At 43.7% G+C, this 993,908-nt stretch overlaps 26 protein-coding genes, 4 long non-coding RNA genes and 1 other non-coding gene across 81 annotated transcripts; 16 read left to right on the forward strand and 15 right to left on the reverse strand.

Annotated features, from left to right (window-relative positions):
- Window positions 1-1,590: 1,590 nt before the first annotated feature.
- On the reverse strand, window positions 1,591-59,734 carry PPIL2 (peptidylprolyl isomerase like 2). The gene is made up of 20 exons (XM_010719965.4): window positions 59,347-59,734; window positions 59,219-59,268; window positions 59,059-59,104; window positions 58,363-58,425; window positions 58,162-58,213; window positions 49,971-50,022; window positions 47,720-47,811; window positions 47,158-47,247; window positions 39,876-39,951; window positions 38,447-38,607; window positions 36,917-36,992; window positions 35,629-35,735; window positions 25,314-25,403; window positions 23,408-23,441; window positions 16,240-16,357; window positions 13,793-13,849; window positions 5,279-5,351; window positions 5,062-5,124; window positions 4,425-4,564; window positions 1,591-2,851 (listed from the first exon to the last, which is right to left on the reverse strand). Exons 1-20 carry the CDS (start codon window positions 59,376-59,378, stop codon window positions 2,758-2,760), a joined length of 1,566 nt encoding a protein of 521 aa, XP_010718267.1. The 5' UTR covers window positions 59,379-59,734; the 3' UTR covers window positions 1,591-2,757.
- Window positions 59,735-60,119: 385 nt separating this feature from the next.
- HIRA (histone cell cycle regulator) lies at window positions 60,120-87,632 on the reverse strand. Its single transcript, XM_085238639.1, has 25 exons — window positions 87,215-87,632; window positions 83,506-83,568; window positions 82,687-82,797; window positions 81,841-81,931; window positions 81,230-81,324; window positions 80,811-80,906; window positions 79,700-79,860; window positions 78,669-78,836; window positions 78,030-78,143; window positions 76,246-76,316; window positions 73,826-73,931; window positions 73,032-73,259; window positions 72,613-72,698; window positions 72,049-72,243; window positions 70,489-70,659; window positions 69,150-69,354; window positions 68,340-68,444; window positions 67,393-67,541; window positions 66,043-66,204; window positions 65,246-65,304; window positions 64,439-64,544; window positions 63,402-63,524; window positions 62,749-62,912; window positions 61,640-61,728; window positions 60,120-61,076 (listed from the first exon to the last, which is right to left on the reverse strand). The coding sequence occupies exons 1-25, from the start codon at window positions 87,249-87,251 to the stop codon at window positions 60,960-60,962; spliced, it is 3,072 nt and encodes a 1,023-aa protein (XP_085094765.1). The 5' UTR covers window positions 87,252-87,632; the 3' UTR covers window positions 60,120-60,959.
- A 33-nt stretch (window positions 87,633-87,665) lies between these two features.
- On the forward strand, window positions 87,666-90,051 carry MRPL40 (mitochondrial ribosomal protein L40). 2 transcript variants are annotated; one of them, XM_085238644.1, is made up of 4 exons: window positions 87,666-87,825; window positions 88,086-88,169; window positions 89,068-89,223; window positions 89,558-90,051. In XM_085238644.1, exons 1-4 carry the CDS (start codon window positions 87,800-87,802, stop codon window positions 89,865-89,867), a joined length of 576 nt encoding a protein of 191 aa, XP_085094770.1. In that variant the 5' UTR covers window positions 87,666-87,799; the 3' UTR covers window positions 89,868-90,051. The 2 variants fall into 2 exon arrangements, with proteins under 2 accessions (XP_085094770.1, XP_085094771.1); XM_085238645.1 differs by lacking the exons at window positions 87,666-87,825; window positions 88,086-88,169 and adding an exon at window positions 88,230-88,529.
- Window positions 90,052-90,329: 278 nt separating this feature from the next.
- On the reverse strand, window positions 90,330-91,443 carry C17H22orf39 (chromosome 17 C22orf39 homolog). Its single transcript, XM_085238649.1, has 3 exons — window positions 91,249-91,443; window positions 91,001-91,168; window positions 90,330-90,876 (listed from the first exon to the last, which is right to left on the reverse strand). Exons 1-3 carry the CDS (start codon window positions 91,270-91,272, stop codon window positions 90,751-90,753), a joined length of 318 nt encoding a protein of 105 aa, XP_085094775.1. The 5' UTR covers window positions 91,273-91,443; the 3' UTR covers window positions 90,330-90,750.
- Window positions 91,444-91,520: 77 nt separating this feature from the next.
- Window positions 91,521-97,715, reverse strand: UFD1 (ubiquitin recognition factor in ER associated degradation 1). Its single transcript, XM_085238643.1, has 12 exons — window positions 97,432-97,715; window positions 97,174-97,306; window positions 96,790-96,822; window positions 95,817-95,938; window positions 95,356-95,486; window positions 94,881-94,953; window positions 94,129-94,197; window positions 93,520-93,585; window positions 93,184-93,231; window positions 92,746-92,834; window positions 92,577-92,658; window positions 91,521-92,169 (listed from the first exon to the last, which is right to left on the reverse strand). Exons 1-12 carry the CDS (start codon window positions 97,552-97,554, stop codon window positions 92,095-92,097), a joined length of 1,044 nt encoding a protein of 347 aa, XP_085094769.1. The 5' UTR covers window positions 97,555-97,715; the 3' UTR covers window positions 91,521-92,094.
- An 80-nt stretch (window positions 97,716-97,795) lies between these two features.
- On the forward strand, window positions 97,796-110,286 carry CDC45 (cell division cycle 45). Of its 3 annotated transcripts, none has more exons than XM_085238641.1 (19): window positions 97,796-98,032; window positions 98,990-99,049; window positions 99,323-99,415; window positions 99,846-99,983; window positions 100,500-100,643; window positions 101,800-101,855; window positions 102,323-102,371; window positions 103,078-103,139; window positions 103,458-103,508; window positions 104,280-104,399; window positions 104,777-104,908; window positions 105,308-105,406; window positions 105,666-105,827; window positions 106,022-106,160; window positions 106,544-106,627; window positions 106,822-106,940; window positions 107,232-107,308; window positions 108,079-108,145; window positions 109,300-110,286. In XM_085238641.1, exons 1-18 carry the CDS (start codon window positions 97,982-97,984, stop codon window positions 108,141-108,143), a joined length of 1,701 nt encoding a protein of 566 aa, XP_085094767.1. In that variant the 5' UTR covers window positions 97,796-97,981; the 3' UTR covers window positions 108,144-108,145; window positions 109,300-110,286. The 3 variants fall into 3 exon arrangements, with proteins under 3 accessions (XP_085094767.1, XP_085094766.1, XP_085094768.1); XM_085238640.1 differs by having other exon boundaries at window positions 109,266-110,285; XM_085238642.1 differs by lacking the exons at window positions 107,232-107,308; window positions 108,079-108,145; window positions 109,300-110,286 and having other exon boundaries at window positions 106,761-106,889.
- A 12,622-nt stretch (window positions 110,287-122,908) lies between these two features.
- CLDN5 (claudin 5) lies at window positions 122,909-126,447 on the reverse strand. The gene has a single exon (XM_010727908.4). It carries the CDS (start codon window positions 126,329-126,331, stop codon window positions 125,681-125,683), a length of 651 nt encoding a protein of 216 aa, XP_010726210.3. The 5' UTR covers window positions 126,332-126,447; the 3' UTR covers window positions 122,909-125,680.
- A 7,283-nt stretch (window positions 126,448-133,730) lies between these two features.
- LOC100544620 (septin-2) lies at window positions 133,731-165,823 on the forward strand. Of its 3 annotated transcripts, none has more exons than XM_085238491.1 (13): window positions 133,731-133,810; window positions 138,949-139,000; window positions 139,096-139,195; window positions 140,362-140,448; window positions 141,080-141,203; window positions 144,535-144,669; window positions 145,100-145,217; window positions 149,368-149,469; window positions 150,335-150,480; window positions 151,466-151,549; window positions 152,491-152,548; window positions 157,368-157,461; window positions 165,044-165,823. In XM_085238491.1, exons 2-12 carry the CDS (start codon window positions 138,974-138,976, stop codon window positions 157,434-157,436), a joined length of 1,050 nt encoding a protein of 349 aa, XP_085094617.1. In that variant the 5' UTR covers window positions 133,731-133,810; window positions 138,949-138,973; the 3' UTR covers window positions 157,437-157,461; window positions 165,044-165,823. The 3 variants fall into 3 exon arrangements, with proteins under 3 accessions (XP_085094617.1, XP_085094615.1, XP_085094616.1); XM_085238489.1 differs by lacking the exon at window positions 133,731-133,810 and adding an exon at window positions 134,290-134,445; XM_085238490.1 differs by lacking the exon at window positions 133,731-133,810 and adding an exon at window positions 134,290-134,445 and having other exon boundaries at window positions 165,047-165,823.
- SEPTIN5 (septin 5) lies at window positions 157,409-205,801 on the forward strand. 3 transcript variants are annotated; one of them, XM_085238487.1, is made up of 11 exons: window positions 157,409-157,461; window positions 195,734-195,830; window positions 196,174-196,260; window positions 196,822-196,945; window positions 197,097-197,231; window positions 197,896-198,013; window positions 198,343-198,444; window positions 198,940-199,036; window positions 200,301-200,436; window positions 201,872-201,974; window positions 202,122-205,801. In XM_085238487.1, the coding sequence occupies exons 1-11, from the start codon at window positions 157,429-157,431 to the stop codon at window positions 202,176-202,178; spliced, it is 1,089 nt and encodes a 362-aa protein (XP_085094613.1). In that variant the 5' UTR covers window positions 157,409-157,428; the 3' UTR covers window positions 202,179-205,801. The 3 variants fall into 3 exon arrangements, with proteins under 3 accessions (XP_085094613.1, XP_085094612.1, XP_085094614.1); XM_085238486.1 differs by lacking the exon at window positions 157,409-157,461 and adding an exon at window positions 166,519-166,575; XM_085238488.1 differs by lacking the exon at window positions 157,409-157,461 and adding an exon at window positions 191,922-192,248.
- Window positions 188,611-189,463, reverse strand: LOC146543159 (uncharacterized). Its single transcript, XR_014887006.1, has 2 exons — window positions 189,041-189,463; window positions 188,611-188,935 (listed from the first exon to the last, which is right to left on the reverse strand). It is a non-coding gene; the product is annotated as an uncharacterized LOC146543159 (long non-coding RNA).
- A 152-nt stretch (window positions 205,802-205,953) lies between the features above and the next one.
- Window positions 205,954-210,287, forward strand: GP1BB (glycoprotein Ib platelet subunit beta). The gene is made up of 2 exons (XM_010719975.4): window positions 205,954-208,223; window positions 208,864-210,287. Exon 2 carries the CDS (start codon window positions 208,933-208,935, stop codon window positions 209,533-209,535), a length of 603 nt encoding a protein of 200 aa, XP_010718277.1. The 5' UTR covers window positions 205,954-208,223; window positions 208,864-208,932; the 3' UTR covers window positions 209,536-210,287.
- Window positions 210,288-226,302: 16,015 nt separating this feature from the next.
- TBX1 (T-box transcription factor 1) lies at window positions 226,303-365,220 on the forward strand. Of its 7 annotated transcripts, XM_085238482.1 has the most exons (11): window positions 226,303-226,512; window positions 244,681-244,963; window positions 340,843-340,921; window positions 353,101-353,229; window positions 354,250-354,709; window positions 357,059-357,160; window positions 358,094-358,265; window positions 358,430-358,585; window positions 359,337-359,404; window positions 359,515-359,615; window positions 359,970-363,243. In XM_085238482.1, exons 3-11 carry the CDS (start codon window positions 340,906-340,908, stop codon window positions 360,386-360,388), a joined length of 1,623 nt encoding a protein of 540 aa, XP_085094608.1. In that variant the 5' UTR covers window positions 226,303-226,512; window positions 244,681-244,963; window positions 340,843-340,905; the 3' UTR covers window positions 360,389-363,243. The 7 variants fall into 7 exon arrangements, with proteins under 7 accessions (XP_085094608.1, XP_085094607.1, XP_085094605.1 ...); XM_085238481.1 differs by lacking the exons at window positions 226,303-226,512; window positions 244,681-244,963 and adding an exon at window positions 318,538-318,680; XM_085238479.1 differs by lacking the exons at window positions 226,303-226,512; window positions 244,681-244,963; window positions 340,843-340,921 and adding an exon at window positions 350,074-350,416 and having other exon boundaries at window positions 359,970-365,220.
- A 6,576-nt stretch (window positions 365,221-371,796) lies between these two features.
- GNB1L (G protein subunit beta 1 like) lies at window positions 371,797-407,234 on the reverse strand. Of its 10 annotated transcripts, XM_085238492.1 has the most exons (9): window positions 406,445-406,949; window positions 391,471-391,559; window positions 390,815-390,919; window positions 388,161-388,328; window positions 387,833-387,958; window positions 385,957-386,119; window positions 382,118-382,216; window positions 377,274-377,510; window positions 371,797-372,536 (listed from the first exon to the last, which is right to left on the reverse strand). In XM_085238492.1, the coding sequence occupies exons 4-9, from the start codon at window positions 388,274-388,276 to the stop codon at window positions 372,270-372,272; spliced, it is 1,008 nt and encodes a 335-aa protein (XP_085094618.1). In that variant the 5' UTR covers window positions 388,277-388,328; window positions 390,815-390,919; window positions 391,471-391,559; window positions 406,445-406,949; the 3' UTR covers window positions 371,797-372,269. The 10 variants fall into 10 exon arrangements, 9 of the variants coding, with proteins under 9 accessions (XP_085094618.1, XP_085094622.1, XP_085094620.1 ...); XM_085238496.1 differs by lacking the exons at window positions 390,815-390,919; window positions 391,471-391,559; window positions 406,445-406,949 and adding exons at window positions 397,353-397,422; window positions 407,068-407,174; XM_085238494.1 differs by lacking the exons at window positions 391,471-391,559; window positions 406,445-406,949 and adding an exon at window positions 407,068-407,171.
- A 724-nt stretch (window positions 407,235-407,958) lies between these two features.
- Window positions 407,959-427,090, reverse strand: LOC104913523 (uncharacterized). 7 transcript variants are annotated; one of them, XR_014887011.1, is made up of 6 exons: window positions 424,215-427,090; window positions 419,995-423,583; window positions 415,422-419,667; window positions 414,559-414,712; window positions 413,465-413,675; window positions 407,959-410,409 (listed from the first exon to the last, which is right to left on the reverse strand). It is a non-coding gene; the product is annotated as an uncharacterized LOC104913523 (long non-coding RNA). The 7 variants fall into 7 exon arrangements; XR_004161551.2 differs by having other exon boundaries at window positions 407,963-410,409; window positions 419,995-420,183; window positions 423,435-427,090; XR_014887010.1 differs by having other exon boundaries at window positions 407,963-410,409; window positions 419,995-420,183; window positions 420,933-427,090.
- Window positions 427,091-427,231: 141 nt separating this feature from the next.
- Window positions 427,232-460,043, reverse strand: TXNRD2 (thioredoxin reductase 2). Its single transcript, XM_085238134.1, has 17 exons — window positions 459,910-460,043; window positions 458,879-458,941; window positions 458,144-458,200; window positions 457,761-457,905; window positions 457,377-457,451; window positions 456,491-456,569; window positions 455,731-455,793; window positions 455,179-455,249; window positions 451,543-451,562; window positions 451,088-451,179; window positions 448,765-448,939; window positions 439,701-439,837; window positions 434,837-434,932; window positions 434,530-434,622; window positions 433,182-433,253; window positions 431,989-432,086; window positions 427,232-429,798 (listed from the first exon to the last, which is right to left on the reverse strand). The coding sequence occupies exons 1-17, from the start codon at window positions 459,983-459,985 to the stop codon at window positions 429,669-429,671; spliced, it is 1,542 nt and encodes a 513-aa protein (XP_085094260.1). The 5' UTR covers window positions 459,986-460,043; the 3' UTR covers window positions 427,232-429,668.
- Window positions 459,298-478,927, forward strand: COMT (catechol-O-methyltransferase). 6 transcript variants are annotated; one of them, XM_085238136.1, is made up of 5 exons: window positions 459,298-459,455; window positions 471,673-471,955; window positions 473,572-473,765; window positions 475,346-475,477; window positions 477,685-478,927. In XM_085238136.1, exons 2-5 carry the CDS (start codon window positions 471,673-471,675, stop codon window positions 477,862-477,864), a joined length of 789 nt encoding a protein of 262 aa, XP_085094262.1. In that variant the 5' UTR covers window positions 459,298-459,455; the 3' UTR covers window positions 477,865-478,927. The 6 variants fall into 6 exon arrangements, with proteins under 6 accessions (XP_085094262.1, XP_085094263.1, XP_010718287.2 ...); XM_085238137.1 differs by lacking the exon at window positions 459,298-459,455 and adding an exon at window positions 459,682-459,788; XM_010719985.4 differs by lacking the exon at window positions 459,298-459,455 and adding an exon at window positions 460,262-460,723.
- A 3,660-nt stretch (window positions 478,928-482,587) lies between these two features.
- ARVCF (ARVCF delta catenin family member) lies at window positions 482,588-623,192 on the reverse strand. Of its 6 annotated transcripts, XM_085238127.1 has the most exons (18): window positions 611,550-611,913; window positions 572,162-572,200; window positions 564,538-564,696; window positions 556,021-556,628; window positions 548,401-548,900; window positions 540,689-540,872; window positions 530,243-530,360; window positions 528,750-528,921; window positions 522,832-522,903; window positions 501,784-501,911; window positions 500,722-500,872; window positions 499,208-499,400; window positions 498,412-498,523; window positions 497,709-497,799; window positions 497,149-497,202; window positions 491,903-491,994; window positions 489,298-489,411; window positions 482,588-487,919 (listed from the first exon to the last, which is right to left on the reverse strand). In XM_085238127.1, exons 1-17 carry the CDS (start codon window positions 611,568-611,570, stop codon window positions 489,310-489,312), a joined length of 2,796 nt encoding a protein of 931 aa, XP_085094253.1. In that variant the 5' UTR covers window positions 611,571-611,913; the 3' UTR covers window positions 482,588-487,919; window positions 489,298-489,309. The 6 variants fall into 6 exon arrangements, with proteins under 6 accessions (XP_085094253.1, XP_031411783.1, XP_019476510.1 ...); XM_031555923.2 differs by lacking the exons at window positions 572,162-572,200; window positions 611,550-611,913 and adding an exon at window positions 622,962-623,192; XM_019620965.3 differs by lacking the exons at window positions 572,162-572,200; window positions 611,550-611,913 and adding an exon at window positions 612,102-612,253.
- A 2,471-nt stretch (window positions 623,193-625,663) lies between these two features.
- On the reverse strand, window positions 625,664-702,998 carry LOC146543160 (uncharacterized). 3 transcript variants are annotated; one of them, XR_014886903.1, is made up of 6 exons: window positions 701,954-702,998; window positions 701,599-701,664; window positions 662,020-662,133; window positions 636,895-636,960; window positions 627,758-627,859; window positions 625,664-625,945 (listed from the first exon to the last, which is right to left on the reverse strand). XR_014886903.1 is itself a non-coding variant. In XM_085238139.1 (5 exons), the coding sequence occupies exons 1-4, from the start codon at window positions 702,077-702,079 to the stop codon at window positions 636,925-636,927; spliced, it is 342 nt and encodes a 113-aa protein (XP_085094265.1). In that variant the 5' UTR covers window positions 702,080-702,998; the 3' UTR covers window positions 627,757-627,859; window positions 636,895-636,924. The 3 variants fall into 3 exon arrangements, 1 of the variants encoding a protein (XP_085094265.1); XM_085238139.1 differs by lacking the exon at window positions 625,664-625,945 and having other exon boundaries at window positions 627,757-627,859; XR_014886904.1 differs by lacking the exons at window positions 625,664-625,945; window positions 627,758-627,859; window positions 662,020-662,133; window positions 701,954-702,998 and having other exon boundaries at window positions 636,894-636,960; window positions 701,599-701,946.
- Window positions 702,999-703,550: 552 nt separating this feature from the next.
- Window positions 703,551-717,475, forward strand: TANGO2 (transport and golgi organization 2 homolog). Its single transcript, XM_003210880.5, has 9 exons — window positions 703,551-703,693; window positions 706,140-706,257; window positions 709,168-709,256; window positions 710,889-711,008; window positions 711,188-711,302; window positions 713,944-714,014; window positions 715,008-715,161; window positions 715,270-715,374; window positions 715,484-717,475. Exons 2-9 carry the CDS (start codon window positions 706,202-706,204, stop codon window positions 715,602-715,604), a joined length of 831 nt encoding a protein of 276 aa, XP_003210928.1. The 5' UTR covers window positions 703,551-703,693; window positions 706,140-706,201; the 3' UTR covers window positions 715,605-717,475.
- Window positions 717,476-719,859: 2,384 nt separating this feature from the next.
- DGCR8 (DGCR8 microprocessor complex subunit) lies at window positions 719,860-737,799 on the forward strand. Its single transcript, XM_085238132.1, has 14 exons — window positions 719,860-720,019; window positions 723,436-724,446; window positions 724,889-725,051; window positions 726,305-726,447; window positions 727,142-727,424; window positions 727,853-728,050; window positions 729,205-729,306; window positions 730,345-730,443; window positions 731,706-731,788; window positions 732,050-732,150; window positions 732,604-732,710; window positions 732,918-733,045; window positions 733,459-733,572; window positions 733,957-737,799. The coding sequence occupies exons 2-14, from the start codon at window positions 723,724-723,726 to the stop codon at window positions 734,038-734,040; spliced, it is 2,328 nt and encodes a 775-aa protein (XP_085094258.1). The 5' UTR covers window positions 719,860-720,019; window positions 723,436-723,723; the 3' UTR covers window positions 734,041-737,799.
- A 377-nt stretch (window positions 737,800-738,176) lies between these two features.
- TRMT2A (tRNA methyltransferase 2A) lies at window positions 738,177-745,018 on the reverse strand. Its single transcript, XM_085238133.1, has 11 exons — window positions 744,558-745,018; window positions 743,899-744,007; window positions 743,289-743,470; window positions 742,541-742,655; window positions 742,166-742,281; window positions 741,543-741,654; window positions 740,811-740,933; window positions 739,770-739,845; window positions 739,154-739,270; window positions 738,850-738,946; window positions 738,177-738,558 (listed from the first exon to the last, which is right to left on the reverse strand). Exons 1-11 carry the CDS (start codon window positions 745,016-745,018, stop codon window positions 738,270-738,272), a joined length of 1,797 nt encoding a protein of 598 aa, XP_085094259.1. The 3' UTR covers window positions 738,177-738,269.
- Window positions 745,019-745,356: 338 nt separating this feature from the next.
- Window positions 745,357-754,296, forward strand: RANBP1 (RAN binding protein 1). The gene is made up of 6 exons (XM_085238138.1): window positions 745,357-745,497; window positions 746,864-747,000; window positions 748,163-748,320; window positions 750,209-750,337; window positions 751,394-751,459; window positions 752,456-754,296. Exons 1-6 carry the CDS (start codon window positions 745,483-745,485, stop codon window positions 752,572-752,574), a joined length of 624 nt encoding a protein of 207 aa, XP_085094264.1. The 5' UTR covers window positions 745,357-745,482; the 3' UTR covers window positions 752,575-754,296.
- On the forward strand, window positions 751,534-751,665 carry LOC116217281 (small nucleolar RNA SNORA77). The gene has a single exon (XR_004161630.1). It is a non-coding gene; the product is annotated as a small nucleolar RNA SNORA77 (small nucleolar RNA).
- Window positions 754,297-755,499: 1,203 nt separating the features above from the next.
- On the forward strand, window positions 755,500-846,567 carry ZDHHC8 (zDHHC palmitoyltransferase 8). 4 transcript variants are annotated; one of them, XM_085238128.1, is made up of 12 exons: window positions 755,500-756,127; window positions 819,984-820,105; window positions 824,296-824,453; window positions 827,174-827,346; window positions 828,004-828,106; window positions 831,577-831,668; window positions 832,882-832,926; window positions 833,256-833,388; window positions 833,921-834,038; window positions 834,716-834,825; window positions 837,480-838,516; window positions 840,268-846,567. In XM_085238128.1, the coding sequence occupies exons 1-12, from the start codon at window positions 756,024-756,026 to the stop codon at window positions 840,437-840,439; spliced, it is 2,367 nt and encodes a 788-aa protein (XP_085094254.1). In that variant the 5' UTR covers window positions 755,500-756,023; the 3' UTR covers window positions 840,440-846,567. The 4 variants fall into 4 exon arrangements, with proteins under 4 accessions (XP_085094254.1, XP_085094255.1, XP_085094256.1 ...); XM_085238130.1 differs by lacking the exon at window positions 755,500-756,127 and adding an exon at window positions 819,638-819,711; XM_085238131.1 differs by lacking the exon at window positions 755,500-756,127 and adding an exon at window positions 819,729-819,753.
- Window positions 788,436-803,961, forward strand: LOC104913524 (uncharacterized). Its single transcript, XR_795438.4, has 3 exons — window positions 788,436-799,725; window positions 799,814-799,841; window positions 800,391-803,961. It is a non-coding gene; the product is annotated as an uncharacterized LOC104913524 (long non-coding RNA).
- Window positions 846,568-854,292: 7,725 nt separating the features above from the next.
- Window positions 854,293-860,978, forward strand: PGAM5 (PGAM family member 5, mitochondrial serine/threonine protein phosphatase). Of its 4 annotated transcripts, none has more exons than XM_003210870.5 (7): window positions 854,293-854,447; window positions 854,557-854,597; window positions 855,748-855,926; window positions 856,333-856,458; window positions 856,863-856,951; window positions 857,244-857,377; window positions 859,230-860,978. In XM_003210870.5, exons 1-7 carry the CDS (start codon window positions 854,367-854,369, stop codon window positions 859,378-859,380), a joined length of 801 nt encoding a protein of 266 aa, XP_003210918.3. In that variant the 5' UTR covers window positions 854,293-854,366; the 3' UTR covers window positions 859,381-860,978. The 4 variants fall into 4 exon arrangements, with proteins under 4 accessions (XP_003210918.3, XP_010718294.2, XP_085094940.1 ...); XM_010719992.4 differs by having other exon boundaries at window positions 854,560-854,597; XM_085238814.1 differs by lacking the exons at window positions 854,293-854,447; window positions 854,557-854,597 and adding an exon at window positions 854,854-855,184.
- An 856-nt stretch (window positions 860,979-861,834) lies between these two features.
- ANKLE2 (ankyrin repeat and LEM domain containing 2) lies at window positions 861,835-879,553 on the reverse strand. The gene is made up of 13 exons (XM_085238813.1): window positions 879,288-879,553; window positions 874,792-875,268; window positions 873,348-873,539; window positions 872,581-872,774; window positions 872,217-872,405; window positions 871,826-871,948; window positions 871,391-871,457; window positions 870,540-870,721; window positions 869,328-869,434; window positions 868,267-868,460; window positions 867,083-867,809; window positions 866,392-866,523; window positions 861,835-864,757 (listed from the first exon to the last, which is right to left on the reverse strand). Exons 1-13 carry the CDS (start codon window positions 879,532-879,534, stop codon window positions 864,520-864,522), a joined length of 3,069 nt encoding a protein of 1,022 aa, XP_085094939.1. The 5' UTR covers window positions 879,535-879,553; the 3' UTR covers window positions 861,835-864,519.
- LOC146543161 (uncharacterized) lies at window positions 878,705-898,105 on the forward strand. Its single transcript, XR_014887089.1, has 3 exons — window positions 878,705-878,921; window positions 890,372-890,472; window positions 897,970-898,105. It is a non-coding gene; the product is annotated as an uncharacterized LOC146543161 (long non-coding RNA).
- Window positions 880,338-907,980, reverse strand: GOLGA3 (golgin A3). Of its 4 annotated transcripts, XR_014887088.1 has the most exons (25): window positions 907,840-907,980; window positions 906,092-906,440; window positions 902,702-902,983; window positions 901,757-901,869; window positions 899,934-900,628; window positions 898,699-898,810; window positions 897,843-898,149; window positions 897,053-897,255; window positions 896,539-896,676; window positions 895,777-895,938; window positions 894,962-895,330; window positions 893,702-893,779; window positions 892,560-892,823; window positions 891,962-892,056; window positions 890,972-891,188; window positions 890,421-890,564; window positions 889,651-889,848; window positions 889,025-889,141; window positions 888,459-888,598; window positions 887,537-887,669; window positions 887,211-887,333; window positions 886,656-886,820; window positions 885,616-885,770; window positions 883,588-884,615; window positions 880,338-881,785 (listed from the first exon to the last, which is right to left on the reverse strand). XR_014887088.1 is itself a non-coding variant. In XM_085238811.1 (24 exons), exons 2-24 carry the CDS (start codon window positions 906,222-906,224, stop codon window positions 884,408-884,410), a joined length of 4,428 nt encoding a protein of 1,475 aa, XP_085094937.1. In that variant the 5' UTR covers window positions 906,225-906,440; window positions 907,840-907,980; the 3' UTR covers window positions 880,338-884,407. The 4 variants fall into 4 exon arrangements, 3 of the variants coding, with proteins under 3 accessions (XP_085094937.1, XP_085094936.1, XP_085094938.1); XM_085238811.1 differs by having other exon boundaries at window positions 880,338-884,615; window positions 902,825-902,983; XM_085238810.1 differs by having other exon boundaries at window positions 880,338-884,615.
- A 5,549-nt stretch (window positions 907,981-913,529) lies between these two features.
- On the forward strand, window positions 913,530-947,412 carry LOC104913525 (uncharacterized). The gene is made up of 7 exons (XM_085238225.1): window positions 913,530-914,185; window positions 930,439-931,433; window positions 936,509-936,560; window positions 936,661-936,763; window positions 937,973-938,136; window positions 941,822-942,067; window positions 942,557-947,412. The coding sequence occupies exons 1-7, from the start codon at window positions 913,571-913,573 to the stop codon at window positions 943,292-943,294; spliced, it is 2,913 nt and encodes a 970-aa protein (XP_085094351.1). The 5' UTR covers window positions 913,530-913,570; the 3' UTR covers window positions 943,295-947,412.
- Window positions 947,413-948,304: 892 nt separating this feature from the next.
- On the reverse strand, window positions 948,305-969,532 carry CHFR (checkpoint with forkhead and ring finger domains). 2 transcript variants are annotated; one of them, XM_085238226.1, is made up of 18 exons: window positions 969,380-969,532; window positions 968,731-968,878; window positions 967,761-967,860; window positions 961,814-961,923; window positions 960,117-960,176; window positions 959,748-959,966; window positions 959,187-959,402; window positions 958,411-958,567; window positions 957,928-958,082; window positions 957,472-957,634; window positions 956,498-956,640; window positions 955,936-956,055; window positions 955,558-955,641; window positions 954,817-954,887; window positions 954,014-954,101; window positions 953,711-953,818; window positions 953,084-953,156; window positions 948,305-951,088 (listed from the first exon to the last, which is right to left on the reverse strand). In XM_085238226.1, the coding sequence occupies exons 2-18, from the start codon at window positions 968,864-968,866 to the stop codon at window positions 951,046-951,048; spliced, it is 2,046 nt and encodes a 681-aa protein (XP_085094352.1). In that variant the 5' UTR covers window positions 968,867-968,878; window positions 969,380-969,532; the 3' UTR covers window positions 948,305-951,045. The 2 variants fall into 2 exon arrangements, with proteins under 2 accessions (XP_085094352.1, XP_085094353.1); XM_085238227.1 differs by lacking the exon at window positions 969,380-969,532 and adding an exon at window positions 969,235-969,372.
- Window positions 969,533-993,908: the final 24,376 nt, after the last annotated feature.

The raw sequence follows: 993,908 nt of genomic DNA on the forward strand, positions 1-993,908 counted from the left end.
ATCCCTCACTGCGATAAATCTGATTTACAAAGAAAGTAGAAACAAAAAATCCCAGCCATGCCACAAAGCTGAGGGGCTGGCAGCTGCCAGTCTCCTTCCTGTTCAGCCCATGGCTCTCGATATCTTTCTCCAAAGCAAACAGTGCTAAGAAGGTGGGGGGTGTTGACAAAAGCCATGCTAAAATCTCACTTTTTCTCTCTTCTAAGAGCACTGACTACACAAGCATCAAAAGCAAAGAGAGCAAAAAATCTGCGTGCAAACAGCACAGCAGCACCCAGCAGTGGAGTTCTGCACTAAGGCTGCCCAATTCCTGCCTGTCTCTTGGGGCACAGCAAGGACCGGCACAGGTGCCCCCTGCAGCACAGTCCTGGCTGCAGAACCCTGGGAGCTGCAGGGCAGGAAAGGCTCAGAGAAGCCTCTTCTCTGCTCTTTCTCAACTCAGGTAGTGGAAACTCTGCAAATGGCCCTGCAGCGAGCTGTGAGCACGAGGGCTACACTGCCCTGCCCTGCACACCACCTCGTGTCCTGCCTGTCCGGCCAAACATTCTGACTTGCACTTTCAAGAAGAGCTTTGTCTCCTTGTCCCTGCAGTTTTGCCAATCAGTAGAAAAGCTGAAGTAAAAAACAAAACTAAACACAACAAACTGACCAGCTATGCATACATCCATGTGACGGAGGGAGCAGAGAGGTGGGGGTCAGAACAGAGCCCCAGGGCTGCAGTGCCCCACACTGCCCCACACTGCAGCCTCAGGGGCGGGTAGAGTCAACAGCCAGCGAGGGCCGGAGCGGGGGCAGGAGCAGCTGGGAAAGCAAAGCCCTGAACCGGGGAGCTTCCACTGCTTAGAGCAGAGCTCCAAGGTTATTCTGCCTTCCTGGAATGCAGGAAGTGGTGGCTGCTCCTGCCTGTTGGCAGTGGTGCGAAACTGTAATGAAATGGGCAGTGCAAGGCCGGCAGCCTCACAGCGATCAGACTTCTGCCAGAAACCTCCAGCAGAACAGGAAAGCGAGCAGTTCTCTTTGCAGCCTGCTGCTGCAAAAGGAGCCTGTCTTTGTAGCACCTGCAGCACAGCCTCAGCAGGGCAGCAGTCCTCACCACACCACTTCCTTGCAATCAAAAACTCCTTTTTTCATAATAATCTCCATTCTAATCTATTATGGAAAACCATTTTACTCATACGGAGTTCATTAAACTGCAACAGCTCCAGCAACACTGTGAATTTTGCAACTTTAAAATGTACTGAAGCAGATGGTACATAAAAGGGATCGATACCCCTCTGTCAGGCAGAGGCCAGCCCAGAAGCAGCAGCAAGCTGCAGTCCGGCACCAGCAGCTCAGCTGCAGGAAAGCACCACACAGCTCCAGGAATTGCGTCTGGCTTTGTACCCTACAAAATGCTGCAGAAAACCCCTGCTATTCTTTAAATGAATTTCAACTTCCTATAGTTTAACAAGGATGGGATCATATCCGCAGAGATCCCCGAGTTCCTCACAAGCATCTTAAAACATAGGAATGAATCATTTCCTTGCACAACAATCGATGCCGTAATGCTGTGATCCTGGAAATCACAGCTGAGGGTAAAGCACAAGTATCCAAAGGAAAATAAAAGCATTTAATTGCAAAACTTGCTACCAAAAATTTTTTACAGCGATTTCCTATAAATGGAGACTTTAATCTTTTAAACCACTGATATCAATGTATTGGTTACAAAGATGACTACAAAACCACCTCCTCAGCCAGGCAGGGAGGGCACTGCTGTGCTCTGAAAACACTCGAGGTGAACTGAGAAGTCACGTTCAGGATCTACTGCACCACCTGTAAGTGACAGTAACACAGGTTACATTTCCCAGGCTGGCATTTCTGCACTCAGTAAGGCCTTTTGTAAGCATCCTAACAGTGTGGCTATGTAAGGAAATATTTGAGATGCCTATGCAAGGAGCAGCCCAAAGGGATGGCTGAAAAAATGCTGTGATGCTGTTTCTGTTCCCACTCAAATGCTCCAGGCTGTCAGTTCTGGACCAGCCCGGCCTCCCAGCTGCCCAGGGGCTCCAACGAGGCCAGCTGCCAGAGGAACGCGCAGCGCTGCTGCAGCAGGCACACTGCTCACTGCTCAGCCTTACTGCTTTCCAGGCTGCTAGAGATCACATGGGTGCAACACAGCTCATTTCAGAGCGAGCAAGGGCCTGTGGAGACTGACAGCAGTCAGTCCAGCCAGGAGGCAAGAGGAAAAGATGGAATTAATCCTTATTGAGAACAAGCAAAAGGCAGCTGGAAAGGAGAGGCAGGACAGGCTGCAGCCCTCTTCCCTCTGCAGAGCCTTCCAGCAGCTCGGGCACTTCCCCAGAACACCAATCCATCTGGCAGACCCAACTTGCCTGGAAATGATTACCTGTAAATGAAGCTCTTTCACAGTGTAGCTGTTATTGAGGCAGCATACTGCAAGGCTGGGCTCTGCCTGAGCTGCTGCTGGCTATGCAGAGAAAGGCTCCAGCTAATCCCCAGCAGAGCTGTGCTGCCCGCTCCCTGCTCAGCTGAAGAACAACAAAAAGGCCTTCGAGAAAGATGCAGCTGGAGAAATGCAGATCTCTAGAAAACAAAGCCACATTAACCAGCCTTAACAAAGCAACAGTTTTCTTCCACGGTGAATGCTGGTGCCTTCCCTCTCCCCAGGACAGATTGTCTTTTGGGCTCTTCAGGGACATGTGGGAGGCCTCCTCTTCTTTTTTGCTGTGCTGCTCCAGTGCTGGGCTCTGCACACTGCTACCAGGAGCTGAAGTCCCCAAAGCCTGCGCTCTTTTTCTCTTTCTTTGCAGCTGTGCTTGTTGAGGGCCCGTCATCTTCCATGCTGCGCTTCCTGAAGCCAAAATGAAAACACCTCTTAGGGACTATTTACTGCTTGGTGGGAGCAGGGCAGCTGGCTGCCTTGCCTCTCCCTGCAACAGCTACACTGGAGCCAGCTATGAATCAGAGAGGAGTGTGCGCCTTGGGCTGGCACAGCAGGGCTGGGGCTTCTGGCTGTCTGCAGGGAAGGCTCGTGTCAGGCTTTGAACACTTCCAGGAATGTGTTCAAAGCCTAGCAAGTTCTCCAGGTCAGAGCAGAAGATTTAACAGGGGCACTTTTTTAGCACTGAAAGTTTGAGCCATAAGAGCTCCCCCCACTTCTTACCCACGCTTGTGGTAGCAGAAGGATTTATGGGAAACGGGGTGTAAAGCAGCTGGCTGAGTCTGTTCCTTGTGCATGGCATGCTGCACTCACCACTGCTATTCCCAGCTCACCTTCAGCAGAGCTTATAGCCCCATGGAAATTCTACATGGCCAGGTCACGTTCTGTGGTTTAATTGTCAGATAGCAGCAGCCAGCAGGGAGAAGCTTGAGCCAAAGAGCTGCTGTGCCCTCCTGAAGGCAGGCTGCAATGAGTGAAGGACCAGGAAAGAAACGTCCCTTCTGTACAGCTGGTAACAGTGAATGACAGTTTTATGCTGAACATAATATTTTAAGGTCCAAGCAATATTTTGTAACCGAAATGTTTTACTGAGATGCACATGGAGCTGACCTACATGGACTGCCATATTTTCGTTCTTACAGTTATGCAAATGCCTGTAAGTCACACAGGCACAAAGAAGCTGACTAAGTTGCTGTCCAAATCTGTGTACACACAAATACATGTTTGCCTTTATGCAGCAGGCAGACAATAGTATTTTTGCAAATGCTGTTACAGAAGTCTGCTAAAAATCAAGCGGAAGGCATTCATTGTAATTTATCCAAAGCTGATGCTAGGCTGCAGCTGAGGCAGCATTCTGTGCTGTCTTTAGGTAAGCAGGAGATGCTGTCAACTCCAGTGAGTGTACAGAGGGTACCTGGGAGAGGGTGCTTTGGGACAAACCTGTACAACCTGCCAGGTACCCTGAAGCTCGCAGAGCAAGCCTGGGAACCTGTTGGCTGCACAGGGAATCAGATCAGAAGACTGATGCAGGTTTAAGGCAGCTTCTTTGTGCTCAAGAAAAGCTGCTAAAGGAAAAGATATCCATGGGACAGTGGCCTTAAGAAATAGCTGGAGAAGGGGAAGAGATCAGAATAAAAGATGGAGGAGGAAGTGACTGTACAATTCCTGCTTAAGGACTTCTGCATTGTGGACACATATCTACAATTGTGAAGTCTGCACACACTGCTGAGGACCGACTCAGCCATGTTCAAGTGCTGAAAAAAAAAAAAAGCTCACATAACTTTCAATTTTGAAAAATAACAGAACTAGAGGGATCTCCAACTCCTGCATGACAGTCTTTGCAAAGCTTGCTGGCACTAAGCAAACATCTGGCCTGTTCCAGAGCTCTAGCAGGTAGTGCTGAGAAAACAGCAATGGACAGGGTCAGCATCCAGCAGGAAAGGCAACTAAAACTGAACAGAGATCAGCTGGGCAGGGAACTTACGCTGCAGCCATGTTAATGTATTTTCCAATCCCCTGACGGTAAGTTTTAGGAGTCTGGACATCTTTCTTCAGTGGGACCACTTCAGCTTTTGTTTTGGCTGCTTCTTCTTCCAGCTGAACCTTCTCTCTTTCTGCAGCAACCTGTGGGAAGCAGAGAGCAATCTGTTACAACAGCTCGTCCAGAGAAAGGAGACCATGACTATAGTTCTTTGAAACTCTACAGCACTCTAAGACAGCAATCAGCACTGCTGTAATAACAGGGTTGGCTTTAGGAACCAACTGTTCCTGCTGTCTGCAGCCATTGCAACAAAACTTCTCTTTGTCACCTCGACCCATAGTGGGCATTTGGAAAGGAAGCTATTGCTAAGGGTGAGGGGGGGAGCCGTGCCAGACTGAGCTCCCAAGACCTCTCAGCTGAAACAGCAGCTGTGCTCTCTGTGCACAGTGCAATGTAAGGAGCAGCCGTTCCACCTTACCTCGTGCCTGTGTGGGCCAGGGGCTTCCACATGCAGGGGGAGGTGTAAAGAAGAGGCACGGGAGAAGCATATGGTCTCCACTAGGGATCAACTGGGGCAAAAACTGAAGTCACTGAGCTTCAAAGTTCTCCGGCCTATCAGACGAGAGAACGCCATCCTCACCTGTGCATCTGCCTCCTCATACGGGTCAACAAAAACGGTTGTTGCCTGGATTCGTATTTCCTCCTGTGAGCAGAAGAGGAGAACATTGACTCTCTGGCTGAACTGCAACGTCTGCCCCAGGTTCTGCTTCGGGGAAGCAGCAGCAGCAGGGTGACCACGCCATGCAGGGCCAGAGGTGCTCGCTATCCCCGCACAGCTCCTGTCACTTCCTGCCTACCTTGGGACGGTCTGTCTTCGGGTCACTTTCCACGTTCTCCATAGCAGTCAGAGTCTCAAAGCCACCGACCACTCTAAGAGAGAAAGACAACTTCCAGCTGTCACAACATCACTGAAATATTCCCACACTCTCACATCCAGTATCGTCACTGCCCACCCACTCTACCAGACTTTTATACCAACTGTGTTTAGGAGAAGGGCAATCAGCAACTGTAGTTGGAAGACTTATGATAACGTCATTCAGGGTGGAAGGTAAGATTTTTTTCCCCTCAAATCTGGGATTTGAGTTTAAGTTTAAACACAATAAGGAAAAGACAAATATTCAGAGAGAATGCAAAGACATATCTCCCTAAATGTGGCAGCCTTTTAGTGCACAGAAACCAGCCAGATGGAGAAGGAGCAACTGTGGACAGCTGCCTGTGCAAGAAAAAACAAATCCAATGCAAAACAGGTTCATTTGCTAGCGTTACATCCATAAATTTGTATCTCATTTGTTGCTACAATGAGTTTTGAAAACTAAATCAGACTGGGTCAAGAAAGCAAATGTTTCCATTAACTTCCCATTTTTTGCTTGCAGCAATGAACCTGGGGGAGGCTTTGGGAAAGCAGCAGAGCATCACATCGTGGACACCCCTCATCGTAGGTTGTATTTAAGAGGATCCTTGGCTGCTCATTTCTCAAGACAACGTATCCAAATATTTGCTTTGAAACATTAAAAAAAGGCTGAAGACTTATGGACAGTTGTTTTTTTCCTACCCCTCCTCACCCAAAAAAGAAGCATGGAACAATGGGAAAATTCCAGAAAAGGATATTTAGAAAGGATAAATGGGGTGATCCAGGTAATTATAAGCCTGTCTTCCTGGCATCTATCCCAGCAAAATAATGGAATAGTGGAGACAGGACATGATTAAGAAAGAAAGGAAATAAGTAACTGCAATCAACAAGGTTTTGTGGAAAACAGTCTGCCAGACAACCTTCTATCTCTGAGCCACCAGATGTGGTTAATAGGGATAACAGCGTCAGTGGAACAGACTTCTGGAAGGTGCTGATATTTTGATGGAGGAACCAGAACGATGCAAACACGGCACGCGTTAAATCAAAAATCCGGCTGACAGGTGTGAAAATCTACCTTCAAATAGGAACTACTGAGTCAGTTTGTTTCCAAGAGTCCTGCAGGGATCAGCTCTTGGTCCCAAGACATTTATTGGTTTTATCCATATCGCTGTTCCCAATCAAATGTGAAAATGGCTATACTTAGAACAGCAGTAAATAAAGCCCGCTGATGCCAGGGGATCTGAGCCTTTACAAATGCAGGCTGTAGCTGGACAACATCTGCATTAACACAGCCAGGCCACATGGCCAGGAGCCAAAGCCACAGCCCATGCGAACGTCTGTGGGACAACGAGGAGCAGCCCTAATTCTGAACAGCGCTGCTCCCGGAGCCAGAGGAGCTCAGGAGCTGCAGTGGGAGGGCAGGGCCTGCTGCACAGGGAGCTGCACCTCACTGCACCACCTGGGTAACACGGGCACTAAAGATGCCCAACATAAAGACCCAGCTGCAGAAAGCACTGCTGAGTTCCAGAGGCTGCTGCTAAGCACCTGCCTGAACAGAGGCGGTCGCTGCAATCACTCTGTTGTTGTTTGAGCGTTCCAAACTTCTGCCCATTCCCCAAGGGTGTGTCAATATTCTGTAATCAGGTCGTGACTTCTAAGAGCAATTAAAAAAACACGCATGCAGGCTGGAACAGATGCATTCATTTGCAGCTGGAGATATCGCATGGGGGAACTTTCTGAGAGCAGAGGGGGTCTGACAGCCCTGCATCGGCTCCAGCAACTTCGTAACAAAAACTCAATTTCAAAACCCTCCTCGGGCCAATATCAGATCCACTTTTAATACCAATGATTAACACACAGCCTAAGATACATTCACTGTATTTTAATTGCCCCTAAAGGAAACTTCTGATTTAATATTGGAGGATTTTCTAGCCAACAGCTCCATTCATTATCTGCCTGTGTGTCTCCATTTAATTAGGTTCTGATAATTTAAAATAGTCAGATCAGCTGTGCACTAGCAATTCAATCGAGTAATCCCTTAGCCCATAGCTAGACTTTCCACAATATTACCCCCAATGCATTTTGGCAACGCTCACCAATCTTCCCTCGCCGTGCTAATTAAACATTACTGGGAATTCTTTGTCACTTGTACATTTTACATCAGAGATGGATGTGGCATTCACAGGTCAGCAGTGAAAGAACGAGGTACCACCTGCTTGACATGATTAAAAAGTGTTAGGAGAGAAGACAAGGATATTATCCTTAGGATGGGTTGGTGGTCCACTGTTCAGCTATCAACAATAATCCACCAGAAATTGCTAGTTAGCACTTTTCATAGGACCTTTGTTGTTTTACTGCCTTCTATCACTTTTCCAGTTAGCAGTAAAGATTGCATTGAAATAAAACAATCTGTATGACGTTGCAAAGTTTAGACACCAAATCAACTGCACTCACAGCTGTGGATGTGTCCTGCAGGGAGGCAGCTGCCAGCACTTCCCTTCGTCTGCAGCACCAGCAGCCAGCTAAACATGCTGGCATTTGGTGCTCTGGTGTCGGTACCTCCAGTGACAGGTTGGTCCTTTTATGCCAACCCACGCAAAGAAAAGTCAGTCCTGGTTCCAGACAGCAGCTTCCCTTCATTTCATGTTTCACTTCTAGCAAGGGTGCTCCTCATTCACAAGCGGTGGCACAACGTTGTTCTCACCTTGCTCAGCTGTGGGGCTGCACAGCAGGTCGTTCTCTTTCCTCCTTCAGCTTCTTTTCCCCAAACTGGGAAAGAACTGTTTTCTTTTGCACTCCTGCCTCTAACCCTTTCCACAGGAAGTACATCCGTGCATGTTGCAGCGTCAGCACAGTGAGCTCTCAATATTGCTTTGTGTCTTTCCATGCTGTGATAAAACTGCTCATAGAAATTAATTTGAATACAAGCCAGGAGCTGAGAGAAGACAGCCCTGACCAGAAGAACTGGAAATAATTCCCAGGTTAGTTTTGGTCAGGGAACCCACGCCAAGGATCAAGCCAGCTGAGGTGCTTCCAGAAAGGACGAGATCTGATCACAGCGCACATCCACCGAAAACTGGGCTACGGATCCGTCAGGAAACGTGTGGCTAGATGCAAACAGTTCTGCAGAACTTTCTTTGATTTATCAAGAGGAACGCTGACACACACGTTGGCTCTCAAAATAAAACAAGTTGTTACAGTCAGACCTCACGCTGCATTGCTGAAATCAGAGCGGCAGAACGCAGTGTGTCTCAGGGAGCGCACCGGCACCACCGCAGCCATCACCCCACAGCCAACAGCCAAACCAGCACACCGAGGCACTTCTGGGGGTTCTCTGCCAGCCCCACAACACATGCCCTGGGCTTAAGAAGAAAGGACGTGGCCAAAAAAAAAAGGCCTACACAAGTTACATGTAGGAAAGACCATCAGATCAGTACATTAAAGCACTACAAAACCTTCGAACATGAGAGCAACTACTTAGCAGTACTCAAATAACCCACTAGCTTCGAAGAGATAAAACCTGCAGCATGAGTAACTGTGAGTCTCAGCATGAAGAGCCTGCAGACAACTTTCATTAAGACAGAAGGTAAGGGCCGTGGGCTCAGGCTGTACGCAGCACTCACGGAGCACTGAGAGCACCGCTGCCAGCCGGCGGGTCGGCACACGGGAGGCAGAAGGGCAGAAACGACTTTCCCTGCTGCACTGTGTGGGGCTGAGCTTCCCCTGCTGCACTGTTTGTGGCTCTGCTCCTCAGACAAGCTGCCATGCATGCTTTGTCCTAAACAGACCGTGCAAGTTTCTGTGAGGTTTAAACAGCAGTTCAGATGACAGCCCACAATGGAAAAGGTGACACCTTCAAGACACCATCTACATGAGAACAAGCAGTGAGACCGAGGTTTGCTGTCTGTCTCCAGCAGATGCTGAACAGAGAACTGATGATCTCAGCAGTACATTTAGCTCAGTGTCCCTGCGACAGCTCGCTGCGCTTTTAGAGGAGCTTGACAAATGCTGCATTGCATTCACATGCGGGGGATAAGGTAGGTGCATTTACATTCATTCTGTTAAAGAAGTAATGAAAAATATGGCCGTATCTGTGCAACACTGTTTTACTGAACACTAAGCTAAGCTAGCACTGGGAATCTTTGCATCTCAAATTTAGAGATGTTATTTAAAATCCCACTTCACGTTATGGCTGTTTTACTATGCAAACCAGTAACTGTCTGGCAGTCACTGCCAAAACCTCTGCATGAAGTGCAAGAGAAACGTGTGGAGAAAGCTCCATTCATTTGCAGTATGCCAAGGAACTCTCACAGCTACACCAGCGTTGTTCCTACAGAGCACTGCAGCTCCCGAGCAGCCCCACGGCCATTCACACATGGACTTGCTAGTTCTCAAACTCTTTAAGGCACAGGAACTGTGCCTTATGCAGTGCTGGGGTGGCAGTGCTCCAGGACCATGGGGTTTCCTGACCAGAGGACAAAACGAGAACAACGTCTGGGCTTTCTCAAAAAAATAAAACACCAAACCTTTAAACTAGGAACAGAAACCAGAAAGAAACTTTGTTTTGTAAATACATTCTGTACTCAAGCTTATTTTTATATTAAAACAAAAGAGTACATGCATTTATATACACAGAGAACAATATATACAGGCACAAGCACACACTCTCAGGACAAAATGTTTTCTATGTATACACCCAACCCAAAACGGAGTGAGCAATTCCAACCTGCCACAAGGGTGTAGTCAAAATACCTCAATCTCTCCTAAGGGCTTATGATGGGAAGTGGGACACAATAATGGAAAGCAACAAAACAGTAAAGCAACCTGGAGAAAAGCATTTGGAAACCAAACTCAGCAGATGAACCTGGTGCTTCCCAGCTCAGCGGCTGCAGGGTGCACTGATCCATAGCACACAGGGAACATTACACACAGAAACAAACACTGCACCACCGGATCATTCCTGGTACCTCAGTGCACTGTAGCAGCTTTACTTGGTTATCGCTTTCGAGGACAAGAGTACTAAGCAGGTTAGGGGATATTAACTGCAGTGATGCTTATCCAAGGGGAGTAAACTTTCTGCCACAAAAGCATCTGACAACGGAAGGAGGAAAGGAAGGCTGAGCTGACTGACAGGCGACACTTCCTCCTTTGCTCCCTCTTTTGGCCTTCTTTTAATCTCACTGCATACCTGCAGCCTGCTCTCACTGCCCCACTTGTCCTTCGCTTCATGCACAATTTGGACACCAAGCATTTCTCCCCTCCTGCTGATCACAACAGTTCAGTCACTTTTCACTATCATTCCAAACATGGACTTTCCCTTTGGTTTTGGAATGGGCTCCCCAGGTTACCACGAGGCACTTCATTTTCTTCAGGGCATTCTTCGTCCTTGGTTCAAAAGAAAGTGTGAACTGTTGGTGAAAGGTAAGCTGAAGGGGTTGTGCAGTAACATCCCTGCACCTGCGTGCACTCCTTTATCTACTCACACAGCCAGCTGTCTGGCACAGATCATGTTTCTATTCCTACTTACAAAGGTCAGATGAACTTGGTGTCTGATCCATGCGAATTATGAGCCACTGGAGTAACAGAAAATAAAAATAACACAGATATGATGTGCTCACATCTAGATTTATAAGGCACGTCAGACAGGAATGCAAGTCTATGCTGATGTTCCAGCAGTAGTGCATGCAGCTCATGCAGGTTGAACTCCTGACTGCAGCACGGGCTGGGGAGCTCCCTCACACAGCAGCACAGAAGTGCAGCAAAGAGGACCTTCCCTTTGCAGCAATCACCTGGAAATACTTACCGTCCTTTCTCTGGATGACACACAAGAGCAAACTCAAGACAGTTGCTCTACATTATCTGAGTTCCTAAACCTCTTACTATCCAGCTAGAAAACAACAAAAGCCACCAGTTAGATTTCAAGTTAATTACAGCATTCTCTAAAGTGGGAGAAATGGTAATTACTAGAAGTGATAATTACTAAGTTAATTGAGGCAGCTCTGCTGGAGCAGGAAGTCCACGCAGCCTGCAGCACACCTCCTAGGGAAGGCTTCCTTCTCTTACTCAGCATTTGGTTTTACTCCTCATCTACGCCAAATGATCTCCTTCAGTTTCAGTAACAACCGCCCTCATTGGTGCCACGGTAGGCAGCACTCGTATGACAAGATGCTCCCCATGTCCTCCAGCTCCAGCCTCCTCCCAAAACTGAACAACCCCTGTGCGTGAGGCCAGGCCATGCCTGCAGAACCACGGCACTACTTACAGAACCTGGCTGCCTGCAGCTGGCATGTTTGAGAAACACCCTGAACAGCCAAACATCCAACTCCTAACAGCTGCTGCTGTGCAAACACCGTGCTTCAAACCAGTGGGGGCATGAACAAAAGGCAGCTCTCAAGAGAAAGAACGTGTCAATGCTCCATCCCACATAGGAAAAAAAAAAAAAAAGTATGAAATTCCTGCTGGAAAGTTCTACACAAATTACAAACATGTCAAATTCTGCTCTCAGAGATTTGTATGTGACACTTATTAACATGAACCAAAGATGTACAGAAATGGTTGAGGTGACACCTGAGTTCTGGGTATTTAGGTTTTACATTAACTGAAATAAGTAATCCTCAAGTCTATGTGAAAGTCACAACGCACCAGTAAACAACCAGTTGAGACGGTCCAACGTAGCATTCATGGAAACAAAGACTTCTGATTTCATGGATTCTTTCTATTCTTAACCCTACATATCATTCCTAGATATGCTTTCCAGATACTATTGTACTCTACAGTCTAAGATCAGATACAGTCACCAAATCCTGGAAACGCCCAGGATCTAAAATAGCAAGTTCCACTACAGATACAATCTCTTCAGTCTTCTGGCTTTGATGGTTTTTCAAACAACAAACGAAGGTAAAAACAGCTGAAGGAATTTGATGACAGAATATAGACCTCAAGAGCTGCATACATTTGTTTGCTAATTCAATTGTTCAGGTGTTCAATCTGTAGGTAAATAAGAGGATATGGGAATGCATCTAACGTGGCATCCTTACCTTTGTCATTCTTCAAATTAATCATTTTTTAGATGAAAGAGAATCCAGAGTAAAATTCACCCACCCTGTGTTCAGATGGAAGTGCCACTCTTTTCTTAAGCGGGCAGAGAAATGATTCTAAATCAACATCAATGCAAAGATGTTTCATTTGTATTTCAGCTGAGAATATCTGCAGCACTCTCAAATGATGGTAAAACCAGAGCATGCAGAGGAGACACTGCCTGAGACACGAAGGGCACACGGGATGCTCAGGCTGCATCCCAGACCGAGCAACAGCCACGTTGTCAGCAGAGTTCTACTAACCCACACAGACCTGGGGAAGTGGTGAGCTCAGGTTAACAGCATTATCATATCAGATTGAAGGGGATTTCTGCAAGGAGGACTCATATTGTATGCATATACGTGTGCCAATTTTAAGACATAGGTAACACAACTCTACCAATAATCCACTTTCAGAATTAGAATTTGCTTTATTTATCAGCTTTCACCAAAGGAAAGCTTGTCTAGGACAGACTTGAGAAAGGAAAAAGAATATATTCCAAAGGGTGCAATTTCTGCAGAGTCCGTATCAGAACTAATGGCACTAACATAATTGTTTAAAATGAAGCCAGCTTCTGGCTAAAAAACTCCTGGCAGAGAAGATGGAGTCAACTTTTACTATAGAGCACTATTGTGTAATCCAACCGAAGCAAACTGTACATGCTCTGACTTTCAGTTGCTGCCTTTCACAAAGGTAAAACCAGGAAAAGAATACAATACTTAATTATAAAGAGACTATAAAATCCTTGAGAACTACCACCAGAGCAAACCTGCCATCTGTAGCAGGGCATTTGTTAGAATAGCTGCGGTGACTCTAAGTAGCATGTACCTGCAGCAGAGAAAGCAAGGAACAAGCAAACACACTTATCTCCTTGTAGAATGTAATATGTCCTATCACATATACCTGCACTTTTATCACGTGATGGCTCGAATGGAAAAGATTTCTGGAAAAGGCTTCTTCAAGAATGAAGTTCCCTTGCTATATTAGCATCACTAATATCTTAGCATCACTAATATCTTATTTGTCTATGTATACATATACACACACACACACACACAGATGTTATACCAATGATCACTGTCAGAAATAAAATAATTAGAGTGAAAATGTTACATGAAGGTGATTATTTTTTCTTGACTCCCTAGACAACTACCCACAGAAAGGAAATAAGGCAATATGTAGTGATGGAAGGAGGGAAAAAAAAACAGTCTGATGACTGGCACTGAATTGATGCTGGCCACCTAATCACAACCAAGGGAACTGAATTGTGAGCAAGGATTTTGCTACAGTTCAATTGCAAGAGTCAGCAGATTCCTCTCTCTAGATTTTGGACTCACTGGGAAATACATCTGTTACACTGCTTCTCATGGTATCTTCCACTTACCTTCCAAACACTGTATGCTTCTTGTCCAAATAAGCACAAGAGCGGAATGTGATAAAGCTGGAAATAAAAACAGAGGGGTTAGCATGTTATCTCACTGAGACTCAGCAACAGCCAGCTTAAAAACAGAAAGTGTACGGAAGTCCTCTGCAGAGAGAGAGGGATCTCGCTTGTTGGGAGCCCCACTGGCTAAACATCCCTTAATTCCTCCGTTCTGTGGGTTTTGTCTTGGATTTGTGAGTTTTTATATCTCACCAACATTCCCAAACAGTACTCCAAACACACTGGTTTGCACAGTGTCCAAAAATAATGTGAGCAACTGCCTCCCTGGCCAGGCAGGCTCTGGAACGTTCCCGGCAGGACAGTGACACATGGCTGCTGCTCACTGAGGATATTTCTTGTGCATAACTGGGAGTCTATACCAGCAAATTCAGTCATTTAACACAACAATCTTCTGCCAGTGTAAACTTTTACCTTTCTGAACATCGACTGTTTGCAATTTCTTTTCCATTGCATTGCCCTGTCTGTGACCCATTTCTCCTCTAGATGGAGCAGATTTGCGCTTCAGGTACAAACATGGCACTTAAAAGTGTCAAAAGTGAGGAAAACCTGTAAAACTTGGGGTTTTCATTTATTGGATTTTTTAACTGTGCGAAAAGGCATTTTTAAACATAAACTCAGTAATTGAAATACCAAATCCAAACCAATTCATACTACCAAAGCCTTTCTCTAAAGTTTGATGCTTTGTTAGAAGACTTAGACTACAAGTGTATAAGACAGAGGTTTCCACTTCATGGTCTGCAGACCATGATGGCCCATGCTGGCTGGGCATGCAGTGCTGGCTCTCCTTTCTGTCTCCATCCGTTACACTACATTAGAGACAGCTAAAAATACATAAACATTCCAAAAGCACTTTTCCATATAAGCGACTGCCTCAGGAAGTTATATGATTGCATATAGGAGGGGCTGCAATCTGCTAGACAATCTATTAAAACATAGCTTGCCCAAAGGAAAGGTTTCAGATGCTGTGCAAATGCAAACTCCCACACGGGGTGTATGTTACAACTTAGTTTTGTGCAAAGGTTCTTCAATATGTAGACCATCAGTTGGTCAGTTAGATGCACCACAGTAATAGAAATTGTAATAAAAAAAATTCCGAGCAGAAGTAAATATACAGAGAAAGCTTTTGAATGTCACTGCAGTTAAAATAAAATTAAGGACAATGGAATTAACACCAGGTGCCAGAAGTCTCTAAACACTGCTTAGGAAGCTTTAAAAATATGGGCAGCTAGAGTCTTGCAAGGACTTTGTATATATGGGAACTTAATATTTCATATGCAAATTTTATGGAAACACACAATCACACAATCACCTCTACAGCTGTGGATGATGTGACTCAATACAGCACATCATTCATGAGCGGTCTCTCTTGTTTCTTGATCCCCCGCCTCTCCTTCTTAATATTCTTTTAAAGCCTCTGCTCTTCCCTGATTTAGCACCTGAGTGCTGGCAGTAACATTCAAATCCAAAATAAGCTTCACAGCAACTGGACCCTGCACACATGCTCAGGCATAAGCACGTGAGTAAGCCTATTAAGGGCCTCGAGACAAGCACCTGTGTTTAGTTAAATTTAGCCACGCTGTTGCATGGCTTACCCAACCATACTCGTGGAGACCAACAGTAAGGCTCCCTTCCACCACCCCCCAGCCCCAATATGCAGAACTGCACACACACACTTTCCTCTGAGGTTCCCAACAGAGGTTCAACTTTTTTCTTAGAGAACGAGATGTAGTTGGCTCAAAGTGACATGGGACGTTTTCCAAAGACTGCAGGCAAACCTCTGTGCTTCTGTCACACTTAAAGTATGCTATTACCACTTCAGTGTTTTTAAATCTCATTTGTTGTTCTTTCTCCTTCTTTACTTCATTCATTTTGTCCCTCATTTTAGCCCTCCCTTTGTTTGGTACACTGAACACCAAGTCCTTTCCCCAGACTCTGTGCTCCACCATTTTGTATTCTCCACATAAGAGCAGTGTAGAAGTGCTCTTATTTAGAAACGGGCCAGCAAAAAAAGAAGGAATGTTTCTAAGGTGTGTTTGGTTCATTTCATTAAAGCCTTTCAAAGTTCAGTATGGGACTAAATTTAAATAGAGCAGAGAGGTACGGTGATTTCACAGCAATAAGAATGGGGCTGCATAAGAAAAAATGAAAACTGCAAATCATAAAACAGAGAAGGCAAATTGATGATGCCATGAGCCGACACGTTCACGCTGCTCTTAGACTGAGTAACAGCAGCTGCAGCCACCCTGACTGCAACATGCAACACCTGACAATATTTCACTTGACTGAACTTTAAGGGGCAGCCCAAAAATGTCATTTATTTTCTTCACAGCACAAGGCACAATGTCTGGAGGGAAACAATAAAATACAAAGTACAAGCGACAACTTACAACTGTGATTTGTTTGTGTTAGGTCCTGAATTGGCCATACTAAGAATACCACGCCCTGTATGGGACAAGTTGGGCTTGAATTCATCTTTAAATGGTTTTCCCCAATAAGATTCTCCTCCTGAAAAAAAAAAAAGATGGTAGATGAAATATTTGTTTTCATTAGCTTCCCAGTACATCTTACATCAGACACTAGCAGTAAATTCCAAGTTTCTGGGGCTTCTGATCGCTGTGTTTGTAACATAGTCCTACCTCATCCCTATGACTAGGCTAGTATCTGAGCACGCCCTTGAAATCAGATGTCTGTAACTGGCAATACAATTCTGTGCCTCCACACCACTATCATCTGCAACAGATGAGACTGTTTATCAGCAGCATTATATATCATGTGGCAAAGAACTGCTGAGGATTCATTTACTTTTACTGCTCATCCATCATAGTTTTTTTTTTTTTTGAGACATTAAATCTTCAAGTGTGGCTGACTGAAAAAACACAGGGAGCAAAAAAAACTACTAATATAACTGCACTCTGGATATAGCAATGTTTCCAAAAATATAACATCAGGGAGAGGAAATATGCTTACAGCATCAACTAAGAATAGGGATTGCAAGCTCAAAAGCTTAATTCCTGGATAAACAATGAAAAATGATGATATATATTCCTTCAAAATAAATAGGTATCTTGGTCTAGATACATGGATGATGTAAACACTTAAATACAATTAAGTCCACGGATGATAAAACTTTGCACCAACCACAGACCCAGCCCTCCAAGACTGATTTCTGGGTCTGTGATGGTCTCTCCTCCTGGCTGTCAGTTTTACATTATTTATGTCAGACCTGACATTTTCATTTGCGCTTTCCTTCAGGATCATTTTTAATAAGAAAAACGAAGGCTGAGATGAGTCACGGTTTTACAGTCAAATCCATAATCTTGTTTGACAAACCATGAAAAATATATCACCTTAGGACAGGATTAAAAATAAAACAAACAAAAGTACCCAGACAGGCAGCAAAGACTGGTCCATCTGCAGAACCACTCAGAGTCCTCCTGAGTAACTGTATCGCTTACAAAGCAGAGGTCAGTAAAAGTCCTGCAGCGTGCAATGGCTATTTGCACATGTAACACACAAAAGCTATTTGATGGCACAGCCGCACGGACAAGCAGCAAATTAAATGAGAGCGTAAAACAAATTCCTACCGAAAACCATATGTGAAAAATCACAAGTGTGCATCAAACAAGAGAGGAGATTCAGATGATACCATGAGAACAACGAATCACAGGTGGACAGCTGCAAGTGGAATTAACTAACCCAGCAATTTTGGAAGAAACGGACCCACTTAAAAACCCAATTAATCATGTTCAAAAGAACTATTAATGGAGTTGAGCGCTGCCCGCTCTGCAGTTTTACAAGAGGCAGCAAAAGGGGACAAACCCTGCAGGACTATCTGTAATCAGGAGAGAAGGAGCCATTCGTTCAGTTCAGCTTAATTACATCAGCTTGATTCCGTACGACAGCCTCCTCCCACAGCGGCTGGGAGGCAGGGTAACGCCGCAGCACGCTCTGCCGTCATGAAGATGGTTCCCAGCACCAGATCTTCTGGCCAAATTGTGTTCAACCTACTACAAAATGCCAACATTTCTCTTTGATAACCAATATCCCTGTGTGTTCCTATTAGCGTAATGCCCATTACCTGCCTCGCTCTGTAGTTGTACACAAGCAAGCAGGGATCAGAATGCAGCAAGCTTCACGTGCTGCCCGAAACCAGCAGCGTACTTGCATGCAGGCCCCGCCAGCTGCACTGAGCACTGTGCTCTGCATTCTGCTCCCACTTTCCCTTCCTCAGCTCCACCCGACCCACCGCAGCCATCCAGACACGGCCTGCAGCCCTGCAGCCCCACTCCTCAGCAGCTCTGCACACCTCACACACCTCCACCCCCGGCCACACTCATGTCTCCCTTCAAGAAATAGGTAACGTTGCTTCAAAGGATCTCTTGAAGGAACTCCTCATTATTTGCAAAGCAGATGCGCTATCAGTCCTAACCCAGAGGAGTGTTTGTTGCCTAGAAATTCTCAGCATACAAACATAAGCAGATGCAATGGAGATGGCATGTAGCAGCAAGTGGCCAAAGCCCTGAGCCTGCTGCGCCCCTAGCAGGCTTTCAGCAGACGCTGGAATGCCGGCCTCGTCAGGCTGTTGGAAGTGGGTGAATGGACCCTGCAGCCTCATTGTGAGAAAAATAATTCAGAAAGCACGAGAAAAACAGTGCATGACACAACAAACAACCAGAGTCCAGTGCTCACAGACAGGAGCAATGAACCATCCCCTGTTGGTTTTAGAATACTCATTTTTGCACGATTTGGTTTCAGATCACACTCTGAGGGTCAGAACTAACCTCGTGCGTACGATGGCTAACTTTGGTTCGCTCCAGTTCTCCGGAAACAAATGCTAATATCCCAGCAGACGGTTCCAGACCCAAGGCCTGCGTGCTCAGCAGCTGCAGGAAGAGCAGAGGACAGAAGCACAGGCACCCTGCAGGCCAGGGCTGTGTGCACAAGGCCTGGCAGCACGGGCTGGCACGGAGAGGTGGGGTGCAGCAAAGATGCTGAGACAACAATGGAATAGATGGAATTGGAATGACTTTATTTTATTCTTCAAACACAAAAAAACAAATGTTTTCCCTTTAAGTTAAAAATAGCCAATTAAAAATTACTGTTTGTCAAACTGTTCCCAACCTCTGGAATTGTTCCAAGCTTCAAGCATCTGCATGAAGAAGCAGACTAGAAGATGGTGAGTTAAAAGGACTATGTTTTTAATTACTGAAACCCAGAATCACTTTCTTTCTCTCTGAAGATTAAGCACAAATCCTTCATTAGCCTACTGGCACGGCAGCACAGTGCCTAATGCTCAGCCAGCACAGCCTGGAATAGGAATTTCAGACCTTTGCATTTTGCTTTATATAGAAGAGCTCAATGTAAGCTTGGGAAAACAGCTCACAAGCCGCAAGCCGACTACTAATAAAGATGAGGCATTCTGAAGTATCGAACAGATTTCACTGTGTTTATTCTCAGCACAGTTGGGAGGCGTGGATGTGCCACCTCCACTGCATCTGAAAGCAGAATGGCTGCAGCCAGAGCAGGAGGAGGTGGAACCATGTGGTCATTCCCCGCACACGCCATAAGGAGAGCAGGCTCCTCCTTTATTGCCCAGATTGTCCTCCGAGGGAGCACAGATCACCAATGACTATATATGGAATCACTATGATGCAAAATCCGAACCCAAAGGCAACGCAAAGCCTGTGGAAAACAAGAATCGTGTCTGGGTGCTCCATTCACAATGGGCAGTGCTGACTGGCACTTTTCACCCAGATAAGATACTCTTCTGTCAGAGTGGAATCGTGCGCCTACTGCACTTGAAAAGTTATTGAGCTGCTATCACAAGAAGTGCTGTAAAATATTTTGGGGACTTCTGTGCTAAAATCAAAGGGGTTCACAAGGGAGCAGACAGGGTCTCAGTCTGGCACTTTCTGGACTGGGAATGTGAAATGGAGCAGTGCTGATAACTCTGCAGATGTGGGTCCTTTGCACAAAGCTGGAAATGGGCTTGGGATCAGCTACCACAGGAGAATGGCCTTCCAACAGCAGCATGCAGCCGAGCTGTGTCTGTGCCCTGGAGCATGGTTAGTTATCCAGCCTCATTTCCGCATCTTGTGCTATAGGAAAGGTGAATAGATGTCATCTGACAACTGCAGCAATCACATGTTAGCAAGTACAAAGAAAGAAGTCATATTTTCAGATTGTATTTCAAACTAAAAACAGCTTTAGTAGTTTTTCTCCTTTCAAACAACTTCTTCAGTAATCACCTATTTCATTATTATTTTTAATGAATATACAGAAGTTGCATAACTTTTATGCAAAGAGCTGAGGGATGCACCTGAGGCTTCAGAAATGTAACATTCCAAAAGCCAGGTGTGGGCTGGGAATTGTCATTCATGAAAGCTGTGATTTTAAGTAAATCCTTCCTTTTTCTGGCATAAAAATTGCTAAGCAGTGATAAAGAAGTGGGAGGGCTCTGATTCACAAAAATGATGGCTTACTTTCTGTAATGTTCTTGTCATTTGGAACAGCGAGGTACACAATAACATCTGACACTTCCATAGAGCTTTCCAAGATATTCTTGAATCATTGTGCAAATACGAAAGCCTGAGTTCATCCAGTAAGTGCTTCTCTCCTTCCAGACAAGGAGACACAGTACTTTTAACCCACATATCTGGGGGGCTGCAATCTAAATGGAGCGTACTGCTCCAGTTAAGAAGGCCTCACTCTTGTCCATTTGCTAAACTTCAGGCATGCAAGAGAAGAGTTCTACAACTGGTGACATTTTAGTATCTTTCCCTGCTAGGAAACCACACCGCAGAACTGAACAAGATTGACCACAGTCTCTCTGCTACCGACAGTTCAGAGGAGGGGAAAAAAGTGCTTTGCTTTGTTCCACACAAACCAAAATGCACTACGAACCTCCTTTGTGCCTTCTTGGACAGAGGCAAACTCAACCCGATTCATTTCATCTTCCAACAGGATGTGAGTAGCTGAAAAATGCCTGTGCTGCTTTGAAAATGGAATGTCCTGGATACAGTTCTCCCCTTTTCATACAAGGGGTTTGGGATATTAAACCTGTTTTTCCTACGTGCAACTTTTCTTCTATTATTTGGAACACTGAAAATACAGAGCAGCTGTTCCATTTGCACTACTGCGAGCTAGACCGAATTATTCACTGAGTTCAACCATTTTGTTGTTAAGAACAGCAGGAAAAGACACATCACAAATGTAAAATTCGTTTTCAAATAATTAATCATTACACAGAATGACCATGACTCAGCTTACTGCTTTGAATACTGCCTTTATGGATTTTTATTTTATTATTTTTTTTGTTAAAGAAAGAAGCCACTGCAACACAACACAATTTCTCCCAGTAGTCTTATGAAACTTGAAGTTTATGGCTACAGAAAATTAGTTTGGTCCTCTAAATCAGTATCAAACTTACAGGACAGCGTATCTAACTCTTTGGCAATGCTGCTGAATAAGCTAAATTAAAATTCAATTCCTCACTGTTTCTAGCATGGTATGAGCTTGCAGATGCCACCATCTACACTTCTATCCTTCTTGCATCCCAAGGTTAACTACTGAGTACCGGTGATTGGCCACTCACATGCCAACCAAGTTGGGACCATTCTTTTGTGACAGTTGAATGAGAAATTCAAGGGCACGCCATGTGATGCACAAAAAAAACCCACGAAAGAGAGGTAAGGCTCAGTGCTGCTTCCAGCCTGGGGAGCTGTAGAGTCAGTCAGTGACAGCCCTTCTGCAGGGTGTTTTCCTAAACTAAAGCACACTTACCCAGGAGAGCCGAGCACAGTTTGTGCCTGTCTCAAGCCTTTCTATAAAAGGCTCTGATCGAAACAGTTCGGCAGTTTAAAATAAAATTTCAAGGATAACTTTTGAATAGTCTTCACTATTTCCAGTTGAATTACCTGAGAAGAAAGCCCTGTTCTACAAATATGCTTCCCTGACACCAGAGAAGTCAAATTATTTACTCTCTTTACTCTTGTTTACTTTAAGTGTTCACATTGTTTTAAGTCACCCATCCTAAGCAAAGCATTAATTTATAGAGGGGCACAGAGAATTGTAAGGGAGATACATTCTCTCCTTTTCTCCATTCTATAGTTAAAAATAAGTACTTCCTCTAATTTACAGGGTTTAAAGAATTGATACCAAATTACACGGCGAAGTTTCAGCACACAACTGGAGATGTTACAATAGATCCCAGCACAGAATACTGGCTGAATGAGGCACACACATCTCTACACGAAGTTACTGCTGGCTTGTAGACACCTCACAGTGTGCAAGGTAAGCCAGGTAATGGGGAGCAAAGCCTGACCGACTGCTGACACTGTGAGCTGCCCAAGCTGCTTCATGTAAGCACCAAGCACGCAGGCACAGGAGATCAAGAGCAGTCAGGTAGCTCACCAGACTGCCTGTTCAGTACATCTTCTTGCGATGCTACTGTTAGCACATTAGATAAAGGATTATTAAGGATATTTAAAGTGCAGTTATGTTCAAAACATCAAAACCATTTTGTGACCATAGTGTCAACAAATGTGCAACACTGTCATATTTATTTGAGTATAAACTGTTCGCTTTATTGGAACTTTAATAGCCTTGACAGTTGTTTGCAAGACTCCTTGTCTACAGTATATACCTGTTTAATACCATCTTTAATTAAGAATGACAAGGAGAAAAACAAGATGGAAAAGTCTAGAGGTCATTATACTCCTTTTTAAAAATAACTCACAGAGGAGTCGTTTCTCCTATGGTCTTTGTTTTTTTCCCTCCTTTGGTCTTACACTTCCTACTTCCTTTGCCAGTAGAGCTGAGCCTTGACCTTCAGAACAGCAGCCCTGCCAGCCTCCTGCCAACTACTACTTGTACTGCCTTACAGTACTTCTGCCATTTGCACATACAGCAACAAGAATGACACCAACAAGTTCATTTTTTCAAAGCAAGAGCTGAACCCATCCTACAAAAAGGCAAAAGCTGCCCGCATCAATCCATTACATTTCTCTGGTCTCCCGACATCTCTTTAATTTCTCGTTTAGAAGATGTTCCTAATTTCACCTTTTGGGATTTGAACTGAAACTTTCCCTCTAACAAAATCAAATCACAATTCTTTTGACAGTCCACGCAAATACAGCAACAAAGCGTGTTAACAGGCTTTTGCCATCAAGACTCAGAATACTTAATTCCTGTCTCAGAGCATGCAACTGTTGAGGATTATGTGTGGGGCAACTCACACTAACATTATTTACAAAGTAAGCAGTGGTAAAGAATTACAAAGACATCCTTTTTTCAGGTGGTCTGTGAACATACACAGAAGAACGCAGTGCTTGCATATACAAGTGACGTATGTGTGAACTAGAATAAAAATGTACAAAACTCCACAAGGGCGTACAAGGAGCTGTGGAGGCTGGTGACATCTACAAGCAAGTAGGTAAAATGTACAAGTGGATAATGAGTAAATGTGCAGCACTAATTAGAAGTACTAGATGACACCAATTAAACAACACAGTGCCTTAAGTGAGAACAGCTTACTTAACTCAAACACAGCCTTACCTGTTCCCGTTCCAGTTGGATCACCTCCTTGAATCTGCAGAATTACAATAAAACCAATAGGTTACATATATATCTGTGCAAAAGACATTAAACACAAGCTATAAAAGTCAATTCTGCTTCACTTTCTTCATCATGAACTAAGTAACGTTACAAGTTAGCATCAAGGAAACCATTACTACTTATTTGGAGCTTTTTTTTTTTTATCAGCTGGCTGTCACCTCCTGCATTACTTACCCAAGAGCAAAATGATAGTTTTATAAAAATAATAGGTCTCCTGAGTAAATAAGGAAAATAAACAGTCTCAAATGGGTTAACCAGATCATCCTTTCCACTTTGTACTAGAGAGTAACATGCTTTTTAACTGATGACGTATTTAGAACAACAAAAGGCTTTATATATTGCTACCAATCCAACACATGACGCAAAGGAAATAATTGAGATGCAGAACGTATTTGAATCCATATTTTATAGTATCCTTCTCACTACCTGAATGGGAAAATTCCCATGTGAAAACATTCACAATAATAAATTTAATCACTAATATATATATACATAATATTCTGTAGTCCAGTGCCAGTAAAGGCAGTGTGACACAACTAGCTATACAGTAATAGCACACAAGCACAATTTTAATGGTGGGTTTAACTACTAACCAAGATATATGGTCCCGCCAGAAGGAAAAAGCTTTTCTTTTTGTATGATGGCATGATGGAATACAACATTCAGTGATGTCCTCTGGAAGATGCACACTGCCTTCAGGATCAGGTTGCTAATTCTTTTGAAAGGAAGTTACAGAACAGCTACAGCACCCTAAGCTCCCTGGACTGAACCTATGTAAACAAAGGTCATATTTCCAGGCCTTCCAACGGACTGCTGTAGCAGTAAGATGTCTCAAGGACTCGTTGTCTTCTAAGATCTGGCAAATCTCAATGTAAAATTAAAAATGTAATGGAAAAACTATTAACTAGGCATGGTGAGTAACCAAATCCAAGTTTTAAATCTGAGAAGCAGACCTCTGAATGCAAAACATGCCTCTTCAGACTATCAAAATGAGTTATTAGTCTCGCCCTGAAAGACTCTAAATCATTTCTGTAGCATTACATCTTGATATCTTCATAATAGCTTGATAACTTTATTAAAGTATGGTATCTTTATTAAAGTCTTATGTATGCTCACAAAATGTGATTAACATATTGATAATTACTTAAACTCATAAAATATTGATTACAGTGGTCCAAATTCAGCCAACTGTGTGTGCTGGTTGTGCTACAGCTATATACCAAGTTAAGCATGATTAAAATGACCAGCAAGTCTGAATTCATACTGTTCACCACTGTATGATGGAGCTTCAACTGAACAAGATCTTTTGCTTCTTTCTACCAGCTGTGCTCAATAGCATACGAAGGGAATAGATTACAGTTATACAGAGCTTTCAAGTACAAGTTGAATGCTTAGTCCTTCATATCCTGGAGCACTCTTGGGAAAGGATGATGTGAGAGCATCGAGGCACCACAACCTGAATCAGAAATTCAGCTTTTTGATGCTTCATCTGAGTGAGATTTCAACAGGATGCAGAATTACATATGCAAATTAGCATCTCCCTCCCTTTCTGTTCATTAACCACTCACCTGCAGCTTGAGGAACATAGCAAGAGCCTTGGCAAGGCAATGACTCTCAAAGGCTTTGTCTGGATGCCAGTGATGTTCTCTGATAGTATTAGTCAGAAACAGTTGTTAGTAAGACCTGTTAGACTTGTAACTACAAATTTAGTAAGGTGGGACAATCCTAGTTCTGGAGATATATTTTAATATACTTCTAATGCAAAGAAGATACTAGAACTCAAGCTTAGTAAGTATTTTGAGAGCGCTGTATACTGTGTATTAAAAAGGATTTGGTCAGTACTCACCACAAAATTACGAATTGACCTGTGAAAAATTGTCCCATCGTAGTAGTTCTTTTTGCACAATTTGATAAAATTTTCACAGGTTCGAGGTGTCTGAAAGACAAACAGAAGTTTTAATTAAGCCACACCTTTAGACAATCAAACTGGTCATCACACTGATTATGAGTCACCCTCTTTCAAGCCTTACAAAGAAACATGCAGGACTCTTGAAGAATGAGTCTGTCTCTACAGAAAATGAATACAATATATTCTTTTCTTTTAAGGATAACAGGCACACAGTACTTAGAATAAATTAAACCCAGACTTTCCAACTCACACCAAGAATTGTTGAACACTAACTCAGATAACATGGACTCCCAGCAGACATCATGGCAGTGAAAGCAGGCACGCTCAGACTTCCAAGTAACTGAGTTCTATGATAATCCTGGTTCCATTGAGCACTAATCTCTCAAAGTAAGAAAGTACCTGGCTTCTCTACTTCGCTACTGCAAATGTGTGCATTAAAATTAACTGGAAGAGAAGTGTTTTGTGCTCTTCACAACTTAGGACTAAGAATGGGATGATCCCAAAAGACACCACTTTGAACACTGGTCTACCCGCAGGAAAAATAAAGACAAAAATCTTTGAAAATCTGGAAAAAAATGTTGAATACATTGCCCACTTTTAATTTCCTTTTACAGTGTAGATGAAAGCATCCAAACACACCTTCTGAAAAGCCCTCCTGTACAACAATTATCCTCCCTCTGTAACCTTACAGATGCTCTTCTCTGCAGGATTAACCTACCTTCACGCATACAAACAAGCGCAAACCACGCATATAGGAACAACCTGTTTCCTATACTTGGACATGTCTTTTCTTTTAGCTCCACAATGGATTACGTTCATAAACATGTTCCAGCTTCACCAAGTAAAGCCCAAACATCTAACTAATCTGAGTTGTTACAGATTTTGAAAATATACTTATTGTATGTGCTTGCAATAAAAGCCCCCACGAGTCATGACATCTGCAAACAAACACATTCAAGACTTGAAGTCTTGTTTTGAAATACACTGATTCATTTTGCATTGATATGAGACTACTCGACTACTCTTGGTCTTACCACTAGTCTGAAAGCTGCAAAAAGTCAGAGAGAGACTCAGACATACAATGTGAAGTGGCTTAAAAGCAAAAAAAGAAAGCCCAGGGATACATTTTTAAAATAAGGCAAGTCTAATCACGGTCTTTTAAGAGCAAAACAATCTCCATCTTTTAGAAGTAGATCCATATGTTTATTCATCCTGAACATCCATAACTTTCTCATCTACAGCACAGTCATTCTAACCCCTGTATACACAGAAACACCCCTTAATTATCCAAACTGCCTCTCACAGCATTAGGAATTCTTTAACAATTTCTTGTTAATTATTCTGCAAATAGGTGGGCAGTTCTCAGGTAACATAACTGGAAAAACAAACAAGTTCTGATCTTACAGCAACTATAATCTCAGATTTCTTATGTACTTCATTACTGGGTTGCAATGGCAATGTTTTATAGCAGAATGATACCCAGGCATGCGTTTTGGTAGTATCCCAACGGCAACTTCTAAGTAGAGATATTCCATTACAACTGTTTCAAATAACAGGATGTTTTCCCATAGTTGCAATGTTTATGCAGCAAAAGACTGAATTTAAAAGCTTTTATTTGAACTGGACACACACACACTGAAAAATCCTCTTTGTACGTAACCTTCCAAGTCACATTCAACCCTAGAAGAATCATTTCTGTTGCATTTGCTTCCCTTACAAGATAATATTGCAACAAGCTCGATCCTACAGCAGTGCTACTAGTTATCACTCATAAAAAAATGTCAGAAGGGATAAAAATAAGGCTAAAGCTGTCTTTTTGAATTAGAAATGGGAATCGGCAGCTTTTAGCCCAGGGCACTTTACCTCATGAGAGCAGAGTGCTCTTTGGAGAGAAAGACACAGTTAATAAGTTCTCTAGGGGGAATACAGCAACTTGTAATTAATTTTTTAAGAGAAATGAGATCAGGCATCAGACTAAGTCCCTTGCTGATCAGCATCAAACAGCTTTAAACGTGTACAAAGTTGATAACCTAAAACAGTACTGCTGTTTATTTTCAAGATGCGATCTGTAAAACATACATTAAAAAGCATTAACATGGTAACGTGTTTTTCAGGCAGTACCTGTGCTGACCCTTCTCTTTAAATTGCTTTCCAGTTACATCTTTTTCTCAGAAATAGGCTTTTCAAATGCAACTACAGAAATGCTTAGTGTACATGCAATGCAGGATCATTTCACTGCAAGGTTTTCTTTAAATAATTCCCAAATTGGTTCCCATGGTCACCACAGGCATCATACAGACACACTTGGCAGGTAAACAGCTCCTTAGCAACATCACCATTATCTTTTGTGCTGCTCTTTCGTAGAGGAGTGTATGTGCTCTCTGTTGGTTTTTTGTTAAGTATGTAAATAGACTGAAGCAAAACAAAAATTGCCTAAGGAGATCTATGTTAAAAAAAGAGAAAAACCTACACTTAATTTGAAGCCTTCAAAATTTCTGTCACTAGTTCATGCCTCTTAATAGCAGGATTCTGGCATTTGTATGATAAGATTTTAATTCACGAGGAATCGGCTTTCCATTATTTCAGATTATTTCTGCTTTGACACATAGGATTAATGGAAAAAGCTCTGTATTTTAGTGCAACTACAACAGTTCATCCAATTTAGAGAGACAAAAAGAAATAAAAGGGAAATGGCATTAGCGCAGGGAAATTATACAGATGTGCAAATGACAGCTTCTGAACGCTTAGTGTGAAATTTCTCCTCCAAGGTTCATGCAGATCCTCGAGGGATGAAGCAGTTTGAAATGATTAGCTCTTCACATAGCAAAGCCTTCTTCCTTGCAGCCATAGCAACAACTCAGTGGCTCCTCTTTTCCCCATCTCGTGTACCTTGGCAACAGGGATGTCGCAGGTCTTCAGTTTTCTGGTTGGCTCTCAGCTGTCCAATACCAACTGTGAGTTAAGCTGACTTTTACAAATGGAGTGACCCATTTAACTGATGAGAGAGGAGAACTGCAAAGTGAGAATCATTTCAGTATAAACATTCTTTTCCTTAGTGTTTGTCCCTTGGAGAGAGTAGAAGTGTCTTTAATTCGAAGGACATGATGCAGAGGCAGACTGGCTTTTGTTCTCCCGTTAGGACAAGAGGAAAGGAGGGTTTCCCAGCTCTGTCCTACCGCACTCTTTGGAGAGAAAAGCTTTCTGCAGTTTTTCAGTTTGGCTGGTTGAGAATATCATTATGGATTTACGAGAAACCACTGAAGGTTATGAAGAAAACATAACCTTTTTCCTGTTGTTGACTTTCAAATCAACGGGATTACAAAAGAAGGTGAGGTTTTGGCCATGACTTTCATACATGTACGTCTAGATCATAGCAGAATAAAATAATGTAATTAATAATGCAAAAAGACCAAAAAGGGAGATGTTAACTTTTGCTTTTGATAATTTGAGACGAGAATGGTCAGGAGTAAAAAGAGAGCCTGGAGTCCATTGTCAGTAATGAGCCAACAAGAAGGCAGCTGTGCCTGCAGAACTTTGCACGATTCCGAGTGCCATCCCTCTGCCTTCAGCAATGGGGTGAGGGATGCAGCAGGGAGGAGTTTCTGAACAGGTGGGCACACTGGTATCCCAAGACTGAGAGACTTACATTTTCCACAAGATCTCACACTCAGGTATCAAAGCTGGGTTTGTTTACACACATTTTTCATCAGTCTTTGTAGCTGGAACAAAGGCTTCAAAGTCCAGCTATGTTTGTGTGGTCGCTGCAGAATGCAACTTTGTTCTGCACAGTCCCACAAACCTTTTCTTCTCTTCTGGACAGGATTCTGCTTACAAGAGCTACTGAGATGCACTTGGCAGTGGGAGATTTGGCAAGAACATTGACTGCTTTGGATAAATTAGATAATCTGAGCCTGATATGAAGACAACTGCATGACTGAACCTGAGATTTATTACTGATTGAATGCAAAACTTTCTGCTTGTGCCTCTACGAAAAAGATAATGGTGATCCTGTGGTGACAGGTTATGCTAACAAACAACAACTGCCTGCTGTGGTTCAAGTCAGAGACGATGCAGTTTGTGTAAGGGAGACCAACTTCAATCTGGTCACACAGTCAGCAAAAGCATTTGGGTCACTTTGTGTTCTGTGATCAGAAGAGATCAGTTCCAATGAGGTAGGAAAGATAAAAGCATCAGGGCTCTGTGGAGTAAAACACTTGGCAAGACTCTCACTGATATTTAAGGAATCAGAACAAGCAAACTCGTCTCAGGTAAAAGACTGCTGACTTGATAGCAAACATTTACCTATTTTGCTACCTCAAAGCATCAAAGTTTTCTTAGAACAAACAGTAGAATGATAGCATTCTCATTACATTGAAACCCACGGCAATTTAACAAGCTATTGAGCAAAGGTTATAGCAGATCGCTAAATTTCACTTCTAAGAGGCACTTTTCAGTTCTGACATTAACAATGCTACTGAAAACTTTTTCAAAATCTGGTATGCTTAGCTTAGACAACTTGCCAATAAGAAATGACATGCTGTAGTTTCAGTTTTCACATTTTTGCAAGTACAGGGACAATCAATCAGTTTAGCTGAGAACAATTCAAGCTAAACAGGGTACCTAATTCACTCATCTAATTTGTCAATGTTAACTGCTAGCTCTCCAGAGGCAGAGCTGTCATTCCTAGCTGCAGTTATTACTTTTCCTCTAACTTTTATTTATTGTAGAAGAAAACAACCCTTCCCCCTTCCAATCCACAAGCCACAAGAGTGGAGGAGCTTGCCAGACAAAGCAGAAGCAGGCTGGGCGCCAGCAAATAAGACACAGAATCACTAGGTACAATTTCGATACAGATCCAATTTAAACTGCTTAAGTAACCTCCAGCAGCTGTAAAGTTTGGAGCATCACAAGTCCCACAGCAGCTCCCTGGCATTTCTTCAGTCTGCAAATAGCACAAAAATTCTGCTTTCTAAGAAAATGCACCCTGTAATCACTTCCATGCTACACAGTAAAGCTCTGGTAGCTGTCAGCCTCTCAAGGTCACCCTGATCTCATCAGTGCCAAGGTACAAACAAGAAACGTGTCAGAAAGAGATGAAGAGCAACAGCTGTGCAAACTGCCTGCCTCACCCTCAGGTTTGGGTTCACCAAGTGGCAGACACAGCTGGTATGGGATTCCTGCACTGTCAAATGTCCAAAAGCAGAAGGGAATCCAATAGCGATCAATTCCCTTTGCCAGATCCAACTTGCCGAGAGTGCTAGAGGGACAGAAAGGTCCAAATGTGAAAAATGTATTCCCAGTTATCTAAAGCCAGAGGATATCAGGAAACTGGGCATAAAACGCCAAGGGCAGCAAGGTCCACAGTGCAGGGATAGGCACACAGGAAGCTGGCTGAGCATCTCCTCACCCCCAGTTCTGCCACTGGAAAAGAATGGTTTGAATGATTTGTTTTTAGTTTCTGTTAACCAGAACTTTCAAAGCTAAAACTTGCAGGTCCTTCTGCAATTACATATTTTGATGAAAACATGCCAAGCTATTTACAACCACTATACTTCATCCCTACAACAACGTTACTGACAGTACAACTAAACTGGTAAAACAGCAGCCATACATTTGCCATACAGTTGGCAGAAAGTGAGTAGAACAGATGTTTAATTTGGAAAGAAAATGAGACATTCAGGAAGCCTGGAGGACCTCGTCATGCAAGGAGGTCAAAGGATTTTTTAAGCAACTCACTTCTTTCCCATTGGAAATGGATAAGAAGTTCATAAGCTTCTGATCTTTGGAACAGTCCTTTACACAAAAGGAAAGATGATTTCAAAGAATGGGGGCTAGATTACACAGTTATAGATCACAGGCATATTTAATAGGTCAGAGGGCCTTGAAAGATTAAAACATCACTGTCTGTAGAATAATGGCTTCTTCAGATAGTTATGCCAAGACATCATCATTAAGTAGAGTTTGTCAAGTCCTAAAACCTCAAAAAGCATTTGTGGAGTGCTGGATGGGGCTTTGAAATCCATCTCACATTCCTCTTTGTTACGCCAACTTGCCCTTAAACCTTAAGGTATTACATCAAAGAGACACAAGGGAATTAACAAAACCTGACATGGCAGCTACAGATTACTATTCAATTACTACTGTGAGCATGTGTTTAGCCACCAGCTCTCTAGTGACAACTTGCACAAAAGAGAAAAGGGAGACAGCACGCCAAACCACCTGCTCATCATTTTGACAGGACCTTCTGGAGTGCTTTTTAAAAAAATCTACATATATTTCCATGGTACAACGAAAATAAAAAAAAGTACAAGCCTCAAAGCAACCTGTAGGCAAAGACAGGTATCTGCATTCCCTTCCACAGGTGCAGAGACTAGGAGTCCAATATGATCTGTTCTCATGAAGGACTCCTGGTCTGAACTGGCAGACTGTCCATGTTGCTGCATAGTGCAATCAGGCATCTATGATTGTTTATTGTCTGGGAATTCTGAATAAGAAGACAGGGAAAAAAACAAACAGCAACAAAGAGCAACAGGCACACACCACAGTGCAAAGAGAAGGCAGAACAGTAGTGTACTTTTACTCATTTGAGGCACAAACTCAAATGGGTGAAAAAAGGTCCAATTTGTCTTCCAAAATCTCAATTGCTTTTTCTCAGGTCACTCATCATTGTTCCAGAACATAAGTGAAGGTTTCTGGTGCTTTGAACAGACACAGAAGGTACCTGGATTCCAGCTCTATTTCATGCTCTCTTTCTGTACCCTGTCACTAAGTAGCTGAAGATGACTTAAATCATACTGCAGAACTGACTTCCTGCCTTGGATCAGTACAAAACATTTCATGATTACGCTTTTGGAACTTGGAAGATTCTCATCACTACCAACCTTATTGACTGGCACCTTTAAGTACTACTGTATGAAGATGCCTCAATTTATTTTAAAGCAAAAGTTTCCACACATGTGTGAACTGAACTGCAAACAATCCATGCTGCCTGTTCACTCACAAAACCAGGGAAAACTCTTTCTCATCCAAAGAGAACTGGAATCACAAGAACTGAGGGCAGAGAGAAAGAATCCGAGGTTGGGGGGAGAGTGTTAAAAATAAAAATGATACCCCGTGGACTTGAGCAGCAATGCAGACTGCTCTGATCAGAGATGCAAGAATATATATTTTTTTAAATAGAGAGTCCGTAGCCATGAAAATGCAACCAAAGACTCCCAAGTAGAGACACACTCTGTGAGAGCAAGTATGTCATTTGTGGTTCTCTATTTTGGCAAAAAGACTTCACCTCAAAATGTATATTTAAGTCTTGCCCATAAGACTATTTCAAAAAGTAATTTGAATGTTCTAAGTTCTACCTCTAGACACAGGTACTCATTTATCATACTTATATAGCAACTTAAGACTCAAGCTTCCTAAAGCATTTCACAATCACATGCTTGCAGTACCCTACAATTTCAAGCACTGCTAGCATGTCTTCCATAATAATCTGAGCGCAGGATATCACTCAGCAGTTACAAAAAGGAACCTGTGGTCAGGTCAAGGGAACAACCAGTCAGATAATGCCCAGTTTTTTAAAAAAGAAGCTAAGCAGCACTGTAACATAGCTCATAAATCATATGTTTGTTCCCGCAGTTGCACCGCTTGAGAGAAAGAGCAGATAAATGGATTCCCCAAATTATACACATTTTGGCTGAATTCAAACAGCACTGACAGCCTAATACTGTTATCAACTCTCCCATTCACTCGGGTAGCACAGAACTGCGTGTTGAACCCAGAGGCCCCAAATCTGCTGGTGTTATCAGCGGGTATCAATACAGTGCTTTGAGTTGAAAACCGTTTATCACTCCATTTCTTTCTGAAAAGCTGTTGCTACCCACACCAGCTACAATGAAAGATCATGAAGGCTGAGAAGTCGACCACCAAAAAGCCCATGCAACATTAATTTGGGCAGGCATCCAACTCCCTCAGATTGCATTCAAGGGAGACAGCCACCGGGTCACAGAGTGCCTTACCCACATTCTACATGTCTGCAGAGAAACAAAAACCTGCATACAAACTGATTCGTTATACAGTTCTAGATACATCCCAGAACTGATTCAGCTCATGTACTGAATGATCCAGAAGAGAGAATTAACAAAAACATCATGGGATGAAATACTATTACTGTGCATATTCACCAGCAGAGTGAACGGAATGTTTGAAGGCCTTAATTTTGGCATTTCCCCATTTTCTGTATCTGCCTTTGCAATCTCAATAGATCCACTGTAGCTGATCCACATATATGTGTGCAATCTATTTATGTACTATGTGTCTGTAAGATATTTGCTCTACCCTGCACTGAGCTACCTTATGTGCCTAAGCTCAGAGCGCTTCAGGAAAATAGAAGGGCAAAAGCTGCTTATACAGTACAGGGAGAAAAATAAGCATCTCCAGGAGGAACTGATTGAATGGACCTTGGACAACGACCTAAAGTGAACGTTGTGAAAACCTCCCTACAGCAGTCAGTTCTTCTAACGATTCTAAATATACATATCTTCTTCCTCAATTAAGCCAAAGGTCTGCTTAATTCATACAGATACGTTTGACACAGAGAAATGAAAGAAACAGATGGCCAGTGTTCGTGCAGGTCTGCTTGTGCAAAACGGTACACAGTGTGTACATAATGAAGCAGTGTGTGAAAGGGAGACGAATAGGGATTCATCCATTAACAAAGGAAACACAATGGATATCATGCAGGAAGTTTATAATGGGTGATTGAGCCTGAGTCCTCAGGACTGAGTGATACTGGTCACACGTGCGGCCAAAGAAACCATGCTGACAAGAATAGCTGCAGTCAGTCTGCATTAGCCAGGAGCCAGTTTCAGAACATATGGCAAAACAAATGATTCAATGCAATCTGCTCATTCTGCTGCTTCCCCCAAATATTGCTGTAGTAACATCCTCTGCTTTTTGCCTTACTACATAATGTTACTATTTCAGAGCATGGAAAACACCTGCATGGATGACAGAGACTTACAGAATTACTAGCATCATCAGCTGTTGGGGAGATTCTCATATTCTTTGTATAGATTAGCTTGAAAAGTTTGCACATATCTTGCTCCTTGCTTGTGAGAAAAGAAGAGAAGGGAAAGCTGGCAGGACTGTCTTTCTCGTTCATTTTCCTATCTCCCAGCTGTTCACAAAGTTAGGCAAAAAAGCATGCATTCTCCCAGTGCATCTCTGGATTCTATACCAGGCACCCCAAATCGCAGCCAGCATCACTGTCTTTAGCTCTCTGAGCATCCTGACAAGAACATTTTACCATTTAAACCCCAAAAAATCTACTTTCAGACCTCTAATTTCCCAAACTAAAAATCTCAGCACGCAATGGATGGTTTGGGCTTTTTGTACTAGAAATATTTTCCTTATACAGATATGCCTGTACAAATGAAAAAACAAGCACACTGGCATCTGAGTGTCATCTGAGACACCAGTGTTGCCATCATTCATTTGTCTAGGATAAGTCTTACCACGTTTATTATTTTAAGAGCCACAGATTTCCTGCAGAACCAAGCTGCACTGGCTATAAAAAAACCTCCAGTCCACTCATTTTTAAATGAATGCCTGTCTACCTGTTTAGGTTTGTTCTGTAAAGCCCAGGATTTAGAAACAAATCTAACAGTTCCTGGGGAACTTAATCAGGCGTATTTAGATTGCTCTTTTTCATCAAGGTTCTTGTCCTGGTTCTTCTAGTTACCTCCTGAGCAATCTTGTCTCCCTTCTCTGTGCTTTTTTTTTAATCTCTGCCTTTCTTACCCAGTCACTACTTGGGTCACTGTACCCTCAATCCTTTGAAGCTCTAAACACATAGTTTGACATATTAGAAGTTGCCCCACCAAAATGTGTGACACTTCTCAAGAGCACATTGATACATACAGTAGTATAACATATAAAATAAAATACATAAATATCACAGTAGATCACCCTGTCTGGAACCATAATGAATACAACACAGCTATTACATGCAATTCATGTGTTTGAATACATCCTTTGACACTGAAAAAAACCTTCCCTGTGAATCTCCTTTAATATTTTGCTTGAAAGATGAAACTCCATGCAGGAGACACAACAAAATCACCAAGAGCTAATTACTTACCTGTTTCTATTACAACTATACACTACTCTTCATCTCTGGACACTTCCATTGCCAGCTCCTAATGTATTTGTTACCTAGAGATAAATTACAAGTTGCAGCCTACAGGGCATACAGTACCATGTCACAGTGCAGCTCCAAATTTAAGTCTCCTTTGTTAGTGTGAAGTCGTACATAGCCCTTTTTCTTCACATACTGGTATCTTACAACATCATCTTCAATAGCAGCTGTAACAAAGCAAAAAGGCAGTAAATAGATCTCTAGAATTTTATTCATTGACCAGCAAACAAATTACTAGATTCTGCTGTCTGGCTTGTTCCTCTGAGTACACCAGGTCTTCAGGGACTATACTTGGCAATTTATCTCTGATAATCTCACATTAATCTTCGTGCAAAACACTTTGAACTACAGAAAGCCAACTCCTTGAGAGCCAACAATATAATATAGATACTATATATCTATCTTTTTAAATCACAGAAACATTTAATGTTATATACTATAATTTTCAAGTAATGTCTACCAATCACAAACATTACTTTGAAATCAAATAATTTCTTGTTAAATTTGGAAGTTAAACAGGTTGTCATCAGCCAACCACAAACTGCTGACATCTGAGGATCTATCCAGTTCTGAAAACAAATGAAGCCAAATCGCTGGAAACATTACTGGAAAGTCAAACCAAGGGGTCAATCTAGAATATTTCCACTCCTGTTTTGTCAAAACATCCAATTAGTCAAACACTTCCAGTGCTCAAAGATTCATGTGTAAATCACTGTAATTCCGGAACAGAACCGAGTAACCACGTCGCTTCAGTGCTGCGTTCAATCTTTGTTCAGTACTTCTACATTTAAGAGCCAAAAGCCAGACATCTCTCCACACAGACATGCCAACTGCTCAGCTATTTAATCAACGTTCACATTTAGTAAGGCCTACAAATTTATACTGAGGCTAGAAAATGAAAATCTTCATATTATTGAAATGTACTTTTGGATAGAGTATAACTTTGAAAAGTAGTAAATCATAAGTTATCATCAAAAAAATTGCTGTTAATCTAACCAAACTAGGTTAGATCAAAAGGGTGGTAAAGATTTTCTTGCAATATGAGAAGAGATTTCACTTCACAGCTAACCTACGTAAGCACATACCCCATTTTGTGGGTCCCAGCCATAAGAATACAAACTGAAATTAATGATGTAAGTAACTGCCATTCAGAGATTAAGCTAATTCATAATTGCTCCATTATTTCCAGAATGAGATCACGGGAAAGCACATATATATCTGCTTTGCAAGGCATCATCACTGAACACTTAGCAGCCCATTCCTTATCCCTGTAGAAGTGTGTGTTCAAGGGAGCACACCTTAAAGCTGCAAGGTAAGCAAACAGCTTGAAAGTACATAGTTCTGGTACCTGCTTCATGGGTAGTTTCAGGTACCATTGCAGTGGAGGTGAAGGAAGCACTTACTGCTCCAGTAGAATAATGAGCCTGTTTGCAGAAGAAAAAGCAAGAGAAAAAGACATTAGATCTTAGAATCTATCTATTTTAAATGCCATATAAGTACTGTACAAGCAGTATAAACACACAAGTAGAATTTACATCATACTTGTGAAGACAGACTTCCTGCTCTAGCTCCTATAGAAAGGGACAGATATGTGATGCAGTGGTATTTCTCCATCTGTTCCCTATAACGTTCTCCTCCAGTTAAGGCTGCCCAGGCACTGAGCTGAAGGGGTTCCACAATAATTTAATACATTATTACACAAAGATTTTATTGTCAGAATTTACTTGTATGTCCACAGGTGGAGGTATGAAAGGAGTACTGCTGGCAAGACATCTGTAAAATTCTGCAACGCTGCTGAGTAAGTGGAAGGAAAATCCGGTGAACCACAGAGACAAACCAACCCCTCACATGCATAGGCCCTTCCTGTCCCGTGGCTCTGATTTCAGCTTCATCATTCTTTTGCACAATGAAATGTGAACATCACACAAGGATGTTACTGTAAATTAGAAAGACTAAGAAACAAAGAGATACTTTCAGCGATGCTGGGGCAACGCTCAGAGAATACAGGCCAATGCTCCGTCCATCAGATTGTGCTGCCCACTATGCAAGTTCATAATTAGCTCATTTACATGATGATCTGACTCTCCAAACATAGAGTTCATCATTATCTCTTACCTCTTTTTTCTTCTCTAAACCTTTAATTTTTCTATAATGCTATGACACTCTAAAAATGGGACACATATGATACATCATATATAATCATTAAGAAGCTACCCCCAAGCCTCCTCATAAAAGGCCATATGCTGCATTACTACTCCTTTTTGTCTAAGTATAGTCAAAGCATGAGGACACAGACATCCCAGAATTATAAAAGGAAAGAAAAATACTCTGCCTGGCTGGAGGAAATCTACATGCAGATGAATGTTTCTTTGGATAACCATGAACACACAGGAACATGCACCTGAAAGAACATCCTTTAAAATATTCCACAGAAAATCCTGCGTTACAGTGGAAAAAATGGGGAAGCAACGAAAGTTGATTTATGTATTTGCCCACACCAGAAATGACTCAGTTGTACTGCCCTTAAGGTGTGTTCCCTCTGCCAGTAACTGCAGGAAGCAATGATAAACAAATTCAAAGCAGGAGATTGCAAACTGGGAAAAAAAAGATTCTTCCAGCACATACATCATGGCCAAATAAGAAAGATTCCTCCTCCTTGCTCTATTTCTAAAGTGTTTAGGTTCATTCATAATGATTCAACAAAGAAATTCACTGACACACACAATGTATTCCTATGGAATCTAGGTATGATTTTCATATTCTCAACTATGATAAACATCCATGTAACTGAAAACACAAGGGATGGTATCTGTTTATCCTGCAATATTCTTTCTTCAAGAAGTATATTGGTGCCAAAGTGCAAACTGCATCAACTTACAGCATTCAGCTTATCCACTTTCTTCTTTTCAGGAGCCTTCATAGTAGCTGCTAGAATCTCATCACCTTTGAATTCTTTATAAAGCTCCAGTAAAGTCTCTCGGGTCTCTGTATTTGTATTTTTCAAGTAATAAGATGGATCCAATTTTGCTTTTTCTTCATCTAGATAAGAGAGAGTTAAATCATTCCAAATTAAAATAAAAACTATGTTGTTCTCATTCAGCTTACTACATTCCTTGTTACACGAATACCTTCCAGATATTTCTACTTTTTAAAAGAAGTCTAGTAACTATATCTATTCCTGCAGAAGCAATACAAGTAGCGATGCATAACACTGAAGACAAGGTAACCTAAAATACGACACAATTAATGCTGATATGAATGTGTATAAGAAAAATCAACTTCAAATCAGTTGCTGTAGAAATCTCTTTGAAACCACTACAAATGATCCAAGTTCATGCAAGTCTAATCAAGTTACTTCTACAGAACAATAAAGACAACGGCCTGTTGGGTACAATGTAAAATTCTGCCCCTTATGCACTGAACGACCAGGTCTGCAATGCAAAACTCCCAAGATCAGATCTCTACCGTGACACCAGGAGGAGGAAGCTGGTGGGGTAGACTGGATAAGTTCTTTTTTTAAAGCAAGTTTTATTCATCTTGGCAGCCTTCTATTTACTGAAAATTAAATATTCCATCCTTCAGATGTTACCCTCAAAAAAGAAGTGGGTAATAGCGAAAGATGCTTGCTTGAAGAGTTAGCCTTAAGGAGTTGAGCACAGTTAAGACTCAGAAAAACACACCATGCTCAGAATCAGCACACAGACCTCATTAGAAACAGTTCTAGAGGAAACCCCAAGGACACAGGAGAGACTTTTTTCCTCCAGTTATGTAATATTAGCAGATATATCAGTAAGCATTTACCTATCAAAGAAATAAATGAATAAATAAAACTGCAAAGCAAATTCCTCAGGTGTAATATCCACAAAGAAGAACAAAAAAAAAAAAAGGTATTTTATTTTTTAATGAAATAATTTTAGGAGTATTTTAGAAAAATGTATCAATCTTAGTTGGAAGGTATCTGCTGCCATCCAGACAGAAGGATGAACAACACACTGTCAATGCAGTTATGTGCAGGAGGGTGCCCAGCACACAGCAGGTGGGAGCTGCGACAGGACGTAGGTTTGCTGCTCTTAGCTCTGGTACGAGGCTACTGGCAAATTATTTTTCCTCCTCTTTTCAATTATCTCTCTCCACATACTTTTAAAGGACATGGAAAACTTTCAGTGTCTGCACAGCACTCAGAGACAGTTCACAATTTCTAAACAAACCACACCTTTGTTTCAAAATTTATCAACATCTTTGATGTGAAAGGGCCAGTTCCAAATTGAGGCTGCTGTTTTCTTAGCCTACCTTCAATTCAGCCTTACCTGGATCAACCACTTTTATGTTGTTCTTAACATGAAAGAAGTTAGAGACATTGAATTTATCCAGGTTTGTTGGATCCTGAAAATAATGATTAAGAAAAAATATCAGAGAGCTCCACAGGCACTCATTTCATGCAACAGATCAGTTGGAAGGGCAGGCACCCCAAACTAACATGAAAAGACAATAAATATGCTCTCCAGATCAGATTAATTGAAAAAAAAAAACAACAACAAAAAAACAACCAAGCACAATTTCTTAAATTAATCCAACCCAATAGGTAACAATCAGCCTGCTTAGTAGGCTCCTTGAGGAGCCTGGAATTCAGTCCCAAACGTAGCAGCACACACGTTTTGCCTACAGAAGCTGCTAGCAGACCTAAGCAGAGCCTACCTTATACAAGGGAGAAGGGTTGAGCAGCTGCAGCCCTATGATCCTTTCCCTTATCCCATGTTTGGTATGACACCTAAGCAAATCACACCAGCTCTCTCCCCCATTTGTAACACTGTGCTTTACATGTGTTCTGTGAACCTTTGTAACGTGTTTCAGAAACACAAATAAACTTCAGAGCAAGTTTTTGCAGTCAGAACTGTGCTGGTTTTCATAGTGAAATCTGTGCTTACCGAATGACTTCAAACATATATATATAAAATACTAAAACGGGCAATGTGAAGTGGCCTTATGAAAACTGTTCAAAGACCACTGAAGAAAAAAAGCAAAAATACACAGTCCATAACTGTACGTCTTTATGCCATCCCTAGGCAAGTTTCAGCATGACTCTGACCTTCTCTTGGAGAGAAGGACCAGGAATGCCCACTGGTGATCTGGGGTACCTCATTCTGTTACTAAACAGTCCTTAACCTTCCTCTTACAGCCATCTTAGGGTTTTCTCCTCAAGCTCCCCTACAACAAAGAAAGGTCAAACCATCAGCCCAGGACAGTCCAGGAATTTCTGGAAATTCCATCTTTCAGAAGATAATTTAAAATCCTTAATACCTTGTATACTACAGCTGTATGTTCAGAATGACAATACTGCAACTTGCTGAGCACAGGACCACTGACACAAACAGCATTATTCCAAATAAATTTAACGGAACCTCTCAATCCTGCTTTGTTGTTAAGAAATTCTGACAATTCCATTTTTGCTAAATGTAATGGTTAACACAAACAGAGTTGGTAGCTCCATCCCTTGCTAAATGATCCAATTATGCCTTTCATTTATAAAATCAAGCTATGCCAGTCTGCACCCTAACGATGCCCTCCTGGCTTTCCTGTGTTCCCTTCAGCAACCACAGTCATTTTCTATTGCCTGCTGCCTGCCCTGCTATACCAGCTCTGACAGATTTTCATCTGAAATGGACAGACAAAAAAATACATATTTTATCTTTAAGGTATTGCATTAGAAGCTGATCATCCTTAAATGAACCTCGTGAGGAACAGGAATTTAGGACTGCCCTTCGGTGCCCATCGCAGCACAAGCTGAGCTCAGCGATGGGGCTGTGAGCGCCGATGAGCTGCGGGTGTCCCGGTGTGCTGCAGGGGATTTGGACCAGGCAGCCTTCACAGCTCCCTTTCCAGCTCAAACGATTCCACGATTCTATGGTTCTTTATCCATTTTTGTATCCTCTGACTCCCACGCTCACGTATACTTTTTATTTTGTGTGAGTAAAAATATGATCACCCTCACATACATTTATTTCCATGTGTATACAGAGATAATTCCAGCCTCGCACTCCAACAGTCAGTGAGATACATGGAGAAAACCCAGACAAAGGGCTCAGCATGCTTCCAGAAGACACAGCTTGCCTGCTCCCTCCCAGACATTCTTCACTTATCACACGCTGCAGCTTTTCCTGACAGGAATCACTGCCTTGCATATCAATGTGCCACCACCAGGGTTGAGGTAAGGAAGACGGCTTATCCTTTCCAGGAAAGGAGAAAAATAATCTGCATATTAACATTAATGCAGACAAACAGATTTATGGCAATCCACATTTCTGCCATTGGTGGCAAAGCTGAAGGGTGAGACTGAATCCAAAACAGACTTCTCATGAGGTACAGACGGGAGGGGGGAGAGGTCAGGAGACAGCAGGGAAGATGAAGCAGATAACTTCACTGCGTTCTTCTAAATAAAGCTTCTAGATTTACTGATTTGTACATTGTTCAAAAGTAAGCAGCACCATATTGTAATCATCGCTGCCTTAAGAAACCCAGTGCATTGTGCTCAGGGTAGCGTGACTCAGATTAGCTCAAACTGTTCTGCAGCCACAATTCATTCAGATGTTCACCAGCTTAACTAGCCTAATCGCTGGCATTGAGCGACTCCACAAAACCGTTTGTACTCTGCCTCCACGCACAGCACTGGCAGGGGCATCAACCCACACACAGCTCACCCACTGCAGTACGAGGGGTGCTGGAGTGCACCCACAGCTTGCCAGCCAGCACAGCTCCTCGCCACCAGCACGGAACGAGGGCCACGCGCTGTGTTCTGCACTATGCTCAGCTGGGCTGCCCGATGAAAGGTTTGATGTGCAGTGTTTTCCTTTGTGCCCCCGATCCTGCTCATCAGGAGTCTCACCATACACTGTGAGGCAGAAAATCCACGTCTGCTCCAAAACCAGGAACTGAGTGCTGCTCAGAGACCAGAGCTGAGCTGAACCGAGACAAGGAGATCGGCCTACTTACATCCCAGTGTGTTCAGAAGTACCTCCTCCAACTGCCACGGGAGCAGTCTCTGGTCTCTTATTGAGGCTATGAACTGTGAACTGAAGTTCAGCACTTTACAGCCACGGGCTTCAAAGGGTTGCCAACTATAACGCCCATTTGATGTTTTCCTGAAAGCCAACCTCTGAAAACAACAAATCTCAAGTTTTATTCCTCTTTCTTTTAAATCCTACCCTTTTTCTGCTTCACCTGTTTTAGGGAAACAGCTTAAAGCACATCAGTGTGAAGCACCATCCGCACAGCCTCCCGAAGCCCTGGTTGAAGCAGCACTGCCCCAGGATGCTGACTGCTCAGACGCCCAGTGCCCCTCTGACAGTTCAGCTGTACACAACATTTACCCGCTTATCTCCAGGAACATTACCTTCAAATGACAAAATTTAGAAGCCCAGAACCCACATTACCTGCCTTGACAAAGCACGATTCCAAGCACGTTACACTTCATGGGAGCTTTCAGCATGTCTTAATGAAATGGCACAAATGCCTTCCAAACAATTCCCAGGCGTCATTTAAGCTCTGAAAATTATATTTATGGATAAGGGCATTCACCCCACAGCGGCAGCCTCTCAATAGCCACAAGAAGCCTCAGATGGGTGGATGATCTCCTCGAGGGCTGTGTGTGGACTGGAGAATGATGGCAGAACGACAGCATTAGCTTTCCTCCCCTCCATACTCGCCTTCCTATCCACTAAGCTGAGAACACGCAGTTTGCACAGGACAGACTGCTGTGCCACAATCCTCTCAGCCACTCTGCTAGTGCATTCATGCAGGATCTGCCCTCTAAGAGCCCTCAGCCATAACTGAGCGAAAGGCCGCTCTGCCTTTCTGCTACACAAAGAGCAAAGGAGAAAGAGATGAGGAGTATCAATGAGCAGTGTGCAGCTCAGCTGCCTCCAACTTAGTTGCTTAGTTCTGCCACAAATGCCAATGGTGTTTAACAGCTTGTCAAGAACTACATCTTGACCATGGCTGCTTAGGCTGTACAGAAACTGTAAAACTGACACAAAAAATAGCAATACCCCACATGAAAAAGATACAGACCTGAACAGTTGAGAGAAAAAAAAAATATCAGAAATACTGATATTAAAGAGAGAACTTGAGAAAAAAATAACACCTGCACTGTAGAAAAATGGAAAGTTTGAGTGCAGTTTGTGGCAAGATCACACCACTAAGAAAAGGCAAATACAGCTTGGAGGTAAAGAGCTGCAGTCTAAAATAAGCAGTAATGCTATGACTGACAGAGTACAGGAAGGGGTTCAAGCACCACGTGTTCTTCTGACATTGTCAGCAAGATACGGAACCAGAACAGGTGCCATCTTTTCCCTGAATAACTACATCAAAGTTTATGTCAGTGCCATGCTTGGTAATTATCTCGTACACCAGGACATGGTATTATACTTCACATCCTGCCCTGAGTGGCTGGAAAACATTGCACAGCTGATGAAAAGCTGCCGTGCGATGCCCCAGGACCTCTGCATTCAGCAGGGCGCAGGGCAAGTTCTGCCCACGCCAGTGCAGGAAGCACCGCAGACTTGCTCACAGTGAGAAGCGTGACATAGACCGAGGGCAGTGCTATTAACCATGAAAGAAGTGCTCTTGTTGCTTTGGGTTTTTTTAGTTCCAGATCCAAAATAAATCGTCATTTTAAAAAAGTACACTAAAAAGCAAAAGGACACAAATAACTGTCACTAAAAATGAGAGACCAGACGAGTGTCTCACCAAAAAAGGCAGCAGGGAAGGGCTGTGATTGCTGTTTGAACAGCAGTTAGCACTGAGAATGGAACAAAAAGAATTTTGTGCAATTATCTCTCTCCTGAAAACAACATTTTTTTTTTTTTTTTAATTACATACATTAGGAGACAGAGGTCAACTCTGAGGTCACACGCTATTCTAGCAGAACATCCCTAGCAGCTGTAGCTTTGTCCTTTCTGCACCAATAAGGAAAAATGTGATGGCACAATCTGTGATCATACATTACTCAAATTTTTCACCCATCATCTATTGCACTCCCTAGCACAGGTACCTCACCTGCTTCCTGGGACGTTCAGAGTCAGACTCTGGAAATATCATTTCCTATTGATAAAGAGAGCTACTACAGACATCCTATTATTCAGCTGTTGTTTGCAAAGCAAAAGATTCTTTTATAGCAACTTTCTTTATATTTATCTTTTGGACAAACTGTTGGGTCATTGCTACCCACTCACTCCAATCCCAGTACCCTCAGACACCACAGCAATCAACTAACAGGAGGCAATGGGAAAAAGAAATAACAATAAATTTCAAGGAATTTAAAGGTTGTTTTTTTGTTTGTTTGTTTGTATTTTTTTTTTTTTTTTTTTTAAGAGAAGCAGGATTTGGGACAGAGCTCTGGAGCTAAAACACAACAGATTGCAGTCACGAACTCTGGCCAAGAACCAAAGCCACAGGTGGCAGAGCTTGGCAGGGCAAAGACAACAAACTGCACACAGTGCTGACAGCAAGAGAATTTAGGGAGGAGACACTGGCTTGTCTTTTAACAATTCACATGAAGAAAATCACAACAGGATCTTACACCAAACACACAGCGACACTTTGAACACCCAGGCGCCATTCCATTTCAGGCTGTGCTCTGCCCCCAACTAATCAAGTTGGCTGTGGGTGGCATTTGAGTAGAATAAGAAAAATCTAGGTATGGCTGCAAGCTGGCAGCAGTTGTCATGCAGTATGCTCAATGGAAAATGGTCAAAATCCCTCCCAGTCCAATCTCAAAAGTGAGCACAGATTTGCTTTTTCCAATCTTCTTTGAGAAGCGTATGCTACAAGATTGTACACCACAGAAGCGTAGTTAACAGCAAACTGTAATGAGCAGCTGACCCAAGATGAACCAATCTTCTCATGCACTAAGAACATCGCCCTACATGAATGTGGGAGAAAGACAGGAACGTATGGCAGTGACCTCCATGAAGCTGGAAGCTGCTCATGGACTTGTTACTCCAAGCAAGAAAGAAATCCAACATGTTCAGAACAGAATGGAGATGAAAAATATTAATTAAAGATACACACAGACAACATAAAATTATTGCATTTTGAGATTTAGGAGACTACAGGATACGTGGCTTTTATGAAAAATCAAAGCTACGCACGTCATAGGACTCTTTGTTTCTATACACTTATATGTACACACTACGTATACATTCAATTCTGAACCTACAAAATGTATCAAAGCAATTTTAAATGACTGCATATTTCAATTATTTGCTCGAAGTCATTCAGTTTTCTATCCTGATGCAAAGAAATATTTTTATTCACACATGTTGTCATTTTTCACTGTTTCAAATCCATCAACCAGGCAGTTACATTCAAGTTGCATCCAACCTGCTGTTGGGAGCTCTCAATACCAAAACAGCTGTTTTTCGCATTCCTTGGGTTAAAAACATTTTACTTTGTTGCATTAGCCTGACCTCACTAGTCCCAAAAGAATAAAGAGAAAAATATTTATAAATATGGTAAATATAAACAGGGAAGAAGGGATATATTTCATTTACATTTATACATAAATGAAATACATTTTTCTATTGGAATTAGAATGCTTACTCTTTGTTAGTGGCTGACTCACTCCCATAGGAACAAGCCTTGAAATTTTTTGCCTTATCTTGAAATCTTGCAAGGTTAAAACAGCTGCTTTTAAATAAGCTTTAGATGCTCTTATACTGTATTTCCACTTGTAAATAAGTATTTCTAAAATTTGAAACACTTCTACATGTTTTTCCATTTACAATGCTGTTTTCATAAGGTTTTAATTTTGTTAAAAAGTAGTAGAAGAAAAACATAGGAATCCACTCAAAAAAACCAAGCATTCCAAAGGAAGCACTTAAAAATCTTATGGTTTGCTGCTTAATCTACTGCACATCTAGGAAACAGTCTGTAAGAAGTGCTCTCCCAAACCTCTGACTGTCTCAGGTACCTCCAGAAGAATAAGGACAACCAACTTCAACCTTAAAGTCTTACACACAACAACTTCCCAACATGGCGTTGGCTCTCTAATAGCTGGAGATGATTCTGGACATATCTCCCAATGAATCAGTGGTATCACAGCACTCTTTCAGGTACCATTTAGAGAAAAACAAAACAAAAAACTTGTGTGTAGGTGTGTAATTAAAACTTATTACAATTAATGTGTAATTAAAACAATTACACACATCTTGTATTCAGTGAAAAGCAAGCAACTGCAAATGCACTGTCAATATTCACATTTTTACATTGCACCACTGCATCCTTGACATTTTTTGTGCACCATCCTTTTTTTCTATTTTAATCTATTTATAAAGCTCAGCATTCTACCTGTCTACTAGGCACATAAAAAACACAGTAGAGGTGCATCAGCCTTTATGTTATACGGTATCTTTGTGGCTCATCTGGATAACAAAGACAACTGAGCAGTTCCCATTCTGCCCCTCTCTCCAAGACACAAATACAGAATGAAGCTTCTCTATTCATGTAGTGATACTGCACAAATACAGGATATACACAATGTTTCTTTCTGAGAAAAAACCAGCAACACCACCCCTATAATAAGACATAGCTCACCTGCAGCGTCACGATGTCTTGCCGGGTGAAGGGCTCATCTGTCAAGAGATCCTTGTAGCATTTTGGTTTTATGTTCAGCTGCTCAACTGCCTAACAGCCAGGTGAAAGACACAGGTATTAAAAAATGAATTATAATGTGTAAACATTACAAGTAAATACATGATACCACTCAGAAAGTGCAGGTGATAAAATAATTTTGCACTTCATTCTCAACTGGCAGCTACAATGTTTTCATTGTATGCATGAAGATGAAACGCCGCTTAATCCCTACAAAAGTCATCAGGTTTTTCTTGTGCTTTTAAAAATAATAATAATTTTAACCAAATTCACCACAGAAGGACCACAAAAAACAAAATCTCTGAATTTTCTAGAAGTATTTTACAGATGGTAGAAGACAGGCGGCTTTACACAGAGCTGACATCTACCTGCTGCTAGCTCAGGTCAGACAGCAGTTTGTGAAGCCAGTCCATCCCCTTGATCTTCATTTCCTTGGCTGTAAAACACAGCAGTGCCTACCTACCTTTCTAAAGTGTAAAACAACAAAGTGCAACACACAACATACCTCATAGGCAAAGACATTTCCCGTTGTCTTGATGGCCACAATATGGGAGTTATTGGTGAATACAGTAAACAGCACCGGGCAGTGGTATTTACCTGAGGCAAAGAGCATGGATTTAGCATGGAGTCCTTGCAACTAATTTGAAATAGCTGATTTCTGGTACTTCTGTGAAGGATATTCACATTTCTTTCTAATATGAATTGTAAATTCAGAGTGTACATAATTTCAGAGTAAATTCAGAGTGTTTAACTGTGCTTTGATTCTTCAGCACCAAAGAGGGAAAAAAAAAAGTGAAAAGTGACACCTCAGAGAATTATAAACCAAGCAATGAAAGTGCAGTTTTGAAATCTGCTGCCCTTAGGCTCCCAACACAGCTTTGTCCAACATGCATGGTATCAATGAAGTATCACACTATAACTGTTATTGCTGCAATTAAAGCTCTGCTGAGGGCACGGGCCTCTACCTTACCACACCCAAACTCTACTTTTGGTGTCGTTCCCAGAAACAAAGTTTAGCTCACACCCAGCGAAAGCTCATAGCGGCTGCTGCACTTTTCAGAGAGGAGAGTGTTTTGCATTCAAATGAGGCAAGCAGAATGCCATTAAGTCTGAGCACGTTATTTGATAAGGAACGCAGCTTCTGCTCTCACCAAGCTGTGAATTTCCCAGAGGGTCAGCATAAATATTAAGCATGTCAATAACAAGCACACTGATGGAAGCCAGCGTGTGAGGGAAAAGAAAAATGGGATGAGCTCCACAGAAGCAATTAGAGGAGGTTGTTAATACTTGATTATTTTGCTAGACCTGAGTGTTTGGGTGAGATTCTGAAATAGGTTGGGTCTGTTTGGTTCTTTTTGTCCTAATTACCATCTGAAAATCAAAACCAGCAGGGAGGCCGGAACAGAGATTGCTCACAGCACCTGCAGGGACAGGAAGGGAAGCACCTGCAGAGTGTTCACCGATTAACGGATTGGCCAGAGGAGGCACTGATCTCCAACGTGGAGAAGCAAGCAGCAGCTGAGGCCTATTTCTGTTGATGTCACTAAGCTGAAAATGAAAGATATATTAAAGAGAAAGTTTAAAAAGGACTTTCTAGCAGAGGCAGCCAGGTATGGCCCAGCTGATGGGAGCACAAACACACCAATGAAATGTGAGGCCTTGCTCTAGCTACATGCAAAAAGAACAAAACACCACGATGCCAATCCTAGCAAAAGCAGAGCCTGAGGCGATACTGAAAAAAGGTACTCCACTAAGGAGGGATCCTGAAGTGGAAGGGACTGCTATACCTGAAGATGTAGCAAGGATTCTACATGTTAAGACTTAAATAAAGGTTTGCTGACAGACAAAAACATAACTTTTTAGTCTTCCTATTTCATTGCTTTCTCCCTCAATTTGTTAATGATACAGCATTCACCTTTGTATGGAAAAGAACTCTAGGAGTGCATGGCTGCTGTCATTCCACCCCAGTATTATGAACTGCACTTCTTCAAGCAAAGCACAGTTTCACAATGTCTTTCAAGAAACTTGGCTACAGTTACTACTGATCATTTCCCCCCTGCTCTCGGGACAGAGGGAACACAAAACAGAGGAAATCCATCAGCCAGAGAACAGACCTTGTATTCTGTGGACCCTCGTAGGATAAGGAAACAGACACTCCTGAATTTTATTCCCACCTCATCTTTGCCAGTCTCATTTTGAAGAGGTCATTATCTGTCTTGCAAAAGAGAAATTCATCTCCACTTTTCTGCCTTGTTCCAAGAATCCTCACTTTGATGGCAGATTTTATACCTTTAATCCTGCAGAAATACAGCTGGAGGCTGCTTTCCCATGTGCGTCTAGTGACAAAATCCCCCACGTTCATTTAAAACCAATTCCTTTCGTAAACAAAAAGTTGCTCAAAACCAAGAGAACAGCAAATAATGGCGTATGTAAGGTAGGAAAAAGAAAAAGAGAAAATACAGAAAGAGCCATTTCAGAAAATTTCCTTAAAGTAAATGTTCCCTTACTCCAGGGGTAGCTGTATTACAAAGGAATTGCTGAATAATTCACAGCTCCCCAGAATAGAGAAAAACAGAAATGGGGCTTTAAAGGTGAACACACTAATTACAGAAAGCAGTTATTCTACTAAAAAAAAACATTAAAGCCAGGACAGAACACAAGCTATGTCACTTCGCCATGAGTGAGACAAACTGGGATTTATTAAAGCATTCATTAAGAAAGAAGCAAGCCAACAAGAACAGAAAGTTAGTACTTACCTTCACTGTTCTTAGCAAAATTCAGCTTTATAAGGGATTTGGCATCTAGTTTCTAAAGAAAATGAAGCACAAGGAAAATTAATGACAACAGAATCTAAACATGGAAATAACAGAAATGGCAACATGAGTGTCAGTATTTTAATAGAGCATCATATATTAACATTATGTTGCAAGTTGGATCAAAAAAACCAAGACCCTGGGAATGTAGGTTACAGCCACAAGAACAAGGCTCACAGCGCATGAGAACAGGGACACGGCCAATTTATTTATGGCATTGTGGTCTGACACAGCACGGGGCTGGGCAAAGCCAGGGGGCCAGAGAGATGACACAGCCCTGCCCTAGCACCAACTGACCAGGGCCACAAGAAGCAGAGGCAACCACTGCTGCTGCCCATCAGAAGCGATGATTCAGAAAGGACCTCTGAAGAGGGTCACACAGCAGTGAGTTATTTTGGCAATCAGGTTCACTACCTCTTCTAAGATAACTGTAATTTTCCTTTGCCTCACCCCTTCGGGGCGATGTGCCCCCAGCAGGGCAGCACCCAGCACAGCACCCAGCCCAGGGCCGGCCCTGCCAGCCTCCGCTCTGAGCCAGCACCTCAGTGGGAAGAGAGCCCTCCGATTGTATCAGCTATCAGAAACGGTTTTGCTGCCAAATCAAAGTTAAAAGTTAAAAGCACACAAAGCACAGGGCCTTTTCAAAGAAACAATGAGTTCTCCCAAAGCAGGCACCTGAGCAGCTCAGGGAGGTTTTTGTAACGCAGCCAGCTTTTATAAACAGATTTGAGCAGAGATCTGCCAGCTGTGGGGCTGGCTCTGCCAGTTCAGTTGTGATGGCAAACAGCGATAACCACACCAGAGAAACCCTGGCAGTGGGGCTTTCTGCCCATAGGAATTTCTACGTCTGGTTCAGGCAGTACACACCATGGCAGCTGGGTTCGTCTGTTTGCAGGAAGGCACTTCTCCAAGCAGTTTTGTCCTCTGGTAAGATGATGGGCTGCCAGAAAGGTAACCATCTCTCTAATGTATCAGCCAGAAGTGCAGCAAGAGCTAATAGAAACCAGATGGAGGAAGGAAGAGAGAAGCCAGGTTGGGTGATACGTGTTTTTCTCAAAACAAACCACCAACAAAATGAAAGCATCGTCTGCATGCTGCTGGGTTACAAAGAAAGGGCAAAGGCAACAGCAAGTCTGAAATGACTAACTGAATGCAGGACCTTATTCATTTACTCACTGATCTTTTTACTAGAACAAAACTGTCAGAGAAGCAGTAGGGAAACGGCAGAGCCACCAAAACAAGCGTATGAACCTCGACAGATCCATTCAACTTAAACAACTTAATAACAAAGCAACATCCAGCTGCTGCTGGGCAGTCCAGGAATTATGTTACCAAAAAAACTTCTTTAGAAATACCTCTGGGATCGTTTAAAGAAAGGCCTTTACAGTATCTCCCCTGCTCACTGGATCAGATCATCTTTAAACAAAAATGGAAACAGTTTCCTAAGAAACAGCATAATGTGGTTGAAGATTCAGATTTATATCTTGACAGAAATTTAGTGGAAAAGAGAGACTGAACTCCTGAACAGATCTTAAAGGCAATAAAAATTGTAATGCACTGTTTCACCTGCCAAAGTATGAAGTACTGTCAGAAGTGCAATAGGCCTTTGGGCCCTTACTAGATACCCAGGGGATCTGTGTGGTGTTTTGGGTCACATCTTCCCACACTATACAAAAGGTTCACTTCCAGCAGCAGTTACTCATGGTGCATCAGCTGCTCGTGCTGGCATCTCTCTTCACCAAGACCAGCCCTTACATGTCAGCAGTAAGTTAAGAGACAACACAACAGCGATGCTCGCGTAAGACGTGAAGCACACGTTCTGCCTGGAGCCTCTCCCAGGACGAGAGCGATGGCTGCGGTGCGCCAGCCCTGCCCTCCCAGCAGCCCCGCACCACAGGGAGCTTCTGCGTGCCGGCAGCGGGCCGGGCCGTGCCACCTGCTGCACAGAGCGGGCTGAGAGCTGCCCACGAGGAAACGTGTGGAAAACGCAGTCAGAGATACTGAGAGAAGTCGACGAGCACATCTAACGCACGGAAAGACAGGAGGGGGATATAGGCTTTTGTCAAAGGAAATCTCTGGAGTGCCAGGACAGCAAAGCCACGCTCCAATCCGCTACAAAAGATGGCCCTGGCCTACAAAGGCCCCAACCGTGGCATCGCACAGCTGCACGCAGTGTGCCCGGAGCAGAGCACAGCCTGCACACTGTGCTTCCAGCAGGGCTGCCATGGAAAACCCGTGCTGATCTTGCACGGAAACAGAGATATGTCTATGAAAGATGTTACACAGGATATATGAAAGAACATGATATAAAACCATATTTTATCCCCTCTGCCCCACCCCACGTTCTTCATTTCATTTGAAAACATGGTTATCTCGCATGTGGGTGAATCTGCTATTATTTGTTCTCCATCAAAAAAAAGGCAAAGCTTTCTAAGCACCGTCAGTTTGTTGCCATGACAATGTCCAGTATGCCACAAGCAGACACCGGCCTTCCCAGAGACAGCAGTGAGTGAGCCCTTACATGAGTTAAAGTGCTTATTTTCATTAATTTCTTACTAGCAGTAAAACACAAAGGAGCTCAAATACTGAATGTACAGCTCAGGTTCAAAACTGTTTCTGACCTGAGCTCCCCCCACACACTTATCACCCAGTTTCAGTCAGTCTCCAGTGAGGAAAGGAAAAAGCAATGTTAACAAAAACCACTTGATCTAATTAAAATTCTAAATTCATAACGAAGATGAAAGGCCACAAGCACACACCACTCCCCCTAAGCAGGGATCAAAGCTGTATATTCATGGCTAAAAGCATCTGAAGCAAGAACACGGGAGAGCAGGCGTTCTTAATGGCATGTGGTGCCAGATGCTCCACAGCAAGGAAGGGCTCAAAGCAGCCCCCAGGACAGGCAGGAGATTCTCTCCTCGCTGCCTCCTCTTGCAGGCGACTTTCAGCCACCAGGAGCCCCAGCACCCCATCTGTCGCTGACACCGAAGGGCGCTGCCTTTGTTGTGGCCACGCAGAGGTCGTTAGGGAGCACAGGTTAACGAGGCGCAGCGGCAGCTTGCAGATGGGGCACGGCGGCTGTTTCAAACCGAATCGTCCTTTGTCATCGCCGTGTCTCTCGTGAAGACACGACCTGCAATCCTCGTGCATCAGTCAGTTACACTCCGAGTCCCTCGTTCTGAGGCAGCATGTTCGTTTTGTTAATGAGGCTCTGACCCGCTGGATACAGACTGCAAAACAATGCCAACGGGCACATCTGACTCTCCAACCACACGAGGGCAGTTGGTGACACGCAGTGAGAGCTGACTCCTGTAAATCAGTGCATGAGAGGGTTCTCATCCCACCCAAACAAGCAGAGTTTCCCAAATACAGGTGAGAGGCAAACCAAACTGTAATACTGAACTACAGCACTGCCCACCAAGCACCAAATTTAACTTAACACTAGCAGATGAATTTTGCACTAAATTCTTTAGAGTCTACACTTGTGATTCATTGCGCACAACTTCCAATTTCAAGAAGCCCTCACACCATTTTTCGTACAAGAAATATTACAATGTTATTTGAATGCTAGAATATTATTTGAATAACTCCATGTATACCATCGCTTATTTTAGATGTTGTAAATGAATTTAATGATAACAGAGGGCATTGGAAATCCTCAGCAAGATTACACAGTATGGGAATGCAATGGGAAAGAGCAGTGCTAGTTTAATAAGATACGTTTCATTCATGCAGGTCAGTGTTTCATGGGAAAATCACGGTGAGAGGCCAAAAACAGGCAGAACGGCCTCCTGATTCAAGCTATGGTTTCTATGTTCGGTTCAACAGCATCAACATGAGATGTGTGTCATATGAACAACTACCAAGTGTGTGTGGCTTCCAGCCCCCTACTGAACTGGTGTGGAAATGGCACAAAAGGTTCCAAAATGTTTTATTACCCACCTCCTTTGTATTTCCACGTTTAAATCTTAATTAAACTGACACCATATGGTCACCAAAGCCTTGTCCACACAATCATAAAGGTATGCTTGCTAACACGCAGCTTGCAGATAGCAGTAGTGTTGCTGTACCGAAGAGCACATTAACATGAATTACCATGAGAAAAAGACATGCAGTTCCTTATGTAAGACTAAACCCTCACTCTTAATGCACTCAGAAGCCTATCACTCCAGAGATGCAAGGATCTGAAAAATAAACTCACCTTTCAAGATGGATAAAAGCCAGCCATTAGTGATGCTGCAGGCACTACTGCAAAGCACAGCTATGGTTTTGGAAGAGGAATGACCAACTATCCCTATGTTTACCAATAAGAAAAGAGAAAGTTTTGGAAAACACAGCAAAAAAAAGCAGTCCTTTTTCTGGTTATCAGCCTCAGTGTTACCCTGGGCCCTCCTGCTTTATATGACCATTTCCAGTTACAACACACAAATTCCCAACTGCTCCTCCGGGCAGGAATCACACCAAGACATGCTTCTATCCCAAGGCCTTGAAAATTCACGGTCACAAGTCAAATGTGAGCTCATTCAGACTGCTGACTAACAGCTGATGATCCCTGCGGCCAAGGCAGCACAGCACTGCACTGCACAGCACAGCACAGAGCTGCACTCAGGGCACCCCAACAGAGCTGTGCGGGGCAGCTGCTCCTACTCACAGATTCCAATGGGCCTCTGAAAACCAGCGAGAAAGAGAAGATCCTCACATTCCAACAGCACCTCTCACACCTCAGCACAAGCTCAGGAAATGTTTTCTGTCTTAAACCAACATCAGTAATAAATCAAAGTATTACCAAGTGAACTTCAGGAAGACACCAGACAGCACTCCCATCGCCTTAGCGGCAGCGACCGCATGTGATTATGATTATCCACATTCAAAGAGGATAAATTAAAATTAAACAGGTGCAGAAGATGACTGCAACCATATGAAGTACAGAGAACTTAAAGGCAAGAACACCTGGCAGGAAAGGACAAGTCTCAGCAAGGCAACGTCAAGGAAGCATTACATTCCACTGCCCTGGGTACACAACTGTAAACACAAAGAGGGAAAAGCAGAGTTCTGGCATAAATAAAAACCAGAATTAGCCGGTCAGACCCAGAAGTGAGAGAAGACCTCTCAGATGAAAAGCCATCAAAAGGATCCCTCGGCAGCAGGAAAGCAAACACCAGTCAAGGCAGAGCATGCTGCCTGCAGAGCAGATGCCAGAGAGCAGGAGACCTCAGACAGCCCTCCAGGATTACTGCTGATGGCTGCACCCTGAGCTCTGCAACACGACAGCGTCTGAATCACCGCAACAACAAAGCCTGCCTTGGTTTTACTGCTGTAAGCTTTGTTCTCTGCTCCTTATAAGCTGTTACTCACTAAGCTGTATTCCCACTCCAGACAGAAACTTTTACAGGTAAACAAGAAAAATGCCTCTTTCCTTCATTTCAAACATATGAGGAAAGTTTATGTAAATTGAAGTAAAAAAAAAAAAGGCAACTGGTGTTTGCACCCATGCAATGGGGATACGACTCAGATCATCAGAAAAACTAAGAAACAGACTTCAAATTTTGCAGCTGAAGAGCAAAAAAGCTACAATTCCCCTTTTTGTATCATTGCACTACAACCAAACGAGACCTGGAGTCACTGCTCCAACAACCACCCATTTCCAAATCCCCAGCAAGGCAATGTAAGACACTACTTTGATCTCAGGTGCTGTGCTCAGACCCTGCGAGGAAAAAAACCAACCAAACATATGGAAGGGTCATGTGCCATTCACCTGAAGTTTGCTGAGTCATGACAAATATCTCACCCAGCCAAGTCACCTCCCTCTCAGTTCAGCACTCTGACCATGGGATCCTGCCTTAGGGGCAGCTTGCTCTCTAGCACCACGCAGTACTTTCTTCCCAGCATTGTCCATCTACAGAAAGAACCAAAACACCCAGAAGGAGCACCACTCTGTCATGGGAAAAACCTTTTCAAGAAGAGAAGAGCTGAAGGAAGACCTGAGTCGTGCTGCAATACGCCACGCTCTAAAGGCCATCGCAGCCCTCAGACCGCGATGCTGCGGGCGGCAGCAGGTTGAGATGTGCTCTGGAAGCGCAGCGTACAGAACTCTGCCAACAGCAGCAATGTTTTCCTGACAGCTCCAGGAGCCACACCAGATCCTCTGCGCAGACATCCATCATCTGCTGTTCATTAACTAGAAACACACCTGGAATAACACGGCTAAAACCGCAATCTACAGTAAATAACCACATCTACCACGCGAGCTAGAGTTTAAAGCCACAATAACATTGATTCAGCCCATAGGGGTCACGTGAAACCTGAACTCACACATGCTCAGCTCAGGCCACAGTGCTTCCTATCCCCGCCAGCACAGCCCAATGCCTGCCCACAACACGTCGTGCTCAGCTCACTGCCCACACACACGGCCGTCCCACACAGCGGGCTCTGCAAGGTGGTAATGGCACACAGCGCTGAACTGCAGAGCCAGGTGGGAATTTAAGCTGTGCTTTAACACTGCAGCCTTCAATCCAGGCTGACATACTTCTTACGCCTCCAGTACAGTGCGGCTTCTCTATTCGTAATACTGTAAAACAAGCACAAATTCTCAAGCCCTCTTCCTCACTGTGTTCATTTCTGAAGTGAAGAAACAATAACCAGTGCTACCTGCCTCTGTATCTGTGCTTTCAAAACATGTACATGGTAGAAACACTTCTAGATTAAGGAAGTTTCAACTTTTCTTCACTTTCCACATCCTTTTGGGCAGGATTTCCCGTGGTTAGACAGCTAAGAGCTTTCTGAGTGCAGTGAGAAGCGTTCATTTTCAAACTGGGATGGACACAATTGGTGGTAATGGCAGCCTCCTCCTTCACCTGCCCAACAAGCCTCTGCCACCCCAAGACCGGCAGCGCATTTTCATGAGATTGACTGAGACTGAAAATACTTTTTTATGCCCTCACAATAAAGTTCAGTAACACCAGCCGCCAACACTTGGGAGAACAAGTAGCTACAAATGCTTAAAAAACATAATGGAAAATGACTTTTCCAAAGCTATAAAATAACAGACTTAGTTGCAATATTTTATTTTCAGGGTATAAAGCTATTGATTTTGAGAGTGGCTGTAAACATTCAGGCAAACATCACATTACCAACCCTCCCCACCCAAACGATTTGAGAAAACAGCAGTGCCTGCATTCAGACACAAGCAGTGCTGGGTGAGGACGCTCACCACGTGCTGCCAGGGCAGCTCAGCCAGGCTCTGCACAAGAGGTGGGCACCTGGCCGGCCCCCACTGCTGCCTCACATCATCACAAACCCACCCTACCATGCCCATCTCTAGGTTTCTCATCCAAGGGCACAAGCTAAGCCCAAGCTAAATTATCTTGCCTGAATACTGTTAAAGTCTCCTTGAATCCGTCGGCTGGGAACCTTTAATCGAACCCAAGATGTTTCAAAGGAAACCACAGCCCAAACCATAAACCAACCCCAAACCCCGTGCCACGGCTGCCGCCTCGCGGTCAGGAAAGGAACTGCACTCGCTCAAGGAAAGGACCACAGCCAGTGAGCAACAATGTCTGTTTAAAACCTACATCTTCAAAAAGAACTAACTTTCTTTTAACGTATCAGAAGACAGAATGATTTCAACAAGGAAACCTTTCCATTATTTCATATCTGTCTGGTCCTCTAGAGCTTCACACAGAAAGCAATCCCTTCATAACTACCATTAACATAGCAAAAGGGGGGGAACAACACTACAGCACTGGTCATAGTGTGAGAACTGGTCAGTTAACTATCATGGAGGAGGCAGGAAAGCTATCTGAGACACATTGTCAAGATAATTCCAACAATTCTGCAGATTGAACTACAACTTATCTGCACTAATATTCAGCTGCGAAAGTCTTTGCAAGTCTCAGCACAGATGAGCCAGGCAGCACCCTGCCTGCATGGACTAGAATTTGCTTATAACAAGGCAGCAGAAAAGCTCATCTTGTAAGCCTGTACTTTCATTTTAGCAAACTTGATGCCAAAAATTTCATATTTTCAATATCGTTCAACTTCTTTTACTCTCACTGAAGCACTTTTTTTCCACGTGTTAAATAGGAAAGTGAACATACAGAAAGCCAACATATCAGTGAATACAACCATCACTTACTTCTCCTGTGATTGGGTTGGTTCCATATTTCTTTATCCAAGGAACAATGCTTCTGAAAATAAAAGGAAGAAAATTATGAGATAAGCACCATTAGAAACCTCTATTATTTTAAACAGGCACAATAAATTTCTACCAACTTGCTTAGATCAATAGATGGTTACACAGCAACACAAGAAGAGCTAAGAACAGACAGGAACTTACAATATGTCAAAGACCATCCCATCCGGTGTACAAACTGGGTATTCAAATGGCTGCAGAGACAAACTAGGAAAAAAAAGACATTTTTTTAGCAAAATCAGCTGGAAATCATGACGACAACAGAAGTTAACAACATTTTGCTGATTCAGCTGCATGTTAAAGAAAGGCCAATACCAATGAAAACACTGAGCAGTTACCAGCACACACTGCCTGGTTCTATGTAAGTTCCACTAAAAACAAAGTTTCTGAAAGGCTTTCAGACGCAGCTGAGCACCCACAGCCACGGGCTGGATACTGCGACGCTCCCTGAGCACGGCAGGTTCCATCAGCACTTCAAGAAGTAAAGTCAGCAGAAAACAATAGTATAACTGTCCCTTCGATCTATCTAACGGCAGCCTCAGCTTGCTGGATAGCAACCCAGTCACGTCCTGACCAGGAAAGAAGAGACCCACGTTCTGATTGCACAGATGTGTGAGATGGGCACGCAGGCAATAACTGCTCTATTTTATCACTCGTGTGTTCTTTCAGCCACGGGATGCAGCCCAGCAGATGTAGGAAGCGCTGTTATCATTTCAGTCCTCATCTGCACGTTGCTCACGCAGGGCCGTCAGGGCACGGCCTGATGGGGGCACTGAGCTCCGGGCAACGCCGGGCCCAGACGTCGGTCATTTAATAACGATAATGCATTGCGTGCCTTACCTGCAGTGATCAAACGATATCCGCCTGAAATTAGTTCGGGGATGGTCTGTTCGTGAGAGAGAAAACACGGCATTAACGTGCGCTGTTCCGGGATCGGCCCGTGCCAAGACGGACGGACGGACGGACACACGGACGGACACACGGACGGACACGCACTCACCCGCCTTCTTGCCGCCGTAGAACTGCGTGTACTCGGCACACGTGATGTACCTGCGGGCACAGCGCTGTCAGCACACTGATCGCGCGGTCCCGCCGCTCCCCGCCCCGCTCGGCCCCCGCCCCGCTCACATTTTGTCCTTCTGGTGCTGCCGTTTCCCCATGGCCGCGTCCCGCCGTCCCGGAGCAGCTCGAGGTCCCCCGGCGCCGGCGCTCCTTCCGCCGTGTGTGGCACCGAACGGCTCCGCAGGAAACGCGGGCGGCGCGCGGCGTTCCGGGAGCAAAGCGAGCAGGAAGTCAGGGCTCTCGTAGCGCTTCGGACGGTTTAAGACTTAGCGACGGAGGGCTCGTCTTCCGCCAGCCGGCTGCCTTCGAAGCGGAACACCGAGGCGCCGTTAAACGGCACCGCCGGAGAGCGCGGCCAGCACGCGGCCCGGCGCCGCCTGGCGCGGGGCGCGGAGTGAGGGCGGGAACGGCGCGCGGCGCTGCGGGAAGTTCCGCTGTGGCGCGGGGCGGGGCGCGACTCGGCCGGCGGCCTCTGGGAGGAGCGGCCTGCTCGCTTCTTCTCAGCGGCGGGCGCGGCTCTCGGGGAGAAAAGGAGCTGAGCGACTTAGGCTGAGCGCCGTTCCGAAACCGCCCCAAAAGCCAAGTGCGGGCGCCGCGCGGCGCCGTGCCACCGGGATGGAAGCGCACGGAAGGAGCGCGGCTGGGTGAAGCTCAGCCCGAGCCGCGGCGCCGATTCCTTCGCGCGGCCCCCGCTCCCAAAGCCGGCCGAGCGCGCGCCTGGAACGGAGGGGGCCCCGAGAGTCGTCGCTGGACGCGATATCGCGATTTAGCGCGCGTTAGCGGCGCCAGAGATGCCCGCGCCCTTTGTGACGACAATTCAAGGCCACGTTCCTGCTTCGTTGTTTTTTAAACCAATGCAGTCTTCATTTATTTTTGTACTTACAAAAAGAGCCGTCCCGTCGTTCCCCCCGCCCCCCGATGCCGTTTACAAACATTGAAAAATTAAAAACCAGATGAGGACGTGTTAATTTGGTTGAATTATTTTGAAACGTAGCTTTTGTAATTAGAGTTAGATTTCCTACCAGATGACTTTGTAGAGACAGCCTGATTATTGGCCAAATAAAATTCCATATCACAAGTTAGCAAATTCTAGTACAAAAATAGTCCGTGTGTTAGAACAGCCTCTTATTATTATTACTATATTCACAGGAAAGTCTATCGGCTGCATAATACCGTCATATTTATGAAATTTATTTTTATGCGGCTCATTCATCTAATTCAATATAGTGTTGAGCCTCAATAAATCCTTAGGCAAAAAAAAACCCTACACAGGGTTAAATACGCTGTTCAGTGTACTCTGAAGTACTGTGCTTTTCACAGGACATCCAAGAAACCCCATAAACAGTTCTCCGCTAATTTCGATATTAAAATGAGATCAGATCCAAAAGGACCCCCCCGAAGTACATACGCACACCCTTCCGTAGAAACAGAGGCTGCAGCTTTGATGGTCACGTTTCACTTGGGAAACTGTGGACGCTCGTCCGCTCCTTTCCACAGATCCGCTCGTGAGCTTTGAAATCTAACGCAGGTCACCCGCAGCGCCCGGCACCTCACAGCACCGCCACCTCCGCAGAGTCCCACACTAACCGGGCTCCCTCTCCTCTCCTCTCCTCTCCCCGCGTTATGCTGTTCAGCAGTTTCTCTCGGACCAGGCCCCTCAGGGAAAAGCTGGGGAAATGCTACTTGTCTCTCAAGATGTCTAGCTGCTCTTGATATTCTGTGAAAAGCCTCTGGAAGCGGAGGTTCTGTCCAATAACAGGAAGAAGTTCTTTCAATAGTTCTCTCTTTCGTAAACCCTGAAAACAAACAAACAAACAAACAAAAAAAAACAAGCCACACAACACAAAAGTTTCCTTAGAATGCGTTGCTTTATACTGGGAGTGTAATCCATAGGATTGTTTAAGATTCATGCATTTCTTTTCCTGTCTGGGAAGAGCTACGTGTTTTAAGTTCTTACTCTGCTTGCGTGACTCAAAATAAAAGCTGACTTTACATTTCTATACTCGTGGAGCCCTGCGGCCTCTGAGAAGGGAAGGCGTTTCATTGGCACACCGCTATCTCAGAGTTGCTCTCTGAAGAATGCAGAGGCCTGCGCTTGCAGCTCTACTCCATCTGATCAGTGTTTAAGACCAGTGCAGAGACTGTGGAGCTGAGTATTCGTCTGTAGGTTCACGGAAATAAATACAAGTGCTATAGGAAGAAGCCTCCTTGTGGGATAGGGCTAGGGAGTGCAAAGGGTTCCAGGATTAGCAAAACCAAACATTTTAACCTATGATTATATTAAGTTTAACCACATTTTAAGTTACACTGTTTATCCACATTCTGTTATTTCCATGGGAAACTCTTCCTCCAGACTCACCATTACTGTTGATTCCCATTGACTTCCAGCTGAATAATGGACTGGACCCAGTAAATCCTTGCATAATTCTCGCAAACGATATTCAAACCCTGAATATTACCAGAAATAAGATCATAAAAATTTCACTATATAAAACCTCCACACAATTTAACTGACAACATTTTCAAGAAAAAGAGTTGCAAATATCTAGAGTAAGGTAAGGCCAACATGCAGGATTTCTGAAAACGTAGATGTTCTCAGTTAGTGAGGACATTCTCAAGTGTAACAGTTTTTAACATATGACCTGACCCTAGATGGACAGAGAGAATCAAATGCGACTCACCGGGCTCTTTTATTAAATGAAGCAGGGGTCAAGAATCAGAGTGCTTGTTTTTATTTCTGCCAACACAGCATGGGAGGCCTAACACCACTTCATTCCCCTCTGTGCAAAATGACTGCATGTGATCAGGAGTGGGGCTGAACAAATACAATGGGAACTACTGAATTTGGAACACAAACAAGCAGAGATGCAGAGAATCCCCAGAACCATAGCCAACTGGTCAACCTTGCTTAGTATAGCAGCATAAAGAGTACATTCAAATATGAAATGGGTTCAAGCAACCCTCCGTGTGGATTATTTTCCTCACGGAATTTAGTGCTGATGGAGCATTCAAACGCAAAGTGAAGAATAAAGTGCAAGTAACAGAATCAAACTCCACAGCTGTGTGTGCTCTGGTGTACGTATCAAAGACAGCAGTTCTCCTGCTCCTCAACACACATCTCACATTTTACGTGGTGCTGCTGCTGCTTCCGAGGCGCCTTTAGCTGCGGCCACGTGACACACACGATACACCCTAATCAACTCGCTGCACATTTTTTTGCCTATGCTCAAGGCCCCACAGATGGCACTGTTTCCCAGACCACAATCTGCTCCCAGCATGCGAGGGTTCCTGAGTACTGAAGCACTGTGGGAAACAAATGTGCTTCAGCTGGTCGGGCTGCCAGTGAGCACTGAGTCCAGGCACCAAGCGCTAAGCAAGTGAAGATGAAGTGCAATCTTACATACACTCAAAGTGAACACAGTTTCTTAAAAGCGAGTTGCAGAGGCAGCGTAGCACGCTGGGTCTCACCTTCATTAACGAGGTACCGTGCATAGATAAGGAGCCAGTGGCGATATTCGTGACTGGACTGTAACATAAGCGCTGCTGCTATCTGATTCTCCAGGTATGCAAGCGTTGTTTCTTGTTGCACTAAATGAGGCATGGAGAACAATCTGGCAGCTTGCCTTCCTGAACTACAAACCAAAGAAAATTTAACATGTCACCGTAATATCAGATGCTATTTTAAGACAAAATTATTCCTGTAACACACTGTTCTGCACTTAACTTCCAGGGGCACTTAGTGCTTTCAGGGATCCAGCCTGGAGTGACAAAGGCAGAGCTTCACTGCAAACTGCCTTACCCTCCACTGCTATAATTACAGCCATCACTAATTGCTAATTAAGATATTACACGCACAGAATCATCAAATACTTCACCCATTCAGTAAAGAGGAGACTCAAACAAAATTAATTTTGGAGTATGCTTTCCCGCCCCCCGAATAACCTCAGAGCAGCACTGCAGTACAGACTACAGGTGTGCAAAGAATACAAATGCTCCATGAGCTACTGATACATTTCAGTGCAATCAGCGTCTTGGGAACATCTCCCTGATTCAGGCACGTAATTAAGTAACAGGAAGAAAAAGACAAACATGCTGGTGAAATGAAGCAAAGAAAGGCTTACTTCGACGTTCGTCCCTGTATTACAGCTAAGGGCCCAGAACACAACATGGCTTCTTGGGATGGTAAACTACTCCTGAAGTCTGCGCATTGCGCCAAGGAGTCCTGTTTGTCAGAAACAAGATTCCTGGAAAAGAGCAAACAAGGCAGAGATAAGTTTGAAGAGAGCAAGCAGTGATATCAGCTGATGCAGCTTTGTTCTGCCTCACAGCCCGACTTGCAGGCTCACAGATTACCAGAAGTGTATCACAGAAATGCTCAGCAGTTGGACACTGAGTCGGAACAGCTGCGGTCTGTGCAAATTCCACTTGTCTTCTGATGGAAACGTCCCTCCCGCCCCCAGAGTTGACAGGATTGATCACGTATACAATGCAGCATTTATTTTGAAAAGCACAAGGAAATTCACTGTCTGGCATTTCGGAGCACACAAGATGGCATATCCATAATGAAGACTGGGGCAAACGCACGAAGTAACGACTTTCACACTGTGAATTTGGTTTGAGGAGGGCCAGGTCCCCCCACCCCCTGCACAGGTCATCACAGACCACGCATTTTGACACTCTTTAGACTTTAAGCTACTCCTTCTTACCCAGGGAGCTGACAGCTACAGCTGACATTTCCACACCTAATCAAGGATATCATTTTCTCTAAGTTTGAGATGCCAAGGGAATCAGTGACTCAAAACAGCACTAAGTTTAGACCTCCAGACAGCTCAGAGGTAAATGGCACAAATATTTAAAATAACCTTTGCTGCTTTATCACGTTTAAATTCGTACGATGACTAAAGGGATCACTCTTTTACATGTTTCCAAAGCTGTAGTACAAACAAACAAAGAGGCAGCGGGGTCAGAATTCTGCCTGGAAATCCATCCCCTGCTCCTTGGTGTCTGGGAAGTTCTCCACACAATTTGTCAGTTTATCTAAACAAGTAAAGCACACTTAAGCCCCAGGGCACTGCTTTAGCTTTCGAAATGTGGAGTGAAACAGTAAACCAGAATACATGCTTGGCTAGGTTGTAAAAAGCACACGTGTAAAACGTACCACGTAGAAAGAGAAGGATTAAAGCAGTACGCCTTCCCATCAGACATGCTCATGACAGGTATGCCGTGCTGAGTCAGCAAGATCTGAGACACGGTTGTATCACTTCCTACAGATCAAACGAAAGCAAGGTTTTACTTTGAGTCCTGCATACATTCATCATGCTAAGTAAAATATGCTACCCACTGCTAACTAGTAGTCTTAGCAACCAACAGAGAAAGGTGAAGTAATTGTTTTTCTCAAAGATTAATAGGAACATTAAAAAACGATGGTCAGCACCAGGCTCAGAGCAGTGGCATTAAGATTGTTCACCTGCAGTATCTACTGTCAATCTTGATGTTGTCATTTATCCACAACATTTGCTTAATTAGAAACATTTTTCATATCTGAGTGAAATTGTCAGCAAATCTACCCTGTCTTTTGTAATCCCCAAAGCCTTTACCTTTCTTCTTTCCATTAAGTCAAAATTCTAAAAGCCAGCATATCTGAAAAGGTGCACACGCCATCAACATTGAGTAAGTGAGATAGCTGGGGTCTTGCCTTTCCTGGAACATTTCTGTCCCAGGATTTGTACATGTAACTTCTAATGAAGACTTCTGCAAACTGCTGGAATAAATACTTGTCAACTTAGTTATGGTCCGTACTGAGAGGATTAAAGCTAAAATAGAAGACAGTATGCTCTGAAAAACTGCCTTTTTCTCCTCCCATTTTCTTCATCATTAAGATAATACACTTGCAGAGTGTGCACAGTCACGAATGTGACTAAATAGCATGGCTGGGCTTAGAGGTTGGCAAATGGCCCTTTATTACCTGATAATATTGTTTGCAAAGACTCGTCTCTAACAATGACTGTCTGCTTGTGAACATCCCTAAAAAAAGAAGCACAAAAGGAAAAATTTGCAGTTTACAAACAACAGAAAATTCCAAAATCATTTAACAAACATACATTTCAATTTCAATACTAGTCACTGGGGGGCTTCGTTTGCCGTTTTCCCCATTGCTTTAAGAAAATTCTTTTGGCAAACTCAGAGCGCTTGTATCAGGGCAGAAGTCAACAGCAGAGAACAAAAATTATGTCCCTTTCTATCAGGAATCCTCGTTACAGCTAAGCAAACTGAGGGCCCAAGCAATGCCTGTAGGAGTTCTGACTTGTCTAAAGTTGTATGAGATATTAGATTTAATTTCACAAGTACTGCAGTTTCTACCTTCATATCTTAAAAGGTGCCTTGAGTACTTTAACTCTAAATCCCATGCATTTCACTGACTAAGCATGACAGAAGACAGAAAAGGCCGTATTTCTCCCACCCCACACCCAATTCATTCCATACATTCCCTAGGGAATCTGTTTAGATTCACGGTCTGCATGAAGTTACTATGTATTACTATCTCACTCATAGGATCAAACCGAACGTTATGTTCCCTCCTAGAACAGAGATTCAGGACTCAAGTCCTGCCCAATTATACCTTCATCTTGTATTCAAAATGGGACTTATGTTTGGACCTGGCTTTAAGCCACAGTTTCAACAGGAAGGCATCAGCTCAACAATCGAACAGAGCGACCTCTACAAATCAGTCCAGCCGCCACTGCAAGCAGACACGGCACTTACCAAACAGAGAGCGTAGCAGCAGTGGTGAGAGTCATGATGTAAGAACCTGTGCAATGCAGGGTGGAAATGGGCGTGTTCAATATTATAGGGGGAAGAAGGCGACGACCACAAGCCGAAAACACCGACAGCGTTCGTTTCTCACAGGCTACACAGACAATCTCACTAAAAAAGAAAGCCCAAAATAAACTCTTACGTTTCAACACACGAGAGCTGCATAAAACCACGCTGCCCTTTTGGGTTGCCATGCCTTTCAGGGAACTAGCTCCAGGCGTAACTATTACAGCTTTTAACAAAATCCTAGGTACCAAAAGGAAAGGCCGACAGTGGTCAGATCATCTATTTTAGGTGCATTCCACATCTCCTTTGTTTATTTTAACCACAGTGATGGAAGGCAATAGGCAAGAGAATGTTTGCAGGTAGAGGTGCTATCTTTTATTAGATTTAGTGGTGTAGTTGGAAATACCAGTAAAACTCTGGGATATACACAAGGTCTTCTTCAGGCCTGAATTTGTATTTAACTTAGAAATCTTGCTGCTTTTTTTTCAGACCTCAAGAAAAGGTATTGTGTTTTGCAAGCTTGTTTAATTTTTTCAACTACATATGGCAGTGTCATAGGAGATGATGCTGCTAACTACAAATATCAGTAGTCTCAGGGTGCCATCAGAAAATCAGCATGAAGCTCAAGTTAAGAAAAATTTTACATTGTGCAGCATTTTGTCTCAAAGCTTTCATTCTTTAATTGCTCAGATGCTAACTACTATGTTATCATGATGTATTCAACATTAATGAAGAAAGTTAAAGAACTGTAAATACACAATATTTCTTATCAGCTCAGGGTTTATGATGCTTCAAGATTCTATAAACAAAACTAACATTTGGAGTGAAATTGGTCTCAAGATTGTAAGCAATAGGTATTTTTGTCCACAAAATATTTATTGTGAAACACTGCAAGGACTGCAATGGCTGAGGGAAAGGAGGAAGTGAGGATGGTTAAGACAGGAAACAGCAGTTGACAGTAGTTGACAGAATCCCCTCCAAAACTTCCACAGGATGAGAGATTAAGAGCATCACCGTATAAGAGCAGGTTAGGTGGAAGAGAAATAGGACATCCTGAGCCAAGCAAAAATCGTCACATAAATCCCTAACAGAAGTGATGCAGTTAATCAAAATTTCTGAACTAGTGGATAAAAATTCTTCTAGAGCCTCCACCTCCCTGTAAAATGCAAAAATTTATTTTATATGTAATTCACTTCTTCTCAAGTGTACTTTTGTACCTCCAAAACATTTTCTAGCCTTCAGGACTATTTATTCCCTTCAGGCTTTCACTTCCTCAAAAATAGGCTCTCTTACCAGCTTCCTGCTGCTGTGAGAATTCGACTGGTGAGGACTGTCTCCCATTCCTTTCCTTCTCGATTACACTTCAACCTGCTCAGCTTGGAACCTCCCACTGTGGTCATTTCATTCTCCACTTCAAGGTACATTGATGGATCTGAACTTACCTGAAAAAGAAAAAACAAAATACTTCTTGGGAGAGAAAAGCATCTCCCCAAAGAAAGCAACAAATGATGTTAGATTCAAACACCGAAGTTAAGAAAGTATCGAATACGGCATTCTGCTTAAAATCACTTCAAAATATACTGCTGTACTTTAAAAGAAGCAGACCTCTGAAAATCAGCCTTGGCTACAACACAAACACCCTCTTTGTACTCTGAGTGCCATGAACGAAGAAGGGCCGTGCCAGTCTGTGCTACCTGACCAAGGGCATCGGGTCACCTCTAGAAGTGCCAGGTCTCCCTGAGTTCTTGGGTTCAGCACCAGACTGCTGCAGCCTACACATGCAGAAAAACTGTTTCATAGGTACTATTTGCCAGTCTGTTTGAACGTGGAGCACCTCCAGAGATGTCTCAGAAAATACTTAGTTTCCTTTTCAGCCACGTACCACCAACACGAGCGGAACAACAACGCAGCAGTTATTGCACTTGGAGACTTACCTTTACGATACATTTTAATTAAGCAGGAGGGACTGATGAACCAGAGGCATTTCTCACTGCAGTTTAGCTACTTCAGAAGTACCTATTCTTAATCGATTTGATGTTGTCTTTTCCCCTAGTTATATTCTTAAAGGCTAAAGTATACATTCTTTTTGAACAGACATGAAGATGCTCATTCATCAAAAGATCTTAAATATATTAAGAATACTTTTGTAAAAAAAAAAAAATATATATATATATATATATATATATACACTATATATATATATATTAGTAGTAAGCTTCTTTTCCTTGTAGACAACTTACTTGCAAAGTAAATGATTTCTGTGGGATTGGGGTTGGCAGTTTAAGTGCTAATGCTGGTGCAGAGATGCATGCAGCATCTTTTTCAGAAGCCAGTGCAGCTGGGGACTGGAAAAAAATGCAGAGCGGTTATATTTTTCCATTAAAAAAAGGTTAAAAACAAAGATACGTTACAACATAAATGGATTTGAAAAATTTTTCAATGATCCCACATAACACTCACTGAAAATGTTCTTTGTCACATTTGTTACATAAATGTATTTTTAATATAGCTTCTGAGACTTGAGCGCAAACTAAAGTTACAATGTAGTTGGAACTAATTAATGGAAGTCCTGGTGTATTTCACAGAAGAGCCAAGCTCTGAAAATTTAAACTAGAAGGATACATATTTCCTAAGATGATGGAAACTCCCATGTAATTTGCTGCTTCACAATTCCTAGGGAAGTCATCACCACTGAAGTTACATCCACACCGAACTCTTGTGCTCAGGCCTCTCCCCATGGAAGAACACCAAGAACTCCAAGAACTAACGGAGTTTCTCTTGATTCCATACAGCAATTTGGCAGACTATCAGTACTTAGCACACTGGTTCCATTTAATGAGCATCTCTGCTTATCCTTATAAAGGATAGTATTTGCTATATCATATGAACCCGCTAGTTATCTTAAATCAGAACAAGGTTCAAAGCAAGGACGAGGGAGAGCTAAAAGCCTGAGGAATCCTATAGTAGTGCTATTTACTTGACTCGATGGAAGAAGTGACTTATTTTATCAAATGAACACTGGAAGTCATAATGAATCTCACTTATTTCACCTGAACAGTTAAAGTTACTGGTACAAGTCTGGAGTCTTTTCGAGGTCTTCCCTTTTTCTTCTTTTCTACTGTTTCCCCCTCAAGTTCCAGCTTTCGCTTGGGTGCACTGAGTGGTTTAGCAGCTGGAATCTTCTCTTCGCTGTCACTGCTACTCTCCAGGATATCCTTGGGCTTATTGTCTTTAATTAAATTCTGATCCTTCAGTCTGTGGAAGTAAACACATTTCATATAAGCCTGTTCCAAAGCTGTATTTTATTTTAGTGTTAAATTACAATTACAATCAGTCCTCTTCCCTGGGCCGATACAAATAATCCAGCACTTTAAAGTACAAGAGTTTCTCATCTTTTCGCCTCCAATGGACATTACACTTTCTGCTTACTCAAGCAGGACTTCATTTATCATTATGCTGTCTGTCCCCAGTTCAGTTCTGACTAATGTAAGCTGCATATCTACAAGCCATTTAAGTGCCTGCAGCACTCCATTCTGTATTTGAGGAATACAACAAAAGTAAAGGAGAGAGGTACAAATCCCTATGAACTCATTAGACATTATACCCTAGAAAAGATCCTTTAGCTGTTCTCTTCCCATTCCTCCCAATGGCCAGTTATTAACTCACAGCATTTCATTACTTATTCCACAATCACTCCTTAGGAATTCCTTGCATAAGTCAAACCTTTCTTCTTTGGCATTTGAATTCTGCCAAACAACTTCCATTTATCCATCATTTTACCAACGCACTGGAAACAAGTATGAGGGTAATCTAATACTTTTCTTTTTGAACACATGGCTAGATGCTGACTAAAACTGTTGAGGTATTTAATCAAAACACATTTATCAGTAATAAATCAGAGAAACAGATTACATTTCAAACCCTTTTTTTTTTTTTTAAATAAAGATCATGGGGATCCAGAGTCAGAAAAAAACATAAAATCAAAGAGTCTTCTCCACATGCCTTCAAAGCACAACAGGTCCTTTGCAGAGACATTTTGTCATTTATCTCAAAGTAAATCTCAACTCTTGTACATGGACACAGGGAAGCTATTTTTATCTTCCAAGGAGCACAGATGCACACATCCACACACGAAGGCACGAACATACACGCAGTCTCTTGTAATGGGAGCTTTAATACTGAGTATTTTGAAGAGTCTGCTCCATGTCATATGCCAGAGACATAAATGTACAAAAGGATAATGGTAGCAAAGAATTTACCCATTTCCACCTCTCTCTTTCTTTCCAGTTTTGGAAGAGACCCAAGAATTTCCAGAGCATTAGCACCGTAGACAATCAGCTTTTAAACTCTACATTACTGTCCTTTTTTGTCCTTTGGGCTATTTCTTACCTGTCCACAACAGTCTGATTTGTATTTGTTATGATAGCAGTCCCTGAGGTGGCTTTGGATCGTTCTGTAAATCTAGAATCAAATGCTTTCATAGGTTCAATCTTGGATGGAGTTGTCAACACAGAGGACGATGATGCAGGAGGAGCAGTTGAAACAGAGGTAGCATTTACACTGCCAATAAAAGGGATGTGAGAAAGAGGATTGAAAGAAATGTATTTGTAACCTACATTGTTCATAATAACCAGGAAGCATTCGTTATCTTGGCTAGAAATAACATTCAAAACTTTTCACTGGTATATATGAGAATTATAATACACTTCTTCACCTTTCACATGTCAATATATTCTAAGCTTTGTCTACTCTCAAAAACTGTTTACACATCTCTGAGCTAAATCTTGCTGTTTAAGCTAGATCTATCTAGATTAAGTGACTTTAATTAGCTCATTCTTTAAGTATTTTTAATCCAGGAACTAAATTTTTAGCTAATTCTTACATTCCTAAATGGAAAGGTTTGCTGTTTTAAATAATGACTGGAATTCCTGGTTTTATCCATTCTTCACGTTATCAAACACTTTCCTGTATAGGATTATATTCCAGTGTATGTCAATCAAAGAACTCGTGCTGAAACATTTCATGACAAGTTTTAATTTTGTTGTTGAAGAATCCAAACAATTTATTATGTCTTTTCCAAGCATGACTAAGACATAGGAATGTGTTTTCCCCACACTAAAGCATTCCAGGGATCTGTTATTTGAATAGCTGTTTACTTTAGAGATTTTTCAATCCATTCAGGGGAACAAAGGTCTCTGAGATAACTTGCACTAAAGAGCAGTTAGAAGCCCAATTTCTAAAGAAAAGGAGACTTAATAATTTTGTCTGTCAATCCTTCCTCACAGCCTACCACTCACTCTTTAATTTATGATTAATTTCAACTAAATTTAATGGAGTAGTAGAGATTTCAATGACATCATGCTATAATGACACAAATGCTATAAAAATATATATAGGAGGGGAGGGGAAGATCAGCATTAGCACTGAGGAAAAAGCAAGTAAAGTTTACTTGTTCTGTAATTAATCTGAAAGACACACTGTTGACTCAGTATAGGAGCACCGACAAAGCCAGTCACTGTGCTCTCTCTCATCTGAATGGAGTTGTTGATGTAGGGAAGAAATATTACTGTGCTTGAGGAGAGGAGATGTAGGGGACAGGACAGGACAGAACTCACTGGGAATCAGACTTCATTACTTTCATTGCTGGAAAACTTATTTACTAATAACAACTCAGTATTCTATTAGCAAGCCACTCTGTTAGTGCATTAGCACACAGTAACTGTATATTGTTGCAGTGAATTCATTTTCAGAACCATGCATGTGGATTTATTCATCACCGATTTATCGCCTGCTAAGTCACCAAACACTAATAGAACTCCTGCAGGAATGCTAGATTCCTGAAGTTTTGGGGTAAGGAAATCGTTGTAATGATTGATTGATGACACAGTCACAAACAAGAACTAAAACAAAACCATGTAAATGAAAAACAAAACTTCTGCAAATACTGACCCATCTTTATTGGCTGCATCATCTGTTGGTTTTATACTGGCTGCTGTTGGCTCTGCAGAAGGCTTTGAAGTATTAAGTGAATTTGCTGCATTAGAATCTAATGACATGAGCTGCTGGTTGTTTTGAGAAGACATTATTGAGCCAGCCAGTGTGCCAGATATTGGGATGCTATTGAAAAACGCTGTAGAAAAATCCCTATGTAAAAGACAAACAACAAATAGATTTCTTCAAAACATTTTGAAAATAATGGAAAGAAAACCATTTTAATTAAAACTCATCCCATTTCTCCCTCTGCTGTATGCAGAGATTTTCATTATACATTTTGTATATATACACAAAACATAGATACGAATGGACACACAGCCTAAATAAACCACCAACGACCAACTTCCCAGAGCCCTTTTCCACACACAAATGAAGATAAAGCTAGCATTAATGCAGGCAGGAACCCGCAACACTGTAGTAGTGCTCACTCATCTGCAAGGGCAGATAACGAGAGTTAGCCTTATCTATCAAGAAAATATTACACCTATAGTGGTCTTAGAAACTACTTCCAAACTGTACCCAGTGTCCAGCTGAGCTATGCAGAGAGGTGTGATCCTTCTCCGGCCATCTGCTGTCCGTGTTTCAACTTGCTTTTTTAAGAGATTCTGTTGGGAAATATATGTAATCATTATTTCTGATAAATAGGATGTTACTGCACACGTGGTGATAACCTGTAACATAACCTCTTTAAAAGAAAATATATCAAAAATCCTATTTAAGTTCCTATGTTACAAAATACAATGGATTCTAGTTCTGATTACAGCTTTCAGGTAATAACGTAGCATGATTTACTTTCCATTTTTAATTCAGGCACAGCCATTTCCAATTCCAGACCTATTCAACATGAACAAGGCTGCAGAAACTCCTTTTATCACAAACACCTGCTATGTACTGACTTCCCACTTGGTGCTATAAGGTAACTACCCAAGAGCACCTACCTTTCTAATGTCCTCTAAGCTCTCTCCATTGACCATGCTTGCCACTTTGGGAGCTGTGGTCGCAGCCCCAGATGCTTCCCTCACTGACGCGTTCTTCTGCTCCGCCTGCTGCTGCTGCTGCCTCTGTTGATACTTGAGCATCTCTGGATTCTCAATGATGGTTGTAGACAATTGAGCTTCAGTCATTATAGCTAGGCTTTTGCCATACGTGGACTGATGGATGTTGCTCTGCGAGTGTCAGAAGTGTACCACAGAGTGACTACAGCTGCCAACATGACACCACTAGCTATGATGTAAAGGAACCACACAAATCTAACAGTAAAAGATTCAAAATGTGTCCTCTATCATTTATAAACTAATAATTTTTTTTCCTTTCTTTACATTGTGAGCTAATAATAAATCAGTACATTAATTAGAATTCAAAGCTTTAGTTGCTAATAGCAATAAGAGTTAAAAACAGCCAACGGCAAATCAGCTTAAAAAGGTTTGCATATAAGCAAGTCAAAGAGTAATTTTAAAGTGTTCTGAAGCACCCACTCCTGGTTTCCTTGGTCAAATAATTACTTGAAACATATAATGATGCGTAAGCAAGCGGATGTTTTCCAGCTACTCTTTCTTTCCAGAGTAGAAGCTAACACCATCAATTCATTTCTTTGTACTGTTTTTAAACAACAACACATTTTTCTGCAATATGAAAATCGGTCACTGCATACTTCTATAAACATTCCAGTACTTTAACTGAATCAATACACCCCTTATACAAGATCACAGATTCTCGGGATTGCTTACTGTACCTTTTCCTCCTCACTGAGTGGATCTCCAAGTTCATCCTGGGAAAAGTCTAAAAACGCCACAGATCCATCCATGGAACACACCAAGATACCAAGTCCATTGAGGGTCCTGAGGGAAAAAAAAAGATTCATCCTGGTTTTTCCTTTTTTGTTGATATGATGGGGCCACACAGTAAATTTCAGAATAAAAAAAAAAAAACTTTAGCCTAAGGTATATTATCACAGGAAACACTGAGAAATGGCCCAGCCAGGAGAAAAGGTGTTGATGGACAGCAAGGGTCTGCGTGCTCATCCTTGAAAGAAGGCAAATCAGAGACTGAACATGGGAAGGTGGCTGTAGAACAACACACCCCATGGCACACGGAAAGCCTTCTGTAGGGGTCAAAGAATATCAGCTGAAGCACTCACTGCACAGAAAGAGAGAAAAATGTAGATTTATTTGCTTCAAAAGATGCACAGAGAATTTGTGTGCTAACGGAACTGGGTGAAGAAAAGGGACTGCAGCAGATAAGCTGATATTCTTTTTAGCAGAATTGCCACTTTGCTTCATCGTGCATGGGAAACAAATAACAATAGATTGTCTCTTCCCATAGAGAGCGTGCAGTCTAAATAAACAAGGTAGGAAGGAGAAGCTATCTATGTTGGCTTAGTACCTTTTCTCAGTCAGCCTTATCTGAAATGACAGCAATAAAAAGAAAGCAAGGTGTGTGTTTGAGCAGGCCTGAAGTCTCTGCACTAGGTAGGAGCCTATATTTGAGTTCATTGTTTGTTTCTCTGACCAATCTGCATATGTTCTCACACATGGGGAAGTGTTACACTGCTCTTCTGGAGGTCAAGAAGGTTTTCTTGGTGGAAGAGCAGAGAGGATATATTGTTCCCTTAATGGCATGACAGCCTTCCATTATTGCACATTTAGGAAAAAAATGAGTTTTAGATTACTAAGCCAGTAACATACATTCACTGGCTGTAAGGCAAAGTAAGATGGCCTTCCGTAGAGGGAAAACGGGAAGCAGGCAGAACTCTTTGGTCCTATCCAAATTAGTCCTGCAAGGTTTGAAAATTCTGCATGCATGACAGCTGCAGGTGTTTGAAAACGGCTTTTTTTGTGGTGGCTGTAGATTGCTAGCATCACGTTCAGAAGAGGCAGCATCAGCACCATGACTGGGTTAAACAACACAGTTTCCAAATTAGAAAAGCGATACAACTTTGTGGAGAGTTTTCTGCTCAATTATCAGATAAAATTGCTGAGCTCCTACTGACATCCAGACCCAGCAATTATTGTGTAACACCATCATGGCACTCAGATGTTGTAACAATGGATTCAAGTCCACAGCTCCAAGCCAGAAACCAGGCAGCTGTAACAGTGTAATAGCTTCAGATTCCTTCGAATTTCATCAGTCTGTTTTTAGAATTGGGCAAAAAACTGGAATGCATTTCTGGGAATATGCCACATTATTGGCATTTTAGCCATAAATTTGAATTTGTAAACAGGATATAAAATAATAAGCTTCCTGATGAAGCTTTGTTTACCTCATACATCCCACAAAACTACTTCCTTTTAGACAGCAAAACGTTAACCAGCTATTACTCCCAATGACTTCATGCCATTGAAAGTGTGCAATTTGCAGATGGAAAATTAAAAAACACTACAGGAGAACAAAGCTATTGGAAGCTATTGTCCTATAACAACAATAACAGCAGTTCTCAGGAAACATTCTATTTTTTGGCCTTTATTTATAAAAGCAAAATGTTTTGGATTTGAATTTTTCGTGTGTTTCTCCGAGTTTCAAGGCAAAATTCATACAGCACACAGAAAATAGGAACCCACCACAACTGTAAGCTTTCAAATTCACACTGTAAGAACACAGCATTACAGCTACAAAGGTAGAATTTCAAAAGCTAGGAGACGCTCAAATTAACACAACCTATGTAATCAGCTGTGTGCATACTATGGAAAAATTCTTTTTTTTTTTTTTTTAAGTAACATACAGAACCCCAAATTCTGTAAGGCACCTATTGCATAAGTGCAGCGCTGCTGGGTTTTTTTGTTCTTTATTTTTAATAGCACTTACAGAGAAGTGCCATGTTCATTACTTCTTATTTTTCAGGTCCCGCTGTGAATGAAGAACTGTTACCTTTTGCCTTCCTAGGACCTAGGCCTTTGATGCTGGTTGTCCCAACAGTGAGGCAGACCCACAGCCACCATTTCCTAAATAAAAGGTTTTGTTCAGTTCTGATGTCACGCGTGCTGAAGTGATCCCATGATAATAGCTAATGTCATGATACCAAAGACGTTGCAGCAGAACCAAAAACTTCAGAACTGTTATTCCAACAGATACAACCTGTACTACTTCAATGAATTTCCAGTTAATGTGCCTACCTAAAGCTGACAACATTCTGGCTTCTGTAAGAAATCAACTTACCAGGAGATATCCATGATAGACTTGTCGAACAGCTCATGTATGACAACTAAAGGTCTTTTCAGACACGTGAGCTTAAAACAGAAAAAACAACACTCAGAAATCCAGAAGTTCTGTGCTACCACAAATATTACCACATTAATACTTCCCCATAGTCTAACAGTATTCTCCAAACAAGACTAGGCCAAGAGACAGCTGCATCCTTGACAGTGTGATGAGATCCAAAGCTATCTCCTTACTAGCACAGAAAGCTCTGGAGAAGAAAGGTTGACATTCAATCTCCCCCTCCCTTCTGAAACACAAAATGTCTTCACCAACTTAGTCCTTCTTCTGCAGTCACAGAGCTTTCTACCACTCAAAAGGTAATTCCACACATGCTAAGACAGCTTTCTATTCTAAGCTTTATTGAGATAAGGATGTTGCAAACTGCCAGCACAAGACGAAGACAGATTAGGTTTCATGTCTTCACCCAGACCACCTGCCCAAGTAATTGATGCCTGCCAATAGCAGAGGGAAATTCACTCACAATTATTCATAAGGAGGATTTTTCTACACTTACAGATCAGCTTAGTAATAAAGAACTGAACATGAAAACTCCAGTACGCTGCTCTAAATCGGAAATTCTAACCTCCTTAATGTTAAGCCAATGAACTTGATGTTTACAGCACATAAAACAAGCAAAATGAAGCACGAGAAGACAAACTGATCTAGAAGGTTTCATGCTCATTGGTACACAGAGGTAGTGTGTCATCTTCAGCAGCTCCTTTTATGTCTCCCTCCTCAGTCTGTGTTGTATACATTCCTACAGCTCTCTGGGGGTAATGACTGCCTACAGCTGCATCTCTGCAATACCTAGTGAAACTTTAACAGACACCCTGCATGAAGTCACAGTATAAATATAGAATAAAACAAACCAGTAGTGATGCTCGGATATGGGTGTGCACTGGTAGCAAGGCGAGGAGGACATTTAGTGTTATGCATTTAATGACTGATGAATAGATACACTCTGGAATCTATAAAGAGTAGCTGTGTTCTGGTCCACAATCTCATTACAAAGCCTTACAGTTAAACTTATTCTCTACTCTTTGCAGTTACCAAACAACCCGCTTGCATTTGTAGATGTGAGAACAGTCATCCTCTCTCAGCCAGAATAACAATTTGAGTTTAGAATTTTGAAGTGAAACACAAACTAGAAATTGAAGACTTGAAAGTATGTTTAAAAAGCTCTTTTACTTTCACACTGATTTTCACAGCAAAGGCAGAAGCCAGGGATTGAAGCCAGAACAGAGCACAAAGACGAGAAATATACGCTCAGAAACAGCTGTGCTGTGCATGCTGAACTCTCCTTGCACGTATAAAAAGCAAGACTATCAAAACTAGACTCTATAACTGATTAAAAAAAACAGGTGGGCTAAATATGGAGTGATAGTACAGTCTTCTTCTTTAGGACTCACATGGAGAGCAAGTAAAGACACTGGAAGGAAATAGGGCTGAATTGCGTTTGTTAGCTGAAGTAAGGCGTTATTTCCCTTAACAGTTCCTCCCTGTACCACCACAACATACTCCGTCACTGGCTTCTAGTTGTTCTTGGCTCCAGAACACTGAATTCCTGAAATAAACTACTACCAATCCACTTCTTCTCTCCTATTTAATCCTCTCAGAACCAAGAATAAAAAAATCTGAATATGAATCTAAGTAAAAGACCTGATGCTGCACACGTGACCTCTGTGCTAAGCCCTCAAGCTATCCAAATGACCACGTTAATCACAGAAGGCAAACACACTTACCCAGACAGAAAGAGATCGATCCTTACTGCCAACAGCACAGCAGCAGTAGGGACAGCTTGATTTGGTAGAGCTCCCATTCTTTTGTTTCTTCTTGAAAATTTTTGGATTGAATTTCTGCACAAGTGAGAGGCCACAAATTTTATTACAGCAATCGTATTTTAGTAGATCTGCCTTAAAAACAAGCTTTCCAGTTACGAGTGAAAAAGAAAAACATTTCATGGGAATGAAGACCCTAGCCAGGCTTTGTCAGAGCACAGAAAGAGCCCCACACGCTTATTTAATGGACTGTCTGAACACCTTACCAGGTATGCCAAAGAACATTAGCTTTACTAGTGATCAGGAACCCAACAGAAACCTCAGTTGCTGAGCAGCTAACAAAGCTGGCCTTTGACACTTCTAACCTGCTCCTGTATTTCTCCCTTTCTTTCTCGGTCACCTGCATCCAGCTCTCGTATCACAAGAGCAGGCTGGTTGGTCCCAGCATTAAAGTTGAAATTTATTAAACACCACCACATTTTACTCACACACTTTACTAACCTTGCCATCCGTCTCCCTCTCTCGTCCCACTGGCGCATACATTCACCAAAAAGCACTTCTTACAAGTTTTATGTCAGGAATAAATTATTGTCATTCACTCACCACTACCGTAACTGCTTTCCGATGCCCCACAAAATCCATGTTGGTTTTCCATCCATCTCTCTCGATGATCTGAGCAGTGGGCCCAGAATTATTCATGGCGTGAGCAGAAACAAGATAGTGACCATCAGGTGACCAGCTAAGCCGCAACACGTGTGTTGTCCCTCCACACTAAGGAAATAAATTAAAAAAACGTACTAGAACTTAAAGTGCGTCTGGCAAAATATATTTATAGTATTACTTTTTAAAAACACAAACTATGTAAATTTTAGATTTAGGAAATATGGTCACAGAGTCTTTTGTGTCCATAAAAGAAAGACAATGCATACACTTCTCAGCACTTCAGCCATGCTTATGCAGCATGATATAGGAGGCTCTAACAAAAGGAGGAAAAGGTGTCCAGAGGACTAGTTTTAAAGGAAACAAAATACAAGTCTTCTTGCACACAGCACACTCAGTAATGGCACACTCAGTAAGGATCACAGTTCTGGTCAGTCACAGGGCTGCAGCACATCAGCGCTGTGTGCACCCAGACATTCACAATCCATAACTACGAGTAATGGCACTGCGACACCGCTGTGTCCCTGTGCAACACAGCCCCCTCACTAAGCATCAGTTTCTCCCCAGAAGTCTGACCTCCTGATCAAAGTCATCAGATAAGAGCCCCAGGGTGCCAGACCAAAGATCCCTCCCCAGAGTTTCTGTGAATGGCCAATAGAAGATGCATGGGGAAGAACGCAAAAGCAAATATTCGTACCAATTCTTCTCTGGAATAACCTCCATGTTTCCAGGCATCTACTTGCTTCCACGACCATATACATCTTTGGCATCAACGACATTCAGTGGCAAGAGTCTCAATTTAATGACATGTTGCATGAGAAAGTTTCCCTTCACGCCTCCTTCAGAATCTACCACCAGATATTTTAACAGCACTGACTGACACTACCTAGTGCTTCTTCAGAGCCAGAGTTATTCTAACAATTTTCATTCACTCTGCAGGAATTCACTTTGAATGGTCACACATTCTCAAGTACCTCATCAAAGGGTTTTGTGATGCTAGTTTCCAATTGCCAGTCCATCGTCCGCCACACTTTCAAACTCCGATCATCAGCCTGAGAGGCAATGTATTTTCCAACAGGATCCCAGGTCAGCCCTTTCACCAAGCCAGAATGTCCTTTCAAAGTGGCAAGAATTTCTGTTCCAACAACAAAAAAACCTCTTTAAAGCAGCAGTTTAACTGGAACTTTAGTTAAACATTCATCCTTTCTTCAGTACCCAAAGATTATCACAACAAATTTGGCTTTTTAATACCTGTGACTGAAAAAATACAGAAGTCTGCCTGAAAATAGGCTACAAGGTCTGCCAATCTCCTGCTTATCATCCTGTTAGAGGAGAGGCTGAGAGCACTGCAGAGGCTACAGATAGCCTGAAAGTGTAAAACCTCCAACATCAGCATTGGCAGCAGCCCTAAAATAAGAAGCGGTGCCCAGACAGCACACAATGGGAGTTTTGGCTCACACCAAGTCAGGTGAGGAGAAGCAGCCCAATACAGGCAGGTGCTCCCTGCGTGCTGCAGACCCTCCAGGTCTGCTGGAGCTGCCAGCGCTGCAGCAAAAGAACAAACATGGCCATCAATTGCAAGACTCGAGAGCTTTTGTGGCCGTGACAGAAGAGGGTGCAGATGGTCCCCTAGCCCTTCCTTCTTCCCCTTCATTACGAAACGGCAGGCCGGTTATTAAACAGCAACATTTAAAGTGGGACAAATCAGGTAGGGTGAAGGGATGGGAAGTCTTGAGGGTACAAAGGCAAGAAGGAAAAAACACAAACCTAAGTAGAAATACTTCTAATATCAAGCTGAAATTGTATGTAATTAGGAAATTGAAGAGAAGGTAAAGAGAATACATGTAATAATGACTGTCCCGTAAAATCAGGAGCATAACCTGAGCGTAACTTATCTCCAGCAGCATGGAATCCAGTGATCATCAATAACCACAGTTGAAAGCAGGAGCTCACCGTATTGCAAGTGTGCCACCTTGAAAGGCAGGGAACCCATTGCCACATGGGCACTGCCAGTGAAATACACCCACAGAGGAGCTTACTGCAAAGTATTACATACTTGCACATCTGAAACAAAAGATTTCTCACCTGGAAATTTGACAGCGTTCCAGATGACAACAGTGTTATCCACACTACAGGATGCCAGCCAAGCATCATGTGGAGACCACGCTACATCCATGACATCTGTTTAAAAAAAGTCTCTGTGTAAGGCACCTCCAGAGAATCCAAAAACTTTTCTAAAGGAACTTGTGGGGCAACATTTTTTCCGCCATGGAGAAATGACAAGAGTATCACCGGAGTGAGAGTTAGGACAGAACACAGCAAACTGAGACCGAGGCCAAAAAAGTCGAAAACAGAGAAATATTTAGTGCCTACAAAAGTAGTAATGCATGTACAGAGTACTTCGCCTTGCTCAGAACAGGGAAGTAAGAGCAGATATTGCAACACACTCACTTTGTGCCAAAGCACGCGTACAAATTATGTTCGTTCTGTGCCTGTTAACTTACCCCCTGAATGGCTTCTGAGAATTGATACACACCTCCACTGCTCAACGTTAGTTAGTTTGCTGCTAGAACCAAACACAGTGCTGGGTCCAATGTACCTAGTTAAAATAGAAAAAAAACAGTTCCCAACAGAACCACCTCACATTTTTCACACGCTTTCTAAGGAAAAACCAGCTGCACAGTACGCTTCTATTTCATGTTCAGGTATTTCTGCAACAAAAAGCTGAAACAAAAACATGTTTATAGAAAGTAATTCCAGTTATTAAAAAAACCTAGCTTCCATGCAAGTTATGCTGTCCAGCGATAGCAAAAACTAATAGCTGTAATAAAAAACTATTTAAATAACCCTTCAGAGCTCATCAGGAAGTTTTCTTCAAGGACAGACGCTGCCTTAACTCACAGCCAGGAGCACAACTGCCCAGGTAGAGCAGCTCCAGCCCAAGAGGTGGGATAAAGGACTACCAGTGATGGGATATCACAGCTTTCAGCTCCACACGCACCACAGGAAGCAGTGAGCTTACCAGATGCTTGCAGAGAGAAGCAACACTAATAGACCTGATATTGTCACTTACTTGGATCAAAACACAAAACCAAGAAGGAAGAAACTTGCTTACGCGGCTCGTTTCCACACCATGATCAGTTTGTCATCTCCTCCTGAAGCCAAGTAAACTCCATTGTTTGACCATCGTACACAGTTCACGCAAGCTGAAAATTAAGAAAAGAAAGCTTGTCAAATGAAGACTGAGAATAGATTCTCCTAGAATGGGAGCAGAATCGATAAGAGGTACAGCTTGCCAGAAGACCTTTAGGACTTCAGTCTGGTTTTTCCACTCAAGGCACTCTGTCTGCTTTAGATAAATGAACTGGGACTTACCTTTCTTTCAGTGGCAGTTGAGGAACTCCTCGTTTTTTAAAAACTATTCATTGTTTAAAAGAATCTTCACTAAATGCAACTTAAAAGGTGAAAGATGTATATTCACCTAACAAAGGAAACTGTCTGGGGAAAACTAAGGGGGAGTAAGAGGCAAAGAAAAAAACATACATCTTGACAAAAAGAGAAGGGATAGCTTGCTGAGGTAACCATACTTGTTCCAATTACAGTGTGCAATAAATGTAGGATAATCTGCAGCTATTACTGACACACTTTGTATTACGTTCTCTTTATACCTACCCCGCACCCCGTCCTTCAGAGCCCCCAGGTTCTCAGGTGTGTTACCCATCATGTCATGCACACAGCCAGATTTCCAGTCGTATTTGTATTTCTCTATGCATTTTGCCAAATCTTAACAATGTTTTCTACTAAAAATCTAAAAATGCATCCAGCCAAAACACGAGACCCCTCTGCTGGATTTAATGACTCTTTTCCACTGAACAAAACACGATTCTTGTAATCACAGACAGATGAAATGCTCTGGCAAATAAGAAACAGCCAGCACAAATAAATAAGGGCATCTATGTACCTAAGTGATTGTCCATCTGACAAAGCATCTTGGGAATATTTTCATTCTTTTCATCTTCCTCTTTCAGGACAGGAGCCATATTCCAGATCACAACTTTCCCAGAATCCTGACCTGCAGATGAACAAGAGGGCCTCCTTTTAAATACATGAGAAAGGCAAAACAGCTGAACTCAATACAGGCATGGAACAGAGAGGGGGATTTAGTCACTGCTGGGGTGGGAACTGGAAACCATTCAGCTATGGATGCCATTTTGATACAGTTACACAGAAGTACTGTACTGAAAATGAAGTTACAAAGTTGATAAAAAATAATCACTCGTGTAACAACATAACAACTTCAAGTAACAATGATAACTATAGGCACCAACCATTTATACAGTAAAATTGCATTTAACAAATAAAGACATACATTCCAAATCTAGAAGGCAATTATTACAGCCAACAAAATCGTTATTTGGATGACAACAGCAAATAATTCTGCACACATTTCTTGATCCGTTCCATTTATACACATCGATTTTCCTATCTAGCAGTTCAAACACTCAGGTCCCCTTCAGATGAAAAAGCAGTTTGGCCATTACAGCCACTTCTCATCTACTGCAGTACCGCCCCAACTGACATCCAAGAGGACACACAGATCAGGGAACATAGCTCTGCCTTCTGCATAATAGCAGCTTTTCTATACGTCCTAACGAGTGATGCCTCTGAGATACAGACAGTTCTGTGATGTGTTTGCAAATGGGTTGGGAAGACAGAAGTACTGTGAGGGCACGAGGTCACTGTGGCCCAGGGGCCCAACCTCCTCACGGTGTAAGCATACCTTGTCCTCCTGTTGCAAACTTGGTCCCATCTGGGTGAATGTCCACTGAAAATATGGGCTTTCCTGCAATCAGAGAACAAGAAACACACTGAATTGTTTCACAGTCAGCAGAAGGCAGCCATGCCAACAGATCCGTGACCCTTCAGGCTGGCAGTAATTATAAGAAATACAGCTGAGTAGGACAGTTGGAAGCAATCTGAAGAAAAGAACAACTATTAGTGTAGATGGAAGCTGCCGTGCCATAAACGAACCAGGGATGAACAGGGAGATGTAATCCTGCAGGATATGCCAAATGCCTCAAAGCAAAGTAACACCACAACAGTTGAACCAACGAGGTAAAAATCACACTTGGGTACGGAATTTCTTCCAGGTTTCTGTAGTTCATTAGCTGATGACCTGAAGCAAGGTTTTGGTTTCTGTCCTTTGTTGTTTTGTTGACAAATCCTGGAGAATTTAACTAGATTCTCCAACTATGGGTTTATGCTGCAAATATACCATCTGGCTTCCTTGACACTGAACTGAAAACAAAATCCTTGTCCCAGTACTTCTTACTGTTTGAGGGATGTGTGTTCTGCTTCACGTATTTTCTTCACGTTGACTTGTTTTGAGGTTTAGTTTGTTTGGATTTGTGTTGCAACGATGACACGTGATTCCCCTTAAGAGTTTTACAGGCAGCCAAGCAAAGACCTTCTCTAGATTAAGACAGCACTCCACCTGCACTCCTTCCCAGTCCCCTAAATCACATAAAGCACAAATTGAGATTTAGATGTGGCTTTTCTTCAGGTCCTGCTTGACTCCATTCTTCTTTCCCTACCATCTCGAATGCAACACAACAGCTGAGTGCTTGGAGAAGCACAGGCAGGAAGCAAACATTGATTTTGCCTTTCCCCAGGTGCAAAAGTTCCCTTACGTTAAACCAGCACATCGTTTAAACTAGTTTAAGCCACTGACACTTACAGGAACAGCTCCCTCTACAGATGTTACAAGTGGAAGAGATTACCTTTGCATCAATAACCTCACACCCGAAGTTACCACGTGTGCCGTGAGAGTACAGGAAGCCCTGTAGTCCTAAAGGCCTCTTTAGGTCCTCAGCCAGGTACCAACCTGCTCACCCTGCCTCTGCATCACTCACAAAACCAGGAACCCGATGATTCCCAGCGAGTCAGAAGGAACGAAGCCCTCAATAAGAGGGGAGCCACGGCCCCCAGAGCAGCACAGACAGCGCTTCAGAGCTCAGGTGGCTGCAGTTAAACAACACTGCAAAGAAGGAGACATTATTTATTAGCAACAGCCACCCTCCTCAGCTCCACGTCTGTATCTGATGGCGTTGCTGGTCACTGCTGAGACACCAAACAGCACCAGGTCCCTCTCCAAAGCATCCGAGTGCCTTGCCATGCCTGTCACTGGAGAAGTTCTCACTCATACCAGTCATCAAGCATCAAAATAAGATGCATGTGATGCTTAAACAGTAACACTGCAATTTAGGACATTTTTCCCCTCTTGTAATAATTTATAAACAATTTGTTGAAGCTATCGAAGCTCCCCACAACACAGCATAAGGCAGCAAACCAGATCCATTGAAACCAGAACACCTTCTGACAGACTATATAACATCATGTGGTTTGTTAATTTTATGCAATAATCACTAAAATAAAAAGACAATTTTATGCAAAGTTCCTCTTTGTGAGATTCTATTTATTTTCCTTGCATCCCATCCAAGGCACAACATCCTATGTGACTCACATATCCATTTAAATATTTACCTTCCACCATTACAGCTTGAAGAGATAATAAACTCTGTGCCTACGTTTCAACAAAGTGAGCTCCAATTCCTACAAGCTGTAACACACCAACAGCACCTCAGGGGTTGCAGAGGTTTCTCAGAATCACACAGGACTTCCTTCCCAAGAGGGCTCAGCATGTGCCACTGCTACAGACCAGGGTTCTCAACCAGCTGCGTGCCAAACATGCACATACAGCTGTGCTGTGTTCCTTCATACGGGTACTGAAAGGAAATGGGGGGAGAACCAAACCCCAGCTGAATATCTGCATAATATCTAATAAACTGGCATTAATAGTGCAAAAAGCTTACAGAAAATCTATTTGAAGAAGTATTTCCAATAAGCAAGGCAAAGCAACGTTAAGAACGCCAAGACAAAAACCCGTAGAGCTACACGTGCAAAGTGCTCTTACAGGGAACACACACAGTCTGGGCTGAGAAGCCCAGGTGCACTGAATGTAGTTGCTGCAACCCCAACTCCCTGTGGCTGTCATCTCACAGAGCTGCCATCCAAGCCCGCCAGCATCCTTCAGCTGCTTCCAGCCCATCCAGTAAAGCACAAGTCCCAAAACCGAGCAGGTAAAGAGGAAGGGAGGAATGACAGCAAGGAAAAAGCGCACAGAGGAGCCATCCTGGGATCCTGACTTTTTCTCATGCACCAACAACAGGGAAGCAAGCTCTTCTGGCAGCACTGAAAACAAAAGGAGCAAGAGCTATGGACAGTGAGCCCACAGCAGGAACCACCCCCACCTCTAGGGAGGTACCAGAGTAACGTGCAGCCTGTTAAAAGTGATGGAAATGGCTAATGTGAGGCAATGCCTGCGGGACCTGGAACCCAGGTACATTAGAATCACCTGCTTGATCTCACCTGATTGATCCTGCATTTCCTGCCCCAAGGAGGAGGGGGCGAGAATGTCAGACAGCTCTGTGTGCCACAGACCTTAAAGCGCCTCGCAGATGAAAGCAGTGATAAATGTCCAGCAGAGTTTCACCACTGGCAGAACAGACTGACTCGCACAAACTCATCCCTGCAGGACAGCAGCAAAAATGGAGACAAAACGCGGGGCTACCAAAGCCTTGTACTGCATCACCCGTGAGGTACAGCCTTCATAAACCTAGCAGCAGACTGCTGGGCAGAGGATGCTTTTCTACAGTCCACAAGTTAATGCCAAAAGTTACAACAGTTCCCAAACACACGCCCATAGCGAAGCAGTGCACCCATTAAAGAAACAGAGAACAGCCACGGGGCCATTGCTCTCTGCGACCTGCAGCGGTGCAGGCCAGAAGTTCGCTCCCAGCTGCTGACAGGTGGGCTCCCAGCAGCCATCCAGCGCCGGAGAGCCCACACGCGAGCGGCCGGAGACCGAGGCGCAAACGCTGCATCGGTTCAGATCAATCCAGCAGAGTAGTAACGACCTCAGCGAAGCACTTCCACTTTCTTTCCGATCGCCACGACCCCACGTCGCACGGCCCCCCGCGGAGAGCAGCGCAGCACGGCCGTTCCCGGCACCGCAGGACGATCCGAGGCCGAGCCGCGGGCACGGCCGCTCAGCCGGTCTCACCCGGCGCCGGGAGCGGGAGCCGAGCGCGGCCAGGAGGGCAACGCGGCCAGAGAGGAGCTCTCCGCGCGGCGCTCCGGACGCAGACGCCGCTCCGGAAACCGGCTTTAAGTCCCGCAGCCGCGTAACGCCGGGCTGCCCGGCGCGGGGAGGCGCAGCCGCTCGGTCCCAGCGGCTCGGAGCGCCCCGCGGCCGCCGGCGATCCCCGCGGCCATCTTCCCCGGCCCGGACGGACCCCGCTCCCATTTCGCCGCGCCTCGGCGCCGCCCGCGGGGCCCGGCCCGGAGGCGGCGTGCGCGGCGCTGCCCGGCGCTCCCCGGCACCCCCGCCCGCCCGGCCCCGCCCGGCCCGCGGCACCTGCCGCCCTCACCATTGTGGTTGACCCAGGTCGGCTTCAGGAGCTTCATTGTCTCCCGCCCGGGGTCCCCCGCCGGCCTCCGCCCTCGGGACCCCAGGGCGGCTCCGCCCGGGCTGCCTCCGCGCGGCCGAGCGACCGAGCGGCGGAGCTCAGCGGCCGCCGGGCAGCGCCGCGCCGCTCTGCCCGCCCCCCCCGCCGCCCGGAGCCGCCTCAGCGCCGCTCCATGTCCCGGCGCCGCCCGTGCCGCAGCCGCCGCCGCCCGGCCGCATCCCCCGCTCTCGGCTCCCGGCGGCTCCCGGCGAACGCCGGAACTCGGCGCCTGGCAACCGCCAAACCGGCCCGGCGGGAAACAGCCGCCCCCGAGCCCCGGCGTTCCCCCGCCTCGGCCGCCGGGGGGCGAGATCCCGCGAGGGCCGCCGCTCCGCCCCCGGGCCGGGCCGGGCGGGGCGCCCCCTGCCGGCCGGGAGGTACCGGCGGCGGCCGCGGGGCGGCCCCGGGAGGCGTTCGGGGCTGCGGAGGCGCGGCCCGCGCGCAGGGCGGGGCGTTTGCGGCCCGGAGCGGAGCCGTGGGAGCGCGGCCCGGCAGCTGCACGCAGCCATGCTGGCGGCCGCGCGGGGGCTCAGGTAGGACGCGGAGCGGCCCGGGGCGGCGGGGTGAGGCTCCGGGCTCAGCCCTTCCCGCTGAGCGGCGCGGGGCGGGGGGTCCCGTCCCGTCCCGTCCCCGTTTCGGCTTCTTTCCTCCGAACGGGCCGCGGCGAAAGGGCGGCTGCGCGAACTCCTCGGCCGCGGTTCCCAAACGCCGCCGTGATCCGTCACCGCGGCTCGGCACTGCTGGCTCCCGCGGCCGGCCCGGCCTCCCTCACGCTGTGCCTTTTCTCCCGCAGCTCCCGGCTGCCCCGCCTGGCCCCGTGCCGCGGCAGCCACTGGGACACGGCCGTACTGGCCGGGACGGCGTCGCTGCCCGCGAGGTGAGCGCGGCGCCCTGCTGGCGCCTTACGGACCCGTCGCCGAACGTCGCGTCTCGTTTTGTTTTGATGTAATTCGGCTTAAAGCATCCTGCCAGCCAGCAGCTGCCCTCGGAGAGGCCGCTTCGCATCGGGAAGGTTCTTTATGCACGTGTGCAGCCCTGTTGTGGTCACTGGAGCACCAAAGTGGGAACTGGGAGTGCTTTTGCTCCAGTATGAGTTTGTGGGTGGCCAGTAAATTACTGGCTGCTCTATGGACGCTCAGAGTTCCCATCTGCGTGGCAGAAAGGACAATCATAGAATCGTAGAAAGGTGTGGGTTGGAAGGGACCGCAAGGATCACGAAGCTCCAGCCCCCCTGCCGGTAACCTGTGGGCCCTCTGTGAGGGTTGGGTTCTCTGTCTTTGCGGAGCGTGGCACACGCTGTCTTGCATACAGCAGTTGGTGTGGTAGGCACAACAGCAGAGAAATACTTGCTCCCTGAATTTGCTTCCAAATGTGGAAGTGTTAGAAGGATGTGTAAAACCACCCTCTGACCTCCTGAATGTGAGGTGACAGGAATGCTTGTAGCTAAACACGTTACCTGCTCTGCTGCGAGCTGAGCTAGCAGGAGCCAATCCCAGTTCAATCTCAGTGGAATTTCCTCAAGTCGGAAATGCTGCGCTGTAGCACGGATCTTACGGTTGGGCTTCTCAGGCAGGTATGGCTCTGTCTGTAGAAAATCTCTCAGCCCCTGCTGCTGTCAACTACTTTGATTTACTTGAGTAAAGGTAATGGCTGGAACTTCTATTAAGGACCACGTTAAGCAATGGGAAATAACAGTTCTTAGGAACATTAAGTGGATGTTAGATTGGATTCAGTGAGAGTGATTATGTGATTCATGTAATTATTTATCTTGCTAGAGCACAACCAAAGAAAAAAAAGAAAGTGGATCCAAAGAGAGAGCAAGCACAGAAGGATCGTGTGAAAAAGAAGATTAAAAAGTTGGAAAAAGCTGCTCCAGAACTGATTCCCATTGAGGATTTTCAAACCCCACTGAAGTTTTCAGATAGCAACAGGTAAGTAAGACTGCCTGTCACCTTGAGCTTCCATTCGTGGTGCAAACACACTTCTACTTCTTTTTCCACCCTGTAGTGCAGTGCCAGCCTCTGTATGAGGTGCTGCTGAGAAAAATGTGGAAAGTAAATATAATTTGTTTCTGCTAAAAACCTGAAACACAGTCATGCGAATGTGCTGTTGGAATGCCTGTGGAAAGCCTCCAAGACAGGCACGGTGTGACAGAAATATATTCTGAGTTTTCTTAGATGTATGGTGAGTGGTGGTGGTTGGTTTTTTTTGCTTTTCGGGTTGCGGGCACTTTCCCTATTACAGTGTCACACTCCTCCCCATCAGGGTGCGAAGCCTTCCTCCTCTCTCATTTGAGGAAACCGAAAGAAGAATTTTACTTATGAAAAAGTGGTCTCTGTATAAGCAGCAACAAGACAAGGCCGAGAAGGAAGCAATTCGGAGCCTCGTAGAAGCTCAGCAAGAGGCACTAAAAGAACTGCGCCTGGAATCTGAGGAGCTGTACCAGGCAGCAGTCAGACGGGACGAGAAGCTGTTCCCCTTTGAGAGAGACGGACCTGATTATACGCCAGCACTTCCTGGTTATGATCCTCCTGAAGGAAAGTGCATCGATATCACCAAAGTGTACACGCAGTGATGCGGTTCGTTGTTCACCTGGCATAAGCTGCTCGGCCGACTGAAGAACGGAGTGAGAGCTACTGGTTCCTTTGCATGTTCAAACACAGTAGGTGTGTGACTGTAAAAACAAATGAGTAGAAAATCCTTTAAGTGTATTTGATTTTTTTAAAACTGACAGGCTATGTAATAAAACATCCAGCAGAGCTGTGTCTCATCTCTCCATGTGCTCCTGAGGAGTGTTGGTTTTGCTCTTAAAATGCGAGGGAGAAACGTTGCAGCCATCACATGAGACCAGCAGAGAGGCAGTAGCTGACTCATCACTGCCTTTCTTTGCTTCAGATTTCAGTGCTTTTTAATATAACAGAGGGAAAAGCGATGGAAAACTTTTCCCTTGACAAAGGGAAAAATAGCTTCTTTATTACCCGGTAAAGAACGCAGTAAACCTCTGGTAGCGTTTGCCCGAAGCAAAAACAGATCTCACTCCGGTCATTTAAACCTTTATTTTCGTAGTAAATAGTTAGAAGGAACGCACACTGCTTTGAAGAGCTGCTCTCCAGCAACGGCCGCACTCCAGTCCGCAGCGCCATCCCGGCGCCGAGGAGCTCTCACACGGCAGGGCCGAACCAGCGATGCTTTCCGAACGCACTGTGCCGGCCCCGTGCCGGCGGGATGCGGTCCCAGCCCGGTTCCACGTCCCCAGCCGGCGGTGCGCCGTGCAGTGCCGCGCCGTGCTGTACAGCGCCGTGCCGAACGCCCGCACGGACCCGAATCAAACTCAGCGCCTGACTTCGTACCACAGCGGGTGTTTGTTATTAAGTTTTCTGACCGGAACTGAAGTGCGCGCGGGCAGCGGCGCGGGGCGGAGCTGCGGCAGTGACGGCAGAGCCCCGCGGGCAGCGCCGCTACTTGGCCGCGCCGTGCTGCAGCGGGCGGTGCCAGTCGGGCGGCGGGCTGCTCCGCAGCGCCCACACCGCGCCGTGCTTCTTCCGCTCCAGGACCCGCGCTCGTTCGCTCTCACACAGCGCCTCCTGAAACACACGCGATCGCTGTGCCGACCCCGGCGCCGCAGGCAGCCCAGCCCAGCCCAGCCCCTCCCTTCCCGTCCCCTCCCCTCCCCTCTCCTCTCCTCCCCGCCCTCAGACCCGGCGGTACCCGCGCGGCGGCGGCGCGGTCCTTCTCCCAGGCGCGGCAGGCGGCGTAGTCGTCGCGCCACCGGCCGCAGGCGGGCAGCTCTCCGTGCGCGTAGTAGTGGTGGAAGGCGTGCCGCAGCCCTCGGCAGTGCTTCCACTCCCACCAGTAGTCCTCGCACGGCCGCGGAGGCTGCGGACAGAGGGGGCGCTGAGGGGAAAAGAGCCGCGAGGCCGAGGAGAGCCGCCCGCACCCACCGCCCCCCCGCTCACCCGCCAGCTCTCAGCGTCGGCCATGCCGTCCCCGCCACGCGTCCCTCTCGGGCCTCCGCCGCCAATCGCCGCCGCGCTTACAGGAGCGCCCCGCGCGCCCGGCCAATGGCACGGGACGGCACAAAGCCGCCGTCGCGTCGCCGCGCCCCTCGGTTAATGGCCGCCCTGGGGCTGCGTGCTGAGCACGTGACCCCGCCGCGGCCCCGCCCCCCTCAGCCCGACCGCTGCCCGTCCCCCCGTCCCCCCAGAAAGCAGCACTCCGGCACAGCACGTCGGTTAGTTAGCAACTTTTACTCCAGGTTTTAAGCCACGACTGAGGAAGGAGCGCAGCTTTGTTTATTACTGAGATCCCACCTCCCGTGCCTGAGATGAGGCGGCTGTCTCCCCCCAGATTGCTGCAAGAGGTTCTCTAGTTATTACGGAGGCATGTCACTAATTACAAAGAGCATCAGAACCTGAGTTCCTTGGGCTGCATCACATCCCAGCACCTGGAGCTAAGATCACCCCACACCCCACACGCAGGGCTGCACCACAGCACAAAGCTCACCTGCACGGTGCCTACACGGAGGGGAAAGTACCAAGCACAAAGCACCAGGAGAGAGGAGGGCAGGCCGTTTGCTAAGAGCTGCTTTTGCTTCTCACACTTACCCAGGACACATTTCCCCCCTTTGCAATGCATAGGACAAAAATCCCTAGAACTCAAAGAATTCTTACAACTTAGTTTTCAAGTGAAAATCAACTCCGTCTGACAGCGCAGCGTTCTTGTGTTGCAACTGCAATAACTAACATCCAATATGCTGCAATTCTTATTTTATTTTCCTCCTGGCAGAATGAGGGTCCCACACCTCAGGGCTTCCTTCCCTTCTTGCGCAGGGACTGGCCCTCCCCTGAGAAGGCAATGAACCGGCTTCCAGCTTCATCCTGGATGCAGAGGAAAAAAAGGCATCACCTCTCTGCTCACCGCTTGAGAAGGATGAAAGCTGAGCAATTATTATAAATACTCCATCAGAGTGGAAAAGACCATCCATCTTTCACATCCTTAATCTACATAATTATTGCTTGCTTTCCAACAATAAAACACTAGCACTTCTACGACGCACCATCTGCAACAAGTGTTCACTAGCTTATTCAACTTGCATCAGTGCAATCAATCTCATATCAGCAAGCAAGGACAGAGGAGGCTGACTTAATCTAAAGCAAACTCACTAATACATCTTCGTAACATAAGTGTTCTGGGAAGAATTGCGTATGGAGAGAGGAAACACACATGGACAACGGTTTGAACCTTCTAGTTCTGTGCACAAATGGCAGCACCCAACTTTACTGACCTCTTCCACTTTCTTAACCAGCGGACGCGAGTTTCTAATGAACGTGATTCTACCAATCTTGAAGTCATAGTTGGGTATTCCCCTGGAAAAGAGGCATAAATACATTAAAGAAGAAACACTGCTCTCAATCACCGATCCTTCACTTGCTGACAACCGAAAGAACACATACCTTCGAATGTCTCCTGGTTTAATTGGTGACGGGCTGGGCTCAACACCTTTCTTCTTGCCATCCAACCTGTTCCCAGAGCCAGAGAATGCCTGTGTATACAGATGTGAGCTTTAATTTAATAGTACCTTGTATTTGAAAGCACAGGGATATTGCCTTATGCTAAAAACAAACAAATAAACACTACCAAAAAGCCTTCTATAATCTTTTGTTTGATTCAGAATGTTTTTTTTTGTACATGTAGTAAGCTGATAAACCCTGGTTGTAGGGGTATGTTTCAGCTATTTGTTTTTAGACTAGCACATTAAGGACGAGTCATACTGTCACTGGTTGTAAACACCACAAAACATCTGCAAGCAGCTGCTGGTTAATGACAACCACACCCCAACCCTCTCTCACCATTTCACAACATTCAGAAAAGAGCAGAAAGAGAGGACTTACACGGAATCCTACGTCGCTCACATAACCACTGTGGTCTGCTTCAACATCCTGGCAGACAAAAAATGAGGTACTTCATGGTGTTCATGTTGTGATAAGCAAAATAAATGTAAACTGCTCCAAAAACTTCTGACCAAACAAAGCCTTAGAAAAATCCATTTCCAAAAGCTAACAGCTGTTAAACAACCATCTCCTGAGTAACTCAAGCAAAAGCATCAGGTCAGTAAGTTTTAGATTTAAGTTGTTTCAGGAAAAAAATATATATTGGTACACACTGCTCCCTCACAATGGAGGCAGATTACTAGGGAACGCATTTTGCAAAACAGAAGCTTAACTTACTGTGGTCTCTTCATGTTGAGCACTTCTTTCTGGTTCTTTGTACCCCAAAGGAGCATCAAAATCCACCTATTGACATAGGGTAAAGAAGCACAAGTATTTCTCTTTTAATCGTAAGCTTTATACTACTATTCCTCAGAACTCCACAAGCTACCGTTCCAACCTTAATCTAGAAATCACAAGGAAAAACCGAGGCTTTAATCTTAAATATATACATATACATATATACTTAACAAATAAAATTCAGAACAACAAAAAGACTAAGCCTCCCCAGGGATGAATCTTAGCACGTAACTGAAACAGATCAGTAAAACAGAACTCAGTGCCATTGGAGATTTAATCAAGATAAGGTTGTTAAATAGGACTCTTCAGATTATAAAACATGTTGAATCTAAATATAACATCCCATGCACCAAAGTCACCTGATGCCACATAAGTGTAGCACACGAGCAGAGATGTGGTTACAGAGGTACACAGGTGCTCTTCAAGGAGTCGCCCTCCCTATCCCGTCTGTTGCTACCTCTCCTAGTGCCCAGTGCTAGCCATATGAGATACCCTCTCCTTTTGCAAAGGCACAGTAAAACCAGACTTCCCACAGTAGTTGTAACTTACGTTCATATCACATTCTATGATGGACACAGCTTTATCTGGCTTGGTCTCCATTACCCGAAGCTCATAGATCTGAAACAGTTTTGAATATTTTAAGATTGCACATCTTACAGTGGATGCATTTTATCTTACGTGTAAGAAAACCATAGCTAAATCCTTCCCTTCAGAAGCCTTCAAACAAACTGAAATGCTGTCTAGGCTAAGGACTGGATACTTCAGAGTCTCTAAAAAACACAACAACAAAGATTTTTATTGAAGATGCTACATATATGCACTAGAGAACCTACCTAGACTCTATCGTGCTGCACTCTTACTGTACCTTCATCTGCACTTCTGAAATTAAATTCTGTATTCAGAATAATTTTTTCTCATGATTTGTAAGAACATCAACAGTATTCTTACCCCAACTCATGGGTGAAAAGATGACTGAACTGACCTCTTTCTTTCTCCAACAGCAAATGACTGCAAAATCTACCATTTGTGATTATTTGCCAATATTGTACAGCTCTATGCTGATTATTTAGGCATCAAGAATTGTGCTTAGTCTACAATCCCAAATGATCAATGTGTGTGCTACCAAAAGCTTCACCTACTAACTCAGATAGATATAGATATAGATATATCATAAGATGTAGTCAAAGTATTTATGCGGCCACAATACTAAGCTATGGAGTACTTTACATGGAACTGAATTTGTTTCACCAGATTGATGGTATATAAATGAAACCTACGTTGGATGGTGCTGCATACTGTACCTTTTCATTGTAGTTGATGGCAATAACATCTCCAGTAGTTAGACAAGCAAAGTTTCTCAATGCATTTTCTAATCTTTGGAGTATGTTAAGATTTATTTTTCCAGTGAAACATCAAAGCTTTACAGTTACTATGCTATGAAACTCTGATCTTTGTTCTCTCAAACAAAGTTTCAAAAGTTATCAGAAGACTGCCTTTTAATGAACATTAAAGTATACAAATCCTTCTGTAGATATTCTTCTGTAGGACACTTTTAAACTCAGGGAACTTTCAGCCAAGGCTCATGCTTATTTATACCTCAGGATGCATTTTGTGTCAACATTCTGCAACATAAGCTCTTTTTTCTTGTTTATTTTTCAGAAATGGCAGTAGTGCTACCTACTACCAGAAAAGCATGAGCTGTGCTCAAAAAGATAGCTCTGCATCATTACAATTTGGGAGTAAACTTTTCTTCCCTGCTCATCAATGAAAGGATACACAGCTTTGGGGTTGGTGATGTCGAGAAAATCTGGACTCTGTGGCTGAAATTTTGAGTAAGTGGCAACTTGAAGATTAACACTCTCCACTTGTACCAGGCCTCCCTCTTCCAGCAGCAAGTTTTGCATCATCTGTGAGAATGAAAACAAAGATACAAATCACTACATTAACACAGTCAAAGTTTTTAATTCTCTTCTGTTTGCCAAAGCCGCCTTCCCTGAAATGCATCAGACTCCTGCGTTTTAATTTCAGGAAGAAAACAGGTGCATCCTAAGAAACATCCTGCTTTGTTTTGGTTAAACTCATACTGAGAGAAACCTGAGCTGTGACTGAAAGCTGCTTTAGGATCACGACTAGCAAAGACAGGCAATTTCAGGAAACATTACATCTCTTTAATATTATCCTGGCAGCTCCTTAATCCTGCTCTTCGGGTTCTGACAGCTCAGCATAAGACAACTCACCCAGTGTGGTAGGTAACATATGCCCTCATCAGCCACGAATTCAAGCACTCCACAGTGCGTCATTCGGTCTGAATTTTTATTGGTCAGCTTAAACAGCATTGGATAAGTAATATTAAGTCGGCCTGGAGAGAGAGGAGAAAAAAAAAACAGCACAGTTCTGAAGCTTTCACAGATTGAACATTTGCAAAAACATGAGCCATGATATAGGAGAGGATTTCCCTCACATCATTATTTCAGCTTCTCAAAACAACAAATCAGGAGAGCATGGAGATACATGAGTGCTGTACTGCCATTGCACTTTGAGCTTAAATGCCTCAGTTTACACCAAGATCTGGGATTAGCAATTGCATCACCCCGAGCTCAGAGATGAGCAGGCACTGGGTATTATTTTAGTACAGGAATTTATTATTGTTACACCCTTCTGCTATTATCAGTTAGCTCCTACCTAATTAATATCATCACCTCTTGCCTGTTTTAAAGATAAATCTTGACATAATAATTTCTTTGAGAATAAGTAAAGACTACAATTCAGAGGGTGAAAAAAAGGCTTGAATTAAGGAGCCCAATAAGCAGCCTCAGCTCTTTCAATGTTCATTTTCACATTTTCTTTTTGAAGACAGAATTTCCTCAGACAACAGCACCCAGAACCAACAGGCAGAGATAAGAAATCGTTGGCTGACCATTCTAACAGAGTTACCAGCATATATACCATAAATACCAGCTCACATCTCGAGCAGCCCAACGCCTCAGCTGTGTGTTTGTACACAGCCACAGGCAGCCCGCTGCCAGCCTGGCTTCTCACCTGCACAAAACCTCACAGCTACACCTTCTAATGAACTTATCTCATGTTCTTTAGTTGATCAGGACTAAATAGACATCCAAGCTGCCATGCTATTTGGTAATGTATCTGCTCACGTATTTCTGCTCTTTTCCTTTCATAACGCTGTTAGTCCAGAACCAAACATTCACTTACTGAGTTGATCCAAAGCAGAAGGTGGCATAATTACTGCAGATACAAAAAAGAAAGCAAGATCAGGAAAATTATGACTGTACAAACAAAACAACGTAATTTCAACATCACCAGGGTTACATTTGTTCCGAAAACTCGCACAGATTCATTTCTGAGCAAGAAATCACGCAGGATCAGTCACGGGTCGCCGCGCCGTCACGGACGTGCCCGAACCCGGCGGCTCACGGCCCGGCCCGGCTCGGCTCGCGTTCCCCGCCCTCGTCCCGCAGCACGGACGGCTTTTTCCCAGCTGCTCCGCGCAGCCCCGGCCGTGACCGCGGCCCAGCGCCCGGCCCGCCCCGCCGCCCAACCCGGACGGGCTACGAGTCAAAGAAAACAGGCACATACTCTTCCCGCCTTTCTCCACATCTGACCTGTCATTAGGCCCGGCCAGCATGGACACCGAGAAGCAGCGGTACTGCGTGGAGAAGCGGTTCTGGAAGACGCGGGGGATGGGATGGTCGAACATGTTGAAGGAGAACTGCGGGAGAAAACAACCGCGTCAGTGGCGCCGCGGCCCGGGCAGCGTCACGGCCCCGAGCTCCGCCGCCCCCTGCGGCGCTCCCTCCGCAGTGCCCCGCCGCCCCCCGGGCCTCAGGGCCTCACCATGGCGGCGGCGCGACGCGGGGCGCGGTGTGGCTGCCGCTGCTGCTGCTGCTGAGGGCGGGCGCGGCCGCTCCGCCGCAGGACACCGCTCCACCGCCCCCGGCACCGCCCCCCGGCCGCCATCTTGGGTGAGGGCAGAAGCTCGGAGGTGACGCCGGCCGTTGAGGCCGTTGCGGTGGCGGTTTCTGACGGCTCAGCCCGTTCGTCGCCACCGAGCGCCGAGGTGGCCCGCTTCCCGTTCGTTCTCCGCGCGTTTTCGCGGCAAGTAAGCAAACCGCCCCCAACAAAGATGGCGACAACGGCAACGGAGCCTGGCACGGTGCTTCCGTCCGAGCCGGGCCCGCTGCGATTGGCCCGCCTTGCTATCGCGTCTCTCTTTTGCCAATCCCATCGGCGAACACCCGGATGACAGCTCACCCAATCCGCGCCCCGAAGTGATGACGGCTGCTTTTCCATCGGCCAATAGGAAGCGGCACCGCTTTGGCGCCCACTTTGAGCGAGGGCGGCCCGCGGCCGCCGCCGTTCCCTCAGCGCTCTCCTCGCCGCCGCCATGTTCGTCACCGACTGCCGCCGGGAGTTCTACGACGTGATCGTTAGCCAGGTGTGGGCGGCGCGGCGCGGCGTCGGGCGGAGCCGCGTCTCCCCGTGCCGCTGTCCGGGGCCGCCTCGCGGAATGCCCAGCTCGGTCGGCGGTAGGGCTGAGGCGGCCGCCCCGCTCGCCCCGAGGCCGCGGGGGGAATGGCGGGCTGCGCTCGGGAGACAGGCGGGCCGCGCTGAGGGTGTGGGTCCGCCGGGAGCGGTGTGCTGCAGCGTGCGCTTCGGGCGCGCTGCGCTCAGTGCAGTGCCGGTTTGCCGCGTTTCTGCTGGTCTTTTGTTTAACAGAGGCATCCCTACATTCTCTTTTTTTTTAATTATTATTATTTACCTTTTTAAAGTATCTTTTTAAGCACCGTAACTCTGCACGCCCGTTAACCCCCCGCCCCGCAGCGAGCCCTGCCGCCCGCTCTCCTCGAAGCTCGGTTTTGCTCTGCGGCCCGAAGCGGAAGGCTTTCCTCGGCCGCCCCGCCGCGTTCTGCCCGCGGAACTGTCACAGACTGTGCGATGGAAAGCGTTTGTCCCAGCTGCTCCGGCTTTGAGAAGAACCCTCGCACAAAAACAAAGCGGAAGATAAGCTGACCGGATGTGGGCTGCGTTCCTCGGCCCCGTTTTTGCCCCAGACTTTCTTTGTCGGATCCCGTTCCGGGTGCTGAGAGCTGTGGCCGCACACCGCCCGGCTCCGACCCAGGGGCTGCGCAGCTGCGGCTGCAACGGGCCAAGGCCGCTTTTGGCTGTGATCTCACCACGTGAAGTGGGGCTGCTCGTTGTTCGCGTTTACTGGGATCCAAATCGTTTCTTTTGTTGCAGTGCCTCTTTAGAATCCAGTCCTGTTCCGTGCTTATAGTGATTTCTGCCTAAATTTCTCCCTTTCTCATCCCACAGTCACACACTTCATATACCAGCTCACCGAATTTGTCCCCTTCCTTAACATATTAATGCTGTTGCTCTGTTATTTTTTCAGCGAGTTCTTCTTCTTGTGGCCTCAGACGTTGATGCATTATGTGCTTGTAAAATACTCCAAGTAAGTGTTTGTTCGTTACCTCTACAGGCTAACACAAGAAAATGTCACTGGGATTCTTAGAATGGGTTTGAACTCAGAAAAGGATAAAAGTTTAAACTGATTTTGTGAATCACAACATGGACACTCAGTAAGCCATACTCCCAGATTTGATGTCAAGTTGTCAGCTTGGATGTCTTCAAGACACAGATTTCTATGAAATAGAGTTATAGCACAATGCAGTAATGTAGAAGGGATGTTTCCCGCCGTAGCTGACAGCTGTTTGCTTCGTTTCAGGCTTTGTTTCAATGTGATCATGTGCAATATACGCTAGTGCCTGTGTCTGGATGGCAAGAACTTGAAACTGCCTTTCTTGAGCATAAAGATCAGGTAAAAAGAAAAGTTGCAGCTCTTTGTATATAGACACATATTTCTGTCCTTTCCCCAACTTAAAATGTCAGCTCTTAATGTAATTATATTATTTCTTATCTCAACACAGTAGTTAAGTTTTAATATACTGCTTCCAAACGTGTCAAGGTCTTCTTTATTATTATTTTGATATCAGTTCATTTCTGATTGATTCAACTTCAGCATGCACACACTTTAGGATGTGAAAGGTGGTGGTATTGGGTGTCCAATGTCCTAAGTAAGTAGGGTCTGCTGTTCTGCACATTTTTTCCTTCTTTGGGTCAGCTAATGCCAGGAAGTAAATGTTGGTTTGGCAGTGGTGAGAGCTTTGGGAGTTTTGTGTAGGTGTTTACAGTTTTTCACGTTTCCCACTAATTAAAATTAAACGTGTTTGTTTTGGTTTTGTTTGCAGTTCAAATATTTTGTTTTTATTAATTGTGGTGCCAATGTTGACCTGTTGGAGATCTTGCAGCCTGAAGAAGACACTTATTTTTTTGTGTGTGATAGCCACAGACCTATCAATATAGTCAATGTTTACAATGAGACACAGGTAAGCTGAGCTTTTCTTACAGCTTGTATTGTAACAAACTGTTTCTGTTCTGTGGGCTGGGAGGGTGCCTCAGTGCTTTTCTGTGTTTTGCAGAACTGCTAGCAGTCAGGAAATGAACATTACTGCTGCAGACATCCATTGATATTGTTAGATCAGAAAAAAAACTGTTTTGAGTTATAAAAACTTACACTGCTAGTGCTGTGATAGCTGTCAGTAGTAAGCACCTAGATCTATTTCTGCACCTCACACTGGTACAAATCAGAAGATAAGCATCCCACGGTGTGTAACAGCCACAAATAGTTCTTCCATGCAATGCTCTGACTATGATTTTATTGTTGAAGAAGAATGCAGTTTGTGTTGAATAAATAAGCACGATCTTCACAAAAACACAAGTACTGCTTTTTAATGCCAGGAATGGATAAAATGAGGTTTTTGTTTCACTTTTGAAGTATCTGAAGCTTTCTCATTTGTTGTTTGAAATGTTACCTTGCTGAAACATCTTTTTATTCTTGCTAGATTAAGCTGTTAGTTAAGCAAGATGATGATCTTGATGTTCCTGCTTATGATGATATCTTCAGAGATGAAGAGGATGAAGAAGAGGACTCAGAGAATGAAAGTGATGGCTCAGAACCTTCAGATAAGCGCAGACGTTTTGAAGAGGTTCATTTCTCATGCTTCATTTTCTAAAAAAAGGAAAATAAAGCAGTTATTCTAAGTCCTCAGAGCAGATAAGTGACGGCAATAACATATAAAAATTGGTATAAAATTAAGTGTACGAGTAAAAAATAATTACTACGACTAGAGTTTGGCTTGCACAGATTGTTTATTTGATCTGCACTGAAATATTTTTTGCTTATCAAAATGTGTTAAAACTGATTATGTATGTAACTGTCCTCATGTAATTGCTTAACCGAGGAGATTTCTCTTTGGTATGTGCTCTGGGTTTTTGAGTTCACCAAAACAACCAATTTAGATATAAACTATTTTTTATGTATTTTGAAATAATTGTTTGAGAAGATAGAAGCTCACAAACAGTTTAGAAATATATTTTGTCTGCCTTTGGGGCAGTAAGCTAACACAAGTATTTTCTGGTATAGGCATGAACAAGTCAATTTGGTGTGTTTTATTTGTAGCATGTTACATGTTTCTATCAAGCAGGGAGGCAAAGGCACAAAGCTAGCAGCATTGATCCTACTGGATGTAAAAACATTCTCAGACTTTGTATAGATGGTTGTTCTACTGGTTGGTTTTATTAACATCATACATTATACACTTCTTCCTACTAATACTTACTCAGGAAGAACCAATACTAGAAAATGAAAGACAAATTGCAACCAGCGTGTGCAAAAGCTACTTTTGAATCTGTGAAGTATTGCACAGATAATACACAAATATTATAGATATTAGATAGATAATGCACAAATAATATAGATCTTCTTGATCTAAGTTTTGAAGATGATGATGCTTTTTAGAGAGCGTAAATAGACACCAAGTTCCTCAGTTCCAAGCTTGATTAATGCTCTTTATTTTTCATCAGTGTCATTTTTATGCTATAAAATGGTAAGATGCAGTGTTGGTAGTATTGAAATTGCTTTTATCTATGTAGATTAGCTAAATCAGTGCCAGCATAGGAAGATGACATGACTTTAAGTATCTTCCTAGGAAAAAGTTTAGTGATAATTCTTTTTCCCATTAAATGTCATAAATAGAAATAATTCCTCTTTTGATGAAGATTTAGTCACTTAACTAACTGGGTAAGTGCTAATTATATTAGAGTGAGTTTTTTTAGCATTTTAATGTCCCAATTAATTTGCAGGAGGTAATAGAGAGAACAATGAAAAGGCGACAAAGGCGAGAGTGGGAGGCACGCAGGTGAGCCTCAGGTTTTCTCTGTGTTGTGTACATCCAACGTTTTCTTTGCACGTTTTGGTACTGCAGTACTTTGCAGTGTGCTTTAGCTTTAACTTCTACAGAAAATGGAGAGATGTATTTATATATGCAAAAAACTAAAAAGTTTATGTGGATGATAATTGGAAGTAATTGTTATAAATAAGAAGAGCAAAAGGTGCAGAGCTGCACTGTTAAGCAGCACTATTAGCTTGTCTATCTTAGAACAAAATTTGAAGCTCTTTCTTTGTAATCTCAGTATTTTTAAATGAAATGATCAGGAAAAGAAAGAAACAGAATTTGAGGAATCAAGAATCTAATATTTTTTTTTTCCAAATTTATATTTTTCTTATCACTAAAATGAAATGAAATTATTTCACAGCTCAGGTTTATATTTTGAATTGGATAAGTCTGGTTTTCCACTTAGTCAGAGTTATTTTTTCCTCTTTTAGACGTGAAATTCTTTTTGATTACGAGCAATATGAATACCACGGGACCTCAGTAAGTATCAGCTCATTCTCCACAAAATTACAAGGTGCCAGAGTAATTCTGATATTGGATATTACCCAATCACCTTAATATAATTTGTAAATGACTAATAATACTTCACATAATTGTCTTTATCCTATATGGTACGGCGAGTAACGGATAAACAAGTAGTGTGACTTAGTAGTTTAAAGTTTTGCGGCTGTGTACATCTGTTTTTCCTGTTAATGAATTAGAGATGTCCCAGAAACATCCCAGTAGCTGGGAAGGTAATGCCAGCTGTGTGGTAGTGTGTAATACAGTGTTAGCAGTGGGAGGAAAAAGTTGGAACAGAACTACTGACATTCTTGTTGCTTGATATCTTTAATGTCAGTACAGAAAAACTAACAGTGGATTTTTATTTTTATTTTTATTTTGGTAGAAGTGCCTCTATGCACAAGAATACTTCTGTGAAAAGACTTAAAGATGTGGGAAGCTTGTTTGCCTTTCTAAGTTTTGAACGTGTCAGAATATTTCAGATGTTCCAAATGGAATGCAGACGTGCAGAGCTTCATAAAATACTTTTCTGTTTACTTGATGTTTTAAAGTAAGATGCTGGCGGATTGTCACACACAAGCGTGACTTGTAGAGTGTTAAGGGGCAAATCTAAGTTTTCTGGTTGCATAGTAAAGTGAGAGCTTTCTGTTCATTTACCCCCTCTTTTTGCTTTCCTTTCTTGTAGTCTGCGATGGTGATGTTTGATCTGGCGTGGATAATGTCTAAAGATTTGAATGACATGTTGTGGTATGTTTCTGTTACCACTTCTTGTAAAGGCTGGAAAATAATTGCACAGTAAAAAGATGCAAGATTTTCCCAAGCTGTGATTTCAGCATGAGATACCAGCTTATTTCCTACGTGAACGTCTGTCTTGTCTTGGAGCACCCAGCTGCATAAACGGATTAGAAATAACAGCATATAACCTTGTTGCTGACTTCTATGCACAGCAGATGAATAGTGTTTCTGACTTGTTTGTTACATACTTAAATATTTAAATACAATACACCTTCCAGGACTTTTTTTTTTTATTTTTAACTTTTTGTTTGCTTGTTTTCCCAATTTCAGGTGGGCTATTGTTGGCCTAACAGATCAGTGGGTCCAAGATAAAATTACCCAGTAAGAAAGCTTTTTTCCTTTTTTTTTTTTTTGTTTTTGTTTTTGAGCAACTAATTTAAGCAATTAATATAAGATCATGAAATGTGGGAATTTAATGTTGCTTAACTATGAAAAATGGCATTAAATATCTTTATGATTAAAAGTAATGCCTTATAAAAACAGGAATATACTTCAGAGAAACTCTTTTCTACTATTTAGAATTTGTAAACTTATTTGGCTTCTATAACATTGTGAAAAATAAGATCTAATGAAGAAATAACTTTCTAATGAAGGAATGGCGTTCACTAGTAGCTTGTATCAGTGTGAGTGATGCAGTCTTTTCTTTGAAGGGGACAAATCTGTATGTTCTGTAGACTCCTGCTTCCTTTCCTATTTTACTTGACAAGTTCCAATTTTTCCTTTCTCAACCCACTCCTTTCCTACGAGATACCTTCAGGATTCCAGAAGTACACATACAAACCTTACATCTGATATTCTATTTTTACTAATACACTGTTCTCTGTACCAAGATGAATGTAATAAGGATTTGATTCATTGCTCTGTCTCTCTGAGTGGGTTTTATTTTAGCCTTAATTGCCTGGGTGTGTAGCTGAGTATTGAGAGACTATTACTTAGCAAGTCGTTTTTCTGAGATGTGCCTGTGGTTTTCTGTGCTGCTTTCTGATGAACGTGTGATCTTCAGGAAGCATTTTGTGTTCTGCTGTTTAAATATAATGATACAAAGGAAGACAGCCAAGTGACTCTTTTTTTTTATTTTTTTTTTTTTTTAAGAATGAAGTATGTGACTGATATTGGAATCCTGCAGCGCCACGTGTCTCGCCATAACCACCGCAATGAGGATGAGGAAAATTCCCTGTCCATTGACTGCATGCGAATAGCATTTGAATACGAGTATCCTTGCCTCAACTCTGGTGAAGTCAAACTCTGCCTACTTGATGCACCCCAGCTGAGTTTATATCAAGGGAAAAAAATCCCAAGCTGCTTTCCTGCTGAGAACAGAACTAGAGTAAAAAGAAAACGTGAACAGCCTGTTGAACATGAGTCTCTTTCAGTATCTCACACAGCTTCACTTCAGCCCTACCCTACAGATTTAGTTAGATGTCAGAGTTCCTTGTCTTGTGGTGTTACTTCTACCTACGTCCTTTCACAAAGGTTAGACACACAATGTATAAGGGCAATTGAGGCACCTGCTAGTTAGAGTTCTCTAACTGTCTGTAATTCCAAAGAACATATGTGCTTATAATTATTTTTCTATAATTCCTGTTCAGTCTGCGCCTGGCACTTTATCAGCACTGGTCTCTGTATGAAAGTCTCTGTAATACTTCATATACCTCTGCTAACCTTAAGCTCTGGTCAGTACAAGGACAGAAGCGGCTGCAGGAGTTTTTGGCTGACATGGGGTGAGTTTTTAAAATTTGGTTCTCAATTAAGGGATCATTTTTTCACTGGATTATATAAAATTATTCAGACCGAGTCAAGTTGTTTAAGCTTACAGGTAGTCAGTATGTTGTTTTCTAATTGTTGACTGTAGGGCTCTGAGTTGGTTGTAGAGTCTCTGAGTTGAGCTGTGCAACTGTGCCTTACTGTATGAAGAATAATTCAACTCTGTGCCTTTACTGAACAGTCGATTTGGAAGCGACTCGTGCATTCTTATGCCTGCTCTTCAGTGACTAGAGGAAAACAAGCTCAGTCAGACTTTGCTTGCTAAACTACCAGATCTTAATGCCTTATGAAAGCAAGGTAGAATATTTGTTTCTTTGGGGTTTTTATCTGTTGGTGATTTTTCCTTCTGTTTTCAGTTTGCCTCTGAAGCAAGTGAAGCAGAAATTTAATTCCATGGACATTTCTTTGAAAGAAAATCTTCGGGAAATGATTGAAGAATCTGCAAATAAGTTTGGGTAAATTGTTTTAAATATAAGTAATTTATCTGAAAATATTTTTCAATTAAATTCAGATGTTTTTATATGAAGTGGATGGAATGTCTCCTTCAAAAAAAAAAAAGAAGATACGGAATTTGTATTGATAAAGTAATATTAGACTCTTTGCAAACGTTAGAATGAAATTAATCTTCATGTTCTTAACGTTAACACACCAAGGAGATAATGTTATTGATGTTGATCAGCTGAAAACATTGACTATTTTTATCTCGTTTTACAGAATGAGGGATTTAAGAGTTCAGACCTTCAGCATTCACTTTGGCTTTAAGAACAAGTTCTTAGCAAGTGATATAGTTTATGCCACAGCCTCTCTCATGGAGAGCATAGAGAAAGAGGGGCCTGAAACAACTAATTTCATTAAAGCTTTGGACAGTCTCTCCAGGTACAAAAAATTCTCATTGTTCTTTTACAATTTTATTTAGGGAATGTGGGTTAAATATCTAAAAGATGCATTGATGCTTCATAAGAGATAAAAGAAAAATTGAAGAAAATATCCACAGGGATTTAGAAATGTCCCACTTATGCATGGAAAAGCTTTACGTTTTTACATAAAGGCATTTGTTTTGTCTTTTGCAGAGGTAACCTGGACAAACTGCACCAAGGGCTGGACCTAGCCAAAAAGCAGTTACGTGCCATTCAGCAGACAGTAGCCAGCTGCATTTGCACCAACCTTGTTATTTCCCAAGGGCCTTTTCTTTATTGCTCTCTCATGGAGGTCAGAATTCTGTTTTTCTATTTTTCATATTTCAGTGTCATATTTTGTCTTTCTCTGATTTGAATAACACTGTTTTCCTAACTGTTGGCTCAATAATAATGATGCCAACAGAAAGTCAGAAAGGCTCTGTCTATATTATACTGACCTCTCATGGGTCGGTATTGACATCTGCTCTGTAAATCACAAAGAAAGAATCAGATTTCTCAAAGGAGGGAGCTTGGTCACCAAGCAAAGTAGGAGATGGCAAATTCCTTTACCATCATGGTTCTTAGTGTACTTTGAACGATGCAAAGCTTTTAGCTGTGTCAGTAGATACCAAAATTTACATCAATGAATGGAACAATCATCTCGTGTTGTAATTGAAATAATTCTTGTTTTCCTAGGGTACGCCAGATGTGAAACTGTTTTCTAAACCAGTATCTCTGTGCCTGCTTAGTAAATACTTGCTCAAATCCTTTGTTTGCTCTGTAAGTAAATCAGATTTAATGTAACTTTTGGCCCACCTGGTGGTTATTGTTCTGCTGGATACTTACAGTTAACAACTAAAATGTTTTCATATCATCTTAAAAGTTTTTCTGTTGATTGTTTGGATAATTCTAGCACCTTTATGAATTCTGTTCCTGGGAAACTTCCTAGCACAAAGAACCTTTCTGATTTCCAGACAAAAAACAAGCGCTGCAAATTACTGCCACTGGTAATGGCTGCACCAATGGATGTTGAACAGGGAACTGTGATCATGGTGGGGATTCCTCCAGAAACAGAAAGCTCTGACAAAAAGAAGTAAGAATGTTGTTTGTAAGGCATCCATATGCTTTTCCTGTCTCTGAAACAACTACATCTTTCCTGTACCTACTTAACACTGTATGTATTAACTTGACCTGCATCCTTCTTAAAAGATGCTTTTGCTTATGGTATACATGAGGTACTTAAGAGGACATACGTGTTCCCCACCTTCCTTGCACATTTTTTTCCTCCATCTTAACTATTAATGTATTTATCTTAAAAGAAAGCCATGTCTCTTAGTGGATGATATCTTCTAATACGTGACTAACTTGGTATTTCATCTTGCAGCTTTTTTGGAAGAGCATTTGAGAAAGCTGCTGACAGCACCAATTCCAGGACTTTACACAACCATTTTGACATGTCCAGTGAGTAATGCCATCTTTCATTTCACATAATTCATTCACCTTTATTCCTTTAGGGGTCAGTGTTCACACAGACTCCATCAAGCACAGTGAGTGTAGACCATTTATTGACTCATTTCTGTATGTCTTAAATGCAAACATCGAGTGTGCATTTATGTTAACACTATTCCTGTGTCTAGTATAAATACAAACTGCATCTTAGTTTGCTGATCTTTTTTTCTTATCTGTTTTTTAAGTCTTGTCTGGTACAGAAGTTAAGCTATGTAGCAGGGGCTTGCTTATCATTTTGGGACAGTCTAAAGATTGCACAGCGTAACGATTTTCATATATATACTTCATATACCATCTATGAGGATATCTGTGAGAATTTTTGTATTTAGCAGCCAAGCCACGTATGGTATTGGTGTTACAAGCTTTATTCCATATTGACTCTTTAAAAAGCAAGATATTTATGCAGGAGATTTTCCCAGCTTTGTGTGCTTTTAAAGGAGGCGGTTTGTAACTCTACACACTTTGATTATGTTTGCACGTTGAACATAAAACAAACTCCTATGTTTAAAACTTAGTGGCTGTATCCTGTAGTGAGCGCCTAGAATTGTGAGTTTGCTGGAATAAACAATGCATGTTGCATTTTGCCCAAACAAATAGTTTCTCTTTTTCTTTCTTAAGGCTGGTTAGGAATATAAATAAGTATACTAGGAATGCATTCTTTGTATGACACCTGACATATCTTCAGTTATTTGCATCATATAATGAAGTATTTTGTATTTTAGTAATTGAATTGAAAACAGAAGACAGGAGCAAATTTCTGGATGCGCTCATATCTCTCTTGTCCTAATGGTAAGACAGTGCAAAAAGGATTAATTCAGAAATTTATTACAGTTCAAGTCAGTTACCAAATGACATTCATGTATTATCTGTAGAATGTTCCAACAAAATGCAGCAATTTCCAGTGAAAACATAAATAGTGAAGGTAAGGGTTTCTTACAGAGACGATTGTTTTTCTTGGAGAAGAGGCAGGCGATGCATGAAAAGATTTGTTTTTTTTCTTTTGAGACATTTAAATTTCATAATTTCTGAGGTTTTCATTATTCTAGCTGTTTGTGGCTTTTCAGTTTCATTTGTAGAAGGAGCAGCTTTTTATGTTATGAAAGGAAATGGAGGTGGTATTTTTACTACAATAATAATTGTGATTGGCAGTCCATTACTGACTTTTTTTCTACTTTCAGTTAGGATAGCTTGCTTGAGCTCAGGGCAGAATCTTGGTCATGGGAGTGCCATTCTTGGCTTTGAAGTTAAAGTGGTTTGTTATTTGTTTGGGGCTTGTTGGTTTTGTTTGTTTGCTTTTCTTTACTATGTTCGAGTTATACCTTACGTTAGTGTGTAGTTTTTATCTGGACTTAAGATTTTATTTGTAGTTGTGACTTTTTGCTTTGCACTTGTTCAAAGTCTGTCTTAAAGCTATTCTAGGACAAGACAAATTTTACTGCGTACTTGATGAGACTAGAATTTGTTGCAACTTTTCCAAATACTTAATGTTTTTCAGTTGTGAACCATTTTCATTGGTTTGTGCTGATTCCACAGGGATGGGCTTCTTAGACATTAAACTGTTTTGTGACATTTGCTCAGGACAGCCTGTAAGATTGCTAAAACTATCTAAAGTACCTCCTGATTCCTTCATATCTAGATAGAGGTTTGATCTTCAGAATTAACTGTGGGATTAATTCACACGTGATCTTTATGCTGCATGTATAAAAACAAGGGAGTAAGGTGAAGCCTTTGACAAGAGTGTGTGAGTGTACGTTCACAGGCCTAGCCAAATGGAAATTAGCCTATTGGATATTAAGACTGTAATTTCCTTCTGTTCACTCAGAAGTTAGAAACAGTCAATAACTGCAGTTGTTTGTGAGATAGCATTGCCATTTCTCCCCCTATTTGTTTCTCTATGCTTTGACTGCAGATTGTTTCAGATTGTCTTCTGCCCTGTTATGCAGTGGTGCTTTTTGGTTCCTTGAGCTGGAAGCTGAGGATCAGATGCTCTGAAGTTGTTTCAGATGTTCCAGACTTCACAGTGCTGCAATTATGTCATCTTGCTTCATCTGAAATGTTCCGATACAGGCCCGGACTTTTGGTTTTGTGCTAAGAGGCTGAAGGATCTCAAAGCTGAGCACGCAGATACTGGATACTGCTTCTTTGTAAGGACTCAGTCCTTGGAAAGGCAGAATGCCTCAAACAGCAGAATTTGTACATGGCACTTCTGTCAAACCTGCTTTTATGAGTAGATGTGCTCCTTTGGTATTGAGTGTGGGCTAACAACAAAAATAGGTTTTAACTAAGTTCCATATTTAAATGTTCTTTTAAAACTACCTTGAATGTTTTAAAATCATTTTTAAAATAACTTCTTGAAAACTTGTAATGAAAATCTTTTTAGGTGCTGTCAGGTTGAAGCCTTGTACTTTGGTTGAAATAGCTGTTTTGTGAGGCAAGTTTTAAGATTTTAGGGATTTAAAATCCATGTACTAAGAAACTGCCAGTTACCAGAGACAATCCATGGAATTTCAGTGCCAGCAGAGCGTTCTTAGTCATGCGTAGTGATGCTGTATTGTCACTTGTAGACTAGCTTTGGCAACGATTTTCCTGGGAAGAATCTAAAACAGTATGATAACTGTGTGGGCTGTAGTGTTGTAACTGTCAGCCTACATCTCTTCAGCTCCATAACAGAGGTCCCATTTCATTTTAGTTGCTGTACATTGGTGGATATGTATATGTTGGGAATTTTTCTTCCTGCAACGTTTGCTTGAATTCTGTATGACCTCAATATTTTCAATGTATTATAATGGATATGTATAGAGTATATATCATTACATTGTACTTGGTACAGACTTTTATTACAAGTTAATTTAATACCACCTGTGATCTAGATGTAGCCAGTGGAAAATGAATTAAACGACATATTTTTATCCAAACAGAAGTAGTTCTTTAATGCTGTCTTTTTACCTGAACAGTCAAACCTTTGTGCCAGCTTGTGATAATGGAAAGTTGTGCTTCGTAAGTTTTAGTGCTGTGCGTTTGATGCATGGCACAGTTCTGTGACTGATGGCCATCTTAGCAAATTATTACCACTGTTTTCTTATTTGAGGTTTTGTTATTGCTGATTTGTTTTCTCTACTATCATTACGAGTTGTGTGTGAATCCCTTCCTCTTACCTTACCAATTCTCATTTGCTGTTGCATTCCCCCCTCTCTCTCTTGGAGCTTTGTTATATTCTGCTTCATTCCCCTGTCAGGGCATGTTTGTTTCCTGCAGCATTTTCCTGCCATCTGATAATTAGGTGTTATCAGAATGAATAAAGAAAGAGGGTGTGTGTGTGTGTGTGTGTTGTGTGTGTGTGTTAGTAGGCAGCTGTTGTGCACTGAGAAATGCACAAGTGTTCAGGCAGACTGGCCCTTCAGTATAAGCACATTGTGTTGTGCTGGGAGGATGAGAAATGGGAGCTAGTTATAATGCTGAGACGTGTGGTTAAACTGGCAGGTTCTTTCACCTCCAGCCAGGGTAGTGTCCATACTTGAAGTTGTGGATGTATTAAATGGGGCAGAAGCTTCCCTTGTGCCTTCTTTATTGATTGTTGGGTTATTTCCTGCTTTTGGTTTTTAGGGTTCTAGCTTTCCTAAGGTTGTTTTAGAATTGATCAGCTGTTGAACTGATCCGGAGACCGTCAAATGTGGCCCAAAATTGGTCAGGAATACTGAATGCTATGTAAAAAGGAAATAGGTACATCTGTGTGGAAATCAGAATATGTCAATAGATAAAAAGTCTGCATGTTAGCATTTTGGAATACGTGTCAGACACTTCTTACATAGCTCATTCTGTGCTGTAGAATTTGTAAATGAACGTGTTAATGCTGTTTGCTTAGAGAATCACTGTACAGGAAGGTCCAACCTTCTGAAGCCCCCCTTGTGCCCACAGAAAAGCAGCCCCGTTCAGCAGCGAGGCGGAGCGAATGGCTCAGTGAAATGCTGCTGACTGGTTCAGTGGTCACTTCTAACAGCTAAGTGTTGGAAAGTTTCCATGCCAAGAATTCTTAACATCTCTTCATGGAGAGATTATTATGCATTTGATTTATTCGTCCAAATAGAAAATGTGGCTCTGACATGTCATTTTAAAAGAAATAGTTAAAGCACTAAGAAATCGGCTTACCCTCTTTAGATGTATGGTGGCATTCCATGTCTGAATGCAAACAGAAACATTCCCTAAGGATTATATTTGAGCTGCAGTAACTCTTTTTCCTCCAGTGTGTTTGCTGTAAAAAATCAATGCTTTAGATTATTTCTTTGGCTCCTGCTCTATTTTAGAGAACAACAAAGCTATCCTTTGAAAAGTTTGGTGTTTTAAGGGAATTAAACGTACCGAAGTGTCTGAACAAGCTGACTAAATTGTGCTGTTCTTGCCCACTGATTCATGACCACTTAGACATAATTGAGATTGCACAGTAAGGACCTCATTTGATTGGAATTGAAGCGTATCCCCTTCCCCAAGAGTCACAGGGACTTAGCAGTCTTGTACTTACCACTGCTAAGGTTGTGTAGTGGTGAAAATTAATTCTTACTTTCTGTACTGCTCTTAAGAAAAATAGGAAAAAGTACTGCAGCTTTGTTGTATGAACGAAGTACTAGGTTTGTACCACCTTAAACATAAATGTAGCCATGGGGGGACCAGAAGGACACTTAATCAGAATTTTGACCTGTCTAATATCAAAAGCAGATGCTAGGGAACAAAGAAATAGCATGATGCTTCCTTCCGGGTACAGACACAAGGACTCTCACAGCCCTCCTTCTCAAGGACATCCTGATCCAGATGTAGTTTCTGAGTATTTGGTACCTGTCAGTAGTTATCTGCAAACTGGGATGACTTCCTCCCTAATCCTTGTGAAGTTTTATCCTGTGTAATATTGTGTAGGGAGCAGACACGCAGTCTTGCCAATTGGTGGCTTTTTTGATGCTTTACTTTGCCTGTTTCCTCTGTGCAATCATCATTTCATAAACCTCTTCCGTGTTCCCCACAGTTATCTCTTCCCAGCCTTGAATCATGACAGCCTATTTTTTCCTTTTGCTGCAGCTGTTCTGGCGTCCTGATTACTGTTGCACCGCTTTAAGTAATTGTCAGTCAGACCAGAAGGAAAACTGCAGTATTTGAGATGCAGGTGCACAAGACTCATTAGGAGTGTAATGATGTCTGACCTAAATCTACCCTCTGAGCTGGAAACCATTTCCCCTGGCTCTATCACCACAGACCCTGCTCAAGAGTCTGTCCCCTTCTCTCCTGTAGCTCCCCTTTAGGTACTGACAGGCTGCTATCAGGTCACCTTGCAGCCTTCTTTTCTCCAGGCTTCACAGCCCCCGCTGTCTCAGCCTGTCCTCCTAGGAGAGGTGTTCCATCCCACGGATCACATCTGTGGCCCTCCTCTGGATGCACTCCAACAGGTCTGTGTCTCTCCTGCACTGTGGACTCCATATCTGGGCACAGTACTCCATGTGAGGCCTCAGAGCAAGGAGCAGAGGGGCAGGAGCACCTCCTTTGCCCCGCTGGCTGCACTGCTTTGGATGCAACCCAGGATATGGTTGGCTTTCTTTGCTGCGAGGGCACAGTGCTGGCTCATATCCAGCTTCCCAGTTCCATAGGTAAAGAAATCCCAGGAAGCCTGACAGAAAAGTCTGGTTTGTCGAAGGGAAAGAAAACAGTGAATTGTTTGTTTCTTTACATGGAAAAATTAAAGACTCTCTTGGCTCTCATGTACCATTGTTGGCTTCAAGGTGGTACTGAAAGTTCCCTTTGGATTGGATTCAAGGACTAAGGAAAAAATGCTGCCTAGGGTGGAGCTCTAAGTACAGTGCCACCTCTGTGCACAAGTGTCTGAGTTATAAACACTTTCTTAGCAGGAAATATTACAAAACACTCACTAGGGGAGGAGAATGATGTGAGCTTTAATTTCAAACTATTCTCATTCTCTTCAAGCATTTGACTTTAGTTTTTTTCCTTTTTATAGGTGGCAGAATTAGAGAAGCAAATCAAAGGTCAAGCACATTCAAAGTAGAGAAGAGATCTTTTACTCAATTACACAGCTTTATGACTGTCCTGGGAATGTAGGTTTCCCAATCACTGCTGTTATATGGAAAAAATAATTTCAGTTTTCTCAGTCATGCCTACTGTGTAGCTACTCTGACACCTGGTACTTTTTCTTTCTGTATGTTAATTCAGTGGTATTCTGGGACAATATATCTAGACCTTATGAGAGATGATGCTAAAGAAATCGAGTAATATGGTATCACAAGCATTTATCAGTCAGTGCTGCATGTAATGAACTAACTAAAGGCTCCACACAGAAATTTTTGAGCAAGCCTGAGCATACCTCATGTATTAACCAAGGTAAGATGTACATGCAAGTGAAGTCACAGCATAGCATGTTCACTTTCTGGATTCGGGTCTATTTTATTAAGTCTAGGTTTGCTTTTCTTTCCCTAACTCGACTACAGACATCTCCAAAGTCAAACAGCTTTGTGACTTAAGAACTGTAGGTGATTTCTCTGGATATTCCTTGATACCTTGATTCCTTAACTAGGTTATCTGTATTAGACAAGTACTATGATATTCTGAGTCTTCTGTTTTCTTTCCAAAAACAGTTTTAATTGAAATAATACCTTCCTGATCCTTGAAAAAAAGCTATGTTCCCTTACAGAAAGAGGTGCTGTCTTTTTAACTGCGTAGAGCACTCAGTTACCTCTTCTCATTGACACAGCACGTCAGTTTTTCAGTCCTCGTGGTGTTGGTGTCTCTTTCCACTGTTTGGCTCGGCGGAATTTACTTTCATTTAATCATTCATTTGTACCATGTCAGTGGAAAATCGGAGGCACCTGCATTGGATTGGAAAGAATTCACAGGGACATTCAGCTCTTTTGCTTTTATTTGCTGAAAGTCACCAAAGGGCTCCTTGAAATAAGTGTGCCATTAATGATTTTCCCTTGTGCGATCTGAAAATCTAGCTAGATTGCTAGCCTGTAAGGAACGGGCGAGTAAAATGGTGTTTTTAAATGCCATGGTGATCACCATTGTAATTCTGGATTTGAGTACCAGCATTGCAGAAACATTTGTCAGGTTATTTGTCGTATGGCAGTGATGTGCTGCCAGTAACTGCCCAAATTTAAAGCTGTGGTTCTTTAGAAGGGATTGTTGAATTTCACAATATTCACGTCGTGTGGTATGCATGGCAGAACTGGAAGGAACGGTTACTTCTGGGTCCAAGGAGATTCATTTTCAAATTGATACAGATTAGAACAAATGGAAATGGATAGGGGGCTACAGCTCCCTTTTGTGCCTTGGGAAAATCTCCTTCAGGCAAATGAAGCTGTTAAATATTTCAGGAAAGTGGGAAATAAGCAGGACTGACTTTACATTTTAATGGAACTGGTCAGATCTGTATTTTTAATGGAACTGGACTTGATCTGTATTTTTGAAATAGTGTCTTAGCTGGTTTAATGAACGCTGTTTTATTATTAGGAATTAGTGAGTTACCTTATGATGCTTACCTGCTTTGTGGATATTTCTAGTTCGTCTGCTTTGAAGGATGTCAGTGAGAAACTTAGTGCTTTTAAGATACTGCTGTTTTGTATCTGCTATTCCAATTGTCAGAAACAGGTCCCTGTGAAGAGGTCACAGCATGACAGCGGTATGTTGCAGGACAAAGCTCCAAAGGGATGGTAAAGAACGGAATTCTTGGTCCTTGGAAGGATGTGTACTATGCGTGCAAAGCATACCAACACCAGTGCGTGCTGCTGTTCACTGTGCCAAGGTCTGAGATGATCTTCGTGGAACCCCACTGTGTTCCTCTCCCCAGAATTATCAATAAGAAATTAGTTAGGGCTCAATTCTGATTTCCATTGCTGTCATGATGGCAAAATAGTGCAACTTCTCCACTTCTCTCTAGCCCTCAGTGAATCAATATTTTCTTCTACAACCACTATTGTAGAAACAAACACCACAAAACTATTTCCCTGCGGTCTTGTGATGCCAATCTGCTCTCCAGGCTATTCAGGGTGTCCTGTAAATCTTAGACTACTTTAAAAAGTTCATTGATTAATGGAAACAGGATCTTGACCTTAACTATTGCAGAACTTGTGCTGTAATATAATTCTGCAACTTGGCACTTCAAGTAGGAACTTTGGTATTTTATGGTGTGTAGTTTAGAATAATTGCCTCCTAAATGGATATGAATGTAATTCATTTATACATTTATGTCTGTGTTTGACTGCCCCACTTAGATGCTCCTTGCTTCTAGGTTAAATCAACATCCAGTTTTGATCTTGTGTGGAAGAGGGCTCAGGTAACTATCTATTGCTGGGCCAGCTCTCAGGACCTAATGCCAATAGCAGTGTCCTGCTTAGGGGGTTTAGGCCTTTAAAGGCAGCATCTGTCACTTCTCACTTTCATTTTTTCACTTGACATAAGACTTACTGGATTGTGTTATAAAAAGTAGAAAGTTCATCTTTGTTTACAGCAGTCAGTATTCATTTCCCTTTAGTTTTGATGGCACTCACAAGTGTGCTGTTTCTGCACAGCGCTAGCCTTGGGTTTTGAAAAACCAAGCACAGTGCTTTTAATACCTGTTTGGAATTTCCTAGATGTGTCATTCAAGGGAAGGAAATGTTCTCAAACTGAGACAGCTGAGAAAGAAAAAACCTAAATCAAATCATGCACTTTTCCTTGCCACCTGCTTGTTCTCTCCGCTCTCATGAGTTATTGCTTCTGTGTGTTACCTGTTTCTAATGTTAAGCTAAGCTGCCTCCCATTCTTCCTACTAGCAGTCTGAATCTCCCTCAAGGTAAGAGTTGATGTTTCTTTTCATTTTGCTGTTTATTCACACCCACAGAAGCAGTATTTGCTCATGCATAGGAGTAGGGATACGGTTACCTGCTTTGCAAAGCCAGCGTGTGCTGCTTCATGAACATGAAGATGGGGGGAGGGTTTTGTTTCAGCTGGTTCCACTTGCAGTGTAGCTATGTAAGTAGAATAGCTGATAGCAGTGTTAAGGATGGAGTAGTTAGAGCAACAACTTAATGAACATATCCTCTGTGAGAGATTTTCTCCTTGCTAAAGCTGCTGAATTTTGACTCAGTCCTGCTGGCCTCTATTGTAGAACGTCCCTTCAGTAAACTCTCTGGGCATAGCACACTGTCAAAGGGAAGCTTTCCAACTGTTGCGTACAGAACTGAGAAGAGAACCTGAAAAAAGACTGAAAATGACAGGGTGAAATACAAAAATAGAAAATAAAGGCTAACAGGAAAAGAGTGAGTAACAATAGAGGGTGAGCAGTAAATCCGGCTTGCCTTTCCAGCTCAGGAAGGTGTCTTGAAATCTGTGTTTCGGGGCACCCACTGGGTGGTCATCAGAGCTCTTTTGAGTGTGTGAAATGAAATGGAAAACAATAGCTCAGCAGCAATTGCCTTTTTTCTTCTGATGAGGTGTTCCCTGAATTACCAGCATGACTCCTTCTTGGTTTAGCAGTGAATACAGCCAGGCATTTCCTGAAACGACAGCACTACATGGTGCTATTAGAAATGCTAAGTGAAAGGTTCTGCTGTGAATAACGAAGGAAAGGAAATAGGATACAGGAGCACGTCCCACTGAACTGTCTCTGTAACAAAAGGGGAATGAAATGTAGCACAGCTGCACAAGGACCTTATAGCCAGCATTAGAGTCCTCACCTCTTCTTTGCATAAACGGATGATAGGAGGAAAAAGATCTGTTTGGAAGAGAAGTTTATTTTTGGAATCCTTAGAAGCTGATGCCAGCATTGTTTGTGTTCACCACTTGTCTTTTTTTCTCCTACTATCTGCTAAACTCTTTTAACTCAATCCTTCTCTATATGGACTTCTCACTGGTAAATCTAAATATTGTTCACGTTCTTGGCCAAAGTCCCATTCTGATTAGCCTCAGGGTATGCATCTCCAAATAACCAAAACCGTTTCTTTTTCGGAAAAGATTTCTCGTCCTAACCTTTCAAAGACAGCGATGTGGCTCCAAGAGCATTGCACCAACTTGCCAGAAATTACGTAAAAATTGCCGCACCTCCTCCCCTGATTACAGCCCTTAGGGAAAAAATGTGATGACCTCTCATTTTTTGTTATTCAGCACATTTTTGTTGTCTTTTCTTTCATTTAATTTTGAACTGTTTTCATTTCCTTCTCGCCTCACCTTCTCCCTTCAGCAGCGGAGATGTTAGAAAGAGTGCCTCTGATTCAAATGAAAAGGGAGATCCCAAAGGATATTAATGTTGCAGATCAATTAGTAATAACAAATTTTTTCGATGATTACGTTAGGTGAATAAGTAGGTAAGCAGTACCAGGTGTGTCAGTTGCAATCTACTTACAGCACCTTATGCTGTTTTTAATCCAGTGTCCTATCATTTATTAATTACATCCTTTTGTTTTTAGGACAAAAAACTTGTATGTTGCTGAGATGCATCTTAGCCCTCCAGCTGTCCAGAACACTGACAATGTCGTGTGTAGAATTATACGTGCTATTTTCTAGTCTGTTTGTTAAAAAATCTCCCTATTTTACCTTCTGTTTGAGGAATTTTTGGCTACTGAAACAGTCTGGTTTTTTAAGTCCTACATTTTAAGTTGAGCCCTAACTTTGTCTGCCCTGGATATGTTCATTTGTTTCCCTTCTTATTTCTGTTAACTAGTTACCAGTATGTGCTGTCTGTCTTCCCAGTAACACCTCCAGGAGAAGTTTCACTCACTTTGGTACTTACATGTGTGGTGGCATCTTACCCACCTTTGCTCATTGAAACACTTGCAATGTATTTCCTTTTTCTGTTAATTTGTCTGAGGTAAGACCCTTCTGTTTGATTCAAACTCATTTGCAAGATCAAAGGATGACGTTTGGTGGCAACTTAAATTCTCTGCAACGTGCCTGCTCGTGCCGCTGTGTGGTGCAGCAAGACAGTGGTTATGCAAAAAAAAAAACCACTGGTTGTTTTTCTCAACCAGCTCAGTCTGCTCCTCACCGTGAGCCCAGTGCACAGGTGAGGCTCAACCACTGCTGGGCAGTGACAATCTCACTGCAGCTCCCACTCAAACCTGCTGAAGTTAGAGAGTCGCATGCTCTGTTGGGTTGATGTCTGGTTGTTCTCACCTCGCTGCTTCACAACAATCTCTGCAATATGTTCCAGTGAGTTTTTCTGAGATGTGCTCTGGTTCTCTTTGGAGACTTCTCTGCAGCTTTGTCCATCTCAGTGTTTTTCAGATATTTCCAGGGTTGTTGAGGTGCCTGGAACGTACGTGTGTCTGATGTGCCAATCGCTACCTCTTGGTTACTGGAAAGACAAAACGTAATATCAGACAGTCCCTACAGACCTGGCCAGTCTAAGTAGTTTTGGGTCAGAAGGATTGCTGATTGTCCTTTTCCTTTGTACTGCCAAGTCCTGTGTAGCAACAGCTACTAAAACTGAAGTTCTCATTTCCACTTTGTAGCATTGCTCAGACTTGAGCGAGTATTCTGGGGGAAAAAACTCTGCTTTTTATCTCCTCTCATCCTGCCTCTGCTGAGGACTTGTTTTCTGTGCACCAGTGGAATCAGTGCTAGTGCTGTGAAGAGCCAAAGGGCAACTTCTGCAAGGCTGTGGATAGATTTTGAAGACAATAATCAAATAAAATCACTAATCTTGTGAGAAGAGCAGGTGACAAAGATATTGTTCCCACCACTAATCATAGTCTTTAGGTCAGAGCAGCTGTTTTAACAAAGCCTTTGCTGTTTCATTTCTTGCTGCACCACCCGATGGGACTAACACTGTCCCTAAAAGGGTGCTTGATCCACATTGGGGTAGCAGACCAAGATTGTCCTTTTGGAGAAACCATTTCCATATCTCTGAAATGCTCCTCTTATGTGAACTGTTGAAGTTCCTCTTCCAAATCATATACAAGAATATAAGGGAATTGAGAATAGATACAAAATCTTAGAACCTTCAGTCTTGCGTGTCAACCTGGTTAAAAGTCAACAGTGTAACAAAAATAAAGTAGATGTAAACCATTTCAGAAACAAACAGTGAAATGTATTATGTTGCCTGGATCTTGGCAGTCATCTCTAGTGAAATAATAGGAGGAAATGATAGAGAAAAAAATGGTGAAATCATACAGCAGTCATTGGGTATTCATGTGAGTCTTCTGTGTTGAGATAATACTTTGGTTTATTTGTGTTATAGAATGAAAGATTGCTGTTATAATTGGAAACTAGAAGGTTTTGTAGCTTAGGCTAAAGGTTATCCAGGCTGCTACAGCAGATATCCTAATTCTAACAAAAGATATGCAGTACAGACAGAACATTGCAACTGGAAGGGCAATCTAAAAATATACAAAGAACAAGAATTCTGCCGTGCTAGGCACTTGTTAGAGCTGATAAGAATTGTGATTGTTGATTTTCTGCTTGTTCCTTCAAACATGTGAAGCTGTACTGAAACCAAATCATGCTGCTTTGAGATTTCACACGTGCTCTTGTCCAAGAGGGGATATTTTTCTTTCCAGAGTGAACTCTTATGCCCATGTAGCAGTGTGGAACTGATTCTAGTTGGAGTCTTTGAGAGTGAGAACAAAGTTCACAGGTGCCTACGTGTAGTTTGATTAATTGCTGGAGTATCTGGAATGTGACAGATCAGTGACACTCAGACCTCCGTCAGCTTACCCGGTTGGCTAAAACTTCAGGAACAAAGCTGCTTTTGGTGATGCTCAGTGCCAGGATAAGAGGAAACAGCTGCAAACTAAAACATAGGGAGTTCCATCTGAATATGAGGAAAATCTTACTGTGAGGGTGACAGAGCACTGGCACAGGTTGCTGCAGAGGCTGTGGAGTCTCCTTCTCTGGAGGTATTCAAAACTCGCCAAGTTGTGATCCTGTGTGATCAGAATCGCTTTTGAGAGAGTTATCTGTTGTTTAAAATAGCTGGATTTTACAGGCAAACATTTACTTTTGTCCTCCACTGTAAATAAACACGCACTGGATTGACTCATCTGTTCTGTTTGTGGATACCAGAGCACTGCCCTGCACCTCGCAGGCAGCCTGGCTGGTACAGCCTGGAGAGCCCACCAGAAGAGATCCTCCCTGGACTTGGTGCCATAGGGAACAGATCCACCTCTACTGCTATCTGTAAGAGCACCAAGGCACCTCAAGCCTGTCTAAACCATACGTATCTTGTCCTAAAGAGACAGCGAGTGGTGTGAATACACCTCAGCTGGGCTTTGGGAATGGAGTATCTTGTGACTGCTGTGGACCTCTGGTCAATGAATGGCCTTTGCCATTTAAACTGCACTGAGGAGGATAGGAGTACGAGATGCAGATCTTTGTATTTAATTAGTTTCTGCCTGGTTTTCTAGCCAGTTAAAGACTTTTTGTGCCGTTCTCCCCTGGGTGTTGGAGGTCTTCTCTTGATTCACTTTCCTGTAGTAACATCATGAAATCACAGTTGCATGCTGACAACTCTGTTGGTCATGGATTAAAGTGCATTTCTGCCAGTTTCAGAAGCCATACCTCAGGACAGGGTCAGAGTGCCTGAGGTGCAGCTGGAATCAAATGTGATGAGAAGATTGGTGCAAGCCTTGGGCAGATGCTTCAGATGTAAACACGTGCTTCCCTGGGAAGCCATGCTACTTGTCACCTTTGTGTGCCACAGTTTGAGTTGAAGCTACGGGGTTAGCTCTGGAAGGAGGGGGAAGCCTGAAGTTGTAAACAAAATCTGAAAATGCCACAGACAAAAGACACTGTTAAAGTGATTCATGGCAGAATGTCTCAATTTGTGCTTAAGAAAAGAAAAGGTGAAGCAAGGCTTGTGTAACCAAGCAACTGCAGAGCCTTTCCTGTTGCCATGGGAGGTTTTATCGATGACGCAGTGGTTGAAACTGTCCTTTTCTTGAAACTGAAGTCTGTGGTACGAAAAAGAAGGGGTTTTCTAGACAGATTGCTCCTTCCTGCAAAGAATCAACAAGAAGCAGACTGGAGCAGAGTCACACACACAAATGTACGCACAGGTCTGATCACGATAAGAACAATAGAACATTGTTACTTCCAAAATAGAGCTATGAGACCTGCTTGAGGCTCTGCTTTGGGAACCATTTTTCTTCCACACTTAGTGTACAGGTAAACAAATACAATGTTTGACTTGAAAAGAGGATTCAGCTGCTGTCTTCTGACTGATCTAATGCAGCAGAAATATTTGCTGTATGTTACGAGGTGGACTCAAAAAAGCAAATCCTCAAGCACTTTGTTTTTTAGTACACAAAGCAACAATGAAAAGGATGCGTTGTGTGGGCATGTTGTGAATATGAATATTGCATGAATATTTTGCTGAATATGTGCAAAGATACTTTTTTGCACTTAGATGCAGCCTATGGCTTCTGATAGGCAGGAATCTCATCTAGCATTACAGACGTAGGGAGTGCTTCCAGTTTGAAGAAAGTTGGCTTAAGAGATTATTTATTTGCATTTGTGGTTTGAAAGATGGCCAAGGAAGAAGAGTAAATACCTCATACAGTATTTGACTGAGGAATAGGTTTACAAATGCGAATCTGGAGTTATGGTGGCTTCTCACTCAAGAGTAAAATGTTTCATTCCTGTTCCGAAGAGCAGATGCCCAACAAACATCTCTGTGCAGGAAAAGGAAACATTTCCTTAAACATCCTGCAGCAAACTTGACTGACGGAGCTTCCTTTTCCCTCTGCCTGGTGCATTTCCCCTCTTTACACAGACAGGATCTAACCAGATTTGCAGGCTCTGAAGTGAGGTTACTTTCAAATTCATAACTGTGAAATGTTCTGTTTAGCAGGACAAAGGCCAGGCCAGCAGACACCCTTCTTCCAGCCCAGCGTGTGCATAGCAGTAGGAGGGTGGTGAGGAGCTTTTGTTAATCTCAACCAAGCTGGCAAGAATGCTGCTAAATGAAGTCTTTGAAGATACTTTTTCTTCATTCTTAAAGCAATAGTTAGTTCAAAGAGCATAAAAGTCTTGCCAAAAATATCTATAAAATATTGAAAGACCTCCCTGGCAGTCATGTAACTTCAGCAAATTCCCCCACTAGTAATTAGCCTCTGCAGTTTCCTTTAACGGACATTTTTTCACAGGTTCTGCTCTGGTGCAACTGTGAAAATGCTTTTTCCCCAGCTTGAATGCACTTCTTGACAAAAATGGTTGGTGGAAAGGATTTAGGGTATCAGGTCAGGCTGGGCCCAATCCAAGGAGCATGGGTTTTTTTTCCCCTTCTATTTTAAACTTGTAGGAATTGAAAGCTTAAAGGGCTTCGTGCTTAAAGCTGCTCTCCAAGTAGTTGGGACTCGGTCCGCTTCCTAATGTGCTCACATCACAGGACCAGCCGCTGCCACTTGCTCTTTTGTCTGAGCTCCCGTGCAGGGCTGAGGGGCGCTGCAGCACAAGGGCAGCTCCCCCTTCCCCAAGGCTGAGCAGCTCTGCCCCCGCAGCCCAGGGGAAGGCAGCTCTGAGGACACCTCCCTGTTACTGAGCCCAAACCATCCCCTGCCTTTCATAAAGAGCGACTCCTCTGGGGGGTTGGTTTAGATGATTTTATTTTTATGTGAAATTATAAATACAAAATAAAAACAAGTGCTATGGATCTTTATTTCCACTGGGATGAGGTTCAGGCCTGCTCCCGAGTGCTTTCACTTCCTAAGCTTCAGGACCAGATCTTTGCTGTCAGAAAACAAAACAGTGCAAAAGGAGCCAATTTGTGCCCTGAAGCAGTCGTGTCAGTAGCAACGTTCACTGGGGCGGTGGTTCATTTTTTTCTCGTGAAGTGATGCAGTACACAGGCATACTGAAGGATGAGATAAAATACAATTATTCTTTTGAATAGATGTTGGACACTACCCTGTGACCTCTGTGAATTTTGACACATCAGCAAAGAGTTAGGTTTTGGACAAGATGAGGGGCTGTTTACTACAACAGACACAGTTAGCACTGGCTTCTTCCATGAGGTTCAGATTTGGCTATTGGTGGACCCAGCCCTGCCATGTCATGAAGCTATCGAGAATTTTGGCTTGCTAAAAAAGATTCCACGTGAAGGTGCATGCTTTTGTCCCTCCCCCCAGCATACCCTTCTGCTTGGTTGGTAGATCGCAGTGCTGTCCACTACGTGCCCGAATCCAGCAGCACTTCTGAAGGCTTGGAAGTAAAGCCCCATGCAGGCCTATCTGCCAGGGCGTGGCTTATTTGTAATTCTTCTATTTGAGACAAATCCCATTATTTTAGCAGATCCCATCAATTTTAAGTGAAGCCTGCAGGATTTGAGCTAATACCCATTGACTCTTCTTAGTCGACAGCAGAGAGCTGAGGTGGTGTAACATGGTGTAGGTAGGGGCTGGGTCACAGGAACAGTAGGACAGTAGCATTTAAAATACAAATAAAATAACTGTGAGGCAAATAAAGGCACCAAACCATTATAGCCAACTTTGGTAGGTTTCTTGCAGAATATATGCATTTAAATACATTTACAGTTTACAAGGTTATACTGTTTTAAAAAGTTGCACTGATGAAATATGAATATTTCATTCTTGTACCAAAAGTACATATCCCATCATAACAACATTTTAGGTTTTATTTAGTTGAAGACTGCATAAGAACTGCACCTCTCTGTAGAGCAAAGCTGATCCCGGACATACCGCGCTGCTTTCTGCTGTCTGAGTGGTGCAGACCCTGCAATGTGTTCAAAAACAAAAGCTAAAGTTATCTTTATAAGGGTAAATTTTGTGCTCAGCATTCAACATCAATGTTTGTGGGGGTTTTAGTCTCTCTTTCAGATCCATGTATGGACTGATACTGCTGGGGTTTTAAGTTTGCTAAGCAGAGCAAGAACAGTCAGTGTAAGTCTGTCACAGCCCCCAGGAACGGTCAGCCTGCAGTTCTGAGCATCATCAGGAGCTGTAAGCGTCAGTCGGAGCTGTGCTGCTGCGGGGAGCCCAGGGCTCAGCGCTGTGCTCTGAGGACTCACAGCACAATTCCTCTCCCACTGGTGGCCGTGGTGCTGCACAGCCTGCAGCGGCGCTCTGTCTTGATTTGATGCTACAAGGAAGGTGTTCTGCCTTCCTGACAATCTGCGTGAGAGCATCACGTCACCTCTCTGACACTTTTGTTGCTTTTGGTTGTTTTTGTGTGTGTTTCTAGTGGGAAAGGTACGTGTTAATATCCCAGGCTGTGGTGAGGTTTAACAGCTCAGCAAGTGAGTTACGTTGGCCAGAGCATCTTCCTCCCAGTCTGCAGCACTACCAGGAGGAGCTGTGAGGGCCATAGGAGCCATAACCTCCCACCTCCACAGCACTGCACGGTCTCAGTCAAGATATTTGGAGAAAGTCCTCTAGCATTTAATCTATTTGCCCGATCAATTAAATTAAGGCAAGTGCATGTTACCAAAGTTACAGTGGGGAGCCGAGCGTGTGTATGTCCAGCTGAGCACATGTGATTCAGAATTGGCAGCGAGCAGTGCTCAGCAAGAAGGCCACGAAGCCTCTCACAGCCTAAGCATCAGGAGGGAGGGAAAGGTTTATGTTTCCAGTCCCCTGTAGTACAGATGAGAGGCACGGAGGGACGCCCTGCTGGAGCCGGGGCACAAAGATCTCCCAGGTCTCTGCATTTAGTCCTCCAGTAACTGACGACGTGCAGAGTTCGTATTCAAGTACAAGAAGAACAGAAGCTGACGAAGAAGTGATGGAGAACCTGCAATAATGGGTTTTGTTCTCTGCTAAGCAACGGCAGCTATCTGAAATCACTTTCAAACGTCTCAAAGGCGCACAGAGCGGCGCGCTTCTTTGAGGGCCCAAAACAATGGTGCAAAATGATGTGCCTTTCTCCAACAGATTATTTGCCTGCACGATTAAGAACCAAGGTTAGAGGCGTCTTTCAGATAGGAACCCGAGTTTAGTCGCCCACAAAGAATGAAAGGAAAACCTTAACCAGTTAAAGCCATGGCAGAAGTCAGTCAGCTGCAGGTTTTCAGGAGATAGAACGAGGAAGGGAAGCGTCTCCTCCCCGACGGGACACGCGCGACGGCCCGGCAGCGCGCAGAGAGGCACCAGCGGCTCCGCACCGCTCCCGGCTCCGCTCCAGCAGCGCGGCGGTGCCGCCGGGCCGGGAGCAGAACCAGACGCGGCGCTCCGAGGAGAGCCGGGCCGGCAGGACGCCGCTCTGCCCGGGGCTGCCGCCGCCGTGGTGCCGCGGCCGGGCGGGTTCCGGATGGGCAGCGCCGCGGCGCCCGTCGGCCGAGCTCACCGCAGTCGCTCCCGGCCGGCGCCGTCCGCCCGCGTGCCCGCACGGCCGGGGCGGCCCCGCTCACACGTAGTTCTTCTTGTCGTACTCGCCGTTGGAAGTGGGCCGCCGCGGCGCCGAGTACTTGACGGGGAAGGAGGTCTCGTCGCGCTGCGAGCAGGAGCAGCAGCAGATGAGGCAGCCCCCGAACAGCAGCAGGGCCGTGGCCGCCCAGCCGATGTACAGCGCGGCCCCCATCTCCCGCTTCTGGGACGGCGGCACGGAGGGGTCGTAGAAGTCGCTGATGACGATGTTGGCGAACCAGCAGAGCGGGACGAGGACCAGGACCCCGCAGAGGATGTAGATGGTGCCTCCGGCGATCACGATGCGGGACTTCATCTTGCCGGGCCGGATGCAGTTGGTGCACTGCGCGCCCACCACGGTCACCATGAGCGCCACCAGCCCCAGCAGCGCCACGATGACCGTGAGCGCCCGGCCCGCCTGCACCTCGGGCCGCAGCGCCAGGATGGAATCGTACACCTTGCACTGCATCTGCCCCGTGCTCTGCACCACGCAGTTCATCCACAGCCCTTCCCAGATGGTCTGCGCCACCACGATGTTCACGTCGATGAAGGCTGACACCTGCCACATGGGCAGCCCGCAGGCCAGGATCACGCCCACCCAGCCCAGGATGCCCAGTCCCAGCCCCAAAATCTCCACCGCCGCCGAAGTCATGCCGCCGCCGCTCTTCGGAAGCCCGCGGGGAAAGGACGGCGCTCCGCACCTCCGGCCCCGGGCGCCACCTCCGAAGCGTTCCGAGCGCCGGCGGCCCGGGGCAGCGCTTTATGAGCGGCCGCGGGAGCCCTCCCAGCGCCCGCCCCGCTCGCGGCCCGGCCCTTCCCGGCGGAGGGGGGCTCTGCCCGGCCATTGGCGGACGCGGTTCCTCCGCCCGGGAAGCTGAGCTCCGCGCTGCCCGCGGCCGCCGCTCCGAGGGCTCCCGCCCCGGCCGGGGGAGCGCTGCTCGGCTCGCCCCGCACCCTGCCGCCCCCCCCGCTCCCGGCGGAGCTGGCAGGGAAAACCTGACGGATTTGGGCCGTTATTTCTATACTCCTTATTTACTGATAAAGCCCACCGCTAACACTTTGCAGGGTCTTATCAACAGCAGTGTGGGTGACCCAATTATCAGAGCCGAACTGATCCATTCGTAAAAGACTAACCGGCCGGCACACGTATCCACTGGGCATTGTGACAGGCAAAAGTGTAAGCCAGCACTGCCAGGAATCACCCAGGAATTGAAAGTATTTTGTGTAATCAAGTTTGTGCATCATCTGTCTGTACCAATATTCGTGCTTTCAGCAAGGATAATCGCTGTTAGTTGCATCGGTCAAGAAAGTGGTTTGGTAGTGAAGCCAAGAGCGAGGCATCCTACTTAGATGTGTTGCCATGAAGATTTCAAACTTCGCTTTACAGTTTAATTGCTCAAGTACATTTTGAATCTTCATGGCATGTCAACAAACTTAGCATCAAAAAGAGCATTTTTGCAAGAGGTTCCATCAGTAGGCCATGCATCAATACAGTTCATGGAGCACTGGCTTCTCACACTGTTCTTGCAGACACGCGGTTCGAAGCTTTGGGTCAGGCCAGCAGCCTGCCTGCTCAGCAGCTCACAGCCCCCCGGGCTGGTGAACGTCTGTGGCTGAGTGCTGCTGCTACAGCTGCAGGAGAAAAAGATCTCAGCTGCTGCCTCGCTGCGCTCACAGGGAGCTGCAGTCTGGCAGTGTTGCGAGGCACCCCGAGGGGGGCTAGGTTTGATATAAGCATGGACTGCTTTTGTTTCTCTTATAGAAGTTAAAATGTTGTAAACAAAATTGGAAGTTGTGTTCGCTGGGCGTTTAGAACTGATTTGGGTAGATTTGGTTTCATTTAGCCCAAAGCATCTTTCAGTACACAGGAGGTCACCGAGATGAAAACAAGGTACTCCTGCCCCTCCGTAATTGGTTTTCTGTGTTATGCAGTAATTTATGGCATGTATTATGACATGCAGAGGTCTGTGTTGAAAATGAACAAGTCTGAATGGAGAAGACCATGTGTGAAGCAGAGGAACGAGAAATGATAGGGCAGAAGTTAAAGGGATCGCATGCATCAACGCCTGAGGACATGAGCGATGAGTTGGCGCTGAGCAATGCCCTGCCTGCATCCTTCCGCAGTGCCCACGTGCTGGTAACAGGAGGGTGGCAGTAAGGGCACAGCTTGTGGGATGTGGCCTTTCAACTTACTGTTATCTCAACAGGAAGGTGAAATTTAGCCACAAGACACCCAAAAGAATGAATCAAATGATCGTCAGCTTCGTGGAGCGTCGTGATGTGGACATGGCAGTACGTGACAGCAGCAGCCTGTCATCGATTATCTCTGACTGAGGAGCTGTAAACATTTCTAGCATGGAAAATATGTTCCTAACAGAGGTTGCCTGGTAAACGGAGCTCAGAGGAGTTATCTCCTCTTCCAGCTGCATATGAAATACATACGGCTTACTTCAATTATGTAACACTGTGAATTCCAGTCTGCAAGTCCAGCAGGAGTGTGTGACTGGGGCTGTGCGTCTGTCAGGCTGAGGCTGCCTGCTGTAAGTCAGCAAGGTCCCTGCTGCCAGGGAGAGGCGACTGTGCGGAAGAACCGACCAGAGAGACAGAGATGTCTCAGAGCTGAATGGGAGGAAACCCGAAAGGCAGGCTGAAACGGAGTAACGTCTGTATTTACGATGATAATAATGATTATATAGAAACCTCAGAAGAACAATTAAAAAAGGGGGGAAGAAAAGGCAGTTATCTTAGCCTGTAAGCACAGGGAAGCCCCACCCTTGCCACTTGCCCAAGAGCACAGAAATGCAGTTTCCTCCGATACATGGCCTACGTGTGCTGCCCAGGCGGGAGGCACTTGTGGGGCCGTGCAGCTGCTGGTGCTGCGTGCTGGGAAGGCAAGCATTGCACGGCTTGTTTCACCCCTGCAGCCCTCAGCCCACCTTCCCGTGCTACCTGTTACCGAGCAACCGATTCCCCCAAGTCACTTAATCCAAGACATTTAAAATTACTCTGGGGCAACGCATGCTTAGCAATCACAGAGTAAACCAACATTTCTGCTTAAAGGAATTTCCATTCTTGACACTTCTGCTTCTTGTGTTTGTTCCCTTTCCTTACCCAGGTGCTGCCTTTTATCCTGGCCACACCATTTTTAGTTATTCCTCGATGCTGAAAACAAGATCTCATTGCACAGGCTCCCAGCACTCACTGTTCTGGTTACACTTGCAGGTGACTTTGTGGACACAGCTGTGGGGGCTCAGGACCCCCTCAGCATCAGCAACTGTGGCTTCTGATGGTGTTAATGTCACAGCATTGGGAATGAATCGAAGCTCCCAAAGTGAAAAGGCTCTGATTTCTTAAAAGTGAACACAAATCGGCACGATGTTTTGCTTGGGACATTAAGTACATAAATAATTACTTGTAACTGAAATCCGTGTTAGTAAAGTCTATATTCACCTCAATTCAAAGACATGATGTTCTTGAAGCAAAGTAAGTCGTTAACAAATTACCATTTATGTTATTACACCTATTACTGTTTCGGCTACGTATTTAGTAAATCATCCTGGGGAGATGCAGAGGGGGCTTTGCAGCCTGTGAAAATGGAAGGAAGTGGTATTCAAACTGAGAACAATTGCACAGAAACTATACTATAGCAAGAGGGGCTTTGGGATTAGAAGCAATTGTGTGTTCATGCTTTTCCTGACATGATCAGGACAAACACCGGGCACAGAGTAACTGGGAGGCTGTTAAGGGGGGTCCAGGCTCCAGGGTCCAGCACTGCTTGTCCTGAGGTATGAACTGTGGCCCATGGCACAGAAGAACTGTTGTGCCCAGCCCTCCTGTCTGGCCAGGGCTTTGCTCAGCCCCAAAGCATTCTGCTGGCAGTGTTCAGACAGATTTGCCTTTTGGGACCTGAAATGTATTCTGCTTCTGCTCCTTCTCACTCCTAAAATGTTAAGTGTCAGGAAGACAAGAAAATGTCATTTGGTGTCAAGCTTATGCCCAAACGTAGTATTGTTTGTTGAGTATGGCAGGCAATGAGTCAAAAGATGAATTCAAAGCTCAGTGATCTCAAGATGGCTTATCACAGCTTTTGGATCACGCAGAAGGAAAAGTGAAGAATCAGGAGTACTAGTACAGATAATTAAGTTAATTAAGTTATTCTTTATTAGTCAAGATTGCTCCTTTCTGAATTATCCTTTGAAATGAGACTGTTTCTCCCAGGAGAAGAGATTCAGTTGGAGCTTGAGTTCACGTTCTGTATTTTGCAGAGGAGTGGTCCTCCATGAAGTCCCTGCACAGCAACAGTGCCAGCACATCTTCAGGCCAGAGTGACACATCAGAAAGTTGATATGTAAGAATGAATCCTTGTCAAATGATGGGCTGATTACAGAATGAAAGCACACAGTTTCCCCATCAGATTTATCTCAGCTTCCTTTATTTGGAAAGCGGATGGAATTGCCACTCCCTTTGTTAGTTGACATTTTGAGCAAAGAAAAACAGTGATCTAAGCACAGCACCAGCATTTTGCAATAGGGACCATAAATACAGTATGACCAACACTAACAAAGTAGCATCCAACAACTTTTTTTAGTTTTAGCAGCACTTTTAGTGCTGCTGCTGCCCTTTGGGATGGAGAAATGGATGCCTCTTCACCCTCAGCGCTAATGTGAGACGATTCATATGGAAGAAGGGAAGGAAACAAATATATGTAGTTGCAAAGATGGATAAAAGATTACGGACCTGCTTCCAACCTTCATTTCCTTGCTGCTGTATTTTGCTTTCTAAACAAAGTCACCCTGGCCCCATACTAGTCCTTGTACTTTACAAGCATGCCCTGCCTGGGCATTCTCTTATGGATTGCCCACTGGCACTGTGAGGGAGCCAGGAGCAGGGAATTCTGGCTGGCCCACACACTGCATCAGGAGTCAAGCAGTGTTATGAGCCCTTTCTTGGAATAATGAGGAAATTAATTGTGCAAAACTGTCATTAGAATGGAGTTCCAAACCTCCCTGCTTGAATTTCCCTACACACAAACCTCTGGATCGGTATCTCGAAGTTCCTCTTGAACTGGTCTCCACGTCTCCATGAGTTAGTAAAGCAGCTCCCATTTACTGCCTTGCCCTGCAGAGCTGCTGTGTGCCTTGTGTTCTGAGTTTGACTTTCCAGAGAATGCTGAGGAGCCCATAGCTCTGGGCTTCAGGGTGGTTAATGCAATGAATGATGAAGACAACTTTCTCAAAGCTTAGAATGTCCCTCTGGTAGATCAGTATCTAAACATCAAGAGAACTGCATGTACGCCTCAGCCTTGTCAGTTCCAGTACTTCTCACTTGTGCTGTGGATGGCTCTTGAGAATGTATTAAAGCTTGGGCAGGCAGGGGGAAAAGAGCTATAGGAAATATACATTGTTTCACATTCAAGAATCCATTCTATGTCATGTTTCCTATCCGGAGAACTGTAGTTTAATTTTGTCCTCTCCCAAAGTTAGCCTCCTTCCACGGATTGTGGTGAACCAGGACTCTGGTAGGCCAATCTCTTTCCCACGTAATTGTTGGGAAATCACATCAGATGTCATTTGGTTAAGAACAGCGTCAGCAAGGACAAATGTCATTGTTTTAAATATACATTGCAGATGTTGAAAGTAATTAATAAAAAGGTGACCTTGGAGATAAATGAAAATTCTTCAGGGTCAGTGATGGGAAACATACTATATTTCACAAGTGTCCCAGGAAACCTGAGTTCCAGAGAACACGAGAGAGGTTTGGGGCACCTCCTCTGTCCATAAGAGATTAGTGCTGAGCAGTGCAGCTGTGTTCAAAGTACTTTTTTCCTGCTGACCCCTTAAAAGAGGACATCACGCACAGTGTGCGACTGCTGGCTATTTATTCCTGAAAGATTTGGTCCTGGAGCTCCAAACTGTGATTTAGCAAAGCACAATTATTCTGAGTCTTAAACACAGGCCGAAGTCTGATGGAAATGGAAAGGATCACACATTGTTTTAGGCTTAAATCCCAAATATTCAACTGTGTGAGGAACAGACACAACTGATGGAAAACAGAGCTAAAAGAGATCTTGTAACTGGAAAGAAACCATTTCATTTTGTCCAAGCAGTACATCTTCTGTTTTGTTTTAGTTTAATGGAAATTATACCAAGGAATATGGGGTTGTTTTATGTATGAAAACTCAATCTAGTCTTCAGGTCTTCAGTTATGTGGTCATATTTGTTTTATTATAATCAGTGTAAAACCATTTTCTCTGCTAATTAACAGAAGATGCCATGAAGTTTTGGGATTATTTCTTTCTTCCTTTTTTTTTCCTTTTTTTTTTTTTTTTCCCTGAGTGTGTGAGGTTTTTTAACTTGCTAAGACAACGCTCCACACAAAATCAAGATCTGAATTCAAGGAAGGACACTATGCTTTTGATAATGTAAGCTTAAATATAGCAGGAAATTTTATGAAAGACACTTGAGCTTCCAAGAACTAAAACAAAATTCATTCAGAAACTATCAGGATAAGTGATTGGCTCACGTTCAGACTGCCACTGACCGCATTAACATTTCTATTTAATCATTTGGGAGGAATAGGAGTCTTCAGTATGATTGTAACTTCTATCTCTTCTAATACCAGCAAGAGAAATAAGGATGCAAACGTGTTTTGTGGCCATGCATTCTGCAGGTTTCACAGTGTAGCATTTCCTAACTACATGCACCAAACAGTCCTGCTGCTCAGTGTTCCTGCAGTTTCGTAACAAGTCTCATAACGTCTTTCAAAAGTAACAAAGTACCTTCTCGTTAAGTGAGCAATTGCATTGTAGAACCCATTGTCACAGGATGCTCTTCATGCCAAAAGTTGAGATGGTTTCAAAAAGAAACAAAAAACATTCATGGAAGAGAAAACTCTCAAGATAAAAGTTCTGGTTCAGGAAGTCGCCGAGTTGCCGGAAGCCGGGAGGATACACAGCCACAGTGCTACTGTTATCTTTTCCCAAGCATCTGCTCCGGGGCACAGCTACCGCTGATCTTTGCTCCCACCCAAGGTGTCCCTCATGGTGCACTCTGGCACAGCCAGACAGTTTCTGGAGGACCGTGACTTCCCTGAGCCCTTTGTGTGTGAGTTGGTCAGCGTCTGCTTCACCCACGACATGGAGAAATTATTTGTGTGCCTCAGTTCTGAAGCGTTTTAAAGGCTTGAGAATTTTTCATCCCTCGCACTGAAGATGGCTAAATGAAAGGAGTAACAGGAATGATGGGAAAGCTCTAACTTCTAGATCTGCTATCCAGCACTGCCCATCCCAATCTCTTCATTTATTCGGGTGCTAACCATTTATTTGTAATACCAATGTGTATGAAATACTTTCTGCATCAGTGTTCAAATTTAGTGAAAGAAAATGGCCACGGTTGTTCCATTGGTGAGAGTGCAAAACACTTTCACAGATATCTGTGGAATAACCCAAAAGAAGACTTTGCTTACTTGAAAAGACTGAAATGCCATTTTAAGTTCCTTCAAGCGATGAATGGAACACTGCATTATAACAGTACGTGTTGTCCTGGGAAATGGAACCCAGCTGTTCTTTCTTTGGCTTTTGTCTTGCTCTTACTCAGATCCCATCAATGCTCAGCTGATGCTATGAGCACAATGTGAATTAGCAAATAATGCCGGTCTGCCTTCAGTAGCATTTCTTTCACTTCCACATTTTCCTGTTGAAAATTGTGCCCTCATTTGCGTAATGGATATAAACGCAGCCCAAACAGAAACGTGCTTCTTAATAATTGAAATGTGCGGGCCAAAGGTTTGCCTCACGTCTGGTAGCTCGCACATCCAAAATCTGCCCTCCATAAAACGTTTGGATGATTGCTGGGCACTTGTTTGAATCTGGCCGTCCCTTTGAATGACCCTTCCCTGCACTTTTGTTGTCACTGTTTTAATTCACCGGTCTTGCGCTGAAGCTCGAGACACGTAACACCGCTCCGCCACCAGGAAGTGAGCGGCTTCTGTAGTCTGCCTGCGGGCCTCCGTTGCACTCTGCGTTCACACGCACGGGAGCCCTCGATGGCTCCGAGAGCCCGCAGTGCCGCAGTGACAGCGAGCCGAGACGCCTCTCACTTCACCAGAGGAACTCAGAGAGCAAAGAGAAGCTGTCAGTAATAAAATAGCCATCGGTGTGGGTAAAACTGCACGTGTGTCGTGCAGTGTTTTGAGAAGAAACTTGCTTCGCACATAGAGCAGCTCTTGTAAATCAGGAGGTGTTTGCCGTGCGTTGCTTAGAGCTTGGAAAGGAGAACTCGGCGCTGTGCAGGAGGCTGCCCGGGGCTCCGAGCCGGTTGTGCGAACCGTCAGCCGGTAACCACGGCACGGGGCCGCTCTGGGGAAAAGGCCTGAGAGCGGCGAGGCGCGGAGCCGGGCTGGGCGTCAGGCGGCCACGGAAAGCAATTCCTTCCGACGGCCGCTTCGGAGCTAGGGGCCGTTGCGAGGACGAGTCCGGGAGACACAACCGACGGACGGCCGACGGCCCGGCGGGGCGAGGGGCGTCCGGGGCAGCAGCGCTGGCCGAGGAGAACCGCCGGACCGCCCAGGAGGGGCTGCGGACACTCGCGCGCTCCGGCCGGGCCGCCCCGCAGGCGAGGGGGGCGCTCTGCCCGCCCCGGGACCATAGAGCCGCGCGGAAGGCGGGGAGGCGCCCGGCCGCGGTGGCGTATGGGATGCGGGAGGCCCGCGCGGGTGGAGGCGGCGGAGCGAGGCCCGTCAGCGCGGCTTCGGCGCCCGCGGGCTGAGGTAAGCCGGCAGCCGGGCCGCGGCCGGGCGAGCCCCTCTGCCTCGGCCGGCGGCCGCCCACGTCCGCAGTCCGGAGCCGGTCCGGGGCCGGGCCCTACGGCCGTCGGCGGGACCGCACGGCGGGCCCGGCCTGGCCCCGAGCCGCTCGGAATTCGGGCCCCGCCGACAGCGCGCCCGGCCCTGGCCAGACTGCCGCTCGGCCCGGACCGGCTTAACCCTCTGGCCGCCGCGCTCCGCCTCCGTGCCGCTCTGTGCGCCGCCGGCCGCCCGCGGCGCTGTGCCATGAAGGAGGCCGGGCGGGCGGCCCCGCGTTTCTCGGGCGTCGCTCGGGCTTTGTAATCGCCGCCGCGGGCAGCGCAGCTGGGAGCCTGAACCGCCCGTATCTCCGCGGTGTGGGACCGCGGGACTTGGTGTGGAACGGCCCGGATAGCGGCACGGCCCTTCCTTGTGTGTTAACCAAAAGGCGGAGGGTTCATTTCTGATGTATTCCCACGGCTGTGCTTCTCGTAGGTGTGCAGCTATAGGTGAGCTTGGTGTGAGGCAGGGCTGCCTGTTTCCACATCGGTGTCGCGGTCGGTCACTGAGCTGACCGTTTAGGAAGCCTCTCGCGTGTGCAGGACTGATTTACGGTATTGTTCTTTGATGCAGTAACTTTGGGAAGTGCTGCCAATAGCTGCCTGTATAGGAAACGCGTGACTGCTGAAACAAGCCCTTAATGTGAGCAGCACTGCTGCCTCCTCTGTGCTTCCTGGGTGACGGCATTCACTGAATAGCAGTAAGAAAGCGAGGTGTCCGGAGCAGTGCGTTGCCATCGAACCGATCCCTGCACAGAGCATCTCGGATCAGAACTGTAGCCGTGTGCACTTCCTCAATCCAAATTCTCTTTAAGGACAGAGCTCATACACCATTCTTCCCTCTTACTCCTTGCACTCCTCTGCTGTGCTACATGCTGTTAAGTCACAGAAGTGTAACACGCTGCATTTTCAGTATGAATGTTGCTGTACTGCTTGTTTTATGATCAGGTGAGCTTTTAAGGACCTAGAAGTGTTATTGGCCTTGGTGAATAGTGTTGTCTTCCCAGTAGCAAAGACAAGTCTGTATTGTGTGTTGTTGGAAGAACGTATTATCAAAAATAAAAGTATGTGAAACTTCTGTGCACCAAATACCAATTCAGAGACAAAGCAGTGGCGTACACTTACAGCCCATCTACCTGCATGTCTGTCACTGTTGGGTGTTCTTTGGTTGTTCCTTTTGCTGTTAGATTCAGAATTGTGTTTGGTAGAAGCACAATGCAGAAAGTAGTTGTGTTGCTATTGTGAAAAAGGGGATTGACTGATCTGGTAACAGCTGTTTGTAATGAGGAAAATAGAACTGACTGAAGTAGAGGGAGTGTGTGCTGCCCACTGGGAGCTGCTGGGAGGGGGTTTCAGCCCCAGAGCTGAGGATGCAGACACAGCATGACGGTGAGCAGGCCCTGCAGGGCCCCCATGGTTGGACTGAATTGGGTGTTTCAAGCAACACTGGCAGCATGCTACAAAAAAAGTTAAAAAGTGTTCTGTATTTGAATATCCCTGTCTTCAGTTTAGGTTATGGTGAGATTTTGTGTTTTATTTCATTTTTTGCGTTGTTCTGTGGGCTCTTGCAATGAGTGAGGATCCAGCAGGTGACACTTCATGGAGCTGTTCTTGTTCTGTCTGCGTTATGTCTGAAAATCAGCCATCAGAATGCTGGTGGTGTCAAAGTCATTTTCGGCACCTGGACACCTACTTACACTGTTACTGCTTCCTGTGCTGTGCTTCATTGTAATGTATGCTTTTAGGAGAGAATCAAAGTTACGTGAACTCAGATGAAAAGAAAGGTGACTCATTGGGTGAATCGGAAGGGCTGTTCTGCAGAGATGGCAAAGATCACTGCAGAGTGCTTGTTTCAGAATGTGGTAAATAGCTGTTTATGGAAGGACTCCTTGTGTACTTTTTGTAGCGTTTTCTTTGTCTGCTTAAGATTAAGAAAGTCCCAGACTGCCTGTTCCTGAGAGCTGACTGCTCGCATCCTGACAGGAATGGAGGAAATGACCCACTTTCCTTCCCCTTCCTCTCCCTCACTGCAGTCCCGTTTCCTCGCACAGGGCAGCAGGCTGCCATGCCTGCAGGCGGCCCTGGCTGAGCGTGGTGCCACCAACCCTGCGGCTGCTGAGCAGCACGTTGTGTGGGAGGGGAATTAGCCGAGCTCCAAGTGAACTGCTGCTATCATGTCCACAGTTTAAGAGTTGAATTTGTTGGATATTCTCTAGCTTAGCTGTCTTTCTTTCTGCTAGCCGTGCTAAAATGGGGCTGCAGGCCTTTGCAAACAAAGTGATGCTGCTAATGCACTTGTTAATACAGCTCTGTACTCTTTGCCTTCCGTTTTGAAATATTTTGTACATGTTACGTTGTTCTTATAATGCTTGGGATGGTCCTTTGAATATCAAAAGAGAACAGAATGGCTGTGACTTCTGCTTTCCCACAGTTATAATATGCATGTAGCATGGAGAACTGGTGAAATATCAAGCATTATGATTTCCTGAATGTAGAACTCTCCAGAGTGCTGTCAGACACCTGAGGTCACGTTGCCGCTTGGCTCAGCAGAGTGCATGCAGGGTTCAGGCCTTCAGCCCTCATTGCTGCCCGGCGCAGCCTGGGCTGACAGCGGGTCTGTGTGAGAGCAGCTGTGAATGCTGCAGGGAGCTGTAACGTGCAGTACTGTGCCCATCCTAAGGCTTGCATTTGTGCGGGCTCTGCACAGCGTCAGAAAGGCCCCTCACGGCCCTCCAGGGAACTCGCTTGTTTGAGCCATTTTCTGGAAAACCTCGTGAGGGCAGCATCAGGGATTACACAGGAGCTGAAGCTAAGTGGTGATTCATTCGAACCGCAGTGCCTCATTAAAGCAGCGTGGCTTTTTTCCCTCTAAGAATGTTAGGTATGCATGACCGTTGAATTCTTGTTCGTCTTGGGCTGTCCTAGCCTGCTGCATGGAAACACTTGTGGATAGGAAGGTAGAAAGAATAAGAAAATGAGATTTCTCTCATCTTCTAATAAGCTCTGGAAGCCAATTCTGTCTCCAGAGAAACCACCTGACTTCTAGCTTTGTTGATTAATATTCAGTGCAAGCGTTGGTCACAACCAGGATCTTATGACCTAACTTCCTATTCAGGCAGCAGGTTATGATTTCCCAGAAGATTCTGGAGGTTCTTTAGAAATCCTTTGTTGGTAAGAAGCAGCGCCACAGGTGTCACACATTGTGCTTGTAGGGCAGTACTGAGCTGGAAATGCTCTGCAACTGCTGTGTGTGCCAGTGCAGCTGTAGGGCTGTGCCTCGCTGGCTGGTCAGAGGCCTGAATGGGCCTAAACGTGACGCTTAAAGGAAAATAAGCCATTCTGGTTTTTCGAGGGTATTCTTAAGGGTGATTCGGAGGCTGTTTTGAGGAATGCGTTGGTGACAGAAGATGATTAGGATTGCGGCCTCCTGTTTTTTCCCAGCAGGAAAACTAGGCTTTGTTAGCAAGCAAATGAATGGGAACATGGGGAAAGCAGTTGGAGGAGAAAAAATGTCCTTGGCGACATGGTGCCTGGTGTGTGCACAGCTGGGGGGATTCAAAGTGCCCGTTCCAGGGCGAGTTAACTGTGTGTAAGCTAAGACACGTTTCCTTTAAAAGTCAGGGTGCAATAATGCTAACTTGGGCTTTTCCTTCAGCCCAGAGCTTGCTGCTTCTCTGCCGGGGTTTGACTGTCAAACAGCCGCTGCCAGAAGCTGTGCCGCATCCTGCTGGGATGGCTGCTGCTGCCCGACAGGAAGGCAGTTGTGTGAGCACACAGGTGCTGCCTTGGTCACTTCCCGCTTCCCAGGCCAAGGGCTGTGCTGTCAGCAAAGCGAGCCGTGAAGTGTTCCTTCCATCTCACCTCCTGCCGGGGCTCTGTGGCAGCACTAATTGAAAGGGCCTCGCGTTGCTGTGATAACTGATCTGTAGTGCGGCTAATGGCCTTCAGGAAGAAGATAAAGGCTTTTCTGGATGCCAGAAACTGCAGTTACTTATGGGGGTCCCTCAGATCTGGTTGAGTTTTCATGCCCAGTGTGGATGAGCCAAACACTGTGGATCTGCAGTGTCCCATAATGTTCAGGGAACGTGCTTCAAAGTGTCTGAAAATAATGTTGTAGCCCTCACTTGGAGAGCCTGTAGGTGTCCTGATGTCTGGGGACTTTTATATGCTGTCATAATCCTCATCTGTCACCTTTAGGTGCCTTTTAGACAACAGATAAAATAGTGTTTGCTATTTGTAAGGTGGCTTTAAGAAAAAGATTGTAATTTATCTGTGGAAAGGGTAAAAACAGGATGAAAAACAATGCTGCTGTTCTACATTTCATTTTACTGGCACAAAAGCCGATATTTGTATGCAATCAGTCAGTTCAGAATTAAAATGAAAGTAATCACGAAATCAACTAACATGTACTCTGCATTTTATTTTTCAGTGTCTGACACTTGGAGAAGCTAAACATGTCTCAGTCAGGTGAAAAAGTGAAGGTAAAGAGATGGCTGCACAGCCAGAGTTCTGTGTTTTGAATCTGTTCAGCTTCTGAAAGCAGCTGTGGTTTTACTCAACCTTTCTTTCTTGTTAGTTTTCCGACTCAGCAGGCTATGTGGGATTTGCTAATCTGCCCAACCAGGTCCACCGGAAATCTGTGAAGAAGGGCTTTGAATTCACACTGATGGTGGTTGGTGAGTCACTTGTTTGGATTTTTTTCCCTGATTTTAACCGTAAAATATAAATAATTCTTTCACACAGACATCTGTGTCTTCCTAGGTAACAATTTATGGTAGGTAACATCCAGAAGAGAAAAGCACTGAACCGTTCTCTGTAGCTAAATCTCCATTTTGTCCTGTCTCACAGGAGGGCATATCTGTAGTGATTAGAGATGATAACTGTGCCAGCAGGACGTCCTTGTTGACCTGACTCATCATCAGATGTTAGGAACAGTTGCCTAATCTTTCTTATTGTCAGGTTTCCGCAGCTGAGCATGTGAATGCACACTGTAGATCTTTCTGTTGCAGTGGTGATATTGTTCTGCTTTCTGTTGTTCTGTGCTGACCCAATCTGACATCGTAAATAAACTTTTAATTTGCTTGTTCTGCGAGTGAGCAGCTGTAGGATGGGAAGACTTCTAGGCAGAAAGCAATTTTAAGTGATGTGCTGAGCTATACTGACATGGAATGAGTTTAGTGTTGTACAGGTGCAAGGAGAGAAGCTGCCTCCTCTGATGCCTTGGGTTAGGAAAAAAAAAAAAAAGATAACTTTGAAGTTCAGATTTAGCAATTGCATTTTACAGGTTTAACTTTACTACTTCAGTGTAGGACAACATTTGTATGCCTTGAAATTCTAGAATGATGGAACTTCTCACGGAATTTTGAATGATTTTCTTACGTTCTCTTCATTAGCATGTAGCCTAACTACAGGGATGCAGAGCTTGACAGCTAACGTGGTATTGCTTTATTCGTGTGCTGTCCAAACAACGTCCCAGCAGGGACAAAGCTCAAATAAACTTTCAGCAGGAGAGCTACAGCTCCTGATTTCATAAGTTTCCATGAAATAAGGCTACCTACCTCTGGTTCTATGTAGTTAAAGTGCTGTATGACCTCTCAGCTTTTATTATGAAGTCTAGAACAGTAAGCTTAGCATTTTCATGCAGTGTTTATGAAAACAGTAAAGGCTTGTTTTTCCTGTGTTTTAAAAACTGCTTGGCTGAACCTTTGATGTTTTTATCTCAAAAGCTTGAGTGGATCCTGACAGATCCTCTGTTATGTGGGCTTGGGGAAAGAGGAGGCGCTTAAAAAAGCCTGGAGTAAAAAGTGTATATGCTGAATAATGTGTATTATTTTGTTCGTAGGTGAGTCTGGCTTGGGAAAATCTACTCTAATTAACAGTCTGTTTCTGACTGATCTTTATCCAGAACGTTACATTCCTGGAGCTGCAGGTAAATGTGGTGTCTCTGTTCCTTCAGCACATACATCCCTAGAAATTTCACAGTTTTCATCCTGATGATAACTTCACCCTTGAGACCCTTTCTTCAAAGTCTTACTGTACTTTAATTCTCCCAGTGCTTGTCTTTAAGCTGTCATTTTTCTCATTTGCATTTCCTTTAAAAAAATTCAACTTCTGTTGTTTATTCATCATAGATAGTTAAAAAACTATCAACAAACAGCAACCCCACAGAGCAAAAACAAACGACAAACATTTCAGATGTTAGAATACCTAAATGTGGTTTTACTCAATTCCCCCTTTTCTCTACTTTTATCGCCTGTGAAGTCTAAAATTCTGATTAGAGTTGTAAATGCCTTTTGACAAAGAAGCTGGCATGCTTCCTAGTATTGTTTTATTTTTTGCATATTATCACCAACAGATCTGATTTTTTGAGTTCACTGTGGTTTTTTGTTTGCTTTTATGGAAAAAGTGTTGAATTTGGGCTCTTTTTTTCTTTAAAATATTCTGTCACGTAGGTTATAGTAAAAGCTTTGTGTTTTCTTCATTGCTTTCTCTTTCAGGAGTTTCTGCAGCATTGATAGGACTATAAGAATAATAACAGTCAAAATGTTCCTTTGTTTTAGAGAAAATAGAGAGAACGGTTCAAATTGAGGCTTCCACAGTAGAGATAGAGGAGCGGGGGGTGAAGCTGCGTTTAACGGTGGTGGACACACCGGGATATGGAGATGCCATTAACAGCCAGGACTGGTATGTGCATAAATACTGCCCTGCTTAGTAGCTTTGGATCTTCCACTTTTCCAGTGTTACTGAATTAAAAGTAATCTAACTCCTAGAGTACCAGTAGGACGCCCTTTGGACAGCAGCGTGGCCGTGCTTATTTCGTGCGCTGCTGAGCAGGGCTTCCTTCCGCTGGAGCGAGGAGCTCTGCAGCCCTTGCATTGTGTTACATTGAGCTCTTCCTGCTGATTGTGTTCTGATGCCCTTTGTTTATTCTGTTAAGATGTTTCTTAGAGACGTACGTGTTCAGATTTTTTCCCTTTTCTTTTTAGAGGCTTGCTAAATAGAAATCATTCCGTGATGATTCAGACTCAGTAGAATGACTTAGTGCTCTGTGCTTTGTTTTCTGTGACAGTTCTTAAACGTGAACATACATTATGGGAGCAAGTAGTACTTATGCTAATGCATAATGCATTTTGCTAATGCAAAATAAAAATATCAGTGAATTCTACATTTCTCTCTCTAAACATGCACTCATGTCATGCGTAACGACTTTGGCTGGGCTGTGGTGCGTGTCATTTTGGCACTCTGTTGTTCTCTGCAGGGTGTCACAGGAACACGGATGGGTAGACTTGTTTCAAACTATAGTTGGACTAGCTCTGTGTGACTACCTTCCTTCCTCGTTTCTTCAGAGGAAGCAGCAAATTTGTGTTCCAGAACTTCAGTTTGTGTTTAGGAGCATTTGCTGCAGTTACGGTTAACCAGTAGATGGTGCTGATCACAATTTGTATTTCATACAAACTTTTTTCCCAAAGCTGCAGTTTATGCAGACCACATGTTTTTCAGGGTGATTGATTTTCCTGAGGTTGATTTTTGAAGGGGTAAATAAAAAATCAAACTGGCATGAAGCTTCTGGGAGGCAGCAATCACTAACAGTGCTTCAAAGTGGCTTTCTCCTAACTATGTTTCCCAACAGAGTTTGACTTTCAAGGATGGGAGTTGTGATCAGTTTTCTTGTATTCCTTGTCACAGCAAAAATGCTGGTAGTAGTTAGGAAAGTATTGGCTGGATGGCCTGGATTGGAGGCGTTGCAGTTTTGGATTGGGAAATGCATTACTAGTGAATGTGCTGTAATAAATCTATGAAATGGGTTATTTTCTTTGATATTTGAACAGGCAATAAAAAAGGTGGATGCTGACTGTGGCTAACCATAACAGTAAATCTTTCATTAGGTTCTGTGTGGAGCTTTGTTTAAGTTTAGTGCTAGCTGGAGTTCTGTACTCTAGCATCAAACCAAACTAAACCTAGAAAAGCTCTTTTGGTACCACGTCAGGCATGTATTTGGAGAACAGCAAAGTTTCTAATGACGGGAGGATTGAAGTATAGAATGGGTCTTCCATGCATTCATACGCTGAGATCCTAACAGAGATGTCCTTGATGAATGGAGAGAAATTATTTAAGGCAGGAAGGGGGAAGCTTCAGACACAGATTTGGGATTAAATTGACCATCAAAATGTCACTAAAAAAAAAAAAAGCTTACAGCTGGACTTGTTAGATATTGGTGATGATGTGCCTTATTTCATCTTCGTTACAGCGTTCTGGGCTCTTTTTTGGTACTGCTTTCTGGCTGCTGCTAATTTGCTTATTTATTTTTATTTTGGATTATGTTAAGTCGTGTTTTGTGGGTTTTGGCAGCTTGGTAATATTGTTCATTTTCCCCCAGTGGGCTTCTTAAATGCAGTGGTTGTGTTATTGCTGTTACAATACAGGATGTGCTATCTCCCAAGTAATGATAGCACAGTGGTATAAGCCAGGTGTTTCCCGGAAGTCAGGAGGTACAGGACACTGACTCCACATTCATAGGGAAAATTATAGCTGTTATAACTAGAAATCTGCACGTAAACTGATTACATTGCCAGAGAAATGTGTGATAGTTGCTTTCCCATTGTTTGTGCTTAGTTTCTGTCCTAATATTTGTATGTCTTCAGCCTTGTTACCTTTCACCAGCTAAAAGGGTCTAAAGATCAACAGGAACATAAAACACATTGTGCTTTTTCAACACATTTAGATATGAAGATATTAAGTAGCACAAAGGTCAAAATCAGTAAATTCACATAGTGCTGTATTGTCTTCTGTGGTATGAATTAAAACAGTGCAAGTTTTGCAAAGAGAAATGTGTGTGTAACTCCATCGTAGAATGCATTCCTCCTAAATTCAAGAGCAAACACAGCAATGAAAAATCAAATTCTCCTCAGGCTCTCTTCCATCATTCTTGTTTATTTCATCTTTATCAGTGCAACTCACCCCAGCTTTGAACTTCTCTGCCTGCCACAGTATTTGCCAGCATGCTGTGTTTGTCTTCCTTGTTATTAATTCTTTTTCTGTGCTTTCTCATCTGTTTTCTTCTTAATTTCTCCATCCAAATTTTCAATTTCCCACAACTGAGATACTATTTTTCAAGGTAAGCTTTCTGCTCTTATTTTTTTGTCTCAAGTAGTTTAAGATATGTTCATGGCACAGACATTGGCTTAATCTTATCTGCATCAGTGTGTTCATTTCCCTTCTCCTGCGGTGCTTAATATAAAGTGTCCTTTCACATTAATGTTGTTTGCAGGTGTCTACATGCTCTGGAGTATCTTAAAACAATCCTCTTAGTAATGCATCGTGTTTGCTTTTCTTTAGCCACTGTTCTTTGTAACTGGTTAATCTCTATAACCATATTTTGTGTTTCTTTACCTCCGCAGGGCTTATTTTAATTTGCTTTGAACTAAGTAGGTATTATTTTTCTTTGCCAACAGAAAAGGATTCTGTAAAGTAACAAAAATAGCCAAAGTCATGTGATACTTTAGTGCATGACTTTCAAATGTGTTTGTATTTAATTCAAACGGACTAGAATACTAGGATTTCCATAGGTAACTATAGAAACCTAGCTCCAGGTCAGGGCTGCAAGAGGATATCCAGGATATATCATTAGTCAGCTGGTTTAAAAGCAAATCCTCAGCCCCTACTCCCAGGAAAAAAAAAGCAGGCAGGTCTCTGTTCCTGTCTCTGTTGCCTATGCTGTAGTTAGTGCTTTTTTCTGAACTTGCTCTTGAACTTACCCTGTCCAGGGGTCACAGTAACACCGAAAGTAGCTGTACACGTGAATGGGCACTTGGCTGCTCTGAAAATTCCTTTTTGTATTGTCTAAATACTTTTTATCAATAATAGCTGCAGTGCTGCAACACTGAATTTTTTAACAGTAAAGATCTTAGCAAAAACATGACTTTCTCCTATTGTTCTCACCTTTGCATTGTTCATTTTTTGTTACTTTAAAGCTAATTTGCAATGATTCTCTTCCTTCCTCCCTGCCATACAACAGCTTCAAAACGATTATCCAGTACATTGACAACCAGTTTGAGAGATACCTTCATGATGAGAGCGGGCTGAACAGGCGCCACATTATAGACAATAGAGTCCATTGCTGCTTTTACTTCATCTCTCCCTTTGGGCATGGGTAAGAAAAAGCTCTTGTATTTTAGGGTGTTACATTGTGTTTGTGAGTGTTCACTCCTTGAACTAGGAAAAAAAAACTTACTGTCAGTTAGCCAACGCAATTAAGCGGTCTTTGGAGACTAACGTTCTCCTCTGCTTTTGTTCCCTTTTGGTGATTAATATTGTTTTGAAGCAGTCAGTATTACATTGTTTATCACCTGGAAACTTAAGAGCTTACAATACTGTATATATCTCATAGTGACAGTTTTAATTGCAATTCAATCTTTAGACAACGGAGCTGATAAGCAGTGCTCTGACTTAGTTTATTCTGAACATACTGTTGATGTAGATACTTGAAAAAGATCATTTTTAATACATTACTTAGTTTGTATAAAGCTAGAACAAACACAGCTCACTGGAGTTTGTTTCATTTTTTTCCCATTTGTTGGCAGGTTGAAACCATTAGATGTAGAATTCATGAAGGCTCTTCATGGAAAAGTCAACATTGTCCCTGTGATTGCCAAGGCTGACACGCTGACACTGAAGGAGAGAGAGAGGCTGAAGAGAAGAGTAGGTCTAATGTTTGCTATGGGGAAATGACATGTGTTGTGGGTAAACTGAAAGAGCACCTTAGGGAAATAACATAGCAGTAATATGACTGCTTATGCTGCCTTTATTGCTTCTTTTTTTCAGTGGTTGTACTGACTTGGTGAAAGATTTTCTTCTGATGCTAATAGTGTTCATGGAGCTGTTGCTTATAGAGCTGTATCTGATCTTTCAGCAGTGTGTTTCAGGCTCAGTTTTCACAGGTACTTATTTTGTGGTTCAGCGTTTGGTAGCAGAATGATGCTGAAAGAATTGAAGCAAACATTTAAGTGGAGCATTAGAGGAATATTTGACAGCATCACTCACTCAGAACACTGAATGTTCAAATGCCTAAAATAACTGAGCATGAAATGGCTTCTAACTGCACTTATCTTCCACTAAAATAGTTCTTAGGTGAAATGAAGAGGAACATACTCTTATTAGGTTTCAGTGCAAGCTATCGTTATCTTGTCTTTCTTTTATGCTACTTTTATTTGCTGCTCATTGGTCTCTCTTAGAGTCCAGCACAGTGTAGTGCACGTATTGTTTAACGTTTGCTTTTTTGTTTTGTTAACCCAAGAATTTAGTTGCAAAGTGGCAGTAATGCAGGCAAATGTGCTACCTGATGAGAATTTGGAGTTAGTACAGTTCTGTGACTGATGTTAGAATGACGAAGAATTACGAAGTGTGTTTCTTGTGGAGTATGGAGGTGAATCCCAGTTTACGTGCTGTGATGAACAGGTTAGCTTAAAGGCAACCTCTCTTGACCGTACTCTGTGCTCTCCATGCCTACCTCCTCCCATTTCAGCGCAAAGTTAGTTTTAACTGATTAGTCTTTAAAACAGTCTCTGCTTACACAGAGAAAAATTCATGCCTGGGCTAACCAGCACGAAATAGCAGCACTTACACTGCAGTCTGAGGGAGTGGTTAGGAAAAAGGTAAGAAACAGTCTTCATTATTTTTATTCTGCTGGCAAAGGTCGCTCAGCAAACAGAGTTTATGTGAAGTCAAATGTATAATGTGGTTCCAAAGCTTTGAAAGTCTAGCTGCTGTATATTGTTCTAACTCAAAGCATCTTGGCTAACAGAATCTCTAATCAGGAGAAAGAATCAAAATCCTTTGCTGATGCAGCTTGAAGTCTTTTTTTTTTTCTTTTTTTTTTCAGATCTCAGCCGTTTGGCCGTCAATCTGAAGTAAACTGTTTTTGTTTTGCTGCTCAGTCCAAAGCAGCAGAACCAGTTTGTGGTGCTTGTGAAGGAAACACAGCTTAGAGTAATTCCTGTTTGGTCTTTCTGGAATTCAAAGTTATTTTCTGTCCCTCTTGAGTGGGAAGAAATGCAAGGCAGTTTCACAAGCTGTGCCATGCAGGGCTGCTAAGGAAACCTGCTCAAAAGAATGACTTCATGAGAGGGGAACTAATATTTTGACTTTTTTTTTGATTTCCCATGGGAAGGCTAATCTTTAAGAACACAGAATCCTCTGAGGCCAATAAAATGGAGATTTGAAAAAGCAAAATGCTGTTTCATTGTTAGGACCTTGAAATACAGTTTGTTTTTATTGCGATTCTTTTTCCTTTCAGGAAAGCACTAGGTTTAACAGCTGTAATATATTATTCTAGCACCCCTTGTTGTTGGCTTTCCCGTTATTGTTTCAGTTGTGTTTTATCTTTAAGATCTCAGTCACGTTAAATGTGTTTTCTTGCTTTATGCAGCTACTTAAAGGCATCGCACTGCACACTGCCCCACCTATCCCTGCTCTACATGTTTTCTTATCGTTTGGTGATAAATTAGTTATCTTCCATTTTGCGAAGCAAGATCAAATCTATTGATTTAATTGTAATGCAGTTAACACAACTTATTGGCAAGACTTATTCCTATTTTTTTCCTTTAAAAGATAGTACTCTTTGCTTAGGTGTGGGCTCCTGTTTTGTTCTGGGCGCGTGTGTGAGTGCGGGGGATGTTTATGTGCCTGCCAGAAAGCACTGTCATGGGAATAGCTGCAGTTCACTTCTCATCTGATGGTGTGAGGGATTGTTTCATTTCCAACAGCTGCTTAATAGTCAAGGTCCAGTTGGACAACTTCTATTTCTACTCTAGCGATTGGTTGCTACCACAACAGAAGATCAAGGAACCCAACACGAAGATTCATTAAGACCTCTCCCGTGCAGCTGGAATCTAGTTTTAATTGTGCTATCAAGTTAGCGTGCTTGTTTTAACACCTACAGACATATGATGGCACAAGTGCTTATATAGACATCTAGGCATGTTTTTGATGACCTCAAAAAAAAGAAGGAAAAAAGAAGCTGCAGGTTGGCTGTGGCAGTTCTGCTTGCTGCTCCGGTGCCGGCTGTGGGTCACAGCTCAGCCCTTTGGGGAGCACCCAGATAAGGACTTGGTGCAGCGTATCTTTTTTTCTGCTAAGATGTCCTCGACCGCTTCAAAGAGAGTTGTTGTATAGCATCAGCATTCATTCCTAATGTTCTCTTCAAACTACTTTTCTTCTTTTGTGAAAGAAAATGTTGACAGTGCTTTTCCCACACGAATATCCTTAACAGTATGACAACAGGAGAGTTTCCTTCAGTTTTAAAGGACTGAGCGGTGCCACTTGCCACATGCCTAGAATTAGCTAGCTGCTTACCCCTGCAGTGAGTTCCTTAGGGAAGGAATGCGTGAGGGAATACTTTGTTGTTTTTTTCTTAATCCAAGACATTAGTGACAATAAAAAGAACTGTTTATGGATTTTTACCTCTTAATGGACTTTGAATCACCTTCTGTAGTTGAAGTGGGTAATCAGCTTTCGTCTGCTTGATTTAAAAAACAGTAGACTGCCTTAATGTTTTTTTTTTTTTACAAATATTTTTGCATGGACTGCATTATTTTTGACGCTTAACTAATGCATCCTGTCTCCAAATACATTGGTTTTACTTCTTCATATTCTTCTTCCCAGCTGGCAGTGCTGTACCTGATGCACTTTGGGTGCAGCCAGAGACCCAGCATTCGACTTGCCATCCTCCAGAACTCGCGGAGCCTTGCTGTGGGGCTGCCCTGCCCCTGCAGGATCTGGCACTCACTGAACGTTGTGCACTGGATAACTGCCCAGGCCTCTAGTCTGTCAAGGTCTCTGCAAGGCCCCCCTGCTCTTGAGGCAATCGACAGCTCCTTCTAATTTAGTATCATTTGCAAACTTGTTTATTATGCTTTTGTGTTGTACATTCATTATAAAGCTGCTGAAGAGAACTGACCCTAAGATGGAGCCCTGGGGAATCCTTTGAGCCCGGCCACTTGTTTGTGCCCAGAAGGGTACTGAGAAAAAGGTAGCAAAAGCTGTGCTGAAATCCAAAAAGACTTTAGAATCTTTATCTCACTGAACAGAAATACACTGCTCAAATGAGGTCATATGCAGACAAACGTATATTAGAAATGCCACAAAATGTATTTTGTCAGTGAGTCTGTTTCTCTTTGGGTAGATGGGCAGGTGAGCTGTTGTTTGTGTTTTGTAATTTCTGACTTTGTATCACAGATTGGGGTTACAGTTTAATTCAGAGGTAATTCAGCCAATGCTTTGGCTTGTTACAGTGCCTGTTAATAAACTGCTTTTAAAGAAAACCTCTACTGTTGGCAAATCTCAGCAGTCTTTCTAGATCTGCTTTTTGTAGTAGCAGAATGAAATCCACATGTGTGGCATAGGCTTCCTTTGTTCCTTTTACAGTTGTGATTAATTTCCACTTTGGAATTGTTTCTTAAGTCTTTCAACACATACGTTACTGAAGGAGTGCTTCTGTACCTGAGCTGTCCTTCCTAGGGTACGTGCACACTTGAGGCTTAAGTCTGTCTGTTGAGTGAAGAAAGAATGGAAAATGCTGATATTTTCTGCATAGGCAGAGTGAAATTAGTGGGATGTAAGGTACTCTTATAGTACCTGATCTAATTTGGTACTTCATAATGTAAAGAACAAGTAGTAGTAATTCCTGTTAATTGGTTGGTTTTTAAAGCAGCATCAGACTGCTTAGAGCAGAAGAACATGCTTTGAGGCTTACAGATGTGACAGACCAGTTATGTTTTTCATGTATGTTTAACATAATGTAACTCTTCAATGGGATAAGAATTTATTTTCCTTCGTCTTTTGAACTCCTCAGGTTCTAGATGAGATTTCTGAACATGGCATTAGGATTTACCAGCTTCCTGATGCAGATTCTGATGAAGATGAGGAATTTAAAGAACAAACTAGAGTCTTAAAGGCAAGTTTCACTCTTAATTTACTGTTTTGCTGCAGTGTTCAGGCCTACTGTATGCTTGAAGATAATAATTCCTTTATAATGTGCATTGAAAATTCAAATTTTGTTCTTGGAAAAAATGATTCTAAATTATAATCCTTTTTAATCCATTCTTTGCTTCATCAGAGCTCCAAATGTAGTATTGTGACTTTCTTTTTTGAATGTAAGTAACTGTTCACCAAGAACTGTGGTTTGCTGTCTGTTGTCTTGACAGCCTGACAAGTCTTTTAATATGCAAACAAAAGGGAATATGCACATTACAGTTACTATACTAATTAACAACTTTCCTCTTGTTAGTGTAGATAACAAAGGTTTTAATTAAATCACTTCCTGTTAGTGCTCTGATACTCCCACAGATGCTTGGAGAACACATGTGAAATTCTGTCTGCAGCTACTTTAGTCTGTATCTGAAGCGTGTTTCTGTTGGCTGTTTTCCATGCATGATGTTATGTCAGATGACAAATTATGCCCAAATTGTGTTTCAACAACAGTCAAACGTTCCTAAAGCAAAGTGTCATTTCCTTTTGAGCTGCTCTAGGACAGACCAATCCTAACAAAACTATGGGTTTCAGCAAGAAGAGGTTGCACTGTTGAGCATAGAATTTGTTGGTTTTCTGGTGTAGAAGGGTTTTATTAAAGTACTTCTGTCAACGTTTCTTTTCCCCATCTCCCATCTGCTACTTATCATACCTTTATGCTTTCCTTAAAAGAAAAAAGCAAACAACTGAGTGCACCAAAAAAAAATCCTCCAACCTCCCCCAGAAAGAAACCAACCCACTCACCCAACCAAAAGCCAACGCAACAACTTGTTTTGCTCTGTCTCAATCAGGCTAGCATTCCCTTTGCTGTTATTGGATCCAATCAACTTATTGAGGTGAAAGGGAAGAAAATCCGAGGCCGTCTGTACCCTTGGGGGGTTGTTGAAGTCGAGAACCCGGAGCACAATGATTTCCTTAAACTGCGCACAATGCTGGTGTGAGTAATGCAAGCATCACTGCGTCCCCTGCTGATTAACGCTGCTAGAATGACTTGAGAATTACATGAACGGGAATTATTTAATGCAGTGGTAGCCCTGATGAAGTGTAGCTTGACTTTCTTTTTGCCTCCACTTTTATCCCTCAGCTTAATTTACTGCTGTGATCCTCTGGTCTGACTTCAGAAAATATTTTCTGTATTTTAAATTACCAGATACGTTACATTTATGTGAACTGTTTTTATGTCGCTGTGAATAAATTGAAGCTTTCTTACAGTGCAGTGGGTGAGGCAGAGAGGCCTTTAGATGCTAAAGTAATTGGTGAATCCATGAAGACAAGTATTCTAAAGGCAAAGCTCAGTTTTCTTATCAGTATAGGAAAGCCTGTGTTAAATAGCATACCCCCCCACCCCCAGTGTCTGTAGCTGATATGGACATTCTGCCAGTGGAGATGGCTCTAAGTAATTTCTTGTGCTATCTTGCTATTGTTGTAAGTTGAATTCTGTAGTGCGTTTTTGGTTTTAGTCCCTGCTGAGCAGGGATTGCCCTCTGCTGGCCATCATTTCCAGCAGCATTTCTTTCTCCAGACAATGGAAGGCTGCTAGGTGATGCCAGCTGTTACCTTAGCTCAGCTTTCAGTTCCAAATTGTAGTTAATGACCTTTAAGTGTCAAAAAATACTTTAGGAATTATCTTTTTGAATGAGTCTTCACAAGGTTCTAACGCTGCAGACTCATACAAACAACTGCTTTAAAGTAATGCATGAACAAGACAGCACACTGTATGTGTTTTAAGGATACTGGTGGGATAAATCAAAAGACTGGCAAGTATGAAAGTGTCCTGACGAGCTTTATGGCTGACTTGGTGTATAAAAATTATCCTTCTAGTGAATGCACCCATTATATAAAATAGCTTTTTTGTTTTTAGTTTTTATATTCCCTTTGACAAGAAGCATGAAGCACGCTCAGTATTGCTTTGTATGTTCTAGAACTCACATGCAGGACCTGCAGGAGGTGACCCAAGATTTGCACTATGAGAACTTCCGTTCAGAGAGGCTGAAGAGAACTGGCAAGTAAGTATTTGTGTGTCTTTGGGCTCTGCTTGTGAGTCTCTTCCTTTGTTCTGTGGCACCTGACACACTTCTCTTAAGTAATTCCTGGTCATTATTTCTTATCAAATGTCAATATATAGAGTAAGTGAAATTCATAAGATGTTTTTCTTGTAGTATTAAGCATGACTCTTGTGAAGTGCCATACAAACAGACAGCTGTTCTTGTCTGCGTATCCGTTCCCTCTTCTCTATGCTTTTAAGTGGAAGATACACAAAGAAGCAGGGTGTAGACATGATCAGATAAAACCAGATCAGATCTGGAAAAAACAAACTCAAATGGCCAATTTATATAGGTTATATAGATCACAGCCTATTAATCTGATGAGATTAAGACTGCCACGTGGGATTTTTTTCTGCTCCTTCATATACAGCTGCAGAGAGAAGTTTAGCCCAAGCAGTCTTTCTTTGTAATTTCTTTTTCTTTTTTCCTGTAATGTTTCTGTTCTTGGCAAATTTAAGTCCACAACTACTCTCACTGCATCTATCTTGATAGCAAAGTATTCTTCTCCCCATCTTGTTCTCTGAGTATTCATCCAAGTGTTCAGATCTTAAACAAGAGAAGAAATAGCTTAAGCAGCAATTCCACAATTGCTATCATGGGTGATTTTGTACCAAGGGTAGGTGGTAGAGGGAATCTTGCAGCAAAAAAAATCCCCTTAGCAATGAAGAAATTATACTTTAAGAAACAGAGGAAGAAAATTAGAGAGTGAGAATAACAGGAGCCTAGGAATAAGTGGAAGATGGCATTTTAATAAAGCAATACAAATGTGTTTAGAAAATGTCCCCATTTCCACTATGAGAAAGCATGCAGGCTTCTGCGTTGTTACAGTAGCTGAAATGTGAATCTCAGAGCTCTTCTTGGAGACTTTTTCTGTATCTTCAGTGCGTTTTGTTGTTCAACAGGCCTGTTGAAGAAGAAGTTGTAGACAAGGATAGAATCCTTCAGCAGAAGGAGGCTGAGGTAAGAGAGCTTCTACAACCATTGTTCTTTAAGCGTATCTGCCATGCTCCACTTCCAGTGTTCTGCCTCAACTACTGCATGCAGAGTGTAAGAGTAGACAGAAGACATAATCTGTTGTTTGCATGGTGACGTACAAGTTGCCCTGCAAGGTGTATTTATCTGTATGCTGTGGGTATTAGGTTGCACATGGGGTCTTTTGGTTCTGTAGGCAGAACATCTCTCATCTCCATAAACAGAATTTATTATTCTGTTAAGTACCGACGCCTCTCTGTGTCTGTTATCTACGTGTGCTGTTTTAAACATATGTTGGAGTAGACTGGGAGACCGATGTCATTTCAGATGGGCGTGCTTTAGCACAAACACGTTAGCAGTAAATTTGTCCTTGATTTGTGCCTAAAGAGTAGAAAAGGTTACAGAATCTTAAAAATCCTATGATATAATTTGTATGCATATCTCTTTATCTTGCTTCTGTCTTGCAGCAAAATCTATACATTTTCTTCAGTACCACTCAACTTTTCGATCTTTGTTTTCTTACTCTTCTTTCAAGTTATTGCTAAACCTTTCATTCTGATATTTTTATGTTAAAATTCTAAAGATTCAGAGATTGTCAGCCTATATTACAATGTAAGTGGTATGCTGCCAGTGCTTGTGACTTCTTGCATGGTGGAAGTGCTTTCTGCCAGTTGGAAGGTAGTAGATTTTTCTGTTTATCCTAATTTTATCCAATTCAGCTTTGATTCAAGTTCATAAATATAGGAATGCGTGTCTTAAAAGGTCACTATATATATAGATATAGATGCTGATAATTATGCTAGCGATTTGGAGTAAGATATTAAAGTAATAATAGTAAAAATACAACCAATTATGTGTATTTCTGAGATGAAAGATTCAGGCTCCAGTACCTGCAAGTTTATGAAATACAGTTACTTCAGTCTGTGCATTTCTTTTTTCCTTTATAGTATCCATGTTTAAAAATAGCTGACCTTGGCATTTTGACATAATCAGCTGCTTCTGTATTTCCTTTTAGGAATTTTTTTTTTTTTTGCTGTATACCACCATAGCTAGTAGCTAATAACATGAATTACCAGAGATGAAATGAGATAAATACACTTAGAAAGTCCTACAGTGATAAAGGTGCGGCTGTGTTGCTGAAGTGATGGCCATGCACTTAGGGCACTGGAACTTCTCCAAGCACTTTGTACACAGCTCGGCTGCCTCCCCTTTCCTGGTGTATGTGTGTAACAGCAGCAGGCTGTCAGTTGGCTGCCAGGAGTGCTGGGTGCTTTGGAAGTGTCAGAAGCATGGTTAGAGAAATACTTTTTATTTCTGCCCAGCGCTTCCACAATTCGTGTCATGCAGTTTGAGTTTAATCCTTTAATCCTATTTATCCTTATGTTATTTAAATGATGTAAATTGTATGTGCCTAATAGTTAAGGATAAATTTAGGTGTTCTTGTCTTCAGGTTTATACCGGAAAACATTCTGCTGGAAGTGTTTTTGTTGGAGGCTGTTGGTGCAGTAAGCTGCTCACAACAGACTGATCTATTCTGACTCTGTGCAGACCTGTGTGTAATGTTTACATATGTGTGTGTAACGTAGCTTTTATGTATTACGGTTAAATAGGTGAAGTCTGGAATTTCTTGACAGATGGTCTCTGAAAGTTCCCTCTGGGACTCATCATCTCTGAATAACTGCTGCCGAAGTTGCAGAGGATTAGGTTAGAACTTGAAAAAACAAACAGATTTTTATGTTCTGCGTTCTATTGTCCCTAAGAGATCAAGAAGCTTTGCTGAATCTTCTGTAGATAAGCTGGTATGAAATCCCTTCATCTCCGTATCATCCCTATGGTTCAGACTGGGAAAAATCTGGGGAGGAAAGAAGCACAGAGGAAATGGGCTTGCATTCCTCAGCCTTTGCAGAGAAAACAAATATCCATTTCCCCTCCTGCTTTGCATTCCCATCAGTAACGGTGCCTGTTCTATTTACAGCTCTGTAAGGTTTATGTAACCTTGGAAGGAACGAACACTTGGGTTAGTGCCAGGAGCATCGTTATCAGAGCATCGCTTCAAAGTGATTTTTCAGTATGCCAAAGGATGTGGTCCCTGGTTCACAGTTCGGAATTGCTAATTTGTCATTTGGAATGTGTTGCTTTTGGTAGTGCTTTTTGTTCATCTTCAATTGATGACCCGTTTTTCTGAGCTGGGAAGTGAAAATAAGAGTAAAGATAACCGCATTCCTTACTGTAAATGTGCTGTAGTTCAGATTGTTTTGACATTGTGGTGTAGATGGGCTCAAACTTAGGAAAGCTTGTAGTGTTGTGCAATACTTTTTTTTTTTTTTTTTTTTAAATCTGAAAAAATCTCATAGTAAAATCCTTTCAAAGTTTTAACATTTTCCTAGAAATATTCCCTCTTAAGTCTGTGTTTACATGAAAACAAATAAAGTTCCTCAGATTTAAATACATATTTATATTTAATATTACTTTTTATTGACTGCTGAGCACTTTGTTCATTCAGGAGAAGTACTTGTCTGTACTGTGGGCAAAGTGTTGGGATGAAGTCTTATAGGTAATGCAGAACTGTTTGTCTGTGGTTTCTGTCTGGGTCTGGGAGCTGTTGGAAGCTGTGATCCCCTCTGAGCTCTGGAACCACTCTGATTTTGAAGCCTGTTGTTTCCTTTATGTCGCTAAGTGTTGTATGTATTAAATACCTGGTGGTTACCTGGTAGTTTAAGCTACCCTTTAGTCCTGAGGTAAGAAGGAAAGTAGATGGAGCTTATGCCATGGTTAAATTTACTCTTATCTGGGAACTTGCAGGAAACTTTCTTTTGTTCACATTTCTAAATGTTGTTCCTAGCTTTCTGCTTGTCGTGTGGATCAACTCTTTGCTATCGTGTTTCTTTAGGGAATGCGTGCAGGTTCCCTGCAGAATGTATGAATTGTGCTCCTGCAGGTAAGGGCCTCCATTGCTGTGCAAGATCAAAGTGCTGTCGTGCCCTTGCCTTGTTCTGCTCCAGTGCAGGGGACAGACATTACTTTGAGTCTCGTGTGAAGCTTTAGATTCATCTTTGTTAAGATGAAAGACTGTTCTATGCTGTGCTTCCAGAAGGGTGAGACACAACTTACTTTGAACTTGTAACACGTGGACATGGTTCTTGTGTCCTCTCTTCACTTGCAGAGGAGCATTGGAAGAGACTGGCATGGTACCACGCTGAGTATAGTTTGGGTTGACTCCCTGGCTGGGCAGAAGGCAGGAATATTTATTTGTGAATTCTACACTTGAGCTGCCAGGATTTATACAGTGCAAATGACTTCCTTCTCGAGATATTTATGTGTTCTCCCTGAATTCAGTTTTGACTGCTGCTGGTGCTAGGCAGAGCCTGGCATTCCTCACAGGCTGTGTGCTGAGCATGCTGCTATGAGATGCGTGGCTGAGACCTCGAGCAGAGATGTTTAGAAGCAGTAGTTGTACAGCAAAAAGGAACCACTCTGGATTGTTTGCATATCAAATGCTCAACGAAAGCCAGAACAAAATGCAGTGAAAAACGACAGTTGCCTTCTGAAGATGATATGTGTTCATGTCGCTCTGCTTTCCTTGACTTTTTTTTGCCAACTTTCTTTTGTTAAAAAGAAACATCAGTGTCTTATTACATGCAAACAGCCATAGGATACAGCAGTGTGCCTGGTTTTCTGAAAGCCTTCCTGAATTCTGCCAAGATCTTCAGCAGCCTGCCACTGTTTGGCTAATGGCACAGACCAACTCGTCACAGAATTACATGTAAAAGGAAAACCTTACCATCTTAGTGTTAATTCTTTTGTCTCACCTTAAATTTGAGTCTCTGAGCATATTGATTCTTTCATGCTATGGGCATGTTCTTATCTATTAGGTTAAGAGGACGTAAGACTCAGAGATGTATTCAAGTCTTAACGTGTGATGTTGACTATTAGCAGAATGCTAATTTGAAAAAATCATCATAATACACGTGTAACAGCATCTTTCCCTGTGATTACTGAATGGTTTCTATTTTGGGAACACTTCAGGGCTCAATTTTAAGTGTTCTTGGGAAAGCTCAAATAGATAAGCTCCCAATAAAGCCAGTTTTCACTCTGGTGATAAATCTGCAGTAGGGTAGTTCAAAAGACCAGGTGTCCTACATCTGTACAGATGGATCTTTGAGCCAGTTTTCTTTTATTGTACCAAAGAATCAACACAGCTCTCATGTCTGAGTCTACCTACTTCTTTTGCTTTCCACCCTGCAGGACTGTGCCATCTCTCTGTCAGAGGCTTTCTGACTGTTTAGTGAAAAGATACAGATGGGTGTTTAACAGTTAGTGTAGCTTAGCATCCTGTGATCTCCTTTTGTCAGAGTGTATCTACATTGCAGTCATAGGAGCCTGAGTTGGCCTTTGCTGAACCCTGTTCTGCTGCAGCAAGAGATGTGTCCCAGTATATAAGGCAGCTGATTTTAGGCCAGCTCTGCTGCTCTGCAGCGTATGCACTTCTGTTTTACTCTCCCAAATCTGTATCTGAAGCTAGGCAAGGGAAAGTGACACAGGCACCTGTAGCTGCTCTTTGGCAGTTCGAGGTGGGGAGCAGCACATTTCTGTATGTCAGTGCAGTTACTTTGCAACGCTTTAAAGAATCTGGGTTTGGAAAAATGCAGCATTCAGTTCTGTGAATAAGTTACATATGTCTGGTTTATAAGGAGGCAAATCGGATCTGCTTTCTGCCATGGAAGAAAGCATTGTGAGTTTTTTGGATTTTGGACTTTCTGTGTTGAAGCTGAGAGATGATCCTAAACATGTGAGTGTTTTCTTACAGCTGCGCCGCATGCAGGAGATGATCGCACAGATGCAAGCCCAGATGAGGATGAAGCCTGGAGATGACTAAGATACTTAATAGCTGGATGCATCAGGTATGACTTTTCTGGCTGTTTACTCCTCTTACATAAGGCTCTCAAAGTGACTGATGCCAGTTCTGCACTGGGACATGCCTTCATGGTACTTCTAGTAAAACAGAGTGCTGTTCTGGTACGTTAAAAAAATTATGCAAACACTACTTTTCCATCTGTCTTTAAGATTTGCGAGTGCTTATCCTCAACGCCTTATTTTTGGATCACTTGACTTTGGTTTTGCAAGCAAAAAGCTGTTCAGAATATTAGTTTGTCTCTGTATAAACAAAAGTAGAGTATTTGGGGGTATGTAGACTTCTGAATTTAGACAAGCTGGTTAAGTGTACTGAATGCTTCATGTTAGATATGATATATTACATGAGATCAGAATGAGTGAAGGAAAAAAGGTTCTTGTAGCAAATATTCACTCTGTCTTCAGAAATACTCATTTATTTTTCCAGTTCTTTGGCATGTTTTATTTTTTTTTAATGCAAGATTAAAAACCAGAAGGATGTGAGGTGTCTTGTTGCTTAACACTGCAGTTTAATACTCCAGTTTTGATTGCTGGTCTTCTGGAATGTAAAGCTTGAATAAAATGGATTATGTTATCCCTCATGACCTTGTGGCAGCTGCCAACATTCCAAGCCTAAAATAAGGAGATTTTTGTTGCCTTTATTTGAACTTTCAGTCTTCCTGTTTATATATTTAAAAAAACAATCTCCTAAGAAATAAACTTACTCACTGGGCTCCTGTTTAAGCAGAAGTTGGTGGTTTTACTGTTATGTACACTGTAATCTTTGAGTAGAAGTAGTTAAGGGGAAGCAGCAGTTCAAGCTCAGGTTTCGTGCTGTTAAGATTCCAAGTCTTGCAGGTAAAGAAATCTTCACATTATGTCTTCCAATCTCCATAATGAGATATGTATTCCCTGAGCTGGAAATCTAAACACTGAGGTTAATTTGTGGCTAACCATGCAGCATATGTGATAGCAGGGCCTGGCAGAAAGCTCTCATTTCCTCAGGCAGGAGCTGGTAATTATTCAGCCTGTTAAATTCTTTAGCCTAAAGTAAAGGTCCCAAGATTTCATGCTGCCTTTATCACACGGCCAGACTCTGGCCTCTTGTGGAAATAGCTGTTTGACAGGGGAAACCTCGTATAGTATGAATTATTATTTCTTGTTGCAAACTAGCACAGTTCTTTCTGCAGCTTACAGATCATGCTTAATCACATGGTATCCCTTAAACTGATACTTGGTAAGTAAAAAAATCTCCCTAAATCTAATTGCTTTGTCCATAGTTGTCACTTGCAGAGTGCAGGATGTCTGTGCGGCCAGCATCTGGGCACTGATAGGGTGCAGCATTCATAGCACAGGTCGCCAGCAGTGCACCAGGTTCTGTGCATTTCACAGCTTCTGGCAGTTCTGAGTATGGCATTTATGGAAACAAACTGCAGCACGCCATGTCCCAAGCTCAGTTCGCAGCCATGGATTTGTATGTAAACAAAGCTGGGAGCATGCTTACATGCGTTCAAATGAAATGTTATTTTTTAGATAATTTACTAATCTGGAATACATCTTGGACCACTACGTCTATGAAGCAGGAAAGCTCTCGGGGTTTAACTGCATGATCTGGTAGTGATTAAGTTTGAACTACGTATTGTTTCCTTTTAGTATTTCAGTGATTGAAGTACCCAATGTGAATAAACTTAAGAAGCATTTGGATAAGATCTTCATATGCAGAGGTCCTGCTGCTTGGTTGGAATCTGCAAAGCCAGATTTCTGCAGCTGCTTGGGCACTCGTGTTGTTCAGCAGTTGTTTTCAGGACAGAACTTGGAAGTTTTTTTACCCCTCAGCTATCGATTTATAGACTCGTAGGTCTCGTGTAACTTCCATGATGCACAGTCAGAACCACCTTGGTAGTCCTTCTAAACAGGAGTGCAGCTGTTGTGGTGTGAAGCCTCAGCTAGAACTTGGCCCAAGGGAGGTTTTTCTCATGTGTGCTGTCTGCAGTTCAGGAGGAGTGATGATTTCAGCTTCCAGCATTCCCATCAGATTTATTTGCAGTATTTCTAATATTTCCAGAGGAAGCAGGAAACTTGTAATTAACAACAATTAACGCTGTGTGCCAGCACACTGAAGATTGGTATCAATCTTCTTGTTCTTGTGCAGCTTATCCTGAGCATCTCTTAGGCTCTAGTTTTACAGGAACATTTAAGGATCAGCTTATGACAGTGCTGCAACTGAAAGCATTGTCTCTCTCCTCCAGTTGCTCTTCAGCACTTTTACTTTCTTTTATGCTGAGAAATGTATATAACTTCATAGACAAGATGTAAAGTTACCATTTGCACTGCTCTTATTTTGGATAAGTACATATTTATATTTTCTTTAAAAAATCCGTTAAATATTTTTAATGCACGTGCAGAAATTTAAAGCACACATAAAGGCGTTTTCAGACATTTTGGGAAAAGAGCAGTGTGGTGTAAATGCCCACTGGTGAGATGCAGAGAGTGCAGGGCAGGATGGTTGCTCGTGGTGATGTCTAACCACAGAAATGCCCACTCCTGGGCCTCAGATGCACCTGGGAACGAGGTGCGGATGCTGAATGCTTTGGGATTATCTGGAAAGAATCTGGCGTTGCATAACGATTAAGATGTGCTGAAGTTAATTCCTCACCCAAAAGACAGAGTCTGTATGGTGTTTTTTGCTGTAAAGAAGGGATGGCTGGAAGTTCTGTTTTTTCTGGTCCTCTCTGAATTAGGGGCATCTTTAAAGTCTTATGGAAAGAGTGAAGGGAGAGTTTACTGCAAGCAGTTTCCTTTCCGTTAGCTTTTGAGGCTAACGAGAGGCAGGGGAGGGTGACATACGCAGATTTTTACAGAGATGATGTGCTTAAGTTCACAAGTAACGTGCAGACTGTGTGCATAGAGGTGTTTGCAGCAGGCAGTGAGGCACAGCGAGGCACCAGAGTAAGGTTAGAATAATTTTTGTTACACCAATCTTACAAGTCCGTGTGAAGCTTAGTAAAGACTTCAAAATGAGTTTAAGTTTCATTTATTGTTTCCTTTTTAATTCTCAGGATGCGAGATTGCTGTGAAGTGGTAGGGGCTTATTGCTTCTTATTGCTGACAGTTCAAATGAAGGCTCAGAGAAAGCAGGGGAGGAGTGGGGTCAAGTTACCAGAAACTAAAACTAATGTAGTATTATTTGTTGACTCCAGTATGAAATACTTATGGCCTGTTGGAATAAGCCTGTGGTAACTCTACCAGCATGTTTACTGGCTTCTGAAGCAATTACTTTTTCAAGTTTATTGGTAGGGCCGCCTTCTCTTTCCTTTTGTGCTTCTGAAAGTATAGCTCTTTGCAATCTGTTTGCCTCTTGTTCTTACAAATCTGAGCTGTCTGTCTTACACTGAGCTTCAGGGTCACACTGGGACACAGTAACAGCAGTCAGTCTGTGGAAAATAAACAGCCAACTGAGAACGTAGTTTTGGTTAGGGAAATGCATGTAGGGAAAAAAGGCATTTGAGGTATCTATAGCATATCAGTTCTTACAGTAAGCTCGTGATTTCTTTGAGTTAAAGCTTTCTGAGCTGACGCTGTTCTGATTTTTGATAAGGGCATAAAACAGGCTATTTCTTCTACAGTGAATTGACATCATTTAGCAGAAAAACACAAGGCATTGTCATAGCAACCAGTCTTCTAAAATGATGCTGCTGAATGCTGAATTGATCTGAAATGTCATTTGAGGAAGTACAGATCGTGTTGTAGTTTTTGGCAGCTGAAATTGAAAGCCTAGAGAATGTGATGCTTTGGCAAACTTGTAGTATTTGGAACAACTGCCTGGCAGTGCCAGTGGCTGTTTCTCTAGCTAGAAACTGGATTAGAAGAGTGCTGTCATTCTCCAGCTCTTTTCAGCTGTCTTGGTTTTGTTCAACAAACCGTGCATTGATGGGCTAGCACAAATTTTGGTTTCCCTCAGAGGGGAGACTTTGATATAACTATTTTTTCTTTGCTGCTGTACAGCTGAAGAGCTGAATCTGTGTGGCTCCATAGGACACTGAAGTTGTACAGAAAAATGTTGACCGGGTCCTTAGGAGCTGCCCGGTGACTGGCATCCTCCTGCTCACAGCTGGTGCCACCTGCCCTCAGCTGTGATGGGCAGAGATGGGACTCCGAGCAATCGTGTGACTTAATCCTCCACACAGAGAACAGCGAAGCTTTCATATGAATTGTCCATCTAAAAACAACTTCTAAAAATAGTGTCTCCCTGTTAGTCCATTTTGCTCTCAGTTGGTAAGAGCAGCCATCTCCCACTCACAGTCTGAGCACATGGGTGAGATATTGTGCTTGGATTGTGGCCCGCTGTCTGCGTGTCCCTGTTTGTGTCTTCCTGCAGGAAATCAGTTGTTCGATTCTTCCCAGTAGGAAAAACGTTGGGACTTAGAGTGGCAATCTTCAAGGCATTGCTCAGAAACAAAAATCTATCGCTGTTATGGTGCGTAAGTCTGAAGTGTTAGTCAGGTCTGCTGACCTGCTGCACCTACATACAATCTGCTTGAAGAATCCTGTATGGATTCTTTTTTTTCACTCCACAATTTCTGCGTGCAAAATCCCCAGGAATTTGTCCGGACCTGTTACAGTAAGGAGTAGAAATAGCAGGGTGTCATTCCTAACAACAGGAGAGAGGCATCTTCAAAACTACATTCCCATGGAAGGACTTAGGATGGCACTCTGCGTTTTGCAGCCTTAAAGGCTTTCCAAAGAATTTGCTTTTGCAAAACATAAAATGAAGATGGCTGAAACACCCAATAGTGAGCTTTCTGATAATTACACATAATTACACCAAGCTGTATCTCAGTATCACTGTTTTGTAAGTAAATGCATTAGTACAAATTTATTTGATTTTCATGGAATGATCCCTGATTAGAGAGACTGTCAGATTCGTGATGGATCCCTGCAGAAATCCTGTTTTGTGGGGAAATGTCAGTGTGAGTGGAAATGTATTTATTTGCTTTTCAGTAGCATGCAGATGCTGTGGGAAAGATGAAGTCTGCCCTGCAGTGGCAATGGGGACATGTTCAATTCCTGTGAATATGTACAGTGGCACCTTTCTGTTCCTGCCTCGTAGAGGCTTGATATCTGAGGAATGATACAATTGGAGTATTTCCACCTTTACACTGAGAAATGGAAACGCAGCAGCACCTGAGATGGCCATTAGATGGACTGGAGGCAGAAGGTGAAGGGAGGTGTTTACTGCCAGACTCCATAGGCATTAGGGGGGCATTCGACCTCTCAGGGCTGTGCCAAAGCCTGGTGTGTTATCGTGCTGGGCCCCTAAATGCTTCAGGCAGCTTTTTATGAATAAACATTTTTAGAGAAACATTTGTAATAGTTCTGGAGCTTGGAGCCTGGTATGTATCTGTGTATATATGATCCAATGGATATTAAGCCCATTAGCACATTTAATGAACTGGTAAGTGTTGGAAAGCAGTTCAAAAGCCAGTTTTGGAGCTGTGTGTAGTTGGCTGGTGACATTTATTATGGGAAAATATAAGGTGCTGCCACGGACCAGCAGGGGGGAATGGAACAAACCTGCAGCACAGAGTCAACAGAGAGTGACTGAAGTTCAGCTGTAACCCCAGATATTGGGGTTGTGAGCAACGACATGAGTCAAAGCTAGCTAACAACAGGGCATTGATGCTATCCAGTACTTACAGATTTGTTTTTCCAGGAGTCGTAACGAAGTTTGCAGATGTTTATCCTGGTAAGAAGCTCTGGGATTTAGCTATGAAGCAAAGCCTTGTGGGAAGACTCAGCTTCTCCAAGTTCTTGCTAACTGTTGTGAAGTGAAAGGGTTGTAGCTACATAAAACACAAAATGGGTGCTGTTTGAAGAAAGGCAATTTAGGTCAGTAAGAAAATGTAACTGCTACAAAATGCATTTCTCTCCTCGGGAATTCAGAACTGTAGAGGCAGATCTGTGCAATGCAGAGCACCTTGGTGTGTGTTCTTTGAAGCTGCTGAGGGAGGGGCAAGCTCATTCCTTCCTAAGCCTTTCCAATGCAGGATTCTTGGTGCTCTGAACGTGTGTGAGGTGTGTGTCTCTCGTTGGGGAACCCACTGAGCACAGCGCCGTGCTGGAACTGTGTTGTCTGTTAAATAATGGTGAGAATGGCTGCAGATAGGGGCATTTAATGAATGCACTCAGAAAGTATGGGGGAGTCTCACACATTAGTGTATAAAAACGGATATAAAAATCTGTGAAGAGCAGTAGTAACCTAATGTATCATAAAATACTGTCTCATCAGGAGATGGGGAAGAAAGCAGTGGAACAAATCCACGCTGGAAATGCCTGAAACGTACTGTGCTCAGTTGTGTTTTATGAACCTGAAAGGTGGACATGGTGTTGCCGATGTTGCTAACGTCAGTGCATGCTGGGGCTTGTGATCACAGCCTCGGTGTTTATTGGAAGCATTAGTCTGTCTGTGACAGACACTGGTTACCATTTCTTTTTGATGTGTTTTGTAACAGATCAGAGCTATGCAGGCGATGGCAGAAAATTAGTTTCTCTTCCATATTTGAAGTAACAGTGTAGCACAAGAAGTTAATTTTGCCTTTGAATATTAAAGGTGGTTAGCAGTGCGTGCTCTCCAGCTTTGATGCCCTAATGCTGGCTTGTTGGACTGGACTGTGTGAGGTGGAGGCCCTGCCCTCCTGACCATGTTGGGGAGCTGCTGTTCCCTAACAGTGTTCAGCACGTGAAGAGTGAAGGACCCCAGGGTCAGCTTTCCCTCAGCCTCATCCCAGCTGTATTCTGCAGCTGCAGTCTGCATAGGTGTTGTACCGACACTGCATATTTCTTTTTTGCCATCCAGCTGGTGCTTAGGCTGAGCTACTTTTCCCACTTGGGAAGGAGTACCTTTGGAGACTGGAGTGCTGGAGGTGCCTCTCAAGTTCCAAATCTGTCACAGCTTTTGTAAGCAGGACCTGATTTTCAGGGAAAGTGGAATTGTGCTTTCTTCAATTGGCAAGTAACTAACGAGACAAAACTGGGAGTCATTTTTGAAGTGATAGGTCAGTGTTCCTTCTTTCAGCCACGTGAGTACTGCTTTATGGATGCTTGGAAAAATCCGTTTGCTTTCCTTTTTTACCTAAGCAGTGTCATAAGAACATAATGTCGTGTTTGTGCATAACGTCCAGCTGGCTGCTTATTTTAGCCCTGTTTAGATGAAGTGATCTTAAATGCAGTTTTCAGTGTCAGAAGAAATGCTGCACACCACAGGCTGGCAGAGGTTGCTTTCCATGTGCAGCACTGTTTAGCTGAGCCGCAGCGCAGTTCTTGCAGACGAAAGGGAGTGTAGGTGCTTAAGGAAGTATGCACTCAAAAATAGATTCTCTTGCATGTGCTCTTGTCAGACGTTTGAGACAGACGTCTGTGGCCAAACTGCATGCAGCTCATCTAACTCAGCTGGTGTAGCTGTAGTGCAGGTCCCTGTGAGGTGCTCTGTTCCCTGGATTATGCTGCTTTGCTAGGAGGGGATGCCAGAAGCAAGCCAGTAGTGCTGAGAATTTGTCTTTTCTAATGCTGTTTGTTTTCCACTTTTGTTCGCAGCAGCGTTCAGTTCTCTAAGTGGACGGGTGCTCTGTTTTCTTTGGCCGAGTGGTAACGTCCACATGCAAAAGCCGGATTCTGCAGATCAAGACCTGCATTAAAACAAACACAGAGTCTGAAGATTGTGTTGTAAAACTGCTTGTTTTATATATTCAAAGTTAATCAAGTTATCCTGTATCTTTTTTGATTTTTTTTGTTAACACTGTCTTCATACTTATAATTGTGTTTATATTCTCCTTCCTATGCCTTTTGGTACAGAAATGGATAAGCATGCTGTTTGGACTAGGCCTTGTGCTGGGGCAAGGAGTTAATTGTGTATCTAGATTGTTCTGAACCGTTTTGTGATTAGTGCTAAAAGCCTCTGTGGCCGGTTGGCAGTAAATGTGCTCGCACAGTATCGTAACTTTCTATTGCTATTTTAAGCCATTCTGTATCGTGTCAGTTTTTCATAACTTTCTGTGCTTCGGTTCTTTTTCAAGCTTCATCTCTGGTGATTTGTATTTGTGTGATGTGTGAGAAAATACACAAACCACTGACGATTCACCGGTGATGTAAAGAAGCTGACTTTTCTAAATCATTGTGCCTTAAAATACCATGAACACTATGCATGCCAGAAACTTCCGTGGATGCCTCTGAGAGTTGTCTTCAGGTCTCAGTATTGCTTGCAGGTGTTCCTATCGCAGCATTCCCAGCTGAGTGGAGGCATGTACTGAACCTTTTATATACCGCAACACTAATTTTCATGGAGGTTTTGTAATAAATTGTATCAGTGTGGAAAAAGATGAATTCTGGGGTGATTTTTGTTCCCTGCCTTTCTCTCTCTATTTTATTTGTATTATTTTAATTCTTTTATGGTTTGGTGAATTGTTGCACTGGCGACATGCAGAGTGTCTTCAAAGGAGTCGTGGTGCTTGGCCTGAAGAATGGAAGGCTCTTCTAGAATTTACTGCTGTGATTTCATTTCAAAGCACCTTTCCAAACATTTTCACTGGAAGTTAGGCAGCACATCTTCACATCTGCTTTTGCTGTTGTTTCTGCAACTCAGCATGCATCTGCTGACGCTGGCTGTGTCTGTGAATACCTTGGAAAATCGGATCACACGCCTCAGTGTGTGAACTCGTGGCTGTTGCTGTTCCCTTTGTGCCGTTATGCGTGCATGGCTCTCATGCATGCTTATGTAGTCCTGTGTGTGTCATATGCATGTAAGTGTGAATTGTCTTGCAAATATGGGATTGAGATGCTTTGTATTCTGTGTTCTGTACTGCTGTGCAGTGTCTGTCGTGTTGCTGTTAGCCCTAATTGTGCTGTCTAGCAAAGAGTGTTTAATCAAGACAGACTTGACAAAAGGCTTGCATCACCAGGGTGTGTATTTGGCCTGTGGTCTTAAGCTGCATGAAGTGGACGTGTTGTTATCTTGGCTGCTCTGATGAAGTTGAAAGAAGAAGTGAAGTGACAGATTTGTTTTCAGTTGCAGAGCCACTTCAGGTTTTATGGAGATTTGGATGTTAAACATGTCTGTCAAGAGAGCCAAGGTGAGAGCTGTAGCTGCAAACATCCTGTTTCACATGGATTGCGTGCCCTTATGTGTGCCTTTGTGTTCCTTCCAGAATTTTGCAGCATGTTTTGCAACCTTCTCCAAATGATGCTCTGTGCCTTTGTGCATGTGAAAGAACAGCCACACCCTTCCCCAAAACCAAGGTGTTCTGTTGTGTACTGAGTTAGCTTTCTGAGCCAAGGTAACATGAAAGGTTCATCTTGCAAAAGAAATGAGGACAGTAGGGAAGCAGGCTTCTGAAAGTATCTCTTATTAAAAATAAATAAATAAATAAAAAATTAGGGCTTTTTTTCCCCCTCTTTCCAAGGCAGGGCATCGAAAGTCACTGTCACAATTCCCGGGTGGGACTGGGAGCAAATAGTGATTATTGATCTGGTCTTTGCCTCCTCCTGGCTTGTGAATTCCACCTGCAGCGCTTGGCCCAGTCCCTGGCACTCACTATTCTGTGTGCTTTCCTTTCAGAACAGGCTTAATCTGTACATCACTTCTTACTGATTGCTGTTAATCTTCAGCTGCTTTTGAACTCATTTTCTCACAGTACCTCACAGCTCAATGGGGGACGTGTATTCCTTAAGCCAAGCCGTGCTGTGAGGATCTCTGCAGAGCTTTCCTGTGTTGCCCCGCGGTGCCCAGGAGCCCTGCTCTGCCCGGCCATCTCCAGGCAGCTGCTGGCAGCAGTGGGACGAAGGGCTCACGCCAGCCTGTAAGGGCTGTTTGGCAGGATCAGGGAGCAGGTGCCCGAGGTCCTTCTGGTCTTCGTTAGATTTTAAGCACTGTGGCAGACTAATGGCAGCTTCTGAATTGCCGATGGGGTCATTGGTGCCTTTAATTGCGGCATGGAGTTTGATGGTCTGTGGTTGTCTGGTCTATAAAAATGAGGGAGTATGCTAACAATTGATGAAATACCGTCTCTGATGCTTTGAATCGATGGCTAAAAGCAATCTGGGAGCGAGTTAATGGGTTTTGAAATCTTACGTGCCTGGGACTGCCAGCTGCTGGTTTTGGAAGCGTCTCCTTGTTTGGGTACGAGGGATGTTTTCAGTGAGCAGGTGGAAGGAATGACGAGGAACGCCACGATGACCGCAAGGATCGGAGATGTCGGTATCAGCGTCAGTTTTGTTCCGTGGGGGGGGCTGTCCTCGCACTTGTGCGGCCAGCAGCGGGCCCGGCTGCTCCCGTTCTGCCCTCATTGCTTACGGCCCCGTCCCGGCAGGGGAGCAGCGTTCCTCCCTGCGGCCGCGGGCTCGGGGCTGCCGCACGGCTCCTATGGTGGGAGTTCAGCTGAGGTCCCTCGGCTGTTCTGCAGGCTCGCGCCTCCTTGGGAGCGTTCTAAATCCGTTGGAGCTCTCCTGCCCCCTCCTCCCGTTATTCCGGCAGCTTTACCTAGAATAACTCAGCGTTGCTCTTAAAATGGCTCGCTGGCAGAGGAGCCCGTTCCTGCTTCGCGGAGTAAGTTTGCAGCGTGATTCAGTGCCTCCCCCGGCATTTCGGGCTGCTAAATCTGGAAGCTCGTTCCCTCTTTATTCCCTTGGCTTTTGACGTTTTTAGCGGTCCGTTGTTCGAGCGCACAGCGCTTCTGCCGGCGGCTCCTGAGCCGCGGCGGCCCGGCGGGGCGGTGCTGCGGTGCGGTGCTGCGGTGCGGTGGCGTTGTGCTGCGGTGGTGCGGTGGTGCGGTAGTGGTGTGCTGCGGTGGTGCGGTAGTGCTGTGCTGCGGTGCGGTGTCCCCGGGCCGGGCTGCGGGCGGGGCGCGCGGCGGGATTGGCGGGCGGGGCGGAGCGGGGCGGGGCGGGGCGGGAGGCCGAGGCGGTCCCCGGGCGCACCCCGCGCTGCCGTCGGCGGGCGCCGCGCTCCCGGCCGGGCAGGGCCGGCACCATGAGCACCGGCACGCGCTACAAGAGCAAGCCGCTCAACCCAGGTGAGGCGGCGGTCCGGGACGTGGGGTATCCCCGCCCCGCGGCCCGCCGCGGCCCTCACGCCTCGTTCTCTTTTCTTTTTCTCTCCCCTCCGTCGGCTCCCGCCGCGGACATCCCGCCCTCGCCGCCCCGCTGCCGCCCGTCCGCCCCGCAGAGGAGAAGCAGGTAGGTGGGCTCCGCGCCGGCCGCGTGCGTCCGGGAAAGGCCGTCGCGCTCGCTCCGTCTCCCCGCGATTCGCTTTCTTTATTTCCCCGGTGCTCTGGATGTGTCGGGCGGAGGAAGGCGGCCCGGGGGCTGCAGGAGGCGTTTCGGCATCGGCCGCTGCCCGCGGCGGAGCCGCGCCGCCCCGAGCGCTGCGACGTGGGGTGATGCAATCGGGTGACATCGGCAGGTTTTTTGGCTCTCCGTTCGGTATTCGGAGGTGTTTTACGGGAAGGTGATTTTCTCTGCGGAGATCGAACGCCTATTAAGGGGGAAGCGGCGGAGCGCCGTGCGGTCCATCGCCGCGATGCGGGCTGCCCGCCGTCCCCGGCTCGGAGCTGCGGCCCCGCGGGGTGGGGTTGGAGGTGCGGCACGGAGGAACCGCCGCCCCGCCCCGCCCCGCCCCGCCCGGCTCGCACCCGCTGCGGGGTCCGCTTCCTCGCCGAGCAAACGCCTTCCCGAGCCGGGCGGTGCTACGGCGCAGCCTTCCCGAGCCGCAGCTGCAAATTCATTGTGCGGCAGCGGGGCGACCGCCCGGCCGTGCCGGGAATGGTGTTTCCCTACGGTGCGGGCGTGGACGCTGAGAAGGGAGCTGTGTGTTTTTGGGGACTGCTGACTGCAGTGAGAACGAAGTAAATCTGGTGGCAGTAGGGCGATGGGGACTTAGCAGGTGATTTTTTTTCCTAAGCTGCTGCATTTTTTGCTACTGTTATGCAGTTAGCTGTTAGTATATTGCTGTTATTTCAATTCTTATTGTGTTTCTGGGGGTAAATAAGCCAAGCTGTGTTCTGAAATTGCAGGAAAAAAGTCGATGTAAGCTGTGAACTGAAAGAGAGATCTGTGACCCAAAGCACCGTGCTGTTCTTTAGCTTGTTTTGACACAAAGAGCAAAGCAGGAGATGTGTACAGCTCCTTTCTGCTGCTCCCCAGGCTGGGAAGCAAGAAAGACAGAGCACTTTGCTCTAGATGCTATCGTAATTCCTGCAGGCCTTTGTCACATCTGGGTGACAGCCCTGCCCCACTGTGTGGCTGTGTGCACAACAGCTGAGTGCTGCTGGGGCCGGAGTGGCCTCTGCTCAGGTGTGCTGCTGTGTGTGTGTGTGTGTGTGTGTGTGTGTGTGTGTGTTGTCTGTGTGTGTGTGTGTGTGTGTGTGTGTGTGTGTGTGTGCGCGCACAAAGGTGCTGAGCACAGAGCGGGTCTTGCATGACAAAGGCAGCTGGGCTGTGTGTCTGTGCCGGCTCTGTTCCTTGTGGATGGTGGAGGGAAACCAAGCTGTGAATACAAAGCGATCTGCTGAAACGCCAGCAAATGTATGGAAGCACAAATGATATCCTTATTGTTTGAGAGCAGGGCTTCTCTTTCTGCGCTACCGGTGCCAATCTACATGCGTCTGGTAGCAGGTACCAATTTAAAAGGTTTACTGAAGCTGCAATTCTTGCCAGAAGCAGTAAAAAAAAAAATTAAATATTATATAAGAGCTAAGCAAGGGCAGAACAATAAATTGCATGTAAATAGTGTGGCTTTTGGTGACATCTTGATAATGTTAATGACTTGCTGAGTACACATAAAGGAACAGTGTGGTGTCAGAGAATCTGTGTTCATCTTCCTTACAGTATGATTGTGGCTGATGCGTTGTCTGGGGCCAGGGGACTCTATTTGTGGGTCTGACTCCCAAATGCTAGCTTTTACGAAGAGAAAACAGCAGGAGATTCTCCATTTCCCTGATTCCCAGTTTTTCCACACTCTCTGCTTCTGATGTCAGCTCTTGTTTGACACCGATCTCACTTGCCATTGAAGTCAGTGGAGTTTTGGTACTGGTCTCCATCCACCTTTCCAAGGGGAAGGGTTGTGCTTTAGGACCAGTTTCTGATCTGAAGCTGTACAGCAAGTTGCTTGGTGAGGCCAAGTCCTCACTTCAGCACTGCTGCAGTTGAGTTGGTCTCTCTCCTAGGAATTCAACTGGAGCCTCTTACGGGGGATTCTCCTGGTGGGGCGTGGGAGGCAGATGAGCAGCCACTAGCAGGGGCTTAGTGCCGAAGGACAGGCAATGGCCTGTTGGAAATGGAGCAATTTGTTCAAAGACTGTTTTGACTCAAGAACCTATAAGGGCAAGTGCAGCTGGTTGACACCACTGAAACCCAAGGTGTTGCTGTGGGAGTACAGGTGAAACCTTCTAAGTACGTCGTCAAACTGGAGTCTGCTAGCACGCTCCTGCAGAACATGCCTCCTGTTTCATGTTGTTGGTGTGTGTTTGTTTGGGGTGTGACCTTGTCACGGCGCTGGAACCGGCTCCTGCTCACTCAGGCCCATGTCTCTGATGTTCTCTGAAGTCTTTGTTCCTCATTAGGTCTGCAGGATGGGAACACCTTCCCAAGTTGATCTCTCCACCCCATCGAGTTGCAAAGCTGTTTGGGTGTGGGAGCAGAAGCGATCTGGTGGATCCAGTTCTTTTAGTGGGTTTGGAATTACAGGGCTGTGTCTCTTGTGTTCAGCTTGGTCCTTTTTTCTGCTTAAGCATATTTTGAAGTAGTCTGCTTCTCAGTTAAACATATGCATGGGGGTATTGTGTTTAAGAAAGATGCTGTGCAAACGGTTGTTTGGCTGTAAAAATGATGTTGCTGTAAACCCGAACACTGAGAACTCCTGAGTTTGTTGCTTTTTTTTGTTTGTTTGTTTTTGAAATTTGGGATTTTATGTATTCAAAATCTATAGCTTTTATTATTACTTAGGGAAAAACAGCGACAAAAAGCAGAGATCTCAGTTTGTGGTACAATAGATATTACGAAAGCAAAGATGTCTCCCATCTAAAATGGCAACTGTGCCAAAATAGAGCATCAATTTCAGGCCAGCCTTCACCCCAGACCTTCTGGTGGCCGTATCAGATAGCCTTGGTAGGTGGAAATCCCCTCCTTCCCCCTTAGTCTGTTCTGAGCCACAGCCTTCTCCTTTTATGGTGAGAAGAACCCAGAGGGGCTTGTAAGAACTGCGTGAGCTGCTCTGAAGGCTGTGCTCTGCGTGGTGCAGAGGTACCTGAGGTGTTCCTGGGTGCTGTGTGATGATCCTACAGGCAGGGGGTTGTGGCAAAGAGCAGAGTAGGAGGAGCAGTGATTCCCGTGTCCTGAGCTTGGTGAGGATGACCTTAATGTCACCCTTGATTTCTGTGTAGGTGTGTGTGTGATGAAAATTGATTAGCTGAGTTGTGAAATAGACGATAAGTGCTATTTGTGTGTTAGGTTCCGATGTTCAGCTTGCTGCTGGGCGGCTCCTGCTCCGTGTGGAATTGCAACCAAGCCTGTGCTGGAGCAGTGTGGAGGACTCCTGCCCGTGTTAGATGTCTGCAGCATTTTTATCTTCCATCTGTTTTCCTTAAAGGAGCTGCTCTTGTGATCTTGTGACCTGGGGAAGGTTCTGATTACTTGTGCTTGTACAGAACTGCATGGAACCTGGAAGGTAGAGTGCACTTTTTCTCAGGGTTAATGCTGTGATTTTATAGTCGTGACTCTTTGAGTCCCTGGGAGGGGCAGTAGGGATCTGTTCCTGTGCACAAGTCTGACAGTCTGTATCCATTCAAATGGAGTGGGTTGTGGTGAGGGTTTTTTTGCTAGCAGAAAGCAAGGTTTCATGTTTGCAGCTGGCGAGGGGGATATTTCAGCACAGCTGCGGGTTGCACTGGGTGAGGCTGCTTCACTTGGACTCTCTGTGTTGAAGTCTCTTCCAACCGATGTGTTTTCCAGCCCAGCCTCAGTCTTACATCCTGGCTCCTGAGAAATGCCTGCCAGAAGGGGAGCCGTGCATTAGTCACAGGCTCTAGAGGTGGATACTGGAAGCACTTAAAGCAGCACATCTCTGCTTGTTTTTCTGTTGTCCCAGTGTATCTTGGCCAGACATAGAGTTGGGGTGGGAGCTTTTACTTCTCTGTATAAAGCCTCGAGTGTCTTATTCTTTTTTTTTTTTTTTTAAAGCTAAATTCAAAAGGCAGTGTTGGTACCTTGCCTTCCAAACTGGGCCAAGGCTCAGTGCTCAGCACAGTGTGCCCAGAGCCGGTGGGACTGCAGCAGGTCCTGGCGTTCAGCCGTGCCCCTGTCTGAACAGTGTGTCTCACAGGTGGGTTATTCTGAGCTCAGGAGGTGAGCTCCATCCTTTGGCTTCTTTTAAATATTTTTTCCTTTTTTTTTCTGCTTGACTTCTTGGAAAAGGGCCGTAAAAGCAGGTCAGCGCATGGCTACGTAGTGACACAGAACTGCTGGGGAGCTGGGCACAGCCTGCCTCCTGCTCTTCAATTATTTATGCTCCAAATGGGCAAAATGGTCGTCAGCACAGGGCAGGGGAGAGGTTCAGCCTGCTCAGTGCTACTAACACTATGCAGTTTATGAAAAGGAGGTGTCCCCGCGTGGGGATCTTTATCCCTTGAATTTCCATGCTTTGCTACTTACATGCAAATCCAGAATTCTGCTGTTCTTGTGCAGAGCCCTTTCGGGCACGTTAGCCAATGTAAGTGGGCAGGTGCTGTGGCCTGATGTTAGCAAAGAGCAAACAACGGCGTCTAACCCTGAGGGACGCTTGTGACACTGCTGCTCAGCTGCTGGGTTGCAGCATGCTGGGACATTGCGAAAGCGGTTTGTATTGCAGAGGTGAAAGCGTTGTTGCCATCTAAATACGGAGAAACCCATTCCCTGGATACTTCCAGGCCTCCAGAGTCCAGGAGTCTCTTACAAGCTTCTGATGCTCTCAAAAATGATACTAGCTTCATTGGATACTGTTCTCTGCTTGGCTATTGTAGCAGGAAATAGATGTAATGTGTCATGCCAGTCCTGTCCCAGCCTTTGAGCCGGAGACAAGCTTTGAGTTCGGTGTCTTCTGGAGCACCCTCAGTTTGGGTCTAAGTTGCTGGTTGTTAAATACCCCCACAGTGGGCGTGCTGGGGGCTGTGTGTTCAGCCAGCTGGCTGCTCGCTGTGCTGTTCCAGGTTGGGTCCCTGCTGTGGTCTTTGGAGCTTTGCTAAATGAGTTATAAATAATAAATAAATATAAACCCAAGGGGCTCCCCTAGCAGCTTTGGGTCACCCCGCATTGCAGTGGTAGCTGCTGTAACTGTGCTGCTGCTGGCAGCTGTGTGCGCTGAATCCAAGCTTGGAGAGCTCTGCTCCATCTTTGATACTTCAAGCACTTCTTGCTGAGACAGCTGTTGACTCAGCCAAAAGGGTTTCTCTCGTTTCTCTTCCAGTTTAAATGATTCCTGGGGTATGTTTTTTTTCTGGGTAGCTGTGCATGAAGCGAAGGGCACCTTCCTTCCTTACCTTCACAGGTTCTTTCCTGACCAACAGTGGTCTTTGTCCCCTTCCTGCCCCAGACAGAGATTTCCTTGGGTAGTGACATCTCACAGAATAATCCTCCAGTTCTCAAGAATGAAATGTATGGCATCTCTGACAGATACATTATGTGACTTCAGAGTTCTGCCACGCTTAAGAAGTTATCTCATAACATGCTGAAATAACTCCATATGGGCTGGATTGTGTGTGTGTGTGTGTGTGTGTATGTCTGCGGTCAGCCTGGAAGCTCAGGAGGAGGTGTTATGTGTTCCTTTTGTCCCAGAGAATCGTTCCTGGAGCTGGGAAGAAGTTTGCAGTCAGTGTGTTCCCACAGTGATGTTCAGAAGCTGGATTTGTGTGTGGTGCATCAGAAGAGCAGGGATCAGATCCCAGAACATGTGCTTGTTGTCAGCACGTGTGCTGCTGTTCATCCACAACTCGGTATCCCACAAATACTGTTTAAAACGAGTGGTGGAAGGTGGTGCTGAGTGCTGGGAGGAAGGGTTTGTGTCTGCGGTGCTGCCCGGAGTGGCTGGACTGTGGAAAGCAAAGGAGGTCTTTTGTTACTCCCAACTAAAGTGAAGAGTCCTCTATATCTTGAGGGGCTGAATGGATTAGTACTCTTAATTTCCCCTCTTTTGTATGAATGCATTTCCAGTGTGTTAATTAAGATGTTGCAATTTGCTAACACTTAGCTTTAGGCTGCAGCACTGCTCTGGGCTGTCGTTCCCAGCCCTTACCTGTGGAGGAGAGCGTGCTCAGGGCTGCAGCAAAGCTTGGCTCAGTGTTGGCCAAGAGGAGTTGAAGAGGAAGTGAAACCCTGTACGAGCATCTGCAAGGCTGTAATGCCAAGAGGGGGAGGTGAATTGTTTAGCTTTAGTACAACTGTCTACTTCTGAAGTCCAAAAAAACATGTTTTTTAAAGAGAAGTCTGGAGCTCATTTTTGGAAGAAGATGTAGCTATAGTTCAGAGATGCTTGAGATGGGAGACACTGCTCGATGCAGCTGGGCAGCCCTCAGGTGCTGTGCCACGGCAGCACAGGCTGAGGGAGGTGAGCGTGGTGTGCTGGGGATCTCATACTGTGCTTCACACTCAGTGTGGGGTCTGCAAGGTGTGAGCTGGGTGTCAGAGGTGGGAAGCCCTTGATTAGAGTTGAGCTCACACTTGTTGGGCTGCTGCTCTGCACAGCCGCTCTCAGCCGGAGGTTAACTGCTGGTGGCTGGCCCATCCCTGTCCTCCAGTGCTGTACTGTGTCTGTTCAGAGCCCGACAGTTGAGCTCCTTTGCTTGCCAGCTTTGTTCGGCTCAGATCTTTGCTCTTCCTGGGAACTTTGGGAGTGCCCTGCTTGTTTTGAAGTTCGTTATCAAGAGTGTCCAGGGTGTGTGTGGGGCGCTGGGATGGCCCGCCTTGGCCTCACCCACCGGCAGCCGGTGCCGTTCTCCTGGAATGACTTCTGGCCCGGGAACCAGGAGCTGGGAATGCAGTCTTAACAAATAAACTGCAGGAGCATGAGGAGCTGGCTGCTGGAGCCAGGCCATGGGGAGCCAGCTCAGCCCGCTGACCTCTGGACATTCTTGGTGTAGAAACGAGGGAGAGGAAGAAAAGATCCACTCGGCTTGTGGGAAAAGAGGCTTCAAGAGCTTGACGTCTTCCTTCTGCTTTCTGTGAGGCAAAGCCCACAGATACAGCTGTGATCTGCGCTCCTGTGACTGCTCCGTTTTGCCTTGCAGACCCCTGAGCTGTGTGAGCACGCAAAGAAGAACAGGTCTTTCACTGCTTTAGTTTGCTTTCCTGTTATTTTTAAGATCACTTCCCAGACAAATCGCTTCACTTTCAGTAATTTGTAATGTCTCTTGGCTATTCTGTCAGCCTGGGAACTGTTTGAACCCTGCCTGCTGTGCTCAGCTCATTCTTGCTGTGACACACACACGTGGAGTCTGTTACATCTACTTTTAAAATAAATTACATACTACATAAATTACATATCCAGGTGAAACTTGAGTTACAAAGCTGAGCATCTGCTGACAGCCTGCCCTGCTCATGTTGTCCTGTTGGCTCTGCATATTTTAAAGCTCTTCTGAGTCTCTGCTTTGGGTGTTCAGTGCTGTGAATATACAATTGGAAATGCCGCTTTGGATCAAGAGTAATTTCCCTTTACCCAAGGCCTGCTGTAAAAAAGATGTTTATGGCCCTTAGGATGCTATAGAGTCTCTGAGCTGCTCAGAAGAGGTGGTCAGGCAGCAATGGAAGGAGCTTCACAGCCTCAGGTTGCTGGTATTTGCCCTGGTTCCTGGGGAATGGCTTGTAGCAAAATCCTGCTGCTGTGGTGGCACAGTACTGAGATAAGCAAGTGTGCACACAGCAGTGAGAGGGGGGATGCTGTCTGAGAGCATCTCTTTTCTCCCAGAGGCTGCGTGTGCATCCCTGCGTTGATGGCTCCTGTGCTGTGCCTGGAGCAGTGCTCCGGCTCCCTTAGCTGTCGTACACAGAAGGGAAGCTGCTCGTGCCTTGTTCGTGAGTTTCATACTTTGCTGTTTGTCTGCTTACTTTCCAGAACTCTCCTCCCCTTGAAAGGAACCCTTGGCAAAGTGTGTATTTATGAGGGAAGCAGGAATTAGAGCAGACAGTTATTTAGCAGGACTTGGTGCTTCTGGGCAGTTAATCCTGGCACGTGCTTGGGAAGGACTCCAGGTCCATGGAGCAGCGGAATGCTCTGCCTCTGCTCCAGGCTGTCAGAAACCCTGGGGCTCTCGCTTCAGAAGCTCAGACCAGCCTGTAGAGGTAAGAAAGCCAGAGGTACATTTTGTACATACACCTCAGTACTGTCACACTGTGACAGTGATCCTCTGAAGCATTACTGCTGTGGGCAGGATGTTTTTGGGGAGCAGGAGTGTGTCCTCTTGCCACTCAGATAAGTGTTGCCTGGCCCACCCCTCCACATCAGCTCACACCATTTCACTTCGTGGGAGTTTAAATAGAAGCCAAACCAACTGGATGGAGCTTGAGGTTCCTCCTCTTCTGTGCCTGCTCTATTTGTCCTGCTGGTCCTCATGCAGCAAGGCCATCTCATAGCTGTGTGGTGGCATTATTTTCAGCAGCCCTCATTAATGTCAGTGAAAGCTTTTCTGTTTGAGCTGTTAGGGTCACTCCACTGCAGCTGCTCCGAGGCTCCAGCCAGTGCCAGGCATTCCGCTGCCTGGTTTGAATGGCCAGTGTCATTTGAACGTCTCCCTGCTCCTCCTGTGATCGCAGTGTCATGGGCAGGTGTTGGTCAATAGTGGAATTGTTCTTTTGGTAAACAAGTGATGGTGTTACTGGAGTTGTCCTTCATGTAGCACAGTGCAGGGCGTGCGTGGGATTGCTAACGAGGGATATCACGGGACTTGCTGGTCTGAAAGCTTCATGAACCATCTTATTTTTCTCTGCAAAGTGTGTAGATGTTCATTCACATCTGCTGTTCCTCACCTGCATCCTCCTCTTGGTCACGTTTGGTACTGAAGTGTGTTACAGCACAGTGGTGGGCATTTCAAAGGGCTCTGTGACATTACCAGCAATGCATGTCCAGGAAATGCCTGGGTGAGGCTCTGCTCTTGCCTCATCAGACATCCTTTTTCACATACGCCCAACAGTTGAGATAATCTGTGGGGACCTGTGCGTATCTGGCACCCAGAGCTTGTTTCTTGGGCGTTTATGGCTTCCCTTAATGAAAAGTAACCTATTTTTCTTTCTTCATTATTTTTCAAAAAACTCGAGGCACCCACCTTTTGGCTACCATGCTGCACTGGTAGGCCAATGTGCCTTTCCTCCCGTGGAGAAGACAGATCTCACTTGGTATTCCTAAAGCAGTGGTTTATAAATGAGCCTGAAAAGAGAAATTGATTTCCTCGCATAGGGCAAAATTGCATCAGAGAAGAGTCCTATCAAAATTTCATAAACCTGGGCCATGAATTAAGCCTGACACCACCGATTTGACTGCGCACAGTGAATATCCCATTGATGAGATGTGCAGGTAAGGAAGTGTTACCTGTGTGCACTTAGCACCAGAGCCCCTCCATCCTCACCTGTCCCTCAGCAGTGCTGGTGTCAGCAGTCCTCACGTTACAGATTTTGTACCCCTTCTCATCTCGGGAGGCTGCGGGATTTGCTCACTCTGTGCAGCCTGAGGGCATGAGGCTGCAGGGGATGGAGCTGCGTCCCTGCCCATGTAGCTGCTTCCGTTTCTCTTGGATTGCTTCACAGCAAGGCGTAGTTTAGCAAATGCAATTTTTCTACCTCACTGCTTCTGAGTTCTTTGTAACGTTGAGTATTGCTGTGCTCTGTGTGTCCGACAAGCACAGCATTTACAGTCAAATGACACTGTCGTGTCTGATATCTCCATTAGTCTGGTTTCGTTTCTCTGACTTCCAGAAATCCAATATAATCACTTCAAAGGTGACATTTCCAGGAACTCTGCTCTTCCAATGCCTGCTCCATGAATATCCTATTTTATGCCTCCTTTACTTTACCATTCTTGTTGTTTTTGGGTGGAGCCAGAAAAAAAAAAGTGGATGAGTCAACAGTACCATCGAACAAAATGCACAGGAGTGAGGATCTGTTCCTTCAGGTCAGGACTGTGTTGGGAAGTCACTGCTAACAGTTTTGGTGCGGGGCAAGAGCAGTTATATTGATGGCTGTGATTGGATAAACGTTTCATTATAATGGAAATGAAGACTGAAATAGCACTAAGCACAGCGGTGCAGTAATGTTATCTGCAAAGAACAGATGTTATCAAGAGCCCAGCTTGTTCCGTGTGGCTGGGCCATGTTGCTAGTACAGTGACATAAGTTATTCAGCACGGAGCACTATCTTTTTGTGGCTGCTTTGTCACTCAGTTTTTGCAGAAGGAATCTTACCTTAAAGAGGAAAGGTTTATGGGTGTAATGGGGCAGTGTGTTTCAGAATGTGTTTCCTTAATCTCTGCAAGATTTAGGACTAAATTGGATTGCAGGAGACGGATAGCTCTGTGCTAAGATTTCTTCCTAAGGCTGTGATTTTTGATAATGAGAGGGGAAAGATGGTTCTCAAATCTGGTAGAAAGTACCATCCCTGAGATTTGGTTGGAACAGTTACAGTATTCCTGCTCAGACTGGGTTGTCATTGTTTTCTGCTGAGTTAGCACTGGTGCCATTTGCCAAAATGGCAGCATTGGGCTCTAAACCCATGCTTTCATGGGAGGAGCATAAGAGGAGCTCTGATGTTCTTGTTGCTAGGACTAAGCACAGCTTTCAGTCTGAATGGCTTTTACCTGTATTTTGGGTGAGTGTCCAGAAAACCCACTCAAATGAAGAGAAGGGATAGACATGAAATCTTTGCAGAGCGTTAGCGCGTGCAGTGTTATTCGTGTGCAGTGCTTTGAACATAAAATGGCTGCCTGTTCCTGCACACACAGAGCAGCTGAGTGCTGGAAAAGCGTGAAGGTTGCAGAAAGTGGGAGATCTACAAACAGTGCTGTGGGCTCTTTCTGGTACACAGCGTGGTTCAGTTCTTCAGGGTGTCTGGGTGCAGTGAAGAGCACAACCCTTCTGGAATGTCTCTGAGCATCCTCAAGGGCCCAGCGTGGTTGCTGGCCCAGCCGGGGTGGGCTTGGGTGTTAGCAGTGGGGAGAACTTCGCTATGGTTTTAGAGGTGACAGAAATGCAGCTCAGGACGTGGTAGCTCTGCATTTCTGTGTGGAGGCTGTGGTTTTTAGAGACGGGCAGCTTTGATGGAGGGGAGGCTCCACTCCTCTGTGGCAGTCAGCCACTCAGCAGCTGAAGCTTCCCAGAGGCATTTGAGCCTTAGGAACCTCCTTGACTTTGGGCCTGCTCCTCCATGCACTGGTGCTCCTCGGGGCAGTGCAGTGTGAAGCACACCCTGCTCAGCCCATCGCTGCTGGGAGCCAGCAGGTGCTGCCGGTGAGGTGGGCCGTGGCCCCTCGTCTCCTCAGCAGGGCAACCCGTCTCTTGGGTACCTGCTTCCCAGTCAGCTCCTTGCTGTGTCTGCTGGCTTCTGCTGGCATCTCACTGTGTTACGGGTGTGAGGCCGAACTAGCAGAGAGAAGCTGGTGGGAATGCCTTGCTGCTGCTTTTCAGGTGTCTGTCCCACGGTGTATTTTTTCCTAATCTGTGCTGCAGGTGACCCACCTGAACAGCCCAGGTCTCCGGTGCCAACTGCTTCTAGGACTGAAACCCACAGGGGAGAAAGCTCTTGCTTTCATTGTGTTCTTGGCTGGTTGATATCCCAAGTTGGCCCATGGAATGAGGCTGGGGAACAACTGGGGAACTCTCGAGGAGCAGCAGTCGTGCTGTTGAGCCCCAGGAGTGCTGTGTGATCTAGAGAAACTAGCATAGAATTGACAGTGCAGGTGGTCTGGAGTTTCAGTCTTTTATCTGCTTGCAGGAAATTCTAGAAATATGTGGCATGTGATCCACAGCTGTACACACAATAGACATCTCCATTGCTTCTCTATCCACTGCATTTAAGCGGGTCCCATTACTCCATGGTAAAAGGAAGTTACCACACTCAGGGTTGCTTTGGCCAGTCACTGCTGTGGCGCATGCTGAAGGCCAAGGCCACGTGCATTTCATGGGCTGGAGCTGGTCAGGGTCCAAACAGCACATGGGTTGCAGCAGTTGTATTTGCTCACAAAATGGCCCCGAGCACATTGTAAGGAGAGACAGGGAATTCTGGAAGGGGCTTGTAAAACCTCAGTGCTTCCCTCCGTTAGAACAAAATCTGGTGTGAAGGAACAAAATCACGGCCCTAGAGCAGGGAACAGTGTGACCATGATATATCTTGGCTGTTACCGCTTGAGGCCCTGTTGGGCACTGTGGTCAGTTCAGTGCTTCCAAGAATGAGATACTGATTCATCTGTGGTCAATGTGTTTCTTTGTTGTTGTTGTTGTTTTTTTTTTTAAATGATGCCACTTAACAATCGATCTGGTTGCTACTTGTCAAGCATGGCTGTTGCAAAGATCTTTTCCTGTGCTGCTGACCTGCATTTCCATCCTCCTTGCTCAGCCTGGTTCCTTGAAGTGTGGGTTAAGGACTACCTGATCTACATATGTTGTCACTGTGGCCAGTGTGGTGGCCTGGCTCACATCCAGCGCTGCCTGGATGGGATCAGTGACCAGTACAAATCACTGCAAACAGCACGTGCACAGGGAGAAAGAGATGGACTGCTGCAGCACAGGCGTCTGAGGGCCAGCAGCTGGAGCTGGGCACAAGGTGGAGCAGTATGGCCAAACTTACTGGGCAGCACTGAGCTGTGATTTCTCTCCAGTGCTCTGCTTGGCTTGGATTTGGGAAGCTAGGGGTCGAGCACTGTCCCATGCAGCATGTGCCACAGCCTGGTGTTCCTGCCAGGTTCCCTCCTGCAGGAGAAGGAGGGAGAGGAGGGTGGAGGGTTCTGGTGGCAGCTGACTGGGAGTCAGAGATTAATGAAGTGTTGAGCTCTTAATGGGGAATGTGCTCCACTGATTTGGGTTTCCCTCCACACCCATCCCACTCTTTCTGTTCTGTGGCACAGTCTAGAGAGCAGCTTGAGAACGGAAGTGATTTCAGACTGGCGGTGACCTCATCCATCTCCAGCTCTGAGGTGGAGCAGTGTTTGGAGCTGCGACCGCAACTTACGTTGCTGTTTCAACACTGCAGACAAGAGGCTGATGCTGTGGGGAGGGCCTGGTGCTTCCCAATCCCTTCGTGCTCTTGCCATGTGTGAGGTGGGATCTCCCAGCCCACAGTGCCCCTTCTCTCTCCTGAGGACATTTCCCTGCTAGCTCCTGACATCTTGCTAGGGTTTAGGGCTGTTGGCTGCCATTGCTGCTTGGGGAAGGGGTGCTGCTGGGCAGTGGCACAGGATGCCTGCTGCCTGCGGGATGTGTGTGTGGTGGGAGGTGGGGATGGCTGTGGAGTGTTTTCTTTCTGTTCTCATTTTCTAAATGCTGGTGGAAGGGGAGGAAGTAGGAAGGAAAACAAGACAGAACAGAGTCCAAAGAGCATAGCTGGGCAAGAGGCCTCACCGGAAGTACCAGGTATCAGAGCAGATCCCAGTGAGAAGTTCGGCCTTGTCTTGTAGGGTGCTGAGCTGTGCTGGGAGCTGAGGAGAGTGCATGCAGAAACTAGCAGAGAATTCCTCCTGCCATGGTAAAAGACCCTTCTTTCTGTTCCTCTTGAGGTCACTAAGGTTTTCTCTAGCACATCTGTAGTCCAGAGTTCTTGGACTGTGCTGATGCCCACTGAGCCCTGGACTTCGGTATACGACCAAACGCTGCAGCAGCACAGCCTGAGCGCTGCCTCGCAAGTCATGCAGGGGAGTCCAGCCACTTCTTCCCCTTAAGCCTGGATCTCTTCTGGCACAACCTCAGGCTGAAGAGATGCTGAGCTTCGGCAGGCTACGGCTGGGAAAATAAAAGCAGTCTTCTGTTTCATCTGTGACTGTAGAGGAACCTCCCTGACTCTGGGTAGTCAGTACTGAAGGGGGGTAAGAGAAATTTGCTTTTCTCTTGGCCTCGTCCCAGGTGGTATCAAGACTGCTGCCCAGGTATAAATTCCATCTCACCGTTGCTGAACAGAGAGAATTTAACTCTTCTTGGGATCGAACAAGAGACTTTCCCTGCCCTGCTGCCCCTCTTCCCTCTTGCACTGGAGGCAGATCCTGCCATTTGTGTCAGTTTACAGTCCCATTTTCCTCCTTCCTGTTGCAAAGCTGTCTTCTCACCTGTATAAGATGTAGTTATCTGTAAGTACATGAATAAACAGGAGGTTTGTGTTAAAATGTCACCTTTCTCTCCTCTCTGCTCAGCATCCCCTGGCTCTGCTGAGAGCAGTGGAGTGCAGAGGTGGGTAAGCGTGAGAAGGGCTCTGTGCCGTCGGAGCCCCGAGGAAGACACGCTGGTGATGGAGGACGCGCAGTGCCCGCGCTCGCTGCTTGGTGGGGCTCCGGCAGTGCGCGGCCATCCGCGCCTCCTGCGTGCCCTCCCCAAAGGGGCCATTGAGCCCCGAGCCGCGCCACTCGCCGGTGTCTGTGGGCACAATGACGCTGATGTGTTCGCGCGGCAGCGTGAAATGGGCTCGTGTACAGGAACAAAGGAGCCTTTGTAGCAGGCCCTGACGCCTGCGGGAGGTTCGTCAGCTCTGCGCTCGTGCGGCTCTCCGCGCCCAGCCGCGCTCCCCCGGCCCAGCGCTGAGCGGCAGCCCGGTGCCAGGGGCTCCAGCTCTCCCTTCGCTATGGGAGGTCTGCGCTCGGGTCGTGCGTGCCCGACACCGTCCTGCCCGGTGGCTGCGGGAGGCACTCCTGCACCTCCATCCTGCGCTCGCAGCCTGGCTGCGTGTGTGGCCCGGAGCTGCGAGGTGAGGCTGCGTGCGTTCCCTGCGCTGCGCCTCGTCTGGGAGCGGCACCGGGAGCACGGGGACAGGGCTGGAGCAGACCACGGTGACAACGATGCTCTACCTGCGGCTTTTAAGGGAGCTATTTCTTGCAGAGCTTGGCGGAGCAGGCTGAATGGGATTCTTAACGGTATGTGATAGGTTGGAGAAGAAGTGAGGGAAACTCCTTAGCTTGGGCTGCTGCACTACACACACTAATAAAAGATATGCTTTGAAGAACAACCGTCTTTTCCAGCTGATGCAGATGCATCTGGGGCTGTCACCTGGGCTCCTCTCTCCAGCTGCTGCCCCATCTCGCCTGCTGTGCTGGTGCTGCACTGCACAGCGCTCAGCAGAGCTGTGTCCTCAGGAGCTGCTGCCAGGGCACTGGGAGCCACCTCTGCAGCACAGTGCTGGTGGTGGCTGGGTGTGAGATCGAGGGTGGGCTGGGGAGCTGGCGATGGGTTGAAGCAGCAGGACAAGATCACAGTGGGAAGAATCCCCTCTGAGAAGCTGTGTTGGATGCTCAGTGATTTTGATTCTATGGCAGTTTTATCCAACTGGTGGCTGGTATCCCGGGGTTCTTCTGCTGCCACGTGGTGCTTATGTCGTGTCCTGGTATGTTGTCCCTTCTGGCCAAAGAGCACTGTTCTCCAGGAAAGCTCTGTTTCGTTGTCACCAGCAGAGCTGGACAATGAGGACTTTGGTGGGAGAGAAAGGAGAACTTAGCATGCGGTCTGCCATGATTGCCCATCCACCACTGACACCAACCCTTCCAGAGGAAAGGCAGCTGTAGAGCTTGAGAGGGCAGGCTGGGAGGAGCACAAGGTCTCTTCTGGCTCCAGAGAACACTGTGTGCCCAAAGAGGAAGCAGCAACCACAGGAAAAGGGTAGTTGCTGAACCCAATTTGCCAAGAATTAAGCAATATATTTCAAAGCATGAAATTGAGCAAGAGAACTCTTTCCCTCCTGAAGCAGGTGGAAAGGATGAGGCAGAGTCCTGCAGTCCAAGGGCCAGACAGTGCTAATGCTGCCCTTAGCCCCACACACACTGTCCTGCTTTGATCCCTTCCCTCCTGATGCTTTCAGGAGCAGCCTGAACATTCCTTCGCCACATGCTGCTGTTTTGCCCCTTTTTGGGATGGGTGCTCGTTTGCACCAGGAGAAATGAATACATTAAAAAGGCATCTAGATAAAGATTGATTTGCATGGTGTGAGTTCTGCAGGACCCTGATACAGAAAGAAAGAGGCTTTGGTAGCTGTTAATTTGGGATCTTGGTTCATCATCAGCAGATTATTTTTGTAGAGGACAGACCAAGAGATGTGGGTATGGCTCAGTCAATCCCTCGTCTGCTGTGGTGCCATGCAGAGCAGGGACAAATTCAGTGCAGTTGTGTGTCTGCTGGGAGCAGTTCTGTTCCTGCAGGGCTGTGGCCTGCGTCAGAGCCTAAGCAAAACCGCGCTGGGGGCTGCCTTGCCTTCCAGCTGTGTCTTTTGCATGGAAGGGAAGTACTACATTGCTCTGGGAAACAGAGTTCAGTCCCTGTCCACTCAGGAGAGCAATGTCTCTCTGGAGCCCTTTGCAGCTGCTCCTGTGAGCCAGCACATAAGTGGAAACAGATGGCGTCATCTCAGCGGTTGGTAGGAACCTCACTCTGCAGCTTTGCACAGAGCAGTGCGAGGGCTGAGCCACGCTCCCTGCCAGGAGAGCTGTGCTGCTTCCCGGAGCAGCCTCAGGCAGGGTCACTTCGGTACCACAGAGCCATCAGGGCCCTGCCAGCATTTTGGTAAATAGTCCACAGGGACATCTTCCTGTGAAGGGTCCGGGTGAAGGTGCACCTGTGTTATGGAATCAAAGGCAGTTCTCAGGTATCCAGCTGATCCAAGAAGGTATTTGCTCTGTTTTGCTGCAAACTCAGCCTCAATATTTGTATCTTTTCCATCCTGGTCAGCATCTCTGATGAGGAGAAGCAACACTCAGCAGTTTCTGACTACTACTCTTAAGGCTGATAGAAACATTGTTTAAATTCTCTTTGACAGACAGCACAGTTTGATTTAGATTTTCAGTGACCTGAAGTTTTCTCCCATCATCACAGCATTTAACAAAATGTAAATCTCCAGTCAGGCTGCAGGGCAAGCAGCAATTTGTGCAGCAGAGGTGTAACCAAGCTTAGTGTTTGCTGCAGCAAGGAGATGGGGGAGGAGACAGAGAAGCGTTGGACAGCATCTCCTGCTTCCCCAGGCGTGATGCGGAGCAGCTGGAAGTCTCTGTGGTGTCACCAGTGGGCTGTGAGACCTGCAGGGCTCTGCGTGGGCTCAGGGCATTGCCCTTAGAGAACACAGTGTGCTGCAGAGTGCGTGAGGCCAGAACCGACAGATCACCTCTGCAGAGCTCAGCCTGTACATGGCTGGTGAAGGGGGAGCAGTAAATCGCAGCAGGACAGCTCTCCATTGTCTTCTGCCAGGTGGAGATGTGTCTGTGCATCCCTGCAGGCCTTGGGGCTGTACAGCAAACATCAAGGCCTCCGGGACCAGCACTGCTTCCCAGGGAGCAGCTGCCTGATGGCAGGGCTGAAGGACTGACGTCCTAAACACTCAGGGCCTATGTAAGTTTCATCAGGGAGCTCTGGAAGAGAGCCCAGTGTTGGGTTACCCAAATTTCATGGTTGCTCCCTCTCTCCCTGGGGTTTTGTTTCCTGCAGGAGAAACGTGCTATGATCATTCCCTGAGAGCACCTCACCTCCTGCTGACAGCCACGTGTGCTTCTCCCAGCCCTGCCCCAACTGAATGCTTTGTGCTGCTGCTCATAAACTGCGCTGTGCTGCAGCCGTAGCGTCGCTGATTGCGTCTTCCTGCTGATTAGCTTATTGCTCCCAGTTGCCAACGCCATCACATTTATTTTAATCATGCTCATTTCCTGTGTCACTCAGGGAGAAGGAGCAGGGTGCAGGTGTGGGAGGAAAACTGTTTGCCAGGCTGAAAAGGACAAATGCTTCTGCAATGAAATACTCAAACTGTTGCGCAGTTCACTCTGGTGTTTATATTGAACTAAGAGAAACAACCAGGGGAGAAAGAGAGCAGAATTTCCCTCTGACTAATGCTGCTGGATTGTGCAGGGCTGCGGGGGAATTGCCAGGCAGAGAAACCATCAGGAGGAAAAGGAAATGGAAAAGGGAATCTAATTATCCATCTGCAAAGACAGACGTTACCCTGAGGCAGGGCCCAGCCCGGGGCAGGCTGAAGTTTGTACAGAACAGTCAGGGGGTGCTGGGAGTCTGGGGTCGTGGGGAGCCGGGCGAGACCCCGTGGGTCAGCAGAGGGAGGGTGGGAGAGCCTGGGGGTCTGAGGGCTGCAGGAGGCCCCTGCTTGGAGGGCTATGGCTCTCGGGGCCTGGGGCTGGCGTTCCTCTTGCTGGATGCCTCCCAAGATTGAAGTTTACTTTTGAGCTCTGCCTTTTTTCCCTTAATTAATGGAATTAAAAATGATTTGGTGAGCTAAGAGTGGGCTCATTCTCCTCTCTTGTGAGCATCTCCTACTACTCCTAAAGATACGTTAATTGTAGTTGGGAGATCCAGACAGAAGTTGGGAACTGTCCCAAGTTGGCTTGTTTTCTCCCAGTATTATTTTGGGAGCCCTCTGGGAGGTCAGCATGATTAAAACACCTCCTTGCAGGGCTGGGAACATCCGTGAGATGGGTGTATTGTGGATGAGCCAGCAGCATTCCTGCCTGATTCCCTATGATTTGCCCGCTGCCTGCTCTGCAGGGCCCCTGCTCGGTGTGCTCGGACTGCCTTCCCCAGCCCTGCCCTCAGACCAGCCCTACTGGTGAGTGTCTGATGATGTTTGGAGGCCGTGATGTCCTCTCTGGTTCAGGATTCAGTCTCTTTGGTAGACAGGCCTGATCCTGCATCCCTTACTCACATGAGTAGTCGTCTCTATTTCAATGGGACTACTCGGTGAGTAAGGATAGCAGGATTGGGACCACTACCTGTAACTCTGAAGTGGACCTTCTGTAGGATCCTGTCCTGAAATTTTTGCTGTCTGTGCATGTAAATGTGCATCGTGAGCTTTCAAAACTTCTGATGCTTTTGGCATTTGGATGGATAACTTGAGAGCTGGAGAAGTAGTGCGCTTCTGTTTCTGGGGATGTCACCACTAGTTTCCGTTCTCTCTCTCCAGAGGGCTCCCAGCCCAGCCATTCCTAGGCCATGGGACAAGATGTACCTGTTTTTCTCCCAAGTGTTCCTGTTCTGGCTTCCCTGGGGCAGGCGGGGCCCGGCACTGCCTCTGCTTTTCCCAGCTGCGGCTTTCAGATGAGAGGGAGGGAATCTATGTGAGCCTGATTCACGCGGCAGATTTGGTGGAAGCAAACGGAAAGAAAAACAGCAGCAGTGCTGAGGGAGTGCTGCAGCCCTTCTGTGCTGCCTCTTTTCTCCTCCTGTCTGAATGGGTCAAATTTGTCACCCCCATCCTCTGCTAAGGTCTTCGTTGTGTTTGCAATGGAAGGTGCTGGTGCCTGTGACCCTACGTGAAGCAGAACTAACTCCAAGCCTGATCCAAACATTGATACCGAGTTGGCCGTGGGCAGGGGCAGCAGCTGGTGGTGACCCCAGGCAGCCTCCGTGGGACCCCCTCTCTGCAGGCTTACTTCTCCCTGCCAGGAACGTGTACAGCAGCAGGGAGCTCTGCCTGCAAGCGGCTGCTTCTCCACCTCTGTCCAATTAGTTGTATTTCAGATGATCCTGAATGGTGATCAGAGGTGCTGGGTGTGACAAAAGCTGTGAACTTGCTCCGGAGGGAGTCAGAAGTTTAAACAAGTGGGAATTGTTGGACTGTGGTCCTGTTTTAGAGCTGGAAGCGGAGGTATCTGGGGAGTCACACAGTGCCTCCTGGGAAGCTTGGGGCAATTTGGGTGGAAGCAGGAGCACAAATACCTTTAAAATGCAATTTGATAGATTTCTGGAGGGGTTACATGACAAAACAGCTGCGATCCTTGAGTGAAAAGTGAAGCTTGACCTGAGAGGCTGGCAAAAGAAAGGAAATTTGATTGCTGTGCTGATTGTGCTCATGGCACTGTGTGCAGGAGATTAAGTCCGTGTGTTGGGAACTTTGCAGTGCTGGCCCGCTTTTTTCTGAGCATAAAACTATAAAGCCTGGCCAGAATTTCAGGGCTCTGATGCCCTCCATGACCACATACCTAGAGCTTTGCTTGCAAGTTCGAGGTTTAATCATCAGAGGTTAGATCGGCAAGGCATTTTCTGTTGGGTCAGGTGAGCGTGAGGGTGAGTGTGCTGCTGTGCAGGTGATGGAGCAGCAGTCTGAACCCCGTGAGATTGACCTGCCCACAGCCAGCACTCTCTTTCTGCACAGTGGGACAGGGGCACGAGGGGAGGCGGCAGGACCACAGCTGGACTCAGCCCTGCCTGCAGGGGTGGCATCTGCAGTTCCTCTGCCTCCATTGCAGCGATCGGAGTGGGGAGCGTCCTCCTGCCACGAACAAACAGCTTCTCTGGCACTGCCTGTCCTGTCCTGGTAGAAAGAAGCCAGGAACTGAATTTTCCTTCTGTGGGGAATTCTGCAAATAGCTTTGCTTCAAAGGAAGAACCATAAATGTCACGATGTGACCATGCTGACCTTGCGGAGGTGTGGATACGCAGAGCTTCACCAGTCCTCTGTGCAGCTCCGTGGGCTGAAGGTATCCGTTCCCCAACGCAATCGTGGCTGCTCACTGAGAGCAGAGCCGGAGCACAGCAGTCCCGAGGCCAACTCATTGGAAAAGTGCAGGCCTCCCTGCCCAGAGTGCAGGGCTATCGCTGTGGGTGGAGCCCGGCCAGCACCGCATGTATATTTAGTCAAGGACAGAATTTCCTCTCCCCGCCCCATCTCTGATCTGTGCTGTTCTCTCCTCGCCCATCATCGCGCTGTTTCTGCTCCTCGCTTGTCACGTTCGCAGCCGCCTGCACCCACAGCGCTGCGTGCCGCCCATCCCTGCCGTTGCCTCCTCTGGGCTGTGCTGCGTGTTTCCTGCAGCCGCCAGGAAACCTTCCTTTCGCTCCCAGCCCCGCTGACGGTGTGACAGCACAGCCCTGCGTCAGCCGTGGCTCAGCGCTGCTGGCGGAGCGCAGCTCCTTGTCCTCCTTTGTTCCCGGGGCTGACGATGGGCTGTGCCCCGCCGATGTGAGGCCGATGTGCTGCTCTCCAGGAGCATTTCTATGCTGCCCAGTGGTGAATTTTGCCTTCTGTGAGTTGACATCTAATGTTGTGAAGTAATGTATTTTCTCTCCTCTTCTCAGGGCCCATCTGCAGCCCTGCAGGCTAGAAATCCCCTGTAACAAAGGAGAATGTAGGACAGTGATGCTGGTGCCCAGCTACAGCTCTTCCCTCACCCCGTGTCCCCTGCCCAGAGGGGCTTTCACCAAGCTGGCTTCTAGGAGCCAAAGGAAGAAAGCACTTGGTTTTGCTCTAGATTCCCCGCAGAGCGTCTGGGTGGGGAGGTAGGGGTTATCAGAAGGGGCAGAGACAAAACAGGGCTTGGCTTGGCTGCCTTTGGGAGGTTTGCATGTGGATCAACCTGAGCCTGTGGCTGTGGGTGTGCCCTGCAGTACATCAGTGTGATAGAAATGTGTTCTTTCCTTGGCACTTCATCTCTCGGAAAGGTGGAGGAGGCCGAGTCAGACCAGACAGCCCTCCTTGAGCATTTTGAAAGCCCTCAGTAGCCAAGATCTACCTTCCTGGGTTCCTTTTCTCAGTGTGCTTTCTGCATTCCCAGGCTTGGCGTCCTCCCTGGAATTCCTCCCTGGCTGCCAGTCCTGAGAGCCGTGTGTGCTGTGGGAGACAGCAGCTCCTTGTTCCTGTCTGCACTGTCAGCATGGTTCCTAGGGCCATGTGGTTTTGTCTCAACCAAATCAATGTTGACTTCATCCATGATCCCACCATAGAAGAATGCTCCTGTTGGGTGCGGGAGGCTACGAGGACGCAGCGTTCTCCCTGTGCCCAGGCTGACAGATGCCTGTGGTTGGTGGCCGTGTGGCCTGCGGTCTTCAGGAAAGCATGTTTCAAAGTGTGAGAACTCATGGAGGTTGGAAAGAGTTTGGTTACAGCTATTGTGGCTTACAGTGTGGAAAGCTATGTGACACCTCTGTGTTGTCACAAGTGAGTTTGGACGGTCTCTGCTGTCCCTGAGCCATCACTCCTCCTGTTGGCACAGAGCATGGAATCTCTGCTGCTCCTCAGCTGTGCATGAGCAGCAGGCCATGGTGATGGAGTGCTCCAGGTAGGGAAGCGGGATCAGATGTTGGGAATCTAAGAGGGGAAAAAGGTGTCATGAGCATGGCCTGACCTACTGCTGAGCTGGGAGCAGTACAGCACTGCTTGCTGTAAGCGTTGTCTGCTCTCTAAAAACATCCCCACCTCACAGCAGGGAAGAGCTGTCGCGTGAGGTGGGTCAGAGATGCCTGTTCTGAGCAGTGGCACACAGATTTGCCTCACACAGATCTCCATCCAGGCTTCCTGAGTAGTGTTACTCTCAGAAATGACTGGGAACAAAATCCAGCAAGTGGAATTTAAGGATGCTGATGGCATTCTTTGATGTTTGGCATGTTTTTGTCTTACGTTTCCCAGCCTTTAGGACCTTTTACTGCAACTTCTGAGGTCACCTTTCCTCAGCTTGCAGAATAGCAGTGGAGGTAGCACACTGTTCTTCTTTGTCTATTTTCTTTTCTATCCATTTTCCCCCCTCCCTGTAAGACAGCATTGTAGAAGCCCAGGTTCTGAGACCTTCCTGCTCTTGCAGCAGCAGCTCCCAGGTACCTCCATACTTTGTGGCAGAACCTTGTGACAGCTGCATGGGGGGAGGGCCCTGGTGGATGCTGTGCTCTGGGCAGTGGCTGCCAGAAGGCCGTGGCTCTCAGTGAGGCAGCAGAGGCTGCGGGTAGGAGATGGGCAGTGGTGTAAAGCAGAGCCTTCGTTCTTCCCTGCTCACGGGCAGGAGCTGCTTAGGATCCCTTGTGTCAAGCTGCAGGTTCAACCAGCACCGCCGTCTTGTGTGACTTCATTCTATGTGCCAGCATGTTTACTGCCCGGTTCCTGGAGTCGTGTTGTTGTATGAGGTTATAAGCTTTTGTTTGTTTCAGATAAATTCATTTGCAGCTTCTGTGGCTGCACAGAAAAGCCGAATTGCCGATCTGATACTGCAGGTTCCCAGACTTGGGGGTGACACGATTTTTCTGTGCTGAGCCGTTGCTGGGTCCACGTGCTTATCGAACGCACGGGTATTTCTTGATACCAAAGAAGGGGTCGTTCGGAACCCGGCACTTCTGCACGCACGGCCAGTAGCAGCCAAGAGCGGGTTTCCGTGCGGCGATCCGCAGTCCGGGCCGCGGCGGGATATCGGAGGGCCGCTCCGGCCGGATGAGCGGAGCCGGGAGAGGGGCGGCAGCCGGCGTGCGCGGAACTGCGGGACGGGGACGGAGCGACAGCGGGCGGTGCGTGCAGTGCCGGCCCCGCAGGCGGGCACCTCCCGCGGCACGGCGGGGCGGGAAGTCCCGGGGCAGGAAATCCCGGGGCGGCAAATCCCGGGGCGCTGCCGTGGGAGCCCGCAAACGTCGCCGCTCCTCGCCGAGCCGCCCTGCGCGTGTGTGCGGCCGTGGGCGGGGGGCTGCCGCATGGGTTTAGCGAAGGCTGGGAGGGAACGCATGGGTTGGGTGTTTTTTCTCTTGGCCCGCGGTGGCTGGCTGTGCCGCCGGCCGCGGTTATGGATTCGCTCGTTATCCAGGAGCGGTTAGTGGAGAGGCTGCTTTCCCCGCGGACGCAGGCACAGCGAAGCCAGCCGGCCAAGCTGAAGGTACGGGGGTGTATTCATAGCGGCACACGGGCGGGGGGAGCGCGGTGCCCGAGCGGCCGGCCGCTGTGCGACGGGAGCCCGGTGAGGAGCGACGGAGCGGAAGGAAGGCGGCGAGGAGGAGATGGCCGGGGGCGGCGGAGGGAGGGGAGAGCAGAGCAGAGCCCTCGGGCAGGGCGGGCGGACAGCTGGGGATGCCGTGTTTCCGTGCCGTTATGTCGTGCGGCGATTCTCTCTTCGGAATGGCGTGCGCGTGCCTGGGCAGCTCGGGGCACAGGCGGGGTGCGTGGTTTGCGTGGTTTGCGTGGCCGCGTTCGGGCTGCGCTTTGCAAGCCCTTTTTCTGCGGCAAACGCTGGAGGGCGAGCGGCTCTGCTGATCTCCAGTACGTAGCAGCGGCCAGGGGGGCAGATGTACGCGGGGCGCGTCCCGGGGCTGCTGGGGCTGTGAATTTATCGGCTTTCTGGCAGTAAAAGGAAGCGAAGGGCGCTGTGCGCTGAGGGGACGGGCCGTGCTGGTGCGTGCAGATGCGGATGTGGTGGCCGTGCGGAGGAAGGACAGCCGGGAGGAACCGGGCGGCTTCTGCTTCCCCGCTTCTCTGAGCCGGGAGCCGCCGCCCTGCAGCTGGCAGCTCGGTGACGCGGTGCTGGGAGCGGGAGCAGGGCGTTCAGGGCCTGGCTGGGCCGGGGGCATCATCAGGATCCCAGCACAGCCTTCCTCATTTCCAGGCTTAGCTCCAGAAATAGAGTGGGGGCCATTCTTCAAATTTTCTGTGGTCCAGTGCTGTTTTATTTTAGCACTTTGGGATGCACTCAGCAGGCCTCATTTATCTCCAGGATAAATGGTAAAATTGCGTGATGTCTGCTTGCTCTGAATAGCACAGCCGTAAAGGAGATGAGGAAAGACTTATGAGAGAGGTCTCCATCACTCCTACCTGCCTCTCTCCGTGGCTGTAGGACAGCAAATACCTCGGTAAGGGGATCTCTGCCCTAGGCAGGATCAGGGCTCAAACCTGCCAGTTCCTTGACTTGAACCGACAGGGAGAGCGTGGTCTGCCAGGAGCTGAGCGCCTGCCTGGGTGATGGAGGATGCAGGGACGCAGTGTGTTGCTGCAATGTGCTGAAGGAGGGTGCAGACGTGTTTTGCTTGGCGTGGGAAGTTTCTGTTTACAGCAAGGTCCCAAACGTCAGCAGTATCTTTTGGTGGGCTCTGCTGTGCTGCATGCAGTGCGTCCCCAGGCACGGGAGAAAGGCAGCACAAGGAGGGCTGCCGGCAGCACAGCCCCACACACCAGAGTGCTGCCGGCCCTACCCAGAAAGCCAGCAACCCAGGAGGCCCCCTGCATTCTTCCACCGGCCCTCTCTGTGCTCCCATCGGTGCTCTCCATCCTGTGCAGGTGGCTCTGCAGACAGCATCCATGTTGTGTACTAACAAAGATTGAGCGATGTGGAGCTCTGAGCAAGGCAAGCACCAGGCTCAGGAGGTTACTGGGACTCCTTACGTGCCGCATTGATTTTGGCACGCCGAGATGCCTTGCAGTGGCCTGGATGGAGCATGCATTGTGTCTCAAAGCCGTCACAGATGCGTGAACCGTGGGATGCGCTGGCTGCGGTGCAGGGGCCGAGGTGTTCTTTCCCAGTGAAGGGCTGTTAAAAGAGTTGACCACTCAGCACTGTTTCTCCTGCATTTCTCACCCTTTGCTCTGTGCACATGATGGTCATTGGTTGGGTGGGGGAGACAGAGCTGGGGATGGATTTTCCCCCACAGCTCCAGCTGCCTCCTGCCGTGGGAAGGAAGCTCTACCCTTGAGCTTGTGCTCAGCGCTGCCCTGCTTTATTGCAGGGGAAATGGCCACCTGAGCCACAGGAAAAGGGCAGCATCCTGCGCCAACTGGGATTTGCATTTATCATGAAGAATTCTGATTCTACTCAGCTATGGGGAAGTACCAGCAGAACAGTAAATCCACCCTTTCTTGGTTGGGCTGAACAGAAACAAGAGATCAGGTTCAGCCAGTTACACCTGGCTGAAGTAAGCAGCGTTGCACCAGAGATCTCCGCTGTCAGCCTTTAGTCATCTAGTTGAAAAAAAAAAACAAAGAAAAGAACAGCAACACACCCCAAGCCTCCGCCGTGGTTTTATTGGTCTGTGCTCAGTGTGCTTCACGTGTAAAGTCTCTGGACAGAGCAGGCAGTTTTCCTTCCAAGGCTGCTAAAAATCAGCACGGGTCCATTCCCTGTGCCCGAACAAGAGCTTGGCTGTGTGAGAGCCATAAGGGGGAAGCAGGCGGGGTGCTTGTGCTGCTGAGCACTGCTGATCCTTGCACTGGGAGGTTGGGCTGTTACCTGTGTGCTTTGGTGGTGGCTGCGGTTATGTTTTGTTGGGCCACAAGGCAGTCAGAATGCAGCCCTGGTAGTGTTGGAAGCTGGGACAGAAGGGGGCTGTTGTACCTCAGTCTTGCTGTTACGCTTCTTCTCCTGCCCTGCTCAGCTCATGCTTGCCTTTCACTGAGCCTTTAGGGTGGCTGTGCAGTGTCTCCCAGGTGCCTGCCATCACTCATCCCAGGGTCTCACCACTGCTCACTGCTCTGGAGTGCCAACCCCTTAAAACTGTCAGCAGCTTCTATTTGTCCCCATTTCTCCCTAGGTTCATTTGCTCCATTCCTTCTGGCCTTTCTGGGCTGTGAGTCTGGCTTCAAAAATATGCAAGAAAGGAAGAGTTTGTCAGGGTCTGTGTTGCTCCTCGTGTGCCTTCAGTGCCCTTGTGCAAAGCACACTGTGTCTGTGGGGTGGCTGCAGCTTTTATGTGGTCAGGGAGCAGGGACTGCGGGGCAAGAACTCATCCTCTGGCAATACCATATGTAATACCCTCCCCAAAGGCACCTTGCCAGTGTACTGAATAATTTTGCATCACCTCACTTCCTGTGCTCCTTGAGCTTCCATCTCCTCAGGAATAACACTGGAGATTGTTCAGATTACCTCTTGCTCGGGCAGGAGTGGCTGTGACAGAGCAACAAATAAGCCCCTCTCAGCTCAAGCAGAAGCCAAACCACCATGCCTTCGGCTGCCCAGAAGCCCAGGGGCGCTAATCACAGAGTCCAGTGTGGGCTGCACAGCTCTCAGTGGGGAGAGATGCACAAATCATACAATCAGAGAATCTTTCAGGTTGGAAAAGACCTCAAGGATCATCAGGTCCAACTGACAACCCATCCCCACCATGCTTAATAAACTGTGTCCTTAAGTGCCACATCTCCGTGTTTCTTGAATGCCTCCAGGGACGGTGAGTCCACCGCTTCCCTGGGAGGTGGCCGTGACCTGGGAGAGGTCCTGAGTCTTGAGGATGTGTGTGCCATGCCTCACACCGCTGCCAAGGCAGGGACCCGCCTCTCCTCCTCCCCTTGGCTCTATCTCGGGGCTTTTCAGCTCTTCTGAATCCAACTTGAGAAGGAGTGGTGGCACACCCTGACCTGCTTCTGTCCGCCTCTGCCCTGCAGGACCATGAGAAGCAGTACGTGGGCTTTGCCACTCTGCCGAACCAGGTCCACCGGAAATCTGTGAAGAAGGGTTTCGACTTCACCCTGATGGTTGCAGGTGAGGCTGCCCATGGTGGGTGCACAGAGTGGGCGCTGAGCGTGGCTCCTCCCCCAGTGGGGTTGGTTTGGGTGGTGAAGGTAGGGCCAGATGGGGACTGAGGGAGAGAGAGGAAGAGAAGGGAGGATGGAGGAACTGTAAGAGCACATTTATACAAGGATTGAGACATCTTGCAGCAAAGTCCTCCCACTGCTGGAAAAATGTAATGCCCATAAACAGCTCTTGACAGCTCATATCTCTCACTTCCTCTGCCTCTGAGCCTTGCTCAGAATTTTATTTGTAAGTCAATTAGTGGGTCACGTTGCTTCCTTTTCCCTCCTTTCCTTTGCACTTTGTCAATTAGGAGAGTCGGGTCTGGGCAAATCCACGCTCGTGAATAGCCTGTTCCTGACAGATCTGTACAAAGACAGAAAGCTCCTCAATGCAGAGGGTAAGTCGGGGACAGAGGGGGGGAGGTAAACAGGTCCTTGTATCCACAGGTCTACCCTGTCCTTGGGCCTGGCTCCTTGCTTCAACAGCAGCTACAGGCATGGCCTGATCACAGCCCTGGCCGTGTTGCTGTGATCTCCTTTGCTGGCTGTCAAGGCACTACTAGTGTTTCAGCAAAAATGGTTTGGCTGTAGGGTTCTTCAATTCCATGAAGGCAAGATAAGGCTGCAGAGCAGTACTAGCCCTTTGGGATGAGATGCTGAGTTTTGTCTTTTGTTCTTGGGTTGGAGTGCAGCAGAGATTCCCTTTTCCAAGTGATTGGACAAAATGTTTGGAACAGCTGGGCTGCAAGCAATATGACAGTTTTTGTGTCTTGTCAGAGGTCTGCCTGCCGCCAGCCTCCCCTACTACACCTTCCCTGAGGCTCCTTGGAGTCTCAGGGTCTTTTTGAAACTCCTGTTACTCCCTGTGCTCAGTGATAAGGGGAGCCAGCCTGTTGTGGGTGTGAGTTGGGATCCCCACCGTTATTGCAGGGCTTTAACTCTTGTGTTCCTGTTCAAAGAGAGAATCAACCAGACAGTGGAGATTGTCAAACACACAGTGGACATTGAGGAGAAGGGTGTCAAGCTGAAGCTGACCATAGTGGACACACCAGGCTTTGGAGATGCCGTTAATAACACTGAATGGTGAGCAGGCTGCAACTTGACCGCATCTGTTTTCTGTGGATGCTTCACTGAAAGGGGCTCTGACAGTGGGGATGGGATGATGCATCATAGTCCCTAGGGACAGCATGCTGTTGCATACATGGTTTGGTTTTGATCGAATTGTCTTTCTCAGCTGGAAGCCCATCACTGACTACATCGACCAGCAGTTTGAGCAGTACTTCCGTGATGAGAGCGGCCTGAACCGAAAGAACATCCAGGACAACCGAGTGCATTGCTGTCTCTACTTCATCTCGCCCTTTGGCCACGGGTGAGAGCCTGCTCCAGGGATGGGGCATGATTCAGGCTGGAGGGAAGACCTTTGGACCCCTGGGTTGCCCTTCAGGTGCTCATTTGCTGTCTGGGTGTTGATGCAGATGGAGAACCACCCCGCTGCTGCCCCTTGACAAGCATAGCTTCCTTCCTCCTCTCTGACAGGACAGACTGCCCATAAGCAGGCAGAGCTGATCTCCCTCAGGTCTGCAGTCTGGTTTTGAAATCAGGAGAAATAATGCCACACAATATCTTTCTATCTACCTGAGCCTGAACAAGGGGTAGGAAAGAGAATTTTAAGTTGCCTTCAATTCCTGCCAGGCCTTGTTGGCTTGTGTGCCAGCCTAGTCCAGAACAGCTGCAGGGGACGTGCTGGCTGCCTTCGACAGAGGACAGCTGGTGGGAGGCCAGGGCTGTGACCTGGGCAATATTTAGTCTCTAAGGGGAATACTCAGCCTCTGTCTGCACGACAAGTGTCAGTATCTGAAGTCTGAGACAGCTTTCCTGCAAATGCAGCCCTAGCTGAGGGCTGCTCCACACTCTTGTGACAGTACGGTCCTTTTCCCCTCTTTTTGGGGATGGTGGGTGAAGTGGAAGAGGCTGGAGGGGGGAGCTGCTCATCGTGTCCTTGCCAATCATGTCCCTCCTCATCCCTGTTGCAGGCTGAGGCCTGTGGATGTCGAGTTCATGAAGGCTCTTCATGAGAAGGTTAACATTGTACCCCTGATTGCCAAAGCTGACTGCCTGATCCCCTCAGAGATCCGGAAGCTAAAAGAAAGGGTGAGACGCGCTTCTTCCACAGCGGTATATCTGATGTGGTGGCAGGGATGTGCTGAGGAAGGAGAGCAATAAATGTGTAAAGATAGATAGTGTGTGTGTGTGTGTGTGTGTGTGTGTGTGTGTACATATATATATATATTAAATATCTGCAGATCAAATTGCAGCATGTGAAACGTGAGAAGGGAAGTGGTGTCTCCAGAGAGCCCAGCTCTACAGAAAGCATCAAATCCCTTCCCCATCTGTAGGCAACAGCAAATCCATGATATTAAACCCATCATTTCTGTATTGTTCAGTGGGCATCTTTTTGTTCTTGTTTTGCATGGACTCAGATCCGGGAAGAGATTGACAAATTTGGCATTAAAGTGTACCAGTTTCCTGAGTGCGACTCTGATGAAGATGAGGAGTTCAAGCAGCAAGATAGAGAGTTGAAGGTAAGGAACCAGTTCAGTCAGAGACTGGGAAGTCTGGCTCTTGGGTATGCTGGTTGCTCTGGAAGGATCCAGAGCTGTCCTTTGTGTGCCAAAGTCCTGGGCGGTGATGCTGGTACCCCAGAGGCAGCCTGTATTGGTTCACATGGTAGATAGACTGGAGAAGGGAGCTGATGTCCTTGCTGGTGCCATGAAGTGTGGCATAAAGACACGGGACTTCAGGTGTCCCACGAGGTGGCATCAGTCTCTCCCTGGTGTTCCTTGGGTGTATATTTGAGAATAAGGTTGAGTTGTATGGCATGAGAAGGTCAGGCTGGGAATTGAGCCACCTGCAGATCCCAATGCCTGAGGCTTTTCACTGTCATTGTGTTGTGGTGTCCCATGCGTGTGTGGATGTCACTGTGTCTTTCCCTTCCTCCTCCTGTTCTCTGCCTGAGCTTGGCCCTTGGAGGAGGAATCTGTTGACAGCCACAAGCTCAGTGTCACCTCCCTTTCCAGGAGAGTGCTCCTTTTGCTGTCATTGGCAGCAACACAGTGGTGGAAGCTAAAGGCCAGCGAGTCCGTGGACGGCTGTACCCATGGGGCATTGTGGAAGGTAAGTGCAGTGCCTGGAAGCTGGCACTGTGACACTGGGGCAGGGAGGCATGGGGAAGGACACAGGTGGGCTTGTAGAGCAGAAACTGCAGTGAGGAATTCACTTCTGCTTGGCCTTGACTGACTGTACTGCCTCTGGCTCATAGGAGGGTACAAAGTAGGGTAGAGTAGGTGCTGTGACCTGCCTGGTGTGTTGAGCACACAGCAATCACCATGCCTCCAAAGCTGTGTGCACTGTTACAACACATGTCCTGGGAGGAGCCTGGCTGTGGTGCCTCTGATGGGGGGACTGGAGCACTGTGTGTAGGTCCTTTCAAGCAGCAGTGAGTCCCGGAGGGAGGACTGGAGGCTGTACTGCCACGTAATGCATTTGTCTCTGTCTCTAACTGTGTCCTCTTCCAAAGGGAGAAATTTCACAAAGTCCCTAATAACCTTGGAATGGCTTTTGCTGCTATTGCTGACACCCCTGTGCTGGCACATTGCTCCATGGTCTTGCATCTTTCAATCCCAAAATCCTGCGTGTTTGCTTGTGGGTTGGTGCCAGCTGCTTGGGATGCCCAGCTGCTGGCTCTTTTCTCTTTCTGGCTCTGGGGTGGTCTGTACCTGTCTGAATGCTGGTAATTGGCAGAGATGAGCTTTGTCAAAGCTTCCCCCAGCCCTTCAGAGAAGTAAACAGAGATTGCCAAATCAAGCACACAGCTACCAAGTGCAGCACTTCCCCCCAGAGTCCCCAGGGCTCCCTGGAGCCTGGCCATCCTTGGTAACAGCAATCTTTCAGCTCTCCAGACTATTGCCTGCTGGTAGCTTTGCTCCTTAGGGGCTGACTCAAGTTTCCTACTGGAAACCACCCTGCCTATAGTGGCCTTACAATCAATCTGAAATTCTGAGAGAATGACCAATCTGTCTCTAGCAGTTGCTGCCCTCACTGGGGTTGTAATAATGACATCCTATGTATCTGGGAGCAGCATCCTCTCTCAAGGCTCTACTATATGTGTTTAATTAATCCTCTTACCCAGAAAAAGTCCTGGGAACACAATGACCTCAGCAGCCTGGCCTCAAGGCTGACAGGCACAGAGCATCACCGAGGCCTGTGCCAAGGCTAGGGGAGAGTCTTTGGCACAGGGAGTGGGGGAGGGGGGCAGGATGGGGAAAGGGTCCTGGGTAAATTTTATTTCAGGCCTGGGTTCTGGGAGGTGAGAAGGGACTCCCTGAATGGAGCTGGTGAGGTGTGACGTCCAGGTGCTCACCTGTTCTTGCTTCTGTAGTGGAAAATCAGGCACACTGTGACTTTGTGAAGCTGCGGAATATGCTGATCCGGACACACATGCATGACCTGAAGGATGTCACTTGTGATGTCCACTATGAGAACTACCGAGCTCAGTGCATCCAGCAAATGACCAGGTGGGTCCCTACCACTTTGCTTAGGAGTGGCAGAGTTATCCTGCTCTCTGTGGAGCTGGGGCTACTCTCAGAGCTTGTATCGGAAATGGCACTGGAAAGTAAAATAGCAAATCCAAGCTTGTCTCCCACAGCCTGAAACTACAGCAGGGATGTTGCTGAGAATCCTTGTTCCTGTTCAGTGAGTTCTGCATGGGTGTTGGGAAATAGGCCTGGAGAAAAATGCTCTTTAGAAGAGTTGTTCCTATCGCTGGCTGAAATTCATCCAGCCTAATGAAACGTGGGCTAAACTGTCTCCCTGGTGGAGATGATAACTGTGTGTGCTGCCAAAGAGGAAGGTATTTTCCAACTGCGGTTCCATCCAGAAGACAGTGTGACCCTTGGGATGCTGCTGTTTCTCAGACAACAGAGCCCAAGCAATTAGCAAGTGCCTTACACATCTCCAAAGATTTCTTTGCTTTTGACTTGCTTTGCATTTCATTCTCTCTGATTTTAATCATGGAGATCAGAAAACACTCATGGGCTTTTCATTAGAAAGACTGAAATACTGGTGACAAGTTTTAAGTGGATTTGGGCTCTGTTGTAAATCATTCCTTTCACTTGCTGCCTGAAATGGCTGGGTGACTCTGTGCTGCATGGCAGAGTGGAATAGCTGCACCTCAGCAGGGAGCACCCCGTGTTTGTGCAGATGTGCAGTTGGCATGCTCTGTTCCCACACAGTGTGTCCCTGTGCTTTTGCATCACAGAGGAGCCTTTTTCAACAGCGATAATATGGAGTCCCAAAATAAGTATCTGAAATGCTAGAGGTCTGTGAGAAGTGTCTCAGTTGCTATTTAGACAGACTACGTATCTATTAAAAGAACAGTGTGATAAAAAAGCAGTAGCTTAGCTAAAGAGATGCTTGCAGTTTTGATGCTATTCTCACGCAGTGGCCGGTCCCTTACCAGTGAAGTCTTGGAAAAACACTGTGGCCATTTCTGTCCGTGGGATAAGGTTTCCTAAGGGAAACTTTGGAGGGGGATGTACCGAACTCCAGGGCTGGAATTGATTCAGTAAGGAGCAAACAGCGACTCCAAGCGGTGAAAGCCCGGAAGTGCTAATTTGAGCTTCCAGTTTTTCTGCAAAGGGCTCCTCTGACTTTCAGGAGTCATCTTCCTTTTTTTTCCCCTGTGTATGTGTTTTTCCTCAGTGTTAGCCTGGACTGAGTTTTCTCTGGCAGTTACCCACAAACTTCTATTTTGAGAACTTTTGTTGGCTGTACTCTCATTTTGCACCTGAATGCACCCTACCCATCTTTGCTGGATTCCCCCACAGGCTCTGTGCGTGGCTGGCTGCATGCTGCCACGTCAGCCTTCAGGAGTGACAGCCATCAGGTGCTGACATAAAGCCAGCCAGCCTGAGCCATAACTGACTGCATTTTGTCCCTCTCTGTCTCTAGCAAACTGACTCAGGACAATAGGATAGAAAGCCCCATTCCTATTCTGCCTCTCCCAACACCAGACACTGAGACGGAGAAACTGATCAAGATGAAGGATGAGGAGGTGAGAACCATTTCTGCCTGGGCCTCGTTAGTGCTGGAATCTAACATGTTTCTCCAGGATTGCCCCACAGAGGCTCTCCTGGGGCTTCCCACTCCTGCCTCCCACCACCATGGGCTCCTGGTTGACTCTCTTCTCTGTCTCATGCAGCTGCGGCGGATGCAAGAGATGCTGCAGAAGATGCAGCAGCAGATGCAGGATCAGTGAGATGCAGGTACTTGGAGGGCAAAGGGAACCCCCAGCGACCATCTGAGGCCTGCCAAGAGCTGTGGATGTTTGAAAAGAGGTTTCCCATTGTATAGAGACTTGTGGGCAAGAGCTGCATTCGCATCCTCTAATTTATTAGCAGCAAGGCTGGCTTTGCAGCCAGCTGGTTTGTGGAGAAGGCTGTTCACCTAACTGTTTACTGATGTGTATTTCTTTTTTTAATAATTCTCTTTCTTTTTTTTCCTCTTTTATTTTATTTTTTATTTTTTTTAAGGGAAAAATAGACAAGGGAGTCTATAAGGCATCCTAAAAAAGGAAAGAAAGAAAAAGAAGAAACAGATTTCCCTTTGCCATGTACTAACCTCTTGTTCGGGAATGCTTTAGTATTTAAAGTCCTGGTTTCTCTGGTGTACGAACTTGAAGAATATCTGTGTCAATGCACGTAAATGTTTACTCCTGACTGAGGTGCTGTGCTCCTTCCCCTGTTCCCCTTGTCTGGGGCCAGCACAGTTGTTGTCAAGGCAGCCATTCCCTCCTGGGAGTTCAAGCTGTGCTGCCCAGAGTGCAGGGCTGGGGGGTCCTGTGTGCACTGACCTGCTCAGGGGTCCTGCTGGTTGTCTGCCCAGGTTATCTTGTTTGGCTTTATTCCAATTGATTGATTAGATTTGTTATTCCTACCAAGAAACTCCAGATCTTTGCACTGAGTGGCAGGGAACCGAGTCTCTCAAGCTTTGTTAAAAAGAAACAGCTTCCACTGCCTTCAGTTGTGTCCTTCTGGCAGAGAGCATAAGCTGTTGAGGACTGCCTGTGAAAAGGAGAGATGATGGGAGTGAACACCTGCCCAGCCTGCCTGCCCTGCTCAGCCTACTGCAGGCTGGGGGGCTGAGAGGAGCACTGTAGCTGGAAGCACAGCGCCCTGCAGTAGCTGGGTGAGGGTTTCTCATGGCCTGGCTCTGATTGTCCAGCTGTTCAATCTCCAGTGCCTGCACTGAGGAGCACCGCAGCAGCTGCAGTTCCTGGCTGGGCTGCTTTGGAGAGAGAGAAACACTCAGGGCTGAAAGCCCAGTAGCAGCCCACATTTCTGTCTGAGCTTCTCCTAAGGAAAGGGGCAGTTTCTAATGCCTGTACCAGAGATCTGCCTGCCAGACAGGCTGCTGCAGAGAGCAGGAGGTGGCAGGGGGGCTGTGTAGGTCAGTGTGGCAGGTGACAGGAATGTTGCTGTACGTGGCTGAGTGCAGCCCAGCAGACTTGGCACTTCCCCTTCCCTTCCCCTGGGACACAACCTTTCTCCCTCTCCCCGGCTCTTTTCTGTCTCAGTGCTGGGAGAAGCAATGGATCTGCTGGGCAGAGATAAGAGCACTCTTTGGGCAGCAGCTTCTGTCCTATTTTTGTTTCTTGCAGCATTTTTAACTCTTAGCACAGCCAGAGGAGAGCTCCAGAGTGTGATGTGCCTAACAGGGCAGGACTGACCAGCAACACTGCCACGCTCACAGGGAATCAGGGGATGCTGGAGGGGGAGGCATTTGGCTCTTACCTCCAGTCTGGGGAGTGCTACCATGGGATGGGCCCTTCTGCTCCTTTGGCTGCCAGCCCAATTTCTTGTTCCCTTTCTCCCTTTGTGTCAGTTCCCACATCTCTGGTTCTTTACAGTAGATTTCCCTGTGCACAAAGCAACAATATTGGCCAGGAATACCCAAACCCTAAATTCTGTTTATTGGTGCTGCATTTCTCTGATTCTCCCTGTTGGGCTTTAGAGCTCTGATCAGGGCTTTTCCAGGAGATGCAGAGGCAGGTTCCAGTTATTCCCTGTATGGAGCCTCTGCTCAACCAGAGCATAGGCTGTAGAGGAAGGAAAGAGATCCTGACACTGGAAGAACAGAGCAGGAGTAGAAGCCCACTGGCAGGAACGTGCAAGCTGAGTAAGAGCAGTGTCCAAGGCAAGTCCCTCCTACGCAGCCTTCTGCTGCCTTGGGGGTCAGGAAGTGGGGATAAGCTCACAGGACCAGGGGTGCAGGCAGCTCTTCTGGCTCACTGTTTTTTTCTTTCCTTATCCTCTGTGTCAAGCTCGTAAGTGACAGTGGAAGTGCCAGCCTAGGAGAGGGAATGGGTTCAGCTTGTCTTCAGTAACATCCCCAGTACCAGATGCTTAAGGAGGAAATACAGGCTTTTTCCTGCAGTGTATTTGCCTGAGCAATGGAGTAGTCTGAGTACCTTTCTAGAGGAGCTTTCTAGAGGTTTTCTGGGGTTGGTTTGCTGCTGCTGGAAGCAGGGGGAATGCTGAGTTCTCAACTTTATCCATGCTAGTGTAACTGGAAACACTTTGCAGTACCTGTCCCCTCTCTTTTCTCACATGAATCTTGCCTGTTAGGAGGATGTTCTGTTACATATGAGCCCTGTTTAGCTAGAGATAGTGCTCTTTTAAGTAGATTAATTCCCAGGGAAAACAACAGCAACAAAACCCCAGACCTTTACTCTTTAGCATGCACATGCATTAGCGTGTGTGCTGGTGAGAGCACAGTGTACTCTGGTCACAGGCAGACAGGACTGCCTGAGTGTGCATCTGCCTTGTCCCTCTGGGTGAGGGAAGTCTCCATCAGCTCAGTGCACATGGCTCCTAGATCAAGTTAATAGTGTCAGCTGTGTTCTCTACAGCACTGAACTCTTCAGCTACCAGCTGGCAAAGGTGGTTTGAGCTGCTCTTATTCAAAACACATAGGAGTGAGGCACTACAGACACAGCTTCCACAGATGGGCAGAGGTACTGAAATCCATGTCCTGTATAGAAGGTTCCCTGCCCGGAGCATCAGAGTTGGGGGGCTGCCTGGAAGTGGATTAGATTGACTTTGGAGGGCATCAAGGTCCTGGACTGGCTTAGAAGGTGACACCCATTTATTAAATGAGGGCTGCTTTGTACTGTTGCGCTGAGCTACACAATAAGCTGAGAAGATAGACCAGAACAAGTGCAGCTCAGTCATTTGATTTTGGCAGTGAGAAGTGTGGGTAGGAAGGCAGTCTAACACCTCCCCTTGCAAACAGCTTCCATAGTCTCCAATGCAACCTCTGCACCCCCAGGTACGTTCTCACACTTCTGCCAAGCTTTGCCCAGCCAAGCTGGACACAGCAGGGGCCGAGTCCTGCTCAGCAGAGCTGTCTGTCCCAGGCTGCAGCTGGGCTGGTTGGTACACACCATCCAGCCCTTCTGCCTGACTGGGGAGGGAGCCGTGGCATGAACTCCTTGTGTGCTGCTGCTGTGCCGGTCCTGCCTGTGCGGTCCTTCCTGCTGCCTCCCCGCATGCCTCCTGCTAGAGAAGGAGGGGCTCTCACTTCTTGTGCTGTGCGATGGCATTCCCTGCTCCTTCTCACAAACCCAGCTGTGCTTGCTGTAACACTGGCTTGCTTCTACCATGTGACTTCCTCACCCTTCACTCCACTCCTAAGCTCTTTGTTTCCTGTCATGTTAGGTTATTATAATATATTTTTTGTAAATTTGTTTGAACATTTTGTCATTGTGGAAAGAAAAAAAAACCTTTTAAAACATATCCATTTTATTAAATGATTATTGTTATTATTAATAATGTTTACTACCTGAATTGATCAGTGAAATAAATACATTCAAAAAACCAACCTATTTTTGTTTGATTTTCAGTCTTCTTCAGCAGCATCGATGATACATTATGGACAGGAGAGACAAAAGGACTGTTTGTCCTTTTATTCCGTTCCATTGGAGCAGGCTCCAGGCAGGCACATGATTTCTGGACTGTGCTTATGTCAGAGGCTAGACAAGCTGATCCTCAAGTTCTCCTACCTTTAAGCTTCCCCTAAGAAGCTGTGTAAATTGGCAGTGTGTAGCTTGGTGGGACCCAATCCCAGCAAAGTAAGTAACCAAAGAAGTGCTGCTGTGTCCGTGCTGTGTGCATAGCCAGCCAGGCCAGGCTCTGGATTAGCTCCATGCCACACCTGGCCTGAGCAGCTGCTCGGGAGTAAAAGCAGCACCCAAGTGCATGAGGTGTGGACGTGGCTGAGCGAACTTTCTCTGTTGTAGTTGAGCTTCTACCAGGTAGAATGCAGGAAAAAGTGGGTTCATTTGTTAGCCCTGGATCCCTTTCCTACTCTGTCTGCCTGCCACAGTGAAACAACTGGAATGATCTGCTCCAACCTACTAGAAATGTCAAGGTTAATTATTTTGTTCAGAGCATCACAAATATAGTATGCCTTGGTTAGGACCAAATTCTACTTTTGTTTGCAGCCCAAACTGTCCTAATATCAGTGTTCATTCTGAGCGTTTCACATTCTGAAACTGAGCAGAAACAAGAAAGTAATTCTGGTGGTGTACAATTAATGAATATGCTGATGTTATGGTATGGCAGTGTACAATTAACAAACATACCGATGTTAAGGTATAACAGAGAGCTTGGCTGTGATGTTATTACACCAAAGCCGGAAACAGAAACGATAGGTACGCTCACCCGTAACCTGGGCTCGCAAGGGAAACTCTGGTGGAGCAGATCTCCAGAGAGATCCTTCCCCACTGGCAGCCAGCTCTTCAATGGCTCTAGGAGAGGTGCAGCCAGGCTCCAACCCCTTCCTGCAGCACAGGAGAACTGCCTTCACCTGTGCTCCCGTGGCTGACTCACTGCTCGCCTCAGGTGGTCAATCAGAGGTTCAGGCCGTGATTCAGCAGCCCCATACAGGTGGTCTTAGCCTCTAGCATAGCCAATGCTTAGAGTCTGGCCCATGGCAGAAAAATGTCTGTGAAAGTGTAAGAACCTTGACAAGACAAGATGCTGCTGAAATGTCCTGAGTATATTTTTGACGCTTGTACAAATAATTGTTCAAGTATTTATATAATGCAACTTCTGAATGAAGGATGTGGTCAGTTTTTCTCAGTAAAGCTTGCTGAGTGCTGACAGTCACTTAGCCTATCAAAAGAGCAGACCCTTGGAGCACTATCTTCCCCAGTCTGTCATCCTTCCTGTGGAGCCAGTCAGCTTTATTTTGGTGTAGACAGTGAAATGACAAGAGCTGTACGCTACCTCTAACAGTCAAGAGAGGATGGAAGCTCATGGAAGACTTTCTCCTTGGCTCAATTACCAACACCAGCAGGATCACTAGAGAACAGTTTCTTTCAGCTGATGTCCCACTGCTAATTAGGAGTAGATCTGTGTCACTGCTTGAAGAGAAACATCAGGGACAGCACACTGAGAAGTGCTAGGATCACCACTCTGCAAATATAGCCTTCATGATAAAATGGGAAACCAAAGACCATAGAGCTCAGGGACTGCACTACAATTTGGTAGCATCAGCTTCCAGGTTTAAGTGCATTTTGAATTACTACTTTTCACTTGAGACTTTGTGTTGTTTCTGTTGGAATGGTGTCCTCTTTTACCTCTTTGTTTGGTCTGCTTGGTTCTATTAGCTTGTTCCAAAGGGCCAGAGGATAAAGCAGGGCACTTGGGGGCACAGGATTCCTCAAAGGGTGCGTATGAATGCATTAGCTGACTGTTAACTGGGCACGTGCTAACAGCTGTGCTTTTTTTCTTTCATATTACCAAGAGCCAAGGGCTCCAAATTGAGGAAACATGGAGGAAGCCCTTCTCATCCACTTACAGTAGTGAGAGGCAGTCTTCACCCTGCAGATATTTTGTCTGTAGAATAAGGAAGCATCCAGGCGGTGTAGTTTGCTGCCATACTTGAATGCAGTGCACTGTTTGGCTACTTGTTACCCAGAGTGTGTGCACAGAATTGGAGTTATTGCTACTGTCAGCATCTCTGCCAGCAAAAGCATTTTTTGTGAGCCAGGCCAGCTCCTGCTTCTTGGAAGACTTGCCAAATGAAGACTCTGCTTCTGGTGGCATGCAGCAGACTTGCAGTAAGGCCTCTTGTGGGAGGTGTCCCTGGGATGAGCCCGACCTTATCTTGTGAGCCAGCTGTAAGGGGATGATCCGGGAGCTCATCTATGCAGCTACAAAAACTCCTGCACTGCCTTAAGACCTTTCTGTTGTATTTACTGTAAAGGCAGAAAGCAAGGAAGGATTGATCTACTTCGGTAAGTCAACGAAACTACCTTCTGCTCGTTATTCCTTCCCTCCTTTCATTCAGCTGACAGACTGCATGGAAAAAAAGTGCCTTGTTGCAGGCATGTGCAGTAGTCTTAAAGTTCTAGCAGTCTGTGTTCAGAGGTGGCAGGAAGCTGCAATACCTCTTTTGTATCACTGGCCCTCAGAAGGGACACAGCTCCAGGTTATGTGACTGCTGGAACAATGTCTAGTATAGAAAATTCTGGGGATTTCTTCCCTCAGAGCTCAGCACCCTGTGTTTGCTAAGGACTATTTTATCATGTCTGTTCAAAACTGGGAAGACTATTTTAAACTTGTGGTAATAGTACATTTATTTCTGAATCTTCTCTCGCAGTTTGCATGAACAAGGCTTTGCTTACAGATGTTAAGTTTCATATTCTAGTTTACTTCCTGTCATCAGTTTTCTTGGCTACCCTAGTGATGCTTCTGCAGTAATGCTGAAAATATCAGCAACTCTTAAATGCTTCTGAAGATGAGTGGAAATTGATTTGATGGCTGCAGCTAAATCCAGCATCAATCAGCTCATAACCCCCCCAGGGCTGGAAAGACAGGCTGGTAATGAGAGACCAAGAGTTTTCACAATGCCTTTTTTAACTCTGTTCTTTTCAGATCTCTATAGTCTTACAGATCGTGGTGTCTACTTGCCTGACCTCCACCTCACTGGGGGAGTGTTTGCAGATGAAGATGAACAGTGGGATTCTCTTCTTGTCCCTCCTTGGCTTCCTCCCAGTCGTGATACCTACGTGTCCTCCACCATGCAAGTGTGCCACCAGCATTATTGACTGTATGTCAAAAGGCCTAACGGTAACAAAACTGCCAGTGGCTTTCCGGCCGTCAGCTGAAATTATCAACCTCAGTTACAACAGGCTCACCTCTATTCCCAGCGGGCTCTTTGATAATCTGAAGAGCCTCCAAACAGTGCACTTGCAGGGCAACCCTTGGGAATGCAATTGTGACATCCTCTACTTGCGCTCCTGGCTGCAGTGGCAGCAGAACCGGACCTTTTACAGGGATGTGAGATGTGCCTCCCCAGCTCACCTTCAGGGCCGGGTCATCGCTTATCTGGCAGAAGATGAGATCATCTCCACATGCCAGTACTGGTACTGCACCCTGGCTCTCTTCTCTCAACTCGTTCTCATCATCTTCCTTTTACTCCAGGCTATCTTGGTCATATTCATCATTATCTACCTGCAGAGATTTCGGAGAACGGCTGCTGAAGCCCGGAGCACCACTCGGGATCTATATCAGCATGCAGATACCTGGTCCCTACAGGAGCAATAAGAGTTGTAAGAGTGAGGGTCCCCCGCGAGCCGGGTGTTGCTGTGCCGAAGTCGTGTGGTGTACGAGACCCAGAGGGGACTATTTAGTGCAGCGTCTGACCCTGACTGCAGCCTGCAGCAGGACCTGGAGCTGATCAGACTTGTTCTGTGTCCAGGGAGCAGATCTTATGCTTCTTAATGCTTTGAACACTTCAGCACAGTCTTCATTGCTTCACTTTTGCTGAATTGCTGAAAGCAGTTCTGTTTTTTTCAGCCTAAGGAAACCATAAACTGCAACAAGCAGAATGACCGCGGCAGCGCTGGAGCTGCAGTGCTCCATCCCTCCGTGCTGGGCTACTTCAGCCGTACTGTCCCTGCGCTCGTGGCTTTGTGTGAGGCCGGGGCAGAGGTGAGCAGTGAGCGGGATGATGGAGGAACGCATCCCGCGGTGCAGGACCGCCTCGCTAGCCCTGGCTGAGCGACAGCGGGTTTCCGCTGCCTCAGTCCTCCGTCAGCAGAGCAGAACAGAACGAGCGTTTCTTCCTGCCTGCGTATTTTGTAACCTTCTCCTAGGGCAACGTTTTTAGCCTCCTGTTGGTTTTAGTACTGACTTCAACGCGCCCCGCGTTCCTACGGAGCTCCCGGCGCCGAGCAGAGCGGGCTTGGAGCCTCCGCTGCGCTGCCCGTGCACCTGCCCGCCGCTGCTTACCGGCCTCCGATTCGTTTTTGTAGCGAAGCAAAATGGGAATAAAATAAAGGTGAATTATGCTGTAAGTGGCGTTTCTCGGCATCTCGTTTCCTCAGCTCCCTCCCGCTCGCGCCTCGCTCCAAGGCAGCTGCAGCTGGGCGGAGGCTCCGTGCCGGGCGCCGCTCCGGCTGCTGGCGCTGCCCGACGGGGCGCGAGGCGTCGGCGCGCGCCGAGCCCTAACGGCCGCTAACGGCTGCGCCGAGCGGGGCCGCCCGCAGCCTCTTCACGCCTTCGGGCCGCTGTAGGAGAACGGCCAGGCGGAGGAAAGGAGCCGGGCCGCCCGTTGCGATGCGCCCGAGGAGAGCTCCGGCTCCGCCGCGGCTGTCCCTGCCTGCCCCGCGGGACGGGCGCCGTGGAGCCCCGAGCGGGGAGCGGCCGGAGGAGGGAGAGGAGGAGAGGAGGAGAGGAGGAGAGGAGAGGAGGAGAGCTCGGTGTGAGGTGAGCGCCCCCGGAGGAGCTCGGCCGTGGCGGCTGTTGCCGGGCGCTGCGGTGACCGCGGAGAGGAGGTGCCCGGCACGGCTCCGCAAGGCCCTGTGACACCGTCAGATCTCTGGGTTTTAAGTACGCTCGCGTTATTTTTACAGTTATTACTTCTGAGGAATTAACTTTCCATAGGAACAAAAAGCCTGCGTTTGTGGCTGGTTCCTCCCAGGTGTCCTTTTCCATAATCAAGGCTCAGCCGTACAAAGAAATACCACAACCTTCCCTGGGTCAGCCGTACTGCTGCTGTAGCTGTCTTATCCTCCTTGTCGAAGTCCCGTGCAAAGTCTGTGACAAACCATCCGGTTTCCCAGTACCATCGCAGACTGTGCTCGCATGCCAGAATGAATCCCGGGTTTGCCTGCAGATTTTTAGCTGAATTCCCCCGGGTCAGAGGATGTCATTACCGGCACCTGGGCAGGCACTGGCAGCGCTGCTGGGCTGGGCTGGGAGCAGCTCCTGCCTGTCAGCGCTGCTGTGGGGCACTGGGGAGCCCTCAGGACTCGGTGTGCCCACAGAGGCAGAACAACTGCTGCATTCAGTTTTGCTTCCCAGTGTCCTGACTGTATATCATTAAATTCTGGCACAAGAAAGGTAAAAAGCCTTTTTGGCATCTTTTACACCTGCAAAGAATGCGACCGACCATAGCAATGTGATAATGAATTACACTGAGTGCAGAGTGATTTGTAGGCCGTGGCAGCACTTACAATCCATAAATCTGGAGGCTGCATGCCTTGGCTTCTCCTGGCTAGGAAAGCTGCACGTCACAGATGCTTTCCTGCCCTGCTGGCCTGAGGAGGATCTGCTGTGCTGCTGCTGAAGGGAGCTCTGGCTTGCTTTCCAAATGGAGGGGCTGTCCAAGGCTGCACAGTGATCTCTAAGAGAAACAGTGGTGAAATAGGGCAAAGATGGGTGGAGGCTATTTAAGCTTCTTTGCAAATCCCTTCATGGTATCAAGGCCAATCCAACACCTGAGCACGCTAACGGCTGCCAGGCCTGCTGGATGGGCTGCAGCACTGCCAGAGGATCAGGTGCTTCCAAGCAGCTTCTTTCTTTGAGAGACACTGACAGGAAGAAACAAAACAAGAACAAAACCCAGAAAACTAAACCAAAATGTATTTGCAGTCTGCATGATGCAGAGCTCCAAACCTGAGGTGTCTGAGGCAGGTTAGCACCAGCTGAGGGAAGGACCCAGCGGCTGGTAGGTGACACTGGGGAAGGCATGGTGGTTCTTCCCTGTTTCCAACATGCTGGGATTTAGGTGTCTGCATGGTGATTCATGCATATGTTGTAGAGCAACAAGTCATAAAAGCAGCAAGCTGATTTTTGAACCCCAATTCCCACAGAGAACCACTTCTTCAGTCCCTGCTCCTTGTGGTGATAATGGTTATGTTTTGCCTCGGGGTTGCTGCAGGTGTTTGCTCACAGTTTGATTGGGTTCACACGACATCTGCGACCTTATCCCTGTTGATTTAAACAGACTTTGATGTTTCACCCTCATCCGCAGGATAAAATACACACACAAAGAACAATTTGTTACCTTCCACTGCGTGGCTTGGTCACTGAAATAAATAGACCTGTTCTGTGCAGCAGTTGGAAACGAAGCAGTGCTTGGAGATCCTGTGGAATGGCGTGTTCCAGTCTGACATTGTCACAGGTGTGTGCGCTCTGTGTGCCCAACTGGAACACTCAGTAGTACCTTGATGGCAGCCTGGTCTGGGATTTGTTGCACTGCTTACGAATTACGAAAGACATTTTTCATGGTCAGTAATTTGGGGCTACCTGGTCTTCAAACTCCTGATTTCCCTTCAGTGTTTAAGTATGCAGGGCATCCCAGGGAGTGCCAAGAAAAGCAGTGCTGATTCAGCATCATGGAGCATCTTGCCTGTCCTGGGGTACGTGGGAGGAGAGCTATTTCAGAAGCGTTTGGAAATTATTTTTACTTTTATTGTATATTTGCATATGAAAACTGAGGTTCCCTCAGGCTCGCAGGTCTTTTTATTGCAAGTCTGTAGAGTAGAGCACAATGTCTAATTTAATAAGTTTCTATGAAAAATTAGTTATCTTGAATAAATGCTTTGAAAGCAGCAGATTGCAGTGTTAAGGTTTGTTTTGAAGGCAGATGTATATACGTATTGTATATCTGGATAAAGAGAAATATTCCTTGGAAGAACAGGACAAAGCTCTGCTGTAAGAGATTTGAGTGGTTTTAGTCCAAACAAATAAACAACAAAACAACCATGAAATCACTCTCTTTAAATCCAAGTCTTTTTTTTTTTTTTCCAACTTCTTTGCACGTCTCCTGGTTTACTCCTGTTCTGAAATGTTTGTGATGACAGGGAACAGAATATACTGGGATGAACTTCTTTTTCTTTCCACACAAAGGGATAAGCCTGAGAGTTACGAAACCCAGATGCCGAGAATGCCCTCTGCGGATAACACACGGCTCAGACCTCACGGCACTGATCTGCCGTCCCCGTCTGTCACAGCTGATGATTACTCCTAAGCTACCCCGTCACAGCTGCTTGATGCCGAACTCTGTCGCTTGTTTTGCAGGGAAAGAGAGCTCTCTCTACCTAAGCGATCGTTCTGGAGCCGTTTCCCATACTGACATGCAATTAACGTTTGCTCAGAAGAGGGCAGCAAATAGCTTTTAATCTCCTGTTTGCTCTTACTGGTGAAACCGATGTGGGGCCGGGGCTTGGGACCTCTCCCAGGCTCTGACGGTGCAGTGTCCAAGCAGCAAACACTGATTTTCAGCCTGTGGCGTTTAGTTTAAGTAGTCTCTTTCTTGTTGGCAGGGAAAAGTAGGCACTGTGTTGTGATGGCTGTGATGGAAATAGTCTCAGTTTGGAGGACTGAAACGGGAAATGGGGGAAAAAACCTGTTCATTGTCACTGAGCAGTGAGAGCAGGGAATTTGAGTTTTCCTCTGGCATGCCTGTTGGAGGTGGGAAGGTGTGCAGAGGATGAATGGAAGGCAGGAGCTGTGAGCGTACCCCTGGTCTTTGTAGGGCAGAAGTGCAGAACAATGCAAAGTTACTGGGGCTGAAGTTCCATTTAGTGCTGATGTTCCTGTTACAAACCATAGCCCGTGGTTTGGCTGTCTCTCTTGGGATAAGCTCTGCTGGAGCTTGGGGAGCTTTGTCCGCAGAGGCTTTTAACTCCATCACTCTCAAGCTCTCCAAGAGGTGGTGCAGGTGCCCACGCTTGCTCTGTGTCTCCATTACCTGATCTTTCAACACGGTGTCAGCAAACTAATTTTTTTCCTGGGATGAGACTTTAATTCCCTCCCATTGATCATGGCCAAAGTAGAGAGCTCAAATGGAGATTTTATTCCAGAAACAATGGCTCCCTTATATGCAGTGGTATGATCTCTGTGAATGAATCTGCTGGTGAAAAGAAGTCTTTTCCCCAGGCTGTTTTGTACCTTTCTCTGGTGAATCTTCATATTTGATCAGCGGCATGGATTCCTGCAGAGAGAGAGATAAAGCATGGAGTCTTTATATTCCAGGGAGCATGAGACAACGTGGCAGTCACTGAGACTTAGGCATCATATTTAGTTTCCATAAATCACCAAATGCTGCAGCAAGACCATCTGCACTAAAATCTCTGAAGTAGAGGGCAGTTTCCCTGTGCGGCTGTATGTGGTTTTCTGCCTTTTAAGTCCTCCCTTCAAGTTCACCCCAAAGCCTCCACCCTGTGCCAAGCTGCCATCCTTCTTGCCTCACCCTCAGCTCTGCTGTGAGCTGCTGCCTCTTTGGTCCATCCATACCTGCTCCCCTCACCCATCCAAGTGCTGCCAACATTTCTCTCATTTGCTACTTTCCTGTGTTTCGTTCTTTGCTGGCCAAACTGCACTGAACACATCAAATCAATTAATTTGATGATCCAGTGCAGAAGGCATTGAATGCAAGACACTGGTGAGCTTGTTCACTTCCTCTCTTCTCATCTGTTCTGCCACTGTCTGCCAAGAACGCCATTTTAATGGCTGGCTTGCTTCCTTTACTTTTTGCCTTAGACTTTCAAATGTAGTAGAAGCAATATTGTAATTTCTGTGTTCCCTACCCCTAAGTGAAGGGAAACTCCCTCCGAGTGCTGCATCTGAACTTCATGTGCAAACCCCCTGTGATGTCCAGCAGTGCTTCAGGTAGACTTTTTGTATTTATCTGTTATCTGTAACTTGAAAATAACATGAGTGTGGATCTGGCAGAAGGCTCTGCATTAAGTGCAGCACAGTTTGAAATTTGTAGTGACATTCACACTCTGGGATAACTGCAGCAATCCACAGGTCTTGGAAGGAGTCCCAGCACCCCTGGAGGTGCTGAGCTGCTGGTGTTGACACACTGAGAGTCCAGTTCCTGCTGCATTCCTCTCGTTTCAAAGGAAATATCAGTCAGGGAGGGAACGTCTCCCCTGTTGGGAAGCAGCTGGAGTACATATCAAACAGGAGCTTTGGATGGGGTAAGAGGGCAGGTCAGCAGGCAGCGTCTTGCACAGAAGGGAGGGGAGCAGGCCTGGTGCTGGTGGCTGGCACAGCCACAGGGGTGGCCTGGTGTGAGCACAGCCAGGGACCTGGAGCTCCCTCCCATCTGTGTGCGGCCCTAGGGCTGCTGGTGAAGGCTGCCCTGGCCGCAGAGCGGTGGCTGGCAGGAGAAGTGGGTGGGATGTGGTGCCGAACCTCAGGCATGAGCCATTTACCTGCTCCCTGCAGCCTGCTGCTCTGGCACCTGCAGGGCTTACGGTGACTTGGTGCTAATGAGGCTGCCTCGCAAATGCGAAGGACAAGAAGCATGGAAAGCTGAATTGTTGGGTGGGATTGCTCTCCTTGTTCTAAGAGCTAGCAGGAGCCTCGTCTGAACTGTGCTGTGTTCTTAATGACTAGAAGAGATTACTCTTACTAGAGTGCAGGGCACCATCCTGTATCCTTCTCTGTAGCACTACTTCTGAATCCTCAGGCCAAGACTGGGCTACCAGCGTTCGCTGCATGCAGTGGGACAGGCTGTACTCTGCCTGGCAGGGTGGGACTGAGGCTGCAGGGAGTCTGCCAGGGCTGCTGGAAGCATCATGGCTCAGCAGCAATGATGACAGGTGACCAGCACCAACCCATCCTCAGGCCCTGAGACTTCCCTAAGGGAGGAGGTCTAGAGAGCTTGTGAGTATGAAGAGGTTTCTGGCAGCAAGCGTGAGCATTCACTGCTGTCCATTTGCTGTGTGAGCTGCCTGCAGAAGGTCCCCTCATTCAGATGGGGAGCAAGAACCTCACTGGAGAGTCCAGCTTCAGAACTACCCATGCACACAGATGCTATTGGTAAACTACTAGAAGAGAGCAGGAAAAAAGGATGGTTTTCTGGCAATGAGGAGCTTTATCTGGGCTGATTAGTGAGTATTTATAAATGCTGAAGCAGCTTTTGCCTACTGAGTTGGCCTTGCTGTATCCTCAGCAGTTTCTACAGATGGAGAATGAGTGGCAAGAATAACAGAAGGGAGGATCTGGTTACATGCTTGCAGAGGAATGCCAGAATTTCTTTGCCTCTGGATGCTGGTTCACCTTTCTGGCTAATTCAGCCCTGGTTGAATCTAGCACAGAAGGAAAGGGAGGCTCTTCTGTTGGGGTTCATGTCAGTTAATGTCACTTTATGTCAAATTGTGCATAAAATAAAACATAAATATACTGGAGTTGCTGTATCTAAGCTTGCAATGGAGAGAAAAGCACTTGAACTTGTGGGCTGCCACGAGGTGTGCTACAGCTTCACGGCAAAGCAGTTTTTGTGGGGACTTTGTGAGCAAAATGAGAAAGCTGAATTCGGTTTTACTGAGTAGAGTTATCAAGAAAATCAATCTCATAAGTACGCTAAACTTTAACATCTGTAAGCGCTTTGAGATTGGTGAGTGAAAAACGCTGGGCAGAGGGAGAGGGTGTATCTGTGGTTCAAAGCAGGAACAAGGGTGTACCTCCTGTCTACAGCCTGGCTGTGCGGTAACTTCAGAAAAACTATTTCTTTGCTTTTAAAATACATCTGACTGTTCTAAGTGGCGTAGTGTTCTCAAAATGTTTTCCTTGGCTTGTCCAGCGTCTCCTGGCCTCTATTCCTTCTCTCTTCCTTCCCTTATTCTTTGCAAATAATTCAATTTGAACCTTACTTTACTTTGTTTAGGTTTAATATTTCCCTCAAATATTTAAGACTGATACTTATCTTGAGCAGCGAGCCAAGGAATCACAGAAATTCTGTTGATGTCTCACCCTTCTTTTGCTGCACAAAGGCTTCCCTAAGCAGATCTGTAAGCTCCCCAGCTGCTGCTTATTGCATCCTGACTCAGCATAAAGGACTTAGTCTGAGTTATCTTTTGGATGCTGGGACACTTCAAAATAGCACCAGCACTGTTCATCCGTTCATCCAGCTTGTGATGAACACAGTTTTGGGACTGTGGGGAACAAGCTTATTAAAATAAAAATAAAGATCCTTCTCATCAGCTGATCTCGGAGGACTTTGCCCAGTGGGACACCAGTCATTACAGCTGTTGCAAAGAAAAAGAAACTGAAGCAGCAGGAGTGAGGATGTGCCTGCCCTCACTGAGTGCCTCAGCAGCACAGCTGGGCTTGAACACCACAGCATCTCACCCTCACTTCCTGGGAAGTGGGAGGGAAGGATGTGCAGCCCTGGGTGGTTGCCCTGGGTGCTCTTCCTTAATTTCTTCTCAATATCTTGCACGCTGCAGAAGATCAACCACATCCCCCTGTTCTTTGGATAGGTTTTCTCTTCTCCAGACCTCAGCACCTGAGGTTAAGTCAGCTACCTCTAGGTTTCAGCACAACTTGAACTAAAAGAGCTGGTGCTACTGGCTACACCTGAGTCCTGGGGAGCACTGCCTGACCAAGCTCAGGGCTTGGATGAGTAGCAGCTGCCACCTCACAGAGGTTTCACAAAGTGCTGCCATGAGCCTTCTCAAAATATTCATACCCTGGATGTTTCAGGAACGATGGGGACAGAGGCAGTCTTTCAACATGCAGCGCAGCTGGGAGCTGCTGCACTGGGGTGAGATCTCTGTAACTTGGGTCTTGTTGAACGTGAAATGTATGCTGCGGTCTGGCAAGGTGCAGAACTAACAGTGGGAGCAGAGATGGGGCAGTGTCCTTTTTCAGTGTGCAAGGAAAGCCAAATTCTTTTCCCTGCACGTGTGTTTGGTCATGCATTTGTTTAATTTCTCTCTGCTGTGCTTCAACAATGCACCCAGCTCTACTACTAAACTACAAAACCTGCGAAGGGTGTCTTCAAGCCTCTGTGTTTGTGGCTCCTCTCAGCCATTTTTCCTAGAGGCTCGGATGCAAAGGCACTTGTGGTGCTCAGAGAAGGGGGGCAGAGTACACGCCTACCCCATAAAATAATGCTTCTCCACCTACGCCTGGCATAGCTGTGTTTTTCTAGCTCTTTTGTGGTTCTCTTGTCCTCCCCTTGCACCCCGCTATGGCCATATTGATTGGCTAAATCTTGCATTCCCCCACAGGACCCAGGCATGAACCCAGCCAAGCTTTTTGTACATGTCTGCAGATGGACTTTTGCCCCTATGGTTTGCATAGCCCCCTCTCCATCCATGGATAGGCACTCCAGTGCATGGAGGGAACGTTTTCCAGCCCTGAGCTGCCAGATTTAATTAATCTTCTGCTAAGGTCAGGCCAGTCTTTCTGGGAAACTAGATCCACTGGGCTGTGCATTCCACAAGCCTCTCTTTCCCCGGCATCTTGCATATCTGTACGGGAAAAGTCCATATACTTGTGTTTTGGGATTGGAGAGGGCAGACGCTTGGGGAAAAGAGAAGAGATCAAGTTCCCCAAGTCTCCCTCCTGTCAGCAGCTGCCAGGAGCTCACCATAGGCAAAAACCAACCACGTGCTGCTGGAGATGCCTTGGCTTATCCTGGGTGGGCACAGAGGCCTTGTCTGGGGATGCATGCACGCATGCAGTTTTCCCCACCTCCTCTGAGGAGGCAAGTCTTCCTTCCTTGCAGCAGAGCTGTCTTTGCTGCCATAGCTTCCCAGGACTGCTTGGCGTGGCTGACATAACACCGCTCTCCAGCTTATCCCTTGTCCCCTCTCTTCTAGCAGGCTTCCACTGCTTTCTGAGGGGGAAAAAGAAACAACGCAAGGTTTTCCTCTCGTCTCCATTTCTTTTATCTATTTAACCTCTGGATAGTAATGTTCTTAACATCATTGCCCTTCCAGGCCACAGAGCCCAATTCCCTCCTGTACCTTGAGATTTGTGAGGTCCTTGAGATAAAATATTCTGAATGGCGTGTGGGAGCAGGGGTCAGGAATTCACACTGAAATTTGCTGGGCTCCCGTTGCTGTGCTCTTAAGGCAGGCCCAGCCCAAGCTGTGGAGATGTGTTCAGCAGTTCCTTGGTAGACTTTTATCTTAAAACAAAATAGCTCTTTTCCACTGTGCCCGGCGCATTTGTGTGTTTTCAGGCTCACCTGCATTCCTGTGCTTTGTCTCACAGTGGGTTAGCACTGGGGCCAGAAGAAACAAGCACAAGATTGTTCTGTCTTCTGACACATGGGTGCCTGACTCCTGTTGGTATCATGCTGCATAAGGCCACTGATCCTTCCTCAGGGGGGCAAACTGCCCCCTTCCAAAAGACCCGAATCAAGCAGAATGCTGGCCAGACTCATTTCTGTTAGCCGAATCTATCTTTCCTTTTAAGAAAAAAAGTCTAATAGACTGTCTTCCAAAAATAATAATTAAAAAGCAAAAGCTTGCATGAAAGCGTATAGTGCTCTGGAGAAAGAAAGATAGGGACCTTTTTCACTTGTGATGGGGGCTGGATACAGAGCTATTTGCTTAATGTGGGGGGGGGAAAAACAGAATTTACCTGTAGTGTCTGTTCTTGTTTGATTAGAGGCTGTAAATCTCCCTTCCTCTCAGCTAGTACTCTTTTTTTTTTTTTTTTTTTGACAACCTTAGTTGTCCAGCCATTTTTTCCCCTTAGTGCTGCTTCACACTACTTCTGACTTTGATTAATAGGTCTCTGAATAACATGTTAATCTAACTAGGGGTCCTTGCCCCCCCACCCCTCGTCCTCCATGCCTTGCTCCAGAAATATCAGAGAAAACACACAGAGTTTTTGTCTCCCTGCAGAGCACTTGTAGCTTTTGATTAATGGGTGGAAGGGCCGAGCTCCAGGTTCGTGGCATCTCTCCCAACTGCAGAAAAATAAGCAAAAAGTCACCAAACATGACACAGAGGAGGAAAGCTCCAAGAGCTGCAACAAGAAGAAAGAGAGGAGGGAGAACAGCTTATAATTCAAGATGTACTCCAGTGCAAGCTTTGGTATTTGTGAGTCTGAGTTCAGACCCTCACCACCACGTTAACCTTTCTTTAAAATGAGCTCAGAACGTGTTGCTGGACTCAGCAATTCCCAAACTGGGGGTCTCTTAACTTCTAATATCTTTACTGTGAACCACTCTGCACATTGCCCTGGGCTGACACTTCAAGCACATGTGTTAAGAATGGCTAAAATGACTTAAAAAAACCCAGTCCTTACACTTCAAACAGGACATGTGTTTTCCTTCTTTGCCTTCGAAATCTTGCCCATTCTCTGAATCAAACTTCTTTTGGAGCTTCTGAAATGATCAGAAACATGTGTTTCGTTCCTGTTTTCTGGCCAGTACTGAGCTCAGAAAGGCTGTTCTTGTGTTACTTTCATGTGGAGGCCAGACCTGCTGGAAACTTGCTTTTTTTCCTTCAAGGTGGATGATTTGGTGTAACTATGCATATAAGAAGCTCATGTGAGGGCTTGTCTACACAGTGTGATTAGGCTTGAATGTTTTGGGAAGTTGAAATGACCCAGTTATGTTAGTGTGAAATAAGAACATCCAGCTGAAGGGTCTCATCACAAAAGCTGTTCCTGTGAAGGAAAGTGAAGACTGATGCAAGTACCACATTTTAGCTCCCTTCCACTGCGTGTCTTCTACTTGAGCGGACCACCTCACCACGTTCCTTCTTTTTGTCCTGAGCAAAGCTTACATTGCTTAGCTGCTGGTATAGAGCTCTAGGATCCAAACTAGGCTGTAAGGCCTATGGGGTTTCTTATATGTATACTTTAAGTCTAAGCAGGGAAAAGCTCACCCTATTGAGAAAAGAGGGGGGAAAATATTCCATTTAGTTCTTCCCTGAATATTTTGATCCTGGATTTTTGTTAGAATATGCAAAGGGCTTTGAAATAACCCCTTGTGCTAAGGAGAAGTCCTGCATCCTCAGCCGCTGGCCAAAACTTTCCGTTAAGAAAAATTGACCCTGGTCCCACAAGAGAGTTAGCTGCCTTCACCTGGGAGGAATCCGTGAAGCTGTCTGGCCTTTCCTGGCACCAGTGTGGAATCGCAAGTTGCTGTATGGCTTTTCTTCTTTGCTTGGAGTCTCCCTGGAGGCCTTGTCAGCCCTGTCATCCAACTCACTCAACAGCTGACATGCCTGGAGGATGCGTCTGTCCCTGCTGACAACACCTTTGTTTCCCATGTGATGGATGGCCCTGTGGCCCAAGCTTCACCATTGTCCACTCGCCTGTGGCCTTGCTTCAGTGATCCTTATCTCTGCCCTGGGTATCCACTCCCTGCAGAGAAGGTGAGCGCTTGCCAGTGTTGTGCCTTCTCCCTGGGTGCCTCCCCAGGATCGGGTTGGGTGGAAGGGCAATGAGCATCCCCTCAAGACTGAGTGAAGCCAAGCTGTGCTGTTTACCTGAGCCTGTGTGGCATTCAGCTCTTATCGTGGAGGGGAAGGCAGATAGGAAGGGTTCTTTTCATTAGTCAAACAGTCAAGTTGTATAGGCAGTGTGGAAGCACTTGCGTAATTATCATTCTCTGACTCTCACATCCCTATCTTGTAAATCACCAATCCATCACAGCCCTCTTCTTCGTATTGTTCCATAATTAACTGGACAAACTACAGGAGTATTGTCACAGCTCTGCATTCATAGAGAAGGGACAAAGACTTGAAGGAAGATTTCAGTCCCTTTCAGCTTTTTCCCTCCTCTCTTGAAATCTTTTTTTCTCTATCTTTTGATCCATCTCATGACTCCAAAGACGTCTCACCTGCATCTCTGAATGAGCACTTATTTGCAAACCTACAGTCAACAAGAAGGAGTAGCCACACAACAGGCACAAGGATTTTAACTCCTCTTGTTCTGCTACAGATGCGTGCACATGATCAACACGTTTCCCTGTGCTAGGAGCAGCTCATTTCAGAGACAGAGACTTCCACGGGTATGATAATGCAAGGACCGGGGGGGTTACTGATGCTTTGGTGTTATTGACCCAGGAAGGCAGATAATATGTTTCAAGGTTTCATGTGGCTCTCAAGGTTAGGAAAAGGTTGGATGTGGGCTTTGGAGCGAGGAGGGAGCTGACAGTGATTTGGGGTAGTGCAGCTTGGTTTTTTCTGTGAACCAGGTGAATGAGACTGCTGGGCATTGTGGTGAGTTGGTTGAGCTGTGCAGGAGATGAAAGCAAAAGGGTTAACCAAAACCTTCCCCAAATCAGGTCAACCTACTTAGGGCTCTCAGCCTATGGCAGAGGGTATCCTGTTCCATTGCCCAGTGAGAGAATAGAGGGACATGGGTCAGGAGAACTGTGTAGAAAGTCTGCTCATGCCGCCCTTTCTGTTTTTCCATTTTTCCCCTCAGGTCTGCATATGGGATTTCAGCTCCTCAGTGTTTCTCTCACTTTGGCTTACAGCACTTGGCATGCTGTGGCCCTGTATTTGAGCTGGAAGTTTTAGGCACTATAGCACTACAAATAATAATGGTTTATAAATCATTTTTTCTCTTCCTCGGCAAATTTTTAGAAAAGGTCACAGTTCTCATGGCTGCTGCTTTGACAGAATTTAGTCCTTTGTGTTGTTGATGTCATGCAGCCAACTTTGCTGACCCTGTGGGCATCCCTTGGAGCAGGTTTTGGCTCAGAGACTAAAAATCTACTTTTCTTCCTTATTTGAGGTGTCAGGTAAGTCTGTTAGATGCAATTTATGTCTTTACATTCTGCTAGGCCAAGCCTTATAATAAAAAACAACAGTGTTGCTTATTTAACCTCCATCTCTAAAAACCTCATTTCCAGCTCTTGTGAGCTGTAAATTAGACCTGTCCACCCCATGGAAACTCTGGAGGAGTGACCTGAAGCTGACCTCCAAGCCGTGGGGCACTTCTTAGTGCTACCTGCATCTCAGTGACCAGGTCACCTGTATTAATATCTGAGGACACTGGATTTCCTCTTGTGAAGCCAGTGAAACACAGGGTATCTACGCTCTGCTTGGAAAAAGCCTTTGCCACTTCAGTACATTTGAATGGAAAGAGGAAGACCTGTTCATGTTTATTTTACAGCCCCTTTTATTGACTTGATCTATAGCCCGAGGTTGTGAGTTAATTGAGGTATAGTCCAGGAGAGGGCACCTGGAAAGGGGAGGGTTGCTTGTGCCACCAAACATACAAGAAAGTGCTTTTATAAAGCACAATTTATTCTGAGCTGTGGCCCTTGCTCTGTGACAGCAAGCCATGCTTTTGCGACCAAACCTGGTTGTCTGGGCTTGGGGAACATTCCTAGTTCACTGTGGGTGGCAAGGACTGGGAGCAGAGGTTAACCAAAAGAAGATGATTTTCTTGGTGTGCCTTCATTAAAGCACCTTCTGCCTGCCTCTTACGGGTGAAACCTAGTCAGCTGTACAAGTGGGACTGTCATCGCCTTCTTTAATGGAGACTTGATAGAGTTGTTCCCATAGCCTGAAAACAGTTGCCTTTCAGTGCACAGCACCTGGGCCTGCAGAGCAGATGCCAAGGCCAGCTCTTGCCTTTTGCTGCATCTCACGCTTTAGGTGCAGATGATGTATATTCACATGCAAAGTGTGTGGTGAAGCAGGGCTTCTAGCCATGTCAGCTGGCTCCAAGACAGATCTGGAAAAGGGCTTTTTCTGCCCAGTGCCACCCTAACATGGCCTATTTCCACAGAGAGAATAACTGCTGTGGGTGGCCAACGTGTGCTAAGCCAGAAAATAACCGTAGAGGGACAACACCGTTCATTTTTTTCAGGAAACAGCATTGTAGCTGTGGGGTTTCACAGAACTACTTGTGGAGGTGCTCTGAATCAGCTCTAGCTGCTCCTGAGCACCTGGGTGTGAGGACAGGCTGGAGCTGAAGGGTTCCACATTCTGTTTGTCATCTAAACTGGTAGGGCCTGAAATCTGTGTTCTGTCCCCACTGAAGCTGTGCTTAAAAAGAATTACAGAACATCCTGAGTTTGAAGAGACCCACAGTTGTCATCAAGTCCAACTCCTGGCTTCACACAAGACTAAACAAAAAAATCAAACTATATTTCTGAGTGCACTGTCCAAATGCTTCTTGTACTCTGGCTTCTTGTATTCTTGTAGTCATGGCAGGCTTGGTGCCATGACTGCTGCCCTGGGGAGTTTGTTCTGTGCCTGACCACACCTCTTGTTATATTATTATTATATTAGCTTTTTTTCCCTAAAAGATGAGTGTTTCTATTCTGTAAAAAGCCCTGACAGACTAAGAAAATTCCAACTGCTTCTCTTGCTAGAGTGGCTCTGCCACAAATGTATATGCGCCTCTGTTTCCTGTCAGCTATTTGCAGCGTGCCTGTGTAACAAACAGCACTGTGCAGCCACTATTTCCTTCCTAAGGAGACCCTTTCTAGATCTAGATCTGGTTATGCCAGGGAGGGCAAAGGGAGGACATATAGATACTGCCAGATGAACAAGAAGGCTTTCTTCCCTTTCCAGGCTTGTGTGGACAGGTGCCATTGCTGCCCAGTCACTCCTTGGATGCCTTGTTCTGTAAATTCCAAGTGAATGAGATGGAGCAACTATATGCTGAAGCTACAGAAATCAAAAGAAGGTTAGCTTGTTGAGTGACGAATATTCCTGTGTCCTTGCATCCCAGTGCTACAAAAAAGGGATCAGCTAGCCCATCTCTCCTTCCACGTACTGCTATCTAAAAGCTTGGCAAGATAGGCAGAGTTTCTGGGGAGAGAGTCAGTATCCTTCTTCTGATGGACTGATACAGGCAGAAAAAGCAGGAAAGCTTTGAATGCATGAGCCCTTCTTAAAATCTGAATACAATCTCAGTAAGCTTTTCCGTCTGTAGGATGTGTGATCTCATTTCTGGGCCTTGGAGAAATAATTTGGGAATTGCTTTCTTTGTTCTGCACATATGAAATCCCCTTTGCTTCAAGAAGCCTTTCCTTCCCTGAAGGAGAATGCATCTCATGAGTGCCACGTGTTCTTTGGGCTGTGGTTGTATTTGCACTGCAGAGCTTAGATGATGTTGTGTCTTGTTTGTTTCTCTGCCTGTTTGTTTTAAACTCGTTTAGGTTGCTTTACCAATGAGTGCCCTTAGAAAGCAGTCTTGCTGGAAATGAGGATGGATTTTGTAACTTAGAATTTGTCTGAATGGTGGAAAGAAATGTCGAGATCAACCAGGTCAGCATGTGCAGAGCGTATCGATCTTGGCATATTGCTGCACTGGCCCTCTCCCTACCCCAGAGGAGAGGTCCTGAGCTCAAAGGTTAACACACCGTTAGCAAAGACCCTCTTCCTCTCTCCTCAACCCCTCCGTCAGTCCCTCAGGAGAAGGTGCCCTTCCAGGAGCAGCTGCTGTCCCCATGCACCTCCTGGCAGCTTCTCCCAGCTTGCAATGAAAAGCAGAGCTTACAGGCAGCTGCAGGAGGCTGCTGGTGGGCAAAGCAGCCGATGGGTCCCCGTGGAGCTGAACCTCCTAAATTCTCATTCAGTCGGCTCGCTGGAGCTCTGCGGCAGGGATCTGTGTTTCTAATTCATCACCAGCTGACATGAACAGGAAATAAAAAGAGCAATTTACCCTTCATTTCTCTTGTGCAATGAGCCTTTTTCTTTAAGCCATCAGCCCCTTTATCTTTGCCATCAGAACGGCCATAGTACAGCTTGTTTTCATCTATTTCTGGACGTAGCTTGAACTTTCAGGGCACTTGTTTAGCCCCAGTCACATAATCCCCTCTTTCACCCTGTACAAATAGATTGCTGCGGGGCCGCACTGCTCTTCCTTGTCCCATTGTAGTGCTGCCATAGAGAGGCTGGAGCACTTCAGTACGTGCTGAGGAACAAGTCTGTTCCTTGAAAGCAAACCCACAGGTGTCAGCGATTTGTGGAGTAACTTTGGCTCAGCCCTTCCCCTGCTGACTGGAGAGGGGCTGGGAGTAGCGGGGATGCTGAAGTTCAGGATGGCACTCCCAGTCATTTCTCAGGCATGATTTTGCAGCACGTGTTGTTGCTTTGCCACACGGGATACCTGGTCAAAGTTGGGAATGGGAGAAAGTTTCCTTTGCCGAGGGATGTGCTGGACACAGCAGCCTGGCAGAGACCTGGGGTCTCCCTGCTCATTACTGCTCCCCCGGCGCATCCTCCTCCTCCGATCGGCAGAGGGCACCCATAACCCGGACAGAGTCCCGGCTTGCGCTTGCTCTGCAGTTTCCACTAGCGAGCAGGGGAGGAAAACGGGCCGGAGCTCCTGCTTTGGGGTGAATTTCTCTGCCGTTTGGGAAGAATTCCCGGCTGGGAGTTGCTTTCTCCAGCCGGGCTGAGGGAATGGCTGTACGGGCTGTTCTGCAAAAAGAGCCACAGAATCCCACTGCCTGCCCAGCTGGCTCACACACACAGACGGGGCAGTCACGTCCTCTCTGCTGCCAGAAGGCGAAGCAAATGTTGTGGGCACGGTCAGCGGCTGAATCAGATGTAACAGGTGCGTGCAGAGAGGCGCCCCTTCCGCCCTTCCTTTGCTACACAACTCAGATCGTCGGAGAGGTTTTCCAGGGAATGCATCTCTGGACCTGTGTGTGGCTCTTCTGCATTTTATCCCACGTGAGCAAGAGAAAGGCAGTTTAAGTGTTGGCGCTGAATATTTTACAGTTTCTTGCTGAAACTTCCCTTGGCTTTTTCAAATGTGGCCATCACAAATTCGTTAGTTCCTGCTCTTTCCTACAAACACAGGTGAAAAAATACGTACTGTGCTGCAAGGGTGGCTTTGGAGCCAGGTGTGCTGCATTGACTGGCACTAATGGCATTCCTTCTGGCCTTTCTGCCCTGGTTTTAAAATCATATGGTATTTAGGAAAAAAAAATAAATTCTTTTTCCTTGGTTTTGTTACATCTCAAACTCTTATTTCCCCTATGGCCCAGTGAATGCCTCATTGTGAGGCTGTTATTAATGTAGGATCTGGCTACACATTACACATAAAAAAGCTTCTGCACAGACCCTTTCTCTTGGTCCCTCCTTTGCACTAAATGTAAACCACGTGTAATTGTGGGGGAAGTTGATAGCTAAAAAAAGAAATTATTATTTCTTTTTTTTCCTACCGATTTCTTCTCCGACAGACAAAGCTGGTAAAGCCAGATTCCCTTTTCATGGCATGTGTTTCCATATACCAGCTGCAATGGAACTAGAGATGATATTGCTTGCCTCCTGATTTATTGTCAGAATGGTCTCCTAATCTCAGGTTCATGTATGTGAATCTAGAAGACCAGCACTGTTTGTATCAGCCTTATTCCAGGTTTCTATGCAATAACTGAAGTTGAGGTCAGGCTGACTGATGTCTCAGCTTTTGTTCCTTTGTGCCTTTCTGTCCTATTTTAATTCCATTTATTGCCTTTCTTATTGTAGTTGATAAGGGATAAGCAATGAATCATGGAAAGCCTCTTGCTGTTTCTTATGCGCCTGTTCATGCATGACATCGAAATCCCAGATCAAATCTGTCAGGTGCTTGATTTCTTTTTCATTCATGTATGTGTTAAGTGGCATTTTCTAGCACGAACTAGAAAAGCAACAGAGGCTGGAAAACTACAATAAAGACATTCCTTGGAGGTTTCTTTTCCCACATGGAGATGTGGAAAATGATCTTCATTACAAGTTATTTCCTTGCAGTCTTCGGGAGAATTCTTCCTCAAGCAGTGCAAACACAATGTAACTGGCCGTGAGATTGAGTGGCTGAATAAAACAAGGAAAATCTGGCTCAGTGTTCCTAAAGGCAGATAATTTTGTAGCTGTATTTAATTGCTATTGACGCTGTCACGCTATTTAATTCGTATAATAAGGAATCTTTGTACCAGCCAGTATAGAGCTGCTGCTTATCCCAAGTTCACTGATTAGATACAAATGCTGGATATTTCCAGATGTGCTTTTCCAGAAGTGAATAAAAGATGCTTCTGTAAACTGCAGAAGACAACAGTGCTTCTGGAAAATGGTGGAGCCAGTGGACTGGGAGCAGAGAGCTTTGCAATGGGGTCAGTAGATATGTACTGGATGTAGATCTGACCAGGAACGTGTTTGTGGATGGCAGGATGGAACACAGAGAACAAATCACAGGTGGTTTTGGTTAAGGTAAGTTTCTCTGGCCATGATTTAATTTCATGTAAGTTCCTCAGAACAGCTTTGTTTGATCAGGTGAGAAGGCCTGACGTTCATATCTTCAGTACCACCCCAGTGAAATGTCTATACCTCTCTTCAACTCTTAACTTACCAGTTTTGTTTCTGGGATCAATTGTCTGAGGACAGCGTAAGTTCTTTCTTCATTACTGCCCTGATTTCTTTGATCTCCATGCAGTTGTTGCTGAATAGATCGCCTATATTATGGGAAGTTAAATAATCTAGCTTTATTCTTTGTCTTTGGCAGAAGCGTGTGAGCTCAGAGCTGATATTTTCTGTTGGCACCTGCTACTCATTCACTTCTGGCTATTGCTAAAACTGCCACAGGAAAGTGGTTTCAGTCTTCTGGATTGGAGTCAGTGTTTAGGCTTTACTATTTCTTCTTTGTGGAAAATCTTGGTGTAGGAAAAGATTTCCAGGAAACTGTATTTCTAGTGCAACCTGGAAAGAAATGGTAGCATGTTACCTTTGTGAAAGTGGTGCTTGCCTCCCAAGTGAGAGTCAGGCTCTACAGCATAAAGTGCCTTTTACAAGGTAAATGCTTTCCAGGACATGATAGTGTCAAAGCAGATTTGGTCCTTTGGATTCTTGCCGAGAAACATGCTTCCTGGATTTATTAATACAAGATTCTGTGCTCTGTACATCAGGATCCTTTGGGTGAAATTTTTTAATCACAGTTTAACTCAAGACCATGTTGAAAACTCAAAGGATTCTTTGGTTTAACCATCATCATTTTAAATACTGAAGGTTATCTTGATTTTATTACAGTTGCAGAAGTTTGGTTTAGGTGTTTTAATCTGGCAGTCTCGGCTGAGGTAGTGAAAACGCTCTCTTGATGTCTTTGTGCTGTGCTGTTTTCACAAGTGGCTCTGCAAGGGAATGGGTTTGTTATACAGGAGTGAGAACAAGAGGAGATATTATATGTTCAGCAGAAACAAGACATCAGAAAGGGTGAATTCTCATCTCCTTTGCACTTGGTAGAATTTCCTAGGAGTAATTCCAGTGTGTGTGGTCACTGCAATCCTACAGGTATTGCAAAAGAGGAGCTGAGACTATGTAAGGATTATGCTTTTTCTCCTGATTCTGTCTCTGACTCCCTGGAGTTGTGATCTGCCAGCCTCTACGGATTCAGGGCTTCAGAGATGTTTTGAATTGTGCTGAGAACCCCATGGCTTCCAAGAATGTATTTATGGAGAGAAAGGCCAGCTGAGAAGACCTAGGGTTGATGAATTTGGAGTTGTTTTATGCCTGAAGCAGAGAACTCTATGTTCAGTTTTACCCAGCTTAGAACAAGCCATGTTTGTTTAAAATGTTGCTGCTGATATAGCAGAGGGTAGGGAATACAAAACACCGGCCCAGAGAGAAGCCCTGTGATGAGGGCACTGCCCCAGAGAGACTGCAGAGTAAGGGCAGAGAGAGGGAAGGAAGCTGCCCGCTAATTGAAAGCGCATCTTCCCGTCAGTCATGGGGATTGCCCATCAATCATTCTGGCACCAACAGGATCTGACATCAGTGGGGAATTAAATAAACTCTTCTCTCTTTAGGGACCTGCTGATGGAAACCTGTAGGGGGGAAGTGAGCAGAGGAGAGCAGGAAGTGTGTGCATGGGGGAGGAACAGTCTCGGTGGTCCCCTGGGATGCTGCAAGACTGTGTTTTTTCTCTTTCTCACACCAAGCCAAAGAGATTTTTCAGTGATTCCGCAAAAAGGTGAATTTAAAACTGGTAACAGGCCGAGCTCACCTCTGTTTAAATAAATAAACTTCAATAACAGTATCCTATGGTGAGTGCTCTGAAAACTGAGCGATGCTCTGTGCAGCTGGAAAGCTGTTTTCAACCTTGGGTATTGTTGGACTGGAGTAACTGAGAGATGAACCTGGACCAGAGTGTTGAAGAACACTGGGGATAAAAGTGAATTAAAGCAAAGGGCTAGAAAGCAAGGCCCTGGATTCTGTTCCTGCTGTGGATCTGTGTCTACAGTAAATTAGGAGGTGATGGGATGAAATGGGACATGGCAGAGCAGATCTGACTGAACTCAGTGCAGGCACAGCAACTTGTTTCCCTGCTGGCCTGGCTATTGCCAGTGGGTCCGCTGAGTAGATGTGTCTCTGTGTGCACGTGTGCTTGTGTGGAGGGCTGCAGAGCAGCTGGAAACCATTCGGGCACTGACAAGTCCCCTGATGGACCTCCAATGACATGGAGCGGTTTTGGTTTCAGGAAATCCAAAGGGAACCTGTCACTAATTAGACACACAGCTAATTAACGAGAAGCAAACAAAGAGCAGCAGCTTGTGTTTTGGGAAAGCTCAGCCTTAGTAGCCAAGGATGTCTGTTCCTCCCTTTCAAACCATTTCAAAAACAAACAAAGCGAGGGAGACTTGCATTTCAAAGCAACGCAAACACAGCCAACCTCAGAAAGCCTTCCAGAAGGGTTGCCCGAGAGTGGGATTTAGCAGTGAAAGGAAAAAGGGCACTCCAGGTCTAAGGAGACCTTCTCTGTCTCTAGACTAGGGCCCTCTGAATCCCCAGTGTGCATCTCTTATCCATTAGCTTTTAATTTGTCTTTCTCCAAATAAATACTCCTGTTAAAATTTTGGGAGGTGGATGAGGAGGACAGGCAGGTGTGGGGACATGAGCTGCCATTTTGTGCTTTGCTGCTGCCCAACTCTTAGAGGTGTGTGCCATTTCAATTAAAAAAAATTTTGTACCATTTTTTAATTGCTCTTGCATGATGTTTTATTATGGGTTGGCTACAAGGATAGGCCAGTAACATAAATAAGTAAAAATTATCTAGGTCATGTAAACAGGTGCCCCAGAGTGGATCAGGCTCTGGCTGAGCGCTAATATCTTTAATGAGGGAAGTGTGCTTTCAGGACAGGAGGAATCCAAAGTTGTAATCCCAGTTATGAATCCTCCTCTGACCCTGACACAGCTTGCTTAGGGCCTGATCCTCCAGCGAGCCGTGTTTGTGTCCCAGGTCCTGCCCTGTGCAATCACTTTTGACTGCCTTCAAATACATCAGTGCTTGCAGGATTTGTTAACTGAGGTTTGCAAAGTGCTTTGGACATGAAACGTAGTAAGAATGCCAAGTAATGTGGTGTATTTCCTAAACCCATGCATGTAATTAAGGGAGAAAACCAGTTTTCAGAAATCAAGGCAGTTTCTAGCCTTTCTCATCTCAGGAAAAAAAAAAAATGTGGAAAGCAGAACTCAGGTCTCAGAAATCAAGAGGCAAATTTAAAGGAAAATAACAACTTGACAAATAATGCTATTTTAACACTAATGTCATGGTTTTGGGGGACTAAATAATGAAACTGAGTACTTGGGTTTGACACTATACGAATGCACTTTAAATATTTATTAAAAGAAAATGCATTTTTAAGCTTCCTGAACATTCAATATTCAAATTACTAGCTTTATCACCACTGCCTACTGAGGCAGTGTTTGTCCTTGGATCAGCCCATCAGCAAATATTTCTATTTTGTGCTTACAGTATTGGGAGGGCAGGCTGGGAGCAGTGAGTTCAGCCCCAGTGCTGTCAGGGGGTCCTGAGGTTGCTGAGGTCCTGCTGGGATCAGAGCTGCCAGGCTGCGCAGTGGAGCAAAAAGTCCCTCCCTGCTTCCATGGGATGCTGTGGTGTTTAGCTCATGAGTATTTTTGAAGCACTCAACTCCGGGACCAGCAGGAATGATCAGAGTGCCTGGCATTGCACTAAACAGTAGATCACCAAATGCACTCCAGTAGATTTTTTTTTTTTTTTCAACATTCATCTGGCTTTGCTCTTTTATGGCCTGACTTGAAACTGACTTATGCTCTGCTATCAGCATGAGTGTTTATTGCTGTCAGTGAGCCTGTTCAAAGAACCAGCAAAGCCGAAGGATTCCTTCTGATATTATTTTGGCTCAGATCTCAGATATATATCAGATTCAAAAAAAAAATCAAAAAAAATCAATGGCTTCAGGTTACAACAAGCGAGGAGCATAGCAACTTTTCCAGACACACACAGATTGTGCCGTGCCTCCTCCCTGTTACTATCCTGAGCTTCCGTGAAAGTTATAGGAGGCAAATACATGTACCACTTCATCAAGAAAACACTGTGTGACACTTCAGTTTCTCCTTCTGGGATGCTACTTAGCTCTTTTTTCTCAATTACTGAGACACTCCAACAACCCTTCAAGGTACAAAGCAAAATAAGAAGATAATGAGATTTTTCTACCCAGCCACTTCTTACTAGAAGAGGGCTGTTTCAGATGGCATCGTGTTTCTTTAGCCTGCTCAGGGCTTGAAAATATGCCCTTGATTTCAGCCCAGGAACGTGGGCTTGTGCTGCCTTATTGTCTAATGGATCTTTCACTTGATCTCCCCATGCAAACACACTGAGCATATGCTTGGCTCACTCAGAGAAAACTGAACCCCACTTATGTTCTTAGAGTGTAATCCCTTAGTACTGATTATTGTGCTGCACAGGAGCAACAGGTAACTAAATCCATGTGGGTTCAGACTGGCAGCTGATCGTCCCACACACCGTTCAGCTGGTGAGCTGCGTGCACGTAGGGCTGCTCTGCCTAATTGCTTACCGCTGATGTATGAAACGCATTAATATGCTGGAACAGAAACACCAGATTACAGCAGTTCATATTAAGTGAACAGATGCAATGGAAAATTGTGCTATGGAGTGCAAGCCTCTTTGGATTTATCTTGTAGGCAGCTCATGTTTATCATTTGCCAGCTCATGCTGGACCAGAATGAGGTAACCTTTCAGCCACGGCTTGAGGAAAGTATTTTGTGAAATAAAGGCAAGCAACTAATTATAAAACTTAAGGGGGCTGATCTAATTGTTTCTAAAAACAGATTTCCACTGACCAGAGAAACGCTTGGATTACATTTCATATGTGCTCAGGGCCATGTGTTCCATCTCCTGGCATTTCTCCTGACTCAGTGGAAGTCACATTCTTCTCTGTGACTTTTGATTGTGCAATATAAATTTGTAATTGAAGTGATTTGCAGGGAATACAGTATGTCCTTGGGCTGGAAGGCAGCTAGAAGTCTCAAGAACTGTTGTAGCTCGAGGCTGATTTCTAAATATAAAGTAGTCTGAGCTGATCTGTAATGTTTGAATGCCTCCTTGGTTCAGTTGAATTGAGTGCTCAAATGCTGGAGGTGTGAATCACAGGAAAATGGACCCTACAAATACTTGAGTCAGGATGAGTGACTGGGGTGGTCTAGTATTTGGAGATGCTGTCTATGGAGGGGTATCTTGCAGGTAGAAGAGGAGGAAATGCCAACTGGCTTTCTACTCTGCCTCCAATTACAGCAAGTGCAGATTTTGCACCCAGACAGATAGAGCTACACATACAATACTGCTCATGCAATCACCATGCACCAGAATATGAAGGTGCAATCCAGGATACTTATGGGAAATGTGTCCCTTAAGACCTCTGTGTCATGTTACTGCCAACAAAAAAAAAAAAAGAAAAAAAGAGAGAGAGATGCTCGCTGCTCAGGTTCATCTTACATGAAGCGCTTGCCAGTTCTCTACTGTTTGATAACCGACAGTATTTCTGTTACAAGAATCCCACATGCACCCTTTAAATGAGCTTTTCTAAAAGCTGTGTTTCTAGCAAAATAATGCAGGTGATTTTGGCACTTTCATTTCTCAGCTAGATATTATAGGACAGAACTTTTCACAGCATTTTTATCTGGAATTGTTCTGGCATGAATTTCACAACTGAATGTGTTGGTATCTGTAGGCTATCTCTAGGATCTGATCTAAGAGACATCTTCACACTTACCCTAAATGGCTGGACACTGTACGTGCTGTTAGCTCACTTAAGACCTACATGTTTCTAAAAGACTTGCACTTGCAGGTCACTAAGGATCCCTTACAAGCTAGAGAAAAAATGACCTTGGATGTAATGCCACATGCTGCTGAGAATTGCTATATCCATAAGGATATTCACGGCTTGCACTCTAAAACTGTGGATTCTGTTGGGAAAAGATCATTTCAGGGTCAACTCCATTCCAATGTGACAGTAAGTGAAGAAATCAAAATCTATTAGGCTGAAGGAGTTTTTATAAATGGCATTTAAAACTGGCATGTTGCTGGAAGATGGTACGCTGTTGCTTAGGATATGACAGATTCATTATTAATCATTAGTTCATTATTAGTTCTTCACTCAGCCGTTACATTACATTCACTATGTAATACTCAGATCTTCATACAGACTTAAGCTTTCCCTCTCTTCTCACTCCCTTCCCTCTGTTTTGGAGAGACTAATAGAGACAATGTTTGTTTATGGTTCACTTGTTAACCTGGAGATGTTTAAAAGCCCCTCTTGTCAAGATGCTTGGGGAGAGAAACAAGTCATCAGTCAGCTGGCCATCATGGCCTCCTGCAGCCTAAAAAAGGGCAATAAATTTCATCAATTGATTGTTGCGTCGATTCATCCCCTGCCTTTTAGCTGACCACTTACTATTAGAGACCAGCATTGAGACAGCAGGAATTTCTCCATTCTTCTGGGACAAAAGCCTTCTTTGCCTGGATTTACACAGAGAAATTGTTCCACTTTTGACTATTTCCCAAGCAGAGCAAATAGGGGCAAACATTGTGTGGATTGCTTCCCATTTGAGACATTTGCAAGGTAAATGTACACTGCCAGTTTTGCAAATGGAAAATTTGCATATCTCTTTCTCCCTGCCTCTTTCAAGCTCCAGCAGATGTGATCAGACCTGGAGATCTAGTGTCTAAGTAACCTGGTTTACATGGGAGCAGCTCCATCCCTGGACATTTGAAAACTTATTTCTCAAGCTGCAGTCATATTTAGAGGCTGCTTTTTACAGTCTGGCTCCACTGTCCCCAAATATCATTTTTCGTACTGTCTTCCAACAACTGTTGTTGGGGTCACAGATTACAGGGATTTAAGCTGCCATGTTATAAAATGTTAGAAGAATCCAGTGGGACATTTAGAACATGAATGAGTTGGAGCCAGATGGAAACAGAATACAGGAGGTGGATTTTCTCCTGAAGAGGTGCTAATAATTCTCAGTAAATATCAAAATGAAGAACAGTTAGGTTGGTTTTGGATGACAAATAGCTTTGTCTCCAGTCACAGGTTAACATTCAGGAGGTTTTTTTACTCTCTGTTGAAGGTCTGCTTTCCTGTTCTGTTTGCTGCTTGAGAAGGGTATTTGCAAATGTATGCTTTCCTAAGATATGGCTCCTGAACACAGAGTGAATTGCATGGGATTCCCAGAGACTACAGTTCAAATCCCAGGCAGGGCAACCAGAGTTCCCTGGCTGGCAGCACAGTATATGAACAGCCCTCCTGTGTGATGAGCTAAACCCCTTGCATTGAATCCTGCACTGCCTCCAAATCGCACTCCACTGCACCTTTGTGCCATGCCAGCTTGCCTGTGAGAGAACAAGACAGTCTCACCTGGATGTGAGCCCTGGATCAATTATTCCCTGCTGACATCACTTCTTGCTTTCTGAGCCCAGGGATCACAGCCCTGCTTCCAGGTGAGCAGCCCATCAGCACTTTCCTTCCCCTCTGCCTTGATGCTCAAGCTTTTAAAACATCTCCCGTTGGCTGTGACATCTCTTGCTACGTACATCTCATGCTGTGGCTTCAATACTGCTGAGTTTTATCCTTGAATGCTTATGTTATTCTTTCATGCTCATCAGTACTGTCCTGCCCTAGTGCCTGCTTTCAGTGTGCTGCCCAGCCCTAGGAGTTACCAGTAGATCAAAGCACAGCAGTCACCAAATTCTGAGACAGAAGGCTTTGTCTGTTGTTGCATCAAGACCTTCATTCAAAGCCTCACAGCTGAAAATCTTGATCCACCAGTCCAATCAGTTCAGCAGTGCATTTGGACCAGTACTTAGCTTTGACTTTGTCTTCAGAGGGCCTTCATTATATGTCAAAACAAATTTGTACGTCTATGCCTCAGGATGGCACAAATGACTGCACCACATGCACCAGTGCACTGGACAATTGGCTTTTCTATATGGGAAGGAATGGGAAAATTGTGAAGCTTTTAATAACTTTTAATCAGTAGCAGAATGGGGAAAGGAAGAACGCTTGAATGATTTTTACATTAGCTTAAGGAAAAACTTACAAATTGTTTAGATTCTTTGTAACAAGATGATAACTCAGCTTGTTGCTGGAACTCTGACATTTCCCAAGCAACCTCTGTGGCAGCAAATACAGCAGGACTGCGGTCAGGTGTGAGCATGCAGACTGTCTGGATGAGTTCAGGTATGCAGGATTTGCTGTGAAAGTGTTCACCATGAACAATGTCAAGCAGACTAGAACACTGAGGATTCTTCTGCTTTACTTGAACTGTTACAGAATCGTATAATCATAGAATGGTTTTGCTGGAAGGGACCTTTAAGATGATCTAGTTCCAACTCCCTGCTGTAGGCAGGGACACCTCCTTCAGCCCAGGTTGCTCACAGCCCCATCCAGCCTGGCTTTGAGCCTTCCAGGCAGGGCACATCCACAACCTCCCTGGGCAACCTGTTGCAGCGTCTCACCGCCCTCATAGTAAAGAATTTATTCCTAGTATCTAGTCTAAATCTCCCCTCTTCCAGCTTAAAGCCACTTCCCCTCATCTTGTTGCTACTTGCCCTTATAAAGTCCCTCCACTAAGACAGAGATCAGAAAAACCAAACACTGAAGTGGGTATTGCTGCCCACTGTGCTTTAAGTGCGGAGAACACCCCCAGCTGGAGCTTGTTTATTTTCCTGTCTGACTTTGTTGTTTTTTCTGCTGAAAAAATTAACCAAAGCTCACAGTGCTTGATAAGGGAGAAAGAGGCAGCATTTACCCTTGCATGAGGTGCAAAGATGAGGGAGCTTTTCCCCTACTACTACTACATTGCTTTCGATTCAATTATTTTTCTTCCCTATTTTGATTCCTAGCACATGGTGTACACATCTGCAGGACAGATTAACTACCTCCTCTCTGGCATGCAGAGTGCCTCCAACAGGCTGCAAGCCATGCAGATGCTTTTGCTGTGCTTTGGGTATAGCTCTCGAGTGCATGATGCAGGAGGAGTCATTTCACCATAGTTCTTTGTTTCTTCCTGCAGTGAGCCCAGACCACACCGGTGATGCCTGAGGATGGTGGTAACTTTGGGGTCTTTGTTTGAAACACTGAAATTCACTTTGGGGTGCTTTCCTCCTGCTGCTGTTGGCTCTGAGATAGCTGTAGTAGATGGTAGCCACAGAGATCTATCTAACATTGCAGGTCCTTTTACCCTGTGTAAGTCCGTAAGTACCCTGCATATTGCTAGACAGCTGCTACAGGCTTTCCCACTGAAAAATGGCCATATACAGAGGCCTTGCCAGAACTTGCATTTTGCCTTTGGAAGATGATGAATGTCAAGCTACTGTCTAGTGTTTTCATCCAGAATATCAGGGCACATGGAACGCAAGGGTTACGTTTCTTCTTCCTGAGTATCTGCTGTGTGGCAGATACTGCTCCAAGAGCTTCACAGAAGTAAGCCTCCTCTTTTCTTACAGTTCAGTCCCTTTTCTTCAGAGAAAGAAAAGCTGCAGCCAGACGTAATTCAGAGTATCTCCTCTTCTTGGTCAGCCCACTGGAGTTTTATCCAGGGATATCTAGGTGATCTGCTAGATTTGTTAACGTAGATTTGTTGAATGTTAACTGCTCCTGTGCTCACTGTGGTGTGAAATACACTGAGGTGTGTTTCTACATCTTCTAAATACCTGGTGATCCTTTGCGTTGTATTAGCAGCTAGGAGCCCAAAAATTTCACTGTCGTGCAGCTAAATGAACACAACACAACCTACATGCCAGGTACAGCGTGTGCTTCACTGTGCGTAGTGCAAGCAGTTATGGAAATCCTCTGTTTGCTCTTTACTCTGAGAGGATACTCAGAAGTTTTGTTCAGAGTTTTCCATTTCTAAACCCAAAGGCAGTTTGGTTGCTTGTCTTTCCCAGAAAAGCATCTCACTTTAAAGCTATATGTTTTTCTAAATCACCTACATCCTTATTAATTTTTCAAGGCAGTGTGATGATTATGTGACAAGGAAGATTTCAATTTCTGCTGCAGAAGGCTTTTTGCCAATTTTTTAAAGCCTTTAGAGAAATTTTTTTGCAGGGGCTTGGTAAGAAAATGTTCTTTATTGTTTCAACATGTCTTGGGACAAATAGAAACTGGTCCTGAGGCAAGATAGTATTCAGAATTAAATTAATTCTCTTAAATATGTTATTCCAAGATACTATTGATATAGATGTGTTTTCCAGAGCATGCATGGTAATACTTGCTGCATCTCCGTTTTAATTGATATTGCCTTACTCAATTGACTAAAAATGACAGTAGGCAATTTTTCCCTTGATTTTATTCCTTTCAGAGAGCAGTCTGGAACTAATTTATTCTATATACTCGGTATTGATTCTGCTGATATATTTTGTAAACTCGGAGTCACCGTGGCCCACACGGCAGCAGGTTGTTAGTTACTGAGGGCAGTGCATTATCCCAAGTGACGAGGCACAGTGGTGCTTGATTTTCCTGGCGTATGGGAAGAGATGAGTGACTTTCTGAACGCCCAGAGGTCAGTGGCAGAAGGAGATTGCAGGGCTCCCAGTTGGCTGCAAGCAGCCAGTTCCCTGCACTGCACACCCTCCAGTGAAGGTACAGAGAAGCACCTGGGGCTCAGCACCATTTGCCAGTTAATCTCTGTGCTGCGTGTGTGCAGCTGGGATTCCTCAAAAGCAAGAAGTGCTGAAGAACCCCAGGCTCTGCCAGTGTGAGAGAGAGAAAAACACAGTGATACTAGGGAAGAGAAAAGAGGTGTCTGGAAAAGCAAGAAGAAAGGCTGGGAAGTTTCCAGGAGGCAGCTCCAGGCTTGCTCACATGTATTCTCCACTGTGCTAAATAGCTCTGTAGAAGTCTGTGGTTGAAGCAAGGGCTGCTAACAGATATGGCTTGTGGCTCTATTCACCTGCGATGCACAAATGTGGTACGAGGTGCTGCTTTGTAAATTGAATTACAGGACTAGGAAGGTTTGTTTGTTGTGCACTGCCAAGTCACAGCTTTTCCCTTTCTTTGCCTAGAGCAGGGAACTGTTCTGTGGGGACAAAGCGAGTCATCTGCAGGGTGCTTGCCATTATAACGTGCTGAATCCTGACCAAACTGCAGGTGAAAATCTGTAGGATGAAGTGATGGGGAGGATAGGGTTAGTTGTGTGAGCTTAGTGAACCGTGTCTAGAGGGACACAGTTCTCTGGATGGGCATTTGCAGACTGATGGAGCTAGATAAGCATTGGTGAAGATGAGTAATGATGCCACACAAGGCGAAGGAAAAATGCTTCCAGAAAGATGAGCTGTAAAAAGAACACTGATAATAATGATAATAATGTCAGAAATACTGTCTTTTCCAGCCCTGTAGGTATCTGGCAATAAAAATGTATTGATTAGCTGACATTCTCGCTAACAGATGCTAACAAAGACAGCCTGTACTAGGCTGATTTTTATACTGAATCATGGCTTGTTCATTGGAAGCTACTCTCAAAGCCTCATATTCGTGTGGGCCCTGTTCATGTTTCTCTGGCAAACTTCTCTTACCTGAAAGGGCAAATGGGGAGGTCACATTTCCCTCTTTTGTCACTCTGAAATTGTGGTCTGTTCTTTTCTCAGCAAACTTCTGGGTCTGTACTTCCCATTCTAGTTCTTCTCTCTTTATTGGCCTTTGTGGAATATCAAAGGAGAGGTTTTTCTCATACTTCCTGTTTGAGCTGTTAATGCTCAGTTACACTCAGGAACAATAAACCACACTGAGCTAATACGTGGTCACATCACGTAGCAGAATGGAGAACAAGCACTGCGGGCAAGAAGCATGTGTAGGGTGTAGGCTGTCCTTGCTGTGCCCCACACATCCCTGCGCCTTGAGAAAAGCAGGCTGCTTCTCTGGCACAGCTGGGGCTGTAGGGAGGAATCTGAGAGGAAAAGTGAAGATGAGTATTGTAGGAGTCAGATTCTTTGAAAATGATTTATAGAAAATGAAGAACTTGCTATTTAGAAACATTTTTCTGGCCAAATTCTGAAGTCTGCAGCCAAATTCTGCAGCAGTTCTTCAAATTAAATCCCCAGTGAAGTCAACTAGTCTTTATTCTATCAAAGGGTGAAGAATTGGTTCACTCTGATTCATGGCAACAGAAGTTCTTAATCCCTGGCTGCTCAGCTGATATTAATGCTAGTCTTTCATTTGCATTCAATAACATTTTGACTTAAATTCCTCTGAGGGATCTGTCTCTTAGATGCCTGAAATAAAAGCCCAATCCCCATGTCATGTGGGCTCCTGGTGTTTTGTGGGCTTGATGAGGAAAGCAGTTCTTTATGGAGAGACAAATCAAAGCTGCTTTCTTGCCAGGTGTAGATGAATTGGATGGGTAGAGAAAAGTGGCTTTTTAATGCAGAGGTGTGTGTTAGCTTAAACAAACAAACAAGAAAAAGAACAACTAAATCTGGGCATGAATTATTACCTGCCTCAGATTTCAGTGTGTCACATTTTGAACTGAGCTGGAGTACTATGGCTTTTTAAAATTGCACTTGAACAAAAGTAAATACAAAAAGAAAGAAACCAGGACAGCAAAAGCCTGCAGGAAATTCCTCTACTGTAAACAAAGTCACGTTATGATTGATGTGAATGTACAGCCCCTTGTAAACATGTCTGTTTACTTGCAGGAAACCAGAAAGAACCCACATTGGGTGCTGCTGATTTTATCTAGCTTTACTTAAATGCTTTTGGCTTCCAGTAGTCACTCCAGAGAGAGCATGGGAGTGATGGCTGCACCCTGGAAAACTCCACTGTACTTTAAAATCTGTGCCAAACACTTCAGGTGGAGAGGGAAATATTGATCATAGCATTCTGGGGCAATCCTGAACCTCAGCGTGAAAGCTTTTTAATAGTGGCTGTGAAGCATTAATCCTTTGCAAAGGAGCTCCAGTTTTCAGTGTACCTCATGAGGGAATGTTACGCCTGTAAAAATGCAGTGGTAGCCCAGATCCTACACCACGAGGTTTCTCTAGGCTCCCACCAAAGATTCCTTGTTCTAATATTCTCAGCGCTCCTGAGGCACACACATTTGGTTTTGATGGAAATTGCTATAACTGTTTGCGGGACACTTTGTTTTTATTTAAAGATTTGGTCAAATCTGAGATTGAAGTCTGTGGGAAACTGCTCATAGCCTTCAGTGAGGCTCTAAGTCACGGTGAGCAAATCTCGACTTTATAATGGTTATTTCACAGAAATGATGAGGAGTTACGCATTGTTCTCATTGAAGAAGTGGCACGTGGCTATTACAGAGAAGCTCAGCATTACAGAAACAAAAGTAATTTACTTGGATGTTGTTTGGTTATGATTTAAAGAGTTTTTTTTTTACTGAAATGAAAATTGCAATTTTGAGATACTCTCAATTCTGCATACATTTACTTCTAGCAAAATGTATTAATATCTACAGACCTATTCCTGTGGGATTGTTCACAAAAATGTGTCTCAGTTTTGCAGAATGCTTTGCCATAGGGTGTTACGTAGAAGGAAAACAAGGAGGACAATATTTTTTCAATTTGTGCATATGGACAATTGTGGAATTTAAAAGAAGCTTTTCAGATATTGTAGGCTAAGAATTTTTTGTGCCATGAAGGATCTAGCAACACACTGGCCTAACAACACCTGTGCCTTTTGCATGAATCATTTTTCAATGAAAAGCATTTAGAGGGGTGGAAGTGTTCCCAGGCAGTGTTAGTCACCGAGCCATTACCACATTGTGCTGCTGCTCAAGAATCAGGGCATGAAATTGGGCTTCTGGGTTGTTCTTTTCTGAGCTGAGTAAAATTTCAAAGATGAAGTTGGCCAAGGGTGTTTGAGATAACAACAGAGCCTGAGCTTTGTCTGAGCCCCATACTTAAGCATATGTTCAATTTAAGATTAAGAATGGTCCGTCTAGCCTGGACAACCAGTAAATCATGTTTGCCGATTCATTACAGACCTCTACTGTATTCCTCCTTACTTGTCTCCTTTCCAACTGAAAAGTTCCATCTCTTTGGTTTCACCTTACATTCAAGCTATATTCTTTTCATACTTATTGCATTTGCTGTATGTTTCATGGATTACTTCTACTTTTTGGAGCACAGGAGGCAGCCACCAAGGCTCACAAAGTGCACAAGGAAGTTTTCTATTCTGTTCTCTGTTCATTTCCTCATGATTTCTACCATGATAGTTGTTCGGGGTTTTCTTGGTCAAGGACAAGGATACTGAATTGATGTTTTCAGCAGACTATCCACTTCGATTGGCCAGGTGAGAAAACAGTCCTAATAGATTCTATTTGGATATAAACATGTTTATAGACTGAGTTTAGACAGCGAACAAAACTGGCTTAAAGCTGCAGCTTTGTAGAGAAAGTCCAAAGCCTGAATACTGGCTCTTGAGATGTCTACCAGGCTCAAAAGCCACAACAACCATTCCTGGTTCCCTTCAGGGTAATGCCAGACATGAAATTCTGGCACTGCTGAAGTGGAAGATATCAGTAAGAGTAGTGATCTGAAAGTAAAAGGGGGATTTGAGCTAAATACAGGGAAAATTATTCACACTACAATTAATATAGACAGATGGACACAGAAGCTGATTAACTAGCTGTCTAGAGGCTCACAGAGATTTCCCTACTGAGAAGTCAGTCAAGCTAAAATCAAGGTCTGAAATGCAAGCTGAACTTGCTTTTAATGCTGAGACACCAGCATTAAAATCCAATCCAGGTCCTCTGAGCAGTAGCACTTCGGTTCTGTGGCATCCTCACTTAATTAGTCAGCAGTACTTTGTTTTCTGACTGCCAGAGTTGCCGACAAACCGTTTGCATATTTAATCACGTGCTTTTTGGTTTGTTAAGCTGTAGAGGGCAGAACAGCAGAGAATTTATGCCAGACTGAGAGCAAACATTGCCTCATGTGGGTGGTTTTATACCTTGGAGGCCAATCCTTCAACTTTCTGGCTTATTTTCCCCCTTTTTTATTTCTGATGAAACAACCCAGGAGGAGGTAAATCATGATACAGCTCCTCCTACCCCATATGAAAGTGAGAAACGGGAGCAAAAGGGGCTACCACGTGCACGCAAAGAGAGCAAAAAGGAGAGACAGCAGAGTGAATTTCTCCTTGAAAAATTTGACACGGAGACTGGGAACATGTTTATAAAGCCCTAACTGAGAGCAGAGGAGGGTTTGTGTCTTTGTTTTTTCAAAGTGCAAGATTGGGGATGGTTTATTGGACTCGTGGGATTGGACAGTGTGTGGAAGGCCACCCATCTGGAAACCAGCTGATCACTGCTGAAACTTTCTTCCCAGGCTCTGGCCCTTCTCTGACAGGGTGCTAGGGTTTTATGAGAGGCTGACAGCAAGCCTTTTACAGACCATAACTTCTTGTCTCAACAAAACTTTCTATAAATTAGTTGGAGAAAGGACCTGAGGGGATTGTCCCAATCTGGCTTGGGGTCTCAGCTCCAAAGTCAGCAATTTTAACAGAATAATCTGAGGTTTCAAATCAATTGTGTCTGGAAACAACCTTTATGGGAAATAAATGAGTGGGAGGCAGGAGGCAGTAAAAGGGAGGCAGGGAGTGAGAAGTTATTTCTGGATGGTGAGAATGTAGACCATACAAGTCTCTTTTCCCCAGAGACTTTCCAGGGTCTCTAGTCAGTCCATGGTTCCTCAGAACCAAGCCTAAGGCAGCTTCCATATAGAACTTAGGCTGCTCTCTGAGTCTGAGTGTTCAGAACCCTTTAAGCATTTAAAAACTGAAGTTTGAATGTGATCTTCATGGTATCTTCGTGATAATCTGAATCTAATACACCTTGAAACACTCCGTTCCCATCTGAAAGGTGTGGCCAAAACTCTTTCTTATCCAAGTAGCCTGTTTGATACCAGGCTTGTTTCCACGGTGCCTTCAAAGCAAATAGGTAGTTCTAGGATGGAAAGAGATTCTCTTGTGTTGTACATTGAACCCAGCTGAGAATTGTGTCTGGTCCTGTTGTCTCTGCATGTAGTATGGAATCAGTAGTGTGATATGACAAAAGACAAGGCAACAGAGGTTATGCTTTTCCAAATAAATAAAAGAAAGTTAAGAACAAGCTAAAACTTTAATAAATATTAAACATTTTGTTCAGGAATTTCAGTAAATATTTTGATGTAGACAAGTAGATGCTCTATCAAATGCCCAAGCAGTGTTTCCAGGTAAGTAGATGTGATACTTTGTAATTCTAACTGTATATACGTGTTTGTTTTGGAAATATCAATGAAATAGGAAAACAACAACAACAAAAACAGTATTGTGTCATTTTCTATTTAAAAAGGTTATGGAACAATTTGCTTGGATTGGAGGTAAGAATTACCATAGCAAATTTCTGTGGGGTTCATTTGTGTTTAACAGTAAACTGGATGTGGTTCACAAATCTCATGACCTTCATCTTTGCTTTCCAGGGTGGCTGACTGAGCCAAGTAGTTGAGGAAGAGGAAGGAAACCACTTGGATGACTTTTCCTGGAGGGAGAAGGACTTCTCTGATCTAATTGGGAAAATGTTACTTGCAATCATGGACAACTGCAGGAAGCACTTCTAAACTGGAGGACAGGAGAGGAATCAGCATCTTGCCTGGATATTAATAGCAGTTAATGGCTGTGTCTTGTCTGAAAGAGGGCGGATCACCAAAATGTGATGAGCAGGACAGCAGTTTCTCATCCTTCCATACCAGAAGACAACACCAGGTAGGCTTGAGAAGAGTTTTGGTGGGGACTCGGAGGGAATATGCCTTTTGGAGCTGTAGTTTGCTGAGTCTTTTCATATCGTGTATGGTTTAAAGCCTGGTTTATGGCATAGTGAGGCCATAAGCTGCCATAAGGTGCTTTTGTGACATCTGGATGTGCTAATGCTCAAGTTTGGTTTGCTATGGTTTTAAGTTGTTTCATTCCCCAGTCACAACAGTAATGTCTATCCTGCTCTTAGCTGGAATGAGTTTTACTTGAGGATCCAAATGCTGCTGGAACAGCAATAATTAGCTATTAGCAGGTTTAAAATAAAGTTTGGCTTACGTGAGAACATAGACAAAAACATATCTAAAGCATAAATGAGAAGGGCAGTATCTCTATTCGGTATTCTCCTCCTATGATCTGTTGGGCATTAGTAGGTGTATGTGTGCGTAAGGGCACAGGGCTGTGCGCCTCTGCTCACTCTTCCACAAGATGCAGCCAGGGAAAAGCCAGGATAGTACCTGAGTGCAGCCATTTCGAGATGCAGAAATGTGAACGTGGATTAAACTTTGAATGCTACCTGCAGGAACACTGGAGGACTTTCAAAATGTCAGAGAAAATACTCATTTGAAGTGTGTGAAATGCCTTGGCAGAACCGTTACCAACTTCCACCAGTAGGAGCTGTTACTGTAGCTGCCAGTTTGCCTTGGTTCAGAGATGACCTACTGCTGGTTGATCTGTAATGGTGCTGTGGTTGAAAGTTAGAGTAAAGGGGAACTCTTTATGGTCTCAAAATGTATTACATGTGAAAATACTGAAATATACTTTTAATTTAGAACAAAACTGTTGAGAATTGGTTCTTTTGCTGTTTGCTCGTATGCTGAGAACTCAGCTTTGTCCTGCTGTAACTTTGTCTGGCTGCGCCTGGTTCAACTCCTATTTAATCCAGTGGAAAACTGCTGGTTAGAGGTGGACTGCGCTCTGCGGTGCCCTGCAGAGATTTGTGGTGATACACCAAAGCAGAACAAAGGTAACAGTCTCGACTGGAAATTCGCTGGGGCAGGGACTCTGTTTGTATGCGTGGTGCAGTGTTGAAGACAATTGTCGACACTTCAGAAATAATGAATAATGCCTGTGAGGAGGAAATGTCTCCTCTCAGCTCTAGGTGTTTCTGCCCTAAGTGCTGACAGAGGAACACAGAGCCCTGAACTTTGAGGACTTGGCAGGTGAGGAGAAGGAAAAATCTTTTAACTTCTTGTTTAAATTTAAGTTTAATCTGCTTTCACTGGGTCTGGCTGAAATATTTGAGCATTTAATTTAATGTTGTTGGTTTTGGGAAAACTTCTTGGGCTGCATGGCATGAAAAATGTCTTAGATATGTGACAAGGTTTTGATTTCGTTTGTACTTTCATCTGTTTTCCATTACAAACCAGACTAATTGCAGTAAAATTCTCTGTGGCAAAAGAAAATACGAGAAGTGTGAATCTGGAAGTTTTCTCACTTTTACAATAACTGTAAAAACAGTCAGCAAACAGGTTTTTAAATGATGTATTGTGGGAAAGAGCAAAGATTGGTTGCCTTCACAGTAGCAGGATTTCACTGACACTATCAGGTTTTCAAAGCTGTCAAATTTAATCTATTCTTATACGCAGAAAAGCTACTTTGCACACTTGAATTGCATTTATTCCTATTTTAGAGACTTTAAGATTCTGGCACAAGTCGACATGCCTCTGATGTTGGCAGTGCCTGTGTAACCATCCACATTTTGTTCTTACACAGTGACTGACAGGTATGCTTGTGAAAGAAAACTGCTTTCTTAAAAAAAACACAGAGGAACGAAAGACATTTCCAGGGGATTTATGCAGGGCTTACGGAAGGGGAATGAGGAGTCCCTTGGCACGGCCCTCCTGCCTGCTGTGTCCAGGAGGGTTTCCCCAGCACGCTGCTGGCTGGGCTCCTTGCCTGGGCAATGCTGTAGAAGCTTGGTGCCACAGCGTGCACGTTCCCCCTAACCCTCTCTGATACCTGCTCGTGCTATAAACCTGGCTGTTGCATGATTCTGACTTTAAACCAACGCTCCTATCACAGTGCTCTGAGAACAGATGAGGCAGAGAAAAGCAAGGATATCTTCACTGCCACAAACAGCGTGCTGTGAGCTGATAGCCTTGCTAATGCTGGTCTTGGATACACAACTGTTGCCACTTTTACGCTATTTCAGGCAGTGTCTTAATGGGCAGCCCAGGGATTTTGAGCTGTCACGACATGAAACTGGCATTACATGTATCTAATTCAAAGACACTGGGTTTCTATTTGGGCCTTATTTTGCTATTTGTTTGAGGATTTTTCGTTTTGTTGTTGTTGTTGTTGTTGTTAGAGAAATATTTGAATCCATTTTTCCACTGATGAAGATAAGAAACTGAAAGATAAATAATCTCTTAAGAACATGATTCCTAATTCTGTAGGAAAAGTCTTCTAGAACTCAGATAAGCTGTCATCAAGCACAGGTTTGGTGGTGTATGCATACAGGTTTCTGGCTTGGGGCTTAAATGTCACATCGTTTTATGGATATTTAGTGATCTGGCCTGTGGTCCTGCTGCTTCCTTCAGACACAGCAGAAGGTAAACCCCCAGTGACTGTGTCAACAGTGCCACAGCCGTGATATAGATCAGTTATAGACCAGTTATCTCTTTTAGAAAAGCTGGGATCTGCCTGGCTTAGACTTCTGTTTTGCAAGGTCTGTCTGCATAACTTCAGGGCATTGATCAGCACAACATTCAGAACCTGTACCCCAAAATAACAGAATTCTGACTGCCTGTTTCCACTGGAATTATTTATTCTATGCATTTTTTAATGCATGCAAATCTGTGTTTGGGAATCACCATGTGGACACTGGTTCCTGTGCACTTCGTGCTTATCTGCTGATGATAGACTATTGTCTATCAACTATTGTTGTGCATGTGTTGACAATCATTTGTGAAGCTGTTGAGAGAAACAGGAAGGAAACTGCAACACCAAGTGAATTTCAAAGTCGTTATCACAGTGTGGAAGAGGGACAGTTGTCAAGTGAAATGTGACAGAAGTGGCAGGGCTGGATCTTGTGACTTGGTACTTTTGAAACACCAAGCAAGGAGCAAACAAGCACTTAAACAGAGATGCTGAGAAGTGGGCTGCCACATTTGCTCTGACCAGGCTGGCTTGGGATCCAGGCTTCCAGCCCCGCACTGATGCTGTTGTGTGTGTGCTTTATTGCTTGTCTACAGACATGCTGCTATTTCTGCTGTGTCTCAATTTCTGGGGTTGCTTGAGCCTCTAATCTGCATGTTAAAAATTACTGGTCCTTATGTAGATAAAACTTGGGCCAGAATTGTGAAGTTTGAATGCATCTGTAGACATTTCCAAGATTTGTCATTCTGCAATTATGAGGTTTCTGTCTGGGCCTGTCTCTGACTGGCTGAACAAATACTCCTCACTGAAGTGAAAGCATATAAAGCACAAAAAACGTCTCCAGGTTACCTGGCAAGTTGTTACCGGGATGTAATGCTTCACCATTGGCTCCGGGTCTTGCATGTCTTGGACTTCATCTCTGTTCAAAAAAGATACTGTTTCTGATACTAATTCCTGTATCCTCAAGGACAGAGCCTCGCCTATTGCTGGATGTTACATCCTTCTTCCCCTGGAGAGTTAGTCTTGATACATCAGAGAATAATACTAGGTTGGCCATTGACAAGATCAGCCAGATCAAGTTAAGTCCTTACTGCAGCCTGCTTGTGATACCACTGCGCTGGAATGTGCAGAGGGAGCCAAGAGACAGTTATGGGAGAGTAAAACTGCATTATTTGTTATGGAGCTGGGCAGAAGTAAAAAAAAAAACAAAAAAACCAACATATACAAAGTGACCATTTTATACATGTGTATGATAAATCAGAATATTTTTTAGGTACATGATGCATTTGATTACACTGAAAGTCCTTGTGCTCCTTTTTCTGCTCTGTGTTTTTTTTTGTGTGTGTGGGTTTTTTTTGTTTGTTTGTTTTTTGTTTGTTTGTTTTTGGTTGGATGTTGTTCTTCCTCCCAAGATGAGGGATATAGAAGGCGTGTTGTATTTTGAAGTCCTCTTCAGTGCTGATCAGGCTGATTGGCTGCTTTTTCATTTCCAGCTCCCCAAGAGCTGCTTGTTACTAGTTTTGAAATCCCCCACTGACTGCAGGTCCTGCAGAGAGGAGCTCTGCTCTGCAACATGCTCTTCCTGCTCCATACCCTCTCCTGGGCTCCGCTTGTCTGCAGAGAGGATGTGGTAAATTTTCTTTCCACGCTCCTGAGGAGAACCGCTTGTGGTTGAGACGATTTGCAACCGTGGTGTTTTGCGGTTACGTTATTGCTTCCTCCTATAATCCTACATGCTGTGGTGCACAAGGTATATAATGGCACCCTCAGTTTGACTCTGCTGCAACTAATTTCCTCTAGGACCGTGTAGACTTTTCGTATCCTTCTGGTAAGAAGAGTGGTAAGGATTGACTATAGACCTTAGTGCAGGCCTCTGAAATACAGACTTTGCTCCATGACAGAGCAGGTGTGTGAGACCAGACATCTTTCAGATAAAGGTATTATGCAGCTTGGCTATGCCAAGCAGTGGCCTGCATAGACATCTCCACATACCCTGGCTTGCAAAGACAGTCAGTCTCCACTTCTGGATTCTAACTTGCCATCAAGAATTTCCAAAGAGACCTTCTCTTTACGAAGGTGATCACACTGGCCATTCTCACCACTGCAGACTCCTCAGGTCCTCAGATGGCATCCCAAAAACCACTGGTGAGGCGGCCCAAACAAGCTAGTGTCCTTCATGCTGCGAGTTCAGTAACTTCTCTTCAGGCTGTTGCAGTGTGTCTGGCTCTAGTGACATTAGCAGTGACTCAAAGCAGATGAACACACACTGCTATCATTTCAGTAGTATTTGCTGTAGCCCATGTTGGTACCAGTCAGCTGCAGAAGTTAGCCTGCGTACACAGGACCCGCCGTATGAAGTGAGTTGTGCTTTCTCCTGCCTGCCTAGGTGGAAGGAGAACTGCAGCCAGGCTTACTGTCCTCCTGCTTCACTGCAACAGTCCCTCACTGACAAATACAAATACAAAGTTCACTTCTGACTGCAGAGTTTTTTGAGCAGCTGAGAACAGGTTCCCCATCAGCAGCCCAGCCAGAATCCTTCCTCTCCCACTGGCAAATAGAGACTTTTTTCCTCTGCATTGAAGTGCTGCTCTGATTTACTGCAGCTCTTCCTCAAGCACATCTGGAGGTCAGAAAGCTGCAGACATTAGCCTATAACGGAAGACCTTGAGGTCATTTGTAACCAATACGAACAAATCTGGGTACGGTGCAGTGCAGTTAGGAGTCCATAAACCTGTTCCCTGCCTTGCTTTATAAAACCTCACTAATGTGACACAGAGGAGGACAGAAGAAAATGGATGGTTCTCGTCAGAATAAATATAGCATCCAGTGACATGGGAAGCGTGTGTGTTTATCTGTTATTCTTGCGGGACGCTACTTGTCAGTGCAGCTGGGCTCTCTGGAGAGTTTCTGGTGGCTGCAGTGGAAAGTGAGGGCTGCATTGCTCATGCAATTTCCTCAGCCTACCTTGCTTCATTCTTGTTATTCACTGTTTATAATGGAAACTTAAAATAACTCAAATGACAAGATTACTTTCTAATTCAAAGAGCACTATAAAAATCCTGTACTATAGTGGTGTTGGTCTGTATTGGAGGATCTGTGGTCAATCCATAATCAGTACAAATTTAGCCAGGCTAGGTTACTTGTCATAAAATTGCTGATGGTCTTTGCTCCAATAGCATTTGGAAACCATCAGCTGCAGTGACTGTTGACTGAAGGAATTAAAACTGTGCACCTCCTGTGGACAGAAGTTCCTGGTGGTGATAACCGAAGGACAGAGCACCGTGCACAGTGAAGCACACACAGACAGTATGCCCTGCTCTAAGTGCAAACAAAGAGACTAATCCTAAAGGCAACGAAATTTTCTGCGTTTCAGTGCAGTAAATCCCACTAAAACCCATGGCAGGGCTCTCGGAGGCTGACTCTGCACTTGGCAGCTGCACGCTGTTAGCCCTGAGCATGGCCGAGCAGCTGTGGTCTAGGCTGGCCACAGGGCTGTGCATTTAACAGGTCTGAGAGCTCACCACTGTTGCACAAGAACCAAGAGCAGAAAGGGAGAAGTACCTAATGTAGAGAAAAGTTTGAATGTAGGTGGAGCTACCATTAGCAATACTGGTTAGAGATGGCACTGGAAAGCCTGCGCTTGGTGGTGCTGCTGTGTCCCTCTGTTAATTGTGCGATGGCATGTCCCGTGTGCCCCGTCTCTCCATGTGCTGAGCTCTACAGCTGAACTGCTGCAGCAGTCATAAAGCTGGCAGTGCATGTGAGCTGCTCAAGGTACAAAATTCAGTAACGAGGTGCCACAGTGAGCAGGGCAACTGCTATCCAGGGTGCATCTGCAAAGCCATTGCTAGCAGTGCTAAGTGTCACTGACATCTAGGAGACCTGGGAAATCCCACCTTTACTGATCTGTTCAGTGTTGGTTGAGCCATACTCCAAAGAGCTTGATAAAGACTGCAGTTGGTAAAGAGAAGGCCTTCTAAGCTAAGGCCTTCTCAGATGATGTTTTCACTCTACAGAATGACACTTTGTATTTTAGTTAATCTTCCTAAGGACACAGTGCTAAACAGTCCCATTTCCTTCCATGGTCTGCTTTCTTCCTCTCTGGTGCTTCTTTACAAATCTGGCATTACGTCTGCTCAATTATGCTTCCTTCTGCAGAAAATATACAGAACTGGGTTAGGTGGGATGCCATCTCCTGTTATGGAATCTCCAATGGGCTCTGTGTTATTGAGTGTAATTGAGATAGCAGTCCAAAAGTCCTGTGAAAATGTAGGTGGCTCAACTGGACATGTACATCTGAAAATGGATGTTCCAAAGATGGAAAATGGTCTTTTTGTGACTTCCACCTGAAAACAGTGGCCATGCTTAGTACCTCCATTGATCCAATAATACCATAACAGAACCTGTCATCACATGGTACTCAGAACTGCTCACGTCTATTCCAGCTTCATTACTGGAAATTAAGTCTGTTTATAATGCTTTGACTATTCCACACGATTCAAGTCCTGAGGAGAAAGACTAGCTTAACAGGCTGAGCGGTGTTTGTTTGCCTGCATTTATCACCATCAGCAAAGGAAGCAATTTTCATAAACGGGGGGAAGGAGGAGCTCCTGCCTACTGGCAGTGCTGGTGGCTGTGCCACGTGTGATCTGCAGACCGCTGCGCACTTGAGACCTGCCCTGCAGCACGGAGGTGATGACAATAGGCCTCACAGATAAACAGAATAACTGAATAAAACGTGATGAAAGCCAGCAGCAGGTGAACTGCTAAGAACAAACCCTGCATGCCCATCATGCCACCTGCGAGGCAGGCTGAGCTGTGGCTGGGCAAAGCTTATCAGTTAGGTTAACACATGGTCCTTTCTCCCTCTCCTGCTCCAACACCGTCCTTCCCAACTTTCAACAACTGTTTGATTACTTCTCTGATACAGCCAGAGAGAAAAAATGATCAGCTGCTCCCCTTCCTCTTTCACAACAAAGCAGAGGAAGCAGTACATGCAGGCTTTGCCCCACTGCCAGGTGCTGCAGGGTGGCTGGCCCTGCTCTCTTCAAGAAGGTAAATATTGGGTAGAGATTATTCAGAGCAGCCCACATGGGAACCCGGCACTCTAGCATGCATTTGCCTGTCTCCTGCTGAACCAGCCCTTCCCTATTGGTACATCTTCAGCAGGAATTGGCTCAAGTTGCAGGTAAACATTTGGCTCTGTTAGCTGGAAAGAATGTACAGAGGTACTCTTAGCAATGGATGATGTACTGTTTGTCTTCTGCTTCAGCCTGCTAAAGGCAGCTGCATTAGGAAGCAAGTAGAAAATCCAGCTGTGATGCTCTGTGTGCCAAAGTGTCACTGGAAAGGAGCTCACTCCAGCAGTGTCTGGAGTATATTTCCCTTCTGCCACATGCTGCCACTTGCTTTCTATGGAGATATTCAAGACCCAGCTGGACACCTATCTGTGCAACCTATATGTTCCTATATGTTCACCTATACGTTCCTGCTGTGGGAGCCTGCGTTAGCAGGAAGGTTGGACTCAATGATCTCTTGAGGTCCCTTCCCTTCCAATCCTGCAATTCTGAGATTTGTGATCTACAGCTTCTGCCAAATTGTGGAGAATTTTTAGATGCTTTATAATTATGCAGTTTTATCTAAGAACATAAATATGCCTTGTGGCTAACATACATAAAGATACAACATTAGATTGCTGCCTTTGAAAAGGTCTATTCAGTTGTTTCCTTCTACTAAAATCCATCCCGTCCTCCATGCCTTCTCACTGACATACCTAGGTAAATTTTGTTTGGTGATTCTCCCTGTGGATCAGGTTCTCACTGTAAAGGCTTTGTGTAGCTACGTTTTTCATCAGCTCTGGTGTTTGGAATAACCCTTTGCAAACTAGGTATTTCCCTCTGCCACAAAACTGCAGTGTTTGGAAGAGGGGATATCCTTCACAAAGGATGGGTGGGGATGGGATGGCACTGTGGGGGGTAAGGCTTCCCTCTCAACACACACACAAGGGATGCCTCCTTGCAATTAGTAGTGTCACCGATGCCCTCTCTCCTCGCTCAAGAAATGACATTCCAAGAGGTGCAATTGGCGTTTGAACTACCCTGTCTCCTGGACCCACGGGACAGGGGCCAGGCCAGCTCTGTGGGAGGCCGCAGTGTTGAATCCATTTGGCTGGGGTGCCCAGGGGGCCTTCCATCATCACCTGCCTCCATTGCAGCAAAGGCGACTCCATTCGCTGCGCCAGGTGGTACTCAGGAATTTTGTCTAGTGTGAGTTAGCCAGGGAAGAAACCCTTCCTTGTCTGTTTCTGCCTATGGTATTGGAGGGCTGACTCCATCCCCCCATTTGCTGAGGGAGCAGAAATTTGATAATGGCCATAATTATGTCTGAATGTTAAACAAGTGCTCTGGATCATCCTTGCTGTATCCACTTGTCCTTAATTACCAGCAATGGACATGGTGCCTTCAAAGGCCACCCAGTTATCATTTATGTTTACTATAAACACACCAGCTGTTTTGTGTTATGAGGGTGGCCGTTTTCCTGGAATTTGATGAGCCAGACCCTGAAACCCTCACCCAACATCAGCACCCTCCCTCCTTTGGGAAGAAAATTCAGTAAAGGAATGCTCTGTGTCACCCCAGGAGAGAGGACAGACAGGCTGTGCCCTGTACACCTCCAGGGGCTGCCGTTTCCCCAGGCTGCTTCTGAGCTCCAGGGAGGCTGGTCTGTTCTTATGAGACTGTTCCCTATATGCTAACGCTGTCTCACCGCGGCACTACTGGCATCTCGGGGGCCGCAGGAGTGCCAGATGGCAATGCCAGGAACAGCACAAAAGCTGAACAGCCTGCACTTATCAGCAAGGTCCTCTGCATATGCACAAGCAGGGTTGCTCTCACAGGGAGGGCAGAAGCTATGTGGAGTATTAACTTTGTGCAGCGTGCTGCAGAACTGAGAGATGCCTGGGGGTGATGGAGTGCTGGAGCTGCTGGCTACAGCTCCTGGAGCACAGCGCAACACCTCCTGTGGGAAGGGAGTGTGAGCGCTGTGTGGAGGCAGTGGGCTCAAGACCCCCCAGCAGTGGTAACTGAAGAATAAGCCCAGCAGCTGTTGCACTGCCTTTGAGGAGAGGATTCATTTATCCTCTCCTGGGCTCCACAGCCCTGCTCAGAGCACAGCCTATTTATCACACTCTGCACTAGGCCATGGTTTGGGACTGTGCCAAAGCCACCAAAGGGCAAATCCCTTCCTAATGTGCACGTATAGATATACAGGGCTGTGACACCCAGAGCAGAAAAGTGTGTAGCCTCCAAAAGTGAGAGTGGCCATGTGAAACCATGGCTCACTGGTCATGGGCCACACACTCCTGTGGGTTCTGGGTCCCTTGGGAATGACCCGGACAGGCTCAGGCTGTGCCTATGGAAGAAGTCTGGATAGATGTAGTGGCCAGGAAGGAAAAATGCAGAGGTAAATCATATGGAGGCAGGCAACAGGGAAGCACTGAAAGATCTTTTAATCACATTGAGAGTCAATTCATTACGTCTGTTAGTGAACATTTGCATGTATGAGGCTGTGAAAGCAGGTTGGAGAACAGTTGCTGAAATTCCTGTTTCAAGAACTCGGTCACCTAATACTCAAAAAAAGTTGAGGATTTGGATTTGGCCAACTTAAAATGATTTAATTACACATTAAAAACTTCTGTAAGCTAATTTGATTCATTTTGCAGAGCAGATGAAAAACCATGTTGCAGACGTAAGTACAGGTGTGTCCTATGGTGTGTAGACCACAAGCCTTGTGCTGCTGTGTGCAGTGGAGCCCTGGATTAGAGATAAGAGCATGGCTGGCACTGCTTTGGCCCCATGGAGACATGCGTTATTACCTGCATCACCAGGAATGGCATAACACGGAGTGCAGGGCATTCCAAAAAATGTTCTGTGTGATGTTAAAATGATCTGGAAAAAATAAAAGACAAAGCCTACTGCACAGCAAGGAAGAGAGAAGAAAGCTCAAATGAATACAAAGCTTTAAAGATTTTGAGAGCTTAGGACAGACTTGTGTTTCCCATGACTTTGACATAATCTGTGCAAAATTACAGGTTGGTAACTCATGCCTGTTGGCAGGAGCAGGTTATAATTTATGAGCTGCATCTTGCTGCTCTTCGTATTGGTGGGATGGAACTTCCAGTTGCACACCATCATTCGGCCAAAGACAGGATGGGCATTCTCCAAGTTCTTCTCATAGCTGACTGACTTCCATCTGGCACAGCCTTGCTTTTTCTTTTTTTTTTTTTTTTTTGGTACCTGAGTTCAGTGGTTCATTCTAAAGTTCAGTGATTACAGGCTGGACTGAACCATTTTGTTGCAGAAATAACTCGGTTTTTGGAAAGTGTTGTTGTAACATGGGAAAATATCATGAGTGTGAGGGAATGCCCCAGCACCAGCTCCAGGCCAAATGCAGGTTCCTCCTTTGGGAAGAGAGGGCACAACGCAGCCTCACTGTGCAAAGCCTCTGTCTTCAGAGAATGGAAATGCCACATTCAGCCTCACCCCACAGCTTTTCTGAAGCAGGAGCAGTCCAGCAGAAGGGCTAGCCCAGCAGCAGGGCATGTGGGCTGGGGAATGTGGCAGGTAGACCTGCAACCTGACACCAGGTAACCTGGGCTGCTATTCATCTTCACTGCAAACCGATGCTTCATCTTATCTCCAGGGGAAAGAGCAAATTGGCTGGTGTTTGCAGCAGATAACACGTATCAGGGTGATGTATTTATGAGGGGAGGAAAGAACAACACAGTCAGTGCCTGTTTATTTATTATTTCATGCATTACAAAGGCTAAATAGACTAAACACTCCTTCAGTCCAGAAACAAAAGCATTGTTAGTATGTGTGATTGAAAAATCAGCCTTCCAATTACATTCAGAGCATTATAATATTCCGCTCCCAGCCAAGAGCTGAGATGCACAGTAGCTTCAAATGGTGACAGTCACAGAAAAACCTGGAGGCAGATGGCTTGTTCTCCCCTACCCTCCTGGCTGTGTGGCTGTGCACTAGAGCCAGGGACAGTAAATACTGCCTGTGCTGATTGTGCTGATTCAAGTAAAGTACCTGGCTGACTGGAGAGTGATAAACAGTGCCATGTTCTCCTATACAGATAAAATACAAGGAGTACAAGGAAATGAAAGGGTTGATTTGTGTGATATTAAAAAAGGAAAAGAAAGAAATGTCTAGCAACACTGTCCTGAGAAATGAAATTACAATGGGAGAGAAACATCAGGGAGGAAAGGCTGCAGGGGTAGAATATAGCACGGCAGCAGAGAGGGTTGAAGGGAAATTTTAGTCTGCATAGCAGGAGATGTTGAAGAAAGCAAGGTACTTGAGACTGGAAACAAGAAAAGGGAAAACTAGCTTGGCTGTAGTGTGTCAGAGGCACGCTCTGCCTTGGCAACAGGAGAGAATCGTTGCCCAAATGTTTGGGCTTTTTCATTTTCAGCTTTTGCAACAGCAAAGAGCCAGATCAGACACATGAAATGTCACGGTTGCTCTCAGGACCCAGCCCACCTCCTTTTCTGCCATCAGCTCTCCAGCCATGTCAAACTGCTATGGACCAGCTGGAGCAGGTGTCAGCAGAGATGTATCAGGGTTTTGCTTGGGTTTCTCAGAGCAAGTGGCAGGATCTCTTTTATCACGCTGAGCTTTCCCCTGTCAGCAGAGCAGCCGGATGAAATTTCCTTCTCTGGAGACCCCCCTTCTGTTGCTGTGTAACCAAAGGATTTTGTAGGCTCCTTTACTGTCTTAATTCTCATCAGATTTTGCATCATTATTCAGACCTTGAAAAAAAAACCCAAAATCATAAAGCCAACTCTAAAACAAAAATCTCTTCACTGAGACCACACCAAGGACTTCTGATTTTGATGTGTTTTGAGATGTTTTGTTTCTGAGAATTTGGAAAGTCTACTGGACTGAGCTGTTTTGCCTTGACTGTTATAAATGCTAAACATCTGCCAGCAGTAGCTCAGGTATTAATTTCGCTTCATTTAGTGCAGAGCAAAGGTGTTTTCTGTGTTTCAGTAGGTGTGCTTAAAATGCAGGACAGTGCCCAGGGTCCAAGTTTGGGAAGCTCCAGGAAAAACCGTAATATTCCATTTCATTCCTCTATAAAAATCGGACTGCTCGGCCCTTTTGAGCCACGTTTCAGTTTTCTTTGAGTGTTTTCATTTTGGAGCATTTTAGCCTGGGTCACCTTCATTTGCTATCCCTTGAGAGTGGTTGCCCAAGTGTCCAAATGCTTTGAATGCCAAGTTTAAATTCTTGCCCATGGCCTTGCTTCTGTTTCTCAGGTGATTTGTAGTTCCAGAATTCAAATGGCAGCAGTAGTCCAAATCCAAAGGAATTACAATAAAAAATTCAGCAATCAAACTTTTGAGGGGGAAAGAAGACCAAAAGATGCAGTGCTGGCACTTCTGAAGCAGTGCTGCTTCCTAGGAGTGCTTTTCTAAGGTTCTTATCATGAAGCAAAGTAGATTTTTTTGGATTATTCTTGTCTGTAGACACAGTTATACACTCATGAAAAGTGAGCAGAAGGTCACATAAATCACAAAGCAAAGCATCCTTGGTGCCCTGCAGTAGTTAACTAACAGAACAACTTTGTTCCAAGGCTATAAAAATAACTACAAGGGAGCAGGAGGACTGAGCTCGTGTTTCCTGGTTCAGCTCTGCCATACTTTGTCCGAGATGCCAAATTGCACGCTTGTGTTGCAGCCATTGCTAAAACACGCAGCAAAGCATATCAGCTACTTGACAGGACATTAGGCCTGGATGAAGAGAGTCTTGAAAAAAGCTCTCCTTACAAGACTGGACAGCTGGTCAGGCCTGGCACACACTGACAGATACATGCAGTACAAGTCCAGCTGTGCGTTGCTTATTGCAGCTTGTCTTGCTGTAGCATCATCAACATGCACTGCTCTGTCTGGGGAAGGAAGCCCAGCACCAGTTTATCTGTAGTGTATCCCTGGGCTGGGCACACGCAGAGGGCAGTGGATTGCAAGGCAGAAAGGCTGAGAGCTCCTGCTGACAGCTCCTCACAGGAGACAGGAACTGGCTTCTATTCATTTGATTTATTATCTTCCCTTCTATAAATGCAAGTTAAGAAGCACTGGCATCTATTTAAGACAAAACTAAAACAAACAAACAAAAAAAACTTTTACCCATCTTGGCAACAACTATAGGGCTTCCTTTAAGACATCACTCAGTGGGGGATTCAGACTACCTGAATCTATTATTCAGGCAAAAGAAGTGGTATAACTACAGAGATAGTTATTAAACAGTTCTAATGGTAAAAAGAAAATTATCAACAACCTCTATGTGCAACAAAGAGATGCAATACCATCAAAGTTGTGAAACATCACATTAGAAAATGGCCCCACAGCCCAGCTACAAAACACCGTTGTGACCAAGCACCAGCGCAGTCCTTTGAAATGCCAGGGTTGTTAACGTGTAACATGATTTCATGTAGCATTTTAAATGTAACTTAAAAAAAATAATAATAATCTTATGTTAGAGTAGAGACAATAAGAGTGGAGGAAAGAAAGCAAGAAAAAAAGCTTTTAGGAAGCATAGTATTGAGGTATGTTTTTTTGGCTGTGTGAGACCTGTCCAGCTGGAATCGACATCAGCAGTCGCACTGACAGGTGCTATTCAAGTGATGTCTCTATTCAGATGGGATTAGACGGCTGTCTGGCTGCTGGCTGAAAAATCATTACTTTTAGTGCCGTGTCCCCCTCGTCGGTTTTTGTTCTGCTCCCGACAGCGTGCAGTTGGGCTACATTGTGCTCTCCCTCCCCTTGTACCCAGGTTTTGAGTAAATAGAATTCTCTCTGGTTGTTAAGCAGTTTTCTCTGAACCTTTTTTCTTGTTTCCTAACAGAGAATGATGGATTTGGTCATTTCTAAGGATCTTACCAGCTGTTTTGAACATGAAGACAAAAACAAGCTTGGAGAGAATTTTTTTTCCACTTTGGCTGTTCCCTGGTGTGCATGACTAAAACACCCATAATGTGGCATCAGTGCAAAGACTTAGGGATCTAATTTTCAGCTGCTGGAAACCAGCAGTACCCAGTAAAATTCAGGGAGAGCTACACAGGTTCACACCTGATGGCAAACCACTCGTGATAGATGCTGTGTCCTTGCTTGGCGCAAGGTAACATGCATCCCCTGTCTGATTTTTCATTAAGAGCCAAGCACCAGAAAGAAAGCAGCGTTTTTTTCTGTAAGAAAGAGGGGTCCACGCATAGCAGCTAAGTGGTGGCATTGTGTTTTCCCTCTTCCCCCCTCTCTTGCTCCTTGCGGAGCTGGGCAGACTCCCAGCAGCACTCGGTCTATGGTTGGAGGGCATAGCTGTCATTCCATTAGGCTTGGCTAGGCCTGCGTTAAAGCGTGTCATACAAATTGAGGGGATCCAGCATATTGACAGACAGATATTTAGCATGTAATTGCACAGAAAGTGCAGCACAAAAGCTCGGGGAGGTAAGAGATTGGAGGATTTGGATTGCATGAGATCTATTTGGAGCGAAGCTTGGACTGTGTTTCCAATGCACGTTTGAGCTCCATAACAACAGGTGTGGTGGTGAGGCACAAATATATCATCCCACAGACACTGAGGGAGTGTGTCAGTGTTCCCCCAGCCCGTTCATCCTCCTGAAAAAGTTCCATGTGAGGCAGTATCTATTACCAAGCAAGCAGAGCCATCCTGTGGGTTGGTGCACAGCTCCCGTGCACAGATTTGTTTCTCATAGGAAGATGAGCTGCCTGCACTGGAGGCAGGAAAACTTTTGGACTGCCTCTTTGAACCATCCCTGTCTTTAGATACTTAGGTGTGCATTCCCCAACCATTCATCAGATGGATTTTGTTAATGGTAAACTTGTGAAAGGAAACTTTTAAAACAGGCTTAGGACATCTGATTCCGAGCTTAAGGACTGTCTGTGGTTTTGAACCTGGCCAGAAAGGTGCAGGAGTGAGGTGCAAAAGTGGTAGAAGGACTTTAATTAGCATTTAAATTAGCAGTTAGTAAATTAGCCCTATAAACGAGCATTAATAACACTATCTCAGCTGACACGTAGGAGATGCCGGTTCGGTTTCCAAGTTCTGCTGCAGGCTTTGTGTTCCATCACTTTCTTTGCCCACTGACAGGGAAATCCTAATTGAATTTATTAATTTGCATGAAGTTTCCTTTGCTTTAAGTCCTACAGGCAGGAGAGCAGCAGCAGTGCTCCCCAGTGGTCAGAGCCCAGGTCTGGGCCCGGAGGTGTGCTGCTGTACACAAGGCAAGGGGAGCGCTCCTGTCACGCTGCAGCTTACATCAGTGATATAATATTGTAAGGAGCTGGGTGGAATGTAGCAACAAGCAGTGTGATTGATCATTGATGATAAGCTCTTGTCATGTTCACTTGATTTAGACTGTTTTAAGTGTATCATTTACTGATGTTCCATTCGCTGCCTCTGTGAGGGACAGTACATTCCACAAGAAAGATTTTTTTTGTAAAAATGGTGTTGTTTGGTACCTCCTTTTTTGAATGCCCAAACTGGTCTGATTTCTTTATATAGCAAGGTATGCAAGATAGGAAGAGGTGCGTGAGGATCTACGTCCAGAGACTTCTTCCTTGCTAAAGCACAGCTCTCCTGAAAGTTGCAGAAGAGCTGCAGGTGAAATAAGATGTGCACAGTGAGCGTTGGCACGGGCGTGTGTCTGGGAATAGGGCAGGCACAAATAGCAGTGGGGTGCACTGTGGTCCCAGCTCACACCAGGTGAGTTTGCAGCAGATCGATGATGGCATGGCAGGGCTCGGTTTGTCCCCATTTCTCTCAGCTCAGAAGGAGGCCTGGAAGATTTCTGTGGTGCTTGCAGACCATCAAGAAGAAAAAATGCCAAGCAAATGTAAAATGCACATTACTGATCAGGGGCTGTTTCTCTGCTGTTTGCAGCCACACCTTCTGTACACTTCCTTTTTGTGCAGCCCCGGTCCAGGTCTCTGTCAGGCAACATGATAAAGGAATAAAGCTGCAAGTGGGATCACGTTTCCCTTCACTCTTTGTGTGTATGTGTGTGTGTGTGTCTTTGTTTTTCTGAGCTGTAGCTCAGGGGGGCTCATAAATCTTGGAGACGACTGCATTTTTTTTTCTCTCCTCCTGTATGACTGATGGTGCGAATTTATGTGTGGTATTTCTCTCCCCCAGCTTCATTCTGTTACAATGAGACAGGAGGCCAGTAAATCTGCAGTGGGAGCTGTGCAGGGCTGAGGCTCCTCACTCCCTCCTCCTAGCAGCCCGAGGGCCAGTTGTTCCTAAAAGATAATGATTTTGGATTTTCAGCCTGGGCTGGGATGGCAGTTGCTTGGTTTTGCAGCAGGAATGTGCTTTGCCTCTGTGTTTCAGCATGATGCAACACTGATGAGAAAGGGATGTACTTGTCCAAGCTGGCATCCAGTGCGGAGATGGAGAAAATCTTTAGGAGTGAATCAGGAGGTATCCCAGCTCAGAAACCCAGCAGGAGCTCTCTTCATATGGTGCTTCACCTTCACTCAGCTGTTGTGCTGAGATGTGCCCAAGCACACTATCCATCACCATTTGCCTCTTCCAACTGCAGTAACTGAGCTAAGGAAAAGAGTTTCAGTGTTTCAAAAGTTGTGTTACAGAAGGGAGCAGGAGGTGTAAAAACTTTAACGTGATTCTGCAAAAATATTGCACCTGCTTGTAACTCTTGACATACTAAGGACACTTTTCTGGTGAGATCTCAGGAAGCGGATGGGCCTGGATATTCCCTGCCTGTGGTTTCCTCTCTGCTTTACCTTTTTCTCCATACTTCTCAGAGAATACATGCTGCTGGCTGTATGTGCTCCCAGGTTTCCTGACCAAAGGAGTAATGTGAAATCAGTAGTTTTCTAGGGCAGGTTGCTGCATAGCCCAAACCCTGGGAGCATTGCAGCTCACAGGAGAATGTGCATCTTCCTGCTGATAAAGTAAATGCCCAGTTCCTGGAGTCAGTCCTGTGAGCAGATAGTGAGTGAGCAGCCAGCTAAGGCAGTGGGAGTCTAGCTGACGTGCAACAAATTAAAGGACTGGCAAAACTCTGGAGATCTGCCAGACCAGCACTTGGGAAACAGCATCTCACTTACTCTAAGTGAAAAGGCATTAAAAGTTCCCCTTACAGTGCTGGCTGGAGCTTGCTGTACTCTCATTCTGCTGTAGTAGCTGAGTGAATAATATCAAATGCTTATTCCTTCCATAAACCATTTAATTCCAGTAATGCAATACTTCTTTCCACACATAGCCCTGCTGCCTAGCTGTTTTATGCCTCTTCAGCTGCCTGGCATTAGCCTCCTCCTAAGCAGAGTAATCCGCACCCTCCCCCATACAGAGGAGCTCCTGCTCCAACCTGAGCTTTAGGGAACCTTCAGTATCAAAATTCACAGACATGCCTCTGTTTTGTATATAATGACATGAAAATTAAATGCATTGTATAAGACTAAACAGTGTTTAAAACATTTGGATGATTATGGGTATTATTTACTACTCTAATATGTCTGCACCTAGCTACTAGACCTGGAAATACGTTTTTGGCAATCAACTAGTCTTTTGCTAATATGCAGTAGTATTTTAATGCAATTACGCTGAAAGTTGAAGAGCTGATGCTAGCAGGTAACTCTGTTTCATGTTGTCACGGTTTTGTGATTTTTGTTATTGGTATTCTACATCATAACATCATGTAGCACACTGGGAGTTGAAGAGTTAATGCTCCAGTTCCGCGGGTTGTTGTTAGTTCCAGGGATACCTGTCTAGAGGAGAAGAACAACTACGTATCCCCAAGGTCTTTGCTCTGCTCTGTTTCTGTTTTCCATCCATAGGGAAAGATAAAACTGTTCACAGGTCACAAGACTTTTTTCTTTTTACTGCTCATCAGTGCAGTGTGTGCTCCCTCGCTGTCTGCCTTCAGCATTAGAGTAAGGCCTTTGGTATTTGACTCTCTCATTTATTTGATTTACTATCTTCAATTCCAATTATATCGTGTTATATTGCATTATCTTGCATTCCACTATCCTATTTAGTGAATTAGTTTTCTATTTTAGCTCGTTGCCACTGTTTAGTGTTTAGTCCCATCTTCCTGCTCCCCTTGCCCCTATCTCAGGGTGTGGGTCCGTTGGTCCCCCCGCCCCATTTGGTCACAGAACCAAGCCGAACCAGGCCAGAACACAGACACACATTTAGCACTTTCACGTCTATACAGAGACATTACCAAAGGCAAAAGAATTCAGAGACCTGACCAATGAAGTTTAATTTTCATTGCACAGTTTTCCCCTATGGTTTCTAACATGTTTATCAGATTAAGTTGTCTTTTCCCTGCTCTCCGAGTACCAGAAGCAATACAAAATGAGCAAGGTTAGAAATATTTGCTGGAAGGTTGCTGGCACTTTGCTTTGTATGTTCCTGGAGGAGTTTGGCCACAGCAGTTTGGGCACTGGGGAGCTCTAACCTGAGAGACAGGATAATCATTTCAGGTCTCACCTCTACCTGAAGGGCTAACCACATCACATAGACCAGTTTAATCAGTTTAAAATGTTTTAAAACCAATCTGGTTTAGCTAAGCTTATTAAATACCGTCCATGTACTTCATTTGCAGCACAGCAGAGTTGTTCGGAGTCTGCAGAATTGGAAGCGTGCACACCGGGTCTCCTGGGTCATACACATATGGCACTTCCCACACATGCACACTTTGGAGCTATCTGCATGATCAGAGCTGGCTCCAGCCTGCTCAGGAGCCCAACCAAGGGCTCATGACCCTCCCACAATTGCAGTCAGCCCTTGGCTAACCTGCCCACACAGGGACAGCGATACCTGGGCGCAGCTGAGTGGGATGAGGACGTGTTTGTGTGCCTGTGAAAGCTGGCACAGGCGGCCATCGGGATTTATCCAGATAACACTGCATGAGTTTGTTCATTTTGGTCCTTCTTGTTTGGAAATAATGTCGGTTTGAGACCAAAACATCCAAAATCTAGTACCTCTGTCCTGCTGGTTGGTGCTTTGTGCCTTTCGCTGGAGCATTAATCAAAACAGATTAAACAAACATGAAAATGAAATGTGGATGATGGCCTCTCAGAGATTTGCCTCTGTATGAACCATGTGCCATCTCTGTAAAGACCAGAGATCAGGCCCTAGCCTTGGCTCTGCCTGGGTCTATTCCTTGGCTGTGCTCTGTCCATTAACCCTCTGGCTGATGTTTTAGAAGGCAGTTAATGGCCAACTGCAACTAAACATCCAGGGCGATGGGATCCCCTGAGCAGCTTTCAACTCCTGGACCTTGAAAGCGTGAGGACAGCAGTGCTCCCTGGACAGGCCAAGTTGAGTGACCTCAGCTGAGCTTTGTTATCATTCCACAGTGTGAGGTTCACCTACCTGGAGCAGTATCTGGATGCTGGAAGGGCCGTGCAGACACCCATAAATCTTTGGTGTAACTTTGATGCGTATAAGCGGCTTTGCTGACAAATTGGCACCACCTCCTCCCCCTCACAACGTGACTCTCACACTGCAGGCTGCTAAGAGCTATTTCAGACCCTGGAACAAATGAAGTATTCGTCTCTCCCTTGCCCTGGCAGTTGCTTCAACACCACCGTTTTCCCTCCCCTCAAGCCGTGTGTTTCAGTGCAGGAGCCCCAAGCCGGCAGCAGCAGCTGCAAAAGGTGGGAGCAGGCTGGGTGAGTGCCACATCCGTCCGGCCACCCTTCGCATCGCTGAGTGCTGGCCCAGCCACCCGTCCTCTCCCTGCTACCCGCTGCCTTGCAGCTAGTTACTGCTGCTTCAAGTTGACCCCAGATTTCTCCCCTTCTTGCCATCATTCCCCATTAACAAACCATCCATTTTTAATGCCATGGTACATGGTACAAAAATGTCCTGATGCTCTTTGGATCTCTTTCCATCCACACTCACTCAGAGTTGGGGCATCCAGGAACTATCCTGTACAGAAAGAGGAGGTATGTTGGTGAAGGGCCCCAGAACTATCAAGTGTACTGGTGTGGGGTGTGTGCATGGGTAACAGGCACGGGGAAAGAGGGGATGATATACAGTCACTGTGCTCCATCCACTGCCGAACACCGACTGCTGTACAGAATGCAGAGTAGTGACTGCAGAGACTGATTTTCTTTAAAGCCTTTGTTTTGGCTATATATTTTTCCTTTTACTGTGCCAAAATGTTCTTAGACACACACTTGTCTTAAAAACAACAAACTCTCCTTCCATTAGCTCAGTTAAAGCTTTTCTGCAAGCTTTCAATTATGACGAGAGAAGGAAAACCAGAGAAAGAGAATGAGCCCAGGACAATCAGACATGTGGTTGTTGTGACAAAAAAGTAAACTGAATTTGAGTCAAGAAATGTGAGACATTTAGAACAATACAGTTATTACTTAGTGGAATAGCTGCCTGACAAGCAGGTAAGACCAGTATAATCCTTGATCATTATGTAAAGCAGACACAAAACAAGAGCAAAGAAAATACAGAGCAGGCTCTTTGCTTGACAATTTAAATCCTAAAGGTACAATAGCTATATAGAACAGAATCAAATGCACAGCAATAGCCATGAATGAATGTACAATAATTCTTGCCGTGGGATATGGATATACCTAATACCAGCCAGTGCTAATGTGGGTGAGGCCATGGAACACGCTTCTCTTGCCAGTGTACCTGTGCTCATCTTGTTTCTGTGTGCCATCAGCTGAAGCTCTGGCAGAAATGGGCCAAATGAAACCTTGCAGAGATGAACAGGAGTGGGCAGTCATGCAAGGATTGAGGAGTTTTCACAAAAGAAACACTGCATGTTTGTCAGGTTCTCACTCCGCTAACTCACCAAGCTAACTCACTGCCTAGTATGTCTCAGGTAGGGTGATTTCTGCACTTGCCAGTAATTTTAAGCCTCACATATGTGGCTGGCTGCCTTTGTCTTCCAAATGCCTGCTTGTACAATGGGAATTACCTGTTGTGTTATGACAGACAGGTGAATAACATGAGAAAGACAAGTTGGATCTGGTGCTGAGCTCTCTTCATTTCTCCCTTGCGTGCCCTCAGAGCTGTTTCCTCAGAAGCAGAAGGAATACTCTATGCTCCTGATTACTCCCAGAAAAACACTGTTGGAGTTTGATCCAACCAGACTGTGAATTCTTGATTGTTGCTACAGCTCTCTTGCAGAAAGACTGAAATTTCCATGGGGGTCAGTGTGATACAAACAGTAATGGTGCATTCATCAGCTCCAGCCCCCCATTCTGTAACACATTTGCAACCAGAAAGAAAGAGCTTGGATTTGTACACCGTGCAAATGATGTGCCGTGGTAATGTACCTTCTTCTATACTGCTCCCATACATGAAGTCCTTGCACTGTCCCATCTGGCAGCAGTCTTCAGTTCAGGCCCAAATGAATATCCTGGACAGCTACAGTTCTGCGAGCAAGGATGCACACGTCTCTGGTTGTCTGGCAACCTGAAAGCATTCTTTCAGATGTGACTTGGTGGTCCTTCTGGCCAAGCCAGCACTGTAACAGTGCTTCCCTTGCAGCAAAACTGGCTTATCTTTATCTACGCTGCACACATACAAAGTGCAGCCGTGCTGCTGAGCTCATGGTGAAAGACACAGCAGTCACTGAGGATTAAGGGTTATGTTCTCACTCAAGCTGTGCAGCTCTCCAGTAACTAGCTCTGTTTAACATTGTTTTCACTTCGCACGTGTGCCTTGTCCTACTTCAGATTGCCCAATAAATCACATACTCATCTGTCTCCAACAATGCAACGATATGTAACTGATAATACCTTTTTCCTATGAATGAAATATAATTCATGAGTCAGAAGATCATTTAAGTACATGCTTAGCTTCTTTATACGAGGATTTTGGCTTCTATGTTGGGTAAGGATGCTTCACTGAACCGAATGTTAAATTGGACTCTGTTGCTGCCCTTTCAATTATTTTCCTATTCAGATTATTTCTACAAAGATACATGCTCTAGCTAATCCACTGTTTATTTATTTGTTTGATTATTTGATTATTTAACTATTTATTTTGAGCTCATATTCTAGATCCATTGGTACATCCTGTCTTTTATGACTTCCATTTTTTTCCTTCTTACAGTGATGGTAGGCTTTGCACTTTTTAACTGAGAGTCTCCAGTGACATTCACTCAAGTATTTAGTGAGCCAAAAAATTGACAGAGCACGTCGTATCTTTGGTAAGCTACGCTAGGAAGCAGAAGAAAAGAAATTGGAAATTCAGATAGGCAGCAGTTGCAGGATGGGAGCAGCAGGCTGACGTCCCGCCACCCAAGACCTCAGCAAGCAGTGCAGCACTCTGCTACTCCCTGCGCGGTCCCACCGGCAGTGGCACCTGTATGGCACAGCCGCCGGCCTGCCTCAGCCCTCAGCCCACATCTCCCTGCCTGGGCCGCGTGGGACACAGTGATGGAGCTGCCATTCACCATGAAAAACAAACAACAGGCTGTGGGAATAGGAACAACTTCCTTTTCCCTCCAGCCCTGTCAGGCCATGTTGGTGCCGGCCGCGCTGAGCACTGGGGCAGCGAGCGATCCTGCAGCAGCCCAGGGCGGATCAGGAAGTGTGGCAGGGCAAGGTCACCTCCTGACCTCCGGTCCGGCCAGGAATGCAGCTTGCTGCCAGGCTCTAGGGAAGGCTTTGCTTCTTTCCACAGCTTGAGATCCCCGTGGTTTCTGAAGGAAAGAAGTTCACAGCACAATTTTTATTTTATTTTCCCAATAGAATTTTTAGAAGGGTAGATACCAATGAAATGGTGCAATCACTAGAGAGCTTTGGAGAGAGGCAACACACTCGATGTGTTCATTTGGGGGCAAAAGACTGTGATTAGTATTTCGCTATGCTATAAGAAGCACTGAGGTTCATTCTCTGCATGGCACGACTGTAAGCTTTCAAAATAGAATGCTGTAACAGAGGAAAATCTACAAAATACTTTCAGATACCACAAATCTCTCTCTCGCAAAAAATGAACAAAAAATAAAATCAACAAACAAACGTATGGTCCAGTTCTTTGTTAAAACTGTATGATCCCACTGCCACATACATTTGTAAGTGAGAGAAGGATTAGGTAAGATTAGGGTGCAGCTCCTGCAGTTGGTTGGTGCCATCTTGCCTCTTGTTCTTTGGACTGTCAGACCTGGCTGCTTTAAGGGGAAAGGAGGGAGCAGCTGAGCTCTCTCTGGTCATATTTTTAATATTATTGTAAATCTGCCCATTGCAAAGCTATGTGCAGACGTGACAAACTATCACTGTTCCTCTTCTGGAGATGGGGAAGCTGAGATGTTTGTCGCGACCTGTGTGGGATCGTGTAACTGCTCAGTTAGGGGTACAGTCCAGGTCCCCATCGTTCTCCTGTCTTCTCAGCTGGAGCCAGTTTTGCTGCTACTGGAGGAAAACAGGGATGTGTGCTTTGGAAACGATGTTTTGGTTTTTCTTAGTGAACCTACTGCCAATCTCAGCAGCAGGAAAGCTCTGTGGTGAAGCCTTTCTTCCCAGTATCTCTCTGTACCCCTGTTCTTCATCTCTTACTATCGGGAGGCAGTGACAAGTAACGGGTTGAACTCTTTTCTCAGCACTAAAGCTTTCCTTTCAGGTCAGTATCTGATACCGTGTCACAGGTAGAGGACAGTGTGGTCAGACTCATCTCCCCGAGCTCTGTGGGAGTGTCAGCCACTCTGAATGTTTTTCTTTGCAGAAATATGTATGGCCAAGAGACAACAAGCTGTTTGCTGATATCCACTTCAGCAATTTGCCAGGTGTGATAAAGAAGCCACCTTTGTTCAACTTGTGAGTATCAGTTAATTAGAAACAGAAGTCATATTTTCCATATTAATTGAACTACTTTGAACTTAAACATCCTGAATTTCAGGATGCTTTTTCCTAGCAGAGTGAAAAGCTAATCCAACTTGCTGCCAGTGTTTTCTTGACATTTTTCTCAATGCTGGTTTTATATTTCCTCCCAGGCTGCTGAAAACTAATAGTGAAAAGCTTGTTGAACCCACAGCACAAGAATGCATCTTCCCAGGATACATCCAAAACCACCCCAAGTCAAAAGGCTACCTTGTAAAAGTTATGTTTGTGTTCTGCCTTTGAAGTTTCAGGCTATTTAATGCACCCTGCACTGATTTTTCTTAGCATTATTTTAGCTCACAATATCATAAAGAACTCATTGTAATGCTTTATAGAAACACTGAGATGAGGATAAGGGGTACATTGCTACCGCTACGTTGTCCTGCTGCTGTCTGCTCCATGCCAGAAAGTGTTGTGTGACATCTGCATGAGTTTCCCTTTGGCTGGAGCTACCTGATACTGGTGCTCATGCCATTCCCACCTCAGCTGCAGAAGCTTAAAGGGCCACGTCAGCAATTCTGAGTTATTTGAGTTTTCTGCGTCCAGGAAGAGGGAGTGGTTCCACATTAAACATCAAGCCAGCCTGTAATAAGAATATATTTAATCTGCATCAAACACAGTTCAGCTCATGATTGCAAAATTGGAAGCGTAGTTACAAAAGAAATGCTTAAATGAGAAAATTCAAACTGAAAACACAGCAGAGCCCTGGCAGTGGCACAGCACGACTTCGAGGAGCTATGGCAGAGGAAGCACCATCAGCAGTGGAGCTCCACCTCCAGGGCGCTGCACCCAGAGCTTTGGGTTCTCCCATGCTATTCTCATGCTAAAGGATTACCAGCACTGTTGTGCCCAAGTGACCCGTCGGAGTAGCCATCTCCACCCACAGACATTTATTTTTACTGATGAATTCAATGACAATTGCTACATTGCTTTGATGAGTGCTGCTTATTTGTGAAGATGTATGTGAAACTGGTCACGTTGGTTTGGAATTTGAAAATAACTTTGCTCACCCTAAGCTTGTCCTTGGTTTGCTACCTAGGAGATTAACCCCATATTCTCCCTGGACAGCACGATGAACTCTCATGACATTTTGCACTTCAGCTTTATTAGTGCACTTCGGTGCCCCAGGCTCACTGTAGCTCACTGTAGTTCCCCTCTGGCTTCTCACTTGTCTAGGCCCTGCTCTCTGCCTGCAGCAGCCAGGGCTGTATTTTAGCTCTAATTTGAGATGTACTAAGTGTCAAATTGCATTTAACAAAGACAGTTCTGAAACCAAACAATGTCCCAGCATCCTTCACTATGGTCTGGGCCATCAGGAACAGGACACTCCTGGCTCCCAGCGAAGTTAGGCATAGGTGGTCTGCCCCATCTTCAGACTTACAGCTGGGATGGCTGAGTCAAGAGCCCTGTCCTGAGTGGGAACAGATGAGCTCCTTCAGATTTAGCATCACGAAGTGCTCAGTTACTCTTAGAATGTCTCAGTTTCACTCTCTGGACTACTGAGGGTGACGGGAACGCTTGGGCAGGGTGGATCGCAGCTTTGATCCTCCGCTGGAGCTGAGGAGGCAGTGTCCCGGCGCTGGGCTGGGTGCGATGCGCTGGTAGGCACAGCCCTGAACTTTGGGAAAGTTCATAGCTGAACTCTGCATCCGTAGCCAAGCTGTCCTGTCTGGACGTGCTGCAGGAGAGAGTTTGGTCAGCGCCTGTAGGGCCTGCGAGGGGGTGGGGAGCTCTTGAATAAAATGATGATGATTAATTATTATTTCATAATGAGGGATTATCACAGGCTTTGCAGTTAAAGAACACAGTACTTAGCGATTCTGTGCTGTGGCACTGTGCGTGTTCAAAGCGCTGTACAAACAGCAACTAAATTATAAAATGATGAGATTATTTACTAGCCCGTGTCTTTGCATTTCTCAGGAAAGGGTGGGGAGCGTTTAGAAATTGGTCCTTGACATTAGCATGTAGTCACATTCCACGATTGTGGCTCACACTGCCAGGCCTATGATGTGCTTGTTTGGCTTTTATATTTGGGAGAGTGTCATTAGGAAAATAAAGTTAATAGCCTGTGCTTGCCGTGTATAAGTGCTCTGCAGCCTTGCCCCTCCTGCTCTGCCATGGATGACTGGGTGTAGAGCTCACGCTCTTTGGCCTGAGCCATGTAAGAGGTCAGCCTGGCCCTAAACTCTGTGACCCTCCCACCATACTGTGACCTCGCACGGCCCATTTGCTCTGTCTTGCAGAAACACCCTGTGCTGCCAAGTGCTGTCAGATTAGCTCCAGTGATAAAGTTTGGCCCCCATCTCTGTGCCGCATTGCCTCTTCTGCAAAAGACTTCTCTACAATTTGCAAGTTCATCTTTGTAGACTTCACTATTATTATTCCCATTTTTATGCTGTATTACTTTGTGTTCCTGGTTTTCTTAGAAGGAAGGAGATTTGGGCCCTTTATAAAAATTATTTACCCATAATCTTGCTTGCTATAGAAGCAACATTTTTCCTTTTTAAATAGGAAAACCTTAATGGGGAAGATCTTTAGAATGCTCCATGAAATAACTCTACTTCATAGCTATAGCTATGAGTAGGTTTATTTCATCAGTGAGTCCCATATTAGCAATTTTCGTTTGTGCAAACATCCTTTTTTTTCAGCCATGCTGGTCTACAATCCATTAGTGGAACAGAGATTTCTAAATTCACAGCTCATTTGTTTCTAAATCTATGAACAACAAGGAAACTTTATTCCACCTAATGTTTGCATTTCCAGTCTTTGAAATGTTTGAGTTGATTCAGAAAAGCAGTGTTTAGCCCTGGCTGATGTGGAAAAGTTTGTATGGAGATGAGCATGTTGACACTTCATTTATGGTTTCTTTCATGTCAGCTGCTTGGGATTCAGCACAGAGTGCAGAAACAGAGAGAACAAGCTCTCCAGGACCTTTGCAAAGCTAGGGCAGAAGAGACAAGACACGAGTCAGTCGGGTTACTGAGAACAGACTCATGGAAGAGGAAGCTAGTCATGGCTAGAAAGTCCATTGCTAACAAGGCACCCCTTTTCTCCCTCCCTCCCAAACATCACCTCCTCCAAAATCCAGCAAACATTAAAATATACAAGCCATCACAGAACTAAACAATGAATTACTTTCTTCAGCTCCTTCTCTTGTAGCAGTTCACGTCTTACATGACACACCATCCTTCGTGGGTGCTTTCACAGGGCTTAATTTTCTGCTCAGTACTCCTCTTCAATGGACGCTGAGCTGAAGTATTATTTCCAGGTCTGCCAGATGCACCCAGCGGTGCTGAGTAGGAGATCACACTGCAGGGATACCCAAACTGGTTGGGTATAAACCAGCTTGGATTTTGATGCCATCTGGTTGCATTAGCCCAATAAATCTGAGGGGATAGCAGCATGCATGCTGTGCTCAACTCATCCAATAGCATTTCTCAGCATTAGAGGTGCTACTCAGTGCTGAGACTGAACTTGCAGCTTGGGTCTCTGATCTCCAGCATCTCTCCACCACTTGGAGGCTTCCTGTTTCTCTCTGTAAGTCTTCCATGCCTCAAATTATCTTTGGTGAGCTGCACTGCCACACCTTTATTACGTGTGTTTCTATGGGTAGTGAGGTTCATCTCTATGCAGAGCCTGCAGTAACTCCTCAAACCTTGAGACATCTGGCTGGGCTTGTACCTTTTAACATTGCATCAGTTTGTAACCAGGATTTTGTTTTGTATTGACACAAAAGTCAAGGCATTAACATAAAAGCATTGCCATTATTTCCTACTTAATCCTGACAGTAATTGCTCACCAAGAAGTGATTTCAGTGACCTTGTTGAGGAGATTTGGTTAGCAATTAAAAGTATTTTGTTGGAGGTTTTTTGTTCTGTTTTCACACAGCAAATGGTGCTTTTAAGTTCCAGAACTTAACTGCTGCAATCCAGTGAAAATGTAGGATCATGGTCGGAATGTGTAGTCAAACTAATTTTAAAAAATCTTCTGAACTTGGCTGATTAGTAAAAGTATTAATTGCTCACTAGTAAGCCTAATTGCTGTTCTAAGAGCACTTCAAGTCACAGCTCACACCTGCCTGCTGCAGCAAGAAGTGCTGAGAGCTGCAATGCAAAGGCTGCATGGCTATTGGAGCTCCTCTGAGACGTTAGGAAAAGCCCCATCCATGTTTGTTGTGGCGTACTTTCAGACACCGATTCCATCTGCTCTTGGGCTTATCAGAAGATTTCGCTCTGTTCAAACTCAAAACCTGCTGGGCAAAGAAAGGTGGGATTACACCTTAGCTCTGGGTCTGACTGCAACAGCATCAAGTTGTTTCAGCCACTGAGAGCTGGGGAAAAAACCCAACACAAAACAAACAACAAAAACTCAGCAGAGTAATGGTTTTCCTTCTATTTTCTAGACCAGACTGCTCCTTAGAGAACCACTGTGCTGTGAGTTTGGGCAAGTCCCATGTGCCTCAGTTTCTCCATCAATCACTGTGAGAGTGTAAGAAGAAGAATCACTTTATAAGTACTCATTATTTGTTAAATGCAATCAGAATGTTGCAGAGGGACCGGAAGATTTATGTAGCTGTAGGAAAGAAAAAGGCATCGTAGTTCCAGAACAGAAATGTACCATTTCTAATTCTAAGGGAAGATTTTGACCCTCTTTGTAAATACCGTGGAGAACTGTGTTGGACAAGGTGGGCTTGGGCCTCGGAGTCTGAGACTACCTGCGTATCAGTGTCGCTAGGGAAATGTGGTTCTCGTTCCTGTATAGACTTGATAATCTATGAAAAGTAAGAGGAAAATATGAGAAACATAAATGTGGTCCTGTGGCTGGTGATAATTATTATTTTGTTTTGATTTATCGCTCACAGGAATTTTTTTATGAGAGCCTCACAGGCATAATTCTTTCTCGTACATAGTTTATTTTTTGCCAAAACGACGGAGGACAGGATATTTAGCGGAATTTGTCTGATGGGTGGGTGGAGAATGGAGAGGATTTGGACTTGTGCCAAACACTGGGAAGGCAAAAGAATGAAAAGAACCCAACTTACTGCAATCCTATATTGCTCTTTATCTCGGGCAGGGGTGTTTGCCTGAAGTGGCACTCCTAAGCGTCATGTGATTGCAGTACTGATAGCGGTCTGTACTCCCACTCTGCTGCAGCTTCAAAGGGCTCCTCACCATTTGCATAATTGTGAAAGCCGCAGAGATCAAGCAGCATGTAGCGGGCCAAAAAATCGACGTTTAAAAATATAGTCTTCCCTTTGGCATCTGAGCCTTCAGGATACTTTAGTTTTGCTTTTTTTAAGTCTTTCCCAGTAACCAAAAAAAGCAGCCAGGTATCTGCTGTTCTGCTTCCTCAGTCCGGTGGCTGAGACTCTGGTCAGAAGCAGACACACGGAGCCACGAGGGCTGTCAGCATACTGCGGCATGACAGAGGCATGAGATGCTATTAAAAAAAGCACAGAAGTGCCTATGGAAGTTTTCAAAGCAGCCCTGCCAGATGCCAAGTGCTTGGGATGGGCTGCTTCTTATTTTGGCTATTGAGACAAAGTTTTAAACTTCTGGGAGTTCTTCTGCAAGCAGTGCTCTTGCATTTTAGCAGTGTGTGGTGCCAGCCAAGAGCTGTCCCTCTGCCAGTGACAACTCAGCTTTCCAACCACAGTGTTGTGGCTATAATTTCTCACCTTGAAATGATTTTAATCCTGCATATGAGGTGCATAGGCAGTTATGGGATTCATGTATGCAAGAGGATTGTGAGGCCTGCCCTTACTTGCAAAACCACAAGAAAAACTGTATGTTCTGCTCATCTCCTCTCTGATACCACGGTGACCTTAAATCACTGGAAAATGAACGTGTTCGTTATCGCTGCTGATCCATCCTTTCTCCTGAAGTGAAATCTGTTTGCTGGAATGAGTTCAGTTCTGTAGACGCAGCCAAGCTTGTGAGTGGGTTTAAGGAAAAATCAAGCATATTAGGCAAAATAAGGACTAAATTTTTTTGTTCCTTTTATAGTGATTATATTACCCTTATAATTTTAGCACACGGAATGTTCACACTTGATTTCTTTATGCATTCCTGAAAAATGTAGGTGAAAGAGAACAAGGAATGCATAGCTCTTATTTCACGAGGTTTTGCCAGTAATTGCAATAGTGAGCTCCTCTCATCAGTATGCCAGCAAATCCTTCCCATGGTTTCCATCTCAGAGCTGCTCTTTCTGAAGCTAATGCATTTCAGGAGGCTGCAAGAGGCGTTTCCTTCCCCGAGAGCCAACAGGAGTTCCATTCGGAAAGTGCACTGCCCAGAAGCATCAGCAGCACCATCGGCTTGCAGGCAGGAGCAGGCGTGCTCAACACATCACCTCTGCACGCAAACACCTCCTCCAGGCACAGCGTGTTTAGCTTCGGTAGGGATTTCCACTCTGACTGACAGCTAAAGGCCAAAGCCCTGGAGGTGCTGAGCACCCCCACCACCCTGCGCCTCGGTGAGGTGGGATGGTGTTGGGCACGCGCCAGGCTGAGCCCCGAGGGATGCGTTAGGTGCTGGGCACCTAGAGGATATGGACATTTCTGAGAACATGGCTGTTCAGTGCAATTAATAAAATACCCTGCAGGAAATGAATCACACGTTGAGGCCGTTTGTCGCTTCTGTAGAATTTCCTCCATTGCTCCCATTAGAGACTGAGGCTCGAGTCAGAGCTCATGCACACCTGACCCCAAAGTGAGTTTTACCTTCACAAAAATAGTTTTGTTGAGGGATCAGTGTCTTGGGGTAGTCTCAGGGTTCCTCTTGGGCTTTGAAAAGGGATTAGCACATGATGGGAAGGATTCTAGCACTGTACTGACTGGTGCTAGGATCTGCTCATGGGGCAATATTTAAAAACAACATATAAAAACAAGTGAGGGTGGGGGACAGGACAGAGTGCAGGAAGATCACAAAATTTTTCCAAGTGGAAAGATGTGAAGCATTTAGGCAGTTCAGTCCATCTGTTTTACCAAAACAAATTCTGAGACGTGACTTGGTTACAGTACATGAGCACCTTATGAGAAGGAAAATACCAGGTACTAAAGGCTGTTTAATCCAGAGCAGAAAGGCAGAACAAGAATTAACATCTGAGATCAAATAAATTAGATCAAAGAAATTGGTTTTTTTTTTTTTCTTTTCACCAGTGAGAATAATTAGTCATTAGAATAAGGCTATGTATACATTTTTGCTTTTCTTTCTTGTCTTCAAATCGAGAGGTTGCTTTTCTGGAAGACAAGCAGTGGCCAAGCGCCTGGTATTGCACTCTGCACTGAGGTACCCAGGTGAAATGCTGGGGAAGGGAATGGTTCAGATTGTGCTCTCTGATTCACTCAAGTGGACTAAAACTTTCTGGCTCTATGAAATTGCCATCTTCTGAAACATTTCAGTGCTCCACAGCTGCGTTGCAAGGACAGCGCACGGATTGTAGGTGGAAAGAAATGCTGCTGAGTACCATATGAGAGCTCAGAGCTCTGAAATAAAAGCTGGCACAGCTCTGCCTTGCTGAGACGGGAAGGCACATCACAGCTGTACATGCTCAGAAATTCCTGGTGATTCTGCAGAGGTCAGTCCTTCACTCAAAAATGTGTTTCTGATTACATTCTGCTCCCTTGCAGATAACAATGCAGTCAGTGACAAATCTAGGGGAAGACAGGCTTTCTGAGCAACTACCATGCATTTGCCTTCCACTGGGCTGACACAGCTCATCTGGTTTAACTTCTGCATGGCAGCCGGGCGCCAATCAACCCTGTCGTGGCTTTCCTTGGAGAGGGCAGATCTTCCCCAAAACAGTATGGCTGCTCCTTCAGTGAAAGGATCAGCTCTTCTCTCAGTAATACAATTACTTTTAATGACTGATATCTGGGTCAGACAGATAGAACTCTTTTGCAAAGGAACAATGCTTTTCCTCTGCAGCCAAATCACGTACTGTACTGTGCAGTACAAAACGAAATGGCTCATGAAAAATGATAAAGCGTGGCTTTATCTCAGAGATCTCCATCTGATATTTTATAAAGCATGTCTAGGCCCTCTTAAATGGGGCAGAAAGGCTTGGCAACAACACTTAAAAAATGCAGCTGGGCCTATTAAGCCTTTTACCCTCTTTTCTGGGAGAAAACTTCTGTCTTGGACAGCTGTAGAAGGAGGAATGGATGATCCAGCAATTAAGACCCTGCTTGAGGAATTGTGTGACCTGGATTCGACAGGTCAGATCTTCTGTCTGGCTGTGGGCCGGCTGCTGTGATTTGTTATACCCTCATTTTGATGTTGTAAAATTGGGACAGCAGAATTAATTTGTCTTGCAGAGGGGGAAAGGTGATTGAGGGTGCTGGGTCATAAAACAGAAAAACTGAAGAGTTCTTGGGAAAATAATGCTGCAGCCTCTGCTTCAGAAGGCTACTGTGTCCAAAATCCAGCCAGCAGCAGCCCCATTACAAAGGTGGCTAAGGGCACACAAGCGGAGACCTCTGCAGAGCCCTGTGTGCGTGGTGCAGTACCAAGCTGGCAGGTTGGCAAGGCTGGTGCCGGGTTTGTAGCTTATCCACCAGGCCAATAGGTCTGGGACAAGTGCAGTGCCCAAGAGCCTTGTGGCTCTGAGACGGATGGCAGGCAGACTGACTGCCAAGATCCAGAGCCACACTCACTTCCAGTGCATGTTTCAAAACGTTTTGGGTTTGTGCTTAATCCAAAAAGTAATATCCAAAACCTCCACAGAGGAACATTAGCATTCCTGTGCTGCTTTTCTAGATTCTGATCAGCTCTCAAATATACCGTCTCCACTTTATAGCACTCGTTCTCTTTTACTTTTTTCATTCACAACCGATTTTTTCTGGAGTCCAGCCTCAAAAAGCTGTCAGTTTTGTTCTAATTACAGGTGATTCTGAGCCAAAACCTCAGATATTAACATGTGTGAGCGAGTGGCAAAGTCAGCAAGGAGAGCAGCGTGCAAATTTCTTGCCTCAGTGCCTCACCCACAGACATGGGGCCAGTGTTAGACCCTGATCATTGCTCCACACTGCCCTAATCGTGATGCTTCAAAGCCAAGCTCCCTGCTGGGTCCCAGGCCGCAGTATGATCACTGTTTGCCTGCAGCTTGCCCTGAGAAAAAAGCTCTTTGAAAGTAGGCCCTTGGATAACCCAATATCAGGTGCAGACCAACATTAAAGGTATGGAGGCAGAGGAGAGGCCGCAGAGGAGGAGAAGCTGCAGAGAAGAGGAGACAAAGTCTTCTACAGACAGAGCAAACTGTGAGCTGAAGCCTCATGGGATCACACAAGCCTCCCATATCAATCCCTATGGAAATTCTCCATCCATTCCCAGCTGCCTCATTTCCTGGTGGACTGTATTTGGGATTTTTAAATCCTAATTTTACCTGCTGTTCTTCTCTGCCTTTGGTTAGGGAGGCTGACAAAGCCCTCTGAGCCACCAGTTCCCCAATCTCTTCCCCATATTATGAGAAAAGAAGGTGGTTGAAAACACCAGGGTTGCAGATACCATTTTAGTCTCTGCCTTCATCAGGAAAAAAAAGAATGCAGAGAACTGCATGGAGCATGCCTGTGCTGGTGACTAATGACTATTAGCGCCTTATTGCTGTCAGGTGAACTAGTAGCCAAGCCTCAGACATGTGGTCATTGTCAAGAGGAATTCTTGACTCCCCTCTTAGGAGCACCTCCTCCTCCCCTCCCCAGCCATTAATTACTTCCACCATCCTTCCAAACTGCCAAGGACTGAGGAGCAGCAGAGCTGGAGATGAAAGGAAGCAGCGGCTGCCCTGGTTTCCAGGTCTTTCAAATAACCAGTCTGTAATAACTTCCACAGCCAAGGGAAATGGGCGAGCTGTGGGAGGAAGGTCAGCGCTGAGGGGAGGAAGGCTCTCGTGTAGCAATGATGTAGTGGCTCCTAATGGAAGAAACCTGTGGAATTAATCAAGTGCTGTGCCTCATTTGTTAATGACAGCAAGCCTGAAACATGCACTGGCCTCTGTTGCTGGTGGGTAGGTGTGACCCTGGAAGCCCAGCCAGGCTGTCAGCTTGGGGACGTGGGCTCAGAGTGATGGACAGGCCCAGCAGCAGCAGATGCTGAGGGTGACAGGGCACTGGGACGGGACACGGCTGTCCGCGTGCCTCGTCTCTCCAAGCCGGCTGCAATGCAGCACGGAACGAGGCCAGTGCTGACCTCCCATGCTTGGCTTCCAGGCTGTCATGCGTGAAGTCAGTCACGCTCAGTTTCCCCCAGATTAGTGTGGGGTATTGAGATGACATTGTTCTGGCTTGCTCACTGCAGAAAGCAGCAGCTCTGCGGAACCAGTTAAGGCGGTTTGGGCCCAGCTTCCATCTCCTCACCCCCACGCATGCTCCAGACTTTGGCCTTAATTTCATGGGCCAGAGATGAGCAAGAATCAAAGTGGAGTAATTATTACCAGCACATGGGGCAGGTCCTCAGCCCCTTGCCTCCAGCTGTCCCTACAGGACCGAGCGTACGGGCACAGCAAGTGAGGTGTGCTAGGAGAGCATCCTCCAGTGTCGTAGAGGTGGAAGGAGCGCTGGCAGCAAAACCTCCCACAGCTTCTTGATTTATGGGAGAAATTGCTAAAGTGGTTAAATCTTGTACAGTGGATTGCAGTGGATTGCTGCCAGAAGCACTGGTGAGGTTGCTGGGGGCTTGCCCTGCTCCTTGCAAAGGTGGGCAGAGAAACGGGGCCCAGGCTCAGCTCCCTGATGTGAGGCTCTTCTTGCACCACACTGCACTGTGTGCTCCTTGGACAGGGGACGAAATTCTGGCCCACCGTATGCCTGATGCAGTTAACATATTAGGCCTACGCAGTTCCTTAGAGAATGGCAGATATGAATGGACAGCCAGTAACGAGTCTTCTCAAATATTATAGTCTTCCTATATATATAAAAAATAACATACAGTCTCATTATAGGAAACATGTGTGTTCTTTCTACATAGGCTGGGTAGATTTCTGTTGGAAGAAATGACAGTCTGACCAAAATGCCAAGCTCCATACCGTATCTCGTTACACCCAGGAGAGGGGCTGCGTTTTCTGAACCCAAGGCCCTTTTTAAGCTCCAATCCCCTTCAAAGGCATGCAGCTGCACACTGCCTGGTAGGGAAGGGTCTTCAAAATATCTGCGAGGTCACTGTCTGATCTTGGATTAGTCATTTAACTGCCCCATACCTCAACTTCTCCTCTGGTAAAACTGAGATAATACCTACTGACGTCACACAAGATTTTCAAGATCCAATGCTGAAAATATTATAGGGCAAACCCAGTCATGTAAGGGTAGATTTTCTTGTGCTTGTTCATAGTCCTGATTTCTTTTTAAGTAATGACATTAATTGATTCAGTGGATTAAGAGTCTTCAAAAGCCAAATGATTGGAAATTACTCCTCTGAAAGATCAGTGCGTGGGGGGATTCTTTCAGAATGTGTAACAGAAGTCCTTTAAAACTCATTTATTTATGGCACAAACATCACTGTGTAATGCTAGCGCACTTGAAAAACTGGAAGTGAGATTCACTGACTTGGGTTCGTACTTCCCAGCCACACGAAATGCCACAAGGTCAGTAAACATCCCTCTGAGGAAGATGGGAGGTGCTGAGCTCTGAACCCTGTGAAAGTCTGGCCTTTAAAAGCCGGGCAAATGCCCTGCAGCACTCCTGTCACTGTCGTTCCTCTGGCAGTCCTCTGGGAGCTGTGGGCCACACACCAGCAATGGGCACCTTCAGCTCACACCACCCCGACGTGCAGCTATGGGCTGGAAGCCTGGGTTTGCAGTGCACATGGGGACCTTGGGACTTGTCTTCAGGCTGACCTCAGCGTGCGTCAGACAGCCCAGGAATAGGGTTTGATCAACCTAGAAAAACTTCTTTGGAAAGAGGTGGATGTACCATGTACTTTATAATCCCATGATCTTAAGCTATGCTTAATCTTTAGGCAGGAAACATAGCAAACAGGTCCCCCCATGTGCACAGCACACTCCAGCTGACAAACCTGACGCCCCGGGATCCTTTTATAATTGTGCATCTCGCAGGGAGCCCTCGTGCTTTATTTATTTTTTTTTTTCAGCCCAGTGATAAATTAAAGTCTTTAGTCCCATTAAAGTATTAAATTTTAGTTAAGTCCTTAATTAAGCCCTCCTTGCTTTAATTAAGGAATTAAGATTTAATTAAAAGTTAACATTTTGGCAAAATCTAATTTCTCTTCTGCCTTAACCCCACTGTGGCCCCAGATGTCAGCTGATCCTACAAAATCAGAACCTCTCTGAACGCTTTCCCCATGTGCATGAGCAGGCACGCCCGCCTCTGCTCACCAGAGGAGCTCCAGCTACTGCACCCAGCATTGCTTTTTGCAGCACATCAGGACAGGCACGATGCGCTCCTCTCTGCCAGCTCCTTTCCTCTGGTCCATGAGGCAGAGACCACCCGAGCCAGCAGGACAGCATTCTGCAAGGCCCCACTGGGAAATCCTCCACTTCTGTCCACAGCCCACCTGAGTGCTCAGTAAGTACCACTAAGTGCACATGGGCTTTGCTGGACTTGTCTCTAGCCTAAGTACAGGTGCTGGGTGCTGGTCCCTAGGCTGGCCAGGTGGGTAAATTTGCAAGAACAAACTTTTCAAATACAAAACCTTGACCCATTCCAAAACAAATTGTTGTTATATACCTGGACATGCCCAAGATCTTGGCTCTGCTTCAAGCCACAGAATTATTGAGCACAATTATTGATGTTAAGTGGCATATTGCAAACCAGGCTTTTGGCTCTGACGAAGACCTGAACTTAAAGCAGGGAAGCATCATCTTTCAACTGGTCGTGGACAGCCTTTGTGCAGCTCCCATGTCGATGTGTGATGGGCAGCCAAATCTGGATCAAAATCTCACCCTCAGTGTAAAATTAAAATAAAATCAGCCCAATTTTTATCAGCAAAAGATTTAATTCTATAAAGTGGCATGTGAGTATGAGAGTATGCCCTGTAATAAATCCACCACCTGAACACCGCAGAGAGTTAACAACAGCTGAGGATATCAGCCGTGACAAGGCTGGCTCAGCTCCAGGCTGGTCCACCAGAAAGCCCAGTGAGAGAATACACCGGAGAATTTATTTGAGCAAACATATTCCATGTGTTCTCCCAGACCCTTGCTGAAATCCAGTGTGTTTCTTGACACATCCTTGCACCCTGCCTTGATGGTTTCAAAGGCTGATGAAGCCCCTACGCTTGGAAGGCAAAGACAGCATACTCCATCTTAGCCTTGTAGTCACGTTTCACTTCAGTCTTCCATCTGCATACTCTGACTTGTCAAAACCAGCTCATCCCAGCTGTCATTGCAAAAGCACCTTTCCTTGGAGCAGAATAGAATTGGCAAAGGAGAAAAGTGCATTTTTAATAGGTTGCATTTCTCCGACACTTCTCATCCAGGGATGTCAAAGATCTCTGCAATGCTAATGACATTCTTGTGGGTCGTATGTTACTACCTGGTGTTCAAGTCAAGGAAACCGAAGTGCTCAGCTAGAGCAACCTCCCAGCCAGCCCTCAGCACCAGAAGTGTTGGCTGCCAGGATCCCTTTTCCACAAGAGCCTGGCTGCCAGCTGCAGAGGTGTGCATACAGCCAGAGACCTCAGCACACAGTCTGTTCCTGGCCATGCAGTGACTGCAAAGGAAATTGTATATCCCAAGGGGTTCTGGCTGGGTGCGTATTGAAGATGTGCAAACTTGTATGGCATTGGATACTGCTCAGCTCTGATGCAGTGTCCTGCACCGCCTTTTTTCTCAAACACTAAAAAGGAGAGCAACCTTTTCAGTCTGTCCCAAAAAACTGCAGAAGAGCATCTCAGGGGCACCCATGTTTTGGATTCTTACCAGAACGACAGCTTCTTGGATACTGACAGCATTTGCCTCGGCCAGCAGACTTTTGTGTCTTCCTGCCCTTGGCTGTTTGCCGTGCTGCTTCTGGGCTTTGGGCGCTCCTGAGGGCAGGGCGTTCATTCCCTCACCCACTGCAATGTGCAGAGGAACACCTGCGGCCTTCTGAACTTTGAGATCCGGGGTCTGGCGCTGCTTGCATTTATGCTTCGACAGTGCCAGTTGGGGTCAGCACGCTTGGACAGGAGCGGGATTCTGGCACGCCATGCGGTCACAGCTGCCAAGTTCCTGCTCAGCAGAGATACTGTGAAAACCGTAATGCTTTTTACATTATCTTCCTATATAATGGCTTTACAATTCTGACAAAAGTAATTAAAGGTTGCATTTGAACCAGTACAAGATGGCAAGGGACCTGAAACCAGATCTGCAATGTAGATTTTTCAGTGAAAGCAGAAAAGAAAAAACCCCACCGCCGTTGGCAGCCAGCTGCACAGCAGCAAGCCTTACGGCCCGGCCCGCGCGGGGAAGGCTGCCGGCGGCTCGGGCCGGGCTCCGCGGCCCCGGGGCGCACGCCCAGGCCGTGCTGCGGAGCGCGCTGTGCCGCTAGAGGGCGCCTCGGGCTGCGGAGCGCAGCGCCGTGCCCCGTAACCGCGCCGGCGGTGCAGCCCGCACGGAACGCCGTGGTTGGGCGGCGCGGCGCTGGGCGCACGGCGGTCACGGAGGCTGCCGGCAGCCGAGCCATCTCCGTCTCCTGCGGGGCTGGGCTGCTGGCATACGAGTGAAGCTGCGCCCACCTTCCCGCTTAGCACCGGGTCGCTCGTCAGTGGGATGTGAGCTCATTTGTTTCCTAAGTAAACTGGAATACTGGAAAAGAAACGTGTGTAAGTGCTGGCGGCACGGCTTGGAGCCCAGAGGAGAATTGGAAATGAGAAAACAAGTAGCTTTCAGCATTTGGAGACGGAGTAAACCGAACAGCCTGTTGGCTGAAGACCCGTGATAATGAGCCCAGCGGGTTGTATTTAGCTTGTATCCACCTCTGTGCTGTGCTAGTTGCTGAAAACACCTGAATTAGGGTGTGGAGAACTCGTGCCCAGCATCAGCTCTTGCTGTGGGATCCCCGTGGGGTCAGGCAGGCAGTGAGACACAAATGCTGCTTTCTGGACTGTGCATGGGTGCACCGAGGTAGAAGGCAACACAGCCCACATGGTAGTGCATTCAGCCCAGATGCATCTTAGCTGCAGGTCCTGGAGAAAAGCTCAGTACTCAGACACTCACCTGATCCTGGGGGAGAAAGGTGCTTAGAAACTGAGACATCGCTGGCTTCCCCAGTGCCAGTATCTGCCAAGAATCTGCTCCCTGCCATAACCCTGGGAGCACTTCTTAGCACCTTGGCTTAACGTGGCATTTCTGTTCCCTGTAGTTTGTTATGTCTCAAGCAGAGCTTGCACCAAGGCCCCCAGCCAGCTTCCAGTGATGTCCTGGGTAACAGTACAGGACCTCACACCCTACAAGCACCTGCTTTGTCATCCCGAGGTGCCCAGGGATTCACAACTGCTGCAAAGAAACCCACATTGCTCTGCTCCTGCTTTGCACAGGATATGTGTGATGATAGGAAGTGGGAAATTTGCCAGGCTATGAAAACTTCCCATCCTTAAGGAAATAAGTCCCTGCAGGGAGCTGTTCCTGAGGAGTGGGCAAGGCAGCTTGGGAAGAGAGTCCAGGAATGTGGGATGCCTGCTTGCCAAGGAAGTACCACGTCTGCAGGCTCAAAAGGAAAGAATTAGTGGAATGTTTGGGGGATCCAAGCTATGTCATTGTGAGATAGGAACTGCTAGTATTAGGAAGAAACCATTAATGGAGGAGGGTTGCAAACTACCCCCAGTCAGTGATCATAGGAACTTGGCAGATTCTGGAGGAGAAGAGCCAAGATTTACAAGTGACCTGGGGTGTTCTGGTAAGTCGGGCACCGAGCAGCAAGGCTGTAAAGGGCCTGAGCTGCATGGTGGCAAGCAAGGAAAACAGATGTTTTTATAGCATCTGATGATCAGAAAATGATCAGATACGTGTTGCTCCCTGAACTACCCACAGTTCTAATATTAACTTTAAAAGAAAAAAATTAAAGCCATCAGGCTTCAGATCATCCATGCAGCTTTCAATGGATAGAGAACAGTGCTCTGGGGACCGAGAGGGACAAGAAGGTTAAGGATGGGCTCTGAAAACTAAGAACTGAGACAAAGACTTGTCCCCTGAGTGCTCCAAAGAAGAGAGTGTCTGGACAAGTATCTGGAGTGTGAGGAGGCAGCCAGGTAGCAGGATGATGCTGGATGATGCTGAGTAGAAGCAAGGGTAAGCTGGGCATGGAAGTGTTTGGGAGAAATTGACTGGATTTTAGTGGGCTGTGAGTGTAAGTCTGCAGATATCTATGGGGGAACACAGGGAAAGTAATTTTCAGTGGCCTACATTGTACCATAAATTCTTTGCTACAAGTTTTATAATCGCTCTGGTTTCCATAACACACCTAGCTCTTCTCTACAACCTGACGTCACTCTTTACCATGGTGATAGTCAAATTCCAAGTCCTAAAGCAAACAGAGAAACAAAGTGACTCATTTGTGTTTTGTCAGTGATTCTCCAGCAGGTGATGTTAAACGTGAATTCAGAGTCATAAATACAGCAATTTTATTGCATGTATTAATTGCACATACTAGTATAATGCTACATAATGATTCTAAGCACTAATGACTTATATATATATATATATATACCTCAAATTATTTATTTTATTGAGGTTTTCAAAGCAGACTGTCTAACAAAACTGAAGTCTAAGCAGAAGAGTGTGACATCTGTTTAGGAAAGATTCACTCAAAGACTACAATTCTTCAAATCTTGTCCATGTTGAAGCTTGCATGGAGGGGATAAGAGAATGGAGTTTGAAAGAAAAAAAAACCACCCTGTTTGTTAGTTTTATTAGGAAGGTATTTTAATGATAATTTTCCCCTCTGTTCTTTCACAGAGTGATAAGAATCTCTTTTCTTCTTCTTTCTTGGAGGGCACTGGAAGCCATCATGGGTCAGCTAGACTGCCCTTTATCCTTTCCCATCCATCACGGTTCTGGCTGGTGATGGGTTCAAGGTGTTGCAGGTTTGAGATCCTAAGCAGTTCCTAATGCCTCCTCCACACACTGAAGCCTGCCTTGTTTTTTCAGTAATCCAACCTTTCCCCTTCACCCACAAAAGAGTTTAAGGCATCTGCTGCCACAGCTTTCTGAAGAGAACGGGAAGGCTGATAAAGAGTTTTTGTTGCGCTTTGATTTCTGGGGGAAAATTTCATCCTAGGAATAATGTCACACTGACACATTTTTCTCAAAGGGTAAAAAGGAAGCATGAAAAATCCCAGGAATATAATTTATAGCTGGCTTCAGTGCTGTTGTGGGATTAGAAAGGCCAAACAGGGCACAATAATAAACGTGCCCAAAGATTTTATTTTTCATAGATGAGGCATGGAAGTAAAATCCTCTCTTGTGCAGCCCAAGAACTTCAGTGACTTCTGAACTGTCACGTCTTGGTTTAAACCACACCCGCCTGCACACTTTGCTTGGGGTGTTGAGCTCAGTCCAAAGGGGCTGAGAGGAAACCGAGAATGACACGGTCAGCACATTAGCACCGAGGCTTCCAAGTGCTTGCCAAGACGGTTTTTGCCTCTCGACCATGCTTTACTGTAACAGCATCTGTGAACTGATGTAGTGATTGTAGAGGGGGAGAGAGAGCCTTCCACGGGGTATCTGGGAAAGCTGGGGAGAGAATATCATCCCAAAGTTGTTCAACGTTAAGCATCACACCCTTGCCATTATTTAACTTTACGTGATCGCTAGCAGGATAATCGGTGTTTAACATCTGTATTATACATCGTTCTTGAGGATGGTGTTGACAGTGCTGCCTCTGACGCAGCCTGAATGGTAAATGCTCTGTGGGTGCCCTGCCCAAGATAGAAATCTCTGATCTTTTCTTCAGTCAGACTTGCTCGTTTCCTCTCTGACTGAGGTGTAACTTCTGAGTGAGCTGTGAAACCATGGCGTTGCTGCCATAAATGCGAACAGACAGAAACATGTGTAGATGTTAAGCAGGAAGAGCTTGCCAAATAGATCCTTGACGTTTATACCACCGCCTTGAACTTAATGGTGGTGAGATTACAAACCTAAGTACCCCAGGCTGCAGGGTAATTCCTTTGGGACCATGCATACTACATCTGGATCAACACAGTCTGAGGTCTCAGCAGATTTTTGTGAAAGTGTGGTTAAAGATATTAAATGCAAACCATCACAGGGGCAACAGTGTTGAAACTCCTCCCTGCTCCTTGCAACAACCCCTAGACACAGAGCTGCCAATGGCCAGGATGGAGAGGCTCCATAAATCTCATTCACACCTTCAGGTCTCAGACTGCAAAGGGAACTTTCTTCAGGATCCCTTTGTACAGAATATGCAGACAATGACATTTTTGTCTTGGTTTTCATTTCATATTATTGCACCAGTTGTCCTGGATAAGATCATAAACTTGTCCTCACTGGTAATGTGCTTTCACAATGTCTGGAGGAGGCAGAGGGAGTTTAAAATTAATGCACTTCCTAGCATGAAATTATTCATGGCTCAACACTTGTAATTACCAGGGCCAAGTTTAGGAAGCCCATAGTTATGAGGAATTTGATATTTTAAGACTTAAAGCAAATGTTTTACAAGTTTTATCCTTTGCCTACTGCAGAATGCATTATGTCCTGGTAAAACAGCAGTGTGTGCGTATCATCCCCAGCCAGTCCCATCAGCTCATCACACCTGTCAGCCGTTCGTCACCAAAACCACTGCCCATTAGATGATAAAATCCAATTGAGATGGGGGGAGGCCAGTCCAGCCGTTGTGCTAATTCCCCACCCTGAGAAGCAGGCTCCTGTGGGCCCGAGGCACCCTGTGCAAAGTTCAAAGCTTTTTGGAAAGTAGTAAGATCAGACCAATTAGGGCTGTCTGCCTGCAGTGCACCTGTGTCAGGAGACCCGCTCACCCATTCCCTCCTGGCCATGCCCTGCCTGCTGCCCCGGCTTTGGGCTCCTCTCACCATCCCCTGGTTCTGGCGTAACTCCCCTGCAAGTCTCCCTCATTCACGTTAATGCAGGATCAGGATTTGGCCCACCGTGCCACTCTGTAGCAAGAAAGGACCAGCTGTAGGCTGCATGGGGAATAGAGCTTGATTCAATGTTTAATCCAGGTTCTTAAATCGTATCACATTACCGCCTCTTCGTTCCCTTTGTTACTCCGTGATTTGTTACGTGTTCCGAGGGGTCCCACACAATTCCTGAGTGCTTCTGCAGCTGAGTCGAAGCAGCTCCTGCTCTCACAGGAGATCGAGGCACCACGCAGCGGCAGGGTTTGTCTTCAGGGAAGTGCTTTCACACCAAGACCTGCTGCTATTCCTCACCATGCAGCACGTGGCTGCTAGGTTCTCCTTCTGCATCAGCAGTGCTGCTCTGCATCCCCCTCTCACTATTTCATTCAGAGAAAAGGGGTTTGGATTTCAGCTTGTACTGAGAAACTATGATTGAGTCACTATCAGGCAAATAAATATTTTTTGACCTTATTTAAGAGCTGAAGATGCTTCTGTCCCTCTTCAAGTGTCCCTCACACTTTCAAACAAGGAGATGTATGAATATCTCAGGTCAGGTATAAATGTTAATGATTCAGTTTTGAGCGACACGTTTCAAGGTGCCTGGCATTTTGGCAGTGGCTGAACATGGTCTCCAGAATGCTTTTTGTGTTGGAGTTCATTTGCTTCGTGGTTATGATTGGGGCTGTGAGAGGGAAACGGGTTGGAGTTGCTGTTCTGTGTTTGTGTCTGAGAGGAGATGCAGTGAGAAGATTCCTCACACTGCGAGGTTTATTATCTGAAAGAAACGGGAATGTGTTTTGTGTGTTCCTTTTATAAACACAATGTAACTTGTTACTAAATGACAAGCAGGACGGTTGATTATTAGTGTTTCTTATGAAGGCTAAGGGGTCCTCCAAAACCGTGTGACATCTCCCTCTCATCTGGTTGTACCCATAGTATACCTTATTCATATGTATAAAATGCATATTTTTCAGCATTTAGCCTCCCCTTAGGAGTAAATTACAAACAAGACCTTCATATGATACACAGCCAAAACAACCCAATTTTATCACAAAACCGGGCCAGTGTTTATGGAGGAACCACATCCACAGCTAAGTGAAGCTTCTGAGGGCTGCGTTGGTTCCTCTGGAATGAGGAGGAAGCGTGCTGGGCTGCAGCAGGGCAGTGCAGCCTCCAGCAGCCTTTGCAGCAGAGCAGAGCAGCAGGCCTGCTGCTTCCCTGCTTTATACGTGAGAAACACCATTGATAAAGCAGAAAAAAGTCTTGCTCTGCATTTTGCATTCATTGCTCAGTTTGCCACAAGCATAGGATGACGTGCTTGAGAGTGTGTCTGCATGTTACAGAAAAAAGTCTTAGTGGAGGATATAAAAAGTCAGGAAAACACAACAATGTACCAACCTGTTGGTGTCCCACTGTGCACAACAATTCAGCACAGCATGCACGAGGCATTGACATGTACCACAGAGTCAAAAATGATTTCAGACAACATATCCTGCTTTGGCTGAGGTACTCTGAGGGCTGTCAAACAGCGTCACTCGGAGATTTATGTCATTCTTGGAAGGACAAGTCCTGGAATGTGCATATGGGAACCACATAGGCAGACAAACATGGTTCCATCCAGACATTGTTAATTAATGCCATGGATGAGTGTTTGGATTTTAAAGTATCTGTCCTAGTTTAAGGCTACCAGATGCCAGCTTCCATCTTTCCAGGAACAGGACCTGACCCTCTGTAGCAGTACCTGTCAAGATCTCTGCTTTAATCATCTCAGATGGACACAGGAAAAATCAATCTGTCCTACTGAGAAAAAACTTTTGAGATCACCCCTCTAGAAGGATTGCAAGTAATCCCTGTGCAAAGGCTCTGTAAAGTGATCTCTTTCAAAATCATATGTATGAAATTAGTTATAATCTGCATGGTAACGACCCACATTTTCAGCTTGACTTGCATGGCACGATAAGGAGAGCACAGATGGTTCCAGTGGAAGAATTTCTATGCACCGCTTAATGTGCTGTACTGAGATCTTCATTGCATCTCAAAGCCTGAACCATGGAAACCTGCACAATAAATCGGGAATGACGGTGCTTTTCTGGCAGAGCTTGACCCCATGCCCTTTGAGATAAGTGACTAATCTCCCACTAATTTCAGTGGTACAGGATTAGCACTTCATAACTTAGGACCTAATTTTTGTTTGTGGCCATAAACTCTAACATCAAGGAAAATGAACCTACAGCAGGAACTGCTCAGGGAGCCTTACTTTGCAAGCAGGTCACTGGAGAACTTTTTTATGTTGGCTGATGCTTTTATATTTATGCAATGTAATAAAAGCAAACTTTTAATTATCCTTCAGAGCACTGCTGAGAGACAGAGTGGAAGGTGATGGGGGTCTGGTTTAGATAGAGCCCCTTGTGCAGAGGAATCACATTGCAGGCACATGGAGCAGACACCAAGCAACATCATACTGAACCAAGGTGAAAACATTCACTGAAAACAGCAGGATGTTCGAAAACAGAGCACTGGTGAGAAAGAAGAAGTTTTGAGGAACTCATCCTCATGCCCAGGGCATGCAGATCTACAGGCATGGAGGAGATCCTGGATCCGGGTTGGGCTGCCCAGCAAGACAGAGTTTGCACAGTCCTGGACTCATGCAGCAGCAAATCCTTGATGCATGGAGCCCAGTTCTCTACCAGCTCCCATCTCCATCTCATCACACACAGAAGTGGCACGGAGTTGTGTCTAACTGGGGACCTGCAGGGCAGGAGCACGCTCTCTTCTCCTGAAGGAATCACAAAAGTTAAATCACGAAGTTGGTCTTTCTCAGTTACACAAGAGGACTGTGATCCATTTGAAATAAATTCTTGTCAGATAAAGAATGAGATTTGGAGGGAAGTGCAAATTGTCCCATTTGTTGGTGCCACTGTCAAGAGCCTTTCCTCTTGGCCCACATTCTACTGAAACGGAGCTAACAGAAAGCTGGGAATTGTAAAAAAAAAAAAATGCAATCAAAACAATGTAAAACCAGGATGACGTGAATCTAAAAGAGAAAAATGGATTTTCATAGGCACATCCACTTACTGAGAGGAAAAAAGACAACCTGTTAAGAAAAGAGTAAGTGAAAAGAACCTCATCAGGAAGAAGAAAATGCTATCACTTCTGCTTATAATATTATCAGAAAACCATAGAAACCATGAGGAAGTCTTTCTAAAAGAGCTGATAAGATAAGTGTTCTATCACCTCCATGATCTGAGTGGAGCACCAGTGTTTTGTTTTTGCTAATAACCTCCTTTATCTCTTGTGGTCTAACGTCTCTGGTAAGAGGCGAAGAACACGTGGAGTTTTCTCCCTTTGTGTTTGCAGTAGGAAAGGATGGTTGGATGGCGTGAGCAGTCTGAGGGCACAGCGCTGCTGCTGTCCCAGCCCTGCTGAGTGACTGCAGCCAAGTCTGGCCACCTCCTTGCACCTGTGCTTCCCTTTAGACCACAGCAGAGCTTCTTCAGCAGACTGAGTTCTTGCACATCAGAGGAAGAGCTGGATTTCAGAGATCTCATCCCACTTACTTGAGGTCCATGAGATAAAGTCAGGCAAGAGCACCACAACAGCCCTGTCTACCACATCCCGTTCAGCAGCACAAAAGAGATCCCAGGAGTCCTGCCTCCAACCTCCTCTCTCTTGCAACACTGGAAATATTTTATGTACAACCCGGTTAATTAAAATTTTGCTAGTAGACACTTGAAGTACTGAAAACTAATATGCACCTGCCAGGTCTAAAGAAATTTTCTTCAGAGAAACTATTGGATCAACATACACTTAAACCTGGCCTGTAAATGTTTTGGCCCCAGGGCTTTTCTCATAGTACATTTTAAAAATGTCATCTCAAGTTAATCCTCCTCCTAACAGTTGGTAGATACGGTTTATCTGATCGAAACGACAGGACAAAGGGATTTTACTGACTTTATTTTCATTATCATTAAAGTAAATGTTTTTGCACGTCTGAAAAAAAAAGGTGTTGGAAAGTTATCTTTTGCCATGGAATAGAAATTGCCTCATGCAAATCTTGATTCAATGTTATTATACACTACTGTAAATAATGTAGTGTTGATTCAGAGAGATCAGCGGGAGGGGATAATACTGCTGCTAGTTTGTTCATTTGTTTCCCGATCCTGCTGGGGCACTTGAATTCCAGCCGCTGCCTTTGCTGGTTACAGGACCACTTCCCTAAGCGTGTAGGCTTTAAGGCTGAGCAGCACTGCTGAGGACATTCCATGTTTCATGGCTGTTTTCTCCTGCCCTGGTGTGTAATCCCATCTCCTCCCACAGGAAGGTACAGATAATGGGCAGTGAAACTCATGTACGCTGTCTGTACTGGACTGATCACTGAGTCAGTCTGAGGCATACATGTAAGTAGGCACATTGAGCCCTGGCTGGGGGGTATGTTGCAGGTAGATGAAGTAAAACACGCTAATACAATGTCCTCAAGGGCTTTGTTAGGTGAGAAAAGTCCTGCACAGCAGTGCCCTTGATGAAAGGTTAACCCTCCACACTTTGTCCTCATTAGGACAAAGATATTCTATTAATGAATGAGAAGCAAAATCCCATTCATGTCCAAAATGGCAAGACAATAGGCAGCTCTCTCAGGAGACTGTTCAAAGTTGCCTTGTGTTTAATTTTAACCTTTTGTTTTAATGGTAGTTGCGCACAGCCATGTTTTTGTTAGGAATTCACTTCTGACACAGGTGCCTGGGGATTGAGCACATCTCAGTCCTCTCTTCCCACTAACACTGGCTGGTGCAGGACACCAGTGAGACCAGACGCATGGCTGTGTGGTCCGGCCCAGGAAAAAGCCTGGCTTTCCTTTCTAGTGAGCAAAGCACAGCGGTGTAAAGCATGAAGAATGTCTGCGTAAGTCCCTGCAGAGCATGGGCACAGAGAGCAGGAATGGCCCAGACCTCCCTTTCTTAGCAATGCTTCGTGGCCCCATAAAAAGAGATCATTAACAAAAATCCCTCGGCCTCCCCAGCTTAACTCTCTCTACAGGGCTGTATTTGGGAATAGAAATGGGATCTGGCAATTTTTAAAGATTCAGATTCCTTAATCATTCATGGTGTGAGAATGTCACTGAATGAGGATCCGCACATAAGCCCCCAAGATGGGAAAATACTGGGAGCTTTTGGTTGCTAAGGAATAAATGACATTAAACGGAGCACATATCCTTTCCCCATGCAGCATCTGTCTGGTGGGAATGAGCAGCCCTGACTCTGGTATGCACTGGTTCGGTGTCTCTAGAAACATCTGGACAGCAAGATAGGAGTGGAGCTTTGATTATTGTTCTGCACATTTCCTGCTGCAAAGCCCTGATTCCTTCCATCCTCTCATCCCCCTCTCCCATGATGTGATGGGGGAACCTACCTTCAGAGGTTTAAGAGACTCGTTCCACAGCTGCTGTGACAGCAGTGGAGGTGGAACACACAGGTGCCACTGTGGGGCAACAGAGCCCAAAGAGCAGCTGCTAGGTACATACCTGCCATGGAGGCATGCAGGAGGGCACCTCTATCTGCCATCAGAAGTGAAGAAACATATGCCACCCAGACACAGCCTGCTTCTCTGGCTTTCCAGCTCTCCTCTGAAGGCAGTCTCCTGCTCTGGTCTCCCTCTGCCCATTGAAGTTGGTTTGTACAGAACACAGAACCAAAGCCAGGCCAAGATGTTTAAATTCACCAGAGGTACCTGGATCCCTGCCGTGGAGGCAGCTCCCTTCCCATGTCAATGTGGATACCAAACATATGTAGTGCTATAGCAGGAAATCGGCCTGTTTTGGACCCAAATGTTCAGATTTATGCTAAGGTATACTTAGCCAGAGGAGCAAGCCAAAAATGGTGGTGGGGAAACAGAAAAAGCAATACCACAGTGCAACCGTCCTCAGGGCCTTCTCTTTGGTTTTCTCTGGGTAGGTTTGCCTCTGGCTGCTCTCTGTGTAATCTACAGCTGTCTGAGTCTAATGAGCTAAATGACTGTAAGAGCCTCGCTTGGGTGCTCCTTGGCTTAACAGCTCCAGCTGCACACAGGAGAGCAGGGGCTGAGTCAGGGATTTGTGAAGGCAGCAGCACATGCTGGGATGACCACACTGTGCATAAAGGGTTGCACCAGCTGCAGACCTGGGACTGTAAGAAAAATGTGTGGGGAGGGCAGAGATGGGCACACGGAGCAAGCAGCTCTGCTTTTTTAGGCTTCTTCAGAGCTTTTGTATTTCTCTGTGTCCAGCTAGCTGAGGCTTAGACTAATGAGTGAACTGTAGTTGCTTGTTAGGCTGGGGAAGAACTTGAGGCTTGAGGCTACGGCAAATACTCATCCAGACTTTCTGAGACTGGGACGTTTCAAGGCCTAAAAAAGGTGTAAGTGTTATTCAGCGTTGCCTCCATCCTTCACTGAATCACTGAATCACAGAATCAGCTTTCTGGATGCTGGGTGTTCGTTAGGCAGACTGGCAGTGAAGAAGTAGCTTTAGCGAGCACAGCCTAGTACATGTGTTGGGCTTAAGCAGTAAAAGAGGTCAGATGGGAAAATGGAAAGTAGGTTTTATTGTAGACCAGATGAAATGAGCTGGAAGTAAGGTTTACAAGGAGAGCAGGTTCTAGTCTCCTTTTACCAGGCACGGGTACACCCAGGAACAAGATGAGAAAACAGATTTGTGTATGCTTTATGCATACACAATATAAAATACATCATCAAACACTAATAGGTTTTGTTTTAGTCATTGTAGAAGGGCTGTATCAGGAACCATGTCATTTAAAACACTATAAAACCATTTGAGGTGGAAGGGTGGGGAAAAAGGATGAATGAATAAAGGATCTTGTTTTCATATGCCTTAAAGTTCTTATTTGTGAAACTGGAATAATAGTATTTTCAAATTTTTATGAAAAGGTGATTTGAATCAGGGCAAAATGTGCCAGACATATACAGGATCTGTGTTGATCCTGAAAATAACAAGAACTGAAGAGATCCTATTATTGCAGAGAAGTTTTCATGTCAGTGGTCACTTTATCTTGGTGAGACCATATTTATGACAACACTTAGAATTATCTTGTAAGCTAAGAATACAGTGGGAAGGGTTTGTTGGAAACATTTATTTCTTCCTTCCTCCTTCCAAAGTTCAGCTGATGTATTCAAGCAGCTATAGGAGGAAACAGTGCTAGCTGTTCACGGTGTGTTCAAGAACATGAATTATAACAGATAAAAAGATGGATATTGAGTTATTTACTGCCACTCATTAAGGTTTTAGGCATTGAATATACCCACTGGTCAAAATGCAGTTGTAAGTTTGAATCAGGCTTTTCACTCTCTTGGCAAATTTTCACCCTGAATATGACTTTCATCCTGGAGTTTTTCCCGGAGCCCAAGAGAGAATAGCTAGGAGAACCTGCTGACAAGCTCACAGGCTTCAGTTCACTTTGCTGTCAGGTGTACAGACCCACAGAGAAGTAAGAGAGTTGTCAAGCAAAAAATGGACCAAGTCACAGCGTAGAACAGGTAATAAGTATTTATACCCACTTCATCAGCTGCATCATCAGAACTTGGCCTAAGGTGTAATGAAATCTGTGAGTTCCAGTGGGAGGCAGAGTTACCCTAGGTTTGAGCAGGTAGGTGAAGCTGGGAGAAAGAACTACAGTAGATGATCCCAAATGGCAGTGCCAAGCAGGTGGGTGTTTGTCCTAAGAAAAATCATAAGGAACACAAAAGTCAGCCAATCATCACAAAATCTTTCCTATTTAAATGTAACCCAATTTAAAATTAACTACCAGGCATGTGAGATCTTGAGATTCTTCATTGTACCTCCAAAAGAGGTGGTAGAAACTCTCCTTATCTGTCCTTGAAAACGGGCTAAAGCAAATAAGAAACCTTCCCAGGGACGGCCCATCCTCCAGCACCATTACCCAAGCTGCAGAGATGTTTTGTGGGAAGGGTTTGGGATGCTGAGTCAGCACTACACTGCTGGTAGCTCTGGCTTTTCCATGGATGGTTCCTGTATACTATGAAGCGTTGTTTATCTGCTGTAGCCCAGCCCAGCAGGATTGCAGGCAACATGAGAAATAAATGGGATTCTAGCAGCATTATGTCACTTGATGGGTTTAAGAGACAGCCAGACTTTTTTATGAGAAGAAAGGAGGTTTGCAGATGCGAGGACAAAGCAAGGAGGTGTGTCTGAGATAAACCTAAAGGGCCAGACTCATTGGACCAAGTGGCCTTTTCCTGCCTTGCAATTCTTTGCTTCCTCACGTCTGTTTACAGACTGTAGCGTGCTGAGGTCCAGTGCGCAGCCATGCACTGAGGTGTGCCTGCTGCAGAGCACACTGTTAAAAAAAACATTTCTCAGGGAGGAGAAGACTGAAAATGGCCAGTAGGACAGTTTAGATGCAGATAAGGTTGTTCCTCTAATTAGATTTTACTATCTTACAAGTTACATAAAAATTCCTCACTTTCTGCACTTCTGCACTTTTGACAAAAGGAAGGCAATTACTTGCAGAACTCAATTTCTGGGGAGCAGATTCTGGATCCCCACAGCATCTTGCCTTGCCCATCTCACTAGAATCCTGAAATGTAAGATTGTCAGGCCTCTGAGACCCATCTCCTCACTGCTCTTCAATTTCTGGCTCCCCTCGGAAGCACTTACTCTGCCCAAGGCAATGAACTCTCACAAACCATACCCTCTTCAGGCAATTCACAGCTCACTTTCTAGCAATTTTCCTTAAAACCTAATTTCTTAATCTTCTCTTTTCCCCAGCCACAATGATAATCAGAGCACTTTGCATCAAAGAAATTCAACTCCCTTACAACATTCATTAAGCCTTCCAACCTGTCTGCCGTGATCACTCCTGTAATTACATCAGTGTCATATTTAAAGCTGGCAGTGGGAAGAAGGCATACCATGGGGATGTCTCAATTTGTTTTTCATTGCTGCTGCCCTTTGTGTCTGTCAGAGCCTTCCTGGCCTTCAGCTTCCTCCTGTGTGCATCTATGGGAGTTGTCTTCTTCTTGATCATGACCAGCAGAGAAAAGGGATGAGAAAGAAATGATGCAGTATGATACCACAGAAAATATAGGATACACTCATTTTTTCATTCTGTCCTATGTTCATGTCAATGTCTACCAACTTTATATCATGAGTTTCCACGCTTTAGGTCAAGGAGCCATGACCTTGTATTTTGATAGAGAATCATCTGTACACTGATGACGCTCTTACATCATAATTTCATTTTAGTAAAGCCAGAGCTTTTCTTCATGCTTTGAGTTACAGGGAGAAAAGATCAATATCAGTAGAGTTGCTAATACTCTCCTCTGGCAAGGACACATCTCATAGCTCCTGGGACAACCATGATGGGCAGGGTTTGTGTCAGCCTCCCTTCTGGCACAAACCAAAGAAAAAGGAACCAAAAGTGCCTTAGAGTTTGTAAAATCAACAGGTGAGCCTTATTTCCCATCTTCCTCCAGTTCTTGCTCACTATGGTAGGACCTCAAGCAGAAGTCTCAGGAGGTTGTCCCTCTGTCTTGAGCAGAGAGGCAACACGAAAGTACTACAGACTCCTGGCAGAATGTGTTTCCAAGGGACTTCTAGCCCCTGTTTGCTGGCATAGGCAGCTCAGACATGTTTGCAGAGGTTTATGTTTTGAGTTCCCCACATCTCCTGTGGAGATTCGAAGCCATTTCCCCAGTGAGCTGACCCAGAAAGTTGATCCATCTCTACCAATGTTGTTACAGATTCTGTTGTCCATTTTTAAGAAAAATTATTTATACTGCTCTTTGAAAAAAATGAGACATTAATTTCATGTCAGAGTGGAGCTCACATCTTGGGATTGTTCCTCCAGCTCCAGCAGAAGGGAACACACACAGACAGGCAAAAGGCTCAGCTGAAAACAGCTCATTATTCGGCTTGCGTGAACTTTTAAATTTAAGCTCCCTTATCTTCTGAGCATGTGTCTCCAAGGCAACCATTTAACTACTGCAGGCTTTCCAACATGCTGCATTTCACATCATCTACCTCCTTCCAAAGTTTGAATTTAGACCCTTGCCTAAACACCTCGGAAGTATTTAAATAAAAGAGTTTTTAAAAAAGAAGAAAATGACCTATTTTTAGCAAACAACCAGCACTGACTTACATGAGTGTCGTGATATTCTAAAAGTCTCTAACTATAATCATTTGGACAGAAATCAGTTACTGTTGATACAGAGCAAAAGACTGCAAACCATTGAAATAAATGCTAACTTTACCTGAGCCTCTATTTCTGTGTGCACTGGGCCCTCAAAGCTCAATTATAAGTCCCAAGAGGGCTGTAGATTTCTGTTACTTTTCACTTCTGTTTGTGTCACAAATACCTCAGGATGAAGTATGTTGCTCTATTCAACATTTTGTTCCTGCTCAGTTGAAAAATAAAAATATGCTTAGAAATAAAAAAGGAAAGTAGAGAGCTGTCTGTCCTTTTCTGGGATAACAGCAGTGGCAGTCTGTGTAGTTTCGGGTTTAGAGCCTGGGTGGCTATGACTGCAATTACTAATATTCACAGAATTTAAATCGCAAAAGTTAGAAATTATGGCAGGCTCACTACCCTTTTCTGTTACCACCTATGGGGTTTATTATCCTTATCTCAACCCACAGCTCATCTATATCCCCTTTTTCTAGTTGAGCCAATAAAGCATCATGCATTTGCTCTTGTGCTCAACCAGTTCCTTTAAGGAAGAGACTCAGAGTGCTGGTAACTTAGAGGGCCAACTGTGTAAAGGATGCTTGGGAGTAATGTGTTGTTCCTTGGCTAATGAAGGCTGTGACAGCACATTTGGTTCTTTGATGAGAGCAATAGAGGAGGTAAAGTTTTCTAGGATGAAACTTGTGCTACTTCAGTTATCCAGCCTCGTGCCTCCTGACAAGATGCACCCAATGCACTTTGTGCTCAGCAGCACTACAGCTTGCTGCACAAAGTCCTGGGATATCTTCCCCTAGATTTTGATGTAACACGTTGGTTATCCCAAATATCTATTTTCACCAAACCTGTGGAATCTCTCTTATCTTTGCGTCATTCTCCACATTTTCAGAAGTTTGCATCTGATGGACCAGAGAATACAACCGTGTACTGATCTTTTTAATCAAAGAGCACAATGGAAGGAATAATATCAGTTAGAGAAGCGGCACTTAAGAAACCCCCCATCTGGAATCAGTACATAAGTAGGTAGGGGAAGCAGTGTGCTGGGCCAAACAGCCTGCTGAGACAGAGCTCCGAGCCTCCGCTGCATGCTGAGCAGCAGCTCTCACTGCTGCAGAGTGGAACACAGGTGGTTGTAGAGTAGGAAGGGTTTTATATGTTATTACCATTAAACTAGGATTGCGTAGTAAATCTGGGATGTGACTGCATTCATCTTTCTTTTCTTCGTAAGGAGAAAAAAGGCACTTAAAACAAGGGAAAAGCTTCATCTAGGCAGAGTGGATATAAATTTTATGTACTGTAACTAGCTATTTAACCTCTGCAACCTTATCTGTCTGGAGACCAGCTCACACAGTATCCATGAAATGAAGGCCTCAGGCAAACGGTCTGTTAAGTTTCTGTGCGGATTCTCAGATGTAGATGAAACATCATGAGACACACAAAGGCGTATAAATCAGACATAGATTTGTAGAGAAAGGGACAGATCTGCCAAGCCCCCATCCTGGTGTGATAAGCTCTTTTGTAAGCATCGGTTCATTTTGTAAGGATGGAGACCCTTTTTATTGCAGCTACCCACAAACATCCCATAATGACTGAATCCAAAGGAGAGGTAAAGGCAGACATTGGAATTCTCTTTGTTTTCCATTCTCACAGATGTTCTTACTTGGGCTTTTCCAACCACTACAAATTCTCCTTTGTAAATCTGATCAAGCCAATGAGCATCCATTAGCTGAAATCCAAGCAGGATTTTTGATGGCAGAGCCTGTTTTTTGTTTCCTGCAGAGGAAAAGTGATGGTTGATTATCTGCAGCTCTTGCTCGCATTTCAGTAATGTGAATGACTGAAACAAAATCCCCCCTTTCACCTGACTTTTTAAACCACCATGTGATGCTGATGGTGCTTTCACAGGGTAAGGGACAGGCAGCAGGCTGCCAGGTGCTACGCCCACAGCTCAGCCAGATTTCTGGCACACCCTGGCAGCGTGCTCATCTCTGCTCTTTGCTTTCACAAAGACTGTTTTCACTGCACGTGGGACAGGTGTTCTCGTGGTCTGCATCAGCGCAGATTTGCCCAACAGACACTGAGTTAGCAGGACTATGAGGCAGCCTCCTTCTAGTTGCCAACAAACCTCTCTCAGGGAACAGCCTTCCCCTGGCTGCCTTTGCTGGTGTTCACTGCCACGCTGAGTTAGTGAGAACTACAACAGCTCTTGCAGCAGTGAGGATGTGAGCGCTCTGTGCAGAGAAGCATGGCAGAAAACCCAGCCAGCTGAGCCTGACCAGAATGTAAACCAGATCCCTTACAAATGGGAAGAAGTCATAAAACCTGCTGTGAAACATTAGTCTTAGCTTCAGCTGTTAGTGACTTTAATGGCAAAAGCGCCCATAAGAGCCCTTTACTCCATTGCTGGATTCCCCTGGGACTGGGAGCAGACTGATCCCACAGTAGCACTTCAACTAGTAGCAGAGCAATAAAAAAGGGGGAAGTGTAAGAAGAAATCCCAGTGTGCTAAGCAGCAGCCACTCTGCTGCTGGCTTTCAGCACAGGCAGGTGCTTATGGAGTTTTCAAATCCCCTTTGTGGGAGCACTGCAGTAGTGATTCTCTCGGGATGTGTGGAGCCCTCAGCCAAAGGGAGACCTGTCTCTACCTGTAGAGAGGAAAATAATTCCTGCTCCTCAGTGACAAGCCAAAATTCTTCACAGGTATATGCTAGGAATTAAAGACCCAGCCCTATTAAAAGCAATAAATTTGTACGAGGATGTTCTTGGCCCAATAGTGAGAGTAAATTGACACTTTCTGGCGCTATAGCCTCCTGCCAAAGGGTGGGAAAAGTAACCCAGGTAATAATAAAGTGATCTCTAAGGGTTTTTTTTCCACAGACTGGCTTTCGGAATGTAAGCCAAATTCTAGCCTCGCGTGAGCCTCTCCAAAGTTTCTTGGAGCTAAAATTCCGTTCTTCATTTATTACAAGCTGATCAGAAGTGTTTCGTGATCCAACATCAACACCCTTGGAAAGGAAAAGGCAGAAGGAAGGAGTGAGGAGCTGGAAGAGAGACAGAGCAGCCTGCAGACAGGCGTGCACAGCTCCCAGCGTGCTGCAGAGCAGCCAGGCAGAAAGACCCTCCGTCACTCACTGGGAACTGAGCCAGTCTGAGCCTACGAAGAGGCGATGGGGCAGACAGTGGGGCAGGCAGACAGTGGGGCAGGTCCAGTCCAGCAGAGATATTGGTACAATATTAAATGCATACGGAGCGGCAGCTTTCCTTCTTTTTTTTTTTCAAGGAAGTTTCTAACCTTAAAGGTTGTAAGGAGTCACTGTCTCACCATGCAGCTGCACGGATCCTGCCTGACTCCAGGGATGTGCTGCAGCTCTGCTGAGCGTGACCTCTGCATACACTGCCTGCGTCTGTCGGCTCAGGGTTCCCCTGCTGACAAATGTGAAGCAGGGTTGCAAAGAGAAGAGGCAGAAGGAGATGAAGGAGAATGGAAAATAAGAGATAGGAAGAAATGGATAGAAGCAATGATGGGTGTAGAATAATAGAATGAAGAAACTAAGGGTTAGGATGTTACATGGAAGTTATTTTTTTACCTTTGAGCTCTAAAATGCTTGTGCTGACAGACCAGCTAAGGCCCAAGTGAGTGAGAAGAGGGTGCTTGGGATTCACACCCCAGCAAGAAACTCAGCCTCACCCTGTCCTACAAGTGGGGCCAAGGTCCTGGCCTCTGGCAGACCTCCAGGGAGAGCCATGAGTGCTGAGAGGCATCCATGGGTACTGCAAAGTTGTTGTATTTTTCTAAAGAGTAATGGAGTTAAGAACGAAGGGAAGGAAGGGAAGGAAGGGAGGAAGAGAAGGGACGGAGGGAGGGAGGGAGGGAGGGAGGGAGGAAAGGAGGGAAGGAGGGAGGGAGAGATGAAGGAATGAAGGAAGGAAGGGAGGGAGGAAGGGAAGGAGGGAAGGAAGGAAGGAAGGAAGGAAGGAAGGAAGGAAGGAAGGAAGGAAGGGAGGAAGGAAGGAAGGAAGGAAGGAAGGAAGGAAGGAGGGAAGGAGGGAAGGAGGGAAGGAGGGAAGGAAGGGAGGAAGGGAGGAAGGAAGGAAGGAAGAAAGGAAGGAAGGAAGGAAGGAAGGGAGGGAGGGAGGGAGGGAGGGAGGGAGGGGAAAGGGGAAAGGGGAAAGGGGAAAGGGGAAAGGGGAAAGGGGAAAGGGGAAAGGAGACCTAAAGATGATATTGGGCATGCCAAGAAATTGCCCAGTTTTACTGTTACTCATTTCTCCAGAGGTTACAGATATCCATGACATGATATCAGAAGAGCCCAATTCATCTTCTGCTGAAAGTATGGGACATGGGCTAGGCTGTATTGTCCAGCACAGCAGTGCCAGGCCAATACAAGACAAAGAACAGCTTCTTATTTCCCAGTGAGGTGACCACAGCCATCCCAAGCCTGCAGGCAGCCTGAAGCTGGCACGCACAGGGCAGCCACTCCGCTTTGGTTTCTTGAAAAATAAGGTGCCTACAAGTAGTGTGGGATTCACTGCATCTTCCTCATCTCCTCATGCCAGGAGAGATGTCTTCACAGCACTGCATGTGCATAATATTAATCTCCTGGTGTTTTGAGAAGGAGCTGTTCAAACATTTTGCTGGGAGTAGTTCTGCGAGTGTGAAAACATACAGCCTGAGCAAGGTGGCAGGACGCTGAGGGCTGAGTGATGGACCAACCTGCTGACAAGGGGCTGGAGGAGTGCTGACAGGTACTGCAGCCTGCACAGGGCTGGCAGGCAGCACAGGGAACAAACACTATCATCCTCCTTTTGAGCAGGGGTTAGGGAAGAGACACTCCTCCAGTTCCTGCCTTCTCCAAATTAGCAGCACTTAAACTCCTTTTTCCAGGGAGCTGAAAAGCCCTGGAGTCCCAGCAGCTGAAGGGGCTCTGCATTACCTGGGAGCAGGAGAACATGAGTGGAATCTGTGAAACAAGTCATTTTGATAGCCAAGGGTCTGGCTCTGCACATACGGATCTCAGAGCAAACCCACTTGGTAAATACAGCAATATTCCAAGTTATGGGGCTGTTTCCCTCAGTTTCCTCACACCTTGACCATAATCCTTTTATGTAGAAGGCAAAGCCATGGTATTATGGTTCCCTACAACAGGTTGTGCCTCTGTCAGAGGTACAGCAGGACTGAAAGCATTCCCAATCATGGCACAGCGCTCTGCAGAGTCTTGTTGGTTCAGTCTGCTCGTTTTGGTGACTATGACTTCACTAGTTGTCCTTCAGTGTCACATGCAATGTTTATGACCTCTGAGCAGCCCATCAGTTTCCGCTCAAGCCGGTGATGATTTTACTTTTTTATTATATAATGTAAATGGAGCTGTTCTGCAGCCCCTCGCTGGGGCAAACAGCAGCACTCTCCAGATGCAGTCACCAACCAGCTGTGTCACACTACTCCTGAGCTGTGTAGGTCACCTTACAGGCTATTAACAAAGGCATCTCCACTATCTCAGTCTCCCTTCCCCTACCTTACTGAAAATCCCTCTTTACATCTGGCAAGACCCACAGCTTCAGCCAGGGTGAGGAAGGGGGATGAATGCAGGACGGGGACTCTGCTATCAGGGCCCATTGGATGTATGAGCCGGTGAATTTTCATTGCTTGTTAAAATGGTCACTTTCCTCAGATACAGATAACTTGGTGTGTGGGAAGGGAGAGAGGTGTGACCATACTCAACGGCTTCCATTCTCCTGTGCTGATAGGAACCTTTATGCCCACTGCTTTGTGTGACTTCCTTCTCTTTTCTTGTTTGCCTCTCTGGTGTGACTTTCTGTCTGAGCAAATATCACAGAGAAATCTCTTGTAAACAGGAGGACATGACATTTTTACAAGCTGAGAGTTCAGGATGCATGGTGTGGTGTTTGTTTTGGAGTCCATACATCGCTGGACAAACACTCCATTATCCCAGGCTCTGCCTGCAGAGGCAGCCGTGCTCTGCGCAGCCCAGCATGGAGCACACAGGTTCAGCACTGATGTTGGGCTAGCCCAGATCCTTCTGCTTTCCAGTAAGGGCAGTGGCAGAGGAAATCACCCTGAACTTGGATGTTCTGTTCCTAGAAGCCAGGAAGCTCTGTACCCATCTGCAGGCAAAGCAGCTGGGCCACCTTGGCTAATGCAGCTTTTCACCTGGACTCCTCATTCTGACTGAAGACACCTTGTACAGATGAGTCTCTGGTGCCATGCAGCATTAAGTGGGCATCTTGTGTCTTGGTTGGAGTAGGAGAGTAATACAAGATGCAGGAAAGGTCCTCTGGGCTTGTGCTTTCAAGAGTAAGTCTTCCTATATGCTGCAACTTTTCGGGACGCTGGTTCTGATTTCCCAGTGTCTCTCCCATCTCTGTTCCATCACGAGATTTGGCACTCAAATGATACTTAAGAGACTTCAAAGTCAGATACTTTCATAATGTGAATAATGACAGAAGAGGCAGTGGGTGATGCACGGAGCCGTGGCTGTTGCTCCAGCAAGCAGCAGGGTGACTTTGAGCGTCTTCCCTCTGCTCCCTGCACGGCTGCCTCCCTTACCCTTACTCTTCTTCCATCATCACAGTTTAAGAATGAGCTCGTTGTCATTAGGAGGCTGTATAATCCTATCATAGTGACATGTAGACTTTCACCGGGGCCTCCAAGTGTTACCAAAGCATGAATTCTTCTGTTTTATTGGTACTGTTTATTAGGTTTGTATGTAAAGCATGCACAGCAGTGCTGGTTGTTTCCAGAGTGTGCATAGGACAAATAAACACCCTTTGCTCCGCTGCAGGGCCTGCCAGCCCAGCCCCTACAGTGCCTTCAGAGACCAAGTGCCTTCAGCAGGGCCTGCTGGAGGAGAAACTGTTCCTTTGTCACCGATGTCATAACTCAGCGCAGTTGATTTATTGCTTCCTGATTCACTTTCTCCAGTTCCACAGTGTTATCGTAATGTGCGCTCCCCAGCAGGGTGACTTAAACCAGGACCAGTTCCTGTCGTCTGTGTCAAAAGGATCGAGATCAGGTTTTATAAGAAACAGCATGCAGGCAGGCTGAGCAAAGCTGGCGCTGCTCATGTGCCCGCGAGGGCTGCTGGCAGTGGGAGCAGGAGCTCAGCAGCACGGCAGGCTTTCCCTGGCTCCAGCTGAGCTGAGTGGGACACAGCTCAGAACCCAGCCAGCTCAGAGCTCACACGGGGGCGATGAGATGTTCGGTGTCATGGGAGTGGGAAGTGAGAGACACAAGCAAATCTGGGACTGATAAAAAATTTGTGCTTATGTTCTTTTAGTGGAAAATATTTCTTTTGGCCTACCTGGAAATCCCCAGAGGTAACATCTTTTTTAACTCTCCCATCAGAACTTGTTTAAAAACTATCTACTTTGCTCCCACCATTAACATTTAATTGATTTTAAAAATCAAAGAAAGATTTCAAAGCAAACAGAAGGGTATTTTTTCTTCAACTTGTTAGTAAATTCCAAACTAGAGCCTTTATTAAGCCACATTTTCCATCACAGCATATTACTATTATTTATCTGTGCAACAGCACCGGCGTCTTTCTGTGTGTGGGGGTGACATTCAGTGCAAACACAAACAGAAAGCTCATGTCCAGGAGAAGAGCTGGCACCTTACTGACACGTATTGATCTCAGTCTCACTAGGATTTGTCTTTATATTTCTTCTCTTGGGGCACACTGGTTTTCCTGGTGGGGTGTGAACATGTATTTTTCGGTCCTACTGCCCTGGGGACTTTCATTTTGGCAAGGAAGCAAAGACACCAGCAGAGAGGAGGGGGTCTAAAAACTCCTGGAAGGTTTGAAGGGATGAGCAGCAGTTAGCAGCGTTAAATGGATTTACATGACATGGTTGTCTGTGACTGCGGAGGACTAGACTCAACATGCAGACGATCTTTCCAGGCCTGGCTGCCAACCTGGGCATGTCAGCAGGGTTCAGCTGCAGATGCAACCAGGAGAGCCGCTCTCCAGCTAGTGTCTGCCACCAGCCTGCCTGGGCAGGTCCCTGCTCAGAGATGCTGGAAGAGGAAGCTGGGTTGGCTTCAGCTGAGCTTTCTTTTTATAACTTGGTGTGAGCTCTCGTGTTGACAGCTGTGTTTCGGTGTGCCCTGTCTCCCAGGGAAACTTGCACAAGGGGCTGATCTGCTTTGAAAGCAATCGTAAACTGGTACTTAAAGTGGTGCAACTTACTGATGAAGACAAACTCCTCAAGGCTGAATCTTTCCCAGTGAATGCCATCCACGAGCTGAGCAATTGCATATGGGGCAACACCCAGTCAGGCTTTGCCAGGCTTAGGCTTTCCCTAAACAGCTATTTTTAGGGCTGATGCTATATAAATCAGCCTTTCTCTCTCACTGCTTCTTCTTATCTCCTTAAATCATGCGGTAGCAGTTGCTTGGCTCTCTCTCTGAATTCTGCCTCCAAAAGGAAGGGAAACTATTTTGAACGTAAATCTGTTCCTTCGTTTTGTGGCTGGGAAAGACCCAATCTGCAAAAACTGGGCCACCGAGTGACACTGGCACTTCAGAACTCTGGCCCTGCCTCAGGAGGAGGTGGGTGAGTTGTGCTGCTCCTGATGAGTCCCTGCAGCACACGCTTGACGCAGCCCTCACCCAGGACTCTGCTCTGAATGTGCGATGCCCAGAGCAATGCCAGGAGGCAGCTCTTCACCAGCTCCTCACATCTGCTGAATGCAAGTATGGTGCGTGCCTGGGAAGGGCTGCCCCAACAGGCAAAGAAGTCGGCTGCACACAGCCGCGCACAGAGGTTGCTCACTGCACTATCCAACTATCCAGCCTTGGTTTTCTCACTTCTGCTCTCACCCTTCCAGAGGCCCAGCAGTGGTACAGCACAAGGGCTCTCAGGCCAGGCTGGCAAGGTCTGGATTTGGCAGCGGAGGTTTGAAAAAGTTCTGAGTTTTTTGAGGATTCACAACACACGTCAAAGCTTGGCCTGCTGCGTCAAGCCTGCTGTGTCACTCCGGATGTCGGGATGGGTGCTCAGGTGTTGAGCCACCGTGGCTTGTTCCTTTTGGTGTCAAATTATTTGTGATTCATGTGTTGCCATGACATCACTTCCCAATAAAAGCTGGGCTATCAACCCAGCTTGTCTTCTGCCAAAGCACCTGGCAAAATGCCTGGCCGCCTGTCTCCCTTTCACCAGCAACCCACGTGCCAGCAGTGTGACTTGCCATCAGCCCCCAGATCACCTCCTGGCGTCTCACCTCAGTCCAACAGAGGCCGGTGGCTTGTAATGACAGCTTGTGAGGCTTTGGCTGCCTGGCTGATGGCAAGAAGAGCTTGCGAGGATTGGCTCTCATGGCACTGCTCAGTGGGTTTGTGTGCCTTCAGGCAACCGCATGCACAGGGTGGGCATGTGGACGTGGTACGGCGGGGGTAGGAGGGTGGGTGCATTTCTGCAGCTCCCTCTGCTACTGTTTGTTCAGCTAACATAGTTGCTCTCATTCAAGAGCAAAATCACAAGGGAATAATTTGCAAATAGCAACTGAATGTTAAATACTAATTTGTATGTACATGTTTGGGTTGCTTTCCAAAGTCCATTTATCATCTCAATCCTCTTGCATCTGCTGCCACAAGGCGTTCTGCCAACTCAGCAGAATGGGAACTCCAGCTAACCCTGCTTGCACTTGTCTCGCCCCCAGCACCTCTGGACGAGAAGTGAATGTGGCTGGGTCTGCCATGAGATTTCTCCCTCAATGAGCCATGCTGAGGCTTGGATTGTGTTAGGGTTTCTGTCCAGAAGAAAATGATAAATTCTTAAACGCATCTACTGTTGGTACTATTCTAAACTTCACAAAAGAGCAGAAAAGGTTTATCTGGTAGAAATCATTAATTTCCCAGCGCTCCCTAACCAATTCTGGATGTACAGACAGTGAGGTGTGTGATATCTTCAGCCCATGCTGGTACATCAGCTTGTGGATTTGCCAGTTGTGCACTTGGACCTCCCACCAAAATGCACACTGCACAAGCCCTGAGCCACCAACTTGCCCAGAGATGTTGGATGCTGAGTTGTATCTGGACCAATATCCACTCTGGGCAGGTAACCTCAGAGCTAACCATGAGAAACAACAGCCCTGCCAGCAAACAGATGGAGGAAGGTGCACAACTATTTCCTATGAACCATCTAGGATTAAATCAAACCAGTCCCAGCTGCCCATGGGTGTGCAGGTGATGAAATCATTGGCACCGCCAGTTGCACAAAGCACATCCATGCAGCTGAGCCCATGTCTCATATTCTGGGGAGACTGGCATTGTGTGTTAACTGGAATTTCCTGTAAACCAAGTGCCCTTGCAGTAGAAAGAAATGGCCAGGAAACAGCTGTGCACATGCAAAGCACTTTTACTACTTGCCTGATGTTTTCCTCAGCATCACATTTTCTTTTTTTCCAAAATGCTTAAATCCTGTGCAAACAACAGTTTTGTCCCAAGCTTCCTGTATGACAGTAGCCAAGGGAAACAGCTTCATTTGGGGTGATCCGTTGAAGCCACACACCTTACTGTATGGGAATAGGGGGATTGGGGATTATTCAGCAGACGTTGAAAAATGTTAATATTTTATCAGCCATAGAGTAAACAGATAAAGCGGAAACCGCTTTATATTTTTCTGAAATGTTAATAATGGACCGATAATCTCCAAAGCCTGCATACTTCCTGTGATTCAAAAGGGACTGCGTGTACTCAGCATTCACAGTGCAGCCCTGGCACAAGTCACACACCCTCTCCAAGAAAGGACGACGTTGGTCTGATCAGGAACATGGCCCAGAAGCCAAAAGCTGCTTTCTGCAGTTTCTTACTGCCAAGTGCAGAGCCACAGAGAAGAGCAGCTGTGGCTCCAGCACTCCTAAATGCTGCCTGCAGTGCAACCCACAGCTCTCCTCAGAGCTGGAACCCAGCAGCACTGGTTCAGAGCCCAGAAACACCTGTAAGTAGCTTGGCAGCTATGTAAAATTATCTGTTGACGACTAGAATCGTGGAAAGACTTCAGGATTTGAGCCAATCCTGAGTGATTAGAATTAGATCCACTATGAGGCCCACGTAAAGTCCATCACACCGCGTATCTGCTGCAGGAGTTTGTCTTCCTCTCTGGCACCAGACAGCCCTAGGACAGCAGTGCTGGGTTGGATCCAGGAGCCAGCAATGGTAATGAGTGGGGTTTGCATCTTGCATACTTACACAAACACGGAGGTTAGTCCCTGCCCAATTATGAGGGCAGAAAATGCACAAATATCATCACGATAGCAGAAAAATCCTGCAAGTCACCTTTGCCTTGTACCTAATGGTTTCCAGTTCCAGTGGTCTAGATCCTGAGAAGTCAAATTAGCCTTTTTGCAAACATCAGTGACTGTAAGTCAGTGCAGGATGCAATGCACCTCCTAGTCTTATGTTGGTGCTTATAAGCTATGGGTCGATTTGAGTATAGTAATATGTGTCTCTGAATACCAGTTTACACTGTGGATTGTGTCAGGTCTCTGCAAACTTACCCAGTTCTTACTTCCAGAGTGTCTACTGAAATCAAAATCAAATTCCTGTATTTGTTCTAAATATATAACTTCTCTGGCTTTGCGTCTGGGAACGCTGATGCTTTGCTGTCAGACGCTGAAAGTTACTGCCTCTGACAGATCTGTGCAGAAACTGACAGGTAAAAAACTCCTTTCTTGTGCCAACTTAATGCTATTTTTCTTTTGCAATCAAGGATCTTAACACACACACATACATACATTTTCTATACCTACTACCAAAGCCTGGGGACACGTTGCAATCTCCCGTTTCTCCCAGGTTTCACTGAGACTTTGGCAAAGGCTAATGTCATACAGGAGGACTGGAGCCTGAGCAGAACAAACCCTGCACCCTAACTGGCTGCACAACCTGACCTCTCTTTCAGTTAGACTTTGTTTCAGGTCTCTGCATGCACATCCCCGTACCTTTCTTTATTCAGGATGTAGCTATTGCCAAGTGCAGAAGATAATAACTGCTCTTCACTATACTGATGGCTTTTCCTCCAAATCACAGCTACACATCCCCCTTCCACTCTAAACATCAGAGACAAGGGGGACTTTGCCTAGTTTGCTGATACACACAAAGCACAGAATATTCCTTGGCGATCACATTAACTGCATTTGTTTTTTTCAAATTGAATATAACTCAAATACAAAGCTTATGGAATTTTCCCATATCCTTCCTTGTAATTAAAATCCATGACCTTCTCAATGTCATTTAGATTTTATTATGAATCAGATATATATATTGTCAGCAGCAATTTAATTTTGTTTAAAAAGCGCTGTGCAAATTTCTGGAATACTGAACTTCATTTGTCACCAGTGTTTTTGTAGGTCTTCTTAGCGGAAGTCTTCTGAGAACAATCTCAGTGTTATCGCTGCTCTTCTGGTGCAGGTTGCCTATGAACAGGGGGGTCAGGGGCCACCAAGTTGCACTGCCTCTTCTCTGCTGGCTCTGTGTGTCTCTGGTTCCCAGCGCCCACCCTGGGCTCTAATCCAGCCCGCCCGGGCCTGGCTGTTGGGATGGGAACTCCTCAGAGAGACACTCGGGCTACCAGGCTGCCCCTTAGACCCTGGAGAGAAGGGGAGGTGGCTGAGAACCCCCCAGCTCTGCTGCAGCCTTGGCTCTGGGCAGCTCCCCCAGGGACCCGTGCGCGTGCAGAGGATGCCTGATGGGATTCCCAGACGCTCTGGCTCCTGTTTTGGCCCACAGTTTCAAGTAAACAGTTTGGCACTACTTCCGTTTTCAATTCCTGTTTTCCTTTGCAAGCATATGGGCAAAATAAACTCACATTCCTGAGTCAAATGGGCTACCTTGACCAGATTGGTTGTGCCTTAAAAGACTGTTTTCTGTTCTGTTTTTCTTTGCTTTTGCACGCATGTTACTGCTTCCCAGCAATGACTAAATACTGACATGCAACATTCACCAATGACTGAAACATTCACTGAAACAGAGGGCTTTCCACTGACAAGGCTCCTTGCTCTGCTCCAAACCAGCGGGTGACAAGAGAGCACTCACCTCCTGCCACCTCTCCTGGGGTGCTGGAACTGCCCAGGCTGCCAATCACAAAACCAAATCTGGCTGTTGGCAGCGCTGGAGGTGCAATCACTGGGAGTTTGATGCTGGCGATGCTGTTGGGACAAATTTATCATCAGGGAAAAGCCTTCTCCCTAGGAACTCATGTAAATGCTATTTGCAGCAGTCTCCATCCATCCACTTGCCTGCATTCCCCAGCAGGTGTTTTCATTGAATTACTTTTTAGAAATGTATATTTACCCAGCAATGTTCAGCTGAGATGCAACATCTGCTTTTCAGCAAGATCTTGATTTTTGCACCATTCTACAGCTGGGCTGGGGGCTGAGGGGTTTAAATGACTGGTTCAGGTTCAAAATGTTGTGCAGAGGCTTAGGTGGGATTAGAGCTCAGGATGCTCCCAGCTTAATCCTCGCCTTCTCTAACCTCTGCCCAGCCACAGGGCCTCTTTGGGTGCAAGGAGAAATTGTTCATGACATTGGGGTATGTAATTCTGTAGCTGCGTACACCAGCAAATGATTTACCTAGAAAGAAATGTAATCCATCTCCAGCTAAAATTCAGCTTCATGTTACCTCTAGCATAGGATGTATTAGGTTTTGGGGTCACTGTGATGAGAACAGCTCAGAGAACAGGAGATCCATTTCATGGAAAATGCCATTTAAAAATTTGGTATCAGTCCAAGCAAAAATGAACATAGAAAATGTTTCCTCCAAGTCTGCTCTCTGCTTATCCTTGGTGAACTATGTAGATCACATTCTATAAGCCTTTCATTATATGTCGTATTTTCCAAATCTTGCCTCATTTAGACACGTGTTTTTGGGATCTCATCCCAGTTTTCTCCACATCCTTTTGAAGAGTAGGTCCAAGAACAAGACAGAATGTTCTTGCAGTGGTCTCACTAATTCCCCATTGAAAGACAATATCACTTTTCACCTTGTAGTACCCTCTTGGTGAGTTCACATGCTCTCAGTCATAGTTTTACACTGCTGTTTCCACGCTCTCCAGAGCTCTTTTAATGTTCCTAGGACTTTGCATCCTAGAAATGAGACTTTCAATTTTCATGCTGGGTTTCTGATTCAAGTGCACGTTGGTCAAGCAAGCCAAGGCCTCACAGCAGTTTGTGGTGCTGTTCTTTATCTTTGTCAACAGCAACCACTCTGACCCAGTTTATCTCTTGATAAATTTGTATTTGGTTTAATACCCTTAAGAAAGGATCTGGCTAGCATTTGGGCAAGATCAGTGCCTGCTATGCATCTACTATAAGCAGCCCCATTTCATTGCACTGCCTTCTTTCCATCTATTTTGTGTTCTAACAGTTCCCTAATTGTAATCAACTTTGGAATTGCTACTGATATGTAGAGTGCTTACCATTTTTATCAGAACATGTTGCAGATTAAGTTTTATGCCTTACAGGAAGCTCCGTTTTATATCAATGCAGCCATTTTTATTAATGAAGCTTGTAACTCCATCAAAAAACAATGTTAGTTTGGCAAAACCCGTTTTCCAGAAAGCTATGTAGACTGGCATGAAATATGCTACCTTTGAAACCTTCAGCATTTGTATCCAGGATCAATCTTTCTACAAGTGGAAAGGAATCAATATCAGATTTGCTGACTTAATTCCACCTGGGGTTTCCCATCCACCTCTGGTCAGATGTTCGCACAAGTTGCAGTTCTTTGCAGACTCGTGGAATTTCCCTCCTGTTCCAGAATTTCAGAATTCTGGAACAGGAGGGAAATTAAAGATTCTTTAATTCTAATTAAGGAATTAAAACCAGCAGCAGCAGGTCAGAGTGCTGCCACTTCCACTGATCTGAAACGTGTGTCGCTTGGCTGCTTCCTGGTGAGAGTTCTCCCTGCTTTGGGTGGACCAGAGAGTATCTTGCCATCTCTGAAAGATAAACACGCCACTTTTCCTTCTTTTCAAATCAGGGACAGAAATTGCCATTACGAGACTGCTTCCTGACTGATGATGCAGCCCGTTACTTCTGAATATGTTTCTCATCATTTTCCATTACTTTTATTTGGAAAGGTGGGTTTTATTTTCCCTCTCATTCAGGGTAAGAGTGGTTATTTAATAACCCCAAGCAACTGCACTCTTACACACCATTAAACCAAATCATCAACGCCAGTGAGTGTTGTCATATGCAGAAGGAGGTGGTCCTTTCTGCACAACATAGCACTCCATGTCTGTGTGCAGTCTGACATCCTATCTGATCTTTACTGTGCAAACACCATTCGTGGGCTTTGGGAGGGCCTGAACTCGTGCCTCAATTAACATCTTTATTAAAATATATCTTAGTTTATATAGTAAATACTTACTTCATCTGTCCCACTTCAGATGCAGATGTTAGTGAGTAAACATTTTGTCTCACCACCAGATCTGTGGATTCAGACAAGCATGGAAGGATGTAAGTAGGAGCTGACTGACTCACAGAAACATTTATTTTCATCTGATAACCAACATGGACGCCCTCTACTGAAGATCAGTTCTATTCAGACAGAGAATAGCTTTCTGTAACAGAAAGCTTTAGGCTTGCCAAGCCAAGGATGCAATCGCAAGCTTATCTCATCTCTCTGATCATATCTGTCTCTGAAAAAGGCATGATTCTCCTTTGTCAGCTCATGCCATGGCATAGACATTCACAGGGATGCTGAGCAGTGCTCATCAAAGAGAGCTACGGCTGGAAGCGGTGTTGCCTCTGTGTTGAACACTGCGATAGGAGGTGCCTATCTGAGACCTACCAAGGCTCTGCAGAAGTGTAGGCTCTTCTCTTAGTCTGTTCCTAAGGAGCACCATCGCCTTTTGCTATTGTTGCCCAGAAAAATCTCTGATGCTGTGACGTTTACAAATGGTAGCACGTGATGTGCTACCTTAATTCCACATAGTTGGTTTGCCATGCTTGGTCAGCGACTGTTTCAAAAGGGAGGATATCCACGACTGTTTGCTAATAAAAGTTATCAATAATCGTGTGTGTAAAGTTCATGAATTTCCTAACACTTGCCAGTGTTTTCACATTAAGCCAGGGGCTGTCCAAATTCTTGTAAGTAATAAATCACATGCCTCACCCTCTGCACAACAGCAGAGCCAAGTTTACTGAATAAAATATTCACACGGTGCCTATTCATCTCCTTGCGGTTAGGGCCCATTCAGGTGAGCACAGGAATCCAGCCGGTGACTGGCAGCAGTTTCCTGGCTCAGGTGCAGGCAGCCTGCTGATCCCACTCACCAAGCCGATGCCCCAGTGGCTGCAGTTTGCTGACGCCTTTGGGAGAGGGCTCTGCACATGGCAGAGTGAAGCCAGTGAGCAACCTTAGCTGTTCTCTGGGCCTTCCAGGGGTGAATGTAGGTCATTCCTCTGCTCGCACAGTGGCTGACCACCTGATGCTATCACCAAGGCGTTCTTCTCAGGCTGCAAGATTTCTATGGTGACTCTGTGTTCAAACAAAGCAAAGCGCCTGTTGCATCCCGTAAAGCAGACTGTCACAATAAAGATTTAACAAGAATATTAATGTCATTGGCTAAAAAGAAAGATGCTGTTTAAATGATTATTTTCCCTGAGTGTTTTAACAGAAGTTTTAGTTCAGTATAAAGAGCGGCTTTGCCTTCTTTTATAAGAATTGGCAGGAAGAGGTAATATTTTAGCTGACGCGTAATCTATCTTGACTCTATTGCTTTTTTATTGTTTGTCAGAAAGGCCCTGGGGGTAAACATTATTTCTTTGTCTGTTTGGGCCCTGGCTTTATGCCAGGGACACATTTCTCACATCAAGCATGTTTCTGCATACCAGTGGGGGATAGACTGGGTGAGGACAAATTACCAGCCCTGCACACAGGCCTCTCCAGTGCCATTTACACATCTGCAGAGAGGTCATGGGAGTCAGAGAGTGCAAGGGGGAATGAGCTGCAGGGAGCTCCCCTGGCTCCCCTGGAAGCTGTTGGCTGACAGCTCAGCCCAGCACCTTGTGCCTTGCTCCCAGCACTTGTGTCTGAAGAGCTGCAAACCTCTCAGCCAGGGCTGATGTAGGCCAGCCAGCCAGCCAGGCATGCTCGCTGTGTGCATGGATGAGCCCAGGCGATGACTTAGCAGTGATCTGCTGATTCAGGTGAAACAATTCCTCTCACTTGATCTCGTGCACCATTCAATAAAGAGCTGACTTACATTCTCAGCAAAGCTCTTGTGCTTTACAGTTTGGAGAGCTCATTTCCCTAGATGCCAGCTTTGGAGTCAGTTTTCCTGGGACGCCAAGCGCACAGCAATTGCTAAGTGCCTTTGTTATCATCCACACCTAATAAAAGTTTATAACTGTATGCCCTCCTCTGTCCCACCATGTCAACATCACCTCCTTGGCGAATTGTTGAGATATTAAGTCCAGTACTTTTCTGGCCTCTTCGGTCCCTTGGGCTTGTATGGGCAGTCCTCTCTGATAAGCTGAATGCAAACATCCCCATTGCATAGGGCTCCCCATACAGGAGACTACTGTAGCTCTACTGCTGAACACAGCCCAGTTCCCAATTCCTGTCTTGCTGCTCTCACCACTGAGGTAGAGACTGTTTGGCCTGCCTTGACCCATGTAAACACTTCTCTACATACAAAACCAATTGTTCTCTCCTTTCTCTAGAAGATAAGCAGGTTTCTGTTCCCAGAACCAGGTTAGTTCCTGGTGTCTTCCACTAGACTGACTGGGTTTATAGCTGTTACTCTCTGTGCAGCAGAAGAGCTAAAACACAGTCCTGATCTTACTGAAATACGGGATATTAAGTTGATAGCTGTAGCCAGGGCTCTGCATTTCAAGAGAACTGAGTGTAAAGGAAGCAATGAACAGCCAGGAGGTGTCAGCGAAATCCTGGTCTTTTAGCAGGGCTGAAGTCTCTTATCCTGATAAGAGGTTCAGGGTATCCAGAGCCTCTCTAGGTTTCTTCACCAAGCAGTGAGAAGCTTATTGTTCAGTGATCTCAGAAGAATTTGAAACAGAGCCAACCAGCCATAGGAAAACCAAGCTAGCAACACATTCATGCAAAAAAAAAAAAAAAAAAAAAGGAAGAAAAAGGATAAGGAAAGAAGAAAAAGGAAAGGAAAAGGAAGAGGAAGAGGATGTTTCTTGTTAAGACTTGTGAGACATGTGGACACAAGTGTTGGAGGGGAAGGAGAAAAGAGAAATACTTCCAGGTGCTGAGAAGCGGTCATGGAAGTTTTGTCTGGATATATCCAACTTCGCAGTTTGGCTCTCGAGGCTCATCTAGACTGACAGCATAGAGGAAGCCTAGGATGCTCCTTATGCTCAGCGTGTCCTGCTGGGTGGGTAGACAAAAGAAAGACTGCATTGCTGGAAGCTCTGGGGATACAGCTGGCAGCAGCTACTCTGGCAAGTTTGGGTCCAAACAGTGAGGATACTGTCAGCTGTCTTGCTTGGGTGTGAAACAGAATTAAATTGAGTTTTCAAATCAAATGCCTTCTCATAATCCGTTACTTAGGACGGGTGAAGGGCAAAGTCTGGAGGAGAACAGAAAGATCTAGTTAAGGTCCTTTGGAAATGACTCACTCTTTTTTTTCAGTTTAAGGTTTGATGGTTTCTGTGGGTGGCTTATGAGCTGAACCTTCTCTCTGAACACAAGGACAGAGGGGTCTGTCACATATTCTATAAAGAACCATCACCTGAAAACTGTGCATCAGCTCGTGAGAATCTCAGTCAAGTAAGACATTTCCAGCATCTTTCTGAGTATTTGTTCAGTACCCAGAAGTATTAGGAGATTAAATTGTATTCAGTTATTATGAAGCTCACACCCCTGCCATGAATGTTGACTGAGATTTTTTTCTGGCAAAGTCATTTAGGGAAGTCCCTCTCTTTTCACCATAGAGACATCAATAGACATTTCATTAGAAATTTCCAAGGATGAAGAAGTAGTTTTGTCTACCATGTGGAACACAAACACTATTCCTTCAGACCTGGTTCAGGTCCTGGCCTACGCCACAGACCTCCTGGGTCTTAATCAGGGACTAAGCCTGCCCTGTCCTCCCGTGTGTCTGTGCATCAGGTTGTTGAGGAAGAGAGCTTACATAGCAGCATATCTGTAAGGTCCACACAGATCCATCTAGAATCTGGTTAGAGGTATCTATCCTGCGGACACCCTGTGCTTTATGCCACAAAACACTGCAGTGATAAGCTATCCTCAGAGCAGTCCTGCTTCACAGGAGAACATTGCTCTGTCCAACAAGAGATTGTGCACTGCTCACTGAAAGCAGGCAGTGAGGAGAGCTAGCAGGAAATGAGCCTTAGATCAGGGATTTTCCTTGCGTTTCTTTTACTGCATCCATTAAGCTCACTTCCCCCACATCTGGCATGTTGGGGCCTTCTAATTCTTAAATCAGCCATGAGAGAAATAATGGAAAAGGAATTGAAATCACAAAGGAGAATGTGCTCAGAGATCTTCCTTTTGTAGGTGTAAAAGCAAGGAGAGAGAAGGGGGAACAGATTCTAAAACATTTGCTTTTTCAGGGATGGGTGCTGGGCTGTTGTTTTTGTTGAAAGCTCCGGGGGCAAAGAGGTTTTTGTCAATGTTTTACAAGTCTTTGGATGACGGTTTGAAACTGCAGCAAGAAATGTGATTCCTGGCTTAGCAGACAGGTTCTGCAAGTCAAGCTTTCTGTTTATTTTAATATTTCAGGGATCCTTCAGTGTGTGTCACATGGACAAAAAGAAAGGGGGAAACTCCTCCTCCTGCATGAACACAGCAGCAGAATTGTCTTAAAGGTGCCGAGTTCCCACAATCCATGTGCAGCACACACAGTCCTCTTCCCTCCCAGACCATCCCAGCAGGGAAGTCCCGCTGGGCAGCTCAGCCCCATGGGTGCACCTGGCTGTGGACTTGCACTAACACCGTGAGTACCATCAAGTTAAATTATAAGCTAAAACTAGAGGCCATCCACGTGATGGTTTCTAAGCATCTTCCAAGAGAAGTGGGAGAAACCCCTTGCCCAAAACTTCTAAAGCTCTGCTGGAAGCTGTTGCACGTAGGACCCATGGGGTCTCTTTTGCATTTCTGCTGTAGGTGGTCTCCTGAATCAACTGCATAAAGACTCCAGACACAGCTATAAGAATGTAGAAATGTGTAACTTCTGTTGTTTGTAGAAATGCACGTATAACTTCTAGCTCTAAGTACTTCTATCTGCTTCTAGTGTCTAGAACATGAAATTGCATGGAGGGTTTGCTCCTGTGACTGAGGCTGTGGTACAGAAGAGTGCATTAACCTAGAGATGTGGTACATATCCGTGGTCAGCTCACCATTTTCTCACATGCTTGTTTCCTAGAGGTGCTCATGAAGGCTGTGATCAGACAGCAGACTGTAGGGTCTTCTTAAGGTAAATTGACCAAGCTTTCACTGTCAAAATCCTTGAACTGTTTTAACAACTGGGAAGGTATTTGCTAGATAGTTGCACGCCAGTTGGTTGCGATTTATCCGTATTTGCTGCTAAGTAACAAAATTGATTGACTGGTGAGCTTATCCTATCTTTAAAATGGCTTTTAAAAGCACAGCTAACAACTGGACAGCTGGTGAATCTGTATTTATATCAAAAAGAGGAGAATGTATTTTCTAAAGGACTAGCTGCTTTTTGTAGAGAGTTTGCCCCAGCTCTAAACTAAAGATGCTTTTTGGGTTTATGCAGTTTTCTGCAGAGCTCAGTATCTCTTTTGCATCCCTCCTTTCCTTCCACACTGCTATCCAATACACTTTGTGATCATCACTGAATTTTGAGTGCATACGTGCCAAAATGGAGCTGTCTGATGTGATAGATAGGACTCTTTTCAAACAAATGGGAAGGATATGATGGCAGCCTGTGTGCTTTTGGGGATGCTACCTGTCCCCTAGCCAAACCCATTCCTCTGCCGCAGTGAATGCCTGAATGGCACTATGGCAATTAGTCATGGGAATTTTAGTCAAACCAGGGAAAAGGGAATCCTTGTTCCCAACAGATAATTAATTTAATTCTACAGGAATGTAAAAATCTCCTTCAGAGCCCATAAAAACCTTCCTTGTGGTCGGCTTGCTCTTAATAGAACAAGGAAAAATGTCCATTTGGTTAAAATAAGCCTCCCTACTGAGGGCAGTTATATGACAGAGGGGCAGAAATCTGTTAAGCACATAATCCGTAGCTACAGAAAATCAGGAAGCTAAGTATTTGTCCAGTACTCCCTTTTTTACTGTGTATCATGTTCTAATGTCTGAATGTCCTTCCCAGAGGGAACCAGTGCCTTCATAGGCTTCTAAGTTTGGGAACAGTTGAACAGTTTTGACATGAAGTCATGAAACATGTCAATGCTTTTAACCTGGGCTTTGTAGCAAATCAGGGTGTGTTGGCACAGTACTGGTCAGGTGGCATTCAGCCCTCATTTTTGACTGTAGACACATCAGGGTGAGCCCTGGGTTCTCTGCAGCTGAGAAGCGTAAGAATATCTAAAGTCTGCTGCTAACAGTGCAACACTTCTTTGCTGACATACCAAACCATTATAACACTATCCTGCACAGGTTAATAGTCTGTGTATGAGTGAATGGGTGATGTGAGAGGAGGTGTCACATCCGGTCCTCACACTGAGGTGTTTCTGATGTCACAAAGAAGAATAGGAGCTGCAAAATAAAAAGAGTATATTTAATGTCAGGAGAAAACACGGGCCCACCTATGATGTTCGCTCAAGCACAAGTGCGTGGCAGCCAAGATGGGTTAGATCAGCCCCAGGGTGGCTCCAGTCTGTGCCAACAGCACCTGAGTTGCCTCTGCACCCTTCCAGCAGGCCATTCTATGCTATGCTATGCTATGCTATGCTATGCTATGCTATGCTATGCTATGCTATGCTATGACATGACCAGGCAGAAACTCTCTGGTCACTTTGTACCCCAGCTGCTCTGTCTTTGCTGAGCCAGGTTCTCTGAGCTGCAGGACTAGGCACAGGCTGGCTAGGCTGCACACACACAATCACAGGTTCTCATCACAGGAGTTAGATGACAGCATTTCATAGAGGCAATGTTTTATTTTCTCTGTTGCCCAATAGCAGTGGCTCAGTGTTTGGGGGGGACCCTTATGGGGGCAGCAGAATTCCTGCGGGGAGAGCTGCAGAGCCCCTGCAGGGGATTTTCCTCTGCCCATGGGAACTCAGCGGGCTGCGCAGAGCCCGGCATCCTGAAACCACAGCCCATCCATCAGCACATTAGCCCATGTGTGATTACATTGGATTTCACCACCCTCACCGCTCTCCTTCATGTGTTTATAATCACCATCATTATTCTAGAGTTACTGAGCAGAAGCATCCTATGCAAATCAGGGATGCCAGGAATTGTGACATCTCTTCTTTTCAAAAAACCTGAGCCCTTGGAGGGTTGGTTACTTGCTGCATACCACAGGAAAAGCACGTGCAGTGAAACCCACTGGAAGCTGAGTCACTGTTTTTTTCATAGCGTGAGTTTGCCATAAACAGCTGAGTTTGGGATGCAGAAGCATGCTAGGTTGCAGTGAAATCATTTCAGAAAGCTTTTCATGGTCTCACAGTTACATCCTTTAAGTCTCGCTCAGGAGGTTTCTGGCTCTGCACACGCAGTGTATCATCTCCATTTGCCTTAGTTTTCCCCATCTGTGACCCCTAGTTATGGTAAAAAAAACCTCTTTTGTCAGAGATAGCAGGCTATCCTAAATGTAAATATAACTCTAGTGCCAGGGCAGCCCCAGAAATGCTGTGATTATAATAGAGACTTTTGTTTCTTGGCGTTTTAGGAAAGTTACTGCATAAGAAGCATAATTAGTAAGATCTGCTCCCCACCTTCTATGCCTGTTTCTGAATCTCAGCTTAGGCACGTTACAACTCCACCTTTCCTGCAATCAGATGTATCCTTGTACAAGAGAGGGATGTCTATACATGGTCCCTGGAATGTACCAAGACACATCACCCACATCCCCATCACACAGGCACCAGCTGAGGAGAGTGCTGGGCCTCAGAGTTCCCTGGCTTCCCACATAGGGCTAGTTTTGTAAGAATGTCCCATCGCAGATCTCACTGTGAGGGCCAGGCATATTATTTCTGGAGATCTTTGGCATCACCTCTGTGACCCTGCAGCCCTGGGTGAGTGAGCTTACAGCTCATGTAGCTGCGTGGTGAGCAGTGGCTGATCTATGCAGAGGCTGGGGAAAGCAAGAAAGGAGAGGCCTACAGCAAATGCAGCCTGGCTACCAGCATGTAGCATGCTGCCATTCTGTGGTTTCTGCCCCTTGCTGTGTACCTCAAACACGCTGCTCTCCAGTCCCAGCACAGATGGGACTCCAGTGTATGTCCCCAGTGTGGTAAGTGGAACTGGAGACTGTCTCATTTCCCTCTGCTCTGCGCCACCAAGCAGCTCCCAGTGGAGGTGAGACAGTCACTCAGTAGTGCTTTTCCATGTGCCTCGGTCCTGTCCCTGTCTGTGCACCCAGCCAAATCCCAGTGTGACAGCGTAGGCAAAAGTCAGGCCAGGGACTGCACAGGAGGGTATGTTCCTGCTGCCCATGTAGGCATAGCAAGTTTCCTGTCGCACAAGGAAAGGTAGGCTACACTGCTCAGGACACATTAAACACAGGATCCAGTTAATTTATGTGACCTGGCACTCTGAAAACTAATAAAAGCCAGTTTATGCTTTCACTTGCACATGATTAATGGGAGAGCTCTCCATCATATATCACAGTCCATGTCCTAGCTGGGACAAAAATGTACAGATTATGGAAGAAATTGGGAATTAACAAAACAGCTGTTAGCTGAGCTAGAAATACTCTACCACAGTGCCGCTGTAAATCAGAGAATCTCCTGTGACAGTTCTCCCTGGCTGTTTGCATGGGGCTGCTCACAGCAGACGAGCCAGAGGATTCCCTCTCCTAGGGAAGGGGCTGCCCAGGGCTAGGGGTGGGTGGACCCGTGGCAGCCAAAGCCCTGGCCTCCAGGAGCTTGAGCGCAGAGCAAGGTAAAAAATAGCAGTAAGCCAGTGAATGGCTTTCCTGTATTCATTGCACAGGCTGTGGCTCTGCTTAGTCTTCTGAGTTGCCTGACTGCCAGTTTGGTGTATAGCTCTTGGAGAGCAATTAGTCTGTGGTAACATTTAATATATTTACAGAGATGCAAAGAAAAGGAACTTCCTCTCTCAGGATAGGCAGGGTGCAAAGTGCCAAAGTCACATAAAAGGCATTGCTGAATGGGTCACTCCAGGCAGAAGCAGGTTTCCAAGAGGGAAGGGCCAGATGCGAGGATGCAGCGACCTGGAGTCACTCCGGATCACAACAACTGGACCCATGGGAACTCAGAGTCCCATAGCCCTTGTCCTGGCTGACACACGGTGCCCATCTTGCTGCGTATGTTCAACACAGGCAGCTTGATAAAAGCCTGCCTTCCTGCCACTTTCCAAATAGGTTTATTTCCTGACCTAGGCAACATCACTGGGGCAGCAAGAAAAAACAGTGGCTAACAGGCACATCCTTTGCCTGATCCTCTGAGGGCCAGAGGTGGACCTTGCCCAGCAGGATGTGGGGAGCCAGGGCACTATGATTGGTCACACACCACCAGCAGAAACAAAGCAAAAAAGATGCTTCACAATAGTGAAAAATAAAATACAGAGTAACGAGAGTATTTATGTCATTTCCTGATGGGCAGTTATATAGCATGATAACAGGATGGGGTCCCACTGTCAGTTCCCGGACAGCTCGGGCAATTTCCCATAACCCCAGTGACTAAATAATGTCATGAGGTGAGCCTGAAGCCCGCCATGCATCCTGCTTCCCTCATTTCCCCAGGCACTGCAAGCAGCACCTGGCTCATGCAGGACGTGAGGATCCATCCCAGTGCGGTCAGACACACCTGGGGAACCATGAGCCTTTCACCACCTTGAAAAAGAATCAAGAGCAAGTAGGATCTCTAGAATATGCAGCTCTGAGGGTGTTTGCCCTGCAAAAGGATCTGGCAGGGCTGGTTCCCACCAAGTCCTGTTGCAAAATAGGGGCCTGGTAAGTTGCAGGCGGACAGCCCTGAGTAAGGTGTAGAGAGAGGAGCCCCATTTACTGCTCACAGGAAAGGCAACGTTTTGTTGGTCAACAGTGAAGACACGTGGTCCAAATTCTGAACAGTGGCTACTCAGAAGGCTGGTCCTTCACATACTCATGATTTTAGGCGTAAATCACAGGTTTGTTGCCACAGTCCTGTCCAGCATAGTCCAAGTAGCATCATTCATCTGGCAGACGGGATCTTTCCATCAGTCTGGCTGCAGAGAGAAGCAGCTCCATCCTGCCCAGCACAGCAGCAGGAGACCAGGGCAGGGCCGGACCGCGTGGAGCTGTGCGCAGGCTGTGCTGAGGCCGGCTGCCTGCTGCAGAGTCCTTGCTCTCGCAGCAGGGTTGCTTGATGGATCACCTGGAAAGACAAACCCACTTAAACTTTCCAAGGATTGAAACTAATGCCTTATGGCCCATCAGGGGATCTCCCCTTGACACGTTCCTTTGGATCATGTGTTTAAGTCATCATTTTCTATCCCCACTTTGGAGATCCGCAACTTGCTGCTGGGGCACCATCCATCCTCAGACAAACCTGCCAATGTGCTTCACTGAGAGCCCGTGGGCCCCTTTCCCACGAGCCCACTGTGAGACCTTCCCTCGCTCCTTGAGAGCAAAGGTGAGAGTCTTAACCTGCCTAGAGAGCTGTTGCTGATGTCCCAGGAGCTGGTCTCTGCCCAGGAGATGCTCGTTGCTGGTTCACAGAAGAGTTAGTAACAAAAAATCTAATTTCATGTGAAAACAGCAGACACTGACAGCCTTCTGCAGAGATTTTATGGTGTCCAAATTTTAACTTCCTTTTATTAAGGCACGTCAGCCAATGTTTTAAATGGTTTGAAGTTATACTCTGGCATTTTGATCATCTGATAATACTTTTCGTCAGTCTTGACATGGCTGTTGTTTTGTGGTACTAACTAAAGGAGAATTAGATACGAGTTCAGTCATAAAAAAGTGAGAGCCGCTTCAGACCTGGGTACGTGTCCCACTCACTGCTAAATCACATAGTTCAACATACTCATAAAGATTCACTGCCAGCTCACCCCAGTAACAAAAGCCCGTCAGAACTAACTTGGACATTTTAATGGCTTCGGAGATACTACTAACAATGTTAGAAAGTATTTTTTAAAAGTTGTACTCCACAGTTCTCCTAAACACCATTCTCCTTAAGAGCAGCTACTAGGAACTAACAAAATGGTGCTACTTACGCCGTTCATACCGTTCGGCATTGTAAGGCTGCTGTCTTCATGGGCTAATGCTGAAGTCTGCATGGCACAAGGAATCGCTGACTACAGGCTGAGATTCTCAGCTGACGGAGCAGCAGAGGCATCAGGGCTGTGGGCTGGGCAGCACCCATCACTTTGGCTGTTCCTTTCCACACCACTGGAATCAGGATCCTCGGTACAGACGGGCAGATCCTGCCAGCAGCCCAGAGCCTTGTCATGAGGGCTTTCCTAGGAGTGCAGCAAACACAGCATGATCGGCCCTGATGGGACTGACATCCCTTGTTGGTGACAATGAAGAAACAGGATCCTGATGCCTGCTTTATCACTACAAAAACAGCTGGACCAAAGAAGCCTGGTTGTTGGTCAAAAAGAGCAAAGAAGTTGAAAAGCTGCTTTTATTGAGAGAAAAGAAAGAATAAAAAACAGCTCATTTCTCCCTCAGACAAAAGCCAGACAGTCAGATATCGATGTTTTCTGTGCTGACCAGCCACCAGGCAACAAGATGCTGTCAGCATGACCCCACCAGCAGCCCTGAGCTCTGCTCCGCTGGTGGCTCTGGCTGTGCAAAAGGATTTCCATCCCTTTGAGAGACAGAACTTTTTTACCTCATATATGATATAAAATCAGTTTCATAATACAGGCAAAATCTATCATAATCTCCATGCTCAGTGCTTATTTCAGAGCCAGCTGCAGCTGTCACAGCCTAATACTCTCTGCTTAGGGTCCGTGTGTGCACAGCTGGCCCCGGCCGAGCACCTGCCCTCGGCCCTCAGAACTGAGCAGGGATTGCCCCGTTGGGTCTGGGCTCTGGGACACGGCTGCCAGTTTTGTTTTGAAACCCTCCTTTAAAACGTGCAGGGAGGAGGGTGCCCTATTCCAAGAGAGCTTGGCTGGATTATTTGGATTTAGAGAGCAAAGTGTCAGGTTTGTGTTTAATGAATATCTCCATCAATCATCCCGGCTGCCCGTGGAATAATTACCTTGTGCAGCCCGCAGTGGCAGGTACATGCCTGGCTCGGGACACAGAGCAGGCTTTATTAGAAGCCCCTCTGTAATACTTGCTGTTATTATCATTTGCCTTCAATTACGTTCATGGTTGGTGCTTTGCAATAGATGGCTATTTATTCCTTCTCGGGGCACTCCAGCGCACTAGTGCCTCACATTCCTGTGGCGTTGCCACCCATGGGTGCTCACCCCGACCTGTGAGGCACACAAACAAAACTTGCCAGAGGCAGCAGTTACCACCATTTTTGGCAAAGCGCAAACCAGGAGCTCATTCAGGTCCTTTTAGTGTCTCAGCAGTGCTGATTTGGACTCTTTCACGCTCACATGTCCTCATGAGGACACAGCTAGCCCTGAGAGGTAACGGAGATAAGCTAGGCTAATTGTGTAAAAGTAATTGTTAAACAATCACAGACTCATTCCCTGTGCAATCTCCAGTGCCTGCAGACCCCGCAGCAATGAGTTTGGTCCCTTTCACCCCTGCCCTCACCAGCCTTTATCCCTAAGTGTCAGTAGGTTGAAATGCCCAAGCTGTGGGCTTTAAAGGACTTTACAAGTTGGGTTTACAAGCTCCATAAAACTACAAATTCTCCCTCCTCACTGTAGAATTACCTTGTAAAACATGTTCTGTATTGTTTCAGTCTGACGGGACAGGCAGCAAAAGCAAGGCAGAGTCTGAATGGCAGCAAACAGCAGAGGGAACGCATCTGGTGTCAGGCAGGGTTGCAAGTTGGGAGAGGTGAAAGCAGGGTGGACATGGTTGGCTTCCTTGACCCACTTCAGCCGTTGATGCTGCTAATTGCATGCTAGGGGTCTGCAGAGTTTGTGTGCTTCTGCTTACTTTCTGTGTTTAGGTTCAGGTTACCTTGAATAGCATCCGAAAAGAAAGGAAATGAGCAGCAGCCTCAGCAGATGCACCTTTGGGAGCAAATGCTAAGTGATGTACAAACAGGGGCCTGCTGCTGGGCGTAGTTTTAAAGATGTCTCCTAAAATACACTTGTTCCCAGATACGATGACAGGTAACACAATCTCAAGGGCAACCTTAGAATAAGAAGGGATGGATAAAGCTCTGCCAAGTCAGGTGGCATGCAGCTGCCCCAGCCCTGCAGTGCCCGGTGCTCTGACCCTTGCAGCAATTGCTGAGGGGTGACAAGCTCTGGCCGTTCTGATTTGAAGGACTCGTGTCAGGGCCACAGTCCTGTAGAGATCACAGATGTCTCCAGGAATCGCAGCACAACAGCTTCATTCAGCAGTTTTGAAGGTCTCACATGGGCCAGACCATTTTGGGATGTGCACAAAAGCTATAATCTTCCCAAAATCCTTTTATGCATTAGTGACAGGATTTAATTCTGCCCCTGTTATTGTGCAGGAAGATTATTCGCATTTTTTGTTTTTTGAAGCTTTCTCCTTTGGATATAAAACTCATCTGGTTCTGAGCAGGGGCTCACAGTGGAGGACGGGGAGGGACCCAGGTCTGTATCTGGTTTTCAAGGACCGAACACTGCGAGGGACACGGGGTGCAGGGCACAGGTCAGGTCTTGGATTCAAGCCCAGCTTCATGCCACCCTGCAGCCACCCAAGGCTTTCTCAGAGGGACACCAGGTTTCCAAAGTGCTCATCACTCCCAGCCTCCTCTCTGGCCACAAAGCACCTACCCTCCACATGGCTTCTTGGCTCTGAACGCTCATATCGGCCTCTGCCTCCTTCCTCTTCCAGAAAACCTCCCCTGCTGTTCCCTACCTGGCTGCAGGCTCTGGGCTGGTTTCCAGCCCCAGCAGAGGCAGCGGGTGGTGGGCTGTGTGCCTGGGGCACGGCAGCTGCCCAGTGGCTTCTGGCTCGTTTGACTGGCTTCTAAAATCTGCAGGGGCAGCACCAATGTAGCTGCAACATTTTTTAGATGCTTGAGAGGACAAAGTTGATATGTGATTCCCCTGCTCACCCTCCTGCTAATTTTGAATGCAAAATGTTTACAAACAGCTGCTGCAACATCCCTGAGGCCCAAAGAAAAATATTCTGCTAAGAGGGAAAAAGATCTTAGCATGGACTGTGTCCAGGGAGTTTGTAAATAGAGCCAGGAACTTGTTCAGATGTTTCCCTTCTAGGATTTGGGTTAACAGGATCTGTGGAGATAGGAGGGTTCATCATTCCTAACAGCTGTGACTGCTCTGGGGCTGCACTGCCACCCTTGGAGAGGACGCCACCCGCATCCCAGCCTGGCTTAAGGTGCTACAGAAGCAGTGGCCACCCCATCCGGGTGACAGCTACCTGGTCAAGACTATAGCTGTAGCAACATCCCTGCTCCAAACCAGGGCAGGAAAGAGCATGACACACGTTCCCTGGGTGCCACGGGCATTGCCAGCCTGCCTCCCTGGCAGCAGAGTGGCTCCAGCTGACCACACCATGTGTTTAAGAGGACAGTGTCTCCTCTCCCTGCTCAGATTGCTTTCCATCCGCAGGATGGGCAGAAGGAGCTGCTTTCTCACCCCAGACAAAGGTGTTGCTTGGCCACAAAACAGGGGGAAAAAACAGCTTCTGAAACAGAGACAGTCAGATCCCTCCAGCTAAAGTTTTCTTTCAAAGAGTCTCCATTTCTGGAAGCATTTTCCTGCTTTTCTAAATGGAGTTTCTGAGGGAAGAGAAAGAAGTCCCTGTTGCAGAGGTAGTAAGCCCTTTAAAGATACTTTAAGTAACAAAGCAAAGATTAGAGAACACAGATCAGATGTTTTTCCTATCAAAGCCTTTTCTTTCTTCCTTCCCCACTGCGGGCGCTTCGCGGCTCCGCTGGGCCGGCCTTCATGAAGGCTGTTAACATCACGGCACTGACGGCTCTGCCCAGCTCACGGTTTGGGTGGCCTGAACTAGAATCTCCCAGAGGGCTCATTACAGGTGGTAGGCAGACAGGGCTGGAGCCTGGGCCACACCACATATCCCTGAGAGAAATATGTTTCCCTGACCAAAAAAGCACAATATTATATTCTTAAAACATTCCAGCCCTGTCTGGGTGTTCTCTGCATGCATTCCTGTACGTGGGATTATTATTGTAGAGAATTTATAAAGTCATTCATTTCTCTGGAAGTGTATGACACGCGTTTTGGTTGAATGGGCCCAGTGCAAACTGAGAGCCATGTGGTGCTATAAAAACACAACAGTAAATAAATCAGCAGGGAGAATTTACACTTCAGTCTTCTGATTGTTTTTACATTCAGAGGCTCAGACTGGGAGTCAGAGTGTAAAATAAATACCTGAAGCACCAAAAGTGCAGCGTCACACTCCTGCCTGTGAGCAGCCGCACCGGCAAAGCCGAGGTACGTGCAAAGTGAGCGTGTTTACAGCCAGCCTGCGGTGACCTTTTTCTCTTTGGCTGCTTCCTATTTTTCTTGGTGATACCTCAGATCTTTATTATGGTATTGTCGGCCCTGGTGCTCCTGCGAGTGAAGGTTGCGTCAGACCCTCGTGGGTTTCAGTGCTTGATTTTTTTTTCCCAGGGGTTATTTTTATCGCTGCTCTTTAGAAAGAAAAAAAAAAAGAGAAAGAAATCACTCCAGGCTGAGACTTGCCAGCTCCTGGGTGTTACCAGGAGGAAATCGCTCTTTTCATCTGTGAAAAACAGGAATGGAAGGAGCCGGGAGATGGATGTCCGGCCCTGTGCTGTCACGGTGCTGCCATGGCACAGGGAGCACAGCCCGGAGGCTGCACCCCAGCCTGCCCTCGGTGGGAGCCAAAGGGTGCTGTGCCCGTGCTGACAAGGTGGGGAGGTGACAAGGTGACCCTGCGGTGCAGCGCTCTTAGATTGAAGGAATTTCTGCTGCGCGTGTCCGTGCATAACGTGAGAATGTCACCCAGCTGCAATTTCACCCCGAAGAGGCAAAGGGTGAAATCATTGTTGATGACATCAAATTGTTTTCGGAAAATGGAAGCTATTCTGAGACGGGTGGAACTTTCCTATACTGAAGCAAACCTTTTCCGGGCACAAAAACGGATCGCAAATACTGCGAGGCAGTGAAACAAGCCCTGAATTGAGCTGCTCCCTTGGAGCCCCCTGCCTGCCCGAGATTGCTCTGGCTGATTTCACCTCTGCTGACCATTGCACAAAAACAGATTTTTGCTCTGCTGCCAAAAGAGCACTTGGGTTATTTACCACCTCAGAGCTGGGTCCATTGCCAGTTCTGATGGACCGTTTCTCATTAGCACTTAACATCTATCTGGCCATCGATGTCTCCTCCAGGACTGATCACTAAGAAAGCCTGAATTTACCGGTCGTGCTGAAATCTCCTCTTCCCATACAAAATGGATGTGGGGACGTGTGCCAGCACCGAGGTGATGCCCAGGCGACCTGTGGCACTGCAGTGCTGCTGTAACCCTGCGTCCACCTCAGCCCCATGGCGGGGGTCTCTGGGGCAGCTCTCGGGTTGGCAGCTGTGCTGCGGTGTTTCCCACAGCTCTGCCGTGCCTTCCTGCTCTGAGAGCTCTGCACACAACACAAAGTAATGCTGCTTGTGGAGGTATCTGAGAGCATAAAAGAATGTGGAATTTGGCTCAGTTAAAGAAATATGTTACTGGCATTTGCATTTTATGCATTTTCTTAGTAAAACAAATCTCCTGTTTAACAAAAGGATGAGCCACCCATTTTGGTGGCTGAGATCAGATTCAAGCTTACAATCCAAATGCACATGCAAAAAATGTGAACTCAAACTGTATCTGCAAGAGAGATTGTCTCCCCAGTGTGTCGATGCTGTGCTTTTAGCATCTGGAGGTATAGAAACTCTGAAAACTGGAAGCACATCAAACTCTATGAACCTATTATGCCAGTTAGCTTCCCATTCTCTTTAGTAAGGGATTAATTTTGTTAGCCAGCAGTAGAGTTGTGGGATAGAGAAATGGAATCCCTTTCCCCTGGCAGTCCCAGCTCACCACCCTCCAGGAACTGCTCCCCCCGCTGCCGAGCCCCATCCCCAGATCTTCCTACACTTTTCATGGGTGAGGAAGATTTTGTTGAGTTTTGGGTAATGGATCCTCTATGCTCACTTGCTCTCTGTTTGGATTGTGAAGGGGCCATTCTGACAAAGCAGTATTCAGTGGTGGTCTCCAGGAAAAGGCATTTCTTGTATTAAAAACAGTAAAAGGCCCAATGTTTTACAGACAGATGTCCATCAACAGCTGGCGCTGAAGTGGGGAGAGAACACCGGATCTTCTCCATCGTCACAGTGCCGGGGCTCTGCATAGCCACTTGTTTATTTAACAAGCTACATTATTAAACTGGACCTTGGGTTGTGAGTGGAAAAGCCACACAGATGCTTTGATCATTTATAAAGACCTACTTGAGAGACTGCACTTCACCGGGGCTGCAAGGAGGAAAAAGGGCAGTCTGTATTTCACCAGCTTTCACTTAGCTGGGGCATTGACTCAGCTTGTCTTGACTCAGATGTCTTTGGACTTGGGCATATTTGCAAAATTAACAGTATCAGGATCACACGGTCTGAGCAGCCTGCAAGGAACCCCAACACCCAGCTGTACGGAGGCCTCTTTCCCCCATCCCAAACCACATGTCCTGCTGCAGGCAGTGCTCTGGGCAGTGGTGGCCCCTTCCCCAGTCCTGCAAATCACACTTGCACTCAGCCTCAAGCTCTTCTCTGTCCCACCGCTCCCTCCTTATGTGGGCTCTAGTTCAACCTGTACGAAGCCCAGAAGGGCTCGTGAGGCTCCCATTGAGCCCTGGATCTCTGCTAGCACATCTCTGGGCTCAGCAGCTTTGTGCCACCAAAACGTCAGCCCTCTCCATGTGGCAGCTGCCCCCTAAGTTTGTCACAGCAGCTGTTTCCCAGGACAGGACAATGATTCCAGCTAAGAAGGGAACACTTTATCCAGCTGAGGCTGGCTGGCAGTTTAAACAGGGAAACGTAGTTACCCCTCTTCAACAAAGCCTTGAGATCACATCCGTGGTCCTGCCTGCCAGCGCTGCCTCACCAGGACAACCTGCCTGCTCAACATGGGCAGCATGGAGACTTGGGGTGAGCAATCCACGTCCAGAGGTACCCTGAAATCTACAAGCAGAAGGACCAGGAAAGGCTGTAGTTAAACAAGACTTTCTGAAACATACTGAAAACCCATAATTGCCCAGCTAATACCTCTTCTGCCATCACTTCAGCTGGATAGCCTGGTCACATCAGCCTGGCCATGCCCTGCAGCCCCTCTCAGATGGGAAGGCACATGGATGCTCAGGCTGCTGCGGGGACTCAGAGGCACTTTGTGCCCAGCGTACACCTTGGGCAGGAGGTTTGGCAAGGAGACACATTTTCGGTAAATGAGTCCAGTGCTGACCCAGTAGCCAGGCAGAAGGAAATCACTGGGCACAGAGTAACCACACTGCATTTTGCCTCTGTGCTCAGTGAGGGAAAGTGCTGCAGCAAAAGCAGAATGTGTTTTCCTGCCTCCACTCGTCTCCAGAGCTGCTTGTCTCCTCTGGCACAGCACAGCACTTCGCACCAGGCAAGGCAAAGCATTTGTAGATTTGTCAGAGCATGAAACAAGGTGGAAATCGCTAAAACCCGGCACTGAAATGAAAAGTGCTCTCAGCACAGGAACACCAATAGAAGAACAGGTTCTGCAGAATGTTTTGCAACGACTACATACACTGATTGTTTTAAGGAGACTTTGGATTTAAAGATTTTTCTGTTTTGTCAAATTTGTTCTCTATCCATGTTTTCAAGAAGTCTAAAAACATTATGGCACAATTCAGCCACTGGGCTGAAAATGTGATATCCCCAAAGCTGCTCTGGAGTCCTACATATTTTGGACTCTACTCCTGACAAAAGTAACAAAAACAAATGCAAGGAACAAATATGTAATTTTAACTAGAGCCGATTTAAGTTTTTGGATCATAAAAGCACAGTCCTTTACACTTGACCCATTTGTGTTTCGATGAAACCCTACATTTTCTGTTGTGTATTCAGTTGGGCTGTAAGTCTCAGTTGACCACCATATGCCTCTGCTAAAGAAAGCAAATCAAAAATAAGAAATTCAGGCTCTGAAAGTGCAACAAAGCCAAAAAATTCAGCGCTGGATACAGAGATGGTCTTTACTTGCTTTGAGAGCAGAGTTAATCCTATTCAGCGCATTGGCTGCTCTACTGGAAAGGTTTCACTGAACAGTTTGCTTTATTGGATTAATAAAGCTTAATTTTGTGCACGAAGAGCCACCAGTGAGCCCCGTTCTTGGGAATTTCCTTTATCCAGCACTAAACCTGTGTTGCACTTTCTCACAGTCCCACATTTCTTTTTTTCAGTTTTACTCTCTGACCCACCCTCAGCGAGTTTTGGCTGCGGAGCAGTCGTGCAAGCATCTTTGTGCTGGTGGCAGGGACACTGAGAGCACAGCAGTGAAAGCACTGCTCCAAACACATCTGCAGCACCAAGCAGGATGGCTCCACAGCAGAGGAACTTCGCAGCAGTGAAAGGCTGAGAAGACGCATGGGATCTTGACACACAGCAGCAGGTTAACAAGTTACCCTTGGAGCTGCCTTACACAGCACGGCCTGTCCTAGAGGAAGGCATGTCAGACAGAGCTGTGAGAAATACACACTTCTGGATTAGCATTTCCAGAATCGACTTAACAGCATAAATCCCCCTGAGAGTCAGGGAGACTCAAGGTCGTATTTCCGAGAGAGTCCAAGCAATCTGGCAGCCTGCATCGCACCCTTGTTTGCTGGGCTTTGTTCTCTGTCCCCATCACTGACCAGTGTCTGAGTACCCTCAGGTGGCAAACCTGTGGCAAAACTCTGCAGACAAGCACTTAGGTGCTTTCTCACCTTTGGAAATGGGACTTCACCTCCTGAATCCCTAAGTGCCCATAGGAAATAACCCGGTACTTGTGACAAAAAGAGACATCACATCTCTGTGGAAATCAGCACAGCTCCACTAACTTTCAGCAGCTCCAGCAACCTCCTTCAGCTGTCCCACACTGTAAGCAACATAATCATCATCACTTCTGCTGCAAAGCATGGAATGTCACAGCCAGGCACATTGATCTATGTGAGTTTATCACTGCAAGCTCTCTGCACCCTATTTTCCCTGCTGTATCAAGACAGCTTCCTGTACCTGTAAGGAACTGCCTTGGGGAGCCCTGTGGTGTCCATCCCTGCTACGAGGAGGGTTTGCAGCTTTCTCTGGAGGCTGAGCTGTTGATGAGGTGGTTGCTAGGGCTCAGCCTCCCGGCAGACTCTCAGTCCCATCAGCAGACACAGGCTGCTGCGGAGTCCCTGAAGCTTCAGGCAGATTTTCTGTGTGCTGCTCCGCTCACACATAGCAGAGTGATGCCACACAGGGGTGCTAAAACTTCTTGTATAAAACGTCTTCTTGCAAACCCCATTGTTCAGCTGTGGGAACCTGCCCCTGTGTCTGGAGGGCAGATCCAGCAAAGCTGCTCTGGTCCTGCTGCTGCTGGCTGCCCACGGCTTCCTTACCCCCTTCCTGCCAAAGCCCTGATGCCTCTGGCTGTATGTTGCGACTAACACTGATACTGGAAGCGAGAAAGGAACCAACACCAATACTGAGAAGTGCTATCTGTTGTGAGTTGCATACATAGTATGTTAAATAATTTCACCATAATACGGCTCGGGAAACTTCATCTCGATCGTTATTGTGTGGGGCTGCACACTTCATTATCCTACAGTGTGAATTCACTTCTCATTCCAGCTCTCTTTGCACCCTATCCAGCACATCCCAGAGGCAGCGCATGGCTGTCATCTGGGCATTGTGTCACCCAGCGATGCTTTCTCCCCACCAGCAGGGAGAGGCACCCTGACCGCCCCAGTGCTGGGCAGCAGCCGCAGCCCCCTGGGAGCAGAGCCGGCCCCAGAGGCCACTCAGCCGCTGACCACTGCCTGAGCATAACGCGAGCCCCAGCAATGGCTACAATGGTAGACAAACAGTAATAAATAAGCAGCAAAGCACTACGACTTGACAAGCCCTGGGCGTCCCCAGGGATTTGTAATGGGATATGGAGGTTTTCACCTCCTGCTCTCCAGTTCACATTTCAAATCCAGCCCCGCTCAGTAGTGACCAAAGGTCATTGCCAGGCTCAGTCGCCCGTGCAAAGATGTAAATGGCCTCATTTCTCTAATTCCTTGAGCAAAGCTCAAGGGAGGACCAGCTTTGTTTTGTTTTTATGATGCTGGTGGTACAGGGCAAGAGCCAGGCTGTCTGTGCCTCTCTGTCCCATCCCCGTCCTGATGGTATCTGGCACCTGGTCACCTGCATGGCAGCTCCCAGGCGCTGAGCCCAGCCCACAGTGTGCGAGGGGCTGGCACTGCTCTGAGGTCTGCACCTTGTTTAACTTTTCCCATCTATAAAGTGAATCCAGAGCCTGAATTTTTGTTCACCTTCTGTACAGCACCTGGCAGGTTTGCAGAGCTCACCATACGTGTGACACCTCATGATCTAAATGCAGATCCTCAGGGTGGGGTCCTGGCCCCTTCAGCCCCAGAGTCTCAGGAGGGCAGCATATGGGTCCCTCTAACCAAACCCTGCATGGAGGGCACAAGCACCAGTGTGGCAACAGCTTCCTCCTGTCCCCGAGGGCATTGTGAGGAGCCTGGGACTGGTCGAGCTGCCATGCAGGACCTGAATCCCTTTCGTGTCAGCTCTCCTTCCTCCAAGTGCCCAGGCTGCAGCTGGAACCTGAAGAGGAGTACTTATGCCCCCCTCAAGCCCTGTTCCACCCTTCTGGCAGGAAAGTGATCACGACAGGACTCTTGCTGTCCCTGTGCCCTCATGGGAGCACAGTGCCAGTGCTTACATCTTGGAGCAGCCCTTTGCAGCGGCCCCTCCAGCCCGCACATTTCTCGTTCCATTCAATGTGGTATAGGGTTCATTTTCCCTTTGTGGTGATGGCCAGAGCCGCTCAGGGCTGGCAGAGGGACCTGCATAGGTTTGCAGATTGCTCTGGACTCCCATGCACGGAGGTGTTTTATAAATATCCCCTATTATTATGGTGCTCTATTAATAACCACCTTGGGGAACAATGGGAGCACGCAACGGCTTTGGTCATCCGATACCAACCAGGCAAGGCTCCGTGGGGCCATGGGACATTCCCAGAAAAGCATCTATTTGGGGAAGCACAGCATTTGCACATAGGCCTGCATGGGGCCCTGGAGGACACTGGGCCATGGTGAGGGCTCCTGGCAACGTGCTGCCCCACAGCCTTGGCTCATCCTGTTGGCTCCCATCCTGTCCATACAGCAACCTCACACAGTGTGAGGGATGCACCATGGTGCGACTCGGGGAATCCGGTCCTGCCCTTCCTCCTCCCTATGGTCGGGCAAGGCAGGGTAGGAACCCGGGCTCATAGTGGATTCGGTTCTTTGCAGACTCTCCCAGGGTTGCAGGTCTTGAAAAATTTGATGTTTTACTGCGTGTTCCTGTTTCTAGAGTCCTGGGGTTACCCATTATCTCCACATTCACTTTTTAGCAGGTTTTGGCTTCATTTTAGTAGCCTAAATGAAAAATAGAGGGAAACAGAAATTATTATTTTAAGGGTCTAATGATTTCTAAGGCTATCTTCTGAATTTGGAGACAGGGATTTTTTTCAATTCCTGAGCTGAGCAGGGCACAGACAAGGCTTCTGAGGGCAGCTTTACTGTGTGTTTCCTTCGGCTGGGCTTGGTTTGGGCACAGAAGTACCGAACACTCCCAGGGATGTGTGCTGCCCATTGTCACAGCCACAATGTCTGCAAGGACACAAGCAGTTCAGGATGAGACAGCTGGGCAGCCTCAGTGCTCACTCAAAAGGCATTTTGGGGTGAGACCTCCCCACAGGCTCATTGTGCTGAGGATATAGCAGCGGAGTCAGCGGAAGAAGAGGAGGAAGACCCGGAGGAGCTGAGCGCTGCTCTTCTGCAAGGGGCGCTGGGGAGCCCCGCTCCCACTGACTGTTATGGTCCCTGCTTGGGACCCCGCCAGGTTCACCAGGGAAAATGGCATGGGGCTTTTGTCACATTGTTCCTGATGGCTGGGCACTTCCTGAGCCTTTCCAGCATCGCAGGGATGGGGAGTGAGAGGAAAACGGAACCTTTTTTTTTATTTTCCTTCCTTTAGCAAATTCTCTGCGATCACAAAAAGCCATATTGCAGCTAATTTTCCTGCCTCCATTCACACGGGCATTTCACAAGGCACGGGAATTCCCCTGTGAGGGCCGTGGGTCCTCTGGTGCCCAGCAGCCAGGCAGCAGCTCAGCACACTCCCCAGCCACCACCTGATCAGCTCCCTGCATTCAGCAGTGCAGGTGCAGCATTGGCATTGCGTCCCATTCCCAAGCAAGTGGAAGGGATGGCAAGTGCAGAGCCCTTTGATGGGACAGAGATGGGTAAAAAGAGGGGCAGAGGAGAGGCTGCACCTAACCTGGATGTTTCCAGGGCCATGACAGGAGTCCAACCCTACGCAGGCAGGCCTGTGGATGCTTCTGCTCATGAGAGCTTATGTGGTCGTGCTGGCAGCCTCTCACCATACCGCAGTTCACCACTGAGCAAAGACTAGTGTCTCCCAGGGCATTTCAGTGGTGTCTGGGCTGGGAACGGCCCTCCTCACACCCTGAGCACTGAGCAAGCAAGGGAACCTGGCTCCGAGCATCTACCACCTCCTAATTCCTCCCCGGTTCGGTTTTCACTTGCTTTCCCTTAGTAAGGACATTCTTTTTCTTTTTACCAACTGCAAAGCTAGGGAAACTTAATACTAGTATTAAGAAAAATACTTTTCAAATTATCCTTTAGTTCCAACAGCTTAATGTCCTTACACATGCTTAGTGTGGAGTTTCAGCCTCATCTGTCTGCAGCAGCAGAGCTCCCCTTGGTTGAGAGCAGCAGGACCTGTTTCATGACGGCTTGCCCATCTCCCAGCCACCTGTCGGGAGGAACGGCCACGTGGAGCACTGGGCCCCGGGAGGAGCAGGAACAGCTGGTTACATTTCTAAGGTTGTACCCACCTGTGCCAGAAAGGAGGGTTTCTTCACCCCTGTGCTCACAGAGCAGGATCTGCTTCCCATGACTTCAGTGTGGCCAAAGCCCTGCTTTGTGCTCTACGTGTCCAGCACCAAGCACAGGGAAGGACTGACACATGGCTCAAGCCTGGGCATCTCACACTGCGGCTGGAGGCTCTGCTGGTCAACTGGGTGAGCCTTCTTCGCACAACCGTAAATGCAGCAGATAGCAGCTGATAGTTGATTCGTCTGTATCGTTAGTGTTGGGAGTAGAGAGGAATTAGCTGGAAGCTGAATTTGGTGCGGAAGCCCAGGCATTCTTGCAGGAAGCTGAGCTGCCAGGCACAGCAGAGCTCCCTCGAGCCTGTGCTGCCTTGCCTGGCTTGCTCCACGCCAGAGGATGCAGGTGGGGGAACCCAGCCCAGCCCACCCTGCACTGTGACACTCTGCACAGCCACCCCAAACCTCAGGTCTGGGGGGGACTGGTAGGGGGCTGGTAGGGGCTGACTCAGGAGAAACGCCTAGAAAATACTGACACAAGTCAGATCCAAGGGAGAGTACGGCAAATGTTGTTGGAAGAAGGACATAGCAGGGGGAGGTTGGTGCACATGCAGAATACAGGCCTGGGGAGAAAACTTGTGTGTCCCCATACATTCCCAGTGGTGGTCACTGACCTTTCTCCATGCCCACTGCAGAAAAGAGAGCATCAAATGGAATGAATAGATGGCTAGGACAAAAGAAGGAAAAGGCAATACCTTGCAGGTGCGTGAGTGGGCTCAATATTGCAATGCAGCAGCAGCACCTAAAGCCATTTCCCTGCTTGGCATAGCTGGGATCCCATTAGCTCAGCAAACCACTGGAATCTCCTCCACGAGGGGTAGCAGCACTGAGGCAGAGGGCAGGCGATGCCCACGGGAGGGGAAGGCACTGCCACTGTGGCCCATGGTGGAGTGGGGACTCCAGATTCCCACAAAGTGAACCAACAGGAGCGCGGCCACACACACTGTCCCCTCTGGGATGGCTGGGGACCAGCAGTAGTCTGAAAGGAACCAGCCAGAGTCAGCCTGAAAAATGGCCCCACACAACCTCACTCCTCACACCCCTCCATCCCTGCTACCGCGCGTAAAAATGAAATCTGTCTTCTCAGAAGCGTTTGCTGCCCAGAAAGGGGATTGTTTAGCTAAGATCCACATTCACACAATGAGACCTTTATGGCTTACAGGCAAATAAAAGGCACCAGTGGAGTCACGGTCTCTCAGTAAAACAAAGGGTTGTTTTCAAGTTACGGAGCCTTCTTCTTACTGCTGTAGGAAAACACAAAACTTTAGACAAAAACTGGCAACTTAAATTTTTGCAAGTTTGACAGCAGAGCCCCATTCTGGTTTGATGGTGTGCACAGGAGTGCAGACTGATGCACAGCGTGTTCAGTGCTGGGTCCCTGGGGAAGTGAGGCGTCGGGCAGATGGCACAGCCAGGAAGCACAGCGAGAGGGAGCAATCATTCCGCGAGCTGAGAGAGCCCTGTGATGGCCACGTTTTACTGCCCCAGGGCACTGGGCTGCCCCATCCTGCCAGTGCTGGGCCCTGCCTGGCGCTGGGTGTGTGGCACAGGGGCAGCACCTGAGCTCCGGCTTCGCTTTGACCTCTGGAGGCCTTTGCAGAGCTTCTTGGTGTTCCAGGTTCATCAGCTGTAACACAAGCCCCAGGGCTGAACTCGGTGTCTCACGTGTCTGTCCCACACGGCTCTTTGGGCTGAGCAACCCACAGGCGGGCAGCACAGCTGTGCCCTCAGCAACAAGCCGTGCTGCAAAGGCACCGTGAGATCGGCCTCCTCGGGGGAGGCTCCCAGCGTTGGGCTCGGCTCTACCGTGAGGTCTCCGTAGCAAACGCCCGCCTCCCCCTCGTCACCACAGAGCACCAGGCAGTGCCCGCGCGTCCCCAGCCCGCACAGCTCGGCCGGGATTCTGTGCCCTCCCGGGGTTTTCCGGGAGAGGAACCACATCACCCCAACGCAGAGCTGCCCTTCGCCCCTTTCCTCTCGACAAATAAACAAGGAGGTGCTGACAGCTGCCAGGCGTACCCAGAGGCATTCAGACGGACAATTGAATCCCTGTGGTGAGGAGGTGGAGCTGGAGGGGCTGCGCGCTCGCAGGAAGGCAGCGGTGCGGGGCACGGAGAGCTGAGCCGGGGTGCTGGGCACCGTCCTGTGCCGGCTGCCCCAAGGAAGGCACGGCGCCACAGTGGTTCTAATTGGCCCACTTCGTGTCCCAGAGCCCCGTGAGGCGTTGCGCTGCCAACAATAAACGGTGTCACTGGGTTTTGGGTCCCCACTGGGGCTGTGGCACTGTCTTTGTATTGTAATTCTGAGGGAAAAGAAAACCATGTAATTTCGTGGTGTTTTGGAAAGCCATAAGCCACGGCTGGAAAACATCCACCTGGCCCAGAGACCCCGGGCTCTGCCTTCTCCAGCAGCCCCAGGCTGGCACTGCCCTGGGTGAGCCGAGGTGTCCCGGGAAATAACCTTGGCTTTCTGGGCTGGGAATGGGACTAGCACCACAGCCTTGATCTTCTGTCTCCTCCCATCAGAAGCGCCATAGCTATGGGTAATTGTGGCAATCAATTCACTCTGAGGAAATTTTGGTATTTTTAAAGCTAATTCAGATGCCAGCCTGATGCTCACCTGAGCAGGGAGAGCTGTGAAAGCCAGCCCGACATTTAATTTCCTTTTCTTTCCTTTTTTTTTCCCCCAAAGTAAGTCATACGTAACATCTGGCATTCATCTTTTCTTTCTTTCACAGGCACGGCAGAAACCCTGGTGTGAGTCATGTCCATTTAAATATGGAAGCACATCATAAAACCTAATGGAGAGTCCAAGAGGTGAGCTTTTATGTGGTTAAAACTCATAGAGAGGTCAAGATTGTTTGCTTTAAACACAGGGGGTCACTCTGTGCATGAAGGTGGTCTCTAAGCCTCACGGAAGCCCCGTTTGCTCGGTATGAGAGCCCAGCTCAGCACCCGCCGTTTTATTGCCTGGCTCCCAATGGAGCTGCGGCTGTGTGGGCACAGGCAGCATCGGCGCAGCGCCCCATGTCGAGGGGAAATGTGGGCATCGGCCAAATCCTGCAGCCGTGGCAGCTGGGACGTTGGGGCTGTTGCAGCAGCGGTCTCACTGGAGCAGGGAAGCTTTGTGTTTCCTTGCTCCCTGTAAAACCCTACGCATTTTATAGGACAGGAAAGAGGAGGAGAGTTAGCATTTTATTTTTCCTTGTTAAACTCTCTTTTTGTTTTATTGACTGAAATAATTTTTGGTGACCGCTTATTTCTGTTTTATTGGCTAGTTTATTGTGACTAAACGCACGGTAAAGCAAACCTTCTGGTCTGGGCTGTTGTAAAGATGCTGTTTGATCTCCAGTCCTTTTGCCTGATGCTCTTCAGCTTGAGCCAATGCCAGGCTTCTGCATCTTGTTGGAGCTCCAGCGGTCTGCTCCCTGTCCCTGGGACAGTCTCATTTCAGTGACTGTTTCAGCCACAGACATGAGTGATTCCCAGCCTGGGAAAGCAAAGGCAGGAGTTGTCCTTCCTCTGGCAGAATAGATCAGCTGAAAGCTTCAGGCACCTCCTTGCTGGTACCCTGCACAGGGAAGATTTTTGACTGTAAGCAAACAAGACTGCAGCCTGAGTTCGTAAACCTGGGTTAAATCAAGGTGGGTAATGGGTGCAGTCAGCTTCCCACCTGATTCCTGCAGCAGTGCAGCTGGGCTGTGCCAGGCACCAGATTCAGTCCAACACTCACATCAGACACCTGCTCCAAGCAGGGACTGCAGACTTGGGATGCAATTAAAAAGATGAAAACAAGGGGCAAAGTCCCTGACAGCTTGGAGGCATTAAGTACTTAGCACAGGACCACTGTGTGGTCCTCTCTCCCTCCAGCCTTGTCTCCATTGCTTTAACATCTCTATTGATGCTGGTGCCCCTAGTTGTCTAACACTAGCACACCAGGTGTCTTGACCATGGTGAGCCCCTTTCTCAGCTATCTTTTGAGTTTTCTGCTATTTATCCACAGGTTTTCTCAGGCTGGGATGATTGGAGCCCACACACTCACCTCTGAGAAGGAAGAGGGAGGGGATGGTCCCCCCTTGGGACTCACTCTGTCTCTGGGCCCAGTCCCAGCGTTGTATGGCCACAGGGCTCAACACGGGACAAACCTGTGAGCCGGATCAGGGACCAGCATTTGGTCCCTGTGGTGGTGTGCAACCCCCAGGTCAGCACATCCCACTCCTGACACCAAGCTGAGGTCTGATAAGCAGAGCCTCGGCACCTCCCCATGCCCCAGGATCCTGGGGATGCTCTTCACTCCTCCTGCTCCCTTCCTGCAAACCCAGGGAAAAACGATGCCCTCCTCTCGTGCCAGTCCAGCTCTGGTTCTGCTGCACACGTATTTCACCATCATCCGCCAGTTTGCTCTCAAGGAGAGTTGAACTGGTTTTCTGCGCTCTGGCTAATCTGTGGTTTCTCCTCTGCTGAAGACATTTCCCAGCACTGGAGAGAAGGTGTGATTTTAGTTAACGTCGCTCTGTCCTGTCTCTCATTGCTTTCTGCCAAGAAACTGTCAGTGTCAGCCAAGCTTCCCGTCTGCTTGTTCTTTGCCATACCATGAAGTCTGGGCTCAGTTTGTAGCTCCTATAACTGCAGGAAAACAAATCCATCCTGCCCTTGCAGCCCAGGGCTGTGCCTGAACTTTCCTTGTTCTGAGTTTGCTCTTCCATGATTCCTTCCCTGCAAACTTTGCCTCAGATTGCTGCCAAAAGGCAGAGAAAATGGGACCTCGTACCGATAAACAATCCAGGTTGATGTCTTCTTTGAACAGTCAAAAATGGCCCCTGTCCAGGCTGGCTCACAGCCTTTCTCCCTGCCGAAGCTCAGAGAAGTGGGTAAGACTGAGCTGAGCAGCGCTGAGATCCCAACTCCTACACGAGGACAGCAGGTAGCAGGTCTGACACCAAACCCCCACGGCTGTAGTATCTCAGCAGAGCATGACGATGGGATTCAGCTTGTTTCCTCAGCGCCGTTCCTCTGTCACTGTCTCCTCTGCTCTTTTATCATTTTCAGGTACAAGGTCTGCTGCTCCTTCTGAAGGTTTTCATTCAGGTCTGGCAGAGACGCTGCCATATGTTTTTCATTTTGATAACTCCCCTATGGTGTCTGTTATCACCCAAGTCTCTATTAAGATTTATTCCTGTTATTGTAGCAGTCATTTTCCCCAGTACATGTGCATTGTATTTGGAGAGAGTCATAACCACTCTCCACATCCAACAGATGCTGTAGTCAGAGCGACTCCTGCTTCCACTTACCAGACCTTTCTACTAATATGGGATTTCACCAATAACCACAAGTGCTGTTCGCTCCCCAAGATTTCCACACTGTCATTTCTTGACTGTGTTAGTGGCAAAGCGCTGATCAGAGCCCCAGCTCCATGCAAAACAAAGCTGCAGAAAGGTTTTACTTGGCTTTGCTTGTAGCCACTTCTACATTCAAAGTGGTGAGAGGCTCTCATTCCTGATGACTGCAGGGCTGAGCATGAATGGGGCCTCGGAGTGGGCAACAGAGAGTTGGAGAGAGGCGAGCGGCCAGTTTCCCTCACTCAGGGAACAAGCTGGGGTAGGAAATGGGATCTGCTGGACCTGATGTATGGATTTAAGAAGAGGCCACGGTCCATCACCCAGGGCTGCATGCGGGCAGCTTGGCAGCGGGTTGGTGCTGCACTGTGCCTTCCAGCCTCACCCTCTCCATTTGCCCAGCACTACAGAGCACAGCCCTTCCTTCCCTTCCAAGGAGCTGCCTTGGTGGGCAAGCAAACCAAGGGACAGACATCCCGAGGACAAACCAGCACAGCCTTTCCCCTCAGCCTGCCCAGTCCTTTCTACTAGTGCCCACAGCCCGCACTAGTTTGCCTCAAAGTTACTGAGTGAAATGAGTTGTAGGGCAGGACAGTGCTGTAACTGCACAGGAATGGAAACCTGGGTCTGGAAGATTTTGACTCCGTCCCAGTTTCAAAGCACCTGGGCTCCAGCCAGCAGCACCAACAACAGAGCAGGGCTTTTGTCCATCCCACCGCAGCTCTGCCTCTTGGCAGGTGAGCATGGATAAAATCCTCGCTCCCTGGGGCCAGCAGCAATCCAGCTTCACGGCTCTCCGCTCTGCTCCCCACCACAGGCAGCAGCACAATGTGGGTTCCTGAGTGAGGCCGCCTCACCCACAGCATCCACAAACCCCTCCAATTTGCCCCTCTTTCATCCCGTAGCACTTTGGTCAGCTCGTACGGAAGAAAGGAGCTCCAAATGCTTTCCGGGCCTAATAATATCCATCAAAGCATTTCCAGAGCTGAGGCGAGGATACACACTGCAGCACGCAGAGCAGGAAATGGGCTTGGGTTTTCCAAAGCTGCCTCTTCCAGCCAGAGCAAACCACAAGATCACGGGAGGACAAGAGCGCTGTGCTCGTGGCTTTGTTTGCCCCAGAAGGAATTGATTTGATGAGAAAGGAAATTGGCTTTCTTTAATCTGTCCTTGTGCAAATTCCGCAGAGGAAGGCGTGAGCCGAGTCGTGCTGGCGAGGAACAAAGATCAGCCGCCGCATCGGCAGCTCCTGAAACTGAGCCATCCCTGAGTGCCACTCGGTTTGTGCTGTTTGTGGAGATGGTGGCATTTCCCAGGCCGTGGCTCTGAGTGCCCACAGACCTCAACAGGATGTGTGGCAGAGATGGAGAGCCCTCAGCACAGAGCCAGCACCGCAGCGTCCTGCAGCTTCCCATGCACGGTGCCTTCCTCAGATGACGAGGTCTCATCGCTGCCTGCACCAGGGTCAGGTTTTCTCCTGTTTCTTCTGTCACTTCTGGGAATTCTGACTGCGCCTTCATGTCCATCACCTGTCTCTGAGCCCAGCAGGACAGACACACAGCCACTTTGTCAAGAGCAGGTTGGATCTCATTTCCATTGGAAGTATTCTTTGGGAAAATCAGAAAAGAACACCAAATAACCCATGGGAATATCAATTCCCTCCTGGTTGCAGGCTGGCATTTCCACTGCAAATGGAAAATGAACTTACAGAGTAGGAGGGAGTCAACAAGATGTTGCCAGAGAAGAGCTAGAAATGGTGTGGGGTTATTTTATACAAAAAAACCTAAAAATACAGTAAATGAATAATACAGAAGGCTAAGCCCAAATCATCCTGGATCCTTTTCAATGCCAAACAGCTTTGCAACTAGCAAAAGGCTTTAATTTAGTGTTGAGTGACCCTGGGCTCCTCATATTGAGCGTGTGTGAGCCACAAGCTCACAGAGGAAAGAGTTGGGGTGCTGGGCTTTGTGCAGCTCTGCTGTGTTTGCCAGTGGTTGGGTAATTTGGTAACATAGCAGTGCCCTAAGCAGGGCTCACACAGTGACTGCAAGGCCCATTCCACAGGATACTGCAGGATGCCGGGTCTTCGCCCAGGACACTTCCAGCAGGAGCACATGCAGGGTGCAAGGCACGTGGGAGGGCAGCCTGGCAGTCCTGCCTACTTCAGCAGCCCTACAGCAAATCCTCACATCCCTGGGGAGAGGGCAGTGCTGTCAGGAATGCCGCTGTGTGCCGGCAAGAGGGCAAAAGTTCCCCCCTCGCCTGCCTCCCCACTGCAGGACCCCTCAGAACACTCTGAAAATGGGTGAGGAGTCCCGCAGGAGTCAAGGAAAGAACAAACAGAGCAGAGAGCAACCCGCAGGCCATAAAATCCCAAGGATGGGTGTGAGCACAGGTGAGTAAAAGGAGAAGGAAGGAGAAGGAGAAAAGGAGAATAGAAAGAGCGAGGCGGCAGAACCCACGCTGCATTTTTGAAGTCAGATACAGACTGTAGGAAGCATCTCAGGTTCATTTTAGGGTCTGGTCTGTGCTCCCAGAGACTGCACTGCCATATGCTGCCCTCAGTGACAGTGCAGAGCCTGGGTACCTCTCAGCTGGCCGCCTTCCAGAGGTTTCCTCTCCAGCATTGACGCAAGAAGAGAAATCTTTGGGTTGGAGTTATTTGGTTATTGTGCTCAAATGGATTTGAAGAAGCAGCTGAGGTCAGCTGAAGATCCATTCCTTATGATGCTTGGGTCAAGTTCACAATGTGTCCAGTTAAATGCCAATCTACATGGGGAAAGGGTTTGTCCTAGCAGGAGCCCTGCAGGCTGTGCAGCCTCCCGTCAGGACGCTGAGCCCTGTGATTATTGCTTGTGTTAATTCGTTTGTGCTAACATACTGTGTTGTGGCAGTGATTAATATGCAGCATCATCTGCCACTCCAAATCCTCATGAAAACAGATAAGCGAACAAGCAATGGTGATCTGCTCTCTGCTGTGACAGGGAACGAGGTGGGACAGCGAGGAATGACAGGGTATTGCTGTCCTAACAGAAGAGGGGAAAGCCCTTTCAAGGAAGGGCTTCCAGCAGCTGCAGGCAGGGAGCTCTGGGGATGCCACATCTCCGGATGGCGGCTGAGCTCCATGGCACCTCTCCACACGAGAACTTGTGGAACTGCTGCCCCGGTTGGGCTGCCGCAATCAGGGCCCTACTGCTGGGAGGCAAAGCACCGCACAACCCGTTGCCCGCATCCATACACGGGCTGGGCTGGTTTCAGCCAAAACAAATGTCTGCACAGGATGCTGCTGCGGGGCCAAGTGAATATAAATCTTCAGTGCAACCACAACTGAGTCATTGAGAAATGCCGCCCTTTCCCTTTCGTGAGCTCACTGCAAGTGGACACCGTGTGCACTGCTCACCCCACAGGCAGGACGCAGTGAGGAGCGCTGCGCTCACACTTTTCCTTTGGCTGCAGCTCAGCAGTGCCGTCCTGCCCTGCAGAGCAGGAGTGGCTCCTACCGCTCTGCCCCACATTTGCACTGCAGTAAGGAAATATGCTTCAGTGGAGCCATTTTTGGCACCTCGGTACTGGTGGGGGGATCCTTCCTTCAAACTAAAAGCATCTCCATTTCCCTGCATGCTTGTGGTGCAGGCAGCCGGCAGACGCTTTGCTCTGCTCTCCAGGCTGGGCACAAGCAGGGAAAGTGCCAGGCTGCAAAGGCTGGGTGCAAATGCACCCACACATGGAGCAAGGCAAGCAGCACCTCCATAAAGAGCTGTTCGACAGCATTAAAGAGCAGCACCCAGAGGAGCTGGGGGGAGCGGGGCAGGAGCTGGGGAAGCCGCACAGCCTGCATCCATGCAGCATCCGGCAGTACAGACTTTTTGTTTTATTTTCTTTACGAGCTTCTAATCTCCACCAGGATACGTTTATATTTCTGTAGATCTGTGAGCTGCCTGGGCAGCAGGAGCATGCAGGGCTACTGATAGGGCTTTAGCAAGAAAGGGGCTCCTGGGGATCCATAGTGAGTGCCGGGCTGAGCTGTCCTCCTGCCAACTAACGCTGTCCCTGCAAACCTCCCGGGTCCCTCCCCACAACCTGTCTCGTTCCACACATTTTTCTTCCCCTCGCAGGACCACTTTGTCCTCGGGGAATCTGTCATTGTGCCCCTCGCTGCCGAGTGATGGGTCCCCTCCCCAGAGGCTCATCACCAGGCACAAGGACAGAGCCGGAGTCCCTTCGGTTGTCCCTGGTCCCGGAGGCGGTCGGTGCTCAGCTCCTGCAAAGCGGAGCGCGGGGAGAACGAGGGGGGCATGGAGCGACTGCTTTAGGGCAGCTCCTGCTGCACCCCCCGCCCGGCGAGCTGCGGCGGCTCCTGCGCTGCCCAGGCGAGGACGCGAAGTGCCAAAGCCCCGCGCTGGGGCCAGGCAGGAGGTCTGCAACGGCACGGCCCCAACGCGAGCAGCGCATGGCAGCACGAGCTGCCGTTAAATGGGGGAGGAAGGGGGATTTAAAACAAGGAAAAAAGAGGAAGAAAGGGAGAAAGAAGGGAAGAAGTCCTGTTGGCTTCGTGCTGGAGGTGGGCGGCTGATAGTTTTATTCCTGAGAATTTCCCCGTGCGTGATCTCTGTATTGGGATTTGCAGGCAAGTGACCGCATAAAGCCAGCCGCAAATCCCCGTAACGTATAACGCGGAGCCGAGGCTGGCAAAGGAAGCCAAAGCCCAAAGCGGAGCCCCACGCGAGGCCGCGGGGTTGGGCAGAGCGGGGCCGTGAGCCGCGGTTTTCCCAGTCACGTCCCTGCCCAGCAGCGAGAATACGACGGCTGTGCATGAGGCTTGTGCTGGTTGTAACAATAATTATTTGTTCTCCAATTCCTTCTTCCTCAGGGTTTTTCTCTCTCTTTTCTTTTCCTTTCGTTTTTTGCTTTTTTTTTTTTTTTGCCACACTTTTTGTATTGCCTCCATCTCCCTTGCCTTGCCTTTCTTTGCCTTTCCTTGCCTTGCCTTGCCTTCCCTTTTCCTTCTCTTTTCCTTCCCTTCCCTTTATTTCTTTCTTTCCCACATTTTTTTTCTTTTTCATTTTTTTCATTTTTCTATTCCATTTTTCTTGCCGCTCTTTCTTTTTCCTTTATCTTTTCCTTTCTATTTTCTCTCCCTTCCTTTCTTCCCTCATCTCCCGCAGCCCCCGACCCCAAACGAGACCACCTCAGAGGCCCGCCGGCGGGAGGCGGCGGGAGAGGCCCGGACAGGAGCCGTTCCCCGCATGGCCTCAGGTGCCCGGGCCGCACGTCGCGGGCGTCGCACCTGCCGGAGCGGGCGGGTGAACTCCCGCCGGGCACAGAGCGGTGCGGCCGGGGCCGGGGCGCTGCGGAGCCGTCGGTCGTCGTCGATGCTCGAAACGGCCGCGGCGCCGTGAAACGGGAGAGGCGGCTCGGGGCGGCCCGAGGGGAGCAGCGAGCGGCGGCTGTCCGAGTTCGGCCGGGGCCGGGGGACGCGCGGGGCTCCGCGGAAGGGCGGCGACCGAACCGCCGAGTGCGAATCGCTCCAGGTGCGGGCGGCGGGGCGGCTTCCCTGCGTTCCGTCCGCTGTGGTCGTTCTGCCCATCTCCCCGGTGTCTTCTTTCGGTCCTTTATTTGCTTTCTCTTTTTACTTTTCTTTTTTTCATTTTCCTTTTCCTTTCCTCTTTTTCTCTCTTTATCTTTTTCTTTCTTTCTCTTTTTCTTCTTTATTTCTCCTTATTTATCTTTCTCTTTTTCTTCCTTTCGTTCCTTCTTTCCATCTTTTTCTTTTTTCTTCCTTTCTTTTTTCTTTCTTTTCACTCTTTCTTTTCTCTCTTCCTCTTCCTTCCTTCCTTCCTCCCTTCCTTCCTTCCTCCCTTCCTTCCTTTCTTCTTCCTTCCTTTCTTTCTCTTTCTTCTTCTTCCTTTCTTTCTTTCTTTCTTTCTTTCTTTCTTTCTTTCTTTCTTTCTTTCTTTCTTTCTTTCTTTTCTTTCTTTCTTCTTTCTTTCTTTCTTCTTTTTTCTTTCTTTCTTTCTTTCTTTCTTTCTTTCTTTCTTTCTTTCTCTCTTCTCTCTTTTCTCTCTTTCTTTCTTTCTTTCTCTCTTTCTTTCTTTCTCTCTTTCTCTCTTTCTCTTTCTCTCTTTCTCTCTCTCTTTCTCTCTTTCTCTCTTTCTTTCTCTTTTTATTTTTTTCCTCTCTTTTCATACTTCTTTCCTTCTTCTCCTTCATTTCCTTCCTTCTCTGTTTCTGTTTTTTTTTTTATGTCCTTTCAGTTTCCTTCTTCCTTTCCTTTTCTGCCGTTCCCCCTTCTCTCTTTCTGTCTATCAGACTGTCTCAGTGGGACTCGCTCAGCGACACATTTGATGTTTGGATTTTTTTGATAGATTCGTTAATTCCGTTCCTATCGTTCAAGCGGCAGTTGCAAAATACCCGTAATAGTTGCCGGCATTGGAATAGTAACGATGGTGGCTATCTGAGTAGTAACAGCGCTCATCGATAACGGTCTCAAATTAAACGCCAGGAATCCCCGTTTTTCCGAGTCCCGCAAGAGCCGCGGCTTTCTGTCACCTACGAGATCTCCCTGCGCTCCTCTGTTTCTCCCCTCTCACAACGAATCCCCGCACGCCCGCGGCTCGGTGCGGCCGAACGGCTGCGAGCAGCGCCCTGATGGCCACCACAGCCCGACGGACGCCGTATTCGTGCCGCCGTTATTCCGCGCCGCTCGCAGCTCTCGGGCGGGGGAAGCGCAGGGGTCGCGCAGCCCGGTCCGCTGCCGCTGTCCCCCCGCTATTTGCTCGATGCTCCCCGAGCCCCGCGGTTCTCAGATCGAGCCGGGCCGTGCGAAATCCCCCCGCCCCCCCTCAGCCCGGCCCCGCCGGGGGCCGTCGGGGCTCAGAGGTGAGGGGCGGGAGAGACAGCGGGGCCGGGCAGAGGCCGAGGAGCGAGCAGAAAGGAGGGCTCGGGGAGGGCCGGGAGGAGAGATGCGGGCGGAGGGGTGAGTGTGGGGGGCGGACGGAGGGAATGAGGCGGCGGGGGGGCTCTGCGGGGAGAGTCCGTCCGAGCAGTGGCACACACCTGCGGAGCAGCCCGGGCGCGGGCTGTGGGGGGAAGGCCGGCCCGGGGGATCCAAAGGGCAGCGGCCCGGTGTGGCACGGTCCCGGTGCTGACTGGAGCCGCGAGGAGTACGAAGGGAGCAGCCCTCGCCTCGTCTGAAAGGTCTGGGGTGCGGGGCCCCAACGGCAGCAGTCGCCTGCTGCGGGAAGAGACCCCGGGGAGGGCAGCGGGATCATAGGGAAACGGCGATGCCCGGTCTCGGGGTGCACTGGCTGGGCCGAAGCTGCCGTCGGGGGGTCTCGGGGATGTGGTACGGTGAGCGGTTTTTCCAGTGCCGCCGCTGGTGTCTCACCTCCGGGGCCCGAGGATTTGGGGGCTTAGGAGATGTGTGCCAGGGGCGGGGGAGTCCGGCTCTTTCCCCCGCCTCGAGTTCTCGGTGCTCAGCGAGGCGGGGATTCGCTTCGCAGCGCTCCGACGGGGGGCCGCGGGTCTGGTGAGATCCCGGCAAACGCGACCCGGGCTTTAGGCAGGCACACGGGGATACGGGGATGAGCTGGGAAACGGCCCGGGCAAGCACAGCGCGAGCAGCAGCCGTCGTGCTGGGGTGCAGGACTTCATTTCCAGATTTTCGCTTTCCTTCCGCGGCAAAGACAGACCCAGCGCCGGGCACGTCCCGCCCGCGGCAGCTCGTGGCCTCCCCGCGCCGTTGGCAGTAACCCTCCCGTCTCTCCGCTTTCCCCCTCCGCCCCGACAATTTCGCTCCGTGGCTCCTAACGAGTCCCGTTCCCGCACCGCCCGCAGCCCGGCAGCAGCGCGGGGTCGCAGCGGCAGCGCCTTCGCTTTCTGTGCCGCTGCGGCGGGAGGGAACGCACCCGGCCGGGAGCAGCGCTGACAGCAGCGGCGGGGAAATAAACCCCGATCGTGTCACGTTCTGCCCTTATGCCTTTAGCTGCAGGAACATATGCTCAAATATGTACGAGTAGTCTAGATTTTTCTCTGCAAATATTTTTACCACGTCCAAAGATAATATTTCAACAGAAGAATCAAGCCCCGCAGGCTACAGACGGGGCAGCTATATATAACCCGCTTGCTCACTCCGGCTCTCCGCACATCACTCGGCTTATGCAACCCCCATCTCGGCGGTAGCCACCGGCGCGCCCCACGGCTCCGCCCGCCCCGTCGGGGCATTTCCCCCGGGACTTCGTTGCGGCCGCCCGTCCGGAGGCACCGGGACCGGGACAGGGACGGGAAGCGGGGCCGGGCCGGGCCCGGCGGGCGGTGCAGCCTCGCCCCACGCCGATGCGGAGAACCGGCGCGGGGGACGCCGCGGCTCTCCGAGGGGCCGCTGCCGGGCGGTGAGTAGAGCCACGGCCGGGACCGGGAGGGGATCCGGAGCAGAGCGGACCCGGGCCGGGCAGGTGCTGCGGCGGAGCGGGCTATCTTGCCGCCGGGCCGCGCAAAGGCTCGCCCTCCGCCACGCCGGCTGCGTTCTGTTCGCTCCGCTTTTTGATTTTATTTTTTGTGGTGAAGGAAACTCTCCGACGCTCGTATGTGACTGTTGTTGGCCCGGGGATGGGGGTCCCGTCGCGCTCCGCGGGGCTGGCGGCGGTACCTACGCCTGCTGCGCACCCGACGCGCCGCTCCCCGCGGCCGCCGAGCCCCGTCCGGGCCGTGGCAGCCCGTAGCCCCGCGCTGGATACGGGACAGAGGAAGAGAGCGATCCCCCTCTCGGTGCCGGACATCCGTAGCGTGACGCCGGGCTCGGCTCGGCTCCGCTCGGCTCTTCCCTTCCCGTCGGCTCCCGGAGCCGTGATTGACATCGCCGCCCCTCCGCCCGCCCCGAGCACATCCCGGCCCTCCCCGCCGGCCGCTCGCCGTGCCCGGGAGGCGGGGAAGGGCCTCCCCAGCCCTTTGACACCGTCTCGGCAGGAGTTTCACTTCGCTTTCGCCGCTGCCACAGCCGCCGCTTCTGCAGGCAAACACCCCCGGCTCCGTGTGACGCCTCCCAGCCGCTGAACGGGGAAACGCGCCTCTAAGGGAGCCACTTTCCCTACGTGCAGGAGAAAAGGAGGGGACGGGCGGGCGGCAGGAGGTGGTGGTTGGGGGGAAGGGAAGAGAGGAAATAAATTAATAAACCGCAGGGAAAGAAGTTGAGTGGAGAGAAACGGCGGCCCCGGGGAAAAGCACCGTGGGGTTTCCATTGATCCCCGCTCCCCTCTTCCGCAGGGCTCCATGCGGCCGCTGCGGTGGGCGGCACTGCGCAGAGGGCCCCGGGGAAACTCCGTGCTCCCCAGCGCCCTTCCCGGGGGGGGGGGGGAAAGGGTTGGGGTTGGTTTTTTTTTTTTTTTTTTTTTGCGGCGTTTTTGTTTGATTTCTTTCTTCTTTTTTTTTTTTTTTTTTTTTTTTTTTTTAGCTTCCCCCCCGCCCCCCTTCTGGAAGGAGGGGGGTCCCGCTCGCACCTCCCTGGATGGTGCGGTAGAAAGGAGGGGAGTGAGGGGCGGGCGGGGGGGCTCGTGGTGGGAGGCTGCCGCGGCGGCTGCTGCCGCATTGGTGTCTCCCCTATGGACGAAAACAGCCCTCTGTCTCCCAAGGCAAATGCTTTCAGTATCGCCTCTCTGATTTCAGTCGCCGCCGCCGCCGAGCACGCAGGGAAGGGAGCGCTGGAGGAGCGCAGCGGCGGCCGCAGTGCGCCCGCCCGCCCCACCGCCCGCCCGCAGAAGATGCACTTCAGCACCGTCACCAGGGACATGGAAGGTGAGCGCGGGGCTGCGGGGCCGCGACCCTCCGCCATCGCCTTTCGGGGCTTTCCGCGCGCCGCGGCCGGGCCGGGCACCTGGGGCCTCTCTGCGGTGCCACGGGCCCGCAACCTTCGCCGCTCCTCGCTTAGCCGGGACGAGGTCCTCAAATCCCGGTCGGACAGCCGGGCTCGGTTCGTGCCCCTTCGAAGCGCTGCAGCATCCCCCGACAGCCGCGGCCGTGCCCGGGGCGGCGGGGGGCCTGGGCTCGGCCCTCGGCGGCTCCGAGACGGCCGTCGCGCCCGAGGTTCCGTCGGAAATAATCCGAGACTTTCCCCCGGGCTCTCGGGGTGCCTTCCAGGATCGAGCAGGGCTCGCGGCAGCCTTCTGCTCCCCGGCCAACCGTCACGCTCAGTGAGGGCCGCTCGGTTCGGCGGCCGAGAGCTGCGCTCCTGGGGCCGTGCGAGGCTTCTCGGTGCCTTCGTGGGGCTCCTCCGCTCCGCTCCCCTCCGCCCTCCCCGGGGGGGAACAGACGCAAAGCGGAGCCTCTGCCCCCGGCAGCCACGGCTCCGCGGCTCCTGAGCCAGGGACGTTACCTGCAGCACCGTCGCTACACAGAAATAAGAATCGGTTTCTTTCTTCGGGTTTTTCCTCCTCTTTTTGTTTTTGGAGAATTTTTGTTTGTTTGTTTTTTGTTTTTGAGGGGTGCCGGGAGGTTTTTTGTCCCGATTCGCGTGCGGCGAAGGAGGCCTTCAGCAAAGATAACGCGGGCTCTTGGCAGATGTCTCGGGTTTGCAAAGAAACAGAATAGAAAGGAGAAGAGAAGGGGGAAACGCGGCGCCGAGGCGGCAGCAGCGGGAGCGGCGAGTTCTCCGCCTGCCCCGGGGGGAGCGGGGCTGGGGCCGAGCGGAGCGGAAAGGGGGAGGGCCCCGCTGGGCCGGGCGCGGAGGCGGAGGGCACCCCGCGGAGCGGCGCGGAGCCGGAGGGAGCGCGGGAGCCGGAGCGGAGCCCTGACCGCCTGTTTTTGGAATGATTTCAGCTATCTCCAGCCCCTGGCTCACCCAGCTGTCCCATTTTTGCGATGTTGCAGCTTTCACGGCCAACAGCCTGAGCAGCCTGAACGCCTCCGGGGGGTACCACCTCTCCCCCTCCCCGGGGGACCCGTACGGACAGCATGAACCGCCGCACTACGAGCCCTGCACGGCTCAGCAGCATCCGCACCCGCCGCCCCAGCCGCAGCACGGTTACCCCTTCGGCGGGGCGGCGGCGGCCGGGGCCAACCCGCCGCCTCCGGGCCCCGAACCGCCCGACGGCGCCGGGGGAGCCGCCGCGGGGCCCGCCGCCGTCTCGGGCTGCTCCGCGGGGACGGCCGCCGCGGCCAAGGCGCCGGTGAAGAAGAACCCGAAGGTGGCCAACGTGAGCGTGCAGCTGGAGATGAAGGCGCTGTGGGACGAGTTCAACCAGCTGGGCACCGAGATGATCGTCACCAAGGCCGGCAGGTCAGTGCGGAGGGACGCCCGGGGGGCTCGGCCCGGAGCCGCTTCCATTCGCCAGGCGCTGGGGGGAGCGGGGCTCTCTCGGGGCGGCGGGCACGGGGCTGCCAGCGGTCCATCTTCGCCCTTCTCCCGATACGAAACGCGCGGGCGGACCCGGCCCGAAGGCTCCGTGTGCGGCGGGCAGCGCCGGGCCGCGCTGTGCGGAGCGGGGAAAAAAAAAAGAACCGCCCGCACCGCGGTACCTTTAACTGAAACATTTCCAGTACGGGCGGATCTTTTCCTTTCGGCGGGGACTGCAAACAGTCCCGGTGTAAAGCCTCGAAGCGTCCTCCAGGACGAGCGCTTTTCCCGAGGATCGAATGACGAGCGGGGCTCTGCCGGCAGCTCTGCTCCGGGCCGGGAACAAAGGCCTCGGCCTCGTTCGAAACGGCCAAAACGCGGGGAGAGGAGAAATCCCGATGCTGATCGGGAATCGCCTCAGTTCATTGCGATCTCCGGGCAGAGCTGCGGGCCGCCTCCTGCGATGTCCCGGCGGGGGGCGACAGGGAAGCCGGGGTGGCTGCGATGAGCCCCGGGAACGGCTTCGAAACGGCCGCGCGATCTTGCTCTCCCCGCGGCGATTTTGGAGTAGTAAAGATGCAAAAATGTAAATAGATTCTCATGTGCGCGGTCGCACATTTCAAAAACATTTTCTAAGTGACTCGACTCGAGCCTCCCCGCGCCCGGCGGCACCCGGCGGCATTCCGTGCAGCCCCCGGGCCCGGCGCTGCTTTCCGCGGTGAAAGGGCCGCTCCGGTGGGACCTCCCGCTTTGCTTTCCTCGGTCGCCGAGGACAGCCAAAGGATTGCGAATAGGCGACTCCAAAAGGGCCCCTAAAGGAGCGAACTCGATTCGAATTCTGGGCTTTCCTCCTCCTCTTCGTTTATTTCATGACAACGACGAATCTTCAGACGGGAGGGGGTAAAAATAGGATAAATGGGGGTAAAATCAGCAGGACGAGGCGCGGGGACGGCGCTGCGAAGCGCGGTCTGTGCAGCGCCTCGGGGCCGGCCACGCTGTTTGTCTAGGTGGCTCTTATCGACTCGGGGTGTTTGTTTTAAAAACTTCGTTTTAAAATAAGAAACACCGGAACCTGAGCTAATGGGGGCTTTTACACTTTAAAAAATAATAACAACAGAGGGAGCTGCTGGAAATGGCCTCCGGAGTTCTCACAGCGTTACGCGGAAGGGGACGCAGCCCGCGGCGCTGCTCGGTGCGGGCTGAAGGAGCGGCGGGGTCGGGTGCGGAGCCCGGGGGCACACAGCCCTCCCGCAACCTAAACGGCCCCGGGAGGCGCCCGGCAGCGCAGCCCTGTGCCGTGGGAGCGAGTCGGGGAGAACCCTTCGTAGCCGGGTTGGATCGCGGCGTTTTTTCAGGAGGTGTTCAGAGCTTCGTTTTTCAACGGCTGCAAATCTTTTCCCCGAAATGCCGCCCGCTGTCGCTCTCCTGGATTCTTATCCGGGGAGAAAATGCATCCAGCAGAACGGCAGCCGTGCGAGCCCTGCCCCGGGGGCGCATCTTCAGCGCGTCCCGAAGGCAATGCGGGCCGGACCGGGCCCCGGTGCGAGGGACGCGGGGGCCACCTCGGCCCCTTCCGTTTTCATCCCCGCTGCCCTCGGAGCGGCACCCGCGGCCTCGGCTCAGCCGCGTCCGCGGAACTCCACGCGGAGATGCGCGACGGGAGCAGCCCTGGGCTGCCCCGGGTCCCTCCCGCTCTCCGTTCGCCCCGCAGAGATGCGGACCGAGAACGGCGGGGCAGCGGAGGGGAGCCGAACCGGGAAAGGGCTCGCGGGGAGATCCCGGTTATCCTCTCATCCCTGCCGGCCTGAGGGCTTCGTTCGCCCCTCTGGGCTGGAGACGTTCCCTTTAGCCCCAGGGATCGCGCCGCTGTTGTGCTGCCGTAAAACTGCCCAGTTTTGGAGGGGCAGAAGCTCATTTCCCTGGGGCCGCCCGTGGGGAAAAGTGCTGGCCCGGTCCCTGTCCCGGCTCGGCTCTGCATCAATCTCCAGTCAGTTCACTTGAAAATGTGGTGAAACAGACGGAGAAAATTATTTTGTCCCCCCCGCCAAGTGGAAGTGGTGGTTCTCGTTGGCTCCTGAGCGTTTTATGGTGTTCGGCACAACCCGGACGGGGCTTATTCCTCGAGATGCCGCCGGGGGACACGGCAGCCCCACACCGAATGCGAGCGGTATCCGGGGCACCGTGGGTCAGCCCGAGGGGAAGGGCCGGGGGCACTGCGGGGCTCCTGCACTCCGGGCCGACCTCTCGGGACTCCCTGCGGCCCCGAATTCAGCTTTCTTCTCTCTGTGGCAGGCGCATGTTCCCCACCTTCCAGGTGAAGATATTCGGCATGGACCCCATGGCTGACTACATGCTCCTCATGGATTTCGTCCCTGTAGACGACAAGCGCTACCGGCAAGTACCCCCCACCCCTCCCCGGCCCCGTTATAACGAGTTCTGTGCTGGCAGCGGTGTTCCCCTCTCCTCGCTTGGCGCACAGCGTCCGGGCACGACCGGGCCGGAGGGCGCAGCTCCCCGCGTGCCCAGCCCAGAGCCCCGCCTGCCGCTCCCCGTGCGCAACGGGAAGCGCTGGGGTGCCCCAGAAATCCCCCCGAGGCTCCCGCAGTGCCCGGGGCGGGCAGCGGCTGTCCGAGCTCCGGCCCTGCCCGTGTTTCCAGCGGCGGCACCGGAAGGCCTCGCCGTGCGGCACGGGCAGCGGTGCGGCAGCCCCTGGAAGGTGCAGTTATGCGTTTGGCTTCAGCTCGGGACGCCGAGCAGGCAGTGCACGCAGGGACCGCAGGGTCCGATATATAAATATTTGGACAGATATCCAAATTCTCAGGGTGTCCTAGAAATGTTTGCTTGTCAAGGGAAGTGGGATATATAACATCCAATTGAGTATATCTTTAAAAAGTAATGTTTCTGCTGAGCCCAATGGTGTCTAATTCCCCCTGTGCAAACACGGGCTGTAAAGTAAACACGCGGATAGAAGATTGGTTTCTCTGTTTTAACCGTTACTGTTGAATGCGGACTTTGAAAGAACGAAGCGGGGCTGCAGAGCTCCGCACCCACTGCTAAACCCGCACCCGCGGCTCCGCTCGGAGCTCAGCGCTGCCGTTCACCCTTCTCTGGGAGCTGCGGCCGCCCCGTCCCACGCAGTGGCCGCGCATCGCCCCGTCCCGCACGGCGCTCCCCCCGGCCCTCCGCACACCCCATCAGATGCCGTTTCTCCCCCCGCAATCAGTGCGGCCGCGCTCCCCGCGGTTCGGCGGGCCGGGGCTGCGGGCGGGAGCCGGGGGGGGCGGCGGGGCTCGGAGCTGCGGCTGACGGCACCCCCCCCGCCTCCAGGTACGCCTTCCACAGCTCCTCCTGGCTCGTGGCCGGCAAGGCCGACCCCGCCACGCCCGGCAGGGTGCACTACCACCCGGACTCCCCGGCCAAAGGGGCGCAGTGGATGAAGCAGATCGTCTCCTTCGATAAGCTCAAGCTGACCAACAACCTGCTGGATGATAACGGCCATGTAAGCGCTCCGAGGGCAGGGGACGAGCCCGGGACGTCTCCGCTCCGCGGGTCCCTCCGCCCGCAGCGCCGGGGCCGGGCAGGCGGCGGGGCCGGGGCCGCGTTCGCCTCTCTGGAAGCTCCGCCTGGATCAGTTATTGTCTCCTTGCTCGTTTTATCATTCAGATCATTTTGAACTCCATGCACAGATACCAGCCGCGCTTTCACGTGGTCTACGTGGACCCCCGGAAAGACAGCGAGAAATACGCAGAGGAGAACTTCAAAACCTTCGTCTTCGAGGAGACCCGCTTCACGGCCGTAACCGCCTACCAGAACCACCGGGTGAGGCGGGGGCACCGGGCAGCGGGGGGCGGGAGGGACCGCATTGTGTGCGCGAACCGAGCCGCGGCTGCACGGAACGAAGCGTCACGCACGCTTTGTTTGGAGAAACGCGCGAGTTCCCGCCTCGGAACGCAGTTACACGCCTAACACCAACCCGGCCCGCCCCTCACCGGGGCAGCAGCCCTGCGATCGCCCGCTCGCATCGGGCAGCGCACGGAGCGGCAGTCCGAGCCGGGGCGTCGTAGCGGAGCTCGGCTCCGTGTCCCCGTGCCACCCGCGGGGCCGGGCTGCGCCTTTAAGGGCCGCCGAGATCCGCCCGGCTGGCATTTGCCTGACGGCTCCGGACAGCTGCTCCTTCTCTCCTGCGTTCTATCAGTTTGACCTCTAAGGCTGGAACTGTCACTGAGGGGCTTACAGTTTGTTTTTCCACCCATTCCGGAAACTCACAATCTCATTATCCGTGGATTTGCTTAAATATAGAGAACGTCCCGCCTTCTCCCCGGCGAATTAAATAAATACATAAGTATGATTTATCCAGCGATTTGTCTTAGCTGCTCCGCTGGTGACCCACACGACGTGGCACTTCCTTACCAGTGCACTCACGCCTCCCCCTGAGCCTGGAACCCACGCTGGGCAGCCCGGGCTGCGGGCCCTCGTGGAGGGGCGGCACGCTGCACCGGGCTCCCAGGCCCTCTGCGTCCTCCGCACAGCCCCCCCGTTATCCTCCAGCACCTCCCGCTTCTCCCCGCAGATCACGCAGTTGAAGATCGCCAGCAACCCTTTCGCCAAGGGATTCAGAGACTGTGACCCCGAGGACTGGTGAGGCCGCAGCACGGAGCCCCGCTCCGAACGCACAGCGTGCGGCAGCGCCGGGTGACGGCCCGGCTCCGTCTGCCCGGCCCGCGTCACTTCTCCCCTTCTTCCTCCAGGCCTAGGAACCACCGGCCCGGGGCTCTCCCTCTCATGAGCGCTTTCGCCAGATCCCGGAACCCGGTGTCGTCCCCCGCGCACCAGAACGGGACGGAGAAAGGTGAGCGGCGCGTTGCGGGCGGGATGCGCGGCCGCGCCTCGGATCTCGGCGCCGCCGCCCGCCGTTCGAAGCGCCGCGCTCAGCTCTTCGGCCGGGCTCGCCCAGCTCCCACCCGCTTAGCGCCGCTCCGGCGGCAGCATCTCTCCCGCCGAGTCCCGCAGCTCTCGCCCCCCCGCGCCGCGCCCCGTTCCCGCCCGCGTCCCACCCGAAGGCCCGTCCCGTCCGTGCTGCGTTACGCCTCGGGGCGCGCGGCGGTCCGGCACTGCGCGAGGCCCCGTGCCCCCCACCCCGTCCCCGCCCCCCCGCCGCGGTCCCCCGGCCGCTCCTCGCCGCTCTGACGCGGTGCTCCCGCAGATGCCGCCGACGGCCGCCGGGACTACGAGCGGGACGCGGCGGGCGGCGCGGCGCTGCAGGCCGAAGCGGCGCACCAGCAGCTCATGTCGCGCGTGCTCAGCCCCGCGCTGCCGGGCGGCGCCGGCGGCCTCGTGCCCCTGAGCGGCGGCGGCCGGCCCAGCCCTCCGCACCACGAACTGCGCCTGGAGCCCGCCGCCTCGGAGCCGCTGCACCACCACCCCTACAAGTACCCGCCGGCCGCCGCCTACGACCACTACTTGGGGGCGAAGAGCCGGCCCGCGCCCTACCCGCTCCCCGGCATCCGCGGGCACGGCTACCACCACCACCACCACCATCACCACCATCACCACGTCAACGCGGCCGCCAACGTGTACTCCGCGCCCGCCCCGCCCGCCAACTACGACTACGGGCCACGATAACGCGCCGTCGGCGCGAGGGACCCGCGCGTGCTGTGATCGTTGGCCGTCCTCTCTCCCCACCCCCCGCTTCCCGCCTTTCTCTCTCTCCCGCCTCGCGAGCGAACCGATTGGTCAGCTCGATCCGATCGACGTCAGGATCGGCCAATCCCGCGCCGTCGGGCTGCGAAGGAGCGGCGGGCCGCGGTCTGCCTCGCAGCCGCGCTTTGATAAACGAAGCCACGTGCCGCTATCGCCCTGCTCCCGGCCCCCGCGCCTCGCTCCTGGCGGGAACGCGACGTGCGGAGCGCGGGACTCCGAGAAGAGGGCGGGAGGACGGGGAGCGGTGAGTGAGGTGAGCGGGCACCGGAGCCCCGGGTGGCGGCTGGGGGCGGGGAGCGGCGCCGTCCGCTCCGGGGTTCTAGCGGTAGAGGAGGAAGGGCTGGGAGCGGCGGCGCTGCAGGTCGCGGCCTCGTGCCGCTGCGCTGCGGGGAGGGGAAGGGCGGGCGGCGGCGGCGGGGCTGAGGGTGGCGGGGGGCGGCGAGGCCGGGGGCCGCGCGCCGCGCGGTGTGGGCGCTGCCGGGCCGTTCGGGCGCCGCCGCGTTCTGCGGAGCTGCGATGAGGAGCCCGGCCGGGAGCACCGCCACGTGCGGCTCCTCGACGGCACGGAACCGAGGCTGAGACTTAAAACTCGGTGTGGGGGCGGGGGAGCGAATGGGCGCGGAGCTCAGGCTGCGCTCTCGCAGCCATAACGTGAGCCGCTCCTGCGTCCTTCCCTGCGCTCCTGGGGCCGTGTTCCACCCCGCCCCACTCCCCAGTGCCTCTTAGGGGCACTTCCCCAGATTGCCCCTCTCCCATCCGGCCGCCCCGAGCTGCAGCAGTCCCAAAGCGCCCAGCTGCACCTCCCTGCTCGCTGCAGCTTCCCTCTTAAAGCTGGTAAGTACTTCTGGTTTTTGTCCTTAAACTTCTCCTCCGGTTTTTCCTTAACTGTTGAGGAGATGAGCCTGCCTGTCACGCTTACCAGCGGTGTGTTTTGAATAGCTGGCTTGTGTTTCTTGTCAGAAGGTTGCCGACTGTCAGTCCTTTTGTGTTCAAGAAGGTATTGAGCAGCTCTGCCGTGTTGGTATACAGTATTATAAATGCGTTCCTGATGCTCCCACTATGAAAAGAAGAGGGGTCGTTATTATTTTTCCTTTTTTTTGGAGTCCTCTGTTCACGTTCGTGCATTTTCACTTCAAACTGCTACTGTTCACTGGTGTCTTCTAGAGTATAACCCCCGTGCTGTGCGGGAGGCAGTGTTAGCAGCAGTGCTTGTTCTGTCTCTGGCAGCTGGCACTGGGCTCACAAAACGTTTTGGAAGGGTGTGAGGAGGGGTGCAGGCTGACGGGGACATGTCATGTATTCTTTTTTCTGTTATAAAATATATCTGGATCCATGAAAAAGAGTTGTGCAAGAAATATGTATTTTTTTGACATTTGCAGTGAATTGTGAGATTCCTGGTGTCTGACAAAACCATAATTAATGTTCTCAGCAAGGCTGATGTAAAATAGCTTTGTGCTTACCTCTCTGATGTGCTCTGTTGCTTTGCCGCTGTTGCTTCACAGTTCTCAGATATGAATTGTTACCTGTAAACGGATTAGTGCCAAAGCTTTGGTCAAACCTTTAATGAAGTTGTTATATTTATTATTTCTTTCAAAGATTATACAAACATTTTTTTTCTTGATAGTTGCAACATGAGAGAAAAGTGAAGATAACCAAAGAATCATATCTGCAAACAGTGTAGATAATTGTAGATATGTGTAGATATATGTAGATAATCGTGTTACGTTTAAATTGGAAAGACATTAGACAATGACACTTATAAATGTTTTTCCTCTTCTTTCCCTTTCTTTCTTTTCTTTGTTTGGTTACTTCTATGTGTCCATCTGTTTGTCTGCTCCAAAGCTGAAGCCTCCCCTGCAAGAGGCTGCTGTTAAATAAGGAGGGATGCTCAACTGGAGCTCCCGGAGCTGTTTACCCTGAGCAAACAGTGGGCCTTCATAGGTGGCTGCCCCCTCCCTTTTGTCTCTCCGGTTGCTGGTGGTCTCCAATTATGCAGCAGCTTGCAGGGTTGGGGTCTTACGTTGAAATGAATATGGTATGCTTCTATTTATGCTTGTTAGCACCTGTTTTCTTAAAACATACAGAGAGTGTAGCAGGAGGTGCAGCTAGCTTCTATTGCAGACTGGCCACGTGCTTTTTCAAATGCGTTTTGCTTCCCAAGCGGTGAGAGGACTGAAGGACTCGACATCAGGACCAAACTGTGCTCTTGCAGAAAGTGACTCAAGGTCCTTGCCCTGTCTGTAGGAAGCACGGTGTATCTCTCTGAGAGGAAAATCATAGAATTTCCACCTATGGCTGTGGGCTCTGTGTCTGGAGGGTCACTAGGCTGTCCTGCAGGAGCAGGAAGTCCTGGGAAGAACGTGAAACTGTGTCAAACCTATCATTTTAAGTGTTAAAATGGTTTCCATCCTTTCACTGATGGCTTTTAAGCTATCAGTTAGCAAGGTGCTTTCCCATGTTAGTATTAGGCTTGCTAACGGTCCGTTTTGCATCATGTTTTAGCCCTTAAAGCACGCTGCCTGAGGGCTTCCACCAGTATTTCCTTGTGAGATGTCCACATCTCACTGGATGAGACTTCCAGGTACGAGAAACACAATTGGTTATTTTTCTGTTGCAACAGAAAACTCACTTGCAACGAGCAAACACGAAGAAGTTTGTAACACAGTACTTGGAGCAGTGGAAATCTTTGAAAATGCAGAAAGCTGTAATGCTTCAATTTCATGTTACCTGTCGGCCAGTGAGTCGAGATATAAATGAGGCACGGCTTGTGCATGATACCTGTGTTGCAGTTTGATTTGAAAAATGACTTTGTATGATTTGATTACATGTATGTTTAAACTTCACTCAGTAGCTGCTGTCACTGAGACCTGTGGCACGTACCTGAAAGAAACCTGCAGCATTTCCAGACAATACTTCCACTTACAGTTGCCTCAAGTCACACATAATGCTGTGTATTTAAAAGCTGCTGGTAAAACAGGCCTGAGCACCAGGGGTACAAGCATCCTTTGTCTCTCCCAAAGAGCACTAGAGAATAAATTAGCCATGTGGCTCCATTTTCCAGAGGTACAGGCTGAATTTACTGGTTGCTCCAAAGGTCTGAAGAACGCATCGCTTGCTGCAGTGGGTAAATAGAGGATTAGGCACTCACAGGTGAAACAAGGGAGGTCTTTGCTTGATCAGTTACTCAATGTGGGATACTCTAGGCTTCTGGGGGCCTGTTTTGCTGTTTTTCCTTTTCAGTGCAGGGATAGGAGCATGGGGTGAGACTAAACTGTACTTTGTGTTCGTTAATGCTGTTTACACGCTTTGATATATATATATTTTAATTTTTCTTTCTGCTCATGGACAGCCTGGAGATAATCCGAGGAACTGAAGGGGGTCACAGGGAGGCACCTCTCAGCACGGCTGGGCTCTCAAGTGCCCATGGTGCATCAGTGTCCTTTGTGTGCAGAATGACCTGAGGACTGCAGTAAGAGCAGAAGTCAGATTGCAGCTGCTGGGCTGGGCAGGATGTGGTTGCATTTGCTTTGGTCACTGCTTGCTCTGTACAGCTGCTGAGCCCCGTTGTCCTTTTCTCAGCCTATTCTGGTGGCTGTGATCCTCCTCCGTGGTCACAAAGAGCAATTATTCACCTGCAAAATTGTCCTCGTGTGCGGTAGGAATTTGGTGGGAGCGGATTCGTGCCTGTAGCCAGCAGGTAAACGTTTCTGGGGCGCTGCCGTGGCGTTCCTCGCCGAGTTCCTCCACAACAGGGGGTGTCCTGGGGGGCAGGGAGGGGCTTCCCGATGCCCCCTGCACGAGTGCTCGGGGGGGGCTGCCTGCCTCGGGGGGCTGCGGTGCGGCTGTGCGCTGCTCGGCGTCGGGCATCCCCATGGCTGTGCCCGAAGAGCAAGCTCCCTCCAGAGGGAAGAGCTGCGCATCACACCGAGCGGATGAACGCCTGGAGAACGAGCCTTTAAGAAAACTTTTGCCCGAGCTTGCAAATATACAGTCTGAGAGAGAAATACAGATCTGGCTTAGGAACCTGAGATGTGAACTTCAAAGCACGTGGGCACAAATAAGGAAGTGTAGCAAGCCGTGGGTTAGTGTGTGAGGATAATCAGCCAGCAACAGCTCAGCTCTTGCTGTAAGCCTCTGCTATGAGATGTGCGGCCAAAATAGCATTGCATACCTGCATACGTAGGAGTTTTTAAACATAGGAGTTTTTTCCTGTTAATTATCGTATATTTCCCCTGATTTGTAAGATATTTAATTTACAAGAGTAAATTAACTTCACCTGACTGCAGATGAAAGCAGCCATGCCCAGAGACTGCTATGGATGGCCATTACCATAAATTCACCACGTGCTTCTGTCATGTGCTCTCGGTTGAAGCAGCAGACAGCTGTGGTCTGTGAGGATCTCTTTGGTACCTGGGGTTTGCTGATCTCCACGTGCAGTATTTCATGCTTCATCTTTTGCCCAGTGTGTTGTACACGCGATCGAGGTGAAAAGCAGGAGCTGGTCTTGAAGGTATCCGTTAATTTGGAAGATATGGATGTGCCCCACGTGTGCTTGTGTGCAAAATGCTGCTTTTCAGAGGTCCACCTCCTGTCAGGAAATGCATGGAAAGTAGTGCATGCGTTGCATGTGCTATAAAAAAAAAAATGCATTCGCTCCCACCATTAATGGAAATGACCTATTGTGAATTTACCAAAGATACTATAGTTTTATAAATTGGCTGCATATGTCTGTATAATATATTTATTATATCGCATTTCATAGCATTTCTGTTTTATGAAATTCAGCCCTGAATATGTCACATGTGTTTTGCATATATGTGCAATAGTCGGCCAAGTATATCCAAGTAAAGTATGATAAATGTGTTCTTTCCATATGGGAAATTAAATGTTTTTCCAGATTAAAACAGAAAGAAGTTTACGAAGAGCAGCCTATACAAAATAATTAAAATAAATCACTCACTTTTATTCAAGTTAAAATTTAATTTAGAGTTAGTAACAAAGTGATAAAGAACAAAAGCCACAGAAATCACATTTAGGACCTAATTCTATAAGGATACAGAGCATTGTAATGGTAAAGAGAACGTATGCATTCTTAAGGCTCTGTGGTGTAAAATCACAGAAACTTGAATAGCAACGTGCAGCTTAAGCTCAGGTCGTGCTTCTGTAAGCTGATAAAGGAGAGCTTCTGTCAACTCCGTGCGAGGATGGGCGTTTCGTGTTCACCTCACCGAGAAAACAAGTGCCCTTCTCTGTTCTTCTCCCATCTAGCCAGAGCTCTATTAGGGGATCTGGTAATTGCTGTTCGAACAGTGCTGAGTGGGTGCTGCTCCCTGGAGAAGGAAGAGGTATGTGTGGGTTTTTACAGCTAAATAGACTGCTGTGAAGATAGCTGTGCTAACAGCCTGGGTTGTTGCAGGGGGCAGGGCATCGTGCGTCTGCTGCTCCTGCTGAAATGGGTGCTGGCATAAACTTGGATGGAGGTCCCTGGGCCATGTCTGATTTGGAAAAGGAAGTGAAACATGGACTAAGCATGTGGAGCACACTGGAACACACTGATCGGAGGTCCTTGCACTAGTAGTTGTTTCAGTGGCTGATGCGCTGGGCTCTGCTTAGTTCTGCTTTCTTTATTCTGCTCGCTTAGTGCTCTCATCATCCCTCACTGCTGGGCAGCTGCTTCCCCTGGCTGCAGCCCACCAGGCAGGCACTTGGCACTGGTACCAGGGTGAAAACCTTCCTGTGCTGAACGTCTTAGGGCAAGGCAGGACGGTGAGAGGGCACACAGCAGCTCTCCTCCTGCTCTGATTTTACTTGAGCACTGCCTCACGTGTTTATTTCTGCAAACACGAAGTGAGTCTTTCATGCTGTTCCCTTTCCTGCTTGTTGTCATCTACTTCAAGTCAGATGGGCTCAGCTGATAACACTGTAGAGACTCAATGTCTCTATTTAGCACGATGCCAAGTCTGCATGCCATCAAAGTGAGGAAAATGTACCTGGAGACAACTCTTGCCATGAGTTTTGTGTTAAAAGCAGACTGCCTGCTTTTCTGTGAGCACGACGTGTTCACTGAGATTTCGTATCAGCAATTCTTTAAGTTAACCAGCAAGACAAATAGCACGTGTCTGATGTCTGCCATGTTGAAAGTTATTACGCAGTCTCAGTGCACTCACCTTCCTCCTATCCATGTCAGAACTCGTTTATAGTGAGCAGCACTGGGGGGGCCTGGATAGTGTGTGCATGGGATGCCAGAGCTGGAGAGCAGGTCTTGCTCAGTGCTTCAAGATCCTCCCCGTGTTCCCTGTTCTGGACATAATCAGGATCTATCATCCCCACAGCTGGTAGGAGATTGTGGCTGTATGGGAAGTGCCCCAGGATTTCTGTTTGGTGTTTTGGTTTTATGTTCTGATTCGTGCACTCTGAATAAAAACTGAGAAGAAATAGCATTCCAGCTGCAATCTCAGTGTGATGTACCATCTTTTTAAATTAGAATTTCTAATTGAAGTAGGCAATTGTCAGAATAAGTATTTGCATTGCTCTGCTGTAAGGAGTTGGTGCAGCTCGGGGCTGATGCTGCTGCAGTGCGTGTGGCTGCTTCCAGAGCTCAGCCCTCCTGCTGCTACTGCCATGCTGTGGCAGGCAGAGCACAAGTCGAGTGCTTGTCTGGGTGAGCACACACTCACTTGCAGGTGCCCGTGGTTGTTCACAGGATTTCCTAATGGTGCAACCCCTTTAAACAAGGCTGGTGGTTTGGTGACCCCAAGTACTTCTGAAGCTGCTGTACGAGTTCTAAAAGACAGCCTGTCACTTCACCTCCTGCTCAGCCTAGGTTCTCTTTTTACGTGCTGTCCTTGTCCTGCAGGGCAGCTGGCACCTTGCTGCAGGTGCTTGGCTTCAAGGTTCTTCGTTCTTTGGAGATCTGAACTCTCATAAGGCCAGGCTGCTGCTTCCATGTGAGTTTCGTGTCCTCTCCCTCTTTCTCTTCTCTTCTGACACTGAACTGCACATCAAATTCCTATGCGGTAAGTCAGAATAAGGCAGTACACAGTAATGTTGGTGTAACACGCAGATGTATTTAATTAATTAAGTGAGCAAAATGTTCAAAACTGAGAAATTATGTTGCTGTGTTCCCAACTATGTAGTTTAACAACATTATAGCGTCAATGTTTTTGTGATGGATTGTATTGAAGGAAAATAAACCCAATAGCTGAGACGTAAAATTTACCTCTTCAGGCATGAGCACAAAATGTACCGGGGATGTGATGGCACTGTTCTGGGAAAAGAAATTGTAATTGGTTGAGTAAATGAAGCTGATATCCTTTAAAAATGAATAGAGGAGAAGAGGGCTCCACCCAAATAAAGCTGTTGTGTGTGTTGTTTGGTATGGGGCGCTGGTAATGAAGCCAGACATGACAACAGTTGTGTGCCTCACCAAGGTGGAGTCGGGACCAAAGGATGGGGGTACGTGGTGCGGCCAGGGGACAAAGAATTTGGCTACTTGCTGTGTTTAATGCGGTATTGTTGGCAAGTCTTACAACAAGTGTGCTTCAGGTCGTCTCCTGTAGCCAACAGGTTAGCACGTTTTTGTTGTGTTTAATTTCATACTGTGAGATCCTCAAATGAACTGCCAAAAACCGCTGCGATCTTAATTCTGGTTAGTTTTCTTTACGTTATAAAATAAACCTGCAGCGCACAGATTGAACGCAGCCAGGCCTACTTGTAAAATGACTCTGGCGTGGGGATCCAGGCTGGAATTTCAGACTACTACAAAGAAAAAGCTGTTCTTTCTTTTTTTTTTTTTTTTTTTGTAATACACACACAGAATGGTTATGCTAAAATATCAGATCTTCTGTCTCAGCACTGCTTTACCATGGTCTAGTGTTAATCCAGGTAGTCATGGGCCATGTTTTATGTAATCGGCCACACTTTCACACCACAGACACCCAGGCAAAAGGGAAGCACGTTGATTTAGTGCTCAGTAATCCTTGTTTAATCCCTAATCCTTTGGTTTGCATCACTACGGTGTCTCCTGCAGTAGTCAGCATTCAATCTTCATTCTTGGCAGACTGAATTAAAGGAAAGATTTATTAATTTTTAAGAAGTTGGCTTTGTAGGTGCATCTTAAATAAGCCAAAAATCAAAGCAGTTCAGAAACCAATACTGTCTTAACTATAAAAATCTTTTTCACTCATTATTAGAAATACAGTTAATCTCCTCTTGCTTTATGGCCCATGTACTGATAAGAGAAAGGGTTTGGAACTAATGGATTCATTTGCAGAAAATATTGGGGGGGGTCAGAGATCACCATTCGTTACAGTGGTGATAAATATTCTATGTAATTGCTGAACAAATGTTAGTGTTTGGAATTTATTTTCTATTAGTTTATGGATGCTTGTTGCTTTCTTCCCTCTTGTAGTGCAAAGACGGTGATTCTCAGGAGGAAGCCTTTTGTAATAATCTAGCTGTCATCACCTTCTCTCCTGAACCCTTCAGGCCAGGTACAGGCTAGCCCTATTCCTTTCTGGACAGTGATATTCCAGAGCTAATTCCAGCAACTTAAGTGGGCTCTTCACTCAAACCCTCCTGCTAGCAAGTCAGCTGAAATACTGGCAGATAATCATGCTTGTGTTCCAGTTGCAAGGAGCTTCAGCAATATTTCTCCCCTCTCCTCTGGAAATACTGTACTTTTCTAGATGCTGTCAGATAACTGCATTTTACAGTCTATAAAAACATAGACAGCCCTTCTTGCTGGAAGTTGCTCAGCTTTGGGAAGGTCCAGTCTGCTCCTTAAGCAAATAAATTTAAAAAAAACTGTAATTCAAGTTCAAACTATGGCATTTAGGCTCAGCTGTAAACCAAACCAGTCTAGTCTGGTTGTTCATTTCAAGGAAACTGTAATGTGAAAAAAAAATTAAAATTCTCTTTACTGTTTAAAAAAATTAACAGTGATCTACAGCTCTGAAGTGTCTTGGATAGTGCTTGGGTAAGGCAAAAAGAACTAAGTGTAGGATGGATCTGTTCTTGCAAGTGGATCTGCACGTGTCCTTCCTGAAACTGATGAAACTCTTCACCTCTTCTTCTGCCTGCTAGTAACAATACAGATGCAACTCATGCTCTCATTTTCAATTTGTATTTGCATGACTGAGTTTAATTTTACATCTGTCTAGTCAGATAAATATATAACCCCTAGCAAAAGGCAGTTATTTCAATGCAGGGGCACATAGTGTATGTTCCAAAAGACCTGTTAGTAAGTCTTTGTGCCCCTTGTGAATCTCCGTAGTTAATTTAGACCAGCCTTGACAGCAAGTGGCATTTTCTGAGGGAAGAATATACTCAAAAGTTTGTAACAGTGCCTGTGAGCTAACAGCACTTCAAATTAATGCATGCATTTGTTCTGGAGTGGGTGGGTGGGTGCTGCCTCTGTGCCAGTATTTGCATCACGTTATTTACTACTGTGGCTGTGGCTTCATTACAGTAACACTGCATACTGCTTTGAGACCTGGGTCTGGAACACGTGAGGCTAGAGTGGTTTTCTTCTCTACAGGGAGCAGGTTTGGCCATTCTTATTTCCTGCAGCAGCCAGTTGAAGTATGTATTACTTGAGGGTGTTTTATCCAAATGCCTCTTGAATACCCATGCTGGGCTCCAGCATGGAGCAGTCCAGTGCCTGTTGTGCCAGGCATCCCGAGGCAGCACTCTGGCACAAGCACGGTGCAAAATGATGGGAGCAGCTCTTCCTGTACCTCGGGCAGCAGCAGGTGTGAAGAGGTGATTTTTTGTCACAGGGTGCCTGGAGTCCGTGCATGAGAAGATGCAGAGCTGTCTTGTCACCTTCCAGGACAGTGCCCAGCCACCAGCCTGACAGCAGTGCCAGGGCACTGACCTTCATCTCTCACATCTCTCACAGCTTGCTGATAAGAAAAGGTGCTGTGATTGTACAGCATAGGGCAGATGGGGATTTGGCTTTTGCAGCTTATTAAAAATTTGAGTGATTGATTTATAATCTTAAGTGGAGACTAAAACCTGAGTGGTTACACCTGGGCTATGTCCTTTCAAAAACTGATTGTGAAATTGTTCTCATACAGCAGAACTCCGTGAACTTCTGTTTACAGAGTACACGTGAAAAGGAAGAGATGGCAGTCTCAGGGGGGTTCTTCTAGCAGCAGGTCTGTGCAGAAGGACTCTGTCCTCCTGGCCTGGAGACTCGTGTATGGCACAGGCAACTCCTCCTTTGTGTGGGAGGTGGGTGATGTGTGGAGATAGAGCCATTATCATCTATGCAACCGTGTCTGATAGATGTAATGAACACCAGCACCACCCTCTGACTCAGGATCACTCAAAATTAGGATTTGCCTTTTTATTGCAGTGTGATCATCTGCGCAGCTGCCTAGGAGTAAAGAAACACTCAAAGAAATGAATTATTACAGGTGTTGTCACACTCCAAAAGGTGCGAGACCAAATTTTCTTTAGAAAAGCTGGTAGAACAGGGTGCTGTTTCTGTGAGAGCAAGAACATCAGGCTTTTATTTTGGGAACCTCTTGATGTTGCTGTTCACTACAGTTCTGGTGACATTTTCTCTGCTATTAACCTTGTAACAAGGTAGAAAAACATTTACAGTAAAATAGCAATAGTGAACTGCATGAACACTTCTGTCCGTAAAGCTGTTTTCATAGTCTTTAGGACATCCCTTTTAAAATTACATCCTCAACAAGCTGGCATCAGCTGAGTGCTTCAGTGGGACAGCTGCAATTGTGTGACCTCAAATGTACCAACGTAGGACAGTCTGTTCACAGATATTTTCTTGGTGTAGTCAAAGAATGCTAATGCTTCACCATTCAAAAAAACCCTCCTTTGTGAAAGAATTTCAGCTTCTGTGACCATGGAGATGACAAGTTAATGGATCCATCTGCACTGTGTGGGTAAGGATTTATCCATGAAATTCCCCTAAATGTTAATGTGAGTTGTGTAGCTGAATCCCAGACTTGCCATGCTGAAACTTACCCTAACTCTCCAAGGAGAAGGTGCTAATTGGATTGCTGAGTTTAAATCCTTCAGCTAGTCAGTCCATGGAAAGGATTTAGCACTGGCTCTGCAAAAGGCTTTACATAGCTTTGCAGTGCAGTGCAGGGGAAGGTTATTTTTCCCCTTTTCTTCTTGTGATTAATTGTGAGACTTGAGGTGATGGGAGACATAATGAAATTCATAAATGCCAAAGGCCGTCCCAAGTCACATTCCTGGCTGTTGGTTTAAGTTAGAAACTGACAGAAGTGCGAACAAATCAAGGCTGCTCTGATAGCCTTTCACTTACAGGGAAGAAAAAGTAACTGACAATGAAAAACCACTGGAGGCGGTTTAATGGGTGTAAGTTCTCACAGAAGAGTGGTATTTTTACACTGATACAGATTCTTAGATACACGAGTGACTTACGAACAGAGACGTTCTGCTCCCACAGAAGTCTGAGAGATTCCAGTTCTTTTTCAAGAAATTGGCCCAAGGTATGTTAGCAATATGCCAAAGAAAAAGCTGTTGCAAAACCTGCAGCAGAACTCAAAGCGACTTGTCCTCTGTCTTTGTTCATTGTTCATGACTGGCCTTGCTCCGCTTGTTGTAAATTTTAGAAGTCAACTCCCCTCCATGGGAGACAGAACTTTCCACATGAACAAGCAGCATAAAATTTTAATCTAGCAATTTCCAGGGACTCACCTCCGCCTGGAAAAACATTCCACTACTTCACCAGATCCAGGTTTGAAGTTCTGTGTAAGGAATGGCTTCATCGATCCTACTTCCAATGCATGACAGTGCAAACGGATCACGTCTGAGTATATATTGACCAGATACTTATGCGGTGATCCTTTGCACCAGCTGCCAGCAGTCTGTCACTGGGGCTTTTGTGGTCTGAGAAGGACACAGAGTGGACAGTTGCGGTGTGGTAGTCAAGCACTGCTAAGGGCTTCAGTTTTTTCCAGCCAAAGATCCTGATGCGATGATCCCACCCTGCCGTTGCTAAAATCTTCTTGTCTGGGCGGATGGTGATATCAGATATGCCAGCATTGACAAGTCTGTGCGTCTTCTGAGCCTGTGTGAGAAAGTCATAGATGAGCTTTAATTGTTTAAGGCAAGCAGAAGAAAATTAGAACCTTCTGGGATTTAGAAGGTAGACTAATCACCCAGTACACAGACTGGCATCACACAGATGCTTTTCATCACGTGGCAGATAATGCATTAATGAGAACAATTAACTTAACTTGACCTTAACTATCTCCAGCACCATTCCCTGAATGTTCCTTGTATGTTTTTAATTTGTATTGCATTTAAAGCTGTTTATATTTGGTCACAAGTGAAGCTCTGGCTCAAGGGTCTGAGACTGAGAATCGGACTGCGCAGCTTTGCCCTTCCTGCTATTCTTTCATGAGTGGCAATGTTCAGAGCTCTGGCCAAACATCTTCCTCTCTCTTGCAATATTCCCATGCTGAGATTCTGAACTGTCACTTAAACTACCCACTACTTATTTCTGCTACTCACTAACCCCTCACAAAAGCCCCTACTGCTATAAGCTGTAGTAGTATTTACCAGATTCTTGAGAAAGGAATGCTTCCAGGAGTTACGTTACAGGGTCAGGAAAGCTGTAGTTCTAGTGCCTCTTCCCAAGGGACTTATTTACAGCAAATTCCAAGAAGAGAATTACAAACAAGTTATTGATTTCTACCTTGAAGCCTTTTGTTTTTGCTTGCAGACTACTGCAGCACAAGGTTCTGAGGGGCACAATTAAGTTGGAAGGTATTAAACTTCGTTCTTGACTCACTGGGCACAGCCCTTGAAAAGAAAAGCTTGCTTCACCATCACGAACTTCCCCTGAAACACCAGAAAAACCCCACGTAATACAATTGTGCTGTTCTCACCTCAGATAACTTACATTAGTCAGCAGTCTGTCCCTGAAACACAGGCAGCATGTGTTGAAATAGCCTAGCTTTGTCACAGTGGGGAAGACACCTTTTTAGTGTGTGCTGAGCTCGACTTGTGGTTGTCTGTAAGCACAACTAGAGATTACATTTGGAAATGACACACTCATGCTGCTGTCTTCTTAAGACCAAGTGTGTAACATCCATCTCTTGAAGCAAAGCTTAAAATAATGCAATGCACGTTATCTACTGTTTTCAGGAAAAGGGACTGAAAAGCACATTTTTGTCTGAGTAACTTCCCTACATGATGAACATTCCATGATGTTACAGGACTGTAGTACAGGATAACAGCATGTATTAATTTCAGGTTGTGTTAACTGTAACACTGAATTCAGAACACTGAAACTCCAGCCACACTCACGAGAGTTGCTTTCAGATGCAACTCAAGACATACTGGCATTCTCCAGGAACAAAGCTGGAAGCAGTTACTTCTCAACCACGTAACAACTGCCTGGCTCAAACAGCAAGACATGCACACTCACTGGGAGAAAGACCAAATGAAATGTGATGTGCTTCTTGCCTTCTCCATGCAGTCCTCTCTCTAAACGACTTGGCAAATGTGTCTTCAACCGCTTCACAACAAGGGACAGCAAGTTTTGCTAAGCCTGTTCAGTAGCAGAAGGCTGCATGTGGGCCTCCTTGCAGCGCTGCTACTGCAAAACTTGTGCTTTTTGCTGAGAGGTTTTTGCTGAGAGGTAACTTCCAAACTCCCCAGTTGCAGTAATATCTCAGCTTCAGTGGGATTTTCGTTGCCATATGTATACTGGAAGGGGAGGAGCTGTTACATCACCAGCTTGGCAGCTGGAAGTAAGATGGGTCTTACTCTGTAACTGGGATTATTAGCTAATGGCTATAGCCAGTCCTGGGTGTGGTGCTTCCCATCATTACTGTCAATTATGTAGGTAAGATCCATACAGCAAAATCAGGACGACTGGGTGAAATTGCATGTCAGCAGCACGCTACAACTTGAAAATGAAGCCTATAATGGAGATGCCTTTTGGCTATGGAACATGAGGGAACAGTGGGCATTTGTGCATGATTTGCAAATACAGGAGGTGAGAGAGGAAAAACAAAGAACAACTTGCTCAAGGTTTTTTGCAGCCAGGTGAAATCCTGTTGCCAGGATGTGGCTATACCATCAGTAACAGGCAAATACTGTAGCCAAATACATACCAACGTTGTTTCCTAATCAGAAAGCTAATTTAGAATTAAGAAAACAAAGCCACAAACAGGTGAGCTACTTCCAGCCAGTCATGACAAGGACACTTGTATCTACTAGCAGATTCATGAAGAAATTTTGACGTGCTGAGACCAACAGATACCCACCTCTCCTTTCCTCAACACTTGCCATCTACAATTTTTCTTCCTAAAATTAGCCTCTCCTACACCCAAATTATGTTTTTAAGGCCTGTTTTTTAAAAAGTAGCAAATACAGCAGCAACTTCAGCTTTAACATTTGAGGGAAAAACCTCAGTAATCCAACCAACAGAACTTGCATGCTTACCTTCATTACAGCTTTTACAGAATTTCCTTTCTTGCCACATAAATAGTAGAGTGCTTCTTTGATGACTGGATTTTAGTTCTGCTTCGTTTATTCACCTGTAGAAGCTGTTTACCTCCTGCTTTCCATCACAAATGTAACCACTTAATTATACTATCTCAGCCAAATCAGAAGGCTCATAACCAATCCAGTCAGTTGCTGACAGAGATGATTTCAGCAATTTTCTTGTACAAGACAATGCACCACTTTCCCCATGGCGATAAATGATGAAGTACCTTCATCATCTATTCACTGACACACTGGAACACTGCCACTTAAAATAGAGCTGAAGTACCATCATTGCATCATTATTTCTCCAACAGCAGATAGCTATGCACCACGTTTACTTATTAAAACCTTTTAGAATAAAAATAATGTGCCACTGAGTGGCTTTCCACCATCTACCATTACCTCAGGTAACTGGAATGCCAAAAAAGAAAAGTCCCCATCTGGTTTTTATTATTAATGTAATAGCAGAGAAAAAAATCCACAAGCTATGCCCTTGACAGTCTATAGTGCTCACATGAAAGATGCACTTTATTGGGGAATTCACACCACGCACGAAGCATCAAAACATTACTTATGGGTTACAACATTTGGCCTTTAAATTTCTCCTGAGAAAAATGGCCATCTCAGCGTGATGCTCTGAAGGTGTAACTGACCGTGAGCGCTCTGTGGAAAACAACTGGAATATTTCAGGTGAACAACTTGTCATTTTTCCCCGAGTCCTACCCTGCATTACAATTAACTCATAAGTATAATGTGCTGTGAAGAGCAGGATTTTCTTTGAATGCCATGCTGTAATTAATATGAAGGAATGACTTCCTTTCCAACAGCAAGTATCTGAATCTTAAAGAAACCAGTCATGGTGTCAGATTCCTAGAAAACTAGTCTCAATACCAAGTCTCTTACTGACACTTACCTACTCATTTTCCTTCAGCTTCCCTGAGCAATGGACTCCAGGTGTGGGTTGTGGGGGCAAATGTGACAAAACCCAATTATGACAGCTGTGCATCAGACTTGTTAAACTCTTTTTAATCACATACACTTGCAACTGCATTGCTTCTTATTCAGAATCTAGAGTGCCTCTCCTATTCGGTGGCTAACTGCATATTAAAGTTGGCTTTCTCCTCAGCACTTGGTGAGCTCTGTGTCCTGCAAACTTCACCTCAGTTGGCTGTATCTGTAAAGCATGTACTGAAATGCTAGTGCCATGCTGATCCGTAAGTGCCAGTTCTGTGGTCATCAGATCGTAGCTCTTCACTGCGTCCCCAAATGATGTCACTGCCAAATGCCCAGGGAATTGCTTTTCTTCTTATAACTGTTCAGAAAACGGCACTGACTCATCACGCTACCTAACAAAATCTCTACAACAGCTGCAAGCTGTAAGAGCAGTTGTTTTCTAACATGAATCCATACACCCAATTGTTCTAAAGAGATATACAGGGCCGCACAGAGGCAATGTGTGTTCAGGGAACAACTGTCTTATCAACAACTTGAAAAAATAAAGCACTCAGCAGTAGAGGGGCAATGGATGGGCCATTTTCACTTTCAAGAGCCTCTATTTACACAATTTATTTCCACACCTAGTTAAAACCTCCTTAACCCCTTGGAAATGTTGGAACACTTGCTTAAGCTGTCTAGATTAAGCAATATTTATTGCCATTCACTAGCAGAGGCTGAACTGGTGGCGATTACGAGACTTACCCCTAAACCTGCCACTCCAGGTATGTATAGCTCAGACATAAACCTGCATAAACCAACATAAACTTATTCTTTCCCTGTCTCCAGCTAGTGTGCTAGAAGTGCAAAGGAAAGCTAACTGCCTACACCTCACGTCCTCTCAGCCAGGCTGTGCCTGTTCTTTCAGTTTGTCAGGTATCTCATGCAATATTCTGTCTTTCTCCACAGCAAAAGGAAAACTCTATCCATTCAAGCAGAACCTCTGGAAAAGCAATCCTTTGTTTCTCATTTTTGTAAGTCATTTATAATGTTTGAGACGTTCTGAGAGCTGGATACTACTAATGTGATAAATGAAGACATGGAGGCAATGGTTTGAGAAATGCTAGGCCTGCACGCCTGTTGCAACTTCGGTAAAACCAGAAACATGTGAGAGAACTTTTTTTTTTTTTTTTTTTTAAATCCTCACCATCCTTTGTTAAGTCTAGTCACATAGCACAAGCATTCTAACCAGTCTGTGATTAATTAGCTAGAGGTCTGCAACAACTCTTCTCCATGACTAAATAATTTTTTAGTCTATCAAACTGTTAGTGCAAAGTGGGATAAATGACACTGGAGGGCCAGCGGCACTGACCTGCAGGTTCTGTTGCTCATTGAGGCTCCAGATGCTAAGCACCTTTTCGGATGAGCCCGAGATCCCTTTGGCCCTCTCTGAGTCAAAGTCAAGGCTCATCACCGGCTCCTGGTGGCAAATAAGTTGGCTCAACACTTTTCCTGTTGACAAATTCCAAAGGAGCACTGATCCATCTTCGTAGCCAGCCAGAAGTGATGGTTGTGAGCCACAGCTGCCCTGACCAAGAGAAAAATAAAACTGTTTGAAAAGTGAGCAGTCTGTTTGTGAAATTATCACCTCCAACTAGGTTTTAGATCAAGCATCAAGAAAATAAATGAAAATGCTGACAGGTGTAATAGTGAAGAGTTTAGAAGTTTAACTGTCAGTGCTACCAGGAAGGACACATCTCTGTGTTTCCACCACTTCTACTAACAGCATTACCAACCAACTGCTGACAAGCACTCAGCTTCCGTATCAACATATAACATTTTATACTCGACGTATGTAGTAGATATCTAATGCATGCATGTATATATACACACATAGAAGATTACTGAAAGTCCAATTTACAACCCTGTACATCACTTGCAAAAAGACTGCCTGAAGTTTCTGAAGCTTTAACTCATGGCCTAAAGTTCATTGCAATTCTTAGAAAAATAAGAAATAAAAAAATAGAGCAACAGACTTAGCAACAAGCTGTGCAGAACCATGTGGGCACTGAAAGAAGTGCCACGTGCCAGGGCAGCTGCACGCTGCCAAAGCAGGGGTGCACACATGGACTGCTTACTTACGTGCACTGCAGTGCATAAAGATGAACACCAAACCTCTTCAGGGATCTCTGGGTGAGTCACCAAGGGGTTAACAGGCGCCCGAGTCCCACTGTAACCAACTGAAGGCTATTTTGATTAATGATGTCACAGGCCAAAGGGCACGGCACCCTGGGCAGACACCTAATTTATTTAAGCCTCTGAAATAACTCAAAGAGGGGAACATTACTGGATTACATGTCACAGTTAAGGAAAATATTCATCATCGCTCCAGCCAAAGACTAATGACCCTGTAAGCACTAACTGGCTATGTGAGTGAAGATGCAAATCCCGAATGAAAAGCAACTAAATAACAAGCATCTGTTGGCAGTTATTTATTTAAAAGGAGAGGGACGACCCACCAAAATAGACATTGGGATTATGACCACCTCCTGCAGGGACACCGCAACCTACAAAATGCATCCAATAGCTCATTCAGTTATTTCCAAACCTGGCCTGATCCTATGGGATTCCGTTGTTTAGTATTGGAAACAAACTCGAGTTAAAGGATGCTTATAAAAAAAGTTTTTATTGGCATTGCATGATTGAATGAGGTCCTTCAAATGGACTTGCTGTCAGTGGCACGATACAAGCCTGCACTGACCAAGAGCTCACCACCTCTATTCATGGTCCAGTCTGTTCTCCCACGGGTTATTATTTGTTCTAGGGGGAATTAAGCCAACAAGAGATGGGTGGTCTGGGTAACAAGACTGCTGAGTAAAAGCACTGTCTTCTTTTTCAGATTTACCCAGCCCAAAGAACCGTTTAAATGAGGAATAAATCTTACCATGCAGGGAACAAAACTGCTCCTTAAAATAAGGAAGCAACGCAGGTCTGCCCACACCTCAAATCCTGTATGAGTCTCATTCCTTACTTCAAGGTTCTTTTTTTTGATAGAGGCAGGGACCTTGCTTTGGCCAGATGTGGGCACAATCTTTTTTTTTTTTTATTTGTTAAAATAACATCAGAGCAAAGAATACCTGTCAAATGTATGCAAGTTCACAATGTTAAATCATTAGGTATTTTGGATGGAGAATGTTCTTTTTTTTAAATGTTGGGGGAAAACAAGAATAAAAATCTGAATTAAAGTGAATTTTAAAGAAAAAAAACAAAGTATTTTATAGGTACATTAAGTTTAAGAAAGCCCCCAGTTTGGACAGAAAGCTGAGAAGAGCTATTACTGCACTGCTCTTCTGTGAGCTCATTGCTCTTCTTGAAGCCCAGGGCTTTGTGGATGGTCAGACTTTCCTTGCCCAACAAAACAAGATCAGATGGGCAGAGTCGGGCCTTCTGCCTCAGAACAGCATGGCCAAGCGTTGTGGTGCTCATCACCTATCAGTGGCTGCTCCAGCATCACAGCAAATGCCAAGCAGAAACATTTCTCTTTCTGCTGCAGGTATCTCAACTTAATTTGAAAAACGGAGTTTGCAGTGAGAGATTGGTCTGTTTTAAAAAGCAAGTGTTTTTTTCTGTGAAATCAAGGCCTCCTGTACTTCTCCTTCCTGACATGCTCAAGCGTGTAATATTTTAATGAATACATATACCTGAACTTAATAACAGCTATTGAAAGATTGGAGAAGCTCTCAGTCTGATGCCTGGACTTATCAAGCAGTGCTTCACAACAGCCCACTTATTTCAGCTGTTAATAATGGACACTTCTGGAGAAACGACTTTGCCAGCCATGTTCTGGTGTCAGTGGAAAATTTAAATTACAAATCATCATTCTTCCTAAACAGAGCAGTTTGATGTTGCATTTGGATAACTGTCAAGGAAGGAAGAGAAGGTGATCTGCTGTCAGCTCAACAAGAATAATTGCTGTAGTTTATATAAAGTAATAACTCTGCATTTCCAGTTTCTACATGTATTGTTCCCATTGAATTATTTTGTTTGCGCCGTTATGCAACATGATGCCTTCCCCAAAGAGCACAGAAAATGAAGGGAAGACTGTATTTACTCCTGCAAATCCTTACCCCACCCAATTAGTAATAGCAGAAAGGTGTGAAGCTGAAGGAACAATGTATTTAAGATTGTGAGCCTTCAAAAGAGAAAAGAAAAAAATGAACGAGCGCAGTGAGTAAGTCAAGGACAGACTTAGAGTCAAATGAGAGGAAAGAAAAAGTTTCAGAACAACCAAATAAAATGTTGGTATCTTTAAACTGCTTAGAAGCAGCGAGTTGGCTTGATCCACAAGCCTAACATAAGCTTCATCTTAAGTCTACTGTGTATATGTGAGAGTTCCCAGTTCATGCTACTGCTAGTAAGATGCCCTGTATCCCTGGTACGTGGCTTTTCCTAAAAATGGAAAGCAGAAAAATATCATCCACAGCTCCGATAGTCCCCAAGCTCCTGCTGACCAGCAGCCTACACACCATTATGTAGCTTTCTCTATGTCAGTCTGTACTTCAGTTTGTTAACTTGCTGTGCCATAAGCAGCAAATAGTCCCTTCGGCAGCGTGTTGCCCGTAAGCGATGGGCCGGGGAGTGCTCATCTCCTGGGTACGTCCACACTGCCCAGCGTGGTGAGGTACAAAGAAATCCTGAGCTGCCTCTATTCAGGAAGGGTACAGCTGGGTTAGCTGGTGTCCTGCTTTTATGGTTACAGGGTTGCTCAGCGACCCACTTAGTCAAACCACAAAACAGAACACAGAGCAGCACTTTGGTACACCACAATAATTACTTGCCCTGAAACAGTATCCTCCTCCCCTTTGCCTTTGAACTGAGTTGAACACATTTGTAAAAGAATAAAAAAAAAAAAAGAATAAAAGAGTAAGTGTGAGACTGCAACTGTCCTTGCCTGTTGCAGTCTAGGAAGTTGTGGTAACTTCTCCCAATTCCCAGTCTTATCCTTTATCCCTACTGACAACAGAATTAAAATCTTATTTAAAAAACAAAACTCTGCACCTGCTCTGCTTCCTAGAGGATCAGCAGTATTAGTTCATGTGGGAAACATGGCGAGAAAGAGAACTGTTTGTAGGGGCAACAAAATTTTAAACACTGTACATTCCCTCAATTATCTTCATCTTGTTAAAATATGTCCGGGCCACAGAAAGCCACATTCATTTCCTTGAGTACCAACTGCCTTTTTAGAATAAACTTTGTTTAATGAAAACCTAATTAGTCTACTTGCCTTTTTTCCCCCCAGCTATTCCACCACGGGACTTACACTGTGGCCTCTCCTACTTTTCCTTGATACCAGCAACTGAATTCCTCTGCACTTCACCCAGTTCAGGCCCCGAGTGAAGACAGTAATGCCTCAAATGCACAGCTGATCAGTACTTTCTGCAGCTGAAACCAATACAAATCCTCAGATGAAACTGAAGGGAATCATGTGGTTGAAATCAGCTCAGATGGTGCTGCAGACCTGTACCTGTCAGTGGTCAGGGAGTAAAGCAGAGAATCTGCACTGCAACTAATTTTGGGGGATTTAAAGCCCACCTCCTGAACTCCTTTCTCTCTCTACTGCCGCCTTCTTGTGCTAATTGCCTTTCACTGCTGGCATCCCATAAGCACCACTGGCTAAGTGCTCTGCAAATGTACTTTTTTGTTGTTTATTTTTTGTTTTGTTGTTTTAATTAGCTGTTTTTATTTACCTTTTAGTTCAAAGCCAGTACAACCATAAATATTTGTTCCTATTGTATGCTGGTAACAGGAATGTTCATAGAGTGCTTCCTTATCCTGAGGGCATTAAAGTGAATGTAACCTACCATTAAAATCACTGTTTTTAAGTAACCCAATCGTTTCTCATCATTAATAAGGCAAGAAGCTGTATCAAACAACTGGTTTCAGTAAGTCACTCATTTTTCCTCTTGATTGATGCAAAAACTGTACCTATCCTAAGGATATAAAGCTTACCCTAAGTATTTGCAAATGTTCCATTAAAGCTTGGAGAGCTCTGAAAGTTACATTAACGATGTTCACAAATCTTTCCCCCCTTTAATAGTATAATTACTTGATTGGTTTGATAATAAATCAAAATCCAAGTGAAGAAAGATTCATGTGCTTCATATAAAATGAATCACAGGGAAAACATTTCACAATTAGCGGGAGCTCTTGCCTTACCTGCCATAACTTCAGACACATGGGCATGCCCAGCTTGGCACCCATCTCTGGCTTCAAGGTACAGACCGACGTCTTGGATGGTAGCTCCAAAACCTGAACCTGACATCAGGAAAACAAGAGTATTTGGTCATGCTCCAGGTCGAAATCCTGCTGCTAAAAACACAAGTCTTTTAAAGTGATTAAGGCTAGTGTAAGTGCTTCCAGTAAAAAGCTGTCTGGAGGAAACTGGGGAATACATGTTAGGTTGAAGCTGTAGGGGAATCTACAGGTAAGCAGTTTTATGAAAGACCAGACAGAAGTGCTAGAAGGTAACTTCATCTTCTTCCACTGCTCTATTATCTCTTCTGACTTCTTTAGAGTAGGTGATGTGCATTACAACAGGTAAGAATGCAGACAGCTTAGTCTGAAAACACTTCCCTGCTTCTTTCCCCTTTCTGCATCTTCATAGCGAAGTTTTTTTTGTATATTCAGTTGTGGACACTTCTATTGTCTCTTCTGTTCTGGCACGGTGATACAGAGCTTGTGTGGATACACAGCCACTGTATATATCTGAAGTGGACTTTTATTCACTGGTTGACTGCGCTAGCAGAACTTAACACCCCCAAATCATCTGCTCAGTGCAGGCTGGAGCACCGACAGCATACTAGTATTTCTACCACAGTGCTGTCTGACCCTGCTTTGAATAGGGTCAGGTAATACTGTGCTTAACACCTGCTCTCTGTGTAGCAGCCCCTACTTTTGCTTGCGCTGAAGGCAATGAATTATGGGTTTGTCTTTAAAAAAAGTGGGGCAAAAGTCTTTCTTCTGCCAGAGAAGTAGCTCATTTCCTCCACAGGACGATGGCAGGCAAGATCAGGGAGTCTGCCTTTGCAGTTTGGCACTGGAAGGTTTTTAGTCTCTTGACTGACACAGAAATGCCTTACTTGGGGCTGATTCTTGAGCTTGGAACTATAGAGAAAGACCTTATGTTCCTGGAAGCAAGTTTTTGACACTTTTATATATATATATCTGTGTGTGTGTGTGTGTGTGTGTGTGTGTGTGTGTGTGTGTATTGCTCTTTCTCAGACACATACTTAATCACTGAGGTGATCTTTTATTTTAATTAAATAAGCAACAGCGTACATTATCTCATAAAAGTAAAGGACTTCAAATATTTGATAAATCCAGCATTGCCAGCCACTCTGGATTATTTCAGAATGTGCGAAGGCCCAACAGTGCTGTTGGACAGCCCAAGACATGTGAATTTCCTTAAGCATCTGAGATGAGGTATTAAACAAATATGGCTCCTCTGGGAACCATCAATCAAGACCGCGGCAGCTGCAATGGCTTTCCAATCCCATACCTTTAGTTCAAAGCTTGCCAGAACATCTTCCTATTTCTAGAGATTGTCAACTAGCCTGCCAAAAGCCAGCTGCACTCTAGGACTGCAAGTCAATGATGTACTAAACACAATATACAGAGCATTTTCTAAAGCCAGTTAGCAATGGAGCAGGAAACTGTTCTCCAGATTTGACAGATGGAGGCTATAGCAGAGCCATGCAGTGTGCAGACCAAAGTTTGAGCATCTGGGAATTCTGCTTCTTTGCAGCTACACTCTTAACAAAAGATTCTTTTCTCTTGGCAACTTTCTTGCTATCAGTACAACAACCAAGTTAGCTATTGGAGGAAACCAGCTGTAAATATGAAGGTGACCCACTCTCATCTTGTGCCTTTCATCACTGGCTCCCCAGAGGGCATTGTCTTCCAGACTACAAGAAAACCAGGACTGTAACTTAGTTAGCAAGGAAAGATAAATGCACTGGGATAAATGCATCTCTGCAGGTTAAAAATAATTCTTAAAAAGCCACTCCTTTATTTTATCCTGATTCAAAAGGAAAGACCTCTTACAAGGGCTATGGTTGAGCTTGCAAAGGACAAAGGAAAGCAGAGAAGAGGATTTTTTCTGCAGAAGGCAATCAGGCATGAGCTGCCTGTGCTAGACTGACAGTTCCAGAGATTGCCTGCATTAGACAACTGAGCCTTAGAAATAAATACTATTTCATATATTTTGACATCTGTAACCTAAAACTTGAAGTTCTGTGTTTATATTGGTTTTGCTTAATAGGAGAAAGATTTTCCTTCGCCTGAGGTTAATAGTGTTCCTGGGTGGCTAAAACTGGCCACAAGGAAACACACCCTTTTTCTTTTCCACATTAATAAAGCTTTTAACATGTTTCTGGCAAACTGGCAAGAAAAGTGCATGTAACTCATAATTGGTGATTTAAATGCAATCATGAACAAATAAATGCCTGTTCAGATCTCATTATTTATGGACTGAACCTGCTTTAAGACAAAATTACTCTTCTTTGGGCACCAGCCAAGCATAAACACTTATTAAGTCTTAATTTTAATCATAAGCTGCAAATGTACTGTGTCTCACAGTGCTGCCTATTTGGAAACACTGTATGTTATGGGAGCGTATGTATGTGCATTTATTGAAAACTGACATAGTTCCAGTGTCAAGTTCACACACAGAGAGGAACTCTCACCTCAGGAGACAGCAAATCATTACCAGCTTGCAAAGCCCAAGCAAACAAATGAAAGTAAACCAGAGATGAATTGCAAGAGACACTGGGGTAAAACAGCTCCTCTCTGGATGACTGTTTAATTCTTTGTGAACAGAATGTGTGTGCACATTTTGCCTGAAACAAGTTCTTCTCCACCTCATATAAGACAGCACTTTCCAGGTTTAAGTTAAATATCATTGAGCACTTCTGTAAAATGGAAGCAGTTCTCCGTTCGATCAGAACAATAGATGTGCCCGAGAATGGTTTTATTTACTGGTACAGTGGCTGTTTCTACAGACTTACTCACTTCTGTAAAATGCTGAATATTCTGGCTGTGGGCCAGCAAAGTACTTACATATATCCTCAGCTTCTGAGTACTGAAGAGCCCACATTTTCTCTCAATACAGGCACCATTCCCATATATTGCTTAGTATACAGAAAATGTAACTTTCAGTTTCAAGATATGCATCCTATGGTCCAGGTAAGCTCGTGATCTTCTATGCTTATGGACAACTTGCAATTTAGCTACAATATTGCTTTTATTTACTCATATCACCTCTTTTTTTTCATACTTTTGGTATTTTAATGTCAAGCATGTGAATCAATTTAATTTTGTATCATGTCCTCAAGCAGTCTTTCAAAGAAAACAAAAATACAATTTACACAAAACAGACGTGGAAAATGCCAACAAAGCTGTCAGTCAGTGACTGCTGTGATAATGGGTATGAAATGTGGGTGTATACAGTAGGAACTGAAGTGAACCCTACAATTATTTCAAACAGAGCAAACCTCTTGCTGCTAATAGTAATTCCACTATTTCCAGCCAAAGTACCAGTTAAAGAATTAGCCCGAGGTGAAAGACCACATATCGCATTACAAATCACCTGCACCTCCCCTCCTCTCACCAGGCACAACTTCCAGCCAGAGACAGCAGATGAGTACGGCCATCTGATGACAGACTTCTGACTGTTAGCTCCCCAGAAGGACTCTTTTCCCCTTTTAACAGTATTCAGCAGCGGCACCGCAGGAGCTTTCAAATCTCCTGCACGTGAAAGACCATCGGCAGCTGCAAATACTTAAATGTTACACAAAACTTGGGGTGGTATCCTTGTTATTAGAGCATGAGTTATATAACTCAGTCATTTTTCTGGCAGGTAATGGTGATTAGGAGCCCCGGAGGTTCCTTGTGCTGCCCCCTCTTGAGCAGCAGATTTGAAAGCAACCATGTTTCTCCTTCCAAACTTTCTTATTTAAGCAACGTTCCAAGCACCGGAAAAAAGAAGCATTTCCTACCTCCTCCAGGGTCTTGGCTGCCATGGCCATCAGCCAGCGTCCCTGTGCCACCTTCAACAGAGAGCTTCTGCAGAATCCCACGTTCTCCGTGAAGACAGAATCCATCACTGCAGTCCGTCCCTCTGCTAAATCCCACAGGCAGATCCTCTGGTCACGACCTTGACTTTTACAATAAAGCAAGTTGTTCTGTGAGCAGTAGGACTGAGGAAACCTGCCTGCCTGTAGTTTAGTATCTCAAAGTTGGGACTTTAATACGTAATAAGGACTGAGCTTAGTAAAGCTTCAAAAGCTACCAGGAGGAGAGAGGAGCTGAGAGTCAGACACACCAACCCCACTGTCAGCCACGCTCTCTTACCAGGAGAGACTCCATCAAACACAGTTACACTATTTAAATATGCAACTATTTATGAGTATTTGAAAATTTTCATGACAAGAATACTACACATTAGCATATTTAACACTCTCTCACCATAACAGTGAAACAGAGTGATCAGGTTTGTTGACTGCTGAAAGACAAAGAGCAAGACAAGAAGGACCACAAAGGTAAAGGAATGAGTTACTCAGTGGCCAGCTTCACACAGCCAGATGCAGAAGCAGACTCGTACACCTCCTCGACCCAGGGGGAAAGCCCATGTGCTCCCACACAGTAAGGCCAAGAAGGCCAGTCAGACCGCACAGCATTGGTTGCTACGTATTTACCCAGCTCCAGTTGCCCTGGAACAAAACATTGCTGTGGAGAAGCAGCAGTTTTGGAGTTAAACTACAGCAGCACAGGATACCCATCCTGTTACTGCCTGGGAGAAGGGGTCATCAGAAATTCCTCATCCATTTCTTATTTGAATTAGTAGTATTGCTTGACAGAACCGTGTAAACAAAACAGAGGTAGATGCAAATCTGACTGATTTAGGGCTTCTTCAACATCAGTACAGAAACTCCCATCTGCTGTTCAGCTGAATAGGAAACTATGAAAACATAGTGCTAGGAATACAAAAATGTGGTGGGACTGCAAGAAACTGCTGTGATTTAGAGCAGAATAGCAAAAAATACAGGTAAACAGTGTCCCAAAATTGCACTGCTGTATGAACTGTTACACACCAAAAATAGAGGTAATGAAAAGCTCTGTAATAATACAAACAATACTCATTCAATAGGATTTTATGGGGGAGAGTGTTGATAATTGTACTTAAGTAGATAACAAATATAAATGCTAATGAGTTCCACTGTGTATTATAAGAGATGTCTTCTCTAGATAAACGTGTCAGAACACCTCCTCGTCATATAGACACTTTGGCATCCACTCCGCTCAGATCACCTGTCTAATCCAAGGTACACAAATCTTCCCAACCTTCCCTTCCTAAATGAGAACACGGGCGTTTTGCAACATGGGCGTGCAGCTCAGCATTCCTGCTCATTTCGCACCATTCTCCCATCTCCGCTTCTTCTCTTCCCCTTTTTCTCCTTCTCACAATTTGTATACTGTACCAGATTTGATCTTCCCTGAGAAACAGTTGTGAAGCACCTAACTTCAAATCCATTTCCTTTAAGCAGAAACTTCACCTGATGTCAGTAATAAGGACACTATGAAATTACAATGAAAAATGGTACAATTAATTTCTTTATGATACACATGTAGTCACACTGCAATGCAGACTCATGTAAATCATGAAGAAATTAACTGGTCATAGTAATTCTGGGTTATTTGTACTTCTGTACATTTTCTGTATGTGTTGGAGAGGCTATCAGTGACTCCAAAAATAAAATATTCCCGCTCTTTATGTTTTTTTGTTGTTGTTCTTTTTTTTTTTTTTTTTTTTTTAACTCAGGTACATAACAGGAACAAAAATAATTTTTACTTCTTTTTGCCTGCCTCACTTACCTCAGGAGCCTGTCTTTACTATCCATCGTTTCCAACCAGTAGACAGATTTTCTTCCATGGCCATCCAGGGTAGCGTCCACTCTGTGAGTTTTCAGGTTCCAGACATGGATAAACCCATTCTCAGACCTGGCAGCAATAACAGATGCTGATAAGACAGTCCAATACCTCCTCCCCTTCTTTTTCCCCCAGCTGGAAGTTACACGTACCAAGACAACAGACCCATCATTCACCAGCCACGCGTTTTGTTGGTTATCTAAACAACATCCTTTATTTTAAAAGGAAATGTCTGTACAATGCTCAGCTTAGCCAGAAATCCAGATTTACTTACCCAGAGAAGAGAATGGGGACGGCAGGTTCTTCACCTCCGCAGGAGAAACGCAGCGCGTGGACAGCAGCACCGGTACCTCTGAGCACAAAGCGTGGGTCTGGAGGTGGCTGCGCCATCCGAGCAACTGGGAGAGCAAAACGACACGGATACCATGGAGGGCAGGGCAGCCTGCAGGGAAGTTACAACTGTAAATATTTTTGGATGAAGACATTAGCTTTTTGTAGAAGTAACATCTAATATTGGTAATACAATCCTTTGGAAGTAATTCCTCTTAGCTTTGAGTGATTGAGCAGCCACCCAATCTGCGTGCTGACATTAGGTGGTGGTTTCCTTCTAAGCTTAGTGGTTGCCGAGTTGGCCATGTGCATACATATCCCTGTAAACACAGAACTGTTCAGCTGTTCTCTCTGCTGCAAAAAGGAACAGATACTAAACGCAAGAAACTGGATGCAATAATTTATCCTTCCACTTATCCTTCTGGAAAGTCTTTCCCTTTCTTCACCATCAAATGCTCTGTTTGTGCTTTCTAACCACAACCATTTACAGAAAAGCACTGCAGTATATATGTCAAGTGAAAAGAATTTCAGATGAGATCTGAGCTATGATCGTTTTTACACAAGGCTGCCACCTCTCCCCATTGCTTCAGCTTCTGGTTCCAAGCATGGTTACTTGAAAAAAGAAACGCATTATTTCACACTACCTAGAATTTAGTTAAACATTTTACTCCACGGGGTTGGCATGGTGAGCTCCAGCTCTGAACACCCGTCAGGAACATGCTTCACCTGTGCTCTAATCCTGAATTTTGTCACAGAAGGTCGCCTTGGGACAGCAGTGTGCTGTCACCCTCAAAACAACACTGTGTGGAGCCACAAAAACAATAGCTGGCAGCTTGTCAGAGGAGCTGGTCCTTCTAAAGGGAGGAACAACACTGAGTCTGTGCACTGAGCAAGGAAGACAAAGCAGGTTGGGATTACTGGGCAGGTTGTTTTTAATAGCATTTTTCCAATTACTGACACAGAAGTTTTGCTGACAGACCACAACTGTGTGCCTGCCTATGGGAAGGGTTTTATCTGGCATCAGGCAGACACTGCAAGTGCATGTCTTTACAAGGGCAGCGCCTCAGAAAAATCTTCAGACTGGCTACAGCAAAACAAAAACCAAAACAACCTCCATTGTTAAAACAAAAGTTCCATTTAAAGCAAATGAAGCAACTTTTTGCTCTGTGGAGCCAGGTTCTTTGCTTGGTTGTTTTGTTTCTGTTTGGTTTGGTGTTGTTGTTTTTGTTTGTTTGTTTTTTGTTTTGTTTTGTTTTGCAATTCAGGTATGTGAATTTTGAAATGGGGCTTAATATTAAGTCCATATTGTTTTTTTATTGAGCATATGAAATGACTTCTTACTACTTCCTATCATGAGTCAACAAATGAACAGCAGTATGACAGTCTTAAGTGTCTCATTCATCTTTCTGCAAGTGCTGAACTATAAAAATGCATCTGTGCTGCCTTCTATATCCATGAGCCTGGACAAATCACTTCAGAACTTTTGATAAATTCTTGCTCTCAGGTACCTGAGCCAGCAAAAAGTCCCAGGAGAACTTAAATGGATCGACATTTTGTGATGCCTTATAAACCCCCATAAAGGACCCACCAGTTCCTGCAGACACACAGGAGCATCCCGTAAGTTACTGCAGTACACCCACAGCACCGAGGGGCTCAGCACTCCCTGCTCCCTCACAGGCATAACAAAACACACAGCGGTGTGCTGATGCTGACAGACAGCAGTTCTGCCATGCTGCACTTCAACACACAGTGACAGCCATGCTCAGTATGAAGCCTGTGTGATCTTACCACCCCTGGGTACCTTTTTCAGAAGCCCCCACGTGAAGCACAAACATAAGGCTCACATCCATGAATGTGCAGTCCAAGATCTCTAGGACCTCTTCAAGTTTCACCCCAGGTGTCAGAAAACGAGTTCTCTAATTAGCACAACATTTATTTTATCGTTAACTCCATTTAGCCTCAGGGAGACCAATCTGCTCTTGTTAACTGGGGATATCTGCAGCAAATTTAATTAAATGATTTGCTTAGCATTTAGGCTGATCTGAAATCGAAATCTGGCTCAGGGGCCTGAAGAAGCAAGCTGCCTAAGGTCGTAAGAAAGCTTTCTTGTCTGTTTCTTTCCCCACTTTAACCTCTGGCCTCCCTGTGCTCGCAGTTGCATCTCTTGGATTCTGAGCTTCACCTTAGAACAGCACAAACCACCGAAGGCACTGCTCACAAGGTGTGCTGCAAAGCCCTGAGCCCCTGATTAAATCCCTGTGTGAGCAACAAGGGGAAAACTCAGCTGCTCACATCAGTGTTTCAATTAGCAAACGGCTACATGCAGCACAGCACACATTAGGTACAAAACATGCTTCTGCTAAGTGCCACAACAACTGAATTTCCTCCAAAGTTTCATTATTTTAAAGAACAATTCACTATTAATCTCCTACACAGAGCTGATTCTCTATAGGCTGCAGAATACTCTTTGAGCCATTTGAGTTGTGTGCAGTGCTATCCCAGTATCATCACTTCCACATTTTATACATACATATTAAAAAAAGCTAAGCTTTTATTTTATGAGAGTCATTTAAAATATGTAAATGTCAAAAGGATTACCTTAGAAAAATCTCTCAGAGAATTAAAAACATTAACAGATTCCCACAGGAAAAATTCCAGCAGAATTCAGCAACTCTCCTGTTCCCACTCCTGTCACTTGTATTTCTATCACACATGGAAGCAAAAACAAATTGCCATTAAAATATCATCCAAACACTCCCCCCCCCCAACAAACTCCACAGTTCTGCTTGAGACACCAATGGCTCCAACAAAGACATGGAAAAGGTGCTCTGCTCTTTAGGCTCGCTCACAGTAGAAGCTCCACTGTCAGAGCACTTTTTCAGGTACAGGTGAAATAAATCTCTCTAAGCACGTCTGGCAAACTGACTGGGGACTGAAACCAGCAGGTGTGCAGACATAATTACTACTGCAAAAATTCAGCACATCCAGGTGTGCTCATCACTAGCTACAAGAAATCCCTGTTATTTTTTTTTAATGCCTGGTCTGCCAGATGCCACCCTGCCACAGGAAAACCCAGCACACCACGAATTGAGAAAGATGTGAATAAATTGATCCCCCTCCTTCTTCCACGGTTCCTTTTTCACTCACACAAAGCCTCTTCTCAGCCCGCACTGCTGCACAAACCCGCCCTCGCCGTTCTGAGCCACTGCTGCGACTCGGGGAGCCGGGGCACGAGCTGAATGATCACAGCTCACCTCAGCAAAAGGCCTGAGAGCTGGGATGTGATTTGGTACACAAATGCTGTTAGATGCGTTGTGGCAATTTTTAAGCCCAGTTCTTCATTCTGCATATACCAATGAAAAAAAATGACAGAATACAGTGAAACAGCGAAGTCAGCAATAAAGAGATAACATGAGGCAATCTTACAAAGAAATCTGTTTGCACCTGGGTGAAAAAACGGCACAAAGAAAAGCCTTTCTGTATTCAGCATCATGTCAGCATGTATAAAACGCTTAGGGAAGAATGAAGAGGGACTGAGATTTAAAGCCCAAATTAAAAGCCAGGCAGCCTGATTTTGGCATTCTTACTCCAGAGCCCTGAAAAACACAGTCTGTGTGTTGTGTGCAGCCACAGAAACGTGCACTGCTGAGAGCAGATCCAGAAGGAAAGCTGCACAGCAACTGCCTGCACGGCTGGGAGCTGTGGGAGCACTGCACAGTGCTGAGCACACTCAAAATTCACTCACCCACCAACCAACACCACTGCCTTACTCTTTCAGTTTAAAGCTCCAATTACAGTCTTTGGTGTTAATGTAGATATGAACCCGTACTGTACTCTTAGGATTTCTTTAACACTATTTTTAAGAATATGTATTTCAAATTTAAATTAGAAATTAGTAGAAATCTTTGAATCAAGAATCTGATTTCAAGCAGAACTTCAATGTCTGATTTAGCCAGCAAAATGTATGAATAAAGCAGTCAATTTTTAGCCGTAAGGATAACCAACGCATTCTATTCAAACTAATTATTTTCCATATTACCAGTGATAACCAAAGTACAAATTAAGCACAGTGAAGTATGTCTGTATTTTATATTTGCCCTTGAAACTTACTCTCCCCTCCCCCCCCCCCCCAAAAAAAAAAACAAAAAAAAAACCCAGCAATCACAGGACAGGATGGGAAGCACTCAGCAGTGCGCACTGAGGGTACAGAATCCAGGCAGATTTCCAGATGGAAAGCTTCTGCTCAGGAAACTTGCTAGAGGCACCTCAGTGTCAAAGAGAACGCACTGGTTTGCACTGCCTGGCCCTGCAGCCTCGTATTGACTGACAGCAGCTCCCCCAGCTCACACTTACACAACCAGCGGTGGAAGTTTCCACATTTTAATTGTAACAGCCAACCACCGGATCGGCAGCAAACAAAACTGCGCATCAGCAGCTGGCGGGACGCCAAGCAATCTTATGGGAGCAGGAAAAAAAGCCCAATAAGCATCGTGCAACACAGCGCATCGTGATGGGCTTCACCCAGGTAACGGCTGCTGACGGCGTTGGCACCTCACAGAACACCAGTGTCCCACAGCAGGAGGACACTGCAGCACAGTATGTTACGATTTTAAGTCATGAAGTTTGCATGAAGAACGCACAGAGGTGACAGTGCATCACCTTCAGGAATGCCGAGCCCTGCGGCCCTGCTTTGGGGCTCACCTTAAAAATGGCAGATAGAAGAATTTGAAAGTATAATTATTATTTTCCATACAAAAACAGGGTCAGCATGGGAACAAAAGGAAGAAGGACAGTAATTATCTGCAAGACACTGAGTTAGCATATGGATCTCATTGCCACTTACACACTTTGGTCATTGAAGCAAAAAGCTATTAATCAATATGTAAAAGCCATAAATTAACATAAACATTAATCATTCTAATACTCCCACTGTGTCAGACTGATAATTTTTTTCAGCCTTTCATTCTGACACATTTGCCTTCAGCCATCAGCTGCCTGGCCTCTTCCAGCACCGTTACACCTTTGGGGCACTGCACATCTCACTGAAGGCAGCCCCATATCACAATTATATTCACACTAAATATATGGAGGCTGAAATCAGAAGACCCCTCCCTCACGATAGCAGCACACTGGCTTTTAGTAAGGACAGCCTGAAATACAGCGTGGAAATACAGCTGAGATGGACGAAGTCCTGCTGTTTCATCACCAGCTTCACGCTGCAGATGAGGAAAGACACCCTACGATCTACTCTGGGAACCACCTGCTCGGTACAGTGAGATGATGTAGGCACAAAACACAGTTTCTCAAAACGCAGTTGTTCTCTGCGACACACCCTCCATAAAGGGAGCACCAAAAAAAAAGAAAAAAAAAAAAAGAAAATGACAAGGCCAGATCTCCTAGAAAATCCGGAGAATGGGAAAATGCAGAACGTCAGCGAAAAGAAGACTTTACACAGCCGCCTCAGTGCAACACACAGCGGGACGAATTGCGGCCCGTCCGACTGACGCAGCACAGCTGGAGCAGAGCAGCCCCAGCCCTGCATGGCCGCCCTCCGCAGCCAGCAGCACTGCTGCAGCACTGCTCACCCGCTGCTCCCACGAGCTAACAGAGCCCTCGGACAGCGGGGGCTTCATTAAACCTCCGGACATTTCAGCAGACATGTCCTGCAATAATCTTCTTTGGTAACAAACTATTAAAAAGAATTGACAGAGAAGAAACGTATCAAGTTGTTACAGCAACTGAAGTTATTGGAGCCGGAACTGTGTGCCTGCAATTAAGGATTCTGTAACTCTGCCCAATTAAAGTATTGCTCTATTTGAAAACTAATTAATTCTAAACACATATTTTTCCCATGACAAACTTTTATGATTATTTAATTTATTCTGTTATAATTGCCTTAATTAATCTACTTTTGTATGGTATGATGCTGTTATTCTGGCACCTGACCAACGAAGACAAAAAATTGATTGCAGTTCCGTGGTGCAAGAGCAGAAGCTGTCACGGCAGTTTCAACACCGCTTTTATTTATTTGTCTGTTCTATTACTTTTCTTTTCCTCCCACAGGGCACAGGAAACACAATACACAGCGGATGACATTTTGTCTTCTATGCTTTTTTCTTCAAAGTGTGAAATATAACTGAAGAGTGTGGAATTAAGGAAATGTACACGTAATATGATCTTCTGTCAAAAAAACAACCGATAGGAAATTAACGCGAACTCCTGAAAGGCATCACACTGTGCCTTACCAATCGATTCCTGGTGCGCAGGACCAAGCCTGGAGCTGCCAGAGACCGACACAGCTCAGAATGTGGCCTTCACAGCCATCAGAAGGGAAGATGGGGCTAAATCTCATTTTTACTCTCATCTTCAAATCACATTAATTTCAATATTTCAGTCAGTTTTATGAGTTTTTAATCTTACACCAGGTTATCGTACGTGCAACCAAAACTCTTCTTACTCTACAAGTAGCCTAACTACATTAAAACAGAAATGTATACAGATATTTAGCAGTGTATTCTATTTTGCTTTGGCCACACTTGAAATAAAAATTACTGCCACTTACAGATCGAAGTCCTGAAGTTCCTTTGAACATGAATGGCCCATAATGAACATGAATGAGTCCAGCTGTGAGTGGGAGGAGATTGCGAGCACAAAGACAAAAAAGGGGAACAACATTACCTATGCTATGTGTATGTCAAAGATTATAAAGAACTGTTATGCTATGAAATATCTCCCAAAATTCAGGCCTAATTAATAATTTGTCTATTAGGATTCCAATAAAGTGTAAACAAATTTCATTTGGAGAAGTCAAATTGCTATTGGAGAGCAAGTTAATCTAAGAAATCTAATGAGAATCACTGTAATACCAGTGCAAACAGGGCTGACATTTACAAGGCAAATATTACCTGAATATAAAATAAAAAAGTTTATTTTAACAGTTTAACCTAAGCCTGCACTTGAGATACAAACCCACAGCTGTTCTTTCAGGCCAGTTTCACCAAGTAAGGCTATATCCATTTTGAAAGAGCATGTAGGATGTTTTCATTCAATATGCTCTCATGTCCAAAGCTCTGAGCCTGATCGCATACTAAACAGTTGTGTTATTGATATTAATCTATTAATTTTAATTAATATTAATGAAAAGTGGGTGCCAAGCTGAACAGCAGCTGAATAGTGACCATGCTCAGCTCTCAGCTCCCAGCACTGTTTCCTGTGTCTGTGACGTTCTGACCAACTAGCTGACCTGCTTTAAGGAATAATGCTAATTAACATCTAGCAAATGGACAGACGTAAAGTCAGAGTTCCATGGTTTACACACGAGACCTCAAACTTCACTCCTGTCACCTGCAATAAACTTCCTGGCCAAAAATCAAGTGAAATGCAGGGCTGTGTCACTGCCCTCGTGGGAAGCTCAGAACAGTTCTGCAGCACCTGAACTTGAACTGCCAGCCTCTGACTGCGCCCATCAGCCCCGGCACAGCGCGCTGCCAGGAGCTGAAGTGTCTGTCACCAGATCATCACACTGTCATCTTCTGACCAAATTCATTAGGAAAACTTTTACCCGTCCTATTACCTCAAACCAGAAAAGCTAGATCGAAGTATAACCAATTTTACAGCACAATAAAACTGTTATAAATATTTAAACACTAATTAAAAGGCCTCTTCTGTTAAAAAGTAAATAAATAATGAAAGCTACTTCTTCTGATGCTATTAAATGCAATCTTATTTATCTCGCGCTTCTCAGAAAAGACGGGGCTTAGGGAGGGCTGCTAGACTGCTAAACCCTCGCCTTCAGTAAGCCACACGAGCCCCACTCTTGTGACAACAGATTAACCCTGAATGTCTCTGCCAGCTCCATCCACATCGGACAGCCATGCTGTACCCACTTCATGCAGCTGTACTGGATGGCCACTGCCTCCAAAAGGAGAGAAATTTTTTAAGGAAATGTTACATCACTGAGGAATTCTTTGGTAAACCCAAATTACCATTTTCTTCTTCCTAAAATGCCCGTGATCCTGTCTCCTAAATCTCATCTTTTGGCAGATGCATTTTCTGCTCAGAAGCAAATATGAGATCTGCATAAAACACAGTGTGGGGGATTGTTGCGTATCTTCCCTGGTCTCCTTCTCAGCTGGAAAACAAGCGTGGCATGAGATGAAAACAAAGAAATCATGACATTACGAACAGCGAGGAACGGAGGGTAGGCTAACCCGTGAGCAGCGGTAATGAACAACAGGACAGCCATCAGATCGATTTCCCTTACTCTGCAGGACCATAATCAGATTCTCCATCTGTAACTCAAACTTTAAAAGTATGATAATTTACGGAAAGGAGATTAATTTAGCCATTTTGAGTCAAAGACGTATTTCATAGCTTCATCCCAAATCCTGTACGTTGTGAGGATCCCTTTCCCCTTTGAAGACTTAGCGAATGATTGAAGCTTCTACTTTCTGAGAAACAGATAACACAAGACTAGTAATCTGACTCTAAGCCATTGGATAAAGGCAGTTTGTTTCCTCTTAGCCCATCTGTCAACACCTCTTCAGTAATTAGTCCTAATTATTACAAAGGGCTAGCCTCCCATTCGCTTTATTAAATCAGAAATAGTATCATAGCCAGGTATCTTTCAACGCTTACCAGGCTGGCGACCTTCGATTCCATTGAATCTTCTATCAGTATCCGCCTTTGGAAGAGCCTCAGCAGTAATTTTAGCAGCGGCTTCAAAGATGCAAATCCCACAGTGGAATTCCAGGGATGCATTCATGTACACACCCACCCCATGTGACAGGAGAGCAAGCAACACAATTGACCTTCGCATTGTTCCCTAAACTCCTGTGACACAAAGCACACATCTCTGCTCCATACAATGCCTGCGTGCTTAGAAGCGCCTTTGAACTAAAGACCGGAGGAAAAATAGTGAAATTGTGTCTGTAAAGGCGAGGGTCAAACCTTTGTTAAGAGAACAATACACTGAAACTTTTTTTTTTCACATCAAGATAAATTTGCAAACAGTAAATAGTGACTAAAAATACGCATAAACATATTTAGGTGTGAAGACTTAAAAGGCTGCGTTTATTTTTGCCCTACAGCCGACGTGCTGCCCTGGAAAACAGGACGGTGAGATCGGAACACTCACCGGACGGAGGCTCGCTTCGCTCAGGCTTTGCTCTAACAGCTCTGCTTCGTCTGTGCTAACATTCGCCGAACTGAAAGGTGAAAAGATGATACTCCTAAGAACTGGGCCTCTGTTTCATTCGACTCAAAACCAAACGTTTCCCAGCAGCACGTCTGAGAGCACCGCCGAGGGTTTCTTGATGCTGGGTTTCTCATCAGTGCCACTCTGCGTTTCCTCAGACACAGTGAAGCAACCTTGAAAGCACAGCGCGTGGAAGGGCCTCTGCTCAAAGCCTGCGTCCAGGGCAGCAACACGGGCATGGGGACTTCTCCATTTGACAAGAACACCCACATCCTCTAATTAAAACAGTATAGTTTTGCTTCCAAAAATACAACCCAGACATTTTAAAAAACTTCTGTTTGCTATAGAGAGGTGTTTCAGTGCTGCCCCCTCCTCGCAGGTGCCCTCTGAATGCTACGAAGGTCGATAACGAAACAATGTCTGAGTAACTTGATGTAAGTAATAGAACTGCTGTGTACTGCACAAAAAGCAGCACCCACGTACAGGCAGGTTTGTGTGGGCACTCAGGAGCTGGGCAGGCACCACGTGCTGTGTGGATGCCCCGCGGGCACCAAACCCCCCAGCCCTGGGCCCCACCTGTGGGTGTGCACAGCCTCAGAGTCCCTCTTCTGTCTCATCCTTCCACTCAGCCAACTTCAAATGAGCACAAAGACATCTCAGGCGGTAGTGCAGCATGAAGAAACTGCTCCTAACCAGAAACTTCTTCCTGCAGAGCTACCACATGCACCTTCAGGGCACCAACCCTTCACTTCAGGGATAACCAACACTCACTGCCAAGAACAAAACAACAAACACACACACAACATTCACTTCCCGATCTGTACATTTTCCAAATAAATGTCATGTCGGTAACACGCGCAGTAGCAGGCAGGCATTTGACTATCAATGGATCAGACTCTGAAACATTAAAATACTTCCAGTATCAACAATGCAGTATTAACATGCTTGCTACCAATTATTTCTTGATTATCCTTACAAGAATTCAGCACATTAACAACCAGACCTTTTCAAAGGAAAGCACTGTATGCTTCTAGCTTCCCTACATAACTGTCTGTCTGTCAGGGAAGAAGGTAAAGATCCCACCTGCTCTGTACCGACCCGCAGAGCTTTGGTCCACTTCTGCAGCGATAAGTTCTACAGCCTCCGCTGCCTCCTGGGACCAGGACCCCTCTAACATACACTATCAGCTCTTTCTCTTCATTCCCAGCTATCTGCATTTAAGTGGCATATTTTACAGTTAGATCATTCCCTGTTTTAATTTTACTTTGCGCTATGGGTAACAACTGGAGTAGCAAGGATTGTATGAGATGAAAATTGAGGAAAAAAGCAAACCAATATTAATGGAAGTGTTCAGGCCAAAAGAGGCAAACATTATAAAATCGTATGTGCACAACGTAATCTTAGAATCCCAGCACAAGAAACAAAAAAAAAAAAATACACCATTTGCTCCAAAAGTAACACCTCCTATTCAGTGCTATTGGAACTGCATCTAGGAGCACAATAATTTGATGGAGAAAATTCTCAGCTGCAACACACAGTCACCACCCCCAGCTGTGCACTTTCACCACAATCAACAAGAGCTGCATGCTGCGCTCCTAACAACCTGCATGGCCACGTGGAGCATGGCTTGTTTTTCACATCACTGTCACTGCCCTCACTGAGCTCACAGCCACTGCTGGGTCTCCATCTCCAATCAGCAAGCACTGATGAACGTCAGTGGGTGCCATTTTTTCTGCACAGAGGAGCTCAACGACACACCTTTGCTCCACAGACTCCCACGTCAGATGCCATTCTGTCAGTGCTCCTCTGACACGTGGAGGAGATGGTGCTGCAATCTCCCCAGGGCTGGGCACAGCATCACTGCACCACAACCACTGTTCCAGCCTCCCTTCCACCACCACATGCCCAAAGCCCACCATCCAAAATCTGCTGTGACACATCAGCCACATCTCCCCGTCGTCACCCGGAAACACCTTTGTCTTATAGGCCATGAGATGGATGGACCCCATGGTCCTTCTCAGCTAGTTCTGCACAAGTACGGAGGGCAGGGTGAGCCCACGTGCTCCCTGTGAAGTCCTTGAATGAGGAAATGAGAACTGGATTTCATGAAACTGCTATCAAACCGCCTCTGCAAAACAGAACGTTCACTTTTAGACAGGACAGTTCAGAAAATTTATAACTGCAGATATACTTCTGCAGGTTCCTCAGTGGTAAAACAGTTCCCACTAAGGTACAAAATACATCAGTAATTTTACACAAGAGCAGCACGAAAGCAATACAGATTTTAAGGAGACTTCACACAGTGAAGATGTGCATGCACATCTGTGAGCAACAGCCAAGGAACACTAACCCAGCAGCTGTCTTTATCTCTGTCGAACACAAAAGCCTTCATCATAATGTGTTTTCTATAAAAGCAGGTATAATTCAGCCTGCAAGGTAATTTCTCTTTTCAAATCTGCAAGTCCTAGTTTCAGGGAAGAAGACTGCCAAAGCATATTATACCTACTATAGCAATAAATTCTTCACAGATGAGGTTTTATACATAAATTACCTTCATTTACAGTCTCAGAACGCTCTTCTACATTTTATGAGATAACATGAATTATGAGCGCCTGTGTATTTCTTGTAGGTATAATGTGAGACAGACTTCTCATATACGCATAAGATGACGTGACTGAGTTGTACCCTCTGTTCCCCCAGCCCTCGTTGAACAAACGTGGTGACACAGCAGGCACTTGCCTGGGAGAAGCGTCCAGCCTGCATAAGATACATACATAAAGATACGTATGTATGAATTAAGTCTAACCAGGATTAAACATGAATCACATGGTTAAATAAAAGCAGTAAAAATACCTGAAAGGCTTTTTTTCTGAACTTTATAAATGTGGATTCCTTGAACTGCTATTTCTTAGTTTAGTAATTGGTACATTTACGGTTTGGCAAAGTAACTCCTTTTAAGCAAACTGTATGTTTTAAGTGCACAATTTATATTTAATTGAAACTAGCACTGTAATCTGTACAAAATTTGGCTGGATTTCACTGGCTGAGCTTTAGGTATTTTGCTGGTTCTGCTGGATTTTTAAAACCCTAGAGATGTGGGAAAGGAATGAGTCTGTTTGCTATTATTAGTACTCTATAGTAAGTACTGTGACCCACAGGAACCTACATCCCAGCCATTCTCCACACGTCCACTCAAGACTGGGTGCTTCGGCCTTCACACACACTTGCCTCAGGAGCTCCAATTTCTGGCAATCACAACGCATATGAACTGGCAAACAGTACCAGGACCCAGTTCTACATACTGCTCAACCCTCATCATTTGAGTGAGCCTCAGAGTTCCAAAGGTTCACAAGAGCAGCTCCAGGATCAGTCATTTTTCTACAAGGTCGCAGTCTTGGTCCACTGTGTTAAACAGCAACGCTGCCAGCAATGCACCAAAATGCGCCAATGCCGGCTGAACCCGAGCAGCAATCGTACCGGTGGCATGGAAGGCCTGTGCTGCTGCCACGACAGCGGGGAAGGATCAGGCATGAAGGCTCATCAACAAGATCGGGCAAAAGAGAAAAGACTGAATCATATTGAAGTCATTACCAGAAGGTCAGACTGCCATAGAACAAGCAACCAGGCCTGCGAAGCCTTCAGGCTCAGTCTTGCACCGGGCTGCACGCGGCAGCACCGCCCCAGGAGGCGCTCCGGGAGGAGCGGGTGACTCAGACACACTCCTGCCTGCCTTCCCCTCGCGTGGACGACAAATAATGTCACCCCACTCCTCATAGCGCGCTCCCCTGTGACTCCCAGCTACCAAACGCACAGCCCTGTGCTGGCCGCTTGTGCTGCTCGGAGCGATGGAAGGAAGCGGGCCCAGGGCCATGCTCAGCCTTTGCGGCTGCCATTCCCCCATGGCCAAACATGACATTGAAGGAGGCTCTGGGGACACATTCATTTCCCACCCCCACCCCGAGGTGCTTCTAGGGTCAGGAACGATCTGGCACAAAGACAGTGCCAGCATGAAAGAGAATTCTAGCTAGGAAGATCACACGTTGTCACTAGATAATGATAACAGCGTTTAACAGGCACAAGCACATAGACACTCGTTTCAGAGATTCTCCCTTTTTACTTTTAAATTAAGGATATTATTAAACGTCCAATTACATCATCAGCCATACACAACATTTACAGCATAAAATTGCTATAATTAAATGCTAACTGTTGATTATAATAATTCAGCAATGGAGCAATAAAATAAACCTTTAAAAAGTTAATTCCAAAGAGTAGTCAGACAGTGCAAGAGGGGTAAATGTCAGACCCTCGGGCATCCCAGCGGGGCCATGAGATGCGAGGTGCAAGGCTCCTCAGGCCCGGGCACTGCGTCCTTCACATCTACCTTTGGTTGTCGCTGCTGCGGGTTTGCAGTGCAGCTGGTGGACAGTTGGTGGTAAACGAGTGAATTCCTGACCTCAATGTTCAGAATTCCAGTGTCACCTTCAAACTGGTCACTTGGAAAAGCAACAGCCTATATAGAGACTAAGCACAGTAAAGATCCGGAGTAGTTAGGCAGCTGGGTCCACCTCACATTACATTTACATAGGTCACTTCTGCGCAAGTTGGAATGGATAATAATGAAAAATTCTTTACACATGGCATTACAATAAGAATTTTTTTTCATAAAAAAACAGAATGCAGGCCATTTTTGAGAAACTCTTTTTCTGTGTGTGTGTTATTTTTTTTATTCCAGGTGGATCTTCAGCTAAACAAGAACTGAGCTGGAATTGTGCAGCTCAAACCAAATGCCCTGTCAGCTAAGCATGGCTGATCATCCCTTGCTACATTGCATGGCTTTCCTTTACTGAGAACAAAACACAGCTTGTCAAAAACCACATTTCTATGCAGGAGTAATGACCGTGTCCAATCCCATAGCTCCATTATTTAAAAAACAGCATAAAAACCACAACAGCCAGATTAAAAAAAGCAACAAATGAAGGCCTTCTATCGGTGTAACTGGCTGTGAGGGGGTGGGAAGAATAATGTGTTACGCTGCCGTGGAGGAAACACATACAGCAACTGGAAAAAGGACTATAAAAAGCTCGTCTTACATAAACACGGGAGGAAGTAACCAACACCCTCAATTGTTGAAGTGAAAGGAGGAGGACCTGAATACACAATCAAAAAAAAGAAGTAAACATGAAAATACTGAATGTTTCACATTTTCCCAATTATTCTCGAATTCAAGAGTCTTGTTCAATTGAGACTAACTGCTCCCAGCAGACCTGCCACATCTCACTGTACCACGTTTATGCAACACAGCACTGCGGACTCCCTCAACAGAAGGACAGACTGAGCCCTCCGCACCTGGGGCAAGGGATCAGCCTGCAAAGGAAAGGCCACAGTGCTGTGCTGCAGAAAAGGTGTGTGCCTCCACAGCAAACCATGCCTGCTCCAATGCATCGTCAGCAGCATCCCCAGCTGTTCCCCTCCAGCCGCAGCACAGCCTCTCCCCAGCCAGGAGCCAGCATGGCAGCTTCTCCTACGCCAGAGACACAAGTGCTCGGTACTCTGATCTGCAGCAGGCACGAAGTCTCTGAGACAGATCCAAAGAGAATTTCCACAATGTTGTCTCCCATTTTTCCATTAAGGTCATTTTCTCTAGCAGGGAAAATACACTGGCTCGTGGCATTTAGCAAAGTCATCACCTTCCAGCTCCAGAGCTTGAACTTATCAGCAACTACTGAGAGCAATGGACTCAGGTCAGAATGCAGATACACAGGACACAGGTTCTACTAATCCTTACAAACCACTCCTTTCCCAGGCATTCACTGTATAAAAGAGCACCAAACTGACATCAAATGAGGCAGAACTCATCAAGGTTAAAAATCTTCACTCTAACCAGGACTTTCCTTCCTCAGATCCTCCCGGCACGTCCACGAGGCAAAGCTGCCCTGCAGACCTTCACCTCATTCCTGCCATCCCTTTCCTGCACAAAGCATCATGCAAATTTGTACCAATTCCATAATGCAAATATCAAAAATGAATTCTTAGATGCTTACACAGCTCTCCTGCTTCCAGTCCTCAAGCAGTTACTTTTTTCTGCTCAAACACAAAACTTGACGATAGAAACTGGGATTTTAAAGAGAGGGAAGTAGAAACTGCTCATCAAACGAGCAAGTTGAGCTATGCTTCTGGGTGTGTATTATCATTTTTGCATTACACCTACTCTACTAAATATACAAAACACTGAGCAAGTGATAGCTTTGTCAGCCACCAGCTAATCAAGTGAAAAATTATTAGGCTTAGGAAAATAATAAAAGCAGAAGCCAGCTGTGCGTTTGCTGGATGAAAATCCCAGTGTCTCCATGTTAGCTCATGTGCATTTCAATTTCTGGGAAGAAAATAATGGGAGTTTCTCCACCCTTTCTCATGTGAGCCATAAAACAGATTTATTACCTAGGATATATTCTGTGTTTTCTCCTGAGGAAAAAAAGAAAGTGGTGGAACAAGTTCATTTTTTCCCTTCTACAATGAGGATTTTCTTTACAATGAGCACAGAGCTAAATTTTGGTATCATGTGGCCCTCCCATTTAATGCTCCAGTCACACTTTTTACCTTTCTAAATCTCAAAGTGCAGCGTTTTCATCTCAGTGGGGAACACACAGCTGCTCCAGCTGTCCGAGTGTGAAACAGCCGTCCTGATATTCCTAATATTCCTACCTGCTGTGTTTTAAAGCAGAATCCTTTCCTTCTCTAAATCAAAGAATGTTATGTCTACTAAAAAATCAAGGAGTAACTTAAAATAATAATAAAAAAAAAATGTAAAGGCAAAGCATCACTCTGCATTTCTTTGCAAATAGTTCCTGCTCAGCTTTGCCTTTTAGCCAGCAGCCACCCAGCAGCTCTGGGAAACCTAAAGGCAGAGGTCAGGGTTGAATATCACCTGGAAAGGTTTTCCTGTACAAATTACTTTTTCTTTTTTCTATAGCAGTCACAGTTTGACCTTTAAAAATAAATTACGAGAGAGAGAATTTGCAGACTGGAAGGATTTTACTCCCAGGACTCCTCATTTGCTTACAGCGCAGCGCTCCGATTCTACGCCCCTCTGAAGAGCAGTGAGAATAAACCCGTCCTTAGGAAAGGTGGTGTTCTGCAGTTCCCGCTTCTGAGATGCAGAAGAGACAGACTCGTATCTGAACTCCTTCTGAATCACGACACAGCCCAGATCCTCCAGCTGAGCGCCCAGCAAACTGCTGAGGATAGTATGTGCCTTTGAAAACAACACCCAGTAATACCTCCATCCTTGAGGAGGTCTGTGTCATGTCTGCCACCTAACCATGATCTACAAAGACCTACACCTTTGAGAACAGCATCTACTCTTTAACGAGTTGCTTCTCAGCACAGCAAACCTGACATCCCACAAAGCTCCAGTTCTTTCAAACAGCCCCTCACTGTAAGGACACGTACAGCAAGCCATAAACATTAGAAATGAAACAACATTAGAAAAGATGAGCTGTGCCATCGTTAGCAGCACATCAACAAAACATGCTATAGAAAGCTGTGAAACATATATGAGTGTACATATATAGTAATAATATATATACGTACATATGTATTTTGCTTAGGAAAAGCAGAGCCCACTTCCTCTTAGCATACAGCGGTGCCAGCATGAGGCTCCAAAGGAAGCTCTTCTGCTCAGGCAAAAAATACACAGATATTTCTGTAAATGTATTTCTTTTTCATGGCTCTGTGAGCACTTCTACTGCTCCACAGAGACCAGTATTTTAAGAAAGAAACAACAAACCTACAAAACAATAGTTAAATAGGTGTTTTGCTAATTGGAAACCCATCATTTGTACTACCAGGAATATTGCAGTGAGTCAAACTGTATTCACGTAAAGAAAACAAATCCATCCACACTGAATGTTTTGGATCAAAGTGCTACTACTGCTATGAAAGTTACCTTTTTTCCATGTAAAGACATCCTCACAACCACGCAATCCTGTGCCAAGGTTCAAACTCGTACAAAAGTCAAGTACCACATAATGTACTACACCTTACAAAAGGTGTGCAAGAAGTAAAAAGTAAAAAAAAAATGTTTTTTAATCATCTCTAGGTTTGTCTTTACAACCCCAGGAATGTGACAATCACCTCTAATCCAACCTGCCCACAACAGCACCATTTATTACAAAGCACGCAGAGTCACAGCAGCTATTTTCCACCACAAAGACAATGCTTCATAGGTAAATACTGGAAAGCAAGAATTTTCAGCATTATATTCTCACACCTGCTAATTAGCAACAACTGACTGGTTTGCAGTTCTCACCACTACACTGAAATGTTATGTTTTCATGGCTGAGCTTGCAGAGAAATAGTACTCAAGATAAAAATGAAAGCATGCAAACCCAAAACACAACACAGCAGATGTATGTATGAGACAGCAGACACCTCTTGAGAAGATCAGAGCGAGTTGTAAAGGTTTCACTGCAAAAAGACACTCGCTATGTCTAACACGACCAGTAGGTCCCAGAAAGGTGCGGGGCATGCAGACAACAGATCTGCTCTCCACTTTGTTAAATTCTAATGCTTAAAACTGCAGCTGTGAACCAAAACCAGGCTGTTTGAAATGAGAAGCTGGCGGCTATCCCAGCATGTGCACAAACGTCACTTCCATCTGCAAAACCGTCATAATCGACTGATAACTGATAACGGCACATCTGAATGAACCTGACCACGGGATGTTGTTACAGGGACAAGTCTGCCTGCAGATCAATTAAAACGTTAACAGAAATCATTAAAAACAGATTAAAATACCTTAAAAAAAAAAAAGTGTTTTATTTAAAATGTACTGATATGGATAACAATAAGTACGTGTGCTCCCCAGTCCTGCGGCTCACAGTCTGCCCAGGCAGAGCGCCCGGCCGCGGGCTGCAAGGAAACCGAAAGGCTCCAGCAAACAGCTGCCAGAGAAGTCACCCCGGCTCCGATCCCTCACAGCCTTTATTTTGTCCCAGAGTGCTACCAAAGAGCACGGCCTTTTCTTTTACCTTATTTATTTCAAAATGAGGTTGTTGGATCTGGACATGAGCTGATTTTCTACTGGAAAGCGGCATACGAAGGAGCTGCACAGAACAAGCTCGTCATTTCAACGGCCGCCGCTCCCGAGCCGTGCCGCCGCCAGGGGGCGCAGCGCGGCCATTCGGGGGCCCGGCTGCAGCGCAGCGCGCGAAGCTCCGCGCCTTCGGCTGTTCGCAGCGCTCCGTGCCGGCACCTCAGCGGGCTTCTGCGGGGCTGCGCTCTGCACGAGCGGGAGACCCGGCCCCGAAAGTCGGGGTTCGGCTCCGTGCTCCACCTGGGTCCGCGCGGGTTTTGCGTGAGCTCGTTCGTTACCGCTTCCTTTTAAATGCCTTAAAAGACGCACTCCTGGCGGCCACCAAAGCACCCGGCCTGGGGACCGCGCCGCCGTCTCAGCAGGACGGAGCCGCGCCTCTCCGCGCCGGACGGCCGCCGTTCCACGCGGAGCGACTCAAGCCGCCCCGCAGCTGCTCCGCCGTCGCCATGGCGACGCCGCGCGCAGGCGCATTCCGCCTCCTCCGAGCCGACGCTTCCCACCCGCCCCGCCGCCGCCGCCGCCTCCGCGCACCGCCGCCCTCCCCCCGCCGTCCCTCACCGAGCGTCGCTCCGCCTCGGGGTGGAGGGGTGGGAAGCGAAACGGCGCCGATCCGGCGCTCCCCCGCCGTACGCGGGGCCGCTGTCGGGGACCGGGCACGCGCGGAGCGCCGCGCGGCAGCGGGCCGAAGCCACGTGATGCCCGCGGGCCGCTCTTGGCACCGGCCGGGGGCTGGCGGTGCGGTGCGCATGCGCCGAGCGGAGCGCGACGGAGGGCCGCATAGCAGCTGGGCGCTGCTGGTCGCGGTTGGGCCGCGTGTTCCGCTTGCTCGGGAGGTGCTGGTTAGAATGGGATGCAGCCATCCTGAGCGTGCAGCACCCCTTTCAGGACACAGATAAGGAGGTGTGGGCAAGATGGGGCGGTTACCAGAATTCAGGAAGGTCAGAATGCAATTAATTGAACTGGAATTAATGCCAGATGAAATGTACCACTGTCACAAAGTCACATCTCAGCGCAGGTTTTTACACGCTGACGCCCCTCTCAGACGCACAATCTCTGTTCCAAGCAGCAGCAGTGCACTGCCAGTACCACCAGTACCACAGAGCCCACACCCATGCGTCCTGCTGTGCTGCACAGCCACCCCTGCTCGCAGGTCCCCCTTCTTCCCATCCTCCATCCCTCCATGGGATCACCCTCCTCTTGTTGGGTAGGAGGAAGGAGCCAAATCTCTAGTTAAATAAAGCTTTCAACCTCCTGTCTTCAAAACAAACACTGCATTGTGGACACCAAGCTCCTTAGGAAAAGCCTTAGGTCTCAAATCCAAAAGATACACCGTGTCCCTTTAATAATTTTATAGTGGAAACCCTTTATTTGCCCATTCCTATGGTGTCATGGAGGTTTTCAATGATTCTGGTTTAGGTTTCGGGATTAGGTGAAACCAGAGTGCCTTAAACCTCTTTAGAGGTTTGGGATTAGGTCTGCAGCCGGCCTACTATAGCTTTTCTGTGCAAGTCTAAATTAAATGGCAAGAATATTTGTTGTGCACCGATTCACAGGTGTTTGGCAAAATACCAGAAAACATAAAGGAACCACTGGAAGAATCATGAAGGCAAAGCCACGGAAACATGAGTATTAGCTAAGTACTGCAGTATCACTTGCAACTGGGGGGTATTTCAGTCTGCTTCTAAGTGAATTTAAGGGTGGATATAATTTTTATGTGTGTCCCTCACGTGAATGTGAGTAAATTGAAGATCTGTCATGCAAATGGATCAAGGGTTTTTATTTGAGTATCACATTCTGGTACTCGCTGCCTTTTTTATAGCAAATGTATATTAAAGTTCATCAAACAGCTGATAACACTGAAGCTCTATTGTTTTATTGTACACATAAATTCTACTTCTCTGAGGCATGCATTGCCCTGACAGCATATGTTAGGTCATGAGGAGAGAAGCACAACAGATTTATGTCTGTTATTAAAACTCCACCCTGTCTGGGTCAGAAGGCAGAGACATTTACCTCATTGATGACCATGGACTAATTGGAGGAGATAGTTTCGTTGTGTAGGCTGTCTACTGTGAAGCCTTTCAGCAGCTTTGCAATAAATATCGCTCAGGATATTTCTCCATGCTCAGCCCCATACTAGCAAAGCCTGACTGACTGGCCATGCCCCCATCACACAGGCTGAGGTGAGCGGATTTCATCAAGTGGGATGAAAAGCGGCTCAGCACTACAGTGTCAGGATCTCTGCAAAATGCAGCAGCTGGTTTAGTTGCATTAGTAAGGAAAAGCTGCATTTCAGATACCTGGCTCTGTGATGCCCTGGTATCCAGAGAAGCAGGATAAATAGTTACAGTGAGGCAACGCACAGAGCCCAGTGGGTTGGCTCCTACAGCTGTCCAAAATTAGTTAATCCTTGAGCATAGCTACCTCCTCACATTACTAATTTATTTCACTTGTGATGTGCCTGCCAGCCCCCTCCAAAGAACTGTATTTTGAATGCATTTCTCTCCCCAAATAACTGGTTTTTAATTGCAACTTGCCTGTATTTAGAAAGTCAACTACATCTCAGAATTCCAGGGTTTCTCTGGCATGCTTTTTTTTTACATGCCAACAGTCAGTTCTCTTGAAGGCAGTGTTTCTGGATTCCTATGGCAAATCTTCTGATTAACAATGCACACAGCCAGATTCTATCTTCTCAAGGCTGCTTGCAAAATCAAAACAGAAATAGTTAATTTTCAAAAGAATATCTCCACTCTAATCAAATGAACTGTAAAAGTAGGAGGGAGGCAAACTGGAAGGATTTAATAATCTTAGAATCTGTATAAAACATTATTTACAGCTTAAGATCTACATAAGGCTTGAGCTTTTAATATAAGTTCTTCCCATTCTTAATGGTGCATGTAAGGGAGAACAAGAGAGAAATGTTACCAGTCAAGGACAAAACCATAAAAGAGCAAGCAGCAGGAGAATGAAATGAAAGTATTAGGGACGAAGGGAGGCTGAGTGGGAGTTCATCTTCATACATGATTGATCCATACTTAAAAAGAAAAAAGACACTATTCTCATCCTTAAATGAAATGGCAGCCAGGATTCTCATATTTCTCACACCCCTGAAGCTCACATCCCCAAACCTCTGGGAAGGAAATGGAGGAGCAAACTCCCGCCCACTGAAAGGGCAAGTCCAAGATCACCTCATGAGACTGAACGTGTACAAGTCTATGGGCCTAGAAGACACACATCCCAAGGACCTGCGGGACCTGGCTGATATAGGTGCCAAGCCACTCTCCATCATATCTGAAAAGTCATGGCTGTCACGCGAAGTCCCCGTGGTCTGGAAAAAGGGAAACATCGCGGCCATTTACGAGGACGGACGAAGGAGGTGATGGAGAACTACAGGCCAGTGAGCCTCACCTCTGTGCACGGGAAGATCATGGAACAGATCCTCCTCTCCTGGAAGACATGTCAAGGCACATGTGGGAGAGCAATCACACATGGAACAGACCTGCCCTGGCTGCTGGCACCCAAAAGAGCAGACCAGCCAGGCCGCAAAGGCTTCAGGACAGCAAATGACATCTCATCTTAAGCAGGAAGCTCATTTCCTTACACAGCTAGTGAGGAAAAACAGACTCTTAACTGCATGGGAACATCCCTTCCACCTTTGTTTCTGATTCCACTGTTTCCTAGTGTAGCACACTTGCACAGCAAGCTTGAAATTCAGAGGTGCCACCCCACAGAAGTGCTGCTGTGACCTGCCTGGGTGGGCCTTGCTCTGATGTGGGGGTGTCCATTGGAAGTGATAATGGAGCAGGAACAAATGGGGAACAGTATGGCATTCACGTTTTCATGTGAGTTTCAGGAGCCTTGTCTATATCTCAGGGAAATTCCTGGTCACCTTCTTGAGCCCTTTAAAGAAAAAGAAAAAAAGAAAAGAAAAATAAGAAAGAACGAGAAAGAAGAAATACTGTGTTCCTCAAAGGCATCACTGGAAAACAATCCAGAGGCATCCACTATACAGCCACCCCACCAGACCTACCCCTGTAGCAAACCCCCTCAGGCAGAGAGTCTGGATGAGAAAGAGATGTTCTGGATGCAAAATCCAGATCCTCTGAAACTAGGCAGAGAAGAGGGCCACAGGCCAAGCTTACATCTTTGCAAAAGCTCATATTTTTGTTAAACCTGAACAAACCTTTGATCCAAACATCTCTTTTGGGGGATTCCAAGCTAGGGTGAAAGCACAACAGTTTCATCCTAGCTTGAAACATAGCCTCACATCTTTGATTTCTGAGGACAGATCAATTTTCTTTGGGATAGGACACAGACAGCAACAGATACCTCACGTCTAGCTCAGAGCAAAAGGCTTAAGTGGACAGACAGACAGACAGACACACACCACCAGCAGTGTGTGGTGGGATTTCATGCAACAAAATCAAACTCTCTGCCTCACCTCCTGAGCTTATCCTTTAAAGACCAGTCCTGTGCTCACAGCTGGAGTTTATGTGAGTCCTGCCTTATTAATTAAGTGTAGCCTTTATCCCCTGAATTCCAACAGAAGCAATTAGAAAGCAGATACTTCACACATAGCAGCTGGTCTGTTTAACACCCTCCCCAAGTTATTTGCTCCCCTCCCCCAGCCAACCCAGCTCCTCCTTTTCCCTCCTTTCACCTAATGGCGAAGGAGGGTAAAGTCAAGGTGGCAAACCCAGGGGCAGTAGATAACCATTTTCTTATTAAAAATTATCTAGTGTAACGCTGAAAATAGAGGGGTGTTGCTGAGGGCACGTTTTTGGACAAGGAACTGTAACATTCACCAAGCAGATGGAAAAAAGCCTTGGCTGTCTATTGTGTCCTCCTTAAAAGGGGATCTGTATCAAAGTAGCAGCATATTTTCTTCACCAGGGGCTGTGGATGTCATTAGCACAAGTCTTGTTTCTATTTAATGCCAGAGTTAAGAGTCACATAAAATAGGCACAGGTGAGGGCACCAGGCCCATTAAGTGGTGCAACGTGACTCTCTGGGAATGTTTTGAATGTTCATGTATTTATGCTGAGGAAAGTCAGTCCCATAGTCTCTCCTCCCTATTTCCCAGTCTAAATACTGCCTCAGTGATGCCATTAGGCCTGTAAAAAACCCACTCAGTGTCTGATATTTTCCACCACTCTCAGGGAAGATCCAGTTACCAGAAGGGCAGTCCTGCCCGTCTGTGTTACATGCAACACTGGGAGATGCTGTGGACATAAAGTTAAAGCCATAACAAAGTAACAGTTACAGACCGAATTTTGCTCTTAGCAGACAGTATTACACGCATGTAGGTACTTCAGAGAACAACTCTTGATTTAAGGCAGAAAGGCAGATAGAGCTTTTCTGAGGGAAGAGTTCAGTGGCTGCACAACACTTCTGAAGCAGGGAAGTAATGCCATGTATTTCACACGCAGGGGCTCTCAAGAATCACATTTCTCTTCCTAGCGTGTCTGGAATTTTCTAAATGTGGATTTTATAGGCAAAATAGAGATCTTGTCCTAAACAGCATCATCTAGTCATGAAATTGATATGAATAACATGAATAACAAAAGGGTAGACAGCCAAATTACCCCAGTGCTGTGAGATTTTTCTGGTAGATGATTTCCCACTTAGCAGGCAGCATGAGGACATTTTCAGTTAGAATATGGGGAAGATTTAGCTCCATTGTAAACTTCCTATCTCTTTCCTCAAAGCTTGTTGGAGAGACTCCTTTTGCTGCCAGCTCCCCGGATGTTTGCCATTTTCTAATCAAATTTTCAGGAATCTTGCACCACTAACGTACTCCACAGCAGCATGATGAAGCACCTAATACTTATGTTGCAGACAGGGAGAACAAGTTAGGAAGGATTAAGTGATCTGCCCAGCTTCCCACACAACAACACAGGTGTGGCTAGAAATCAAAACTCCTCACTTTCAGCCTTTGCTGTTACACTAATCTGCTTTTAAGTTTTCCTGTTAAAAAAAAATAATTATCATTTCAGTAACGTGTTTGGTGGTAACAGTGGTATGCACACTCCTAATCAAACAGACCATGGTATTTTAGAAACTCTTAGAGCCTGTTGGTCAGCTGGGCCCTTTTCTTCACCTGGATCCTTCCAGTGGGAGAAAAATGAAAGAGAATGGCAGTCCTTTGCAACTCCAAAGGCTTCAGCTAATGAAAGCAGAAATGGTGTTTCTTATTTTGGCAGTTAGTAGTAAACACTGCTATTAAAACTATAATAAGATCAGTTAATATTGTGTGAAATATTAGTGATGTCTGAGCATAAAATAGTGCCCTCATCTCTTTAGTTAAAATTACAAAATGATTAACAGCCCAATTAAAAACATTTTTGTTTTTGACATGATAAATTATACTTTATCTACCTAGCTGTAGATGTAATTGATTATTTTATCCGTTTGCTGTTGGCTGTCATTAAAAAAGACAGATACCACTGATTTCTGGCCTCTCTCCCACTGAGAGAAAGAACAAATCCTGCTATTAACGACAGACAGCATCATTATGAAAAAATTCCATTTGCCACTAGGCAACATAGCCGGGTTCCAGCAATTATTGTATTAGTCAAGCCGTTGAGAAGTTCCATAAAATTGAGAGAGTTTTTAAGGAGCATTCAACATTATTTGGCAACTTTTGTGATGTAACAATTAAAACCATGCTCCAGGCCCCAAAATGTGCAACAGATTGCCAAAATCAGATAAAACCCTAGAGGGCCCCTGACTTGCAAAGAGAAAAAAAAAAACCAAAATGTTTACTTTTAGGATCAGACATTCATCAACATTTGGCTTTTGTTTCAGCCAGTGTCAGATAATAAAGCAACAGGTTTTCAGTTGACTTCTAACAGAGCTCCAACCAGTTTGATGTCAGGCCTCTGAGAGTTAGCTGGGGCTGACACCAACCTCTCCTCAGGAGAGGGAAATCTTATGGAGAGCTGGTGCTACCAACCTTGCTTAGTAGATCAGACTCACGGGAGCACTTAGCAGTCCCTTCTGGAGTGAATCACATCTGTTCTCTAACAGCAAATATCAGGAAATGACTGAAGAGATGTTCAAGTTATTCTTTCGTTTCCCATTCGAGGGCTGAGCTAGGCAACACCTCAAATTGTCCTGATTCCAGGGGATTCAACTGAAGTCTCTTGTCCATATATCCCATTAACCTGGAAAAAAAAAAAAAAACAATAAAAACCCACACTTTAAAACTGCTAAGGGAAGTTGCTACCAAGCCAAGTTATGGCCAAGTTTACCATCTACCTATTTCGGTATCATGTGGTGTTAAGGAATAATGATTTTTGGTATCAGGCATCTATAGCAGAAGGTAAAGCTGGGTACAAAACACAGACCTGATTTAAACTAACACAGACTGTAAGAATCACTTCAAGAGCACATGTATCTGTAAAGAAGTTAGAAGATACTGATCTCCCTTCTCAGAATAGTGAAGTGCCCAAGTCAGGAGGTATCCACATATCAAAAGATTTTGATGGGAGAAGGGCAGTCAAAGGGAGCTGAGATCTGAACATGGGATGAGGACCTAGGATACTTTTTTTTTGCTGCTAGAGGGCAGGTTTTAGCAGTAGCATCCTGCCAGTCTCCACCTGGAACATGCCATACCAAGTAGGACAGATGAAAAGATACAATTGAGCCTGACATAATATGCCTTTCATCACACTTCTTCTTGGTGAACACTAGCAATTGTTAGGGCCTGCTATTTAATAAAAGAACAAACCTAGAACCCTAAGCAATCAATGGCTTCTACCTGATTTAAGTGGGAACAGCAGCATACAGCATTACAGGCCAATGGCCAGCCTTGGCGTATGGGCAGCTCTCAAATCATGTTGCATTGCCAGGGCAAGAGCTCAGACTTGGGAGAGAAAGTATGGGAAAGAAAAGTGCCGAGTCCCACTAAGCTCAGGAATCAGTAAATGCTGTAAGATACAGTCATATTTTCAAGCACTTTTAACTTCCAGCTTGTGGCTGGCAATTGCTAGGGTGGGATAAGATATATAATGTAGCTATACAAGTGTAAACCCCTTAATAACTTACCAGCTGCTTTACAGGAAGAATCCTGGCCTTCCAGTTTTCTTCAGCAGAGGTAAAGCATGTATTGTGACAGTATTCAATTTTGTTGCCTAACAGAGCATTTGAGCTGTCTTTAAAGTGAAGCATTTTATGTCAGCTCAAGAACAATGGTCAGTACCTGTGAGGTGTGGAAAAGAATAACTTTATGTCTTATTCTTGAATTATATGAGTTAATTGTGCCAAATTTTCAAGATATTAGTTTAGTGCCAGATGAAGGCTTAGGAAGTTTTTTTTTTTTTTTAATGTATATTCTTTATTAGCATTAAAACTTCCATTACTGAAATAATTATGTTACAACATAGATGTGTAAAATACATTTTTAAAATCTGAAAAAAGCAATGTTTCTGATATTTTTCTCAGTCACTTTGGCTTACAGTTCAACCGAGCCACCATTTAGGAAAATACAAACCCCAGCACAGAGAGACAAGAAGGAGAGGGTGGAGCATATTGATAATACAGCATGTTGGGTATTACTGAGAACGATGCATTTGCTGGAAGAAATAAGTTGAAAATTTGGGCATTTTGGATCAAGGGCTATGTAGAAGGCTAAACTTCCTGATTAACTCCTCACAGACTACTCCTGCAGTTCCCCTACAGAGTGTTGGAACAAGTCTCTACAATTCAAGCACTTTCTGTGCCAGCCTGTGCTGTTCAGGCTGTAGTTTGTAGGTGCTTGCATCTTCCCCACTTGTGCCAGCTGGCTGGTGTTGCTGTTCAGAAGGATGCCAGATGGCTAATGCTTTAACCAGCCTGGTTTCCAAGTGACCCATTTTTATAAGCTGCCACTTTAATTAAAACAAAACGTACAAGAAAAAGAAATTTATCACCTGCAACACATACCGCTGGATGTCTCTCTGTCAGTGGGTGTACAGACTTCTCTTCCACGTCGCAAGTATCCAGAGGAAAAGAAAAAATCAGCCCATCTGCTAAAGCTGTTAGGCCCTTTGAGCTGCAATGTACCAATTCCTGTTTACAGGATCCAGTGCCCTCTACTGAAAAGAACAAAAAAGAGCATTAATGTTTCCCAGGCCCTGCAAAGTTACTGTTAAGGTACAGCAGTATAAGGCTTGAATGGCTGGCAGTCTCTCCCCCATGCATGCATGCACAGGCACCCACCGGCCCATCTGCCAACAGCGTTTCCAGGTTATTGCAAAACAACACATGGAAAGTATCGAGGAACTTGCAATGGCTACGGAGCTGTCATAGGAGTAACATTTCACTTTCTGGAGGGGGGAAATGCATGTGGACATATGGTAGTCATGAAAGGAGTTGGACAAGTAACCTTGGCAGGCTGAAGTCGAACAGAAACGTTGCTGCTTTGCCTTGATCTTTATTTACAATAAACGCCTCGGCTTCAGCTCAGCGTTTTATCTGGGAGCAGCCGCCGGCATCTCTGCGTCCGTGTTCCGTCTCATTGCTGCTCTGACATATTTACACGCAGGCCGCAGCCCGGGCAGCTGTGAGTAAGAGGCCGTATATCAAGAGAGGAAAAAGGGATGCAAAGATGAATTTTATGAAATATTTTCCATTTTTCTTTGACTTGGTTGCGCATTTTGCTATGGCCCATTGGGCACTCACTCAGCACTTGGACACTTTGCTCCACGAAGTCTGCCTACATTTCTAGTTGTGTCTACGTGCCAAGCCCAGCACAGTACCTGAGACAGCCTGCAGGGAAAAGGAGATTTACAAAAAGAATAAGGTGAGCTGGAGGGAAATTTCCTGCCCTTCAGAGGCATGTGCTGCAGAAGAGAACCATATCTTGGAAGTCACCAAACAGTCTTGTCTGATTCCCACATGACACAGACTGCTGCATTTTACTTCTGACTGCCAAAACGATAGAAATTATTTATACTAATTTGTGAAAGAAAACCAATGACATCAGTTTGCAATTTAGGAAGGTGATATCATCTCTAACTTCTCTGGGCAACAGAAAGAGTTAATCCCTTCCTCTGGTGACTAATCCTCTCTTTTTTTCCCTGTGACTGACTGTTATTTTAGTTCGTTAAAAAGACAAGGTTTAGACATAATATTAATGATATTGTATGTGCAAGAACATTAGAAAACAAACACAGATGCACCTGAGGAACCTGAAGGCATCTTCTGGCCTTTACAGGCAGACAGCACAGAGTGGCCTCCAACATTTTCACATGGAAAAACATTACCTAGCACAACACAGTTTACTTTGAGTGACCCTCTTGACTTTCAAACAATGAGAAGTCCAGACTATTGTAAAGCTGAAAACTTGTTTTGGAAGAAGAAGCCATCGTTCAACTAGTAGAAGATGGGAAAAATTAAAAGGGATCCAGAACAACAATTGGAAAGAAAAACTGGACATTTGAATGGAATATCTACTGGTGTCTTTTCTCTGGCACTGACAACCTAACAAAGGGTGGGAGAGATTTTTCCCCTTACTTTTTGCAGTGTGAAGATGGGAAGAGAGCACAATTTGTTTATTTGCCTTGAAGCCATACTAGCATTAAAAAGTCACTGCGTATACTTATGCAAGGCTCAGGGCTGGGATGCAGGAACTACACACTCCGTTGACAGCCTATGTGAGATCCAAACAGCATGTGAAAGTGCTTACTTCCCTCAGATGTCTGCTAAGGAAACAGAAGCATAATTCCAATTATATTTCCTTGATACAGTCTGAAAGATAGGTAGGCCCAGCCAGTCAGTAGTAGATAATACAGTCGTAGATGCATACAAAGTCTTGGTACAACAAGTCCCATTTCAAAGACTTGTTATGTTTGGGGTAGATGTCCCATCCTAAGCGCCTTAGTGCAGGCAGCATACACTAGATTCCTGCTGCTGCCAAATCACAGATTTTCTTTACAACTGTGCATGCTTGAGTGGAGCTGAATCAAGTCGTTCTCACCTTGGATAAAGGGCCAGGAGGTCCCAGAGCCATTTAGGGAAACACCCATCAGCACGGCTGAAGAACCTTCTCAAGAACCTTGGAATGCTATTCTGTGAACAGTTTTGTTAGCTAAAGTTACAGTGAAAAGAAGCAGTGGGGTTCCCTACAACATCCAGAGCAGAACAGGAGCCTGGCAGGATTTAAAACAGCACCAGTTTCAGTAGGTACTTGTACACCCTCTGCCATCAACACATGGTCACTACTTCAAGCTAAGACGTGGGGATCGTTCCGTGACTCACCCAAGATCACACAGATGGTGTTTCCATCAAGAATTTGACCCACCAAGCCATCTGACACCTCAGGATTGTTCACTGAGGATTAGATTGCGTTTAGGAGACCATTTTTATATATGAATGTAGGATTTGGAGCCATGAAGGAACGGTAAATTAAATAGTGAGGAATTTGTCACATCTCTGTTCAAAGCAGGCTAACATTTCATGTAAGTAATTACACACTTCAGACAGTTGCAATCATCTTCTGCAAAAAAAATTTAAGCTTACTTGGTCTGTTTTATTCTGATTTAAATTTTTATTGGAAATATAAATACCTATGTCGGTCACCAAACTAAACCAAACAAACATATCAAGTAGGGTCTATTATAGACTAATATGGAAACAAATAATCTGCAAGTCTGGTTTTATTTATAAGCTTATTTGAGTTTTTACCCTAGGCTCATATTAATCGGGTTTGTGGTTTCCACATCTGTACTGCTGATGCCCAGTGCAGACTGCATGCCAAGTCAGACCTGGGCATCCTCCAAGCTCTAAATAGAAAGCATATGCTGCAACTCCAGCCACCTCAAGACAAGCAGGGCAAGTAACCTACCAAATAACCACAGCGGGTGCAGCAGGCAGAGCAAAACTCTGGGGAACTTTCAGAGGTGCCTGTTTGAAAACTTCTTGCTTCTGACTTGCTCCAGGGGCAGCCAGACTGCCGCCTGTATTATATTTGTTCTCTCTGATGATCGAGAGATAGCAATTCCCTTTGTAGCCTCCCCTTCCTCTAGCTGCAGCTACAAATTTACAGACTGGACCAGTTAGTTCCCAGTGTCAACTAGTAATACATATTCTAGAGGAAGATGGAAGAACTCTTGCAGATGATGGCAATGCAGTATGAATTCTTTCCAGAACCCTTGATTATTTTTAATATTTATAAAAAGCATTCTGAACATTCATGAGAGCCATAAATATATGTATAAAAAATGCCCAGTGCCCTTTGTCAAGCCAAAATGGATCCAGCTGTTCTGTGGTGCTGGTCTCTGACTGCAGAGAATCCCTGTATTAATGAAAGATGTATAAAGGGAATCCCAAACTAGAAATATGATCTCAGCTAAAGACTGTTTAAAGCAACTGTTAGAGAGTATTTCAGGGAAGGACATGAATACAAAGCTGATTGTCAATACAGCCAAGATCCAGTCACATGAGCCCAGCTCCATAAGGAAATCTGTACTGCCTGCAGATGCTTTTTAGGACAAGATGCTTCCAGACACACTTTGTTTTGTTCTGGTACAACATCTTCCAAGTTCTGTGCCAGTAAAATTGCGTCACTGCAGACTCAACCCTAGAATTGGTCAGAAACACAGCACAGTATGAACACCAGGCCTGCTCCCTTTTTGGGCAGATGAGGAAGGCCAGTACATGAGCTGTAGCAAATGACATGTGAGCATTAGGGGGGGGGAAAAGGAAGCAGTATTACTGGTGTAAATACTAGAAAATCGGCAAAGGCAGTCAGTTTCTGTCCCTATATAACTTATGATGATCATTCAGCAGCTTCTGCCACCTGTAGCAATCATTTTCCTGACAGTTTCAACAAAAGTGGCGCACAGCAGTGCCATACATTTTTTAAAGTTACATCTGTGCACGCTGTTCATGCAGAAATATTGTGATTCATGTTAAGAATGCAGAGCAGGGAAAGGGAGGAGGTGTAAGGAGTGAGAAAGAATTGACACAACCTCAGTGCCCCAGTCACATTGAAGGGAATCGCTCTGTCATCCATCATTCTCTTTCTCAGAGGACTGCTCTGCCCAATGTGGCTGATCCACTAGCGCTCAGGCAGAGGTAATTTTAATGAAATTGAGATAGCAGAAGAGCAGTGTCTGATAACAGAAGGGCAGATCTGTCATCAGCACAGAAGGCAGTCTTTCCTTGTGGCAGTAGCTAGAGAAAAGAAGATGCAATTAACAATTAGCTTTGGTAAGAGAAGACAAAACCTTTAAAACAGTTTCTGCTGCAGGAAATCAAGCTACAGACTTAGGAATTAATGGTTCAAAGTCTTGATTCTTGCCTTGCTAGATATAATATAAGATGAAAGAGAGAGGGAATTTCTTTTGCCATTTATTCTGGCTAGCTAAGAACCAAGGTTTAGCTATGGAAAAAGGCCAATCTTACAACAGTTACAGGAAATGAGAACAGCTTTGCAGCATTTCCAAGCAAATCCAGCACACCTTCAGCTTATATTTTGGGTACAAAGTTCAGGCTTCTCACCTCAGAAAACAAAATGGAAGCGTTTGGAAGGGCCTTTTGCCCATTCACAGCTCTCTAGTTTCCCAAGTTAGAATCAAATTCAAGTTAGAATCAAATTTACAAGGAGCTCTTGGTGTATCAAGCAGGCTTTGCTTTCATACTTTTGGCCTTTGAACTGCATACTCTTTCTTCCAAGCTTGGTTAATGGATCTGGAAAAATAGATAGAAATTAAGATTAGAAAGATCATGCCAGTAGCGCTGTTTATAAACATAACCTGAAGGTTTACCTACATTGCTGCTTCTAAATGACTTGCTTAAATACTGCTGTGTGTGCAGCCCTGGCAACAACCCAGCTAAGAAGCTGCATCCCCACACAGTGAGTCCAAACTCTGCTCTTTGTTGTATCTGAGCAAACTAGGTGGAATCTCACTGGTCTCCAAAAGCTGAAGAGAACACACTGGAACTGCACTCTTTGGCACAGCCTCTGCTCTGATGTATAACACCTGGGTCAGACAATGCAGTTGCCACCTAAGCCAGCTGCAGCGTGACTCCGCTTGTTGATGCAGAGAAACTCCTGTAGATGCTTTACACCTGGGCTGAAGTCTTTGGGACTGATCCTGCACAGAACTACATGGGGTCGAGATGCAAGAATTCATCTGAAAAAAAGCTCTTTGAAAAAGCTGTTGAACAGTGATAGTACTAGGGCAAAGATGAAGACGATCACTGCTCTGAATGCTATTTTTCCTGCTGTATCAGGCTTTGTAGATTTTGGTAGAATTCAACAAAGAAATGTAACACACTTTCACATAATGTTGCCAGTCAGTACCACGATTTCTGCTCTACAGGGAGGGGCAATTGCTAAGGAAAAAGCATAATTCATAAGACAGTTCCTCGGTATAGGTCATATGCAAAGTGCTGCCTCAGAAGGAGGGACTGGATTCTCATCTCAGAAATTTCACCTAATAACTTAGATCTGTTGGACTTCGTTTCCAACGAGAACTAGGTCCATATAATTCAGATTAGTGATTCAGATTCTATCTTCACAGACCCAGTCCCTAAAAAAAAAAAAAAAAGAAAATAGCTCAATTTTAAAAATTAAATATTCAGAAAAAAAAATTGATTATTTTGGGATAGTACTCATAAGCAAATGTGTACCTAACTGAACTATGTGTGTTGCCCACTTGACAGATGCAGGTTGGGCACAATTCAGTCTGCATCAGTAGCAATAGCTGCAGATCCTCCTGAAGTGAATAATTATTACAAGTCTCATGAAATGCTTCTGGTGGGGCCACACTGGAGATGTGCAAGGAGTACTATCAAGTAATTCATGCAGCAGAAGTAGTGCTTTTATGCAAATAAAAGGCAGGTATGTTCCTCTCCATATGACATATTGCGTGTAGATTAATTGAGACTCTCAAATGACATTAAAGAACTACCTTGTTCTGTGATTTCATGGTCCACAGGTGCAGGAGAACAAATCCAGCACAGCCTATAGACTTAGATAAACAACCTTGTACAGCATTGCCAGCTGTTCTTTTCCTCCCTTTCCTGACTGCTTTGGTTCTTCATATTTTCCACATCTAAACTATTCTTTTTCCTTTGTCCACAGCACACTATGTTGCTTGTGCTTGTAATGATTAATTTCATAGCTCACACCTTATTTGACCCTAATAACTTTGGCTGCAAAGAAGTAAAATGGACAACTGGCTGTTGATCCAGACAACTTATCACCCCATGAACACAATAAAGGCAGAGCTGTTTATCAACAGGGAGATGCCTATTACTATTTTTACAGGCAGAATGCTGGAGCTCCCTTATCAGGCAAAGAGAGTAAGCATGTACTCCAGGCACGCAGAGGGGAGGCAGACTGCTTTCAGCCTGCAAGGCCACACAGTATGGGAAGTGGTCGCTTGAAAGAGGAGTGGGAAGAATGACAGATGTTTTGTGCCTGTGCGTTTTTTTAGAGGACACTGGGTCCCTGCCATGGGAACAGGGTGGACAGTAAAGGCAGTGGACTAGATGTGAAGAGTGACAAAGCAAGTCAGCCATGGACAGCCTGTGGGAGGCCAGAGGAAATGCACCATTAGTCAAAGTTGGAGGAAAAATAAAATGCGATGACAACTGGGCCATTCATGTACTTCCCCTTCAAGGACTGACCAGACCCTTCATGACTCAAAAGACTCAAGTATCAGCTTCTTTTTCTCTTCATCCAGGCTAATGTGCACCAGCACAGTCTGAGAAACTCCCTTGTCACTTTTATTAATTCTTATCTTGTTGTTCTTGGCTACACTTCACTGAAGTACAGTGAGGGAGAGTGCTTCAATCAGTAATGCGGATCCAAGTGAGCACCCTCTTCGCTGTTCTTACAGATCAACTCGATAGCTTAAAGCAAACGTGCATCCAACTTATGAACTTGAGAAATATTAGGACTTCCAAAACTAGAAAGCAAGGCAATGAGGTGGCCTCACAAGGATGTTTAAGCCCCAGACACAAACTTATGACGGTCCAAGGTAGCTTTTGTGCTTTGACAATTTGCTACTTTATGTAATAAGAACAAGACCTTAGAGTTCTGAGTAACCACAGTGACAGTGAAGAGAGCCTTGCATTTCACAAGCAAATTTCATCTGATATGCCATTCCATCACTGTCACACCAATCCTGAGGCACGCTTGTCACCACCCATGGATCTGATGTATTTTGTCATTAAGGAAAGGCAGTGCCCTTCAAAAAAAACCCACATAAACACTCACAAATAGCTGATCTCTTATTCTTCAATAGAGATTATGCCACAGCTAAGGACAAACCTTATTTAGAACTGCCTTCTCTGATGCTGTGGCATTTCCAGATTTGGAAAGTAGAAGAGAGTTAAATGAAAAGGCACGCAGAAAATCCTGAAATGCTCCTTCAAGAATAATAAATACCCTGGACTCTTACCCCACCTAAAGGGAATTCACTCATTAACACTTAAACAGGGCAGAATGTAACTAAGTAAAATAGAATAAAGTTACTACAGAAAAGCATGAAAAAAAATGGAGAGGAACACAATTAAAACTCTAATTAAGGACAAGGTCAAAATCTTGACCAAAAACTTGATGGTATCCCAGACAGATGCAGAACAAACAAAACCAGGAATCAATGCAAGCAAACTGTCAAGAAAATTCTCCTTATTTTTCCTGCATTTGAAATATTCCTACTGAATAAATTCAGTGAGAACCAAGAGGCAAAAATCAAAACATCTCCCGTGATTTAATTAGATCCCAGTGTGATGTAAATTAAATAAATCCTTTGATAATCTGAGAACCAATTCTTAAGACTCCAAACAGCCTGTGTTCTTTAAATTGCCTACGGTTAATCATCTCTGCTTTCTACGTTACTGCAATCTGGAATCATTCACCTAAGCTAGCCAAATTTAACAGTGCTATCAGAGTATGAGGGCCCTGCTGCTCACACTGCTGTGCTTACCAACATCGCCCTGATTATTTAGGAGTCTTTTCAGTAGAACATTCATCAATTCCATTTCTCTAAGGAAAATGCCTGAGTTTTCTGATGTTCTCAGCTGTGTTTGTACAACTCGTCTTCATGTGAAAATTAATGCACTTCCTCTTCACCCTCTGAGTCAAAGAAATAAAGATTATTGGGATTTAATAAAAATGTCAAAGCTCAATCTTTTGTCCCCATTTAACAAAAGCATTTAAATAACACAATTAATGATGCACAGAAATCTTTAGAAACTTCAAGGAATGCTTTAATTTGAGATAGCTCAAACCCTGCATAAAGCTAAGAAGTGCTAGACAATCTGCTGCTCTGACACTATGCGAATAAAATCTTGTTTGGTTGCATTCAGTTCTGGTTCTGTTTCAATAGATGTACACAGTTTAATAATAAATTTGAGCCTTGTCTCACAGGGACATTGCAAAAAAAAGAATAATATTTATGTATTTTCATGCTTCTTTTTTCCCCCCTCCAAGTTTAAAGCCTAAAAGCTGTATTTTTTAATTCTTCCCCTTGTTATCCTAGAAAATGTTAGCTAGGTATTTTCTTACTTTTCTAGACTTATGCGATATTTTAAGAGACATAGGTTGAGCAGGTGTCCATTGCCCTTTTTAGATTTGTTACCATCTATCCGGTTCAAACTCCTAACACAGCCTTGGGAAAAAGAAATCCCCTTGCGAAAGATTTATGAAGAATCTTGCTGTTCTTCTATTTTCTGCCAAAACAAGGAAGAACAGGCCTGATTCCCACCTTGCTTTATGGTAAGAGTAAGAAGGATAGGAAAATATCCCATAGCAGTCCTTCTGGTCTTCATGTTCTCTGAAAGAAAATAGGGGAAGAGGCACAAAACCACTAAGTATCTTTTGCAGAGCATTGAGGGTTTCCCTGAATTAAAGCATTAACACATCAGATATACTCGATCACAAAATGCTGAGATTTTTGCCCGGAAAAAATTTCCCCCACCCCCTCCTTGGAGATGCTGGTTCTGACAGGCTGCAGCTCCCAATACCTCTACACCTAGCTAACAATGCAAAGCACCTTGTTCAAACAAGACTGGTCTCCATTTCACACAATCCCCCCAGGGAACATTCACTTTTCTCTTCATACTATACCAATCTGACTGATGCAATTGGATTCTGGAAATGTGCCTTACTAGTTTCTATTCCAGATTCTTAGTGATGATGCTAATTTTCCATTGTAGAACTGGAAAATTTTAGGTGTGCTAGGTCTGGTCTGTAAGAAATGACACCAAACAAAGCAGCATATACAATTAACTCACAAACCACGTTTGGAAGTGGCCATTACTTACAGCGCTCCTCGCAAAGAAAACCTACAGGTAAAATAAGACAACCTTCCTTACTCCAGTAGTGCTCGAAAGGAGACATTTTACGTCCACATGATGAATGTGGATGCATTGATTAATTGGTGCACCAATTCACCATCCTAACTGTTTTCTTCCCAGTGGTATAACTTTAAGCCTAAGAAAGCCTAGGAGTCCCATTTTATTCTTTAAAGATTTGATCATTTTCTTTTGTTTCCCCAAAGCAAACAGAATCCTAATCACATCCCAAACAGGACGTCAGCAGCTGGCATGGTGTTTTTTTAAGGTACATATGAGATTAAAGACTGAAATCAGATGCAGTGTTGCCAAAGTCTTTGCAATATGCATGTTGTCATGGCAAGATGATTGACAAGAATTGCAATAAGGTGCTGAAGGGAATATTTCACCTGGCCCATCAAAATTCAATGTAAAGGATTAGAACTAAGAAGAGCTGACAATATTGACTTTGAGTGCCACAACAGAAACATAATTAGCTTTTTGACGTGCAGTGGACAGAATTTTTTATTTTATAGACAGAGTAATTAAAATAAATCTGTTTCATGCTGCCCCAGAAAACAAAAACAAACACTCTACCCCACCCCGTCTCCCTAGCACAAAAAAGGTCAGCTCTTATGCTTCCTTCTTTCCTAGTAAAATTCATGTTTGGCACTAGAATAAATGCATGCAACTCCAGCCTTTCTCCTGGAAGAACATCAGGAAAACTTTGTGCATAAAACTAAAAAACCTCTCTTAAAAGGGAGCATATAGATCTGAAAGAATGAAAAAGTCAATGAATTTTATATAAGTTTACTTATTGCAAAACAAACTGTCTGCACTATGCTTATTAAAGGCATATTTCATTGCCTAATCATATATGTCTATTGTATCTTTCATGTTTTGAACCGTAATAGCAGTCTGTTCCCCAACTGTAATAATGAAAGACATTTTGGCATATGCTTATATTGATTCTACTTTAACAAAGCACTTGAGACATATGCATGCAACCCACTGAAATTAATGGCTAGCACTGAGTACATAGATTTCGTTGGGATTCAGACAAGCAGCAGTGTAGCTGGGCACAAAGTTGCTGATCTCACAGGATAAGCTTGAGCCTCTGAAGGAGAAGTCTTCAAACTTGAAACTGTACAATGTTTAAATGTTTTGGTTAGAAATACACCTTTTTGCTAGCATGGTTATTCTATGGAATAACCATATTCTATTTCTATGGATAAAAACATAGATCCATTGTCTGAAGGAATAATAACAACTGCAGAAATATCTTCCAGGAGGTGTTCACAGAAAACAGTACATGTTTATATGAGAAAATGCAAAACTTAATTGTAGACAATAACTTACTATTAAGAACAAGCTATCATTAGCTATAAGTGACACAGCATATTCAATTCCCACTTTTGTAAACTTACAAAGATTGTCTGTACACTTGTCTGTTATTCTTGTTGGCATTAAGATTAAAAGGTGTATGAAGATAAAGAGGGGAAAAAAATAAAGAGCAATGCTTACCTCATTCCCTTTTTAGCCAATATTCCTACCTGTCCTAATTAGATCCTGCAGTGAAAAAAAATCCAGGGAATGGAGTAAAAATAACTTTAAATGCAATTAATTCAATTTTTCTTGTTCAATATCAAGGAATTTTATATCATCCCAGGAAAGATATGTAATGTTAGAACAGCCTGTTCCAGCAGCTCAGTATCGCTCAATTTAATGGGAATTTCTCATCAAAAGAAGTGAACGTAAAGAAATAAAACTGAGATTAAGTCAATCAATGTAGTTCCTTTCTTTCCTGATAGAAATTTCTCAGAATTTTTAAACACGTGTTGCTAGCATTTCTTAATTAATTTTAAAATATTTTTATCCATCAACCATGCTCACAGCTACTAAATGGCTTTGCTGCAATGTATTTTTCCTCTATATTTTGTAGTCTAAAACCCAAATAGCTAAAATAAAGAATAGGCTACCCCTGCATAATACTCTGCACTGTATTTCAGTAAGTTTCCGAGTTCCATCTGGCTGAGTCCTCAGCAACTCGTCAGCACACACTGCAAACACACCTGTTGGATATCATTAGCAGCAATTAACATCAAAGCGTATTTGAAATCATACTTACTTCATCTAGAGTTGTTTTGAATTCAAATTTAAAATAGTTTAGAAGGTCGCCCAGCCTGGAATAATGGCTATTCAATTTATGCATCAGAGGGAGGCAGGTACCAGCATTTCCTTATCAGTCGCTCTGAGTCCAGTTTCCTTCACATATGCTTCTAACACAAGCAGCATTAAGAGTAAACTATATATACACACACACACACACACACACACAAATATATATATGTATATATATGTGTGTGTGTGTGTGTATATATGTGTATATATATAAAGCAAATATATATATATGAAGCTATGTGCAAAATTAACAACAACAAAAAAAACATTTAAAAAAAAATACATTCTTTATTAATTTGTTAATTCACAACACAACAAATATCAGATAATACATGAGGGACCCAGCAAAGCTCAGACTTGTCTGCGCCACGGTGTGGTTTGACAAACAAGCCATCATCAGCTGGCATCCTGAAAAAACGCCCTAGAATTATTTTTAACTTTCACACATAATCAGTGGTTTGTGGCATACATCAGCCCAGCTCAACTGACATCGGTCAGGCTTTTAAAAACAGTTCTTAAGGACCATCCCAGAAAGTTACATAAAGAATCTTTCAGGAAAAAAAGCACAAATCACATTACTTTCTTATTCTATCTGTCGATTCTGACATTAGGTTTATGTAGGTGTGAATAAACATTTAGTTTTACTTCAGGTGGCAATGCTTTCCATTAAATGTGGAGTAGAACTAGGCTGCAGCACATAATACAGGATCCGTTTTCCACATAACAACTATAAAACCAAGAGACTTCCATTATTTGAAGGATGCTTACAGGCCTCAGTTTCAAACACTGAATATATTCAGAACATTTCCTTGAGATCTCTTCACTGGCTGTCCCAAATAATTTTCAACCTTACAATGAATGAAATTAACTAAACTTTCCATTGATCACTTTGTAGAGACAGACTATTCAGTCTGCTGGATGCAATACTATGAAAGAGGAGAGAAGCCCTTTCATACGAGTGAACACTGATGTTTTCACTCATGGGAGCAAAATGAACTGTAATAAGTAATTACTGGAAAAAAGATCTCGTACACATCACATTACAGTTCAGTCAGAGGCAGGATGTTTCTCAGCAAAATCTCTGCAGACTGAAATGCTCTGCATCTCAGTATTTTGAAATATTAAATATTAAAATATCTTTAAAAAAGCTAATTTACTGCAAATACTTTCACAGCTGGGAAAAACTATTAGGTTTTTGGCTGTATCATTTTCACTGGGCCTCTATGAAAAGGAATAGAAATTTCTGAAGGTGCAGGTATATCACATGCAGATATACAATTTTGATGCCATCTCTTGTAAAGGCAGTTGCAATATTTAGGCAGTTTTCTGACTATGTTACCACTCAAAATATTTCTATACAAGGTTATTATGATTTTGCAGATGAAAAATTACATCAGCAGATCTGAAAGGGAATAACGCCTTCAGTGAAACTGCATCACCTCTTATTTCATGGATCAGAAACATCAGAAAACTTTGAAGAGAAAGGATTTGGTATTTCTTTTGCTGTTTTTTAAGCCAGAACAAATTCTGAAAACCAGAGTATTCAAGTGTAAACAACAGTGTGATCAATACTGAACATTTTACCAAGTCTGATCAATTTTTGCCTAATAGTTTCTCTGACAGGTACAATTCTCACGATAAGGAAACACTTCATTCTTGAAATAAACCCATCTTTGTCCATGTTGCAGGCTGCAGTAGCAAAAGTCAGAAAAAAAAACAAACAATAACAAAAGATATACAGGACCATCAGACTGCTCTTCTAAAACGTGTAACAAGAGAACATAGGACAGCTATGAAAATATCAAACTACACATGCAAAAACACTTACACAGATTAATTGCAAAAAGGATACATTTTGTTTTACCTGAAGTTGATTTCTCCCTTTTCTACAAATACAATTCTACTGTAAAGGCTGCAAGAAATTAAGTGACCATGCATATCAAAACGTTGGCAACTGTAAGTTGGCTTGAAATTCTATGTGCTTTGTATTGTGCCTTTGTCAGGCTACTTACACATATTTAACTTATTTCTCCTGCAAAAGAAGTTTAAACATCAGATTTCTAATGATTCTCCATTGCCACAAGTTAGCCAGCATCTCCCCCTTGTGGGCAGAAGGAAAACTAGTACAAGCTTGCAATAGGTTAATCATTACTTTGGGCTATACACAAAAAAGTTTGCAGATAATTACATATTACACTAAAAAAAATAAAAAAAAGGGGAAAAAACAAAGGGGTGACTGTGTAGCTATTAGGGATCTTCTGGGAATTTGCCTCTACAAGCACAAAGTCTTAATGTTCAGTATTAGGACTGGTAATGAACCATCCAGGTACTTAAGAGAAAGCACCACACCAAAATCCTAAGGAAAGCCCTGCCTGATGCCTGGTATCTGTATGAACACAGTGCAGGACACTTCTGATGACAGTCAACAATGGCAACACAGAAACACAGAAACTCAAATGGCAATTATTTAAGAAGGCCTGAGACGTTGGTGACTTTTTATATATTTTTGTACACAAAGCTCCCAGGAAGAAAAGGAGCTATCTGCACTTTCACAGAGAGGGGTTGTTACAGTGTGAATTGCAAAAGTACAGGGGGAATGAGAAAGGTTCCTGGAACTCAAACTATTAAAGCTATTTCAACTCCAAGTGCCCCTTTTCTTTTCAGATATATTTTGTGCTTTTTTTCCTCCTTTCCAGGGATGGTATTTAACCTCAGCAACCTGTTACTGTTGCATCCAGGCCGGAACGTTTTGTAATATGCAACTTGGTAATTTCCTCAGCACAGGTAGGGTGAATGCCAATTGTCTTCATTAGCTGAGGGTACGTAGCACCACATCTACCAAAAGAAAAAAGGAAAGACCCAGGAAGTCAGACATTATTCACTCGAAGCAGATAGTTTCCTAAAACATCAAACTAATCCTGCACTTATCTATTTTATCAGGTGGAGGAAGCTGCATTTATTCTGTTATTTCTCAGGCACTTCCACAGCAAAGTTCAAACACCCAGCTAATTACTCTGTTAGGCACAGAAGAATTGTCATAAGAGCTGAGACAGAGAGAATTAAGCAATTTATCCCAAATCACAACTGAGCCTACGGAAAACAACAACAACAACAAACAGGAAAAAACTGCATCCTTCAGCTTTTTTTTTTGCACATACATGTGTTTCAGCAACTCCAGATGGAAACACATGCACACCCACAGAGGAAGATAATCATAATTAAGACTGCAGGCAAGAATCTGCTGAAGGAAGCAATACCAGCATATTCTTCCACAATCTTTAGAAAGGCTACTGCTTGCACCGAAATCACCAATGCTATTTACAGGGGAAAAAATTCCATCATTTGTGAGAAAGAAAAAAAAAAAAAGTTGAGCTAAAAATCCCATTAGCTTAATCTCTTGTCCAATAGCATTCTGAGATTTGATCACTCTCCTTTGAGCTGCTATTCCTGGCAGGTCACACTGTAAAAACAGCTGAAATGGGCCTAAACATAAGAATTGTTTCAAATTCTCTATGGAATAGCGCTGTATCTCTGCTCAAAATGTAACAAAAAGAGCTACAGAAGGCTCCTGCTGTCCCACCTACATAAACCAGGGAAGCACCCAAAGCAAAAACCACTGCTGAGCACAGGTATTAAGTGGAGACAATTGGAGACAATGAGAAAATCAGACTGTGGAGGGACTGAAGAAAGAACTAATATTTGACAATGGAGAACAGCAGGTTTTAGAGTGGGAACTGCACACCAAAAACTCTGGATTTATGAAATACAATGGAAAACAACACAAGGATCTGACCTGCTGAAAACCTCTTACTGTGGCTAAAGTTTTAATTTCCCTCAGGCAAGGCAGCAAAGCACTCCAGTTTCATATGCTGCTTTTTCACTGGTTATTTTGGATAGAACTTCAAAACAACGACATCCTAAAAAATGTAGTTCTAGGATCTATACCACTGGCAATTAATGGCCTACAAACACATGTTGAAAATGTGTACTGAGGGTATACTGCAATCAGTGATTTCCAAGATACTCCTCATGTGATACTGAGGTCCTGCCTTCTTAATCATTCTGCATTTAATTTATGCTAGTAAAGCTAAAACTGCAAAAGAATAGTGATGTTATCTAAAACAATAGGTTAATACCCTAATTGGGAGGACATTTCTTGCAACACAAATTACTTTAAAGTCTTTGAAGTACTGTAATTTAGCAATGGAATAATTTAGAAATGAATATTTCTGACAATGTGAGCAAGCAGTAAAAAAAAGCAGATGAAAAACAAGCAAGTCTATCACACAAGTGAGACAGCAAAAACACTCCATTTAATCTGAGAGGACCTAGAATCATTTCTTACACTTTTGAAGGGACAACAAAGAAAATACAAGTCAGGGAAAATGCATTACTATTCAAATCTGAATAAACACAGAAACAAAAGGTTTACCTACTTGAGTAAATTCATTATTGCAATAATCAGACAACTCCTTCTCCCAACATCCTACAGATACCTTCCTTACCTAATCCTAGTCTTTAGTTTATAACTAGGAGCTTAAAATTCATGCAAGTCCTTGCTGATCTTTTAAAGAGCAATGGCTGTGCCCATTTAAACATGAGATTAGAAAAGGAAATGATTAGCAGGTTTTCTACGGAAAGCACAAGCACCCTTCTAAAAGGACTTGCAAAACAATGTAGTGATTTCCTATCTTGCCCACAGAGTGCAAAGGCAGCTTCACTCTGAGAAAACTAAGATTGGTAACGAAATTATTTCTTTTGTTTTAACGATATCGAGCCAACAGTATATTTTCCTCAGTTGTTTCTTAACTATATCCAGTATTACAATGACTAAATCCAGTATATCTTAATGAAAAACTGCAGTATTTTTAGTAAAAATATGTGCAATGCTACATAAAAGTAACAAAAAGCAACAAAAAGCATGGATTCTTTATAGTGTTGCCAAAAATAGGCAGCTATCTTTTATAATCTTACAATAACTTTAAAAGCAGGCTTTAGAAGCTAGAGACATTCTTTTGTACTTACTTGATTCCAAGAGCAAATCCTTGAATAACTTCCCCAGCATTTGGTCCAATGAAATGAAGGCCGAGGATTCGCTGCTCTCTCTCTCGTAAGCACACCATCTGAAAACAATACATTACATAGCAATCTTTTCTTAGAACATCTAAAGATAAGGCATGAAGCTGAATTAAATGAAAATGCAGTGCCCCAAGATCCTAGTTCAGCTGTCAAATCCCACCGTGCCAAGAACTTGCACACTTGCTTAAATCTTACTGACTTCAATAGACCTCACGCTTGTCCTTGAGCACTTTCCTGAATTAAAGCTTTATTACTGTATTTCGTTCCACTTCGAACCACGTTCGAACCACTGACCACAATTTGTTGTATACTGAATACCTTCTTGTTTGTTGTTTGCATAACATCTTTAAACGACTTTCATTAGTCTGATTGCTAGACTAGACACATTTTGACACTGAAGTGACACCTTAGCAACTCTCCAAGTTTTTGCAGGTACTCTTGGCACCTCATCAGCAGTATTTCCAAAGACTACTGCCAATTACAGTGTATTTTGTGACTTTGTAATTCCTTACACTTGCAGAAGCCTGTTTGGTGAGATCCATTTACCACATGAGCCATATAACCTAAGTAGGAGTCTTGAAAGCAATCAACAATAAAAGGTAACTAAGTATATGCGAGGGCCTGGGTGAATGCACGCTTCAGTTCTATTAGAGAACGTATAGAAAACTTCTTTGCTTTGTTTTCATGACTAAAACAGAACAGTTTTGTAAGCCTTTTCTTATTTTTTTTTTTGGCAGCAGTGTACTTTTCCAAGAGAAGGATACTGAAAGAACAACTAATAATACATAGTATAGTACAGTATAATAACTAGTTAAGAACTTTGCTGAGGGAAGCAGAGATAGACCTCTATGGAATCTTGAATATTTTCTTGAACCTTAACAGAAGCAGGTAGATGGTACCAACCAGCAGAATGCCACCTCCGAGAAATGCTATTATTTGCAAAACACTTTCAAGATGCAATGGGGTATATAATGAATATTAAATGTCTTAAAGATACTCTAGAGAAACAGACTGTCACCAAGAAAAGATCTCAACCATCTCAGGGTTTCCTTTTCCCCACTAAATACACCCTCTTAGAGTTGGTTGTATCATGTATCTTGTGTTAAGTTAAAAGCAAGTTAAAAGCTCACAACACTCACTTTCATGTAACACTGAGCTGCATCTCTTTCAGCCACTGTGAACTCTAGAGGTTTATAATAAGCATGGAACACCTGGTGTGAAAAAAAAATAACATTTGTGTTAGAATGCCCTACTGTATTAAAAAATCCTCTTGTATATAATAATCCTTAATATTACTACATGTATATAAAGATATGAAAAAAACCATTCACTCATGTTCATTACTATGAACAAAAATAGGGAGAGCACAGTTTAACTCAAAACTTCCATCTAATGGTTCTTGAAGGAGAAAAAAATCCTGAAAAACCCCACAGAACGTGTTACTCAAATTGGTGCCACAAATTCAAAATGACATTTGTTTTGCTTCTTCACATTAGTTTAACTAATAACTTGTTTGTACTGAGTAATGAAATCCAAGAAGCTTTCCATGTTTGTTTCTATGTATACCACAAGACAACTTAAACTAATTTTTGCAGTTTGAATAGAAATATTTTATTTTCTTTCATTATTTTGCCTGGGAATCCAAGCAAATCTATCAGCTGAACTCCCTCTCCAATATTTATACAGCATCAACATCCTATGCCTCACATGCCTGCCTTAAACAGGCAATTTTATTTTACACTAATTTCTTTACTTCTAAAAGGCACCAATATCCAGAAATTCAGATAACAATTCTAGAACAGTGTTGCAGTATAAGCTATCTTTCAGAATCATAAAAACTCAGAACTGATAACTGACTGAACACAGAATATTGCACTTTTTATTTCCATAGCTTGAGTCTTATACTGACAGTCTTTTTGATGAGTGAATAAAGGTAACCTTTTCAAGGGTGACTTGTTTGAATTTTCTCTGATTATATAGTGACTGTGAATTTCTTCATCTTAAGTACCTTAATGTCATCTCTCCTATCAGAAGGATGTGAATATATGCTATAACAGATTTCTTCTTCAACAAGCAGTGCCCAGCCATATCAGATCAAGTTATTTCAGCCACAAAGAAAACACTGAATAGCTTGAGTGAATATTTGCATGGACATCCCAAAAATCTAGATTAAAGAACCTGACAGTAATTCTGACAATTAAAGGGAATACAACTGTATGTAATATATATTGTTGTGCAATATAATTTATTAAAATGGCAGCTAGTTTGAAGCTGTCAGACTATTTAATAATTTTAAGCCCACGAGGTAATAGTTTCCATTGTGACATGCTGCAATACTTTTGAAGTCTGAACTCTTTTGAAGAACTCTTTCCTAGCTGCAAATACAGTATTTTGTGGAACAAAAATGTCAGTCCAACACCACAGTCAAACTTTTATCTTTTTGAAGTGCAACTCTGATACCAACTATAAATAAAAATGTTTTCATACCTCAACATTATCTGATCCATAACACTGCACAGCCTTTTCTTCCGACAGTCCAACACAACCATATTCCAAGGGAGTGAAAACTGTAGTAGGTACCTGCTTGCGAGGAAACAAAGTGTTACTGTGAACCACATGAAGCAGCTGCAGGGTAGATGTGACTTCAGGGGAGGATGGCTCCATCACACATATCTGCTTTGAAGACTGTCAAAACTAGACTCCAAATGGAAAAACACCATTTATTTAAATATTCCTTTCTTTTTTAATTGAGAAATATTTGGCTTTATTACTGAAAGAAGAAACGACAACTCACATTGTCATAGTCCATCAGTTCTGAAGAGTGGCCAAAAAGACGCCGAGCCAGCAGTTTCCCTGCAGCTATTGCTGTGGGTGTCAGCTCAGGACGGCCCTGGAAAAAGAGCACAAAGCTTTGTTTTAACTAAGAGAGAAGTGGCATCCAACAACTTCTCCTGGGACAATGGGCAAAGAAACACCAAATCTTTGGAACTCCAGTCCAGCAGCTAGCGCTCCAAATGGATAAGGCAGTAGTAATTTCTGTCCAAACACACTTTTAAGTCGCTGAGCTTAGTATCTGTCTTGATGGGGAACAAATGCAGTCAATGTATAAAAAAAAAAAAACACCTTACATCTTACGTCATTCCCTGAAAAGCAGAGGATACTCACTCATGAACCATCCATTACACCCTTTCTTTCCATACTAAGTTATCAGTAAGTTTTCTGAACGGCATTTTTAGAGCAGAAAAAAATAGGATAAAGAAATACTATTTTCAAACCCATCAAACTTTTTTGTCATTTGTCTGACACATTTTTACAGAACACAGAATCAATAGGTGCAAACTTTGCTATTGATGAGGTTAATAATGTCTAAAAAACTTCATAAATCTAGTAAAAAAAGCTTACTTAAGAGCATCCAAAACTGTATCATCAGGATGCCTGTCTGAGATTAGGAAAGAAGTCAGAAGTCTAGAGGGAAAGACGTGGAAACAAGAAAGCCATAACTGTCCCCACTTTTGTGGGATAGTGTGGAATGCTTTAGAAGAACTGAGATTTTGCTTCACACAGGTTCTATCTAGACCCAACTCTTGTCATATTCCTGCAAAGCCCCATTTGGGGGTGGTAGTCATTCTGCAACTTCTTGAAAACAGTCTTCAGCAGAAAATAAGGATTTCCCACCACACACACTGGAGTTTTTCAAATGCCTTTTCATTATCCTAACATTTTTGAACATGTGCTGAAATTCATCCTCTTTCATAGCTTCTTTTCTGTATGTTGCTACACAGGTTCTGTACATACCGTTAGCTACCACTTACCTCATTACATGCACCATATCAGTTATCTGCATATTACTATGAATTTATGTTTTTCTCTATACTAATATCCTCTTCGTTAAACTTCCATTGCAAAAAATAAACTGAAACAACACTTTGTCTAACCTGTTAACAGATACTACTGTTTCATTTACAAAGACAAACCAATTTTTCCCCATAGCCCATGACAAATCACAAAACTGAAAGTATATCCCTTTTTCCCCCCTAAGATCCATCAAGTCGTGTTTTTTCAAAACCAGCATTTTGACTTTCAAGGCTGTAAATGTCATTTACCAGATGAAATTTGCCATTTGTTTTTTCTTACACACATTTGCCTGAAACATGGCTGCCAATCATTTCTGTAGCAGGAAATACAGATGTTGTTTTGGCATTCCAGAAAAGAATAGAAGATTGGAACTAAAGATAAAATTGTGAAAGCGCTGCTATGCATTCCATAAAACCCAACTAATTACTAAAACATCCATGCAGATAAAGCCCTATTTCTCATAAACAATAGCTTAAAGACCTTCCCTGGTAAATATTTGAAATGAACATTCACTTTGCAGTCATGTGTAGAACTACCCTGATGATTATTATGGATACAGACTGTTCATAAGAATCCTCCAGTGCATTATACATTTAAACGGGATGGCTCCTAAGAGAGTTTAGTAAGCTTTGAAGTACTGTGCATTTGTTCTAACACGGCTCTTTCTTTCAGTCTAATTTCTATTCAAAGCAACATACTGTAGATCTTCTCTACACATCTTTGTTATAACAGCCTTTGAAATACACCAGATGTATACCAGAGTGTATATATGATAAATCTCCTACTAAGAGAATTTCTTTTACTGTGTGTCATGCTTTTCAACAAGAATACCACTGGAGGATGGATATTAACAGACAGGGCTTATATCAGCATTGAAAAAAAAAAAAAAAAAAATCAAATTAAAATTCCAGTATGGAAATCTTCATCCTGATTTTATTTTACTGACGACAAAAATACCTAAAGGAAGTTTTACTCGTCAGCTAAAACCTCATTTTGCTGGAGCCTTTTTTTTAATGATAGACAAACTGACTGACCTCCGGAGTTTTCTTTTCCTCCCTTTCTCCAAATGAACAGCTTGCATTAGGATTCTGTTTTTCATACAAGGGTGCAACAGGACACCCATGCACACTTAGTTTCCCATTTATGCCAGATGGGTCTGATTCCCAAATGAAAACACTCAGTCTGACCATATCAGGAAGCTCCCGTTTTCCATCTCACTCCCCTTCCAATCAGTGAGCTGAATTTAAAAAACAGATCTTAGTACGTGGTAGCAAGTTAGTGTCTATTCAGTGTGGCCTGGTAAAGGGTGAGGGTGGAGGGGCCGACAGCTACTCACAAAAGTATAAGCAGTAACACATCATGGTAGCAAAGACAATCTGACAGGTAGAGAGAAAAACAAAAAAATCCTGACAGGGACACCAGAGACAAAATCCTATTTTTATAAACATTAGGGGTCATTGATATTCATTCACTTGGTAGAAGCCTCGCCTTCCTGCCCCTTGAAAAGTCTCACCCAGATAGTATCACACACCGAGCTCTGCAGCGTTGTGTTTCTTAAAGAGAACCAAGTGTGCTCCGCCAAGCTGCGCACCAGCGCCAAACCTGGGAGCTTTGCTTCACTGATGATTCCCATGCCAATTACACTTATTATCTAAATTCATTTTGCTTAAAAAAGAAAGGAAAGAGGGAAAAAAAACAAAAAGAGTATTTGTGTATTCAAACAAAAGAAGTGCATTGCTCATTGAGTGAAATGAGACGGCTCACATCGTAATGGCATCAGATAAGAACTCCTATCTCTAAACTCTACAAATGTATGAGTACTATGCTGCAATTTCTTTGATTTCCTATATTTAGTGCATACTTAGATACAAGCTTAAGACACTACAGCAAACTGATTTAATTGTCCAGTGCTTTCCCATCTGTACACTGGACACAGTACAAAACTGTGTTATTGTTGTTAATACATCCAGAAGTGCATATTACACAACTCACATTCAAAAATCTGCACTAATATGGACAAAAACAGGAAAAGGAAATCCAAGTTTTAACAACAAAATTAAAATGACAAATAAATGAAGACCTGATTTTATAGATCCACAGTAGGGAAGATGAGAGCATCCTGCCTCCAAATTTCTATTTCTTGCTTAACTAAATCCTCATAGGGCAGAAGACGAAAAGCACCCAAAAGGAAATGACTTGCCTGAAATAACATGTCAGGCTAGCTGCAAAATGAGCAACAGAATCTAAGGCCTTGCCAGAATTGCTTCTAACAGCTGCTTCTTGGACAAAATTAAAAGAATAGTTTAGAAAGCAGGAGGCCTAAACAAGACATGCATCAAGGACACGAAGAGATTGGTAGTCACTGTGAGTAGAAATAAGACGTCAGAAAATGTCCCAGAGCGTGAAGTAACCAGGATAGAGGGGAACCTCTGTTTGAAGAGAAAAAAAGAGCTGTCCATAATTCCAAGTCTCCAAGTGATTGAAGTTGTGGAGAGTAATGGGGGAAAAAAAAAAGAGAGAAATAGTTGAGCAGGATAGAGTTTTCACACAATTTAAAAGGAAATTATGAGTCATTTGCATGAAGATGGAGATAGATGGGAAGAAACACATGCCCGCATACAGAAAAAGAGGTCAGGAATGATCAACAGATTTATTTCAGTGTCTCTGACTGTAGACGGTCTCAAATTCTACTATATATGGTGTTTGGATATCACTATGGTATTTAAATCACTATGGTATTTAGATTTCAGACATTCACAAAGATGAAGAGTCTTCATCTATCAAAAACAACCTTGATAGAAAGGGATGTGCTAGTTTCCATTAAGTTCAATGACAAGGAAGAAAATTCTGTATCTTGCAATGCCCAGTTTTTATATCCTACACTACTGCTTAAGTTCTTCAGGAATGGCAAGCAGCCGATAAAAACATCCTCCTGTAAATGTACAGTTCAGAATGAACCCATATGTTATGTTTTATGAAGATAACATATTTGAAGATGCCCAGATTAGCGGAGATATTCTGAGTTCTTCTGTGAAATAAAAACAGAGGGATTAAAAGCATTTGAGTGCACCTTGATTAGGAAGGACATTCTCATCACAGTTAACTGTAGATTAACAACACCACTAGATTAAAGCCACAAAATTCTGGTTTTGTACCTATAGCAAGAAATTGTTTTGCTGAAGTTAATGTCTCCTTTTTCTAAAAAAAAAAAAAAAGTAACAAAAATACTCATATTTACTTGGCCAAAACATTCACAAATCATGTGAATCATTTAAAAGAAGTCAAATGCCTTCAGTATTTGGAGAAATGCTGTTTATTTTTTCTTTCCTTGTTTCAGAGGTATATATTTTTGTCAGCAGCATTTTATGTCAGAATGCAGAAATGCTTTCATAGGATAAACCTCAACAGAACTGTTGTGGTTGTTCCCCGAAAGCGTATTCAGCTCCAGAAGGTAAGAAATACTTTCACTCAGCATTCACAGGGAGCATGAAGTCGTACATCTGAAGTGATACAAACACTAGAAAGATAATTAAAGTGATAAAGACATTATTATTAGCCTCTGACCAAGGATACGTTCCCTGATAAACATCAGTAATAATCACTAATGCTGAGGCACTTCACGAGATCCATGTGAAGGAAATTACTCAACCAGGTGCCAAGCATGAACAGTACAGCTGCACAAAATGAAAAAGAGCAAAACACTAAGATATAAGCTAGAGCATGACGACATCTGGGGACAAGCTATTAGTCGGGAACAAAGCTGGCTTCCTGTTATTGTAACACAGCTTATGTAGACTCAGTACCTCTGTTATGTCTCCGATTGCATAAATGTGAGGAACAGAAGTAGCTTCACTGGCATCAACAATGATCTTTCCAGTTTCAGAATTAGTTTTCACTCCTACAATCTCCAAATTGAGAGTTTCAATGTCAGGGACCCGGCCTAAAGAAAAAACATAAATATTTAAGTAAAAGCTATTGGAAAACTTTAGTAGCGTTAATCTAAAATGTCAGCATTTTTCACTGCAGAGTTTCAATATCTTCATTCTATTTGATAGTCAAAGTAGAAAGAAGACAAGACACATCTAATAGTGAAAAAGCTGTAAGAATATGGAGGACATCATCCATTGCTAAAACAGCTGAAGTCAAATGGTTTAAAATTCATTGTGCATCCTAAATTTATCTTACTAATATAGAATGAACATATACACGTGATGATGCAACTTCTACACCGAAAATTTCCAACGAACAGTAACTGAATGGCACTCAATACTAACAAACAGCCTTGTGGATTCATTCCTACCAAACATTCCTCTTTTAAAAATACTTACTTTAAAACTTGTTTAGTTCCCTCAGCCTGGACAATAAAGTTTACCAACTCTGCTCTCAACCTCCTTGTGTTGAGCCATTTAATATTTGGTTCAAACTCTATCCTGTAGAAATTAAAACTATTGTTTTAATGGATTTAAAAGCAAATGAGGCAAATTATACTGAGCCTACATGTTATTAGTTTCCTCTTCCAAAGATTTTAAATTATATCCCTTCCATATGATTCCTCTCTATTTTTTTGTAGGTCATTCCAAAAGTAAAGCCTTCTATTTATTTCCATGTAAACTACAGCAGATACAAAGAGCAAAATTCAATAGAAAAAAATCACAGCTACCAAACACTATTTTTCAACACAATCACCACCATTAGCTATGCATTTTCACTAGCAGTGAACAAGAGCTGCACGCAGCACTTGTAAACATCTGCATCGGTGGAGGTGCTGATGTTTGTTCTGCATGCAGCAGTTCAGTGACACACCTGTGCTCCACACACACTCCATGTCAGATGCCATTCTGTCAGTGCCGCCCTGCTGCCATCTGTCACACAGCAACAAAACATCACGGGAGGTTGGTGGGAAGCTTCAACCTCTGCTGCCACGCCACCAACAGCCGCCTCTGATGTCATGCCAGCATAATGAAACAGGAGGCATTACTTTTGGAGCAGCCTTCATATTTTTCAAATCTTTAAAAACATTTTTGTAGTGTTTTCTGCCTTAAGTTACTACCAATGTCCTGATGCAAGATCTACTGAGTGGTGTACAGAGCATCAAGCAAAGCAATTCCTGACCCCGAAATGGAATCTTAAAACCTAACGGGTTTCTCAAACATATTTCAAGGCTAATAAGCATAGTGAAATTATCAGGTACTCAACTCAACTCAGAAGTTGTTAGGGACACACAATATTGTATAGAAGAGATTACTTGATTACATCCAAATGAAGGAAGTTCTATAACATCGCATACATTTTTAGAGGCTATAAATGGATGTGGACATATCTACATATCTCTCTCTGTGAGTCACGATTTTGTGTTTGAAGTTAATACACATCTATAGCAAAGCAAAACAAAAAGGGAAATGTGTTTTCATTATAAAAACAAGCTCTTTGATGTTAATGTAGGAAATTATTAAACAAAAGGAAAACCTGGCTTGTCAATACAGACTTAATTATATGTAAACATATGATTCACTGCTTTATACATCTGTCACATAGCCAAGCCCCCCAAACAATGTCACATTTGAATGCCTCTGTAAAGACTTCTGTGTATTAATTTCATCTGGTGAAACCAACACTTCCTCTGGGAGTACTGACTGAAGCTGTCGGCACTTGGCTATCTGTCTGTCTTCCCTTCTGTTGTCCCCATGGGATGTTGATCTGCTGTTCCTTCTCTGCCCCCTGCTCCCCAGTCCCGATGTTATCAGGCAACAAAAATAATAAACCTCCAGGACCTTATCTTGGCTCGGATGTGAAACAACTTCCTACCGTTGTATTTCTCTGTGAATTGAGAGTAAAGCCTGGATATTCTGCAAATGGACAGCTAATGGGGTTTTCTAGTTTCCCCTTTTTCCTGCCAGGCAGAGCCAAGAGAACTCTTAGCACGCAATGGCAAGCACTGAAAGAGGGGAAAAAAGAAAAAACTGTCAATAAAGTCATTTAAAGACTCGTGACAACAACAACAACAGCTGAGTTTATCAAGTCTGCAGGATAACACTTAGCCATTCAATTCCAATCTATTTTAACATGTGTACGGTTTGATATTAATAGCTAAGAATGAAAGCGTGTTGCTACTCAGCAAAATTTCTCTCTGAACTTGACTGCCTAAATACTATTTCTGAAAGTAATAATAGAATATTAAAAACTAAACCAAGCCTTTATTGGCCCCATGCTGGATCACCTCCATAGGACAACATTACACATACTGATCTTGCTACACCTCAAATCTACTGTAGCTTCATGACTAGCTGAAGTGGCTTGGTAAGTTTTAATGCCAAATTCAGGAAATTCAGAAATTTCCCAACATTCAGTTATGTGGTATTACAGAATCAGTTCTCAACACTCTTCCGTAATATTGGATGAAAAGAAGATTTGTCTCATATCCATAACTCCAATATTTACTTATGTACTCAGAGCTTCAAGAAAGCATAAGCTTGTAGCTTATTCCTAAGATCCACAAGGCAACAGAGATGCCTTCTTTGTTTTTTAATCCAGCTTGCAGAGTTTTAGTTTGAAGATGCTCAGGGACCTGAAACTCCCAAATAAGGAGTGTAAGATTGTGCAAGACATACACTTAGCTTTATATTTTATTCCAAACTGCAAGTTTTATGACAGACATCTGGGAGAAAGGAAGAATGACGTAAATTCAACTCCGACCCTTGAAGAAGGTTACTCACCTCCTGCACTTTTAATATCACATCATAATCTCATCTTTAATAGACCCATGCAACAACCACACAGCTGTGAATATCACACACATCCCAGTTCTAAGGGTTTGCCCTCGTTCACCAACGACCTTTTGATATGCTTTTGCAAAATACAGCAACATGGCTTCCAGGGGGCTTCAGTCAGCTTAGCTACAGACAGCGACAGGAAACTCATCAAAGCACATCTCAGACAGACACCAGGCTGGCAATATTTGATGTAGCATTTATGCCCCATTATCTGTGGAGTGGCTGGAGTGGCTCTGGTAATTGCACCTGGACACCAAATAAGCTGAAGGCAATGCCAGTCTGCTGCGACCTTTAGGTGCAGGGTCTACAACGGTAGAGCTTGAATCAGCTAAACTGAGCAAAAAACATAGTCAAGCATCAGCAATAATTGAGTGACAGCATACTCTTGCACACACTAAGATTTCCCAGGGTGATAAAGGTGCAGCTGACAGCAACTCTGAAGTTTTATAATAGGTCTTCTGCAGTTTCTTAATCACAGAAATTGGAATGTCACTTTGCCCCCAGCATTTGAAAAATTCCAAGTAAAGCCAACCAATCATTTTCATGTCAGGCACGATACTGCAGTTGGCCGCTGTCAGGATATTGCAGTGTGGCAGGATGGATTTTCTGGCATAAAACCTAAGCCCAAGTCTTCTCCACTTCTTACCTATACATCTGTATTTTTACACATCATTTTATAACTGTACCAAATCCAGCCGTGGTTTAATCTCAATGGAAATCTCATCTGTGTTCCCAGTCTTGGTATTCACTGTCATCTTGTTCTGGGTGCCTGACTCAGCCCCCAGGACACTGTCAAGACCTCTGCTCTCTCCTCCTTTGGAACCCTTCCTAAAAACTGTAGGTATTAAAAAGAAAATATAGACCATAGCCAGCTGATAATGACTAATACAGACCAACAAAGCATAAGCTATATTCAGATTACAATAAAATACTGGTTACAGGAATACTAATTAGGATTTTAAAAGTTCAGAAATGATCTCACAGTGACAGTAGAGTACACCAACGTTAGAAGGATATTTTTGGACATTTCACCCATTAGTGACAGATTTTCAGCAAGCCTGACGCAATTTGACAACAAAAAACCCAAATGCCTCTTAGTCAGTGCTGGGGCAGTTAGGTTCTTTGCTATGTCTGTCTGGCTGAACCATTTCTACTAGCACTGATTAGTGACACTGATTATGCAGACGAGAAAGTCTCTGGCAGCCACAGTGCAACCAGTCACTGCCTGGGCATCACCATCCAGCATACACCCAAACTTACCTGCACCTGGCAACAAAAGGCCAAGGATGGCCACTTTGGTCCTACCTGAACTGCAACAAAAAAAAAAAAGCTGTGTGACCAAGGTAAACCTTACAGCACAGGGCTGCCTTCTAACAATTGTTATTTGCTTTGTTCTCGAGGTCTTGTGCAAGGTAAAGTGTGCAGGAAACACTTCCTTATATGAAAAGCATATTACCTTTACATCAGTACTCCCACATTGAGCTTGCTGTAACCAAAGGTTTTCTGCACCCTTTAAGGCTGCTGCTGCAGTCTGACAAATCAGAACCCATCAACCACTGCCAAGTAAGGTTATCAGCTTCAGTCTCCTACACACTTGCAGCTGAATAGAACCAATATTCTGCAGAAGAAGTCACACTAATTATATTGGTTATACAAAATTACTTCGGAGCATTGTCTGCCATTTTTTTATTTCTTTAAGCCACCATCCAGACCTAGCCATCACTTCTCAAATCAACTGTCATCTTATAGTTCAGAATTCAAAATGTTTTCTAATATGCAAGTTAGAGGCATACTCTAATATGTAATTTTTCCCCAATATGGAGCAGTTAATTTTATAGTTACGAGCTGATAAAATAAGCAGAATAAAATACAGTAACATCCAAAGTTTATGGGTGAGTTAAATGTACGTTTGCATCCCTTTTAATGCAAATATATTACCAGCACATTAAAAACAGCCTTGTAGAAGCAAGCCTGACTGAATGCCACAAAAAAACATACACTGGGAAAAAAACCTAAAAGCACTGACTGATGTAACGAGAGTGACTACTTTCACAAGGAATGAAATAATCATATCTTATTAAGACAGTCATGGATTAAAATTAATGAGAAAGAGACACACGGAGTTCAGAACAAAGACCCAGAGCCTTGACTAAGCACATTCACACCAGCAGTTTTCTGAGATCAACTGAGATGTTATTTTCCAATGAACAGTTCAAAGGTTTGGATGGCAAGGTTTTGTTCACAAAGAGGAACTAAAGCCCCTCCTCTTCCTGCTGGGGCTGGCTCAGGTGTACTCACTTGAGATCACAACAGTATTTCATCATATGGTACTTGTCAAAGAAAATCTCCAAACATTTCTGTTTTCAGTTAATCCAAATAGATTTGGTTATAAAACTTGAAAAAATACTATATATTTATTGACATAAATATGCTCATATATACGCACACGCTTAACCCTTTCTTGATATTCAACAGCAATGATCTTACTTTACTGTGCTACAAAATAAATCTGTCAAGCATCCAATATTACACAAAGGGCAACATGCTTCATTCATAGTGCGATGTGCAACACCAGATCCCTGTTCAACTTCACACTGAGCTAAAAGCATAATTTCTTTTTATAGAAAAGACGATATTCTTCCAAAGGCATGGTGGCTTCCCTCTAAACAAACCTATGAGCACAAAGGCACCTGAGAACGGTCGTTCCATTGCCCTCATCAATGAGACATTTCTCTTTTGGAAAGCTAGACTTCAGAGCTGCTTCTGGTCATCACTCTTTCTAACAACAATTCACTAGTGCACTATCCCACTTTCTCTGTTGAACTAACTCCAGGATATTTTATAAACACCTGCTTACTTTAATTATCAGTCCAGAGCTGCTGCTCCACAGAGTAAGATTCCCATCAGATACACAGTAATTCAATATCTTTTCCAAGGTCTTTATGAATCATCTGGACAAATGCCAGTTACAGCAGTAATGTTTTGCCATCAACGGCAAATTAAAATGGAAATACAACTTGTCCTTTCCTGTTACATATTAGCTTGTTGCAGCTGCAGAACTCAATACACGGGCTTCATTCCTCCGACAGCTCAAACAAGTGCACTGCGCAGAGCTTCATCTCCTGCAGCTTTGCCCTGCAGATCAGCACTTGCATCTTTGATTAAATGTGTCAATCTTTACCCTTTTCTTTGGGCAAATACCCTACGTTCCATCTGTGCAAGCACAAACTTACTGTTGTTTTGTAGCTCAGGTACATCAGGCACTTATCATTAAAAGGTTTTCTGGTGTCCTTATGAGCAGCTGTAATATTACATCATACTAGAAGTTATATGTGTAATTTCAATACAGAAATAATATCTCAGGTGCTTATTTCAGGAGAATTCTCACAAGAGCAGTTGACAGAGCAGTAGTGAAAAACAGGACACTACATGACTCAACAGACAGAAATAGAGGCCAAGCAAGAGCTGTTTTCAGTGACCTGCTTCCCAGCTCAGTACAGTAACACAAAACTTGTAGTAATAACCTGTAAAAGCTTTAGACTGAAATCTTTAAGTTACATTAAACATTCATCAAAATATTATTTGCCTCAAACATTTGGACTGGTTCAAAAATCTGCTACAAAAGTAAAGTCTGCTTTTAATGGCTTATGTATACTAGTAGGAAATTAAACATTCCAATAAAACAGAAACAAAATTCTTCATAGAGACAACACTCATTTTTCTGCTCCCCCTGCCAAGGTTACACGTTAAGACATCGGATCTGTAGCTTACCAACCTGAATTATCCCACTGTCAGTAAGCATGTTTAACATCATTCATGGAATCCTATTAATTGTAATAATCCAAGTAACATTCCAAGATACATTCACAGAAATCAAGGAAAGATCTACTATAATTCAGGCTACAATTAGTTAACCACAGTGGCTGCTTTTGAACTAACTCTACAAGCTGACTTTCTTCAATCAGTATTGTAACTGGCACATCTGCAGACAGGAAATCCTCAACACCACCAAGTTTCCCAGTCTATTATCTGAGACACCTGGTGTGGGTGTGTTGATGCAGAGAAAAACAATGAATCATACTGACTGCACATCGATTAAACAGTTTTAACTGTTAATGTTTTTAATCCTTAAGTGTGGAGTGCCAACTGGAACACTTAAACAAACAACAACAACAAAAAAAGAAAAAAAGGAAAAGAAAGCCCAAACCTACAAAGACACCAAAAGAACCACAAAAATCCCAACCTGTTCATTTTTCAGTTTCTATACATGGATCATAACTCAAATGTCTGACAGGAATTACAACGAATATAGCTCTTTTGTATTAAAAATAGCAAGTGCAGTCATGTTACAACTAGGGTTGTAATAGCATAGTATGCAACTTTATTATAATTAGTATTAAACCAGGATTTTTACAGTATTACTTCAACTTAACAGCTCATTTTTAATCTTTGAGAAAAGAAAATAAACTGACTTGAAAGATCACAGGTGTGACTCTGCATGAGAGTGTGGCTTTACCAGAAAGTTGAGGAAAAAAAGAAATCAGAGACAGCATTTAGATACAGGCTCTTGGGGGGGGGAAGAAAAAAAAAAAAGAAGAAGAAGAAGAAAGGGTAAGCAGGCTTCGTTGCCCTTTAGAAATACTATTCTCCAGTTTTCTGGATTTTTACTGTTTCAGACAGCATAGTTTTTGCTCTCAGGAAGCAGGAGTGTCTTTGGTACTGGTGAATATAACCTGCTATCAAATGTTGTTTCCATAGTTTCCACAAGCACATTACACTTCTAGGAAAATAGTAATCAAAGTAATCCAAAGAAGATGTTGGTCATAAGACACAACCTGCTCTCTTTGGAGCATTAGGAAGATATGAAGCAGACATAACCAGGGGAAAGGGACAAGAGGACAGTAGATTGAGGCCACTGGGCAAAACACAAAACTATAAATTGATCTATTCTGTGACTTCACTAATTAAATTTAAGCTGTCTAACAAGTGAACAAGTAATGCCTCCCATGCTTCTATAAAGCAGTCATGTTAGAGAAGAAGAGCATAAAAATGTAATAGTTTAAAAGGAGTTCTTAAAGCTGATGTAAAACAGATCATTCTTCTGCATCAAAACAGATTTTTTGGGCAGCAAGTTTAAGCTTATTTATTACATTCACCAGATATCTGCTTTCTAAATGCAACTACTGCCTTCAGCCATTCATTATGTATCTAGTATCTCAGATACTCAGAGGGCCACGTAAGACGAAACAAGAGGTATCCTATTCCAATGGGCTTGCAAGTCCATCAGAACTAACACAGGAACTGAGAGCTGACTCATAACAGCAAGAAACAAGCAGCTTGGAGAAGTAAGCAGGAACAAATGTTTTTGTTCCTGTCGAGCCTCGTAACATACATCATTTAGCACATTAGCACTTACAAGAAGTGATATTTGACTCAAAGGAGGCAGAAAATAGATTTAACTCCTGTTTTTGGTGATTATACTTTAAGGTATTTGTCACAGAACTATTTCACAATTATTTGCTCTGATTTAGGCATTGTGTATCAGTTCTGAGGAGTCTGAGATACGTGAAGGATCTGAACATCGCAAAAATCTCCCAAGAGCCAAGGCTCCCTGCAATGAGTTTGGATTTTATTTAAGAGAGAATTATTTCTACTTCTCTGAATGGAATGACAGCTGTAGTAAGAAACTTAACAAGAACAGTTTAGAAATCCCTAGCAGAAACGTGGCCTCTAAGGTAGGACCAATACAAACTTCTAGTGAGTATCTCCACAAATAAGACCAAGTGTGTACTTACAGAACATCAGCTACAGAGGTTGCTGGCATTCATGCTCTCACCTTCTGGGAAAGTTCCGACGACTAAACAGCATCCCACTCATGGCCTCCCATACATAAGTAATTACTGTGCATTGCTTCATTCACTGTAACTTTCACGTGGCTTTAGGAAGTGAACAAGTCACATGTGGAAGAAATGAATTTGAAGATGATTGACCTTTAGGATACTAAATCTTAAAAAGAGTTTGGCCCCATAGAACATGAAGGAGTTTCCTTTTCAGAAAGGAAAGCATTACAAATAAACGTAAAGATGATCAAGTTTACCTACTGCCCACATCACTGTGTCAAAGGAATCCATTTCTTCTGTGCCCAAGTCAGTATTTTTCCAGGTGACTTGTAACCTGCCGCTTTCCAATTTTTCAACTTTCATTGGGACACATTTCTTTAAAAATTTTGTGCCATAAGATTCCATGTGCTCCGTTACTAAAGATGCCATTTGCTGTCAAGTAAGGAGAAAAAGCATTTATTCTTAGACATGACCTTCAGCTGTCTTTATGAAATCCAATAAATACACCATATATTTCAAGCATTTTGTCACTTAGCTACTGTGCACTGCTCACCCATGATAATTTGCTGAGCTACAATGACCTGCAACTCTATTCCAAGAGGTACCTGCATTTGAATTTTCAGATTATTTTTTAAAAAGTGAGTAAAAAGTTGTGTATACTAATTTGATTTTTATACAAAACTAGCATCTAGTGCAAATTCATTACCACAATTGCTGTTTTCTGGCAGCTGAATTAAACACTTTAATAAGGCTAATTAAGAAAAATACTTCCCTTTGCCATGACACCTGTCATTTCTCTGCGATAATTATAAATCACTAAAACTTTCTGAAAAGTTCTACTACAAAAAGGAAATAATGCATTTGTCCCAAGAGCTTGTTTGAAATAATGCCACACCACAAGCAGTGAGTAAAGCATAACACTGACAAGTTTATCCAAGATGTCATTGCTCTTGACGGCAGTAATTCAGGTTGCACTTTGTCAAAGGATGTATTTACTACTCAAAGGATCGTATCACAAAACCGCTCACACAAGATCTACATGCAGGGTCTTGACTTACAAAACTTTATTTTTTATGTTAGTTAACCAGCAGGAAAGCAACCACAGGATTATTATATCACTTTAGAAACAAGACAGCTCACTAATCAGTATCCATCAGACTCAGTGTGGCTACAGATTGAACATAATTATTTTATATCTGTTCCAACTTACCTTTGAAATTCCTATTGTGTCTTGCTGTCTGCAGAAGATCAAGTTCTCAGAGAAAGCCCTACTGTATTTTATAAAGTGCCACACACATACTTTTAATGCAATTCCCTGCTCACTCAGATCTGATGTCATTCCTCACGCAGATTTCTTCCATTTTGAGTGCAATTCCCAAGACACATTCTTATACAGTGTTTTGCAAATTCTGCTACACATTCCACTAGTTTTAAGGAAAAGACTTGAAAGTACAGGTGGCTGGTGTGCAAGCAGAACTATCATTACCTGCAGTGGTACTTATCACTGCTTCTTCTAACAACATGCCTTTCTCAAAAACTGAGCTGTTACACATTAAAAAAAAAAATTAAAAAAAAAAAAATCAGTGCAGTTATGAGTGAAAACCCAGAATTCTCTTACTGTTTTAAGAACACTATACAAACCTCAAAAATCAAGGTAATGCTAGCATAAAAATCTTGCAGAGACAGAAGATCTACAATTACCTTTAAAATATCCTCCCTACAGGGGCTACAAAACCACACTCAGTCAGTGCCTTTACCAAGTCCAATCATTCGTTTTTAACCTAAAGCCACTATACTTCCCAGTACTGCTTCTTTAAGCAAATAAATCTGTATTTAACATAATTCCCTCCCCTCCCCCCTTCTTTTTCCCCCTCAACTGTATTTCTATTCTTTTTAAACAGGAAGGGAATTATGGCCAAAACTGTTTTTTCTTTTGTCAGTGCAGCTGTGACCACTCATACTTTTTCCCCCCAATCTTGAAACACAGTTTTTTCTCTTTAAATTTCTCTTTTGCTTATACCTTTCTCCATCTTAGGGTTGATGGTTCCACTGAAATCACTCTCTCGCTCCATGTAACACATACACTTTTTTTTTTTCTAAACTTGTTGTAATTGTCACTGTTATGGAAGTCATGAAGTCGCGATTTCCAGTTCCTATGTCATTAAGAATTTTCAGCTTAGAGATTCACTTACATTCTCCATAATGATCTCCACATTGAACTACTACATGCTAAGTCCAGTAATTTACTTTAAAAATCATTATTTGCAACTCTTAGCAACTCTGGATTATTTTAAGAAATCATCTAATACTTCTAGCAGTGGCGCAGTACATATCCCTCCCCTGCTTCCCAATCTATTCAATCCTGTTTTCAATTAAGCAGGAAAAAAAAAGATCAAATTTTCTGAATAAAAGATCAAGCGATATGATAGGAAAACATGAGCTAATATTGATTTAATTACTCTTCAGAAATTATGCACTGGGAATGTTTGGAAAAGCCAACGTCGTCCTTTCTTAAGGAGACAAAAATAATAAAGTACACCTTATATTTCATAAAGGAGATGTAAGATATTCTGCACTGACCTGATCAAATCCACGAAGTGGGATACTTCTCATCATGACTGCAGTGTCCAATCCAACACCAGTTAGAAAACCAGCACATTCAAGCGAAACATCTGGTGAAGTATCAATTAAAGAAACATAAACAATGATTTCATATAAATGCAACAGAGGAAAAAGTAGCATACAAGTGGTGTTTCTACCTAGAGATACCACGTTCTCCTCACACATCTTTAGCTTCCTTTTGTTGAATAGTATAAAAATCCAAAGCCTTAGAATATTACTTTCCTCAGAGATAAGACTGTCTTCCAGATCCTGAGAATTCACCCTCAGCTGACCTTAGCTCCCATGATGCTACTGCATCGAAAATTATTCTCATTATATTGGGCATGAGCAAAGGAATTTGGGAAATTAAGCTTTCATTGAAAGGCAACTATGCTGCTTATAACCATAAACTATCACAGATTTTCAAAGGATACAACTGGCTCCAACAACCAACCTGTTATATAAAAAAGAAAGAATGAAGCTGTGGAATTAACTTGTGCATATTCTGCATAAACAACAATTATTTTGGAAGTATGTACGGCTACAAGATCACAGATTTGAGCAGTGGATCTGATATTGTTAAGTGGGAAGAACACATGGCCTGTCAACTCCAGCTAAGACAATACTAAAACATGTGAGGTTACTTTCTTAACAGAATTTTAAAAATAACTGGCATATAGGACACATGGAAGTGTTTTTATATTGTAAAGAGATACTTAAACATATATTCTGAAAGACAAAGTGAAGAAAGCTATGGGAAAAAAAAAAATCAGAACAAGCAGCAAGATTAAGAGATATCACAAATACTTCAGCTGTGCTCTGTGGTACACCTCAGATGGAAGCATCTGGAGTGGAAACTGACACCTATTTTCCCCCAAACACACAGTGTCTGTTGCTACTGATGCCTCATTTTTTCAGGGTCTCTTAGCACCATTGCTTCTGAGACAGTACACAACATATTAGTGCACTGACATGCAATGGTCTTGCCAAATTAAAGCATATTTCAAAATCTCTAGATATATCCTAGTTACTAACCAATTTTTAAAACTTCTTGAAAACTTAAGTCAATCAGAAGTTAAGCACATACTAAATTTATCATCTTTTTATCAAGTAGATTACAGTTCCCAAAAGGAGAATAGGAGATTTTTACTAACTGTTAAATTTCTATTTGATTTGAAGGCATCCGCTTCTTCATCCCCTTATTTATCCAAATGACAAATATTTGCCTTTCCTGTCTTTAAAAGCTCATATACACAGCTGTAGATAATCTAGTTCAAACTATAGATTTAATTGGACTACTATGAATCAAACATATCCAGTTTAGATCTTGAATAACACTCCAGATCCTATGGCTCCCTGTATTTTACACTCTTTCAATCACAAATACCACTGAAGTTGTCCATCAGCATTTTTAAGTTACAACACCAGTTTCTGTGCCTGCACCCAGACGCCTGCACACTGTAACAGTCCTCTCTCTTCCATACCCCCAGTTCCCTATGTCTGCTGCCTGCTGGGTATCCAACAAAGAGTTCAGTCACTGTTCTGGAGGTAGAAGTGGGTCAAACTGGTCAGCCACTGACTGCCAGCTGCTGGGCAAGCTGTACTCACATGTCTTTGTTACTCACATGATATGCAGGTTTGTTACCATCTCACTGCTTAGAGATGCATTCCAAATAATAATACTTATACTTACAACAAAGCTTTTTCTTGCATTTTTCAATAAGGAAAAAAGCATCATTAAGGATCAAAATGTCTAATTACTACTACAAGGACTACGCAGAATGTTAAGACTCCTTCTGACTGTGATCTACAGAAGCATGTGCTTCGTAAGGAACTTTCAACCACTTGGGGGAGAACAACACACCATGAATCAGAATCCACAGGAATGACTGGCACAGTTCTGCTGGATTTGTTTGTTTTTATAAAGCAGGTCTTTCCCTGCCATAATACAAAGTTTAAAAAAAGCTGAGAGTTTTCAGGTATGAAAGAAGTAGGTTGGCAATTGCATTTGAGAAAGCTAGAGATTATAGAAATTTACTTAAATTCAGAAATGTTCTTAATCTTGAACCACAAACTCATCTTATCACAGATTTTAAATAGGTTATTTAATTTTAGGAGCAAAAGCAACAAAGTACAAGCATTTAAAACAAAACTTTATCATATTCTTTTACCTATATCCAAAAGATCAAAATCTACCAGTCTAGCTTTTACATTTGGCAAATAATCTAACACACAGGGAAATATTTTTTCCAGCATCACACTATCTAATTAATCTGTGAATGGTTGAACATCCCCTCTTTCAGCCAGCAGCTTCAGGGAACTGCTGCAAAAAGCCACACACTGCACATAAAGAAATATCTGAGGAGATGCACAGGGAATAAGAGTAAGAATATCGCAGTTTCTGCATGCATTTGTTCTTTTTCATCAAATGAAAAACAGCTGCCAGCTGGCATCCACGCATTATTCAACATCTCTTCTACAAACTAAAGAGTTCCTGGGCACCTAAGTGAAAAATTTTAAAAGCAGAACCTAACCTCTGCCACACCTGCTCAATCTCTCACTCATTCTGAACATATTTCAAGGCACCTTTTCTAATTCACTCTGCCAAAGGCCTTCATCTCAGTAGCAAGAATTCCTTGTTTGTATATCTAAGGGACTTTTAATTTGGCCAACAGTTTGTGTTCAGAAAAAAAAAAAAAAAAAGAGAATAACTGCAGGACTGACAGTTCTACAACTTCCAGCCACATTCATTTGCAGCTTGGCTATGTACATTTGGAAGAGGAAAAAAGAAAGAATAAGTAAAACACAGCTCAGACTGAAAAACAAAAAGTGTTAAACTGAACCTTGGGAGTATTTATAAAAGAAACAAATCCGTCAGAAACAAACCTTTAACAACTCCCTCCTTCATTTGCTAAGACAGAGCCTGATAAAGTACAGAAATGCTACTGTAGTCCCCGAGGGCTTATTTTGACTAAATCTTAGGAATGCAACATATAAACACTAGGCTCCCATATTACACTGTTACAACACGTATTTGAAGCAACTGGACAAAAGCCACATTTTCACAGAAACATCTTGCAAGGTTAAGCCTTATGTTTAAGTTTTCTTTTTTTTTCCTCCTTTCTTCACTTTTTATGATTTCCTCATATAAATCGTACTCTCAAAATTCAAGAAATGACTGATATAATGCAAAGAACTGCAAATTTAATTGTTTTTAAATTGTACCAATGAGCCCTGCTTATCTGTTTGATGCTTAACATACACTGCATTTTTGCATTAGAAAGTCACGATCATGAACGGCAGCTCTCTGTCTTTTGAAAACACTGTATTGTATTTGTTACAAGTATCTTTCTGATTTATAATTTCCCTGTTCAGAACCATGTGAAGACGTTGAACCAGGGACACAGGCACAACCATAAGGCAAATAAAAATAGTACCAGCTGACTTACATGCTAGCAGATGTATATTTCTTACCACAGCTATTTGAATCAAGAAAATGCTTTGGAGTGTTGTGTGGATTCAGAAACCTACTGTGTTACGTGCTGTAAAACATGCTACGGCAATTTACATAGAAAAGAACAGTTTTTATTATTTCAGTTTATCATCAGCTTTCAAGCCATAAAAAGGTGCAAAAGTAACAAAAGAAAATTCAATTAGATGATAAGATTATCAGACGTGCCATCGCTTAAAAGAACGTAACGTTACGTTGGGGCTTCTAACTGAGAAGCAGCTTCACATAAACCCGTAGCAAAGAATCGGGACGGTACAGCCTTTGTTTAAGTTCATGCTGCCCTCTTGTGGCTGCCAGGAGGAAGTTCGCTACAGCAAACAAGTCACCACCAGTGATGATAATTCAATTTTAATTTCACTTTAGACGGGAATAGCATGGAAAAAAAATAAATCTGTGTATCATATTACTTATGAGAGCTGATAGTGAGATGTTTCTGCATAGTAAAACAAATTCTCAGAAAGAAAACATGACATAGAAAGCAATTTTGAACATTTTTCACCTTGCTGTAAAAAGTATAAATGCTGTAATAACATATTAAAGCCATTTTAGAGTATCTTACGTTTTTCCAGGAGAGTCTTTTAACCAGAACAGATCATCACTTGTGATTCCATACTCCAGTGCGCCCGTAATCTACAAACACACAGGGAAGATCTTGAATTTGCAACACAAGTGTTAGCTCTTAGATTGGACGTTAGAGAGAATCTCTTCACAGAGAGGGTGATTAAACATCACTGGAAAAGGCTGCACAGTTAAGTGATGAAGTCACTACTCCTGGAGGTATTTAAGATGTGGCACTAAGGGGCACAGTTTACAGTTGGGACTCAGTTTGTCAGGCTGATCATTGAACTTGGTGATCTTAAAAATCTTATCCAGCCCAGATGATTCCATGATTCTAAGAACATTAACATACTAAATCGATGAAAATTGTTGTCTATAAAAGTGTTTCTCTGAAAATCCTGTAGCTCGTGCAAAAAATAACGTTTCACACTCATAAGAAACGTAAGAAATGTCTCATGTGTTACACTGTTTACATTATCCTCTAAACATTTGTTATTATCTGAGACCAAGACAGTAAAGTCACTGAAGCTGTGAAATGGCAACCGTAACTTACATGTGTGGGATATTTTGGTCTTCCTCCAGTAGCAATGACAATTTTTTCAGCAGTAAGAGTAGTCTACAAGCAAAAACACAATAATCAAGCATTTGAAATGAGCAATATGAGAGCAAGCTGGCACTACCATCTACTATTTATCTGACATAATAATCAGCAAAATGTTAAAAAAGGCCAGAGGTAAAGCAAAATAGTACAGACAGAAGGCTTCTCCTATACATACTCTGCTACTAATGCTCACCATACAATAGTTATACTGGATAAGATTCTGATGACTATTTGGAAGGAACAGTTGTGCACAAATGGCAGCTTATGACAAAACATGGAGAGATCACACCAAGTGACTCATCTCTAAGGTCTACAGTTAAGATATCTGAACAGGGGCATAGTTTTAGACAATGCTAGGCCTTTACCTCCTGAAAACTTTTGTTCTCTCAGGCTGAACATTAACCAGTAACACTGTACAATTGGCCTTAAAAAAAATAAAATAAAATAAAAAATTAAAAAAGCAGTCTTTTGTCAAATAAGCAGAAATAGCCACTATTTTGTTACCTAGCCCATCTGTTTGAAGTCAAATTCAGTGCTTTCAGTATAATTGCTTCCTACACACAATTTTCTATTAGAAAGCTCAGTGTCTTTGCAGTTCTCCTGACACATCTCAGACTGGTTTAATATTCAGAACACAAAGTAGATTTTGGACACACCAAAATCTGAGATGCTTGTAGTGAACTATGCTGCAGAAATCAGTAGAGCAGCTCACCTTTTTCCCTCCTTTTGCTAAACCACAGACTGTATGGGAATCCAAAAAACTTCCTTTCATGTTGAAATATTTCACCTTCCTGTTTGGGAGAAAACAACATAAACACATATTCCGTGAGGGAGAATAGGGATGAAAACTCCTATTTTTCCCCTACTTGAAGTCCTAAAAAAAGCCATCAGGAATAGAAAAGGAAGAAAGCATCTTATATCATCAAATTGTTTGCAGCTCTGCCACAATTGCCAGTCAATTCTTGTATCAATTCACTCCTCAATTCAGCACCTGATGTTCTGGCAGGCCTTGGTATCAGGTTATTGATCTCTTCAAATGATACACATTCCACTATCCATAACGTTACTATTTAGAACATTACTAACAGAATGCTCTTCTGAGAGCTCACAGAAGTCACTCAGCAGCAGGACTGGTTCCTGCTACATTAGTATCACTCTACAAAAGGAACCACATGCTGAAGAACTTGGATATGTCAGATACATTATTTCTGCACTGAAAGCAAAAAATTCAGCTGCTCTATTACAGTGTTACCTGCAGGCCTGTAGGTATGGCACATAAATTTTGGGGCACGAGTCTGAAATTATCTTGCAAAAACCTGACTAAATATTAATGCAAAACCTCTCCAGATCACCAAGAATATTCCTATGCTGTTAGAAAGCCTTCAGCCATGATCACTTTCAACCACTACAGAAAAGAAAAAGAAGGGTAAAGTATACCTCACTTACACTGGCAAGGGCATCTACAGTCCAGAGCAGAAGGGACATAAAAAGTCACAATGCTAGCTCTAATGAGAAATTCCAAGGGCAATTAATCAGTTGTACAAGGAGAAGAGCTCCTTGATTGTGGGAGGAAGTATGAACTTCAAAGTCATATTTACTTGTCTTGTAGCTGCACTCTGTGTCCCCAGTTCAAGGATTTCACATAATTCTGAACAGCTTGAGCCATCACAGACCTATCACAAGGCAAGGAATGGAACATGAAATCACTGCATTACAAATTCAGACAATACAGCTCAAACATTCAGGTAACTGCTAGAAATTATTAAAGTTCTACAGTACTTTCTTTATGAAAGCAAATTAAAGTCCAAACCAACACAAGAGCTCCCCTCATAAGCTAGTAATTACAGTACTTATAAAGAGTTTTTTTATAATAAACAAGAGGTAGTCTAAAAAGCTTCACGTGAAAATCATTTTGCACATCAACAGTATGCTTCCTTACACATTCACAGAACAAAGGAGTGCATATGGGCAATATTCTTTACCAGCTGTGATGAACTGGGTGGGCCATACTCCAGCCATAGTGCTGGGCATCTTTAAGAGCTCCCCCTAAAAGAGCTGCCTGGTGCATAAGCTTTTTAGGAATGCAGCCAACATTTACACAAGTTCCACCAAGTCCCCATTTGGTTCCTGAAAACAAACAAACAACAAAAAAAACCCACATCAGTTTAGTTTAACAACGTAACTGGGTTATTTGGAGAATTCATGCAATTAATTTTGCAGTTCTGAAACACAGAGCTTTTATCTTTTGCCACAAGCAAAGCATGCAGCTTGGCTTTGGCCACTTTGCTGCCTGGATTAACTTGCTGACCCAGGCCATAGCTTCACTCATATATCCAAATATCATTCTAATATTTCTCTTTCATACCTCGTGGAGAAGGTTCGACGTAATCCAAAACAGCCACTTTCTTCCCAAACTGAGCAGCTTTAAACAAAAAGCAGGAAAACTCATTTAGATGAAGGAGAACCTCAGAAACCTAAACACATTTAGTAGCAGAAGTACAGATTAAGAGTACAGGAGATGACAATTGATGGTTTATACTAATTCTAGACATCAGACCAAGAGCCCAGGCTGCCGATGTCGTCAGTATATTCTCCAGAAGTCATTTAATAACCCAGACTAGGGCCCATAAACACAATAATTTGATCCTAAATTAGATGTTTAAGAACCTTGTGGATTACTGAACACATAGGGTAATGCACTACAAAAGGCAGAAGACTCTCTACAGAAGTTAGACGGGTCCTAGAAACAGCATGAATGAAATGTTGTTTCAGCTGATACATAAGGAAAGTATAATAAAGAAAAATCGGCCATCTTCAAAAAATATACCATCTGCAGAAGCACTCAGAAACAGTGGAATAAAGATTAGACTTTCTGGAGATAGCAGAATAAATATTTTTTAAAAAGAATAACAGGAAAGTCAAACAAGATCATCACACCTGAGGGTGTGCATTAATTTTCAGATCAATTTGATGGACCTAAGTTGACGATTAATCATGCACAGTATACTATGTTTCTTAGAAATGTTTAACATTTTCTATATCACTTCTCCTACATACAACACCTAAGCTAACAAAGCTTTTATTATCTGGTTATACCAACCTTCTTTTGCACAAGCAAGGCCTCCAGATCCACCACCAATGACCAGCAGATCATACTCCTTTCCTGTGGAGAAGTTGGGGGGGGAGAAAGAAAAAGAAACAGACAAGAAAGACAGGAGAGATGTGTTAAAGGCAAATATAAAAAGGTACATTACTGTTTACAACTGATCATTGCTGATTCGGGTTTAAGTGTTGTGTTTCTTCAGTGTTCCAAAGCATTCTCCAAAAAATCACTAAAGGAACCAGTCTGGTTTTGTGAATGAAACACGGGAAATAAAGCAATCTCAAAGAGGTGGAAAACAACTACATTTTGTGCAACGTCCCCAAAACCTCTTCCTGCACACTCAGACAGCTGCGGGTGGAATCCGGTACGGCCTTTCCGACCCCGTGTTACAGCAGCAATTCCTACACACATATTTCAGCGCCCGCCTTATCAGGCCCGCCGAGCCCAGCTGCCCCAGAGACATGACACGGCGCTCAGGGGGAAGCAGGCCTCTCCCACTGCCCATCTCCCACAGGTCAGCACGTTCTTACAGAGCAGCTCTGAGCGGCAGGGGAGATCCGAGATTCAACCAGAGGTGAGGAACAACTTTTTGTTTATTAATAGCGAGCGCAGGAGGGCTTTAACAGAGCAGCCAGCAGCTCAGGCAAGGCAGCCAAGGCTCCAGCAGCCCTCGGCACCCAAACCCCGCGCTGCCCGAAGCGAGGGACTCTTCTCAGTGCTTCAGCGCGGAGGGCAAGCAGCCCTAGTCACGCCGGGGCTAAGCCGAGGTCTGGCCGCTCTCGTGCGGCCTTTCCCCTCAGGAACGTAGGGGCCACGGCTGCGAGAGCCGCTGCGGGGAGAGGCGGCGCGCACCGCCCGCGCAGGGCGCCGAGGGACGGAGGCGCCTCGCGGCAAGGCGTTGGCTCAGGTAAGGCACCCGCAGGCCTCGCCCCGCCCGCGGCTCGTGGCGACGCTTCGGGAGACGCTGCGGCTCCGCACGGCAGGGCGAGAGCGCGGCCCGCTAGCTGCCGGGCGCGGCGGAGGCGTACCTGAGAGAGCTCGCGCCGTACGGCCCGGCCCCGGCAGCCCCAGGAAGCGCTCTCCCCGCCGCCACAGCGCCGCCATGCCGTGCGGCAAAGGGCTTCCGCGCCCGGCCAGGACCCCTGCGAGGCGGCCGAGCGGCGCCTGAGCGGAGGGCGGTGGCGGGGTAGGGCGGGTGAGCGCTGCCGGGCGCTGAGGAGCGGCGGCCGCTGCGAAGCGGAGGCTGTGGCGGGCGCCCGCAGTCTGGCGGCGGGGAAGTTGGGCGGCGTTAAAAATCCAAATTTCGGGAAGGGACAGAAACGGCACCGCTTTTGTCGATTGAGTTCTCGTCAGCTTGAACGCAGCGGACCGGTTTCAGGAATGGCCCTTCGGGAGGAGGGGAACGCGCTGCCCAAACCGTTTGCCGATGCCGGGAATCCTTTTGTTCGGTTTTCTGAGGGCGCGCGTCGCTGCCCAGAAGCCGCGCTGAGGGCCGAACGCAGCCGCACAGGTGCGGGGCGGACCGAAGCCCCGCGGGGCGGCTCCGAGTTCCTCCCGCGGGGCGGCGCTGTGGGCGGCATCGATCAAAGCCGTGCCCGGGGAGGAAGGCCCGGCTCTTGGCTCGTGCTGCTGATAGCGATAAATGGCCCCGCGGCCGCATCGTCTCGAGAGGAAAAGCGTCCCCGTCCTCTCGGGGATTGGCAGCCGGGGGGCAGAGCCGAGGGAAGCGGGCACAGCACAAGTGCTGCAGCCGGCTCCTCCAGTAGGCTCCAGCTGCACGAGAGATACTCCTGTCCAACCCAACGGCCCTGGGAAGAGCCGACTAGTGCCGCTGCCAGAGCTGTAAGTGACGCAGAGCTCGAGCACACTCAGACAGTGATCGCTTTCTCTTCAGGTCAGTGCATGTGAAGTTGTTCCTGCTGTTCAGTTCAGCCGCTGCCCCGAAGCCAACTGGGCAGAGTTGAGCACGTGCGCATTACACAGCATTGGGTTCAGATGCATAAAATCAAAAGTAGAACCGAATCACCCAAGCACAAAATGAGTTTTTACGAAGAAATGTTCCTGCAGCTTTGTCTTATCTTCCTAATAAAAGAAGGCTTAGATGCAGCAGAGCTGTTTATTTAAAAATTGCTACCTCTAAACAGCAACGTCAGAGGAAATTTAGGACAGAAATGCTGATCAATTTTGAGTATTACTTCTAAAGTGTTGAAGGAAAGGACCTTGGCCAAATCCTCCATATAAAGCCACATCATATACTAGCATTCCTGGTTGATTTCGTTGTTTTAGAGCTTAGAATCTCCATGAACCACAGCCTACACAGCAGTGGTGAGATTCTAGCTTCTTTCAGATGTTTATCTCTTCCCAAGTACATCCTCTCATTTCTAACTTGAATGTGAGTCAGTGCTGCCACTTGGCATCCATAAGTCATTGAGGAAACAGCTATCCATAGCTGCTGCTTGTTGCTGACAGAATGCAACACCAGCCCTCTGGCTCACGATAAAGTGTTGTGGATTTCCACAGGCAAAGACTTCCCACCAGGAAAGTACAAAGTTTGCATATTGTTGCTCTGTTCTTTCATGTTCTCACAAGTTTGATCATTAAAGGGTTTAAAAGGTTTTTTTTAAAAGCCTTCTTAAAAGATTGCTATCATTGTTATACTGACTTTTGTCATTGCAGGCAGCAATGTTTAACATCATAAATTGATTTCCTATGTTAAAATCATACAGTCATGGAATATCCAGGCTTGGATGAGGTTTCCAATGGGATGTTTATTCAGTGTAATATTAACAGGTCAAAGGAAACAATACTGTGATGTGTGTCATAAATGTATAAGTCCATGCAACAGTAATATAAGTTTTGTTATGCATGAATTGATTCTGTTAATGGGCAGACTTCCAGCTTTTGAATTTATTGTAAGGAAAGCTTGGACTTCTCTACTTCTTTTTTTTTTTTTTTTTTTTTTTTTTTTTTTTTTCATAATAAATAGTTTTTGTTACACTTACCCATGGTTTATTTAAATTCTTCCTCATGAAGTGGAAGTCAGGACATGGAGACAACCAGGCCAGATCACCTAACTAACACTGTAGAAATATGCACTTCTCAAATGCATCATTTTGTCTTTCATCTTTCTATCTTTCTCTGGGATGGTTTCCTTTATGCTTAATGTTCCCACATTAGGTCTGGGAAAGAAGGTGAGAGGCTGCGGATACCATCTTTGAAAGTCACCACATTGTTCCATTTCTAGTGGGTGGGGTAGAAAATGATTTATATCAGAGGCTGCATTTGTGGCATGAACTAATTAATTGTTTAGGGTAGTGTCAGTGAACTGTACTGGATCACTCTTTGAACTAAGAGGCCTCCACAGCAAGGTGGGACTTTGGGTTTCTTTCCATCTCTTGTGGTGGCCTTTAACCTATTTTTTTTCTTGTTATCCTCTGCTGGTTAGTGATGCGGTGTCCTTATTGTTAGTGAGGAAGAAGGAGGGAAAGGAAAGCAGATGGAAGCACGTGGAAGAAAGGCATGCACATGGTTAAAGACAAGTACAGATGATAGCACGGTCCCTGGCAACTGAGAGAACCACATGGCAGAGCAACAAAAAAGGCACACCACATGGGAGCGGGGGAGGGGCAGTTAGCTGTCCCTAGACTTTGTCCGAAGCAAGGTGGAAACTTCACAAACCAAACTGCTAAGTAAATGGAAAATATACTTACGTGGGATTTGTGCTGACAAGTGAGGACACGTGTTTGAAAACACAGATCTTGGGTGAACAACAGAAGTATATTTACTGCATTTATGACATTTCTTACCTGAGCTGTGTGGCAAGAATTTTCCAATATAACTTTTAGCTGGGTTTTAGTTTGCATAGTTCCTGACATGAGGAATCCGTGGTTGTTTCCTTAAAATCATTGATATATACTAAGTATCCCCCAAAGGACATTTTGTCACAAATAACACATCTGTCAGCTTACAATGTTTCCTCTGCTGGAAACATTTGTGCATAAACCAACAAAATCGGTTTAACATTTCAGCTTTGTTGCTATTTTACCTTTTTGTTTTCTTTTTATTTTATTTTCAGGTTATTTAGACTGGGACTCATTGTTCAGAGATTCATCTATGAAATTTTCTTCCTTAACCCCATAGAAACTTACATGCATGGTTTCTCCTCTACAATTAATTCACTGCAAGTGACAAAAACAAAACAAAAACAAAAAAACAGAACAGCAGGATGAGTTGTAGTTTTAAGTTCTTACTTTGTTCAAATAGTTTCAGAGTGTTGTACAAAAAAAAGTATAGGAAGAAAATACAGAATTATGGTAGAAATTTTCATGAGGAGTTCTAAAGCTGGTGAAAGCAAGAAGCTTTTTCAGTCTGTGATAACTCCTTAAGATGCAGAATAGTCTAACTGCTTGTATTATCTGTTACGTTCTAGACTATAACTTTTCTGGCCGTCTTTTTTCCCTGTTAGTCGTTTCTTATTTTACATTTCTCCAGGCAGTTTCCTGATTCATAAATGTACAGTGCTTCCTTTCTCAAAATTCCTCTTTTGCATGTTTCTCAGCAAGATAAATTAATCTGACTGTGGAAAACAGCAAATGCACATAAAAGCAAATCCCCCCTGCTATTCTGAAAATGCAAGCTCAAAAGAATTTTCTTCCGCTCAGTGTTTCACATGATCTTTGGGGCTTGTGATGTGCTAACTCTCCTGTCTTCTTTTGTCGCAGCTTTCAAAAAAATCTTTGGCCAGGGTTATTAGAAGAAGGCAATGCCATTTGTTGCTGTGCCAGGCATGGATTTACTGGGAAAGCTTTAGCTCCCTGCTTTGCACAGTGGGGATAACACTGCCACAGTGCATCATGTGATTGCAACCATACAGCCTCCCTCAGAGGCAATGAGGTGTGTTGCAAGTCCAGTCAAGTTTGTGGAGACAGGTCTGAGCTCATCTCTGCCAGCCCTCTGAGCAATGTGTTGATGCACGTTTGCTCTGCCCATGCTCCTAGCCTGGCGAATATTATTCAGCTCAAAGCTAAAAGTTCTTCAGAAGTGTTGCCATGGGACACTACTCAATCTGGTGAGTTTTGGCACTAATTTATGCTGTGAAGCAGAATATGGGCTGGTGCCACTCACCAGTTCACAGCTAGCTAGAGTTATTTTAAATACATCTCCAAAAAAAGCTGTATGCTTACTGGGCTAGGTCAGCACACAGAATAAATTTTACTGTTTTAAGCTCTTTTCACCACAGCCAACAGTAAAAGAAATTCTCAGTGATAACAAACTGTGGGTGGCATCATGGATTTTGCAGAGACAACCTGTCGTGTTTTTCATCCTAGCTTTGGCCACACAGGAAACTACTGTTGGTGGAGCTGTAGAGCACTATTTTTTCATTCTTTGTTCTGCTTGATGTCTGGATTATAAGAAAATATCTGTTGAGCTAAGGCTCTGTTATACGTGGAAGGGATGCTTCAAAGTTATTCTGTATTGATACCAGGTGCTGTGCTATTTTGCAGGGTCTTAACTATGTTCTGTTTAGGGTTACTGAAACACCTTGATCCTCGCTTATTTCTTAGCTGTGTAAATGTTTATTTGCTTCATCCGCTTCCCATTATTCTTCTGTTGTCATGCTCTGGACTATAATACATTGATTACTCTTCCTTCCGTAACAGCTGTTAAGCAATTTGCTGCGTGTATCTCCCCTCCCCATCAGCAGCACTCTATATTTAACCCACGTGCTTGGGTCTTGTTTCTACAACTTCTGCACTGGCCATACATGCCACATCCCAGCTGAAAAAAGAATTATGTCCCTTGGGCCAAATTCATTCCTGGAATTACTCAACTGAATGCAGCGCATTTACACTGGGCGCAGATTTGGCTCATACCTGACTCTGTCAGCATTGGCTGTGCTGTAACTAAGTAACAAGAGCACTGTCATCGAGAAGAGACGGATAGCTTTCTCTGAGATTGTTAGAGCACTGAGCACCTTTAAGGAGTGCAGAAATCTGTGAAAGGAGGAGTTGGGAAAAAGGACACCGCTCCTTTTAGAGTCTGAGTAACAGAGCCGATAAGCTACTCCTCTGATGTGATTGAAAGTGACTGAATACTGCGGGCTCGTGGACTCTTATTCTATAAAGCACCCATCAGAACAGCACAGGAAAAGATTGGAGGGAACAGCTTCTGCTGTACTGAGAAAGGTACATATTTATATTTTTCTGTTTCTCAGACTTGGCATGATTTGTTATGTTAGATAATACCACTGTTTTAAACTGTGCTGAATATGAAAGGAGCAGCATTTTCCACGCTTTGACTGGTATTCATTGTCAGGCAGCTAGTTTTCTCAGGGAAAGAGTAGGACATATTTGTGTGTAATGCATTTCTACTGCATTTCTACTGCATTGCAAACCTTGACAGTTGAAAGCAAGGAGATGAGATAACCCCACCTAAATTGGAAAAGTAATTTATGGATGTAAGTTTGCTAGAATTTGCTGCTCATCTGTACTTGAGAAAAAGCTGAATGCAAGTCAAGCTTTAGTTTGTTAATAATCAACTATGAATAGGTGCTTTTATAAATATGGCACTCAGCTGTATTTTATGCAGTTTTCATTTTCAATCAGGAATTCTGTTTCAGCAAAATGTCTATGAAGAAGTGTAACAACAAAAGCTAGTACTTCTGCTTGCTAGCCCTGTTGCTGCTTATAGAGTTTCTCTCTGCTGCCCTTTAAGGGCACCCCACCTTACCTTCTGTTCTTTAAAAAACAAACCCGTACTCACACTACTAGATGCATGTCACACTGGTGATCTTTATAAACAGCTGTAACAATTTCTGCACATAAGCTTACTGCTTACTCAGCCATGGACTCCTCGAACAAAGCCCTCAGCTCAGATTCAAAATCTCCTGCATTTGCACAGCATTGCAGTATTTAAGTGCCGAGGAAAAATTAACTGATGTTCAGCTTTGGTTTGATAAAGAGCTTAACCACATTAACACTGCAAACAATTTACTTGTCACTCAAGTTGAACAATGCTTCTTAGCAGCGTGGAGTTGGTATTGTGTTTATCTCTGCCAGTCCCACACTTTCTGCATTCCTTCAGGATCACTGGAATTAGAACTGATGAGGAATTTTCTGAAAAAACATAATTTTGGCAAGGGTCACTGAAACCAAAACTTACTGTGTGAGGCCATCCATACCAGTTTTGCTAAGGCTTTCAGGAGGGGTTTCTCAAAAAGCAATTTCTACCTAAAATATGAGAAACTCTACCTCCACTCCAGCTATTTTTCTGGGGAGGGCATTCCCCCAGGATTTGAAGCAGGCTGCTGCTTTTCACACAGCACTTTGGTTACCTGCTGTGCTGTGGCAGATCCCACCTTGCCTGGCCTGCTAGAGCAGTTTATGTTCATAGAGAGAAACCTTCAGTTCAGCAGCAATTTCCTTCATATTCTTTCAGACTCCTCAGTGAACATCTTTGCTACCACGTTTCCATTGTTCACTCTCTCTGGCCCAAAGAGCAGCTTGTGCAGAGCAGAAAGCTGTGCTGGGACAGACAGATTTGCAGTAGATCAGCATGTAGCCTTGGAAGCAGGTCAGGGCCACACAGTGGAGATTTGGGATACTAGGAGTTCAGCCCCTGGTTTTTGTAACACAAAGAGAGAGCACGATATTGGTCTGTTACAGGTAAATTAATCTTGGGGTAAATTTTGGATGTTTCTCCTTTAGCCTTTTTTCTCTTCTGCCATTTTTAGAGTAAAATCATTCAAAAGAGGCTTCATCCCCTGGGGAACATGAAAACCTCAGCTGGGAAACTTTTTCCAGGCCACGTCATGGTGTGCTGACAGGGCAGAACACTCTAAACTTTGTAGGAGTTCTCTGCCTCCCAGGTGGGATCTGTGCTGTGAAGCTAAGCTGTCCCAGTCAGCTGACTTCAAGCACTGCTGCAAGCTGTACAAACACACCTAGACTTCCAGAGTGAGGGAGCACCAACAAAGTGCTTCCAGGGAGTACCTGAAAGGGTCTCAATCCTGAAAAGTGCTGTTCTTATCCTTAAAGAATTCTCTTTCTCCAGGCTTTGGTTTTAATCACGCACAGTGTTTATTAGGCCAGTTTATTAGGCCAGAATCACAGCTCAACAGATCCGCATGGGCCTGCCTGCTGCATGGAGATGTCAGTCTGTGAGGCCAGCTTATTGTAAACCCTATGGGGGCACATAACCTTATATAAACCTTTCCCTTTGGGTGGCAGTACTGATACCATTCAGACCATAATTTTTGCAAAGGAACTTTAAAGTGCATAGCAATTATCCTAATTGAAGTCTAAGGAGAATGGAGTTAAACACCCTTATGAAGCTTAGTTGTACTGGTAGGCAATAAGTACTTTTCTGTTCTTTTCCTTTTGTTCAGTAAAAAGAAACTTGTATTTGCTTTCTTTCAACCTAAGAAGGAGGAAAATAAAGATGAAAGGACTGGGGAAAAGAAAGTCAGAACTTTGCATTTATAGAAGTCTGATTTTTTTTTTTTTTTTTTTTTTTTTTTTTTTTGTAGTCGTGGTAGATAAATGCATTAGTTTGAAAAAGCCTAAGAGGAGAGGAAATTTGGGTTTCATGCAAGTGAAAATTATATAAAACTTGTTCAGCTTGCTTTTATGATGTCAATGGAAAATGTGAATGTCTGATGCCCAGACTGAGTTTCCATTGAGGCAAAGCTATTTGCATTTGGCAATATTGTGATTATTCTTCACAGTGTTGCACTCAATTGAAAACAAGTCAACAATAATGAATATGAGGTAAAAAGATTATTATTTTTTTTCTTTTTAGAAGGTCTAAAATATGAAGCTGTTCAGTTATTTTCCCTACAGCAACAGAACACAGTATGTCTGGCAGAAGTTAGTTTAAACTTTCTGATCAAAATACTCTGCCCTTCATGCTCTGGAAAAAGATCAAGAAAAGCAAAATGTCACAAAACAGAGATTGCCTCAGTCAAGAGAGCTTGGACAAAGAGGCAGGAATTCTGTCTGGGTTGTGGCACACCACACATCTCCTCTGCTTACTGCAGGGAAGCAGACGTTCTTCCAAATGTGCATAGAAACGTGCCAACTCTTCTGCACTGTTTTCTCAAGCGCTTCTTAAACAGCTAATAAGCCTTACTCATAGGCAAATCCTCCACTTACTTTAATGCATGCACCTAAAGGCATAATTTCAGCACAAGCTTTTAAAGGGTTGAATTTAAACATCCTGAAAAATGTTTTCAACCTTTTTCTAAAGGTAGGGGGTACAATACCTCCTTCACACAGGTGTGCGTAGGAGGGTTTAATCTTAAGTTATATGGCCTTTATAGAACACCTCTAGAAAATTGTTGGTTATTGCACACTTAGCAGCGGCATCTCTGCAAGTAGTTCAGGCCTCACTGTCCCCAGGCACTCCACTATTGTAATCCATTTCTATTACCATCAACACTGATGGAGATCAGACTGATGGAGAGATTCTTTTGTGGAAAAAAAAGTGAAAGGGTATAAATCTATCAAGCACTCCCCGCTCACCAGGTTGTGTGAGCTAATCAAGTCTAAATTAGATTCGAAACCCTTTAGCATCAGAATGTTAAAGTACTGTCTGGGTTCTTGGAGATTCGTAATAAACTGCTGAACAACCAACTAGTATTTGGCAGCTAGATCAAATGCATGAAAAATTAAGGCAGTGTTGAACGTAACATCATATTTCCTCAGAGGCCTAATGAGTAAGCAGGCTGAAATCACTTATGCAAAGTATATGAAGCAGTCTTTGTTTCTACATTTTTCTGTTTTTCATAAACTCAAGACTAGTAACTTCATATAGGTGTTGGCTATCTCAGTATCCCAGGATGGATCCATCTGGCTAACACAGATAAGATCACTTTGTTCTTCCATAGTAAGGACTTTTCTGATAAAAATTCTTTCAGCTTCACAATACTTCCAGTAATGTTAACTTTCTTACGGCAGCAGAGGTAAGACAACTCACACAAGGTCAGATTAGATAACTATTGCCGAAAATAGACTCAAACCTAAATCCACTGACTTGGGGTCACAAAGTTTACTCTCATTACAGTGATGGAGAATGGTAGTCTGACGTCTTTGTAGAAAAGATTTTTATGATTACTGAAAGACCTTTACTGCAATCTGTGGTGATACATCTGGAATCACCTGTACAAGAATGTTCAGATAGAGAACAGGATGTATTGCTTTGTGCTCCATGACACTTTTATGCTTGTAGAGAAATTGGAGATCCTATAAAGGTAACAGGGGTAGGAATCCTCTAACTTAACAACTGTTGCCATTGTAATAGATCCCTAAGTTTGAGTCAGCCTCCTGAGGATTGTTTTATAGCCACTGGAATGACTTTGCTACATTATTATAGGCAGCTAAGTTGGAATAGCTAATTCTCATATTTTCCATAGGCTTCTTTATTTCAAAGTGTATTTTTTAATCTCTGTAATATAAAACAGGTATTCCCATTTAAATGACAATAGTTTGATTACAGCTGGCAGGGAAAAGTACTGAACCACTTGATTGAGTTGTGATTGGTCTCATAAAGCCAATGGAATAAGTAAGAGTAAATGCATAAGAAAATAATCCACTGCCTTGAAAGGCTTGCCAGTAGTTGGACAGGTTTGGGCATGAAATTTTAATATTCTTTCTTTTAAACTCTGTCTTTTAAACTCTATGAAAATAGATTTGGCTATAAGTGTTATTCATCTCTTTCCATGATGTTATCCATTCAGTTTTCTGTTTATTTATACATATTACCTACTATTTTCCACTTCAGATTTTAGTTTTTAAAGAACTGCATCACATTGTCAGGGTGTTTTTCTAATGCACAGAAGAGACTGCAGTGCTAACTTGTGTAGTTGGAACCTCGTTAAATCATAATACGGAAGTGAAGGGACGGGTTTTTACATGCAAAGCATTTCTTTTAGTGAAGTTATTAAACCATGTGACCTCAGTTGCTCCTAATACATCTTGGCCTCTAGACCCCTCCCTGTCTTCGTAGCCCTATCTTCCTGAGCAGCAGTTCTATCTGGAAGGGACTGCTCAGCAGAACTACTAGTGCATAGAAGGGAAAAAGAAAATTCGACATCCAGACCTTTGTGATCCTGTTAAGACAGAGAACCAGGTTCATGTTAGCTAGGAAGCAAAACTCAAGCCTGAGAAGGAGGATGTTCGTGTGCTAATGATGCTGGTGAGCCCTGAAAGGAAGCATCTCAAGTCAGTCTTTGCAAGGAAAGCATTGTATAGGAAAGCTTTAGTATTGGTGACTATTTGAAATAAATACTTTCAGCTGCTCCAAATTATGCTCACAGTGCAACTAAGATAAGTAAATGGGTGAACAAACATCAGCTGTATTGTATGTTGAGCACGTCTCCATAGCAACTCTGTCAGCTTCTGAACTCAAAATGCATTCTGCACAATGACTCCAAGTTTAATGCAGTGGTATGGAATTTCCCACGTGCAGTGTGTGTGTGCTGCATCCCACTGCAGAACAGAGGTCTGACCACTGTAACATTAGGACTTTTGTGAGACAATTCTAGGGGAAGTGAGAACAAGTATATTGCAGTCCTTAGTTTGGCACCCTTTGAAAGGCCAAATCAATACTTGAAGAATGCTTACTTACCAGATCCTTTGTTCTGTGGCTCCTGCGTGGAAATAAATGTAACTTTCTTTATGCTGGCTTGTCTGAAATCCATCAATAAACAGCTTTGAGGGGATTTGTTGCTTGAGCTGTACAGGGTGACATGAATCCCATCTGCTGAGCTTTATGTTCAGATGTCCTGAACTCACAAACAGAAACTCACACGCACCACCCATGCTGTGCACACAGGCACTTGCAGCTGGCAGTGAATTTCAGGGGAAGAACAGGCACAGCAGTCCCATCAGTGATTTCAGCTGGTCCACCAGAGTAATAGAATATGCCCTTTTGTTGCATCTCTTGAATTTCATGAACCTAGACTCTTATCTGATTCATGGATTTAGCTTTACATTTTTATAACCAGTGAGAAAGCACCTCTGCTATTAAAAAATATACGAAGATATCTTTTTTTTTCCTCAAAAGTGTCGAATTGATGGTTCATGTCAAAAGTTTCCTGAGTAAGAAAGGCTACCATCTTCTGTGAGCCACCCCTCCTGGCTCCCTCTGCTGCAGACTCTAAAAGGAGGGAAGCAGATGAATTCCTTCCAGCTCAGCTTCTCTGCAGAGCATGCAAGAAGGGCAGGTGCTAGCAAGGAGATCTGAATGCCGTTAAAACTTGTCCTGGGAACTGATTTCATACAGAATAGTACCTGTGTCCAGTGTCTGCTGATCTTTGGCTCAAAATTAAAGAGTGAAAAGTTTCATATTTTCTTACTAAAACTTAGAAGTTTCCCGGTGTTCAGAAATCAGTAAAATGAGATCACATGCAGAATCTAATGAAGATTTTAAATCCTTTAAAAACCAGTTAGAACAGATTCAACGCAGAGAGGCTTCTCATGCAGTGGCATGCTTGGTGCCAGGGCTGAGCAGCTGTGTGGGGGAAGGGAGCAGAGCATTAAATAAAGCTACTTGTTGACTGCATGTAAAGTAGGCTTCTAAAGGGAGCGCCACAGACACCATCCATTTGCAAGTGCCGGAGAGGGGTTTCCAGCAACTCAGAACAGTATCGTATAATATCATCATTATACTGTGTGTGCTGCTGTTTAACATGGTAAGTTGTGCGTGATTTGGGTTAACATTTACAAGAAATTATAGCTCTCTCGTGGACCACCTTAACTCTGGGTTGTTTTTTTTTTCTTCTTTCTTTCCAGATGCTGGAGAGCTCTTCAGTCCTTTTGTTCATTGTCTTCGTTCTGCTTTTCATTTCGTTGCTCTGCGTGGTACTCATCAGGAAAAATGGCACTGCTGCCCTGATCTGGCATGAAATAATCAAGGAGAAAATAACCAATTTCATCATGAATCAGAGCAAAGAACAGAGGATTTTAAATTTTGTGTTGCAGAATGCAGTCCGAGGAGACCCCTGTAGCGTGATGGAAACTATAGATAAATACTGCTCTGAGAAAGAGTGGGCCATGAACGTGGGTGATGTAAAAGGTAATTGAAGCAGGGATCAGCACTTGAAGGATCCTTCAAGACTAACAGGACATCTTTCTGTATTCTCATGGTCACTCCTCTCTGCTGCAAAAAAATCCCACCACAGCTTCGTGGTCAGCGAAGTAGTTCTGTAAACATTAATGCATGTTTGTGCAAACATCTTAGAGGAGGAGGACCTAGTTAGTAATCCAGCAAGTCATAGAATCAAAATGTAGTGTGGTGTGCAAGTGTGTAAGAAGAGGGGGATGAGGTGGAAGAAATCCGGTGTTATGTTGTGTCTTAGGTACCACAAAGGGTGTCCCTGAGGCATAATTACATTGAGCACTTTCAGATCCTTAACTGGAAGTCAGTGAGTCTGAAAGAAAGAAGAAAAAAGAAAAAAGAAAAAAAAAAGTGGCAAGTATTTTAAACTTTTAAAGAGTTTTGTATCTGCAAGCATAAATATAAGTTAATGTTGAAGGGAGAGGTCCTAGCCATGTAATACACAAAAGCAGCTCTCAGATGTTATTGCTGTTGAGCAACGAAGTCATCTCATTCTTGTCTCCTAAGGGAAACTATGTGGACAAAAGATTTCTTTTTCTTAGCTGCAGGAAAATTACAGTCTATTCAAAAAAACTGTGATGGCAAAACATTAACATGTTCACCTGTGAATTAGACACAAAAGTACCTCTTACTAGGAAAGTGCAGTGAAAATTTGCTCAATTTGGGATTAACATAACTAATGGAGTACAACTGTCAGCACTGTAATAAAAATGCTTCTCTGTGAGGGGTACATTTTGTGAAACTAGCTCCTCTGCATACCAGGCGGTGTGGTTATGGCAACAGGGCAGTAGGCAGTGGCTGAGTAGGAATTCTCAGAAATATGAACTTTGACTATTTGGGATTATATTCTTAAACATTTCACTCTAGTTTTGCTCTGAGAAAATGGCTTCTCTATCAGAGCCATCAAAGTTACTGTATCCTCAGTTCTGAAGGTTTTCAGAATGACCACACGGTTTCAGAATGCAAGTATTAACACCACACTATTCATAAACAAATTACACCTAAGAAAAAATCAGGTAATTAAAAGCATACACCCATTCAGGCAGTCTGTGGCTCAGAGTAAAACCCCTTCAGATACTTTTTATGATTAACTATCTAGTTTCTAGCCATATAACTAAGAGGTGAGTTTTTAAAAATAAATTCAGCTTTTCAGAAGGACTGCATATGCAGTAGCAGTACACTGTCACTTCTTTTTGAGAACTTGTTTTTAGTTAACAATTGATTGTTTTCCATCCCACAAATTCATCTAGTGAATTCAACTTACGAGTAGACTTTTCTTTTTCCCTTTAGAGACAATTATCTAGACTGAGATGTTTTGTATCAGGCTAATACTTGTAACATTTGCAACAAATACAAACACTCAGAAGTCAGAATTTATACATTTCAAATCTCTCCAACGAGGTCTGGAAAAACATGCTACATTTTTCCCTTGTAACACTAAAAATACTTCAGTTAGATCAGGTAATTCCTCACTCAAAAACACACAAAACTAAGATTTTTTTAATTGGAAGTTTGCATTTTGAATCTTCAAATGTCCATTTTGTCATAAGTTAACCTGTTTCCATTTTTTTCAGGCGTAATTCTGGACAAGACAGTGGAAGAGATCAATCCTAAAGTTGCACTAGAGCTGGGAACATACTGTGGCTACTCAGCTGTTAGGATTGCTCGGCTGCTGAAAGCAGGTTCTCGTCTTCTCACTGTGGAGTTCAACCCAGAATTTGCTGCTATAGCTAAACAGATGATTGAGTTTGCTGGAGTACAAGATAAGGTACGTGCCATTTGTCCATAGGAAGCAATACATGGAGAGTGGGACTTTATCCACAAAAATAACATTCATGGGTTTAAATTTGTTATTCCATTTGAGAAGAAAGTACAACTCCATAAGCAAAGTTCGTAGTAACTGTAAGAACACAGGCCTGGAAAGAGGCTCCTGAGTCCATTATTTCATTTATTATAGTCACAAGGCAACAGCACCACACACAATCCTTATCATAAAATTATCAACCGCTGTTGCAAAAATGGCAAGATTTACTGTCATTACTGAAAATTAGACTGCCCACAGACTCCTCCTCTTAATAATCAGGAAATTTTCTACAATTTCTATCCCACATTTATTCATAGACATTTTGTTTTCCTTTACTGTTATATCAACAGCTCCTAAATTTAGCTCCTAAATTCAGTTCTGTGCCTGATCTCTTACAGAAGTACAACTGAGGACTTTAGAATATTACCTCTCAAAAGCTAGACTACTGGTTTTCTGTATAAAAATACGAGGTTCAGCATCAAGAGAACTAAACCATAGCCAATTATTTTACAAAAGTTCACAGAAGATTTCATTGCGTGAACATACTTCAGATAGGATACATTTAGCTAAATATAATTGGTCACAATACATATACATATGCACCTAAAGTTTGCCTAGTGTGAGATGTCTCAACACCTTATATAGTTGACTGAGATGCAGGTATTTCCAGTCTATAATCCATCTCAGCCCCAGGCAATTATCTACAGCAGATCACAGGATTCACACCCATTGACCAGCCAACCAACTTTAACAGAGATGATAAAACTATTGGAAATAAATCCCACCTTGAAGATGAGATCTTCAGAGGTATTTCTTACCTTCTTGATAAGAACCTGAAATAATAGTGACATCTAAAATTGCATTTCCCTCCATCTAATTTAATCATCCGATGAACTATGAGTCATAAACCAGACAGATTTCCTTACTACTTCTTCCTTCCACTTAGAGAATATGGCACTTGCTTAACAGATCAGTGTGCAGCAATTTCTTTCAGCTTAACAGTATTTATGCCAATAAACCTATAAGGGAGGTACAATAGGCTCTGTCCTTCCTCCTTTCCTGGCCATATCAATTTTCTATGTGGTAGCTTCCAGATGCATTCTAAAGATTTGTATTCTTTTCATTTTCTGCTCCACTTTGAAATTCAACTGAGATGCAACTAAAAAAAGTAATAGAAGTATTGTTTTCAACACAAGATTCCCATGTTTCCACTGAAGAATCACATTATCTAACAAAAACAACAGGTCACTTTTTTTTCCACTTCTCCCTCTTTTTATAATAATAGAGAAGAAAAATATTTTGGAACATGAGTGAATTTGTTAAAACAAACAAACAAACAAACAAATAAAAACACACACACACACAGAAAAAAAGAAGTCCATATGACCCAACTCTACCAAATAATGGTAGAAGCTATATTCTGAGCCTCAATCTGAGGTTATATTGAACTCCAAGCAGGATCATTGATGCCTGGCCACAATTTAATATAAGCTAGAGGCATGTTCTTAATGGTTTGCAATTCATCAGATGGATTTGCATTTCAGGTAAAACTCCTAGAAGGCCCTTCAGAGGTAATTATCCCCCAGCTGAAAAAAAAATATGAAGTGGATACTCTGGATTTTGTCTTCTTGGACCACTGGAAAGACAGATATGCACCAGACACCATCCTGCTTCAGGTCAGTTTGCACAATTCCAATCTTAAAAGTACCAAATGCCTAAATGCCTGTGAGGTCTATATTCTAAATGAAGTACTTCCTCCTCTGTAAAATGAAGAATGACAGTGAAAATAGCAAACATATGAAAAAAGAGGTTTTGAGGGACAGGATCCTAAACTTTTATCTGGGACAACATCTCGCATAACACAGCTCAGAACAACTTGCCAAATACTGTTCAGTCATTTTATTTCACAAAAAATGGGTCTTCATTAGAAATCCCAGCTGGAGGAGTGCAGGGACTGGATCCTGCACTCTGGAAGGAATATCTTCATGGTCACTAAATGAAACACACGATCCAAAAACATCCCGGTCACAGGAGCAGGTAACACTCCGGACCTGCATATTGCTGCTCTACTTTTACTTCTCAAATTTCCTCAGTACAGCTTTTTCTGCTTGGAATTGTGGTGCCAGCAGAACTTTCTGATGAAATATTATTTTGTTAGCACAGGTGGGTTACCATCTTTCTGGGAGCCTTTTTTACACCTTATTATTTGATTTTACAGCAACCTTAAGAAAAACAATAGACTGCTCCAGAAAAGCAGCTGCTAGGGAAGTTCTGCCAAACTTTATCTGCAGCCCTAAATGAGGAAAAATTTTGTTCATTTCTTTCCAACATCCCATAGCCATAGGTGTTACAAAACAAGCTGTAACAGCAGTAGGCATTGATAGGTAACACTGGAAGTGAGGTAACTAAATACTACTTATGGATGGAAAGATATTTTCAAGTGTTAAACTAAGATTCACATTTGTATTTATCAACACAGCATACACAGACTCTCCTAGTTTTGGCACTACAGACCGATAAAACTTTCTAGAACTGCTTCTCTAGATGGAAGTGTCATTTTTGAGTTATTTTCTTCACAAATACACTTTTTTTTTTTTTTTTAAGCTACCTCTTACACTGAGAACCCACCATCTTCCTTTCTGATCCCCGCTTAAGGCTTACAGAAATATTTTCTCATCCAGGCTCTCCTGTTTATAAATTTCATTCCTGTTTTCCTGATAGCTGTTCAAAAAGGAAATTTGGTGTTATGAACAGCCAGTATTGAATTTACCAGGAGCTGAAGAAATTGTTTCTCTCTTCAGTTATTTTGAATCCAGAGAATGTTTTCTTTTAAACAGGCTGTGTAATGATAACTGAGGTCTTTCCACTGGGAAGAGATAGCTGCACCCTTATCAGAGCTTAACCTCCATAACATGACCAAAACTAACAGGCAGTTCACCTCCAAATTTGTGATTTGTCTGGTGCATCTGTGAGACAAAGTTGCTTTGCTTAAAAACTAAGAAAATCCAGAGGAGAAAGAGGAAGAAAAAATCCCCACTTTTTCTCAGATGTTAAAAGCTTTCTAACTCAGTTTTAGCATCTATTTCAAATGGCCCAGACAGCATTCCTCTTCATGCACATCTAGAAAAGCCTGACACAAACAATCTGAAATCCTAGTGACCAGTGGGAAATACATGTCACTTGCAGGCTTCTGTGAGTTGCGGGCCAGAGGATGTTTGCCTGAATATTGCAAGATACTTACATCTTGTGGAAATTTGTCCAAGTGATCTTCCTTGTGCACTAATCCTGCTTCACACCCAGCTCCTGAACAAAGCAGCAGAAAGCTGTACAAGGTGAAAGGAAAGCAAGCTCAGAACATCTCACTTATTCTGTTAGCGTATTTGGAGTTTTACCAGGACAAGCCAAAGCAGACTGGTACATGCCAGTCTCTCAGATGACCTTGATAGCTACTAAAATTTAATGCCGTATTAAAAAAAAAAAAAGGTGTCAAACTTTAGGCATGAAAGCCAAAACAAAACCCTCTTATTAATCATGTACCTGTGTTTGGAAATGATACAAGCAGCAAACTGCACTCCTCCACTGCACTTGATTTGTTTTCTCAGAACCCAAAAGACCCAACTTTATCAGCATCTCTGGAATGTTCCACCAATGTGTGTTACCAAGTGTTAGCAGAAGTAAATCAGAATGCTAAATGTGACAACAAAGGACTGAGCTCTCTGGCTAGAGAGTTGTTCAGCTTCTCCTATGCCTTTTTTTCCTCCTTTCCAAATCAATGGATTTTTAATGCATGCACTTTAACGTGACGTGGTTAATACAAAAGCAAATTGCATTCAAGACAACGTCAGCTTAACAGCCACCATGAAGCAATTTCTCTTCTTTTTAGGAATGCAGCTTGCTGAGGAAGGGCTCAGTTCTTCTGGCTGACAATATCATCTTCCCAGGAGCTCCTGAATTTGTTAAATATATCCGCAACAACCCCCGTTTCCAATGCAGGACGTACCCATCTCATCTGGAATATATGAAAGTGCAGGATGCTATGGAAAAGGCTGTGTTTTTGGGATAAAGACAGCCATTAATACTATCTTTGTTTCTAATGACATAAATGTAACTACACAGGTTAACTTGACTGTGCTTTACATTTTGCTGTTTGTATTTTGAAGCTTATCATCTAGTGGGAATCATTTTTTACCAGGTGGAAACCAGGAGTTGGAATAAGTAGGGCATCCACTTAAAGGCCCATTCCACTGCTTCACATCATTCAGCAAACCCAAGGTGATCAACATATTGTCAAACAACACAGTCTGTTATTTTGAGCTCAAACACGAACAACCACAGTTGGTGAGGTTAGAGTAAAAGTCACTCAATTTCTAAGAACTTGTGTTCTAAAGCTAAACTGTCTTACCATTCTCAAGTGTGATAAAAGCATGCATGTTGCAAAAGAAGAACTCCTCAGAAACCCCGGTCATGCTAAACTATTATCATGCCACTTCCACCAGTGAAGGTTCCTATAATAATGTCAGATGCATTTGTGCATGGCTGAAAATGTTAATCATCTCCATGCTGAAGAAAAGGGCACATACTGAAAGAAGAAAAAGCTACACAGTGATGGCAAAGTGTAACAGAATTATGCATAAGACAAAAAAAAAAGTTATTATATCTGCACATGCAGAGATAATTGGAGAAGTGAGCAGATTAAAATAAACACAACATAACAAAAAAAAAGGTTGTTTCTAACAGAAAATCAAAATGACAGAGTCACTGAGATCTTGAGAAAATACTACTCATCCCGTTGTTACATTTACTCATTCCTTTATTATACTGTATATATATATTGTGTGTGCATTCGAGAGGCAAGGCAAGCTGCTTATTCTAAAGCATTATGTATATTTAGTGAGAATGGGTTTTACCAGGTGGGTTCTGCACACCTTGTTTAACCTATGAGTTGTAGTTAGCATTCAATGGCAAGATTTATTAGCGAGAAGATTTATAAAACCAAATCTGAAGTCTCTTAACTCACCTGAACAATACAAAAATCTACTTTATTTCCTTCTATGCCCTGCTGTGATTACATAATGAGTCAATGGTTGCTTTTATGAATAAAAACTAAAAAATAATGGAGAAGAAAAGTGACTTCCTCTGTTTTCCATGGATTCTGCACTGTACTTGAGATTTCCAGCCTTGGAACTACCACAGGAACACTGAACAGTTCAAAATCAGAGGTAACTTCTTTCTTGTAATTTTCATCAGTGATTCTTTCAGACTTGTTATCAGTTTCTTCCTTTTACAGCTCACCTTTCTAAAGAGTTATCTGTCCTGGCCCGGGTGCTACAGAAAATCCATCCTGAGGACACCAGTAATGAACATTGTAGAAAATTACCCCACAGTATAAAAGAAAAAATGTTACAGGCAAGGGTGACACAGTTCAGAAGTAGACCAAGAAAGCCATGGTGAACTCCATTAGAAGCAGGTCCTCTTGTTATTGACAGTCAATTCAATATAAATGGGTCAGAATCTTTCAGGTGATACCAAGCAACTTATCTAAAAGTTTCAAAGAAGAAAATAATCTTCAAGCCCGCTTACTGGCATGTACAAGTTTCTAGAGTGCAATGGAAACCCTGCATAATTGCAGATGACCAGATTTCTCTTTATGTGCAGCTAAGATCATGTCTTCAAAGATTCTTCTTTCATTTCTAGCTTTAAACACTTCTGCATCTAAACGGACACTCCTGCCAAAGCAGGGCACTGAACACAGACTGGTAAACAAACCGAAGTCTCAGAGATGCATGCTCATGGGTACCTAGGTAGGGACAGACTGTTTCTGCACTTTTACAACAGAAAATCAGAAAAATAAATTCCTACTGCTATTTAGGCCTAAATTTCTGTGTAAGAGACCATCAAAAAAATTAGGGATAGATAGATAGATAGATAGATAGATAGATAGATAGATAGATAGATAGATAGATAGATAGATAACTTCTAGAATTAGCTTGGGTATTTCAAAAGATGCATCAATAGATAAGGAATGTGCAGTATGTGTGCAAATGTAACTGCCACCCTGTAGAATAAAGAAGATACCACCCACATGGCAAGCTGTAAAAAAAACAAAACCAAACCACAAAAAACAGTGCATCATTAGATTATTTACAAAATTTTACATGCAAGATCATTTTTTTTGCTTGACAGCACTTTTGAAATGCTTGTAATTATTGGTGACAAAGGATGAAAAGGAAAATGCCTGATTAGATGACTGGCAATTAGAAAATAGGCTTTTGGTCAGTTAAGCAAATGTGATCTTGAGCCACCAGTATAAAAATGTGAGGTATCCAAGGGAGAAGGGTTACTTTTTAAAATAAAATCATGCTTTGAATTCTGTAAGAAGCAAAAGGCAGACAATCATTCCTCTAATTCAGATATATTCTAAAAACAAAGCAAGTGTTACTGCAGTATCAACTTACTGAATTAGGAGACACAACTTATTCTTACATGAGCCAGTTATGGAATGGGGCACCTGGAAATGTGTTTAAAGATTGCTGTGAGCACATCAATGATAGAAAACGTCAAATTGAAAGAACTCTTCTAAAACACAACCATCAGCCAATTCTCACAACACGTCACAAATGATTGATCCCAACAAATACTGTTAATTAAGTTTTATTCTGGAAATGACAGCTACTCTCTATGTACTCTTAGTGATTGAGGCAAGACGTTGAATTGAGGCCTGGTTTCTGTTCAACCTCTCTGTTACCTCAAAGGGACACGATATCTTTCAAAATATTGAACTGACTCTTTACATCAGTATAGAAGGGAAGTGGAGAATTTATGAGGAAGTCAAAGCCAGCTTAGTTCCTTTTAGTTTCTACTTTAATACCGAATTGAGCATAATAGCACTCATGTAGCAACCGTTACAGAGGAAATTACCCACCAGAGCAAACAGCAGTCTTATGTCTGTACAGGAGCTGCCTCCCCCTGATACAAGGAAGTGAAAGCACCCTATGAAAAATTCTGAGCTGTGGGTCAAAAACATCAGATGCATACGTGAACAGAAACCCCTAGGAGACCATGAGAGACTACTGAGATCCTAACTGCCCCAAAGAAGGATAACACTACTACATGTATGCTTGTTTAGTTGATTTGAGCTGTCAATCAATTAAGAATAAATTATTAAGTATCACATGAATAACAGTTTACTATGTCTGCACACTTAAACATTGTAAAATAATTTTGGTGTCTGCCTGTACAGCTCAGCTGATGATCCCACTGTAAAACAACAGCTCCCAGTGCAACAGACCACCCCCCGTCAGCCAGTACCACAATGAGGTTATGCCACTGCTCTTTAATTATACAGAGATCTTCACAGTAAGACACTGAGGAAGACAGCGGTAAGGGCAGAATGTTCTCCAGAGACACTGCTGAAGCCTGAAACAGGTGAGGGCTGTGACATTTCCTGCCCGTTGTTACCAGGTTAACCTTTCACCTGCAGGACTTGCTGCTTCCATTTGCCCAACTTGCGATAAGCTGAAAATGAAATCACTTTGACAGCTAAAAAAGGTCAGTTGTAGAAATAGCATATTTGTGTTAGCTCAGTACCTTACCTACAGCATCTGCTATTCATTATCATACTATTGCATTCAGAGGAAAAAAAAAATCAGATTCCTCATTTCAGTACAATATGGATGCTACTTTGGAACAAGATGCTAAGCTCAGGATCTCACATCTTACCACCCCACACTTGAAAATAGATCCTCCTGCTACAAGAACAGAATCTAGAAATGACTTGACAAGATTCTTGGGGATGCATGACGCATTGCACCTGAAATAAGGAGGGAAGGTGAGCTGAAGACAACCTTCCCAGTCTGTCAACAAACATCCACAAGTAAATGGAACCTTACAGTCTTCTGAATGGTACAATCAGGCATTAACATACAGCAAACTCTCATGGTCAGCAATGGTTCATCAACCTTTAATTCACAGAAAATCTGACCTGAACTCTGCCAGACCCTGCACAACACTCACGTCAAGATTTACAGGGTTTTGTCAAGTTTCATGAACGTCAATAACCATAATATGTTTAGGTGAAGCCCTACTGACTTTCTCAGCACAGATGAATGTGCCAGGGAGAGGCAGTCCTCGGGAGAATTACCCAGAAAGGATGTGTCAGCAATTGGCTGTTACTTGGAATACCGACTTCTCAGTATAGGGTTTTTTCCCCCAACAGATGTAAATTGTTTAGCACATCTCCAAAATAACAATTTTTCATTGAAACCAAATCTCATGCATAGACTATGATGAACATAAAAGATTTTCTGTTATTATTTTGCAGTTATATTTTTGAGAATATTTGCAGACATTCCAGAGATGTGAAATCTCTGTAAAATTACACAGATTTTACAACCAAACTGGGAGAGGTTAAATAGCTTCTCAAGTGGAAAAGACATCAGCAAGTTTGGTTTGTGGTCCCAAATGTGCATTTCTCTGAGCAGTGATTGAGGTGTCTTCCTCAAAGAAACAGGCCTGTACATTAAAAAGGGGAAAAAAAGCATGACCTACAGTCCAAAGCCCTTAGAGGACTTTGTGCTACAGCTACAGCATATGGCAATAAATCAAACATCTCCAGGTGTACTAGTTTAAAGGATATTCCAATTGCCCTCATTACCACTGACCTTTTACTAACACAGAGTGCTGACCTGAGCTAGCGTTGAATAATTCCCTGCCACAGAAAACTGCTGTTGCAAAGCCGAAAGAATATTTGAGTTACCTGATATAACAAAAAGATAACCAATGGCACATATATTCTTTCCAGGCATGGTTTATTGAAAACACACCAAATTGTTATCCTACATACCTGGTTTTCTAACAAGCATTCTACTTGTCTGCATTATGGAAAGATCCTATAATAATAATACATTCTGTCACGGTAACATTTGTTCCATGAAAAGCATAATCCACCTTTTTTCCTCTCCATACTGGTAAAATCAAACCATTCTAAGTGTTTCAATTTATAGTACAGTGTAAATACAATGCAAAACCCCACCAGTCTAAACTACAGAGAGAATGTTGAGCAGTATTACAGAAAACACGTTGTTGATTTATTTTTCTTTTTTATTCTCCTACCATGAAAATTTTAAGGCACATGATAGTTACAAACACATTAGCTACTAATTACCAGTAAGCTTCTTAGTCTAGTTACTTTGTTTTTCCAAAAAGTAAGAACCAGATTGGCAGGCCTTGTAGTATCTGCACTATCTTCCTCCTCATTGCAAAGGACTTCCTAACACCCTATCCCGATGTAAAACTTAAGACAGAATAAAAGAGATTCATAACAACTTTCCTTTAAATGCACTAGATTAGTTACTGTACCAATAAATCAGAGGATTTCTCTGACAAAGATAAGGAAACACCAGATTTTATGGGCATTAAAATAAAAACACTGTGAGAAACTATGCCTATATAAACACCTTCAAAAACTGTGAGAGTGCAATCCAACCCCAACAGCACAAAACTTCAGGCTGAGCTTACTGGCACACTATAGTTTACAGTGAGTGGGCAGCTAGACAGAAGGGACTGTAACCAGTCTGTAATGTATTCATGTGGCTTCTGAAGCTTCACTTACTCCACGTGTTTAAAATGTGCCTCTCTCTCACAAGCAGCGGAGCCCGTAAGCTCAACTTTAAGGCAAGTAACAGAAAGTAACTCACCACCTTCAAGATAACAAAACTGCTGGAGGAGCGAAAACTGCTTTGCCCAGCATAAACTGTGTATGCTAGAAGTCATCACTGAAAACTATTCCTTTCAGTTGGCAGGAGCTCACTAATTGGCTTTAACATGCCACCCCCAGTTCCTTAATGCATCACTTAACGAGTCAGTTCCTAGTCCCCAAGTCAATCCCTTTTATGAAGTCTTGGCAAAGGAGACAAGATTTACTTTCCTAATATATACACTTAGAATCTGTGGGTCTGAACGCGCAAGTGTAGAACCAGGACACTCAGGTGTTCTGCCCATAAGACTTCTGGCTGCCCAAGCTGCTCCCTGGGGAACATTTCAAACTGGCAACCATCTTTGATCTGTCAAGTTACACTGACAGCTAAATTACTTTTTAGCTCCAACACAGAAACAAAATGTCTTTATATCTTGCCTTTCTGCTGGATGCTGCACAAACAGAATCACAGAATCCTTGGAGTTAGAAGGATTGATCACTCATCCACTCAACAGCCCAACTTGATGCTTATCTGGCAGTCTCGACACGCAATGTTAAGTGGCCCCATCAGTGTTGTTACTTGGTTTTCCGTTCTGTTTAACCTCCACAGCCTACTGAACGTGCCTGGGCGGTGAGCAAGCCATCTCCCTGGGATGAAAGTTCAGCAGTTACTTGCCATCAGAAATCTCTTCCATCCCCTGTTATCTCAGCCCTTACTGGGCCATCAAATTTCCTCCTCCTCTTTATTAGGAGTCTTGCAACATCCATCTTCTCCTTCCACAACCACCCCTCCCACTTAAATTTCTGCAGGTATAAATCTCTTCTACCCCAGCTCTTTGCAGACAGACTGCCTCCAGTTTTCACAGTGGAACCAACAGGAAAAGAGGAGGTCACATACCTGAGCCCTAAAAAGCACTGCCTGCCTTTGAGCAGGAGCCTCTAGACCATACTGCAGCATTAGTTACACACACTGCCACTTTCCCTTCTTAACATACTGTCCCTGCTGCCAAAACAAACTCAACAATTACTGGTTTATTTACCCACATTCAGAATTGCTCAACCAGCCCAGTCACACTTGAATTAACAAGGAGAGATGGAGGGACAGGTGTGGACACACATCCCACCAATGCATTCCAGAAGTTAATGTGTGGCCACAGATGAAAAGGACAATGGATAAACCACCAAACTAAGTTCAAAGTATCTTGCTAGAGATTTTGGCTTGTGAGCTGATAGTACAAGGCAACAGTCTCATATGCAAGTCATTCTCAATCCATTTTCTTTCCGCATCATCTGAACAACAGCTTGGTGAGAAGAAAAAAAAATTAACACAGTAACGTAAATGATGCATTATTGGTTATTGCTACATACCTAGGAATTCATCATTACTGTAAGGCATGGGAAGGGCAAAAGTAAGATGTCATTTCCTAGGAGAACGTCTTGGCACATGGACTTGGTATTTTACCTCTTATGTACTATCCTTTGCTGTTTTGTTGCAATAAGCCATGTTCTCAACTCTAAGCCATTGGGGCTGCCAAGAACACTTTATCCCAGGGAAAAGGAAGAAGAACAGTTTGCTACAACAAGCCTGGGCAGCCAATTCCATCTAACCTGACAGGGAGGTTTGCCTGACAGAGGATGCAGTATAAATATGAAAAGGTCTTCGGGGGGGGGAAGTCGGATAGGCCTGAATTTGCTTCTCAAGTTTTCCTTAGTGTTTTTAGTTTGATTCATTAATGATGAAGACAAAAATAGATACCCACACAGATTTTGAGTGTCCTTGTAGTGCCCCACTGAGAGCCATTTGATATCTGGCACAGGCGGTCACGGACACAACTGGCCCCCAGTCACATCACTTCCCCCTTTCCTGCAATTTTCTCTTCTAACCTCTTGCTGGCTTTGAAATATTTGTACAACAACTAAATCACAAAGTCTTAGCAGAGACTCAACAGTCAGGTCTTTATTTTAAATGAACTTTTGCTCAGACTCCTTTGGTAAATATATGGTTTGAAGTAGATCAGGGACAGACTGACAGCATGGCCCTTTTCTTAAACTGTTCTAGTTAGCTACAAAGCAGGTTCCATTGCTAATTACTGAACGTTTTTAAAAAAATCCTTTCATATACAAAAAGAATACACCAAGTACATAACCAAAAGTGATATAAAACGTTTCTGTGTAGCTTGGTTAAAAGGGTCTCCGCGTATTGGCAGAACAAGTATGAAAAGAGCACCATTGATATAATATACAGTCAGACTATGTATCTGGTTTCATTGCCACACTTTATGTCTACACATAGAGAGACACTGCCTCTGACACAGATGTTGATAATCACAGATGCATCTCTGCTTCCCTTGATCTGCTGAGCATTTTTGGTCCAACAGGACTCTCATGCAGGTGAAAAACCCCACAAATATTTGCTATCTTAATTTGCTCTGAGCAACTTCACCTTCTCTATGATCCAGAAGTAACTACTGCAATGTACATAGAAGATGAGGGTCAAAAGGGAGGAGGGTGAAGGAGCACATGTATCATCCGAATCACTGACAGCTTCTGGCATCAGTCTTTTTCCCTGAATCAACAAATGCTTCCCTCTCCTGCAAACTACTTTACATGGTTTTTTATTAACCTATCCTCTGCACAACAATATATATATAGATATATAGATTTATTTATTTATATATATGTATTCATGTCAATTTTTTAATATACTCATGAAGATAGAAAGCTCTTGGTACTTGCTTTTTTTTGTGTTTTTAATTTTTTTCTTTTTTTTTCTTTTTTTTCTTTTAAACAAAAACTTCAGACGTTTACTATTACAGTAATATTTTGGGTGAGGCAAGGTTGTTGGATATTTCCCCTTTTTAATTACAAAGGAAATGGCAGGCACTGAAAACCCCAAATGATGTTTGCTAGGCTCAAAAATGTGCTTTCCACTCACACCATTTTTAGGAGCTTATTTAGAATTAAACATGGCAACCAAAACAAAGTCAGCAAAAGCCCTCTGATGCTACTAGTGAGATATTTCATTCCTATTCTCTTCTGCTGCCCTCCCTTGACCAATGCCTGGAGAAAATCAGTGATCTAAAGTCACTTAGTTCATGGCATTATCAGATTCTGTATATGCAGCGTAGTTCTCTGTTCTCATGAGGTAAAAACTCTGCCTTATCAGAGCACACCATGGCATCTAAGAGGAGAACATCTGCACATGGATGATTTTCATACCACCAAGAATATGTAACCTCAAAACAAAATCAAGGGAACACAGAAATGACGATGATTTAAAAAATGTCTAATCTGTTCCCTTTATGACATTTTCCACCAGGATCTGTAGCCCAAAGCAAACATGGATCCAATAGTGATAAATTTACCATCAAATAAAAATGAAAGACCCATCTAAAACATATATAGTGTGTTCAAAATAAGACATCCTGCGAAGAAGCTTCTATTTCTTCCAATGTGTTAACAGCTACAGCAAAATAACTTGTGAATTGTCATCAATATAACACTGATACAATTAAAATGTAAAAGCTCCTTACTACCATCTTTGAGAATAAGAAAATAAAAAGCCAGCCAACTCCATTTCTCAGCATACATTTCTGAACTGGGGACATTAGAACCTTCATGTGAAAATAAAAGCAGAGCCATTACAGAATTCAAAAGGCAGAAGTACTGTACATCAGATTATAACCATAATATAGCACTGTGATTGATATAGCGTACTCTAAAAGCAGATTTATACAGCTTGCATCAATTTTCTTATCTACTCTCCAGTTCATTTGGCCAGCATTTAGTATTTTTTGTTCTGTATTTTCTCTTCATTGAAATTCAATAAACCCACTCAACATTCCTGCAATTCCTGTTGAAATAACGAAGAAAACCTCAGCATTTTTCAAAAACTCTTTAAAAGTGTTAGATTCACAGTTCAAAATAAATCCCCCCAAATAAAAAGAAAACAATGGGATCCAATCCATAAAAGTGCTATTATCTTCATGACTACACCTAAGGTATCATTTCAAATATTCTGCAGTTCACTTATGAAGCTGTCCTCTTTGCTGCTGCATGACCTTTGCTTCTCATTCTTCCACATGTAAGAGTCACCTAAGAATGCAGCCAGCCGGATGGAACTTGGATTCTCTTTTCTTGCTTGCTTTATTCTTGCAGGAGATGGGAGGGAGCAGGAGGCAGCTATGTCTGGTGGGAATGTAACTGATTTAAAAAGCAAACTGTCTTGCTGTAAGGCATGGTGCTCTGGGGTTGGCAATGGCAGTCAGTTGTGTTTTCTCCCTGCATTCTCTTAGAATCCGCAGCCTTGTCAGTGATGCAGCGCCCTCCAGATCGGAATGGCAGTGGTGACTGATGAAATCCTGTGTCAATTCAATGTTTTTTTCTCCCCCTCAATTAAAAAAAAATGTGGTTGGACTCTAGGCCTGCAAAATAAAGCCAGAACTGATTAATACCAGCAAACAACGTGGCACTGGTGATCTCCATCCCATAGTGGTAGAACAATGAATGGAAATCCTAATGTATCCCAGTGTATGGGGTTGTTGAAAGGTCTGACTGGGAGAAAATGAGCACAGACTTCATTCAAAGTCCCACCCATACGCATTCACTGCTAAGAAGAGTGCAAGACTGGAGGTGTACAGGCACTGCACACGTTGGCTCAGCCAGAGGGCAAAGATAAACAAGGCTGACTGCACAGCACCGACCTGATGCATTAAGCCAACACTGCCAGGGCCTGCTGCGTGGCTACACAAGGCTACCAGGGGGCTTTTAAAGACTGCTCTGGCCAAGCACTTCCAACCCAGGAAGAGAAACAACCTGCAAACACATTGTACTTGTACTAGAGTCTTTAAAGGAGAAACATTTCTGGGGAAACCTCAAAAATGAAAATCCCACACATACAAGAGCTCTCTCTCCCACTACTGCATGTGATTTCCATGTCTAATTATGAGAGTAGATCGCACTCCACTTTTTGGAATTTGAGGCTCAAAGGCCTATTATCCACTCCAATAGCCTTTGCAACCATTTCTTAGGTGTTTCTTCAGCCAGCCAGGGGCACAAAATCAGCTATTCCAAATGGGGCATCACGTCTGACATTGACGGATGGTACAACCAGGGTAGAGGACTGTCTAGCAAAACAGCAGGAGACAGATTAGCAGTAGCAGGGAATAAAGAAAGGATAGTGACATTATAAGGGACTTGGCTCATGGCAAAGGCAGAGAGCTGTAACGCAACAAAAAGGCGCCTTTCTTTAACAACAGAATAAGAAAGAATTGGGAAGTGGGAGTTGTGCCTTGATGTTTATTGTGTAATCAAAATCACCTCCCCTTGCAAAGTAACTGTGTATAGGCAGCAGCTTTCCTGCAGATGGGCATGGCTTTGTAATTCTAGGGAACCTCAGGGGACATCCACAAATATAGAAGGATACGCTTTTTCTTTTAGTCTCAGACTAATCCTTATAGTGAGTCTGAAGGGCGAAAAAAAATGGTTGGAAGTAGAAACACACTATTTAAATTCATTCCCATGGCTTTCCAGGAGAAATATTCCACATTTTGGCTGACAGCCAATCATTCAAGATACTACTGTGCTGTAGTTATTTGACAGATTATTTTTTTAATCAAACAGGAGTGTTTGATTGCATTTCATTAAAGACACAGTGAATAATATAAATACACGTTTTCAAATGTATTTTCCTTTCTCTGAAAGGACTCAGTTAGCAGTTAGCCTTGAAGAGATTCCATAGCTGAACAGATCATGCAAAAGACAAGTTAATCACTAGCACCAATTACCATTAAAATGACCTACCATGCATGCAAATTAGACCCAGGAGTCAACAGGCTGGGGTTTAATGTCACGAGCATCCACCAGATTCACCGAAGCCCTGTTACTCCTGTTAATGTTTTTCCTATTTGTGTCATTCTGCAGCACAGGGTGAGGAGTTAAAAGCAAAACAGAGCGGATTAATTAAACAAAACCACCAAACAAGTCAGCTCAAAGGAGCACAAGGGAAAATTAGTGGTGGAGAAAGTAACAAGATCAGCAAAGGCACAATACCAACAAGAGCACTTGCAGCAGCCAAAGGCTGCACTTCTCTGCCACCATTATTCAAAATGCTTGGCCACTCTTGAGCTTCAAAGCCTCGGTTATTGAACAGTTTACAAACCAGAAGACCCCAGAGTTCTCTTTCACAGGACAGGGAAAAGGAAGAGTAGCAGCTACTCAGGCTTTGCTCCAGCTGAGGACTGCTTTTGAGGCATATAACAAGCTGAATTCAGGCAGCCCTTTATCCCTAAAACCAGGAGGCAGCATAAAGTATGGCTGGCACATAACCAAGGTGAAGTATTTTTTATCCTGTTCCTCTAAAAGCAAAGCGACTGCTTCCTGGAACTCTGGGTTGTGCTTCACCTCAGACATACACTGGGAGTTTGGGCTGAGTGATATGATTTTGAAAATCACGTCCATGAACTCTGAGTGGCAAAAATAACAACTATTTGTTAACTCTTCTGCCTTAGCCTGTTTCTTCTGGAAAGACATTTTCTGTCAAGCTTGTACTGATCAAAATACTTATGTCACTTAATGCATCTGTTCTCACTGCATCCTCATGATACACATTACAACTGTTATGAGGGGACAAAAAGTTTATACCATTAGTACTGGTTCGAGCTGGGCCATCTCTTGTCACTTCAGAGCAACACTGGAGGAGGGAGCATACACTCTGAATTCAGTAATCAGGTTGTATCAGTTGCCAAAAAAAAGCTACACAAATGAGAGAGCACAACCACCTCCAAGTGGCAGGTGAGAGTGTGCTCTTCTGTCTTCACCAGACCCTGTCAAGCAGAAATGTACTGGGAAGGTTTAGAGAGAAAGGTGGTCACTAGTGGATTACTTTAATAGTGTTACCACACATCTGGACTTAGCAAAGAAGCTGCAAGATGACTAAACAGGAAAACTGCAATGGCTGCTCTCTTATCAAAGAGCTTTATGAGTGGCAGAGGCTTCCTAAACAACCTACTGCTCTGATGCTCACTTATTTCTAGGACTGTTCAAAAGAGAAAAGGGGTGGGAAGTGAGCTTCCCGCTGAATCTAAGGGATCAGTGTTTCAGAACAGCCACATTACTCCAGACCATTTACTCAAGGCTCACTGGTTCAAAACAGGAAGCCATGTTTGGCACTGCAGAGTTGACACAAGACAATGAGCAATTATATTAAAAAGTTTCACTGGGCAGCCTCCAGCAGAATGCAACCATACCCAGAACTGGCAAATTGGAAAGGAGTGAACTGTGCTTAAAACTGCAGCTGGATTTAAGCCATTCTCCAGCATATACCTTCACAGAAAGGGAGGACATAGAAAGAAATGCATGAACAGGCAAATTAACATAGGCAGACTGACACAGAAGGATATCTTCCTGGTCCACAAACAATAAAAAGATTTTTCTGCAAATCACATTTTAATTTCACTTCAATATAGTGTTTTTCTTTCAATTCACTCAAGTTAATTGTTTCAAGTGAACACAAATCACCTGGATTTTCTGATATTATCAGCAATATGCTGAAGGTTATTAAGGACAGTTTTTTTACAGACTAACAACAGTATTTCATATCACTGATTCTTGGTTCACTGAATCTTTTTTTTTTCCTCTCAGAAATGACCTACCCTACAAGCTTGTTTTGAGGCCAGGGAGAAGTTATGGCCACAGCATTGTTAGAAACATTAAGCAACTTTTAAATAAAAAGATCTACTGAAAAAGCATAGCAATGCAACAGAAATTCAACAGAATCCACTAAGATACGTTTGCACACAACCCTCAAGGCAAAACACTTTATGAAGAGAGATTGTTGTTGTTGCTGTTGAATTAGAAAATGGTCTAAATTTGTTTTTAGAAGGCACACACCCAGAAATATGGACATCTTCCTCTCCATCTCCTTGGCCCACACCCATTGTCTACAGTCAGGACCCTGAGTGAGTGGTGGTGAAATGAATGCTGCTCACCACACTGCTCTAGACAGATGCACAAGCTGACACGTACTTCTCATGGTGAAAACAATAAAGCAGTGTGATGTTTGGAAGTGACTGTTCTCAGAATAAAGACTGAATACAGTTATTCACTATAGGCAAGGGAATGCTGCCTGCACAAAGATTTTCTTACAACCTCATTCATTTACAAGAACATATCAATTGCCTGCATTTACTTCTGCACTGGAAAGCAGCATTTTGTTTTTATTTCTAGTTAGCCAGTGCTAGGATAGGAAATGCTGCTTTTATCTTAAAATTGGGCAAGCAAAAAACAGACACCAAAAAAACCCTTTACAGCCCTCTAGTGTGAGTAACTACCCTTTTCTTGCTGAGCACACCAGGCTCTGTTTCCTCTAAAGGCACTAACTAGCATTGAGCAATAAGGGGAATCTCACTTTCAAAGGTTCTTTCTCTGAGGCGTCCCCTGTGTTGTCGCTGGTCTTGTATTTGCGCTCCTTGTCCCGGTGATCGATGGTAGAGTATCCATCTGAGGAGGAATAATATGACAGTTAGGCATGAAGCACAACGAAGAGCAAAATAGAGCTGATGTTAGCAGTATTCTTCAGCAAAGAAGCAGGAAAATAGACCATCAAAACCCAGAGATGCTGGCAGCCTGCTTCTCACATATGCTCCAGCTCTGAAATTTTACTTTCACCAGTTTAAAACAGAAAAGCTCTTTTTTTTTTTTTTTTTTTGTATCACTGCCAGATGCTGGCACTCATTAGCAAGCAGAACTGTTTTCATCCCAACCTACTGCAGTTTTGTAGTGTGCCTAAGGAAAGCAGCGAGTTGTCATCACAAGCCCTGTGGCTAATGAGCTCCAAATTCAGCTCAAATCTTGTGTTCCTTGCTTAGCAGCCTGATTAATTGGCTGTGTTCATTCTCTGAACGCTCTGCAGCATGTTCCCACTCTTCCTGAGCCTGACTATTAACAGGACATAACAGTAATTTGAAATAGCCCCTTTCGATGCATTGAGAAAAGGAGACTGTTGAGCTGGAAGAAATCTTGATGCAAACCCTGCTGTGCCAGGACTGCCTTTTATTCTTTCATTCCAAAGCAGCACCTGATGGTGCTTTTTCTCCTGACAACTAAGAAACAATATGAAAGTGTGATTAGCACAGAGGAAAAGTGTGAGAGAGCATTATAAAGAAATAGCTTTATATATTTCAGAATATATACTCTGCTTTGAATCAGTTCAGCCAACACAAACCTGAATTTCTTTTCCTGATGCATCAGATTTCCCTCATTATCAGTTACAAATAGATTGTTTCCTGCTCTACACTGACAGCACCATAATCTGGAGTAAATGACACTCAAATCCATATATTCCTGTAGCCTTTTGTTTTTACCTATGTAACTGAGAGATCATTAATGTTTTCACATTCTGACAAACCGGGCTCTTAGAAGACCACAAAAAGGTCCTCCCCAAAATGTGCATCTCTTGGCACATTACTTGCTGCAAAATGCCACTAAGAAAAGAAGTTTTTTTGGTGGGGTTTCCTTGGCACAAAGAAGCTCTGTTTGCCCACATGACAAAAGCAGCCAGAGTGACTTGTACCAAACTCAGTCACACCACAGTTCTGTAGCATACTTACACTGGTCACAGTTAAGTTAATTTTAAAAGAGTTCAAGTTTTCTACATGTCTCGGGAATCAAAGTGCAGGTAGACCTGAGGCAGCACTCATAACATCATGGCTAGTAACATTACTTAACCACACTGATTAAACATAACTAAAGAATTTGAGTTACACACGAAGTACACAGATTTTAAAGCACTGCTACACAGAACTTCACTCACAAGCATTTGTTGACAACAAAGAAGTTAACATTACTGGCTACTCCTTTTGGAAAAAAAAGAATAAAAAAGTAAAACCCAAAGCCTACCAGTTGCATCCAGTCACCCAGCCAGAATTTGTGGAGGAATGCACAATCAATAATTCTCTTCAGAATGTCTAGCACGAATACTACTAGTTAAGTTATATATTAAAGATTCATCATTCATTTAGGAGTAAATTGTTCACACAGGTATATACACGAATGATGAAGCATGCTGACTCCAACACTCAACTGAGAGGTGGCTCTTCAGTCAAATTTTAATTATACTCACAATAGTGTAACGGATCACTCTGCATTTCTTTACTAGTATCAAGGGTGATCCCAAAACATTTTAAAATCAATTGCAAAGACAAAGGGAAACCTTTAACCTACCCCCAGAAAGCAATAACCATTACGATGAAGTATGGCAGCTTTAGTATTTCCCAGATAACAAGGTCAGAATAAAGACATTAATAATGAAAAACTTAAAGTATGGCAGTTCTTCATACTAAAAACAACAACAAAAAAGTAAAACCCCATGCTCAACAGGAGTCTAACAAAGACTGAGCAAAAAAATCCCAAGATTTGGAATTTTGTACTGTCAGCCCCCTGCTGTGTGCCCTGCATGCTAATGGTGCTGCACACATCAGCTCTAATGCAGGGTGTGCTTCTGCAAACCAAGCACCGTGCTACAACTCGGTCAAGATATGCAGCAGCTGAGATCAGAAGTTTATGACTGGACCCAATAAAATGAGTAATGTCTTGAAAAAGGCTGCATCAGAAAAGTAATGCCTCTGTCCCCAAGGATCACACCTCCCCAGGACTAGCGATACTGCTTCTCTCATCTTTCAGACTGATCCTGAGCAAGTTACTAAAATTAACTCTGTTCCTGGGGCATGAAGGAGACCTATGCTTATCTTACTGCTCCAAGGTATAAATGTATCATTCTCAGTTAATATAATCTAGTTTATAGACAAAGTTATGTTGGTCAGTAGAGGCACTTAGCATTCTTAGCTTGTTTATTCCTCTCACTTTTCTCCTCATCTTCTCTATTGCTTTACCAAGTATCTGCCATTCATTCTGCAGGAACATTTTTATGTCATCACAAATGACACGACCAAATGCCTTCTGAGTGTCAGTGCTCTCACATCTATGCTCTCACACAGCTCTCTCAACTTACAAAGACCCACGAAGAAGGAAGGGAAGAAAAAGGAGAAGTTATGCCTAAAGACATGCAGCTATGAGAGGAACTCCTGAACCGTGCATTTTTCTTTTCAACAATTCTCAGCTCTGTAATGATATTGACAGATTGACTGCATCTTAACTAAGGCACAGGTACAGTTTTGGAGGACTCAGATTTGGCACACAGCCTTGAGATCACAGTTCTGCCACTCCTGCAGACAGCTCAGGGTCACAGCCACCCCGAGGCAGCACTGCGACAGTCAGCATCACTGATCTTCAGATTACTCTGTGCAGAGTCTCCTGTCCAGAGCTGATAAAGTCTGACAGACCAGAGCTATCTTTGCACAAGGCTGTCTACTGCATCCCACAGTAACTTATAACACACGTGTTTTTCCATTTCCCAAGGAAACCAAGCTCTGCCCAGGTGCTCTCACTGCCCACACAACAGGAAGCTGACTGGTCCAGTACTGTCAGTCAGTGTGGAACACATCCTTCTTTAGCTCTAGCCACATTAACAATGAATTAATTTCCTTTACCGAGAAGAACGACTTCACAGCATCAGCAAACAAACTGAGATAACAGCAGCATGCTTCTTTTTGCAGTCTTGGAAAAGAGGCAACAACAGTTTAGCAGCAAAGGGCCAGGTACCAAGAGTGCTTAACTCTGATAAGAAGAGGCAGTAGTGGAGCAGCCAAAAGATAGTGATGTTCTGGAACAAGCATGGTCTTCTAAACTGCAGAGAAGGATGAACACTCTGGGCTCAAAGGGTGCAGCTGAATGGATGGGTAGCTCTAACGTGCGCAGCATGGAAACCCGCTGAATTCTGCAGTGACACATTCTAACGTGTTTGGTAGCAAACTATGCTGCCTCAAAGTGGTACACCAGAATGGTGAATTATGAAACATGGGGGCATCTGAATTAAATGAAATGAACACCACAAAGTTGGAGGCTGATGATAATTTCTAAAAGACAGTGAATATACAGTAGAAAGATCTTAAGGCAAACGAAGTCAGAAAGAAAGACAAAGGAAAAAAACACCACCAAAAGCAGGGCACAGGACTTTCTGCAATAAAAATGAAAAAGACATGAGCTGGGATGCTGAACAACTGTCTGATATTCAGTCATGCATTTTCTTGGCAAATGTAACTGAATTCACTATCTCCTGGAGGCTCAGAACTTTGACTGGTGTGAACATGTGGAGATGTAATTAAACAAAGCCTACTGGAGGTAATAACCCAGAAGTGTGTATAGCGATGTTCTGTTCCCCATACCTGCAAGTTCACTTCAGAATGGAAAATAGAACAAAAAGTCCTCCAGAATGTAACAATATCCACAATGATGTTAAAATCAGAATATTTATTCTAGAGCAGTTCCTCCTGTAAGAAGGCGCATAAGATATGTAACGTGTAGCATTTGGAAGAGCAAGAAGGAAAGAGGTGAAGTATTGTTATTCTGGTTTCCTAAAACTAAGGATAGTGGATTGGATAAATTCATGTACTCCCTTCTCAACTGATCTCTGAAACCACAGAAAGTTAAGCCATGTTGGAGATGAAAGTACTCAGGAGATGGGATCAGGAAAACTTCAGATTTCATCTTCTAACAGCACTGAAAGAATTGCAGAAGAGAATGGCTCAGGCCATCTGCCTGATATCATATACATGCTGTTAATTTGCATTTCTCTTGGTACTGAGATATACACCAGTAACTCCTGAAAGCACAAGGAAACAATTAATCCTGAGACTATAAACATTCAGCACTGCCCAGAGTGCAGCACCTGCTTGCACGCAGTTATGCTGCCATGCAATCTTCTCTGGAGTTGCTTTCTTCCATTGTGAGAACAAATGTTCTAGTGTTCCCTTAGGCTAAATACATACTGACAGGTGGATTCAAGACAGGTGGTACCTCATTTTCTAAGAATATGAAAGGTAATCAGTATCTGTTATTCACCTTGGTTCTAACTTAATAATTTTTCAGCTACGATCACAAATAGCAGTATATCAAACAGTTTGATTTGAAGGCATTAATATGAATATCTTAAAAAAAATACCACCAACTGGAAGTACTAAATCAAATTCCCAAGAGAGCAGGCAGTACCTTTATGTGCCTGAATAAAGCAAAAACCCACAATTCTGCAAGTCAGAAATTGCAGAGTTTATCAGTCTCAAAGCACGTCACTGACAGAGCTGTAAGTTCTCCATCTGAAGGACAAGTCTGGCTCAGTTAGATGAAGGTAAATGAAAAGTAAAGTCAGGAATATTGCATGTACCAACATTCATATGTTACCTATAGAAAACAGAGGCAGAATAGATTTAAGTTCACTTTGAAGTAACTTTTCAACTTTATCCTGTTTCCAAATCTGTAACACGGAATGCAGCTGCCTCAAGGGACAGAGGCTCGAATGAGGATTTCTGTACTATGCTTAAAGTAGTGGATAAATTAGTGTGCACACTGTATGTGCATTTAAGACAAAAGGAAAGAAAGGAAAAAAATGGCAACAGCCAACCTTTTGAAAGGTAACATTCTGTTTTTAAATGTCAACTTCATCCATTTGAGAGAGTATGACTCAAAGAAAAGTTGAACTTTCCTGTAAGTGAGTGTGCTCTACTGAAACAGATACAAGGTTTGATCTATGACTGAACTTACCTGGGCCAAGTTCATCCATAGGTATCATATCACGACTCCCAGTTTTCTCATTATCTGTAAGACAGAAGCATGGAGTAACTGTAACTATTCAACTTACATTTGCTTTTCTCAACACTTGGTACTTTTAAATTAGTCTCAGAACCAGAGAGGTCCTTAAAGTACTGGATTCAGACCTAGAGAAAAACTATTTCACTGTCATCCATTCAGAAAGGAAAACATAATTTAAGCTCTCCAGACAACATATGAAATCCTTATTTTCTGCTTTGGACTAACTACCATTTAACAAGCTTCTCTTAAGTTTCATCTTACACCTATCCCAAATTCTCTCAGATTATTTTAACTGATCATGCTGTTTTCTCAACTTGTATGCAGTATTGGCAGTGCACACTTTGCAAGACAACAACTATCATCCCGTTACTGTGAGTTAAAGAGCACTATATAAATAATACATTCACTCCTTCCTGTCTTGCCCTTCCTTTCACTTCCATAACACTGTTGTGGCAAATTCAGCAAGCAAGCAAAACACACACACACAGAAAGTGGAAACTAGCAGAACTGACCTTGGCTTTTATCCACCAGTGGCAAAGTGCTGTCATCATAGCCAGACCTGCCCGCAGTACCCTTGGAACTCTTTGGCGTTGCAGAAACAGACTTCAAAACAAAAATTAGGTAAATATGAAACTGCTTTTCTGGGAAATCAAACAAGTAAACAGTATGAAGTAAGATCACATATTGGTTCTAAATCCACTCCTGCTAATAGTATGGCAAGGAGTTTTTTTTAATTTTATTTTCATATAGATTCGTTAGTGGAATTCTTTTTTTTTTTTTGGTGTTATCTACACCACTGCACTGTTGATCTGTAAAAGGAGCTCAACCTTTTCAGAAGAGAAGGTAAGGAGGCTGCACATCAAGAACTAGTGACTGCCCTGGGCTGCTGCCTGAAATAAATTTCATATGAGAAAGAACACAGCTGACAAAAGACATGCTAATTCTTCCTTGAGCAGAGCCCATGCACTTGGCCTACACAACATGGCATACTTCCAAAAACTAAGAAGCTACATTTCATAGACCAGTGAAAAACTTATCCATGAAGTAAGTGCATGATGTTACAACTGAACAGGTTACAACACATTTTTCCATTACCCAGAAGAACAGAACTAAAGCGTGTTACCTATCGGACACTAATACTGCATTAAGAGAGGGCACCTTCCAGCCAGGTTATTTCCATAACTACTAACTGAACCTAAGACCCAGCATTCTTACCTGGAAGTGTGATTTGTTCCAGCCATCTTTCTGCAGAGCATTTCGTAACTCCTTGTAGCTCCAGATCATCTGAAGAACGTGAGACGCTGCTTTTGTTTCTCGAGGAGACTGGCTGATTTGCAAAATAAATTAGAATGTTAAATATCAAGAAATATAGGACTATTCATATGCCAACTTCTCTGCACCAAAACAATATCCAGGAGGTACCTACTACTTCACAGAGCTATTCAATGGCTTATCAGTTTTAAGATGTATGTGAAATAATTTAGTGACTTCTTCATATGCATAGGTATTTGCTGACAAAAGAATCCAAGAAGTCAAAATTTGCAGATTTTTGTGTTTTCACATTGCATTCGTGGGCAAGCACAGAGACAAGGGTGCTCTTTTCATTTTGTAGTTGTCACTAATAGAAAACAGATGGATTTCATTCTGCTTGGATTTGTTTACAGAAAAAAAAGAAAACACAACAAACACACGCAAGTCTGAGCTGCCTTTAGCCCAAACAATTACTGCACATCCTTAACCATTTTATTTAAAACAAGATTTCATCAGCGGCAATCCTTGAAAGGATTGGTGACATGTTCTAAGATGTCATGTTCTAACAGGCTTTCACTCTATTTTTTTTTCTTTTAAGTTACAAATCTACTGAGAGGGTGACTTTTTACTGTGTATATACTTGTTTAGCTACACTTCTGAAAGGCTAGAATGGCTTTGGAAAGCAAAAAACTACTGTGCATTGTGGTATTTTCAAGTTTGCAGTGAGTTTTTATACATTTTGCTTTCAACTGTTACTCACCTTGACTTGCTGATAGCCACCAGCTTCTGAATGCCCTGTGTCTGGATCAGAGATCTTGCATTTTCTGAGCTGTCAGTAATGATTTCATGGATTGTATTCAATACAGCAACCACTGTATCCTCCTCCAGGTTCTTTGCAGATCTCTGCTGCCTGCTGGGCAAATTTCTAACCAGCTCACTCATGGCATAACTGCCTGGAAAAGTGGAAGAGATACCACTGGTCAGCCCTAGTAATCCTTTCAGCTTCCCATCCTGAATGAAAAATTCAAGGGTGCTTGCCAGGCTAAAAAAATTAATAATGCAAGTGTTTTGGACATCATGACTGTAACTTTATGGCACATTCATCATTTATTATTTCAAGGTGATTAAGAGTTGATATCCAAAACAAAACTCCTTCATCATGAATACTAAAAGGCTAAGAGGGAAAAAAATGTAGGTTTTATTACGATTTTACAGCCAGCATCTATCATACTTCACAATGCCTGAGGCAAAAAGCATCCAGTAGCTGCTGCTACCGCCACATATTCATGCTAATACACGCACATGGTTTACTCAGTGTAGCCTTCTAATAGGCCTTCTGGGGCAAGGTGTGCAGCCATGCATTTATTAACCTTCTTCCAACAAAGATAAGAGTATTTCCTCCTGGGCCCAGTTAGCCTTCACATCATATGGTACTGGAGAAAAACCAAGGAGCTGGGAGTTTATCACTCCCAGGTGTGTGTCTGCACCATTCACCTAGCTACACCTGTGAACTATTAAGAGAGAAACTTGATGTGTTAGGGCAGAATTCCACCTGGCCATTTGTTAGCATCAACTTGGATGATGGCCCTAAACAAGTGCTGAATACTTCCTGGCCTGACAAGTGGTAGTTTAAACAGACATCAGTTAAATACAGAGGCATCCACAGGAAGAACTCCACCGACAGCTGAACCTTCCTGATTACATGCACACAAATGCATATTTACCCCATTGGAAAGGAGCTAGTGAGCACTGTTGAAAAACTAATTTAAAGACTATGTCTCTGGTAAGTTGTTTAGTATCCAGCTTCTACAGTAATTGCCACAGGGAAGGAGGTCATGATGGAAAAAAAAGGGAAAACTTTAGATTTTCCTTCATGACCCCAAGCAAGGTCAGCTTCTCAATCTCAACAGTGGGCCTAAAGAGGAACACACCTGTCAGTAACCTCTGCATGTGACTAGCAGCAGTTAGTCCATGCCAGCTAGAGCTAAGGAAAGGCAAGCAGTCTGTTAACCACCCAGTCATCTGCACACCTACACATGCTCCACTCTCCTGCAAAAATCTGTATTTATTTTTAGTCCTTAGGAATCTCTCTTAAACCATGGCTTGTTTAAGTGGACTGGATGAAAACCTTCCACTTGGTGGCTACACAGAATAATCCTGGAGAACAGTGACAGAAACTGCATACAAAATGAATCCTCAGCACAGCTGACAAAAACAAGATGTCTCTCAAAAGCATCCAAGATTCCAGCCTGCTAAGAAAAGCTCTGAAGATACCTATAAGGTCTTTATTGCGGCGATCCATGGAAAGGTTTCTCAAGGCAATTGACACAGCCCTCACAACCTTGTCAGAGTCGGACTGGAGTAGCTCCACAAGCACTGGCAAGCCTCTCTCTTTCCGCACTGTTGCACGAATGTATGTGGACCACTGATTAAAACAAGAAAAAAAGAAACAACACAAAATACTGTGAGCTCATATACCCACTCCTTCTTGCCTTTGGGATTTCCTTCAGTGCTGCAATTCATTTTTTTCTCCTGTGAACACCTGTTAAGATGTGTATGCTGATGCATCTGAAACAACCTATCAGTCATGTTCATCAAGCACCAAAGAGAAAACAATGTGGAGGTTCAGCCTGCAGCTTAGTAAGCTGATGGAGAAAGAGAACAGAAACAGAAGGAATTTCATTTGCCAGCCAGCATCTGTTCTGTACACATCACAGTGTGAAAACACATTCCCCTAGATTAGGAAAAATAGGTCATTTGCAGGGAACAGTAAGGCATCTAAAGCATGTTATCTTCTTCCACCTTCAATTTTGTGCTATTTTACTCTGTTTCATGATTGATTTTAAAATAGGTATTCAAGGCAGTTGCAAAACACCACCCTGCTGATCTTCAGGCTTCTGCTCGCTCCAGGTTTGCCACACAGTTCTAGAAGTGATCAGGTATATCTTTGAGCATTATCTGCTTAGTACTAGGGTTGGCTCAGAGAGAAAATCAGAGGACAATTCAGAGTACAGTTTCTCGAGCAATGTAGCAGCCTAATGAATTAAGCATTCACAACAGGACCATCTAACAATAAGCTTGTCTGAAGGGATGTGGCAACAGTTAAGTAGTTTAAGTAGTAAAACCAGCTCATGGTTAAATTGTCATGAGCTCAGTGACATTTGCACATAAACACCATCTGTTCAGAAGATGCAAAGCATTTTAAGTGGGCAAATGAATTGGAAATAATCTCTTCACCTTCTTCCTTCTTAAAGGGCACAAGGTAACAGTGCAGCAAACAACGGATATAGCTTTGTTCTTGCATCAAGTAAAGACTAAAGAGAAGATTGCACTCACAGTCCAGTTGCCAGCACTGAGATTCTGCAAAGCCCCTGCTGCAGCTTCCAGAGTGTTAAAGTTCTGACTTTCGGTGAGGATGGAAAGGTACAGTCGGACCACATCTGGTTGGTACAGTAATTCAAAGCCTGCAGGTGGGGAAGAGGACAACGGAAGCAAAAAAAAAAAAAAAGTAGAGAAGGCATGTATGAACAAACATATAGCATACCTTTATTTAATCACATTAGAGAACAGTCAAGAGAAAGCTGTGCTACGGAAAGAAGGGTCTCTGCCACATTCAGAATGTTTTCTTCTCTCTTGTGAACGCAATGCACATGGGAACTCATCTACAGGACATTCAGCTAGACTGAAGGTCCCTCTGATTGTTGGTAAGTTGATCATTCTTTCTGAAATCTATGCTATGCTATATAACTGTCTAGCAGGTTGAGTATATGTAGTACACATAGTAACAAGGTGGCATGAGACAATGACTGAACAATTCTTATTTTGCATCTGTAGACTGTAAATTCAACTTGCACTCTTTTTTTTTTTTCATTCAAATTGTCTCAGACATCAACAAACAGGTCACAGAAAGCAAGCTACAATCCCATCATCCACTCCCTTCTCACACCTATGTAAGGAAAGAAAGATGCAAGATGTCAAAATGACTACAATTCTCAACTGGTGGGAGCAAGGAGAAATACTGCCTCCAGTTCAAATATCAGGTAAAGAAGTACACCAGCATTGCATTACACTGGGAGACTGCAACAGACACATAATAACTAAGTATCTCCAGAGTCACTGCTGCAGCTTTGCAATTTAGGCATGTCAGGAATGGGAACTATTCCCAGCTCTGCCATGCATTTGCTTTTGTGATGCTGAGTAACTGATAGCAGTATCCATGTCTCAAATTCCTCATCTCAAAGGATTAGGATTTATCTATCTAACCACAGTACAGTGGAGCACTGCTTTAGACAAGGACTAAAGTGGCAATTCCACATTAGTAACAAATTGTTGGTATTTTCAAGCAATTTTACCTACCTTTCGTCAGTAAGTGTCTCACAACACTGAACTGATGAAGGAAGAATATGCAAGCATCCAGTTACAGTACTTCCCCATCAAATAGGATCCAGGAGATTCTAGTATTGTTCAGAAAATTTCAATAACAAAAAAATAACTTCCCTAGAATTGCTTTGGTGAGTGCAGGAAAGCACAAACCACCCACAGATAACAGGGACACAGCTACAGTGACTGCAGCTGTAAGACATTTCTGAACTGATGGCTTTCGAGGAGTTTGCAATTAGCAGGTGTTACTTGTGAAAACATTTATGGAAAAAAGAATGGCATGAAAGCAAGTATGAAGGTATGAACGAGCTTGGGCAAGCAGGAAATTTGAAGCTTGTCTTGAATAGAAGACTTTTTTTTTTTATATGTACAGACAAAAAGAATGTTTCTCACATAACAAGATACTGTCCCACGAGTGTACCGTAACTCAAAGCAAGTTTTCCACTAGTAAGACAGGAAACCTACAAACAGAAATCACGCCCTCTCTTCAATACTTTCTCTTCATAAATCATCCACTACTCAAATACGGATTTTTATCGTATTTCAGACATCTCAAATCAAACCTAGAAGCAAGAGAACTGAAAAATTCTATTCTATCAAATGGATATACTGTCAGAAACTTCCTCTGTTGCTGAAGAGGATTAAAAAGCCTTCTAAAATGAAAGCGTTACATTCTAGCTCTGCTTTTCCCTATTTTTCATCATAATTATAGCTGTGGCACTGTGTTAGCCATGATCTCTCAAAACCCTAGACCTCACTAATATTAACCTAATATTAATTAACTAATTAATATTAACCTCATCTAATATTAACATAAGGCCACGTTAACACCCTTGGATTACAGGGCTTATTTATCCCACTGAAGACACACTTTATCAGCCAAGGCTTTCTTTGCTCTGCACCAGAAGACTGATCTATGCACAAGCACCCACGAGCTCCGATGTGCCATCTTACACACTCCCTGTCCAGCTTCCCCACGTGCATTCCAGCATGGCTGCATTCTTTTTGAACTGCTGGATTGTTAACCTGCTCCAGACTGCTTTTACTGCCACCACGTGCTTGTTATGTGACACCTACAGATAAGCACAAGCTGCAACAGGTGGCAATCCCCAAAGGCATCCTGCCAACCCCTGCCACTTTCTCTCCTCTTCTCTGCTGTCCTCTCCTTGCACTGGGATCACTGCCCCCTGTATTGAATGCTTAGAAAAACAGTTATGTAATCCATGAAGCATGAACAGTCGTACAGCTCTCCTCTGTTCCTTGAATAGGTCTGTGATTATCTGACTCCAGTATGACCTCCACATTACCTCTCTCCTCTGCTGCTTCACAAGGTGAATTGGCAATCCCAGGACTCCTCACGAAAAAGCTCTGCTGCCTGCTAAGTGCATAGTGTTACTTTCCTGAACACTAACACTTCAAAAATCTCTTAGGATAGCTTACCAGAATTTGGAAGCTGTGCTATCTTTCACGGAAGCTTAGCTGAAGCATGAATCAGATATGCAAAAAGCTGAAAGCAGGTTCATTAATTTTCAGAGCAAACTCATGCAGAACATGTATTGCTTCTGTATTTGAGCTCAGAGTAGCCTGCCAGTGAGCAGAGTGCCATTCTGTAGTCAATCTTCTGGTGGCTTTGTTCTAAATTGCCTGGCCATAACTACAGCATACTTGGCAACTGCCCCACAAACTTGCCCTCTCCTTTGATTTAAGTGCAATCTAAAATTGCTCTTTCTGTTCCCTTCTGGTTAGACATCCTTCCTTCCTTCTCAGGGTACGAATGCTGAGAAGCACACAGAAGCAAAAACCCTCTCACCTCCACTTACCTCCTGCAGACAGAGCCGTATTCCAGTCACGCACCTCTTGCTCCCTTCTGTCATTACTTCTCTTCATGCATGAAAGCCTCTCCTTTTTCCTACTTACTAACGTTAGAGCATCTCAAAAACGTCCCCACTTCTGTTCAATACTACATAGCATTTCTTCTACCAATCACCAATGCATTTCTGCTTCGGGTTGTAATCCCTTAGCTGCCTTGGTGAGCAATTCTCACTTCAATCCATATGACCCCATTTTCCAACTGTATTTATGCTGCCCTGTTAAGATCTGCTATAAAAGGAGTTAATAAATGCTATACATCATATACGAGACCTTCTCCTCCCTCATGTCATTCCCACCGTGGGGTCCCCACCTGCTGCACACTGCCAGCACTGCATGCAATCCGTGCTAGCATGCAGGCAGGAGTTGCTAAACCAAAGTATTAGGAACGACTCTCATGAATAACTGCTCATTAGCAGAGATGAGGACCTAACAGCAATAAAGTTACATCTCCACCAGAGGATTTCTTCCTCATTGACGACAAGCTGACACTTTTCATAAGCATTATATTCCCCTAAAAAGAAACAAACAAGTTTTGTATTTTCTCCATCTACCTCCTGTCCTAATGAGTCCAGCTTTGCTATTTATAGGATGCTATTTGTCAGAGTTATTATAAATTTCCTTCCAGCATTGCATGGAGGCCTCACACATCTTTCCGCAAAGCACTTCAAGCATGTTCCTGGGAAGCACAGCTGGTCTCACCTCCATTAAGCACCTGCTTCTCTTCTAAACTGATTTCCTTAATTTCAGGATCATCTTAATTATTTTTTTCAGGTAATGCTGCCTTTGTGCAATCTGTAGCTAATTGTTTATATCCCTTTTTTTTTTTTTTTAAAGAAAATGAGAAAAGGAGGGTCATCAGCAATAAGTAATATATCAAATGAGAAAAACAATACATGCTTTTCTTTTTCTTTAAAAAAAAACAAACTTATGGTTATAGCCCAGATTCAGCACTGCCCTACCAAAGATCATTTCTCCCAGAATAAATGAGACCTTTTCCTCAGGTTACAGACTTGTAGTGAATTGCAATCTATACCGTTTCCTTCTGGAAAAGCATGGGGATAAATCTTTTATTCCTCCCTCCTCACCCAGCTCCACTGTAAAATGCAAAGCAAAACATTTGGTTATATTAACTTTTCCCTTTTAGATAAATGGAAAATGCCTCGGACACTGATGTCGCTGTGTCAGACATATTACAGCATCTAAGCATTCTCCCCAGCTGCTGGCATAAATATGTATACAAAGAAAGATCATCCACATTAAACTCACCTTCACCAACACACTGTGATTTCAACTTTACAACAAAAGGAAATGAGCTTCTCTGCATCCAAGTTGTTCAAAATTGGCAATGGGATTTGTTCTGTGCCATGTCCACCCTACCAAGTGCTGCCAACTGGAGCATCCTTTGTTTGCCCACAGAACACTAACAGCACAGACAGCAATTTTAATCCTGAATCCTAAAAGACCTGAGGAATGAACCGAAGAACCAAACCAGCCCATCCAACTCTCAGCCACATGCAGCAGCTCCTGGATCACCTCATCCACAAATTTATGTGTTTCCATTTTAGCAATGATGACACTGTGCCTATACTTGATTACATTCTGGCAATAACAAACTATTTCATCAGGTTCCTCTGTCTGATATACCACTTTAATCTCACATTTAGACATCTCTCTTTGGAGCAAAGTTGCTAAACCTAATTCCCTTTACAACTCATACAATTTAGGATGTATTATCACCCTACAAGCACAGGAAATTATACATATACTGGTCAGATTAGAGTCCTACTGCTGGAGCAGATGTGATGCTTTATTTTTTATCCTTCTAAAATCTCTGGCTTGCTGTTTCAAAACAAGCAATTTTCATGTAAGTTAGAAGGATACAGGGAGCACTGTAGGAAATACAAAACAAAACAAAAAACCTCAGTTGCCGAGGGAAAAAAACCCTGGAGTCTCTTAAATGGACTCTGAGAGTTACTTGTTCCTGCAGTATTTACTGAGATGTTTACATTACTGTTTTAATTCAGACCACTTTCGAAGCAAATTTCCCAACTGCCTGAACTCACTGCGCTTCAGTTCCCAGCACACAGCACTTGCAGCACCATCTGGACACATCTTGGGATGAAATTAAACCAACAGATGCACTCCAGGACCACATCGAGGGTGTGCTAACGAGGAATGCGAGCAAGTTCAAGAGCTGCTTGCTGATGTGCTCACTCACTGCGCCGGCCAACTCGGCGCAAGATGTGACAGTTACCGGCAGATGGAGCGAGAGCCCGAAGCGCCACTTCTCTGCAAGGTCACACACTAACAGACTTTGTAGGAAAAAGAAAGCAGCTGCCTAAGTAGGAAGCTACGAGCCAAAAGAAGTAAAAAGTCACGTCTCTAAAAGAAACTAGCAAGTTGATTGTGAAAGAAATGCTTCACAAATTTTGGGCTCCTGCCCTCTGTTGCTAGTGCGCTGCAACCTCATTACAAACTGTGCAGTTCATGCTTTGCAAGTCAAACAGTTGTGAACCAGAATTCAGAATCTTCTTCTACAGAAATATTTTCAGAACATAAGCAGCCGATCAGTCTAGCAGTTCAACACCTCCCATTCCAGGAATGCCTCACCCCATAGAACATTTAAAAAGGTGTGTGGGGGGGAAAGCAGCTGGTTAGTTTTGTGAAAACAGCAATCAGATCCTTAAAACAATACTAATAAAACAAACACAATAAACCCCATCAGCCCCACTCCATCTGTATGCTGTGTTTCAGCACTCGGTGCACAGCTTGAATGCCAACCTCAACTTGCAAGATTCTTCTAATTGAAAGGCTTAACAGTAGTGAAAATGCAGCCAGCTCCAACAGAGCCAAATGCTCGGGGTAATCGATGGAGAATGCAGCTTGATACAGATGCACATAAGCATACTGAATGTCACACAACAGAGGCATAAACTTGTTCAGTGGACGAAGCAGTAATAGGTAGAAGGTTTTCAACAGTCCTTGTAGCCTTCACTTCAATGTGCAGCACAAGGCAGGACAGGTATTATGCTTACTGCTGAGATACAGTCAAGAACGCAGCATCCACCACCCAGCTGGAGCTCCAACAGTGGGCAGTGTTGAAAAGAACAACCAAAATAATATGGGACACATGAGACTCAAATCAGGCTTGAAAGTATGTTTAAGAGATTTTCTGTTTACAAAAGGAACACCATAGCGTGTGACCTTTCCAACCGATCTAAGTCACACACAAGTTCCACAATTACATAAATGCTTCCCAGTTTACCACCTAGTTCCACAATGCAAAAAGCAATGGCTTGCTAGCTAGAAGGGGAAGCAGCCCCCTCATGCCACAAGGATGTAACAAGGACATCACCAGTACTACAAAATGCGGAGGTATGCAAAAAAACCAACAAGGAGCTAATCTGCAGGGAAGGCAGAAAAGCAGCGAGGAAAGGGAAGAGGAAGGCAAGGTGGTGCAGGAGAAATAAGGATGCCTGAGAAAACAAACTGTCTTTTGCTATTTCTATTATTCACATTTCTCAAGCTCCACAAGCTGTCACCAGGGTATCTTCTCTTACAGAGATGGCTTTCTATGAAATTGATTACATTTCATTTCATATCAAAGAATATGTAACTTAACAAAGAAATGGCTCAATTAAACACAACCTATTTTGACCTTGTGCGAATTCCAATGCTTCTGCTTTCTGTGAGCAAATATTGTAAGACTTAAACAGCTCTCCCTTTCCAAATGAGCTGCAAGCAGGGCTCCTCCCAACAGCAACTGATGCGCTGCCCAGTAACAAAGGCTTTTTTCAAGCCTATGCAGCTAAGTCTCTTGGCAACAGGAGATGTTCGGTTAACAACTCTTTCCTCTGTTCACTAATCAGTTGAGAAGGCTCTGGAGGACCAATACTTAATAAGGATCTGATAACTAGAGCACTACCCAAGCTACCTGTTCAAAAGGAGATACAGTGTCCCCGTAGGCTGTTGGTGAAGGGCAGGAAATACCTGGCAGCAAGGCTGATGCAGAGAAGAGTGAGTTGCTAAAGGTTTCCACTCAAAGCAATTGTAGGCATGATGGTGAACTGTAGCATGTTTAAGCTTTTGTAGGCCACTTTTAGTGGTGTTTCTGAGAAACTTCAATATTACAAGCTATAATGCTGGGGATCCAAAGTAAATGTTACGCCCTCTCGCCAAATGATTAAAATGGATGGCATGCAAATAGCCTCCTTTACTCCAGTTCCTGAAGACTTTAAGTATGGTACACGAACTGTTAACACTGCTTTAGGTCTCTACCTGATCCAAAGTTATTTTTTATTTACTTCACAGTGATAACAGAATGTATTTTCTTTTAAAGGGAGTGGGACAGACATGTTATTTCTAAAATCACATGCTGAACACCATTCTCTCTCTCTCACACATGGCACACACCTTGGAGTCTCTTCTTTATACGCTACGTACCAAAAGCAATCTGTTTGACAGCATGGGTTCCCCTTTTTCCACAATCTGCTTACCATGGTGTGTACAAGCCCCCAGAATGGAACTCCAAGCCCGAGAGTGCAAAATCCCAAACTGAGGGGTGGTTCAAAATCCTGGCTCACACATGGAAGGGAACAAGAACAGAATTCTCAGCAAAGGTCTGCCAGCTCTGCCATGTTTCCAGCACGATGCCACGACTCTTGCAAGGGTGTTGTACTCAGGGTAGCTCAGGCACAGCTTGGACTCTAAGCTATAGGTGAACACTCCTGCTTGGAGAAATTCTGTGCATTCATGGTAGTTTTATGGGTAGTTTTATGGCAGTTTACTCCTGCCTCAACTGCTACAGCATTTGAAGACAGAAGACAGATTAGGTGTATCACGCTGGGGATCTCACTGACAGCAGATCAATATGCAAGGAAAGCAGAAATGCAAATACTCCTGGATGCAAACAATCTTGCTTGCTGCCTCCAGGGAAGCTTTCTCCTTAAGCTACCAAGTTGGACATGTGCCTCTAACAGCTGATACCACAGTGGGCACAGGGTTGATGCACATGGCACCAGGGACTTCTTAATCAGACAGCAATTTGGCCCGTGCATACAAGATCAATACAAAGCAGACCATCGATCACATTATGTTTCTCTGAGAGGGAAAACCTGAATTTCCAGACATTGTCTGCTGCAGAACAGCAATATTAGAACAACAGTGGACAAGGTCAAATGTCCAGGCTTATTCTTTCAGACCTCAGAGACGCTGCTGCTATGATTGACCACGACTGCTTCTGAGCTTCTGATGAATCTGTTCCTGTCTCTCCCACTGCCATCCAGAATTGCACTTGACTGACTTGTTAATTTTTTTCTCCCAGAAAGGGCCCAGATGGCAGTGCTTGGTGACTGCACACATGCCCTGAGGGATATCTCCTTGTGTGTGGTACCAAACAGCTCTATTTTGTCACCCCTCCTATTCTGTCACAGATAGCAATTGCAAGGACTGCACAATCAAGCTAGAAATTAGAACACTGCCCATCCAGCCTGGCTTCTGGCATTTGGGCCAGTTTACATGAGCAGAAAACATGGAAAGCCAGGAAGGCGTCAGCTTACTGACCTCAAAGCTGTAACCACAGGTCAAGAACATGTGGGGATGCCACAGTCATCAAAATCCACAGCACAAAAACAGATGGCTTACCATTTGTAATTCTGGAAAAGATAAGGTGACGAGGCAACGTGACAGGAAACCTTATTTGATAGAAGTAGGTGTGAAAATGGATCCCATTTCTTAATGGTGGAAACTTTTAAATGATGGAATCTCTAGGCTGGAACTTGCTTACCCTCTGCTTTGTTAGGGTTCAAATCCAGTCCTTTTCAGAGCACAATGCAACAGTTTTCTCTATTTAGTCAAGTTTTCTCAAAGGAGCAGAAGCTAATGAAGATTGGGAACCTGAGGAAAATTGTTACTTTTAACATTGTATAAACAACTGCTTACAAATGTACAGTTGTGTACATATGCCAGAATGTGCTTTTAGGAAGGATTTTTCCTTAAACTGGAAAAAAAGTCAGAACAGAAAAAATGATTTCCTTACAATACCCACACACATCTCTGTAAAAGCATGCTACTCCTCTTCAAATCATAGCTGCCCTGTGATGCAGCTGAACAGAACTGAGAGCTACATTTTTCACTGCCTTTATTAGTGCAGATGCCCAACAGTCCAGCCAAACTGCAAGAGGGTTTGAGCTTACTGTATGAAATGTTTTCTAAACAGAGACAATTGAGTGATTCCCTGAAAGAACATCCATAGAAGTATCACACCACAGCTATAACCAATGATAAAACACAATATGTTGCTGTTAGTATCTTAACAAGTTCAAGAGCCCATAACATAAAGATGTCTCAGGCTCATCACTGAAAATAACGGCAGTTAAGGGACTCCCTCCTTTCACCTCATGCTGCCTGGACCTATCATTTTCTTTCCTCCTTTTTTTTTTTTTCAGTGTGTGTTTGACTAATGATCATGTGTTCTGAAATATCCTTTTCTGGCCTCAAGCCCTTGTCAAACTCTGCTTTGCAGTCTCTGATGCCAATCAGATGCTTTGACTCCAGGAAGCTAATGAGCTTTTAGCTTTCTCCCAGCTCAGTAGTAACAACCTGTCTGCAGAGAAGTGCTTACTGCAAAAGGAATCATGCAATAGTCCTTGGTTCCAGACACCGTTTTATTTATTAAAAACATTCTAATGTTATTCAGAACTGTTTAGTTGTTGAACAGCTTTATAAACTTAAGTGTTATAAAATCCCAGCAAGCAGGCAGGCATGGAAGAAAGACTGCAAAAGAGCTGAAAAGCACCGAAGGTAAAAAAGCAACAAAACCCAATACGGCTGTGGTTATTTAGTTGAAATATCTGCTCACCAACAGACATAAAATACTGAAGTATGCAAGAAAGATGGAAAAAGCACAGAAAACCCTTTTTTTTTTTTTGCCTCTGCCGACCTCTTAAGCATCTTTTTCCTATCTCCAAGAGAGACTGCATGGAATGCACTAGATCATGAGGCTGGGGATGGTCCAACTAGGTGCCCTCCCCTGCTATATGATTTGCACTGGAAGCAGTGGCCTGGAAATCAAAGCCCCTTTGTGGCTGCAGAGTGGGGGAAAAGACACTGCACTGTAATGCAAAGCAGTAAGATCCAGCGGCAAGGAAGAATGAGCTGTCAAACCGGAGATCTCTGTTCTTCCCTGTGTGCCATGCAGAGAGGTGATACAGCACAGCTGGGAGCAGGGAAAGGCAGCAGTCAGCTCTTTGGGCAGCCTCCTGGTGTAAGAGAGGGGATGGCAGGGAGCAGACAGTGCTCTGCCTGGATGCAGCAAAGCACAGGATCGTGTTGTTGAAGAAACTGACAGCCATGCTCCTGCAGGCCTCCAAGACCGCCAACTCCCTCTCCAGGCCTGTGGCAGGTCAGGGTGTGGGGCTGCCCAGAGTATGCAGGGCATCAGGCCCTCAAGCACAGTGGATAGAATCTTGATCAGCAAGGCAAAAACAAATCCTCCATCACCATGGAATTTACAGAAATGAAACTGCTTTGTCAGATATGGAACTACAGGGGTTTCCACTGACTGCACTTCAAAACACCATCCTGCTACCAAGGGACTTCCTGCTCCGGTTTGAAAGCCTGCATGCTGCTGACAAGTGGCTGGATGCATCAGCAATGGGTGCTGCTTCAGAGCTGTGACAGACAGGGATGGACAGATGGTTTTTCCACTCGGGCTGGCATCTGTCAGGTTCTTCCCTTTACAGCCTGAGCTTCATCTTCAGTGTCAAGGGGAAACAAAAATCAAAGAAGATAGATATTTATTTCAGAGCTCACACACTGAACTGTGCTTAGAAGGCAAGTTGAAAGCTTTTCTTCTGGGTTACTCATGCTTCACTGAGTCTACTTATACTTCCACTTCTCATCATGATTTTATATAAAGATCTCATAAATGATCATAAGCCATTACACAAGTATTTGGTTATTCTTATTAGTTCAGTTGCTTGCTAGAGGCCTGTCTGCTTAAGGCAGTAAGGAGTAGCAGAACTGTCTGGCTTGACTTATTAGAATAAGAAAGAAGAATAAGATATTTTATCCAATCTATCTACCCTCACAGAAATACCAACTCCTTCAAAATACCTTCCAGTAAGATGACAAAATTTGGATATAAACAGCTAACCTTTCTTGGGGAAAGATTAACAGCATCCAAGCCGGGAAGAAGCTGGGAGACCCAATCTCAGCCAAGAGAAATGAAACATCAGTGATACTTCATCGTCAGAACTGATACTGGAAGCCCATTTAGTTCATTACAGGCAGAGTCCTACAATCTTGTCTTTATAAGCATGTTAGAGGCAAGTACCATATGGAAAAACACACTCATATTATTAAATAATTTACTATATGCAAACACAGACGCATCCTCCAATCCTGTTTGTGCTCTGAAATTGCTAATTAGTTTCTGCTGCAGCTTCCAAAGTCAAAAATGTGTTTCAATTTCTCTCTCCATTTCATGAAAGCTGCCACATGCACCCAAAGGAAGCCCAGTGCCTCCACTAATCTGTCTCAGTTACAGTCACTCTGCTGCTGTCAGGCAATTTAAACATCTCCCAAGCATCCAAGGAGAAGAATTCTACTTCTTCGGTGTAAACTAAGTGCCAGGCCAGAGTAGAAGCAGCATAAACAAAAGACATTTTTTCAAGTTCTCTAGTAAAAAATTGACCCTGCAGCCCAAGTTTTCAAGGTACAGTATATGGGTAGTTCGTTCTTATGGATTTGGGCATAAAATGGAAGCCTTAATGTCTTCAAGAACAGAGATTCTCCAACAATCCTCAAAACAGCTCATCTATTTCCAGTCTGGGGTTACAGAAGGTGAATTGCAAGAGAAGATGTTGCTGCTCCTCCCTCACCTGAGCTGGTATGCACAACACTTAGTTGTGGAATGAGGGGATACTCTCCTCTCCTCCAAACACTCTCTGGCTTTATAGAAAAGCACAAAAATTGCTATTAAATGTAAATATGCCTGAGGTGTTGAATATCTGATAATCCTTGGCAGAACTGACAATAACAGTTTTGCCCATAAAATTATAGGTTTCCTGCAAACACAGATCTTGCTGTAAAACTTGAATTTGGACAGAAGTGTGAGATACAATGTTATGAACATTGGACAGAATACCTCTACAAAGCCTTGGTTGTCCAAGCACATACACATTTTTACAACCACAGATCAAACTACCTGTAAGTAAAAAGAAAGAAAAAAAAAGGATCTGGGCCCCCAGCTCATAGCAATGAATGTGATACTAATTTGAAAGGGAGGAAGCACAGATATTTTTCAAGAGACAAAGGAGGAATGTTACACAACATCCAACTGCAGCCTGTCCCCATTTTAACTATCCTACAGGCATGGCCCACAAAAAGAAAGTAATAGGAGAAACTGCATTTGCAAAGCGAAAACATACATTACCTCTAAATAATTACAACAGCTTCCTTGAAACCACTTAATGACTGTTAAAATAATGAAAAGATTCCTAACCCAGAAACTAGGTTGTTTAGGATAGTTTTCAAGTCCAGCGCAGATTTCTTATGGCAGTAAGACAAGAAACATTTCATGTTATTGTAGACTTCCAGTTCTTCATATCACCAAGAGAAAGAAAATTCAGAGTTGAAAGAAACTGTCTGAGAGACTGAAATATAAACACACTCCTTCCTCCTGCATACTGATCAACATTCACACTGATCATCTGAAAGTGTGGGTGTCAGTAATCAAGCTCTCCATAGGTTTAGAGCAAATAACAATTGGATTGACATTGCTTTCCTTACCACGCAGGGGTAAGATCTCTCCCTCCACTCCCCCATGGCTGACAGGTAAATTTAACTGTCCATTGTACAACGTAAAATGCCTGCCTCCCAGTTCAAGGTCATTTTTCTTCATTCCAGAGCTAGATGTATTTGGCACATTAAGTCACATCATTCCCCTGTCAGAGTGGAGATGGGAGAGCTTTTAAGCCTGCACAGAGCACTCAGGGTTATAGAAATAAATATGGTTTTGTAGCACAGCTCTCACATTCAAGATCTCTAAGTGGTTTATAAAGTAATGAGTCAGATAACATGACTGCTGCAGCTGTGTAGGTAAACGTGCTGGAAATTAATGTTGAGAAAAGAGATTCTTTAATTTTTTGAGTTTCTTTATTTGCCTTTCTGCAAAACACATCTGCAGCTTCAGCACCAGTAACTTCTGTAATTTAGAATGCACAGAGTGTACAACATTCATTTATTTTAATCTTGAGATTAACTCCATGATTAACGCTCTCCATTAACTCTAATAAATACTGTTAAAGTAAAGGAGGAAAAACAATGGACGCTTCATGTATTTCTCCTGTATCAGCTGCATTATAAGGAAGCTATTCTACAATTCTAGGAGGGCCTTGCTGGATGTCTAGTACCTCAATTTGCAGTTAGTTCAGAACTACTTAAGTATTTCATTACTGTTGCTTATTTTTGTTGGGCAGATGAACTCTTCCCAGCTGAGATGCCTAGCTAGCTGTCCTGGATGAACACATTTTGCAAAAAAACAAAAACCCTTGTCCCTAATAAAAAGAAAATTCTGCTGTTTCTTTGCATGCATTTTTTTTCGTCTGTCATCATCATCAGTCACAAAAAGAGTCACAGAGAACAACCAGGGTGAGAGTGCTGGAGGTCCCCCGGGCAGCCTCCTGCTCCAAGTGGACTCAGCACTGAATCTGGATTAAGTTATTTCCAACTTTGTCCAGCTGGGTCCTGAGACTCACCCATAAGTGGCAGAGCCCCTTTCAAAGCCTCTCTGCCAACCCATTCCAATGCTTAACCCTGCATTTTTGTGTGCTGGAGTGCTGGATCAGTTGGCCAGACCATCCAAGACAGATCTTCAAGTAAAATTCGGGAGCTATCAGTCTAATACTGAGTTTAGAAAGCATCTGAGTCACAGTCCTCTAAGAAAGCCATCCACATGCCTGTTACTCCTTACAGTACTGCCCTCACAACACTAATAAGGAGCTGCAATGACCTCCTTTACTTACGCACACACTATTTCTGGAAGTCTGGCAAGGGATTTAAATCCACATTATACAATTTTTCTGCCTCAGCTGTTCTGAAACTTCCTGCTGTTCTTTTAACTTGTCAAGTAGCTTCGTCAGCAGAACTTTCCTATGGTACTTTTGATGGACACCAGAAACAACTTAACTTTGTGCAACAAGGTTTTTGTGAATGATTTTGACATGAAATCTCATTTCCAAGTTCTGACAAAAGCTGAATTCCTCTTCTTACTTTTCATAATAAGACTGGGTAGGCAATCAGGATAACCTGACTTGCATCCTGCTTCAGAGTATAACATCTCACATTCATCTTCTACACTTATGCCAGAAGGGAGAAGTCTGTTTTCATTGTTGTTGTCCCTTAACTGAAGCTGAAAAAGTGATATGGCACAAATCTGACACAATAATTTGGGATGGACAGACAGATGGAGTTTTTCCACTGAAGTGACTGAATCCCAAATTAAACAGTTCCGGTCACACGGGATAAGCACCTCCTCACCAACTTCTGCTTTTAACCCTGGCATATTTTCATGGCGTGTTTTCATTTTATAAACAGTCCTTGAGCAGCATCTGTATAATGAGCTGTGCTCTGTAATAACAGACATTCCGTTTCAGAATTTAGAATTAGAATTGCTTGTAGAATAGAAATGTTAAATGAGACACACAGAAACATATGCACAAAAAGGAGGGCTGTGAGGAGAATACAAATGATTGTCAGAAAGGGACCAACAGTACAGGAAAGGCAGTGAGCACAAAAAAATTGACTGAAAACAGTCACTTTGCAATATTAACTATTGGAGCATCAGAAATGGTAGCCAAGTATAAGGCACATGCAAGTCCCATCAGTGGTTCAAGAGATGAGATCCTGTTAACTGTCTTTGAATTGCTCTGAACTGCCACAGTTAAAGTGAACGCTGGAGCTGGGCTGTAAAACTTGCCGAGGTATAAAGTTACATACTGGTTTCTGTGTACTTCTATCTTCACGGAGCATCGCAAACAACATGGCTGAGCTCCTTCATACAAATACACAGTAAGTGTGGCACACTGTATGGGAATGGTTGAGTCGCAGCCAAACCAGTGGTTGAGCACCTGGTAAAGGGGCATGGCCAGCCCTGGGAGCACAGGTGGAAGCAATTCAGCTGTACAACCAGAACAGGTGGACCCAGGTTCTGCCCCTCACCTACCTCATGAGAGGAGTGGCAGCCACAAGGGAATCATCTCTACTTGGAGAGTACTAAGAGTCAGAGACAGTAAACCATTCCTTCTTCATTGCAGGATTGTGACCTCTGCCTTCCTTGGGTGACCCAAAACTGGCTTAAGCAGCTGTATCTGCTACTGCCTATCCTTACACGTGTAGCAAGAACACAAAGCAGTTTGTAGTATTGTGCATTTTGAAAGTACTCTGCATCACAAAATCCTCATTCCGTTCACACAATATCCCAATGGGGTAAAACACTGCACACACCTTGAACAGAAGTTGTTTTTGTATGATTTTCTTATCACTGCAGTGCTATTAACAGTTGTGATACCCAACACTTTGGCAGAAGTCGCTGTTTTCACAAGCATCTCGTGTATATTCTGCATTGGTTATCACAGCAGCAGCAAAAACACCAGTCATTATCCTACTGAAGGGGTGGAAGTAACGAGACTTCGTGAATGAGCTCACTGCAGCCTTGGCATATGAAGGCAATTAACTGGCTAAGGCCACTCAGCAAGTCAGTAGCTGAAATATGAAAATGAGACTTCCTTGCTTCCAGTTCTGTCTTTTGCTGAAACCCCAAACAACTCTACTCCTCACTAGCTGCCATCATTACTATCTTCTTCAGTGGAGTTCCTGCTGTTTAGTTTTTCATAGGCTATTTTACATATAGCCTACATATACATGTACATATAGTGTTCTAGCTGAAGATGTTGGAACACATGCATGGTAAGTCTCACATTCAGTGCATTTATAACTTGGCCACAAATTCGCAATAGGATAGAAAGGGAATTAACCATCTGAGATTCTTGTCTTTTGAAGACACAGCTAGTTATTACAATAGATCTGTAATCTCGAATGTCAGCCTTAGGCAAGAAAGATCTGGAAACTGACTGTAAGAGTAATTTTACAGTCCTAAAGGACTAAAGATGGAGAGGAAGAATCTTGTCTATGACTGCTAGCATTTTCCCCCCTCCACATGCTGTGGAAGTCTGAACATTCAACAATGCAAGAGAAGGAACAGGGATGGTTGTGTGTGTTCATCCCTTATTTCCAGAATAACCAAGTACCCTCTAGCTGAGTCAGTTTCTCCTCACTCAGAAGGATGAAGAAGGGTTGGAAAGGGCAGGTCGTGTATGGGAATTTTCCTATCCAAGATGATAACTGTTCTCTGACTCGAAGAGTTAGAAGACAGATGAGAGTTCTTTCAACTGCTTTGCAAATTGTGAAAAAACACATGGGACCAAGAAGAACACTCAGTATAGGACAGGTATAAGAGATACTTAATAATTGATAGGAATTCTCAACATCGTGCATGAAATACTTAAAACATGTTACTACAAGAACACATTACCTGCTCCCACAGAGTTGTTCTCAGTCCCTCGATCTCCACTATCACACACAGGAGGGGTGTGGATGGTGCCATTTATCAATCAATCCCACTCACTCAATTCTGACAATCATAATTAACGACTGAAGTGCTGGAGTCAACTTGTAAAGTTTTAAAGAAAACAAATAAAAATGGCAGTGAAACGAGAACAGAAGCTAATCTTAATTACAAACGTAAAGTCAGAAGCTTCAGTGAAGTCTCTCTCCCACTACAGTGTTGCCTTTAGCTGAAGACAAATTGCTAGCGTTTTTGTAATCTACTGAGTTGAAGTCATTATCCTGACAGTGCCAGGAAGTCTAATTTCCTGGAGCAGTAACACAAAGATTTATAAGTGAATTTAAACACTCACCTTCTGGAATAGGAAATCTATCATCTGCATTGGGCTACATAAAAAGTGACTGAGTATTTGAGATAACAGAGGAAGAAAAAATTCACCTCTCTCCTCTGTATACACCCCCCACCAAAAATGCAAGTGAGCTTAAATAATCAAAATAGAAAGGAAAAATTAATGAACACTATAGTAAGTGATTTAAAGGAGAGAACGACTTAGTTTGCTCACTGGCTGAAATGGAGCTGAACATCCATCCTCATGGCTGAAAATTTTCAACTCCTGAATGAGACGAACTGAAACCAGAGCTGAAGTTCAACACTCAAAGCATCTCAGAGTATCCACTTTTATGCCATTGGATGTCTGCATGCATACACAAGAAGTCAAGGGATTTGTCTAAAACAAATACCATACAGCCTTAATTAGGACTTAATTAGGAATAACTGACCAATTACACACGAAAAGCAGTTTTGCTCTTCTGGACTTTCTCTTTCCCACTGTAGCACTGATGAAGAGAGGTGAACAATCCAGCACCTTCCTATCAGGAGGATTAAACACTACAACCTTGGTAACACCTTCAGAGGACTGACACACAGCAATGCCGATTTTTATCTCTTAATCTGCCATTTGAGACACTGCTTTCCACTGCACAGGTATGATTAATCCTTGTCCTTCCCCTGCTGTACGGGCCTCCTGTTGCTACTCTTGCTCAGGAGTAAGGACGCTGCTAACAAAGGCAAGGAATTGTACTATGCTACGTATTTAATGTGCACACAGGAGAAATCAACATTCACACCAAGGTAGTGCAGAAAAAACAGGCTGCAGAGGAGAGAGCCAACAGCACCGTCAGTGACCTACTTTATATGAGGAAAGGGATTTCAGCAAGGCTGCTGCTTCTCACAGAAGAAGGCATTTCTGAAAGTGCTAAATATAGTGAAGTCCCAATGACAGCATTCATAATTTCTTCTTAGTGCTGTTTCCTTCTCATACGGCCCTCTGCAAGCTCTTATTTCCCCAAAAGTTATCCTTTCTCCCTGTCAAAAATAAGCTCCTTTCAACAAAGTGGAATCATGGTGCTTCTCTTCCACAGTCCTTCCTCACGAGGACAGCAGTACTCTGGATGCTGCCAGAGCATGTATACATATATTTTTTTTAAATATCAGATGAGACAGCTTCTGAAAGCACTGCAAGATCTCTCATCTGACATTATCCAGTTTGCTACAGATGATAACCCTGAACTGGAAGCATTCCCCTGCCAGAATGCCTAGCACGTGAAATTATTAAAGGCACAGAAATGGTTTCAGGGCTGCTCAAATGCTGTGTTGCAGCAAAATCCAGTGCTCATAAAAACAAAACAAAACAATCAGAGAAATGAGAAAAAAAGGGGACTTCAGAGCATCCATTTGAAAAAAAAAAATCTCCATTCATTCCTTACTCTCCAAAGAAAACAAATAATGGGAGAAAAATTGCTGGAATTTCAACTAGGTAACAACCCCACACTCCCTTTGTTCCGTTCAGGATGTGACGATGCTCACAAGCCATCTTGAACAGAGACTGAAAAAGCCTCGGCCACCAAAACAGACACTGACACACCCACCTCATTCCTCTCCAACTAGAAGCTACTAAAGTTTCTGCTTTTATACTTTCTGTTATGTGACAGCATCACCGTTCGGCTTGGTTTCCATGACAGTTTTTGTAAGTAAAGTAATTCTGAGAGTAAACAAAATTTTCGAAGAGGATACTTTCTATCAAGTCTGAACTAGTTCATAAGCAGAGTATCAATTAAGCTCAGTGATCACATCTAAGATTATTTCAGAAAGAAATCATGTTGGCACTTTTCCAAAGCCACTCTTCAGCCCAACAAGGAAGGAAACACCGTGGACGTTGACTCAGGACTGCATGAAACTTGCAACACTGCATCCCAACATTTAGTTGGCTACCCTGATGTTCAGTTGCTGCACTGCATGGAAAAAAAAAACTTATTACTGCAGTTTCACTTGCCTAGAAAGATTCTAGTTGAAAAGTCACTTTAATATGACTTTAATAATACATGAAAGAGATTAATCTATAATTGTTGATTTTTGAAATAGCACTTAACTGCGTCACTCAAACTGAGTGCCTTTGATCATTAAAATTCGCATGGCTTTCCAGTCTCAGTTACAAGGATCTGCCTCAGCTGAGAGCGGATCTCATCAGAGCCAATTATCCTCTACGGCACAGATCTGACCTAGGCTCTAAGGGTTTTAAGACTGCAATTTTATTCATCTCACTGAACAATTCAAAGTCCTAGAGATCTTTTTATGACCTTTAATATTCAGAAACTCTCACTTTAACTAAATGTCCTAAAGGAAACTACTGGTTAAAAAAAAAGGTGAACAAAAAAGCGTCCTGAGTGCATTCCCCCACCCCTTTGAACACAGAAATGTGCAGATCCCAGACCAACAGCTTCTTACAAAACACCATGGAATTAATCAATCTAGTAAGAGATATGTCATTAGATTATAATCTATTCCATTTAAACAAGAGCATCTCAGAATTGTCAAAAAATATCTCTTCAAGTGTGAGACTTCTAGATACCGAATACAATAATGAGCTGTGTAAGCTCAGACAGATGTAACTCCCATTAAATATGCCTCACCTTTACCATTAGAAAGAGGCATACCAAAGAGTTTAATTTTAAAGAAAACTATGCAAAATACATTTCTTTGTAGAAAATCTTGATTTTTTTTTTTCCTAAACTTTACTGGCACCTTCATTCTTTTCAAAGTATGATTGGAATGTTAGAGTTGAAGCCCTTGCTATATTTTGCCTTTTTTTTTTTTTTTAATTTTTTTTTAAACAACCTTACAAAGTCTCCTTGCTCTGCAACGTCAGTGCCCAGTCCTGAACTGATGCCATCAAAGTGAAAGCTGGTTATGAGGTATGACCAGCAGCTCTCTGGATAGGATGGTACTGTACCTTCTAGAGGTGCATTACTATCTCGTGCAGTAATGCACCAAGTGAAAACCACAGCTTAGATAACAGCCTAGAAACTTTAACTGCTGTAAAGGGTGCCTGCAATTTCAGTTTTACACTCTGAAGAACATTCAGTTCTTGCTATTTACAGATCATGAAGGTGAGGGTGCTGCAGGAGAGCTTTTCTGCCAGGGCAGGTGAATGGTGTGGTACCACAGCAGTTGCTATGACAGTAGTTGTATCTGCAGTGATACTGCACACACTTCAAACAAAAACTTGTACAAGTTTCAAAACACTGTCCAGTGCTACAAGAAATATGACAAGACCCAAACAATCTCCTAGCATTCAACTAAAGACAGCATATTCAGGATGGAAACGACTGAATGACAGTGCAAGATTTCACCACTGCCAGAACCCAAAGCTCAATGCAGAAAAACTGAAGAAATACAGATATGCCAGGAAAGGGAGAAGATCAGTGGTTAGAACACTTCATGCTTTCTCATATTTCCTTACGCTCGGGTTCAGCGAGGGAATTCACAACTGGAGTTGTAAAGGAAGTCAGCATGCACTCGACACTTCAGCGAGGCACAATCACCAAACACCAAATCACAGAACATCCTGAGTTGGAAGGGACCCACAAGGATCAGAGCCCAAACAGCAAATCTGGTGTCTGAGAGCAGTGCCCCAATGCTCCTTGAGCTCTGGCAGCTCAGGGCCGTGCCCACTGCCCCCTGCTGGGTCTGACCATCCTCTGAAGAACCCTTCCATAATTCCCAACCTGAGCCTCTCCTGAAATGGAAATCTCACAGTAAACTTATGGGCTGAGCTACGAACAGAATTCTCTACTTTCCAGTACAGTGCTGTATTGTGGGTGTAATGAAAAATATAAGTCTTAGAAACCAGCAAATTTTAAGCAATTTTAGAATTCAAAATACAACAATTCATTCATAGCCCTTGGATTTAGTGGTTACCTTTTCCTTGATTTTTGGTAATCCTTACTTCAGGCAGGCTTCTACAAGTTTCCACACATTTAGCAGTTTAATACAAAAGCTGCTTGTATCTAGCATTACTAGATAAAAACAGGCACTGACAAATCTATTATTCCAATTAAACAAATACAAAATAAAGATCAATATGATTGGTTCATGGCTCAAATCCCTCTAAGAGCCTCCAACTCACATGCTACTTGTTATTTCAAAAGCACAGACATTAACATTACCTTTCGCTGTTTCAGACCTCTTGGGCAAATCAAGTGTATCAAAATTCCTGTCCAAATCTCCATTCTTCTTTCCTGTGAGGGAAAAAAAAAAAAGACAACAGATGGTGAAGACCAATCAATGAAGTGCAATTTTAGCTATTTATTAGCAAATGAGGGAAACAATTTCATACTTTTGCTAAGAGAGAATTCTAAACATACATTACATAAGCTTTAACTTAAACACTTCTACACAGAAAAGTGGAACAGCACCTTGACTTCACTTTTAGGCTATGGATTCAATTTAATGTATGCAGCTGGGGAGAGAAGTGTTAATTTTCTCTTCCTCCACCACAGAGACATTCTGGCTTGGGTAAGCACACACAAACCCTATGGGATAACCAAGCATTGCTACTGGAAGTCCTGGAACAGAGATACAAGATTCTGAAGGAAGTGCAGGAATCTACATAGCTTCTGAGGGCAGCACTACACAATTCAGCCTTCCCTAATTACTTTAGGGGGAAAATCTTGTTATCTAGTCCCTCTCCCTCAAGAACAGCAGAAGAAATTGCAATAGCGAATGATGAGATGAATTCACACTCAGTTTAGCTGCTTTTGAACAGAGACCCTACCAGACTGCTCAGGGAGGTCTGCAGGAAGAGCTGAAAGCTCCCCAGGTCAGGTTGCTTAACAGCAAACAGGGAAAGCATTGCTTGAAAAATACAACATGGAGTCTGGCTCTTGACTGGAACAGGTCACAGACCAGGAGAGGCCAATCCCTGTCCTGTTATAGCAGGAAGATGGAGGTTTCTCACCATGAATCCCATGAGCCATTCTACCTTCTTGATGAAAAATAAACATGTGCAGTACAGAAGAGAAACAGTGCATTTAAATACCAATACGAACATTCAGAAATACCAGGAAGAGAAAAGAGCCCTCAGGATAGCATTACATCCCCACTGTTTGTTTGTAAATACTACTTTTTTTTTTTTTTTTTTTTTAATTTTGAATCTTCAGCACAGAGTATCAGCCAACTTTCAGTGCTATACAAAACAAAACACACATCAGCTCTGTTCATCTGAAGCCATTTGATTAAAGTATGGCAAAGCCCCAAAGCCCATCTTTCTAAACTGCCAAAAAGTCATGGGACCACATAGCATGCCAGTGCTCTAAAGGCACCTTTCCTAAAGGGAAGGATAGGACACAGCTGAAACTCTGCAGACCTCCATCTAGTTTCTATTCCATGAAAGAACTTGAAACATATTGCTTGGTGAACAAAATACCAGAAAGAAAAAATGAACAGTAAAGGACACTACATTTCATAATGACAGCTGAACACTGTTAGTGCTTGCAAACCTTTGCAGACTGTCCAAGCAGAGGGACCAAAGAGGACAGAACAGGACAGAAGTTATTGTTTAGGAAATACTACAAACTTGGGACAGACCAAGAAATGGGACTCCATTGTATCTACAAGCATGACTAACTCCTTTCACACATCCCCAGTTTCATGTCTCTGGCATTTGCTAATTTAAAAAGCCTGTGAATAATTGCAGACTTAACACAATCACTTATTTCAGAAGTTCTCTCTATAAAGATAGGAGATTGTCATTTCTATTAGCCCTGCAGAACTGACACAGTTCAGTAAGAAGTAAGATCCCTCCAGCCTAGTGCCGCCAGTTAAAGAGACTGTCCAGGAGAGCAGCGTAGGCTGCTGCATCGTTTGAGCTTGCAGTGCAGAAGCAGCTGTTTCTTAAGCCATCTTTCCAAACTGCATTCTCTCATCTTCAGTTGCAGTCTCAATTTCTGGACCAGACTGAACGTACTGGTCACCTTTTGGAAACCTTTACTGGTTTGTCTCTCAGAGGAACTAATCCAGCTCTCAGGCAAAACCACCTCTCTTTAGAACTGAAGCTGTCAGCTGTTTACTAGTGGAAGAAATTCAGGAGACAGAGCTCTAACCAATGGGATCTCTGCTTTACCAACTGCTTGTTTAATCCAATTCAGCAAGGGCCAGGTTCAGAAATTCCCAAAGCACCTCCATTATCTGGGGCTTCCCTATAGGGAGGGGGTGAGGAAAACGAGGACTAAGCTGTAAGATGACTCCAGAAGAAATCCATCCGGAAGGCAAAGGTGGTGCAGCTGCTCCTGTTCCCATCTGATTTCTACGAGACCCGCAATATTGATTTGGATTTCCTAACAAGGTGACAGCATTCAGCAATTTCAAGAGCCTATCAATTACAGACCTCTCAGCCATCACCTACCCTGAATGACATCATGAGAAAGCAGCTTTGCTGACAGCCACTGCAGCTCTGAATATCACTCAAGCCTGCCAGCATTGTTAGCACACAGGGATGTTTAAAAGATCATGCTAGCTAGGCACGTGGTTTGGACATCTCAATTTTTTCCCTTCTATACATCTCCCTCCTCCCCAAGTTTTACAGCTCTAAGAGCAGGAGAGAAAAGATTATGCTGCTGGATCAAAAGCACAGCTCCAGACTTGGCCAAGAGACAGACAGCTTTGAATGTGCCTGCTGACAGGTCTGCTTTATGAGACCTGGCTGAAGGAATTGGCACAGCAATCTGCTTTGGGAAAACAGCCTGACATGAGACTTGATTGTACAAGAAGCAATTTACAGTCTCTGAAACAGTAGGATTAAAATTCTTTCCCTCTCCCCCCACTACTTTTATGTAAAAAACAACCAAAACATGATCTTTGGCACCCTCACTGTCAGAAACTTAATAAGGACTGTGAGATAGAACCCAGAGTTATTAACCAATAGTGCTGTTTATCATCTTCCTCAAATATCATTTTGTTTTCTTGGATAATCAATACAGCTATTCACAGCTAACTGCTCTTGCTGAAAGATTAATTCCCAAACACATCGAGTTAAGACAAAAAAAATAATAGTGAAGGTTCTTCATGACACCCCAGAACAGCCAATGCTGTGCTTATAAGTGTTGTTAATATGCTCCATCTCCATCCAGTTCAGTGGGTGATGGAAGACCAGGGCTGTGCTCTGCCCTCTGCATGCTCACCCCCAGAGGCCTCCAGTCACAGCCTGTGAGCAGCATCTCCCAGAATGCTCACAAGCACTATTTGTTCAGTGAAGCAATTTTTTCAACATTTTAATTTTGACTCAACTCCCGGACCCACTGATCTGAAGCAAGTGTCAGAAACTGACAAAGAGCCAGTCTTTACTCCCCACTATCAGTAACAGTGGAAATCTCCAGGATACTACACAGCCAAACCGAACTCCCAGCTGAGGACTAAGGGAGGTGAACCTTAGCCTCATTCATATTGTTCCAATGGCAATTCCACCTGCTGTGCTGGGATGAGAAGCTGAAGGGTGCAGCTCCCCAGCAGCTTACTGCAGGTATCTTCATTGAGCTAGCCTGAATGTCAGCAACAAAGATGCAGAAGCCCGGGCCACATTCCCAAGCTGACAAAATGACCTCTATGAGTACAATTCCAAGCTGCTGAGCCTTTACACTTACTGCTACCCAGGTGAGTTAGCAAAACTATACTTTGACATGACAGACTTAGCAAGGCAGCTTGCACACTTACCTGTGCCCTCCCTTCAAGGGATTGTTTAGGCTGGTTGCAAATCAATTATACCAGGACTGAATAAAAATGTGTCATTTCTGCTTTTAGCGTGAGAAGAACAAACTGAAAATGCTCTCTCAATTACACAGCAGATTTCCATGCCTGCTGAAATGAACAGGAGGAAGCAGAGCATGGAGGAGCAGAGAAGGTGAATGAACAAGACCTTAATCTCAGCTCTTTGCCTTGCATGTAGAAGCTGAACAATGTAGATTATGGTGATGATGAAAAGAAAGTATTGCAGAGACTCACCTTGATTGAACCACTCCTCTAATTACCAGAAAAGCAGCAAAAGAAAAACAAGAATTTACAGGAAGGAAGAAAATACAAAGGAACAGTCACAAAGAGGCAGAATTTTATAAAATAGGTTAAAACCTGAGGCTTACAAGAAAACTATCAACTTTCATTGATTAAAAACAAAACAAAAATAAACCCACCAAAACAAACAAACAAACAAACAAAAAGAATAGGATATTCCACTCTCTTTCTTTTGTTCCTGCTGAGAAGAAACTTTCCCTGCAGGTCTTCCTTCCCCCGCCCCTCCTCGTTCCACGGAAAGGGCTCAGAGCTCCGTGGGACGGGAGGCTGCCCAGCCCCTCACAGATGGGTTTGAAATGCTATGATCGATGATCATGAGCTGAATTAAAGCAAATATGGCAACGCTGCAAGATTAAGTGAGCAAAAGAGGGAGGGAATTGAAGCGACCTATTTTCCAGCCCTTGGCTGACACAATTAAGATAGCTTCAGCCTGGTATTCACATAAATTTAACAGTGGGAAAAGGAATCGTCTATTTCTGACTCTAAAGGCACATTTACACACATGGCCAAGCCCAAGCTGTCCCTGAGCGCCAGCACTGCTTGCTGCAGTCTGTGGGCTCGTCCTTGTGCCACACGGTTTTGAGAGCAATTAACCCAAAAGGACACGGTCAGGTTTTGTGGCTGACAGAGAGGAGCTGCCCAGGCCTACCAGGCGCGCAGGCAGCAGGCAGACACACGGCAAGGACAGCCAGCTGAGAGCGCTCTGTTTTCACAGCCATCGGAGGATGACGACAGCTCTTCGCTACGCTCCCCTCCTCCACAAGGCACGCACTGTGTTACACATAAAACCTTCTCACCGACTGCTGCTCTCAAGTGGCCAAACAACACGGGAGACAAGAGGCAGGAAAGAGGCTCAAGTCAACATACACTCCAGGTTTCTGAAGGATATCACAGTGAAGTCTGAGTCATTCGTGATGAGAACGGGCTGGCCAGGCAGGTTATACTGTCTTTGTAGTCTCCCCCCAGACATTAGAAGGTTCCCAGCAATTAATTTTTTGTTTTGGTTTTGTTTTTTTTTGAGCACAGACTCAAGCTCTGCTGACAGACTGCTCTAGTAACGTGCCTTCACTCTGTGGTGACTTTAACACGTATGGAAACACAAAACGTTTTAATAACACGTACAGGTCACATCAAAGGAAGCCCCCTGTACAGAACACAGTCTCCTAAGTTCAAACAATTTCATGTATTCCCTTCAGCACCAAAACCTTCCTTAGATCCTGGCCATGAATAGCGAGCGTGCACCAATGTGCAGAATGGAGCCCAGACAGGAACATGAGTTCATTACCTCTGAATTCAGCCTACAAGAGTCATTTCTCAGAACCACCAAAGAAAACACAAGTTTCTTTTATACCCAAATGCATTTCACTGTCTCTTTTTAAGAGGAAGATGGAAGCAGAGTTACTGAGACTGTTAATCTTTGCTTGAAACGAAAATTATTTGCAACTTTCATGCCCCAGAGGAAAGAACGGATCTGAAAGTGACTGACAAAAGCAACAAAATCGTGTCTGCAATTTAAATTACTGAGTGACAGAACTGGGAGGTTCTATCTCTTGGTTGCAGGTGAGAGGACAGCCTTTCAGTTTGTTTTCACATGTGGGAGACTGAAGGCATGGAACACAGACAGGACTCCCATGCATGGAGATGGACGCGTGCTGGCCTGGCTTCCAGAGAGACCAGCACATGCTCTGCAGCCAAGCAAGACTAAGCATAGCTCTGACAGATGCAAGAACACAGCCAAGAAAAGGATAGGGAGAGCACAACCACCATTATCCAGCAGCAGCATCTTACAACAGCATGCATCACTCCTATTTAAAGCCAAACAGAAGCGTAGCAATTGTGGACAAAGGTCCCAAATACTGAGCAGTAACACAGCAAGGAAGATGACCACGTGCCACAACACTACAGACACGTACCTCTGCAAACTGCATCACTCTAGCATTACAAAATGGCTTGCAAGAGCAGAACTGAACAGCACAATTTACCCCAAGTACATTTCCAGTTTTCAGTTCTCTGTGAGACATACCTTTAGCTTTCTTTCCACCAAAACAACCAGCATCGTCTTTCTTCTTTTTCTGAGAGCCTCCTGTGCCCGCAGTCTGACCAGCATCAAGTTCTTGATACTTATCAGCCCCAGGGACCTCCTTGTGGACATGATAGGAAAGGTTCCGCATGATGCACACACAATTCTCCACAGACTGCAACAAAAAAATTTACGTTAAAAATAAGTATTGTATCCTTCTATCTGCAAACTGTTGTATTACACCACAGTGGAGAGTTTGGAGAAGTTAAAAAAGAGGGAAAAAAAAAAAAAAAAAAAGGCCAGCCGCCCCAGGAAAAGAATGGTATATTAAGCAAATTTAGTAAAACAACAACAAAAAGAAAACAAAACAAAAAAAAAAAACCAAGCACAAAACCAAACTAATTTAACGTTCTTATCTGCTCTACACCATTTTTTTCTTCAAAAGTGAAGCACTTCATAAATAGTACCCATTCAACATGAAAATTCTCTAATCAAGAATACCATCTGATCATGCATAAAGAATACAAATTCACCAGAAGATCAAACACACAGCAGAAAACCATCATTTAAGGTTCTTATTTTAATACAGAGTCTCTCACACTCTTCCCCAAGAGACGCTATTTATTAAGTCTCCTCTGAGTCAAAATGAAGGCTTTGTGAGGAGTTCAATGAGAACACACATTGCTCTGTAGTAACAGCTGATTCATAACATGTAACACATACAGTTTTGACATGAGCAACGCTCTGTAGGTTGCAATGGAAGCCACCAGGTGGTTACAAAATCCACTTCCAAAATACCTGATTAAGTGACAGGGCTTTAGAATTCCCTTGTGCACACTATCACATGGCAGGAAAAAAAGAAATGATAAAAGAATAAAGTTTTTGGTGTTAAAAAGCAGTACTTTGCTCCTTCCCTTCGTAAAGGGTTAAACTGAAGATATTCCTAATGCTTTTAAACATTCTTTTAAGCACTACGGGATCATGAAAGCAGATGAATCAACATTTGTACTTACAAAAGAAAAAAGCCACAAAAAGCACTGCAAGTCTAAAGACATATCTTAACATCGCGGCACTCCATCATTTTAAGCTGGCATTCAAAAAACTCTTTAAAATGAGAACTAATCCCCTTGCTGATGTTGTGCAAAACACAATACAACAGGACTCCGTTCCGATTTGGAGACTCCACTTAGGAAAGTTGATTAAGTAATGCAGAACAACAGCAACACTACCGCCAGGATAAGAAAGTACTGCTCTCCTCACCCATTACACTTGCCTTTGCTCACCTCAACAGCCATACAAGGTAATGCAGCAGCAATGCTGATCCTCTGTCAGTACTATCATGGGTATCATGACAGAGATGAGCGGAAGGCAATTACTGTGTTTTAAGAAGCAAGCACAATCCCATTCTAAAATGAGCAAAATAGAAGTCAGACCAAGTGTAACACTTCAGACTAAAGTGAGAGAAAAACCATTCACATTTTAATACTCAAGCTCACCTTATTGTCTGTATCTTTCTTGCCAACTGCAGACTGTAGGGCATGAAGGAGGGCATCCACCAAGCCATCGCACTCTCTTAGTCTTCTGCGTGCTTCTGCTCCATCTGAACTTACATTCCTAACAAAAGAGATTTAAAAGAAATTTTAGCCCTCTGACCTTCAGCCACAAGGCTGAAGGTGTGTCCAATTGATTTATATTGCAATTATTAACAATCATTACCTCGGATCAACAATTTGGAGGCAAGCCTCTTTGTTAACTTGAAGGAAATTTAACTAATTTCTTCTGGTTTGTAAGGTCTTGATATCTCCCAGCACAAAGTGGAAAAACATTTAAAGAAATAAAAGCTATTTTCTATTTACAGTACCTGATGCATGACTGCTGCACAGGCAAACTTATTATGGTTTACATATGTTGTACATAAATGCATTCCACGTAACAGAATCAACTTTACAATTTCTTTCAAGGTTGGTTCATCCACCAGTGAAGAAAACTTCAGGTCACACGATCTGAAATTATCCTTTCATGCATTACAGCAGACACCACTTGTAGAAGTTTTCTGCAGGCAGGTGCTGATTTTCAGCATGAGCACAAACCAAGTGTTACTGCCAGAAAATGCTAATCCTCAGCATAGCAGGTCTCAGCATGAAGTGGTCTGCAAAGCTACTTGCTCTGAAGCTGAAGACAGTTCAGCAGCAGAGTACTTTTGGCCACAGAAACTGAAAAATACTTTTTGTTTTCATGAAAAAGAATTAAAAACAGATATACAAAAAGCTAGAGTACGTTTAACTACTCAGGGTCGCTCCAAAAGTAATGTCTCCTACTCAATTCCATGGAAACTACAATAGATACAAAGAGCAGGTAACACAACTTAATGGAGAAAATTCTCAGCTGCAACACACAGTCACCACCCCCAGCTGTGCACTTCCACCACAATCAACAAGAGCTGCGTGCTGTGCTCCTAACAACCTGCATGGCCACGTGGAGCACGGCTTGTCTTTCACATCCCTGTCACCACCCTCACTGAGCTCACAGCCACTGCTGGGTCTCCATCACCATTCAGCAAGCACTGATGAACGTCAGTGGGTGCCATTTTTTCCACACGCAGCAGTTCAGTGACACACCTGTGCTCCACACACACTCCATGTCAGATGCCATTCTGTCAGTGCCGCCCTGCTGCCATCTGTCACACAGCAACAAAACATCACGGGAGGTTGGTGGGAAGCTTCAACCTCTGCTGCCACGCCACCAACAGCCGCCTCTGATATCATGGCCAGCATAATGAAACAGGAGGCATTACTTTTGGAGCAGCCCTCACATGATCAATCTATCATGACCCAATTTTTGGGAGGGAATGAAGTGACAATACAATTCTCAAGTGCATTCATCAGCAAGCCTACATGTAAGTTTTCTCCCACCTGAAACAAACTGATCTCAACAGCACAGTTAACACTTCAGCTTTCAGGGTCTTTGAATTCCACAAACCCACATAAGGTCACCTTTTGAAAGCTCAGAATACAGCCATTAACTTCTGCTACCAGGACAGCACGGCCAATTTTTCTTTCTCACTGACTGCAGGGCCTGCCAACCTCAAAGTAATTAACAGCTCCGTCATAGTCTGCACTCTCAGCACCCAGACAGGCTGCCATGTTAATTGCATGACTGCAGAAAAAACATTTTCTCAGAGACCTCTCAAAGCCCAAAGACACTCAACTGTGAGCTAGCTGCTGTTACAGCACATACACTCGTTTATCTGTAGTTTCTTCCGTGTTTTTAATTACGAGTCCTTTCCTCAGCACCCACCACAGTCTCACCTCCAGCAATGGCTGACACAGGGCACAGAAGCAGCTATTCAAGTAGGATTCCATAGGATATTTAGAAGTCAGAATATGTGCTGTTTCTTCATCTCCAGCTGTACTCCTTTAGTATTAAAAGCTTAGCTGTGAATTTTAATATACAGTCTTTATCAAATTGAAAATAGAATTCAAATTCTCAGTGATATCTTTCTGGTACCGTACCAATAAACGACAGATGCTCCACCTATGAGCACATTTATCAGAAGCAGAACATTACTTACTGCACTTGAGAGTGACAGAAATGCACTAAAAATGGTCCATCCAGACCTGTGCATTACATTTCCTATTCCCTCATTAATTCTTAGAAATAGCAAACTAAAATACACGAGGAACGCTTGCAGACGTTGCAAAATAAATAACTCAAATCTTTCAGAAAATATTCCTGAACGCCTTTCTTGCCCCCATTCACAAAACTTTCTATGGTTCATTTGTGCCACTGCACTTGTAATAACATCTGCTTTACAGTTTTAGTTATCAACAGCATTACAGGTCTTCGTACACAGCTCGTCTTATTTCTTCATCAGTTATAGGATTAATATTAAAGTGGGTATCGGTAAGATTATAACAGATAAACATATTTTAAAGGGCATCAATAAGTGCAGCTTGTTGATCTCTCTTGCTCTATCTTCACCTATAGAAAAACTTACTGAAAATCAATACCTCAAAAAAGAAAAAAGCAACCAACAGTTCCACCTATATCAAACATAAATAAGCGTGAGAATTCTGCAAGGTCAAATTAATAGTTAATTAATATTCTGTACAAATTGCACAGGCATCAAACTTTACAGTAGTAATGTCATAACTCACACTACAAAACATATCCCTGTGAGTATCTCATGCAGAACCATCTGCTCTGCAAGTGCCCGACACTCTCTTTGCTAGACTTCCTTGGGATTTACCTAACAGCAGAATCCCTTTCCCTGTCTGTCACTGTAACCCAGACACACTGGAGAGCTCAGCTCACATCCTTCACCTCCACTGCATCGGAGCAACAGAGGCTCCAGGGATGTGAGCCCACAGAGAACAGCTCCTGCCTCCACAGCATGCACCGCTGCTGCTCTGAGTGCACACAGCGAGAGCTCCCAGGGCAACAGCTGCACTTCAGACACACAGGTATGCATGCCCTTAAGTGCCAAGGAAAGGTGGGCTCTGATAAGCTGTCACCTGGCCATCCCTGGAGAAGAGCTGCTGGTGTTGGATCCACGATGCAGAACAACATCCAAAAGCCAGCGGTGCTGGGCTGAGCACAGGTGAGCAGGAAAGGCCTGAGAGCGCCGCATGCTGACTGCATGGCTCCTGCTGCACCCAGAGCTGGAGGGCAGAACCCTGCATGCTCGCGTTACAGAGGAAGCACCCAGATAAAGGACTCAGAATAGGCTGTCTGACAGTCTCTTCTGGCCTTTGAAATGAACCCCCTCCTAGTTTTGGGGGGAACATTCACCTCTGGTGTGTTCACCAAGAGAAGCCTGCTTTCCCCAAGACCTGCTTTTGAATACATTCCGAAAGTCCACTAAATGAGATAGCCATTTTAAAAACAAGAACAGTATCTTTCTCATATCACACTGCAAAGGGTGACAGAAAGCTTCCCAGTGTGTTTGCCATAAATACAATGGACTCAAAAGAGCAATTCTAGGAACAAGACATGAAGTTACTGCCTGCGTTACTCGAAGGGTGCAGGATGGAAAACAACTGCAGGACAGCACACACACCTCAGCCAGACATTTGAAAACCTTTACACGATGATTCTTCCTCAAATTCTTGCAGCCTGGCCTGTAGGCAGGACTGGGGAGAGAGGATGTGCAAGGATGATTAAATATATGCTTTCCCTGGGAAAACAAAACAGAAGACTCCTAAGTAAATGTTAAATGAAAGCAAATATCTTCCAGCAGAGAAACACATCAGACTAGGAATCTAGTCAGTATTAAAGAGTATAGAAAATGGTGGGAAATGTGTGAGAAATCTGTTCATGCTTTACGTAAGGTTACCATCAACACCAAATAGTCTTCTTAATGATATACAAGTCTGAATGTAGCAGTTACATCTGCAGAACAGGGCTGGTGTTCACCTCCAGGATAGGTGAACCACTGCTACTATCAGTGCCATGCAACAAAATTATCCTCAAAAAAGATATAAAAGTAACCAAATACAAGGTGCTTCATTTGCAGGACTTTGGTGCGAACCACGAAGCACTGTCCCGCTCTGCTAGCACTGAGTTTCTGTTTTCCTCTTAAAAAAAAAAAAAACAAAACACAACAAAGAGAAACCTCAAAATACAAACACAGGAGAGACTTTTTTTCTCTGAGCACTTAAAGCCGTATTCCTGACCGCAGTGCTGTGTGAGGCTGGGCTGTCCCACTGCGCTGCAGACGGAGCTGAAAGCCAAAGGTTGCAGCACTACTAACGCTTACCATCACACTGCAGATCAGCGGGAGTAAAAAGCACTTCGTTCAGAAACCCAGCTGGGGACAAAGACAACAGGTTGAGGACCACAGGGACTTTGTCTTTTACATGAATAGAAAGCTAAAATGGAATTTTTTTAGGTATCTTTCTAGTAGGATCGCCAGCTTTCCCTGGAAGAAGCACAGAGACGCAGACAATCTGCAGCTGGGTCGGCAATAAGCACTTCAACAGCCTCTCTGCACATACTACAGGGCCTCAGCCCAAATTAATCTCACTTTTTACAACTGTAAGCAATCTTCTAATAGTGATTTTTCTATTGCTAAGCCAAGAAGTAACGCTGGCTCCATAGCCCACCCTCAGCACCGTTGCAGGAGGTGAGGACATCCACAATCACTGCCCCGGGGTGCAAACCACCGGCGGGTTAAGGAGCAGCACTGCACCAGGGCTGAGCTGGCACAGCACACACCTTGCTAAGGCCCCAACCTCACTTCAGCTGGCTCAGCCGGGCACTGACATCTCTACTTCAGCCGCTAAAAGAAGGTAAGGTTTTCTCAGGTCTCATTTAAATATTTTCCTTGTCATGTCCACCTACTCTGATAGCCCAAACCCCCGCTTTAAGAACACCTTTCCACACTCACACACTAGTAAGAAATTTTTATTTGGATGTCAGCCAAAAGAGATCGATTAGTAACAGCTGCAGCAAGCACACGCTACATCGAGTGCATTTCGAGTTACTGGGTGTCCCAAAGGGACAATAGAGCCGTTTAAAACCATTCCATCATTTCATGCAGAAAGACAATAAATTCCATACTTCAGTTCACATGAAATACCAAAAAGTTTAATTGGTATTAAGTTCATTGTGCTGAAAATAAGAGAGAAAAAGCAAGAAGCTGCCTGTGACATAAAGATAGCTTAATCCAGGCCTCACTGCTGACCTGTACAACACAATGGAGCTTGGCAGCAGACAGCTGAATCAGACAACAAGCAAAGCATACAGTAAAGAAAGGACAAAGTCCAAACAAAATGAGCAGAAGAAAAAGATGGGAGGGGTCTGATGGTGATGCTGGTAGGAGCAACTGTGCATCAAATCTGGGCAGGTGATCTCACTGGATATTTATGCTCTATTTAAATATCTACTCACCAGCCAGACCCAAGTCAGTACAGCAGCTCTCACTGCCTTGCATTTAAACCCCTTCCAACTACTTGAATAAAGAGACTAGCTTTGTTCAACTGCCCACACGTCTATAAAACTTGCCCTTGAAAACTGACTTCACAAGCAAGAGCTGTTGTCCAAGAGAACATCTGTGTGGATCAACAGGTCTAAGGCATGCTGTCATGACCCAGAATCACATTGGAGTTGTTTCTAAGATGCTCTTGCAATAAGCAAGGGCTCAGGCACCAGCAACACAGCTGAACAAGATACAGATGTTAGCCTATCTTTAGTTATTTGTGGCTTTCTACATCCAAGATATCATGTAATGGCATTTTAGTTAAATGCTGCTGACTGGTTACCTCCAGCATGACCTCCTTGGAGGGCCTCCACTCGCTCTCCTGTAATGCAAAAATAGAAATGCGCTACAGGAGAATTCCACAATACCCAGCAGCTACTTATGCTTCAAATTATTCCAGACTCCACTTGGAAGAAAGGTTCTTGCTTTATCATACGTGCTTACTGCAGCGTTTAAAGAATCTCAAAAATACAAAAATGAGATAGTATGTATCTAATGAAGGACCACAGCTTGCATGCCTTCCAAAGCAAACTATGGCCTCTGCACTCACTGCAGGGAGCTTTGTTCCCATCTCTTCATCCCACCACAGCAACAGACATTTCTGTAGGTTTCCTCCATTGGCAGCCCAGAGGGAAGGGACCTACATTCATTCCTAAGGAATGACAGAAGGCAGTAAGCAAGTGCACAACCTTGAATTTATACTTCAGATTTTATTGTAAAGCATTAAGGTTGCATGTAAGTAGGTTATGTCTCTGCTGCTAAAATCTATGCATAATTTATTTATATTACAAGCTAAACATCAGAAACTGTCAGGAGGAACCCTAACAGCTCCTTACTAGCACGAATTAAACGCTCTGCTCAGCATATAAGCCCCAGGACAGCCATATGCTGTGATCCTGCACAGTATCAGTAAGCTAATTAAGAAACCGCCTTCGCTTGCTCCTCTGTACCAAGAGGTGTGGGTTTGGAATTTGAGTTGTTTTTTTCCAGTCTGTGTTGGGCAGATAAGCTTCTCCTCTTCTGTGCTGAAAAATGAAGATTCATGGGCAAATTTTTGTTCTTTTTTTTTTTTTTTTTTTTAAATCTCTGTAATAACTATTCTTTTGCTGAAATCCCAGTTCTAAAGTGCCTACAGAACACTAACAGCCCCGTGAGCTCCAGCAGGCGCCCAGAGGCTGCACCCACGTGTGACAGACACCAAAACAACAGGCACGGGGGGCAGGCAGAGACATGGCAGCATCTGTCCCATCCCTCTGGAGGGGAGGCTGTGCCAGGTCCCGAGAAGGCCTCCAGATACCAAGGAAGGGTGGCCCGGCACGAGGCATCCCCCAGCTCACTGCTGCTCAGAACCAGGCTGTGCTTCAGGCCGAGATCTGCACTAGGCTGCCTTCCCACTGCTGTCCCCGGCAGGCCCAGGCAGCCCCAGGAAGAGCTGCACGCAGGCAGGGCACACCTGCTGCAGCTGCCACCACGTCTGCATCACGTCAGCGGGATTTACACAGACAGTGCTTGAAGGTGGTTCACTTGGAAAGCTCTAATTCCCAAGCACTTCTCCTCACAGAAAAGCTATAAATTAACCATTAAGAAAGGAGGGCACTGACATATCCTTTTTGCCCCCAAGTCCATGCAGAGACCTGGGGAAGCAGCTTTGGGCCCAGCAATGCCTGCTCTGGGCACAACTTGGCTGAATCACACCGGGCCCCTGACTGATGGCACTGGGAGGTGAGTTCATGGAGAGCAGAATGCACTACTGGGGGATTCTTATTCCCCACCCAACAAAGACAAGTTTAAATAAAGAATTAAATGGATTACAATTACAAAGCAGCTTGCACCAAATGCATTCTTCACCTCTTGGGCACCTATTAGTAAACATCAAACAACATGGAAGCACAGAAATCCAAACCCAGTTTCTGTTCACAATTCCTGAGAATTAAAAAAAAATAAATATACAAGATGTACACACACATACATCAAACATTCTATCCTCTTCAGAAAAGCCTCAAAGCATCTCATATAAAACACTACATTCAGTATATTAATGATTTACCATCAAGCACCTGTGGCCCTATTTCCCCTGAAGTAAATTTAATGTAACAAGAAACCACACACTCACACATCATTTCTCATATTGGAGAGATGATTTTTATTTTTGGCTTCCAATCTACTGATTCCTTATTTCATGTCAGCAAACATTGTTTCACACTTGCCATAACTCTCAGCTTTTGTTTTCACAGAACAGCATTTTCATTTATGCCTACTGGAGGTTTTCATTCTGTTACAATCCCTAGGACCAACCACCTGACAAGATTCCAACTACTGCTATTTACCAGCCTCATGGGAAACTAAGGCTGAATTGCAAATCTCAAGTGAAGGGAGGAAAAGTGAAGATGACTGATCCACTCATCAGGTGCTTTGGAGTCTGAATTTCACCCAAATCAGAAAGAAGCAGTGATACTAAACAGACTTCAAAAATGTTTATACAGTTAATCTTGCTGAAGTTATGTCAGAAGAGCAATTAACTCCATGTTTCTCAAGACTCCGTTGCTCCCCTAACCACCAGGTCACCCTCCTCTTCCCAGCAGCTGGTGTTGAGCAAGCTGCTATGTGCAGCTTCAACCTGAAGAATGCATGTTTGAGTGGCAGTCAGGTGGTGCAGTCTGTGTTTGCACACGCACAGCCAGGTCTCAGGACCTCAAGGCTACTTGTGAATGTGAATTTCTGTGTACTTGGAGAACTGACAAGAAATGCTGCAACCACAGATGGTACCCTGGAAAAAAAGAATACTTTGCATCTGTTTGCTATGCAAATTAATTCATTTAGCATTTGTTGACAGCAGGTCAGTTTGGAGCAGGAATCAGGCTAGAAAGCTGGCAATAGAGGAACTAAGTTCTACTCCATCCTCCTACAATTGAAAAAACATCTAAGAAAATTAATTAGGCAGAAGAAGCAATTAAGCCCAAAATGAATTTAACTTTTCAACCAGTAAAATCTTCACTGCTTCCAGAAAACTAAGAATCACAGTGGACACGTACACAGAAAACAAAACAGGTTATGTGAGTGCAGCTCTGCTCCCAGCCCACTGGCCTGCACAGCTGCCCTGCAGCACAGCACCGGGCTCTGGCACCGTGGAATGGCAGTGAGCACACTGCTGAGCTCCACCACAATTCGACAGCAATTCGACTTGTTTTCTCCTCCCAAAGCACCTTCATGTCTTGGACATGGGGAAAGGAGCGCAAAATTACCTTGGAAGTAGTTCTGCAAAAGCTATGTAATACCACCTATAATGTAATAAGAAATATGGTCAAGTGAAAGGCAGCTCATCTCTCTCCTTCTTCTGCATCTTTGCCTGCTGTCCCAGACTCATTTAATCTTACTTTCTCTTACAGTAAGGAAACAAGAAAGCAATTCTCCCAACCAGGTAAGGGGCTGGCCTCTCTGCAGAATAGCAAATAAACCACCCTTTACCTTTCCCTGCTAAACTGCCATCAAGTCCCCACTTAAACTGACCAGTTACTTTCAGGTACGAAACCACCCTGTCTCACATCTGAGCAAAGCTTCAAACCTTCCACCAGGAAATGCTTAATCCCACATGGCTACAGCAGAAACTACACACTGCAGTACATCCTTTCCCTCAACAACAGAAGTAGTCACCAATCTCTGACCGTCTTCATGTATTTGAAGAGGCTTTTTAAAAACAGGACCACTCAAATTATCAGAAGAGGAATTCTCTAACTAACTTGTCTCAGTAACGCTGTGCTTTGCATCCCACTCTATTAGCCTTAGGAAAAGGAAACAGCTAAAGTGGTATATGTGCTTCTTCCATGTTCTGTAAAACATGCACCCTACTTGAAAAAAAGTTCTCGTGGAATTTAGACTTTCAAGTGGATCAGAACACTGCACATACTAATGGAACACCATTAGAAAATGAGGCACTGGTAAGGAAAGGCCTGTCTTGTTTGGAATCTACCTAAAGAACTGCAGTCTCTAGCAGGATGGCAAATAATTTCAGTAATGGGCCCTTGCAGAACACATTCATTACTTTTTCTTCATTTGTGAAGTTGCTCAAGGGAACGGTTACTGTAATTTGGATAACACAAACCCAAGAAACAGAAATGAACCAAGTTCTGAAAATGCATTAATCAGTAGAAATCTAATGGAAGAATACTTCAGAGCAACAGAAGGAACAATGAAAAATCTTTATTAGCTTCATTCAAGCTACCTGACTTCAGCATGAAGCTGAAAAAATGCAACAGGACATCTCCACTATTTTATCTCAGAGAAAAGCAAAGTGCAAGAGTCAGTATTTAGAGAACATGGATTCCCCAGGCTTTTCCAACTGCGTTAGGACTCCTCCAGACCCCAGCAACCAGCATGTACTATAAGAGGCATAAGGTGCCCTCAGAAATTCAAATACCATTTCTAACCAGAAAAAGTCCTTTCCAGGAAATATCTGAAGTATTAGAAATGCTCAGTAGTACAGGAAGAGAAAGGGAGCTGTCTGAAAGCACACTTAAAATAAATAACACCATCATCAGAGGAAAGAAAGAACACGCTCAAAATGTGTACAAATACCAGACATTCCTGTACAATAGGTAAGTGAATGTATGATTCTCAGTACTTATGGTACAGCTTGCACTAGAACATACTTATGCTGCACTCAGCTTGGTGGTTAACCTTGTGCCTGGCTCACTCCCCACTGCATTAAACACCTCACTACATAGATCCTCTCAATCAGATGTGGCCCAATCACCTGCTCTTAACACAGACCTCACTGGGCAGACTTCCACTGCTAAGGTCCATGTGACAAAGTACCTCCAGCTCTGTTACTGTGGCCACTAAAAGGAGATTTCTTTGGAAAAAGTGAATATATACAGTATTTTATTCCAAATAAAACTAACATAAAGAAAATCCTATACACAGGATATGGTGAACAACAGATTAATACACCAGAGTTCTACCTTACCGTAAGCAACCAGAAGTGTTCTTGAAGACAGTTGTCCACTCAGCATCGCGAGGCTTCGAGTCCTCGTTGGGCTCACTCTCCCAGCCAGAATGGGGTATAATCACCTCGTTGGTGAGTGTCTGCAGGCCATGGTTGATGATGACCATCTTCAGGGGCTCATAGGAAGACAAATTCCATAGAGTGCCTTCAGGAGAAAAAGTAATTATTAAACAAATAGCAAGGCAATAATGACGACTTTTAATTTCTAGATTAAATAGAACTGCTAAGTTTACAGAGAAAGCTATATGATAAAACTAATAAGGCATTTAGTAAAACCACTTGATGAGAGGTCAGATGAAGCACGCAGCCTAGTGAATGAATGTTCCACAGTTGCTGCAATGGAAGAATTTCCACAGTGTGGAAGCACTTACCAAGATATGGATATTGTTCAATTTATTAAGTCTCACGACAGAGTACATAAACACAATGTGCTACTGGAGATTAATGGGGCACTCCTGATATAAGCAAATTTTGATATTGTTAAGCCTGGCTATACCTCAAAAAGCAAAAATTGATCCAGTGAAGCAGACAGGTCTTAAAAGAAAGTCTTAAAAACATGGCTGAATTTATGGAGGGTCATTGATCTTACACTTATTCTCTGCACAAGACAGTATTTCACTCAAGACTCCTCTCTATTATTTACTTCCTCATCTTGCTGTCAGAGGCAATAACTGCGTTCCAATCACCACGTGCCATAGGCATACAATTCGCAGAAGAAGCTGCTAATCAGAACTGCTCTGCTGCGTTCCCATTCTTGCCTTGCTTAGGAGCTCAAGTAGACAAATGTCAAGCATGAAAATGGCACAACAACCTTACAAGTGTGAAAACATCCCGTTTTAGATACAGGATGCAAATTTCCAGCAGACCTGCGTTGCTGTGCGGACAGTTCAGGTTTATGAAGGACTGGAAGAGATTTGCTTTGGAGAGAACTCTCGGCACAGCGCAGCCCGGCGGTGCTGAGCAACAAGCAGTAGTGACACTTGGAGGCAGCCAGGTCTCACTGCTGACCTCTAAGCAGAACTGTGAAGACCAGCAAAAATTCAAATAAACTGAATGGAAAGGCATTCCCCAGAGGTGATGGATGCCTTTTCTAAGTGAATTTGAGCACCTTACAGTACGAGCTGTAGATATTCGCCTCTAAGTGTTTATCTGAAACAAAACACGAAAGAAAAACAAAGGTACAACCTGCTGCTTCTCTCCCTTTCAATCAGGCTATAAACCTACTGGGAAAAAGATTTTGGACCCATCACTTGTCAACCGTGTAAGAAATCCACAGCCTCACCAGAGCCCCCCGTGAGCACACAGCGGGTCGTGGGAACGCAGCCCAGCAATGCGCACAGCCAGCACCGCCACCCCGGGCAGGAGGAGCTGCCGCCCGTGGGAGCAATCCTTCACAGCTACGGGCACGACGTGTCCAGCACCAAACGTCCTCTTGTACCAGAGCACTATCCGTATAGGGTCATGACAAGCACCATGTCGGAAAAGGAATTTTATCTCCATCCGAGTAGCAAGTGGCACTTCTATGATAAGCTCAGGGGCCGGCGATTAGCAGAGCCTCTGAAGTCTCACACTGTGTTGTCTCCATTTCAAAGTGCTCTTTACAAAATCCAGGCATCCATTCAGACCGAGGAGACGAGAGAACAGGAGGAGCACAGTGTGTCTTTGCTTTGCATCTTTTTAGAAGATGATACAAAATACTGCTTTTCTAAACTACTTACTTTTTACTTCATTATTCACAGATACACCAATAGGTCCTTAAATGCATTGCTGGCTCAGAACTTCTGAAAGTCAAACACAAAATGAGAACACCCAGCACTGAACGAGATGGATACGTCCCAGAAAGCAATACAGGATAAACTAGGGCTCCTCCGCTGGGTTGTGGGTGAAGCATTTGGTATTTGCAATGCTCAAAAAACAGCAGCAAAAGAAGACGGCAACAATTGAGGAACCGGCACAGTGCTCAAGGACACCACGTTTCGTTTCTTTTGAAACGGTAAAGTTTTAAAAACTGACAGCCCTTTGTATTTAAGTGCTCCAACCTTAAACACACAAATTTCTCTTGCATCTGAAATGAGATTCTGCCCTTTCCTCTTTCTTGAAGAAGTGACAAAATTTGTTATCTGTATCACGAGACTACAAAGGCAAATTCCAGTGCTTAAGAACCACCAGGCAGATAAATACTTAAAAAGACAAAAATACCTACAAAACTTCCACAAGCTCTAATAATAGAGAATATTCAGAAGTTTTTCAGTGCTCAAAAAATCTTTGGTTCATTTTCACACTTAGAGATTTGTGTCTCAATTTCGGTACCCCCAACCCAAATCTATACAATAAAGTTGCCATCTCCATATTCCCCCTCTTCTATATTCTCATTCTCCAGTAGTTATTCCAAGAGATAAAACCAGCTCGGTTCCAGCAGTATTCTCACTGCACTGTAGAACTGACACATCACAACTGTGCCAATCTACTGCCAACACAGGTGAATCCCACTAATGTTACTGACACCACCCAGGCCAACAGAACCCCATGAGCCTATGAAAGCATCTCCTATACTCACCCAGAATTTTTACTACAAGTTTGAATACAATTTGTGCAATAAAACAGTCCGAAGCAGATGTATTTTGACAATCAATCTCCTTGCCTTCAAATGCCTACTGGAGCTGAAGCTGTGCAGAAAGCCTTTCCTCTGAAGAAACAAACCTCAGCTGGCACGTGTGCCATTTTCTCACCTCTCAAATGTTTCACAGAAAATACCAGCAAACTAAGAAGAATGACAAAACATTGTCTTATGAAAAATACATTGCAGAAACCTCTTCAAATTATTCAGAAATGTCAAAACACATTTTTGTGGTTGCATGGGGGGAAAACCAAAGGAATTTGCCTGTTGAACAGCATTTAGTGAAGGAAAATGTACAGCATGTGACAGAAAGCCCAAGATAAACAGCGATGATGAGGGAGCCCTGGGGTTCCAGAGCCAGGGAAAAAGGGCAGATTTGAGGCTGACTATGGGGAAAATATCCCACAGAAGGGGTACAGCTTTTGTGATTCACAGTTATGAAATAAGAGGTGTAAATCCCAGCATCGTTTCGGGGAACAAATCGGATAGTAAAGACACAGACAGGGACAGACACAAAAACTTAAACAGCAAATCTTATCAGGCTGTAGATCTTAACAGTGTGAAAATCAGAATTAAAAAAAAAAAAAGAACAACTGTAAATTTGACATCCACCTTGTAAGAATCCTTCCCTGCCTCAGTTGGCGTAACATAGTAATGAGCTAACAAGCTAGAACACTGTTCTTAAAACTTTAAGTTTAATCAATTCAACCAAATAGTGCTCAAGAGAAATGAAGTCAACACAGCAGTGTAAAGGAAGGGAAGTTATCTGTATTTTCCACATGCTTTCACAAAGATCTGCTTTTTTTTGGACCTGAGACTGGAAGAATTTTAGGGCTCAATAATGAATTGCTGCTTTTCAGAAGACAATCACAATCACGATCAACTCTTCATTATATTCTTAAGCACTATTTGCAGAGTACTTACATATTTCTAACTGCAATAATTACCTCTGCTTTTGCAGCATGTTAGGCAGGGACAATAGCTACGCATCTTTATTTCGAAAATACTGACTGTCATAAAAATATCTCAAAAGTTCTATAAGCTATAAACATAGTTACACAATGTATGTCAAATTAGAAGTGATTAGGACCATAGGCAATTTCCTAAATCTCTGCCTCCTTGGAGCTATCTGTGCAAAGATTTCTAAAGACATCGTGCCCGAGTACCAACGATGCCACTGCCTTCCAAAATCCAAGGCAAATCTTAGACTGCTGTGTGCTTGCTTACTTGCAAAAATACACTGTCACCATGAAATTAGCTTAAATGAAGAGCAACAATACCTTCTTATGGTCTATACTGAATCATTTGTCACTTGTGAGAAAAGCAGCACCCTCCATCCCATTCACCACAGACTTGTTTGTGGGTCCCGTATTGGGCACCTACAGACCTGTCTGTGTCAGTCCAAGTGCTGAAGGCTGGAGCTGCACTTCTTGAAGTTAAATACTGGTCAAGGAAGAACCTCAGCATGAGCTACCGTGCTGCAGAACAGGCTATGAAATGGGATGTTCTTCTGACAGCCTTCTAACAGAAAATGGGATCTTCACGTTCAGGACAGTGCAGTACTTCAAAGAGAAATTACTGCCATATCAGCTAACGGGATCTTAACACGTGAGGATGGCCAGCAGGTGTGAACACTGTGTGAGCTGATCCATCTGAAAGATTCTACTATAGTACTAGATCAAAATATACCCTTCACACAGCATTTCAAAGGTCAATCGTTTGTCAATTAAAACCAGTCCAGCAATACAAAACATCAGAAAATTCATGTTCTGCACCACTTAGAATCTGCTCAATGCCATTAAACAACAAAATTACTTTCAACTTTCTCACAAAGAGCAAAATTATTTGTTAATGCTACCAACCTCTGATCACTTTTCTAAGAACGTAATAGAATTTTGGTCTTGCATATCTGATAGGAACGTTTGCTCCATGGAAAAAAAACATTATCACTCAAGATAAAAAAAAATGCTTACAGCTTTCCCACTCAGAACAGATTTCTTTCCTTATCAGCTTAATCCTCATTTCCCCTTCAGTTATCATGAAAATGATCCACTGAGAATTCAGCAGCATAGTGCCAAGACAACGAGGGATGGCAAGGGATGGTTCTGCAGAACATTTCTCACCACGACACGACTCATGATTTACTTATGGACACGAACACAAGCTTTCCTCCGTGCAGTAGACAGAGCCAAGTAAGAAAAGTGAGATCTATGCTATTTTATGATTGCATCTTCAGTTTTGTGAGTACTTTTAAATGCTTCACGTATTTGTGTGACCTGGATGGACATCATGTTTCAATGCCATTTGCAGATAAATCAGGAACAGTTGGTAAGACAGCTGTGACGTTAATCTAGAGGTTTCAACTCCACTAAAAAGTGTATTATCTGAGAGAGTGCTACAAATGCTACGAACTTGCTCCAGCTGACAGCAGTGCCATATCAGTGTACTCAACCTGCTTCCAAACTCGCACATCAATATATTTAACTTAGGTTCTCCAAAAAGCATATTCTAGGCAACACTGAAGCAAAAAAACTTGTGACACACCAAGTCTCATGCACTCAGCAGTGAGGAGCTCCCACCCGATTCCCTCCTCGTGCTGCCCTGCCTCTGCCACCGCACTGCTCTGCCTCTCTGCCCGTTAGCCAGAGCAGCCCCAGCTGGCTGCACCACTCACAGTGCTCTGCACAGCTGTGGCCACCATCAGATCACCACATTAACGAGAGGCCCTGGAGCAGCAGAAAAGCCTGGGACACACAAAGCAGAGGGTGACACACAGTTCAGCCAGAAATCATCCTCAGTTGCAGAGCATGATCCCTGCAGTAACCTGCCATGCGCCTCTGGTCCTGCGGGCAGGCAGTGCCCTGCAGCTGGAGAATCAAAACGTCAAGACTGCATGGAAGTGCTCTTCATTTGGGCATCTGAATTATTCAAATCTTCAAAATACTGAAGTCTCTTTGGAAAGTGGGATTATTTCAGTCATCCACATCTGGGATAACCTGCTGGTGATGACGATTCAGCCTTCAGAAAGCAGTCAGTGTTGGGTTTAAAGAAACGGTAAAATGCAGGGAAGTCAGCGTGCCCACGCCAACCTTGGACATGCTGCCTTTTGGAGCTCATTTCTGAGTGGATGGTTCCACACCATCAGCTGGGGTTCAAATGCTGGCTGCAAAGCACTCCAGCATCAGTTACAGAAGCATTGCTGGAATACTCTTCTCTTCTGTACGGATGCTTGAATGTCTCACACCGGATCTGGTGATGTCATTTTAGAAGTGGACTGAAGCCATTCCTGGTTAGGAGGAGATTAAATGCATATCATCTGTTGCTGGACATCTGTTTAGGTTAAGGCCCTCAATATTCCTAGTGCTTCTCAGGAAAGGGAAATAAAGAGCTTTAAATAGCAAAAAAGGAGTGGAACAAAAATACTATATTTAATTAGCAGGAGGTGCTGTCAAATAAAATTTATTTGAATTGCAAATCTAATAAATCAACTGGAAATGGAGGCAATCGCCATTTAGAATAAAAAGGGAAAACAAGCAGTTTCTTACTGCCATCTCAAAAGTGACTGATTACCGCTTAGCATTATAATGATGTTCCTTCAGAGCAAATTACAGACTGGTTTTCTCCTTTCTCAAATCTAAAGAAATAAATGTATTCCTTCCCAGCGCTCCAGAAATGAGTTTTCAGTAAACTAGAACAACAGATAAACAGGAACTCTTTTTTTTTTCTTTTTTTAAATAAAGTCATCATACTAAATGAGTGCAACAAATGTTATATAAATACTACCTACAGAGCTCCCACATTAAGAGACAAAGCACACGGAGCATTCAAAGCAGTGCATGCTACTGAGAGCTCTCCTCTACCAGCTGTACAGAAAAGGACTGGGAAAAAAACCACCTACATTGTCTTTAGACCTAGTTTTCTAAATACGTTATAAATGGTGGAGGAAGAACAGTTGGAACACCCAAAGCCACTGTTCATCTCAGAGAATTATGATTACCAGTAAAAACCTGGACAGCTGCCATATTTTTGAGGCGATTATAGAATTACAATGTTTACTTCAAATGGCTTAATCCACATTTGCAATAGGGTCTGCTTGGGCAGCCCTACACAGATAAGGTAGCTAAACAGTTTCAGTCCTGGATCCATTTTTTGTGGCAAAATATTTTTTTCTGGCACTGAAATCCACTGCAACTCCCCAGGTTTTCCCTCCTGCTTCTGAGAAAGAAAGAGAAATCCATCTCAATCCTCATGAGTTATGGGAGACTGAAGAACAATGTATTTCTCCATAGTTTAAGAGCTGACATACTTTTCCACCTTCTTCCACTTAATGGCTGAACTTTGAAACTTGGTGTATACTTTATTACTCCCTTTGGACTATGTCCAAGACTAAGTTCAAATAAAAATAGGCTGAATAACGGAGTTCTAAATGATTGAAAAATCCCTGGAAAGCATGCAAGAACCCAGTATCCTAACGATATCATTCTCCCTTTCCCAATTGTAATGAACAACCCACACGTCCACTAGTGCATCTCCTCACCCTCAGCCACAGGCATGCAGTGATTTATACGTAGCTTCAGATCAGCACCAGGGCAGGACATGCTGCTGAGGAGACCAACCTATCAGTACAAAGTAGCTGGGACATGGCAGCAGGATTGTTTCAGAAGAGATTAACACGGAAAGTTTTAGATTAGCATATTTTACCTCATGATTATAACATACTGAGGGCAAGGGCAGTACAAATTATCTGTCAAAGGCATTGCTACAGCTCATAGCATCATCTGAAGCTTCAGATGCCCAACCACAAGCTATGTCCAAGTGGCACCATCCATCCCTCAGTACACAGGAAAACCAGTGTGCTACATATACAGATGATCGTGCATTCCACCTAAAGGAGGCATAAGCCTTAGACTTTCTCACACCGCAGACACAGCACAGCTTAACAAACAGCTGCAGCCAGTGATCTAAATGCAACCTCCTCCTCTCCAGAAATTCTTGTTCTTGAAACTGGAAAGACTCCTCTAAAGAGTAATTTATTAAAGAAACTATAGACACTGACCTGTAATTAGTTCTCTGACTTCCATGTCATTTGTTTTTCGCAAGAGTCTGATCAAAGCAGGGATCCCATCACAGTTCTTTATAGCCACCTTGTTTTCGTTATCCTTCCCATAGGAGATGTTCCTGAGGGCCCCGCAGGCTTTGCGATGGACCTCAGGCTTTGGATGATCGAGCAGGCCCACCAAGATGGGGATCCCCTTAAGGTGCCTCACGTCCTTTTTGATTTTATCATTCTCGTAGCACAAGTGCTGCAAGTAGGCAGCGGCGTTAGACTTGACCGGGTCGATAGGGTGGCTGAGCATGGCAATGACTTCAGGGAGGTCAGGGTCCCTCCACCGGGGGTCCTTGCGAATGCTGTCAATAGAGGGGGAGCGCTTCCCCAGGCGGTCGATGCTGGCCATGCTTCCTCGCTCTGGCTGTGCCAGCGGTGCCGCGTAGCTGCCATGGAGGTATGGGATCCTCTCTTCCACCATCTCTGCCTCAATGGGGTCATCGTAGCCCCTGTAAGAAGCAACAGGCCCGAGAGAAAGAAAGGAAAAATTTATATAATTTAAACATTCTGTGCCTCCAAGTCAATATGGAGATTTCAGCTGTGATAAACCCTTTAATATCACAAACATCATCACGGACAACATATTTACATTTTCAAATAATTTATTTCTAATAACTTGAAAATTAATCATAGCTGAGCACTCAGCAGCCACAGGACTACAGCATGGTGCTTGTTTGGCTAGTGGTGAGACAATGACAGGAGCTGCACATCAAACAGACTGCTTTCACTTTGGTCACTTAGCAAAGCAATTATGTTAGCACTGGATTACATTTAGTAGGAAACGCTGAGCTTCATTAACGCACCACTGCTGCAACAAACCAAAACACTGATTGAAGGAGTTCCAGGCTGGGCAGAAAGAGACCACAGTTCTCAGGAAGTAAGAGAAGACTCACTACACTTCCATTAAGACTCCATGCTCACACAAATACAGTGTGTGTGAGCTGCACCCAGTGTGAGCTGACACCTAGGCTGACACCCTGATGAGATGGAGCAGAGGAAACCTGCAGCTCACTTACAGCAACTGCCTGGTCTTGAGCAAAGTTTGCTTGTTCCTCATTGTTAGGTGCAACCAAGGGCAGCAGAGCGACCACGGCTGGCAGTGAGGAGCAGCCCCATCCCATGCCCCCAGGCTTGGCCTCGAGGCTCAGCCCTGCCTGAGGGGGAACATTGAGGGCACCTATGGATCTGAGTCAAACTTCCCATTCGCTCAGTTGTTTTTAACCTCAATCCCAGAAAATTCTTATTTTCATCCTGCCGTCCCACTACTCTCATTGCACGTTAAGGTAAATTGACTTCTCACGTGCTAGGTTTATGTCTTCTTTTGCTGCTCAGTAAAGCTAACAGATGGGAAGAATTTAAAAAAAACATTAAGGTTACTATTTAGAAAAGCCCTACAGAATTGAGAACAGCTCATCCTTTCCAACACGTTTCAAACAGAAGTGCAGCACATGTACTCCCAGCTGCAAGCAGTTATTTGCCTTCCTCCCAGCCAGCAGCAGCTCGGGCCTTCCTCCTTCTGCCCCTCCTGGACAGATGTCAGCTCCTACTTCAGCACTGCAGGTACGTAGTTGTAATTGCTACAAAATGATCTGTACAAACTTTTAAGCACTGGCTGGTGTTACTGAAGTTGTGGATGTCATGCATAAGGAAATATAGAGCACTAGAACTCAAACAAAACGGAGCTCACTGTTCCCCTAATGGGACTGCTAATTAAAGCAGACCCTGGGAAGTGCAATTGAAGGCGGAGACTGAACTAAGCATTGGACAATTAATGCTTTTGATGTTAAAAGCACCTCTAGTGACTTCAAGTTACGTTAGCTGCTGTTCTAAGCACTGAGCTGAATGATGGGATAAAATGGGCCAGCATCCAGAACTCAGAATGCATCTGGAGAAGCCCTCGTATTGATGCAGCTATTTGTGTATGCATAATTCATTACTTGCTTTGCAGTGATTTACCATGTCTGGACAGAGCACAACAAAGCTGCTTTCGTCATTCCAAGAAGAAAGTAACAACTTGAAATATTTACTTTTGTAAATGTACACAGGGCAGAAGTAATAACAAAGCCCCTAAGCTATATTTTGTTTATACATGTGCAAATTTGGGACAACCAGCATTAAAACTATAACAAAAGCAAACTTTTCTCATGCTCAGCCTCATATTAAATTCTTAGTGACTGCGTAAAAGTAGAAGATTAATAATTGCCTGTGCACAGCTGCTGCTTGACCAGCTACCTGCAGTTCTGCACTTCTCAGTCCTCAGAGCTGCCTAAACAATAACCATGCGCCACCTCAATTACACCTGTGTAATTAACGGTCTCTCTCCTTCAAACCCATGCAATACACAAAGATAATTACCATCTTGGGATGCGTTTTCTTCCATTACTGCTATTGAAGCCTTACAAACAGAACTGTGCAGCTGATCCCAACTCCATTACTCTGTTCTCCCCTGTGCCATACAAAGCTCTCTGGTTCCATCGCATTTGCTAAAGTAAAACTTCACAATTAGGACTTCAAATGCTGCCAGGACAGAGAGAGCATCACGTAACTTCTGTAGCAGCAATAACAAGGTTTTCATCCAGTTCCACTTTTCCATGAACTGCTCACTTACACAGCTCTTCTCCTGCCCATCTCAGCCTGATTCTGCAGGACCATGTCTCCAGTAAGAACTGCCACACAGGCCTAATGGGAGCTTTTCAGCTCACCAAGACAGTTACATTCAAACAGGATGAACAGCATCTCTCAACCATTTTTAGTGAAAGGACGAACATAGGAAACACTATGGCTAAAACATTCTTGCACAGGTCAGGTTCCACATACCTCTGTGTGAAAACCATGTTAAGAGCTCACCAACCACTGGTGAAAGCATAAGCTGCAAACCCAACGGCTTTATGAGGCAGCAAGGTGAACAGCTGGATACTCGGCCCTTCAACACCAGGAATGAGTATCTAGAAACTCCAAGGTTCCGGTGTGAATTTAAGGGCTGTACAGGAAAGCTTGGTGGAAGTAAGTACCATACAATTCATGTGACTAAATACAGCAGTCAAGTAGAGAAAATAAAACATCACCACCACCCAATCCACACTGAAATTAAGGACAAAAAAGTTCTGAAGCATTTTGCAAGAGAAGGTCTAAACCTCAACTCTGTCGTCGCTCAGTAGCCTCAAAGGGAAGGAAGTGGGTTACCCACAAAGACTGCCCAGAAGAAAGTCACTGGCACAGCAGTGGCATGCAGAACGAACACAAAGCCCTGGGCTGACCTGGCACTAAGGGATCCCTGCTCCCAGTGCTGGTGAGATGCTCTGGCCCACGTTAAGCCTCATCTCCTCTCTCTTAACAGGGGAGCTGAGGCCAGAGAAGTGAACTCCAGGCAAAGGGCAAGAAGAATTATCAGGAGTTAAACAACATTATCAGGAGTTTCTGAAAGCAAAGGAGTAAAATCAGAAACACATTTACAGCCAAGCAGTGAAGAAATCATCTGAGTCAGACTGAGGGCCAACTGAGGTTTTCCCCCTGCACTCCAGCTGAGCGCTCTCAGAAAGGCAAGCTGCTTGGCACAGGAGGAGGAGTGATGAGAACTTCACCAGGAACAGCCACTGTGTGCCAGGGCTGCTGACCGCGAGCATCTTGCTTCCATCTGCTGCAGCACATCAGCCGAGATTCTGGGATGCTGTCGGTCTCACTAATCACCTGTCTCAGGGAATTGATCAAATCGTGGCCTAGCACAGATAAAATCTGGGAAAGCGCTTGTGGATTTAACATCTTACTTGTGGCTTCAGCACAGGCGCGTTTGAGTACACAGGTGAAGGATTTCCACATTTAATCCCCATCAATTTATACAACAGCTACACTCATCACAGCTTGTAGCTGGTGTCTGCTAAGATACAAGACCAGAAAAGCTTGGGATTTCAGGAGGGAGCTCTGTGCAATGAAGAAGAGATGCAAAGACTTTGCAGAGTGGGGTCCCACTTTTACCAGTCTCTGCTCCCTAATGGAAGGATGTGGAAGGGGATTCAAAAGCTGGACGGAATTCCCTGTTCAGGCAAGTCTGAGTTAGCGGCTGTGTGGTTAAAACACTTCAAATCACCTCGTCTGGAACCACCTAACAGCTACTAATGGATGAGCTGACCCAGACTGCCACAAAAAACTCAGCCGCACATCTGTCTTCTGCTGTCTGCATCCACATCAACTAACCCTTATCAAGTACATTCACTCTACAGAGGAGCCTGAGAAAAAAAACACTCAATGCTTTCCAAACCAACTGCATTTTGGCCTCGCTCCATTCTGCCCTGAACGCTCCCCAGTATCCCACAGGTACACTGCAGCACGATGTTTACATTTGGCTGCTAAACCAAAGAGGCTGATTTCCAGGGACAGACCTGTCCCCAGCCTTAAGGATGCCTGCTATGTGCTGCTGGGAGGCCAGACTCCATGCAAGAGGAGTTAGACCAGAAATACTGACTGAAAGTCTGCAAACATAAGACAAACTGAAGTAGAATGTGAAAAAGAAACGTGTGATACCAATACTTCTGTGCTGTCTCTGCATAACAAAGCAAGAAAGACCTAATTCTACAGCAACTTCACCTAAAACCCGGCCATTTCCCAGTGACAGCTGCTTAGATCATGAAATAACCAGCAACATGCACCATCAGTCTCTTAAATCAGGCTCCTGCCGTAGAAAATTGAGCAGCAGAAAGCTATTTTGCTGTTAATCCCATTAAAATTAAAAATTCACATCCTGTCTGGTCTGGAACACACAGTAGCAATAGCTGCTCCTGAGTTTCCAGGGAAAAACAAATCCCATGGATGCTAGTACAAGTACAAACCATAGAGATATGCCATGGAAACAAATCATTACAAAAGCAAAAGACTTGGTGCTGAGAGACGATGATTTAAAAAAAGGATTAGTTATGACTGGCCATTTTCTTCTGCTCATTTGTGTTAAATTCAATGTAATGATTAATGAAAATACTCAAATAATACCTGGGATGTCTTTTGTAAATAAAAAATATCCAGTATTTCATGCTTCTCTTTTAAAAAGGGCTATATACAAAAAGCCTGGCAGCACCATAAGACTATGTATATTTAGAAACTATAATAAAAATAACCATTATTTAATGGAGACAACCTACTCAGCGAAGAAAAAGGGACATAAAGCTAATTAAAGCTATGTAAAAGCCATCACGAATAAATCTGAGTACTATTAGATCAATATAATACACCCAAATGTCTTTTCTTCACCATGATTTGTTGTCCTGTTTCAGAATAAAATGCCTGTTACAGCAGAGACTCAGCGCAAAAGAAAACAAGAAGGAAACCCATCCACGTGCATGGAAGAGCAAACAGATGCAGTATTTGCACTTGTCTGGTCTGCAGATGCATGTGGAGATGACGGTTCTTCCCAACTAAAAACAAAACACAGTAGCTTAAACGGAGGCTGGGGGTGAGATGAGCACAACAGAGAGACAGAGGGGAGAGAAGGAAGGAAGAACGTTCGTGCCGCAGGGCAGCGAGGGCCGTGTGGTGCGGCTGTGTGACGGGCTGTGAGCAGAGGCCTGCTGGCAGCAGCACCAGGCCTGCCCCACACACAGCAGCGTTCTGAAATCAAAGGTGCCACCATAACCACGTTCATTTCATCATTCCCGCACGTAATAACCGCATTCAAAAAACCCACAAACTAGAGAGAAATCACGAAGTAGTAATTACCCTCATCTAGCACAAAGCACTACTTGTTATCGTTAGTTTCTGGCAGATCAGTAGCATCTCTGAAATATAGGTTTACTGAATTGCTGAAGCGTTTCTTTGAAATGTCAGAAAGCAGCTACATCTGAAGAGGCCCTCACTCAATCTTACGTTCTTACAACCTAAGGTTTGTTGCCACAGTCAGGCTAATTGCTTGTCAAATTCTCTTGATCATATTAAATATGGAAAAACTCACAACAAAAGGAATGTAAAACAAAAATTGTAAATCGGTCCTATCCAAGCTGCAAGGAACAATAAATCAAAGGGATGCTTAAAAAGACACTTTAAAAATGCAAATGGGCAGGTTCTGAGAATGCATTCAATTATTTATCATGAATATAGTTTGAAGAATGTTAATAAAAGTTTACAAGCACTGCTGCCTGACTGCTCTAATTAGAACTGCAAACCTTGCTTAGACGCAGAGAAACAGAAACAGCAGCCCAATAAACAGAACAGTGTCCTGGCATCCGCTGGCATTCACTTCAGCCCCATAAAACTCTGACGTGGTCCCAATGGTTGTAAGCTGTCAGGAAAAGATGCCAGAAGGGATCTCAAGAGGGTTCTGGCAGATATGCCTTGTCATCCTGTTCTTTACTATGATTTTTTTTTAATTATTATTTTTTTTAAATACAGATTAAAATTTGCAGGTGCTTGATTCCTTTTGAAATGAACTTCCAGAAACATGAAGGGAGATAGAGCTACAGGAGGAAGAATGAAACCACAAGCAATGTCACTTCTCCAAGCACGGGAGCTCCATCTGAACCTGCTCCACATTCCTCCTGTGCAGGAGGCCCAGACATGCCTCCAATGCAAGAGCTGACAGCACAACTAAAGGCATAAAATAGCACATCTCCTGGGAAGGGGATTGAACCAGAAGTAATTTGTGATTGGTCTCTTCAGTTACATTTAGTTCAACACAGATGCTCTTATCTCCCCCTTATTTACAGTGACAGGACAAAATAACAATCTGATCTTACAAACGCTGAAGTACTTCACCGAGGTTCAGCACAACCTTGTCACACAGCTGAGGGCGTACGATAAGCACAGGCCCAGGAGCTGATGCTGTCAGGCACCTCACCAGGCAGCTTCTTGATAATAAGCATCCCTTCATCACCAGCTATCAGCTCATCTGCAACCAACCAGCTGTTCAAAATTGTTTGGCAGATGTGCACATAACCAGACCCACCTGAAGTCTCAAAGATTACAAGACCCCTTTTCACCTTGCCAGTGTGAGACAGCACAGGGAAAATTCAGTGCAGTCACACCTCCGCTTGAGGAAGAAAAAAAACTATCCCACTTCCATGAAATCATCTTTTTCTTGCTAAATTCAGCCTAAATGAAGTGGTCCAGAAACACACCAAGAGGGATTTTAAGCACTAGAATTACTCTTTTCTATTTCATGTGCATTTTGCAGTTATTTATAGGCTAATAAAATGATGCATTCTGCCTTGTTCACAGCACAGTAGTGCAGCTCTCCTCTTCTCCACATAGGTGAACTTCCTACTATGTTTAGGACATGCTGGTTTTGCCTACAGTTGTTTTCAAGAAATACTAATTACTTCTCTAGCCAAAATCACAAGTATACTACAATCCCAAACTGGCTTATTTTTTTTGTCTCTTGTCTCAGACCTCCCTCCTTCCATCCCTCAGTTTTCCCATTATGAGATTTTAAGATGTTTATTTCATTCTAACAATTACATTAACCGCAATCCAACCACTGTATTTTTTTTCTGCCAAGTAACTGTGTCCTTACCAGACCATTAAGAGTTCAAATGTTCAACTGAGCAAAACAGCCGCAGATAACACTGTAAGAAACAAACGGATTTTTACCTTCCTTTGTGGGGTCTTCCTCTCTCTGGCACCCCTGCAGACGTCCTTCGGTTCACAGTAGAATAATCCGGATCCAGTTCATATCCTTCATCGTCTACCCCAAGGCTGCGGTTATCATCCTCCAGCCCATAGGGCTCTGGCTGGAAACGTTCCGGCTGAGAGCGGTTCAAGTCAACACTGCTGCCCACCGGTACCTGAGGCTGTGCAACAGGGCCATAGTTATCCCTTCTGCTTGGCAAAGTGAAGCTCCCGTCGTCCGGCCGATAACTGTTTCCTGGCACATAGGCGTAGCGAGGACGGTAGTTGACGCCGCGTGACAAGCTGCCATAGTTATCTGCTAGATCTCCATAACCATCATGACCGACGTAAGGTCGATACTGGCCCTCGTGGCTGTCAGGGTAGGAATCATTGTAGCTGTTGTAAGATCTGGTTAATGTGGACGACGCCTGTGGGGTGATGTACCGCTCCCCATTCTTCATATACCTTCTGTCTATTGAATCTGTGTAGCTGCCCATGGGAGACGAGCCGTCCATTGACGGCAGGCCGTCGGGCCCGAGCGGGACCTGGCGCACTGTTCGAGTGGTGACTGTTTTGACCATTTTGGTGACCTGTGAAGTAGTAAACAAATACCTTAATTTTCTCTTCGACGAACAGTGTAATGAGACTTAAGGGAGCCAGAACAGTAAACGAATACATGTAAGTGGATTGCACACTGGGAAGAACGCACAACAAAACTGCTGGCAATTTCGGGCTTCCAATGCAAGTATTAGAGAGAAAAGGGCATATGTAAATAACACTCATCTTCACAGAAACTGCAGTGAAACACATACACCAAGAGCATCTGGAGCCCAAGCAGATACTGTGACCTGTAGCCTCCCATTGAAACACAGGGACTGGCACCAAATTGGACAAGCTGCTACTAAACAAAACAATCAGAGTACACCTCTTGAAGCAGCTCCAGCTGCGTCCTCTCACGTCTTCACAGAGATAACCCCAAACAGGAGAAATTCACCCAAACAGTATTTCTTTTCCTAGAGACATCTGTGAGCAAATGATACTTCAGGCTAATGAGTTAATGAAATCCTGCAACATGGCAAGCAGCACAAATGGCTCTCCACCAACAGCATAATTAAGTACCATCACAATGCTGAATAAAGCATAGCCAGGTACCAACACTACCTCAGTGTCTAATTTGGGCCACAGCTGAAAGTTTTCCTCGTGATCTCAAAGGGATTTTCTTAGTAAGTAAGCTTCAGGAAAGATGCTACTTTCCACCCCCACCATTTTTTTAAATTAAAAATACATACTGCAGTATCTAAAAAAAAGGAATTAAGAGCTATGAACTAATCAGTTTTTGACAGAGAAGCCAACAATGGCTTCTGCTCATTACCTGAGCACAATGCTCCAACTCTCCATTCAGCACCAGCACAACTGCTGCCATGGCATTTATGAAACTGGACGACATTTAGGGATGAAAAAGATTTGGGGCAGCTTACAGTAGCCTTTTGTAATGTGGACATAAACAAGGGGAACACAGCTCAGCATTCTCCTAGTGAGTTTGAAACAAAAGTTTTATTCAAAGTACTGTGCTCATAAGTGAACTTTTAACAGGAGAAAATGCAATGTTTTCAGGCCTGAAACATGTGAGCTTTGCAAGAGTGACACAACTGGATAAAAAGGGCCAGGCTTTAACATTCTTGAGGTTGTGAACTATTAAGGTGAATAACAGCAAGTAAGGTAGTATTTCAGCAGTTGGATGAATCAGAAACTGATACTTCTGCACAGTAAGGAACAAAGGAGCAGCTTTCTCAATGCCAAGAAGAGCGCTTGTGTAACCACACAAAGCTCTTTCTTACAGCACTACTCAACAGAAGCCAGACATCTAAATTGAGTTCCAAGTTCTCCTTCTCAAGGCATATGCTGCAATGCATGCACAGTTTGTCACGTGCCATTTTTCACAAGATTTTCCAGACCATACAATGCAAGATACCCAATATACCATGAGTGCTTGCAGCAACAGCACAAAAGAAGGAGCAAGCTTTGACCTTTCAGATCCCTGGAGAGGTGTGACAGGGAGTTGTCACTATGGCACATCTTCAGCCAACATCACTGCTGCCAATCTGGACACTTGCTTGTTTTCTCCTGTCTCCTTTTTCTGGAGAATCGTTGTTATTATCAGACAGGATGGGGTAACACAACACAGTCATGTCAGAGCAAGGACAACTGTCTACAAATACTCAGTATGCATATACAAAAAAGTAGAGAATCAGAACATTTGGAAAATCAATTCCTACGTGATTTGTGACTTCTCATTTACATTTAATTAAACAGAGTTTTTCCACCATGCTCCTGTATGCTACAGAGTACAGAGAACATAGAAAGCAGGATTCATTTGCAATTTTTCTTCAGTTTGCCTCTTTTTCGTTTATTTGAGCACAGGCAAGTTTCCAGCAGCTGCACTAGTCAAAAAGACTCCCCTGGCATCAGCCAGCACACAGAAGAACAAGTTGACAATGTCAACACCGCCTCACCTCTATCATTTACTGAATGTTCCCACTATTAACAGCAGAAGGAATCAGCACAATCAAGAAACCGTTGTCAGAAACATAAAAAGGAACATTTCAACCTAGCACAGAAGAACACATTTCTCATGGCATAAAAGCATCCAATAATGCCAAAGGTATTGTGGGAGGGGGAGGTCAAATCAAGTCTGTTCATATTTTGAGCAAGGGAGTATTTGCACTATGCCTCATTTGTCAGGGTTGGGCACTGAAACAGAAGATTTATCATGTGATAAATGTTGTGCCTACAGGACAATAAAGGGAAGCTTTTTGGAAGCAATTAGCCAGCACACAGAGGAAGGTCCATTTATTAGGCTTCCAAGCAAAAGAAAATAATAAACCTTTATTTCAGGAAATCCAGCTCCAGGGAATGTTTCAATTATATTTCTTAAAAGGAGAGGCAGCCTTGGATAGCTGACAGCACGGTAATCTTCTCTCCCAACATTTCTGTGGTTTCCTTAATACCAATACATTAGCCAGAGAAAATGAAGCAATTCCAAATGGGAGACCCAGCAGACGGTCTTATCTGCTCCCTGATCCTCCAGATGCATCCAATTTATTAGCATGAACTCTGCTCTGTAGGTATGCTGTAGTGAACAATTTAGAGACACAAGTTACTTTGAGATACTGCAATCTGACTTCCTCCATTTATCCACAGAAAATCCATCCTAAGAGTTTTTTTGCTTGATTACAAATCAAAGGGTGCTCAACTGCTTCAGTGCTATAGCCCCCCAGCCTGCCAGACAAGAGCTCCTGATGGCCTCTCTACGAAAAGATTGAGATGCTTAAAATACATTTGCTATTCTGTATGTTGTTATGTTCCTGGAAAGACATTTCTCTATAAGATACGGAAGAAATACCTGTACATTTGAAACAGTTTCTGTATTTTTCTGTTCCTTGTCCTTTTATTTGTCTTAAAGTGATAGGAAAGCAGGCCTGAAGAAACCCAGGCCTGGACTCACTGTACACACACACACACGTACAGGTGCAGGAGTCCTCCACGCCACACTGCTCAGAGGGGGAAAGACAGCACTGAGACTGCAGTGGAAGAGTGCTGTCACCATCACATGCTGTCATCTTAGCAAGTAGTTACAGCTCCACCTTCCACCTCGTTATGGAGGGCTTTTGTTTTTCACTTTTGTTCTCTTCCCCCCCCCTTTCTCTGATGAATTAAGTACTTTATAAAAGCTGACAGGGCTAAAAATTTTGTTGAAACTCTGCCATAAAACAAAAACAAATGAGAAAGAATGTGCAAGGATAAAGGTGTTCTGACGTTTCCGAGAGCTCATTTTTCAACAATGCACTGTAAAAATTCATCAGCCCATGCAGGCCGAAGGTATTACCTTTCTATTAAACGCTGTGTAAGAACTCACTCCATAGGTTTTCAAAACAACAGCTCAAGTTTTTCCTTTTCAATTTTAAGCTTAGTGTTTCACTTTCTCAAAGGACCCTCAACTGTGGCAGAAATCCATTCCTCTATTACCTAAATCCTCTCGAATTTTCCACAAAGTTTCAAAGAACTGCATCTCAGAGTAGCTGGCACCAACACAGCAGAAGATTTCAAGTCACGAGCACCTTCCAGTTACTGCTGCTAGGAAGGGAGAGCAGTAATTGCTGCTGGGAAAGACTTGGCCTTCTTCAGTATTAGAGAAGACAAGGCAAATGGATGGCCTGGAAATGAAACAACTCTGTATCCTGATTGATTTTACAGTTTGTCACCATAAAACTTCTTTTTCAATGAATAAAAGTGACCCAGAGCTCTCAAATCTTTTTGCATTTCAACAAAGATAAAAATGAAAGGTGCCTAAAGAAAGAAAAAAGCAAGCATTAACAGGAGCACACAAATCCTGTTTGTTTTACTTCATTTCTCTTCAGCTGCTTTCAAACCAGCTTCTCTGACACGGCAGCCTCCTAGCAGCCCTCTCCCCAAGGTGACTTTGACTGTTGAGTATGATAGGTATTTGGCTTCCAGAGAGATTATGGAGCTGAAATGAAGCATTATGTGATACATCTTTTGTGCAGCAAATGTTACGTAGGGACTTAGCCAGCACGGTAGTGAGATAATAACAGTTGGGGGAAAATTACTCAGATATCTCATTTTTGAGAAGGCAGATGTTCTATTTAAAATATGTCAAATATTAAACTCTATTACGCTTCTTCCTGCTTCCCTGCAGCAGGCTTCTTCAGAGACATGGGGGGAAAGCACAAACTGTCGATGCTCTGCACTGAAGTGGTTTACTTCATGTATTGTTGGAGAGAGGAACCTCTGTAAATCATGGTTTTCAAACAACACAGGGGGATTTGTAAAAGAAAACAGCAGCACAAAGGATCATATGCACTTATAGCTTTTGCTGTGCTTCAGTTCAAGGGGAATCATTTATAGGCATTATTTTGTACAGCATAGCAAAAATAAATACAAATAATAGTTTTCTTTTACAGAGTCCAAAAACACATATCAAATCACATGGAGTTATCTAACCTCCCTATGGGCTGTGCAGCAAGGAAAGCACACACCTGGAAAATCCCTCTGGTCTCTTCAGCTCTTAAAAAGACGGCCTGTGTAACTTTGTCCTGGGAAGCAACGTGTGGCACCACCTGCTTTGTACAACAAGGCTGGAAAACGCAACTGCCACTGGCCAGGAGAACCTTCTAAATAGAGAGATAACAAAGACGGGTTCTGAACCTTTTCTTCCAAGAAGCTGAGATTAAGTGCAACAGCAAAGCATAAAACTTTTACTAAGCCTAACATGTAAGCACAAACCTAAGTAATCTCAAATTAGTTATCACCCTCGTGAAGTAACAGATAAGATTATTGCTGTAAGCAGATGTAAGGATTCCCCTCACAGGAAATGCCGTTCCTTTACAGTGATACAAAGCAGACACCACAATCAAGGCCACAGCTTCTCCCACTCCTTACTGAACTCCATTATGCAAACAGCCACGTAAACAAATTCTTATGCAAGTCTTAAAGGGCAGACCTGTAACAACATTGGCCTGTCCTACTGGGCAGATACCAAACCAGGGAGGATAAAATTTCTGTCCTGAGGATGTATTTTACTGACATAATACAGTGGCAACTTACCTGACAGCTAAACTTCAAGGTCATCAAACCGGGCAGGTCCCAACCCAGAGAGAGTGGAAATGGCCTGACTGCCGTGCTTGGTTCAGATAGGAATGGGAGATGGAAACTGCTCAGGTATCCCAGCAGAGCAGAGCACCGAGCGGACTGAGCACCTCAGCCCCTCCCCTCCTATACCCCTCAGAGGAGGAACGCTGCTCCTGCAGCACACTGCGTGCCCAGGGATGGATTTGCATCTCACATCGCACAGAAACTCTCCTTCACTGTCCTCACCTGAACAGCAAGGTCAGAATTTTGTCACCACACAGAAGGTGCAAAGAAGTTTCATTTTCCCTGCAAGGCACTAGCACATAATAACATGACCTATAAAACCACCACGATGATACCTATTAAAAGTGATAGTAAGTCCATGCCAATTAACTCCAGGACACTTAACCGATGCTACGGACTTCCAACAACTACGGTTTGCATTTTCACTTTCATTATCAACACTTCAAACACAAGTTGATTAAATAAAAATACAAAGAAAATCTGATCTTGTTTCCATATCTAAGAGCTGTTAAACCTGTGCCACATTATCACAGCAAGAAGTCAAAACAAAACCATTCAGAGATAGCAGCAACTTCAGCAAAGACTCAGTGTCTCTTTCAACAGAGTTAGGGCTAAGCCAACCCCATCTGTGTTTTGACATTTCAGAGGCACTTTCTCAACAGCTGGATATGTAGATATATAAATCTGTATTTATATAAAGAGTTGGTCTTTTTAGCAGCAAAACACTAGGAAGCAGCTCCAGATAGAATGTAGGTTGCTCTGAAAGTAATGCCTCCTGTTCATTTCCATGAAAACTACAACAGATGCAAGGAGTACAATAACGCTGTTCAACAGAGCAAATTCTCAGCTCCAGAACACTACTTCTCAGCACTACCACCACCATCAGCTGTGCAATGAACAAGAACTGCATGCCATGCTCCTAAAAATCTGCACTGGTGGAGACAACCCAGTGTCACTGCTGCTGAAATGCACCACCACCGCTCACTGTGCTCACAGCCACTGCTTGGTCTCCATCGAAGTTCACTAAGTGCTGGTGAGTGCTTCTGACAACGTGGGCCTACATAAATAGGAGGCATTACTTTTAGAGCAGCCTTCATGTGTAAGTAGAGGTCAGCAGAACTATTTGAAACAACATAAAACCAGAGTAAGACTACTATGCACCCTCTCCCGGTTCTTAACACACTACAGAACTGGGAATGAACTACAGTTAAGAGAGGAAAATGCAGCTCTTTGAAATTGGAAAGGCATTTGTAGGGATGTCATTTTTCCATTTTTTCCCATATGCAGACAGAATAGCTTGTTTTGGAGCCACCACTCAACTTTTCTCTGGAAAGATGGAGAAACAGCAGGTATTCTGCACAGGAGAAAATTGCACCTTTTCTGTTATGACAAAGACACAAATTTATCAGTGGCATAACTATTTCAAACTACTTCATGTGGTTCTGTTATCTAGGGAACACTACATGGCCTCCACTCTATTTTTATGGCCGTAACTATTTTATTCCTTGGCATAGCAGCACTAACAGCCTCCTAAAAATATGCACTACTATTACTCCATATGAAAAGGTGTCCATCACCACTGTAATTTTACCTCTTCCTTCCTGCAAACAACAGCTGTTGTTGCCACTAGAAAGAAATGAGTTACATCTGAAAAATGTCAGATTATTGGAAGGACTAATTAAAATGCGGTATTTTTGGTTGTTTGTTTTTTAAGACCATCATTTCCTTCTGACAAGCAGAAAACAGGCCAGTTACATTGTTCAACTAACAACTTTTTAAATGGATGCTCAGTGTATGCAAAACCCACTGATCTCAGAACACCAGGTGCTCAATCACTCTAAACTGAGACTCCAACGTCCTCAACAGATACCTCAGACAGCCACGCTTTTCTGGAATGCCAGAAAAATAAACACTGATTTACGTAACAACCTCTGTTCCCCTCCTAACATAAAAAGCAGCTGGAAAGTCTTTTTTTAAAATCACTGTTGTTCAGAAGTTCTTCAATAAGCAGTCACCCTTGATCTTTCAGAAGACCAAAACCTAATGAACATGTCAGCTCAACTTCCAAGGCCCAAATGTCAAGCTGTATCACTGCTGCAGAAATACCAAAAGCATGCAAGGCAATAGGAGCGTACAGCATCTGCTCAGCAGAGATTGAAAATTTATCTTACATGAAGGCTAAAAAAGGTAGCATGAGGAAAAGAAGATACACAGCATCTTTGAACCTGAGGTACAGGTTACTTGATAACATACCTAGCTTTCCCGATGCATCAGGAGTAAAATTCCATTCACAAGAATGTTGCAGAAGGTAAATACTGCAGTTTTATTTAAATGTGATATTTATGGTTCTAGAGGATAAAGTATAATTGCATACTATTATTACAAATCGTAATTAATTTGAAGATACGTTTCCAAGCACATTTTCCCCAGCTGTAAAAATCATTTACTTCATGCCCTTCCATCTCATCTAAGTCTCATACTTCCATATGTTTGCAGGGCAACGTCGTGATCTGTATCAGTAAAATGAAGTGAACTTTAAAATAATTATCAGTCTGGGAATAGGTGCTGGTGTTTTTGTTTGGTTAACCTAGGTAATCTCTACTGCTCAGCTCACAGCTCCATGAGCAGCTGCATCAGCACAGCTGACCGAGAGCAAGCCAGACACAAACTGACAAAAAAAACTAAGCTCAGCTTTGCTGACAAAGAGAACACAGTCAGAATCACGGAGGATCACAATAGCATGATTCTCACCACTCATTCTACTTTCTTTTACTTCCTGAGAAGATGGTATTCTCCCGTTTTCCTTGTTAGTTATTAACCTCTCACCTTGGTTTCAGTTCTCCTTGTTGTTCCATCCTCAGAAGTAACAATAGACACGTGGGAAGTGGGGGTGCCTGGATCTTCCTCCACAGTAACTGTTTCTTCCACCATTTCCTGAGGTTCTTGCATCATTGCTATAGATGTCTGGTTACTGGGGCTTTGTTCCTAAAGAAGCAAACAAACAAACAAACAAAATCATTTTTCCCTTCTACCATCACGGCATGCACATCTTACTGATTTCATCTTTTTCAATCGAATAACACATTTTACCTAACGACTTGCAAATAGGGATTCAGAGAAAGAAGAATCCACTGTTTCAAAAAATGCCAACCATGCAACTATACCAGTATGGCTGAGCTCAACTTCGTAAATGGAAATCATGTGAGTGTGCTGTAATGAACTTTGTATTTATAGGCAACCCACTACGGGCTAACAGACTGCTGCCTTATATTTAAGCCTGTCTTAAGCTTCCTCTCCAGTGCCCAGTGTAGGTGGAGTGGAATTTTGGTACATAAAACATTCTTTCTGTTCTGCGCTGAATGAGACCATTGGGTTTAGAGCAGTTTATCTTACACAACATTCAAAGTTTATTTCCTTTTGATAAAATACACTCTGTTTCAGACTACAGAAGGCTATGAATCATCAAGACCTACTATCACACTGACACCTGTCTCAAATCGTCCAAAGCAATGATAATCTAAAATGGATAGCTGAAAATTAACTGCTGAATTACGCAGAATGTTGCTGTTCATCTTCCCCTTGCTGAGTGCAGAAGGCCTACATGGCTATAAGCTCACTGAAAAGCATTAACAGATAGACAACATAGAGAAACACTGCACAGAAAGAAATAAGAGCACAGATCAGTTGTTGCAAGGCTGCCCAAAGAGAATGCTTCTGCTTCTCACCAGCACAAACATCTGAATTTTCCTTTCTCTTATGCAATTGTGTCCCAGCACAGCAATCAGAGAAGCTCTCCTTTGGTACACGAACGTATTTTAGAAGTTTCACAGCAAGTGGCCAATAAAGAATTGGCTAACATACTGAGAAATAAGCCTTTTCTCCAGCATGATGAGCCCTCAGCTATGCGAGACAGAATGGCAGACTGTTCATTTCTTTGTAATCCCTGAAGCTATCATGGCACAGAGGCCTCAGAGCCAAAGCAGGGTTCTATTTGCACATCCCGTCAAACAGGCATACATAGAAAAGCTTAAGGAATAAATGCATACATACACATTTACATACACACACACATTTTTCTTTTATTAATGGAAAGGAATGACAGAGGACCTTAATTTACAAAGTTAATATGTTTTTTTCTGAAGAAAACACCATGGGCAAACCCCATATACCTTTTCACATCACAAGAAAACAAAATGATTGGGAAGAAACTGTTGCCATGCAGGAGCCAAGTCTAATTACATCAATTTTAAATATTCTCTATTTGTGAAAGCCTCCCCACCAGAGGATGTAACACTATTTTCTAAACGTAGTGTCCCAAAGCTGCACTTTGTCCTGACCACGGGCTTTGGACCGCCCTGTGCTGTGCTGCACTCACTGCAAGCCACGAATCCTGATCTCTGCTGAGCAGGCAGGAGCAATGTGCTGAGGTCTCATTAAGCTCCACTGGGAAACGTACCATTTAATCCTTGTGCGATCAGTAATTCCCTTTGAAACAAGCCAAGATGCCCTTGATCAGCTTCTGTTATTTACAGCTATGTTCTTACATTCTGAAATTTGGACTTGAGTAAGCCAGCTGTTTTCATTTCCAGGTAAGTCATGATAACAACCCAGACCGTGGCAATAAGATTCAGGCAGCCATCTCAGTCAAAAAGCAGAACAGACAACCTTCAAAGGAGCTGTGCTGCACCACCAGGGATGAGATAAGCAGACACTGCTCCCATTTCTATCGAAATCGAGAAATAACTCGGACAACAGAAATAGCCAGCCTGAGTAAGCTTCTGAAATCCTACAGAAAATCTCCCCATTCAACGTCCAGCAACTCAGGACACACACTAAATACTTGATGGTAGAGCTCAGATGCCAGATTCTGTCTTCTGCCTACAGCTTCAGGAGGGAAACGAGCTCTGGGACAAATACACAAATCCGCTCTTTATCCTGGAGCTATGAAATTACAGCTGCAGTTCAGCTTTCCCCAACCCACTGCAGAGCTTCCCTCCAAACAGAAGAACTTGCACAGCACTGCAGTACAGCGGAGACTCAAAACTTCTGTTATCTCTGTGCAATCCAAGTCTGACCAAAGACATCAGTTACCATGTATAGAATCCTTCTATTAAACCTTGTCCTGGTAAACCTCCTTGTATTTATGTGGCATCAAATGCCAAAACTGATTCAGGATGTGAGCCTTACTCCTTTTGCACATGTATGTGCATGGACATATCCATCTTGTTCATTCCTAGCTGCACACTGAGGTGCTGCCATGAATTCACCTATTTTCCTTCTCCTCTAGATTCTTCAAAAGAAAATTCTGCTTTGTGATAATAAATCTGAGGAGATTTCTGCCTACCTTCCATATTTTGCTCCTTCTGCTTCTGCAATACCTTTTGCTTTATAAAAAAAAACAAAACACCAAAGTCTCCCTTTGTGTTCAGACTGCCTGTGGGCAAAGAAAAGCTTTAAAGCTGGGCACTTAAACACGAGTGAATTGCAAACTAGAGCATATTGACTTTAAATGAACACCAAGCCAGTTTTCATCCCATGGCTGCTTCTAAAATGAAGTTTCAGGTACAGATCTGCATTCCTATAGGAGAAAGGCAGTGTTAGCAAGAGACTGTCCTAAGCATCAGAAATAAAAGCTTCCAAAGTTCAAGATAGATTTCGTAATATAGGTAACTTAGCAGATTGCATTTCCTTGTGCTTTTCACTTCTCGGTACGTGATCCAATGAAAAAAGCAGTGAGCAGAGGACAGAACACCATCCAACTTGCTTTTCTCTGTATTAGCTTAAGGAGGCGGCTCTTTGATCTGCACAACCAGCACTTGTTCCACATCACTAACGTGCAGTTGTCACAAGCTAGCATTAACACAGAAAAGATGCAAAGACTTTCTCCATTTTTAGTTTCCTCCATTATGGATTTTAGGTCATCACAAACTGCAAAAACTGGGACACCTTACCCCTTTCAACCACCTTCTTCAGGGCTCAGTTTCTAAGCCAGTATCTAGGGCGCTCTTGTTAAACACATCTCAGATTCCAAACATTTGGCAGCTAAGCCTAATTATTCAAAGTAAAACATAAATTACCAGATAGAACCAGAATACAACACTCCTAATGAATAATCCTACCAGTAATTCCCTGCCTGCTGAGGGCACGTAATTCCAGTTTAGAAAACCCTCTCCTTCATGCAGCCTGCTGGGACTTACAGAGCAAAAACAGGACGGTGATCCTCCTTCCCTCCCACAGCCACGGCCCTGCAGCCCATCCCATGCTGCCAAACCAGAGGGGGTTGGTCCCCCAGCCCCAGAGGATCAGCAACCAGCACGCTGCTCCCAGTGGAGCATCTGGAAAGATGAAATCCAAAGGAAACTTCTTTCCAGTCCTCTTTAATGAGGGCCTGCCAGGACTCATGACTCTTCCTGCAGCCGACACATTACCCACGAGGTCCTCTTGAAATAATGGTGTTCAGCCCCTTCCACGAAAATTATGAAACATTAAGTTATAAGATCAGATTCTATTCCAGGTTAGAGCACTAGATACCAGCAGTCACGGTTTTTCTCCCTGCTTTTTGGAGTGCCAAATGAATCCCATCTTTCACTTGCATCTCCGGTACGCTTTAAAAACGCCAAGCTATTTAAACAGCAAAACAACATCAACCGTCAATTTATCCCCAGCTTGTAAAAGTTAAGTGCAGATGAAACAGCTAAAGACCTTGTAAAATAAGCAAGAAACACAATAATAGTAATTCTTGCTTTGTTAAAAAACAGAGTGATTTACTATTTAGGGCACATATCTCCTAGGGCTTATTTTGCATTAGAATACTACAGCTTCTGTAATCATCACCATCTCAAATCCTGGAGTTACATTTCCATCAAAGCAGCTACTTTCTATCTTTTTTTAATAAAAGAATAACCTCCCCTAGGAGGAACAGACATTCTACTTTAAAACAGTAAGCAAAGTTCTTTATTCGCTGCCTACGAAACGATTTAAAAGAGTCTGGAAATAATATTAAATTGCAGGAGATTATTACTTCCACTAAAACAGTCCCTCTTCAAACACAGGAAAACATGTACGTCAAATCATCATTCTCCCAGACGTATCCTTTGTTCAGCAGACTGCAATGCAGACTATTCAGGCTACTGCTTACTCCAGGCTACTGTTAGATACCAAATTTGAAGGGTTCTGCAGAGCACAAAAGCTGGATTCTACATCAGTGGACAAACTTGTCCTCAGTTGGCCCCGGCACAGACAAAGCTCAAGTGTATCAACTCCTGTGAAAAACATCAGAAGGCTGGTCATAATTAATGGCGTTGGACACCAGGGCTAATTGAATCAAATAGGGATTCTCTCTTCTACCCTTCTTATACTTTGCTTGAATTACTTATTAAAGCTTCAGTTTCTGCAAAGCATGAGACAGCTTACAAGTGCAAAGAAGGCAAACATCAGTTTTGGTCTGACACTCAGTTCTGACAACGGTGTGCCCCACGGCTCTCCTTCCAGCTCAGGTCTGCGCTTCTAGCTCTGATGTTCTCAGGCTGTTATTTGCTGAAGGAATGTGGAGGAAAAAAGGAGAAGAAAAAAGGCAACCGAGATCACCATGTTCCTGGATTGAGAACGTACATCAGATCAACATCCCCATAGGGCATCAAAGTACAGAAAAGTCAGTGATGGAACTAGCTTGGTGTATCTGCGGCAGACCTTTTTCCAGCACAGGATCTAGCTCCCCAGCTGCTGAAAACTCCTAAATCTGATTATCATCACATTCTCCTGTTCTGTCAAGCTCTGCTGTTTTTTTGTTTGGTTTTGTTTTTCCACCAAAACATCCCACTGGGCCCTCAGCCCTGATTTGTCCGGGGAGCATTCTGTGCACTGTGGCAGTTCAACAGCTGACATCCAAGCAGGAGGCAGGGCACCTTCTTGAAGAATGCAAAGGCCTCATATTCAAGGGCTACCATGCACAGTATTCTTCCAGTTCCAAAAGCAAGGTCCAGGCCATAAGCCCCAAGCACAGCCGCACAGTCACAGCTCTCAGGACTCTTCACAACCAAAGGAACTACTGCTGTACAAGTAGGACCTGCTGATAATGTGTTACTCAAGCTCCAGAACAACAAAAAGCAGGTGGACTGGGCCATAAACAAACCCTGGCAGTGTAGGACATTGGAAAGAGTTTGAAGACAGGCAATGATTTCAAAATGAAAATACTTAAGTATTTACTTTGTTGCTGATCTCCTCTTGGTGCACATACTTCTCTGCTTAAGCATAAGGTGAAATTTTGTATATATGTGTATATTTACTTCAAGGTACACCCAAGCACATCAACCTGTAACCAGCTTCACGTGCTCTGCTGGAGCTCTCACAGCTCTGCCCCAGGGCTGGTCAGTTCCAACTGAAGGACAACTTCGGCTCTCCACGAAAGCAGGCTGCCCTGGCACGGGGCAGCAGGGTGAGCTCAGCTGCACACCGCAATGCCCGAGGCAGTTCCTCAGCACTTACACGCTTCCTTTGTCCTTCAGAAACACACACGACAAGCAACTAACAAGTAACACCAAGAGCTTTTTAAGCACCAAGGTTAAAGAGGAACTTTTCACCAGCTGAAAAACACCTCCCTCTACTACAGCAGTTGTGAAAAGCCACAATGCAGCCTTTTTTTGCAAGCGGGTCTGGCAATTCACCATCTGAAGGCATCGCACCTTTCAGGGAAGGCAAGAGGCAGAGGTGAAGGAGAAGGAATCAAACCCAAACAAGGCCTGCAGTAGTAACATTCACCCCCCAAACAGTGCCAGACACACTGGGGCTCTGTTCAGCCACACGGTAACTGCCCGTGCACAGGGCGCAGCGGTCAACAAAGAGAGCTTTTGTGCTATTTTAAACAATCTGAAGTGTCTCAGTTAATGGAAGACCGGGCAATTGGCCCTCAACTATTTCTAATTGACTGGAATGATGGATGAAGCTAAAGGGAAAGCTGACCCACTGAACTTTTCCATACAAAGCTAGAAAATGGAGGGAGACTGTAAACAGTTTATGAGAATGAGAAGTGGGAGAGGCAGAGTCCCAGGGGCCTTGCTCCTCTCAACCTGCTGAGAAGTTGTTTTAGACTGAGGAAAACAAAGAACTTCAACTCAGCAACATACAACAAAAAAACACTGGGGAAGAGCTAAACTAATAGGGTATTTTTCCCATGCTCCCCTCCCCTTTCCCCTGTAGCTACATAGCTCTGAAACGCAAGCTGGTCCTTTGACTCAGAAAGGCAATTTGTCACTTTGACAAGAAAGACATCTCTCAGGGCTCTGTATTGCTTTGCCCCGCTTTCCAGATTGACTGGGTGTTAACCAAAGGTGTCAGCCTCAACAGATGTGATAATATATACTTAAAAATTAAATGTTAACAATCCCACTACCATAGAAGTAATGCTCAGCAAATCGAGCACACCAACTGACTTTCAGAACCAAAGCAACCACGCACTGAAAAAGGACAGTCCTGCCTCATCCTGACAGAGCAGCCTGCTGACCTACACATTCTCAGGGGGGATCTTGCAGGTAGGGAAAGGGATGCACAATAGGTTCAAACTGGCAGCAGCTACCTTCAGGCAGCTTAACAGGGTATTCAAATGCACAGTAACTGAATTCTTCCTCTCTAGTCCAAAATAATTGGAGTTTCAGAGAATAATTCAGATCTTACAGACTGAGTCATCTCCTTGCACACATCCAGCTCTTGACACTGATTACCTGTTGAAATACATTAAGCTCGGGGTCTTCTGAAAAGCACTAAAGCTGAGGGATGAACCCAGGCCTCAGAGTACAGGTAGTAACACCCAGAACTGGATGAGAGTACCCCTGGTTGTTTGGCAAGACCATGCAAAAACAGAAGCATAAGCCGTACTTTTAGTATGGGCATGGTCAAAGAAAAAGAAAAAACAAAATAAAAACACGCCTGGAACATACAGTATTGGGGGTCCCTTATTTCTCCTAGCTGTCAACACTCTTCATCTGGAAAGCCTTCCCAGCAGGAAACCAGACTAAATGAGGGGAGAATGACTGTTTCTCACCAAGAGAGAGTTCAATGAGATTCACTGTAATTTAGATCTGTAGTTTTTTAGGTCAATCCTTCTCCCCAAGACAAACAAAATGCAAATCTATGTGTCTAATCTTTGACCAAACTCAGAACAGTTCAGACCTGCTTCCTCTCTGGAGTCTTTCAGATGAACTAACCAAAGCTAAATTAGGGAGATTTCTAGTGGGATGAGGTTACATCATGGATTACAATTTTCCAGTAAGCTTTTTCCTCCATCTCCACCTGCTGCCTCTACAATGCTGGCATTAACAGTGGTGTGGGATGACTCATTTGTACATTCCTTTCTGCAAGACAGGCATGCAGCTCTCATTTCTCCTTGACCCCACACAGTTTTGGTCATAAATAAAACTGATGCATGTATTACTAGATATCAAGTCCACAAACTTACATGCACATAGGAGTCAGAAGTACAAGCTAGGTCCTTCATCTAAAACAGAAAAAAGAACTGTCAGTTCAGCAGAGTACAGCAGTAAGTTTCTCTATGCACTCCGTGTGTCCCAGACTTTACCCCAGCCACCTAAACACACCTCTACTGTGTTAAACCAAGAGCTGCCAGACCCAGCCTGCCACTTCCAGGCTAACACTCACACATCTCCTTGCACTGCTACAGCAGTACTCTCAAGAACTGCATTCTGACCTAAATCAGATGCGAGCTGTCTCTGTACTCCTTAAATTATGACCAGGACTGGAATGTTATTTTAGTGTCCTAGCTACTATATCTGATCAGTGTTAAGTTTAACTAATCTCCTCATCTACCCACAATTTTGCCTGTAGAATTGAACTACAGAACAAGGAAGCTGCATTTGTGGCAAAACGCGTGGGCTACGACACAAAAAAACAAAACTGCTTTCATAAACTTAAGGGAGACAGAAATAACAAATGGGTCAGCAATGACTTTCAAAGCTTGAATTCCAGGGAAGTTGCTTCTTAAATAAATTATTCCTCATTCTAGGGAATACAAAGCGACTGACAATAAATCTCATCACCTGTCTCACGAGGAATGTGCTTGCTGACATCTCCCACTACAAAGCACCAAAGCAGCTTTGCTTGGCATCAAAACTGCTTCAGTCTGAACAGCTCTCCAAGAGTTCATTTCTTCCCTCTACGTCTTACCCCCTCCCCCCAGCCCCACACAGAAGCCGTGGTCTGACCACAAGGTAGCAGGAACCCAGCACACTGCTTCTGGCACAGGTCCGGCTCTCACTCTTATGTATCCCCAGAGACCAAAAATGTGACAGCAGGAAAGAAACTCTGCAGGAGGTCTCGTTATGACTACAAGTCCATTTGAACACCAAGAGACACAAACAAGCCAACAAAGCCAGAGGCCAAACCATCTGCTGTAAATCTTCTAAATGGAAGAGATTCCAGCAGAAAGGCAAGCTTTCCCAAGTGCAGTGCATTACTTTGTTATTTCAACTGTCCAGGAGAGCCCACGGATGGCTTTTTTCAGTAGCCCGTTTCCTTCACACATTCTCTGTATTTCTTAGGACTGAGCTTGCAGCCCTATTGTACACAGACAGGCTTCACACAGACTGAAAAGGCAGCAGAGAGACTTGCTAAGTCAGTGCTAAACAAGCAATAGACAGTTGGTAGAGAAAGGAAGAAAAAAAAAAAAAAAAAAGGGGTGCGGGGGGGGAGAATGCTGATTAAGAGCATTTCATCATTTCCATATGGCATTTATTTGCATAGCCAGTGCTGGAAAGGGCTGTTCAGCTCCTGCATCTACAGCCTGGCATGGCTGCAGACAGTGCAGGGCTCCAGAAAACAGCTGACAGAAGAGTAGCAAGAAGAGATCAGAAGAGCTCTAAGATCAGAAAAGGCTCTTGTTCAGCCCTACGGTCCAAGCAGTTCACCACACAGAGAAGGTCAAGGGTTGATCTGAGAACGGTTCAAGTGCCTAAAGGAGTGTCTTAGCTTCAACTGGGACCTGCCGGGCTAAACAACAAGGAGTAAGAGAAAGCTCAAAGAGAACCCTTCAATCCCACAGGTAAAGGTTCAATTAGTCCCAGTGTCAGGAAGCTGAGGGCTTACAGGGTACTTTTTGTTTCAAATTGTAGGAAGCGAGTAGCATAAATAAAAGATATTTTCACGCCAGAATTATCTTCACTACTTAAGATTAATTGGTCCAACCTATTAAAAAACATGTTCTCATTTAATCAGAAACTTGACAAGGAGAGGCGCTCAGGTGTACGCACACAAACACGCACACCCGATTGCGACACACTTCTGCAGACTTTTCAGTCTTAGAGCAAATTATTTACAGCTTGTTAAGGATTCCTCCCCCCCCCCCCAGAAAACCACATTTAAATGTAATAAAGAGACTGCTATCAGCCAGCAAAGCAGCTCAGCAGAGGGTCCCAGTCAACACTGGTTTTCCTTGTGGATTTCCCTCTCCTCTCACCAGCGACACAGGGAACCACCACCTCAGCCACGCCAGCAGTGCTACAAATAAGGTCAAACTCCAAACCAGGGCACGGTGAAAACTCAGCTGAGAAATGGCCAACCACCCAATCATACGTACCATAGTTTTTTTGTTTTTTAACTATTATTTCTGTTCTGCGTCCATTTGGCACTTCACAACGGAATTCAAATATGACAAAGATCAGGACAAAACACAGCCCTAGAGCTAGTGATGTAAGTCGCTTCTTTCCAACAGGTGTTCAGAAGCCATTTCTCCAATAAACACGCAGGTAACAACAACAGATGACACTAGATGAAATTAAGGACTTGCTAATAACTGACATCAGAAAGCCAGACCCGCTCTGCAGGCTGCAATTCCCTTGGCCAGACAAGCTGCAGCACTGCTGTTCCAAGCTGAGAACAAGCCAGCCACACTTCACTCCCACTCCTTGTTGCGTTTTATGCCAGGAAAGGGAATCTTTAATTTACCAGAGCAACCCAGCAAAGCTGAGGCTGCAAATAGGATACAGTGTGTATTAGCATCCCAGCCAGCCTGCTCATATGCTGGCCAGAGCTGTTCAAAGTGCATAATTCCCTAGGTGCGGGCTGGCAGCAGGGTCTGCCCTGCTTTGATGCCAACAAGCCTCCTCTCTTGGTCTCTTCTGTTAGTCAGGATGGTGCAGGATACACAGTTTTCATCTGTTCTGGTAGAATATGCAGCAACCTTGCCTTCTTTGCTTTAAATAAAAGGATCCGCCCTTACAGCCCACCTGCACTACTAACATTTTGGCTGACAGAAGCTGGTTCTTCTGGCAGTCCTCCCGTGAGTGTATCACAGAGTAAAACAGATTAAAAGCCTTTGGAAAGCATTAGCAGTTCTTACCCCAGCTATACACACAGCTGTCTCTCTGAGTTAAACCAAGTTGTTTCACTTTTCTTCCAACTCCTTACAGGCAATTAAAAAATAAACAACCATCCCACCCAGCCTTACAGGACAGCTGGCCAGATCCAGACAGTACCAATTTAGTGGTGAGCCCAGAACCAGTGATGAACACCCAGACATAAATGCTGTTCCTGCCTCCCAGACTCTGAGCCACAAGGCTCCTCACAAACACACATTAGCATGGTTCATCCTCATTTTTCCACCTTCTGGATTTACTCTAAGAGCAGAGCAGTGCCTTTTTGTGCCTTCCTGGAGTCCTCAGCAGGACAAAGCTATCTCCAATAGGTACTGCTGTACCAACGAGCCAGGTCTGTTCATTTGCACTATCCCCCTGTTCCTAACTATGATATTAGAAAACAAAGACATCCTCAGTCTGACAGAAATCCATAATATTTCACAGCCTGAGCTGGTCAATCGGGGCAGCACAGTTACCAACAGATAAAACAAGATGTAAATGGGAACAGGTTTGGCAGGGAATAGGTCCAAAAGCAATGATGGGAGCCAGAGGCACCCCAGGGAAAGAGGACTGAGAGAGGTGTTACAAAAGGTTCACCTCTAACCAGGGAGGGGAAAAACAAAACCAAAATGCACAGCAGGGATGGAGCAGGGCGACGGCAGGAAAAAAGGAAAGATGACGGAACCTGTGTACCAGAGAAACAGTTCAGTCCTTAATGCCATGGTGTTAACAGCATTAGTTCACCAGAGAAATCTCCTGACACAAAGCTGGGCTCTCTGCACACTACAGCATAAAATTTCCTTTTTAAGTCTTCCCAGACAACTCCATGTCATTCCTTGGCTTTTTGCTTGGCTTGCCTAGACTGGTTTTGCTGGTAAGGGCTCATAAGATGTGTAACTTGTCCGGCTTCTTACAGACAGGGAAGAGAATATGAAGCACATGAAACTTAAATGAAATCTCAGCATCCAATTTCATGCAAGTAAAAACATATACACAATAGCAGAATGCCTTACTTGTGACTTACTGATACTTACAGCTATGTTAATGTGATGGTGTTAACAGCAGCAGCCACTCTGCCAAAAAAGGACTGCAAGGCTGCACAGAAACCATACAGGTGAACGAGAAAACAGAAACTGCACATCTTTACACGGCTTAGCACTGCCAAAAAGTCTCAGCTGAACTCCTAACCTTCTATGAGCAGACTCCTGTTGCATGGCTGTACAAGAACTGCTTCCATGTTGCCAAGCCAGAGCATATCCTCTGTGTGTTGCTGCTGCCTGCAATGACAGCTCGTCCAGCTGTTGAGCAGCAAGTCGGGGGGGCTTTCACAGAGGCTGAACTGACTGCAGCTGAACTGCTAAGCACCGCCGTGTGAGCAGTTCATTTAGCAAAGGCCTTTTGGAGCCCCCACGAACAGAGCAGCGGCCCAGGCGCACCTCCCACAGCCGAGGTGTGCCAGGCACCGCTTCCAGCCTTCAGCCCACTCTCACTGTGCAGCGGGAGGAACGCCGCCCTGAGCCACCAGGGGAGTGTGACAGCAGCCCGGCACAACTGCACAAATCCTGCTTACAGCCAATGGCGGTTAGCAAGCCAGGAAGACAAACGTAACCATCCACTGTTTGGGTGGGTGAACAGATATCCATATCCTGAACTGCTAATTCTGTAGAACAGCCAACTGGCACACCACGGGTGAAAGACAAACCTGATCTATGCTTAATTCAGCCACTCAGGTCAGCAGTGACCAAACGCACTGGGATTCACAACTTCCCAACTGCTATCGGTTCTTATGTGCCTAAATTAAATCACCTAGCTCTGAAGGAAAAGCTAATTACCAATAGATCAGATCATGCAAAATAAATCTAACAGTACGAATGCCAGAAATTTAAACTGAGTGCAGCTCCATTTAGAATATGAATACCTAAGGATAACTATCATTCACTAAACAAAAGTCACTCAATGTATTTCAGCAGGCTCTTGGAATACATCTAAAATGTGTTTGGAGATCCAGAGAATACGTCAGATAACCTGCTCTAAATACACTCAGCAAGTACATGTTACAGCTATTCTTAATTCTAGCTTTGTAAACCTTGTAGACACAACTCACTGTGCTTTTGGATTCAAAATATTCTGCAAAGCGCTGCAGTTTGCTGGCTTATAAACATGCCCTGCTGGCTCACTGGGTGGAAAGATTTCTGCTGACTTCATATATCATTTCAGCTGTATTCATCAGGGCTTAATGATTTTCCCTGCTAAGAATCCAGGCTGCAAATATTAAGTAGAAGTTATACATCTGTCTGACAGACTGGTGATATTTTAATAGGTGATATTTGACTATATCCATAAAGACACTATAAATAAATTGTACTAATGAAAACCAGGGTCCTTCATTAAAAAGTGAAAAGCAGAAGAACAACCCAGAAGTGACTGAACATTGCACAGCTCTGCTTAGAATCATGTCCTGAAACTAAATCATTCTTTATTTATTTACTATTCACTATTTATAAATGCATTCAGAGCTTTTGCTTGAGAAATGGGACATGCAGCAGCTGTTCTACCGTACTAATTTATACACAAATGCAGATATTCAAACATTAATAAAAGATGTTTTATTCTCAAGTAATTAATTTCATAGATCTCAAACTTTTTGACAAGCTGCTGAAGTAAGCCCTTCTCCAACCCAGACGCCTGCTGCTCCTCAGCAGACAATTTAACTCTGAGCTCCCTGCTTTCTCCAACCCGCTGTTCAGGAGCTCAGGTCACACAGCAGCTCTGTGTGCTGGAGCAGGCACAACACCAGGCTGCTCCTGGGAATCGGCCTCTTCCCATCTGCCTCCATCCGCTCTGCCAGTCATTGGCCACGCAGGAGAACAGTCTCATCGGACTTGTGATAGGAGGCCAGGTTGTCCAGTGCTAATAATGCTCTGGAAGTTCCAGAAGAAAAGCTTACAACAAAAGCCATATGTATACACACAGTACAGAAGTGTACACAAAGTTCAAATAGGATATTTTAATCCTTCTGAAATGTTACTACTCTTTAAAAGACATAATTGATAAGATAGGTTTGTTATCATTAACATTTCTAACCACAGCTTCTTCAAGTAGGAGGGAGATCATCGGGCAGACTGCTGCATTCCTTGCAGTTTTTCATGAAGAACTTCTTCACAGAGCTGTACACATAACACAAGAAACAAGACATTTTCTAAAAAAGAAGGCAGTATTTCATGTAACAAAAAGAACATGAGAAGCCATAAGGGAAGATCACCTTCACCATTTCTGGCAGAATCCCCTTCCAGTCAGGTCACATCTCCAGCACATCACCAGTTCTGAAGCACTGCCATATTTTATAATGAAGGCAATTTTCCCTTACAGGGTATCTGCATTCCAATAACAGGTTTCCATCCCTATACTCAGCAAAAAGTAAGTAAATACTGATACAAATCCACAGAATTATTTCAATAGATTTTTACATGGTTAAAAAAACATCTTCAGAACAAGTCGCTGAAGGAACTGCTTCAAGAACACTAAGTGCACCTGCAGCAACATCAGGACGAAGTGACATCCACTGCTCATAGCATTAGCACTTTTTGCAGTAACAGTGATCAAACAAGTTCAAATGGTCAGCAGTAAACACTGTAAACCATTTACATCTTGGTACTGCTAAGATTCACAAGAGAACTAATTAGCTGTCAGAACCAGGTGGGGAGATTTTAAGATCTTCACTGCCAATTGCCACACTACAACACAAACATTTCTCCACTGTTCTCTCTACAGGAGCTGCATGATCTCAATGACAGATAAATGCAACAGATACCAAGGTGGGATGCTTCCTCCTGTCTGAGAGGAGCTTCAGAAAGATTTGCAATGTCATATGGAACTGGGAAAACTTCACTTTTCCAAAACCAGGCGTATCTTCCCCAAAGCTACGAGCTGTTCCTCTTCACATCAGAATATCTGCCCCATCCAATGACTAAATCCTTTGGCATTTCATTTAGGAGCACATATTTCTATTCCAATGCTAGTAAAAAGCAGAAGACAACAGAAACGATAAATGTTTGTTTTCCAGCTACTCTGCTGCAGCACGAGCCAACACAGAGCACTGAAGTGGCAACCACAGAACCCACAACATCAAGTCAGTGTGACCTCAGCAACCCTTCACACACAGCCTGAGCTGCTCCTTGGGCACCTGTGCGTTCTGCAAGGATCCTCTCCCTGCAAATCACTATGCTGGGTGTCACAACCTTGTGTGCAAGTAGGGAGGGCTTTGTAACATACTGTCCACCTGGAGCTCAGCAAGGATTCATTTCCAAGCAAATCAAATACAGACAGCTCTTGGACCTTACCATTTCGTCACTATTTTCTTCAAAAGAAAAAGAATAGAAACATGGTGTAAAATCCAGCTGGAGACACTCAAAAATGGCAGTATTTTTCATTTGTAGTACAACGGCTGAGGAGTCAACATTTCTCAATAAAAACCATGGGTGAGGATGATTGATTTTGAGAACACAAAGCGCGTGCCAACCCAAATCACAGAAGATGGTTCCGCCAACCTCTCATCTTCTATCACAGAAGTATATCACCATACGGCGGATTAAACTGCAAACATGCCTTTGTCTCTGGGTTTTATACAAATCAGAGTAGGTGAAAAGATGTGAAGTAGTGATCTGTATCAAGCTCACCCCAGAAACACGGGAAGAGGCAGTGCTGGGCCTCGAGGTGTGTGCTGAAGGAGCAACCAGGTGGCGGTGAAAGACGACATCCAACGCGACTCCCTGCCCAGTCCTTCACAAAATGTCACATTCATTCTCTCATGTCTGCAACGGCAGCTCCAGGGAACTGCTAAATATAGTCCAAAAAGCAACCGACAACAGAAGTCAAGCACACTGACTGTGTGAGGAGCAGTGCAGCCCCGCACAGACAGCTCTTGCTCTAAAGGGATTCCAGGGAAACCAACCCAAGCAGTCTGTGAGAAACTGACGCATCTCAACTGCCAAAGCATAAAGCATCCAACAAAGCAGGTGGGGGTGGGGAAGGAATACCAATTAGGGATTGGTGAAAAAGGAGACAGCCACGGTTTTAATTTCATTTCTCTATGAATCCATGATTCGTGCAGTCAGTGGAACCGAGACATTTGATTTAGATTTACCTCCTTATCTGTCTCTGCTCTTAGGAAGGAAAACATTGTTCAGACTTTTCAAGACAGAGTTAAAAAGAACTTCCCTTAGAGATCTACCCAGACAAAAAGTAACTGACTTACTGCAAGATATAAATAAACCAGCAACAACTCTCACAGAGTTTGACTCCAGCTTTTGCCTTCACAGTACACGCTGTCAGATGATTGATTTCTTTTGTAGTTGTGCATTACCTAGAAGCTGTCTGTAAGGAAAGAAACAGCTACAGATTCTCAGAGTAACTCTTGAGGCAAATGCTCTGTTATGAAGGAAAAACAAACGTCTTCTGGAATCAAATTAATCCACTGGTAAAGCAGAGCAATGACTCTGGAGTGAAGCCACTTTTAATAATAATAAAATTCTTGCAAGGACACCTGTAATGTGTAACGTTCATTCTGACACAGACAACACAGATCAGCATAGCCATCCCAACGTTTGTCAAATTCACAGAATATTTCCTTAGTATAAAGCATTCTCCAAATGCAACAACAGCAGGACAAAGACAGCAGACCTTCGCAGTGGGCTACAAGTGGTGTGTGCAGAAGAATTAAAGTCAAACTAAGTGGCTTGCACGTATTATCTGTACTGAGTAAGAACCATAGAAGTTACTCAGGGTACAAAAGGGGGCTGACTGCTAGGTTTGGTTATGTCAACCAATACTGACCTGATGAGAGAGAGCCACTCAAACACTGCCCTGGTCCCAGCACAAAGACTCTCAGCTCAGCAGCCAGTCCCCAGGTGCATCCAGGTGTAAGCAGCTCTGCTGACTGATGGCTCCGGCCTCAGAACCACTTGGGGGATTACAAACAGCAGCTCACAGAATGGCAGAACAGTCACATGCCTATAGAAGTACTCTCAAACAGCACTTTGTTAACCTGTTTCATTGGCATCGACTATCTAGACAGTTATATGCTGACACGTGATAAATCTCTGCTGCTCTGTCAAGGACGTAGAAAATGTTCTGCATCTAAAAAAACAAGAAAGTATTTTCACAAATTGCACACAGGTCACCAAAGAGTCTCCGATGCTCTCTGCCCAAGGGAAGAACACGGTGCTGTCTTTCCAGTGAATGCCACTCTATTTTTCTGCATTGGTGGCGTTTGTTCATTTAAAATAAATAAGCTACCCCTTTTGCTAGGGCGTAGCCAATAGCAGAATTAACCACCTCATTCATCTCAATAACATCAGCTCTAAAACCCGCAATAACCATTTAAGTGTCTGCTTCGTTAATTATTTCACCGTTCATCTAATTCATTACAACCATCTAAACAAACTGGCTCACTGTACACCAGATCAGAGGCACTGAAGGCACCTGCCCCGCCAAGGCCGCCTGCCCTCCGCAGCCTCTCAGCCTCTCTGCCCCAGGGCCGCAGCCCCACAGCGCCTGGCATTAGGAAGATTCCTCTTTCTGCTCTAACGTCAGCTCCTCCACAGCCTCTGTGTGCTTCTGGGTTCGTTACTCTGATAATCCCTGTTTCATTTCAGAGTAATGCGCAGCTTTCTATCATGAAAGACTGACGTGTTTTCTCCTTCAGGTAACGCAATTACCAATCCACTCTCCTTTTCCTCATCCGTTGCTTCTGAGCTCAGTATTTTGCATATAGCCACAACAACAATTCCTCTGATAAACAGGATTTCTAAATATACGTCCTAGAGCTCAGCTGGGGAACAAGTGCAGAACACCTTCAAGAGTGCATGAGGAATTGCTACAGCACTCCTGCCTGTCCTCGGCTACAGCTGCCACCCATTTCCTTCCAAAGGGCACAGTACTTGTGATTTCCTTCAGAAAAACAACAAGTGTTCATTTCACCTTCCTATGCTCCATCTCAGTTTGGCATTCACATAGGCTCAGAAGATAATTTTCTGGGTATTTTAACATATGGGAAAGCGCCCCAGTTTGAAGGGCACTTACTCCTTTCTTGGCGTTGGAAGTTCAAGTTTACAAATGCTGTGCAGTAAGAGTCTGCACGAGCAGCTCACCATCCCCTTCCACTGCTGAGGAGCACCCTAACCCTCAGGTAGACTGCAGCATCTGGAGCTCGGAGAAAAATAAAAGTGAAGTGACTGAGAGCCATTCTGTGGACAAATCCACATCGACTTTCACTCCGAATGGGAAAACACAACTGAAACCAATGGGAACAAAGCCCCAAGCCACACTTGAGTTCCTGCTAAGGGAGTGGTGTTTTCCTGAAGCCATTCCAAGCAGCAGTCAGTGCAGGGCAGGGGCAGCCCAAGCCTTCAGTACTGGCTGTTTATTTAAACAGACTCCTTCTAATTGTCCTTCCTCACACAGCAGTTTTAAGCCATGGAATCACTTGTGCTCTAAGAAGAGGTGAATACGTACCACTGGGATCACAATCACAGCGCAGTCACCTGTATCACTCTTTCAATTTTGGAAATAAGAAGCTAATAATAAGGTAAAGCATGAAAAAGCAGTGAGACTACATCTTTCATTTAGCAACAGCAAGGAAAGTGATAAACAGCCTCTTCTTGACTGCTCACCGAGCGCCTGAAATGACGCAGGCCGTTACTTCTACCAGGCACCTCGGCTGCTAGCTGGAGATTTACACAGGAGGCAAAACCCATGCTGACAGAGCCACGGGAATCCAACTGCACAGTGCATACCAGTTCTATTCACAACACTGTTCTCCTCTCAGGAACTACAGGCATTTGGGTGTGGGAGAGAAAAAAAACTTGAATCTGGCCAAACATCTGTAGGACAAACAGGGAGAACTTACACCAAACAAAAAGTAAACCTCTGCCTCCCACTTCTGCTCAGGCACAGCCCAGAGGAGCTATTAGAAAAGCAGTCCTCATATGCAGACACAGCCCTGTGCAGGCCTGAGAGCCAGCAGAGCCAACCCAACCAGGGTCCCACCTTCAGCACTGAGAGTGAAATTCACCTACAGCATAACTCCACCCAGAGAACGTGACCTCACTGAAGTCAAGAGCCAAGTCAGGCTTGTGCAGCCAGGGCACAATTAGATGACAAGAGGGCAGAAAGTCAGAAGGATAAGAATGTTCTAGATTCAACACAATAAACTGGGACAAATAACCTCAGTGACAAAGGGCATCTCTGAACTACCACCACAGAAGCCGTACATTCTCGGCCATTGCACAGAACTGAGGAGCCAGACAATCGCTTCCATCCTGCAGATATCCTCTGCACACCCACAGCCCAGCTCTCCCATACCTCACACACCTTTTCCCCATTCCAAAAAACTAAACTTTCAGGTAGCCAAGGGATTTACATTCAATGCATTTCTGAGCACTTCTACTTAAAAAGATCCTTTAGCAACCTCAAACAACCCAACTAAGGCCAATACCACCGCAGTCCTGCATGGAACAGCCTGAGCAGAAAGCAGAGTTCAACAGGAAGCCTCACTGAGCATTTACACACACCAGGCTGCAACAGGCACAGCTCTGCTAAACCCATCTCATCACAACAGCACCGCTGCAGGAACACATTGTTTCAGCTGGGATAAAAGCCATAAGAAGGAAATAAGAATTGGGGAAAAAAAAACCCACAACAAATCAAACTGGATGCTTTTGTAATTTTTTCCTTAGTGTTGCACTTCTTTCTAATCCTGGAATGGTTCAGAAACTCCAGCTTGGTTCAGGAACTCACACAAACACATTGAAAAACATATTTGAAAAGACAGAAGCATGTAACAGTTTGTCCTGGAGGCACAAAACAGAACTGGGTCAGAAAATTGGGTAACATTTGACTTGCTCGGGCCAACACAATCAGGCAAAAAAAAAAAATGAAGTTTTGATTGGATTATGTCCACGCTGGCTTGAAGCAGTTATCTCCTGCGCTGCCTTCAGCACTAACTGCCTTCAGCAATGACACTATCGCGTTCCACATTTTGCAGGGGACGTGCTTGGTTTCATCCCTTCGCGTTTGCACATGCACAGCATCCTTGACTCACCCACCAGCAAAAAGAAGAAATCTTTCATAACCTTTTCCTGAGCCTTACTAGAAATCACCTGGTAGCTGTCAAAGAGGAGCAAGAGCAGAATAGAGCAATGCCATCTCAGAGCAAGCACGTCCCTGGTCTGACTCCTATCTTCTCTCCTGCACCGCAAGAGAGTCCTATAAGAAGAAAGAGAGAAGACTTATTGCCCCCCCCAAACTTCTTAAGACACCTGAAGAGAAGAAAAAATCCAGAAAGCAGTGGGAGGGCAGTAGAAGTGGATAAACATGGAGGTGAAAGCAGGAGGGCACGACCCTGCTGGCAGGCAGCATAAGAGCTATTAACGCCATGCAGCGAAAACCATGTTTAGACAAACCCTGAGGATACACATCTGGATGGTATTGACAGAAGTGACCTTGCTACAAAGCAGGGACAGCAACAGCTCTCCAGTACTGCGGGAGACATCCCAGGCAAAGAAAGGCCTTGTTTTTATTCATATTGTGTAACTCCTACTAATTCAACAACTTGCCAGCGTTTTACAGTTCGCAATCACCACCTTCTCTGCATTTTCAATTTCAAAATTTCAAAAAGCATTCTTTTCAAAGGCTACATACTTCACAGAAAGGAAGCTGAGGCACCTCCTGGTGATGGATTCTGCCCCAGTTACAGGGAGCTCACATAACACATAGCTCTGCAGCAGGGGAGCAGGGCTCACATGCAGCACTGCCCAGCTGGAGCCACCTCTGCCCTCTCCTGTCTTCCAAATCAAGACTCCAGTTCTTCAGCATCTCAGGTCCCTGAAGAGTTAGGTTGGTTAACATTCTTTTTGTACAGCAGATTTTGCAAAATGCCCCACAAATGGAAGGTTGTCTCTGGAACTCATTTACTAGGAATTTCAGCAATGCTGTACACAGATGTTGCATATCACTTTAGGCTGCTGCTATAATGCAAAACGTTGCTGGACTAAAATACAAAGGATTAGCAAGGCTGGGCTTTAAAGTGCAGAACTCCTGTGAACACTGATCACAGTTCCCTCTCACAGCAATGAGAACATAACAGCATATAACAGAAACACCCAAAGCACAGAACTCTCAAGTTCGCTGCCAGGAATGCATTCCTAGGGCCCCCAAGCCTTTTGGTATCTTGTCCTCTTCCCCTCATACTATTCCTCTTTCTTATTAGCAACAATTCAGGCAGTTTTGCTACTTCTCCTAAGCATTCTCCATGCCAAAGCACTTGCTGTCCCTAATATTGAGCTGATTTTCTTAAATTCTCAGTACACTAACTTTTCTGTAGAGCAGCACTTTTAATCTCCTTCCATGCTTTCAAGCACCATTCTCTCTTTGCTTCTTTATTGCCCATCCTACCTTAGCAACTGATGTTCAGCATCCGTCTCCTTCAGAACGTGCCTGAAGCACTCAGCTTCCCATTAAGTATCTCTGGAAAGCCAGCTGCTCAACTACACATCAGCACGAGCCATTCCTTCTTCCCCTTTCACAACAACCTTTTACAAACATCAAACACAGCTCAAAAGGAGCTGTGCTGCACAGTTATTATTACAGTCCTATTCAATCTAAGGACCAGGCCAAAGTAAACCATGCCACTTACTCCTACAGAACTGCTGTCCATCACAACCACTCTTAGCATACCCAGGTCTTTTTTCTAGTGCACTGTAGCTACTGCTCATTTTAAGAGTCACATGGAACAGGATGCCAAAGCAGGACACCAGACTCAACCAGTAGCAAAAAGGAGAGCCTGGGGAAAAGGGCTGTCATCCGTTTATAAAGGAAAGCGAATGTGCCCATCTTCTTTTCAAGTTTAAGTTCAGGTTATTTGCACAGTTTTACTTCCACAAAGCCCAACCTCAATTTTTGCTAGAACACATTTCTATTAATAACAACTTCTTTCCTCCTGGGAAGCATCAACACAATCATATCTTAAGATGCCTTAATATGATCTAACAACAAAGCAAGGCAAATAAACAACAAAGCAAACAACAGCATAATTCAGAGAAGTTTTAGAGAAATTCTCAACTTTTAGCTAGCAAACAAATGAAAACTGCTTCTACAAAGGCAGAATTCTGCTTCTACAAAGGCAGCATTTTGGAAACACTCCCCGTCCCCATTTCCTTCTCCCCTCGTACTAAGAGAAACCTTTTTCTCTGCATCAAAATCCTGCGGTTCAATCTACACACTTCTATGAACTTTTGAAGTATTTTCTCCTCTTGCAAATCCATCCGTGTGCATTTGCAAAAATCTTTTCCTTCAAGACCATAAAACAGTTCTCTAGTCTCCAAACTGAAGCCAGCTCTACACTCCCATAGGTCAAATCTCAAACGCAATTTCTTCACACTGACATGAAGAAAAGTGGGGCTGTCATAACAAATACCAAGCCTGGATAATTCCTCCAGTCACACAAACACAAACTCTGCTCAGACAAACAGCTGAAGAACACAGCAGTACTCGAGGTTTTTCTTGCCTCAGAGTCGAATTTGCCTGCAAGTTGTACACAGCACTCACGCACTGCTCCTAGGAAGGCTCTCGTAGCAAATTTTGTAGCTCACCAGCTCACTGTTGCTTCACCTTTACAGTAATCCTCCTGGGGGAAGCTGTTTTTTCCACCTTGCATCCTCACTGCTGATTTCTGTATTCATTAATCAATAGTCAGGGCTCACCAGCAGCAATTGCTCTTATTAAGCATCTCACCACAGTGCTGGTCTTGCCATCTGCCTGCCGGTGGGGCTGGCTCATGCACGGGCCCTGCTGGCAGGCTGCAGGGTGGGCAGCCAAGGAGCTGCTGGCCCATCACCAGCCCTCCATTAAAGACACCACCTCCTTCTCCCACAAAAACAGGGCAGCTGTTGCTAACTGAGCCATTCAATCACTCTGCTACTTTAGCATGAAGATGTGAACACGCACACAAAACTTCTCTGATTTGCTACTAACGTGACGCAGATCTAACAGCCACCAGGCAGCTCTGGTTTTCCCGGCTGGTCTTTTAAAAGCTTATCATTTTTCTAATCTGTCAGGCAGCATTTTTAAAGGAACCTAAAAGATCTGCTGATGCCCAGTGTTTCTCCCAGTAGCGCTGGTAGATGCGCATATTGCTTACAATACAAAAGGGTTAATCTGCTTGCAACAAGCAACCAATGAAACCTCACAGGAACAAGGGATTTTGTCTCCTACATACAGGATACAGGGCATGAACAGGTAACCATGGTCTAAGGAAGTAGTAAGAGATGGAGCAGGGTTCTGGAACCAGCTTTCACAGCAGCAGCCCACAGTGACTGACATACGTGCAGAAACAAATGCGGCTGCACCTGGGAGCAGCAGCGTAAGGATGGCTTCTGCTCTGGGCAGCTTGTGTGTGAGCACATCCAACAGCAAAGCACTTACTAAACATAATCATCTTTTGTAGCAGTCAGCTCTGCAAAGGCCAAATTCCTCAATATGATTATGCAAAACAGTAGAGAGGGCAATGACTTCAACGTGGTTGCACGAAGATGACACAGCATGAAAATCCCCTGGCCACTTTGTTCTACAGTAACACAAAGTCCTTCCCCCACACTGGGACAGGACAACCTTTTAGCACTACAGCCAGATTTCAAAGGAAAACACAAATCAGTTTACAAATGGGAAAAAACTCCACACTTTTACATCTATACTTACGAAGATAGTTTAGAGCAATTCCACTGTCTACTTCGGAGACCTTAAAAGAGCATTTTGTGATTTCAAGTCAAACCACATTATGGGGAGTGAAGAAAGGAAAAACAGTTTAATTTCCTCTGCTCATCCGAGTGTGCATCAAATGAGCCCTACTATAACCTCACAAAAATGTTTAAGATAGAAAATACTTGAGGAGTCATTTAGAATTTATTGACTTGGCCCAGGCACAGGTAGATAAGAGATCTTGCTGCTAGCGTGGCAAGTGGGAAAAATTAAGTTAAAGCTGATCAGTTAAAAAAAACCAAAACTGGCAGGTTTACCTTCAAATGGAGCTTAAAAACAAACTAAATCCCTGATCTCCCTTTGAAAAACACACTCTGAAAGTCCTCCAAATCAGCTACACTTACTTCAAAAGAATTTCTTAAACAAGACTTGGGCTCTAAACCAGGACCAGGCTCAAGAAGGAGCACTGAACAGTGGGCCTTTGCTCTTTTCTCCAACATTTCAAGGTGACCAGCAAAAGCCTCATTTATAGAAGGACTCAAAATCACCCACTGACAGAAGTGTTCTGCAACTGGAAGGCCATATATTCACTTGCATTATCTGAAACCCTGTTGCTTCAGTGGAAGAGCTTCAAAAACAACAAAAAAAAATGTATCAGCTCTCAAAGGCTTAAGCACATAACATTTATGATGTACCCCTCCTCTGGACATGGGGCATTTCTGAACTCTCAAGGCACATAAACCAATGCACACCGAGAGATCTCAGTGTGGAGGGGAGGGATGGCACAAGAAAACCCAGACGTGCTGCTCTCCAGCTTGTGTCTGGAATACATCCTCTGAAACTGATTGCATGTCAAGAGAAACAAATGAGAACAGCCAGAGTTTTTTATTTTTATTTAATTGTGAATAAACTTGCTAGAAGGAGGTGGGGAAGAAGCCTGTGTTGCAATAGGAAGCTCTTTGCCCTACAGCTAGAGAGAAAGCAATCAAATCACTTACAAAAAATATACACAGCAGAGTACAAAAATAGCCAAAAGCTCTTGAAAACTACCAGGCATGACGTTTCCTCGCTCTCTCTTGATTAAGGAAGAGGATTGGGATGCTTCCTATGGCACAGAATGTTATTGCAGAAGGCACCACCTCAGCACTCACAGCAAAGCCTGCCCTGGGCTCAGCACTGAGAGGCACCGACCCCAGCGACCGACCCAGGGGCTCATTGCAGCCTCCCATTCAACGCTGTTTAACACGCTACAGCATGCACTGTAGTTGGTAATTCAAGTCTTCAGTCAAAACAAGCAAGGGAAACAAGTAGATTATTTATCCCTAGACTTTGATTTCAGACCTACAGTCATTTATTTACACACATCAGCGTTCACACACTCATCCCCAGCAGTCTCTGAATCATAATGCTCAGAAATCCAACGTGGCCAGTGCGAGCCCAGATGCAGAGACTGAAGGAGGGTCCACTAAAATAAGGGAAAAAAGCAATAAACTACAAGGCATGATGCTTCAAGGATCATAGCAAGGCTCTAAGCAAACACTTTGCTAGTGTTTCAACCAAGTCACAACTGAGAAGCCCATTTATCAACCAGGATGGGATCCCAGAGCGCCCCACGAAATGTTGCACCCCAGCAGAAAAATAATGCTGTGATGGCTGGATGACTACAGCTGTGGGACTGGTTAACAATTACAGTAACAATGAAAAGAGCAATTTATGCCGCAGCACACTGATGTACAGCCAAGCCCCTGCCTAAAGAGATTAATAGAATAGGCTGACACATGCAACCAACAAAAATGTCTCCTGCAGAAGGTTTACTAACTAGATACTCATATTTCTGTGCAATTCCCTTAAAGACAGTACTCTGTATCTAAACCTGTTCCAGATAACAGAGGTCCAATGCACAAATAAGAAGCAACGAGCACTTAGAAAGTTCTCTGGTCTAAAGGAAAAAGAAAAGAAAGGATACTCCCCATTGCTTAGAAGGCAAAAAGTAGCCCAAAAGATTGCTTTATTTTGTGGGTAAGAGCAGACAAGGAGCCCCCAGGTGACATCTGGAGGAGTTCCTGCTGCAGCAGTGGCTTCAATACAAGGAGACCTCATAGGACCTTAAAGGAAGCACCACACAGCAATGATGGGAGAGGATAGCTCAACAGAAGCAGTGTGGCTGGAGAGGAGGAGGTCACAGAATCCCACGTTGCTGAAGCTACAGCCCCTGGTGCTCTCTGAAATAGATCTGCTGAACAGAAACAACTTGTATGGGTAAAGCATGGGTGGCTCAGGTGAGAAGGCACCCTTCTGGAACAGGCAAAACCCACGTAAGGGAAGGGAAAAAAAGGAGCTTCTGTAGAGAAATTCAGATAGTTCACAGGCAGGGCAGATGAACATTTTTACAAACCACAGAGCTTTTAGCTCTGGTTGATTTATTAAATGGGTCGTCCTCTTTTTACTATCACTTCAGGCAACAGTTGAATTATTCAATGAACTCCAGTTGACTACGTTGTTTCTAAAACACTTGGGCCACCTCTGGGAGAGGAAGACAGAAAGCAAAAGGGAATAAAAACACGTTTAAAAGTTAAAGAGCTTAACAGAAGTGGTCCTATCCCTTTATGAAGTCTCAGAAGCAGAGGGCAGTGTTTCTACAAGCTATCTGCTGAAGGAAGTCGTATCACACAGGCACAGCAATGAGCTGCAGATGTGCAGCTCAGCTACAACATCCAAAAATGAAGACGGCCTTGTCTCCCTGCTACCATGGCACAGAGATGACAGCCCTTCTGCTGCTCCAGCAGAGTGGGACACATGGCTTCAGCCCTGGAGATACCGATATGTTTCTGGAAAGAAACCCATACTTTGCCCTGGGAAGCTCCGCACCCCTAACCAAACAGTCAGAATTCCTCCTGCAGTCCCATGGAGTGGTGAGTCAGAAGTCCAGAAGTCCAGAACAGTCTTCTGGAGCTCACAAGAATGCAGAACTTCCTCACCAGCCCAGTTCTCACTTGACCTGTGAGAACAAGAACAGAGCCAGGCCTCCAAGTGAGGCAAATACCAAACCATCAAGCCAATGAAAACATCAATACCCTGAATACATAATTTCTGAAGGGTCACCAATTCCAGGGCTCAGCTTCACTGTTGCTTGAATTGTGAAATTCATAGTGGCATCTGAATTCATGAAAACACTGTGTGATGCTCATGTGGTCAGTGGCTGGATTCCAGATTTCAGCAGTGCAAGTGCTTCGGCAAAGTAGCAGAAGAGGTCTTGCAGAGCTTTCCCTGACCTAGCAAAGAAGATGCATCTGCTCCAGAAAAAAAGCAGCTTGCTGGAAGAAAGCCTGTTGGCAGCAGGGAATCCTGTTGTCCTTCGTGCCGACTCAGTAATGAGAGCTAGTTGCAGGAAAACACAAGAATCAATCAGTATGTCAAGAGAATGGGAAATAAACCAAATTAAAACACACATACAGAAATTAACGTCATCAAAAATGCAGAGGGCCTGGCAACAGCTCACTGAGGCCCCAAACAAATACAGTTCTTCATTATGCTAAGAAACAAAAACCAAACAAAAAAAAAAGCCCCAACACACAAACCATAAACTGTTGATAGTTTACATTCTTATGGCACATCACACCACCACTGCTCCCCAAGGACAGTCCTCTTGCAAACCACGCATGTATATTTCAAAACCCAAGTTATTTATGGCCTCTTTCCTCTACAATGATCACAAGCAGCTTACATGCACCTATTTATAAAAATATGAGCAGAACACTCCAACCTGAGCAAGTTACGGCATTGCACACCAACCTGTTTTTAAGTGTAAGGGTTAAAAGCCAGATGCACTATCAGCTAACAAGACCTACATGAGGATTTAGTGTTTTAGCATCTATGAGAGACTACTATACATAAAGACTTCCAGACTCTTCCCAATTCTCAACATCACTGTCCCCAAAAGCATAGCTTATATTTACTCAAAATGATCTTAGAGAGGAATAAATGAGGAACAAAATCATTTAAGTTTTGATACTCATCCTTCTGAGATAGAGACAGATGCAAGGCAACAGCCAAGCCTGCTGAAAGAGACTGGGTTCAGATGTTTGCCCCTTTCCATCTCAGACTTGATGTTCTACACAGCAGAGCTACCCAGCAAAGCAGCAAGGACCGACATTTTCAGCCCATCTCATGGAACAAGCCAGAATTCAAGGCCCACGTAGGACTACCTCTCAAATAGAAGGATGCTCTTTTATTTCTCCACATAAAAACTACAGCCATATGCAAGTGACAAAAGAATGCTGAATTTTCAAAACTGCTGATTATTCTGATGAAAGAAAAGCTTCCTTTTAAAATCATCCAATCTTTTTGGGAATCGTGACTGTCTTTAGTCTTAAACTAAATACCTGAGTTATTTAAAGCCTGCAAACAACTGTAATGTCAAAGACAGATATCTCAAAGACAACAAAGGAAGCATTTCTCAAGAACATATAAAAATGGTAAGCGATGCTAACAGAACTGGGAGACATTTAACACAGGGAAGGGCCCAGATCCCATAGCCCCAGTGAGTTCCACAGACCTTACCCAACGCAACAGCCAGAGTGAGGCATACAAACTGCATGCACACGGTCCCACTATATCAGCACACAGTAGACAATAGCAGTTTTAATGTTATGATTAAACACACAATACCAGTGCTTCCAAAACAGAGCCCGACAGATGTTAAGGTAGGTGGATTCCTGTGAAACAAAGCCATATCCAGTGGTTTACTATGTTTAAGCTGATTCAACAACTATATACATATACACAAACACGTCTATAAAAATGGGGAGGCATCATATATATCATATTCTCTCAGACACAGAACATGCAAACAGCCATTGACTCTTCCACATCAAACACACCCAACTTAGCAGGACTTGCTTTGTGCAGCAACACACAAAACCACAGAGACTGGCTATTGAATCACATCTCTTTGCCCTGAGGGTAGACGGAGATGTAATGGTTTATATGTGCTGGCATTACTTCCCATGAAATATTCCCATTTCTTTCAGTTTTTTTAAAAATAAAATCTTGCACCAAGTTTATCCCTTCATCCCAACTACTGCATTGTCCTGGGATCCTGATTTGCTTCTTCCCTCTACATCCTACATAGTTTTAAAGACAAAAAAATTAAGAATCCTTTCCAGAAACCTTTCCATCTTTTCTTCCTGTGTCTCAGCTATCTTATTAAAGGCTGTTCCAAGCTTTTCCTCTGGCAGCCATTTATGCGTTGTACAGATTAAGTCTTCCCTTTCCAGCAAGCCTAGGCTCTCCTCTCCTTACTGCAAAAATAGCACTGATGCAGACATTTCAAAATGCTTTTTAGTTTGTGTGCACTCACTGGGATGATTATGAACAGCACAAGAATCACGCATTGCAAAGATTTCAAAAAGATGCTTTAATAGTCTCTGTGTAAAAGAATAGCTGAAGTTTCTGAATCACCCAAGGAAAACAGGCAATTCCACTTCTTATTTTTCACTAAGAATCATAAAATGGTTTGAACTGGAAAGGACTTTTTGTTATGTTCCAGTAAAGATGCTTCACTGTAACCATGCATATTGCACAATGCCAATGTTCAGGCTCTGGTGTCATCAGGAAATTCTCAGTCGGGTAATTTCCATTCAGTCCCAGCCAAGAGCACTGCAGTGCACTTCGTGCTTACACACCACTGCCCAGAGAGCAGTGCCCTAACCAGCCCAACAGCCAACAAAGTTTATTACATACACCAGAAATACAATGTTAAGGGCGCATCTCCGAAATAATCTGGAATAACACCACAGGGAGAAAATTACTAACCAAATCCTCTTGTTTTCCCTCAAATTAAGTACACAAAAATGACAGATTATGCAACAGGAAGAAAAAGGATCACGTAAAATAAATAATGCCTTCTGTTTGCAACAAGCTGGGAGCATTTGCTAAGAATTTCCCACTCACTTCCCTTCTCTTACTTTTAAAATACAGCTCTACTTAACTGAGACTTTGAGAAACGTGACCCCCTCCCACAGCTCCAGAGCATCCCCCAGTAATTGAACTGCACAGCACCAGACAAGTCTCCTGTTTCATATGGGGTGCCATCAGGTTTTTGGTAGCAAAGAGTACAGGGAGCAAGAATTTACCCAAGCTGTATAACCTCTCTGATGGTTCCCCCTCTACCGAGCAGTTCCCTCAGTAAGTCACATACGGTCGTATTTTCCCCATGCAGTCAGCAGAGAAAGAAAGCTGAGACCCACACAAGACCCTGACAGGAGAAGCAACTGTGTTCAAAGGGGAAGTTGCCTCCTATCAGCCTAGCTAGAGAAGCTGCACACAAAAGCTCCTTAACAACCACAGAGGAAGTGCCAGACTCTGCTTACGAGGTTCATTTCTGTCCCCACCATTTCTGCAGTTTTCCCATTGCTGCCTGCTCTTTCCAACTGTACCTCTGAGGTAACCAGGACTCCAAGCTGCCCAGGGACATAACGTGCAGACATCCAAACTTTGTACCTGTACTGTGCAAACAAAGCTACACGCGTTAGTACTCTCATGTACGGTTACTGCAAAACAAACTAGGAAAAGGGAGAGGAAGGGTGTACCATAGAAGAGAGCAGCTGCCATCAGTGAAAAGCCATCGCCGCCTATAACCTCTGGTGATGTCTGCCGTGGCTCAGGTACTTAAGACGTACATGCAAGAGACAAATGCACCTGCAACCTGAATCCCACAGACAGTCTTGGGAAGAATCCCCAGTCTGGGGGAAGAACAGTCAGGAGCAGCAGAACAAGATGTGGAAGAAAGATAAACAATTTCGTATTTATTTTTCACACGAGCCAGCAGACCCAGGTCAGACTCCAGACATGCAGCTGTAGGAGCTGCAAAAGCTCCTGTGTCAGTACTTTGTGGGCAATGTTTACTACATGTGTTCTACTTGCCACATCTCTCACCGCCTTCAGATTGCACAGGATAAGCACCTGGAAGCACTGCTGCTGCTGGCAGCAGCTAAGGGCCCGATCTTCAGCCCTACAGCCATGCTTCCCTCACACCTCACCTTCATCTCAACCCACACAGGGAAGGCATGCTGCACTTTGACAAACCATTCAGAGATATTTAACAGGCCCAGAGATTGCCTTCTATTTGCTTGCCTCTTTGAGGGGAGGAGCAGCAATGAGCTGAACATCAGGCTTCCAAATTGCTATGCAAAGAGAACAAGAAGCTCTTAAATCTGCTTTTCCTCTCAGCTCACCGAAGAACTGCCTGGCCTACGAGTCCCAGCAGAAGCTGATGTGCTGAGCCTTCAGAGGAGACATGAATGAGAGGTGACCAGGGGACAACCCAGCTTCCTGAAGGGGACTTATGGGATGCCCAAATATACCCTCTCTCTTCATATTTCTCTATGTTATCTAAGGATTCTAGAATGTTACCTGGAACTCAAGCCAGCATATTTAGCAGTCAAATCATTTTAGTACTCAGATCATTTTGGTCTTTGCCAATGTTTGGAAATCCATGCTGCTCAGGGAAAGAGAGTGCGATTTTTTCTTAAATTATCCCAAACTCTAGAAGGCAACATCTTCCTGATATTCTCTTTGCATAAAAGATGGTCAACAAACATACAGAATGCTGAATTTGTTCCCCACTGCCATCTTACAAGACTCTTCTGCAAGCAGCACACCAGAGCAGGGTTCCCCAAGATGAGAGCCAGGACAAAACCCTTCTGCAGCCCAGCTCTCAGCAGCAAAAGTGAGCTAAAAATAAAAATAAAAAAGAAGGAAGACATGCAACATGGAAGATGGAAATAGAGAGGGAGAATAAACCAGACAGCCCTGGAAAAATTTCTGATTATTTCTGTAGAATAATAAATAAACCAGAAGTTCTATGGCACAGGAAGTTCTGAATGTGCTTTGTAGACCTTCCAAGTACAACAGAGATAACCAAGGACATGAACCTGGGTGGTAACCATGTCAATGACCACATTCCAAAACCAGGGTGCACTTAGGTTAGCTCACTGATACATCAACATCTCACTGCACCCTCGTCACGTCAGATGGGAAATATGGAGCTGCTGCTGGAAGGGAAATATCACTTCAATTCCAGGAGCAAGCAAGAGAAGTCCAACAGCTCTGCACCTGATCAACACCTGTCACTTTCCTAAGGCAGACAAAGCACCAGTCGTTCCCTTAAGCTCTGGAGCTTTCACCAGGAGCGCTCCCCCAGCATTGATCCTCCTGCACTTGGCTAACTTGCCTCTGGAAACAGCAGCAGGATCCACACATGATTAAAAGCTAGCTTGCACTCAGCCACACTGCTCAGCTACCAAATGTTTGTCCTCTAGTTACTGTTCAACATCTCCCTCTGCACGGACACTCCTCCACCGCTGCACTGACCAGATGCAAGGGTGGAAGCTTGCAAGAGCTGTAACTCAGTGGATCACCCTGTGAACCAAAACAGTTATTCCAAATGTTGTAAGTTTGCCTCTGTAAACCTACAGCAATTCTGATCCAATTCCAGCATCAATTCATTTATGAAGACACTTTTGAACATGGATCTAAATCAAACCCTGAAGTCAATAACACTGAAAACTCGAGACTGTTTCCTCTCAGTTTTTGCTGCCACTAAAAACAGATGCAGAATTCAGCAGGGATTTCTGTTTTTGCTTCCAACTACACATCACAACTCTGATTTAAAATTCTTTTTATCATCCTCTAAAAGAGTACGCAAACATTCAAGCCTAATGTGGGAGGGCAGGAATCCTGATAAACACACATGCTGGTGATCCATAAGCAAGGTGAAAAAAATATTCCACATGAAATTTTAAAGCACTGACGACATCACTTTGATGGAAGGGACACCAACCTTAAAACTAACCAATAAAGAAGGAACCATACGCCCTATCCAGTATGCAGCTTTACGTGCCATGTTATTGAGTGGAGGTGACACATGACAAGGATGTCTGCATTTTGCATTTCCACTCACTGGCACCTTTTTCAACAACAGCAGCATTCAAAGTACTTATTTTGTATTCTGCTCAACAGTAAGGAATATTCAGCATCCCAGAAGAAGAAAGAATTACAACAAACCACCTGCAGTTCTCTCAGTTCAGCAACTGAGCGTTCCTATCTCGCTGCTCTTCCACACAAAGTTACGGAGGTGGCGCTGAATTAGTTATACTGGAAACTAACATCACTCTACAGAAATCAGTACTGTTTGCTCCCAGTGGCATGAAATAAACAAGCATCCTTCTAAAAAAAAAAAAAAAATGGCTGATTGCTCCCAATGTCAGCCAAGCTTAAAAAATAATGCTCTGCATATTTATTTTTTTTTAAACGGGCCAGTCTGAAAGTTTTCAGCTTTTTTGGCATGCTCAGGGCATTGTTTTTTTAAACTGTTTCAAACTGAAGAATACTGTTTCCAAACAGTGAGCTGAGGAACTTTCACTTGAAGCCCAGCAAGCTTCCCAGCCGGCTGCAGCGGAGTTGGCAGCACGCACTGCTCTGCAGCAGCCTTGCAGCTGAGGCGGCTTGGCTTGGAGAAGCCTCACCGAGGAGCTCAGCTGTGTGTAGAACTACCTGAAGGGGTGGTGTGAGGAGAAGAGGACAAGGCCAGGCGCTTTTCAGAGGTGCCCAGGACACAGCAAGGGGCACCAAGTGGGACACAGGAAGCCATCGGAGCGCTTGATGACTGCACGGCCGACAGCACCGGCACAGGATGCTCCAAGAGGCTGCGGGGCCTCCGTCCTCACAGACGTCCACAGCCACGTGGGCACGGTGCTGAGCCACCTGCTCGGGGTGGCCCTGCCTGGGCTGGGCACAGAACCACCAACCCAGAGGTTCCTTCCTGCGCCTCTTCCTACCAGCAGTCCTGTTTTAGCCACCAAAATATATCCCACTATTTTTGAAAGTGCAAATCTGCATTTCAGTTCCTCTTGAGACACTCTCCACCCTAAGGCAAAGCAACAGGAAAAAAACACAACCTCAAAGGCTTTCTGAATTGCCTCCCCCACATTCAAACCCGCAGCAGCTATAAACGCTCACACAGTAATTAGGATCTCTACTAGGGGCTAAATAAGGCAAATGCAGCTTGCTGACTGAGACAGAAAAAGACCATGAGCCTCCTTCTGCCCATCAGATAGACAGGTACAGATTTAAAAATAAGGCTGGAACACTTTTAAAGGTTTGTCTTTTGGATATCTACTCAATCCACAGCACTGTCCAAATAACTTCATTACTATGCGAAAATAGTGTTCGGACTAAAACACAGAATTCACCTGAACACATTTCACATTAAAGCATATCCCTATTCCTTCTATACACTTCCAAGTATGGTCTGAAAGTTCAAGTTCTCAAATGCCAAAAGCACCCAATTTTCCCTCAGATAATCCAAAGTTACACTCCTTGACTTTCGCACAGCACAGCACCCAGGAGCTGCAGCAGTGTCAGTAACCAAGTGCAGGCAGCCCCTGCAGAGTGCATTGCTCTGGGTGAACCAGCAGGAGTTCTCCCACTTACCTTCAGTGGGCGAGCAGGGAAGCAGAGATTTCCCCTCGACGTTCCTGCTCTCCTCCCCCCTCTCCCAGCTGTCTCGCGTGGCCCAGCAGAAGCGGCCTCAGCACGCCTTCACACCGCCACCCGGCCAACACGACTGCTTTACGAAGCCAAAGCATGCAAACAGACACTCTGCAACTTCTTTCAAAAAGCTCCTTAAAATCCATTTCTTCATCAATCATCATTTCAAACCCTCTCCATTTTCCACCTATGTGACCTGACTTACTGCTGGCACGTGCTGCTTATGTGGGCACCTTTCAGTACTTGAGGGGAACTTAAAAGATGGAGATCGGCTTTTTACATAGGTGGATGGTGACAGGTCCAGGGAAATGATTTTAAAACTAAAAGAGGGAAGGTTTAGATCAAATATGAGGAAGAAGTTCTTTACTCAGAGGACAGTGAGGCCCCGGCGCTGCCCAGAGCTGTGGTGCCCCATCCCTGGAGGTGCCCCAGGCCGTGGCTGTGCCCTGGGCAGCCTGAGCTGGGGGGCACACAGCCCATGGCACAGGGGTGGCACTGGGTGGGCTTTAAAGTCCATTCCAACACAAACCATGCTGTGATTCTGAGAAGTTTCAGATGCCCCAATCCTACCAATCAAACCCTTAAATCAGGCACCTTGAATCACACTGTCCCACCTGTAGGCTAGGAGGTTGTTCTCACCTATGTTATTTTAAGCCTGCAACACATTCTTGAGAATGTAACAAAAATTCCTGCTCCAACACAATGCTTCACGTGTTTAATCATCACATCATTGTTTTCCACAATTATTTCCAGTAGGCTCTCTCCACGGTATTGACACATTGCCCCATATTATTATATCTCAAAAGTTGACATTCACAACCACTTTGTGAGGAAAAAAGTCCCCAGCTACATTTTAAATCAGGAGTCATTGTACGCCCTACTGTGCTTCTCACTGAACTGATCCTTGACATCATCAGACATAAAAATGCAACTGATACATTGTACACAACCTTCATTCATCACATTTAAATTCAATTTTGCTAATAAGGAAGGACTGAATTTGGGATGGCTGAAAGTTCAACTCGGCACCAGCAAAAATAACTTGCTATCAACAACCTTCTTCTCAACAGTCTCCAGGTATTGCTTTGGTAGCAACTCACCACACCCCTGAGATAGCACAGAAATCTACTCTAACATTGTGGCATTCGAGCTGCCTCCGGGACCTTTTGGACTGTTAAGATGATGCAACATAAATCAGAAAGTGTTTTCAAACTATTTCATTCCTCAAAAAGCCTTAAACAGCACTACCACAGCTCTGCCATTCAGCAGCGGCTGCAAAGCACACCAAGTGGGGTTTACCACCAGGCATCCATTTCAAAGTCCAAAAGAACACTAAGGAAACTTCTTCAAATGATTCCCCATTATATTTTACCCCTTAAGAGTGAGCCCAGAAACACCTTGCCTCTGCTGCCAATTCTTTTGCTTCCCAAAGACAATACAGAGGGAGATCTCTGATGACTTTCCTGAAGGGTCACACTACTTCAGGTCATTCCTCAAACACCAATGCTGAACCTGAGGAAAGCAGAACCTCCAGGCCCCACAGCTCCCAAGTACAGGATACCCAGGTGGATAACTTCAGTGCTGGAAAGTTATAAAGAGAAATGACATTTTAAACAGCATGCTAGAAGGCAGGTATTCAACAGCTCTCACATGTTACTGATAGCCAACAGCTAACTGACTGCACTTTTGAAAATCCAATGAGTTAAAAGTAGAAATTTTTGGCTGTTTGTGTTGTGCTCCCCTTCCAGAATATGGAGTACCAGACTGAGAGGTTTATCTTCTCCAAATCTTAATAGACAGCTAAATATAGTAAAATGGTGATTATTTAGCACATCTTTAAAGCAACTATTTCCCTCTCAATTAATTTCCCATTCCTTGGATTAATTATCTACTCAAATTTTCTTGATGCACCCACTGCAAGATGCTGAATGCACTTCCTGTAAATTAAATTGCCCTCAGAGATAATGACATTCCTAGAAGAACTTTGACTATGCCAAAAAACATTCTATTGAATGTGCTTGGATGGGTAGAAAGGAGAAAAGTGACAAGCATTGCCTCCAGAGACTTGTGGAAGTCTGGAGTTCGAACCTGAACAATAAGCTGCTTTCACTTACCCTCAGAGTGACCCTAACATAATAACAAGTAGTAGTTCTTCATTAGCTCAAATAAGAATGAAGTGCAATGCAGACAAAAAATCCAGAGATAATCACTACTAGCAGCAACTTCGGCACTGTGAGCTTGTATCCAAGAGTCTTAAGGTCTACTGAGCCACAAATGATCCAGACACACATTTCTATCATGATTAGAAACAAAGCTCCTACAAATTTCTGTAACACTCGATTGGGAACTTCATCAGAGAAGTGGCAAGCAGAGCATCAGTGGAGATGTCAAACAACTCCCACTCCGTGTCAGACCAGAATGCGACACCTCACAACTGCACGCTGCGGCACACAGGAGCAGAAAGCACAGGCCTCTGTCCTTCCTGAGACTGGAAGAGATTCAAACAGTTCCTCATCTTTCCTTGGAATCTCTGCTCAACTGTGAGGGCTGGTCCAAGAGGGGCAGTGATCCTAACTCCCAGGAACACAGCATGAAAGTGGACCAACCTCAGCACCTATTAAAAACCCAAACCAGCAGTTGTACTGAAAGCACATCAGGTGGAATAGCAGCCACTGGTTTTACTGGAAGGTGAATGGCACTGGAGGTGTTTCTTTCCTGCACAGAGCAAGGCGCTGTAGCACCCAGCACCCAGAGCCTGTCTGTCCCCACACCACTATCGAGGTGACAGCACCTTGCTGCCAACTCTGTGCTACTCTGGTTCTGGTTCTTACTGTGTTTCTTCCAGGTTGGTTTGTTATCACTGAGTGCCAGAGTCCTGAGTTCTGGAGTCACATCCCCAAAACATTATTACTGCACCAAATGCCAGGGCTGAGGCACAGCTCCACACCCGATTCTAACAGAACTCACACTGAAGCAGCGTTTCAGATCTGCCATCACCTTTTATCCTAGCAGCACGAACCAGCACTGCTTCTGCATCACGCTGGAGGTGTGAGGGCCAAGGAGGCCATCCCACAGGTAGAAGATGACTTCAGCAGGCAGAACACAAGGAAAGAAGAGGTTCTTATTACTCAGAGCTCTGTCATTTGAGCACAGCAAAAGGGAACTTTCAGAACAAAGCGTGGCTTAAATCAAGTATCTGCTAAAAGCTTACATGTTTCAAGCCCTCCTTACAAACAGTGTAGTGGAAACAGTCAAATTGAACTGCAGAAGGAAGGCAGGGTTAGCCTGCTATGGACTGAGCTTATAAAATATTTAAGCAAAGCATGTGACCATTGACAACATGCACCTTGATTGAACAATATGCTCCAGAAAAACAAAGGGTTTTTTTTCCTAGATCTTTAGCATATTAATATTTGCAGGGGAGAAAGGAAAGCAAAAGTTCTAAAAAAAAACAAAAAAAACAAAACAAAAAAAACCCCAACACACCCAAAAGCCATATACAGGGGAACACATTCCAAGTTTTAATAGCACAGCTCCTGAAAAGCGCACTTGGTAATATTATCCATGCTCTAATTCAGAAATAGACACGGGTACACTAGCAGATTCTCAATCTACACAAAAGCATACCCAAGTGGAACAACCCTGCTGAGAAGAAAGCTCTCACACTCCTCCAGTTGGAACTTCAGCATCTGTGGCTCTGCTCTGATGCTGGACAAAACCAAGCCAGGCTATGCTTTAATAATTGATGAAGCTCCCACCCCAGCTAAGGCAGTCAGTCAGCTGTACAAGAGCATAAACACACAGTCTGTACAGCACAACAGAAGTGAAATTCACTTGCTTACTAGTGATGGAAAGGTGTGATGGAGACTACAGGCTCTAGCTAAGAACTTCTGAAGTCAACACCAGCCTAGGCAGGAATTAATTTCTGGGATAAACCCAATATGGGACTATTGTACAATTTATTTTAAGTGTGTTATCAATCCTGCAGATATAAAATATTCGAAACTGTTTTATGGGAGTTTCTCTACTCTCCGCAACTATCTAGAGACAGAGCTGCATAGTCCTGCTGCTATCACTGGCTTCAGAAATAACTGGATTTTAATTAAACCCAGAAGACGAATGAAAAATTGATGCTACACCAGCACAAGTTTCTGCTTAATTCTTTTTTTCCTCCTAATAAAGGTGACACATTGATGCCACTTTTACAACCACAAATATAACAATTCCATTTCTGTTACTACCATTCCATGGGATCCCCTGGCTGAAGGCAGGGGCAGCACCTGCACAGCAGCGTCCCTCTCTGCTGGCTGGTGGCCCGGAGGGGCACACAGCGATGGAGAGGAGCAGCTCCAGGTCACCAAGCCGCAATCCTATGGGTGTCCAACATCTCATTTAGGGAAAGATTCCTTCGGATTTTATAAACCTTGTGAGTGAATAAGTTGACTAAAAAGAACATCAGTACCAAACGGGAAAGTCATGACGACTTGAATTTAAAACACTTTATAGACACACTGACTCACAAACCATCTCCGTGCTGAAGGATTCGTAAGAGCAGGCTGCATTCTGGGACATGTCAATTAAAATTAAGAATGAAATAACTCTGTGCAACGGTGCTGAATGGCATTTTCTTTCAAGAGACCACAAGTTCAAACAGATCTCAGCCCTGCAATCAGATTATTCTTAACTCTTTCATTCCCAACGCAACTGACCAGCTCACAAGAGGCGGATGCAGAGCACTGGGTGCCCAAACCCTGCAGACACAGCGCTGCCAGGAAGGCTGTGCAGCTCTGAGCTACCGTGAGAGCAGGATTTAGTCTACAGCTGCAGATACAGTAAGAAAAATAAGAGAAATCAGGAAGTGCATGTAACAGTTTGCTCTTACAACCAGTCAAACCAAGCAGAACTTTGAGGAATTTGTTATCAGCAGTCACCATACTGAGATTATTGGAGAAAGCAGCCTTCGCACCTCCTGCCCAACCACGCTCACAGCACAGCTCAGCACCAGACTGCACCACACACACTCCTGGTGAAACAAGAAGGCTGCACTCAGCTCTGCACCCCTCCTACAGCTGCAGGAAACACACCACCACACAACTGCACAACAGCATTTCCACTTGCATGAAGTGCCCCAAGTTACCTCGCTGCTCAGCACAACACAAAGCAGAGTTAAGGAAGAACAGAGGTACCTTTTCCCACTGTTAGCTACCTACAAGTGCAATCTTGGGTATCCATATAAAATATTTAAGAAACGCGCATGTATACATGGCATATCTCCAATGTCAATTTTAGAAGAGATTAAAATAAGCATTTATATTTTAATTCTCGGGACAAAGCAAATTCTCTCTGTCCCTTTAAAAGAAAAGCAGGGATGTCCATGAATAGAACAGAGCACTTTGGAGAGTTTTGAATCCGGGAAGAGGGGATAAGCGCGCGGGCGAAGAACCCCACAGTCTTCATAAATATTTCTGTGACTCCACTTGCCAAAACAGTATCCATACGACACAGCTCCGCCAAGTTTCTTTGAAAACAAGAAAATTCAAAGGGCAACAGCTCATGAAACCCACACACCTGCAGTGCATTTACACAGACACACCGATCCAGCTGCCGTGGATGGGACCCTACCCTCAGCATCCCACACAGGCAGATGCAGGTCCCACCAGCAGTCCTCTCATGGAAAGCCTCCACAACCCAGCACCCTGGGCACGGCCACAGCACAGGGTATGCCACACCTCGTGCTTGGAAGCAGCACAGGGAGAAAAAAAACATCACATTTTGAGCAATGAAAACTTTGTGTTAGCATTATTAAACAGACCGTGATGTATCAGCGTAGTGAAAGAAAGTAAAATAAAATAAATGGATCCCATGTAATGGAAACAGAAGGATGGCTTTGACTGGAGATCCAAACCCAAGCAGCAGAAAGGCTCAGGAGGTCAGAACGACGTCACCCCGGATTTAAAGCACCTTGCAGCCAGGTGTTTCAGCTCCACCAAACACTGTTATTGTGCTCTTTGCATCTGCTGCCACTGCCAAGGAAAGAAATAGGGGGCATCTATTTAGAGTATTTAGATAGTTTAAAACCCAACCTGTTAGAAAGGGCAGAAATGTTTCCAACAATCAAACTGAACAACACTCCCCCTCTCTTTCTCTCTACGTTTTCATAAAACTGACAAAAAATACTTTTAATAGATTAAAATACAGAAGCTGCAGCTGCCAATGCCAAGGTCTTTCTGTCACTGTTACACAAATAAATCAGCACTTCTTTGCATCTACTGCTGTGGACAAAAGAGAAGAGCGTAGTGTCACCTCCTGTTTGCTTCTTATTTACTGGATGTTATTCAAAGAAGCTCTTTTCTCATTGCCTGCATCTAAAATGAGTGATGGCTGCAGTTTCTGATGTAATAACAGACATCTCTTCCCTCCAGAAATACTCTGCTAAGAATATTGAACCTCAGAAGCACAGCATTATGCCTTCAGATTGCCAAAGGTGCACATTACTGTGCAGCCCTGGCATCGCTGCGCTGGTGGCACCACTGCTGCTGATGGTTGAAAAGCTGAATAGGAAAAAGAAATGGGAAGTGATAAGATCGTGTCATAAAATACAAAACAAATGTGCTGCTGTGACCAAGATTCATTCTAACCTCAGGTAACACAACATCATGTCACGCGTGACAGAAAGAATGACCCAGATAAGATGAAATTGCTAAGGACAAACATGAAGTGTTCCTCATCAGGCATACATATGTTTACATAAATTTGTTTATATTTACATACTCTAATGTGCACAATTCAGTTGTTAACAAGTTTCGTAAATGCATCACAGTCCACTCCATTTGGCCAAAGAGCAGGAGGAGGAGCCAGGAAATACAGTCTCCTTGTTAAAACATGGCAAACAGGAATTGAGACGGGGATTGCAGCCCCAGGTTCTGATACTGCGCTACTGCTAGGGCACAATCACCTTGCAGAAGTGAATTAATGCCATAACTAGAAGACCTCAGAAGATCCCATATATTTTATTAAATACCTAGCAACTTAGCTGCCAGCTGAGAAAGCAAGGACAAGTTTTCTGCATACAGACTCATTGAAATTTCATCCAGAAAGCTCCATGTTATTAACCCCCACACACCAGCCAGCATTACCTGGAACTCACTCCCAGCATCTGTGCTCACTGTCTCCCTTTCTCCAGAGCAAAACAGAACTCCACTTTCTCTCCTACTTCCCTCTACTGTGCTTCTCTGGCTGGACACCATCCCTCCTGTAACAGCAGGATGAAGCAGGAAGGCTACAAACTTGCTGCTGGGGAGCAGGCATTCAGCTACTGCTTTAGGAGGTGCTTTCCCCTGCTTACTTCCTTTACCCAAAAGAGAACACCAACGAGGAAACACCTCATCCATGACATCCAAAGACCTCTCTTATGAGTTTCAAGAATCACACAGAATCAGGGAGTCACCCCAAGCTGGAAGGGACCCATAAGGTTCACTGAGCTCAACTCCCAGCTCTGCACAGGACCACCTGAAAATCAGTCTGGGAGCATCGTCCAAATGCTGCTTGAACTTTGGCAGCCTGCTGCTGCATCCCCCAGGCAGCCTGCTCCAGGGCCACACCACCCTCTGGGGAACAACCCCTTCCTAACACCAGCCTGATGCTCCACGCTACTCTCTCGGGTCCTTTCACTGTCACCAGAGAACACGAATCTCATAAGATATGAAGGCAGTCTCTCCTCTGGTACTGATAGATGGCTGTACTTAACAAGGTCTAGTAGCAATAAAAGGAAAAAGCAACTAGGCAGTAAAGAATTTCATTTGCAGCACACCAGATAATTTCAAAATATTACCAACACAACTAAAAATAACTGAGGCACAGTAATGCTCAGGCAGCATTTAGGGCAAGTAATGAGACCACGCAGCTTTTGAGTTACAAGCACAGAAATAACCATTCCCTTTTAATTAAAGGCAACTATTAATATTATTAGTTACCCTTAAAAAAAACCCAGAAAGTCTGCCAACAATCCAGCAGTTCAAAGGGGCATCTCACAGCCAAATGCTGTGAAAGCAGTGAGAACCAAATTCTACAACTGTAAGCACTATCGATACGTAATTTATGAGTAAAAGCTACCACTAACAAAGCCACTCTTGACTTCCACAGTATTCAGCATTTATGTTGAAATCTTTCACAACCCAGAAAAAGATTATCTTAAGCACTGCCTCATTAGGGCATCATGACTATGATCTACAAGAGCTGCACTCTTAAACTAACAAAAACCGTATCTAGGATCCATCAGAGACTTGAAAAGCAAAGAAATCACCAAAACAGCCAACTGGGCAATGCTGGAGTTCCAGAACATGCTGCCACTATTTCCCAGTGGCCAGTAACCAGTGTGATGCCAGTAACAGAAAGCATCTGCAGGAATAAACACATCCCTCTTAATAAACTACACGAACAATAAATAGGAGGATTATCCTGGCCAACACTGCTTCCGTTAGGAAGAAGCTTTAAGGACAAACACTAACACAGGTTCTCCCACGTACCCACTAACACCAGGACGTGAGGCAGGGCCAGAGCAGTTGCTCTACAGAATTCACACCAACAGAGAACAGCAGTCCCAGCCTGAGACCCAGGGTCTGTTAGGCTGGTGTCCAACAGAGGTTCAGCGGGTGCTGATACAAAGCTCCTGCCACCTGCATATTCTGTTTTACAAATCAGTCATTTTGTCCATTCAAAACCAATTGTTTTCCATTGTTGTAATGCAGTACCACGTGAAATACAATATATAGTCTTATATACCGGTTTTCTTATCAAGACTACTTTAAACAAACAGCCTGTATTAAACTCCTTAATCAAACAACTCTATCTCATGTAAGCTTGAAAAGCTCCAGTCTTTGCAGCTTTCTGCTACAAACACTGATACACTTTGTTAAATGCATCTCAAAACAAAGCAGCTCAGGTCCACACTGCACTATGCCTGGAAGCCAACAGGGCCCTTATTCCCTTAACACCAAGTTCCCTGAAAACCATTTAATCAAAGAGAAATGCAGATGGTTTCAGATGCAAAACTTGCTAAAACAATTTGAAAGAGTTTACAATTCAAACAGCAGATTAATCCCCAAAGTCCATGGAACCATTCACCTCCACCACCACAGAGGGACCGCACCACATATCTCATCAGCTCCAGAATGAATGGCAAGCCGGTAAGAAGAACAACCTTCTGAAAGTTCAGCATGATTCTGATCACTGTTACACTACGTGCATTTAAAGCAACACTGCTTCAATCAAACTGTATTGCTGTAGCCACAGCTCTGCAAGCAAATACATTCCGGATGGTACAAAAAAAGGCCCTCACTTTCTGGTTCCATTTCGGGCTTTCAGGAACATCTCCTTCTCTGAACAATAGCTTGGAAGTTTTACTAAAAATAAAAGTTCAGAGCTGTGCCAAGTGATTTAGCTTGCAGAGGCAGAAATTCCCAAGCTCAAATACTCCCCACGTCTACTCAAAAGAATTTTCACTTTATTTTTCTGAATGCCAAAGAGGAGACGGCGATGTGAAGGACAGCTGCGTGGGATCAGCCAAAAGGGAAAAGTCAGGCATTTCAATTTCCTCCTGTAAGCAGGTGTGGGCTTGACTCATCAAAGGGGCAGAGAACACCACTGGAAGTAATGAATTTTCACATTACTGCAGTGCACAGGGAGCACCGAGCCCATGGAAACACCACCCTCAGTAAGACAGAAGAGATCACCCCTGCCCATTTGTAGATACAAAAGATTATGAGCTGTGCCCAGAGAAAGCAAGACTTCAGCTCCTACGTGCTCATAAAGCTTCTCCCAGGTACAGTTACATTTGCTCACTGCTCAGGCATGCAGACAAGTGACTAAAAGAAAAACAAAGCTGGGCTGCAACCTAATGAAATACGTGAGGCACAAAGGACACGGGGAAATCAGAGCTATCTAAGTTTGAGTTTCAGTTTTCCTTTAAATAGTAATTTGAAACATTGTCTAATCTCAGGGTTTAACTCGAGGGACTCCATTCACTGCTAAACCACTCCTCTCACTCTATTCCACAGCTGAGACACAGGGAGCAATCAGCCGTTACCCACATCCTTAAAAGGCAAAACAAAACACAAGAAAACCTACGAACACAATTCCACATTCCATTTTTCACCAGAAATAAAACCCTTCAACGTAAACCAAGCACCACCTCCTACTATCTGAGCTCTGTTACAACCGCAGGCACCGCAGCGCCCATTTCCCTCTCTGCCCTGCTGTGGAGGAACCAGCAGCGTGCTGCTGGCACAACAGCCGCCCAGCAGCCCCGACCGCTCCATGACACAGGACACGATCCACGGCAGAGCCGAACCCCCAGAGAAGCTCCTGGCACTGCACAAGTTAGAAGCACCCTGTGCAGGCAGCTTCCAACGGTTACCACCGCCCTTTTTTCCCTGCGTTTCATCTATAATAACAGGCATCCCTATGTTATGACTGACATTTTGCGTGCATACCTTTCTTTTTTCTTTCAGCTTTTATTTTTAGCAGCTGCAGTGCAACTGAAGCAAACCTCGTGGTCAGCCCAGCGCGGCCCCTCAGCCTTTGGGACAGGTGGTTCGGAGGCAGCCCCGAGCGCTGTGCTGTTACAGCCTGCACTCACACGCACAAACCCTTGTGTCCCAACAGCTCACATCAGCACTTTTACAAGAAAGCAGTTCTAGCGACAGCATTTACTGACCCGTGCTAAAAGTTAAGTTCCCATCTGACTTCTTCTGGCAGGATTTGCCCAGCTGACCAGAGAGTGACGATGCTGCCACACGTCGCACCTCCAAGAACACATCTGCCCCAAGACTTCCACGGCTCACACAGACCCCGCCAGGCCCATCGCCAACGCACCACTCCATTTTTCGTCCTGCAGCTCCAAGCTTCCACGCTTGCTCACATCAGCATCATCCTCCAGCAGAATGCTCCAGGGACAAGGTGCTGGGGCATTGCTGACTGGGCTCAGGGCATGAATTGGTCATGTTTGCAAAGTATTTTCTGAAGCAGAAATAACAGAACTGAACGATTTTCACCAGAAGTCACTAGCTGACTCCTTTCTCCTTCACAACTTTATAGCCCCAAGGCAAGCCAGCATTTGAAGTTTCAGGACCAGATCAAAACCATACGTCATACAGCACTCCAAGCATATTTTAGCAGTCACAGACTCCAAGAAAATTCCAAATTTCATGAACTCTGTAGAGATAGACTAAAGAATTTCAGGCGTGCGTGGACAAACTTCAGCATCCCCATCCACAGCCAGCAGCAGCGGAGGGAAGAGCCAAGGCAGAGCACAGGACACGCCAGCCCTCCCATTACAGCCACAAGATCCGGCTCTCCGTGTGCATTTGCTCCACCAGTCTTCCAAGGTGCAATGCTGCTCTGGGGCCCAGAACTTGAGGAACTGTGGCTGCTCTCAGCTGAAGTCCCAGGGAGAGCTGGAAGTCACCCCTGCTCCTTTTTAATTACAATTAACAATTGACTTAGCTCAGGCTTTAGATATGAGGAGTCTCAAAAGGCATTGAGTCTTCAGTTGACATGATGGAAATCCCTTCAGCCTTTGTATACATGGATTGCGCAGGATTGCCACTCGCCTTAACCATTTATCCATTTGGCTTAATTTTACTTAATTGTGATCGTTAAAGTTAAAAAATTACTTTCTAAAGGCTCTGTAACTACACAATAAATTTCTCTGACAACGCAGTTGAGAACCGCTGCCTTTCATTAAGCAAACCATTCTCTAATATGCTGTTGCAGCATCAACTCCATCAGTTATGCTGCAGAAAGGCCTCAGAATAAATCAAGAGCCCATCCTCCACCAGAAAAGATAAAGTAACACTTCTCTGTCTCACCCTCAGCTGTGAAAGCAGCATGAAAATTAAAACCACAGGCATTTTTTTTGTTGTTTTGATGTGGAAGAAGAATTTACAAATTAACTGCGATGCATGACCTGAAGCGATTAACGGTAATCTTCCACCACTCAAGCTTCTCCTCCTATCCACACAGAAAGCTCAGAAGATGAGAACACAGCTCCGTGTGCAGAGCTGAAGGCATCAAACACACCGTTAGCATTCTGCCCTCTGCTTCACTTTTTATTCAAAGAAAAAAAAATCCACCAAAGCTGCCATCCATCTAGGTACACCAGATGAGCAGCTTGCAGCACTGCGCACCTCAGGGCAGGCCCTGCACAGCCCAGGGCAGACAGCAGGAGCAGGTCCTACACAGCTCAGAGCCTTCCGCCCAAAGGACGTGGGGGTGCGGGACGCACATGGCACACAATGCAGCCGACCAAGCCGGGCCCCCAGCGGGCAGGGCGGCCGCCACTGTCATATCCAAAGGGAGCGAGCACAGAGGGGCCAGGCTGAAAGGGCTGCTTTCCCTGAAGAGAAACCCGTATCCCATTTGCATCAAGAAACAATTCAGCCTTCTGCTGCCGGGATGGAAAAGCAGGGTGCAGCAAGCTTAAAGCAAACTGAAGCACTTCCAACAACTCCAGAGCAGTGAACTTAAATCCATCAGCAGCACGTTTTACATCCCTCTCCCCAGACACGCTATTTTAAATGAAGAAAGGAGAGAAGAAAAAGGATACTTAAAGAAGTCTGTAGCAACTGCCCCCCACTGTCACCTGCGCTCAACGGAGCTGTGGGGTCACGGCAGCGAGCACCCGCACACGCAGCAGCCTGCTGGCCTTGGTACCTACCTGCCTGCCCCAGCTTCACTCTGCAGTGCCCAAAGACACCCCAAGGCAAAGAAGGACATCTGAAATCTCCCGCCGAGCTGTAAGTTCATTATTAGCATAGCAGCGAAGAGGACTTTCTGCTTAAAATAACATTTACATAAGAAATAGAAGTTATTTCCCCACTACGTTCAGCAACAGAATCAAAGAGCGCGGCGCGCCGTGTGGGAAAAGCAAACACTTCGCGCAGCACAATAGCCAGCCTTTCCTTTTCCAAAAGCGCTGCTCCTAGCTGCTCTACGTCAAAGAGTTCCCCAGATCTACCGAGCGGGACGAGAAGGTCAAAGAGAACAACAGTTGGTTTTCCCGAGCGTTTCACCAGCGAGCACAACAGGCAGCGGCAAAACCTCTCCCGAACGCTCGGTTGGAAAAAAGCAGCCCAGCGTCCCCCGGCCCCGCGAGGACGCGAGTCGCGCACTGACCCGTTCGAGCTCCGCAGGCATGGATGCGCGGCGCCGGCCGCACCGCCCCCGGCACGGACGCGCCCCGTTCCCCGCGACCCCTCGGAGCGCGCAGCCTCCCGCTCCGGCCGCCTCCGCAGCCTCGTTCCCTCGCGAAGCTCGCTCCTCCCGCGACCCGAGCGGCTGCCTCCCTCCGGCCGGAGCCCATCCGGGGCGAAGAGCCCCGCGGAGAAGCGCCGCCGCCGCCCCGAGGGGAGGGAACCCCGCTCACGCGGCTCCGCTCCCGCCGCCCGGGCCCTAGGGGCGGGACCGACGGGCGGCCGGGGCCGGGCCGCGCCCGGCGGCTGCGAGAGCCCGGCCGGGGGGCGCGGGGCGGGGCGGGGCGGGGCCGTCCCCAGCCGAGCCGCGTCCCTCGGGCCCGACCCGCCGCCGGAGCTGCGCTGCCGCGTGCGCGAGACAAAGGAGGAAAGCGAGCGGCGGCCGCGCGGGGTGACCGCGGCGCGTCTTCACGAGAGGGATGGCTGGCGAGAAGGCACGAGAAAGGAAAGGCCCCGGCTCGTTTACTTTTCGTACCCCGTCTGGAGATTAACGCCATTCCTAATGCAGCGGCGGCATAGAAAGGTCATCTGCAATCGCGGCTTCCTCCCTTTCGGATCTTCCACAGAAAGTGAGGCTGACGGCTCCGAGCACAGCTGGCCTCGTTTCTTAAAACCATTCACCTGCGCGCAGACCTGGCCCGCGTTCGTGAAGGTACCTCCTGGCCGAATTACAACGAACGCCAGCTGTGCCGCGCCTTCCGTCCCCCGCCCTGCCGGCAGCTCCCAGCCCCGTGCTGCTGCTGGGCTGCGAGCCCGGAGATGGAAGAGAGCCTTCCTAAGTGCCCAGTCCCGGGCTGGAGCCCTTCTTTCTGCCTTCTCTGAGAAACTGCAGAAAGGAGACGTACGGATAAATAGGGAGCCGTCGGGCGGCGTGAGAACGGGACGGGCAGCGCTGCGCACGGGGTGCCGCCAGCCCAGGGAGGAGGCAGGGCGGCCCAGCTGCAGCCCCCGAGCCCCCCTAGGGCTGGTTCTGCTCTATGATACCGGGCTCCAGCAGCAAACCAAAGCAATAAATAAATCCAAGCCTATAACAGCTGGCGGCTGAAGAAGGGTAATTAGGGACTGAAAGCTACTGAAATCAAATTAGAGACTGTCCTGGAAAACAGGGATGGTCGGAGCCAAAGGAACGAAAGGAAGGTGGAGCACAACGGAGTTTTCTATAATTCCCAGAATAGGCACCTTAGCACAAAAGGGCCTTTTCATCCTAGCTTCACAGTCCCTGAGAATTCTGAAACACACTTCTAGCATCAGTGCAATTAACATGTCAAGTAATACAAATCTCAGCAGATAAACATTAAAAAAATGACATTTAACACAGGCAGGAATGTGTCAGACATTTAATCCTTACTGCAGCTCTCCTACTGCAGCCCAGGTCAGGGTTCCAGCTGAACACCGGAGCCAAGGTTGGGCAGGTGAGGGGCAGAAGATGGCAGAGCTGCGCTACCCAGCCCTGAGCAGTTTGTTTCACTGTTGTAAAGGCTGACAAAAGCAACGGTAGATGTTCTGCGAGATTTGGCTGAAATAAACTATTTGCTGTGAGGGCAGAAAATAAACAGAGTCCATCTTAAAAACAAATAACTCAGAAGCAACTGGTAGCAGCCCTCAATAAAATACTAAAGTCAAAGCAAAGCAGAAGGAATGCAGTTTGTCCCAGTGCCCTGTACTTGCACAGCTCTCCCCCTCCTCCTCGCCCAACTATTCTTCAAGTTAACTAACAGAGCTCAACTTTTGTTGAGGCCACGCTGGCACAGAAAGGCACCATTCAATTTAGGCATGTACGTGGACATGTGCCAGACCTTCTTACACTGTCAAAGAAAAAAAACCTTACAAAGTCTATATCCATAGGGCGCTGTGGCAATTAGGTGTGAATGCAGAACGATGAAACCAAAAACCTTCCTGGGCAGACTTGCCAATTCTCTCACTGCAAACCCACCGGTACGTCTGCAAGCCCTGCAAGATTAGCATTGCTGAATTTTGAAGTCCAGCCTTCCAGATTCAAGAACAGTAACTTCCTCCCCAATATGTAGATGCTGGGAGGCCTTCTGGTTATAAGATAAACTTTTAAAATATTCTCACTCAAAACCAAAGATTTTATATATATATATATATATATATATATTTTTTTTTTTTAAAGCAAAGAACATTTTTTTATGAGCTTGCAATATCTTGGAGCTCAAATGCTTCTGAATGCTGGGGCTTGGCAATACTGAAGTAACTAATTACCTAAATAAGAGTTATGGATTAGATCCCTGAGGTGATACTGAATTTCCAAATTCTGGCCACAAACACACCATCCATCAGTACCGAACTGCTGACTACATCCCAAAGTTGCCCCTTCCCTCCCCACTTCCTTTTTTAACAGAACTTTAATTTCTTAATTTATCACATTTTTCCTACTGCCAGAAGTAGGCTGAGAACTGTCTTTTCTCTCTTGGAGAAATAAAACACACAGGTAGGAAGTGCTTTAATTTTCTGGAAGACGGGCAGGCACAGGATCTGGGCCAAGTTCTCCTTTTCATTTTCTCCCATTACTCTTAAAAAATTTAAATCAGTAGTGCTGCACTATGGATTGATCTGCTCTCAGAGGCACTAAAACCAAAACAGTTTACAGCTCTGCCTGGAAACATAACATATGGCCCCAGTGATACGTAACACCCATAAACCTAGCCGAGCGACAAGTCACAAGATGAATCGAGAATTCCAGCTAACCATACAGGCAAAAGCACCCACTGCAGCTCTCAGCATCAGACAGCTTCTGTTCACACGGGTACCTTCCACACCAAGGTTGTATTTATTGCTGCTCTAGGGATTCCATGCCACAAATATACAAGGTGAGAGTACTAAAGAACAGCACACCATGATGTGTCACTGAGCCACACTGTGATTATTTTAATGTGGGCAGATGAAAACAAGAATTTTTTCCACCAACGTGCATTTTGTAATCTCTCACCGTTATCATTTCCATCATTTTTAAATGTTTGAAAAATTCCATTGATCCCTTCAGAGCATCCGTACTTGGTCCCAAATTGTTGCATGACTCTCGTAAGACAAAACCACCGTGGCACTCGTAACATTTGAAAGTCCTTTTGCGTTCATATTGCAAGGTTAGAAACAGAGATGAAGCCAGATAGCCTTCATCAGGAAGGAGGCAGCATTCAGGGGGAGGAGGCTTCCATGCATCAGTGCTAAAAAGAAGGTCTAAAGCATCACGGAGCTGAAGACCAATATGACAAAGAAGCCACAGCCACACTCTGCAGTGGGCAACGTTAGGTACGTCAGTGAGTTCAAAGCGTTGTCGTCTGGACACAAACAGCTTCCATCTTGCTACATCTAATATCAGTCGAGTCCATTTCATCCCAGTTGTCACATGACAGGATGAGAACAAGGACAGTCTGGCAACAGCATTGCTTACATTAGAAGTAAAGGACAAAGGAAGCTTCATGTCACCACATATAGGTTGCAGCCGAATGAATGCCCTATGTTTCTGCCTAGCAGCTTCACTTAGGTAAGAATCAACTACATCTTACGGGATTAAAAATAGAAAAAATAACCTCCGGTTTTAAGAAAAAAATTAAGATGTCATTCCTTCATAAATGTAATGCTAACAGCAAGGAAAAAAATCTGATTTAAGGTTAGGACTGTGGCCATAATTTCATACTGTAGCTATTGGAAAGGAAAACAAAGGCACTGCAAAGCATGAAAACCCAGCACTGCTCATCTTTCATTTTTTTTATTCCTCCCCTCCCTGCCCTCAGATTTTCCAGATGATTTGTGCCACGTTTCAAGCTGAACGTTACAATCACTTGCTCAGAAGATCAACGTACGGCATTCTCTCATTCAGAGGGGAAAAAATCTGGTTTCTCATTAACGTACAGGACTGATAGATGTCTACGCAATCAACTCATTTTTATGATCCTTTTCAAACTAATTACTGTCTTCCTCAAACCAAAACCTGAACATGTTTGGTTTCTTCTTTCCTGAAGAGAGAAGCAAGGTTGTTGTGTATGGCATTTATTCCGGAGGAACGTATTTGAAACACTTGCATATAGAGAATAAGGCTGCAAAAAGAAAAAAAGAGCCAATCAAGCTGCTTCAGAAACAAGGAGAGCGGAGCTCTTCTCAGTCTTTTAACTACAGAACTCTAACCATGTTCCTCCACCAGCAGCGAAAGGCACACATTAGCTTCAGTGCCTAAAATGAGCTCAGGCAGTAACCGATAGCGCTCCCAGTCACCACAGCTATGGCTCAAAAAATAACCTCTTCAGCTAGTAATTTGGTAGCTTAGAAACAGGAAGCAGCTTTTATATATACATACACACACCTCGAGCATAAACTCTGACATTCATTTGGAGGAAGGCTACCGTCACAGCTGGCACTCGGCCCCGGGCTGCCCATGGCCATCTCTGGCCATTCTGCTCTCAGTCACTCCGATGACTTCCGAGAGCGACTCCACGGCCACGACAAAGAAAGCAAAGGAAGCAAAGAAAGCAAGAGCCTCACAGAGCCATGAGCAGCACGGCCCGAAGTAACGAAAGGCTCAGCCTTGATCAGCGACGTTGCAATCCAACTGCCATTCTTTTTCTGCATAAATTCTCAGGAGTACACAGATACCCACAACAGCAGAAATGGAATTGAAGAAAACTTTTGGTTTTAAAAGCCTTTGGGTCCAAAACCACCACTTTGCTTACACACTCCTCCCGTGTTTGTGCAAAGCACTCCTGCTGCAACATGGGGATCTGCGAGGGAACGGCGCCCAGGGACCAGCAGCCTTCTGTTGCCTGGTGGGGATGAGGGCAGGTGCACAGATCACAGCCCGTACTGACAGCAAAGTCTTGTCAAAGAATTGACAGAGGGTACAAAAAGGTTTTGTGAGGATTTGGAATACATTGCCTGATCTTGCAAATCTCACACATCATGCAGAGAATAGGTGCATGCTGCAAGCTGGATTCCTTGTCAATGTGTTTCTCTTATCTAGAAGAAAACATTTCTGCTGGCAGAGACACGAAGCAATGGAAAATTAAGGGAAATTATGAAACTGAATTTGTCATTCAAGTAAAATAATTTTAAATTAATAATAAGCCAAAAAAGGTTAACAGATGCAGCAAATTATTCTCACTTTCACACATCTTGGCAAACAAAGTAATAGCCTTGTCTTTCAATTGCTTCCAAAACATCATTCAGTAGAAAAGTTCCTATAACAAAGGAAGTTGAGACTTTCCAAGCCCAGTGAAACCACGAAAATATTTCTGAAGCGATCAGGGAAAATGCAGCCATTGCTTTTTAGAACCCAACTGCTCTCCTGCTGACAGACATCAAATGGCACTTTGGAATTCAGCAGAGCACTTCAGAGAAGCGAAGCAGGAAGGTGAGGCACTGCTGATGATGAAGATGAGATACTCTGCAAAAGCATCTTGGTGCTAATAGGTGCATTCCCAGCCTGTCTATGTGAAAGTATAAATGGTATATAATTATGTTTTGAAAAAACACATCATTTTTGTTTGGAAAAAGCAAGATAATTCCTTCTTTACCAGACAGGATCCGTCTCAGTCGCTCAGTTCCCTTTTTAAATTTTTAAGTGATCCCTTTGAGATGTGCTTTTCAAACTAGATTTGCTGACATAGTTTCAAACATTTCTCAGATAATGCCTCAGATTTTCAGTGGATTCTGTTGCACGCCAACAGATTTGAGTCTCAAATAGCCTTACTAAGCAGGCGTTAGGTGCTCCCTATACAAATCTCTTCTGGAACAACTTCACAGAAGGATGTATTTGGTCAAATCTTCTTAGTTGTAGCTGAAATTCAGGCTGATATCCCCATTTGTTTATGCATCCATGTTTATGCCATCTAAGGCCTTACAAGAAGTCTGAAGTAAGAGAGAAGCTACAGAAAAACAGGAAAACCAGCAAAGTGTAAGTTCTGACAGGATTACCACTTGATTCCATCTTTCAGAGGCTCTCAAACACTGCACACCACGGCGTCTGCTGCACCAACCCTGTTCTTTTTTAGCTTTGTGCTCTCACATTTCTTCCTGCAAAACTGGAAGCAGGTTCTATGATGTCTCTTGGAGCTTGGCTAATCCCAGGCAGAAAGGCAAACAGGGTTGTAATAAGCCACGCTGTCACTTTGGAAACTGCATTTTGCATTTGAGGCACCTGCAGTAATTCTCCAGCTGAATTCCTGTAAGATGCACTGGCTCAGCAGCACTGCCACCAGCAGTTCTTTGCCCATGAGTTCCCTGCTCCCAGTTCCCAGTACTACTATCAGCAGATGATCCCAACTCTCCTGTAAACCTGGAGGTGCTCCTTTCATACAGATGGGACAATGGTCAGAAAAAAGGAGGCAAAAGCTCCAGCCTCCAAGCTCAACTCAACAGTATCGTTCCCAACACAGTGGAAGCCAGAGGTAGGATCACACCTCATGCATGGAGAGCATCACATTCCTCTAAAAACAGCTGAGTAACAGCTTCTGGCTCCTCCTCATGCTGGGATTCACTGGGACAGCAGTTACCTCTCAGCCCACACCAAGTTCTGTTGCAGAACTCCAGACTCATTCTCCCATGGGAATCGTGTTCCCAAGTCCCCACCCCCTGCATCCTTTGAATAGTTGCAGATACCCAGAATCTGAAACCTGACCCTGGTCATTGCTAGCCATTCACTAAGACTACTCTTACTGTGCTGAATTCGCAAGACTAAACTAATGGCACAGCAACTGTGTGCTCCACAGGCAAAAAGATGGGAGCTTAATTACAAAGGTGGGGAGCTGAGAGCAGTGGCACCAGCATGGGGAATGGGAAATTCCCCTGCAGTGCCAGGGAGCTGTCATGAACCAACAGCTTTGTTGTCTGTACTCAGCCTTACTTGTAAGGCAAATAGTGCACGCCTGTCTCTGTGTTGTCAGTCCCCTAATAATTGCCCAAATGTGTTATATAACAAAGGAAAAAAATGCTCTACAGCCAAGAAGTACCACAAACCAAGCAATTAAATACAACTTTTATACACTAAGCAGGGATGAAACTGCATTCTGTATGAGGTAGGGAGGGAGAGAGAAAAAAGGAAGCTGAGGCTCAGTGCAGCTCACAATCCTATTTTTCTTCTCTGCATATGTTCAAACATTCAATACTAATGCACCCATGTTCTTACTGCCAGTATACTGGAAATGGTTTCTAAACTCTAACAGTACACAACACCACGCGGAATGGAATCTTAAATGTAATGAAACACAGAAGAGTTACTGCTGGGCCCAAACTCTTAGAAAGGTTAATGTGATGGTATTTTCTTAGAAACACAATTTGACCTAATCTTGTGTATATGTGTATGTGCACACATACCTAATTCTCATCGTGAGCTTTCACCTGTTATGTGAAACTGACTCTCAATTCACAAAATACCACTGTGGGCAGAAGTCACAGATACTTCTGATTGACATAAGAGAAGAGTATCGAAGAATATCAATGCTTAATTATGGCCACAGAGTACCTGTCTGTGTACCAATGGGGAATGCAAACATTTTTTGTTCAGCTCCCCAGCTTTGACAGCTTTTCTACAACCCATGAAGCCATGCCAATTTAAACCTCAGGACACAGCCTTGTGTTTAATAAGTTTTGTGTGTCTGATGTTTTATTAAAAAGACAATATTCTTTATTATTAGAAAGTTATGTTCTGGATGGTTAGCCATCCAGTGATAACATCTCAGCTTTGAGCACTCAGCTTCCAATAGTACATGTCCTACACTCACTTTCATATCTTCTCCCTCTCCAACTTCAGTTCCAGTTGTGAAGAGCAGCAGAAGGCTGACTTGAAAAGAAGCAAAATAGAATCAGGAGAATTAAACTAAATCCCTCACACATGAAGAGTATTAAAATTTACCAGGCTTGTAAAAAAAAATCATCAGCAAGAGATCTTAATGTGTAGAAGATGCAAGATAGGTGCTACTCACCAGTAACTCAGGGCTTTTTGGCCTATGCCTCCATTTTGTACGTTTTTTTTTTTTTTAAACATTCTTTCAGTGCAAAGTTTAGGGATGCAAATGCAAAGAAATTAAAATGCATCTCTGCTGCTTTTAATGCAACCAAATTTTCACTTCCATAAACTAAGAGAGATGTGCTGCCACGTGGCCCCTAGCACTCATGGCCAGGGCAGGAAACACAGTTAAGAACATAATTAAAAACTAGAAGGATTTTTAGAAGATTTTTATAAACCTGATAAAAGCTCTCTGATTAAAAGCTCGTGAAGTATTACATTTTCACAGTAGAGGAAAGGTTTTCAGTAAGTAACTGATGACCTTTTGTCCACAGGGTTCTCAGCCTTGAAAAGCACTTCACTTGACCACTTCAAAACCTGCAGCACTGCACATATGAACCCTCTGTAGTCTTTCCCTGGAAATCAGAGAGCTGGGGAACACAATTCCAGTTCTGGCTTTGGATCACAGTGCTTCTGCTGAGCTGAGCATCTTCCAAAAGTTAGAGTTAAAACGCCCGAATTCACATCACTGGGTGCACACAGTAATTCAAACCAGTGTTAAATCCACGCAAGTCAGACAAGACAGAGGTTGTATTTAAGCACTTGTTCAACAGCAATTAACAACATGCAGCACTTTGCTCCTGTTCACTGGAAACTGTGCTGGTTACAGCTGGCTGATTATTGCCTGGTGCAGGAAGGGGAGGGGGCACAAACCTCTGCACAGTCTGAAGGTCTGCTGGCGCTGACTTCCACAGAGGGCTGCGAAAACATTCTTTGCCCACTCCTCACTCTAAAAAGATTCTCATTAATATTAATAGATGCATTTCAGCATCATTTAGCACCTCTTATTGTGAGGACAGTATCTCCCAGAAACCCATCCTCTGGGAAAAAAAATCTCATTAAAAAATAATTCCTGCTATTCCTAATTAATACCCGAACAAACCACCTAGGATCCATTTAGAATGTCCAAGAAATCAATTTCTCCCATCAAAACAACTTCAAGATGCTTTTCAGAAAAATCCCTCCCATTTTCTTCATTCAATATCAAGAAGTCTATGCACAAACTTGTGCTGTAGTTGCCACATCCCTGACCTCCATCTGTAGAGCCGATGTTCCTTACGAATGGCCAAAGGTCTGTGCTGTACATGCAAATGTCGACGAGCACACCATGTTCCCATGCTCCATTTGCATATCTAAATTCACACTGAACACACCGAATTCACTCATCAGTACATGGAATGAAAAGTCCCTAAACAGGCTGCCCAGGATGAGGAGCTACTGTTATAGAATAAACTTGAAGTTGGTATCAATAATAATAACAATAATAATGATAAGAATCAATGTTGGAATAAGGCCTTGATTGCTGTCTCCTGAGGGCTTCAGAAAAACTGTTACACATTTGGCACACTGCCCACATCCTCTTTTCCTTTTCTCTAATTGTCCAATAGAAAAAGATCTTATTTCTTAAGAGAAATCTTTACAGAGTGCAAAAAAAAATACTGAGGCTGTTACAAAGCTCTCACTACAAAAGTCTTCACTAAAAACCCCTTGAATTCCACTCTGATAACCAAACATGGAAAACTGATGTTCACTTGGAGAGATCATGAAAGATTATTCAGCATTCCCATAACATGGAGATAACCCTCAATTCTTGCCCAAATTCTACACACAATAACCAGATTGCATACAATCACTTTGACCATCCCAAATGGAAAAGCTCCCACTGGAGTAATATTACACTGTGTCTTACAACATGAAGCTGAACAGGGTGACAGAGATGAGCATCTCTATTGTGGAAGCATCTGACTCGTGCATGAGCAATCCCTACAGCCAGCAGAGCATATTATAGTTTTTAATTTGTGTGTTCCTGACAATAGAGTGCAATAAATAATAGGAAAATTGTAATCACTCTACATTCTGCACAAGCCTGAAGGTTTCATCCTTCATTTAATGCCATCTGAAGAATTCTAGTAAATTTGGGAGGAATTTGACCCTCAGTATGCTTCATGAAGATTCCGATAGATAACCACACATTAAATATTAACTGTACATATTTAGCTGACCAACTGTTTTATGTCATTTGGAAGCCACTCAAAAGATTTCAACTGATGGAGCCTCCCACCCCCGATCCCAGAGCAGGGACGCACAGTTGGTGTCACTTCCAGGAGCTGCACTGCCCTAAGAGCCACATAGACCCCAGTGTAACTTCAACTCTTTCATTAAGTTTCCTAGGAATTGGTTAGACCTGCGGCCATAGCTGCAGAAAACTCACGCTTCATCAGTTCTGTGGGCGAGGCATTTCATTCTGAAGCTATTAATCATGCACTTTGCACAGTCATTCAGAAAAAAAAGAAATGAAGGTGAACTTGTGCCTATATAATTTTTTTTTTTTTTTTTTAATAGGGAAGGACATCTCCCCCCACCCCCACTAATCACAAGGATAATGGCCTCTCCAGCTTCTACCCGCTGCTGTCACACTTTAAACCTAACCACTGCAGACTACTCCCTCCACGTGAAGTCCCATACTCAGGCATCTGTATGAACAGAGGCACGGCAGCTGTTAATAGGAACATTATGCTAATGTACATGATGTAAATGCTGGCCTGACTGCAGTTCAGTGCAGGTACAATTGTAGAGCTGCCTGGCACTATTGAGAAGCAACCTTTAGAATCCCCATAGCCTGGAGTCTCTCTGAATTGAACAGTGTTTTCTCAGGAAAGAGACCTTCACAAATGGTGCTGCTGCTTCTGCATGACTTACCTTGCACGTCAGAGTAATTTGCTAGTTTAAGCAATGTAAAGATGGAAGTAGTTTATCGCTGCAGTTAGAGAACACAAATCAGACAGAACAGTATCTGGAAATCTAAAGCTATCACAAAACTTAAGTTTGCATCATTACAAAAATGTCCATCATTCCAATAAGCACAAAACAAATTATGAAGTGCTCCTTACACAACAATAAGACTTCACAGGAGGGAAATTCCTGCTTTTCATGCTGTTCTCCCTATTCAGAGCCCAACTATTTCTAATGGAAATTTTGTTTGCTAATGAGATTATGATTCAGCCGTGTTTTCCAGTCACCAGATCATCACCATACTTACAGCAAGGGCACAGATTTAAAAGAAGCTGTGAAGATCTCCCTTTGGGACGCACACATTTTACCAATATCCCACGAGCTAAGAGGAAGCAGGAGCACCATCTAAGCCAAGGCTTTGAAATCCGAGCTACCAAACTAAGCAATGAAACATCAGCTCTGGGATACCAGAAGACAACTTATGGAACGAGATGCCGATGACAAACAAGATGCACCCGACTTTCTGGAATGGAAAATTCTGCAATAGGTGAACTGTAGCAACAGGTAAGATGAGCAGGCTGTTACCTGCAGTACAAGCTGCTGCCAGGCGGTTGCCAGTGGCTGACCATTGCCAATGTTGCAAATGCTCATGCGGTCTGCGGGCTGGTTGGCACGCTCGAGTTGCAAGGAGACATTGCGCCGCTCTTCCTCGAGTGCACGGGTAAGCCGCTCAAAACGAGCTTCTTGCTCCTTAACAGACGCTAAAATGCTGGCAGCAGACCTGATATCATAGTCATCCATGATTGCTTTCAAATGCTCCTGCCTGTTAACTGACATGGGCAAATGGAGAGGGTTAGGCAAAGGGGTGGGGAGGACACAGGTCAGAGGTTGAGAATAAAAATGCACATTGTTAGTCACTGTACCAAAACAGCATTCACACTAAGAAGCAAGTTCTACTACTCTTTGAAAAGACTTCCCTTCTCATTGATTTGATTTTCAATCTAAAGTAATTAATCCAGTGCTTCTCTATGAAGCAAAAAATACACGCTCACCTTGGACAGACTTGATATTTAATTCCTTTGATCTTTTTGCTAAAATTGCTCGACAGGAATATACATCCCTCTTGCAGAACTAATTTCACTATGCAAATAGTAGCAGACTTGAAAAGAATTATATAAAAAAGACAACTGGGAGGGGTGAGGAATACCACCCTTCTCACTACAGACACCTGGCATGTTGGACTTGAACAGCAAATGAGAAGTCTAATATTTTTGAAGCTAAACTACATAGTACAAAAAACAATTGCATTCATTTTTCCGAGTGAATGGAATCCCCCCAAATTTAGCAGACAGCAGCTGAAAATAGTTTTCCATTTTAAATTACAGGAGTATGCCGTAAGATGAAAGATATTTTTAAATACAGACAGTGCAATTGCAGTTGAAATGTGCTTGATGATTTCAGCATGGGAGCCAATGAAGCAGTCCTTCATGCAGCTGTTCACTATAATGATGTAAATGAAAAAGCCCAAATCAAACATCTTCAATGGAAAACACACAGGATAGCTTGTCTTTCAGTGCAGGAAAAAGAATTCAGAGAAGAACTGGATGTGTGATATATGTCCTGCTTTCTGTCTTCACTAGAGTTATGAAGAATTTCATTTAAAACTATTTCCACCTGTATGGCACACGGAGCAAAACTCCCCTTCAATTCCACAGATCTATCATTTGAACATCAGTTAAGATGTTTTCATTTCCAGCAACAGAACATAAGCATTAAGTGGTGGCTTCAGTGGAATCCTTTTCACTAAAGCTGAACTAGTAATTAGCTTACTACTGCATGCTAGTAAAATACCTGCAGCTTTTTGGAGCAGAGTACACAGGTACAATTTTCTTCAGGTCCTGTAATCCAAGTGAATTTTATACCAATTTTATGCCAAGAGTTACACTATCTAGAAAGGGCCTCTCCATGTGTATCAGAAGCAACGCTTCCTCCCACCAGACAGATTCTTTGTTTTCCCCATCTATCAACAGTTAACACGAGCACTGGTGATACCCAAGCTTGGCTTCCAGAAGTTGAGCATTTCATCACTGTGCATGAATTGAATTGATGCTTTTTTCATATCCAGTACATCTATCAGGTCTTTTTCCTCTGTTGAATCTATAGCAGCTAATAACAACGTTCTGCAGTATTCCCAAAAGAGAGGTATTAGTGAGTGTAGCTACACTGCCTGTTATCACATAAGCTTGCTGGAAACTTATAAATAACTTTGAGGTTTCTCTTCTCCTGAAGTCATCCAGAAGGCCCACAAGACACTGAAGCAGAAGTAATGGACTAAAAATCCACAGTAGATACTTTGATTTCATAGGAAACAGCCTGTCAATAACTGTGGTTCAATGTTAGCTCCTAAAAAGTTGTTTTTGAAAGGAATCTGAGTGTTAAGAAATCATGTTGGAAAATGTAAGGACTACTATGCGTTAATTTCACAATGTTTGCCATCATGATTTCAGTTCCTCAAGCTTTCAGCTCAGTAAGCAAAAGTGTAATATAATAGAAAGACTGTTCTTACTTATGTACTGGATTTAAATCCTGTTGATATCCTGAAGGAAAACCAAAAACCAAAGGGTTTCCAGATGCTGCACGCTGGTCAAACATAGACCATGCTGTCAACTTCAGGGATCCTCCACTAAGAATCTTACTTTGCAATGCTGGTTTATTAAAAGCCCATAAAACCATCAGAGGGCATGAAGGTTTCTGCAAAGGAGAATCACCATCCAACAGGACGGTGAACTTGCAGGAAGTCCATGCAAGGCAGGACAGCACTGCAAGACTCACCTGCTACACCTCAGCAAGATTTAGTCCCAGCACAGCTTACACATAAATACAGCCATGCTTCCTGGACCTAAGCTGTCTGATGTGCAGCCAACTTGCAAATATCAACTTCTGTGCTTCCCTACTTTGCACAGATGGAGCCAGCTCTGCCTCCCAGCAGTACAGACATGCTCACAGATTCCTCAAGAGTTTCATCCTGGATGTATTCGTCCTGGATGTTGAGATGAAAGTCAGAAATCCAACGCAGGATGAAACTTTTCTGTCCTAAGTTAAACAACTGGCTTATGTGTCATAATGATAAGCCCACATACACGTAACAGAAGGAAGCAGAATCAAACTATAGGAGTCCTAAGCATTCCTCCAGGTTTTTCATCAGGAAAAGGTCAGAACTGAGCTCTAGTGGAAAGTAATCACTGTAGAGCTCATAGAGCTCATCAAATATGCCGTAACAATTTACTGCATTTCTTCATAGAGACAAGAGTTCCATCTTAAAAGCAAAAAAGCACTAAAAATTATTCAGCCTCAGGTTAAGCTTCATTTTAAGGATTTAAAAGACTCTATTTTAAAAAAAAGATACCTGAACCTCACCTGAGAACATATAACTGCAAGTTTCCTTTAGGACCCTCAGATTACACAGGGAATTCATTGTCTGCAGCTAAAACCACTTTTTCCTCATATGTGACCATGATAAGAGATAGCCATTCTCTTTTGGAGCCCCGTGAGCTGGATAGGTCTATGGACTAAATTCAAAACATGAACCATTAGGACTGTGGGAAGAATACAAGATGTCAACTACAGTAACTAAATTCACAAAACAGACTCCCTTTAAAATATATATTGAAAGTTTCTGTTCTAAGGAAAGGCATTAGCAAGAGCAGCATGTGAAACTGTGCAGCTCTCCTCTACTACAGATTCTGAAGCAGTAACAGCTTGAATGATTGAAGCTACATCTGATGGCTCAGCTAATGTATAACTTTCAAGTCACTTTCTCAGAATGGACAGAGATCCCATTCTGAAAATTCGTAATGAGCTGTAAGAACTTGATGCCACACATGAGAGATCCTAGAAACTTTGGGTTCTCTAAATGGTACAAATCTCTTGAGAGCTATAGAGATCTCCATGCAGAAAACGAAACATTAACCTCCTTCCAGCAATAGATGTGGAGCTTCTTTTCTCTGCACATAAGGCTGAAAATAAACATGTATTTTCAGATGTACAATTAGTGACCATAAAATTCCTAATTGCTATGCAGAAACAGCAGCAGGACCAGTAATGCCTTTTAAGAACAATTGGACTGGCTTCTGCATTTCAAATGATTTATTAGCAGATAAAGATTTGTTTGCTGTTGATTGCACTCCCAGTTATTTACTCAGGGTTTCAACAATTTACATTATCAGCAGTCTAGACTATAGACTAGAGGAGGAAAATAGAAGTACTGACTCATGAGTTACTCAGGCCGCCACCAGCAATTTGCTGCAATTTGTGACTAAATTAAAGTGCACTGAAAAGCCTATGACTAAATGAAAATATTAGACCTATAGCAGCCAGGTAAAGTATATTCCTTAGGCTGCACTTCTAAAAACAGCAAACACTTTCCTACAAGGTGTCAAAGGCTACGCTGACAGCAGCAAATCCTCTCCCACCTGCCTATGTGACTCTAAATAGATTATTGTGCTGTGTTAGAGTTGAAGCCAAGTAAGAGGTTCTATTTTTTCTGACTGTTCACGTGAAGAACTAATGCACCAAATGGCCACCTATGGGTCAATACAGCTTAAGTGTTCAAAAGGGATGAAAATCATCCTTGTGCAAAGAGGCAAAAAATGGGCAGCCCATACACTGCCAATGCCCCAGCTCACGCTCAAGTTTGAAGGATCTTGGAGATACTGGTATGCCCAGGGTCAGTTGGTCCTCTGCACATCAATTTTGGTAATACAGAATGTAGCTGATAGTAACTGTCAAAGAGCTCTTGAGATAGAGGTATCAGTTTCTCTGAGATTTGTGCATCTAAATTGAGCATCCTTGAGAACCTCGAATCCCAGCACTGCTCAGAATGTTCTGCCTTGCTAAAGCAATTGCATACTAGAGTGAGCTGTGCTTGAAGAGAGCAGCCCACCAGAGCATTGCAGAACCTTCTCTTGGGGAAAGGGAAGTGCCTCTCAAGGCACAAAGGAAATGTCTCAGCTCCAATAGTCCAAATACTGAGCACTGCTATTGCACAGGACAGACCAGTTTAAGTCCTCTGGGTCCTGCTAGCAAGAAATGGTACTGTGATGAGCAACAAGAAGCCTGTACATACAGCACATTGATAGCTGTAGCAACAAACATGAAAGCCTGTAAGCATGCATGGAAACAGTTGCTATGTGCTTCTACACGGAGGAAAACCATCAGCTTAAAAGCAAAAGTGGGGCTAAAATAATTTGTGAAACTGAAGCATAGCACATGCTAATTATGTTTTCACCCTGAAGTGCTACAAGAGATGAGCAGCACAAAATGACTGTTATCACCCATGCCAGATCACGAAGCATGCAGAGAAAACCAAGCAAGATACACACCAAGTGGATTACTGGGGTCTGAATGTCAGAGATGCTGTGACATCACTCGCTAAGACTAGGAAAGTATCGACAAAGTAGGACAGCAGCCTCAAGCAGAACCAGCTATAAGAGAGGAAAGAGAAGAAAGAGTTAGTTAATAAGGTATTACAGCCTCTTCTGCATACAGTCACTTCCTAGGTTCTCCTTAGCATATTGTATAATTTATTTATAATACTATTTTGCTCCTAACGTGGAAGAAAAAGAAAGAAACAAAGGAAATTCAAAGGAGGCAATCTCGAGACTGCTGTAGACTACAACATAATATCAAAAAAGGTTTGAGATCTGTTATCAGCAGTCAATACCTGCAATTCCCCAGTCTGCTGAACTGGGGCAGACTAAACTGGAGCACTGAGTTTGAACATTACAGAACTGGATGTTGTAGCCAAACATTTTACAACACAGAAATCTAACGTGACACCCTTTAATTAACAGCAATTATCTAGGCACACAACTTCGGCCTCGTTTTTGATGTATGAGCCTCCAAACAGTGCAGGATTGTTTCATGGATACCAGTCAGAGGGGGTAGATTTCTTTCTATAAAAATGCACACAGCACAGTAGTTTAAAGTCACTTTCTTTAGCCTGTTTGTAAGCCAATCCTATAGGAAAACCAAGTGAAAGTAGGCTCTTGGATGTTAGGTCTTTTATTTAACTTGGTAAATCTGACCTGTTTAGTCATAAAACACTTAGCACCACGCTTCTCTGGGTCACTGGTTGCAAATATAGTACCTGTTTTTGCTGGATAATGTAGAGAACAGAATCCATTTCACAAAGGCTTGGTTCCACGAAGCAGCATATCCAGTTTTAAGCTACAACCACGCAGAAATGCAGCAACCGCACGGCATGAAGTACAGAGCCAGTACAAACTTACTTTGCTGGTTCAAATATTTCAGAACACTTTCAAGGAGTAATTTTGCCCCAGCAGATTTCATGCTTGACCAGGTACCGTCTGCCTTCTTGAAGCCAGCATAAACACCATTTCACATCTTTCTGCCAAATTACCAGAAATAGGATCCTTTCTTTGCATTGATTCGGTCTCAAAGGGCAAGGAATTGCCATGTGAAAGAGAAACAACTCATTTTTCTTAACTAAAGAAAGTAAATGCTGTGCTCAGAACTTACTAGATAGAATGAAACTGGCGAGGATATGCCCAAACATGAAAGCAAGGAGGCAGAGCGAGAGAAACACTAACGCTGAAGTAAATGACCAGGAGGAATAAATTAAGCATAATTCAGTTTCTACAGACAGAAGAGCAATACTTTGCAAAAACAAACACATTGCATGTAACAATTTCCAAATAAACTGCTTCTCAGACCTGATAGTGAAATTTGTCCTGAGCGCGGCTCTTCCCACTGCTGCTCTGGTTGAGGGAGCTCTAATTTGACCCTTACGTGACAACCTCCACCAATGAATAGCAATGAGGAATTCACAAAGAAAGCTATTTCAATATAGTTCTCTCATAGGCACAGACAGACACGCTGTGTTGGCACCAAAAGAAACAAAAAAGCTGGTCAGGGCTTTTTTTTATAATTCTTAGGACAGAAGCAGTCTGTGAAACAAGGCTTCCGCTAGGGAGAAGGCAAGAGGAGAGGAAATGCTCGAACTCTAAGAAGGAACTTCAGATCTTAAAAGCGTAGCAATGAACACCAGCTTGCCAGTTCTATCACTGCAGAAAAATGTCTGCATAAAATATTTGAGCATTACATCAGTAAGAGATTTCACCCAGACACCCAGCAGGAATCATTTCACAGAAACAACCTGCAGAGTTACAGAACAAACCACACTCTGGGCTTGGCAACGTGCACAAAACCACATATACATACTTACACTAAAATATATAAATGTTGTATTAATATTTTGTCATAGATAGTATGTTATATAAATTATACTAATATATATGTTTAAATATATGGAAATGTAGGATACATATATAAAAACTATACTAATTCAAAGCACTTCTTGCATCATCACACCTGTACTTACGATCCCATGCAGAAAGAAGTGCACTGAACAAAGTCCTCCCAGTACAGACACAAGCCTGCTGGCAAAGTTGCATTTTGGATCACAACTTCAGTTTGCAAGAACAAAGCTAATTCTACAGTTGTACCAACACCTACCACTATCAGCAGATATCTGCAGTGAGACTTCCACCTTAATGTGCCACTTACATGCAGACCTGCTAGCTAATCTCTCCTGATTCACCAGTGCAATTTAAATGACACCAGCCATTTCCTTCCTATGGACTGCCTTGAAAAATGACTCCTCACTTCATAGCAACACATTACCTCAAATTCTTCTGGATTTTCTTCCAAAATCCCATGAAGTGTTTTCAGGGCACAGCAGGCCCCCATAGCATTAATTATACAGTCACTCTGTCTCCCTAGTAAGATACGCTTCTATTGCTACAGCATGCTCCCAAAGGGAGAGGAAAATAAATTAGAGAAGTACAAAACACCCCTATAACTACATGCATATAATAGCATAAATAATTCAGAAGACCATTATACAAAAATCACCCTTGTAAAGATATTTCAATATGAAGGAAAAGTTTTAGCTTATGAGTAGTTCTACCCCAAGGTTCCATTTCATTCTGGAATTTATCATTTATAGACCAGAAGAGCGTGACAGCACCTTCCTGAAGCACAGCCCTTGCTCCTCCAGCCCTCAGAACTTGTCTGCACTGAGTAAGCCTAAGTCTTCAATCACAGAGCATTCGTTATGCCACACTTCCCTCGAAGATCAGCGTTGGTGTTAATTAAGCATAAAACAGCACAGCAAAGTGGTGCTGTGTTCGCTCACACTAAGTGTCCACCCTAAGGTTTAATGGAGTATGTGATGGACTGAGTTCACGCTGCGCACTGCAAATTCTCTGCACAAATACCTCCTCCCCCCACATTTCCACATGAGTATTTAGGTGAAACAGTTTTTTAAAAGTCACATACATATCAAAAGATGGGACAATGCAGAGATGGCTGCATTTGGACTTTGGTACAAGTCTGCGGAATGCGAATGTGACAGCTCCAATCCCCTGCTATTGTTCCACCTCAATAAGTGCTAATTCCACCAAACTCAGTCAGGACCATGAAAGCACAGGCATCATTCATTTTTTTCACTGCCATCATAAAAAGAATCACTGGTTTGCAGAACTTAATTTCCATTTACCTACTTTACTCAGGCAGCATTTGGGAAACAGCACTTTATTCCCCCATATCAAGAAGCCAGCCCTGTAACACAAATAGCATATCTGCTACTTCTCAAACCTCTGACTCATTTTCTTCATGGCTTGAAATTCTGCAAGTCTGATTGCTACTGGCTTGATTCGTTCACAGGCCAATCGCTTTAACACCCTCTAACACATGCCAGTGCAGCCTAAAACAGCTGCACGTCATTGATTTTTCAAAGGTCTCCCCCACTGAAATCAATAAGCAGCTCTACTTAAAAAAAAAAATGGATTGCACTTTGTGTCCCCTTTCCGATTCATGTATATTCAGGTTTCAAAGCATTCTCACAGCTGCTGTTAGCAGAGCTGTAGCTATGAGCTGCAGCACTGCCCCTGACTGCAGTCTGACTCCCATTGCTGTGCGGTTTGCTGGTCCCTCCACAGCGAGCAGAACCAACCTGCACTGTCTGCATCAACTTTAAGCTAGCAAAAGCTCCTCCAGAAAGCAGAAAATTTCAGTAGAAGATTGCCATTTTATTGAAGTACTGCCTTCCACACAGCCAGAACGAAACTCTCCAGCAGTGCAGCTTACATGAATGCACGATTCCAGGTGCTGCAGTAACTGCCAGTGCACTGGCACTGCTACCTGCACTGGACAATATTGACAGACCTGGTCTCATCTCATTTTCAACAGAAAGACTTCCTTACCGTGCTGTACTGCCTTGCTGGGCTATACTGCAAGCAATGCCACCAAAAATCAATATGTCTATTGTCAGGGGCTATTTCAATGAAAAAGAGAAATCTAAAACAAAAGCAGTGCATTTCATAACTTCACTCTCCAGTCCTTTTTTTAGGCTTGCCTCCATTCATGCAAAGTCATATTTGGCCATAGATAAGTCAATCACATGAACAAACTGCAATAGCATTATGAATTTATTTATTTTTTTAACACAGAATATTTAAAAGATTTCACTGCACAATTCAATCCTATCCTCATTTTTCCTGGCCCCCAGATGTTTTGCACTTTGGTAAAAGTGCTGCCATTATGAGAGAAAGGCTACAGAAAGCAACACAACCCAGAGCGTCTGCATGCTGCCTACAGCTGAGAACTGCTGTGTTTACAGCCACTGCATCTCCATTTTCTGAAGTGCAGGAACAGATGCAGTGGTAGGCAGCAGTTTCCATAGCCAGACCGGTTTCTCACTGATAAAAAGGAACAACTGAAATACTACAGTAAGGCTGGAAAATCCTGCAGATGGTTATGATCCTTTCACAGAAGATATTGTTGTGGTATCTCCTAACACAGACAAAATAACAAAATGGCAAAGCAGCAAAGCTCTGCGGTTAAGCTGAATAGCAGCCTGCTTTATCTCTTCCAAATGCTCCAGTAGCAGTAGCAGCAGGCAGCACGCTGCAGCAGCTGACACTGGGAAATGGTCCTTCATTGCAGCTGAGAGGAAAAATTAAACGTGACCCCACAAAGCGGTGAGCACCTAAAGCTCAGCAACAGATGTGCCAAATGACTTATCCCAAGCAGGAGGAGGTAACTGATGTTATAAATAGTGCTCTGAATTAAAAAAAGAAAAAAGGCCAGAGCCACAAAACCCACTCCCAAACAGATAAGTCTTACATCCAAAGCACACTGTGCAGCTTCACTTAGGAACTATTTTCCTTTAGAATGTGGGCTTGGGTGTTCTACATGTAGATTAACACAGAGATAATTTGATTTCAGGCTACTGAGAGATTTCCTTCCTTTCATGTTTCAGAACAGGGCTGCAAGCAGCTAAATGAGATCTGTAGATTACAGTAGAAGAAAGGCCAATAGAACTGCACAGCTACATTCCTGGGTAATAACCAATGTTCAGTAATCCAGGGCTCCAGTCTCAAGGTTTATAAATGCATTTCCCATTAGCGCTTTTAAGATTAACGCAAATAAATGCATTAAAAGGAAACAGATCTTCTAACCTATCTGAATCAAACACTTTACATTTTACTCCAATAAACAATCTGTCACTGCCAGGGAACAAAATAATCACAACTCATGTTTAGAGCAAGCATCTTTCCTGTGGTTTTCCTATGGCTTCAGGAGGAGAACAAAGAGCAAACCTCTCCCTCCTTCCTTCTGAACATGCATCTTGTTTAACTCTCACTGTCGTGTCTGGTGGGTTGTGTAGCTGCTGCGTCACCCAGAAGGGAACTGAACATATTGGTATGGACAGGAAGGATGAAGCGTCAACATTCATGTTTAATTCTTGCAGCCACTACATCAAATGAATTTTATTAGCTGCTTACCAATCAATCCTACTGCATTACTCACTTGTATTTCAACCTCTCATTAAAACCAGCCAGATTTAGACCCCACGTTGCTTTAAATCAGGACCAGTATCAATGAAAAGGAGATTAAAGCAATATGAAAAGAGGGATGGAACAGAATGAGGCCCACTAGCTCTAATTCTCTCCAGTAGCATCTGTCTTATTCTAAATCAAGTGGTGTTTTTTTCTACCAAGCTAAATGTGGAAGCCTGAGGCATAAAGTAAACCTACTCAGAGCAGAACTGTAGATCTGCTTTCTGCAGTTGTATGTGCAGATAAAGATGGCTCAGATAGACCCTCTGCTGTCTCAGCATCTGTAAATTTAAAATGCAATCTGAGTTCATTTTACCCTCATAAGTTTAGGATGAAATGCAAGTTTGTCATGGTTAACACCACAGCTGTTTTAGACCTACAAGACAATCATGCATCTGGGAACTGATAAATAATATCTGAGCAAAATAGAAGCACTGAGCTCATCTTGTGTCATGGATGGTCATTCAGTTAATGCATAAACATATAAGGGCAGGAAAAACAGATACATTTTAATGACAGTCTCAAAGAAACTCATCATTCCATGTGGTGGATTTTGGCAAGTAACATCTCCAACGCTGCCAGCAAAACAGCTTTTGTTACACATTGCAAAACGTCCCCTCCAGAGCCTTGCTGTTTGAGGGGCAGAAACAATGCCGTGAGAAATGCCCATTTACACCTCTGCTTTCAGGTGCAAGGCATTGTTTCATCTTCAGAGTAGGAATCTTGTGTCACCCAGAAGCATTTTCTGTTCTATCAGCCAAGCATGTTGTCTTCTTCAGGGTTATACTAGCAGCCAAAATAGCCTTCAGAGAATAACGTTCAGCACATGACTTGTTCATATCACTGGGTAAGTCAAGAAGCCATAGTAACCCCACTGATGGTCACATTCGAATGTTCTGCACTCATTCAGTGCTTTCACTTGCGTGGAATAGAAGTGCAGTGTTTGTTACATTCATCTGTTTGTTAGTAAAGATTTTTGACACCACTGCAAGTAACAATTCTCACAATTAAGATTTGACTATTTGCTATACGAGTTTTACTTTAAAAAAAGCAAAACACATTGGTTTATAACTACAAACATTTGAACATCTCAAGTTTTCCCTGACAGGCCTGCCTCCCAGGCTCACTTCCTTTTAGCAAAACTTCAGCTACAGTAATTTGACCATCTCTCATATCACTAAGAAAAAAACACAAGCATGTGCTTCTTCCAGTAGTGGCCCAGAAGACAGAGCCAAACAATTTGCTATCAGTCAGCAGCCCCTCAGCTGCCAGCACAGTGCAGAGGTGCTAGATGTCTCTTCAGCTTTGCATGCAGCTCAAAGGCTGCAGAGGTCACCACAACCTTGCTATCGCTGACTTATCAACACTCATACTGAACCTCAAGGGATTTCCCTCTTTCCTGTTCCTCCTTTCCTGCCTATAAAATCTGCTCCAAATTTGTCTTATCACAAGACTTTATCTAGACTCCATTTAGACTACTACTCTTGTGCTGATGCTCCTCTTGAATCTGCAGTTCAGAACAACAAAAGGAAACTTCATGCTTTTGCTGTTGGCATCCAAGCAAAATGAAAGTGAGTTTCTGAGACAAAGAGATCAAAGGTAATGTAATATCTACTTCCCAGAAGTTGAATTCAAGTCTTACAAGACAGCCCTAATTACAGACATACCCTAGTTTCCCCAACACTTAGATTCCAAACACCTTTATCACTAGATTCTATCCCATCATAGCAAAGAAGAACCAAAGAGCCTTAAAAGCAATCAGTCACAGGAGAAGTGGTACAGATAACTCCTCAATGGCATGCTGAATAAGTAAAGATTTTCCTTCTGTTCTCCTAATTCAAGACAAGAAATCCAGCAGTTACAACTGAACACTCTGGTACCAGACATGGAAAAGTACTGATAGCACAGGCAGTACAAATCTCTGCATTCGATTATTCTCTAAAATAGCAGAAACAGTTGTGCACCTTGGCCTCAAAGCCTTTCAAGTGCTGCACTTAAAGGTCCTTCTGTTTGTGGCCTGGTGGCACACAGACTCAAGGAAGCATGCCCCTGAACTGTGGCATGAGGTCGACGCTGATCTAAAAACCAGTAGGAACTGGGAAAAGTACTGGTTTAGGGACACCAATATCAACTGTCACTTGGAAAGATTACTTTCTTTCAGATAGCCATAGTTAGATATTGACTTCATTCCTTTCAAGGCAATTCTACTTTAGTATCTTTGACTAAATCTTAATGCTTTTTGTAGCTTATGTTGCCAATCAGTAATATTTCCTCTTTCCAGGTATGCACTTGTCACAACTGCCTAATTACACTTATTTGGATGCAGAAATACTTCTTCCAGATCATTAAGTATCTGCTCCAAGAGACAACTTTCTATTCAAATATCCCTTTTTAATAAACATTTTGCTGGTGACTGCTGAGTGGGCAAAATAATAGAGTTTTGCTTTAACCGTTTATCCACTTCAAAAATTTAAACAAGTTTCTTCTATTATATTGAAATCCTGCACTGTGTAAGGAAGAATGCCTTCCAGCTACAGCACTTCCAACTTACTTTATTAAGATTCTGTAAGCAAGAGATAAGTAGCAAACAGTTCAAACAGCAAGAGCAATGTAATCTCTGCTCAGAATCCTCCCCACAGAGTCCAGAAATGGGCCATATACACACCTTCAGTTTTGACATTTATAAAGGTGATAACATTTAATGTAAAAGTAATTAAAAGAATAAAACTAACTTTATTAAAAAAGTAACATGATACTTCTAGTTCAAAGGATTATTTTTTAAAAGAACACTTGGTTAAAACCATAATCTACCTATACTGAGAAAAATCAAATGCTACACAGAAGGGAATGATATTTCAGGAAAGCAAACAAAAGAACTGCAATATTTAATCCTATCATTCACCACTGCAGCCCCAGGTTTAAAACAGGCACAAAGTTGGAGGTGAATTTGCAGCAGCCAAAAATGCTCGTGGTCATCGTGTAAGCAACCGGAGGATGGGCGTTTTGATCTCAAGCAAGGCAGAGTGTGAACAGAGAGAGAAAGACATCTGTAAGTGTGACTCTTACTGCAGAAAGAGGAGTGCAAACAGACATCAGTCTGGCTTGTTCAGATAGACAGACACTTCAGGAGAGGAGAACAAGCTGCAAGAAGCAGGTCAGTCCTCCTGCTGTAAAAGCAGCTGTAGGAAGAAGACCCACAGTAGGAGACACCTCCTGCTCTGTGAGGGTTGGAATGGAACTAAGTGAGATTTGGACGACAGAAGAGGAGAAACAAGGATCAGAGATGGTGTGAAGTCAAATAAACAAGCAGTTGTCATTCACCTTGTCAGTAATCAAAGAAATTTTCTCACCTAGCACTTGAATTTTACTCTCATCAGTGCCTGAGCTCTGAACGCAAAGCAGAATTACAAAGGTTCCAGTCTAGGTACCACATTTTTAATACCTGCCTTCAATAGTCTACAAACTGATGCATTTCCAAGAGGTGTAAAAAAAAAAAAAAGACAAAAAACAAAGTGTAATGTCTTAACATACACAGAAACAAAGCAACAAACTACTGAAGAGACACTCGGTAAGCAACTGAAGAAATGCAATACCTTTTACGGTGTTCTTTTCTTGCAGAGGCTTTACAACAGGAATTCTGCCTTGATTTGATGATAATTCTGTCAGAGAAACAAAGAAAGAAAAAAAAGACATTAAATCTGGGGAGAATAGGAAGAAAGGGGTATATTTAGATAACCAATACTGTTCACATTGTACAGGGGAAATCTGTTAGTTTTGTCTTTACTTGATTTCCATTCCTGAGTCATGCTGGCATTGAGGACTCTTGTGTTACTTCAGGCATCTATCCCACCATCACCTGAGACCCCCACAGATCCCATACAACTGGAGTACAGAAAGTAAGCTCGATAGGAAGTGTTCTTTAGCTTCCAATCCTCTTGATTTCTGTCCCAGTACCAAGATTCCATGCATCAAATAATTCCAAACATAGGACTTAATTCAAAGTACATTTAATTTGCCACTGATTCATAGCAAAAAATGATTCCTTCATAAGCACACATCACAGCATTTTCAGTCATTCAGGCCTAAATACCATCTAGTGACTCTAAAAATGTCAACTGTGGACACAAATACATCCCATACTGCTTGACATTTCCTACTGCTAGAAGATACAATATGAGAAATCAGGACAGGGAGAAATTTGCCAGAAAGAACTCAACACTTTTCAAGACCTCTCTTTTTTTAGTTTGAGCTTCAGATGCACCCTATGGACAGGCAAAGAATGGGAAACTGCACAGGCTGCTCCCTGCTGTACGGATTGCACAAAACCACCCATGAAAGGCATTCTCTGCTCCTGAGCAGGTTCCTCTCCTGTGCCCAGATACAATTAAACTGCTACCTGTGGGGCAAGTAGAAAAGTCCAAACTAGACAAGACATGACAGCACGACGCGGCCAGACAAGCAGACCACTTCTCAATGCAGTCAGACACTGAATTGTAAGCAGGTACTGCAGCACCTTGCCAGCAGAAATGGTAAGCCTCTATCTTCAGTTCCTCCTGTCAGTTGAGCTTCTCTCTGGCTTTTCTGGCATTGTAATAACCAATGCGATACGTGGTTGACATGGGTTACGTGGTAATAGAACAACTACCTGCAGAATCACTGCACGCAAACAGCCCAGAATGTAGTATTTCCCTTACTTACACTAATAATTATGCAGGCAGCACAATTTTGATTAACAACAGAATTACACAGATGGAAATGAGGCCAACAGGAAAGAATTCACTTGGTCCAAAGCTAAGTCTGTCAGTGTCTTGTCTGTATCGATGGCAAGCAGCCCATGCCCTCCAGCTGTGTTTGCCTCAGCAAGGACTTTGTCACAGACCAACCACTGGCAGCACAGGCAGGGCTGAGCTGTATTCCTTGCTGTATTCTACCCCTGTTGTGAACTGCTTTTCTTAAACAAGACAAGGGTATGAGCAGAAGGCATTTCCTGCCGAATCTCCTTCTTCCTTCACCTTAATCCTCCTTCTCCAAATTGCTGTTCCATTTCTCTGGGAAACGCAGACGATTCTGACAAGACGGCTCTGCATTCACAGAAATCGGCAGACAGGAGCCATGAGGTGCCTCCATCCACGGCTCCGTGGGCACACCGCTGTCACAGCTTGCATCACAGCATGTCAGACTGCCATGGGAAGCACGAGCTCCACGTTGGAAGATGTGACACAGACACAGCTAGCACACCATGCTTAACAGCAGTGAAACTGAACGCTCGCTCTGCGACATTCCACCAAGAGATGAACGACCAGCTGTTTGATATTCCAATATTTGCCTTCAATTACCTTTAGAAATTCATTTTAAAAAGCCTTATTTCTGTGTCACATATGCGCTTGAAGTTCCTTTATAAACTCCTACTCATTCTTAATTATAATGTAAATCAGTGGATCAACATCAAACAAGCAACCATTAACTAAATTAGCTGATAAAAACAGACAAAGTTCGGACAGCAGTGGCAAAATGCCCAGAACATCAGAAAAAGCCTCCTAACACATACACAGACCTTTCAAAATAGATGCTCTGGGTAACAACAGCTACTGCCAGGAAGTGGTATATAAATACTACAGAGGAGATAAAAAGCCCAGGTACCACTACAGACATGTCACAGACCTGATCTGGGGCTTTTTAAAATGTTACAACTGAAGAGACACCACAAGCTAGGAAATGTCACTCAAGTCATTACGTGCAAAGCAGTGATGTAAATTATTTGTTAGGGTAGAGATGCTGAGCTAACTTCGGCAACCTATCTGCACCTATTTCCTGCAGTACATTGGTTTGAACGTGCCATGTCTTTATTGCAAAGAAGACTGAAATGCTGAACAACAGAAGGCAACAGGCGACCTCTACAACATCTTATGGGAAGAGAGGTGGCACTTAGACTAATCCTTCACTGAAGGAAACCTGCATTTGGTACAGCAGTGTTTAGAAGAAGCCCAGGCAGCATTTCATGTAAGACTAGGATTTTCTACTGAACATGGAAGTTACACTAGAACTGCCAATTCTGCATAGCCACCAATCTATGAAGGGCAATACTTCCAAGATTTGTTTTCCATCACATCGTATAGATTAGCAAACATACACAATGGGTGAGATTGGCAAAATCCCCCAGGTAGCCATGAATTATACACTGCTAACGGTATTTAAAGTTCATAATCCTCCCACCAAGATCCTGCTGACAGCAGGTCATACCACTCCTGGAGATCTAGGAGCTAAAGGACGGGTGGGTGTGCACAGGACCTAAGAGCACATGGGCACGTCTGATATATGACACGTATGTAATGAACGAGACCTCCTCAACATGGTCTCTCAAGTATTCAGCAATAACATTGCTAAAAATAGCCAGTGCCTTTTATAAAAGTTTAATTTAAAATTTTACAGCTTAATATGCATAAGAATTCATCACATCCAATTAAATTAAAATGCAATACTTGATCAGTTTTAATGCAAATCTGAAAAAGGAACATTACATAATATGCTAACACGCAGTTTGAATTCACCTATTTCTGTTTCCCAGCATCCTAAGGATATCCCCACTGAACACAGCTTTTCATGGGGTAACCAAATTCATCTTTGGCAGTGAAAAATCACCCTTCTTTCAAATACATTTGCTGAAGAATGCTGTGGTCAATACAGATTGACCCAATCAGTAAGACCAACCACTGTTACATAAGATATCAGTTAGGTTTAGTTTCCCTTAACAGCTAATGCTTTTTTGCATCTCTTTCCAGCATTACATTACATTAACCAACCTGTTGAACTCCAAACACAAGTTTGATGTTAAATAATGTAATGAAATTCAGTTTGAATTTCAGGATAAGAACTACTCTGGATTTGAAAAGTAGGCACTTTGCAGAAGATACCAGTTCTGTTAATTGTATTTATACAGTGAATTTACTGTGATCAGATTTAATGTTAACATTTCAGAATGATGTAAATACCATTATAGAATGGTTAAGTAGTATGGATGTTTAGTCAGCCCCAACCTAGACATCATGAAAAGCCAAACCATCTTTGCTTATTGAAGGCTTCAGCTTTACAGAGCTCTTCCCAACCCATCAAGAAGTCCAGTAAAGGCTTAGAATGAGAGAGGTGGATTCTGAGCCTCATATCTCAGTTCATGGTCATTGCTGTGGCACAGGGCACCAGCAGAATGCAGGCTAGACAGAGAGGAGTGATAAGATCCCGAAGGAGATCCAGAGAGAAAACAAGGAAGGGTGGATCTCAGAAGGAAGAGGCGAGAGGAAAGCAGGGAATGGCTTAATTTGTAAGTAGACAAATTCAACACAGTCTTCAAGTAACATTTCAGCAGATTCCAGCTGTGAATTTAGCTAAAGGTTTGTACTTACATTTCTTCAGGCAAGCTATTCAATACACAGCTATGTTTAATTGAAATAGTAGTCCAAAACAAAGAGAGAAATTAAGCTCTCTCATCTGCCCCTATTTGAAAACGTTTTGATGTAAGGAAGAAAGGTGCTTTTTTCCTTTAGGCAGAAGTTTAATGCTTGTATGTCACAGCTACTCTAACGGGTCTGAAACTCACTTCACAGTCCAGCTATACAGCTGTGAGCATCTTTAGTATTTCCTTCAGCAGCCACTTGCTTAAAAAAGCCTTGAGTCTTCTAAGAAGTCAATCTTTGTGAGCAATTTTAATTCAAAAAAGCAAATTGAAATTTACAATTATTATAGTACTGGACTTGACAGAACAGATCAGCTGCTATAAAACAGCACAGGCAGGAACAATTTCATTACGATTACAAGAACCAGAAGCACTCTGCAGCCAACATCAGATGTCTCTGGGTCCATCAGGCATCCTTCTAGCAGCTGAGCAATGCTGTTCCAGCTGCCAGGGGCCAACATCTCCCGCGTTGGCAATTGAGCCAGCAGGGTTTCAGTTCTGAACAAAGGAGAGTTACCAGATATTCTGTCAATAGAGATTCAGGTTTTTTCCCAATTTCCAGGAAAAGAAAAAGCAGCTAAAAGGTGATATTAACTCCCAGAAATGCGTGTCTCCATATTCACAAAAAGATTATGCTACTACCTATAATTTTAAGTTAGCTAGTGCATGCTAAGCACATTTATTAACATATCTTGTTCCCCAGTGCTTTCAATTCAATAGGTTTAAGAATGGTGGAGTCATAACAGTTTGTTGGGTATTACCTTGGTTTTAAACACTAGAAAAGGGTTCTGGCTCTTACTTTAAAAAGGCTAAGAGGTAACAGCAGGAGGAATCCAGTTATCCTGGCACTACTTGAGCAGAGTTATTTGCTTTGCTGTACTATTTCCATTTTTATGACTGCTCTCATCTCTTTTCATGTACTGTTTTCCCTCTGCCAATATAGAAAAATTTACTATGATCCTGCTGGAAAGAAATGGAAGCGATTTCCTAATGCTCACACGGTTTTATATTTATCATTAAGGTCAATGAAAGGAGATTAAGCTAAATCATATTCCTAAAACGCTAGCAATCCTTCTAATTGAGTTCTTCTAAGAAACATTGCTTTTTCTAAGAAATACTGTGGTGTGGAATGCTAGAGAAAACCCAGACAAGAAACATGCAGGGAAAGCACAAGCCAATAGGAAAGGAAGGAGAACCACTGGAAATTTGGTACCATAAACCAGTTAATCTAGTTCAGTGACAGCTTGACCTTACAGAGTCCCAAATAACGCATTTTGTTAAAAGTGGAGCCATAAACAAGAGATGGAAGATGTCTCTGAAAGGTCACTAACCCACTAAATACAGTGGCAGCAAAATGGAAGAGTATGGCACGCGCTAGAAAACCTAGCAATGAAACATGCTGACACCAAATAAATTGGTGAGTGGGAAGAACACAAGAACAGGCAAAAAAAGGCACTGGGGAGATGAACACTTCCAGTGTAAACAGCAGCAGTAGTGCCAAGTGCAAGCTGGCTGTGTAAGCACATGCCAAAATGTATTCGGAGCTGCAACCAGGAGTGTCAGTAAGCGCCTGAATAATTACATTTCTCCCACTTGTCTTGTGGCTGCTGTGATAGCTTGCTCACATAAATATTAGAAGGCATGGAAGTAATAACAGACATCTGAAATTAATGTTTTGATGCATGATTTAGAGACTGCAGAGAACTTTTTTGTTTCTAGGCAGAGGGAAAAAAGCAGAAAAACATACACAGAAGCAGGGAAACAAGGAGAGTGAGGTCAGAAGTGAAGGTGAACGCTAAGTCTATATCTAAAATGACAAAGAAATATATCATACATATTTAATATAATACATCATTAATATAGAAATAAACAGATGAACAACTTGCAAAAATGTGAATCATGGTGCATCTGGTTTTGCTCCCAAAACACAGAGAAATAAAATAAGAACAAAAGTCAGAGGGACAAATGAGCACATGATGCATTTTAAGATGTGGATGCACAATGCACTCAAGCTTCCTGAGCTCAGATGCCATCAAGATACTGAGACTTGCAGAACGCTTTCGTCAAAGCACACAGCTTCAGTTCAAACTCACCCTCCACTCACCAGAATGCAGGCAGAAAGGAGAGCAAGACAGCACAGGCAGCCACAAAGCAGGAAGAAAAGCTGGCAGGTCTCATTTTAGCTCTGCCAGCCTGGACAGCCTTCTCCTAACAAGCAGCAAATGTGATAAAACTAAGGAACAGGCATGACTGTCAAAAATACAAAAGCAATAGCTCTACCACACGAGTCTTATCTGCATCTTAAATGTTTATAATCTTCAGATTTAAGAGAGAGTATGGCTGCACATCTGCTGTTAGTCTGAATGCATGCCTTTTAATACAAGCAGCTAAGTGACTGCAAACAGAGCCACGGCAGCTCAGGGGGAATTCAGACGCCAGCTCCCAGCCTGCCTCCATCACTGGAAGGCTGTGGCAGACCAGCACTGCCCAGATGCTAGATTGCTCCTCTCTAATTATATTATTCCTTCTGAATGATTCAGTGACATCTCCAGTTTCTGTGGCATTAAAAAAGCACTGAAAAAGCTGAGGCCAATATTCTAGACTCAAAAATCCTCAGCTTGACTCGTTAATTATTAGAAACTACGTGTCCTGAAGGTATCTTGAAAATAAGCAAGTTATTTTGACTTCCAGCCACAACAGCACCACACAGGTTGTAGGTGCTTCCCAGATCTGAAAACACCCAGATATTAAACAGACCTATGAATACTGTATTGGGCAGGATACCGTATCAGCCTTGCAAAGTTGCACACAAATCTATTTGTCTGCAACTGTAGAATTATTGTAATGAAAGAACAATGTTTTGCTTGCTGCCAGAAAGAGGAAATCATCCTTAGTAGGTTGTCAGAACTTTGCAAAGCTGCCGAGCACTAAGCTGCCCACATGATGGTAATGCAGCCCCATGACAAAACCTAACAGGCTGCCAGTCCCTCCAGCTCTCCTGCGGCTCTTGCTCACCAGCCCTCAGAAAGGCAGACAGCCCTTTCCATCTGTCCAAACACTAAGAGTCTCCATCCTCCACTGAAACTATGTTATTAACAAAGTTCAACGAATAGCACTAGAGTTTGAATACTGCTGTCCATAAGTTTTGGTGAAGCTATAGCTTTGTGCCATGCATTTTCTTAAAGTTGTTCCTCACACAATCTTAGTATTACAAAGCCCAGCCATCTTCCCAACTGCAAGCACAAGTTCCACACGAAGGCAATGAGAAATCAGACTGTCCAAGATCTGCACAACTTCAGGACAGATGTTAATAAAAAGAAATCAAAAATCCCATGAAAGCTTAAATCGCTAACAGATTAGAAGCTCACATTCAGGAAGAATCAAAATCTATGGCTAAGGCCAGAATCAACCTAAGCAGCACCGCTGCATTCACTGGTGTTGAGACCTGAAAATTGCACTGCCTTTGCTGGTACAATTCACAGTCACATCCTTTTATTGAAGTTGTTGAAGAATATGATTGAGCTTTCCTTAGGTCTCTGTGGCTTACGCTTTTGAAGGGCAGCTTTTAATTGTATGTGTGTCAATCATAAGCTCCATCCAATCATCATGGAAACATTCCAGTGAGGAGTCAAATGACTAACTTGGCTGCTGGAACACAAGTTTTATTGCTGTAATTTAGCAAAACTGCCTGGTTTGCATATATTATGCTGAATGGAATCACAGCAATGGCCATGCTGCTGGACACTGTGCTCTGCCAAGACTTAAATGGATTTAATTTTTTTTTGTAAGAAAACTATCATACATTATTCTCACTGTATCTGAGAGAACATGGCATTACAGGGCATGCTTCATTCTGTAACACTCCTATGGTTTTTGTCTCTTTCTCTTTCCAGCATAATTTCTGCCCACAGACATGACAAGGCAGGTTAATTGAGTTAATTGAGAATTTAAGGCATAAGCAAGACCATTCAGGCTTCATGCACTGCTTTGACAAGTGCTGCAGATTCTTGTAGCAGTGATTGCTGTGATAACCCAGTATGTTTGAGAGGTGATTTTCAAAACCAGTCATAATAGTTAGGCCATGGCTGTTTCCCAAATCAAGGAACACACATACTTGGCTACCATCACCCAAAAAGTCCCAATACAGAAGCAGCAGAACTTTTTTTTTTAAGCATTCAATCACCAGAAAGAACTCACCATTAACATCACAACACCAGTATTTTGTATTTGAGCAGCTTTTTCAACTACAGACATCAATGTATTTTACAATTTAAAGGGAAGTTGCTATCAGAAATTGTGACAAACAACACTGTAATGTGTCAAATGCAAAATACACAGCAAAACCTGGATTTTTTTTTTTTTTTAACTTTGATACCCACATTCCTATTCTTCAATCCTCAGATGTACTCTTAAGAGCCAAAGTAGCTTAAAAGAAAATTGAAAACTTTTCATTAAAATTCAAAACCTGTAGATAATGGAACATATTAATGATTTCTGATTTCCTGCACACACAAGTGGGTGCATTCCCACACCTTCACAGTAATTTCCAGAGTCCCTGTGGAGACTGACTAACTGTAGTTGCAGCCCACTGCAGGTTGGATGCACGTGAGTTCCAGCAGACTGCAGCAGGCCTTCAGCACACACTGTGTGAACCACCAGAAGGTTTTAACTTCATCTCTTGAGTAACAATTGCAGTCAAACACACAGGCTTACATCAATACCCATACTTCAAATTATAACAGGAAAGCTGAAACCTCGCATCATTTTAGAAGAGAAAGATTTTATGCCATGTCTACAATACCTTTAAACTCAGCTGCTTCGTTTTAATGTACATCATATTCTTTTTAATTTATACAGTAACGTAAAGGAGCAAGATTGCATCAACTCATTCTGCTGAGAAATTAAGACAACGTTAACTGGCTATAAAAGAATTAGACTGCAGAAACTATAAAGGCTAACTCTGGAAAACTGCAACTCTAAGAAATGGGTTAAGATTGTGTACCAAAGCAATGTAACAGCAGCATACAATGAGATTGAACTCTGTCTAGTAAAGGAACAGGCACGGGCAGTTGGTTATTTGGGTAGGGGTGTGTGTGCCTCCATTTGTTTGTCCCTGCAGCCACATACAGGGAAGGGTTTGAGGACAAACACCCACATACAGAACCAAGTGCAGAGGTGAGAATGGGTAGGATGAAATATGGTCACAATCTCACTCTGAGAAGTGGGAAATTAGAGTAAAATAGAACCAACCACAACTGCCAAGCTGTACCCAAATCTGTGGGACTTGTAAAAAATCACAGTGAAATGGAAATAAATTAATTCCAGCGGGGTGAGCAATACTTCTTCCTTACCTATGGAAGAATGCCCTCAGTTGGAAATGCAATCATTTTATGTTTCCATTTAATTAGAGAGGAGGTGATTAAATCAAATAGTGTAAACTGCACAGTGTTCATCTTGAATAATATCTGGTAATATAAGTTACCCAGTCATAACCTTGAGATCTCATTCCTCCACCACAGTTCTGAGCCTTTACATCCACTGTAACATTCTGAAGTGTCCACCTGGTTCCTCCTGCACATAAAACTGCTCTTCTGAGTCCAACTGAGGAGGAAATCAGATCGTTAGAAAACCCTCTTCATGCAGAAGAACATGAACAAAGCTGAACATGTCACTAATGCTGTGTTTTCCTTTCCATTTATTATACCAATTTACTCAGAATCACTCACCACAGGCAGCTCTCTGACTTAAATTTTTCCACTCTCTTAGTAAATAGACTGCCCAGGAACACAGGTACTACACTGCAGACTCTTGTTACACAGAGAAAAATTCCCATTTGTATGAAATTTATGCATAAGCATATAAACTGTGACATTTACTTTGAAGAACAAGCTGTGATAGTGAGTTTCATTAAAGAAAAGGACACAATTGTGCTCTGTATTCACACCATCAGACCACAGGAGCAAAGGGAACTGCCACACCAGTGCTGCTGCCTCGGGCCACAGCTTGGAGGGCACAAAATTTCATGCTACGGCATCTAAAAATATGTAGAAATTGGAACAAATTCAACTTCAATGTAGAAGACTGGCCTTAACTATTACAGCTATTCCAGCTACTCTAGACTGCTACTTTGACAGTGGCCAGTACCAAACGCCAAGGAAAAACACAGACAAAACTACAGTGCTACTTTCTCAGGATAACGTTACACACAGAAGGAATGCAGGCTCCTATCCTGAATAACAAATCTAGATGTTCTGCTACAGTGGTAGGAAACATCCACAGCACAGCCCAAATACTACAGAACAGCACAGCAACTGTTATCTGAACTCCATGCAGTTGCAGTTTGCAGAAAGATCCTCAAATGCTGAATCTTTCCATCCAGAGATCTCTTCTGAAAGGGAAGGCAGAGGATTATAGAATCCACAGCAGACTGTAAATTATGAGCCATGGGAATGCTTCTGAACACTTTCGAGTCCTGAAGGCATTACTTTTCTGCATATTCCCTATACTATGAGACATTAAGTTTCTCACTGAGAAGCTGGCAAAGTGTCCTTGGATTCATCCTTCCTCCATTCCTCAACACTAAGCCAAGAGCTCACATTTTTTCCTTTGTAATCTTCTCAGTATTGTCAATAAGCTTTCATGACAATGTGAGAAGCACAGAGATCGGGAAGAGGCAGATTTTGGGATCATACAATATTTTTAAATAAGATAAACAGGCCTAAGCCACAGTCCTACATTTTAACGTGATGCAATCTAAAACTATTTTTATTTTTTACAACCTAAGACAGTTCTTGTCTTTACTGTGTTTTGCACTTCAGATGCATCTCCTAAAGCTGTCTGTTTTTTCTGCAACCACATTTGTTAATTTGTTCTGGAAGTCCTCCAGGATATGCTGCCATCGTCCACAAACATCACTCAGGATTTTCATAAGGCCCTACAATCCAAGTCCTAAACATAAGCCCAACTGCTGCACACTTCACCGTGGATAAAATTAATCCAACTCTCCTGCAGCAGTACCTCTCCATTGTGAGCTGAGTGAGTCCTGTTCTTAAATAGAGGAGGATTGAGCTTAATTACACTGGCAGATTACACTTGGATCTCAACATTCACAATAACTTCATAATATTAAGCATTCAGTGATAAACCCATCTTTAAAATCTAAACACAGTTCTGGTCCATGACTAGGCATGAGGAGTGCCTATCTGTATGAGGGGTTCATACCTATTTTGATAAACAAAATGATGGAGGAGGATTAGAAAAACAGAAAAAGTCACATACTTTGTACATTAAATCACCTGCTTTATATATACAAATACACATATAATATGTTCATTACAGGTAGTGTTCAGGGTGTTGTGGTTCAGGCAGGATAGTGCTTGCTTTAATCTGAGAAGCTCAGTTCCATTTGTGCCTCTCATTTAAAACTGATTGCTTGTTGTTTATTCTCTCTCTAAAACTGAGATCAAGATAGATAATGCAATTCTCCCTGTATTATTGGATTGTGCTCTGAAGATCTAAAAAACCAGAAGTACTATTTAGACTCTAGAATTGTCTAGTAGGGAATGAGCCATTGCTAAAGAAAGGCACTGGAAACAGAACTGCGCTTGTTTGGATTGGTTACTGGACAGGTTTAACTGACACCAGCAGGTCATTGTGCTGAACTCACTGTGCGCACTGCACTCTGGTTCCGCTCACAAACAAATCAGTGATGTTCAAATCTTGTTACCTGCCCCTGCAGCTTCAAAATATCTCACTGTGAAAATTATTATTTTATCCCTTTTGATTTAGTAGGCTAGCTGTGCTGTCTCTTCATGAAAATATTGTGCACTTTTTTTTTTTTTTTAGCATCTCAGGATAGCTTATAATTAAGAATTATTTCCTAATCTGCCTGTACCTGCCAAGCCGTTAACCCCACACAAAGTAAATGAATCGGACCTGCCAGGAAGCCTGTTAAAACAGAGGAGGATGAAAATTAAACTCTTGCAGCAAATCTTAAGGCTTCACTTCTATGGCAGTCACTTAACGTTTTCTGGGCAAACTGCCACGAGGAACGTTAGCCCTCAAGACCAAACAGCCTACGTTAGAGACCGACACAAACCTCCACCTTCCTTCGAGTCGATGCCCAGCATGGCGCAGCCCCAGCTGCGCAGTGCCGGGCTGCAGGTAGCACAGCCTCGGCTCCCTCGGATGAGTCGCGCCCCCTCCTGGCAGATGCGAGCACTGTTCCGGCACGGCTGGTGCACGGCTGGACGAGGACAACCCAGCCCTTCTGCTGTCGGTCCCGGCACACGTCACTGCAGTGCTTCTATTACAACTTGTTTATTAAGCGTTCGTGCACCATTAGCCTTCCTTGATGCTACAGCAAATACACCGAATACACACGCTCCAAATAACCTCGCATTTTTATCGCGGGTCTGCCCTGACAGGACAGACAGAGCATTTAAAACAGCTAGGAAGTCTTAGTCATCACAGTACGCATTAGCAACCAAGGAAGGAGAGTGGGGGGACGTAGAATATAAAGCCTCGTCTCAGCTCTGATACTTGTAATTAACAGTGGGTTCACAGACCTCCCAGCTGGAGCAGTGAGACTCCCCACTCCTACCTCAGCACCATTTAGCTGAATGGAAGGACTTCACGAAATTCATGCTACATTTTTTCTCCACCAAATCCTGCCACTCACAAGCAGACCCTAAAAGCAGAAGAGGTTAGGGCAGGACAGAAAAGCTGCTGTTAATATTAAACAGCACAGGTTGTTGGTGAGTGCCTTGAAGTAGGTTCCACCAGCAGCCTGATGCTCCCAGGTGGAGCTGCTTTGGAACCACCGCTTTGAGCACTGGGCTGAGCGTGTCAGCACAACTGCCCTGCTGCTCTCTAACCTTACAGCTGCAGCAGGTTTAAAGTCACAGCCTGAAAAATATTTTTTGTGACTCTTTACGTATTTTTTCCCCCTCAGTAGTTGTCACTGCATTTCTGCTTCCTCAAGTGTTCTTGGGCAAAAAGTTTGACCAAGCAAATGTTTACAAAACAGATAAATTTGGGGAAAAAAAAAATCAAGATGTTTGTTACAGCAAATATTCAATCATTAATAAATTAGATTTGATACATGGAACTTATGCCCCATGTACCTCATGTCAAACCCAGACCATCTTGAATTCCAAATATTAAAAAATACATGGTGCCTATGGAATAAAAAGATCCTTAGAAAAGGAGAACTGATAATGAGAAAATAGGGTCACTTGATATCAAGAGTCCTATTGCTGCTAACATCTAAAGCAGAGAGATCAGACTGCCATGTGCAGTGCTGGACTTTGAGACAGTAATATGCAGATATTTCCTAGAAGAAATGAATGAATTGTCAAAGGACAGAGGCCTTTGTGCCTCCTCTTCTCATCATACTGGTGGATAAATGCGATTCCTTGCTGAAAACAGTGCAAGTCTACTCTAATCTGATAAGGAAATCCAAGAATTACCAACACTGCATGGTTCAGGAAGTAAGAGTTCAACAGGAAAAAAACTGCCTGGATTAACCAGGAAGGAATGGCTTTTTGGCTTCTAAGATTTCTCTGAAGATTAAAGCAGATGCTTTAAGCAAAGAGATCCAGAGTTTTTTTGAAAACCTCTGGAAGTGGAATTACAATGGAAATGGACAAAATATGAAACAGATTTTATGTTTAGAAGAAAAAAAATGTACTGTCTTCCCTCCTGATTGGATTGCTCTGCTCCTTTCAGGTGCAGGAACTGCAAACTGGCATAACTTGTGCCTTCTATTTAATAGATCCTATACAATCTCAGGCATACTGCACTTTCTCATACTTCCTTCTCCTATAGCTTTTCTGAGCTTTAAGGGCATTGCTTACATTTGCACATTGCCCCATACAGAATTGCAGCAAGTAAACATAAATGGAAAGTGAATCCACTCCTGCAGGGAGACACTGCTCTGAGGATCCGCAGGGCAAGAACTGGTTCCTGGTGGATGCTGGGGCCCTATTAACAGTTAACAGACAGTAATGCATCATGAAGTGTTACTGAAGTGACATTCCTGCTTCCAACTTGCACACTTGTTCTCTGTCCCTCCTTTCCTCCCTCTGATTTCAAGAGAGCACAGAACTAGCTCATTTGCATGGTTAGAGATGTCTCATTCCAGACTGTTTTCAGGTTCCACACCACCCATCCATTTTGCCAAACCAAGAGAGGATTATAATCCTATTTCCATTTTATTTTCCCCAAGGACAAGTGAAAATTAATGTTTATCACCTCATCCGTTCCACATTGGTGCCGAGCTCTAGAGCCAAAATGCTCATCAGAACCAAGAGCCTGGCCATGAAGGAACTTCAAAACAAGTCAGACATCAATCGTTTTGATTTATACCCATAGGAAACCAAGTCAATCTCAAAAGACTAAGCTTAAATTAATTAGCTATTCAGAGCTGTCTATAAGACACGATTAACCTGAAAGATGTGAGTATGAAGTGTGAGTCTGAAATTGCTTCCACTGAACAGAAGTGGCTTAAATTTCATCTTCATAACGGTCATACATCCAGAATACCCCTTATTCCATCCAGGCTTTACATCTAGATTTTTCTGCCACCCATGTCAAGCACAAAGCATTGAACACTTTTGCAGCTATTGACTTAAAAGAACACTGAATATACAACACCTCAAGCTGCATCAGCTTCATGACATTCTGTAACTGGACTGCCCATCTCCAGCATCTGTTTGGGACGCACAGCATAAGGCAAGTTCACCAGGTCAAACCTTGCCTATAAATAGATGCTGCAGATGCATTTCATAGTAGATACTGTAGACTCTTTTCCATTTGAACAGTTTGCATCTTTCAAGTAATGCACATACATAAATACAAAACAGTAACATAACAGCTTAAGAGATGCAACCCGGTGCATTTTAAGCTAGATAAAAATGTGCTGTTTTATGATGGCATGAAAACGGTTGTTGGATCCAGCTGCAGGTCAATACACAGCATGCACTTTTCATCTCTGTTTTAAGTTGGGTGTTGGCTTCGTGCAGATCAGAAGGTTAACTCCAGAATGAGCAAGCACTGTCAGACACCGTGCAGCACAGCACAGATCTCAGCCCAGCACAGCCACTGGGGCAGGGCATCTCATCTCACCATATGCCACAGCTATGCAGCTCTCAGCCACTCGCACACTCCCCACATTTTAAACAACAAACTCACTTCCCAAAGCTAAATTGTCTCAAATTCCAGTCACCCAATATTGTAATTATGTTTCTGATTGTGGCAACATGGAATGAAGCAGGCAGGAAGAGAAGGTTAACTGTAGAGTTCCATTTTATAATCTTTTGTATAATGAATAGACCCAGAAAGGAAGGACCACTATGGATGAATGGGAGGTAGAACAAAAACTAAACCATTTGCTGAGGTCATTTAGTCTGTCAATGTTAAAAGATGTGAAAATCCACAACGAATTTTCAGCATTTAACTTCAAATAAAAGTCAGCACTGCAGTTTGGTAATTATTTCTCAGACATTAAGGCAAACAAGGCTCAGATTCCAGACAGACAGCATCACCAGCTTTTTAGAGCTCAGGCAACTTCTTTGTTCAGACAGTAAATCAGTATGCATCCCAACTTGGAAAGTGAAGTCTGATGACCTATGTATTTTCAATATTATTTTATTAACTCCTTGGAGTTCTGTGCCAGACACGGTCTACATCAACCTAAGCCAAGCATCCACTGGACATAGTTTTAGGTGTCTTGTTACTGTATTAGTAATCATCACAATGACATCTATAAGAAAAATCATACAAGTAAATTTCTGCAATGACAGGGAATGTAATCAATCTGCTAACATCCTCCAACCCTGATCTAGGGTCAGACACAAGTTCTGTGTCCATAAGGTGTATTACTATGTGCATGCATTAGAAATCTCCATATTCTTGGCTCCTTACTCTCTATAAAACAGAAGAGTAGAACCACTGCCCTGAGATTCCTAAACATTAATTTCATCCAGAAAAGTCTCAATCTTTCTCTTTGCAAAGGAAAGTTCTCCAACCTCAACCCATTCTTTACAGCTGCCACACAAGCAGTGTAACTCATGGCTTTGCTGCAGTCTACATTGCTGCACATAGGGATGGAAAGAATAAAACTGTGTTGCCAGTAAGATTTTCTAAAAGCTATTTATATCTTGTGTGATAAGAAACATAATATATGCAATTATACCAAACAAATGCAGATTTTCCTCCTTCTGAATCCTATTGAGGATATTCTATTCCATGCCATACATTCTAGGCACACATATAATGCCAGTTCCATAACTCTGACAATGATGCTGTTCTGCTGTTATTTTCCAAATCACTCTTTGCATTCTTCCCCATACAGACCTTACGTCTAAAGTAGCCTCTCCTGACTGTGCAGAAGTTACTGCTCACAATTTCTACCACCCAAGAATAAAAAAAAATACACCTTGTTCCTGATTTCTGGCCTCCAATCCATCTCGTTTACCATATGCATAATGCACATCTATTATTCAGGAACTTCATACCATATGTGAGCCCAGGATCAGCCACCTTGCTGCCTTCCTGCCCTACACAAACCTATTCATATGCTCACATCATTTCTATCATTTTCTTTTTCTTTCTTTTTTTTTTTTTTTTCTGAATGTCACACTTGTTTACAAAACCCTTTGGATGTAACACAGATCACATAATAGCCAGCAACTGTGTCAAACAGGACACACTTCTAGCATCATCATCTCCACATTATGCTGCAGTCAGCACTAAAATAAGATTTCCTACCCGTAACCGTCCACCTTCGAGTAATGTCTCATCTCACACCCTTGTCAAGCCAATTCTTTTGTTTATGGAGGTTGCTCTGAAAGTAATCCCTCCTATTTGTTTCCATAGAAACCACAACAGATACAAAGAGCACAATAACGTTATTTGCTCTATCAAATTCTCAGCCACAAAACACTATTTCTCAACACACTCATCCCCATTAGCCGTACATTTTTGCCCACGATGAACCAGACATGCATGGCACACTTAAAAATCCTCACCAGCAGAGATAACCCACAATCACCACTGTGGAAACGCACCACCCAGCCCTCACTGAGCTCACAGCCACTGCTGGGTCTCCATCACCATTCAGCAAGCACTGATGAATGTCAGTGGGTGCCATTTTTTCCACACGCAGCAGTTCAGTGACACACCTGTGCTCCACACACACTCCATGTCAGATGCCATTCTGTCAGTGCCGCCCTGCTGCCATCTGTCACACAGCAACAAAACATCACGGGAGGTTGGTGGGAAGTTTCAACCTCTGCTGCCACGCCACCAACAGCCGCCTCTGATATCATACCAGCATAATGAAACAGGAGGCATTACTTTTGGAGCAGCCATAGTAGATCCATCCCATCTTACCAGTAGAATTATTAACCCAGAGATATCGTCCAGCTTGCTTTCTTCCACCACTGGGCACCATCCTCCTGTTTTGGTTCCCACATGGCCTACAGGTCCCAGTCCCTTCTCCAGGGATGGCCATACCCAAAGAGGCTCTCAAGTGCTGTTCTCTTGCATGTAACACATACAGAGCCAGAATTCTACTGTTTAAAGTATTTCACTTTCATCATACCTGCTGGTTTTAATATTCAGAAGTTAAAGCACTGCTGAGATGGCATGCAGTGTGATTTCAGAGCTGAATGTAAAGAGGAATTACTAAAAAAAAAAAAGCCCTGCAATAACTGAGTTGTACAGTCAAAAAATACTGTAGTTGCAAGACCTCTCATCAAATGCTGAGGATACGAGGCAAATAAAACCCACACACATTCCTGTCTTTCAGGCCTGGCCAGATAACCCCTCAAAATACACATGGAGAGAACTGACTGGAGTTAGTGCAAGACAAAAACAAATCCAGTTACAATCACTATCAATAAGCGAGACAAATAAAATAAGTATGTTCTGTGGATATTTTGCAGCCGATTACTCAGCTGTCTTTTTGTCCTACACGACATAAAGACAAACGCAGAAAAAAAAAAGAAACAAGAATTGTTCATACTGCATATTCTCAATAACAGGAGCTGATTTTTTCTCAGTTTAATATGCATCCACAGAGACCTAACCACAACTGTCATCACAGCAAGATTTTTTTCAGCTGAGTAGCTTGGGAAAGGACTGACTTAATTCCCCTCATTTGCACCGTGCCAAGCACAGTATGGTCTCAGTCCCAGCTGAGGCCCCCAGGCACTGTCACAGCCCAGCCACCAGATGAGCAAGGTGATGCGCTCAGTGCTGAACTCCTCAGCTTTAGCAGGCAGCTCGAAGGATGCAAGGATAAATCGCTTCAACAGCAGTAAGCATGACTTGATTAACTTTTAAAATTAAGCTCGATTTTTACTGCTTAATCCTCCATTCTCCCTCCTGCATCTGTTACCTCCGTGTAACACTGGGGATAGAATTTACATTTATTATTTGTTCTGACAGGTGCTTAGCACACCCCGGGAATACCATAAAATTAGAACAATATAAAGTGGGTTGGAGGGTTAAAGTCTTTTCGTTACTATTACCACTAGAAGAAAAAAGAGACTGAAACATTCTTTTTTCAGCTATAATACCAACATAAGTGTCAGACTTTAAAAAAAAAAAATAAATGAAGTTCCACTAGAGCTTTCTGCAGCTTAACGCCCTGTTAAATGTATTCATATTCGATTCCACCCTCAGAAAGCCAGTCCTCTTCTGCCTTTTATTGTTTATATTAGATACAGTGAGTCACAGAAATAAAGTGACATGAAACCACATTTATGCTAAAGAAATCATCCTACATCTTTTCAGACTCTCCTGCCTGCTATTTCCGTGGCATACCTCCCACTGAGTCTGTGAGACTGATTACCCATCTGAGGGCTAAACACAAATTCTTGACTCCAGATACTTCAATGCTCACATTCTCTTCCTGGCTGACAATTCAGAGGTAACAGATGCACTATCCATCAGTCACCAAACCTCAATGAGCTTACACAGTGCTGTCTGACCAGTGCATATAAATAACAAAATGAAGCTAATAGAAAACAAAGATAGCCATCTAAGAGTGCCACTGGTTTCCTTTTCTTTACATTTACATAACTTGTGATTTAACCTAGTAGAGATCCCCATCCTTCTGCATGTAAGAGGTCAAGCACAAAATTTCAAAGCGAATTTTTTCCACCCACTGTTTACTAAGAGCTAAAATGGTTATGGTTTCAGGTTTATGACTGAGTCATAAACAGCTTCAAACTACCCACATGCACCCAGTGTTACAAGGATGTCATCAAAGGTTTTGACACTGTTTTGAGCAGAGGTTGGACCAGATGACCTCCAAAAGTCCCTTCCAATATAAATTATTCAATGATTCTAAGACTAAAACCACTCTGGTTTCTGACAGCATGCACTACATAGCAAGACAACAACCTTCAGAAAGAAAAAAAAAGGATGTACACCCTCAGGCTTTATTCCTCTGAATTTTCAGAAGGTCAAGTGCTGCCAGGAATTGGGCACTGGCAATTCCTACTGGAGTCAAAGGAAATTACAGCCTCTCGTCTCTTCAGTAGCTTTACAAACATCACTTTTTTTTTTTTTTTTTTTTTTTTTTTTTTTTAACTACTGACAAATAGAAGCAGAACACAGGAATACAGGTTTGCTTAAGGGCTGACCTCTTCACCTCAACATCACTCCAAGTCCCTGCCTACCCAGAAAGCACCTCTAGCAGGAGGAATCTTTCCTGATACCTTTTAACTGATACATCCATATGTAATTACTAAATCTTTCATGCACAGGATGCATTTCTAAGGTGTTTTGGCAATCAGCACACAAATGTGTTTCAGTTCAATTCACACTGCCATCTTTTCATCAGGTTTCTGTGTGGAAGTCCCACCCAGTGTGAGTAGCAAATCCTCCGTGCCAGCCCCAGCACCACGCCTCCATGGTTAGTGCTGTGTGTAGCTGCAAGGGATGGGGAGCAAGAGCAACTGGGAGGTGTCTGCTCACAATGATTCTAGCGTCAATCCATGTAACAAAGGATCCTCTTTCTGGACTTGCTAGGATCATGTCACTGAGATGAAGGGTGTGCTTCCAGCCTTCAGACAAATCCTGTGAAAGATGCTGCTGCTTTGGAAACGCACAGGGGAAAGTTAATCCCTGGCTCCCACTTAGGGGTTGTTTATTTGCTCAGAGCTGTACTTCATGTAGCAAGCTTGTTCTTCAGGAAGCGCTGGGAACTGCTAACTCTCATTTCTTTGAAACATTATGTTCTTTATTACAAAACACCTAAAAATAAGGAAAGGAAGCCCTCTCTTAACAGCTTCATCAATGAACAAACAAAACATTACTGTTTGTGTTGTTTCCAGGAAAGGAAGCATAGGAAATAATTGCCAATGATCTCATTAGTCAAGTTTAGTGACAGACCTTCAAATACAATCCCAAATAGCATCCAGTGTATGATTGTTCTTTTATGGGCACTATTTATGAGAGGTAGAAGTCCTACATACTAACTCTGAAACAAATTTTCAAAACCTTTTTTTTTTTTTTAAATCAAGAATACAAGAAAGTTATAAAGCAACACAGTACACATTTTGGAAAAACGCGGAGTGCTTTCTCTTTGTATTTTCAGTGCATAAATAATGCTGTACAGGACTCCTCCTGTAGCTGGGATATGCTGTGACAACCCTGGAAGGGTGATACAGGAACTGAGGTTTTTATTATGTCTTAAGGAAGTACTGTAATGAAAGAAAATTTAGAGACTGAAGGATGTGAACATGAATTAAACGTTATTGTTTCATATCTGAAATAACGATCTTGTTCTTGACTTCAGCCAGCACTGCAGAAAAGGTGAAGTCCTCTTGCTGTAACTTGGTTTTAAGTCTTAATGCAATAGCTATACTTACCTACATACATCATCTTACTTTATTAAGCTCCAGTATCAATCCACAGTCCTTTCACACAGGCTGCTTATACCGAAGGATGGAAGAAACTGCTCCACCAGAGCCTCGCAGCAGAAAGTTTCCCTGAGTGCTCCACAACTTCAAAACGTTCAGGTATCCTCACACAGTGACTTCATGCTTTTAAATAAGCAATTATTTCTTAAAGCCACCTCCCAAACACAACCAGTGGGAATTACAGCTTGGACCTCCTGGCCAGTAGATAAATAACATGGCATACCATTAGGAGTTGTTATACTGTAACACAAATGCCATTGCCAGCATTAACAATATTAGTTACTCCACACCATCTGTGTTTAAGTGTGTTACGCCTGTAACAACTCCTTTGATCTGATTTATCCTGTTCTGTTACATACTTTATTATTTGAGTCACATTTTCTTTCAGACATGAATAAAGTTCTGTTCTCAGGGAACAAGTGAGAGGCACCTCAAGCTTCAGATGCTCTCGGATAGAAGACAGACAAGCACATCACTGGAACTGAAATTCCCTTTTAGAGCAGATCAATAAAGGCCAGCAGAAATCCCATAAGATTTGGATGGTCAAGAGCCTCCATCACCTCGAGCAGTTTTGCAACCTACATGAGCTCAGTTTATCTGGATAATACACAGCATTTCTAAGAGCAGGCATTCATGTTAGAACCTTCACAAATGCCTGCCTTTAAGAGTGTAGAGCCATGCAACCCATGGAGGAAAGACAAGGACATCTACAGAGTCTGTAAGTGACAACAGGAGAAAGCAGCCAATTATCTTTGCGCAGTGATCAGAACTCCAGCTAAGCCTGCAGAGACTGTAAAGAACGCTATATTACAAGTCAGTAATGACCTATGGGGATAGGAAGACAGTCTGGTAACAATCCTCAGAGGCAATAGCCAGGATGTACTGAGATGACAGCAAATATAGAAGACAGATTGCATCAGCATCTTGCTTCAATAGCCTACTTCTCAGCAGAAAAGACTTCCAGCACTCCTAAGTGTCCTACAGCTCTGTAGCCCACTGGGAGCCCTTGTTACATGGTTCCATCCACCACCCCAAGGCAGGTGGCATTCTCTCCATGCATCCAGCAAAACCAGGCCTGCAGGGAAATGCTTCTGAGGGACAGGCAGCACTTCCCAGCTTTTCTTGGAGCTGGCAACTGGCTCTGCAGCAAGAATATAATCTTTTGATTAAGAGAAAAACATTGGTACTGAACTGACCAGGATTTGATTTGTTTCTCTGGTGTATCATTATAGCTGGAGATAGGCAACTATTTTAGGGAGACACAGAATTATTGTGTGCTTGGTATGCGAGTCCCAGAGGCATCTACTGCTATAATTTTCTTTGTCACACATCAGCTTTTACTGTAATGAAACCTTGAGTTAGAGGAAATATAAAAGGGAAAAAAAATCAATAAGTGTCATTTGAACTCTTCTATGACCAAGATGAAGTACCAGGTTTCATCAGCAGCAGTTGTCATACTAATTCAAAATTAAAATTCTACATATTAAACCCAATCCTTAGTGAACACAATGTTCACTGTTCTGCTCACACTTAATTCAATGAAATTAATATTTTCCTGTGTGACCCTTGGAATATACATCATACCTGAAATACAGCAAAGGTGGCTGTGCACACAGGAATCACAAGCAGTAGCAGTAAATCACTTGGTACTTGAAGACTGGAATTACAATTAAAAGTGGGAAAATAAAGTCTACTTGGATGGATTATTTCCTTATAGACAAATTCCCTGCATTTTTCAGTAAACCCATTTGGATTTCCTCTGGGTTCTAGATCTTCAATCCAAAAAAAGTTTTGCTGTGGAACTCCCACAACCCTCTGGTAGATGACTGCCTTAAAGTACAATATGCTTATTGCCCAGTCAATCACCCTGATCATGCAAGCTTCTACACATGCAGCTGCCTGGTAAACCTCCCTCGCCCATTATTCTAACAGTACAGCACCAGTACAATATGACAAGTTTCAATTACAATTCCAGGATACATTCAGCAACAACACATTGGTGTTATATTCCAGAGATCCACAAGAAGGACTGAGCACTTCCAGCAGAAAAGGCTGACTATTCCACGCATCCTACCAAGAAGAGCAAACAGAGATCCTAAAAATTAGAATGTGGGGAATTACATTTCACTCCATTATTAAAAAGACAACAGCAAAAAATTCAGACCAGAAATCTATCAGCTGAATTCAAGTTGCATTGGCAAGGCTCTGTGCCTTGCAAATCATGGACAAAGATTCTAGCTAGGAACCTGTACCATCCAGCTGCCTTTGCCATCAAAGCACCATACACATTTGCCTTCAGACACCAATGCAGCAAGCAGTACATGTCTAATGTTATGGATTATAACCCTGCACAAAACAAGTTACAGATAAAAGCCACATTAATTTTGAGTCCCACGCTTGTCTCAGTAGAATATCAGTACACTAGTTTTCAGCTGTACTGCAAATGCAGAAAAGTCACAAGCCCTGCTGACAAGGGGAACAAAGTAGAGGCTTGGTTCTGCAAGGAGGTTCCAAATATCCATATGTCAGGGGGACTGGACTAAGAAATCTTGGAAGTAGTATCCAAAAAAGTTTGATAATTAAAAATAAGGCATATGGTAACTTAAATGAAAACATTCTTACATCTGTAATTTCATTCCAGAGGATCCAAACAATCATTCAAGAACAGACAGCAGCTTTAGCAAATTAGAGGACACGGTAAATCTTGTTTGCAAGGTCTCTCTACACATGTTCAAGATCTGCACCTAGTATCTGTGATGCATTTTAGCAGCAGCTCTTTTATTAGAGCATCTGTTCTAAATGTGGTACACCAGAAAGCAAAGATCATCTTCAAGAAGGGAGTTCCAGCACACAGCTCACACAGCCGGCATGTCCAGCAGCACCTCACCCTGTAGGACTAAGTGCTGCAGAGCAGAAGAGGAATAGAAAACCTTTCTGAAACAAACACTGTTTAAAAAAAAACAAAAACACACTTGCATGTTCACTTCTTCACATAAGATCTTTACATATTTACATAAAATCCTATGTGCCTGTTTCTGAGTACCAGTAGAAGAAATAAAAGAATGAGAAACTGGAAAAAAGCCACAGCAGCACACTGACTCAACACCCGAACATTGCAGGCATGGTATCAGTCATCTTTACAATTACATTTAGAAACTGATGAAAAAACCTCACCAAACCGACAAGCTCTGTTGCTATAGCAACACGCTTAGCTTTGCAGGAGAAAAATTTCTTCAGCTGGTTCAAATCAAATAACCAGCTCTAAAATAGATGCAAAATATCTGACATAGCACATGTGCAGTTGCAGACACAGAACACAACTACAGAAAGAGGTTTTCTCCAAACAGCCAGTGGATGAGAAGTGAGTTTGATTCCATTACTCTCAGCATTTGAAAAGCTAGATGCTTTATCCCAGTGCTCAGTTGTGCCTCCTAACAAATCAGGCTTCACTGAAAATCATCTCTTTTCCCTTTTTCTTGCTATACTTTGAAGGAAGCATCTGTTAAAGAGCCAAAATGAGCCATTTTCTCTTCATTACACAAAGAGTAGGAAGCCATCCCAAGTTCACAATGCTTCAGAAAGGAATTCCTGTTCATCAGAACTATTTGGTATTCATTCACTCCTCTGCATGCAGTTTTGTGGTCAAGTTTCCTCAAATATTTAGACTTATCTTGGCTTGCAGCCATTAATTATGACTGTTACAGAAATTGTAGGTTTCTTTAAGTTGGTATTCCGTGTTAGCACTGCTAAAAATATTCCTTGGGTTGCGTATGTGTTACGCTGTGTGATCACATATTCCTCCTAAGGAATTACACCACAAAAGCCAAAATGGCAGAACCCATCCGTGCCGTGGATCTGACCCACATCCTGGAGCCAAGCAGAAGCCTCCTGCTCTCCGTTCTGCAGGAGAAAGGGCAGCTTACCTCTGCCCACTCCTGAAGGTGTTTCAGAGCAGCAGCCACATCCTAGGCCACCACACAGCAGACAGTGACACTCAACGTGACACATTTTTACAAGTTAGGAAAACATTAGGACATTCTTCCTAAATATAGAACACAATTTAGAACAAGGACAGCTCAGTTTATGTATTTTTCATATGGAATACCTAGACTGATTAAAATCTCTGCAATTAAAAAGGTTATTTTCCACAAGATTTAATCTGTTAATCAGTTAAATATGATCTCGTTAGAAATTTGACAGATAACCAAGCCCCATAATTTCACAACCTTTATCAACATATTCCACAGCCAGTTAAAATTACCATGTGCTTCATGTTAAAAATAATCATGATTCTAATCTTCTGATTGCACTACACTGCAGATCTCACCACTGACCTTGCTGCTGTCACACAGACGTGTCAGTCCTGACCTCCTCCCTGCGCAGTCCAATGGCATGAAGTGCTTCATCCAAAGCCTTTTGCTGAGCAGAAGCAAGCATGCTCTTCCCCTCTACAAGCAAACAGACAAGTACTCCAGAGCAGTTCTGACGTCCAGATAGACATCATAGAACAGAATTACACAGAATTAAGTTTCCAGCAAATCCACATTGGTTCTACTTTCACCAGTTACTATACAGTTTTTACCCTCACAACAGACAAGCACTTGGCACAACCTTCTCCTCCTGTTAAGCACTGCCCTCTTCATTAGCCAGGCAGATGCATCTCAGTAATGAATGGGATTGCCTCCTTAAATTTGCTCGTTTCATTTTAAACAGGCTACATTTTTTCCATCAAAATGAGGAACAATCTTAAAAGCTCGGATCAAAAGAGCAACTATAAATTCCCTAATCTCTTGTCAAATACCATTTATCTTCATGAAACTTCTCATTAAAAATACTATCGAAAGTATTTTAAAACCGTTTCATAATCATCTACTTTTTTACAAACAAAAAGCTGTGTGCAAGACTCAGCTCTGCAACCACTGCTCTCAGATCAGCACCTAACAATACCGGGAAGATTAAGGAAGTGATTCTGGTCTGGTAAAACAGAACAGGGCTGACTTTGGCTTAGATTTCATATGGAATTGTCTATTACAGATTTTAGAAGCCTGCATATGATCTGACTTAATCAAATCCTTTCCTTAATGATATGACAACACAGAGCCAAAAAGGTGCTTACACCTTCCTCATATAAGTTACTTAAAGGAAGAACTTGAAGTAGTTCCAGGATTCAGCATGTTTCTCGTGAGAAGTTTAAGCACATACTTTCAATTACCTCATAGAAAGTGTGCTATGCCTGCTGTTCAACAACTCCTCTCTGCGATGGCTGACCAAATAAATCTTAACAGATGAATTTACAAGTCAGTTACTGATTGGCACAAGGCTGTTGCTACGCAAGCCCAGCACTATGCTACGAGCAAGGACTATCAGCCAGCTTTGTTCACTGCCTGAGTACAGCTATGTAACCATCAGGCAAGATTTACACTCAGTGGCCAACAACAAAAAGGACCTACAAGTACTACAACTGCCATCAGAAAAATCATCAGAAAAATGAAGTTTCTAATGCATCTGGAAAAAAATCCCCTTTTGAATCACAGGCACGTGATCTGTAAGCTTAAAATTCACTTAAAGTAGCCAGCAAGTTTCGAGAAAGTTACCTTCAATTCTGAATTGGTGATCTCAAAGCTCACTATCCTCCTGCAAACAAAGTTAAAGACATTTGCTGGCTGTTGGCTGTGCTAAAATGAATGAGCTCCAAATGAAAGCTGTCATCCTACCAATGATATTAAAGCACCTCTCCTCTAGCACCACAAACCACCACAATTTTCACAACAGGATGCGAACTGCTTCCTCAACATCATGTAAACAGGTTTTAGCAGGGATGTGTCAAAGGCCTCACACAGGAACTTTGAATCAGAACAAAAATGAGAAATAATGCATTTTAAGTAACTTAAACCTGTCAGAAGTAGACAAAGTCAAAATTTGTTTTCATCTGATGCTTTATTTTCTGCGAGAGGAGAGCAGAAGGATCACATGGCAGAGACACTGCACAGCATCCTTCTAAGACACAGCAGGGATGCTCTCCTTGGGGGGAATGGCTCTTCCAGCATCTCCCTCCCGTAAATTCCCAGCACAGTCAGGATGGATGGCACAGAAGTGCTCTGCAGGTGGAAGTAGTCGCACAGCTTGCTTCTGTTCTGAGGGAGGTAAGGTCTAATTGCTGGTGCAAACACACCCTAAGGCTTTGCTCCTCACACCATGCCACGAGCAAGAGCAACTTCTGTATAGCAAGTAATTAATACCCTAAGGGAAACTGCAGGGGATTCCATGGTAGTTCAGAGCTGCATTTCCCTCATTAGCACCAACTGCCACTCAATTTTGGTGAGCAAACAAGTAGCCCCAGTATTCCCACACTTGTTTGGAATCAAGAGCAAATGGAAAATTCTCCCTTGCGCCTGGTGGGTGTAATTGTGATTTGCCCAGATAAGCTACAAGTCAGGTCATCTAAACAGCACGAGCAGCCCTAGGACTCCAGCACTGCAGAACTTTCTGCACTGAGGAGTTACAGAAAGCCAGGTGGGACCTCTCTGAATTGAGTTTCACAGAAAACAACCTAAGCACTCATACCTGCATTGGATTACAGCTGCTTCCAAAATTAAGAAACAGTTTGACAGGAGTGCAATCAAACCACTAACACTTAACTTGGATGCTGTGCAAGAATGAGAGACAAAATAAATGCACTGCACTAAAGAGCCAAAACCCATTCTTTATCAATTCAGGAAGTTTTCTTAGAAACCTAAATGCCATTGAGATGAAAACAACTGAAGACCTTTTTCATAGTGCTACATCCTCAGCATAACAAACAAGAAATGACTGGCTTGAGACTCTGATTTGCACCGTGAGGCTCCACATACTGAGTTGTACAGGTTGCACACCTGCAGGTTGACACAGCCAATCTTGGAGTAGATTTGCTCCAGTGAAAGTTCACACAAAGGCTGAAATGGTCTTCAGTAAACATCTGGTACCTGCTTACAAGGCAGTCTGTGGATTTCTGAACGTATGTTTACTACTACTGCTTCAGGTTCAGCATAACTATAGTTATTATAGATCAAATGTACATTAAATGCACATGCCCCGTAGTCACATAAGTTATGACAGAACTGAAATACGTAAAGTTATTCTTTAAGAAATTTTATATTTACCTTCACTGATGTTAGCAATTGTTTGGAAATGATGAACAAAAATAAAGAACTGTTAGAAAATGTGCAATTCTGCGTATTGCTTAAAAATGTCACCTCTTTTCCAGCAGTGAGCACATCCAGTGCATATATTGCATAACAGATCCCCAAGTTCTATTACATAACAAATCCCTAAATCCCAATCACATTAGCTACGTGCTATGCATATTTTTCCACATAACTGCACACTTGACATTTACAAAACCTGGCTGAACATTTTTCTTACATGCGTATTTATTTAAAACTATATACTGCCCTTCCATCTTCAAATTATCTTCTTAAAATACATTTCTGCTTTTCCTCAAACTCTACTTTCTGAAATACCTGATTTAAGCTTGTTTCTACATCTGATGGGTAATCATCTCATTTACTTTTCTAAATGTACACACATTATACTTGACTAATGCATTCAATTAGGAAGATCTCTGCCTTCAGTGACTTACGAAGGCCTGAAGCATGCAGCCAACCGTGTTACTTTACGCATAGATATACAAGGATATGAAATAGGCAAACGTGTACCCACACTTTTCCAATAGCACTTGACATTGTATATGACAAGTAGAAAAAACTCAACCATTCAGTTTTGTGCTATACAGCTAGAACATACCTGCCTTCCAAACTGAGTTCTGCCCTTAAACACCATTAAATTTAACATTGCTGAGTTTGACGCCACTTGAGTTTACTTGAAACATGCACGTGTTCATAAAAATACTGCATTAGATACAAGAAAATTCCAGATTATTAATGTGTATACTTTTATTATACATCACATTTACCAAGGAAAATATTTGTTGCATTATTTTTAAGTGGTATAGCCATAGCTTTAGAACAAGAACGAACAGCAAAAACTGCTTTCATTTGACCTCTAAACCTCAGCTGTGTGCACATCTGTCACACACCGAACAAGACATAATGCCTCCTGGGGCACCCCTCACACCACTGCACGCATGACAGGGAGCAACACAATCCTCATTTTGCAGCTGGGATGTTGCTTCCAGCTTCCACAGTTCTCAGTGTAGTTAAGTTAAAAGAAAACTGAGTATAATTACTGTGTATTTTTTTTCAAAATAAAGTGCCAAATGAGTATTAGGGGCAACAGTAATAGCATGAACCAATGCAGCTGTAGTCAAGGCTTTACTAGAACCTGAAGGTAATTTTGCATTACCATAAAGATGCATATCACCCCAGCAGGACAGTACATGGCCCTCCTCTGCCCGCTTCTTTTCCAGTTGAGTCCAATCCCATTTAAGCTGGGCACGTACCTTAAACCCCATTAACTATAGCAGCAGACAACAACCAACCAAACAGAAGTGGTGTTTGTTCTGAAAGGAGTGTGGAATAAAGACAGATCATCGTCCAGAGCAATGCAATTCATCTAAGAGGGATGAAGTCTCACTAATAGCCCGGCATTCTTACCACAGCTCTCAAAAAATTTAATGGTCTAGTTGCAGAAAGGTTTACTATTATGAAGATTTCATTACTTTTATGGAATACTACAGCATACAAGAAGAATCATAAATAATTAAAATTAAATTACACTTGTGAAGATAAATAGCCCATAGAGCATTTTGTGATGCTACATCCTTGAGTATTTATGATATTAGTTCACTTACTAGCAAGACAGAACATGTGAAACACCCACATATGGAAACTTTGCAGTTTGTAAGACCAGAGGTGAGCATCCAGCACACACCAGCAGTACAGCACTGCGCCTTATGACTCGTATTTTCAGTCTGATGCTTTGATCCCAAAACTTAAGCTTCAATTTCAATCCAAGGGCAAGTCAGGTCCTCAGTATCAGTCAGGATAAGAGTATACATTGGCAATATTTTAAGATGATTAAAAACTGGTTTGGGAAGTCATAACAGATAATGCCATTGCCATAGTTCCAGCTTCAGCATCATCACAGGCACTGCAGAATGGGAGCTCATGAATCACTCCATAATGTACTGCATCACGTACTGCCGTGAATCAAAAGCTCCTCATAGAAACGTAGGCCCAGTCCTGCAGGCAGCAAGCCCTCCCTTCCAGCAGACAGCATGACCTTCATCACAGGGCTGGAGAACCAGCAGCCAGACACACAAAGCAGAACGCAGTAAATCCAGGTAGTGAGCCATGCACAAACACTAGCTTTACAACATTATTAGGATGACATTTTTATTCAGTAAGACAGATTAATGTTTTGATTTGCTTCCTATTCCTCTGAAAGAGAAAAATAAATATGCACATGCATTCTTGAAGATGATTAAAAGGAGATGGGGAAAAAGCAATCTTATTTCCAAAGTTTCATAGTTGTATAGAAATAAGCTACATATTGCAATATATAAACACCACTATTGTCAAACAAAGTTCTGTTCCTTGCACTCTTACGTAAGTGTAGACTCAAAGCACCTGATGTTTCTTTGTTGTTGACCCCATGGTAGATGTAACCACTCACCATTTCACAGCAGCTACCAGAGGAGGCCTCAAAGCAGGAAGCCAGAGGTGAGGGATGCTCCAAAAGTAATGCCTCCTATTTTGTTAGCCCCATCATTTTTTTTTTTCTTTTACTTAAATTCACCCAGAGAACAAAATTGAACCTTAGGGTACACACATGGGAAAAGAGGAAAAGACCACAGTAAATCTGGAAACTTTAGAGTGCACATAACACATGAGGACTGATTGCAGACCTGCCTGTAGTGAGCGAAACAAGAGAAATAATACAGCAATTGGATGTTCACCTTAAATTTGGATTAATTACAGTGAGCATCTTTCCCAATATCCAAATAAATATAATAAATAAATATAAATTGTATTTATTCAAATGCATTGTGTTTCAGGATGAAAGGGTGCCGTTAATTGTCCTGTTTTCTCTAAAGATTGCATTATAAGCTAAATTATAGGAAGGCTGATGCATTGTGACATGCTAACACCATCCTCTGGCCAAACTCCTCTCCCATACTCAAGTCTAAGCCATAAGCTCTCTGGAAGAAGTTGTTTAGAGCCTGAACCAATCAGCACAATCCTGCTTGACTTTAAGGGTTCCCTGCCTGAAAGAGCAGGAAAAAATTGCCTCAGAAACATGCTAACAAGGTGCAGTTTAAACTCCCTAAGGAAAAAATGTACGTACATTTAAATATCTAATGTTATTACAAAGAAAAAAAAAGAACAAGTTTAAGTTGATACTCTTAAATGTAGTAGATTATCTCATCTACTTTCAAAAAGCCACCTGCCAGAGATGGTGATGAGAGGAGACAGGCATACAACAGCTGTTAAACAACAGCAAAAAGCAATCATAGCTTTTGGGCATAATAGAGACATTTTTTGAGTTCAAACTCAGAATGTGCAAATTAAAGATAGCACCTATATATCAAGTTCCAGCATGGAATTATAACAAGAACAGTATTTATGATATAGCAATTCCACTGATGGGGATTTGTCAGTTTTCTAAGAACTTAAAAACACTTTTAAAAACACATTATTAATGGTGGCACTTATCTCTCACTGCCATCCCTCCACACCTTCTTTTGTTTAAAGAAAACCCAAAGTGTCATTAAAGGCTCATAAGCATCAAAATGAATTGTGCAACACTGCAGCATATCAGTGTAAGAGCTAGGCATAGAAAACAGACCTCCTGGTACTAAATCCTTTATCCCAGTCATTAGACCGTGTCTCTGATTTCAGCAAGTTGCATTTCATACTCTTAGCTAAACAGTAAGCTCTAAATTAAAAACCCAACCTTCTGTGCATTCTTTGGGCAGTCAGGTTCCTCCAAAGCAAATTCCAAAGCTGTCAGGAGCATCTGACAAGCATACTGTAAGAACGAAAGGTTACCAGGGAGGACTCACTGCAGGAGCTACACGGTGGACTGAATACAGAAAATGCAGCAACTCAGAACGCCTAGAGAGCAGCTCAGTCACTGGCAAGGGCAATCTCCTTCCAACACCAGAGGAACCACGCCTCCATGGTCCTCATCAACTTCAAAGATAAAATTAAAAATAATCAAACAAGATTTAAGCAGACCATCCACCATTTCCTGAAAGCACCATCTCAAATCTCCCAATCTCCTCTGGTTCTGGGAGACCCTCATACCAACAGTCCCAGCAGCTGCTTCTCTCTATTCTAGCTACTAAGGAACAGCAGTTCAAGGCACAAAAAACTAGCATTATAAAATTTGTCTGTCCCAACAAAGCCTTTTCTCTAAGAGGATTTTCACTACTCACATGGGTCGAAATTGCAGGAGACATAATTTGTCCTTGCTTGAAACTAGATAAAACACTCCCATAGTAGATGTGGCTCGACTGGATCTCGAAATAGTTTAAATTAATAAGTTCCAAGCTTATCCTATCTTGTGCATTTGCAATAATCTTGTAGATCCAGCTTTCCTCTTTGGTTCCATTTACAAACAGAGGTTGTTTACAATAAATCTTCAATACAAAAATCTCTGCTCATTTAAACCAATATAGATCTCTTTTCTTGATAATAACGTGAGAAAAAGCTTGAGACAGACATTCAATTCCTGGTATGCTACGTTTTCTGCTTGTTTGTTTTAAGAGAAAGTCAATTACTTCAAGAACATATCAAAGATTAATAGTTCAGCCTAAATAACACTTTACATTTCCATGTATTTAACCTGTACGTCTTCCTTTGGACTATGAGGTGCATGACACACAAGAGCTGGAAAGACATTTGATCACTGTCACTTCTCCAGCAGAATCTGTGTGAGCATCAGAAAATGGCTGCTTTTCTTCTGAGCTGGGGGAAGGCTGAAAGAGGCAAGAGGAGGACAGATCAAATAGCAAAAAGCATTCAAGCAAAAACAACATTCTATGAGCAAAATTAAATACACAACATACCACATTGTTTTGGTAGATTGTTTTAGGAGGGCTTGTGGAAGAAAACTGAAACTTTCTCAAGTTTTGGAGCAAGGAAGAGTTGTTATTGTCTGAAATTTGAGGATTACTCTCCTTGAGAAACTGTCAATTAGCATAACTTTGAACCCAGCAAAACTCTTCCTGACTAGCAGATGTAACTATGGTAACAAGATCCAGGAACCTACAATAAATATGATACAGTGTCAATAACAGTCTTTTTCATGTAAATAGATAAAGCACAAGGAAGACTGAAGACTGTTTCCAGTGCTTTAGATAAAATTTTTAGACCTCTTCCATGCCAGGAATGTTAACACATTCCAGCGAGAAAACAGAGAAAACAGAGAGAAAACCAAAGTGAAAAGAAAACAATTCTCGTTGGAGTAAAAAGGAAAAACCTCAGAACTTAAGAGAATGAGGCCACGCTTATAAACGTGCTCATCAAATCTGTGAAATTTTATGTACAGAAATATGCTCTATTAAATTATTCAAATAGGTTTGAAATCGTTCCAGAATACCTACTCAGTTTAATGAATAATTGAGATCTTTCTAGTGGAATATTTAAGTCAATCCTAGAAATGAAATAAAGAGAACAGAAAGCTTTACAAGGCTCTTATTTGGCTACATCTCCCAGTTGTATCTGTAAAGGAATGTTATTTTCATATACAGCAACGTTAAGCCAGAGCTTTATACAACAGCACAAATAGCAACAGAGCATAAAGCCCAGCTTCTATAGAGGACAATTTCCCCAGCATTTGCAGCCATGAATCAGCTTTAGTTAAGCTCCATGCTCCATTCAGGATAGTTATGGGAGCTTCGTGGAAAGGTGTAATGCTCTTCCTTCCCCACAGTACAGAAATATCAGTGTAGACATTTAGAAGGGATGATATCAGAAGCACAACAAAAGCATCACCACCGGCTTTCTGTCACCTGAACCTTCCCTTCCCCCCAGAGGAAAGGGATACACAAACTGACCTAAAAACAAGCAGAAAAACATGTCCTCTGATCAGGAAGATACTGCATGTTTCAAAGCACAGAGCCTGCAACGTGTTGTGCTGTCAAAAAGCCCTGGACCAGAAAACACAGAATGAAGTCGTGGGATTGAACCAGAAACAGGGATAGGGCATGAAGCTGGAAACTAATGAGCAAGCTGGAACAAAGTAAGCAGGGAGAAAACTCTTGAAAAAAGTAAAACTAGAAGAGAAAATTCACAAAGAAAAGGGACTGCTGACAGAATGACAAATCCCAGGCAAGATGCAGAAGTGACACCAGGGAAATGAAAGCCCATTATAAACATGAGCACCGTGAGCAAGAAAGCTATAAAGTCACTGCCTACCAAAAAGATCCTAATCCAAATGCCATTTCTGCCTCCCTATATCTCTCCAGTTGCGTTCAAGTATGAATAGCTGATACTCCCTCCTATCCCACTATAAATAGCTTGAAGCCACAGTATTAAATCACTGCACACGTGCTGGCCTGGGGTTACCAAATGAATACAATAAAGACAATTCCATCTCCATATAGATGGGTCTCCAGGAGGACAGAAAGACACCCCACCCAGGCTGATAGCAAAGATTTGCTGTGGCATCTTCATATCCACTGAAGTCATAACATGGGCCAGAGTTGTGTATTGCTTCCAATTATTTGCTGCATTGTTTTTCCTATAGGTCAAAAATTCCTTCAAGGTACGGATGTTCTGCATGCAAGTCAAAGCACACAGAATAGGATGTCTTAATATTAGGCATCCATTCATGATGCATATTTTCAGAGATGGTATAAAAGGAAAGGCAATAAAAAATTGGAACTTTACAGAATTAAATCAAAAGAGCCTAGGATTAGGTCAGAAAAGACTCATTTATTCAATTGTATATAGTTAACATTTTAAATTTTCTTGCTATTCAATGAGCTATTTTCTTATGTAACAGATTATCAATAGCTGAAAGCACATCTGTATTTGTGTTCTGCTAATATACCACCACAACCCAGACCATGACCCTGTGACAACTCCCCACGTGAGCTGCTTCAGCTTCACACCACAGATGGCCAGAGCTGAAATAAGCTGACTTGAAAGTTTTGGCATTTTCTTCTCCATCGAGTCAACAACAGCTACCCATCCCAAATGCTGTATTTTCTATACTGCATCTAGTCAGAGAGCCACCGCAGCATGGGGGGAGGGGGGGAAACCACAGACATATTCTGCTTGACACTCCTGAGAAAAAATAACTGGAGATAATACACTATTTCATTCTGCGTCCTAGCTCAGGCTGTGTGAATAACCGATTTCTCAGTTCAGCAGATTGAACTGAGTTCGAAATACCTCCTCCTTTTGCTCAAACCTACCCCAAATTTTGACATAACACGTTGCATTTCACAGCCTTGTAACAGAAGCAGTGGAGCAAAGGCCATTCTTACAGAACAGAGAGGAGAAAGAGGTATTCCCCTAACAGAAAAGCACAGGGTACCCTCATCTTGTCCCTGGGACTCTACAAGGCAGCTAAGCTAATGCCACAGCTCCACAGCACTGAAAGGAGCGAAGTAACCTCCCTCCCTGCGCTCCCACTAGGATACACACATGGCAGTGACCTTTTGTGCAGCACTACCTACTCATCAAGTTAGCATGCTGTACCACAGAACCCCGTTCTCAGTGATCAAGCACTCCAAGTGAACCTTCCCCAGCAGAACAGACCAAAGAACGACCTACCTAAAAAGCAAGCAGCTGAGACATCTTACTGAACATGTGTCCTGTCACTCAAATTTAGCCTTCAGTTATCACAAACACCATTTTAAGCAAGCTGGGAAGTTTCATTTGGTCATCTTGTAACAGCAGCAGCAGAAGAAACTGAAAGTGCCCAGGCCAGAAAAGCCTTTAGTAAGCACTCACTTGAGACACTGGAGGTATGAGTTACAGTATTCTATGCTGAATCATCCTGGGCAGTCAGCACGAGTTTGGACAGAAGGCAGAAGGATGTACCATTTTATATCTCCTGTAAACCCACAGTATTTTTCTCGTTGAAACTACTCAACTTTTTTTGCAAATAGTTTGAGACCTTACTCAATTTTGTTGTTTTCTTTTTTTCAGAAGTCTTCCTATTCACCAAAAACATTCCCTTAACTGTTGAATAGTAGCATATTAAGGATAATTCCTGCTCAACACTTCACTTGCTGATAGTGAGTGCTAAAAACACTGTGTTCTCAGGAGATGTTCCCAGGAAGAAATGGCAAAGCAGGAAAATACTGATGCTGTTTAAAATACAAATTCAGTTTTTGTAAGGAGGGAGAAAAGAACCATGATAGAACTGGATCAGCAAGTGGAAGCCTCCTGCTCTTACCCAGATGCTAAGCAAGGTGAGCACAGCTGACAAGCACCAAGTGCACACGAAGATCTGATCACGGGGTTTTGAAATTACCTCAGAATTATAAAAATATTTTGGTCACTGAACGAATGCAAATACTAAGAAACATGCTGTACAAATACCTAAATCCCACCCCAAGCATCTCATACTTTTAAATTGACCATTTAAAAATAAGAAGTGCTAACTTTCCTAAGGTAATAACTTCATTACCCGGATAATACTTCTGTTTCACATGAGAATGTGATTCACCCAAGATCACAGTCTGCATCTCCTGACATCCCATTATACACCACAGTAATTGCAACTTTCAGCACATCACCTGAGGGAGAACCATGCCAGCAGCAGCTCAGAGCTCGGGGTTTCAGCCTTCCCAAGATGCACAGGATGCTTCTGACTGCTGTTACAGTGCTGCCAGTCCTGCAGCCCAGAGCTGCCCCGTCCCATTCAGGTCTGCCTGCCAGAAGACCCAACCTCTGCAGTACAGTAACCATTACCCTGCAGATCCCTCCAGACCTTTCCATGACTGGAAGTGTGCAGAAGCAAAAAGGAGCTGTTTCAAAGTAACAAATAGAAAATTAAAACTAGGAACTACTCCACACTCATTCTAAGTTTTTATTCATGATGCACCAGCTGATTATCTATGCCCCAACAGCAATGCTCAGGACATCAAGTAATGCAGTTTTCCTTTAATAAACTGCTACTTCTGATTATTATTGTTTTCTTTAATTCCCTGAACAGCCTACTATGTAGCTTATGAACAGTTAATGCCAGTACTACCAGCTTTTGCCAAATTGGATATTGAATTTATTAATAATTTACTGTAACTTTTAGTACCACTGTTAAAAATAGCTGTCCTGTGAGCTTTCAGTTCATATCAGAGCCTCTAGTAATTATCCTCAGCATCTAAATCATTACACTAAAAGCAAAATAACTCAGCGGTGCAGAAGCCAAATTTTAATCTTTGTGGGTGACATTTCTTACTTAGTGCCAATTCCTGCATGTATCCTGGGGAACACCGGAACACAGACAGTTAATTGCACACTCCTGAAATTAAAAAGGCACGCTGCAAAAAAATGAGGAGAGAGCCATCTCTAAGCCCCTCTTTCCACATGAAGGACTTTAAATCACCTCCCTTGCTTTCCTTATAATCCCTTCTGCTCTTTTCTCCGTGCTGCCCCCACCTACATACAATCACTATGGAAAATAAGCTCATTACAGTGCAGCACGGGTAAGCCATCGCCGGTCAGAAACGCATCAATTGATCCAGAGCTTCATATTGGTGCCTGCCATTTGCATCACAAGGCAAGCGTGGCATTCCTGCAGACTGCCACCGACACTGAGATCCACCCTCGTCTGGATGAGTTTATGCTACCAGAACAAACCTTGTTTTTTCCCCGTCTTCCAGGTCATCTTGACAGGATTCCCTGCTACGTGATGCTAAGCTCAGTTACTATGAGTAATAAACCATGTTATTTCATTTCGGCATTAAAGCTAATTATACGCAAAATGTTGCTGATTCTATAATCGTAAAAGAGTCAAACAAATCAATACCTATTCACCTCTGTCTCTCTGCAGTAAGCGTCACTACATTTATCCCCAATTTTGAATTATTTTAGCTTTGTCTCTATAGGCATTAATGACAAGCAGCCTCTGCCCATTCCTTCATATTTAATTTTGTCACAGAACTTGGACGTGACTCAGCCGAAGTCAAAAGAAGGACGCAATTAATAGGATTTTGTCTCAGGTTTGTCACAGGAGATTTATATTGCCATAACCAAGATACATGCAGTAATAGAACTGTTCAATTATTAAACTTCCTACAGTATATCAATAACAGGGATTACACAAATCATCCCACGTGTTGAAACACAAAAGACACCTACCTATACAAGCACTTCTAGATGGGAAGTGTTTTAACACAATTCATAGTTATTTTAAATGAACAATACCCATCTCATTTTTGTTTCCATGCATCATTATGCTTAAGTCAAGAGAATCTGGACCTTCAGTTCTTAACACAATTAACATAATATTCTTACGTAATACAAAGGGAAAGAGGGAAACAAGTATCATTGAAAAAGAAATTAATGTAAGTAATTTTCATCTAATACTCCTTTCATTTAAGCTCTATAACAGCTTTTACAGGTACACTCTTACATCCTAACGGGTTCCAAAGATGTCCACAAATTCTACTTTTAGTGTATTTTTGCATGTCTACTCCCATTAAACACTAAACTCTCTTTCAGATCACGGCAAAGCCAAATGGCACAAAGCTTAGGAGACGTTTCAGACTATTGAGAAAGCACTTTTAAGATGGTTTGACACCTTCACTCCTTCGGAGAGCCTCTGTACTCATCCTCATTCCAGTGAGCTCATTATTGAGATTTCCGTTCAACCAAAAGACAGAATCAGGCACAAAGTTATTCCTAAGGTTCACGTTTGACCAGATTGGTCTGAGCCGCATCCTGTTCTGTCAGTGTGACTATGGAGAAAGTTCACATCATCTCCTTCTACACTGCCATTGCTGTTACACACACAAAAAACCAGCAGCCCTGCCTTCACTTATCAGACTGTCACAGTTAAGAAGAGAAATTAAGAAAACAGCTCACTTTATCTCTTTTCTATAAATTTAAATTTGCAGAGATACAGAATTTCAAGGATTTAAAATAATTGCCTTGAACATCCTCTGACCCCAAGCATAGACAGTGATTTTTGTGACAGGTTTCAGTACTATCAAAGCATACTTTGGCATCTGGCGTGTTTTACTAGAATTTGCAGAAAAGGACAGCAATCCAGGAAAGGACAAATGTAAGGGGAAAGGGAGATTATATTTAAAATTCCTTCCATTCCCCTGCAGCGGTTACCCAGCCTCTAAAAATTGCTCAAAGAGGGTTCAAACCAAGATTCCTAAAGGGATTAAGAGAAATGGGAGAGGAGCTAAGAAAGCGAAAACAAGCTTTACGTACCAAATGTTCTCTCCAGTAACTCACAAGGCATAGAACTGCCTCAGATATTATTGGGTTTTGCTCTAAAGCAAGTTTAATTTGCCGGTTCCAGAGAAAAGAAAAATCAGCGTAATACTAAAGCAGAGACTGTGATGTATTCACTTCATGGATTTCAGGATTAAAATAGGCCATTGCTTTCTTTAGGAAAACAAACACCATTGTAACAAGCTTTTTTTTTTTTTTCCAGGCAGGTATAATTCACTCCCTTCCCACAGCCCTACACAGGACAACATGTACTTTTCTTCCCACTTCAACCAGTGCACAATGAATGATCCTTCCCAAGCTAAGTGATTATAAGGCTCACAATTCAATGAGGGCACAGAGTGGGGAAGGAGTGCAGTTCAGGGGGTGGAAATAAAGCAAAACAGAACAGTTCTAGCTTTTGCTTCACAGGTGAGGGAACAAACTGAAGTTTAGGAGGATTCAGGCAGAGAGGAAGCAGCTGTTGTCAGTGATGTTATTAGAGCTGGGAGAAGAACAATTCATGAAAATAAAATGCATCTAAAAGTTACAAGCCAGAGCTCTAACTGTCAAAAGAAGCCTGACAACGTGGTTCTGTAATTCATTGGATTCTCTAGCTCCTGGGTTCTGTCTCTCCTTCAACTGCCACCCCCTTCCCAGCAGCATTTCTTCTTGACCTCACAATCCATGAATAAAACAGTTTTGGTCTTGCACCCTGTCATCCATTCATCACTCTGAAGTCTTTGCTTGCTGCTTGCCAATTTATGCATCGTAAAATTCCGCACGCGTTTAAGAGACCAACTATTTAGAAATAGCTTTTATTATAGAAGGCAGGCTTAATGCTCAAACAGATCTGGCACTTCAACTTCTCCATTCTGCTGTTCCTCTAGGTTCCTCCCAGCTAGCTATTCTCAAAGAGGAGTGCAAATGTTGACTCACAACCACCTTTTCTTTTTCACAAACTCATGGCTATTATGTCAAATATTAGACAAATGAAGAGGGCAGACTTATCATTGGTCATATATCAGTTCCTCCACTTGATGTGTCAGGGCACAGGCTGTCACTACAACATATGGATCCTATGTTATAGTATCATTTTGCTCAGATATATTGAAGAGTCAAATCAACTGGAAACAACAAAGCAAATATGCTTAAGTAGAAGACTGAACTGAGTCTAGGCCATTGAAATAGCAGGCAAAGCAAAAAAATATCAACATCCAGGAACTACTACTCCTTATTAGCAAATATTAACCTTCTTGCATTTGGATATTACGGCTTCTTGCCAAAGTTAACTTCAGCATATCACCTTCTGCAGATCTGAGAGGAAAACATTTTAAGAGTTCTGGAGCTCAGTTTCTTTTCAAAAGAGAAGATCAGGGCAGAGACAAGGTCATCAGGTTTCATTAAAATTCTAACTAATTTTCTTGTAAGTTTTCAATCTACTATTTTGGAAACAGTGCCTGTCTTTGCTATTAATTTTGGTCAAAATAAGAAAAAGGATTTTACCCAGAGGTACAGCATTCTGAGACCACCTCCAAGTCATAAGACAATACAGCAATCAAAACACAAACACCAACTATTTTTAGGAGTAAGCTTGAACATGTAATTGTATTAAGCATCAAGACTGTGACAGAAAAGGTTTAGCAACTCTTTTCTAATCAAGTCCAAACTGAAGATAACTACTTTAGAACGTAGATCTTCAACTCATTCTCATCAATGGGTCATACATTCAAAAAAGGGACACAGAGTGAGGTTATCAAGTTCTAAATGACTAAAGTTCCTCTACACATGAGAGCCTCATTAGAAACATTACACTATAACTGATAAAGGAGACAAGGTCCAAAAACAAAGATTCCTGTAAGGGGGAAAAAGCAATAGCTAAGAGGAAAGCCTTATTTAATCCAAGGCGTGAAGAGAATGCTAAGAGCAGAAATTATATTCAAATGCAATGAATGCTGTAATTATGACTTCATAGATAAGTGGAAATATTTTGAGAAGCAGTAGTTCAGCTAAAGCCATATTTTAAATGGAAAGTGTAAGGTGTTAAGACTGCTACTGCAAAATAATCAGAAATTAACCAAGAGCAAATATCTGTAATTGCTTATGCCTACTGTGTGCTATAAACCAGACTGTAAATCCATGTGTCTGGAACTGGTAGACTACACAGATTTCAATTTCAAACAATGCCCAATGAGGACTAAACTAGAACTTTGAGAAAGAAAAAACGGAGCAGAAAATAGAATGGTGAAGAAAGAAAAGGAAAATACAGACTCATTGTACAGCTCTTGGAAAGGTAGAATAAGCAAAAGCTGAAGAGAAATATTAAAGAAAGGGCAGCCAGCAGTCAGACAAGAAAATAGCACAAACATTATGCAGGAAAGAGCAAGCAAAGAAATGTCAAGGACTTTCCAGGAGAACAGAAAGAGGAAGGTATGGAATACACGCACTAGAAACTGTATTTTTGCAGTTGAGAGGGCAGTTTGCATTCCAGAAATAAAAAGGAAGCACTATCAGAAATCAAAGAGCACCTGGGCATAAGGAAAAAATGAAAAAGCATGATGTTTTGCAACAACAAACATAAGCCCACACAAAACCCCAAGGATCCTAATTAGAGAGAACAGGGCTGATCCTCCACCTTATTTTCTTCCTCGTATTCAACCAACGAACTGCTGAGAATTCCAGCAGCCAGAATTGACAGTGACATTTTAAGTCAATGAGAATCTATTTTACTCTTCCTCCCACAGCACAAACGAATAGTAGTGCTAATGAAATTCCTTTCCTATTATAAATTGACATACACAATCCCACATTTATCCTTTCCAGCAAGAACTGCCTCTTAACAGACTCATACTATTCTGAAATACATTGTAGTCACAGTACAACAAAACAAGATGCCACTCTATCCTGAACTGCTCCTCTTTCGATTAATTTTACTTCAGTGGACCAAGATAAAATTACTTCTATTCTATTTTACACCTACAGCATTAGATGAATATTAAGAATTTACAATTTTAGTCACATTGTAATGTAGTTTGATTATTTCACAAATCAACAGTTTCTGATCAAGAATGGTCTTCTAACTCACTACAAGATAATTTGCTTCCCAAATAAAATCAAAATCCATTGCCACTACTATCATTTCCATTGCTGCCTTTTCAAACAGACAAGGAGTTACATTGTATGCAGAAATTAGCAAAAGTTTACATAATAAAGAAGAGTTGATTGACCATGAGGCCAAGGTTCAAAACGTAATCTCTGCACATCACTCACAAAAATTGCAATAACATTCAGAAAGGCTAAGTCACCTTTTCTCCTGTAACTGTGGTATACTAGGAAATAAGCTGCGTCTCTCTCCTCGAGCAGAAAGATAAATGAATATAGTGTTATACTGTAAGTCATCTGCTCTCATAATCTAAGCAGCCCCCAAAGCTAGTGAGACACCAAGCACACCAGGTGAGGCAGCAGCATTCTTCTCTGTGTTTTACAAAGGAAAAAAAAAGGCAAAAACTTTCATATCTAAACTGAGTTGTAAGGAAGTCAATTAGCCATTTACAAGCATGAACAACTCCACAGCACACACGTGTCTGTTTGACAAATTCCATTGTGACCAAAGACATTTTTCCCATAGTCTTTAGTTTGTACACAACTCCTTCCATCCATGAAAAATTACGCACCCCACTGAGTACAGTAACTCGCTCAGCCTGAAAGCCAGCCAGTAGACACATCTACTAGCAAGCTCTACCAAATTTGAGAACTCCCACTGCTATATCTGCTGACATTAAAGACAATAAATGTTTTCAGTATTTGCCCTTTTCCAGCATAGCTTCAATACAAGCTGAATGATGTGAGTATTATAGTTGTCTGACAGCTTCTCCTGCTCTTGACTTTGTCAACAAACCACACAGCTTTTATAATCTCATGTACCACCTTGCCAAGCTGAATTTTTCATGGCACTCTGCTGGACTGGAAAACTTGACCTCCATCATGCCTTCCATACAATAAACAGGAGTAACTGTTTGCATTACTACATAACTATTGTATAGTTACATAATTATTATACAGTTTCATGCAAACTATTATATAGTAGATTGCATGAAAACCTCAAATTAAATGGCAGGATCCATTTCTGATCTTCAGCAGATGTAGCTTCCATAACCAAAGTTGCCAGGATGGCCGGACTAGTTTTGAATTCAAAACCATAAAGATCTAGGTAAGCTGTGTGTTGCAAAGTATTACCACTCTTTCCAAGAATAAACTTTTCTTAATCCCAATCTAGCACAACTGAGAGCAGCTACCTCTTGTCCTGTCATTGTCACCTGGGAGAAGAGGCCAACCGCTCCTCCCCGCACCCTTTCAGGAGTTCGAGTGATACAGTTACCCCAAGTCTCCTCCAGAGTGGACGGTCCCAGTTTGCTCAGTCTCCCTTAAGACTTGTGCTCAGACCCCTCAGACTCACTGCTCGTCTGAAAACACTCCAGGGCCTCAACATCTTTCTTGCAGTGAGAGGCCCAACACTGAGCACAGTACTGAAGGAGTGGCCTCACCAGAGCTGCCTGTGAAGGGACAATCACCAGGAGTGTTCAACAGGCACTAATTAGCAAACTAAAATTCGACACTCCTTTCATAAAGCCTTTGTTGGAATACTCGGTGTTTCTCTCCCTTTTGACCTCAGTGATGTGTGTCACAAGGCTGTTTACAAACATCACCAAACCTGGATCTGAAAAAAAAAAAGCAAAGTACAACTTCTTGAAAGACACACTGTTGTATTACACTGGAAAGCATCGCACCTTTGTGCTGCTCACTGTAACTAGAAATGCACTGAGATCAACCAAATCTTCATCAAGCTTCCTCCAAGAATGCTGAAAACTACCTTTGTGACCAAACAAAACATTAGATCTGTGTAAAAGTGTCCTATGCCTGTATATAGCAAAAGTTGAAAAGAAAGTCTGCAGTTATTTTCACAAATGTCTAGCACTAAGAGAAGAAATTCTCAGAACAGGAAGTTCTGTGAACTGTATCCATTGAAGTACTATGAATTAAATCTTCTGTCTTGAAGCTCATTCAATCAATTCTGATTCTTTCTTAAGTGGAAGAAACATTTCAGGAAAGCAACAGAATTACCATACAGCAGGCTATGGTTTAATTATAAGAATATGCAGAAGGTAATTTCAGTAGAAGAATATACTATGATATTTTAAAGACATAAATACATCCTCATCTTCCCAAATAAAAATCCTTAGTACCCATCCTTGCAGTGGTAGGTAGCAGCTGCAAAAAGCAAAGCCTCCTTTCTACTGATGTGGGCGATGATAAAACTGAAACCATTACTGGAATTCCAGTCAGGAAGAAGAGGAGGAACAAGCCATGCTTTCAACGTCTGAGACATATCACAGCGTATTTCCCTTTTGTTCCAGGGGAGCAACCCCTGCCAGAACTCCCATGGACACTGTGAAGACTCCCCGAGCATAAGACTTCAAATGGAGGGAAAACAGCTCCAAATCTAAAAAGGTGGCAGTTATATTTTGAAATAGGCCTCAAATACATGCAGAGTAATGTCAAGAATACAGAACTAGGCATATCAGCTTTTCAAAGGAAGGACCATATATGTTGTATGAGGAAGAAATATAGAAAATTCTTATTGACAGTCTTCAGTGAGTTTCAACTCTGAAGCTGACAAGTCAGTTTTTGAAGACTTGCTCCAGGAACATCCTTGTTGTTTTAGTCATCCCAGCAAATAGCTTTATGGGGAGGAGAGAAAAAACAAGGCAACATTCAATCAACAGCTTTTTTCTCCAGCATAATCTCAAAATATTTACAATAGAAAAATAATACAATTGCAAAACATCAAAACAGTAGCAAAGGCAAATATAACTGAATGTGAACTGTATACTTCATTTTTCATGAAGTATACTTTTTAATACTGGGAAAAAAAAAAAAAACAGTTAAGTGGTGCATGGTGCAGCTGGTGAAAGATGGCTGTATCTCAGCTGCATCTCTATCAGTTCTGGAATTGAAAGTTAATTGAAGAGGATGTCTCTAAAGTGGGAATGTTAAGAATGTGATATTTTTCAAAGCTATTTCTAAATAATGCTTTATGCTTATTGTTTAATTCTTCTCATCAACTAAATCTCCTTTATCTGCTTGGAAGGGATTTTAATGGAGCTAAATAAAGAGAAAATTCATCTAACATTTATGTCTTGCCAATTCTATTATATGTTGCTGTAAGAAATGTAAATCAAGAGATTGGGTCTTAAAGTTTTATGCATTGTAGTTTTAATAGACCAGGCCAATTTTACTCTGGTATTACCAGGGATGTTTCCAACAGCACGGAACGAATACTAAGAAGGACCACCGTGACTCCAGCTACAAAAGTGTGGACTAAATCCTAAATTTTAATCTCCCAATTCAATCAGCATGATGAAATCCAGCAAGGCTACAAAGAATATATCAGCAAAAGACATCACTGAGTTAAACTGCACATTGAACCAAGATGAAAGCACATTCTGTGAGGATGAGAAGCGTTTTCAATACTTGAGTGCATAGGTGCAACTTTTTTGACAAACACATTAGTAAGCAGCCACATGCATATAGTGCCTATGGACTGTGTCTTTCAGGTCCAAAATAGCAAGTTTTGAATACCAACACATTTTAGACAAAGCAAGTCTTCACTGAGCCACAAAGTAGAAAGCAAGAAGGCATGTTATGAAGCATCACAGATTTCAACACGTGAAAGTCCACTTCTAAGGCCAGCCCTACCTAGATGATTCAATGAAACTCCATTTCACACGAATTAAGAACTTTTGCAAGACATTTTGCTGACAAGTCAGTCAGATGTACCACTTCAATAAATCAATTAACAACACAAGTAAAAATAACACCCATCTGTATTGCTAATCAGTATTGCAGACGTTGATACTCCCTGATGTTAATTATGACTCATTAAAATACTACACGACCAAGCTATAGTATTTCTGATAATACAGCCTATCTTATGCTATTTCATAAGCAGCCCCACAAACAACGAACTGGAAGAAACAAAATAACCACAGCCTGGTGCCTGCTGTGCCACTGCTGCAGGGTAGCTCTCGCTGCTGTCATCTGTGCTACAAGATCGAAGCACCAAGGGCAGCAACTTCCAACAGGCCCTCATGGATTCAGAATCACGTAATCTCCCAAGAACTGAAAGCCCAGCTCTCCATGTAGTCTTCCCTAATGCCAGGTCCCCACATTAGGTTCTGATTTTTTCCCCTTCTGGTGAAAATGAACGATTAGCGCTGAAATAGCACCCAAAAAAAGAAATATGAACTGAGATGGTTCTGATTTCTCAAATTATTGCCTATTTCCAAGTACGTTCTCCTTTTAGTGTGAGACATGAGAAGCCTGCTGCTATATTTCTGTATTAGCTCCTTTGTTTGTATGAAAAGCTGACCACTTTGGCAGATTTCAAAGAACTCTAGTTCCACTTAACAAGAGCATAAATGGACTAATTCACAGTCACATGAGTCACAGTGCTCCTCTACTGATGGGAACTGTGTGACAAACTTGGAATTCCCCCCCACGCTCTCTGCTCCACTGGGTCCCAGTCACGACAGCTCACAGCACAAATAATGTTCACAGAAGGCCAGGCATTGTCTCCACAAACAGAGCCTTGGGATTGCCTCAAGCAGGTTAACAAGTTCAGCTCTTGGGCTGTCCACACCACAAAGTCATCGATAAACCGTGCCAGGTCATAAGCAGCATCAAGGTAAACTCTCCTACGTTCTCTACTAAGTAACCATTTTTAATTTCAAAACCATTCAAAATAATTCTATCACAAATAAGTGAAATGAAATCAAATGCATATATATTGTCCATAAGTATTCAACAGTCCTTAAGACCATTCAATATCACCAAAGGCACTAGAATCAAGGATAATAATGAAAGCAAAATTAGGACTCAGCTGCAAGTCTGAGAAGCTTGTGCAATCATTTGCAAAATAATCACATAGAAAGGTAAGCTCTAAAGCATCCAACATAGAGAAGGTCAGACTTAATTTGCAAATTACATCACACAGAAACAATAGTAGAAGCTTAAATTCAAAATAAATAAATTTGGTGTCAGATATACCAGATAAAAATAGCTTCTGAGAGCTACATAAGGAAGTCACTAATTAACATCCACATATAATATACACTACATGAAAGGGAAATTCTGTTCTAAAATTACTCACCACAGGCTTCTTTTTACTGCAAATGTTTATAGGTTAAAATGCTATTTGTGTCATACCTTGCACTTCCCAAAAAAATTTCATAACCAAACAGTACAACAGTTACTTAGATTTCATGCAACTTTACCCTAAGAGATGATTATAAGCCATTTCAGGGAGAAGGCAAAAATTGTTCCCACTCAGACAGTATAATGCTACTCTCACTAAAAGCCACAGAAATTCTTCTGACCTTTGCAAGAATAAGAACAGTTCCAAACAGCTCCAGCTTTTCAGAGACGTCTATGGTTTGAGAAAAGCACAGTTCTATTATAAATTGTGAACAAATAGCAAAACAAGCCTAAAATACATATAAGCAATGTGAACTTACAAGTTGCACTTGTAAAGGAATTACCCAGTGATCTCCACAGCTGATGAGCAATAAATTGAAAGCACTGCCATTCTGAAAATGTATGGCACACCTGATTAAGGGTGACATTCTTTAAAATGAGCACAGAGCACACCTCCCTTCTGAAACAAGCAAATCAGTCTCAGTCACAAACTCTACGGAAAATGTCTTGATAATGATAGCACAATTACTACTATTTCTTCAGTGAAGAAGGAGCAGGAACATTTTCAGAGCCGCACATCCCTTCAGTACACAAATAGGCTGAAGAATAATCATAGTAGGTTGCTCGTGTTTCCACAGAAGGCATCTAAAGTCAACTGCCAGTGGACAGAGCCTGCTACTTTTTTCTAGTTTTGAATAGAGACACTGTTTGGTTAACTATGTAGTTATAGTTCCTATCACTTTATTCACTTTCACCTCTGCAGTTATTTGCCTTTGTTCTAAATACTGCAAATTTCACCTCTGGATTACAGTCACAGTGAAAAATGTGAAGAAGTTTTCTACATTTTGTATATTGTTTAGAAAATTCAAAACCAGCAGCTTTCAATATTTCTTGTTCTGTGTTAACTTAATTCCCATCTTTCAACCAAAATTCTTTGAAGCAAAGAATTATAAAGAGAATATTATAAGAAATTAAATTAGAAAATTAAGGGTTGGAAAAGTTGGATAATTTGATTCCATATGCTTAGCAAATACAACTGTCTTCTGGTTACAGTAATTTTAAAAACTATTTAAAGTCATTTTATCCCAGTGAAGATGGTTTTTCTGTGCATAAACAAAAACTGTCTTAAGCTGCTCCCAAGTCATACAAATTAATACATTACTTGGTCTTTAAGTGCACTTACTGTACTCTTCTGTCAAGGGCACTTAGTAGAGCAGCAAAAGGGTCAAGCATTGCAGAAAGCATGCCATTGCACAGACAGACATCCAGTGAAGGTTGCTAAATTAACATTACCTTTGTTAAATTAACATGCCACAGACTTCAGGGTGAATCGTATTCCTTCAAAAGCTCTAAACAATTCTTTGACTCTAGAAACCAGAAACCTTCACCGCTGCAAGGAGAAATAGCTAACATCTGACCTACTATGCATACAGTTCAGAGAACACCCTCAGATGAAGTCTGAACACAATGAACACAAGTGCTTAGAGTGGCTGACAGCAAGCTGTTAGAACATTGGAAGCCAGACCTCTTGCCTTAAAAGCAGGACAGCAGCAAAACAAAACATTTTGCAAAAGTTCTTTATGAAGTTAGGGAGGCTATATTGTATACAGTAAATTATTCTGCATTTTGGCTACACAGACAACTATTTTTGTATGATAGTTTGCCGAGCAGACTAGTTAAAAGTCTTTCATACCCTAGGCACACAGTTCAATAACCCTACTGTTTGACAAAAGCTACTGAAGACTATTATTAAAAAAAATGAATGAGTCTTTCATCACTTCACTGTGTCTGAAGAGTGACAATTGTGAGACTGTCTAGAACAGTAAGCAGCAAGGATTAAATCAGTAACCGTTACGCCTTCCAGATTTTTTAGCCATGAGTATACATTGCTAATAAAAGGAGTCAACGTAATGAAATTCTGGCTCTTACCACTCTTTTCAGGGAGTTGTTAGGTCCCTTTTCTTGTTCATAAAGCAGAAATCAAAGCTATGGATATTTCTGAAAAACATCAGAAACTGATCAAACCGAATAAAAACTACATAACCAAGTGACCAACAGCTTGCTGACCTGAGCCATGGGGCACTGCTACACGCAGCTCACCATTCTGCACTGCTACCCCCAGGCAGTAACAGCTAAGACAAGACTTCCATCGCCCCCACAGTTGCTGCTTCTGGGAGACCAAGTTCACAACAGAAGTTTCTTATCTGGTTTCAATGCTGCAGTATGGGAACACGTTTCTACTGAAATCTCTGGCTCACAAAATCATTTGCTGTAAGTCTACAGTAACAAGAAGTCAAACAGCTGAAGTGTTTCTCCTGATGATCCCTTTATTTAAATAAAATCATTCTGGATCACATGCTTTATTTCAACAGCTCAACGGTAAGCTGAAAACCAAAGTAATGATTCTTAATAACTAGAATCCATTTCTCTGTTGCACATTAGAAGAGTTGTGCAATAGCCACAACAATTGAAGGCACAAAAAAGCCCTTTCATTTGTAAAAGATTACATGAATGCGTAGTACATGAGCACTGACCATATTCACAAAGATCTTAAATTGTGAAATATTTGTCAAATTAATTATCCAATCTTTTTGATTTAGCTTCATTATATTAAAGGCTATTTACCACAGGAAAGACAAATCAGCATCTCTGAAATAAAATGCATGAACAAATCAAAGAAAATACTGCCAATTGGTTTCATTCATTTTATCACTGACCAATGCCACAACACAGAATGCTACAAGATACCAGTAACTGCATAGTCTTTAATCACACCTATTGTAGTTAAGCAGTTTTTAAAAAGGAAGACAGTCCATAATTTTCCAATCAACATGAGATGACAGCAGTTCACCTTACTTGCTACATACATACAATATTCTCTATACAAAACATACATTCTCTGAAAAGTTAAAAGGAAGCTGAACAGTTTTTCAAATCAAGTCAATAATCATACAAAACAATAATTTCCAGAGAACACAAACACTTTCAGACTTCAATTTGCAAAATCTTGATCAGCTGTTCTTCGTGCATGTTTAACACCAGAGACCACGCATCTCCAACTATTTCACCTGCCTTTGACTCAGGAATCCATCTGATTTGATACTTACAAGTGGCATTTAAGCCTGCACCTAACGCAGACACGAGCACGCAGGATTGGGTTTGCACAAGAAAGGAGACTTGATTCACCCCCATTCCTGAAAGCCAGTCAGCATTTGGCTGCCTTACAAGAACCGTGTGATCTCCATCTGCACCTTCACCTTCCGCCGTAAATTTTATATATTTCCTAACTTACAAGTTTCAAGGCAAAGCTCTCTCTTAATACAGCAATTACAGTGCCTTCAAAAGAACACCTGATGAAAGCTAATCTAATTAGCTGAAGGTAAATAAAGCACTGTGTTTACTCCGATAAGGAAAATGATTGAGTGCTGCAGAAGAAGAAATCACAGATACAAAGCACACCACCAAGCAGAGCACATGCATGGAAATTCAGTTTATCACAAAATGAAATGGCAACGAATGGGGCTCGTTGTTCCAGAAGCAGCACTGAGAGAGACGGCAGTCAAGTGTGTTGAACAAGAACCAACCCAACCTCAGGCAGGGTTGGTTCTTGTTCAACAAAAAACTCTGAGGGAGAATTATTACTAGCAATTCAGACTTCACCTGCTGACCCACTTAACCAGGAGCTCTGAAGCAAAGTTTTGCTGCTGTTTTTCCTGTTAAAAAATGTATTTTTTAAATTTTGCCTTAACCAAAAACAAATAGATAACATTAAGCAGACATAGGGGGCATAATATGACAAATTAAAAAAAAAAAATTAAAGAATTACTTGGATTATTCTTCTAAAATTATTCTTTTATAATTAAACACAACAATTCCGTGACCCAATTTAAAAGATCTGCTCCTATAGAGGGAAAAAGTTAAAAATAATTAGGCCATAAAAAAAAAAGAATCTCACTGATTAAGAGAAATAAAAGCTGAATGGCAAGCCATTTTAATTCATGTTTTCACTATGAAAATCAAGATGTCACTCGAGTTACAAGTCAGTATGCTACAAATGCCTGTATCACCTAAGATTTCAGGAAGAATTAGTAATTTTATATAACTTAAAACTATACATCTTATATCTACAGTTTTCTCTTCTTTTGAGCAATGTAGCTAAGAAGAACGTTCCACATGCTGGTGATTTCCCTGTGATTAAGCAGCAAACACTACTCGGCATTTTATTGCCAGGAGAAGAAATTCATGCATACGATGCACACACTGCGACAAGAGCAGTGCAGCCCTTGACAAGGACAGTCACCTGCTGTTAAAGCATGCCTCTAACCTTTCCAAATCACACACCCTGCAAGGTGAAAGGGGTGTGGATGCAGTGTGATTTTGGACACCCTTGTGCAATGGAGCTGAGCAAAACACTAGGCAAGTCAATCCAGGGAACGCAGTGCCATGGAGCAAGCCTCCTAGCTTTGACTAAACTTTTCTAATAACATTACAAGTGAAACTCCAAGTCTCAAAAGATCTGAACTGTCAGGATCCAAGGTGTATGGGGCTGCTGAATCACGGCCTGAACCTCTGATTGACCACCCGAGGCAAGCAGTGAGTCAGCCACGAGAGCACAGGTGAAGGCAACTCACCTGTGCTGCAGGAAGGGGTGGAGCCTGGCTGCACCTCTCTTAGAGCCATTGAAGAGCTGGCTGACAGTGGGGAAGGATCTCTCTGGAGATCTGCTCAATCAGAGTCTATTTCATGAGCCCAGGATAGGTTGAGTGACTTTCTCTCATTACTCCAATATAAATTATATTAGCCAAGCTCCTGGATATATATGTATACCATCTGTGTATCCATTGACTATATACCATCTGTGTATCCACTGATTACACACAAGGCAACAGTGGAGCTACAAAACTAGTAAGAGTAGAACTGTACTTTGAAATTGCCAAAGTATCACTGCTTAACATAAACCACTAGGAAGGAAAAATCATAGAAAAGAGAGTACTTGATCTAGTGGCTTATAATGAGCTTCTAGAAACTTCTGTCACATCCCTCACCAACAGCCAATGAATCCACACTGACTGCAGGAAGGACCACCTTAATAAGTCTCTCATAAATATTCAAGAGTCCCACCATATCACCAGTTCCAAACAAAGGGTGAAGGAGTCAGAACAACTCCAGGCATCACACAGACAGTTCTGACCAGAACGTTATGCTGAACCAATGCTGGCTGACAAGGGCATGACCTTCTATTGATGCTGAAGATGATGACCTGGTTCCAAGACTGTTTCATTTTGCTGCCACAGATTTAACAACTCAGGCCTCGTCCCCATGAGAAGAGTAAAACACGCTCATTGGGTAACTCAGTCCCACAGCACAGGGTTTTAAGCAGAGGCTAAGCACCTTTATTTCAGCGTTACAAATGTGTCCTTGAGGCACTCTCATGCAGCCCAGTTGTAGAGATGAAAAGCACAGATCTTCAGTTCCAGGACTGTCTCACAGCACCACATCCTTACAAGAGGATTGCACTTACCAAGTTAGGGGATAGAAACATGAAATTAGTCAACAGAAAGCAGTGAGTGCTGAGCAAAAATACAGCTCCAAACAGCATCAGAACAGCTCTGAGGCTGTTCAAAAATGTACATAAATGAAAGGAAATGATTTGTTTGGTTTATACAGCCTAGCAGACAAGATAATGATGAATGATTTTAGCAACTTCTTTCAGCTTGTCCAAAATATTTACTGCCCATTGTTTTCATCTTCCTAGTTACAAACATGCCAATGCCAGACAGTATCTGTTATAGTCAACTTGGATTTACTATTCCTAGCACCTGCCTTAAATCTAACTAATAAAATAACACTGAACAAGAAAAGGGGATGAGCAGAAGAATGGAATCAAAATACTACAAAGGTAAGCAGGCAGTTATTTCTTACTCTTAATGCAAAAACAAGAATCCTAGAGACAAAAATGTTCCAGCTGAGCTAACTATGGCTTCCTGCTGCTGTTACTAACATGGTTTTGTAGAAAAGCCACTGCAAGTATTACTCACAAGTACAAAATATCAAAAGAAACAAAGAAAATCATGGAAGAAATGCACATCTCATCATAAAGCCCAAACTCATTAGATTATATTCAATGTGCTTTGAAACTAGCTGCATGCAGTGAGAGCATAAGCCTTTAAATTTAAATCTTTTAAAATTCTTTAAAATTCCAACTAAAAGTTGGAGTTTAAGGTAGAGTCTCAGCAGATATGACTACACTGGTTTAAAATGGCCAAAATATGTAAAAACAGCAACAAATAAAGTAAAAAGAGAGAGACAGCTGTGATGGCCCCTGAAACGGGGCTTCTTAAATGCAGGTGCCAGCGATGCTGTGGTGGAACTGCAGCCACATCCCATCTGCCTGCACAGCTCTGTCCATCCTGCTCTCCCCTCACACTCCTTGCCATCCCCCAGGGATTCACTGATGGGTTACACTGCTGGTTAAGAAAGGCAGGTGGAGATTGCCTCTTGCACCATTAGGACCATTGCAACTTTGATTCCTCTTGCAAAAGATAAAATAATTTGAAGAAGATTCAATTAATAACTATTTTCCTTAGAATGATCAATACACAAAGCATCCTATAAAGACCCCTCTAATCCAGGCTCCCTCCTAATATCTGACTCAATCTAAGCAAGTTACAATCTTCTCAGTCAGGTTTTGAAAATCTCCGAGATCTCCACAGACTCTCCAGACAACTTGTTCCAAGGTTTGGTTCACCCTTAATTTTTTTCCTCTCAATTTTCAATTGAAACATGACTCTTCACTTAGTTCCTACTGGCACACTATGCTGAGCTGCCTGTTGCACTATTCTGTATTGGTGAGAGCTACTTAAATCAACGAGCTCCAAAAATGACAACGAGATGTATAACCATGAATTTTATTGAACGTGCCTGCATGCATTAGTAATGACACAGTATGGCCTCTGGGTCCAATAATGCAGAGCTGATTCCTTCATCTGCCAGTGACTGCTCTGAATTCCCCAGTCAGCCTAGGACACACACAACATGCACATATATTTTTCTCTTGGATACTACACCTGCTCTCAGGCAGTTGGATTTTGTCTTGGTGTTCCACATGCCTTATAAGTTTCTTTCAAGTTCGTACTACCAAAGACACTTAAATACCCAGCTTCTCATGAAGAACCTACAATTTGCTTGCCTTGCCTCCAAAACACAAGTGAGAGCACATTCTGAGATGGAACTGGGAGAAATCTGTATAAACTCAAAGTTAAAATTTTTATCAGAAATCAGTCACTGGAGTTCTTGTGAAATGACATGAATACTCGTTAGGTGTTGGGTTTTTGTCTGTTGGCTTTTTCTTCTTCATTAGAAAAGCCCCAAGTGGTATTTGCTGTAAGGACTACATTAACAGGCAGAGAAATGCCAAATATTTCCCAAGGACGTGTCAATTCTGTTCACAGTTCTCTTAAAATACAGTAATTCAGGTACACTGAGTCAAACTGCACTGATGTAAAGACAAAGAGTATCCAGTGATTAATGACTAATACTAAAATGATGCAACTCATATTCATGAATAAAGCCTTTCCTATTTTACATTCAATAGAATGAAATATCTTGAGAGAATTCTTTTCCCCATTAGAACTTGCCATCTTGCTGTAAATATTTTTCATCTATGCAGCTACTAGAGTCACTAAATAATCGATTTTGAACTCTAAAAGGAAGACTATTCTGGGGTTCTTTTTAAAACCATTATTTTCATTCTGGACTCCCCACACTGTGTGCACCTGTGATCTGTATCTGTACTGTAGGATCCTCCTAATTAGATTTCAGTTCATCAAGTCAGAAAGCAAGTGACAGTCTAAGCCTTGAAGGCTGTCCTAGTAGGTCGAATGATATGTATGCAAAGGCTTTGAGATCCCTTTGACACCAGTAAGATAAAGCTGATCAACATTTCAGATGCCTTCAGTAACAAAAAGCAAAGTAACAGGTATTGATTCCTTTCACAACAATCTCAAAATGGTAAACAATTACATTCTGTGTAGCAGTAACAGTGTAACCTACACGCAGATGTCCTTAAAAGATTTACAGACAGCAGAAAGCTCTGATTCAAATCAGACACTGAAGTTTTGTTTTGTTAACTGAGCCACTATACCGACAGTAAAGCTTGTGAAATCTCTGCACCATACTGATGAATTTAACCAAAGTCCAAAACTCCTGGAAGATCAGCCTTTCCTACAGCTCAAACTTCACCCCCTGAAACAGTCACTCCGTTCTTTAAAATTCATCTTTGAAGATACCGAGATACAACTATGGTTACAGAAAACAAAAATAAGAAACTCTCCTTTGCAAACCAGCTGCTTTCCCATAGATTTCAACAGGAAACAGTTGTGCTTGTTCTGCAGTCCTCATTAGTCTTTCCCCTCCTTTGTGGTACCATGACAAACTACACTCTAAAGACTAAAAAGCTTTTTCCCACAGGCCTAGCTTTCTGCATCATTGGTGGACCCATGCAGCACAATCACAGAGCACACTAAATCTCTAGCCTACAGCCTCCTTTTCCCAGCTGTTTTATTGCAGCAGACAGAATTGCATTTGGCACCTGTAAGCTCTTTCACTGCAGGGATCAGTAGCCAATTTGCTTAATAAAGTAAAACACAGCACTTTCAAAACAGAGCAGTGGTTATTCATTATTCCACAGGTATTGAGCCTGTAGCTCAAAAGCCAGAAGTAATAAAAAGCCAATAAATAGTTTTACTTATGCATAAACTGCTTATTTTTTGTGGTTCTTTCAGTACAACTAATGCCCATCTCCTGAGGGGGAAAACACCTTTTCACTGTCTCAGTTCCCAGGCTAGTATGCTAGCATCACCTAACATTCTGTGTCATCTCTTAGTTTGTGTAAATCCTTCCCTTAGACAAATGGTCCTGAAATAAGTGTCACACAATAGTGTGAGAAGGAGCAGCATCTCTTGAGTAAAGTTCAGTTCTTCCAAGTATCTGCTGGAATACCCCCTCTCTAAACTATTTTTTAATCTCCTGTGCTAGTTCCTTATACAAGTCCACTTATTTCTGATTCAAAATCAAACAGTGCATTAAAGAAGCAATGATTTCCTTTGGAAGACACACATTTTTTGAAATTTTTAAAGACTGTAGACCTAGCTTGGATTTCTTCAGTAAAGGAAAAACGTACAGTCATCTACCTACCTAACAACTGGGAGAACAGCATGTAAGAGAGGACACAGTAATACTAGGATATAACAGTGAACTACAGTCAGAAGAAGGAGGAAAGTACATCAGTGTATATGGCATCAGAAGAACTACAACAGGATTTTAATACAGTATTCCAAAGATCTGTATTGGCGATTCGGCATATAAATGAATTCTGGAGGTGAGGAAGTGGTGAGTTACCAAGAATTACGCATTTCTTCATCAACTCAGGAGCAGTTCCTGATAGTCTCTGCCTTCGGCGCACCGAAATCTTCAGAAATCAGGTACTTGAAAGTGAGGCAAAGAGGAGACTTTGGATCACTGTACAACATCCCAGTTTGAAGAGAAGAGTTTGTACACTATATGGACAAAGCTTGCAAAGAATGGACTAGATGACCTAACAGATCTTTACTGTATCATTTAACTTTCTCTGACTTGTCTTCTGTCCGCAGTTCCTCTACTCTGAACCCTGTCTCTACAAGATCCATTACAGCAAGAAGTTTCTGCATCTTATTTTGATGTGATGAGTTCAACTAAAGATTAATCTCTATAGAATTAAGCTACTTCCAAATAAAAACACAAGCTGAAGTTCTTGGAGCTAAGAAGTTACAGATTCTATAGCTTTGGTTTTCATGAAAAGGAGATTTCTTTGCATCATGCTCTGCCTCAGTTATATTCCTCATAAATTTCAGAACATTTATCCTGTGAAACTTTCAAGTTCTTCCTACTCCTCCAGAGCACAAATTGCTGGCTTTTACTTATTATTACATTCAGACAGGATGTGAAGCAAGCCTCTTGCTTAGGACATAGAAAGACTTCATCTAAAAGGAACGGAGAGAATACAAGGCCAAAAAAATGGGAAAGTAAAACATACTATAAGACAGTGCTCAAATTGCTCACAGTTCTATCGGCCAACGTTAAAGTTACCAACATCAGTACCCTCCTACAGAGAGGGAAATGAGAAGAATTTGCCAAATATAAACAGAACTGTTTAGAGGGATGCCTATCCTTATTTGTGCATTCATCTGTTTAATTGTGGGCAATATAGTCCACTACACAGCCTGAAGCAAGCATGGATGTTCAATATTCTCTGAATTATTGAATCTGGAGTGGAGATTGGGCTCTGTTATGCAGTTTGCAATAGTATAAATGGAAGCTTTGTATTCTGAAACTGACATTTCAAGCACCTCTGAATTATCTACTCAGGTTGGGACACACTAAATGCCTTCAAAACTGAGCGTAGTTTTAAATGTGCGTGCTGAAAAAGGCCACAGAATTTTCATGTTCACCTTATGATCCAAAATCTTCCAAGTCTTACGAATTTCAGGAGTTAATGAGATCACAGAATTACAAAGATATTTGGATACCAAAAATCCTCTAGACCAGACAAAGTAACATCTCTAAAATGACATAAGTGACAGTAAATAAAACCCAGAAGTTAACCAGGAATTAGGACTTCATCTAATAATCTGAGTAACAGTAAACCTGCAGACATTCGTATTTCTTTAGACTACACTGAGATTACACCTGCTGACAAGCTGTAGATATATTTGGACATAAAGATGGTAACACCACCCAGAAATAGAAGGCTGTATCTAGGCAGCTAACGCACAACATTTGCACATTTTACTTTTGTCTGGCATTCAAATCAAGATTTACAGTATACACCAATCTGCATAAGCAATTACACTGGAAGATTTATATAGGCTTCACACGCCAAGATTATTTGTGATGTATCATTAAAGCTTTCATATCATACTTAAAACCTAATAAAGGTTTTAAATCAACATACATACACAGTAATTTTCCACTGGACTCACAGCCAGTCACCTAATCAACAAAATGAATAGAGATGTAGCAAATAAGAGATTCAGCAAGTATCTCCACAAAGCTAGGTATTACCTTTTAGGAATACTCTTATTACCAACTTCCTGATAATAATCTGCACTCTCTCTTCAGTTTTTACCAACTTCAAGCTTAGAAAAATCAGAGGATAGAATCAACCTCTTAAAATGCATTCCTCAGTTAGTGAGAGACAGGAATACACATCAGTATTAAGAGAAAATTACATTGCAGTTTAAGAACGGCAGTAAGGATAACTGTTACTGGTAAAGAACTTCTACCAAAGTTTCAAACTTAAGGATGACAATCCAGTAGAATTCCACTCTCAAATCACATTAAAAGCATCTTCCCTCCACCTCTAAATACTGCCTTGGGAGAAGGAAAATGGTTTTTTTCTTCCATTATCTTTCAGCCTGCAGTAAGGAAGTGCCTTGGTCCAGAATCAGAACCCACAGGAATTCAGCAAGCGCTATTTCTGCTTATAGTAAAATCTTCAATATGTAATTTACATCTTGAATTCATCATGTCATCATTTCTTGGTATTTAACTTACTAACAGCTTCTCTAAAGTAGAGATTTTTATTACATAAATTATGGAAGGAGCAGGCTGGGGGTAGTGCAAACAGCATAAATTCCTGAATCAATATGAAATATGTCCCTGGTAGTAGTTGTTATTCCATGTAGGTATGTTATTGATTACAGCCATAATGGTCTCACTTCAGCTGCTGTCAATAGCCCACTGCTTGTATTGTCACGCTGAATTAAAGAACCACCAGGCTGAAAGGACGTGGAGAAGTTATACCAGCATGGTATGACCCAGCCTGTGGCACAGAGAAGCAGAACACTGCCAGTTTAAGTTAGGATTCATGTGTGATACTTCACTTGACATTACTTCGATAAAATAAAGCCAGATGGGATATTTATTCAGGCAGAAGAAGTGATTGGCTTAAACATACTGGAAAGTTCTTAAATTTAGAACCACTACATACAGCAAACCTATGTTCTACATACCTCAGGGCCATTACTGGGTACACTTGGTGACATCCAAACTCAAATAAAATGTTATGGGTAGTTGTCATTTCACTGATAAACAGGTACAAAGCTTCCCTACAGACTGTTGTTCATCCACATCTTTCCACTGTTTTTATTTGCATCTTAAAATGACTGCCCTCTCTAACTCAAGTATCTAATTGACACACCTACAGTTCTTGAAGCTATCTCAGAGACAGCCCGCACCTTATGAACCACATTTGAAGTCATCCTGCAATCCACTGCACTCTGGGGAATCTCTAACCTCTGCTGCTCTGTATACGATCAAATGATTCCTTTTTAATCTAAAGCATATAAAAGTAAGTTGACCCAACCCCATTACATACATTCAGCTCTCTCAAAAGTCAGGTAGTTAATGCTCAGGCAGTTGATCAGCAGACACTGTGGATTAAGCACTGCAATACAGTCTCTTAGCTATGGGAATAACCAGAGCAAATGCTTCCATCACTGCCCTGAAAAGCAGTTACCTGGCATTTTATCACTATGTAAATTAAATGCAGCATGTTTACTATAATGGAGGAACCACACTTCAACACTTTGGACTCAGGGGTAGAAATTACACCACCAGAGCAGATGAAATATAAGCAATAAGTTACTGGCTAGAATAACTCTAGTTTCATTAACTCTGCACTGCAACAAAGGTAGCTCAATTTAGACTTCCCTACAGTAAACAATTAAGATAAGGCAGCAGAAATGAAACAAAATTATATATAAGCTTAGAAAATAATGATACTAAGCCCAGGTCCTGGTTTCTCTGGCCAGTACTTCAAATTAAACTACTGCTTTGCACTTCAAAGTCAATGGCACCACACCTGTAAGAATCCTTACAGAGACCACTTCATTAGGTGAGTCAAAAAACATCAGCTGAGAATGAGAGGTCTGGGTATCAGTCCCCTGGGAAGTCCTGTGCAAAAGGAAGCACAGACGTCTAATTTTACACAGCCAAATTACTAAATCCTGCAAGAAATAAGGAAAAGGAATACTTTGAGTTTACTCTAACTATACTATGTCAGGTCTGGCCCCAAACTTTTAAAAAGTCCATTTTTTCTCTCTTACTTGCAATGTAGCCAGGTGCTCCATCAGCAGTTCAAGCCCTGACCTAACAGCTCCCCAACAGCAGTGATGGGTTTATTTCATGGTTCCATTTTTTCTAAGCTATTATGGCACATTCTAAATGCAGGGATTTTAATCTGGAAATGAACTAATGTCTTAAATAACGCTGGATTTTTAAGATGGGAGATTTCCTTTAATCACAACCACATGGAAAGAGGGACAAATAATCTTCATGTTTTCCAAATGTTTCTTGTATTTAAACTGGAGGAACCATTGCCTGTGCTGGAAATCATTTCTTTCACATTAGAGATCTCCAAGATTGAAATGAATGTCTAGCAGCATCTAGACTACAAGAAACCTATCTTAACAGCCATCAAACAAGTGTGGGGTCAAAACTGCTTTATTGGGCTACCCAGCCTGGGATCTGTGATCTAACCACCGCAACACTGGTCTTCCTAAATACACTCAACATTCAAAACCACTTTTTCCATTGTAATTGGTATCAGTTGATTGCAGAGGATTAAGGCTTGCCAAATCAGACTAATAGATCCTTCAATGAGGTATTCAGAGAGAGCAAAGCTGCACATGTTCTGGTTCACAGGTTCATTCTTCAGTGTACTATTCATACTAAGCATCTTCTAGCTTGTGCAAAGTCTACACTTGTCAAAACAGACTCAGGTATCTACAGATACTACAGACACCCACTGATTCTCCTTGTTAACTCGTCAGAGGTTTTGAAAAATATAAGTAAGCAGATTCATTTCCATTCATTGTGGCAACCTCCTAAAACCAACTTCAGATGGCTTTTATTTGCTGTGACATTTCCTTCAATTTTACATAGACTGGATGTCAAATATACAACTCCATAGCAAAAAAATAATGGTAAAAGAACAATATAAATTTTTAAAGAATTTGAATAATTAAATTAGTGAAAACAAACAAATCCTGTTGTTTCAGGGGTATTACAGTACCTTGCTTAGTTAAGAGTCATAATTCTCACAAAGAGGCTATTTGTTTCAATGGCCATATGTCCCAGTCCTGGCAACATTTTAGGATGTGTCCAGCCATGTTCTCTGAAGGAATGAGTAGTAACTAGGCACAAGCTTCGTTAACTAAATTGAAATCTTCTCCATAAGAGATTAAAACATTTTATAATACCACCCATACTTATATTTCTAGTGGATCTCTTGTACATTTTCTATTCCCAACTTACTGATGTTCTAGAGAAGCATGTACTTTGAGAGGTCAAAAAGTCTGGCAGAGCATTCCAAAACACCATGGCAATCAATGAGTTTAATCACTTCTTTCAAATGGCATTTTGTTTGATGTAGTGTGTACAAATTAATGATGAATAATAGATGCTGTCCACTTACTATTAAATGATTCCATGTATACATGCCAAAAATGCTAATTCTTGAAAACATGGCTGTGCAAGCCTGGCTTCCAGCATTTCAAAAGATTGGCTATTACTTGAGTTGCCTATTCTTATGGCACTGGGAGAAAAAAAAAACAACAGCCATAAAAAGAATGAGGCAACCTATTTGCCTTGCATACTATTTTAAATGAATAAAATTTAAAAAGACTTAAGGTAATGCAGAAGATGTAGACTTTGGATCATCAGTGCAGAGAACTACCAGTGGCCTTACAGAGTGTTTTGGATTGCAAGGAAAATAGAAGAAACAGGCAGGAGCAAGAAGCACTACCAAAAAAAACTTTGACCGCAGGATGGTGGCCTTGTTGGTTTGACACAAATTAGCCAAGGGAAAACAAAAATATTTCATTAAGTAAACGTTCATCAAGTTGCATGCATATCCTAAATGTTTTTATTATGGGAAGAACACCTTTTCAAAAAAAAAAAAAAAAAAAAAAGTGGGGATTTTAATCCTTAAAAATAAAAAAAAAGAAATCCCCCAGTTCCAGATGACTCATGTAATGTCCAACTAATCTTACTGAATCCTATAAATCCTTTTCCAATCCATACTGATTCAACTCTGGAAGTGGCTTTTTCCCTCTCTCATAGACACCAGCAAGAAAGTAAAAAAATTGACCTAAACTTTCACCTCTGATGATTACTCTGATGGCCATTAAGAAAAGAAACACCTTCAGGCTGGCCAAGATAGTGCCACACTTCGGTTCAAATATAAAGACTAAAGCTAAACGAATCTCACACTTGGCTGCTTCAGTGTTTGTTTACAGTGCTTGTGCCAGTGCTTCATACTCACATAATAAAACATTCAGAGCAACAAATTACAAACCTGGTACCACAGGAACTCTTAACAGGTTTCCCTCACAATGCATCAATTCTGACAGTAACAAAAGCCCACCAAAAACGCTGCAGAAATCATGTGTTGTGTTGCATTAAACCAAATACAGAAGCTTAGTTTTATATAACAACATGTATGCAGATGGCCTTCATGATAAGACACCTACTCTAAACTGCAGTTTGTACACAATATGTTTGTACAAAGTATATGGCAGGAATTTTGCCCTTTCTATGCAACATCCTGACTAAACATAATGGGAATACATCCCCCCTTTGCAACTGTTACCAGTTCTTCTCATATTAAAGAACTTCTGAGACTAAAATCCACTGCAGGGATTTTAAATGAACAGATGAAAAGTCAGAGAAGGTAAAAAATTGCTGTCAATCCTAGCTAAATACCAGGTCAAATCCGAGAGCAGGTTACATTCATGGAATTTCAGTTACTCACATTGACAGCAACTATGGCAGACAAAAATAAAATCAAAGTCAACTCTGTAAAGATCACATGTTAAATAAAATACATTCTAAGCACCTTTGGACAATACATGAGGATAAACTACACAGTGAAAGTATGCACTGTGACAGCACTGTTCTTCTAAACCTTGCACTCCTAATACATTCCTTTAGCCAAGCAAAGGGAAGATAAACCCATTTGCCTAATGGAGCATGTAATTTAAATATTTTAGGCAAGCGTTTACAGAGAGGTTGCTTAAAATAAATTTAACAGCCATCCATCCAAGCAGCTTGCATGATGAAAGGCACTGCATAGTTCACAACTTATTTTTTCAGAGCTATGCAGCCCCTTCAGTTACTCCAACCACGGGGTACGCTCTGTTTTACTGAATATAACTAAACATCTCTTCCCAAGCAGATTTAACGTGGAGCTGCAGTTTTCTCTATTGCAGTCACATTCCTAAAGCCACTACAATTTCAGCTCTTACTGCTGCACCATGCAGTCTTCCACAATTCTGTAAACAGAATACATTGAAAATTATGGATACTTAAAGGAGTGATGTACTTAATGCAGGCTGCAGCACTTCACCACAGGAAGATACAGTAAGCAATGCCAATATTCCATCATGGAGAATCACCATTTTTGCTATAAAGATTCTCATTAATGCAAACAGTGCTGTTACACACACAAACTTGTACCCGCTATTACTAGCATTCAAGCAGGTCCCCACTTGACTTAAATTTATCAGCCAAGGATTTTATTACATGCTAGGAATCACATGCTGTACTGTGACCTGCCTAAGGCACAGCAGTACTCGGTAAAATGCAAAGGGTATATAAGAATTACTCCTTCCACATGCACAAAGAAGTGCGTCCATCTAATAAATAAAAGGATAAAGACAGCCTTTAGTATAGGAACGCTTAAAGCGAGCATTTTAAAGAGTTGGGTTCAAGTTCTGCAAGCGTTAGATTTTAATCATGCACGGCAGTGCTACGGGGAAATGAAAGGAAGGGAAAAGGAGAAAGAAAAGAAGGAAACCACCTAACTTTGGCTCCTAAGTTCGTGACGGATTTCACGTTAGCGAGGGAATCGCTCCGCTCCGTTCGGCCGTCGCACAGAGCCATCTCGCCCGCGGCCAAAGCAGCCGGAGCGACGCCGCCCCTCCATGACACGAGCCGCCCGTCACAGCGCCGCCGTGCCGAGGGGCCGCAAGGGTGCGCGGCCGGCAGATGCGGGTTTAGTCATTCGTAGGCATCAACTCCTCCCCGCGTACCTCGCGATCGAGCGAGGCGCGCCGTTAAACCCGAAGCGCCGATCTTCGGCGAACAAAGAAGGCCGCTCCGCAATCCGACGCAAAATCGTCCCCAGCGGCGCCGCACCCCAAGGACCCCCGGAGCCCCTCCGCCGCCCGGCCCGCCGATCCGCTCACCACCTCCCCACCACCTCCACCTCCTCACCATCTCCTCCGCCTTCTCCCGCTTCTCTGCCCTCGGCTGATCTTCCTGGCTGCCGCCGACTTCGCGCTGTGGCCGGGAGCCGGGCGTACGAGGGAAGGAAAAACACAAACGGCGCTCTTCAGCGGAGCGCAGGGCAGCAGCCGGGCAGCGCGGCACCCCCGCACCGCCGGCCCCGCAGCGCAGCCCGCACCGCCCCGCGCATCCCCCGGGACCGCGGGCCTCGCCGCCTCCTCACCCGGCGCGGCGGCGCGGGGCCGGCCTCCCCCCCTCCTGCTCCTGTCTACAAAGGGCACCCGGGACCATCTCTACCCCCGGGGGAGGCGGGCGGGATCCTTAACCCTTTCCTCTCGTGTACCTCTGCCGGGAGTATTTTGGCTGACGTTTGCGGCGCGGGGCGTTTCTGCGGCTCGCCGCCGCCGGGGCCGCTCGGCACGCAGCTCCGAGGGCGGCGCTGATAGACGCGCTCCTTCAGAAGCCGCATCGAAAATAAGCGACCGCCTGCGGAGCGCCTCCGGCCGCGGCTCCTCGCGCGGGCCCCGGGACGCGCCGCTGCCGTCCCTCAACTCTTTATTCTTTTAATCGGGGCATTATCATTCCGCAGCGTTCACGCTGAAGGGGGGAGAGAAACGGCACCCCCGCCCGCCCCACGCGCGGCGCGGCGACGTGCGCGGCTCTGAGGGGGCGGCTCTGAGGGGGCGGCCCCGCGCTCCCGCCCTGCCACCAGCTCAGCCTCGCGCTGCCCCTCCGCAGCCGCCGCGCGAACAGGCGCGCGCGGCCAGCAGCCGCGAATTTTCCTATTGGCCGCTTCCTCCGCGCTCGCGCTCAGCAACCAAAATCTCATTGGCTCTCTCCGCTCTCTGGCTGGCCGCCGCAAACCGCGTCGGCCCCCCCGCGTGACGTCATCCGAGCGGCGCGCGCGGAGGAGCTCCGTTGCGGGGGAGCCGAGCGCTCCTGCGCGGGTGCGGAGCGAGGAGCGCGGTGGGACGGGCAGGGAGCTGCCGAGCCGCGGGCTTGTCCAGTTTCATCGGGCTGGGATGATTTAATGCCGCGTCAGGTGGTTCCGTCGGTAAATCCGTCACGTGAGCTGCCCGTCCAGCCGCCGGCAGCGAAGATCTCGCATCACCACCCATGGACGCTCATAGCGGCCAGGAGCCGGGCCGGGGCCGCTGCCCGGAGCGCTGTGCCGCGGTCAGCGGGGTCTGACAGGACACTGCAAGCGCGCTCGGTGCGTTCCGGCCACGAGATGGGACAAAGTTAATAACAGACATCAGAGCCGGTTCCCTTTTAGTTTTTGTGAGGAACTCGGGACAATCTGCGAGCCGTTCGCCAGGTTCGCGGTCTGCGGCTCCCAGAGGCTGACAGCTCTGCCCCGGGCTGCCCGCAGCGCTGCGGAGCCGCCGCCCGCCTGGGAGCTTCGAGCGGCACCGATGGCGGGGCTGAGCGCGGAGCACCCGGACGGCGCCAGAGCGGGACTGCGCCGCTGCGGGGCACGGAAGGGTCGGGTGAGCGTGACGGGTCCTCCCGGTCGTCAGCAGACCTTCAAAATCCTTCGGCAGGTCAGCGCTGCCGTCCCGCTGCTGGCGGCGGGGCTGTGGGGATGACGTGCTTAATGCCACGGGACCGACGGCAAGGCTGACCGCCTACCCCGAGTTTTCTGCTTCCAAGATGAGAGGTTTTGCCTCAAAAGCCACGTTACGTACTCGTACACCCCTGGAAGGTCTTTCCATTAACGTTTATTTACTTGTGCATACGAAGTTTATTACTCTTAGAGGGGTCACGGGCTTTCTGCTCTTCCTTTGGAGGCATTACCATAAAGCATCCTTACTTTACAAGTTCCACTGAAACTACCCGCTGCCTCCTGTGAAGGAGTCAGAAATAGGGCGGAGGGAAAAGCGGGGGCACCTGCGCGCCAACGGCCCTGAGCGGCGCGGGAGCCAGCCAATGGCGGCTCGAGGAGGGGAGGCGGGAGATCTGCTCTCCAATAGTCCGCGGGGGGCGGGGCTCCCGCAGCCAATCGGGGCGGGTGTTACTTTAAACTCGCCGTGCTTCCGGAAGCGACTGTGTGGGCTGCGCTGCTGTCCTAGGCGCGCGCTGGGTGAGTGCGGCGCTGCGCGGCCTCGGGCGGTGCCTTCCGGGTGCCTTCCTGCGTCCCGCTGCAGGAGCTCCTCGGCTGCGGGCCCCTGTAGGGCCCGGGGCTGCTGGGTGCTACCTGCGTATGGCCGTGCCTCAAGGCTCGGCTCGGCTGTAGTTGTACGCGTTCCGGTGTTTCAGTTGTGGCTGTTTTCCTTATCAGTGCTTGTTAATAGAAGCCGAGTGGCTAAAAAGTTAGCTAGCGTGTTTCTTTTGCTGTAAACTGTGTGCACACTGAAGTAGAAAGGCCAGGAGCAGGTGGGTATGGTGGGCTCTGCAAAGCGTTTCCACCGAGTGCTCCCTTGTGTTTCCTAAGAATAAGGAACGGTAAACAATTTTTTGTCACGTTCCTCTCTAGGAAGTGAGGAAGCTAAAGCTAATTGTGTTTGCATAACAGGAGGAAGAAATCCAGAATGGGCCCAGGGCAGGGGGGGAAAAGGAGGACACAAAAATAAAGATTAGGTTATGAGTCTGAGGTCATCAAAGTTGTCAATATCTTCTTCCTTACATGTGATGTTCTTTAATCTCATTCTGGTTTGCACTGCTGCCTCCTGCAGTGAAGATGGTCCCTTCACCCTGGTAAGGTTACCAGCCCTTCATCCTTCAGGAATAGCCTTTGTACAGAGCAGCCTGAGAGCTGACACGACAGCATCCACCTCTTCATTCTCATCTATATCTCACTTTCAGCCCTCCTATCCTCGCTGTGAATTTTTTCCAATTGCTCCTGATTGCAACTGGAAAAAAGAAGAAAAAAAAAAACATTCTTTTCAATGTCTCATTGTTCAGTATGGAAAACTCATTGTAATACTGAAAGAATATCCATCCAGTTTTCTTCTTTCATGAGCTTTTGAGGAATATAGTGCTCGGTTTCCTGTAAAGAAATTGAAAAGAAGCAGTAAACCAGTTGTAGACTCTGACTGTGAGTTACTGTTGTGCCACATAGCCTGTCAGAATTGAGTGAATAATGATCCTCAGGCTATTTTTCAGACTTGCTTGAAGAACAGTTGTGGATCAGCTGAGAGGTGTTTGAGATTTCTGTGGTAACTGACGTTATTTATGGCACTTCATTTGGGAGAACAAAATACATAACAAATGACTTCATTTTTCAAAGGCTGCTATTGGGAGATCTTACGAGTAAAGTGGTTTTATGCCAAATTGTGAATTGATTGCTTCTAATCAACCAGATGATGGTACAAACTTAGGAAAAGAACATCCACAATCTATCACAATTTGGTCTCCTGTTACCTCCTGTAACCACTGCTTTCTCCTGGCAGTGTACACTGAGGATTTTAACAGAACATTATTGCTGATCAAACAACACACTGTGCTGAGGACAGCAGCACAGAATAAGAATGGCAGTTATTTCAATGTCATTTCCAAGCCAGCAGCACCATTTGGAGCAGAATGCCTAATTTCAGTGTGTTTGTTGACTTTTGTCAGGCTGATTTGTGTGTGTTAGGCGTAAGTTAGATAGCAGACTAGAAACAAAGAAATAGAGGAGATTGTTGCCGTCATTTCATGCATGAAAATTGTTGACCCATTGACTAGAAATAATAAAACTGGATGTTATGAAAGCCCATTATTTGGAGAGCAGTAAGTTTTTGCAGGGATTGCAACACCTTCTTTTATGTGAGTATAGCTTTGAAAGAATGACAGTTGTATGGAGATATCCAATTAAATATCTCTGTAATCATCATATTTTACTGCTTTGTCTGCTGCAACTAACAGTAGCAGTAATTTCTTAGCTAAGCTTCATATAAGGTAAAACAGTGATGAGGTAATTGGAATGATATAAGAAAAGAGAATCGAAGTTAAGTAACTGAGATGAAGTTGGGTTTCTGAAGAAATAACAAGTCTATACCACGACATCCTATATCACAGCTTGGATAATGAGACTACGGTCCATTGATTACTGTTATGTCTTTGTTGGAATAATGATTCTATAGAAAGCTTTCTTTTGGAATATGTTTATAAAACATTAAAGGATTTTCAAAGTAACCAAACCCAAAGCTGATGTAGTTCATAGAAGTCCAAGAATGGCTCTTCAGCTTCCGTATTGTATTTGCTTTTGCTATTTGTTTTGTTGTATGTTTGTCAACGGTTTACGGGCTGGTTCGGCCCGGTTCCGTGACTAGAAGGGCGGAGGGATCCGCGGATCCGCGCCCCGGAAAAAAAAAAGAAAATAAGGACCCCCGAAATAATTGAAAACAGTGCATTGCATGATGTTATGATGTGGAATACCGATAATGAAAAATCATGAAACCATGACAATGTTGCTGACCAAAATGTATTTAAACCAGTTTTTCAGTAAGCAAGGGTATGAGCATTGCAATCTGTAAGCTTCAACCCAGAGGCAAGTTTATCCTCTATGTGATTTGTGGCATAATAGATGATCTGCATTTTCTTTGTAGGCTGTTACAGAATGACCTTGCACTGAGCTTTTGTGGGAAAAGCAAGACTTAGTCATTCTCCAATGTGCATCATTCTATTCAAATTTGATCCTCGGCCGGTTTCAAAAAATGCCTACAGGTAAGGATGACTGAAAGAGAGCTGTTTCTGTAATTTTTTGTACAATTTCCTGTAGCCTATGTTTGAAATACAAGCTCAGGAGTTCTTACTTGGTGTTCAGTTATACTCGTGTAATGTCTAACTTAGATTTTCTCCGTGGGAGTACTTAAAGGGTTCTCAGAGGGTTGCTTACATGTGTTGTTTTGCACCTTGGTCAGAAGGCTCAGTCTCTAGTTATGGGCCTCTTGATGGTGATCTGTCATGTGCAGGATGCATCCTTCATAAATTCTAATCCAGAGTTCCAAATTCCTGTCTTGTCTTGTATCCTAAAAGCTAAGGGGAATCATGTTTGATGGACCATCAATTGCTTAATTGATCTCAATTTTCTCATTACTTTTTGTTAAGCAGAGCCTTGCTCTCTACCTCTGTAATAAATGATTCTGGCCAGCCTTGCATGTCAGCAATAAGTACTGTGCCATGTTGTTCTTGGTGGCTGATCTTAATTTTATTGCTTCAATCAAACACATAACTTCAGTCCCTTTTTCCCTTCCTTGACACACCGTGGCTAAACCTTTTATTTTATTTTTTTTTATTTGGAAGAAAATTGAGGTACCTGGTTGTTGTGTTTTTATTTTTTACTATAGTTTCTTCACCTTCGTCTCAGCTTTCTGAAGAACATACATATCAGCTGGAGATGTTGCCCAGTTCTCTGAACACCATTTAGCTGTGAGACCTCTCTGCACTGGTCTGCTGCTAAGTGTACTTTTCCTGATGGCTCCTGTGTGTAACATTGTACTTGAGCTCTATTTACTTCACACTGAGCTCATGGATCACTTCTCCCAACCCAGAGGGGGATCTCTGACCGCAGGCCTGCTGGTGTGTTTGCCCACCTCAAAAAAGGCATCTACAATTAGCTTTTATTATCCATTACTTTGTTTCTCTTGGTGTCTAGCCATTAAAAGTTGAAAAGACAAACTGGATTTCTTTGGCCAAGCTAAACAATGTTCTCCATAATGCTTGGGAGGGTTTCCCATCCTAGAGAATTTGATTTCCACAGCAGTTCATTTGGGCTCTTTTTGTGAGTGCCTGATTTAGCACAAAGCTTGCAGATGATCGAAGTGCATGAACGAATTCCTGTCTTCCTGAATGTTTGCAGCTTACTGTTCTGCCCTTGGTGTTCTCTCTGGGGGCCTATGAGAAGTAAAGCTCAGGGCAGTGTAGCAAATGCTTTACTGTAGTCCTTATCATTGTCAAAGTTACTGCATTGCCGTTATATTCCAAACTATACTCTGTGCATCTTAAGAATAAATATGTTTTAAACTTCAAAGCTATAATTGGAGGCTTTTTATGGAAATGAATTTCACTGTATGGAATTGCTTTGATGGAATGATTTCTCACATTTTTATCTGTCTCAACATTTAAGTAAATCTTAATGAGTAAGCCCTAATACAGTTAATTTCAGCTGTAAAATAGCTGAACAGGCCTTTTGCAAAAAAAAAAAAAAAAAAAAAAAAATTAGATGCCAAAGGTCACTTAATAGTGATGCTTTTCACTGTGATTATGTTCCACAAATGACTAAATGAATATGCTTTGAATGTACCAATCCTGCTACTAGCCTGGTGCTAAGTGCCAAAATCTGTATATAAACTGAGAGATGGGAATATTCTACCACACTGGAAAAAATCCACCTAATACTGTTTAGGTTCCATACACAAGTAGTATTCGCTTCACTAGGAAGAGCTGGTCTTTTTTCCATGCATCTTGTATATGAACCACTTCTCAAAGACCATGCTGAGCTACGTCTCCCACACTGGCAGATGCCTCTAAGATCCTCTTCCCAAATAAGGAGCAGTGGAAGCCAGACATAGCGGTGACAGAAAACATTCTGAGAGTTATTTCCTGCTTGTGTTGTTTAAGAGCTATCTGGTTTAGCTGGGTATACAAAGAGTGGCAAAACACTTTGAGTGCAGGATGGCTGTGGAGTAAAACATGCTTATTAAGAAATAAATGTGTTTCATCCAGCAGCAGTTTTCAGTTGCATATTTCTTATAACATCTGCCTACCTTCTGACTGAGCAGCCTCCAGGGCTTCCAACAGCTTGTCTGCTGTGAGGACTCTCATTAGATATTCACATCTTGTTTCCTGCTGTTCTCAGATTATGCAGCAACCATACTTGCAGAAAAGTAAAAAGAAAAAATAATTACATGGAGAAAAAACAAAACAACAACAAAGGGGAGCACTCTCCATTCCCCACATACTTCTTGACTGTTGCAGAAAAGCATGCTTTTCCCTTTGCATCTCTGCATCGTTGAGTGTGCTATCTTCTCTTCATTAATTGAATGAATTTCAGTCAGGATGGGCCTTGGAGGCCATCAGGTTTGTCTCTGTTCTGTGTTCTGGATACTTTCAGACAAAAGTATTGTGTCTTTCTACTGCATAAATAGTGCTTTAATTGTTCAAGTTAAATTAAAAAAAATACTGTGGTTGTGTGACCCTAACTAAAGATAAAAAAAACATGTTCTTGTGCTTCAGATAAGCTTCCTATAACCTGTGAGTTCCCTTTAGAGTTCCTTGGAGTTTTTTTTTTTTTGTTGGTTTTCTTTTTTTTAAGCTGTAACTTCACGTGCTGAAGAATTATAAGATTGAGTTAAGACTGAAAAGCAATCTCTTGCTTTGCAAGCATTTTTCTCTTCTTGGATATGAGCCTCATTCATGCAGTAAGATGAACTTGTTAAATGTCTCAGAACAGTGTGAGAGAAGGCTGTGGTTAGCTGTTGTTCAGCTTCTATGCTGATAGAAGTGAGATGCTAAGGTAAAGAGTGGTTTAATACTTACAGTGAACTGTTGCTGCGGCAAAAAATATTCTGTTATTCTCTGTGTTATAGCATTCCTATTTCTAAGTACATACCTTGCTACTCTTGTGTTCTACAGACTTATTCTAGCAGCTAATAGAGATGAGTTTTACAGCAGACCATCCAAATCAGCAGATTTTTGGGACAGCAGCAATGAAATCCTGAGTGGTACGTGATGTTCTTGTATTTCTGGTTGTCCTGTCTAGAAAGTGAGTTGTGCTGTTACTGTCTTATTTGTGTTTTAATATCACGTAGTAGTTTTCCTCCCAGTTTTCTTTTTACTGACTTTAAGCCAAGCAGTGTAATGGAAATGTAGTGATATGTTTGTCCATCACAAACAATTACTTGAGCTTTGGCAGATATGCTGAAATGCTTTCTTAAATAGATGGAATTAGTTACTCCACAGACTCACTGTCTGTACTTGTGACTGAAAATCATTAAAACAAGCCTCAAGGAAATTCTTCTAGTTTCTTATCAGTAATTTATAGGCTACATAGTGGTTTTAGTTATTGATCCATTAGTTTATTAGATTTGGCCTGCAATCAGTTCAGTAAAATGTAGTTATTTAATTGTCTAGTTTTCCTTTGTAGGGAATCTATCTGCAGCCTTGGGTAGACAAAGCAATGCTTAGATCCAAGGTAGCAAACAGTATTTGCAAAGTCACAGATGTTACTGTCACACGTTGTGTCTTATTGTCATTGGCAGGGAGAGCTGTGATGATAAATGACTCCCACTGCGCTGCAGCTCCTTCACTTCTCAAGCTCTGCCTGACATTCCACTTCTGTCCCAGACATTCTGGGTGCTGCTTCCCTTGTGACACAGGAATTTAAAAACAAAGAATTACCCCAAAAACTGAAGAGCCCTGAACTTTCTCTTAAACCTTTGTCATCTCTGCCTGTATTTGGCGTGAGAACACACGTTCTCCATTCAGTGGGTCTGTCTGTGGAGAGCCCATTAATATACTCCCATTGAGTTAAAATTATTAAATCAAAGCAGGACAAAAACATTAAATTCTTTCTTTGTATGAATCAATGAACATTTTTGGACCTGATACAAAACCAGGAATTGTATATGTTTACATATCAGTGTAGCTGTATGTTTTGGTTTTGTGCACCTTTAGTGAAGGTGAAAATATTGATGAAGTGTTGTGTGAGGATGTGACAAAGCTAAACTTGACACTGACATTTTGGAGACTGAAGGAAGGAAAGAGTTTCTGAATAAGCATCCAAGACTTGGTTTTCGTCTCTAATGAAGGATCTCTTATGAGATCTGGAGTTGAAATTCTTCCAACGATATGCATGTTAGATTGCATAAGAGTCTTGGCAGTGGCTTCCTTCTTGTAGCTACTGACAATTAGCACACCCCACCTCCCAGGCAAGTTACTGTTACCGCAATACAATATTCTGCAATTACCTAAATTACTCTAAATTGTTCTGGTTACTTCTAAAGTCAAACTTGCCAATAATGTTAATCTTCCGAGACTTTGCTTTTGAATTAACAAGCATTATGAGCCTACTTAGTTTTCTGTGTATTTTGGCTTACAGGCGTAGCTTATAATTTCACTTTTAGACCTCATACACCTTTTACATCATTCTTTATCATCTATTATTTCAGTAACTTGTTAGTTCAGAATCGTGGATGGGTAATAGAAGTGCTCTTATCCTCATGCATACTTGTCCAAAAAGATAGTACTTACCGTATTTTATTCAGCCTCGTCAAGACTCAGCATCTGTATGAAGAAATTATTTAACCTTGAGATTTTTGAAGATGAATGTAATAGCCTAGTTCTTATTTTATTAGGTCTGGATATGGAGGAAGGAAAAGAAGGTGGGACGTGGCTGGGAATCAGTAAGAAAGGCAGGATGGCAGCCCTGACGAACTATATGCAGCCAACAACTGACAAAAATGCAAAAGGAAGAGGTATGAAAGGATATTATTTATATTTATATTGTTTATTTATCCTTTTATGAAGGAATGTTTTTCTGATTGCTGTTACATTCTGTTGGTTGAAGATATCTTCTGTAGTATTGTTTGTTTTACCAAGCCTTTCAGATTAGTAACTTCACGTGGTCAAGTTGCTCTGTGTACTTCTTTCCTAGGTGCTCTTGTAACAAACTTCTTGACTTCAGATCTGGACTGTTACTCTTACTTGAAGAAAGTTTCAGTAGAAGGACATCTTTATAACGGATTTAATTTAATAGCAGCTGACTTGAAGTAAGTCTGCAAACTTCAGTGTCACAGCAGAAAGATAGTAGTAGTGAAGTACACGTATTTGTTAGCACATGAGTGTAATAATATGGAAGCCTGTCACAAGACAAGCTCTCACTTCAGTTTCTTTAGCTAGTTGGCATGTAAGAGCCCAGTGTTACCCTGGTTGAAATTTCCTTTGTTTTTTCATCTTTCAAATGCTCAATGGCTGCCTTGTATTCTCTTACTTAGGAGCTCATAATTAGTCTTTTCCCTGCAGACTGTTATGATTTTGAGAGAGCAAAACCTTGGCTCTGTAGTTTCTCAGAGATGTACATGCTTCTGTTTGAGTATAAAATCTCTTATCCTCAAATTTTCAATCTAAAATTCAGTTTGCATTTATATTTTCTATATCCTTCCTGCCTTGAAAAAATAAACAGGAACAACCAAAAATGCTATTCTAGAAAATGACAAAGAAAATCCCATCCAAAAATTTGGACTTTGATTTATTGTTTTTCCATGCACAGTTTATGTACAGCTACTCCAACCTCAAGTTTTGGCTGGTGAGCCACAGTAACTTAGAGAGTTGAGTATTCTAATGCTGTAATCAGCATTAGAACAGAAGTTGAAACTGCTGTGTCTTTGTGGGCTGGACAAGCAAGTATCCCCCATCCTACCCTTCATTTTTGCTATTGGGTGGCATGCTGTGGCAAGGTTACAAGAGCTGAGAGCTTCTGGGCTGATATTACTGTCAAAATTCCCTCCTACCTCCCCACTTTGATGCAAGTATGGTTGGTTGCTGCTTTCTTCCTACTGTTTTGTGTGGCTTTATTTCCTTAAGAAAGGCTTTTATTTCAAATTCTGCCAATTTTTCATTTTTAAATTTACTGTGTTATGGTGGGAAAGTGAAATAAAGCTCTCAGATAACCGAAGTCTAAGCTGAATTTATAAAGGCAGATATGCCACCTGTAGAGATAAGAGTGCATTTGTTTTCTTTCTGCTTTGAAACAAGCAGAAAAGTTGGTGCTTTCAGAATGTTAATCGTAAGCTTGTCAGGCAGTTAGTGTTTGCTGCTCTCCTTTGCAGTTTGTTATCCTACCAGTGACTTCACAAGAATTTTTCCTTTTCTATTTTTTCTATTTTCCATTTTTATTGTGGTCAGAGGACTTGATTTCTTGTACTCTATCACATACTGCTGCCTGGCTGCCTTTCATAGGTTGAAAGGCTATCTGTAACTTTAAAGATAATGGAAGAATTAGTCTTACTGTGTTTTTAAGAAAATGCAATACTCAACATGTTTGATGTAATAAGCAGTAAATAGTTTTGGTTTTCTTCATTTTAATTTAGATGTGGTTAATAGTTGTAAAGTCTGTTAGTATGATGATGTTAAAGTAGTTTTGATTGACATTACTAAAATAATAATTCATGTGTTACTATTTAGTTTGCTTGATTTTTTTATTTTTTAAATTCTATGCTAAGGTGATAGGGAATTGTCTGCTCAGCTGAGTAGTCCTTTTGTGGTGATGCAGATCATGATTTCATGCTATGCACTTTGAAAGCTGCATGTGTTAATTCTCCATTGTGAAATCCTTAGCCTTGGATACTCTGGTGAAACGAAATTCTTGGCAAATTAATGATGCAAAGCAATTTCTATAAAACATATAAACCTGTCATCTTAGGAAATTAGAAATAGTCCTGAGAGAGATGTGGTGTATAAATGGAAGCTGCTTTCTATGTAAATAGAAAAACATTATGGTAGCTGATGTTATTTTGTTGAACCATGTTACTGTTCAAAAAAGAGATTGAAGCCTATTCTTAACATATTCATCTATTGTGTAACAGCAGTGACTGGCTCTGCTACAGTGGTGTGAAATGGAGAGGAAACTCCGATTGGAAGAGTAAATGAAGCAGCGTTGGGAAGGGGTATATCTGAGCATGTGATACTGCTGTCTGTAGGTGGCATGCTTAAAGAGATATTTACAACGTTTGAGTTCTCAGATCCTCAAGAAAACAAACTTATTTTCTCTGTGTTACTATGATGACAGAACAGTATATGATACAGGTGCAGTGATGTGAGAAGAGGCAGCGTAAGGGTTGTGAAATCTGGTCATTCATTTCCACAGCTTTGTATGATTTATTTTAAACAAGCATGTTCTTTGATGCCTCTAGTGTCATTCATTAACTGTATTCTATACATTCTTATTTGCATCAAGGCTAAGACCTGCCTTTCTAGCTCATGGAAAAATAAGGAACAGGGAATGGCATCTCTTCTTTATTCTGTTTTATGGTACTCAATCCAAATTCAGTTTTAACTGCAAGTTCTGTGACGTTTTCTTTTAAATTCAAAGAAGATTTCTTGCTTCAGGAGGTGGAGTTTGCTCATGTTTACGGTATACCTGCCTGCTTTCCATGCAGCAATTCTGGGTTTTACTGAATTGCATTACCACTGTGTTTAAAAATGATGATGGTAACATTTGACTGTGGTATGATATACTATTTCAGAGGAGGAGAGTAATGAAATTCATCAGTTAATTTCTGGGCTGTGGTGTCAGAGCAGTAACAGTGACAGAAACATCTTGCTGTGTTTGAAGGTTGTGTGGAATTAGCAAGTGATCAACTACAGAAGCTGATGGTTTTTCAAGGAGAAATTCTTGTTTGTATTTTTCAGTAGCACCAAAGGAGATGTAATTTGCTACTATGGAAACAAAGGAGAACCGGAACCTGTTTTCTTAAATCCTGGTAGGTTTACAGGTTTACATCTAAAAGGTTGGAATATTACTCTGTTACTTTAAAGGACTCAGAATATAGTCATATTCTCCAGTATTTTGGCTGGTTAAGCATTGTCTTTGCTAACTTTCCTTGCATTCTTAAAAATAAATGCTTAAATTCATTTAAATATTTGCTAATATATCTCAGTAAAGTGTCAGTAGTTTATAACAGCTTCTATCCTTGTCAGTGTTCAATCTCCACTGCAGTTACTGGAATGTTACTTAATTATGATCAGGGGACAAAGGTCTGTCTTGAGGAATGGAATTTTCAAAGTCAGAGGTAACTTTTCTTACTTTGCGGAGTTAAGAAGTAATTTGACTGTGCTCCCCTAGGGACAGAATTGGCTTTAAAAAATAATGAACTTTTATCTTTAAGTCGGGTAGACTGATTTAAAATATTTAAATTCTAGCCCTTTGCTAGCCAACTATATAGGAGACTCCAGTATTCATCACCAAAAACCAACAGGAATGAAGTGAGACATGCAGAATGCTTTAGCTGGTTGATAGCAGTTGTGAAGAAGGCTGTGTTAATACACAAAGGCTTATTTTGCTTGCTTAAAATAGTCAAAGCCTTGCTGCCAATAGGCAAATAGTTACTGTACCAGTTATGGCATAAATTCTTGGAAACAGCACTAAACAGACTTTAACACAAACAAAAAGCTGGTCACTCCTTTATTGTGTTACCTCTGTACAATATGAAATTGAATTTCATTGATTTCATAATGTATGAAGCTTGGAGAATTGGAATTGCTTTACAGAAATAAAGCCAACAATGTAGTGATTAAGAGTTATTTTGTGTTTAGGCTGTGCGATACCCTCATGTTTCTGTTAGTGTTGTGCTCTGGGCAGGGAATCTTTGGTATTTCACAAAAGTCTGGGAAAAGGTTAAGTTGTTTTATTAAGTGTTACATGCTACATTTACATGTTATATTTTTTTTCTCCTTTGGTGCATGCACATGTATAGGAATATATGGACTGAGCAATTGTTTGTTGGATACACCATGGAAGAAACTTCAGTATGGGAAACAGCTTTTCACAGAAGTCATCAACAGAAGCCAAGACCTTGCCAAAGAGGACTTGGTGCAGGAGCTCCTTACAGTGATGAATAATCAAGAGCCGTAAGAAAACAATATAGAGAGGCCAACTTCACAGAAAACAGCTTAGTGCAAGAGATAATATGATGGAGAATTAAAAAAAAATAATAATTTCTTCTACAACTTTTTCAGTCAATTACCTGACCCTGCAATTGAAGACCAAGGGAAGGAATACATACGTCCTATATTGAACAAGTATGCAGCTGTGTGCGTTCGTTGCCCAGGTTATGGAACAAGGTAATATTTCCTGCTGGACCAAAACATATCTCAATTCAAATGTATGTTGTCATAAATGTTAACTCTTTACTGAGTGTTTTGTATTTCTTCTGCCTTTATGTTGTTTCAGGACAAACACAGTCCTTCTCATTGATTCAGAAGGAAATGTTACTTTCACAGAGCGTGCCATGATCAACGAGGATGTCAGCCAGTGGAAAACAAGCACCTATGAATTCAAACTGCACGTGTAACAACTTTCCATTTGAATGCATTGTAATAAAAGCAATGAAAGCAAGCTGTTAAGCTCCAGGAAATGTTTTCTGCCAGCTTCTGGAAGCTAAAAATAGCAAGAGAAGCAAAAGTTGTTTTAAATAGATCGTATAAGCTATCAATCTCACAAATCCTTTGCATAAAACCAAGTTTCTTGCTGTTCTTACACTAAGTTACAACTTTAAAACAAATTTCTGACCGTGTGGCTTTGTTTTATCATCTAAGCTTTAAAAAATGGTAATATCCAGTGGAAGGTACCAACAGGATACTGTGACTTGCATATAACTTCTTTATTTTTATTTCAACCAAAGCTGAGAATATATGCAGCTTCTTGGTGAATCAATCTTCAGCTAACTTTCAAATCTAAATTTTGTCTAAAAGTTAGATTTTTATCATTTGCACTTGGAATTGAAAGGAAATCAGCTGCAGTTCCATTTCTTTTCACAGGTTCCTCTAATTTCTTTTCACTCAGATGCAACCATGGTGTATGATGCCTGAAACCAATGTCAAGCAGTCACAGAACTTAAGATCAGAGGGATCATGAGGCCACCTGGTCTAACACCTGTTTCCAGGGCAAGGCTGTCTTTGCCCAACATGCAAGTCATTTTTTTTAAAGTATATTTTAAAGGAATACTAACCTTGCATTCAATTCAGAGGAGGAGAAACACTTGCTGCCTTTGTTTTTTACAAATCTCCTTTCAATATATAATTTTATGATTGTAAGCTGATGCCAATGTGCATTAAATGAATGTATGTTTTCTTTGAGGAATTAATTGCTTTGGTAATATTTAAACTTGTCACCATGCCATGGTGCATTGTTCTGCCTGGAGAGGGTAGGAAGGGAAGAATTCTTTGTTTTGTTTACCTGTAAATATTACAGCAATAGATCTTAAGTACTCTCAAATCTAGTTTTAGAACTAAGAAATTAAGTTGTCACTGCTCAGTTTTATTCAGTAAAGTTTAGAGTTGTTTGTCTTTGAAGAGAATAAAATTCTGTACTGTGACATCTTGTTTGCTTATAATCTCGTTAGCAATATTAGTTTTTTTTCCTTCCCAACCAGACAGATAAGGAATAATTATGCTTGCAAATGGAACTGAAGTTACACGAACTTGAGACAGCCTTAGTGATCTGCATACCTGGATGTTGCAGTGGAGGTGACATTTGTAATTATCTATCTACAGTTACAGATAGATGGAGAATTCAGAATCACCTTTAGAATGGAACATCTGTTGTAATGTAACTTGTTTCAGCCATGCTGAAAAGATCACTCTCCAGAATTCTTTATGTAGTATCTTGTTTAAGAGTGTATATTTCTATGAGTGGTCATAACACAAGGAATGGGAGGGGAGCAAACAGACAAAAATCCCAGCAAGTAGGGCTGTGAAGTTGAAGGATTCTTGGTAGCCTTTTCCATGGAAGCAGTAGGATTAACAGGCAAGTAAAAAAGAATAACCACCATATTCTGAGCAGCTTTGATAAAATGACACTTTTCAACATGCAATTTGTTTCCATCTCATTCTGTGATTGATATTCTTTGTCTTTACTAAATATCAGTATGAATTATCACAGTACTTACTAAAACTTTGCTTTATTTGCCTTATTAAATAAACAAGTCTCCCAGGAAAACCTTGATTTATATTCAAGCATTATAAAAGTCCATATGAAGCTCTCATCTTTCTCCTGAAGAGTTTAAGCTAGAAGTGGCATTCGGTGATGATGTATTTTGTGGTTTTTGCTTGTTTTTAAATCTAAAGAAAAGCCTCTGACGTGGATTTAAAATCTTCTAATGAGGATGTGATAACTACGTATGTATGCAATTTGAACTTCATTAAATTATTTTGGATAAATATACATGATTGTCTACTAAAATTAATACAAAATGTAATGATACTGTATACTTGGTCTCTGCAGTTATGATTATGTAACTGCGAAACCGTGACTTAAAATACTTCAAGCAAATATATGAGCTGGCCTTTAAGTAGGCTCTTAAAAGTATTTTAGTCCTTATTTAATATAATCTAAATTGATGGGACTTCAGCATACATTTGATAATCAATATATTCTTAAATATTCTCAGTAAAGCGTTCTGGATCCACTTTTATAAAACCTTGTTTTTGAGCTTGTTCTTTGTGCCCTTTGAGGAAAGCACTACATACTGATAGCAGTGAGGTACTTTACAAGCCTGTCCTCTAGTGACAGAGGAGGTGTATTCAATGGATATCTCATCTGATATTTCAGCCCTGGTGGGCACGAAACCAGTGGTAGTCAGTAACTTACCTGATGGCGTAAACACATTGATTGCTTCTGTTCTGTGAAGAAAATCACATCACTTTTCAGGTGTTAGTTAAGATAGATTAAATAATAAGCTGAGAATATGTGGAGCCAATAGTGTCATTTCTTGTAGTACAACATTATAACTGGTATTCAGTAACTGGGGCTTTTACCTCTCCTTATGAGAAAGTATTCTAAGAGAAAAAGTGGGAAAGCAAGCTTTTCTCTTGGTATGCTAGTTCAGTTGTGAATGGCTATTGGAAGTAACCATAGAGCCAAGATGTTACCAAGTGCATTCATCTGTGTTCTGATTGTCCCATCTCAACTGAACGTATTCCATTTGGAAAGGAATTAGCTGTCCTTTCAGTTAGAGTATATAAATGTGTATATAGAGTAACTATATACTATATAATATTTAATATAATATAAATAGTAATATTTAATTTAATATAATAATAAATCTTAATTTTTGAGTTCATGTACAAAAATAATTTCACATGAAGTAATTATTTTGGAATGTGGATTATATTTTTAATTGCACTATATTTAACCTTCTGTGTTTGAGAACTGTTGCAGGCTTCCAATTTATGTAGCTGCAGTTGCAGTGTTACTTGGACGTTGAGAAGGCTCAGTCGTTTGTACTCTGGCCCAGTATGTCCAGGTGCCAGGGAAATGGTCTGCTTGGAAGCATCTCCATGCTGAAGTTCAAAGGTTAATTTTTACAGAGCTGCAGGTAATCTTGAATCAACTCGCTTCCCCCTCAGTGTCCAATGTAGCTGAACGTGAATACTGTAGAGTCACCTGAGTAGCGCACAGATTAAAAGGTAACACAAAATAGCATCTTAATATCTTAACTAAGGATATATATATATTTTTTTAAAGAGCTTCAGATCTTTGAATGCAAAACAGCACGCTGTAGGCTGTAGCTAGAGTGACTCAGCTCCATTAATGTGGTCATTATAGTTTCCATCTGCTTAAAAACACATATTTAAAATACCCACATCTGTTTTATACCTTAAATTTCTTTTATGCCTCAATGATTAGTGTCTAGAGCATGTTTTTAAAGATAAGCCATACTAATTTTTCTATAATGAATGTCTTTGGAAGGTAAATACCTTTTTTTGCTAAAATAAAAGTAATGTAGTCTGAGTTAAAAAACTGTCTTATGGTAGATTTAACAGCACAGCATGTACTGCAGTTACTGATATTCACTCAGAGAATGGAACACTGACTCCATCTAATTTTTACTGCAATGAGTGCAGCCTATTCACTTTTTGGGAAGCCAGCAGTAATTTTTGTTATTGACTCTTCGGTGCTTTGGGTTGGCAGCAATTGTTTGTCCTGCCGAGGAAAGGGAGAGCTGCGGGTCACCCTGTGAGCAAAGCATCAGCTGTTGCATTTTTGCTGGACTTCAGTCTTATGACTGTGAAAACAGATGCACAATGGAAGCTGACAAAGCAGTTGTTCGACTTTCAAACGACTGTGTTTTAATTCTTCCATCTGACGCACGAACTTTCTGACTCACGCAGTAGGGGTACACAAAGTGTAAGACGCGTCTCATGCTGTGGGAATTGTCTGAACGGAGCTGGGAGGCTTCACGGCTGCCGTCCACTGCAGCAGGGCCTTCCACAGCCCGCCCCGGGGCCCCTCCAGCACAGCTCGGCGCCGCCGTCGCCGCTTCCCGCCCCGGTTGCACAAAGCAGCGACGTCCCAGCCGCACCGCGCGGCTGCTTCCGGCTGCGGACAAAGGAACCCGGCCGGGCCCGCTCCCGTCACGGCCGGCCGCGCCCTCCCGCCGCCTGGTCCTGCCCCTCGTCCTCTTTCATTGGTCGGGCTTCGTAAGGGCGTGTGTTCCTTGCTTCGTTATTGGCCGAACTGTTTAACGTGCTCGAGAATCTGTCAATGGTAACCGGGATTTCAAATTCGAGACGCGTGAGACGGGAGACCCCATTGGCTGGCGGAGAGGAGAGTCCCGCCTTCGCGGAGCCGCTCGGAGCAGGAGTTTAAAGATGGCGGCCGAGGCGATGGCGGCTCGGAGCGGGGGGCGGCTTTCGTGAGGCGGCCGCGCTCGCCCTCCCACCACCCCCTCGCGGAGGAGAGGCCGGGACGCTGGGGATGGCCCAGGTGGGTGCTGACCTCGTGGGGCAGAGGGAGGCCGTGCGGGAGCGGGCCCCGCCGCCTGGCGGGCTGTAACCCTTCGGTCCTTGCAGGCCGCGGGGCGGCTCTGGCCCGCCGTCCGTTCGGGTGGGCACCGCCGTCAGGCGCCCCGCAGCCGCGCCTCAGCGTTTGCTGCTCCCTCCGCTCGCTCTCGCTGCGGGCGGCGCTCAGAACAGTAGGAGGGAGGGGAGCGCCGCGTCCTCATCGGGCCCAGAGGCGCCTCGGCTGCGGGCTGAGCGCTGAGCGCCGCCGCTCCGGGGCCGCGCGGCCCTTTCCAGCTCGTGCTGCGCGTCTGGCCGTCTCGGGGGCTGTGGGGCGGCGAGGATGGGGCAGCGAGGCCTGCCGAGCTGCACCGCGCGGCTCCACGCGTTCCCGCCGCTCCTGCCCTCTGTGGTGAAGCGCCGTTAGGGTTTTCTCTGAATTCCCTCATTCGGTTTCTGGAAGGTTTAGGCTGGAAAACTTCTAAACTTTCTTCTTTCCTCCTGAGAAAGCAGCCTTTCTGTTTTGCACCTCGTTTTTCTTTAAGCTTCGCGTTCATTTCTGCAGCGTTCAGCTGGGGGGATGGGCCCCTAATTACCTTTCCTAAAGCGGGCTGAGCGCTCCCGTCCCTTCGGCGCCCTCCGTGCCCTGCAGGCGGTGCAGTCCGGTCTTTGACTTTCCTTTATAAGCGGAGCTCTTCTTCCTTCTGTTTAGGTGATTAAACATAACTGTTCCCGTTTCTAATTGTGGCTGAAAGGTTAGCACCCCGCTTCTTCTGAGCGGTGGCTCCTGATTGTTGCCAGGACTGCTATTTTTAGAGGGTGAGAAGAGAAATTAGTTCCTAATTGTGCTGTTTTTCTTTACAAGTAGGAAGCCTCTGGGAATGCAATTGGAAGAATACTTTTTTCTTCCTCCCGAGGCCCTAAGTTGCAGATTTAAGAACAAATGAACTTACCTCCCATGTCGCACCATTAGTTGCAGCCATCTAAACTCTGCCTGAAAACTGGGCAAGCTATCAAAGCAGCACTCACTCTGCTGTTTTCTGATGGCACTTCTTCCAATTTATGTAATTCTGCTAGCTTTGAAATGGGATGGCACTATAGAGGTTCTTTATTCTTATCTGGATTTGGTACTGATGGTAGCTGTTGGGCACCTGAGTGACTTTTCTTGCACTGCTTTGATGACTTGCACAAAATGGCTGGTGGTTCTGTTGTTTTTTTTTTTCCAGGATCTTTCCGTGCTAAAATTGGCAGTGTGGAAGGAAATATTTTCTAGTATGTAGTAGTAGTCTACTGAATCCACTGAATATCCTTCTTCAGAGGCTTCCTATGCAGATTTAATGAAAATAATCCACTCTCCTGGTTTTGTTTTCTTTTCACAGTTTGTAATTAATGATTCAATATTGTTTTACTGGATGTAACAGAAAGATACAGGTGTAGATAATAAAAAGGGTCCGTGGTTGACAAGATGATAGCTGAGTAGGTTTTCAAGTGGTTGGTGCCTTGTGAGGAGGGAGGCTGTGTATTTCAGAAGCAAATAAGCAGCCACTCTTCCTTTTGGGGTGTCTACGAGATATGAAGGAAGCAGTTTCTGATGATGAAACCAATTTCTTTATCAAATGACTTTTTGAAGATAGAATCTGTGGTGTGCTGTTCCTTGTTCCCAGGAGCAGCTACAGGTATCCACGTGTTCTTTGTTGAACTTGTCTGCAAGTCTCCATACACACTGTTGTGGGAGTTTGCTGGTTATACATTCTAACATTCTAGTTTTCTCTTTGAAAAGAGGTGCTGTTTTATCTGTGTGTTTCTTTCATGATCTTGCTGTACTGATTGAGAAGAAGGGCATTATTTGGCTTTGTTTTGTTTTTCTTTCTGTCTCCAAAGAACATCTGTAACACAACCAAGCCGAGAGGAAGTTCTCCAGCTCTGCTTTACGGTTTGCTACATAATGTCTGCCGTGTATCCATCTCTTTGGGGTTACTTTTACAATGAAACCTTTTCAGATGATCCACTAGAACAAGAGTAAGCTTAAGTGAAAATACGATGTTTCCATTTATTGGTGATCTGCAAAACTTCATTTAAAATTCTTATTTTCTGCAGTTCATCTAGAGTTCGTTCAGTGTTCTGTACTGCCTGTTGCAGCTCTCTGTAACACTCCTTATATCTTTAAGAGGGCCATGTGGGATCTGTTGGTGTATTTCTGTGGAGTCTTGGTGAATTAAAGGTGTTTTTTCAGGGCAAGTTAATGAAGCATGGCAATAGGTGAGCTAGCTTGTGTTGTCTTCTAGTGCTGTGTAACCTAATGTGCTGTTTGCTTTCATAAATGGCTTTCTGGTTGTCTTGTCTAAGCTCCACGTGGCTGTTTTTAACCTATAGGCTTATACATCCTTTTTTGTATTGCTCCTTTCTCTCTTTCATCAAAATCTTTTTTTTCTTTTTTTTTTCTTCCCTCCAGCCTCTAACATAAAGGGCACATTGTAAATATCAGTTTGCAGCAGAGCAGGTGGGAATTGGATCTCTCTTCTGCTTCTTCCTGTTTTGGGGGGACTTTCTTTTGTAGCAAATTCTATTGTAGCTCTCTGTAACAGTAGATTTGCTGGACTCTGTTACATTACCCTGGGGATGGGGCAGGTTTGTGGCCAGCAATACAAAAGCAAGTTTAAACCAGCCTTGGTTTGGTACTTCCTCTGGCTGCAGTATGTGTATGGGCTGGCAGTGATTTGGTGATGTTATTCATTACTTCAAGGCCAGCAAGAAGGAAAAGACAGTAAGCGTTTCATTCTTAATAGTGCTTGAATGTAATAACAAGACATCTTTTCTGCAGAGAGCACAGGGATAGTATCAGAGGGGTGCCAGAGCTAGCTAGGTAGGTAAAGATTATTTCCTTGTGTTTTGACATTTGCACTGAGTTTTTAGCAAGTTAGGTTTCCTGTTAGAACTTCCATTGCGACATAGACATACCTGTAAGTTTCAAAAGAACACGTGTTTTCAAGAACTATAGATGTTAAAAGCATGCCAGTATTGCATGTGTAATCTGTCTGCTGTGTGGTAAGTATTGCTTGAATACCAGGTTATTTTAAGCAATGGAAGAGGGCCCCTAAATACCTACACTTGCTATCCTGGTAGCTAAACAAGCAGGGATAGTCAATTAATTAAGCAGGTAACTGTTAGCAAGTTCTTGCACCTCGACTTACAGACCAAGAAGTTGTAACAACAGCCTGATCTCAGCCTCATTCAGAACAGTACTGAGATAATCTGTTTTTGTTTGTTTGTTTGTTTTTACTGCAAAGTGTAATTCTTTTTTCTATTTGGAATGTATTATAGGAAGGAATAACTTATTTTTCTTTTTGCCTGGGATACCACTTTCCATTTTTCTTCTGTGACATATATTTTTTTTTCTTGTAGATTGAAAGAAGAAAAGGAGGCCTGCTTGTCCAGTGAAGATGCAGTCTTAGTCCTCAGCTATTTAAGCTGAATGCATTGTGATTTCCAATAATTGAGACAGTGATTCTGAAAGCTGTCTACATTAATGAAAAGAACAATGTAGTCAGCTTAACTGAATCATCAGTGTTGCATATTGAATAGGACATGATAACCCAATCCTGATGGACTTACGCATGTTAGGAATATAGATATAAACATTTATTGAAAGCATTGTGTTTTGTTTAAAACAGTAGTTTTACAGTTTAAAAGATGGAGAAATACGAAAATGCACCACCCCTCCCTAAAGAACCTGCAAGAGAAATGAATGTGGAGAATCACACTTGTCCCCCACCTCTGCCGCCTAACGAACAGCCTCCACCACCTCCCCTGCAAACGTCCAGTGACGCAGAGGTAATGGACGTTGGCTCTGGTGGTGATGGACAGTCAGATACCCCTGCTGGGGACACGCACAGTATCTGCAGAACACAGCTTCTCACAAAGGGATCTGCCTGCTACAAAAGTCGTCTTATAATAGACCCTAACAGTAGTGACCAAAGCCCGAGAACTGCTCGTCATGCACCTTCAGTTCGAAAGTTCACCCCAGATCTTAAGTTACTTAAAGATGTAAAGATTAGCGTTAGCTTTACAGAAAGCTGCAAGAGCAAAGATAGGAAAGTTCTGTACACTGGAATTGAGCAGGATTATAAGGCAGATACAGATTTTGGTATTAATAATGTCAATGGGGATTTGCATGTTTGTCCTTTCGGTGGTAGTAATGGAAAAGCTGTAGGTATAGGCGGTGAAAATGATGACAAGAAGGATGATGAGAATGATGTTGATCAGGAAAAGAGAGTGGAATATGCAGTTCTGGATGAGCTTGAAGACTTTACCGACAACTTGATGGAAATAGATGAAGAAGGAGGAGGGTTCACATCTAAAGCAATCGTTCAAAGGGATAAAGTGGATGAAGAAACCATGAATTACTCATATGAGGTAAGTAAATACTGAGATTCTTGGTGGGCTTAGAGGATCCCAAGTAGTTGGAAAAAGCTCACAAAGGTGTTTGCTAAAGACAGCTTCTCTTAGAAACGTGCAGTGCTGGAGTTAAAAATACAAAATTTTTGAAGGTGGATTTTGGCTGAAAACTTTCACAGTTCTCTTGGTGGATCTTCTGAGTTGTGTGGTATCTTCTACAGCTTAGTTTAGAAATAACATGAAAAAGACTTCTTACACAGAAAAGCTTAATTCATTGTGAAAAATGCCAACACTCACTTATGAAAACTTTCTTGTTTTTCAGTCATTTTACTGGGATCACTGGACATTTCTAGTTTCTCTCTATGTGGAAGTGCATAGGGATAATGTATGCTTTTTCTTTCCGAGGGGAAAGGGAAGTTAGCAGACCCTGGAGGGTAGTATCTGATGACATCTCTTTCAGGATGACTTTGATAATGATGTGGATGCTCTGCTGGAAGAGGGTCTTCGTGCACCCAAAACAAGGAGAGTAGAAAATGAGAAATACGGGGCTGAAAGTGATCACCAGTCTGATGGAGAAACAAGTGTGCAGCCAATGATGACCAAAATTAAAACTGTTCTTAAAAGTAAGTTAACATTTGTTCAACATTTATCAACCTTGGTGTGGCATTGGTATATTGAATGGAAATCTGTGGAAATCTGAGTTCGGGTAGCAATTTTGATTAGATAAGGGGTGTGGCACACAATCTTGTTTGGAGGCTTCTTAATATCGGATACTTTTTCTTTTTTTTGTACTGCTAAACATTAAAGGTGATATTTGGGCATGCTTTTTGTCTTCATCTGTTGTTTATGATGAAAATGTGTTTTGGTGCATGGATATGTGGAAAATGAGAAAGACTTTTACCTCAGTAGCAAGTAGGTGAACAAGGATCTGGTTTTTCTTTCTGATACTGTGGAAGAGGTGAAGGCTGGCTGTGGAATTCTTCCTACTGCCATTAACTCACTTTTTTTGTTGAAATGTATATGTGCAGTCTTAATGCTTGCAATACCAGGCAAACTATTACTAAAGCCCGTGACTTGCACTTATCAAGGTGTTCATAGTGTGTTACCAACAGGTTGTAATAGAGTTGAGAATGCCACCCAGTCCACAAGAACATAACTGCAAGCAGTTTGTATCAGAATTAAGCCTTAACCCTGTTCTAGAAGAGCAAAGCTGTCAAATGCTGTGCTCTGAAGTAAGAAACCAAACACTTCTTCCCTCCAGAGCTTTACAATGGGATTGACACAGGTCCCAGCTAAAGGGAGTCTATTTTGTTCATGTCTGATGTAGAAAGGAGTGACACTGTTCTCCAGTGTCTTGAGTAGAAATAAGTAAAAACATATATTGTCTTGAATGTGAGTGCAAGCGTTTTGCTGCAATGTTACTCCTTTTGCTGTGTATGTCCTATTACTGGCTTACTACATGAGTAATTTCACTCCTGTTTTGTGGAAGCAGCAGCGTTTTTCATGGCTAAGATATTTAAGTATAAAGCCTTGTAGACTTGATTTTGGTTTGTCTTGTACTCCTATTGAAAAATATAATGAAAGGTTTTATTTCAAACTGCTTCCTAAAGTCTATCAGACTTTCTATCAGAGAAAAAGCCGCATGGAAATGGAGCAGTGAGAGACTGAAATCACAAGAAATCTTACTCAGTTGCACAAACCAAGGAATCAGTGACCACCTATCCCTTGCTTCACTACCTGAGAAAGGTAGAAGACAACACTGCAGATGACCTGGGCACAAACAGTGCTTGGTGACTTGCAGTTTGGGAGTAGGCCACAATTCAATGTCTATTGAACAATGACTACTCCATATCTAAAGCTGTTCTTTGCTTTAAAGGTCGTGGCCGCCCTCCTACGGAACCGTTACCAGATGGATGGATCATGACATTCCATAACTCAGGCATTCCTGTATATCTGCACAGAGAGTCTAGAGTTGTTACCTGGTCTAGACCTTATTTCTTGGGAACAGGAAGCATAAGGGTAAATACTGTCAATTATTTCTGTACTGATATTTAAAAATTAGATTTATTCCTTTAAATGGTTGAATATTTTTTCTTCTTGAGCAGGATTATTACAGTACTTGAGAAATAAACTACTTTATTTCTGAAATATGATGTGATTTTTCTTATGCTTTTTTTTTCAATTGTTGATAATGAATTTGGGCAGTTAAAGCAAATGAGGTGGTCTTGTTTTGTGCCTTCTTTTTTAGAATATGACTGCAAAACATTAACTTTATTCCATGAAATACATTCAGATTGTTTATTTGTAGCCATAAACTAGCCTGAGATGTGGTTCATGGTCTACATTTACAGAAGTAGATGTGTGACATTCATAAACCAAAGGAATCTGTAGAGACTGAGTTTAATATTGTGGATTTAAACCCCAAGAAGGCTCAAGGGATTTTACGAAAGCATGTAATGTTTGCTTGAAATCAGTCAGAATATAGTTTGGACTTAAAATGGGAGACACCCTGTGAAGGTTACTGTCAGTATTAACACAGTGCCAGGATGCCATTCTAATGAACGTGCTAAGGTTTGAGTAGGATGAGATTGCTAACCAAAGAGCAACCTGAGATTAGACTAACTATAGCTTCCATCTTGACTACATCTGGTGAGTTTTGGATTTGCTTTTGGTTACCTCGACGTACTGAAACTGTATTATTTTATATTTGCAGAAACATGATCCTCCCCTTAGTAGCATTCCCTGCTTGCATTATAAAAAAATGAAGGAAAATGAGGAAAGGGAACAAAATAATGACATAACCCCAAATGGGGAAGTATCACCCATAAAGCACTTAGATAAGTCTTCAGAACTGGACTGCCAAACAGAAGAACCAGATTCCACTGCTGCTGATTCTGGGCCTTTAGATGAAAAAGACACCTCAGGGGGAGATGCAGCACAAGGAGCCTTAGGACAAGTTAAGGCCAAAGTTGAAGTATGTAAAGATGAATCTGTAGGTAGGTATGGGAACTGGGACTCTTTTCTTGGCTGGAGTTGGGTTAATGGCACTTGGTACGCTTTTCTATTATTCCTGAGGTGACAGTTGAGTCAAACCCTGCCTGAGCTCATCTGGTAAGTTTTCCTCCTGCGCTGTTTTTCTTAGGCAGAGATCTGAAAAAATAGAACCAGTTTTAAAAGGGAATTTTGATTATAACAGGAAAGGAAATATACACTAGGAATTCCTGCCGGACATCTGAGAGATGATATGCAAACTTTACACACAAAAATGTGGAAGATTTGGGGGTATTTCATCCACTAAAGTTGTATATCTGTCTAAGACTCAGTTCTATCAATCTGAGTTGTTATTGCTATGTATTTTTGTGCATCTTTGTGCATTAGTGGTTTTTTCCATATAGTCAGCTATAGTAACCTGCTTGCTTCTTAGATCTGGAAGATTTTAGACGCTACCTTGAGAAGCGTTTTGACTTTGAACAAGTTACTGTAAAAAAATTCAGAACCTGGGCTGAGAGACGGCAATTCAATCGCGAGATGAAGCGGAAGCAGGCAGAGTCTGAGCGGCCTATTCTGCCTGCCAATCAGAAACTCATTACCTTGTCTGTGCAAGATGCACCTATAAAGAAAGGTTAGTTCGTGTACTGAGAGATTAAATATCTGATGTGAAAGTTCCAAGCTTATTTAGGGGGGGAAAAAAAAAGAATCCATGTGTTCCTTGTTCCAGAATTGTATGTTCCTGAATCCACCGTTCAGTACAGTAAAGGGGAAAATACTATCTAACAAGAATTTTTATTTAAGGCTTTAGTCCTGGTAGCTGGTTACCACCATCACCCATTTGTTACTGTTGGTGTTTATGGAAGACCCTCCTAGCCCATCTCTGGTTGTTGCTGCCTCCTTAGTTGTACACCAGTTCATACCTGCCCCAAATTAGAGACTGTTACAAATGCCAGATTGATCCAGATTAAAACCTGTAAGTTAAAATACAATTTTAAACCACTTAGATGGAAACAGGAAAGAACTCTGCAGTTACATATCCTTTGCTAAGGAGTAGATTTTGTCTGATGAGAAGCTGGGGGAATCCTCTCTTAGCTGTATTGGCTGTGTAGATGTGGTGGTGTGTTTAACTGCAGTCCAGTATTCAAAATACCCATATTGATGTGTGATTTGGTTGTTATTCTTGTTTTGTCGGCTGTCATGTCTGTGGGTACTTTTTCTTCAGCAGAATTGAAACTTATAAATTGACCATTTCCTCCTATCTGAGTGGAGCAGCTGATTTTCAAACTGTGATTCATTAATTGTTTTTGTAGGTTTTTGCTTTGTTTTCAAAGCATATATTTTTGAACTATTCTGTCCACACTTTATAGTTTACCCTTACATTATAAAACCGGCTTCTTTCTATGCCTGTCAGTGAAAATTGGATATTAGCTGGTTAGGAGTAATTGTAAAAGACTGCTGCAGAAGGAGTACTTAGAAGATGATCTAGTGGGGTTATTTTTCTAAATTGTTGAGTGAGGGATCAGGTGTAAAACTGAAGAGTTTGTCAGTTGAAATTAATGATGAGCTAAAAGGTGAGAGCTCTTGCTTCTATTTTTGAAACACATAAATGAGATGAGTGGAACATGATGTGCATTATTTATTGCAGGTAATCTTAAAACACATTGTATATAATTTGAGCAGCAGTTCTCCCTTGCAGTTTGCCGTTTAATGCTTTGTTTTTCATAGCAGTTTTCTCCTTAAGACCAAAACTAGCTGTGGTTTTCCCTCCCCTCTCTTTTTTTGTAGAATTTGTCATTAATCCCAATGGGAAATCTGAAGTTTGCATACTGCATGAATATATGCAACGAGTCCTAAAGGTTCGCCCTGTTTACAATTTCTTTGAATGTGGTAAGTCTGTCATGGTTTCAAACTGAGCACGATGCTGTTGTGAAGAGCTTCTCTCATAGTGAAATAAAACCAAACAATGGACATTTTTCCTAGAGTATGTTTTGAGAGTCTGCTGTGAGCCACATGCTAGCTAGGAAATGTTTTCTGCACATCTCAAACAAGGACCTATTTAAAATAACAGGCATATTTTTTTCCAAGCAAAAACCTATACTAAGTGAAAATGCATTGGAGTAATTTGGTTGTATTTAAATATTCCATACATCATGGAAATATAGTTATACTGGCTATGAACAATTAATATTTGCTTAATTTTTGTGTCAATAATGTCCTGAAAATCTGATTGAAGACAAACAATGGAATTTAGTTGTAGGCACTTGATTAAGAAGCATTTAAGAATTTGAAAGGTTTCTGCAGAGATGTACGCACTCTCTGAAAGCTGCAATATTTTTGAGGGATTGTTCTGTTCTGGTTTACACAGTGCATGTTCCTTGTGGGTTTTGCTTTATAGCAGCAGAATTCATAGCACTAAGGCACTCGGTTGGTTGACTGGCATTTCTTCATTCTCTGGAAAATGGTAGAATGTGATACTATTACAGGTATTTTGTGCCCTGCAGTTAGCAGCCAGAGATTGAAGTCAGGTGCCCTAGGTTAGTGTGGATGCTATAGTTTCTGTTCTTATAAATGCATTATATCACGTAACTGAGTTTTTAACATCAGCATATTGTATTTGTACTGTAGTAGTCATGCAAAAAGACTTTGGAATTAACATTTGAATTCTGGCAGATCTTACACCATCTCTTAAAATGGAGAAATTCTTCGTTTGGAAGAATGAAGTGCATATGGTGGGAAGCGTGTGTTAGTGGAAAAATTAGGATTTCATCTGCTGGAGTAGTCAGTCTTTCTGAAGAGTATGCAGTATCCATCCTACTTGAAGTTGAAATGAGGAAAACAAACAGTGAGAATAGTGATATTTCATGTATGTGGCTGTTATACATGGGGACTCCTGGAAAGGTTTCCTTTTCTCCTCTCTGCTTTCAGAGAACCCAAGTGAGCCTTTTGGAGCCTCAGTGATTATTGATGGAGTAACTTACGGGGCAGGAACTGCCAGCAGCAAAAAGCTTGCCAAGAATAAAGCTGGTAACAGTTCTTTCTTTCTTAATGCCAACTGTTGAATTGTTGTCTGTTTTCATTTCTGCTTTGAAGATGACCGTATTTGCAGTAGTAAGTAGGAATAACTTTGATAATCGTTGACGAAACATGCACCCATGTAGTCTTATTAAAAGTACTACTTTACAGACTTCCCAAAGCTCAACAATGTACTGGGATAGAAAACCATGAAGAAACTTCAGAAGTTAATTTCTGATTTGTGCCGACAAGCTGTAAAAACATCTGTTTCCAATTATCTCACCAATGTGTACATGCTGAGTTTTTTTTTTTTAATAATTTAGAATCATAGAATCCTTAAAGTTGGAAGGGACCTTCAAAGGTCATCTGATCCAACTCCTCCTCCTGCAGTCCCCTGCTGTATAAACACCTACAGTGCAATTTAAGTCTTAGCCCCTCTCTAAGAACAGCAACAATCAAAACACCACCAAAACAAAACTGAAAAGAGCAAACAACAAAACCTCTAAGCTTCTGGTTGAGCTAGTTCCCTTTCTGGTGATGTTGCACTGAACTATAGTATTACTTGCACCGATTTCCAAGTAATTATCTCTATTACAGATTAAATAAAATTAGTCATAGTTCTAACTGTTATTAATATGTATATCGTGAATAACTAAAGGGGAATGTCTTGCATGTTAGAACTTCTTAACACTTCCAGACTGTGATGTGTTGAGCACAGTGTCAGCATTTGGAGGTGTATAATGTACGTTGGTGTGGGACTTCATGCTTTGGTGAAATTTGTTAATGTGGCTAAAATATAAAAAGCCATCAGACAATTGTTTGTGCATGAGAAAAAGGTGTTTTGTTGGGATAACTGAGGCAAATTGTGAGTGCCCTAGAGGTACAATTTTAAGGTTCTACTGTAACAATGAAGGGATGATGAGGTGTATTTCTAATTTTAGGTCCTATGGGAGCATTGCTTGATGTGAGAATGAGATTTGTATTTCCTTCTCCTTTTATAAGCATGTGCAAAAAGTTTCTTAGTGCAGCTTAATAGTTGTGGGATGTTTCTTATCAACTTGTGCTTTTTAAGGAAAACAATCCTATGTTCAAGTGGAGATGCTGGTTGCAATAGGATGAGTAAGATGCTCATCTTACCTGTTGAGTTGTTCTCTAGGATGTATGGTGATTTCTAGGGGAGATGGGAAGCTTGCTTAAATTGTGTTTCGTTCTGCTTCTGTTTACAGTTGTCATTTAAAATAAAGCTAATCACAACATTAAATCATTTTCTGCAGCTCGAGCTACACTGGAAATCCTTATTCCTGACTTTGTTAAGCAAACCTCTGAAGAGAAGCCCAAAGACAGTGAAGAACTTGAGGTACCAGCTTCTTGCCTGATGGCTGTGATTACTGGAGACTCAGTTTCTAAATACATTTTCAGTGTGGAAAAATCCATAGCCTTGTTTTCTTAGTTGGATGGCAATTTTAATGATGTTGGTAAAGATTTTTTTGCACTTAATACTTTGTGGTGCGGAGTAACGACGTTTGTTTAATGTTACACAGGAGAGCTGATCATTTAGAACGGTATTTGAGTTTGATTTGCAAAAAAACTTTTATACCTCTTTTCAATTTCTTTATAGTATTTTAACCATATCAGTATTGAGGACTCACGGGTATATGAACTGACCAGCAAAGCTGGGCTCTTGTCTCCATATCAGATTCTCCATGAGTGCCTTAAAAGGTAAGGCTGCAGCATGAGGATTCTGTTTTGTACACACGTTTGAGTCAGGGCACAGGGTTTGCTTGAATGCTGCTGTTCCTCAATAACGTAAGGACACTTGCAGGCTGGCTGAGCTTACTGCACTCACTGCCTGCCTGTAAGAGAGGTGGTATGGACTGAACTGTTAATATTGTGTCTTCTATTAACTAATATTTTGTGGGTTTGTTTCTTGGAAGAAAATTCTCAGATTAGGATATAATCATGGGACATAGATTTGTTTTTCTTTTATGGGGGGGTTCTCTTCTCATTCAAGTCACTGATCTAAGAAATAACTCCCTATTAGCTAATGTCTTAAAGTTTATTATTGCTGTATCTAACACCACAGCAATTACTGACAAAGATAACTGTAATTACTTGTTTATTTGCGATTGTACTTAGCGTATGATGTTGGTTTATTTATTCATTGTGCTCAAGAAACCATGGAATGGGTGACACATCCATAAAATTTGAAGTGATTCCTGGTAAAAATCAGAAGAGTGAATATGTCATGACTTGTGGCAAGCACACAGTGCGAGGCTGGTGTAAGTACAGCACCTAGTGTGACCTCTGATATCTTCCTTTTCTTTCTGTCCTCTATTATCCATTTTGCAGGCATTTGTTCGGTTACCTAACTTGTTCTATTATTATTCTGCTCTTTTCTGGTGTCTCAGCTTTGAATAGCACAAGTCAAGTTGGTATTTATCTGTGTAAAGTACTGGTATGACACGTTTTCATGGTTGTTTTTACAGGCAAAAATAAAAGAGTGGGGAAACAATTAGCTTCACAGAAAATCCTACAGCTACTGCATCCACATGTGAAAAATTGGGGCTCTCTTTTGCGTATGTATGGTAGAGAGAGTAGCAAGATGGTCAAACAGGTGAAGATGATTTCGTTTGTGATCTATGTTGTGATTGTATTTTTCTATGTTTTGTTGTTGGTTTTTAATTTAATTAGAAAAAAAACTGTGGTGGCATCGATCTCAGCATCATCTTTTTGCTCCCTGTAGTGAGCAGGGCAGTGTGCATTTGGTGAGCAAGTCTCAATTCTTCCAAATTGATGAACCTCATACCTTGCTCCTGGCACAGTGTGATGCTTTCACTGGCAATCCTGTTAATCTTGTATTGCCAGACAAAAACTATCTAACCTATGTAATACGAAACTAACTCACGTAAATCTGTCTTATTACTTAAGAAAACATAGCTATCAGAGAGAAAATTTCTTGTGTGAGTGTGTGTATGTATTTTAAATCAAAACAGCTCATCTGTTGTTGCTTATGGTCTCATTGAACAGGAGACCTCTGATAAAAGTGTGATAGAACTTCAGCAGTATGCCAAAAAGAACAAGCCAAATCTGCACATCCTGAACAAGTTACAGGAAGAAATGAAAAAACTGGCACAAGAAAGAGTGAGTATATGCTCCTGTTTTGGTTTTATTTTTCTTCTGTGTTATTTGATTTACAAACAAAAATGCCATAGGCCAGGCTTACTGATTGTAGAATTTGTGCTCGTCTCCTGCAGTATCTCATATAAGGAGTTGTTCATAACTTTTTTTTTTTTTTTTAGATTTTAATAGGGCTGCTTTTAGAGAGATTTTCATTTTCCATTTTTAAGTGGATTTATTACTTAACTTTACTTTGGTAAACTGTTTAACGTTAGAACAAATTAACCTTCCACGCAGACTAACACAAATTTGGCTGCAGTTGTGCAAAAGTATTTTCTTAGTATTATATATTTTACGTGAGTGCAAGGTGGGCTTTGTTCCACGGTGTTTTGTGTTTGTGTTTCTAAGGAGGAAACGCGGAAGAAGCCCAAGATGACGATTGTGGAATCGGCTCAGCCTGGCAGCGAACCGCTGTGCACTGTTGATGTCTAAAGGGAGAATTTCCAATAGGGAGCAATAACACAAATGGAGGAGCTAGATTTCCAACAACTATTTAAAATCTGTTTGCTGCAGAATGCAAGATAACTTATAAAATCCAAGCTGCTTCAGTTATGCATTGTTCTTTTTGCATCATCAGGGCAATATTATTTTTTTTCTTCCTTTTTTTCTTTTTATACCTCTGAGATACGATACGTACGTGTCAAGGTTTGATCATAAAGATCTCTGCTTGGGCAAGATGCACAGAGGACAGGCATGTTCACACAGGACACGGTCAAGCAAGCACTTTTTCCTTGAAAATCATCCATGTTTGAAATGGATGTGTTTTAAGGATGAAATTCAGAATATCTATATACAGGTTAAAGCTGATACTATATATATACACACACATACATATATATGTATATATAAAAGAAATATATGTACATGTCTTGTATGAACATGCCTAAAACTGTTTTTGTGTAAAGTCTTGTTGCATTTCAGCACATAATAATATGCACTGATAAAACACTTTGGTGGCAAATACATGAAAATGATGAGCAATGTTCCTAACGCCATAGGATTAGGCCAGTAATGCTGTTTCTTCTATTTTATTTTGTCTCCTGCCAGGCTTAGTTATTCAAGATCACAGTATGCAGACTTTTCTTTTTTTTTTAATACTACTTGAAAAGAACAAGTGTACCTGGTAGTGTTAAGAGCAACAGGCTGGATATTCAAAATTGTTTTATGTTAATTGAAAACGAGCCAATGTTAGTTTACTGATAGTTGAAAGGGGAAAATGAGGCCCTGCTTATCAGATTAAAGTGAAAACGGGAATTTCAAAGGCTGTTTTCAAAGCTTGGAGCCAAACTGTAACTGAAGATAGTTGACAGTCTGAAAATATTTTGCCAATGCGGTGTTTAAAGACGTCCCACTCCCTTCTCCCAGCAAGAAAGAAGTTTCTCATTTGTTTGGAGTCAGAATACATCTGACCTGACAAATTAAGTCTTAACTTGCAGCTTAAAATCAAAAAGTTTTGAAAACAACAAAGAAAAGAAAGACTAAAGAAAACCCTGAGAAATCTGAACTAACTGCAGCAACTTAGTTTTTTTAAGAAGCTTTGTTTTTACTTTGTAATTGCATTTTTAGTGTTTGAGGAGAAAGTGTAACTTCTGCAATGAAAACTAGAATGTAGATTCAAAATATGACACAGTAATGAGTAGAATGTGAGACCATAACAAGTTGTATGGATGGATAGGAAAACCACAAATATGCAACTACTATCAAGTACAGCCCTAGTGACCAGGCAGTGCTCTGTGCCTGCTGAGGCTTGGTGATGTTTAGCACAGAAGACACAGCTTTGGCTGCAGTGCCCGTTCTGCTGTGTGAGGGTTTTTCCTTTGGTGTTATTTACTGGGTGACTGCGGTACATCTTCTCTTAGAACCATTTCTGTGGGTTCTTTGGATTGCTCTTGAAGAAGAATAGAAGCGTTTGGGGGTAGGGCTTTGACCACTCACCCAAGAGCTGTCCTGCTCTAATTTACATTCCTGCCAGAGTGGAGGAGGTGAGTTTTGCAATTGCTGCAGTTCCTGGTATTTATCTGGACAGCAGTCTGGGGCTTGGGGTGGGGAGGGACAATGAGGAATGTTCTTGGATTGTTCGGGGGGTTTTTTCCTTTATTTTATTGTTTTAATACCATGTTACGTGTAGAATGCTGCAGTATAATGAACGTTGTGCCTACTGGATTTTAACAATATTGGCATCAGTATTGTCAGACCTCCTTTTAATATCACACCTGTTATTTTGGAATTGCAAGGACTTTAGTTTTTATCTGAAGCTACTGTTCTCTCTTATGTGGCTTATGACGTCTGAGGTCAAACAGGAGCCTTAGAGCCTCGCCTGTCTGTTCCAATGGCACGCTCAGAGCTCTGCAAATATGAATTTGCTCACTGTTCATGATTCTATTTAGCTTCTGTTCCACAAGCTGTAAACCTGTGCTAACAGGATACGGGTAGTTGGAAGACTATACAGAAACTATGATTTAAAGTGGCCTATCTTAAACAAAAACAAAATACTGCCTCTGCTGCTTTTTTTTTTTTTTTTTTTTTTTAGCAGCATAGCTTTAACCAATCTCCATCTTTCTTTGGAAGGTATGTAATATTGGTGCAGTGCTGACAAGCAGGGATTACTGTTTGTCTCTTATTTTTTTCATAAAGACAGGGCTTATCTCTTCTATGCCTCAGTGTGTTACTGCAGTAGGTAGGCTTTACTTCGGCTTGTATGTTTTCAGCAGAATACCTGTATGTGGACAGCACTGTAACAGACAAATCACCCTTGCAGATCCTTTGTTGTTCTGAAATCAGAATGTCAGTGTCTTTGCAGGTCACCTGCAGAATATCCATAGATGCCTCACTTACAAATTTGACTTTGTTACTTTTAAGAGGATTGCTGTATTACCTCAGTCTGCCACTATCAGATCACAAGGTGACCGCTGCCCTTAATTAAAACATCCACAGATTTCATTGTGAACCAAAGCCTAGAACGTATATTATGCATTCTAAACAAAAAAAAAAAACACAAAAAAGATGGTATTAGACCTTGCTGCAGCCTCTAACTGGAGAGATGTCCAGAAAATAGCGCAATAACTGCTGGAACAAACAACTTAACTGCTGTTAATTGTCATTGTGAAGTACTCTTGTGTTTTAATGTTTACTATTGTTTGGAGTGTAAGTCTTGCATTTGCACATAAGCACGAGCTGCTTTGATAGAGGATAGATCATTGCATTAACTTCAGCTTCTGCATGAACACTTACAGCGTGATTCAAGATGTATCCTAAATTTGTATTGTAACTTGTGTGTTTCCTAGGTAACTGGCTGTAAAGGTTTAGATCTTGATTGTACGAATGCATAAAATCAACTGCTGCTTTTGTCACTGATGTTTGTTCTTTATCCCTTCTATACACAGAGGAGGATGAGTATTTTTATAGGAACGGAGTGTATTTTTAAGAACTGTTCCAGCTGGGAGTTACAATTCTTGCTTTGCATATTATGTGCTACTCAACAAGCGTGTGGTTTATGGACTGTAAGGGTTAGTGTGCATTCCGCTCGTTACGGTACTGATGGAAAACTGACTGTGACTTGCAGTGACCAGACAGATGCTACCTATTTGAACACCAGTCGTTCAGCTTTTTCTTAAATATTTATTAGAAACAAAACTGACCCAGTAGTTGGGTACTCAGATGTTTGGAAAGACTATTATGCATAAACTTAACTGTTGTATGTGAACTTCCACTTCTCTGCGCTGCTGTTAGGCTTTATACAAATATATTTTTAACATCTAAGTATTTAAAAGCATGATTTATCTTAATAATTCTCTAGACTGTACTTTGGTTCTGGAGTTAAATTCAGGAAGCGGTAGCTGCCTAACTTGCCCCAGGAAGAAAGGTGAAGTGCAAGAAGCCATGCTGTTCTTAACCAAATAAAATGTTCAGTTACAGTATTCTGATGTGTATCTGAGAAGGGAAAGTGGGGGGGGAAAAAGAAAATCGTTCTTAATGCCCAAGTAGATAACAAAGGTTGCTGTATGAAATGTAGTGGGTGCAGTTGCTTGATGCCAGTGCTAAATTGGTACAACTATAAAGCCTCATTTTCACTGAGCCTCTGCTTGCTTTTTTCTGCACAATCATATAAGCCTCTGTGTTTGGTCTTTGAGTACTACATGTGTATTTTTCAGACAATTAGTTTTGAGCAATAAAGTTTGATATTATAAAGTGCTGCGGTGTGATCAGTATTGTGGTAACCTAAGCATATTCAGGAAAAGGATCATTGCTCCCTTGCTTCCTCAAGGTATTTTGAAATAGAACCTAGATTCTTCAGTCACTGTTGACAAGGAGCAAGCAGCAAGCACTTCCTAATACAGAGCGCAGCCTGGTAGCACGGTTTGTTGCATCGCTGTTGCACCCAGCTTTCAGCTACTTCGTCACTGCAGAACAACTGAACGCTACGTCTCAGGCAGAGACCACTCTGTATATTCACACACCCATGTTTCCCCCAGGGCAGGCTGAGAAAAGCTGGATTTACCCTAATAGGATACAGTTAAACCGAATTCAGGTTAGTATTATGATTAAATAAGTGAAAGCCTTGCAACCACTCTGTTGTTAAGATTTATTACCTAGGTCTTACAGCAATAACACTGTTGAAGCAGTTAAGACACAAAAGTAGTTTCTGAAAGTATCTCACACCATTAAGCTGGTTCCTTCTCTTTGCATGCTGTACCTGTAGCTACAGAAGCCACCTGGTCTGCATCATTGTCAGCTGGGTTGGCACCATCTAAGTGCTCTGAGTCGTCACCTGCTTCTGCAACTTGAGCAGCATCAGGCTTTGCTTCAGCAGAGCTTCCGTTTGTATATTCAACCCTTTCAAAGAGTATCAGTAACTCACAGTGCTTGGTCTGAGGGAAGAGATCCACAGCCATTGCTTTAACAGGACGGAAGGCAGCTCCTTTGACTCGGTTGGAAGGGGCCCGGCAAAGGCTTGGTAGGAAAGATGGAAGAGGAAGAACTGTATTAATATTTTACTATGCTGTTTATCACTACTAGTCTTCCAAGCTTTTTCTTCCCCAAGCCTCGTGCCATGATAGGGTTTGTCAGCACCCTCGTATGTAGGCTGTTCCCAAAGCAGCACCTCTTGCTTCGAGATGGAAAGTAAACTGTAATGAATAGGACTTAAAAAATAAAAAGCCAATCTCAGCCCTCCTCCCCAGCAGCAAAGATTTTTTCTTTTTACCACGTTCACTTAGTCTACTTAATACAAGAAGTACTTACTCCACAAAGTTATTCATTGCAGCTCTAGGATTGCAGGACACATAAATAAGCTTCTTCAGCTGTTCAGCTCTTCTAATTGCAAGAATTACTTTGGAATCTAGACAAAGAAGAGACTGGATATGAGTGTCAATAGACCAGAAAAATTCCAGCATACGCTCCATCACGAACAGAAGTGGTGTGGTACTCCACCACTTCAAGTTATAGTTACAGCCTCGCACTTTATTTATTCCATTGGTATTTTCCTGGGTACCCCACCAGAAAAAAGTAGGAGAATGCACCTGAAACTCAAAGGAGGTAAACTTACGTAGTCCTGCTCGAGGTGGATCTACAATAGTAATCAGGTTCTGGGGAGCTAATACGTTAATTAAGGAAGGAACGATATCTTCAGCCTTCCCACAATGAAATTCAATATTACTCAGTTCTATAAAAACAAAGAAATGTTATTAGTTACAGCATCTTTCAATACTCCCAAGTTTCAATACTGTCAAAATGGAAGCCTTATGCCTTACAAACGACAAATTGTTGAGTCTACCAGAAATTTAAATTATCGCTGACTGGTGCATCAAGTTATTTAAACAGCAGTAACTTCTGTGTGTGTCACTATCTAGACTAAAACAAAAGCCCACAAAAAATACCTGCTGTTTAATGTTTAGTTTATAAGGGTAGCTGTGGCTTCATTTCACAATTGCATTGAAGTGTTCTATTTATGAGAAAAAACAAACAACAATGCTAGCTGTCAGCAGGAAAACTGATCATACAGATTATCATGCAATTTTGTTTTCAGGAGAGATTATATTGTTAAAATGGACGAGATTATTATGGATAATATGTAATTACAGGCTTCTTTGATAAGCTGAACTAGCTGAGTAACTCCTACACTTCCTAGAAAACAAAGATTTTAGCCTTTTAGCTTAACTAACCGTTAATCTGGGCATTGGCTTTGGCATCCTGCACAGCTTCTTGGCAGAGTTCAATTCCAATCACTTTCTTCACTTTCTACAGAATGAAGGGGAAAAGATCAGCCCATGACACATAAACGTAGCAGTTATTCATAGCATCAGTAATTAACGGGAACTTGGAGTAACATCTGGCTAGAGAACTCATGTCTTGCAGCCAGAAAAAGTTGAGAAGAAACCTGTGCAAATAATGGGGGCTTCTTAAGATTGAAACTAGGGGATGAATAGCATTTATCCCAGCAGGTAAGTAACAGACTCTACTTATGCTGGGCTTTTTATTTTCTAAGGGGAGACTCCAGACTTCCTCAAATGTTCTAGCAAGCTCTATGCCAAAAAATGATGCAAGTATAAGAAACGTTGGTTATTCATAACCAAAGATTTCTGACAAAACACAACTAGTTAAGTGGATACATCTTTTTTAGTAAATTTTGGCTATTCTACAGAATTATGGCTTCTTCTGATTTTTAATTGAAGATAATTTAGGGCGCACAACACAAGAGTGAGTTTTCATAAATAGCTGAAAACAACTTAATTAGAAATCAATTATATATGTGTATGGGAATTGCTAAGTCACAGCCTGAACCAATGATTGAGCACCTGGTGAAAGGACACAGCCAGCCTTGAGAGCACAGGTGGAAGCAATACAGCTGCATAACCAAAAGGGGTGGAGTCTGGTTCCAGCCCTCCCTAAGCCTCATTGAAGGGCTGGCAGCTACAAGAGAAGCATCTCTAGTTGGAGATCCCTCCTTCTGGAGTGTCTGGTGAGCTCTGAGCCTTAGGATGGGTAAGCAAATTTATATTTTTTTCCTTCCTTTAACTAGATTGTGACCATCGCCCTTTTTTGGGTCATTTAGAACTGGTTGTCTGCTGTTGCCTTTTCCTACAATACATATGTGTGTATACATATCTATCTATCTATATATACACACACACACCCCAAGCATAACAAAAGATCCACATCTGACTGTTAAAAGAAGATTATATCCAGGAGTAGATGTTACTTACCTTGGCCAAAGAAATCCCAATGGTTCCAGTACCACAGCAGATGTCCAGCACAGTGCTTTCTTGGCTCAGCTGTGCCCACTCCCTAATGGCAGCGTACAGAACTTCAGCAGCCTGTGTGTTTACCTGTGAAATTGATGTCAAACCAGTCTACTTCACAAGCAGTAAATGTGTTTTAATGACCTGAAGAAGAACAGCTTTTCTTTTACCTCATTTCTAAGAAACAAGTCCCATTCATGTGTAACTTAAAGTCACGCGTGGCTGACTTCCAAGTCATGACAGCATTACAAAAGTTTCATTTGGTTCTGAAATACAATGATTTGGTTTCTATGTTCCTTCTGCTTCAGCACTTAACTCCATTACAACAGCACAGACTACATGTTCAGTATTAAAAGCACTGGGAGGGAAGAATTACTTCTTGGAAAAGGAAACAAGAACTACAAAGATCATGGAACTGCTACTGCACGTTCTGTACAAGGCCACTCAACAGGAAGCAAATGATCTCAAAATACTGAAGGAGTGAAAGGAGAAGCTACCTTTGACATCCCACCAAACACATTAATGCTCATTTACTGAGTTTTAACGGCAGAACACAATGCTCAAATGTATTTAATCACAACAGAAGTATAAAAGGTTGTATCTCCTAAGTATGTACTATCTTGTTATGGGGAATTAGCCAATTTTGAAGGCAATAACGCAAATCCAGTTAAGTTAGCAGCTCAGAATCATCCTTACTTGAAAAAATGCATGAGGAGAAATTCTAAATTTTAGGCCAAGAAGTTCTTCATAGATGTATTTATCGCCAGCCACGTGTTCCAAAGGCAAGTCTTCCAGATTGGGGGATTTCCTGGAGGAAGGGGAGAAACAAACAAAAAAAAGCAGACAAGCATGTTAGTTGCCATTTTTCCCAAAGCTGAAGTCATCTTAAAAACTATACTGCTACATACTGGATAGTAATTTATTGTGTTCTTCTACAGAATGTGGTCTTGGAGTTTTTTTTCTTATAATTCTTGTTCTATTTAAATACAGTTGGACCTAAAAAGAGGCAGAACTTAACTGCTGAGAGCAAATAGCCATCTCCTGCAGCAAACACTTCCCCATTGTGGCAGCTACCCACTAACAGCGGGTTCACCACAAGAATGCTAGCTGCCTTTTTCCAGGCACCACTACAGGAACGTGGAAGTTTCAGGAGTTATGTGGCAAAGGTACATAACTGTTCAGCTATTTAGTAATGCTGCTGTTACCTTTAGGAATTAGAAACAGATGAACTAAGGGTGTGGAAGTGCCACCTACTTTACTGTTGATGACAACTAAACTGCCACCGCCCAAACTCCCCGCACCAAAGCTGAGTCCCTTACCTTTGGCCTTCTTCCACAAAGTACAGAGAAGTAATGCTGCTCTCCTTCCCTGCCCCTTCAGTGAAGTGTTTTGCCAGAGCGGCCTTCAGGTCAGCTAGCTCCTCTCTGCTTAATTTCTAAAGGTTTCATTGGAAAGGAGGGAGAATAATAATCTGTGTGACTTAAAAGAAATTATTTGCTACATGCCACCTGTACAGTAGCAGTATATAATAGAGAAGATAACTTACTGATGTAAATTAATTGTTCATTTCCATGTATCAGACCATTTTAAGTAGAAAAGTAGTACCAAATAACTATTCCATTTCTCTTTCACATGTGCTATTCAGAAAATCAAATTAATGTAACTTAAAGCAGCGTGTCGTGCATCTGAAATACCTGAGGATTAAAGTAAACGATTGCCATGATGTGGCCATTCCTGCTGGTACGGACCGTGAGCTGCTTCCAGTGACCTTCGTAGGTTTCTGGGCTGTACACTGAGTAAGGGGTTGACCTGCAATGTTCAGAAGCTCGGTTATTTAACAAGGTTGGGGGGGGATAATATTCAATAGTTTATTGAAATAAAAGCAGCTTGGCAGGTAAAGCAATGAAAAATGTTACATAAAGCAGAAGCTACATGAATTTGTTAAGAAAAGGATGACTTCCAAATCTTAACTGAGGAATAAAAGATGAAGTAGATCCTATCTCCTCCTGCAACACGATCTGTCCTTAGCTTTTCATAATCCTCATCCACTTTAATCCACCTAAACTCATAGAGAGCACAGGCAGCCTCTCACCATGTACAGAAAATGAAACAACTTAAGTCTTAAGTGCCTTCATGGCTCCATGGCAAGTTGAAACTGCCCATTTTCACAGTTATTCTGAGGTTTCAATTGCTGAGGATTTAATTGCTTTTTTAACAAATCTCTCCTTTTTAAGAAAGCATTGCTGCTCGCCAATTAATGTTTTACAGTTGTCTTGCAGGATGATTCTCTCCCAAATCAGCCAAGCAAGCGGCTGCTTTTTGTTAATAAGAATTCTGCGTGAAGCTGTCTTACAACTAACTGTTCATAGTTAATATCATGAGAACTTTTGAGTATCCGAGACATCAAAATGTTCACAGGTAACTCATTTTACTTTTGCTCACCTTATGTAGTCTTGAAAAGCTTTTACTACTTTTTTGGCAACATCAGGAATGTGAATGGTATCAAAAGGCTCCACTACAGCGCAGGTACCGCCCTTGTATTTGCCAAGACGACAACCCACAGTTTTGTCTTCTTGATTTACACCAATCCCAATCAAGAACTCGCATTTGTTGCGATATTCAGTCTAGGTTTAAAATAAAGTTATGTAAGAGGTTTATACGGCACCTATCTGTACATGCCAAGTTCATCCTGAAACAACTCTCATGTGGCCACAGGTGCTCATACACGCCTGCAGGACATTGCAGTTCCTATGGAAGATGCTCCCAGGTTTGGTGGAGGGGAACTAATGGCCATAATGAAAAAGCACAAACAGGACTTGCTATTCCAAGAGCAAACTCCTGTGCTCTCTGCAACATGTTTCCATTAGCCTACAACATGCTTGTGGGGACTTTTTAATGGTACATTATTCTGCTTCTAGCAAACTTTTCCAGGCAGTATTCACATGAAAGGCAACAATGCCTACAATTCATGATTAGTTGGGGGAGTAAGAAAAACCCTCAGTTTCTTCCCTGTCTCTTAGGATGGCTGCCTGAAGGCCCAGCATTCCGTTACCTGTAACGGTGAGGCCTTCACTCCCTCTATGGGGCAGCACATTCTGTTGTACTTCTGCTTCTGCAGAAACAGCCAGGGCAGCAGCGCTCTGTTGGTATTTCCAATTTCCCTGCCCGGATCAGAAACAACAATTTAAAAGTACACGTTTGGATCAACTGAGGTTAACAGTTACAGGAGACTTTTTTTTTTTTTTTCCTCCCCTGTTGTGGCCCACAAAAGGCACGAGTTATCTCCTGGTCAGAGGAAAACCTTCCGTGGCTTAACAGGGGAACAGAGCTCTCATGTTACAGGGCCTGCAGTGCCAAGAAACGAGACTTTGTGCAATTTTAACGATAGGTGCCAAATTGACTAGCGTACCAAACTGACCAGTGCACCCAATGCACGGGCAGAGCTTTATCTACAGAATTAAGGGAAACGATGGAACAAACGCTTCGATTTGCAAAGACCGAACTCGAGGGGATAACTTGTAAGAGAAGCCCGGCGGTGTCGGGCCGTCCCCGCACAGCTCTGCCCGAGCCGGCGGCCCCGCGTGCCGTGCGGTTCCGTTCCCGCATCTCCCCAGGCCGCAGGCGGTGCCCGGTGCCCGGCGGCTCCCCGTTCGCGTCGGGCTGAGCGCGCGGCCGGCTTCGGGCCGAGGGCGGCGTTACCGGCGGCATTACTTGGCCAGCTTCTGCAGCACCCGCTCGCACTCCTGCCGCTTCTCGGCCAGCTGCTGCTCGTAGGGCACGGCCCACAGCGGGGTGACCACGTCGGCGATCCGCTTGCCGAGGGGCTCCCCGGCCTCGTCCCGCTCCTCCCGCTGCCGTTTCCTCGCCATGGGATCGGCCTTGGGCTTGGCCGCCCGCACACCCAGAGCGCGGCCCTTCCACGCGGCGCCGTGCAGCGCCCTGACGGCCTCGTCCCGCTGCTCCTCGCTCCTGAACGTCACGAAGGCGAACGTCTGCCTGCCGAGGAGCTTGATCTTGTGCGGGCTCAGCCCGTGCTTGGCCAGGAACTTCTTCACGTCGTTAAAGCCGACGTACTTGGGCAGGTTCCGAATCTCCACCTTGTAGATCTCGGAGGTGAACAGCTCCGCCCGCGTGTAGCCGTACGCGTCGGGGCCGCCCTCGGCCGCCTCCATGGCGCCGCGGGGCGGGACGGGACGGGAGCGGCTCCGGAAGGAGAAAGGGAGGAAGGAGACCGGCCGCGACGCGCTTCTCTTAAGGGCGCTCCTCGGGGCCGCCGCGTCCCATAAAAAAACCGAATCGCGGCGAGCGACGCGCCGCCTCAGCGCTCCCTCAGCGCCGCCGCCATCTTGGGCCGGGCCGCCGCGGCGGGGGGGGAACGGCGAGGCCGAGGGGAGAGGAAGGGAGGGAAAAGGAGAGAAAAGGAGAGGAAAGAAAAGGAGAGCAGAACTGCCAGGCCGGGGCTCCGTGCTGCCCCGCGCGAGGCGGAGGGGCGGGACGAGCGGCGCGGAGGGAAGGGGGCGTTTCCCATCGTGCCTTGCGGCGGCGCGGGCTGCGGGAATGAGGTAAAGGCGGGAGGGGCGGGGGCGCGCGGCAGGAAGCGCAGCGGCGGCGAGCGGAGTGCAGCGAGCCCGGCCTTATGGCGGACACCAAGGTGAGCGGCGGCGGGAGGGCGCCGAGCGGGAAGGGCGGCGGGCGGGAGGGAGAAAGGGCGGCGGAGCGGGAGCGGGGTGGGGGATGGGGGGCAACGGAAGCGGGCGGGGACCGCGCGGGGCCGAGGCCCGGTCGGGGGCCGAGCCGCGCGGAGGCGACGGGGGCTGCGCCGCTCTCGGGGCCGCGCTCGGGCGGAGCTCCGCTCCCCGGGCTGTTCCCGCTCCCCGGGCCGTTCCCGCTCCTTCCGCCTTTTTTCGCCCCGCGGCCCGGCCCGCAGCAGCCCACGTGCCGCCTGTCGCGATACCGGCCTGCCCGCTCCCGCACGTGGCGCTGGGGCCGCGGTACCGCGCTGGAGCCGCTCCGCTCCTCTCCCCTCCCCTTCCCCACGCACTCTGATGCGGCTCGCTTCAATCTTAACGTCCCGCTCCGTCGGGGACGCGCCGAGCCGTAGCGGAGCGCTCGTTGAATAACCGAAAGTTTTTTGCAGCGTTCTTTCCCGTTCTCCTTTTTCCGTGGAAGCGCGGCGCTCCGTGCCGCCCCTCAGCCCTCAGCAGGCCCCGCGGGCCGGGAGCGCCGTGCGTGCGCCCTGCGGGTGCGTTCGCCTTTGTGTTGTTCGAGCGGCACCGACGAAAAGACGCGGATCGCCTCTCTCCGCCTGAGATCGCTGTTTGTGGCCTTGTTAAGTTTGCAGATCGCTCTCCCTTGAAGGCTCCTTCGCTGAGCGCTCCTACCGACACACCTGCGTGCCACGCGGCCGTGATGCCGTGCCTCCTCACCGGGTTGCAGCCTTCCTGAGCTGTGCGGGCGGACCCCGAGCAGCTGCATAGGAAGCCTTATGTTGGCCATTTAGCCTCCGATTAAAAACAAAGCTCCTCAAAGGGTGCGGTGTTGAAGGAAGTAAACTTAAATAACTTTGTGACTGTTGCTGCTGTGCTGCAGAAATCTCTCTGACTGTGGGGAGTTCTGACATGTAGGATGAGAACAATGAACTTCTGTTGCCTCTCTTGATGGACTTGGGCTGGTAGAGGTGGTTTCTTTAGTGATGTTTTTATCCTCCATTAACGATAGGTTGTTAGCCACAAGGTAGTGCGTTCGTTAATAGTATAAAGCGCATCATGCTGGAGAAATGATTGGAGAAGTGACTTTTCAGCAGCCAGAAGCCAGGATAGTAAAACAAAACCAGCACAAGGCTGTTTCTTTCTTAGTCTAACTGCACATCGACACATAGCAATTAATTGTCAACTGTGAATTTGGTTTATTTTTGGAGCACGTCTCAGTTGCTGAGATGCAATTGCTGAATAGCTGAATATAAGTATGCAGCAAATTTATCTTTCTTTTTTTTTTTTTTTTGCTTTTCCCCCTTCCAGGAAGCACACGAGGAGCATGATACTTCTACTGAAAATGCAGATGATTCTAACCACGATCCTCAGTTTGAGCCCATAGTTTCCCTTCCTGAGCAAGAAATAAAAACTCTGGAAGAGGATGAGGAAGAGCTCTTTAAGATGTAAGTAGAACACTTCTACACATTATCTAACCACTTATTATACTTAAGCTTGGATGTGTTATAATGAAGTTGGATAACTTGTTAGGAGTCTCTGTATGAAGCAGCAGTGTAAGTTGACTGCTGTTCACTGTAGTGGCAGAGTTTGAGTTGGGGGGGACTGACAGCACTGCTCCCGAGGAACTGATTAAGGTCTGGAATAGGATGAAGGAGATGGCATCATGAATCTGGTTTTAATATTGTCTCGTTTAGCCTGAAAGAAAACATTAACATGGGTAATAACTAAAGGCTTGAAGGTATGTGATAGTAGTCTAAAACATATAGTGCAGAAGGAATGGAAGACCAGTGTGGAACCCAGGCACATCCCAGACAAAAATCTATTTGGAACTAGTGTCTCTTGAGCAGATGTTTCCTTTCCTTTAGCAATGTCTTAAGCTCTTCAGGCTAACTCTGTGATCAGTGTTGACTGATCTCCCAAACTATTCCTGTTTTTCCCCTTTGGCACACTGGCATCTTGAAAAATTAAAGAATGATGTTCTAAAGCTGGTAAGCTGCACTGCGGTGCAACACTAGGCTTTCTTTGTACCTGACTGAAGAGCAGCAATAACAAGGATTTGGGAGTTTGGAAGGGAGTGATTCTAGAGGGCGAGGGACTTTGTAAATGGTGCATCAAACACTGGGCTTGGAATTACACAAGAGCCTTAGTTTCAGGCTACTCGATTTTTGGAGTTAAAACTACTGTTGGCTGGCTGTAGCAGTTGTATTCCTAATGTAGGAACTCTATGAATAGCAAAAGCTGTTATTTGTACATTAATTTAAAATGCCAAATGCATTCACTTCCCAAAGTGTGTCCAGAATATAACAAACCAGTGTAGATGTTAAAGAATTCCTCACAGCTTGCAAGTAAACTTGAGTATGTATCAGTTTCTAACACTGCATGCTGAGTAAAAGCAGTGGTCACAGAATCACACAGAATATCCCAAGCTGGAAGGGACCCGTAAGATTCACGGAGTCCAACTCCTGGCTCCACACAGGACCACCTAAGGTTCTTTCAAAATATTTTCTTGCGTGGCTTAAAAAATATCTGCTGTACCATGCAGGTGGATGTGTTGTTTCAATAAACTGTTACATGCAGGCTGACTTCTTACGTTCTTCCTTCTTTAAGGCGAGCAAAGCTGTTTCGATTTGCATCTGAGAATGACCTTCCAGAATGGAAAGAACGAGGAACTGGTGATGTAAAACTGCTGAAGCACAAGGAGAAGGGAACAATTCGCCTCCTCATGAGGAGGGATAAAACTCTAAAAATCTGCGCCAACCATTACAGTATGTTATGCATTGCTATACATGCTATTGTTTTGTGCTTTTTTAAGTTAAGCTTGATGGAGTTTTATACATGGAAAGTTAAGAGCCCAGTGGCTTTTAGCAGTATCTAGAGAATTGCTGCCTCTTAAAGCAAGTGTCCAACTTACAGTAGACTATAAATACTGTCATTTCTTGCTCTGTCCACAAAAGACATGTATCAAAACATGAGTGCTCACCTTTATGAACAGAAGGAGGCTGTAGTTTGATGATGGCCTCCAGCACTGAGTATGAAAGTTCTTAATTTTAAAGAGTGCTGATGTTTGAAGACACTTTGAAATTTAACTGGATAGACAAACACAGTGTCATTGATCCCAATGCTTTGTTGTTTTTTAATATCACAGAAAATCTGGACCTCAATACTGATTATTATAAGGAATGTTTGCTGACCTTTTTCATGAAAGAATGAGAAAGTAATGCAGAGCACTAAATAATTATTGCTTATGTGGTTAAGTTGTATAAGTGATTATTTAACCATTAGAAAGCAGATACTTTGATGCTGAGCTAGTCTGGCTGCATTTCTCTGCTTCTTGGGAAGAGGTATATTCAGCCAACTTCAAAATGTTCAAAAAGAATGTGCATTGAGATCTGCTGGAGCAACAGGGGATTGTTACTTTGCTCTTTAAATAGAAATAAACATGAAAGGAGACAAATTTTAAAGTCAGTCTAACTATTAACTTGAAGTATTACCACATTAGTCTGCTTGATAGCTTTGGTAATACTTTGATATTTATAGAGTATGTAGTATCTTTGGAGTTAAGCTACATTTAGGTAATTTGAAATAATTGCTTAATTTAACAATACAGACCTGGGAACAGAAGCGATGTTTATTTTTCTGTGGGCAAACCTTTACAGAAGGTCAAACAATCAGAGCACAGGTGTTCCTGGCTTTGGTAAAAGAAAAGGCAAATACAAAAGTAGCACAGTCACCAACCAGTAACAGTAATCAACCTTTTCTTTAGGAAAATATCCACAAAATCAGATGTTTTTCCTGGAAAAACTGCTTGCAGTATAGATTCCTTTACTGAATATGTGGTGATGTGCGGGCAGACAAAAGGACCCTTTTCATTTTTACAAGCATTAAGTGAAACGGTGTAATCCCATCTCTAAATTTATTTAAAAAAAAAAAAAGGCAAAGAAATGAGTTGACTGTCTTTAGATTTCTTCTGAACTAAACTCAAGAGCCAGGCATTTGGATGGGGGGAAGCAAGGAATATACATGCCTGAACTCTGCGTGCGCTGGGAGAGGGCTGAGTGGCGTGAGCAGTAATGCTCAAGCTCCCCTGTTCAGTTGGGTTAAGTAACAGTGGTGTCTTGGAGGGAAAGGGCTCCATTTTGTGGTAAGGAACAAATGGGCTCAAAATACGCTGTATGCCTTTTACAGCAGTGCAGAATTTTGTAATCCCTTGTAGTAAAGCTCTGAATGAGAGAGTAGTGAGCCTGATTAGATGACTAAGTGTAGGAATAACTATTTTTCTCGTAGTATACGATATTCTCAGTGTGCAAAAGAATGGTCTTTTTCTCTCCGAGTGCCTTTTCTTCCTAAACCATTTGACTGTTCTTAAGGGTTGTGCTTAATGCTTGCATCTCTCAGAGTAAGTACAGAAGTTGTTTGTTTTGGGACAGAATTAAGATGCACCATAGAGAATCTAGCGCTCTCTTATACATTGTGTCATTTTATTGGAGGATGCAAAGAAAAATATATTTGGATGCCACTGTTGTTTTTTACTTATCCATAAGTAATTCTCTATAAAATGCATTATGTAAGCAACAAGTCCTTCAGATTTACGAAGGCTGGTGTGGAAAACATGTATTATTGTGCTCTGTACCTATTCTAATGCTTGCTTTTCAGTCACACCCCTAATGGAGCTGAGGCCTAATGCTGGGAGCGACAGGGCATGGGTCTGGAACACACATGCTGACTTTGCAGATGAATGCCCCAAGCCTGAGCTTCTGGCAATCCGGTTTTTAAACGCGGAAAGTGAGTGGACAGCTGCTGAACTTATGGTTGTATTGTACTCTAAATGCTACTGCAAAACACTGTTAGATACGGTACCTTACTGCTGCCTAGAAGCATTAGCTAATTGCTGCTTTCTCTGGGAGAAGTCAGTTACATATTTTACTGAATGTGTTGATGTACGGTATAACAACTAGACCTTCAGTAACATTTACTGAGCTTTATGCCCTAAGAACTTTTTAAGCTTCAGTTTTTTCATGCAGACATAATGCTCACTAAGCATATGATGGGCGAACAGGCAGAAGTCAGCCCTTCAGATACCTTTTTTGTGCTGCTTGAAAAGGAGTTAGTATTTCTTGAACTAGTTCACAGCGGCTTCTGAATTTCCTGTGGGGCAACAGTGACCTCGTGTGGTCAGTGATACCAAGCTGCCATACCAGATTGCTGTTCCTATGGTTCTAGTGTTAAGTACCTTGACTGATCAGACTGGCAATCTATTGTTGCTTGTATTAACTGTGTATAAACATTGTTTATGGTAACTTAAACCAAAACATAAGAAAGATCATATTTCCTTAGCTATTGTAGTCAAGATTAACTTGAATTCAAGTCTTTGTCTCACTAGTACAGTATTCAAGCTTTATCTTTAGCACTTGTTGCTGAGACCCCAAGTTGTGTTATGGTGCTCCTCTGGGGTGTAATGTAGTGGAGAAGGACCAGTAGTTCATAGCTAATCTTCAGTTTTCTGTGCATAGTCGTGTTAGGATTCTGCTGTATTCTTATTTTTGTGGGACGGGGCAGCTAGGAGTCGTACTGACCACAGAATAGTTCCTTCTGGAATCTTATTTCAAATATTTTGAAGGTATGAAGAGGCTTTCTTAGATTTGCTGCTCAAGATCTGCACAAAGAAGTGTCTGAAAAATTTTGTAGAGCTTTTTGCATGATCTTTAACTCAATCACTTTATAAGTACCTACAAGTTTTGTTTACACAGCGTCTGATTTTTGAGGGAAGATACTTGAGAAACATTCGGTGTTGCAAGGAGGTAAAGTTAATGAAAAAGTATTCTATCTTTACTGAAACAGATGCACAGAAATTCAAGGCAAAATTTGAAGAATGCAGAAATGAAGTAGACAAGAGAGCAAAAAAAGGTAAGGGTTAGGTCTTAAATGTTGTGCCTCTTCTGTTTGAGTGCTTACAGCCCCCAGTGTATCGTTGTGCTTGAGCAGACTCACTCTGTACCGAACTGCAGCCTTCAGTTCAGGTGCTTTTTTGTCTGCGAGAGTAATCACTCACAGGCGTGATGAATGCCTTCTTTCTTGTGGAAGGCTGTTACAATTGCTACTGGGACATGGCTTTTCTTCTTCTTCTTCTTTTTTTTTTTTTTTTTTTTTTGGAGCTGCTGCAGAAGTGTTTTTGGTTTATAGTACACAAGTGAACTGTGAGCACTCTAACCACAGTGATGTTTTCTCCTTCCAGTTTCCCATCCCGAATTCCACAACTACATAATAATGGAAATAGAATGTTCAATTCTAATACTTAATGTATTTCAAGTGGTAGAATGGCTCCACAGGTCTTTATTGAATAGCTTAATGAGTCGCGTTGTATAATTGTCTGTTACAAGATAGCATATCTTGTGAAATAAACACTTCCATCTTCCTGAAGTACAGATTACAAGTAGTTGGCGATCAACACTTTTGATACTCAGATCAGAATCCTTCACTCTTAGGAACTTCCTGTCTGTCCCAGTTTCAAAATGGGAGGTGGGGTGTTGGGAAGGGTGGCTTTCATTTGAGATAAGACAAGAAGCTGGGGACTTGGGAGATTTCCTTGTTGCATGGAGTCTGTTACTGGTAGCATGAAAGCTGACCAAATGTTATGTATACTCTGTCAGTACGATTTGACACTCGTTTAGTGATTAAAATATTCAAATGGTATTTCTTGAGTTCTGACACTGGAAGGAATTAGTAAAGAAGAAACAGAATGAGTCACTCCAGTGCTCAGTGGAAAGTTGCTTTTGCTCTTATTCTAAATACAGGTTGTCTCTCCTCCCTATCCTCTTCCACCTTTACTGTTCCTCTGTTACAGGAAAATTGACTACTTCCTGTGTGTAACTTTTTTTTTCCCCCTCTTCAATCTCTTGGCAGGCACAGACCAAAATGATAGTGCTGATAAAGTTGCTGAAAAACTAGAGGAGCTTTCTGTAAAGGAAGAGAACAAAGAAGCTGAGAAGAAAGAGACCAAGGAAAATGAAGAAAAGCAATAAATCATCCTGGGCCTTGCAGTTTTTCTTTATATTTTTTCTTTTTTTTTATTTTTACAAGGGACTTTATAAGGAACTGAATTCAATGTTCAGGTTGTTTTTTCTAAGCTTTTGCCCTTTTGAAGATGTCTTCAGAAAATCCATTCCCCAGTCATGAAAATGTACTGTGCTAACTTTCTTTTCCATAGTGGAAACACTTATTTATGGTCATCCAAAAGAGTGAATAAAACAAACTTGAAACAGCATCAGAGGATAGAACTGAGTTTTCTATATACTTTAAAGGCTTATGAATACAATTGTTTCATTGGGTGTTGAGATGCATATTGTCCTACCCAGGCTAACTAGATTAACAGACTTTATGAACAGGGAAGATTAGGATGGCATACATGTCTTCTGAAACTATACAGCAATCCTTTCACATTCTTCTCTGCTCTTTGTTCCTGAGCAGGAAACACACCTGTGATTCTTGAAATTCTTGCAGCAGATTTGTGACATCAGGCAGTAGAGCATTCCTGGTGCACTATTAATGGTGTTCCATTGGACAGGGAAAATAAAGGTGGGGAGCAAACATTACATGAGACCTGAGTATTATTTTCCCATTAGAAAACAAAATCTCAGCTCTACTGCTCATGAAAGTCATTGATGTTAGAAATGCTTGAGCCTAGCACAAAGTTGTAACTGTGGTCCCAGATCTTCCACAATGTGCTTCTTGCTGACTGATGAAGGCGGTGTTGGTCTCTTATATTAAGATGTATGCAAAGGAGTCTTAAATGTTGGAGTACCAGCAGTCAGCATATTATAACAGTTACACTCTAAAATTTATAAGCCTTTGGTTTTTTTTCAGGGCCTTGGAGCTTAACATTGCTTTTAAGAATTGGAGAGGTGATGACCTTACGGGATGCGTTCTAGGAGTTTGTCCCTCTTGAAGGGAGAAGTTCAGTTATTCTCTTAGGTCAGGTAATCACGTTGTACACACTGAAGGGGCACAATTCTTGCCAGTAATGAGCAAGTTGATCAAATCTCTTTCCTACAAGCGTTAATTGCTTGCCTGGTTTCAAGTTACTGCTAGAGAGTAGGAGAAAATATATATAAAGTGATGAAATCAACACAATTTAAGTTGGGTAGATTAATTGAATTTTGTTGTTAACCACTAATACGAGGTTAGTGTTAGATAGCAATGGAATTCTATGTTACTATTCTCAAAAGTATGAAAACTGAACAAATCTTGCTAAACTTTGTATGGTGTTAATATTGGCTAGTGAGACCTTTGTCTTCATAAAAAGGCTTTCTAAGTAGATTGGGCTCTGCAATCTGCCTGAGGAAAACATATTTTAACAAAAGAACGACTTGTATTTCTGCTTAGTACTGCCTTTTGATGCTACCATGAACCAGTAGTCTTAAATGTGGAACTGCAAGTAAGGTACTCACTTCATTCAAACAAAGTAATTCCTTTAGTGTTGTACACGTTCCCCTCCAAGTACAGCAGACATTAAAAGTCTGTTAATTAACAAAGATGGTCAAAAGGCAAACTACGGTGTTCTTCAGTGTTTCTGGTTTGGAAATAACAAAGCAAAGCTCTTTTGAAGTACGTAGCATTTGAATGTAAAAGCCAAATTGATATTCATGAGTCACTGTAAATTCTCTGATCTGATATTGTCAAACTGTGTCTAAATTGATAGAAATGACGTTTAAAAATTTCAAAATAAATGTAAATTTTCATTTAAAGGATTTGCTTTTTATTTAAAGATCTCTGCTGGGAATGTGTTCTTAGCCTGTGGGGCAGAGTATGACGGAGGCAGCAACACGGGTGGATTTGGTTTCAGTAAAGTAGTGCAGAAGGCAGGAGGAAGCATCCTTTGTCTTTATATTCTAAGTGTTCTTGTCTTAATGTTTCTCTTAGTATTGACAGAGTCTGTTTAACTGTATTACCTTCTTTCTTTTCCCCCTCCCCCTCCCCCCTTTACCTGTGCATACTTAACTGATTTTCATATATTTCCCTTCCTGCTTAGGTTAATTGGTCCATGTTTGCAGTTCATGGATTGCTAACACCATTCATTCAAGCCTGCAGTTTCCAGAAGCCAAGTGATGAGGGCCCGGGTAATGCTATTTCTCTGGATAGCACTTGGCTGAGGAATGTTCCAGTCTTCTAGCCTAGCAGCTGGCTCCTCAATAGCCTGGGGGGTTTGCCTTAAAGTTCTTCCAAACTGGACTTAGCTAAAATTACTATTGCTTCGAAATAGAAGGAAGGGGAGTAACCCAGTGCTTCACTGATGCCATTGAAATCTTCAACGATGTATCATTTCAGAGCCAGAAGATAAGGGGAAGAATTGTGTAACTTCTCAGCATGTGAATAAGTATAGAGTATCAACGAGTGGTCTCCTGAACACGCAGCCTTCAGCAGTCCCTCAGTGCGAGTTGCATTCGTGGAAATACTTTTTGTTCATATGGAGTTCAGGTTTGTGGTGTACACTGTTACACTTACAAACAAGAACCGGTGTTTTAAGCACAGACCGGGTCCTGGCCCAATCCTGCGGTACCGGTGAAGTACTGCTAACCTGCAAGCTCTTCCGGGGAATTTTATTTAGACCTGACTTGTGTGGGTGGCCAAAGCATGCTCCTAAAAGGCGTCTTCTGTTTTCCTGTGTACTTCAAGAGTCAGCGACCCGCGTCCAGCCGCGGCGGGGCAGATGCTGCCCGAGCACAGCCCTGCTTCGGCTCGTCGCGCCGCTGCGTGTGCCGGAAGGCTTCCAGCTCAGCACCGCGTGGCGCTCTGTAAAACGGCCGTCCTGTTAGGCGCGGGGCGAAGGACCGGCCATCTCCGTGCCGGGCGACCCGTGCCGAGCAGCCGCCGGCCCCGCAGCCCCTCGCGCCCCGCCTCCGCCCGCCCGGCGCGCTGCAGCTGAGGCTCGTGGCAGCGCCCTGCCCGAGGCTGCCGCCGCTTCCCAGCGCCGCGGAGCGCCGGATGACGCCGCGGGGCAGAGCCCGGCTCTCGCGTAACCGCGTGCCTTCGGGCCGGTGCTCGCGCTGCTTTGCCACACATTCAAAGCCGATGCCTTCGGTTTTATTGCAAACTCTGCAAAGCCGAGAGCACTCATTTTATCTTATTTTTCGCTCCCGAGTTTTTCTTGTTCTGTTCCGAGCTCCGCCAGGCCCGGAGCGGCGCCGCGTCGGAAGAGCCGATCGCCCGCACCGCCCCTCCGAGCCCCTCGGCGCCGCCCCGCGCGAAACCCGGGGAGCGGCCCGGGCACGGGGAGCGGCCGCGCCGCGCTCCTCCCGCGCCGCCTGAAGGGGCGGCCGACATCCGCCGGGTGGGCCGCGCCGGGGGTGGGATTTCCTGTGCCGGAGGTCAGCCGCGGCCCGGCCCTCGCTGCTGCCGCCCGGCCCCGCTGTGCCCGCGTCCTCCCGGCCGCTCCTCCCGGCTCGGACTCGCTCAGTGATGTGTAAGCCACAGGATGCCCAGCAGCACCGGCAAGAGGTTTAAACCGACCAAATACATCCCCGTCTCCACAGCGGCCGCCTTGTTAGTGGGTTCGACGACTTTATTTTTCGTTTTCACGTAAGTACCGCCGCGGGGGCCGGCGGCTCCCCGGCCCCGCTCCCTTTCGGCCGCCGCCGGGCCGGGTTAGCGGCGCCCGGAGCGCCTGCCGTGCGTTCTTTATGTAACGGAGCCCGGAGCCCGAGGAGCTGACGGGCGCGTCGAGATTTGCTCGAGGGAAGGAGCGGTGGGTGGGGGGGGGAAACGAAACTTTTTGTTGCCCCCGTTTTCTGTCGCTTCCACGTCCCCTCATGGCAGAGCGCAGTGCCGGCGCTGCGGGGCGGTGGTCCGGCCGTGGCACCCAGCGCGGGGTTCGAGCCGCGGGTGGCTGCGCGGGTTCGGCTGTGCGGTGCCGTGCGGGCTGTGCGGGGCTGTGCGCGCTGTGCGCTGGAGGGGCCGAGGGGTCGGTGCTGGTATGCGCGTGGCCGCGTTTTTAACCTCCTTAAGTTGTGCCGTAATGTAATTCTCGGTGTTTCACGGCGCTCCTTACTGGTGCGGGATTCGTGGCTCAGTATGCAGAGCGAAATGCAGATGTCGTTTTGCCAAGCGGTTTCTTAAATCAGAGCGGCGTTTGACGCCGAGCAGCGCTCTTGGCTTAGTGTGACGTGATTGCTGACTGCTGGCTTTAATGCCCCTCACGCTTAGGGACCGCCGAACCCTTTCAGGATACCGCGCCGTTTCAGCTCGAAGAACTGGTACGTGTATAAACCCATCCTTGTCATTGGGCTCCTCATCATGGCCGGGGCCTCGCGGGCACACGCAGCACACGAGTTGCCTTTGGCCACAAACTCGGCTCACAGCGTGCTGTGTTTATTCTGTTCACGTGGTTTCACAGTCAAAAAAGGGGATCTCAGTGCCGGCATTTTCCTGCACCTGGAGAGATTGGCGCACGCTGAGGTTGTCTCGGGAGCTGCGTGTTGCTTTTCATGTGACACTCTGAACGTGCGGCTGTGATGGGCGTGCTGCTGTGCAGCCCTTGGCTGTTACACCCTGCCATGGCAGCAGGGTGCCGCGGGGATGTCCCTGTCAGAATCTGTCACTGTACAGAGGAACAGTTTGTAGTCTATTACCGAATCTCAAACTTAATCCTGCTCTCTGTTAGCAGTGAATAATTACATGCAAAATCAGATATTTTTAGGATATCTCCATATTGTAACTTGGCCTGTGCATCTTGGAATGCTAGTACTGTGTCAGAGACCATCCCAGACACACGCTCCGTGCTGCTGCCAAGCTGTGTCTGTGATGAAAATAACACTTAACTGAGCAACTGCTGTTAGGCTGTCTCTGAAGTCCTGTCCATTCAGAAATACTTGGACAGATCTGCGCAGATTTGCTGTTGGTTTTTTTCATCCTGAGCAGTTTTAGTGATGTCTGTCTTTAGGAGCAAAGCATGCAGTATGTGTACTGGTAGCATCTTTTCCTGGTGGGTTTTTCCTTTTGTTGTGACCCGTTACTTTAGGCTGTGCAGATTGCACTTTCCTGGATGCCAGCATGCACTGCTCCTGTTGGTGCACACACCAGTGGTGCAGCAGAGGAGGCACTGCCTGCTGCTGCTTCAAGCTCTGCTGCTCATATGAGCCTGCTTGCTGGTCTCAGTACGGGAACTTTACCAGGTGATGATTTACTTGAGTTTCTGCTCATTTCTTGTTCGTGTTGTTGAGCTCCGAGGCTGCTCTGTCTGTTGAGGACATTATCTATATGCAAGTGGCCAAAGGAGGGGATTCTCACAGCAGATTTTGGTGCAGATCAGCCCAGTGGGATGTCACAGACTCCACCAAATTCAGCATGTGGAAATGAATAATGGATGTTAATATATGTGAAAAAAGCTAATAATAATTTAAAAAACTGCTTACAGTAGGAGTAAGTATGAGTAGGTAGGAGAGTAGGAGACAGCATGCTTTCTGGGCATTGCACGAGTTCCTCAGTAGCTCTCTGAGCCTGCCTGTGTGCTCAGCCATGCACCGTGAGGGCCTTCTGCTGGTCGGAAAGCTCTCTGAGGCCAGGGCTGGCTTCTAGGCAGCGCAATCTTTGTTTATAGCTGTGGGCCAAACAACTTTGCTAAATAGTAGCACCTGAAGGGTGTTTGAAATGCATGGTGTGCACTGTGATGTCATGAAGGTGTTGATCAGTGGTATCGATGCGTTAATTTGGGAAGGTTCCATGAGAGATGCTTCTCTATTCCTTTTCCTCGGCTGACTATCTAGCATTTGCTGTATCCCTGTGGTATTCCTTCTGGTTCTGTGAGGGGGAACCGAGCTACTTAGCTGTCACAGCGCTGCCTGGAAAAGCGTCTGAGAGCGGGTGTGTTGTGGGCCTCAGCTCCCGGTGTGCGCTCCTCTGATAATAAACAGAGCTGTGTGAGTAGGTGGTCTGGTTTGTCACAGTAGGGGAGTAAATGTGCATTAACTGTAAGCATTGCGAACGAATGCATAAATAGTGCTATATATAATAATTAGGTTAATTTACTTACAGGAACAAATCAAATGGCATAATGAAGGAAGAATTCTGCTTAATGTTACCAGAATCCAGAGTGATTCAGCTGCAGCACATTGAGCTTATTTCTTCCAAAACCTTTCTTCCTTTGTATTTTCATTAAGGATAACAGTGTAAACCATTCCAACCCAGTCTGGGCTCTTCTGCCTTGGACTGCTGGCTGCTGTGATGTAAGCATTAGTGCGGTCATCCGCAGAACCCGAATCTCGTCAACTTTCCAGCTTTACTTTCCAACTTTAGGTTGTGTAACTGCAGTATTAGTAGAGATTGCAACTTAGCTGTCAGTGAGCATTGTGCTATAAAGTTTAACTTCACCCAATGAACAATGATGCTGGAGCTGGCGATGCTCTTCACTGGTTCAAACTGTGCTATTACTGTTGTTTCTATCACCAACATCCTCTCCATTTTAGCTTAGCTGCAGTGCCTGCATGTATAGGTGCCTAAGGTTGTATGGAAAAACTGTGGCTTATTTTAGTCATGAAAATAAAGAAAAAGTTCTTCAGCCTTTTGCTGAATACAGTAGGCTATGAATTACTGGTAATGTCCATGTTGTGACTTTTCTGCAGCATGCAGTCAGCTGGGCATCTTGAAAGCATGGCAGCAACACAGTGTCTGTAACAAAGACCAGGGTGCAATACTTTGATGTGATGGAGTTGTGCTGCTGTGTGTTGGGTTCTCCACCCGGATGGCAGAGTGGGTCATTTTCTGGGTCGGGGCACCACTGAGTGAAAACTCATTCAGCCAATGCTGAAGATGAGACTTGAACTTTGCTTAGAAGTCACAGTGAGACGTAATCATAGGGGTGTGCCACAGACATGCACAGCTGGCACTCTGATGGACGTTCTTACTAAACCACACTCTGTTGCTTGAAGCCTTAACCTTTTTCTGATTATTATTATTATTACTTTTATTTTTTCACGTGCCAAACCAAAGCTTTCTGGCACTGGTGAGAAGCAGCTTCACACAGGGTTTGTGCCGAGCCATGCGGATGGCACTGGAGAGAGGAAGAGTGTCCGAAAATGTGCATTGGTTTAGTTAGGTGAATGTCATCACTGAGTTCTCACTGAAACAAGCACTAACATGGGTATTGTAATTTTCACTGGAGAAAAGCCAATGTTTTTTTTTTTTTTTTTAAATGTAAAACTAAGGAGAGGTTTCAGCTTCCTGAGATAGTTTAACTTTGGAAGAGATAAGGCTTTACCGACTGGCCATGTTTGTCAGCTTCTGAGAAGATGTTTATTCTTGCTATGCCAAAGCAAAGGCCTTTTAGACTGTGGCAATTTAATCTTGATATATAATTTTATTCTAAAACTTTTTTAATCCACGAAGGATTAAAAAAAAAAAAAAACAACACAAAAAACAGGCAATTTCAACAGGAGAATGCATTTAACTGAAGTGTGAGAAGCCTTTTTTAATTATTCCTAATGCTGGAAGAGAGCTGGGTTTTCTGGCTATAGCCGGGAGAGTGCTATCTTTGCTTCCACGGGGAGAAGCAGAGCTGGCAATACAGGACACTTCTGTAAGCTAGTACAATTTTTTCCTCAAGGGAGAAAAAAATGGTGTTTATGTTCAGCAGGAATATTCTCTCCTCTTGTAGGAGAGAGGAGCTCTGTTGGTGGCTGGGTGCAGCGCTCTGCTCTGCCTGCAGCCATCGTGGTGCCATTGGAACACTGAGGGCAGATCCACGTTTGAAGCCCAAATAGGTAATGCAGGGAAAGCAACGTCCTGTCTGTTTTTCCTGGTGAGCAGAGATGGAGGATGTGGGTGTATGGAAATAGGGATGAGAGGCTGCCTCTGTTAGACCAGGGTGGGCCTTTCAGCCTTTGTACATGAATACACAACCAGCTTTTCTATTTTTCTTTAAGGTCTTTTTTGAGATGCTATTTTAAATGCTGTCATGTTTATCCAAATATGCTCCATGTGTATCCTTTTATAAATAGAAGCAGGCTCTACAAAATTGTTTAGATGGTATGGGAGCTTACTCGGCTGTTAGCAGTGTAAACTGAGGGATGCTATTCCTTAAAATTTTCTTTTTAGAAATGAAGACAGACGCATTTGGTGACTCTGGACTTGTGATTTTTGAGGTTCACTACCTGAGGCAGTTGCTAATTGTACAAAAATGTACCTTTTTTGGTTAACAACTTATTCTGTTAGGAAATGCTTCTTAGCTGAAATTGACTTCAGGATCCTGTGGCATTGGAATCTTTGTGCTGTTTTCTTGGGATGTGTAATGGACAACCAGAACAAGACCTACAAAGGGAAACCACAGATTTTGTTCAGCCTGCAGCAGGAGATATCTGGAATAAAGCAGTACGGTGGTATAGAGTGGTTAAGGGCATGGAACAGATGCATGCTGGAATGGGGAGAAGCATCTTTGAAGCTGAATCAATGTATTTGTGTAAATGCTACGAGAGTGGATCATTGATTTAATGTCCTTTGAGTCGAGCCAGCAGATAGAGGATTCCTTCCTCACTGAGCCACGGGTAACATTCAGTTGTGCCGGGCTGCCAGAGAGCAGCCATCGCTGATTGCACGGCAGTGGGAGTGCCAACGAAGTTGGAAGGAAGAAATAGTAATGCTGCCGTTTTCAGTGGAAATCCTGTATTTTTCTTTTGCAAAGAATACCATAGGCTGGAAAACTGTAGTCAGCCTGGTTCCTGTTTTGCTTTAGAAAAGGCAGTTTTGGGGATCCCAGCTTGGTGTTTGCCGTCGTTCATTTAAGTGAGTACACCACAACAGGGTATGCTGCATTCATCTTCAGAGAGTAATCTATATCCAGAAAAACAATTTTTTTTATCTCTAATTGCTCTTCTGTAGTTTCTAATGTAATTAGCTGTATTTGCTTCAAAACTGTCCAAAATTCCTAAACTTCTGAGCCCTCGGCCTGTTGCGCGGGCAGTGGTGGGTATGTGGATATTACAGAATAAACAGTACAGTAACACAGATATTGCAGTGGTTACCATGGTTTTCTGTTTGTGAACCTGTAAGTGTAATTTGTTGTCCTCAAATGTGAAATCATTATGAATATCTTTCATAAACACACGCTGCTGTGTTTTGATATCTTCCAGTAAGAAGGGGCGGCGGAGCCATGTACAGAGCACGAGAACCCTTGAGTTTTAGACCTGAAGCTGAGCACCAAAGCAGCTGTTTCCAGTGTACGTGTGCACCATTTTTAAATGCTTTTAAATCCTGTATGAAGTCACATAATTTGGAAGTGCTGCCCTTTGGGCAACTGGATAACAAGTTCTATGGAGCAAGGTAGCAGTATTAAGATGGGAATATGAGAAATGGAGATTTTTGTCAAGCTGTATACGAGATGATGCCATTGTTTTTTGAAGGGAAGAGCTCATGGAAGCTGACCAGCCAGTAAGTGCCTTGAAAAGAAGGTCCACGTGTGTCATTCTGAAGTGACTGCACTCCAGGAAACCTGGATACAGCCAGACTGAATTAATAGCAGAATGGTCTTAAAGGAACAAATGAATGTGTAAGTTGGAGCCTAACAAAGCAAACTTGAAACTGCCTAAATATATAAGGGCTTTCACAAATAAAGTCAGACAAAGCCTTATTCTCCCAACATTCTCAAAACTAAATTGGCATTTACATTAGCTCTCTTTCATGTCTTCAGGGAAATAATCCAATGTAATATCTGTATCAACACAACTTAAGTACGGTGTTGGGAATACAGAATGCGTGGACGTTTTTATAAACAAGTATCATTGTAATTTAAATTCACATCAATCACAGGAATGCTTTGAAATGAAAAGGTTCAGCTTAAAACTTTAGTAGCTACTCCTGCTGGGGGGAGGCAGGTTTTTTCTTCTGGAAAAGCGTTTCCTTTCCTTGGTATCAGAAGTTATTTGGTATTATTTTAATTGTGTATAAGCTCCTTTTCGATTATTATTATTATTTTTTTTTTCCTCATGAGTGGGATCTCATTTTACATGCTTAGCTTTCTCTGTGGATTGCTTGCCCTAGCAGTAGGCCTCTCCAGGTGTGCTGGGACCAGCAGGTAACGCTGCTCCCTCAGCAGCCAGCCCACGCTGTGCTGTAGCAGGGCTTGCAGGCAGGGCTTGCAGGCGGCCTTAGGCCAGCAGCTGCTGGGCTGCAGGGCAGGAGGTGGAGGTAGATGTGGGCTGGAGCTTGTTGGCTGTCTTTAAGAGCTTAATGGTTACAGTGTCGTGCTTAAACTTTCATTTGTATGTCATTCCACATGGGTAATTCCTTTTGCCAAAAAGTATTTCTTGCGCCATGTTCCAAAGGCTAGTGGGATTGAGCTAAATCTGTGGTTCAAGAATTGAAAAATTAATGATTTCTTTTCTAGCCTGCTGTGTTTGATCTATAATTCATATCTGGTAAAATGAGAAATGGGCTTCTGAGCTGGCCATTGTTTCTCCATTTACTAGCTGGGTGTTTGCGGTGGTGTTGTTTATAATTCTTCCCTCAGAGGATGTCGGGGTGTGAATTTCGGGCCATTGAGTGCTACTGAAGGAGGAGGTTGTCCAACCCACATTTTCTTCATCTGTCATTATCTTTTGTTTTGTTTTTTTTTACCCCTGTGATATCTGCCTCCAAACTACGCGGCTGTTGTAGCACACGGCTGCCACGACCCTTGATTTTTAATGTGGTTATAAGAGTAAAGGATTCAGGATTGTGAGATACAGTTAAACATCTGATCCTATCTGTTGAGCTGGGGTGGTTTGTGTGGGTTGATGCAACAACTTTTCCATGTTGAAACTATCCTCTCCAAAGGGGTTGGCCAAGGCTTGTGTCTTCCTACCCACCCAGTTCTGTATTCCTAGTCTGAATTCACTTGATCCATAAACGCAAGTGGAATTTGTTCTGGTGAATAGAGAGAGAGGTCTGTCAATTTGCCAAGTAATTGTCCTTGAATGCAGTGGAGCCCTGTTTAGTGGAATGGAGCAATGTTATTTATTTTTCTTGCTTTAACTGTTTTGGAAATGAGGAAAAGATATTTTAGTGTAAATCCACTTGGCTTGCAAAAAAGCATCTCATCTTGCCAGCTTTCTTCTTAATTCCTAAAGAATTACTGTTCTGTTGGGCTGCTTTGACCATGGTATATGTTGTAATATGTCTCCAGAACAGTGTACTGTGCATGCACGATGGGTGGATTCCTGCATGTCTGATGAAGCATTGATTCTCCGGGCTTGTGAGTCCTGCCAACTTCAGTTAGGAAACTTAAGGTTTTAATGTACATTCTGTCTTTTAGTCCCAATTTGGCCTCATCTTTTGGAAGACATTTCTCTGGAACAAGTCATGATGTACCAGGATTTTTATAACATAATAAAAAAGAGAGTTTATACTGAGATAGTTAATTAAACAGTCTGCTTATAATTCATATTTCTCCCTTGAAATATGAGTCCTTTCTCACTCTTGCTTACCATTCCTGTTCAGAAACTCAGTGAAGGTGTATTAAAAGAATTAAAGAGATGGGATTAAAACATGCTTCTGATCTTCTGACGTGCCACTTAAAATCTCACTGCAAAGTGATTATTCCTGGATATTCAGATGACTGCACGCTTGGTTTAAATCTCTGGGAGGGCTGTTGATTGTCCCAGCTGTTCCATCTTACTTCAGCTGTGTCCATCATCCTGCACCTCCTGGGCTTTGCCTTCTGAAAGAGGACTGAACTCTCCCTTGCCCAAGGTCCAGATCATGTTCTGTAACAGGATGATGAACTTTTCAACAGAAAGTAAAACAGAATTTTTGAACTTCACTCTTGAAAATAACTGAATTTTTGTGGTTAAGACCTTAAGGAGGAAGAAACATTTTGCTTAGAGGAGAGTGCTAGCAGGAAGACTTCAATCCAATAGTTAATTTAGCAAAGTGATTTAGGATGGAATATATCATACAGCACTGCTATATATCCGCACGCTGTGCCGTCAGCAGATGCCCGGACATGCTCTCATCCACTCTTCCAGTGGCTGGTAGACTTTAGATGCTCCTCTTCATTCCTCAGTTTTCAATTTGGACTTTGTAATTTTCATGACTTACTCCAGAATTCAGGCACCCTGGTGCAGACCTGTTTGGTAACAGTTGGGCATCGCTCCCCTTGCCGTGGATGATCACCCTATCAGGAACTGCACCCGCTGCGATGGCAGTTTGCTGGAAACTCTCCACAGATGGAAGTTGGCTGAGCCCCAGCTCCACAAATTAGTGGTCAGAAGAGACTGTAGGGCACGAGTCTATGCAATTTGTAGTGTTGTTTTGATTCTTTTCTTAATTAAAGCTTCAAAAAGTGTGTCAGCAGAGTGCCAAGGACAAGAAATGATCAGCTCAAACATTTCATTGCAACAGATGATGCTGCTCCATATTCTCATAGGAGCATGGCACTTGAATACAGCAGTGTTATTTTTTTTGTCACTTTTGTTCACTTTACGGTCATCAAGGCTTTGAAATACTGTAAATAGTCTTCATAACAAATTCCGGTTTTTGCTTTTTTTTTTTCCTTCCCAATTGAATGAATTTAAAGCCAGAGAAAAACAATTACTTTTTTTTAGCTGCTTTTTTCTGTAGGGCTGCTTTCTGTGAGGTTTCTCTAGCATGTAAGGAAGCACAGTAGCCTGCAATTCTTCGCAGATCTAGTGAGGATTACTAGAATCTGCCTGGCAAACTTCAGGTGAGATCATATATATCCTTTTATTGTTGTTCTTCAGCATCAAGCTTTTGAACTGCTGCTTCCTCAGTGCTCCATGTGCTACTGCTCCATCCCAGCCTTCAGTATGGCACTGCAAGAGAAGGACATGGCAAGGTGGAAGCGTGGAAGGTCAGAGCTGGTGATGACAGCAGTCTGAGAACTGCTTAGGTTTAAGTGTTTCCTATGGAGTTGCTATTTTATAGCCTCAGATTTTGGATGTGTTCTCTGTGGTAGGATTGTACCACATGCTGGGGCCACTATAAAGCAAGTGTCAGGATCTTATGCTGTTCCTCAAATCCTTCTTTTTTTTTTTTTTTTTTTTTTTTTTTGATTTTCCACACTCAACTTGATTCCTTCATTCCCAACCCCTCTGCCTCCTCCTGTCCCCCTGTGCCCCTCCAGCACAAGAGGAAGGGGACTAGGGGTTGCAGTCAGTCCTCAGCAGTTCCTTCTCACACCTCCCCCTGCTCTGCTGTGGGCTCTCCTGGCTGCAGTTCCTGTCAGGAGAACTTGCTTCTATGTGGGCTTTTTTCCAACATACAGAGTAAGGCTGAGAGCCCTTTGTGGAGAACACTAGGGATGTGAGCTTAGCTGTAGGTAATGCAGTTCTATTTATGTAAGAATTTTTATATGCAGGAGGCAGTGGGAGTGGCAGAACAAAACAAAGCCCTTCTGACCTTCTTCATCCTCGATGGAGCCATCCAGGTCAGTCAAACAAGGAGGAAAACAAATTTTCTTAATTCTTTCTGTAAATCAACCTTTTTTTTTTTTTTTTGGAGCTCTTAACAACACCCTCTCCCAAGCAGTTGTCTCATGTGAATGCGCAGTGATGGCTCACAGCTCTCTGAAGTTCCTCAGAACTTCCACTGTGATTCAGTGAGTCATGTAAACGTGACTTCTTCAGATGTGACTCAAGTATCCTCTGTGTGCCTGGGCTCCTGAGTCGCTGCTCTGTCATGGCTGGGGGCTGCTGGCATCCAAGCTGGCTGTTTCCTTCACGGACAAGACATAACGAGATGGCCGTTCTCCCTTCTTAGCGCCTGCTGAATGCTGGGTTTCGGTTACAAGGCTGAACTGTGGAACAAACCTCCCAGAGAACTCCTCTGCTCTGTGGGCAAGGGAGCAGAGCTGAAAGCTGGGAGGCTGCGTGTGGCGCAGTCTGTGTAGGTGGGGGGACAAAATGTGAGATAATTAGCACATTTTCTGGGGGAGTGTTTGAGCAGCTTTGGCAGCTCTAACCTGCTGTTGGAGAGTACAGAGGACTGGACAAGAGGAGTGGTAATAGTTAATATCAGGAAAACTGGCTAGCTCAAAAATTCTGTGAAAAAATTGAGCTTCCAGAGCAGAAATACGAAAGCTTCAGCTTAATTTGTAGGGTATTTCATTTTCTCTTTTCCTGCCCTGAGGTACTCCATCATAATTGCCTTTGCTCATGCTGCACCTGTCAGGAGCTGACAGTGCTGGGCTCCAAACCAGATAGGTGTGAGCCAGCACGTGTCCATCCTCTAGGGCTTGTCCCAGCCTGACAACTTTTCTTCTTCCCAGTGTAGAGATAATGCCAAACTGCAATTTAACTATTTTCTCTTTGGCTAATCTCCCCTATGATGAAGTTTCAAGTGATTTCTGCGTTCCTGATATAGATATGTGAGCAGGGCTTCTTGGTAACTTTTTTCTGATGCCAAGAGACTTGGTGGGACTGCCCAGAGCCTTCTGGTGAATGCTGTGTGCAGAGGTAGGTATCACTGGGCACACTTGGCTGTAAAACACTGTCTGCATGTAGACACAAGCTGGAACACTTATTGTAGACAGTTTATCCTTGCTTGTGGTGAGTTTATTGTGGTACCAAGAAAAAACAAGTACTGGAGAAAGGCATTTACAGGTTTGCTCTGAACATCTCTTTAATGATAATTACTCAGCTGGTTTTCACTGGAAGAGGTATGCAGAGGTCCTATTGCTCCAAAGCCCATCAGGATTTACTTGTTTTAAATATGACTATTGAGTATAGCCAGATTCACCTTGTGTACCTATATGCCTCTTGAAAATACCAACTTCTTCACAAACATTCTGGAAACTAGGAAAGTCTGCTGTGGCATTCTGGATCTTTGCTTTTTTTAACGTGGTTTCTGAGGAAATTCAAATTTGTTATGTTAGTCTGCCCGTTTCTTCTGTTCTGAACTTGTAAATCCATTGCCTATTTTATTCAAATTCAGTAATAGTACTGAAATCGTTAAGATGATAAAGAAGTGTGATGCATGAACAATAATTAATATTAATAATTAATAGTTTCTTTCCACTTGAAGGAATGAATTTCATGTAAAATCAGCAGTTGCATCTGGTCATATCTTCAAATTTGCCATCCTGGTCAGAAAACTGCTCAGCCAGACCCTAGCTGTCTTTTCCCTTGTTTACTTGCTATGGGGACATGAAGAGAAACTCAAAGAAGAGTTTCTTCAGGGGTAATAGATAATATTCTGATGGAGGGTTTAGTGAAGTTTTCTATATATATTCATACAGAGGAAATATATGAAGGAAGAAGTCATAAAAACGTGAGCAGTGACTGCAGAGGGGGTTGGGGTGGTGTTACACAAGGACACAGGATGCGTATCCAGGAAAGACATTTGTTCATCTGTGCATGAAATATGTTGTTTCATCTTAATATAGACAAGTTCACAGATCTCCTGCTTGTATAATGAGAAGAATCGTGTTGGGTGTAAACCCATTTGAGTGTCCTTTTTTGGGCTCCTTTAAAAATACAGAAGAACTGTTTTTAATGCTTGTATTTATTTTGGTACAGTGTACAGACTGCTGGAAATACGTTTATAGCACAGTCTAATGAGCTGAGGCTCATCTCTAATATTCCACTGCCTCATGGCTGGATAGAAAAAGCTGATGCTCTCTGAATATGTATTTGTGTCAGACACTGGCTTCCACTAACAGCTAATGCTGCGAGGAGCTGCCTATCTAATACCACCTAAACTAGGAGTTGGGCAACAACTGCTCCAAAGCATGATAGAGAATGATCCCAGTTAATGCAGCATTCACTGACTTAGCAGTTAGATTCATCAGCGCCTGCTCTGTGTTCTCTCTATTGTGAACATCACCATTTCTATTAGTTCACCGGTGTTCAAGCTTGATGACCTCATGTTGAGAAGACATTTCAGTTTGCAGTCTACCCGTGAATTACTAATTCCAGGTCAGCCCTGAGACAGGTTAATGTTTTAGATGCAAGAAACCTGGTTATATGGAAATAGTGTTACTTCCATTGGAATAGAGGTACAACTCTTCCTGGACCAAATTTATGTGGCGTGAGAGTAAGCTGCTCTTCACCATGCCAATGGATTTTCTTGCCACTTTAAATGCAGTGGTTTTAATTTCTTCCCACTTCTTTTCCAAGAGGAAGGACGTTTTTACTGATATACAATTGCTTATTTCATTAACTGAAGACAGTTTTGGAAACTGCATTTTTAAATAGAAATGTCTTCCACGGCACAGGGAATAAGATTCAAGTCTAAAATAAAATAGAAGTATATTTTGAAACACAACTATGCTGATCACTGAACAGAGGGTAGTGCAGTTGGAGTTGTTTGTGTCAAACTTGCTTCCTGAAGTCACAGTTGGTTCCCAAATGTTTGTGAGAGCCATTCTGCAGCATCTGCTCTGTCTGTCTGCTGGAACATCCCCTTGTTCCTGTTGTCCATGGGTTGCCAGGGGTCAGCACTCACTCTTGCTTTTTCTCTAGGCTCACAGCGCTGAACTTGCCACCCTTCCTCCCTGAAACTGGGTGATACTGAAAAGTTGGCATTCTCTTTCCTTGCACTCACAAAGCTGGAAACCACCACTGAAGCCTGATGCTAACTTTTCTTGCTGTTGGTGCAGTTTGTGTAGCGGAGAAGTTTGCTTCAGTGCGTTTTAGAAGGAACTGAATGCTTCCCAGTGTGCCTCTAAAAGCTCATGTTTGCTTTTAAATGTTACGCAGACAAAAAGCTCTTATTAGTTATGATCTCCTTAGGCTTGCTGGAGAAGAGAATTGATTTAGGATCTGGAGCAACTTCTCTGTCTGTGTTTTGGCCACTCTGCTTAATGTGAGTAGTAGCTAAATCCTGAATTTCAACACAGAGTAGTCATTTTAAACGATTCACAGTTTTTGAAAACACTGGTATCATGCCATGACAGTGTTCTAGAGAACTACTTTTTTGAATTACAACTGGAACTGGAGTAGTAGCTCTTTTAGTACATAGGAAAGTGGCTGCCAGGAATATATTGAATATCTGAAGCCCAAATTGAATATATTTAGTCTAGCTGGCTTATGGAATAATTTGTTAGCAAAGCATAAAAATTCTATTGGAGCGAACTCATCTTTTGCTTTCGAAGAGCATTTCAGTTTTTTTTTAACAGGTTGAAGATTGTTTAAGTGGTTTCATTGGAGAGTGAGGAGGGAAGGTGTCCTTGTTCACGTCTGCTGGAGTTCCGTAACAGAACAACTGTCTGGTTGGGGCTATTACTGATCTAAGTTGTTCTTGCTGTCTGTAGGGCAAACCTGCTTAGGAGGAGAGAGCAAAAAGGTGGATCTCAGCACTTTGGTTACTGTTCTGGGTCTTCGTTGTGCATTGGCAGTTTCAGAATGGAAATGGGATTTGGCTTCCCAGGGCCAAATGATGCCTGAGGAACCTTCCCTTGAAGTCTTTGGTCAGCAAGAGAGGAAACCTATCCTATTGCATCCTGTTTTGTTTCTTGGAGGAATGTGATCCAGTGACCAAGGGCAGGTGGGGTGTATTTCAGACAAATCAAAATCCAGTTCCTCATGCTTAAACATTTTTACACATGTGCTGAGCTATATAAAGAGCCTATCTCATATTAGATATTTTAAAACATGTTAGAAAAATTAAATGACTGCCTGGCATCTGTTGCTGACATCAGTTCTTATTCTTTATAAGCAATTTTATTGATTTAAGGTAGTGCAAAGGAATACTTGAAAATTTAGTGGAAATGATGAAGTTTTTTTTCTCCCTTGGAGTTTTGAATAAATGAATAAAGCAGAGGTCTAAAGTTGTCGTGATATTCAATGCAAATAAGAGGTGTGGTTACGTGTTGTTTCTCATACTTGGACCTTCAGTGAGCAGCACACGGGGAGAGGCAGACCTGGGCAGGGGCTTCTGTGTTGCAACCTGCAGTCTCTCCAAACACCAGCACAACATATGACTTGTATGCTCTAGTTAGGAAATCCGAAAACGCGCAGTCTCATAAAGTTATTTTCTTAATGAAAAATGTCATTTGCTTGCCTGGAAGTTGGTATTTTCTTGTATCTGCTTCTTGATGAGCTCTTGTGCCAGCTGTTCTTTTGAAGAGGAAAAAAAAACCTGGAAATATTGTGGTCCACACTTATTTTCAGCAGGGTTTTGTTTGGAAACCAGTTGAGACTTCAGATTAAGTAATTGTTGTCCAGGGATGGAAAACATTTGTTGTTTTTTTTGTCTGTGCATGAGCCTTTCTTGCTTCTCAGAGCCTTCATGGTATAGTAAAATCTTAAGAGCCAGGATGCTTTTGGTTTAATCAATGAAACTAATTTTAATTGATTGCTAAAAAGAACCAGCTGTTTTAATTAAGCAGATGCTCTGTACACCTAAATGAGTGACTATTGATCTGTGTGTTTTTAATTACAACAAAGAGCTTGCAGTTTTCATAAAACCTTGGCTCCTCACTCACCAGCTTGGGTAGGACTTACCAGTTGCCATTGTGCCCTAAAGAGCAGCTTCATTGGCAGGCACTGAGTCAGCAGTACCTGGGGCCTGCTTTAGAACTAACCGCACAAACAGCCTGGATGTCAGCTTTATTGCTCACCACATGAATGTGCAAAATGCTGGGCTGACATTTTGGAGATAAAGGGAACAGGGCAGCAGTCCCTCTGTGGCAGTACTGCTTTATGTTGTCTTCAGTTACTTCTGGAACGGCCACGTTGTTACAACACATGATGCTTAGGATGTTGAAAAATGGGATTTTAATACTTGAGATTCTTCTCAAATTTATATTCATTATAACAGTTCTGTAATAAGAAAGGCTAAATATATTCATCTGTTCGCAGCTTCTGAACTTGTTTGACTGATTTTTTTTAGGAATGGCTTTCCAAAGAAGGTAATTTCTCAGAACCTTGGTTATCTCAGAGGTTAAATCAGGGGTTATTACTGTCTGGCAGTGTGGAGAGTTAATCTTGTGAGTGTTCATCCTACTGAGACAGTAGCATTCTCTGAGCCTTCAAAAATTAAAAAGCTGTTATTTAATTAGTCTCTCCTAAATCTTCCTCAGAGGTCATCATTAGGAAGAGCATTCACAGTGCGTGTGGCATGCAGACATGATCCAGTCTTCTCTCCACAGCTAAGAATCCAGAGCTGGCTCTGGTGACAGCAAAAGGACCCAAGGTAATGGCATGGAGTAGTCCAGTGACTGGCAGTAATTGGGATTACCCTGAGCTACTTCTGGGAAAGGTAGCAAACCTCTTATGTTGTTGGGGCCCTTTCCTCTGCCAGCCCTAGTCCTGCTGCGGCACAGTGGTGCTGCTTTCCATCTGGGTGTGTTCTCTGATCCAGTTTGCTGTACATCCAGCAACAAGGAGTGTTGGACCACGTTCTCTGTAGCTACCGCTGTGTTGGGATCAGAATTTCGTCCAACTGTGCCCTGAGCCTCCCTTGTGCAGGCACTGTATTTTGTGGTTTAAATTATAGGTTGCAGTGACAAGTTACCTTAATCACAATTATCCGCAACGTTTCCATTGTAAGACCTTCTTTTTCATTCTCTGAAAGCAGCCATTTGGGTCAAGCAGTCTGCTTCGTGCTGGGGGGTTTTGCATGGTTAGGTGAAAATAGATTGATAGTAGGAAATAATATTTTGCTTATGGGAAACTTCAAGTTCAGGGAGAGTACCCCAGGGACTTGAAATGGGATAGCAGGTTGGCTTTTGTGCTAGGCTTTATCTGTCCTCCTAAATTTGGCCATGTTTCAAATCCCTGCAGCGAGCAGAGCAGCACGGTGTCTGAATGCTTCACCCAGCAGGGCTGTGCCCCGGGGCAGCACTGCGTACCCATGGCAATGGGGGGCACTTCTCTCAGGCCCTTCACTTGGGCTTTGGATCTTGCCAGCTCCAGAAATGAGAGCAGAAGCATTCTCTCAGTGCAGTTAAGGAGCACAATGGGAAGAAAGTGAAAAGCCAGGAAAGAGCTGGGAAAGCAGTTTTTAGTTTGTCTTGTAGCGGGTGCAGTCTTGTTTTCTGGGATGTTGTGTACTTGGGACTTGTAGCTCTGAGCACTGTCAGCTTCACGTTTGCACTGCAGCTTGCTTGAGCTGCAAACTGCCAGGATCCCAAGGAGTTGGGTTCTAGGAGGCACGTGAAACTTCGGGTTCCTATCTGCAAAATCAGACTAAGATGGAGAGATTGTAACTCCTAGGGGTGTCATAATGATAAATGCTAATGTTAGCAAAGCATTCATATGAAGTTAATTATAACAGAACATCCCAGAAGGAAAACAGTTCTATATTGAGAACAGAATGTGCATAGCATGCAACATATATGGCCTGAGGCCACACGTTGTCTGGGTACAATGAAAAGAACCACTTAATAGCTACCTGCTCAGCAAGCATCATCGGTGCTTAAAGCAGCAGCAGCCCTACAGGGGATATAGCAATAAAGAGATAAAATTTGGCCCTCTTGTTACATGCAAGTGACTTTAAAGATTCACGGACAATTTTATTGTGGCAGTCCAATTTTATGAGCAGTTGCCAGGGTTGTCACTTTAATATGTTGAAAAATATGACAACTATGAACTTTCAGTGTCACATTGCAAAAATAAGCACAGAGCTTGGGGCCATACTGCTTATAATTTTTTCTCCATCGATTATTAGTTTGAGGAAGGTGAAAAATCCAATGCTGTATCTGCAAAATGGAAAAACATAAAGGTTATTCAGCAGTTTGGGCTGCCTTGGACTGATTTAAGTTGTTTAAGTGCATTTTTTCACTTTAATTTCCAAGTCATTACAGCTGATCTCAGTCTGAATAAGTGATGTTACTGCATGCAGAAATATTAGGAAAAATGCTTGCTTCCACAGGAATGACAGTGGAGTCTATTCATCTCAGTGCACAGCCTATTTTTGCAAATAGAATTATAGGTTTCAGTTTGTTGTGGTCACATTTCTGCAAGACTAACTTGAACAGTTCCATCTCTTGCTTCCAAAAAAGGGGATCATGTGATGTAGAAGCAGTATCATAAATTTACCAGACTTATATTTTAGGAACAGAACCGTAGGCTTCCATGCATTCTCTGCGAATGGTTAATATTTTACAAGCTTGGCTATTTTTTTAATCCTTTATGACTTTATAAGTTGTGTTTTTATGGAATTGAGTTTCAAAAATTGATGCTGGTTTTTTATATCTTCAAATAGATTGAGTGAAAGTAATTATTATTCCTTTGAAATAATTACAAGCATAGCAACTATTTGAGACAGAAATAACTGAGATTTCAGATTCTTGCATGCACAGCTATTCATCAGCTAAATAAATCAGTCCCTGATGGCAGAGGGGGGAGGAGGCGATCGCAGTGTTCTTGTGGCACAATAAAGAAGGAAGGCATTGTGCCTTAAAAGTCATAGCGCACTCATTTCTTTTGCTCCCTTCTAGTCTTTTTAATAGGATTAGCAAAAACAAAAGAACGCACACAAAAACGCAAACCATACGTGTGGATATGTATATAGGCATATGTATAGCCAAAGCTGTGTTTCTCTCAGGCTGTGAGATTGCCTTAATTTTTAAAACATGGGGTATTATATTAACTTCTGGAAAGTTTTTTGAATTAAAAAATGGACTGTGTTTGAGAAGGCTAAGTGAGTTTAAAAATGACCCAGATTTTGTTTTGATGAAATTCAGATCTTTTAAAAATGAACCTGGAAAAGTATGTTCCTCCTGAGGAACTGAACTGGGCGCTGCTGGCAGCAGTGGGAGCGGAGCAGGAGGGCATGCTGCTCTGCTGGGAAACTGGTTCCTGTGCCCGTCTAGAAGAGTGGAATCAACATTTCTTTTTTCTGTTGCAAGAAAGAAATCTGGATGCCAGGAAGCAGAACTGTTTGTTATTCAGACCTCTGTATATCCCAGCATCTGTTGGTTTGCATTAAGAGGGTTGTAGGTTTGTGTCTGGATTGATGGTTGTCACTTCCAAGTCTCCTAGCTGCATGAACAACAAACCATGTGCTTTATTAATTCCCCAAAGGACAGAAGAAAATGCTACGATCGTTTGGTTTGAAAGATAATTACTGCTCTAAGGAACTCCTCAAAAATTGACACTATTCCATTGAATTGAATGTAAACATCTGAAAGTTGTTATGATGCTGAAAAAGAACATTTAGACTAAGAATAGCTGTTGTGAAGCAGCCCTGAATTTTAAATCACGCTCACTCTTATGGGGCTCCTCTTTCTTACCCGTAAATACGGGTAAAATGTTTGAATTTTGAGTCTGAAGTCTTGAAGCTAGATGTGCAGCAGGGTGGGATAATTCCACCACGGGACAGCTCTGAAAGCATTGAAATTTGCTTTTGTTTTCTTGGAAAGAGAACTTGGCAAATGAAACACCATATATTGTAAGAAGCCATTCAGATAGACGTGGGATTTTTGGTTATGCTCCTGCATGTGTGGAGCTCAGTCTTTATACATTTCATACAAACAGTAACAAACTTCAAACCTCTTTTTGCTTCAGCAAAAAAAACCAAACTAGAATTGGTCACTGTTCTCATCTTTAATACCAAAATGAATGAAACGAAGCATTGCCTCGACTTCAGGAGAATTTAGAATAGTTTGCCCTTTATGTAATTTATGCGGTGTAGAAGTCCAGTATCCGTTGTATCATCTCATCAGAGAAACCTTATTCTAATCTCTTGACAAAGAAAGAGAAGCAGATGGGGAAAAATGTCTGCATGCTTTGTTTCAGAAAGGATTCTCTGCAAAGCGTTTTTCTCAAGGCATGCAGATGAGCCCCTGCCCGCTGCTTTGCTTCCTGCCTTCGTACGGTACACAGAGCTCTGCTGAAGTTTAGCAATGCTTAAACCTCCCTGACCCCTTCTTATGTCTTTTTTTTTAAATTATTAGGAGTGGGTTCACAGCAGGATATGATGATGATGTCCGATCTGGTCACACCCGATCCCTGCTGGGACGCACTGACTTCATTCATTTGTAGGTGCGGTGCTGGTGAGACAGCTTGCCACCACACCCGGGGTGTTTTATTGCAGTCATCCCGTGGTTCAGCTAAGGGAAGCATTGCTTTTCTTGAGGAAAGAAATGGCAACTTTCTGCTTTCAAAAAGAACTCGCTCCAGGAATGTGTAGTGTAAAAATGCCGTGGCCTGGAATAATCATTGGGCTTCTACTGAATATACCAAGGGTGGCGTGGCTTTTTCCACTGAGCAGTGGCATTCCCCCGTGTTTTGAAATAACTAACTTGGTTTGCATAGTAGCGAGCTTTTATTTAATCTTGCGTAGAATGGCTGAAGGAGGGCTCACATTTCTCTTCCTCTGGCGTATAGAAAGGCTTTTTACTCTGTGAACTTCTTTGTGGGCCATTCAGAAGGGAAACTGCGCAGCTGTGGATGTGGAAATATTTAACTTTTTGGCTGAGAAGTTGTTCGTGGCACAGAGCAATGCTGGAGGGTAAGAATAAAAAGGGATTGTGTGTGTTTCTGCTCAAAACAATATGAACTGGGTCTCAATTACCAGCTTGACATGTAACACTTTTCCGCCTGCTGTTAGAAGAAGCCTCCAACTTAATAAAAAACAATAATAAAAGCTGTCGTACTTTGCAAAGGACACAAAGTGCAGCTGATGAATGCCCAGATTTTGAGCCAAAGTATTTTTAAACTCAGACTGATTGAAGAGAGCTAGGTTTGGAGACACGTTCAAGTAGTGAAGTTAGGAGGAAAAACCTTAGAACAGCATAAGGGATGAGCCATATTAAGACAGGCCAGACTTATTGTTAAGGCTACTGAAATGATTTCCTTTGGTTACAGCTAGGGAAAGTGGCTAATACTAACCAGCCTGAAGCTGGCTTGTGAGGGGGTGTTGTGTTGCTTCTGCCATTGTGCCACCACCCTTGGAATGTGCTTTTCCTGCATCTGGGCTTCTCTGGGCTTCAGCATTGGTGAGTCAATGCTGAAATCCCAGGAAAGCATAGGGCAGCTGGGCAGCAGGAGAATCTCCTTGAAGAAGGCTTTCCAGATCTTTGCCTTAACTCAGTTTAAACCAGGATGGTCAGATAACCCAGTGTAGAGCCACGTCTGTTAGAATTTGATCAACTTGATTGTCCTGTGTTTATGGAAGAGGGAGGAGGAGAGAATGACAGCGTTGCAGAAAGCATCTCTTACCAATTCCTTACATCTCTAAAATCCTTTCCCTACAGAATTTGCACAGGGGAGAGAACATGCTAGCATGGACTTTCTTGCTGTTTGTTGTAGATCAGCCCCATTTCCTCATCCATTGTAGATAAAATGAAATATAGAAGCCAACTATGTTTGCTATGCACATTTGACATTTTTAAATGTCTATTTTAAGCCTTTTATTATTTTAAGCAGAGAATTAAGAAATCGTGATAGAAAAACACAGGCAGCAACAGTGCAACTGCTTTGAGGTTAAGTGCAGTTGTATGACATTGATGTGACTGCAGTTATCATCTGTCCACATCAGGATGAAGGGAGCAGGGGTCTCCATCACTGCAAAGGTTGCTGCCCATCCTTCCAGTCAGTTGTTTCCAGCAGCCGAGCTGTTTCATGCATCCCTGTCCATGGGAAATCCCATTTCCCGTGATGAAAATGTAAAAGAATCCCAGATCTCCTCTCCTGTCTTCCAGCCATAAGGTGACGTCCCAATGCTTGTGCATACCTGGAAGGTAACCTCAGATGAGTGCTGTGTAATACTTTGGATGATTGCCACTTTTTTAATACTGCACATTCTGTAGGTAACTAAGCTTGAAGCAGCTTGACTGTAAAATTAACTCTTGGCAAAGTTGACTCTCTTTGCATCTTTGTGCTACCTAACTGTAAATCAAAGAAATTTCCTGAACTACTGCTATTTAAGATAACATAAAGCTTTCAGATTTTTTTTTTAAATTTATTATTATTTTAAAATTCATTTTGTGCTTCTCATTTCACAGTCAGTGTAAGAATACTGTCTGTAGAGCAGTAAAAAATGCAGAGCCACATAGTGCTTGTATACAGTCAGGCAGGAAATGGACCCCCCAAGTGGGTGTGCAGGTGTGACCATAAAATGCTTAAATGCAGTTCTTCATCTGAAGTGAGTTATTCTAGTAAAAACCCTGGAGAACACAGTATTTTGGAACCAGGGAAAAGTTAAACTTGGCAGGGCTATGCTTCGTGGACCCTCCGCCCTTTCTCTAGCTTCCTTCTGCTCTGGAGATTAACTGATGTGACTTTTCCATTTTCTTTTACTGACAGCTCTGTGGGCCAAAGGAAGCTCTTTTCATCCAGTTACGACTTGCCTTACTAGGAGGCAGTCGGACAGTTTTAGAGAAGTGTGTGACAGACTTTGGGCCATTTCTTGTAACCCTTTTGTCCAGAGAAACACAAAAGAATCTCTTGGTCAAAAAGAATGCCAGGCTGTTTTCTTCCCTTCTTTCCAGTATATCTCTAGTAAAGGGTTTGATAAAGGGCCAGAGAACGATGTGACTTGCTTTGCATTGCTATTCAATAGAGTAAGTGTGGGAAGGGTTTAATTGTGGCTTTTAGAAACTGACTGAAGTACGCTGGCACAATTGCCTTTTTGAGTTTGAAGCTGGTGTTGCAGGCACTTCCTTCTATTAGACATGCTTCCTATAGGAGATGCTTCAAGTTGGCAGCTTGTTTCACATTGTCTCTGCCTATGGGAGGTGGTTTTGCAGCTGCTCTTGCAGAGCAGTAAGACAGCTTAACATTTCATTTTTTAAAAGTGTATTTTTAAAAAAAGTTTTCTGGAAAGAAACCTTACATTTATTTATCTTCTAGAGAAAGGAGCAGATATTGTGCATTGCTTTGCTGTTCAATACCTACTGGAAGAATGAGCTGAACTTTCATAGTGAGGGTTCTGTTAGTAACACCATGTCTGTATCCCTCTTTGTCAGCGATCAGTAGCAAAGTTCACTCTGCATTCTTAGGGGAGTTAAGTAGTATTTTCTTTTCTGGGAGGATATTTTGTCTAGTCTTTGTCACTTCATTTTGCATTGGAAACTGGAAAAGCAATTCCTTCCTAGGGCGCTCGCGATCTGCAGGAATACCTTATTATTTAGATATGGGAGCACAAAGGGCATGGGTGCAAAAAAAAAGCCCTGCTTTAGGAGGACTGTAAATCGAGTGGATAGGTGCGTAATGGGGAGGCTGCTTTGTCCAAGATCTCCAACAGACCGTTGTTGTAAAGCTTTCTAAACACGTAAGAACACTGCTTTCTAAAACCTTTGCCAAAGTTACCAATTGGTAAAATGTTTCACAATCCAAATACGTTACTAATCACAAAGATTTTGACCATTTAAGGTTTTCAGATATTTTACTTAGCTCTTATTCATTGGTTCAATTTAATGATGAGATTAGAACAAATACACTGAAAGAAAAGATACACAAAGTTCTTCTGTGTGCTTTGGTTGGTGCTTCTTTGGTAGGAACTCCAAAGCTGTTTGGAACACGTGTCCCTCCCACGTAAAGAACGAATTCTCACAACTTGTTGAGCTTTGGCGTTGATCGGCGAATCATGAGCTTGCTTTTGGCCCATTGAAGATCTGATCCAAAGCCTATTGAATTTAATTGAATGGATTCCAGCCATTTCTTAAGAGCTCTGGGTCTGGCCCATATTGTTAGCAGACAAATAGTGGTTAAGGGCAGCAGTTAAACATCTCTTATGAGCAAGGTTACATCTGGATTCTTGTAGCTTGCCCCTCCTTTATTTTAGACTTGGGTCTCACTCCTTGTGGCCAGGCTTATGTTGTTTTTTTTCTTACTCCCATCCTTTCCTTCTTGAACAGTCACCATTAAACAAACAGGACAGAGTACCAGCGTATAAAACAAGACCTGCCAGAACTTGGCTGTTGTGGCTTTCTTTCTATGTTTATCTTCTATTAAATTTGTGAAAGGTCTTTGCCAACGTCTGCCTCCTGTGTCTCAGATTATTGCTGTTTTTCTGAGATAGTGGAGGAGTGTTTCTAACAAAGCACCACAGATGTAGCTACAGAACTGGCAATTTACTTGCTTGCTGGGAAGAAAGCTATGAAACAGTCTGCCCAGTTGCTATGCTAAGGAAATTATTTATCCTTTTTCTTCATATCAGATTGTTTTGCAAGTATGTCATAAATGGGAGTATGTTTTCAGGACATGTTTTAGGAAAATGTTTGCTTATCTGTGCAGGACTGATTAGCCAGGCCAATTTCGTACTCCCAACAGTTTTTTTGTGTTCAAGATGGCTTGGGTCTGAGTTAGTGCTTGTCTTCAAAATGCATCTGAAAATTGGAATTTCACGAGGTATCAGAGGTGCTGGAACACCAGTGTCTGTTGCCATACGTGTCACAATGCTTGATTTCAACAGGCACAGGTGTAAAATTAGCTTATATGTGTGTTGAACTGGGGAGCCAAGAACTGCTGACAGGCAGTGAGTGCTGAGGGTTGGTGAACGTGGGCTTTATGTAAGGCTCTCAAGAGGGAGAAGCTGTAGCGTAAGCACCACTGCCCTGTGTGGCTGAAGGTGGTTGCCCTTGTGCCTCTCCCTGTTCTTAGTAACTGGCAGGAGAGTCCCTTAGGTAGGCGTAAGAAACATGTGGCTTTGTGATCTGCCTGCTGTTCAGATGCTGGGATGTTTGGAGGGTGGAGGTGGGAAGGAAGGGGAAAGGTTACAGAAAATATCAGAAAATACTGCAGGGAAAAATTACTGCAAAATTTGTAAGCATCAAAACCTTTAAATAGCTTGCTGTGCCAATAATGCATCAGCTGAAATAGATTGCTGCAGAGCAACCTCGATAGCACTAAGAGATGAGGACTGATCCTATCTCACTGTGGCATGTATCATGTAAGGAATGCTGCTAGATCCACTGATTAAATGGGCATGCATGAGTCGGACCCAGCCTCTTGCCTTTAGTGTTTCTGAAATCATAGCCCTTAAGGAAATACTATTTTGGGTTTCTGGAGCTTGTAAGACAATTGAGTAAGGGTTTAGGGTGACTGGAATGGGAAGTAGGAAAATCAGCTTCCCTCTCTAGTGTTTTCAGTAGTTTGTGCTGCACCAGCATGTGCATACACATGTGTGTAAATAAACGCATGGAGGAAACCCATAACAAAAGAGGACAGTTGTACCTTATTCGTAAGAGTCAGCAATTCAACATCTCTTCCTCATCTCCTGTACAGTGTAAACCCATCACACATGGAGCTGCTGTTTCTCTCTGCTCTTGTTTTTTTTCCATGACTGTAGTTAATTCAGCATAGCTTATTGTTCCTTTCTCTCACTGCCAAATGGTCATTTAAGTAACTCAGGGATGTGACTGAAAGCCATGTCCAAACAGGAGATGGTCTTTGAACTTTATGCATATTGACTACAGTACTGAAATTACGCCAGGACTGTGTTTGTTGTGGAAAAGGAAGTTGTATTTTTCTCTCTTTTCTGGACCTGGGCATCAAGCTTGTGTATCTGAGATTTATGCCAAGGCAGCTGGAGCGCTGTGATTGATGCTGTGGCAGACATTTGAGTGAGGCCACGGCTGTTCTACAGGTCCTTAAAGGCCTCTTGCTTTGTACTGTGCTGTTTGACTTTGGTCCAGAGGAGCATAAGATGATGTGGATTTTGGTGGATGCCAGAACCAATATGCAGGGTAGGAAACTCAGCCAAGCAAACAGCAGTCTAGTCTTCTAGCAGTCATGACATTTTTGGGCACAGCGAATAATTGCTTCTAATATGTTTCTGTATTGTTTTTGTTATAGATTGTGCTACCATCAAGGTACTTGTTCTCTAAGAGTTTAGCTAATGGGATCGTGGAATGAGAACAGTATAGGAAAACAGGAAAAATAATGTAAAATAGAAGTGTGCATGTGCTGCAGACACGCTGTCTGGCTGAAGAAAGGTTCAGGGCTGTGTGTGCATGGAGCTGTCAGCTGGCGGCTGGGAGCTGGTTAACTGCTAATCCAGGGGCTGCAGCAGCTGGCTTGGGAGCTCCAGGCTTTTCTTGGCAACAGGATTTTGAAGCATTTGGAAAAGAATGGGACTTGCTCTTCTTGTGTCCTTGAGGAGTGACGCGTGCTGTTTATCGTGGTTGGGCAGCACAAAGACTGAGAAATCACTTTGGAAGGAAGAGAAAGAGTTCCTGCAGTATGGGAATATTTCATGGTGAGGTGGGGACCTGGCAACAAGACGGTTTGAACTGCTAGGCAATTCTTCTCCTCTTTTGCAAGAATTGAAATTACCTATAAATAACAGAGTAGGGTGGCTTAAACCAGAACAGTTTTTCTGTGCTGACAGTGTACAGCATCTGCTTCTGCTTTAAGCTGGGGTTGAAGAGACTTGGCAAAAAAACAGCCTTTGGCATCACACACACAGGGAGCTAATAAAAGGCTATAAATTGAGCAAATATAGTGGCCTCTTCACATTGTCATTTCCCTTTGGAAAAGTTGTTAATAGGGATGGGGATGAAATTTTAAAGAAAATGTGCATTAGGAGACTCTGAGTGGATCTCAAAAAACAGAGGAGAAGAAATCTACGGGTGCTTTCTGGCTGGATCTAAAATATCTCTAAGGACTATATATGGAGCTGGAAGTCAGAAATTCTGCCCTAGACTCTCCCACTTGATGTGTGGCTTAGCCTGTGTCACGCCTTCCATTCCTGATGAATATTGAAAGATACTGCATTGTTGGATAAACACATGATATTCAGGTTTGGACAGCAAAAGATAGAACGTATATTTGTGTGCTTGGACACTAATCTTCTGAAGAGAAAAACAAAACCCAAACTCAGCCATGATGAAGTCCTGGCAGCAAAGCAAATGCAGATGCAGTACAAAAAACCTTCAGTTTCCTCTTCCCCTGCTCTGGCTGAGTAGCCTTAACACTTCCCAGCAGATAGCTTGCTGTTCCAGGCTGCTTCACAGGCTGCAGTGAGCTCTGTGCCTGTGTTCAGTATTCGGTTGGTGACAGAATTCCCCTGCTGCTTGTAAGGAGAGTCCATGCATACAAGACACTACAGTACAAGTAAACAAGGGAATGCTGAAAAGAATCACTCTTGGCTGAGTTTTGAATTGTTTGTAATGAGTCCTAAAACACTTCAGGACTGTGTTTGTTTTTACAGTGCCTTTTCCAGAAGAGTATTGCTTCGTGAGTGGTAATTCTAGGTGACACTGCTATGAGCATGGGTATAGCAGGTGAAGTTGTAGCTAGAGAAAAATACTCTACAAAATTGATGTATGATTTCTGCTTTCACAAGAGTACTTTTATTCAAGCAATATCCAAAACAATTTCAAGCAGATGTGAAGTACTTGAGATCAGTTGAGGAAAAGGCAAATTTAGTTGGAAATAGCTCAGAAAAACTCTGTGTTCTCTCCTGTAAATCCCTGGTGTAGCCAAGGCTTTGAACTGAAGTCTTTATTTCTAGTGGTGGGGTTTGAGGCAGATCCTTTTCTGTAGTCAATGTGCTAAGATTGCCCTGGAGGGCTGATGGCATCCTGAGAAAAAACTGCATTACAGAAAGTCCCCTGCAATACTCATGCTTCTAGTAAACTCTGGCTTCAGTTTGGTCAGGTCTTTGGCGTACATTAGAGCCATTAACTCTGGTGGGATTTAACAAGCTCTTCACTGTAATGGAGCAGGCTTGCTGCCTTTTGGAAGTGGAAAAAGAGTTGAATTAATACCTTTTCTGACAGTGTGCAAAGCAGAGTTTGTCTAGGCACTAGGAGTAATGAGTGGAATTGCCCGAGCTCCATAACCTCACAGGGATGCTCTGTGCTGTGTTGCTCTGTTCACTGCCGAATGGAGCAGGAAGGTGCTGGGCTGTGGGGCTGGCTGCGTGGAGCTTGAAACGAATCTCAGTGAATAGACCAACAGGAGCAGCTGCTGCCTTTGGACTGGGAGAAAAACAAGCTGAGCAGACTAAATAGCAGGAAGCGTGGGTTTTGTGTAGGTACCACATAATGCTGCTTCTCTAACAGGTTTCTGTGGAAGTTTGCAGTTTACACTGTGTTGTGCTGAAGGACTGCACAAGGCAGAGATGGGATGCCCATGGTTCAAACAGCTCCATCCTGGTTACAAGGAATATATTTAAAAAGGGGCTTTTTTGAAAAACGTCTTCATTCTGGTGACCGAGTTCTGCAAAACAGCACAGGAAGGTGTATTAGAGGGAAGAGTTCCAATTAGCACTGCTGAGCAGCTTTCTGATGTTTCACACCATATTCTTCAGCAAATGAGAAGGTTTGCATCATCATCTAGCACAACAGAATATGTTTATTCATTTTATTATATACCGAGTAATTGAGGAATAAAAGGTTTTATTTCCAGGGCGGGCCGTACTTAAAATAAGGGCTTTTAGTGAAAATTAGTACTTTGAAATTTAGTCGTGGCTCATTTTTATATCTTGAAGCTTCATTGCTAGCATTTAGTTTTACTATGTGATTTACATAGTGGCTGGGGAGGAGTGGTGTTAGCAATCACATTCCAGTTATATGGTGATTTGGCAGTGTTCAGTTCTCACTGCCTGGATGGCTGGAAAGCCAGAGGGGTGGTTGTCCATCTCGTGTTCGGATGGGTTGCGATGCTCCCAGAGACGTGGCAGGCTTTCTGCTGCTGTAGTTGCTAGTAAGAGTCCTCTTGTATGATTTGGCCAACGCAGAACTGACACTTGAAAATCTCATCCAAGAAACAGAATAGCACAGTCTGTTGATCTGTGGGATGGTGGATGGATTTACCGTGCAGTTGAGCAAACTAAAATCTTGCATAGGCTTCTGAGCCTCTGTAGTGATTTTGGTCCTTTGAGAACTCAGTCATTATTTTGTCTTTATAAACCATTGCAAACACTACAGACTTAAACCTTGAATGGAAATGATCCAGTCTGAACTCCTGGGCCAAGTGGGGTTGTTCAGATCTCCTCCAAGCAGTTAAATCTAGGTGCTGAGATGCTGTCCTACAGGTGCAGCAATGCATGCAGACCAAAGGCTCTGACTCTGCTATTTAAGTGCAGAAACAGGCTGTGGGGTGAGGGATCTCAGGTGAAACAGAACAGAATGGATAACTTGTTTAGCTAGTTGCATATTTAAATAAAGAAATTTAAGCTTTGAAAGCAACTCAGAAGGAATTTTTAGAACATTTTCCAGTGACATTTATCAGGACGGCTGGGCAAGATGCTACGTAATATTCTTTGTGCATTTGGGTGAAACTGACCAATAAAAAACTTGTGTTTTGTATTCCCTGCACAATGGACTTCAGCTCCAGAAAAGGGCTAAATAAATGCTGTTAGCCGTTAATCTTGGGCACTCTGAGACTGCGTCCCAAACTCTGTGCTTCAGTCTTTGGAGGATTCAAGTATTCATCTGTTTCTCCAGATACATATCTCTGCTCTTCATTTTCCTAAATGACTCTAGATCTGTTTCTGAAAGCCACACAATGCCCAATGGGCTTTCTTTGGCACTAAATATCAATCATATGCATAATTGAATATTCTGCTTTGGGAGTTTATACCTGAACCAATATAGAACAGAGTGCCTTATTTTAGCATTCAAGTATTGAAAACTTGGCCTACATCTTGAACCTGCAGGTCTTATCTCTCTAATCATGAAATAACACAATGGTTTTGGTTTTTAAGGAGCGCTCAGTTTCAGCTTCAGTGATCAGGTGCAGTCTGCAGGTAGGTTGTTCTTGGACCCTGTAGGTTAGCTGCAGTATCCTCCGATTATTTCATGACGCTGGCAAGGGAATTTTGCCACCTGTTTGGCAATTCAGAGAGTCTCTGGAAACCAAGTTCCTGTAAGCTTGACTGCAGGTTAAAGGCAGCTCAGAGACTGTTTCAGAGAACAGAGAGATCTTTGTATATTTTTAGCTGCCATAAATGGTCTTTAAGGGTGATAGAACTGGAGGGGATCAGGCTGAAAGGAAGGGATGCTGGTTTTGAACAAGGTGTAGATGGTTAAGACTGTGGGAAAGATGCTTAGGCTGCGAGGAAAGACAATATTGTAGTGGCTTGGGTACCTATGGGGAAGGAAGCAGTTCTGCAAGTCTTTTGTAATTGTTTAATTAGCAACTGCCTGTAATTTTTAGTACCCCTCAGTTGTACTTTGCTTCCCAAAGACTTAAAACCTATATACGTTGGAGCACACATCCTTCTGGGAGTTAGGAGTGTGAGAGATCCATTGGAAGAGAGCTTTGCAAACCTGCTCAGGAGAAGCTCGGATCTGTCAGTTGCTCTCTGCATGGTGTATCTAGATGTAATGCAGACGCAGTTGCTGTCTCTGTTGCCCTTTTCAGATGGATCCCACTCCTGGGCTGAGCGACCCAAGGTTGTGTACATTGTGCTTCTCCATTTGTAATTAGGAGAGCAGCGCTTTTTTAAAGCTGGAGGTAGAGATGAGCGAGTGCTGCTCCAGATGGGATCTGACAAGTTTGAAAATATGTCAGCATGTGTATATTTTTAATTTCAAAGGCGTCACGCTAGCATTAGAGATTTGCTTTAATTCTAGATGCAGCTCTGTAAAACCAGGCAATCCCTGAGCATCTCTACAGTCGCACAAGCACGTTGTCAAAAATACGTGCCCCTTTTGGCTACTTAGCTTGTAATCAAGGTGAAACACTCATTTTTGTACAACTTCATGAGAATATTACTCTTTGAGCTAATTCTGATGTTCTGTATGCCAGCTGCCGAACTCTGAGAAGGTCTGGTATGGGTGGCTGTGTGATACTGGCTTTTGATGTTCAGTCTGTGGTGTTTGGTGAGGACGAAACCAAAGATTATTCTAAATGGATTCTATTAATGTTGCTGCTAGGAGACTGAGTCCGAGTTCTCTGCACACCAGGTGATGTGTGCTCTGAAATACAACTGATGTTGATGCTTGGGAATTTAATTTGATTGGAGGTTGGAAAGATTATTAATGACAAAGTTTGATCACGGGTTGATTATTTCATTTCCTACTTAGCTCTATGAAATGGCATTGTGGTCCAAGGCTTGCCAGTAGGGATTCTCAGACAGACTGAGGATGTGCCTCCAGTTTTGCAGTGGGGAACTAAGTACAGAGCTATTTGTGGATGCTTTTCCCTTCCATTATGCAAAACTGATATGACAAACAGCAGGTCTGGAGGTCACATCTGGTATTCATTGTCCACCTTCTTGGCAGGAAGGCTGTGAAAGGCAAGACTGAGTGCTAAGTGTCAGTGGGTATTTGAAGTCTCTGCAAATTCCTTAAGGATGCCAAAATGTAGGTTACCATGAGCTACATAAACAAGTCAGTGTCTGGCTTCAAACTTCTCTACATACCTATACCCAATTTGCTGAGCCGTAAGCTGAAGTAGGATATGAGAACCTGGTTCTTTCCTAATTCTGAGTGCATCTTTGTGGGGAAAAAAGAAAAGGTAGAAATATTCCACAGAGTTAAATAATATCCTAAGCATGCTTCACTAGGAGTGGATTTTGTTTTTTTTTTTTTTGCAGTAGATTCTCAGTGTATCTATGCTGTGGCAAGACCCTGGGCTTACGTGAGGTCAATCTTGGCATGGGGGCCTGTGGTCGTAACAGTGCCGTACTAAATGCTTCTAAGCTTTATCAGTGACTCCCATTGCTTCCATCTCAGTGAAAAGAGTACAAATGGCATCTGCTGAAGTGATAAACCAAGGCTCAAGAGCCATCGGTGTCTGAACTCCTTGCATTGCCTTCAAGAGGGCCATTTCCAGACAACACTGCCTGTTTCAGGTGTTGGGAGCAGCAGTGCTTGGTCAGCGGCCTCTGGCAGCCAGTGCTGCAGGGCTTGGCCTTGTCTGCTGTGGTCTTTGCACTGCCTTCCTGCCTGCAAACAGTGAGCTTTTAGTTCTGACGCGTGGTGAGATCAGACCTTACAGAAAGTGCAATGGAATGATCAAGTTGCCTAATTAGTAGCATACAAAGCAGATGATATAATTGCATCCGAAGGTGAAAACTACAGGTGTGAATACTTGGGCATGCTGTGTGGTACTAATTTTAGCCCAGTGTGGAGTTGTATTTTTACTGCATAAGTAATGTGAATAAATCTAAGAAACCCATAAAATGTTTCTTGATCAACTTCTAATCATGTGGCTCTGTAGAAGGGATTGAACCAAAGTCAAAGAAGAACAAAACAGATATGACATGAGCCTGGATTTGAGGTGGGTTCAGGCAGGCAGGGTCAGGTTTGCTGCCGCCTGGCGACTAGAAGCAGCCTGCCAGCAGGAGTTATGGATACAGGTTGGGTGCTGCTTGAATGACTCAGATATTAATGGTTCCCAGCTTCTCAGATATGCACCAGTGTTGAACTTCTAGTTGTTGCTTTTTAAAATCTTCTATGTTGGGCAACTTTTTATCTGTCTTTATTGCTCTTGGTATTCAAACAAAAGATGCCCAGATTGGATCTGAATACTGTACATGACTATTTGCCCTTTTTAGACTGCTTCCCAAAAAAATGCCAGGCTTCTGTGACTGCTCTGTCAGCTGAATAACTTCTGAGTTCATTGGTCAGCTTTAACCACATTTGAAAAGAGAGCTAGAAACCTGAAAAAGCATTGCTCTGTATGAAATAGGAGGGTGACATAAATTAATGTCTCAGCTCAGAAGAAGGCAGTGAGCAGGCAGTCTCCAGCTGTTCCACATCACTCGGCAGTAGCTGACCAGTGAGCTGGGCAGTGTGGACTGGGGTCATCTCCATCCTCAGGGCTGAGGGCTGCATGCAGCACGCACTGTGCTCTGCCTGCTGCCAGCACTTAGGGGAGAGCGCGGCTGTTGGAAGGGAGGGGTGAACTCATGAGAGGATAACGGATGCAAAATAGGAAATTCTTCACTTCTGTGCCTGTGAAGTCATTTTTGGTTTTGTTTTTTTCATATTCCCTATTACTAGAGTAAATAACTCAGTTCTGTGCAATCTACTCGAGTGTGATTATGAAATGAGATTGCTAACAGAACTCACTTATTTTCCCTTCTCTTGCATGTGGAAGTGATTTTCGTGTGTGTGTGTGTGTGTGTGCGCGCGCCAGTTTTTGAGTCAGAAGTTGTATCACACTTCTTTCAACACTAGCTTTTAGTCAACTCCCTTCTGTCCACCCATCTCTATGGGTATGATTGATTATTGATTCATTAGCAGTATCTTTTTCTAGTTCATACAACCTCAGCTTGCTAGGGGACTACAGTATCATTTTCCTGCAACTCTTGTCATGTTTTCCTCTTCATACATGAAATGTACACACACACACACACACACACACACACACACATTTCTAAAACAACATGTACTAAGAGAGATTAGTAATAACTGAGGATCTCAAGTGGAACTAAGTGATGAAGTCAAGAGGCTACCTCAGATGTGAAGCAAATTTTCTCTGAAATATAGCTCTGACCCTTGGGTTGCTTTTCTTTGGGGCTTGTCTGACTGCTTGAACTTAAGAAGATGAGGCGCTCTGTGATTTGATATTATTGCATTGAGGAACTTCATGGGTCATCAAATCCAGCCTTATGAAAAAAGTGCATTCAACCAAAAGCACAGCTGATAGATGTACCTGCCCTTCTCCTTATGTCTTGCTTTGAATTTCTTACAGACTTCCTGTGGATGTGAATGGAAAATTTTATCGTTGGTGCTAAATTACGATCTTGATAGGTGCCTGCCCTGAGCCGTACCATCAGTGACGCAGGAGTGACAGAATAGATAAAATGTGATGAATGAGTAGTCCTTACTTTTCCATAAGCATCTGCTGTTGGCCACTGTTAGAGACAGCAGACTGAGCCTGCTGGGCTTATGCTCTGGTTTAAAACAAATGTTATTTTCTTAGGAATTCTGATATTCCTCTCCCTTTGGAGCAGAGGGGAGTTAGAAAGGGGAGCCCCACATGGCTGGGCTGCTATAACACATCCTGCATGAGCCAAGGAGAAGGACTGTGACTTGTAAGCAGAACATTTGTGTTGCTTCTCTTTACCAAAGGTTTGATGGTTGTCTGCACATCATTTTTGTCTGCCATGTACCATTTCTCCTTCTCAAGGCAGGCAGCCTTGGCAAATGTATTCATCCTCTATCATGCTTATGTGTCAAGGAATATCTGTGAAAATGAGAGGCAAATCAATCAAGTTGTTTTTTGAACAAGAACCAGAAACTGCTGGGGGTCCGGTTCAGCACCCACCTTCTGAAGCAAAATGCTTGTTTTTAACTTCAACTTTGGAAAACAGTTGCATTAGTCAGATACACTACTGAGCCAGAGACACATGTAACCATGACTGGTTATGTGTGAAGTTTGGATCAAGACTTACGCATACCATGTTTGGGACTGTAAACAGCTAATGTACAGTCTAAGTTTTTACAGGGTCTTTAGATTTCGCTTGTGTAAATTGTGACCAGTGTGAATATCTGAAATTGTTCTTACAGTTAAGCTTATTTCTGAGAATAATAATGTCATGTTCGTGTTCAGTTTGCCATCAAAAAACTGCTATGTGAATATCTTCCCCTATGATTGTCTTTGCCTGTATATTATTTGTTTCTGTTTTACTGATTCAGTGCTTCTTTCTCCTTGATTAATTTGGATTTCTCAAGTTTCCCAGTGCTTACCTCTATGAATTTAGCAAGTTTAATCCTACTTATACCTGCACATGTAGGGTCTCTTCAGTTTTGGGTGTTAAAATTTGGTGAATTGTAAAAAAAAAAAAAAAAAAAAAAAAAAAATTGGAATAATCTTAGTGGATCTGTTTTTAACTGAATGTTAAGTCCACTTTTGATTTATTAAGGAAATGGAGGAAAGGACTGTTTTCCATCAAACATCCAGGGCAAGATGTGATTGGGATTATCTTTCAATTAAACTCGAATTATTTTCTTCATAAATGTTGGCTTGAGCTTTAGCCTTTTCTATTACCCCTCAATGGATCGTGTGAATGGACCTTGCACAGAGAGGATGTGATGATCTCTGATATTCACTGGCCTTGAAAACTCCTGAATAGAACAAATGTCTTTTTACCCTTTTTTAGTGCTTGGGTCTCATCCAAGGAAAGGCTGGGAATTAGCTCATCCTCAGGCGAAACCTGACTGCTTTCATTGGCTCTTGAATTATGAACTGAAACTTCATAATGGGGATGTAAGGTAAAGTAGGCTAGCCATAAAAGTTGCCTTGCTCTGTTTTTTGGATGAATGCAGCTAATAACACTGAAAAAGACTCAGAATATTCCAGGGTTTTTCTCTTAGCAAATTCATAGCACTAAATTGTAATTTCAGAAGAAGAATCTGTTGTACTGAGAGAAAATCTGCATGGGTCCTCACCAGTCTTGCTGATCTTCAGCTGAACTGAAAGAGGCCTTTCTGAAGTCACCACTGTATAAATTCACATCAGCCTGCTGAAGCCAGCTAGCATGTGCTCAGTGCCCTTTGTACGCTTCTGATGGGGCTTCAGAGAACTGGAATTATTTGTCACTGATGTCTTTGTCAAAGCAGCCATGCTCAGGGTGAGGGAGAGCCATCTGCTCCCGCAGGGTTAAGCCAAGCGGTGCCCATGAGCTTGCTGTGCTTCACCGCTGGGGCCTCCGTGGGCATTTCTGCATTTCCTTCACCAGCAACAAAATTAAACACTTGTTCAGGGTATTTTTGCCTACGGATAGAAGAGGGGGATGGAACTAAGATCCGTAGTATCTCAAAATTGAACCATAGATTAAATATCATTTTGCTTAAGGAATGTAATAAATATTTATTTGGTGAATTGGAAATGTCAGCAGAAAAGATAAATAAAAAAATAGTTCAAGGTTTCCTTTTTTTTTTTTTCCCCTTTTGTTTCCTTTGACTTTTCCTTTAGGACTTTATTATTAACAATGAAATAACAAACTTGCTTAAGGGCAGAATTGCACGCTGAGGAGCATAACGGCGGTTATAAAAACAATGTTTTCCTCCCTGTATGCCAGACAGCTTAAATTTTAACCCTGTAAAGCGGAATCCACAAAGTGGGCCATATGAATTTTTGCTGATAAGGTTTTGAATTAATCCCATTTTGTACAGACCTGTGCTTGCGGAAGCTTAGGAAAATCCATCACGGTTGCAGATTGTTTTCCAAGTAATATCCTCACAGACCACAAAGCCTTTCTTTTTATGATAAATGCATAAAGGTTTTTGCTGAACTTCAGTTTTAAGCCACTCCATCTCTAATCTTCGTCGCTCGGTTTTTAAGCAGGCTTTGGGTGTCTGGCTGAGCCGTAGCAGCGCTGACATAGAGATGGCGCAGCTCAAGGTGGGGGAGTGGAGCTGGGGGAGGTTCAGCCTCGACACAGCTTGCATTTCCCTCCTCTTTGGTACAACCGAAGCTCTTATTTCCTGCACAGACAAGCAGGCAGCGTGATTCTGAATATCTGGGTGGAGGATAATATACTGCAAAATAATTCAACCATAATCCCTAAGGATGGGATAACAAATAGCATCCCTTCTGTACAGGCAGCTGGAATTACTTAGAAGGTGTAAAGCAGCTCAGTGCTCTGAGGAGCTGCCTTTATAACATGCTTTTAAGTAGGCACGTCTGTAACTTTGCAGATGACGCTGCTTGCAGGCACAGAGGTGGCTGCAGGCTTGTTGGCTGTGCTGAGGGCTGACGAAGTGCTGCAGCCTGCTGGCACTGTGCCCAGAGCTGCAGGCGCATTGCAAGGCAGCTCAGGAGGGCAGATGCTGGCTTGCAGTCACCCATGCATTGTAGTTGCCTGTCTTTCCCGGCTGCCCTTGAGAAGATTACAGCATTAAGTAAATGTTTTTCTTGATACTGGTATGATTTTTAATCTGACTGGTTAAGAGTCAGTTAAGCGGTAGCTCAAGGAAGAGCTGGCTCTGCATCCAGAGGGAAAGCTTTAAGTAAAAATAAATTTAAAACTTTCCTTAAAAAAACCATGTAACTGCACCCAGGCTGATGTTTGCTAAGAGCACTTCAGTGGTAAGGTGGGGCCTTGGCCTGTTCTTGTTTCTCAGTTCTCCAGCCTGGGCCCTGCTGGTAATGCATGCAGAAGGGGAGGTAGGAGGGAGCACGCAACAGGATGGCAGGAATGGCTGCAGGTGTCTGCTGGGCTCCAGCTGTTCAGAATCAGCTGGCCCAAATCCAATCCGAGTTAATGGGATCACAGAATGGAGGTTTATATGCCAGATAATGAAGTGAAGCCCTATGGAAGCGAGTGCTTTTAATTTTAGTTTATACTCATTGCAAGTCTTTGGAGAAATTAAGTTCCTTTTGCTCCTAAGAAGGTATAAATGAGAAGTGCACCTTTTACGCAGATGAATATGTGAATGGTGAGGAACTAATCTGATCTATTAGTATAATTGGAACTATGTCTGCTTAACGCTTTGAGCCAAACTGCATTAGGTTTAGAAATAATTTTCAGTTTAAAAAGCTGCACTTGAAAATAGTTCTATTTCTGAGCAGAGTATTTAATGCTGAATGACCAAAGAGCAATGTGTGGCTTTATGAGAACCGCTCTCCACTGCGCAGCGCAGGTCTGGAAGCTGGGCATGCTCTGCATCTGCCCTCATTGCCAACCTTCTGCAGGCCAAACAGTTCCCAACATGATACTGAAATAAACAAATAAAAGATTCTGTGTTGATTGATACTTTTGTAGTGCTTTTCTTAAACTGTTACGTCGGCTGTACTGGGTCCATCTAGCCCTATATCCTGTCTCTGCCTGTAGCCAGCAAGAGTTGCCTGGAGAGCAGCATTGCAATAAGCCAGAGAGGATGCTGGGCCAAAATATTTTCCCTGCTTCCTGTGACCGCAGTCCAGAGTGCTTCAAAATCAGTGGTATATTGCCCAAGGATGGCAGACACACAGGGCTGGCGCCGGGCTGAGTCTGCAGCATCAGGCTGGAAGGAGGTGTCCCGCACATGCGTGGAGCAGCAGTGCAGGTTCCAGGTGGGATCCTTGCTCTGCTCGTACGTCATCAGCGTAGTTTGGGTGCTGGACAGACGTCCCACTCCAAAGCCAGATATTCGGAGCTTGACTGGGAAGAGAATTTGCTTCTCTGAGCTCAAGCAATAGTACGTTTTAGGGTTAATTGATAAGGGGATGACTCTAATGTAAAATGATGGTTGTAATGAGGCTAAAGAAGTTATCACCTTTTGTAGCCAGAAAACTATCCAGCTGCGGTGGAAAGCCAAAATCTGCAAAGGAGAACCCTCCTCCAGAAAAGCACGGGGGCACCAGGTGCTGTCAGGAACTGTTCTGCTCTTGGAGAAGTGCTGGTCCTACTCTTCATTGCATTTTCAGGCTGCCACTTTTCTTCCTGAAGGTCCTTGTTCTAGAGGAGGATGAGGAGGTCATAGGAGTGGACACCCATGCTGCTGTGAACTTAGAAAGCTTTTCAGTTTGCCAGACTCTGGCAAAAGCCTCTGATCTGCACTGCACAATCGAGCCTCAGTTCACGCTGGCAGTGGAGGCCTGTAGCTGATAACGTGGGCAGCTTCAGGCTGTCCTGAAGGGTTTTGTGCAGCGTGTGCCTCTGCTGCGCTCACTGGCCCTTGCCTTTCTCAAAATGTTAAGTATTCAGCCCTACTCCACTGCATTATCTCACAAATCTCCTTTTGTTTGGCGCTTTTCTGAAGCGTGCATTGTGTGCAGTGGCACAAATGGTGGCTGAGCTGCATTTGCAGTGTGCTCGGAGGCGCTCTGCAGCACGGCCCGCTGCGGGCTGCTTCGTGCTCTTGCATGGCCTCCTTGCCTGAAACCTGTGAATGGAAGCACAGAAGCACCACAGCTTTTATTTGGTGGTGGCTGTGTCATGCTCCTATTCCTGGAGCTGTCAGACGGAAGGGAGCTAATCTGATAACCCGTAATAACTTTGTCTTCTGTGATCTTGCTCGATAGCTGTGCTTTAATGCCCAATTCCTTATAGAGTGGGCCGGAAAGGAAAAAAAGTCCTGTTCAGGCTCAAATCCTGTGCAGCCAGGCTGCTAAGTTTTCATCAAAAGCAGGAAACAGATGGACAGGCACAGCTGCAGGAGGTGCTGCAATACTGAAATACTCTCCAGGCATGTGCATGCAGGGACATCAGCACAGCAGTGCTGCTCTGCACTGTGTGGACGGGCAGCCCTGCAGCCCGCAGTGCTGCTTCCCAGAGGCACTGCTGCACATACGGCTCCAGGGCTCTGGGCCAGCTTGCTGGAATGGTGTTAAAATATGGGGAAGGCAGACGCATCAAAGACTAAGTCTTGTGTTTGTGCAGCGTGCTGAGGGCCCTGTCCTGGGGAGCTTCCCTTGTATCCTCTCCAAACACACCTTCTTACTTTCTGTTGAGTTCTCCTTTGCAATCTATACAGCTACATAACAAAGGGGTCTTGTGAGCTGATGGAGTCTCAGAGGCAGCCAGAGAGACCTCTGGGATGACCGTTCTTATGTGCTGGGGACAGAAGAGCAAAGAGGGTCTGCAGCCAAGCAGTGCCCCAAATCTGTGTCCAACCACTCAAACAGAGTCTGATATGCAGTCATTGCTCAAGGGATACGCTGTAAAAATTAGTCTGTATATTGTTTATTGGACTTCTCCTGTTTGCTTGAAAGGTGCAAATATTTAGATCTCTTCCAGAACAGATCTGAGTTATTTTTCTCATTTGGGAGGTTTATTTTCTTAAGCGGTTCTGTATTTTTTCTTTCTTTGTATAGTTTTTTACAGAAAGTAAAGATATTTTCCGAGCAAGAAGTCTACATAAACACAACTGTGTAGAGGGGAGAATGTGTTTCGCTGCCTGCTTTCCCTTTTCTAAAGACAAAAGATCCTTATTGAAATGTGCTTCCTTTCTGCCTGCTAATGGGTTTGCCTTCCTTCCTCCTCACAACGAGCTCAGCATTCTCCCATCCTGTTGGGTATGAATTTCAGCCTGGACTGTTCTCCCTGTTGAGGTGTTGAGTCATTGGCCTTGAATGGGAGCTGCAGCGGGACTGGGGGACTCTGGGGCTTGGGAAGTAAGAGGCTGTCCAGCCATGTGGTGGTAAGTGGGATGAATTTTAAAAAACAAGCGTAAGGTGCTATTCACTTTTGTCTGAGGCTCCTCATACTCTTTTCCTAGCTTTATTTCTGGACACTTTCTTACGTTATGGAGCTGGATGAATTCCAAAACATTATACATGAAATACCCCAAGGAAGGGGTGGTTCCTGTCAGTCAATAGCAGTGTTCCATTTTAAGCTGTATCAGGTTGAAGGGGAAAAAATCTTGTACTGTGTTACTGGAACTCTTTTGTGTCTTGGAGGAAAGATACTGAAAGTCTTTCTCTAAAGGCTGTGTGGGAATTATGTCCTAAAGTCTGGATATTCTCCTGAGCTTAATTGTGCTAATTCATAGAAATGCTAAACTCACTAAACTGGACAGCAGAGCTGCAAATTTGGCTGTAAGTGCAGATAGTGTATTGCTTTGTGTGCACTGCGATTCCCAGCACTGGGCTGGGCTGTACACTTCGCAAGAGTTAGAGAAATGGACAATAATTAAAGCAGGCTTTGCTATGTGCAAAACAGAAAGGAGCTAAACAAGTCAGAAGAAAGCTTCCCATGCTTTTCCCATGCTTCCCAAGTGTAGCATACTTTTAGTTACGTTTTTAGAGAGATTTGGAAGAGTAGCTTTTGGAATGGTATTTACGCTGATTGTTCAGTTTTCATGAAAGTGCTTTCAAGAGCGCTCAAACTCCCACTAATGAGGAAAGAGGTGCTCGGAGTAGACTACAGAATTCTGCCATATTCCCCTTCGATGCCCTTTTCAGCACAGTTCTTCAGACAGAAGTAATGAGAATTACTTCTGACAAATCTAGGGGGATTTGGGAACTTCTCCCTTCCCTATCTCTCAGCTTAGAGCTGTAGTTCCTCTGGAAATATTTGCAAAAAGAAAATCACGAGCTTCTGTGATGGATCACTAATCTGTCCATAAGGAAAGAGCGATGAGAGGGACAAATGTGTCGCTTGAGCACACGGTGGGGAGAGGCCTACGAGGTCTCATTGACTGCTTGGTTAATGGCAGCATACTGAACTGTCAGGCGGGCTCATTAGGGACACGCTGCTAATTCAGTCAGGCAACGGCTGCCAGGCTGCGTTGTGCGGAGCTGAGCAGCACGAGCAGAGCCTGCAAGCAAAGCTGCTGGAATCCGCTTTTGTGCTCCCTTTGGACAGCTGTCCTCCCTTGTTGGCTTCTTTCCCCAGTTCTAACTGGCCACGTGGAGTTTTGGCACTGTTCGTGTTGCCTGAAGATTAATTGTAGATTGCAGAAGTAATCCAACTAGCGCTAACCTGAGTAACCCTGCTTCTCTTCCCAGCTGATTTTGCATACATACCTTTAGTCACAGTGTCAGAGCCAGCGTTAATTCACTGCGTCTGGTGACTTAATTGGAAATTGGTTTGAGCTCATTCTCTTTAAACCCTAATTTGAAATGCTGTAGGTGTTTTCCTTATCTTCACTGCTCACATCTGCTTGGCAGCATATGCTGAAGTTTGCATTTCTTTTCTGCTGTCAAAAAGACAACCTTAGTCTCCTGGCTTGATTTTTCAGTTACGTCTCTCTGGAGCGATGCCCAAATGACAGGACAGATCTTTAGCTTAATGACCTGGAGATACAAGGAAGGCCTCGTGCCTTCTCAGACGTCACATGAAAATCTTTCCCAAGAATTAAAATTCACCAAAGAACTGCAGGTGGTTTCAGAGTTACCGCAGTATTTGCCTTGTAAATCCACCGCAACCCCTGGAAGGACTTGGTACTGAGCTGTAATGCAAAGGGATGGCTTTTGGAGCAGAGAAGAAAGAGCAGTGATGGGGAAAACCCGTTATGTGCAGCCCACAGGAGCTGGCATCCTGTTTTTTGTGTGATGGACCCAAGTGATTCCTTGGGTGATTATCATGGAAGGTTGAACAAGGGTAAGAGATTGTTTCTGGCTCATAAAGGGAGCAACTAGATTGTGTCTGTGCTGTTTTTTTTTTTAACGTGCATAAGAATATAAAGTTAATTGAGGAGTTGGAACCCAACAGAGGGTTTTCTGATTCTCTACCATCTGTTTGCCTTTATGACTCCAGCTCCTCTCCTATTCTTGGGGATGATTTTCCCTGACATCTTCAGTCTTATTAAAGCTTATTTTTGTTTCTGCCCAGTCTTCTGCCAGAGAAAGGCTGAAATGGATAAGTTTCTGGTAATCGTTTTCTGTGTTTTCACCTGATTTGTCTCATTGTTTTAAGGCTAGGTCACATACTTAAGGATTTCAGATGTGATCAGAAATGAAGCAGAGCAAGGTTTCCCAGGAGATGACTGTGTGTGCTTGTGCAGAATATGCTTCCCAGGGAAATGGTCTGCAGAATTACCTTGCAGAATGCTGCACAGCTCCAGCACGTGTGTCACTAACTGTCCATTCACAATTGATGATTTCTCCAGGTAATGCTCTCATCCAGCCAGACTCTGTCAACACACCAGGAGGCTGCCCTCCTTCCCAGAAACAACAATTCCTGCCTCTGCCTGTTCACATGGAGGGATATCTGTGTAATTTAGGGAAGGGAAACAGTATTTTTCTAAGAATGGAAAAATACTTGCTGTGTGGGAGGGAAAACTTCTTGCGACCAAGCACTGAGTTTTCTCAATTCACTTTGTGGGGGGTTTCTATTAGAGTAAGGCTGGAGGAGGGAGGTCTGAGATGGTTCTGGGAAGCTTTGACTCAGAAAGGGGAGAGTGATTCATAGATTTTTAGTACTGTTATTTATTAAAGCCAGAACAGACCATTGGACCTAGTCTTTTTCTTATCTTTCCTTTTGAAAATGCAAAGCACTTATGCAATGACCCCGAAAGAGTCTGTGGGTTTAAACTTAGGTCTTTCGGCATTAAAATATAAATCCCAGTGGTGGAAGCCAGCCTACCACTATTTTAAAGAAGATTTATGGTCAGTTACTTCTGGAGTCTTGATGGAAGAGTTCATTCATTCAAGAGTTGTTAATTTTCAGAGGGAAATGCTGCTTACCAAGGAAATCAGCTTTTTTAGGAGGAGCCTTTTTCTTCTCCCTGATTTGGAAGTGCACATTTACTTCTCCATAACTTCATTGTTAATACTCAAAATAGACGATGAGCTGCAAGATGTACCTTAGAAAAAAAGATTTAAAGCTCATATTTTCCTTTAAGCTTGCCTTACACCGAAGGCTCACACAGCCCCTGTACATTTGGATATGCTGTGTCAGTGGCTGAGAGTCAGAAAAGCTTCCAAGCTTCCAGCAGTCCATGGTGGATCCTGGAGCAAACAGCTTCATTACCCTCCTGAAAACACTGCTAGTAGGGCGATCTCATCACGTCTAAACTACTGCCTTGAATTTGGTTTGTACTGAGTCAGTAAAGCTAGGTAATGCCTTAATCTTGGCAGAGGTAGGGAATGCATGCAGAGGCTCTTCAAGAGAGAAAAATGATAGAGAAAGGACAAACATCCACTGTCACAACAAATAGAGGAACTTGGACTTGGAGCTGTGTTTAACTGCACTGGGGTAGACAAATCTTCCAGAACTGTGCATCAGACACTTCTGACAAACACAACATCTGTCCTAGAAGGATTTAATTATGTGAAATAAGCTCAAGATAAACTGATTTGTGTCAGTAGCTGTAATAAACACATTCTGCATGGTTAAGAAGTCTCCAAGGCTTTGGATAATCAACTGAAATCTCAATTCAGTTTAATCTCTGATAAGCGTTTATCAGTAATTTTAGACATTTAGTTGACTTGTAAGCAATCCTGTAAGATTACCAAAACCAATTTCTTGATTCACAATTATTACTGCATTCGAAACTTTTTTGCTTAAATATCCAGAGTGTGGTTCCAAAAAAGTATTTCCCTGGGAATGGTTTTGCTGCTTGGGAAAAATCTCACACAGGTGCAACCAATTAGAAAAGCCAGACTCCTTTTTTTTGTAATGAGAATAGCAAAAAAGAATCCAAAGAAGAGGTGGTGGTATGTTGCCTTGCCAGCAAGGGAAGTCAAGAGGACTGCAAACATTAATGGAAGTAGAATTTTGGAGGGAAAAAGCTACAGTCTGCTGTGAGATGTACACAAAATTTTCTGGTTTACAGAACCAATAGTTTAAGAAGCCAACAGAAATATGCCAAGAAAAACTTTCAGTCAAACAACCTAACCTGGTTACTGGAGAACGTTGCACTCTTTTGTGGAGGAGCTGACCGTGGATACAAGTCCTCTGCCATGCAAGAAGACTTGCTCTGCTATAACCAATTTCAACTGCAGCAGCCAACGTCGGTTCCTCAGATTGAATGACACCAGTGCCAAAGGATAGTGACCTTCTTCAGCTGAGAGGAACAGAGCTGGGTGAGTGGTTATTTTGACAAATTCTCCTAGCTGCATCCCCGCCCTCAATCTGACAGTACAACACTGATGTATTCCTCTTCTCTTCTAGGAATGAGAATTTGGCATCCAGCAAGAAGGTAAGCAGCTTATTTAGTTATAACAAATCCCACATCCATTCCAAAAAGTTTGTCCTAGAAATCTTTTCAATCTGAAATTGAAGTAAGTCTCAACTAATTTCTCATGCAAAGGATTCTGCTCATATGTTTCTTTTTTGTTTTGTTTCAATTTAATACCTTATGTACATGCAGAATATAATAACTTACTCTTTTGTCTCCCTGGCTAAGGAAAATTCATTGTGTATTTTTGCTTTGCCCCACTATTTTGAGAAATTCATTTCACCTACCAAAATGATTACATGTCCATCAGTCCAAAGTCCAACTCCTTACCACTGTTATATATACTGGATAAATTGAAGCCAGACTATCTCAAATATATGTTTCTGTGACACACCAAAATGTTTGGTAGGATTGTAACTGTAGATGGAACTGAGAAGTATTTTATAGTTGAGCAAATAAAACAACCAATCTTCCCCTGCTGCCTCCCCCTCTCATCATTCTTAAATCCACTGCAAACTGTGGATTTAAGTGATTTAAAGTGTATAACCATTATTTGATCTTTTCCTACAGCATCCATAGGAGCCTGCTGAAGCAGCTACCTGAAGCAGTCCTCTCAGCACTCTCAACCTGTAGCCTTGTGTGCCTCATCTCTGGATCACCACTGCCTTTGGGCTTTCTCCTGGCCCTGAGTCAGTCTGCTCGCTGTTAAACGTTCTCCCATCTGTTTTTGGCTGCACGCTGGATTTCTGCTGGACCCTGAAAGCAGTGAATAGTTGTGAAGGAAAATTATGCAATTGAAGCAGAATACAATTTGAAGAGCCCTCCATGTGGGGTTGCTGAGTACTGGAAGCCTCCCTTTTCAGCATTCATGGTTCTTTAGTTACTTCAGTGCCCCGGTATGCAGAGCTGGCTTCCTTGGCTCTGGTTTTGTCTCAGTTTTTTTTCCACTCCTCTTTCCTCAGACCTGTCATTCCTCCTCAGCTACTCTTTTTCCTCTCTGCCTCAGGTGCCATCTCCCTTCTGTGCAAAAAACCTGACTTCTAAATCACAGTTGCATTTTTTGCATTTTAGTGTTAAATTTCATTTTATTTTTAATGCAACCACATTGCATATCTTTTTTGGGGTCACAGAAGCATGTTTGGAGTCTTTCAGTGGTCACTGCCAGGTTCTTCTCCAAACAGAACTGAAACCAGTATGTTGCTCTCTGTACTAGACCCTTCCTAGCAGCCGTGTTATGCAGCTCCTCATAAAATGGATCCCTGATTAGGATTTTTGAATAGCTCAATCACTGAAAAAATTGCATTTTGAACAAGCTAGAGCTATTTTTAAAAAATTGGGATAATGTGTGATGAAAAGTTTGAGTCTGAAGAAATATCAGTGACAACACCCTTCAGAAATTTAGGCCCAAAACATGGTCAACGTGAGTATCACAGTTATGAACTTACTGGAATTTAATTGAACAATAAGTTTTTTTGTTTTTTTGTTTTTTAAATACTATAAAAATTTTTGACAAAGATTGAAAATCGTGCTCAGAACAGTCATCCAAAATGGTACAATTTTAGTTAATTTGCATGAAACAGAGGGCAGGTTCTTTGTTTTGGAATTGTCTAGCAGCAAGTTTGGGGCAATGTGATCCTGAATAAGAAATCAACATCAGAGCACAGCTGCCCAGACGACATGAGTAAAAACCATCCTCTGCTCTCACTGTCACTGGTACAAACTACAATACAGCCTGGTATATTGGGCCAGTGGGGTGTGAATTGCCATCCTCTTCCTGCCATGCAAGGTGCTCCCTTGGTGAGGTTGCAGAAGCACTAGTTGGTGTGCCACCTGCAGTGCCTTCTGCTGTGCTGGGAGCTCTACAGACTTTAATAGTGTTAAAGTGAAAAGGAAAATGTACTTCATCTGGGCTATTCTGCATTACAGTGTTAGCAGCTGCATTTTCAGTATTTTGCAAATTTGGCTACGTGCTTTGTTGCTGCAGCTGCTGGCACCAAACAAAAAAGATAAGCATACATTAAGGCAGGGAAACAATTGTTGCTTCTGCTCCATTAAACTGGAACACATGATTAATGTACCAATAGCTACTTTGTCAGACAAACTCCATGCTTGAATGTTTTCCAAATCATAAAACAAGACCAAAGATTTATAATTTTGTGTCACAACTCATAAATCCAGATCTCCTCTTGTCCTTCTACTCTGTGTGGATGGCTTGTAGAGGAAATTGTGGTGGTTTGGTTAAGTCTACATTTCAGCAGTCAGTCCTCTTAGGTCAGACAGGTAAGAAATATCTGTAATTGTCTGAGCAATTTGGCAGTTGATCTCATACTTAAATCACATTTTCCCCTTTGAAAGTTGGAAATGTCCATGTATAAATGAGACTCACAATCCGCATACCTCTGCCCTTGTGAATTAGACAAGGTATCACTTGCTGTTACATCGCAACTCCTGCTGCAAGATAAGAACAAGTTGTTACCTTGATGTAGTAAAGGAGAACAGCTTGATGTTCTTCTAAAAGCATATACCTTTTTAGTATACTTTTCTAGAGTAAAACAAGGCTCCTGACTGTTCATTATAAGAAATAAAGCTGAACACATTTTGAAATGAGTCTTCTGAAAGCAGAATTTGGCAAATGGGCAGCAGTGGGAGATTTAAACTGATGTCTGGTGACCTTTGCATTAACAAAGCAAATGATTGCTGTTTGCTAAAATTGTATTAGCGTTGGATGCTTCTGGTACGGACTGAGCAAATGAAATTTAAATGGCTGTCTGACAATCAGTAAACTTTACCTTTTGATTGAGTCTACAAATGCTATAGCATAGGCCTCCGGGCAGAAGTTTGAGGCGCTGCTTTTTTTGATGACCACATGATTTAATTCTTCCAGAAAGTGATTTTGTTTGTAGTAGAAAAGCGTGATGAGAAGAGGTAAAACCCTGGTACGGAGTTAAGATCAGTTCCCGCACGTTTCATTCCAGCATGGTGCATCCTTTGGTTGCCACGGTACTTGTTTGAGCATCCTGGGGAAGTGGCTGTCTGCCACAAAGCAGGGGTTGCACCACCGTGTACTCCTGCTCAGGAAGGACCAAACATAGCAGTAGCTGTCACCTTTTGCGTGGCCCTTAGTAGGCAGAGGCAGAAGCAGGAAAGAGGGCCTCAAGTGAAGCTGCTCCCGGATCAAAAAATACCCCCACTGTCTTCACTATGGTACTACTGTAGCACCATGAAAAATAGAAACACTGTTTTCTGGCGGTACTTTCTGCAACCTCTTTTACTCTTGCGTTCCTCTGTTCCTCTTTCTGTGCTGTATGCTCTTCTACATTCAGTCACCCCTTCTGATTTCACTTATTATTCCTGTATACACTTAATCCAAGGTCATCTGTTTTAATGACTCTTTTTCCTTTACTCCCTGGGAAACATCTGCATTCTTCTTGTTCTCTTCCCAGGGCTTTTTTATATGGCATCACCAACACTTTTTAGCAGGCTGCGAGCCTCCCCGTGCTGCCAGCCAAGCCAGTCCCCCTGAGCAGCAGGCTGGTCAGCCTCACCTGCGTGTTTCCCCTCTGGGATGTTCCTGGTGGCTGCTGCCCTGTTCAGTGCAGCATGTCCCAGTTTCTGTGCATGTGCTGGGGTTACAAGAAGGGTTGGCATAGAAAGCAATCTGGCATCTTCCACAGCTCTCCTTGTTATTTTTTTTTTTCCCCTTGTGAAGGAATTTAAGTATCCATTTCAGGAAAATTAACCCATGTGGAACATTTTTTTTAACATCTTTGGAGGAATACAGGATAGCGTTTTCTTGCAAGTCTTATCTGGACAGCTTCTGGAAGCTGCACAGAGTAAGCTGGGGCTGATTGGCAGCTGTCAGCCACTGGTTATATGTGTTCAGTGTTTTCTTAGGCAGGATGAACTGCCGGCTGCTGCTCTCTGGGATGTAGCAGGAGGCAGGGCAGCGTTTTCATTTAATTGCTTGTGGAGATAGCTGCAGGATTGTGGTGTCAAAATATTGCTAGGTCTCCGGGGATTTCTTGTCATTTTGTTGCCACAATAAGGTCATAGTTGTCACAGTGGCTTAGTGCAGCCACAGAATATGTGTGCGATTATTTATGCAACCTGCAAATGTAGTGCAGTAATAAAATGCAGTGTTGATGTGTCTGTGATTCTCATTCATTTGCGTATTCTAATGCTTTTGTCCTCTGCAGTATTATTTAAATGCTTATTTCTCATGTTTGAGATCTATGAAGATGTTATATTTTATCAGAGCGGCTGTATTTTGCAATATCTTAAATATGATTCTGCTTGTGGGTTTGTGTCTTTCACCACCTTTATTACCCAGACATTTCAGTTTGATGAATCCATATTTATAAGGAATTTGTTCCACAGTAGATCTGCCATTGCATTGTTAATACCAACATGACAGGCAGCCTGCAAACGAGGTGTCAAGCATATCTAGGCGTTTCCACTTGAGTTTTCTCAACTGTCCTAAAGCCTGGCCAGTCCGTGCTGTGGAGCATTTGCAAAGTGATGTGAACACAGTGCAGAGGTACTGAAGAATTACAGGACAGCAAACACTGGAGATAAAAATGGGGTTACTCTGTCTCCACCCCTCACCAGAGCAGGCCCAAAGCTGGCTTTGCTTGAGAACTGAAGGATTTCTGCCTTTCTGTGTCACAGGAGATCCTATTCAGGTTTGTGTTTTCTGCATGCATAATATTAGCCTTTAGCAGGAGTGGATTTTTTTTCAGCAGAAATGAGCTTAGTTGCTTAACGTGCAAAAATTCCTTTCTCTCTATTGTAGTTTTGAGGGCCCTTTACCCACACTATAATCTTTGTGTCTTTCCTCTTGTCTCCTGTGAGATGGTGCAGTTCAAGCGTCAGGGTTGAATCAGAAGAGCTCTTGCCCTGTGAACAATATGAACAATGCTCCAATTACTCTCTTGCCTGTATGTGAAAGATTAGACCATGGACTCTTAGCTGAAAACACCCCTGGCAGCTTGCTAACATGCATGGGCTTGCTGGCCCAAGCAGAATTGCTTACATTAGTAAAAACATCAATGTGAACTTGCTGTACCACTTACCAAAGTCACAGCACTGCAGCCATTGCAGGGCATGGCTGGAGTAGCTTTCCTGATGCTTCTTTGTGCTTTTATTATTTGCATTTGTCATGGCTTCAGTGCATCTCACTTCTACCTTCATTTTTGTTTAGTTTTGTTCATCTGTTATGATATATTTGAAAAATTCATGATTCTGTAAGTTGCAGTTTTTTCTCCCAGAACTTAAACTAGAGATTTTTTGTAGGTGTTGCAGAACAGAGATGAAATCTGAGCTCATGGAACTAATCTGTAAAACAGGAGTTAATCTAATGCCAATTTGCTGATCCATATAAAGCATGCATGTGCAGTATTTTGTTGTCTATATCCACAAGAGGAAGCAAACATGCAAAAAAGATGAAGCCCAAATGTATGGTAGCTGCAATCAGCCACTGCAGCTGCAAAGAATTTCCCAAGAAAGATGAACATGATAATCACAGTCCAGCACATTGACCTGTATGTTCTACTTAATGGATGTGCACAAAGCTAGCCTCTCCGATAAGGGAGACATGGAGCTGGAAAACATCCCTGGAAATCTGGAGGACTTTTAAGGTGAATAGGAGAAGGAAGAGAAAAATGTGCTTTTCAGGCTGTAATGAAAGATGGCTTTGGAGGAGGTGTGCGTGCCAGGAGCCTGAGGCAGGAAGCGGAAGGTAGAGAATTCAACGTCTTTGAACACTGACAAATCTCCTGGCTGTGCTTATGGTCTGACATAAGCATCTCCTCACTGACTGCATCAACACGAGGGTTATGCATCACTTTTGTAGCTTCATCACATTAGGTAAAGCTCACACCCTTTCTATCCATACGCATTTCTGCCTGCCTGGGGAGCTGAAGAACAGCTTCATACAATTACTTCATCTGGAAAGTGCACAAACACAAGTCATACTCTGTTTCAGATTATGTGATTTATGTCTCAGAACCACTTTTGTGTTTGCCTGCCGCAACCATTTTTTAGCCTGAGTTGTTGATTTCAGAGACTGCTATTTTGCTATCCGTCATCAGGGGTTTGGTCAAAGGTTTCTTCTGATCAAAATATTTGTCTTTGCAACACTCTCAGTGAGACATCCCCCTGCGTCCTTTGATGCAGTGTAGGAATGGCTGGAAGTAATAACACACATACAATTGGAGAGGTTTTCATACAGTGTGTTTTGGGAAGCTGTGGTATCTTTGGCAGTTTAGCCATCACACTTGTTAGGAGACAGCCAAATACAACACAGAGCTGTTGCTTTCTAAAAGCTATTTTATAAGAAGCGTAATTCATCACACTGATTCACTGCTCACACATTTGATGAGTAGACCATCAGCAACCAAACCAAAATAAGGGATCAGAGGCATTAGAATCTTTGGGTTTGCATTTCTTCACTGAATGCCGTTGTGTGCAGATCTCGGTGGTGGTTTTGCTGGTGACAGTAGTTATGTTGGTCATTCACATGATCTGCCACAAGTGGTAGCATTTGGGAGCAGGGAGGACCATTCATACTTAAGCTCTTAAGGTCTATGAATATACTTTATATCTAAAGTGATGATATTTTGAGGTTGAACTAAAGAATGTATGGAAAGAGTGGTGGGATCCATTTGCAGATAACATAAAAAGCAGATCCTCCTGCTTAAGGTACAGAGTTTCTGCCATGTTCCTTTAACAAGCTATGCACATGATGATTAAAAATCGTTTAGAAATGCGTTCTAATTTGACTGTGCTTATGAGCTTTCTTGTTTTAGCTGGGTAGATTTCTGTATCTGAATTTCCCTAAGGGAAACAGGGACTCTAAGCAGAGTTTAACTGAAACTTTAGCAATGAACATTTATAAAAATGGTCATTGTGTAGCTGATCACAAAAACTATACTTTATGCTAGAGTGCAGGTACCAGAGACTTTGGCATAACTAACAGTCTCCTATGCAAATATTCATAGTGGAAAAGCAATTAATCCCTTTCCAAAGGGCCAGTGCAAATCTTTCAATGGCACATAAGCCTGTTTTTGTGGGAGCAGGTGCTTAGCAAGCTCTGAGGATTGACACATGCAAATATCTTGAAATCAAATTTTCTAACTCTTACAAATTTGCTGTAAGTTCTGTATGCTGTGAATGTAGCAGTGTATTACATGGCACGTGAATGCTCTGTACGAGCAGAAATTCTGTACAGTCATCTCAGTCTGGAGCAGGACTGCATCAGCTTTAAGCTGGGGTATAACAAAGCTGTAACTGATGGTTTCCAGGTCTTCTTGCCAAGCTGCCCGTTTTGATCAGTCGTAGCAAGAGACCCTCATTGTATAAAAATTCTTTTGTTGAAGACAGCAGACAGGTTCTGTTCTGTCCTCGGAGACAGTGGCGTGGTGCCAGCAGCAGCAGCCAGCGATCCAAAGTGTTGTGTTTAATCACAAGATGAATTTTTCTTTTTGTTGCCTTTTCCTTTCAATATCACCAAGCATGACATGTTGTAAAACAGTAACACCAGTTGAACAAGGGTTGGCTAGCATCTCTGAGCCCCCTGGCTACGTTGATAGCAAAAATGAACATTTGGCTTGATGCACAGCCAATAGAGACTCCCAAGGAACCGGAGTAGGAAAACACACTTGTCAATGGATGGGCCATGCGCCTGGTGAAGGGGAAGCAAGAGGCACCAGGGTGTAAGATCTGTAGTTAGGGATCACTTTCTTTATTTCTTACGTGTTTTCAATGCTGACTCTTTCAACAGTGTGTCAGATACCTGAATTTTCAAGTGCTGGATCCGATCTGTTAATGGTCTGTGGTTCTCTTAGATGTCATTTATTTTAGTCCAGGCTGGCTGTATGCAAGTCAGTTTATAAAAGGAGATGGCAGTTGATCCAGATCAAGTTAAAGATGTGTACTCATCTTTCTGAACACAGTGACTGCAAGAGGATGTGCTTTGCACTGAATCATGTAAGAAAAATTACAGTTGTTTTTTTTTCCCTGAAGGATGATAATCGATTCAGACCATCTACAGCTGTGACTGGGTGAGCATCCCAGTATTCTCTTCCATGATGCAGAAATCTGATCATAGATAGGAGGATTTGTGGGGAAGAAAAATATCAGCAAACAACTATGTTTATTCATCTTTGTTGAAGGGAGTGCTGGCAGTGTTTGTGTGGCAGAGTTTGGTCTGGATGTAAGAACTGATCATTCTGCTTGGCAGGGTAAGGTATGTGAACTTCCAGAACCTGCTGTTTGAAGGATTATTAATTATATTGAAACTTCAGATGTGATCTCCTCTAACTACAATCTATCCTGTAAACTATGAATTTTATATACTTTAAGGTCACTGCTGCTAAAGACAAATGATAGAACTTTACAGTATACGGGGGAAGATAAGTGTGCCCTCAAGGCAGTGTTTCTTTAGATTAAGATTTGTTTGTGAGTTGGAATAGTTTTACTAGTATCTTCATCTCAGAGGTACAGATTTGTGTGTGCTCTTTTTAGTCCAAGTTGCATTTTATCGGCTTTTCACAGTCAGTAGAAGGGGCAAGCAATTATCAGTTAATCTACACTATGAATAATGTGTCTGCTAAAACATCAAGAACCATTGCATGGCTCAGCTTGATGCTGGTGCTAGTTTGTCAAGGCTGAATTCTCTTGAAAGCAGTTTCAGGTTGCTGTCTTGGCTTGCAGTTGGCTTTAATACCCATTTTACAGGGGTTGCTTCTGTCATTATTATCTTCTGCTGAAGATACTTGTGCAGTGAAACTGTTCTGTGGTTTTGATACTCCTGAGAAAAGATTACAGGAACTCAAGAGTAAAATGCACAAGTGCTTCTCGTGCACTGTGCTGCCATGGTTGTATGTCACTTTTCAAGCAGACACCGTGTGACAGCTCCCAGGGAAGCACCCTTGTAGGATTGAAATGTAAACCTGACACTTCTTCCCACCTACCTGTGCTTGCAGACCTGGGAGGGGTGGGACTGGACATGGTTGTGCATTTATGTAAATATAAAGTACTGAATAGAGATTGCAGGAAGAAACTGTAAGCAAACAGCTGTCTTTGCAAATTTAGTATTTATACTGAAGTTCAAATGCCTTGTTGTTTAGAGTATTATTTGCCTTGGGCACTGGCATACACAGTCACATTGGCTTAGGCAGTCGCGTTGGCTGAAAAGAATTCCCTCACTGCCTTTTCCACACAAGAGATTATTAAGTAGATAATAGCAACAATTGGCTTTTCTGATCTGGCCTTGACATGTGTCCCAAACACCTTCTTCAGCGTCCAGCTCAATTCTTTTCCACGGCAGCAGTGCTCCACCCCTGATTTACCATCATTGCCACTTATGCCCCACAGGAGCTTCATCCTCAGCTTGCTTTAAAAGATTCCTGTTGGGTAGCATGTACATTCTTTATACATGGGGAATGTTTCTTATCCATCAGTAGTGTGCAGAGTCTTCTGGAGTTACTAGACAGCTCCACTGAAGGAGAAAAGTTCAAAGCAAAAGTTATGTGAATTATGTGAGGATGTCTTTTTGATATCCAAGAGCCCAAAACCTTGTCTGACACACTTACTGGTTTCTGAACAGAATTTATAAGTTGTCCCAGAGCTGCTCTGCAGAAGTGGCTGCAGGGCAGGTGATGCTGGTGACCCACCTGGAGTTAGGGGAGGTGGTGAGGAATCTTCCACAGAGAAGAAGTTGTGCAGCAGTTTACTAGAAGGGTTGCTTCAGTGACTGAAATGAAAATACTTCCGTGTATTCAGCTAAATAGGTGAAGGATCTGCACTGCAGATACAGGAAGGTTCTTTCAGCACAACGTAGCAGTGATAACTGATTGACTAAAATGTGACAGTACAGAAACTGAAAATGGAGGGAAGGTACAGTGCTGTTTCTTTGCCTTTCACTGAATACACTGAGAATGCCATCATTACTGGAAGAAAAAAAGAAAAAAGAAAAGTAATATATGCCTTTTCTATTCAATGGGGAAAAAAAACGGTCATTGAAAAATTCAGAAATTTCCCAAACTCAGAATTTGCCAGAGAAATAATGAGCAAATGAATGTCATTTCTGATAAACCCTGTAGGTCCAGATGCAGCTCTTATCTTGCCTGCTTGCCTGTGCCAGTTTCTGTGCAGTCACGCTGCGGTTGCAGTGGATGTGAGGGCAGATGCAGCTCTGTGTGATAACACCTGCCTGCACCACAAGGCGCAGCGTTACAGGTAGCATCCAGCACAAAAACAAATGGCAGGCAAGAATTAAAAAATGTTCCGTTGTTTTGTTCAGCCAACAAATTCGCTACGTTCTAATACTTGAACAGCAAATGTCCTTGTCAAACAGGTCGTAGAACAAATCTTGCTTTTCTCTGCCTGCAAACCAGCGTAGCTCAGTCACTGATTCCTAAATGCTTGGGGCTGTACCTGGGGGCTCAGGCTGGTTCAGGACACTGGCGCGGCCACACCGGGGTGGCATTGCCATGCAGTGTGCCTTTGTGGGACAGCTGCAAATCATTTATTCTGCCGCCTGAGTCACAGTTTGGGAACCTTTAATCCAAAACAAATGCTGTAAATCGTCCCCTGTGGACCCAGCGAAGTCAACCGAGCTGAAGACAGATGGGAAATTACAGCAATTTGCAAGAGAGATGTTTCAGAGTGGTTCTGCCTTTCGTGATCTGTGCTCAGGGCGGGAGGCTGGGATTTTGCAGGCTGCTCAGTGCTGTGTGCTGTGTGTGCATGGTGGGCTGGAGGAAACACCAGTCAGCGTCCTCTAGCCCCTCACTGCGGGCTTTCATCTGTTTGAAGGGAGCTGAGCACTTCAAGTTATTTCTTTGTCTCTGGCTGTGCTGTTGTAAATGAGCAACACAAGATGATACGTAATCTGAACAACTCCATGCTTGCGTGTTTGTGAAGGCGTGCTTAGAATCGAGTCGAACGAGTAGGAAACAAAATCCTAATAGAAGTGGATCTGTTCTTCCCAGCCCTCTGCTCGGCCCTCCCAGTGGGCAGCACTGCTGGCAGCACAGCCGCGGCCTGCAGAGATGGGTGCTGCCCTGCACCCGGGCTGAGTGCTGCAGGGCTGCGGGCAGGGCGCTCCCTGGGCAGACTCAGGGCTGTTTCTGGAGCTGTTACAGTGCTCCTGGTTCACATTAACCCTGTGTTGTGCTGCTGCACTGCTGAAGTTTGTGGCAGGGTTCTGCTTTCTTGACATCTGTTGCTGTTCAGAGTGAGAATACTTTTTCAGCTCTGTGCACTGTATCTTTAGGATGACCATCTCATTATCTCAGGCCTTTTTTTTTCCATGACATTCACAAAATGTCCTTGAGAAGCGAAAGCCATAGTTATGTGAATTCGAGAGAAGCAGGAAACACTGAAGGAGGTGCTGCATATCAATTACCAGAGACCACAGGCAGATTTATTTCCTCATCTGGTGCAACCTAGCACTTCTACTTTTCTTTTTAGTAACCTTTTGAAGGAGGGCTATTTTCTGTATAGCCTTTGCAAATGGTGAGTTTTGCAATTCAGAAATAATAACAAGTCTTAAGTGTCTTTTAACTCGATGGAGATGAAAGCTTCTGTTCCTGGCTGGAAGGGGCGCAGTCGGACCACAGCCGCCTGGTGGCCCTGGGACTGTGGGCTGCCTGCAGCCCTGGGGAGGGGGACGAGGGAGCAGCACCCACTTCATGCTTTAAAGAGGCAATAGAGGGTTAAAGTGCCTGCGTGGGCAGCACTTTGTTTTGGGGAGAAAAAGAGAGAATCCAAACAATTTCAAAAATCAAAGTGAGTATTGTGAAAAGTAAACAGTGGCTGCCCCCCGGTGATCTGCAGCTCCACGCTTCCCCTGGCCTGTCTGGTATTGAAGAGGAATGTCAAAGTAATCCCAGAGCTGTAGGCATTCTCTAGTGTAAGCCAGAACCACTTTGCTTGTGGTATGTGATTTTCAGGAAATACTGGAAGGAGGGAAGAAGAGGAGGAGGAATAAGGGGTTAATTCAGAACAGCTCAAGCAGTTCATTATTTCCATTCTGCTGTGTTAGCTGGTTAGCAAGAAGTAAATATTCATATTTTCCTGAAGAGTAAAATGATGTATCCTACTCTTTAAATTAAATCAAGGGACAAAACAAACAGGCAAACAAACAAAATCCAAACAACAACAACAAACAAACAAAAAAGAACAACCAAACCCAAGTGGATGAACTTGAACAAAGTTCTGGAATAAGGGTTTTTTTTTAAAGTACACATGGAAATACCATTGCTATTGGAAGTGGTGGAAGAACTCCACAGACACAACATCATCCCACAGTTCAGATCTGTATCCAAACCTCTTGCTTGTCAGTTTGGCCTGGAAATTTCTCAACAGTTAAATCATAAGATGCTTGATGCTTCTCATTCTGGTCCCAGCTGGGAATCTGGAAAGTATAATGCTTAAGCTGAGTATTCACTTTGATTCTTGGAAATAGGAACAAGCTTTTGGTTTTTTTTTATTTTTATTTTTATTTTTTTTTTCCTGAATTGATCTGCGTGTAGCATATTGTTAGCAGATGGTGACACATATGCCATTTGCATACTCTTCTATTTTGGTAGAGGAGCTGCTAATTGTCCTGTTTTGGCTCAGGAGTATATTAAGCGTATTAAGTGTCTCTAATGCATCTCAGGTAATTATAATCCTGACTTGTGTTGCTGAATTATGGCAACATAGTTGGAAGATTTTTGGTGCATTCAGGTCCAGTGCACAAATACATCTCTTCTGATAACTTTGTGGTTCTTTCAAATAAACATCCCCCCGTATCACAAACCTATAGACTTTTAGTGAAATCTGAGGTATTAACAAGGAAAATGACAAAACAGCTACCCAGTGTCCACTGCAGTATATGAACAAGGTGCTCTCTGTCTTTGGAGGTGGTGGGCTTAGAGTAGAGCAAATAATGCACAAATTATTTTCACATCCATGGCTGCCACTGAGGTTCCCCACCTCGGTGCATTTCAGAATGCATTGACAAGAAATAAATCTGTATTCTAGGTTGAATCCCATTTTCCTGTCTCTGTAATCAAGATTATATCTCTAAGGATGTTTTCTAAGCCAAGTAATTTTGTTTTCTGTCAACGTGAATTGAATACCTGTGCTCCAAACCAAATATTGGAAGACTCCCTTTATGCCTTTCCCATGCTGCCAGAAACATTTAGACCTAAGATGCTGCTGCCGTGTTTCATCACTTAGATAAAAAGCCAGTTAATATGATAGTCATTATGTATCTTAGTTTTTCATTGCTCCTCCAAAGCATTTTTGTCTTTGCTAGGTGCTATAATAAGGTTTTACCTGCAGGAGAAGCTGCCTCCAGAAGGCTGCCCGAATGCTGTTGGGTGAGCAGGGGCATTGCTGCGTGTGTAGACAGGAGAAGCTCAGGACTCAGGCTTGGCTTGTGCTGTTAAAACTGGAAACCTGTAATCTAAGCTGAGGGACACCATTGTTTAATTGTCTGTGAAGAGTCTGATTCTGCTTCTATCTTAGTGTCTCTCTGGTTGCCGATTCAGAAGTGCCTGAGGGATGTCCTTGCATGCAGCAGCAGTAGCACCATGGGCTTTTGCTACACGAGGACTCGTATTTTGCTGCTGAGCTTCTTAATCTGCTGCAGGATAATGGCAGGGAAACAAGAAGAAACAGAGCCTGAAAGTTACTTAGTGATTTTTTGGGAGACTCAAGGAAGGAGAACAGCTCCATATAAAGAGATGATAGGCTTCGAATAGAGAGGTGCAGAAAAAGGCTGTTCAGACACTGCTGCTCCCTGCCCAAAACTAGAAAGTAGAGTAGAGATGATGGTATTACTGGGAAAGGGTAAAGATGATAACAGCTGATGTTTCATGTTTCTTCATCTTGGTGAATGCAGGTGGAAGAATGCATTTTATTTTGTAACAGTTCCACTGCAGTGAGCAATGTCGCTTTGTTTCATTACTGATATTGAACCCTTGGTTTTGCTTTTAACCTTTGCTTTTTTGGTTTTAACACACATCTCTTTCTTTCAATATAATCCTATATGTTTGCTTACTGGCTTGTGTGTCCCACCACCCTCTGCTGGAAGGAACAAGGATTTTTCAGCTGTTGCTTTGTGCCCCAGGCACCTCGAGTCCTGCAGCAGAAGTGGGCTGTGCGCTGGTGTGGGAGAGGCCCAGTTCTCCCTGCTGTTACTGGCATCCATCCAGCAGAGAAAAGAGTGGTATATGGAGGTTTGGTGTATAAAAGGCTGTTTAATTTCAGGACAGTGCATGGCCGGGTGAGGCGGTGAGCATAGGGTCTGTGATAGCAGGGTGCTGAACTAGATGACTAGTCCTATTCTGTTTTGTTACCTTGACCACCGTTGTTAGGTCCGTAGATTTGAGGATTAATAGTGTTGCCAAAATAGACTGACTCACTGATGGTTCTCCTCTGATGTCCTGCCTGGAAAGGTGGCTGGTACCGGCTGCTGGCTTGGGAAGGGGTAAACACCCCGAAGCAGGTAGCCAGAGGGAGCTTTCTTCCTCAGAATGGTTTCTTTTCTAGACGAAAACATAGAGCTTGTCTGTCATTTTTATTTTCTAACATCTCCGCCCAACTTATTTTTTTCTTAAATTCTTCATATCTTAAGGCCACTTTATACCAACTATGTAAATACTCTTTTTCCGTGTAAAATGTCATGCTCCCAGTTCACATTTCCATAAAACTGCTTTGGGAGGGTATCCCAGAGAGAAGTTACAGATGAGATTCTAAGATAGGCTTTTGTTTTACTGTTTTGTGTCTGTTTGTGTATCTGATATATGAGAATGGTTATACTCTTCACTTTATCTTCTTTATCTCTTTGCTGTAGAGATACCTCTATGTCTTTGTTTTGTTCATCTCTTCTGTAGAATATGAAGTCTCTAATCTTTGTAGTTTATACAGGGAAACCTTTCAATACATGCTGTAATTCTGTTGCAGTGTTTAGAACTTTTCAGATGAGATCTCAGACAAGGACTGGCTTCCTTCCCCGTACAGGCAAGCTGTTGTACAGATGAAAGAACCTGCACCACAGCTCTGAAACATGTTATTCAGGCCACGGACAGGTATTGTTTCCAGATTTCAAAGGCAGTACATGATCCAGACAAGACTGCAAGAACCCCTAGTCTTAATTAGCTGTACATTTCCTGAACAGCTCTCTCAAGTCATGGCAGAAACGTAACAGCCTTTCAGGATTTTCATTCCCCTCCTTTGTACAAGGCTCTCTAATGGCCCCAGCAGTGCGAAGAGCAGCTTTGTGCTGTAAAGTCACTTTGGATGTGTATCTTGTAAGAACGTGTCCAGGCTGCTGGGTCCATCTGTCTCCACTGGAATGATTGTATGGCTTCCAGACTTGAAGATGATGGTGTTATGGTTGTTCCTATGGTCATGTCACTCAGTGTTGGCTATTGGTATTGTTCCTATTCCATATTTCTTCCTCATCAGTTCACATGACAGTAATGTCTTTTCTTAGATATTTAGGGACACTTAAAAAGGGAGAAAAGGAACATGCTCCAGAGCTTTCAAGTAGCTTTGTGGAAAACGTAGAGTGTATTTTATTTTGGGAGTGATGTATAGCCCAGATAAGACTTTTCACCAAGAACCATTATATCTCAAGTTGAATTTTTAATTGATTTAGCTCCTCTGATCTGTACTTTGCCAGACATGAACCACTCACCTTTGGACTGAGTCCAGGGTGTAATGGAAAGTTCTCTGAAACCTCATCAGCTTTTGTTAAACCTGAGTGAATTTCAGCCCAGCACATTTCTTGTGAATAATTAAACAGTTAAGCAGCTGATGGATTTGAACCTCTGGCTCCAGTCAGCTATATTTCACAAGGAATGGGCTTGTGAAATTCATAGTGTTTTTTATGGGTCTTCTTTTGGCCTCCTGGATGGATAACTGCATCATCTGGCAACCCAGAGTGGATGTTTTTCCATCTCCCACTCATTACCAGCATGAGCTGCTCCATGTGGCACTCCTCTCATCAGTTTCTGCTTCCCAGTGGTAAATTCTCCAGTATTTATTTCTCCTTTTCCCCTTTTTATGTAACATTCGGAGTTGTTATCCTTTACTTTAATATCACTTTCTATCAGTACAACTGCTGTAGTCACAGCGAGGGTGTAGTGCTATGGCAACAGTGTATTAGCTGCAATCTTGCCAATGAGTAAGACACAGCGCAGCAATCAGATGATTTATCAAAATCTGCTGTGCAGAACTGAGCAGTGAGCTGGTGGCCTGAGCTATCCCAGAACCTGCCCATCTCTTTCATGTTGGTTGTGATACTCAGACACGTTCTCTGCTGACAGTCTCCAGCGATGCCATTTTAAACCTGACTTAGCACCTTGCAAAATATTTTTAGATGTGCAATAATCTCCCAGCTATCTTTGGTAGTGAGCAAAAATGGAAAGCAAGCATTTTTTTTCTGTGACTTTTCCACAAAGGTACTTTCTGTGATTTCAGGGCAGGAGAGAACATATAAATGGAAGAAAATAAAAAAAAAAAACCTCCTGGAGTGGAGAACGTGAGAGATTAGATTAGATTAGATGTGTTAGATTTCCACTGCTAGATGCTGTGAGCGCTGCCCTCCACCATGGGGTACCCTGAGCTCCAGCTGTGGACGCAGGGTGCAGCCGTGTGCCTCTGTCCCACGTGCACAGCTGCAATGGGCACTGCAGCACCGTATGTTTGTTACACCTTTGCCCAGATGTGGCAGTGATAAGAAATCCCTTACACAGATTTTACATATGCAAATGTGTAGATGCTCCTCGGCATCAGAGTTTGGCCAGAAGCTCCTAGAGGGGTATTGAGCAAGAGCAGGCTGCTGCAGATGTAAGGACACGGAAAGTTTTCAGTGAGACTGGTACCACTGCTTAGACAATTCTGTTTGCTTGTTGCCCCCTCATACCTAATTAGTCCCCAGTTCTACTTGCATGCAGTGAATCAGTGAGTTTGTATTACTGTTGTCACCACCCTAATAGTAGAGGAAGGTGATTTGAGTTATATTATTCATGCTGTAAGCCCGTGCCTTGTGATTTGAGTGGACATTGTTTTGTTGCATACCAGCATACTGAAGTCAATTATCAGGTGCTGCTGAACAGTTAAATAGGCAGTCCTTAGAGTCTTCTTATTAGGTGTGAGTATTCCAAGTTTGGATGTCTGTATGCTTGAGATTCCCACATCTTCCTCATCCCCTTCACAGGCAGATCATACCATCTCTCTGCTATGAAGAGGAGACCTGTAGGCTCCTGCTGCACATTCTGCTCCATGCCTCTGGCTGCTCAGAAGCACCCAGCAGAAGAGCAGAAAGGATTATTTGTTGTTTAATTTAGCAGAGGAAGGCAGTTGGTGATGCATGAATTGGTCTGACACCTATCAAGTTTTGTGATCTTATTTGTTAATCTTTTTAACTTTCTGTTTTATTAGGGTAGAGTTTCAAGAGCAAATAGGATAAATGAGATTAAGTCTGCCACCCCAAATTACTCCCCTCTGAGTTACGAGCAGATTCACTCTGTCGAAGAAGTATAATTATGAGGAAAATGCTGCCTGTGTAATTGTGTGCTTCGTTCAGAAGAACTTGAGATCCGTAATTATCCACACTGTGCCAGTGTGCTGCGTGCTGGCACTTCATTTCAGCTGTAAACAAAACCATGGAAGGTTTCTGTCCTGCATGCTTACAGAAGTAGCACAAAGCAGCATGGCTGGAATCGCACTGTTATCCATCAGGGCTCCTGGTTCCATTGTGGGATCTAAATTAACTTAGAGCATCGACAGTGCTGTGCCTTTGAGAAGTGCTGGTGTGGTTACCTGGAGGGTGGTTGTTGATTGTGGGGTGAGGAGCACCACCTGTGTGGAGCAGTGTGTCTTTGCAGCTGTAGAAGCACCAGGTGAGGCAGGTGTAGCTGCTGGGACACAGGCAAGTCCCTGCACACCCCATTGCTGGTCCCAGCACTTAACTTTTCCGTAGGCATTGCCTTTGAGTTCTGCAGCTGATCCAGCAAGTGCAAGGCGCTGTTTCCTTGGCTGTGTGATTCCATGGTGAGATGAGTTGGTGACACAAAGACCATCGCCTCTTGAAACCTTGGATTCGCCAGCAAACCAAAGAAAGCTTTGAATCCGTGTGGTGTTTATCTGAATTCATAACAGCTTCCATTAAGAAAAGCCTATGAAAAGTTCATCTGGGTTTGTCCCAGAGATGAGTGTTATTGCGGCTGGGAGCAGCTCTCCCAGAGGAGGAAATACACAACGAAGGCTCACTGTAGGGCCTGTCTGGACGTTTCTGCAGCTTCCTTCTCGGGGCAGTACAGAAGATCAGATGCCAGTTTTGCCTGATGGGTTAGCATTAAACCAGCCTGCCAGACATGGATTACAATTTTTGTTACTTTGGCTAAAACTGTGTGTACATTAGAGGAGAAGGATAGAGAGGATGCATCATGTTTTGTGAGTCCTATTAGCAGTTTGATTTTCTCTTTCAGACCATTTTGCAGTTATGAGTCAGGACTTGATCTCACATCTGTTTTTATCGATCAGCCCAGTTTACAAATGAGGCCTCTTCTGACCCATCTAAAATTTTATGTAATATCTAATACTGTATAAACATTCTGGGAAGGAAAAATGGAAGGATGGTGCACAGACCTTCTGGCTAGTATGTACAGTGACTCACTCTATCCTTCATTTCAGCTTCCATGAAGTATTTTCAGACACAGTGTTTACACATTAAATGAGCTGTTTAGTTTAGCTTATGGCTCAAGTTTTTCACAGTATTTTGATGTATTTGTTGGGAACATGACAAAGGGAATAACAAATGAGAACGTTAACTCTTCCTTACATTAATCATCCGAGGGAGTCTCTCATATAATCTTTCTGTGAATTAGCAGCTATCTGTAAGAAAAAATCTCTTGCCTGCTCACAAAGAAATGGGAGAAAATGTGCTGTCCTTCTAATGCTGGCCACAAGAGCACACGTGTTTAACAGTGTCTCTTCAAGGTCGGTAACACCATTCTCAGCTGTTCAGAACAGCACATCAGTAGCACAAGCAGTGCGAGTTAGATCTGGGAGAATGTTGGGTGTGCATTGTTGTTTTTTTTTCTCTCTGCAGGCTTCAGCCTGGCAGATGGCCCGATTCAGCTGTAGATGTAACTCAGGCAAAATGTGATCCGGAATGCGTGTGTTAATGCTTGGTTTATGTGTATGGTGGCAAGGTGCTGCTGCTGACTGGCTTGAGCAGTTTGCCAGGGTCCCCGCTGGCAGGGCAGGAGGGAACTGAAAGAGAAATAAGTTTGCTGTAGTGCGTAGCAGTGAGCTTTAGAGAGGCTGTAAATGGCTGAGTGAGTAAATGCTGCATTTTATTGGACCCAGTTACCTGTCTTGGTCCAGCCCTCCTCTGCATTGGGAAATGATCTTTGCAGTTAGAGCAGCTGTCCTGTAACTAACAGGCATTTCTCCAAGCTCTTTCCAAAGTCGTCTTGTTTCTCTCCTTGTCCTTTTGTCCTCCCCAGTTACATGTGCTGAGTGTGCTGTGTCTTTCTGTGTTTTGGAACAGTACTCTCGTGGCAGTTGCCATTCACTCTCTTTTCAGCATTCCCAGGTGCTGCAGCCACTGGCAGAGCTCATGCTCTGTCCAAATTCCCACCAGGGAGGGGTTTTGCAGTGTTGGTTTTGCTTGTTATTTAGACTTGGAAACCGCTCAGGAAGATTCTGTGGGACGTGAATGGCCTTTGCATTGTTCCTGCTATGGTGATCAAGGGTGTAAGAGTCCTGTTTTGCTTTCTGCCAGATGAGAACTGGGCACTGTCTGTAACCAGGCAGTGTACATGATAAACAGAAATGCAACAATAGCATGCAGCTTTTACACAGAGAAGCAAAATGCCAGGTTGCAAATAAAGCAATAGGGTTGCAAAGCCCCCCAAGCCACGTGAGCAGCTGGAGCTTTCTGTGCTCTGGAACAAAGCGTCTTTACAAAGGGCGGCTGCAGCGTACTGTGAATTGCTGAAACTGGCAATTGAAATTTCTGATGTTAAATTGTGAATCTGGCTGAATGGCTGGTGGAGAGTGGATGAGACTACTTTTGTGATGGAGGCGAATGGGAAGAAACTGCTTGATACAGCCAAAAGAGCCCTCACCTGTAATTTTTCTCCTCCACAGGTGCCCCTGGCTGACAAAAGCCATCTCCCCAGCCATCCCGGTGTACAATGGGCTCGTGTTCTTGTTTGTGCTGGCGAACTTCAGCATGGCTACTTTCATGGACCCTGGAGTTTTTCCACGAGGTAACAGAAAATGGGTCTGGTGGGTGCCCCTCCCCCCCCCTTTTCTCTGATAATCTTTCTTGTAGATTTTTAAGTTGTTTATGTATTATCCTTTACCCTCAGCTGGCAGTAGAGGCGATATAGTAGAAAGAGCTTCTGAGACTTCCCAGCTTCTGAGTTGGGAGGTGTCAGCTGTCCTTGCACTCCCTGGGGCTGGCAGTTGAGGGTACAGTGCTGCACAGCATCGTTCTCCTTTGAGCAGCTCTCCTGATTGATGTGATTCCAGTTGCCATCCCTGTGTCATGCTGGCATGTTGGATTCAAGTTGCTGTCTTCACAATAGGAAGTTGAATGTAGTGGAGGGGAGAGGCTGAACTTTCTGAAACATCTTCATCAAAGCAGACTTTCCTTCCAAAAAGCCTTAAAACAAATGCGTAAGCATTGAATGCTAGAAAAGGTAATGATTAAGGCTTGCTTTAGAGTGTCTAAAAATGTATACATTTAAAAGATATCCCTGCTTGAATTAGTATGGACGCACAGCTGATTAAATAGGATAAAGATCGCTCTGCTAATGTAATGGGAAACACAGAGGAGCTCTCTCTTTTAACACAACTTAATGAGAGAATTATCACCTAATTTTATCTGTCTTCCAATAATTATTCTCATGCAGTTTGCATCAGAACTGCTCTAGGCAGTCTTGCCAAACAGGTGGATCTGTTTGCAAGGTGTTCTTGCTCACCTCTGTTCTGTGAATATAAAAGCTATTTTGAATTGCCATTGCACCTGACAAGAACAAGATACCTGTCCTGCCAGCCTCCATGAATAGTGAGTGCCAGGATTCTCCAGGTAGCGGGCATAATGATGAGCATCTGGTGTCCTTCCCTCCAGCTGAGCCCTTTGAACCTCTGAGCAATTATGCAGCACTCCAGCAAAGGAAATAATTGTGTGCAGGGGCAACATGTAGTCATTTGTGCAGGATGATGTGCATAAAGGTACAAACGTATACTAGTGAGATTTTCAAAAATGTAAGCACGTAGAGCTTTTATCTAGTTTCTTGCATTTTTCAATTCCTCTCTCTCATCAGACATAACCACACTTGAATATGCTATGAGTGTGAGGTTATTGATGGCATCCACACTCTTTGCCTTCAGTAGGAGGAACACTGGAACAATGTTGTTCAGTTTGAACATCTCAGTTTGAGAATCTAATATCTTTGTACAGTGTGCTTTCCTCAGAGAGGAGCTTGCTGACTTACTGTGCCCTAGTGTGATCAGGACTGAGCATATTGTAAATTCATGCCTTCCTTTAGACTTCTCTAACTTCCTCTTGCCAACAAGCTCCTTAGTTTGGTCTTTGCATTTAAAGGAGAAAAAGATATGGAGATCAAATGGAAACTTTGAAATATTCATAGCATCATTAAGGTTGGGAAAGACTGCTAAGATCATCTAATCCAACCATCAATTAATTCTTATCAGCTTCTTCTAATTCCCAGTTCCTTAACACAAAGGAGTCAGGAGCAAGGCGGAGTCCCTACAGCTCGCCTTTCTTCCATCCCTTTCTGTTTACTTGTGGCCGCAGGCTTATCTCCCTGTGCTCTGCATGCACTTGGTCTGAAAGAGGTTGGGAGTAGGGAAAACACAAGAGAGATGGGAGTCATAGTTAAAGAAAATGAGGGGGTAAAAGTGTAGATGTGTGAAGGAAGCAATCTGATAAGGAAAAGATGGGAAAGACTATAAATACCATTGCTGGGAGGAAAGGGGAGCAGATGTTATTTCAGATCACAAGTGTGCATGCTAAAAAAGCTATCGCTACCCCACACCACCCACAGAGCTGCAACCCAAGGAGTTCAAAAACTGTAGGAGTGATTTAAAATGATACATGATGGATCTGTTTGCTTTCTGCTGTTGAAATTACAGATTTAATCTTGGTTTTCAAGCTTTTTAGCACATTCCCGATAGTTACAAATTTACTTTAAAAACAAAATAATAGAAAAGCAATGCAAAAACAGAGTCTTAAGAAATGGCAGGATTCCTTTAAGGAAGTTGCCAAAAATCATGAGACGTGTTATAAAACCAGGAGATTTGGTTGCCTTTTGTCAGCAAATAACACTGAAGGAATCTGAGTGGTAAGGTACTGACCTCTACCAATGGCTTCTTGTGCTCAGATCACCTGAAGCTGGTAATAAGGACATCTCCAGCTGTATCATTTGAGCTTACAGGTTCTCTGGCATGGGGGGAAGTAAGCCCCCTTTTTCTTGTATTACTGAACAGGACCTAAATTAACCTCCAGGATCCATTACTTATTTATTCTTTTTTTTATTTTGCTGGCTCTCTGAATGATCCTGAGATGAGCCAGGACTTGCTCTGTGCAATTGAGCTGCCAGTAATGCACTGAAATGATTGAGAAGAAACGGAAGTCACTGAAATTGAGACTGCCCTGACAAATCTGATTTACAGTCTGAGTTGAGTTTGCTGATGTTTGTTGCTGGCTAATTATAAATTCCAACTACAAACTGACTTCCAGTATTTTTAATGTGAATATTCTATAAATACTTTTCAGTTGTGTGTCAATTCTGCCAGACTGATGTGTTTATACAAGCATATACCACTGTGCATAGGTATGTACAACTTACTGACTTTTTGACCGCATAGTCAGTATTTTTACAAGTGTTTAAATGGTGTGACCACTGTCGTGCCTTGTTTTCCTATGCCCACACATGTTTTGTACAGCATGGACTGATTTGAAGCATTGAAGAACCCAAAGATTGTATTAATAGAAGTGCCCCAAGGGATTTAGAGTCTGGCTCCCACTGACTGTCAGTGATCGTTTATGAAGGAAAATTGTAGGGAGCAGTGCCAGTACAGCAGTCTGCTTCCATGCACAAACATTAATCCAGAGAATATTCTTGCAAGGTAAATATTGTAGCTGAGCCAGATCCCAGACTCATCTAAGTGAAGAGAAAAGCTCCTTGTGAAGTTGGTGGAAATCGGATCATTTTAGTAGGGCTAACACATTTAGAGAAGATTTAATATAGAACAGCATGACAGTTATTGATGCTCCACCGGGATAATATCATGAATTTCCACCTAATTTGGAGTCTGCAGCTGCACAGCAGTGTTTTACCAGGTGTTAAGTAGAGTTTAACTACTTACGTAGTCTCTGTCAAAAGGAAACAAATAAAGATTACAGGAATCTAAAATAAAAGATGAGCTTTTGTGAACATCGTTCTTTCCTTTTCTTCCCAAGATGCATTCTAGACTGGCTTTTATTTTTTGCATTTATTTTTAAATGGCCTCTTTTTTTAAACAGCAGCACTTGGTTGAGACGATAAGCCATCCACCCACTGGGTTGTCATTAATAAGATGACTCTGCCATATTGTCCTCCCCATCTTATTAATGGCAAAGAGAGGCTAAATAACTTATCCCAAGGTCACAGAGTGAAAAAATCAGAATACAGGACTTGATGACTTCCAGTCCTGTGCTCAAATCGCTGGATTGTACTGCCTTTGAGAGAAGTGAGATCATCCCAGTTATGTACTGCTACTAAAGTAAGAATATTCGGGGTATGCTATGAAGAAGTGAGCAGGAGATATGCTATAAGAAAGCAGACCTGGTGCCAGGGCTCATTGCAGCACACAAATTGCTTCTCACTGTGGCATCAGGCTCCCAGGAGTAAAAGGGGTGGTGGTGGACTGGCACTGGAGCACTTGACAAATTATCACATGCGGTCATCTGGGTTGGTTTGGAGGTTTGAGCTAACAAAACCTTATTTTAATATCTCTTAATGTAATTTCTTGTGATTTATGTGCTGGTAAGCTAGCATTGAGTTAATCTTAAATTGCCTTCTCAACAGGGGCTTGAATGATTTCTTGATTTCTGTCTCCTCTTTGACTCTAGTTTGCATCTCATCCCATCCATTCTGCCTGTAACTGTTGGCTAAGATAAGACTCAAACACTTCTCTTTGTCCAGGCTCTGGACTGGCTGCCTGGTGCTCCCATGGGAGTTGCCTCGGGTGCAGAAACAAGCCCAGATCACTGATATGTTCAGCAACCAGGACAACCTGTTCTGACAGTCCATCACTTCCACCACTCTGTTTCTCTGACAAGCCCAAGAGCACATGCAGTGCCCCTGTATCCAAGGCGCTGTCTGGATTAGATATTTTATCATTGCTCTCTGTTATTTCCAGTAACTTTTAGTTTTGCATTGAGCAGCAGATGAAGATGAAGATAAAGACGATGACTTCCGAGCTCCACTCTACAAGAATGTGGAGATTAAAGGAATCCAAGTACGGATGAAATGGTGTGCCACCTGCCACTTCTACCGTCCTCCACGCTGCTCTCACTGCAGCGTCTGTGACAACTGTGTTGAGGTAACAGTGCTGTTGATTGTGTTGACTTTGGCCCAGTGGTGGGGTTGCACGTACATGCTACTGGAAATGTGCAGTTGGGTCCTTCCCCCAGTATTTCAATTCTTGGAAGTTCCCAGCTCTAACCTTGGTGATGGTCTTCTACTGATCAGTACCATTTGAAGCACAGCCTTCTGTTATGTTGTATGTTACATATGCAGTATTGTTTGATGTCAGCTTTGTTGCTGATAATAATTAGGTTAAAAAGTTTATAATCCTGGCTGTGTCTTCCTGGAGGTAGCTTAGGGATCATGATTGTAAAAAAGAGGAGCATTTATGGAGAGGTGAATGGGAGCATTTATGGAGAGGCAGAGCTCAGGAGAGCAGAAAGTTCAGGGTGAACTATTCTCACTTGTGTGTTTGTCCACCAATGTGGGCACCAGTTTGTTTGAAATTAAGTGATGAGCCATAAGATCACGGGGGATGTGTGGAAATCAAAGTCAGAATTCTGTGTGTAATTCTACACTCAGTGGAAGGGCTCTATGTTTACTTCAGCACCTCAGCTTGGAGCATGAACTCAGTCATGCTTCTAATGTTGTCCCTCTGAATTATAGGGCTTTCATGTTTCTTAATAACCCTGGGGTCTTGGTAAAGCACACAGGATATTTAAAAATAACCCCCAGATAGTAAGGAGTGCTTTTGGGCTATAGACATCTCCTAAAATTCTAAGTACAGAATGCTGTATCCACAGTACTTGTGTTGCCTGGGGGCAGTTTCTATAGCTAAGCTAAAAATTCCATTTGTTAAGGATCATTTCTGATGCAAGGTCTTTTTTTTTTTTTTTCCCAAATAGAAATGTGGTTTTTTTAATGTGTCTAAAATATATTCAGCTGTGCCATTAAAATGAAAGGGACTGCTAATCAGACAGCAAAAAATACTGGTATCAGCTAGAATGCTATATACACCATCTTTGTCCTAATCCTCTTTGCCAAAAGCAAGGGAATAGTCCCAAGGAAAGCTGCACAGTTGCTTCTGTGAGAAAGGCTGACAGGGTTTATCTTGTGTCAGTGATTTTCTCCTTCAGGAGAAAATCCTTAAGGAGGATGCTGGATCTGAGAAGATGGAGAGAAAGGAGCTACTGAAGTTCCTGGGTGGAGGAGAATAGCCACAACTATTTGTTCGTTGTCACACAGTTGCATTAGACTGCTGTGTATTGTTAAATAGAGGTGGATTTTTTGGAGAAAACCTGGCTCATATATTCCTAGTTTTAAAACAAATGTTTTCACTATTTCTAGATTCTAAGGACTGTTTAGATGATAAAGTTCTCAATTATCCCATAGAATTTCTTTCTTCTCCTCTCCCCAGTGGCTTAGCATGAAAATCCATTTTCAAGAAATGATGTTTTCTCAGGAAAAGATTGCCCAAAACCCAGTGGTACAAACACTTGCGATTTCGTGCTGCCATAGGGCCTCCAGGGGAGGCAGTTCTGCTGCAGAAATGAAAATGAGAGGGAATCCAAAAGTAACCCAAATAAACCAGCGGAACACAAGGTGACTGCCTACTTCTCAGGAGGATTTATTGATAGTCAGACTAGTTCAACGCTTCTGATTCTTCTGGTGGGCAAGAATGAAACTCTGCTTGTATAATTAAATTATGATTGCTGTGAAGAAATATAGGCAGAAAGCATTAATAACTTCTGAATCAATAAATAGTGATCTCAAACAGCATACTTTATTGATTCTTGTAATGTTTATTTCTATTCACCTGTCTATTCCACAAGAGCTTGAAGACAGTGAGAAGAGTGACTTTGCTGGCTGTTCAGTGTGGAACGCATTCAGGGTTGGAATTCACCTCTTTTCTCATTCAGTCTAGAATGTGCTATGAAAGTTCTTAGCCTGAATATAGAACTTTTTGAGCCAGTTTGATAAAAATAACCTAACAACAAAAAATGACAACGCTTGCTGAAATAAAATCAGTTGAAACCCGAAGCCTGCTGTGACCAGATGGACTGAAAAATAAATCCATGACAAAAGTAGTCGGACTTTTTTTTCTTTACTGAAGCATTCACAGTGGGTATTTATATAGTTTCATAATCTGTAGATATTTTAGGCAGCGTACAACCAGATTCACATCATAGGCATATGCTGGGTCAGCATTTCTAGCATAGCCTGAAATGATCCTTATTAAATCACCTCTGGCATTTTCTGATGTGCTCTGAGAAAACTGATCGATTTCTTTTATTTAGTAAAGTTTTGGTAAATATATTGGGCAAAACTTACAAATATGAAAATTTGTAGGAACCTGCTTTGTGGAAAAGTATTTTTCTTGAAGCTTGCTAATTAAAGTTCAGCTACATATAAATATAGAAATGTCAGGGAGAGAATTCTGCAGCCAATGTTGCATCTTCAGAATACTATAGGGTATGATAGCTTCATTGTAATTGACTCCTCATGTGATGGATGATTAAAAAGAAATCAGTGCATCTGCTGCCAGCGGATAAATGGCCTGTTTTATGTTGCAACGTGTTCTCTTAACTCTATGAACTCTCAAGTACCTCTCCATTCATATATAAAGAAGCCATTTTGTGCAGGGAAGAGCCTTATAAAGAGACTGTACCTGATTTGTAAAGCTTCAGATCTAGCTTGATGTGATTTTACATGACGACAGTTTGGATTTACCTCTAAGAAAAGCTATTTCCTTTCACTGTTTGGATATTGTTCCCTGTCTCTCCCTTTCTTTGCAAGGATTTTGACCATCACTGCCCATGGGTCAACAATTGCATAGGACGGAGGAACTATCGCTATTTTTTTCTCTTCTTGCTGTCCTTAAGTACGCACATGGTTGGAGTATTCACCTTTGGCCTGATTTTCATATTGAACCACATGGAAAAGCTGGGAGCAGCTCATACCACCATTACGTATCCTTCTTCTTGGTCTTCAGAGACACAAGGTGGCCTAGAGGAAAATATGAAAGAGTGGATATGAAGGTTTGTCTTCCTGGAACTGGTGCAGGTTTACTTCTCTCCTGATTCCTGTTGCTCCTCCCCTGTAAATGCTTAGGACAATTCTTTCTCTCTACTTTTCTGATGTGTGGTTACCCCCAGTGCTGTGCCTGATCTTTTGTCTATCTCAGTCATTGCTGAGGCACACAGCAGAAAGATACACGGCCTCCCTGAATTTTACTTCCAATTGCATGTGACTCTACACTGTTGAGTACTCTTTACTGTATTTAAACATATGATACAGTAGTGTTTGCCCTGGAGGTATGTCATCTTCATGGCAGTGTAATGCACTAACCCCTGGCTGAGGATTGCTACTCCCTTTGATAGTTTAGTGCAGAGCAGTCTTTACAAGATGATTGAAGCCAGGATCAGAGAGTTCACTTTATTTTTTAACAATCTCAATGATAAGGACTGTTGCTAGGAATAGATGGACTTAAGGTGAAATTTGATCAGCCTAGTCGAAGATGACGAACATGCTGCTATTTCCCAGATTTTTTCTCCTTTTCCTTTTCTTGTTCTTCGTAGTTTCATTTTCCCTTCATTCACTTCAGTTTCTTTAACTCCTGGGTACAGAATGGCTGTCATGTGTGTGGCTGGGTTATTCTTTATTCCAGTCATTGGTCTCACTGGTTTCCATATTGTTTTAGTGGCACGAGGACGCACGACCAACGAGCAGGTAAGAAGCAGTCTTTTCTCTGTGTTTGTAGCTAAGATGTTGATTTGGAAAGAAAAACCAGCAAGTCAGCTTGGACAAATAAAAAAAACTAACACTCTTCTCGAGGGTTTTGTGAGGATCTAGGAAGTTTGCCTCATTTTTCATTTTCACTTTTTTTCTTGAATGCACTACAAGCTCAGATGTTCCCTTTCTCCTAACCACAAAGACTTATTTAACATTTGAAATCTACTCACGTCCTCGAAATAGGTTTTATGTGGTGTGTACTGTCAACTCCAGAAGTTCAGACTTTATGAGTCAGACTGAACAAATCATGAGACTGAACAAAAGAAAGGAAAAGATTAAATCAAGTCTTTGCCCTATCTCCTGATATTTTGAACTCCCCCAGCCAACCCACATGCTCTTAATAAGGTCTGAGCTAGCTCTTTGTCTCTCTCTCTTTGTCTCCCTTGTTCTCGTGTATGTGCATGCACACACACACGGGCTATTGGACCTAACTTGTTTTGCTTTTCCAAACCAAGTGCTGACACAGCATCTTGTGCCAAAAAACCTGTAAACTTTAGTTCCCTTCCAGTTACTCACATGTATCATGTTCAGACCCTGTCCGAGGTCTGCATATATACATGTGCATACATTGATAGCATGCAACAGATGATAGAGATCTAGTCATGGGGTCCATAGCATGCCTCTGTTTGTAAGGGGTAGCTCAGCTGGGGCATGCAGCGTGCCAGTAAGCTCTCTGAGGTCTTTGTACACTGGGGTGAGATTGTTTCCTATTCTACAAAAGACAATAAAACCATGCATAAAATCCATGAATAGTGTGAGAAATTAACATAGGCAAAGAATCTGAAGTCATCTTGAATTGCTGCCTAACAGGGACTTTGAACAAAGCAGGCTTACTGTAGCTGAAAATCCTTAAATGCTTTGCTGTGTCTATCTTAGTCTGGCTTGGAATCAGCTGGTCTTAATTTTAAAATTGATTTTGGCCAAGTATTAAGTTTGATAGTGCTAACAATAGTAACATGAAATCCAAAGCATTTTAGTCTCTTATCCCAAATCATGTTCTATCTGAGGCTTGTTTCTCTGCAGGGGTTAAAATTGTCCACGAAAATTAGAGGCTGAGGAAGAAGGAAAAAAAAAATTAAAAATTAGAAAACAAAGAACTTTTTCTGTGCTTAGTTACCTTGACATTTGGACAGGTTGAGAATTTTGCATTTAATTTGATAGAAATAACTATTGGAAAAGGCATTCTAGGTTGGTTTGGTTTCTTGAGCTACCAAACCACTGAAACACTGTCTTCATTTCTATGCAGTCCTATGTACTGCAAAGCTGTAAGCAGAGCAAGGACAGCCTTCAGGTACCTCTCTTATCTAAGTAATTAGGACCACAGGCTAGCAGTGATAGATAAGAGATCTGCTTCTGGCTTTGCCATTGTTTTAAAATATTCCCTTTTCTCCTGTAGTTTTAGTATTGATTTTCTTTTCTGACACTTAGTTATCTGCAGTCAAGACTCTTGTTACAGTATACTCAGCACACATCCCCTTTTCCCACCACATTCCTGTAGGCCAGCAGTGCAGACGTGTGGTGTTTTACTGTGCATTCTTGCTGTCCATTCATTCCAGAGCTCATAGGTTTTGAGCATTCATAGAAGACAGATTGTGATTTAGGAGTGCATGGTGGCTGAACATAGTTCTTGTGAGTTTTCTGAATACCTCTGGAAGTATTTTATGGAACCAAAATAACCAACATCTGCTCATAGGCTGGTATTTTTAGTTTCTGCATAGAGTAAATAAATACCTCTCCTTCTGAGACTGCTTCCCATCTGTATCTCAAACTGTGTTGGTTGCTCTGAAAGTAATGCCTCCTATTTATTTCCACGGAAACTGCAACAGATACAAAGAGCACAGTAACATCACTTGCTCTACCGAATTCTCAGCCACAAAAACACCCTTTTTCAATACAATCATGAAGATTGGCTGTGTGTTTAGCCCACAGTGAACAAGAGTCTATATGCTGCATTCATAAAAGTCTGCACCAGTGGAGGTGACCCACTGTCACTGTCACCACTGCTGAAATTCACCACCCAGCCCTCACTGAGCTCACAGCCACTGCTGGGTCTCCATCACCAATCAGCAAGCACTGATGAATGTCAGTGGGTGCCATTTTTTCCACATGGAGCAGTTCAGTGACACTCCTTTGTCATACAACAAAGACTCCCATGTCAGATGCCATTCTGTCAGAGTGCTGCCCTGCTGCCATCTGTCACACAGCTACAAAACTTAATGGGATATTGGTGGGAAGCTTCAACCTCTGCTGCCACACCACCAACAGCTGCCTCTGATGTCATGGGCCAACATCATAAAATAGGAGGCATTACTTTCAGAGCAGCCCTTCTACTTTGGAAACCAAATTGCTATAATTAGCAATGTGATTTGTGAGGTAGAGAAATTTTATTTTCATGTTGTGTTTGAGAAGCTGAACAGAGAGATACGAAGTGCTTTGGCAGCATCTGGCAGCTAGTTAGCTTAAGCCCAGGAATGAGTGCAGATGTGCCAAATGTGCAGGTCCGTGCTTTAGTCATCAGGTTACTCTTCCAACACTCAGAACTTCCAGCATGTCTCTCTTGGCTTTTAAAGAGTTTTATGTAATATCAAATAGGCCAGCATAATATATTGCAAAATCATTTAATCATTGTTATTTTATGTGCAAGTAATTAAAGTATTTCTGGTACTCTTTAAACTCAGTGCTAGATCAGAACTGTGAGTTGATTAAAATGCATTACTTGCAAAAAGCAACATAATGCTTTTATTGGCAACCACTATTAATCTCTCTGGCTTTATTGGTATTTATCCCCATATGGTTACTTTCAAGTATCTGCCTGCTAAGTACAAACCCTTTATAATGTTTATGAAGCTTTGACTACTTCCTGCCAGACTAATAAGACTTGACTTTTATTAAAGTAGCTAATTTCCAAGTAAGCAGGGTAATCACTGGGGAGTTCCTGGCACCCTCCCCCATGAGACAGTGGTTCACGCTGACTGCTGCCAGAGGGAGGAGGATGATTTGGAAGAAACACTGATCTCATCCAGCATTAAGAACTGTCATTCCTTTTTGTTTGGAGGGGACCTAGCTGGGTAGAGAAGTGGAGGGAAGGAAAGAGACCAATACAGGATGTTTGGCTGACAGCAGACACAACTCATGCAGGAACAGCATGGAGAGCTGAACATGGCAGCTTTGAAATGCACTCGTATTGAGCTGATGGTCTCGTGGGAAAGGCTCTTTCACTGGTTGTGTGGTAGCTGGTGGAGGGGTGTGTTAGAGCAGGGGGGAATGTGCAGCATTCAAAGAACAGCGGTCTCCTGTTTGGGCAAGACAGTATTGCTAGCACAAGGCATACTTGTCCTTGCCTTTCTAAGGGTTCGGCAATGACTTATGAAACCAGAAGTTGAGCACTGACCTGAATATGTTTCCAGGTGACAGGTAAATTTCGAGGGGGAGTGAATCCTTTTACCCGAGGATGCTGTGGAAATGTGGAACACGTGCTCTGCAGTCCTTTGGCTCCCAGGTAAGAAGAAGGGAGTAAGGGAGGTGGAGAAGTTGTTCTAAAAGAGGTAGCCATGGTAGCAGCTTCGCAGTTGCATAGCTGTAACCTGCCCAAGCAATTGCTTTCTTCATATAATTCATAATCCTCGTGCCAGAAATAGGTATTTGGAATGACCGAGTCAGCTTATATCAAGAGCTGATAGCCTTGTCTCACCAACTTGTTCATCCAGTGACTTTTCAATAACAACTTTCAGTATGTTACCACACTTCCAGCATGACTTTTTGCACTGCACAGTCAATGTCCAAGTATAGGACCTAGCCTACTGGACACAAAGAAGTTATCTAAAATCAACATTTCCTCTTGAGACTTGAATCTAATTTAGGGCAGCTGTAGTTTTCAATCCCACTGTCGCTTTCGTTATCATAAAACAGATTTTCAAACAGGTCTACATTGTAGAACCAAGGATTTTATTTATGGCTTTCTATTTTTGCAGAAATTGATTTATCCCTTCACATTTTGTAATCGGGATTTTAATGCAGTAGATCAGATGGAGTATAAATATCCTACATTCTGAGCTGTCTAGCCTGTGTACACACTAATAATATCACAACCAGAAGATTTATTTGGGCCTTTTCACGATGCTGAGCAATCCCAGACCTCAATACTGTTATCTATTTTTTATTTTTTTTAATTTGCTGTAGAACAAATAACTTCTAAAAGTCTGTTATTAGTATAAAAATAGAGATACTGGAATAGCCAAAACTTAAAAATCAGGATAAGATATTTTAAGCTGGACTTTAGAAGCTTGGAGATACTCTGGTTAAGAGAAGTGTGTGAGCAACGTCACCATTCTTGTTCTCACTTTTAGCAAGCCATGTTTTTGTGTTTTGTGAAGACCTGTTCAAATTGTCCTGTGTACTGAAAGACACTGAGCCATCAATGCTAGAATGTCCTTTTCACTAGATGAAACAGAGAAAGCTTGTGTATTGTGCTGCTTATGTGCTGCACAGCCATTGCCAAATTGCACTTGCAGAGTCACGGTCTACTGGAAAGTAATTAAGTATCTAAAATCATCCATTTCCCTTTAGATTTGTTGCTTGCTGTTTCTTTTACTTCCATTCATGTTAACACTCTAAACACACTACAGAAGCAAATCACCATGTGGTATGCTATAATTGACAGCACATCTTCTTCTCCACATTAATTCCCCACTCGCTGGGTCTTATTCCCCCAGTCTCCTCCACCTTCCACTGCAGGGAAGCTGTTTCATGATAACTAGGTAAGATCTAGTAACTTGCTTCCTTTGGTGGTAGGCCTCTCCTTCTCTCTTCTCATGATTTGTGCTCTTGTCCATCAGTGCTTCCAAAATTACTTTTTTTTTTTTTTTTTTTTTAATACATCCTCTCCTTTTGCTCACTAAAAACCCCAATGATCTTTTTATTGCTTTTTAATTATTACTTGGGCTGACTTCGACTGAAATAAATGGAGCTTACTTGTGTAGATTCTATCACATCCTTAAATCATGCCTCAAGTAGGAAGATTGTCTTGTCTCTGTCTAATTTTTAGGCTATAGTTTATTTTAATGATAACTGTTGAACAATTAACCAGGTACATAGTTGAGCCCAAGAAGAAGCTGGCTGTGAGCGTGAAGCCTCCTTTCCTCAGACCTGATTTATCTGAACGACAGATCACAGTGAAGATCAGTGACAATGGGATCCAAGCCAACCTCAACCGGAGCAAGGTGAGGTGGTCTTTAGGCACTTCTGAAAAGCACATCCTGAGCTTTATGGAACTAAAGCCTGGAAATAACTTTGTCGTAGAAAATCTCCTTGAGAGGACACATCTCTCAGAGAAACTGGTGTAGGTTGAGTCCTTGTCTCATACTTTATCTTCTAAAAGTAACCCAGGTTCAGTAACAGCAGCTCTTAATCTATTATCAGACTTCCAGGCATCTTTTAAAAGAGGTTGTTCTTTGCAGTAGTTCATTATATTTTGTCCCAAGAATTTCCACCCCTGTGTTCGAATTAATTTTAACTAACTCATATTGTGGGAACCCTTGAACCACCAGATTGGCTGTTGTGCTTTGAGGAAAGTTAAGAGCTTCCAGATGACAGAAAGGTTTCTGGTCCAGTGAAAGGACCACAGAAGTTGTGTTTCAGAACTTGAGTTCTAAATTTGAATTCTTCACTCTCCTATTTCTTTTTTTTTTTTTTCTTATGGGGCTTTTTTGTGTTTTTGCTGTGGGCACTAACTGATTCGTTGGTCATTTGCAGTCCAAAATCAGCCTGGAAGGTCTGGAGGATAAAGGTATGGATGTGCAAACACCGCTCCCATCCAAAGGAGATCAAAGCAAATACTCTGAGTTAAAAGGGCAGCTGGGGACCAGTGAAGGTATAGTTGCATGATCAGTGTTTTATTTTTAATAATATGAAAATATTTTACCCTCTTTAAAATATTACAGTGTTCTTTCAGAACACTAAGGGGATCTGGGTGAAGGATTTACAAAAGCTGTGAATTAGAGGATAGCAGGAAGGGGAAAGAAAACTTGAAGTACTTCATTCAAGTCTAATCCGGGAATTTCAGTTTCGCAGTTTTTAAACTCTTTTAAACCCCCTCTTAAGTTTTTTATCAGTTTAACAATGAAAAATGTCATTTTGAAGTAGGGAATCAAAAATATTAGCATAAAATGCTTAGTCATAAGAAATGACTATTTCATTTTTGAAAAGATTAAAGCTTTGAGACTGTTTAAGAAATCTCCCTTTTCAGACAAAGCTATTTGCTGAATTGATCCCAAATAACCAGTAATTTGAAATACAGCAAAAATACTACTCACCAAAATATGTCACACCACTTTGTATAACATACCTTTTCTTCTTCTCTTTAGATTATTGCTCTGGACATGGGCACTGTTATTTCCACATGGGGCCCTGTTGATTTTGGTGGAATTCATCACAAAAATAGCAGGAGTTCCATTCTGGACGGAATGGAGCTCAGTTTGCAAGAGCTTAGGAATGATAGTATACTGTCCGCACATTCCAATATAATGTCTGCTTTTTTTTCTTATCCAGAAAGTGGCCTTTCACCCAAGTTGATCAGCCCTCCTACACCTGCCATGTACAAGTACCGGCCGGCTTTCAGCAACAATCCCAAAGTCCACTACCATGCTGCCGCTGAGCAGGTGAGTGAGCTGCAGTAGCCTGTGACAATCTGTTCCCAATTAATCCCGGACAACTTGGGGCTGGGGAAAAATTCATTACAGGGGTCTTGTGAATGTCACAATGTGAAAACAAACAACAACATTTGGCATCGTTGTGCAACAGTGTAGATTTTCACTGTGCTTCTTACGAAAACATGTCCACTTTTGCAACATTCCTTTGTTGAGCTTGTTGCATCTGTCCTGCTGACAAGCATGCACTGCTGCTTTGTCAGTGTCTTGACCCAATCCTGAGGTGCTGAGAAGTGTCATCTCCCGCTGGCTTCTTCTGACATACTGCCAACTCCCATTTGCTTCCGTGGAAGCTAGGCATGCTTAGTGCTTTAGCTATCAGAGTGCATGCTCAATGGATCCTTAACGTGTTAGTTTGCAAAACAGAAAAGAAATATATCAGCACCTCAAATCATATTTTATTGAAAATTAAAATTAATGAAAAATTCCTTGCTTGACTTGCTTTAGCACCTCCTGAGGGCATTTGGGTCGGAGAAAAAAAACTCAATACTCAGCATCTTCCTATCAGAAAAACAGGGATCAAACAATTAGAGAGCCTTTCCTTTGGCATGAGTGTCACCTGTTTTCTCTTCAGGCTAGAAGTTTTGAAACAGTTAACAGTATTTCCTCTGGAAGCACAGCATAAATCCAAGTCAACTGGTAATAGGCTTGTTTTCCTCACTTATTTCTCATGAACTCGTTGCAAGTATTCATTCCCCCTCGAGGACCTGAGAAAACCTGTTTGAAAATCAAAGATCTAACTTGTATATTGGCAATATGCATCCAAATCCTCATATATCAATGAAGATACTCTTCAAACACATATACCAAGTAAAGTTTTCTTCTAATTAATTTTCTCAGCTCCTCCAGTGTCACCCCTAGAGTAGCAATAAGAGGATGACAAAAATAATGGAAAAGGTAGAGATGTATAATTGTTTCTAAGCAGCAGCACTGGAGTAAGACAGAATGTTCCTTAAATGATGAGGAGAACTCTTCTAGTATCCTCTTCATCTTGGAAACACAGGTGGTGATAAATGATGGAATTCCAGCTACCATCTATTTCATGTTTCAGCCTTACTGCAATAATTATAAACCTTACTTGCTGGATCTGTCCACTGAATGAAGCAAGGACTGATTTGTGAAAGGGAACATGCAAACAACAGTGTGTTCTCTGTATCCGATAAGTTTAATATTCTATTGTCTTCAATTTATTATCTAAAAATGACTTAAAATACTTTATCACAGGCATCATCTAGCATTTTCAAACTATGTAAACAATAGATTATATTTGGATCATGATGTAGAAAGTCAGAGAGCCAGGAAGGCAAGCTTGTGCTATTCAATCAGATGCATAGCCATAGATGCAGTATGGATCCAGGACAGCTTCTGATTAAACCAGGACACCAGGCAGTATTTTTAATTGGCAACTGGGTTCGGCATGTTCACCCTGGGGGTTGCTGTTTCAGCCTTAAAGGGTGATGTTAGTGTAGGCTGACTGATACTCATACAGAGAGGTTTGTAGACTTGTTGTGGAAATATTAAAAAAAAAGAGTTCATTTGGCAAGCCAAGAAGATTACATGTATTTGTCTGCCAAACCATACCTACGTGTAATGTACAGAGAGAAAGAGAGTAGCTTGTGTGTGGAATATCGTCTTACCTCTTCTGTATCAGTTCTTCAGCCTGTCAGTGTAATTCTGCTGTTGAGTGGTGAAGGCTGGTAAGAAAAGTTTGGAATGAAACATATTTTTGCTAGTTATGCCTTTTTTATAATTTACCTTTTAAAAGAAATGAGAGAATAAGTTGCATTGACTGCATTTGTGATTAAACATGTGGCCGATAATCACTCTTTGCTGAGCTGATGTAGCCAATGTATTATGCTTCATGACAAAACCTTCCTTAAAGAAGAAGCAGAAACGATTTTCTTAGCATATAATGGTTTTTTAAGTGAACAGAACTGTAAGCAATCTTTCATAGAATATAAACAAAGGGAAGCCCTGTATGTTTTCAATGCAGATAAATAAGTACTGGCCTGTGTTTCCTTCTCTGAGGTAAATTATTTTGTTGTATAAATGGTGGGAGGGAGCCTGGAGCCTCTTTACTCTAATTAATCTTAAATGCTTGATTTTGAAGACCTGTGACCTGATCTTGAGAATTGTTGAATATTTATATCTCTGAGTAGAGTGAATAAGAGTGTGCTGGTCCCCAGTGTTCTGAAATGAAGCCTAAAAGATGTCTGACTCAGCACTCAGAACCAGACATCACTCAACTCAAGAGCTATTTGTGGAAAAGTTGAAGCAAAGTGCTATTCCAAGGGCATTATTACCAGATTACAATCTCATTTACCTTAACAGAGTTTCAGTTTAGAAGTTATCTCATTGTGTTCATGCATTGACGTACTTATTAGTCAATATTATTTAGCAGTTACTGTGAGTGACTCCTCGATTCTGAGGTGCTGTCCACGTGCTGAGAAGGAATCAGATTCCTCATGATGAACCTTATGAACCTTTGTCGTAGGCTGTGAGTCTGAGAGATGTCCAACTTTTTTTCCTCCTGTGCAGTCCCACGGAGAGCAGATCTGTACATGTCTATTATAGGCTTTTGTTTCTCATATTCACCTCTGTTTTAGATCACCCTGCAGGAGGGACACAGCCAGGGGGCTCTGATAGAAGAGGATGGCAGGAGCCTTGATTACCAGTCCGAACCCAGCCTGGACATCCCCAGCTACCGCAAGAGCTCCCTTCACAAGACCTATCAGTCTTCCCCACTCCAGATAGATTCCTTTGCTATCAATTCACGATCTCTGAGCCTGAAATCTGCTGGCAGGAGAGGGACAGACAAAGTGCCCCTTCATCCAATGAAGTCTGAAGGGGCGGCTTCCACTCCTTACAAAAGCATCTTTTCTCCCAATTCCCTGTCGAACAGAAACGGGAGTCTTTCATATGACAGTTTGCTAAACCCCATGTCACCCTCGGGGAGGAAATGCGTTGCCCATTCTGCAGTCAGCTCTGTCGGGTACCACTCACCATATTTATCAGCCAAAATGTGCCATCTACGGGGGAGTGAGCTGCAACGCCAACCACCTCAGAGCTTCAGCCCAGTGCTGGGGGGCCCAGCTCCACATCAGCGAGACCCCTCTCCAGTCCGCTATGACAACCTTTCCAAAACCATTATGGCATCCATTCAGGAAAGGAAAGAGATGGAAGAGAGGGAGAAGCTCCTCCACTCGCACCCTGATTCCGTGTTTGCAGACTCAGGTGTCTATGACACCCCTAGCTCTTACAGCCTTCAGCAAGTCAGCACGCTCTCTGAAGACCCACGCAGCATGGCGATGAGATACGGATCTAGAGACAATCTGATGGCTGCTACCAGTTTTAGCACAAGGAACCCTATACTGCAGTCCTCAGTGTCTTCGCTCTCAAGTGCAATGACAAGAGCTCCAAGGACTTCCACAACCTCTCTGCAAGCTGATTTAGCCAATAACAATGTCCAGACGCATCAAGCACTACAAGGCAGGGTGAGCAATGGCTCCTACAAATCACCAGGCCATCAGGTCCCATCGTCCCCCACAGGAATGCCTAGGTCACCCTCTTATGGAGGCCCAAAGGCTGTCTCCTTTGTAAACACTGTGGAAATTACAGAGGTGCAATCAGTGGGAGCACAAAGGTATGTACTGCTTAAGGTGCTGCTTAGAAATGCTTAGAGAGGCTCTTTGTGAGATGCCTCCCTGGAGGCACGGCCCTGGTTACGTGTTCGCTGTAGGCCAACGAAGGTGGCATATTTGTGAGTGCTCTTCTGTTCTGTGACAGCACCGAGCAGAAATGACAAAATACTTGCATGTTTGCTATAACGTGAACTGCAGGTGGTCAATGAAGCTGTGAAATTCATTGTGATTTAATATCTAAGGCGGACTTGATGATTATTTGCAAGACGCAGGGCAAATTATCCCTCCTGTTACACATGAAAGGGTGAAACTGTTGTAGTGCATGGCCTAAAGGGAGGCTGGACCCCACCTTTGTCTGGGCACAGAGGCACTAAGAGGATCACGGCACATACTGATCCCAGAAGCTTGGCATAGAGAGCTGTGCATTCAGCTGTGCTGCATGTCCTGCAGTACAGAAGCAGTGATGAAAGCAGAGGCCATCTCATTGTGTTCTTCCTTATCGTTAGAAGTGGTATCTGAGCAACATCTTCAGCTGCAGCTTCTGCATGCACTTACCTTTCTCTTCCTTCTGGAGACTTGACTTCGCACTGGAAAGTCTGAAAAGAGCCACGTGTCCCTGCTGAGGCTGCAGTGTGGGGCCTGGAGGGCTAATTGGGAATATTTAGGCTTTCTTTGCACCTGGCAGTTACTGCACTATGCTACCCTCTGGTTAATGTCTCAGGTTTCTCACTTCAGCATTGTTTAACATTTTGGGGAAAGTTACTGAAATGAGGGACTACCATTACTATAATTCTCCCGGAGTTTAATGGCAGCAAATTATTCCCCAATGTTTTCAAGTGAGCTACAGTTATTCTGGTTTGTCTACTGGTAGAAGAGCTAACATTTAGCAGGCAACAGCTATTCACCTCTCCTCATGTGAGTTAAGTGAGTTTGTTTCAGCGAAAGAGGACCTGCCAGCTTTCTCTTGCCTCCCTCCTCTCTGTTTGAGTCCTGGATGTGTCAGCTGCTGCTACAGGAAAGACGCTAATATGAAAAGCTCTTTACCTTTTCTTAATCTGAGACTTCCAGAACATACATGAGGTCTTTTATCCCATCGCTTGGCGAGTCCTGGGGATGAGACATGCTATGTTTTGATGTGGACCTTTAAAAGGTCTTCTGAGAAAAGCCTGTTGTTGCTTCACCCTGGCAGTAGGTCATAAGAAAGGAAATTATTTCAAAGAGTTGATCAGGAGTATGGTCTTTAATTACGGGCATCATAGTGTGCTTCCTGACTTGATTCAGTTTGTGTCTTCTATGATTAAGAAGTTCTACACTCCAGTTCTTGTATGTCTTTCAGAGATGAGCAAGATAATTTTGTTTAACTTTGAATATTTATCTAGAAAGTGTTTTTTCAGAGCATTGTGTTTCTAATTGTAAGCAAGCACGGTTTGGGTTAAAGTCAACAGTGAAAAGATTTAAACTTTCCTGCAGGTACTTTGCAGTTAGTTCGGTTCAGCAAAGCATCTAAGCAAGTGATTAAATGAGCATTTTAACAAATATTACTGCAGTCTGACCTACTCACCTAACAGCCAAGTGAATTCTCTCATTTCGCTGGCTTTTCATCATGTGCACTGGCTTCAACCAACTTTCATGTTCAAATATTTTGCATCGGTGGGACTCAGTCTAACAGTGGTGGTTGTTCATCCTGAATAAAGCCATTCCGTTATCACACTTTGCTCACTAACGTTATGTCTTGGTATTTCTTTTGGTGCAGGGATGACATACAGATGAAGACACCGCACAGTAAAATAAATGGACAGCCAAAAGGAATATCTAGGCTAGGCTCAACGTCAAGTTCCCAAGGAACACCTGTCAGCCCTGCTAGACACTCAAATGTTAAGAAGGTGTCTGGAGTTGGTGGAACGACCTATGAAATTTCAGTGTAAAATAAAATTAAATGAAAACAAAGAGCCATCCACTCAGCCAGCCATGAAGCTAGGAGCACTGTGAAGACTCAATTAACAACAAAGAAGGAGCAGCAGCAGCTGGCCACTCTCCTTTTCTTGTTTTGGATTCGTTCTGTTTTCATCTCTATCTTTTGGCCAAATAAACAGCTGCAGCCTTATTCTTGACGGAATAAAATTGTACAGTCCATCAGATTCGTCTTAACCGACAGACAGGAACTGGCTGCCACCTACCACCACAACCACAGAGCGGATTTTTTTATGCAAGAGAGTGCTAAAGCCATTGTGCGTCTGTCTGTCCAACATTGTGTACCAGTAGTGCAGTGAAAAAATGGTCAGTCCAGGATCGTTCTGTTTTCCTGTGCCCCTTCCCAGTTCTTCTGGCCAGCCACGTGTCCAGCAGGAGTCAGAGGTCCAGCTGCTGCTTTTCTGCTGGCGAGGAAAGGCTGCTCCCTGTGCCGGGCAGTCTGCAGGTGTGAGAGCTGCCCTGCGTCTCCCAGGCGCTGCAGGTCAGGTTCTCCTAGGCAGGAGCGGGACAGGGCACCCTGCACCACAAACGCTGTGTCATCTTCCAAAGGCTCCCTGCTCCTCAGACCCAGCTGGGTGCAGGAGAAAGGGCAGCAGCAGCTTCTCCAGTCTGCTGTTCGCCTTCCCACGTGTGAAAAAAATGTGTGTGCACCCACGTGTCTGTCTGACGGGAAAGGACTGCACCACCAGTGAGGATCTTCCACTCTCACCTCTCATCCCTGTTTTTTAAAGGCTTCTCTGACTCAGAAATAAATCCATGTGGACACAAAAGGAAGTGTTCAGATGGGAACAAGTTCTAAACGGTCATCAGCTGCTTTCCCTGCACCCTCCCTCTTGCCTGTTGGATCCAGGCAGTAAGGTGCTTACTGCCGTGCCTGGTGCCCTGTGCAGTCCTGCAGCAGGGTTAGCATGAGCTGTTGAATTTACAGTGTGTGTAACTGAGCCAAGCGTAAGTCTATAGGATATAAATTTGGTGTCTGCCTGATGACTAGCACATTCCCTCTGGTCTTCAGTACTGTAAGACAAAGGATCTTTCTGTTTGGTTTTTGAATTTTCTTTCCCCTGGGGAACAACTTTTTAAATAATACCAATCAAAAGATTTAACATTCTGAGGTTTCCTTTCCCTGTCTCCAGAAAACTACATTTGCTTTGTTGGATTCAAAGACAACTTTGCTGTTTAAAAACAAACAGAAAACGCAAGAAAGGGTTACGTTAATTTTTGTCTCAGAACTCTGGTAACTCTAATTTTGGGACAAATATTTATTTCCTTTTTTTTTTCTTTCCATTCCTGATCTCCTTCTCATTTGCTATCAAAAATATGGAGGTCCGCACCAATGCTAAGCAGCCAGAGTGTGCGTTCTATTAAAAATATCCTGAGTGACTGTTGCCAAAGTCAGTAAAAATCATTATTTATCACTGAGCCAGTCAGCATATGAAACCTCGACTTTGCACCTCGTTCTCCTGATTTTGACTAGTTTTGACTAGAGAGCTAAATTCCTTGTTTTTCAGGATACTGGTTTCAAGGGGTTAAATCCTTTCCAGTCCTTGACTATAATGGAGAACTCTCCAGCTAAATGGTAGCAATTCAGGATGTGTCGATAACATTTTACTTGTGTTCATCTATGTCAAGATTAATTATTCCAGAAGGCAAAGATTGACCTCAGTTTTGCCTGGTTAAAATTGGTCTTTTGGTGTGATAAATGTTGACATCTTCTGCAATACACAGTTACTACATGTTCCTTTTGTATTGCATGATTTTGGAGAGGAAGACTGAAGTAAACAAAATTATGTGTGAAGCTCTATATTGTCTGAAGGGAGAAATCGAGAAAGCAGAGCAGCTGAAATAGGCCAAAGTTATGAGAGGGTGAACTAGGAATCAGTGTGCATTTTATGGCCTCAGTGATACTTTAAATGCCTGCTGTAAGGGCACTGCAGAGCAGAGGAGCAGTCGTCCTTCTGTGCAGATTTGTTTGCTGGCACGTGGAATATCGCCGTTAGTTGGAGGCACGGCGGTGCCAGAAGAGTGCTGGCAGACTGGGTCAGGTACAGAGGGAGCAATATGTGGTAGAAGACTGGACAAGCTGGCTGATAGGAAGATTCAAGGGACTAAAAACATGTCACTGGCCGAGCAGTGAATTGGAAATTGAGTATGATAATTTTACAGATATGTTAGTTAGAATAGGTAAAACCAAAGGCAAACCAGAGTTGTTCCCGGTAGCCAGTGGCCTGTCTACATTCAGAGGGAGGAGACATGATGACAGGGAAGGAGAAGGGGAGTAGTCTTCCAAGGCAGAATACTGGAGACTACAGACTGAAGGCAGTCAGACCTTATTCAGACACGTGATGAGGGAAGGTTCTGTTCAAGGTGGAGCTGCAGGGCCAGGGGGCTACACCCTGCGGCCTCAGCTTTCTGCCATCTTTAATTGTGACTGATCTGCAGCTCTGCCCTGATGTTAGCTCCTTTGGAAGGTGCAGGACTTCTTCAAGGGCTGGAATTCATTCTGGTGCACAGAATAACATGAGACTTACCTGTTTGTTAAATGTCATGTCTGCCACACGTAAGGGGATGGTGACACACAATTTGAGCTCACCATCTAGATGAGGGCACCTATTATCATGTACGTATGAATATGTGCATGAAATACGTGCAAGCAAAGCTGAGAATCTGCACCAGTGTTGTATTTGAGATTTGCATCCCAGTGATGCTCCACTCTGATCATTCTTTCTCCTGCATTTGTAAAAGAGAACGCTACTGAGGAACTTGAAGGGCCAAAGAGCCTCTGAAATTAACTGCATTAGGTCATGAGAGAAGAATCTCTCAGTAAGACTGAACACAGTGATGTACGTATAAAGCACTAATATCCAGGGATCTTTCTGAAGGAAAGGGCAAGGGAGGAAAGGATGACTGCACTGTGTCCTTACAGGTTCAGATCCTCAGTAAGGATTATGTATTTTGTGAGTAGTTTTGGCCACAATTAAGACACATTGGATATGGTAACAGGTTTACAATGGTACCAAAGTCTTTTTTTTTTTTCTTTTTTTTTTTTCTTTTCCTTTTGAGGTTTGCATATAATTCAGTGCTTATAGCCTGGAGTAAGTCATTCAAATCTTCTGGCAGAATAAGCTGAGCAGAACTGTTAACAGGAGATTGCATGCAGCAAATCCAGCCTCCTTCTCAGCCAAGGCACTGAACCTACGGCCGTTCTCTTAAATGTAAGCACCTGTGTCCATAGCTCCTATTGCAGGGGACCTACTTACTGCGTCTGATTTAGGAGCAGAATCCCCTCCCTTGTTAAAATACTGTTCTTCAAACAGTTCACAGGTTAGCAGCCAAATTCTTCTCTCGCCCAAATCCTCGGTTTTTACAGACACTACAGCCAAATTTTCAGGTGGTGTAAACTGGTGTGGCTCCACTGAAGCTTAGTAAGTGATGCTCATTTTCAGTAGGTGGGATCAGCTATGAAAATCCAGCACAAGTTAACACATATTATAAAGTATCTTCTTGATTTTGTCATGTTTATTTCATGTTCAGAAAGTCTTAAAGCTTTTCAATGTGTTTTTATTTTTAGCTGTGGATTGTATTACTTTAAAAAAAAAAAAAAACAGCAATAGATTTTGTTTAGCTTATGCATCAATGTTCATTGCATATTGCATTTCATTAGCTGTTCATACACTCCCATTTAGCCTCCAGGTTTCCATTGTAGTGCAATCTGCCTTGAAAAGTTGGATCTCTGTATTGTTAATTGTATAATATATTGAGCATTATGAAATTAAATGTACCTTACTATGTGGGTGGGAGAGAGGAAATATTTTTACTTGAAGCCTTAATATTTTTTTTACTGCTTTGTTTGTTGACCTCATAGGAAAGTCTAAATAGCAAAGACTTTGGGCCAAATACTGCACTGATATGCAACCAGCATTTGGTCCCCGTGTCAAAACTGGACGCAGACAAAATCTGAAGGTAACAGGGGAGAAAGCCTCAGGGCAGCATCTTTTCCTGGACATTTAGAGCATTAGAACAGTCTGAGCGCTGTGTCTGTAAGTAAGCACGTTAAAGAAGTCCTCAAGTCTTGAATTTTAAAGAAAGGTGATAGCAGGAACTGCCCAAATATCTTACATTTGCATTTTCTTTTTTAAATTAAAACAGATGTAACTGCAGTTTGGTCAAAGCTCTAAGGGTTGCACAGAGCTGTGTTAGTAGCCACGTGCAGCAAATGACCTGTGCTGGGTTGCTGTTCTGAAATTGCTAACGAGGCATAACGTCACATCAGCTTGGCCTGAGATGATCAGGCTGTGGGCGTTTCCGTGGTGCTCCTCGGGGAATGCCTACTCTACAAGCCTAATGTGGAAATGTGGTTTTCTTTGGACTGTATCTATGTCCAGACTAGATATATATATATATATATGCATATATATATATATATGCACAATTTTTATTTTTGTGTGGGGAAAAAGAGGTTAAGATTGCTGTCCCTGACAGTGTAGAAAGCTAATGCTGAACCGTTTCTATGGTCTGTATTTCACCTGTTCTGCCACCTTGAATTGTTGGAATGTATCCGTGCAGGCTTTGTGGAGCTCTGTCTGTAACCTTTTTTGTGGCTCTCGTAATACATATATATATTTTTAAACCTTTGAGTCACTTCAGTATTTTAAAGTGTCCAGTGTCCCTGGTGCGTTATGCCTGACATGGCCTCGTGTGCTGAGTCGGTTCGTGGGGTGCTGCCCCTTTTCATTTCTGCTTCTGCAAAACATGGACTGAAACAGCTGAACTGGGCAGGCCAGTTCCAGTGCAGAACCCATGGGTGTCAAAATATTAAACCAAGTGATTGCAGGTGCTCATCTTCAAGGTGCTTTGAGTAGAAAATAAGAACCTTCTAAAAAGTGCCTCCTAGTTGTGACCAATGGATCATGCTTTTGGGGCCACAGCGGGTAGTGCAGGGACAACACGAAATGAAGCTTTTCCCAGTGTCTGTTGTTGAAGTTGTGGGACTTAATAGGAAGCCTGTGGTCCAGCACAATTGGGAATTGTTGCTACAGAGTAGTGTGGAAAAAAGTGTTCTATCCAGGATATCTGGATTTATACATCCCAAAGATGTATGACTTCTCATCTATCTATCTTCATCTGTTTCTATTCTTTGGAAATACGTCCATTTGATGTCTAAGAATGGCTTATAATTCACACAATTGCCAAACTCCTAACAGCAGCTGCTTCAGGATTTCTGATGCTGTAATTTGCATATGTAGACTAATTATACTGAGCAAGAACCCATTCAAACTTGTTCATTATAAATACCGATCGTATCTGTGTGCCATAGAGGCAGAGGTTACCTTATTACATGTCCAAAACTTAATCAACAGGCTCCATTGATGTTAACTAAGTCAAACAGATTTATGTAAGGTCATGAACTGTTTTAGTACATTTTATTTAAAGACATGTTGGCTTACAGAGGTCTTGGCTTTCCTCTCTCTAAGTAATGGGTGAATTATCCACGTTTATATTCAATCCTCCATCACTGTTTTTTTTTTCTTTTTATTCTGCAGGATGAGTTTCAGTTCAGATTTTGGAACATAATAAGGAGAGACAAAGGAAACTATTTATACAGGTGAATCTATCTTCTAAGAGAGAAGCAGTTATATAATAAATGGATTAGAGTTACTGTCAAAATAGGTTTTGTTCATCTTGTCACAATAACTTGAATTTTAAAGTAAGGCTTATTTCATAGCTGATATCTGTATAACCCTGAAACATTTGAAAGATTCCTTGGTTAGACATTTCAAATTATATGAAGAAATATGATCTACTTCTGCAAATTAAAGAGTCTCAGAGAAGTGATGGTACATTTTACAGTGCCTTATATATATGTGTATATATATATATGTATATATATATAATGCCTATGTGTATATAATGTATACATAACTGTACATATATTCAAGTAAAACTAGTTCTAGGTGTCCCTATCTGGTGTATTTTAAATGGAACTGATCTGTGTTGATAGAAAAAGAAATGGTTGTATCAGCAGCAAAATACAAAACCAAAAATACTTATTAAAACATTAGCAAATAAAACAGACTGAAAACAGTGTTTCTGCCAGTGGTTATGTTCCATGCTGTGGAAGACTGGTAGGTGTGCCCACCGATTTAAGGCATATTTGGAGAAGAGAAAGCACTGGTGGAAGCTCGGAGGAGGCGAAGAACATCGAGAGCTTTCCTTTCACCCCAGCACTGTGCCCCTGTTTTAATATCTGCACTCACTGTGTGAATTTGCCCTCTGCGTGATGAATTCTGCTTTTTCTCCTGAAGCCACGTATGAGTTTGGCTGTGGGACCTGAAGGCCCTGCTGGTGTGACCTGCTGCTGCTACCCCCATATTCACTGTGTGCCACGTGGCTGCATCAGCAGCAAATGGGGACCCTGAGCGTTCCTGGAGCTGGGCCTGTCTGTGGGAAGTTGTGAGAGCATGAGGGATCCCTGAGGGCACCCCAGCAAAAGAGAGCTGAATGGGGGCTGGGCTGTCTTCCAGGGGCAGCTAAGAGCTCCGATGGGCTGTCAGAAATTGCCTGAAATGAGTGGCCTTGGGAAACCCAGCTCTGTCTGCAAGACTCCTTCAGCCTCACTGGCATTGATCCACCAGTGCTTTCAAATGGGCAAAATGGTTCCTTCCTGCCAAGTGTTTTTTTCTCCCAGCAGGAATGCGGTCTTCCTGATACAGACTAGATATGGAACAGAATTTTTGCAAAGCTTCAGACAGTGGATCTTACCTGGGGGGAGAGAGAAGTGTCTTCTGAGGCAGAGATGCATCTCATGATTGTAAGGAGGATTCTTTGTCTTGCTTTTTTCGTACAAATTACTTAATGCTGTGCTGCCATGCTATTTGCCCTTTAGACATGCTTTTTCTTTTTTTTACTGTGGAATTTCGTATAATAGTGTGACCATTGATTTGCAGGGAATATAAAGGACTGACGTGTCCTCCCCTTACAGTATATTAGATCATAAAATGCTGGCCTGAGGAGGACAGCATCCGAGTAGTGTGGGCAATGCTGAGCTTTACCAGTATTTCCTATACACAATCCAATTTTTTGGCCAACTCTATTTTTAAAGCAGCCTCTCTCCCTACTAACAGAACCTTGATGTCTTCATGTATGTTCTTCTGAGTGGCAGCCAGCAAGGAGGGATGTGGGTGTACTAGTGGAGCACCAAAGCAGTGCTTTCCTGCTTTCTGGCTTGTCCTTTCCCATCACGTGCAGGTAAGTGTCTCCTGGGCAGTGGTTTCTTCCTGCATCCCCTGCATGAATGGATCTGAGCTGGAAGGATCCTGTGATGCCATTTCATTGAAACGTGTAAAACCAAGGAATTAAGTACTTCTAAGTAGGTGTTGGTTATGACTCGCTTTTCAGATGCACTGTGACAGCATGCAGACGAACTGCTGTGTTGTCGGCCACAATCTTTTAGGATTGTAGCTTTGTGCTGCTGTCTTGCTGGCGCTTTCCCAGCATTGAGCTGCGATCTGCAGGATGAGCTACAGCAGTTAGATGTTCAGTTGGAGGCACAGTGTGCTCTTAAGGTGCAGGAATGGGCACCGGGCAGTTTGGCACCATTTCCTGGCTCCACTGCAAATTGCTGCTGAGCTTGCACATCTTTCTGTGCCTCTTTGCTCAGTGTCAGATGGGGATGTGACTCCCCAGCCTCATAAATGTGTTGTGTTTGTGAGAGGCACGAATCCCATTGTTCTGCAGTCTGTGTGGCTGGAGCCAAGCAGTTGCATCCCACAGGTACCTGGGAGCAATAGGGCAGACGGGGGGAGTATTTAACCTCAAAGTATCATTCCAGGACACATTCTTGGGAAGAAGTTTTTGGGTGTTTGTGTGATTCATGTTGCTGACAGTCATCTTACTCTTTAGTGCTGACTTTGAAAGGCAGTCTTAGTAAAAATATGATAGAAATATCTGCCTTGATCATTCCCTTGACCTCTTGCATATTTCCTTATAATCCAAACCCTCTTCATAACCCTGACACAGCACTGTCCTCATTCTAAGGGATCATGTACTTGATTGCCTCAAGCAACTCAGCTTTTTCCTGCCTGCTTATTGAAATAGGTGTACATAATACAATACAATAATAATAATAATTAAAGTTGCTGAGCAGAAATACAGTAAAATAGCTGTAGGGCCATTGCAGTGTACTTTGATAGCACAGAACACAGAGTGAGAGCTGGAAAAAGAGGTAATGGAAAAGAGAAAAGAAATACCTTCAGCTGACGTGAAAGGGAATAGATAGTGTCAGTAGAGAGCAAAGGGCAGCTGGTTTTATTGCTGGCAAGAAAAGTTTCCTCCAGTTCCTATCAGCGTGAAGGATTGGCTGGGTCAGGCAGCACGCTGTTAAGTACATAGAAGGTTTCTTCTTCCTCTCCAGATGGATTCCCATCATTATATTTTGGAATGTCAGAAGGTTATAATGTAGGCAGGGCCTTGACCAGGGCAGGGCTGTGAGGCAGAGCAGTAACATAAATCTTCAGAGCCTTTTAAAGGATTAGTCTGGGGGCAGAAAACAAGCCAGCAGGAGAAAGTTCAAATGAAGATCTGTCCTCGCAGGACAGCTGTTAGTTTTTGGCAATTCAGATTACTCTGCATTTGTCTCTGAGAGAGACTTTTTATATAAAATGCATGTTTTGATTTTAAGCAGCAGCCAGTCCTACAGTGCCACGTGTCTGTCACCTGTACCATAAAAATCCCAGAGCAATACACTGTACAAGGAATTCCCCAGGTGAAGTAATTCCAGGAAAGACAGTCAGAAACACACTTAGTTTGAAACCAGATGGCTACTTCTGCTGACACTGGCTGTATTTGGCAAATACTGGATAGAATTTCCAAGTCATTGCACACACACACATGGACATATTTACATTTTTATGTGTGTGTGGATATACATAATAAAAAGCACAGCCTTTTAATTGTGTGTGCTGTGATTCATCAGCAGCAATAGCTTTTGGCAGGGACATAATTTCAAATCTCCTGCTGAGGGTGTCTGCCAGAACATTGTTGGACAGAGATAGGATGAGGAAAGTTATTTATAAAAGGGGATAATTAGGTCCTGCGCTTATTAGTGCTGGGAAGGAGACAGACAAACAACGCGTAGTACCACTTGTAATACAAGAAGATGCTCCCCATGATTTTCTCCTTGATTCAGTGAGAACCAAGCACCTCAGCTGAAATAGCATCAATCTGTGCTGCTCCCAGGTGGCAGATCTGGGGCTGGGGTGGGGTTGTCGTGCTGTAGGACAGACAGATCTCAACTATACTTAGTCAAGTTTGAAATCGTACCACAGGATTCAGCTTCACTACTGCAGGTGCTGAGCTCTTGTAAGCAATGTGACTCTCATTACTGACTTTTGTGTTTTGTGTTCGGGCAAAAATAGTCCAGTTCATATTTGTTCAGGGTTTAACTCCTCTTATTCAGAACTGCTGGCTCTTGGCCACACTATCAGGAGATGGCCCTGGCTCAATCTGATGTTGTTCCTTCAGCAGAGGAAGGGCTGTGCCTGTGTCACAGCAGCCACACGGATGTACGTTATGTCCATTTGCCTTGAGAAGGCAAATGCATCATTCCTCTGGTATCCTCCCTGGAGGTATAAGCCTAATGAACACATCATAAGGTCATGGTTTCTCCTGCAAGTGCAATTTTTTTAAGCATTGGCACAATGCCGAGAAGGTGTGTTGTTCAGGGTGATCAGTGTGCTTAATGGCAGATGGCTCTGAGCAAGTGCTTTGCTTTGCTTTGCCTGGGCTTCCCTGCCTGACACGGGGCTGCTGCTGGGGGGAATGGCTCTCAGAAGCCCGGCTGCAGCTGCTACTGCTGCCATGTCACCAGCAGAGAATGGCACGGATGTGGGTTCTCCAGACCTGTAGTTAGAACCATTTCACCTAAAAGTTATTACATCTATTTTTTTTTTCCCTACACGGCCTCAGTGGGGCCTGTATGTGATCACACTGCATGTGAAAGCTTGCTTCCAAAAGAAGAACAGCAGGGTATAGACAGCCTGTGTCAAGCTCATCCCTAGGGTGATAGTTCTGAAGGAACACGGAGATGCTGGGAACCAGCTCTGGACAGAGAGGCAGGAAAGAACATGGGGATACCGGAGTTTTGCCTTTGTAGTTTTTGTTAAGTATTGATGGATTGTTAAAAGTAGAAATCCCCTCAATTGTGTAGTGCTGTACATCTCAGCACCTAAAATGGTTTGCAAGCAGAGTGCTCCCATTATTGCTAACACTGACAGTTTGTTAGCAAAATCAAGGTTTACTGATAGCTAAGACAAAAGGGTTGGGAGGGAGCTGTTCTTGAGGCAATAGTATCAAATCTCTTTTTGTTTCCTGGATAGTGATTGCAGTAAAATACTCTGCTTATGTTTCCATTCCTTAGACCATCTGTTTCCAATGAGACCCTTCTGGCATGATGCATCATTATTTATTAGAGCATTACATTAGATAACACAGCGTTAGTATTTTTGTAATAAACCCTCCATTTTATGAGCATGACTTCAGGGGCAGAACTGGATGCCTTTCCTTAATGAAAGAGGTAGAGACTGTATTAGTATGATTCGTTTACCAGCTCAGAAATGTTCTTTTTAGTCTTTCACAAAGAACTTTTTTGGTGCATCTTTTGATTTGTAACTGTGCTCGTGTTTGGTAAACACAAATGTTCGAGTTTTAAATGGCCCTACTGCTTACTGAGGGAGAAAGGAAAGAGACAGCCTTGGTCAGCTGCTCAGGGCTGCATTTGAGATACTTCTCTTTACCAGTGATACCCAGCACTGCTAAAAAATTTCCTTTCCATCTGCTTCAGCCTGGGAGATGGTGACTGCGAGCTCCAGGTTAAGCAGTGGGTTGGTCTTTCATGATTGACTTTCTCTGCCCTAGATAAGGTGAAGCCTCATTTTAAGTATGTTTATGGAGAGGGTGTCTGTGGAGGAGGGCAAGTCTTTCATCCTCAGTGAGCTCCTCTCTCGTTTTTGTGCCCAAAAGAAAGCCGAAGGATCCTTGAGTGCGTGACTCACAATAACAAGATTAAAGTCAAGATCTGAATCAGATCTGGCATGGATACATGTACACTTCCTTTCATGCCAGAATCTCCCTAGATTTTATGTTGTATTTAACCAACACAGATCTTTGTGTGGTTGTGTTAAACTCTTCAGTGGAGCAGTCAGATACGATCAGAAAGCCAATAGCACAGCTTCCAAATCTTTTTCTTCTTTTTTTTTTTTGACTTGTCAAGTCATACAAACCAATGATGCTTAAAAGCAGTATCTCTTGCTCTCTGAAACATGTATTAAATGAGCTCAAGTAGACATCATTTTATAACCCAATAGTTTAAACTAGCATATCATTTAAATTTTGCTGGGCCTGAAGCAAGCCAGGATGACATCAGTATTTCCTTCACGAAGGCCAGCAGTGAGCCCACAGCGTGTCTGAATGCATTTGGATCCAATGACCTCATGTTTCCTTTTCTCTCTCTTCTTCTGCTAATAAATTTACAGCTGCATTTTGTATCATGCGAGATGATACGTTGTGAGCAAACATATGGGGGTCATGGAAGAGGCGTTTCAAAAGCACGTTTTTTTCATGTCAGATGTCCTTTTACTGCTATGATGGTTTTGTTTTTTAAAAAAATGCCTGAAAGTTCTTAAGTTTTTCTTGCCAGCAGTAGGCTGGAGACCTACACAGCTAGTGGTAAACATCCAAACACTGTCTCATCTCTGCAGTGATCTGGGTCCCGTGCAGGAAACAGGAGTTCTTCGTACTCCTTGTGCAGTGAAGCTCACACCGAGAGCTGCCGTTGCTCCTGCTGTCGCCATCAGGTTTTGCTGCCTGCCAGGAGAAAGCGACATCGTTTGTCAGACAGCATCCGTGCCGTCTTTTCTGACAGCTCTGTGACTTCTGGAGGCTGCTGTGGTAGCAGCACAGCCCGGAGGGCAGCCGGCCCTCAGCGCCTGCATATCTGCGTCTCACACAGGTGGGGTGGCCACACTGCAGCTATCAGTAGCACCAGCGTGCTGCTGTTGGACTAACAGGATAATTCCATTAGTGCCTACCATCAGTAGTTGTTATCCTCTTAGGGGGATTTTCTGCTCGCAGATGAAACACAACACAATGAAAAGGGATTAGAATTGTAGGCATATGAGTATTAAAACAAACACAAACCGAGAGCATGGAGTGAAACAGCTCCTAATGCAGTGCAGGGTGGTATGTCTGAGCTATGGGCACCGCTGCAACGAGGTGTTTTTTTCAGAATGGTTGACTTCAGGCTTTGCAGAATGGTAAAATTAAATTAAAAATAATATTTTTTGATTTATTGAGCAAAATAATACTCTCAAAGGTGATCTCAAAAGACTTTTGCACATAAATTAAGTATGAAGGTCCCTAAAGCAACCAAAACTAAACTGGAGTGTGAGCTCCTGCAGAGGAGATTTCTGATGGTGAAGTGTTATCACTGAAGAGTGACATCCAAGATGCAGCACTGAGGCAAGCAATCATATTATCCATTTTCTTTTCTAGCACAGTGAGATTTATCAGGTGTTCAGCAATGTGGTGGTTTTTGTTTGTTTGTTTGTTTGTTTGTTTTTGCTGAGAAGAAAACAATTCTGATTGCTGCTTATGATGGTCATGGAGTGGTCTGTGAGTTCCCTGCTGTGAGCCGATGACGGGCAGAATTCCCTCTGTGGGAATGGGGATTTGGACCTTATCTTGGGCATTTTGTGCAATCAGTGCTCCTGTAACAACACCAAGATTGCACCGAGATTTGGTTTTAGATTTCAGTTCACACAAGTGGGAGATTTTTTTTTATTATTTTTTTTTATTTTTTTTTAATTATTTTTTATTTTTTTATTTTTTGAGCAATTGCAGTGTTTGTCCCATCCAGCTTCAGCCCAACCCCAGGCAGGGGATGGGACCATGTGCACACGCAGCTCTGTCAGCTGCTGGGAAAAGAGTGCTCTCTATGGAGATTTGGTTGTGACGTTCTGTAAATAAGCTTTTGTTCTTCTCAGCTCTTGATGAGAAAGAAGATATACAGTATAAATATAGCATCTCTATGATAAGGGCTAACACTTCCAAGTTGAAGAAAATAACAAAATAGAAATGTTAAAGCTACATGAGAGGAAACATTAAGCTCAGTACCTTAGCTATAGAGACAGAGGTATGCAAGAAGGACGGAAAAAAAGCATCAAGTCTGTAGCAAACGTTCCTCAGTGTCTGTGTGGCTGCAGCGGGTCTGCGGGGTGCGCGCTGCTGTGCTGCGCTGCGCTGTGCTGGGCTGTGCTGTGCTGGGCGTGAAACAGAGACACGGAGCGGCGGGTGAGGGAAGGACGCAGAGCTGAGAGCTGGGAAGGGCCCGAAGTTCAGCACGAGCGCCGCTCCCGCTCCGCCGCGTGTCCTGCAGCGCTCCGCGCTTCGTGCTGCAGCACCGCGCGCACCGGCAGTGTGCTATGCGGGTCCGGGACCCGCAGCGTGGATGGGTGGATGGGAATTGGAAGGATGCATTGTTAAATATGAAACGTCTGAAATGTGGCAAATACTGCACTTGCAAAATTCTGAATGTAGTAGGTGGAAATGAGCGATGAATTTGGATGTCGGCTGAGAAGGAAAATCACCCCGTTCTGCTTATCTTTCCCCAAGGATTCAGTCGGTTTTAACTTGCAAACAGGTTGCTTGCAAAAAGCTCTAAATGACTGCTCGTGAGACCACGTGAGGTTTAGCACTGTGTGCACAGAGAGCTGCAGCTCCGCGGTGCGGGCAGGGGAGGAGCATTGGAGCTCTGGGCGTGGGGCTGCAGGGCTGCCGGACAGGGAGAGAGAACCGTGTGGCTCCTGGGGTTCTGCAGCCGTTACTGCGATGCTGGACGTGTCTGTGCAGGGATGGGCAGGCCGGCTTTGGGCCTATCTGAAAAGCCGCTGCTCAGCTGCTTTGTCAGAGGTATTTATGGGGTGGGGCCTAGAAGTGAGACGCTGACCAAAGCACACGTGATAAACGTATCGATCGGGCAACAGAAATGACAATTTGTTTTTCTTCTTGATCCGGAAAGCAGAAGGAAGCCTGCACAAAGGAAGCGGTGATTGAAGCAAGGCACGTTGTGCAGAGATGTGCGGTGTTGCGGTACCCAAATGCAGTTATTTAGAGGCACGCCGTGCCCAACCGTTAATGAACGTCTCTTCCTCCGACCTACCGGGCCGTCTCCTCGGAGCCGTGCGGACATCGGCTGCACGAGGCAGCTCCGACCGGCTCCGCACAGCGCTGACGGTGCTGCCTGGCGGCTGCGGTGCGCCGACAATGCCGTGCCGTGCCGTGCCGTGCCGGTGAATGTTGCCCCACTCGGCGCACCGTCCGGGGCGGGGCGGCGCGGCGCGGGGCGGGCGGTGCGTGGGAGCGAGGCACGCGGCCGCCACCCGCGCCATGTCGTTCCGCCGCGCCTTGGCGTTGGCCGCCTGCGGGCTGGCCGGCGGCTCCGCGCTCTTCTCCGCCGTGGCCGTGAGCAAGCAGCCGGCCCGCGGAGACCCCGAGCCTCGTCCGGGGGGCTCCGCTGCCGCTCCCTCTGCTCCTGCCGCGCCGCAGGGCTTGCTGCTGCTGCCGCCCGCCGCCTCCTGCCCGCCGGGCCCGGGTTGGATCGAGCGGCCCGCGGGCGGCGGCGGCTTCTGGGACAGTAACTGGGACCGGTGCGTGCGGCGGCGCGAGGGGCGGCACGGGGCCGGGCGGAGGGAGCGGAGGCCAACCCGGGGGGAGATGGCGGCGGTCGCGGCGCCCTTCGTTCGGAGCTCCTCTTCGGTGCCGGGCGGCCGGACGGCGCCTGTTGCGTGGGGGCGGAGCGGGGCCGGGAGCCCTGAGGGCCGGGAGCTCCGCGCCGCCGGAACCCCGCCGACATCTTGGAGGCGCCGCGGAGCCGCGACCCGCAGGGCTCTGAGCCGCGCGCAGAGCGGCCCTGCGGCGCTGTGCTCGGTGGGTGCGCGCGCGGGGGGCCGTGCTGTTCCGGGGGGCTGCGAATTCGTTTAGCGGCGGCTGTCGCCAAATTTATTGGATTTATCGCTCAGTTATAAGCCACAATCTGCGGGATTTTATCGATAGCTCCAGCTCGGTGGTTTCAATCCGTTTTGCAGTAGAATTGCTTAAATAGTTCGTTTCAGTGCTTCGGGTGCGTGTAGCTGCGGCAGGCGTATTCGTTTTTGAAATTCCTGTCTCTGTGTTTCCTCCCACAAATGCTGTTCCACGCACACCCGTCCAGGCGCGAACCGCTGGCTCTCATCAACCTCAAAAAGAAGAACGAGGAGACGGGGGAGGAGGAGCTGAGCTCCCGCCTGGAGCACTGCAGGGCGAGGGCCACCCGCCACATCTTCCTCATCCGCCACTCGCAGTACAACCTGGACGGCCGCGCCGACAAGGACAGGACGCTGACCCCGCTGGGTACGTGGGTACAGCCTGGACGCTGCGCTCCTCACCCAGGCACAGGGATGGATGGATGAGAGCTGCTGGCCCGGCAGCACGGCTCTTCTTCGGGTTTTGCTGCCAAAGCTTCATCGCGGATCCCTTGTAGCAGAAAGATGTTACAAATGTAGGTTTTCCATTTTTGATCTTCTAAATCCAAATATCTAAACTTGCTTTATGGCATTCAGAAAACACTCGCTTGTGAGAAAAACATAAAGCAAGTTTCCAGTTATTGTAAGGTTTTTGAGCAGGTTTTCCTGCTGGCCAATACAGTTTCCCTTGGCTGTGGCTTTTGTCTTAAACTGAGCTCCATAACAACCTTTGAGGTAGAGTTCCCATTAACCAATGGGTTGTGTTTGTTAATTTGCCGATTTATTTTCTGAAGGTCGAGAGCAGGCCGAGCTGACGGGACACAGACTGGCGAGCTTGGGATTAAAGTTTAATCAGATCATCCACTCCTCCATGACCAGAGCAACTGAAACAACTGAAATTATAAGCAAATACCTCCCAGGTAAGTGACTTCTGTTAATTTCTCAGTATCTTCTGATCCTTCAGACTGCTTCCAGTGGGATTCTGAGCTAGTCCTTGATTTACAGTGTAGTTGAGCTGTTAGTAATCAACTTCTAGACCGGTGTGAATGTCTGTAAAGAAGCTGACAGCCCTCCTTCTGCTTGTTTCCAGTTTCTCTTTAAAACATCAAGGGGGAGCTGCCCCTCAGCGAGATGCTGGTAGCTGTGTGTGCTGCTGTGTGGGCAGCTCTGCTGGTTGCTCTTCCTTTACGCGTTTTGTAAGGCAAAGACTGCTGCAGGCCATCAGGAAAAAAATACGAAAAACGTGTTGCCTGCAGAGTTGTGGGCCTGTTTGCATGAACATGTGACGTAACAACTCATTTCTGAAAGGTATTTAATATTTTAGGTGTCAAAAAAATTAGTACTGATCTGCTGAGAGAGGGAGCACCTATAGAACCGGACCCTCCCGTCTCCCACTGGAAACCAGAAGCTGTGGTAACCTTTACACTTTGTTTCATGTGTTTTCATTTTTATATTTTTGAGTATGCTTTATATGGACAGTGGTAATAACTTGTGCTGAGCTGATGCTTTTCATCACAGACCTTAGATAAGCATGTGCTACTTTCTCCTCGGTAAGTGTACAGAACCTCTACAATAATTAAAAATCTCTCTGTACTAATTGAACCTCAAAAGTGTGCATCTGTGTAAAGAAGAAGTCTTTAGAAGATGTAGCCAACATGCAAATGCTGCTCTGAGCTGTGTTTAAATCTGAACTCTGTGCCATTAGCAGTATTATGAAGATGGAGCTCGAATTGAGGCTGCATTTCGAAACTTCATCCATCGAGCTGATGTAAAGCAGGAGGAGGACAGCTATGAGATCTTTGTCTGTCATGCCAACGTGATCCGCTATATTGTCTGCAGGTATGTGTCGGACTGCATGCTCACCTGTGTTCTTTATAAGGTGGAGTTCTGCTGAGTTAGCATTGGTCTATTTGTTGCGCTGGCTGAGCTGGGAGGTCTTTGTGTGCTGTGTTAGAGATGGCTGAAGGTGGGTGCTCACAGTAGGAGCAGCTGGTCCTGCAGCTTCGTTACAATGTGAATTTGGAGGTAGAGGATTTGAAAATTAGAACACTTTCAAGTGAAAATGGCAAAACTGGTGACACTTGATGCCCTTTTGTATGTCTGAGCAGTCTCTTTAGCACCATGTGCCTCTGCTTCATAGAAAGACCATACCTGGAAAAGACAACAGATAGAGCATCCACCTAGGTGCCTCCTTCTGGGGAGATGTGAATTTCATCTTTCTTAATGAAAGACTGATTGAGTTTTGACAATTCCTTACGAGTAGTTTTTGCAGTACGTACAGATGGTATTAGTGTGTTCTTTGCAATAACATCAAGTGTAGGATTGGATGGGAGAGGGCATCTTTCAGATAATGTCAGTGTGGCCTGTGAAGGAGAAAAAAGTTCTGCATCTTTGCCTGTCTCCATATCCAGTCAGCCAAGTCTGTTTGATTCCTCTTTCTCAACAAAATGCTGTCTATAAGATAATGTGTTTTGAGTGGGACAGATGTGATAAAACTTTAATCTGATCAATAACTACAACAATTTTAGTTAATTTTTTTTTAGCTGAGCTAGTTATGTGCCAGCCTGCCTGTTCTGCAGACTGCTTAGAGCTCTTTGAAATTGCTATACTTAAAGTTATTGATCAGGTACACAGAGTATTCTTTTCTGTGCCAAAAGGGGTTGTCTTTCTGCTCCCTAGGTTTCTGAAATACTTGTGTGCTTTTTCTCATTGCTTGCTTCCATCTTCTTTTCACTGTACCCTCTGTATTATCTGCCATTTCAGGCTATCTCATAGCAATTGAATGCAATCCACAGTGTTCCTTTTGAGTCCAGCTTGATTGTAGCTATTATCTGTTCTTTCAGCATTTCTAAAAGACCGCTGTAGACTCAAGACCAGGTTATTCCTTGGCACCAGATTGAAATGTCTGAGTCAACGTCATGTTTTCTTGAGCTTCTACTGCAATTGGTTAAACTCCTCCTGAGGTAGTTCAGTTAGGAATTTTAGAATAGCTGGCGACTGGGCAGATCTGTGAGACTGCATTTCTATAGGAAGCACAATGTACTCATTCTTTTCGCATCTGGGGAACAGTGTAACTGATGGGAGGTAGTTACAGCCAATGGCTTCCATCAGCACACGCTGGTAACTAGAATGAATTAGACACCACTATCTCTGGTGGACTTACTTACACTGATTTAGTCTTATCAGCAGAAGTAGTGCTGCTTATGCCTTTGGTCTGCTGGAGAAGAGTCTCTACGTGCCCTGAACAGCATTGCTTAGTGGTACTGTGTTTGGCTCAATGACCAGCTGAACCTTTGGCATGCACCATCCTATTTGTTCCTGGGTTGCTCAGAGCACTCCCAGCATCCAGACTACATTACACCTTCTACCTTCTGTCAGTTTGAATTAATCCTGTCTACATTAATCGCATCCATCTGCTAGAATCTGCTTATGAAAGCACATTCTTGGCGCTGGTCCAGTTAGACCAAAGCTGCATTTCTGTATTAATTAATTGCAGGAAAAAAGAAAAAAAGAGTCCCAAACATGGCTCTGTAGGAGCATTTACATGCAAGCTGCAGAGCCACCAACAGCTTTTTTTTTTTCCTATTTTGAACAGAAAGTGATGCTGTCAACACACGTTAGCACAACAATATTAGCAATATTTTGATATATAACAATATTTGTCTTTCTTTCTTGTTTCTTTTCACAACAGAGCACTGCAGTTTCCCCCTGAAGGCTGGCTGCGGATGTCTCTTAACAATGGCAGCATCACTCATTTGGTGATACGGCCAAATGGGAGAGTGGCCCTTCGAACGCTGGGTGACACAGGTTTCATGCCTCCAGATAAAATCACACGCACCTGAGGATGAAGGTGCTGGCTGCCTCTGGACTCTTTGCACTCATACACTCAGCTACAGTACCACTAGATTTTTATATGTTACGTTGTGATGCTGTCTTAAAAATGTCCTTCAGCCCCTTTGCCTCCTTCATGCGCACTCATATCTGCCTTCCAGTCCAGAAAAGAACTCTAAGCCTGAAACTGTCCTGTCCTCAGGTATTCCCCAGAGCTCAAAGCCGAGCTGTGGAATACAAAAAGAGTGAATGTCTGTGTGCTCAGCAGCTGCAAGAGCACTGACTTTTTATTCCCCTGTGAATTCCTGTAACCAAAGCTTGCTCCTGTGGATATTTTTCTTGTGCAGGAAAATAATTGCTATGGGAACTGTACGAACAGTCTTGTATTGCACGCTGCAGCTGAAGATGTGCCAGCTTGTTTCAGCTGTTGCAGAGGAAGTGGCAAAGTGAAGGTATTCTGCTGTTAAAAGGAGAAAGGGTTAAGGCTTCTGTTTTCATAAGCTGAGGAGGATGCACGTTTTTGTTGTGTCGCTGTTCCACTCTGCCCTGAGAACGTCATGTAAACTGTGCCTGGAGGTTGTAGGCATAAAGAGGGTAAGAAGACATTTGCCTCAGAGCTGTGGTGCTAGAATTAACTGCTGCTTATACTGAGTGTTCCTCTATCCTCAGGAAGTACCTCAAACTATTCTGAACATTAGTTCTTCAGTCTCATAAAGCCTTCAGTTAAAACTCGATCTGTAGAAAGATGCAGGGATGGGATTTGTAGCAGTAAGACAGAAGCAATGTAAAGCAGTTTTATCTGCACGTTCTTCTGGTTACTCTTATATCTACAAGGAGTAAACTTTTCCTTCTGCTTTCTCCCATGGATTTCTATTTGTGGATTCCTTGCTTTTGGTGTAGAGAAATAGCAGTGCTGAATTCAGGGCAGTAGTACTTCAGGTCACAGGTTCTTCAGGATTGGGGCAAACCGCTGCTTAAAACTGCAGTTGCCCAAATGGTGACAGGGCATCTCTGGGCTGGCTTCTCAAGGCCAGAGCTTCGTGTAACCACCAGGCAAATGCTTGATGTTGAAGTAAAGTGCTCCTCTCAGCGGCTTTGGCACAGCTGGACTTGTGTAGGAAGAATACAGATGGCTGAGCATTTTTGAGAGGAGGGCTCAGAAGCATTTCATCTTACTGGTGTTTGATTAGCTCACAATGCCTGTAATACTGAAAAGTTCTGTATGCATGGTCTGCTTTGGTGATTGATTGTGCACACGCTGCAGTACGGTGGACATAAATAAGGTGTTTTATTGTCTGTAGATTTTTCTTATCTCCAAAAATCTTAGAGAAACCCCAGGCTGGCTCCTGTCAGAGCTGTGTGAAGCGTGATTGTGGCACACCATCCAGCAAGACAAGGCTTAATGTCTTGTTTCTTACAGGACTGCTACATCAGAATGACTTCAAGGGAACTGGGGCTAATGGGGAATAAAATACGGTCGTTGTAGTGCAGCTTGTGGGGGCAGCAGGAAACCATTGTGGTGTCTGTCTCATTGATGAAATGGGAATAATTTATCAGGTTTTTTGTCTATTAACTTTTTAAAAGTTTTGAATAAAATAACTGGTCTGTCTTTCTTTCTTGTCCCTTCAGTTGAATAGCAAAATGTTGTGTCGGTTACCACTGCCTGGAACAGGAACACCAAGCCTGTAAGATGAAAGTTCCATGCGCTATGTAAATATTGCAGAGGTGCTAGAAAGTCTTCTCAAGGTCAATGCTAAGTAAGTGCACTTCTGTTTGCTCCAGCACTGGTGGGACAGGTGTCTTCCCCCCTCCCTCCCTCCCCAGCCCTTTGTGGTGTCTGGCCACACTGCACATCCAAAACGTGTTTGCACACGTACAGAAATCAGCACTGTAACAGAAATGCTGAGTCGTGGCCTGAAGCAGTGATGGAGCACCTGGTGGGAAGGCAGGGCCAACCCAGGGGAGCTCAGGTTCAGTGATTTTAAGGGGTGGAGCCAGGTTCCTCCCCTTCCCTGACCTCATTTAAGGGGTGGCAGTGAAGGTGAGGGTATCTTGTTGGAGATGCCTGTATGCCTGAGGCCTTCTGAAGGTAAGCAGATTTTCTTTTGTTTCTGTGTCCATGGCTGCTGCATTGAGCCTTGTTCTCATTTGCTGCTGTAGCCTAGGATTGTGCCACCCTGTTGTTACTGCTGTATTTTCCATCGTATTGTAGCTCTACAACCACTTCTTTTAGCAGCACATAAGTTGAGGTGTGGGAGGAGCATTAAATCTCAGTGCATAATTTTTAATATATTCAGATTTCCTCCTTCTTAAACATTCTGGTCCTACTTCCATAGATGCACAGTCAGACTGCCCTGTGCACACACACACGGGCCATGTTAGTAAGTCCTGTACAGCTGTAACCAGCCTGCACCTGGCCTTGATCCCAGCTGCTTATCACCTCGAACCATGAAGCAAACACAGCCTGACACTTTGAGCACTCGTTTATTTTTGAATAGAAAGCAAGGTAACTGTATTTGTAATGTGACACTTGGCTAATTCAAACAAATGGACAAAAAACCCTGATCTTTTGCACCTTTAGAAGTGAACTGAAGCAACCCCAATCTGATTCAGTGTCTCCACAAATTCCATTCTTCACAACTGTGAGTGATCAGTTGCTACATAAACTGCTACTTTTAAAAAACAGCTGAATTAAATATATTGTTTATTAGAAAAACTACCTCTTAAAATGCAGTACAACTGGAGTAATGCAAATCGTGTAACAATTAAAAAAATATTCTCTGGGCTGAACCAAACAAAATTACAAAGTGGAAGGCAGGGGGTTGGTGGGAAGTGCTGCGGGGCTGGGTTGTGCCTCTGCCTGGCTAGGTGTGTACACACAAACATAGCAGTGATATACATTGAAATATTAAAAAAAAAAAAATCTTAAAAAATGTAAGAAGGACAGAAAGAAAAAATTCTACTGTGTTTGTTAGTATCAGTCTGCTGGCTCTGACAAACTTCACAAAAGCACAATGTTGCCCTGTGAGAAATGAGGAAGGGCCAGGTCTCTGCACAGCTTAGGACAGGAATTTGCCTTTATGCTCTTAGCCATGTTGTCAGGTGATTATTTTCATTTAGCATTTGAATAATTTCTGCACAATGAGTGACATCGTTTATGTTGAATTTGTTATTAAAAATAACCAAACCCCTCCCAAAGGTTTTAAAACTAAAGCTGTAGGACTGTGAGCCCTGCAAAAGCACCTGGAGAGCACAGAGACCTCAAACAAGAAAATGTTGAGCAGTCAGTTAGCAATGTAGTAGAGTATGTTTTGTCTTAAATATCTGCTCAAGAATGACTCCAGCCAAGCTGGGTGCCAGGAGTACCACTGAAGGGCAGTCCTCTGATAAAATGGCTCTTCCTGATGTCCAGATCATTGGAAAAAGACTTATATTATAAAGAAGAATCTCAGTAAGTTTTTTTAAATAATTAATTTCTAAAATAGGAATGTTTTTCCACAGTGTAGACCTGTTGCACCAAATAAACTTAAAAAGAGACATTAAAATATCTTCAATTTAGAAATTTCAGAAGAAAAAACTTTTGTGCCCCACCGTAAGTAAGTGAGTGGATGACACGTCTTCACTTTTAAAAGAACAAAAGTGTAATTAAAAATGTATGTTACAAAAGGCACTGTTAAGCTTGCAAAAGCACTAAGTGCATTTTTTAGGTTTCTACCAAATAAGACCCTGTTTAAGGGTGTGTGGGACAGTTGCTGCAGTATGTGCTGGCCATAGAACATGGCAGCGTGTGGCTCCTGCTGCTCTGCCTCTGTGGGTCAGCCCTTGTGGCAAAGGGACCCAGCACTGCATGATGGCATCTTGCCTGCAGTTACTGTCTCCTTAGGTGTAGAGTTAGGTTACAAAGTCCAAGGTTACTTTTACTCTGTGGCACCAGTGAATCCCAACCCATCCTTTTAAGTAGCACACCACTGGCAGGCTGTAATTAATTTTTCTAGTTAGTTCGAGGGTGTGAGGATAAGACTGGTTGCCCTTTTTTTTTTTAATACAGAAAGCTCCCTTTGAGTTTTGAAACTTCAGCAGTGAACAGTCAAAATGAGTGATTCTTTCAGGAGGCTGAAGAAGGAATAACAGAAATGGGTTACCACGTCCAGACTGGAGACACGGTGACAGCTTAGATGTGTAGGCCAGTATTTGTAGTCCTCTCAGCAGCTGGGAACTGAGGAACTGTATCATGAGTCACTGAATAGCACTGTACTGCATTACAAACTACACCATTAAGGTACATTACTGGTAAACTTGCTGAAATTATTGCTGATGTGCTTTCAATAACTAATTATTATGTTCTGCAAACGAGAAAAGCTTTTGTGGGGAAAAAGCGACTAATTTTAATTTTTTTAAATCTTGAAGCTACCATTGAAAGGATTACCTTTCTACAGTGCCCTTTTACTAAAACACTCATTACATCATGTTAACAGTCTCAGGTTAAGACTCAAAGTTTGCTGTGTAAATACATGCATACACCTAGAAGTATGTGTGCATATATATGTGTGTGTGTGTGTATTCAACTATCTCCATCAGCCTGCTGGCTGTAACACCTCCTTTCTGGTTATGTTGAAGGGTTCCACATTGGTACCCCACACTGGAATGCTGTCACCACCCAGGCTTTGTTGTAAGCTTTTCCAGTTACACATCCCCTCTGTAAGCAGAAGAACATTTTACATCTTGCCATTAATTTCTTCTAGTAAGCTTTCTAGTCAGGTTTTACTGACGTGCTTCCTTCAGCCTACCCAAGCAAAGAAAAGTTGCTGAGGGCTAATGAGGTCGTTGTGCTAACGACAGCAGGTGATAATGAAATACCACCAGCTCTAAGACAAGGTTCAGCTCATTGCCCTGTGGGCAAGAAGGGAAAAGCCATAGCTACTGGACAACTGCACTGACCTCACTAACTTCTTGCATATCACCAGAAATCTGTCATCATCTCCTATATGACATAAAGACATATATTCAGTTTTTGTAACATACATTTGTCCTCAATTGAGGAAAAATAAATAGCCAAGTGCAAACCTCGTGTCACTTGAGTAGTATTGTAGTTTTTTCCTTCACTCTAACAAACAAAATTCAATTAAAGTTTCAGGAAAACGAATCATAGTTTAGTGGGCAGGAGGCTCTGAAAAATAACGCATTTTTAACACAGAGTGGTTGACACAGGCAGGACTGTAGCGGCCAGGGCTCCCAAGGTCTGGAGAGAACGAGGCAGCATTGCCATGTTTCCCCGGACTTCCCGTCATGGGACTGTTTCTTCCTGGACTAGAATACACCGAAGCATTTGGTGGGCAAGCAGTTGCGCTTTGGGACCTGAATCTTCCCTTTAATGATGGACTTGGCCAACTGAAAGAAAGACAAAGTCATTTTGCATTACCAATTGCAAAAAGAAGAGCAGTAATTTTTCTCAGAATCCCTTGAAGAGATCTTAGAAAAAAATGCACAAGCAGAGAACAGTGGGAAGAGGTAGTAGCTGGGTTTGAGAAGAAAAAGTGACAGCACAGTATGTGCCATTTATTTAGACGTGTTGCTTAACTAGTGAGATGCAATTTGCTCCAAAATGGCTATTAAGAAATAGGTGTGTTTGTGAAGCATCTCAAGAAAAGGTTTCAGGATCAAAGCTGACCGTGGCTCAGTTAGTGCCAGAGCTACCAGCATGGATATGATTTCTCGCCCCGTCTTCTTTTGTCAAGTTCTCCTGGTGGTGGCTGCCACACAAGTAATAAGATAAGATGGATACAATAAATATATTAAGGTTTATAATGTGTATGCATGCAGATAATTTAAAACCTTTTGAATTACTTTTATCAGACAGCTCTACTGGTCTTTGTGTTGTGCTTTAGGCAGAGGTACCACTGTACAATGAAGGAGCTGACAGAGCAAGCTTTGGCACTGTCAAATAATTAGTTCAAAGTATAGTTTTTACATTGTTCTATGTGATATGTGATTGTTACGTGATAGAACAGCGATTACACCTAAAAATCTTGCATGCAGTTTTAGCACTTGAGAAGAACACTTTGAACCTCTCAGCTAGTGGAGTAAGAATGAAAAAGAAGCCTATTGATTAACCTATTTCATAAAATTAATCAGAGCAGGTGGGGAACAAGAGAATTTGACTTTGAAAAGTGAAGGAGTGGTACAAGGACACTGCATCAACCAGGCATATGAAATAACTGCCTATCTATCTCTACTCCACTGTAAATCACAGAAGAATCTTAGCTAGCCTGATGTTTTCTCCCACCAGTACTTAATGTCTCTACTTCATTGTGCTCTTTGAAACACAGCCAGAAGCTGCTGTTTGTTTCCAGGTGCCTGGCACACACACAGCTTCTCCTGTTCCTCTGTACCCCAAAGCAACTGCACTCAAAATAAAATGTATAAATGTGCATAGTAACTTTTCAGGCATACCAACTATTGTTACCATTACTTGTGTAGCTTAGAGTGACGTTCTTTCTAAAAACTGACCACGTTCTATAGTTGACATTATTCATTCCTTTGGAATAGGGTCACAGAATGTAAAATAAGATGCATGAAAATCATAAATGAACATCCCCCTGCACATGAGTCCCTGAAAACAATACATTGTGGCACTGCATCCACAAGGGAGAGAATTATCGACACTGTTACCGCATGAATCCTTCCTTGGTCCTAAGTAATAAATGAGCAATTGGCACCTTGGCCAACTGGAAAACACTTGTGCTACTGAAAGCACTGCTTTCTGTCTGCATAGGCAGTACAGAAATGCTGAGGTTACTGCTCTGAAGAATTTTGACTGAACCAGTAAACTTTCCTTCTTAACAGATACCAGCCAAAACATCGTTCTGACTAATTACTGAGGCACACTAACAGTTACTGCAGTTGAGTATTCTAAGTGAGGTTTTTGTGAGTATGAGGCCTGAAATCCTAACTGTTGAAGCTATTCTGCAGTTAACCCACTGAAAACAATATTTCAGCTCATTTGTTTGACTTTGCAGAAATACCTTTGCCTGTCAGCTGAAGAGTAGGACTGCACCTCGTGTTTCCATCTGTAAATTGCAGGGTACTTCTGGGAATCGATCTGTACTGCTTCAATAGCTGCTAAGACGTCACTGTCCAGCTTTGATGGACGCTCCCTAGAATAGCACAAAACCAGATGAAAGGAGAATTACACATTTGTCCAGGCAGTGACATTCCAATTCCAAAGCACTTCTTATTCTAATAAAAGCAAACAAATCAGCAGTGTTCCTCTCTGAACTTCCTTAGCTTCCCTAGGAACACTTGTCAGCAGATCCAGAAGTAAATGGCTGCCCATTATTATGCAGCAGCCTCATTAAAAAAAAAGAAAAAAAACAACTTTGGACATGTGATCTGAGGACATGCCAAGAGTGTGGTGAATGCTGTATTAATCTAAGTCGGGTTCTTCACAAGGTTCCAAGGTGTCAGGTGAATGGTAAACAGCAGTCTGCTGAAACTGTAACTAGGAAACAAAGATTTCCTCTGCTCCTTGTGTTTTAGCTAGAGTTAGGTCATTAACAGCAAGAGAACTATATGGCTACTGTATAAACACTGTAGTACTTAATAAATTCGTTGTTGCTTAGTATCACATGATTTTAACCTTGCTGGTGATGACATTACTATAAGTATCTCATTTTGCATATATGGAACACAGGGCAAAGAAAAGACAATTCATACCCAAGCAGAAATAATTTCTTGGAGTTGTCATTTGCCGGTGAAGTCTTCAAAAGAAATTTCTGGGCAGGAGGTTCTTGAGACTGCTGTGCCTCATTAGTCTGGATTCCAGATTCCATAGACAATCTTTCCCTTTCTGACTGCATTTTATATTCTGTCCTTAGCTTGGTCTCTCCAGGTTTCCCTGTAACACTTGGCTCAGAAGAACTCGCTGGTGAAACTGCATAGCAGGACTTATCCAGCCAGTCCTTGGGTATCCTAACCTGGCTTGTTCTTTCAGGCAGAATTCTCTCGTTCTTAATTCTTTCACTGATGGTATTTGATTCTCCTGCACCCGCTTGTGGCTGGAATGTTAAGCTTTCAAATTCTGACATTAAATTGCAAACAGGTGACACAAGGCAATCTTCTCCATCATGCACATGCTTTCTGTCACCAATTATCCTTTCACTGGCCACAGGATTACAAAATCCGTTTTTGCTGGAAGAAACCCCCTTCTCATAGAGCCTGGGCTGAGCTGATGTTTCTATGATGTTTCTGGGATGCTCCATTGACAAGATTTCACACTCGGCATCTCCAATAGCATCAATGCTGGGTTCCTTCAGCACAACAGGTGGGCTGTTATTCCGTGCTGCGTTTTGTCTGTTTTTAATTTCTTCTAAGCTCATGTCATCGTCATCCTCATCCAAAAATGCTCCAACAGAAATAGAATTGCAGCACTTTTTACTCTTGCCTGTAAATAATTTAATAAGAATAACGTGTAAAAAGACTTGCAACTCCCATCAAATAAACTGGGAACAAATACACACCTTTCACCACAAAGTGTAAAGGATTATTCTACTTCAAGAAGTTACTTATTCAGTATCTGTAGCTTACAAAATTCCATACTCTACCAAGGAATTTCCAAATGCTCTGAGTAAAAAATAGACTGCAAGTAGAGATGTCTTCTTACAGGAATTTCATTGAGGGGCTACAATCACATAAAGGACATCTTCTGAGAGCTGTTCTAATTCTCCTACATCCATGTTGTCGTTAGCTACTTTTTCAACAACATAATCAGACCGTTTGGATAACAGATGAACAATAGCAACCACAACAGGTGAATACAATTTCCCTGGACACCGTGCTTTTTCCCCTCCCTCTTCTCCCTAGGTACACCCTGTTGTTTGTAACATTTGCCCTTTCCTTACCAGAAGGATGTGGCGTTTTGTATCTGTTGCAGGTTTCATTTTCCCCTGTTTCTTGCTGAGCCTTTTCGCTCATTTCCCGATGGCTCAGGTACTCTTCTAATTTTCGCAGCCCCTCCTGGGAAGACAGATCAACAAAACAGCCCAGAAATTCCCAGTATTCAACCCACGGGAACCCCAGTTCATGAGCTAACTCCCTGCAATAAATAAAATAAAACGAATCATTTGTGAAGACATGAATATTATTTTGACAATAACTTTTTCTGAACAAATTTTATCAGCTATTAGCAGGAATATAAATATGCAAGTAGGCAACAGAATTCTCAACAATCAACAGTCTGCAACAACACATAGTTGACACATACACACTGTTACCAAGCATGGTATAATCTACTGTTTCTGGACCAGTTTTCCATTTTCTTTCTTGTTTTTACATTTAGCAGTATACATATTACTATTATTTTTAATCTGACTGTATCCAGACATCAGACAGAGATGAATCCACACTAATGTAGGCAAAATTTGAACAAGACTCCATTCAATAGCTTTTTTTAACTGGGAATGGAAGAAAGTAGGAGGGAGTAAAGGCTGACTTCTTAAAGGAAGAAATGGCCAGCACTTGTAGCAAGGTATGTTTTCTGCATGTGCTGCTGATACAAAGTGTTTCAACAGCAAGGACGCTACAACACAGTTAATGAAAAGTAGAACATTTGTATTGGGAACTTTCCATTCAGCTACTTTTTAACAGAGTTAAGTACCCTGAGCATAGTTTTAAATCTCCTGGCATATCAGCTGAATTTGAGAAAAGCATCCTATACATATCATCAGTAACAATTTAAATATCTTTTTACTTCCAAAGCTGGACAGCCAAGCCAGGTCCCATGTTTTTACCTGAACTATTCTGTTTAGACAAAAGTGCAGTAAAAATCCAACTGCAATATACTTCATAAAATATTTCCAGCAATATTTGCCTAAAGAGTGTGTTTTACTATGTAACTCAGTACAATTGTTTTGCTTTTAATTACTCTGTTGTTAATTTTCTGTACTGATACTCCATTAGATACCTTCCAACTCTTTCAACACCTCTTTCCAGATCAGATTTCCTGACGTTGTGAAAGAAGCCAGCTCTCTCTCGGGGTGGAGTCTTCCACAGCCTGCGAAATTCTTCAGCCTTTAAAAAAAGAAGTAATTTTTTAAAACCCACCCAACTCCGCCCCAGTATGGAAGTTAATCAGTGCTAAATGCTTCCCTGTAGCTCTAGAAAACATTTTGCTGTGCTTGGTCTCAGCTTCTGCCACCAGTATTGCTCAATTTTCGCTACAAAAGTCTCACTTGGGATCTAAAGGCAGATACTCCTCCCTGTATGTTTACTGATACATCTCATACCTTACTTCTGTGGTCTCATAACTGCTTGCTTATTAAAAGAATGACAATGATATATAACCACCTCGAAGCAACCTGGCTAGATATGAAGTCTAACTGGTTTTCATTTGTGTGCAGTGGGAAATAAGAGGCATGCCTTACACCACTGCACTTTTATTTCATGACACACAGTCTTCTGGTCAGTGCTTTCCAAGGCACAAAGGAGGTGTTCTCATATAGATACTGCTGGTTCCTCAGACTGGAATCAGTTACCGTAACACATTCCTGCTGTTTGAACTCCTAAAGGGAATGAACGGATTTTTGCAAACTCCCAAGCTTTATGCCTTTATGTTCAGACATCAGAAGTATCTGCCAGCAACCAAAATAATGCCTTACTTACACGACATACAAATCCTTTCAGAGTATAAAACATGTTTACATTTCTGGCAGGTGAACAGAAAACTGACCAAAGAGCATCTTTAGAAGAAAAGAACATAGAAAGCACTGCAGTGAAACTCAGACCTGGAAGAGCTCAAACATCACACGACATCTCACACTCCCACTGTACCTGCAGCTGCCCTACTGCCCACATGCTCATATTAAGCAAATGAGTCAATAAATGCCTACTAATTTATGAGACATATAACTGGCATTCCAGTATTCCACCTGAAAAAAAAAAAAAAATAGACTGTTTTCTACTATAAAAGCACAACTCTTCTAGAACTATCCAATACCTTCTATTTGCTTGTCACTATTTCCATTTAGAAAAAAAATGTTCACATGAATTCAGTAAGTAAATTTGAAGTGCTTCAAACACTCTAGAAAAGAGACAAAGAATTTTTTTAATCCCATCCACAGCTCCACTTTCATTAAACTGGCACTGATGTCACATGCAGTTCTCATCAGCTCCTTACCTTGGAGGGACTCATGGGGCCTGCGAAAGCTCGTATGGACAACACGGGATCTTTGGGGCTGCCCGGGTATTTGGACAAAGCTGCCTGGGGATTTTCATCTGTCTGATCCGGTGACCACGGCGCACCGATCACAGGAGCTGAGGAGTTATCTTCTGCTCTCAGAAGTGGTACATAGTATCGACCTTGAATAAAACAATACCCAGCTTTCTTAAACTGATGTCGTATTAGTTTGCTCTTTCCTCCTAGAAAATCAATACACCTCTATATTTAACCTTAATCTGACTTTACGTCATCAGTAAAACTATGTAATTCAAATTCACTGTTTCAGTGTTTATTGGCTGCTTGCAGATCGTATTTCAGTCCAGCTCCCTTCTGTCTCAAATGCAAAAATGTATGCACTGATACATACAACAGTTTCAAAAGGATTTTCACTCAGCTTCAAAGGCTGTTTTACAGATGCCCAAACTTGGATGTGATAGAGAGGGAAGACTTTCATGTCAGAGAAACCACGTGGACCTCAAACATGACCAAGGAACCTCCAGACCTGTAGAGGTCTTTTGTTTGCTTTAAGAGAAATGTTTTCTGCTGTAGACATGCTGAATAAAATAATGGTTGCCTATGTTACAGAGAGCTATGAGGAAAATCCTGCAATCCATACAGTATGAGTACCAACCACATAATTTAAAAGACACAATAAGTTTTCTGTTCCCTGTCAGTTTTAGAGCTTCTCTTTGATTTTCACAGTACTGTACATCACTTATGGACAGGAATGCTACAGAAAACCAACAGAAAACACTGAGAGTCTGACAGAGTATGTCACATGCCTGGTGTAGTTTAAACTGAATACTGACCTTTCAAATACTCTCTCAGTTTTTCTTTCAATTCTGCAGATTTATTCTTGCTTCTCTCACAAACTACCTGTTAATAAAACATTAGTTCTTTACTAATAAAACAAAAGACATCAATTTCCAATCAACTGCAAGGTGTTTCTCAACAGCCACATTATTGGCCTTTACCCATTTCATCCAGTTCTTTTAATTCAGAGTGTAACTGACCACTACAATACATACTTATCCATAAAAGAGACACTATAAATAAAAAGCAGTGAATCCTAACATCCAGAACTTTGTTCTGGAGATAATCAACACAAACTATTTGTAACGTTCCCAGAGATTTTCACTCTGGACATTGGTAGCTCAGCCTGTGTAATTAGCAGTCTGTCAATGTTCAAAGCTGAAAAACCCTGCTTTGGCATTTGACTTTGTTGTGGACACGGACAGACTTACTTCTGCTGGAGTTTGATCATATTTATTCCTTGAGTTTTTTACAATAGCCGGGTGTGAGGTAAGTACATTAACAACATCCAAATTCCCAAACTTGCAGGCAAAATGCAAAGGAGTATCAAATCCCTGTGACATTAAAGAGAGAAAATTCACATGTATTTGAAAATATCATAACATCAATACCGTATGTTTTATTTTGAAGCTAGGATAAGCAAACAAACAGGGCTCATAATAGATCCTTCCCCACAGCACTGTGGAGTAACGACAATTATTGGAGAAAACCCATGACCAGCTAACTTTTGCTAAAATGGTCAATTCGCTTTTTCTTCTCCCTTCCGTTTCCTTATGGTAGTTTTCATAATAATAAGGAACTGCCACACACCCCAAATCTCACCATTTTATCTGGTGTATTGAGGTAAAGGTCAACAATGTATCGGATGCGATTCCTTAGCATTGTGTTATCGTCGTCCGGATACATCAGCCGCATAAACTCAGGATTTTCCAGAGTCTCCAGTAACTGCTGGCAGATAGCAGGCTGGTTCTCCTTGGCAGCAACGTGCATGACGTTGTACCTGCACCCCTCCTGAAAAATAAATCAGAACTAACTGAAATCCAACAGCTTGCTTACACCTGCACACAGGGAAGAAATGAAAAGCAGGGAACCACATCCATTCCAGTTACGCTTATCAGGCCTCAAACTCATATCACTAGATCAGAACTTGGAGACATACATTTATTTAGTTAGTTAGTTATTTTACCTGTACAACTGTTGGATTGTCTCCAGACCCAATAAGATAGCGAGGATTACTCCAAATCAGTTCTGAAAATGTTGATACATCTCCTTTCTCCACAGCTTTCCGAAGCTTCGCAGTAAGATCCTGGGTGCGTGGACTTTTGTAACTGTTGGCCCTTTCCTTGTTAGCAGTTTCCATCTCAAGTGAGCATAAGCCATCTATTAAAACACAAGTGTCATGCTTCTAGCTGCTCTCTTTTCAGTGATCACTATTTTCATACCACCAGCACAAGCATTTAATCCAAACTATACATTAAATTTGCATCTTTAATGTAAAGAAGTTTCTTTAAAAAAAAAAAAGAAAAAAAAAAAAAACTGGTTATTGGCATTTTAAGACCCTGGTAGTAATAAGAGGTAGGGAAGAAAATACAACATAATCGACCTATAGTTTTTTAGTCTAAAACAGCCTCACAACTACTAATCTGCTTCCACCCAAGCTATGATGAAAGTTCTGCAAGAACTTTCCGTCCATGCAGCCTGTTAACATTTCAGCTTCAGAAGAGAAGCAGTAGTTTTTAGTGTAAACTTCAAGCAAAACTGTACAATCATCATCATTTTTTAAAAGTAACAAATTTGTCATCAGACCCATTTCAAAGTATTCAGAGGTTTCAAAACACCGCTCTGAATTTTTTTCCTGTCATTAGCACACTGCTAATGAAGGGACTGATTCCCTTCTCTCAAAAAACTACCACTCTATATTGTGTCTGCTGTACAGATGAATACTCTCCATACCTCTGTTAAGTGCTCCTGTTTTCATCGGAGACAAACACAGAGAGGACTTGCTTGGAGATGGAAAGTAATCACAGATTCCTTTAGCAAATTTCTCAGCATCTTCTCTGTTTGAAAACGCTTTAAATCGTGAACCTTTAATCATCTTAACAGCCTGGAGAGCTTCCTTCTTATCTTCATAAACATGTATTCTCTCTGAAACACAGTACAGCCAAAATTAAGCTATTCAAGTAATCTCACATTTGTTCATTGAAACAGATTGAAATTATCAAGCCATCCTTACAGTTTGGTTACAGTGTTTCTCTACAAACAAAGCCAGAAAGTCAAAGTCGATTTAAATTTTACCTCTAGAAAACTGACCAGAAGAATGTTACACATTGCAGGTAACATCAGGGGTATCTGTGCAGTGCTCAGACACTCACATTCATCAGATGAGTACCTGTTTTATAGAGGTGAGCCTACATCAACAAGAGAGTATTTCACACTCAGACTGAAAAGCGAACCAGGAGTTTATTCACCTTGCATTTCTGTCCATGTTGCTCTGTACAGAAAGTTCAACTACTAAGTGACCTGTTGCCATCACTGTAAGACCTCTAAAAAGAACCTCTGATATTAATCAAACCCTTCTCCTTCCTCTCCTTTTGCATTCAAGTTACTTTGTTCAACTAAAGACATCTGAATATTGTTGGAACAAACATAGAACAAATCCCAGTGTCTCAGAGGACCATCCTGATTTTCCAAAGTGACTGAAATGAGTCAACTGAGAGCACAACATTAATTCTAAACTTTAAGTAACCATGCTACTAAAATCAACAAATGTTAATGCTATTGATCACCTCCTGTAACATTTTCTTTAACAACTGCCTCCTCACTGCAGTACCTAAGCACCACTGAACTCTCAGTTTGACTACAGAGATTGCTAAGAAGACTTCATAGAATATAATTTCAATTTAGGTCCATAATTATAAATAAAGTAAAATACATAAAATACATATCCATCCATAAAATACATTTCTTAATAATAAAGTTTAGTCCTTTCAAATATTGCTATTGTAATATATTTGTATTGTTGAAATGTTTACTATTTCAGTACTAATTCAGATATGCCCATAAATAATTTCTGCCAATTAAAGCATGCACAAGAGAAATTATTTCCTTTTTTTTTTTTTTTTTTTTGCAAGGCTGCTACTACTAGTTTTCTCTCTCCCTTTCTCAAAGAAGAAAAAAGATGGAGTCATAACAATTTTGATCACTTGAAATCATTTGCATTCATGCTTTGCAAACGTTTTTTGCCCACACTTGGTTTCCACCTGCCTATACTACAACTGATGTGCAACCGAATGCTATGGAAAGCACTGCTGAGAAAAGAGTATTTCCTTATAGTACCTGATACGAGAAGCACGTACTGGATTTGAGCAGATTTGAGGAGCACACAGATGCTACTTACCATTTCTTGCCAGTATGTCATCATAGACGGGGCAAACGCCGTAGTATAGCGGTGGATCTCTGGGTGGTGTCTGAGCGCTGCCTTGTGAGCCTACATGTCCTGCCCCACAGGCAGGAGCCGAACAGTTCACGTGTGCCACAGCTTCTTCTTCTGGAGGGTTCAGCCCGACACAGTACCCAAAGTCGACCTCTTCAGACACACTTCCATGATGGTTGTGATTCGCTGCAGCACTTTTCAAAGCTGTGTGTGTGCCATCGGACGGGTCGCTCCCAGCAGCCCCCTCTGACCACGCAGACCCTTCTTCTTCCAACGTTCCTTGCTGCTCCAATAAAAACTGAGCCAATTTCTTCTCAAAGATAAACCTGGTAGTCGAGGTGACAGGCCCACACTTCAGTCCTGCTCTTACAACTTCTTCTCTAAGCTCATCAGGGCTGAGTTGCTTCAAGCGGGATAAGATCGCATCCATCGTTATCTGACCTGGAGGAGAAAAAGATGAGATTAATTGCAAAGTCTTTTTCCTATTATTTTAATGCTGTATTAAACCAAAGAAAAAAAGTGTCTCTTAACAATTTTTCTGACTCTGATGAGATTAAGGCAGATACAGAGAAGGCAAAATGTTTTCCAACTCATTAATAGCATTTAAGCCATCAGACTTACACTGTTTCTTCTTCCTCTTGTGCCTACCTCAAAGTATTTACAACATACATTTTGTTCTCTTTTGCTCCTTTTAAGTTTCATTAGGACTTTCATTGTGAAAATTTAACCCAGAACATCTATGTCTGAAAATTGATGACAGATATTATTTGACTCCTATCAAGAAACCAACAAGCTGTGCATAAAATGGGGCAGAAGGCCACATGGCTGCAGTACAGTTCTGGTTAGACAGCCCCTACAGCTGGAGCATGGCTCTGTCTCTATTGCAGGAAGAATTTCTCGCTGAAAAACATAACACACGTGTGAGGCAGCAGCCAGGGCACTGCCTCTGGCAATGACTCAAGGCTGGAACTATTGACACAACTTGGTTTTTCCCAGCTCCTGTTCTGTGATCAAACAGTCAGGAGAGAGGAGCAGCTGACCTTTCCACGTTTCCCTCCCTAACATAGAGCAGAAATGTAAAAATTTCTCAATTTCCACTGGGAAATCCTTCTTTCCAGTGTGACACTCAGTGCTCCTGTTCACCTCCCTCCATGTTATCCACACACTCGCAGCTTCTGCACAAGCAGCAAAGACACTGAAAACACCACGATGCCAACACAACTCCCTGCCATGAAAAACCTCTGACCCTAAAAAAACACAACTAAAAATAGAGGGTTCAGAGAGCTCAATAACATAAGAAGCTGCAATGTTACTTCGTTAGATACTAAATCCACACAACCAGAAGAGCTGTGCCTTCCTCCTGCTGCACAATGTTAGCAGTGACAGCTTTAGGACCGAGATGCTACACAGCCACAGCCCTCGCAGTGCTGGCCTTCGCTCACTGCCCCACCAGGCCATGCTCCGTGCTGGCACTCACAGCATCCTTAGGACCAATTCAAGCAAGCTACTGCTTCACAAGACAAAGTAAAAATGTTATTGAAATGGTTGTACTTGCACACAGAGATACAGGTCAGCAAGGACTGTCCCCTTCTATTCAAAGCAAAGGATTTTCTACAATCATAAAACGGTTTGAGTTGGAAGAGACCTGTAAGATCACCTATTTCCAACCCCTTGCTATATGCAGGGACACCTCCCTGTAGTGCAGGTCGCTCACAGCCCCATCCAGCCTGGCCTTCAATGCTTCCAGGTGGAGGCATCTACACAGCCTCTCTGGGCAACCTGTTCCAGTGTCTCACCAACTGCACAGTAAAGAATTTCTCCCTAATATCTAGTTTAAATCTCCCCTCTCCCTGTTTAAAGCCATTAGGTGGTGTTTGAACGCGGTGTGTGAAACACCTCATCGGCTCAAGTGCTCCCCTGCTTTAGCAGCAGTGTTGCAAGCAGCCATCAGCATCAACCAGAAGATGCACCAAGACGTGCGAGGCCCTCTGGGAAACCAACGCAGGGCTGAGCCTGCAGCACTGCACAGAACAGAGCGGGCTGCAGCACTGCAGGGACTGCATCCCAACAGCTGAGCCCTCCTTCTGCCACCATTCCAGCTCAGAAGAAATTCCAAAATCTCACCTTTCTCACACAACTGCACAGCCACCACTTCTTTTTTTCCACATATATTGCCTGCAATCTTATCACAAAAAATACCCACAAACTGTACCTGACTACTTTGCATATTAAGTTGTCCAAGATTTAGTTGGTAAAGAACCTTTTAATATAAAAAAAATGCAGCCTGCCCAACTTTTTGCAACCGTGAACATAGCCAAGCAAAATCCTACCAGAGTTTGAATTCAAAGCTATTATGCTTCTGAAACTAGGAAATAGCATGAAAACAGCACTAGTGCCAAAGCTCAGATCGATTCCAAGTAGCACAGCTTGGCAGGTAGAGTTATGTGTCTACGTATGTGTACGTGTGTATGAGTGTGTGCTGTCTTCTGTGCACAGTGTTTTCTTTTAATGTCTGATTTTAAACGTGTGCTTAGAGCACTGCCTCAGTCGCAGGTTCTTTCACCAACATGCAGTAGAAGCGCAGTGGAAGCATGGGAAGTGAGAGCAGGGCAGCTTCAGGAAATAGCCCCACAGCATTCCCCCTCCTCAGCAGCTCCGGAGCCACCTGCCCTCCTGCCATCACCTGCCTGCCCACGGCTGAGCCCACACACCTGACACACCTTCTCATTTTTGTTTGACACTTAATCTTCAAGTATTTTGAGGTTTCTTTTGGTAGTTTTATGCTACTGTCTTTTAATTAAGGGATAAAGCCACGAAGTCACATAAGAGAGTATTAGAAATTGCTATTCTGATTGATAGTTTTCTTTTTGAGATTGACTGCAAAACCACAATAATGGTAAAAACTTAGAGCAGGAGAGTTTATGGTAGAAACATCTCAATGAAAATAATTTAAGATAATGTTATATAAAGCCTGAAGAATTAATTCAGGAAATGCTCCTGTTTCAGGGTTCAGAACCAGCAGGGCCATTCCAAATACTGCATGAGAGCAGACACAGGAACCTGTATAACCATGGACACAACATGTGCAGGCACACAAAACCCTTCTCCCGGCGTGTGGTTCAGCAAAAAATACAGTACAGGACCAATTTTTCTGGTATCTTATGTTCTAGTTGGGTTACTGCCTAGAATTCATCAGCAGCAGCAGAAGAAAAAGTACTAATTTCATATGTCCATTTCACATGCTGCAGACTGCACACAACCAAATCCAAAAGGGACGTGACAAAGCAGGCAGCCAGGAGAGCAAACAGCCCTCGGGTTACGGCCGTGAGCACAGACAGCGCTGCAGAGGTCAGGTCTGTGGATGGCTCTGTCACCCAACGGCCGGAGATGGCACCCAGCGGAGCTGCCTGCATGTCTCACAGCAATGCATTTCCCTGCTGGGAATCAACGGGCAACTTCCTTGGAGCACCACTGCCCACAATGCCCCACAGCAGTTCATTTATTCGAGCACCAGAGACCAACTTTTTTAATCAACAGGATGATGGACCACACGGATACTCAGCCTTCCACACTGCAGCCGTTTTGTTGTGCAATTCATACTCTTTCAAAAAAAAAAATACGGTTTATTTTTAAGAATCCTCAAGTTCACTTAAAAACGCAACAGAACACCCATGAAACTGATGACAACGTATTAATTTTTGAAGTCACCACCTATTTTTACCCATCCAAATCAGAAGCGTGCCTTGCAACCCCACACACCCGTCTGTTTTAAGGCAATTACGCTGCCGCGGATGGCAGCGGGGATGACCCGAGCCCGGCGGTGCTCAGCGCCTTCAGGCACTGCAGGCAGCTGCACCCCCCTCGCCCCCCCGATCCTGCAGGGCCGCCCCGCCCCGCACCCAGCGGAGCCGCCACCGCCCTTCGGAGGCTCTGCCTAACAAAGCACAGCGGGGCAAAAACGCGTTTCTCTTTACTCGCGGCATCAACGCGAAACAACAGGATCCGCTTCCAGAAATTAAGATGATACCGGGACAGAACGAGCCATCAGCACCTGAGGACAGCAACACGGCTCTGCCGTCCCGCTTATCAAAACGGTCAGCAATCGAGCAGCGCAATCGCGGCGCCGTGCAGCACCGCACACACGAATATCCGCGTTTTCCCCCAGCCCGGCTTCGGGACACGCCCGGCCGGCCGGGAGGACGCAGCGCTGCGGAGCGGCCGGAGCTCAGCGCACCGCCTGCGGCCGCTCGCCTGCCGGTCCCGCCCCGCGCGGCGGACGCGGACGAACCGGGAACGAGGTGCGGGAAAGGCGGCGCCGAGAGGACGCAGTGCGAGACGCGAGGAGCGACCCGAGTTGTGCCGGGCCAGCGGGGCGCCGCCCGTGACGGAGGGCAGCCGATCGGGCGAGCCCCAGCGCGGCCGGCCCGCGCAAGGCCGTCCCGCCGTCCCGCCGCTCTCACCTGGTCGGCTCCCGCCGCGCCGCGCTCTCTCCGCCTCGCCGCGCGGGGTCGGGCAACGGAGGCCCTCCGGCGGCGCCCCGCGCCCGCCCGTCCTCCCGTCCAGCAGCCGCAGCAGCCAGCCCACCGCGCCGATCAGCGCGCAGGCGGCCAGCAGCTCCCAGGCCGGCCAGCGGCCCCAGCCGCCGTCCCACAGCGAGCCCCAGCCGCCGCCGCCACCGCCGCCGGCCGCCCCGGCCCAGCGCTCCATGCCCCGGCCCGGCCCGCCCGCCGCGCGCAGACGCCGGCCTCCGGGCACGGTACCTCGGCGGCCTCCCGGCTTCCGGCCCTCCGCCCCGCCCCGCGCCGCGCCATACAGCGCCGCAGCGCCCGTCGCGCGGCAACGCGGCCGCGTGGCATGGCGGGAGAGCCGCCGTCCGTGCGTTCCCGCCGCGCGCGAAGCGGTGCGGCCGCAGAGCTCCGCGCGGTGCTGCCCGTCTCGCGGCCCCGCCGCTCACCTCCGCGTTTGCTTCCGGACGGAGCGCCGCGCCGTGGGCTCCGCTCCACCGGCGCCGATCCCCGCGGCCTTCGGCGCTCCCGCAGCCGGCCCGCCGAGCGGAAGTCTAGTGTAAAACGGGAGTTCGGCACCTGAAGGGTAGCGGGGCCCCGCGGGTGGCGCCGAGCGCAGCGGGGATCGCCCGGAGCTCGCCGCGGGGAGGCCTTTCCCTCTGAAAAACGTCGCCGCTCCACACAGCCCTCACGGGGCCGCCGGCGCCCCCTGCTGGCGGAGCTCCGCGCCGCGCTCCGCTCTCCCGCTCGGTGAGCTGCAGCTGCCGGCGGCTCGGCGCCCGGTCGCTCCGCTCGCAGCGCTGCTCTCCGGGCATAGCGGGACCGGCGCCTGCAGCTGTAGTAAAAAATCAGCGGGGGAAAAAAAGGTAAGAACGAAGACAATGACGAACTCTTTCAAAATATCTTTTTAAAAAATTGGCTATACAGCACGTTCTGAATTCTAAATAAATTGTCAAAATTAAGAGAGAGTGGTTTCTCCTTATAAATAAAAACAGCATGGAGCCCTTTACCAAAAATAGTTTATTGCACAAAACTTTTAGAGGAATTCCTATGCACATTATTTTATAACCGACATGCTTTGTGTGATTGATTGCGTAACTCCTCCATCCCTGGGTTATCCCTTCACAACACAAAATGACCGACTCCCATCTTTACACACCCAGCCTATGCAGATATTACATGAACGAGCATCGTGTGTAAAACATAATGCTGCTTTTATAACATTGAGAATACCTTTATCTCCTCCAGGGATCTGTGCATCCGTACTGGAAATCAGGCTGCTCTGCTCTCAGCCTGAAGTGTTATGCAGCAGTGGGAGACTTCTGTGACCAGACTGACAGCTAACGAGCATCACTGATTTGGACTGGTGTCAGTAATCAAGGCTCTGATCACAGCAGGTCACACAAAGTGCTCACACCTCCCTGTCAGAGTTATTGGAACATACGTGATGAGCTGTGCATCACCAGTAGCAAACTTGTCAGCCCCGAGGTAATTTGGTACTGATAGCACTGTGTGTGCCCAGTGCACATCTGATGTTGTCACAACCACACTCGTGCTGCTGCATTTCACTCCCCTAAGGAGGTAAAGGTAATCCATGATAATACTAGCACTCCAACATTCATTCTGGGTAATTCTCTGCTCTTTGTGCCTGTGACAATGCCATAGATGCAGTAGGATATTGCCTGAATGAACAGCGTGGGATCGGATCCTCTACTGCATCAGTGGCTGCAGGGCTCAGCTGGCCCCTGTACAGTGCATGAGTATTTCCAAGATAGCTGGAAGACGACAGGATGGAGCATTACAGTGTTCAGCAAAGTCACAGACAGTAACTAACACTTCTTTTGTTGCAGGTTTTTCTTAGTTGTTGTTTTAATGTAGTTTTTTCCAGAGCCTCCAAAAACCAACAGCATTTGGAAACCAACAGTACAGCCTTTAACAACTTTCAACATCTGGGAAACATTCTTACTTTACAGCAACATTTCTGCCCCATCATCAAGCCTGTTCAGTGGGTAGCAACTGCTGAAAAACAGACAAGGAAAATACATTCCCCTCTAATACTTGAGAAAGCAAAAAAACCCTTTGAAATAATGTTCTCCAATTTCTAAAAGCACACCAATGTCAATGAGGCACTGACGCTCTTCTGATACATTTGACAGTTCTCAGACATGCAGAGGGGACCCACTTCTCATTCCAGTAACTGCTCTGTTTACTGCCCAGACAGCAAGAGACCTCTGCCTCTTGTAGAGAGAGCGTGTTCAGCCTCAGGGCGAGGCCTCTTAATTAAGCAGCAACTATTTCTCTGGATAATTAAGATACATAGCTGATAAGCTTGAAAGAAAAGGCTTTTCTTTTGTCACATGCTGAGTGCCCCTTCTAGAAGGCTTTCTAGTGACTCCTCTGACTTCAGCACTTAGGACCACACCAGATTTGGACCCAAAGACCTTCTCTCTGATCTGCAACGAAACAAATGGCATGGTGCTTGTGTCTATAGAAAACCACACGGTGAAAATAAAATAACTAGTGCCCAGGAACTTTTAGAGAGAGACAGGTCGATCAATGCAGAAATCCAATCTCAGAATTTCTCAACTCCTTCATCTTTAAAAAGAAAAATACATATCTAAGACTACCTGACTGTACCAACTCAGCTGTCTTCATAAGGAGCTAGTGCAAAAACACAGTGCTGCACCGAAGACAGAATGCAGTACTGATACAAAAAGAAGAACAGACATTTTTCAGACAAGACCTATGAAGGTTTCTTACAATTCTGGCTTCTCTGAGATCAGATAAAAGCTTAATCTATACAACTGTTGGCAAACTTCAGAGATTAAAACATAATGGATTAACTGTAGGCAACATATTCACCAAAATGAACACCAACGTTAACCCTGCACAAGTGTTATTTTATTTAAAATCCTCAACATTCGATAACTTTTTGTACTGAATATATTACTATGTAGATTTGATTTTGTTATTTAACAACACTGCATATTTTTTTCTTCTTAGAGCTTAATATACAGGCAATTTCAAGAACATGACAGCAGCGAGATAATCAGTACCACTGACTCTGCAAAGTGGACTGCAGAGGTTTGCAGACATCAACATGTTTAAGCTAGTCAGTAAAGCTTCTGGCTTTTCTTTAAATTTGTCAGTAACTCTGTATGTTGGGCACCTCATGTTACACTAAGGCATTTCTCCCTTTGCTAACTTGAAAACCTTGGCTTTTAGCATCACTTGACTCTGACTCCACAAAATGCATGTTAAAATCCAGGAGCTAAGCAAGGGGCACAATGTCATTCAGTATAAATGCTAAGTACTGAGTGCTCAAGTAGATTTGAGCTTCAATAGGTAATTATGAGCTCCAAAGCTGGATAAACATCGTTACCCCTACCCAACCCCACCCCTCATCCAGTTTTGACTTATCTGAAGCAAACTTCAATGGTCTCCTCTCAAAACACCCAAACCCATCCAAAAGAAGCCTCCTCCAAGAAGCTACTTCCTCTTGAGAAAAATAAACAAGCTGGACAACTGACAGGGAAACTTCTCCAAACACTGCTATAGCTAATTATGAAAAAGTTACTTGAAGAGATGCTTTTTTTTTTTTTTTTTAAATAGCTGATTAGTCTCCTTGCACTTGTTAGATTCATTTTTCATACCAGCCTACAGTGGATACAATTGACCTGTTTTCTGTCTGTTTCAAAGACAAACCCATGCTGGCACAAGCTGCCACTCAATCTTCCAAAGAACATCCCATACATTCTTATCTGTGCCTCAGGACACCGGATGAAGCAGTACCTCTGCAACAGTTTTTGAATGAGGGGTTTATCATTGCACTCTGAGCCACGCAGGCCCACGAGACCAAAGGAGGACTGCTTTAATAACCTAGCTAAGGCATCACAGTGCCACCACTTTCTCACAGTGGAGGCCTTATAATAGAGGATGCAAGGGGGAGGGGGTGAAGTGTGTTGAAAACATAATAGAAATAATAATTTTATAGCCATTATAATTCTGTCTTTCAAAGTAAAATAATTATATATCTAGAAGCTCTGGCTTTGGGGGCTAACTTCCCTAAGCCATTTGACAGTAAGTTAAAACCCAGCAAGCTTAAAATGTAATAATATAACAAAGAGAGTAACAGACAACAAAAAAAAAAAACAAACAACCTCATGTCAGCCTTGACTTACTGTATAGAAGCATATTAAAACAGAAAATTATGATTTTTATCTTTTATATATATAAATATATATTACAAGCATACCTTTAATCAAGGATGTCTACTTCAAAAGTCGAACTAAAAAGGTGCAAGAAGTGTTTGTGCAGTGAAGCAAAGCTCCCTACTGGCCTGCAACTGTAAGAGAGAAACTGTGACATTTAAGAAAACATCCCAGGCAAAACTGCCAAAGTTCTGTCATCTTTATAACTAGAAAGGGCTTCAAATGCTTCTTTTTTTTTTTTTTTTTTTTTTAAATTTTTAAATTCAGACACCTGTAATCTCAAATTTAAGGAGATTATAGGTGTGGGGAAGGATAATGTTCCAGTAGGAGTAGCCATTTTTCAACCACTGCCTGCAGCTGAACATGAGCAGGACTTCTCTTTTTTTCTGTGCTCTGGACACAGCCCACAAAGGGAGAAAAAACAACAATCTGACCTCAACCCAAAGAAAAAAAGAACTAAACAGAACAAAAAACAGATGAAGCATAATCAACTGTCATCTGCTAACAAATTTACCCAGATTAAACAAATGCAGACCTGGAAGCAGATGCTCTTCTGGGGCTCAATGCAAGTCTTCAACTTAACCTCTCATTAAACCCAAAAACAAGCCAGATTTCTCACTCGGCAGTCCCCAGTTTGGTAGAATTATTACAATAAAGTTTCATTACAGTAAGGTTTCAAACAAACCCTTAGAACAGCACATTCTGCACTTACTATTATGCTGACTTCTCAAAACCGTGCCCTTTAATTCTACAGGCAAAAGCAAAATTCTGAAGACCATTTTAAAAGTGAAATAAATAAATAATTCTGATAAAGATTTGTTTACACACTTAAAGCAATAGGAAGAAAGACAACTGCTGAGGAGGTTATAGTGTCAAAGCTTCCTTGTCGCTAACATCGCAATTCTGTTTCTTTTCAACCAAAGCAGGTCGCTCCTGCTGCTCTGAAGCAGTTGCAGGACTAGTGGAGGTGAAGTCCATTAGCTGCTCCTCAATCTGAGTCCATGAAGACATTGATTCATGCACTGTAATGGTGTGTTCCTCCATCTGACGCTGAAGACTGTCCATTTCTTGCCTTTTGAAAGTTTTGGGAACAAAAAAAGAGCAAATATTATCAAGCAGAAAGCTAACAACTAAATGAAAGACAACTGAATTGATTTTCTGGTTTCTGATACCTACTTCAACACTATCTAAGCTAGAGCTGTATACACTAGAAAGAGGTCTAAACAAAACTTAGAAACCATCTGTAATTTAAGAGAAAAACAAATACAATACACTTAATCCAAAAGTAAGTGCCAACAATGCAGCAACTCCTTTAATGCACATACTTGCTGCCAGCAAGATGCAGCACCATTTCCTCAGGAAAGGCACTCAGCATCTGCAACCTGATAGACGTGGCTGCCTTGCAGATATTGAAGACAACAGGGAGGTAGAAGTGAGGAAAGCATCAGAGAAAAATAAACAAACACGCTGTGACTTGTATTCAGACACCAGCTTTGTATAAGGACAAGTCTGGTAATACAGATTGACTGCACAGATACTGCAGGCTCACTCCCCTAAAACAGCAGCAAGGTAGTATTAGTATCTCAGTTCTCACATTAAGCCCAAATTCCTGAGGTTGGAGCTTTCCTCCTCAGAACTTTGTGTACATCCTTGTGAGGGCAGACACAAAAACATACACTTGGCAGAATAAAAGTCCACTGTAGAGATCCATTAATTCATTGCTTGGGCTCTTATCACAAGCAACCCTGCTGATAGTGAGAAGAAACAAACACCAGCTTCTCCACTAGCAAGAGCAACTAAAAATAGCTGTTTCTGGTTTGTTCTGCAGCGTATCTATTTGGGTACTGAGAAATTTAGGATGAACATTTTGTCTGCTTGTTCTTTCCTTATTCCACTGCCATATAAGCAAATACTTACAACAAACAGAACATCCTACTGTCCTAAATACAGTCCTAATAAGAGGAAAATAATTCATTTCACAACTCCTTTTTTTTTCCCCCCTTTAGTTGGCAGCTGGTTTCTTGGAAACATTTAAAAAGAATATTTAATACAGTTTTAAAACCAGGTCATACTTCAATTGCCGGAGACAGCTGTTCAGATTTTTTAAAGGCTCCTTGCTCACAGCTGTTGATGGTTTTAACAGTTCTTCCAGCAAGGCAGCAGGCACCGGGCAGTCCGGAATCTTGACTGGAGTCACAGGATTTGAAGAATTGTTCTCTCCTTTCCTCTGGTTAAAGGGAAAAAAGAATAGTCAGAAATAAATTAATCCATTTCATCCACTTCACTTGTACCAAATGAAGCCTCACACTGTTGGTACATAACACCAACATGCTTCTCATGGGTCACAAGTGTAAGTTCCTAACCTAAAGTCAACTTTTAGCCATACTCATAAGTAAACAGAAAGCATGCAGGCCTACTCAAGAAATCACCCTATGAAAGAAATACAACAATAGGGATTCAATGCAATTTACTTCCGTTTTCAAAACAAAAATTAATGACATTATTTCAGTATAGTTAAAGAGAACAATTCAGGGAAGAAGAAAAAACAAAAAACCAACAACAGTTATGTATAATCAAAGAAATCCTTCTGGATATCCTAAGACCTGCAGGATGAAATATAAAGACAGATGTCTAAAAGAATGAAACAGAGAAGTTCTATATGAAACTCCCTTATCACCTGAGAGAAAATAAGTGCAAGAGACCAAAGAACTATTAATAGTTAGCTTCTGAAACTCTGAAAGGATTAAAAACTAGATGGGACCAGAATGGAGAAGACAGACATATTAGCATTAAGAAAATATTATCTAAATACTTGCCCACTAATCATTATTTAAGCACTTTCTCTTTTGCTTTATTATAATGAGTTAAATGGAAATGTAAGATAATATGCTAAACACAAAGATTTCTAAGGAAAAAGATGTGAAATCAAGATCGGGCAAGATGTTTTTGCCTGGAAATGTTGCTGTATTTTTTATTTCAATCTCAGAACATCATTAAGTCTGTATACAGACAGGCATTTCAGTTAGGAATTTTCACCAAGTTTCTTTGCAGCAGAGTATTTTCCAGTACTGTAATCTAATGGCACTACTACATATTCCTTCTGCTCAAATACCTTCTTCATCTTGCCGTGCTTCAGGTCCATCTTCAGTTGCTGGTTCTGCTGCAGCAGTGACTTCATGCTGTTCTTCAGTTCACTCACTTTAGCCTGCAGCATAAACTTATCCTTTTGAGTCACCGACAGATCTTCCCTCACCATTTCCAACTCAGTCTTGATATTCTAAATAGCAAAATAAGGAAATGAACATGATGCATGAAAAAGGTATAGAAGCCCAGCCAACTAATGCCTTCACCACCTTATTCAGTTTCCAGGGGAAACTAGAAAAAGTAGCAAAACGTAACAGCGCGATATGAATCTAATTAACCTCGGCAGAAATCCAGAAATAAAATAAAAAGTCAATAATCTATTTTCTGTAATAAAACAAGAAGCTAATAGCCCAGTGTAATTAAGAAGAAAAGCTGAAAAACACAATGATTTTTTTTTTAATAAATTTACATCTATTCAAATAATTAGTGCAAGTATGATTTTAAACTATAAAGTACTTTTTTAGTTATCCCCCTACACCAATACCAGTTACCCATCAGAATCTCCACTCGCTAGATGAAATACCTGCAGGACAACTTGCATCCCTTCCAGCTCCTTATGGCTGCGCTGCTCACTCATATCCAACTGCTGCTTAAGTGTTTCAATTTCTCTTTCTTTTTGTACTACTTCCCACTTGAGATCTTCCACCTAACAGAAATAAGTACCTTTAGCATTCTGTATGCATCCAATGAATCACAAAATCTAAAGTATTCTTACCTAAGTCTCGCGAATCCTTCCTGTCTCTAAGAAAACCTCCGAAACCAAACTATTAAAAATTGCTGAACAAGGACAAAAGAAATCACACAACACATCATAAATAAGGACAAACACAGTAAGCGTGCAGCTTTTACCTCTTGGCTTACTAAAGGCTGCTCACTAAGCTTTTCATCCAGCCTTTTCTGCAGAAGTTGGAGCTGAGATCTAGCTTCTGCCAGCTCTTGCTGAAACTGTGATACTTCCTGGGAATGCTTCTCATCCTCCACCCTAAGCAGCAGGATTAACAGAAACACACACAGCAGTTACTCACTCTGCCCAAGTACTTCATTGTGTCAGCTATGTAATCACAAATGACACGACAGCACTGGCACCTGCTTATAGCTCTGCAGTCTTTGCCAGCACAGTCACAGCAAGAGTTAAGTCACCAGTGACAGATGCGTAACTATTTTAAGTACCACAAAAAAAATCTGTATTCCATGAACACTGGTCTGCTTACAAACAACAGCTTATGTAAACAAAAAAAAAACCTGTCAGTAAATTTGCTTTTGTTCTAGGAAGAACAGAGTTAGCCTTCGATCCATTCTCACGTAGGTCTCATAGTTTCTTACAGTTTAAGAACATATGCTCTATACAACAAAACAAACTGAATTTCAATATATTGTGGAATATATTCAACCCTCAAATTCATCCTCTATGTAATTCTTCAGAGCTATGAAGAGAGGAGAACAATGTATATTTTACTTGCTAACTTTTACTAACAAGAAATAGTAAAAATCCAGGTTGGAAGTGGGGAAAAAAAAAAAAAAAAAAAAGGGATGATGGTGAAACCTACATACAGCCCACTTCAAATCCAATTTAATCACCAAGAGACTGAGACATGCAAATACATGCCTAGCATCCAACTGTACATTCTATAATCAAGCCCAGCTAGGGCACATTTCAGCATAATCCACTCCAGGGCAGCGAAATCAAATTTCACTGAGATAGGTGTTTTTCAGAAGGCTTCTTTTATTTCCTGTACTCTCAGAACTTAGGCATTTACTACAGCACACTTACTGCAGTTTGTCCACTTCAGCCTGAAGGGCTTGGACAAGCAGTTCTTTGGCATGTAGCTCTTTCTTGACCTCATTGAGCTCCAGGGCAGCAGCTCTGTAGTGACGGCGGTTGTGTGCTGCATCTGCTTTGGCTGCTGCAACCTGCAAGAAAAAAAAAAAGATGCCATTTTCTTTGCTCTGTCACAGCAGGAGAATCATACAGGGATGTAGGCCAAGGGAGTACAAAACAAAACAAGAAGAAAGTTGTGCAGCAGTATTAATTTGCTGCTAATACTTATTATTTTTGTTTACAAAACACTGTTAGTGTTGTAGTGAAGCATCCTCGCTTCAGGATATGCTCCTCACATTGCAAATTACAATGGAATTTTCTCGGTAGTCACAGAGCATGGCTAACAAACAGGGCATAACAGAAAAGACATCAACTGATCTTTCAACTATCATCCATTACAATGGAGATCCTACTGGTAGCACTACATTGTAAAACATACATTTTCTGTAAAGCCACTGCCCAAATACTTTACATTTAAATCATCTTTTAAATGAATAAAAGAAAAGAAGACTTATTACCTGCTCCTTAAGGTCTTTAACTTTTGACTTTTCTTTCTCCAAGGAAGCCTGTAAAGCTTGAATAAGTTGTTGCATTTGCTGGTCCTCTTCCTCCTTCCGCTTTAGGACTGCCTGAACCTGCATCACATCCAAAAACAAATGCACGTTTCAAATACACTCACTGGAAGATCAGTGGTAAATATGAACACTAGCCAATGCAGCAACTGCAAAACTTCCCTCTGCTCTTCAGGTTAAATGGTAGCATCTTACAGGCAATTCTTTGTCAATATTCCCATTTGTTTATATCCCAGGAATACATTACTACTGGAATACAAATCGATGTTCATCTCAGCGAATCCTTATGTGACACAGCTTGCACATCAAGATCCAGTCTTAAATGAGTCAAACTTTCACTACTGCAAGTTTTTCTGCATGATTTATTCCACCTCCCACCAGCAGCTCTGCCTAGCGCCAGATCTCACTTTTCATCTGTTGTTGAGTCTCATGCTACTGCTGTTATGCAACACACAGGAGATCTGGAGCTGAAGAAAATGTGCCAACCTTGCATCAAGTGACGACCTCTACATCTTGTTATCAGAAATATCAGCCAGTTCCTTTCTTAAGATATTAAGCCAAAAGTCAAATACCTGTAGATTCAGTTGGACCAAATCTGCTTCTCTTTTTGCTAACGCTGTTTCTAGAACATTGTTGTGCTCTCGCAAAGCAGCATTAGACTGACTAAGGCCTGTGAGTTTTCCACGTTCGTGTTCCAGTTCAAGGGCCAACTTCTTGTTAATCTCTTCTAAACGTTTTATCTTCCTCCTGAACCCTCGAGACTCCTGAAGCTACAGTCAAAGAGAAATCCAAAATACACAAATAGTTCCAGATTACTACCTCAAAAAAATGAAGTCATTAAGTTTCTCTGCTTTCACAGGTTTTTCTTAATATATAGTTCAAAATAGGCACAGTTACATAGTAGTTGGGGAGTTTTTTATTATTTTGGAAGACTAGGATGCTTGCTAGACAGCTGAATCTCTGAGTACTGCTCAGATGCAGAAAAAAAATAGTTGATTTTTTTGGACTGACCATTACCATCCTGCGCTTCAAAACTCGCTGAGCATCCATGACTCCCAAAAGACAGTGATTCAATGCACAATCACTGCCTTGTGACCACACACTGGTAACAATAAAGGAACTACCCTTCTCTCTTCTTTTCCTCTATGCTAAAATGATTCATAAAACCATGAAGAGCCAGTACAGGGCAGCACAACTGACAAGTGCCACTAACACAGCATTTCCCACATAAGGTTCAGATTTTCTGCACTGTTGAAATAAAATTACAGTACTAAAATTTCTCTTTTCCTCTAGGTACTTTGCCTGAATTGCATGACAGATGGGAAAGTGGCAGTACAATCACCTCATCCTCAAGTTCCAGCACTTTCTCTCTGTATTCCTCAAGCTCCTGGCTGGTAAGTGAAATCACTTCTTGCAGCTCTTTTTCCAGCATCAACTTACTGCTTCTAACAGCTTGCAATTCTGTCTCCAGGGCTTGAATCCTTTCCTAAAGACAAAAGGATAAGGCAGATTATTGCATCATTCAACTGCAGAGGCAATTGTTAAGAAGTTTATTCTACTATCAAATATTAAATGAGCTGCTAGTGCTCAATTTAAAGGTCTTGCTCAGAGCTTTACTATTTTGGAAAATCTTCACATGCTAAGACTTTTTTAATCAGTTGCAATCAGTAATCAGAAAAATATGGATGAAATATAAAAAAAACAAAGCTTGCCAAATCATCTCTCTCAAATGTAATTAAGGAAATTCCAAGTATTTAGAACATTGATACAAGGTTCTTATCTAGCTCTATATTCCAAGTATTTTCATCACTTCAGTGTAAAACAATATTCTGACATATTTAATATTGTAGCAGTGCCATCTTTGTATTAACAGTGTTAAAGACATCTGTATACTTGAGCAATCTGGTTGCTTCCACCATCAGTGATCTGTGCTTTTAGCTTGCTCAGCTCTGCTTCAGCAGACTCCTTTGCAGTGAGGGATTCCTGCAGTCGCCGACTCAGAATGCTGACTGCATTCTCATAGGCTTTATGCTTTGCTTTCATCTCCTTCTGAGCACTTGTCAGATCTGACCCTAGACGCTTCATTTTCTGTTTCTGCTCAGTAATGGCCCTAGAGTGAAAGCATAAACAAAACAAGGTTAAGACAAGATTTGCCTGAAAACACCGTTGAAGGATTAATTTTTAACGTGGTTCAAATGCAAAGTTAAATAATTAAATAAAATCTACATACAGTCCACTTATAGCTACAGCTGAGCTGTAAGGATCCCACAGGAGACAGCACCAAAGCCTTGCTGTAGTTAAGGCAAACAATGCCCACTTCTCTCCCCTAACCCCAACCCATTCATCTCAGAAAAAGCCATCAGGTTCCTAAGGTATGATTTTTGGCTCCTTGCAAGGCAATGATTAAGAATTCTGAGAGCAATTAAGAAACCAGAATCTTCATACTGAAGTATGTAACATACACTGAATTTAGAGTAAGAATTCAGTTTAATGTGTCATCCAATCTGAGATCTTTGATATGTTTTGTAAGAAGTTTTCTTCTATGATTACTGGTAAAAATAAAAAACAAACAAACCCAAACTTGTTCTCATTAAAGCCATCATTCTAGCCAGTTGGGGCTATAAGACACTGAAGGAAAACTAGGATTAACTTAATGTTAACTCCAGTTAACATGTTTTACTATGTTGACATAATATACATGCTGCATGGCATATATCTTTGGATAAAAACCATGAGTGAATCAGAGAAGCTGCAACTCCTGCTTAGCACGCAATCAACATTTTCCCAAATAAGACTAAGGAATAGGAAAAGTCTTTCTGTTAGAAAGGTGTTCACAAAAACAAACATCATATTCTTTTGTCTGTACTAAAAGAACAGACTTACTTCTTTGCTTCTTCTTGCATTTGTTCTACTTGCAGTTTTAATGTCTGATTTGCCTCAGCAAGAGATGCCATTTGCTCCTTATCAAACTGCAGAGACTTGATAGGGAAGGAGAAAAAATACATATTTGCTTTATGTTGAATTACAAGGAAATATGTAAAGTTTCAAAATTATTTTCAACTCTAAATAGAAACAGTAGAAAAAAAAAAAAAAAGCTATTTCAAGGTTCTCTGTCTTCTTTCCAACTCCTTGGCATTTCTTTTTAAATGAATTCCTCTGTGGCTGCCATGATAACATGTATGCACAGAGCTCTGCTTTGGTCTTCCCTCTCAGACTGCACTCACTTTGAGAGCAGGTTAACTGCTTCCACGTCACCTCTCTGCCACTCCTGTAGCACCCTCCTCCCTACTGACTTGCAGGAGATATTAATTACTGATTTGTGGAAGGCATATGCACACCCACACATACAGCATTAAGTAGGTAATCAAGAACCTTAACTTGCAGGTAGCCACTCTGTTTGTTGCCAGAATATTGCCAGGAAACAACAACATATCCTGTATGTAACACTCCCTCAGTGTCCAAAGCTTAGCAGCTCCCATACCTGTAGGCGTGTTTCCATTTCATCTCGTTCTTTCTGCACGGACTGAAGATGATTTTCTATTTCCACCATCTGCTGGCGAACCTCAGTCACTTCCTTCTGTAGTTTCGAGTGTTCAGATTCAAGTGACTGTTTTTCTACTTGAATTTGTAGTAGTTCTCGTTTTAACTCTTTCATTTCCGAGTCCAGTCGCTTCTTTGTAGCTTTCAGCTCACTAATCAGCTGGTCCTTAGAACTGGCATCTCTTCTATAAGCTTCCACCATTACCTTGAGGAAAAGATCACCCCTGTAACTCTAAAATCTATAAAGCTGTAATTTACTGTTAAGTATTTACTGCTGTTATTCCAGTTTTGTGGGGGCATTATCAAATAATACAGACCAACATCATCTCCTGTAACATATTCATGCAAGTTCAGAGACTTATGCAAGCCCAGGTATCAAATAATCAAATAATATCAGCAGTTCATTAAAAACTAAGGGAAGACTGTTAATAGCAATAAGGTACACTTGTCTTCATATTCTTTATAGAACTTCTTACACGCTACTTTTTAAAAACTAAACTAATTGTAGAAAACTATTACATGTGCACAATGAAAAACTGTTGACATGAGAAGGGGATTTGTTTGCAGCCCACAGTTTAAACAACCTTCTCAAAGCTAAGCCAAACAAGCTACAACAACTGCTGGCAGTAGGATAAAAAGTAGGTCAGTGGTGCCATAATACATATATTTTTCCTAAATCAATAGCATATCAAATTACTATTTTAAAGCTATTCAGAATGAAACTCAAGTAGCAACCACTTTTCAAAGATGCAAGAAAATGATGATACTTGAAGATTTTCCCGAGTGCTTTTGCAAAAGCAAACTTGATATCAGCAAGCCAGAGAAATGTTATATGATGGACCATTTGGCAAAGTTCCTAAAGTGCTATGAAAGCATGAATTGATTGGTGGATCTACTTTTATCTTAACTGCAGATAAAAATTCAGCTGTACAGAATACACAAACCATACATTGTGTCACAAAGTTATTTGTATTTGCTACTGAAAATTGATTCCAGCTTCCTCACAAAAGCCCTCAGAAGTACCTACACTGTAAAAATCTGTTCTTTGTTTCTAATTCTCTGAAATAACTTGCTTTTGTTTACCTTCTGCTGTAAGAACTGTTCCTTCACTTTTTGAACCTGTTTTTTAAGGCTGCCATTTTCCTGTTGAAGATTTTCTACCTGCCAGAACAAAAAACAAAAGATGTTGCTTCACATGCCATACCACATAGTCTACATTACTTCAAGCACTGACAGTACCTTCTACTATGGTTGAACATACTGCCTAATCTAATGAGGATCCTGTTTGTGACTAGGTATGTCAACGACACTATTAGATAACCCAGCATTTTATACAGAAATAAATTTACATCTTATAACGAACCATGTAGTAAACAGGGGCCCCTTATTCTGACATTAAGATTTTAGTTTGTGCCATTAATCTATATACATGGTATCCATACAGCATCAGCTCACACATACATGATCTACTGAAGAAAGCAGCTGGTTCTTTGAATGGGAAAAAAAAAAAAAAAGCAACTCTCATTATATGTGCACCCACAGCTATTTTATGCTTCTACTGGTAATACTAACAAGTTCCATTGCTCTCTTCAAAAGAAACCTCTACGGATTACCAGGAACTCATCATAAGCTGTATTCAATAAGCAAGCTCTTCATGGAGCTTTCACGTGGAGCTTGGATGCCATAAAAGATAGAGAACGTATATGATTATGACACTAAGGTGCAAAGGGAAGGGTCACAATACTTTAAAGCAGGCACAAAAAGAGTAAGGATTTGCATTAGACTTTATCTTGTTAACCAGCTCAGTGCCTAGAAAAAAGCCTTGGCTGGTATACAGCAATATCCAAACCCAACCCTTCTGTACTGTTACAAGACAAAGGCTCAGTTAAACATGACTAAATTACTGCCTATGGGAGATGTTTGATGGTGTCAAAAAAAAAAAAAAAAAAAAAAAAAAGCACATCAGAAAGTTATTTTCATGTGGTCTGTACTCAATTTTTTTTTTTTAAGACTTATATTTCAGAAAGATGCACAGAACAGAATCAACTAACTTTAGCTTCCCATCTCATATAAAGAAAATGCATAAAGCCACATAGATACCAAGTAGAATGAAACAGTAAACATTCTAATGTCATAACAAAATATAAAGCATCAGCCTTCCAACAGAGAAATATAACAGAATTATTAAAACATTCCCAATTAGCTGAATGTTGAAACCATAGATGACATAGATGAACCTGCCTATACAAATCTCCTGCTATGTAACTGGCAACGTCACGTGCCTGTGGCAATACTGAATTGCAACAGCTGTGTTTAATAAAGACACTTTTAGGGATTTATTACCTGGCTTGACTTGATTGCCATCTCTTGCCTCAATTGTTCCAAGATTTCTGATGTTACTTCTGTATCTTCTCCAAGGCGTTTTGTTCCTTCATCAAGTTGCTCTTGGCTTGCTTTTGCTGTCTGCAGAGCTACTTCCAAGACAATCTTCTCATTTTGCAAGTACTGTATCATGTCGTCTTTAGAAGTAGCATCACTTTGGAACTCTTCTAATCTGGCCTTCAGTTCATCATACTGAGTTTGCAGGTCATCCAGGGTCTGCTCTTTGGTATGCAACATCTCTTGGGTCACGGTGAATTGTTTCATCAAATCTAGGTGCTCTTGCTGTAAAGATTCAAGCTGCAAATCTCTCTGATGCAAAGTCAGTTTGACCTGAGAAAAGTATTTTAAGATTAAGTTAATACAAAATGAATGTTGTATTTGAGAATGCACTGCAGTAAAAACAAAATATTGTAACTACCATTGAACTTCTAGGAGAAAATAACAGGAGATCTTGACTGCCTAACAACTTTGGACATTGAGCTATGCTTCTTGTCCATATTTGGAATAATTACATATTGAATTCACTAGCAAAAGCAACTTCTAAGAGAACAGTTCTGAAATTTCAAAAAGGTACTCTTATTGAGATGATTTTAAAAAAGGAGAATGAAAGCTTCTCATCCGAGGCAGAGCAATTTTCACATGGATTTCATTTTTGCAGAAATCTTTCAGAAGATTTACAAAAGTTCAGAGCTCAGTAATTACTTACTATTGTCTTATCAGCCAACAGCCAAGTGCTGTCTCCTTTGCAATCTTTGGGAAGTTGTCTAACAGCCTACCTGATCCAGCTCTTGCTCCAGTGTTGCTGCAGAGTCAGCCATTTTCTGAAGCTGTTCTTTCTCATCCTCAAACTCCTCTAGTTTTCTCTGCAAGTCTTCTTCCACCATGGTTTTAGCCTCTTGGATCTGCATGAAGGCAGCTTCTTGGTCCAACATGTCAGCCTGCACAGAAGAAAGCAGGAGTCAGCATTTATAATTTCAATGGGTAGGGGCTGTGTGCACATGCTCTGTTGGGAGAATAAAAAGGAAAAGGATAAATCATCAAGAACATTTCTCGATGAAAGAGACAAGCAAACATTTTGATGTCTGCCCTACACACCAGTAGATCTTTACTGAAGTCAACCACTAACGTACATAAGACACATCAGAAAAAATAGTGAATGTCTTGCATACTTGTGACAATCTGAATTCCTCTTAAATAACTTTGCATACTTTTTAAATTGACAAGATATAAATAAAAAGAATCTTTGAAGTATTATAATTAAGCCATATAGAAAATTCTGGACCAGAAGATCATGAGATGCCATAGCTACTCCATGAAATAAAATTTCCTGTTATTGACACAATTGCTATTAGCAACACCAGAGATGAGGAGCTTCCACTAACCTGCTGCTTTGCTGCCCTTGCTAGCTTATGAGATGTAGAAGCAGCAAAATTCAATGCCCTGAAGGAAAATCCTTCAGTTTTCAAATACAACATTTGCAGAACCTAGATACACAAGTTTAACAGAATATAAACTGCAGAGACCATCTACAGCCTTACCTCAATATTCTGCAGCTGTGCTGCAATTCGTTCCTTTTCTTTAATAGATCTGTGCTGGGTTTCAGTCAACTGCTGAGACAATGCCACATTCTCCAGTTTGAGATGTTCCAACACACCTGCTTGGGTCATTTGCCCAGCCTGAAGGGAAGGGGAAAAAAATACACTGGTTAGAAAGAAAAGCCAAAATTCAGCCAAAAAACGTCATAGTCCCAGGGGAAAGGGGAAAAAAAAAAAAAAAAAGGAAAAACAAAAAAAACATACAATCTGTGCCTCATCTCAACTATTACTTACATGGCATTACAGTTCTTCACAAACATACGACATGGTTATATTTGTGCTTCAGTAGCGATATGACCTAACACACCATGATGCAAACCAAACCAGCCCCCCCCCACTCTACTCTCCACCTGAATTATACAGAGAGAGGCTCCCTTATCAGAGTTCATAAACAACATCCCCTCGATAGAACTAAGAAAACAACGTCCTCAGTCCTACATGAAGCAAATCACACCACCTGTATATTAGCCATCTCGCTCTGCAGCCTGACTCGAGCCTCCTGTGCGAGCACCAGCTGCTGCTGGTACCACTGGCGCACATTTTGGAGAGAAGTGATTTCTGTTTCAGATGCTTTCAGCTTATTGGTCAGCGTGGTTCGTTCCAGCTGCACTTTCTGAAGTTGGTTCTGTAAGGAAGCTAACTGCTGTCGCAGATCATGAACTAAAAAAAAAAGGAAAAGAAAGAAGAGGGATTATCATACACCATCACTCTGCCCTCATGCACAGGTTTTCAAGGCTTATTGCTGTGTTCACACCGTATTTATTTGATCAAAAACATATGCACCTCATTGCACAAAGATTGGCTATTCCAAGTGAGCCGAAATTCTAGAATAAAAAAAATTAGGGCCATAACCAGAACAAAATTAAAATAAATGAGTAATTTTTAAGCTTTTTAAGGGGTAGAGATATGAAATAATTAAAAAAATAAAATTGCAGATAGGTACCCTGAAATGGAGATTCATCATTACAAATTGATATTTGTACACGTTTCTAAAAACCATCAGTCCATTTTCAAACAGTATTAAATACTTACGCCTCCCTCTCCAAGCTGGCAGTGTCTTGCAAATTGTGGCACTTGTGACACAAAATAAAAAGCAATCACCTTAAAATTCAGACTTTTTTTGCTAGTATGACATCAATACAATGCGTATTAAAATTATTTCTTGCTCTTGGGCTTCAGAATTATGTCAAAATAAAAGTATTTCTAGAATATAAAAATTGTAGAGATCACAATTTACATCAGCCCACCTGTGCTGTCTCTGGTGAGAACACTTTTTTGCATATCTTCAACTTTCAGCATGAGTCTTTGGTACTGCTCCTCTGCTAGCTGCAAATCATTATTTGAAGAAGCCAAACTAGCATTCTTTGCTTCCAGGGTGTTTTGCAGGTCAGCCATTGCTCGTTCCAGGTCCCAGCAAGACTGCTTTAATGTGGCCACTTCGGAGCTCAGCGATTCCTGCTTCTGTTGGCTGCTTTGGCTGTGCTCCACCTGCGCCTGAAGCTTCATGTTCAAAGCTGCAAGTTGGGCCTGTAGCTCAGCCTTCTCTTTCAGAGCCTGAATGCGTCCCAAAAATAAAACACAAAGGTCTTAACAGAAAATACACTAATGGCTGACTACAGAAGATGCATAGCAAAATGACTTTGCTAAGGCAAAGGTCATTTTGTCACTTCAAAAAATGATTTTTAGAACATCTTGCCTACCAAATTTTCAAAGAAAATACAGAAGACAGCACAGACAAACCACACAATGTTTCTGTTATAAATCCTGACATGGCTATTGGCATATAAGATTTATTTCCACACTTTAAGTAAGAATGTTTTGCATTATGTACATTACACCATTAGTCAATACAAATTGAAAATACAGCAGTACAGACAATCACTAGCACAACTCTGTATTTATCATCTCTAGACTGCTTTTGTCCTTTTTTTTTTTTTTTTTAAACCTTTCAACAGCTTTACTGGTTTTATCTCCCTAAACATCCTTGTAATGCAAGTAGTTCAACAATGTTTTTACAAAACACACTTCCCTAAGAGTAGGAAGCCCTCGAAAATTAATTAACACATTAACATAATTTGCTAAATACAGAAATTCATTTTCTACCTGATTAGCTTCTACAGAAAGTGCCTCTAGTTGTCCTTCAAGTCTCATCTTCTCCTTTAGCACCTGCAACATTTCGTCATGAGTTCCTGCGACAGAGCTTTCCATAGATACACTGCAGAGACATCCATACACAGTTAAGGGTTAGAATACTGCACTCACCTAGCTAAACAACAGCATTGCAAAATTCAGAGGTATTCAGAGTCCATAAGATAATATGCTTCCCATGTGACCTAGCAACATGCATTCCAACTTTGACGGATCCAGAAAAGAGGGGAACAAATTTGGTACCATCTAAAGAGAAAGAAACTACATTCACACTGAAGTTTTATATGTAGTAGCTGCAAATGTAGGAAGCTAAGAGTTTATTGTGATACCCATACTTTTGTTATTTTTACAGAAGTGCAAGGTAACAACAAGAAGTGCAAAACAAGGAAGAGAAGGTATTTGGCAGAAGGGTTTTCTTATTCTCCTTCCACCATACACAGCTGAGGAATCCAGAGAAAACTGACAAGAACTTCTCTCTCATTTCTGTGAGAATTAAGCCCATGATGAGACAATCAGTGACAACTGATTTTACCCTAATGTCTCATGAAACTTCACTTTACTCTGAAGCAGGGAAGGGGTAATCTCTAAACTGCTTGCACAATATTTCAATCATTGCATTTGCAGACAAGTGATTTAAAAAAAAAAAAACAAAAAAACAGCACACAAATAACTGCATCAGTAAGGCCTTCAGCAGTCATCCACTTGCTTGCCTATAATCAGTTTAACACCTACCACACACATGTAAGCTTGTTAGACTCAAGGGCTGCAGAGACTAAGAGTATTACAGACAGGACTCTTAGCATTACACAGTGACTCAAGGTCTGAAAGATCACATAAATGATCATAAATGATCATCACTGCTTGAGTCAGTTATGTCAACACTTTCAGGCCTTAAAGGCCAATGCCACATCAGGGTCTGTGAATAAATGCAAAGCAAATATAGATGGAGGCAATTGCTAGCAGAACTTTTAAAACATCCTATCAGTGCCAAAACTATCTTTCTCTAAAACACATTTAGTCAGTAGATACTCGGTGATCTTTCAGTTTCTTTTAGAATCTCTAAGTTAAAAACAGATTTGATCATAATGAACAAAAGTTTCATCCAGTGTTAGTAGAAGAGCAATAGACCACCAACTCTAAAAAAGTGTAATGCTTGGTAACCATCTGACTGTATGTCAGTCTTTCCTTACCTGCTAGAAATACTGTCTCTCCGGCTCCGTATTTCCCCATTAAATTCTTGCTCTTGGGCCTGGTGCTCCACTGCTGCAGCCTGTAGCACTTCACCGATGGAAGGAAATTGCCCTATCGCATCAGGATGTATCTTCTGACCATTTATTGTGTATGGAATTCTCTGTTTGCCTTCTGAATTTGGTAAATTGTTATACAGCCCTTTTCCTGATACGCTGCTGTAGGTAGAGCTGTCGCTTTCATTTCCATCCAGCCTCATTCCCACTTCACTTCCATCAATCTCTGAAATGCTATCTCCTGCCAAGGAGGAATCCTCTATTCGATCATCTGTGTCAAAAGGCAGACTAATCTCAGAAACAACTGATGCTGGACCGCTTCTGCTTTGCTTCAAAGTCCCACCAGGTAAATCGGTAGCCGCAAGATTCCCTGCAGAACTTCCAGAGCCTGAATCTTCAGTTCTGTAGTCAGCCAAGGACCGGATCTTACTGGACTTCGAAGACTTTGAACTCTTTCTCTCTTTTGAAGATGCTGGAAGTCCCAGGCTTCCCAGTTTCGGCCCCCTGGGGACACTGGTCCGCAAAAAGGAGTATTCTTTCGTCATTGCTACAGTGCTAGCCCTTGGTAAGATTTCTGGATTTAACATCAGCTCAGGATCTAGAGTGCTGGAGGGCCGGCTCTTGGATGTAGACTGGTTAGACTAAAAGAAACCAAGAGACTCCAGTAAATTCCAGAATGTTACACCTGAACTAATGTCAAGGATTTATTTTGTTGAAGCTCTGAACTTTCACATTAATATTTATATTTCTGCATCACTTCATGAACAAGGTGAACTGTCAGCAATCAACTCTATCAAGACTCATGATCAAGGTAGAGTCTAAAAATGAACAGAAAGATTGTTGTGGCTGAAGCTGGCAGGTGGCTGAGCACCACTGTCCTGACCACTGTCCTTCCCCCAGAGGGATGGGGGAGAGAACTAAAAAAAAAAAAAAAAGAACAACAACCAAATAACAAAGTGGAACTTGTGGGTCAAGATAAAAACTACTAAGATGCAAAAAGGAAGAGGAAAATAGGATAATAGATATAATAATATAAATACATATGTACAGAAAACAAGTGATGTGCAAGCAATTGCTCACTACCTGCCGACTGACCCCCAGCCAGTACCCACGCAGCAGCTGCCTGCCCAGCCAGACCCCTGCCCTTATCAGGCTTCTCTTTTAGCATGGTGTCCTATGGCACAGAACATCCCTTTGGCTGGGTTAGTTCAGCTGTCCTGGTTCCATCCCCTCCCAACTCCTGGTGTCCCTCAGCCCCCCTCACTGACACAACAATGTGAGAAACTCAAATGGCCTTGGATCTGTGCAGCACTGCCCAGCAGCCACTAGAAACATCAGTGTGTTATCAGTATGGCTTTTCACTAAAGCCAAAACACAGCATCGTACCAGGCACTGTGAAGGAAAAACCAACTAAGTTCCAGCTGAAACTAGCAGAAAGATAGAGGAAAAAAAATTTAAATAAATAAGATTTGAAATAACTATTAGAGTTTTCTTAAGTTTAAGGTTATCTCAGTTCTGTTATTTTTTTCATATTCTGAGTTGTAAAAAAAAAAAAAAAAAGAAAAAAAAGGTGTGTTACCAATACAGTAACAGAACCACATTTTGTACATCCAGAAGAAAAAAAAAAAACAAAAAACATGCTTTTTCACATTTGGAAAAGCAACTAAATTTTTAAAATATAGAAAACATAATTTAAAGTACAGAGAGCATGAAGTTTCCAAACCTACCAACAACTATGGAAGCTACAACACCTGCTGTGTGCTACTCACTCTTTCCTGATGTCTCTTCACCCTGTACTGTCTGAGCTGCTCTTCCAGCCGTCTTCTTGCTTGAAGTCGTATTTGTTCCTCATTCTCCAGTGGGAGGGAAGATTCTACTGAGCCTGTAAGTGAAGGGTATCTTTACAATTAAGAAAAGAAAACTGCAACAGGCAAATCTGATGCAAAAGGAAACAGCCCCTTCTACCACCAGCAACATGCTTCATGCTTAAGCAAGAAATGCAAGGAAAGCCCAATAGCATGCACCCCAAAACGTTCTCTTCTAATATATTGTTGTGTAAGCATTGATAATGATTGCGTATTTCAGTTTGTCCAGTTTCCCAGTGCTGTAGTTCCTCTGAGTATACGTGAAAAGAGAAAGATCCTACAGCAAGTTTTGTTCACCTGTTCTGCACTTTGGGCAGTACTGAAATTGAATAGCTAAGGCAGACCTGCACAGTCTGCTCATTCCTTAAAGGTCTGAGAAAGACTATTCAACGGATATATTCTCTTACTCTGCTAACTCACATTGTCTGTCCAGTAGGAATGCTTTTAAAAAACAATCCACAAATGTTGTGCAGCATTAGATTTCTCACAGTAAAGGCTCCTCCCTTCTCCTCTTCCTCTTCATTACTTAGCTCAAAATGACTCCTTTTGCTTTGTTGTCACCTGTTACTCCCCATAATCAGGCAGGAAGATCAGAACAGCCTCAATCCCAGAAAGCATAGATCCCCCTCCAGCGTGAGAATAATTTCTAAATGTTAAGGCACGTGCTTTAGCTGCAGCAGGGGGTGGTATACTGAAAGAAAATGAATTTTAGTTCAAAGTAAAAGCTTACTGCAAAAACGACATTTAGTCCAAGCTGAAATGATAGTAGAGGTTTCCACAGTCAGGCTCAGAGAAAAAAGCTTTATGCAGCAATGGAAAGCAGGGGCACCATCATAAACAGATGCTTACACAATTCTGTTTCTTGCATGGGAAGGCTTAGTTTGAGAGACTGCAAAGCTTCTTTTCTAAGAGCTACGCCCTCAGCACTAGTTCCCTGAGACTTCCTTAGGCTGTCATGGAAACCAGGCACACCTGGGGATGACTCTTGACCCTGAGGACTGCTGGTGGAATCAAAAGATATGGGAGAGTCAGGGAAGAGCAACTCTGGCCCATTCTGGCAGGCTTCTGCTTTGCTGTTCAGCTCCAGACTTCCCTCTTCATTTGGCACTTCGCTGAGGTTAACACTGGTGGCTGGAAAAGAAAGTTTCACTGAGCTATGCTGTAAACCACTCCATGTATCCTTACAGCCCCATCCACACACAGTGCCAATGCTGCTGTCTTTGGACAAGAATACAGGAATTGCTAAGACAGTAAGTGGAAAACACAGTGTTATAAGGGGATATTCCTCCATTTTAAAAAATGAAATACCTTTGATTTGCCCGAACACAGTGCCTTCAAACAGGATCTCAAAAGCAATCATAAAATATCTTCAAAGCTTCACACAAATCTTGTTAGATTTCAAAGCACTACACACCAACACGCACAACACAACCTCTGTCACAGCACACTGCAAAGCCACTGCAACCACACTCAGGCACTGCAGGCCCTGCATGGTGACTCAGCTGTTGGGCACAGCCCTGGGGAAGGGGACAGAGAGCACCCACCCACCCAGCTCCACACGTGAGCCAAGCACAGCTTCAAAGATTAGCTTACAATTTTCACATAGTTTATCTTCCACCAAAAGTATGATAGCAATCCTTATGTGAATCAAAGTAATAAATCTAGCAATTAGAAGGCAATTCAAGAACCACTTTGGTACCAATTCTGTCTCATTTCCTTTCCCATCATGAAGATACTTCTTTAATGCCAGCCCAGTACTTTGTAGGTTTGTGTTTCTCACACGTTTTTACTTTGCTCTATCAGGGGTTACTTCCATGTAGGGAACTGTTGCTGCAGCAGAATTATACATCTAACTTCAAATGTGCAACATTAAACCTCTGCAAAAAACCTTGTCAAAGCAGAGAAGTGAAGCAGCCCATCTTTCTGCTCACACACTGTGTATCACTGGGATAACCAGAACTCATGAGAATAATGTGGAAGAAGCCACTGTTGCTTTCCATAAATATGTCTGACAATATTTAGCATGTGTGACCACCAGGTATGTGCAAGTAGAAAGATCAAGTCTTCCACTTCCCCTCCCTCGAGCTGCAGACTTGAAAACACAGTTTCTTGCATTTTCTTTTTAAAAAGTTTGATGTGGGAAAAATAAGAGAATGAGAAACATTCAATTAGAAAAAAGATCCTCTCAGAACTGAAGTGTTTCTAAGACCCATATACAGGAAGTTGGTGACGCGATTAAATACTTCAGTTACTGACTTAGACATCAGTCCTTCACCATATTGCTGTTGACCAGTTACCCTCACATGATGAATCCCTGCAATATCCTGAAAGCAAAACAATTAAAAAGATAAAGCTGTGCATGTCTGTGGTGAACATGAAAGCACACCTGAGGTACAACCAGCCATAAGAAAGGTAGGAAAGAAAGCAGGGCTTTTTCCATTGCTGTTCATCTGTTGCTGTGTCTGTGAGACACCCACCCACCCCAGCAGGGATGTTTGCAGGGCTCTGACCAAGGAAACAGCGTGCATAGAAAATCTACAGCTTTTCATGGCAGGTGGCCTGAGCGTATCAGCTCCCTATGCTTTGAATTGAAATGCTCTGAGTATCACCTTTGTCATACAGGGAACATGTGCAGCCCTTCTGAGCCCAAATCAGTTCTCTGATGCAGCTCACCAGACAGAAGGGATGTGTACAACCGGGTTGCAAAGGAGCAAAGAGGATGGAACTGCTTTATAAATGACTAACCAACATGAGGTACAGATGAAGACATTTTAAAACTGCAGCTTAGGAATGTAAAAAGGAAATTTTAAAGAGAGCGAGTGCTATGAATAACAACACCTTGCACGTGCAGAAATAGTATCTGCCTACAATTCTGAAACTGCAGCTATGACTGCACTGAGCCTATACTCTATTAATATTTTTTTCTTTCACAACTGTGAGTGGTACACATGGATTAAAAAAAAAAAAGAGATACTGGAGCAAAATTCTGGAAGAATGGTTTCCTGGCAACTTCCTGAGGCCAGCATCTATATTATGTCTGGAACTAAAGTAATTTAATGGCAATGGTGTCAATACAATCGTGGTCAGAAAAGTGTGGGAAGAGATGGAATTTAACTGAAAACATTGGAGTCACACATTACCTATTTACAAGCCACAATTCGACAGTCTGGATGATATCCAAGACAGGAAAGTGTGATCTCTGGCTTCATAAAAGATGAATGAATCAGCACGCAGCTACACTGCCACTCTGACAAAGGGCAGAATGATAAGTGCACATAGTCTTAGGACTCCACTTTCCTGCCCGTGACAATGCAACAGGTCTGTGATTCTACAGGAGAACCGAAGACTAACAGCTCTGTCACATGATCCCCTCTGTATCAACAGAAAGTTCCTTTAACATAAGCACTCTGTATCCTCCTCCTTCAGTGTACGCTGCAGCTGCAACACACAGACCCCTTTCATATCAACTTGTCCCTCGTTATCTGTAGTGGAAACATGGGAACATCAACACAGAAGGTTTTCACAACGAAAGCAGTTCAGTGACAGCACGGGCAGAAAAGCTGTTGATTTGGAGATTTTCTAAAACCCAGCATGATGAGGGCCTGGGCAGCCCTGAGCACTGTGACTGCAATGCTCTGTGCATAAGACCACAGATGACCCACAGAGCTCCCTTCCAACCTCAGTTCTTCCATGACTTCGTAATCTACTCAGATCTGTACACTTTTATGTTTCTTCTGAGCAGCTGCATGACTATTTTACTACAGTGCCTGCCTACATTATTTTGAGATAATTTGGGTGAGATAATCTGGGGAGTACATGCCAGCATTTCTCTTCTACACTGCAAGTTTAGAGAGACTTTCTGAATATGTTTTAACTTAGAACTTTAAATACTAGAATCAAATACTCCATTTCTGACCTGTTAGAACTGGCAGTTCTGAAGAGCTTCACGCATACATGGTTGGAAATGATTTCAGAAGACAGAGTAACACTGTGAGCAGCACGTGCTCAGTTGGTGGCTGATAGTATTGGGTAGCGCAGGTTTGTTTTGAAAGAATTAATTTTAAAACAGAAGAGTTTTCTCATGTGCAGAGTCATGGCCTTCACTAAACTTTCTACGTAGTGCTGTACACAAAATTTCTGACCTCAAGGACAAAAATGTCCTTCAGCACCACCCAAATAAAAGTAGCAGGGAAGCCTTGTGAGACTTGGAAATGATGCAGTTCATATGAAATAACTTACTGTTAACTTCATCTCCTGTAACACACAAAGCTGACTTGGCGTTATAATCCCCATGTTCTTGAGAGGTGCCAGGAGCCCCACTGCTGCTCCTGTTGTCCAACAGAACATCCTGCTGCATGGACGAGGATTCCATGGTAAAAACAATCCAGATCACAGGAAAGTATTTCTTCTAAATGTGCTGCCAAGCAAACTACCGAGTCCAGTTTCTCTCCATCAGCAACCGCATCAAGGCGTTATGCAGGGGCACGGTTCTGAGCTTTCAGCTCTTGGTGAGCAGCAGGCAGCTGATGATTCCAGATCATGAAAACAGCTTACAGCGAAAGCTGTAATCAGCAAGGATCTGCATTCTCTACAAACAAGCACAGTTCGAAAACAGCAGTTAAAAAGCAAGCAGCACTCACAGATTGCCCACCAGCCCACCAACTTCAACAAACAGAACCAGCAGATGGGACAGTAGGACAGTAACAGCGACAATGCAATACCACCAGCTATCCAACTTCTCTGAATACGAAATGATCTACTTAACACCATTTTTGTCACCTTCTATTTTTCAGTTGCATTAATAGATCAGTGTAATAAGGCAATGAGATACCATTCAGCAAGAAGACCGATTTAAGATCACTGTCCTTTTTAACAGAAACTTCTCTTTCACGTCGGCTTTCACAAGCCAGACAGCACTCAGAGCTGCATTCTGCTTTGTGAGTCACAGTCTAGACTTTCATAACATATTTCATTCCAAGGACCTACTGCCATCCTGGTTCAAATCCTTTGCTCACAACACAAGAGGGAACCAGGGCTATTTTATACAAATGACATCACTGCTGTTTACTTGCCCGCAGAGCGAGCGGCACACACACGGTGCACTGCCTGGCCAAAGTCAGCACAGCAGCAGGGAAGGGATTGCCCAGTGCCTTGGGGAGTCAGGAGGGGATTCCCAAACACAGAATGCAAATCCCATAACCTGCACTCAGCTCCTACCTGTACACAAACCCGGACTACTGACGCCATCTGACAAAAGCCATTGCAAGCACTCACTGCGGCTGTCAAAATGTTCAAACAGGCACTGACAGCTGAACTCGCGTTGCAATTACCAAAACAGCAGAACCCGCGATTCTGTGTGGCGGAAGGGATTTCAGGCCAGGCCTACGTTCGGTGCGTTTCTACACACACGCCGTAAGCAACGCCGCGTCCCCATCTCCAGAGTGAGGCCGCGTAAGCACCACAGCAGGGAGCCCTCAGGGAGCAGCAGGAGCTGCGGGCACAGAACCGACATCTCCACGGGAGAGGAAGGCAACGAGCTCACGGCCTCGGAAGGCGCTCCGCGTCAGAAGCTCACGGCAGCCGTCAGGCGAACAGCTGCCGTGCGGGCTGAGGAGCCGCAGACAAAGGCAGGACGGCTCTCGCTGAGGCCGCGCGGGCGGTGAGCGGAGCGCCCGGCCCCGGGCACGCGACGCACAGACAGCGGGGCAGCTCCCCGCAGCCGGGCTCTCCTGTGCGACCCAACCCCAAACGCCGAAAGGCCGACGGCTTCCAAGCCCTTCCGCGCACCCACCCGTAACGCACACAGACGCGCCGCGGGAAGCCGGCTGTGAGCCCGCTAAACCTGCTCGCTCTGCTCCGAGCACGGACCGCGGCGGGGAGGCGGGGCCCGGGCCGGAGCGCGGCGCCGCGAAGCCCCTCGGACCGCACGTCGCCCCGCCGCCCGCCGCCCCCATCTCCGTCCCCGACCCGGCCGGACCCGCGCAGACCTGTGGCCGCCCGCCCGCTGTCGAGACGTGGCGCTGCCTCCGGCGGGAAGGGGCGGGCGGGGCGCGGCGGTGCACCGCGCTTCTCCCTCCCCGCCGGCCGCCGCCGCCGCTTCCGCAGGGCCGCGCGAGGCCCGTACCGCCGCCGCGCTTCCCCCGCCCCGCCGGGCCCGGCGCTGCTCGGCGGGAGCTCGGCGGCCCGGGGGAGCCGGCAGGGCGGCCTCCGCCGCCGGGCCCGGTGGAGAGACGGCGGCTTTTCCGGACGGACTCTTCCGGCAGCGCTGGGAAGGGGAGCGGCCTCCTCGGCCGGGCCGCCCTCCGGGGCGCGTTCCTGCCGGGCCGGGCGGGGCCGGGCGCGGCTGACCTGCGCGAGCTGCGGGCCGCGCGCTGCGGGAGGGGCGGCACCGCGCTGCTCTGCCGGCCGGTTTTGGTTTCGTTTCTCCCGTTTGATTGCTTTCCGCAACTTTTCTGCTCTGGATTTGTTCACGCGCACTGAATTTCGTGACAGCACGTCCCCACATACACCGCGCTGTGCCGCGTCAGTGACAGGCGGGTTTGTGTGCGCAACCCTCGGTCACTCTAAGAGCCTGCTTGTTCCATGGATCTGGAGGGAAGAGGTGATTGACTTCCAGCTGTTTCCTACTGTGATGTTAAAAGAAGGCCGTTCGATAAGTAGAAGTCAGGAAGACAGCAAAGCCCAAACCACCAGGGAGTCTAAATTGTCTAAAGAACTCACAGAGCTGCTAACCAGGCTCCTGCCACAGTGCTGAGGGCCCTAGCAGGGCGCTTTCCTGTACGTCTCATGCAGTGGTAGCCCCTAAGGCAAGGTTTCGAAGAGAACGTTAAAGCAAATTGAGGAAGAGGGCTATTGCAAGTAGAAGTGCAGGAAAGCACGATCCAATTGATGCTGGCAAGGTGGCTGGCCAAGGATAGGGACGGGAGGGGCATGATCAGGAAGGGCTGCGCAGTGTGCATCTCGGCATGGTCTTCTTAGAGAGTTTTCTGAGTGAAACATTTTTGCTGCTCACAAATTCACAAACAAGGTCATAGTAAAGGACCTACACAAATACCTAGAAAATGTACATTAGGATTCAGAGAGCAGCAGCTATTCTGCGCTCTCCTTCCTTGAGTACTCCTCTACAGAAATGCCAAGGACTGCGTGGTAAGGAAGACTTCAATGTTTCACCCTCATTCATTTTTTTGCCCATCGTAAGGATGTAAAGCAAGACCTTTGCCTCCCACAGAGAGCTCAAATTAAGAACGGATGAGTCACTAATGCAGTTTTTCAGTCTGTATATGTGTCTGTATTTGCTTCTTCGTTTTGTTGTCAGGTCTCTGGGACAATTTATTGCCCGGGCAAATCTCCAAAGTATTTTGCTTATAAGTCTGCCACATGGCACCAAGCCTCCAGAGCCAGGGATAACCACTGCTTCAGGGTCTGCCTCCAAAAGAGGCACAAAGCTGCAGCAGGCAGCCCAAAGGAGACCGAGGAGCCCTCAGACTGAAAGATATCTATCGTCAGTAGTGTAGGCTTCAACAGGACAGGGAGGTGTCGTGCTAGTTGCTTGCAGCGCCAAGAGAATCATCAGGTACTCATGAGACCTTGGAGCGCAAAGGTTCGTGCAGCTGTGCAGGAGATGTATCTGTGTGTCCTGAAGCCTCTGTCGGCAGAGAAAGAGCCAATGGCATCTCCCAAAGTTTACTGAAATCCCTCTTCCCAAGCACAGCTCTCCCCTTCAGATGCACAATGCACACACAGCTCTTCCACCACAGCTGACACAGCTCTCCTCCACCCGGCAGCCAAGCAGGGCTGTCCTGCCACTTCTCTGCAAGTGAGCTCCCTCAGACCTTAATAGGAATTGTCTTATTCGGAACCCATAAGGCTTTGCCCCTAAAAGGGGAAGGCTGGTTTATTTATTTTGGCTCTGACAGCTTTTAGGGTAAGACAGACCACATACAGAGTTACCTGTCCATCAGGGTGTTTGGGTAAACTCAGCTGAAAACACCTGCCCTCTCATTATTCCCCTTCTTAAGGGACTGGTGGAGCAAAGACCAGCAGTTCTGTCAAATGCAGTGAGTCTGTCTGCACAGAGCTGCAGAATTCAGCCTATTCCTGGCGTCATGAAGAATGAAAGCATTCCAAGAAAAGGCTGCTGCTTCTACAAGTACAAATTCTGAGCAGATGTCTCAGAAGTAGCAGAAGAGGGACAGAGGTGGGAGAGCAGGGCTCTGTGCTCAGCAGGAGCAGAGGGTGGCACTCTCTGCACAGCACAAAGCCGCTGGGGCGCTTTCCTCTTACAGCTATTAAAGCTACAAACATGTTTTTTTAAATATTTCCTTAGCAGAGATCTCACTCCCCAACCACTGACAACACCACGTTCCAATTCCCTCTGCTTACTGCATGCTTTTCTGCTTACATCTTTCTATTATTTGGTGTCATTCAGTCTGCAAAAACTTCATTAAAAAAGAAACCTATGCTAACCACACAGAAAAAGCTCCATTACTGGCTGGCTGCAGTCAGGCTCCGGCATCCAGCTCTTCCCTCCCAGCAGAAAATGGCTTTGTGTTAAACACAGAACATGTGACTGGTGCCAGCTCTTCGGCAATGGGCTTTAGGAAAGGCTGCCTTAATATTTTATTTTTTATTTTATTTACAGATCTGTTATTTATATGCGTGTAACATTTATACGCCACTGCCTAAACAATTTTAGCGTGTCTATTTTAACAGCGATAAGGATTTGAAGTGTTACTTTCCTGACTCATTCCTATGAACAGAGGAGAGACTGATGGAACTGTGGCGTGTCTGATTTAACAGCTTCACTCAGAATTTAACCAACCTCTATCCTACACAAAAGAAGACTGTGAAAACATAAAAACCAGTGTTGTGTAACCGGAAGATTTGCAGATGGGGACTCTTGCAATCAGAATAAACTAAGATTTAAGGGCTTGTTATTGAAAGTCTCTTGCCAATGCCCTCCTCCTGTTTAAAGCTACATTCTCTTTGGTCAAAGCAGCTGTTCTGAAAAACAAACTTCTAAGAGCTCATTAATTTCCAAGGCATATTGCAATGTTGTGTCCCTGGGTCATGAGGGTTAGTTCTGGTGTCGGGACGCCTTATGTATTTAAGGAAACTAATTCAGAAAGTTCTTTTCCATGTATCAATTCATGTGTTGTGTGGAGGGAGGGAAAGGAAATTACTGGTTTTTAGTGGTTTTAAGCTTAGGTTTTACACAATAAATGATTTTTTCTGTTAGCCTGAAAGAAAGAAGTTTTTGTTTTTCTTTCCTGGAAATGACTTTCCCAGCCTGGGGTTCCTGGTTAAGAAAACGTTGAAATTGCACCCACTAATTCATAAGTGCTACTGTTCTACTGCACTGTAGTGTCCCCTCAGGGACTCCAAGAGCCCCCAGACAGCACTGTGCAGCAGGCAGCATGAGCCAGTCCTTGGAAGGACTCACTAAAGGAGTGTGCAAGCCTGGAATTCCTTCACGGGACGTTCAGCACAAAGAGCAGGACACTTGTTCTCTGTAGAATACCTCAACAGATGTGGAAGAAGCTCCATCTTGCTTGCTGGGGGACATGCACCTTTCCAGTGCACGGTGACGAGCAGCTGGGCTTTGCAGCAGCTATGTGCAAGGTGAGGCTGTAGGGAAAACATTGGGTAGGGAATAAAGAGTGGGCAGAAAGCAAAGTCCCGTTCACCATTCTGCCCTGTCTCGATCCCTCCAGTAAATCCCTCTGCTCTACCCCAGCTGCCTGGCACAGCTGTTCCCCAGACACTGTGGAAGCTGGCTCAGCAGCCAGATGTTCCCTGGGAGGGTGGTGGGAGTGCTTCTGCTGGGCTCAGTGCTCTGCCGTGTGCCTGGCCTCGTGCCTGACACCTTCAGCAGGCAACCAGACATCTTCTGGTCCTTGTCTCATGTGCTCCCTCGAGCAGGAAGTTGTCCATGTCCATGCACTGTCCCGCAGCTCACAAATATAGAGCAGAATTTCCATAAAAGCTATAGCCTGGGGGAGGGGGAGTCACTGTTCTGAGCTGAAAATCCTTCTGAGCGGACTGCTCTCAGTTTGGTCCTTCATTCTGCATGCTAAGCTATTGCTAAGCCAGAGTGATGGAGTGTTGTGCAGGCAGGTCCTGCCGGCAGAAGGATGCTGAGATCTGCACAGACATACAGACAGAAATGGCTGGGCCAAGAATTGAGTGAACAAACACAAGAAACCCACGCACATTTGTGTCTGTGCTGCACTTCAAGGTCTGCAGCTTGGAGCAGCACACGGCCCAGGGCACTGCCTGCTTGCCTCAGAAGGATTACGGGTGCCTGCACTCAGATGACCCCTGGAAAAGAATCCAAATAACAGGGATGTAAGATCCTTAAAAAGGGTGCTGCAGTGCCAGACTTCAGCACATTCTCTTTCTTTCGTTTGGGTATTTCCTATACTGTTTTTCCAGGTCTGTCCAAGTGACAATAAAACCCACTTTTTGAATACCCTTTCCTGCCAGCTAGCCCTTATGTCCTCAAAGACAACATAAGGAAAGAGCAGAAGGAATTTCTATATTTACTTCTGTCACACTGAACCTCATGTGGGAAAAGATTTCTCGTTTCAGGGATTTTTCAAAGCTTAACATGCATTTATGGTGACATTGCCCTGAGGTTTAACTGCCGGTGTTAAGAACAGCAGCACAGCACAGCGCTGTGCCACAGAGCCCAGACTGCCCTTCAGGCAGAAGCGTTCTGCTGGGAAAAATAAAATCCCTTTGCTCTCTGCTGTTCAGAACAGACATCATGCAGTTGTATGTGCCGTTTTGGTTGACAGGGAACTCAAAGAAATATTACACAGGAGGATCAAAATGCAAATTTGAACACGAGCAATCACGGCAAATAACTGACAGGGTCATAGCCTGGGAACACCATTTACACAACATTTGCCCTGGGAAGAAAAGAGTAAAATAAGAATTGACCATACAAAGAATTATTTGCATCTTCTTCTGCCCTCGGTGCAAGGAAGAAAACCAATCCTATTAAGCTACCGAGATATTGTTCATGTGCCCTTCTTTGAGCAAACACAGGTCTCCCTGGGGAGGGGCTGGTGCAGAAGGGGGTGAGCACACACAGCAACACAGCACCAGCATCCCATCCCTGATCCCCTCCAAACCTGGGGCTCATCAGCCAACTGAAGGTGTTATGTGGGGATTTTTAATTATTGTCCCTCAAAAGCCAGGTGAATGCCTGCTTTTGGGAAGGAGGACTTTGGGACGTGCCATGCCAGTGCCCTATCCAACCAGGGCCAGCACAGGAGGTTTCTGGGCAAGGTGTACCAAACCTGCACCCACCTGCTGCTGGCAGTGTCTGCATGCTGCTTCATGGGTGTGCATGCAGCTGAGCTCCAGAAGAGAGCTCCAAGCATAAAGCCATTGCCATTTGTAAAACCACAATCTTTTGACCCCAAATTCTACTTTTATGCTAAATCATTGCAACAACTTCTGCAGAATATGAGAACTAACTGCAGCTGGCAATTGGTGTTCGCTGCCACCTGAGAGTCCTCAGCGCTGGGGTTGTGGGGCTGCCTGGTGCTCATTGCAGGACGGGGACGAGAGAGCTTTTCAGCTGGCAACCCACAAAATGCCACGGAATAAGGAGTGTCCCTGCCCTCCCATCACCTCCACAAAGGTTACGCGGCTGCGGGACGCAGATTGGTGTTTTTTGCGCAGCTCCCTCTCTTTGGGCTCCCTAGGATGCACGGCGGCACTCCTTCCCTCCCCTCCTTGCTCACGCGAAGCAGGGGTGATTTTCCCCCCCCGGGAAAGGCTCGAGCACTTTTCCCCTTTCCCCTTCCTCTGACCCTGCCCGAGCTCCGAGGCACGGCCCTGCCCGCCGCCAGCACGCGGTCCCCATCGCCCCCGTCTCCCCGCAGGAGGAACTTTCCCCAGGAGCCGCTCCACCCGCTGCCCGCGGGGCCGCGCCGCCTGCAGCCCGGCGCTTTCCAAGTACGGAAAGGACAAAGCCCTGCGAGCCCCGTTCCCCTCCAGCCCTGGTCCCCCCGCCCCGCGTCGCAGGTGCCCCCCGGGGGAGGGCAGGGACCGAGAGCAGCCAGGGGAGGGGGCGAGGGGCGGGGAGGCCGGGCTCGGGGGGTCCCTGGCAGCGGCGCCCGCTCAGGGCACGGCTCTGCAAAGCCCCGCTCGGCACAGCACGGCTCGGCAGCGCAAAGCTCGGCACGGCACGGCACGGCACAGCGCGGCTCGGCTCGGCTCGGCTCAGCGCCCCGCGCCATGGGCCGGAGCTTCACCGGCGCGGGGCTCGTCCTGGCGGCGGCCGCTGCGCTCTGCCTCGGCGGGGCGGGAGGCAGCAAGGTAACCCCGGGCGGCCCCTGCCCGCCCCCGGCGGCACGCGATGCACGGCGCGGCACTGCGGGGTCGCGGCGCGGAGGGCGGTCGGGGCCGGCGCACCCGACGGGCGGAAGGCTGCGCCGGGAGCGGGGCTCGGCGCGATCCGCCGGGACGCGGAGATGCGGCGGGGCTGCGCTCGGCCCCTGCCCGGGGTGGGGTCTGCGGCCGGCTGCGTAAGGCCGGCTGCGTAGGGCCGGCTGCGGGAGTCTGCCTCGGATCGTTCCGATTCGGTACGGGCGGACGCGGGGCAAGCGCCGTGGATAGCGATATATCAGCGTTCCCGGCAGAAATCGGAGCGCTCGCCCAAAGGCGGCCAGAACGAGGGGTAGCTTGGCGCGGGGAACCCAACCCAAGCACCTCGCGTCGCGTTACCCTCCCTTGCTCTCCTGCCTCGTGCACATCTGTGGTACTGAGAGCAGGTGAGTAGCGGCAGGGACGGGCGCTCCGCAGGACGGGCGCTGGTAGCGGCCGGGGGCGTCGGCGGGGAAGCGGCGGGGCGGAGCGGTGCCGGGAGCAGCGGGCGGCTGCGGGGCGAAGGGAGCTGGGTGCTGCGAGAAGGGCGAGGGCCCCGACCCGCTGCCCTTGTGGGGACCCCTGTGGGCTCTTGGTTGGAGCAAGATTTCACGCTCCTGGTGGAGGTTCTTAGATCTATGAAATATGAGCCATTATGCTATAAGAGAATAATATTCTATAAAAGTATCTCTTCAGCTATGTATAAATAAGTCAAAGAAATGTGGGGGGTTGCTTTACGGGGGGAAAGCAGCATGGTATGCAGCCTGCCACAGCACATACCAGCTCAGCAGTGACTTTGTGGCTGAAATGAAAATGTTTTATCTCGCTCACGTGAAGATAGCTATCAAGAACTTCTTAAGCCATGATCTTGGTTCTAAAGTACTGAGTACCAACTTCACAAAGCTGCACACTTTAATCTATAGAATTGTACGGCTGTGGGTTTTTGTCTCGTCTCTCTTTTAACTTAGAACTGCAACATGTAACCTGGAAACTTACCCTTCCCTCAGGCTTGTTTCTGGGGGTGAACAACTCCGGCACCCAGCTGCACACTTACACTGCATAACTGCTCCCTGTCCGAAGTTGTTACATCCTTCCTGTGCTTCGTTCTAATTTTGCCTGGACAGTCATGAGACGGAACAAATATTTGCTGTCGTGTGTCTTTGGGTGTGAGTTCAACGGTGTGACACTGTGCATCAGCAATCCCTATTCACTTTGTTCGATTTGTCTTTTTCCTGTGTTTCCCAGCCAGCTCCCGTTGACCTCTGGTTCTGAAGCCAGGACCATTTACCTTCCCAGTTAAGCACTGACCACAGGTACCAGAGCAGAAGTGCCTCCCTAAGGAAGCAGCAGCAGCCTCCCCCTTACTTTCCCAGGCATGCCTTATTCCCGTGTCAGCTATTCATGTGATTGCGCACTGCCTGTAGTCTCTAAACATGCAGGACAATTTCTTTTGCAGAATAAAACTTAGGCATTTTGTATAGCTTATCTGCCTAAATGATACAGTGAAATTCATGCATGTAGACACACGCACACATCTCTTGCTCCCTGTTTTTGTTATTCTTTTGATTAAGTTGTACTTGTTCCTCGCTCGTCAAGGTCTGTGTAGGCTTCATTATTTTTATCTGTTTGGGCTACACTCTGATAGCGTTGCTGTGCTAGGAAAAAATCCTCTAAATGGTTAGTTCAAATCTGGTTCGATTTAGCAAAAATGAGAAATGAATTATCTGCCTGCGTGGAGTTAGCTGTATGAAAACCACAGCAGACTCCTTGGAACGGGCACTGTGTGTGTGAGGGATGGCAGGCTGAGCTGGGCATCCAGGGAGGTGGTCTGTGCCAGTCAGAGCTGAGGGCCGTGGGGATGTTCTAGGGTTGTGTTCTAGGGTGCTGACATAGGTTTTGTAGCAAAACAGAGCCTTCTCTGGAACCCCCGAGCTGAGGACTGCAGCAACATAAGAATCAGAGTTAGGGCAAACGAGAGATAATTTGAAGATAAGGTGTATGGTGTTTCCTTCTGTATGTCTTTATCAGATGGAAGAAGATGTGTGGAGAGGTGGCTTGTTTATCCAGGAGGAAGATCCAGGAAGGAAGAATGTAAGCCTGATGAAAGAAGCACATAGTCAAAATTCCAGGTCTCTGTATGCCCATAAAATATTATCTGTTTAATCAAATCCCTGTGGAATAGGTCTCTATGTCAGTGCCATCTTTCACCTAGCATTCACTTGCTGGCTTAAAAAAATATCAAGTCTCTGTTATTTCTTTCAAGAGAAGAAATCTGCAGTGATCCCAGCCTTCTGGTGAAGGTCTCAGTCCCAGGGAGGACCATGGCAAAATTCCCGTTCGCTTCAGAGGGAGCAGGATCCTTCCCAAGATCAGTGAAGGATTAAACAACAAAAAAAATTAACTACTAAAATATGCACCTCAATTAGCAAAGAATGTGGCCTGATTAGTAAAGTGTATGAAATTTCAGCTATTAAATTCTACGGCCCCCATCAACAAAGCACACTGCACAATTGGCAATGTATCCAGAATCTCAACGACTGTCCCAGGCTCCTGCCAGGCCAACCAAGCATGCAGCTGAATCAGGGAATTATGCAACTGGAGCAGCAAAATATGCACTTCTGACTGGGGAGGGAAGGGCATGCAGACGCTCAAGTGTTGAAAGCTGACAAACAGTAGGTTTGAGGACGTTCGTGGTCAACCTCTGCCTTAAGAAAAGGGAAGGCAAAAGAGATACGTTTGATGAAATCTCTCTGGACAATTGCTAGGCTGGAAAAGTCCATCCCTCAGCCAGCTCAGTGCTGATGGCAGCAGCCCTGCTCCTGCCCGGATGTGCTACACATCTGGTTCATGTCCCAGCTGCCAGGTGTAGGGGTTATTTCATAACACATGAGCAGGGTTTGTAGCTCCAGGTAGGTTTTACTTTATGGGTCTCTACAGAGCACTGTGTTTCTGTCCCAAGAATCTGAACCAGTCAAGACAAATAAGGGACCTTCGAAGAATCTGAAAGTTTTGTTGGCAAGAAGCTCACTGTCTGTTAATCTCATCGCTGTTTGTAAAAGTACTCTGTGCTTTTGGAGAAGAAAAATGATAGGTCATTCCTATTTTCTTTAGACCTTGATGAATTGCTGTAGCTTCTTCCTGTTGCATTTACAACATACCTTGGCAGCCAGGTACTGCGAGCAGAGCTTGGGAGGTCGGCCAGTGTGGGAAGCAGTTCTGTTCTGATGTCCTGAAGCAGTGGAGTCACTTCTCCCCACCTCGTGCCTGTGTGCTTAAAAACAAAAATCCACAGCTGCTGTATCTGGTCCTCGTCCTCAGAAGATATTCTGGCTTTACATGGTCGCTTTTATTTGATACAGAAGAGCTGTAGGTTGTCCTGTTTGGATAAAGATATGGTTTCAGGATTTCTATAAACTGCTTTTTTAAAAAATATAATTTTATTTCTGGAAGTAAACTGTATTACATCACCTGTGCGCAAGGAAGGTGTGAGAATCGCTTTGTTTTACTGCACTGTTCATAGAAGTCTGAAACATTACTCGAGTCTAAGAAATTCGTTTCTTTCTCCCCTGCCCCCTTTAAATTTTTTTTTTTTAATCCACTACCATCACTACATGAAAGTGGCTTGCTCTGAACTTATTTACCAAATTTCTGTCTTATTTCCAGGTCAGTTCAATGAATGATTCAATTTAGTTCTTTTTTCCTGTTTCAAATATTTCCTACTGAGTCCAGAGCAGTGCCCTTAACACATAATTGATTTGGGTCATTGAACCTTAATTTTTCATGCGTGTTCGTTTGTGTCCTGCCACTGGTCTGACTGGTATGTCAATTAGAAAAATGCAGGCGGATTTCTCCTAGAGGCTAAAGTTCATGTGGAGTTTCTGGCAAAATAAGATCCTGGAGTATGTATGCCTGCAACTGGGCAATCATTCGTAACTTTTTTTAATTCTCTGTCTGGCCAGAATGTTGTAAATCTGGCTCTCTTGTTAACTTCACGCTAAGCAGCAATAACGTCCACAATGTTTCAGTCCTGAATATTGTAATTACTGAAACACTGAAGAAACTGAGAGTAGAGAAGATGGATGAGGCTGGCCTCGAGTCCAGCACAGCACGTGGGGCTCTCTCTTTGTGTGGCTGAACCACGGTTCTCTTGTTTGCTGGGGCTGGCGATGGGGGATGCCATCAAGGTAAGAGAAGGAAGCCAGTGGCAGAGGACTTCTGGAGGGAACATTTATGCTGAAGAAGGTGAAAGAGTGCTGCACCTCTAGAGATGCTGGCAATCCCTGTGATGAAAAAGCTGAAATCATTTTTGTTTCTTTAATATCTAAGTAGCTTGAAGCAAACAAGCCTGTTGTACTGGTTTAAAAAGACCCAGCAAACAATCTTTCCTGTAGTAACCAGCAAACAATTACTCTCCTTCTTCATTTGCTTCTTTGAGTACAGGAATGATGGTGGAATGTTCTTCCTACTTCCTCTTCTTAAAGAATGCGTGGTGTTGGTACCTGAGCTGCTACTCTGCAGCAGCAGAGTTAGAGAAATGGCACATCTGGCACAGCAGCTCTGCCCTTTCGTCATTATTATTACTGGGTCAGTTTAGATATCTGGTCTATCAATATTAAACAATCAATAAATAACTGGCCTGATGGCTAAATGTGGATGACTGTATCAGCTGTGTTTTAAGATGTTTTAGGTCATTCCTTGGGAATGAGGAATACTAAATGTAAAATAGAATCCGCTTGTAGAAACCCATGGCAGGAGGACGGTGGGGTGGGGATGGGGCACTACAGACTCTTGTGTTAATACGTAGAATGATTATCCAGCAGTCAAGAGAAGTCATTGGACTTGATGTAAGAATATGATAATTCCTCATACAGCTCTCGGCAGCAAATGGTGTTATACTTCACTTCAAATACTCTTGCTCCTGTCATTACCAATGAAAAGGAGGTCTTAATTTTGAGAGAAGAAAAGGTTAATTTGACTTAATTTCCATTTGAAAATTCCTGAGGCCCTACTCAGACCCACAGAACTCATCTTGGACTTCAGGAGGATTTAAATCAGGCCATAAGTACTGCTGATTTGGATTAGTAATGATGTACACTGAGGACAACATCTGTATTTCGGGTTGGGTGGAGTCCTTTCATGGCAAAAAAGTTGGTAACAGTTTTACAGCGCCTTTCATCACAGCATTTCAGTTTCACAAATATCTAATTACAGAAACTATTAAATTATATGAAATTCTTGGTCCTGGGGGAGTACAGGCAGCACCATTACACTTTGGTATAAGCAGGGGTGGGTGGTGTTCAAAGTGGGTAAAACAAAAGCAAATTTGCCACATGCAAGCCATAACCTGCTGTGCTATCTCAGTTTCATCCACTATTTTATTCTCATTTCTTTATACTGGCAGCCAGGTTGCAACATCAAACCACCTCAACAAAATGGGCTGGTAAGAGCCTCCAGTCAGAACTACTGTCAGGTCTGAAGAAGGGACTTGTGGAATTTCACTGACCTTTTTACTAATCCATTTCCATTGTGCTTGTGTTTCATTATTCTGGTAAGTAGTAGCAGGACTACTAACAAGGGTCGAGTGTCAAGGATGCCAATAAGGAAAGCTTCCTGAATACAAGAGATCTGGGATAAAATGCCTCTGAAATTCCAACCTAATCCAAATCCAAGAAAGACAATTGCTCAGCCTTTCCAAGGTGGGTGTGCCTGCTGGACATCCAACCCATTCATTCTGCTTAAATCCAGCTCTGTCCTGGTCTTGGGTAGTTAGTAAGAATACTGTCTGGAACGGCTATTTATGGTTTTATTAAAGGTGGTTGTTTTTTTTTTTTTGTTTTGTTTTTTGTTGTTTTTTTTCTCCCCTAATTTTGATTTGAAATATTGAGCCTCTACTGTTACAACTGAGGCTTGAAGACCCATCTGCCCATTTTCTTGTCTTCCTGTCTCATTATAGATCTGTATGGGGGGGCACTTCAGGTGAATCTCAGACTTCACTGTCTGAATACAAGGGCCCCAAGGAGTTCCTCATAAAGGCTAACTTTAAATGCGAGCTCAGTAGGCTGAATGCTTTGATTTGCCTCTAAAATCAACTGTAACTTATTCCAGGTTTCCTGGTTGAAGCTTGAATGGGGAAGAAGAAAGGATGTCTGCGAAGCAGATTTATTTGGAAAAATAAACTGCTCACTGGTTGGGACCCTATAACAACAAACCCAGTGCTCAGTTTTCCCTCTGGCTGCAGTAATTGTGATACTTTCCCCTGTGTTCTCCCACACCCTCCCTGCTGTGCCCTCACGATCTCCCCTTATGAGTAGGCAGTAAAGTAAAATTTACAAGCATCCTGCTTCTGAGATCCTGGCAAACAAGGGCTCTTGGAAATTTCCCTTCACAGAGCACACAAGAGGAGACTAATCCTGAACCAGTGAGGTGGAGAAAGGCGCTGCTACTTGTATACCATCCAAAACAGAGTGTGTGTTTGGACCATAACTGGCCTCTGAACGGCCAGCCCTAGCTGTAGCAATGACTCATTCAGAAACTTAATTAAAAATATCTTTTTTACTCTAAGTTTTTGCATCAAAGAGAGAAGGGATTTTTTTGCTTTATTAGTTTTGTAAAGATCACTACCCAAGTCTTCTGTACAAGCCCCCTTGCCTGCATTGAGTGAAGAAATGCCCTGACTCCCACAGAGTTTCAGCTTGCTAGTGATGATCCCAAATATTAGCAGGTTTTAGCTTTCACATCTGGACTGTTTCCTTCTCTATATGTTTGTACAATAGGCTTCCATCATATGGAACATCAGAAGTGTCTGGATGAAACAATAGGGTCACGCAGCTGGAAATCCAAGCACAAACAGCTCTCTCTTGCAAAGCCAGTTTACAATTATCTGTGGTTTTTGTTGGCTTTTTAAAGATCAAAATTTGTTTGCTGGAAAGTGACCAGCAGAACTTGCTTGAGATTGCTTTCCAGTTTCTTCTTCTCCTGTTTTTGGAACTCCCAAAACAAAACAAAGCATTTTCGAGCACCTAAGCTGCATGCGGATTTCATTATTCAAATTTCTCCCGAGTATCTGGGAGGTTTTTATGTGTCTATAAAGTTTATTTGGGAACACTAGTTTCACAGATTCCTGTGAGCATACATAACTTGCTGAATGGACTTTTTTACTGAACTCTGCAAGCAATCTTTTACTGCAGTGCTATAGCTTTTGTTTTGTTCCGTATTTTGTCTGGTTACCAAGCAGTTCAGACATAATCTGAGCATGTTTTCTACTCTTTAATTTGAGCTGCTTTGGCCCGTTCAGCTTATAGAAAATGAAAACCAGATTGATCTTCTGGAAAGTCCTTTGCCACCCCTATCCGCTCCCACCAGCCCTATCACTCACTGTTAATGTGTGTCGTGTACACTTTATTCATGAGAACTTGCTCTATAAGAAAAAAGGTCTTCTGCTGACTTACTAAAGCCCTGAAGCAAAAGGCCATAGCATCTTGAACTCTTCATTACACAGCCTTACTTTTATTTATGACGGTCCCCACCATATTCATGATTATTTGCCTGAGGAGACGCTGTAAATGATTCCTTTGTTTCTTTTTCTAAAGCTTTACATTTTTTTGTACGTTTGAATGAGAGTATTTTCTGAAGACAATCAGAAATGCAGCTTTGTATGGATGCAGGATCTTATTTGATATGGCATCTCACAGCTGTATGGCAGGATCTCCGTTTGTCTTGTCCAGTCACAAGAGTTAGATCTCCCAACCCCCAGGAATTAGCCTGGAAAGTCTTACATGAAAAAGCTGGTTGCTGATGCAAGGCCTAGCACTCACTGCTGGATGTTATCTCACCCATGTCATCTGCTTCCTTAGCCACAAAAGCAGATGTCACGATGGAAGTGGGGAAACAGTGATCAGACTGCTCCCACAGTATTTCATGTGTGTTTGTTGCACGAACACACAGCAGTAAATGTATGAGGTACTGATGATGAATTCCTACCTGACGCAGTTCCACTTCACAAGTGTAATTGTTGCCAAGGAAAGATTGCCTATTCAAGCAGGTCTTTCCAAGCAACTGGATTTGCATGTTTTAAATAGATTTTTCAAACAGTTTCACAGAAGAGCAGTCCGAGTGTCTTCTGTTTCAGATGGAGATGAGAAGCACATGAATGCTGCAGTGTGGGTCTGCAGTGGGGAATGAAGGAGAGTTCAGAATAAGACTTGCTGTTTAATCTCTAGTAAGAACACCTGGATGTAAGAGTTCCAACAAAAACAAGGAGTCAGAAGTGTTTTGTGCCTTGATCCTCGCCCCTTTCACAGAATTCAGAGCATTTCTTTCTGTAGTTCATGTTCCTAACATTGTTTTATCTGTTTATGAGTGTTTCTCCACCTTGGCGTCCGGCAAGTACTGAGTGAATGCTGGGTACTCCTACAGCAGTAACTTTAACTTAATGCCGAGTCCAGGAAATAAAAAAACACAAAAACAGCACCTGTCATCATAAGAACCTCAAAAAAGTTAAAGCAAAATATAGAATGAGATAAGGAGAGAGGCTTAGCCAGACTTACATGGCTATAACTTGCAAGACCTCTTGTAGGTGAATCCAATACAATCTTTAATTAAAGATCTAAAATGGGAGAACTAGCACTTCGGCATATTCATGATGTTGAGAAAAGGAGCAAGAATTGATTTTATTGTGTTCTCAGTATCCTGACAGCTTTCACCTGGGAAGTTTTAAATAATTCTGCCCGCTGTACATAACTACATGCGGGTTGGCATCTTGGGCCTAATGAGGAGAAACTGCTTCTGCTTCTCACCTGAAAACCTCTCAGAAGAAGAAGAGCATCAGCTTTTCTGTGGTTGCTCTGGAGGCAAGTACAAAATGTCAGTTACAGTGTACGCACAGACCGTGTATGCTGCTGCTCATGCTATGGAAAGCTGTACTGTTCCATGGGTGATTGTTCAGGAAACAGCCCCTGTTTTTATCTCTGGGAACAAGCATTTTTTTGTAAGCAGCAAAATGCATTGCATCTCTGGAGTCAAATGAGGAGGTCTGTTGTTCTCCACAGAAACTGGAATGCATCGCTGTGTCTGGTGGTTGCCTGAGTGCCCATGTTTGTTGGTTGGTTCCTTTTTTGCGAGTTTCCTTTCCCCCACCTCCCAGCCTCAGAGAGGCTCAAGTAGGAAGGATGGTGACCTCATCATGCAGTTATGCAATCTGTTTGAGGCCAGGTATCAAAATATGCTGCAGCTGTGAAGTCAGGACCTTACTGTGGCTGAGGGCCTGGGCCTCCTGGCTCTAATGAGATCACTGACCTTCTCCTGCCACTTACTCTGCAGCTGCTTTGATACACGGACATCTGTTGTGGCAATGGCTTGCCTAGCAGTTTGGCACTGTGCTGCAGGAGAAGCTGCATCCCCAGGCAGGTGCTAAGAGCTGGCTGCTGACACCTGCCAGCAGGTGAGGATGACCCCAGCCCCGTCATGCTCCTTCTGTTCTGACAGAGCCTACCTGCCTTCCTCCAACATTACACAAACATTTGCAACCTCGCCGACTTTTTTTTCCACAAAGCCAAGAGAATGTTGTCTGTTGTCCTGTGAAATAAAGCAGCACCTTCCCAGCAGGTTTTTCAGATTTTCAGGACTCAGCTGCAGCAAACTCACATATGGGAAGAATAAGAGAAAACAGCATGCCTACAGTGGGAGGCACAGTTGGGCCCCCAACTCCTGAAGCCTTGTTCAGACATTGCATTCTTTGCTCTAATTGCAGCACCGCATTCCTGCTTTGCTCCTCTGCTCTTGTGGCAATATTTTTCTTTCCCTCACCTCCTGCAGCTTCAGGCTTTTATAGTCCCCTTCCCTTCCTACCTGCGCATCGGTTCTTTTCAAATGTCCTGTGAACCAGTAAGAACAATAGAAAACGTGGTGATAGGCATGAAAACAGGGCCCTGCAGAACTGTCTGATGTGTGCCAAGGAGGAATGTAAGACAAGATGGGTTCTTTCCTGGAAATGGGATTTGCAGAGTGGAAATGTCACATCCATAATCAGATCCATGTGGTGGAACTGCTGCTACCCACTACTGAAATAACAGAGCATCTGTTAAAAAACGTAGCCTTGGTTTTGCTTAAATCCTGCAGGTTGTGCTCATTTCAATAAATTCTGGACCCTTGTTTGAAAACATAAGGACAGCTGCTTTGATACTGTAATTGTATTCAAAGCAAATGTGTATTCAGCCTGGTTTCAGGGTCCTACCCTCAAGTCCTGTACAGCACTCATAAGCTTCCCCAGGACACAGGGCAAGAACACTGGCTGGAGGTGCTGCTGTACAGATTTATGTTGGGACAGAGAGGGAGAGGAGACCCCTCAGCAGAGGGAATACTCTCCAAATTAAGAATTCTTTAGAGGATCAGTCTGAAAAAAATCACAGTTAAGAACTGGAAAAAAGTCCCTGGAAATCTCTCCTTAATTCTAAGCAAGCTGCTAGCAATTGTTGTCAGTCCCATGTCCTGATCTACCGCCACCAGACATTCTACTTTCAAGCATCCAAAGATGCTTGAGGAATTGCCATAGTACAGAATGAGATTCTCCTTTTGCTGCTGTCTCATGCTTTAAAGAGCAAAGGCAATTTAGTGGAGAGGACAGCAATTTCAAGGCATTTTCACAAATTCTTATGCTGCCAAGTGAAAAAATAGATTAGATTTGCTGCTGCTGTATCTAGTTCATTCTAATGAAAGAAAATAAACCTTTCATGAAGAGATGACCTGAAAATGCAAAATTAAGTAGAGTGCTAATTTTATAAAGCCTCTGATTAACTTTATCTTCCAGCTGGAAAAAAAAATCCCGACCAACTTTGATCTCTAGATCAGTCAGCTAGCGAAGTAAATGTGGTCACTTAAACCAACAGACTAGAGGTTTGTATCTTACTCTTGGGATTGTCTTTCCTTAGATCCTGTATTTGATGAGCATCCAAAATGCTCAGACTGCTGTAACTTGGAAACACTGTGAGAGAAGAACTTGGGCCTTCTGCTGGGAACCACAAGAATTGTATTTCTGGTAGTTTGCAGCTATTTCCAGCCACGTCAGCAAGTAAAGGCTTGTCTATACTTTGCTTCCCCCCTTAAGCTCGAAGAAGGGAATGGCCACTTCCCCTCTTTCCCTCTTTATTTCTTTTTTCTTTCTAAAGTCTGAAGTTCAGCATTTTCTTCCTGCTGTGCCAAAAGGTCAGGCCGCCTGGTATTACATCCCACGTGGGGGCTCTGTTCAGTCACCCCAGTGAGTCCCAGGGATATTTAACTCAAAATGAACCTCCTGTGTTTGGAGGGGGAAGTAACCGAGATTCCTTACCTCCCTCTGCATGTTACAGGCAATTGCAGAGATTGGTGGATCCAGGGTTTTAAAGAGGTCCCTGGGGCAGAATAAAATGTGAAGGAGCTGGTGAAGTAGAGTTAAAGTGTTGCCAGCTCTTTGAAAGAAACACACATGTGCGTGCATGTGTGGACATAAGATGTATTTAGTTTTGGAGGGTGAGGGATCCTAAATAAAGCTTGCTGGCTTTTCACTCCACTGATACCACGGTGAGTTCAGATGGCTAAATTTAGTCACCCAGACTGAACAATCTTGGATTCTAAGACCAATCCATCTCTGTCCAAAAGCTAATTGCATATCTCTATGGTTGCTGTAGAGTCAGCTGGAAGCTGACAAGATAAGGCTTCTGGAGAAGGGCCATATGCTTCCTGGAGTCCTGTTTTGGCACAAGTGGCCGCAGGGGATTAGGTTTTTGAAGCAAAGCAAAAAATCTACCTGGAGGAGTTCTCTTTTTGCTACCTCCCCAGTACCCCGATAATCAGTGACGTATCATTTATTTAGTGGATGCATTTTGCAAGAAAAGATGAAACATAAAAGGCTCTTTTGGTCATAAGCACAGGATCGGAACCAAACATTTTGACTTAAGAGTGATGCCTAAGGTCTGCATAAACAACTTCTATCCCCATCTTCTTTCATTACACTAATATTAAATCTTTCTAGTGCACCCTCCAAGCAAAGACCAAAAAGCCCTTTAACTTGGATAAGGAGATAATCACATCTGTTCCTGAAGACACTAATAAATGCAGCAGCTTTTAAACGTTCAGTCAGCTTGAGATGTAGCTGATTATTCCTTCTCTGGCATTTCTAAAGAGAAGTGGAAGTGACATTTTTAAGTCTGCCTAAAACTGGAAATACATGTGAGAAATGCACAGAAATCGAGACGTGCATAATGCATGAATGAGGGAGAAGTAGGTTATGATCTTTGCACATCTTTTCCCTGCGTGCCTGCAACTTGGTATCTCTGTTAAGTATGGGGGTTGGCCCCTGAGAATGTCTTGGAAATGGAGTGGCTCTGCTGTATGCCTCCAGCTCGCTCTGCTGAGGCTTTCACTCTGGCTCTGCGTGCACAGTAAGACAGCTTGATATTCCTTGGGTTTCTTTCTGTAAAAGAAAACAAACTACATTGGGCAGCACCCAAGGCAGAGAATCTGAGATTGTGCCGGCAGAGGAATGACAAACATCAAAACAGGATGTCCTCTTTTCTCTTCTTTGAAACAAACACTTCAAAAGAAAAATGCCTTTTGGGACTGTGCATGGGATACAGGCAGGACAGCAACCTGCAGGGTGCTGCAAACAGCAACTCCTCATGCCAGCATTAACATGAATGACGGAAACGTATCAGTACTGCATTCTTTGGGCTGCAGCAATAGCTACGAACACAAATAGTCTGAGGGTTTCCCTAGCCAGCACATTCCATCACTTTGTCTCCTCTTCAACAGGGCTTCCATCTTTACAAGAAAAACCACAGACCATTGCACCTACGTGCAACAGCACCCTCCCCACCTTCCCTCCAGCCTCCCACCTCGTGCTAGAAGCATTCCATTTTTGGAGGCAGTCCAGACAAGCCTAAAAACTCAGCCCTGCCTGCTTCTAGCGACTGGGCAGAGATCAGTACCCATCACTGAAGAGCTCCTGTGGGCCAGCTGCCATATACATGGCCCCTGCTGCCTGGTGAACACCCAGCCTTTCCTCATACTTATGATTTCCTATAGATAGTCACTGTATTTTACATCTCAGTACAATAGTAATTCCCAATCCCACTCCTTTGCGTGCTTGGAAACTGTAACCCTTGCTGCCTTCCAAAACCACCATGCTTCTGAAGAGATCCCTTATGAGCCCACAGAATTTTGCTGTGCCTCTCATCAACACTCTCAAGGAGTTGTCTTATTAGCAGATAAAAAAAAAGGAAAAATAAATAAATCTCCACCCTACTCATAATTGGCCTAATTGGTGTAAAAACTGTTGTTTATAAAAAACAAACAACAACCTATAATTTGCAAAGTCTAAAACGTGCCAAACTGTTTGCATGCCTCTGTCAAAAGCCTGTGAATATACCACTTGCTGTGGAAGGGAACATCTGTGTCTAATTGATGAAATTCAGCCTTTAAAATGGATGATGTAAATGAACTAAGCAGAGTTGTCAGTCATTCAGTTCTGAAGTTTATCAGAAATGCTTTTTTCCCCACCCTCAGATCTATGTTGCGTTTCCTGTCCCGTGGGTGTTTTTTCTGAGCAAATCTTGAATGTTTTCAGTCTCATGGGCCATAACAAATGAATGATTACCCTGCAGCCATGACCTGTCAGATGTATTTCTGGAATGCACACGTTGCACAATTCCCAATCCCCACCTGTGGGCATGGGTACCTGTTGGGATTGAGCAAAATATTGCAGTGGCTGGCAGCCATGTGGCTTGTGGGGAGCTAGAGGCCTTTGAGCCTGGACCTGAGGCTCCTCAGGTGCGTGCAGAGTCTGCACAGTATTCTTCTCCAAATGATGACAGATTCAGGTGGAAGCAAGCCAGGAAAGTGTACCTCACTTGAGAAAAGGGCTGAGAAATGTATAGGAAGGCACTTGCCCATCCAGTGTGAGAGCCGCTGAGCTGACGGCTGCTGCTTTTAGACATTAGCAGAGTCTTCTGGTAGGAGAGGTGGGGCTGCGAACACCTCCAACTGCCTTCTTGGTATCTGAAAAAAGAGAACTCAATCAGTCGGCATGTTCCTCCAAACAAAACCTCAACCCTCAATGAGCGCTAACTGAGGAAGTTTGGGCCCACACGAAATCCTCCTACAGACAGCAGAAGTACCCTTCAACAGCAACAGTTCTGGTGCACGGTCTGGCTCCAAAACTGGATGCTTCTTTTAAAGGGAAAGTTAAGTATTACATGCTGTGTCTTGTTACACCAGTATCTTGGTTATGAGTGAGCTCAAGGGACTACCATGAAATGATGACAACCTGCACGGACACCTCAGGACAGAGGGACCTCACAGGGAAACTCTCTGTGTCACAGAGTAACCCTCTCCCTAAGGGAAGAAAAGGGTACAGTCACTGGGAACCAGCTAGTTATCAACAGCATTTACAAAGTGACAACAAATGCATCCATAATTCAGATGTAAAAGTGAAAGTTAGGATCTGTATCCTCCTAAACTGACAATGTTTTCCTCTGGATTTCTACTTGAATAAACTGATTTAGACTGGAGTAATAATAACAACAAATTACCTCCTGGAGAAAATAGCATACTGTTTAGCCATTTTTGCTTTACTTGCTGCACAGCACCAATGATTAGACAGAAAATCTGAGCAGCTGTGCATGGTTTCTTTTTCACTTGAAACTTCAAGCCATGGTCCAGGTGCCTTAAATAAGAAACCTGCAGTTCATTCCCCTATAATCAGCTCAACCTGTGATTTAAGAGGCACTTTTAAAAATCAAAGATCAGATTTCAACCTGTGGTATAGAAAACAATTTCTATTTCACCACTGTTTCAGTCCTTTCCTATTGCTGCCCTGCCACCTTCCCCCCCCCCCAAATTACTCTGAATATGGAAAGCACCTGTTAGAAAACAAAGCTAATGCCTTGCAGAACACCCAGCCTTTTTGTTTTTACTTACAGGCTTTTAACATTTGGGTTGTTTTTTTTTTTCTTTCCATTTCAACATGAGACAGGGGGAGGGACCAGGAGAAAAAAAAAGAAATCTGGAGTATTTTGATCTTTGTGGCTTTATATGGACTTCATAAGCTTTGTTTGTTCTACTGCCAAGCTTCCTTTGTGTTTAAATAGATAACAGATTGAGACAATGAATCCAACAATAATAATAAAAAATAAAAACAATCCCCCAAAGCATTCCCTTTCTTTTCCAATTTATAAAAGACAAGGCTCATGACCTCAGCACTTGTGACTTATTTTTTCTCCTTTTCAAAAGCTGTTGCCCCAGGCACAGACAAGGCTCTGCACCCTCCACATTTATGGAAAGCATCTTGAAAAAGGGCTCCAGGAGCATATTCTGGGAAAGGTTGTTGTAAATATGATGCGTGAAAACAGCCTCACCTACCTTTAAAGAAGCAGAATGGTTGGTAGTGCAACCATTTCTTCCTTTTTGGATTGTGAAGGCTATTTATGGAGAAAGAAGAAATGAATTTCAATCGGAACTATCACTGTTATGCAAAATGCTTGCAGATTGCTAGCCTACCAGTGGGAGGGGTATCTGCTGGCACTATTTCCAGAGGCTTTGCATTTGAAGAGAAAATGTACCCAATCAGAACCGTCTCTATTACTGAAGTAAATAAGTCTGAATGTCTCTGAAACCAAGTTGTTTAGATGATTCGTGGATAATCATCAGTGCGAGGGCCTTTTTGCACTTAAAAAAGTGGTTTTGTAAATTAAAATAACATAGAATTCAAGATCCTGTAGTGACACGGTTTTTCTTCAGCTTAAGGTTTTTATCACACTACAAGCTGTTTAGGATGACACATTTGTGCAGCGAAGAGTTGTGTGTCAACAACAAATGTATTCAGGATTCAGTAACCTGGGAATGTGCATTAGCCAAAAGCAGAAAGGGACGCTATTAAAATTGAAATAGGGATAGAAAATGAACATTGTGTGAATTGCTTATCTGGATTATATTTCCTCAGAAGCTGTGTGCTCAGTACGCACTCTCACAGTCTGAGACTGTTGTCCATATTACAGATTAAGGCTCTAAATGTGAAAGCAGAAGATAGCCTCAGGAACTCAGAACTCATGAAGCCTGTAAAACCCTACTTTACACCAGTCACTGAAGGGAAGGGGAAGGATCTTCCGTAGGTCCAGTGTGTTGCGTCCTGCATGTTGTCTCTGGCAAGAAGTAAGTGTATTTGTTTTATTTCCCAGGTCTATTATTCCTGTGGGGCGGTGGTGGAGTCAATGGAAAGAGGCCTGATTTTATCACCAGGATTTCCAAACAACTACTACCCGGGGACACACTGCGTTTGGCAATTTTTCATTCCTGTAAGAATGCATCTTATCTTGGAAATTTTTGACTTTGACATTTTTGAGAGCTCTAGTGAAACTCCAACCCCCTGGGATGGCTTTCCAGCTGCTGCCATAACACGAAATAAGGATGTGACTCCTCCCGAGGAAAACCTGGACTTTGTTCTCCAGACTACAAAATCCTCTCTTCAGAGCTGGATGTCGAAGGCAGCTCAGAATCTGAGCGGTGCAGGAGATCAGTCAAAAGGGCTTCCTGGCCACCTGGACGAACTTCCAGGAGCAGCCTCAAAGAAAGATGAAGCCAAACAGATGTCTGAAGGAAACCAGTCAAAACAGATGAAGGAACCCAAAGCGATTACGGAGACTCAAACAGAAGAACAGCCATCATCACCTGATTCTGGTGGTGCCAAAACACAGAGGCAAAATGCTAGCAGTCAAGAAACAAAAGAAGGCTGGAAAGGCAATATTTTGTTTGCCCACCTAGCTGCTAGTGAGAGAGATGAAAGTCTGGGAGAGAGCTGGACGCTTCCCACAACAATACTGCCAGTGGAAATCTCCAGCCAGCAGCCGGCAGTGGATGTCTGCCCCCACGATGTACTCTATGTTTCAGATCTCATCACGTTTTCCTCTCGTTTCTGTGGACCAAATTCACCTTTAAACAGGACCATGGTCTTTGGGTCGTCTCTGGAAATGGTTGAGGTTATCATGGAACTCATTACCACCACCAACCGGGGCAGAGGCTTCGCAATGCTCTTTGAATACAAGAACATCACGGAACCCAACAGCGTGGATGCTGTGAGGCAGGAGAGAACAGAAAACATACTGATGCTGGCAGTTCTAACAGGGACTGTCTTCTTTGCACTTGCTTTGCTCTCTGCCCTCTGCATAGCTTGCAGGTAAGATGATGGATGTCTGAGCCTCTGAAGCATGTGATATTATCTGTACAGGACAGGAAAACCAGAAAACAAATACACATTTTCTTTGCTCTGCTAATGCTTGCTATCCTTTTGGTGCAATAGTGCATGGATGTAGAGGAAACCAAAGCCAGATTCTATTCCTGCCCTATGCTTCACAGTTTTCTTTCCCAGTTCTACAGTTTTGGTACCTTTATTTTCTTCTTTCTTTTTTTCTCTTTTTCTTTTTCTTTTTGTTCCCCTGCAGAAATACCCAAAGGGTGAGGTCTTTCTTGGTCCTTATTTGGTTTCATTACTTGTTTCTCAGTTTTGGGCCCATAGTGGCCAATGGACAAATGCAGGGCGGAGAGCATCTCCCTGGCAGGCCGAGTCACTGTGTCTTCTCACTTTGAATCTAACCATCACTAATGCTCTGCAGAAAAATAAGTACCTTAAAATACTGCCGCTTGGAATTAAGATGCAGTTACCTAGTGTTTTCCAATCTAAAGCAAGTTTTATCCAAGAAATTGTACAGACATTTTAATTCTAATGCACTCATGAGGTGAGGATGTATGTGCAGAGCCTGCTCCCTGCCTGGGAAAGTGCTGCGCTATCCGTGCCTGTCCCCAGATGTCATCTGAAAGGACTGGGCCCAGGGGCTGACCTAACCAGCTGAACAGCTACAACCAGTCAGTAACAAAAACATTCCTCTCCACTCAATTGCTTTTATTTGTTTTCTCCTGATGTATCTACCAGAAAAAAGCTTCTCCACACCCCAGCTTATGTTTGCTGTTTTCTTGGTAACTCCAGTGAAAACATTTTTTTCCCTTCCAACAAATGCAAAACAAAGCAGGAGCTCCCTAGGTTTTTGTGAAATGCTGTTTTTCAAATATTTTGACTGCTCTAGGAGCATCAGAGAACTGAAACAAACACCATCCCTTGCAGGGCTCTGATGGGGTTTCTGGCTGTTTGTGATAGCACTCATTTCTCAGCGGCACCATTCACTGGTCTGTCCCCTCTTCCTGCATCCTCTGCCCTGTGCATCCTCCAACCAGAAGGTCTCAGAGTGGCCCAGCAGCTGCTCGTAACTGAGGCTGGGTTGAGAAAGGAACTTTGTTTTTTGTGTGATTTTGGATTTGCATTACGTGCTGTGCTGAATAAACACAAAATTCAGGCCATTGCCATACTCAGAATAAGAAAACATGAGTGAGGTGGTGGAGCCTAAATATAATCTTAATAATCTTAGAATCAAATAAACTCTTGCTGCATAAAGAAATTCCTGCTTTCAGAATCTGGGCTTTTCATAGTTATAAGAGTTAATCTTACGTGTGCTACATCTGACTAACCTTCCTTTACAAAGACCTTGCCAGACACTAATTTAGACTACATTTTTTTGCTAGTTCTAAAGGAAAACGTCTGGTGGAAAATGTCTTCCAGACAGTAAATTATTTTTATATCCTTGCCAAATTTCAAAAGCAGCAGAAACACTCTGCCTTTGCTACAGCAGCATCCTGGGCTGATACACATGTTGTGTAAGCAGTTCTTGCCATTTAATTGCACTGCAGCTATCCATGAAGCTGCATGTTATTCAAACCAAAGCACACAGCAGTCTGAGCTTCCACTGCCTGAAAGGTGCCCTGAGCAGACTGCTCAGAAAGTCAGGCCACGCTGCTCACATGTACCATTTGCATTTTTGCTTCTCAGATATTTGCAAAGCATGCTATTGTTGACCAGCATAGAAAACTGAATGCCTTTTTCACCCTGCACAAACGTCACGCAGTCTGATCACTGAGCACATCCTACCACAGTCACCATGGCACAGCACCAGGGACAGGCTCACTTCTTGTAACATCTGCATGGCTGCCCTTCCATTACCACTTTTTTTTTGTATGGAGATATATTAGATATATACAGAGGAGACTGTCCATAGACATTCACCTCATGAGAGGAGGCCCTTTGCTAACCTGGCTGCCTGTATTCCCTGTGCACTATTCTAGGGAGGCCTCGAGTACATTACGCTTTTATTGCTTGCTTTAAAAAGCATGTGAGATCTGACATGCTTGGAAGTGTCACACCATACCCTGTGCTGAGCAGCCTCACTGAGGCTGCACTGGAAAATGCTTTTTCCACCTTCCTGCTCTAATACTTTGATGATATTGCTCTCCGGCCCCAGCACCGCTGGTGCTGGCTGGAGCTACCCTACAGTTTCCAACTGCATTCTCCTGAAATGCAGCTCAGAATAAGGCTGCGGAGGCCATTAAGCATATCTAAACAACTTTTAATTTGAGCCCAGCAAGCATGTTATGCTTCTTGCTCTAGATACTGGCTTGATATCATGTGTTGTGTGTGTTTTAGCCACAGCCCATCCTCACTACTGAAAATGCCAGGACTGCACAGGGTGGGCTGTGGGGAGAAGTGAAGATACTTTGATAACACTCAGAAATAGGACCAGCTCTCCGAGGTGTGACAATTCTTGCCCTGGCTGGAACGTGCCACTGCAAAGGAGAACCTCACCAGAAGATGCTAAGAGTAAATTTTGAGCTCTTGGCCTTGTAAACTTGCCTCCCACTTTTTCCTCTGCTTTGCTCGTTCCTCTGGTACCACATTGGCATTTAGCAGAGTTTTTTACCATTTCTGTGTGATGCTCTTGCTCAGCTAAAAGTAGCAGGGAGCTGTCTTTGCCAGGACTAGAAATGCCTTGGGCCAAGCTTGGCACCTGCTGCCACTCCAATGCACCAAGTCGTCAGCAGTGTCTGCTCAGGCTCATTGCATTCAGCCAGGGCAAAGCTCTCTGGGGAAACTCCAAGTCTCCACCACACTGCAGCTTTTGTTTGCTGTTTGGGGAGGAAATGAAAGCTTCAGTTGTTAGTTGGCCAATAATTCTAATTACTTTTGGCCATGAGGCCTGGCTCAAGCAATGGGGTATTTTTTATTTTCTTTCCCAAGCCCCAAGAACAAGAGACACGTCCACCTTATTTAATTTTAATCCCATCCAATGCAGCCAGACTTTTGCTTGATGGCTGCAACCTGTGGATTGCAACTGCATTTTACATCTGCATTGCCTGCCAGTGACCTGTTTCCAATTACAACCCCTCTGTGCATATAGCTATTTCCTCAAGTTGTTGTGTTCCATTTCACTCCATACAAGCCACCCTGCTAGGCACAGCCTGCAGCCTGATCTCCTTCCTCATTTATCGCCCTCCTAGAAGATTCTAGTCACTTCTGGGCTAAAAACAGAGTTTTTCTCTGTAATCCTCATGGTAGGCAAAACCCAGAAGCCTTTTCCTGCCTTTTTGTAGCTGGCCTCCATCTTCTGTTCATCTGGAGGTAGTTTAGTTAGAAACACAGATGGTTGGAGAGGGTAGGGGAGCACAGGGCAATTTTCACAAAGCTTTCAACAGATTTGAATATTTGCTTTACTCGGGAAGGTTTAAGCAATTTTTGTTTTTAAATTGCGCATTCTTTTAACTGATGGAAACCAAACTATTTGTACACTGGGTATTTCATATGCATGAGCTATGCACTGATCTGAATCACTCCCCTCCGTGGTGGCCAGACACTGCAGCATGCTGTGGGAGACATAGTCCAGTTGGAGAGAGGGCTAAAGAAAGTCCAAGAGCCCAAGTCTCACAAACTAGAGCATCTCCCCAGACACTATGGCAACAGTTCTCAGTAGAAGGAATCAAATCTCAAGTTGCCATCAGAAATTTTGGGGGGGTGAATCTATAAAACTTTAGCCTTTCTATGAGTTAGTTTCACCCAAGCCACAATGAGGGAAGAAAAAGTTAAAAAGAGGACATTCCAACCAGTTAGCCTTTTCTATCCTCATTTAAACTGAGAGGTATAGGACTCTCCTCTCTCTTATCTTTCTTGTACTTGTGCAGTATTTCCTTCTTCGCTTAATCTCAATTCTCCAATGAGGAAAGACCTCTTCTCCTTGGAAATCTCTCTGCTCCCCCTCCACAAACCCAAGTTAAGGAAGAGCTTTCCCTGCTTCAGCCCAGCCAGTGTGATCTTGCCTCCTACAGTAACAACTATCCCTCTGCATCCCTTCTGAATAAATTCTGAAGTGCGAATTTGCTCTCCTCTTTCTGTAGTCTCCTCCATATTCGTTAGGAATTGTCTTGGAGACATATTGGGTCTTTTTTTCCTCACTCAATCCAATCGAGAGTCAATAATTATTTGTTAAGTCTTCCAGTGATATAGTGAAAGAATGAAATCCACCACAACCAAGATGGAGCAGATGCTGTCCCCTGGGCAGACTTACCAGGCAGCCTCTAAACCCCCATGTCTTAGAGAGAAGCAGTAATGAAAAGGTGCCTGAAAACTTGTAATCTTGCCTTCAACACGCCCCTTAGAAGGCACCACAAACTTTGTATAGAAGATGTTAACTGCCTTAAGCCAGCCCCTCCAGCCATAGATATGAGAGAAAAATAATAACAGGTCACATAGCGCATTAGCACTTGTTTTCTGCACTGTTGCATGAAGAACTGCTGCACACCAAAATATTCTTGCTTCAGTCATGATCACATTCAGCTATTCTTCATGACATCTTCATATCATATTCATCCAGTATGTAAATAACACTTGTTGTTTCATGGTATCATATTTATTAAAACTAAAAAATAAAAAAAGATGAATATGATTATTTCCCTTCAGTCCAGCAGGCACATTTAGCTGGTAATTATCTGCCTTAGCCATTCCTTTTAATAAAACGGTCATGCAGATGAATATCTGATGGTCTCTGCTTGCTAAATAGAACACAGAGTGCAATACTGACTAAACAGATGAAATAGTCTAACAGAGCAAGAGCAATGTCACTGCTCAGACCAAAGGATTTCAGTCCTGCTATTTAGTTACTGATGTGAAAAAGCACATCAGTATGCACTATTCCCTATGGAGGGAAGGCTGGCAGGATTTCGAAGAGGTCTGAACTCTGTTTCCACTTTCGTGGTGATCATAGGAGGAAGACAGGTCCTTCTCCAGCTGACTTCCCACTACATGAGCCAAGACCTTTCCTTCTCTGGGTCTAACTCACTCGTGGGCTTGTTGTTGTTGTTGCTGTCTCTCCTTTTCAGGCAGAGAACGTGCCCCAAAAGGAGCTCATCCAACGTATGCAGTGACCAGGAGGTTAGTGCTAATGGCTTCAGCAATTTCTGTTTCTCTCTTTCATATTGGCTGTTGCACTGTTTATCTGACAATGTTTACTGGGGCATGTTCTGAGTTGTAGAATGGGATCCAGAACTCCGCTGTTGATATCAATGAGCTCCAGCTCGTGGTGCCAAGTCGGGAGAATGAAAACAACAACCACTCTGTCAGCCGGGAGCAGGCGGGTAAGCGCGGCGCACCCCAGGAGCAGGTCAGGGCACCCCGCGGCCCTGGCCTGCTAATCAGACCATTTCTCTCTCCACCCGCCTCGCTCATGCACAGCTGGAGAGCTACTTGACAGCAGAAAGGCTTTGTTGTGGGAATATCCCTTGCTGCTCTCCCCCCTCCCTGGGAGGGCAATTCCCCTGGCAAGGAGCACACGGGCACAGCTTCAGGGCACTGCCAGCAGAAGCCGTCATAGTACACAGTGTTGCAGAGACAGTGGGTTAGCAAAACTAATGTGTCTGCTTCAGGCTGCTACAACTGCAGCTTAAAATAATCCATAAACTGTGGATGGCTCATCTGCCCCGTGCCTAACCTTGCCTGGGAAGGGATGAGTTTTATAATGCTTACATTGGCTTTGGACATATTTGACTGCTGGAGCTGACTTTCTGAAGGGCTTTTCAAGTGAGACTGCCTTAGATGTGTGTTTCCAAAACAAGAGCAGGAGTTCCCCAGCCAAGCTGCAGATAACGTCACTTGTTGCAATTTTGAGTTGCAATCAATGAATTCTATTAGCTCTCCTTTTGGGGGAGGGCCAACAAGGAACCACTTCACAATACATTGCTACACACCATCAGTTTCCCACTAGACCGTCAGCTTTTACACACAGTTCTCAAAGCGGTATCTTCCTCAAAAGCTAATTACTTGCTTCCAAAGATCATTGAGAAGATCACAGCCAGGAGCCACAGGCAGAAATATCCTGGCCTGGACCAGAGGATTAGGCCTTGAGGATGCAAGCAGGTGTATATACCTGCAGCATATGGCTGCCTATGGGAGCAACATTGCCAGGGTTCAAGCAGAAAATGCTTGCGCTTCAGAGAAAAAGCAGAGCTCACAATTATCAGGAATGAGTAAATATGGATTAAAAAAAAAAAAATCTGATCTGCAGGAAAATTTTGTGCATTTAGTATGGTAGATTTCAGTTTGGGTCTGTCTTTATCAAACAGCAGACCCAAGGTTGTTCCTTTCTTCCCCTCATCCCCTTGTGTCTTATTTTTAAAAGCCTGTAGGTTCAGGAGAGCAAACTTGGTCTAAGCTTAGTTCTGACTGGTGTGACAGCACAAAGTGGCTCTAGCTTGTCTGGGGAGAAAGGGAAAGGCAGTTGTCATGGAGGAGCTAGGAACAGATGTTTGGGGCTCTCAGCTGTTTTTATATGGATTTTCTCTTCTCAGTCACTTCCTGCAGAGGCAGCACAGATCAGTCTCCTCAGGATACTGACCCAGACGTGCCCTCTTCCACCTCTGCAGTGACCACCGAGACAGGGAGCGATGAAGTGTTTATTATTTCTGCTGGACCCGGAGCCAGTGGACTGAGCTTTACTACCTACAGAATACAGGTAAGAATGCTCCTGGACATCACTAGAGACATAGCAAGCCACACAACATCCTTCTTGGATAGCACTTGTCACATTCCTTCACTCATCCTTGCTAGTTTGCAGGAGTAGTAGCAACCAAGCCAGGCAGTTCTCCCAACTAACAGGCAGAGCTGCTACAAAAACACGTGGGCTGTGATCCCTCAGCCAGCATCTTCTCAGCTCTCATAAGATCAGGTCTTCAAGTCCGCCTGGGAATTATAATAGAGAATGCAGAGATATGCCACCAAGCTGAAGCACCAGCTGTCAAGAAATACCTGTTAATTAGCAAAGATGGCATTCCATTAAATATAATATGTAGTTATGAGGATCACTTGTAACAACCAAAAGACCTAGGACCAGACCCATTCCTGCACAGCACTACCAAGTGGTTAGACAAGTTCTTCAGCTTCTCAGTTTGTCAGAAAGTTATGTCACTGTCTCCCCAGCTCACATGAAGAATTAACATTTATTCTAAAAACCAAACCCTTAAAGGGAAAGCATCAGCACCCTTTCAAATATACACATACAAACCTAGATCATTTTAGTAACCTTCCTTATTTTAGCTCCTTCCTCTTCACTCCTAATCACTTATTTAGAAGTAGATGATGGCAGCCAGATCTGAGACTTCTGAGATTTCTCCTCATCACAAGGTAGCGATTATCAGCACAAGTCCTTTCCAAGTCTACATTAAAACCTTTCCAGGTCAACACTGTCCAACATCCTCCTTTTTTTCCCCCACAGGAGGGGAAAGAACCAGTGTAAGGAACTTGCCTACCCCAAGACAGTCCACATTATGTTTCTAATCACAGATTACAGAGCAATAGTATTCTGTATCCCTGAAGTTGATTAGTAAGTTACCCATGGATGCAGACTGATTAGAAATTTCCCTCACTAGTACAAGACATATGCTGAACTCCTCCTCCAATCAACCACACTGATTAACAGAAAAGAAAGACAAGAATAGGAAAAACAGCTCCAGTGCTCTGCCTGACTGAAGCACATTGCTTTCTGAGGAGCAGAGCACATGCACTGTATCAGCACCCAGATCAGGCACTCTTGAACCCCTCTACTTCTTGATCCTTCTTTCCAGTAGAGAGAGCTTCACCTTGTGGCAACCACTTACAAAAACAATTTCTGGATAAAGAGAAAACCCATTATCCTTCCTCTTCCCCCTCGCTAGTCAGAAGGAAGAAACGCTTAAAGCAAGATATTTCTACTATACCATGCCTTCCACAAGTAAGCATAGCAGACTTATGTGTGTATATATATATATACATATAAATAGCATTCAAGCAATTCTAAGTGCACGTAACCAAAGAATTAAAGTGATTCACCACTGTATCAAATCAGAAGGCTATTCCTTCTCAGTTATGTCTTTTTTGCATACAAGGAATCAGTACTAAACCCTCAGAAGATCCAAAAACATACCTGGGAAGGGTGAAGGGCTACAGTTAGAAACATAGGCTCTTTGAGCACAGCTGCAGGCCGTCCTCTCTGAGGGGGGTAGACATTGGGCCCAGCAGGCCATCTGCACACCTGCACTCAACCTAGGTTAATTGAGGGCTACTGAATGCTAGAGGTAAAACTGAGTGCTGTTCACAATTTAGTTTCCAGGTGTGTGAATTTTTAGGGTGTAAGATGCATCTTAGCTGGCCACCCAGCTCCTGAGTTTTGTCCCTGCGCCCTGCAGAAGCTGGGTATGCAGCCCAGTGTCTGCAGACCAGCGCTGGGCAGGCAGGAGTTGCCTGCCAGAGGCAGGAACTGAGAAGTAATCCTCACATGGAAAGATGCGTGAAACCCCGAGTCTGTAGAGCATAGTAAATAATATCTTCAGATTCATCTCACCCCAAATGCTCATTTAAGCAAAGCAAACTACAAAGAGCCGCCATGAGGAGCTGCAGGGCCATGAGGCCTCCCCTCAGCCTCCTCTTCTCCAGCTGAACAAGCAGAGGACCTCAGGTGCTCCCCACACACCTGGCCCTCAGACTCCTTGCAACCTTTGTAGCCCTCCTTTGGACATTCTTCATTAGTTACGTGTCCTATTTGTTTTAAAGCATCACTCAGTCTTTGGCTAGGTTATAACTACGATCTGCCTTCTATCCAGACAAGTGTCAGATGAATAAGTTTTGGGTTAAGAATAAGAGAGTACTTAAGACATGTTTTTTGCTAAAAGATTTTTAAAAATCTAGAAAATACGTTATTAATCTCAGTAGCTGTTCCCAGAGCATCTGTCTCAAAATCATCAAAATAATAAACCCTAAGATAGCCTAAAGAGGCTTCCCAGAAGAAGACAGCTGAATTACTATGCATTTATATAAAGACTGTTACTTTAATCAAATCCAAGACTAAGAACTTAATATTAAAACAAATTTATCCAGAGCATGAATAGAACCTCTGCCAGCTTCCTACAGAGAAGCTCATTTCTCGCCTCTCTGCCCATCCTTTTCCAACGTGACATTGTAAGGAAATAGTTTCTTTGATTTGTGGAAACTTGGGAGATTTTGTTTATCAGAAATAACAAATGAGAAGCTTTTGGTCTCTCGGGCCTTTTAAATCCAGGACACTGTGGGATTTATTTCAGACTCTTTTTAAGAAACGTGTAAACTCTAGGAATGTAGATTTTGCATTCTTCTCATGACAGCCATATTCGCACAGCTGAAAATTAAAAATACATGCAGAGTTATGGAACAAGGGGCTTATATTAACAACAGGTGAAGCATTAGCAAGCACAGAAGGAGATTCATAGGACTGTGAGGCATTCTTTAACTTTTCTGCTTCTAAAACTACATACATTTTAGGAAGAAAAATTGTGATTTTAAAATCAATATAGGAACATATACAGTAAGTGGGATTCTTACAAGTTGGCCATAGTTCATTCCTATGGCAGAACAATTCTCATACATAGAGCTGGTGAGAATGGTTTCATGTGCTCAGCTCCCAACTGTGCCAATTTTACACCTGTCTAGACATCTTATGCTCCTGGTAAAGCACGTTTTCCACCCAAAAAAACATTTCCTATGTGAACTGAAAATCCCCTTGGCTCCACTCTGGGCCTTGTCTCTCGTTCCTTTTACCACAGACACTGAGAACAGATCACTGCCTTTTAAAAAAAAATTATTATTCCTTTAGTTCTTCCAAAACTGAGACTAAAGAGCACCACTTACTTCAGTCTTTCTTCTTGAATTATGCTTTTTTTTTAGACTTCTAAGTCTCTTGCTTCTAAATTTCTTTCAGTGGGCCTCATTCCCCCACCCTGCGGTTTTGTTCCCTACAAAGATGCAGCTGGAGCCTTCCAAGAGCCAAGCAGAGAGGAGGAATTACGTTTTGCACAGCAAAGTTTAGTACTGTAATCTGTCAGATACATATCAAATAGCTAAAGCTTCATTGCGTTGGATATGCAGTGGTAGGATTCTGTTTCTTACATAAGTGGAATTTCCCAATTCAACATGAAACCTGAAATTGAAAAAGCAAGGTAAAACTGCTGCCCAGGGAAGCCACTGACTCCAAGGCAGCATGTTGAAAGAGAAACAAATTGCATTCCTGTGTCTTATCTTAAGAAAAAGAACCACTGAAGAAATTGGTTGCTTGCACTAGAAGTCGCTTTTTAAAGTGTTTTTAAAACCTGTTGACAAAAGACATTGCTAACAATACTTATTTACTATTTCAGGACAAAAACCTAAAAAGAAGTGTCACAAGCCCAGCTTCTGTGTCTGACTGGGTGACTTCTGGTCACATGGCTGCAGGAGCAGATACTGTTGAGAAGAGGAATGTCCAGATGGAAAATCATCATCCCAGACAACGCACGTGGAGTGCCCGCACTTTCCATGACTTCCTGGCTCCGATACCGCAGCTACAAAAAAAGTGGTGTAGCTGGACCACCAATAGTCCCTTCACAAAGCTGGTTGACAACAGTGTAAGTCTTGGTAGGAGAAGAGCATGGGGTGATCAGCTTCAGTGCCCCTACTTTGCTCCTCTAATCTACAGGTACAATGCACATCTTAGCCCATCTTGCATATGTACTGGGAATTCTTTTGCCTAACTATATTGTAGTTTATTCTGAAGTGCTAAGAAGCTGCATTCATGGAGTTTTCTCACATATTCTTTTTTTTTTCCTGGTGATACCTTAAATTTGTCATATTACTATTGCATAGCAAAGAATCTGTAGACATAGGATATATATATATGTATATAGGTCTCACTGACCATTGTCATCAAAGCAACAGAGCTTGTTACAGAGCTAATAGAGCATGTTCTTTGATGGTAATAACAGATTTTTGCAGAAGAAAATATCTTACCTGTACCATAATAAGGAATTTTAACTTTTACTTAGTTCCCTTGGGATCAACGTTTCTTAAGACAGTTGCTTTTCAAAGCATGACTACTAATTTATTATTTTGCGCAGGGTTTTCCTACATCTGCAAGAATCCAAGGTGTTCCAAGCAGAAAGGTGATTTCAGCCACTGAGATAGAGGGAGCTTCAGAAACGGTTTACTCTGATTCATCTGTCAGCAATGCCTCTTACCCTCTCACTCTGTCTGCACAAAGGCAGCGGAAGCTAAGCTCCTGCAACCTGAAGAAATCCAGGTTTGGAAATCCTTACTTTGGATTTTTTGCTGGTTCCCCTGACAACAAACGTGTGAGGTCCTTGGATTCTTCAAGACATCTAGGAGCAGCATCTCCAGTTAACAGCCAAAGCCCCAAGAGCACTCTAGAGAGCTCCAACCCCTTGAAAATCAACTTGGCCAATGCTTCAAAAACAAAGGACCTTGGGGGAGAAGCGGATAAAAACAAACCAGTTTTTGTCATTTCTGAAGAAGGAGATGATCAGCAGCCTCTGGTCCTAGCTGAACATCTTAGTCAATGTGGAGATCATCTGTCTGAACCAAATGCTGTGTATGCAGTAACAGTGCCAGATAAACAACCAGTGGTTCTGACTGTTGAGGGTAACAGTTCTGCCAGTTTAACATCAAATCTTCCATTTTGGGCAAAATCTCCTGGTTTATACAAAGGTCAGGTAAAGGTCCCTAACTCTTCCAAGGACAAGCAGAGCTCATCAGTGGTAGATACTAATACTAGTGAGACCTCACAGAACTTTGATACCCTAGCTGCTCCTACACTATGTCAAGCTTCAGTCCAGTGATGCTCTCAGAAAGACCGAACCACCAGTTCACAAAAAGAGAGGCAGCAGGCACATGAACAGAGTGGAAGCAGTGCCAAACAGTTGTGTGACAGCTATACATGGACACAACTTTGTTCACAGATAGTCTTTGCCTCACCACTGGGATTACAGCTATACGTACTACAGAACAGCACAAATACCATCCTCCCTTTTACTCATTAACCTCAAACCTATTCTTCTGCATGGAATTTTGATATGCTTTATTCATGAAAGCATCTGAAAAGGTATTTCACACTGCAGGAAATCTTTTCTGGAATGAGATATGAAAGTCATCTGAGATGGTTACATCATGGTTTATATCTGAAATGTAAGTCAGTCCTCTGTCACTGCGGTACCACTTGGGTCTTTCTGGTAGAAGCTATGAGTTAAATTGTGCTCATAGCTGTGCCTGTACAAGAAAGAATTCATCTTGCATGTTTGCATACTGTTTTGTAAACAATTCTAAACATTTCATAACTTCTGCACTCTAGCACAAAGTTTACCAAGCATTAACATCTCTAATATTAAAAATCATGATTATCTCACATACTAACTCATTAAAGAAGAGTGCAGATAAGCTGAGCAAAACTATACTGTATGCTAATTTTATTGAAGTCTGACCTAGCTTTATTTTTGTTAGATATACATAAGCTTACAATGCCTCAGTCCACTACATTTTTTAAGCAACTCCTCCTGGCAACAGGAACATGTGTACAAAAATACTGAAATACTCATTAGGAATAGTCTTCAGCATCCAACACTTGGATATTTGCAGCTGCTCTGCTCCTATATTCACCAACTATTTATTACTGGTAACGCACACTGACTGGAGAACTATTTCCCATCCTTTTGCAGGCAAGACTTAAGAGGCAAAATCAAGTGTAGCAAACTGTGATTTTTTATTTTATTTTTTTTTTTTGAAGAAAATAAGTACCTGTGCCACTCTGATTACAAATCCAGGGCAGACTGTGGAGCACAGAACCAAAGGGAAGCTTGCTTGTCCTATTGCCTTTAATAATCCCATCACTGTTATAATTACCTTTTGGTGATATTTTCCTGTCTTTGCTAAAGAATCTTGCATATTCAACTCACAACTTAGAATTATTTTGCTTTAAAAAAGAAGATTAAAGAAATTCCCTAGGAAGCTGTATTTTACAGCTGACATAAGATATTATTTTAAAGCAAATTATATTATTGAACAGATGCCAGGAAGATACAAGTCTCCCGTATTAGCTACAGTGTGTGACAAGTGAGTCATCTTAATCCTTCCATGTTAAAGCATTTAAGTCTGATTCCTGGAATATTTAACTGAATTATTTATGATTTCACCTGCTGTTACAGTCTCCATCTGCCACCTATCAATGTCTGAGATATGCAACACAAGACTGTAGGTTTTGCCTAATACTTTGTGTATGTGTCCCCACAGACATAAGCCTTGCATCTAATAACAGTGGCAGCAAAAATATATGCCTTGTAGCAGTTGACTCAAACGAACAGCAGACAAATCTCAGCATTTATTATTACCAGATGGCGTTGAATAGTTTTGAAGCATAAAAGTCTATCTCTAAGTTCTTTGCTTTATTTTTAAATTAATGTAACATGATTCAGAGGGATGAATTAATATATTTATGACAAAAAGAATACTGCAGGCTTCTAAATATCTAATGATTTCCACTGTGTTAAATTCATACACATTGTTAAACAGAGTCAATGTTATGTTACTTATTACATTTCTAGAGATTGAAGTACTAAAATCTACTTTGAAAAAGTAATTGTGTTCAGTTATTGACAAAACCTACATGTGATGGGCTGGGAAAGTGACTTTTTTTTTTTAATAAAAGATGTTTAACTATTAATTTCCACAATGTAATGACAGTTTATTTTACTGAAATACTAAGTTGGATAGACGTTGCCCCAGAGCACCAAGATGTGCCCTGATGCACACCAGTGCCACTACTGCAGCATTCAGTTAAACACCCAAGCTTTAGAGCGTGGTTTTCTTCTCAGTAACATAACTAGTAAGGTCGCTTACACACTGACTTTCTCTACTATGTACCTTTGTAACCAAAGCGCAGAGTCAACCATGAACAACCAGAAGCACAGCATATGGGAGACTTAAGCTTAAATTCCCAGCTTGCCTTTTGAAGTTTCTATTTTTTTTTAGACAGATCACTAAAATTAACTGCAAAAGATGTCACTATCTTTTGTTTTGTACCTTCAAAGAACTTGAAAGAGATTTTCCTCCATTTTGAAATTCTTCACAACTTAACAATGGAAGCTCTGAGTGCTGTAATAGTTCCACCTGTAAATACCAACTAAGATTAATTTTTAAAACAAAACACTGCTACAGCACTTGTTCCTAACAGCTATATTATTTTAAGAGACGCGTCACAATCTTTTCACGACAGAAAACCCCACAGCTCATGGACTCTGGATTCAGTTTTACTTTTGTGGTAATACAGTAACTTTACTGTGCTCTTTTGCATACTGTAACTAAGCAGCAAATGGGATAAGCATGCTAAACACTCGATGAAGAGAAGGAAAGTTTCAATCGCAATTGCATGGGAAAAATGTCTTAAAATGTTATAGGATCTAACAAAAAGGAGCACTTTTCAGTTATAATGGATTTGAATAATTTACACTATTTTAAAAATATAATTATTCTGGAATATGCCAGGCACTCCCTTCAGTGTGTATGTAGATTGAATAGGACATTAAAAAAAAGAAACAAAACAAGACTGGGGGCATTCCTTGCTTATTTCATTGTTGGATACAGAGCTTCAGAATAAAAGCTTGAAGCTATACAAACCAACAAGAATAATCCTGTACACTAAGTTTCTTATTGTCAGGTAGTTCACATGGTTGAGCAGAGCCTTGATGGGAAAACAACCAGAATCATTTAAGGTGCAAATGCATCCTAATTTTTAGGATATAGAGTAGCAATCAGCAAGTTTGGTTAAAGCAAAGTACTGTCTTTCAGTTTAGGTATCAGCTAAACTTACTGTCACTATTAGAGAAAGAAAAGTTGTTCACAATTTGCTAAGAAACATGAATTGAAGTTTCCTTTCAGAAATTATTATTATTATTATTATTATTATTTTTAAGAGCAGTTGGTTACAAAACAATCTTAACTGTGCAATTTTCTCCCCCCTCCATGAGAAGGGCCTGAGAGTAATAACTAAACACAGTGGAATCAACTACTCCATACAGTCAACTACCAGATCTTATTCTAAATAATTAAAGATTAATTTGGATTGCAGGGAAAAAATGCAAGTCCTAAGCCAACACTTACCTAACGAAAGCAAGCAACTGAAACTCAGTAGGACTGAAAAGAACACTCAACAGAGACCAAATATAGCTTCAACGTATATTCATGGTCTGTCTAGAAATGTCTTTGATGTTAAACCTCATATGGCACACTTAGCATTTTTTATAATTCATTTCCTATGGAAACTAATGAGCTTAAGGGTGAAATTACCTCATTGAAAGTCAAAATGGTGAAGTGTGAAGAAAAGAAGAATGACCTGAAAAGCAGATTTAGAAGCAATCTTTGCATATTAAGCATTGCTATGGGAAATAGTATAATTAGTTTCTTCAGAAGTTCTTCCTCGGAATTGTGTAAGTGGTATTTGAGTTCCAAACATCCTGCAGAAATCAAGTTAGATAAAATAGTTGGAAAAACTGCAAAACCCCCACACATTCTTTCAAAACCGAGAGATCCTTCTTCTAACTTCCAATAATATCACCACCAGTGGCTTATTTTTAGAGCAGACTGTACAAAATAAAGCCCCCTCCCAACAGAATTTTCTAAGAGGCCATTAAAAAACAAATCAGAGCATAATTTAAAATAGAGCATTCTCTTCTCAAATTCTTAACTCTTTCTTGAATCACTTAATTCCTTAAGCTCTCACTGTAAGCTAAGCCATCTGTGCTACACAGTTCTACTAGAAGTTAAAAATGGATCTAAAATGGATGTATTTTGTTTGCAAGACGAATGAGTTAATGACTGAGCTTTGACAAAACTGATAGAGCATTAAGTAAAAAAAAAAAACAAACAACAGCTTTCTCAAACTAATTTAGTTACAGGTAGTTTTGTCACACAATGGAGTATAAAATGTTTCAATCCACCAATAATTAATGCAAAACAAGCCTTTTTTGACTGCTATGAGTTCTAAGCCCTATTAGTTTGTCTGATGGCATACAGAACAATACACCACTTTTGTATTACTGAACCACAAGTTTTAATGTCTTAAATTTAGCCTGAAGAAGAAATGACAGCTGGCTTGAGAACAGCAGTTCAGATAAGACTACAACAGTAACGGAAATCCTGCTTCAATTGCAGGAACAGCAGCAGTGCAAAAGATCCTGGAATGCTAAGCTGCAATTTGAAGTGCAACTCACAGCCTCACTGTCTGCAGCATCAGACAGAATGAGGGTACAGAGAAGTCCTATTTCCTCAGTGAGAACAAAATTCTAAGAAAAAGAAAAGTGCTATTAATATTAATTCTTTGAAATCTTATCATTTATACAAATTAGATCATTGAAAATGCAGAAGGTATAAAGATTAACACAGTATGACATTTTCTCTACCCTGCTCTTAAATGAGTCGTGTTATATAATGCTGGCAGTTCAGTCTCTACAGTACTGTAGGAATTCCAGTCTCAGTTAATTTAAAAAAAAAAAATTGAGTTTTTTTTTTTTTTTTTTTTTACTAACATCAAGGTACTTTTTTAAACAGGTATTATTTGTTATAAATCCTGCAGACAGACTCACGATCCTTTATGATACAATGTTTGTAATAAGGTTTGGGGGAGTTTCTGTGAAGGACAAAAAAAGACCTTATATTTAGTTAGTACAAGTTCAAGGATGAAGTTTCATTGTAAAATTTCAACATTCAAGTATCTGATAGCGTGACCAACCATGAGAAAACTGACATATCCATACCTGTGGTGAGAGAACATGCCACAAAAAAAAAAAAGATTACTCCAGTGATTTTTTTTTTTTTAAAGTTTTTTTAATTAATAAGTTCTTAGTTCAGGAAAAAAAAAAAACCCAAAGAGAACTGGAAGAACTACGCTCCACCTCCTTTATAAAAGAACTCTCTCAAAGAGACTATATACTTTATTCACCACTATGTCAAAGCCTATCATAATCACCCTGGCTTTCACAGCATCTATTCTACCACGTTTCATGCTCAGCTTCCAAGCATCTCTTATAAAGGAGGTGGGGGTGTGCTTTAGACAAGTTAAAAAATATGCTGCACCTTTCCAGTATTTAAACAATTACACCAAGCATAGTTCATACATTTATCACATTAACTATCATCTGGTAACCATACATTTAAAAAGGTCTAATGTATAGAGTATGTAATACCCATGACAGATACTCTTACTTACATAAGAGCATATAAAAATCAGGATTTATTCACCCTCCCCATCTGCAAGTTAGTTTCTCATCTAGTCCTGGTACAATATAAATGACAAAAGAATCCCTTCATTCCATTGCACTACCACAACCCTATATGCATAGAAAGGCAGATCAATTATCTGTAACAGCAAAAACTTTTTTGAAGGGAATTTGAAGAACCTCTACTGCACAGGTAGTTTAGATGTTAAGTACATCGGTTCAATTTCTTTCTCAGGGTTTTTTTTTTTTTGTCACATAATATATCCTTATATAAACATAACTTGAAGTGCAAGTGAGGTTTGTACATAGTACTGCAGACATGATTTTTGACCAAAAAAAAAAAAAAAAAAGGAAAAACAACTCAGCACAAGAGGCTTGAACACTAGCACAGTGACAAGTCTTCGCTGAGAGCCCATCTGGGGTGTGGGAAGTGGTGAATGAGAATGCAAAGCACATTTCTGCATATAATGTGCAAAGGCTTGATCTCCACAACTGCACTCATTTTGCTACACACACAGCCAGAGATGAAAAATGAGATTAAAAACAGCTGGGAATGGTCGTCCTGAGAAGATAACAATAACCATTAAAAAAAATCTAAACATAAAATACAAATACAGAAGCAACAGAACATTGTTAATAATACTAAAAGACAGAAACGCAATGCTGTTAAAAAGTTTCAAGTATTATTCCAGATCCAATTTCAATCCTACTCACAGGAGAAAATGCCCAGAGATTAGGAAGAGAAGTCCACACGAAAGTGTATTTTTAATAGCATACAGGCATGGTCAGCAGACCCACCCTTGCGGCAGCTATTTTAAAAATCTAAACATAAATGCATAATTTTAATTAGCATTCATATTAAGATGTGCGTTACTGGAAATAGTTGAACTCACTGACACCAGTAGACACGATGTGCTGCATCATTTGTGCTCCATTATAACACAAGATAACTGTGTATACTTTTTAATATTGAAGTATAAATCCTACTCACAAAATAAGGCATACTTAAAAAGAACATCTACAGAGGTAACGTGGTATGCTTTCTTCTCATTCTGTTTCACTCTAAGTATGATGAAAGAGAGAAATTGGTCCCAGTTGAGCTTTGTGAACATTAACTATCAAGTTACTTCGAAATAGATTAAATCATATTAACTAGCGGGGAAGTGGAGAGGAGGAGGAATAGTGTTGGGATATTTTTTGAAGCGATGCATGGGATGTTTCTGGAACAAGATCTCCAAAAGGCGTGAAAATAAAAGCTATGTTGTTGATGACAGCAATACCAGTGTCCCCCTTCATCATTCTTACCCCAAGCTAGAAATGCCTCCATATTGCTACAATCTGTCAATTGCTTTCTGAAAGATTGTTTTTTCCAGTAAAGCTGCTATATTCTGTTTTAAATTATAGCCTTTTCTACGTTTTCACCAGTGTATGCATGCTAGAGAACAGCTGCATGGCAGAGGTACATACTTAGCATACAATATCAAAAGAAATACAAAAAAAATGAACCAGTGTGTCCTACTGGCTGCTACTCTATGTCAAAAGCACTGTTTGGTCTTCTGATATAAAATACTACAGAAGTAATATTAGCAGAAGGCTGTTCTGCTTCAAGTATTACCCCAACTTTAAATGCAATTTTCAAATTTTTGTGCAATTACTTTTTGTAATTTAATGTGAATAAAACCCATCAATATGACAAAACTAAGATAAGAAACTGTACTACTTCCACTGTAACACCGCACATATGGTACAAGCTTTAAGCTAAAAAGGTTGTTTCATGGACGGATTTTTTTTTTTTTTTTAAAGTGAAGATTCATGTATTTCTAGCCCAAAGGCCACGAGTAGTGACAAAATAGCAGACCACCGCAAAATGCAGTTACAAATATACACGGACAATTTCCTTCTTAAATATTAATGGCTCTTGAAATAATCTTCAGATACTTATACAAAACATTTCTATTTTTTAAGTTTAAGGATTATTCTTAGTTTCTTCACAAGTAGTGCAAATACACTCCTTATTCTTAGGCCTTCCCAAGATATGGCTGGTTTCTGTGAGTGATTTCTGCTTGTGTTCTTCAGTGAAGTGACACAGGGACGTTGTAGCCATGAGAATGGAACGCAATGCTTGCTGGACTTTCTTGGAAAAAAAAAAAAACCTACCTCATTCATTTACAGTTGCCAAATTCTACAAATTAAGAAGTTCATTTCAGATTACCTGATGCAGAAGTTATTGGTTCCCTGCTATGGGAGATATGAAGAGATCCCCTGAAACCTTAAACTGTACAAGCAGTATGACAAGTTTTTGTCCCCTCTCTACAGAGTACAAGCATTCAGTTCTTGAATCGCGTTTGTTCACAAATGTGATTGAATTTCCTGAAATTAAAAGAAGTATTAATATGTAACAAAGTTCTCAGAATCAAGCAACACAAGAGTTGTCATCTTTCACAGGGTATTTTTAAGTATTAAACAGTTCAAAGGAGAACATTTACATACTAACATAGCTGCTTTTCAGAGCCTTTTTAGCTTGAACTCTACTAACATGTTACCAGTAACAGGATTTTCAGCATCTCCTGCCTAACAACTGGTAGTTCTATTACATACGCAGAAAACCTGTTATTAAAAGCTTTCTCTGTACTTCTGCATACTTCAAATCCAGAAGGCAAGTAGAACAGGAATCAAGAGAATTAATTTTGTCTTGAGAGACAGTAGTTATTTTTATTAAAGCAGCATTACACAGCTCACTAGGGGAACTAGTATTAACCAGTCTCAATAATTTCTACACGATCCTCTTCTGGAAATAAAATAAGTAAGGTTTCTCTCATTCTATATTATTTAAGTTCAATGGGAATAGCAAGCCTGTCTGCACAGAATTCTGCATAAGGCACTTCTTTCTACTTCTCTAAAATCTCCGGCTTCTCATTTTGTTCTTCCTCCTCTTGGGTTATGTGCCCCCAGCACGTATTGTGAAACACAACTTGAAGAGCTGAGTCCATTTTCTCTTTACTGAATCAGACAAAAGATTAGAAAGAAACCTTGCCTACATAATCTAACTACTAATCAAACTACTTAGCAAAACAATTTAGCTCAATTAAAAAAAAACAGACAAATATCTAGGAGTGGTATATGATAGCTTTTGAGGGGTTTTTTCCTCATTTCTATGGCTTTTTTAAAAAAGTTAAGCAGCAACCAGTAAAGCTCTAGAATGGCTAAAGCTGGAAAAACAAGTGGAAAAAACCCTTCTCATTCTAGATGAAATTATGCACCCAAATATGAACGTAGACAACTGGTGAGTGCTCTGATACTGAGTTAACTCTCCAGCACTTCAAAATAAAATCTGTGCAAAAATAGACAGCCTTGTAACATGAAATTACAGATAACAGCAGAGCTTTGAACTAAATCTACAACTTAAATTCCAAATAATTTTTGAAAGGTATTTGGTAAAACTCTGCATTTGTATGAGGCTGGGGATTAATATTTTAACTCCTTTTTATTATCTGCTTGAATGAGCCATACAGACTGGTTATTTTCAACAGACAGTATCTGAAATGTTACAGGAATAATGCTAATTGTGCATGCTCATTGCAGCATTAGGAAGATGCTGCAGAATCTACTATTCATTATAAGCAATTTCTCAGTAAAGAGCAACAGCTCCACTGTCTTGAACTGCACTGTGAATTTAGAGAATAACTCCCAGAGCAAGAAGGATTTCTTTACCTTTCCTGGAACAAAGTAATTTGTAGACAGCCAATTTTTGTTTTATTCTTGAAATTCTTTAATATCTGTTGTAACACACATTCCTTCTGCAAGAATGACTTGGCATCAGTTGTCAGTGGCCTTCCTTTTTTAAAAATCAAGGACCTTGTTTTGGATGAGTAATTCTTGTGAACGACCAGACACCAGGTTTCCAATATCACATTCCAAACTTTTCTTCCTTCCCTCGTCACAAGTTATTCCCACCAATTTACCCCTTTAATGTTTGTTGTCATTTGCTAAAAATCATTTCTCACAGATTTCCAAAAGAAATAGCAAAGGGCTAATTATCTGCAGTGTTCTCAAGAAGCACTCAAGACAAGGCCAAATGAAAAGCTGCTTGAGATTGAGAAAGATATGAATGAAGAAGGAGGTGGGGGTAGAAAATATCAATTTAAAAGTGCTAGTGGTACCTTCAGACGTGCACAAAGGGTCCATTTCCAAGTTGTGTTTAAAAAACAAACAAAAACCCACAACCCAAAGCTCATTCACTTTTGTTTGTACTGCAGCAGTATTCCTCACACAATTTTTGGCACTTTAAAGGATTTGTTTTTAAGCAGAAATAGCCAAAAACAACCAAAAGCAAAAACCCACCACTTTCTAAAAGGTGTAACTTACATGGCATGATGTGCTTTGACCTGAGTTCGGCAGTTGCGTCCCCAGTAGCAATCAGGACGTGATGTGACAGTCACTGCAAGGAAAAGAAAAAGCTACATTTATTTATTTCTGAAGCCATTAAATAAGGTGACAATACTATGCCACTGTTTCTCAGTGTTCTCAACTGAAGCTTTACTATTTAATTCAACAGATACTGACTTTACAGTTTAGGACACCAGACATATATTTAGATACCTTTCCATTAAAAAAAAAGTCATTAATTTGGGTAGTTTGTTATTCTCCCCCAGATTTACATACATAGTAACCGAGTGGTCCAGCAGGCTCTTACACTAAATAGAAAAGCAATAATGAGGAGAAACAAGGTGAGCTGTCTCATTATGCACAGAAACAAAAGCAGAATTCTCAGTAGTTAAAGATGTAGAAGCTCTTGCCAACAACAAGAACTGAATGGATAAAGTAATGCTTAAAAGTGACTACAGAAAGAGTTTCTGTTCCCAATCTCAAATCTGCCAAAGGAGGCCACAACCCATATCTCATTTAAATCTAAGGCTTCATATAGAAGATCCAAGAATAAAAGTGATTAATTTTTTAACTGACTTCCTCTGTGCTGTGCAAAGTTAACCCCACCTGGCAGTTCAGCAACAGGAATATTTTGCCTGTACTGGTAGGCAAGTTCTCGAAAGCTGCGAAGGCCACAACAGTAGCAAAGCACTGTGTTCCCAGTAATTCTGTAATCTGGAGAAGAATACATTTGTACAAAATGTCAGTGTAAGGAGTAAGAAATCCGATTTAACAAAAATGTCATGACATCACAAGTTATGTACATACAGAACATCAAACCTCCTGATTACTCACAGAGTTCCACACATACATACACTCAAATACACATACTCAAAGAGTTATACGTGGACAAAAGTGAACAAAACACACCTGACAGCATAAAAACTCCTCTTTGAAGAGCTAACAGACTTTCATTTAACATATTCTTCCACGTCAAACCCCTGGATGCCAGGTAATCCTGAAAAAGAAGAGTTTGTTTCATTTGAAAAATCTCAAACATTAAAAAGATACCAAGCCATTAGTTCTCAAATATTTCCAAACCCAGATCTAACTATGCTTTCAAAATGGGATGAGGCTGTTTACAAACAAGAACAGAATAACAGAATGCTTTTTTTTTTTTAGCTTTCAAATCACCAATAGAACTGTTAGCTCAGTATTCTTCATCCAGAGCATTCTTTCTTTTGCCAAAAGAACGCCTACAGACTCCCACCAGCCACACTATCACTTAACTTACAGCAAGATTTCATCCAGCCTACCTCATTGAGATAAACCAGTTGTTATGGTATAGAAAAAAATATTTCTATGCAACACAAATGAAGCTTAATTTGTCTAGCACTAAAAAAAAAAAAAAAAATTAACATTTGTTTTCCTGTTATATGCTAGTGAATTATTTTTCTCTAATTAACATTTCAGATGTTGCAATTCAGACTGTAGAAACTGGGCTCCCTAACAAATACTTTGTACAAGGAAAATTCTTTGATTTAGCAATCAAACATATATGAATTCTATGGTCACTTAAACTCAAATTCATAAACTGTTGCTATAGCTGTGGCCTTCTTGGCAGCTGCCAGACATATAAGTTTGAGAAATTAAATATCATTATCTTTTCATGAGCAAATCTTAAACAACACAAATTTATTATTATGTAACATAATAAACATTTGAAAAAATACCTTTAGGATATCTGACTCATAGTGGTTGTTATTTAGGACTCCATCTAAACACTTGTCACCAAGGTTTATTTCTAATAGAAGAAGAAAAGAATTATTATTTCTTCCCAAACCCTTTGGCCCTCACATATATTCTGAAGGCTCTTTTGTTTCCTGAAATAACACACACAGGCTCATGCAAGCACCAAGCACGTGGCTGAGTTCAACACATGCTGAACACACACGTGCAATCCATAATTTCTAGCTGCAATCGAAGACAAGACATTAAGATTTTACAATTTCACCGTCAGTTCACAAACAGCACTACTGATCTGCACAAATTAACGGTGTTATTAAAGCATATTCTTCAGTCAAGTCCTTTCAACTATTCTTATTTTTCAAAGCATCTAAAGCCTTGAGCTTAGGGAGACTAGAAATTTGAGAGAGAAAGCTTCTTTTCTAACCAGTTAACATCAGACATTCCGTGCTCTTGCAAAGACATGTGTTTCAACCTAGTAGGAGAACCACACACCACATTTTTTTTTATGCTGGAAAGCAATATGCTCAGCAAGTGCTGCTTTCCACTCAAATCTAAGACATGCACATTCAAGAATCATTTATGTTTGTAGTGTGAGGACACAGCCTCTGTTTCCTTTTGTGTAACTGTGGTAGTCTATTGCATTTCATAAATTACTCAAAGTTTAAGGTAGACAGAAATTAAGGCAAATAGAGCAGACTCGTAAGAAACATATTATTCCAAAATACCACAGAATGGTGCCAAACAGCCAAAACACGCCATCCGAGTGCAGCCCCAGTATAAGTGACAGAAGGGCTGCAGACAAACAGTACCTGAAAACAGCAAAGAAAACCCCTGTCAGGATTGCAGACACAACAAAACTCAGTCTGTCATTTTTATAGTAGAGTCCTGATAAACTTTAACAAAGTACAGATTTCTTATTCAAAAAAAAGGATGAACAAATACATTTTATAAAGGAAGACTGTTTCATGATTTGACATGAAGACTCCAAATAAAGAATATGAAATAAAATCACTCTTCAAAATAAACTTAATTTTCACTAAAATAAAGAAAAACTTATTTTTCAATTTTTTTTCTTAAGTTTGACTACAGAACTACGTACGTACATTGTTGAGGAGCAACATGAGGATTCTGTTCACGCTCTGCTCTTCGGTCAGGCATTGGCTGAAAGCAGCAGGTGCATATTACATGACTTCCTTGAGCAGGACACACATACTCCTGAACAGCTAGGTAGGTGAGAAGAAATAAGAAAAATGAAAGGCTGAACAATGCAAAAATTACAAAATGGACTGGAATCCTAGCAAACAATAGACAAAAATCTGAAAGTAACAAACAAGCTATACACATACACATACATGTAGCTTGCTTGTTTATATAGATATATAAAAATATATATCTATTTCCCCACAAAGATTCTTTAAAAAAGCAGAAAAGACTTCTAAACTACATAGATGTGTAAAAATATTCAAATACGCGAAAGAGTTTATGAACTATCAACCTTCAGATGTATATTTTGGATGACCACACTAAAACAATGCTCAAATTTAATTTTCTTGCAAAGATAGCTGTGTGAAGAGGTGATACAGTACTATGAGAATGAGCTTTACAAGGCCTATAGCTCATACATCTATTATCTGCATGCTGCTAACAAGACTTCATGACACTGACCTGCAGGAAAGTTGGCAGATGTGGAGGGTGCATCTCCCAGTGCTTGCACTCCTCCTGCTTCTGTCTCCTGGCCCGTGCCAGGCAGAGCTGGAACAGAGTGTCTTCGATACCCTGGGCACTGTCTGCATACTATATATGGCTGACTGAAAAAATAGAATAAGGTCATAGGAAATCACACCCAAATGCAAATATAACTCATTGCTATGTTAGACAGAGGGTTGATTATACCCTCTAAGCTCTAATCTAGAATTTCTTCATCCAGTAACATATGGAAGTCCACATAACTCAGTACCTCACAGCTGTGAAGAATGCTGCAGCTGTAACAAAGAGTACTGCAAAAGAAAGGATTCTTAATAGCTTCTGAAAGAGAACAGTGGTGTGAGTGGAAGCAAGATTAACAAAGCTGGAATAATTATCTACTGGAAGACTTTTTCTTTTCTCCTCTAGACATACAGCAAAAAATGCTTGCTGATGAAAAAGAAGAGCTATTTTGGTGGCTAGTAATCCCTCGGTCAAGCACCAGCTGCTTTTGTAGCACACACCTAGTGAAAGCAGGATCCCAGACATTAATTGCAGCAATAATTATATGGTCAAAGACTGCTATTTCTCATAACAAAACCTTATGCAGAAATCAGTCTTCTGTAAAGTAACAGCCACAGAAGGTATTTTCACACATCATGAGATGCTGTTGTACTATTCAGGAGAAAGTTGTTAGTCATAAACTGAATCTTGCTGGGCTTCAAACAGTTCCAATTTAACATGTTTTTTGTTGGCTGCCTAAGGATGGCCAGTAGAACTGCAAAGATAATTAATGGTAAAAAATGAACTTTCCTGAAAACAGAAGACAGACTCATTCTGGAAATGATTGTGGAAACAACATCAGCAATAACAACACTCTCAATGTTTTTGAAACTAGTCCGTACGTTTGGGCACACAAGCAAATTCAATTCAGTACACAACTTAAACAGACCTACCTGATATCTGAAGATTCACTATCTACATCAGACAATTCCAGTAGATCTTCTGAACTTCCTTCCTCATCTGAAAAAGACCTCCGCACTTTAGGTTGCAACATGTCTTGAGTGATTTTGTTTCTAGCATCCATGCTACGGACATCATCTTCATTACGACATTTATCTGTACGAAAACCAAATTCAAGTTTCAAGAGAAAAGCACAAGATTCTTCACATTTGTTATTCCCACTCTACTCTTTTTACAGAGTTGTGGCATCTTTGTTGCAATAAAATTTGTTTTTAGATAACAGTTCGAGAAGATCTTGGTTGTTTTTTTTTTTTTGCAGTCTCACCAGAGAAAACAGTACTATGAGTACATAATGTACAGATACTTCATTGACGACAGACTTTGTGCACACCTCAGCTATACAGTTAACATGTGAAATATATCAGGTTCTGTAACACACTTGAACTTGCCTGGATGCTGAATCAGATAAGCTTCAACCAAGTTGTTCAATATGTGATTTTTACAAATACGTTCTACTGGACAACGACAAGTTGGACACAGAGAAGACCTTTCCATCCATCCTGAGTAGCAGGCAGCACAGAAAGTATGCATACAAGGTTGCAAGCTGGAAAACACAAACATAACAAGTAAACCCTAAATATATCATTTTAATTTACATTCATAACTTTAAAAAACATTTAAGATCTACTTAGATAATAAGAAAGACTCATTAAAAAAGACTTTAAGGTTTTTTATTTTTTTTATTTCTTGCTTTTATTTTTTTTAGTTCTGTTGAAAGGGAAGAAAAAAAAAAAGAGACAAAACCGATGGTGAAAATGTTATTTATTGGCAGAAATTATTTAATATATCCTAAATCTCCTGGTCATCTCAAACTTTTGTCACTGAACTCAAATTATTATCACATAAATACAGTTTTTGTCAGTCATACATACCTTACACAGTCATGCAGCAGTTCTTGGCAGATAATACAAGTTAATGTTTCCTCCATCTTATCTGGTTTCACATTTGATGTTTTGGCATCTTCAGAGCCAATTTTAATTATACATTCACTTGGAGCTGCTGCTGGAAGATTTGGACAAGCACCTTCATCTACAAAGACAGAAAACTCCACTGTATGTAGATTTTGAAACTTTTTTTTTTTTAATGTTACAAAACGACTGGAAAGGTGCACACAAATTCCTTGTTCACTGACAGTGGTGCCACTAAAGGTTCCTGCTTTTCACATAATGGTTTCTGCTAATCAAGTAACCATTTTCACTGGATCAGAAACAAAGCAATCGAGAAAAAAGGAATTGAAAAAGGATTCATGACACTGATCTGACTGAATCCGGACACAGGAAGACAGACAAATAATATTTATTTATTTAACACAATACTACAACATAGAACTACATTATGAGGGGGGAAAAGTTATCTACCTCACACTAACCTAACAGAATCAGAACTGCAGGGGTTGGAAGGGACCTCAAGAGGCCACTGAATCCAACCGCCATGCTAAGCAGGTAACCTTTCAATCCCTTCTAAATTTGATGAGTGCCTTTGTATTTATTTCACGTTAAAACTCTGCACTTATTTTTCTTAAGTTTCTGTCCACCTCACTGGGTTTCTATGAAAAATAAACAGCATTAAATTTCTAATTTAAACTTTTAAAACTAACTTTCAATAATAATATTAAAGAGTTGGTTGCAGAATACTGCAGCATACTAGCCTCCTTTCAGTTTCTTTTTAGCAGGTTCCAAAACTATTTCTTCCTCCGTCCTCTGAGAACCCAGTTCTGCATTTTCTTTGTCACTGATTTCTGAAGTGATTGCAGAAATTTCAGCATTCACATCCAGCTTTTCACGTTCATCATGAAGTGCTCTTAGACACACAGATTCTAAGACGGGCAAAGCAGGCACAGGAGTGAAGAGTGAGGATTGTGATCCTGCAAAATAAAAACAGAGAAGTGAACACAGCTGCATAGACATGCAAAAACAGAAGTTACTCAAACACCAATTATGCACGTACATCAACCCAAACATCTGTACAGAAAAAAAGGATGCCACGGCACAAGTAATGTATGTATTGTTAAACTACACACAGAGGACCTGGAACAAAAGGCCTTTAGTTGTGAAACCCTACTTAAAATCCCCTTCAAAGTGCAGAGCATTTATTCCTAAGACTATTACTCATATCAGTGCTTTCTGACAAAGATGCCACAGAAAGGATTTATACAATATTGATCATTACAGCAGATCAGAAGCACACTAAATACTGATATAATTCTTACCAGATGTAGAAGGATTATCCTGTTCAACAGATGCAGACTCAATAAGAGAGGTAGAAGAAGCATTAAAGAGGTTAGATGTAGAAGTAGATGGCTGTGGTTCCTCATAGCAAGACTGAGTAGCTGATGGTGATGAGGTAATTTGGTTCTCATCATTACTTCTTCCTGTACTTGAGGTATCTTTGGTCACATGGCATTGGTTTTCTACATTAGCTTCTACAGCTAGAGGGGGGAAAAAAGGGAAAGAAAAAGACTTGTGTGACAGTTTTCACATGATGGCTTCAGAATTTCAAAGACTCAAACTCTAAAAAAAGCACTGTGTTAGTCATTGGAGCTTAGCTACTCTTCTTGAATCTCCAATTACTTCCTTACCTACTGGTTCTTGAGTTGCATCATGTTTTGCGTTTAAGGATTCATAAAGATAAGCAACGTCTGAAAAAGAGAAAAAAATATTAATCAGAATTTTTAAATAAAAATCAACTAACTTCAATCTCACACAAACAAGTTCTACTGCCAGGCAGATGCTTCCCCAGAGTGTCTGACAACATAACAGGCCAACGAGGGACCACCTGTTTCGTACAATGGTAATACTCCTACTTAGGAGGCAATTAGGAACAACACAGCAAGATCTTTTCTTCTCAGGAAACCAGGCAGAGAGGCCTTTGTGTGAGGTTTAACTTGTGCCAGCCATGGAAGCAGAGGCTCAATAATTTCTTACATGTAAAATCTGCTATGAATCATTGCAAACCAAGTATTTTTTTTCCTGATATTTCAGTTAAAGTTATTTGAAGAAAGTTATTATTTCTGAGCTCACCTCTCAAATTCTTCATTCAATTTCAGATTTCTTTGCAAGAAACAAACTCTAAAACATACAGATTTATAGCATGCTCCAAGCTACATCCAGAAACTAATTTAGTATCTATTAATACAAAACAACTGAATAACATTCCCTTTTTCACAAACCACTTCAGACTAATACACATTCTGACAGATCCCCCTACTTCGCTACTTTTTACCCAAACTAGAATCAAATTCAAAAAGGACAGAAGCCCTTTTCTCATAAAGTTAGTCTGAACTCCTTCAGAAATACTCAGACCAGCCAGAATGTCAATTCTATATTTCCTTTCTGTTTTTGAAGATGGAGAAGCTGAAAGAGCCAAACTGAATGCTTGGTAATTCAAAACCTTGTTAATAAGAAATCTGTACTTCAATTCATTATAAAGTACCTGAAAAATTCATATAAACGAGTTCTTCCAAGTAGTATCAACCACAAACAGTGCCATCTTAAAGAGGATTTACGAGATAAAGAAGCCAAACAGATGGACAGATACAGCATATTGCTGCTTCTTGTAACTTTCACATCAGACAGCATAAATCAGCCTGATCTGTCTGCACATAAATTAACAGCAACTTCCTAAAAGGAGATACATACATACTCATCTATGGACAGTTAATACGTATATTGATGGATGAAAACTGTAAATATGCTCTTCTATTTTTCCATTAAACATCACATTGTAAATGCATATAGGGGAGCTTATAACCTTAGTGATTCCTAAAAAGCATTACAGGCACGGGAGGGATGATTCTACTCCAAGGGTACACAAATACCTTTTCAGGTTTACTAATTTTACTTTTACTACAGGATCTTTGCCCATTCCCAGCTTGCCCCCACATCTTTAAAAGAACAAAACAACAAAACATCAAAGTCAACGTAAGCAGCAACTCCCTGATCCCCATCTGATGCCAAAAACTGCTTAAATGTGATATACAAAGTACTGCTAATGACTTTGAGAATTTGGAGTTCTGAAATAAGCGCTGGGTGTGATGATCAGGACCTTATTAGTCATCAGTGCATGCACTCTTTCTTCCAAATCTGCTCCTAGGCAGGCTTCGATGTGACAGTTGTCAGACCTGTCCTTGTAAAAACTGGCACATCCACAACCCGTTCCATAGAATCTTGTTTCTACATATCAACAAATTATTTGCCTTAAAATGAAGTAACCCTAATTTAATTGTATTGATGTAAAAAAGCCTACACAATAAAAAAAACAACACCCTTTACTTACTGTTCTCTGGCTCATTTTTTCTGTAAACAACATAGATCACATCTCCAGTTTGTAAAGGGTACGTCTGCTTCTTAACCACTTTCAGTTTATTAATTACTGTTCCATTAGTACTATAAAGAAAAAGATAACAATATAAATGGTTCCATGATTATCTGGGAGAAGGAAAAGAAAATTCAAGATACTTTTAATGAAGGAAACTGTTGGCTCTCCAAGACATTTTAAGCAAGGATTAAAAAAAATGTTTAGAAACAAACCAAAAAAAAGAGAAAACCTGTTTCAAAGAGAGAAGTGAGGACTATTTGTACTTCAAAGCTCGTTTGCAGCTCCTACTACACACGTGGTCTTCATAGAGACATGACTTAGCTTTTAATAATTCAGTCATTATTCAAAATTTCAGCTACCTTGGGATAAGCCTCTTTCAGGGCTGCAACATTCTAGAACTTCAGATTTCTGCCATTCAATGTCTCATAATTAGTACCAAGTATGAAAGAAAATAAGATGCTTTTTCCCCCTCAGCAGAGCACCTCCTCCAAGAAACGACAGCAAACCTTTGCTGCCACCTCCTGGAAGCCACTACTTGTTCTCAGAACACATTCCAGTCTTCCTCAAAAGGACCAGTTTTTACCTAGAGGAGAGCAATGGTTATTTAGATATAAGCATCTTCCCTTCTCCTCATTGCTTTTCCTTTAAAAACAAACTCGAACCTGGGAAAATCTCCTGTTATTTAGCAAGACAAACAGTGTCATGGTTTACTAAAAACTTTGTATTGCAGACCTTTTCAGACGCAAAGTTGACAGCATTACATGAAAAAGCTAAAAGGGCAAGCAAGTCTTTTAGAATAGCAAAAGCATGTGGTGTTCAGGGCATCACTTCTTCCTTCTCCCTCTGCAACGGCTCACTACCTACACAGATGAATCAACTAATCCAACACACAGTAAAAAGCAACTGTAAGCACCAACAAAGAAAAAACTTTGGGTCACATCAATCATTGCTCCACTAACGAATCTTCAGGCTTCTTCTAAAGTAAAGGAATTAGAGCTTGCCTTTTTACCTTAGGAATATAGATGCTGACTAGCCTGAAAGAGATGAGAACCAAAAAGGCAGCAGAATGGGAACGTCACTGAAAGTTAAAAGCACCAGAAGTTCAGCAATTAAGAGGAAGAAAGAATTCTAGTCATTCTGCCAGAAACTATGCTCGTTTTTAACTTAACACTGATACCAGTGATATTAAAAAGATGGCTATGAGAGGCAATAAGCCAAGCGTGGCATTCCTGGAAAAAAAATTTATCACCACCGTGCATCAGAAACCACTCATTTTTGGTCTGATAATGAAGATGCAGAAACAGCTACCCCCCATCCACAAAGTGACTACAAATATCCAAGTCTCCTCAGTCCTACAGCTACGCTGAATCCAAGGAGAGCTCAGTAATGAGTTATGTGGCATCTGTGGACACAAAGCAAGTAAAAATAGATACAATTTATAAAGAAGGGGAAAATAAAGCTGCTCTTAATACATAACCAAACTGAAGGAGTTTTATCTCAGTCAATAATTAAAGGAAAAAAAAAAATCACCCCAGATGATTATTATTCCTTCACTTAGCCTTCCTAGTTTCTGTATTGCAGCATGAGACATCTAACAAATACAGTGACACCCTAGATTAATGCTGTGGTTTTTCTGAATGAGACACACATGATAAATAATGGCAGTTGTACATTCTTCTGATGTTTTAGACCATAGCAAGGTCCTTGTAAGATAAATAATATTTAAAACGTGCCCAAAAGATGAAGGTTCTCTTGACACTGACCCGATATTAACTAGCTGTATTACTTTTGATGTGGAGAAGGAAAACTTTACTATCAGGTGTAAATTGCCTGAGCTGTGAAACAATGTCACAAAAGGTCCCATTGCCACTTCTCCCAAGAGCAGAAGAAATAAAAGTCAGGTGCTGGCTCAGCTCCAGTATAGCTGTTGGCTCTGCTGTCTGATTAATGAGCCATACATTACCTTCACTTCCCAAACCCAGCAACAGTAGAGAATTGATACGAACAACCACATTTCACCTAGAAGATGCTGACTTTCAAAGTAGAGAAATGATCTGTGTATTGAAAGGCACTCAGTTATCCTTCCCAGAAAAATGCCAGTCCATTACCTTCTAGTGATTGCTAGTGTCCATCCAGGAAAAAGAAATGTAATATATGGTAAAACATACGGGCTAACAGATTTAGAAGTTGTGTAAGTGCATGCTATCTTCAACACACTATAAAATGAAATGAACATTGAGCTTTAATAAGCTTCTATACCACTAACATCCACAGAAACAGCCTGACTGCAGGGTAAGCAGAACCGAGTAGCAGAAAGGACACCACTGTCCAATGAAGATCAATCTCCTTTTTACTCACAGAAAGGGAACATTTGCTAGTTTGTCACTTGAGAACACCTCTCCTGCTCTGGAAAAAAAAAAAAAAAACAAAACAAAACCTTTTCATATTTAACCAGAATCCTTAAAAAAAAAAAATTGCCTGGAAGATGACAAGAGGAGGTCCTTACAAGTTACCTCAGCTGCTTTTCAAATTTCTATTTCAAAATGAAGAATCTTACAGTTGCTTTTATTAATGGCAGACCAGTGTCTGCCTCAGCTGTGTCAGGTCAGTTTGTCTTTCTGTCAGGCGTGGCTTGGAAAATAAAACAGAAACATAGATGCAAAAAAAAAAAAAAAAAAAAAAAGGGGAAGGGGGCACAAATCCATGGATATTTTATTGTACTATTTCCTAATTATTGGGATTTGTTACACTACTACTGGTTCTGTTTACTCAATAATTTCAAATCCTCTACACATTTGCTCTCATCTGCAAACTTATGGTAATTCTTTCAAAAATAGATTTGTAAACTCATCACACTACCATGGTGGTAAATAACAATGTTGACCATCTACATGTATTTGATGATATTCTTTGATTTAGCTACAATACAAAAACAAAGTCCACTCAGTCCAAGTATCCCATGCTAGCTGCCTCCTTCAATGCATTCCTCCTCACCAGAAAAATCCGAGCTTGACCACAGCAATGTTTCCAAACTATTTTCCACTTAACAGCAGAAAAAAGCTGACATTGCAGATTTTTCTGGGGCTCTGGGCATCAGTATTGCCAACTCAAACATTCAGAACTCTTCTTTCAGCCTGCTTGATTCTTTAGAGCTCAGCTATTACTCATTGCACAAGTCGGAAGACTCAGAGGATTGGAGTCTTCTGCAAACAGACACACTAATTCAGCTTTTTGATTCAGCAAGAGGTAACTACACTTCACACCAACACACAGGCAAGTACAACACTTGAATGACCCTAATTCTTTTCTGTCAGCTACACATAAACATAACATGCATAAGCAGCTAACGTTAGTACTCCATAGGCGTGCAGCCCATCTATGACATCAGCAGTTTAACAAGTCCCATCTTTTCATGAATGCACCATGTGAAAAAATAAGTTTAATTTGGCTTAGCTAGTTCTTTTTTTGTTGTTGTTGCTTTTTTTTTCCCCCCAGGGGGAGAGGCAAAGAAGAAAAAGTTTCTGCATCACTCACAATTTCTTTAGATCTTATTATCACCACATTGGTATAAATTAACTCTACCAACTACATGGACTTGAAACAAGTGATGGTTTTCCAAACACGGATTTACAGCTGTCCCCTGAAACTACCATGACCAGTAAACATGGCCTGATCTGTTGCTTGAAACGTCTTGATGTGTGGATTAATATTGGATAATGACATTTATAATCATTTTCTAGAAATCTCAGGATTTTTTTCCCCTATAGGTTAGCATTTCATCCCGCAGCTTCTTGGAATACAAAGCTTCCCAACAGCCACAAGCCATGGATGGATTCAGATATCTATCCTTCAGATAACCTACTAAACTACCTCTAGTTACAACCTAGATGGGGAGAGGGAACTAAACTTTCATCAAGCTTGCAGGTAACACCAAAGTAAGGGCTATATTTAATATTTAGTTCATGTGAGGGTTGGGCTCTTGAGAGGGACCCAGTCAGACTGATGGGAATACTGTGATAAGGTCAAACCCAGCACTCTGCAGCTGGGATGGAACAATCACCTGCAACAGTAAAGGCTGGGGACAGATCAGCAAGGGATCTTGGTGAATTTTATGCCTAAGATCATACACTTTGGATTTATGCCTAGGCATAAGTCAGCAGCGTGCCTTGGCAGTGAGGAAGGCCTACAGCATATTTGGCTATATTAAAAAGGGTGTAGTCAGAAGATCAAGTGAAGTGATTAATCTTCCCCTTTGCTTAGAAATCACTTGCCCACATCTACAGTATTTCATCTAGTTTTGGAACACCTAGGACAATGAAGGTCATCATAAACTTGAGAAAGTCCAGCCACTTCAGTGGCCAGAGGGGTGGAGCACAAGATCAATGAGCTAAAGGGGTAAAGGAATTGGACCTATTTTTCCAGAGAAAAGGTGGCTTGGGCACCACGAGACCAAGTAGCAATCATCCAGTACCTAAAGAAAGACACCAAGACTATGGAGTCAGGCTCTTTATGTAGAGTCAAACAAGAAGCAAGGAAAAAAAAACAAAACACAACAAGTACAATTAAGGTTCAGAATAAGGGCCATGAGATGCTACAGGATTTCTGTGCTTAAAGGACTAGGGAAAACCTAAACAACCCAGTTCAAATAGAACAGCCCTTCTTCAACTGAGTTGGAAACAGGTGACCTCCCGAGGTAGCTTCCAACATCCGTAATTCCATGATATTCTGTTTTACTGGAGGAAAATTTAGCACAGCCACTAATTAACAAAGCAACAAGAATTTTGCTGAAGGAAAGCTGTCAACTATATCTCATAGATTCTGCCAACACCGTCCCAGAAGATGAGCCCACTGTTCAACTAAAGGCTTTTCTAGAGTATTCTCAAAGCCCTAGCAAGTATACAACACTAACCTGAGCTACCAGAACAAGAGATCTAACTGCATCCTCATACATCTGAAAAAGAAACAGCAGATACAGCATGGTTCTCTGTAAAACTTTTCACATTAAATTTCATCGTCACGTATATTCATCAATATATATTGAACTGTATTCATCTTTGGGTGTAGAGCTTTCTAGACATGAAGAAAGAGGGGAGCTGGCAAAAAAAGTATTGTTTGTTTCTTTATTGACTGCAACAGTGGAGCAGAAAAAGAATGTGGTTTACAGAAACATTTTAAAATGTCATGGATTTCTTGAAATGCAACAAACCAGAAGCTTTCTGCAATTTCAGTCAAAAAATCCTGTCAAAAATGAAGCAGATGAAAATGTGAAGGGAGTTACAACCTCCTCCTAAGAAATCTCCTTCTATTCAAATTCCTATCTCAGATTTCACAAAGAAAACAAGATAAAATCCAATGAAAGCCACTCACAAACCCCGCAGTGCTATTTCTACTCCCACAGTAACCTTAAAACTCTACAGGAAATAACAAGGCTAACATGCCAAGTTCTCTGGCCTTCAGTATATGAAGAAGTACATAATGAACTTTACACACCAAAAGTAGTTTCACAAGATTAGCTTAGCTTCTCAACAGTAGTTCCAGTGAGGTATGTGCTTATCTCTTTTTACATTAAGGACCTTAGTTCCCAAACCCTTGATACTCCATGGGAATAATTATTCTAGTTAAACAAACCCCAACAAGCCATCTTGCTTTCTCTCACAAGCCCAAAGAAATATCCTAAAGAACTATTACACCACTAGTATTTTCCATGGGTTCCTTTGAAGAGGAAAAAAAATGCTGGGAAAGCGCAACAAACAAACAAACAAGAAAAACAACCACTCCACAGCTACAAAAAGAGAGGAAGAAAAATGAAGGAAAAGGATTTGTTATAAATGCCTCGAGCAACGCACAAGATTTTACTTCATGGACTAAAGAAAAGACAGCAGTAGAAGTTCAAAGGAGAACCAACCTTGTATCTTCCAATGACACTTGACCAGACTCTTCATCCACTACGATTTTACAGTGATCTCCAGACACCAGCTTGTTGCCAGGGAAAGATAAGTCACAACCTTAAAAAGAAAGCAGATTTTCCAGAGTGCTTAAAAATACACATTACACAGACAGCTCAACATTCAACATGTCTATAAACGCACAACAAACTGACTCATGTACATCTGCAATAGTTCAAAAATCCTGCTGGCATATAAGCAGAAACATAGTCCATCTATGTGATATATAAATACTGTGCAGTAGCCCCACATATACTAAGACAGGTTTCTTTCAACCACTTCAAGCTGTTTTAGTTCCCTTTCTTTCCCTAATTTCAACCTTTACAAATGAAAACCAAACCACAATTAGTCCACTCTAGAGCAGTATAAATTCACACAGATCTGAGATGCATTCAATCCAAATTCTGAAGGCCTTTGTCACAGAGCACCCAGCTCTTTTTCACACCAGTGGAACACCAGAATATACCCGAGTAATTACTGGGGACTAGTAGTTGATAAATGGGAGTACCATTCCTCTACATTAAAGCCCTATGATACAGAAGCCCACAGAAGTGCAAAGGCCAAAACGTACCAAGCAGCTCACCAGTATTTCCATTCTATTCAGTGAAAGCCTCTACAAAGACTTCCAAAAACGCAAAGGGAACATAAACAGGACTACCACAGACACTCTCTGAATCAACTGTCGTTTCTTCTTATTTGCACAAGCTGCCTCAGATGACCCGAAAAGGTACATTCACGTGTAAGTGCTCCCATGCCACAAGCTGGTGAAAAGGAGCACAGGTCTCTTCACACAGCTCGGGGGCACGAGGGGCCGCCAGGCAGCGCCTCCAGCAGCTGAAAGGCCCAGGCCCGGTACTTCCAGCCCACCTTCGCAGGCTGCAAGGCCGGACCAGGACCCGCCGCCGTCCCGCACGGCACAGCCCGTCCCACCTTTCTTCCTGCCGATGGTCCACTCTCTCTTCAGCAGCAGGACGTGCGGCTCTGCCTCCTCAGCACCCAGCCGGGTCAGCCTCCCCCAAGGCTGCTGCCGCCGCCCGCTCTGCTCGCCTCCTTCCGAGCGCTCCATTTGCCTTCACATCTGACGAAAAGAAACAAAGCGAACCCGAACCCCGCATCGCACGGCGCCGAGGGGCTCGTTGGGAGCCAGGGCCGTTGGGAGCCGGCTCCCGCTGCCCCCGGCCGGCCGGTTCGAGCCACGGGCCCAGCGCGCCGCCGCCCCTCAGCCCCCCGGGGCTCCCGGCCCTGCCTGCTTCCTTTTGTGTGGAGCGGCAGAGCCCTCTCCTCTCCTCTCTTCTCTTCTCCTTTCCTCTCCTCTCCTCGCCCACCGGACCCCGCCGCCAGCCCACTTCCTCCGCTCCCCGCCGCCCCCAGCCCACAGGGCCGCTCCCCGCCTGCTGTAAATCGGGCCGGGTCGGCCTCCTTCCCCCCGCTCACTTCTCTCCCCAACTTTCCGCCCTCCGCCCCCAGCGGGCTCCGCTCCCTCGGCGCTGAGCGGTAGGCAGGGGGCACCGCGGCCCCCCCCGCCGCCTCCACCCGCCCCTTCGGGCGCGGCGCCCCCTCCCCTCGGCCCGGCCCTTACGCCCAGTCCCGCGGCCGAGGCGGCTCCTGTCAACAGACATTGCCACCCTCAGCTGATCAGGGCGGGGCGGGGCCCGGCCTGCCATTGGAGGCGGCGCGCGGCGGCCATAGAGAACGCGGCGGCGGCAGAGGCGGACCTTCCGGCGCTCACCACCGAGCCACACCTGCTAGAGTGTCGCCTCTTCCCCAGACGCCGGAAGGATGATAGCGAGGTTAGGGCGCCGGAAACTCCTCGGCGGACATCTTGGGTGTGGGCCGGCCCGCGGGTGGAATAACATGGCGGCGCCATCTTTGATGCGGGCAGGATGGGAGCGTCTCGACAATGTGTGGGTGGCGGCACGTGGCTGAGCTGGGTGGCGTGTAGTAAACAATACGTTGCGTTTAAGTCTTCGATATATAAGAGTTGTTTGCTTGCGATGGTTAAATAAAAGCATGCTTGCTGTACTAAAAAGTGGTTATAAATAGTGTTTGCGTTAAGGATCCAGTTCAGGTTTTTTTTTCTAGAGCATTCGTACTCATTGTACCACAATCTCAGGCCACTTAGATCCCCTAGTAAAGTGACTTCCTGGACAGATGATTGCTGTCCTTGCACACAACACCAGTAGCAACATTCTGGATGTACGTTCATTTATTACATTCATGCAAAGGACTTGGACAGCTTTAAGAACACCAAAATAGAGCCGGAAGAAGCTGAGATAGCCTAAACACTGCTGATTAGCTTTCTTACATTAGTCATGCCATACAAACAGATGCAGAGAACAATTTGCTGCCCTCTTATCCCCCAAAAGATTCTTGAGTTTCTATTATAAAATATTGAAAACAAAAACAAAACACTGGAAAAACAAACAAACAAACAAAAATTTGCATTTCTTTGCTGTGATACTGTTTGATTCACAGGCCTGTGTGCTCAGATTTTGCCTTCATTTCGGCCTTCCCTGAAAACCCTGAGGATCCCTTTGGCCACAAGAGCCTCACAGCAACACCAGTCTGTGTAAGAGAGCCCTTCAGCTCTATGAATACAAGCAAAATTATCAGTTTTATCCAATGCATGAAGCACAGTATTACTTCACCGTTCTCCATCACATGGGCCTCAGTTCAAGAGAAATCGTAAGCTCCCATGTAAGTCAAAAGGGATGATGTACTTAAAAGCTTTGCATTATTGACCTTCAAGAACTGGTTCTTTGGGGCCTGTCTGTATTCCTTACAAAGTATTTGCCTATAAAATGCCCTTCTTACTTTTAACTTAGTCCTCACTGAGGACTAGTGTCTTTTATACACTTGAAGAGAAGTTATAAGTGGAGGTTACTATCACTCAAAAGCATTTTCATAGCACTTCATTCTTATTACTGCTCACAGTTACTAGTCATTGTTATCTCTGAGAGGCAGAGAAAAATACCAGCGCATGGGAGATGCGACTGAAAGCCCAACAAGCAAATCTTTTGTGTAAACCACAGCATTAGCTGAAGGAGGAAGTTGTTTTGTTACATTGAGGCATTGAGAAAACATTTTCTAAATATTCCTGCCAAGAAATCCCTTTGCAATCACACCGAGGAATTACTGCACCTTGGTGATAGCACAGTGCAAGCAAACGATTGGTTCAGCTCCTGCAGCTCTCCTGTACTATGTAAAAAGGCAGCAAGTGAAACACACAGCTAGCTTAACGAGTCCTGTGTGGATGGGAGACTCAATTAAAATTAAATTATACAACAAATTAGGTTTTAAATGCTGCACAGCTTAGCCAGCCAGATAAATAATAATTAGAGATACACTGATCTGCTGCTCTGTGCAGTTGAACAGCAGACTGCTATAGCTGCTTTCAATACACCCTGACACGTCCCTCCCAGCTCAGGGTGGTTTTCATGGCATTCCAAAGAAGCCACCCATGAACAGGCCCATTCTGTACCAGACATTGCTTTGAGCTGGGCTTAATAGACAGGAACTTTCCTCTAGAGTCTGTCTTTCTCACCTCTTCCATCAGTTAACGTTTCTTTAGCAATATACTTTCCCTCTCCCTTCTTTCTAGAATCCAAATCATTCTATATGGAATTAATTTTCAGGCTCTGGATCACGCAGACAGCAGACTCTCTGGGAAATGCAAAGGACTTTCCAGGGAAACAAAGTGAAACCAACACACCAAAATCATGCATGCAGGAGCTATTGAAACACCACGTTTTCCTGGAAGAAGTCCCTCCCAGCAGGGACTGTGACTAGGCTTTGTTGCTGAGGCAGAGAGAGCACCGAGGAGACTGCTGTATGCCCAGCTGGCAAACACAGACTGAAATAATGCAATTGTTGTTCACACTTCACAGCTTAGCGTGACTGGGTGCTGCACTCATATATGACATTCATAGCTACACAGCTTCCTTTTGAAGTTGTTTGTAAATGCAATCAGGTATTTATTGAAGTGAGCTAAATAATAATAATAATATTAATCTTGTTTATTTTTGCTTTTAGAAATTACTAACATCCAATTATTTTGTTTAAATCCTATTTGCGTTTAAAGCTGTGTAAATACATATTTTTGTTTTGCTTTTTTTTTTTTATAATAACACTGAAGGGGCAAAACAAATAAAACAGTCACCTTTGGCATTTTTTAGTTTCTGAACATCTAAGTTCTGCAGCTAATTCTAAAATGACCAGGATGTGGTCATTTCTGTCCAACAAAGAAAGTGATTGTGGCAGGCTCAAGCTGACTCTTTGGCAGTTGCCATTTATGGATGCCATTCTGGGTTTCCTTTTTGACTGCTTAATTCTCCAGCACTTACACAGTAAGAGTCTTAGACTGACACGTTTAGTCTAAGGAGGAAAAAAATTGCATGTGTCATCTCAGGATGAAAAACTGCCTACAGATAAAAATGACATGAACATTTCTGCAAAGGCCCCTCTCCATAGATAACTGGGAAAATTTACAGCCTGTTTAAAGCATTGGTTTCAAAGGGGATTTTAATTAATATTTTCCTCCTTCAAGTGTTTTCAAACGTATTTCCTCCAGGGGGTGCCAAATTAACACCACTGGAAAGTAAAAATGTATAAACGTAAAAGAGTATAAATGATCCACACGAAGGACGTAACTCTCCATGCTGTATGTGTCACTGTATCCTGTGAGTAATATGCCATTCTAACCAAAGCCAAAGGCACCAGTGTTGAGAGTGAAAATTCTCAGCTGTTCCCTCACGGACGGTCAGAAGTAGTGCTGCCTGGTCCTACAATTAATGTCAAGCGCATTCCTGCCAAGTTCAGAGAGGACGCATCCCTTGGAAAAGGGTTTTCAGAGTGGCTGAGTGGAGAAATAATTCATCTCATCCTCTGAGAGAAAGGGCCTCTGGGGAGAGGAGAAGTTACAGATGTAGTCACAGCTGTATGCAATTTCAGCGAGGTTATGAGTAAGGGCAGAAGTCTGAACATGGTAACGAAAAGGACACAGAAAACCTGAAGAAGAGCTGGCCAGGATTGTCACTGGGTTTTCTATAGGTCTGCAGGGAATACCAGCCCCAGGTAGGATGTCTGTAAGTCCATTAAAGCAGAGAAGTTTTGCTGGCTCTGAGAACAGAAATTTTGCTTTGAACGAGCAGCCACTGTACACTTACTATACAAGAAAATTGATCTAAACACCACTCCCAGACTAAGGAATAAGAGAAAAAGAAAACTGAGAAATAATGTCATAATACATATGCACATTTTCCACATTTCACTGCTCACATTTTTTTCCTTTTATCTACACAGCAGTTAAAATAATCACACAGTCCAGATACTGTGAATCCTTCACCCACTGTCTTAGAAATATTACTAAAATAGTGCCTGGTTATCTTCTACTTGACAGTAAAATTCTCTATGGGATAATTACTTAAGTAAAAGTATTCTTGAAGACTCCAAATCTGAAAGACAAAATCCTTACTATATTATTTATTTTGTCCTATCGTTTCAAAGTGTAGGTTTACTTCTTTTACTTCAAGAAAAGCAATGGAAGCCAACACTATGAACATCATTGATCCAGAACTTGTAATTATGGACATTGTCAGAATAGAAAAAAATCTCCATATGTTACACTGATCCAGTGCTGGACAGTCTCAGAAGCAGGGCTTTCTTACTGCACTGAATTGCAGAAGAGATGCTTAGAATTCCAAAAATCATCTAAAAAAATCTAAATTTTTAGCTGCATTGTACCAGTGGTGCACCACTGCAGTTGCTGTCAGAAAACTTCATATCAGCTGAAAATACTTAGGTTGCTCCAAAAGTACTGCCTCCCATTGATTTCCATGGGAACCACAGCAGACATTTTGTCAGACTGCCCCTCTGCTGCCATCTCATGCACAGCAACAAAACAAAACAGATATTGGTGGGAAAGTTCAACCTCCATCGTATCACCACCATCTGCCTCTGATGACGTGGGCCAAAGTAATCAACTAGGAGAGATTACTTTCAGGGCATCCCTTGTATTATTACTTATCTAGACCAGGCAAAGCTTTGAATTACTATGAAAGCACAATAAATTCATGAACCAAAACCTTGAAAGCTGCAGGTAATTTGTTGACCATGCAGAGAATGGTAGCAGCAGGCTCTAGAGGCAAGGTTTTCCTGTGCCTTCCTCCTGGAAAGGAGCAGCTGAAAGATTTCAACTCATTTGAAGGATCAGAAGTATACTTTGATATACCAAGTACACTTCTGATATGCCAAAGTATGCTTCTGGTATACAAAGTATACTTGTGATATACAAAATATACTTCTGATCCCTCAGAGCAGCTCACCCATGCAGGAATTCTGCCTCAGTTAAGCATCTTTGACATGGACTGTATGGTTGCCATGTAGCAACGCCAGCAAATACTGCTTCTGTTACAGAGGGGACAAATAAATTGTCATGCTGGATATGGAGAAAAGAGATAAGAAGAGTAACCAAAGGAAATTAAAATGATGGGATGCAGACAGTTCTTTCGCCCTAGATGTTGAAGTGGGTCTTTAAATCAGAGTGGGACAGAGCAGCAGGTTAGGCAACACGCAGACTACATGTTAACTGAAATTTATTTTTATTTTATTTTATTTTTATTTTATGCATTAGTGCAATGATCTTTAAATGGACATCAAAACAAAGAAAACTAGATGTTCATATCTAATTCTCTGCAGTACATGGCTGAAAGTCTGGTCATTGTTTTGGTAAGTGGTAGCATTTTCTAAATTACATCATCTTCAGAACAGAAAACGGGATTAATGGAACATCCAATCTTTTTCTAACTTCCTCTCAATACCATATGCTAGAGAAGCCTTATTATTTTTATTTTGCATTACCTTTGGAGACACAGGCTTACATACTGGCCTGATTTAGAATGAGATGCTTCCAGAGAAAAGGAAGAGTCTATCTTCTACCGGCTGTACAAGAACAAAAGGTTCCGTAATGTCCTGTCTGGCTTATTATTGGCAGAGAGTTAAATCCATCAGCACTGGAGGATGGGAATAGGCCAGCATTGTTTTTTGCTATTTGATTTATTAAAAATCCCTGCTGTGGACATTAAGAGGAAATTGGCCATAATTCAGGAGCAGTGGTTCTGATGGACAGCAAGATGGAAAGTTTCATATTAAAGCCTTAGGAGGCCAAAAAGAAAATTGAAAATCTGGAAGTATCAGCTGATGGGCAGTATCTTTTCATTATAAGGAACACCAAGCTCTATAAAATTCTTGGCAGGAGGGATAAGAGCAGAATCAAAACAACGACCTTGAGATCAGTCCCAGTCTGGGCAACAGTGGGTTTACCACAGATGCCAAGTAAAGGAGAGAGAGAATAAATGCAAGTCAGATGTCAGCTTCAACTTGGACCTTGTTCTGGGCCCTCCTGTTCAAAAAGTGTCCACATTTATAGTTTCTTCCTGTGTGACAGATTAGATACAGGATTTTCTCTCCCTATCCATGCAGCTAGAACTCTTAGCTACATTCTCTTCACTTTGCATCACCAATGCTGCATTATTCTCACTTTTGTTTTTAACCATTCCATGTCTCATCCAATTCCTTTTCCTAACTGGAGCTCTGCTTAGACCAAGTCACTTCCTATTTACATCCTTTCTTTGATTCAGCATTCTCTATTGCAGCAAATAAAACTGACCAACAGCAAAGTTACGGGTGGGAGAAGATGCAGTACTCTGCTGTTGTACAAATAGTGGGGCTAGAAAGGATAAGGAGCTCGACCTCCTGCACTGAGTATGGCGTTTCTTACTAATAGCAAGAGGTGTTGATGGCATACCAGTTTTCATTGGACAGAAGAATTTGGTACATGAAAGAGTGCAGGGAGAAAGTTGATTTATGTATGGGTTTTATCCCACATTTTCTTCTAAGCCTGAGCTCAATCCAAAGGAGTCTTATCCTAGATCCTTATGTGATTTGATCTAGGCTTAGAAAAACCAAAGAGCATGTATTGCCTGATAGCAAAAGCCCTGAAGGCAACTGGTTACAATTTATGAGGCTGCTGGAACGCCCACAGTTGCTCATCCAAAGCCAGTGAGGCAGGAGGACAGTGTGGGTTTTGGTTCACCTTCTCCAGTATTTCTTGTCTATGTGAACACTGACCCCATACACATCCTGCATTCAGGTTTGAAACTGTAAAGCACTGGAAGTCACAATAACTCCCAAATATTTTGCCTTGATGTTACTCACTTATGGCATTCTCATCTAGTACAACAGTGTGTACATGGAGGATTAATAGCTCAAGAGCTCACCTAAATCATTGGTTTCCAGCTCACGTCCTGCAGAGCCAGGGAAGCCCATGGAAAACTAGAGTCTGCACGAAGTAGAGAAGAAAAAGCAAATTCATTTGTGCCAGACAGCACGTTACATATGTGAAATTCCTTAAGGAGCCTGCATTACTGCTGGAAAATTTAGGGGTCCACAAATCACAAAAGACTGAGAAGAAACTGACCTAAATCTTCTCCTGCAAGAGCAAACAGCCTAGAACTGCAGCAATATGAGAACTTGGTGCTAAGAAGCAGCATGACAGCTAAGCAGAACAAAATCTCTGCAGCTTCTTACAGATGAAAATAGAAGTAAGTGGGACAGACATCTGTATAGCTTTTGTAAGTATTTGTTTGGAGATCAGTGTTAAAATAGACTCAAAGAATAAAAAGAGTAGCCTATATCAATGCTAACTAAAGTAATCTCGACAACAAATTACTTATGCAACGTGTGTATGTGTTCCTCGTACAGTTTGGCCCTGAACCTCCACTAAGTTGGAGGGGAAAAAAAAAAAAAAGCAACCAGACAAGGACAATCCCTATTAAGGTGTCACAGAGTTATTTTAGTGGATTCTCTGGAAATAAGCTTGTTTCTGTGCTAATTTTTCTTCTGGCAGAACCAATTCATTCTCGGCCTTTACAAGCCAGTCTTTTACATTTGATTGAAAATTGGATTTGGGCCTCTGGGGATATTTCATGTCAGCCTTCCTAATGTAGTGTCAATGTGAAGACACAAAGAGATAAAAAGTCAGTTTCACTTAGAGTTTCCTTTTTCTAGTGTCTAGCCTGAGTTTTCACTCTTTCACTTTTGCACTTTGGATCTGTGTCTTCTTGTCTTAAGTCACATTAAGCGAGAGGGCAAGAGTGTACTAAGCCAACCTCCTTGGTTTATAGGCAGGGTCACCAGCACAGCTGGAACGCATACTTAAACTTCATGGTATCACCTCATAAAACGATCACATAGCAGACAAATTTTAAGCGCATATTTGAAAAGCAGAAACTCTGGGGTCAGGGTGATGGAGACTGGAGGAAGGGTAAATGTGGGCTACAATGAGAAATAATGAGACTCACTTTGCTGGAGGAAATGGACAGACATTAGCATTTCAATAGAAGTCAAACCATTTCATCCAATACAGGATGTAGTTCCCCGCAGACCAAGCGAATACAATCCGTAACATCTGTGTTCGGTACTGTACTTCTGAAAGTATGACATTCAAACTGTAGACTGCGCCCTACACGATCCCTCCTGCCTCCTTCCCTGGCCCATCACGCTCACTTGGAAGAGATGAACTAACCAACTGGAAATGGAACACAAAGGAATAAGAGTGAGAACACAATCTCTCAAAGGTACAAGGAAAAACAGCACGTGGGCAGACAACTCAGGGCTTCTACAAAACACACAGAGGAAGAACAAATTAAGAGTCCTTGGACAATAAAGTAAGTTTGAGATTTTTCTGACATGACTTTGCAGCAGTCAAGATTACGTCATTTTTCAGGGCAATAATGCGTTCTACAAAATAATGTGTAAGTCTACTAAAGCAAGCACTATTTTTTGCTTTTGCACGTGACAGACCAAGACTGTGCTTTGTTCTCTTACAAAGAGCAGAGAGCTGGGAAGCAAAGTGCTTGCTGCTGCATCTTCTTAAGCGACATAGTCCGCATGTAGAACTGAGACAGGGCATAGCTGATCTCAAGTAACACAACAGTGAGTAAGTGCATGGTACACCAGCTAGCATAAATACATAACGTAGCACCACATACAGTTTTCATGTAATGAAGCTTTCTATCCATGCAGATTCATACTGCTTTCCAGGAAGAGTAAAATGCTGTGACCAGGAAAGAAAAATAAAGTCTACTGATAGATATATCGGCATTTCCCAGCCTACAGTCCCTTCATCCTTCAAGTGCCTCCAGACTCCTGCTCCCCTCACCACTGCAGAGGAAGCTGCTTTGTGCCGTGGCTCACTCCTGCCTCATTTAGTGTATTAGATCTCTCAGAGGTGGTACAGAAAGTATTTTGTTCCAGGTCCCATACATGGTGACTGAGACAGGATTTTATGCCACACACAAAACATAACCTTTCTTCCATATTGCCTAGCTTCTTAGAAGATAAAGGAAATGCTTATTTTCACTTCTGCTCAGCTTTGCAGAAGACTGAGTTTTCCTAGGTCCTGCTTCCCTCTTCTGTTTACATCTCTAATTTAGCACCTTCTATTCCCGTTTTCTCAGCAGCCACTACCCAACAGCACGTCCTCCCATCAGCTTAACATCCTACACCAGTGGAGTTCATGTTAAGTAATTGATTGGATTCAGCTGGGTCTGTCTGCACAGTAGGGAGAGCTGGCAGCCCTTTGAATACAGTTTCTGGGTATCAGTCTGGATGTTCAGATCACTCCCTTGCCAGAAAAAGAAGCATCACATTTTTCATCGCACTTTTCTTTAATGACATTTCCTTCCTTCCAGAAAGTAAATGTCCAGGGGAGGTAAATGAATTGCTTTGTATATCTAGAGGATCTCCAAAGCCCTTGATCCAGGCTAAGTGTGTAGGAATGAAAAAAAATAACAAGGAGAGGAGTGGAGGAAGGAGTTTTAAACACACTTTCAGATAATAGAAAAACAGTAAAAGAGCTAGAATATGGAGGGATGGTGAAAGAAAATAACCGAGGCACGAAGGTAGTCCGAAATAATGCAACTGCTAACTGGGAAAAAAAAAAAAACAACAAAAAACCAACACCACCACAATACAGAAGAACTTCATACAGTAAAGAGAGAGCTGATGTTCAGCAAAGCTGAGAAATTTTAATACTGATGTGTAAAATTAAACCGTGACAGCAGAACAGGCGAAAGCAGGCTTATCTGCAAGCGTCATGTTACCTCCCCTGGGATCCTTACCTTCCCCCTGGTGCTGCTGTCAGATTCTCCTTCCCCCTCAAATCTCACTTGACCTGAATTCTCATGATTTGACTCCATAATCCTCTGGTTTCCACTGTATGCACACAAAAGATTATTGTACAAAAGCGAATTCCCAGGGCCTTGGGCTTTGCTTTCCATTTAGTTAAAGAATTATCCTACAGTAGTTTAGGTGCTGGGAAACTTGTCCTGTAGATTATTGCCTACAGGGCAAATGCTGTGGAGGCTGCTAACAAGAGAACAGATGTTCGCTGGCTTATGAGCCTTGCTGCATGTAAATGTCTTCAGAACGGTGCTTGTCAATAAGCCTCTGCCTAAGAATCACAAACCTTATAGACAAAATTCATCCCCAGTGTAAATGCATGGGCTTAGGCAGAATTATTCTGAGGAGGAAGCTGGTCCTCAATCTACACCAGAGAGACAGTATTTAACACCTTGTGCAGAAGCTGAGACTGAACGTCATGAAAAGCTAACACTTCTCAAATAGGACTTGCCTTTTTCTAAGAGAAGAATATAGCTATGATTTCTATTGTGGCACAGTGAGCCTCCAACAAATGGATTTCAAAGGCATAGTGGTATTGGAGGAAAAAGATCCTCTAGTAACCACTTCAAACTAAAATTTTCGTTGTCTCAGTAAAGGGTGCTCTGTTTTCAGGGCCACAGCTTCACCTGGTGGATGTTACAGCAGCAGTTCAATGGGCTGCAGGTGAAACATTCTTCCAGTCCTCTGGACCCATGCTAACTTCCAGCTACCAAAGCAGCCCATGTTTGCTTCCTGCCGCCTGATGAACCCAAGCTTCAGAGCATTGCGGGCTGAGGAGCTGACTGCATTGGCTGGTGCTTCCGAGCACCTCGTTCTCCATGAGCTCTCTTAACAGAAGTTCAAGAAGTGTGCGGAAGATGTTTACCTTCAGGCTTTGCCCCTTCCTTCCTGCAGTGCGCAAGGGCTGATGACCTTGCTCTGCACAACAAGCTTCAGCTGTACTGGGCCAGAAAGCCATGAGCTCTCTCTCATTCTGAGATGGCCACTTCACCGTGCACGTTTAATAGCAGCACTGTGGCAGTTGCTCGGTATAGTTTTCAGGATCCAGTAGCGAATCCTTTCAGGCGTGGCAGCTCTGTGTCTTCAGCAGAGCAGCACAAGATTTACCCCCCCGCCCCCCCTCACTAGCCTGAAGGTTCTGCAGCGAGACGAAGAGCCGGCCGGGGAGCGGTGCGGGAGCGCTGGGTGCCCGCGGCCGGCCTGCTCCTCTGGCACTAGGTGGCAATGTGGGTCCGCAGCAGCCTCGGAACGCGGCCCTGGGGGAGCCCTGGGGGGTGGGTACCCGCGGGCACCGCTCAGCATCACCGCGTCCTTGCACGCCCTCTGCATCCCTTCCCGCATCACCCTGCAAGACAAAACGTGGAAAGAAACGCTCCCCGATGACTTCACTGCCACCAGCCGCCTCTCTTCCCAAACTGGATTCGATCCATCTCTGGGAATAAAAGAGGAGCTGGCAGTGGGGCTTGCCACGCCACACATTGCTGTGGTTGGGAGCTTGTGCTGCCGCCAGCCTAAGCCACTGCTGGGACACACCAGCACCCAAGGGAGGCCAAGCAGGGCATCAAACCCCATCAGCAGGCTTTGAGTTGTGCCTGCGCTGTGTGCCCAAGTTGTCCAAGCCACGCACAGCTGTGGTTCCACATACAGCTTTGCTGGGAAACCACCATCTGAGCTGCTGCCTTGGGCTGTCTGCAGCCTTACCGCCCAGCAGAGAATAGTTACCCTTTTCATGTCCTGATTAACATTTCTGAGAGTTTGTGCCTGGACATTTCATTAATTACCTTCCATCTAATGGCTTTTTCTTAAGACAACACATTCTTGAGAAAGTCACTGCCAGATCCTTTTCAGCTGTTGCTTTTGTGTGGAGCTCAGTCTGTCAGTCAGAGGTAGATATTTAAGAGGAAGTTTGACAATAAACGATGAAGGACGGCCTCTTGGCACACCTGACCTTTGCAACCCGGGCAGCCTGCTGCTAGGTTTCTGGGTATTTGTTTGGTTTTAAGCATGCCATGCTATTGAGCACACAGTGCTTCTGTTTCAGTCTTTATGGGCTCATTTCTGACCTCACACCTTACTGAGTGCCGAATAAATTCTTTCCTCCACAGGAGTCATAATTGGGCTGCACCTCTCACAGCTGCCTGCACCGTGCATTATCCCTGTGTGGCTCACACTGCCACAATCAGCATCTTGTGGGGGGCATTGCAGAGCTGGCAGTGTGCTCTGCTGTGCCGGGGATTCACCATCAGTTCCCTTGTCATTCCTGGTCTGCTGTAACACAACTGCTTTCAAGATTTCTCTCGCCAGTGGAACATCTGTGTTTTGGATTAGTTTTCCCCAGACAGGTTTACGTACAGTTTTTTTCCACATTAAATCTCAGTATTCTGTTCTTTCTAGTCTATCTAGGTCCTTTTTTGGTATTGTTCCTCTGGGTTCATTTGGACTCTCCCCATTTAGCACAGTCAGCAAAGTCCTCTGGTATCCCAGTTCACTCTTTCTATTAGTCTACCAATGAATAATACGTTCCTGGACGTCCCTCTGTAGCGCTGCACATTCATTTCTTGCAGTCCTTTGTTTACAGTTCATGCTTTTCTTCATCTGAGTGACTGTGCCGATATCCATGAGGATTTCAATCAATGTTTCCTTCAGACACACACAAAAAAGCTATAAAACCCCAAATAACTCCTCCAGTCGCTCTGCTTATCAGTCATAGTTGAATTAACTTCTGAACATTGAGACTTTCCTCTTCCTATTTGTTTTATTTTACCACATATGAGCTCATGCTCACTTACAGGCCACTCCTGAACCCTGTTTGGAAACTGGTTGGATATATAATTTCCTCCCTATTTTCTGTCCATACAACACCAGTTTTCCATTTTTGATTGTAACTTTTTAGAAAATATTTCTTGTTCTTTAATTCATACACATAATGCTATAAATACACCCATCAAAGGAATAGCAGATTTCTAATTGTGAAAGTCATTTCTTACAACAAGAAGAGGTGAAGCAACGAATGAATTTAAATAGTTCTATTTTACCGACATGCTGAACTCAAGGCAGAAGCACAGCCTGCATCCCCAGAACTCAGCCCTGCAGGGCAGGCAGTTGTTACCTTTACAATGAGGCGATCCACCAGTGAGGTCCTCACAACCATCACAACAAAGTCTATCCAGTTTGCTGTGCTCCTCTCAGGAATTCTGTTGCTTCACCATCTCTGTGATGTGAGTCACATTTTTCCACTCATGCTGTGGTGGAAAGAGACACTTAGATGTCCCCAGGATTCCTCTGTCCCTGGTTGTTTTTGAGCAGAGCACGGAATCAAGCAGCTCAGCTCCCACCGTGCTTTTTGGGTGGTGTGGTTACACGGCACTGCTCCATGGTCACATCAGTGCCTTCCAGGGACTGCAGCGGGCTTCACATGTGCCCTTCACATAGAAAGGGACAGAAATATGAATCCGAAGGCCTTGTTAACCTGATACTGACCTTCAAGGTCAATGCGCTTTAGCACACAGCTGTTCTCCATATCCTCCCCCCCTTATCCCCTTTATCTTTACTGGGAGTGATAGCAACAGAAAGGCACTGCAGAAATTTAACATTCAGTGTGATCATTTGCAACAGCAACTAACAATCAGCTGTGCTCTGCTGAACTCTCTGGAAGCCTCTATGGACCAAGGCAGTACAGCACACATTCTCCTAACCCACCTCCTCCCCAGGCTGCACAAAGTGCCGCAGGATGAGTGCTCCGTAGCAGCCCAGCTGCTGGCTGGCTGAAGGTGGGGGTGGGAAGCTCTCCCCTCATCAGCCCCCACCTGTCCACCTTCTGCTGGTAGAGCTGAGTGTGCTCAGCTGCCTTCCACCTCCATCCTGATTTGATAACTGAGAGCAGGGAAGGTATTACTTAAAGAATCTGGGTGGTTGTTTGCAAAATAAACAGGAGATGAAAGATAAGGCGGTCTCCTTGGTGCATAATTACCTTAAATGCAGGTCTGTTTGCTAATACTGTTGTTTTGATGTGCTAAATAGCTTAGTCTTAACACTCCAGTAGATACTATAACTGTAATTCCCAGTGATGTCACACCAAGATTAGGAGCTGTCGGGAAGCAAGAGGGGAAGGATATCTGTAGAGCAGTGGTGAGCAGGGAGCAGGCTTAGCTTCACAGACAGCTCCGCAAAGCCCCATGGGGTGATGCTGCCAGGCAGGCTCCCTTAGGGGCACCTCCTGTTTCCCCACCAGCTTAGGCCTGGAGAGGTGCTGAGGGTTGTGCCTGTGGTGTTACCTCACAGAATCACAGAACGGCCAGGATTGGAAAGGACCTCAAGGATCATGAATCTCCAACCCCCCCGCCACATGCAGGGCCACCAGCCTCACCAGTCAATACTAGACCAGGATGCCCAGGGCCCCATCCAGTCTGGCCTTGAACACCTCCAAGGATAGGGCATCCACAACCTCTCTGGGCAGCCTGTTCCAGTACCTCACCACTCATACTAAAGAACTTGAGACCTTGACATCCAACCTAAATCTTCCCTCCCTCAACTTAAAACCATTTCCCCTTGTCCTGCAGTTATCAACCCTTTCAAAGAGTTGACTCCCCTCCTGTTTGTAGGCTCCTTTTAGGTATTGAAAGGCTGCAATGAGGTCATCCCGCAGCCTTCTCTTCTCCAGACTGAACAAGCCCAGTTCCCTCAGCCTGTCTTCATAGGGGAGGTGCTCCAGTCCCCTGATCATCTTTGTGGCTCTCCTCTGGACCCTTTCCAACAGCTCTCTGTCTTTCTTGTATTAGGGGCTCCAGACCTGGACACAGTACTCCAGATGGGGCCTCACAAGAGCAGAGCAGAGGGGACAATCACCTCCCTGTCCCTGCTGGCCACCCCTCTTCTGATGGAATCCTCCCCTGTCCCACACACAGAGTGGCTGAGTACAAGCAGGGAGCTCTGTGCACACACTTTCCCAGAGCCGAGCTAATAGAGCCTGACAGGGGGTGCTGGCTTTTTCAAGACGAAGAAGTCTCCTGGGGTGTTACCAATCCCCTGGAGGTGCCATTAGCTCATGATAACCACACCTTTGAAATTGTTTTATTGCTTTAATAATGTGGTGCTGATGGAAAATGGGGAACATGCCACATTTATTATTTATGCTGGTAAAAGATGAAAGTTAGCAATTAGAAGCTTTAAACCACAGGTTCAGCAGAACTGCATGACTTGCATTTATTCACTTTCAGAGTACCCACCCCAGCTCGGGAATGCCTGTGCTGCCCGGGTTTGTTCGGTCGGGCCGCCTACAGAAAGCACTCCAGAGTGGCAGGCCAGCACAATTAATGCTGCAAGGCAGATACGCATCTCAGCTGCGGGGATGGGCGGAGATTTCCTGGTGGGGAGCTGTTGGAAGTGGAACTGTGCTTTATGATATCTGAGCTAATCTTGTGCTATGATAATTCTGTCTTACTAAAGAGCTTGCAGCCTCTCTGTGTGGCGCAGTCATGCTGTGGCAGCTGCTGTGTGCGTCTGATCCAAACTTGCTGCTTCCCCGCACATTTAATTGGTAAAATTTCCTCCTGTTTTTCTGTTAAAAAAAAAAAAAAAAAAAAAAAAGAAGCATGGAAAGTGAGCAGGGTTTCAGTCCCCAGGACTGCAGCTGCAGTGTCCCTGCTGCCACGCGGCTGGAAATCGCTCTGTCAGCTCAAGGCGATGTGGAGAGGCTGCATGCTGTACTGTATGCACCGTGACATCTACACCTGGCGGGAGCAGCTCTGCTGAAAGAAAAGCAGCCGTGCAGCTCGTGGTAGAGTGCAACCTCAATCCTTTTGGAGCTGCAGCACCAAGGGGTGATCCCGAGTGCCAGGGAAAGGGACTGTGGCACCACAGCAAATCTGAAGGAGGAAAGTTGTGCTTATTGTAAAAGAAACTTGCCAAGAATGCATATGGCCCCGCTTCAAGCTGTAATAGAAGCTATTTCACTAATCTGCCTTGCAGCCCACTTTCTCATTCTGTGTGATCTGTCAGTGAGGGTGCAAGCTTGTTTGATCGCTTCACCTTAGGATCAAACGAGCAGAGGGCTGGCTGGGTGTTTTATCTGCAGCTGGCAGAAATGGGAGGTGAGGGAAAGTGAACGAGTGAATTTTTATTAAAAATAGAGAGATTAATACACCCCAATTTAATTGGAATTGAGCAAGCAGGCGAGATGTGTCAAGATTTGAGTTCGTGCATAGATTATGTGGCTGTCCTACATGCTGCATGCTGAACAACTGTGGCGTGACTGCCTCAGCCTCGTACTTTGGTCCTTGCTAAGAACCTTCACGCTGCTCACCGCTACTGTACATCCTTATTTGTTCCCCATTTCCGCCCTTTGCCTCATTGCACCACTCCCACAAAAAGGCTGCGTGGGTTAGAAATGCAGCAGGGATCTCCTGCACGGCCTGGCTTCCCCTGAGCTCCACCAGCCCCAGCATCACGCCGCTGTTCCATGCCCTCCCTGCAGCCCGGCAGCAGTGCTGTTCCTGATGGAGGCGGCCACAGGCCCTGGGCCCGGTGCTGGGAGCAGCGTGCTGTGAAAGGAAAGGGCTTCTGGCTCTTCTCACGTGTGTCTGGGGCAGAAAGGAGGTGTAGTTCAGATTAGAGCACCGCGGCTTTTTCCGTGTTTATCAGTGTAGGAGTTCTGCTCCGTGTAGCGTAACAGCCTCAAGTCCTTTTAAGCCCTGACATCAATATGTGGTGATAAGATAACGCTGGTTATCCTGTACCAGTTGCTCTAGATAAGATAAACCCTTTTATGCTTGAAAACAGGACTCAAAGTTTCTCAGTGTTTTCTTTCCCTTTTAATTTAGCAAACTCCAGAAACATTTTATTTCTAAGGGAGTGGTATTTATAAGAGCAGATAAAAATGCTACGTATCATAAATAAGACTTTGCAAACTTGCCCAGGGAACATTAAACATTTTCTTCCAAAGATTAAATAGAAAGGATCTGGTAGGGGGTAGACTTCGACGTCTTAAAAAAATCATTGCCTTAATTGTAAGCTACAATTACTCCAAGTAAATGTCATGCCTACACATATTTTCTCAGATGTTTCGGCAGCAGTGGACGTTAGTTTTAATTAATACGAAACCACTTCTGCAGAAGTGCTGTTTGGGAGCACAGAGTGGGGGATGTGCATTTTGCAAGGGGTGTTGGGACCATTTCTCTGCCACAAACCCACAGCACTTCCTCGCCGAGTAGGAATGCATCTTCCGAGAACCCAGAGACACATTTGTTCATTAGCAAGTTAAAATTAATAACTGGGCCCTTTATGAAATTTAGCACTTTAATCTTGTTTGTCCCAAACGATTTTGACAATGGAATAACAGACTCTTCACGTTTTCCATATAATTAATATTAATTGAAATGATGTGCATTAGTTGCAATTAAGCTGTGCAGCTAAGAGCGGTTGTATCTAATTGCTGTGATTACATAGGCTGCACACAAGCTCAAGTGACGGAGCGGAGTTACTGTGACAGGAGGGCCTGGCTGTGTGTGAGTGAGGGTCTGCGCAGGGGCCGGGGCTGTGCTGCTGGCTGGGCTTCCCCTGCCCTTATGGCGTGTTGTGGGTAATGACGTGGGGTCGTAAGGGTTGGGCTGAGGTCGCTTTGGATGCCATACCTGTACAACCACCTTTTTTGTGCTCTGCAAAACCCAGGCTTTCCTGGGTTGCATCTTGAAAGCGCAGCTCTAATTGTGGATTTACTGCATGTATAATGCATGGTTTGGGGAATAACAAGTCCCTTCTATTATTTTTTTTGTTTGTTTTTGCTTTTCAGTACCTTGTGAATATTGAGCTTCGTTTCATGGAAATCCAAGGGAGAGTTGTTTGTATGCTTTTTGGGATGGGGATAAAGCCGAAGATTTCAGCTGATGCTGCTGTCAGCTGCCCTCCCTGCCTGCAGCGTGGTGTCCTGTCCTGCCCATGTCAGAGAAATGGCTGCTCCAGCAAGGCTCGCCCTTCGCAGCACAGGGGAGTGGGAGGGATGTGGTCTGGTCTCTCCAGCTGTTTACATGCCCACATCACAAATAAAGCAAAATGGCCCCACTGAAGCATCTGTGTGGTTCATGAGCAGCAGGGCAAACGTAAAACCCTGTGCTTGGTACGCAGCTGGCAACAAAGGATTACAGACCACCTGAATTTCCCTCAGAGCGCACAGGGAATGACTGACAGGGCTTCCAAACAATGCCCCCCAGAATTTACAGCACACGGAAACCCTTCTGTTAATTAACAAGGGATTGTGCTTTGAGCAAGTGACTTCTGGAGTAATCCTCCCACACTACAGCTCTCCCTATCCTGGGGAAGCTCTGCTGAACAAGCTCTTCTTGTTCCCATACTCCAAGCAGTCCCTGTGGGACACAACCTGGTGGCACCCAGCTTGGGCAGGGCCTGTTGGTTGCCTGTGTGCCCTGCAGGACATCCCAGCAATGTACTTTGTGCAGCAATGGCCTCTCAGGGCAGGCTCCTCCAGCTTCATTAGCAACAGAATTGAGAGAAAAAACATATTCTTCACACAAAGTTACCAATGAGTGCCCCTCTTCTACCCAGTCTGTGTGACTGCCACCCGCTCATGGTGGCTGAAGTCAGGGTAAGGCACTGGGGGGACCATGGGGCCCCGTGTGCCAGCGCTAATGGAGCTGCACTGACATTCCTGCAGCAGCAAAGCAGAGACTGGAGAACCCACTCCGGATGGACAGACCGCGATGTTGGCTGTGGCGTGGGGGAGTGCAGGGAAGTGAGAGAAACCATTAACGTGTTGCAACATTAGTCACGAGCCTGGGGACCTGTTACAGCAAATAAAAAACCCACACAATTTAGCCAAGGGAATTCAGCCAAAAAAAGTCTAAGTTTCATTTTTTTTTTTCCCCAACATAATAACTTTTTACTCCATTTAACCTCCAGTTCAACCATGTGAGTAGATAATAGAAAAGTACAGCGAGAGCAGGAATAACCACAACTGAATAGGAAGGAGAAAAATAGCGCTCAGAAACATGTTCATGAGTGACTCATCCAGACACCAGAGCAAAGGGAAGGCAGGTCGGCCAGGACAGAGCCTGGGCTCTCAGGGAACCTGCCTGCATCTCCCCTGAGCAGCAATTCTGCGCAGCACCAGCTCTGTGTGCAAACACGAGGCATTGAGATGCTGTACTGCAGCAAAGGTGTAGCTCTTGCTATTGTCTGCTCAGGTTCCACTGCTGCACGGCGGAGCTGAATCATTGCTAGTCAGGCTTCCTATGAACCATGTATCTCCCATCTTCCTCATGACGCTCCTTCATCCTCCCCAGAACATCAAAACATCCTCAGAAGCCGCAGCTCCTGGCAGGAAGTGCTGAGCCACTCTCCAGAAGTCCTCCCTGCATTGTTTGGAACAGCGCTCTGGGAGCTTCGTAGTGCTCAGCCATAAACAATGGCAGCAAGTAGGGGTAACGCTGCAGGTCAAACTGAGGCTAAGCTCTAGGAGAATCATAGGGCAATGTTTTTTCTCCACATACCTGTGACACCATCAGTCCACAAGAAGGTGACATCAGTGGGGACATCAGTGAGGCCCCAGCCTGTGGGCTTTCGAGAGCAGTCACCAGTGTAGGAAGCAAAGTACCGGCTCAGCAGCAGAACTGCTGCCAGTTGGGATTTTCATGGGTTGGGTGATGTACACCCCATCCATGGGCATCCTGGGGCTGCAGAGGACGTGTGGGGCAGGACAGGATGGGGTTGCAGAGCAGAACGCAGCTGCCAGATGCCGGTAGGGCTCACTGGCTGGAGGAAGGCTCCCTGCGGCCATATCCTCCCCTTGCCAGGCATGCTTGGTTTCACAGGGCTCGAGACTTGCCCATGTCTCGGGAAATAAATATTTTAAGTCTCTCATTTTATTGCCTGCAAAATAGCAGGAGGCTTTCAAAGCAACAGCAAATCTTGCTAAGAAAAAAAAAAAAAAAAAAAGAGTAGAGAAAATTAAAGAAATGTTTTCTGTCTCAGATCCAGCCCTTTTCACCTCAACTTTCCATCATGGTACATAAAACTTCTGTATATTCTGGCACTGCAGAGAAATAGCTTTTCCCCTCTTCTCTCCTTGCATGGCCCGGGAGCTCTGACTGAGCTTTAAAAGAGTTTTGCACAAACACAGAATGGCCAAATAATAGAGCAAGAAAACAGCATTAAACTTTGTAGACAATCAACTTTATTCTGTGCACAGCAGCTAGTTTCTCCCACTCTCAGCAGAAATAAAAATTTACAAGTGCTCTGGGAAAGCATTAAAAACCAAACACGTCCAGACAAAGTCTGGTGTGAACTGCTTGGAAATAGATCTGTGAATCACCTCAAGGCTCATTCCAGTGTGCTGGCGCTGCCCAAAGCAAACACATCACGAGTGGTCAGGGCAGGGCCTGAGGGCTGCGCTCACCTCCAGCCATACACGTACCCATGAGAGCCAAGTCTCTTCTGGAAACCTTCTTACCAAGGTCCCTTTTGGCATCCCTGACATATGTGGCCACAGAGAGGTACTGAAATGTCTGGGAGAACGGATCCTTCCTGCACTGGGAGAAAAACTCAGCTACTAAAGAGGAGGGATCAAAGACACAAGGATTGGACGCACTCGCAGGCACACGCGCCAGCCCTTTCCATAGGGAGCACATTAGGTTTGCAGTACCCCCTTATTGCACCGACTGCCATCTTCCAAGCATAGCAAATAACATTTTCATAAAGCACCGCTTTTAATCAAGCACAACCTCACTGTCCCCAGAGGAGCTATCTGGAGCCTCTCTTCTCTCCGCTGCTCCTCTCTGCCCCCTTTTAACTCCTCTCCCCAGAGGCCGGTGCCTGCAGCGAGGAGGGCTCAGTGGGCTCCCTCTGGAGCTCATTAGCACGGCTTCATCACAGGGCACCACGGACCCGGCTGTTGTGTGCCGATGCACTGACAACCCCAATGCTGATGGGGAACACGGCGTGATGCCCGCCTGTGCAGCCTGCAGGCCCTGCACTTACACAGGGCATGAGAAACAGTACTGTGGCAATGCAGACCTCTCCCAGTGCTGGGTAAGGCTGACCGAGTGCCTGTGGCTGGCTCTGGGCAGAACCCATGGGATCCAAATCTCAGAACACGAGGAGCGATGGGAAATGCAGAAGACTTGAGCTCTCAGGTGCAAATGATTCATTATGGTGTTTCTCAGGCTGTGCTGATGAGAGGAATCGCTCCTCTCCGATGAGAAACGCTGCACTTGTCAGGGAGAACGCAGCCCCATTCCCTTCCCCCATTTAATAATGCACAATTTATCAGGCTAAATTGGTGAGCGCAGCAGCAAGCGTTCAAATCAACTTCAGCAGCTACGAGCAATCACACACACTTGAAGAAACCTACTTACACCACTTTCTGCACAACCCGCAGAAAGTCGCTTTGAATGCAGGGCAGCAGCCTGTTAATGCTTGAGAAAACCCATTTAAATGCACCTCTAATGGCTGATTGGGACTTCTATAATGGAACTCGGAATGGAGATCTTTCTTTCAGGCTGGGCACCTCTAGCCCCGCTCTCTTGCTGCCTGCGGGAAAGAAAACCCTTTTGGAGCAGCAGGCCTCCAACCAGGACATCGCCCCTTACTCTGAGGGCTTTGCAGCCCCCACATCACCCTCGGTTCAGAGTGTGCTCTGGCTGTGGGCAGTGGCACAGCTGTGGGTGGCCGTGCAGCCGTGGGGCCCCGCACAGCGGCTGTGGGGCCAGGAGGGCCGTGGGTGCCTCGGGAGAATGAGGCCTGTCCTCCCATCCTGCTTTGTAGCAGCCACTGCTGCGCAGAGATAAAAGCTTTTGTTTGCCTTTTCTTTCCTACATTCCTAATCTCCCTCCGCGCTGGGCTCCCCCATAGTCCATCAAGCACTTTTAATCTCTAATTGCATATGACGGATGAGCCTGAGCTCCACACACAGCATTGCCAAGAACCGCTTTTCCAGAGCCTGCGCTCGCTCCTTAGGCCAGTCATAACACACGGCAGGGCCATTAAGGGTTTATAGTTTGTATACATAACACCCTCGGAGTACCAGAGGGTGGTTTATCCAAACAGAAAAGAATTGAGATGAATGAATGCAGAAATGACTTTTGGCCAGGAAATACTTTAATTTTAATTAGGGGGGAAGGGGACGAGGGAGGAATGAAGAGGCTTTCTTCTCTCACAAAAGACAAGACTAATGAGTTTACAGCTGCAGGCGCTGACCTTGGAGCATCCCGTATAATGCGAGCGCTGAAATGTTTGGATGTGATGTTAGACCCGATAACCTCGCTTCTCAAAGGAAGAAATAAAGGGAAAGTCTGAATGGGGAGGGATTCATTGCACGGGGATGTATGCACGTATTTATTTATTTTTCCCCACTCCGTCCCCATTCAGCTGCCTTTGGTGACACAGCCATTCACCCGGCCGCCCAGCTTATTTGCACGGCCTCCATCTATTCTGAAGAGAAACCAGCCAACCGCTGCAGCCTTCCCACAGCCCACCTCCCTCACACGCAGAGCCTCTCTGGCCCTGCAGTGGGAGGTGTGGGCTCCAGGCAGCGCTCCTGGGGAGCCCCGGCCTGACCCCACTGAGGAGCGGCAGCTCGCGCCCTCCATTGGGCTCTGTGTGCCGAATGGGGCTGTGCAGCTCAGCCAGCCAGGCGGGCTGGAACCACAGCACATGTTAATGGAGCAAAACAGCATCGGTGTTTCCTACTGAAAGTATTTTTATGATGATGATGATGATGAATGTTGTACAGGGGCTGTGATTTTCTCCTGCCTCACTCTGACATCTCACAAAATAAACAGTTGTTGTATTATCCCCTTGTAAATGAGACCACAGGATTGTAAACTTTAATTTGTTACTTTTGGCTGCTCGCAGGTTTGGCAGACAATTAAACCAATTCATTAGTTCACAGAGGCACTTTTTTGGCCATGTCTGGCTGCGTGAAGTCATCCAGTGAGCATACTGGCTGCAGGGTGCACAGAAACCATTCTGGAGAGCTTGGAAGAGTTCGATTGGTGAAACTCCTCAGGACACGGTAGGAAAAGCTGAGCTCTTGAGCAGACAGATGTGACCCCAGAGCCATTCTCACACACGGATTGCCTCCTCAGACGGCTGAGCTGTGTCAGTGCTTTCTGACGCATGGCAGCACAGCCCACGAGAGCAGCACAGGCTTTGGCCTCCTCAGGGCTACCAGCTGAGAATTCAGCTATGCCTTTCTTAATTTAAAGTAGAAGCTGTAACCATTTACTTTATGGTACTGCACCACCTCTTCTGTCCAAAGGGGCATAGTGCAAACCAGCAGCAGGTTGGATTCCTTGTCAGAAGTTTTTCACACGTTGTAGTGTCTGATATCCTTTAAACAAGCCAGAAATCCAGAGCCGTCTTAGTTTTGAAAAAAAAAAAGAAAAACAACAACAAAAACAAACATCATACATTTCCTCCTTTTTCCTTTGTTCTCTCTGCAGTGCTTATAGAAGACCTCAGCTCCTGCAGCTGAGGAATCATCAACACAATCAGGCACATGTGGAGGCAGGTGGTTGTCAGTGGTGTGTGCTGCTACTTGTGCATTGCCACAGGGCAGGAGATTGGCTTGTGTGCTTCTCTCCTTCTGAGAACCCTCAAGGGCCTGACAGACAGCTCATGGCTTCCTGTGCCCTGATGGGTTTGGTGGGAAGCTGCACATCAGTGGCTAAGTGCATCCCTAAGAGCAGGCGGGATGTTGGCAGTTTGTGGTTCACTGTAGTGAGATGCTAAGAACACAGACCCCAGAAAGGAACCTACCATGCTTTTGGCCAGTTTTCTTCTATCTTTTCCATCCGTAAATACAGGAATGAGAATTCCCAGGTGCTTATTTTAGGCAATAAAACTTGCTATTTAGGGAACCACAAGATGCTTTTGTTGAAAACGAAGGAACAAACCAAAACAGTACCTTATAACAAATCACCTGAGGATTCATTAGACTGTTTCCTGCACCCCACGATCTCCTGGGGTACTCCTGTTCCAATGGCTGGTCTGTACCTGGCTGATGAAGGGAGATCACACATCACACCCTCAGCAGCACACTGCTCAGACAACTGCAAGAGCTGCCATCCCTCCGTTCTCTCCTGAGCTTGCTTGTAAGCAGAGGCTGCCTGAGGCACCTCACAAATCCCATCCTTTGTCCCACCATCATTTGCTTGCTATGACCCCCCCCCTCCCAAGTTGTCAACGACTGAGGGAAGTCCCTCAGGAGAAGTCTGGAAGTATAATAAAAATGGTAAGAAGAGCGCAGAGTGAAAGCTCAACGGCGGTAGAAATGCATAAACCCCTGGAAGTTCTGTTACAGTCCTTTGGAACAGAAGAAGGCTCAGCTGGGGTAGCTTAAAGGAATAGGGCTGAATTAATTAGTTTCTCTGTTTAGGTAATAATACCATTAATCATGATGAACCGTTTTGTGAGAAGGCTGATATCCAGCCCAGCGTAATTCCGCAGGAATCCCATTGCAGTGCAGCATTATTGATGGGTCATCCTCCGAAAGTGTAAGAGCAATGCCTCTAATACAGCAAATGGCAAACCACCGACGTGCTTTTAATATTCAGACTGCCACATCATGATGAATTCCTCCAGCACCGCTGCGGCTGCAATAAGCAATCCTTCAGGAATGCCATGGTGGCACAGCATTGATTTAACACTTGCTTTCCAAACGTTGCATAGGCCCAACGCTTCCACAGGGCACAGCCCACGCTCGGATTTGCTGCAGTGTGCACTGACGGCCTGCGCTGGGACGAGGCAGCTACGGACTCTTTGTCATAGAGGTTAGGGAGGCTGATTTGGTCAGGTCTGCCTTATAAGTGATGTCAAGCATGATGGTGCATCAGACAATGGCAGAGGGGGAGAGTTAC

Source organism: Meleagris gallopavo, chromosome 17 (assembly GCF_905368555.1).
Source record: "Meleagris gallopavo chromosome 17, MGAL_WU_HG_1.1, whole genome shotgun sequence".
NCBI lineage: Eukaryota > Metazoa > Chordata > Aves > Galliformes > Phasianidae > Meleagris > Meleagris gallopavo.

Bases quoted from the DNA above. Each gene is read 5' to 3' on its own strand.
- PPIL2 (XM_010719965.4), bottom strand. From the start codon at position 59,378: ATGGGGAAACGGCAGCACCAGAAGGACAAAAT. The intron at 38,608-39,875 runs GTAAGGCTGAAT...TCTCTTATCTAG, and splicing joins CATAAAAGTGGTTGATCCAG to ATGAAGAAAAAGCAAAATTG. The intron at 13,850-16,239 runs GTAAGTTGTCGC...TTTTATTTCCAG, and splicing joins AACACAAACAAATCACAGTT to CTTTATCACATTCCGCTCTT.
- HIRA (XM_085238639.1), bottom strand. From the start codon at position 87,251: ATGAAGCTCCTGAAGCCGACCTGGGTCAACCACAATG. The intron at 66,205-67,392 runs GTAAGAGAGCCT...TTTCTTTTTTAG, and splicing joins CTCACAGCAGCAGGAAGCTG to TGAGATTGTCTGTGTAGCCT. The intron at 63,525-64,438 runs GTACGTTTTACA...GCTCTTTTCCAG, and splicing joins AATCCTTCTCTTTCTACGTG to GAATCTTGTTTCTGACAAAC.
- MRPL40 (XM_085238644.1), top strand. From the start codon at position 87,800: ATGCTGGCGGCCGCGCGGGGGCTCAG. The intron at 88,170-89,067 runs GTGAGCGCGGCG...TTATCTTGCTAG, and splicing joins ACGGCGTCGCTGCCCGCGAG to AGCACAACCAAAGAAAAAAA. The intron at 89,224-89,557 runs GTAAGTAAGACT...CCTCCCCATCAG, and splicing joins AAGTTTTCAGATAGCAACAG to GGTGCGAAGCCTTCCTCCTC.
- C17H22orf39 (XM_085238649.1), bottom strand. From the start codon at position 91,272: ATGGCCGACGCTGAGAGCTGGCGG. The intron at 91,169-91,248 runs GTGAGCGGGGGG...CTCTGTCCGCAG, and splicing joins CCGACGCTGAGAGCTGGCGG to CCTCCGCGGCCGTGCGAGGA. The intron at 90,877-91,000 runs GTACCGCCGGGT...CGTGTGTTTCAG, and splicing joins ACCGCGCCGCCGCCGCGCGG to GAGGCGCTGTGTGAGAGCGA.
- UFD1 (XM_085238643.1), bottom strand. From the start codon at position 97,554: ATGGCGGCCGGGGGGCGGTGCCGGGGGCGGTGGAGCGGTGTCCTGCGG. The intron at 96,823-97,173 runs GTATGTGCCTGT...TTGTATCTGCAG, and splicing joins TGTGGAGAAAGGCGGGAAGA to TAATTATGCCACCTTCTGCT. The intron at 94,198-94,880 runs GTACAGTATGCA...AAACTGTTTCAG, and splicing joins CCATCAACTACAATGAAAAG to ATCTATGAGCTTCGGGTAAT.
- CDC45 (XM_085238641.1), top strand. From the start codon at position 97,982: ATGTTCGTCACCGACTGCCGCCGGGAGTTCTACGACGTGATCGTTAGC. The intron at 104,400-104,776 runs GTATCCTTGCCT...ATTCCTGTTCAG, and splicing joins CGAATAGCATTTGAATACGA to TCTGCGCCTGGCACTTTATC. The intron at 106,941-107,231 runs GTAAGAATGTTG...TTCATCTTGCAG, and splicing joins GAAAGCTCTGACAAAAAGAA to CTTTTTTGGAAGAGCATTTG.
- CLDN5 (XM_010727908.4), bottom strand. From the start codon at position 126,331: ATGACTTCGGCGGCGGTGGAGATTTTGGGGCTGGGACTGGGCATCCTG.
- LOC100544620 (XM_085238491.1), top strand. From the start codon at position 138,974: ATGTCTCAGTCAGGTGAAAAAGTGAAG. The intron at 141,204-144,534 runs GTATGTGCATAA...GCCATACAACAG, and splicing joins GCCATTAACAGCCAGGACTG to CTTCAAAACGATTATCCAGT. The intron at 144,670-145,099 runs GTAAGAAAAAGC...ATTTGTTGGCAG, and splicing joins ATCTCTCCCTTTGGGCATGG to GTTGAAACCATTAGATGTAG.
- SEPTIN5 (XM_085238488.1), top strand. From the start codon at position 192,159: ATGGATTCGCTCGTTATCCAGGAGCGGTTAGTGGAGAGGCTGCTTTCC. The intron at 196,946-197,096 runs GTGAGCAGGCTG...TGTCTTTCTCAG, and splicing joins GCCGTTAATAACACTGAATG to CTGGAAGCCCATCACTGACT. The intron at 197,232-197,895 runs GTGAGAGCCTGC...TCCCTGTTGCAG, and splicing joins ATCTCGCCCTTTGGCCACGG to GCTGAGGCCTGTGGATGTCG.
- GP1BB (XM_010719975.4), top strand. From the start codon at position 208,933: ATGAAGATGAACAGTGGGATTCTCTTCTTGTCCCTCCTTGGCTTCCTC.
- TBX1 (XM_085238479.1), top strand. From the start codon at position 350,089: ATGGCCACCACAGCCCGACGGACGCCGTATTCGTGCCGCCGTTATTCC. The intron at 353,230-354,249 runs GTGAGCGCGGGG...GAATGATTTCAG, and splicing joins CGTCACCAGGGACATGGAAG to CTATCTCCAGCCCCTGGCTC. The intron at 359,616-359,969 runs GTGAGCGGCGCG...GTGCTCCCGCAG, and splicing joins CCAGAACGGGACGGAGAAAG to ATGCCGCCGACGGCCGCCGG.
- GNB1L (XM_085238501.1), bottom strand. From the start codon at position 397,034: ATGCGAAGGTCAATTGTGTTGCTTGCTCTCCTGTCACATGGGGTGGGT. The intron at 387,959-388,160 runs GTAAGTAAATCT...TATTGCTGCCAG, and splicing joins GTCCCCATTCTCTTCTCTGG to GTCTGAGAATGGGTTTATCC. The intron at 377,490-382,117 runs GTAAGGCAAGAG...TCTCTTGGTCAG, and splicing joins TGTGTCTGAAGTTATGGCAG to GGCAGCTGTGGCTCACAACC.
- COMT (XM_010719985.4), top strand. From the start codon at position 460,262: ATGGCCCTTCGGGAGGAGGGGAACGCGCTGCCCAAACCGTTTGCCGAT. The intron at 471,956-473,571 runs GTAATTGAAGCA...CATTTTTTTCAG, and splicing joins GAACGTGGGTGATGTAAAAG to GCGTAATTCTGGACAAGACA. The intron at 473,766-475,345 runs GTACGTGCCATT...TTTGCATTTCAG, and splicing joins TTGCTGGAGTACAAGATAAG to GTAAAACTCCTAGAAGGCCC.
- ARVCF (XM_031555923.2), bottom strand. From the start codon at position 623,177: ATGGATGACTATGATATCAGGTCTGCTGCCAGCATTTTAGCGTCTGTT. The intron at 556,629-564,537 runs GTGAGAGGTTAA...ACTACTTCACAG, and splicing joins CAAGGAGAACTGAAACCAAG to GTCACCAAAATGGTCAAAAC. The intron at 497,203-497,708 runs GTCAGTTCTGCT...TCTGTCTTACAG, and splicing joins ACTGGTGGATAAAAGCCAAG to ATAATGAGAAAACTGGGAGT.
- LOC146543160 (XM_085238139.1), bottom strand. From the start codon at position 702,079: ATGCGGCTTCTGAAGGAGCGCGTCTATCAGCGCCGCCCTCGGAGCTGC. The intron at 701,665-701,953 runs GTACACGAGAGG...TCCCGGCCACAG, and splicing joins CCAAAATACTCCCGGCAGAG to CGCGAAGTCGGCGGCAGCCA. The intron at 636,961-662,019 runs GTCAGTGGTGAG...TTTCTCTGACAG, and splicing joins GTCTGTGTGACAGCAGCAAG to AATTATCATCAAATCAAGGC.
- TANGO2 (XM_003210880.5), top strand. From the start codon at position 706,202: ATGTGCATCATTCTATTCAAATTTGATCCTCGGCCGGTTTCAAAAAAT. The intron at 709,257-710,888 runs GTACGTGATGTT...TTATTTTATTAG, and splicing joins CAGCAATGAAATCCTGAGTG to GTCTGGATATGGAGGAAGGA. The intron at 714,015-715,007 runs GTAGGTTTACAG...GCACATGTATAG, and splicing joins ACCTGTTTTCTTAAATCCTG to GAATATATGGACTGAGCAAT.
- DGCR8 (XM_085238132.1), top strand. From the start codon at position 723,724: ATGGAGAAATACGAAAATGCACCACCCCTCCCTAAAGAACCTGCAAGA. The intron at 732,711-732,917 runs GTAAGTACAGCA...TTGTTTTTACAG, and splicing joins GCACACAGTGCGAGGCTGGT to GCAAAAATAAAAGAGTGGGG. The intron at 733,573-733,956 runs GTGAGTATATGC...TGTGTTTCTAAG, and splicing joins AAAAACTGGCACAAGAAAGA to GAGGAAACGCGGAAGAAGCC.
- TRMT2A (XM_085238133.1), bottom strand. From the start codon at position 745,018: ATGGAGGCGGCCGAGGGCGGCCCCGACGCGTACGGCTACACGCGGGCG. The intron at 742,282-742,540 runs GTATTTCAGATG...TGAAACCTTTAG, and splicing joins TCGTTTACTTTAATCCTCAG to AAATTAAGCAGAGAGGAGCT. The intron at 738,947-739,153 runs GTAAGTTTACCT...TTCTTTGTCTAG, and splicing joins TCCACCTCGAGCAGGACTAC to ATTCCAAAGTAATTCTTGCA.
- RANBP1 (XM_085238138.1), top strand. The intron at 747,001-748,162 runs GTAAGTAGAACA...TCCTTCTTTAAG, and splicing joins GAGGAAGAGCTCTTTAAGAT to GCGAGCAAAGCTGTTTCGAT. The intron at 751,460-752,455 runs GTAAGGGTTAGG...ATCTCTTGGCAG, and splicing joins AGACAAGAGAGCAAAAAAAG to GCACAGACCAAAATGATAGT.
- ZDHHC8 (XM_085238128.1), top strand. From the start codon at position 756,024: ATGCCCAGCAGCACCGGCAAGAGGTTTAAACCGACCAAATACATCCCC. The intron at 756,128-819,983 runs GTAAGTACCGCC...TCTCCTCCACAG, and splicing joins ACTTTATTTTTCGTTTTCAC to GTGCCCCTGGCTGACAAAAG. The intron at 828,107-831,576 runs GTAAGAAGCAGT...ATATGTTTCCAG, and splicing joins GACGCACGACCAACGAGCAG to GTGACAGGTAAATTTCGAGG.
- PGAM5 (XM_085238814.1), top strand. From the start codon at position 854,925: ATGTCGTTCCGCCGCGCCTTGGCGTTGGCCGCCTGCGGGCTGGCCGGC. The intron at 855,927-856,332 runs GTACGTGGGTAC...TATTTTCTGAAG, and splicing joins CAGGACGCTGACCCCGCTGG to GTCGAGAGCAGGCCGAGCTG. The intron at 857,378-859,229 runs GTATGTGTCGGA...TTTTCACAACAG, and splicing joins ATCCGCTATATTGTCTGCAG to AGCACTGCAGTTTCCCCCTG.
- ANKLE2 (XM_085238813.1), bottom strand. From the start codon at position 879,534: ATGGAGCGCTGGGCCGGGGCGGCCGGCGGCGGTGGCGGCGGCGGCTGG. The intron at 873,540-874,791 runs GTAAGTAGCATC...ACTGTGTTTCAG, and splicing joins TGACATACTGGCAAGAAATG to AGAGAATACATGTTTATGAA. The intron at 867,810-868,266 runs GTAAGGAAAGGG...AATTATTTACAG, and splicing joins CAAAACGCCACATCCTTCTG to GCAAGAGTAAAAAGTGCTGC.
- GOLGA3 (XM_085238810.1), bottom strand. From the start codon at position 906,224: ATGGAATCCTCGTCCATGCAGCAGGATGTTCTGTTGGACAACAGGAGC. The intron at 900,629-901,756 runs GTGAGTAGCACA...GGTTTCTTTTAG, and splicing joins TGAAGAGACATCAGGAAAGA to TCTAACCAGTCTACATCCAA. The intron at 898,811-899,933 runs GTAAGGAAAGAC...ATGTCTCTGCAG, and splicing joins AGAGACAGTATTTCTAGCAG to TGTATCTATGGAAAGCTCTG.
- LOC104913525 (XM_085238225.1), top strand. From the start codon at position 913,571: ATGCACGGCGGCACTCCTTCCCTCCCCTCCTTGCTCACGCGAAGCAGG. The intron at 914,186-930,438 runs GTAACCCCGGGC...TTTATTTCCCAG, and splicing joins GCGGGGCGGGAGGCAGCAAG to GTCTATTATTCCTGTGGGGC. The intron at 938,137-941,821 runs GTAAGAATGCTC...TTACTATTTCAG, and splicing joins TTACTACCTACAGAATACAG to GACAAAAACCTAAAAAGAAG.
- CHFR (XM_085238226.1), bottom strand. From the start codon at position 968,866: ATGGAGCGCTCGGAAGGAGGCGAGCAGAGCGGGCGGCGGCAGCAGCCT. The intron at 967,861-968,730 runs GTGGGACGGGCT...TTTCTTTTTAAG, and splicing joins GACCATCGGCAGGAAGAAAG to GTTGTGACTTATCTTTCCCT. The intron at 957,635-957,927 runs GCAAGTTCAAGT...GTTTTCGTACAG, and splicing joins TTATCTGATTCAGCATCCAG to ATAAATGTCGTAATGAAGAT.